Below are 1,094,399 nucleotides of genomic sequence, written 5' to 3' on the forward strand. Positions count from 1 at the left end.
TGCTCCCCACATCTTCAAACACTACCTGAGGTCCTGCACTCAGCAAACTAACCTGGTGACATGATGTTATTGTCTTACATACTGCCTTATTTTCTTCAAACCCTAAAATCATTTAAAAATAATTTTCTTAATCTTACATAAGAAGTGCAAACCAACCTATGTGAGTCTTAGTTATTGCCAGAAAGTATAAATTGCCACACACTGTCCTTTAGAATACCAGTGTGGTGGAGACTGCTTCTTGCTTATCTGCAAATCATTGTTTTTATTACTGTTTCCTGATATAATTAGCATTTTTTCCAGGTATATAACCCTCACAATTCAGCTGATGTGACTGCTTGAATGTTGGCAGCCTTTTTAGCTCCAGTATCAGTCATATTCAATAGGTTCTGATTGTTCTCAGTCAATTATGGTGATCCTATACCACATGCCAATCAGCTAGAATGGCCTGTGTCTTGTGATTTCTATTTGACCAGAGATGAGAGCTGCTTTAGCTGGTCCTATCAGTCTGAAGGGAAGGTTTTATCTTATGATTAAGTGTCTCTCTCTCTCTCTCTTGTGGGGAGCAACTCGGACTAGACTAAGTTACTGAAATTAAGACTTATTTTATGCATCTGCTCTCCCACAATATGGCGCTGGGAGAGAAGTAAACAACTTCTACGCAGCTGCCTCTCACCAACTTGAGTGATGACCTGCAGGAGCTGATCCTGCTCCTGATTGGAGGAGAGCAGCGTACTCGGCGTGTGGGTAGCAGAGTTGGGATTGGTGGAAGAGGACTATAAAGGAGGAGAGAGACAACATGCACCAGGGGCATCTAAAGGGAACACCTGAGGAACATCTGAGCAGCCCCCGAGAGAGCCGGCCGGCGGTGTGCCGCTCCCCCGCGGAAGTGGGGAAAGTGGCAGGGGGAACCGCCCTTCCACGGAGGTGGAGGGACGGCAGCCAACCCAGGAAGAACCAGCAGCAAACCCGGGGAGGGCCGAGCAGACAAAAGAACAGCGCAGGGTCCTGTGTCATTCCTCCGCGAAGAGGGGGAGCAACATAATGGTGCCGTGACTCGGATAGGAAACCTAGGCAGGGTTTAGTGTAGTTCCTCCACAAAGAGGGGGAGCGACACTCTCTCTCTTCCTTCCCCTGGTACACAACCCCAATTTCTACCACCAGCACTGGTGCTGTTAAGAAAAGCTGGGTAGTAGAAAAGTTTAAAGTTGAAAAACCCCTGTGACCAGAATTGGGAAGTCCAACTATAGACTTCCTAGCAGTTGAGATAATTTACTTGATGAATAAGTACATTTGAATCCATTTTCTTTCTTCTTTGTATCCAAAATCATCTCAACTAATTACTTGAATTTCTTTTTAAATCATCTGATCAGGTGGAAATGAAGTAGACAGGCATACAGGTAAAAATCGATTAGGTTTGTGAGCAGGAAGAACACACCTTCGCCACACCCCTGTGTGACCTCATGCCCTACCTGATACCTTCACCACACCTCTGTGTGACCTCATCCCCCTTCCTGGCCACACCTGGGTGCCTACCAGCCAATCAGGTTAATTAACCACTCCCCTTTGGAAGTGAGTTAAAAGCCTGGGACACCATGTGTCCTGGCCCTTCTCTTCTTCCCTGGCCTATTGCCAGGAGGGGGCTGGCTGTAGCCCTGCACCTCCATGGCACATGACATTCGGGCCACCCGCCCTAGGCTTCCTGGCCTAGATGCTCCTCCACGTGGCTGGTTCCTGGTGCTCAGTATGAACCATATTTATCCCTCTCTCTCCTAGATAAAGCTCTCACTCTCCTATGCACCTTTCTCACTAAATAAAAGCTTAAAATGTACCATGCTGCCTCGTTTATCTGTGCCAGTATTTATAATTCTCTAAATATTAGGCAAGATCCCTCTTGGGCTTGTTAATATTGGGGATTTATTAATAAGCATATGGTGAAATTGTATGGCGCCCCAAATTCCAGTAGCACATGTGGTACCACAGATAGCACTTCTGGGGAACCTTAAGGAGCCACATTTTTGTATAGATTTTGGGGGGTCATCTCCAATTTTAGAATCATTTGAACCACAGTCTCTGCTATGCTCTTGATAGCCATGCCTCCTTGGATAACTTCATTACTTCCCATGGCTTTAGTGACCTTTTGCGTGTTGACATATCCCTGTCAGGCTTCACCATGGAGTATGAAACTCGTATACAAATGCCATTAGATGTCTCCTCCTGAAAGTTAGCAGTCTAAATATTGAAAAATCTCTTCTGTGTTGTATTATTTCTTTTTCCACCTACTTATATTCTTGTTATATTGTCATTCATCCAACTTAAACTTGATAGCTCTATCTTTGACTTTTCTGTCTAGCTGTTACGCAATCATTGATTTATATTTTTTTACTTCCTAAAATTCCATGAATTAGCTTCCTTTTGTCCTGTACAATGTAATTCTATATGCCAAGATTTTTGCCATTTTTCACATGGAATGTTTCAGTCACCAAATGTTTGATTACACAACTGATTACCCCTTATATCTATCCTTGAGACACAATTGCTGATTCATCATTCTAAATAAAAAAGTTATTCACTCTTTCTCCCTACAAGAGAATCAAACTCTTCAGCATGTCTTCCACAGCACTCCACAACTGCATCCCAGTCAACCTTGCTGAACTTACTTGAGCTGTCACCTGATGCTTTCCGACGTCTAAATTAGCGGGAAGCTGGGGTCAGGATCCAGAGGCAGCAGTTGAGTCCAATACTCTGAAATGACACAAAGGCGTCTCCACGAACATCTTAAAAGCCAGGCCAAACACCTGCTCTGCCATGGGTCCTCTTTACTGCACAAAGTTATACACTTTTCTTTTTCTGGTTCAAACTTGGTGACCTCATTTCTCTGCCTGGAAAACTATTATTTATTCCTCAATAACCATCTCAGTAACTCCTCTGAGAATCTTTTTTTGACAGCAATTTCTGCTATCAAGTAGAATTATTCTCTCCTTGCCCTGTTTTCAAATAACACATTCTACATAAGCTTTTGTATTATATTCTTTATGTCATACCATTATTTATGCTTTGTGGGTCTAACTCTGTTCTTTCATTTTTTTAAAAAAGATTTATTTATTTACTTGAGAGACAGAGTTACAGACAGACAGACAGTGAGACAGAGAGAGAGGTCTTCCATCCGCTGGTTCACTCCTCATATAGCCACAGCAGCCGGAGGTGGGCTGAGCAGGAGCCGGGAGCTTCTTTCAGGTTTCCCACGCAAGTGCTGGGGCTCAAGCACTTCCGCCATCTTCTGCTGCTTTCCTAGGCGGAACTTGAACCAGCGCCCATTTGGGGGCCACAGGAGGAGGTTTAGCCTACTACACCATAATGCTGGACCCTCTAGGTCTGTTTTTAAGCTGTGAATATTTTGAGAAAGAGATGCATGGTTTACCCATGTTTCCTCAGAACAGTTAACAGGGTGTTTGACACCTAATAATATTTCAATAGTAGTTTGTGAAAGGAAAGAGCTACAGAATCTCTCAGGTCTACATTCAGTGAATATGTATTTACTGGAGTTTATGCTAATTACATTCATATTTGTACTTTGTAATCACTGTATCATCTGGCTGTCCCACTTCATGCTCCAAGTCATCTCCAAGGACAAATATCTTGGAAAATATTCCCATTCAGGAACATATACATTGTTAGCTCATAGACTGAAAGGGGAAAATAAAGATAATTATAAATTCAATTCTAATAAGCAACTTATTGTATCCTACGCCTGAAAGATGTGAAAATACACAATATATACATCTATGAAATGTAATGAGGGTTGATATAAAATCAATTGAGAGTCATAAATCAATAAAATGTCATTTATGTTCTTCTATTACAGCTGCATTGGGACTTTTTAGTCCTGAGTAAAATCCTTTTAGAGGTAAGAGCAGAGCACAGAACTGCAGAGCCAAACTTATCTTGACCCAAGCACAGATCACCTCTCCGGAGCCTTCATAAAGAATAGCTCATCGTATGTGCTGTAACACTTTCTGAGACACAGTGATATTCTGCTGCCAAGCTTCCTAACAGAGATGATGGTTGGCAGCCAAATAGTACTTGCTGTACCTCTAAGTGGCTTTGAATGGTGAGAAATTCTTTTAAAGTGTTGCTTTGCCCTTTCTTACTTGAGGGTCTTGGCACATGGATCTCTGAATGAGTTAGAAGAATGTAATTTTTGAGCTCCATGTACTCTGGGTACATTTATGAAAATTGTGAAGTTAAATCACTAGAAATGGAATACAAATAGTCATCATGAGACAATTCTGAATAAAATACATGTTCCCTCATGAATCTGTGCTGGTATAAAGTAGAAAACGCTACAGTCTCTATGTGGCATATTTATACATTATAGTCAAATTCTAAACTCTTTCAGTAAGAAAAACAATTGGGGAAAATCTTGATTGAATATGTCTGGGCTAATACTAATCATAATAACAATAACAATAATTTCCTGAGTGCCTCCAACATGTCAGGTACTATACTATTTTGATAACTTTGAATGCATATATTCATTTAAATGTCACAAGATCTTTATGAAGTCAGGCACTGCTATTATAGCCTATTTTAGAGAAAGTGAATTATGGGGTGTAAAAACAACTTGTTCAAGGGCACACCAATAAGATGTATCAAAATCAGTAATAGAATTCACTCTGGCTTCACAGCCTACAGATTTGACCAAAATGCAAATTGCCTCTATTTTATTATTATAGAAGAAAACTGTTGACTTTTTGAAAAGGTGAAAAAATTCATTGCATACTATGAGGTCCAGAACTGGTGTCTATTTATAAAACTTACTTTATCCTTTCATATTACCATTTGCACTTATGTATAACCAAGCTTTAAATATTCAGGAGTCATTTACATGTAAATTATCTTCACCTAATTTCTTTTAATTTAACAAAGCCTAATCATTGAATTATATGCTGGAGATTAATCCAGGAAACACACACGGGAAAACAAAGACCTGAATGGGGCAAAAAGCCAATTCAAGCACTTCCAAAAAATAAGCAAGTAAGATATTCAGGGTTATTTTAAAGTCCCATATAAATTCAACTTAATCAGTAAGTCACAGGTGGGTGGACAACACTGCAAGGTACAAAGGAGACTGCAAGAAGAAAATCATGTATAAGAGAGAAGTGGGCTATGCAGTCACCCCAAAAATGAGTTTATAGCTCATGTGCAATTGACTCATTTAATCAAAATTATGTTGACTGGATTTAAATGACTAGTTTGCCCTAATTTATAAAAAATATGTGGAGACTGGTGCTATGCCATAGCAGGTAAAGCCCCATATGGGGCTGGTTCACATACTGGCTGCTTCTCTTCTGATCCAGCTCTCTGCTTATAGCCAGGGAAAGCAGTAGAAGATGGCCCGAGTGTTTAGGCCCCTGTACCCAAATGGGAGACTCAGAAGAAGCTCCTGGGATCCTGGCTTCAGATTGGCCCAACTCTGGCCATTGTGGCCAATTGAGGAGTGAACCAGAGGATGGAAGACATTTCTCTCTGTCTTTCCCTCTCTCTGATTGTAACTCTATCTCTCAAATAAGTAAATAAATATTTTTAAAAATGTGGAAGATTTCAGCATAGTGGATATGAATTAAAAACTTTACTTTCACTGCTAGAATATTCCCAAGACAAGTCAAGGGAGCCAAGCCAACACATCAGGAGATAGAACACTACCTGCTATCCTCTTCTCAACTTCCTATAGGAGCTGAGAGGTAAAATATTTTCAGAAAGCAGAATGAAATCAACCTCATAGCAATAAACTTAAATTTTAATTAGCAAATAAAAACTGTGTATCCTCATTCAATCTCAAAACCCCAGGGGTTCACAATAGAACGCACGTCATGGAAGCTGGAAGTTTGAAAATCCCATTTATCAGTAAAAACAAGTTCATAAATTTAGCCCTTAATGGTATTCTTTCATAAATTTTGTGTTCATCAGTCAATTTAGTAGGTAGAGGGTTCTTTATATGAATCATGCTACAGAGAGAATGAAATGTTTATACAGTGGAAATCACGATTTATATAAAGGGGAGGAGAGGCTAGAAATGGAATTTCCATATAGGATGTGTAAGGAAAAGGAGAACCACTCTGTCAAAAAAAACCCCAAAAAACAAAAACAAAAACCAAAAAAACTGAATGGGTTAGAACTGCAGCTTAACAGGTAAAGCTTGGGCCTGCAGCGCTAGCATCCCGTATGGGTCCTGGTTCGAGTCCTGGCTGCTCCACTTCTGATCCAGCTCTTTGTTAGTGGCCTGGGAAAGCAGTGGAAGATGGCTCAAGTCCTTGGACTCCTGCACCTACATGGGAGACGTGGAGAAAGCTCTTGGGTCCTGGCCTCGTATCTGCCCAGCTCTGGCCATTGCAGCCATTTGGGGAGTGAGCCAGTGGTTGGAAGATATCTCTCTCTGCCTCTGCCTCTCTGTTACTTCACCTTTAGATAAAATAAATACATCTTAAAAAAAAAAAAAACTGAACAAGTTCCAAGTAAGATTAAGGGAAATAGAGACAAATTTCAGCCCTATTTAATGTACTGTAATCCTTTTCTTTTGATTTGGCTAAAGCACTAAAAGAAGTAGCCTGAGACTTTTAAAAGGAGATAAATGGGGAAATATATATATATATACACACACACACACACACACACATATGTATACAGATATAAGCAAATATATGAAATTACCTAACGTTAATTAACATATATACAATTGTTACACATATATAAGTGATCCATGTGGGGAGCAACTCGGACTAGACTAAGTTACTGGAATTAAGACTTATTCTATGCATCTGCTCTCCCACAATATGGCGCTGAGAAGGGAGAAACAGCTTCTACACAGCTGCCTCCAGTTCAACCAATAGACTGTGGGACCTGCTCCTGATTGGAGGAGAGCAGCATACTCGGCGTGTGGGTAGCCGAGTTGGGATTGGTGGAAGAGGACTATAAAGGAGGAGAGAGACGGCATGCACCAGGAACATCTAAGGGGAACATCTGAAGGAACACCTGTGCAGCCCCCGAGAGAGCCGGCCGGCGATGTGCCGCTCCCCCGCGGAAGTGGGGAAAGTGGCCAGGGGGAACCGCCCTTCCACGGAGGTGGAAGGGACGGTAGCCAACCCGGGAAGAACCAGCAGCAAACCCGGGGAGGGCCGAGCAGACGAAAGAACAGCGCAGGGTCCTGTGTCGTTCCTCCACAAAGAAGGGGAGCGACAATCCATGTACATTTTATACACACACACACACGCACGATGTCTAAAGTGACATATTGGAATCATAATATGATGTCAAATTGTTTAGTAGTGATTTTCAGATTTTATAGTGTCTATCTCCATAAATGCAAAATTGCAGGTTAAGTTGGTTTCTGCAGTAAGTTGGCAAAGGGATTCTATTCTATGAGGTAATGGGGGATAGGATCCACGTGTGATATGGCAAGAAAAATTCTATGCCCCAATGTTTCACAAGTTAGCATATTTGTTAATTGATTTTTCAGCAGTATTGCTTGTCCATAGCCTTATATGAACTCTGTAACACCTACCTGTTCTGTGGTTGAAAGTGTAACAAAATTGGAATCATTAAGTATGGATCAAATGTTGGCTTTTCCATGTGCTATCATTTAGCACTCAGTAATTTTACTTTTTTTTTTTTTCTTTTTTTGACAGGCAGAGTTAGACAGTGAGAGAGAGAGACAGAAAGAAAGGTCTTCTTTCCGTTGGTTCACCCCACAAATGGCCGCTACGGATGGTGCTCTGCGCTGATCCGAAGCCAGGAGCCAGGTGCTTCCTCCAGGTCTTGAGCCATCCACCGGCCAGTAATTTTACTTATAAATGAGAAACATGCAAAATAATATGAATCTGGTGAGTTTTAAGTGAGATCCCAACTGTGAAGCCAATTTGTAAAGTATAAAATGTGAGGCAAAATTTAATATAAAATTGTTTTTTAAAAAATTATTTGTCAGCTGGCGCCGCGGCTCACTATGCTAATCCTCCACTTGTGGCGCCGGCACCCTGGGTTTTAGTCCTGGTTGGGGCACCGGATTCTGTCCTGGTTGCTCCTCTTCCAGTCCAGCTCTCTGCTGTGGCCCGGGAGTGCAGTGGAGGATGGCCCAAGTGCTTGGGCCCTGCACCCGCATGGGAGACCAGGAACCTGGCTCCTGGCTTCGGATTGGTGCAGCACGCCGGCAATAGTGGCCATTTGGGGGTGAACCAACAGGAAATGAAGACCTTTCTCTCTGTCTCTCTCTTTCACTGTCTGTAACTCTCTCTCACTAACTCTGCCTGGCAAAAAAAAAAAAAAAATATTATTTGTCAGCATTAAGTCAGCATCACAAGACTTTCATAAAATACATTTATAATCAGAAGAGACAAATTAAGTTCCTATTTGTGATGAAATATTCTGCTTAAATATAGGACTCCCTAGTTAATATGGTGACAAGATTTTCTAGCTTTCATATTATCCTCTGCTCCTTCTGCCAAATACCTATGAATTACTTCAAATAAGTGGAAAAAAATAGTAGAACTGAACATAAGAGTCAAATTGAAATTGCAGGTAGAAGTATGTTCACCAATTTTATTGGTGATGATTGATTATGAGGCTTCAATTATTCATCCTGTGTTCTGACTTTTGGAAACAACAACAACAAACCCAAGAATAACAATAACAACAAACCTGTAGAAGTTCTCAGTTTATACTTTTCTAATTTCAGAGATAGATAACAAAAATCCACAGTCTTATATGCCGAAGATAGATGTTACTTAGTGTAATTAAGTAATATTTATGAGTTACTTTTTAAATACAAAGCTCAAGCAATGGGGGCTAATAATGTTAACATCAATTATATGTGCATTTGAAAAGTATTATTTTAAGTGAAATTGTAGAGTTTTGGTTACAAACAGAAATTTGATGGATAACTTGATAGAAGCAATAGGTAGGAAAATGGAATACACGAAAATCGTAAGTCTTCTGTGTGTGATTGTCATTGTACTGACCTGAGGCTTCTGATAATGAACTGAACATCAAAGAACCTTTATGCAGCAGAATCTGCTTCATCATTACTTGTCAAATACATGTTGCATCAAAGGGTTCATTTTTCTTGATTATTTTTATTGTACTCAATGGAATTAATCTTATGGGAGGAGTGACTTGAATATTCATTTTTGAGAAATAAGTAACAGAAATATTTTTAGAACTAATTTTTCTAGGGATATATGTGCTGACCTAATGAGAAAGAATGTTGCTACAGCATTTTTAAATTTTCTATTGTATCAACATATTTGTTATGGGAGAAAAAATATTAAAAAAAGAGAAAACATCTAACTAAAATCAAAATTTGTTTTAACCTTAATAATAAAAGCATTAGGTTAACTAATTTTACAGGTTTTCTTTTTAAATTTTGAATGTTAAATGTGGGAAAAGGAGGCTGTTTTTACTATACATGATAAAACATAGCAAACTCAGATTTGATTTTTGGTGAAAAATGTTGGATACTATGAATTATTAGTGACTCTTGGCTCATTTACATATGAAAAAGCAAGATAGAGAGAGACACAGAGGTAGACTGACAAATAGATCAGAAATTGTTTTATCTACCAAAATACCCAGGTGACTTCATATCTAATCAAGATTACATCAATCAATATTTCCACAGAACTGAAACGATGAATACTGTCAGCCTTAGGTAGCAATTGTTCATCTCCATAAACTACTGTAAAGAATGAAATGCTGACAGTATTATTGTCATTGGCACCCCATATATGTATTCCTTTAGTTCCTTGAAATATGATGCCAAGGAGACAAGTAGCAGGATGCTGCTACACGAATTGGTCTAATTTTCAAAAACTTATAGATATAGTACAACATCTTACTTATCACAAAATGAATTACAGGCAACTATTAGTATTTAATATTATACTATTAAAATGTATTATTAGAATATGTGTGAACATACTTCAAAAAATCCATGAATGGGACAATGCTGTGGTCCAGCAGCTTAAGCTACCACTTGTGATGCAGCATCCATTGGAGTGAGTAAGTCCTGGCTGCTATGTTTCCAACCCAGCTTGCTGCTAACACACCTGAGCAAGCAGCTGAAGACAGACCAAGTGTTTGGACCTCTGCTACCCATTTGAGAGACCAGGATGGAGTTCCTGGCTACTGATTTCATACTTTCTAGCTTTGGCTTTTACGGTCATTTGGCAAGTGAACCAGTGGATGAACAATATCTGTCTCTCTGCCTCTCAAGTAAATAAATCTTTTTTTAAAAGTTATGAAAAAATGGTATTAAAATATGCTTATTTGGATGCATATTTTGAAACCCATTCATAATTTTTTTATAATATAGAATCTCTATGTACTTTTTGAACCTCTCACATAAAGATTTCAATAATTTGACATCAAAATAAATTGATCCTTAATTCCATTTTCTATTAAAGTTTAAGTCCCCTCATATATTATAAATTTAGCTAAAAAATTATGTATGTGTGTACATAAAATTTATTATATACAATATATGTGTTTAAAATATCTCATTATAAGAGTCACTCAGGTATGACTGTCATTCTTTTATTTTCCTGTCCCTTAAGGATACACAAAATAAATAATTTACAAAATATTACCCTTAAACATAATCATTATAGCACATAAAGATATAGTTTTGTGAATGATTATGGAATTATTGCTTTTTTAAAAAAAGATTCATTTATTTATTTGAAAGGCAGAGTTACAGAGAGAGAGGAGGAGAGGCAGAGAGAGAGAGGTCTTCCATTCGCTGGTTCACTCCCCAGGTGGCTGCAATGTCCGGAGCTGCGCTAATTCGAAGCCAGAAGCCAGCAGCTTCCTCCAGGTCTTCCCATGTGGGTGCAGGGGCCCAAGAATTTGGGCCATCTTCTACTGCTTTCCCAGGCCATAGCAGAGAGCGAGATCAGAAGTGGAACAGCCGAGATTCAAACCAGAGCCCATATGGGATTCCAGCATTTCAGGTGGTGGCTTTACCCGCTACACCACAGCACGACCCCAGAATTGCTGCTTTTATAAAAATAAAAAGAAAATGAAATAGACAGAAAATAGTGTGTATATTTGAGTTTTCCCATTAATCTATATGTAGTCCATAAAAATTGGTGTAGTAGGTTTTGTTATAAAATGGACATACAGACCATTCATTAAGTTTATAATTAAATACAGGAAATTTTACAATGTTATTACCCAGGGATGGTCCTCATGTGCCCTATAATGAGAGTTGTTATCAATATTCAGTAGATGTTACCAGAAGATTCCAACTGGTGGTTCTTCTCCATTTGCAAACACGTTTCATAATCAGTAACATAATGTTAATAAAATGGATACAATTTCTGCTTCGTAGGACTCCTTATCTAATGGAAGAGGCAGATATTTATGAATTAATAAGATATTTCAATCTTTGATGATTGCTATCAGATTAAAAGATCATGTAAAATGAATAGAACATATCATACCATCTTGGTCTAACGTGGAGCCTTAAGTTAGTCTGATGTAGTTAAATGTTCCTGAAGTGGATATCAGGCATGAGAAGCTGATTAGTAGGATGGCAAAGAGTAATGTGATATAGACAAAGGGAAGAGAATATCAAAAGGCTGGGGAAATCAAGAAACATTTTATGCTCGTGGAACTGAAAGGCATTCAATATGGAACACTTAAACGCAAAAGGAGAATAAATGTAATATGGAAAAAGTGGAGAAAGAAGAGATGAACATGGGCTTTCTCTGACCAGTGACAGCTGCTCATTTCTTGCAAACAAACGTTTTAACCAAGAATTGGCATGGGTGTGTTGGATATTTTAGAGACTCTCTGAGTGCCATATGAGAAGAGGACAGAATAGGATAAGAGAAGATTTTGGGATATCCCTTAGGGGCATGACAAATATAATAATAAATTACAACATTATATTTTTGAAAAGTAGGGGCTATTTGATACCTTGAAAAATCAATTCAAACATGAGTTTATGAATATTAGAACGTTTGAAAGAGGACATTTCAAAAACTACTCTTTTCCTTTCTTGTGGGAGAACAGGAATGTTCGAACCCATCAGTGAGTTAGGGAACACTGGAAGAACAGCATGAATCAAACTGGAAAATGGCTATTACAAGGTTTAGATCAAATTATTCTTAAACCCAGATGGGCAAATCCATTAAACAACAACAACAAAAAAGCAGATGAGAGAATCCATTAAGTTAAATTTCTCATTTTGGGGGATGAGGAAGTGTATGAAGCCAATAGAATACGAGAGTACATACAGGTTCTTGAAAGTATTGTTTCAAATAAAATGTGTGTGTGTGTGTGTGTTTGGGTGTGTGTGTATTTGAAAAACAGTGAACTATGTTAACAAATTATCTACTTTGTAGTGAGTATGTAGTGTATTCCCTTGTTCTTCTGAAATATTTGAAAATTTATGTCCTAAACCAACACGAAATTTTGTATAATTCCATAGGAAGAAAAAGGAATAGTTGACAAATGTCACAACATGAAATTGGATAGTTAAGTATGGAAAAAATGATTGGATGAGAAACAAAAGATCTAAATCATAGAATTACAAAGCATTTTCTCACTAGACACATATTACCAGCACATAGGACAATCCTGCTGGGTACACATGCTACACACTAAGATTATTACTGTGAAAGATATTGCTAAACAACATGCATTAAACTCACACCTTCCCAAAACAGCAATTGTATGAGTGTGCTGTGAAGAATTTTAGTTAACTAAAATTAAAACCCCAATATAATAATTTTGTGTTTTTTAACATTTGGTATTTTTGAAGCCATATTTTATATTATGCTTGAAGAACAGAGAAAGTGACATTTCCAACGTATACATGTTTAGTAACACAAAAACTTTTTAACAATAAGGTTAATTCCTTGGCAATTACAGGTTTCTTTGCATCAAGTATGTCAGATAGATAATATAATTCATGAAATATTCTAAACTACCTCAATACATTTTGTTACTGACAGGAATTGTCCCAGCCGGTGGGGTAATCAACTAGGACAGGAGGAGGGCAGACCTGAATGGAGAGACAAACCAGACACGAGAAGGGAGACCAAGACAGTATTCTGATCAAGGTCTCACTTTATTGGAGAAGGAGGTAGCTTATATAGTACAAGGCAAGGATTGTAACAGTCGAAGGCAAGGATTGTAACAGTCGAGGGCAAGCAGGGGTCATTTTACAACATAGTTCAAAGGAATAGTTTTACAGGAGTTTTAAATCAACATCAATTTGACAAAGGGAGTTACCTCGGGGTTTTACAGCTACCAGATGTGCTTTTCAAGGTACAAGAGTTCGTGAGGTCAGGGGGGCACTGAAGCCAGATGGCCAAGCGCCAACCATATCAGTGATCTGTACAAACGGAACTTTCTAGTGATTTACAGTTGAAGGTTAATCTAAACAGAGGCCTTTACTCAAAACGGGGAAACCAGCATAGTGGCTCCCAACAGGAATCTACATAAAAACACCAGTAAATTATACAAACCCAATTTTAAGCTATTCATTTAATTAGCCCAAAATGGATAGCAAGCATTAATATTAATTAACCTCCATTTATTTCATGATTCTATTACATGCATTCTACATTGTGGACATAATACCATGGTTTTGATTCTTAAGAATTTTTTTGAGAGTCAGTGAGGGGGTGAAGGAGAGGGAGAAAGAGTGAAGGAGAGGGAGAGAGGTTTACTTTTCAGATGCCAGCTGCAGCTCTGAAGCCAGGAGATGGGAATTCAATTTCAATCAGGTGGTAGAGACTCAACTACCATGTGAGTGGTAGAGACTCAGCTAAATAAGATACCACCTGCTGCCTCCAGGGTCACATTAGCAGATAGCGAGAAGGAGGATGAGAGTCAGGACTGAAAGCCAGGGATGTGAATTGTCCCAACTGGCAGTTTAACTCCTGAGACAAATTTCTACCCCAGAGCACCAAAAATTTTAAGTTAAACCTCTTTTTCTCAAGATGTATCAATGTAGTCCACTTACAAATTATGGAAATCAAAAGCACACACCAAAAAATGTGGACTAAGACAGAACAACATGGAAAAGATTCCCTAAGGAAAAAAGCCCTTTAACTCTCTCCTTCAGGAAAATTAAATGTAAACACCTTAATATGCTCTGCAATTCTCTGAATGATTGTGTGTGTGTGTGCATGTGTATGTGTCCATGTACCATAGACACAGCTGGTGGAAGAAAAAGGCAATATGTATTTATAAGTAGAAGCTATAGAAATTAAGAAGAGGTCAGAGCGGAGGGTTAAACTTCACTTCCAATGTTCCTTATTTCTTGATCCCCGCCTGGGATTCACATTACAAATCACAGCTTTTCCATAATGCACTATGTTCATGATGCCCTGGGCCTGACAGATCCATTTCACAATAGAGTCAATTCAGCTTTCTTTGATGGGAGTTTTATTTCACAAATAGTAATTCAGAGAGAAAAAGGAAAATTATGAGTTAATATTTATTGGAAACCAAAGAAAATCAAGAGAGAGACAGTTACTATAGCATGCATTGAGAAATACACTTGAGAACAATTGTACCATATGTCAATCTGCAATGTGCTCTAGGGTAAAGAGGAGGAAAAAATGAAACAGTTTTCCCAAGCCAAGGTAAAAACCAACACAAGAGTAATAATACTAATAATATTTCTAAATGATGAACTCAATTACAGAATATATTTACATTCAGAAAGTCCTAGTGCTTAAAAATTTTTAAATATAAATTTGGTCAAATTTCTTTCTATTTCACAAATGATTCCCTCTGCTATAATCTACCTTAATATATAGTAATACAACAGCTCGAGAGCTTCCTCACAGAGGGTTGCCACAGTAACAACATTTCCATACACATGCATGAAATTGGAAGGAAAAAATGCAGGTAGAATGCAGTGGACAAGGCAGTGAAATACTGTGGTTTTTCAAGGGAAGAATAAGAAATCCAAGGGATGTGGAAAACATGGAAAAGACCACATCTGTTTTAGCATTGGTCATTTCTGGTCTCACACATCTCTGAATACACTTCCAGAAAAAAAAAAAAAAAAAAAAAACTGAAAGGAGTGGGATGTTAATTCCAAAATTTTCACAAGGAAAATGGATGCCGGATTATTCTTTAGATGGAAGAGGGGGTAGAAAGTATGTCTTAAGGACTGGCCCACAGCCAAACAGAGGTAAAGTCAGATTGACACCCGGCAAAGGAAGATCCGAATTCCTTGACTGCCAACCACATCTGATTCCAACTTTGTCTTGGCCAACCTTCTTACACACTGTACACACTAAAGAAAATATTGACTTGCAAAAGTCAGCTTTCCTAGATGGCAGTTTAATTTCACAAATAGTAATTCAGAGAGAAAAAGGAAAATTATGAGTTAATATTTATTGGAAACCAAAGAAAATCAGCATTGAAGTTCAGCATTGAGTTCACCTGCATCACACTCTTCTTTATCCCTGTGGTCCTAGCCAAAAAAGAATTTGTTGGCATAATGAAGCCAACCATGCAGGCAATGCTTGACTTAAATATTACTTCCCTCTTTTTATTAGCCTCTCCTACTCTTATGTCTCAGTTTTCAGGCACCAACTTCCAGCAGACACACAGGGCAGTATCCAAAACTCAATAGCTACTATTACATACTCCCTAGAATTTTCTTTCTGTATAATTCCTCCTTCATTTAAAAGGAAACTCAGGTTTTTTTAAAAGAATTATTTTCTTTATTTGAAAGACAGAGTTACAGAGAGAGGTAGAGCCAGAGAGAGAGAAGTCTTCCATTCCGCTGGTTCACTCCCCAAATGACAACGGCCAGAGCTGAGCTGATCTGAAGCCAGGAGCCAGGAGCTTCCTCCGGGTCTTCCACATAGGTACAGGGGCCCAAGGACTTAGGTCATCATCAGCTGCTTTCCCAGGCCATAGCATAGAGCTGGATCGGAAGAGGAGCAGCTGGGACTTGAACCAGCACCCATATGGGATGCCAGTGCTGCAGATTGGGGCTTTAACTCACTGCACCAAAGCACCAGTCCCAGAAACTCACTTTAGACTGCTGCTTTTCCTAAGGATCATGATAAATATTTTTATTTATTTGACTTCTTTTTATGCATTGCCTCACTTAATACACATATATTCATTAGTATATGATGAAGTAGTTATTATTCCTATTTTTAAGGAAAGAAAGCTGATGTTCAAAGAGTTGTAACACTTGTGTACAGTCAGACAACTATTATATGAGTTAGGAATTGACCCCACAGTGTGACTTCAGGATTCATATTCTAGCTTCACACTTCTCACTTTCTACTGAGTAGCCCATCTGAGTCTTCATCATGAGCTATAATACCCTAGAATTGCTTTCTGTTCTTCTGGAAAATATTTGCTTTTCTCATACAAATCTTTATGCATCAATAGAAACAATTGGTTATAGAAGAGATTACAGATTGAGAAATGTGTGACCCAATCACTCAAATTCCACTAGATATGAGACTGTGCATTCTGTTTTCACTAGCATTCTGTTTGAGTCTGCTCTCAACTTCTTTCAGAGATAACCCCATGCTGAAGTGTGAGAAGCTGCTCAACCAAGCCCAGTGCTCAGGAATGAAGGTGACTGAGGCTTTTCTTGGTGACACACTGCTCCCTCTGCTGGACTGTGGACAGCAGAGAGAAAAGCATCATCAGACTGAGTTTGACATGTTAATTTTCTTTACAAGTATTGAGAAATTAAGAGAGATTAACATGGATCATGAAGAATTCAAAAGCATGATGACCCCAGATAGGTAAGAATATAGGAATCCAATAAGGTCATTCCCCAGCACAGATGTGTCTTCAGTGACCGGACTTTATTTTTCATCTGAGAGATACAACAAAGAGATGTTTTTCTTCATCAATAGCAGAAACTTGCAACTATCACTTTGATCTGTTTTGAAGACACAGTTGACTTTACTATCTTATATTTCTTCTATTTATGTAGCATTCCTAGGGTGTAGAATATTCATGCTTTGTGCTTTTGGGAGCATTTTACAATCAAGAAAAATATCAGCCTGAGACAATATGAGCTGACAGTGGTAAATACAGAATTTCTTTGTAAAGATCATCTAAGTTTACTGCAATATAGACATGATCCTGAGTTATGAATAGTGCAAAAACACTCCAAGAAAAGCAGTGAGTCATTTCAAGCCTTAAAATACAAGCCATGCTCATATAAATTCAAGTGACATATGAAGATGTATGATTTAATCTTACCCGTTGATTCCTTAAACAAACACAATATTCTGACTATGTGAGAGACTTAGAGTTGAGTAGGGAATTTTTTTTTTGTCAAAGAAAATCAGTGAGACTTCTTTTGAAATTTATTTTATTTGTTTGAAAAGCAGAGTTATAGAGAGAGAAAGAGAGAGAGACACAGAGAGTCTTCCATACGCTGGTTCACTCCTCAACTGGCCACAACAGCAGGGGCTGGGCCAGGCCAAAGTCAGTAGCCAGGAGTTCCTCTGGATCTCCCACATGGGTGCGGGGCCCAAGAAATTGGGCCATCTTCTGCTACGTTCCCAGGCCCATTCCCAAGGAGCTGCATTGCAAGTGGAATAGCCGGGACCCAAAACCAGTGCCCATATGGGATACAGGCAGCAGCTTCACCCTCTAAGCCACAACGCTGGCTCCTAGGGAATTTTTCAAAACATTCCCCCAAAGCAAACCCCAAAAACAGATATCAGCTTGGAAGTTCTTTCCTCCATCGAATTGAGTCAGCAATGTGACGACACCAAAGAAGAATTATTAAGCCAGTTACTTCTGCTGATCATTAGAATTTAATTGGACTGCTGAATTCTGAGAGCTGATCTAGAGTATATGCCTTAATTCTCCCACCTGCGGAGCAAGAGAGCTGGAACATTTACATGCCATCTTTGTATCATCAACTGAGGCATGAACGTGGGTCAAGGGAAAGGCACAATTAATCCTGTAGGGCCTTTAGGCGTGATGCATGCTGGCCGAGCAGCACTGCCACTTGACGTTGCCCAGGGAAAGAGCTGCACTAAGTGGAAAGATCCAGGGGATAGAGGCAGGCTACCTGTGTGTCTTCCAGAGAAGACCAAAGTGGTTAGAACACCAACACTTGCTTTGAAGAGTTCACAGCTACTGACAGAAGACAGTCAGGAACATAGAAGCATCACTGGGGAAGGCCTGGTGACACCTGAGAAACGACAGGTATCCTGTATTGTTTGAAATTAGAGACAAAGCGGCTGGCGCTGCGGCTCAGTTGGCTAATCCTCTGCCTTGCGGCGCCGGCACACTGGGTTCTAGTCCCGGTCGGGGCGCCGGATTCTGTCCCGGTTGCCCCTCTTCCAGGCCAGCTCTCTGCTGTGGCCAGGGAGTGCAGTGGAGGATGGCCCAAGTGCTTAGGCCCTGCACCCCATGGGAGACCAGGAGAAGCACCTGGCTCCTGCCTTCGGATCAGTGTGGTGTGCTGGCTGAGGCGGCCATTGGAGGGTGAACCAATGGCAAAGGAAGATCTTTCTCTCTGCCTCTCTCACTGTCCTCCACTCTGCCTGTCAAAAAAAAAAAAAAAAAAAAAACCAAAAAACAAAAACCATATGTTGGACTGCATTATATGGAAAGGGAAAGTAGTTGTCATTAAAACAAAAAAATGTACTGAATTTTGTTTAGTTGGACGGGAAATGTATAGGGTTTCAAGAGGCAGAAATGACGAAGTTGCTCTATAGGCAGAGGAATACAACACAGAAATGTTCAAGGAGTGCAGGGATATTAATGCATATTCAATGCCTGGTGACTATAAAAGTATGAAAAGCCTCACTATGGCAGTTCTAGCACAGACCATTAATTGTGTCACATCATTTACTGTTCTTGTCACGTAATGTGACACTTAATTCTTATGTGCTATTAAAGGATAGTTTGCAAGTCTGTATGTGACTTTTTTTGCCTTGTCATAAGGAATCATTTAACTTGTACATGTCTGGCTTTTTATGGAAATAGTGATTATGTCAGCTTGGTGGATAACTCTAATAGCAAAGGTCAAGCACATGAGGAAAGTGACCGACTTTATGCTGGTAGAGCTAAAATCAGAAAGTGATGGAAGCAAAAAAGCACACAGCATCAATATAGTTTGGTCTCAGCAAAGTATTCATTTAAGAAATACAGTCAATTCACTTCTTCTATGTAGTCTGATTGAAAAAGGATGCTGGCAAATGGCCTCTTCTAATTTGTACATCTGCAAAATTAGGGTGTGTACAAATCAGTATATTGTCATCTGCTCTGAGGTAACAAGTGCAGCCATTGACAGATCATTTCGTCACAAGAAAGCACTGGTAGCTCAACCTGCGTCGTTACTCTATTCCTGATTCACCTGACTAGAATTCTCTATGCTTTCATTCACTGTAATAGCAGTTTCACAGGTCATGGGTAGCGCGAAGAAGCATCATTTGAAGCATTTGCTGCCTTTATGTGGACAAAGATGATGCAGGAGAATGTTATCTTCTATTACAGTCAAAATCCTGTTAACAAGATGGATTTTTGCCGAGAGTGAAGCTGAAGCAAAAGCAACCTCCCAGGTAATGGGTCGCCAACCCAATTACAATTACTAATGGAGTTAAAACTGAGAAAACTGTGTGGTGTCAGAACCCTCTACACTACAGCGCTGTTCTGCAGTGTGGTCCTTGAAATTCTGCACTAGAATTCTCTAAGGGTGGTTTTAATCATCAGCCAGATCACAGTTTCTGTAAGTGGAATCTGGAAATCTGCATCTTTAGCAGGAAAATCAAACATGTAAACATTGTGGTGAATCTATTCATTCTAGTTATGACATCATTATCAATATATTTCAGTTTGATGGAAAAATGACGAGTCTTTTGTTTTCTATCATCAAGTAAAGTCATCACAATAATAGAATTGTGCATAATGAATGCTTATTTCTCAAAGGGAAGCAGTTAAAAATTTGAAAAATTCTGAAGCCCAAATCTCACACCATAAACTGATACCATTTTATTCCTGTGCTATTTAAAATATGAGTTCTTTAAATTTACGTCAATATGATGATCATTTGCTGAATTACTTAATTACCATCAGCATTTTGAAAACATAGTGAGCAAATCTCTACATCTTTCAAGATAGAGCTATCATTTTAACAAAATACCCCTGCCTGCCTTCATACTAAAGATGAAGCTTGTAATTTTGTGGCAGGTTTATCAGAGAACTGACTAATAATTTTATCAATCTGATTAACATGGTAATTATTTTTAAAGATTTATTTCTTTGAAAGGCAGAATGGCCAGCACCATGGCTCAATAGGCTAATCCTCCGCCTAGCGGCGCCGGCACGCCAGGTTCTAGTCCCAGTCGGGGTGCCAGATTCTGTCCCGGTTGCCCCTCTTCCAGGCCAGCTCTCTGCTGTGGCCCAGGAGTGCAGTGGAGGATGGCCCAAGTGCTTGGGCCCTGTACCCCATGGGAGATCAGAAGCACCTGGCTCCTGGCTTTGGATCAGTGCGGTGCGCCAGCCGCAGCAGCCATTGGAGGGTGAACCAACGGCAAAGGAAGACCTTTCTCTCTGTCTCTCTCTCACTGTCCACTCTGCCTATCAAAAAAAAAAAAAAGAAAAAAAAAGAAAGAAAGGCAGAATGCACTAGAGAGGGTGAGAAGAAAGAGAAAGTGAGCTTCCATCCATTGGTTCTCTCCCAAATGCAAGGCCAAAGTCAGGAGCCAGGAGCTCCAACCACATGGATAACACAGGTCTTCCACATGGATAGCAGGAACCCAAGAACTTAGGTCATCATCAGTTGAATTCTCAAATGCATTAGCAGGAAGCTGGAATGAAAGCACAGCATCCAGGACTCTGATCCGAAATGCTGGTGTATCAAGCAGTGGCTTAACTTGCTGCACTGCAATGCTGGTTCCTAACATGGTTATGATTAAGCCACACCCTTTAATTGCATATCCCTAATGGTTAATTCTGCTACTTCCTATTTCTAAAGTTAACATAAAAAAAAAATGAGGCTGGCATTGTAGTGTAGTGGATAAGGCCGCCGAATTTGATGCCAACATCCCATACAGGTGCCAGTTTGATGAGCCTGAGAAAGCAGTGGCATATCACTGGACTACTGCCACCCTCACGAGTAACTCAGAAGATGCTTTTGGCTCCTGGCTTCAGAAAGAGCCATCTCTGGCTGTTGCTGGTTCACATTTGGGAAGTGAACTAGTAGATGCATAGAAGATTCATTTTCTCTCTCTCTCTCTCTCTCTCCCTCCCTCCCTCCCTTCCTCTCTGTTGCTCTGTAAATTTTGCCTTTCAAATAAATAAATACATGTTTTTACAAAATAAGTCAATCATTTATTCTATATAATGTAATTTTTTAATTGGATTTTGTGTATAAATACTCAAAAGTAAGAAGGTTATTGGCAGACTATGAGATAATTAGAGATTGGCTTAAAAAAACTAACAGGAGAAAGTATGTCATAGAAACCAGCTAAACAGTTCATGACGACTTTCCTTCTTACAACCATCCTGTGTGCAATAATTTTATCATGGTACTGCTTTAACATCCGTATTCCTCAAATTTGATTTGATTCAATATTGCTATGTGAAATTTCAGTATTGTTTCTCCACTGAGGGCTTTGGATTCATTTTTTGAAAGAACAAGGCAAAGTTAAATAAACAGATTCTGAGAGGATTTTGAATTTGTCATTAGTTAAGGACCAAATTAAGTTTTTCCTGTTCTTATCAGTCACTTAACTGAGTGTTATTACTAGATGATACATAGGGTCAGTAAAACATCAGCTTCAGATATCGTGTCATATTTACAACAAACTATTACTATTATAAGTAACCACAATGGAAATGCAGCACAATAAATAAAATTTAGTAATCCATTTTCATGTTCTTATATACCATTGACATTTCATCTATATTCATTATACAACTAGAAATGCAGAACTTTATACTACACAGTAAATTGAAGAAATAACCAATAAGCAGGTATATGACCTCTTATCTGAATTGATGAGTCTACATTTGGGAGAACAGGATTTAAGCCCATTTTAATTGCATAATTACATAATGCTTATAGACACTAATTGATGCAATCCTCATAATGATCCTTTGAGGTCCTCAGAATTATCATAACCTCTGTTTTTCACAGGAGAAAAATTAAGACACAGGAAAGGGAAGCCCTTGCCCAGGGACATGCAGAGCAAACCACATATAGGAGGATTCAGACTCAGTCTCTCGTCACTGTGCCTTCCTGTCATGTTGTGTTGACTCCAACACTGGACTGTTGTTAAGAGCTAAGAATAAAAATCAATATCTAAGTCATTTTCTTGTAAGCTTTTTTGGTGCATATTTATTTTTTCATCCAGGAAACTACTTATTTTTGGGGAAACCTTCCTACCTACTATAATGTCATTATGACACTGTGCATAAATCATTAAAAAGCCCTCTATTCTTTTTTGAAGTTTTTAGGAAGTGAAATATCAGTTTCATTCAATAAATCCCATTTTATTCTTTTCTATAAAATATCCTCACTGATGAGTATAGACAGTAACAACTACTTATAATTTTAAGTTGTAGTGGAATCTGTAGAACTCCAGAACCAACCATAGGATTCTGTGATCATCATCCTGAATGTATATTTTTGGATTTTAAAAATTTCATTTATTTGGACAGGGGAGAGTTCCAACTCACTGATTCACTTCCCCAATGTCCATAATATGAAAGAGGTGGGAAGGGCTGGGTGACAACCAGGAGCCAGGAACTCAATCTAAGTAGATGACAGAAACTTACCTGTTTGAAACTGTTTTTTTCTTTCTAGTCTGATCTGTTGTTGGTTTCATCCCATTCTTCTTAGTTTCCTAGCCTTATATGAACCCTTCCAATAAAACAAGTTTTATCTAATTAGGCAACGTTTGTTCTTTTACAGTTGTGAACATTTACATATATACTTTGTGAATTCCTTTGTTCCAGGTCATCCAGACAGTAATGACCAAAAATATTCTTATCCTCTCCACTAAACCATTCTACTTCTCCAAGGTATGCAGTATCTTCCTCCTCCTTATATTCAAACTCATGCTGTCTGAAGTCTCACTATCCAAACTGAACAGATTAAGTGATTGTGCTTTCTTTCTTAATTACTTATCTGTTTGTTTGTTATTCAAAGTAAGGACAAAAAATGGATAGAGAGAGAACATACCTCTTCTACACCATTACCCACATTAGGTAGCAAATGAATAGTCACCAAATAAGCTTTATGGTTTAAGGAGCAAAACTTGATATTAAGACTTGGATACCAATTGTATAATGGAAGAATTCTAAAAAATGGAGTCCGACAGAAGGGTGATCATTCTTCCAAATAGCTTTGATTGCTCAAAGTATATGTGAAATTCTCTAATAAAATAATCATAAGTAACTTCCTCTGCCCTAAGCTCTCCTAAAGAAATTTCTGAGTCATTACAGGAAACTGCCTGAAAGTCTGTAACCTATAAAAAGGCTTTCCCAGCCGTAATTGCAAATTGATGATTTGGAAGTTGTTTCCATGTAAGAACATTAAAAGATCCATTTGCTGTCGATTAAGATAAAGTAAAATAGTCTAAAAGAGAAAGCTATTATATTAATAATTAGGGACTCGTCTTTTACCTGGAGAGATCATTACAATCATCTTATTCAAGCTTCATACATGTATAAACGTCAAGCAGAGGGCCAGGCTGAGAAAATGACTTGGATACGTTCATGGAGCTTGTTAATGACTACAGGGGTGATGCTTATTCTATCATATTACAGACATTGTTGACCAAGAAATTAAACTTTTATTTTGGTGTTGGTAATTACAATGGTTGCATCTCAAAAATTGTGTTTACTAAATTTTGCAAAATGTACAAATTAAAATCATGTTTTATTAGGCTTTCTATGCCATCTGCTTGTTCACAGTAATGTTTTCAGACATTTAGTGCTGTTGAGATAACTGTTACAATGATCAACAATGCTAGGTTACTGTGGGCATGTGGAATCCTGGAACAAAGAAGTCTGGTATAAGAAGCAATGCAGAAACAAAGTAAATTAAAAAAAAAAAAAACATATTCCAAGCAAAAAGAAAATGCATTAGGGCTTAAGTCTAAAAGAAAAATAATGTGGATTTCTACTTCACAGGGAGAGGAAATGCTTGATGGGAAACACTTAAAAAGAAATGATTCATGGCGCTTCACTTTAGTCTTTATACATAAAAGATGACACTTGTGTTCAGACAAGAGGAGAAGGTCACACTGTGGGTAGGAGAACAGGAAGTCATTCTAAAATAATGAAGAACATAACAACATGGGTGAACTCTATACTGGCAGGAGCTACATTTTAATAATTTAAGTCATTTTTCAAGGTCTTATCAAGTTAACATAAATAATTTTGGCATTCAGAGAAGAAATACAGTCAGATGTAAAATCTAGAAAACCTAAAGAAAAAAAAAAGATGAAAGAAGTGGAAACTATTTAACTTCCCTTTACTGGCATCAAAACTTTAAAAAAAATGAAGTTTTCATGTTGTTTTAAAAGTCCAGCAAGCTGAAGACACACTTTCTCTTAAGTTTCTGAAAATATATAGATTAAAAAGCAGTAACATTATATTAGTGTGACATTCTATCAGAATTTTTTCCTGCCTTTCCTTCTGAGTGTACATAGTTAGTGATCCCCACTGTTGCATTTCTGTGTAAAGAGATATTAGCAATAAATACTATAATACTCATCTTCTGACTAGTATCACTGCATTACAACAGAGCACCAATTACAGAAAATTATCAGATCATTTTTAGGTACCTATACATCAAACATTAATAGTTCATAAAGTAGTCACACTATGGTTTCCCAGAGATATGTGGAAATTAATCATTCTGGCATCTAAATATTCTTATCCCATGTCTTACCTGAGCTTTCACATTTTGGTTCAGTTGATAACTGAAGCTCCTAGAACTTGGAGGAGTATTCATCACAGTCATGAGTTCTCAAAGTGCAATGTCTGCCCCATGTCACATGAAGAGTTTCTCAGCAGCAGCTCCTTAAAACAGCAGTGTCCTCTCATACATATTATTGCACCTGGTTCTTACAGGGAAGGTAGACGGAATTTAATTTCAAGATATAGCTAATGCATGGTCAAATGTTATGCAAGCAGCAAACTAGAAACATTTTGCTTCAGTTAGTGTCCTCTTTTGGCTAATCTTTAGAATCTTCAGACATTTGTCAAAATACACTGTGTTGCTTAAGAAATGTGCTTTTTCAAAATCCACTACTGGCAAGTGATTCAGAAATACAGTTTAAATGCTTATGCAAATCACAAATGATTTTGAGGATAGAAGACAGGTACATTTTGGTGGAATAAAATAAGCTGGAAGCACAAAGCTACTAACTGGAAGAAAAAGCTTAGATGAAGAAATGTTGGAGAATTTTTGAGTAGCCACAAAACATCATACATGCACCTAGATCCTAGCATTAGAACAGATGCTCAGCAAGAACCAATACTGAAATTTTCCAGTGACCAATTTTGATTCTATAGCCCGTGTCACAATAGATAGCCATCTTGAGGTCTAGTTCTCTCTATATTCTCCAACTGAATGCCAAACAATATCTGAAGCTCTAAGGTTGGGGCTTTTGAGGGAGGGTTATCTACCCAGGATGATGCTAAGTAATTATCAAATATCAAAATATTTCTAATGACAATTTCTTCAGAGGTCAATACTGCTGGTTGTGCACCCACAAGATCCTTCACTTTGCTCCTTCATTCTTGTCAACAGAAACTTGATTTTGTTCATATAGTTGAAGGTAGAACGTTTCAGAGAAAGAAAAGAGGAAAAGTCTAGGCCAATCTTGGAAGCTCATTACTCTTTGTCACTCTACTTGATTAGCTTAGACAGAACAAATGTTTGAATAATAGCCAATGAGATGTGAGGAGGAAGTCTAGTTGATACCATCTAGTTAAGTTTCTTAACTTTTATAAAGAGACACAATTAAAGAACAGACTGTTTTCCTGTGATATCTTGAATAGAGAATCACGAGGCATGAGGATTGTCAGTCTAAAACAACATCCCAGCATGGTGAAAATAGTAGCAGTAGAAGATGAAAAAATTGTGCCTTGATATGTGGGCTTAAAATTAATAAAGCTGTATATTTTGGATGCATGAGAAAAAATCTCTCATTTTAAAAACCAGCTGTGATGATTATTTTGTTATTTGCTACTGGTACATCTTTCTTATAGTAGACAATTTAAATAAATGATATGAAATATATTACAATTCCATAGTGTCTTTATTTAGATAGTTGATGTAAGTTGAAGGGAAATAAACATATGAGTGGAAAATGTGAATCAATTAAAAAGCAGGACCTAAAATACTATGTTGGTTTTTCATCTATTAGAAGCAATGGCTCAATCAAAATAAATTAATATATAAATTAATTGGCCACCACCTACTCTGCTAGCATCCCATATGGGTGACGATTTGAGTCCCGGCTGCTCCACTTCTGATCCAGCTCTCTGTTATAGCCTGGAAAGCAGTAGAAGATGGCCCAAGTCCTTGGGCCCTTGCACCTGTGTGGGAAATCTGGCAGAAGCTCCTGGCTCCTGGCTTCAGATTGGTACAGCTCCAGTCATTGCGGCCAAATGGGGAGTGAACCGTGGATGGAAGACCACTCTCTCTCTCTGCCTCTCCTTCTTTCTCTGTGTAACTTGACTTACAAGTAAATAAATAAATCTTAAAAAATTAACTAATTGTGAAAGAGACAACAAACATACTTATATTGAAAAAACGAATAAACAGGAGACATTTCTAACTCAAACCATGGCGCATCTTACTTTGATTTAAGAGTCCTGCATTCATTATTAAAATGGAAAATCTTATGAGAGAAAACAAAAACTGAAAGTTCAGAGGATTATAGAAAGATTTGGAGCTAACCAAAGATTCCAGCTAACCAAATGACTATAATCCTTGAAAGATATCTCTGGGTGGGTTACATCTTAAGTTATTCCTAAGTTATTCGGTTACTGACAACCCCAACCAGGAAAAAATCTGAATCAGAAGCTTTTTATTTTTTAAAATTTTTAAAGATTTATTTATTATTTATTTATTTATCCAAAAGGCACAGTTAGGGGGTGGGAAGTGAGGAGAGATCATCTTGGATCACTTCCCAAATGGCTGCAATGTCCGGGATTGGGTGAAGCTGATACCGAGAGCCTGGAACTCCATCTGGTCTTCAACATTGGTGGCAGGGGCCCAAGGACTTGTTATATCTTCTGCTACTTTCCCAGGCACATTAGCAGGGAGTTGGATTGGAAGTAGAGCAGCCGGGACTCACCTCAGTGCTCATAAGGCATGCCCACATTGTGGGCAGCAGCTTAACCACTGTGGCACAATGCTGGCCCCAACCAGAAGCTTTTTAAACCTTCTTAACCTACCTTACCCTCACAAATAAATCTGAGTCAATTACATTTTTAAAGACTTATTTATTTATATGAAAGGCAGAGTGATGAGGAAAGAGAGAAGAGAGAGAAAGAGAGAAAGAGAGAAAGAGAGAGAGAGAGAGAGAGAGATATTGAGAATCTTCCATCTGCTAGTTTACTCTCCAAATGCTTACAACAGCCAAAGTTGGGCCAGGCCAAACCCAGGAGCCAGGAGCCAGGAGCCAGGAGCCAGGAGCCAGGAACTCAATTCAGATCTCCCACAATGGTAGCAAGAACCCAAATCTTTGTGCCCTCTTTGGCTGCTTTGCAGGTACGTTAGCAGAAAGCTGGATCTGAACTACGTAGCAGCCAGAGATCAGACCTGCACTCTTACATGGGATGTGGGTATCCTAAGAGGTGGCTTGACCCCCTTGTTCCTTCCTGCCATTTTCTAGATAGCATGTCACAGCTAAATGGTAAAATAAACTATGCTATTTTAAAAGCTAAGATATGATTGTCTTTGTAATCATTTTTGTTTTGATTTGAGGAAATGAGATGCTGAGTTATAAACCTGAAAATCACAAAATAAACAAACAGAATTTTGAGAGAAAATGTTTCCAAAATTTTGTAGAAACTGAATTCGTCAAGAAAATTTTAAGATTTAACCCTTAACAATTTTTGTCAGTATTCTTTTAAGTATTAACAAATCTTTTTTGGGGTCAGCACTGGGGCACAGCAGATAAAGCCACTGCCTATAATGCCAGCCTCCCCTATAGGTACCTGTTTGAGTCTCAGCTGCTCCACTTCTGATCCAGCTCTCTGCTATGGCCTGCGGAAGCAGTGGAGGATGGCTAAGAGCAGGGACCCTGCGCGGACATGGAGACCTGGAAGAAGCTCCTGGCTTCTGGCTTCGGATCCTGGCCCAGCTGTGGCCACGGTGGCCATCTGGGGATTGAATCAGGGGATGGAAGACATTTCTCTGTCTTTCCCTATCTATGTCTGTAACTCTGTCTTTCAAATTAATAAATAAATCTTTTAAAAAATGATCAACTCAATCTGGCCACTGCTGCCACAGTGCCACCCTTGCCGTCTCTTGCCTTTCTCCAACCTCAGAGGGTTAGTTTTTGTAGTTCCTTTGCCTGAAGTCTTCTGGCATCAAACATTGATTCAGGGCACCCTAGGTGTGAAAGATAAACATGTTCAATTCTCTTACAATTCTGATAGAAATTAATGCTCTGTTTTAGGCTCTTCAAAATATTATTTATTTGTTCTGAACTTTTATTAAAAGATATCTGAGTATGATATCATTAAAATCCTCTGAAATGTAACCATTAGTTTCTTAACAGCAGCCGTTATCTCTAAAATAAATGATACGTGTGCTTTGTATTAAAAGACACCCTTTGGACTTTAAACTTGCAAAAAATGTATAGAACATAAAAATTAGAAAAAAATGAACTTTTCAATGGTTTCATAGAGGTCAGAAAATATATTTGACTTCAAATGAGCACTTTTGTTTTTATTTAAAAGCAAAACTGACATTTTATAATCATTAGCTTTGTTTATTTCTGAACTGCTGAATTTTCTCACAATTTTTATTCTTTCAGCTGTTGCCTTGAATCTCTTTCATCTAATGAGTTCCCAGGTAAACCTGATTTGAACAGTAGCCAGCTATTCAAATTGCATTTTTAATGGAGAAGAATTTCTGACAGGACATTATGTAAGTGAGGAGTCAAAGGTTTTGTATTCTAAGCCCTCCAATTCCTGTAACAGTTTCATGCAGCTCATTAAGACACATGGAATTATAACAGGTAAAGCAGTCCTAAGGTATCACTGAAAATAGGCTCACATCAAATCTGAAAGGTAATAATAATAATAAAATACCATAGTTTCCATACATTAAGATTCAGACTTCTATCCTTTCCCTTTTAAAATTCGTTAATGAAGGACCAGTGTTGTGGTGTAGGAAATGAAGCTGCTGCCTGTGATGCCAGCATCCCATATGGGTGCCAGTTCAAGTCCTGGCTGCCGCACTTCCAATCCAGCACCCTGGGAAGGACAGCAGACGATGGCACAAATGATTCAGCCCCTGCCACCCGCATGGGAGATCCAGATGAAGCTCCTGGCTCTTGGCTTCATCCTGGCCAACGGCTGGCTATAACAGCCATGTAGGGAGTGAACCAGTAGATTGAAGCTCCCTCGCTCTCTCTCTTTCTCTCTGTCTCTTCCTTTATCTCTGTAACTCAGACTTTCAAAATAAATAAATCTTTAGGGCTGGCACTGTGGCGCAGCGGGTTAAAGCCCTGGCCTGAAGTGTCCCATATGGACACCGGTTCTAGTCCGGCTGCTCCTCTTCCAATCCAGCTCTCTGCTATGGCCTGGGAAAGCAGTAGAAGATGGCTCAAGTCCTTGGGCCCCTGTACCCACGTGGGAGACCCGGAAGAAGCTCCTGGCTCCTGGCTTCAGATCAGCGCAGCTCCAGCCGTTGCAGCCGACTGGGGAGTGAACCATCAGATGGAAGACCTCTCTCTCTCTCTGCCTCTCTTCTCCCTGTGTAACTCTCTGACTTTCAAACAAATAAATAAAAAAAAATCTTAAAAAAAATAAATCTTTAAAAAACAGTGTTGACTCTGATGTCATAAGAACATAACCAGGGGCCAATGCCATAGCTCACTTGGTTAATCCTCCGCCTACGGCGCTGGCATCCCATATGGGCACCAGGTTCTAGTCCTGGTTGCTCCTCTTCCAGTCTAGCTCTCTGCTGTGGCCCAGGGAAGGCAGTGGAGGATGGCTCAAGTGCTCGGGCCCCTGCACCCACATGGGAGACCAGGAGGAAGCACCTGGCTCCTGGCTTCGGATCTTCACAGCGCCAGCTGAAGCGGCCATTTGGGGAGTGAACCAACAGAAGGAAGACCTTTCTCTCACTGTCTAACTCTGCCTGTCAAATAATCATAATAAAAAAAGAACATAACCAGATTGCTGGATTATTCAAATACTTAAAAGATATCATTACTAAATTCTGTTTAAAATATGACATATCTAAGCATTCAAAAATTATTTTTTTCCTAAAAAGTCATTATTTTAGGTAGCATCAATGACAACACAGTACGGAGCTGTAATTTATGAAGCAGTCAAGGGACGATTTGAAGTCACGGTGCCAAGACCTGGGCAATGCTGTAAACTCAAGAGGACAGAAATGAGATATTAATATTGACAAGTCACTGGAGCCAAGAAGTTAGCTGATTTAATTTTTCAATAACTCATTTGATTATGCCAAGTGTTTATTGTGACTTCATATTGCTTAAGGACATAAGAATGAATATTTATGGCAATACAAGCAGGAATCAACTTTCCATCAGTGATACTTGACCATTTCAGCTCCTTAAAGAAGCATAAATTACAGTTTGATTGGAAAAGATAGGGAAATGTTAATTTTTAAGTAATATATAACATTCCAGACATGGATAAATGATGGCATTGGTGGTGGGAGTAAAATTAAAGGAAAGATACAAGTTACTAAGCTTTGTTTCAATAAATCTAAAGAGCAAAATATAGAATTTTCAACTGGAATGTTGAAAAACTGTCAATGAAGGTAATTATTGAAGTTTTAAATGAAGTAAAATTCATTCACATATCAGGTTGACACAACCTAGATTTATGGCTTAGGAAATAAAAAAAGGAAACATATATTGTAAAAGTCTCATACTCCTTCCAACATTCACATTGGCACTGCTTTCTAACTTCCCTAGAGCTGTCAATCAAGACATTTTTGGGAGCAGAGTTGCTTCTTTTTTAATGACCCATATGAGCAAGCTATGTAACAGCGAAGCCATAATGAGAGCTTCTTATTTATGTATACCAGACTCACAGAATAATTTGTGCAGCGTGGACTCCTACCCATATGTCTGAATGTGGAGTGAGTTGGTCCTACTGGGAAATCTGACGAGGCCTCAGAGAGACTGTGAAGTAAAAACAAGTAATGCATTGACTTGAAAAATATTAAAATGCTCTAAAATTGTTAATAAGGTAAACATGACAGGGAATACCAGGAGATTTTGAAAGGATACATATCTGCCATTAAAAGTATGTTAGGATGCTCATGATACCATGAAAGAAAAAGAAAAAGTTCAACATGTGTTACTGCTGCTCATAAAACCATTGAAAGAAAAAGAAAAAAGCTTAATGAATGCTACTAGGCACAGTATTTTCATCAGTGGGTGAAGTCATCTGTAGCTTGAAGTGTTCTGAGTGTATTTCAAAAGCAGTCTGTGTCTAAATGAAATTTTAAAAAGTATATACAGGTGTGTATATATATATATATATACACAAACATAGTATATATGTGTGTGTGTGTATAGTAAATCCCTATTCATATTGCTATACATGAATACTTCTACAAATCTATATTTAACAAAAAGCTATTTATAGCACTGCTTTGTAAATCTAAAAAAAAATCACCTATTGTGTAATTATGATTCCCATCATTTAGGTAGTAGCAATCTGTTACAGTTTATTGCCAGTAATCTGATATTAATTTTTAAACCTCTTTCCAGGGATTAGTGCTTAATACATATTTGTAATGAATATATAAAGGAATAAATGAGTGTATACATGAATAACTGAGTAAATATCAAACTCCTCATTATTTTGTAATCAAAACCATATTATTTTAGCCTCAAGCATTCTAAGAATTGTCTAACAAAGCATAACAGTTTGTTTAGATATACTTTAAAATACTTTTTCATAAGTTAGAGTTCAGTTTTCAAATTGCTGTTGCTGTTATTTTGGGAACAAATATTACATGCCTATAGTTTGCAAGCCCGAGGTTATTTCTTTATTCATTTTCTCATTTTTAAGAGACAACTGGTTAAGGAATCAGTCTGCCCTGCCCTTTGGCATGGTAATATCTGATATACTGAAGCATGCTGAATTTAAAATTGAAATCTGATAGAGCTCAAAAGGAAACTCCCAACTGAAATGCATTTTAGTTTAATCTAGCTTAGTTTAGTAGCAGATTGTCAGCCAATCAGGAAACAGTGCAAAACCTGTGGATCACGAGCAATTGCTGATTTACGAAACATACCAGATCATCTTTCCACAATGCTAACAAGTGCTATTTTTCCCTCTACACAAGGAAATATATCTATAGATTTCTGTCAAGCTTTTTGCCATTTTTAAGGTTTTATTTCAATTTATCTTGGTAAAGCACTTCTACTTTGCTAAACTTCTGATGTATTCTGGCACCCTCTCTGTTCGCTAATAACTTTATGGCTTATTTTATCTTCTGAGATTAATTTGAAATCTCTGTGAGCAGATGGTGTATTGAAGGAGACAATTAGTCTGCTGAAGAAATGGAAATTCACTTTCAAGTAGACTGACACCAATTTTGCTAGAAATATCGTAGTAACAAAAAGGCAGAATGCAAGGCCAAGGGAAAGTTACAGCCCCATATTTGAGAGAAAAATTAATGGAGAAATGAGTGAATACATTGCCTCAATTTATTTGTTTGAAAACCTACATCTATCTAGATATAGCTGTAGTATGTATGGGTATAGATTATTGAGAAAATAACAGGGCATTTGCAAATTAACTCCTGTTCTCATCCGTAGTTTTGATATTACCACATCAAGAGTTTTCCTTTTAACTCTTTTTTAAAGGATTTATTCATTTATTTATTTGAAAGGTAAAATTACTGAGAGAGAGAGAGATCTCTCTGCTCATTTACTCCCCAAATGGCCACAATGGCTGGTGCTGGGCCAAGCTGAAGTCAGGAGGCAGGGGCTTCATTTTAGAAACCAGGAGCCTAGAGCTTCATTTGAGTCTCCAACATGGGTGGCAGGGGCCAAAGCATTTGGACCATCTTCCACTGCTTTCCGAGGTGCATTAGCAGGGATCTGGATTGGAAGTGGAGCAGCTGGACTTGAACCAGCACCCATATGTGATGCTTGGCACTTCAGGCATCAGTTTAACCCACTACACCACAATGCTGGCTCCTTCCCTTTAACTCTTTAGATAATTATTTATCCTCTTAATTAAATGTACTATGAGCTTCACCCATGTATTAATTTTGCTCTTTTACTGCTCATGTTACTCAGAAGGTGCACACTGAAGAAATATAAATCTACTTTTATGTTGATTCATAATTATGTGACTCTGAACACATTAATGTATTTTAGTTATTTTATTTGCTTTGACATTTTTCTATTGAAAATGCATGCAATGTTAAGCCAAGAGACAGTGAAACACATGGTATAAGCAGAAGTTTTTTCTTTCTTTTACATAGATTGTAATCAATATTGAAATTATGCTTATATAATTACTGCCCCAAGGCATACATAAACTTCTCCAGGATAGAGGAAATGTTTTCCTGTAGGCTAATTTTGAAGTAAGAATAAAACTAAAAACTAAAATGATATAAAATAAAACTAGGGACCAGCACTGTGGCACAGTGGGTTAAACTGCTGTTTGTGACTCTGGCTCGGGTTCTAGCTACTCCACGTCAATCCAGTCTCCTTCTAATGTACCTGGAAATACAGCAGAAGATGGTCCAAGTACATGGGTTCCTACCACCCATGTGAGATATCAGTATGGAGTTCCTCCTTCCTGGCTATGGCCTTGCCCAGATCCAGCTCTTTCAGGCATTTGGGGGGTAAACCAGCAGATGGAGTTTCTTTTTCCTCTCTCTCGCTCACTTGTTCTCCATTTCTCACTCTCTTTCTCTATCACTTTGCTTTTGACTAAATAAATAAGCAGGTGAATCATTAAGAAAAAATAATACCACTAAATATCATAACAATGCACAGTAAAGTCTCAAAGCTGACGTTCGTAGGCCTGCGGCTTCTGGAGTGACAGGCTTCTCCAGGTTCTAGCATGACATGGAGAGACATGTGAGCCACATAAAGCTAGACACCATGATTGATCTGAATGCTACTGCCTGTAAAGTTCGCAGAGTCGGGCTAATAAAAGGCCAAGTCAACCAAGTGGGAAATCCTGAGATTTACAGTCAAGATACCTGCTCTTCTGGAACACTAGTCAACAGCAGGTAGAAGAGCTGTGGCACCTCTGGCTTGGCTACTTGTAGTGAGACTGAGTGGACCATTCAGGAGTGGGGAAAGTCCAGGCTGCTGGCCATATTAGGCCATGAAATGATTTGGTCTGGCCCTGCCAAAGCAACTGAAGCTGCCTCTAGAAATTTGTTAAATCTATAGCAGGCTAATTTTAAGTTGATAATTTTGTATGGTCAGTGAATGATGTTTTAAATATGCAAATGACCTTTGGCAGAAAAAAGTTCCCCACCCCTCATAGCCCACAAGTAGATTTGGTTCGATGTGGTTATTTGATTGTGAGATTTCTGCAGGTGGTAAATGGTGCCACAGACAAAGGAGACTTGGTCTTTGTAAATGTTCTCAAAAGCACTTGCATCAAATGACTTTTCCTGCCCTCACTTCTTACACAAGGACGACAAATTCAGGCATGAGGATGCTTTGCCGCTGGCATGGTCCCAAGTGAAAATCCCCTAGTGGAACTCATATCCCTGCATCTATCTTACTGTTAACACTGGAAGACTGTTGTAAGCAGGTATAATGATGTTTAATTTACAGGCATATTATGAAGATTCAATAAAATACGGCACATAAAATGCTTAATCAAATGCTTGGAGAATATTATAGTGTAAGTTAATATGTGTATGTTTCTTCTTTACCCCTGAATATCCAAAGCTCTCACTGCTTAACTTTCTTCCTAAAATCAAAATTATGCCTAAATGAATCTATGGACTTAGGAGCGCAAAGGAATCTTAATGTATCTTTTACAAATTATGCCATTACTTAGGACCCAATATTAGGTTAGTGTGGGGAGCAACTCGGACTAGACTAACTTACTGGAATTAAGACTTACTCTATGCATCTGCTCTCCCACAATATGGCGCTGGGAGAGGAGAAAACAGCTTCTACACAGCTGCCTCCAGTTCAGCCAATAAACTGTAGGACTTGCTCCTGATTGGAGGAGAGCAGCGTACTCGGCGTGTGGGCAGCCGAGTTGGGATTGGCGGAGGAGGACTATAAAGGAGGAGAGAGACGGCATGCACCAGGAACATCTAAGGGGAACATCTAAGGGGAACACCTGAGCAGCCCCCGAGAAGAGCCGGCCGGCGGTGTGCCGCTCCCCCGCGGAAGTGGGGAATGTGGCAGGGGGAACCGCCCTTCCACGGAGGTGGAAGGGACGGCAGCCAACCCGGGAAGAACCAGCAGCAAAGCCGGGGAGGGCCGAGCAGACAGAAGAACAGCGCAGGGTCCTGTGTCGTTCCTCCACGAAGAGGGGGAGCGACATAATGGTGCCGTGACTCGGATATGAAGCCTAGGCAGGGCTTAGTGTCGTTCCTCCATGAAGAGGGGGAGCGACATAATGGTGCCGTGACTCGGATAGGAAACTTAGGAGGGAAGAAGCAGGAAAATACCGGAGAGAGAGACTAGAAGAGCCTAGGGGAAAGCCGGACGGAAAAGGTGCCGGAAGAAGCTATTGAAAGCCTAGGCATAGACTCGGATACGGACTGTGGGAAAGAAGTTAGGATTTAAAGTGAAAGCAAGAAGAAACTTAGACTCAGATACGGACTGCAGGTTGAAAGTGAAAGTGAAACCTATAAGAAACTTAGACTTGGATACGGACTGTGGGGAGAGGCCAGGAGAAATGAGGGAGGAATATTGTTGGAAGAAAACTTAGGGAAATATACCGGGTAGAGAAAAATGTTAGGGAGGATGAAGCCGCGAGTGCAGGCTGAGGCGGAAACGTAAGCCAGCTTGGAATTCTTCAAGTCACCCCGGGGAGCAAGAGGCGAAGATCTGGAACCAGAGGCAGAGACGTGGGCCGCCAGGCTGGAATTCACCAGGTTAGTCCGGGGAACTTGGATTGAATGCTAGTGGCGGAGACGTAAGCTACGCTGTGTGACTCGCGGAAGCCGCCGTGTGCAGAGAGAGCACGGGGCGTGAATAGATAGGGAACGCGGGGCTGGCGAGAGGCCATGGTACGGACGCGAAGGGCGTGGAGACCGTGGAGCGCGCGAAGCCAAGCCGCGCAGATGGGAGAAGCGGGGGCTGAAGCGGCTCAGAGCCGGGAAGCCGCCGAGAAGCAGCCTCGGGGCGGGCGCCGGGAAGCCGCAGGGATAAGAGAAACAGAAGTTTAGAAGTAAAATGAGAGAAATAGGAATGCTGGTAGATAGAAGCAAAATAGGAGAAATAGGAATGCCCGGAGATATAGAGAAAAATAAAGCCTCCCCTCAACATGGCAATGAGAGAGCTTGGATTCAGTCTGCCTGATTAGGGAGGTGGTGAGCACCTGCGGGCGGCTAGCAACTTACGCGCCGCAGGTCACCGAAGACAGGCATGAATTAACATCAATAGTCTCCCCACAATACCGCAATGAGAAGGCTTGGATTCGGTCTGCCTGATTAGTAAGGCGATAAGCACCAGCAGGCAGCTCGACCAGAGTATGAGCTGCAGGTCACCGAAGATAGGCACGAATCAACACCAATAAGCCTCCCCACAATATGGCAATGAGAAGGCTTGGATTCGGTTTGCCTAATAGGGCTTGTAAGCACCTGCAGGCAGAGCAGAGCATGCGCTGCAGGGCACCGAACACAGGCACGCATCAGCACCTAAAAACCTCCTCACAACATGGCGAAGAGAGGACCCGGATTCGGTTTGCCTGATTGATAGGACTTGTAAGAACCTGTGGCAACTCTAGCAAGCAGAGCAGAGTGTGTGCTGCGGGGCACCGAAGACAGGCGCGTATCAACGCCAAAAAATAAAAAGAAAGGGGGATCTGTGGGGAGCAACTCGGACTAGACTAAGTTACTGGAATTAAGACTTACTCTATGCATCTGCTCTCCCACAATATGGCGCTGGGAGAGGAGAAAACAGCTTCTACACAGCTGCCTCCAGTTCAGCCAATAAACTGTAGGACTTGCTCCTGATTGGAGGAGAGCAGCGTACTCGGCGTGTGGGCAGCCGAGTTGGGATTGGCGGAGGAGGACTATAAAGGAGGAGAGAGACGGCATGCACCAGGAACATCTAAGGGGAACATCTAAGGGGAACACCTGAGCAGCCCCTGAGAGAGCCGGCCGGCGGTGTGCCGCTCCCCCGCGGAAGTGGGGAATGTGGCAGGGGGAACCGCCCTTCCACGGAGGTGGAAGGGACGGCAGCCAACCCGGGAAGAACCAGCAGCAAAGCCGGGGAGGGCCGAGCAGACAGAAGAACAGCGCAGGGTCCTGTGTCGTTCCTCCACGAAGAGGGGGAGCGACAGGTTAGTATCTAAAAACTGCCATATCTTATGATCATCTTTAGAACACTTTGGGTTTAACCTTCAATAAGTATTTAAGAAATATCTCTGTACATTTTTGGAAAAATATTATTTTACTTAAGAGAGTAGACATAATTTGCACCTGAATTACAAAATAGTATTTATTTTTACTTCTCATTTTAGCAATTTACTAAGCAATACGTATGACATTGAGGATTTTAAACAGCTTAAACTAACAGAAGTATAGCCTGTGGCCCATTTCACCAATGGAACAAAAATAATTGCAGGTATGCTTTGGCTTTATTTTCAAAATATTTTATTTCAGAATAATTTTAAATTTACAAAACAAAAATTGTGAGGTAACAATACAGAGAGTTCCAATATACTCCTCACCCCAAATCTCCTTTAGCATCTCATCTTAGTATTCTTGTCACAATTAATAAACCACACCCAGCTTCTCCTAGTTTGTTTTTGATGCAATCTTACACAACAATGCTAGAAAAGGATAGGAATACTGGCGTTTTGCTGTTTCCATGTCTTTAGAAAACATGCACAGATTACTCTCATGTAATTCACTGGCGAGAGTAATAAAGCCAATAACAATTTTGCAAAGCCAAAAAACCTCTATAATTTAGATCTTCAGAACTATTCTATTGATGGAAGAATTATTATAATTCAAACCACCTTATTCATACATAAATATTAAAAGTAAAATTAAGCATTTTTAAAATTCTAGAATTTGCTTCTACCATATCTTGATCTAAATAGGTACACAATAAATATTTAATGTTGATATCATTTATTTCACCTTTCAAAATAAAGCATTACTCACAATAGCTAAGATATGGAATCAACCCAGATGTCCATCAACTTGTGACCGAATAAAGAACATGTGGGATATATACATGATGGAAAATTACTTAGCCATTAAAATGAATGAGTCTGTTACAACAAAATGGATACAACTGGTTACCATCATGCTTAGTGAAATAAGCCAGTTTGCAAAAGACACACATATCATTTGTTTCCTCTGATATGTGGTTTTTAATGCAGAATACAGGGGCCGGCATCATGGTGCAGTAGGTTAATCCTCCGCCTGTGGCGGCGGCATCTCATATGGGCACCAGTTCTAGTCCTGGATGCCCTTCTTCCAATCCAGCTTTCTGCTGTGGCCTGGGAAAGCAGTGGAAGATGGCCCAGGTCTTTGGGCCCCTGCACCTGTGTGGGAGACCAGGAAGAAGCTCCTGGTTCCTGGCTTTGGATCGGTGCAGCCCCGGCCACTGTGGCCATTTGGGGAGTGAATCAACGGAAGGAAGACCTTTCTCTCTGTCTCTCCTTCTCTCTCTGTGTATCTCTATCTCTCAAATAAATAAATAAAATCTTAAAAAATACAGAATACAAAAAAAAAATCAAATCAAATAAAAACGGAGCCGGAGCTGTGGTGTAGCAGGTAAATTTGCCGCCTGCAGTGCCAGCATCCCATATCAGTGCCAGATGAAGACCCAGCTGCCCCACTTCGATCCAGCTCTCTGCTGTGGCCTGGAAGAACAGGCTCGTGCACCCTCTTGGGAGACCTAGAAGAAGCTCCTGGCTCCCAGCTTTGGATTGGTGCAGCTCCGGCCTTTGCAGCCATGTGGGGAGTGAGCTGGTGAAAGACCTCTCTCCCTCTTGCTCTGTCTCGCTCTCTCTCACTCTCTCACTCTCTCTCTCTGCCTCCACCTCTGACTCTCAATAACTGTCTTTCAAATAAATAAATAAATCTTTAAAAACATACACAAAAAGCAATACAGAAGAATGAAACTGACATCTTATGATCTGATTATTGATTAAAGCCCTTACCTATATTCTTGTGGAACAGCAGTCTTTCTACACTTTACTTGTTGAAAGTTATGGTTAGGGTTCATTAAACCTATGATTATCAAGTATACTGAAAGTATGCCATTGCAAAAATTAAAGGAAAAAAGAAAAGAAGGAAGGAGGGGAGAGGGAGGGAAGGATGTATGGTTATTTTCTTAGAATTTTATCTATGAAATACATGAAATCTGTCCTCTTTATGTTAATAAAAAATGAAACAGATAAAATAAAACTAAAGCATTCTTTGAATTTCCTTAGCATCATATATAAGGTCTGGCTATAATTATAAATACATATATATTTCTAGGGCATAATGACCTGGAAAGGGAGACAGAACTATGTTTGTTATTCCTCAGATAATAATCTTTTTGATAGTGCAATGGCCTAAGTATTAGCAACACACCTTGTAGCACATTAAATATACTTTTACTGAAAGGAAGTCAGATTTTCATATGTGACTACAAGGAAGAAATGTCTTAGAAATATGTAGTGAGAAGACAAACCGTATTCTATATTACTTTTAAGTAAAGGTTGGCCTTGTCTGTAATTCAATTACGAAAGTTTGGTGCTGTCCCGTCTTCCACAATTATGGGATTTATCCTTTTCCACATTCGGATACAAGGAGCACATTTATTCCTAGAATAACAAGAAATGAAACCAAGCAAAGTCCTTCATTTTTATCTTCTCTTTTTTTCAAACCCTCTCTGAATTATGTTCCGTTCTTTGATGATAATTTATCTGTTAAACCAAGACATTGTGATCATGAACATTATTGATTTATGAGTTAACCTTTCCATTTTGATAGAGTATTTCCAAAGATTCCACCTTCTTGAAAATTATTTGAATTAGAGGAATGTCAAGGATATAAGGTGTGAGCTGACTTGCTTCATTTAGCATGCCAGGGAAAAGCCGGCGCAAGTGTCTGTGAGTTCACCAGTCAGATCTGCAGATGAAGGAACATGTATTTTCCTGATTCCCCCTGAGGAACTACATAAACTCAGGGCTGACGAGGAAATGTCCCAATCCTTTGGTAGTTCAGGTCGTTTGCTATTATAATCATCCTTACCAGAGAAGAAATAGATATGCTTAGTAAGCAAAACAAAAACTCATGGGAAATTTTGCAGCTACCTTAAAATTTTTTCCATTGAAAATCTTCTAAAATTACTCTTTATTTTCTTGATTTCACAATTACCTTCAGCATAAAGCAGAATATATAAAGATTTTAAATTCAAAATATCAGGCTTTTGCCTTTGAAAAAATTCTAAAATATAATTCCCGTAGAACAGAATAGGAAAATATTTTAACCTTAGTTTATACTTACACTTATATGACATCTATATGCATACACTAAAATATATTTAGCAATTTTTAGCATCTAAATGTTCCTGAAAGTGTGTGTGTGTATATTTTGATGTGTATATTACATAAGGCAACACTAGCAAATATTAAATTAACCCTGAAGTCTGCTCAACTTATTATTGAAGCTTATTTTTTGCTTAGTAAGTTAGAGGCAGGGGCGGGGGAGACACTTAATGATCTGAGAACTCAGAGTGAGAGGTTCTGCCACACAGAATGAATTCCCCCTCCCCTCATTTCCCTACCCCAAGGTCACCCTGGACATTGACATCCAACTAACACCCAGAGAAAGAATGAGCCTGAGGATCAAATGGGAGGTTTTTGTAGGCCAGATTTGGCAGTCACATACATCACTTCCACGCACATTCTATCCATCCATAACTCAGTCACATAACCCTCCCAAAAGAAATAGGCTGGGAAATACAGTTTATGAAGAAAAAGGAAAAGAGAACAAAGAGTATGGGTTAGTATAATTAGCCAGTGTATTTTGTAGACCCTTAAGTCCATTAATATCCCATTAATACACATCATAATTTTTTTTTTTGACAGGCAGAGTGGACAGTGAGAGAGAGAGACAGAGAGAAAGGTCTTCCTTTACCATTGGTTCACCCCCCAGCGGCCACTGTGGCTGGCGCACTGCGGCAGGCGCACCGCGCTGATCCAAAGCCAGGAGTCAGGTGCTTCTCCTGGTCTTCCATGTGGGTGCAGGGCCCAAGGACTTGGGCCATCCTCCACTGCACTCCTGGGCCACAGCAGAGAGCTGGACTGGAAGAGGGGCAACCAGGACAGAATCCGGTGCCCAACCGGGACCAGAACCTGGAGTGCCAGTGCTGCAGGTTGAGGATTAGCCAAGTGAGCCGGGGCGCCAGCCGCTAATATGTGTTCTTTAAATTTATTATCCTCAGATATATTTTAAGCGAATCGAAGAAGCCAGAGAACATCTTCTAAAAATATGTCTTGGAGCAGGGATTTTGGTCCAAAGGTTGAAGCCACTTTTGAGACTCCTGTATCAGATGTCAAAGTGTTGGCTTGAGTTCCAGTTATTCCATTTCATATCCAGATCCCTACTAATGCACCTGGGAAGCAGAGGATGATCGATTAAGTACTTGAGTTCCTGTGACCCATATGGGAGACCCAGATGGAGTTTCTGGATCCTAGCTTTGGCCTAGCCCAGTCTTGACTTTGCAGCCATTAAAAGAGTAAACCAGTGGAAGGAAGATTTTTTTTTCTTCTTTCTCAAATAAATAAATCTTATTTTTTTTAAATAAAAATATGTCTTCTTGTAGATTAATGATTTCTTATAAATCAACTCTAAGATAATAAAGGAACATTACTGCATACTGTTACATATCATTATTAATAATGAGATTAGTTTTATACTAAGAATAATTCCTGTAAAAGAGACCTCTTACATGAATAAAAGATGTAATGTATGATAGCATGATAGTGACAGCTGACTGCATTGACAGGGAACTTTTTCACCTGTTTATAGTATCCATACCTTGAAGTCACACATGTTGCTGAAGGCTCATACCTGTAACTTCTTTAGTAACCTTCCAGGAACTCAATGATGGATAAATGGAGCCACTTCTCTGGTTGTTGTTTTAGAATTATGCAATCAGGGAGTCAGCACTGTGGCCTAGTAGGTGGAGCTGATGCCTGAGATACTGGCATGTCATCTAGGTACCAGTTCAAGTCCCAGCTGCTCCACTTGTGATTCAGCTCCCTGCTAATGGCCTGGGAAAAGTAACAGAATGGCCCAGGTTCTTGGGCCCCTACCATTCTTGTGGGAGACCTGGATGGAGCTTCTGACTCCTGACTCATTGCAGTCATCTGGGGAGTGCACCAGAGGATGGAAGATCTCTTTGTGTATCTCTGTCTTTCCTTGTCTATATATAACTCTCAAAATAAAGAAATAAATATTTACAAAAATAAAAACAAAGATATCAAAGCTATATACATAAAAATGTTATACAATCAGCTACATAGTCAGTGGCAGATCAGTAGAGATTACAAAAGTCTAGCTTCCTTACGTTAAGTTGGGACAGAATTTGTAATGCAATGTAAGAATTAACATTCCTTAAAGAATCAGACTGAGGACTTCCCCTGACATTTTGTACTTGCTTTACATTTCTACTAACCTCTTCAGCTCCATGATTCTTTAGCCTCAAATCACCACTAAGGAAATCTCATTCATGCCACAAATCTTTCTTTGTGTGTCTGTGTCTAGGGAACCTGATTCAACACTTAAAATAAGTGATTTAAAACATGTTTTTAAGTCCCTGCCATTTCAAGACTTATTTAGTACAGGTTGTGAAGTTGCAAAGACTCTGCATTAATACTCAGGAAAATGTGTTTGCATCATTCCATTACAAATCTTTCTCTTCTTGTCTTCCAACTGTGCTGAGACTCTCTGGATCCCTTTATATGCCTCAGGAGCACACACACAAAAGCTGGAAATAAGTACAAATGAAAAGAACAAAGTTAGAGAATCAAGATCCAAAGACTGACCTCAGCAAGTTGGTGAATAGAAAAGATGATTATGCAAGTTTACCAGCAGGAACTATTTTAAGTTAACATTGAATCAGGAAGTTCATGTCTCATGCAGTCAGATATATTTAATGTCCTAAAACAAGTTGTGCACATACTGAATGATTCTGACCTACCCGAAGCTAGCCTACTTAACATTTGTTTAGAAAATAGATGGAATTATTTAGAAATTTCAGGGTACCTCCTAAACCTGGAAAATATTATTATACAAAAGTATAAGGGCATTATATTTTGCAAAATTAACAAACAGAAGTTATGTAGTTTGAAGAAAAAATCTCTGCAGGTACATGTACATAGGGAAATTGGAAAGCTGATGTTCAAAATTCTATTTAAATTAAAGCAAAAAAGGAATACAGTCTTGATGAAGAATAATTTGTACTCTTTCTATATTTGACACTGAGATCTGTTATAGAGTTATTGAATATAAGACAGTTAAAGAGCTATTGGATATATAACAAGCCAGTGAGACAAAATCAATAAATAATGTACTCCCTTCAATATGACCACATCCTAATCCCTGTGAATATAACATGTATGTTACCATATATCATATGAATGTACAGATGTGACTGAGGCACAAATCCAGGAAAGAGATAAATGATGTAATTATTTTCTTAAAATAAGAAAAGCTTTAAGAATCAAGAGAAACATAAATAAATATCCTTATTAAATGTACCATTTAGATATATTTAAAACGTTTTGTCTATCTTAAATAAGCAGAATGAACAAATTCCACTAATGCTCTAAATAATAGATCCAATCCCACTAAAATGGGAAGTAATCTTTTTAATTATAGACTGTAGAAGACCCTAAGATTATAGCACAATGAGAAAGAGATACAAATGATAAAAATAATGTTAAAAGACAAAAAAGGAAAAGTGAATATACTTCGAACTTGCATTATGGATTTTAGATCAAAAGAAGAAGAGTGTAGTAGAATATTTGAAAATGTAATGGCACAATTTGAGAGGGCTGAGAATATTAGTATTCAAACTGAAATTATACAACTAAAGCTGGTTAGAAACAAATTAGTATTTAGGATGATATTATGAAACTGAAGAAAACAATGTATATAAGGGAAACACAAAAATTATTGATCAGAAAAACCTTTCTTTAATAGGTTACATGTCAGAAAAAATTTTAAATGGTGGTGAAGGAAAATAATTCTAAGCTGAAATGGTATGGCAATCTAAATTAGCATTGAGAATAAGGATAAAAAGAAGCTATCTGGAGATAATTACTAGCTTCAGTCAACTGAGACAGGTGTTTGATTCAGCAGTTAAATTGTGGCTTTGGGTGCACAAGTCCCATATCTGAGCATCTGGGTTTGAGTCCTAGTTTTCTCCTGATTCCAGTTTCCTGCGTTTGTGCACCCTTGGAGGCACCAGTGATGACTCAAGTACTTGGGACCCTGACGCCCATGTGGGAACCCAGATTGAAGTCCAGGCTCCCGGCTTCTGCTTGACTCTGTCCTGACTGTTGGAAGCAATTGAGGAGTAAATTAGAAGAAGAAAAATCTGTTATTGAAAAATAAATAAGCAGATATAAAATTTTTAAAAAGAGCTTCAAGTACTTAGCACAGCACAGAAGTTTTTTGAAGAAGTATTAAGACATATACTTTAGGCCGGCGCCGCGGCTCACTAGGCTAATCCTCCGCCTAGCGGCGCCGGCACACCGGGTTCTAGTCCCGGTTGGGGCGCCGGATTCTGTCCCGGTTGCCCCTCTTCCAGGCCAGCTCTCTGCTGTGGCCCGGGAGTGCAGTGGAGGATGGCCCAGGTGCTTGGGCCCTGCACCCCATGGGAGACCAGGAAAAGCACCTGGCTCCTGGCTCCTGCCATCGGATCAGCGCGGTGCGCCGGCCGCAGCGTGCTGGCCGCGGCGGCCATTGGAGGGTGAACCAACGGCAAAGGAAGACCTTTCTCTCTGTCTCTCTCTCACACTGTCCACTCTGCCTGTCAAAAAAAAAAAAAAAAGACATATACTTTAGCAAATCAGTGTTTATAAAACATAGTGATGAAATGAAAGCTAGCACTAATAAGCTCAAGAGCCAAGGTGCCACCAAAGGCACATCTGAGAGGTCTAATTGAGGTCCCCAATCATAGATAAAGACTTCAAGAAGAATCTTAATATTATTTTGCAAAAACAACACATAAAAATATTAATTGGCAAAAGGGTACGGAAAGCCATGAACACGTGAACAAGCATCCAATCCCAATATCATTCAAATTGTTGGCAGAAACTCTTCCCTGCCATCGCACAAAACAAGGTCCTTGTCTCATTGTTTGGCATCAGGAACTGCTCTCAGCTTAAGACGTTGCTTTCATTCCTTGTTGTGTGGACTATCTCTGCCTTCAAGCCAGCAAACACATGTTAAATATTATTTGTGTTTTAAATTTCTCTGTCTTCCCCTTGTGCCACCAGCCAAAGGAGGTTTGCAGTGTCACAGTGTTTAACCGATGGAGTGAGGCCCATCCAGATTATGGCAGTGCCTGGAAGTCAATGTAATTGCAATTTGAATTATATCTTCAAAATCACCTATTTCAATAACCTGGTGGAATGAAATCTTTAAATTCTGGAAAAGATGTTAAAGTTTTTGAAGATACTTGTATCACATGAAAAAAGTAACAAGTGTTGATATTGCCAGACAGTGTTAAGCATACATGTTTTATTTTCTACAATAAAAATACAGTCAATAACTTCCAATGAGCAGAAGGAAAAGAAAAAAATTAAAATGCTTAATCAATAAAAAAAAAAGAATTAAATTAGGCAGCAAGCATAGAATTATGGGGACAAACAAGGAGTACAAATGAGATGGGTGACTAAAATTGACATCAGTCATGAAAAAAGCACAGTATGTAAATTCAATTTTAAAATACAACCATATGTTCTTTATGGGAAACAAGTCTAAAATGTGAATACAAGCCGGCGCCACGGCTCACTAGGCTAATCCTCTGCCTTGTGGCACTGGCACACTGGGTTCTAGTCCCGGTCAGGGTGCCGGATTCTGTCCCAGTTGCCCCTCTTCCAGGCCAGCTCTCTGCTGTGGCCCGGGAGTGCAGTGGAGGATGGCCCAAGTGCTTGGGCCCTGCACCCCATGGGAGACCAGGATAAGTACCTGGCTTCTGCCTTCGGATCAGCACGCCGGCTGCAGCAGCCATTGGAGGGTGAACCAATGGAAAAAGGAAGACCTTTCTCTCTGTCTCTCTCTCTCACTGTCCACTCAGCCTGTCAAAAAAAAATGTGAATACAGAGAAGCTTCATGGAAACTGGAGATCACTATGCTCAATGAACTAAGCCGCACCTAGGAAGACAAAGAATGTTTTATCTTATTTGTGGAAGTTTATATACACACATTAATGTGTGTGTGTGTGTGTGTGTGTGTGCAAAATAAATGTTGTGTGGTTATCTTACCATTTGCTATTATTTTAAATATTGCTTCACTGAATCATACTATGTACATAGCAATATACCTTCCTTTCTCCACATTATGATCACCATAGGAATCCTCCACTTTGTGATATTTATATCCCTATTTTCAACAAAAAATAGTGTGCATATATATATACACAGACATACATATACATACATATATGTACACAGTGTCTGCATATCAAGTGAATGGGGCAAAATGTTGAATTTGTAAATTAAAAACAAAAAATAAATGAATAAGAGCATGTAAATGCCACCAAAATCAAAGTTTTATGGTTAAAACAGTAAAAGAGGAAAAGCAAACGTTAAACCACAAAAGCATAGCTAGAGAATTAGAATGTCCCCAGTTGTAAAAAAATAAAATAAAGATTAGTTCATCAGGAAGACATAATCCTGAAAATGTTTATGTACCTAATGAAAGAACATCAAATAAATGAAGACAATGTTTAAGGAATACTACATAGGTCTCATATAAGTTCTTATGTATTCTATAAAATATTGCATAAATTAAAGTTTATAAGGCTGTAGTCATTTAATGCTGAAGACAACATCTTGAATCCACTGACGTATAAACATATTACACGTAACTTTGAGAACCAAAATATTCCCCATAGAAAGACCAAAAAGACTTGTATATCTACATGGTGGAATACTATTCATTAAAGATTCTTTGTACTTAATGAAATGGATAGAACATAGTAAGAAAGTATGATTAGAGGAGATTCCAAGGTGGCAGTTTAGGGAAAGACATACTGCAGAAGGCTAGAAATAAATAGTAAAGAAAAAGAAGTACGCTCTCAGGGGAGAACTGGAGAGAAAACCTCACAGGAAATCCTACAAGAGAAAGAGGAGCACTATGGACCTGTGCGGAGGGTGCAGACACACAGCAGGAACACAAACAAAACAAATGACTGCAGCAGAGCTGGAGCAGCCAGCCGCTTGGCGAGGGAGGTGAGATGGGACAGCAGCAACCCATGGCGATACAGCCGGAGAGAGAGCATGGCATGAGTCCAGAATGGAGCCTGGGGGCTAGAGGATGCTAGTGGTTGCTGGAGACTCAGTGGAAGTAAAGGGGGCACGTTTATCTCTCCCCAGTTTCCCTACAATAGCTCCCATTGCCGGCTGAGAAAGGGTGGGCACCATTTTAGGTAGGTTTGGGCAGGTGCTGCAGAAGACTGTGTGCTGGCACAGAAACTGGCTGAGACAAGACGCCAGCTTCTCGGCAGTACTGGTGGCAGTGGTGAGGAGAGAGCAGCATTCGGTCAGTGGAGTTTTGTACACGTGTGATTCAGAGGTTATAGCAGAGGGAACAATCCACAATCCCCACTGACTCTGGGCCTGGCTGGGAAATGGCTGGGCAACCACTTAGGACACTGAGGTGCCTGCAGCCTCCCAGGATCAAGATGCCTAGGTGGAGCTGTCTCAGGGAACATTTGCCTCTTTGTTGCCTGGACAGGCTGGCAGGGCAGAGAGAAACCTCCACACCTGGAGACTGTGGGAGCCTTGTGTGCTGAGACCATGAGGACTAGGTGGTTACATGAGAAGGTGCAGAGTGTGGCTCCACATGCTTGGAGTTCAATGTTTGCCTAGAGCAAGTCATTGCAGTGGGAACCGTGCTCACCATAAGGACTGTGCAAATCATTTTTGCAGTTCATACAGTGGTGCAGAACACAGTGGGGGCTAACATCTAGGCATTAAAATTTACCATGCCCAACTTGGGTATAACCCTAGATACTCACCCCACCCTGGGACCAGAGCTCCCTGCTCACAACCACCACACACATCTTGGTTCACTAAAAGTGCAGAAATTCCACTGAACCACAGAGGAATAGCACAAAGATAAAAGCCGTCAGAGGGGAAAAAATTAAACAACTTTAAAAATGCATAAAAAACAAATGCAGAAATTCAAGAAACAACAATAAGGAAGGCACCATGACCCCCTCAAAGGAACACAACATTTCAATATTAGAATGTAAAGAATGAAGAAATGCCAGAAACAGAATTGAAAAATAAATCATAAGATTATTCAAAAGCAATCAGAAACAAATTGACCAACTAAAGAAAACCATATATGACATGAATGAAAGTTTTTCCCATAAAACTGAAATTTTGAAGAGAAATCAAAATAAAATATTAAAAATGAAGAATTCAATACATCAAAAGTGCCCATGAGAGTATTTTAGGCATGGAAAGCCAATACACTCTGAAAAAAAAAAAAAAAAAAAAGAGGACCTAAATGAAAGATCTCTCTCTGCAAATGAGATCCCACTGGAAAGAACAGGCCATCAAAGAAGGAGGTAACTTCCTCTGAAGGGAAGAGAGAGCTTCCACATCGACTATGACCTTTTCTAAATAAGATCAGAGTCAGCGAACTCAAAAGGCTTCCATAGCCTTGGCAACTCATGACAAGAGCCTAGGGAGATTATTGACGCCATAAACAAGAGTGTCAATTTGTTAAGTCAACAACAGGAGTCACTGTGCACTTACTCCTCATGTAGGATCTCTGTCCTTAATGTGTTGTCCAATGTGAATTAATGATATAACTAGTACTCAAACAGTATTTTATACTTTGTGTTCCTGTGTGGGTGCAAACTGTTGAAATCTTGCTTACTTAATATATACTAAATTGATCTTCTGTATATAGAGAGAATTGAAAATGAATCTTGATGTGAATGGAATGGGAGAGAGAGTGGGAGATGGGAGGGTTGCAGGTGGGAGGGAAGTTGTGGGGGGCGGAAGAGCCATTGTAATCCATAAGCTGTACTTTGGAAATTTATATTTATTAAATAAAAGTTAAAAAATAAAAAAAGTGCAGTAGAAAGCCTTAACAGCAGACTTGGAGAAGCAAAACAAGGAATATCCACACTAGAAGACAAATCTTTGGTAATTTTACAATCAGAACAAAAAAAAAAAAAAAGAAAAAGAAGAAGAAAATAGAAAATATAAAACAGTGTTGCAGATTTATGGGATACTATCAAATGACACAACATACATGTCTTAGGAGTTCCTGAAGGTGTGGAAAGAGAGAATGGATTAAAAGGCCTATTAGTCAAATCATTACAGGAAACTTACACAATTTGGAGAAAGAAAGGGACATCCAAGTAGAGGAAGCACACACAACTTTTAACAAACATAACCAGAAAAGATATTCACCATGACGGATTATAGTCAAACTTTCTGTAGTAAAACATAAATAAACTTTCAAAAATGAGCATGAAGAAAACGTGAGATTACTTTCAAAGGATCTCCAATTAGAATCACAGCTAACTCTTCATCAGAAACCCTACAGGATAGAAGAAAATGACAAGATACAGTCCAAGTCTTAAAAGAAAAAAACTGTCAACTAAGAATACTGTACCCTGCAAACTCTCATTTATGAATGAAGGTGAAAAAAGACCTTCCAGAACAAATAGAAATTGAAAGAATTTATTGCCACTCATCTGACCTTTCAAAAGATGCTTAAGGATGTGGTACACACAGAAACACAGAAAGATACCCATTGTTAGGAAGAATGTGAAGGCAGAAAATCCCCCAGTGAAAGTACAAAAGAAAGCCAAATAAACAATAGTTATGGAAAATGGTAGGGCAAATTGCTACTTACCACTAGTCACCTTGAATGTAAATGGCCTCACTTCAGTTAAAAGATACAGACTGGCTGAATGTATTAAAAGTCAAAACCCATCTATTCACTGCTTATAAGAAACAAAAATCACCAACAAAGATATGCATAGACTAAAGCAAAAGGATAGAAAAAGATTTTCCATGCTAATGGAAAGCAAAAAAGGACAGGTGCTGCCATCCTAATATCAGACAAAATAAACCTTATCATAAACACTGTTAAAAAAGACAAAGAAGAGCACTATGTAATGATTTAAGGATCAATTCAACAGGAAGATATGACTATAATAAATGTATATGCACCCAATTACAGCATATCTGGATATTTAAAAGAAATGTTAATGGATGTAAAGGGAGACAGATTTGAATACCCAATTTTCATTAATGAAAAGCTGAACTAGACAGAAAAATCAACAAGGAAACCACAGAGCTAATCCATACTATGGACCAAATGGACCTAACTGATATCTATAGAACTCTTCACCCTACAGTTGAAAAATACACATTCGTCTCATCAGTGCATGGAACTTTCTCTAGGATAGACTATATGCTAAGCCATAAAGCAAGAAGCAGTATGATAATCCATCATATCAAAACTTATAGGAAACAGCAAAAGCCGTATTAAGAAAGAAGTTCATAGCAACAGGTGCTACATGAATACATTGGAAAGATATCAAATAAATGGGCTATCAATGCATCTCAAGGACCCAGAAAAATAATAACAAACCAAACGACATATTAATAGAAGGAAAGAAATAATTAAAACCAAAGAGGAATCAGAGAGGACATAAACAAAATTGACACAAAAAATAGAAAAAAATAGTGAAATGAAGAGCTTGTTTTCTGAAAAAAAAAAAACAAAATTGATACTTCATTGGCCCAACTAACGAAAAAATAGGGAGCAGACCCATATCAGAAAAATCAGAGATGAAAATGGAAATGTAACAGCAGATACATAAAAAGAATTATCAGGAATTAATACAAAGAGCTAGAATTGGGAAATCTAGAATAAATGGATAGATTTCTAGACACATACAATCTACCAAAATTGAATCATACAGATCTATAAAGCCCAAACATACCAAAAATGGAAATCAAATCTTAATAAAGACCCTCTGAACAAAGAAAACCCCAGAACCAGACAGCTTCACTGCTGAATTCTACCTGACATTTCTTTTTTTTTTTCGACAGGCAGAGTGGACAGTGTGAGAGAAAGAAAGAGACAAAGAGAAGGGTCTTCCTTTTTCCTTTGGTTTACCCCCTAAATGGCCGTTGCAGCCAGCACACCGCGCCGATCCAAAGCCAGGAGCCGGGTGCTTCTCCTGGTCTCCCATGCGGGTGCAGGGCCCAAGCACTTGGGCCATCCTCCACTGCACTCCCGGGCCACAGCAGAGAGCTGGACTGGAAGAGGAGCAACTGGGACAGAACCCGGCACTCCAACTGGGACTAGAATCCAGGGTGCCGGCGCCGCAGGTGGATGATTAGCCTATGGAGCCACGGCACCAGCCTCAGCCTGACATTTAAAGAATGAATTACAATTCTTATCAAGATATTCAAAGCAATTGAAAGGGAGGAAATCCTCTCAAACTCCTTCTATGAAGCCAGAATCACCTTAATTCCTAAACCAGAAAAAGATACAATAAGGACAGACAGCTATAGACCAATATGCCTAATGAGCTTAGCTGCAAAGATGCTTAACAAAATATTAGCCAATCAAATCCAGCAATACATCAGAAAGATCATCCACCCTGACTAAGTGGGATTTATTCCTGGTATGCAGGGATGGTTCAACATTCACAAATCGATCAAAAGTGATACATCACTTTAACAAACTAAAGAACAAAAACCATAGGGTTATCTAAATAGATGCAGAGAAAGCATTTGATAAAAATATATTCTTTCATTATGAAACCTTAGGCAAATTGGGTATAGAAGTAACATTCCTCAATACAATCAAGACAACTTATGACAAACTCATGGCTAGCATACCTATTGAATGGGGAAAGCTGGAAGCATTCCTTCTAAGATCTGCAGCCAGACAAGGATGTCCACTCTCACCATTGCTATTTAATATAATCCTGGAAGTTTTAGCCAGAGTCATTTGACAAGAAAAGAAAATCACATGGATACAAATTGGAAAGGAGGAAATCAAACTATCTCTATTTGCAGATAACATGATTCTGTACACAGGGGATACAAAAACTCCACTGAGAGGCTATGGGAACTCTTGAGAGTTTGGTAAAGTGGCAGGATACAAAATCAACATTGAAAAATCAATAGCCTTTGTATACACGCACAATCCCATGCTGAGAAAGAACTTTTAAGATCAGTTCCATTTACAATAGATCCAAAGATAATTAAATACCTTGGAATAAACTCAACCAAGGATGTCAAAGGTCTTTATGATGTGAATTACAAAACGCTAAAGAAAGAAATAGAATATTTAAAAAGGAAGAATCTTCTATGTTCACAGATTGGAAGAATCAACATCACTATATTGTCCATACCACCAAAAGCAATTTACGGATTCAATGTGACCACAATCAAAATACCAACTACATTCCTTGCAGATCTAGAAAAAATGCTAAAATTCATATGGAAACTCAAGAGAACCCGAGTAGCTAAAGCAATGTTATACAATAAAAACAAAGCCAGAGGCATCATAATACCTGATTTGAAGACATATGACATGGTTGTCATCATCAAAACAGCCTGATACTGGCATAAAAACAGATTTGTAGACCAATGGAACATAATAGATACTCCAGAAATCATTCCATGTATCTACAAACAACTTATCTTTGATAAATGAGCTAAAATCAATCCCTGGAGCAAGGACAGTCTCTTTAACAAACGGTGCTGGGGAAACTGGATCTCCACATAAAGAAGTATGAAGCTAGATTCCTACCTTACACCTCACAAAAAAAAAACGCACTCAAAACAGATAAAAGACTTAAATCCGTGACCAATACCATCACATTACTAGAGAACATTGAGGAAACTATGCAAGACATTGGTATAGGCAAAGGCATCTTGGATTAAACCCCAGAAACACAGGCAAGCAAAGCCACAATTGAGAAATGGGATTACATCAAGCTAAGAAGTTTCTGTACTGCGAAAGAAACACTCAGTCAAGTGAAGAGGCAACCAATAGAATGAGAGAAAATATTTGCAAACTATGCAACTGAAAACAGTTTGACATCCAGAATCTATAATGATCTCAAGAAATTCAGCAACAACATAACAAATAATCCAGTTAAGAAATGGGCAAAGGACTTAAACAGGCATTTTTCAAGAAGGGAAATTCAAATGGCCAGCAAACACTTGCAAAAATGTTCAAGATCACTAGGCATCAGGGAAATGCAAATCAAAACCACAATGAGGTTTCACTCCACTCCAGTTAGCATGGCTCCCATACAGAAATCAAAAAGATTCAAATATAAACAAAGAACAGATGATAATATAAATTTTAAAAGCATTTTATACAGAAAAATAATGAAAACACTGTATATCCAAATGCAAGGGATATAGCTAAGGGATTGCTTTGAAGGAAAGTTATCTGGTAACATGTATGTTTTGAAAGAATGAATATTTTAAATTAATGAAGTATTCATTCTGATGTCTAGGAAATAAAAAATTAGCAAACTCAAAAAAAAGTAGAGGGAAAAATAAAAATCAAGGAAAAGAATGAAGTGTCTATAAATGTAATGAGAGAACTTGAAGTTAAAAACATATTCTTTGACAACATAAATAAAATTTACATCTCTGTGCTGAAATTGTTTGAAAAAAAGAAAAAAAAATGAGACACTATCTTCATAAAACCACTTCAGGAAGAAAAAGGATACATCACTCCAAATCCTTAAACATTACAAATAAGTCAAAACATCATTTGAGCAGGCAATGTTAGATCAAGACGTTTGAAAACGTATGTGATATGGACAAATTACTTCAAATATTGGATTTACAAACGAAGAAATAAAAAACTTAATGGGATTCATAATGTACAAAGACATGTCTAGTCACTATTCTTTATTTTTAAGTTATCTTATTTATTTGCAGGCAAAGACATAGAAAGAGATGAGGGAGAGACACAGAGAAGGAATCTTCCCATCTACTGGTTCACTCCTCAGATGCCCACAATAGATGGCACCAGCTGAAGCCAGGAGCCAGGAACTCAATCTGGGTATCCTACATGGGTAGAAATGACTCTAGTATCTGAGCCATTAACAACCACCTCACATAATGTGCATTAGCAGAAAGCGGGAATGAGGAAAGAATGAAGACACTTACCAAGCATTCAATATGGGAAGAGGGTATTCCAGACAATATTTTACACTGCACACCAAATGCCCATTCCACTGTTCTAAGTTATTGACCATAAGTAAACTATATAGTACCAGCAAATACTTGTTTCCTTTGGATATATGCAATTCATATGAGTCTGCTTTGACAAGTCAATCCTTTATGTATACAGTTTTATTTCTTCTAAAATAACCTGCTAGATTTAAATTTCATCAATTACTAAAAATAGTGGTATTTAGGGGATTTTTATTTGTTGCATTGTTTGGGGACTTCTATTGAGTTATAATTTCTTAAATAAAATAATATATGAAATATAACACATTCAATACATTTCGAGTTCCAACAAATTGAAAACTAATTTAGTACAACTAATACTGCATAAAATTATTTAGCAACTTACTTAATGTTTAGCAACTTGAGATGGTGAAAACTCTCATTGCAACAAATTGTTATGAATAATTCTAAAAACCTGAAAGTAAAATTACATTATAGAAACATTTATTCATAGCTGATGGTTTTAAAATATAAAGTGGTTTTCAAGGGAAATCAGAGACATATTTAGAAAGCAACCATAGCATGCATTCACTATAAGCACTGCTACTGACTTTTAGTGTTATAATAGTCAAGAACCAAAGTAGAGAATCATCTCTTAGATAAATGTCTCAATTTCAGAACTATTCTGGGCCTAAAGACCACAAGCTATTCTGAGCTTAAAGAAATCACGTTAGTGTACTAATAAAGCCTACTTCTCCCATTTCTTTTTATTTAAATGTTGGGTAGACATTTAAATCCCGAAAATTTAAAAGAAAAACTTTATCAGACAATATGTGTACATATAAAACATAAATTAAATCAATTTTAAATTTGCTACTTTAATGAATTCCAATAATTTTGGTTCCTGTATCTGAATATTAAATGTGAGGATTATAATTTCCTCAGTTGATTTTTTTTTTTTTTTTGACAGGCAGAGTGGACAGTGAGAGAGAGAGAAAGGTCTTCCTTTTGCCGTCGGTTCACCCTCCAATGGCCGCCGCGGCCGGTGAACTGCAGCCAGCACATCGCGCTGATCCGAAGCCAGGAGCCAGGTGCTTCTCCTGGTCTCCCATGGGGTGCAGGGCCCAAGGACTTGGGCCATCCTCCACTGCACTCCCGGGCCACAGCAGAGAGCTGGCCTGGGAGAGGGGCAACCGGGACAGAATCTGGCGCCCCGACTGGGACTAGAACCCGGTGTGCCGGTGCCGCAAGGCGGAGGATTAGCCCATTGAGCCATGGCCTCAGTTGATCCTTATCTCTTTTTTTGAGGGGCAAGTTTTGAAGTGCAGTTTTACACAATGCTTATGATATAATCCTTCGCAGTCTTCATATGAAAACAACTACACAACTTAACAAATCACCTTCTATGTATTATAATAAAATTTGTCATAATTAATTTTTTCTGAAAACCAAAATGGCTTTTTCGTGGACTCCAATGCTAATCTCACCATATTTTAGTAATTGCTTATCTATAAAGAAATTTCTTTAGAGAGAAACTTATCTTGAAATGTACATAGAAACAATTCTTTGTTATAGAATCATACAATACTGAGTATAAAAATGTCAAGCAAAAGTAGAGACTTTGCACTTTAAAAAGAAATATGGCCATGATGGGCATAGCAGGTTTAGCTACCTGCATTCTATATTAGAGTGCCTGGGTTCAAGTCCCATTTAGGCTTCCAACACAGCTTCCTGATAAAGTACAATCCAGGAGGTAACAGATTATGACTCAACTACTTGGGTCTGTTACACCCATATTGGAGTCCTGGATGGAGTTCCTGCCTCCTGGCTTGGGCCTGCAGCCCTGCTTTCCTGGCCATTTGAAGAGAATGCAAAAAGCATCTCTCTCTCTCTCTCTCTCTCTCTCTCTCTCTCTCTCTTTCTCTCTCTGTCACTCTGCCTTTAAAGTAAATAAATGTTTCAAAAAAGAAATATGCCCATATTAAAAAAATTTTTTCTTAAGAGTGGTTGAACATATTGGTGGGAGATAGGGGAACACCACCTTTGTTTGGTTGTTTATATAAATTGGAGTACTTTTTTTTTGGAAGGAAAATCAATAATATCTGAAATTTTAGAAGTGCATTGTGGAATCTTAATGAAGAATGATTTGGGAAAGGGAATAGGAGATGGGATGTTTTGTGGGTGGGAAGGTGGTTATGGGGGGAAAAACCACTATAATCCAATTGTACTTTTGAAATTTATATTTATTAAATAAAAGCTTTCTAAAAAAAGAGATGTGTTCTTTCTGAAAACTTCTTTAGGACTGTATTCTGTAGTCACATGTACAGGATAATTAAGAGTGTTGTTTATTGTCATATATTTATATTAGCAAAACGAGGTGATTTTAATGTTTAGTAAATCATGTTACTGTGAAATCCTATGTGATAGTTCAATAAAAAAGATAAATAATTTTAAAGATTTATTTATTTAATTATTATTTATTTATTTTTTGACAGGCAGAGTTAGACAGTGAGAGAGAGAGACAGACAGAGAGAAAGGTCTTTCTTCCATTGGTTCACCTCCCAAATGGCCACTACGGCCAGCGCTGAGCCAATCCGAAGCCAGGAGCCAGGTGCTTCTGGTCTCCCATGAGGATGCAGGGCCCAAGCACTTGGGCCATCCTCCACTGCCTTCCCAGGCCACAGCAGAGAGCTGGACTGGAAGAGGAGCAACTGGGACAGAACCAGAGCCCCAACCAGGACTTTAAAAAGTCACCCAGGGTGCCAGTGCCGCAGGCAGAGGATTAGCCAAGTGAGTTGCGGTGCCGGCCCTATTTATTTATTTATTTAAAAGAGTTATACAGAGAGAAGCAGAGGCAGAAAGAACTGTCTTCACATTTTCTAATCATTTATATTAAGCAAGTAGACTATTGAGAAACTGGAAAGATGAAAATACAGAATTAAAAGAAGACAATGTAGAAAGAGAATATCAAGTTCTAGTTTTGATGTTGTATATTCCCTTTAAAAAAACTGATTACAATGAAATATCTTTTATTTTTAAATTATTTTCTCTTATAGGAGTCTTTTAGGAAAGTACTACATGCTGTTGAACTGACTGATTTACCATTACCTATAAAGTGTATTGCAGATTAATCTCACAGCATTCCACAAAATGTTACCACTTACATCCACAAATGTAAGTAAATGCTCTCATAGTAAGTGAGGGGTCTTATCAATCTTCTAATGGTTCCTCTGCAGCTAAACACTATTGTAACTGACTTGGTAATGATGAGTTGAGATGAAATCTATGTTATGCTAGTCAGTTTATCAAAATAAGTTTGTCATTTGTAAAAAAAAAAAAGAATAATACTGTATGTAGTATAGGCACTATACTATACTCACTTCTGTGGTTTCTGAACAAAAATAGACTTCTGTTACTTCAAGCTGAGGCCCGCTCCATCTATTTTATTCAAATGAAAATCTGAAGTCATTTCTCCTCGTGAGCTAGTTGTGACATTTGGACCACTGTACCTGCTCAGGGAATATCTGTACGGAAATTTCAATTAGTGGAAAGTTGACAAAACTGACACTGAAAATTTAAGCAGATACATATACATATCTTAGGATCCAAAATATTAATGAACAATACAATTTCTAATCTCTCCTAATTGCAGGTGCTTCTTTTGACAATATTCAATTCTCTTGGAAATTCAAATCTTTAATCATTTAAATTATTCAGTGTTCTATAAATCACTCACATATTCAAGGTTAGATGATGTGTGATTAGTCATTGTTGCAAAGAATGGAAAAATTCTAGCTAAATATTTATAAATTATACTCAGAATGTGATTACTCTGATGAAATTCATTTTTCTTTCACAAAATTCATGAAATTATAATCTCAACGTTGACAACTTCTTTTAGAAACAGTACAATAAAAATAAATATTAAACAATCTGAATTATAATTTATTCATTTTTGTGCTTAGATTGTTACCCATAGTACAAAAGTGCAACCATATAAAAACCAACATTTAAAGGTGTTTTGTGATTTGTTAATCCATGATTATTTAATCATCATAAAAATCTCTTAAGCATGTTATGTAATCTTCATATCAGAGATGAAGCACGTAAACTTCAGATACAATAGTGAACTTACACAGGATGCTATAGTACAGGTTAATAAGGTATGGATGTGGTGACTGCAATGCCATATCACAAACAACAGAATGGTTAAAACTGAAGGAGAAACTAACAAAAGGAAAACAAAAATTCAATTCAAACAAAATACTGCATTTTAACATTAAATAAACAAATAAAAAGACTGAAACTTCTGATTAGCATGCAAAAACATGACATATAATTAGAGCATCAACAAGAGAATTTTATATTTATTAAAACAGAAAAATGCAAACTTTACAAAAAAAAAACAATAAAATTGACTCCAAAAAAGAAATCTGAATCTACCTATAATTGTTTAATAAATTATATTAGTGTATGTATGATAATCTATTCCACAAAATGAACAGAAACAAAAATAAAAATACAAAGACCATGCAGGCTTTCAGGCAGATTCACTAACCATAACCATTAGACAATTACATTTAAGGTTTTTCAGAAAATGGAATATTGTCAACCCATTTTACAAAGCTATATAATTTTTATGACAAATTCAGGGATAAAAGTACAAGAAAGGTAAATCGAAAGTCAGTATTATGAATACAGTTCAAAAATCCTAGACAAAAAAAGTCAACTTTTGTTCAACATATAGAGTAGATTATGAAATATTGTGTTTTTGCCACTGATAGCAGAATGTTTTCATAATCCAAATTGGTTAATATTGTCACTAGTGCATTAGCAACTTTATCCACACATGGTAAGAGGTATGGAGGACAGACAGAAATGTTCATGTTCCCCTCCATGTCCCACTTCCTTGTGCAATAAGGTAGAGTCACATGACTACTGGCACCCAAAAAGCTATGAGTTGCATATGCAGAATTTGTATCGAAATTTGTAGCCAAACGTTAATGTTAACTACTGAGATCTTGGAGTTATTTATTGGTGTACCATAATCTGTCCTGCCACCAATAACACAGAATTCATTAGAACTTCTTTACAACTCAGTATGGAAAGCTAGAAACTTTTTCCAGTATAAAAATAGGCAAAACATGTCATCAGACATCACAGATGGTGAAACCAAAAAAACTGAATATGAAATAAACATAAAAATTGCTGAATCTCACCATTAAATGGGAAAAAGCAAAGTAAAGCCATTATGGTTTATACTTTCAGGCACATCAGATTGGCAATACTATTAGCTATGTTAGCTAAAATGCAGAGCAAAGGGATGTCCTTGATAGTGGGTATAGGTTCAGACAACAGCTGGAGAGAGCAATCTGACAATATTTGTGAATTTGGAAGTGTTCATTACTTAGGCTTAAGCTCAGATGTTACAATCTGTGTGTAAACCTTTTCCTAACTCTCCAGTCTGAGAAAAACTTACATTTGTGGTGAATTACATTGATTTTCACTAGAGTTTTGACAGACACTAATAACTTTAGGCTGCCCAGAAGCCAAACACAGTTTTCCCACTTTAGGGAAATATAAGGAGTTAACAAAAGAATGTTTTGTTGTTTGGGTGGGCATTTGATGCTGTGGTTAAGTTGCTGGATGGGATCCCCACATTACATATCAGAGTTCCTGATTGAGTCCTGGCAATTTTGCTTCCAATTCAGATTCCTGCTGATATACTTCCTGGTGATGGCTCAAGTACTTGGGTTTCTGCCACCCCCATGGGGGAATCAGACAGAACGGATGGGAGGGGAGGGAAAGAGAGGGGAGAACAGAGAAGGGAAGGGAAGAAAGGGGCCGGCGCTGTGGCATAGCTGGTTAAGCTGCCGCCTGCAGTGCCTGCATCCCTTATGGGTGCCGGCTCTAGTCTTGGCTGCTCCGCTTTTGATCCAGCTCTCTGCTATGGCCTGGGAAAGCAGTAGATCATGGCCCAAGTCCTTGGGACCCTGCACCCATGTGGGAGACCTGGAAGAAGCTCCTGGCTTCTGGCTTTGGATCAGCGCAGCTCTAGACTTTGCATCCAATTGGGGAGTGAACCAGCGGATGCAAGACCTCTCTCTCTCTCTGCTTCTCCTTCTCTTTGTGTAACTTTGACTTTCAAATAAATAAATAAATCTTAGAAAAGAAAAAGAAAAAATTATCAACCTTTCATGTGCTGGTTCATTCTCCCCAATAACCACAACAGCCAGGGCTCTGCTAGGTCAAAGCCAGATCAGAAGTCCATGCAGGCATCCTGATGTTCCACATGGGTGGCAAGGCCCCAACTATTTGGGCCATCACCTGCTGCCTTCTGAAGCACATTAGCAGGAAGCTGGACCTGATAGCAGAGTAGCTAGGACTTGAACTAGCATTCCAATATGGGATGCAGGCGCTGCAAGCAGCAGTTTAACCCACCATGCTTCAACAGCTGCCCCTGGTGTGGACATTTGTGGAATAAACCAGTTCTCTCTTTCTCTGCCTTTCAAATTAAATGAATATAACAAACATTTAGAAATAATTTTTAAAAAGAATATTTTGTTATTTGTAAGCAGTAGCCTTGCTTCCTCACGAACTTACTTGAGGATAAAGCAGTGTTATTTTCATGCCTGTGTGCTCAGTATCTAGCAGAGGACTTGGCTCATTGTAAGCACTCAAGTATGACTGTTCAATTTAAAATTATTGAGGAATTCCTAGGTGCAAATTAGATACTATGCAACGTAGTTCATCAAGGCATTACTTTTAATATTAGAATAAATGTTTAATAATCGTCACTTTAGTAGTCTATATAGGGAGTATTTTTTAGTGAGGAAGTTGTTCAAAATTAAATTGATTTAATGTTTTTAAGACTTGGTCTATTTTATGTATCAATCTATTCTTAATTTATATGCTATTTTCAAAACACTATTTTTATCTGTTGGGGACAAATAATTTAAATAGTCCAGGATAACAGTCAGAACATGACACTTCAGATGTGTTCGCAATTCTTTTTTTTTTTTTTTTTTTGGAAATGGAACGAGTAAAAAATTAAATCAGGTGTCAAAGGTTTTTCCCCATCTCACAGACATATATGTTTCTTTCCCTGACACAGCTGTCTGTGTTTAAATGTCCACGAAACGGCAAAACCCAGGAAGACTTAATGACATGCTGAATTGTAAATTATAATGATTTTGCAGAGCCAGGGAGGCTTAGCTTTAATTTTCTTTTGTAAACATGTAGTAAGTATTCTATGGCACATTCAGAGAGATCAGTATATCTCCGGTTTTGTTTTATACAGCTGGGCAGGCAGGATAGTGACTGAAAGTTCATCTGGGTTTCTAATCAAATATGCTACTAAAGATGAACCAACACAGATCAAAATGTCTTGCTTTTAATTTCCTTTGGGGACAAATTGCTGGCATGGCCAATGCTGAATTTGCCATCTTGCCTCTTTTTCTTCTTTGTGAGTTTCTCCCTTTGAGCTATGCTGCAGTAGCTGCTGGATGTGCAATTAGGCATTGCTGTCTGCTTCCCCTTCCATCTTTTCTCCTTATTAAGCTAGTAGGAAAATGTTAAGCCCCTAGGCATCTGCATCTATTAATAGGAAGAGAAGATTAACTGTCACTGTGCATAGATGCATGATTAGTAGACTGCTGACAGAGTTCTCTTTTATTTCCTCCTTTTAGTAACAAGAAAGCCATTGGCATCATTGCACATCATAAAGTAACTCTGCAGTTGGGCCCCTAATCTGGTTCTGATGGGAGATTGTTGGCCCTCCATCTTGAACTGTCCATCCACAGGATTAGGACCGAGGAAACGATTAGACTTAGTCTGAGATTCTCACCTAACAAAAAGAATAGACGTCATATGACCTTTCAGATGGCACAAAGGTAATTAATGAGACAAGAGAAGCAAAAAGAGAATCCAGGTTTTCTGCTGCTGCCAACCCATTATATGGAAATTCTTATATTCCTTAGTGTTTTAGGTCAGGACCAGAAATTAACATTTTTCATAAGTCAAATATTTAAAAATCTTTCTTTCTTGGGTAATGGGTGAAATTCTGAAAATAACTGCCTGAATAGAGCTATCATATAAACAGTTGTAAACACAGCAGGTGTTTATGGTACAAGGCATTCCAAGAGATGTTTTACTTAATTTAAAAATCCCACCTTCAAAGCCTCTGGGGGTACAGTGCAGTCATTTAGTTGGCCTAGCTTTTCTTCTGTACAAAAAGAAAATTTGAAACTTAATTGTATAAGCCAAAAATTAAAATTGGCAAGCACAGAGGTAATATGTAGCATAATAAAGTGTAGTACCTGGACTAGAAGCATCAGGATTACCCAAAGAATACAAATTCCCAGGTAGGACACTTTCCAGCTTCCAGCTCCACTGAATCAGAAAGACCTTAGAGAGCAGAAATATGCAAGCCTGCCTAGTGATCTTGGTGCATGCTAAAACTTGATAACTATTGGCAGAATCATTGATAACATTGTCTCTCAAGTCAGTCAATGAATTTTAATTTCAGCTTGCTACTTAGGTATGTGATCCTAAGCAAATAATTTAATTTCTGTGGTTCTTTTTCCAGTTCTGTAAAATGAAGGCTAGATTAAGGTTATTTATTTCATAGTGTTCTTATGAAGATTTTGTGACTTGATAGGTGTAAAGTGCTCAGAACATTGCATACAAGACTGCTATTGCTATTAACGCTTTGTCAGGTGATAACTAACCTACGTGGAATTTAGCTTCTTGAGTGGCTTTAAATAACAAGCCCATAAGAAATAATCAGCAAATGAAATGTTTGAAAAAGGTTCCAATAAAGTAGACAGGACTCAGCTGAGAGATACCTGGAGCCACTGATCATTAAGCTGCTGGGGATTCGGAGACCTCTTTCTGCACATAATACTTGAGAAGCATTTGCCTCAAAAATACAGTAAACAACAAGCTTTACTGCTTTATATTTCCTCAAGAGCTGTATGAAGATATGCATCCTTTCCATGGATATCAGGGTTTTATTTTACACAGAAAAGGATTTCAGTTGTTTCCACTGTTCTTTGAGAGACCCAATATGTTTCAGCTGTCCCTGGCCTACTGTCAATTCACAGGAATCTGTAAAGGAATCTACAAAAGAATAACATATTGAGAAATCCTTTGATTAAACAACAAAGAATTGAAGCCTGTCACCTTTCACTGTGTCGTCTTCTTGGCCCAGTGCTTCTCAAACTTGGATGTGCATACAAATCTCTTGGGGATCTTGTTCAAATGCAGGTTTTGATTCACTGGGTCTCCCTCCCTCCCACGGGACCTAAGATTCTGCATAAACTGCTTCCAAGAGATGACAATCCTCCTGGCCTAGCCTCCGTGCCACATGTGGCAGGGAATTATGGCACATCTTATTATTAACAAATCTTAATGATTCTTCATGGAATCTTGCAAGTAGTTTCTTTTGTAGCTATCCTGATTCACACACTTAATCCTCCAACTACACCTCTGAATCTGCCTTTGTCACTCTTAATTCACTTGTCCTGCCGCTGTCAAAGTCATCTTTTTCAATGTTTTAATCACATATGTCATGGGAACAAAAATTTTTAGAAGACCCTTGACCCAAGATTAATTTGTTGAGCACTGACTCTATGAGGGGGAGATCTATTATATTCTGACAGTACAAAAATGAATAAAAGGAAGAATATATTATTGAAAAACTCAAACTTAAGCAATTTTAAAGCAAAAAGTACAATGATATATATATAGATAGATAGATAGATGTGTATGAGATATAAAAACATCAAGAGGGACTTCATGAAGAATTAACTCATACAGAAGACACATTAGTTTAAAGGGATGGCTGAATAGCTTTAAAATGAAAGCAGAAAAAAATGGCTGGGGAGAACATGGGGTAGTCCTCATAAACAAAGCCTAAATGCAATGATGGGCAGCAAAATCTCTGAGCAATTGGTTCTGGGGAAGAGTTGCACAAGGTAGGCATCAACAAGCAGGTAACAGGCAACTCCAACACCTCACTGTACGCAAATATGGAACAATGTGGAAAGGTGAGTGGGGCATGTCCAGGCCTCGACTAAGATGAGAAATACACCACTAACTCTCTTGGTTCTCCACAACTGCTGCCTGTCGGAGTCTGCATTGGTAGAAAGCTGGAGCGAGGAGCACAAACTGGAAATTGAACCCAGGCACTCCTATGTGGGACACAGGCATTCCAACTGATAGGCCCGATCAGGCTAATCGGCTACTGCTCTACAGATTTTGAAAACATATTTATATATATAGTGATGAAGTAATTTCTGGTTCTTCATAATTCCTACAGGATTTCATAGCTAGACACTCAATGAGATTTATCATATGCCTCATCATTTTCATAAGGATTTTGAACCAAGAAAATAGAGGCATTCTTTGATATTTCTACTTAATAGGCAAGCTATTCTATAAATTATTCATGTTTGTAATTTAAAGAAAAACCTTTAACTTATTTATGAGGCATAGAGATAGAGATAGAGACAAGATAGAGAGAGAAAGAGAGAGAGAGAGAGAGAGAGAGAGGTAGATGGGGCAAACTAGCTGCCATCAGCTGGTTCATTACCCAGATGCCTGTGTAAGTGAACTGGGCTAGAGTGAAGTTACTTGAGCCACCACAGCTGCCTCCCAGGTCTACATTACAAGGAAGCTGGAGTTAGGAACTTGAGTTGGATATCAAATTCATGCACTCTGATGTGGGACGCAGGCATCCTAAGCTGTGTCTACATGCGGTAGGCATTAAGCTGTGTTTTACTAGTAAGCTAAATGCCTATCCCATGTTCATATTTTAATAAGCTTTTAATGGTAAAGATAAAAGATTATTTGGGTAAGTACTGGAATAAGCTCTTGCCTTTAGTAACCATATTTTCTGGAAGGAGAATTAAAATGGTGAATGCTCTAGAAATGTATCTAATTAATCTGGAAAAAAAAAAAAGACATTTCTGAACGACTTGCTAATTTTTTCAAATGTTCAATAACCCTGAAACTGGGTTTAGATTATTTTCTGTGACAGGATGTTCTACATTGTATTAATTCATTCCTTCTACTTCAAGCTAAGCCTGAAGATGTTATGATACTTTGCTGCCATGGGCAAGTTTGCAAAGAGAAAGAAGTTAGTGCATGTGAAAACCAAGTCTTTGTTCAGCCATACCCAGGGGTTCATCTTGGGAAGGTCAAAAGTCTAACAAATTAAGACTGACTCAGAAAAAAGGCAGGGCTTGATCTGGTACATAACATGCATCCCCAGTGCCTTGGGCTGGGCAAATCTTGGAAAGGCAAGGTCTACTTTAGAAGAAAGTGTAAGAAAGAAATATTTGATTTCAATATGTTTGAAAGTATATTTTATTACTATTATAAGTCAGTATTCAATTTTGCTTTTGGGGAGTAGGTTATTATATAATTTAATTTTGTCACTTAGAAAACAATACAAAGTTTTATCTGACTCTAGTGACCAAAGCATTCTCCAAATAGTTTAGTTCACTCTATTTGAAAATGACCATTAAAGTTGACACAGCATGATCAAGATAGGGAGAGTCTTTGAACATGAAAGGTTATCAGGAAAAAAAAGTGGTTGCTATCTGATCCCTTTGATGGATTTTTGAAAGTAAACTTTACTTTAGGAATAGTTTTAGATTTACAGAAAAATCACAGGAAAATACAGAGAATTCCCATACACCCACACCCAGGCTTCCTGTTATTAATATCTTTCCTTAGCATACATATTATCATTTTTAAGAAACTGATTGAAATATTGCAACCAACTAGAGTCCATACTTTCTTTAGATTTCTAATTCTTGCCTGGTATCAGTTTTCAGTTCAGGATCCTATCCAGGACACTACAAGACACATATTCACCTGTCCCCATAGGCTCCTTTTTTATTTATTTATTTATTTTTTTATTTTTATTTATTTATTTTTTTTTGACAGGCAGAGTGGATAGGTTGAGAGAGAGACAGAGAGAAAGTCTTCCTTTGCCGTTGGTTCACCCTCCAATGGACGCCACGGCCGGCGCGCTGCGGCCGGTGCACCGTGCTGATCCGATGGCAGGAGCCAGGTGCTTCTCCTGGTCTCCCATGGGGTGCAGGACCCAAGGGCTTGGGCCATCCTCCACTGCACTCCCTGGCCACAGCAGAGGGCTGGCCTGGAAGAGGGGCAACCAGGACAGAATCCGGCGCCCCGACTGGGAATAGAACCCAGTGTGCCGGCGCCGCAAGGTGGAGGATTAGCCCATAGGCTCCTTTAAATGGGGAGTTTCTCAATTTGCATGGCCTTGACAGTCCTGAGAAATACTAATTAGCTATTCTGATATATTTTGGATTCAATTTGCTAATATTTTGTTGAGGATTTTTACATCTATATCTATGTTCATGAGAGACACAGGTTTCTAATTTTCATTTCTCATTTTTTTTTTTTTTAATCTAGTGTCAGGGTAATGCTGGCCTCAACAGAACAAATTAGGATATGTTCATTCTGCTTCAGTTTCCCAGAAGAGATTGTAGAGAATTGGTATCATTTCTTCTTTTTTTTATTTATTTTTTTGACAGGCAGAGTTAGACAGTGAGAGAGACAGAGAGAAAGGTCTTTCTTCCGTTGGTTCACCCCCTAAATGGCCATTACGGCCAGCGAGCTGTGCCGATCCGAAGCCAGGAGCCAGGTGCTTCTCCTGGTCTCCCATGGTGCAGGGCCCAAGCACTTGGGCCATCCTCCACTGCACTCCCTGGCCACAGCAGAGAGCTGGACTGGAAGAGGAGCAACCAGGACTAGAACCTGGGGAGTACCAGTGCCACAGGAAGATGATTAGCCTAGTGAGCCGCGGCGCCGGCAGTATCATTTTTTCTTTAAACTTGCTATAGAGCTTACCACTAAAAATATCTGGGCCAATTGCTTTGTTTTTGGAGAATTACTGATTTATAAAGAATTATTTATGTTTTGAAAGAGTTACAGAGAGAGAGAGAGAGAGAGAATTTCCATTTGCTTATTCACTCCCCAGATTTTGGTAAGGTATGGGAAAGGGGAAGCACACTATAAGTTTATAGCTAAATCCAACTCTTTTAGGAGACCTGTACCCCTCAACTGTGACCTCCACATTGTTTCCTGGTTTCCTCCTCATCCTGCATCCTTGGTGAAAACAGGAAAGCTGGAGCCCTAGAGTTGGAGAAATACCCTATACCCTTTCCCAAGCCTGAGTAGCAGAAGTCTTTTTCTCTGGAGAACCGGACTTCATAACGGAAGAGAGCCTCGGCACTTTTCAGAGTTACCTCTCCCCTCCTCTACCCGAGCCATTAGGGGGCCTTCTAGGCTCTTCCCCCTTGAGAAACTGATATGGTTCCTGGATGTAAAACCTTTTAAGCATGGTTTTCCCATCGAGACTGATGGCCACTCGCAAACTATTCCACACTCTGCCTCCAACACCCCTTCAAAGATACCATTTACGTGTTCTTTATTACTTTACAATTTGTTTTACTCTATAAGCTATAGATAGAAAACTTGAGGCATGGTAAGGCCAACATATCTGCAGATGACTGCTATTGAATAAGTAGTTACTCATAGTTCCCAAGAGAAGTGGCATGCCATGTCCAAGGGCAGCAGTGGACACAAGGAAGCATCCGGGTGAGTCAGGAGGCAGAGGCATGGGGAAATTGTTGATATAAGCCTTTATTGCTGTTTCTTTAGGAAATAACAGGCAAGCGGATTAAGTGGTATTAGGATTGGCCAGCTTGAGTCATTTCAGTGAGCTCTGGGGCTCAGAGGCCTTCCCCATTGGGTAGCCGTACACAATATGAGTCCAACATAGGAGATGGTCGTGGTGCGGGCTCTGCATTGTTGGTTTGTATTTGAAATGTGTACTAAGAGATGAGTTGTTTATTATATTTTGGAATTGGCTAACTTTGTAAGAATCAGCCTCTCAAGGTCAGCAAGACCTCAGATGTGAAAGCATTTAGAATGTGGAAAATGAAAGGTGTGTTTAATCGCAGCTCTAGAGACTTCTGCTCCAGTAAACCAAATCCCAGCTTTGATTCTGGTCGCTTGTCTCTCCAGATTGCAGGGTGGTGGTTTCCTTCGTTGACCATAGATCTCTGATGGGTTAAATAAAAGTCATTATTTTTGTTTGTACATTATTTTGTTTGTTCAGATTTTTGTTTCTGGTTGTAATGAAGGGATTTATTTCTTCTAAGTGTGTTACATGTCAGAGCTAAAATTATAAATGTCTAATCCATTTTTAATCATTCTGCTAATTTTAGTTCTATCCCAGGCCTAAATATTTGCAGTAGCTTCTAGATTCTAAGAAATTACACTGAGAGTGTTTCTTTTCATGGAAAATTTTCTCAGCCTATGTGTGGGATGGCGGTCAGTTCATTCATATAGTACCATGTCCTTCCATTTTGTTTTAAAATTTAAGACAAAACAATGTAGATTGTCCATCTTTTGGTTAACTTTTTTGTTTGTTAGGAAACTTCAATAAATTTAGGACACTATTTAGGACAGCTAAATGGGACAAAATGATACTAATTTCTTTTTTTTTTTTTACAGAATCATTTATTTATTATTTGAAAAGCAGAGTTACAGAGAGGCAAAGGCAGAGAGAGAGAGAGAGAGGGGTCTTCCATTCGCTGGTTCATTCCCCCTGATGGTCCCAGTGGCCACAGCTGAGCCGATCCAAAGCCAGAGGACAGGAGTTTCTTTCAGGTCTCTCACACCGGTACAGGGCCCCAAGGACATGGGTCGTCTTCTGCTGCTTTCCCAGGCCATAGCAGAGAGCTGGATCGGAAGTGGAGCAGCCGGGACATGAACCGGCATCCATATGGGATGCCAGCCCTGCAAGTGGCGGCTTTACTTGCCCCACCACAGCGCCATCCCTAACACTAATTTCTTATGTTGCCACTCTGCTAGGAATGCATGTAAGCTCTAGACGAGGTCTGTGAAGACTTGAGTATAGTACTGGTTATTAATCACCAAGTGGATGTCTTCACAAGCAGTTCACGTTCACGTTTCTCAGTGAACTTGGATAATACTATTTGCCTATCCAATGACAGTATGAAAAGTCATTTGAAAATTCTAAATTTATATTGCAAAGCACTGCAGCAATACAGGAAAGTAATATTCTTATTAATTGCACCCACACACCTCTTACGGTGACTGATGTTTAAAAGAGGCAGATTGCTTCTGAAACTGACTGAAGGAAACCACCTCCTCAGACCACACACACGTTAAGAATAAATAAATTGGTGGATGGAAGAGGGACAAAGGTTCTGCATTCTTGGCTCCCTTACTCTTCAGCTGTAGAAGCCAGTGAAAGGTAACAAAAAGGGCTCATCAGATAAGCCACTAAATGCACAGGTTCTCAGAAAACTTAAATGACCGGGGAGTTTAAATTGCCTCAGTGACAGGGTATACTCTTGCTGATGTCTGATAAATTCAAGTGGGGAATCCCAGCACATATCCCCATGTCTGTTGACCAGACCAATAGAGCACTTAGGTTCCTGGACTTGAAAGGTGTCCTTTTCTCTAGCAGTGAATCTGATCTAAAGAACAGACTACGGACAGAAAATGATCATAGACTGTATCTCAAATAATGACACTGGGTGGAGAATGTTATTGCCTAATAAACGTATGTCTCAAGTGTGTCATAAAACGTAGGGGTGATGACTCTGCTTCCCCCTAAACTACCTATCTTCCACAACTGTGTCCCTATTATTTAACCTTGAAGTTTTCTATTATTCACTGATTGTACCTCAGTTTGGTAATGAGCACAGATAACTCTTGACAAAGCCCAGGTAGATTAATCTTTCCAGGATATTTAATACTAGCAAAGAATGAGTAAGGGCTTCAGTGTTTCTTGAGCATCTACAAAATACCTAGCTCTGTGTGAGTTACTCTGATGCACATCTAATGGAAGAACAGGGCAAGATAAGCCAGCTTGGATTTGGATCCTTAGTCACACAAACTCTGAGACCTTGAGGCATGTGTTAACTCTCTTAGCACTTCATTTTTCTTCCTCATTTGTCAATTGGGAAAAAAATATACAAACCTGCCTTAAAGGATTGTGGACACATGGTATACCTCAAACACTTATCATCATCCTGGTGCAGCGGGGTCAGTTATGTTTATTTATATATATTATACCATCCTTAAAAGAGCTCTGTCAATTAAGTTCTCTTCCTACTGAGTTTTATGGAAAACAAAGGTGGAATGGAAAAATATTAAGAAATATGCTCCTCGGCCGGCGCCGCGGCTCACTAGGCTAATCCTCTGCCTAGAGGCGCTGGCACACTGGGTTCTAGTCCCGGTCAGGGCGCCGGATTCTGTCCCGGTTGCCCCTCTTCCAGGCCAGCTCTCTGCTGTGGCCAGGGAGTGCAGTGGAGGATGGCCCAAGTGCTTGGGCCCTGCACCCCATGGGAGACCAGGAAAAGCACCTGGCTCCTGGCTCCTGCCACCGGATCAGCGCCGTGCGCCGGCCGCAGCACGCCGGCCGCGGCGGACATTGGAGGGTGAACCAACGGCAAAGGAAGACCTTTCTCTCTGTCTCTCTCTCTCACTGTCCACTCTGCCTGTCAAAAAAGAAAGAAAGAAAGAAAGAAAGAAAGAAAGAAAGAAAGAAAGAAAGAAAGAAAGAAAGAAAGAAAGAAAGAAAGAAAGAAAGAAAGATAGATGCTCCTCTGGCCTCAGAATCAGCCCTTAAGGCATTCGATCTGGCTGAAAAGCCCATGAGAGTATTTCAGGCATGGAAAGCCAAGACACTCTGGCAAAAAAAAAAAAAAAAACACAACAACAACAACAACAACAACAACTAAATGAAAGATCTCCGTGAGTGAGATCCCAGCAGAAAAAACAGGCCATCAAAGAAGGAGGTACCTTTCTCTGAAGGGAGGAGAGAACTTCCACTTTGATTATGGCCTTGTCTAAATAAGATCGGAGCCTCGGGTGATTACTGACATCATAAATAAGAGTGTCAATTGTTAAATCAACAACAGGAGTCACTGTGCACTTACTCCCCATGTAGGACCTCTGTCCTTAATGTGTTGTACTATGAGAATTAATGGTAAAACTAGTCTTCAAACAACAAACTGTTGAAATCTTTACTTAGTATACAGTCGATCTTCTGGATATAAAGATAATTAAAAATGAATCTCAATGAAGATTGGGATGGGAGACGGAGTAGGAGATGGGATGGTCTGGGGATGGGAGGTGGTTATGGGAGGAAGAACCGCTATATCCAAAAGTTGTGCTTTCAAAATTTATATTTATTAAATAAGTTTTCTATGAAAAAAGAAAAAGAAAGCATAGAGCTTATTAAAAATATGCTAAAGTGAGGAATATGGCAGGATTTGAGCCAGAGTTTTTCTAGCTTTTATTATTATTATTATTTATTTGACAGATAAACAGTGAGAGAGAGAGAGAGAGAGAAAGGTCTTCCTTCCGTTGGTTCACTCCCCAAATGGCCACTATGGCCAGAGCTACGCCAATCCGAAGCCAGGAGCCAGGTGCTTCCTCCTAGTCTCCCATGCAGGTGCAGGGCCCAAGCCTTGGGTCATCCTCCACTGCCTTCCCAGGCCACAGCAGAGAGCTGGACTGGAAGAGGAGCAACTGGAATTAGAACCCGGCGCCCATATGGGATATCAGCGCTGACCCCTCTAGCTTTCTTGTCTAGGTACTTTTCACTCTATTTTAATTTAATTAGTTATTTAATATTAACCTATATTATTAACATATTATATTATGTGCCATATAATAGATATAAACATTATATAAACATCCAATATATTTTTGCTCTTTCCATCTTTTCTTTACCTTGATAACTAACTTATAGCTTCTTAAAGACCAAAGTTTTGATCTTGGAATGAATTTGTAACTTATCTATTCATTATATTTCATTCCATGAGAGAAAAATTCAGACCGCTTCTCATAGTGCTGGAAATGGTAGAATTTCAGCAATTACTGATTTGAGTTAAGCATTCTGATGGAATCAAAAGGTGAATCTTTAAACAAATTACAAATAAATAGCAAATTAATAAGATAGTCATATATACTGCAAATATATTTGAATTGTTTTTCAGAAATTTATACAATTTTTATATCAATTAAAACTAATCACTTCTAATTTTTATGTTGATTCATTCATTGAGAGAGAGAATCTTTCATCCCCTGGTTCACACTTTCCAAATGCTTACAACAGCCATGGCTGGGTCAGAACAAAGCCAGGGGTCAAGAATTCCATCTGAGTCTTCCATGTGGGTGACAGGGTCAAATACGAGGCCATCATCTGCTGTCTCCAAGCAGGATGCCGGACTGGAAACAAAAGTGGGTCTCAGGCCTAGGCACTCTGATATGGATGTGGCCCTTCCCAGAGGCAGATTAACACATTGTACCCCAATGCCCATTCCAATATTAATTATTAATATTTAATTCATGACTTTTTTGTTTTGGTTCCTGTGTGAAAGAGTATAGCCAGTGCTGAATATCAGTTTTCAGCCACAAGAAAAATATGGGCAAGATTAATTAAATTCAGTAAAGAAACAACCTGTATATGATATTTTATAGAATAGAAAAAAAGATGGACTGTATCGAGAAATAGATGATTATATTAGGGCTGGTGGGAATCCTAAACTGATCAAAGGAACATTTTTTAAAACTTAATTTCAAAATGTTGAAAAAATTTTTCTTCCACTTTTGAAATTCAACTGCAAATTAAGTTAAATATAATCATATCAAATTTATTTAATTTCCATAATGTGTTTCAGAGGGAAAATGCAAATGAATAACACAGGGAATACTGCCATATTTTGATTATGTAAATTAAAATTTTGATGTAGAGTTATTAAGCAATTTTCTCAGATGCTAATGTTTAACAGAGTAATGGTAATTTTCTTTTTCTTGTTTTGACTAATCAATTCTACTTTTATAGAATTTTTAAAAGACTCTTGCATTAACTTTAATGAAACCAGTTAGTCCCCAGAAGACAGTAATAAGATGTCAGTTGTTGAAAGGTAAATAGAATGACTAATTATTTAAATAAACCAAGATGTTTCTCATACACATGCAATAGAGATAGTGGAAAACCAATCATTGAGGGAATAGGTTAAAGTGTATAAATAATTTTGAAGATGGTAAAGAAGATGAACAGATAGAATCATGCATTGCAGATTTAACTGCTTGTGTAAATACAATGAGTTCATTTATTTTTCTGTTTTTTTTCTAAAAAATAACTTCCAGTGAATTCCAGTATTTTAAAAGATAAAAAAGGAGTCGAATAGTTCATGTAGCAGTTTTATTTTCTAAAATAAATATATAACATGTAAATGTATTATTATATATATTATATAAATATATCACATAAATAATCAGAAACATTAAATAATCAATTATACAGATGATTAATATTAAAATAATATATGCAATTATTTCATAATATATATTTCATAATATATAATATATATTTATATGTATATATTAATCAAGAACTCTCAACACAAGGTTATTCTTTAACATATCAGTTAAGATGCCACTTGAGACACCTGCATCCCTTATCAATTCCTGTGTTCAAGTCTCAGCACTGCTTCCTATGTTACTTTCTGTTAACGCACATCCTGGAAGGTAGCAGGTGATTATTCAAGTAGTTGGGTATCTGTCACCCATACTGGAAAACAAAAGTTCTGGGCTCCTGACTTCAGCTTGGCCCACCTTTAACTGTAGCTGGCATTTGATGAGTGAACCAGTGGGTGGAAGGACTGTCTGTCTGTCTCTCTCTCTTTCTCTCTTAATCCCTTTCAAATAAATTAAAAACACCTTAATAAATATACATGTATACTTGCCTTGCTTGCCTATTTCCGCAAAATGTAACTCTGGGAGAATGAAGCAGAAACTAAAATAGATAACTATACGAGTAAATACTGAAACTGTAAATAGAAATATATGGATTATTAGTTTGGTAACATTAACACAGAGGAGTAAACATGATTTCCAAGGCATGTTTTTTTGAAAGGCAAAGAAAGAGAGAAAGGGAGAGAAAGAAAGAAGAGGGAGAGGGAGAAAGAGAAAGAAAGGAAGCGAGAGAGAGAGAGAGAGAGAGAGAGAGAATCTTCAGAGAGAGAGAGAGAGAGAGAATCTTCCACGTTCAGGTTCAATCCTCAAATGGCTGCAATGGCCCAGCCTGGGCAAGGTCAAAGCTAACAGCCTGGAACTCCACCGGTTTTCCACAAGCGTGGCAGGAGTACAATTACTTAGGTTGTTTTCTACTGCTTTCCTAGGCACATTAGCAGGGAGTTGGATCAGCAGTGGAGCAGCTGGGACTTAACATGGCACTCACAAGGGATGCCAGCATTGTATCTGGCAGCTTAACTTGCTACATCATGACTCTGGCCCCATCCTTTAATTTGAATACGCATTTTAGTTCACTATAGTGGATGATAATCAAACATGTTAAGTAATCCTCATCAGGTAATAATGCCAGCTAATGCATTAAGAAATGTCCAGATTAGAAAACGGCAATTTTCTAACCCCCAATGAAGCAACTGATTCATGTAAGGCTCAGCGAGAGAGAGAGAGAGAGAGAATCTCCCATCTGTTGATTCACTATCCAAATGCCTCCAACAGCCAAAGATTTGCCAAGCCAAAGTCAGGAGCCTGGAACTGCAGCAAGAAATACCATGTTGGTGGTGGGGACTCAGGTCCTTGGCCATCACCTGCTACTTTCTAGGGTATGCATTTGTAGGAAGCTGGATCAGAAGTGGAGCTCAAAAATAAATGCAGACACTGAATAAGGGATGCAGGTATCTCAAGTGACAGTTATAACTGTCACATCAAATGTCCACTCCATGCATAAAATATTAGATAACAAGTATATTTTCTAATGCACAGTGTTATATTCCAATGTACACATTATACATATTATGTATTAAAATAGCTGTTGTTTATCCAGGGGTTCTCAATCTTAGTTACAGAACTGAATGACCTGAGAACTTTCAAAAATATCAACATCCAGACTGCTCTTCTCATATAAGTTGATCAAAATCTTTACTTGTCTTGCACAGGACATTTTTGCTGTAGTTTTTGTACCTTTCCTTTAGCTTTGGACCTTGTCTCCTGTGATTTTTTCTCTCTGTTATCCCATGCAATTCCATAATTTATTTCTGCTTCGAGTAAATCTGAAACATCAGCCTAGGTTAATGATATGTTTTCTTTCATTTTTTTCCTCTACATTGGACTACCAATCTTTTCAAAACTATTGTTTATAGGCTTTATGCCCCAGTTTTGTTCCTCTGGTGTTATGGTGGATATGCTAAAATAACACCAAAATACCATATTGATGTGGCCCTCTTCATTTTTCAACCCCAGAACTACTTAGATCACCAAAATCTGCGGTGATTATCAGTCTTTATCTTACTCACTTTTCTTTCAATGAGGTGTAAATGCCCTTTATTTGCTTTTGGTTTACCACACACTCTTTCATGCACTAGCTGTAAAATGATGGAATCATCATCCTAGCTTCCTGGTTCCCACAAAAAAAAAGAGAAAGAAATCCAAAGAACAGTGTTATCTGTCACACAGTTTACAATCCAATAGGAGATTCAGCATCAAATCACTTCACGCAATGCAAAATTATATGCATGTAAAGTATTAAGAACCAGATACCAAGGAATGCACAAAAATATAAAATTAAGATAAATAAGTTGAGCACTAATGTTATAAAAACCTTTGACTATAATGTAATTTTAAAATGTTATCTAAAATAATAAAACATTTAAAAATAAATAAAAATAAACTATAAAAGAAAGAATTTTGCTTAACTTACAAAAATTTTTCTGAATTATTGGTAGTTGATTTAAGATCTAAAAAACACACAGAACATGAAACAGGTATTTTATTTTTTACCAACTTTGAAAGACGACGTACTACTGTACAGTGAAAAAGAAAGCATATGATAAACGTTATGGAAGAACAATACAGAATTAAATATTTGGTTTTATTTCATGTTATTAAATCACAGATTCTGGCGGTACATTGTTGTCTTTCATTTAATAACATTTGCAGAATCTAAACATCTCAGGACATAGTCTTTCTTGATCACAAATCACAAATCAAGCAGGCATGAATCCTATTTTTTGAGAGAATATTGGTTCTACTGCTCCAATAGGTGAGTCTTTCTATCTTTCAGTACTTGTGACCCATGCATTTGAATAAGTGTAATATTGTTGACACTTGTGAACTTAGCTCAGCTTTTGATGTGAGACTGTCTCATGCATTTTCTCCTACTAAGGATGATAGAAAATTTTTGATAATGCTTTTTATATGCACTTAGTATCAAATAAGCACTTAGTTAAGACTCAATAATTTAACACAAACACTCAATAGAAAACATTATTTGAATGTTTAGAATTTTGTAATATGGCTCCTTTATGAAAATTCAATAAGCACATTAGAATTTAAAAAATGTATTTGGAAAAATATTTCATAAAATGCATCAATGTATGACCAAGAATGATGATTCAACTGCTAGAAAACAACAGGCATAACATCACTATCTGCAATAAAATTTGGAATCTAAAACAACTGAGAATTACTTCATTTTAGTTCCAATCACCAAGTCCATCTATCATTCCAGGAAATGACACAGTCTTTGAAAGTTGCACAACACTGATACAATTTCAAGTTTATCCATTTTTGGCTTAATAGGAAAGTTCATTACCAAAAATTATGAATGAAAAATACAGAATATTCAATTTCACAAATATATTGGTTTTTTATAAAGACAAAACATCTTTAAGAAACATCAGGAAAGTCTAACATTCCCACTTATCCTACAGCTCCTGTACTTGTGCAAAGTCCACACATGACTAATTTAAGATTGGGGAAAGTATCCTTACTTGTCGAAGAAGCTGGAAGAAACTATGTTAGATAATTGTATGATGCAGTTAAAAAGAAATAATCAAAATAAATGGAAATTGATAGAGAATAAATTAGAAAAATGAGTATTCTAAAAATAATTTGGCATTGAGGTCATTGTTGGGACACAGCAGGTTAAACTATTTGGGTGCCGAATTAGAGTCCCTCTTGCTGTACTTCAAGTCCTGCTCCCTGCTAATGGTTCTGGGAAGGCAACAGAAGATGACCCAAGTGCTTGGGTCCCTTCCACCCTCATGGGAGTCCCAGTCTCATAGGAGACTCTTTGCTCCTAGCATCAGGCTGGAGTCGTCTGGCTGTTATGACCATTTGGGGAATGAACCACCAATGGAAAATCAATCTCTCTCTCTTTCTTTCTCTCTCCCCCCCCCCCAATCTGTCTCTCTCTGTAATTCTGCCTTTCAAATAAATAAATAAATAAATTTTTAAAATAATTTGGTATTAAAAATTCTAAATATCACCTGCACACATTCAAGTATTTTATTTATATGCAGTTAATCTTTGTTTAATAAATAAAAGCTCCTAGATGCACAGTCTACCGTGAGTATAACTTCAGGTGCATCCACACGTTTAGAAAAAAATCAAATTCTTTTCATTTATATGCATACTGAATTTGTAACTTAAATCTTGTATGTAGATGTCAACAAAAATACATGATTTGCTAACATCACAGTTGTCTTCCTTTCCTCATTATTGCTTAGATGAGAAATTTGTTTCTTTCCACATTCGAGGATATCCCAAAGCATTAGAACTATTGATATTAGGATAGGCAACATAAAAAACATCTATTCAATGAAAATTCCATCATTCACAGTCATGCAAACATATTCTAAAAACAGAAATAACCTAGTTTTCTTTTTTTTTTTTTTACAGTGGATTCATTTTTTTTTATTTTGCTCTTCTACAAGTTGGTAATAATGGCATCAGTCCTTCTCTAAAGTTATTTTTTTTAAATTGTGGTGAAGATTGAGATGTCCTTTATTTGCTTTCTATTTACCACACACTCTTTCATGCACTAGCTGTAAAATGATGAAGTCATTTTACCTAGTCACCAAAATGTTTGTTTTACAAATATTCTCTGATAAATGCACACATATATGCACACAAAAAGATAATTTTTCCTCACGTTGATAAGTCATTCATAATCATAGAAAATATAATAGTACAGAAAGATCTTGATGCCATGAATATATAACTTTATGTATTATTATATTAAACCAGGTTTTATTCTCTAACAACAGGTGCACAATTACTTTCCCTGAGCCACATGTGATTTTTTTTCGCCTCATCACCAAAAACAGCATAAGGAGCAACCAAGGTGGTTTTGGCCTGAGTGAAACAGTGCAAGACATCTTTGGAATGCAAATTCTTAATGCCCATGCCAAACTATTACCAACATATAAAAATTCCTAACACTCTTGCTATATAAAATTTTGAGAAGCGAAATTGACTTGTTTCTGCATTCTATATTAGATACCCTATTTAGAGGAACTGTCGTTATATGTATCTTTAGGCTTTAAAGTAAATATTTCTCAAAGAAGTTTTGTGATTCATCTCACTATTTCTAAACAGACATATGAACAGTTCATGTATTATTTCTTCTTCCAGGAAATATTTGCTCAGTAGGATAGCTCTAACACTTAGGGTGAAGGATGTGGTTCTTTGTGTAGTATGTGGTATTAAATTTCTGCACATCATACAAATACCATGGATTTGAAAAAGATTTGCATATATAAAGCACTCACTTTGGAAAAATGATGCACAATTTCAAATAATAACTAAGCTTTCCATTTGCAAAAACCTATGAATTTTATCACTTTCAAGTTATTCAATTCACATAAAGCTCCATGTTCTAGTTCCTCTACTAACCTCTTGTAAAGAAATCTTCCACATCTTACTCACATTCACTCCTAGCCCTTTTCCATAGCAATCATGGCATCTTTTGGCTTCCAATGTCATTTACACATAACAAAAACAAAATTTATTCACAAAAAGTTTATAGAAAGTTAAAACTCCTCAGAACTATGGACTTCATGAAAGTGAATAAGGTAATTTAAGAAGGTTTCCAAAGCATATATTGTATCCAAAGCATATATTGTAGTACAAGTTATATGAACTGCAAAATATTATTGATCAGATGGACACTGATCTTGAGCCATGTAGTTTTGTTAAATACACTCTTATAAAAATTTACCTTTTTAGAGCTAACTGTAGAATTGTGTTTTGAAAATCTCAATTTGCAAAAATTTTATATGTAAGAGTCAGCATTGTGGCATAGCAGATAAAGCCTCTGCCTTCGACACCAGCACAGCATATGGGTGCTGGTTCATGTCCTGGCTGCCCCAATCCAATTCATCTCCCTACTAATGGCCCATGAAAAACAGTGGAAGATGGCCCAAGTGTTTGGGGCCCTGCCACCCACATAAGATACCTGGCCGAAGCTCCTGGCTCCTGGCCCAATCCCAGCCATTGTTGCTATGAGGGGAGTGAACCAATAGATAGAAGATTCTCTCTCTCTCTCTCTCTCACTCTCCCTTTCTTTCCCCCCATGTAACTTTTCCAAAATAAATAAATCTTTTAAAAATTGTACATGAGAAACTTTCCTTGAAAAAGGTGCAGACAAGAAGAATGTGGTGAATTCAATTACTTAGATAATGAAAGAAACAGAACAGTCCATACAGAGAGAGTTAGGAATTCCAATTAATATATTAAAATTAACAAAAGACCATAGTTGATGCTGATTGGGAGTAATTCAAAATAGTTGCTATTTTCTAGAAAATAATGAAAATAAGTAATAGATGCTAGTAATTATGTAACATTTATATGGCCAAGATATTAACTATGATATGTATTTTCATAGTTTAGTCAAATTTCACATCTATCCTTCATAACACTTCTGAAATTTTCTGGTCCTCTTTATCTCTTATTGTATCACTCCAGCCTGGAAAAATGGAAACTACTGTTGATATTCAAAATAAAGGATAGTGAATAGAGGCACTGGCTAGAAAATGCTCCAAGGGTAAGGGAGTGAAAGAGAAAGCAGTGGTACTGGAGCCCACCCCGACTGCTTCTGTGCCAGTGGAGTGCTGTGACTCTCCCGCTGGAGCATGTAAGCAGGCAGTTGGAACCCATGTTTGATACTGCAGGAGACCAAAGTCTTTCTCTCACTGATGTTATGGGCCTTTCTCCAGTACTGCGGGAGTCTGCAGTTACCTCTGGTAACCTCTTATGCAGAAACCGTGTGGCTTCCTTTTTCTACAAATTCTAACACAAGTGCTTCACTTTAGCAGAATCTAATGAGAAAGCAGCTAACAAGGGAGTCTAGGAAATACGATATGGATTTCGAGTCCCCAGCCCCTTGTAGCACCAGAAAGAAGGCGAGGTTGAACTCAAGTATTTGACACATTTACTTTTTTTTTTTTTTTTTTTTTTTTTTTTTTTGACAGGCGGAGTGGATAGTGAGAGAGAGAGACAGAGAGAAAGGTCTTCCTATTGCCGTTGGTTCACCTTCCAATGGCCGCCGTGGCTGGCGTGCTGTGGCTGGCGCACCGCGCTGATCCGATGGCAGGAGCCAGGTACTTCTCCTGGTCTCCCATGGGGTGCAGGGCCCAAGTACTTGGGCCATCCTCCACTGCACTCCCTGGCCACAACAGAGAGCTGGCCTGGAAGAGGGGCAACTGGGACAGAATCCGGCGCCCCAACCGGGACTGGAACCCCGTGTGCCGGCGCCGCAAGGCGGAGGATTAGCCTAGTGAGCCGCGGCGCCAGCCTTGACACATTTACTTTTACAGTATTCCTAGAGAGAGACTGTACAATTTTTTTTTTGGTTTATTTTGGAGGGGCTATTATGGAATGGAAGTAAGTACTCAGAATCAGGGAAGCAGTCAATTTTTTAGTGTTGGAAATTCTAACACACATTTCAGAAGTATCCTTTTATTTATTTTAAATTTTTTTTGTGATTCACAAGTAATTATGAAAATGTTAGTATACTAGTTTACAAAAACCTTTATAAATTTATATGACCTGCTCATAGGCTTGAATTTTATGTATGTATTTATCATTTCACTTAAATTTTTTTTCAAAAAGGATTTATTTCTTTATTTGAAAAACAGAGAGAGAGAGAGAGAGAGATCTCCCATTCACTTAATTCACTCATCAAATGACTGCAACAGCTGGTGCTGGGCCAGGCAAAAACCAGAAGCCAGGACTCATCAGGGTATCCCATGTGGGTGGCAGGAATTCAAATACTTGAGTTGTCATCTCTGCCTCTCAGGTGCATTAGCAGGGAGCAATCAAGACTAAAATTGGCACTCCATCAGAAAATGTGGGTGTCACAAGCAACAAGTTAACCTGATATACCACAATGCTCCACCCATCCCATTTTCCCATTTCTCTACCTTCCTCTATTTGCAAGTCTTCTGAATTTCTGCATAGTTTTAATCAATAATAGTTCAGCTAATTATTTAATATATTAATTAATGAACATGCTGAATTATTTGACATCTTATATAATGAATATGTAAAAAATGGTAATCAAAACATATCATTCCTATACAAATTTCTAAACATTACACACACACACACACACAAATTATGCTGATTTGTTTATCTAAGATCTCAGAGTTCATAGGTGATCTAGCCAAGATTAAGACCTAAATTTATTTATTCCAAATCCTTGTTCCTCTCATCCATGACCCCCATCCCCCAAAAATAATTAAAATTCATAGCAAAAAGACTGAATGATACTGGATGAAATTATCAGTGTTCAGGAATGAGTCTGCAAACTCTGAAAATACTTTAACATGGAAAAAACACATTATATTATATTCAGATGGGGATTATGAAAGATATAATGAATAAATTCGGAAGGATAACTCTAACGAAACAGTGTAGCTGCCATTTACTGTCATCAGCATCCCCTCAGAACCACATTGCTACACTGTGACAGCTTATGGGAGAACATAAGCTCCAGAGTGTGTTGCTATGAGAACATTGATTGCATTTGTTTGTTTTCTATTTCAAGCTGCAGATTTCTCACTTCAGCACTTTAAATAGCCACAAAAGAATAATCAGTCCTGCTCATCACTCATATTTCCCCTTGCATACTTCAAAAAACAATAGTTGGTTAAGATATTTTGGAAGTTTAGTAAATCACTTAATTTTTAGCAATAAATTTTTCTATAAATGTGAATGTTGCCAATGCAACAAAGCAATTTCTCTTAAGCTAAGGTACCTGGGATTTTTTAAAGGGTCGAATAAAAATGATAAACATAAAATAATAATTAAAGAAGAAAATTAATTTCTTTATTGATACACATTTTTAAAATTCATTTGACCTAATAGGTACATTATTAAACATCATTGGAAAAGCTCAAATCTGGTTTCTAAAATGTACTAAGTGAATAACTAATATGAGGTTAGACAAGTACTTTGATAAAGGTGCTGTCTTATTTGTTATTTAAAACAACTTACTTGTTTTATTTATTGAAATGCAGAGTGAAAGAGAGAAAAAGAATGAGACCTCTCGTATGTGCTCAGTGACACCCCAAATGCCCACAAGAGCCTGAAGCCAGATTCTGTAACCCAATCTGGGTCTACCATGTGTTGGTGGTAACATAACTACTTGAGCCATCACTATTACCTTCTAAGGTCTGCATTAGCAGGAAGCTGGAGTCAGGAGATGAGCTGAGACCTGAAAGTAGGTCTCTTTGATTTTCAACTCGAAGTGAGGCACATAGGTGTGTTCTAGCATTTATCATTGTTGAGAATCATTAAACTTCTAAATGTTTTTCTTAAGGGGAAATTTTTTAGGCCATTTTTTGTTTTTAAATATTTTACTGTCTCCTCCATTTTCCTTTTGGGATTCAATTCTCATTTCTGTTGAATTGCTTCTTGTTGTCACTAATGCCATTTAAGCTATATTTCCCCATCTTGTTTCTCTTCATTCTTTTGGTAGAATAGATTATAATAATATGTTTAAAAATTTGCTAAGCTTGCTGTCCTGTGAATTCTGCTGTCTTCAAACACCAATCCAGTGAATTTTCTATTTTAGTTCACTTGTTTTGGAATGATAAGATTTCAATCTGAGTTATTTATAATTTTGGTTTCTATTTTTGACCTTTCCCAATCCTCCATGTTCACTTATAAAGACAATCATTTCCTTCATGTTCTTATTTGCTAATTACAATTCGGAATCACTGTGGATATTTTTCTGTTATTTTTCTTCTTGAAAATTGGTAACATGGTCTCATTTTCTTGTTCCTTGAATGTTTAGTAATTTTATGTTTTATAATAATGACAAATGGTACAATGTATAGTCTACATAGCTCTCTTCCTCATAAAATAGTCATTTTGTCCTGTTATGTACAGGACAAATTCCCTCAAAATTGTGAAATCTTGATTTAATACTTCCTTGGTGCTTGCTTATCTCAGTTTTGACCCTAGTCCAAGGCAAATCCTTCAGTTCTGTTACACAATGCTTACTGTTAAGTTGTGAACTTTCTGACGTTTCTGTTGAAAATCGAACGGTTAAACACAGCCTCTATCTTAGCTGACATCATATTACAAACTCTATATTCAGTTAATTATGCTTAAAGTGGGAAATACACACAGCCCTTTTATACTCAAGCTACCATTGTTTGCCGAGTTCTTCGGAGTCTTACCCCATGTATAGTTAGGTTAAAATCAATTTATTTTGGGCTCTTCCTCCTGAGTATTATTTTTTGTAAAATGTGGAGGACCACAGAGGGGAAAAAAATCATAGAAGATCTTTCTAGTTCCTTTACCCATTTTTTGAGATCAAAACATTTTAGTTTTTGTTATTTGTTCTTCAATGTCCTAAAACACTTTTGTACTCTTCCAGAGTTTATGCATTTTGGCATGGTTTAAGATAAATATATATGTATATAATGTATCTGTAGATAGATACGTAGAAGGAGGTTGTTTATCAAGTATAAGCTTCTCTGTGTTACTGTGACTGACATTTTAAAAATACCATTCTTCGAAATGTGATCAGCTTTCTCTTGAACAGTTCATATAACTCACAACTTAATGCCAAACAAGTACTTCTAACTATTTAAGGAAAATTCTTAGGAAAATAAAAGAAGCTCACTTGAGAAAATATATCATCTAGAAACTTACAGTAGCCTGTAGTCAAATGCTAAAATATAAGAAACATCCCCTTTAAAAAGGTCTTATAAAATATAACAACCACTAAGTTACTAAATTAGTAAATTATTTGGGCAGAAGATACCAAAAATCTAAAATGTTCTGCAAACAGATATAACAATTTATAATTTTTTAAAAGATTTATTTACTGGAAAGCAGAAAGACCAAGAGGAACAGAGAGAACAAGATCTTCCACTTGTTGGTTCACTCCCAGATGGCCACAACTTCTGGAGCTAAGCCAGTCCAAGATGGAACCAGAAACCCCATCCTGTGCCCTGTTCTTCCATGTGAGTGGCAGGGACACAGATATTTGAACTGTTATCTACTATCCTCCAAGGCATGCTAGTGGGCAGCTGGTTTGGAAGCAGAACAGCAGGGATTTGAACTGGCTCTCTGATACAGGACGCTGGTGTCACAAGTGGTGGCTTAATCCACTGTGCCACAATGCTGGCCCATAGAAAATGTTATTTTTGAAAAAAGTTCTATTTAAGGCTATTCCTTAAAATTTATAGCATATTGAAAAGTAAATGTGATGCAAACTACACTAGACTTATCTAAGATAACATGTAATATTTTTCTAGACATATGAGAAGTTCTGAAAAACAAGCACAAATAATATATTTCAGTATGGACTAACAGTATTGTAAAACTGTTCCAAACTAATCAATAAATCATCTGTGTAACCCCATTGTTACAGGAAATGAGTCAACCAACGAGAAAGAATATAGTTTTAACCGATTCCTACATACAGGGAAATTAGTAAATGATAAAGGATGTTTTCCATTCATTTGAAAAGGATGAATTCTTGCACAGATATTATTGAGGAGGTTAGCTATTTAGGGAGAAAAATTATACACGTATATCATACTGTGCATCAAAGAAAAAACTGTATGCACATTTATACCATATATGAAAAAATATTCTAGTTGTGTCAAAAATGTAAATTTCAATAATAAAATACTGGCGATAAAACATGTGATCACACATAATTCCTCAAGTAAAGGTCAGATTTCACAGAACGAAAATGTAAATCATGTGTGTGATGAAGGACAATGTATAAATTTACCAATAAAAGTGACACATAGGGAAAAGAGAAGTATATATAATATATAGAGAGAATATATATCAGTATCTCAGAGGTTTGTAAAACATTTTCACACACAGATTTATCCTTCTTATAAGTATAAAGACTCATCTAGATTAAAATTGTTCACCAGTGGGGCCAGCACTGTGGTATAGTGGGCAGTGCCTGCAGCATTCGCATCCAATGTGGAGCTGCTTGGAGTACCAGCTGCTCCATTTCTGATCCAGCTCTCTGCTATGGCCTGCAAAACAGTAGAAGATGGCCTGAGTGCTTGGGCCCCTACACTCACTTGGAAGACCCATAAGAAGCCCTTGGCTCCTGACTTCAGATTGACTCAACTCTGGCCGTTGCAGCCATTTGGGGAGTGAACCAGCAAATGGAAGACCTCTCTCTATCTTTTTCTGTCTCTCTCTGTAACTCTGCCTTTCAAATAAATAAAAATAAATCTTTAAAAAAATTGTTCACAGATTAACATACATATTTACAGATTTTTTTAAAAAAATTAAGTCCTTCATTCCCAAAAAGGAACATATATATATTTATATGTAATGTATATTTTGCATATATGTAAAATCAGCCTAAGTGGAGTTTTTATGAGGTATGTGAACAAAGGAACCAGAGAGAAGACAATTAGCTAGTAAATCTAAAAGTTGCTAAAAATAAGCCAAAAAACCCTAGGGAATTGTAAATAAACCTAACAATGTAACATGATTTTTGGACTACCAGTTAGGCAACATATTTGTGAGAGATAATAATTTTTCATTGATGCTTTTGGGAAGAAATTCAGACATTAACATGCCATTAATAGTATTTTAAATTGTGACATCCTTTCATATAGCAGATCAGTGACATTCATAAAACATGAGATGCTCCTATAGCAAGAAGGAGCAATTCCTCTTCTCTCAATATTTATTCTGGAGATGATAGCACTCATTACAGTACTAGTTAATCAGGCCAATAAGTTAGAAATCATCAAAATCCTCATTAATGGGCACTGCTTACATAAATAATGGCAAAAGAAACTATGTACTCTTTTATTTTTGTTAAGGCATATCTTTGAACATAAATATTTTTCATGGTATATTAAGTAAATAAAAAAATAAGTCCCTTGGGGCTGGCGCTGTGGCACAGCAGGTTAATGCCCTGGCCTACAGTGCCAGCATCCCTAAAGGGCACCAGTTCAAGACTTGGCTGCTCCACTTCTGATCCAGTTCTCTGCTGTGGCCTGAGAAAGCAGTAGAAGATGGCCCAAGTCCTTGGGGCCCTGCACCCACGTGGGAGACCTACAAGAAGTTCCTGGCTCCTGGCTTCAGATCAGCACAATTCCAGCCATTGTGGCCAATTAAGGAGTGAAGCAGCGGATGGAAGACCTCTCTCTCTCTCTCTCTCTCTCTCTCTCTGCCTCTCCTCTATCTGTGTAACTCTGATTTTCAAATAAATAAATAAATAAATCTTTAAAAAAATAAGTCCCATATTCCATGACCAAATAAAAAAATTTAAAATCTCATTTTTATGTAGACATTGATTTAAGCAGCATATGGTCATGCATATTGAGTCTTTTAAAAATATTTTATTTATTTATTAGAGGTAGATTTACAGAGGGAAAGAGGGGGAGAGACAAAGAACGGTCTTCTATTCACTGGTTCACTCCCTAAATGGCCATAACAGTAGGAGCTAAGCCAATCCAGAGCCAGGAGCCAGGAGCTTCTGGCTTTCCCTCGTGGGTGCGAGGGCCCAAGCACTTGGGTCATCTTCTACTACTTTCCCAGGCCATAGCAGAGAGCTGGATCGGAAGAGGATCAGCCAGGACACAAGCTGGTGCCCATATGGGATGCCAGCGCCACAGGCGGAAGCGTAGCCTACTGTACCACAGCAACAGCCCCAGTATATTGAGTCTTTTAGTTACATAAAGAAATAGAGTAAACAAAAATTTTTCAGAGAAACGGAAAAATACTTTTGAAGTAAATAACAAATAGAGCAAAGAAACCAAAGAGGGAAGTGCTCACTGAAAACCTGGTTGTGCTTTGCCAATTGCACCCTGTGAGCGGCCATCTCATACAAGATTGACTCTGTAGAATTTTCTCATTTTTCTTAGAAACTTGGCTCATTTTTGCCCGAAATCTTTGGAGCGGTGTTTGATATTTGACCGAATAAGCTAACAAAGAAGACTGATGTAGACGGAATCCATCCAGGTTAACTCAGGAAAAGTAGCTAGCACCTGTGTCTACCTCACCCTTTACTTAAAATAGAGACTTTAAAAAACAGCAGTTGCCCCTGAATCATCTCCTAATATATGAAATCTAGGAACTGTGTCTCCTGTTCAAACGTCAGCATTGTCACGTGCCTGCACTCCTTCCTCTGCCGAGAACTGGTTACTATAACAACCGCTGCAGCAGTATTGCTAACCCCACACACAAAAACAAACCCACAACCGCAAACTGATAAATGCGTCTGTGTTCACAGAACCACCACGGAGTTCAGAAGTGGATAAAAATATGGTAAACAAGGCAGAAAATGAAATAAATTGAAATTAGAATAGTGAGCCCAAAAGTGCATTTAACAAAACACAGGACAGAAGAACCTGACTGCACAGCTGGGGTGGCTCCCACCTCCTGCTCTGGCCACACAGTTAACCTGGCCGGGGACTGTAAGAGGCTGTGCACCAGTTATTGGGAGAAGCAAGATTTCCTCCCCACTCTCTGACTCACCTTAAGGCTGTGGGTGAAATAGGAAGAGATAAATATTGATGCCCAAAACAAAGTCGTGAAATGGGTATCCAGAAATCCAGTCAAGTTCAAAACAAAGACTCCTGTGGCAGGCAAGAACACAAAAGTACAAATTTTGAAGCTTTTATTTGCACTTGCTGTGAAATGGAGATAACATTTCCCCTGTCCTCCTGTTACTGGGAGGGCAAAGTTACAACATTGCCTTAGAAAGTGAATTAAAATGTATTAGGTTGTATAAAATGTAAATAATATTCATTATTAATATTATGACCAAAAAGCTACAATGTGTTAATAAACTGCTTTCTGGCAATGTTTTTATCTTACTACTTCTCCTTTGAATAACAAACAAGTTTATGCTATACCTAAGAACTAAACAATATTCTTTTAATACCTTTTGATTAATGAATTTAAGCTTCAGAGATTTAAAAAATGAAAATGAACTAAAAAGTCTAAGTATATAGGACAATACTGAATTTTGCAACAGTGTCTATGACTCTGAGATGGCCAAAAATACAGTTTTAAGAAATAACCCTTTCTTAAACTTTCCCAGTACGTGTATATTTGTAGTTTGCATGCAATCTGTTTCTCTTCAGGATTTAAATGCACTGAAAATGTCAAGTTCCTGTATGCTGCAAAATACATTCCCCTCCACATAACAGTACAGTGACCTAAACCCATTTTACTCAATTAACTAGAAACATTTTTATAACTGTGAGAGAGTAAGTATAAAAATGGCAGTTTCCCATTTTAGCTTGGCTTTTCTGAAACTACATAGTCAAAATAGCTTGTTTTAAGGAGAAATAAAATGCTTGTGTGACCATCTTGTCTCGATTGAGTTCAAGTACACCAGGTTCTAAATCACAGCAGTATTTTTAAAACTAAGTGATAAACCTCTGAAAATAGAGATTTAGAGAGACAAATATTGGTGACTTTTAACTACAGAAACGATTGTGTCTGTTAACATATACCAGACATATGAAAAATGCTAGAGTACTGTTCCACTTGATAAAATAAAGAATAGCTAGAAAAGAATGAGAGCAAGGTGGGTAGGGTGTGGGTATGTAGGTTTAATGACAGCACTGAGCACTGTCTGATCAAGTAATATCTATGATTATTTTCATGAATCACCTACCATTTTACCAAAGTCAGAGTTTAGAGAAAGCTAACAGAGGAAAGATACACAGTCCATAGCTCTACCCCAGAAGAGACCACCTTCAATTTCTACATCAATGAAACAGCTTCATCTGTGGCAATGGAAACAATTTCGTGTCTTTGGACTTTAGATTTGATGTGTTCTTATCTGCATAATATTAAATATAATAGTAGATATAACAATTTTCTAATATTCTAAAATAAATATTTGTTTTTTTCTACTGAACATTTTCTGTTTCAGCACATCTCTTGTTCATAATTTTCTTAATTTTCACTTATTTATTTATGGATGCATTTATCTACTTATTTACTTATATGAAAGCCACAAAGACAAAGGCAGATAGGGAGAGATCTCCCATCTGCTGGTTCATTTTCCAAATGCTTGCAATAGTCTGGGCTGGGCCAGTCAAATCCAAGAATCTGGAGTTCAATCTAGGTTTCTCATGTGGATGACAGGGATCCTAGTACTTGAGCTATCATCTGCTACCTTGCAAGTTGCACATTCATAAGTAACTAGAATCAAAGCAGAGCCACAATTCAAAGCCAGGCATTCTGATAGAGGATGTAGGCATCTCAAGTGGTAACTCAACTGCTATGCCAAAGGCTCACCACGGTTCATAAGTTTTTGTTTTAGTATTTTCTAAGGGAGCTTTATACTTGCATTTGATTTCTGATTTCAGTGCCAAAAAAAAAAAAAAAGAAAGAAAGAAAAAGAAAAGATGGAGAAAGTGCTTCTACCAAATAGGGGTAAATTGAGATTACTGGCTAATAAATTAGCTTAAGGATAATACTGGCTGAAAACCTGGCACAATTTCAGAGACCATTTTATGCAAATTTGATCAGAAGATAAAATACATATGCAAGGTTTTAAACCCTTTGTCAACTTACTACTGTGCATGGCAAAGTCTAAACTCTAGCTTCACAGTGAAAGCGCTCTACCACTCATCACCACCTGTCATGTTAAATGTATGTCTTTTTTCTACAAAAGTCACTCCAGCAGCCAAATCTGCTAATTGTGCTTCATCCATACCAGTTCTTGTGTCTTATTTAATTGTTGATAGGAGTATTCTTTCTTTTCCACTTTTCTTATGTACATGTTCCAACCCGTCCAGGTCTAGCTCAAGTTCCTTCTTGAAGTTTGTCTGTGCACATCAGCCTTAAGTTATCAGTCTCTCAATTCAACACAACCTAATGTTTACTGTTAGTACAACCAAATGCTTACTGTTAATTTAGCACATACTACCAGATACTGATGAATGCATCATTTATATACATATTCTGTCTTTTTAATCAGATTGCACTGGACAATACTGAGGAATATAAAGGGTCTGGTTGACTTTTGCAATTTCACAAAAACTAGTAGATTTTCCTGAATACAATAATAGTAAGCCTTGACAACTAATTACATTTATAGACCAGCCACTATATCTACTATGGAGGAAAGATATAGACCTAATTTTAAAAATCAAATTTCAGTATTTATTAGCCTTGAATCTTTGATTGAGCCACTTAGTAATTCTACAGGATATTAAAGACTTCACAAATGTTATTCATTTAATTTTGAATATAATCTTGCATGATATATTCTATTAAATCAATTTTAACACTAAAACAAGTCTACAAAATCACTTGATTTTTTCAAAAGACAAAATTGCAACAAATTTAAAGGTCTAACTGGGTTTTATTTGCAATTCTAGATGAGGAAGCATTCATTCTATAAAATAGAATGATGCCTCATTGGGTAATGGCAGAGCAATTCATTTTGTAAGTTACAAGAACAGTGGAAAAAAGTGAACTCGTTAACAATAGATGACTTTTCTTGTAAGGGTTAAAGCAGAATCTTCCTACTTACGCTGAGTTAGCTTGATCAGGCCCTTTTGTTTTTCAGCAAAACACTGTCTATTTGTGGATTTACCTGCTTCCTCAAAGTTTCAGCTTAATTATGTGCACTTAGGATAAATGACTCCATTTTGGTTTGTTCTATTCTGTCAAGGCCTAGCATAGCAGTTCAGTCCAAAACATTGCCCTCCTATAATATTTGTTTAACACTCAAGAAACTGGCTGGTAAATAAAGGGGCCAGCATTTCTCTTATTGAGAACAAGATCTCTGGTCTGGGCCAGAAAAAAAAAGTGCTGTCTGGCTCAAAATGACCTTTAGGTGTATACGTGCCCAGTCTTTTACCTGTAGGCAAAACAGAACTCAGGATTATTTGGGGGCTGACAGCATCAGTAGGCCTTCATGATAATAATAAGAATTAGGCACCTGAACTTACAAAAAAATTTAAAAATAATTTTTTAAATGATTTACTTACTGGGGCCAGCGCTATGGTACAGCAGGTAAAGCCCCAGTCTGCAACACCAGCATCCCATATGGGCACAAGTTCAAGTCCAAGCTGCTCCATTTCTGATCCCTTGGAAAGCAAAAAAGGATGTTTTCAAGTCCTTGCACCCCCGCACCCATGTGGGAGACCTGGAAGAAGTTCCTGGTTCCTAGCTTCTGCCTGGCTCAGTTCTGGCCATTGGTGGATGTCTGAGGAGTGACCCAGTAAATAGAAGATACCTCTCTCGCATGCTCTCTCTCTCTCGCTCCTCCCTTCCATAACCCTAACTTTCAAGTAAATAAATAAATCTTTACGAAAAGAAAAAAAGCAAACTGAGAGGAAGAACGAGTGTGATTTAGGTAAGATCATATAAGGGCTGAGCTAGGATTTTCTTGTAGCATAAATAAATCTTAAAATTTATTCATTTATTTGAAAGGCAGAGTTACAGAGGCAGATGCAGAGAGAAAAAGAGAGATCTTCCATCTGCTAGTTTGTTCTTCAAATGGACACAATGGACAGAGCTGGGCTGATCCGAAGCCAGGCGCCAGGAGCTTCTTCTAGATCTCCCACGTGGATAGCAAAGACCCAAATACTTGGGCCATCTTCCCTGCTTTTCCCAGGCCAGGGAATAGGATAGAAAGTGGAGCAATCAGGACATAAACCATAACCCATATGGGATACCAGCATTGCAGGGGCCAGCTTTACCTGTTATGCCACAATGCCGGCTCCATACAGAAATTTTTTGACACTAACAGGGGGAACTGTTAAAAGAGTCCTTTCTATTTGCTGTACTGACAGCAAAGCTGAAAAAGCTCTGCAGTCATCCCTTAACACCGGTACACTGGGTATTATATGTTGAATCATCTCACAGTGTCCCCCCAAAGGAGTAACTCCGGTTTGACAGTTAGCTAGCCATTGTTACAAGGGTAGTTTGTCTTCAGCTGCAACTGGGCATTTGAAGTTGAAGCTACTTTCCAATTAACCACTCAAATTGAAGGCAGAATATGTAAAAGAAGAACAAAGAAATATCTCAAGCAATTTTGCTTTTTAATAGGTTTGACCTTTTTTAGGGTTGAATTTTGTGACAGGCTATGCTGCAAGAAAATCTGGAAGAAATTAAACTGGAAAGTTCTAAAACTATGAGGACTACACATCATAATTTTTAAAAGGCTTACATTCCAATTCAACTCAGGTCTCCTAAATACCCATACCTCTCATTCCTCCCATTTTCACTATGGAATACCAACAGGTATTCCACCTGAGCATTTTCTCTCCTCACCAATTCCACTCCCCAAAGCAAGCATTAGCAAGGATGCTTTTCCTAACTTCATTGGAAACGCTGAGACCCTGATTACTTTCCTCCAGGAAAAACTAGCACTCTCTTCCAAGTGCTCATACAGTTGCGAGCTCTTCTTCATGAAGGGCCAATGGCCAGACAGTGTGTTATAGAGGCTAGCCAAGAACTATGAAGATCTACTTTAAATCCTAGCTCAGCCCTTATATGATCTTACCTAAATCACACTCATTCTTCCTCTCAGTTTATTTTTTCTTCTAAAATTTATTTATTTATTTGAAAGCCAGGGTTATGGAGGGGAGACAGAAAGAGAGAGAGAGAGAGAGAGAGAGAGAGAGAGAGAGAGAGAGATCTATCCACTGGTTCACTCCCCAGAGAGCCACAATGGCCAGAACTTAGCCAGGCAGAAGCTAGGAACCAGGAGCTTCTTCCAGGTTTCCCATGAAGGTGCAGGAGCCCAAGGAATTGAGCCATCCTCCACTGCTTTCCCAGGCTTATTAGCAGGGAGCTGGATCATAAGTGGAGCAGCTGGGACTCGAACTGGCTCCCAAGTGGGATCTCAATGCTGCAGGCAGCAGCTTTACCTGCTATACCACAGCACTGGCCTCGATCTCAGATTTCTATTTTGTGAAATTAAATTGTTTCTCTAGATTATAGAAAAGCACTTACCTCTTAAAATTATGCCTGTAAATCTGCCTACCAGGAACAGTTTCCATAATAGCAATCTGTTCCCTTCTCCCTTTCTGGTGTTGATTTATTTTTTATTATTTGCTATGAGCTATCATTCCCTGAAGTGATTTTTAAGCCTTCACTATTATTTTACTATGTTCACCTCTATTAATTTTCCTTCTACATTCTATCATTCATGGCATTTTCAACTATCATTGATTTGAGACTGAATATTAAATATTAAATTTCCTGTTTCATTAACTATCATGCCATGTCAGTTTTTTCTAGGCCATTTATATTAGCAAGAGAGCTCACAAATTTTTCCTATAGCATTTTGTTTTATCCCCTGTGTTCCAAAATTTCTCAATCTTGGAGTTAATTTAGATTCCTCCAAAAACTTTCTTCTTAATTCACAGCTGAACCGTATTATTCTTAGTGCTAGCTTTCCTGGTAGATTTGAAATCACCAAAGTCAACATAACTCAACTACTGGGACTGAAAACTGAGACCACCAATGTCAACATGACTTAACTGTTTGTTCAAAGAAATACTTGTCCTGGAACTAAAACCCAAGAGACAACTTCACAGTTTGTTTCAGGAAGAAACAAATTATTTTGTTCCAGATATGACATTTTAATATAGAGTACGGACATATTTGTGTGTATGACTATCAATTGTTTTGTCCCAGATATGACATTTTAATATAGAATAAAGACATACTAATGTGTATGACCATCTTTCTTACAATCTACTTTTCTGGAAAAAAAAAGTACAGATCCTTGAATGCTCTAGAATGTTCTAGAATCCACCAGGATTTTTTAAAATTATAACTCCAAATTCCTATACACACTATTGATGTACTTCTCATCAACAACCCACCTTAACTTTTTTTATTAATTTATTGATGTCAAGCTCCTTTTCTTATTGTTTTCTTACCTATATGAAAATCTTTTCCTGTATACACTTAATTTGTAGCACTTAATTATCAACCTCTCACTTCTTTAACTGGGAAATCTGACTATGACCACTCATCTATGCCTAATACATTCTTGCCTCGGTGTTCCTCGTTTTTCAGGAAAGCTTTCAGTTATAATAATTCAAGTCACTCCTATCATCTGACTCTTCCCAGAGCATATGTTGTTATTTATAAGTACCTTACTTTGAGATGCTTTAAGTGTCTCCCAGGTTTTCATGTTCATTCTTCTCTGTGGTATAGTGAGTCACCTTCATTAAAAATTCCATTATCTCTTTCACATTTCTCCAACTCTTTGCAATTAGGTAGGTCACATGATTAGTTCTGGCCAATGGGCTGGGAAATAAACAGCATGTATTACTTCTGGGAAAACACATACAAGAGTTGGAGCTCAACTTTTCTATGGTCTCTTGCACTAAAAGGTTGCATATGCCCGCAGTACAGGTACAAAATGGTGAACGCTCTGCTGGTGTCCTGACAGTGCTAACATGCAAATCTCCTAAGGGGCCTTGATGGATACATTTCTAAGAATAAAAACATTTTTTCTGTGTTAACCAACTGAGATCCCATAAACAATATGGTCTTCAAAATTAATCAGATACTAAGTGTTCTCTTCATCAACTGATTTCATAGTTTTTCCACAATATACTATGCAGTTTTTTATAGTTAACACTTGTGACTGTATGCTTTTTATTGTTTTTTCATTCATTTCACAAAATATAACTGGTCACAGAAGTTGCAACGCAATATTTATGGAGTCATTGTAATGGTAAAAACGTCTTCCTCATCTGTATTTGAGAGATTTGGAAAATCAGACTTAATGTTTTATAAGAGAGAGAATTACCTGTGTGTATCAGCCAGGGATTGATAATTAGCTATGTGAAGAGGGATTATAATAGAAATAAAGCTTTACAAGATTGGAGGAGGCATGAGTTAAATGAAGGGTTGACAAGGAGGGTAAAAGGATCAGAGGAATCATCTACCAGTCAATCAAAGAAACCAGCAAATATAGTCATTGAGGTGGATCTGTGACGGATGAGTTGGCAGACAAGTTTTTGCAAAACTGTTTCCCTTATGGATATCAAGATGATTGGTGATGGGCTTGGGGCCAGTCTAGGTCTCAATAGCTACTGGTCCTGCTGACCAAAGCTATAGAGAAGCTGGACAGAATGGTGAAAGGTGAGGAAAAATCTCTTATCATGGTAAATCTATTTTGTCACTGTCACTAGCAATAGAGACTTCGAGAGAATAAGGGTTGCTACTCACTTTCACTTTCCAAATCTTTTGCAAATTTCCCTTTCAGCTGACATAACCCAAAAACCATCCAAAGAAAGGTATTTGAGAAGCAAAAGGAAGCTGGGACCATCAGAGGGAAGGTTAAGTGAAAGTAGTCAGCTGAAGGGGAAAGAATAGCAGGTCAGAGATGGTCACAAAACCTTTGTACTGTTTCTTCATTTGTGGGTGAAAGTCTTTTGGCTTTGAGACATGCTGTGGCTTGTAGTAAAAGTCAACATACGCCAATCCCTGGCCTACCCCTTAAAAGTCCTTAAGGTAGTTAACTGACTGGAGCCTAGTTGCTGCCCTTCTGGGTTCAGAGCTGAGTCACATCAGAGCTGCATTCAGCTGCTCCTGGCTATTGAGAATCCTTTAATCTACAATTTTGGCTCAGGCAGTCCTTATTGGCTTAGCATAAACCTTCTACAACTTTGCTAAAATCTGAAATTTGTATCAACCAGCCCCTGCATTCCCCTCTTCTTCAGAGAGAGTAGAGTTGCCCGTAATAGGAAGGATCCTCCTGTCTTCCACAGCTTCCTCTTTATGCTTCATCTGCCTTTCTCCCAAAGATGCCTTGTGCATTTAATCCCATCTTGATAGCTTCTTCTTGAAAGAATTAATATTAGGAAGTCATTATGCAGCAACAACTAACCAAAACACAGTTGGCCATTTCTACATTTAACTAAGGCAGTTCCACATCATGTAATTAGAATTGATTCAATAAAGATATTTTTAAAACTTTCAACTATTAGGGGTTATTCCTTTATTAACTTCTTATACAAACATGAATTAGGAAGAAGATTCTATTTGTTCAAGCCAGATACTCACTTATTTGTTTTAGGAAATAGAATGATATGTGTTTTTAACACACATATATAATATAAAAATATACACAATATTCTCATGAAAATATAAAGTCTTCTAATTATCTATTACAATGAATACTTGAGAAGTCCTGAGTTCCTATTATTTGAGAGATAAAGCTCACAATCCCAAAAACTACAAATTGACAAGACAATGATTGTATCTCCAAGAAGCATTTATTGTACACACTATAAGAAAAATCAACATAGAAATAAATCAACAGTATCAAGAAGTTAATTCTTGGTTAATCCACTCCTTTCATCTATATTCACTATTGGAATTGGCCCATCAGGAGTTAACCTGGGGAGTGCCCACATTTGGGTAGCATTTCTAGAAACAATAGTGTGTAAAAGAAGATAAAGAACCACCAAAAAAAGCTAGTGCAGAGTGAGAGAATGATTCATAGAAAACAAATGGGATATTTTATGTGAGCTAAGCTTTTTCAGACTGGCAGCCTAATCGGATCCTCCAAAAATATCAGAAAACTAGAGTTCTGTTGTAATAATGGGAATTTGATGCTCAGAGGAATAGCTTGAGCACTGAGAATCTTCACAAGCAGAGCACAGATTGAATAACACTCTGTCTAAATTGTTTAAGCAACAAGCTGCTGCAGGAACACCATCCTCCCTCCTGTTTGGCAGCTAGTGAGGATCAATGGCCCATGGGTGATGCTGGCCCCCAGTTTCCTTGTGTGCGGACTGAAGGACTTTCAACTGTGGCTCAATAGCTGTCGAGGCATATCTTAAGTTGGGATAACAGCTAGGCTTTTTGAGACTTTTACCTACCCTAGTGCTACCATTCTTGTCACCACCTACTAGTCTTGTAACAATAGCAAGAATCTTCTCTTTTTTTTCTATCCAATCCTGGATTTTGGAGCTGAGTGCTCAATCTTAGACATGGCCTTCCTGGAATTCATGGAATGAGAATGGAAACATGATACAAAAGAGACTAGGAAGAATGATACAGGAAGCAATTACTCTTAAGGACGAGATCATATAACGCCTTTGAGGTTGTAGATTCATAGACTGAGAATTTCTACTTTAAGCATTATGTAACTAGATCTCACCAAAAAAAAAAAAAAAAAACTTTTTAAAAAATAGACCATTGAATTCAACCTCCATAGTTTTTAAAATTTATTTTCCAGTCTCCTGATAATCCCTGAGTGGTGGAAAAGTAGAAAATTCGTTCAATTTGCCAGTCAGCTTTGCAAGATAAAAATGGTGGGGTACTCCACAAGACTTGACTTCAGGGCCCCAATCCTTAACCATCCGAACCTGAATGGCATCGGTTCAACCCCTAAATGGGTTGGACACTCCCAGAGCCAACTGAGAGGCCTCTAGTTGCTTAATTTCTTTCTCCTGTGTTTGCAACATGGAGCGAGGAGGGTAAGGGAGTGGCATGCAGCTCTGGAATCCTGGGCCTGGCGTCCAGAAGACACCACCGACCTTATCTCGGTCACATTGAGGTGTAGACTCAAAAATTGCTGTCCAGTATCCTCATGTACAAGACCAGAAGTCAAGTTAAAAAGCTCCAGCTCCGAACACAGACACTAAGAAATCACAGCCAAGAAGGCTAACACCAAATACGAGGTTACAAAGAGCAACCTAAGATTAAAAAGCCCAGGAAGGGAAAACACCCTCCTCATGAGAGGAATTGGTAGACAGTCCCATCTGCTATGTATTCTAGGAAGGCCATGCCCAAGTGGGAGTGAGATCCTAAATCCAAGCTTAGAAAGAAAAAAAGAAAAAAAGTTCTTACTATTGTCACAAAACCAGTTGGTGCTGATAAGAATGGTGGCACCAGGCTAGATAAACTTACCAAAAAACCTAGCTATTATCCCAACATAAGATATGCCTCGACAGCTATTGAGCCACAGCAAACAGCTGTGCAGTCAACATGTGAGGAAATGGGGTGAGGAGGTAGTAGAGGATGTGTGGAGGGGTCAGCATCACCCGTGGGCCATTCTGATCATCCTCATTGGATGCCAGAAAGGCCAAAGGGTAGATTTCCTGCAGAAGCTGAGAGGTGGTTTGTTGCTTCCACTGGACATCTTTCCCTCAGTCAGGTTCCTATGCATAGAACACATAAGAAATTTGTTATCACCACCTCCACAAAAATATCAGCAGTGAGAAAATCCCAAAACATCCTATTGATGCTTATTCCAAAAAGACGCTGTAGATCCCCAAACACCAGGAAGGTGAGCTCTTTCTCTGGGAGAAAGACAATTAGGAGATTCCAGAGCAGACTTGAACAGAAAGCTGTGGAATCCCAGAGTTTACCAAAAACGAGTGCTGTTCCTCAGCTACAGGGCTACCTGTGATCTGCTTTTGGTCTAAAAAATGGAATTTATTTGCACAAATTGGTTTTATCCATATCTTAGGAAGAATCGAATTAATTTTTTTTTAATTTTTATACAGATTTAGGAACATGATGGGAATTTCCTCATTACCCTCCCTCCTGCCCATGCTCCAACCCTTCTTCTCCCTCCCTCTTAGTTTCCCATTCATAATTTTTACAATGATCTATTTTCAGTAAACTTAACAATCATATAGTAAACTCTAAGTAAGGAGTTCAACAAATAGTATCAAGAGAAAGAAAACAAAACAAAACACTGTTCCATAATGGAAGAGACAAGGGCTATAAACAATCAATTCTCACTATTTCACTACAATACACTACATTTTAGATTTTCTATTAGTTAAATCAGATCAGGGAAAACATGATATCTGTTTTTTTTTTGGGGGGGGGGGACTGGCTTATTTCACTAAGTATAATGGTATTCAGATGCGACCATCTTGTTGCAAAAGACAAGATTTCAATTTTTTTTCAGCTCAGTAGTACTCTATAGTTTTTATGTACCATAATTATTTTATCCAGTCAATAGTTAATGGACATCTGGGTTGGTTACATATTATTGGTATTGTGAATTGTGCTGCAATGAATATTGAGGTGCAGATAACTATTTCATATACTAATTTCTTTTGGTTTGGGTAAATTCCCAGGAGTGGGATATTAGATCAATGGCAGGTCTATATTCAGATTTCTGTGTTTCCATAGTGCCTTTACAGTGGCTGCACCAGATTACATTCCCGCCAATGGTGGATTAGGGTACCATTTTCTCCGCATCCTTGCCAGCATTTGTCATTTGTTGATTTATGTAGGATAGCCATTCTTACCGGAGTGAAGTGAAACATTCACTGTGGTTTTGATTTGCATTTCCTGATGGTTAGTGAACCTAAGAATTTTTGCAACAAGTGTCTGTTCACCATTTGAATTTCCTCTCTTGAAAAATGCCTTTTTAAGGGGCTAGCTCTATGGCACAATGGGTTAAACCCCTGAAGTGCCAGCATCCCATATGGGCACTGGTTCTAGTCTTGGCTGCTCCTCTTCTGATCCAGCTCTCTGCTATGGCCTGGGATAGCAGTAGAAGATGGCCCAATATGGAAAGCCAAGACATAGTGGCAAAATGGTTCTGCATGAAGGATCTCTGTGAGTGAGACCCTAGTGGAAGGAAGGGACCATCAAAGAAGATGGCCCAAGTCCTTGGACCTCTGCACCCACGTAGGAGACCTGGAAGAATCTTCTGGCTCCTGGCTTCAGATATACACAGCTCTGGCCATTGTGGCCATCTGGGGAGTGAACCAGCAGATGGAAGACCCCTCTCTCTGTCTCTACCTCTCTCTGTAACTCTGTCTTTCAAATAAATAAAATAAATCTTTAAAAAATGCCTTTTTGTGCCCATTTCTTCACTGGATTGCTTGTTGTTGAATTTCTTGAGCTTTTTATATAATGTGAATGTTGACCCTTCATCAGTTTCATAGTTTGCAAGTATTTTCTCCCATTCTGTCTGTTGTCTCTTCACTTGGTTGAGTGTTTCTTTTGCAGTGCAGAAGCTTCTCAGCTTGATGTAATACAATTTGTCACTTTGGGCTTTGATTGTCTGTGATTTCTGGGTCTTTTCCAAGAAGTCTTTGCCTATGCAATGTCTCGTAGAATTTCCCCCTTGTTTGCTAATGGTTTAGTTGTATCATGTCACAGATATAGGCCTTTGGTCCATTTTGAGTGGATTTTTGTATAATGTGTAAGATAGGATTTAGTTTCATAGTTCTGCACATGGAGATCCAGTTTCCCCAGCACCATTTGATAAGGAGACAGTTCTTACTCCACAGATTGATTTTAGTTTCTCGATCAAAGACAAATTAGCTGTAGATACATGAATTGACTTCTGGAGTTTCTATTATGTTCCATTCATCTATAAGCCTGTTTTTTATGCCACACCAGGCTGTCTTGATTGTAACTGTCTTGTAGCATGTCTGGAAATCAGGTATTATGATGCCTCCAACTTTGTTTTTGCTGTATAAGATAGCTTTAGCTACTCGGGGTCTCTTATGTTTCCATTTGAATGTCAGCATAGTTTTCTCTAGATCTGCAAAAGAATCTTGTTAGTATTTTGATTGAGATCACATTGAATCTGTAAGTAGCTTTTGGTAGTATAGCTATTTTCATGATGTTGATTTTTCCAATGCATGAACATGGTAGATTTTTCCATTTTTAATGTCTTTTTCTATTTCTTTTTTTTTAACTTTTATTTAATGAATATAAATTTCCAAAGTACAGCTTATGGATTACAATGGCTTCCCCCCCATACCGTCCCTCCCACTCACAACCCTCCCCTTTCCCACTCCCTCTCCCCTTCCATTCACATCAAGATTCATTTTCGATTATCTTAATATACAGAAGATCAGCTTAGTATACATTAAGTAAGGATTTCAACAGTTTGCTCCCACACAGAAACACAAAGTGAAAAATAATAGATGATTTTTTTTTAATGATGATGAAATCAGATCAGACCTATTGTCATGTTTAATCCCAGTGAGAGTCAAGTTGGGAATTGATAATTTCTTTTTTTTTTTTTTTTTACAGAGGATCAGTTTAGTATGCATTAAGTAAAGATTTCAACAGTTTGCACCCCCATAGAAACACAAAGTGAAATATATTGTTTGAGTACTCGTTATAGCATTAAATCTCAATGCACAGCACATTAAGGACAGAGATCCTACATGAGGAGTAAGTGCCCAGTGACTCCTGTTGTTGACTTTACCAATTGACACTCCTGTCTATGGCATCAGTAATCTCCCTATGCTCCAGTCATGAGTTTCCAAGGCTATGGAAGCCCTCTGAGTTCTCCGATTCTTATCTTGTTTAGACAAGGTCATAGTCAAAGTGGAGGTTCTCTCCTCCCTTCAGAGAAAGGTACCTCCTTCTTTGAAGACCTGTTCTTTCCACTGGGATCTCACTCACAGAGATCTTTTGCCAGAGTGTCTTGGCTTTCCATGCCTGAAATACTCTCATGGGCTTTTCAGCCAGATCCAAATGCCTTTAGGGCTGATTCTGAGGCCAGAGTGCTATTTAGGACATCTGCCATTCTATGAGTCTGCTGAGTATCTCACTTCCCATTTGGATCACTCTCCCCTTTATTTATTCTATTGGTTAGTGTTAGCAGGTACTGGACTTGTTTATGTGCTCCCTTTGACTCTTAGTCCTTTCATTATGATCAATTGTGATATTTTAAACAACCATCTCTTCATTTTACTCATTTTTGTACTTTCTTTTTTAGTTTCAAATTTGTTTTTTTCTTTTGCTATTTTAATTATTTCTTTCTCCCTTTTAATTTGTTGTTTGGTTTGTTGTCATCTGTCTAGGTCCTTTAGATACACTGATTGCTCATTTATTTGGTACCTTTCCATTTTCTTCATGTAGGCACCAATTGCTATAAACTTGCCTCTTTACACTGCTTTTGCTGTATTTCATAAGTTTTTATGATGTATTATCATCTTCATTTGTTTCCAGAAGTTTTTTAATTCTTTTTTGATTTCTTCTTTGACCCATTGTTCATTCATGAGCATGTTGTTCAGTCTTCATGTGTTTGCATGTGATCTAGAGATTCTTGAGTTGCTGATTTCCAGCTTTATTCCATTGTAAACAGAGAAGATGCATGGAATGATTTAGATTTTTTTTGAATTTGCTGAGACTTGCTTTGTGGCCTAGCATATGGTCTATCCTTGAGAAAGTTCCATTCGTTGATGAGAAGAATGTGTATTTCACTGTTGGGTGAAAAATTCTATAGAAACCTGTTAGGTCCATTTGGTCTATAGTGTCGATTAACTCTATTGTTTCTTTGCTGATTTTCTGTCTGGTTGATGTGTCCATTGCTGAGAGTAGGGTATTGAAGTTCCCCATTACTATTGTACTGGAGTCTATGTCTTCCTTTAGATCCATTAACAATCTTAAATTGCCAGGCACCCTCTAATTGGGTGCATATACATTTATTATAGTCACATCTTCCTGTTGAATTTATCCCTTAGTGATTACATAGTGCCCTTCTTTGTCTCTTTTAACAGTTTTTATGTTGCTATCTGTTTTGTCTGAAATTAGGATGAAAACACCATCTGTTTTTGTTTTCTGTTAGCATGGAATATCTTTTTCCATCCTTTCACTTTCAGTCTGCATGTACCTTTGTTGGTGAGATGTGTTTCCTGAAAGCAGTGAGCAGATTAGTTTTGTTTTTCAATCCATTTGTTCTATCTGTATCTTTTAATTGGAGAGTTGAGGCCATTTACATACAAGATGACTATTGATAAGTAAGGACTTGGCCCTACCATTTTTCATAAATATTCCTATTGTTTACTTTGGATTTCTTTTGTACTTCTACTAGGGGGGTTTCTGCCTTCTAATTATTACATAAAGATGACTATATTTCTGTGTGTAGTACATCCTTAAGCATCTTTTCTAAGGCTAAATGAGTGGCAATAAATTCTTTGAATTTCTGTTTGTTATGGAAGGTCCTTATTTCAACTTCATTCATAAATGCAAACTTTCTGTGGTATAGTATTCTGCATTTACAATTTTTTTTCTCTTAAGGCTTGGACTATATCTTGTCACTCCCTTCTAGCCTGTAGGATTTCTGATGAAAGTCAGTTGTGAGTCTAATTGGAGATCTTCTGAAAGTAATCTGATGTTTCTCTTGTGCACATTTTACAATCTTTTCTTAATGTTTTATTGCAGAAAATTTGACTACAATGTGTCATGATGAAGATCTTTTCTGGTCATGTCTGTTAGGAGTTCTATGTGCTTCCTCTAATTGGACATGCCTTTCTTAATCCAAATTGTGAACGTTTTTTGTAATTATTCTTTTTTTTATTAACCTGATATGTAACATATCATGGTTAATCTTTATTCTTTTAAGAGTAATCACATATTTCATATATATGCAATTGATCATTTGTACATATTCAATGTACATACCAAATAACTCATGAAAATCCTTCATTTTAAGCTGAATAAGTGAAATTTTTTTAACTTTTATTTAATGAATATAAATTTCCAAAGTACAGTTTATGGATTACAATGGCTTCCCTCCCATAACGTCCCTCCCTCCCACAACCCTCCCCTTTCCTACTCCCTCTCCCCTTCCATTCACATCAAGATTCATTTTTGATTCTCTTTATATACAGAAGATCAGTTTAGCATACATTAAGTAAGGATTTCAACAGTTTGCTCCCACACAGAAACACAAAGTGAAAAATAATAGATGAGTTTTTAAATGATGATGAAATCAGATCAGACCTATTGTCATGTTTAATCCCAGTGAGAGTCAAGTTGGGAATTGATAATTTCTTCTTCTTTTTTTTTTTTACAGAAGATCAGTTATCAGTTTAGTATACATTAAGTAAAGTTTTCAACAGTTTGCACCCCCATAGAAACACAAAGTGAAATATATTGTTTGAGTACTCGTTATAGCATTAAATCTCAATGCACAGCACATTAAGGACAGAGATCCTACATGAGGAGTAAGTGCCCAGTGACTCCTGTTGTTGACTTTACCAATTGACACTCCTGTCTATGGCATCAGTAATCTCCCTATGCACCAGTCATGAGTTTCCAAGGCTATGGAAGCCCCTTGAATTCTCCGACTCTTATCTTGTTTAGACAAGGTCATAGTCAAAGTGGAGGTTCTCTCCTCCCTTCAGAGAAAGGTACCTCCTTCTTTGAAGACCTGTTCTTTCCACTGGGATCTCACTCACAGAGATCTTTCATTTAGGCGTTTGTTGTTGTTGTTGTTGTTGTTTTTGTTTGTTTGTTTTTGCCAGAGTGTCTTGGTTTTCCATGCCTAAAATACTCTCATGGGCTTTTCACCCAGATTGGAATGCCTTTAGGGCTGACTCTGAGGCCAGAGTGCTGTTTAGGACATCTGTCATTGTATGAGTCTGCTGAGTATTTCGCTTCCCATGTTGGATCACTCTCCCCTTTATTTATTCTATCAGTTAGTATTAGCAGGTACTAGACTTGTTTATGTGCTCCCTTTGACTCTTAGTCCTTTCATTATGATCAATTGTGAACTGAAATTGATCACTTGGAATAGTGAGATGGCATTGGTACATGCCACCTTGATGGGATTAAATTGGAGTCCCTGGTATGTTTCTAACCCTACCATTTGGAGCAAGTCAGCTTGAGCATGTCCCAAATTGTACATCTCTTCCCTCTCTTATTCCCACTCTTATGTTTAACAGGGATCACATTTCAGTTAAATTTCAACACTTAAGAATAACTGTGTATTAATTACAGAATTAAACCAGTTATATTAAGTAGAACAGACAAAAAAAAAAAACTACTAAGAGGGATAATGTATTAAGTTGTTCATTAACAGTCAGGGCTATGCTGATCAAGTCACCATTTCTCATAGTGTCGATTTCACTTCAACAGGTTTCCTTTTTGGTGATCAGTCAGTTGTCACCGATCAGGGAGAACATATGGTATTTGTCCCTTTGGGACTGGCTTATTTCACTCAGCATGATGTGTTCCAGATTCCTCCATTTTGTTGCAAATGACTGGATTTTGTTGTTTCTTACTGCGGTATAGTATTCTGAAGAGTACATATCCCATAATTTCTTTATCCAGTCTACCGTTGATGGGCATGTAGGTTGGTTCCAGGTCTTGGCTATTGTGAATTGTGCTGCAATAAACATTAGGGTGCAGACCGCTTTTTTTGTTTGCCAATTTAAATTCCTTTGGGTAAATTCCAAGGAGTGGGATGGCTGGGTCGAACGGTAGGGTTATCTTCAGGTTTCTGAGGAATCTCCAGACTGACTTCCATAGTGGCTTCACCAGTTTGCATTCCCACCAACAGTGGGTTAGTGTCCCTTTTTCCCCACATCCTCGCCAGCATCTGTTGTTGGTAGATTTCTGCATGTGAGCCATTCTAACCGGGGTGAGGTGAAACCTCATTATGGTTTTGATTTGCATTTCCCTGATTGCTAGTGGCCTTGAACATTTTTTCATGTGTCAGTTGGCCATTTGGATTTCCTCTTTTGAAAAATGTCTATTGAGGTCCTTGGCCCACCTCTTAAGTGGGTTGTTTGTTTGTTGTTGTGGAGTTTCTTGATCTCTTTGTAGATTCTGGTTATTAACCCTTTATCTGTTGCATAGTTTGCAAATATTTTTTCCCATTCTGTCGGTTGTCTCTTCACTCTCCTGACTGTTTCTTTTGCAGTACAGAAACTTCTCAATTTGATGCAATCCCAATAGTTGATTTTGGCTTTGACTGCCTGTGCCTCCCAGGTCTTTTCCAGAAATTCTTTGCCTGTGCCAATATCTTGAAGGGTTTCTCCAATGTTCTCTAATAACTTGATGGTGTCAGGTCATAGATTTAGATCTTTAATCCATGTTGAGTGGATTTTTGTGTAAGGTGTAAGGTAGGGGTCTTGCTTCATGATTCTGCACGTGGAAGTCCAGTTTTCCCAGCACCATTTATTGAATAGACTGTCCTTGCTCCAGGAATTAGTTTTAGATCCTTGATCAAATATAAGTTGGCTGTAGATGTTTGGGTTGATTTCTGGTGTTTCAATTCTGTTCCATTGGTCTATCCATCTGTTTCTGTACCAGTACCATACTGTTTTGATTACAACTGCCCTGTAGTATGTAGCATGTACTTACCTTATCTTGTATTTCTCTTAAACCTCTGTCTTATTCCTGCACTATGATGTTTATATTTCTTAAGTTGAGAGACATAGAGTGAGAAACATGGGGGTGGGGGAGAGAGCTCCCCGACTGGGTTAGGATTTGGGAATGCAGCACACTTCTCCCAAGTGGGTGGCAGAAATCTGAGTACTCGAATCACCACCACTGCCTTCCAAATCTGTATTGTCAGGACACTGGTCAGGAGACAGAGCAGGGCTTCAAACTCAAGTACACCTATGGGAGATGCAGGCATCTGAACAACTAGACTAAATGCCTGTCCTTTGCACCATGGTATCACTCTAAGGGACCCAAGTCATTGCTCATGTGAATTTATATAGCCAACATAATTTAAAATTGTAAGAACATTTTTAAACACAGTAATCTTTCATAATGGTATTTTCCATTAGGCAAAGAGGTCTAAACTTGGATTACAACTCAGAATATTTGTTAAACTGATGGAATGAGTGGGGGCTGATGTTAGTAAAAGTCAAAAGATTTATACGATCTGAAGAGAAACCAGAGTATTGGGGGCTGATGTTAGAAAGAGTGAAGAAGGTGTAAGGATGATTAGGGGATACAATCAAGAACACCCATCATGGGGTCTCTTTTAAAAAAATAATCAATCTCCTTTTTTTATTTTAGGAAAAACTTTAGTACTACTTTTTAGAAACCAAATCTCCCAACCGACATTTGGTTGATACTTGGACACGATTTAAAGAGCTCAGCATTCTACTTGTTAGATTGTTTTTCATACACATTAACTACTTACTTGGACAGTCAGCTTTAAAAATGAGCAACTATATTCAGAAAATGTGTTTTATTTTCATTTTTTTGTTATATAAATGCCCACATTATACTATCCTTGTCAATAACAAGGCCCTTGGATTTTAATGCTTTCCTTTGTGGATATTTAGCAATCACATCTTCTATACTTTGAATATTTGTTTCTTTTTCCTGATTCCAATTCTAATTTAATAAAATTTTATGTCATTCTAATAAGAAAAACAAGCTTTGTTAAAATTCTTAAAGGGCAGGTCAGTTAAGTGAAGCGCTTATATATTAAAAATCAGAGGCTTAGAGCATATTAAACAAAATGACATATGCCCAAAAATAAGTAGGAATTAAGACAAAGTTGCTTTAGATTCATCTTCTGTTAACTACTGTTGATCTTGGGTTAAGAAACCTCTATTTTATTTTACTGAAATCATCAGTAAAAATTATATGTTCCATACATTCCACTATTATATATCTTGCTTTAGAAACTTTCATGACCTACAATTAATATAATGAAAGTATTTCTCAAGCAGATTAATTTGCATCTATCTTTGCCATAAGTTGAATGACTATGAAGACATTAATTGGCTGAAGATATAATCTGAGCAGTACAGGAGCAGAAGCCATTTCCAAGGTGAACACAGAAGATGTATTTTGTCTTCCCTGAGAAAGCTGACTCATTCAATAGTGACGTCTTGAGTCTCCATCCTAGGTCTACTTTGTTTCAGGCACTAGCATAGGTACTGATGATTAATAAAGGATGATTCTTATATTTTTCATTAGGAGATACATATATAATCAAGATAACATCATAGAATCAAATAGGTACTAAAATAATATTAAAACAACTGTCAACTGAAATGGCCAAGGTATTTAATTGCATCCAACAAATCTATAGCTTTGTGGTAGCTTTCAGGGCTTGATTTAGAATTTGAATGTAGGTCAATGATATGATGAGCTAGTACGCTTGCCATCGATCCGGAATGGACAGGACAAGTCTGCATGTTGTTTCTTTACCATCTCTGCTATATACAGGTACATAAAGGAGCATTTTCAAGAACAGTTGATATTTGTGAAGAGCCTTTAAAATTAGACTTAAATATGAAGAAGGCGGTAAAGAGCAAAGTAGAAGGAAGAATACAAAGCAAGTCAAGTCATAAAACAGTCTCAGTGTTAAAGCTCAGGGCTCACTGTGACGATAAAGTAGCTTCGGATGGAGGCAGGTGAGTGCCAAGCTAGAGAATTCCATAGGAGCCAACCACTGATCTCATTCATGTATGCTGAGTGGCTGGAGCCTAATCTTCTGGCCTAGCATTCTGGAAACTGAGATCCACTGACACTTCTATCAAAACTGCACAAGCAACCACATCAGCTTCTCTGGGTGTGAGGCAAAGAATGCTCATTTTGAACAGGCTCCCCAGGTGATTCTCAAGCACACCAAGCGTTCATGGCCTCCAGCAGGATACCATACGGAGCAGACTTCTTAGGAAGTTTTCACGCTGAGCAGTTAGTTTGTGTTGTGCACAAATATTTCCAGCTCTAGAAGTGGGTCAGGCTGCTGCTTGCTATTAGCACCTGCATCCACTGCTTCTTAGAATCCCTTTCACCGTCCAAACTGCAGCAGCATTTCCAGTTCATTAATTTTAGTTAGGAAGAACCATTAGCATAGTGTACAAATTCTAACAGAATTTAATTGGGAGTATATATGCAGATTAATCTAAACAATTTTTAGTAAATTGGAGCCAAGCAAACTATTTCATCTGAGAGTCAGAAACATCTTTTCAGCTATGGAGATAAAAATTTAGTAAGAAAATAATGGCACTGTCATTGTCAAAATGGTCTGGGTTACAATTAGGTTTATAAGAGTTACCTAATCTACTGCAAACTTTTTTGGTTGACTATAAAAAGCTTCTGCTGTTTGATAGAACCTCCTGGTTTATTAAACAAACCTTTTCTAGTAGTTAAGTAGCCCAAAATGAATTAGGATTAGGTACCTAATGCAGATATGGTATACACTCCAGTAGGTACCTTTTGCTTTTAATGCAGGCTTGCAAAATACAACCAGAAACTTGAGAAGTAGAAAGGAAATTTCTGAGAGCTGGGGTTTGAGTATTTAGAAGAATTCTTAATTTTATTTCACAAGTGTAGAAAATGTTTATTCACTCACAGCATTTATCAACACTGGTTGATTCATCCACTCATTATTTTTAAATATATATTTATATTTGTTTATTTCCTGAGAGAGAGAGATTGAGAGAAAGGAAAAGATATATAGAGAGAAAGAAAGCAAGAGCGAGGGCACTCCCTTCTGCTGATCAGCTGGGGGATGGGCTGGGCTGAAGCCAGGAGCTTGAAACTCTGTCCTGATCTCCTAAGCACTTAGGCCATTGCCTTCTGCCTCCCAGGATGCATTCGTAGGAAGCACAATCAGAAGCAAAACAGCCAGGACTCCAATCAATATTCTTGCATGGGATGCAGGGTTGCAGAACCACAAGCAGTGACTTAACCCAGTGTACTACATTGCCCACTCTTCCATTCAGTTCTTTAAGGAGTATTTATTCCTACATTGCTGAGCACTGAAGATAAAATGGTGGTGGGAAAGAAGCAAACATGTTTGAAGTTTCCAGCTTATTGGAAGGGATAGCTTTTAATCAACTAAACAATCAAATGACAGTCTAGCTTCAATTGTGATAAATGCTGTAAAGGGAAATCATGCGATCAATGGGAGCATTAAACGTAAGGAAATGAGCATGCTTTGGAGGTTAAAGCCTTTAAGGAATGATACTTGGTTTGAAGTTGTGAACTAAGGGGAATTTATCACAAATTTGGGAGGTGAGAGTGGAGTGTTAAAAAAGGGAACATTATATTTATAGACTAGAAGGATAACAAATTTAGGGAATATAAAACATGGGGAAAGAGACCTAATACAATTTGAAGATGAGACATTTTGTGAAATCTTGTCAATGAAAATTCTTTTTTTTTAACAATTTTTTTAACTTTTATTTAATGAATATAAATTTCCAAAGTACAGCTTATGGATTACAATGGCTTCCCCCCCATAATGTCCCTCCCACCCGCAACTCTCCCCTTTCTCACTCCCTCTCCCTTCCATTCACATCAAGATTCATTTTCAATTCTCTTTATATACAGAAGATCAGTTTAGCATACATTAAGTAAAGATTTCAACAGTTTGCTCCCACACAGAAACATAAAGTGAAAAATACTGTTTGAGTGCTAGTTATAGCATTAAATCTCAATGTACAGCACACTAAGGACAGAGATCCTACGTGAGGAGTAAGTGCACAGTGACTCCTCTTGTTGACTTAACAAATTGACACTCTTGTTTATGGCATCAGTAATCACCCTAGGCTCTTGTCATGAGCTGCCAAGGCTATGGAAGCCCCCTGAGTTCACCGACTCTGATCATATTTAGACAAGGCCATGGTCAAAGTGGAAGTTCTCTCCTCCCTTCAGAGAAAGGTACTGCCTTCTTTGATGACCCATTCTTTCCCCTGGGATCTCACTTGCGGAGATCTTTCATTTAGGGTCCCCCCCCCCCCCCAGAGTGTCTTGGCTTTCCATGCCTGAAATACTCTCATGGGCTTTTCAGCCAGATCCGCATGCCTTAAGGGCTGATTATGAGGCCAGAGTGCTGTTTAGGACATCTGCCATTCTATGGGTCTGCTGTGTATCTCACTTCCCATGTTGGATCGTTCTCTCCCTTTTTTATTCTATCAGCTAGTATTTGCAGACACTATTCTTGTTTATGTGATCACTTTGGTTTTTAGTCCTATCATTATGATCAATCGTGAACAGAAATTGATCACTGGGACTAGTGAGATGGCATTGGTACATGCCACCTTGATGGGATTGAATTGGAATCCCCAAAATTCTTGTAGTTATGTAAAGTGTTTAGATTTTTTATTCAAGAACTTTATAAGACTGGCATTGTGGCATAACAGGTTAAGCTGAAGCCTTCAATGCTCGCTTCCTCTATGGTACCAGTTCAAATCCCAGCTGCTCCACTTCTGATCCACAGTAAGTATATGCTTTATTCCATGATCTGTGTCTTTATTTTACTTGAGTGATGGTAAAGAATGCTGTGTTGTTGCACAGAGACTCAGATTCAGCACTGAGCACTTTCTCCTCTAGCTGCTAGAAGAGCTGCATGCTGACTTGAAGTCCAGTCCTTACCCATGAATTTCCATTCACCTCAGCAGGTGCCTCCCCTAAAATTATGCCACTCCTTGGAGCAACCCTCATCTGATTAATGCTTTATGTTATTGTGCTAAGTTCCTCAGCCCCCACACTTCACTATAATGAAGTCAAAATATGTCCTTGAAAAATAATGGCGTATTTATATAAAATCTATCATCAAAGAAATTCAAGAGCTATTGAAATATCAGAATTAACACCTGAGAGATATTACAAAATATGTAGCATCATATTAGCAAGTACACTGATTTGACTACTCATATAAAATGAAGCTATCATGATATCAATAAAACAATAAGATTGGTTTTAAGTAATCTGTGGGATCTGTTGAGAGAGGCAAGCAGATTTGTGGAGATAGTCTCATTGATCAATAAACAATTCTTAAATGTGAAATTAAAGTGAGCACTTTTCTGTTTATATCTACTCAACATCTTTATATCATTTGACACTGTTGAAGTTTCCCTGCTACTTTAAATTCTCTATCCCCTTGCCTTCTTAACTTTTCTTCTAAAATAATTTCTTCCTTTGTCTTCTCCATCTCAATCATGGCTAAATGGATTTATGTACTGTGGATTCTTCTTCCTAAACAAAGTGAACCATGGAGAATGCAAATATGCCGTGTCATTTCCCAGCTAAAAAGCTTGTAGTGCCTTCTTGTTTCAGCAGATTCCTAAATTCTTAACGTGGCACATATGCTTTGAAGATATGATCTCTGATTACCTTTTTATTACTGGATCTTATCTTCATTTAAGTAATTCATGGAGTCCTTAGTATGGTATCTAGTTGTGCAGAGAAAGTATTAACAATGAATGAATGAATGAATGAATGCTAGAAACGTAATAGATGATCATGAATGACTAGGCAAAGGGATCAAAGGGAGATTGTGAAGTACCAACATTCAAAAATACTGCAGTAATTAATGGTGTTTAATAAAAATGGGTGATACAGCTATCTGAACAGATTGCAGCACCAATGAGAAATTTAATGTGTGTATGGATTTTATTTATCTACTCTAGGACCATATGCAAAAGAGGGCCTCAGAACAATCTTTGAACACAATGTGTATCATATCATCAAATGCCTTTAGGTAGTCCTCGTTCAATTTGAATTATAGACCCCTCTTAGAGAGATTAAATGAATGTTAAAAGCATTTTTAGAAGAAAAGGGTTTTTGAATTGGTAATCACAAATGTTTATATAAAATTTCAGTACCTTTTCTGTGCTAAGTTTAAAAATTCCTGCTACAGGGGGCAAGGATTGTGGCTCAGTGTGTTAAAACACTACTTGCAACACCAGAATCCTTTATCAGAGTGTCCAGTCTAATCCCAACTATTCTGCTTCATATTCAGCTTCCTGTTAATGCATCCTGTGAGGTAAAAGAATATGGATCAAGTGCTTGGGTCCCTGATATCGATGTAGAAGACCCAGATTGAGTTCTGGCTCCTTGCTTAAGCCTGACCTAGCCCTGGCTGTTGCAGACACTTGAGAAGTGAACCAGCAGATGGAAGACCTCTCTTTCTGTTTCTTGCTCTCTGTCAGTCTGCCTTCCGAATGAATAAATACATAAATAAACATTAAAATAAGTCCTGAAATAAATAATGCTTAGTTTCCCTAGTGCTTGCTTAGGTGGATTTTAAGTTATATTAAAAAAATTTAGTACTATCATATATTTCATTAGGGTATATGATATAGCCAAAAGGTAAGTAAACTAAGAGCAATACGTTTTTAAAGATTCATTTATTTGAAAGGCAAAGTTACAGAGAGGCAGAGGCAGATATATATATATATATATATATAGAGAGAGAGAGAGAGAGAGAGAGAGGTCTTCCATCTGCTGGTGCACTCCCCCAGATGGCTACAAAGGCTGGAGCTACACAGATCTGAAGCCAGGAGCCAGGAGCTTCTTCCAGGTCTCCCACGTGAGTGCAGGGGCCCAAGGACTTGGGCCATCTTCCACTGCTTTCCCAGGCCATAGCAGAGAGCTGGATCGGAAGTGGAGCAGCCGGGACTCAATCCTGCATCCATATGGGATGCGGACACTGCAGGCAGTGGCTTTACCCGCTACGCCACAGTCGAGCCCCTGAGTATTAGTTAAAACAACTTGTTTTCTTGATGCAATATAACAAATATTTTCTTTATTAAATTTAGACATGTATCTGCATGTTTATAGTCAAAGAGAAGCATGTGTTGACAGATTCATGGGTAATGTTTGAACATAGGTATATATATATATATATATATATAGCTACAAAAACAAATATAAAAGTAAAAACAGAGTATTCATAGTTAATCTAAAATATTCAGAGTGCTGAGCCAATCATATTTTAATTTTTAAAATATATTTGTCTAAACTTTCAATTTTACTTATCCTTTGCATTTCAGAATTTAAAATGTACCCACGCACAGTCATGAATATAACAGTGCTTTGGCATTTCTCAAAGTACTTAATTAATTTAAAGATTAACATTATCATTCACTTTCTCAGGCCCACAGGCCAAGATTATGTTATTTAAGGAAAAGAGAATAAAGAATTGAATAATAAGTGGGTCATTCGGGGATGTATAAATACACTTTCTGGAGTATTCATTCAAAATTTCATCCTTCACCAAACACAGGATTTAGAGTCAGAATTATATGGATAATTTCCCCATCTTGCTAGGTTGCCATCTGTCCTAAAGTAATCATTATTTTTCTACAATTACATTGTGGAATCTTCATTAAGGGGCAAATCACTACTTGGAACAATTAGGCTGCCATTGAGGCTGTTGGCCCAGCAAAGCTCATTATTCCCAAATCCCACATGCTCCACATATGTTGTTCGTATTGTAGGCAACACTAAAAGTCTATAGTTTTACCCTGATTGAAAAGCTTCAGATCAGAGTCTAGTAAATCAGGCAAACCAAGCCAAATGCCAATTGTAGATAAGGAACAAAAGTTAAAATCTTTTAGAGGTTCTGTATGGGCAGCAACTGGAGAATTAGATACTTGAACGTTACTGATGTGTTGCACACCCACTGTTCTGTTTAAATCTTCTTATTTAATTCTTTTTCTTTTTCTTTGTATCCTGCTGTCAGCAATTATAGACATCTGTTGAAATGGCTCACAGCCACTGAAATTGATGAGAGATGTTTGTGTTTGCGAATCGAGCAACGTCATGCCCTACTAACCTTCCTTAAGAATTGCAGTAATTTGAAATGATATGTGAACCAGGTAAAGCTAACAATCAAATTGGTGTACTCTTGATTCTTTTATTCAATAATATGCAATCAATACCTGCACTAGTGTATATAATCATTAGGAAAAGCATTGAAAAGAAAGGGACCTTTAAGCAATTGAGGGATGATTGTGTTTATATGTTATGTAATCACAGACATAATCCAAATAGACGATGTCATTGTTATTTTAATCTCTGGTGTATCATTTACTTCTTCTGCTTACATTTGCTTCTGTTGGGCAGTGAGTATAAAGCATAACACAAAGGAAAGGTATTTCTAGGCTTAAAATTTCCATTGATTTCTTTTTCTTAAAAGATTTTATAAATCTTTATAATATATTTATAATATGTAATCACAACTTTAAATTAGTATGTAAATAATTTAACTATTTTAAAATAATTATGCAGTCTTTCAAGTTTGGTTTTTTTAAAGCATACTAAAATTGAGTAAGTTTTTACATAATTGTTTATTGGCCAAGTCAACCCACATACTCTGTAAGCGACTCACATATTTTTAGACTCTGCGGACTAAGAATGTCCAGTATTTGATTCAAATCTAGATCTATATATAAAATCTTTACCACAAAATTAGCATGCTTTATACATCCTTTTTTGACATTTGTTACATTTTAAAACTAACTAAAACTAATGTACTGTGGTGTAGTTATAGTGATTAAATGTTAATACCAAGTAAACTAAATTGTAAGAAGTACCAAACCAATATGTTGTGTGGGTGTCATTTTCTCAGCATATGTTTTGGTCTCCCAGCATTAGTTGTCTGACAACAGGTGGGCTCTTAAGAATAAAGAATGACAGTTTCTTAGTAACTAAACTGTAAATATTTCTTCCTGGACTAGCACTGGAAGAAAATAATTAAAACAGTTTCCACATGAAGAGATTTGAAGAATGCCAGTCAAAATTTAGTCAATTTATTTCATAAATATCATAGTTTAATGTGTAAAAGTAAGATAATTCACTATTAAATAGTTACAAATAAATATTTAATTGTGATCATTCTGGGTTTTTTAAAGTTTATTGAATGTTACATTTATATGCTAATTATTTTGAGTTATTAGGTATGAATTATCCCAACTGCATGTATGTTCTCCCATTGAACTAAATTTATATGGAAACTTTTTGATCGTGGCACATGAAAAATCTAGGAAATAACTGTTATTCTTATTCACAAAGATTATTGTTGTTGACATCAAACCGTATTAGTTCATGCTTTTTAAAGTACTTATGATTAGAGTAAGCAAAATTGTCATTATAATTTTTAATTTTCAAGATATGAGCTTCACTGCTCAGGATTAATATGAAAATTAGAACAACGGATTCATTCTTATTTAGAAAGAACATGCCAGCTCTATTAGCAATTACTAGAGCACATCTCTTCCCATAATCATTTCTCTCCTTCCATTTTATATTCTTGAAACAAAAATAATTGCATACCCAATAGTTTTACATAATGTTCTGCCTTACAAATTATTGGGATATGCAAAGAGATGATGTTTCTTTCAAAATCTGAGCTAATAAAAGGCGATTGTTTCATTGTTTCATTACCAGGATCTAAAAACTACTTCATCACAAATTTTCAGCAGATCATTTCTTGCATTTTACTGCTGTATTATTCTTAAGTTTTTTTAGCAGGAGTTTCTTTCTAGTATTTCTGGCTAAGGTAAACAAGGATATGTGTCAAAGAACTCTGGCCAGCGCTGTGGCTCACTTGGTTAATCCTCCACTTGGCAGCGCCTGCATACAATATGGGCGCCGGTTCTAGTCCCAGTTGCTCCTCTACCAGTCCAGTTCTCTGCTGTGGCCCAGGAAGGCAGTGGAGGATGGCCAAAGTGCTTGGGCCCCTGCACCCGCGTGGGAGACCAGAAGGAAGCACCTGGCTCCTGGCTTCAGATCGGCATAGCTCTGGCCATGGCAGCCATTTGGGGGGTGAATGAACGGAAGAAAGACCTTTCTCTCTGTCTCTCTCACTGTCTAACTCTATCTGCCAAAAAAAAAAAAAAACAAACAAACAAAAAAAAACCCTCTCACTATCTACGGCAGTGTAGAAGATCATCTCTCTCTTTCCCTCTAGGGTATAGAAAAGAGGGCTCGGATAACCAAAAAGGAGACTGCCTTGGGAAATTATTTTGTTGTTGCCAAGACATTGTGTTTTTTCCCTTGCCTTTTGTTCAGAGAAGAGAGAGAGTCCCCCTCAATCAAGTTGGGTGGTGTTCAAGAGAACTTCTTGTAGAACTTGGCATGTGTCCCTTGAAGTTCCCAGGCCACAACAACTGGCAAGCGATTCCTGTTTAAACCATTCCTAAAGGGAAAAAGGCTACAGCTGCCCCTGTGACAAACAGAAAATGGCAGTCTGCATCAGGAACAAGCCAGCTTTCTCTCAGCGCACAGGTGATTGTTTTCCAAGGGCCGGCTTTGATACCTTCAGACATGAATAGAATTGAATTGTTTGAAAAGAACCCCACATACAACCCGCATCACTGAATAATCAGGCCAATGCAGCAGAAGGAATGTTTGTCTAAGGAAGGCAGAAGCTGAGAGAGAAGCCACAAGCAGTCAGTTAGAAGATGTTACCTCATATGAGAAAGGCTGCTATGCAGTCATGGGTAGTAATGTGTGTGGACCTTCCATGAAGCTAGCAAATTTCCTTATGAGAAAGATAACATTTGGGAGTCTCACAGAGAGAGATACAATGACAAATTTAGGGTGCACTGTTCAAATTAGAACTAGCCAACACTTTATCAAGATGTTGAGCTAAGAAAGGGACTAGCTAGTAGTAAAAAAGATACAGCAAAGCCATCTGCCCACATTTCACGCAGACTTCCCAGGGCAGCATGCCTGGGTATTGGAGAGGGGTAAATATAGGATCAGATAAGGGAATATGTTTTTATTTAAACTGTGCTAATAAATTAATGCCTGGAAAAATAAGTTAATTAATTTCTGAGACTGTTCTGGAAATCTAGGACTTCTAAGAGGTAACATCCAGAAAATAAGATAAGAATCTGACAGAATTCTTCGAAAAGAGTGATGCAGACAAAAGCCTGTTTTCTGATGTGGCCTATGTTGTGTTCTAATTTAATGAACTCACTATTCATTTTTCTTTTTAAAATAATTTTGGATAAGCATGCACTATTTTATAGGGTACTGTGCAATATTTCAACACATACCCAGTATAAATCAATCATATCAGAAAATTGGTCTTTCTGTTTCCTTTCCTTTTCCTTAATATAGCACATTATTATGAACTATAGTCACTGTGCTGCAGGACACCACAGTGTCCTGTTACCTTCCCCCAACTGCATTGTGGTGTCATCCAACCTTCACCTCCCCTTCCCTGCCTCTAGTAATAACAATTTTATTTTATTTTAAACATTTACTTATTTGAAAGGCAGTGTTACATCAAGAGAGACAGAGAGAGAGAGGGAGAGGGAGAGAGAAAGAGATCTTCCATCCGCTGCTTCACTCCCCAAATGACCACAATGGCCAGAAGTCCTGAACTATCTGGGTCTGCTACGTGGGAACAAGGACTCAAGTACTAGAACCACCCTCTGCTGTTTTCCGAGGTGCATTAGCAGGGAGCCGGATCAGAAGAGGCCCAGCTTGCATTTGAACCAGCACTCATATGGGATGCAGGTATCGTAGACAGCTGGCTTAACCTGCTACAACCTGCCACAATGCTGGCCCCTAGTGACAACTGTTTTTAATTCAGACTCAATATATGTCTAATTTTCACTAATAAGAGAGAACATGCAATCATCAAATGAAAATAGGGCAACAGAATGGGATGAAATATTTTCAAACGATTTACCTGGAAAAGAATTAATATTAAGAGTATATAAGGAACTAAGGAACTCAACAACAAATACAAAAAAACAAGATATATGAACAAAGGATCTGAGTAGACATTTCTCAAAATAAGAAATTAAAATGACCAAAATACATTAAAAATGCTCCACATCACTAACCTTCGGAAAAATGCACATCAAAACCGCAGTGAGGTATCATCTTACCCCAGTTTGAACCCATGCTATAAAAAAAAAATAATAACAAAGGTATTGTGTGTATTTTTAATTATTTATTTCATTTGAAAGAGAGATCTCCCATTTACTGGTTCACTCCCCAAATGTCCCCAGCAACTGTGGCTGGGGGTCCAGGCTGAAGTCAGGAGCCAGGAATTCATGCCCAGGTCTCCCTGGTGGGTGGCAGGGACCCCACTACTTGAGCCATCGTTGGATGCCTCCCAGACATCACAGCCAGGAGTGCAGCTTGGACTTACGGCACTGAGAACCCCAGGTATTCCAATATAAGATACAGGAGACCCAGTAACATCTTAACTAGCACTCCATTTGTCCACCCCTAGTTATATAGTTTTACCTGCTCACATTCATATGTAGTTCAAAATAATGGAATGATTTAGTGAAATTATCAAACTTGATCACCAAAGACCTGTGTATGCCAACTAGGCATCACTGCTGTCATTCTGGAGATGAGACAACTACAGCTGGAGTAATGTGGATTGGTTTGCTCAAAGCTGGATAACTGGCTCCAACCAATGCGCTACACGTTAGTTCTCCCGTCTGCTCTTTGTTCTCAAATGGAATTTGCCAAGGATGAGTAGAATTGAGATTCATTCATGCATTTATGCCTGACTACCAATTACTCTGTTCTTCTTCCTAGGTTGTTGTTGTGCTCGTTTTCTTTATAGGCTACATGCATCACTGCTTAGTCAAATATTTGAATAGAACATTAAGGGGTAAACTTAATGTCTACATACAATTTACTAATCCCTTTTTAAAACCAATTTTATTTATGTATAATTTACACAGAATAAGCTTCATATACTTAAGTGAGAAATTTGATCTATCATCTGTCTATCCATCCGTCTACCTATATGCACAGAATAATTAACACAATGAAGATAATCAACATATTCATCACACCCATAAATTTCCTCCTATCCCTTTCTTCCTTCCCTCCCTTACTTAGCTACTCCCCAGACAAGCAATAATCCACGTTCAGTCATTGTAGATTGACTTGCATTTTCTACAGTTTTATAGAAATGTTAAAATACAGTATGTACTGTTTCTGTCAGCTTTCTAACACATGGCATTCCTTTGGAACAATTAGTTTGTGATTTCTTGTGTTTCTTGTGGTTGCTTAATCATATTTGCTTGTATGGATAAACCACAATTTGCATATCTGTTCTTCTTTTGATTGGTGTTTTGGTAGTTTACAGTTTGGGATTTATAAACAAAATTTCAGTGAATGTTTCTACCAACATCTTTGTATGGGTATATATATTCAGTTTTTGTGTTTTTTTGACAAATAGGTAGGATTGGAATGGCTGCATAATATGGGGAAATATCTACTTTTTCTAAGAAATTGCCAAACTGTTTTCCAAAGTTATTGTACTAGTTATATTGTACTAGTTATATTCCCATCAGCAGTTCATGAGGACTCTACTTTCCACATATCATCATCAACATGAGCTGTCTCTTAATCATTCAAATAGGTTTCTCCAGATATTACAAAGTGACTGGAAAATAATGCTAACTAGCTCTTAATACTGAGCATTGCCACCAATATATCTGCTTTGCTGAAGTGTCTAAGTATTTTTATTAACTTCTAGTTTTCATATTTGTGAGTTTGAATGTTCATTTTTTTTCTGGATGTAATTTCCTATTTATTATTTGTAAATATTTTCTTCCAATCTAGTGCTTATATTCTGATTCTTTTGATAATGTTTTTCAAAGAGCAGAATTATTTAATTTGGTGAAGTACAATTAATTTTTTATAGATTATATTTTCAGTATCATATCTAAAAAATATTCACTTAGCCAAGATCACAGATTTTCTCCCTTTTTTCTTCTGGAAGTTTTATAGTTTTAGACTTTATATTTATTATATTTTCAAATAAATTTGTATAAAATGTGTGAGTTACAGCTATGGATAAAAGTATTTTTTCTTATTGAGCTACAAGTGTAGGTGTGTCATTTGTTAAAAGAATATTCTCTCTCTTCCAAATTGCCTTTCACCTTTTGCCAAGTATCAATCCTGATGCCACACACTTTTTGTCACTTTAGAATAAGTCTTATAATAAGATAGGGTTAGTATTTCAACTTTACTGCTATGTCTTCAAAGACCTTTTGTCTATTCTGGGTCTTTTGAATCTGCACAAGAATTTTGGAAACCACTTGTAAATTTACATACATACACACACACACACACACACACAGTCTGCGTAGATTCTGAATGCAATTGCATTGAATCTATAGATTCACTTGGGGAGACATCTTACCAATATCAAACCTTTTGACTAATTTTTAAAAAGACCACTTTTTTAAATTTAAATGTATGGACCTTGCACATATTGTCAAATTCATTCCCACCTTGCTGGGAATCACAAAAAGGCAAAATAAGCTTTCTGAGACTTGAGAACTATATTCTTCATTCCACAGAAAGAAGAAAAAGCCTTGTTTAAACCCTCACACAAACAGCTGAATAAAATATGAGGCACTATAAGCCTCTGTGGCTTATACAATTTCTAAGAGGATGAATGATGATGAGTGGTGGTAGGCTCATGCTTGGGGTAAGCTTTCTTGAGAAGTGCATAAGGTAGGACTAATGTTCTCATGGAGAATAATGTCTAAGAATCTGCTACCTGCATAATTCTTAATTTTTAGTGAATGAATTTAGAACTTTCCTTTTATACTTGTCTAAAAAGGCTGCTTATCACAAAGCCTGATTGATACATGGTTCATGGTAGTATCTCAGAGTTGGCTCTAATGAATAGCTTCTTTACTCTAATATTGATTAACATAATGTTAGTAAAAGTCTCATGTCACTAACATTTAAAAATTGAATAGCCAATAATTTGTAATGGATGGTGCATGCACTGAGCTCTCCAGAGTCAAAAGGTTACACACTATGGATCTTCCTGTAACAGGCTCTTTAGAGCTCGGTATGCAATTAAATACTTATGCTAAATGAGAATTCACATGATTTTAACAAAGAATACCACTTGAGTTTGCACACATAGTGGATTTCCCTCCCTCTTGCATAATCCTGAATCATTTTAGACTGTGGAAAAAATATTTGAATTGAAATGCCTTGCAGCTATGTTAACTCCCTTGAGTGGCAGTTGACAGTTCTGAAATGCTGTGGCCTTGAAGGCTGATGAGGTTCCTACCCAATCTGAATTACAAACAGAAACAGTTATTTTTAACTCCACTATCAGTGCACATAACTGTCCTTGCAGGGCAAATGAGCCAAACTAATGTAATATTTCTATTGCTGAGGTGAGAGAGACTGAGTTGCAGCCAGTAGTTTCCCATGATCCTCTAGAGTAGTGGTCAGCTTTGAAAAAAGAATAGCAATTGAGAAAATAAAATGATAATCATAGCCATTGTCTTGAAATATTGTGGCAGTGTGGCATATCATATATTTAAAACTTAGGAAAATTAAGATGGCTTAGAAACCAGGATCCCATAACTGTGCCTGGTTCTAGTCTTAACTCCTCTACTTTCTTTCCAGCTTCTTGATAATGTGCATCCTGGAAACCAGCAGATAATGGCTCAAGTACTGGAGTCTCTCCCACTCTCATGAGAGACCTAGATTGAGTTCCAGGCTCCCTTACTTGGTCTGTTGCAGTCCTGAATGTTGGAGTTATCTGGGGAGTGAACCAGTAGATGTTTGAACACTGTTTGTCTCTGTGCCTCTCAAATAAAGTGAAAAGTAAATTTAAAATTTAAACCAAAATTTAGGAAATGGAAAGTTTAACGGATTGTTTCAAATAGCTCTACCTAATTCTAGATTTAGTATTCTACTGACACCTAATAATGCAGCTATTGATAATGTAGTCTATATGCCTTGACATCATTACATAGGGTTTTTTAAAGACATATTTAACCCTACGGACATTTTTATTTCCATGTAGAACTTCATTCAACCTACACATCATCCAAATCTTCATAAATCACTCAGCTATTGACCTCAAAACTTCAATTCATTCAATTCAACTCAAAACAAGTGTTGACTTGCTGGGCAAATGACATGTGAAAGCATTAAATTAGGGTTGGAAGGGACACCAAGATAAATAGCAAATAGCCTTCACTCTCCAGGGAGTCACTGTCTAATAGGGAAAACAGACACATACATTAATAATTTTAAAACAAGGGGATCTATGATGAGTATTTCTACTATTACATGGTGAAAGGAGAGTTGGATTCTAGCTATATGTAGGGTAATAGAGCAAGGCCTCTCATTTATTGATAACACCGGCAATCTCTTTGTAAGTCTTGGTGTTTGGCCATAATGTTATAACATATCTTCAAGTAGAATATTTTCAGTTTCAAGTACAATACTGATTAATTAACATTGGCTTAGTGAGAAAAAACAATCATACGTGTAATCTGGAAGCTGGTGATTCTAAATGACCATGATGTCATTGAAGACCCAGGCTTTTATAATTTTAATTAAATAATTATACATATTTTAAGGTGTACAGAGGAATATTTTTAAATATTTATTTATTTTTGGGGTGAGGTAGAGTTACAGACAGAGAAAGGGAGAGATACACACACACAGAGAGAGAGAGCAAGAGAGAGAAAGAGAGAGAGGAGAGAGAGAGAGATCTTCCACTCACTGGTTCAATCCCCAAATGGCTGCAACTGTCAAAGATGGCCTGATATGATGCCAGAAACCAGGAGATTCCTCCAGGCCTTCCACATGTGTATAGGGTTACAAGTACTTGGGCCATCTTCTACTGCTTTCCCAGGTCATAAGCAGAGAGCTGGATTGGAAATGGAGCAGATGGGACTCAAACTGGTGCCCATATGGGATGCCAGTATTATAGGCAGATGCTTAACCTACTATGCCCTAGTGCTGGCCCCAGAATGTGATGTTTTAAAAATATGTACATGTGTAATGAACAGAGCAGAGTCATTGACTTCTCCCTTATGTCAAATATTTGCCATTTTTTGTGTTGGGAATATTTAAAATTCTCTCTACTAGCTATTTTTGAAATATGTAATTAATGGTTGCCAACCACAGTTGTTATCCCACCCAGCTGCACCTTGTACTTGATAATCATCCTCTTTCCATCTCCTATTGGCCCTTCCCACCCTCTGTTAACTTCTATTTTACTCTCTAGTTATTTGAGATCAATGTTTTTGGTCTCCACATATACTGAACCACATGAGGTGTTTGTGCTTTACTTAATCCCCTTAACATAGTGCCTTCCAGTACTATCTATGCTGCTGCCAATGATAGAATTACATGCTTTTTTTTTCTTTTTTGACCAAATCCTAATGTGTAAATATACACAAACTTGCACGTACCAAGTCAAGGAAACATCCCTCGGTATAAATCTCTCCTCTCTTCTCCCTAACAAAAATGTTGAAAATTCAGTGTTTCCTTCTTTGGTTTCATAAAATGAGGTCTTATCAGGAAATGAGACCGCTATTTATTTTATTGCAATTTGAGGAAAAAGAGGTAGTAGATGTGAAAACAACTTCCTCTATGAGAATGTATCCATCACCATGATCATACTTTAGCATACACATGCTCTGGACCTTCTGTTATTAAGTAGAAAGCATATATTATCTCATTTAACCTTCAAAAGCAGTTTCATGAGTAGGTATCATTAATATACTTATTGTATAGAGGAAACCAGAGGCTTGTGAAGATTAAGTAACTTCTCAAATCAGTACATTTACAAAGTATTAGATGGAATTTTTACCTTGACTCTGAATCCTGAATTGCTTCCTACCTATGTGTAAATATGTGACTCTTTATCTATAGCTACATATTTAAAAGAATATTTATCCTTTCGAATTACAAGATAAATTCTCAACAAACTCCTTTGTTTTTTTTTTTTTTCTTAAACTCAAATATTTACAGCAGGAAACTTCCCAGATAGCATTCTTCAATGCCTTCACCTTTCCAAGTGTCATGGTACTCAGATAACAAGTCAAGATACATACTCAATAGGTTGTTCCTCCAGGTCCACCATTTAGCATAGAATCTCCATATTTCAGTGTGATCAATTGTGAACTGAAATTGATCACTTGGACTAGTGAGATACACTGATAGGTCTAAGAGTCAAAGGGATCACACAAACAAGACTAGTGTCTGCAAATACTAACCGATAGAATAAAAAAGGGAGAGAATGATCCAACATGGGAAGTGGAATACACAGCAGATTCATAGAATGGCAGATGTCCTAAACAGCACTCTGGCCTCAGAATCACCCCTTAAGGCATTCGGATCTGGCTGAAGAACCCATGAGAGTATTTTAGGCATGGAAAGCCAAGACACTCTGGCAAAAAAAAAAAAAAAAAAAAAAAAAAAAAAAAAAAAACCCTAGATGAAAGATCTCTGCGAGTGAGATCCCAGTAGAAAGAACGGGCCATCAAAGAAGGAGGTACCTTTCTCTGAAGGGAGGAGAGAACTTCCACTTTGACTATGACCTTGTCTAAATATGATCAGAGTCGGGGAACTCAGGGGGCTTCCATAGCCTTGGCAGCTCATGACAAGAGCCTAGGGTGATTACTGATGCCATAAACAAGAGTGTCAAATTGTTAAGTCAACAACAGGAGTCACTGTGTACTTACTCATCATGTGGGATTTCTGTCCTTAATGTATTGTCCAATGTGAATTAATGCTATAATTAGTACTCAAACAGTATTTTATACTATGTTCTGTGTGGGTACAAACTGATGAAATCTTTACTTAATATATATTAAATCAATCTTCTGTATATAAAGATAATTGAAAATGAATCTTGATGTGAATGGAATGGGAGAGGGAGCAGGAGATGGGAGGGGTGCAGGTGGGAGGGAAGATATGGGGGGGAAAAGCAATTGTAATCCATAAACTGTACTTTGGAAATTTATATTTGCTAAATAAAAGTTTAAAAAAAAACAAAAAAAGAATCTCCATATTTCATTCTCTCTAAGGAAACCATATCCAACAGCCCATGGATATAAATAGATAGATATATAGATGATAGATAGATAGATAGATAGATGATAGATAGATAGATAGATAGATAGATAGATAGATAGATAGATAGATAAAACGATGGTTTGGCTTCATGGTGCTACAGGTTAAGCTGTCACCTGCAATGCCAGCATTCCATAATGGATGCTAATTGGTGTCATGGTTTCCCCACTCCCAAGGCAATTCTGTCCCAATGTGCCTTTGAGGCAGCAGAAGAGATGGCTCAAGCACTTGCATCTTTGCTACCCCTGTGAGAGACATGGATGGAGTTCAAGGTTCCTGGCTATGGCCTGGTCTAACCCTGGCCATTGTAACCATTTTAGGAGTGAACCAGTAGATGGAAATTTTCTATTTCCCTTTCTCTGTAACTCTGCCTTTCAAATAAATAAATATTTTTAAAAAATATATATCAATAAGTAAACAAATGAGAAAGAAATTAATTAGCATCATCATCTGTTCTATCACTTCTTTGTGTGAAAATCATAGAAAATTCCCAAGGAGGAATAAAAATAGACCAAAGTACACAACCACATCTCTGTTTTGAACAAATTTCATGAGGGGCATTTGCTTGCATAGTTCCAGGGTATTGTGGCACAGTGGGTTAAGCCACCGCCTACAACATCAGCATCCCCTATGTGTGCCAGCTCATGTCCAGGTGTTCCACTGCAGATCTCACTTCCTGGCCTGGAAAAGCAGCAGAATATGGCCCAAGTATTTGGGTTCCTGACACCCATGTGGAAAACCCAGAAAAAAGCTCCTGACTCCTGGATTCAGTGGCTTCAGCGTAGATCAAGGTCATTTAGGTCATATGGAGAGTGAACCAGTGGATGGAAGGTCTCTCTCCCTTCTCTCCCTCTCGCTCTCTCCCCACCCCATCTCTGTGTAATTCTGACTTTCAAATAAGTAAATAAATCTTAAACAAACAAACAAAACAAACAAACAAACAAAAAAAAAAACCAAGAAACCATGGTTTCATGTTGCTATGGCGAATATTGATAAACCTCTGGGAACATTCTAAATATCTGGACATGTTCTCATTATTATCTTTCAAAGACTGTATTGCACTCTCCTTTGTAATTTTATAAAACTTGGTTTCTAAGAATAAAAATTGAAACCCAAAATTGTTTCAAAGACAAAACATGAGGAAATACTTTTTCTTTTCAATTTGACCTTAAACAATAAACTCCTCAGTGACTAATCCTGTAGATTCTATAAGGACAAAATTAGACCTGGAACATTGTCAAAAGAAAAAATATATATAACAATTTAACTTAAAGAGCTTATTTGAATTTGTTTTCGATTAGAATCGGACAACAAAAGTGGATGTTGTGAAACTGTTACATTGTCATTTGAGATATTTGCCTTTCATGTTGGAGTTCAGGGCTTTTGTCCCAGCTATTTCACACTTTGGATTCTGCTACCAGCGAATGTTCTAGAAGGTAGTGGGTGATGGCTCAAGTGTTTGAGTTTCCCCTGCCAAAATAGGTGAGTCAAATGGAGCTCCTAGTCTACCTCCCATCCGGTCCAGTCTCAGTTGCTGCAGGTATGTGGCGAATGAACCAGCAGATAGAAGATCTCCCCCTCTCTCTTTCTGCCTCTGCCTCTGCCATTTTGCCTTTCAAGTAATAAAGACAAATAAATCCTTTTTAAATGTAGACAACATTGCATTCAATAAAATAGAATGAATGTTCTGATGGGCTGTACAAAAGAGGTTTATTCTATAGACCGAGGAAGGCTAAAGAAAAGAGAAACAAGAGAAAAAGGCAGATCAGTCATTTTAAAGTGTTCGTCCTTCTAAGACAGGGACAGGGAGCCAGAACAACAGAAAAATAACTAGTTGGCTAACAGTTTAATTCAGGTCATCTTTCATTGTGTAAAGATTCAGGAAGAGGGAACTTTTATTATCACATCAATTGAAACTGGCATGCTTGGGAAACTTGACTGTTCTGTGTCTCTCCTTACTTCTCGAAAATGCAGATAATTACTCAATTTTGGTTTGGTGTATGGAAATTCAGCATGGGTAACTTCATTGTTTTTACAAAAGTTTGTTCTGCCAAGGCCTAATGTGTGAGTTTAGTCCAAAGCATGGGTCTCCTATAATACTTAACAACATTGAATCTTTAGAATACATATGAATATTTAGAATATATATATATATGAAACTAAAGAAATGCAACAATTAGCCTAATTTAGGTAAAACGGGGGACAAAGGTGGGATACGTTCTTATGGCGTTGGTTCAATAATACAACCCAGTAAAAATGTCTCAAAAATTAATGTGCTAAAAGTGTTCCTCAGTCACTTACAAATTCTTAGGTGAGAAGCCAGGCATGTTGCCAACTGTGCAGCTTCATGATTTCTTAGTTCTTGGATTTTTACATAAGCTGGTGCTTACAGGACATTGTCTGCTGCTGTGAGTTTTCAGGGTAGATTAATCAAAGGAAAGGGACTTCAGGTTTAATCTCCGCTAGAGTTTTTTCTATTTACATTGTCTTAAGCATGGGAGATATCCTCTCTGAGCTGCCCTTCTGTAATGTAAGGACATGACATATCCACTTTTATTTTATTATATTAAGCAGTAAGTACAGTAATGTGTGTCACACAAAGTGAGAGCTTTCGCCCTTCGCTATATTTCATTGTGTCCTCTGTAGTGCATTAAATACAAGGATTTTCTCATTGTTTTTTCTGCTAATTATTACCGAATGAAATTTCTAATAACTCACTGTTAGTGTTCTCCCCAGGACAGTAATATATAATTGGCACAGTTGTCATTTACATAATGTCAATAATGGCATCCTCACCCAATGGTTTCAATGTATAAAGTCGGCTCACATAATATTATGATTTATGGTTTTCTATCCAAGGTGTTAAGAAAAGCAGTTTAGAGTATTTCATTGTTGAGTTCTTATTCTCAGAATTTATTGGCCCAAAGATTACTTTGAGGAGTTGAACTCACCTTTCCTTGCCCAAGAAATGACCTAACTGTTCCTACTGACTAGTGCCTCGATTTTAACTAATTCTAATTGCATTTTTTAAAAGATTTTATTGTTTACTTGAACGTCAGAGTTTCAGAGAGGCAGAGGCATAGAGAGAGAGGGGTCCTCCATTCACTGGTTCACTCCCCAGATGGCCACAATGGCCAGAGCTGCGCTGATCCAAAGCCAGGAGCCAGGAGCTTCTTCCGAGTCTCTCATGCGGGTGCAGGGGCCTAAGGACTTGGGCCATCTTTCACTGCTTTCTCAGGCCATAGCAGAGAGCTGGATTGGAAGTGGAGAAGCCGGGACTCGAACTGGCACCCATATGGAATGCCAGCACTGCAGGCGGTGGCTTTACCTGCTACACCACAGCGCCAGCCCCTCTAATTGCATTTTTATAAGATACTTCCGAACTATTGAACTGAAAGGAATTCATCTAGCCTTGTGACAGTTTTATTTGTGAGGTACTTGTAATGTACAGAAGTTATTCTAATATGACTGCATTATGTATATACAGGCTGTATTAAATTTTTTTTCATAGTAAGGCCCTACACATCAGAGCAAATAAATCCACTGTTGTCTCCTTAAATGTACTTATTTTATAAAGATTGAATCACCATTGGTGAATCCCAAAGGATTCAAAGACAGAACTTTAAATTCATCATTCATTTTTACTGGAAAAAGAAAGTTGAGCAATAGGTAGAGATTGAAGGTGATAACTGCTCTTCTTAATGCTGTGCCCTGGGCGCGAGCAGGTTTTAATAGAGCCACTCTCCTCAGCAAGTTTTAGTTAAAAGAAAATTACATGTTTGCCCTGGAATAGGGTAAAGAGAATTAACTCATCATATTTATTTTTTATCTAAGGTTAATGTGTCGATGTGGATATGCACATAAATTTTGTAAGAAAGTAGCCCAGATACCTTGATCCAATTTATGTGTAAATCACATATACATGAAAATGCTTAGTTCCAATTTTGACTAACAGGATGTATACTGACTTAAAAGAAGGATATAAACAAAAACCAGCATCAAGATCACTGTTTTTTCCTTCCTTTAAAATTTTTTAAATGTTTTAAATAAACAAATGATGTGCAGAGAGAGAAAGAAAAAGAGACCAAGGGAGAAAGAGAGCTTCTCTGGTCTGTTGGCTGATTCTTGAATGCCTGAAATAGCAGGGAGTGGGCCAGTGCAAAACCAGGAGCCTAGGAACTCAGTCTAGGTCTCTCAGACATACACATGGGACCCAACCACTTAAGCCATCACCCTTGCCTCCCAACATGCACATTTGAGGATGGAATAATCAGAAGCAGACCTGGGACTTGAACCCTGGCACACTGATAAGGGCTATGAGAATCCTAAGTGGCACCTTGACCACTGAACCAAAACTCACTCATAATTGCTGTTTTAGGGTTAATAGGAAGTTTTTTCCCCTCTAATTTTCTGACTTACCTTGGGGGGAGAAAGACTTCTTAAATCACATTCCATGCAGTGTGGTCCAGAAGGTCATAAGTGTCCGTTAATCTTATTACCATTCATTCATAAATGTTGTGGAAACTTCTTTAGTAGGTGTATTGCAGAGCTTTAATAAAATTCCCTTGACCTTTTCATTATTGGTTCAGGAAAGAATAAGAAATAAAAATGGGAGAGATGTTCTTTTGAACTAGAGAGAGATGTTCTTTGTCGCCGCACTGTCACTGTCCCGGTGAAATCTCATGAAAATTAATGCCTTCAAAAGAGAGTTTGTATTCCTTCTATTCTAATCAACATCGAAGAAGGGAAGTCTTCCATGTTCAAGGTCAGCTTTTTCTAACTATGAGGAAATTCCCAAGGCAGGTTCATTCTGTAAGGAAATAGGTTTATATTGGCTGAAGATTTTATAGGCTCATAGTCCATGATTAGGTTGGCACAGTTGAGGCTGTTGCTACTGGCTGAGTCCCTAGATGGCAAGCACATCGTCATACAGCAGTGGAAAGGGGGTGCGTACTTTAGCCTTGGCCTTTGTGGTCTCTTATAAAACCACCAGTCTTCAACCCTGGCAGCTCCACTCCTGTGACCCAACCCAATCAATTGCCTCCCAAATGCTTCTACCTCCTAACACCATCATTCGGTTAATATTTTTTTCCTCTTAGTATCTTTAAAATAAGACTTTGGGGACTAAACCCATAAATTCAGCAGACAAATATGCAAATCATAGCAATAGTTTTTAGAAATTACTGTACATATTTCAGATTCTAGAACTACCTTGTTTTCTTTTTTAACTATTAAGTTACCAATTCTTCTATATCTACTTCATGAAAATTGCTTAAGATATAGAAAGCTGATATAATCTAGTATTTTTATTTTTCATTTTTTATTATATGACTTGTTTTCTGTACGTATGTCTTGCTGCCCTATCTCCACGCTTGATGCTAATGTGTAAAGTAGGCATTATTTGATGAGTACATTGATGAATTCCATTTCCATTTAATTATTTCCCACCCTCAAGACAAATAAACTAAAAATTTTATCAGTAATATTTACTTTTTATGAGTTGTTATAAAATATATTCTGCCTAAGGTTGACATGATGAATCAAAATGAAACTTTAGAAAATTAACTGTGAATATAAACTTTAATGATATAATTCACTTAATTTTCCTATCTGTCATAGAATAATTATCAAAAGCAATGTCTAGAGCATAGAATGTGGACTGAAGTTCTGGCTCAATCATTTATTACCTATGTGATTCCTTTAATCACTTAAAAATGTGTGTGCTTTTTCTTTCATCATCTGTGATAGTACCTCCCAGAATAGTTGTAGCAAATTAAATAAAACTATTCATATAAAGGGCTTCAGAACACTGTCTGCCTCTCAGGAAGATGTTTTATGTTATGTCTATTTTTCTTAGTTCCATCTTATGATATGGAGAGATATCCAGTTCCCAGAAGCCTCCCAGTTTTACAGCAGTACACAGGGGAGCTAGAATTTACTGCAGATCTGACCTAAATTAATTGGCTCAAATAAGCCTGTGTTTACCCTGGCCCCAAGTGTCTCTGCCCCAGTTCTTTTTCACCTCTTATGTTTCCAATGCACTTGCAAATGGAATAAAGAGTAAATATCAAGAGAAAGAAGAAATGCAAATTGAAGAGGAAAGGAATGGGTAGTGCTGTCCCCACCCTGGAAGGCCAGAGTTTTTGTGTTCTACAACAAGGTGGTAATCTCTGCCAACTCCATTATTTTTCTGCCTCCCCTGTTTGGTGATAAGTACGACTTGGGTTCTTGTTTCTGTAATGGCACTAATTGCTCTGGGCAAAGAAATTCTTCTTTCTGGGTCTTGTTTTTTCCTCCTGTGAAAACAATAAGAAGTTAGAGAAAATTATCTCATTGATATATCTCAGCTCTACAATTTCATGGTTTAATGCCTTCCATCTCATATTTACTTCAGATTTGATTACTTTCATATTATTATTATTATTAATGTCAAAATAGCTAACCAAAACTTTTTAAAATTATGTTTGTATGCAGTTAGTATTTTGTCTTAATTTATAAGCAGAAAATATCATCAACTCAGTTTTTCCTAAGTAAATGCAGTAACTCTGCTTCCCAAGTGGAAGTTACAGGGTGCCTGGCGTGTAACAAATCTTCCCAGTCAGATGAATCAATTAATTCACAAGCTTTTATTGGGATTCCGCTCTTGGGTGAGGTTCACTGGTCCCAACAGAGCAGGGGCGGGGAAGTCACAAGTCAGAAGTTGGGAGGGCTCCTTTCATAGGTACAGGGCATAGGGGTTAAAGTTTGAGGCAGGTCTGATCCTCATTGGTTGACCTTTAGGCACCTGCAGGGACCTTTGACAAGGAATTTTCCTTCCAAAAGTGTGGGTAGGGACTCTCCATGGCCGGAAGTGTAGGCCTTCTCTTGTTGCAGATCCCAAAGCTACCAGAAGTTTGTTACTTCTGACAATTATTCTTTTAATCACCAACATCATTGGCACTGATTTCATTAGAACTAAAAACACTGCTTGCAGTCTTTTTACATTAGATGATATTGCTCTTCATTAAGGGGAAATACAACTCAACTTCTGTTTAAGAGTCAATATTGGGTGATTTTTTAGGTGCAATCTGGTGAGAATTTTTCTCCTCCTCACTTTAGCACTCTTTTTTTTTTTTTTTAAAGATTTATTTATTTATTTGAAAGTCAGAGTTACACAGAGAGAAGGAGAAGAACGAGAGAGAGAGATCAGTCTTCCATCTGATGGTTCACTCCCTAATTGGCTGCAACGGCCAGAGCTGTGTGGATCCAAAGCCAAGAGCCAGGAGCTTCTTCAGGGTCTCTTACATGGGTGCAAGGGCCCAAGGACTTGAGCCATCTTCTACTGCTTTCCCAGGCCACACCAGAGAGCTGGATCAGAAGTAGAGCAGCCGGGACTCAAACCAGCACCCATATGAGATACCGGCACTGCAGGTGGTGGCTTTACCCACCACACCACAGGGCTAATCCCAACCCTCTTTTTTCAATTGCCAGAAATCCTGTGGCAAGAATGAAGTTATGTGTGGTGGAATGAGAAGGCCATGCCAAGATGTCCAATGGCAAGTGAGTGTCAGTTACTCAGGAATGGCTTCGGAATCTACCTGGCAATGGAGCCTGCCTGGCAACAGGCTGTGATTGGTTGGGGCATAAACTGCCCCTTGACTGGATTGGCTGCCTTGGCTATATATGATGATGTACCAACTGAAATAAACAAGTTTGCTGGCTGCTGGCTTCTGGCCCACTTTCACCTGACTCCTGGTGTCTGTGTGGTGACTGTGCCTCTTGCCCCCATGTCGCTCCTCCTTTCAGAACACATCAACCTCAACATCTGGCACCCAATGTGACTGAGAGACAGTGTGTCAGACTTGGTGACGTCCCCCCCTTGATTTCAGCAAGTAGGCCCCTCAGTGTTTTATGTGCTGTTCGGTTCTGTGAGGGTGAGCACAGAACCCCCTCCTATGCCCCGTTCCTTGTCCTTGTCCTTGGTCAAAGTGACCCCAGGTTAGGCACTCACTGCCCAGAAGCGTACGCCGCTTCTCAGCCCCTCCTTTTGCTTTTGGTTCACCCGGCAAATTCACATAAGGAACTGATCATCCCAGAACTCAGAACCAAGTCATCTTCCCTCACTCGAGAGAGGTGACGCTCCAGAGACAACATGTAGGCATATGGCTTTGACCTAACAAATCAAGGAAGTCCCCCACTAAGCACAGGACATACTTACCATCTGATATATCACTGTCTGTTTGTCTAACGTAGGGAAACCCCTGCAGAATGTCTTTAGCCATTTTGTTATGGAAGCAGTGCTGTGGGTGTTTTTCCTTTGGCTAGAATTGGCATGGCACAGCACTCTTAAGTGCTCAAACATGGAAAACATACCCCTCTTTCAGAAGCCCACACAGATTACCAAACATAATGAATCTGTGAGTGATAAGAGTCTGTTACTCCAGGCCTCTGCCTCATAGGCAACAGTTGATGACTTAGGGAGAGAGAGCTCTGACAGTGAAAATGACATGACAGCAGACAACGCAGCAATGCCTGGTCAGCCACCCCCCAAATACCAGTGGGATGAACTTAGATGACCTTGAGGCAATAACCCATGTGAAGTCATCCCATCTGCACCCAGTGAGGATCCCCACATTTGTGGCAGTCCCTGGGCACCCAGGCTCTCAGGGCAGCTGTTAGACCCATCCCACCCACATGTTTGCCCTTCATGTAGGAGCGGATGCAAAATTCAGGCCCTGGATTCCAATGCCCATAAATGACCTCACTATGTTAAAAAAAAGGCTTCTCAGGAGAGTCAGGCTCCGACTCTCCCTACTTTGAACAGGTGCTCACACAATGGGCAGCGAACCTTCAAACTTATTTTGACTGGGTTACACTTCTCAAAGAATGTTTGTCGAGACCACAGTTCTTACAATGGAAAGCCTCCTATGAGGAAGAGGCTGAAACTGTGGCGAAGAATAATGCTGCCTTTGGAATAGCAGTAACCTTTGATATGCTTACAGGCCACGGCACCTACATATATCCTCATGAACAGGCCCGCATTGGAATAATTGCCTATTATTTTTCAGGTCAGAGATTTGGCACTTAGAGCCTTAAAAATATATATATACCCCTAATTATAGTCAGCTCTTTAGAAACCTAGTTCAAGGCCCAGGCAAATGGTTCCCCAATTTCCTCGCCAGAGTCTTAGAGGCAGTAGAGAAAAGATTACTGCTTGGCCCTGATCAAGACAATCAGGTCAAACAATTACCTTGGGAAGGTGCTACTAAAGAGGCAAAAGCTGCAATCGCCCCAGTCCATAATGAAGACCTTTCTAAATGGATAGTAGCTAGAAAGGAGGTAAACCCTGCTGATACACCCATACAGGCCCTAACTGCGGCCATTAACAAACTGAAACAAGGAAGTCTAATGACTCTCCAGTTCGTTCACCTACAGTGAAACTGCCCAAACACTGACAGACGGAGCAAGCCCAAAACGCTGTGTCCCAGATGTAAAAAAGCCTTTATTGGGCAAAAGATTTCAAGAGCAAGTCTTTAAACTCTCAGCAGAGAGGCCCTCAGCCCAGCAAGTAAGAAGGAGTCCCACCATCGTTAACTGCTCGATGCCCACCTTCAATCTGAGGCCAAAATTGACCCTATACTTAGATGACATCGCCTTTGTGAGTTTAATGGATACAGGGGCGGATGTCACTGTCATAAAAGCTAGAGATGCAAGGAAAATGCAACATTGGGAGACAGCACCCAGGCCCAACATCCAAGGCATTGGAGCATTAAAATCAGCTGATCAGGTCATCACGCCTGTAACGTGGCAAGATGAAAGTGGAGTTATGGGAACCATCTTTCCACTAATTGCTGAGGTTTCCACGACCTTATGGGGGAGAGATGTGCTTTCACAAATGCAAACGGTCCTTACTACAGATCACAAATCTCCACGAGCCAACAGCTTTAATGGAGAGCCTACAAATAAGATTCAACCCTAATTCTAGGGGCCACTGCTCACCTCATACAAAAGCCAGGCCCAATCCCCATTGAATGGGAAAAAACAGGAAACATCTGGGTAGAGCAGTGGCCAATATTACAACCCAAACTTAGCATCCTTAGAGAATTGTAACAGGAACAATTGGAAAAGGGACACATAGAGCCCTCCACTAGCCCTCATAACATGCCCAGTTTTGTGATACCAAAGAAACAGGGAAAATATAGGCTACTACAGGCTTTGAGAGCCATCAACAAAATCATAAAAAAGATGGGAACATTCCAGGTTGGCATTCCCCATCCAGGGGCCATTCCTAATGAATAGCACATAGTTACCATTGATATCAAAGATTGTTTCTTTTCCAGTCCCATTGTGGAGGAGGTTAAGGCCTACTTCACCTTTACAGTATAAGAGCCCAATTTCCAGCTCCCCGCAAAAAGACTTCAGTGGACAGTACTCCCACAAGGCATGAAAAATAGCCCTGCCATTTGCCAAAGATACATTTCTCATGTGACCAGCACACTTAAAGATCAGTGCTTGGTCATACATTATGTGGATGATATCTTACTTGCTCAGGAGAATGCGGCAACTTTGAAGGCCTAAGTGAGACAGTAAGAAATTTACAATTCCTAGGTTTGTCTATTGCCACAGAAAAGGTACAATATTTTCCTCCCTTTCAATTCCTGGGTTACCAAATCTCTTCCCATATATCTCCAAAGGGCCCAAACCTAAAAGTCAAGCATAAATACTCACTTAATGAACTTCAGCAACTATGTGGTCAAATCAGTTGGCTGAAGCCCTTCCTTCCCCTAACACCTGCAGAGCTTATACCACTATTCGATTTACTTACTAAGGGGAACAGTCCTTCCTCAAAAATCACAGTGACCTCAGCAGCCAAATCCACTATAGAAAAGATCAACACCCGGTTGTCAAATTTAAAAACCTTTAGATATGACCCTTGGGTGCCTCTATTTTTCTTTTTTTTTTAACTTTTATTTAATGAATATAAATTTCCAAAGTACGACTTATGGATTACAATGGCTTCCCCCCATACCGTCGTTCCCACCCACAACCCTCCCCTTCCCCACTCCCTCTCCCCTTCCTTTCACATCAAGATTCATTTTCGATTATCTTAACATACAGAAGATCAGCTTAGTATACATCAAGTATGGATTTCAACAGTTTGCTCCCACACAGAAACATAAAGTGAAAAATAATAGATGATTTTTTTTAAATTATGATGAAATCAGAGCAGACCTATTGTCATGTTTAATCCCAGTGAGAGTCAAGTTGGGAATTGATAATTTCTTTTTTTTTTTTTACAGAGGATCAGTTTAGTATGCATTAAGTAAGGATTTCAACAGTTTGCACCCCCATAGAAACACAAAGTGAAATATATTGTTTGAGTACTCGTTATAGCATTAAATCTCAATGTACAGCACATTAAGGATAGAGATCCTACATGAGGAGTAAGTGCACAGTGACTCCTGTTGTTGACTTTACCAATTGACACTCCTGTCTATGGCATCAGTAATCTCCCTATGCTCCAGTCATGAGTTTCCAAGGCTATGGAAGCCCTCTGAGTTCTCCAACTCTTATCTTGTTTAGACAAGGTCATAGTCAAAGTGGAGGTTCTCTCCTCCCTTCAGAGAAAGGTACCTCCTTCTTTGATGACCTGTTCTTTCCACTGGGATCTCACTCACAGAGATCTTTTGCCAGAGTGTCTTGGCTTTCCATGCTTGAAATACTCTCATGAGCTTTTCAGCCAGCTCCGAATGCCTTTAGAGCTGATTCTGAGGCCAGAGTGCTATTTAGGACATCTGCCATTCTATGAGTCTGCTGAGTATCTCACTTCCCATGTTGGATCACTCTCCCCTTTATTTACTCCATCGGTTAGCGTTAGCAGGTACTAGACTTGTCTATGTGCTCCCTTTGACTCCCAGTCCCTCCACCATGACCAACTGTGAACTGAAACTGATCACCTGGAACAGTGAGATGGCATTGGTACATGCCACCTCGATGGGATTGAATTGGAATCCCCTGGTATGCTTCCAACTCCACCACTTGGGGCAAGTCAGCCTGAGCATGTCCCAAATTATACATCTCTTCCCTCTCCCATTCCCACCACCATGTTCAACAGGGATCACATTTCAGTTAATTTTCAACACTTAAGAATAACTGTGCATCAATTACAGAACTAAACCAGTCATATTAAGTAGAACAGATAAAAAAACTACTAAGAGGGATAATGTATTAAGTTGTTCATTAACAGTCAGGGCTATGCTGATCAAGCCACCGTTTCCCATAGTGTCCACCTCACTCCAACAGGTTTCCCTCTTGGTGTTCAGTCAGTCGTCACCGATCAGGGAGAACATATGGTATTTGTCCCTTTGGGACTGGCTTATTTCACTCAGCATGATGTGTTCCAGATTCCTCCATTTTGTTGCAAATGACTGGATTTCGTTGTTTCTTACTGCGGTATAGTATTCTAAAGAGTACATATCCCATAATTTCTTTATCCAGTCTATCGTTGATGGGCATTTAGGTTGGTTCCAGGTCTTAGCTATTGTGAATTGAGCTGCAATAAACATTAGGGTGCAGACCTCTTTTTTGTTTGCCAATTTAAATTCCTTTGGGTAAATTCTAAGGAGTGGGATGGCTGGTTTGAATGGTAGGGTTATCTTCAGGTTTCTGAGGAATCTCCAGACTGACTTCCACAGTGGCTTGACCAGTTTGCATTCCCACCAACAGTGGGTTAGTGTCCCTTTTTCCCCACATCCTCACCAGCATCTGTTGTTGGCAGATTTCTGCATGTGAGCCATTCTAACCGGGGTGAGGTGAAACCTCATTGTGGTTTTGATTTGCATTTCCCTGATTGCCAATGACCTTGAACATTTTTTCATGTGCCTGTTGGCCATTTGGATTTCCTCTTTTGGAAAATGTCTATTGAGGTCCTTGGCCCATCTCTTAAGTGGGTTGTTGGTTTTGTTTTTGTGGAGTTTCTTGATCTCTTTGTAGATTCTGGTTATTAACCCTTTATCTGTTGCATAGTTTGCAAATATATTTTCCCATTCTGTCGGTTGTCTCTTCACTCTCCTGACTGTTTCTTTTGCAGTACACAAACTTCTCAATTTGATGCAATCCCAATAGTTGATTTTGGCTTTGACTGCCTGTGCCTCCCGGGTCTTTTCCAGAAATTCTTTGCCTGTGCCAATATCTTGAAGGGTTTCTCCAATGTTCTCTAGTAACTTGATGGTGTCAGGTCATAGATTTAGGTCTTTAATCCATCTTGAGTGGATTTTTGTGTAAGGTGTAAGGTAAGGGTCTTGCTTCATGATTCTGCACGTGGAAATCCAATTTTCCCAGCACCATTTATTGAATAGACTGTCCTTGCTCCAGGAATTAGTTTTAGATCCTTGATCAAATATAAGTTGGCTGTAGATGTTTGGGTTGATTTCTGGTGTTTCAATTCTGTTCCATTGGTCTATCCATCTGTTTCTGTACCAGTACCATGCTGTTTTGATTACAACTGCCCTGTAGTATGTCCTGAAATCTGGTATTGTGATGCCTCCGGCTTTGTTTTTGTTGTACAAGATTGCTTTAGCTATTCGAGGTCTCTTGTGTCTCCATATAAATTTCAGCACCATTTTTTCCAGATCTGAGAAGAAGGTCTTCGGTATCTTGATTGGTATTGCATTGAATCTGTAAATTGCTTTTGGGAGAATGGACATTTTGATGATATTGATTCTTCCAATCCATGAGCATGGAAGATTTTTCCATTTCTTGGTATCCTCTTCTATTTCTTTCTTTAAGGTTTTGTAATTTTCATCGTAGAGATCTTTAACGTCTTTGGTTAAGTTTATTCCAAGGTATTTGATTGTTTTTGTAGCTATTGTGAATGGGATTGATCTTAGAAGTTCTTCCTCAGCCATGGCATTGTCTGTGTATACAAAGGCTGTTGATTTTTGTGCATTGATTTTATACCCTGCTACTTTGCCAAACTCTTCTATGAGTTCCAATAGTCTCTTAGTAGAGTTCTTTGGGTCCCCTAAATAAAGAATCATGTCATCTGCAAAGAGGGATAGTTTGAGTTCTTCCTTCCCAATTTGTATCCCTTTAATTTCTTTTTCTTGCCTAATGGCTCTGGCTAGAACCTCCAGAACTATATTGAATAGCAGTGGTGAGAATGGGCATCCCTGTCTGGTACCAGATCTCAGTGGAAATGCTTCCAACTTTTCCCCATTCAATAGGATGTTGGCTGTGGGTTTTTCATAGATTGCTTTGATTGTATTGAGGAATGTTCCTTCCAAACCCAGTTTGCTTAGAGTTTTCATCATGAACGGGTGTTGTATTTTATCAAATGCTTTCTCGGCATCTATTGAAATAATCATATGGTTTTTCTTCTGCAGTCTGTTAATGTGGTTTATCACATTGATTGTCTTGTGCACATTAAACCATCCCTGCATACCAGGGATAAATCCCACTTGGTCTGGGTGGATGATCTTTCTGATGTGTTGTTGCATTCTATTGGCGAGAATTTTATTGAGGATTTTTGCATCTATGTTCATCAGGGATATTGGTCTGTAATTCTCTTTCAGTGCTGCATCTTTCTCTGGCTTAGGAATTAAGGTGATGCTGGCTTCATAGAAAGAATTTGGGAGGACTCCCTCTTCTTCGATTGTTCTGAATAGTTTGAGAAGAATTGGAGTTAGTTCTTCTTTAAACGTCTGGTAGAATTCAGCAGTGAATCCATCTGGTCCTGGGCTTTTCTTTGTTGGGAGGGCCTTTATTACTGTTTCAATTTCTGTCTCAGTTATGGGTCTGTTTAGGTTTTTGATGTCTTCCTGGTTCAATTTAGGCAGGTTGCATGTGTCCAGGAATCTATCCATTTCTGATAGGTTTCCCTGTTTGCTGGCATACAAGTCCACCCATGGTATATCTCACACATAAGATCACATACTGGATTACCTGGCTTAATTTTCCAAGGCAACCAAAAGGTTGATCATCTTATCTCCTGTACCACAGCCTCCAATGGACACCTAGAACAAGCCCATAATCTACACCAAAAATTTCATATGTCAACAAGCAACATAAAATCACTTTCCTGGAGCTAACAATGAGCCAATGCAAACACCTAGTATGCTCTTGCAAGAATCGTGCCCCTCTAACCCCATTAGGCCCACTGCAACAAGCAGGAGTGAACCCGCGAGGCCTTGCTCCTAATAAGCTCTGGCAAGTGGATGTCACCTGCATTAACTCCTCTGGTAAACTTAAATTTGTCCATGTGGTGGTAGATACTTATTCAAAGGCTGTATTTGTAACAGCCCAATCCAGAGAAAAGGCTAGCAATGTGATAAAGGTGGTTAAGTCAGCCATGCTGGTACTTGGTGTCCCCTGGACCATAAAGACTGATAATGAGCCAGCATATACATCACAGGAATTTAATTCCTTCATGAGATCCTGGAACAGACAGTCTGCCACAGGAATCCCATACAACTCACAGGGACAGGCAATCATTGAAAGAACTCATAGGACAATTAAAGATCTCTTACAAAGACAGGAAAACCAATCATACGCCCCCAGACCCGTAGCTTGCTTTGACTGAGGTCCTTTTTCACTATCAATTTTCTTACTTTTGATTCCCAAAGGGTAAGCCCAGCTTATGAACACTGGGGATACTTTCCATCCCAGACCTCGGCCCCTATGGTTAGGTGGAAAGACCCCCCTGACAGGAGAATGGAAGGGACCACACCCTCTGCTAACCAAGGGCTGAGGATATGCTTGTGTCTTTCCAGAGAATGCGGGACAGCCCATTTGGGTACCAGCCAGAAACATCAAGCCTGCAACTGACAGTCAACCAGAACCAGCTGAACAAGACCTGCTACCAATTGTCAAGCTGTTGCCCTATCATCTTACCCTGAGGAACTGCCCATAGCCACATCCACTACTGCTTTATACCCCACTAGCTCTGGTCAGCCACTCAAACGGCCCACAGCCTGCATGCGGTCATGCCATTCCTGTTTAGCATTGTTCCTCATTCCTACCCCCATCTGAACAAGCACTCCTGTGATCTCCTGTTTTGAGCGCTGGTTAGTCAACGATGGGTAAGATCCCCTGGGGGACAACCTAAGATAGGCACAGCTGTGTATGGAGACCACATGGAAATGGGGTCAACAATGCCTCCCGTTGCTCAAAAATAAATGAAAAGGGGGAAATGTGGTGGAATGAGAAGGCCATGCCAAGATGGCCACTGGCAAGTGAGTGTCAGTTACTCAGGAATGGCTTCAGAACCCACCTGGCAATGGAGCCTGCCTGGCAACAGGCTGTGATTGGTTGGGGGCATAAACCGCTCCTTGACTGGATTGGCTGCCTCAGCTATATAAGCTGCTGTACCAACTGAAATAAGTTTGTGGGCTGCTGGCTTCTGGCCCACTTTCACCTGACTCCTGGTGTCTGTGTGGTGACTCTGTGCCTCTTGCCCCCACGTCACTCCTCCTCACAGAACAAATCCACAGCAACAGTTATATCCTTGGAAAAATGTAAAATGGTGTAGGAGAGGAATATAATATCTTCTGAATGAGTATATCCTAAGAACTCTAGTGCTGATGATACTGAATTCTGTTGATTTCAGGTGTGTTGCTTCCTGAGGAAGAGCTTGTGCAGAAAATGAAGGCGGTCTTGTTAGTGGCACATACATAAACTCCCATTGTGTTTTTAGTTATGGATTTGAGAGGATGTGTCTCAGGATTTCCAGGCATCTCATTATTTTATAGTTTCAAGAAGATTCCAAATGACCTTTAGAAGCATTTTGAAAAATAGTCCCTGATGCAAACTTTAGAGAAAAAAATAATGCTCTGAGCAATCAGACGCAGCATGCTACTGTTCGCCAGCCATTAATATACCCTACGGAACTGCAGCAGGAGGTAGAAGCTGAGAAGATGTATTTTCCAAACACTGGCAGGGTGAAAGCTGCAGTATTCCTGTGGGTATTTTTGCACAGCTGCCTTGGAAAACATCCCTTGATAGGGCTCTAGTTGAGCGGCTCCTCACTTTTTTAGCAGCTCTTTATTTTAACTGCTACTTGCTTAACTTTCTAGAGCTGGGCTAAGCATTCTGATCTCTAATTTTTCCCAGGCTGGTTCATTCATTCATTAATTGCCCACCCAGTAAGCACAATGTTTTAGTAGGTTGGTGAACAAAGACAGCAGGCACAAGGCACCCATAGCTTACTTAAAAGAAAATCAATAGGATACAGTTTCTTTTGAGAAAATGAGTTTGCAAATGGTATTTTAGGAAGCTTGACACAAGCCATCCATTATTTATTTCAACTAAGCTGGGAAACTTGGAATTTTAAAGAAGAGCATACCATACTCATTCAACCTTGAGATAGTTAAAGAATATTGATATGATTTTGAGCTTATGAGATAATATGCAGCACTGATTTATGAAGAAATGCACACTTATATTAATTGCTAGAGGAAACTACCAAGGAAGAAATAAAATCTGAATTTCTTGCCCAAACCAAATTTATAATAAAGATACATCTGAAAAAATTAGCTATTTTTATCAATAACTTTACAATGTTTTTTATTAAAAAAGAGTTTTTAAAAGTTTTTGTAGCTTTGTTACAAAATACAAATTTAAAGGCAACATTGTGGGGCCAGTGCCGCGGCACAGCGGGTTAAAGCCCTGGCCTGAAGTGCTGGCATCCCATATGGGTGCCGGTTCTAGTCTCGGTTGCTCCTCTTCCAATCCAGCTCTCTGCTATGGCTGGTCCAGCCCTTGTAGCCATCTGGGGAGTGAACCAGCAGATGGAAGACCTCTCTCTCTCTCTACCTCTCTTTGTAACTCTGTCTTTCAAATAAATAAAATAAGGCCAGCGCCCAGGCTCACTAGGCTTATCCTTCACCTGTGGCGCCGGCACCCTGGGTTCTAGTTCCGGTTGGGGCGCCGGATTCTGTCCCGGTTGCTTCTCTTCAGTCCAGCTCTCCGCTGTGGCCCAGGAATGCAGTGGAGGATGGCCCAGGTACTTGGGCCCTGCACCCGCATGGGAGACCAGGAGACAGTTCCTAGCTCCTGGCTTTGGATCAGTGCAGTGCGTTGGCCACAACGAGCCAGCCGTTGCGGCCACTTAAGGGGTGAATCAATGGAAAAAGGAAGACCTTTCTCTCTGTCTCTCTCTATCTCTCACACTGTCTAACTCTGCCTATCAAAAATAAATAAATAAATAAATCTTAAAAAAAAACAACATTTAAATTTTCAGTGGTTTGCTTTCTAAAAACATTGTAGATTGGACAAATATTAAAATATTTTTGTTATATTCCATTCCGTTCTTAAGCACAACATTCTTCTTATAATACTTTGCTTTCATTTAAAGTTTTACATGCACATACATACACACACACAGACACCATTGTTTATAATGTGAAAGAGAAGGAAGAAAATATGAAACTATATAATTTGCAGGGTTTCAAAGAATTTTTTGGTAGACTGTTCCTAAAAAATTTCTTCACTAAGAGTCATGTTTCAGTTATTTTAGAAATCAAAGCATAACATTTTTAAGGTATAACTTTTTTTAAGGTATAACTTTTCATTATGAAAATTTGAAAGTTTATGTAGAAGAACAATCAATAAACTTCTATGTGCTCGTAATGAAACTTCAACAAAAATCAACTTTCTGATCATGCTATTTCATCAATCCCCTAAATACATTTTATTTTTATGAAATATTTTAAAGTGAACCCTAGACATCACATAACTTCAACATATAAATACTTTAGAGTGTATCCAACGATAAGATATTTAAGAAAATAATAATAAAACATCACACCCAATGTCCCAATATAACTTTTAAAAGTCATAACAATATCAATATATTTTTTACATTATTTTCTTAAGACCAGGGTCCAAACATGCTCCATGAATTGCATGTGCCTGATATGTTTCTTCTATCTTTTTAAAATATGTAATTGTTTCTTCTCATTGTCTCTCTCTCTCTCCCCTCTCTATTTGCATGTTTATGAAAAAGAGGCATTTATCTTGCAGAATTTCACACATTCCAATTTTGACTGCTATATTCCCTTGATATTGTTTAACATGCTCTTACTGTATTTCTGAATAAGCTATTAATACATACCTATTAATACATTACCTATTAATACATAGTCTAGGAGCATTTTATTGAGCACTTAATTGCATGCTGTCAGGAGATACATTGTCTCAGGTTGTCTGAGTTCAACTTAAAGACTTATCTCTAGTAACAGAGATTAGCTTAAATGCCATTTATCTCATAAAATTTCCTATCAAATTTTCACCTAAGGATTTTAACAGCTTTTGATGCCACCCTGTAGATACATTATTGCATTAGATACTGTAAAATGATGACTTTCTAGTTTTATTTTTCCCCCTATGTTTATTTCTTCTATTCTTAATGTTCTTTTCTTAATGAAATCTCATTGACTTTGAATATTGAGTGAAGAAAGGCTAAATAATTACTTATATTGTTCTGATTTTCAATAGCCAAAATAACAAGATAGTGCCATTGTTAACTCTTCAGGAGACCAATGCTTTATGTCAGTTTTGTCATTTTATGGTATTTTTGGTATCCATTGATTTTAACATAGTTCATAGTTTCAATCCAAGAAATGCATTACTCTTTATGGTGCTCATGCTATCCCGCTTTTGACCAGATGATTTTGACTCCTTTGTCTTTGATGAATTTCTTGCATCCAGTTGCAACAGAGTGTTTCAAGTTCATCTTGAGCATTTCCTACTTCAGACTATAAATCCACCATTTGCACAAGGAGTTCTCTGGTTCCCATCCATCGAAAGCTGCACTTAGAGATGTCAATCTGAGCTTTAAAGCTGCTGCTTGCATTTTAGGGTACACAGATACCAAATAAACAAATTTTAGAAAAGTAGTAACTTACAAACTCATGCTGACATTTGTAAATGACAATAAGTATTACTTAATGTGGAAAACTTTAATTTATATATAAATATAACCATATATATATGAATTTTGGATTCTAAATAAAATTAGAACAATTGTATTTTCTCTACCTTATAATAATATGTGTATAAAATAGTTTCTATACACATATAATGCAAATTCATAATAAAATCATTAAAAGCCACTCTGAGTAGTACCTTTTAGATATTAGAATATGCACTTCTACACTTATAAGTCAAAGTCCTATGTCTTAAAAAGTCATTTGAAATAATTATTCTATATTCACTTTTTCAAACAATATTATATATTGTTTTATACTATATAAGTAAACTATAGGGACTATATCTTTTTATATACAAACATACATGTTCATATATGTGTATACTCCTTATAATTATTACATGCTGTACCATTTATGGGCTGTTCTGTTTTTTGTTATGGTTAACTTTGGTTTTTAATACATGTAACTACTTATGTTATTTCAAAGTCAAAGCTGTAAACCAGGGGTCGGCACCGTAGCTCACTTGGTTAATCCTCTGCCTGCGGCGCTGGCATCCCATATGGGCACCTGGTTCTAGTCCCAGTTGCTCCTCTTCCAGTCCAGCTTTCTTCTGTGGCCCGGGAGGGTAGTGGAGGATGGCCCAAGTGCTTGTGTCCCTGCACCCACATGGGAGACCAGGAAGAAGCATCTGGCTCCTGGCTTCGGATTGGCACAGCAACAGACGTAGCGGCCATCTGGGGAGTGAAACACCGGAAGGAAGACCTTTCTTCCTGTCTCTTTCTCACTGTCTAACTCTACATGTCAAAAAAAAAAAAAAAAAAAAAAAAAAGCTATAAACCAAAATACTTTCAGAGTTTCCAACTTTGTCCTATATCCTCCCTACTCCTTTCTTCCCATAGAGTAACCATTTTTAAACTATTTTTCAAACTATCATTCCACTTTTTTTTCTTTTAAAAAATATCATACAGGCCAGTGCTGTGGCTTGCTAGGCTAATCCTCCGCCTGCGGCACTGGCACTCCGGGTTCTGCTCCCGGTTGGGGTGCTGGATTCTGTCCCGGTTGCTCCTCTTCCAGTCCAGCTGTCTGCTGTGGCCCAGGAAGGCAGTGGAGGATGGCCTAGGTGCTTGGGTCCCTGCACCCACATGGGAGACTGGGAGGGGGCGCCTGGCTCCTGGCTTCGGATTGACACAGCTCTGGCCATTGCAGCCATTTGGGGAGTGAACCAATGGACGGAGGACCTTTCTCTCTGTCTCTCCCTCTCACTGTCTGTAACTCTACCTCTCAAATAAATAAATAAAATCTTAAAAAAAAGAATATATAGCAATAACCCTCCACTTAACCTTCCAAATCCTTCATGACCTTGGCAAGCCCTTTGAAAAATAATAGTTCCTTGCCGGATAGGGTGACCTAAATCTTTATGAAGGTGTAGTACATTAAAATTGCTGGCTCTGTTGAGTCATTCTAGTTCCTAGGGACTTTAATTTTAACAAAATGTTAGAGTTTTATGTAGTACGTGGGAAATATCCTGAATTCAGGCATAATCTTCCTTATTTCCAATGTATAGTAGCAACAACTGCAAATGTGTAGTAACAACACAATTTTCCATTGGTATTTGGGAATAATCAAGTGCAAAAAGTCCTCTATTTCCCTATTGATTGCTATTCAATGGGTCATTATGCAATCTCCTGGTAGAAACACTTCTCCTCTTTTTTTCTGAAGATTTATTTTATTTATTTGAAAGACAGAGTTACAGAGAAAGGTAGACACACACACACACACAGAGAGAGAGAGAGAGAGAGAGAGAGGTCTTCCATCTGCTGGTTCATCCCCTAAATGGCTGCAATGGCTGGAGCTGAGCTGATCCAGGGCCAGGAGCTTCTTCTGAGTCTCCATGTAGGTGCAAGGGCCCAAGGACTTAGGCTATCATCTGCTGCTTTCCCAGGCATGTTAGCAGGGAGTGGATCAGAAGAGGAGAAGCTGGGCCTTGAACCGGTGCCCATATTGGATGCTGGCACTGCAGGCTGGGGCTTTAACTTGCTGCACTACAGCACTGGCCCCCATTTCTCCTTCTTTAATCCAATACATCAAGACATATACATAGCAGAGCTCAGTGTTAAAGCAATAGGAAGCAACTATAGATTTCTGGAGTAATAATAACAATTAGTACCTCATTCCTACTCCTTGAGTTCCAAATCCATAATTCCTAACTATGGGAAAAACAGTATCATATAATAGTCACTCATCTAGAATATGCACAGCATTCTGAAGCATATACATCTCAATCAAATGAGATACTTCCACAAATGAGATCTATTCTTGAGTCTTCCAGTGGACACACCAATATTCTAACAGGCCAGCTACAGCAAAGCTATGCAAACATAGTAAGGCCAGTTAATTTCTTAAGCATGAACCTACTGCCACATTTGCCATCAAAAAAGGTTCTGTGTCAAGAGAGATGCTCTAAAGAATATAATGAATAGGAAGATCTACAATAGCTGAGTAGTGGAAAAACAAGCTGATTTTGACCATGGGAAGATACCAGAACAGGGGCTGATGCACATTCCCAGGGGACAGTTAGAGAAAAGGTTGCCATGGAAAGTCTACAGAAAGAGGAGAGACTCTGTGAAGCAGCAAACAGTATAATCACTCAGCAGCTGCAGGATGCCATCATCTAATTCTATGGCCTGTAATGATGCCATCTTCTCAGACTGAGGTGAGAGGAATCTGCCGACAGTAGCCTGTGTACCACTGGTCATTTTGGCTGAAGGAGAACCTCATGATCCCTACTGACTTTGAGTCTGGACTGAAAAACTGGCAGGGCACAGGATGAGCACCTAATTCCATGAAGGGAAGGCATATCAATAACCTTTTCTACCCCCAACAAGGCTTCTAGCAACCAGCAGGGATGAAGTGCCATGTTACAGAACAAGGAAAGTGAATGCTACTGCAGCCTATGTACCACTGGTGGATTTTGTCTGAGAAAGAAATCCATTGTCTGCACTGACTGTGCATCTAGCAAGGGGCACTGGTGAGGGTGAAGGCACCCACTTAGTTCTATAAATGGAGTGCACCTTGCTCCCCTCCCATGACCTCACCAACATCTTTTGGGAAGGCAGTTGGCTCCAGGAATAGGGCAGCTTTCTCTGTGGACAGCGAGGCTCTCAGGGCAGGACGCAGATCCCTTGCACCTGGTGACCATGTGGATTCTGTGATTGTACAAGAGGCCCGGAAACTAAGAAGGGCATAAGGGCATAGGACTTGGCTGGGTCTTTGGACAGTCACTGGGTCCAACTCCAGAAGCTTAGAACTATCTGAGTGCTGGAGACGGTCATTGTGGAAGGTTCCCTGCTTACACCATGGCATACATAGATCCTTTGTGTGGTTCATGCACCTGAGTGGGGTATACAGGCACTGTGGCTCACCCTGGGCAGTTGACTCACCTTAGCAGAGAGGGGCTGGAGTTATGAACACACCAGCCAGCTTGATCATATCCTCCCATCAGATGATGACAGAGGAGATCTACTATACCTAACTTGAGTATCACTCTAGATTCTTGTCCTACCCTCAATCTCTGGCCAGAGCTCCCTGGCTCCACCTTGTATAGGACTGTGGATATGTGCCAAAGGAGCAATCATTCCACTAAGTCATAGAGGGAGATTTCAAAGAACAAAGACTTCAGTTGAGATATCAACATGTGTTACCCAGATGCAAAAAAAAAAAAAAAAAAAAGTTTAAATACAAGTAACCTGAAGGAGGAAGACCATATTATTCCTCAAAGGAACCTAATAATACTTCAGTATTGGACTGTGAAGATGAGGAGATTGGTGAAATGCCTGAAAAGAAATTTAAAAAAATTATCTTAAGATGACTCAAGAATGCAGAGAAGCAAATACTTGAGTTAAAAAAATCTGTACATTACATGAAAAAGAAATTCTGTGGAAGATAGGGCTAGTAAAGAAGGATCAAAGTGAAATATTAGAAATAAGGAATTCAACATGTGTCAAATAAAAAACACTGTGAAAAGTCTGAAAAGTCTTAGCAACAGAATCAGTGAGTCAGAAGAAAGAATATTCAAGCTAGAAGATAAATCATTGGAAAATTTCAGAGAAAAGAAGAAAACAATGATGAAGACAAATAAAAAGAAGAAATGAAAAAAAAATTAGAAAAACAAAAAAACAGAGCTCAAAATCCATGGGATACCATCAAACAACCAAATATAAGTGTCTTAGTACTTTCTGAAGGTATAGAAGTACCTTCAGGTACAGAATAGCTTATAAGATTTATTCAACAAAATAAAAAAGCTTCCCTAATTCAAAGAAAGATATGGACATTTGGGGGCTGGCGCTGTGGTGCAGCGGGTTAACGCCCTGTCTTGAAGCTCGAGCATCCCATATGGGTGCCGGTTCCAGTCCCAGCTGCTCCTCTTCCAATCCAGCTCTCTGCTATTGCCTGGGAAAGCAGTAGAAGATGGCCCAGGTCCTTGGGCCACTGCACCCACGTGGGAAACCCAGAGGAGGCTCTTGGCTCTTGGCTTCAGATCAGCGCAGCTCTGGCCATTGCAGCCAGTTGGGGAATGAACTATAAGATGGAAGACCTCTCTCTCTCTTTTTGCCTCTTCTCTCTCTGTATAACTCTGACTTTCAAATAAATAAATAAATCTTTAAAGATTATTAGAAAAAAAGAAAGATATGGACATCCAAGTACAAATAGAAAAAGGCAGCACATACAAACCCTAATAGTTATGATCACAAAAGATCTTCACCACGACACATTAGTCAAATTTTCAAAAATAAAATTAAGTTTCTAAAATGCACAAGAAAAAAACACCAGATTACCTTTGAAGGAACTCCAATTATATTGACAGCAGATTTCTCATCAGAAACCCTAGTAACAGGGTAGGAGAGAACGGACAGATATAGTTCAAGTGCTAAATGAAAAAGCTGTCAATACAGAATACTTTACCCAGTGAAACTCTCATTTATAGATGAAGATGAAATAAAGACCTTTCAAGTGAAGCATAAAGTGAAAGAATTTCAATTGATACATAAGGATATGCTAGACCAGAAACAAACAAACAAAAAAAATCAGCTTTATGTACATTGTAAAGGAAGAAAACCACATAGTAAAAACATAAAGGGAATCCAAAACAAAAAATAGTAACATTTACAGAAAAAAAATGGGAGGAAGAATGCATTACCTGTCTTATCTTAAATGCAATTGCTCTAAGTTCTCCAATTAAAGATATAGACGGACCAGTGTTGCAACTCACTAGGCTAATCTGCCGTCTTGCGGCGCCAGCACACCGGGTTCTAGTCCTGGTCAGGGTGCCAGATTCTGTCCCGGTTGCCCCTCTTCCAGGCCAGCTCTCTGCTGTGGCCTGGAAGTGCAGTGGAGGATGGCCCAAGTACTTGGGCCCTGGCCCCCATGGGAGACCACGATAAGTATCTGGCTCCTGCCATCAGATCAGCGCGGTGCGCCAGCCGTGGAGGCCATTGGAGGGTGAACCAATGGCAAAAGGAAGACCTTTCTCTCTGTCTCTCTCTCTCACTGTCCACTCTGCCTGTCAAAAAAAATAAATAAATAAATAAAAGATATAGACGGGTTGAATGTGTCAAAAAAAAAAAGACCCTTATATGTTCTGCTTATAAGAAACACACCCCACTAGCAAATATACATACTTGCTTTCCATTTTCATGGAATATTTTTCCATCCTTTTACTTTCAGTATGTGTATATCTTTGTTAGCTATCTTTGTTACTTTAAATGACGGATAAAGGTATTCCATGAAAATAGAAAACAAAAATGAGCAGGAGTAGCCATCCTTAAATTGGACAAAATAGATTTTAAGATAAAATCTGTTAAAAGAGACATAGTTCATTGATTAAGTAATCAATTCAACAGAATAATGTGGCTACAGTAAATGTACATGCACCCAATATTAGGGCACTCAGCCAATTAAAAATATGTTGAGGCTGTTGCTGTGGCGTAGTGGGAAAAGCTACCACCTGCAGTGCCAGCCTCCTAATGGGCACTGGTTCAAGTACCAGTTGCTCCACTTCTGATCCAGCTTTCTTCTATGGCCTGGGAAAGCAGATCTCTTCCTTAATGAGAAAGCAAATTAATTCTTCTAGCTGCTCAGTAAAGCCGCAAAAAAATTTTAGAAATATCATTGCTTTGCTAGTGACAGAATGAAAATTTTTCGTTAACCACACTTCAGATCTATGTAAAAGCAGAAATGAATTTTGATCCAATTGAGACTCTGGGGATCTCCAATAACTCACATTACAATGATGCTTTTCTGATGATTCAAGTAAAAATCTGATTCAACTTCTCATTTTAAGTCCATCTGGGCCAATTACATTGACATTTCCATTTAACAATGCCATATTTACATAAGATCATTTAACTATAAAAACTGAATCTGATTTTTTTTAAAGTCTAACTCTAAGATGTTGACATTTAAGAAGTTTGCAATACCTGAAGAAGAGGGTTCTTAAACTTATCTGAAAAGAACCTGGATAGAAATTTGTTAAGCTGTTGGAAATTCAAAGTTTACACTGGAAAAAAAAAAAACAACAGAATGCTGAAAAAAGATGGAGATTTGTGGCATAGGTTACTGGAAGAGTCAAAATTGTAAGATTCATTGTACATGAAATAAAGACACATATTTAGGAGCATGGTAGCTAAGACACAGAATGTAGTCACTAAGTCAAATGTTGCTGCTACCTAAATGGGACTGTCCATCCCTTTGTGGTTGCATCAGAGATTTCTGCTGAAGGAAAATGCTATGAATTTGAAAAGACTGAAAGCATTCTGTGTGGACTTGTTGAATTCCCACTTTGGCAGTCACATTTACTACTTGGTTTCCTTCTGTCCTGAATTCTATTCCTCATACCCTATCCTGACATGATTTCTAGCTTTTTTTTTTTCTTCTGTTTTCTAATTATCTCACTCTGTATAGTGCTTCTTAAAATTCTTCTGAGCATAATTACTTCCCTCCTGAATTAAAAAAAAAAAAAGAGAGAGAGAGAGATTTACCACGCCAAACTTGGGTGTGTCTCCTTTGGCACACCCTTAACCCTAAAGAACTGAACAGAGCTCTCTGGCCACATCCACCGCAAGCCTCTAGAGATTCACCAAAAACAGACAGCCTACTTAATCTAGAGTCATAGTATAATGAGAAAAGCCACCACAGCAAGAAAAAAAAAAAGACAAAAAAGAAGAAGAAACCAAAGAATATCTCCACAATGCCAAATGACAAATGCAGAAATCGAGGAAATAAGAACAAGGAAGACATGCTCCCAAATGAATATGTTACTCCAATACAAGATTATGAAGATGATGAGATAGGAGAAATGCAAGAAATGGATTTCAAAAAAATTTATAATAAGAACATTTAGAAGTTATCAAAAATAAATGCATGAACTACAGAAATCCATACAGGACAGATAGAAAATCTCTCTCATGAAAATGAAATCTTAAGGAGGAATCAAAAAGAAATGAGGAATTTAGTAGAACATGAAACTGAGATATTGAAGAGATTAAAAATGAAATGAAGAATTCAATAGAACAAATAAAAAACACATTTCAGAGCCTTAAAAACAGAATCAGTGAGATAAAAGAGAGAATATCACATTTAGAAGACAGAGGACAGGAAAGTATACAGTCAAACTAAAGAAAAGAAGAGGGGCCCTGCAACCCATGGGAGACCAGGATAAGCACCTGGCCTGCCATTGGATCAGTGCGGTGCACTGGCCACGGCAGCCATTGGAGGGTGAACCAACGGCAAAAGGAAGACCTTTCTCTCTGTCTCTCTCTCTCTCACTGTCTACTCTGCCTGTTAAAAAAAAAAAAAGAAATCTAAACAATATTGTTGGGAATCTACAGGATATTATTAAAAAACCCAACATTTGGGCTCTAGGAGTTCCTGAAGGCATGGAGAGACAGAAAGGATTAGAAGGCCTTTTTAGTGAGATACTAGCAGAAAACTTCCTGGGTTTGGGGAAGGAAAGAGACATCAAAGTACAGGAAGCACATAGAACCCCCAATAAACATGAGCAAAAGAGGTCCTCACCATGACACATTGTAATCAAACTCACCACAGTGAAACATAAAGAAAAGATCCTAAAATGTGCAAGAGAGAAATGTCAGATTACTCTCAGAGGATCTCCAATTAGACTCCCAGCAGACTTCTCATCAGAAACCCTACAGTCTAGCAGGGAATGGTGAGATACAACCCAAGTACTAAGAGAAAAAAAAAACTGCCAGCCTAGAATATTATATCCTGCAAAGGTCTCATCTGTGAATGAAGGGGAATTAAAGACCTTTCATAGCAAACAGAAATTGAAAGAATTTGTTGCCACTCGTCCAGCCCTGCAAAAGATGCTTAAAGATGTGTTACACACAGAAACACAGAAACATGGCCATCAATACGAAAGAAGGTGAAGGAAGAAAATCTCCCAGTAAAAGATCACAGGAAGTTCCAAGCATATATTAGAAATATCTTTGGGAAAATGGCATGGCAAATTCACTACTTATCAATAGTCACTTTGAATGTAAATGGTCTCAACTCTCCAGTTAAAAGACACAGACTGGCTGAATGGATTAAAAACAAAACCCATCTATTTGCTGCTTACAAGAAACACTTCTTTCCAACAAAGATGCATGCAGACTGAAATGAAAGGTTGGAAAAAGATATACCATGATAACAGAAACCAAAAAAGAGCTGGCATAGCCATCTTAATATCAGACAAAATAAACGTTAACACAAAAACTGTTAAGAGAGACAAAGAGGGGGAACTATATAATGATTAAGAGATCAATTCAATAGGAAGCTGTAACTATTATAAACACTTATGCACCTAATTACAGGGCACTGGATATGTAAAAGATATGTTAAGGGACTTAAAGGGAGACTTAGACTCCAATACAATAGTATTGGGGGGCTTCAATACTCCACTTTCAGAAGTAGACAAAACAGCCAGACAGATCAACAAGGAAACAGCAGATTTAATTGACACTATAGTCCAAACGGATCTAACAGGTATCTACAGAACTTTTCATCCTACACTTAAGGAATACACATTCTTCTCAGCAGTACATGGAACCTACTCTAGGATTGACCACATACTAGGCCATAAAGCAAGTCTCAGCAAATTCAAAAGAATTGAAATCATACCATGCATCGTCTCAGACCACAGTGGAATGAAGCTGGAAATTAGCAACTCAGGAATCCCTAGAGCATATATAAACACATGGAGACTGAACAACATGTTCCTGAATGAACACTGGGTCATAGAAAAATCAAAAGAGAAATCAAAAACTTTCTGGAAGTAAATGAAGATAACAATAGAGCATATCAAAACTTATGGGATACAGCAAAAGCAGTGTTAAGAGGAAAGTTTATAGCAATAGGTGCCTACATCAAGAAATTGGAAAGGCACCAAATAAATGAGCTTTCAATGCATCTCAAGAATCTAGAAAACTGCAGCAAACCAGTAGGAGAAGAGAAATAATTAAAATCAGAGAAGAAATCAACCGAATTGAATCCAAAAAAAATTACAAAAGATCAGCCAAAGGAAGAGCTGGTTTTTTGAAAAAAATAAACAAAATTGAAACACCACTGGTCCAACTAACTAAAAAAGAAGAGAAAAGACCCAAGCTAATAAAATCAGAAATGAAAAAGGGAATGTAACAACAGACACCACAGAAATAAAAAGAGTCATCAGAAATTACTACAAAAAGTTGTATACCAGCAAACAGGGAAATCTATCAGAAATGGATAGATTCCTGGACGTATACAACCTACCTAAATTGAATCATGAAGATATAGAAAACCTAAAGAGATCCATAACTGAGACAGAAATTGAATCAGCAATAAAGTCACTCCCAACAAAGAAAAGCACAGAACTGGGTGGATTCATTGCTGAATTCTACCAGACATTTAAAGAAGAACTGACTCCAATTTTTTTCAAACTACTCAGAAAAATTGAAAACGAGGGAATTCTCCCAAATTCTTTCTATGAAGCCAGCATCACCTTAATTCCTAAACCTGAAAATATGCAGCATTGAAGAATTACAGACCAATTTCCCTGATGAACATAGACACAAAAATCCTCAATAAAATTCTGGCCAATAAAATGCAACAACACATCAGAAAGATCATCCACCCAGACCAAGTGGGATTTGTCCCTCATAAGCAGGGATGGTTCAATGCTCACAAATCAATCAACATGATACACCACTTTAAAAAACTGCAGAAGAAAAGCCATATGATTATCTCAATAGATGCAGAGAAAGCATTTGATAAAATACAACATTCTTTCATGATGAAAACTCTAAGCAAATTGGGTACAGAAGGAACATTCCTCAATATAATCAAGGCAATTTATGAAAAACCCACGGCCAGCATCCTCCTGATTGGGGAAAAGTTGGAAGCATTTCCACTGAGATCTGGTACCAGACAGGGATGCCCATTCTCACCACTGCTATTCAATATAGTACTTAAAGGTTTACCCAGAGCCATGAGGCAAGAAAAAGAAATTACAGGGATACAAATTGGGAAGGAAGAAGTCAAACTATCCCTCTTTGTAGATGATATGATTCTTTATTTAGGGATCTAAAGAACTCTAAGAGACTATTGGAACTCATAGAAGAGTTTGGCAAAGTAGCACGATATAAAATCAATGTACAAAAATCAACATCATTTATGTACACAGGCAATGCCATGGCTGAAAAGAACTTCTAAGATCAATCATTCACAATAGCTACAAAAACAATGAAATACCACGGAATAAACTTAATCAAGGATGTCAAAGATCTCTATGATGAGAATTACAAAATCTTAAAGAAAGAAATAGAAGAGGATACCAAAAAATGGAAAAATCTTCCATGCTCATGGATTGGAAGAATCAATATCATCAAAATGTCCATTCTCCCAAAAGCAATTTATAGATTCAATGTGATACCAATCAAAATACCAAAGACATTCTTCTCAGATCTGGAAAAAATGATGCTGAAATTCATATGGAGGCACAGGAGACCTCAAATAGCTAAAGCAATTTTGTACAACAAAAACAAAGCCAGAGGCATTACAATACCAGATTTCAGGACATACTACAGGGCAGTTGTAATCAAAACAGCATGGTACTGGTACAGAAACAGATGGATAGACCAATGGAACAGAATTGAAACACCAGAAATCAATCCAAACATCTACAGTCAACTTATATTTTATCAAGGATCCAAAACCAATCGCTGGAGCAAGGGTAGTCTATTCAAAATGGTGCTGGGAAAACTGGATTTCCACGTGCTGATGCATGAAACAAGACCCTACCTTGCACCTTACACAAAAATACACTCAACATGGATTAAAGATCTAAATCTACGACCTGACGCCATCAAATTATTAGAGAACATTGGAGAAACTCTGCAAGATATAGGCATAGGCAAAGACTTCTTGGAAAAGATCCTGGAGGCACATGCAGTTAAAGCCAAAATAAACAATTGGTATTACATCAAAAGGATAAGTTTCTGTACTTGAAAAGAAACAGTCAGGAAAGAGGCAACCGACAGAATGGGAAAAAATATTTGCAAACTATGCTACAGATAAAGGAATAATAACCAGAATCTACAAAGAGATCAAGAAACTCCACAACAACAAAACAAACAAGCCAATTAGGTGATGGGCCAAGGACCTCAATAGACATTTTTCAAAAGAGGAAATCCAAATGGCCAACAGACACATGAAAAAATGTTCAGGATCACTAGCAATCAGGGAAATGCAAATCAAAACCACAAGGATGTTTCACCTTACCCTAGTTAGATTGGCTCACATACAGAAATCTACCAACAACAGATGCTGGCGAGGATGTGGGGAAAAAGGGACACTAACCCACTGTTGGTGGGAATGCAAACTGGTAAAGCCACTATGGAAGTCAGTTTGGAGATTGCTCAGAAACCTGACATAACCCTACTATTCAACCCAGCCATCCCACTCCTTGGAATTTACCCAAAGAAAATTAAATTGGCAAATAAAAGAGCTATCTGAACCTCAATGTTTATTGCAGCTCAATTCACAATAGCTAAGTCATGGAATCAACCTAAATGCGTATCAACAGAAGACTGGATAAAGAAATTATGGGATATGAACTCTATAGAATACTATACAGCAGTAAAAAAAATGAAATTCGGTTCTTTGCAACAAAATGGAGGAATCTGGAAAACATCATGCTGAGTGAATTAAGCCAGTCCCAAAGGGACAAATATCATATATTCTCCCTGATTGGTGACAACTAACCAAGCACCAAAAAGGAAACCTGTTGAAGTGAAATGGACACTATGAGAAACAATGACTTGATCAGCCATTGTCCTGTCGAGAAACAACTTAATACTTTATCCCTTTTAGTATATTTTTGTTCTGCTTGACACTATTTTTTGAACTGTTTAATTAACACACAATTATTTTTAGGTATTTAAATTTAACTGAAAAGTTATCCTTGTTAAATATAAGAGTGGGAATAAGAGAGGGAGGAGATGTACTGTTCGACACATGCTCAATGAGACTTACCCCTAATGGTAGGGTTAGAAATGTGCCAAGGGATTCCAATTCAATCCCATCAAGGTGGCATGTACCAATGCCATCTGACTAGTCAAAGTGATCAGTTTCAGTTCATAATTGATCATAATGATAGGATTAAGAGTCAAAGCGATCACATAAATAAGACTAGTAATAATAGACTAACTGACAGAATTACAAAAGAGAGAAGACTCCAACATGGGAAGCGGCATACACAGCAGACTCATAGAATGGCAGATGTCCTAAACAGCACTCTGGCCTCAGAATCAGCCCTTAAGACATTCAGATCTGGCTGAAAAGCCCATGAGAGTATTTCAGGCATGGAAAGCCAAGGCACTCTGGTGGAAAAAAATGACCTACATGAAAGATCTCCGTGAGTGAGATCCCAGTGGAAAGAACAGGCCATCAAAGAAGGAGGTACCTTTCTCTGAAGGGAGGAGAGAACTTCCACTTTGACTATGACCTTTTCTAAATAAGATCAGAGTTGGCAAACTCAAGAGGCTTCCATAGCCTTGGCAGCTCATGACAAAAGCCTCAAGTGATTACTGATGTCATAAATAAGATGTCAATTGTTAAATCAGCAACAGGAGTCACTGTGCACTTACTCCCCATGTAGGATCTCTGTCCTTAATGTGTTCTTCAGTGAATTAATGGTATAACTAGTTCTCAAATAGTACTTTACACTTTGTGTTTCTGTGTGGGTGCAAACTGTTGAAATCTTTACTTAGCATATACTAAATTGATCTTATGTATATAAAGATAATTGAAAATGAATCTTGATGTGAATGGGATGGGAGAAAGAATGGGAGATGGGATGGTTGCGGGTGGGAGGGAAGTTATGGGGAGAAAAAGCTGCTATAATCCAACAGTTGTAATTTGGAAATTTATATTTATTTTTTTTAACTCTTATTTAATGAATATAAATTTCCTAAGTACAGCTTATGGATTACAATGGCTTCCCCCCCATAACGTCCCTCCCACCCGCAACCCTCCCCTTTCCCACTCCCTCTCCCCTTCCATTCACATCAAGATTCATTTTAGTTTCTCTTTATATACAGAAGATCAGTTTAGCATACATTAAGTAAAGATTTCAACAGTTTGCTCCCATACAGAAACATAAAATAAAAGGTACTGTTTGAGTACTAGTTATAGCATTAAATCTCAGTGTACAGCACAGTAAGGACAAAGATCCTAAATGAGGAGTAAGTGCACAGTGACTCCTGTTGTTGAATTAACAAATTGACTCTCTTGTTTATGGAAATTTATATTTATTAAATAAAAGTTAAAAAAAGAAAACTCTTCTGTTATAGTAACAAAGATTTTATATTATCATGCAGTACACACAGTTATACAACTTTAAAATATGTAACAAATAATATTCCCTCTGGTTATATTTGATATATATATTTTGATATATATATTTGATATATATATATATATTGATATATATATTTTATCTTCTGTCTAACTTCTTATACTGTGTTGTATTTCACTGAAAAAAATGTTTCCTACTCATTAAGTTAACACAGCACCCTATATCATTTTACACAGTGGCTGAAAGGAAACGCTAGGGGCTGGCATTGTGACACAATATTAGCGATGCTGGCACCCAACATCAGAGTGCTGGTTCAAGTCCCTAATACCCTATTTTCAATACAGATTCCTGCTTACACACCTGGGAAGGCAGTGGATGATGACTCAAGTTCCTGAACCCTGCTTCCCACCTGGGAGATCTGAAAGGCGTTCATGGCTCCTTTTTTTTTTCACTGGGGACATCTGGTCAGTCTCTCTCTCTCTCACTCTCCTCCTGTCTATATCCCCCACACTCTGCCTTTAAAATAAATAAATAATTCTTTAAAAACAAACCATACTGGCTAGGTCTCATTTTTGACATCTAGGTAGTTTTTTGCATGTATCTATCAGATATTTCTCTATGATATTTTACATGTGTCACAAATCCAGCACACATAAAATTAAAATTTTTCCTTTTTTGTTGCTGCCCTGGATGAGTAAAACTAGCATCTGAGTAGTTACTAAAAATAGAAACTTAGGAGTTGTGCTAGAGGAAGGAAAGTAAATTAATCATTAATTAGTGTGTTTTGATTGCATGCAATAGAAATCCCAGTTTAGACTGGTTTAAATAAGGATATTTATTAGCTTATTAACATTGGCTTAATTCTGGCTGACTCTTAAGAGCAAGCAAATTTTTTAAAAGATTTATTTATTTACTTGAAAGTCAGAGTTACACACAGAGAGAAGGAGAGGCAGAGAGAGACAGAGAGGTCTTCCATCTGGTGGTTCACTCCCCAGTTGGCCTAAGTGGCTGGAGCTGTGCCGATCTGAAGCCAGGAGCCAGGAGCTTCTTCTGGGTCTCCCATATGGGTCCAGGATCCCAGAAATTTGGCCCATTTTCCACTGCTTTCCCAGGCCATAGCAGAGAGCTCGATTGAAGAAGGGCAGCTGGGACTCTAAGTGGTGCACATATGGGATGCTGTCACTGCAGGCGGAGGCTTTACCTGCTACGCCACAGTGCCAGCCCTAAGCAAGTAACTTCTTTGTTCCTAGATGGCCGTAGAGAAACTATCCTGGCATTTCAATGGCCTGAATTACACCATATTCCCTTAAAAAAGATTTTCTTTATTTGATAGGCAAAGTGATAGAGAGAGGGAGAGTCAGAGAAAGAAAGAGATCTTTCATCTGCTGTTTCACTCCCCAAATGACTATAACATTCTGGACTGGGCCAGGCCAAAGCCAGGAACCCAGAACTCCAAATCAGGCTCTCATGTGAGTGGCTAGGTGGCAGGGAAACAAGTTCTTCAGCTAGCTACTTCCCTGCTTTCTCAGGGAGCTGGATTGGAAGCAAAGCAGATGGGATTCAAACCTACCTTCCAATATGAGATGCTTTTGTTGCAAGCAGCAGCTTAACCTACTCCACAAGGCCAGCCCTCCACATGCCCTTTTTAAAAACAATCCCAAAGATAAGGGGAGTGTCAAATGCAGACTAGCTTGGGCCCAGGCTCTTAAACCAATTCCTTTACAAAGGGAGGTGGAACAACATATGAAAATCAATTAAAGTTGCCCAATGTGATTCATTTTCCCCTGAATCACGTGAACCATATGTCAGAGGGGTCTGGAAGAAGGCTTCTGGGGCTTCATTTTGGATGGAAGCATTGTGAGACAATGACAACAGTCTCAGTTCTTGTCTCATTTCAAAGAAAAAATTTCATGTAGACAGGAACAGTAAGCAAAACCAATTTTATTGAAAGCAAGAAACTTCCTGTCACAGCAGTCAGGAGAGGGATGCTAAGGGAGGAGCTGCCAGAGAATCTTGCAAGTGCTGGCTGTTTTATATACAAAGTGGCTCTCTCTGATTGGTCCTTTTCTGGGAAGTGAGTACAGATTTTACCAATTAGGGGAGGGGCAGAATAATAGCCAACCAGGAGGCCAGAACAACAACTAATCAGAAGGCAGGGATATTAACCAATCAGGAGGCAGAAATAACAACCAATTAGGGAACTGAGAGTGTACGTTAATGAGATGTGCTACATGAATCAAACAGAAAACTGACACTGGGGTAGCCTTTTTGCACAGATGTGTGCAGAGTGCTCAATCAGGTCCATTTGGGACACTCAACAGCATTTGAAGATTATGTTTTATATGTTTTCCCCATCTACAATCACCCTCTCTTGTGGGATCCTAGAGAATTATTTCATGTGTTTTTCTTTCTTGTGTTTTTCTTTCCTTTCCAGGGTCTCCTGGATTCCCCACCAGAAGGGAGGGAGGGGTTGTGAAATTGTCCAATAATGTCATTTTGACATGGCAAGTGGGACGTGTTCCATTTAGCACCAATATAAATAAGGCTAACTTAAGCCTTCCTAATACCTGCTCCTACAACCCTCCAATTTGATCTGAGTACTCCAGGCAGGAACTTCAAATTCATCAGATTTGCCACTTACCACTCTGTGGGGAAATCTATTATTCTTGCCCTGTATTCTTCCTTCTTCTTCATTCCCAGTACCTATTATTAAATAACACAGTTCAACTATGACATGTCTATCAAATCATTCCTAAAGCTGTAGCTTTATTTCAAGGTCTAATCATTTCTAGCCTAAACTATCTCAAAAATCTCAAGCTTTGAAATCTATTTTTCCTTCCGAGTTTAAGAAACTGTTCAAAATGCAGAAATGATCCTATCATCAACAGGCTTATAATCCTTTAATGACGCTCCATTTCTCTAGAAAAGTGTAACCAGCTGCTTATCAGACACACAAGACTGTTCCAGACAGCTATTTCTTGCTTATTTCTTATTCCTTTGTTTACCCCTACTTGAGCCCATGTTCTTGTCATAACAAACCTCATACAGTTCCTTAAATACACCTTCATGATTCCTAATTTAGTGTATTGTGTATCTTGTTTCCATTGCTTTGAAAGTTCTCTCCTTGTTAACTTCTGAGATTTCCTAGTGTTCATCATGACATGTGTTCTCCTTTGTTGAAGCAGGCAAATAATTCTTTGTTTTTCTCTGAGTGTCTCCAGTTTTTGGGGTGTTGTGTTTTATCAGTGCAGAGAAATGCCTCACGGCAGGACTGGCATAGTTGCACAGTAGGTCATGCAGATGCTTTCTGTGTTGGCATCCCATATTAGAGTTTCAGTTCAAGTTCCTTGTATTACACTTCCTATTCAGCTTCCTGCTAATGAACCTGGAAGGGAGCAGAGGATGGACTGAATGGGTGGGCCTCTGCCACCCATGTAGGATGGCAGGATAGAGTTCCTGGCTCTTGGTTTTGACCTGGTCCATATCTAGCTATTGTCGCCAGTGGGGGTAGTGAACCATTGGAAGGAAGATCTTTCTTTCTCTCCATGATTCTCTCTCTATCACTCTGACCTTCAAATAAATAAATAAGTCTTTAAGAAATGTTTCATGGCATAGTACACATGCTAAATCAGAATACTGTTTCTAAGGCATGCTGAGCAAAGTAGGATGCTACCTGGACACCTCAGTAGCAAAAAGTCTTATTTATGTGTCTTTCAAAGATTAATAAATGTTAACATCTCAGCCTAACATTAATACAACATCAGTTTGGGAAGTTCAAATACGAGATTTAGGGAACACAATGACAAGGTGAAACAGGATGAATTGGGGGTAAAAATGTCGTATACAAATTCTTATCCCGTGAATCAAAGCCTTCCTCAGAAGCCTTTTCCCTGTGAAGAACAGCTATGATCATCACTATGAATGTATGCCCTGTAAGAGTAGATATTTCATCATGTTACACTCAAGAATCTCCAATTCTCCATTAATGTATTTCTTTCACAAATTTCTTCCAGAATGAGGAATAAAAGAGCAATATTCTTCATCCTACCATATTTCCAGGAAGTTTTCACAGATACTTCAGAAATGTTATATTTCTTATTTTGATGTGACTGGCCCATCTATTAGTGGATGGACTCCTGTCCATGTAGAAGATGGAACTACCTTGGTAAGAATCAGGTGAAGTGGAAATAAATACACTGGGCAAAATATCACCTCCCTCTTAAACTTTTCTATAGGACACTCTGGTTGTCCACCATCAGTATTGGTACATGAGGTCACTACACAGAAAAATGAAGCATGAGTATAAAGCAGAATATATCTTGTTAAAGGAAAAGGGAGTGTGGACTGAGAGGGCCAGGGATGCATATGATGTATAAACACACAAAAAAATGATAGTGCAGAAGATGAAAATTTCTCCATGACCTCCATTTCACTTTCGGTTTAGAAAAATACATTTTAAAGGAAGAGGTGAATCCTAAATGATAATGATGCTAGGGGTTCAGTCATGTCCTTCAAAAACATATGTTGAAGTCTTAACCCTGGGTATCTCAGAATATAACGTTATTGGTAAATAGGATATTTACAGGGTAGTCAATTTAACATGAAGTTATTGGAGTGGGCCCTAATCCAATATGACTCGTGTCCTTATAAAAGAGGACTTTGGATGCAGACACAGATAGACCCAGAAGGAAAGTGACATGATGCCACACAGGGAGAAGGTGGTCAAGTTCTGGGAACGAGGCTCCCTACAAGTCAGGGAAGACTGTTGGACAAAGATTGTTGAACATCTCCAGGGGGTAGAAGGGCAAAGGATTTTGTCCTAACAGATTCTGAGATGAAATGGTCCTGCTGACCTTGATTTTTGACTTCCAGCCTTGAGATTGTAAAAAAGATCATTTTTATTGTTGTAAGCCACCAGTATCTTGTACTTTGTTACTGTGGCCTTAGGAAAGAAATGCAGGAGACAGCAGAGTGAAGCCTGCTTGAGAGATATAGGGGAGGGCCAGACACAACAGCACATCTTCATAGCGCAACAAGTACCACCATTCTTCCTAGTCTCTACTCATAGCTAATGGCAACAGCTCCACGGAAGCCTTACTTTCTGAGTTCAAAGGAGTAGCTGAAAACAAAATTCAGATGACCCACATGTGATTTCCATGCCTTTTCCATGAAACTAAGAGGAAGTTTATCAGGAAACTTTTAGACTGGTCCCTAGCCTATGAGATGCCTATTTGTCATTTCTTAAAAAAAAAAAATATTGTGTTTACTTCAAAGGCAGAGTGACAGAGAGAGAATACACACAGGCACGCACACACACACCCTGAGGGACATAGGAAGAGAGGGAGAGGAAGAGGGGGAGGAGGAGGAGGAGGAGGGAGAGATTTCCAGCCACTGGTTCACTCTCCCAAATGGCTGCAATAGCCAGGGCTGGACCAGGCTGAAGCCGGTAGTGAGAAACTCCATTGAGATCTCCCACATGAGTGAGAGTGGACCAAGCTCTTAGACCATATTCTACTGCCTTCCAGGCACATTAGCAGGGAGTTGAATAAGAATTGGGACAGTTAAGACTTGATATGACATGCATATGTGATGCTGGCATTCCAAGTGGAAGTTTAACTTGCTGTGCTACTTGTCACACTTTTAAACAGGAATTACACACACACACGCACACACACACAGAGGAATGAGTGGCTTAGAAACATTTTTCTTCAAAAGTAGTCAAGAATATTTTCATAGCTTATGATTTTGTAAATTGACTACATGTCTGTCATTTAAAATGCTTAGGAATTTTGATTTTAAATCTTTACTAGAATTAGCAGTCAAGGAAACACTTGCTCTTACTTTTTCCATCAGAGGTATTGCCTTTTTTTTTTTTTGATTTCTAGATTGTAATTTATTTTAATGTTTTATCAATAATTTTATTTTATATAAATTATAGAATTCTAATTCTTTACATTATTGATTAGCACTAGAATATGGTCACAATTAATATTTTTTATACCTAAAATAATTTTGTGGACATTTGTTACCTGAATTCCTTTTTTTAAAAGAAGATTTACTTATTTATTTGAAAGACAGTGCTACAGAAAGGCCGAGGCATAAAGAGTCTTCCAGTGCTTGGGCCCCTACAACTACCCAGAGGTATTGCCTTTAAGATTTTCCATGCTTGACACAATAAATTACCTTGTTTCATCATTTAAACATTGATTCAGTACTATACCTTTCCAAAATATATTAAATGATAGTACATTACTATCACATTGCATATAATCCATGATATTAAATAATATTGTCAGGTTTAATTGATATGTTTTAAGCTGGCACATGCAGATAGAGACAGACAGCACTAATGTTGATGTGTTTTCATAGTATCATTATTTAAAATCTTAATTAATAAACCCTTAAAATGTAGTGATTGGATCCTTTCAAATCACTCACAAAATATGTAGCTTCAGTCTTCAGAATTAAATACTTAAAATTTTTTGATTCCAATGAAAATATTCAAGTTTAAACATATACAAAATAATGAACTTTTTCTTTTCAAATATAAGTCCCATCATTCATCTGACTCAAGTATTGCCCTTGTCAGTCCCTATTAAATGTACTGATAGCTGTGTCCTAATTTTAAAGACTTTACTTACATGCAATACATTTGAAGAAGCTATTTTATAGGAGACATAATAATAGCTTCCTTAGCCACATCCATCTTTTAACAATGGTGTTAGGTATGGAGTATTAAAAAATGGAATGAAGCCCACTTGTTTTGCTTAAATATTGAAAATTTAACCTAAAATAAATATGCCATAGTCATTTATTTTAAACTACTAAGAATATTAATGGTGCATAAGCATTTTACCTGAGAATATGAAAGATCTGTAACATAAGCTCTTTTTCTCTGGTGTGCTAAGCGAGGCAGCAAGAAACTCATTTCTACTAGGCACCCTCTTGATTCATGCATATTTACCTGTTCTGCTCAGATTCCAAGATTCCAATATTACAAGAAATGGTACATTTTACCATTTACATTTTGCATCATAAAATATAACTAGGTTAAGTATTAGTTTAGCCAGTATGTTTTTATTCATGTGTGCCTAAAACCCAAACTTGCAACAGTCTAAGCAAGAAAGGAATTTGATGATGCATCACTCAAACAAAAGAAAGGATGAGTGTGGATCTGCACTTCTTCAGCTCTTCTCTTTGCTCTTGCATGAGGTTGGAGCACAGGTTGACAGAAAATAGAAATATTTTCCACTACTTCCAATTAAAATACTTATAAAACAGAAACTAATTGTCCTGGCTTCTATCACAGATTCACCTCTAGCTTCTATCATAGATCTACCAATAAGGCTAAGGCAAGAAGTTCCACTATTGGCTCTTTTTGCATTGAATGTTCATTTTTGTGGTTTGGATTTCCAACTTCTTTTCAGAAGAAGGTAGGAAGTGGGAGGGAGTGGTTGTGCTTAGCCCAGAAAACATTAGCTTTTAAGTATGTTCCTAATGCTGAAAAGCTCAATTGGCTCCTCATTTGTCAAAAACAAAGCTGTCATTTCTTTAAAGGAAAAACTGATTTATTTACATATTTATTCGAGAGGCAAAGTTAGAGAGATGGAGATAAATCTTCCATCTGCTGGTTCATACCCTAGATGGCCCCAACAGGCAGGTCTACATCAGAAAGCCAGGAGCCAGGAACTCCATATAGTCTCCCACATCAGTGGCAGGGGCCTAGGTACTTAGGCCATCCTCTTCTGCCCTCCCAAGCTTTATTGGGAGCAGAGCAGTTGCACCTGGAACTTTCGCTCCAATAAAGGCTGGCAGCATCACAAATGGCGGCTTAACCTGCTATGCCACAACTTTAGCTCCAAAGACTGCCCTTTGTAATACACCATGAGACTGTATACGTATTTGCTATAATTGTGGAAGTTTTAGGTCAAAAACAGAATCAAACTACACTTTGAAGGATCATTACAATCATTGTCTTTTGACTATTCAGCTTGACCTTGAAAAGGAACTTCATTTTGGAGTAATTTAAAAGGGTAGATATAATAGGCATGAAGTCACAAGATAAGTCAATATTGTAATAAATGTCTGAGCTTTTCTATGTATCTACATATCTAATACACAATTTAATATTTTTAAAGATTTGTTTATATATTTGAAGGTCAGAGTTACACAGAGAGAGGAGAGGCAGAGAGAGAGGTCTTCATCCACTGGTTCATTCTCCAATTGGCCACAACGGCGGGAGCTGTGCCAGTCCAAAGGCAGGAGCCAGAAGCTGCATCCAGGTCTCCCACATAGGCTCAGGGGCCCAAAGACTTGATCCATCTTCCACTGCTTTCCCAGGCCATAGCAGAGAGCTGGATCAGAAGTGGCTTGAACTGGCACCCATTTGGGATGCCGGCACTGCAGGAGGCGGCTTCAACCGTTACGCCACAGCGCCAGCCCCCTAATTTAATATTAAAGAAAGAATCTTGTCATTGATCATTACTCATGATCTAAGTTCATAGAATTGCATGTTGTCTCAAGAGCTTTAATGTGGCACAGTTTTTTCAAACCATACTCTTTGTAATATGGCCTATATACCTAAGGATCCTAACCAATATACCCTACTTGTTTCCAATATATCAATATGCATTGCTTTAGATTTTGGCAATTTCCAGGCAATGTTAAAAGGCCATTGTCTTTACAACTCCATGCTCAGTTGGCATGTAAGTGGAGGGAGCAGGTTGGCACAGAGGATGGAAAGGGGGATTACAAAATCTACCTGAGTAGTGAATGAACACTCGGGCATGGCTCTTCTACTCTACTGAGTCCCTTATGTTTTTTGACAATTACAACCTGATTAGTCTACTTAAATTTAACTGTTAAAATATGCTGACAGATGGTTGTCTTCATTTTCCTTTAATTTTTAGGGGTTGACATTAGATAATTAATCATGAAATAACTGATGTTTGATGTTTAAACATAAAACACATCACAACAAATCTTCACACCCCACATTGTCATCACAAACTTGCCTAGAGAGTGTTATAAGACTGAGCCTTATGGCAAAATTCAGATATTCAACAGCTTTTACCCTGATAAGAGAAGACAGCCTTTGAACAAAACTCAATACACATTTCAGAAGTACAAACTGTACCAAAGATGTGTCATTCATCTGTTGACAAATGTTTCCAATTTAGGAGATTCTGTAAATGGGCTAAGAATTAAAAGAATTATTGGAAAATATGCTAATAAATCATTGTGAGGTAAACAAATGGCCCTACTTTTTCAGTTCTCTATAATAATTAGTGAGTGTTTTTTTATACATTAGTGTCATAGGCAACTTCAGGTCTTACAGTTAAACGTTATATAATGACTCATGTCCAGGCACATCTAGATTAATTTGAACTTTGCTGCTAAGTACATCTTTTGAAAAAAATAAAGCAGCAACAAATCAAATGGACTTGGGAGTTATTCCAAAATATTTATCTATAAAATCCAGCATTAAAGATCAGCATATGGGATGGTGAAAAAATGTTTCCATTCTCGGCTTATTTCTGCAAATTTAAGTTGCTACTTTTCAGAAAAGCTGATTTGAAGAGCTTCTTACATAAAGATCCTAAGCTCCAGAATACATCTGCCTCAGGGTGCTCCAGTTTATATCCCATTCCACTGACTGGTGAATCCACAGGGATAAAAGACAAGGGTATCAGTCTACTTACGGTGCAAAATAATCAAATTTCTACACATGTGGAATAACTGCATTCTCCTACATGGAAGAATCAACAATGAACCGGGCAGACTCAGGCAATCCTGCCCTTATATGTAGTTAACATTTTGGGTGAGAGGCTCTTTCAATCATTGATAACTAGCACAGGAACCCTTCAAGGTATGCCTGAGGAGGGCAATGTTGGCTAATGGGAACCAGGAGGGTCGCCATCTGGCAACTTAAGTCGATTGGCTCCACAATCTATATTCTTCCCATTACTCTCTAATTATAGGTTTAAAATGTCAGTATCTGTTTCTGGGTAAATAACATTGACCTGAGTGGTTATTTAAGCAAACATTGTTCTTCTGCTGCTTGAATGGTACTGAAAGAGAGATCTGTCAGGTGCAAGCAGCTGTTATTATGTCTTCAAGTCTGCCTCTTGCAGTGTGGTTGAGAACTTTCACTCCCATCTTTTGTTGTAAGTAGCACATTGGTTAGTTCCTCATGGATCTGTCCAAGCTAGACAGAAAACACAGAGTAGGGCATACTGCTGAGCTGACACCACCTCAGGTCCTCAGAAACATGAGAAGCTCATCTACCTCCCTGTCTCCTGAGATTTGTGCACACAATCATGACTATAATTATGTGAATGACAGGGAGAATTTAATTTTCAATATTTCTTGAAATTTTGAATTTATATACATACTGTGTACTTGACTTAGATGTATGCATCCTTAGGAATAAATAGTTTACAGAAATAAGCCTTACACAGAAATTACACTAAGTTTGTACAAAAGAACTCTTTCTGTAATAGCAAATGTTAAAGTTTGTCTGTAATAGCAAATGTTATTTTATTCCTCAGGGGTTGGTCACATCTCCAGCTGCTTGTCATCCTAACATCCCATTATCCTATCACAAAATACCATGCTTCTATTAGAGGAAAAATGCCCATCTGGGTCATATCAAATTTAATTACCCTGATACTCATATAATTATGGGATTCTCTCAAGTTTCAAATGCATTCATTGCCTTAAAAATTATAGTTTGCAATGAAAAGAGATAGTGTAGTCCTTTTAGTAGGAGGACATTTAAAATGTAAATAGGAGGTTAAAATGTGTCAACATGAAGAAGAAGAAAATTCTTAAAATCCTCTGATTTTATCCTCCACCCCCCTTCCTCTAAACACACTTCTCCAACATGGGATATCATGCACCAGTACAGGGGAGAAAAGATGGAAATTCAGTTGACATTCAATAAACATATATGGGTGTCAATATTTCAGGTGCTGTTCTATATGATTGTAATATATCACAGTAAAATTGAGATTCTTTTTCTGTGGTATCTTATACTCAAGTAGTAGGTACCTAGTAGGTGTAGACAGAAAAAGCATTAAAATAATAAGCAAGTAACCCATAAGTAAGCTAATGATAAATGCAATGGGACAAAAACTGCAACAGGAATATGGATTGGTATATCTGAAGGAGAAATGGAAGTTGGGCTACACTATTGTAAAGGGTAGATAGAGAATCTCAATGAGAGCTTAACTGGCAATCAAGGCAAGTATGTTAACATGTGGATAAATATAAATAAGTATTCCAGGCAGAGGCTATAAACCAAGAGTGTGCTTGGCTTCTTTAAAGAAGCAGCAAGGAGGACAGAGTGCCTGGAATGAAGTGAATAAGGACAAACAGTGCAGGGGATGTCAGAGACTTAGCAACAGCAGACCATGCAGGGCCTTTTAGACCCTCACAAAAAATACCCCTTTCCTTTTTGCAAAATAGGAAGCCATTAGAGGGTTTTGAGCAGAGCAGAGACATTCCTGGGCTGCATTTCATACATCATTTTCATTCCCTTTGGGGAATAGATTGGGGGGAGGCAAGGGTGCAAGCAACTGGAAACCAGTTAGGAGGCCACTGCAGTGATTCACATGGTGGTTCAGCTCAGGGTGGTAGCACTAGAAAAGGTCAGATTCAGGAAACATTGTAAAGATGTAGTCAATTTGATGTTCTCGTAAACAGATATCACAGATACCGAGAACTTTTTCCTGGCCAACTAGCAAAGTGGAGACACCCTCAACTAAGATGGAAAATCTCTTTGGGTAGGATGCATTAGTAGGAGAAGGTGCACATTTTAATTTTGGATATACTAAATTTGAGATATCCATGTTTTTCATCCGACTGGAGACCTCAACCAGGGAGTTAAAGATCAAGGAGTTCTGAAGGAGAGACGGACATTTGGTGGCAAACAGAATCCTCGGTTCTGGATGGTATCACCCAGGCAATGAGTACCAAGGAAGGCCAGGAGAACGGATTGACCCATCCCAGTATTTGGAGATAAGAGAAAGGGAAAAAAATCTCAGCAGCAGAAACGGAAAACATTGAACAATGAAGTAGGAGAAACTCAATAAATGAAAAATAAAAAGTATACAAGGAGGAGATGGTGATTGCTGAGTTAAATATTTCTAGCGTGGTTAAAGGAAACCAGGCTTTCAAAAATAAGAATGTGAGGAAAATAGATATGCCATCCACCTTGGTCCATATACAATCAGGAATAGCTTTGATGTGCTTTATACATTCAAGTCAACTCTGTCATTCTTCAAAGGCCAAAAAGTTGAGCATACACAAAAAAATAAAGCTGCAGGTTCAAGAAATGAAAACGTAGACTTAGTAAAGGCAACTTACAATTCTGATCTCAATTGTTTAGCTAGTGTGCTCTCATAATCTCTGCCTTATGTGAATTATCATATGGTGGACAGAAGGTATTTGCAACATCAAGTTCATGTGTCTCCTGGATTGTAAGGAAAGCTGTAAAATCTGTTTCAGGTGTGTGTACGTGTTTAGAAAATTTTTCATTTCAAAACACTGGTGAACAGATTTCTCTCAAAGGAAATTCAGTGACTTACTATCTGCCAATGCTTTCTGATAGTAGCAATGGAGATTGGTAATTAGTACCCTGAGCCATGTAGAAAAGAAAATCAGGTCAGAAAAGAGGGAATCATCAGAGAAACCATCTACTAGTCTCCTCAGCTGCGGATGAAGAAAAAAGCCATCTCTGGGCATGACAATTCACTTTTTTTCTACCAGGTACCAAAGAAAAGCAAAATGGTGTGTTATTAGTCCATCAAAACCTTAGGTGGTCAGAGCTGGTTGCTTAGGTAAAAAACTATGTACCTTGTTAGTACTGTAAAGGCAACACTGTGCTCTTAGGAGTTAAAAAGGAAGTAACAGAGACTTTGTGTTTAAGAGAACATCTAGGCAATGTTCTTTTTTTTTTTTTTTTTTGACAGGCAGAGTGGACAGTGGGAGAGAGAGACAGAGAGAGGCCGGCAATGTTCTTTATCTTTGCTGACAACTGTAGAAAAGGTTTTGGGATACAGCATAGCCCTGACTGTTAATGAACAACTTAATACATTATCCCTCTTAGTAGTTTTTTTTTTTTTTTGTCTGTTCTACTTAATATGACTGGTTTAATTCTGTAATTAATACACAGTTATTCTTAAGTGTTAAAAATTAACTGAAATGTGATCCCTGTTAAACATAAGAGTGGGAATAAGAGAGGGAAGAGATGTATAATTTGGACCATGCTCAAGCTGACTTGCCCCAAATGGTAGAGTTAAAAACATACCAGGGGATTCCAATTCAATCCCATCAAGGTGGCATGTACCAATGCCATCTCACTAGTCCAAGTGATCAATTTCTGTTCACAGTTGATCATAATGAAAGGACTAAGAGTCAAAGGGAGCACATAAACAAGTCTAGTACCTGCTAACACTAACCGATGGAATAAATAAAGGGGAGAGTGATCCAACATGGGAAGTGAGATACTCAGCAGACTCATAGAATGGCAGATGTCCTAAATAGCACTCTGGCCTCAGAATCAGCCCTAAAGGCATTCGGATCTGGCTGAAAAGCCCATGAGAGTATTTCAGGCATGGAAAGCCAAGACACTCTGGCAAAATATCTCTGCGAATGAGATCCCAGTGGAAAGAACAGGTCTTCAAAGAAGGAGGTACCTTTCTCTGAAGGGAGGAGAGAACCTCCACTTTGACTATGACCTTGTCTAAACAAGATAAGAGTCAGAGAACTCAGAGGGCTTCCATAGCCTTGGAAACTCATGGCCGGAGCATAGGGAGACTACTGATGCCATAGACAGGAGTGTCAATTGGTAAAGTCAACAACAGGAGTCACTGTGCACTTACTCCTCATGTAGGATCTCTGTCCTTAATGTGCTGTGCATTGAGATTTATTTAATGCTATAACGAGTACTCAAACAATATATTTCACTTTGTGTTTCTATGGGGGTGCAAACTGTTGAAATCTTTACTTAATGCATACTAAACTGATCCTTTGTAAAAAAAAAAAAAAGAAAGAAATTATCAATTCCCAATTTGACTCTCACTGGGATTAAACATGACAATAGGTCTGATCTGATTTCATCATCATTTTAAAAAAATCATCTATTATTTCTCACTTTATGTTTCTGTGTGAGAGCAAACTGTTGAAATCCTTACTTTTTTTTTTTTTAACTTTTATTTAATGCATATAAATTTCCAAAGTACGACTTATGGATTACAATGGCTTCCCCCCCATACCGTCCCTCCCACCCACAACCCTCCCCTTTCCCACTCCCTCTCCCCTTCCATTCACATCAAGATTCATTTTCGATTATCTTAATATAGAGAAGATCAGCTTAGTATACATTAAGTATGGATTTCAACAGTTTGCTCCCACACAGAAACATAAAGTGAAAAATAATAGATGATTTTTTTAAATGATGATGAAATCAGAGCAGACCTATTGTCATGTTTAATCCCAGTGAGAGTCAAGTTGGGGATTGATAATTTCTTTTCTTTTTCTTTTTTTTCTTTTTTTTTTTTTTACAGAGGATCAGTTTAGTATGCATTAAGTAAGGATTTCAACAGTTTGCACCCCCATAGAAACACAAAGTGAAATATATTGTTTGAGTACTCGTTATAGCATTAAATCTCAATGTACAGCACATTAAGGATAGAGATCCTACATGAGGAGTAAGTGCACAGTGACTCCTGTTGTTGACTTTACCAATTGACACTCCTGTCTATGGCATCAGTAATCTCCCTATGCTCCAGTCATGAGTTTCCAAGGCTATGGAAGCCCTCTGAGTTCTCCGACTCTTATCCTGGAGATTCCTCAGAAACCTGAAGATAACCCTACCGTTCGACCCAGCCATCCCACTCCTTGGAATTTACCCAAAGGAATTTAAATTGGCAAACAAAAAAGAGATCTGCACCCTAATGTTTATTGCAGCTCAATTCACAATAGCTAAGACCTGGAACCAACCTAAATGCCCATCAACGATAGACTGGATAAAGAAATTATGGGATATGTACTCTTTAGAATACTATACCGCAGTAAGAAACAACGAAATCCAGTCATTTGCAACAAAATGGAGGAATCTGGAACACATCATGCTGAGTGAAATAAGCCAGTCCCAAAGGGACAAATACCATATGTTCTCCCTGATCGGTGACGACTGACTGAACACCAAGAGGGAAACCTGTTGGAGTGAGGTGGACACTATGGGAAATGGTGGCTTGATCAGCATAGCCCTGACTGTTAATGAACAACTTAATACATTATCCCTCTTAGTAGTTTTTTTATCTGTTCTACTTAATATGACTGGTTTAGTTCTGTAATTGACGCACAGTTATTCTTAAGTGTTGAAAATTAACTGAAATGTGATCCCTGTTGAACATGGTGGTGGGAATGGGAGAGGGAAGAGATGTATAATTTGGGACATGCTCAGGCTGACTTGCCCCAAGTGGTGGAGTTGGAAGCACACCAGGGGATTCCAATTCAATCCCATCGAGGTGGCATGTACCAATGCCATCTCACTGTTCCAGGTGATCAGTTTCAGTTCACAGTTGGTCATGGTGAAGGGACTGGGAGTCAAAGGGAGCACATAGACAAGTCTAGTACCTGCTAACGCTAACCGATGGAGTAAATAAAGGGGAGAGTGATCCAACATGGGAAGTGAGATACTCAGCAGACTCACAGAATGGCAGATGTCCTAAATAGCACTCTGGCCTCAGAATCAGCCCTAAAGGCATTCGGAGCTGGCTGAAAAGCTCATGAGAGTATTTCAGGCATGGAAAGCCAAGACACTCTGGCAAAAGATCTCTGCGAGTGAGATCCCAGTGGAAAGAACAGGTCATCAAAGAAGGAGGTACCTTTCTCTGAAGGGAGGAGAGAACCTCCACTTTGACTATGACCTTGTCTAAACAAGATAAGAGTCGGAAATCCTTACTTAATGTATACTAAGCTGATCTTCTGTATATTAAGATAATCGAAAATGAATCTTGATATGAATGGAAGGAGAGAGGGAGTGGGAAAGGGGAGGGTTGTGGGTGGGAGGGACGGTATGTGGGGGAAGCCATTGTAATCCATAAATCGTACTTTGGAAATATATACATCAAATAAAAGTTAAAAAAAAAAAAAGAAAAGGTTTTGGGAAACCAATGAAATGTTCATAGTGTCTGCAAAGCAATGGACCTCTGAATGATGCATACATGACAGGACATTTTACAGGACTTCTTAGGATAAAATCAGGAAAACAGGTAATTGGAATTTTGTCTCCTTCCATTCCCTTTCATAACTTTTTCTTCCATCCCTTCCTTCCTCTTTTCCTCCCTCCATTCCCGCTCGCTTCTTCTGCCTTTCCTCTAACATAGCAGATTAGATGATCTTTTACATTTTGTACGTAGATGAGGACTGCAAAGCTGTACTGGGTAATCACTGCTGTGGGGTGGGCACTCTCTCCATCCTTCACTAACCCTGCAGGCTGTCTTTCAGGATGCTGGCACCAGAATCAAGGAACTGGGTGTGACTCAGAATACTATTCTGAAAAATAATTTTACTCATAAAATATGAGGTATTTTAACTTTCTATTCCAAATTTCTAAAAAACAGAAATAGAAGAGTGTCAAATCACCTTAGAATTAAAAAGAATGATAATCTAAAATCATGCACATTTTAATGTTTCTTTTATAAATTTTTGGTATCCAAATTATACTGGGATCACAAGATTTTCTTGCTGCTAAGAGATATCCATAGGCACTTAATCATTTATTTAAATAACCTCCAAAATGAAACACAGAATAAAACATTGGAGTTATCTATTTGAAATGCTAACGATTTTTAAAAGACAACATATACCAAAGGAAAACTAAATTGACATGTTTAAATTTTACAAAAATGTATAAATATTTCAGTTTACAAAAAAGAAAATTTATACCATTTAGTAATGCTTGCATTATTTAAAATGTGTAATTCTTTATGCACAATCTAATTTTATAAATGTGAAAGAACCACGTGTCAAGCATATATCTAGAACATTTTTGAATTACTTCTCTATAGCTGTGGCTACAGTGACTGCAGAAACCAAAGAACCAATAAAAAATCCTATGATCAAGTACCTTTTCCCCCTTTGTGCTATTTTTAGCTGGATATACAACTGGAAACAAACAGCTCCTTACATTCAATTTTACACCAATTGAAAGCATGATAAAAATCTCATTTTTTAAGCCAGCACCGCTGCTCACTAGGCTAATCCTCCGCCTTGCGGCGCAGGCACACCGGGTTCTAGTCCCAGTCAGGGTGCCGGATTCTGTCCCGGTTGCCCCTCTTCGAGGCCAGCTCTCTGCTGTGGCCAGGGAGTGCAGTGGAGGATGGCCCAAGTACTTGGGCCCTGCACCCCATGGGAGACCAGGATAAGCACCTGGCTCCTGCCATCGGATCAGCGCGGTGCGCTGGCCTCAGTGCGCCGGCCGCGGCGGCCATTGGAGGGTGAACCAATGGCAAAGGAAGACCTTTCTCTCTGTCTCTCTCTCTCACTGTCCACTCTGCCTGTCAAAAAAAATTTAAAAAAAAGAAAATCTCATGTTTTAAAACATTTTAAATATAGCCAGAATTATCTAATTCCAATTCTCATTCTAACTCATTAAAAACAGAATATTAAATGATTTCCTCTCCCTAGAAAAAAATAAAAACAAAACAACAACTTTATATAATTATGACACAGGTATTGTCAAACAGCTAAGTCTGTCTTGCATCACTAGTATTTCAGAGGGAATTTTAAAAATATATATATAATGAAAATTGCCTTTATAACTTACTGAACAACATGAGACAAAATTTGTGCATGGATTACACAAACTGTTTTAAAGCACATTCCTGGTGTTCATTCAACACCTGAAACTCATACATTAGCTTCTATTTAAAAGCAATTTGAATATGGTGCAGTCCAACCAGATGCCTCCATGTACTGTGCAGAATGACTAATTTCATCTCCTCTATAATATTCTGGGGAAAAATGATAAAAACGGTGGGCAGTGATTGTATCCTGATTCAAAAGCTGCCTGAAGACAACTGAATTTTTGATTCTCAAGTAAATAGTAGATTTAGCCAAGATTTTCAGGTGTCAGCTATGCAGAATGATAGTTTATGGATGATAATACATCCCTTAAGATCTTATATTTCTTAAATTCTTCATATTTGCAAAATCAATATACTGTATAATTTAAGAATGCTTTCAAGTTTTTGCCTCCTTGGAGACTAGATTTGACTTCCATGGATGAGATGCAAGTAAATTGGTTGTGATCACAGATGATCATCTCGGGTGATGAAAAGAATGAAGATGGGACCAATGTTTTGAGGTTTACCAAAGCAATTAGTTATATGCTTCTAACTTCGTACCTCAACAAGGAAACCTAAACAAAAAATAAAGGTAAAAACAGTTCTCTTTATTGTTGTAGTTATTTTTCTTTCTCTTCATTTGGTTGTTCTTCTTGTTTATTAGGCTGATTCTAACTACTATGCTAAATAAAATTTATGGCTTATGTTTACTGAGGTCTATAGAGGTACACTGGGAGGCTGGAATCTCTGCTGACTATCTTATGGTGTTTGAAGCTGAATCACATATAACTCACCCAATGTCATGGTAATCAATGGTTTAATTCCCTCTGTGAGCTGTAGGCCATCTTGCTTTCAACTTGAAGATAATTATAAAGAAAATGAAAGAGAGTAATGCTCCATTAGTTAATATTGAAGAGACTTTGTTTTGCTGAAACCCAATTTGCCCAGTAATGTTAGAATATTCTGTAATTATGCTGCTTCTGGGTAATTTCTTTATTTTTGCTGAAAGTCTTTACTTATTACCTGCAGTATTATTTTATAGAAGTAATTTTATTCACATATGAGTAATAATTTCAATATTTCAGAAAGATAAGTGTGCTAATCATGCAGTTTTTAATAAAGATGGTTTTATCATTATTATTTCTTTCCTACAATATTTTTGAATGATAATATTGGGCTATATTAACAATAAGATGTCCTGGGAACACTGCTTATAGGTATATGATCATTGGGAAAGCCATATTACAAATCTGGGTCTTAGTTTTATCATTCAGAAATAGAAAAACTAAGAATAGATCATCCATAAAGACTTTGAAGTTTCTATATTTGTGTTTTGCTCATAATGTTGCACTTAGGAAATAAATGTTGTAATAGCTCTTATGAAACCATGAAAATATATTGACTTTTAAAGATAATGATATACATTCCCTTCTTAAAGTCAACATCCTATACTTTCAAATGATCACTGAACACAATCAAAAAATTTTAGATTAATAAAGCAACTTATGTAATACAGTAGCATATTTATAAAATGCCACATTTCATTTCTATAATGCAGGGCTTTTTATCACAGAGAACAATGTATAGCACATATTTTTCATATAAACACTATCAGGAAGAAAATTATTGTTTGGAAATAAAGTAATGCCAATTCTGTCTAAATATATTATTAGACTTTATTTTAAAATTTGAAATACAAAAAAAGTATACAGTATCACTTAGCAACTTTAACACAAAACTTTCAGTTCATTAATTCAAGAAATATTCGGAGAACACTCAGAATGTGCTAAGAACTATGCTAGATTCTGGAGATACCACAGTGAACAAAACTGACCAGACAGACCCCTGCCTTTAGGAAACTTGCATTCTAAGGTGTGTGATGCAAGTTTGGAGGATGGGGAGGGGCAAAGGTAGAGAGAAAAAAGTTAACTTATCACTTGTTAAAAGCATAGCAGAGAGGGAGGGTGAGTGGGAGATGGTTTGCCTAATTGATGAGGTAAAATTGGAACAGAGACTAGAGAAAATCAGAGGTTGCTCTGTGGGGAAGAAGGAACAAAACAAGGCAGGAAGTGAGTTGGGAGCCAGAACAGGATGTGTGAAAAGGCAGAATGGTGAGGGATAAGAGATACAGTAAAGAAAACCACTCAGCCAAACAAAAGCATGTGATCATGTGTGTGGGGGGGGAGGGGTGGACGTGGATGCAGGTATGGAGAGGTGCAGCACACAAGGACCTTGGAGGCCACTGGGGGGAGATGAAAAGTCCTTTGAAGACTGTGAGCCGGGAAGTGACACCATCAAATGCATGTTTAAAAGAGTCAGTATGACTGCTGTACTGAGAAAAGACGGCTCAGGACAAGCATGGGAAAATTAGCCAACTTATAAGCATAAGATTTTAAAATGACATGCAGTGCATGTGTTGGCAAGCCATTGGTTTCTGGTTATATTTCAAAGAGAGCATCAAGAGAATTTACTAGTGGTCAAATGAGTGTCAAGAAAAAGAGGAATTAAAAGTTCCCTTAGGGCCGGTGCCATGGCTCACTTGGTTAATCCTCCGCCTGCTGCACCGGTATCCCATATATGTGCCGGGTTCTAGTCCTGGTTGCTCCACTTCCAGTCCAGCTCTCTACTGTGGCCCCGGAAGACAGTGGTGGATGGCCCAAGTTGCTTGGGCCCCTGCACCCGCATGGGAGACCAGGAAGAAACACCTGGCTCCTGGCTTCAGATTCGACGCAGCTCTAACCGTTGCGGCCATTTGAGGAGTGAACCAACGGAAGGAAGACCTTTATCTCTGTCTCTCTCTCTCACTGTCTAGATCTATCTGTCAAATAAAAAAAAAAAGTTCCCTTAAATTTTTGAATCAAATATTGGAACGTTGGAGTTGCATTAACCAAGATGGGGAAGAAGGTGATCTGAAATAATTTGAAACATTTCCTATTGAAGCTCCGTTTGGAAGAAATATATAAGATGAATGCACTGTGAATCCAACTGTGGTTTTACTTTTCTGTATTGAGAACAAAACATATTTTTAAAAAGGTGAACGTTAATCATTGATTTCTGGCTTGAGGTGTTTTATATTATTTTATGTTATCTTCGATTTATTAGTCACCATAGTGGCATATGTCCAAACAATTTGATTTTTCATTGAAAACTCTTTTCTTCATGAAACTCATGCAGTTTTAGTCTTTCCTATACTATTTTACTGTAACCAACATGAACTTTCATATATTTAATATATGACTGAAATGCTTCAAATTCAGTTTTGGCTGAATGAGCAGCTATTTTTTTTTTTTATGGTTTGTTACTGAGCATTGTATAGACAACGTGCATTTATTGACAAATCAACAGTAAGAAAAACATACTGTATGAAAGAATCTTTGAAAGTTTAATCATTTTAAGTTTAAAGAAGAACTGTGTGCAAGGACATTTTACCTAATTTTATTTATGACCACAGGAAAACAGGGGAGACACGGAGAGTGCAAATGGAAAATGGGGTTAAGTCAGGCAATGGTTGACTTAAGATGCCACTACCAATTCAAGGCAGTGGTTTGGGTACCTCCCTGAAATCAGAGCCTTCATTACAAATTTAATGCAAGTTACAAACTCCCTCCTCAAGAAACGTATTGTGACATTCACACTTTAGCTTGCAATTTTTGATTGGGAATTCCCAGAGACCTCAGGGTGGGGAAATGTCCACATTTCAAGGAGCAAACTTGTAATGCTCCAGTTTGTAGAATCCTCTACAGTTGTACCAACAGAGAGCAAAAAGAAGGAATACCAGCTGGGAAAATCATTCAAAATGTTACTGGTCTTTAGAAAGGGCCATGCTTTTCATTATGAAGCTGAGATAAATATAGGCTATTTGTATGTAGGCAAACATTAATATATTCCATAAGAGTTTCTTAATCAAAGATAAACACCAAAAAATGGAATCTTCTGTTCCAGTGGTTCCATTTCCCACCCACACTCCCTATATTTCTCTTAGCTGTTGAGTGCATTTACATGAATGAAACACATATATAAAGCAACTTCATGGGCATTTTAGCTATTGTGAAATAGAAAAATTTATTAATAAATTTCACTGATAGATTTTTCTTCCTTTTCACATCTTCTGCTCATGTATTTTGTGCATAAAGGTTTTAAGCTGGAAAAACATCATGGGTAGGTAGTCTAATTATGACTATTTTTCTTGGGCCACCATTTATGGAAAATGATATCTAGCACTTGAATTAAAATAAAAACAATGTGCATTGAGGTTCTTCTTCTGGTGTTGAGAACTTTGGATACTGTACAATAACAATGACATTTTGATGTCATATTTTCTTTTTTTAAATATAAAATTTAAATGATAACAATGACATAACTAAAATCTTTAAAAGCAAAAGAGTTAAAAATTAGTATAAAATTTTATCCTTCATCTACAATTCCACAAAATATAAGTGATAAACCACATTCTCTAGAGTGAAGATATAAAAGAAGGGATAATTTATGGAGACAAGGAGAGGAGTTAGAGATTGGGTTTCCTGTATCAATTCTGGGAGCAAAACTGTTCAGCTTCTGTCCGTTTTATGAATGCTTGCAACCCAACCACAGTATCTCTTACAGTGATATAATTGTTGTAGCTTAGCTTCATCTTACTTCCCCTCAATGCCTCATAATTTCTTATTTCATGTAATTTAAATTGACTGTTCTCTTTTTTTGGTTAAATGTGATGCTTTTGTGAAGACTCTAGGTATTCAACATCTAATTTAATTTTTCCTGGTACAAATATCTGGAAGTAACATTCTTTTTAAAATGAATTCACTTCTCAGAAATACTTTAATATTTGGCCCTATTGTTGACATATAAATTCAGTATTTGTCCATGAGCATTCAGTAGAGAGAATAAGTCTGTAAAATAATTGGTATTTCATAATGAAGATATTTTATAAGGCATTTACATTATCTTTCTTTCAATCACTATGACAAGAAAAAATGAAATAAATCCCCAACTAATTCTGTTGAGTGAGGGCAATAACGATTTTTAAAGCAAACACAATTCATTTTACAAGTTGTTCTGATGTTTAATAACAGTTTGCTATTATTTGTATTTTTATGTGCTTCTTCAATCAGATAGAAATTTTAGTAGGGAAATAAACATTCCTAAAAATGAATTATAAACAACTGTGTTTTATAATACTAAAAGGATTTTTAAAACTTTCAATTCAGCAAAGTTAATATTTCCTCCTAATTGAAAGAATGGAAAAACAAAAGTGTAGACACTTTCATGGCTTGGGAGAAAAGGTCTTCATGCCCCCAGGGTCATGTTCCTCAGTAGCCATTGCTGGGATCTGCTTCCACTACAGTCCTGCATGGTAGGCACCATTTTGTCTTCTTCAGAAGGTTCATCAAGACATTGGTTACTGTTAACGTGTCTTAAGGTGAGTTTCTGTAAAAGACAACCAGTAATCAGTATGATCTATTTCATCTTTAACCTCATTAGCATAAAAGATTAAATATTTTCTTTAAAAATCCGTTATGACTTTTTTAGTATAATGCACTATAATTTTTTTTTATGAGGAACTGTGCACAGGAGTCTCTGAATTAATTATTAAGCAACTTCAACCGCTACTGAGTCATCATTGTCCAGTACACCCATGTCTGCAAATAGTTAAAGAAATGAGCTCACATTTATCATGTGTTGCCAAGAATTCAGTCTCCTTTGCAATAGGCCCATTTGTGAGCTTGGAGTTCAGTTAAGGACTGAAAAAATTAACACACTTTCACAAAAGCTTAGTTTTCTTAGGCATGTGTTATTCAGTAACTATTTGGTAAATATGCAAATGGATGTCACAGCTGTGACCCAAATGAACAAAAATGCTAGAGATGTTCCCATTTCAAAATACTCAACAAGCCACAATATCTGTGAATGTAGGACATTCATTGTAGAAGAGAGGACACCACAGCAACAAATGATCTGCCTTACTTGATATCATGCTCACCATATAGCAAATCAAATATAAATAATTTGTGATGATTATACATGTTTAAATTCTTTGTATTATTTTCTTCATAATACTAATAATTGTACCATGTTATCCACTCAATACATGACCACTCACTGGAGTTCTCATTTATATTTGAAATCACGGCTTTTGGACTTTTCAAGTACACATTTTAAATTATTATACTTCATACATACAAATTAAATATATACAAAACATATATTACTGTTAACTTAATCATAGCATATAGACAACTCCCCAACCAAAAGAGAAGTTTTTGAATGTTTGAGAGATGGTTTTCAGGCATATCTTGAAAGAACTATTCCAGATACCACTTTTTGGACAATTAAGCAGATTTAAGGGTACATAAAATATTTTCTTTCTGTCTCTGTGTGTGTGTTTGTCTCTCAATAATACATTGAGTCTGGATGAAAATGAATGCAGGGATGTGAAATAAAAGTGGTAGAAACAACAGCTAGAGCATTGTAGTTTGTTTACATTAGGACTGCAACACCCTGGACGACACTGTTCTGAGAAATAGTGGAATGGAAATAGGCTTGTGGTGGAGGAAGCTTAATAGACAACAACCAGGAAATTAACAAAGCAACACTATTAAATGTGGGGATTTCAAGAGCGAAGGCTTTGTTATTGCTCTTTGAGTACATGGAATCCAGCTATTTACACTACAAAATGAAGAAAAAGAAACAGTCAAAGAAAGGCAATTATGATGCCAGAAATATAACCAGCAGTCAGCTTTGGGGGAAAAAGATATACAGCAAAATAAAAACAGTATGTTTTTCTAAGGAGTTCTAGTTAAAATGAACAAAAATTCTTCATTTTTGCTACGTACCTGAGGTCCTTCATGTATTACTCTCTTTCATAAAAACCACTTAAATTGTATGCTTCTGTTTCATCCTTTTTTAAAAGAAATGAATGATTTTACACAAATCAAATATATTTATTACACACTGAGTTATTCCAAAAAGCTTTTCTTGTTCAAATCTGATTATACAGCACAGTAGTTGAATGCTTTGATAATCATTAACCTTGTATGAAAAATAATATGGGTATTTGAGACTTTTCTTTAAAGATAATATTGAGTGTGCATTATCAACTGCACAAATAATTATAATTTAAAAATGCTAGTAAGTATTGCTTTTTTCTTAAAGATTTATTTATTTATTTATTTATTTGAAAGGCAGAGTCACAGAGAGGCAAATGAAGAGGGAGGGAGGGAGGGAGGTGGGAAGAGACAGAGAGAGAGAGAGAGAGAGACAGAAAGAGAGAATCTTCCATCCATCTGCTCATTGTCTCCCCAAATGCCTGCAATGGTTAAAGCTTGGAGGATCAGAAGCCAAGAGCCAGGAGCTTCCCTCAGGTCTCCCACGTGGGTGCATGGGCCCAACTACCCAGGCCATCTTCCACTACTTTCCCAGGCACATCAGCAGGTAGCTGGATCCGAAGTGGAGCAGCCCGGACTCCAACCAGCTGCCCATATGGAATGCTGTGCCGCAGGCAGTGGCTTTACCTGCTACACCACAGCACTGGCCCCAAGTATTGCTCTTTCTAAAAAAAAAAAATATTTATTTTGAAAGAACTCACTAACAGCCAAAATCTATCGCTGCAATGATAACAACCAGAGTTCTCGGCTTTGAAGTAGTGCAGTACAAAATCAGTTACTGTAGGCTCAGATAGACTGAAGTATGAACTCCTGTACCCCGCATTTATTAGCTGTGAGCTGTTGGGTAAGCCACCAAATCATTCTGAGGAATCAAATACTTTGTCAGAAAATAGTTTGTCACACAGGTGCTTACAAACATCCTTTTCCCTTCTACTTACATACCTTGACCTTTAGTCAATCCTCTAACTCTGATCCTTGGCAACATGATAAGGGGAGAAATGTTACTTGTGTTTCTAGGCAACATGGTTTATGATAACAATGACCTCTGATTGATAAACAGAACATGAATACCTGATTGAGAGTCAAATTTTTGCTTCTCTGAGTGCAAAAACAGTTGCCACTTTGATACATCAGTGGGTTCCCAAGACCTATGCCTATGTTACCAGTAGGTAACACCCATCTCCATGAGCATAGGATAGGAGATTTTGCACCTCTGCCTAATCTAGATCTTGTAATCTTCTACCAGGCTGTCACCTGGGGTGAAGTATAGCTCCCAGAAGCTTCTAAGATCTACCGAAACTGTTCTAAGTTCTTTTGCTTAGAGAAGTAAGCTGTGGTCTCTGCCCTAGAACCCTATAAACACTATAACTCTTTAAACACTTCTGAGATTAAATGTCTAGTTAAGCCTAAAAACATCTTGTCAGGTTTTGCACAACTGGGTATGCTTGCTTTGAAAAGAAACCCAGGGAATATATGCAAATTGCCTTGGATTCAAGTTCTCTTTGTGAAAAAGATCTGGACTTTTCCAACTGTTATGCTCAAAATATTCTTTTCTCAAATGTAGGTCTAATCTAAACAATACTCCTATTGTTCTTCCCTCCATATCTCTAGTCCCCACTTTGTCACAAGCCTTACAACCAGACTTAAGGCTATCAAATTCAATTGTGTCTCCATTAAAAAATCTTGAACTAGTTAATCTGAACTCAAAACATTCATAACTTCCATGTTTTCTCATTGTAAGGTATGGGGCTACATAAATTCCTTCATTTATTAGATAATAAATCCCTTAAAACCAAAACCTAGGACATGTTGTTATTTTTCTTATTCATAAGAATTGCATATCAATTGGTTGGTTTGCATAGAATAATGACTCATTTTATTACTTACTGAGAAGGTAGTTACAAGTCATACAAGTGAGAGATAAAAGGTAGAATTTTAAAAAAGGCTTACTGTTATCATTATATCACTTAACCAATACCACAAAAATTGCTGAAAAATATCTTCACAAAGTTATTGAAAATTACATCTTAGTTCTTAATAATGTACATTTTTTCTTTAAAATTAAAATAATTATAAATTTTAGAATTATATCTACATATAACCAAAGTATTTTAATAAAAATTAACAAACAAGTATTTTCAGTGATCCAAAATAATCCATTTTTTGATTATGTTAGCTTGTTTATTAATATTTTTCATTTCTGATACAAAATCTATTGTTATATAGACACAACTACAGTTCATTAAAAACAGCCAATGTTTAATAATAAATTCCATCAATTATATTTTTGAATATATGTATCTAAATTTGAAACTAAAAATTAGAAAATACTTATTCATTAAGTATGGACTAAACAGTACTTAATACATAGTCTCCAAATTAATGGAAAGATAAGTAAAAGACAAAAAGTAATTCTGTGGAGAAGCAGTATATAACATCTTTTTCTTAATGACATTATAAAGAAGTTTCTAGATTTCAATTACCATACATAACAAAAATGTCAAAATAAAACCAAATATAAACAAACCTCTATAAATCATTAAAGAATGTACTCAGTAGTATTCCCAAAAATATTTCTAAGAGCTTCCATTCTTGTATAGTTTCTTAGTAGCCATTTTTGCCAAGTGCTATCATTACATGTTTCCACAGTGGGCTGTTTTGAACCATCAGCAACTTTGCTTACTGAGAGACAGGACTGGGTGATTTTATGAAGAAGAGTGTGAGTCTGTTTGACAAAGAAAATAAGGAATAATGACAAAATAAAGTACAAAGGCAGTAATAAATCAATCAATCCTGGGCAACATACAATTTCTACTGGATAAGAATGGAAGCACATGTCACAATAATTGCATCCATGGGGCTGTGAGTTGCATCCTTTCGTGGCTTTCACAACAATGGTATTCAGTAGGAGTAAATGTGGGTAAGACTGAGAATATAGAGGGGCTTGAGAACAAAGGCTGAGACATCTTGGGTCAAAGTTACTTTGGATAGAAAATTTTATATTCTCAATATTCATCCTACTAATAAAATGCTCTTCAGTGTCAAATGTGTTAGTTTATGAGCAGATAGTCAAAACTGCAGATTATTCCAGAAGGTTTCCAATTATGGTCCATGGCCTTCCCATCCTTTTTCCCTAAACTTGAGTGGATACAGGGAGGAGCCTGGGAGGTAGTTTAGCTTTAAGGCACTGCTTTACCACCTGCAGTACAACAATCAAATTGGTTCCACTTACATTTTTTAGGCATAACCTGGTGGTGTTTATAAACATTTCACATATATATTGCTATAACTTTCAGATATCAATTACAAGGTTAATTAAGTGAAGGGCAAAAAAAGATCAATTAGCAATTCTATTTGGGTTCTTGATATAGTTCTCCTAACCCAAATTTGAGCAATTATTTTTTCTGTTTCTTAATTTCTTGTTTTCTCCACAGGAGCATAAGCTCCAGAAAGGTCACAGACAGGTTGGCTACTGCAAGCTCAGTGCCTGCCCATGGGAGACACTAGAGTTTGTTACTGGGATAGTTGGTGAAAGGCCAGTGCAAAAAAATTAGTTTTATCAAAATTAAACTACATCTTTTGGGCAGCATAGTGGACAATATTATTGTATTGACCTTCACAAAGATTTAACATCTACAGTAAAACAGTAGATTCATGATTCCTAAAGATCGAAAAGGTTACATTATAACACATTTTATTTGGAAGTAATGTTAACTATATTGTTTGTCAAGAAGATGTAGTTGGTTTTTAACCAAAACTGAATTTTCTCTGTATACTCTGAAATATCTAGGCTACATCATCCCATACCCCCAGTGATCTTTCTTCTTGTAAGGACTTCTTTTTGGTAAATGTCACGTTAACATCAAAGACATTAGCATTGGTGAGTAATGCATTTCATGTGTCATTAAAAACAAGTTTTATAAAACAGAAAAATGATTGCACTTATGCTCAGGAAATGTGACCCTAGAGCATGAATATATTACACCAGTTTCATAAGAAAATGTTTTCATAATATTTTCCAACAAACTGTTTATCAAATGAATAACTATGTAAAAGTTCAAGTAACTTTCATTCTCAGTACCTCCAAAAACCATAAACCAGGAAAAAAATGAGAAATTTCAAGTCCACAGAGATAAACATTATTTTTCATTTACAAAAATCCATAATATTATTTAATATCTTAATTTGCATGAAAGCAAAGAGTGACTTTTCTGAGTATTTTGTGTAGAAGAGACAATTAGGATTATCCATATTTTCTAATAATTTTATCACTGTGTCTATGTAACTGAGGCAATCTAATTAATTGCCCTTATTTTTCGATTTATATTATAGGCATCTACACACATTGTTAGGAAATCACCAATTTCTATAAAGTGGGTTTGCAAACAGTTGCTTATCTTTTCCATTTGAGAGGAATGTCTTCCCAATGTGGAGCTGTTTTTTAAGAATTCTGTGACAAGGGCGTAGGTTGCAGCACTGTAAGTTAAAATGCTGCCTGTTGGACATAATCCCACATGGGCACTGATTCAAGTCCTGGCTGCTTCTCTTCTGATCTAGCTCTCTGTTAATGCACCTGGGAAAGCAGGGAACGTGATCCAAGTGCTTGGAACACTGAACTCAGTCTGGGCTCCTGTCTTCAGCCTGTCCAGCCCTAGAGTCTGTGGTTATTTGAGGATTGAACTAGCAGAAGGAAGATTTATATCTTTCTCTCTGTCTCTCTCCCTTTTTCCCTTTGGCTTTCCCTATGGCTTTCAAATAAGTAAATAAATCTTTAAGAAACAGAATTCTGTGAGAACATCTCTGAACATCCCATCTACGACTATAATGATTTTTACATATAATTCTTATAAGCAAAATTACATTATGAACATGTTGACACATATTAGCAAAATTACTTTTAAACTAGCTAAAAGAATTTAGGAATAATGGCAATAACTGCAGCTACCATTTCTTGTGCTTGCTACATTTTATGATACTGCACTGGAGTTGGTTTTATTGCATCTTCAGCAGTATTATGTGCTGTCATTAAAATAACCTATTGTGATATTGATAAACACATGAATAAAAATATACATGATTTTTATTTATATATGAATTGTTTAAAATTATTTATATTAACATTTTCCATTCCCATTGACCTCTATACTTATTAAGTGCTGTTTATGTGCATTTTTATAGTTGATCCACAATTTTTTCTTTTAAATGTTCTTTATTAAGGAAATCAGTTCTTTGTCATATTTTTTTTTTGCAAATTCATCATAAGGAGGACATTAGGTTTACTCAATCCCAAAGGCACTGTAATATACAGGTTGCTCTGAAGCAGCTCATTGCTAGGTATACTTGATATACTTTTATTTAAGATACTGACTAGTGCAAAGGGTAAAGTGAACCCTAAGCTAGTTTTGGCTTTTGTTTATAATGCAGCATTACTTTTCTTCACTGAGACGTAAAGCACTGGTATTTCCTTGAATGTAAACAAAAAAAAAAAATCCAGGTGTATTTTATTTTCATCTGCTTGAAAGGTGGAGAGAGAGGGAGAGAGGAGGAGAGAAAGAGATGATTCTATTGGCTAATTCATTCCCCCAAATATCTGCAACAGCTAGAGCTGTACCAGCCTGAAGAAAGGAAACAGGAGCTCCTTCAGGGCCGCCAGAGGCCCAGGCACTTGAGCTGCCACCTGCTGCTATCACCTACTGCCTCCCAGGATGCATCAGCAGGAAGCTGGATAGGAAGGAGAAAAACTGGAGCTCCATCTTGCACTCCAAAATGGGAGGCAGGTGTCTGAAGCAGCAGCCTCAGCCCCTGTGCCACAAACCACTCCCAAGATGTACAGAATTTTAACCATATGATTTTAAGATGCAAAAGAAAAAATTATAATTATTGCCTTTAACATATTTATATGTTTTACTATCTAACACAAGCTGTGTCATGGAGTGTTTCTAAATCTACCCTTCCGAAGACATAATTGCTATAAAAAATCAACTGGAGTTAGACTAGGGAAACAATTTTAGTGATAAAATAAGAGCTGTAAAACTGCCAAATTAGATCAGATCTTTGCATTTAAAGTACTAAGTAAAAACTTGATTTTTAAATTAACAAATACAACTGAACACATAGTTGATTTAAGAATTACACAGATGGCACATTTAAAGCATAAATAAAACTGAGAAAACCAATTGATTATATAATTATATATAATGATAAAATGTGTTAAACTCATATTTTACTTAATAGCAAAAATAATAGCATTTGCTTGGTTGAGCAAGAACAGAAAAATAATAATTAATATTAAAGTTATTATTTAAAATATTATGAACTCCTGACAATGTAGTTTGTGAAGTCAGTAGAACAGGAATAGTCTAAAAATCAAGTGTAGATGTTTAATACATGGGAACTACATAAGCAATACTACTCTACTGAAATTCCTATCAATTAATTGATTCTAAAGAAGTCACAGCTACAGGTCAGTGGGAATATGGGAAGGAAACACTTGTCTGAAGCACACAGCCTTCTACACGTAAATTGAGCCACTGCTCTTACTAGGAAGGCTACACAAGGGAACTAACAAAGCTGCATTTATACATTACTTACCTTGAAATTATATTCCCATTTACCCGCTTTCTGATGAATGTAAATAAAAGAGGGTGGATTAAGTAAAGTCTAAATATAAGCTTCTATGAGTTTTGTAAATATCAATCTAGCATATTTTATCTACTGAAAAAAATTCCCTGTATTTTTGAATCTAGGAAACATTTGACACAGATGGATATGGAATTCAAAAAAAGTATTTTCTCAGTCAACTTGCTCAGTCACATGAAAAACAAGTCTTATTTTTAGCATAGTATTTTCCTCCTCTTTTTTTTTCTTTGTTGCATAGTGTTTGTTGAGCACAAATGTTCTGATCTAAAATTAGATTCTCACACTGTATGTAGCTGCCTGCATGTTCAAAATGAATGTGATCATGTGCACACATTGCAGTAAATGTAAATTTCAAAAGCACTGGAATACAATTGCAATGTTCAAACTAAATGTAAGAAAACTTGATTAAAATAGAATGTGTGGATTACAGACCTGTATAAAAATAATTTTTAAATGCTTCAGTGAGGTGAAATTTAGATTTTCCTCCTTTTTAACTCTATGGCAGTAAGCATTTCACAGACCTGAAATGCTTGGTTAGTTTATTCAAGGGATGCTAGACCAGATGGGTATCCTGCAGTTTTGCTAATGATGCTCAGGTTGTTCCCAAATCAAACAGATTTAGGCCAGCCATTAAGTGACAGTGAATTAAACTCGTGGTTATGCTATTTAAGAAATGTTTAGATAAGAGAGTGGGAAACACTGTATTTCAAATCATGGTTGACACAAGCTAAGCATTTAGTATCTGTGTGCACTTGTCCTATTCAATTAAAAGGGAAGCAATTTGATATTATGACTATGTATAAAGTTTATAAGCATTAGATCATAGTGACAAAGTAGTTTTATAACTGCCAATTTCTAAGTAGCCCATAGTTACTGTTGAAAATCTTTCCCATTATTAAGGAGAAATTCTATGTGAATATAAATTAATACTGCAAACCTACCACAGCAATAATGATTTCATTTATAATTCTGTATATTTAGCTCATTAGAACATTACCATTGAAATAATCTAATTATTTAACTTTCCAATTACCTTGTGGGGCAACATAGTGTGGTAGAAAAAATAGCTGGATTTAGTGCCACAAACATGTTTATACAAACTTAGGACATATACTTTATGCCTCAGTTTACTAATGTGAAAGACATAGAGAAGAATAACATCTCTTTTATAAGAATTAGGTCCATTTTTTCCTACATGTGTTACTAAATGTGTTCTCTAGGCTTAGCATAAGGAATAGTGATAACAGATAATTGTCGAAGAGGAAAAAAATGATGGTTAGACAAAGATGGTGAATAAAATACTGAGTAGGTAAAAGAGTCTGAACATTACACATAGGAAGGTTTGCTTGTTATGGCCCAGAAGATTTTATGACCCCAAACTTTTGGAACATACAGATTTAAATCATCAAATCAAAGCTATGTAACCAATTTGAAATCCTGTAAGAATTAAGTAAGTTTTCCTAATGTAAGAAACAATAAATTTATGCATATCAAGATGATATCAACAGTTTTAAAAAGAATTTGTTAAAATATCAATAGCACCAAAAATTCTTCAGCTTGGTTTTTCAAATGTTACTCTTGCACAGTAGTTGGGTTTTTACAGAACATTGCATCTGTGAGACTCATTTTCCTCAATCATGTTGTTTATCTTGTAAGAATCAACTTCAGTTCAACTTTAAAATAAATCATCGAGAACTTATTAACGTGGGAAACGTAACCCAAATGACCATTCATTTTCCTAACCAAAGAGAACAGAAAGAAATTCAGCTGTTTTTGAGGAAGCATGATTATTGAGGAAGTATTTCTTTTTCATTAGCTCCATCTGATGGTTGATCTGGTTTTTACATCTTGCCTGTTTATAATTCCCAGCAGTGATTTTTGTTTTCTCTCCGTCTCCTCTCACAGGAGTGCTACATTAAAATGAGGTTACTTAGCTGATTAAGGACAGTTTATCGAATTCTGAAAGGTGTTGCATTTGTAAAAAATAAAGAATCCTTTACAATATTTATTACAGTAGTGAGGAAATCGTGTTAATCTTGTCATATTTTTCTTTCAAGTAGAAAAACATAAATAAGAAAGATTATCATGGTGTAAAATTTAAGATTATAAAACATATTAACAATAGTATACTGTATGCATATCTTCATAATAAACTCTCAGAGAAGCACAACTTCCTCTTTGCCTAATATATGCTGGGCACATACCTAGATACAATAAGTTATATGCAAATAAAATTAACATTTTTTCTTCACTCATGCTATATATCCATGGACTACTTTAGCTCAAAAACCATTTGTGTAATATTCTATCCTAGTGTTATCAGATATGGTTGTTCATGCTAGGTAACACATCTCTGCCAATGCAGAAAAGTAATAGCACAGGATTCAAATGCTGTTGAAATACATAAATGAGTTTAAGGATCACATAATATGCAAAAGAAGCAACTGCTATACCTCAGCATCGTACTCCCATAACTGATTTCCTCTCATGTGGTGGCATTTCAGCATGATTACTGGTCCATTGAGTCTAGAAACATCCAAGCACAAGTCATCGGTCCGGATTTCTTTGTCAGCAGTATAAGAAAATACCTGAAAATACAAAACACAGCCAATAAAATATTTTTTTACAATTCACAGTAGAGTAGATCTATCTGTGGAAGCTCTCCTGAGTGCTTTCAAATGATCTTTGCTGTGTGATCTTGAGAAAGCTACTTCATCTCTGTGTCTTTTTCCTCAATTATAATACAAGGACAATGTCCCGTGTTTGTCAAGGTTATTTATTTATTTATTTATTTATTTATTTATTGACAGGCAGAGTTAGATAGTGAGAGAAAGAGACAGAGAGAAAGGTCTTCCTTCTGTTGGTTCACCCCGCAAATGGCCGCTATGGCTGGCGCACTGCGCCTATCCGAAGCCAGGAGCCAGGTGCTCCCTCCTGGTCTCCCATGCGGGTGCAGGGCCCAAGCACTTGGGCCATCCTCCACTGCCTTCCCGGGCCATAGCGTTTTGATTAAGATTTAGTTTAACAAATTCAGTTATCACAGGATTAGTATTTCCTGCATGGCATTTGTCTTTTAAACCTCACAAAGTGTTAAATAAAGTTTGTAAACTGCATGCAGCTCGATAAAGGGCAGTCTCTTCCCACCACCACATGAGCAATTCCCACATTATAGACAATGATTTTTTTTTTATAAAAAGTATGACTTTTTCCTTAAAAACATGTGAATTTTATTAAATGTTGTCAGTATTTCTGAAGTTTGTAAAACTATTTTCTCGGGCCGGCAACACGGTTCACTAGGCTAATCCTCTGCCTGCGGTGCTGGCACCCCGGGTTCTAGTCCCTGTCAGGGCGCCGGATTCTGTCCTGGTTGCTCCTCTTCCAGTCCAGCTCTCTGCTGTAGCCAGGGAGTGCAGTGGAGGATGGCCCAAGTACTTGTGCCCTGCACCCGCATGGGAGACCAGGAGAGGCACCTGGCTCCTGGCTTCAGATCAGTGCAGCGGCCACTGGGGGGTTAAACCAACAGAAAAAGGAAGACCTTTCTCTTTGTCTCTCACTGTCCACTCTGCCTGTCAAAAAAACAAAACAAAACAAAACAAAACAAAACAAAAAAACCTGTTTTCTCCAGAGTTCTCATTACCCTCTCTCTATACATCCTTCTAATGTTTTTGTCAATGTTTTACTGAATCAATTCTGACAATATCTTAGAAATGCTTAGGTGGGTCTTGGACACATTCTTAAATAATTAAAATTCAAACTATAACAATTTACGTTATTTTGTTCTGGGGTGGATAATTTATTTATGGCATTGATTATTAAAGTTTCATAAGGGTCATTAGGTACATAATTATAATATAAATTTTCTTAGTTGTGGTGAGCATTATTTGATATTTTGTGTTTTTTTTTTTTTCTCTTTTCTTTGCAATTTGAAGACTCTGGGCCTCTGTGAAAATGACAAGAAGTAGTGAGAAGAAGATGCAAAATCAATTATGGAACCAATGTTCTTTGAAGCCAATATCTTATAAAGGAATTCTTCACAAAGTTTATGCATTCTATCCAACAATATAAAAATTCAGAAGTATGTGATATTCACTTAGTCAAATTATATTTATATATAAAAATATATATAAATTTGATATTTGATATTGATTATATTTGATATAAACATATCAAATATTAGAGACTTCATGTATAGAATTCAGAAATACATTTCTTATATTTGTCATGTTCATTCTCTGAGACATGCATACACACATACATACATATAGAGACAGAGAGACAGAGAGAGAGAGAGAGAGAGAAACTGAGAAATAGAGTTGTCCCATCTGCTTGCTCTCACTCTAGATGTCCACAACAGCAGGGGCTGCGCCAGGCCAAAGCTCTGTGCTGGAACCCAATCCAGGTGTCGCACATGGCTGGCAGGTACCTAACTACTGGAACCCTCACCTGCTGCCCCCCAAAGTCTGCATTAATGGGAAGGTGAAGTAAGAAGTTGGAGACCGGACACAAACCCAGGCACTGTGACTGACATGTGACGCGCATTTAAGCTGCTATACCAAACACCCATCCTTCGTGTTCATAGTTTTAATGAAAAATATTGGGTAATCAAAAATAAAAATAAAAAGATGATCAAAGATAGTTACGTCCTCTTAAAAAAAAAAACTTCAAAATTATTTAGTTAAATAACTGAATCTGTTAGTGAATCTTATACTGAGAGAGGAAAATTTCCAGAGAAATTTCTCATTTGACCATTATACAGTTATTTCAATACTAAGGACAAGATTCTACATTGAAATTGCTTCCCTTCCATTTTAAATAAATGTCAGAACAACTACATCCAGCATAACTTTTCTTTCTTTCTTTCTTTCTTTCTTTCTTTCTTTCTTTCTTTTCTTTTCTTTTCTTTTCTTTTCTTTTCTTTTCTTTTCTTTTCTTTTCTTTTCTTTTCTTTTCTTTTCTTTTCTTTTCTTTTCTTTTTTAACAGGCTGAGTGGACAGTGAAAGAGAGAGAAACAGAGAGAAAGGTCTTCCTTTGCCGTTGGTTCACCCTCTAATGGCAGCCGCGGCCGGCGTGCTGCGGCATGCGCACCGCACTGATCCGAAGGCAGGAGCCAGGTGCTTATCCTGGTCTCCCATGGGGTGCAGGGCCCAAGAGGGGCAACCGGGACAGAATCCAGCGCCCCGACTGGGACTAGAATCCGGTGTGCCGGCGCCGCTAGGTGGAGGATTAGCCTAGTGAGCCGCGGCGCTGGCCACCAGCATAACTTTTCTATAGCAGATATGACAATGGCCACAGCGATCATTCTCCTCATGTTTCTCATAATAATTTGGAAACTTTGCCTTTTGAAAATTCTAGAGAGAAGTCTACTCCATTCTTTGTTTCTCAATTTCTAATTTTTGCTCATTTTTGGTCAATTAATAAATACCTTAGCTCATTTACATTCAATCAAGATATCAATAATTATAGAATTTTTTTTTGACAGGCAGAGTGGACAGTGAGAGAGAGAGACATTTTTAAAACCTGTATGTCTGAAGTTACCAGGCTTTGGCTTTTGTATTGGGAAAAAGTAATTTAATTAATGTTAAGATATTTGGTACACAGCTTCTCTCAAAAAACATGGACATAATGCCCCATGAGTTTGTGGTATTAATATAAGTCAGAATTAATTTGTTTGTGTATCTACAAAATAATATTGTATACATACTGAACTATCTCTAGGATTTAAAAATTTTGTTATAATAATAAAAACTCAGTGTGAGTCAGGATATACATACTCTTCTTGTTTTGACTTAGAAATTATTTGACCCGATTTTAGTTATTTATCCTTTATATATCTATCATTCTCTGATCAGTGGTTGCCAACTTTGTGTGTTTTCAAATATCCTGCTTCGGAGGGTTCTTGGAACCCACTTTGAGAGACAAAAACATGTGCAAAACACATGGCAGTGGTTCTGGGTGGGCTGCACTCCAACGTGGCTTGATTCCTCTCACTGCCTGGAGTCCGCTCACTGAAGCCAGAATCCTGGTCCCTCATTTTTTGAAAAAAGGAAAATCTTACAATCTTCTCCATAATGGACACCTCCCATTATGGGTTGAATTGAGTCCTCCAAAATGATATGTTGCGGTGCTAAACCCCAGTATCTCAGAATGGGAGCTTTTTGGGAAAAGGGTCATTGCCTATGTAATTAGTTGTTAAATTGTGGCCATATTGCAATAGAGTAGAGCCTTAATCCTAAATAACCAATGTCTTTTTTAAAAGAGAAAAACTCACAGAGCAAAGGGAGCCATTTGATTGATGAGGGAGTCTGAGACTTGAATGCTATATCTACAAGCCATGGAATGCTAGAAAGGGCCAGGAAAGATGCTCTCCTAGGTTTCTGATACCTTGCTTTCAGACTTCAAACCTCCTGAATTATTTGACAACCAATTTATGTTGCTTCAGTATACTAAGTTCTTGGTAATTTGTGAAGATAGCTTCAGGAAGCTGATGCAGCTCCTTAGCCCCTTACACTGATTGGAAATTCTATAAGTCATAACAGTTTTACAATTTTATTAAAAATTTGTACTAGTGAATAGTCTAATTTAGATTTTACAACGGTGTCTGGAATGAAATAATAGCAATTTGTACTTCCTAAAACCATTAAATCAACCATTTTTGTAATCATTTTACTATTTAGATATATCTAATCATTTTTCTATTTAAATTTTTTTTAAATTTTTTTATTTGACAGGTAGAGTTATAGACAGTGAGAGAGAGACAGAGAGAAAGGTCTTCCCTCCGTTGGTTCACACCCCAAATGGCTGCCACGGCCAGCGCTGTGCTGATCCGAAGCCAGGAGCCAGGTACTTCTCCTGGTCTCCCATGCGGGTGCAGGGCCCAAGCACTTGGGCCATCCTCCACTGCACTCCCAGGCCACAGCAGAGAGCTGGACTGGAAGAGGAACAACCAGGACTAGAACCTGGCACCCATATGGGATGCAGGCGCCACAGGCAGATGATTAACCAAATGAGCCCCTCATTTTTCTATTTAGATATAGCTTCATAAAGTAGTTCTTGGCTGTGGCTAGGTAATATACTTGATATTGTGTATGTCTTATTGAGGTCAGACTGATTTATATCTCTGAATTAATGTTGTATCCAAATGAGAAATAATAATAATAAAACTAATTTCAATTTCTTTCAATTTCATTTTTTTCCCCAGAAAATGTAAGTAAGAACTTTTCATTATTTCACATGTGTATATGGCTTCTTCAGAAATTTTCTTTTAAGGAACTAGAAGTAAGTCTGAAGGCATTTACGAGTCTTCAAATACATAAAATTAATATAAAAATAATATACAAGGTCTATTTTGGGGATGATCTAAATGTATCTGCATTAAATCAATGCTTTATTTCATACAGTGACTGTAGCTACACATTATTTTCAAAATTAAATTATGTTTAAAAATACTTCTTTTAAACACTTTTTGCTTTACCCCTTAAAAAAATTACATAAGCAGCTGTTAGCAAAACTTGGTTCCAGTAGTCTAAGTTGCAAGGCCAGGATATTGGGCTGTGCCTCCTTCAGCAGGGAACTCAGCTCCTACATGCCCTCTGCTGGCTCTGTCTAGCTACAAGCTCTCTTTAATCCTCAGATGAAGAAATTATCTTGATGTTTGTATGCACACATATGTATGCATCACATGAAAACATGCATATATGGCTTGTTTTTATTCAGCTATTGTTAATACATACACATGTTTACACTGTGTATATTTGCATAATAAAATTTCCACAGAATGTTGATTAGTTGGAGGCTAAGAGGGGTGGGAGAGATAAAAGGAGTTTGGATTAAAAAATAGGGGAATCTGGTGTAGTTCATTGTGACAGAGATACTAACATGAGGAAGTTAATGGGGATGTGGGGTGAAGGGTGTATAGGAATTTTTTGCACTATTACCTAACAATTTTGGGTATTGTATATTGAAAATTATTCTGAAATAAAATATTACAAATAAGCAAATAATTAAATAGAAATACATTTCAAATAACAAATTCCCACAAGTATATTTAATAACTTTTTAATATAGCTTATTTCCCTATATCTAATTTTTAAATTATAGGATTTTTTTCTATTAAGTTGCTAGGACAATATTACTATAAAGTTTCATAGTTTGAAGGGTCTCTGTATATCATATTATGACAACTGCTCCACATTCTAGATGGAGCGACTGAGGACAACAATGTTACAGGATTCACTCAATTGCCCAAATTGCTCAGTGCCACAGGTATCTCTAGACCCCAAGCTCAGGTCTTCATCACTTTGGATCTCAGTGCCTACAACACTGTTTAAATATTCATCTGTTTAGACCTGTGGATACTCTGAGATATATCTTCAGATGTTTGCAGTTCAATTTGAGAAATCAATAAAAAAAATTGTAAAACACATCAATAGTTTTCTCCATCATTCTGAAAGAGTATCCCAGGAGAATTTGTACTGAAATAGAAGGTACAATTTTTTAAATAACAAGTTGACCTTCAGCATTGTGACTATTTAAAAAAGAATTTCTCTGTCTCCATGTGTCATCCTATCCTGAAATCAGCATAGAGAATGCATAGACAGAACTGAACTCATTGACTGCCAAACAGAGACATTGGGTCCCTGCTCTCAGATTTCACCTCCAAACTTTTAGTTCAGTGGTTTGCTTAGAGGAGAGTAAAGATGCCCGGTTGGCATTTATGATCTTTCACAGTTTTAATGTTCTAAAATTGTTTCTTAAAAACAAGATTTCAATGGGTACCTTATGTTCAATATACTCACTCTGATCTCAACATTTGTGAATCCTCAACTCTTTCTTGTTTCTAACTAAGCATAGTAACATGATACTTACTTATCTTCCACAGAAATGACATGTGCTGACCATATCACCAGGAACACCCTCCCCTCCACTTTGCCAAGGAAAACACCATCTTCCTTAATGTCTATACATTTTTCAGGTTTTTTTCATTTAGCATGTTGTAACTATGTTTACCCAGATAATCTGTCTGCATTATATTACTGGGAGGTGTCGTCTCTGTTTATACTCAGTGGAGGATAACACTAAAGCAACGAGTTTTGGAAAATGATACAGACCTAAGCTGGAATCAGAATTACATGAAGCTTTGCCAAAATCTTGGTTTCCCCATTTGAAAAAGTGATACAGATACCATTTTTGTTGGCTACTTTAATGGTAAAATAAGATAACTCTTGTAACCTCTTAACACACTACTCCCATCAAGTAACATCTGAATATTAGTGTTTGTTAGTGCAATATTTGTGCACAAAAATCTATATTTGATTACTTTTTATGTCATCTTTTCCCACTGGCATTTTATGATTTTTTTTTAAACCTAGTTTCCCCAACAGCATTGCCAAGAATATATTCTGAATCCCTATAGGAATTGTTCTAGGAAGGGAGCACTGTGCAATGATTTCTTATTGAATTAAAATGAATATAGTTTATCTAAGAAATTCCCTAGTCCACATTTTGGGAAACAGAGCAAGAGGGAAAGATAATGTAATGAACAATCTCCACTACTATAATAACAAAATGTGCCTGACATTTCTAATTTCTTACTACTTCATTGTTAAATCCTTCAATTTTAAAAATTACTGAGGCTAACTTTTATGTGTTCTTAATACTTTCCTCTGCCCTGAAGGGTTTTAAAAGAAGTCTATAATTTATGAAACCTCATAAAGATTATGTTCTACTCATATTTTACTTTTGCAGTACTGAAGAAAACAAATTGAAAATTCAAGCCAAATTGGAAAATTCTTCCAAAGTATATCCCACTAGATACGTTTGAACGTACAGATGCTACTTTTTAGGTGGCTATGGTACAATAAGCAGATGTCCCCTGGAGTATACCCCTTCCATAAACTCCTTGGGAGACTATGGCTAATGATGAGGAAATCACTCTTGAATTATATTACACAAAATGCTACATAAGACCTTGGAATAGCCAAGTTCCTGTTGGTTTTGAGAATGAAAATTGTCTTGTTTTGGAGAGGATCATGTGGCAGGAGGATGAAGGCAGCCTTTAAGTGCTAGAGCAATCCCTGGTAGAGATCCAGAAAACAAAGAAAGATGGGCAATCAATCCTACAGTTGCAAGGAACTGAATTCTGCCAACAATCATGAAACTTGGAAGAGGACCCTCTGCATCAGATGAGATCATATCTCTGGCTGACACCTTCATTTCAGCTATGTGAGAGTCTGAACAGAGAACCCAAGGACATTGTGCTTGAATTTCTGACCAGTAGAACTGTGAGATGATAATGTGGTAAATTAAGCCACCAAATTTGTACTAATGTGCTGAAACAATAGAAAATAAATGCAGTGACCTTTAGGAGATAGGCAATCTATGCAAAAACTAGAATGGTTTTCACTGCATAGTTTCCATGCTCCATTTCTATCATTGTCTTATTTATGCAATCATACATTCATCTATTCACTCTACAGACACTCGTGAATGTGTTGACTATATTGGGCTTTATCCAACTGCATGTATTCTTCATGAAATGCTGACCTCTATATGCAAACATCTATTCAGGTACCAACATTACTGTGAGTTTCTCCTACTATTCCAATCTGTCCTGAACTCTGTTCTCTGTGTTCTTATTGCAATGATTTTCTGTAGCAATCTTTCTCCTGATATTGTCTTCCATGGTTTACCAATTACACTGTACCTAAAGTATTTATTCTCTGAAGAACTAGGCTTCACACACACAAATTGCCAGCTAAGAAAAGCGAACTCTTAGATGGGATGTTTTTCATTCAGGGACAATGTACACAGCGTTTCCCTTTATGAACATCTCATTGGTTGGTACCACTGTTTAGCAAGATACCCGATCTTTTTGTTTCTTACAGATCTATGCTGTGAGCCTAAATCAGACATAACCACAATAACATATAGCATTCATATGGCATCTATGTAAATACTTTATTTGTGAATTGTTTTATTATCTACAAATTTGTGCCGTGTTATCTGGATACCTTTTCTTGTGTTTTTATAACATTTTGTATCTTTTAAAAGATATTTATTTTCACTGTATCATTAGATAGTTCCTAAAACTCTGATATGTAGCAGAAAATGAGATAAAAATTATTAAATACTAAAAAATCTCAGATGATAAATTCTATTTATTGTCCTAGACTGCAGAAAGATATGCTTATTGTGTTTCAGTTAAAAATATTCCTTATCTGTAAAAGTCAACTACTCTTTAGGCTAAATTAGACCGATTTTTAAAAATTAACTTTCCAGTTACTATCACAATACTTTTATCACTGCAAATATTGCTAAATTTCTACAGGTAGTTCTAAAAAATTATATTTACTTATCTATGGCATCCAGTGTTGGTGCAGACTAAGAGTAGGTTCTATATAATTTGGGTTCTTACAGAATCAGAAGTTGAGACAAGATTCCAAGTGAAAGTGGTTTATTAAGGAGATGATCTGAGGGAAGAGGAAGGGCCATTGAAAGGCATATAATAAAATTAGTTACACTGTGGATAACTAGAACTTAATTTTGCTGGGAATCTTGGGCAACCAAGGTAGAACAAACAGTTCAGATTAGTCCTCTTAAGGAACAAAGGAGCTGGGATATTTATGCCTTATCTCCTTATTGGCCTGTGTTGCGCTTCTGGGGAGTAAATTTACTAATTCCTTGAGTGTGACTAGATAGGCAAAGCAGCTTCTGGCAATAAAAATCCTAAGGTAAATGGACAAAGGCATTGTACTTGGAAATTGGACTGAAAGAAAGTGGAAGGAGAAAAAAATAAACAACATTTTGGAAACACCTGTTGTGTGTTAGGCAAAGTGTCTGTCATTTAAAATATACTGAACAAGGAAAATACAAAAGTTCATGGAAAAATGGATATGCATTTTCAGTGAGTTTTTTGAAGTATCATCATTTATTAAATATGATATAGTAAGTATCCTATATTACACCTTTTTAAAATAAACTTCTAAGGTAAGCATTATTATTATTCTTTCATAGATTGGGAAAATGAGGCTCACAAAGTTGAATAAATTCCTGAATGTCACTGAGATTGCAGGTGGGAGACCCAGTCTTTGAACTATATTCTGTCAGTCTCCAAATCTATGCTCTTGCTGCACTTAGCATCATGCTTCTTGGTGATAAAAATTCTTGAGCTTCAGGATTTATTGAGATTTTGTGAGTTCCTCCTATTGTTCCCATATGATCCCACACTCATTTTTTCCAAGATCCCCTCAGGAATATATACATTAATCGTCACATCTCCAGACAAAGGTTCACCCTTTTCTCTTTATGAAGACCTTGACAGTTGGAGGAGCACTAATCAGGTATTTCATATACTGTTCTTCAGTTTGGGGTCTGTAAATGTTTATAGCATGCCTATAAAGGGAATATGGATTTTTGAGAGCAAGACCATAAAGATACCTTCCCATACAAAAGTGCATGGTATGCGCATGATTCACAATGCAGGAACTTGATCACCTAGTCAAGGTGGTACTTCCTTGTGTTTCTCTGCTGTACACTTATCATCAGTCACTTCCCTGTTCTACTGTTTGGAAGCAAATTAATAAGGACAGCCTGCATGCAAAGAGAGGAGGAAGAGATCCTGGAGAGTAGATCATTTAAAATATTTGAAATTCTTTTGCCCAGGAGATACTAGAAATAGATTTTCATCTGTCTCTAAAATCTTCAGTCTAAAATGGGTTACCATAGAGTTATATGTGACACTACAATGAGATTTTCCCATTTAAATACAGTAAATCCAACCCATGGATCACTTGGTTAGTTAACTGAATGAAGTATACAAAATTCAAGTCTCTTTTTCAGATGGACTGGAACATGAGGATTTTGGCCACTGCACTTGAACTCAGTGATGTAGAATCTAAGTACAGAACATTGCCCATAGGGACCAATTCTACCATTCCATGGTGTTACAGTGATGCTAAAATGCATCTCTAGATATATATATTTTTTTTTGTTAAAGAAAGTAAAACACATTTGCATATGAGAGCCCCTGAACACTTATTTTACTTCCTTGAAATAAAATGTACATAACAAATCTTTTCAGGAATTTAGAATTACAAAGCTAGAATAGAAATGCCTATTAAGTTTTCATTAGAAGATTAAGATTTTTCTTTTAGAAATTGGAATGGACACTAGGCTGTTTCCATGGAAACCCACTGAAGCCTTTCTCTTTTCCTGGAAAGGTATCATTTCTGTACATACCACATGTAGCTTCTTGCTCTGTTGGATTAAATCTTTGATAACAAAATAAAAGAAATGAATTGAAAAAATCTGTAGCCCATTCTTGCTTGCTGTGAAATTATACTTGGGTACTAAATAACAAGAACAAAAAGCCCTTTTAATTTTGGCTATATTCACTATATCAGTTTCAATAATAAAAGTGAATGTCCAAGTATTTTCTTGAGGTTTATTACAAATAAGTTACAAGCTGTCCTTTGACAACTTCTGTAGTCCAGACGATCTTTGTTTCTTTTTTCCCCTCAAGTAAAAAATTTCCTGGCCTGACAGTTACATTCTATGTACTCTTAGCTCCTGTCCTTACAGAACTTAATTTACCACCGTCCTAATCCAGGTCTTCAGCTCCATTTGTACCAAGATCTTCACTGCCCTTTCAATCAACCTGTTTTCTGTGCTCACTGACAGCTTTATGAAGCCTTTCAGACTCACTCCTGTCCTAGTCAGATCTTCTCTGAATACCTTCTATAGAGCAATACAAATATTTAGGGTTCTGTGGAAGACTCTTCTGTATTTCCTGTGAAACCGGTTACTTATTTACAAAGCAGATTTAAATAGAATCATATATAATGCTATTATATCGTACACAGTATATATCGTTATATAACATAACAGATGCAATAGGCAAACAGAAAAATTCATCTGTATGAACAATGGTAATGCAGTACAAAGGATACATGTATGAGGGAAATAGAAGTGTTTGTCTATGGAATGTTTTAAAATTGTTCTGGGTGGTCATTGTGTTTTTTAACAAAAGCAAAAGAAAAATCTGAAGTTACACAATTTAATATAAAAGATCCAGTTTTCAAATAACTCTAATACACCATCAAGAAACTCTTGTTGATGTGATGGGCTGTCACATAACTATTTCTTCAACTGCTTCCTTACACAAAAATAAAGGTCCTACTTTATTTTAAAACATATTTTATATTATTCTTTGTGCCACTGTACTAGAGATTATAGTTCCAGTGTTCAATGTGCTGTTAATTAACAGTTTTTTTTTTTTAATTTAAATGTTAGCTCTTGATGACTGGCAGGTTGTTCAAACTTTTCACATTGCTTTGAAACATTTTCCAAAAAAACATTTGTTGATTAAACTTTCTAAATTCAAGTCTCTTGTCACTGAACCAAAGATTTTATAAATCATCTGGCTTGCTGCTCTTGCTTATCTGACAATACACATAGAGGATATTAAAACTGATTGACATCTAGTTCAATCACATCAGTTTTCAGGATTAGAAATTGAGGGTCAGAAAGGACAAAGAATTTCCATAAAACTACACAGTGATTTTGACAAACAAATATTCCAAGGTTGTCATCACTTCTCAATAAAGCTAACCTACTTCAAGTATGGTGAAATGTAATTGGGAATAACAAAATACATAACTAAATTAATACAGACTAGAAGGCAGCCTCTTGAAATAAGACGTAGGTCAAGGATATGGAGCTAAAGATTAGCCAAGTTTCAGTGAAGACACTTTGTAAATCATGCGAAAGATCATCTCCTCTCTCTGTCATAAGGAAGTCTTTCAGCTCTCTTCCCATTTACTTAATATACTAAAAAATGTACACACACTAATGTACCTACACCACTCCCTACCCCTTTCAAAATACTAGTATTGGAATCCATATGTGGATGACATTCCTTCTCTGCAACTTCTGTGAACATTAATTTCCAGATAAAGGCTTTGAAGACCTCTTGCTAACGGATTTGTACATTACTTGGGGCAGGGGCATGTCTAACGCATTGTCCTTACAAAATATCAGCATATTTTCTTTCTTTTTTCTTTTTTTTCTTTTCTTTTTTTTTTTTTTTTTTTTTGACAGGCAGAGTGGACAGTGAGAGAGAGAGACAGAGAGAAAGGTCTTCCTTTGCTGTTGGTTCACCCTCCAATGGCCGCCGCGGCCGGCGCACCACGCTGATCTGATGGCAGGAGCCAGGTACTTCTCCTGGTCTCCCATGGGGTGCAGGGCCCAAGTACTCGGGCCATCCTCCACTGCATTCCCTGGCCACAGCAGAGAGCTGGCCTGGAAGAGGGGCAACTGGGACAGAATCTGGCGCCCCGACCGGGACAAGAACCCGGTGTGCCGGCGCCGCAAGGCGGAGGATTAGCCTAGGGAGCCGCGGCGCTGGCCTCATATTTTCTTTCAATAAAAGTTTATGTAATGTCCTTACTAGGGTGTGAGGAAAGATTCCAAACCATTCCAGATCAAAGAATCACTATTATTCATAATGATCTCCAATGAAGGCTATTATGTCTACTTCCTACTTCAGGAAATAGAAGAAATGTGTCTTACTAACAAGACTGGATGAGTATGTGCAAACATTTCTATTTCCTTTGAATAATATATTTATTTATATTCCATTCATAGGGATGGGGAACACTTGCCAGTACGATTTTCTGTGTGTCCTAATGGGGAGAACATTGGTATAAACTAGTTATTTCCAAAAGTGAGATATCCCTGAAGGGCTATCCTTTCCCAAAGAGAAGAAGCATTTTAGGATACATTCCCTTTTGTGCCCTTAACATTCTTAAATGAAGATAAAGTTTTTATTCATTGATGCTGAACTCACACATTTTATATAATACATTGATTTAGGTTATATTCAGAAAATGCATATTTTGCCAGTTCTTCCAATAATCTCCTTAGGTCAGTATGGTTCATTGGAAAAAAAGTTCAGGAGGCATAGCAAGTAAAATTGCATCCTGCAACACTGGCAATCCCAAATGGGCACTGTTTCAAGTCCCGGCTGCTCCACTTTTGATCCAGCTCCTTCTAATGCCCTTGGGAAAGCAGCAGAAGATGGCCTACATGCTTGAGCCTTTATACCCACATGGGAGACTCAAATGAAGCTCCTGGCTCCTGGCTCTTGGCTTCAGCCTGGCCCAGCTGTGGCCAATGCAGCCATTTGGGGAGTAAGCCAGCGGATGGACGATTCTCTCTCTCTCTCCTTCTTTTTCTGTAACTCTTTCAAAATAAAATAAATAAATATTTAAAAAATTATAAAAGTAGCAAGGTGCTAGATTATACACACTGTTCATTATTAAATAATGTTAAAACTTTTTGTTTCCTTGTTTGTATGTTTTCCAATTTGGGAATGATATTTTAGAAAGAATGACCACTTCATTATCCAATGAATATGGACGGAAGATGGAGTTGGATAAAGCTATGGGGAAACTACACTGGAAGATATTGTCATAATTAAAGTGTGAGGTGAGCCTACTACACCCCAGAGCTGGCCCCAGCTTCTATCTTTTATAAAAAAAAAGTCATTCAGTTTACCATATTTTGGTTACAGCACCCCAAATAGATTAAGATAACACTCCATCCCCAGTCCATTTTAATCTCCTGGTAGGAGGCCAAGAAAAGTCAGAGTTGCTTCCGCCTAGTTATTAATGATACTGAAAGTCTTTGGGAATCATTCCTGTAACTATAGATGTTGTGATACCCTGCTTTCCTCTAGCTCACATATTCCCTGCAACTTTCAATATTTCATGAATGGTGGATGTTCCTTCTTTCCTCATGCATCATTTCATTTCACTTGCAAATTTACTTTTTAAAATGCTTGGGAAGTTTTAATTCCACTGTGCATGCTCCTAAAAGGGTAGCAAATTAGTGTTAAAATGACTTCTAAGTAATTATAGTACTTATAAAAATGCAAACTTTAAAATGAATATATATCTGTTGAATAAATGTATTCATTACAATCTGTGAGTACATTAGAATACATTTCTAAAGTAATTAAGCTTTCTCTAGGAGAGGGTCTATAATGAGAAGAGAAAGTATTTGCTTATTATCAAAATTTTAGTACACCTGTTAGATTCCTCTGAAGTATAAATAATCGCATTTTAGAATAGGAGAGAGGATGAGACATTTGTTTGAAAGTATAGATAATACCTAATGATCTCTTCTTTATCTTGGCAGAAAGCAGGGTTTTTAATAAATGGCTAGCATAAGCTCCCCTAGAGGCTTGCTATCTTGAAGAATGGTTTTAAATCACTTTTTGCAATAAATTATATGGGATGATTCTACGTACTTTCTAGGCCTCTCCAAATGAGAGGCTTCAGGGAGAAAGAGAAACATTATAAATGTAATTTTCTAAAATGTGAGTATTTTTCCATCATTTTTTCTGTCTTTAGAAGGAAAAAGTATAGTGTATAGGGACAGCTTTTTCTCCATTTTTTTACTAAACATTTATTGCAATTCAAAGGGAAATATTCACCACTGGGGTTTTTTACATCTTATATTGATGCTTGATTCTAAAACAAAATGGTCATTTTATGAATATTATATTACTCTAACTTGCTTCTGATTATATTTTATGTGAAATTTAAGTAAATTATTACCAATATTTGATTGAATATAATTTCTCTGCATGTAATGTATGCCCAATAAGATTGAGAATCAAGTTCTAATTTTAATATTGACTCAAAATAATGTAAATATAATTCAAAAGAACCTCATTAAAACAATGTTATTCTTATACCCAAAAGAGAAAATATAAGGCAAACAGGAGTTGGAAAATATAAGCTGCTTAAAAGTGTGTACATGGAAATATATTATAAACAACATGACAAAATCAGGAAATATCTGCAACCTACATGACCCAGAGTAGTAATAATCTTATTTAATTAAGTATCCTTATAGATTACAAGATAAAACAAACCCAAACCCCCATAAAACATAAGCAAATATATAAGAAATTTAAGGTGCCAAATATTAAAGGTGTAAGTGCCAATTTCAAATTTTTAAATGAATTAATAATAGAAATATAGTTCAAACAGTGGGTTGTTTATTTTGATGTTGTGGAGTTTCTTGATTTCTTTGTAGATTCTGGTGATCAACCCTTTATCAGTTGCATAAACTGGTGAAATATTTGCCTGATTATAAATTGGCAAAATGTAAGCACAACAAACAGAGACTGGCATTGTGGTGCAGTGGGTTGTCCCACTTCCCATGCCAGCATCCCATATCAAAGTGCCAATTCAAGTCATTGCTCCTCTGATTCCAAATTAGCATCCTGAATGCACCTGAGAAGGCAGTGGATATGGCTCAAGTACTTGAGTCTCTGCCAAACACACAGGAAGCCTGGATGGAATTCCTGGCTCCTGGATTCCACCTGGCCCAGCACTGGATGCTGTAGGCATTTGGGGAGTGAACTAGCAGAATGATGTGAAGCCGTATGCCATATCTCCTCTCTCTCTCTCGCTCTGTGTGTGTGTGTGTGTGTGTGTATGTGTCTCTCTGTCACTCCGCCTTTTAAAAATGTAAGTATTTGAAAACAAAAACAATACATACGATAAACAGGGTTGGCTACTGTGATTTTAGTTTTTGAGGAGTGTGGTTGCGAGTCAATGCAAATACCGTGATTCTAAACTTGGATTTTGACACAAATGGTTTTAACCTACTTTTACCATCTCAATCATGCAACCTAATCTATCAAACTCAGTGCGAGTAAAACAAGGATAACAGTATGCCTTTAAAAGAGTGTTGTGAAAATCAAAGTTGATAATGCACCATAAACGTTTATAATGGCATCTCTTCCTATGCCAATGTTATGAGATTGCTTAAAACTTGAAAAGAGGACATTTCTTCACTACACATTGAAATGTTGCCAAGCCTTTGATTTAACTAATTTACTTCTAAACATTTTTTCTAAAGAAGCAAAAATGAATGCTCACAAGATTGTTAAGTACAGAGATACTCTACCTGGTATATAACAATAAAAATATACAAGTATGTGTGTGTTAAACATTTTGGGATTGACAAAACAAATTACACTTTATCCGTTAAAATGATTTCCTATTTAGGTTAAAATAGTGCTAACCAAAAGATAGCAGGAGACAAGCTAGATTATTTAGGTTTTGAATGGTGAGCATGCCCAAAGTTTGTTGAGTGGAACAGGATGTAGCCAACGACACAGCGAACAGTAAGTAAACTCTAGAGATATGAAAATGCTCATAGCCTGAATGGGAAACTCAGACTTGTATCTTGAACTCGAGACTGCTTGGATATTAAGGGATATAGGCTGGAAAATCAGCAAGGGATGAAATTACGAGGGGATTTTATATCATATTAAGGAATTTGGACTTCATTCTTTGGACAGTAGAGAACTGTTGGAGATTTTAATCAGATTTTAAATGTAATGTAGCATGAATGATGTAGTCAGGTAAATAGTGAGGATTTGTAATTTACAGGTGAAAGAATATATAAGTAAGATCATCTGGTTATGAAGAGAATGAGAAGCAAGAGTCAAAGGACATTTGTCACAATGAAATCTCAGGATTTGGTAAACACTTATATTTCAGAAGTGACGTGTCCATACTGGGTTTCAATATTGTATGACATGTGAAAGGGAAGAAAATGATTCCAATTGGATTAAGATAAGTTTGAGATGCCTGTAGAGCTCAGGGAAGATGGTGGGAATAAAGATACAGTGACGAATCATTAACACTGTAGGGGATATGGGACTGCTGCCAGGAATCTACAGTGTCTTTTCTGAAAAACAGAGAATATGACTCCAGGACATCTAGTGACACACTCTAAATCAGTACAGCTTAAAGTTTTTTCTACATACAAAAAGTTCTGTTTAAGTTAATAAAATTCTTCTTTATTTTCTTTTGAAATGTAACATCATGATGTTACTAGTTAATGAAAAGAAAGCATTTCAATATCGGAATGGAATGTAAGTATGCCATTATTTTAAAGTAGATAACCTGTACTTTTAAAGTCTTAAAAAGAGTTCCTCAAGATGAACAAGTGTCAAATTTAATAATTCTCCACTTACTATCTTGTTTTTACAGTATTTCTGCTACAAAACACTTCAAGTAAGTCAATTTTATATTTTTTTTCAAGATATTTGAGCGTTTAAGAAGGAGGTACCTTTCTCTAAAGGGAGGAGAGAACTTCCACTTTGACCATGGCCTTGTCTAAAAATTATCAGAGTCAGTGAACTCAGGGGGCTTCCATAGCCTTGGCAGCTCATGACAAGAGCCTAGGGTGATTACTGATGCCATAAACAAGAGTGCCAATTTGTTAAGTCAACAACAGGAGTCACTGTGCACTTACTCCTCATGTAGGATCTCTGTCCTTAGTGTGTTGTACATTGAGATTTAATGCTATAACTAGTACTCAAACAGTATTTTTCACTTTATGTTTCTGTGTGGGAGCAAACTGTTGAAATCTTTACTTAATGTATGCTAAACTGATCTTCTGTATATAAAGAGAATCGAAAATGAATCTTGATGTGAATGGAAGGGGAGAGGGAGTGGGAAAGGGGAAGGCTGCAGGTGGGAGGGACGTTATGGGGGGGAAGCCATTGTAATCCATAAGCTGTACTTTGGAAATTTATATTCATTAAATAAAAGTTAAAAATAAAAAAAAGATATTTGAGCGTTTAAGAAAAGGATTTGCAACAATTACTGAAAAGTAATTTATTTCTGATTCATCCAAAGATTTATAAGCAAACCAACAAAAGTCCTGTGCAAGAATATATGGTTAAGGTAAGTTGTTAACAAATATAGTTTCTTTTTAAAATACAACTGAGTTACATTATGTTGATGTTTGCTATGATGTTTGTGAAAAAGCAAGAGAGAGAATATGGATTTTTTAGGTGGGGCTACTAGCAAAAATTCAAAACTAAGTAACCATAAAAATAGATGCTGTTTCCATGGTAACAAAAGAGGAGCAATAAAAATCATAAAGGTTAGATGTGAGAATTTGTTCTTCTTTAATATGAGCAAGACAAATATTTAAACACGTCTCTTGTATTAGCTAACCTGGAAACACTGAATTATATCAAAGCAGAAATTATAACACTATCATGAGCTTTATGTGATTGTTTGATTTTAATAATATAATTAGATTTAAAATAACAGAAGTAGAAATTCATTCTTTTCAGCTCAGCAGTACCAAGGTAAAGTTTACATTTTTATCTTGCCCTTGGCATTAGACATTCAATGAACATTTTATTTTTTACCTTTAGAAATCAAAAAAGAAATAATTGAGAACAGAAATGGAAATAGTAAGCAAAGAGAATAAATAATGTTTAATGAATCAATATGTATTGGATATCTAGCACGTGCTATGCTTTCTGGTAATTTTATAAATTTTATTGCCTTTAGAGAAAAAATGAGGGAAATCTATTTTATAGATAGTCAATTATTAAATCCTCAAAATATTAGGTAACTTATCTATAAGTTCTCCAATTGATCTGGTCAGAGTGATGCTGCAAAATGATATTCTCAAGTTTAATTTTCTGCATTTTAATTTGCTTCACCATGAATTCTGTACTCACATATAGAAAAAAAGTGGGGTAAAAAGCATGAAATTTCTGTTGCAACCCAATCTTCCCACATTTTTCCTCTCCAGAGGCAATTCCAAATAGATTGCTATGTATTTTTAACAGATTATACACCACTTATATAAATAATCACACATTATAGGTGCTTGGTGTAGAAAATGGTTACATACACCACTGAAAGTAAGTTGAACCCTATATTTTTTTCAATTGTTTTAACTGAAATTTTAACAGTGTATTTCTGGGTATTGGAAAACTTGTAAGTGAATAATGTATTTTTTAATATTTATGAACTATAGTCATTTAGACAAATATTGCATATAAATATTTATCCTTTTTACCATTGACTATAGTACCTCTTTTTTCACCTGTATTAGCATCACAGTTATATCAATTATGTTTCTTTATTGAATTCTGTATGTTATCATGGTACAGATTAGTTGGTTTCCTCTCATAATCTTGAAAGAGGCTATGACGGACATCTCTAAACCTCTACCCCATATCTACTGCAGATGAACTGGGAAGAGCAACCGTGGAGAGTGGGAGGCTAAGTATTCAGGTTTTTTTTTTTTTTTTTTTTCCCCCTGGGCATTTTCTGGGCAGAGAGATGTAACAAGTCTCTCGAAAGCCTTTTGTTTTTCCCACTAAAATAACAAACATGGTTTTTCCAGTCCTTCCTATCCCACTTGAATGTGGACATGCCTTGAATGTGGACATGACGTATGAGTCTCAGTTGCCCACTTCTGACCGATTGATGATAAAAGTTAAGGCTTCCTTGTGATTCTGCCTGTGTTACTGCTTCTACCATGTTTTTCCACGTACATCTTTTCCATGCTGTAATTTATAAACTTGTTTAAATATTTTCTTGCTTGCCCTGAAACTTTAGAACACTAATTCAGATTTTAATTTTTAGGGGAGAAATTTAATCCTCTGTCTGAAATATGGTGAAAAAGTCAATAGTGTTCATTTTATTCTCACCGTAAATTCTAGAAATGATATATGTATTTCTGTTTGGACTCTTGAAACATTCCACCATATCACACACAACTGATCATGTACTGGACAGAATTACTTTTGCAATCTCAGTTCACTACAGCCCAGAAATTCTGTCACTAAACAACAAATTCACTGCTGTGGTTATTTCCAGTTTCTTAGACAACCTGTCTACAGATGATCATCTATCTTAAACTGTTGTATTGTTATGGTTTGCAACAGGTTCAAATCCTACCACTCAAAGTGTCCATGGCATCAGGATTATTCAAGTCCAAAGTCTCAAAACCACGGAGCTTTCACCTGGCTTATCTTGCACAACCACATTCCAATTCTTAAATACAGAACAAGATTTCTTGCGATGCACTGGTAAGTCTCTAATAATTAACTGCATTTATACACATAAAAAAGTTGTCCTAGATATTTAGTCAGTCATCAATGTACTTTAATTTTTTACTGAATTTCAAAAACTCATAGAAATCATGATATACATAATATAAAATATGATATAAAATACACTTAAACACCACTGGAAAAACATCACAATTCTTCATAGATTTTTTTTTATTTTTTTATTTTATTTTATTTTTTTTATTTTTGATAGGCAGAGTGGACAGTGAGAGAGAGAGACAGAGAGAGAAAGGTCTTCCTTTGCCGTTGGTTCACCCTCCAATGGCCGCCGCTGCAGCCGGCGCACCGCGCTGATCCGATGGCAGGAGCCAGGATCCAGGTGCTTTTCCTGGTCTCCCATGGGGTGCAGGGCCCAAGCACCTGGGCCATCCTCCACTGCACTCCCTGGCCATAGCAGAGAGCTGGCCTGGAAGAGGGGCAACCGGGACAGAATCCGGCGCCCCGACCGGGACTAGAACCCGGTGTGCCGGCGCCGCAAGGTGGAGGATTAGCCTATTGAGCCACGGCGCCGGCCTACAATTCTTCATAGATTTTTTAAATACTACTCATTTCATAGCAGAAGAAAATGTAGTCATCACTCTATATGTAAAATGAGTCTAAAATTTGTCTATCTTCATTAACTGTAAGGCCAGTGATGTTTTTATTAAATTTACAGTACATTTGAGATTTGATTATTGTTTACAACTCTTGCCTCTACTGTTGAGGAACATTTTTTTTTTCTTATTAAAAATGGTTGAATTTTTTTACTTAGGGGAGTGCTAATCTTTTGACTATAAAATAAACTGAAAGTTTGTCATCATAAAAATTAAAAGAATAAAAATGGAAGGAGGAAGGAGGGCAGGAAAGTGTGTGGGAGAGAGGGTAGGGTGGGAAGTATCACTAGGATCCTAAAGCTGATTATATGAAATACATGGACTTTTCTCACCTTATAAAACTTTTAAAAATTTGTGAAAAGCCAAGTTGATTTTTTATTTGAATTCCCATTTTTCTAAACTAATGTTTTATTGGTATTAGCTTGTGCTTATTGTGATAGTTTGAACAAAAATATTTTTCCCCAATATATGAAACTGATAAAAGAGTTTACCTGATTTCCTCCCATACCATGACAGTTGAATATGCCCACTTTTTCATTTTCTTTGCGGCCCATGTTGTCTAGACATTGATTGGTTTCAACATTTCTTATCTAAATATACATAAAAAAGGATAAAACACAAGTTATATAATTATTTAAGTCACAAAAATCTTTATGATACTATGGAATTATGCAGGTTTGTTAGAACATTTCTCAAAGAAAAACCTGTGGTTATATATTTTTTTCTTTTTCTATATCCATTCTTGGACTTACATAAGATTCTAACTCCTACTACAGCAAACTGAACAGTGCTGGCATTGCCATTAGCTACTCATCAACAGGCATTTCTTGTTTGTAGCATAGTGTCAGAGAAGCAGAAAGCATCTTCATATTATGAATTAGAAATTCTTTACAAAAATCATCTAAAAACTGGGACAGTTCTCAAATTCCACAGCCCATTCTTTAACTTCTATGGTAATATAAGCGACTTAATAAAAATAAATTCATTAAGCATTCAAATTTATGTTTTTTAAAATTGCTTCATTAATAGGTGTTTTCATTCTGTGTATTATTAGAGACTAATTACATTGTTTATTTCTTTGACTAAAACACATTCATACATCTTCTTTCATATACAAATGTCAACCTTAATGGAAAGTACTTGACTCTAAGAAAAGCTATTACAAGGCTAAATGGTGATTTCACATTATAAATTCCTCAAAAAAAGTTTAAATTGCCAACTACAGACATAAAGTTCTTGGTTTACACTCAAACATTGCATTAGTCCCATCATTAACATAAAATTAATACATATCTGAGCCAAGCATAATTATAAAAGTCATTCAATGAGTTTAAAAATGCCCAAATTACTAACTTGAACAAAAAAATGAGTAGAAAAAAAGTAAAAGAACTCATCTAATACATGGCATGACTCAGATTTTCCCCTTAGTCTGAACTCTATCTATTTATACTTGTCCATTTAGCTCCTAAAAAGTTCATGTCTCTGGTCCACATTAGGACATTCACAGTTTACTATTCACTCAGCAAAATTACTTGGATACATCAAGTTATCTATGCTTTAGGTATACGTATCTTGACCTAGGCAAATGACTAACATTAGTAACTTATTATATAAATATATATTTATAGAGGGTGCATTAGGATAATACCCTGATGTAGTGAATAGCTCTATGCATGGTACACAATCTCATCGACTTATATATGTTAACTAATTTTAAATGATTTACATCAGATTCACCTTGTTAACTTTTATAAAAGGAAGACTTTTTGAAAATAATGCTTTTATCAATGATTTAGAATCCTAAAAATGTATAAAGTAATGTGATATAATAATCAGAAGATTAAATATCTCAAAATATGATTAATTTACATTTTCCATCAACATGAAACTCTCTGAGCTTTTAGTTTATGTTGACACATAATTATATATATTTGTGGGGTACAGTGTGATATTTCAATACTTGTATGTGTTGTGTGATGATCAATATTCATTAGCCTACATATTACTTCAAACATTTATATTTCTTTGTGGCGAGAACATTAAAAATCCTCCCTTGGGGCAAACATTTAACTCAGCAATTAATACGCTGGTGAAGTTGTTCATGTCCTATACTGGAGTGTCTGGGTCTCAACTCTGGCTCAGCTGCTAGTGCAGATACTGGGAGAAAGCACTGATAGCCCAGTGACTGGGTTCCTGTCACTCATGTGGCAGATCTAGACCTAGACTGAAATCCTGACTCCTGATTTCAGCCAATTCTGTCGTTGGCTGCTGGAGGCATTTGGAGAATGAAACAGTGGATAGCAGTTCTGTCTCTGTATATTTCTCTGCTTATCGACTTAATTAATTACTTTAAAATATTCTAGTTGTTTTGAAATATATAATACTTTTTTTTTTATCATACTGTGCAACAGTTAACCTACTGTGCATTAGAACACCAAAATTTGCTGGTCCTATCTAACTGTAACTTTGTATCCATTGACTCACCTCTCTCCATGTCCTTCACTCTGTTCCCCACCAAGTGGTAACTGTTATTTTTTTTTTAAAAGATATATTTATATATTTGAAAGGCAGAGTTAGATACACACACACACACACACACACACACACAGAATTTTTCATCTTCTGGTGCATTTCCCAAATAGTTTCAATGGCTCGGGTTGGGTAAAGCCAAATCCAGGAGCCTGGGACTCCATCTGGGATGCCTACATGGGTGGCAGGGACCCAAGTACTTGGAGCATTGTCCACTGATTTCCTAGGCACATTAGCAGGAAGCTGGATCAGAAGTGGAGCAGCTAGGACTCAAACTGGTGCTCATATCGGACGCTTGCATTATGGTTTATGCTATAATGCCAACCCTGGGAACCTCTGTTCTACTCTTATCTTCTATGATGTTGACTTTTTAGATTCCACATATCAGTTACATTATGTATTTATTTTTCTGTGTTTAGCTCATTTCACCTAACATAATGTCCCTAGTTTCTTCCATGTTACTGAAAATGATAGGATTTCAACATTATGAGTGAATAGTACATATATTTTTATTCTTTTATCTGATGATGGACACTACATATGGCTTAAACATCAGAGTACAGATGTCTCTTTGAAAGACTACTTTCATTTTCTGTGGATATATACCAATATGTACCCAGTAGTATGATTGCTAGATCATGTGGTAGCTCTACTTTTAATTTTTAAAGGTTATTAAACAATTATAAGGACTTTGAAATTTATACTTATGCACATATTTCTTAAAAGCAAAAAAAATGAGAAAATGGAGATGGAAAAAAAATTTGAATAGGCCCACCTGTACTGAAGAAATTAAATTATTTTTTTCTTTTTTTTCCTATTTCTGCTTTGCTATTGAAAGTGATACTTTGATGGCCGGCGGTGCGGCTCACTAGGCTAATCCTCCGGCTTATGGCACCGGCACACCAGGTTCTAGTCCCGGTCGGGACGCCAGATTCTGTCCCGGTTGCCCCTCTTCCAGGCCAGCTCTCTGCTGTGGCCAGGGAGTGCAGTGGAGGATGGCCCAAGTCCTTGGGCCCTGTACCCCATGGGAGACCAGGAGAAGTACCTGGCTCCTGCCATTGGATCAGCACAGTGCACCGGCCGCAGCGCACCAGCCGCGGCGGCCATTGGAGGGTGAACCAACGGCAAAGGAAGACCTTTCTCTCTCACTGTCCACTATGCCTGTCAAAAAAAAAAAGTGATACTTTGACTTGTTTCATGATGATGTTCATCATCCTTCTCCTATTAATGTAGGACTTGCTTAAGTATTTCCTTTAGGGTCAGTCTAGTGATGATGAATTCCTTCAGTTTTTGTTTACAATAGAAAGTCTTTAGATATCCTTCATTTCTAATATTTAGCTTACCTGGGTATAGTATTCTTGGCTGGCAAGTTTTTTCTTTCAGGATTTTGAATATTTCATCCCATTCTTTTCTTGACTCTAAAGTTTCAGCCAAGAATTCTGCTGTTAATCTTTTGGGCATCCATTTATATTTGATTTGACATTTCTGATGATTTAAGAATTATCTCTTTGTCTTGTAATTTCCATTTCATTTTAATATTTCTTCAAGAGATTTTTTTGGTTGAGTCTATTAGGGGTCTTTTGGGCTGTCTGGATATGAATGCCTTTATATTTCATAATATTTGGAAAATTTTCAGAAATAATTTCATGAACATGTTTTTCAATGACTTTTTCACTTCTCATATTATTATTGAATACATGTAATGTTAATTTTTTCTCCTTTAATGGTGTCCCACAAATCTCAAAGTCTTCCTTCATTGTTTCACATTTTTTCCTTTTCCTTTTTTTTGGCTGAGTTATTTCAAAAGAACCATTTTCAATCTCAGAAATTCATTCTGCTGTTCGCTAAATTCTATTTTTCAGGCCTCCAACTGTATTTTTATTTTCATATATGGAGCTATTGTCAACATTTCTGATTGGTTCATTTTTATGATCTCTGTCTCTTTGTTGAATTTCTCATTTATACAATGAATTGTCTTCCTAATTATATTGAATTATCTTTCTGTATTCTCTTGTATCCCAATGTTTCTATAAAATCACTATTTAGAGTTCTTTGTCAGCAATTCCTCAATTTCCATTTCTTGGTAGTCTGTAGCTCAAAAGTTATTCTGCTTCTTTGATGATGTCTTAATATCTTCTCCTCATTCTTGTCAGTTCTTTTGTTATGTATCTGGTGGGTCAACTGTTATATAAAGTTTATGGGATGATTATAGTAAAAAGGCTTCTGGTGATGTTTTGGTTAGATATACTGAAGCACTTTTGGTTCCTGGTGGGCACTTCAGTGTAGTATGCATGTAGAGTTTCATCAGTTGTAATTAACATTGATGATGTCTGCAGGTGTCTCAGAGCTGCACACATTGTGGGGCCACACTGACTGCCAGTTGGGATACAATTCCCTTGGTAGTACTTTGGGTGTGGTGCACAAGGCTGTAGGTATGAGGCTCCTGTCAGTGTCTGTGCATTGGATGAGTATGAAGCTATTTTTCTCGGTCTTGATAGATGTGGCACAGCATGCCCGGTTGCAGGTTGGTACGATCCAATTTATAAAGGAAGCATTGGTGCAAGGCAACACTGCTGTTCTCAGAAGAGGGAGCTGTCAGCATCCATGTGCTATACAGGCACTTCATGAGGCTATGGAGGCCAATTTGCTCAGGGAGGTCTTCCCAGGTCCTTACAGGGACAGGAATGGCTGTGTGGAAGTGTGCTGAGGGTCTGAGAACAGGTTACTCAATTGAGAGAGTTGCAGAAGTATGGGTGAGGCTACTCAGTTTCTTCTTGGGAGCCTGATGGGCCAAAGCTCTCAGGAATGCTGTTCAGCTACTTTTGTGGGTTGAAAGCAGGTGTGGAGCTGTTTGCCAGCTTTCCTGGATCTCTGGGGGCTAAGCTGCTAAGGTATGTTTGGTTATTTTCTGGGGCCAAGGGTGCTTGGGTGGGGACATCTGACTACTTCAAGGGTAGCAGGAGGTTGTATAATGCTGCCTAACTGTTTTCCTAAGTCCTTTACAGGACTAGCCATCTATGGTGGGCTGCTCAGGTTCTTTCTAGGACTGAGGGAGGGAGGGTATGACCTCCTGCCTGGGTCACAGGATTGAGTCTATGAAGCTGCTCTGAACTGCTGGGATCAGCCTCTTCACAGAACTCCAGATGGGTGGTGTCACAAAAGGCTCCATTGCAGCAAGAGTCTAAGTTGAGGAGGTACAATATGGGTTGACTTTTTCTTCAGAGCAAGGCAATAGTGTGGTAAGCTGGCAACTTCCCAATCTGAGCTTAACTGTGAAAGCCACAGTTCTCCAGTGATAAGTGCCTCAGGTGTCTATGATACACCTGGGGACATTTGGGGACATACTACGAGCACTTTCTCTACCAAGCGAAGTCCCTCCTGGTTCAGAGTTGATCTCAGAGATGGAACTGCAGATGCTTTATGCTTAGTTCCCTTCTGTATAAAGCCATTTATTTATGTTGTGCTTTTCTCTGCTTTGCAATATCTCATCCTGTGCTTATTTTATGCCCCATCCTCCACACTCTGTTGCCAGAGGTTGTGCAAAGGGTGGAGGGGGCAATCACTTGGATGCCTAATTAACATGGTTCACAGGCTCAGTCCATGGGTACTTGCCTGGAGGAAAGTGCTGCGATGCTCCTCCCTGCACTGGGTTTCACTGTGGCGAGCCTGGTATGGGAAATGGTACTAAGACTTGGACTTAATTCCCTCTGTCTCTGTCAAGTGGGAAACAAATGTCTCCATGCTATCTTGCTTGGAGTTTAAGGATAAGTGACAAGGGCAACTCTTCTCTTCTAGCCATCTTCAATGTGCCTTCTATTATTACTATACTGAAACCTGACACTGTGGTTTCTCACCTAGCTTCCAAAGCTCTTGTACAGGTAGACTGATACATACATAGGTGCTAAAATTTCGTGTCTGTTGAGCCAGTGGGTGGATGATCTCAGTACCATCTTTATTTCACATTTAGATGTAAGCCATGCAATCTGATTTTAAAAATCTCTACTAGGTGCATGGTACATGTAGTTAGTTAATAATTACAGGGGTTTCAGGCTGAGCCATTTGTCAAGTTTTTCCTCTGAGCAACAGAAAATTGAAGGCACACTCATCCCAGAATATACCTTGACAGTGACATTTTAAGGGGACAAATTACAGATGCAGGTCATTCTGCTTTATGACAAATTAAGAATAGAATTAAAGAATGCCTTCAAAGTATTTTGCCCTCAGTAATAACACATTATGAATCTATTGTATATAATAGATATACTTTATTTTTTGGTATGTGACATTTTTATAAATTCATTCTTTCATTCCAAAAACATTATTGAGAGAAACTATTTCTTATGTCAAGAACTATTTGAGGTGCAGAGGATATTGAAATGAAAAAATAGACATAGTCACTTCCATAATGGAGTTTACATTTTGGAAGGGAAAAGTACAATAAACAGATAAGTTTGTAAGACTTCAGAAAATCAAGAAGCTTTGTGAAGAAATATGAAGCACAATAAGGTTAGAGGAAGTGATAGAGAGACATTATTTTAGCAAAGCCATCAGGAAAGGCTACGCTGAAAAGCTATGTGAAAAGACACCTTAATTCATGGAGAGGACAGTAATAGTTCCATCTATAGGAGAGCATCTAGGGAGGGAAAGAGCAAATAGAAGCCATCTACTTCTGGGGAATTATGAGAAATAATAGGCTACCAGGTGGCCAGGGTGCTCAAACAAAGAATATATTAAAGTATCCAAGACTACATAATATAAGGAATGACAAGCTTTGAATGTAAGTATAGAGTATAATAAGAGGATATTCTGTCTGTTGTGTAGAAAACCAATTAAGAGGATGCCAAGTCTGGCAGCTGGAAAACAGGTAAGAGAGGATGTTGCTTGTAATGCAAGGATAAAAATGTGGCTGGAGTGGTCAGATTTGGGATAAGTTTTTAATGTGTAATCATGGAACTTACAATTGGATTAGATCTAAGCCTTGAAAAAAGGACATCAATCAAATAGCATGGCAAAGTTTAGACCTGAGGAAATGGGCAAATGATGTTTCCATTTACTGGGAACAATATTCTGAGTTCGTATGTGTTGATAACTACTTCTGAGGCCTTTATACTTGAAAATCATTTGGGTAGATCTGAAGTCCTTGGCTCACAATATGTTTCCCTGAGTGTCTTTAAAATGTTATTCTATTTTTTTTCTAGCATAAGAGGTTGCACTTGAAAATTCTGGTGGTAACTTCTTTTTTTCCCTATGTTAGTAAAAAATATCTACTTACCTGGGTGCCAAGTTGATTTTCTTTGCTTTAAAATCAAACAGATTTGCCACAAGAAATCCTGATTTTGTTCACTAAGGATCATGCTTCCAAAAGTACATGCTCATTGTCTACACAGACTTTCAATTTTACTTTCAGAAAACTTTCCTTGAATCAGTTATAGGATGTTCATTTTGTCTCATTGCTTTGAGCATTCTTTTTAAGAAATCCCATTAGTTTGGACCTCTTTGACATATATCACTTTTGATTGAATAATTTCTTTTTGTTTATAAAATTTCCTGTTTTTCATTTTCTCCTCTAAAACACTTGGGCATTTTCTTTTGGCATTATGTATTATGTGTTCTTCCAAGTTTAGCTTTCATTCTAAATGATTTGTTATTGATTTTCTAATTCTTTATTCTAGGACCTCATTTATGAGTTTTTCTAAATCTGATATTTGTTGCTATTTTTTGTATCCTGTCATTTAAAGCATTCATTATAGCCTCTTTTGAAATGTTGGTGTCAACTTTCCTCTGTCATATGAGTAGGAAGTATTGATGTTTTTGCACTGTTTACAGACATTGTCTACTCTGTATAATGTATGGTCTTATAGCATCCATCTTTTTTTGTATTATTTTTTTCTTCTTTTCCTTTTTTGCCATGAAAGTGATTTTCTTAAACTTTGAAGAAGAAGGATTTGATCAGGAAACCATTTCTAACTTCACAAGTCTAGAATTCAGTTTCCTGTACCTTTTTGAAGTACTATAAAAATACCCTTTTATCTTTTGAGATCTTCTGGCTCTATGTACCTTTCTCCTTTTTATCTGTACTTCTCATTTCATTTGCCATTGTCCCTTCCCCCGCAATTTGGGCTTTATTCTGTGAAGTTCTGCTAAGAAGAAGCTTCTGCTGCTATGTTTAAAGAATTCATAAGTTGCAAGTGTTCAGGTTCTACAGATATCAGAGTGGAGGATTTTTAGTTACCTACAAAAAAATCTCTCAGTTTAAGCTACTCTTATCAAATTAGCCACAAAATATTTCTCATATGTATCTATTGAAAATTTTGGTAATACCTTGGACTTATTTCTATCAAAAACCTCATTGCATCTCTGTTTCCTCCTGCAAAATTCAGTATCATGGGCATTATGAAATTGTCAAGTCATATTTTATAGTTTGTGAGAATACCTTGAAACTAATTTTATTGTCAAAATTATCTGGCAGTTCTTGGCTTTACTATTGTACTTGTTCTTTCTGCTTTGATGGGGGAATTAAAAGATATTCAAATATAAAAATAATATTGCTTTAAGATTTTTTTCAGAATTATAGAATAGATTTCCTTCAGAGACTGCATGAAAATAAGCCTTTCCTATATTTGAATATTATAACTATCCCACATTTAATATGGTTTCATAGTTTCTGTATATGTAATATTACTTGTCTCACAGGATTTAGCAGATATTAAGAGGATATGATATAGGAAATCAAATAAAGTCAGATACAACTGGCTGGACATAGATTCTGGGAAAACAGCAACAGATAGGAGTCTGTGATTTGGAAACTTGTCAAAATGAAAAACGACTACGAGTTATTATTTTTTTATCATATGTGTCTACCTATCACTTTCATTTTATAAATGAAAGCATTAACATATAGTGAGGTAAGTAGTTTGGCCAAATACTGAATGCAAATTTATCTCAGTGATTCCAGGAATTGCCAATCCTGACTTCCAGATATGGAGGCAGATTTTATTATAAAGGAGGGATGGATGGAATAAGTGGGGATTGAATTTTAGTTGAACAGACATAGTGTGAGGAAACATTGACAATGGGGACGACACATGGCACATTTATAAAAGCATTCTAGCATCCAATATTGGGAACCAGGTCAAGAAGACTCAAAGCAAAACGCTTTTCATGCTGAGGGACAGCCTATTGAATTGAGGTCATGCAAATAATTTCATAATATGTGGGGAGCAACTGGGAGCAACTCGGACTAGACTAAGTTACTGGAATTAAGACTTATTCTATGCATCTGCTTTCCCACAATACGGCGCTGGGAGAGGAGGAAACAGCTTCTACACAGCTGCCTCCAGTTCAACCAATAAACTGTAGGACCTGCTCCTGATTGGAGGAAAGCAGCGTACTCGGCGTGTGGGTAGCAGAGTTGGGATTGGTGGAAGAGGACTATAAAGGAGGAGAGAGACAACATGCACCGGGAACATCTATCTGAAGGAACACCTGTGCAGGCCCCAAGAGAGCCGGCCGGCGGTGTGCCGCTCCCCCGCAGAAGTGGGGAAAGTGGCAGGGGGAACCGCCCTTCCACGGAGGTGGAAGGGTCGGTAGCCAACCCGGGAAGAACCAGCAGCAAACCCGGGGAGGGCCGAGCAGACAAAAGAACAGCGCAGGGTCCTGTGTCGTTCCTCCACGAAGAGGGGGAGCGACATAATGGTGCCATGACTCGGATAGCAAACCTAGGCAGGGTTTAGTGTCGTTCCTCCACGAAGAGGGGGAGTGACAATAATATAATCAGATATCCTGATATACAAGTATGGTAGAGCAAAGAGTGTAAGGAATACAGAATTAGCCAAGGTGTCCATCAACAGAATAATGGACAGAGAAAAGGTGGGATATACACACATACATATAGTATTCTATCTTAAACACTATTCAGCCATTAATGGGAAGAAATTCTGTATTTGCAGCAAAATCAATGAAGCTGGAGGCCATTTTGTTAAGTGAAATAAGCCAGACATGAAAACAGAAATAATTCATGTTCTTTCTCATGAGGAAGTTAAAAGAAACTGCTGGAAGTGGTAGAGGAAGGATAGAGGGGTTTGGACAACAAGTACAAAATCAGAGTTAAAAAGTATATATATATATATATATATATATATATATATATTTTGAAAACAGGAAACATAAAAACATAAAAGAAAACAGAAACACCAAGGTTCCTGTAAGGAGGGGAAGGTGTCTATTGTCTTAATTTAATAAGTACACTTTGCATACATGAATTTAAATGTCAAGCTGCATTCCAAAAATATATACAATAGTTGTTGTTCTTCAAAATTATGCTTTTTAAAAGTAAATGGAAAGTAACTAGCATGCAAAATTTATTCTAAAAATAAGACTGTCTAAACTGAAACTAGAATTATTTTTGCTTTAATTATACTAACATGTTTATCTTCTAACAGCACATTGTTACTTATCATCATTACTGAATATATGTCAGCCTCATTCAGTGTATCTTTATTTTATAAAGAAGGAAACATGTATATTTTCAGAAAATTATAGAATTTAATGTTTCTATTGTCTTAATATAATTCCACTGGAGGATATTTGTTTAAGTGCATTACCTGTTTCCCAAATTATGAATTAACCAGAAGGATGAGGGCAAAATTCTATGTAGTTAAGAAATCCAAGCTGGCATGATTTATACAAACAGTCTAGAATACTCTTAATTAATGATTGTGAGGGTTTAAAATTCTTGTTATGTGATACCTTAACTCTGCCTTATATTAAGAAATAAAGAACATCAAAATAAACTATTCATTTGTTTTGGAGGATAATAACAGCAACAACAAAATTCAGAACTAATTCAGGAAATTCCAGACTGGTGCATGATTTGCTGCAATTGTTTGTTCCAAATATTTGTATATATTTGAGTAATGAAATTAGAATGAGTCCTAGTCTAATTATCAGCAATATGCAATAAAATGCATACTTACAGATAATAAAATGGCTAATTCTGTTTATAGGTAAGTTACCCAGCTCAACATTCTTTTTTAAAAGATTTATTTATTTAGTTGAAAGACAAAGATATGGGGGGAGGAGAGGAAGAGTGAGAGAGAGAGAGAGAGAGAGAGGGAAATATTTCATCTGCTGGTTCATGTCCCAAATGACCACAATGGTTGGTGCTGTGCTGATGTGAAGCCAGGAACCAGGAGCTTTCTACCAGGTCTCCCATGTGGGCACAGGGCCCAAGCACTTGGATCACCTTCCATTACTTTCCCAAGTGCATTAGCTGAGAGCTGGATTGGAAGTAGAGCACCTGGGACTCGAACCTGCACCCATATGAAATGCTGGCACCACAGGCAAAGGTTTAGCCTTCAACGCCACAATGCAAGTCCCCCTCTCCCCTGATCCTTTAAGGTTAACATTTGAAGAAGAGTGACATATTCTGCTTACAGGTGTGCATGTTCAGTTATCCTGAGATGAGAATTAGATACTTGGTCCCCAAGAGTTTTAGAAATAAAATCAGGGGCAATGGGCATGTTCTCCTTTGTGTAAGCCACCTAAAATGAGGCTTTCTGACTGGTTATCCTATTAAAGGGTCGAGAATACTGTGCATCTATAAATAAATCTCCCGATTACCAATAGGGAGGGTAAACCTTTAAGCGTTTTAGCATCTGCGTCTGGCAGTAACTGATTTTACCCTTAATCCCTGCAGGATAATAGCTTCGCAGATGTCTATATTTAGTTATCTAAAATTTCCCTTCAGCAATATTTAAGGAATACAATACCAATATGTGCAAGGGCCTTGACTAGTTGCTATGGTTAAAAGATCCAAGAGGAAAAAGAAGTGCTGAGGTCAAGCACAGAGTTCAAATGCTCAGAATAATGTCAAAACATCTTCAAAGCAACTTGCAAATGCAAATTTTAAGCCCCAAGAGTTAAGTCCAGAAATCTCTTTGCTTTTGCCCTCTGATATTCTTGTATTCTACATAGCTCACTATATATCTTTGCCTTTCAACTGAATAAATAAATTTTTATAAGAAAGATTTTTATATGTATCTATTTTACCTCATAGATTGCCAGCCTCTCACAGCCCAAAAATTTGGGCTAAAATACTTTATTTTAAAATGGCTTTATTTTTCAGTGTTATACTTGAATTACTGTTTATCTTTACAAGATCAGAATCTGGCATGTTAAATCTACATAAGCTAAAGGGCTAGTTAAGAGGGAATTTAATGCTGTAAAGAGCTCAACTTCCTTATTCCATTATGATTTGCTTATTGAGTCTAAAAGGCACATGCTTCATTAAGTTACTTACAGGTTTTAGTTCAAAGCAATTGCACAGCTTTTAACTTCCCATTGGAAATTGCATTAATTCATGTGCTGGATAAAGTAATATTTCAATGTTGTGAGCAACACGAAACATAAGAAATTAATATACAACTATTTGATATCACTAACTTTACTGAAAACTATTTTTGTGACAATATACTATTATAAATAAACAGATTACATATTTGCCAACATAGCAAGGAAAGTCACAATGAGAAACTAACAGAAATATGTTTATATTCACCAATACACAATGATATTAATTTACAGATTTTGAAAACCAGTTAAGTGTAAAAATATATAAATTGTTAAATCTTAATAATTTCATTTGAAACTAAGTGAGAAGTACACATAAATATACAACAAAGAAATAATTTCGTTATTTTGATGATAAGTAGCTTGAATGCTTAATAGTACTCATACTTTAACTATTTATGGAAAGCATTTCTATGTACTGTTTAAGAAAAGATGGCTTTTCACATTCTGCCACTAATTTAATGATAGGCAGCAAGAAGGAAAAAAAGCTTTAAATAATTATTGTCAATTAACCGTTCAGCCCTAATTTATTATCAAAATATTCATCTTAAATTATGTATACATGGCTATGCAAAATTGAATTGAGAACTAGTGCTTGGTGAATTTGTCCTTCTGTTTCCATGGAAACCGATGCTGGGTCGCATTTCTTTAAGACTGATTTTAAAGTGGAAAACTACAGTATATTAATATTCCACGAAACTCCAAACTTAATATATTTCACAGATTTTAAACTTTACTTGGTTTTCAAAACAGCAGTTTCTAGCATGCCACAAAGCTCATAAAACTTACTTTTACTGAATTGCTGTATCTGTTTTATTGTCTCTAGCTATCCCTCCCCCTCATTTTAGTAGAATGACTTAAGAATAAAGGTTTCATTTTTTTTAACTTGGCTTTGTATCCTTAGCATATGGCAAATGTTCTAGCCTAAACTCTTATTTAATAAAAGTATTCTGAATGAATAAAAAATAACAAAATAGGCTATTTCTCTCTTTCCTGTTACAATGAGTATCAGAACACAATTAGATAGAAGCAGTAAGTTTTAATGTTCTGCAGCACAGTGGTGTAACTACAATCCATAATAACCTATTATATGATTTATGAATACAGAGAGGGAGGAATTGTAAGGCTCCAAATACAAAGCAAGACCAATAGAGGGAAATGTTAATGACCCTTATTTGATTGGTACACATTACATATATTCATTGAAATATGCTGTATCTCCATAAATATGTGCAATTATTGTTAACTCTAAGGTTTTCCAAATAAGGTTTAAGGAGTTGGAAATGCTAAATAATATCACACAGTACCCCATAAAATGTACAATTAAAATAATAATTTAAAAATAAATTTAAAGATGTAAACTTCAGTAGTTAACTGTGTGACCCATAGGCCAATCACAAACCTCATATATTAACGGTTTCTTTACTAGCTTGGGGATAATGACAAACCCCATGTCATGCAGTTGTTGTGATTTTTAAATAATATAATTCATATAAAGCACCTAGAACAATATTTGGTGTAGTAAACCATCAGGAAAATAGCTATAATAATTGCAGCAACAATAACTACTGGTTTTGCTACTACTTCTTGCCAGGCATTGACGCTGGATATTGTATGATTCAAACACCCTGTACCTCTGATTATTATTTTCATTCTACTGGCAGAGACTCCAGAGAGGACACCTAGTGTGACTCAAGTTGGAAGCTGGGAAGCCAGAAATTGAACCCACTAACGCCCAATTCCAGACCCTGGAGCTTTTCTAATACACTGTGCTTTCCTCATAGATATATGTAAAACGCATGCTTCCATTACCACCAACCCCACTCCACCACCATTCTCCTCCCCACTAAAACAGAACAAAACAAAACAATAAACAAACAAAACAAACCACAGTGTAACTTCTTTCTTTAAAAGCTTTTCATAATGTATTCCATAATTTAAAATGTGGCCACCTGAAGCATTATAGAGGATAGCTAATTTGAATTCAGTAGATTGCAGAAAGAAATTTTCCCACACTAAATTTTATTTTTACTGTTTCGGAAGTCAATTAGGTCCCTGATGTAGTGCAGGAAAGCATAAAATTGGATTTTAAACTTGGAAGCAAACATATAGCTCTGTTAGAGGTTCCTGAGACTTATTTCTCAGGAATTATCCTGCTGACCTTTGAGGATTTTCAAAAAGTCCTATTTGCTTGTCTCTGTCTTGTTATAGCCCCTGGACATCCCTCCTTTAAAAAACAGATCAATATTTACTCATCATTTGGGTCCATTGACAACAGTGAAAAAACATTTGTAGCAAGAATCATTGCTCCTTCCTTTTAAGTATATGGTCAAGTTCATGAATGTTCAAAAAAACTTTTTAATAAATAGACCACAGTATTAGACATTTTATTAGAACTTTTCAGTGGATCAGAATAACTAATGTACACAAAGAATATTCGTTAAGAAAGTACTCTCATATATTTTCTCGTATATTGAATGCAATTACCTGTGATTCAGTTCTAACATGGGGGTATTATATATTTGAAAACAGCAACAACAATGTTCTCTTCCTGCCTCCAAACTCCAAAAAATTAAAAGACCAAAACCAAGTGCTGAGCATGGAACTGTTGAGTGAGTGAAGTCACACGCCTGGAAGGTGGTCAATTTGGCCTTATTAAACATAAATCTCTTAAACATATTCATACTAGGGTTCAGTATATGTAAATAAAGAATTTGTACAGAGATATTGATATAACTAAAGAACGTGGAGTTTTCTAGAATATAACATTGATATGGTCCATAAGTCAGTTGTAAAGAACAATGAATCAAGGACTTGATTCAGTTCCACTATTTTTTCATTTTTCAGTTAATTATAACTAAGATATGTTTATAGAATTACAGAGCAGTATAGCAGAACATATAAAAACGATTAAATGACATGAATTTTCTGACATTCAACTATTACAACATACAAAAATAACTATTTAAACCTAAGAACATGCTTTTAATAATTATTACTCAAATGGAATATATAATTAGTATTCAAATGCTTTTAATGCAACCAATAATGTTAGTTTTGATTCAGAAATTTAATCTTTAAGTGGGAAATTGCCATATATATATATTTATATATACATACACATACATATCTATGGTGGAGAGAGTTCTGTATTTCTAAATAGAGCCACTATTTTGGAACAGAATGATAGATTTAAATGTTTTAAGAGAGTCTACAGGCCGGCACCACGGCTCAATAGGCTAATCCTCTGCCTGCGGCGCCTGCACACCGGGTTCTAGTCCCGGTTGCCCCTCTTCCAGGCCAGCTCTCTGCTATGGCCCGGGAGTGCAGTGGAGGATGGCCCAAGCCCTTGGGCCCTGCACCTGCATGGCAGACCAGGATAAGCACCTGGCTCCTGGCTTCGGATCAGCGCGGTGTGCTGGCCGCAGCACGCTGGCCGCGGCGGCCATTGGAGGGTGAACCAATGGCAAAGGAAGACCTTTCTCTCTGTCTCTCTCTCTCACTGTCCACTCTGCCTGTCAAAAAAATAAATGAAAAAAAAAAAAAGAGTCTACAAAGTCAATACCACTTTCATAATAATATTGCAATATAATTTTCAATTTTCACTCATATTTTCTTATTAGTGTACAAGACTTTTTGAGAGGCTACTGCAATATCTTGTGTCATACTGCAACAAATGGAATACTGGAGCAGGTAGCTACTTTCTATTAATCCAGACATTGGTGCAATTTATAAAAATTAATTTCATGCTAGTCTCATCACTATTTGGTTTTGGAAAATATTTAATTTTCAAAATATGTCATTTAAAAAATTATTTAAGATCTACAAATTTCATATACCCAAATATAGGAACATAGTAATACTCCCCACCCTATCCTCCCTCTCGCACACACTCCCACTCTTCCTCCCCCTTCCTCTCCTAATCCCTCTCAATTTTTACAATGGTCTACTTTCAGGTTATTTTAGACTCATAAGATTAGCCTTACACTAAGTGAAGGGTTTAAAAAAACAAGAAGAAAAAAAAAAAAACACTGTTCAGGGTTGTAAACAATCAATAAAGCCCAAAATATGAATTTTACACCTATACATTACTACATTTTTGGTACTCTATTAATTACCACAGATCAGAGAAAATATATGGCATTTGTGTTTTTTGGATTGGATTATTTCACTAAGAATAATGTTGCATCCATTTTTCTGCAAAGGACAGGATTTTAAAATATGTTATTTATGTTAATGTATAATTGCTTATTATGTTATTTTTAATAAGTGACTAAATACAGATATTTTAAGTTCTTTTAGTTTCCATACAGTAGATATTAATATTTATAAAACAATTTTTTTTAGAATTCACAATGAATTTTGAGAGTGGAAGCTTCATATAAAAAAGAAACAGAAGATATATATTGTCAGTTCAGTCTTAGAATTTCCTCTCACTTTTATAATCCCATAAGATTAAATCTTTATGGTCCTTGTAAAATATGAGAAATCATTTAAAATAGATCTATATAAAACCCCTTATAGCATTTTATTCATAACATGAAAAATATTGAGCTCTTAAGAAATTGCTCCATCTGCAAAATATATTTATAACTTCACCAAAATAAATAATTCATACCTCACCAAGTGAGTAATAACGTCTTGGAATCTGGGAGTCCGGGTAGATGTTTTCTAGGTACCAGGAAAAGGGCTTACACTTCAGATTTTCTCTTAGTGTTTTTCTGACTGACACATCTCCATAATCCACTTTGACAACACCTGGAATTTTTCAGAGAAACACAAATAAGTTTTTGCTATTTTTGCTGAGTACTATTTCACTTGGTTTATTATTTTTTTCTCTATAATTATAATTCCATCAAATCTGATTGCATATACAGCTGTTACTACACTTGTTTTCTTGCTATCATCCAATTAGTACATTGAGTAGATATTTAAAAAAAAATGGTTCTTACATTTGTTATGACTTTTCAAATGCAAATATTTATCATCAAGTACTTGTACTTCTTAGACTGAGTATTAATTAACTAAATGTAAATTGGTATTAACAATATCTCATAATCAAAGTGTAACTGAACTGTGTAATAATGTCTGTTTCTTTTTGTAAAAATTGCAATAGTTCCAATATTTTTGCTAATGTTCGTATTTTCCCAGTAGAGTCTTTATTCATCACTTGTAGAATTTATGGGAAATTTATATAAATACAATTTTCACAATGTGAGGCAGTGATCTATGTGATCTAACTTTCACTACTTGAATTTTTATTCTGCCTAAGTTTACTATAGATATGATTTTGTTCTTGTCTATTTTATTTTATGTGTTATTGCAAGCCACCTCAAGTTTTTGAAAGGGTTATTAAAGAAATAAGCATAAAGAAACTAAGAAAAACAAACTGGCAGTAAAATATTCACATGTGTATATTAAAAGTGCTCAATTTTCCCTCATATAACAACAGAATATTTGAAGCTAAAATGAATACTTTCACCAAAGATCATAAAAATGCCTTCCCGTTGATAAATAAAAATAATAAGCTAATTCTTATAAAATGTATATGATATATTCTGATTTGTTCACTATCAATATTAAAAATCACATTTGATTGAAATGACTAAATGAGACAAAAATAGCACTTATTACTTTGAGCAGTTTTCAACATTATAGTCATTCTTAAGGTCAGTAAGCAACAAGGTGTTGGCCCTGTAAAACAATATATTTAGTGTGTTTTACCTCAATCAAGCATAAAAACCAACTATTCATTCTGTAAAATAAGGAAAAACAATTCAGACAACCTGCATGAGTGTACTCAATGCCATTACCGGGTCACTATTTTCAAAAGCAGCAATGCTCTGGAAGTTCATCTTCAACTAGCTGCACCCCCTTGTTTCTTCAGAAGTTTTGTTTGTTTAAAATCCAATGCTACGATATGTTGTAAGAAAGCATTCTGATGATGCTTAAACAGCCAAACTATTCCCTTCCAAAACTGATTTTTCCTAACTAATGCTTGCACAAAAAACAATAAAATTTTGGTTTGAACATATAAACAGTAAAAATAATGTTATCCAGAACTTCCAATTTGGAGTGCAACTTTCAAATTAAGAAACAGTTTTGTATTTACAAAGCAAAATAAAAGAATTTCTCATTGGTTTAACTATTATGGCAACTGAAATGATTTAGTACACAGTCCTCAAAATCAAATGAAGGGATGTCACTGCAGCCAGAAAAAAAAAAAAAAAGTCTATGTACTTAGAAGTCTTACTTTACAACCAGTTTTACTATTGTTTCAATAAAAAGAAAAAAAACATTCATTTTAGTTTAAACTGACACATATAATTGTACATATTTATGAGGTACAATGTGACATTTTTGATACATGTACATATTGCATAATACTCAAATCAGAGTGAATGTACCATCTCCTCAAACATTTTTTTTGTGTAAATACACTGAAATTTCCTTCTTACAGTTTTCTAAGAAAATACATTTTTTCTTTTTTAAAAAAAGACTTTTTTTTACTTATTTGAAAGTCAGAGTTACAGAGCAAGAGGAAGAGAGAGAGAGAAAGAGAGAGCGAAAGAGAGAATCTTCCATCTGCTGGTTCACTCCCCAAATGGCTGCAACAGCTGGGGGCTGTGCCAAGCCAAAACCAGGAGCCAGGAGATTCTTCCGGGTCTCCCACATGGGCGCAGGGGCCCAAGCACTTGAGACATCTTCTGCTGCTTTCCCAGGTGCATTAGCAGAGGAGCTTGATTGGAAGTGGAGCAGCTGGGTCTCAAATCAGTGCCCATATGGGATGCTGACATTGCACATTGGGGCTTAACCTACTAAGCCCAACATTGTCCCCAACCAATACATTTTATGTTGGTGAATTTAATTGCCTTGTTTAATGTCAGCATCCTCCCTATTTCATTACTTTAGGATTAGCATACTGCTTCCACTTTCTTTCCTAGAAGGGTTTTTTTTTTTTTTTTTTTTTGACAGGCAGAGTGGACAATGATAGAGAGACAGAGAGAAAGGTCTTTCTTTGCCGTTGGTTCACCCTCCAATGGCCGTCGTGGCTGGCGCGCTGCGGCCGGCGCACCATGCTGATCCGAAGGCAGGAGCCAGGTACTTATCCTGGTCTCCCATGGGGTGCAGGGCCCAAGTACTCGGGCCATCCTCCACTGCACTCCCTGGCCACAGCAGAGAGCTGGCCTGGAAGAGGGGCAACTGGGACAGAATCCGGCGCCCCGACCGGTACTAGAACCAGGTGTGTCGGCACCACAAGGCAGAGGATTAGCCTATTGAGCCACGGCGCTGGCCTCTAGAAGGGTTTTCTAAACAGTTTCTTGATTGGAAGGAAGGTCTTCATGATTCATTCACACATCATTTCATATCATACAATGGAACACAGTTACTGCCCACATCAAACTTCTTAAAGGGTGGCTGGTGCAGGATGCCAGAGATGATCAAAGTGAGCTCAGGCCTTCTTAGCCTTCCACTTTTAAGTCATCCCTTGGCACTGCCAGTGTAACTTGGGTTTTATCCCAGTCCTAGATAACTATGTTAGATAAACTCTTGAAATGCATGAATGTACTACGAGCTTATATAATGTTTTGGTAAAAATGACTTTCACCACTTATACCAGTGTTTTCTTACTTAGAAGTGAGATATTGTATTAGAGACAGCAGTGCTCAAGCAGCACTCCAAATACAACTCCACCTTTCTCAGGTGCCTGTACTTAAGAAACGATATCTGACCAGTTTTGATCAATGCAACTTGGGAGGAAGAGGCACATCTCACCTCTGGTCTTTTTTGTTGTTGTTGTTGTTGTTTTTAACTTTTATTTAATGAATATAAATTTCCAAAGTACAGAATATGGATTACAATGGCTTCCCCCCCATAACGTCCCTCCAACCCACAACCCTCCCCTTATCCACTCCCTCTCCCCTTCCATTCACATCAAGATTCACTTTAGATTCTCTTTATATACAGAAGATCAGTTTAGCATACATTAAGTAAAGATTTCAACAGTTTGCTCCCACACAGAAACATAAAGTGAAAAATACTGTTTGAATACTAGTTATAGCATTAAATCTCAATGTACAGCACACTAAGGACAAAGATCCTACATGAGGAGTAAGTGCACAGTGACTCCTGTTGCTGACTTAACAAACTGACACTCTTGTTTATGGCATCAGTAATCACCCTAGGCTCTTGTCATGAGCTGCCAAGGCTATGGAAGCCCCCTGAGTTCACTGACTCTGATCATTTTTAGACAAGGCCATGGTCAAAGTGGAAGTTCTCTCCTCCTTTCAGAGAAAGGTACCTCCTTCTTTGATGACCCATTGTTTCCAGTGGGATCTCACTCGTGGAGATCTTTCATTTAGTTTTTTTTTTTTTTTTTTTTTTTTTTTTTTTTTTTTTTTTTTCCCAGAGTGTCTTGGCTTTCCATGCCTGAAATACTCTCATGGGCTTTTCAGCCAGATCCACATGCCTTAAGGGCTAATTATGAGGCAAGAGTGCTGTTAGGACATTTGCCATTCTATGGGTCTGCTGTGTATCTCACTTCCCATGTTGGATCATTCTCTCCCTTTTTTATTCTATCAGCTAGTATTTGCAGACACTAGTCTTGTTTCTGTGATCCCTTTGGTTCTTAGTCCTATCATTATGATCAATTGTGAACAGAAATTGATCACTGGGACTAGTGAGATGGCATTGGTACATGCCACCTTGATGGGATTGAATTGGAATCCCCTGGTATGTTTCTAACTCCACCATTTGAGGCAAGTCAGCTTGAGCATGTCCCGAATTGCACGTCTCTTCCCTCTCTTATTCCCACTCTTATATTAAAAGTGATCACTTTTCAGTTAAGTTTCAGCACTTAAGAAGAATTGTGTATTGATTACAGTATTCAACCAAAAGTATTAAGTAGAACAAACAAAAATACTAAGAGGGATAACATATTAAGCTGTTCATCAACAGTCAGGGTGAGGGCTGATCAAGTCACCGTTTCTCATAGTGTTCATTTCACTTTAACAGGTTTCCTTTTTGGTGCTCAGTTAGTTGTCACCTATCAAGGAGAACAAGTGGTATTTGTCCCTTTGGGATTGGCTTATTTCACTCAACATAATGTTTTCCAAATTCCTAACAGGGATCACTTTTCAATTAAAATTTAAACACCAAAAATAATTGTGTGTTAATTACAGAGTTCAACCAATGATACTAGAACAAAAAAAATACTAAAATGGATAAAGTATTACATTGTACATCAACCGTCAGGACAAGAGCTGATCAAGTCACTGTTTCTCATAGTGTCCATTTCACTTCAACAAGTTTTCCCTTTGGTGCTCAGTTAGTTGTCGCCAATCAGGGAGAACATATGATATTTGTCCCTTTGGGACTGGCTTAATTCACTCAGCATGATGTTTTCAAAATTCCTCCATCTTGTTGCAAATGACTGGGTTTTGTTGTTTTTGACTGCTGTATAGTATTCTATAGAGTACATGTCCCATAATTTCTTTATCCAGTCTACTGTTGATGGGCATTTGGGTTGGTTCCAGGTCTTAGCTATTGTGAATTGAGCTGCAATAAACTTTAGGGTGCAGACCGTTTTTTTGTTTGCCAATTTAATTTCCTTTGGGTAAATTCCAAGGAGTGGGATGGCTGGGTTGAATGGTAGGGTTATATTCAGGTTTCTGAGGAATCTCCAGACTGACTTCCATAGTGGCTTGACCAGTTTGCATTCCCACCAACAGTGGGTTAGTGTCCCTTTTTCCCCACATCCTCTCCAGCATCTGTTGTTGGTGGATTTCTGAATGTGAGCCATTCTAACCGGGGTGAGGTGGAACCTCATTGTGGTTTTGATTTGCATTTCCCTAATTGCTAGTGATCTTGAACATTTTTTCATGTGTCTGTTGGCCATTTGGATTTCCTCTTTTGAAAAATGTCTATTGAGGTCCTTGGCCCATCTCTTAAGTGGGTTGTTTGTTTTGATGTTGTGGAGTTTCTTGATTTCTTTGTAGATTCTGGTTATCAACCCTTTATCAGTTGCATAGTTTGCAAATATATTTTCCCATTCTGTCGGTTGTCTCTTCACTTTCCTGACTGTTTCTTTTGCAGTACAGAAACTTCTCAATTTGATGCAATCCCAAATGTTAATTTTGGCTTGACTGCCTGTGCTTCTGGGGTGTTTTCCAAGAAGTCATTGCCGGTACCTATATCTTGCAGGGTTTTTCCAATGCTCTCTAATAATTTGATGGTCTTAAAAATAGAAGAGCAGGTTTGAGCCCATCTAGCTCTGTTTTCTTCTACTACTGGGAATGAGGAAGATATCTTAGTGGGTGTGGATACAAGATGGTGAGGACTTTCCTGTGCCCATGTGATTTACTGATTATCAAACAGAGCCTGAATTAGATGTCTTGGCCGGTGCCGTGGCTCACTAGGCTAATCCTCCGCCTTGCGGCGCAGGCACACCGGGTTCTAGTCCCGGTCGGGGTACCGGATTCTGTCCCGGTTGCCCCTCTTCCAGGCCAGCTCTCTGTTGTGGCCAGGGAGTGCAGTGGAGGATGGCCCAAGTGCTTGGGCCCTGCACCCCATGGGAGACCAGGATAAGTACCTGGCTCCTGCCTTCGGATCAGCATGGTGCGCCGGCCGCAGCGCGCCAGCCACGACGGCCATTGGAGGGTGAACCAACGGCAAAGAAAGACCTTTCTCTCTGTCTCTCTATCACTGTCCACTCTGCCTGTCAAAAAAAACAAAAACAAAAACAAAAACAAAAACAAATACAATGAATTAGATGTCTTGATCAGATCTATCTCACTTGTTTCTTGGACTGCCATCTGCAACTCAGACCTCTTCAAAGTAGTTTATCTGATTTTTCACCCATAAGTTTTGCTGGGATCTATGATAGTCTCAAATTTGAGAATCAAATCCAAAATTAATGTTTTTTCAGCTTGCTCCATTTCCACGGTTCTCCATTTCAGTAATTATCACAAATATCCACTGATTTTTCAGGGCAAACACACTAGAGTAATTCTCTTTATATCACACAAACATCTTTGGTTCATTAGCAATTCCCATTGTATCTAAAGTAACAGTTCATCCTCAGCCTCTCTACTGCTATCATCCTGGTTCCAACTGTCATTTCTTTTCTGCAGCAGCACTGCAATATCCCCCAGCACTGAAATACTCCCCCCAGTACCTGGCACTCTTCCATTTATCCCTTATTCACTCTTAACTGTTTCTTAGAAAAATCTTTAAATAAAACTGCAATGATGCCCCTTTGCTCAAAAGCTTCCAGTGATGCTTCTTCATATGCAAAGACTTGCACATCTAACCAAGAGAGTCTGTACTTCTACCATTTCTAAGCTCCCAGGTGATGATTTTGTTACAGGCCAGATTCTGCATAGCACACAGAACAATCAGAGCATTCCATTTCTTCACCTTACATAAAACCAAGATCATAAGCATGGCTCAGGAATGGGCATGTAAAACATTCAGCCAGATTAAATAATTATCTAGGACTATAGGAAGACTGAGCTCCATTTCTTCTGAAATTGGTGGCTATAAAGTTGAATTAAACCCAAAGCTTCTGGACTACCCATATGTAGAAAGTCTAGGATGGAGACACCAATTCGGAAGATAAAGCAATAGAAATATAGGTGGATAGACAGATAGGGAAAAGTAGAGAGCAGAGGCCAAGTTGAGATTAATTAAACACATTTATAATTGTCCAAGTGAACACAAGGTAACTTTTCTTGGGATTATATGTGAACAAAATGAAAATATCTTCCTCTATGGAGTCCACCTTCTACTGGAGAAAGACATAAATAATTAGCAATAAATTAGAAGTCAATAAATGCTATGGCAAAAATGGACTAGATGAAGAAGTCTGCAGTTGAAGGAATCTTTTTGTATTACAACTTTTCAAAGCCAACTTATTAGAAATCAATTTTTGACACAGGTCTTTTGATGGAATGCAAAGAAACCTTGGAAATGCTTTCATAATGAGACTAAAATGTATAATGAGTAAAAAATAAGGTAATTGCAACTAACTTTGAGTTTACAGATTTGATTAATAAGTAAAAAGCAATTATGGACTGTTATATTTTATTTAATGATATGTCTTATTTGTAACTTTTAAATCTCTTGCATAGAAACATTTAAGTCATAAATTTAAGGTTAATCATATTTTAAATGTTTAAGTGAATATTAGATGGACAATCATAATTATGTCATTTAAGTTCTTCCCTAGTAGACATCCAGTAAGTCAAAAGAGTCTGGTTCCCTAAAATCAAGGGTCTTGATGACTGTTTTGAATAAAATGATGTCATACTAAGTATATTTGCATATTTAAGGAGAATAATAATGTAAACAGCTTAAGCTAATCATGTATTATTTGTAGGATTTTCTAGACTCTATGTATAGCAAATCACCTTTTACTTAGTAATTTACTTTGGATACTTGTCATCAGGAGTTTTATGAATAAAGATCTGCATTATTTTCCTCAAAAATAATAAGCCACTTTTGAGGCATTTTATACTCATATTCTATAGTTCCTAAATATTATTTTGTAGAGATTTAGAAGATGATTTGTAATCCTTGTTGTTTTTCTTTAAATTTAAAATACTCTTTCAAGGCACTATTTTAATTTCTATCCATTCTTTATGTGCACTTAAGTTACCCAGACAATTAAGCTCTCATTAGTATGTCACTGTACAGAGCCACTTTAACAAGTGAATGGCCTATCCAAGCTAAAAATACAAATGATTATCTGTTGAATCCATAACATGCTATTATTACTGCAATTTTATTGTAATGGGATAAAATAAGATAATACATTTCACAAAGATCATAGCTTCTACAGAGAGCCATGCCATAGAAAACAATGAAATATTATATAACTTCTCAATTTATTTCACTCTGTCTAATATCCATTTCAAAAGGTGGAGTAGGTCTTGAGGTTGAATTTTCTAGGTAATTGCCTCAAACTTCAATTCAGTTTGACAATAAAGATTTCAACTTTTTGGTTCCAGATCACTGAGAAAATGGGAAATGAGAAAAGTGAATGTTTGAAGTAGCCTTTAAAAAAAAGGTTAAGTTGATATCAGCAAATGGACTATAAAACCTAAATCTCTAGGAAATGTTTGCAGCTCAGAATCTTCAAGGAAGTGTCTCCTATTCAGAAGCTGGAGCAGTCTGAGTATGTAGTCACCTGCTCCCTAACTCACCTATTTTATGAAAAGTGATAAAGATCTTTTGATCTTCTGAAAATGCTGCACATCTACCTTTGTTCATTTGCCTTTTGGTTTGTTATTATTGTTTTTCTGATAGTAACGGAAGAGTTGCATACCGTTAACTTGTTAATTTTTTAAAGTTTCTTCAAATTATTTGAAAAGTACATATTCACTGCAGATAATGTTACAACATAAACAAGCATGAAAACTAAAATTTAAAAATCACCTGTAATATGTATATGTTTATGTAATAACTAATATTTTATCTATATTTCTTTCTATTTACATATAAGCTTATAGGTATGATTGCTTGCAAAAATTGTTTCATACCATAACACACATTTTCAACTTGCTTTTTTCCTAAAATTGTCACATACACTTCCCTAAATACATTTTTTTAAACTTTTATTTAATGAATATAAATTTCCAAAGTACAGCTTATAGATTACAATGGCTTCCCCCCATAATCTTATGTTATTTTGCTTTTATGCTTCCATGACATTCTCTTTTATGAATTAATCACAATTTAGTTAGTCCCTTATCATTGAACATCCAAATTATTTCTGATTTTAGGCTGTATAATCACCAAATATTTGCATAATTTTTTCACTCATTTATTTCATTACGGTACTTTTCTGAAGATTTATTTTTTTATTTGAAATTCAGAATTACCGAGAAAGAGATGGAGAGATAGATTGAGAGAGATCTTCCATCTGCTCGTTCACTACCTAGATGGCCGTCATGCCCAGGGCTGGACCAGGGCATATCTAGGAGGCAGGAGATTCATACAGGACTCCCATGTGGGTGACAATGGCCCAAACACTTGAGTCATCTTCTTCTGCATTTCCCAGGCCATTAGCAGACAGCTGGATCAGAAGTGAAGTAGTTGGGACAGGAACCAGTGCCCATATGAGATGCTGGAACTGCAGATGGCCTCCCAATAGGATCATTTTTGGAAACAGAATATGAGGAAACTTTAAAAAGTGTATGGAAAAATGAAATTTAAAGATGTTTGGAGCAAATGTTTTTTAAATTTACACAATATTTTTTCATAATATGTATTTTCCATGAAAATTCTGATGAATCAACATGCTTATTTCAAGAGTTTATAGATACGGAGGGATGACTGTATACGTGTGTGCTTGTACATGCATAAACTTAGCCTGCTCCCCAGAATGGTTGTAAAAACTTATACATGTTCTAATAGTATAAAAAGCCAAGTATATTACACTTTGTTATGTGGGGATAATTGGTATTTAATAATTACAATTTATTACTAGTGAAAATAATTTTTCTCATATTTCTCTCTATTTGTTCTTTATGAATTGTCCATTTGTTTCCTTTTCTTAGAAAGGTCAACTTTCTCTTTTTATTCATAATCACTCGATATATTTGGACTATATGAGTATGATGCAAATATTTAAATCTCAAGGCACTTTTTTGCAATATGGATTTTTTTAGCTTTTATGATGTAAATGCTAGCAATCATTTATTTTGTGTCTTCTTCCTTTCTTATTATGCTTAGAAATCCCTTTCCTGTCCTGAAATATTAAAAAAAATCTGTCTATAATTCTCTCATTTTTAAAATGTTTTATTACATACTCTTTTTCCAATTGACTCATTATTATCTGAAATTGATTTTAGTGTCCTGTCATCAATTATATTCCTCTTTCCTTTTGTTGTGTTATTTCCTTATATGCATAAAACAAATTTTAAAAGATGTTTCTGTTTGCTTTGGTAGGAACACGAACAGATCATTAATATATCTAAATTTTATCCAGATTGTCTAAATTTTATCCAGAATCAGTACAACTTATAACTGTATATTTAGATGGTAGTTTTTATTTCTGTGATATCTAAATGATAATTTGGCTTTAAAATGTTGGTTCACCACATGGTGATTTGTGTTTTGTTTTGTTTAATGAGATATCTTAGGAGTTATTTCCTCTATGGGCTCAGAATCAGGAAATGCTATGCTTCCCCTTAGCAACTGATTTGTTTTCATCTTGCAAACACTTTATAAGTGATGAAGTATTCCTCTGTATTCTGTTGTGGGTATTACATGAATTTATAATTTGGAAAAGCCACCTCCAGCCTTTTTTGAGAGAGGGTAAGCGTTCATCCATTAATCCATGGCAGAGAATGGCATAGTGAGGCCTGGTAAACATTAGAACAACAGGAAAGGTATCATTTAAGGGACTCTGTGTTCCAGACTCCATACAAACTAAACATTTTTGTATAGAGTTTCCAACTGAGTCTCTGTTACATCCCTATCTGTTATTATTATTTTCTGTTTGTTTAAAAGAGAAAGATTTGAGACTATGATTAAATTATTTGCTCATTTTTAACATAACCACAGGAAATACTGGAATCCTTCTAATAGCAGTGTTAGAAGTCACTCACTTCTTTCTACTATCAAAATACTTGTTCTCAGAGGTTCCAAGATGGCAGAATGGTGACAGCACAGCCTGCTTTAGGCTAGGTGAAAATAGTAGGAAAAAAAAAGTGAAGAACGTGCACTCTCAGGGTAAAATTACAGGGAAAACTGCAATGGGAGGTCCTATGGAAGTAGTGGAAACCCTATGGACCTGTCTGGAAGGTGCAGATGTGCAGTAACGAGTACTGACACAACAAAGGACCAAGCAGCCCTAATGCAGAGAAAGCAGCTGCTCTGGGGAGTGTTGTGAGGTCAGACCACCACTGTTGATACAGCTGGAGGGAAAGCCTAGCAAAGCCTGTCTTTGTGTCAGCCTCAGAACTCTGAGCGGAACACGGTGACTGTTCACTGAGTGGAAAAAGGAGAAAGCGACATGTCTCTCTCTCCTCATCTCCCCCTCCACAACAGTGCCCTGCAAACAGCTGTGGAAGGGCTGACAGCATGTTGGACATAAGCAGATAGCAGCTGCTCCAGTTCTTGTGTGTGCACCCAGCTACCAGTGGGGAAAGTCTCCATCCTGTTGGCAGGGGCAACCTTGGCAGTTCGAGTGCAATTGGTAGGGTTGGTCTTCACCTTGTCAGCAGGGCAACAGCATCAGCTCTACTGCATCCACTGGGCAACGTGTTGGGAGGGGGAGCCATCCTGATGGAAAGGAAGTATTGCCTGTGGGGACTCTATGTATGTGCCCAACACAACTCTGAAGAGAGTGGGGCTGTGACTGGCAGGTGTCCTGTATACATGTGATCCAGGGATTTTACCAGAGGGAAAAGTAGATGTTCCCCACTGACTCTGAGTCTGCATGAGAGGATTGTCAGGGGGATGGACACCCAGAGACAACTGTGGGGTGCCCCCAACATCTCAAGAAGTCGTAGACTCCAGGGATCCAGGGATTGAACTGTAACACAAGGCAGTGGCTCTGGGAACCCCTCAGTCTCTCCATGGATGAAACAGGCTAGTGGGGTGGAGTATATCCTCTTGCACTCATAGACCATTAAAGTCTTGGATGCAGAGACTGTGAAAACACTGTGACTGAATGAGAGGGTGCAGGGTGTAGCTGGTTCTCTGGGCAATCACTGTGGGCAGCTCCACATAATCAGAGCTCCCTGATTGCATGGGGTGGATCACTACAATGGAATCTGGACTCACACTGAGGACTGCAAGGATCCTTGGTGCAGTTCATGTGAAAGCAGAGATGAGTACTATACCCACTAAAGGGTAATATCCAGGCACTAATTACCTTGGAAAAGAGGAGATGAGGGTGTGGTCAAACAAAAAGAGGTGACAATACCTCCATATTCCACATTCTCCCCATCCTGGAGCACTGACCAGAGTTCCCTGCTCACACCCAGCACATACTTATGGATCTTCACTAAAAGAGCAGACATTCCACTAAGCCAAAGAGGCATTGCTCAGAGATAAAAGCCATCAGAGGATAAAATCAAGAAGTACCTCTACAAATGCCCCAAAATAAATGCAGAAACTCAAGAAACAGCATCAAGGAAGACAACATGAAACCCCAAAGGAACACAACAAGACTTCAATATTAGAATGTGAAGATGAAAAGACTGATGAAATACCTGAAACAGAATTCAAAAAGTTAATCGTAGGTTTACTCAGAAGCAATCAGAAGCAAATCCACAAACAAAAACATATATGTCATAAATGAAAATTTTTCCCATGAAACAGATTTTTAAGAGAAATAAAACTGAAATATTAGAAATGAAGAACTCAATACATCAAATAAAAATGTGGTGGAAAGCCTTAACAACAGGCTCAGTGAGGCAAAAGAAATAATATCAGATAGAAGACTGATATTTGGAAATTTTTCAGTTAGTACAAAAAAAAAGAGAAAAAAATTAAAAACAGTGTTGGCAATTTATAGGGTACTATCAAATGATCCAACATAAGGTCTTAGGAGATCCCACAGATGTGGAAAGAATGGATTAGAAGGCCTATTCACTAAAATAAATACAGAAAACTTCCACAATTTGGAGAAAGAGACATTCAAGTACAGCAAACACATAGAACTTCTAACAGAAATGACCAGAAAAGATCTTCTCCATGACATTGTAGTCAATCTTTCTTTTTTTTTAACTTTTATTTAATGAATATAAATTTCCAAAGTACGACTTACGGATTACAATGGCTTCCCCCCATACCGTCCCTCCCACCCACAACCCTCCCCTTTCCCACTCCCTCTCCCCTTCCATTCACATCAAGATTCATTTTCGATTATCTTAATATACAGAAGATTAGCTTAGTATACATTAAGTAAGGATTTCAACAGTTTGCTCCCACACAGAAACATAAAGTGAAAAATAATAGATGATTTTTTTAAATGATGATGAAATCAGATCAGACCTATTGTCATGTTTAATCCCAGTGAGAGTCAAGTTGGGAATTGATAATTTCTTTTTTTTTTTTTTTTACAGAAGATCAGTTTAGTATGCATTAAGTAAAGATTTCAACAGTTTGCACCCCCATAGAAACACAAAGTGAAATATACTGTTTGAGTACTCGTTATAGCATTAAATCTCAATGCACAGCACATTAAGGACAGAGATCCTACATGAGGAGTAAGTGCACAGTGACTCCTGTTGTTGACTTTACCAATTGACACTCCTGTCTATGGCATCAGTAATCTCCCTATGCTCCAGTCATGAGTTTCCAAGGCTATGGAAGCCCTCTGAGTTCTCCGACTCTTATCTTGTTTAGACAAGGTCATAGTCAAAGTGGAGGTTCTCTCCTCCCTTCAGAGAAAGGTACCTCCTTCTTTGAAGACCTGTTCTTTCCACTGGGATCTCACTCACAGAGATCTTTTGCCAGAGTGTCTTGGCTTTCCATGCCTGAAATACTCTCATGGGCTTTTCAGCCAGATCCAAATGCCTTTAGGGCTGATTCTGAGGCCAGAGTGCTATTTAGGACATCCACCATTCTATGAGTCTGCTGAGTATCTCACTTCCCATGTTGGATCACTCTCCCCTTTATTTATTCTATCGGTTAGTGTTAGCAGGTACTAGACTTGTTTATGTGCTCCCTTTGACTCTTAGTCCTTTCATTATGATCAATTGTGAACTGAAATTGATCACTTGGACTAGTGAGATGGCATTGGTACATGCCACCTTGATGGGATTGAATTGGAATCCCCTGGTATGTTTCTAACTCTACCATTTGGGGCAAGTCAGCTTGAGCATGTCCCAAATTATACATCTCTTCCCTCTCTTATTCCCACTCTTATGTTTAACAGGGATCACATTTCAGTTAATTTTTAACACTTAAGAATAACTGTGTATTAATTACAGAATTAAACCAGTCATATTAAGTAGAACAGACAAAAAAACTACTAAGAGGGATAATGTATTAAGTTGTTCATTAACAGTCAGGGCTATGCTGATCAAGTCACCGTTTCCCTTAGTGTCCATTTCACTTCAACAGGTTTCCTTTTTGGTGTTCAGTCAGTTGTCACCGATCAGGGAGAACATATGGTATTTGTCCCTTTGGGACTGGCTTATTTCACTCAACATGATGTGTTCCAGATTCCTCCATTTTGTTGCAAATGACTGGATTTCGTTGTTTCTTACTGCGGTATAGTATTCTAAAGAGTACATATCCCATAATTTCTTTATCCAGTCTACCGTTGATGGGCATTTAGGTCGGTTCCAGGTCTTAGCTATTGTGAATTGAGCTGCAATAAACATTAGGGTGCAGACCTCTTTTTTGTTTGCCAATTTAAATTCCTTTGGGTAAATTCCAAGGAGTGAGATGGCTGGGTCGAACGGTAGGGTTATCTTCAGGTTTCTGAGGAATCTCCAGACTGACTTCCACAGTGGCTTGACCAGTTTGCATTCCCACCAACAGTGGGTTAGTGTCCCTTTTTCCCCACATCCTTGCCAGCATCTGTTGTTGGTGGATTTCTGCATGTGAGCCATTCTAACCGGGGTGAGGTGAAACCTCATTGTGGTTTTGATTTGCATTTCCCTGATTGCTAGCGACCTGGAACATTTTTTCATGTGCCTGTTGGCCATTTGGATTTCCTCTTTTGAAAAATGTCTATTGAGGTCCTTGGCCCATCTCTTAATTGGGTTGTTGGTTTTGTTTTTGTGGAGTTTCTTGATCTCTTTGTAGATTCTGGTTATTAACCCTTTATCTGTTGCATAGTTTGCAAATATTTTTTCCCATTCTGTCGGTTGTCTCTTCACTCTCCGGACTGTTTCTTTTGCAGTACAGAAACTTCTCAATTTGATGCAATCCCAATAGTTGATTTTGGCTTTGACTGCCTGTGCCTCCCGGGTCTTTTCCAGAAATTCTTTGCCTGTGCCAATATCTTGAAGGGTTTCTCCAATGTGCTCTAGTAACTTGATGGTGTCAGGTTGTAGATTTAGGTCTTTAATCCATGTTGAGTGGATTTTTGTGTAAGGTGTAAGGTAGGGGTCTTGCTGCATGATTCTGCACGTGGAAATCCAATTTTCCCAGCACCATTTATTGAATAGACTGTCCTTGCTCCAGGAATTAGTTTTAGATCCTTGATCAGATATAAGTTGGCTGTAGATGTTTGGGTTGATTTCTGGTGTTTCAATTCTGTTCCATTGGTCTATCCATCTGTTTCTGTACCAGTACCATGCTGTTTTGATTACAACTGCCCTGTAGTATGTCCTGAAATCTGGTATTGTGATACCTCCGGCTTTGTTTTTGTTGTACAAGATTGCTTTAGCTCTTTGAGTTCTCTTGTGCCTCCATATAAATTTCAGCACCATTTTTTCCAGATCTGAGAAGAAGGTCTTCGGTATCTTGATGGGTATTGCATTGAATTTATAAATTGCTTTTGGGAGAATGGACATTTTGATGATATTGATTCTTCCAATCCATGATCATGGAAGATTTTTCCATTTCTTGGTATCCTCTTCTATTTCTTTCTTTAAGGTTTTGTAATTTTCATCGTAGACATCTTGAACGTCCTTGGTTAAGTTTATTCCAAGGTATTTGATTGTTTTTGTAGCTATTGTGAATGGGATTGATCTTTGAAGTTCTTCCTCAGCCATGGCATTGTCTGTGTATACAAAGGCTGTTGATTTTTGTGCATTGATTTTATACCCTGCTACTTTGCCAAACTCTTCTATGAGTTCCAATAGTCTCTTAGTAGAGTTCTTTGGGTCCCCTAAATAAAGAATCATGTCATCTGCAAAGAGGGATAGTTTGAGTTCTTCCTTCCCAATTTGTATCCTTTAATTTCTTTTTATTGCCTAATAGCTCTGGTTAGAACCTCCAGAACTATATTGAATAGCAGTGGTGAGAGTGGACATCCCTGTCTGGTACCAGATCTCAGTGGAAATGCTTCCAACTTTTCCCCATTCAATAGGATGTTGGCTGTGGCTGTGGGTTTTTCATAGATTGCTTTGATTGTATTGAGGAATGTTCCTTCCAAACCCAGTTTGCTTAGAGTTTTCATCATGAACGGGTGTTGTATTTTATCAAATGCTTTCTCGGTGTCTATTGAGATAATCATATGGTTTTTCTTCTGCAGTCTGTTAATGTGGTGTATCACATTGATTGTCTTGCGCACATTAAACCATCCCTGCATACCAGGGATAAATCCCACTTGATCTGGGTGGATGATCTTTCTGATGTGTTGTTGCATTCTATTGCTATGGCTGAAAAAGAACTTTTAAAATCAATCACATTCACAATAGCTACAAAATTATATACTTTAGAATAAATTCAACTGAGGATGTTAAAGATCTCTATGGTGAAAATTACAGAATGTTAAAGAGAAAGAAGAAGATATAAAAAAGTAGAAATACTTTTGATGTTCATGGAATGGAAGAAAAAATATCATCAAAATGTCCATACTACCAAAACGAATTTATGGATTCAGTGTGATCCCAATCAAAATACCAACAGCATTTTTCTCAGATCTAGAAGAAATGATGCCAAAATGCCTATGGAAACACAAGAGACCATGAAACTGAAAATAAGTCTTTGTAAAAAACAAATATGGGAGTAGGAGAGGGAGTAGGAAGAAGGGTGGGAGTACAGGTGGGAGGGATATGGGGTGGGAAGAATCACTGTTCCTAAATTTGTAAATATGAAATGCTTGAAGTATGTATTCATTAATTTTTTTTTAAATGAATGTAATACACGTTCTCACCCACTCTACTTGAGTGGGGTCATAAAAGGGAGACTATTTGAAAAAGATATTCAGAAAAATCTTTTCATCAGTGGGGGCTATTATCATCCTTCTCGGGATAGGATCCACTTGGCAAATTCTCCCATTCCTGACAGATCAATGTGCTCCAAGGTCCTGGACAAACTTAAATAACAGAGATAATCATTAATCATACATGACAGAATTGAGAACTACTTTTACTGATTTCAGAATTAAATACAAGCCAGAAGACTTCAATGTGCAGTTCACGTATTAACCAAAATGTATCCATAAAGTGATTCACAGATTATGTCCTACACCTTGCTGGTACTGGGGAATGCTAGGTATAACTGCTTCTTCAGTTCTGTGATGCATGTTATCTTACTTTAACATTCATCAAATAGTGATATATTTTATAAGCTACAGCATCTTACAGTTGCTCATACAAGACAACTGGCCATATACTTGTCACTGCTCCATGATAGGCAACTTACTTTTTCTCCTTTGTGAGCTCACTGGAAAATTGCTGTTTCAGAATAAATTTATTGCTATATTAATGAGACTTTAAATGCATCCTTGTTCTTGATTGAAAAACCTTCCTTTGAAATGATCTACAGCAAAATAAAGTGTCAAGATGAAAATTTTGTGAACAGTTTCAGGGATTCGGAAGACAATTCCAGGAATAATAATGGGTCATCTTTTTAGGTAAGCTCCTATTGTCAACATTCTTGAGGGTACTGAGCATGACATTAATGGAAAATATATTTTTATCAGTAAATTTACATTGAAGAGTGATGCAAAAAGAGTCATCCTGCAAGTGTGAATAAGTTGCATAGCAATTCATTTTGCTTAGTTAAAAAAAAAAAACTGTGCATATAAAAGAGTGACCTATAATTAAAATGCTTGCTTGAATTAGTTTATGTCTAGAAGAGTTCATCTAATAGGGATAGTACTATAATTCTGGGCAAAAAGGAAGTGTGCCATTGTAGTTAATTTTTTTTTTAATTTTTATAGAAGTATTTATTTATTTGAAATCAGAGTTGTAGAGTGCAAGGGAGAGACAGAGAGATCTTAGATCCTCTGGTTCACTTCCTGGATGGCTGCCAATGGCCAGCACTGAGTCAGGCCAAATCCCGGAGCCAGCAGCTTTATGCTGGTCTCCCACTTGTGCCATCTACCATTAACTTTTTCAGGCTATTAGCAGGGAGCTAATAGATTGGAAATGTTGATTTCAACAGGGGTCCACATGGGATGTGGGTTTTAGGTGGTGTCTTTTCTGTTATGCCACAACACCAGCCCTTAAAATATTTTCTTAGTAGTATATTATGTAATAATAATCTTTTAAACAATAATAGCTTAAATTGGATTAAATACAGTACCTAACCATTAGTTATATGTTGATATTTTTGAGGGAAACAATTAGCAGTATAACATTGAAAAAATATCTGTACTGCAGGATTTCTCGAGACTTTTACCATGATGAAGTACATTCTGAATATCTAAAGTAGGTAGCATTTTCCAAACGTATTTACCCTCTTTCAGAATCTGAGGCAATAATGTTTCACTGAAAACAATCTGAGAAACAAAGCTTTATTCTATTTTCAATATCTAAGTAAAAATACATATCACATACGAGATATAAACTGGTCCCATTAGGGATAAAGTTTTGAAGACAAAAAAAAAATCTTTCTACATGTCTTCCAAGTTTCTCCACTTGCAAGTTTCCATCATTTGATTTTAATTTAATTTTAATTTAACCAAGAAAATGATAGTGGTCATATGTTTGTCTGTATGTGTATTTATACTTGGTTCCTAGACCATTATCTTGTACTGTTAGTCATTCTCTAAACATTAGTTTAACCTCTATCTGGCACATGCTGTATTTCTGTCTCATTCATTCTCTCTTTTTCTTTCTCATATATGTGTGTATAAAAATACTATTTCATATTCAATGTGTTTTGGACTTGTTTAGATATAAATTTCTGTTACTCATTTAGATAGAAATAAATGTATGGGAAGTAGCTCAAAAGTGTTTGTTGATCTCATTAATGAAAATTATAACAATGAATTTTAATGTTTATTAAGGTACATTGGTCTAGTCTGTATTTAGTCAGCATTATTTCCTTCAGTACTAGTAAGGGCATCTGATTATGCTTCTGAATTGTGTGTTATTAGGAAATTATAATCTATATTTGGCCAGGAAAACTACTGTGAATTGGTTGTTACTTCTTATTAATTCAAATATTTTCTGAGATTATATTATGGGATACCTTAATTCAAACCAAAAAAATAGTAACTGCACAATGTTATGTCTTAAGTAGACTAACAAACTGTAAATGTTGAATATGCACGTTTGTCAACAATAATGATCTTTATAACATTTAAGTATTTCTTTTTATGGATTAATGGGAAAGAATTCTGAATATACGCATAAATAGTTGAGGGAAGTTAAGAATCTATCATTTCAACCTGCCTGGGTTTGCAACTGCTGTGCCATGTACAGTTAGGAATCACTTAGTGAAGGAGAAGTGGTCTAACAAATGAATCATTAGATGCTTTTCTCATTATGTAAACATAACATATATTTCTAAAAACTAACGGAGCTATGATGTCACTAGGTGATACAAATCCATGGGGCCACTGTTGTATATGTTGTCTGTCACTGCTGAAAATGTTGTTATGAAGCTCATGACTATACTAGAGGTGTGATAATGAGAAATTTATGAAAACCCATAAGTCCTCAGTGTCTTCCTCTGTTAAACGGACATGACTATAACACCTTCCATGAGGGTTGTTGTGATTAATATATAAAGCACTTAAATAGTGCATGATGCTTAGTGAGTATGCACCAGATATTACCAATCACTGTATTTTGTTGTTTTAATGTGTATGTGGACTTCAAGAGGCATATCATCTCCTAACAGAAGAGTAAGTGAATTATTTTCCTAGTCCGTGTACTTCTGTTGCATATCAGATGAATGGTGTGCAGAATAAAACACTTTCTTTGGCCCAGATGCCCTTTCCATTGGAAGCAAAGCATTTATCACTTTCAAGCCTTCTCAGAATTGCACTCCTACAGGTACCATTTAACATCTCAACCCAGGGACTTTTCTAAACCCAAAGAAATAATAAAAAATGAACCTGAAGTTTCATGTCTCTCTGCACTTGCCATTTCCCCTGTCCCCATTTGAGCAATGGAATAGTTCTGACACACATACAACACATTAACAAAGAAAAGCTAATTCTATAAGACATTCTACTAAGAGTAGTAAGAATTGAGATTTTAAAAAAAATAACTGTTCTAAAAGATTTTTGATTCTGGTTTGTTTGAGTAATTCTAATAGTAATCCTTATTCTCCTTTGTCAACCATTTTCCCCTCTGTCCTAAACAATTATAAATAAGTCAGCTGGAAAAAGTTATAGGAGAGTCATCAGTTACCCTGGAGACTCTGTGCACTGTTACTATGGGATAACAAAGGGCAAAAATTGCCATAAACATGAGTTTGACTTATGATTCTTGGGAATGGTGGAGTAGTATATTGCTCCTGGGTTTCCCATAAAGTAATTTATCTTCCTTTGGCACTGGTCATGCCTAAGAATTGATACTGAAAATAAAAGCAAAGTTGACTTACTATATACATAAGAGTTCACTGACCAGACTCAATACTTTTTTGCTATGAGAACTTTTAAGCAGTAACTTATAAGGGCAACATTCAGTCATGATGAAAACAGGCCAAGTGTGCCAACTGTTCTATTATGATGATAAACTATTTTTCTGCATAATATCTGCATAATAGACTAGTGCTCTATTACATAGAGAATTTTAACATGGCTCTTTTTTTTCATGGCGCTTTGTATTTTTCTCAAGATGTCACTGGTCTAATACTCTGTGAGTATTTAATTTAACAAACCCTCTGAGTCCATAGAAGGGATGGGACAGCTGTAAGGAAGGCAAGATGCCAATATTTTGAAAGAAAATAGCACATGTGTCATGTAGTTTTTGTCTTCTGGTAAAGGTTTGATTTGTCTGAGGACAAGGCAGACATTTTGAGTTCTATCATAATGATGGTACAGTAGAAGAGCATCGGGAGTGTTTCCTTAAACATATGCAAATTGCTAATGTTGATTTAAGTTTCTCATACTATCTCTCCAGTCTTCTGGCTCAGCCTTTTGCAAATAGCTTATTACCTCAAAATCACTGGAACAAAGATGAAGGATGTAGTTGCTGAAAAATTCTAAGGAAAAATATTTCTGTGCAAAATAACACTACTCATTAGCAACAGTGTAAGATCACAAAACTGCATTACAATTCTAACTACTAGAAAAGACCTTTCACAGATGAAAAACCTGTCTAAGAAAGTTGATTGGGCCTCTATGTATGAGCACAGCTAATAATAGAAACCGCTGTCATTTGAACCTAGGACTCCTGATCTTCAAGGTAATGCTCTTGATAAGTGCTCCCTCATTAAACATCTTTTAAAAGTTTCTCATCCTGTGCTGTACAGAATGCTGGGTGATGGGGATACAATATTGAATACAAACAGAAAAGGGAACTGGTGAGCAGTAGAGGAAGTACTACATGGTTTTGTTGTTTATGAACATATTGACAAAACTTATTTTTCTCGGGCTGTTACCCATCTTGAAGAATGCTGAGAATGACTGTAAAGTGTTCTCACCACAAAGAAAAAGATATGTGAGGAAGTGTATATGTTAATTAGCTAAATTTAGTCATCCTACAATGCATATTTACTTTAAAATATCACATTGCATACTATAAATATACACATTTTATGTCACTTAAATAGAAAAAAGAACACAGTCAAGTACTGTAAAGACAAAATAGATATGTATGCTTTTACATTTTAAACAGTTCATAGATAATCAAATTTTAAATTTTCTTTAGAGAAAAAACATGAGGATCAAACCGACTTCTATGTAATTGGATATGTGGGAGAATATTAGACAATGTTAATACACCAAAAATGAACTATTTTAAAATTATTTGCACTAAGGCAATATATTAATATTCACCCACAGTTTCATAATGAAGATCTCCTATTAATGATGGCCTCTAGTAAGATTAATGAAATGTTAACATTTGATCAAACCTTATTAACAAAAAACCAATTTAAAACTTTTAAAAAAGGAGAGACAGTTACATGGCTTTTTTTTTTTTGCAAGATGAATTTACTTTATTAGAATATATTGTTCATCCTTAGTATAGCATATTTTACTGTTATGTGCAAATATAAAATTTTTAACTACTATCAATATGGATTGATCACATGTAATATAAGTGGCAATTAAAAAATTGTTGTTGATTTACTTTCATCTTCTGCTTTATGAGTTAAGTACTATTTGTTAAGTGCACATTTTGTATTTCCAGCTATACACTATTAAGATTTCATTTTTTATAACATAACAAGAAGCTCTCCTGAGACTAGGCTTGAAATATTATTTTTATATAGGTTATCAATTTTTTTCAAAGTCACTGCATCTTGAAGTTAATTTCACTTCTTTCATTTTTCTTAGAAACTTAATTAACTTTAAAGAAGCACTCAAGAATGACACACCTTATGCAAGCACTTAGACATAGTTATAATACAACTCTTCGAAGACAGAAGTCCTTCATAGGAAGTTAGTGCATAGTGATTCCTGTTGTTAACAACTAACACTCTTTTTTGGAAGATGCAATTGAAAGATAAGTTTACTTTGGTCCAAAATTTTTTTGAAATTCATGCATAGATTTTTTTTCCACCAACTTTTTCCCCCTAAACGGAAATCCTTTTTTGTTTTTGATTTAATTAAAGTAAATAAATTTCCAGTATTTCATACATACAGATTTAGGAACATAGTGATATTTCCTACCATACCTTACCTCCTGCTCATGATTCAACCTTTCCTTCTCCTTCCTCTCTTATTCCCTCTAAATTTTTACAATGACCTAGTTTCAGTTCACTTTATACTCATAAAGTTAACCCTACACTAAGTAAAAATTTCAGCAAGTAGTAAGAAGAAAAAAAAACATTTTTCCTCAACAGTAGAGATAAGGGCTATAAACAATCATCAAATCTCAAAATGTGACTTTCACTCCTATTCATTACATTTTTGGTACTTCACTAGTTACTACAGATCAGGGAAAACATATGGTACTTGTCTTTGTGGGACTATTTCACTAAGTATGATGATTTCCATTTATATCCATTTTGTTGCAAAAGACAGGATTTTGTTCCTTTTTATGGCTGAGTAGTATTCCATACCATATATATATATATATATATGTATATATATATATATATATATATCACAATTTCTTTATCTAGTCATCAACTGTTGGATATCTGGGTTGACTCCATATCTTAACTATTATAAATTGAGCTACAATGAACATAGAGGTACAGATAACTCTTTTATATGCTGATTTCATTTCCCTTGAGTAAATTCCCAGGAGTGGAATTGCTAGGTCATGTGGTATAGTATTTTCAGCTTTCTGAGATATCTCCATACTGTCTTCCACAATGGCTGCATTACATTCCCATTAACAGTGGGTTAGGATACTTTTTCCCCCTCAATCCTCACCAACATTTATTGTTTGTTGATTTCTATATGAAAGCCATTCTAACTGGAGTTAGGTGAAACCTCATTGTGGTTTGATTTGCATTTCCTTGACAGCTAGTGATCCTGTTCATTTTTTGAAAACTATGAAGCTGATAAAGGATTAAAATCCAGAATCTATAAAGATTTCAAGAAACTCAACAACAACAAAACAAACAATCCAGTAAAGAAACAGTCAAAGGACTTGAACAACTAACACTCTTATGTATGACGTCAGTGATCACCCGAAGCTCTTGACATGAGCTGCCTAGGCTATTGAAGCCTTTTGAATCCAGAAACCCTGTCAGTATTTAGACAGGGCCATAAGCAAAGCAGAAGTTTTCTCCTCCCTTCAGAGAGAAGTACTTCTTTCTTTGATGCCCACGTCCTTCCACTGGGGTCTCACCCACCTAGGTCTTTCATGTAGGACAGTTTTTGCCACAGCGTATTGGCTTTCCAAGCCTGAAGGCTTTTTAGCCAGATGCTTTTCAGCTAGATGTGAATGCCTTAAGGGCTGATTCTTAGGTCAAAGTGCTAATTAAAGTGCTGTGTGGATTGCTTCCCATGTTGGAGCATTCACACTTTTTTTAATTCTATCTATTATTATTACCAGATACTTAATCTTATCCATATCATCACTTTAGCACTTAAGATGGTATTTTTACCACCCAGCTTAAGGGGATTTTAAGTCCCATGGCAAGATTTTAAACTGTACCATTAGAAGTATTTCTGCAGGGATGTATCCAGAACTATACAGTTTTATAGTTACAAACTTCATACACTTCATAATTATAACTTTAGGAACATGATGATTCTTCCACCATGCGTGTTTTCCACCCAAAATATTTTGAAAAAAGATTTTTAACTTTCAAGTCAGTCAAGGAACATCATAACAAAATACTGCAGATCAATTGTTAATCCAAATAATACTACAGTTGACTTCATAACACAGGAGATGTATTAAATACTTTGATAATACAACAAGTTGTTGCAACCAATCTGTCTCCTGCATTGTTTAACTTAGGCAGAATAAAAGGCAATTTTTATGCATGTGTAAACTATACTATATTAGGCACCCACAATAAAGATAATGAAGACTTCAAAGAAACTTTCCTGAAGTCCAGGCTTTTTCAGTTAGTAGGAGGCATGAAGAAACAGGGTCTTCCTTTCACAAAATATTGGTAATACAAAGTTAGGTATCTACTTTAAGTCATGCGAGAAGATAGAAGACTGGATATTTCCAAGTATTTCTTGGTCAACCAAGGGGTTTTGGTGATACTTGTGATAATTTTTCAATTCTTAATCTCAACACTGAGCAAGTATATACTAAAGCAACCTCCTGCACTAGACCATTGAATTTCTTGAATGGGGGTTCCACTTCAGTGTGATATGGAGGGGTAGGCTTCTTTGACATGGAATTGTCATTTCCTACCTCTGTTCCCAAGTAAGGAAACTGAAGGTGCAATGGTCAGCAGGTCTGAAATCTATGTTGTCTTATTGGAGATAAGGCTACTCCCAAAGTACAGCAGTCATATGAATATAGTTTCAGAGGAAGGTAAGATAACCTAACCCAATGGAAATGCACCCCAAACGGTAGTGAGGCATTCCTGACAACTCTATTTAAATGGGGCAGCCACATTGCCAGCTTTTTATTTAGCAACTTTCTGGAGATACCATGGAGATAACAATTTTGATCTGTTTAACTTACTTCAAGATTCCCAGGACCTGGCTTAGGTCATACTAAAAATGCTAGATAACCAGTAAATGATGGTTAAATGAATGAATGAATTATTGTGTTTTATTGTTTTAAAATCAGATTCAATAAACACAAGTAACTTTTATTTTTATTTCCTTTGTGTTCTCCCCTAGGCTTTCCTGAAATCTGTAAATAATTTGAGTTTAATGCATAGACATGAGCTTCAGACTGGTTTCTCCCCTACTACTAAAAACAGGAGGTATGGGGTTGCTCTTTCTAGTAGAGCAAGTACAAAGACTAATTCTTCTCTCTTTGCTTCCCTCTCCCCTCTCTCCTTCCTTCCCTCCTTCCCTTCCTTCTTTTACTCTCTCCTATCTTTTTCTCTCTCTCTTCCTCCCTCCCTCCCCCAAGATGTTTTCTTGGAAAAAAAAAAGTACAATATTAAATTGCTACTGTCAATCAGCATAGGTTATAGATAAAGGAAAAAAATGTAGTTCATAACAAAGCAAAATAAAGAGATCTCAGATAACTCAAAAAGAGGAGAAACCATCGAGCTAAAATATTTAGATACTTACCAAAGAGACATTACTATCATATCATCTTTTGAAATTTAGTATTTGTTGCCCATCTTCATCAAGCAAATATATAGTTAAACTATTAAATTACCTATTATCAGCAAATTATTTAAGTGTTTTAAAAATTCCTATTTTAGGAAATCCTTTCAGTAACATTATAAGGACAAATCTAGACTAGGAGGATTCTGATATTCAGTTACATGGTGTTCCAGAGTTAGTAGCGTTCAACATGTCTGAATCAGCTCTAATAGAACTCTTGTTAACAAGATTTCCCCTTTTGTAGGTGTGAAATTATATATTCCACTAATTTATAAATGAAGAAATTAGTTAATGCCATAGAGATATCATGCGGGAATTCTAAGATATTGGCTATGGTTTAGGGGATAAGTCAATATTTTTTTTCTTATTTCTGCAGCTTTAACCTTATTGGACTATGGAAAACCCACAGATAATATCATTCTACATATCCATGAAGTGAAAAAATAAAATTATTATTTTAAATGCTTGTAGTTATAAATGTACAAGATACACTTGTAATTTATTTTTGTTTATATTTGGTATAAAAGTATTAATATGATTTTGATATTAAGGCTCCAAATTCAAGAGAACTGAGTGAGATACTGACACGCCAAAGTCCTGCCTCACTGTCATTATATTAACTGAGTTTGTTTTAAGTAAAAGGCTTAATTTCTCATGTTCTTTTTAAAAATTCAACACTGCTGAAAAAATAGATCTTATCCTCTTTATAGTGACAAAATGAAACATTACAGGGAGGAAGTGTATGACATGCTTTATCTCAAATTTAATATGATACCCTCTACCACAGTTCAAAGCCTTGAAAACACCATTTTTTTATCTAACTACATAATGCCAACACATATGACTGAAGATATCTCACTAATCAGGATTAGTTAATGAGCTGAGTTAAAAAAAAGAGGATTGCAATAAAAATTGGATTTGTTCATGAAAACACAATTTTTAGATAAGAAAGTGAAGTTACCATCTTCAAAAGGAAAAATAATCATGCCATTATCTTTTATTATAAATTATTTTATTATGAGTTTTGTTAATAAACAGAACTTTATTTTATATTTAACTGTAAGATATTATTTCTTTCCAAGAGGAATAAAAGCAAATTGTACATTCCTTTTGACTTACTTGCTTAACATAAGGTGTTCAGTAATGATTCGATTCTTCCAATAAAATATGATTTAAAATAATCATGAAACTTCTTAATGGACATGCCAGATTAAACAGGCTAGCACAAAAAGAAAATCTAATGTGGACTTGCTTTTTTATTACTCAAACAATCCAGTAGATGGAAGCCTTTCCCTTTTTAAAACTCAAACTGCTTCAAAAGCATGTGATTGGATTTGCTACTCCTAAAGAAAGAATAGCTGGAAATAGCTGGGAGGAAAAATGTGCTTTCCTAAGAGCATATTTGAAAGACCACAATTTACCTTCTTTGTAAGTGGTTTGAAAATTGCATTATCAAAGTCAAGTTGTTTTGACCCCCAAGAGGTGAATGAGAAAGGTAAGAATAAATTGATTTGAGAAGCCAAGCTCTTGGTGGCCGAACAGTTTTGTTTGTCTTCCTGCATTAGTGTCCACATTTCTATTGCCCTTTTACAGTGATAAATTCCGTAGCCTAGTGGTTACATCTGTTTCCGTCCATTATAGTCCCTTGGAAGGAAGCCCTAGATGAATAAAGAAGGACATTCTAAATTAGACTGTTATGGAAAAGTAGCTCCTGAGAGGTAAGACTCCTGTGTGCAGCCTGGCAGTATTACTCCACTGTCCCTGTGCATAGCTTCCAGGTACTTAGCAGGCTGGTCACCTCTACCTTGTAACTGATCCTTGAGTACTTTCTTTGAGAGCACTACAAATTGTCCTTATACTTGACTATCCACGAAATGAATAATTGAATTGTAGAAAACTTCTCTGATATTAAGTTGAATTAAGTCATTATTTGTCAGTTAGATTGGTTGTTTATCCATTCAAAAATATTTAAAACCCTATTTTTTGGAAGTTTTGGCTTTTTTGTTTGTTTGTTTTTAAAGATTTATTTATTTATTTGAAAGGCAGAGTTATAGAGAGGCAGGGGAAGAGAGAGAGAGAGAGGCCCTGCATCTGCTGGTTTACTCTCCATTGGCCACAATGGCCAGAGCTGAACATATCTGAATCCAGGAGCCAGGAGCCTCCTTCAGGTCTCCCACATGGGTGCAGGGGCCCAGAGACTTGGGCCATCTTCTACTGCTTTCCCAGGCCATAGCAGAGAGCTGGATCAGGAGTGGAGCAGCCAGTTTCAAACTGGTGCCCATATGGGATGCCGGCACTGTAGGCGACGGCTTTACCCACTATGCCACAGTGCTGGTCCCATTGTAAGCTGGCATTTTTTTTTTCAGTGCAAACCTCAATATAAAATCAACATTCTCAGGGAAGCCAAATTCACTCTGAAAGGGGCGGCTGAATGATGTTTACATGAGTTTCAAAATTTGAACTAACAAAACAGGTGGAATAGAACCTCTACTAGTATAACTAGGGTTCTGGAAATCAACATTACATACTTTTTTGTTGAATTGCATCACAATTACGTAACAGTTAGCCTATCCACTTTTTCTTAGTTGTGAAGTTTAATGTTAAACTTTCATTTAGAACCTCATCTTTGATAATGGCTCCTGGCCGCTCTAACTGCCCATCAGCTTTCCTTGTAGGAAGCAATAGTCATCAGCTCTAGCCATCAGCTCACGTTTCATTGAAAACTCACTTAACCATTTCTCCATATGCTTTTAGGACAAAAAGGCAATTGTGCTTAATTAGGATTTGAAAAACAACAGCTAATGCAACTTCTCTGGGTTAATAGTATGTCACAATTTCTTTGATAGACAAATATGGGTAAAATATTTTGATGATGCTTTTTGAATGTTGGAAACTCACTGCATATCTAGATGGCTTTCAGAAATACAGACAATTGAATCAAGTCACTTTGCAAGATGGAGGATTCAGGCTTCCTCTCACAGCCCAATTTCCATATTGCACAAGAGTCAAGAAAGCAGTGAAAGGGAGAGGTAGCTGGAAGATGTAGTGTTCAGTTATTACAACCAGTGAACCACCTCAGTTGACAAGTCTGATAAAGGATCTCAAGAAAGTCTTTGAGGAGCTGCAGCATATTTTGAACACATTACATTCACAAACTGAGAGACAAAAAATGGCACTCAGATGTACAAAAACTGCTGCATGCAAAAAAATAAAGCAAAAGACAAACTCAAAGTACTCTTAGTAGTGTTGTTGTTATTCAGATTCCATTTGAAATTCCTAAAAGTCCTCAAAACAGTATTTCAGCCAGACTTGTAAACTACTAGTACAATAAAGCCAAGGTAAGACATTTTTCTATGATGAGAAACCATTTGTTGTTATTATTGTGTGATCAAAATCTATTTGTGGGGCAGGAGTTGTGGCATAGTGGGTAAAAACACCACCAGTGATGCCAGCATCATACATGGCTGCCAGGTCATGTCCTTGCTACTCCACTTACAATCCAGCTGATTTCTATCTGCCTGGGAATAGCAGTAGAGGACAGCCAAAGTATTTGGATTCCTGCATCATGAAGTTCCTGACCCCTGGCTTTGGCCTGACTTGGCTTTGGCCATTGTGGCCAGCTTGGGGAGTGACTATGTGGATGGAAGATTGATCTTTCTGTCTCTCCCATTCTCTCTGTAGCTCTTTTAAATAAACAAACAAATATTCATTTAGAAAAGCCTGTTTGTATTTGACTGGGCTATTTTGTAAGCCAAAAAAGTAAAAAAAAATTGGGAAAATGACCATGACATACTCAGTTGCTTTAAAATTAGGTATAATTTATATATATATATATATATATATATATATATATATATATATATATTTTGGGGAAAAGGTCAATGAAAGGGTGCTGTTCTTTACTGTCTATGTAATCTTCAACAAGGAATGTACTTTTATGGACTTTTTTTGAGGATCCCAACTAGATGTTCAACTTTAAGATTTTGAACTTGAATTTGATACTACCTTCAAGATTCTGAATGATAGAAACATGGATAGACAGAATCTAAGACAAAAGGGACAGAAAAATCCTAGTGCCATTCATATTCAAATATCAATTTAAATGATGAGACATACATATAATACAATAACATTTCTTATATTTAGCTTCAGTACTAAAACAGTGAAATATGTCCTGAGCCAGAGAACACCAACTGTTAATCTGCTGCCAGAGGCTGCTGGGGTCAGGGCAGGCAGGCAGCCTTGCAGCGTGGAGGGCAGAACTCCTGCTCCCTGTGACTGGGGGAATTCTGGGCATGGGCTACAGAGCTCAGAGGGTCCCGGCTGCAGCAGGGTTCCTTTGAACTTGTATGGTCTGCTCATGGAGACTCAGAACTATGCATGTTGGGGTTGGATCTTATGGAGGGGTTGAGAGACCCACTGCACAGTAGGTTTGTGCCCTCCAAGGTGTACTCGCCTGGGTGGGTAGTGTGCACAGGCACGATGAGCTCACTCTAGGCTGTGAATCAGCATTAGAAAAGGGCTGGAACTGTGAACAGCATAGCCAGTTCCAACATCCTTTCCAAAAGTGTAGCCGGAGTATTCCATCACACCCAACTTGGGTGTCACTCTGGTCTCTTGTCCCACTTCAAAGCAGTGGATAGCACTCCCTGAACCCATCTTGCACATGCCTCTAAACTAAAGCACAAGTCTCAGTACTCCAATAAGCCCCAGAAGCACATCTCCATGGAATAACTTTTAAAAATCTTCCAGAGGGAGGTATTGGAAACAAGAGGTTCACTCCAATGTGCAAAAATCAATACAATTAAGCAAAAAACAATGAAGAAGGAAGGAAACATGTCTCTCAAAAGGAACACAATGATTCATTAATATTGGATTATGGATGCTAGTGCTGTGGCATAGCAGGTAAAGCTGCCGCCTGCAGTGCCGACATCCCATATGTGCACTGGTTTGAGTCCTGGCTGCTCCACTTCCAGTCCAGCTCTCTGAAATGGCCTGGGAAAATAGTAGAAGATGGCCCAATTCCTTGGGCTCCTGTACCTACATGGAAGACTCGCAAGAAGCTTCTAGCTCCTTGCTTCGGATCAGCTCAGCTATGGCCTAGGTAGCCATCTGGGGAGTGAACCAGCAGATGGAAGACCTCTCTCTCTCTCTCTGCCTCTGCCTCTCTGTAGCTCGGCCTTTCAAAAAAATGAATAAATAAATAAGTCTTAAAATAAATAAATAAGTCTTAAAATATTGGATTTTGAAGAAGGGAATATTGATGAAATTCCTGAAAAATAATTCAAAATAATGATTGTAAACCACTTAAAAACACAGAGAAACAGTTAAAAGAAATTAGGAAGTCAGCATGACATGGAAGTAAAAAATCAGCAATGAGATAGAAATATTAAAGAAAAACTCCAGAGAAATATTAGAAATGGACTAAATGAAATTAAAAAACACAGTGGAAAACCTTTACAATGTCTTGGTGAGACAGAAGGAAGAACATCCAATCTAGAATACAGGTCTTTCGAATATATCAGTCAGGAAGAAGAGGTAGAGGAAGAGGAGGAGATGGAGAAAGAAAATGAGGCATAAGAGAAGAAGGAGGAAGAAGAGGAAGAGGAAGGCGAAGGGGAGGATGAGGAGCAGCAGGGAGGATGAAGATGACGAAAAAGAAGACAAGAAAAAGGAGGAAGAGCCGGTGCCGCAGCTCACTAGGCTAATCCTCTGCTTGCAGTGCCGGCACACCAGGTTCTAGTCCCGGTCGGGGCGCTGGATTCTGTCCCAGTTGCTCCTCTTCCAGTCCAGCTCTCTGCTGTGGCCCGGGAAGACAGTGGAGGATGGCCCAAGTGCTTGGGCCCTGCACCCGCATGGGAGACCAGGAGGAAGCACCTGGCTACTGGCTTAGGACCGGCGCAGCCGTAGCAGCCATTTTGGGGGTGAACAACGCAAGAAAGACCTCTCTCTCTCTCTCTCTCTCTCTCTCTCTCACTGTCTAACTGCCTCTCCTCTCCTCTCCTCTCCTTTTTTGACAGGCAGAGTTAGACAGTGTGAGAGAGAGAGACAGAGAGCAAGGTTTTCCTTTTCTGCTGGTTCAACCCCCAAATGGCCACCCCAGCCGGCACGCTGCCGCCCGTGCACTGCACTGATCCAAAGCCAGGAGCCAGGTGCTTCTCCTGGTCTCCCATGCGGGTGCAGGGCCCAAGCACCTTGGGCCATCCTCCACTGCCTTCCAGGGCCACAGCAGAGAGCTGGACTGGAAAAGGAGCAACCAGGACAGAACCGGCGCCCCAACCGGGACAAGAACCTGGGGTGCTGGCACTGCAGGTGGAGGACTAGCCAAGTGAGTCACGGCGCTGGCCCCCACACAACATATTAAAAGGTGGGCCAAAATCCCACCATCCTTCCTTTTCTTAAGATTTATTTTTTAGAAAGGCAGAGTGACAGAAAGGGAGATAAGGAAAGGCAGATATAGATCTTCTGTCTGCTTTTCATTCCCATATGTCAGCCACAGCCACCTCTGGGCTAGGTTTAAGCCAGGAGCCAGGAACTCTATCTGTGATTCACGCACAGGTGGCAGAAACCCATGTACTTGGGCCATCATCTGTTGTTTCCAATTTGCATTATCAGGAAGTTGGGTGGGTGCATGGAGTCGCTGGGACCGGTACCTGCACTCTGCTATGGGATCCAGTCACCTCAAGCAGCCATTTAGTTACCTGTGCCACAGAGCACTGCCCCATTTCTTTTACAATCAGCCATTTTTCTTCTACTTGATTGTCATAGTCTTAATCTCAGGCATTAGCATGTGGTAATAAAGAATAAAATATGGGGCTGGCACTGTTGATTATCCAATAAAATCACCACTTGCAATGCCAGCATCCCATATGGATGCCAATTTGTGTCCTGGCTGCTCCACTTCTGATCCAGCTACCTGTCAATAGCCTGGAAAAATCAGCAGAAGATGACCCAAGTACTTGAGTTCTGCCACCCTCATGGGAGAACTGGATGTAGATCCTGGCTTCTGGCTTTGTCCTGGTCCAGCCCTGGAGAATGAATCAGCAGTTGAAAGGTCTGTTTCTCTCTGTATCACTGTCTCTCTTCTCTCTTTCTCTCTCTGTAACTCTCACTTTCAAATAAAGAAATCTTTAAAATAATAAATAATAAAAGCTAATGATTTCCTATAAAATATATAAATATATAAAATCCAAATACACACTTCATGCATTATTTTTTTTTGTTACATTTTCATGAGTCTAATTACTTTGAATTAACAGACTTGATAGGGTGGGCACAGCTACGCAAGTGTTAAGCCACTATTTAGGAAGCTCATAGCTCCTATCAGAGTATTAGTTGGAGTCCCAGCCACTCTGCTTGCTATTAGTTTCCGGCTAATGTTCCTGGGAAGGCAGTGGATGATGACCCACATACCTGCATCCCTGCCATCCCTGTGAGAGACCTGAATGAAGATCCTGGGCGCTGGCTTTCACTTAGCTCAGCCTTGGCTGTTGTGACCACTTGGGAGGCAGATGAGAGGATGAGGAGCTCTAGTTTCTCTCTCTCTCTCCTTTCCCCACTTTCAAATAAATAAATAAATCTTTGAGAGAATACTTAGTAAAATGTTTTGAATTTTTAAAACTAAAATTGAAGTTTAGCTTATCTTAGCTCCTTGAAATGAAATTTTTAAGAATATATGGCCTGAAACACCAATTTTCAGACTTAATGTTAAATAATGGACTGAGACCATCTTTTAACTTATTTTAATGTGATCATATTGAAAAGGGAAAATGTAAATGGAGTTTATAACACTATCCATGATTTGAGTTCACTTATAGACAATTTTTAAAACAGAGCAGTATCTGCTTACTGTGAAGTTTTATATATGCAGCAAAAGAACAAAATAATCACATATACTTTCACTATCCAGAAATAAATATGTAACATCTTATGATATTGCTTTTCAACATTTGTTTTCTATGTTTTAGCTAGCTAAAAACAGAATATTTTGCATCTAAGTTTTTATATTTTCTCATATATCTTAAGCAATTCCCCAATGAAATACACTTCGTAAATATTTTAATTTATGTGTGATAATCAACAGATGTATTAGGATTTAGTTGCTCTTCCCCATCCCCACTGCTGATTGTCAGATGTTATCCTGTGCAATAATTACAAATGACATCAGGATTAATGCATTTGTGAATAAATATCTGTACAAATTTTGTAATAACATGCAAACCTCTGTCTTAATAGGGCTCCAGGGACCAAAATCTTTATTCTATTACCTCTCATTGCTAGACAAACAATTGCAACCACATGAATAAATCAGCACAGTGGAGGGAACAGTAGATGCTTCCACTCTCTCAGATCCAATTCCTTTGGAGTTCTATCCTGAGCAAGTTCCATTCTCCTCTCTAGACAAACCTAAAATTAGTGTGACAAGTTAGTGTAGTATTGTATTAAACAATTCATTTTTATATAAATCCAGGTAGCATAAAAATGACTTACTTTTTATAAAGCCATTGAGCTTTAGAATCTTCTCAAAACTTGTCTAAACTATTCACCAAAATGTACCCTTTCAGGAGCCAATGCTGTGGTGTAGCAGGTAAAGCCTCTGCCTGCAGTGCCAGCAACCCTTATGGGTGCTAGTTCAAGTCCCGGCTGCTCCACTTCTGATCCAGCTTCTGCTATGGCCTGGGATAGCAGTGGAAGATGGCCCAAGTCCTTGGGCCCCTGTACCCACGTGGGAGACCTGGAAGAAGCTCCTAGCTCCTGTCTTTGGATCGGCGCAGCTCCGGCCATTGGGGCATCTGGGGAGTGAACCAGCAGATGGAAGACCTTCCTCTCTCTCTCTTTCTCTCTCTTTTTCTCTTTCTATCTCTCTTTGTCTCTCTGTAACTCTGCCTTTCAAATAAATACATAAAATCTTTAAAAATGTAACCTTTTATATTTATTTTTGATAAAAGCATCATTTTAATCCATTATTATAGCTTTGAACATGATTTTATGCAATAAATTTCAACTGTGATTATGTATTTGTCTATATCAACTGAAACTTCTTGAATTTGTGTTTTCAAACTTTGGAGCACTCTGCACTGAAAATAATATTCACTCCTATTTAACTAAATATAGGATAAATAAGTATTTTTACATATACCTTCTTAAGGCTTTGGATATTTATTTATTTATTTTGACAGGCAGAGTGGACAGTGAGAGAGAGAGACAGAGAGAAAGGTCTTCCTTTGCCGTTGGTTCACCCTCCAATGGCCACCGCGGCTGGCGCACTGAAGCCAGCACATCGCGCTGATCCGAAGCCAGGAGCCAGGTGCTTCTCCTGGTCTCCCATGGGGTGCAGGGCCCAAGGACTTGGGCCATCCTCCACTGCACTCCCGGGCCACAGCAGAGAGCTGGCCTGGAAGAGGGGCAACCGGACAGAATCCGGCACCCCGACAGGGACTAGAACCCGGTGTGCTGGCGCCGCAAGGTGGAGAATTAGCCTATTGAGCTGTGGCGCCGGCCAAGGCTTTGGATATTAATAGTTACAAAAATGTCCTTGTTTCTATGGAAAATCAAGACCAATTAAATCACTAATGTATATGAGACTGCTTTTTAAATTATTAATTATATAGGGGCAGGTGTTGTGTCACAACAGGTTAGTCTGCCTTTTACAATGCCTGCATTCTATATCAGGGTATCTGAGATCAGCTTTTGATTCAGCTACCTGCTAATGCACATGGTAGGCAGCACATGATGACTCAAGTACTTCAGTCCCTGTCGTCCACACGAGACACATAGAGTTCTAGCCCCTGGCTTCAGCCTCAACCAGCTTTGAATGTTGCTGGCATCTGGGAACCAGCAGCTGAAAGACTCTTCTCTCCCTCTCTGTCTTTCACTCTCTCTGTGTCACTCTCCCTTTCTAATAATCAAATAAAAATTTGACATATTAACAAAAATTATTATACAAAGTTAGGGACCATTTTAAAACTGTTTTTGAAAACACATTTTTTTAAATCAGTGGTTGTTTCATGTTTTTTCCCCATTCTTGATGAGACTACAACTGCAAATCAGGCAAGATGAATTCTTCCAGTGGCAAAATGTAAAAAAAATTGCCTGATATCCCTGTTAACAGACATATGACACCTACAATTATGTAGTTTCCCTCTGCCTTCCTGAAGTACTTTCCTCTTCCTATAATTTCCACTTTATCCTAAATCATCAGTTTCTCTTGCTTTCTGCTGGATTCTTCTCATAAGCAAATAACTTCCAGTGTTTCCTATTAAAAATACAATTAAATCTACAAAAATAAACAATTTTCTTGCACATGGTAACTCTTCTGCTGTCTTTCACACAAATAGCTTTGGATAACACTTTTGTGTAGGAGTCTCAATTCTGGCAGCCTATTCCAATCAATGGGGAACTCATTAAAACACGTCCAAGATTCAAAAACATTTACAAAATCCTCTATTTATTGCTATCCGGATGTTCTGATTTAATTGATTTGTGATTCTTCTGGTATGGTATCAGGCACTGGTAATTTTCCAAGGTTTTCCACAAGTGATTCCAATTTGGATGCAGGGTTGAGAAACACTGGTCTATATTTTTTGTTCCAATTCCCACATTCCCTATTCTATCTTCACTCTGTCCTAAGAAAGTCCAAGCAAGGTTACCAATCACTTCCATGAATGGCCCAATTGTTATTTCTTCATCCTTATCTTCTCAGCAACATTCACATAGGTGACTATTCTTTTTTCACCAAACTATCGTAGCTTCCACAGCCACTTTTCTGGTTTTCTTTATATTCCTATGGCCACAGCTGATTCACTCTGCAGGTGTCAATGAGAACCTTTTTGTTTCAATCTAAGTTTTTTCCCTATGAAGTTCCATCTAGCCCAATAGATTTAAATATCAACTATGTTCTCAGATTGTTAACTAACTCTTGACTTCTTTATAAATTTACATATCTGCTCATTTAATATCTACACCTGATTATCCAAGTGGGCATTTCAACTAAACCTAAACAAAACTGGAGTAAGCTAAAACCTACCCCTAAATGCTCTTCATCAAATCTTCTCCATTTTATCAAATGATACTTCCAAAAACAAGTAGGTTATACTTAAAATGTAGAAGATTTTATAGCTTTCTTTCTTGTACAATTTTCTTCGATTCACTCAATTATCAGCTCCTGTTAGCTCTGCCTTTATGATATGTCCTAACCCAGTTCACTATGCCACCCCTCTTACTACTGCCCTCAACTAAGTTTTCTTCTTGACTGTAAAATAGTCTTTTAATTGGTTTTCTTGCTTATACACTTTGAATATTCCAGAAAGCCACCATAATTTAATCACGTTTTTTAACATTCTTTTCGAATGCTCCAAAGGCTTTTCTTCAGTGAGGATAAAATCAATCTCCTTAAAATAGTCTAGAAGACTTGGAACAAAATATTCCCTTTCTATCTCTCCAGTTGTATCAATCCCTCCGTCATCAATTATGCCTAATGAGTTACCATGGGGTTGATTTGTGTTTCTGCAGATTTCACATGTTGAAACCCTAGCCCTTAATATGAAACTATTTGGAGATAGGCTTTTAAGAGTGAATCAAAGTTAAAAGAAGTCATAAAGCTGGGATTCTATTCTAACAAGATTGGTGTCCTGGGACTGGCATTGTGGTAAAGCTATACCCTGAGATGCCAGCATCCCATGTGGGTATCAGCTCAAGTCCCAACTGCTCCACTTCCAATCCAGCCCCGTGCCAATGACCTGGGTAAAGCAGCAGAAAATAGTCCAGTGTCTGGGGGCCTGGACCCATGTGAGAGACTAAGATGTTGCTCCTGGCTCCTGGCTTTGGCTTGGCTCAGCCCTGGCCATTGCAGCCAACTGGGAGTGAACAAGTAGGTGAAGATCTCTCTCTTCCTAGGTTTCTCCCTCTCTTTGTAACTCTGACATTCAAACAAGAGAATAAATCTTAAAAAATGTTGATGCCTTCAGAAGAGGGCACCCTCCCTCCACCCATACTCCAAACTCCAGCCACATGCTAAGAATTCATGTGAGCACACAGTGAGGTGTCTAAGAGAAGAGGTCCCAGAATGAAACCCACCTTTACTGGCACCTGATCCTGGACTTGCTGGTCTCCCAAACTGTAAGAAATACATTTCTCTTGTTTAAGACAGAAATTCTATGGTTTTCTGTTACGATACCCTGAGCAGACTAATATAGATTTTTGGTTTTCCTTAGAAAGATCAAGCTCACCCACATATTATGATTTTGGACAAATGGTGTCATTTGCCTTGAACACACTCTCCCAGATTATTACAAGGATGTACCTATTATTTCCAACATCACCTTCTAGAGAGAGCTTTCTGAAACATTCAGTCTGGAGCTGCCATTCTCCTCCAGTTAATCTTACTCTATTTTACTTCCTTCAGAGCACTTTGTCTTAGAAATTATCCAATTTGGTTTTTTTTTTTTTTACTTATAAATTATTCATCTACTCCACTAAATTTAAACTCCATAAGAGCTGGAATTACATCTGTCTTGTTCACTGTGGGATTTCTAGAACTTAGAAACTTATCTGGTACATGGGGGTAGCATGATAAAAATTCAATAAAGTGCGGTGAGTTCTGCAAAGGGGACAAATCCCAGGACCTAAGAAATGTTCAAGTGGTTTGAATGAGGCATGTGAAGTATTGAAACAGTATTGGCAAACATTCAATGATTAAACAGAAGTCTGTTTTTCATGCTCTCCTGACAGCTGACACTGTTTGGTTAGAAATCTTACCTGGATATTGTACATGTATTTCTTAAATAATTTTCAAAAACTAGGAGTGGGTGTTTAGCTTATTAATTAAGGTGTCTAGCAAACTGGGTATAGAAGGAGCATTCCTCAACATGATCAAGACAATACATGACGAATAGCCATACTGCATGGGGAACAGTTGAAAGCATTTCCACTAAGATCTGGAACTAAACAAGGATGCATGCTTTCACCATTGCTATTCAATATAGTTCTGCAAGTTTCAGCCAGAGCTATTAGACAAGAAAAACAAATCAAAGGTATACAAATGGGAAAGTGGTAAGTCAATTTATCCCTGTTTGCAGATGACATGATCCTATATGCAGAGAACCAAAAGTCTTCACTAAGAGACTATCGGAACTCATAAGAGAGTTTGGTAAAATTCACACACAAAAATCAATAGCCTTTGTATATACAAACAATATCATGGCTCAGAAAGAACTTGGAAAATCAGCATAGCATTCACAATAGCTACAAAACATCTAAACACCTTGAGACACATTTAATCAAGGATGTCAAAGAACTCTAAAATGAATATTATAAAACATTAAAGAAATAAAAGAAGACACAAAAAATGGAAAATCTTCCATGTTCGTGGATTAGAAGAGTTAATATAATCAAAATGTTCATGCTATCAAAAGAAATTTACAGATTCAATGGGAACCCAAATCAACATACCAAGGACATTCTTCTCAGATCTAGAAAAAAAGATGCTAAAATTCATATAGAAACACAAGAGACACTGTATAGCTAAAGCAATCTTAAACAAAATAAACAACAACAACAACAAAAGCAAATGCAGAGGAATCACAATACCAGATTTCAAGACATACTATCATGCAGGTTTAATCCAAACAGCATGATACTAGGACAAAAATAGACATGTAGACCCATAGCAACAGAATAGAAACCCCAGAATTTGTTCCACTCATCTAGACCACATTGTAGCAGGCATTTGGGGAGTAAACCAGCAGATAGACCATCTCTCTCTCTCCCTCCAACAGAATGGGAGCATTGCAAGATACTGATCTGACAAAAGATTAATATACAGACTATATCTTCAATTCAAAACCTCAACAAATACAACAAAAACAAAATAATATAATAAACCAACTCATCCAGTTAAGGAATGGGCAAAGAACCTGAATAGAGGGTTCTCAAAGAAGAAATACAAATGACCCACAACACATGAAAAAAGCTCAATATCACTAGTCATCAAGGAAATACATATCAAAACCACAATATCACCTCACTCCCATCAGAATGTCTATTTATCCAAAAGATAGGGAGTAACAAATGTTTACAAGTAGGTGGAGAAAGGGGAACACTTATACACCACTGTTGGGAATGTCAATCAGTACAGCCACTATGGAAAAGAGAATGGAGATTTCTTTAAAAAAAATAAACCTAGTAATAGAATTGCCATATGATCCAGCCATCCATCTACTGGGTATATACTCAAAAGACATGAACACATTGTAGCGAAGCAATATCTGCTCCACCATGTTTATAGTGGTGCTATATGCAATAGTCAACATATGGAATCATCCAAGGTGTCCATCATTAGATAAATGGATAAAGAAAATGGATTATTCAGCAATGCAAGGAATTAAATCCTATCATTTGCAGCCAAATGGTTGGAACTTAAAGGTGTCATGTTGCATGAAATATGCTAGACATCGAAAGACACACAGCACATGTTCTCCCTTATAAATGGGAGCTATAATAAATAAATAAATAAATAAATAAATAACCAAAGAGCTCAATCTGAATGCAGAATGCTAATTACTAGAGTTTGGGAGGGATGGAAGGGATTGAAAGTGTTTGGGTTGGAAAATATAGGAGAGGAGCAGTGTGGTTCATTTATTGTGAGATACACTGAGATTTTAATAGGAAAATGGGTTAGGGATATATGGAAATTCATTGTAGCACTACCTCAAAATTTTTGTTTTGTAAATTTAAAATTAATTTAAAAAGGAAAAATAAATTAAAAGAGGGAGTTAGGCTATTTGATTTCTTTAGTATTAATATCAGATTCATGTTATCCCCATCACAATTGTCTCAAGTAGATGAACTTGACATAATGAATGTCTGAGGCTGTGCCATGACAGGCATGAAACTCACCGTTAAATTAAATAAAAACTAAATACATGTATGTGTGTATACACATAAAGAAAGACTCATTTGTGTGCTATCCTGCATAGTTATATACATATAGATATATTTTTAAACTATATATTTTATTAAAAACTTTCAAAAACTTGTCTAACGAAGGTAGGGAATTTTTGTTTCAAATGTAAATCTCAGATTAGTTCATTTCCCATGTTTGGGAGTTGCCCGAGGAATAAGGAAGAAAAAAAATTGAGAGAGACATAACCTGGGCTGTTATATACCACTCAATCGTTCCTACAAGCTTTGGCATAAATCAATGTGAAATGCTGCATGTGTACACAATGAAAAATACTTAATCTATTGTTAATTAAGATTAATTACAGGAACACATCATCAGGTTTTAGTTCTCATCAATGATATTTACTTCTTAAGTACTCTAGTGGAAAGGATAAAAGCATTTGAAGACTGTCAATAACATTGACTTCACACTAATGGACATAGTTCTAGGTCTCCTCACCAGGCTGATATTAGGTCAGGTTTCTCCAGAGGGAAATATCATTATTCTTCACATTGAAAATATCCTTTAGAAGACTTGGCTGCAAAGGGAGATTTCCTTTTATAGAGACAGCTCCTTCTAAGCAGTAAGTATGACTGTTTAGCCTGTCAATCAATCTACTTATATTTATTGAATATTTAACAGGAAAGAATGCTGACAATGGTATCCTCAGCTTACAGCTGCTTCTGCCTGATCTGAATAAAACTGGAGGAGAAACATTTCCTTGCCTAAGGGAAAACTGCAAGTACTTGTACAACTGTAGCATGATCTTGTCATAGCATTCTGCATTACTTTCTGAAATAAACAAGCTTTTTGTAAACTGAACCTTAATTTCATTAAGCAAAGTTACCCTTTAAAACAATATTGGTATAAATCATTGCAGTAGTGTACAAATGGGATTAAAGAAACTTCTTGTGTATAAACGGCACATTCTAATGTAAGTTCAAAGTTTTCTTCACTCTCTTTCTTTTTAATGTTGCTAATATATACAGAGAGCACAAGTGCATTTTCCCTTTAGTCTTTGATGGCCAGATAGCTGTGTTTTCTGCTTTGTTCAAAGTTAAGGCAATGGCTGAAAAAGATATCCAAAAAAAGCTATTTATATCCAACAATTGATTGTGACCTGCTTGGGAGAAAAGCATGCCTATTCTTGCATCCACAGAGCCTAATGTGGTAATATACTTTGTGGGATGTTTAGTGAATAGAATACATGGATTAAATAGGGCCCCTGCAAAGTCAATGATTTTACTGCTTCAAAGAAGGTAGAAGAGCAGGATTGCAAAATCGTCCCAACTAAATTGAGTTCTGGATCTCATATTTAAATTTAGAAGTGTTGAACTATCAGGTAGTTGCTTAACCAGCAGTTAGTGGTATTTTTGCAGAAAATATGAGAATGTAAATGTAAAGTAACAGTATTGCATAACAGTATTCAGCAGTCATAGAAGAAAATGGATCAAAAATTCATTTCTAAAGTCTATGATTATAAAGCAGCAATTTAAGTGAGATCAGATTTTATTGGACTTGGCCAAAGCAGCCCATGAAAAGACATTAATTTGCTGTACTTTCTGTCACCACACTGCTTTTTTTTGCCTTTTTTTTTTTTTTTAAGATTTACTTACTTAATAGAAAGGCAGAGTCACAGCAGAGAGGGACAGACAGAGGGAGAAATAGATCTTCTCACCAGTTCATTTGCCTAATGGCCCCAATGGCCAGGCCAGGGCCAGGCCAAAGCCAGGAGCCTGGAACAACTTCTGGGTCTCCCACATGGGTGCCAGGGGCCTGATTACTTGGCCCCCTTTCCTTTGCTTTCCCAGATGCACTAGTAGGAAGCTGGATAGGAAGTGCAGCAGCCAGGACTCTCAATCTTGATGGAATTTCCTTGAAAGGGGATGATCTCCATTGAACTTCTATATCTAGTCCTCCATAATCATTGCATTTCTTATTGTGCTGATTTCTCAAAGGACAAATGAAATTAACAGCCTGAAAATGCTTTATAAAGTTAGGCTAAATTTCTTCTTGCTGATAGAGAAGTTGTACTATTACAGTCCCGGTAGAGAGGCTTATTGAAAATTAAGTTTCTATTATAACTCCATGATGCGAAATTTGAAATTATCTTTCCATAATGATAAAGAATTGTAAATTGTTTCACTGTCTCTCAATGAAATATAGCTTGTCTACAAATAGGTATTTTGATTTAATTTGAATTCTGTTAGGGTAATATAACAGTATCTCATTTCTATTTGTTCAATATAAGGTACCTTTCATTGTATTTTATTCAATACATAATTTGTGTGATTTTAAAATTTTATAATTTGCAGCTCAGAGACGATGGATTTTAAATGCTCTTTACAATTATTGCAAGGAAAGTGATTAAGATTGTTTCACTTTTACAGCCTCCCTAGTTAAGTACATCTGACAGCTGTACAGGGATTGAAACGTTTATACCTACCCACTGAACAGTGCTTGAAGGTGTTCCTTTGTAGAAAGGATAAAGCACTTGGGTGATATTTTCAGATGAATACAGACATTGACTTAAAAACACAATTGCATAAACATGATGTGGAAGGCACAGGTCTGGAGAGTCAATTCAACACTTCTATTTAACTCTCTCTTCTTTATCTTTTATATTTATTCTGAAAGAGCTACATATGAAAACTCCCCACAGAGAATGAACTTGCTCATATTTAAAATTTAGGCTGTAGACATAACCATTTCATTTCGTCATGTTCTTCCTTTCTTTTTTTCATAATTTGGAATGTGGTTTAATTTTTCATTTATCACTTAATGGGTCAAAATACACAGCACAGTGATTGCAACAAAACTGCATTTTTTAAGAAAAGGTCATGCAATTAGCTGATGGATTGACAAAGACAACTGTGGCTGGCAGAATCCTCAGGAGATCTATGACAGAAATCCATAGGACAAATGATCATGGCATTTACCACTCAAAAGAGAAAACCAATGCTATAGACATAATTGGGAGTACATACCCAAAAAGTGAAGGCAAGGCAAGGTTTGGAAATAATCTAAGCTGTAAGTGAAGACAAGGATGTTGAAAACAATGATTCAAACCGAGGTGAGCTGCTGGGACAGGCACACATCTGGCTTACTAAGCCTATTGGGCTTCTGCTTTTTTTTTTTTTTTTTTTTTTTTTAACAAGACTTTCTTCTTCATTATTTTTGATGGGAGGTGTGTGGGCAGGAAGATGAATGAAAATGATCTCTCATGTACTTCTTTATTGCCCAAATGCCCACAATGGCTGGGGTTTGGCTGGAGCTGAAGCTGGGAGCCTGGAACTTAATCTAGGACTGTCATATGGATGTCAGAAGCCCAGTTACTTGAGCCATCACTGCTGTTTCCTGGACTTTGTGTTATCAGGAAGTTGGAGTCAGGAGCCAGGGCTGGGAGAGAGAGAGAATCTCCTATCTGGTGGTTTACTCCCCAGTGGCCACAACAGCCAGGGCTGGGCAAGGCAGAAACCAGGAGCTCTTCCCAGTCTTCCACATAGGTGGAGGGGCCCAAGAACTTGGGACATCTTCACTGCTTTCCTAGGTGCATTAGCAGGGAGCTGGATTGGAAGTGGAGCAGCAGGGACATGAATCAGTGCCCATATGGGTTGCCCACACTGCAGACAATGGCTTAACTCGCTATGCCATGGCACTGGTCCTTAAAACTGAGTTTTAATACAATCGAGGCAATATAGGAAGAAAAGTAAAAACTAGATTCTTAAAACTTTAGCAAATCCCAGGGATTATTAACATTGGGTGAGAAATAAAGCTTTGCTTGCACTAAACCTAAGAAACATTACTTAAAGTAAACCAGAGATTAAGAGGACAATGAAAATTGAAAAGTTGTTTGGAACCTCAAAACAGGATGAAAAAAAATTGACTTCTGATTTCTGTTATTGTGAAAACTCAATGAATTTAATATTATAAAAGTTTTATAGGATGGCCCATAGAAATTATTAATCTATATAATCTTAATCATAAAAAAGAGCATGAAGGGGCTGGTGCTGTGGTGCAGCAGGTTAACACCCTGACCTGAAGTGCCGGCATCCCTTATGGGCACCGGTTCTAGTCCCAGCTGCTCCTCTTCCAATCCAGCTCTCTGCTATGGCCTGGGATAGCAGTAGAGGATGGCCCAAGTGCTTTGGTCCCTGCACCCACGTGAGAGACCTGGAAGAAGCTCCTAGCTCCTGGCTTTGGATCGGCGCAGCTCAGGGCCCTGTGGCCATCTGGAGAGTGAACCAGTGAATAGAAGAGCTCTCTTTCTGTCTCTACCTCTCTCTGTAACTCTGTCTTTCAAATAAATAAAATAAATATTTTTAAAAAATTGAGCATGAAGAGAAAGAAAGATATGATTTATTATTTAATACCATGGCTAGCTGGTCATTTCTGGGTGCTATTTTAGAAGAGATTCATATATTGATATAGTAGTTAGCTTTTGCTGCAGAACAAATCACCCCAAACTTGGTACCTAAAACAATCACTAGTTTTTAGCTCACCATTGTTTTCAGGTCAGCAATTTGGCTGGGCTTTTTTATTTCCTTTTCTTCTCCTGATTTCTCTTACATTTGGGAAGAAATTTTGAGATGCTGGGGGTTGGCTAGTTTAAGATGCTTTTGATGAGAAAAGATGAATGAAATTTTTGTTTATGGTTTATCACCCATCAATAGGCTAAATTGGCTTGTTCACATATTATGCTTTCTCTCTCTAGAGAGAGAGAGAAAGAGAATGAGAGAGAGATGAATGATATGTACAAAATTCTTCAGTTGCTGGGTAAGAATTTACTCTTTTTCATGTCACTTTTACCACAAAAGAAAGTGCTAAGAACAGACCTGATTCAAGAAGTAGAAAATCAAATTAATGTCTCAATGGGAGGATCAGAATTTGTGGTGATTTTTTGTGCTCTCTTACCATATGCTTTAGAACTTCTAAGGATCATTCCAATTCTTGCTGCCTGTGTTTTTGTGAAAATAATAGGGTGCCGTATTTTCCAGGGTTTATTTTTTATGTATCTTCTTGCCTACTTGGCTTCTAGCTTTCAATTTTAGAGGTGATAACTTAATCAGTGTTGATTCTATGTTGCTGGGCTTGGTCGTAGCATTTCACACCCAGTACAATATAAATGGCAGTCAAGAGTCAGTTATTTGAGCAAATACGTTATTTGTCCAAGATAAATGAGTTCTGAAAGGGTATAAATTAAAATTAATCAGAATTAAAATTCAAGCATTAAGAATCATAACCCAAGGCTAAGGTGAATAATGTTGATTATAAGTCATACTTAGCAGTCTAAAAAAGAAGCTGATTTTCTATATTCAGAGGTTAGAAACTGAGTGGATAGTATTCTTTTCCTAATCAGTAATCTTTTACTAATCAGAATAAAATAATGTGATATAAGTAGGCAGCATCTGTTAGGCATTCACTGTGTGGTGAAAAGTGGGTTAAATGCTTTGTACATGTGCTCAATCCTGAGATATGGCAACTATTTTTTAATTCTATTTTATTTAAGAGGAATTTGAGGACTTCACAGTATCCTGTAATAGAGCACATTTATAAAAGTTTCCAGAATGGTAAGCAGAAGAGCTCGAACTGACCAATCTAGTCCCAAATATTTTGCAGTGAATTACAAAAATTCTGGGTAATTCAAAAGATGGTTATAGTTGAAACAGATATTAAAGACCATTTAGTTATATTCCAAAAAGGTTAACAAAGTCAAATATTTGGCCAGTGTCAGAATTGGAACATAGCAGTCTTGAAGGAAAGGTTTATAGTGCATATGCATATAAACTATATAAAGATGCATCATTATACATTTCATTTACAAATACGCCCATAGTCAATGTAGTGCCTAGAAGTATTACAATGCTGCTCAATAAAATCTTTCTCAATATAACTTAATCAGATAAAAATACACAAAATATTCTTTAGGTTGTGGAAAACTAAATTAAAAGGTAAGATTGTTTGGAGAAAAAGAATGGAAAATCCATGCTTAGCTTTTTCACTCAATGATCCAGTTGTTTTAGGTAAACTGACCCTTCCAAATTATGTTTTATTTCATTTTTATTCATGAACCCCATCTTCACTATGCTTTTTCCTGTTCATTCAAAGTGAGATTCATACTTAAAGACCAACTCAAATATTATAACCCTCCTTGGCTGAACTGTTCTCACCCTTTCTTCTTTTGAGTTCTTTCAAAGGACTTTATTACTGAGAACTATCATGGTGCCACATAAAACTACGTATAATCTGGTTGCAGGGCATCTTCTTCATATTTCCTTAAATATCTATTGCGCAACACAATACTTGGTTCAAAATATATGCTGAAAATAAGTTTTTGGATAGTTGCATCTATGACAGTAAACTTTTATGGGGACATCCATCCACACACTGGTACACTGTTCTAGGTCTATTAATCTAGAATCGGACATGGCTCAAAAGTACAAGTTGTCTATTAAATATTTCTGGTAGAAAAACAAAGTTCATCATCATTTTAGAATATTTGTCACATTTCTACCACAGCAATACCCTAAATTGGAAAGAAATACTGTGTGGTGGTATTTTTTTTTTTTTTTTTTTTTTTTTTTTTTTTTTTTTTTTTGCTATTTTCCTTTCCTGCCTGGTCTTTCCAGATCTCCAAGATCTAGCAAGGAATGGAATTTGACAAATAATTTCATATTCTGTTGACTTTCATGAATATGAGTAGTTTGACTATTTTATGTGAAACCAAAGAAAAAGCTTAGAAACAGATTTGATAAACTGTAAATGAGTTATAATTCTCTTTACATCATAAGCAAAAGCAATAATCAAGGACATAACACATTAATGATCTTTCTCTAACTGAAGCTATACAGTCAGTACTGTTGCATTCAAAGCTGGAAAATGATGAAACTACTGTAACATTTATTTGTGGGAGGATTTACAAACATTTAATCAAGCAATAAAAGCAGTCAATGTATACTATATAATTCAAAAGACTATGATAATCTTCTTTCTTACAAGATTTTTGTCAAGTTTTTTCCTTAGAGATATCACAAAATTCATTGGCCACATTCCTAGAGACAAAATATACTCCTTTCAAATAATTTCTGTATTTATGCTCATAAAATCATGTTTCTTTTACAATGATTGTAGCTGAGATCATGGGATAAATTTTCAGCCAGTCTATCTTAAGAGATTGCCTTAGACAGCAATCTATCATATTAGGTTAAAGAAAACAGCCATTCTAATTTATAATTCATTTTACTTGGGAGCAGCAACCTAATTCACATTGATTTTGAGTAAACTTTTACATAGCCATCTGCTCCACCGTTAGCTAGGCTTGTGCAAATCGATGCATCTCAAGCATCAACATGCAGTAAGGAATCAATGGGTAAGGAAAATCATTATTTACTGCTCAATAATTGTGTTTACATTCAAATAAAATATAATAAAATGTGCAAGGCCATTCTGGAGGATGAACAAGTGACCCATGAATCACATGGAGATTGTCTTACTTCATATTCTTTCAAAGAAGTAGAAGATCTGTGGAATTAAAAAAAAAAAAAAAAAAAGTCCAGGATGACTCTAAGTCCGGTCTTTGCCTTGTTTAGCCCTCAAATTCCAAGGTGGTTGTCAACATTTTCATGATCTTGCAATTCTTTTTATTTATTTATTTTTTAATTTATTTTTAACTTTTATTTAGCAAATATAAATTTCCAAAGTACAGCTTATGGATCACAATGGCTTTTTCACCCCCGTAACTTCCCTCCCACCCGCAACCCTCCCAACTCCTGCTACCTCTCCCATTCCATTCACATCAAGATTCATTTTCAATTATCTTTATATACAGAAGATCAATTTAGTATATATTATGTAAAGATTTCAACAGTTTGCATCCACACAGAACATAAAGTGTAAAATACTGTTTGAGCACTAGTTATAGCATTAATTCACATTGAACAACACATTAAGGACAGAGATCCTGCATGAGGAGTAAGTGCACAATGATTCTTGTTGTTGACTTAACAAATTGATACTCTTGTTTATGGATGATCTTGCAATTCTAGGAATCCTGCAATTGGTGAACAGTGGTTCCAGATATGGGGGGGTCATAGACAGGAATCTTTACTGTCTTATGATAAACTCCTGTGCTGATCTGGCCTCTGCCTCTTTCTTATTGCTAGCTTATACACTTTATTTTTCTCTCTGATCATTTGAACGTACTTGAATTTTCTACTATTTTAATTTCAGTTCTCAACCCTGGATTATCCTTGTACTTGTCCCGTCAGCACTTTGTATTCAAGACCACATTGAGGGGCTAGCGTAGTGGCATAGCAGGTATAGCTGCTGCCTGCAGTGCCTGCATCCCATATGGGCACCGATTCAAGTCCTGGCTGCTCCATTTCTAATCTAGCTCCCTGCTACTGTGCCTGGAAAAGCAGCAGAAGATGGCCCAAGTTCTTGGGCCCTTGCACCTGCGTGGGAAACCTGGAAGAAGCTCCAGGTTCCTGGCATTGGATTGGATCAGCTCTGGCCATTGTGGCCTTCTGGGGAGTGAACAAGCAGATGGAAGACCTCTCTCTCTCTCTCTCTCTCTCTCTCTCTCTCTCTGCCTAGGTCTCTCTGTAACTCTGCCTTTCAAATAAATAAATAAATCTTAAAAAAATACCACATTGAGTAGAACACCTGGTGTACTTCCAGCCCCATATGAATTCCTATGTCTGCCCCACACTAGCTTCTTCATTCCTGCCTTAGCTCCTCTATGGAGGGTGGGGAAGGAGAGTCAAACAACAGCAATAGAAATAGAAGTAAATGCAATGCCTTGTCTGATTCATCATGCTTTATATTAGAGCAGCCTTATGAGCAGAAGGATAAATAAACATAGGTATCCTGCTTCCCAGCATAACTGAACAGATGGGCTGAGATGAAATTGCCCATCAAAATTTGTTTTGTCCTATTTTTATTATAGTTATTGAGACAAGGAATGCAGATTGAAATAAGGGAAGCCTGAAAACAGGTTCTGTTTTAATGAATTTCAGTGAGTGAACAAATTTCAGAACCATGAAATAAAGTCACACATTTCTCTCATTATAGCTTCTCTCTTTAGAAGCCAAAAGAACTACAGATGAATTTGGAAAGTATCTATAGTAAAGCAGGATGTATAAAAATTAGAATAAAGCAAAGAAAATGGGTAAGTATCCCATTCCAAGATTATGTAAATGTGTGAATCAAATTATCAAATAAGAATATATTTTGAAAAAACACTAAGAATTATGTTTTCAATCCCAAAATGAAAAAAAAATCAAACAAGCAAACAAAACTAAATTAGGGTCAATTATAATTTTTCTTTGCAATATTGTGTAGAATACTCTGTGTTTGCAATAAGTTATTACATTGCATAGAAATTTCAAATTAACTTATTATTAAACTAAATATTATTTTATATTCAAGATGTTGTAAAGGCATATAGAAAAGATAGCACAATTATATAAATGCACATAGCATACCAATAAACACGTATAGAGCTGGTTTAGGATGATAAGTGGTCTCAGTTTGTTGATCTTTAGTTAAAGTAAAAGGCAACTAATTCTGACTTTATATAGTGAAGGGTATAGCAAAAAATTCTTAAAATAGCTAAATTTATCTAAAAGAAATAACCTTAATTTAAAAGGAAAGTTTCTTTTTCTAAGATACATGACTCATCAAAAGAAATAAGGGGGAAGAAAAAAATAACAAAGATAAATGGATTAAACTTCTATGGTAACAGAATTTCCAGTTTGGAAGGGCAGCTTTCCTGGTGTCAATGTATATATGTGGAGCACCAGTAATCTGTGTAAGGGCAAAGCAAATCATACAAGAACTTCAGGAAAGAAGTCAATAATTTCACAGCCATGTGCAAAGTATTCATATTCTATATACTTATAGTTTGGAAGAACACAGTCTACTCAAAGCTCAAATATACTTGAATTTTACTGGGATGAGTACTTTAGAAACTCAGTATAGATTTTCAAGACACAACTTGCTAAATAATGCAGAAAAGTTAAAACATTTATAGATTTATTCGGTAATTTAATCAGTAGTCTTCAAAGTTCTTTTGAACAGAACTTAGAACTGTCTGTGTGTCTGAGGCACTCCCTGAAAGGCCACAGATATCTATCTACTTCTGCCATCAATGTAGCTCAATGTCAAGAGCCACTGATAATATGATTTTATGAAAACAGGATTTTCTCCTTTATCAAGTTTTGTTTTCCAGTTTGTTACATATAGTCAACCACTATCTGAAAACACTAAATGCAAAAATCGAGAAAAAATAAATAAAAAAGTTTTAATGTGTCTACATTCTGAGGAGTTGACTAAATCTTTGTAGCATCTTACTCTGTCTTGGAAATGCATGGTGGCTTTGTCTAGCATACCCACAACCTATATACCACCTGTCCTTTAGTCACTTAGCATCTATTTTTGATTACCATATTGCCTGTGGAAGTGTAGTGTTGCAGTACTAACATTGAAGTATCCCTTACACATTAATCAATTACTATGTCAAAATTCCCGTGTCATTCACTCCATTTCATTTAATCACATAGGCATTGTATTGTCTTTTATCATTATCACCAGATGAAAAATGAGAATAGCACAATAAGATATTTTGAGAGAGGGAGAGATCATATTCATATAACTTTTAGTATAGTGTATTGTCATAATTCTATTTTATTCCTAGTTGTGAATTTCTTACTAAGTCTGATTTATAAATAAATGTCATCATAGATATTATACGGGGACCTCAAATGTGCATGGAAAAAGGAATGTAAAAATACATTTATTTGCTGCAAAATTTTTAAAATCCATGAATACAGCTGGTCTTCAAAATGTTCTTGAAACATGCATATTGTAAAAGAACTATACATGAATTTCAGTTTTTCACACAAAAATGAACCTGTATTAATTCTAACCTTGTATGAGCTTTTGAAGTTCCTGTGTATGCATAGGGCACAGATATAGTATATATAGGGGCTCCAGTTTCAGATTACCACTGAGAATTCCCTCCCTAGAATAAGGGAGGGAATGCTGTATCTTGATTATCCTATCAAGAATCAGTTATCCCTTGATCTGTACCTTTAATAACTGAACTTTGTTACAGGTGAGAACAAGGATGTCCAGAGTATTTGAGGAGCTATGTCTAAAGTCACAAGAAAGAGACAAGTCAGTTCTTTCTCCAAATGTTTCATAAAGCACAATGTCTCACCGTTATCTGCTAGTGACTAAGCTCAGCTAGTTAAAGTATTTTCAGTCCTAGAATGCCAGCAGGACTCTGCTTCCCAAACTAAGTGGGCAGTGAATAAAAAATCAGAAGTAGACCTGGGACCTTAAGCCAGATGTTGAACTCTAATAAAGGTAAAGAATTCACATGGAATGTGAAGCTCAAAGGATAGCTCTTTATAAAACAAGGAAAACAAAATTATTAATTTTAATATAGCTAGCAAGATATATTACCAAAAATAAAGTGTCATGAAAGACTGCAATAAAGCATTTTTACCCTTACAAATCCAAGAGCTGAAAAAGATCTTAAAGATTATTTTAATGAATCTATGCCTTGTACATGGAGCAAATGATTTGACCTTAGAAACTGATGTACCCAAAAACTATATATACACATATATATATATACATATATTATATATACGATGCCAGACATACAACTTTATCTAATACTCAGTATAATTTTATTTTAATATACTGCCTGGGTTCCCACACTTCTGTTTCTTTTCAATCAATCTCTAGGTTAATAAAAACAAGTATTAGCAAATATCCATATTTATAGACCATATAAAGCGACCAAAAGCTTTTCTTAAACAGAGATATCTGTAATATTTAATCTACTGGAGGGACCAATGACTGTTAATTGTATATGGCTATCATTTACACATTCACTGCTAAGCATTCACTTAATGTGTGTTTGAAAAATATGATATGCATCAATCTGCAACTTCATAGTTTAAGGCTTAGTTAAAATGTGAGATTTAAACTCAACTTAAATAAAAATAAGTAAATATATATTAGGATATGGCAGAAGTAATGGAAAAGGTAAGTGAATTAATGGCAGTAGTTTGGGAAATTCTGTCCTACAGTAGAATATATTGGACGTATAAAATTGAGTAAAGTGGTTATTTACCAGAAGATGCATCTGTGAGGAGGCTTCCTAAGAGGAATAATTTAGTGTAAATGACAAAATGCCTCAGTGAAGACACGAAATGAGTGAGAATATTCCATGATAGCCACCCTGTAAAATATCTTCAAAATAATTTTTCATATATTGCTTTATTGCTGTATTGATTTCATGAACTGATTAAAAAGCACTTCTTCCGTGGCTCTAGATTTCTCATAACTGAAATCCAATCGTTGCCGACTGATCACTGGCAATTCTCAGGCTCTTATGTGAAAACATGTAATTTTAGAGTCTAAGTTAAAAAATCAGGATAAACCACCAGAGACACATTTCTTCAACAGTTTATTTTCCAAAGAAAGTTAAGAAAAATCTACTTAATAGCTGTTAGATTTAAATTTACTCAATTAACAGCATAAGATTAATGGGCAAATCTGTATGTAACTTTTTTTTTTGAAAAATAAAGCAACCAGATTTTAAACCACTTCTGGGACACTTATCTCACAGAAAATAAGACCATGATGGTTAGATAAATCATTAGAAATTTTGTGTAGTAGAGGCTTAGTGAGCAATATCCAACCTAAATGAGGTCAAATTAGGTGTCTGGAGTCATTTTAACATGAAGGGAGAACTTTATGGCAGTTGCTGCAAACATAGTGCTTTGTCAAACTTTGTTTTAAAGTTTTGCTAAACAGATTGATAGAAATTATATACTACTCTAGTTTTAATGCTTTTGAGACTATTTCACATTTATCTTATGTGAGGGAAGTTGAACATCTTTTCATTTGATAATTGTTTGCAGCCCTTTCCTATTTTCCTGCTGACTAGTGTCTCTTCACTTTTTTTGTTGCTGTTGTTGAACTCTATGTTTATCAGAATACTAAGCCCTAGGGGCAGGGGCTGGGGTGTAGTGGGTAAAGCCACCACCTGCGGTGCAGGCATCCCATATGGATGCTGGTTCAAGAGCCGGCTGCTTCACTTTTTGTTTGTTTGTTTTGTTTTTGTTTTTTGTTTGTTTGTTTGTTTTTTGACAGGCAGAGTGGACAGTGAGACAGAGAGACAGAGAGAAAGGTCTTTCTTTTCCATTGGTTCACCCCCTCAATGACACTGTATTATATTTTGAATATGGTCCTAGTTTATACAGTTGCATACATGTGCCAAAACTCAGCAAATGTGCATCTAACATGTTTATTTTTCATCGTACATATATTTCACCTCAAGAAACCTCTATATAAATATCGAATCAAGTTGGATATTAAGTATTTATGGGAAGTCTACCGATGTCTGTAGTTTGCCTTGAAATTCATCAAAACAAAATGTAATAATAAATGGATGAAGGCTAGATAATACGTAGGTAGGTGACACTGCAATTAAAGAGTATCATGTCCATGGCAGAGTACAGGTGGCTGGGTACACAGATGTTCACTGCAAAGCTCTGTCAACAGCTTTGTGTGTTTGAAAACTTTCGCAAAAGAATTGTCAGAAAAAGCGTAATACAGCAGTAAAAAGGTAATACAACTGCTGGGACATCAAAAAATATGACAAATAGCCCCACAAATCTTATGAGGTTTTACCTATAAATGGAGAGCATATGAATAATTTATAGTATTCATTGAAGTTGGTTTGAATATGACATGGATTATGAACATCTGTTTTCCTTACAAAACACTTACAAACTCAGATCTATATATCATTTCAATTCTACAATAATATCCTCTAAAACTCAAAGGCATCCAATAGTTTCTGTAATCTGAGGCGCCGGCAGCATTATTATGGTAGTTTTCCATACATCTTTAATCATAACTTTAGTAAAAGGCTCTTGACACAAAAATTATCACTGTTTTTCATGTTAAAAGTACGTTTTGAACTTATTTAAATACAATCAGAATTCTTTACATTTAGGGATAAGAACATTTGAGATGAGAATATTTTTGAGTAGTGCTAGGAACTGCTTACCAAATAATCATTAAAATGCTTAAAAACTTACAAATAAACACCAAAGGCACAGTGCTTATTGATGTATTTTGTACTTTATCAGTTTTGAGAAAATTAACATACTAGTTTAAATGATTTACGATTTTCAAAGAAGAGGATATCACAGAGGGAATACAGTTTAGGAATCTTCTCAGTTTCTATTTTTAATAATAGAGTATATATAAAACTATTTTCCATAATATATAGACTAGGTATGAAACTATTTTCTATAAAACACCTTTATAAATATCATATATATGAAACATTTTCCAAATCAATACACAAAGGACAAGATAGGAGTTAGCTAAATTATTATTCAATTCTGACTCTAAGTATATAAATATACTAAGTAGTGTCTGATTATTTCATTTAACTTATTTATAAATTAAGTTAACGAAGATTTATTAAATAACTCCCATGTGTGAGGTTCTACGTTTGCACAGAATTTCACCTGTCTTTATGTCCACCATTAAATTGAAGAAGCACCAATAGAAGTAAGACTACATAACAACATTGAGACTTTTTTTTCAAAGCATGATCAAGGAATTTAGCTTTTAGAGGTAAAGAAGGTAAAGACAACTTTTAGGTACACTGAGTAGGAAGTATACTGTAAGAATCTACCCTAGGAAGTACAGAGAAGGAATTCTAGCTAGTAGTGTTAGGTATCTTCTCTTGTAATGTTGGCTACAGAAGAAGGGGAATGTAGCACTGGGAAGGTTAAGAGCCATGGAGAAAGTGATATGGATTTAACCCAAGATTTGCACTATTGCTTCTTCCGTGAAAGACTTTTGGAAGTTCTTTCACCTCTCTGAGTTTCACATTTCTTATCTGTAATAAAAATAAGCAATAAAAGGTGTCATGAGCCTTAAGTGAGATAATGAACAAGCAGCACGGAACACTGTGTCTATGATACTAGCAAGCAATCCATAAATCATTGCATTATTTATTAGAAGACTATGACCTGTACTTTTCTAAGTATGTGTAAAAGTAAGCATCTGCTTCACTTCCCCCAGACTCTGTAAAAACTTTTATGGAAATCAACCTAAACATAAAGAGACACAGAACCAGATCAGAAGAAAGTCGTACAAAGCTGTGGGCCAGCATGCTGCAATGGCAGAACACTGGTCTTGTCTATTGGTTATTGGTGCAGAGGCAAAGCAGGCTGATGTAAGAAAAAAGGGCTGAAGCAGGTGCAGTGATACTGGGGAAGTGTTTGTACCACTGTAAGTCTCAATGTATTCATTTATTAAAATGGATACTGATTTTTCATATCATTTTGTAAGGATTGCAACTAAATAAAATTGTCTAAATCCATTCTCTAAATTGAAAAAAATATAAGTTACTATCAAATAACAAATGTAGAAAAACTTCACAAGGAATAATTGGACTTCCAGAAAGATGGTGAATTTAGTAGTAAAGAATTTGTTTCAAAGTAAAATGAACTCTGTGGTGAAGTTTTTATAATCTAGGGCTGATTAATATGTCTATTTTATTTCTCCCTTTTTATATGCTTACATAAAATTATTTTATTGGTCAAAGTGCTCTAAGCCTACATTTTTCCTAGCCATCTAAATGCATGAATCAATATGATCTTATAAGAGGTTTATTTGTGTACAAGTGACGAACTGATCTCATAAAATAGAGCTCTGGTCTTTATTGCATTTTGTTTTTCAATTCAGCTCTAGCACAACTTAAAACTTCTTTAAAAAAAGATTTATTTATGTATTTGAGAGGCAGAGATATAGACAAAGAGAGGGAGAGACAGTGAAAGAGGTCTTCCATCTACTGGTTCATTCCCCAGTTGGCTACAGCAGATGGAGAAGATCTCATCTGAACCCAGGAGCCAGGAGATTCTTCTGGGCCTCTCACATGAGTACAGGGGCCTAAGAACTTGGGCCATCTTCCACTGCTTTCCTAACCCATAGCAGAGAGCTGGATCGGAAGAGGAGCAGCTGGGACAAAACCGGTGCCCATATGAGATGCAGGCACCACAGGTGGATGCTTAACCCACTATGCAAGCAAATGTTAGCAATTCATGTTTCCAAATGAAATTCTTTCAGCTTCATTAAACCAGAGGTGTTCCAAAATAATACCAACCTGAATGCCAACTTTTCCAAAAAATATTTCACAGCCTTCTCATTAATACTTAGACTGAATCAGAGCTAAATTATACCGTCATTCCTGTGGTTAAAAGGTCTCCTCTGCTCTGCCCCTTACTACACCCATGTTCTTTAGGATACACGCTGGATTTCCTTACGTGAATCTTTATGAAATTGTGAACATCCTGTCTCTTTATTTTCAAATCTTTCACCTGTACCTCCAGAGCCTCCAGCTCCCATACATCTCTAATATGTGTATCTTAACCTTCAGCAATATAAAATGAACGGCTGTTTTCCAATAAGAGGTTTTTAAAAATATACAATACCTGTCCTTTAAATATGACTCTTCTCAAAGTGGAACTGTTAGTTTCTATGTTTAAGACATGGTACAGACATGGTAGTTCTTTGGAAAGCATTTGCTTGGTCCCTACTACCTTATACTCCCTGACATACAAAGCTACTTGCCTTCTGGTTTACCCACTGGTCCCCTAACTAAAATATGGACATTTGGGGGCTCTTTGCCTTTTATTTCCACATTTCTGAAACCAGCTGTTTATTTGCACATGGTAGGAAGTCAAAGAGTATTTCTTTGAATCTACAAATGAATATAATTAACATGTTTTCTTTACTGCTATTCTCTTATTAACACTCTATTTTTGATACAGTTTATTCTATTGCTCTTTAATCTAAATTGACTCTAGGTTACTGAGACCACCTTGCTTTTAGCAACATCTATGAGAACTGACATCTATTTCTGAACCACACATGGGATAACAAACTTAAGCCCTGAATTTCTAGCACACTCCACTGGTGAGGTATCAGCTTTACTTCTCAACCAGCATCACTATACTTTGCAAATATGGGCAAGATTCAGAATTACTTGACATTTGGCTCATTCTACATTGCCTGAAGGCCTGGATGACCATCAATTACCAGTACTCAGAGATTTTGGATATTAAATCTGTTTACTGGATTGGACAGCTTCCCAGCATCTGCTTTTGAATATGCCCCATCTCTCCACTTTTGGCTTCAGTCTCTGCACCTGTGTCACCCTAGGGTTTGAATTTGCATACATTCCCAATGCCTCTTCCCATTTGAGTGATTTCATAGTAAATTGAGCCATGCTTCTCAACATCCTAAGAAATTACTCGGGGCAGCTTTACTGTTGGATCCATCACCAATGTTGTTTGTGAATAATTTGATTTTATGCAATAGAACATTCTTACATCTTTCATCCTCTAAGGGGGATATTTACGATGAAATCTTTAAGCTTGTTCCTATATAGTTTGGCAAAGGAAGAGAAAAGGCTCTTTTATTAAAAGTGCTTTAAAATATTTTAGATTGCATGTAAATGATATTTTTCTGTAAATAAGAGTTCTACTTTGTTCACACTTCACAGATAGGAAATGCGACACAGTAAATGCAATGACACGTTTTATCATTTATGTATCTAATTATTGATGATAATGATAATTAAATGTAGAATCCATAGACTCTCACTCTATAGCTTTCTCTCTTTGGATAATACAGTTCTTTTTACTGATGATTGCCTGTGATGGCATTTGTTGGGATCTTCTTAGTACTCTTTAGGAGTACACTTGATTAATAGAGCATGTAGATGTTGTTAGCTATTTCCTAATGCTAGTTATTTCAAATAATTCGTAATTTAACACAGTTTAATGAACCTGTCAGGTATGTTCTTAAAATGTCAGTATTCATTTCTGAAAGTTTACTTAAAAATGTTGAAAGGCAGGATTGTCTGAGGGAATGCACTAGTATTTTCATTTCTGTGACCCTTTAAAAAGTTCTGGGAAGGCTCTGTTTGATTCTGACTATGCTCTTTCATCCTGAATACTCACCCTTGAATAACACACAGACTCCACAGAGCCAGGTATTCAAGTGCATTTTCAGGACCTTGCAGAATAAAAGTGTCAGGGACTGCTTTGTGAAGGCTTTTCTACTGTCTACTATAAAATGATATTGGGACTTCCTCAAATAGATTCCCCTGCTGGGACACACAGTTGGTAAGCAACTCCTAGCACATCAGAGACTGGCCAGGCCCAAACATGAAATAGACACCATGGCTTTGTTATGAATATGATAGACTTCAGGGTCAATGCTACTGTCAAGAGGGAATACGTACTGTTTTTAACGGAGCTGTAGGACATGCAAGGAAACCTAACACTGTGTGGGTGTGTCTTTCCTCTTGACTTTAAATTCTGAGTCAAACAAAATACACTTAAACAAACAAAGCAAATTTTAATTCTCTGAAAACATTAGGCACAAGTAATGCTATAAAACTGGACCCGAAGATATGAAAAGTGCTTAGAAAACAAATAAGCTAGAAAAACTATTTGGCAGTCATTCATACAAGTAGGTCCTTTCCACTCAAATTACTGGGAAGTCATTTAAAGTATTAGTACAGAGTAGTTTGAGGTAGGAGTGTAGAGTGGTTAAGGGCCAGAGGTTAAAAACAAGCTATACTCCCCTGTCCAGTCTTACACAATTCTGTGATCCTGATCTTCTGTTTCCTCACTTTTAAAACAAAGATACACTACAGCTCTACAATATCATGGTCAACATCACCTAAGACACAAAGAATCTTACGCAGGATGACTGTTTCCTCGTGAGGGTTGATATTACCAGCTATTTGGATTCATCATTATTAGAGCATTGGTCATTTGCTAATTATTTTAACATTTAAGTTTATGATAATTTTTGCTGGTGATGATACTCAATGGGATTCTAACCCTCTAACATTGCACTTACCCTAACTTTCAAATATCGTGAATAAGATTATTCTATTTTTATGTTTTCATCTGCAATTTTTACTTAAAATCATTAGATATCAAATTGGTGGGTTTGGAATATTGGACAAAACTTTTCATGCCAGAAGGAGACACATAAAACTCACTAGTGCTTGCTGTATAAAACTATGAATCATATCTCTTTTTTTTCTGGAGAATATTTCCAGGAGCTCTAGCTTGCATAGATATTTGACCAGAATTTAGGAGAGCGTGTAGGCATTAGGGCTTAGGCAATAAAGGCATGCAGCATTATATTTAAAATAAAGTCATAAATACAATGTCCTCTGTGAATATATGATGATATTAGGGATGTAACTTAGAAATAGAAAGTCAAGTCTGTGAGGGTAAGGATAAATGGCTGAAAGAGAAATTATGACTTTTCACTTTTCCCTAGTGCTTTATTTACTTTGTTTTTGTAAAGTATGCATACAAATTTTGTCTTATTTAATACCTTAAATGGTTCTATAAAATATATGTCCTTTTACTTTTACCAGTGAGGATACTGAGTTGAAAGAGATTAAATAGTTTTCCCAAGTTCAGAGGGCCAGTAAAGGCACGAGGTAGGCTTGGACCTGAGTCTCCAGGATACAGGTGGTATACATTCAATATTCTGGACTAGATGTACTCATAAAGGATTTACAGATGAGCATCAGTGATAAGGAATACAATGTTGGGGCCAACACTGTGGTGCAGTGGGTAAAGCTGCTGCCTTAGATACCAGCAACCATATGGTACTGGTTCATGTGCTGGCTCTTACACTTCTGATACAGGTCCCTGCTAAAGGCCTGTGAGAAGCAGTGGGAAGATGGCCTAGGTACTTGAGGCCCTGTCATTCAGATGGGAAACCTGGAAGAAGCTCCTGCCTACTGGCTTCATCATGGCCCAGCCTGGCTGATGCTGTCATCTGAGGAGAGAAGTGCAGATGTAAGATTCTCTCTCTCTCTCTCTCTCTGTCTCTCTGCCTCTCTCTAACTCTGACTTTTAAATAAATAAATAAAATCTTTTTTAAGAGAATAATGTTATTTTAGATGATAGAAGTTTTGGATAGAGGCTAAGGATGATTTGGGTGGAATGCATCAAGAGAAGAAATGGTAAACATGTACACGCGAGGTTTTCCTTTAGCAAAGCTTTTATTGTTTAGGCCGGCTCCGTGGCTCACCTGGGTAATCTTCTGCCTGTGGCGCTGGCACCCCGGGTTCTAGTCCCGGGTGGGGCGCTGGATTCTGTCCTGGTTGCTCCTCTTCCAGTCCACCCCTCTGCTGTGGCCCAGGAGTGCAGTGGAGGATGGCCCAAGTCCTTGGGCCCTGCACCTGCATGGGAGACCAGGAGGAAGCTCCTGGCTCCTGGCTTCAGATTGGCACAGCACACTGGCCATGGTGGCCATTTGGGGGGTGAACCAACGGAAAAGGAAGACTTTTCTCTCTGTCTCTCCCTCTCACTGTCTAACTCTGCCTGTCAAAACAAAAAACAAAAAAAAAAACAAAACATTTTACTGTTTAAAGACACTGAAATAAAAGTCTTCACTGCTTGCTAAAGAAGTGAATGAGAAAATGCTCAGGAAATGCAGATATGACAATATTTGCAATAGAAATGGGCATTAGGGGCCGGCGCTGTGGCTCAGCGGTTAAAGCCCTGGCCTGAAGCGCCGGCGTCCCATAAGGGCGCTAGTTATAGTCCTGGCTGCTCCTCCTCCGATCCAGCTCTCTGCTATGTCTGAGAAAGCAGAGGAAGATGGCCCAAGTCTTTGGGCCCCTGCACCCATGTGAAGACCCCAAAGCTCCTGGCTTCTGGCTTCGGATCTGCACAGCTCCAGCCATTGCGGCCATCTAGGGAGTGAACCAATGGATGGAAGACCTCTTTCTCTCTGTCTCTACCTCTCTCTGTAACTCTGTCTTTCAAATAAACAAAATAAATCTTTTTTAAAAAAAGTAATTGGCATTAGTACCTTAGATTATGTTAACAGCTATGAATTATCTTTGAGGAGCTCTATCCCATGGTAAACTGGAAATTTCAAGAAAGACTGAAATTAGTAAGTATTGGTAGATTGTGTTACTCAGGTAATCCTCAGTGGGTCTCAAATGGAATTCAATTTTAGGATATGCTACTGTTCAAGTATGATATCTTTTATTTATTCTAGGGCTATGTTGTCCAAATAATTAAATTTAAAATAATTTAAGTTAAATTAAAAAATCAGTTCCATGATCATTCTAGGCACATTTTAAATGCTCAGTAGACATGTATACTGAGCACATATGGAACAGTGTAGACTTTTAAATAATTTCAATAATTTCAAAATTTCTTCCTAGAGTATAGCTACCTCTTACCTCAGGGAATGTAGGAAGCTGTTGAACCATTTGGTGAGCTTGATTCTCCCTGTGGGGTTATTCTCGATCTCAGAGGACTACCTGTCCATGTGTTTCAGGATTATGATGCATCTTCCTGCCACTAAAGGGTCAGGAAACAACAGTAATGACTAGGGAAAAGATCCCCATCAACTGACACACTGTTAGAAGTGAGGTACAAAGGGGCCAGTGCTCTATGGTCTAGTGGGTAAAGTCACCACCTGCAGTGCCGGCATCCCAAATGGGCTGTGATTTGAGTCCCAGCTGCCCTATTTCTAATCCAGCTCTGTGCTATGGCCTGGGAAAGCAGTGGAAGATGGCCCAAGTCCTTGGGCCTCTCCACCTGCGTGAGAGACGCAGAGGAAGCTCCTAGCTCCTGGCTTCAGATTGGCCCAGCTCTGGCCTTTGCAGCCACTTGGGGAGTAAACCAGAGGATGGAAGACTTTCTCTCTCTCTCTCTCTCTCTCTCTCTCTCTCTGCCTCTGCCTCTCTGCCTCTCTGTAACTCCATCTTTCAAATAAATAATTAGATCTTTTTTTAAAAAAAGAGTTATATGCTTATCTAACTCTTTTTACAGCCCTATCTCAGGATATATATAAAATCATCAATGGAAATCCTCCTATGGTTGATTCAATTCCCCAAAGAGTGGATCCTAAGGAATTTCTAATTTGTCCCCAAGTTGTAATGTGTGTGTACTTCATATTTTGCAATATCTCCCTATACGCTTGAGTCTCTGTATTTTCCTCCTCTTTTTAACCACTGTGTTCTTTGGAGCTCTTAAGGTATTCAGTAGCCCTGGATCTCACTGTCATATCCTAGTTAACTTCTCCAAAAGTTCAAAATTTATCCTGCCCCATCTATACCTCCATCCTAATTCTAAATACCAACTTTGAATTCTATTCTCTCTAGTTAGTTGCATTAACTAATTCTTGTTTGCACATTTTATTACTAATGGTTATGGCATAATGAGAAAGTTCTAAAAGTAAAGAATTAGGATATTCTCCTGTGAAGGTGAAATTCCTATAAAACTGCATCACTGAAAGAAAACAAACATAGAATAAGAAGACCTAGGTTTAGTTGTGCTTCCACTATGTCTTAATTATATAGCCCCAGGCATGATTCAGCTATCCTGAGCTTGATGCACTGTATGAAAAATGGAATAACACTTAGATCATATGGTTTAGACAATTATTAAATGGGATAATGTATTTGGATATCATTCCAACAATTTCCCCCCTTGAGTCAAGCTCATACCTTCACCAACTTTTATGTTACTCCTCTGTGAAAGCATTGATGAAAGTTCAGGGTTGCTTTTGCAGAAAAATTCAGATGTCCTTTGCCACTGTCAGAATGTTTTTTTACTGGTTCAAAGATAAAGGATGACAGCAGTAGCAACATAATGGTTTGTTATAAGTCTGTCAGGCCAGTCATCTATTTATGAGTTAATTTTCATTAAGTTTTTAAAATTTACTTCTTGTGATTATTCACTTTGCAGTCTTATAAAAACAGAACATCTTAGCTATGAGGTTGGCGACACTGCCTGATGAGGAACTTAGAAGTTCTAAAAGGCAGAATACATAAAATCCTCATTAGAAACATGCTCTATCAAGTAATGGGCCATAAGTCTCACAAGGAGAGATTAAAAGGTGTGTAATTTTGAGCTATATTCATATTTCTAAGCCACTAAGGTGGCCACTCACTGAAATATTCCATCTATAAATAGACACAAGTGACAGAATCACCTATCTTCTCGAAATGCAAAATGCTCCTCTCAGGAGTTCAATTAGTCAGTGTAAAGCAGAGAAGCTATCTTTCTAAGCTTGAATAGCCTATACAATTTTTTTCAAAATATTTTCACAATCTATTGCCTCATTTCATGCAACAACAATCGCTCTGAGGACCCCCATCCCTTTCTAATTGCATTATTCACTAATTATGAGTGAACTTGATACAATGTACACATCAATATTGTAGCCATGATTTGAGATCATATATTCAAAAGGCCTGGGACTTTAAAGACCTTACCATGTGTAATATTCATTGAAGTAAAAATGCTGTTTTACAAAAGATATGCTGGGTCAGGATATGGCTGTAGTTTATTTACTGAGGATGTAAAGATTAGGCATGAATAGTCTATATTTTTAAAAAATGAAAGCTGTATTATTCTAATGTATCAAGTCTATGACACCACATCTTAATTATATCTCTTGCATAATAAAGCTGCCTGCTTGCTGGTTTAAAATTTTCTTGAAGTAATGAGTCATTTATAGGTTTACGTCCAGTGCTGAACAAAGTGTATATTACCATATATTAAAACCACTTTCTTAAATTGAATGCATTCATGAATGAGTAAATGTATTTATTTGCTGATATCGCTGAATTTTTTCATACCCTCAAAAAAAAGGTTTAATTTTTTGGGATAGGTTATGGCTCTTTAATATAGTCCTTTCCAAAAACAAACAATAATCACTCACTTTTCTCTACATCTCTTGGAATATTCTCTGTATCAGTGATACCTTTTCTGAAGAGACCTGGCTAGAGCTGCAACAATATTTCATGTGTTGATACCCAGTGTATTTAACCTCACAATGGCATAGTTTGTAGAAAAGCAAAAGAGATCTCAGGCTTAAAACTTGGATAACCTTGAATTTGTATTCTGATAACTTATTTGATCTCTTTGATCAAATTCTTTTTCTATAAAGTGGAGAGGAAGGAAAATTCACACTAAATGTGATAATGCTTGCAAAGCAATTCATACTGAGTAGATGTTCAAGACCTGATACTAAATACTTGGGCCATCTTCTGCTGCTTTTCTTAGGTTATTAGCAGAGAACTGGATTAGACATGGAGAAGCCGGGACTTGAACTGACACCCACATGGGCCTATTTTACCTGCTGTGGCACAATGCTGGACTCTCTCAATTCTATCTTTACCATAAATCTGTAATACGATCATTTTACAGCATCTCTTCTTACATTTATCCTCATTCTTTACCTGGATTATTGTGATAAATTCCATACTGGCCCCATTTTCCCCACTGATGATCTACATTCTACCTTCTATATAAGATTATGAATAACCTATTATAATTTAAGTTAGAACATGTCACTCCTGTGTTCAAAGCCCTCTGAGAGCTCTCAGTTTCTTTTGAAGGAAATGAAAATGCCAGAGTCCCCTCTGGGTCCCCACAAGGACCTCTATCAGCCATCTATATCCCTGGTTTTCTCTACTTTCTCTCCCCAACATGCTTGACCTCATCTTCCACAACTCTTCCTACGGCCCACTTTGCTGAAGACAATGTGTTCTGTTTGCTGTTCTTCCAGTCTGACATCCTCACTTCTGTCTGCAGTACTTGTCCTTTTGCTTGTAACACAGGCTTTTGCTCAAACTTTACTTTCTCAACAAGGTGTATCCTGATTATCAATTTATTTACAGTATATCCCACATCTACACTCCCAGAACTTTTTTGCTTTATTATTCCTAACACATTGTCACCACTGGACATACATTGCACATTTTTAATATTTAATATGCACATCTGAATGTCATCTTCAAAAATAGATTTTTATCTATTTTCTCAGTGTTGAGCTCTCTAATAATAAAGAATTTTACCTGTACAGTAGGAATTTAAAGTATATCTATCAAATAATTTAACCTCTCTTGTTATTGGAATTGTGAGTGGTATTTATTTAGATTCTCTTTGTATCTTCTGTTATAAAGAAGAAAAGAGACACGCGGCTCACTAGGCTAATCCTACGCCTGCGGCGCTGGTACTCTGGGTTCTAGTTCTGATTGGGGTGCTGGTTCTGTCCCGGTTGCTTCTCTTCCAGTCCAGCTCTCTGCTCTGGCCCGGGAAGGCAGTGGAGGATGGCTCAAGTGCTTGGGCCCTGCACCCCATGGGAGACCAGGAGGAAGCACCTGGCTCCTGACTTTGGATAGGTGCAGCGCGCCGGCCATAGTGGCCATTTTGGGGGTGAACCAGTGGAAGGAAGACCTTTCTCTCTGTCTCCCTCTCACTGTCTAACTCTGCCTGTCCAAAAAAAAAAAAAAAAAAAAAAGAAGAAAAGAGACACAAATGTACAAATGTTGAGTTCTAGCCCTGAATGTCACTTTATGCCTGTGTAATCATGGTTAAATTCTAAAGTTTATGAATTGCATTTTTATGTATATGAGTAAAATAAGATAAACCATTTTATGTACTTGAATATATTCACATTATATATATGCATATATCAAACACATTCTCTCATACACATATGTATGACAACATAAAGATATCTATGACTAACTTCATACCATTGTGAACATAGATATGCTAAATTTTTAGGCTATTCTGTGAGCTTTTACTTACGTTTAATATGAAATTTTTTTTTTAATTTTTTTTTTTGACAGGCAGAGTGGACAGTGAGAGAGAGAGACAGAGAGAAAGGTCTTCCTTTGCCGTTGGTTCACCCTCCAATGGCCGCCGCGGCTGGCGCGCTGTGGCCGGCGCACCGCGCTGATCCGATGGCAGGAGCCAGGAGCCAGGTGCTTTTCCTGGTCTCCCATGGGGTACAGGGCCCAAGCACCTGGGCCATCCTCCACTGCACTCCCTGGCCACAGCAGAGAGCTGGCCTGGAAGAGGGGCAACCGGGACAGAATCCGGCGCCCCGACTGGGACTAGAACCCGGTGTGCCGGTGCCGCTAGGTGGAGGATTAGCCTAGTGAGCCGCGGCGCCGGCCCGTTTAATATGAAATTTTCACAAATACTTATAACTATATATATTTCTGAACACTTTATCTTCTTATTTATTATTTGAGAGGCAAAGAAATGTAGAGGGAAGGAGAGACAGAGAGAGAGGGAGAGATGGACAGACATATATATATAACATGATCTCCCATCTACAGCTACATTCCCCAAATGACATCAGAGGTCAAGGCTGAGTCTAGGCAGAAGTCTGGAGCTGAGAAATCAGTGTGTGTCTCCCATGGGGCTGGCAGGAATCCACTACTAGAGCCATCACCTGATGCCTCTCAGGGTGCATGTTAACAGACAGCTGGAATTGGGTACAGAGCTGGAAATTACACCCAGATACGCTAATATGGGATATAAATGTCTTAACTGGTATCTTATCCACTACACCAAATGCCCACTACTATCAATAATTTTAGAATAAGCAATAAACTTAATTATAACTCACATAATTATTTTTGTTCTATGGACTCTGTAATATGAATTTAATGAAGGATTCACTTTGAATCTAAATTTGAGTTGATGTTGTGATTTTTTTTTCTCCAGTTATAGAAGAGGAAAGGGAAGTCTTGAAAACAACATTCCTTTTTACCCTGAACATGAATATATTTCATTAGATGACAACAGTAGTAATCTGAAAAAATGAATAAAAAGAACATTTTATTAAATTTTGCTGGTCAAGAAAACTCAGTGTGCTGTTATTAAAAGCCAAACAAATTTTGTGCAGTGCATTTGCAGGATATATGTAAATGATGTAAATGAGTAGGGTGGAGAAGGGATGAAGATTTGGGGAAATGCATGTAGAAGATGGTGGACGAAGGAAGAGTAGTATTTTACCTAACTTGGAAAGTCTGAGCAATGGAGATCTTCTAAGACCTGGGTAATAGGAATGAGACAACACTGTTCTTGCTTTCGTAGAAAATCTCAGCAGACCGTATTATTTCAAAGTAATATACAATGTTCCAGTTTTTTCAATGTCTATCATTCAGAATATTGAAATAAGAGAGAGGTTTTTAATCTATAAGAAGGGAGAGATAATGATGGTTATCAGAAGCTAGGGCATGTAGGTTGGGGAATGTGGAAAAGAACAATTAGTGGGTACTAAGTTATAGTTAAATAGAAATAAATTTTGGTATTCCAATACATGATAGGATGACAATAGATTATGACAGTGCACCAGATATTTTTCTTTCAAATCTTAGAAAAATGGATTCTGAATGTTTTTCACTATGAAGAAATGATAAATGTTTCAGGAGATATATTTACTCTTATTTGGACTTATATAATAGACACATGTATCAAAACATCACAAAGTACCCTTCAAATATATACAATGCTTATGTGTCAAAATTTTTAATAAAAATTAAACTTTTGAATTCTGAACTAAATAAAATCAGTTTGTATATAATCTAATAAACTTGAATAATACCCCTGTTAAGAAAGCAAACATGAAATATATACTGACAGTGCATCTATTGCAAATGAGAGTGTATTTCATCTTCCAGTAAACCTCTGGTAGTTTGAACATAAAGAAAAATCCCTTCTAGGCGCTGGAAAATATCAATCCAAGAAATTCTGGTGCACATAGTAAGAGAAGCTTCTGGAAACTGATTATCAAAATCAAGGTTTTGCTACAAAAGGGGCTGAAATGATTCCTTTGAAATCAGAATTTGTATCAGTAATTGACAAAGTATATTCAATATCCATTGTCAGTAAAATAAATATTCATTTCTTTATGTAAACTGAAAATAATTTAGTCATAAAACTCTCTGAAATCTAACAAATATGAATCATATTTATTTAACTATTTCTAAACATATTTCTGTAAGAATGCCTGTAAGGAATAAAATCTCCAGCAATTTCATTTCAAATAATGATTGTACAATGACTCAAGTATAAACTTTGTCCCACACAAGTATTGACTTATTAACAGATCATCATGAATCCTGAAGTACTCTAGTCGAAACAAACACCTCCTATTTTATGGAGTCACTGCGTAGCATTCATCACTTTTACAAAATTACTGCCGATTACGATCAATCAATTATACAAAAAGATTATTTCTGATCAATTCTCTCAAGCAAGGCTATGAAAGCTTGGGGAAGCCATCCTGTACAGAAGACAGATATTGAAAGAGGTACCAACTACATGTTAGTTTTGCTTAATTTTGTAACATTTTCTTTTGGATGAATAAAATACACGAGAAGTCTATAGTTCAATGTATATGAAAATAGGGTTCAGAGAGTAACTTAAATGAAAGCAGATTCTGTGTCGGGTTTTTTTCCTTGACTGAACACATAAAACGTGGCAGACAATCAGTAAAGGTTTGATTCATACATACATAGTTACATAGGGAGCCAGCATTGTGGCACAGTAGGTTTAAGCTGCTATCTATGCTGCCTGTACCCTCTATCAGAACACTGGTTCAACTCCCAGCTGCTCTTCTGACCCACCTCCCTGCAAATGTACCCTGGAAAGCAGCAGAAGATGCCCCAAGTACTTGGGCTGCTGCCACGCATGTGGGAGACCAGCATGGAATTTCTAGCTCCTTGCTTCAGCCTGGCCTAGGCTAGACTGTTGCAGCTGTTTGGGGAGTGAACCAGCAGACAGAAGATGTCTCTTCCTATCTTGCCATACTCTCCTTTTAAAATAAATAAATATAAATAAATAGACAGATAGGTAGATCCATCAACGGATTTTATCTTTGGTCCAGTTCTTTTCTTTCGCAAGTGTATGATGCAGCTCTGCTCATTTTTAAAAATATCACATTTAATGTTACTTTGCACTAATGTTTAAAATTTTTTGTGTTCTGCTATTTTGAGAGACGGAGGCCTTGCTCACCCTGTGCTAGCTGACTCCTAGGAGTAGCAAAAAACTTACACAGAAGCATGCATTTCAAGTGTAAGTCAATCAGAGTCCATATTTCCACCTATCTTCTCCTAGGGTCACCCTAAATCTAGGACCCAATGCACTTGTTCTAATTTACCCAGGGCCCAGACCCAGACAAATAGGGCTGGCCCGTATGCCCCTAAGTCTTCTGGTATGGCTTAAATTAGCCAATCTAAAACCTGTTCAACCTGCCTTACCATTCCTTTCTGCAAAATTGATAACAGAGAGGCTCTAGCCTGCATTGTCCCTCTCTTTCCTCTGACTGACTCTGTGCTGCTTCCCCGTATGGTGCTGTGTGGTGCCCCACACCTCTGATTTCTAAGAATCTGTGACTACAGCAATTGTTTTCCTTAATTACAAACATTTCTTTGCCTACATTACCACACATGATTAAAACAAATCCTAAGTAGTCTTAAACTCAACTCATTTGAAAATGCTTCTAATTCAGTTTGTTGGCAAATTGATTTGAATCCACATCTAGAAGAAAGTAATGATCTTATATGAAACAAAAAGAAACTTTCCAACAGTGAAGTAGGTAAAGATTTTTAACAGAGTATAAGTTGGTACACACTTTCCACAGAACATTTTAGTCATACTCAAACATATACAGCAAAATTTTACTCAACTTCTAGCAAAAAGTAGCTAACATGGTGTTGAAAATAACATATTTTAGGGCTGATATTGGTGCACATGGTAGAAGCTACTACTTGCAATGCTGGCATCTCAAATTTGGAGTGCCAGTTCGAGTCCTTGTTACTTTGCTTCCAATCCAATTTCCTGATAATATTTATTGGAAGGCAGTGGAAGATGACCAAGTACTTGGGCCCTTGCCACCTATATTGGAGGGCAGGATGGAGTTCCTGGCTCCTGGCTTCAGTCTTGCCCAGACTTGACTCCTGTATCCATGTGTGGGTGAACCAGGTTTGTGTGTCTGTGTGTGTGTGTGTGTGTGTTTCTTCCTCTCTCTCAGCTGCTTTGCCTTTGAAATAAATACTTTAAAAATGATATATTTCAATATGTATTAGATGTAAAGTGTGCAACATTGTTCACAGAAAAATACTTAAAACTTGTAGTTCCATATTCACAAAAATGCACGTTTGGATATTCACGCAACATTGGATGGAAGGGTAAGCACTAAAATGCTTCACAAGATCCTTCTATGGTGAGTTTCCAGGTCTTTTATTTTTATGATTGATTCATTTGTTTGAAAGATTTAAAAGACAGAAGGTGAGACAGACAGAAAGAGAGAGATCTTCCATGCACTGGTTTATTCCACAAATGGCCGCAATACCCAGTGTTTATCCAGGCTGAGGCCAGGAGCCAGGATTTTATTCAGGTCTCCCCAGTGGGTACAGGGCCTTTGCAGTGGGCCATCTACTGCTGACTTCCTAGGCACATTAGTATTCTCAGGTATATTGGAAGTAGAGCAGCCAGGACACAAACTTGCACCCATATAGGACCTCAGTGTCACAGGTGGTGGTTTAACCCATTGTACAACAGTGACAGCTCCTCTTTTCAATCTTAAAACATTTCAAAAATAGAAATATAAAAAATCCACAATCTAAAAGTGAAATGGTCAACTGTATTTATCATACTAGCTGCAGATATTTCTTTCTTTCTTTTTTTTATTTGACAGATAGAGTTAGACAGTGAGAGAGAGAGAGAGACAGAGAGAAAGGTCTTCCTTCTGTTGGTTCACCCCCCAAATGGCCACTACAGCCGGTGCTGCGCCAATCCGAAGCCAGGAGCCAGGTGCTTCCTCCTGTCTCCCAAGTGGTTGCAGGCGCCCAAGCACTTGGGCATCCTCCACTGCCTTCCCGGGCCACAGCAGAGAGCTGGACTGGAAGAGGAGCGACCGGGTCTAGAACCCGGCACCCATATGGGATGCCAGCACCACAGGCAGAGGAGTAACCAAGTGAGCCACAGCGCCGGCCCCAGATATTTCTTTCTTAAAATTAATGTATCAGAGGGCTGGTGCTGTGGCACAGCGGGTTAAAGCACTGGCCTGAAGCTCCTGGCTCCTGGTTTCAGATTGGCACAGCTCCGGCCTTTGTGGCCATCTGGGGAGTGAACCAGCAGATGGAAGACCTCTCTCTCTCTCTCTCTTTCTCTCTACCTCTCTCTGAATGTTAAAAAAAAAAAAAAAAAAGTAAAGTATCAGAAAAACAAGTAAAAGCCCCACTTAATTCCTCTTTCTGCCTCTTTATAATTTACTCACAAAGCAATTATCTATTACAGGAACTTTAAAAAAATGTTTCTACAGATAACATATATTACTTTGTATTCAGTAAAATTATATTCAAATTTTTCTGGCATGTTATTGCAATGTCTATTAATATTGCACAAATATTAACATGTTTTATTTTTTCCTTTTAATATAGTAGCATTTAACTTAAACTTTGGCTATAACTTGGAAAACTTACTGACATTCCACCAGAGACAACCAGGCTTATCACAGATCTCTTAATAGGGGCACAATTTTTAAATAAAAATATAATTTAAATACCTAAAATTTATATATTAATTCCCTAATAATTATAGATGGCATATTTGAAAACTTACTCTAGTTACAATGATTGCTGCTTAGATATTGTTCAGAACATTGGACCAGAAAAGAACTTTAAATTTCTGAGCAATTTTGAGGACTCTTTTTCCAGGGCATTAAACAGATTCATACACAAAGGGTCCTAGTGGCAAATAAGTCCCACTCCAGGAGTGAGCTAAGTTAGCGAGAAATGATTTCACTATAGATTTCCCTAGTAATAAGCATTGGGATATTAAACATTTAAATAACTGAGTACCAAATTGCAATTACTATTATGAGATTTTAATCAGAAAATAAATTTCATCATTCTTAAACTCATTTATAATTATGCTCAAAAAGACTTTCGGTTTTATTGTTTGCATAAAAAGAATTGTCTAGGAGCTCTTAATTTGAAACTCAATTCTAAACTTTTTCTTTAAATTCAAGTGCACATTAAAATATGCTTCACCTCCACAGTAACTTTTCATTCCTTTTTATACTTCATATGAAAACTTCAGTAAGTAAAATCAACCCAGTTGATGATTTGAAATTTCAGTTGATTCCAACGGTCTCATAAATGAGTTCAAAGACAAGAATATACTTGATTTAAGTCCCTCAGCCATCACTGATGTACAGCCTCTAATAGCATGGATCGGAAAGGTTCTCTGATTTTTCTCATGGTCTTGGAGTTGGTTAAGCTAGGACCACCTTAAAAAGAATACTGTTAAGTCTCTGGCTCTTTGTCTTTACAAACATCTCTTATTTAAAATACCTCTACCAACTGGCGCCTCTGGCTCAATAGGCTAGTCCTCTGCCTTGTGGCGCCGGCACACGGGGTTCTAGTCCCGGTCAGGGCGCCGGATTCTGTCCAGGTTGCCCCTCTTCCAGGCCAGCTCTCTGCTGTGGCCAGGGAGTGCGTGCAGTGGAGGATGGCCCAAGTGCTTGGGCCCTGCACCCCATGGGAGACCAGGAGAAGCACCTGGCTTCTGCCATTGGATCAGCGTGGTGCGCCGGCCGCAGCGCGCCAGCTGTGGCGGCCATTGGAGGGTGAACCAATGGCAAAGGAAGACCTTTCTCTCTGTCTCTCTCTCACTGTCCACTCTGCCTGTCAAAAAAATATATATATAAAAAAGAAAATACTTCTACCATAAATCACTTCAACTGCATCTCAGTATGTTCTTTGAAGCCCAATCATAGCAGTAGCTCACTTAATCGATTAAGACTTCTAGGTGTGCTAGGTTATTCTATATGCAAGTGTCACTCACTTCCTTCTCCAACACATGCTATTCAGAAATTTGGTATTCTTATTATATATTTTCATTCATTCTCATAGATACATGTTCTCTTATAGCCTATATATCATTCATCTTTGAATCTGTAAAGGTATTTAACTAATTAAAGTGCAAAGTAGTTAATGAATTTATGCCAAACTATATAAATTTAGAAGTGAAGAAGGAATATGTCAAATCAAGATGAAACTTGCTTCTTTTTAATATCATTACAACTTATTTCAGCAGTTTAAAATCTGGTGACTTATAATAAGAATGGACAAAAAATTAATTCCAAAATCATTCATTGTTATGTTGTAAATCATATATTAAGGTTTATAAATAATTTTAATTAATCCATACAATAGAATTTCACGAAGTTATAATTAATGAAATATAAATATAATTTGGGAAGATATTCAATATGTATTAAGTTAAATATTTTTCTTTCTTTTTTTTCCCTTTCTCTCTGAGATTAGGAGAATATATAAACAATCTTGCCAGAATGATTATCACTAGCATTAGAGATATAATTGGTTCTCACTGACTTAGAAAATCATTTCTGGGGCCAGAATTTTGGCACAGTAGTGTACGCTGTCACCTGTGACACATGCATCCCATATGGGAGCAGTGGTTGGATTCCGGGCTGCTATGCTTCTGATCCAGCTGCCTTCTAGTGCATGATGGAAGGCAGTGGAATATGGCCCATGTTCTTTGGCCACTGCCACCCACGTGAGAGACCCCACTGGTGTTCGTGGCCATTTAAGCAGTGAACCAGCAGATGGATGATCTGTCTTATTCTCTCCCTGTTACTCAGCCTTTCAAATAAATAAGTCTTTAAAAATAATTTCTATTTTTATTATAGACATGTAATCTTTTATGACAAAGAGCTTATAAATTATTATTAATAATAATTCAGTTGTTAAGTACACAACATAATTCCTTTACCAGTTGTTCCAATCCTATATTAATGACAATGTATGTCTTCTTTATCTAAAAACTTCATTCTTTGAAAGTAAAAAATTCAATTATATTAATAGGTTTGAAATAGTGACGCTTAACATTTGTTATTTGTTGAACAAATCATTAATTATAACAAAGAAATTTGCAAATCTTCAATTGTGCAGCAGTATCTCCTATTACACTGTCATACTTTCACTGACTATTTCATATTATATTAATTTTAAATTCACTTGAGACAGCAATGAATTTCTTATACTTCTATTACACTAGTTCTTTATGCTTCTATTAAACTACAAAGGAAATACTGAAAAATATTTCAGGCTGGCGCCGCGGCTCACTAGGCTAATCCTCCGCCTGTGGCGTAGGCACCCCGGGTTTTAGTCCCGGTTAGGGCGCTGGATTCTGTCCCGGTTGCCCCTCTTCCAGTCCAGCTCTCTGCTGTGGCCCGGGAGTGCAGTGGAGGATGGCCCAGGTTCTTGGGCCCTGCACCTGCATGGGAGACCAGGAGAAGCACCTGGCTCCTGGCTTTGGATCAGCGCAGCGCGCCGGCCGGCCGTAGTGGCCATTTGGTGGGAGAACCAACGGAAGGAAAACCTTTCTGTCTGTTTCTGTCTCTGTCTCTCTCTCTCTCTGTGTGTCTAACTCTGCCTGTCAAAAAAAATTTTCAAATATCAGTATTGAGCAATGAGTAATAATAGTTATAAATGAGTGGCTTATGATATTATAAATGCAATTAACAGCTTATCCTTCCTGTTAGATGAATTAAAATAATGAATGTTGTTCCCAATTATAGGAAAAGTGATTGTGTTCTCCTATCAAATCTGCAACTTACAGCTGATGCTGTGTCTGACACTAGTCTTTTGTTTTGACAAATGCAAACCACCTAGTATCTTTGCTGGGATACTAATCATGAAAGATAACACCAGAGAGGCCTGTTTCTACAATTGCAGTAACTTGCAAAGCTTCACAGACAGCTGAGTTCATTATGTGGGAGCTGTCAATCACATGGCCAGGCATTTATATTGTTTTTGATCTCTCATTGTTATGTTTCCTCATGGACATTTCTTTTCTCTTGCTTAGGCTATTTAAAGATTACATTCTATCTCCTTATAAATAAAATTCTGGAAGATCCTCACAAGTTTTCCCTGGCCATAATACAGAATGAGATGCCTTTTTCAATCCACTAATATTAGACATACAATTCTTCAATCTAATCTCAAAAAATGCTTGAAACTATATTTCTCTATTTGCTTGAAAAAATTTCTCTGTCTGCCTTTTGAAAAATTATAGGGTACAACAGCATTCTACACATCATAAGTTCATTACAGATTCACATAACGTCTACCAAGATAATTCACTGATGTCCAAGAAATCAATAAACAACCTTTACACTGGATTGGAACTGGAAGCATTCTCAGTACCAGAGAAATTTAAGTTGTAAATATGACACAGCAAGCAGTGCCAAATAATTGATGTGTGTTCCCAGTCCTTATTGTGTGGTTCTAAGGTCACTGTACTAAAACTTTTTTGTGTGGTTCTCATTTCGGAGAAAAGCAGTAATCATACAGCCATTCATTTGCCTCAGAAACTTTGCCATCATATATAATTTCTTCTTTCTCTTAACAGCAAACTTCCAGCAATCACTACATTTTGTTGTTTCTACTGCAAAATATTATTGAACTTTGTTTCTATTTCTCCATTCTCACTACTATACAGATTTAGGCCATCAACATTCTGTACTTGGTTTAGAAAAACACATCTTGCAACTTCTAGTCTGCTCCCCACTGCAAATCTACTATAACATCTATAGTGATTCACTTTCCACATATGTCAGGGTACCCCACTACCCTTTGAGATAAGTTCCACATTTCTGCTTAACTCTTCCAGTGCTTTTAATTGATCACTTTTGGCTGCTGGCCAACTTCATGCACTTTCATCAGCTCAGATTCTTCCTCCAGATAAAACAAGATTTTCCTTATAGTCTTCCTCTTCCATAGCCAACTTCTGCTGAGTAGTCATTTCACTGGGGCCAGTGCTGTGGCACAGTGGGTTAAAGCCCTGGCTCGAGGTGCCAGCATCCCATATGGGCACCGGTTCTAGTCCTGGCTGCTCCTCTTCTGATCCAGCTCTCTTCTATGGCCTGGGATAGCAGTAGAAGATGGTCCAAGTCCTTGGGCCCCTGGACCCACATGGCAGACACCGGCAGGAGCTCCTGGCTTCTAGCTTTGGATTGGTGCAGCTCTGGCCATTGCGGCCATCTGGGGAGTAAACCAGTGGATGGAAGACCTCTCTCTCTGTCTCTCCCTCTCCCTGTAACTCTACCTCTTTGTCTTTCAAATAAATAAAATAAATCTTAAAAAAAAAAGAAGTCACTTTTCTCCAGAAGACTTCTTTGACCACCTAAAGCTATTGTCAGAAGGCTTCCCGTGTGTTCTACTGTACATTTTCCATTCCATGTCTCACTCTCCAACTGTAAAACACTTGCCTATTGCTTTGCCTTTTTTCAAGCTCATGTGGTAATATTAAGGAGGATTGGGGTATGAGTTTTTTGCTCCACATTTGCTGAAGGAAGATAAAAAATGAATGGATTCAAGTTTTTACAGCAAAAAAAATCATTGATGGAGACTTCATCACAACTTAAATTTATTTCCAAATGAACAAAACTACCTAGTTTTCTTCCAGTTCAGGACATTCAGCTCCCTAGCCCTACATGAATATCTAAAATAATGTCATCATTTCAAAAGCATTGCATTCCTTTTCTATTGGACCAAATTTGTTCCTTCTTGTTTTCAGAGACTGGGGGTTTTCTGTTTTCTGTACAAATAAAATCCATTCTTCTCCCACATGCAAGTATTCTGTTTTATAGCTGAGTCCATGCACAGCCAAAACACCAAGGATAGAAAACTTAACAACATATTCCTAGGACCAGTCTCCATAATGGTGTTTTGTTAAAGTACTTAACTTTTTCCTATGTCCCTTATCTAAATGTACTCATGTCAATGGAAAGCAGCACTCCAATAAGTGAAAAATCCTAATTTGATCAGTACTGAAATGAGGCAGCTTAATAGTCTTCCAATACTACCATAGTTTCTGAGAAATAAGGTCATGTGCTTTTCTTTTTCCAAACATGTTAATTTTCTGCCATGAATTCATGCCTCCCTCATTCCTTCTCTTGTTCAAAGCTTGATACATTCTACAGGGTCTAGAGAAAAAGTTAAAACCCTCCTTTTAAAAAATCAATGTTTCCCAAGGTCCAACTGAGTTGCAGGTACAGAGCTAGGGAGGCCCTGACAGCACAAAAAGGAAACTACAGGCTGTTACAACATCCTTGTGTTGGGAAAGGCAGACTCATAATAGGTCCTTCCAAAGCAAGGTCACATTTTAAAACCAAGGTTTGAGTAATTTCACAGAATACTGAGAGAAGAGAGTTTAATTTTTTTTGGAACAAATTACGAGAATGATATGTGATGGATGCATAGGGAAGCTACCAAGACATACAGCACATAAATATGTGCTTTTTGTATTGAAACAAGAAAACATTCAAATACCTCTCTCTCTCTCTCTCTCTGTATGTCAATTTCTATTTTGTACATTTTATTTTAGTAGTTTTAAATGTATAAAATCTAACTGTGAGGTAGCACTATGAGTTCTCATGTACCCCTCACTCTACTAGCATCTCCTATCAGTAACTTTGTCACAACTAATGAACTACATCTAGCTTCCACTATTTTCAAAAATAATTTTTTACTTTCTACTCATCTACTTCTGGTGTCATAAGAAAATCAGTGACTTTCTAAAATTTGTCTTTTGTCTTGAGCTCATCTAATTCATAAATTTGCCTAATTTCAACGGATGTCTTGTCATTTCCATGGCTCTGAGAAAGGGAAACGCAGGCCACAATTGTTGGTAAGGTTGCATATAGGATAATCATTTCATTTAGCCAGAAGACATATTTGTGTTCTGGTCATATCTCCGTTTCAGGGACAACAAGTAGAAGAGACGTAGGAGGTAGGTGTGTTGTAAAGAAGCTCCTTCACCTGTTGGTGTGATCATTTGTGATCATTCTAGACAATTTGGGTTCCAACAAGAATACTATCAGGGTCCACCATATAGCCTAGCAGGTAAGATGCCAGGTTAGACATCTGTGTCCCCATCAGAGTGCCTGGATTCCAATTCTGGCTCCACTTTCTGACTCTAGTTTCCTGACCATGCAGACCCTTGGAAGCAGCAGTGATGGTTCAAGTAATTGGCTTCCTACCACCAACATGAGAGATCTGGATTGAGTTCCTGGCTCCTGGATGTGGCCTTGGTCTAGCCCTGACCATTGTGGGCATTCAGGTATGAACCAGCAGATGGGTGTTCTCTGTCTCAAGTAAATAAAAATAATTATGAAAAATATTATTTTAAAAATAGAAATTCATTTTCAAACTATGAAACAGTTCTTTATAGATGATTTATCAGGTACCTTTAATATTTATTTTCTGTGGTGTATTTATCTCCCACTGGGAATTCATGGCTTTGATGTGAATAGGGTGGTAGTTTCATAAGTGAGAACTTCACTATGACCTGTGTTTCAAAAAGTTGGGGAGCACTAAATGTCCAGAGAAACGAAATTAGCAAAACACACTAAAACATCATTTAAAACGTTGATGAATTATACTGTATTCAAAATAACAGCTTCAGTTAATTAAGAAAGTCGTAAAGAAAACAGACGCACAAGCCACAATCTGGGTAGAAATGCTTTAAACAGCTATAGCCCGAAAAGAAGCAGTATACAAAATATATGATGAATAGTTGAAAATTAATAAAAATAAAAACAAATAAAACTATGAATAAGCTTTTAAGAGAGAAAGAATTATTGATGGCCAAAAATTAGTTGATTTCAACTTCATTAACAACATGGCTACTTAGAAGACTGATATGTAACCATCAACTGCACTTAGGTGCAGCACTGGTAGGAAAATATAAGAATCAGATCAATTTTACATTCTCATGTTACACTACTTGAGAGCCTGACACAGGCATGATTGAGTTACATTCTTGAGCAAGGAGAGTTTTATAGGTAGTAATAAAAAAAAGGCACAATAACGATAGAGAAATTCTATAATTTTTTTAAGATTTATTTATTTTACTTGAACATCAGAGTTAGGGAGGGAGAGAGAGAGGAAGGGAGTAAAGGAGGGAGGGAGGGAGAGAGAGAGAGAGAGAGAGAGATTGAGATGGATCTTCTATCTGCTGGCTCACTCACCAGATGACTGCAACAGCCAGCACTAGGTCGGGTTGAAGGTTGGAGCCTTCAACCTAGTCAGGTCTGATTGAAGCCAGGAGCCACAAGTTTCTTCCAGGTCTCCCATGTGGGTAGCAGAGGCCCAAGTACTTTAGCCATCTTCTGCTGCTTTTCTCAGACCATTAACAGGGAGTTGGATCAGAAGTCGAGTAGCCATGACTTGAACCAGAGCCAAATATGGGATGCCAGCTTCACAGGCAGCTACTTCAAAAAAGTATGCCTATGTTATACCACAAAAAAATATGCCACAAAAACTGTCCCTGAAATTCTGTAATTTAGGTTGTGAAGTCAAACTTGTTCACCAATATACCCAATGAGTATATACCATAGACCAGTGCTTTTCAAAATTCAATAGCCGTGCAGGTGTATGTTGAAACGCAGATTTTGACATGGTAGATTAGGGCAGAACTTTTTTTTTTTAAGATTTATTTATTTATTTGAAAGGCAGAGCTGCAGAGGGAGGGACACACACAGAAAGAGAGAGAGAGAGAGAGAGAGAGAGAGAGAGATATCAACTATCCAATGGCTCACTCCACAAATGGCTGCAAGAGCTGGAGTTTTTCATGAGTGCAGTGGCCAAAGCACTTGGGTCATCTTGAGCTGCTTTCCAAGGTGCATTAGCGAGAGGCTGGATGGAAAGGGGAGCAGCTGGGACTTGACCAGCACCCATATGGGAGTCTGGCACTGCAGGTGCGGTTTAACCCACCACGCCATAGCTCTGGCCCCAGGCTGGAGCATTTTTAACAAGGTCTAGGTGGTGCTCATGCCATTGCTCTGTGCACCACACTCTGGCAGCACCAAACCCTAGACAATTTCTTGTAACTTGTGCACTGGGAGACATGTAAAGGAATCTTCACAGCAATATTCCTTGCAATAACAGATATCTGGAGACAACAGAAATATCCATACTTGGTGGCAGAGATAAATAGATTATGATACAGTTATATAGTTATAGCATGGGGCTACACAGTATTGAAAATGAATCAGTGTAACAAAAACATAATGGTGAGCAAGAGATATTTCAGAGGAATGTATGCAAAATCATGACAGTTAATGCAAGATCAAAAGCAGGCAAATAAATGTATGCGTGATAAATCCAGTAAAGAAAGAAAGTAATTGAATGTCTGTCAAAATATTCAAGACAGTACATAATTCTGGCAGCAGGATGGTCAAGATGATGCAATGAAGATAACCCTCACATATTGCTTTCAAGGTATAGTAAGTATGTGGCTTTATTTCTTTTAAATTTTATTTATTTTACTTATTTCAAAGGCAGAGAGAGAGAGAGAGAGAGAGAGAAACACAGACAGATAAGAGAGAAGGAAAGTGATAGAAGGAGATAGAGAAGAGACCAAATTTTCTATCCTCTGGTTTACTCCTCAAATGTCTGCAGTTGATGGGACTAGACGAAGCCAAAGCCAGTAGCCATTACCCACTGCCAGACATTCTGATATGAGATGCAGGCACCAGAGGTGGAATCTTAACCACTGTGCCAAATGCTTATCCCAATTCCTAGTTTTGAACCACATGTCAAGTACAATGATATTTATTTTCATGTTATTCTTTAAACTTTGTTTTATCTCCCAAATGCTTTTTTATCATAAAAATCCTCCGTGCTGTGCCTTTATGTAAGTCTGATAAGACAATAAGAATATAAATGTATAAAGTAGGAAAATGAGGTTAACAAAGTGAAAATCAAAGTGCACAGGATTATATCTTGTGTGACAGCTGATCATATTTGAAGCCAAAACCAAAAAGGAGAAATTAGAAAGGGCAATTCTGTCAGAATGAGTTGACCAAATTTACAGACCTTTGGCATTTATTTTAATGGGATGGTGGACCCTAAAAATATAGAGGAATGGATTGTTAGCAGCATATCTCTTACATTGTCTTCCATGTGACCTTTGTTTGAAAATACAAATCACATACCAATTGTACTGCTGTAGTAAGAGTTTAAGTGGTATTAATGTGTTATTGGTGGTTAAGGTCATTTATCAAAGTTCTGGAAACCAGAAGAGCAGCACAGGCTCTCATCATACATCACTGAATTTGAAAAGTGCTCTGATTCAATATCCTCATGAAAATTAAAGGGTACTTTATGTCTATAGTCTACATGGAGTTGGGCCCAAGGACTGAGCATAAGAGATTTATTGAGGAAAGTGTCTTAGTTCCTTCCAGTGCAAACCTGTATTGGACTGCAAATCCCCAGCAGAGACCATAGCTGATACAATTTTGACCTATTAAAAAAAATCAACACCAGTGTTTCCAAGTTATCCTCCGAGAGCAGAGACCTTTAGCAATGACTCAATACAAACTATCACAATTTAAGGCATTAGGGACTCCCAATGGACAAGCCAAGGAGTACTTGGCTGTAAAATATGCTTTCTTCATCTTAAAAATTTAACCAAGTACAAAGAATTAGTTGATACTGATTTTTATATGTTAGAGAATATTTTCCAAAAATTGCTTTTCACTTTTTAAGTCCTTCCTTCTTGCAAGCTTTGTTAGACACTAGGGTGAGTTTAAGATAATGAGACTAAACTGCAATTTAACTTTCTTAGTTATAAAAGGCAGAAAATGGCTTATCAGAAAGCAGAGACCAAAATTTCAGCTTATGTCTCTTCCAAAAGAAGCTGTTTGAGCAAATTTTCATACCAATGCTAGCAGAAATTATTGGTACTCCTAGGGGAGAACTTTGACCTAGATGTAGAATTTCCACATGTAGCAAATCTAGATTATAATTTTCTATTAAATTTGAATTTCAGATTAATGATTAATAATTTATTAACATAAATATCTCCAAATATCAATAGAACTTATGTTAAAATATTATTTCTTGTTCTAGCATTCAAATTTTTTTTAGCCTTGTTTTATATCTGTTGTTGAAATTCCTCCCTATATGGAGTAATCACATTATGAAACTTGGTGGTTTTTGGAATTCAGGGATTCAATATTGGACTATTCTGTGTATCTGTCACAGAACCCAGAGGATAAACAAGACGGCCAACCAGAGGAGATAAAAATGAGACCAAGTGTGGCAGGTGTTATTGACCAATGAGTTAAGCCACTGCTCGAGAGGTCTGCATCAAATATGAATGCTGGTTAGAATTCTGGCTACCCCACTTTCTATCTAGCTCCATGCTAATGCCACTAGGAAGCAGCAGATAATGCCTCAACTATTTGAGCACTTGCCATTCACATTGGAGACCCAATGGAGTTTCTGGCTCCTGGCTGTGGCCTGGCTTTGAACAAGCAGGTGCAAGATCAACCCCCCTACCCACCACTGGCCCTGTCTTTCCCTCTATCTCTGTAACTCTCAGATTCAAAATAAATAAATAAATCTTCTTAAAAAAAGGACTCAATTATGGCAAATTTCAAAGTAGAGAATATCTGGTAACAAATCAAATTTAAGCTCTTATTTAATTCTCACTAGGGCAACTCCAGAAGACAAATATCTAGCCTGTCTTTTAAGATTTCTAGACATGAAGTTCATGGCATTACAAATCAATCCATTATCTTTCTGGAAAGCTTACTGACCTAGAATTTAACACTGTCCCTTTATTAGCCTCTAAATCTGTGCAAATGTCCAAGTCCTTCCAAGCAATAACCTTCTTTTAGAAAAATATTTGGGTTTTCCAAAAGTCCAAGAAAATGTGTATTATGGGGAAAAAAAACTATGCATCTATTTAAAAAAAATTGGCACCAAAGAATACTTGTCTTTTAATTCTAGTTCCGATTAGCTTTTAAAGTATCCTTGAACATCTTCTTTTACTTTATTTCTATGTGCAAGCCTACTTTTTTCATTGCTTTGAAAATAATATGTCAAAGGCTAGTTATATATAGTGACATTTAATTTGGTTTTCATTTTGATCAATTAAAATGTATTCATATGCTTTGGATATCCCTCAAAAAATCCTCTTAGGTTACAAAGATATTATAAGAGCATTACTATAATTTGTTTCTAGTAGTGAACAACTGCAACCTACCTAACTGCTTATCAATAATGATATAATTTTGGTTCAAAGTATAATAATAAAATTCTATATTAATTATACGCAAAACACTGAAGGACATATTAAGTTACAAGAAAGAAGTCAAAGCAGTACTTTAGTATTTTCTTGTATATGTACATATATATGTACATGCATGCAAATACACAGGAAAAGGATTTGAAATATATATAACAGTGGTAATTGGCATACATATATATATATATATACACATATATATATGTCATTTCAGTCTGACATGAGTTATAAAAATAGAAACAATGGATTTTTAGCTCAATGGACTTTAAAAAGTAGATTTAAGAAACTTTAAAAACCATTTTTTATTCACATAGTTTTTGGTGGTTGGAAATTCCTTGAAAATATATAAATTCAACAATAGTAAAAATACAGGGAGTCATTGGAGTTCCTGGAAAACTATTTTAAATCTGATACCTAAATAATGAATAGGGGTGAATAAGGATGCTCCTTTATGCATGGGTGGTAGCATTCATTAAACACTCACACACTATTTCAGATATAGGTGAAAACCTAGAAGCAGGAGCGAGCATGCTGAGAGTGTGAGGCCCTGCAGCTGTTCCCCCTGGCCAGTATGTGGATCAGGAGGGATGAAACCATAGGAAGAAAGATTGGAAAGCTAGTCAAGGGCTGTGCTGGCCACATTTGGGACTTTGATTTTGTCTAAGTCATGAAAGTAACATTAGGAGTCAAAGAGATCAAAGGAGACTTAGCTTCAGCAAAGTCCTCTGGTATCACTGTGAGAATGGGTGAGAAGTAGGCAAGCTTTGAGGCAGGGAGCCCCATTAGGATGATTAGGAGCTTATCTGACTGGGGATGAGTACTGTAATGAGGTTAACAGAATGGATTTGAGAGAAAATAGCAGGTAGAATAGGAAGAACTTAGAGATTCCTTTGATTTTGAAGGCTGTTGAGTGAGAAGCAGAAATGTCAAAGAATGTAGGAAATTTCCATAACAATTCCTTTTAATTCTTGATAAAGCATTCCTTCTGCACTAAGTACTTAACATTACTTTTCATTTAATTAAATGTGATGATGTAGGCAGTCATTCTTTAAAGACCAAAGGCAATGCTTTAAACATGCTTGTAACCCTTTCTACCTGGAATAGCATCAAAAAGGAACATCATAAAACCACAAGGAAAAAGAAGCAAGATATTATCTTCATTACAAAAATAAATATATAAAAACACCAATAAAATATAAATAATAAAACTTGGCCTACTGCTTTAAAGAATGAAAATCCAAGTGTTAAAGCAAGCAGCTATTCATCCACTACAACAACCACAGGGAATATGGCTATCATCCTTATTTCAACATTCAGCTTTCAAGGCATCACAGATGAATTAATTATGTGTTATTATAATGTAGCACATTAAAATTATTTAGAATTCCTTCCTTATCACACTGTATTCAATCAATGACATCATAATCAATGCTGCTGAAGAGAATTTATTAAATAATAAAAATTCAAAATTCAGAGGTACAAATGCATTGTACTTTCAGAAGTGCTATACTCTCCTGAGAAGAATTCAGGTCATGCCAACCAAATACTAATATTGTTAGATTACTGAAAATTACTGATGTTGCACATTTTGCTAGAAACAGCAAAACCTGTAGTTATGAAATCAGCCTGAAAAATATTTCATGACTTGTAGGACAAATTAGGTCCTATACTCAAAGGGTGATTACTATTAAATATTGCATCTTTTAAAAAATTATCGCGTTGACAAACATATTTTGTAGATGCTCATCTTAGGAGACCAACATGAATATATGTTTTAAACTTTAATATTCATCCAACAATGCACCTACAAAGGCTGCCTTTGATTAGCTGATTTTTTCAAAGCAATTTAAATAAAAGATTTACAAATAGAGAGTTAACCTTCAAAATAAGCTCAAAGATTCTTTTCTGAATGTGTTGTTTGTGTTTATTTGGATTACAGGTCAAACTGCTCCAACAATGTCAAAAGAATATAAGCTATTTTCCCAGTTATAAATAAATGTCTTTAAAGGTATGCTTCTGGAATCTTCAAATTTTGTTTTCAATTTGTTTGTGCCCAAAACAAGAGCACACTCTTGTCCGTTAAGAAAAAGGAAGAAAATGAAGCTGGTATTCTATAAGGACAGCTGCTTCTAATCACCATGTCTATTGACACACACTTAGAAATCTACCTCTCTAAAGGAGAAAAATCAATATGTATAGGGCATCCAGCATTTCAAATATATGGTTAATGTTATGACTACACTCTATTCTAAGGTTCTTAAGCTTTTTACCTGTGACAAATAGAAAGAACAGTTACCATTTATAATGGAGTGTTCTGAGAAGAGCAGTTTCTGCTTACATCATTTCATTTCAAAGGATTTGCTAGGACAGTCAGATCAGCTCAAGCTGAAGCAGCCCAATTACTAGTAAAAACTGCCTCAGGCTTTAAGAGCCTAGAGGGCTTTAAAAATCGAAGATGCTATACCATTTGCATCCTTAAAAAGAGCCTGAAACTGAACTAAATAAATTTCACAGATCTATTCTTCAACACTAGTCTATTTCTCTTTTATGTACCCATTTTGGAGACATGCTTAGACATCACCAACTCCAACACTGGCAAGTGGCTAACAGGCATAGGGTAAGATAATCAGAACATGAAATAAACTTTGTGGAAAAAGTCAGATGACAGTAATTCACACATGTAGCTACTTATCAATTCTATTTTAAAATTATTTATTTATTTGTAAGTCATAGTTATATAGAGATAGGGAGAGACACAGAGAAGGATCTTTCATATGCTAGTTCACTACTCAAATGGTTGAACTGACTAGTGCTGGGCCAGGCCAAAGCCAGGAGCCAGGAGCCAGGAGCTTCTTCTAGGTCTCCCATATGGTAGGCAGGGGCCCAAACACTTGGGCCATCTTCTACTGCTTTTCCCAGGCCATTAGTAGGGAACTGGATTGGAAGTGGAGCCACCAGAACACAAACCAGTGGCCATATGGGATACCTGTATCTCAGGAAGAGGTTTTACCTGCTATGACACCATACCAGCCTGATTAATTCCATTTTTAAGATTGAAGTAACTGGGTGTCATGGGAAAAGTAACAATTAACAAGTATGGAAGTAATTTTCAGGGCTTTGGAATTTTACTGCTCTGTTAGACAATTGCATTGTGTAACATAGTTGGCCTGTCTTTTGAGGTCATTTAAAAAGTTCATGGAAAATGGAATTCAAAGGTAAGTTTACTTTGTTACAAAAACTTTTGAAAGTCATGCGAAGATCTTTTTGACAATCAAAGAAAATACATAAAAATTAACAATATAACTATGCATGGTTTCAAATTTTTTGTATCAAAACAAACTTATTTTTTAACTCTACTTTCCTAAAACATTTAAAAAAAACTTTTCTTTCATTGTATTTTTTAAAAGAACCTATTAACACTTGATACTCTTATTATGGGAGTCACTGTGCACTTATTCCCCATGTAGGATCTTTGTCCTTAATGTGTTGTGCTATGCGAATTAATGGTAAAACTAGTCTTCAAACAGTACTTTATACTTTGTGTGTCTGTGTGGGTACAAACTGTTGAAATCTTTACTTAGTATATACTAAGTTGATCTGTATATAAAGATAATTAAAAATGAATCTTAATGAAGAATGGGATGGGAGAGGGAGTAGGAAATGGGATGGTTTGTGGGTGAGAGGGTGGTTATGGGGGGAAAACCGCTATAATCCAAAAGTTGTACTTTTAAAATTTATATTTATTAAAATTAAAAAAGAATGTATTAATACATTAGATCCTCAAGGTCACAGCAAATACATGATAAGCACTACAACACAATTCTCATCAATTCTCATGTTAATGTGATGTTAACATTAAGAGATTCTATGTAGTTCATAAATATAATTCTAAGAATATGATGCTTCCTACCCTCCTTCCCTCCTGTCCTCCTCCTTCTATCTCCCGTTCTTCCTTTCTTTATGAAGTCTGTACAACTGGCTCCCTCTTAAAAATTCATTCATTGCCTTATTAATTGACTCATTCTTCTAATTTCTCAGTAATTTTTTTTCAAGGACTAAAAAGTGATGTGAAAGTTGATGGGCACTGAAAACATAATTGCCTGAACTACTCTGGATATAGAGACAAGGTATAAAAGTTAAAACAATAGAATAAGGGGCAATGATGAGACGACCAAGGTGTAAGACTTCAGAGAATACACATTCCAGAGAGAAAGAAAAGCCAGATAGTTGAAGACTGAAGTAGAAGCATCCATGAAGCCAATCAATAAAGGAGGCAGGTAATATATTACAGAGTATATTATAAGGCAGCAAAGTTGTCAAAAATTTACTCACAAAGGCTCAGAAATTAAGACTGAATTTTGACCAACTGTATGAGTGAAGAATAAATTCAGTGATTTAAACCCATTTGTAAAATGTGGTGATCTCCTCACAAAACTTGATATACAAAGTAATAGAAACACAGGAGTTCATCAAAACAGTACCAGAGCAATTAGTCATATTGTTAAGGAACTTATAGAGAATTCAGTATAAATTTCTTAGGGTTTTTCATAATTGTACATGTGTATATATTTCATAGTAAAGGATATAATTTCAAGTGTGGATATAAATGTATGTAACACACACACACAATTCCTCTCTACAAATTCAACCATATCCCAAGATTATGAAAAATGAGAAAATAAAAAATTCTAGGGAATAGCAAAGAAATCCATGGTTTTGATTTTGCTACACAAACCACTAGAATCTAGAGCATAAATAAATAATGACTTTTTTTATTATAAAAATGACAGATTCCTGACTTCTATAACACAGCCGACTGTATCTGTTTTGGGATGATTTGAAAGTTGCCTATGGCGACACTTGCTTTTAGGCATCCAGCTCTAGTTTCTAGCCCACTTCCATTCTTCCATTTCTACTGAGAGGCAATTTATTGTTTCATATTTTTGGTTTCATCGCGTTGCTCTCACTATAGCAGGCAGATTTCACCCTGTACAGCAATGCTGACTGTCTCAAAGACATAAATGCCCCTTAGGAAATTTCTAGGTATTTTTAGCATAGTGCCAAAATGTCTTTTTTCTGTTTCCTAAAGTACCTTTCTGGACTTCAATGAGCCCATTTTATAAGAACAATAACATTTCAAATGATATTTATTATAATATTAAAACTACAATTTTCAAGAAATACAAACAGTCCCTGCAGAGCAACATGAAATCATGAGTTCCAGATAGCAGGTATTTTTTTTCACCCTTTAATCTTTAAAGCATGTGATTTCACTATAGTTTGAGAATTGGTTCTCTCACTTAGTTCCCTTTTTCATTCAGGGGAAAATTATACAGAAGACTAATGGTGGGGGGAAGCTCAGAAAACACACCTGCTACATATGTGGTACGATACAGCATCCTGAGCAATTTAATCTAAAGGCAATTAAAGACCTTAAAAACTACTGATCTCTTCCTTGATGTTTTGATAACTAAGCTCAAATCAAAGGAAGAAAGACTGAAGTCAACAGACCTGGACGAACTTTGCCACACACCACTGTTTTCTATTTCAGTCCCATGGAAAATGGAAGAGAATCCATTGTTTCTTTTGTGGATCCAAAAGACTTTGTCCTCGTCCATTTTGTGTTATCAAAGTTCACTGAATCCCCCTAAAAATCATGTACAAATACCCTGACATCCCCCATTCTCCTCCTCCTCTGTAGAAAAAGGAATATATTCATTACTAAATTTGCTGGCTACTGGGTAGTCAAACTCCTGTGATTTTTTTTTCCTTTTGCACACTAATAAATATGATTGCCTTTTCTCATATTTAATCCATTCATTTCCAGTTCATTCCATTGAACTTACAGAGGACAAAGAGGACATTTCCCTTCAATTCCATACTAACATCACTTTTCACAAATAATATTCAAAATGCATCAAGAACTATAACATATGGATATAGTTATTGTCAATGACTCATATTCCTGAATGTAAGTTGGATGTAATCACACGTAACATACTTCTTTCCTCCATTACTCGCTTATTCATATTTGAGCTTATATATTTCTGTAAGTAATGATTTGAATTCAAAAGACATTATCAAACGAAAATGAAAAGGTTTTATAAATGTCACTGCTTTGCTGCGAATTTTACATGCTCTAGCTGAACTCAACTCTGTGAACATCTGGACTGGATTTCTACTCTGCTGAGAAATGTATCTACTTGTGAAATAGTATTCCCAGCAATAGCTCTTTGACAGAGAAGAAGCTTGAAAATGTGTGAAAAAGCCCTTCTAATGACAGATTCCATAAATAATGCCCTCATTTTTCTTCCCTGTACAATAATGCTGTGACTTGAAAAAAGTTCACTGTGATCTTTCTCTTTGTATTTGTCCATAAAAGAGCAATTTTAATTATCTAAAATTAGTACCTTCACAAATCAGAGCATGCCAACCAGAATCTGGTTTTTTGGAAGGTAATAGGAAAAAAGGATGTAGGCATGAATTTTTGTTGTTATTCTTTGGGTAATGCAATATTGGCACTAATGACTATAAGGCCTAAATGAAAACTATCCAAATTATAACACTTAAAATTATGTTATCAATAAAGTACAATAATTGCTAAATTAATTTTTACTTTTGTCTCCTATTCTGGAATTTAAAATCTTGAAGGTAACATTTTTTTCATCCTGTATTCTTATTTTTCCCCTTGTTTTAGTTTTTGGAAACATGTAATATGACACTTGGGGAAAATCTAAAGAATTATAAAGAAAATGGAACATTTAGGCATTTTAGAAATAGTATTTCTAATTTTAGATAAAAATTTACTATGTGGTACAACATCCTCATACTGGATTTTCTATTATACTCTGGTATATATACAATATTCAATTCAAAAATAGTAATAACCAAACACATATTTAAAATACTGAATTTTGAATTTTTTCCTACACAAAGGAAGAACAGCATCAGGCTTGTGTACCTGGAGATATGATATAGAAGAAATCTTTAAATTCATCCATCCAGACTTCTGCCAGTCTCCTATTGTTCTTGTTGATGACATGGCCTGTGCCACCAGGAAAAGTATATGGAGTTGCCTTCCGAAAAACATGTCCAACATGGGAGCAAGTTACAATCTCCAGTGAGCCTCCACATTGCCAAATCTAGGGAAAAGAATAATCATTGTAGAACAACCATTGGGAAGAATACAGTAATACTGTATGAGAAGCGACTAAAACTTAGGCCAAATCCTGGCAACTCAATCTTAATAAAAACATTTGTTTACTAACTCCCTCACATTTTCAGCATGAAATCTATAAACCTTATTGTAATTGTATACATCTTGACATTTTTTCCTTCCTATTAAAGTGTAGCTAGTGGATCTTCTTCCTGCTAAAGACTACCTGATACTTATATGTCAGCATTGGTCACATCTTTTACATCTTTCTTAAGGATGTCAGTAATGTGGTCACCCTGAAACATCAATCATTTCCCTTATTATTAGATTATGTCTATCTTTACAGAATGTATTCTGAAATCTTTGATCTTTCAAATAGCTAAGAAATAAATAAATGCAAATTATATTACACACATAAAAATTCATTACATGATCCATGTCTCATATGTGTTTCTCTTCACCATAAAATTAACATAAACATATTTTCTGAAACATATTGTTTCCTTTTCTCAGTTTTCATTCATTTTGAAACCTAGTTTGAAATTCTTTTTATTTCTGCAGCTCCTTCAATATTAATAAGGTGAGGGGCTGGCGCCGTGGCTCACTTAATCCTCCGCCTGCCGCACTGGCATCCCTTATGGGTGCCAGGTTCTAGTCCCAGTGGCTCCTCTTCCAGTCCAGCTCTCTGCTGTGGCCCGGGAGTGCGGTGGAGGATGGCCCAAGTGCTTGGGCCCCTGCACCCGCATGGGAGACCAGGATGAAGCAGCTGGCTCCTGGCTTTGGATTGGCGCAGCGCCGGCTATAGCCGCCATTTGGGGAGTGAACCAACAGAAGGAAGACCTTTCTCTCTGTCTCTCTCACTGTCTATAACTCTACCTGTCAAATTAAAAAAAAAAAAAAAACAATTAAAAATACTAATAAGGTGAAAAATCACAGTTTCGCCTTGGTACATTCTTTAGTAGTAGACTCCTTTGGTGGATTCTTCTTCTTTTCCTCTTACTATACTGTTATCCATTTTCTCTCCAAATTTCTATCTAAATTTTACTTTTCATCTCTGTTTATACAATAGCTATATGGTCTCATATTCCTATTACTTCACAGATGATCTCCATGATGACAACTTCAACATTTTCCTTCCTAGCCAAGACCTCTCCTCTGGGATCCAGAACTGTGTATCCAAACACCTCCTTGACATCTAATCTTGCATATCTCAGAGACATCCAAATAGACATGTTCAGAACAGAAGTGTCAATTCATTCCTTCCTGTCAAAAAGATTTATTTTCTTCCAGTATTTTTATTACCAATAAAATACTACAAATACTGCCATCACTATCCCAGGTGGTGAAGACAAAAATAAATCAATAAATAATGAAAGGAAGAAAGGAAAGAAGAAAGAAGAAGGTAAGAAGGAAACAAAACAAAATTGGATGTCATCTTGATTTTATTATTTCATCATCCATACACATCTGCTATAAATCCTAAGAATGCTATCTGTAAAATAATCCGCAATCCATTTTAGTCTACTCAAACTACTATAACAAAATACCACAGACGAGGTGTCTTAAATGACAGAAATCTATTTCTCACAATTCTGGAGCCCAGGAAGTCCAACATCAAGGTGCCAGTGGCCTGTAGACCTCCCCTGTCTTAGTATGTCCTTACAGGGCAGTCAGAAGAAAGGAACTCTTACGTCTTTCTCTTACAAGGACCTCAGTGCTATGAAATGAGGACCTAAGTCTTTTGACATTATGGGCTATTAAAGCCTCAAAATATGAAAACAGACGGGGGCATATGATTCAATCCACAGCATCATCTCTCTGTTTGTTTTGCTACCATCCTTGTCCTGGTTATCAACATCTCTTGTCCATCATTACAATAGACAGTTCTCCTGTTGTTTTCATTGTTGTTCTAGTATAATTTTTATGTATAAAGAAATCAAAATCATATTTTTAATTGTATCATTTTACTTTTCTGCTTGTCATTGTACTGTGAATATAAGTAAAATCCTTTACAGGGCTTCTAAGATCCTATGGGAGTTACTACATTTCTCAGTAAAGCCTGGTGATGCTGACCCTATGCCATTCCCTAGAATCACACAATCACATACTTCTCCACACACCAAAGGCTCAACACTATCCTTCCCTGCACCTTAATTACAGTTCTCTCCACCTTCACCTTGTCTGCCTCTTTGTCCTTCTACTCATCTCAGTTAAACATCAGCTCATCCAAGAGGTCTACCCTAATTACCATGTTTAAAGTAGCCCCAGTTGTGTTTTTTCCTAATAGCATTTCTTTAGTTACTCCATTGCTTATCTTTATTTTTATTTATTTGAATATCTATGTTTTTCTTATCCCATTTTGACATAGGGCACTGGGGATGCCTGGTCATGTTCCAATCTCCAGAGCATTGCTCAATACTATGAACATAATGGATGTCACCATCAGTTGGTTGAATGGACAAAATAACAATTAAAAATTAAATACCAAGGTTAACATTATAAAAGGCATCTGTGGCAGAATGATGAGATTAAACAGATATATTTTGGAGTGACTTAAATTACATTTAAGTTGGAAATATTTTTAATATCAGTCTAGGCAAAGTAATATAACTAAATGATATGCCACTGCTGTTCCACATGCCTTGGGAATTGAGGAAGTTCTTTGGAGGTCTCAGAACAAAAAAAAAAAAAAAAGAAGAAGAAAATAATATTAGATATGGTGATGATTCATGGAAAACAAGGTCGTTAGCAATAGAATCTGTTATAACAGGTTACTATTTATTCAATTGTACACTAACTTCACTATTTCTTAAGAACATGATTAAATAAAAGTATGCAGTAATTCATACTATGAACAAGCTTCTCCAAAAGATGTCCCAAATTCAGAATAAGAAACATGTTTTGTATGTGAGAGGCAATTTAAGGTCTTTATTGTAAGAAATGTAGTGTTAGGGCTAGAGGCTCCCCCTTCCTGTCCATGGTTTATTCATAAATAAATAGTTTCATTCCTCTTTCATTCATGCAAAATAAGGGAGCTCAGTGAATGAGGAGAGACTGGCATTCCAATCTCAAATGATACTGGCTAATAGCAAATCAGCAGTCTACCTTGATGTTGCACTGGAAGAGAGAAGACTGATCAGTGTTCTTGGGAAACCTCAAATAGTGAGGTAGAGGTGGGGAACAGTGCATTAGTGGTTGAAAAAACAATTCTAATAAAATGGGGATCACTTCCACTGTAGAGATTTCCAAAGGTGGCATTGTGGTTTACTATATAACTTGTTCCACAAAAGTTGAAATTTCTAGCGATACAGTGACCCTGGGAGGTGGTCTTTAGAGGCAAATGGATAAGACATCATTGGTTTTTGGGTTTTCCATGTATATGGAAAACAGAAAATACAGAATGAACTGTGAGAATAGCAAAACAGCAAATCAAAAAGGAAATTCATCATTGAGAGTGACAGTGAGGATCTTAGAAGCAGATAGACTAAATTCTCCCTAGACAAAAGACCCCTGGATAATAAAATTGACAGGAGGTAAAGCTCATCATTGTTTTAAAAAACAATGAAAGTGTGCATGTTAGGTAATTGTGTGGATTGAGCTGACCAGTAGCAGGGAGAATCATACTAATACAATAACATGCAGCCTTCATAAAACATATAAAATAAGACCTGCCATTCCTACATGCTTCTTATTTGATTTTAAAAACTAGCAGAAGCTATCCCCAAATCCCTGTCTCTCCCCACTCTTAGCTCCTCAATCAGCAGAGGTCTGTGTAGAGAAGAAAAAGCAAAAGCAATTAATGTATATGAAATGAAATTCTAAAATTGGGCATTAGCACTTTCAATAATTGGAAGAGACCAGAAAGCTGCACAATCTCTTCTATGACGTTACGATTGGAAAAGAATGTTATTCAGAGCATGAAAGAAATGATTGCTTGATCAGTCATATGGGTCAATAGGAAGTTAGGTTGGTCCCTGTGGAAAATGAAGGGGCGTCCCTCTAAGAGAGTACAAAATGGTTGCCTTCCCCAAATGTGATCCACAGCAAGGTCAAAATGCCTATTCCACTCCTTGGGAGCTTCCAGTTTCATCTTGAATTAGCAAGGGAGTGGTGATTTTACCCTTCTAATGGATTTTAGCCTTATAAGAAACAAGCTACACAAGAAAGATAAGATTCCAAACCTGGACTCCTGATGGGTTTTGTCCCCATCTTGTAAGTGATTGTTAGCTGATTCTCAGGTTTTTCCTCCAAAACTGTGCTTAAAAGCTCCATTACTACCAACCCCTTGGGTCTCTGTCTCTTGTAGCCCCACTCCTGGCCACTTGGGAAAGAGGTTTCTGACTTAAATAAATCCAGCTTTTCTCTCTGCCTTTTTTTGTATGGAAATTATTCTTTTGCATGAGACAAAGAACCTAGGTCATCTCTTCTAGGCCACTGCTTCACCAGTAACAATTGGAGGGTGGGAAAAACCAATTTTAAGTCCATATTCTTCACAATTCACACTATATAATATGCCCTTTTGAATACAAATCAGCCAATGAAAACTGTTTTTAAGGGCTCCCCACTTGCTGTTTACAAATATGGATGAGCACCATGATTGTACGAAACTCTCAGGGCTCTTTATTTCTACTCTGTCATTTCCATTGCTGGTGGGATTATGTGTTCTTTGCCAATGTCAAGACTCAAAACATGATAACTTAAAATATGGTACCTTAGCAACTGAGAAAACTACAGAAGCCCAATCACTTTTTCTCTGATCTACTTTTCCTGAAGGAATGTCATAGACTGTCATGCCCATATTTTGCTTGACTCTTGAAATAACATGAGTACTTCTTCCACAAGCCATCTGTGCCACAGAATGTTTGCATAAGCACATTTCATTTTCGAGGTAAAACCTCTCCCCAACCTTTACATGAAAGATTGCAATGCATAAAATTAGGTATTTTAGGCTTATATATAATTATAATAACACTGGGAAACTAAATATAACAATGAAACATTTAACTTACCAAATATTGATGAAATAGTTTTCATGTAGCTGATGTTATGGGTATTGTGAAGGGATTAAAACAAACATTTTCCAGAAAACTATATGTTTAAATGTTAAAGGAAAAAGAACTCAAATTGGATGGGACCCCCAATGACTATCTTGATATTTTCAATATTTTCCTTTAGTTTATATTTACTAAATATTTGGTAGAAAAACAAAAGGAAAAAAGGAGATATTACATCAAATAGCACAGAAATATAAAGAATAATTAGGAATTACTACAAATATCCATGAGCCAACAATTGGAAAATCCAGAAGAAACGGATAGCTTTCTAGACACATATAATCTTCCAAAACTGAGTCATGAAGACACAGAAAAAACTAAAAACTAAATAGGCCAATAACCAATATAGAGATCATATCAGTAATAAGGACCCTCCCAAGAAAGAAAAGCCCAGGACCAAATGCTATTACTGCTGAATTCTACCAAGCTTTTAAAGAAGAACTAATTCCAATTCCTCTTAAACTATTCAAAGAATTGAAAGGGAGGGAATCCTCCCAAACCCCTAGGAGGGTAGCATGTATTAATTCTAAAACCAGAAAAAGATACAACAGAGAAAGAAAACTATAGGCCAATACCCCTGATAAACAAACATGCAAAAATCCTCAACAAAATACTAGAGAATTGAATCCAGCAACATGTCAGAAAGATCATTCACCCAGACAAAGTGGGATTTATCCTGGGTATGCAGGGATGGTTCAACATCCACAAATCAATAAATGTGATATATCACATTAACAAACTGAAGAACAAAAACCTGGGCTTATCTAAATAGTACAGAGAAAGCATTTGATAAAATACAACATTCTTTCATGATAAGAGCTTTAAGCAAATTGGGAATAGAAGGAATATTCCACCACACAATCAAGACAATTTATGACAAACCTACTTTCAACATGTTATTGAATGGAGAAAAGTTGGAAGCATTTCCACTAAGATCCAGAACCAGACAAGGATGTCCACTCTCACCATTGCTGTTACATGTAGTCCTAGAATATTTAGCCAGAGTCATTAGACAAGGAAAAGGAATCAAAGCGATACAAATAGGAAAGGAGAAGTCAGATGATCCTATATTTAGGGAAACCAAAATACTCCAAGAGACTACTGGAACTCATAAGAGAGTTTGGTGAAGTTGCAGGACATAAAATCCACACACATAATCAATAGCTTTTGTATACACAAACAATGCCATGGCTGAGAAAGAGCTTGTCTTTTTTGACAGGCAGAGATACAGAGAGAGAAGGAGATAGAGACAAAGTGATCTTCCATCCTTTGGTTCACTCCCAAAATGGTTGCAATGACTGGTTCAAGCACAGGCCAAAGTCAGGAGCCAGAAGTTTCTTTTAGGTCTCCCATGGGAGTTTAGGAGCCCCAGTACTTATACTATCTTCCGCTGCTTTCCCAGGTGCATTAGGAGGGAGCTTGATTGTTAGGGAACCGCTGAGACTCAAACTAGTACCCATAAATGATGCCAACATTGCAGGAGGACACTTAATCATCTATGCCACAGCACCGGCCCTGAGAAATAACTTGTAAGCTCAGTTCCATTCAAAATAGCTACAAGAATAAATTTAACCAAGGATGTGAAATATTTCTACAATGAAAATTATAAAATATTAAAGAAAGAAATAGAAGATGGCACAAAAAATAGAAAAAATCTTCCATGTACTTGGATTGGAAAAATTAAAATCAAAATGTTCATAATATCCAGAGCAATTTACAGATTCAATGTGATCCCAATCAAAATACCAATGACATTCTTCTCAAATCTGAAAAAAAAAACAATGCTAAAATTCATATGGAAATGCAAAAGACCCCTAAAAACTATAGCAATATTAAACAATGAAAACCAAGCCAGATGGAATCACGACACCAGATTTTAAGATGTACTATAGGGCAGTTACAATATAAACAGCCTGACACTGGTACAAAAATAGACATGTAGAACATGGAACAGCATAGAAAGCCCAGAAGTAAATCCATGCATCTACAACCAATTAATCTTTGACAAAGGAACTAAAATTAACCCCTGGAGAAAGGGCAGTCTCTTCAATGATTGGTGCTGGGAAAATTGGATATACAAATGCAGAAGTATGAAACAAGATCCTTACCTCAGACTTTATATATAAATCAACTGAAAATGGATCAAGGATCCAAATGTATGACCTGCTATCATCAAATTACTAGAACACAACTGGGAAACTCTGGAAGACATTAACATAGAAAAAGACTTCTTGGGAAATACCTCAGAAGCACAGTTCATAAAAGCAAAAATAGACAATTGGGATTATATCAACTTAAGAAGTTTCTGCATTGCAAAGGAAATAGTCAACAAGGAGAAAAGCAAATGACAGAATGGAAGAAAATATTTGCGAACTATGCAACTGATTGTTAATCCATGATCTATAAAGGACCCAAGAAACTCAACAACAACAAAACAATCAATTTAATTATGGAAAAATAATATGAACAGGCATTTTTCAAAAGAGGAAATTTAAATGGATAACAGACACATGAGGAAATGCTCAGGATCACTAGCCATCAGGGTTATGGAAATAAAAGCCACAATTAAGTATCACCTCACCCCCGTTAGAATGGCTATCACCCAAAAATCAAAAAAAAAAATGTTAGTGAGGATATGGGTAAAAAAGTACCCTAATTCATTGTTTGTGGTATTATAAACTAGTATAACCATTATGGAAGGTAGTATGGAGATTTGTCAGAAATCTGAAAAGAGATATACCAAACGACATAGTCATCCCCAATCCTGGGAATTTACCCAAATGAAATGAAATCAACACATGAAAGAGTTGTGTGTGCTACCATGTTTATCACAACTCATTTCACAACAGTTAAGATATGGAATCAACTCAGATATCCATCAACTGATGACTGCTTAGAGAAAACATGGTTTAAATCTACTACAGAATATTATTGAGCCATAAGCAAGAATGAAATCCTATGTTTGCTACAAAATCAATGCAATTATGCTTAGTGAAATAAGCAAGTACCAAAAAAGACAAATATCATGTTTTTAGTCTTTGTTTATACTTCTGCAGTCTTCCTACTATTTATTTGTTTTATATCATGGTTATTGGTGAATTAAGCCAGTGATTATAGAGTGGATTGAAAGTATGTCTTTAAAAATTCAAGAAAAAGGAGAAGGGGAGGAAGAAGGGGGGGTTGAGGGAGGGAAAGGAGTATGGATTTCTTCTTAGAATTGTACTTGTGAAATATATCCAATCTGCTCTCTGTATATTAAAAAATGTTAAAAATTGGAAAAAAGAAAATAGAAAATGAAGAAGGAACTGATAACAGTTATTGGGGCTGATATTGTGGCAAAGTGAGGTAAGCCACTGCCTGCAATGTGAACATCTTATATCAGAGTACAGCTCAAGACCCAGCTGTTCTGCTTCCAATCCAGCTGCCCCCTAATATATCTGGGAAAGCAGTGGAAGATGGCCTAAGTCCTTGGGCCCTTGCACTCACACGGGAGACCCAGATGATGTTTCAGGCTCTTTGTTTCGGCCTGGTCCAGCCTTGGCTGTTGCAGCCATTTAGGGAATGAAACAATGGGTGGAAGATCTTATTTCTGTCTCTTCCTCTTTCTCTCTCTCTCTCTCTCTCTAACTCTACCTTTTAAATAATTAAATATTTATTTTAAAAAAGACATAGTTACTAATAATTTGACTTATGAAATAAGTATGTAGAACTTTTCCACTGGCTGAGTCAAAATCAATGTACATTTGTGCAAATTATTTAAGTCTTCAAGGTCAAAATTTTCAAAATGGAAATGGGAGATAATAATAACTATTTCCAAGACCCTAATGAGACTTCACATTTTAAGTACCATGCCTTGCACATGATATGGAATGAAGCGAAATGAAAATGCATACTGTTGCTTTTATTGCCATTTTTTACCATCTGTACTTTATTAGCTTTTTGTTATCCTTTAAATATGTTATTTAAACCATGAATTTTGACTTTCTTTAAAACTATGAATCAAATTTTCATTTTCATAATTTTTAAAAAAATTATATCTGACATAAATGCCATACATATTTATACAGTACTATGTGATGTTTTGATAACTGTATAGACCATTTAATATCCAAACTATATATGTAATATCCAAACATATTAGATTATGTAATATTCAAACTATTATTTCTTCATAGCCAAAAACATTCAAAATGTGTAGGTGTTTCTATACATTGTGAAAAGTTCAAAAGAATAACCAATTATCTTCCACTTAAAATACTGCATTATGTTCTCTGAAATTATTTTTAGACTAGATGAAATTCAGCATAAACTTTATTCAGCATGAATTGAATAAAACATGATGGTTCATCCATGAATAGGTGATATCCAAATTTTATCATGGGGCAAAGCTGATTGCTATTTTCTAAGTTTCCAACAAATTAATAATTTTACATTATATCCCTGCCAAGTCAATTTGACCATGGATAAAATAGAAACTGTCTTTTTATCCACAGAAAATTTAACTAGTTACTTGTTTTCATTCCCAGATATTTTTATGAGTCTTTTGATGATGAAGAAGGCTGTTAATCAAATTGTAAAAATGCCCAATGCTTGTTTGATTCATCTACTTGATTTTCTTTTCCCAGCTAGGGGACAATTAACTTACACACACCACCCTTTTCATGTTTTTTTTGGCACCTACATCAGTGACATTTTAATTAAGGTTCATAAACTTCATAAGCTCCAACTTTGCAGTCTCAGTTTTCGTGTTACTATTGTTTCTAATTTTATAGTTGTTGCACCAAATTCATGCAGCTGTTTGGTTTTAATACTAATTCTTTATCTCCCCTTACAACCCAGGCAATTACTATCTTGGGCAAAAAGTCATTGTTTAATATAACCTTAATAATAAAAAATGAGCAACAATAGCATACAATGGTGGTGAGATGGCATCCTGGTTATGAGTGTAAGTTCTAGATGCTGAGATTATAGTTCGCAGTGCCCTTTACCAGCTGGCTGCCCTCAGGTAATCATCCTTCTATGTCTCAGTTTTCAGGTAACAAAATGAGACTAGTAGGTCCTACTGGAGAGAGTCATGAGAAAAAAGTCAATCAGTATATGTTAAGGTGCTTAGCTTCTATTGGGAGAATGGATTGGAATGGAGTAAACAGAAGAGATTTATTAAGGCGTTATGGTAATAACCCAGGACAGAGCTTACAATGACCTGGCCCAGGGTGATGGCAAAGAAATAGCACAAAATATAATAACTTCACACCATTTGATGAATGAAAAATTCATGTATGTGCTTCTCCTACCTATTATGTCTTTGCTGTTAGGTCTAGTTCACATGTTATCTCCAGTAAACAGTTCTTGAGTATGCTATCATTCATTAATCTCAAGTTTAACTAATTTATAGTCCTTTCTATCTACCTTTATACTTCCCCAATTAGCTCTTGGTTCTATAGTTTGTCATGTTGCTAAATATTAATTAGAGGTGTATGGATGTGGTGATATGAAGACATTATAAAACTTGTGATGAGGCAGTAAATGTTTTTCCCTTCAAATATAAATTTCTCTTTGATAGAAAGGTCACAAACATGATAAAAATAAGGAAACCAAAAGAGCTATGTTTTCCAAGAGAATTTTCAATACATCATAGCATCTAAAGGGTAATATGAATATTTTTATTGTCAAATTGGCATTAAATATAGGTAATTCTGAGTTAAATCCATGGCATGTGAAAACCCTACTAATTTACTTCTATGATGCTGTTATCAAGTATTTCTCTTAGGACGTACATACCATCTGAACTTAGAAATGAACTTGTGAGTTGTCTTTTTATATAACTACTCACTTTCTAAATAATTCACACTGATCTTGAAATAGGCTTCCTTAAATGAAATATCCCAGTTTATCTATGGGCACTGCCAGAAGCATAAAAAGTGACTACTGGGTACAAAGGAAAGAATAGGATAGGGTGTAGGAAAGAGGAAGGGAGAAAAGAAAATAGAGCAAAACAGTGGAAAGGTGTTTGTATTGAATGCAGAGTTGAAGTAGAGTAACTGTTTTGAAATGGAAATGAGACACCATATGAATGGTTCAATGGGTGTCAGAGGTATGGTGAAGTACTCATGGTCACAGATAGTGTTTAATCTTGTCTCCAATTCATGTCAAACATCAGCAACTATTGCCAGCAGTTCAACTCCACGGTAGACACACCCTCAGTAAACACCTGCCAGCATTTTACAACGTGCCTTCCACTATGACTTTATGTTTCTCAACATTTTCTGCCGTGAAGCATTCTGATCATTAGGATAAACACACACTATGGCCACTGTGTTTACTGGTTTCAGGAGAACTGTCAAATCTCATTGTTCTACATCCTATTCGAGGTGCTGATATTTCAGAAAGCCCCAATTCTCCATCAGATCAACAGGGCAACAACATACTCCTGACTGTGTTAAGGAAGATCTTCCATCTTCTGCTTAACCAAAATAAAGGAATGCAGCAGGCAAGCATCAAGCAGTCCACTGGCTATTGAAAATCCTATGTAATATAAAGTGGTTCTGCCTAAGAAAACTGGTATTTAGCTTTTCATATTTACAAAAAAATGCTTTTTTATGAATATTTTCTTCCAAGGAGATAATTTATGAAAAAAGGGATATGTGCTATAATGACACTTTTTCATCTTTCAATAATCAATTATGTTAAAGTTAACACATACTTGTGGTTTCAAATTTTTTTTTCCCATTATATTTAAGGAGAATGCTAAGAAAGACAAAAACAGAATTATTGGAAGTTGTATTTCCACTGTTCAAATAACTCTGAATAAATCTCAACTGTGAAAAGATTTTATGCAGATGTGACTTTAAAAACCAAATGCAGTGCCTATGATTTGTTAAATGATATTTGGGTCAGATATTCTACATTTTACATTGGTGTCCTCCCATCTCTGATTATCTGACCGCCTGTCAGATATCGGTAACATCTGCTGCTTCTAGCTACTGTGCAGTTTGTGACAGCTGCATGATTCTGCCCTAGAATTCATGCCAGAATAGTCCCCTTTGAATATCAGTAGACCACCTGGGTACCCAGCTGCAGTGTGTAACATCTTCCACCATTCTACAGATGCCAAAAATATAGATAATGAATTTGGAAGGAAAAGAAGCTAATATCTCAGAGAAAGATATCCTTAAGTCACTCAGTTTTTCCATCTTTAAAAGTTCACTTCTCCTGATTGTAGTTTTAGTATTCTAGGTTAAATGGAATTTCCTGTATAACTTCTAAAATGGTCAGGTACTTCCAAGTGTAAAGCTTCATGATCTAATTGAGGACAAGGAGTGAACCCTCCCTTCTCCAGCATTTTCTCTCAGGAATTGGCTGGCTTTCATTTAGCAAATATATACTAGACATTGACTTTGTGTCAAGCACCACCTTGCTGGGCCTGGGTGCTCAGAGAAAGAATAACACCACAAGGCTTTTTGTCTTCCAGGAACTCATGGATTAGACTAACTGTGAATGTTAAAAGTTGCCAGTAAATATCCCTGGTGGGCATATATAAAATTGTAGTGCCTTCAATGGAGAACTAAGGTTCCCTTTTAGAATCTCATCGTATAGGTACCACTTCTGCAGTAAAGTACATACTAACATTAATATGAAACACATTAAAATATCCATATTGATGTCACCCCAAGTGATTATTAAAATATACATAAACTCACTGTGAAGGAAAGTAATAGTCTACTTCTGTCAATTTTTGAATTTTGAAGAACTAATTTGGCAGTAGTCAACATAGGTTAATTACACTTTAAAAAATGATGTAGGGAAATAATCATGAAATAGCAACATATATCATACTACCTTGCTCAGTTATCATTTACAAGCATAGACAGTAGAATGCAAAGTTTATTTCTACAGATATAATGCTTAAGTCACAGTAAAGATAATTTCCTGTCTCTCTTTCATTTGAATTGCAACATGATATTCTTGTCACATTTAAAAATTGTTCCATGAAGAACATAAAGACTAGTTCAAAAGTTTGCTAAGCTGTGATAATCCAAAATTTCTCCTCTTATCAATATCATTTCTGTCTTATTCTCTGTAGATAATTTTTTTTTTTTTTTTTTTTTTGACAGGCAGAGTGGACAGTGAGAGAGAGAGAGAGATAGAGAGAAAGGTCTTCCTTTTTGCCGTTGGTTCACCCTCCAATGGCCGCCACGGCCAGTGCATTGCGCTGATCCGAAGCCAGGAGCCAGGTTCTTCTCCTGGTCTCCCATGAGGAGGCCGGGTCCAAGGACTTGGGCCATCCTCCCATGCACTCCTGGGCCATAGCAGAGAGCTGGACTGGAAGAGGAGCAACTGGGACAGAATCCGCCGCCCCGACCGGGACTAGAACCTGGTGTGCTGGCACCGCAGGCGGAGGATTAGCCTAGTGAGCCACAGCGCTGGCCTGTAGATAATCTTTTGCCTTTAACTTTTCTGAAGCTCCAGAAGAACTGACCTGGCTTTTGACTCATTTTACCTTGGAAAGTCTCAAGTAGCCTTAGTTACTTTATTTTATTTTAGCAAAGAGAGTCATCTTTTCCAAAGTTATCCCTACCTTTGGCCTCCTGAATGCAGAACAGATGAGTACACAAAATACTTGGGAGCCAGAATATGTGGGTTTGATGTTCAAACCAGCAAGTTCCAGCCACATGGCAACTTCTTGAAGATTCAAAACTTTTGGCTATATAATACATGATAAAAACACCAAATATTCCTAGTATCCTGTTAAATACATGATGGGTATTTTAAGTTAAAAAGTATTAACATATGTACTTAATTACCTATCTACTCCTCTAACCCCTGCAGATATTTATTTGATCAATAAACCTTTCTCATATAACTCCATTTTTTAAGATTTACTATCAGTTGTAATTTTATTTTGAGCCCTGTGATAAAATAAAAGCAAATACAAAATAATTACTCTGATCATATTTGTTCCTTAAGGTAATAGGTTTTCTTCCCTACTTTCTGGCAAATTTCTTTAATTACCCTTCTCCATCCCCAACATATCTTCACACTCCAATTATCATAACATCTTAGACTCCGGTATATTGAATCTATCATCTGAAACCACCCTTGAAGCTTTTTATGCGGGTTCATTATTCTTATTTCTTCACTTCTCCACAGCATTTGACACTGTTGACAATAGTTATAACTTTCTAAGTTTGTGTGACATTGTATTTGTTCTTCCATGACAGCTTTGACTTAGTATTCACTTTCTCTTCCTTCTCCCACTCTTAAATGTAAGTGCTACCTAAGGACATACCTTGCTCTTCTGCTCTCAGTATTTTCTTTCCTGGCAAACACATCCATTCTCATGCACTCACTTAGTTATGAATTCCAGAAAGCTAACTCTCAAATCTGTCATCTTCCTTATACTTTACCTCAACTCTGCAACATATTTCCAATTTCTTCAAGTACATTTTTAACTTTTCATGGCCACTGAGAGCCAAGAGTTTCCATTCCATTCCCAAAGATGAACAGAACACTTGCAATTTTTGGGGTGTTCCTTTGCAAGGCCAGAAAGGTAATCAAGGGACACTAGTCTTTCTACAGCTGTACCTAGTACTCAAGTATATCATTACAGGTATAATGTGAGACATTTTACTCTTTGACATGTTATTATAGAATCATGATTTAGGAATTCCATAAGTTAATGATGGTTTCTCAAACTAAAATAGCTTTGGTTGGCCAATTAAAAATATAGAATATAAAGTTAGTTGATCAACTAAATTACGGAATTTAAAATATAAACAAAGAATTTGGTTAACCAATTAAGATAGTGAAAAAAAAGGAAGGTCAAATATTGCATATTTCTGGGCTGTGAAGTAATTAAATAAGCAGAGAATATAGTAAACCTTGGTAACTGCAGAGTATGCAGAAAGATATTTCAAAAATGTGATGGTACATCATGGTGTCCATAAAGAAGTGCTAATATTTCTACACAAATTATTTCACTTTAATTTCAGTATTGCAGTATTAACTAATGGTTATTCTGATCATTAATAAAATGTTTTCAGAATTTTTAATCCATAAAGTTTTGGATTCTGTTGATGTAATGCAAACCATTAAGTTGGAAATAATTTTTAAGGGTAACTTAAAAAAATCTATTGAAAATCTAAAACTAGATTTTCAAAGATAATTACTCTGTTTTATTGTTACCTAGCATTCAATTTCAAGTAATTTGATAAAAGTCTTCCTTCAACATTATCTCATGCCTTAATAGAGTCACTCCTTGTATCCAGAATCTGATATCACTGAAATAATTCAACCTTACTTAAATAAATCTCATAATTGGTTTCTTTTTTTAACTACATTTCTGGTTGACTAGAATAACAGCAAAGCTATTGGTAGTCATGTACTGAAGACAGATATCACTGATATGACAGTATAATCACAGCTTAAGATGTTGCACATTTATTGCAGTAGTTACCATAGATATTTATATTTGGCTCTTTAATAAAATGTATATGGATTTGATTTTCAATGCATTAATTTTGGCTAGGAAGGTACAGTAGTTTTCCTAAATGAATGTACTTATATAGAACCAATACTTTAGAATTTTGTCTTAGAAATTCTTAAGGGATAAAATATAGGACTACAGTAAATAATTGAATGTCTTGAATTTTAACGAAATATCCCATTACTTCTGGTACTTAAATTCTATTTCTATAAAACACATATGCTTTAGTGATGTTTTAGTGATACTTCAGGTAATTTTTAGACAGAAAACGAAAGGTGGGGAATCAGATAAACTTTTTCTAATTTTATCACTTGAAAGGCATATGGACAGAGCAAGAGAGAGGGGGAGGGAGAGGGAGAGGGAGGGAGGGAGGGAAAGAGAAACTTCCATCCATTGGTTCATTCCCCACATGAGGACAGCAGCCACTGCTGGGTGAAGCTGATCCAGAAACTGCATGACGGTCTCCCAGGTGGATAGTGGAAGCCCAAGAATGTGGGTCACCATCTGTTGCCTGCCATCATCTGCTTCACATTAACAGAGGGGGAGCTTAATTCCAGGCACTCTGATACCAAATGCAGGCATCCCACAGGGGGACTTAATCCATTCTAATACAACACCCACCCAAAGTGTACAGCGCCCCTCCAGTTACCAGGTATTCTAATCCAAAGTTAGACTAGTTTAATGTATAAGTAGTAATGCAGATTGTAAATTGAGAGTTTTTCAGATTTATGCTCCCTACTTTTATACCACTAACTACAAGACTAGATCCTAGAATCCTTAATTTATATATTCTTTCCTGACTATCCTGGACAATAGCAACATTTTCCTCCTTGGAACATAACATACTACACATCTGCACCCTAAAGTGATACACAGAACTTACTACACTGTCATGTGCTATTTGTTACATTACATACCCTCATAATGATTGAAATCAAGAGTCACACTTTGTATATATGCCATCCACAGTGCCCAGTGCAGGTTTAGGAACGTAACTATATCAATGGGTAGGTTAAATGAAGGTAATTTGTATCTGGCTACTACTTCAGGAGTGACTAGAAGTAAATATTACAAAATGCATTCAAGATAAAAAAAAACAAATTTATATGAGAATCTCCTTACATCTTTATTTAATCCATGTTGGAATCTGTTATGATAATATGTATAAGAGGAGTTCATAAAATACTATTCCAATATAAGGCCTTAGCAAAACATAAGCCCATAGAGAAAATTGCCTGGCCATGTTGTGTTCATGTTTATATCTTTTGTACCTAGGACAGGTCTTGGCAAATAGTAGATATTCATTAAGCACTGAATAATTCAATAAACTAAAATATTGAGAGAGAATGAATTATTTGACCTCATGCCCACAAATTTTTAGGATATTTGTACTCCTATAGACTCAGAATGGAAAATTCATTTAATAGCTTCCTGAGATCTTTTTCTTTTACTGTATGCTTTATTCAGAACACTCTACCTGCAAGTCCTTGCATAGCTGGATTCTTTCTGTTATTTTGATCTGTGCTCAAACATCTCTTGAGAGGTTTATCTGACTACTGTAGATAATGGAGTTCTCTACCTCTTACCCTCCACCTCTGCCACTCACAACACTTTAGTTTTATTTTATTGTCTAGTCAGGAATTAACAAACTAATTTTCCTGATAACTCATTCATTACCTATTATCTCTAGTATAAGTTCCATGAGATTGTGTCTATCTTCTACATGTATATGTTCAAACACTGGCAAATATTTTTAAATTAATGAGTAAATTCATTGAATTAAATTTATTTGCAAATTTCATTTGAATTTAATGGCAGGTTTACCTCATTAATTAACTCATTACCTCATTCATTACCTCATTAATTAACTATATCTATTATATATATTTTTAAAATATTAAAGCTATAAATATTTTTGAAACTTATTTTTCCTTTTCATATAAAATAGTTAATTTTAAAAATAAATAGTTCAAAGTCAATTCACATCAGCACAGATTTTAATACAAAGAAACTTAATTATTTCACTATCATAATATGTCAGGGGCACTTCAAAAGTAAACCACAAGGATAACTGCCTTAATTCTCAACACTACTTATTACTTTTTAAAGTTTAATTATTTTTATTTATTAAAAAGGAATACAGACAGACAGAGAGAGGCAGAGACAGAGACAGATTTTCCATCCACTGATTCATTCCATCAATGTTGGCAACAGTTGTGGTCAGGCCAGGCCAGGTGACTGGAGGCAGGAATTCCATCTGGGTCTTTCATGGGGGTGGCGAGACCCAAGGGCTTGAAATACCAAGCCCTTGTGTGTGTATCAGCAAGAAGAGCAGGTGGAATTGATCAAGGCATCCTGATATGGCATATGGGTGTCCTAAGTAACAGATTAAGAAGTTGTGTCAAGCCAGCCCCTATTTATTACTTATTATAACTATTTACTTATATTTAATATTAAATAAACTTAATGGTATGTCATAGTAAAATTCTGTCATAATAGAATTTGTAAGGAACTGGCAGTGTAGTACAGTGTTTAAACTTCTGCATACAATGCTGGCAGCCCATATCCGAGTGTTGGTTCAAGTGCCAGCAGCTCTGCTTCTGCTCTAGCTCACTGTGAATGTACCTGGGAAGGCAGTGGATGACTGTAACCCATGTGGAAGATCAGGAGGTAGTTCAGGACTCCTGGCTTCAGCATGACCCAGTCACAGTCCTTGTCTCATTTTGGGAATGAACCAGTAGATGGATCTGTCTTTCTATCCCTTGTCCCTGTCACTCTGTCTTTTATTTAAAGAGAGAGTATGTAGAAATTTTCTGTGAGATATTTCTGAGCACAAATAACATTTTTCATAAGGCTCTTTATATTGTCAAATTCTAACAAATAAACTGAAGTTCTTCACATCTGGCAAGAAGATTATGAAGACTTTTAAGGGTAATTGATTAGGTATGTGCTATCTGTATAGAAGCAGAAAAAGAGAGCCACAGAATTCGATTTTGTTTCCAAAAAGTGACATTTTATATATTTGTTTCTAATAAGATTTTTGGTTTTGTAATGTATTGAAGCACATTGACTAGCAGGGTAGAGAGTCCAGCGCTGTGGCATAATGGGTAAAGCCACTGTCTGTAATGCTTGCATCCCAAATGGGCACCATTTCATATCCAGGCTGCTCCACTTCCAATACATCTCCCTGCAGCCTGGCTGGGGAAGGCAGCAGCAGATGGTCCAAATGCTTGGGTCCTACCACCCATGTGGGAGACACAGATGATGATGCTGGTTTCAGCCTGGCCCAGCCCCAGTCTTTGTGGCCATCTGGGGAGTGAATCAGCAGATGGAAGATCTTTCCATCTCTCCCTCATTCTCTGTAACTCTTTCAACAAATAAACAAATCATTTTTTTTTTAAATGCAAGGTATAAGTGGCATATTGCTATACATTGGGATATTCTATATAGCATGTTGTTTAAACATATTCACATGTGTTGGTGAATGTTATTTTCAACAATGTTGAAAAGAGTTCAGAATTTAATAGTTTATTTCCCTTTCATATACTTTTATTCCCTTTTAATGGTGTCATCCAAGAAGACAAAACAAAACTTTCCCTGACTCATCTTCCAACAAATCTAGATCCAATTTATATTTCTGAATAGGCTCTGTAGAATATCATTCACCACTGCTTAACAGGTTAATGGAATTAAAAATGTGATTTTTATACATTACTATTTTTGTACTTTTTATATCATTTTTCTCTTTTTATGAATTTCATCATAGCCCTGCTTCATGTTTCCATAATTCCATAATTCCCTTTACTGTCTCAGTCCCAATTTCTTCTGTCTGATCAACAGCTCTTAGTACTCATTTGCAATAGAGAACCCTACAAAACAATCATTTTTAGCCACGTATTACTGAATTGTATCCTCTACAATAACTGTCAAAACAGACTTAACATCTAAGGTCTTTTGGACAGGCCGAATGATAAAATAATTAGATATGGTAGATGGAATAAGCTATTAGATGAGTTTTTGTTTTTCATGTTGATAAATACAGTATGTATTTGCAATTCTCCAGAGAAAGTCATATTATGAGATTATAAGATTTTACAACATCAGGAAAAAGGAGCAATAAATGTTATCAGTGCAAGAGACCTAGTTTTACTATACATATTTCACTTATTAAGGTCTTATTATTCCCTCAGTGGACAACTAATACCAATTAGAAAACACAGTTCAAACATTGCCTAATACGCACATAACCCTAAGTAGCATCTTTTTTTTACCATCTTGTATGTCTTCATACTATTGCCCAACAAATCTCATATTTTACTCCTCCAAAATGGTCACTTTATTTAGCTCCAACAGAGCTGTTATAAGTTGGCACAGTGATTGTATTGTAGCTAGTAACTGTCAACTACTTTCGGGAGGAATGGGTAAAAAATACCACAATCAAAAGTGTCTACACAATTTGTGTGCTAATTACATTTTAAATTCTTAATAGAGTTGCATCCAAGAATTTTTTTTCTGCCGGTGCCGCGGCTCAACAGGCTAATCCTCCACCTTGCGGCGCCGGCACCCTGGGTTCTAGTCCCGGTCGGGGTGCCGGATTCTGTCCCGGTTGCCCCTCTTCCAGGCCAGCTCTCTGCTGTGGCCAGGGAGTGCAGTGGAGGATGGCCCAAGTGCTTGGGCCCTGCACCCCATGGGAGACCAGGGAAAACACCTGGCTCCTGGCTCCTGCCATCGGATCAGCGCGGTGTGCCAGCTGCAGCGCACCAGCCACGGTGGCCATTGGAGGGTGAACCAACGGTAAAGGAAGACCTTTCTCTCTCTCTCTCTCTCTCACTGTCCACTCTGCCTGTCAAAAAATAAAAATAAAAAATAAAAAAGGCTTATTTAAAAATTTTTTTTTTTCCCTAATGATACTACTCACACACAAATCCATGAACTAAAATTGTGAAGAAATGTGGCAGGTGTAAGCAGGGGAGAACATTATCCAATGTTAAAATTTATATGTAAAAAAAACCCCGTATGTACACATCTTTAGTATATGAGTTCTATTTTATTTAGAAGAAGAAATATCAAGGTAATTCAAATGTGAATCGATCAACAGTTAAAGTGGACTGCAGTTATATAATTCATATTTAATAGAAAAAGTTTAAATGCCATTTTATATTATTTATGATATAATCCTTTATCAGATCAAATGACTTGAAAGCAATGAAATTGAATCATCTTCTCTTAGAATAACCTAGAATACCTCCATCCATTTGGAAAGCATTACTGGATGTTTGCCAAAACATGGCCCAAGACACTGACTATTTCATTATCTAGTAGACAATGTCTTTTAGAATCTGATTCTTTTCTTCTGAGTAAAATGGTTTCATGCAATTTTATTTTTTACTGTAGCTGGTAGAAATATTTGAATGAATTTAGCACTTAGATAAAATTACTAACTCATCTTATTTTCCTGTCATACTATTTCCATTGCCTTTGTAAGTGATTTTGTGTTTATCCTAAGTTTCTTTACTTTGAATTATTTTAATATTAGTTTTCATGCTATTAACATCTTAGTGAATTTTAGAAGTAGAAAATAATGGTGTAAGTGGTTATGCTCTAAAAAATAAATTGTAGTGGTGCTGAACACCCACCCATTGTTTTACAAGCAATTAATTTTAAAAACATTCAAATAAATTTAAAGGAAAGCCAGAGATTCATATCCAGTCCTACTCTATTAAATTTCCTAACATGTGTCATATTTCTAGAAACATAAGCATGTCTCCATAAAGTATGTCTACGAGATGAGGTTTCATAGCAAAGCCTATATGATAAGTTAGGTGTACTAAAATAATTTTGTGAACTAAAGATTTTTAATGAAAGATAAAGTTACCAAAATTAACAAGCCTTTGGTTATTATAATTTTAAGAATAATACCTGTTCTGCTTATGTTTGCTAAGGCTTTTCTACATTTGATTACTTTATAATTTGCCTGTTGTTCACTTTTTTTCTAGAAATACATATGAAATTGAGCATTTATAGTAGCTAACATCCAAAATAAAATTCTAACATTTCTTTTGGGTAGAGTTGTATTAGAAATATTAATTGCCTTTATTTATGGCACCTGCTCATTCAAAGTTTTAAAATATATAGGCGGCCGGCGCCGCGGCTCACTAGGCTAATCCTCCGCCTAGCGGCGCCGGCACACCGGGTTCTAGTCCCGGTCGGGGCGCCGGATTCTGTCCCGGTTGCCCCTCTTCCAGGCCAGCCCTCTGCTGTGGCCAGGGAGTGCAGTGGAGGATGGCCCAGGTGCTTGGGCCCTGCACCCTGTGGAAGACCAGGAGAAGCACCTGGCTCCTGCCATCGGATCAGCGCGGTGCGCTGGCCGCAGCGCGCCAGCCGCGGCGGCCATTGGAGGGTGAACCAACGGCAAAGGAAGACCTTTCTCTCTGTCTCTCTCTCTCACTGTCCACTCTGCCTGTCAAAAAAAAAAAAATATATATATATATAGGCGACAACCATTTGGTGCAGGGGCTAAGACACTGCTTGGGATGCCTTTGTCTCATACTAGAGTGCCAGTTTTGAGTACTGACTCTACTTCTGATTTCAGCTTCCTACTTCTGTGTATGCTGGGAGGCAGCAGATGAGAATTCATGTAGTTGGGTCCCTGCCACCTACATATGTGATCCTGACAATGCTCCTGGCTCCTGGCTTTGATCTGGCCCAGTTCCAGCTGTTGCAGACATTTGGCGGTTATATCAGTAAGTGGAAGACACATGTCTCTCTGTCTCTGCTGCTCTTCCTTTCAAATATATAAAATAAAATTAAAATTAAATGCATATATGTATCTATATATAATGGATGCATAACAATCTTTAGTACCATCCTCTCAGTTACTCCTTACAGAGAGACATTTTATTTCTGACAAATTAAGCACAGTCTTCTTTGAGTAAAGGTAAAAGTCTACACAATGGCTAAAGTCAGATGTCTCTTAGATAACTAAAACATCTAAATGTAAGCACAGAATCTAGAAAGTGAAACTAACTGCAATGTGCTTAGGGTTTAGCGTTTAGCCTGTGCCAAATATGTAAAGAGAGAGTTCTGGTGGATAAAATCATTAATATTGGTTTATACTTTTTAAGATGGTTGTATAAACACATGATCCCAATGTATGACTTCTTAGCTTTTTTAACAGACTAATAGATCTCTCCATTTTAAGGTTATAGAAGTGCATTACAACCTTTAAAGAAAAGTGTCCCATAAAACCTTCTTCAGCAAAATTGTGGATAACACATGAAGTTACAATATATTAAGTTCAATTAACTTAAATATTTCCATTAGAGTATGATTTCCATGATTGGTCAAATAAAGAAAAGTCCATTTAAAAAAAAAAAAGAGAGAGAGAGATTTATTCATTCATTTGAAAAGTAGAGTTACCGAGAAGGAGAGGGTGAGATGGCACAGAGATCTTCCATCCTCTGGTTCATTTCCCAAATGGTGGCAACAGCCAGGGCTGGGCCAGACCACACCCAAAAGCCTGAAACTCCATCCTGGTCTCCCACATGGGTCCAGGAGCCAAAGGACTTGGGTCATATTTGCTGCCTTCCAGTGTCACAGCAGAGAGCAGGTTTGGGAGTAGAGCAGAGAAAACTCACTTGGGATGCAGTGTCACAGGCAATGACCTAACTGGCTGTGCCACATGCTGGCCTTGAAATGTCAGGTTTTATACATGCGCAATTATCTACTTTCCTCAGATTTGTATGAATTAAGTTTATCAAAAGGCAAAGAGTTCTAAAAGAAACACAGCTAGAAATTTGTCTAAATTGATTTCTGTCTAACAAGTTATTATGATTGATATTTTCACTTGTCAAAATTTGAATTGCCTGGGCATTTTTTAAAAAATTCTGTACTTACTTTTATTACTTAAAAACCTGGATACCACAATCCATGGAAGATCAATACATTTCTTCACCTCATTTACCATACTATTCTGTTCAATGAGAACCTGTGCCTTTCATGTTTCCATTATTTACTATGTCACTTTTCATTTCATTTCCACTTCATTGCTTGTACAATTTGGAAATAAATGGATTTCACATAAGAAGCCTTTTTTTCTTGGTTATATGCTTCAAATAAATATACTGATGCTTTCATTGTTGATTTGAAAAGAAAAGAAAATTGGAGCAATTAAATTCCAAATTGTTAATTTATATATGTTATTGACAAATCTTAATTTTAAGGATAATAACAAAATTAAAATTAATACAGTTTGTATACAGTTTATAAAAAGTCCTGAGGAGTATTATCTCATTTAATCCACATAGCTTTCCTGAGAGACAGATTGTAATAATCAGAACAGGGGTATGCTAAAGTAAATGGGCTAAGATACACTGAGAATTTGGTCTACAGTTCTCTATAATCTGAGAGCTATGTGATAACAGTAAAAGTGTTCATGGCCAGAAAATCAAGTTTATCAGGTAGAAAGAGAAGAAGAAGAAAGAATTTTAGGAAAGAAAGAAACAAGATAGACAACAAAGTTGTACTTATATCAATATTGATATGTTGATTTTTTCCCTATGTAATCCCAGCATAGTACTCAAATGGTTTTGGTAAATGAATGAGTAAACTCTTTTATCTCTACATCTAAAGGTAAAAGCAAATTTCTTTGAAGTATTTTATTATATTAATTTTATTTCTCCCTCCTTCTCTCCTTCCTTCCTTCCTCTCTCTTGTTTCTTTCACTTTGAGAATTACAAGTAATAGGCTCCAGTCCTCAGGTATCCTAAAAGGTTCTGCAAAGATGTACCAGTGCCACAGCGTGAAAAAAAAAAAAAAAAACAAACAAACAAACAGAGAGTATGAAGCTGAATTTTGATTGGTATGATCAGCGGATATATCAGTCAGGCAGCCATAAGGGAAATTTATAGGCATAAGAATAGTACTATGTGACTGCTCTAGTGCTTCTAAATGGATTCAGCTCATCTACTATTCACCAAATTTTGCACTATAAACAACAAAGGTGGTTTGTATTCTATTATTTATATAATTTCTTATACAATACTGCACATATTTATATTAGTGAAAAACAAACTTTACTTTCTAAATGAGAAATTAAAAGGTATAATCCTTTAACTTCATGGACAAATATATTTAAATAATAATAATTTCATTGTACAATAGAGTTCTGCAACACTGAATTCTAGATGGCAATATTAAATTTTAGAAAGAAAAAACCAACATTGTTAATTCATTTAAAAGTGTAATATATATGGTTTGAATAAACAAAAACAGTGTGTTAGTGGGGATCTCTTTCTTAGCCTAAAGCTACACTTGTGTCTGCATATTTTAAATTTTTCAACATAGCAAAATATTAAAATTAATGTATTCTTCCTAATATATTTACAAGGACTTAATTTTCAATTTTCATTTAATTGGAAGATCATTTTCTAAGAATCTGCATATTTCAAACTGACTAGTCCAACAATGTGCATGGTTATAAAAATATTCCTTTTACTTGCATAATTACCAGAATGCCTTTGACTACAAATCATTCTAAAGTTAATTCACAGTAACCTTAGGCAGTACTTGCAAATTCAGATTCCATAAACACTTCCAAGTTACAGTTCCAAAACACAAAGTAACTTTATTTCAAGAACAAAATTCTTTATTTCAACAATTGAAAACATTAATGTCTTTTTGCTGTGAATCAAAGAATTATTCTTGAAAACTTAAAAATACCTATAATTTCTCATTTAACAGTAAACATTTCATGCAATGGATTCCAGCAAAGCTCCTAAATAATTATTAAAATGACCAACTGATCAGTAATTTGCATCACTCAGTGAAAAATATTTGACAGTAAATCACTGTTTTTATGTGCATGCTATAGCATAGTATGTTTGAATTTTTTAAAAAAATGTAAAATGCAATTACCCTAAAAGACATTTCAAGATTCTCTCCACCCCAGATATCCATTCCTGCATCGTAAGTTCCTATCTCTTCAAAGTAGTTTCTGTCAATAGAAAATAGGCCACCAGCCATAGTAGGGGTCCTAGTTGAAAAACAAAACAAAACAAAACAAAACAAAAAAGAAAATCTTTTGAAAACAATGTATGGAGTTTAATGAAACCGTAGCAAATATTTTTGAGACATTTTAAACATAAAAATACCACTCAAAATCTCAAACTATAAACAAAAACTCAGGTGTAAAATATTTTAAAAGTAAAAGCATTTTATTTCACATATTTTCTTTTAAAATATTTTTATAAAATTCAATTTAGTCTGTATTTTTCTGTTTTATTTATTTTTTTATTTTAAAAGCATAGAAAGAAGATACACACATGGGAGATGGAGTGGGGGATGGGTGGAAGGGACAGAGGGAGAGAGAGCTATCTCCCATCCACTGGTTGATTCCTCAGATGCCTACAACATCTGGGGCTGTGTTAAGCTGAAGCTGTGAATGTGGAACTCCACCTTGGCCTCCTCTGTGAGCAGCAGAGACCCAGGCACCTAAGCAAAACCTGCTGCCTCCCAGGTCCACGTTAGTAGGAAGTTAGAAATGGAAGCAGAGCCAGGACTCAAACCTAGGCAGTCTGATAGATGCGGGGTCCCAAGCTACGCCAAACACTCACTCCTATATTTTATTTATAAATGATCAAATAAATCATGTATGAAACACTATCTCTTAAGCCTGGAACTTCATTTCCCTTTGGAAAGGCAAGTATAGATGTATTACTGCCCTTCCTACTATTCTAAAAGAAATTACTTAGTCATAAAACTACCAAATGTGATCTCTGCCCACATAATTATTAATCATTGTAATATGAACTCTAGGAACCTGTGGATATGTTTTCTCCATACAAAGCTTAGCAGCCTTTTTAAAAATATATCAGCATTAAATGCTATACAATTTTCAGAAAATAAATATGTGATAAGTTACCAAGAGCTTTTCATCTAATTGTATACCTTGTCTATCTAATTAAAATGATAGCACTAATCATCTAATGCTATGGATAATCAAAGGTTTAGTAGGACATTTTCTATGAATTATTTTTTTCCTAGGCATAAACATCTAGTGGTTCTCAAATTCACAGTTTCTCTATAGAGACATGTCAAATATTCATTTTGAAAGGATTAAATTCATTAACTGAGGAAAGTGGTTAATGTGTGGCTTAGTCCTTCTAAGCGAACAACGTGAATCACAGATAAAAATAAACTTTTAGTTGTTCATGAATAGATCTATACTGGTAATGGCAGTTTCCGAATGTTGTAACACACTGGTTTCCAGCTCTCCTAGCACATTAGCAGTACATAAGGCACCTTTATAAAAGATATTCATGTTTGGATACCATTCTCCATGGATTCAGACTTAATTGGCTTGAGTGTGGCCAGACTTTGGCACTCTGCAGTTTCTGGAAGATTCAAATGCATTCCTGAAGATGAGAAACATGGATCCACTTAGATTTGAAATGCTCATCCATGTAGTCTGTGAGATTGTTTAAAACCAATTTTTTTGCTTTCCTCAAAATTGTGCTCTCCTTTGCCAAACGTTAGCCTCATGTCCTCTAATTAGACAGTACAGTCCACTGAAAAACCACCAATATTATACTTGGACATCTACCATATTGCAAAGTTCTGTATTTTTCCCAGTGCTCTCACTATTTTATGCTCACGTAATTAACTGTCCATCAGTTAGAGCAGGAGTGCTTTGTTAGTCTCAGAGCAGTTTTATTAATTCTATTTGTACTGAGCTCCTATCATGAACAGTATCATTGACCTTCTGAGTTATAATGAGAAGCACTAACCAAGCTAAACAGATGGTAATTATGGAGTAACCATGACCCTCACCTGATGCGGGTTTGGAAATCTATGGCAGTAACTATAGAAGGTGTTTTAGTGCTAGAGAGTCTACTTAATAAAATTGGGAACAAAAATTGCTGCAATTACCCTATTATAATGCAACCAATGGCTTAAGATTAATTGATGAATTTTTAATGCTCAGTGCAGAGTGTCAATGCATTTATCTGCTTAACTGATACAGTTCCAACATATTTTAATTTAAATACATGTATTGAACGTCATCCTACAGTTGGTCCTAATTCCTATTAAGATAAGCAAATGAGAAATATATACTAGTTAAAATAAATTATGTTTAACCATAGGAATGATTGAAGTAACTTTCACTTACACTCCTAAAACAACAAAAATTTTAAAAAAATTAAATTATAATGTCTTCAAAAAATTCTCTATTTCCCAAGAAAGAAGCTCCTAAAGAGGTGTTTTGTGTTTCTACTATGGTAGTCCTCTCCCACCAGCTAGTGATTATGCTTTTTAAGATTTAAGACTGTGGACAATGTTTTGCAACATACTCTTCTCTGCTCTGTGATATCCCTAAGGAACTACTTACATGTGCCTGTATGCACGGTAAATGTTCAGAGTACCTAGAAAATGAAGAGCCTTGGTTAGAGTTGAATTAGATGAGGTTATTTACTTTTCAGGTTTGTGCTCTTACAATGTTAATTCAATCCACTGATTCATTCAATTTTAGGGAGTTAAATAGTTAATCTGATGGCAGTGAACATCATCAATCATGTAGTAGGGAGGTGAAAATGAACTGAGTTCATAGAACTACAGGTCTTAGCATAGTGCCTGACAAATTGCAAACAGTAAATAAGGCTACAAAATTTATTTTTGTTGTTACTGCTGCTTTTGTTATGATGTTAATCATCCAAACAAAAGCCTTGAGCATCCTTCACTTAGTTAAGGTTTCAGAATAGTTTGGAATGACTTTTCATCTGATTTTGACTCTAGGAACTTCTCTGAACATAATTTCTAATACATTAACCCTTTTCTTTCTACAGGAGGTTACTTTTCATCTTTAGCACATCCTTAGTGGCCTAATAGACCCAAGTTCTCACATTTTTAACACACTTAAGAATTTTTTTCTTCTCTCTCTCCTCCCTTCCTCTGCACAACTTCTGCCCCACTGCTAAGCTATCCTCATTTTGTCTGACCTGATTCTCTTTTTGTAAATCATGATGCCTCTGTAAACTTAGCCTTCACTCTACCTACTTCCACTACTAAGATGCACAGCCTTTTTGGGAAAATAATAAGATGCAGCCAAATGTTTATACCACAAATTCACATTATTGATGCTGTACTTAGTTCAAAAACTGTTAATCTTTTGTATCTATTTCTCCTTTCTCCTTTTTAGGGGACTCTTTCCCAGAAATTCTGGACTCATCCTAAGAACCTCGAGATTAAGGAAATTCATGAAATATGATTTCCCCCAACCATGAAAGAGGAACTTCTTCTAGCTCCAGCTCAGTATGTTCATGGATGTTGCTCATGGCCTCCCGCTTGCTCTTATCTCACAGGAAACAAATTTCCCTTCTTTTCACTGTGGGCTAGCATTCACACTCGTGCCATCATCTGTCCTGACTAGACTTTCAGTTGCTTGCTAATTGACTATTTAAAAAATTAAAATTCATTTAAGAAAGAAGTAGAAAGACTGACAGGCAGAGGGGAATGGGGGGGGTGTGTGTATTCCCATCTGCTGGTTCATTCACAAATACCTATAATAGCCAGGGACAGAAGAAGGGGAAAAGGAGGAGAAAGAATTACAGAGGGAGAGGGGAAGAAGGTAGGAGGAGGGAGAGGGAGGCAGTATGCTCCCATCTGCCAGTTTACTCCCCAGATACTTGCAATAGCAGGGGCAGGAGAAGAGGAGAGGGAGGAGAAACAAATTGGAAGCCAAGGAGAGAGGGAGAGGGGGAGGGGGAGGGGGAGGGGGAGGGGGAGAGAGTACTTAGGTACTTTAATGTGGGACAAAGGCATCTCAACCACTAGACCTAATGCCTGTCTCTGAAGATTACATTCATGTTTCATGTCTTTGATTTCTGTTTGAGTTTACAAACCAGCTCAATTAAGTTACATCTTTAGGCAAAATGTATCTTCACTTCATCTTACTATGTATGCAAATGGTGATATATATTTTTCATTTCCTTCACTAGCAACCTTACTGAAATGATAGTTTCTCTGGACTCTCTCTACTCCTTTTGACCTTCTAAGTGCAATGCGATCCATTTCTTAATCTCTATAATTAGCTATTTCTCAAAGGTCCCCATTGACTATGACCTCCCATATCATTTCCCTAACTTCCGTCTCTGAAATCATTTCACACAATTCACCAGTCTTCTCAATAGAAATGTTCTCACCTCTACTCCCCATTACATTGTTCAATAGATGTTTCCTTCTACCAACCTGACAGTTCATTTTATGATTCTTATTAGTAATCTATCCCTTTCCTTTGCTTGCTTGCTGTCAGACCTTGTATAAAATCTTAGTTTCATACCAAGCATACAGGTACAATAACAATTAAAGCTTTATTTTATGGATGTATATCCCTCAGAATTATCTTCTGTTATCTGAGATAGAGCCCTCCCAAGAGTCCCTCTTGGCACTTTTCTCTTTCTGTGTACTTTACCTGTGATAGATCATTCATCACTTCTCTTTAATTGTCATTTTATGAGGCTGACACTTAATCTGTGTTTTCTCAATTCCCTCCTTCACGTTAGTTGTGATTTTATTTATTTATTTATTTATTTATTTTTATTTGAAAGTCAGAACTACAGAGAAGGAAAGGCAGAGAGAGAGAGAGAGAGAGGGGGAATCTTCCATGTGCTGGTTCACTACCCAAATGGCTACAACCAGGGTCCAGGACTGTGCCAAATGGAAGCCAGAAGCCAAGAGCTTTGTCTGGTCTCCCATAAGGGTTCAGGGGTCCAAAGGATTGGGCCATCCTTCGCTGCTTTGCCAGGCAAATTAGCAGGGAGCTGTATCTGAACCTAGGCAGCCAGGACTCAAACTGGTGCCCATATGGGATGGGCAGCTTTACTCACTATGCCACAGCACCAGCCACTATTTGTGCTTTTCTAATCAGTCACTACCAGGTAATTCCTTCAAATAAAATCCTCTCTGTGTGATCGGTATTTATGATATAGAAATTATAACTTTCAAACCCTGTCACTTCGGCTTTTCTTTCAATGTCTTAGATTTTCTTCCAGACACTTTAATGACAAAACCATAAGAGCCCCTGCCGTCACCTTTATCCAATCTCCTGTATTTAAAGCACTTAATTATTACTGGCAAATATTTTGCACTTTTGCACCTTGTTGTATTGGCTCAAGAACATTAATTACCCTTTTATGTTCAATTCCTCACATGATTAAACTTGGTTATTGTAGGGCAATAAAATATGATATATTCCATGCAGCCTTCCTCCCACACAAACCCTCTCCATCCTACCTGAACATATTCTTCTACTCTACCATCTTGTATAGCATTCTATCTCTGGCTTTCTGAAGGTATTTGTCACATTGTATTGAGTATTATAGTTATTTCTGTGCACATTTTCCCACGTTCGTAAGTATATTTAATAATTGGCTTAATATTATTAGACCATTAATAAATAGGTAAATAACTAATGACTAAATAATATAAACAAATGATCGTAGTTACTTGCAATGTTATTTCAGAAATTGTATACAAAATGTTCTTTATTCACATCTGCTAAACTGTTGATTATCAAAGCTGCCTTCACTAATCTCAGGATTTTTAAACCTTACCATCTAATAGTGGCTCAAGGGTTTAAAATTATAATACTTTAAAATTTAAGTTATTAAATATTTTACAAAATCCAAAGGTAAGAATTCAACATGGAAAAATACTGAAGGTTTTCATCAGAAGATGGTAAATAACAAAAATCTTGATAGAATACCTTTGGTGATTTAGTAATGTTATATAGAATGCCTTCATTTATCAAGAATATAATGGATGTGGTCCATAAATAGCTGAGATATTCACATACTTCAGATTTTTTAAATTTATTCATTTTAATGGGAGAGGGAGAGTGGGAAAGAGAGGGAAAAGGGGAGAGAGTGAGAGAAGGGAGAAGGAAAGAGAGGAGAGAGAGGGATACAGAGAGGGAAATGGAAAGAGGGAGAGAGAAGTAGAGGGAAGGGAGTGAGGGAGAGAAAGAAGACAAAGGCAGACAGAAACAGACCTCCCCCTTCACTGGTTCACTTTCCAAAATTCTATAACACCTGAGCAGGGCTGCGGTAGGAGCTAGGATCTGGGAAGTCAATCCATATCCTCCAAAGGGAGACAGCGACCCAACCAATTGAACTACGACCTGCTGTCTCCCAGGTCCTGCATTGGCAGGGGCCTGGAATTTGGAGTTGGAGCCAGGACTCAAACCTAGGCACTACAAATATCTTGAACAACATCTTAACTGCTAGAACAAGGCCTGGCTATTTTTTTTAAATCAAAAATTATAATGGATTCATTTGGTTAGTTATTTTGCGGTTTTGGAAGCCAAAATATTAAATATTAAGAGCTTTCTCCTTCTTTCCTTATACAGCCCACTATACTAATAATATAGAAAGCAGAAGAAAGAAGCAAAGGCAAAAATATTTTTTCTATTAGAGTTACTAGTAATCAAATGTTGAATACAATTAAAGATTTTCACAGATGAAAAAATAAGCAGTTTGGTGAAATACTATACACTATGGTGATCATTTGAGTATGTATTTAGGTATGAAGATGCAACTTTCTATACAGCAGAAACTGTTACTTTAAGAGTTAATGCTGCCTTAGCCTCCGAGCAAGGAAGCATACTCAAACTCTGCAGAGTCCATGGAGCCCACACAATTTCAACATTATTTTTAAAGTATAAGAAAACCATAAAATTCCACTAGGGATGGTCAAATGACATATTTTGCTGCCAAAGAACCCATTTACCAACAAGTACAGTAATCAAATATCTTAACCTGTGCTTAAGGACATTATTACCAATAAAGGAGTAGTCATTTTGTTTTTCTTTTCACTAAATTATTTTTTATAATCCCCATAACCTGGTAAAACTCTCAGCTTCTATGAGGATGTGCTCATGTAGTTGGTGTACATGGTAACACGCTCCTTCACTTTCAGTTCATGTATAAGAAGGTGCTACATAAACAATGTGGATAACTGGAACCAGTTGTTTTAAGGTGTTTTGGTTATTGTGATGAGATTTTTCAGTATATAAATATGTTACTAAATTATCACCCTGCAAACTGTTCGAGCTACCCCTTTTGTCTTCTCAGCTCCACAAACTGCAAGGAGAGTGCTAAAACTATCTTCTATATAACTAGGAATTAATAAAATCTATAAGTGCTATTTTCCCTAAAGAATTGATATAAAAATTTCATTTAAAATCTGAATTTTTTACTTCTCTCAAAACTAACATACATTTGATTTTAACAAGACTGAGCAAGAATGCTGAACAGTTGAATAGTTCAAAGTTCAATTCTTTGTTTCAGACTCTTTGTTCTTCACATAATACTGACCTTTCCTCATGTGGCTGCTTTAATATCTCTTATTTTATAGAAGTATCTTTCTGGCTTTCATGCTGATACTTTTTTTCCCTCTAATCTAAAAGTATATGTTAGTGGGACTGAGAAAAAGTTAATGAAGAGAATCTGACAGGATTTAAATTTAAAATGAAAAATTTAAATTGAAAAATCAATCATTAATTTTGTTAAATATAAGAAAGTCTGTCTTAATTTGTATAAGGTTTTACAAAATAAGATGTTTTAGAGAATTATAAATGAGAGCCAGTAAGGGAAAATAAAATATATATCCAGGATATAAAAACAAATTTCATATTATTTGATTGCCTAATTCTAAATAGGCCACATTATTTATAAAAATTACAAATAAAGAAGAAATCACTTGAAAAAACATAGTGCAGGCAATTATTGGTATTCTATTTAGAAAAAAAAACTAGAGGAAGTGCTAAGTAAGAAATTGAGACATTAGCAGCAATTAAAATTTATATTTGTCAAAAAATTTTATTGCATCACAAAATACTGATGACATATCAACTTTAAATTGTGGAGATGGAAAGGAATGCTGTAGAAGGAAAAGAAAATAGCAAAAGAGATGGCTCTTTGGTGTCCTGCTTTATGCTTTTAGGTGCATGCCACATTTGTTTTGTGATTCACATGTTATCATAAATCAATGGAAATTTTAACTCTTCACAAATACATTTCTCATTTAATATCTTACAGTGCTTCAAGAGTTAAGCAGGGAAGGGAGAATAATTTCCTATTTTATAGTTGTAAAGACTGGGCGATACTCAAATTGGAGGAGCCTTAAATAACATCACTGCCTTAAATAATATCATAATGATTAATTATCAATCATTTTATTTGTTTGGTCTTCATACATTCCTAATTCCAAATAAGCGAAAAATGTACCAATTCAGACAAGTGTGAATTAAAGTTATATAAATCTTTAAGATATATCAAGAATAAAAAGTAATTATATCTCTTTCATTTATTATGATAGCAAGGACTGAAACAAGCAAACAAGGATAGCAAGGATCACATTAGGGAAATATTTCTCATGGTATCTTGGAATGACAGAAGTCATATTAATAATGTTAATAATGACTATGTGTAAAAGAGTCTATATCGTATAATGGGAAAGGTAAAGCAGCTAAAGAGGCTTGAAAAATAACCTGTAGTTCTCTAATAAATCTATTTCAGCCAGTGAGAAATTAAAGTGGAAACAAATATCTTTATAGCTACTTATGGAGGGTCACTTACAGGGTCTAATTAAGAGACTAATGCAATCAATAAGATTGGAACCGCACTCTTCAGCAGCAGCATACACTCTCGTGGTAGACAGCTGACTCCTGGGCATCACACTTGGTCCCTTCTTCTGGCCTCTTTCCCTCATTCAGGTTATCTAAGACTAGTGCCAGACAGGGAGCAATTTTAGAGCAGAGATGACCCTAATTCATTTTTGCATGTGCTGAATATAATTTACTGCCCAGCAATATTTATGCATGTATACTTGCATATGGAATAAATAGATTTCAATAGTCTAGACCAAACCAGCTCAAATTTACACAAGTTAGAGAAAATGCAAGATATATCCTGAAATCAATTAAATAATTGGGAGGAGTGTCTGAATTACAAGGTAATGTTACCAGTTGCCTACTCCATTAGGTAACATAAATGTATATTCATAGGTGGATAACGTATTTGATTAGTTTGAATACTCAACAGTTTTCCAGGTAGTAGTCTCTAAGAGAAGGTTCACAAATTTAAAATATTAGACCTGGACAAATCTAATCATATAAAGTTGGTTGACTGTAATAATACATTTTTACCAACTTTGCTTGGGACACAGGTTCTGCCAGTATCTCTAAGTGCAAGAATCCTAACGTAGGGCACTGACCCTCAGGCTCAGAGTAAAGGACAAAATTTTAAGAAGTGGAGACTGGCCTAAAGCATGATGTTGCTTCTGTATGGGTAATTTCTGCTAGACTACCTCTCATAGAGTCAAGTAAGAATGGTGGGCAAAATCTGCCAAGTAGAATGTAGCAAGATCTGTTGACCTCTCAATAGTTGGTAATCCAAATGTTTATTTAGAACATGTCATTTTTTAAGTGTTGGTAATTTTTTTAGTGTTGGTCATTTTTGAAATGTAAAACACTATGTAGGAGAAATAAATGACATATACAGAACGTATTTGTTATACAAACTCTTGGCTTATAACCTCTGTTTTAACAATTTTATTCCTGTATGGTTGCACATATAATTTCACTAAAATGTTGAGGAAACTTTACTGATTAAAGAAAGGGAAATATCTACAATTACATATGATATTATTCCATGCTCATATTTCAGACTTCACAAATTCTATGTATAATGAAAATGAAAATATCAGTGCCCAGATGTGGACAACAGAAGGGTGAGTATAACCATTATAAGATTTACTTTAAGTGTAGAACTGAGTTTAAGTCACAAGTTCTGGTTGGTTCTGAATGGACACAGAAGCATGATTTTCTAAGTGATGACTAGCCAATTATAGTAACTGCAAAGTTCTGTCATCAGTGACATCTTAAATGAAGCATTTCACTAAGAAAACTAAAATTTCCCCCTCATTTTAATCACTTCAGCTATTCAGAATTCTGTTAATCAAGTAGGAAAAAAAATGCCTTTAACATCTCAAATGATTTATCTGTTTGTACCAATGTGAGAAAAATGATCACATCTCAGGTAATAGATTACACGTACAAAGAAAGTTCACATTACAGCGATGCTGATGAAAATTACCTGCAGGCTGTTACAACAGAGCTGGTGAATTAATTAACCTTTCACCATAAAATTCAAGAAACTTCAGCAAAGATTGAAGTTTCTCTTGCTCCAGCTCTTTCGGCATTTCAGAAAAAAATGAAATGATGTGCAGTTACTAAGGGAAATAAAATATACTGAGATTTTATCCAATTTAATGTTACTACAGTAAAGCCATATAAATTGTGGTTAAAAGGTAGCAGGCAAGATGATTCACCTTTTGTTTTAGTTAACAAAGATGGGTAATGACATCTGATTTTTATGTGTACATCTTTGCCTTTATGAATTAGCTTGGTAATTTCATCCAAACAATATTGGGTTCCTCTTGATTATCTACCTGATGAGAAGATTATGTTAAGTTTTAAGTACTATTATATTATACTTTTAAATGAACATAATTTATGTGTCTTTAAACATATGTTAGGATATGTGTATTATATTTTCCACTTGACATATCTGTTTAAGAGGTGAATAATGTTAAATAATTTTTCCACAACAAATAAACAGAGATGATCTCTTGATTTGCCAGTTTTTACAGTCTAGTTATAATTAATCCATTATATAATTTCATACTTGATAATAGATAATTAATTCATACAGCTGGTTACTTGACCTTTTATTTAGAATATGGGATATGTGCATAGTGTTTTAGAATGCTGGGATTTTTATTCACCATTCTAACAAATTGATGTCTTATCAAATTCATCTTTAAAGGGCAAAATTGGTGTAAACTTACCAAAGTATTTTTTCAGTAAATGAATTTTGTTGAAGCTAGGAGGTCGACAACAAAGTGTTAAAGTCAGGTGACCCTTTTATGTTAACAAGATGGGTGATGCTCATTTAGACAACTAAAGATGTACATGGCATTTATTTCTGGGTACAGGGTAGGAACATAGTTTGACTAATAAATATTACAAATAAGATATGTACTGTAAGTTATTTGGAACAAAGTGGAAATTCTTCATAACTGATAATGTGGTATACATTTCTTTTTTTTTTTTTTTTTTTTTTTTTTTTTTTTTTTTGACAGGCGGAGTGGACAGTGAGAGAGCCAGAGAGAAAGGTCTTCCTTTGCCGTTGGTTCACCCTCCAATGGCCGCCGTGGCCGGCGCACTGCGGCCGGCGCACCGCACTGATCCGATGGCAGGAGCCAGGAGCCAGGTGCTTCTCCTGGTCTCCCATGGGGTGCAGGGCCCAAGCACCTGGGCCATCCTCCACTGCACTCCCTGGCCACAGCAGAGGGCTGGCCTGGAAGAGGGGCAACCGGGACAGAATCCGGCACCCCAACCGGGACTAGAACCCGGTGTGCCGGCGCCGCTAGGCGGAGGATTAGCCTAGTGAGCCGCGGCGCCGGCCACTATACATTTCTAAATGAATCATTCTATTATACCTATAAGGGAAATAACTTTTAGTTGTTTTAAGCTTAGAATATTTGTCAAATGTTTTTCATTATTTCATTTTGACAACACTTCTATAATTGAGCATATAATTTTAGGTGGATGTAAGTTTACTTTGAAGCACCAGGTTTACCACATTTCTGTCAACTGGAAAATGTATAATAAATATATTTTGAAAATATGAATACATAAAACTTAAAAAACATTTGGCATTTCTGCCAATACTGTTCCTTGCTTACATTAAACTAGATTTAGCATTGCTATTGATTTTTATATGATCACATAAATGGTAACAATGTATATTAAGATTACTTTAAAATAATTTGTATATAGAATACAAATACAATCCTTTAAGAAATATGAGCACACACCTGACAGGTAATGTTCTGTCTCCTTTTCTCCTATCCATTTCTCTCTGGGGAACAGGATACCAGCGGAAATTCAGTTTCCAGTTAAAACCCCCATAAGTCATATCTGACCCAGCCATATATTCAAAGGTATCATCACTAATGACATCGATGATGGGGCATACAACAGTTTTCCTGCAACAAATTCAAAATCAGTTAATGTATAAATGTTAACGTGTTATATTAGCTTCTCCAATGTGATTATAGATGATATGTTGAAATGTAATTATTTTGTAATCTTGCTACAGCTTTAGTTTCATTTTATCCCATTTCGTTATGAAATTACTTTCTTTCACTATATTTTCTTTGCAGTATAGTTTATATTGTCATGTGAAATCTAATCAAATACACTAATCAACCTTCAAGTTGGTTTCCAAATGCATTCTAAGTACTGACTCAGCAGGATGATCATGGTCTATTTCTCCATCCACATCATGATTAGTAGAAATATTCTGAGATTCTGCATCATTTTAGTTTATAACTCAGAGAAAAGCAAGAGTGGGCAGGGAGGAAGAATGGATGATAACAAATCAGATTGGCTGGTTTACATTTGATATAGGGTAGGATATTTTAAAGAGAAAGTTCTGAGAAAACTTTTATGGAGATGTTCAAGTAAACAAAAATCCACACACATCTGCAAAAATCATGACTTACCGGTATAATAAGTAAATATTCCCTAAGAAGAAGAATAGACCACGGTGACTTCTGAGTAAATTATTCTAGCATTAAGAGTTTAGAGACACAATTGGGATGATATCTGTATTTGTTAAGATAGGGAAATATAAGTCATTTCAGTCTCTAGTGTTTTATATAACTTTTTTTTTTCCTTTTTAAGTAAAATGAGAGCCAGGAGGCTTGGTGTTCTTGATTGAAGGTTTTACAGTAAGAAGATTCTTCTTGAGGAGACCATAAGGTTTAATTTATAATCCATTTTGTGCTTTCTCCCATTCTTCCCCATCCTTAATTAGAGGACCAACTACATATTCAGGTCTATCTAGGTTTGCTCCAAAGAGCAAAGCCTTTTTTTTATGCTGATTAGAATGTGAATATACAAACTGTCTTGTGAAATACCCACAGATAAGGAAAGAAATGTTGTGCATTCTTTATTCTTATTTTCTAACATCAGTATTACCAACATTCATTTTCAACTGAGTCTTCTATCTCCCACAATTGGCCGAAGTCTTATGTTTTCTGATATCAACAGGATTCATCAAAACCTGGAAAGCTTCTTAGTTACTGCACCTCACAAAATCAATATCTTTCTTCCTTTCTTCTTTGTATTTAATGCTTTAACTTGTGTGAGAAGATATTAGAGCTAATAACACTAAACAGGCTTAATTATCTAGTTATAGCACTTTTAGAATTTATAGTCACAACATGAGATTAATTATATGAAAATACAATATAAATATATGGCTAACTAAAAAAAAAAGATCTTTACATGACCATACAAAAACATTATAGCAAAATATCACTAAGTTAAATATAAAATGATGTTGGAAAAAGAAGCATAATGTAGAAAAAGTTGTCAGGAAGTATATTTAAGATGTTCTAAGTTCATTTTGTTTTGCCACACTCTCTCTCCTGTGGGTACCGTACAATATAAAAAATGTCATTAGCCATGTACTACACTCTGTTGACTAAAAGGTTCCTACTGCTTTCTTCAACTGCTGTGGTTCATTTTACTGACAGCTTCCATCCATCTTCCTGGCAAGGACCAAATCCTGCCTTTATGTGATGTGGTTGGACTAGTTCGGGCTAAACAGCTCCTGTCTTGGAAGGCTAATTAAAACTTCAATTCTAGAAAGACTTTAGAGGCAGATGGAATGACTGCTCTAGCAAGGTGTTATGTCACTCTTTGATATTATACCAGATACCACTGCTTGTTCATCCCCTTCCTTCAGTGCTTAGAAATTATACTCATTTATCACCAATGTTTATGAATATCTGAAAAAAAGCTTCCAAGCAGCAGCACCAGAAAATTTTACAGGCATGTATGAGATTTGTAACTTCTAGACAGTATTACTCAGTTATTCCAATTTCTTAATTTGTATTTATAGAGTGGCAACATCCTTTAAATAATAAAATTTATTCTTATAGATGTGCTCTCTGTTTTCATCATGAGTTTTCTTCAGAGGTGTATACGTATGAACCTGACTGCATGTATCTCTAAGATCCAGCAGGTGATTTAAGAACTAGAATCTGACCAAGGACACAGATGCAGTATTGAGAACACTGCCTGGGGAGTTGGACAACTGAACTGTTGTTGACAGCATTCTCAATAACTGGGACAAGCTATGTAACTTTTTGTTTCTCTCTATTATAAGGCATAGATAAGAACATCCATATTACCTACTCCACAGGTTGTGAGGAAATTCAAATGGTGTTTGAAAAATGTGCCTTATATTCTATTCAGATTGTTTTGATTTCCTTTACCTAAAAAAGCAAATATTCAACACATTTTTATTGTGATGTTTGGAATATTTTATTAATCGAATATTAACATTCAGCATGAATATGTCAGTCTATCTTATTATATAAAAGGGAAAACTGGTTTTCTATAAAGCTATGAAATAAGTATTCTGAAAACAGCAACTTGGAAGGGAAATTCTGAAGGACAGCTGGAATTGCCCTAACAGGTTCACCCACGACCCATGCAGACAAAGCACATGGATTTTTACCTGTCTTCTTTTATTCTTGCCAGTAAGGGCTCCAACCATCCCAATGTGCACTCACAGTGTGCATCAAGAAAAGTTATGACCTGCCCTTTTGAAGCCGCAGCTCCTCGAAGACGGGCACGTATTAACCCAGAGCGCTCTTCCATCCTTATAATTTTTACTGGCACTTCTAAGTTTTTCACATAATTCTCTAATGTCAACTTGAGAAAATCTGTAACATGCAAGAAGAATTTATAAGAAAAATTTGTATTTTGTTTAAAACATAGCAAATATAACTACAGAAATAAACATGCTATAAAAATGGTGGTCAAGTGCTATCATTTTTTCCCATTGATTGAAATAAAATGATATTTCATCAGGTAATTAATGTCACATACCCATGAAGTCATACACATATTTGATAATCTTATCAACCAATTTTGGAAGAGACAAACATTTTTAAAAGTTATTTTGGCTGATTTCTTAGGTTAGTAAATGCCAAACAGAATTGTGGGAAAAACTAAAAGAATTTGTTATTTATTTCTGGAGTTGTCATTGGTAAGATATATGGATAAAAATCTGACAAGTAGTTGCAAGGATAGTAAAAAGTTAAGGCAAACAAGGCTCCACCATTTTTCCAGTACAAATTTTTTTTTTTAAAATTATACCTCTTTCACTGGCATCATCTACCAAGATGACCTCAGAGAGTAGGTAGTGTGGGGACCGGTTTATAACACTGTAAACAGTCCTGAGGAGAGTGCTCCAAGCTTCATTATGAAACACAATGACTACACTTGTGTTTGGAAGTTCATCAGGGTAGACTTTTGTCTTGCATCTGGAAAAGAGGAAAGAAGAGGGATGCTAATGCATTCATTTTTCATCCTGATTATCATAATAAGAAATGTCCATAATAACACAAGTTCCTACTTGGAAGTCCCTAAGCAAGGAAACATTTTATGAATATCTAAAATCATGTTCCTTTTTATAAGTGCTGTGAGTAATCACTTGGCATTTTGAAAATTAAATATGCATAATTACTAATATTTTAACTCCTGCAGAGCACAAAGCAGCATGATTTCTACAAGTCTAAGAGAAACCTAGGAAAGCTAAAATAACATTCTGAGACTGTCAATAAAAAGGCCAGGTATGGCAGGGACAGATGAATTCATTTCGTAGATATAATTTTATACTTCAAGGGGAAAAGAATTATTGTGTAACAGAAAAAGTCACAAGAACCTAAATAGACACAACTACAGGGTGTTGAAGTATATAAATCTGAGGTTGTTTTTCAGTTTAAAATCTAATCAGGTGTTTTTTCTGTATTATTTGAGATTGCTATAAACAATGTCTACTTTCAAGAAAGGAAGGGCTTAGAAATCAGGATTCACTGAATATATTTTCAGTAAGAATCTAAAATTCCTGAATTACTGGAAGCCAGGAAGGGAAATGGGTTGCCAGTACTTCCCCAATTCAGCGGGCACAGCCATCACATGAACAGGAAGCAAAATACAGATTCTGATTCATTTGCTCTGGGCTGGAGCCCGAGACTCTGTATTTGTACAAAGCTTACAGGTGATTCAGATGCTGCTGGTCTCTGAAATACATTGCGTGGTAAAAGGCGGCCACATAGTTGTCATTACTTCCAGAACATAATGTTAGGAGAAAAGCTTTTAACTGTGCTTATAAATCCAAGTAAGTCTGAATCTTACCATTCAAATCATTCAAAAGCTACATTTGGATAAATAATATGTGTACTGCTGTAGGTGGACATCCTGGATTGAGCATGCAGGTGGTTATTGTTCTGTCTACTTGTTAGCATTCAGACATTTCTGTCATGTAATTTCAAATCAGCGTGGTTATGGATTATAAACAAATGTCACAGGCTATGTCACAGGGTACATGAATAAAAGTTGATTTGTTTTAGGTATTTTTTTCTTGAAAATATTCTGAGGAGTTAGACAATTAAAATAAGTCTATAAAATAAAATGAACCAAATATTTCCTGTTACTTACAAACAGCCTAATATATAACACAATGCAGACTTAAATGAGCTCTCCCGAAGGGCAGAAGTTATTGTTTAACAGGTTAAGCCACTGCTTCTGGAGAAGTGTCCCATATTCCAGTGCCTGGAATGGAACCCCGCCTCTGCTCTGAGGACAGCAAGCAATGGAGCAGGTGGCCAATGGTGGCTCAACTTCTTGTGTCCCTGTCACCCATGTGAGAGACAGGCTGGAGTTCTTGGAACCTTGCTTCATCTGGCCCAGCCCTGATGGTTGCAGGCCTTTTAGGAGTAAACCAGTGGATGGAAGATTCTCTCTCTCTCTAATAGATAAAAATCCGTTTTATAAACTATAAAAGTTATTTTCCCTTACAAGTGAGTACAAAATGTCCAATAAACTGAGGGATTAAAAGGCACATAATAAATACTGGATGTGTGTCGAAATCTTAATCTTAACTTTTAAAGAAGTCAAATATATCACTTAGTGGCATTTTATGCATGTTAACAAGGTAAGAATATATACGTGCATCAATTGGAACATTATTCAGCATACTTTTATTTAAAAAATACTCATTAGGTATCTACAATACAAAATATACCATTCATGTAATAAAATGAAAATGTAGGGAGAAAAGTAGTCTCCACAGCCATCTCTTTCCACTCTGGTAGCAAGAGGAAAAGGATTCCTGTGAGCTGCGGCATCACTGGATTTGTACTTCCAGACAATTCCCTAATTGAACACAGCCTCCTTGGTCACTGAGAAAGGTTCTCTGCACCATTTTCCTCAAATCTCTGCTCTTCTCTCATCAAAAAAGTCCCATCAGTTTCTGTATGGAGGGCAAAAATTATGGGAAAGATAACCACCATTACTGATAAAGAAGTACAACTGAAAGGACAGACTGAAAGCAGTCCAACAGCCAATACCCGTGGTTTACATCAATGATTGTATGGCTGCAGTCATATAGATGTGCAGTACCATTTAGCTAAAAAAAATTCAAAATTGTTTGAGAGGCATTGCAGAGCATGACAAGGGAGTGGTAGAGAGAGAGAGATATACTTATATTGATCAGTTTACACTCCAAACACCTTCAACAGCCATGGCTGGGTTCGGACAAATTTAGGACCTGGGAGCTCAATGCAGCTCTCCACATGAATGGCGGGCATCCAGTTACTTGAGATCTCACTGCTGCCTCCCAGGGTCTGCATCAGCAGGAGGCTAGAGTAAGGAGCCAGAATGTACTCTGACGTGGGGCACAGACTTCTTAACTGCTGTCTTAACTGGTGGGCCAAATACCTGCCTACATAATTTATTTTAAATCAGAGATATTTGTATGTTACAATAAATGCTAACAAATATGAATGAGATAGAAGCTTAGATAAATTATCTAAAACATCAAGTTTAAAGCAGATATTTAGATACAAACAAATCATTTCTATCATGCTTCATTTTTGTGGTTATAAAATACACTCACAAATATTAATTTTACATTCATTATATGTGTCATAGTTATAATGAACAAATTTACCACTAATGTAGCTATTATGTTTACTTAGAGAAAATTTCCACTATGTTATTATTTAATGTAGCATAAAAATAAAATGTGACCAATATTTGTATTAATTCGTTCTCTTCTTCCCATATAAGCATACATTTATCAAATGGTATAGAGTTTCAGATAGGCGGATAAAGAAATTCTTCAAATCCAATGAGCAATATGGTGACAACAGCTAATACTGCAGTGTATACTTGAAAGAATTAATCTTTTTTAACAATTTTTAAAAATTTATAAAATAAGGTGAACACATTTCATGTATTTCATATACACAGATATAGGACCATAATATACTTCCCACACTACCCTCCCTCTTCCTTTCTTTTTTTCTTTCTATTAATTTTCTTTTCTTTTTTTTTTTTAAATTTTTTATTTTTATTTCTATTTTTTTGACAGGCAGAGTGGACAGTGAGAGAGAGAGACAGAGAGAAAGGTCTTCCTTTGCCGTTGGTTCACCCTCCAATGGCCACCACGGCCGGTGCGCTGTGGCTGGCGCACGGCGCTGATCCGATGGCAGGAGCCAGGTACTTCTCCTGGTCTCCCATGGGGTGCAGGGCCCAAGCACCTGGGCCATCCTCCACTGCACTCCCTGGCCACAGCAGAGAGCTGGCCTGGAAGAGGGGCAACCGGGACAGAATCCGGCGCCCCGACCGGGACTAGAACCCGGTGTGCTGGCGCCGCAAGGCAGAGGATTAGCCTAGTGAGCCGCGGTGCCGGCCTTCTTTCTATTAATTTTCACAACGGCATACTTTCAGTTTATTTTATAATCGTAAGATCAACCCTCCACTAAGTAAAGAGTTCAACAAAACCTAAGGAAACAAAAAAGTTAAATTTTCTTTTCTCACAGTACTTAGCTTTTTAAATAATCACAATGAAGTGAAGCTATGGACACATTAATTAGCTTGATTGTGGTCATCATTTATAAAGTTTATGTGTTTCAAATCATCAAGTACATCTTACACTCATGTAATTTTTGTGTCAGCTATTACCTCAATAATGCTGAACAAAATGCCATTCAAAACAAGGATAGTTTATTAATAAGAATATAGATTTTAGGAAACTCCTTAAGTAATACAAAGTAATCATTTTCTATGTTAGTTTATTCAGTTATAAAAATGCATTATTTACATAAAGATTTGTGATTTTTATGGTTTATGATGGGTTTGCATTCATTTGAACTGGTTGTATATAGTATTGTTTATAGTTTATATTTTTATTTTGTATTTTGTTTATATTTTGTATTTTGTTTTATATTTTGTTTGTATATTATACTGTTGTATAATACTTCTGTATTTCATCACTGCTATTACTTCACCTATGATAAGATGTACGATGATTTTAAATGCCTTGGATAAAGAGAATAAAAGGAGTTAAATAAAAAACATAATGATCTCTTATCATCACAATCTATTTAACACTTTATAACACTTAATACTTAATATTAATACTTAAATAGAGATCATAGGAAAAAGTTTTAAATTTACTTCAACATAAATTTCTGTCAATATTTTCACACTTGATTTATGAATCATTCACATCAGTATCTTATTACTTTGAAGTTTTACCTGTTCCACAGAGCTTTCTCCAGTTTTAAGTTGTACTTTTTAATATACGAGAGGCAAGGGGCCTGCATTGTGGCATAGCAAGTAAAATCACCTCCTGTGACCTCCTAAGATCCTATATGAGTGCTGGTTCATGTCCAGGCTGTTACACTTCAGATGCAGCTCCCTAATAATGTCCTGGGAAAAGCAGGGGAAGATGGCCCAAATGTTTGGGCTCTTGTTACTCATGTGGGAGATTCTGATGAAGCACCAGGCTCCTGGCTTCAGTCAGTCCTGGCATTGCGGTCATTTGGGGAGTAAACCAGTGGATGGAAAATCAATCTTTCTCCCTCTGTCTCTCTCCTCTCCCTGTAATTGTGACTTTCAAAATAAATCTTAAAAAAATATGAAAGGCAAATATGTAGCACATATCTCAGTAATCAAGTCCAAACAACTTCATCTTTTGTATTTTCCTTTGTACTATAAAGTTGTGCTTTTCAAATTTTAAGATACAAATGAATTAATTACATGGGGACACTCTTAACAATAGTATTTTGATTCAGTAAATCTAGAAGAAGCCCAAAATTCTAAATTTCTAGTAAGATTCCTGGTGATACCAACAAGGCTAGTCCCTGCTTGACCTGATGAGAAGCAAGGCTAAATAGTTGATTAATGAGAAAATATAGAATTGCAGTCCTTTTTCCAACAATATACATACACTTCATAATAGGAAATTTAATTCTTGGTCCTGCATCTTTGCTTTATTTTAGACAATAATGTATTGTTCTAATACTGATTCATAATGTTACCTTATTAGGAAATACTGAATGACAACTAAATGCAGAACATGTACTATAAATAGTACATATAACTTAGTTGAAGTAATGACTACATGAATCACTGTGATCATATTTACATAAGCTTAAGAAATGTAGGTATTTCTTATATAACTACTGCCAGCTGGTAGACAATGATTGTAACTAGCCATTAACGTAAAACTCATCCTGATTTCAAACACATAAAACAAAAAAAATGCACATCTTAGAACAGGTGAATACAATAATTTCTTTGTTTAGGCAAGAAAAACTACTTGAAGTATTGTTTATTTAAAACAAATGCCTTTAGTGTCTAAGCTACAGAATTTTAACTAACTGATTTTTCCAGATACAATTCAAAAGAACAAGAAACAAGAATCCTATATGTTTTATGCAGGGTAAACACTTAAAATAAATAGATGTGACATTGTTAATAATCTCTTCTTCCTAATATAGGACAGACAACTCATTCTAATGAATTTAAAAGAAAAATTTCACCACTTTTTCACCTTAGATTTTACATCTTTTATATAACAATATTAACCTGGGTAACTCCAATGTCTGTATTGTATGTAAACATTGCATAGTCTATATTTCTGTGTAAAGATCAGAATGTGCAAATGATTGATTTAGAAAATACTTTCAAAGATGGTGATTTCAAACATTCATTTCATGGAATATAAGTCTCAAGTTATATATCTAATTGAATGTCCCTCATAGTACAGTAATAATAGATAATACTAAAATAATAAATTATTATTTAATAATCACTATAATATTAATTATATCTGTCCCATATTATTTTTCATGTTGTATCTGAAATTTTAAATGATACAGACCAGGAAAAAATTTAAAAATATATTACATTATGTTCTACTTCTAATCAGAAAGAAAAAATGAAATTACTTTGAAATATTTTTTATCTTTCATTGAAATATTTATCTTTACATCAAATAGAGAAGTAGCCATTTCCCTAAGATTATTTCATTACAACTAGGCAGAGAAGACCAACTTTCATTCAAATTGTGTGCATGTGGAACAAATACTATTTTAGCAATGTGCATGATGAAGACAATATTTGTTTCCTTTTATGTAAATATATACATGAGACTGTCAAAACTAACATTATTCTGGAAGAATGATATGTTTGCAATTAAGTTTGATAATGAAAATGGAAAACTGCAGTAGCAATTATATATTTGAAAGACAGATTTTTTTTTTATATCTACTAGACAAATAAAGTACCTGACATCTAGTATGTCAGTGAAATAATAAGCTTTCTCCTGGTGGAATTTTATACAAACACTATTTGTAACATGTAGATTTTTGTAATAATTGTAAGGATGTGAAAGCATATTTCCCTTTAATTATAGAATAATAGATCACTGGGTCTTAATATTGGCTAAATGTTGGAATCACCTGTGAGTTTGAAAAAATATTGTCATATGAGTTTCACTCATAGAAATTCCGATTCAAGTGTCTGTGGTATGGTAATTTTTTTCTAACTACCTTGGTTAAACAGATGCTTATCCAAAACTGAGACCCTTTACCAAAAGTTACTTACCATACATACATTTCTTTAAAAATATGCAAACAATTCTTTTTGCTCACTATAACACTTTAAATAAAACAACATGAAGAATCTTCTTGTATTGGCTTATATAAAGACAGAATTTCCTGTAATGTAAGTATGGCAGTCAGAAAATCTTCACTTCACTTACAATCTGTTATTAGGATATACACTACTGTTGTTAAAATTTTCTGTCAATTAGCTGTTGATTTACAAATGTAGGAGAAATACAACCAGCTCTCTACTTTGGAGAGGATATGGAAGTAGAATCCTGTTTTCAGTGTCTGTAACATGGAAGCTCTGTGATATTTTTCATCTTTTGCCTTGGTTATGCACACATTCTGGGAACATAAACTGTTACAATTTGATTTTATCCTTCTGAAAACCATATCAATGTTTTAAGATAAGCTACTGAACAAACATGCCACATCAAAGAAAGAAAAATTGACTCTAAGATGAGAATGCAAAGTTACAAAGAATCCATAATTACATGGTGGTTTCGTTAGACATACTCCATTTAGGACTCAAACAATGGTTGTCAGCATTGTAGTTTGCATAACTTGTTGGAATATGCATCAGTGAGTCAGTACATACTTTCACTGCCTCAATCAAGGAAGATTAATAACAGTAATTAAAATAAAGACTTGAAAAATAAGTCCTCTATATATTTATTATTTTAAGAGCTATGAGAATTGTAGAATTACGTTTCTGTTTCCCAATCATACACATTCATATTCATGGAGCAATTTAATCATCCTCTGATGCATCCTTGCAAAGAAAACATCAGCAGTAGGAAAGCAGTTCTTCCATAACCTGGAACAGCTTGGAGGTCTCAGGTAAAAGAACGTACTTCACGGGGCTGGAATGGTGAAGCACATTAAGCCACCATTTGTGATGCTGGCTTCTCATGGGAGTGCCAGGTCCAGTTATGGCTCCTTCATTTCTGATCCATATCTCTGCTAATATGCCTGGGAAATCATGAAAAGATAGTCTGGGTTCTTGAGTCCCTGCCACCCACATGGAGACCCATTCAGAGTTCTTGGCTCCTGCCTTTGGCATGGCCCAGCCCTGGATTTGGTGGCCTTGTGGGGTGTCAACCACCAGATGGAAGACTGATGTCTCTGTATGTTTCTCTATAGCTTTGTCTCTCAAATAAATATATAAATCTTTAAAATAATGAAGTAGTTTGTCTTAACTGGTTTTAATATGCTGACTTTTAAAAATTTATAAAATCCTTGTGAATATTTATGGGTTATTGTGTAATTTTTTGATAAATGTATACATTACATAATGCTCATTTCTGTATAAATATATCCATCTCCTAAAACATTTATAATTTATCTGTGGTGAGAACATTCAAACCCCTTTGTCTTAGCTTTTTTCAGATAGACAATACACTACAATTATCTATGGTACAATAGAGGACCAGAATTTATTTCTCCTACATACCTGTAAATTAGTACCCAATTAGTAATCTTTTCCCATTTTTCTCTCTTCAAAATTCCCCCAGCCTTAGATAAACACTATTCTGATCTCAACTTCAAAGAGATTAACTTTTTAGATAACAGTTATGAGTGAGAGCCTGAATCACTTCAAATAACCATGACATCCACACATTCCATGTAGTTGAAAATGACAGGGTTTCCTCCTTCTAAAGACCAAATATTCCATTGTGTATCGATATTATATTTTCTTTATCCATCAGCTGATGGACTCTTAGATTGATTGCATTTCTTAGTTATTTTGAATAATGCATATGCCTTTTCAACATATTGAATTTGTTTCTTCTTGAACGTCAGTAGTGGGATTTCGGGGAGATTTGGTACTTCTAATTCTAAATTTTGAGGAAACTCCATACCATTCTCTTTAATGCCTGTACTGATTTACATTCCTACTAGAATAAATTTTCTGTCTTTTTGGTAACAGCCATTTTAAATAGAATGAAATGGTATCTCACTATGGTTTTGATTTGCATTCATGTGATGCTTAGTGATATGTGTGATGTTTTTATCAAATATCTGTTACATATATATGTAGAATATAAACACAAATGCATACTCTTTTAGGAAATATCTAGTGTACATTTTTAAATGAGTTATTTGGATTGTTAGGCTAGTGAGTCGTCTCAGTTATAAATTCTATGTATTAACCTTTTATCTGTTAGATAATTTGTAAATATTTTGTCACCTTATCAATTGTCTCTGTACTCTGTTGCTTGTTTCCTTTGATGTGCAGAAGTTTGGGGCTTGATGGGATCCTAATAATCTATTTTTGCTTTTGTTTCCTCAGATTTGGAGGTCTAATTTAAAAATCTGTGCTCATTCCAATCTCATGAAGCATTTTCCCTATGTTTTCTACAAGTTTCTAACATTTAAGCTTTTAATAATTCATCAGGTTTATTTTATGTATTTTGAGAGATGATGGTAGGAGAAGTGTCTTCACTGCTTAGTGAAGAGGTTTTATCCCTTGTGTGTTCTCAGCATGTTTCCAAAAATTACATGGGTTTATTCCAAGGATCTCCATTCAGTTCTCTTGGTCTATGAATATGTTTGTATTGATTCATATGTAGAATGTGCTAGGCCTCCCCTAAGATAACTCCTATATCATAAATATTGAGTAGTTTAAATTTGTAAAATTGAAACTTGTATTCTTCTGCCATGAACAATTTTAATTTTTTTAACTTTTATAAAATAAATATAAATTTCAAATACAACTTTTGGATTATAGTGGCTTTTTCCCCCATAACCTCCCTCCCACCCGCAACCATCCCATCTCCCGCTCCCTCTCCTATCCCATTCACATCAAGATTCATTTTCAATTATCTTTATATACACAAGACAATTTAGTATATGCTAAGTAAAGATTTCAACAGTTTGCACCCACACAGAAACATAAAGTGAAAAATACTGTTTAATTACTAGTTATAGCATTAATTAACATAGTACAACGTATTAAGGACAGAGATCCTACATGGAGAGTAAGTGCACAGTGACTCCTGTTGTTGATTTAACAATTGACACTCTTGTTTATGGCGTCAGTAATCACCTGAGGCTCTTGTCATGAGTTGCCAAAGTTATGGAAGCCTTTTGAGTTCACCAACTCTGATCTTACTTACACAAGGTCATAGTCAAAGTGGAAGTTCTCACCTCCCTTCAGAGAAAGGTACCTCCTTCTTTGATGACCTGTTCTTTCCACTGGCATCTCACTCACAGAGATCTTTCATTTAGGTTTTGTTTGTTTGTTTGTTTTTGCCAGAGTATCTTGGCTTTCCATGCCTAAAACACTCTCATGGGCTCTTTAGCCAGATCCGAATGCATTAAGGCTGATTCTGAGGCCAGAGTGCTTTTTAGGACATCTGCCATTCTATGAGTCTGCTGTGTATCCCACTTCCCATGTTGGATCCTTCTCTCTTTTTTAATTCTGTCAGTTAGATTAGCAGACACTAGTCTTGTTTATGTGATCCCTTTGACTCTTAATCCTATCATTATGATGAATTATGAACTGAAACTGATCACTTGGACTAGTGAGATGGCAATGGTACATGCCACCTTAATGGGATTGAATTGGAATCCCGTGGCAAGTTTCTAACTCTACCATTTCGGGCAAGTCTGATTGAGCATGTGCCAAACTGCATATCTCCTCCCTCTCTTATTCCCACTCTTTTATTTAACAGGGATCACTTTTCAGTTAAATTTAAACACCTAAGAATAACTGTGTGTTAATTAAAGAGTTCAACAAGTGGTAGTAAGTAGAACAACAACAAAAAAAATACTAAAAGGGATAAAGTATTAAGTTGTTCCTCGACAATCAGGACAAGGGCTGATCAAGTCATTGTTTCTCATAGTGTCCATTTCATTTCAACAGGTTTTCTTTTAGGTGCCCAGTTAGTTGTCACCAATCAGGGAGAACATATGATATTTGTCCCTTTGGGACTGGCTTATTTCACTCAGCATGATGTGTTCAGATTCCTCCATTTTGTTGCAAATGACGGGCTTTCTCACTTTTTTTTTTTTTTTTTTTTTTACTGCTGAATAGTATTTTACAGGGTACATATCCCATAATTTCTTTATCCAACCTTCTGTTGATGGGCATTTAGGTTGATTCCAAGTCTCATCTATTGTGAATTGAGCTGAAATAAACATTGAGGTGCAGATAGCTCTTTTATTTGCAAATTTAATTTCCTCTGGGTAAATTCCAAGGAGTGGGATGGCTGGGTTGTATGGTAGGGTTATATTCAGGTTTCTGAGCAATCTCCAAACTGACTTCCATAGTGGCTTTACCAGTTTGCATTCCCACCACCAATGGGTTAGTGTCCCTTTTTCCCCACATCCTCGCCAGCATCTGTTGTTGGTAGATTTCTGTATGTGAGCCAATCTAACTGGGGTGAGGTGAAACCTCATTGTGGTTTTGATTTGCATTTCCCTGATGGCTAGTGATCCTGAACTTCTTTTCATGTGTCTGTTGGCTATTTGGATTTCCTCTTTAGAAAAATATCTGTTGTGGTCCTTGGCCCATCTCTTAAGTGGATTGTTTGTTTTGTTGTTGTGGAGTTTCTTGATCTCTTTGTAGATTCTGGTTTTTAATCCTTTATCGGTTGCATAGTTTGTGAATATTTTTTTCCCATTCTGTTGCTTGCTTCTTCACTTTTCTGACTGTTTCTTTTGTAGTACAGAAACTTCTCAATTTGATGTAATCCCAATTGTTAATTTTGGCTTTGACTGCCTGTGCTTCTGGGGTCTTTTCCAAGAAGTCTTTGCCTGTGCCTATATCTTGCAGTGTTTCTCCAAGGTTCTCTAATAATTTGATGGTGTCGGGTCGCAGATTTAAGTCTTTAATCCATGTTGAGCGGATTTTTGTGTAAGGTGTAAGGTGTAGGTCTTGCTTCATGCTTCTGCATGTGGAAATCCAGTTTTCCCAGCACCATTTGTTGAATAGACTGTCCTTGCTCCAGGAATTGGTTTTAGACGCTTGATCAAATATAAGTTGGCCGTAGATGTTTGGATTGATTTCTGGTGTTTCTATTCTGTTCCATTGGTCTATTCATCTCTTTCTGTACCAGTACCATGCTGTTTTGATTATAACTGCTCTGTAGTATGTCTTGAAGTCTGGTATTGTGATGCCTCCAGCTTTGTTTTTGTTGTACAAGATTGCTTTAGCTATTCGAGGTCTCCTGTGTCTCCATATGAATTTCAGCATCATTTTTTCCAGATCTGAGAAGAAGGTCTTTGGTATCTTGATTGGTATTGCATTGAATCTATAAATTGCTTTTGGGAGAATGGACATTTTGATGATGTTGATTCTTCCAATCCATGAGCATGGAAGATTTTTCCATTTCTTGGTATCCTCTTCTATTTCTTTCTTTAAGGTTTTGTAATTTTCATCGTAGAGATCCTTAACATCCTTGGTTAAATTTATTCCAAGGTATTAGTTTTTGTAGCTATTGTGAATGGGATTGATCTTAGAAGTTCTTCCTCAGCCATGGCATTGTCTGTGTATACAAAGGCTGTTGATTTTTGTGCATTGATTTCATACCCTGCTACTTTGCCAAAATCTTCTATGAGTTCCAATAATCTCTTAGTAGAGTTCTTTGGGTCCCCTAAGTAAAGAATCATATCATCTGCAAAGAGGGATAGTTTGACTATTTCCTTCCCAATTTGTATCCCTTTAATTTCTTTTTCTTGCCTCATGGCTCTAGTTAAAACTTCCAGAACTATATTGAATAGCAGTGGTGAGAGTGGGCATCCCTGACTGGTACCAGAACTCAGTGGAAATGCTTCCAACTTTTCCCCATTCAATAGGATGCTGGCCGTGGGTTTTTCATAAATTGCTTTGATTGTATTGAGGAATGTTCCTCCTATACCCAATTTTCTTAGAGTTTTTATCATGAGAGGGTGTTTTATCAAATGCTTTCTTTGCATCTATTGAGATAATCATATGGTTTTTCTTCAGAGGTTGTTAATGTGGTGAATCACATTGATTGTTTTGTGAATGTTGAACCATCCCTGCATACCAGTGATAAATCCCACTTGGTCTGCAAGGATGATCTTTCTGATGTGTTGTTGCATTCTATTGGCCAGAATTTTATTGAGGATTTTTGTGTCTATGTTCATCAGGGAAACTGGTCTGTAATTCTCTTTCAATGCCGCATCTTTTTCAGGTTTAGGAATTAAGGTGATGCTGGCTTCATAGAAAGAAGTTGGGAGGATTCCCTTTTTTTCAATTGTTCTGAATAGTTTGAGAAGAGTTGGAGTTAGTTCTTCTTTAAATGTCTAGTAGAATTCAGCAAAGAATCCATCTGATCCTGGGCTTTTCTTTGTTGGGAGGGACTTTATAACTGATTCAATTTTAATTTAAAATCCAGGTAAATACTATGGTTAATCTTGACCTATTTGCTATCATATTTATTACTTTTTCCTTTTTTTCTAAGTATTGTAGAGGATGGATATGAAATCAATACTAGAAAAGATGCATTTCCAAAATTCCCTTATTTCTTGGCTTCTGTTTGAAGTCTGCCATAGGGATCTCACATGGGAGATTGCTGTGCTGAAAGAAAAAGCAACAATAAGGCAGAGAATTTCTTTCTCTACCTTTTGCTAAGCTCATAGGTGTTTATCTGGCCTCATTATTTGCTTTGTGTCTTGTATATTTTTAGTTTTATGCTGTTTTTCACATTAATATATCTAATCCAATAGACTCAGTTATTATTAAATTGTACATAAGAGGGAAGTTGCACCTTATTTTTTCTTGCACTCTGCATTTAGCATTCTGGCTATCACAAAGATGTATTTATTAAGTGGTAGAATGAACACTTCACAATGAAGCTGGCTATTGTATGGATTACTAGATTAACTTCCCAATCACACCCATGATTACCATAACCTGAAATTGAGACAGAACTACCAAACATCCTACATTTGTTTGCATCCTCAATTAATTTGTTTCTTAAACTTCTAAAGCGAGGGGAGGGAGGGCCTTTGCTGCACTAGCTAAGACGTGGTTTTGGATGCCCACATTCTATTCTGAAGTGCCTTGTTTCGTCCCAGTTCTGCCTCTGAAATCAGCATCCTGCTATTGTGCACTCTGGGAATACTTGGGTCCCTGCCACTCACAGAAGGAAATGGGATCGAATTCTGGACTACCACCTTCAGTTTGTCAAATTCCATGGAAAATAAATGAGCAAAGAATGGGGAAGAGAAAGAATATAAGATAATTGGTCTGCAAATGATTCTGCTATAACATACTTTCCACCTCAAAGCTATGTAATATAATTCCTATTTGTACATATGGAGCAAGATTTGAATCTACAAAAATTATGACTGGCTCCCCTTTCTGCCAATTATGCTCTGTGAGCAAGTTCTCTGAGTTCCAGTTTTGTCATCTCCGAAACTGGAGTATAAATTGCTGTGTTTTATATATAATTTTATATATTATATATTAATATTGAAAAATTGAGAGAAATAAAATTATTAAGGGTTTAAATAAATGTGATTTTTATTCTACTATTCTTTTGGTGAACATTATAGAATTATAGATAAGGTATCTAAATTGTTAGGGTCACATTTTCAGTGGGTCAAATTCTAACAACTGTCACATTTATAATAACGTATCTATTATTCTAAGGTCAGTGTCCAAGCTGCTGTTACACTCTATACTTCCAATGGAGTTGTGGTAAGAACTGTGGTTTCTAGATCATCTAAGTTTGAAAATTTCTTTGTCCAGTGTAACACTGTGGAATGAAAGCTCTACCTCTTTCCTTTTCAGTCTTTCAAAACCCCGTACTCCCCCAATGACAACTTTTCCCGGCTTGTTCTGGCTGCCCACTGTTAGGTCTTCCTGCCTGTTTACCTACCTTAATTTCTGCTTCATATTTTCTGCTCTAAGAGTCCAAAAGGTCAGTTCTACCTACCTGCTGGGATCTCTGCTTCTTACTTGCTCGTGAACATTCACAAGGTGCTACCTCCTAGCAAACTCATACTAACACCCACTAACCAAACCTGGGACTGTACATTGCTACTTGTTCTCCTGTGAGTATGATTACCAAATACTGTTATCTTCTACCAGGGTTATGCCTTTTCTTCTACCAATTAATCTTTATATAAGAAGTCCATAATAAAATTATAATAGTTAAGTGGCTAACATTTAACAATATCCTAATTAGGTGGCAGGCATAGCACTATGCATTTTATTTGGGTTCATCTCATTTGATCCTGAGAACTGAGACCTCTTGCAATCATGTAAGTTATCTATTAAAACTATGCTAAGGCTATAACTCATAAGTTATTTCATTTAGCACCTGGAGATCCTCCAGACAATAAATCTGTTATTATAATAAAATGTTCAAGAAATCCCCTTCTTAGAAGGACATGTTGCTATTGTGGGCAAACAGCTAGCTCTCTTCAAAGGGCAAATTATAGCATAACTGGACATGTTTGCATACTTGAACTCAGGACTTTCACTCTTCACTATGTCTACCAATCCTGTACTATTTTATCACATACTTTACCCAATTCTAGTGCAACATGTGCATTGGAAGACATGTCCAAAATTCCACTCTAGTCTCCCTTTTCAAGACTACTAGGGCTTTCAAGGCACTGTTCTTTACTTCAGCAAGAAATCAACTCAGCTTTCCTGCATCAACATGTTACCCTGGTGGTCTTTTGTGGACTCACCAGAAAAGATAACCTAGAAAATATTCTTGATGAATTAGCTATATCATTATTCCCATTTGATATGGAATGAGCCTGATATTCACATCAGTAAACAAGTCACTTCTAAATAGTGGATCTGGGTATCAAACCCAGGCAGACAGATCACAAAAGCTGCTCCTCTACCTCCTTCCTGATGGGAGAAGGTCCTTTATTAACACAAAAAGTGTTTCTGGTATTGATTTTAGTTATTTTATATCATAATACTAATCAAACCATGTGATGAATAAATATAGTAAATTATTTTTGTTTCAGTATCCCCTGATTGAAATAAACAATAGAGTAATAGAGAGAAACTCTTATAATGTTTATTAGATATGATGACTTTAAAGTTTAAAGCAGTAAGTGTCCACCAAGGCTTAGTGCCTAAAAACAGATGAGTCCACAAATAGAATAGCACAACTTCTGGATACTGGGAATAAAAGGTAGAAAACACGTGAAAAGAAAAAGTGAATAAAACCCTAAGAAAGCTTATTAGGATTAATAATCACGGATTTTGGAGACTATAAAATATACTACTACATATCTATAAGCTATAATTGAAAGTCACAAAACTAGATCTATTTTTAACAATTTAAAAATTTTTATTTTAGCTTAAGAGCATTTTGTGCTTTGAATTTTTTAAAGCAATATATTAATACCTCGGATTTTCAGAGTCACAGCAAATGGATGGTAATTACTACAACACAATCTACATGCTGATGTGATATTAATACAAAGCGAAGAGATTAAACGTAATTCTATGATTATGATACTGTATTTCTGCCCTCCCTCCCTTCATCTCTCCCTCCCTTTTTCCTTTCTTTCCCTTCCTCTTCCTTCCTTCACTTTTTTATTTAATTAATTAATTTAAAAATTTATTTGAGAGGCAGAATTATAGACGGGGAGAGGAGCAGACAGAGAGGGAGGTCTTTCATCTGCTGGTTCACTCCCCCAAATGGCCACAACAGCAGGAACTGGGTCAATCAGAAGCCAGGAGCCAGCAGCTTCTTCCAGGTCTCACATGTTGATGCAGATGCCCAAGCACTTAGGCCATCCTTCACTGCTTTCCCAGGCCATAGAAGAAAGCTGGATTGGAAAAGGAGCAGCATGGACACAAGTTGGCACCCATATGGAATGCTGGTGCCAGGCAGAGGCTTAACCTATAACACCACAATGCTGGCCCCATCCTTCCTTCTTTTCCTTTCTTTGTCCTCGCCCTTCCCCTCTCCCTCCCTCTTTCATCTCTTCCTTTCTAAATTTTTGAGATAACAGTTTTCATTGACATTGCAGTAAAATGCTTAATGTTCCACTAAATAAATAAGTACAATAAGTAAAGAATAAAAAAGGTCACTGTTCAGCAGGAATATACACAAGGGCTATAGAAATAATCAAATGAGAATAAATCAATTTCACTTAAATATAGTAAATTTTCAAATAATCAAATATCATTAAAACTGTAGTACTATTTCTTTATCTCTATCTATCTATATTAGCTATTACAAGTAAGAGACAACATGCAATTTTATTGAGTTTGACTTATTTCATTTGGCATACCGATCTCCAGTTACATTCATTTTGTTGCAAATGTCAGGCTTTCATTCGATTTTATGGCTAAGTAGTATTTCACTTCATATCTATACCACATTTTGTGTAGTCATCAGTTGCTGGACATCTAGGTTGGATTCATATCTTAGCTATTGTGAACTAGAGTGCCACAAACACATAAAAGTGCAGGTAATTCTTTCATATGCTGCTTCAACTTCCTTTGTATATATTCCCAGGAGGGAATAGCTAATCATATGACAGATCTATTTTTAGTTTTCTGAGCAATCTCCATATTGTCTTCCATAATATTTGTGCCAGTTTGCATTCCCACCAATAGAGTATTTAGGTACCTTTTTCTCTACATCTTCACCACCATTTGTTATGTTTTTGAATGATAGCCATTTTCATTTGGGTGAAATGATACTTAATTGTGGTTTTTATTTGCATTTCCCTGATGGCTAGTGATCCTGAGCATTTCTTCACATGTTTGTTGGCCATCTATATTCCCTCCTTTGAAAAACACTTGTTTATATCCCTTGATATTTTCTTAACTGGGCTGTTTGTACTGTTGTTGATTCTTGTGCTCCTTATATATTCTGGATTGGAGTGCTTTGTGGGATGCATAGTTTGCAAATATTTTCTTTTGTTGTTAATTTCCAGCTTCGTTCCATCATGGCCAGAAAATGTACATGGTATGATTTCCATATATTTAAATTTGTTGAAACTTGCTTTATGGCTTAGTATACAGTATATTCTAAAGAATGTTCCGTGCACTGTTGAAAACAATGTGTATGCAGCTGTGGGTTGAAATGCTTATATATACACATAAAATTTACATATATATAAATAATATGTCCATTTGGTCTTAAGTGCAAGTTAGTGCTATTATTTCTTTACTGGGTTTTTTTTTTGGTCTGGTTGATCTGCCCATTGATGAAAGCAGGGTGCTGAGGTCCTTCTTATTAGTGTATTGAAGTTTATGTCTCCCTTTACATTAACATTTGTTTTATAAAACTGGGTTCCCTGGCATTGAGTGCATATACATTTACTAAAGTCACATCTTCTCACGAATTTATCACTTAATCATTACATACTGACCTTCTTTGTCTAACAGTTTTGGTCTTAAAGTCTAATTTGTTTGGTATGAGAATAGCCATTCCTGCTCATATCCCTTTTTACAGAGTATCGTTTTCCATCCTTTCACTATCAGTCTGCAGGTATCTTTATTGGTAAAGTATGTTTCATGTAAGCAGCCTAGAGATGGGCCTTTTTTAAAAAATCCATTCGGCCAATCTTTATCTTTTTTTAAAAAATATTCATTTATTGGGGTCTGGCACTGTGGCGTAGTAGGCTAAGCCAGTTCATGTCCCAGCTGTTTTTCTTGCAATCCAGCTGTCTGCTTATGGCCTGAGAAATCAATGCAAGATAGCCCAAATGCTTGGGACCTTGCAGCTGTTTGGGAGACTTGGAGGAAGCTTCTACCTCCTGCCTTCAGATAGGCCCAGCTTCAGCCTCTGCAATCATTTGGGGAGTGAACCAGCGGATGGAAGACCTTTCTTTCTCTCTGTCCAACTCTGCTTCTCAAATAAATAAATAAAATTTTTATAAAAGAGATTCATTTATTTATCTGAAAGGCAAAGCTAGAGAGAGAGAGAGAGAGAGAGAGAGAATCAATCTTCATCTGCTGGTTCAAACCATAAAAGAGCTCAAAAACCAGGGTGGACCAGAGTGGGTCAGGCTGAAGCCAAAACTTCATCTGGATTTCCCATGTGGGCAGCAGGGGCCCAAACACTTGGGCCATCCTTTGCTGGTTTCCCAAACCATTAGCAGGAGTTGAATCAGAAGTAGAGAAGCCAGGACCGAAACCAGTGCCTATATGGGATGCTGACACTACAAGTAGCAACTTAACCCACCATGCCACAATGCAAGCACCTACACTACACTTCTGCTTTTTTTTTTTTTTTTTTTTTTTGGACAGGCAGAGTGGACAGTGAGAGAGAGACAGGGAGAAAGGTCTCCCTTTACCGTTGGTTCACCTTCCAATGGACACTACGGCTGGCGTGCTGCGGCTGGCGCACCGTGCTGATCTGAAGCCAGGAGCCAGGTGCTTCTCCTGGTCTCCCATGGGGTGCAGGGTCCAAGCACTTGGGCCATCCTCCACTGCACTCCCGGGCCATAGCAGAGAGCTGGACTGGAAAAAGGGCAACCGGGACAGAATCCGGCGTCCCAATTGGGACAAGAACCTGGTGTGCCGGCGCCGCAGGTGGAGGATTAGCCTATTGAGCTATGGTGCCGGCCAACACTACACTTCTTAACAAGCAATTTTTGCCTCTTGAAGCAACTACTTATATGGGCTGGTGCTGGGGCGTAGTGGATAAAGTTGCCACCTGCAGTGCTGGCATCCCATATGGGCACCAGTTCGAGTCCTGGCTGCCCTACTTTTGATCCAGCTCTCTGCTATGGTGCTATGGCCTGGGAAAGCAGTGGAAGATGGCCCAAGTGATTGGGCCCCTGCACCCACATGGGAGACCCCAAGGAAGCTCCTGGCTCCTGGCTTTGGATAGGCACAGTTCCAGCTATTGTGACCAATTGGGGAGTGAACAAATGGTTAGAACCCACCCCCCGCCCCCGCCTCTCCTTCTTTCTCTGTGTAACTATGAATTTAAAATAAATAAATAATTTTTTTAAAAAGTACTCATAAGTTCTTTTTAATATGTTACTATCTTTTCACACCATATACTATTTGCTCTTCTGTATAGGTCTTCTTTTATATTGTCTTGCTCTCTCTCCTTCTCTCTCTCAACACACACACACATGCACACAGATGCAAACTTCTCTTTTGACATAAAATTCTGAAGAATGACCTTATCACTTAGCATTTTCTGGATTGTAATGAACAACCAAAGTCAAAGCAATCTTCATATATCAACTCCTCCCTTCCCATCATTAAGGCCTCATAAATGTTCTGAGCCTCAATTGTTATTGCTAAATCTTACATAAAATATCATGCCTCAATGACTGCAAGCAATATCAAAATGTCAAGTATATCTATTGTTAATTTCAAAGAATGCCAGTTAAGAGTAGCTATTACTATTGAATAATGTGAATCCTGGGTGATACTTTTACCTGCCATAAAATAATTTTCAAATGACTTATTAAAAATGAAACAATAAATTTCAGCAAAGGAGGCTAGATTTTCATATGTGATTATAATATGAAGAATAATGAATATAATTATACCTAAATAGATTTGATATCTGTATACCTGTCCAACAGCAGCCTATTGCTACTATATATTATCTTGTTATACAAAATATGTATTTTCTTTAATTTCATTCTTAAAGTCATATTTTTTATTATATTAAAAAGAAGAGGAGGGGCCAGTGCTGTGGTGCAGTGGGTTAAAGCCCTGGCCTAAAACGCCAGCATCCCAAAAGGGCGCCAGTTCTAGACCCAGCTGCTCCTCTTCCTATCCAGCTCTCTGCCCTGGGAAAGCAATGGAAAATGGCCCAAGTTCTTGGGCCCCTGTACCCACGCAGGAGACCCAGAAGAAGTTCCTGGCTCCTGGCTTCGGATCTGCACAGCTCCGGCCATTGCGGCCATCTGGGGAGTGAACCAGTGGATGGAAGACCTCTCTCTCTGTCTCTACCTCTCTCTGTAACTGTCTTTCAATAAATAACTAAAATAAATCTTTAAAAAAAAGAAGAGGAACAAAAGTAAATTAAATATCATAACAATGGGTTTGACTTTAAACTCTGTTTAACATCATCCCATTAAATACATACAGGTGGACTTTTTATAGCTTTACATGTTAAGGAATTCTATATTCCATCTTGAAATAATTTAAGCAAAATTTATACCTTTTAGTTAATAAATAGAAACTACATATAACAACCAAGTATCTCTCTTGCTATGACATAGAAGCTCTGAATTTAATCTTGAGAAACTTCTTAACTTAGTCTTGTTTATTATGACTTTTTTCATCAATGTACTCTTATTTGGTACTTAAATCCATTCTGACTAAAGTGAAATGGGAAAAACAAAAAACCTGTCCCTATATTCTGCTGGGATACATTACCCCCTACTCTTGTTCATCCAACCTACTTCATGGACTTTATAAGTTCTGAACAAGTCTCTGCTTGAAGAGACAACTTACATACATTGAATAGCCTTTTTCTACTTTTTCTTCCTGAATTATACCCAATTTGGGTACTTTCAGCTTCTGTTTCCTCATCTCAGTACCTGTTTGTTTCCCAGTGGGTTAGGCTCTTAGTAGCAGAATGGGATTTACTTCCTGGATCACTAACCCAATTTCCTTCCAGGAAATTATGCTCATAGAGATATTCTGCTCCATGAGTTGAGGAGGACAGTTGGAAGCTGGCAATAGAGGAGAACTTAATGCTTGGGTCTAGGACATATTAGGAACAAAAATGAGTTGAAATTATTCTTGTTACCATAATAAGATTCTGTATGAGTGTACAGTCCATTATTCCTTCTATTATACCATACTTATAATAGTATATACAAACTCACAAATCTGGAAAATAACGTACAAATTACCTAATGATTCCTTTAATTATATGGATAGGCAAGGTACATCATAAATAGGGAAAATGAAGTGGCCAAAGTCTTCCAAGAAGCTGGTGCCTTTGCTGTAACCAGAACCCAGGCCTTGAGCTCCCTAAACAGTATCTTTAACTCTTTAGAGTGTCCAGGAGCTACTGGGGAAAAGAATTTACCATAAAACACAAAGCTCCATATGGTTCAAAGATATGGATGAAATAGTAACAAACTAAAAACAAAAGGAATGAGCCAAAGTAAAAACCCATTCCATGGCCTATCAAAAATAATTTTAGGGCCCAGCGCTGTGGCATAGTGGGTAAAGCCGCCGCCTGCAGTTCCACCATCCCTTATGTATGCTGGTTCAAGTACCAGCTGCTCCATTTCTGATCCAGCTCCCTACTAACATGCCTGGGAAGTCAGTGGAAGATGGCCCAAGTGTTTGGGTCCCTGTATCCATGTGGGAGTCCCGGAACAGGCACCTGGCTCCTGGCTTCGGATCGGCCCAGCTCCGGCCTTGCGGCCATTTGGGGAATCAGCCAGCAGATGGAAGACCTCTCTCTGCCTCTGCCTTTTTAGTAACTTTGTATTTCAAATAAATAAATGAGATTAAAATAATATAATCCACTTTGCCATACAATTTTTATAAAGTCTATGTCTATCTGTATAAAGTTCTCTTATATTTAAACTCTATTTCACAATGCTGGCTGCTTGGAAAATAGTTTCATTGAAACAACAAAATATTGATGAAGGAATACAATGAAATATCTCAAAGTCCTCTCTCATTGTCCAATAATTTATAAGGTTCATTGTAGAATATATTACCACATTCTTTTAGGAGTTTAAATTTTATCTAGATTACATTATTGATTTTACTACTAATTCTTAAATCTGATTTATGGACAAAAATAGAAATGCTTTCATATCTAGGGAGTAGAATAACATCTACATTGTGCTACAGGATCTTGTAAGCATGAAGAAAAAATCTGTAGAGAATAAATGGAAAGGAAGGAATATGAAGGTGCTGGATTTTCTGAAATATTGGGAAAATACAGCCACTCATAACATTTTAGGTTTCTCTTACCTTAAAGAACAAAGCTTGAATTGAAGAAACTACAAATAGTGTAAAACACAAAGGGGAAATGTTGGGTATGGCCTCTTGGGAACTAGAAAAGGCTATTTTATGGTCCACTTTAAACATTCATAAAAAGAAAATTAAGGATTTCCATAATTTCATAAAAATATGAGAAACAAGTGATGTGTTAATCAAGGAAAAGAACAGACTTCATTTCAATGTCAATCTTCAGTCTCTAAAAGAGAATGTTTGAATGTCATAGGAAAGTTTCAGGAGTTGTGACTAGTTAGTATTTGAAATGTTTTCCTTTTACCATGTGCTAGAGGAAAGAATGAATTGTCACTGGAATCAGCTACTGGGAATCTCACATAGAACTGTCTTACATTCTCCAAGGAGAAACTATTGCAATTGTGACTGTCAAATCATTACAAACTCACATTCACTCCTCTCTCAAATTTAAAATGGTACGTTATTCTTTGATTATAGGTTACAGCTGCCAGGACACAATCAACCTCAGGCCAGCAGTCAAAAGACACACATACCTGCAAAAGAAAAGTGTAGTGAGGTGTACTACTAACTCAAGGAGTTACCATAATGGAAATCTTAAGTAAATAATTGCTGGCTTTAAATGCAATGGTGAAGATAATTCACTTTTGACCACCCATATTACAACATGCTTTTTTAGTGGCATAGCACCAAAATAATAACATTCATCAAGTGTAGAAGTTTGTATGAGATAAACACTCTAAGTATTTCTATCACAAGTTCATGAGGCAAACATTGAAAGTAAAATAACTGATTCTTCAGAAAGATACATTTGTGTATATTTGCATTTGTATGCATATATGCACATGTACCTTTAAAATTCATTTTTGAGAAATAAACAAAAGTCGGGGAATTAACATAGGACCTTAATATCTAGAATAAAATGATTTTAGAATTGCTTAGATAATATATTTTCTGGAAAATGGGTGACATCTTTCTTTGGCTTGTCATCAAAGTTAACTAGTTTGACTTCAGTTTTTTGAGAACTAAAATTCTTAATAATCTTTATATCTATATTCAGGTCTTTATATTTTATAATCTCTAAAAATCACTGTTTCCCTTTTTACTATGCTTGCACATTTTACACATTCATTTCATGGATAAGATTTGTGCTTTGAACATATGGGAATATTCACACATGAGGGGAACTGTTGAGTCAACATGACTTTGTACTCACTGAGGTGGGTAGAGACAGATGCACCACAGCCAAAGAAGCTTGAGCAACAAGGCCCATTGCTTTGACAGTCAATTCAGTACTCTGTATCTTTGTGTGTGTGTGTGTGTATGTGTGTGAGTTGTTTAGGATTCTGCAGAGAGGAACTGGGTGGGGTCATTTTCCCCCAGGCACCTTTTATTTAGGTGTACAAGCTTCATGCATTTCATAAGTACAACTTCAGGAACACTCTACTTAATTTTCTTTAAAGAAGATACAAAGTTTTCATTTATATTTGAAGCCCCCCAAATATGGTAGTGACCTGCAAATTGCGTGTAATATACAAGAGATATGCCCTTATCGTATACTTAGCAGAAGTTACTTGCTTCAGCATGGCAGGCATCTATGTGTCTACACAGAACCTTTAGCTAAGATTTCAGCAAACCACATACTATATTAAAAGCATTACTTTCTAAACAGAGTGTGGCACCCTTCTGTAATTCCAGGGAAAGAGGCCTAATTATAATGCATTAAGGACCAGAGTTCATGAAGCTGTTTTGATAGTTTGATAGTTCCAGTTCACAAAGAGCAGTCAAGGACAAGGTCAAATGAAGACATTTCAACTAGCAGTGGGACTGAGGCAGTAAATTGTGGCTTTCTGGTAAGCAGAAGCTGAAATGGCTTATTGCAAGACACTTTCAAAGTAAGGAGACAAAACTTGAGATATACTAGTGGTACATAACACACAATGTGACCTCCAAATGGTTAACTAAAACATATGGATAGAATTACTAGATACAGATTCGGAAAATATTAAGACTTCCAAGATATAAACAGATAAGCCAAACACATGGATAGAATAGATACAGACTTAGAAAATGATAAGATTGGAAAGACGTAAACAGGTAAGCTATTGAGGGGAAGTCATTGGCACTACATCGCTGGGACTCACATCTTTGCTATATCATTTACTTGAGGTGGAACTTCAGTAAAATGATGCAATTATACATGAGTTTATACATATTTACCTACCTCACAAGAATGTTATGAAGAACAAATGGGGATTTATAAAGCACATGAAACATTACCTGCATCACAGTGAGGATTCAATAAATGTTATCTAGCATTATTAATGTCATAACGTAGGGAGGAGATAAAAATTGAATAAATATTTAAGAGATACTTGTCTGTTGGTGACTGATTTTTGACTTGATGTGAAATACGTAGAAGATCTGAGATTGTTCCATCTTTCAAACTATCATTAATAAAGGTAAGAGATATTCACAGAGGGACTGATACAGGGAAGGCAAGAAAGAGCTTATAGAGAATTTTAAGACCAATGCAAGACAATATGTCAAACAAAAGATAAAATATTTGACTTTAAAGCACAGATACATAATGGGAAATCATTAGCCAATAACTAATAAAATCAGGAAGAATGCATGAAAATATATTCAAAAATTAATATTAATGCTGAAGATGTGAGAGGCAAAATGGGACCTTTTGGTAGATCTGGGGAAAATGCTGAAAATTTAGATAATGTTTAAGATAAAATGATTTTATGGAATTCTTAGTATGAAGCATAGAGCAACAAAGTCATTGAGAAGTCTCTGCTAGATTTCCAACAGAGAGGCCCTCTGTGACCTTAGTGAGAGAAACTACAATAACTGTCTCAGGAGCAGGTGTCAGCTTAGGGTCTCAGAGCAATAAATTGGAGGTAAGTGGAGACAATCATGGATTCTACCTTTTGCAGAATTTTGGCTGTTAAGGAAAAATGATAAATAATTCAATTATCCAAGAAGATTCCATGTGAAGAGAGGGCATATTTCTTGTGTACAATTTTGATTACCTTCTTGTTTAAATGATAAGAGTTTTGAGGGAATTTTTATATAAACTGAAGAAAGAGCTAGGAGGAAAGGAAAATTCAAGATTGAAGAAAGAAATATAGTTAGTGTCATGTATTTGTCTATAGTTCTTTTTGGAATATATAGGGACTTTCTTGTTGATAGTCTTGGACAAAACTGGGTAAAAATAATCCTAGTCAAATGTCATCATCCTAGATGACCTAGTGAGATTCCAACAATGAAAGTCAAAGCATTCTCTGGGATTGCTGATCTAAATATTTGTCCTTTCATTGTTCAGCCCTTTTGCCAAATCTTTATTGCTCCTATTTCGCAGAATCTGATATCTGGTTCATATCAGATGTGATATTCTTATGTCCTAGAACTAAAGCACCTCATAAATGTGTGTTGGATTGTCTTTCTTTCAGTAGATTCTCCTGGGTTCTCATTTTGGACAATTCTGTATATTGTCAACTAAGTTCAGAGGTGATTAAATATGTGCAGATGCTGTTCACACAGATTCTTTTGAAGATATTTCTTAAAATACTTCTGTGAGGAGGGAAAGGTATTTCATATACTTTCTACTTTAAATACTCCAATGAACTTTTGCTTTTTGTTTTTTTATGAGTATATATTGTTCTTGAAGCCAGGAAAAATAAAATACTTCTTTTATTACTGTGTAATTTTCATACTCTACAATGCTAATTCCTTAATAATGATTTTGTTTTCCTTTTTGGATAGATATTTCCAAGTTTTTTATTCACAGGACCATAATCAGAATCAGCATGGCCCAAAAGACTCATGCTGCTAACATTGCAAGCACATATAAAATATCATTTGATACCATTGAAATTGAGGTTTATAAAATTGAAATACAAACAAAATGTTGTTTGCATTCTTTCTTTCTACTAATTTACAATTATATTTTTCCCTTCAAAGTAGGCTGGTATCCAAATGTATGGCCAGATGTAATATCCTCCAGAAATAGTATCTTGCTCATATTTATGTTTCCAAATAAGAAGTTAAATGTGATTATGTACCAAATAGTGAGAATTTAATTGCTGGAACCTGAATTTCAAATCTTCTTTGTTATTTGTATATGCTCAAGAGATAGCGCTTATAAGTGGCAAGACAGATGATAAACCTGTAATAATATAAAAACATAAAAACGTATTTTGTAGAAACGAAGAAATGAGGCTCAATAAAAAATGGAAACATATGGAAAATATTTTATACAGCTATCATGATAAAGAATTTTAAAGAAGGAAATCAAATTATCTTTGTGTTTTCTTCTTAATAAGTATATGTAGGAACCAGTATTGTGCTATAGCAAGTAACCCACTGCCTACAATGCCAATATCACATTTTAGCGTATAAGTTCAATTTCAGTCCTGGATAATCCTCTTCCAAGAGCACCCAGATAATGTTCTTGGGAAATCGGCAGATAAAAGACTGAGTACTTGAGCCCTGCCTCCCATGTAGGAGACCTGGATCCTGGCTTTGTCCTGGCCCAGTAGCCATTGAGAAGTGAACCATCCAATGGAAGATATCTCAGTTTCTCTTTCAAGTAATTAAGTAAATTTTTTCACTGAAAAGTATATGTAAATACATAGGTATAATTTTTAGAATGTGGCTAACCTAAAATTTCTACATATGTTAACTTGCCCTGAATGAAGAAAAGAGACTAACAGAGTTCTATTTAAATTTCTCAGATCTTTCTGATTTAATAAACTTTGGGATAACTAGTAACGTACTGTTTGGAGTATTTTTCAAATGGAAGTCCTTCATGTTTTAAATTAATAATTTGTCATAATCAATAATCAGAAGTAATCAACAAGAAATTCACTTTGGGGATGCAGGACCTATAAACTACTATATCTTCATTAACTTCCTCAGCTGAATTAAAATGCTCAAAAGTTAATGGATTTTTATAGCTAAAAAATAATGAACATGGATATATAAATGGAGCACAGTTCCCTAGTGTTTCATTATACAATATGAATAGGTTTTTAGTTTGTAGAGAGAAAGACCCTTCTTTCAATCACACCTTCAACTGTCACAGTTTGTAATGGTAACATACTCTTAATCTAATCTTGGATATGAAATCTGACAGTGAATTTTAAACTTATATAGAGTATTAATATTTTAGTTATTACTACATGTAAGAAGGTGTTATATAAAAAGTTCAAACAGATTTGGAATTGTTTGTTTTAAAATATGAAAGGTAAGCATTTGTGAAATAAAACATGATTACTTATATTTAATATTAATTTTACACAAATAAAATTTAATGTTTGTTAATATTAACTTACAAAGTAAAAATGTTTAAATTTATCTTACAAATGTATAAGAATTTGTTATTCCCATAATTTTAAGCTATGATGCCTAAGGTTAAAAGAGCAAGGTTTCTGAAGGAGAGCAAAAAATTCTGCTTAAAGCTCTCCACTTAAAATGTAATGCAGATTTATGATTTCAACCTTTTAAAGATTGTCATCCATTTTTCATCCAAGCATTCATTAGATAAACATGCTTTTATGGGCCAAATGATCTAGTAAGAGCTGGGGAATTCATAAAAAAGTAATTCTTCCATTTATGTAGATTTAAATGGAAGAAACTGAAATAAATCTATAAGCTCTGAAAAAGAAGTGCCTAGAGAACAAAAGGATATAAAGAAGGTTATCACACATACAACATGATGGAAGAAAAGAGAAGACAATGAATATATATTGACTCAAAAAGACATTTCAGAGAAAAACAAAAATACAAGTACTAAAAAGCAGGAAAGAACAAGTTTGTTGGGGGGATGTGCCAATAGACCCATATAAAAAGTTAGATCGGAAAGGAACTGTTTTATCACACTGAGGTGCAGGGTGTACCCCGAGGCTCCATTGTGCCAATACAGCAATGTAGGTTAGATGATCAGGCTTTTATTTTTGAAAGATTAATTTGGTGGCAGTCAAGATTAGAGTGGGAGGTGGACATAATGGAGGTGGCACATTCAGGAATTTTGCATACATGTGACAAAAATAAATTAGGTCAGTATAGAAATTACTGGTTCATATCCCTTGCAAAGTTAAGGGACAGTGTGAACTTTCCACATTTCTGGATCTATCTGTGCCAAGAAATTGTGTCACGTCCCAGTCTCTTCTAGGTTTTCCTCTATACTGACTTACTTCTCCACATGTGGTTGCAGAGTTACTCAACAGAAACTTTAGCTTATACATACTATCCAGATCAGCAACATTCTCCCCAAAATTTTCATTTACTCCAAAAGCCCAAAATAAAGTCTGCTTTGAAAGTTCTTGGAGCCGGCGCCGTGGCAAACTTGATTAACTCTCTGCCTTGCAGCACCGGCATCCCATATGGGTGCCAGATTCTAGTCCTGGTTCCTCCTCTTCCAGTCCAGCTCTCTGCTGTGGCCCGGGAAGGCAGTGGAGGATGCCTCAAGTGCAAGGGCACCTGCACCTGCGTGGGAGACCAGGAGGAAGCACTGGCTCCAGGCTTCAGATTGGCGCAGCGCCAACCATAGCGGCCATTTGGGGAGTGAACCAATGGAAGGAAGACCTTTCTCTCTGTATCTCTCTCTCTCTCACTGTCTATAACTCCACCTGTCAGATAAACAAATAAAAAATAAAAAATTTTAAAAAAATGAAAAGAAAGTTTTTATGTTAAAGTCTGTTTTATCTGATATTAGGTTGGCTACACATGCTCATTTTTCCTTTCCGTTAGCATGGAATATCTTTTTCCATCCTTTCACTTTCAATCTGTTTGTATCTTTGTTGGTGAGGTGTGTTTCTTATAGGCATCAAATAGATCGGCCTTCTTATTTAATCCATTTAGCCAGTTAGTATCTTTAATTCCAGAATTTAGGCAATTTACATTCAAGGTTATTATTGGTAAGCAATGGCCTGGCCTTGCCATTTTTTCATAAATATTCTTATTGTTTTCTTTGGATATCCTTCGTACTTTTACTGGGAGATTTTCTGCCTTTATATTCTTTCATAATGATGACTATCTTTCTGTGTTTCTGCATGTAGCACATCCTTAATTATCATTTGTAAGGCTGGACAAGTGGTGACAAATTCAATTTCTGTTTGTTATGGAAGTTCTTTATTTCACCTTCTATCATAAATGACAGCTTTGCAGGGTATGATATTCTGTGTTGCCAGGTGTTTGTTTGTTTGTTTGTTTGTTTGTTTGTTTTTTTAGGACATGGACCGTGTCTCTCCATTTTCTGCTAGCCTGTATGGTTTCTGATGAAAATTCCCCTGTGATTCTAATTGGAGATCCTGTAAAAGTAATATGGCATTTCTTTCATGCACATTTTAGAATCTTTTCTTTATGTTTTAATGTTGAAAGTTTGACTGAAATATGTCATGGTGAAGATATTTTCTGGTCATAACTGTTATTAGTTCTGTGTGACTTGGACATCATGTTCTTGTCCAAATTAGGGAAGTTTTCTGTAAATATTTCACTGATTAGGTCTTCTAATTCATATTCATTCTGTCTTTACACAACTACAAATTCTATGTTGGGTCATTTGATAGTAACACTTAAATCTCAAACATTGTTTTTGTTTTCTCATTTCCTCTTTTGCCTTCCCCTTCCCTGTCTCCTTTTCTTTTCTTTTTTTTTTTTTTTTTTTGACAGGCAGAGTGTACAGTGAGAGAGAGAGAGAGACAGAGAGAAAGGTCTTCCTTTTCCATTAGTTCACCCTCCAATGGCCGCTGTGGTGGCGTGCTGCGGCTAGCACACCACGCTGATCTGAAGCCAGGAGCCAGGTGCTTCTCCTGGGCTCCCACGCAGGTGCAGGGGCCCAAGAACTTGGGTCATGCTCCAATGCACTCCCAGGCCACAGCAGAGAGCTGGACTGGAAGAGGAGCAACCAGGACAGAATCTGGTGCTCGACCTGTACTAGAACTCGGGGTGCCAGAGCCATAGGCGGAGGATTAGCCTATTGAGCCGCGGTGCCGGCCTCCTTCTTTTTGCTCTGAGATATTTCCAAATATTTTTCTTCTAGCTTGAATATTATTTGCTGTGCCCCAGCAAATCTGTTGTTTTATTTGACATTTTGAACTCTTCATTTCTGATTTTTCAATTTGATATCACTTCAAGATCTCATCTCAATCTCATGTGAGAATTTTTCCATGTTATGTATAGATGTATTTTCATGATCTATTTTCATGAGAACTCACTTCTCATTGCTTCTGAGTAATCCTGTGACTGATCAAAAAACTGAAATCATACCATGCATCTTCTCTGACTATAATGGAATGAAGTTGGAAATCAACAACTCAAGAATCTCTAGAACATATTCAAACACATGGAGACTGAAAAACAAGCCCCTGAATGAAGAGTGGGTCATAGAAGAAACCTAAAGAGAAATAAATAATTTTCTGGAAATGAATGAAAATGACAATACAATCTATCAAAACTTATGGGATACAGCATAAGCAGTGTTAAGAGGAAAGTTTATAGTACTTGGTGCCAAATCAAAAAATTGGTAAGGCATCAAATGAACTATGAATTCAACTTAAGGACCTGGAAAAAGAACAACAAACCAAACCCAAAATGATTATGAGGGAATAAATAATTAACATAGAGAAGTAATAAACAAAATTGAAACCAAAAAACCCACAAAAGATGAGGAAATGATGAGCTGGTTTAAAAAATAAAAAAACAAAATTTATACACGATTGGCTCAAATAGCAAAAAAAAGAAAAAGAAGACCCAAATTAAATCAGGGATCAAAAATGAAATGTAAAAATACCACAGAACTAAAAGGAATCATCAGGAATTACTACAAAGAGCTGTATGCCAACAAACTGGTACACATGGTATAGCATGACTGGACGGCATCACTGATGAATTCTACCAGACTTTTAAAGAACTAATTCCAATTCTTCTTAAGCTAGGCAAAATAATTAAAATGGAGGGTATCTTTCCAAACTCCTTCAGGAAGCCAGCATCATTGTAATTCCCAAATCAGAAAAGATACAACAGGAAGGAAAATTATAGACCAAAATCTCTGATGAACATTAATGTAGAAATCCTCAACAAAATACTAGCTAATTGAAGCCAAAAACACATTAGAAAAATCAATCACCCAGACCAAGTGGGATTTGTTCCTGGTATGCAGGGATGATTCAACATTTGTAAATTAATAAATGTGATATTTCACATTAACAAACTAAGAAACAAAAATCATATGATTATTTCAATAGTTGCAGATTTTTCCTGATGAAAAACTTAAGCAAACTGCATACAGAAAGAACATTCCTCAATGCAATAAAAGCAGTTTTTGACAAACTCATGGCCAGAATCTTATCAAAGGGGAAACTCTGGGAACACTCTCTCTAAGACCCAGAACAGGACAAGAGTGTCCACTATCAACATTGCTATTTAATATAGTAATAGAAGTTTTAACAAGAGCCATCAGGCAAGAAAAAGAAATCAAAGAGATACAAATTGGAAATAAATAAATCAAACTATCCCTATTTGAAGATAATATGATAATGTATACAGGAGAACAAAAAGACTGCAATATGAGACTACTGGAACTCATAGAAGAGTTTGGGAAAGTGGCAGGATATAAAGTTAATATACAAAAATCAATATACTGCTGGCGCCATGGCTCAATAGGCTAATCCTCTGCCTGTGGCGCCCGCACACCAGGTTCTAGTCCCGGTTGGGGCGCCAGATTCTGTCCCGGTTGTCCCTCTTCCAGGCCAGCTCTCTGCTGTGGCCTGGGAGTGCAGTGGAGGATGGCCCAATTCCTTGGGCCCTGCACCCACATGGGAGCCCAGGAGAAGCACCTGGCTCCCGGCTTCGGATCAGCATGGTACACCGGATGCAGCGCGCTGGATGCGGCGGCCATTGGAGGGTGAACCAACGACAAAGGGAGACCTTTCTCTTTGTCTCTCTCTCTCACTGTCCACTCTGCCTGTCAAAAAAAAAAATCAATATACTTTCTATACACAATGTCATGGCTGAAAAAGAATTTCTATGATAATTCCAATCACAGCAACTACAGAAAACAATTAAATACCTTGGAATACATTTAAACAAAGAGGTGAAAATCTCTACTATGAAAATTACAAAATATTATAGCAAGACATAGAAGAAGACACAAAAACAGGAAAAATTTTCCATAGTCCTGCATTGGGAGAATTAATTTAATCAAAATATCCATGCTGCTAAAAGCAAGCTACAGATTCAATGTGAACCCATCTAAAATAACAAGGACATTCTTCTCAGTTATAGAAATAATGATGCTAAAATTCATATGGAAACACCTGAATAGCTAAAGCAAATCAGATGCACAAAGATGTTTTGCCTCACCCCTGTTAGAATGGCTCTCCTTCAGAAATCAACAAAGGATGTGGGGAATAAGGTACCCTAATCCACTATTGGTTGGAATGTAAACTAGTACAGCTATTTAGGAAAACAGTATGGAGATAAATCAGAAAGCTGAAAATTGATACACCATATAACCCAGCAATCACATTCCTGGGAATTTACCCAAGGGAAATTATATCAGCATATGAAAAACTTATCTGTAACCTCATGTTTATTGCAGCTCAAGTCAAAATTGATAACATATGGAATCACCCTAGGTGTCTCTCTACTGATAACTGGATAAAGAAATCATGGTATATATACACTATGGAATACTATTCAGCCATAAAAAAGCATGAAATCCTGTTTTGTTTAAAAAAAAAAAAAATGGATACAACCGGGACCCATACACTTACTGAATTAAGCCAGTTCCCAAAAGACAAATACCCTATGGTTTCTCTAATCTGTGGTAAATAATAGAATACCAAAAATGTAATATATAGGAGTGAAATTGACACCTTAGATGCAATCATTTTGAAGAGACCTTGTCTCAACTGTTATGGAATAGGATTCATTTTTCTTCATACTATTTGTTGAACTCTTTACTTAGTGTAGGGTTAATTGAATGAGTATAAAGTAAACTGAAAATATATCACTTTCAAAATTAAGAGAGGGAATCAGGAAGAAATGAAGATACTATATAGACAATCACTAAAATTACTCACATGTCTTTATTATCTATATTTGTCTATTTTATGTTACACTAACAGAATATCTGAAAATGGGTAATTTATAAAGAAAATATGTTAATTTTTACTTGTGGTTCTGGAGTCTGGGGCATCCAAGAAATTGGCGCACCATCTGCAAAGGGCTTAGTGCTGCTTCATCTCCATGGTGAAAAAGCAGAGGGATGGTGAGTGCATGCCAAAAAACAGACCTTTGGGGCTGGCTCTTTTTGATAACCTGCCCTCCTGGTGCCAACCAAGTGTTGTGGGAAAAGCATCAATCTCGCTTAAGGGCTAGTGACTTATTAAGTCCTTTCCTCCCAGCACAGCACACTAACAATTGAATTTCAACATGAATTTTGGAGGTGGGAAATCATGGTCAAACAATAGTACTACCTAAAGCAATCTACAGATTCTTTGCAATTCCTATTAAAACTACAATGACATTTTTCATAGACATGGAAAAAATAATACAATAATAAAAATAGCTTGTACCAGCGAGATATTAGGCACAAAGACCAACAGAACAGGACAGTCCAGAAATGATGTCACATATTTACTTTTTATTTATTTTTTTTTTTTGGACAGGCAGAGTGGACAGTGAGAGAGAGAGACAGAAAGGTCTTCCTTTTTGCCGTTGGTTCACCCTCCAATGGCCGCCACGGCTGGCGCGCTGCGGCCGGCACACCGCGCTGATCCGATGGCAGGAGCCAGGAGCCAGGTGCTTTTCCTGGTCTCCCATGGGGTGCAGAGCCCAAGCACTTGGGCCATCCTCCACTGCACTCCCTGGCCACAGCAGAGAGCTGGCCTGGAAGAGGGGCAGCCGGGACAGAATCCGGTGCCCTGACCAGGACTAGAACCCGGTGTGCCGGCGCCGCTAGGTGGAGGATTAGCCTAGTGAGCCGCGGCGCCGGCCAGATGTCACATATTTACAATCCATTGAATTTTAACAAAGATGTCAAGAACACACGATAGATAAAGGACAGTTTCTTTAATAAATGGTTTTGTGAAAACTGAATAAGGACTCGGAGAAAAATGAAACTGGACTCTTAACACCATACAGATAACTACTAGGAGAGTTAATGCAATAAACTGAACAGCAATGGTCTGGGCAATGATTTTCTTTCTGTTTTGCTTTTTTTTTTTTTTTTTTTTTTTGATTTGACCTCTAAAGCAGGCAATCAAAGCAAAGATGAAAAGATGACACATGGGATTATTTCAAAATTAAAAAAGAAAGCTTTTTCACAATAACGAAACAATGTAGTGAAGAACAAACTACAAATCAGGAGAAAATGCTTCCAAGACATAAATACTGTGTTTAATACCCAAAATATAAAAAATGTAAACAATTAAAAAATAATTATCTGATTTAAAAATGGGTAAAAAAAATTGAACAGGAAATTCTCAAAAGAAGACAAATGAAGGACTAGTGTTGTGCATGTAACACCAGCACCCCATCTGAACCTCAGTTCCAGTTCTGGCTACTCCATTTCTGATCCAGTTCCCTGCTGATGTAATTGGTAGAAGAGGAAGACAGTCCAAGAGGTTTGGCCTGGATCAAACTGGGCCACGGTGGCCATGTGGGGAGTGAACTAAAACATCTCTCTTTCTGTTTGAGTGTGTTTGTATTTCCACCTCTCTATATAACTCTTTTTTTTTTTCATTTGACAGAAAGAGTTATAGACAGTGAGAGAGAAAGAGAGAAAGGTCTTCCTTCCATTGGTTCACTCCCCAAATGGCCGCTACGGCCGGCGCTGTGCCAATCTGAAGCCAGGAGTCAGGTGCTTCCTCCTGGTCTCCCACAGGGGTGCAGGCGCCCAAGCACTTGGGCCATCCTCCACTGCCTTCCTGGGCCACAGCAGAGAGCTGGACTGGAAGAGGAGCAGCCAGGACTAGAACCCGGCGCCCATATGGGATGCCTGCGCTGAAGGAGGAGGATTAGCCAAGTAAGCCACAGTGCCAGCCCCAGAGATATTTGTACTATTAAGTTTATTACTGTACCACTGTTCACAGTACACAAGATAGGGAATCAACTGAGTTGTCCGTCAATGGATGAATGGCTAAAGAAAATGTGGTATAGAAACACTATGGAAAAATAGCCAGCCTTTTAAAAAAGAAGAAAATTGTCATCTGAGACAACATTCATAAATCAGAAGGACAATTAGTATAAATGAAATAAGCCTAACACAGAAAGACTTGCAAAATTAAGAGAGAGATTCAGATAGGAAGGAGGAAGAAGGGTGAGAGCATAGGTGAGGGGGAGGGGCCATCACATGGCATAATGGGTTAAGCTACAGCTTGTGACACAGGCATCCCATATCAAAATGCTTGTTAAATTCCTGGCAGTTCTACTAATGTTCTGGGGAAGCAGCAGAACATGGCAGAAGTACTTGGGTCACTGAAACCTATCTGGCTCCTGATTTGGCCTGGCCTAGTCCCTTTCATTGCAGCCATATGAAGTGAACTAGCAAAAGGAAGATATTTCTCTCTATATATCTCTGTCTCTCTCTTTCTGTCCTCTGCCTTTCTAATAAATAAAATATTTTTTTTAAAAGGCAAAAGTAGCCTGATCTCACTTAAATGTGGGATATAAAAGAATTGAGAGTTGGTGGTTATATGGTTATAATCAGCTGTCAATCAAAGGGTACAAATATTCAGATAAACATGAGGATGAAAGGTTTTGAGATAAATTGCACAGCATGTTGACTACAGTTAACAATAATATATATTCTGAAATTGATAAGAGAGTAAATTTCACACCACAAAAAATTAATGTTTGATGGAATGGACATGCTCATAAACTTGGTTTAATTGTTTCACGCTGGTATATATCAAAATATCACATTTTATCTTACAATTTAAATACATATATATATATATATACAGACATATATAGTATATAATTTTAGTTTGTAGAATAATGATTTAAAAAAATGAACAAAGATAATAACCCAGAAACAATGTCCAAATGAAAATAGACTAAGCAGGTAGGATATTTTTTGAAAGCTGGAGAGTATTTTCAAAACACTGGAAAAACTTTGTCTAACAGAGTTAGATAAAACAGCATCAGCATTATGTAAATAATGGGGGGAGACTTCAAGTGGTAAAGCAGTAAAAGCAATGTTGCAGCTTAGGATGAAAAGTCCTTTAGCAACAGATAATGGAAATTGAGTGCAAACCAGGAAAGCGAATCCTAATTCATAGATTCAGGCAGAAGTTATTAACCTAAGGTCCATCCTTTGGGTCCTATTCCTTGAAATTATATGAAAAAAGTTTATATTTATTTGCATGCATGCATTTTTCTTGGGAGAAAAGACTTTTAGCTTTCATTAAATTTCCACTGAGGTTTGTAACCTAAAAATAGGTCAACAACTTCCACCACAGCAAAACCTCACTGTATCCTGAGATTTAATTAAATTGGCTTTTATGAAGGATTTGGGTATTCTCATTTCACCCAGTCAGAAATTGCATTTACTTTCATTTATTGACACTCTTTCTCTTCACATTCACTGACCTTATTTTTTCCTTAGAAAACTATAAACCTTCCCTTTTTGTTAGTATAGTCAAACAGCCTGAAGATTCTGACTCTTTCATCTGGAATTAGAGCAGGTTAGAGGAGTCTGATCAATGTTTATAGAGTCATATAAAAAATAAAAAGGTGTAATGAAGGCCTATTCATAAAATTATGATTATTATGGGTACTTCTTGCAGAAGAACAGAGACAAACAATTTAAATTTTAAAAATTCTACTTCTTTGTATTTCAACATGGATAATACAGACCTAGGATTTGTTATAAAAAGTATTCACATAGGAGTAGAATATTCTGAAATTAGGTTGTTAAATTATGATAAGTGATAATGGAAAACTATAATGCTAGAGGGCATTTCATGTAATAAAAGTATATGATCCTTATCTAATGTATGACTAGCACTTTTCTAGGCATAAATATTCAATTAGTTAACACACATATGCATACACATTCGTGACTAAAATAGGATAATACAGTGCATCACATATCAGATCCAAAGGATCAAGCACAACGTGCATGAATCTTACGATTCTGCCACTACAAGACTTCAGAAAACATAATTAACATTAGCCCCATTATGAAGATTAAGTATGAAAATATACATTATCAATAAATATTAAGCAATATAATGTTCACATATTCCTTCATACATTATACTTGCAGCAATATAATTAAACCTTTTACTGTTATGGAAATTAAAACTATGCTATCTCAAAAATAAATTACATATATATTTACTTATGCATAAACTAAATACACAGATTAATTTAATGACATTTGATTTTTTCATATTAATAACTCAAAAATCTCAGGGATTATGTCCATCCCATTACAATATGCTATGCTTACTAAATAATATCATGAGGGCCAGATGTGAATAGAACATTCATTGAGAGGGAAATTGTTTCTAATCTGTTTACAGCTCCTCCAAGAATATCTTTGTCATTGCTAACTCTCTTTTCCAGATTATCTGATGTATTTATTTTATCTATTTGGAAATTTATTGAAAATTTCTGTAACACAATTGTTACCAAAAAATTTGCCTATGTATTTAATATTTAAGTAAACAAGAGCCAGATTAGTAGTGCAAAACTGCAGGAAGTAAAAGAGGGTACACTGAAATGTACACAGTAGGTACACAGCTATGTGCTCTCTCACTCCTTTCTGATAGCATCTAATATTGAATATGGTCTCTGAGGGAACACAGAGACTACGTACAGACTATGTGAAACATTCCTCAACACAGTCAAGGCAGTTTATGACAAATCCAAAGGCTGCACCCTCTTGAATGTGGAAAAGCTGGATGTGAAGCATTCCCCCTAAGATCCGGAACCAAGTAAGGGTACCCACTCTCAATATTTAACTCTATTTTACTCTATTTAACTCCAGTCCTGGAATTTTTAGCCATAGACATTATGCAAGAAAAAAAAAATCAAAAGGATACAAATTGGGAAGGAGGAAGTCAAACTATCCCTATTTGCAAATGACATGATTCTACATTTAGGGGATCCAAACAACTTCACTGAGAGACCATCGTAACTCTTTTATGAGCTTGGTAAAGTGGCAGGATATAAAATCAACATGGAAAAATCAATAGCCTTCGTATACACAGATAATGCCATGGCTGAGAAAGAACTTTTAAGATCAGTCCTAGTCACAATAGCTCCAAAAGGAATTAAATATCTTGGAATAAATTTAACCACAGATGTCAAAGACCTCTACAATGAAAATTACAAAACACTAAAAAAAAGAAATAGAAGAAGACATTAAAAAATTGAAAAATATTCCATATCCATGGGCTGGAAGAATCAACATCATAAAAGTGCCCACTCTATCAAAAGGAATTTACAGATTTAAAGAGATACAAATCAAAATACCAAAGAAATTCTTCTCAGATATAGGAAAAAATGATTCTGAAATTTCTATGGAAACATAGGAGACCGCAAATAGCTACAGCAATCTTATACAACAAAAACACAAAAGGAGACATCACAATACTGAATTTCAAGACATACTTCAAGGCAGTAGTTATCAAAACAGCCTGGTACTGGCACAAAAATAGATGGATAAACCAATGGAACAGAATAGAAAGTACAGAAATCAATCCATACATCTACAACCAACTTATCTTTGACAGAAGAGCTAAAATCAATCCCTAGACCAAGGACATTCTCTTCAACAAGTGGATTTGGGAAAACTGGATTTCTGTGTTCAGAAGTATGAAATTAGACCCATGCTTTACACCTTACAAAAAAAAAAGTACTCAAAATGGATCAAAGACCTAAATATATGATGTGATACCATAAAGTTATTAGAGAATATTGGGGAAACTCTGCAAGATATTGGCATAGGCAAAGACATCTTGGAAAAGATCTGAGAAGCACAGGCAGTCAAAGCTAAAGCTGACAAATGGGATTGCATACAAGCTGAGATGCTTCTGCGCTGCAAAAGAAACACTCAGCAAAGTGAAGAGGCAACTGACAGAATGCAATAAATACTTACAAACTACTCAGCTGACAAAGGGTTAAGATCCAGAATCTATAAACAGCTCAAGAAATTCAACAACAACAACAAAAACAAATCCAGTTGAGAAACAGGCAAAGGACTTGAATAGCATTTTCAAGAGAGGAAATTCAAATGGCCAACAGACACTTGAGAAAAAAATCTCCAGGATCATTAGCTATCAAGGAAATGCATATCAGAACCACAATGAGGTTTCACCTCACCCCAGTTAGAATGGCTCTTTTATAGAAAACAACAAACAACAAATGCTGGCAAGGATCTGGGGAAAAGGTAACCTAATCCAATGTTGCTGGGAATGTAAATTGGTGCAGCCACTGTGGAAGAGAATATGGAGATAACTAAGAAGTTGAAATATAGACCTACCATATGATCTAGCCATCCCACTTTGGGGAATTTACCCAAACCAAAAGAACACAGCGTTGGGAAGAGTTATCTGCACTCCCATGTTCATAGAAGTTCAAGATATGGAATCAACACAGAAGTCCACCAACTAACAGTTAACTGGATAAAGAAATTATGGTATATATACACTATAGAGTACTACTCAGCTATAAAAAAATGAAATACTGTATTGTGCAACAAAATGGAAGCAATAGGAAACCATTATACTTAGTGAAACAAGCCAGTCCCCACAAAAACATATATCATTTGTTTTCCCTGATCCAAGGTAACTAATAGAGTACCTAAAATGTAATGCTTAGGAGTAAAATGGATATTTTGTGATTCAATGATTGTTTATAGCCCTTGTCTCTTCTGTTGAGGAACAGTGTTTTGTTTTTTCTTCTTACTCTTAATTTAGCTATTTTACTTAGTTTAGGGTTAACTGTATGATCATTAGGTAAACTGAAAATAGATCTTTGTGAAAATTAAAGAGTGGCCATGTGAGAGGGAGAAAGAAGTTTGGAACTTGGGTGGGAGGGAAGATAGGACTGGAAGTATCACTGTGTTCCTAAATCTGTATATATGAAATACATTAAAGTTGTATAACTTAAATAAAATTTAAAACAACTAAAAAATTTTTAAAAGATGACTTCTCAGGGACAATTTGTACATAAGCTAACAGTGATCAAGGTCTAGGCCAAGGTAGAGACATCACTATTTCTAGGTAGACAATTCTAGTCTCAAGATTTATTTTTCAGTTTTACCTAATTTATTCAAGTTCTCTCCCACTCCCTTTTCCCAGGTTCCTAAATGTAGCTGACTACTGATATTTATTCACTTTACACACAATTACTGAATACCTACCATGTGACAATAGTGTGTTAATATTAAATTATTAATACTATTGAAAATCCTAAAACAACTATGATATAACTAACACTTAAGGACTACTGACTATTTGCCTGGCACCTGAATTAACTTACACAATCCACCTACAAAATAAGTAATGGGGCATTCTCATTTTTATTTTATTTTATTTATTTATTTATTTATTTATTTTGACAGGCAGAGTTAGAGAGAGAGAGAGAGAGAAAGGTCTTCCTTCACCATTGGTTCACCCATGCGCAGCGCCGATTCGAAGCCAGAAGCCAGGTTCTTCCTCCTGGTCTCCCATGCGGTGCAGGACCCAAGCACTTTGGCCATCCTCCACTGCCTTCCCGGGCCACATCAGAGAGCTGGACTGGAAGAGGAGCAACCGGGACAGAATCTGGCGCCCCAATGGGGATTAGAACCCAGGGTGCTGGCGCCACAGGCGGAGGATTAGCCAAGTAAGCCGCAGCGCTGGCCTCTCATTTTTAGATGTAGAAAAGAAGTCACAGTTATTAAGAAAAGATTTCCATCTCATAGGACAATGATATGAGGAGATTTAAAATATTCTTAATAAAATCGGATATGGTACTAATAGATACAAGATTGCTAAATGAAGGCAATAGAAATATTCAGTAAAGGCAAATATAGAAGACCAGGGTATGAAGATGAGAAACAACAGGATGTGGTTAGTGCTGCCAGAATTTATGACATCAAGCAGGGAGTAGCAGGCAAACACAAGTTCAATCACACCGCAGCTTTTGTGCCCTTTGCGCTCAGTTACTGATTAACAGAGGGTCATCCTCAGGAAAGTTGTATTTCTAGTTATATTTTATTATCTCTTTGGTAGCACTGTGAGAACGGGTTTGATAGAGATAATACTGGAGGAACAAATAACAGGAGATTTTTAAATTCAATTAGGTAAAAGGTAATAAAGCCTAGAATAGGAAATGGTATCAGAGACCATGAATTAAACAAATATGATCAATTCTGATGGCTGAGAATCTTTCCATGGCTTCTACATCACCTTCCTCTGACAGCTTTGGATAACTCTGTTCCCACACGCAGGATATTTAGTCAGTAAATATTTGTGCTTGAGTAAGCAGACTTATTAAGAACTGACGTTTCCATTCAACTGAAGAAATGTGTGTGTATGTGTATGTGTGTGTATAATTTTAAAAGCCAAAGTTGTCTGAAATAGCAATAAATATAAAAGTCATAATAGTTTCAAATGTTTAACTCAGAGCTTGTAAACAAAATATGTAGAAAAACAAGACATGGAATGAAAGTTGACTAAAAAGTAATCAAAGAAAACTAAATATATTATTTTCTGATATAAAAATAAGGCATTCCAAATTTTTAGAAATAAATTACCTCAAGAATTTTTGGGAAATGGAGGTATTAAGGAAAATGAGACAAATGATTATTATGACTTGGAAGGGTTATTGATAAATTAAAAATGTAAATAAAAAGTTGGCAGGCACCGTGGCTCACTTGACTAATCCTCTGCCTGCAGCACCGGCACCCCGGGTTCTAGTCCCGGTTGGGGTGCTGGATTCTGTCCTGGTTGCTCCTTTTCTAGTCCAGCCCTCTGTTGTGGCCCAGGAGTGCAGTGGAGGATGGCCCAAGTGCTTGGGCCCTGCACCTGCATGGGAGACCAGGAGGAAGTACCCTGTTCCTGGCTTTGGATCGGCACAGTGCGCCAGCCGTAGCAGCCATTTGAGGAGTGAACCAATGGAAAAGGAAGACCTTTCTCTCTGTCTCTCTCTCTCTCACTGTCTAACTCTACCTGTCAAAAAAATGTAAATAAAAAGTCACATATATCTTATCTAACCTAACTCTTTAATCCTGAAAAACACAAATTGTTATGTGAAAATCACCACCCAGGACAAATAGAAACATCATTGGCAGCTATACTGGGTGTGCTACAAATGACTGCTGTTAATAAATAATAGAAATGTAGAAAATAACAACTATCACTGTAACAAGAGACATAAAATTCAGAGTATATATATGATTCTAAGCTTTCCAATTGCCACATCAAAGATGTAAAATCAAACAAATAAACTAATTTAAATTCAGTTTATTATTAATGAAATACTGTTTATCCAAATTATTTCGTTATGTAATCCATTTATGTTATTCAATAGATAATTCATGTTCCTTTTCTCTACTAAATCTAGGTGTGTATTTTTTATTTATGCTCACCTTAATTTGGACTAACTATATTGCAACTGTTCAGTAGCCTCAAATAGTCACTGAGTACCTTATTAAGGACATTGGTCTACAATATAGAGAATTATACTTTCTTTAAAAGAATATAATTATTTTATGTGCAACTTGAATTTTAATTTTAGTCACCCACTTAATAAGTACTTAATTGTTTTATCTACACAATATAATCTTAAATTTATAACATGTTTAAAGCCTTGTGGAAAAGGAACACTCAGATCTAACAGAATGGATTGTGACCAGATAGTGATCATGGATTAGTAGGAAGATCCCTTTCATAGATTAATCTTACACATTAGCCCACCAATCCAATACTCATTCAGTCTGCACCAAACAAACATTTGCAGATCACCAAGTTAAGGCTCCAGAGCTAGATTAGCATGTATAGAAACAATTATCTCTTTCTCTCTGTCTCTCTCTCTCACTGTCTAACTCTATTTGTCAAATAAAAAAAAAAATCATAATGGGGGCCGCCTGCAGCACCAACATCCCATATGGACGCCGGGTTCTAGTCTGCTCTCCTTCCAGTCTAGCTCTCTGCTGTGGCCCAGGAGTGCAGTGGAGAATGGCCCCTTCCAGTTGCTCCCCTTCCAGTCCAGCTCTCTGCTGTGGCCCAGGAGTGCAGTGGAGGATGCCCAAGTGCTTGGGCCCTGCACCCGCATGGGAGACCAGGAGAAGCACCTGGCTCCTGGCTTTGGATTGGTGCAGCACCGGTCGTAGCGGCCATTTGAGGGATGAACCAATGGAAAAGGAAGACCTTTAAGACCTTTCTCTCTGTCTGTCTGTCTCTCTCTCACTGTCTAACTCTGCCTGTCAAATAAATAAAAAATAAGAAAAAAACAGAAACAATTATCATGTGGATTATTGCTAAAGTAGGCTTGTGAGAGTCAATAACTTTCCATTAAGAGTGAAAAACTGACCCTTGAGGAGAACCTCAAATTACTAATATACTAGTGTGGATGAAGGCATAGGACACACTATGTGAAAAGGAACGGAGTAGTTCCAATATAGTCGGGCTTATTAGAGAAAGTCTGTTTAAGGTGGGTGAAGTTTGAAGCAAGACTTTATTAATGAGGAGTCAGTCAGTAATATACCTAGAGGAGAGGAGGGTGATGGCTTAGGGACTGAACGTAGATTTCCAAAGAAAAGGATTATGGCCTGTTCATCTGCATCAAAAATGGGCTTGTGGCATGTGATACTGTAGGTATACTCAAAGAGGTGGAAAGAAGTCATATTATCTATGGTACAGAGGGCAAGGTAAGGAATTTTTCATTTTATTTAATGCAATAAGGATCTACTGAAAAACAACCATTGAAGTAGTGACAGTATTGCTGTTAGTTTCCATAAACTTCCATATCTTCTACTTTAGATAATGAATTGTAGGTAGACAACAGTGGAAACATGGGAATCAGTGACCCACTCAAGGAGAAGGAGAAAAGTGCATTGATTCAAGATACATCAGGGAGCTGCATAAAATCAAGTGTGAGTTATCAAGAATCAAGAAAGATTCCTGGGGGCAGGCATTTGACATAGTGGTTTAGATGTAGTTAAGACATCCACATCACATTCCAGCACGTCTAGCTGGAATTCCAGCTCTGCCTCCAACTGCAGCATTCAGATATGCTACAAAACCAGATATATGCACCACCAGGAGGCTGTGGTGATGGGGCACGTATCTCCATCCTTGTCACACATGTGGAAAATCTGTATTAAGTTCCTGGCTCCTGGCTTAATCATGGCCCATTTCATGATCTTGCCAACAGATAAGCGCTCTCTCTCACACACACACACACACCATATCTCTCTCTTAAATAAAAAATTAATAATTAAAAAGTCTGCAGTTACTATTTTTTTTTTAAAATAAAATCTTCCAGAGTTTCTTCCAATGCACCAACTTGATGGAAGTATTGCCACTTGTTGATGCAGGGAAAACTGAAAGAGGAACCAATGAGGTACAATGGGTGGATCAAGCCTCTAGTGTTCATGGATTTGAAAGGTATCACAAACTATAAGAAGGTTTTGTAGCAAAAGAAAAAATACTACTATAATATCTATCTCTCATTTACATATAAATAAATTTTGACATGAGACAATTCAAAGAAAAGGCAATTCTGTTACAACTGGTGACATCAATGCTGATAGACTGACAGCAAGGCTTACAAACTTGATAAATTGAGAGCTTCCTATTATAGAATATTAATAAGTTATTAACCATCCAGATGTTTGACATGAAAACAGAACTGGAGGTGAACAAGGAGGAATACAAAACAGTTACCTTTATTTCCCCATCATTTTCTGCCAGGCCTGCCCAAGGCAAATAATGACTACCTTGTTATGAACATTCATAATGCATTTCATTATTTTGTATCTTCCCCTCCTGGTACCCCAATGTAGTTGTAATAAGTTTTAACTCCTGGGATACTTCGCTTGGGGGCCAGTAACAATACTTGACAACAAAAGTACAAACTGGAAATAATGAGAAATTTTTTTTACTACCTTGTGACAAAATTGAGTTCAACAGCTTCCATGCCCTATTTTACAGAACAATTGAACTGAATTCAATGACATTGCATATCAAAAATAAAAGGTCAAGCCTCAGACTTAGGAAAATGTATATAAGGAACTCTTATACCTCAACAATAGGAAATAACCCCATGCCCCCACAACAAAAATTTGGAAAAGATTTGAATTTACACGTCAAAAAAGATACACATATACAAATATGTATATTAAAATATCTTAACACTAGTAATTAAAATTAAAACCACAATGAACTATCACTGCACACTTATTACAGTGGCAACACCAAATAACAGCAACAAAAATGGAACCTGATAATACTGAATGTTGATGAGAATACACAGCAATTGGTAATCTTACACATAACCAAAATTGAAAAATAATACAGCCACTTGGGAAAACAATTGGTCCATGCCTTATGAATTTAAACATTTACTTACTCTATGATTCATGTGTATACTAAAGAAAAAAGAATACATGTTAGCCTATATATAAAATTTTATAAAATTTTTATTCATTATTGCCACATATGGAAAAATCTCAAATGTCCATCATTTAATGAATGGATGTGCATATTCCTGTATATCCATGTGATGGAACACTAGTCAACAAGACTAATATTCACCCATATACTCATACACATACAAGGACGATGCACATATACAACATAAATGAATCTCAAAAGCAGTATGCCAACTGGAAAGAAATTAGAAGCCAGACCCAAATGCTTGTATTTCATGATTTAACAACAGAAAAGGCAAAATATAAAAAGTCAGAGGCTGAGAGTAGAGGCAAAAGCTGACTAAAAGTAAGCATTGGGAGACATGGAAAATTATTTTCTGTTTGTAGTCATCTTCTCATGACTATATGTGTTTGCTGAAGTTCATCATAGTATACACATAAAAAGATAAATTTTACTATACACATATTACATTTCATAAAAAACATAAATTTAGGAAGTGAGGGAAAGTTCTTAATTTATTTTTCTTCCCCAGACCTGCTGTAGGAAAACATCCAACATTAGGTTCAGGAGTCTGTATTTCTGTTGAACTTTGGGTGAACCTTCTAAACAGTTAACCTGGAACCACTGGTGGTCAGTTTTGATCATTGCTATATTCCTTGAAGTGATGGTCTAAGCATATGTGGGATACCAAAAGTGAGTAGACTCCAATATAGGCAAAAATTTAAATATTTTAATGGTTTGTTATAGTAGTGAAAGATGGGAAGATCTATAAGGAGATGGGTAAATAGGTCAGTTTATGAAGACTTTTATAGTGATGAAAGCTTGGCCTTATGCTTGGTTGTCAAGCAGCCAGTAAAATCTCCTAAATTTTCTCCAGGAGAGTAACAAATTACTTTCGTCCATGGTTTGAAGTTACCTTGGATTCCCTGGACCAGGGTGGAAGGGAGAAGATACTGATTGGCATCAAGAGTCCACCTGAAGAATCTATGTTAAAAATAATGCTATCTCCATCCATGTGCATACTAATCCAAAACTAAACTTTGTTCTCAAGGATATTAAAAGATCTTTCATCAGGGAACATGCACTACTAACTATATGCAGTGAAAATAAACATATCTTTCAAAGTCTGGCTCAAATATAAACATACAAAGATTTCCCTATGATTCCATGAAGGAAAAACTTTCACTTTCCATACAGTAGAATTTCTATTAACACTTTACACATGTCTTCATTATTCTTCTGTCATATTTGTCTCTTGTCTTCCTCAAGAGACAGGATGCAACCTCTACTACAGTATGTACACAGTAGGTTTTTCATTACAATACTTTGGGTCTGATTAAATCTAAGGGAAAGTATCACAAATGTCAGACATTTACTTTCCTCAATGCAGCTTGGTTGTGAAAGTGTGATTGTCCAAAGATAAACTGTAAACAGCACGGATAAAATTAGGAGAACTTTTCAGACTCGAGATGTGAAGGAAGAATCATTGATGGTACCAGTATCCTTCAATAAGAGTCACTCTAGCTAAATAAGAACCCGAGTGAATGGAGAGCACTGAAGACACACATCAATCTTTTCAGACATACCTGCTCAACTAGCATGTTAAATCTGTAAGTGAAAAACAATACAGTCTCAAATACACCTGCTCATGGCAAAAATGCTGAGAACTGATTTTTACCACTATCATAGCACAAATAAATATAAAAGAAATCTTTGAGAGGAATAAGTAACCAAGAATATTTTAAAATTGTGACCTAAAGAACTACATTATTAAATCTATGGTTTGATTGCTTCTGCATGTTCAAACTTAAAAATTGCCCAATCCTATTTGGAGCAGTTATCTAAGAAGCATGATCCCATGCCACTCTAAATAAAGTTAGAGGGTGATGACATACATGCTGTGCCATCATTACTAACATTCCCTCATCATGATTGCTAATGGGTATGGAACAGTCTTCAATGCCATGCTTCACAAAGCAGGTAACAGATGTGTTGGTCTCAAAGCTTCCTCCCTAAATTGAATTTCTGTCAAGAAAGCAACAACAACAAATCAAGCAAAGCTTCTATGACATGGCAGGGTTTCAACATGAACCTATAGAGAATTATTTTCCCACACTGTCATCAATGTATTCATGTAGGACTTTTTATTATCTTCATTAACTACCAACAGTATAATTTTATCACTGCACCACTACTCAGATTATATTATTAATACCAATAGTGACTCTTTGTCAGCTAACAATGATTTTTCCCATTAGCTGATTCAACTTGATAATGGTCTTGCAATAAAAAACATTTTATTCATACACATGCCCATATGATGTTATTACTCACACACACACACACACACACACACACACATATATATAAAGAGATCTCAAATATGGGAACGAATAATATTATAAAAAGACTCTTTTAAAACTTAATTTGCTTGTAAACTGGAATTACATTCTTTTAGTAAAACAAAATCATGTATGATGTTAGTTTTTCTAATATGTCCCTAAAGCCTATTTAGCTCACAATAAATTTAAAAGGTGAATACATCATCATATACATTTGCACATTTTATAGCATAGTGTTTGCATAATTTGAATATATCCTCTCGAATATGCAGTTGTTAAAAGTTAATGGCCAAAGCGAAAGTAATAATGGTTGGGGCCCTTCAAGAGGTGTTTAGGTGTTGATAGCTCTTCTCATGTGACTGGCATGAAGGTCCATACAGAAGAGGATTCACATAGATACTGGCCCTTTTGCCCTTCCAGCTCTGTCATGTGATGACATTGCCTTCCTGCCCCATAGAGAGGCAACATCAAGGTGCCTTTTATAAGCAGAGATTATGCCGCTTATCAGATACAGAACCTCTTAGTTAGCTTGATCTTGGATTCAAATTGCCTGAACTGTGAAAAGTGATTGTTTTTACTTTCTATATAAAGGGAACACATTTCAAATATCTCACATGTTAAGATAAACAGAAAGCATGTCATTGTAAAAATTTAAAGAAAAATAAGAAAGAAAGAAGAATGGAGGGCAAGAGTGTAGGAGGAAGGGAGGGTATTATAGGAAGTATTATTATGCTCCAAAAATCTGTATGTATGAAATTTGTTCATATTATATAAAAATAATTTAAGAAGAAAAACAAAAGAATACAATGATACTTCCAGCCCTGCCCACTCTCTCTCTCACACTCTCTACCTCCCTCCCTTCCACACTCTCACCCTCCCTCTTCCTTTTATTTTCTTATTTTTTTTTTAAGTTTTAAGGTGACACACTTTCAACTTACTTTAAAAAAAGATTTATTTATTTGAAAGGCAGAGCTACAGAGAGGCTGAAGTGAGAAAGAGAAAGAGAGGTCTTCCACCCATGGGTTTACCCCCCAGATGGCTGCAATGGCTGTAGCTGTGCCAATCCGAAGCCAGGAGCCAGGAGCTTCTTCTGGGTTTCCACATGGGTGCAGGGGCCCAAGGACTTGGGCCATCCTCTATTGGATGTAGAGGCCATAGCAGAGAGCTGGATCAGAAATTGAGCATCTGGGACTTGAACCAGCGTCCATATAGGATGCTGGCATTGTAGGTGGCAGCTTTACCCACTACACCACAGTGCCAGCCCCCAATTGACTTTTTTAATCACAACCTTAACCCCTTATTAAATAAACAATTCAACAAAGAGTACATAGAAAAACCACGGTTCCTCAAGAGTACAGAAAATTGTTCTACATAATAATCAAATCTCAAAATGTCAATTTTTCTCATGTATATTACATTTTTAAAAAAGATTTATTTATTTATTTGAAAGAGTTACACAGAGAAAGGAGAGGCAGAGAGAGAGAGAGAGAGAGAGAGAAAGAGAGGTCTTCCATCCGCTGGTTCACTCCCAATTGGCCGCAAGGGCCGGTGCTGTGCTGATCCGAAGCCAAGAGCCAGGAGCTTCCTCCTGGTCTCCCACGTGGGTGCAGGGGCCCAATGACTTGGGCCATCTTCCACTGATTTTCCAGGCCATAGCAGAGAGCTGGACAGGAAGAGGAGCAGCCAGGACTAGAACCGGCACTCATATGGCACTGCAGGCAGCGGCCTTACCCACTATACCACAGTGCCAGCCCCAATATATTACATTTTTTGTACTCTGTATATCAGTTACCAAAAATTATGGAAAGCATGTTGTTTATCTTTGGAGCTCCTGCTTGTATTATTAAACATAATGCTCTCCAGTGATGTTCATTTTCCTGTGAAAGACAGGAGTTTTATTTTTTATGGCTGAATAGCATTCCATCAGCAGCAGTTTTACCTCTGGGAAAATTTATTTAAAAGTAGTATAGGGGCTGACACTATGGCATACCTGCTAAAGCCAACGCCTGCCTTTCCTTATAGGTAAGTTTCTTTCTCCTGCCAAAATATAAATGTCTTGCTAATGAAATCATTTTAATATGTTGAAGATGTGATTTCTGAGTTTATGTACAATATAGTAACTGTGTATAATCTCCGGATTCTTGCTCTAGAATTACAAGATCAAGCACATAACACATTTCAGAATAACTTACTGTGCTTCCATATATGCCTTAATTATTTAAAGGCTTAGAAAATTCAAGATAGACTGCAGTTAAATGGTATTTATCCTATGTTAAAATTCTCTACTTTATATCCAAAAACACCCAGAAATTGATTTAGAATTAAACACATTTTCAGAATTGCACTCAAATCATAAAAGAATCTCCAATTTATGGCCTTAATCAAATCTTATGAGACATTATTTTTTTCACTAATAAAACATTCTAACTTATAAGTAGTCAAAATGATTCCACTCATATATATCTTATTTAAAATCCAAATATAAAAAACCATAGATCTTTAATTACTTTGTCTTAGAAGTAAATTGCATGAAAAATAGGAAATCAATTAATCAAATCATTGTGGTATTTAAAAAGATATTGAGCAATAAAAAGTAAATCTCAAGCTCCTTGAAGTCTGTGCTCTGTTTGATTATAAAGGAGTATCATAGAGTGAAAATCCTCCTGAAAATCAAGAGTGAAGTTATTTTAAATAACGTTAAATCTGAAGCAGTTATTTGCAGTGCAGTTCCTTCCACCTCCTTGACTTAATTTGCTTCCCTTCTTCTTGAATTCAATTCCATTTTTATAGTAATCCTATAAGTACACTATTCAGTCAAAAATAAAACATTAGGGGCCAGCGCCTTGGCTCACTTGGTTAATTCTCCACCTGCGGCACCCATCCCATATGGGCGCCAGGTTCAGTTTCCGGTTACTCCTCTTCCAGTCCAGCTCTCTGCTGTGGCCCAGGAGTGCAGCGGAGGAAGGCCCAAGTGCTTGGGCCCTGCACCTACATGGGAGACCAGGAGGAATCACCTGGCTCCTGGCTTCAGATCAGCGCAGTGCGCCGGCCGCAGCGGCTATTTAGGGGGAGAACCAACAGAAGGAAGACCTTTCTCTCTGTCTCTCTCTCACACGGTCTGTAACTCTACCTGTCAAATAAATTTTAAAAAAATTAAAATTTAGATGTTACACACATCTAAAAGAGACATGAACAGCAGGACAGAATCAGTTTTCAGAACCTACAGGGATAATTATTTTTTAATCAAAGGAAAATGACATATGCAAATGATTAAAAATATATGGAAGTTACAGTAAATAACTACCATATCCTTATAAACTTTCTAAACCTCATTCCAGCTTGTGATATGCAAGCATTTGAACCTATTTCTGATTATTTCTCCAAAATTATAAATAAGTATCATCTTTTAACTTTAACATGCAAGTAAGTGCATATTTTATTGGGATAATTATCATAAGCAACTGAAATTCTGTTATGCTAGATTATGATTTAATTAATTTATATCACACTGCTCCTTTTTCTGAGATCAGATGAGATCCGGTGTGCTCAGGGTGGTATGGCCCTTACACTTGTCTTTTCTTAAAGTGTTAATGTCAGTCTGTTAACTGCATTTGTCCATTTTTATTATTTAAATTCTTGTTTGTTTCAAGAGGCAGAGAGACAGAGAAAGAGCGTCCATCCAAATGGACATAACAGCCACCAGAGTTGGAGCCTGTGTTAGTCCAAAACTGGAAACTAGGAACTTGATCAAGGTCTCTTATGTGGATGTTGAAGATCTAACCACTTAAGTCATCATTACTGGCTTTGCCCAGTGTGTACAACAACAGGAAGCTGGAATTGGCAGCAAAGCTAGGACTCAAACCCAGGTACTCCACTATTGGATGCAAGTATCCCACATGACCAAATTTACCATTAGGTCTAAGGCCCATCCCCATATATTTTTAAATATCACATACAAATCTAAATTGCTTATTATATCAACCACATACAGCACTCATATATCTTGACTCTCTGTCTTGTAAGATGACCTTATTTACACCCTGACCATTCAACTCTTCCATATTCTGTCCTATAATTTATTACTAGGATATTTTACTTTTTATTTCTTTAAAGATTAACAACATTTATAGTCTCGTCCACAATCTCACCCGGAAAGGCTCTTATGCTCACAGTACCACTTAGGACTCAAATCTCCTTCTCTAAAAGTAGAAGTTAAAATGCCCTATAGTACCATGTCCACTCCAATTTTCTTGCCCAAGATGGTAGTTACATCCTTAAGAGAATTAGCCATGTTATATTTGGAACATGTTGAAAAAGTAATCAAATAACTTGAGATTGTAAAAAAAAATTCTAAAAGGCATTCATGTGTAAATAATATTTTTATATGGTACTAAGGAAATAGATGGCAATGGAATGATTCATGTTTTGACACCAGAAAGTATGTAGTTGCAACAAGAACCAAGCAAAACTGGAATCCATGGAGTGTACACATGGGTTGGGTTACCCTATAGTGTACCTATAATGACCTTAACTGACAAAAGGAATTCATCATGTTGACCGAATCAATGCCTGTAGACACATACTGTATTTTATTATATCTTGTTTCTTATTTATTTATTAAAACATTTAATTCAGAAAGTTTTACATTTACTAATCAAAATTGTGAAGCAGTCAAGAATTTCGACATACCCTACACCAAACTTTCGCTATTGTCAACATCTTATATTAGTAAGACATATTTGTCAAAATTTAAGAATCACCCTCAGATACCCCGTTTTTTTTATTGAAAGTCCTTGTATCCCTTTAAGCTCTCCCAGTCTCTAGTAATCAACCTTCAGATTGATATTTTTTTTTAAATATCCCACATATGAGAGAGAACATGCTTTATTTTTCTTTCTGTGTCTGATTTGTTTAAGATGATGTCTTTTAGTTCCATCTACTTTGTTACAAATGATGGGATTTCAAATTTTTAATTGCTGAATAGTACTCTTTGAGTGTGCATAACACATTTTCTTTATGCATTCATCTGATACCGGACATCCTGGCTATTCCATATCTTCAATATTGTGAGTGGTGCTCCAAAGAACATGGTGGAGGTATTTCTTTGAAACAATCATTTCAAGTCTTTTGGATACATAGCCAGTAGTGAGATTGCTGGGTTAAATAGCAGTTCTATTTTTAGTTTTTTAAGAAATTCCCATGCTGTTTTCCATGGTGGCTATACTAATTTATATTCCAACCAACAGTGAATAAATGTCTCCCTTTCTCCACATCCTTCCCAGCATTTATGACTTTCTCCTTTGGATAAAAGCCATTCCAACAGGGATGAGGTGATATCTCATGGTGGTTTTCATTTGCATTTTCCTAATGGTTAGTGATATTGAGCATGTTTTCATATATTTTATGCTTCTTATTTCTGCCCTTTTAAAAAAAGATTTATTTGAAAGGCAAAGTTACAAAGAGAGAGAGAAAGAGAAAGAGAAAGAGAGAGACTCTTCCATTATCTGCTGGTTCTTTCCTCAAATGGCCACAATGGATGAGGTTGAGTCAGGCTGCATCCAGGAATCAGGAGCTTCTTCCTCCAGGTCTCCCAAATGTCTGCATGGGCCCATGCACTTGGAACCCCCACTGCTGCTAAACCAAAGGGCATCAGCAAGGGGCTCAATAAGAGCATTGCAGCAGAGAGCTCGATCCGAAGGGTGGCAGCCAGGACTCACGCCAGCACCCATATGGGATGCTGACATTGCAGGCAGCAGTTTAACTTGTGTTTATGTTGCCTCTGGAGCTGTGATTGGCTAAGGATTTCAATTCTCTGTATCACTAATGTTACTAATACCTGTAGGTTAAAAAAGCCTTTTAAGCAAAACATCTGCTGAAAAGATGTATAATTCAACCACAGAATTTTCTTTTTCTCTCTTTAAGTATCATTTAGGACTCTAAGCTGTATGTAAATCCCAGACAACACAGTCCCTAGAATATGAAACTATCTTGAGCACTTATTTCACATATAGTGTAATATCTGAATTCTTACAATCTAAAGTGGGAGGTGTTTTTGTTGTTATTGTTTTAGTATCAAACACTTATAAGAGGGGCCACCCTTGTGGTGCAGTGAGTTAAGCTGCCAGCTGTGACACTTGGGATCCCATGTTGAAGTGCTGGTTTGAGTCCCAGCTGCTCTGCTTCCAATCCAGTTTCACACTAATTCACCATGGAAGGCAGCAGAAGATGACAAAAGTACTTGGGTCTCAGACACTTGCATGGGAGACCAATATTATTTCCTGGCTACTGGCTGTGACCTGTCACAACTCTGACCATTGTAGGCATTTGGGTAGCAAAGCAACAGATGGAAGATTCTCTCTCTCTCTCTCTCTCTCTCTCCCTCCCTCTCTCTCCCTCTACCTCTCTCTCTCTCTACCTCTCTCTCTCTCTCTCTCTTTCATTTCCCGTTATGCTTTTCAAATAAATAAATCTTGTAATAAAAAAAGACAAAATTCAAGGAATATTCATAACAAAGGAAACGCTAAAAAAATCCTTCTAAGACATACCTACAATAATTCTAGGCTTTAATCTTGTATCTCAGGGCTCAGAAGGAAAAAACGACTACATTTCTTTCGCCCTGTCAGAGCAAAGAGGACATTTCCTACTCGTAAGACACCAGCAAACATTCACAATGTCCTATTTCTTCAAACTGACTCACAGGGCCAGGCCTGATAAAATTAATGTGGACAGGAGATTGGACTTTATAGATTCAGCTCTTAGCCTGGCTGGGTCAATATCATTCTAATCATAGATCTGGGAAGAAAAGTCCGTTAGAGTGGAGTTGGGATTCCATTATCATGAAGGGGAGACACGACAACAAAATAGACTCCATGCAATAATAGCAAATTAATTTCTCTCAAACTGCTGATCTGTGCGGTGTTGGTTTGTACACAGAGCTAACCACTTGCTTGAAAGTTGAGACATAGTAAATTCATCTCAACCTCATACTTGAGACTTTTTCAAAAGATGAAGAGGCTCATATTTATCATCACAAAGAAGTTCTGAGATATATCCCTTGTTTTCATGGAAGATCTTCAGCATGAAACAAAGGGGGAAAAGGACAAAAACATTTTTTGCAAGATCAAAGTATTGAAAATCTGAAGTACATGTGACAGAGAAGACCAGAATAATATGAAAAAGGTTGAGTTTAAGGTGAAGTATTGCATCTGATCAATTTGAAGTCAGCAGAATTTGAAATTTATAACAATTATAGTTCCTTAGCAATTTTTGGTTTTACCTGGTTGAGGAAATTTTTGATATGAATGATTTAATCATATCTAAGGGAAAGTGCCAAGAGCAGAAATACTTGGATTTCTTTTATCTATTTTTGAGGAAAACAGAAAACCATTCTTAATTTCACTGAAATTTGAAATGAGAAGAGCATAAATTTCAAACAAGAAGGCAGGTATTAGACAAAACTAGTGGCTAAGGACAAAAGTTAGGGCAGAGAAAGAGACGCAGGGAAGAGATTCTGTTTCTTGGACACAGTAGTCTACCACAGGATGCAATTTATAAGAGGACCTGCCTGAAAAAGCTGCAGTAGCGGGAGGTAGCAGTGCAGAGTCATGGTTAAGGGTGTGACTCTGGAGTCCAACTCTTGGGGCTGAAGTGCTTAAAATTCTGCCTGTATCACTTATAGACGTGTGGCTTGAAGCAAGTTCCCGAATCTCTCAGACCACAGGGTCTTTACAGGTGAAATGGTGTTATTAATAGTTACTAGTTCATTACATTATTTTTTTTTTTTTTTTTATTTTTTGACAGGCAGAGTGGACAGTGAGAGAGACAGAGAGAAAGGTCTTCCTTTGCCGTTGGTTCACCCTCCAATGGCCGCCGCTGCAGCCGGCGCACCGCGCTGATCCGATGGCAGGAGCCAGGATCCAGGTGCTTTTCCTGGTCTCCCATGGGGTGCAGGGCCCAAGCACCTGGGCCATTGTATGAATCATGTAAGGCCCCTAGAACGGTATCAATTCCCAAAGGACTTTTTTAAAAAGTCTTAATAACAACATTAGAGCAAACCTGAAAAGTTTAGCCAGATTGTGGTACGACTGTGTTCTGAAGTGGAAATCAAGAATACTTTCAGAAGCACTGTGTGGTTCAAATAGACTAAACCAGTCATCACCAGTCACTCCAAGGCTTAAAAGAAATCCAGATTTCTATATTTGCCACTATTATATGTTTGTTGTCAAAGTTTAAACTGATGTGCTGTTCTTTCTCATGCTGCATTTTTCAGCATGTTAATAGCATGGAAAAAAATTTCCTGAGCCTCTCTTTTGAGATCTCTCGGTAAATACTGACCATGAAAAGGTGTCTAGAGTCCCCACAGCACAGAATGCCACTGTTGGTACATGGCTACACTATTATATGCAATGAAAACTGGACAGCAAACAAACTGCTAACATATTCTAACTGAGATCAGGCTCAAATTTGGCTGCACGTCAGAATCATTTTTGAAAATATTTTTAAATAATACATGAAGGGATTTATCTGTTAACAGTCTTTCTAGTAAGTTTAAGCGCAGAATCAAGTATGTTAATTTTTAAAATTTTCACTGGATGGCTGATGTGCAGTCTAAAACCACTGCTATTAAAAAGACACTATGCCATAATAATTATTATAACTGATGATGAGAAGTTTTGTTATTTTTACAGAAGATACCAAAAGCATTGAAAACAAAAACAGAAATAGATAAATGAGATCATATGAAACTAAAAAGATTTTTTTTCAAGAAAGGAAACAATCACCAGAGTGAGGAAAAAATCTGAAAACTAAAAGAAAATACTTGCAAAATATTCATCTGATAAGGGATTGATATCCACCATATATAAGGAACTAAACAGCAAAAATAATTTGATTTTAAAATGGGAACATTTTATGAGTAGGCATTTCTCAAAAGAAGACATACTAATGGCCAATGAATATGCAAATAAATACTCAGCATCAATAATGATCAGGGAAATGCAAATTAAAGCCACAATGAAATATCACGTCACCCCACTTAGATTAGCTATTAGCAAAAACAAAAGAATACAACAAATGCCAGCAAGGATGCAGAGGGAGGGACACTTACAAACTGCTGGTGGGAATGTAAAGTAGTACAAAGCATTATGGAAAAACAGCACGGAGGTTCCTCAAAAAACTAAAATTACAACTACCATAGGACCCAACCATTCCACTATTGGACATGCATCCAAAGGAAAAGAAATCAATACACTGAAAGATACCTGTACTCCCATGCTTACTGCAACACTAATCACAATAGGTAAGATAATGAATAACCTGAGGTGTCCATCAATAAATAAGTGGATATGGGAAATGTGGTATATATCCACAATGAAATATTCAGTCATAAAAGTAATGAGGTCTTATCACTTGCAGCACATGGGTAAATATAGAGAATATTAAGTGAAATAAGCCAGGAATGGAAAGTCAAGACCACATACTGTCATTCATAAGTTGTGGCTAAATAGTTGATCTCATAAAAGTATAGGAAGAGAGTATAATAATGGTTTCCAGAAGCTGGAAAGGGTAAGCGAGAGAGGGAGACAGAGAGCTTGGTTAATGGGTACCAAGTACAGTTAGAGAGGAAGAATATGTTCTCGGGTTCTGAAGCACAACAGGATGACTGTGGTTAAAAATAATTCATCGAATATTTCAGAAAAGCTCTGAGGAAAAAAAGCATTTTGAATGTTCTCAGTGGAAAGAAATGATACATGTGGTAGGTGATGGATATCCTAATCATCCTGATTTGATCATTATACATGTTTCAAAATAGCTCACTGTATACCACAAATATGTACAATTATTATGTATCAATTAAAAAATGATACTCACTGGTTAGTTACCAAGTCCAGGCACTGTTCAGTGTGGCTTATATGAATTAATACACCCAACCCTTAAGTCATCTCAGCATCACAATGATCCTAAAGGTACACTGCTATTAACACTCCCATTTCACAGATGGAGAAATTGAGGCACATGGAGGTATATGGAGGAATATGGTAATTTGCCAAAAGCAGCTCAGCCAGTCAGAGGTGAAGTATGATTGAAGTAAAGGCAGTCTTGCTCCTGAGGGCACTTATTATTTGATATCCAAGAAAATAAAGCAAACTTTTGACATAAACTCAAGCACTAAGTAGCAGCAAATTAGATGAGGGAAACTATCATCAGTCATTATGCGTAAGCCACAAGGGCATTCTGTGCAGGACTATGGCCAGAGCTCCTTGGGGAAGTGCAGTGTATTTTTGTCAGTCTCCATCAAGTGCAGGACTGTGACTGATCAAAGTCCAGGAATCTGGAGGATACAAGGCTCCTGGCGGAAAACCGTAGTGGAAGAAACTTGTGAACCCTCTGACGTGCTTATTCATGGCCACGGGTCTTCAGGAACAAAGCACTGCCTACAGGACGTTAGTCAGCTCTGAAGATCCAACTACTTTCTTCCAACAGAGCTGAGCTAATTCCGGAGAGGCAACTGAAGAACAAGAACTCGGAGCCCTTGGAGCCTGAGCCCATGGAATCTATTAAATAAGAATGGAAAGCAGAGCAGCTGGAGCTAGCATGACCATCGGAGCCTACACCACAGCAGTCCAGAATCACGTGGTAAACACACAGCACACTTGTATCCATCTGCTTCTTCGTACAATTATGGATTCTTTTCTGGATATTTTCAAGCAAGATTTGCTGTCATTGTTCAGAAATATCCAGAGAAGATTATATTCTCATCCTGATCTGAAGCAAACACATGCATGCTTATATTTCTTTGCTAAGCAACAAATGCACAGACACCCCATACAGACAAATAGTATTTTAATCAAAATATTTTAATGCACAGGGCACACATCATATTTAATTCTTAACTATTTTATTGTTTGTCAACAGGTCTTTTATTCACTGCCATAAATGTGAATTAATGAGAATTATTCATTTAAATGTTAATTTATTTATTTGAAAGGGAGAAAGAAAGAAAGGAAGGAGGGACGAGTGGAATCATCTACTGGTTCACTCCCCAGATAACCACAACAGCTGAAGTTGGAGCTGCACCAAGCTGTAAACAGGAGCCTTGAACTCAAAATAGGCATCCAACATGTTTGGGCTCTGCTACTTGGCCCCCCAGGGTGTGTATTAGCAGGAAGCTGGAATGAGGAGTGCAGCTAAAACTTAAACCCATGTACCCTTAGCTGGGAGTGAGCATCCCTACTGCCCACCCCAAGGGCAATTGTTCATGTGAAATTTTCAGTTATGTATTTCTAGAATATGGCAAAAAGCTCTTTACAAGGAAACTTTAACACTTTATTCAAGTTTTACATAAATATTAACTGAGAAAACAATATCAACTTTTATGTTTTTGTCCATAAAAAACTTTAGACATTCAAGTTCTACCCTGAAATAACTCAAAACATATTTCTGGACATTTTGTGTATTTGGAATAGTTGGATTGAAATTACTTATTAGAAACTTTGATAAAAATGGCCATAATTGTTAAATAAGAAGGACAACACAAATATATTTAATACAGAGAAATTAAAAAATTGTCCTATTCACTCACAGTTTTGTTCACAATACTATCAAATATAAACATATGTGTATCTGTATAGCTACTGTCAAAAATTATTTTTTTGAAGTAAAGCTATATTACTGGTAATTTAAGCCCCATGAATATAAATGTAAACCAAAAAAACGCAGCTGACTTTGTGGCAAATCTAGATACAATGCCACATTCTAAATACTATCAAGTAAATCTCCAAAAATTGAAAAGTAATTTAAACTTTGAAAGGCACTGGATTGGATAACCCAGGGTCACTGCATTCATATCACAAAATGAAATGTTTCTGAATTTGTCTTCTATTATTTGAATGCTTTCAATCCGTCTCCTATCACTCCCTGCTCTGATCCAAAAATGACACTTTTTCTTGCTTCCAAATGAAGCATCCGGGATTTACATTTTCTTCTCAAACAATAGTTGTCTAGCCTTTAACACGTAAACACATCTAAACTTCTTAATCCGTTACTTTAATTAGGACAAGAAAAGTCGATGCTAAATAGGAAAGTGGTGTGTGTTAGTGTGTGTGTGCCTGCGTGCATGCGCATCTGTATGGGCAAGAGAATACTTGTTATCTGCAGTGTATGAGAAAATTTGAGTAGCTGAAACCGTTTCCCTACATCATGTATCCTTGTACATTCTGCTTAACTTTTCTCTTCTCTAGTGTTTGTCACTCAAAGTTCCAAAATTCCTGGTCAAGAAAGAATGGCTTTGGACGTTACAGAGAGTACACCTGTACTGTTCAATAGGATAGGAGCATATGACTATTGAACACTGGAAATATGGCCTAACTTCACATGTGGATGCACAGTAAGCACAGAATACATACCATATTTTAATGCAGTAGGCAAAGTAATATAAAATACTTCACCAAATTTTACTGATTTAATATTGAAAGGATTATTGTGAGTTATTAGATAAACTGAACTATGAGATTACTAAAATTTGTTTCATTTGTTACTTTCTGCCTTTTAAAATGACCACTAGCAGAAACACAAGTATACAGTTTTGAATTTGTAGCTTGCAATAAATCAATGCTGAACTCGTCTATAATATTCATACTTTCAGACTTCAGAGGATACAATGAGAAACAATAGTACTTTGGCATTTGATTAACATACCAAGGAACCAGCAAATTGTTGCAGATTGTTATCTGCCCAGCACAGGATAACATGCTGAATTGGGTTTTGCCTTGCCTGCTGTTCCTAAGCCTTACAGAATCTTTATTAAAAAGTAACTTTTTTAATATCTAATGAGAGCAAATAATAGTCAATAAAAATATAACACTTTTCATCTGCACTATTATCATATTTAGCTTTTGTAAACCAGCATATTAATCACATAGTGCAAAGATTCTAAGATGAGGCACATACCTATTTTCCCCTTTTAACTATTTGAGGAGACATATTTTCATCAATGGGGCATACAGAAAAGCTTAACTCTGATTTTAGCAACAATTGGTTGGGTCAACAGCTGTAATCAGAGTAGACATCAAGTTTTTGAGCTTTGACTTACCAGGCAAAGGGGATTGCTCTACATGAAGGAGGTAATTTCATGCCTGAATAACTCTGAGCTATTAAATCAGAAAATTGAGTTACAGTCCTTTCACATCACAGACCCTGCTGCAAGCCAGCCTGCCTCTAAGGAGAACTGAGGGAATTTCATTGAGAGCAAGATACTTAAAAGAAATACACACAAGGAGGATATCAAATAAGGTCTTTTTTATGATCTGACAATGTAGTTTTAAAAATGCTTAACTTTAATGCTTTTTAATGGTTTTGACAACCACTTGTATTTTATATATTTAAAGTAATGATAGAAAAAATTAAGCAACAGTGTTACAGGTAACAAAGGTGAATTTCTATTTTGCTTTAGACTATGTTGTGATGCAATCTGTGTGTAAGTGAATATGACATAAAATATTTTTATTTTGCTGTTTCTTATAAGGTGATGTAATTTGTGTGTTAGTGAATATAGTATAAAGTTTTATATTTACTTGTATAAATATGTTTTTATCATACTTATCTAGCTTTTAGGCCTATTTTCATAAAAGTTTCTAATAAGTCATTTCTGTTTGCCTACTTCAAATACATAAAATGTTCAGGAATATATTTTGAAGCTATTTAAAGGCAGAACTTGAAGGACTACAACTTCTTTAATGAAAAAAATCTAAAAATTGATTAAACAGCAATGCTCATCACCAAACTATTCTCCCTCCATCTCAATCTGAGTGTAGGACAGGTTGATACAATATTTATTGAAAAGTTGATGGCACTCATATTGACCATTTCAACTCAATCTAGATTTTTTTCCAAATTTAAATTTTAGTCTATCTTAGTAAGCCTAAGCTTCTATAATAAAATATTATAGACTGGCATTAGGGTGAAGATTTATCAACAAGATAAATCCATTTTATCACAGTTCTGGAAACTGGAAATCCAAGATCAGAGTGCAGGATGAGACTCAGGGGAGGACTAACTTCCTATGTGCTCACATGAGCTTTCCTCACTGCATATGACAGAGCTTTCAGATGTCTCTTCTTACAAGGATATTAATCCTACCAGTCCAGGGCCCTGCCTTTAAGAATTATCTCCCAAAGATCTCACCTTCAAATACCAGGATATCAGAGATTCTGAATTTGCAGAGGGTACATTCAGCCTATAACTTTATTCAACTTTGTAGTATAATATGTTCTATTTAATATCAATAGCATCACCATTCTCTACACGTACTAGTAAAAAGTTCAGAAAATATATATGTAAGGGTAATTCTTGGGCTGTCTTTGTGGCATCCCATAGCAAGTGCCAGATCAAGTCCTAGCTGCTCTTTTAATCCAGTTCCCTGAGAATGCACCTGGGGAAGACCGTGGAAGATGACCCAAGTAATTCAGCTCCTTCCACACATGTAGGAGAATAGAATGGAGCTTCTGGTTCCTGACTTCAGCCTGGCCAAGACAGGCTGCTGCTGCCATTTGTGGAGTGAACCAGTGGGTAGGAGATATTCTCTCTCTCTCTCTCTCTCTCTGCTTTTCAAAGTAAAATGAAAAGAAATAAAAATGTTTTACATTACCAATTTAGAACAATATGAAGAAACATAAGAGTTACTTTGACTATGAAATAGTACTTTGTATTTTAAGAATTAAATAGCATAGGGGCCAGTGCTGTGGCACAGTGGATAAAAGCCCTGGCCTGCAGCACGGGGATCCTATATGGGTGCCAGTTTGAGTCCTGGCTGCTAAACTGCTGACCCAGCTCCCAGTTAATGTGTGCTTGGGAAAGCAGTGGAGGATGGCCCAAGGGATTGGACCCTTGCACCCATGCGTGAGACCCGGAAGAAGTTCCTGGTTCTGGGCTTAGCATCAGCTCAGCTCCAGCCCTTGCAGCCATTTAGGGAATGAACCAGTGGATGGAAGTCCCTCCCACCCTGTAACTGTCTGTCAAATAAATAAAATAAATATTTAAAAAAAGAATTAAATAGCATAAACTTTTCCCTAAAAGATAATTTTACAACCAGTAAATATTAAACAGAATTAAAAAAATACATACTACTCTATTTGCCATATACCAGTACAAATAAAATATTCACCAATCAAATGTAGAAATAGTCTGCTGTTTATATTTTCTTTGCTTTTAGGAAATTAATATGGTTATCCTTTCAGCTTTAATATTAATAAACATGAATTAATTTCCATGCAAAATCTTCAGATGGGCTAACATTCACAACACCTTTTTGCATTTTGTTTTCCCCACCTGGCAGTCAGCCTAGTAATGAATTTTATTTTTATTCAATGTGGACATATTTCATAATTTTAATTTATAACATTTAGTAGACTAAATTAAACCATCTTATAACAATGATTCGCAGCAGGACAAATCTTTATTTTGCAGTACAGTAGCCATGGCCTTTTCAGTAACAGCAAGGACTCTGTATTAGAGATTGTCAGCATCCCTTGTTCCACCCATACAGTTTAATTGGGGATCGCGTGACTCGGAACTCTTGGTCACTACATTGTGTGGTACAGAACATTCATCTGACCAAAGGTATAGAAGTGAGTTCCCCCTCTGTGATTTTAGGACATCTGTCTGGGGGGAGTCAAGTTACTGCTAACGAGAATTTATGAAGCCATGTTTCCCACCATTTCCAGAAATTTGCACTACATGAGAAAGAATGAAGCTAATGCAGACAGAAAAAATAGAAGACAGAGAAAAAGCCCAGTTCCCAGCTACATTGCTCCTCTTTGCTTATATTACTTTTTCAGTGAAAACAGTAAGGAAAGTCTTATCAACACTAAAAGAATAGAACACTCTGCAATACATATCCCACAGCATGAGCTATGTTTCTGTTACATATAGTCAAGATAACCCTAAGAAAAATGACATATAAACATAATTTTAATTTATTGTAAACTGAAAGAATGTGATTTTTATTAGCTTAAATATATACTGGGAATTTGTCTTACTCCCCATATTCTCAGTTTTATTTTCAAAGTGTGATTCAGGTGGTTATTCACACCTCCCCTTTTTTTGAACTCATATGCCCCTCTTCCTACTAATCCTAGAGTGCTGACTGCTGCCTATACTGTAGTAATGATGGTGATAAACAGCTTAATTGAAATGCTTATAAATTAACCACTAGAATAACTAACTGATCATGTTTAAAAGAGAGATTTCCATGGATGGCAGGGATATAGATGGCATTCTTCAGAATTGATTCCAACTGGGATTTCCAAGCGTGTGTGTGTTTGTATAAATATGTTTCTATTTCTCCCTCATTCATTCATCTGTTATAAGAAATTATTGGAGAATGATTAAAACTTATTTAAAGTATTTTTGAAATAATAAAAATTACATTTATGTGTTTAAAATCTCTTAAAATAATTTGAAATCAAATATTCTTGCAGCAAAGCATCAGGCTCAAGAGTTTTCAAAGCATACTACAAAGCTATTTTAATTCAGAGAGCACAGTACTGGCACAGAAAAAGACTCATTGAGCAATGGAAAGGAATAAAGCAGTACATACGACTACTGAACAAAGTATCCCAACCACACATTGGAAAAAGGATAAGCTCTTCAATAAACAGTGTAGGCAAAACAATAGAAGAATGAAATTAGATTCCCTACCTCTCACCATATATACAAATCAATTCTAGGTGGATCACAGACTTAAATTTAAGACCTGAGGCTATGATGTTGGTGGAAGAAACTTTAAGGGAAACACTTCAAAGTACTGGTAAAGGTCATGATTTTTTGGGTAATACCCCAAGCATAGGCAACAAAGGAAAAACTAGACAACTGAGATTATATCAAACTAGGAAGTTTTAACCCAGCAAAGCAAACCATCAGCAAAGCTAGGGTCAACAGCATGGGAAAAGACTACTTGCAAGCTAATTTACAACAAAGGACTATTAACCAGAATATATCAGCAACTCAAGAAACCCAGCAACAGCAACAAAAGCACCAACACAACTAAGATATGGGCAAAAGAAAACAACCTCAAAGGAAAATTCTCAAAACAAGAAATACAAATGGCCAACAAAAAATATGAAAAATGCTAAACATCACTAGTCTTCAGGGAAATTTAAATGAGATATCAGGTTACCTCTGTCAGAATGGCTATTATCCAAATGACAGAGATTAACAAATGCTACAGAGGATGTGGAGAAAGGGGAATTCTTACATTCTGCTGGTGGGAATGTAAATTAGTGCAGCCACTGTAGAAAACAACATGGTGATTTTTTTTTAAAACTAGAAATAGACGTGACACATGATCCATCAATACCACTACTGGGTAAAATACCCAAAAGAAATAAACACATATATCAAAGAGATATTTGTACCACCATGTTTTTTGCAAAACTGTTCATGTTAGCCAAAATATGAAATAAAATACAGTGTCTGCCAGGTGAATGGATAAAGACAACACACACACATACACACATACACATACATACACATACACACATATTTACATCTGTTTCATCATCAGATAAATGGATAAAGAAAATGTGGTATACACACACTGGAATATTAGTCAGCTGTAAAAAGAATTAAATTCCATCACTTAATTCAAAATGGTACCTAGAAGACATCATATTGCACAAAATAAGTCAGACACAGAAAGACAAATACTCATGTTCTCTCATATTTGGGAGCTAAATTTTTTTGAAAAGAAAAGGAAATCAAAAACAAAAGTGTATATGTGTAACAATACTGCTGCAAAAAATAGTTTTGTCAAATGATGTTATATATCTTGGTCAAACAAATTATTAAGAATGATATATTACTATACTTTGGCTGATCTGTGATTATCTTAAAATTTATTGCTATGAGTAAAACTGACTTTTTTTTCTAATGATTGTTGTTTATAGTTCCTGCCTATATGCTTGAACTGTATAGTTTTTTTACCTTTGACTTCTAAAACTATTTAGTGGAGCATTGATCCTTTGATTAAATGTGAATTAAAATGTTATCTCACAAATAAATTAATAAAAGTATTTAATACCTTAATAACTTAAGGCATGATGATTTAAAAGGAGCTGTTTAAAGAAAAGCTTTTATTTTTTATTTTTAAAGAAAACTTTTATTTAATAAATATAAATTTAGAAAGTATAACTTTTGGATTATAGTGGTTTTTCCCCCAAAACCACCATCCAACCCACAAACCATCCCATCTCCTACTGCCTCTCCCATCCCATTCTTCATTAGGATTCATTTCTAATTATCTTTATATACAGAAGATCAACTTAGTTTATACCAAGTAAAGATTTCAACATATTGCACCCACACAGACAAATAAAGTATAGAGTACTGTTTGAATACTAGTTTTACCATTAATTCACATTGTACAACACATTAAGGACAGAGATCCTACATGGGGAGAAAGTGCACAGTGACTACTGTTGTTGATTTAACAATTGACACTCTTATTTATGACGTCAGTAATCACCCTAGGCTCTTGTCATGATCTGCCAAAGCCTCTTGAGTTCACAAAGCTTTTAAAGAAAAAAAGAATCAGTCTTCTTGTATCCTGATCAAACAACATGGACTGGAAATACTGAATTCACTGTATTTCCTATGACACTCTGATTTTCTGTAGTGCAATAAACTAAAATAAAATTCTCTAAGTGTTATATTATGAAGTATTATAAGACCCCCTTAGTAAAATATTACTTTCATAATAGGTGAAGTTATGGTCCTTTCCTCTGATCAGCCTTCTTATTTCTATTAAGTTTTTGATTTGCTGGTGTTTGACGAGAAAGTCACTTTCCAAACATCTAAGGGTTTTTTTTGAACATGTGTAAATATTGAAGAGATGCTGGACTATCCCCTTGACATCTGACTTCTTACCTGCTTAATTTAAGTTTGAATACAAAGAGTGTCACTGCAAGTAGGACACCCCATTCTTTTAAATTGTAACTTTGTGCATTCAGGGGTAAACATTATGAATTCAACCCGTAAACCAGCACAAATTATGAGAAAGAAAATTGACAATGTTAGGTCAACAGTATAAGAATTTTCATAAAAATGAATATTGTGAAAAATATGTATGAATTTGAAAAAACTGTGCCAAACATATTTTTTGACAGGCAGAGTTAGACAGTGAGAGAGAGAGAGAAAGGTCTCTCTTTCCATTGGTTCACTCCCCAAATGGCCACTACAGCTGGCGCATCTGAAGCCAGGAGCCAGGTGCTTATTCCTGGTCTCCCATGCGGGTGCAAGGCCCAAGCACTTGGGCCATCCATCACTGCCTTCCTGGGCAGCAGAGAGCTGGACAGAAAAAGGAGCAATCGGGACAGAATCCGGCGCCCCAACCGGGACAAGAACCCGGGGTGCCTGTGCCGCAGGCAGAGGATTAGCCAAGTGAGCCGCGGTGCCGGCCAACCAAACATTTTTTAATTATATTTTTCTCCAAATTTTTGAATAACCCTCAGAGAGGTAGACATTTTTAAGAACAAAGTAAAGAAACATAGATAAACTACTGAAGTATTTTTCTACTAAGATTTAAAAACCTAGACTATTATTTGCCTTTCTCTCTGAGTTAACATTTGCACTGATGTTGTAAAATCAATGGTGGGTAAAATCCTGGTCATTTATAATGAAACAAAGCACCAGAATTAAATTGTTCTAGTGGTCATTAAATTCTTTACGAAAACACCTCCCATTAAAAGCAATACAAATAAAAACAACAAATAGCTTTTCAGTATTCTGTGAGAGGAAATTGAAATATGCCTAAAAAATTCTACTACATGTCTAAAGAAGATGATTGCCTAGAAAAATATGCCTAAAGTTGTAATTACAAATATGGCTGCTTTTTAATGTATTGTCATCAGAATGATGCCATAAGAATGATTAGCAAACTATCATTTATCATTGAAATGTTCTGAACATTTCCTTTAAAATTAATAAAATTATTGCTTTATTCAAGGGTAATAATAGAGTAGTAGGGTTTATAAATGATAAAAAATCCAAAATTGCAAGCAAATACTGCTATTTTGGAAAGCTTGCATCATTCAGATTGTACTTGACAGTTTTGTAAAATGTAAAGATTTCTCTTAAAAAAGTGGTGTTGGGGATGCTGCTGTGCTATGATAGGTTAAGCCTCCATCTGTGCCACCAGCATCCCATATAGGTGCAAGTTCAAGTCCTGGTTGCTCCACTTCTGATCCAGCTCCCTTGTAATGGAAGGGGAAACAGTAGAATATGAACCCAAGTACTTGGGCTCCTGCACCCACATGGGTGACCTGGAAGAAACTCCTGGCTCCTGGCTTTATCGGCCCAGCTCTGGCCATTGCAGCCATTTGAGGACTGAACCACTGGATAGAAGACCACTCAACATGGATTAAAGACCTAAATCTACGACCTGACACCATCAAGTTACTAGAGAACATTGGAGAAACCCTTCAAGATATTGGCACAGGCAAAGAGTTTCTGGAAAAGACCCGGGAGGCACAGGCAGTCAAAGCCAAAATCAACTATTGGGATTGCATCAAATTGAGAAGTTTCTGTACTGCAAAAGAAACAGTCAGGAGAGTGAAGAGACAACCGACAGAATGGGAAAAAATATTTGCAAACTATGCAACAGATAAAGGGTTAATAACCAGAATCTACAAAGAGATCAAGAAACTCCACAACAACAAAACCAACAACCCACTTAAGAGATGGGCCAAGGACCTCAATAGACATTTTTCAAAAGAGGAAATCCAAATGGCCAACAGGCACATGAAAAAATGTTCAAGGTCATTAGCAATCAGGGAAATGCAAATCAAAACCACAATGAGGTTTCACCTCACCCCGGTTAGAATGGCTCACATACAGAAATCTACCAACAACAGATGCTGGCGAGGATGTGGGGAAAAAGGGACACTAACCCACTGTTGGTGGGAATGCAAACTGGTCAAGCCACTATGGAAGTCAGTCTGGAGATTCCTCAGAAACCTGAAGATAACCCTACCGTTCGACCCAGCCATCCCACTCCTTGGAATTTACCCAAAGGAATTTAAATTGGCAAATAAAAAAGAGGTCTGCACCCTAATGTTTATTGCAGCTCAATTCACAATAGCTAAGACCTGGAACCAACCTAAATGCCCATCAATGATAGACTGGATAAAGAACTTGACTCTCACTGGGATTAAACATGACAATAGGTCTGCTCTGATTTCATCATCATTTAAAAAAATCATCTATTATTTTTCACTTTATGTTTCTGTGTGGGAGCAAACTGTTGAAATCCATACTTAATGTATACTAAGCTGATCTTCTGTATATTAAGATAATCGAAAATGAATCTTGATGTGAATGGAAGGGGAGAGGGAGTGGGAAAGGGGAGGGTTGTGGGTGGGAGGGACGGTATGGGGGGAAAGCCATTGTAATCCATAAGTCGTACTTTGGAAATTTATATGCATTAAATAAAAGTTTAAAAAAAAAAAAAAAAAGAAAGAAATTATGGGATATGTACTCTTTAGAATACTATACCGCAGTAAGAAACAACGAAATCCAGTCATTTGCAACAAAATAGAGGAATCTGGAACACATCATGCTGAGTGAAATAAGCCAGTCCCAAAGGGACAAATACCATATGTTCTCCCTGATCGGTGACGACTGACTGAACACCAAGAGGGAAACCTGTTGGAGTGAGGTGGACACTATGGGAAATGGTGGCTTGATCAGCATAGCCCTGATTGTTAATGAACAACTTAATACATTATCCCTCTTAGTAGTTTTTTTATCTGTTCTACTTAATATGACTGGTTTAGATCTGTAATTGATGCACAGTTATTCTTAAGTGTTGAAAATTAACTGAAATGTGATGCCTGTTGAACATGGTGGTGGGAATGGGAGAGGGAAGAGATGTATAATTTGGGACATGCTCAGGCTGACTTGCCCCAAGTGGTGGAGTTGGAAGCATACCAGGGGATTCCAATTCAATCCCATCGAGGTGGCATGTACCAATGCCATCTCACTGTTCCAGGTGATCAGTTTCAGTTCACAGTTGGTCATGGTGAAGGGACTGGGAGTCAAAGGGAGCACATAGACAAGTCTAGTACCTGCTAACGCTAACCGATGGAGTAAATAAAGGGGAGAGTGATCCAACATGGGAAGTGAGATACTCAGCAGACTCATAGAATGGCAGATGTCCTAAATAGCACTCTGGCCTCAGAATCAACCCTAAAGGCATTCGGAGCTGGCTGAAGAGCTCATGAGAGTATTTCAGGCATGGAAAGCCAAGACACTCTGGCAAAAGATCTCCACGAGTGAGATCCCAGTGGAAAGAACAGGTCATCAAAGAAGGAGGTACCTTTCTCTGAAGGGAAGAGAGAACCTCCACTTTGACTATGACCTTGTCTAAACAAGATAAGAGTCGGAGAACTCAGAGGGCTTCCATAGCCTTGGAAACTCATGACTGGAGCATAGGGAGATTACTGATGCCATAGACAGGAGTGTCAATTGGTAAAGTCAACAATAGGAGTCACTGTGCACTTACTCCTCATGTAGGATCTCTATCCTTAATGTGCTGTGCATTGAGATTTAATGCTATAACGAGTACTCAAACAATATATTTCACTTTGTGTTTCTATGGGGGTGCAAACTGTTGAAATCCTTACTTAATGCATACTAAACTGATCCTCTGTAAAAAAAAAAAAAAAGAAATTATCAATTCCCAACTTGACTCTCACTGGGATTAAACATGAAATAGGTCTGCTCTGATTTCATCATCATTTAAAATAATCATCTATTATTTTTCACTTTATGTTTCTGTGTGGGAGCAAACTGTTGAAATCCATACTTAATGTATACTAAGCTGATCTTCTGTATATTAAGATAATCGAAAATGAATCTTGATGTGAATGGAAGGGGAGAGGGAGTGGGAAAGGGGAGGGTTGTGGGTGGGAGGGACGGTATGAGGGGGAAGCCATTGTAATCCATAAGTCGTACTTTGGAAAATTATATTCATTAAATAAAAGTTAAAAAAAAAAAAAAGAAGTAAAGAACATAATGTCTGAACTGAAAAATTCCATAGAGTGCTGTAACAGTAGACTCAATCAAGCAGAAGAAAAAATAATAGGCAAATTCAAAGAAACATTTAAAATTATCCAATCAGAGTAATACAAAGCAAAATTGTCAAGGAAGTCTACACAACTAGGGAGAACATCAAGTAAATCAACACATACTTTTTTTTTTTTCTTTTTTTGACAGGCAGAGTTAGACAGTGAGAGAGTAAGAGAGACAGAGAAAAAGGTCTTCCTTTCCGTGGGTTCATCCTGCAAATGACTGCCACGGCCAGCACACTGCGGCCAGTGTGCTGCACCGATCCAAAGCCAGGAGCCAGGTGCTTCCTCCTGGTCTCCCATGCGGATGCAGGGCCCAAGCACTTGGGCCATCCTCCACTGTACTCCTGGGCCACAGCAGAGAGCTGGACTGGAAGAGGAGCAACCGGGACAGAATCTGGCGCCCCAACCAGGACTAGAACCCAAGGTACCAGCGCCACAATTAGAGTATTAGCCAAGTGAGCCACGGCGCCAGCTACACACATATTTTAAAAGTGCCTCAGAATAGGATAAAGATAAATGAGCAGAAAGCAGGTTTTAAAAAAATAACAGAAAACTTTCCAAATATCAAAAAGGAAATGAATGTTCAGGTTCATGAAGTCCAAATACTTTGCTATTTGTGCATTAGGAAGACTTCACAGAGACACATTATAATCAAAGTCTCAAAAGCCAATGCCAAAGACAGAATTTTGAAAAAAGTAAGAGAAAAGCAAATTGTTACAAATGTATTAATGGTATAATACTATCAGCAAATTTCTCAGAAATGTTGTTATCTAGGATAGTGTGAGATGATATGTTCAAAGTGCGGAAAGACAAGAACTTCAAATAGAGAATATTATACCCAGCAAACCCATCCTACAGAAATGGAGAAAGAAGAGCCTTCTCAGACAAGTTAAACATGATGAAAGCCATCACCATGAGATTTGTATTACTCTAATCAGTAAAATTTGTTCTTCAATTTGAAAGAAAAATAATTGGCAACATCAAAACATTCAAAGATATGAAAGTCAGGGGTAAAATAAGTATACAGTTATATTCAAAAAAATCTAACACTGTAAATGTGGTTTATTATCCACTTTTTGCTTTAGTATAAAAGTTAATTTTTTATAAAAAGCTATTGCTATAATCATTTGTTAATTCATATGCAGTATAGATATGTGTAAATTGTGACATCAATAATATAAAATTGGGTCATTTTATGGTGACAAAATTGTTATATTAAGTAGACTGCTATAGTTAAAAGATTTTATGCAAGCTTCATACTTATCACAAAGAAAATCATGCAATAGATCCCGATTAAAATAAAAGAAGAAGAAAGGAATCCAACCATACTATTACAAGCCAGTTAACAAATCACAGTAGAAATTATCAAGAGAAGAAAAGTTCAAACAAATTCTTTAAATTATAATTTATTTTTTGAGAGGCAGAGAAATTGTGTGGGTGTTTTTTCACTTGGTGATTCACTCCACAAATATCTGGAATGGCCAGAGACTGAATCCAGGAGCTCAGCAATCCATCCAGGTCTCCTATGTGGTTGCCAGGAACCCACTCACTTGAGAAATCACCATTTCCCTTCAAGGTCTGCAGCAAGCTGGAGTCAGGAGTTAAGCCGGGTATTGGCACACAGTCCTCCATATAAGCGTGTGACATGGCATATTAACTGAAAAGCCAAACGCCCAACCCATCAATACATTTTTAAGGGTAGAAAGCAACAATGTGACAATGAATCTTTATCATACCTTACTTTAAATAAAAATGGATTAAATTAGTTAATAAAATATGTAGAATAACAGAATTAATCAAAATAATATAAGATCTCATCATATGCTGCCTACAGAAAAATAAATTTAGATTTCAGGACAACATAATTTGAATGCACAAGAATGACAAGAGTTATTTCATGAGAATGATCACCAAAAGAAAGCAGCCCTGTATATGCTTATTTGACAAATCAACTTTACTTAAAACTGTCTTAACTGAAGTAAATTGGGGCATTATAGTAATAAAGGAATCACTTCAGCAAAAATATATAACAAGTATAGCATATGCTCAAAATTCAAGGACTTAAATATATCAACAAAATATGTATAGAAGCAAAGGGAGAAATAGCAAAACAACAATAATAGAAGACTTCAAAATACTGCTTTCAATAATGACTAAACCTTTCTGTCAGAAAACCAATAAAGAAATAGGGAACTTAAACAATACTATGAACCAAGCAGAGATAAGAAAAATACATGGAACATTATACCAGACAGCACAATAAGAAGTATTATTTCTAAGCCCTCTTCTCACATTCTCCATGGAAGATCATATGTTAGGCCATAAAATAAGCCTTAACAGATTTAGGAAAGTTTAAACCATATGAAGGACATTTTTTTGGTATGAAACTAGAAGTGAATAAAGAAAAAAATGGAAAATCCCAAATTATGTGGAAATTCAGCAATTTCTTTCTTTCTTTCTGAAAAATAAAAAGCATAATAAAAAATAGCTTAAGACAAACGAAAATCGAAATACAATCTAACAAAAATTTAGTTTTATAACAAAACTAGTTTAAAAGGAATGTTCATTATAATCAATTATAATCAATATTAAGAAAATAATATGATTTCAAATAAAAAAACTTTGCATTTCAAGGAAGCAGAAAACGAAGAACAAATACCCCAAATTTAGCAGAATTAAAGAAACAGCAAAGATAACTGGAGAAAGAAATAAAACAGAGTTTAGAAAATAATAGAGAAGATGAATGAAACAAGAAATGGAAATAAATTACAATGAATTAATAAAAAAAAAAAATGAAACAGAAAGTAAAAGAAGTATATACAACAATCAAGTTAGATGTATTGCTAGGATATAGGTATGCTTTAACATATGCAAATAAATGTACCAGACACGCTACAAAGTTAACAGAATGTAAGGTAATGTGATATAATCATCATAGTTATTTAGTAAAATCATATAATAGAACTCAGCATTCTTTCATGATAAAAACTCCCAGCAAGTTAGGCATAGAGGAAATATATCTCAGTATAATAAAAACAATATTTTACAAACCTGTGAATTATCATAATCAATGGTCCAAAAGTGGAAACTTTCTTCCTAAGATCAGGAGCAAGACAAGGATGCCAACTATTACCATTTCTATTAAACATGGTGTTAGAAATCTTAACCAGAGCAATCAGGCAATAGAAAGGAGTAAAATGAATGAGAATCATAAAAAAGTAAAATTATCTCTCAGGTGGCATGATCTTATATACAGAAAATCCTAAATACTACACTAAAAACCTCATAAAATTAATAAATGAAATCAATAAACAAAATCCAGCTGTGTTTCTATTCTCTAACAACACACTGAGAAAAAAGATTGAACAATAATCTCAATTACAGTAACATCAAACAGTATCAAGTACTTAGGTACAAATTTAACAAAAGAGGTGAAGGACTCATATATTAAAAACTATAAAATAATGATGAAAACAATTAACATATACACAAATAAGTGGAAAGATGCCCATCATTAATGGATTGAAAAACTAATATTGTTAATGCCCACCCAAAGTGATCTACAATCCAATACAACCTGTGTCAAAATTCTGGTGGTATTTACACAAAATTAAACAAAAAATCCAAAATGTATATGAGATCAGAAAAATCCTGAAGAGACAAATCAATTTTGAATGATATCTCCACATTACATTTCTTGATTTTAAATTATACTACAAAACTATAAAAATCAAAGCAGGATGGCATAAAATGGACAAATAACCCAAATGGAAAGAATACAGAACACACAAGTTAACTCATGGATATTCAGACAACTAATTTTCAACCAAGGTCACAAGAATAGAATATCAACAATACAGTATCTTCAATAAATGGTATTGAAAAAATCGATTACCCACATCCAAATGCAACTGGGGTCTTATCTTACAACATAAACAAAAATCTACTAGAAATGGATTAAGAATCCAAAAGTACATAGCAGAAAACCTAGGAAAAAATGTTCTTGACATTGGTCATGGCATCAACTTTCTGAATATGACAACAATGCCCTGGCAACAAAAGTAAAAAATAACAAAAAGAAATTACATAAAATTAAAATAAATCTGCACAACAAAAGGAATAATCAACAAAATGAAACAGCAACCTGTGGAATAATAGAAGCTATCCCAACACATATATCTGAGAAGCAGCTAATAGAATGTACAAGTTAAACTAGTTAAACTGTATAAAATATACAAGGAAGTAATAAAAACTGGAGAGCCAAAAACCAAAAGTCCAAACAAAAAATGAGGAAAGGATTTCAGTAGACATTTCTCAAAAGACTTTGAAATGGTCAGATTATAAAAAGGTGTTCAACATCAAATGGTTAAGAATTATATACCACTACAGTTCTAAGGATCTGTGACTATTTAAAAATTTACTGTGTAACATCTTTTTCATTTGATTGTTTTTGTAGAGCTTTGCCTATATTTCTGCTAAACTACAGTATTTTCACTTTTTATTTGTTGAACTCTATTTAGTGGCACATAAAGAATGTGACTATAATGTAACTTAAAATATTTTATTTCAAAAATAAATATTTAGTTGAAAAATATCATCAAATGCAAATCAAAACCAGATGAAATTATTATATCAGACTTGCTAGAACAGCTACTATTAGAAAGCAAAACATAAGTGCTGCAGATAGTGTAGAGAAAAGAGAATCCTTGTGCACAGTTGGTGTAATATAAATTGGTACAGCCATGAGTGCAAAACACCATGGAGGTTGTTTAAAACATTAAAGGTGAGTCACCCTGGCATTGGATGCATATACATTTATTATAGTCACAACTTCTTGTTGAAATTGATGCCTTAATCATTACACAATGCCCTTTTTTGTCTCTTTGGAATATGCCTCAACAAAATAAAGGCAATTTATGATAAACACACAGCCAGCATCTTATTGAACAGGGAAAAGCTAGAAGCATTCCAACATGATCCAGAACTAGACCGCACACTCTCACTATTACTATTCAATACAGTCTTGGAAGTTTTAGCCAGAGACATTAGGCAAGAAAAAGAAATCAAAGGGATACAAAGTAGAAAGGAGAAAGTCAAACTATCCCTATTTGCAGGTGACATGATTCCATATATTAAAGAACCCAATGACTAAGAACTATCCAAAAGAACTAAGAGACTATTGGTACTCTGTGGGGAGCAACTGAGACTAGACTAAATTACTGGAACTAGGACTAATTCTATGCATCTGCTCTCCCACAATATGGAGCTGAGAAAGAGAGACCAAACAACCTCTACACAGCTGCCTCATCAGTTTGATAAGCTGCAGGAGCTGATCCTGCTCCTGATTGGAGGAGAGCAGCATGCTCGGCATGTGGGTAGCAGAGTTGGGATTGGTGGAAGAGGACTATAAAGGAGGAGAGAGACAACATGCACTGGGAACACCTGAGGAACATCTGAGCAGCCCCCAAGAGAGCTGGCCAGCGGTGTGCCGCTCCTCCGCGGAAGCGGGGAAAGTGGCAGGGGGTGCCGCCCCTTCACGGAGGTGGAGGGGTCGGCAGCTAACCCGGGAAGGACCAGCAGCTAACCCAGGAAAGGCCAAGCAGACAAAAGAACAGCGCAGGGTCCAGTGTCGTTCCTCCGCGAATGGGGGAGCGACAGTACTCATAAAAGTGTTTGGTAAAATGGCAGGATATAAAATTAACACAATGAAACCAATAACCTTTTTATACACAGACAATGCCATGGCTAAGAAAAAACTTCCAATATCAATCCTATTTGTGATAACTACAAAAAATGAAATACCTTGAAATAAATTTAACCAAAGAAGTCAAAGATCTCTATGATAAGAATTACAAAATATTAAAGACAGAAATAAATAAGACAAAAAATGGAAATTATCTTCTATGTTCATTGATTGGAAGAATTAATTTCTCCAAAATGTCCATACTATCAAAAGCAGTTTACATATTCAATGGGATCCCAATAAAAATAACAACAACAGATCTAGAAAAGATAATGCTTAAATTCAAATGGAAACACAAGAGAACACGAATAGCTAAAGCAATCTTATACAACACAAAAAAGCCAGGGGCATCACAATACCAGATTTCAAGACATTCTATAAGGAAATTTTAATCAAAACACCCTGATACTAGCCAAAAAAATAGATATGTAGTCCAACAGAACACAATAGAAACTCCAGAAATCAGTCCACACATCTACCAACTTATCTTTCATAAATGATCTAAAATCAATTCCTGGAGCAGGACAGTCTCTTCAACAAATGGTGCTGGGAAAACTGTATCTCCACATGCAGAAATATGAAGCAAGACTCCTACCTTACACCATGCACGAAAACCCACTCAAAATGGATCAAAAACCTAAATCTGTCATCCAATACCATCAAATTACTAGAGAACATTGAGGAAATTCTGCAAGACATTGGAACAGGCAAACACTTCTTGGAAAAGACCCCAGAAGCACAGGCTACAAAAGCCAAAGTTGACACATGGGATTACATCAAGCTGAGAAGCTTCAGCACTGCAAAAGAAACACCCAGCAAGCTGAAAAGGCAACTGACAGGATAGAAGAAAATATTTGCAAACTATGTAACCGATAAAGGATTAACATCCAGAATCTATAAAGAGTTCAATAAACTCAGCAACAACAACAACAACAAAAAATCCAGTGAAGAAATGGGCAAAGGACTTGAACAGTATTTTTCAAGAGGAAATTCAAATGGCCAACAAACACATGAAAAATGCTCAGGAACACAAGCCATCATGGAAATGCAAACAAAAACCCCTTTTAGAATGTCTCTCAAATAGAAACCAACAAACAATAAATGTTGGCAAGGATGTAGGGGCAAAAGGTACTTTAATTCACTATTTCTAGGAATGTAAGTTGGTGCAGCCATTTTGAAATACAGTATGACTATATCTCAGAAATCCATAAATAGATCTACCATATGACCCAGCAATCTCACTCCTGGAAAATTAAATCAGCATATGAAAGAGCTATCTGTATCCCTACATTCCTCGCAGCTCAATTAAGGATAGCTAAGATATGGAATCAACACAGATGTTCATCAATTGATGACTGGATAAAGAAATTATGGCATATATACACCTTGGAATACTACTCAAAAGTGGAAAAAAACAAAATCCTATCGTTTGCAACAAAATGGATGCAACTGGAAACCATTATACTTAGTGAAATAAGCTAAAGACAAAAAGATAAATACCATATGTTTTCCCTGATATCTGGTAACTAACAGAGTACCTAAAATATAGTGTATATGAGTGAAATTGACATTCTGAGATTCAAGATTGCTTATAGCCTTTGTCTCAACTGTTAAGGCACAGTCCCCACACACACACATTATTTGTTGAACTCTTCACTCAGTGTAGGGTTACTCTTAGGAGTATATAGCAAACTGAAAATAGATCTTTGTAAAAATTAAGAGTGAGAATAGGAGAGAGACAAGGAAGAATGGTAAAAACTTGGACTGAAGGAGTGTAGGTTGGGAAGAACCATTATATTCCTAAATCTGTATATATGGAATTTGTGTACCTTAAATAAAATTAAGGAAATAAAGATTAAACAGGTAATAAATAATTAGCATGATATTTCTTAAGAATTATCTAAATACTAATCAGTATTTCAATTATGTTATCACCAACAGTATTTATTTCAATTAGGCACCTAGATTTGAAAAGTTTCTGAGAGAGGAGAGATAAATAATTACCAATAATACATAGAGGAAAAAAGGAGAAAAAGTACTTATAGGATAAATTAATAATGCTATTAGTGGAATCTGTTTGATGTTCATATTACTTTAAAGAACTGACTAAAATGATAATAACAGTAAAAAAAACTTAATACTGAGTATTTATCTGTAATTCATTTCCTAAGTTAAGAAACATTATTTTTGACGACCTGCGAAACACGCAAATGTAACTTATAGTTATTCTGGATCAAATAATAAAATTAAATATTTCCATTTTTACTTATAAAATCATATAACTAATTAGAGTCAACTGAAAAAATATTATTCAAAGCACATGTTGTGAAAATTCAATAAGCTCACCATTGCTTCATTTTCAAGTACATTATCCCTTTTGGAAAAGCATGTATTCACTTTATTTTTATTTTTTTTTTATTTTTATTTTTATTATTTTTTTTGACAAGCAGAGTGGATAGTGAAAGAGAGAGACAGAGAGAAAGGTCTTCCTTTTGCCGTTGGTTCACCCTCCAATGGCCGCCACGGCTGGCGCGCTGCGGCCAGCGTACCACGCTGATCCGAAGGCAGGAGCCAGGTGCTTCTCCTGGTCTCCCATGGGGTGCAGGGCCCAAGCACTTGGGCCATCCTCCACTGCACTCCTGGGCCACAGCAGAGAGCTGGCCTGGGAGAGGAGCAACCGGGACAGAATCCGGCGCCCTGACCAGGACTGGTGTGCCGGCGCCACTAGGTGGAGGATTAGCCTACTGAGCTGTGGCGCCGGCCTTTTTATATATATATATATATATATATATATATATTTTTTTTTTTGACAGGCAGAGTGGATAGTGAGAGAGAGAGACAGAGAGAAAAGATGTATTCACTTTAAATCAAGTAATAAAATCTAGTTATTACCTTACTAATATACTTGCCAAAGAGTAAAATGTTTATGTAAATAAGAGAAATTCTATGAAGAGCATTAAATAAGTGCTTCATTGTCAGCGAAGTTCAGGAGGTTTTTTCCTCCAATGAAAAATCTTCCAAATGATGCAGTCTTCTTCCAGGTTCTGATCCTAGTCCTAAAATATATTCTCTAAGATATTATTGATAATAAACATTTTATTGTCAATATGGCCTACAAAATCATAAAATGAGTATATATATATAACAACAAAAGATTAAATGCAAAAAGTATATCCACTTAATACTCATTTTCTTACTAATGTGCTTATGAAGAGCTACAGTTAATGACTTCATTAAGATAACCATGAAATTAAGTATACAAAACAGAATGCAGGAAAAACACAAATCACAAAATCTGCATATGTAATATATACATAGGGCATCTCAGAGCTAGGAAAATAGATGTATCTATAAAAGAATAATAGTTTAGAATGTAGAATTGTAAAGTTTTAAATGTAGAAGTATAAAGAATGTAGAATTATAGATCGGAAGATGGCGGAATAGAGAGGGAGGGAGCACAGTGAAGGTCCACTAAGGGAAGGTTCAAAGAGGGATGAGAATTTGTAGTTTTTAAGCCCTTCCTGAAACTGGGGAGATAGGGTGGACACGCGAGGAGGACGCGGACACTCGAGACTCAGGACACCAGCAGGAGTGTGTACGCACCAGCGCTGGAAGCCGAGATGAGACGGGGTGCTCTCCCAGCACCGCGGCACAGCTGCCGCCGCCCCTCCCCCAACACACCCTGGGACGGACACTGAGACACCCAGGACTGAGTGGGGGAGGAAATAGAATACGGAACAGAGTGAGTGGCGCCTGCGGAGAGAGTGCACGATTCAGGGATACTAATTGAGAGACTGAGTAAGCCAGTATCTCTTGGCGCCTCCTCGGAGCTGTAGCAGGTGGGAAGCAGCCATTTTTGTCTGTTTACATTCGGGCATAAAGGAGAACTGTCTTGGCCTCCACACTAACCTTCAGAGGCGGAGCCCAAAGGTGGAGCGGAGCAACACTTCTTGGTCCAGGGAGGGCAGCTCAAAGCCCTGAGACGTGTCTACTCAAGTTACAAGAAAAAAAAAAAAAAAAAAAAAAAAAAAAAAAACTGAATAGCGCCTGCTGGTGGGGAAAAAGTGCAGGATCCAGAGCTGCAGTGGGCAGAGAGCAGCCATCCTGTCTGTTTACGTGCGGGCTGTGTAGAGCAGCCTGCTTACACTGGATACTGGTAGAGACTCACAGCAGCCTACAGTACAGGGAAATCAACCTGAAAAATCACCCAGACGGTATGCCAAAAAACAAAGCAAAAACCCACAAAAATATAGAACATATAAACTTGCCAATGGAGCAGGCTAAACCAACCATAACAGAGGCAGAAGAATAAGTTGAAAACATGCCAGAAAAAGAATTCAGAAAATTAATAATCAGAATACTTAGAAATAATGAGAAACAGTGTCAAGAGCTGAATGAAAAACAAGCCCAAGGATTACAAATCTTAAAGAGAAGCCAGAATGAGATACTAGAACTGAAAAACTCAATTGACCATATAAAAAACACCGTGGAATCCCTCGGAAATCGAACAGATGAAATAGAAGACCGAATATCAGAATTCGAAGACAAACTTCCAGAAATAATACAGTCAGTTCAATCGCAGGAAGAAGAAATTAAAAAATTAAAAAACACGGTTGGAGACCTACAAGATTCAATCAAACGGTATAATGTTCGGATAATAGGAGTCCTTGAGGGGGTGGAAAGAGAGAATGGATTAGAAGGTGTCTTCAACAAAATAATATCAGAAAACTTTAAACAAAGGCAGCTGGATAACAACACACAAATACAACAGATAGCCAGGACTCCGAACAGAGTAGACCAGAGAGAAATTCACCACGACACATTGTGGCAACACTCAGTTCAGTGACACACAAAGAACAAATTCTAAAATGTGCCAGAGAAAAGCGACAAATCACATTCAGGGGTAAGTCAATCAGACTCACCCCAGACTTCTCATCGCAAACACTACAGGCAAGGAGACAATGGCATGATATATTTCAAGTTTTAAAAGACAAACAATGCCAACCTAGAATACTATATCCTGCAAAGCTATCATTTATGAATGAAGGGGAAATAAAGATCTTCCACGACAAACAGAAACTGAAAGACTTTGTATCCATGCATCCAACCCTACAACACTTGCTCAAAGACGTGCTGCACACAGAAATACAAAAACAAGAACGTCACTGCAAAAAAAAAAAAGGCGAATGTAGAGTAACCCACAAACAAAGTTCAAAATACATAAGCAGCTCGTTTCAGGAAACGTGAAGGGGAAAAGACAGTACTTAACAGTAATCACATTGAATGTGAATGGTCTTAATTCCACGACAAAGAGACATAGACTAGCTGATTGGGTAAAGAAAGAGAATCCAACTATATGCTGCCTTTAGGAGACACACCTCATCAGCAAAGATGCACGCAGACTGAAAGTGAAAGGATGGAAAAAGATACTCCAAGCTAATGGAAATCAAAAAAGAGCTGGTGTGGCCATCCTAATACCAGACAAAATAGACTTTAACATAAAAACTATTAAAAGAGACAGAGAAGGGCACTATATAATGATTAAAGCATCTATCCAACAGGAAGACATTACTATTATAAATGTATATGCACCTAATTACAGGGCGCCTGGCTACCTGAAAGAATTACTAAAGGATTTAAAGGGAGATATAGACTCAAATACAATAGTAACAGGGGACTTCAACACCCCACTCTCACCAATGGACAGATCAACCAGACAGAAATTCAACAAGGAAACAACTGAGCTAATTGACGCCATAGACCAAATAGACCTAATAGATATCTTCAGAACCCTCCACCCCACAGACACAGAGTTCACGTATTTCTCCCCAGTACATGGAACATTCTCTAGGATTGACCATATACTAGGCCATTAAGGGAGCCTCAACAAGTTCAAAAAAATTGAAACTATACCATGCAGCTTCTCAGATCATAGAGCAGTGAAACTTGAAATCAACAACCCAAGAATCTCTACACCATATGCAAATATATGGAGAATGGCCAACATGATCCTAAATGAACAGTGGGTCATCAAAGAAATTAAAAGAGAAATCAAAAGATTTCTAGAAACAAATGAAAATGATAACACAACCTATCAAAACCTGTGGGACACAGCAAAAGCAGTGCTAAGAGAAAAGTTTATAGCAAGTAGTGCCTACATCAAGAAGCTGGAAAGGAACCAAACAAATGAACTCTCCATGCACCTCAAGGATCTAGAAAAACAGCAGCAAAACAAGCCCAAATCCAAAAGGAGGAAAGAAATACTAAAGATCAGAGAAGAAATAAACATAATTGAAACCAAAAAAAACAATACAAAAGATCAACAAAACCAGGAGCTGGTTCTTTGAAAAAATAAACAAAATCGACACACCATTGGCCCAACTAACCAAAAAAAGGAGAGAGACGACCCAAATCTGTAAAATCAAAGATAGTAATGGAAATGTAACAACAGACACAACAGAAATAAAAAGAATCATCAGAAACTACTACAAAGAGATGTATGCTAACAAATTGGGGAACCTGGAAGAAATGGATAGATTCCTGGACAAATGCAACCTTCCTAAACTGAGCCATGAAGATATAGAAAATCTAAACAGACCCATAACCATGGAAGAAATTGAATCAGTAATAAATGCACTACCGAATAAGAAGAGCCCAGGACCGGATGGCTTCACTGCCGAATTTTACCAGACATTTAGAGAACAACTAACCCCAGTTCTTCTCAAATTATTCCAAACGATTGAAAAAGAGGGAATCCTTCCAAATTCCTTCTACGAAGCCAATATCACCTTAATTCCTAAGCCCGGAAAAGACACAGCAGAGAAAGAAAACTACAGACCTATCTCCCTGATGAACATAGATGCAAAAATACTCAACAAAATTCTGGCAAACCGAATCCAACTACACATCAGAAAGATCATTCACCCGGACCAAGCGGGATTTATCCCTGGTATGCAGGGATGGTTCAATATTTGAAAGTCAATCAATGTAATACATCACATTAATAAATTGAGAAACAAAAAATCATATGGTTATCTCAATAGATGCAGAGAAAGCATTTGACAAAATACAACACCCTTTCATGATGAAAACCCTAAGCAAATTGGGGTTAGAAGGAACATTCCTCAACACAATTAAGGCAGTCTATGATAAACTAAAGCCAGCATCATATTGAATGGGGAAAAATTGGAGGCATTTCCATTGAAAATTGGCACCAGACAGGGATGCCCACTCTCACCATTGCTATTCAATATAGTCCTAGAAGTGTTAGCCAGAGCCATCAGGCAAGAAAAAGAAATTAAAGGGATACAAATAGGAAAGGAGGAAGTTAAACTATCCCTGTTTGCAGATGACATGATACTATATATAGGGGACCCAATAAACTCCTATAAGAGACTACTGGAACTCATAGAAGAGTTTGGTAAAGTAGCAGGATACAAAGTCAACGCTCAGAAATCAACAGCCTTTGTATACACAGACAATGCCAGGGCCGAGGAAGAACTACTAAGATCAATCCCATTCACGATAGCCACAAAAACAATAAAGTAACTTGGAATAAATTTAACCAAAGAGGTCAAAGACCTCTATGATGAAAATTACAAAACACTAAAGAAAGAAATAGAAGACGACACAAAAAAATGGAAAAACCTGCCATGCTCATGGATTGGAAGAATCAATATCATCAAAATGTCCATTCTACCAAAAGCAATTTACAAGTTCAATGCAATACCAATCAAAATACCAAAGTCATTCTTCAAAGACCTAGAAAAAACGATGCTGAAATTCATATGGAGAAACAGGAGACCCAGAATAGCTAAAGCAATCCTTTACAATAAAAACAAGGCTGGAGGCATCACAATTCCAGACTTCAAGGCATACTACAGGGCAGTTATAATCAAAACAGCCTGGTACTGGTACAAAAACAGATGGATAGACCAATGGAACAGAATAGAAACACCAGAGATCAATCCAAACATCTATAACCAACTCATATTTGACAAAGGACCTAAAACCAACCCCTGGAACAAGGACAGCCTCTTCAACAAATGGTGCTGGGAAAACTGGATGTCCACATGCCGCAGTATGAAGCAAGACCCCTACCTTACACCTTATACAAAAATCCACTCAACATGGATCAAAGAACTAGAGATGCGCCACGACACCATGAAACTAATTGAGAGCATAGGGGAAACCCTTCAAGATATCAGAATAGGCGAACAATTCCTGGAGAAGACCCCACAGGCACGGGTAATCAAAGAAAAAATAAACAAATGGGATTACCTCAAATTGAAGAGTTTCTTAACAGCAAAGGAAACAGTCAGGAAAGCAAAGAGGCAACCAACAGAATGGGAGACATTATTCGCAAACCACACAGCAGATAAAGGATTAACAACTAGAATCTACACAATGATCAAAAAACACCACAGAATCAAAACAAACAAGCCAATAAAAAAATGGGCCAAGGACCTTAACAGACATTTTTCAAAAGAGGAAATCCAAATGGCCAACAAGCACATGAAAAAATGCTCAGGATCCCTAGCCATCAGGGAAATGCATATCAAAACCACAATGAGATACCACCTCACTCCGGTTAGATTGGCTTACATACAGAAATCAACCAACAACAGATGCTGGCGAGGATGTGGAGAAAAGGGGACACTAATCCAGTGTTGGTGGGAATGCAAACTGGTAAAGCCACTATGGAAGACAGTCTGGAGAGTCCTCAGAAACCTGAATATAGCACTACCACAGGACCCAGCCATCCCACTCCTTGGAATATAACCAAATGGAATTAAAGGGGTGAAAAAAGCCATTTGCACCTCAATATTTGTTGCAGCTCAATTCACAATAGCTAAGACATGGAATCAACCTAAATGTCCATCAACGGATGACTGGATAAAGAAACTATGGGATATGTACTCTATGGAACACTATACAGCAGTAAAAGACAATGAAATCCGGGGATTTACAACAAAATGGAGGAAGCTGGAAAACATCATGCTGAGTGAAATAAGCCAATCCAAAAGGGATAAATATCACATGTTCTCCCTGATCGATGGCAACTAAACGAGCACCTAAAATGATACCCATTGAAGTGAAATGGACACTATGAGAGACAATGACATGAGCAGCCCTTGTCTAGACTGTTGAGGAACAACTTACTATTTTGTTCCTTTAGTATTTTTGTTGTTGTTGTTGTTGCTCGGTATGTTCTACACAAGACCACTGGTTGAACTCTGCAATCAATGCACAACCATTCTTAAGCGTTTAAAAATTAATAGGAAATTGATCTCTGTGGAACATGGGAGTGGGAACAAGAGAGGTAGGAGATATATAGGATGGCACATACTCACTCAGACCTACCTCCAATGGTGGAACTGGAAATGTGCCAGGGGATTTCAACTCAATCTTACCAAGGAGGCAGGTACCAATGCCAGCACACTTGGTAAAGTGACAAATATAAATACACAACTGATCAAAAAGGGTAAGTGTCGAAGAGATTACACAAGTAAGACCAGTGTAAGCAAATAATGAAAGATAGAATCAAAAGGGAGAGAATGGTCGTGCGGGCGAAACAGGACACACAGCAGACTCATAGAATGGCAAATGCCCAAAACAGCACTCCTGCCTCAGAATCAACCGTTGGGACATTCGGATCTGACTAAAAGTTCCATGAGAGTCTCGCAGGCATGGAAAGCCATGACACGGTGGCAAAAAACAATCTAAATGAAGGATCCTGGTGAACAAGACCCCAGCAGAAGGAACAGGCCATCAAGGAGAGAGGCGCCTTTCTCTGAAGGGAGGAAGGAACCTCCACTGTGATATGGCCTTGACTAAACAAATTCAGAGTTGGTGAACTCAAGGGGCTTCCATAGCCTAGACAGCTCATAGCAAGAGTCTCGGGTGATTGCTGACGTCATAAATAAGAGTGCCAATTGTTAAATCAACAACGGGAGTCACTGGGTTCATGCTCCCCACGCAGGATCTCTGTCCTTAATATGTTTATCTATGAAACTCAAAAACAACACTACTAGTTGAACAATACCCTATACCTGGTTCGGTGGTGTGAGTGCAACCTGTTGAAATCCCTGCTTAGTATATACTAAGTTGATCTTCAGTATATGAAGGTAATTGAAAATGAAACGTGATGAAGGGCGGGATGGGAGAGGAAGTGGGTGAGGGGAGGGCCACGGGAGGGAGGGAGGTCGGGGGTAAGCCACAACAATACAAAAGATGCATTTTATATTCTACTTAAAACTATTGGTTGAACTCTGTAATTAATACACAATTACTCTTAGGTGTTTAATCAATGCTATAACTAGTACTCAAATAGTATTTTACACTTTGTGTTTCTGTGTGGGAGCAAAATGTGGAAATCTTTACTTAACATACACTAAATTGATCTTCTGTATATAAAGATAATTGAAAATTAATCGTGATGTGAAGGGGAAGGGGAGAGGGAGTGGGAGAGGGGAGCATTATGGATGGGAGGGAAGATACGAGGTTGGGGGGAGGCTATTGTGGTCCATAAGCTGTACTTTGGAAATTTATGCTCATTAAATAAAAAAAAAAAGAATGTAGAATTATAAATAGCAAAATATTTATTGTGCTTGTTTTGGGTACTAATATTTAGAATGCTTACCCATGATTATGAGTTTCTTTTTTCCTCTAAAATGAGTTATTTATAATGAAATAAACTATGTATTTCAACAAATATAAAAATCGGTACCCTTCAGTAAGAAATTATAAATGATAATTTTTGAAATAAGTGATTTGTTAAACTATCTGGAGAAAAGAACCATAAAAGCTAAAGAAACCAAAAAAACATATTTAACATTCTAGTTATGATAAAATAACAGGAAATTAAATAACATTATATGCAATCAGCTTTTTATTTTTAATACTCAAAAAATGATTACCATGCTGTTTCCTGTATTTTGAAATAGCTTAAGAAAAAAAGCACAAAAACTGAAATGATTATGAGAAGTCTACAGATGTCACACATTATTTTTCAGGCACTGATGCCTTCAATGCCATCTGTATTATGCGTGTTTGGGTTGTTTTAAACAACATCATGACACCTTCATAAATTGGTATTCATGCTGAGTAGGTGAACTACATTACAAACTAAACAGCATATTTCGGTAAATTTTGCTGTGAAATTTGTTTTCAACTCAAGCACATAATAAAATACACTCTAAATCATCTATTGAGAAATGTGTGCCCAAATATATCTGCCTGCCATAGTATTTGATTAGACACGCTGTCAAATAGCAAATAGAAATATGTTAGAGTTAGCTTACGACATCCTTTTCAGGATTTTCATCATGGAAGAGGGTCCCAAGTAAAAAACACTGGCACAGAGATGTTCTTTCCTGAAACAGTGCTTTACCTAGATAGGAAAGTGTAGCTGAAATCTCATTTAGTCATAAATGGCAAATGTAAGGTAAAATCACTTTAAAAACCAGCATTTAGTATGTTTTTATATCCTGTTTCATAATAAAAAAATTAAGTATTCTATTTTAGAATGTATGTCAGTAAAGTCTTCCTATCTGCAACCCTGTTTTCTGAAAAAGATCATTCTGTTTTAAGGGATCATCTTCCTCATTGTACAGTTTCCTCCCACACTGTCTCACATGGAAAGCACTTCATGCATGCTTTCAATGTTAAAGTGAATATGAAAGAATCACTAAGAAGGTAAATCATGCGTGTAATTTATTACAATTTATTACCAAATTTCATTTGAATATTTAATTGTAGTGAAATCAATCATAATAATAAAATAGAGCTGCTTATTCAGATACAGATTCACCCATTCATTTACTTGTATATCTACTTGCTTACTGAATACTTATTGAATATTTTCTACTTGGTGCTTGTTAGAAACAGAAAGAAAAAGAAAATGGAGGCTCTGATTTACACTATAGTGGAGGGAAAGATATATGTAAATCAATCAAAATGAACTGGGTAATATGTATTATAAAGGATAAACAGAGGGTCTGGTTAAGGTACCATTTTCTGTTTTCTCTATTTTTTAAAGATTTATTTTATTTGAAAGGAAGAGTTATGGAGAGAAGGAGAGACACACTCAGAGAGAGAGAGAGAGATCTTCAATATGCTGGTTTAGTCTCCAAATTGCTACAATATGCCAGTCCAGAGCAAGGAGCCAGGATCTCCTTCAGGGTCTCTCATCTGGTCGCAGTGGCCCATACATGTGGGCCATCTTCCACTGCTTTTCCAGGTGCATTAGCAGGGAGCTGGATCAGAAGTGAAGCTGCTAGAACTTGAACCTGCAACTAGAAGGGATGCTGGTGCCACAGGCAGTGTTTAACCCATTATCCCACAATGCTGGCCTCTAGGTACTATTTTACCTAGATCTAGAATAGTACTAAGCAAATGGAAGGAGTTTGGGAAGATTTCAAAGTATGGGTTGATATTGCTGATACATGAAGGATAAGGGGGGATATACCAGGTGGACTTGGAAAGCAAACGGAATAGCATGTTAAGAGTTTTATCAGTAGAATAGTGAGTTCTCTACCATCGCAAGTTGCTTCAGGGGGGCTGGATCATAAGGGACCTTTGTCCTGGAACTTAGAAAGGCTGCCTCAAAGAGTTCTAAATGATATTAAGGCATTTAGACTAAAATGTCCATGAAAGATGCTAGGAAGGGAGTGATATGACCGTATTTGCATTTAGAAGACAAAGCTGGCAGACTTGTGAAAGAAATTGGAGCTGGCTGTACAGGGAAGGAAGTTAACTACAAAACTAGTGACAGGCGGATAAATTAAGAGGCTATTACAATCCCTCAGGCAGCAAATGATGTGGATCCTGGGATTGGAAGAATGGGGACAGTCCTGGGGAACATAAACTTGATAGAATTAAGGACTTAGTATACTAACCAAATATGTAGAGTGGGAGGCAGACAGATAAAATTTTCAGTATTTTTTTCACTGAGAAGTTCCCATATTTTAGACGTAATTTCTTCATTATATATTCTAATTCCCATTTGCAAAATCCCTTCCAAATCTGTGAAATGTAAAAATGTGAAGAGACATTTTGGTATAGGCTGATTATTCTGAGTACTGGCTGGAAGGTTTGTAGGTCAGCAGATAAGTGCTCCCTCTTCCAAGACCCCCAACTGGTTGCTGCCATATACTAGCAGCCATGCTATAGAGGAGAGCAAAGGAGTTCAAAACAAAACAAAACAAAAGACTTGAGTATACAAAGCAGTTGGTATGGTGACTGGCCCACCTGCAGGAATGCCCACTGGCAGGTGTGGAAGTAGCAGAAAAGTTCTGTTTCCAGTGACCCAGTTCTTGGCTGGCAGAGCGCCAAAGCTCTTCAAAAGCTGTCTTTTGTGTCCACCTGAAGCCCATGCATTCCACATCAAAGACCAATGCCATTTGTGGCGGACGGGCCTGTTGAGTCTCCTGGATGGCAGACCACTGTGTAAAGCAGCCATTAACTGGCTTTCCACTTACACCTTACATTGCTCACACTGCCTAGCTTGCTCCTTTTCCTTCTGGTTTCTGGTAAAGAAGACCATGCAGGTAGCCTTTAATGTCAGCCAAGGGGGTGCTCAATCCCAACCTGTGGGGCCCCATGGGCTGGCCAGCCATGGGGCCCCCATGTCAAGGTCGGTCTGATAGCTGTTGCTGTGTTTTTATCACAAGGCGGATGTTGCTAGTTTCGGTTAGGGCAATGCTTTCCTACGGTCAGGACTTTCCAGAGGAACTGAGCCTGTCTTGTAAACAACAAGATGGCGCTGAGGACTATGCAGTGAGCCTGCCTGCTGCGTGACACCTCATCTGATTGGCCGGAGGACACGTGCACAAAGCGTGAACAAACAGTGGATTGGAGTGTTCCGTGCATGGACTTGAGCCCGCTTGCAATTGGCCGGATTTTGTATATAAGCTGTGTGCCCAGGAAGGAGGGGGCCTTTTTTTCATCTCCTCTCTTCCTCCCTCCATTCTTTCTCTGTCGTTGTTATTTTCTTAATAGAAGTCTACAGAAGACCAATTAGCTGCGAGCAGCGTTGTTCCTTTGCAGACAAGGGAGCGACACCAACCCTAATCTTTGGTGGCCTGAGCTAGAAATCCAAGGTCATAGGCATGTTCTGATACTGGTTTTTCTGTGAGATAGACAATGCCCATGAGGAAAGCTATGTTCTCTCTTTAATATCAAACATGCAGACCACCTTATGAAGCCTATTTATAAACTTTGAGGTCATTAATAAAACTTTCACTCCTTTTGTTTGTTTTGAAAAGGGTCATTTTGCCTGTTTACTGTGCCCATGCAATTTAGCTGTGAAATCATAATTTGTTCTATATGTAAACAGGCTATTATTACAGAAAATTGCTAGCCATCCCTTTTATAAGGGCTAACGATCAAACTACATCCTGGAGAGCCCTTCAGAATAGAATTAGTTTCAGGCCAGCGCCACAGCTCATTAGGCTAATCCTCCGCCTGCAGCGCCGGCACCTGGGGGTTCTAGTCGCGGTTGGGACAACAGACTCTGTCCTGGTTGCCCTTTTTCCAGTCCAGCTCTCTGCTGTGGCCCAGGAAGGCAGTGGAGGATGGCCCAAGTGCTTGGGCCCTGAACCCGCATGGGAGACCAGGAGGAAGCACCCGGTTCCTGGCTTTGGATCAGCGCAGTGCACAGGCTGTAGTGGCCATTTGGGAGTTGAACCAACGGAAGAAAGACCTTTGTCTCTGTCTCTCTCTCTCTCTCTCACTGTCTAACTCTGCCTGTAAAAAAAAAAAAAAAAAAGAATAGAATTAGTTTCCCATCTTGAAGAGAATAGAGAAATGAGGGAATAAGTCAGGCTTCCCAGATTGCTTACTCTTAGTAATTTAATAGCAAGTGAAACTTAGCAAACAATGTTTTTTTTTTTTTTTTTAAAGATTTATTTATTTATTTGAAAGTCAGAGTTACACAGAGAGAGAACAAGATGCAGAGAGAGAGAGGTCTTCCATCTGCTGGTTCACTCCCCAGTTGGCCACAATGGCTGAAGCGTGCCGATCTGAAGTCAGGAGCCAGGAACTTCTCTCTTGTCTCCCTCGTGGATACAGGGGACTTGGGCCATCTTCTGCTTTCCCAGGCCATAGCTGAGAGCTGGATGGGAAGTGGAGCAGCCAAGACTCGAAACGCCGACCATATGGAATACTGGCACTGCAGGCGGCAGCTTTACCCACTATGCCACAGCACCGGCCCCACAATTTTAACTGTTAAACTCAACCTACAGGGGCCAGTGCTGTGGCACAGCAGCTAAAGCCCCAGCCTGAAGCGCCAGCATCCCCCATAGGTGTCAGTTCTAGTCCCAGCTGCTCCACTTCCAATCCAGCTCACTGCTATGGCCTGGGAAGGCAATGAAAGCTGGCCCTAGTTTTTGGGCCCCTGCACCCACATGGGAGACCCTGAGGAAGCTCCTGGCTCCTGGCTTCTAATCTCATAGCTCCAGCCATTGCTGCCATCTGGGGAGTGAATCAGCAGATGGAAGACATCTGTCTTTCTTTCTCTCTCTGCCTCTACCGCTCTGTAACTTTGCCTTTCAAATAAATATAATAAATCTTTAAAAAAAAAAACCTATAAAAGCCATTTATCAAAAAGTCCAATGCCAGCAGTGACTTAGACTGCTCCAGCTCACAAAGAAATTCATTAGATGAGATAGAGATTTCTAGACCCAGGACATGCAGGGCCTGCGCTACCCCACTCATAAGCAGGAAGCAGCTATAGAAGATGTGATGATTCTACACCCTTCAACATTTCTTAGGATTAAGAGAATGGAGTCTCGGGGGTAGGGGGGATTTTGTAGGCAGACACACAGGATAAAAATGGTTAGGTTTGTGAGCTGGAAGACCACACCTTCACAACACCCCTGGGTGAACTCATGCCCTTACCTGACCACACCACACCTGTGTGCCCACCTGCCAATCAGATTAATTAACTACTCCCCTTTGGAAGTGGATTAAAGGCCTGAAACACGGTGGGCCTGGCCCTTTTGCCCTTTTTCGCCATTGTGGACCCTTGCTGCCCCTGCACATTCGGGGAGCATGGCCTTTGGGCCACCAACCCCATGCTTTCTGGCCTGCATGCTCCTCTACGTGGCTGGCTCCTGATGCTTCATATGAATCCAGATTTCTCTTTCTTTCTTAGTTAGGGCCCTCACCCTCCTATGCATTTCTCTCACTGAATAAAAAGCCTAAAAACTTAAAAAAAAATCCAGTGCCTACTACAAATTTCAAGATAAGAGTACATGTATTTGGAAACATCTCTTAAATATCTAACACACTGCAACTTGTTTGACCAGTAAACCCAAGCACAAACATGCCAATGACTTAAACATTTTTAGTTCCTTTCTACTAACAAATTTAAAACATCTGATACAGAGATTTAGTTAAGTCACTTGAACCAAAAAAGGTACTTCAATTATTTTAGCAGTTTAAATTTATGAGCAATATTTTATCTATAAGCCAATTAAAACAAAGCTCTTAATAAATCTTACCATGTAGACATACAATATGTACACATGCATAACATAACATACAAGATAGAACAATAAAGCAGTTTCAGAATAGCTTTATAAAATCTTTAACAGATTTTTTTTTAATTGCCATCAACCAATTAGAATTCTACTGCTGTTTAACACTGACTGTGTCTGCTAAGGACTGATTCCTTAGCCATACTCCCCCACATTATGACTCAATAGATTGGAACAGGGAGAGCTGGCTCATGAATTTGCATATCAAGTAAGCTTCCAGACAGTTGTAGATAACACTGGTCCCTGGTCCTCAATCCAGAGAGTACTAATCTAAGTAATCAAAATTATAAATTTGGCCCGAGGCCTTTTTCATAAAATTAAGTTAGTTGTAGAATTGTCACGAAGGATTTTCCCTCTGCTTTAGTTGGTATATTTAATGAGGCATAGTGGACAGTCTTTGTCTAACAGCATCTTTAAGAGAATATGAATAGCGCAGTAGTCAGAACAGAAGCACCACAAACACAGGCAACATCTCAACCACATATTTTCTCTTTTCTGTTTCATAGAACACTTTTCATAGACTTGTATGTTAAATCAAAGTAAATTCTTTTTATTCTGTAATAACAGGCTATCTTAAAATGAGTATTTATTAATTAAACTATGTCAAACAAAAATGCTCTCGATAATGAGTTCCAAGAGGCACAGATTCTATCGACAAAGTCCCAGAAATTCCAGTACAAAAAGGGCCCTGATCTATTTGTTACTGTGTGCTTCTAGGCAGCATTCCTTTGGTGTTTATAAAGCAAATAGCAGAGTCTGAGGTTATCATTATTGTTTCTGATTTTCAGAAGGTGTCTTATTCTGTTTTCTACTACCCCGAAGTAGGTCTATGTATAGAATTCATGGATCCATGAATTGGATAGGGAAAAAATACATATGACATTAGTTTATAACCAAGAGATAACATTTACTTTAAGGAGGAGGGAAGGTGGGAAAATAGCCTACAGGGAAGGTAGGGTGGGAAGTAAAACTCTGCTTCTATATCTGTATATATGAAATATATTGAATTTGTTCACCATATATATAACACTTTAAAAAATTATTAATGTAGGCAGAAAAACATTCACATATGGCAATACCTTTTATTTTTTCACTAAATAAATTATAGGACATTTCATAAGAACATTATAGTTTTAAGTATTATCATGTATCTGTTTCACTATTTAAAAATAATGATAGTTATTAGAAGTACCTCATAATAGAAAAAATGATATAGGACATATAGCTGTATTCTAAATTTATTATAAAATATCTTGGTTAATCTATTTCAATATAATTGTCTTTTTATTTTGAACATATAAAAACTTCATTCTGAGAAGGTGTGTATAAATTGTCATATATTTTTCAAGGATTCTACAGCATTTAAGGACCACAGAACAGCTTAGTAGAAATATCCTTCTTATTCCAATTTAGCACTAAGGATCCTATTGAATTCAATTATTCCCTCCTGAAGAGTTTTCAATTCTGCCACCTGAATAGCATTTTTCATATTTGGTGTCTGGATTGGAAATATGCCCATTCAGACAATAGAAAACCCTATGCTTTTTGTATGGAATGAAGGAAAGTCAGTATGTTGAAAATGTCATGTTATGCAATCTATGTGGATCTCCATAAATAGATTTGACCACAGTATTGATCAAGTGAATAGCTGAAAATGAACTAATTAGCTAAGTCATGCACTGATGGATTTACTGAATAAGTTAAACTGATGGAGAAAGTGAAAAGAGGAAGCTAATATGAGAGTAACCTAATTATGTACTAATTTCTAAAGAGTCTTGTGTTTTTGTTGGGTAAGAATGTACAGATATTTTGTATTGTTCTTTTAAAGGCTGGTAAACCTCAATTTTAGCATTTTTCATCAAATTTAGAAAATAGTATAGAATATTAGTCATTATCTGCTCTGGAAAAAAGATATTGGTTTTATAATTATATTGAAATGAAATAATATCAGCTCAAATTCATAAGAACTTATGATAAATATTTTTAATATGCCGACACATTCTAATCAAGCACAGCAAAACAATGTGGTTACTTTGACAAGTAGATTTTCCTCATTTCCTGAAGTCTGAAAATATTTCCTAATGATAAGAGAGAAGCAGTTAGAAAAATGCCATGTACTTTTTAGTAATATGCAATGAAAAATGAGAGAGAAAAAAAAAAACAAAAAGTCCCACTTTCACAATTGCTTAGAATGGTCGAAAATCTTCACCACTGTTTCCCAAAGACAAATCTAAAAAATCATGTGAACTGAATGTCAAGTTTCTTATATGTCCTTATGTAGAAAATAGAAATAAAGGTTACATCTTTGAATAAATCTAATAAGGTCAAACATTCCTAAACTCATCTTACTAAACAAAACAAAAAAAACTTCCTTTGAATTGAAAGGATTCTTTTAGATAACTTTTAGATAAATGTTCACTTTTCACTTTTCATCTGTGTCTGCTCCATAAATGCTTCCCAACATGCTTATGCAAGTGAATGCAAGCTTAACAAATCCTCAAATTTCTCTCCCTAAATTTCTCATTTAATACTACCACTGGCATCCTAGATTTCACTTGTTGCTCAGACTCCATAGACTGCTATATGCTTTCTGTGCGGTCCCACAGAAAGATGTGGTACCTTAGGATATGGCTGTGTACTACTTCAGGTTATGACTGTACCTACCCCAACCACATCCCATTAACAGGAACCCTGGTATTTGATGAGTTTGCAAAAACCTAGTGGTACTGTGTAGCTGAATCCACTTAGACAATCCAGAAAATTGAGGCCAGTGCTGTGGCACAGCAGGTTAAAGCCCAGCCTGCAGTGCCAGCCTCCCATATGGGAGCAAGTTTGAGTCCTGGCTGCTCCACTTCTGATATACCTCCCTGTTAATGTGTTGGGGAAAGCAGCACAAGATGGCCCACTGCACCCATTTGGGAGACCCACAAGAAGCTCTTGGCTCCTGGCTTCGGATGGGCCCCCCTCCAGCCATTGGGGCCATTGAGGAATGAACCAGTGAGTGAAAGATTTACATTCTGTGTGAGTGTGTGTGTGTGTATGTATTTCCCTGTCTCTACCTCTCTCTGTAACTCTTTCAAGGAAAATAAAATAAATCTTTTGAAAAAATGACAAGCCCTAAAATCAGTGAACAGGCTGGTACTGCACAATTTCGTTGTATGTTAAATTCTATTTCCAAATATAGCACTACAAGAAAACCATTGATTGCAAGCCCATTGAAATTATGACCATCTAAATTGAAAAGATATTCCATTGTAAACATTCAGTTGAAGTCTACACTCAACTGTCTTTATTTGGCAAAGTTAAAAACTGTTTTGCAGCAAGGTGAATTTATATTTGATGTTCAAACTCATGTTAAATGAAAACTTGCTTAACTTACCATTGTGTGTATATTTAATTATTATATTGAGTACAGATGCTTTTCTTATTATTAAGTAAAAATGTATTAGGATGGCAAGCTATAGCAAATAATTAAAAATAAGAAACTCCTAACAGATTTATTACAACCCCTCAGTTTACTACTACTTCCAAAATGGATAACATCATTAGTGACTCACAGCAAGCCAGAAGTAAAAAATCCTCAAGTGGAATCATCTTGAAATAACCAGTAACACAAGCTGTGAAGCTGAGAAACAGTTTAGCACTTTGTGTTCATACTTCACTGGTGTCTGCCTTAACAAGACAGCCAAGAGCTTCTAATTCAGAGTCAGGGACCTCAGAGTACCCAGAGCAGACAAAGCATTCACTTTTGAGCAAACAAAACTAGAACTTCATACTGTCTATGTCTTCCAATTTCTTTATTATCAAGGCAAGTTTCATACTTCCCACCTGTAAAATAGGATTAATACCTGACTTGCCTAAGCATGTGCTGTTTTGATGTTCAGCTGAGATGTAGCCCATGAAACCATTTTATAAGCTGATAACACAAGTTTATGTTATGGTTTTATACATGTTATATGCCAAGCCACAGGGGCATGCTGTTTGTGGAATAGAAGGCAGGCAATTGGAAAGGTGGGCAGATAACCTCTCTCACCCTACCCTGTGAGTGAGATTTTTATTACTAGATAAGAGCATCTGAGAATAAGAGATTCTCCTTTAATATGTTTACTTAGAAGGTGTTCTGAGATCTACAAGCCATTCTTCAGTCTCAAACAAATTTTTAACCGCTTTTCTCAGTCAGGAGAATGAAAACAACATTGCCGAGTATCTAATAAGAATAGGCAGATACACATGATTTAAAGATAGCCCCTTTGATTATTAACAGCCCAACACTTTATAAACTCCAGCTGAGAAACGTTAAACAAATCACCCAAGGCACAAACACTGCTTGTAAGATTTCGGTTTTGACTTAAGATTTCTGAATCCAAAGCTAACCATGTAAGTTGCTCCAAAGGAATCATTCGTTAGATCAACCCTTTCTTTCTTTTGTAATCAATTCTTGCTATTTTAAAGTTTGAGTTTTATTGTAAAGTCGATTAAATATTGATTTCTTTGGGAAGAATATAAAATCATATTCCAAGGAAAACATAACAACATTTAGATGCTGTTCCAGTAATTTCACACACACACACACACACACACACACACACACACACAAAGAGAGAGAGAGAAGAGAGAGAGAGAGGAGAGAGAAAGAGCGCCTATTTAGCTCATTTAATTGTCACTACAACCTTAAAAGTTAGGCAATATTATTCCTGTGACAATCTATTAGGTCTGTGACATTAGCCCCTATACTATGCTAATCCTCTGCTAGGGGCAATTGAGTTAGAATGGCAATGTCATTCTCCAAACTGGGCTCTGTGGGGGAGTCAGTGGAGGAGGGATATCAATAATTGTTGCAGGCAAAATTCACAGATCTGAGTAAGTCAGCCGCACTGCATTCAAAGTAGCAGCACAGCACCAAATTCACACCTTTCCCCACCGGATATTGTCTTGATGTGTATGATGAATAATTTTAGCCAACTTGGCTGCATTAAAAATACCCAAATAGCTAGTACAGAACTATTTCTGGGTATGCCTATGAGAGTGTTTCTGGAAGATTGGCATTTGGATCTTAAATAGGCACAGTAAGGAAGATCAAGGTGATCAGGTACCAATCAACTGGATGAAGGCCTAGACAGAAGCAAAATGCAGAGAAAAAATGAATTTTCTCTCACCCTTGATCTGTCATGGACATCACAATTACAGGTTCCCTGGGTTTTGGACTCTGGGATCTGTGGCCACCCCCATCCCTAACCAGCTTCTCAGGCTTTGATCCTCAGAGAACTACATCATCAGCTTCTAGACTTGAATGGAGCGTGGAACTGATGTCCCTCACTCTCCATCATGCAGATGTTTGCCAAATGGTAGCCCCCTCCATGTCACCCAGGCTCTAACACCCTGCTTGGGGCAGCTTTGCATGGACAGCCTACTTACTCCACATGGTCTCCATGTCCTTATAACAAATGGCCTCTGCCCTTGCATTGATGCTCTCCTCATCTTACCTGACTTTAACCCTAAAATGTCTGCCCACCATGTGAAAGCACCCTTCAACCAAGCTCCACCACCTCATCTCACCTGACTTTAACCCTAAAATGTCTGCCCACCATGTGAAAACACCCTTCAACCAAGCTCCACTCACCTCACCCTCCTAGAATGAATGCCTTCCCTGCCTGTGAAGGCCCTGGCATGCCAGAGCAGGCCACTCTCCATAAGGTTGCTGTCCTCAGTCTACACAGGGTCTCACACCCCATGTGAGGTTCTACCAAGACTCTTACTTGTGCTTTGATGCCCTTTAGATTGCCCCACTTAACTATGGAGACTGTGACATCTTTTGCCATACACGGAAGCCTTCTTCATTCTGCCTGGGTCCAACCCTCTGCTCTGGCTCACCATGGCTCTCCACCCATGGCTTCAAAATGAAGAGTTTAGGAAAAGAAGAACAGGAAGGAAATGGAAAAAGGGAAAGCCTTCAGCTTATTTTGAATGCAAGAAGTTTTCTATAGCTGTGGTCATTCCAAAAGGCTTGCTCTAAGAGCTTGCTCTTTTTTATAATCTTTCAGATATTTAAAATAATTCTGGAAAGCTGATAAATCAGTAAAAGTTCAATTACTACCAGAATTCCTCTATCAATTCCAAAATATTATAATTTGTTTAGGGCTATAGGTGTCTATTGGAAAAACAAATCAATTGATATGCTATATTTTCTACTGCAAATGTTATTTCTTGTGTCCTATTCATTTTCTTAACTGGAATGTAAATTCTACAATGGCAGGGAATATGTCTTACACACATTTGCAATCACAAATCCGGCCAAGTCCCTGGAACCTTGTAGGATCTAATTTTACTGATTTACTGAGTGAGCTGAGTTCCTTTAGACTGGTCTTCTGGAACTAACAGAGTACTTTTTGCTTCAGACTTGGAAACTTTAGGAGAAATTTGTGTGCAAGACCTGGGTCATGACATTTAACTTCTCATACAGCGACTTAAATAATAGCCACCTTAGCCCAAAAACCCCAGGCAAAAAGTGTCTCTACCTAGTACTCTCTTGAGATCATAATCAATCGAATATCTTCTACCACCTGTGGAGTCAGACCCAGTGATATCCTTCCCGGTGAGTTCTACTAATAGCCTTTATCTTTGTGTAATTTTCTTCTCAGCTTGGAGCCAAATTCCTGCTTTAATTTCACTTTCTCTAGCCAAAGACAACAGTCAGTACACTTTGGTAACCTTCTCATTGAGCCTTTCTTCATCTAACAGGAATATCCAGAATACTCTTAAATTCTGGTACTGTCAAGAGTCAGAATCCTATGTTGTAATGTATCCTTGTAAGCTGCATTTCAGATCTGAATAACATGCAAACTAAAGAATTTTTTTTAAAGCAAGTAATAAAGTGCAAGTGAGCACTTGACCAACATTAAAATGTTCACATATTCACCTCCAATGGTTTATCATTTCCAAAGCTGATTATTTTATTTGAGCTTTGCCAACATAAGGTTGTAAGTACATAAGTATGTCTATTAAGAATTTTTGAAAATCTTTATAATTACATAATATGTGAATATAAAGAGAAAAAGAAAAAGGAAAAAGAAAAGCTGAAACTAAAAGAAACTACTAGATAGAAAACAAACAGAATTCCTTCAAACTTCTGATACTTTTGTTTTGGAAGACAAGGAAGTAAATATCTTCAAACAGGGGCTGCGGCTGTAGCTTATTGGGTAAAGTGGCCGCCTGCAGTGCTGACATCCCATATGGGCACCGGTTTGAGATCCGGCTGCTCCACTTCCGATCCAGCTCTCTGCTGTGGCCTGGGAAAGCAGTGGAGGATGGCCCAAGGCCTTTGGTTCCTCCACCTGCGTGGGAGACCTGGAGGAAGCTCCTGGCTCCTGGCTTCCAATCAGTGCAACTACGGCCATTGCAGCCATTTGGGGAGTTAACCGCTAGATGGAAGACCGATTCTCTCTCTCTCTCTGCCTCTCCTTCTCTCTGTGTAACTCTTTCAAGTAAATAAAATAAATCTTTAAAAAAATTCAAACAAAAATATCAATTTATAATTGGCACCTCTTATTTTCTTCTATTTTTAAACAGTAATATTTTATTGACCTTTCTTTCACATTAACATTGACTTAAAAGAGAAGAAAATTAGCATCCTATTGTTCCTATATGATTTTCTCCTTTGAATTTTCTAACTACCTTAAGAAAGTAGGCATGTTTTATCTTGATGTGGGATGTTCACTTAAATTTCAGGTTTTCAAATAGTGTACTTATTGATTTACCGATATAATTATAAAGCATAGACTATTTGTCCAGTACTTCACTAAATATGAGAATTACATCAATGAAAAAAGTCACTTACCCGCTTTTCCTTAAGATTTTCCATAAACCAAAAAGTGTTTCTCAGTGTTTGAATAAATAACACGGTTGAAATTTTCTGATTTTTGAAATTCTAAATTTGGAAATATCCTGCATGTGTGTGATCAAATTGAAATACCTATTCCATATTCATATTATGTATTTAAGTTTCTGGTATTTGAATCTAGTACATCATGTACATTCTTAAGTTTCTTATAAATAACTTCAATATTAAAATTAAACACTTGTAAAATAGGTAGATTGAACACAGGAAATTTAGTCAATAAAATTTCTCTTTCCATACCTCAGACCCTATTTATTATATTGCTTTCTGGTACACCAAGTTTAGGTCTTTGCTGTATTTTAATGAACTTATCTTTCCTTGTGTGGCTGGTATTTCATAGTTCTATGGCCTCTTGTTCAAAAATATATTTCTAGGGGCTGGTGCTGTGGCATAGCAGCTAAAGCTGCTGCCTGTGGTACCGGCATGCCATATGGGCGCTGGTTCAAGCCCTGACTACTCCACTTCCAATCCAGCTCTCTGCTGTGGCCTGGGAAAGCAGCAGAGGATGGCTCAAGTCCCTGGGCCCCTGCACCCACATGAAAGACCAGAAGAAGTTACTGGCTCCTGGCTTCAGATTGGCACAGCCCCAACCATTGCAGCCATCTGGAGAGTGAACCAGCAGATGGAAGATCTCGCTCTCTCTCTCTCTCTCTACTTCTGCCTCTTTGTAACTCTGCCTTTCAAATAAATACAATCTTCAAATAAGTAAATAAATTGTAATTATTAAAAGTACATTTCAAGTTGTTGAAAATATAAATTGTTTTAACAATTTAAACTATACATGTAAATTTCATTTGTGATTAATCTAATACAGAAATGGAATGCTAAATTTAAATCATTAATCACCCAAACATCAACCTTTGGGCCATTTTAATGGTAATTATCTCCATTACCATATTTTTCTTAAAATACTCTGAATTTCTGGATTCACTGATTCTTTTGCATTAATGGTTCTAATTTATTTATACTTTATATGTTATGACATATTAGAATAATTCTATATAATGTCTGAAGCAGGTTTCCATTGATGCATACCAGATAGTTTTCTCAACACCCCAGCGTCTGTGACTTTGTATGATATAAAGAGCTTTCATCAACTTGCTTGTAAAGTGGCCCAGTGATCCATATCAGATATGCATCTTAAAAACATTAACTTTGAGAAAGAATCTTAGGGTCCAGCATTGTGGCATAGTAGGCTAAGTGTCCGCCTGCAGCACCTGCATTCAGGTTCCAAACCTGGCTGCCCCTCTTCTGGTCCAGCTCTCTGCTATGGCTTGGGAAAGTAGTAGAAGATGGCACAAGTGCTTGGGCCACTGCACCCATGTGGGAGACCAAGAAGAAACTCCCAGCTCCTGGCTTTGGATCTGAGAAGGTCTGGCCATTGCGGCCATTTGGGGATGGAAGACCCAGTCTTCAAGTGGATGGAAGCCCTCTCTCTCTGCCTCTCCTTCTCTCTGTCTGTAACTCTCTCTCTCAAATTAAAAAAATAAAAAATTCTTAAAAAAATGATTTTAAAAAAGAATCTTACAGCTAGAAGGCATCTTATATTCCATCAAGATCAATACATTTACAAATAAAAAGAAGATGTATGGAATATAAGTGGTGTCATCAGCTAGTTAGAGTTAGTTATGAAAATTGTAAAATAAGTATTTCTGTGTCTATTTAATCTCAACATTTCTAAATTTCCATTATTATCATCTTATTCCTCAGGATATTAGTCTATATTTCTACCCTTATTTCTATAATACTTTCAGGTTTGCTACTGCACAGACACATTTCTGAACAAGCTAAAGAATGTGACAGAACTTGTAGCCTGCCCACTGCCTTCCCCTCCAACAAGCTACTGCATGTCAAATGGAAACTGCCGTGGTTATCATACAACCGCCAGAATCTGGGTGTACAAAGGACAACAGCAGTGAGGTACACAGTGGAGCACTCACAGATCCAAAGAGTGTGGGATGAGACAGAGATTGTCCATTATCATCAATAACCTCAGACAGTTCAGCTGAGTACTGTAGGCCTCCATGACCTCAGCTGTAAATGATGATTACAACACTAACCCATCTGACTTTGTATTGAATGCAATAAAATATTTGAGTGGGAAATGTAATTAATGATGTTCATAATAATTGTACGTAAGGGTTATTATAACCGCGTAAGAACTACAAGAAGCCTATTTATATACATAAAGGTGGTGCCAAAATAACACTTTCATCATTACAATTTTACATTAATGAAACCAACTGCCATTTGTCAACAAATATTTTTTCACTGCATTTTTAAGCACAGTGAGAATGGAATCTTTGTGTCATGTTAGCCTGTCTCTTTATCTAACAATATTCTTTGTAAGACACAAATATGCAATATATTTATAAAAACACATTAATATTGCTTATTCTGGCTAGCCCCCATATCACCAAAAATGAATATGAAAACACAGAAGTTAGATAGAGCCAGCCATCTTCCACCAAACTGCATTTATCATGCTCAAGTTAGGGCTGAAAGACATGCATCTCATGAACAAGGGTGGTTTCACATGGAAAAATGGAATTAAAAGGTAAGTTTAATTTGGTGACAATAATTTTTAAATCCACACTTGTTTTTTCCATATATGCATCATGGATGAGCTTCTTAAGAAATTATATAAGATACAAAGAGAGAGAAAGGCTAGGGTGGAAGGGCAGGCCTCAAATGCTCACAATGACCAGAACTGACTGGGTCTGTCTGAAGCCAGGAAACAAGAATTCAATCCCAATTACTTAAGGCATCACTACCGCCTCCAAGAATATGCATCAGCAGAAAATTGGAACCAGGAATCAAACCCAAGAACTCTGGTACGGAAAGAGGACACCTTAACTGATGTCAACCACCAAGTACACCAAGTGACGATTTACGAGCTTTCTGAAGACCTGTATACATGGATTTCAAAAGTTTTTGCGCCAAAATGAACCTATTTTTTAACTTCAATTTTTTCCCACAAATTTCATGAAATACTCTCAACATACCTCAAGTCTTTCAGCCTCCTGTTTTCTCAGCTGCAGTTTTGTGATACACTCTATTAAGCACACAGTTGAATCAATTTACTCCTGTTAAAATCACTCATAGCTGAATTGGCCCCTTATGACCAAAGCTGTTTATGAAAGGTACTAGATATCTTTTAAAAGTGATTTTGTTATATTTTGGAATTGTACAGGATCCAAAAATTTACCAGGTAGACATTTCCCCACACACACACATTAATGGTTCAACCCCCCAAAACAATTCATTATTAAATTCCAGTTGTATGATATTTTGCCCATTCCAGTTGGTTTTTGTTGTTGTTTGCTTGTTTCTGATTCAGAGTATTTTTTTGGGGGATGGCAAAAATACAACTTAATTTTTTTAAAAGTCACACTTATTCTGTTATGTTAGTAAGCATTATCTTTTTCCTTTATTTGATTCTTTTGTTCAAATGAGAGTTTTTAACATAAACACTGAAAAATGTTTTTCCATCTGTAAATTTTACTGCAACATTTTCTTAACAAAGGTTGTAAACATTTAAGGGTATCATCTCCTTCTGTATTCCCCAAATTCTTGGTGTGGGATTATTCAATTATTCCCTACACTTTGATACCACTGTAATCATTGTTCATTGTTTATCTACCACCCTCTGGATTTCTTTATTTGAAGCCTATACCATCTGGCTCAGCCATCCATTTAATCCACTTATTTATTCTTGTTGTTCTCTCCTATCCCCACTCCCAATATAATGCCTATCAATTTTGGACTCCATAAAATGACACCAGTACAGGACTCACATATATTTTACTTTTTACTCTGTAGTCTATTTTAGTCATTTAGATGTGTTTGGTATCTTTTAGATTTCAAGTACAGAAAAATCTATTCTAGTTGAGCATTCATTAGTAATATACGCATTTATTGGACTTTGGGTTTATAGGACTTTGGATTTATAACACCAAGGCATTTCATAGCTCTTTATGCTTGCATTCTATGATCTCAGCATCTTTACCATTTCTTCCTCGCATTCATATTTCAGTGTCCTGGATCTTCTTAAGGAACTCAAATAAAGGACATCAGAATTTCCTCAACTTCTGCCTTTGTAACTTGTATATTGTGTGATAAATGTGGATAAATATAATGGAATAAGAAAAATAAGTTTTCCCTTAATTTTTATCAAGTCTGGAAATTGTAACTACCTAGTAATAGGTAACCCACGTTCTAAAAGAGGGTGCTAGAAAGACAGCAGAACTGACACTGTGACTGAATCTCCATCATTGACCTCTAGCTTGTATGGGAAATATTAGGAATTTGAAGAGGATTTCAATAAAATTAGGAAATTCAATGACATTGGGTATGCGCTGGTATTTCCTTCTTCTCTGGCAAAGCAAAAAACTATCTTACCCTTTAAATGACTGCTAAGAAAGGACTCACAAATTGTTAAAATTAAAGATGAGGATTCTTTTTAGTTCTCATTTATTGAGCTGTTACTGGATAGCAATCACTATGCTACGTGTTTATAAATCCTAAATCTTAGTCCTATTCCTTCAAATTATATTTTAACATAAATGGTCAAGTGACAGGGATGCCAAAATACTGTCCTCAGAGGTTGCAGCTGCTTTTAAGAGATCAGCAAATCTTTCATTTAGTTTTTTCCCCCAGAGTGTCTTGGCTTTCCATGCCTGAAATACTCTCATGGGCATTTCAGCCGGATCTGCATGCCTTAAGGGCTGATTCTGAGGCCAGAGTGCTGTTTAGGACATTTGCCATTCTATGGGTCTGCTGTGTATCTCACTTCCCATGTTGGATCCTTCTCTCCCCTTTTTGATTCTATCAGCTAGTATTTGCAGACACTATTCTTATTTATGTGATCCCTTTGGTTCTTAGTCCTATCATTACGATCAATTGTGAACAGAAATTGATCACTGGGACCAGTGAGATGGCATTGGTACATGCCACCTCGATGGGATTGAATTCGAATCCCCTGGTATGTTTCTAACTCTACCGTTTGAGGTAAGTCAGCTTAAGCATGTCCCGAATTGCACATCTCTTCCCTCTCTTATTCCCACAAATGATCTAATTTTTAAAATCAATTAAATTTGCCTAAATGAAAGATCTCCGCGAGTGAGATCCCAGTGGAAAGAATGGGTCATCAAAGAAGGAGGTACCTTTCTCTGAAAGGAGGAGAGAACTTCCACTTTGACCATGGCCTGGTCTAAATATGATCAGAGTCAGTGAACTCAGGGGGCTTCCATAGCCTTTGCAGCTCTTGACAAGAGCCTAGGGTGATTACTGATGCCATAAACAAGAGTGTCAATTTGTTAAGTCAACAACAGGAGCCACTGTGCACTTACTCCTCATGTAGGATCTTTGTCCTTAGTGTGCTGTACATTGAGATTTAATGCTATAACTAGTACTCAAACAGTATATTTCACTTTGTGTTTCTATGGGGGTGCAAACTGTTGAAATCTTTACTTAATGTATACTAAACTGATCTTCTGTAAAAAAAAAATTATCAATTCCCAACTTGACTCTTACTGGGATTAAACATGACAATAGGTCTGATCTGATTTCATCATCATTTAAAAAATCATCTATTATTTTTCACTTTATGTTTCTGTGTGGGAGCAAACTGTTGAAATCTTTACTTAATGTATACTAAACTGATCTTCCGTATATTAAGAGAATCGAAAATGAATCTTGATGTGAATGGAAGGGGAGAGGGAAAGGGGAGGGTTGCGGGTGGGAGGGAAGTTATGGGTGGGGGGAGCCATTGTAATCCATAAGTTGTACTTTGGAAATTTATATTCATTAAATAAAAGATAAAAAAATTAAAAAAAAAGAGATCAGCAAATCACTCTTCCACAGATTTTTAAGGGCTATAAAAATATAACCTGAAATAAACTTTTGCAACAATAACAGAGTGCTTTAGTATGGTGATTTGGTTTCTTTAATATTTGGAGATGTGTAAGACAGGAAGCATCCTAGAAGAAACTGTAAGGAATGGGTAGAGAAAAGATGCCAGTAGTTACAGAAGTGCTGCTCTGTCTTTTGGAGTAGCAAGAAGTACCGTACTCCAAAGGGCAAGTGGACAAGGCAGATGGCACTTTGATTCAAAGTCTTTCAACATGTCCTTCTCCAGAGGGATGCCTGAGGAGACAAGGGAGTCCCAAGCAAGTCTTTATGTATTTCCTGAAGTAGTAACTTAGGAAGGTGAATGAAAAGGAGTCAACTGGAAATCATTGGATCAAAGTATACAATAAAGAAATTTAAAAATTTCTCATTAAAAATGAAAATACAGACACATGGCACATTACAGAGCATGAAGACCAACTAGTATAAGCACAGTAAGCTGTACATGTATTGTTTGAAAATGAGACTTTTCTAATAGTTTTAAAATCTAATAGTTTTTATCTGAAAAGTTCAGATAAATCATCCAAAGCCTGAGAAAAGAAATACTGAAATAAGTTATACAAAAATATGTGAAAAAATATTTCTAACATCTTGGCCCAAAGAAGGGAAACTTTCTATTCTTTTCAGTTTCCTTAGTTGTAAAATGAGAATAATACCATTTATGTTAAAGTATAATTTGAGGATTGGGAAGTAGGACTAATGATTTAGGATTTATAAACACCTAGCACAGTGACTGATATCCAGTAAAGCTCAATAAATGAGAACTAAAAAGAATCTCCATCTTTAATTTTAACAATTTGTGAGTCCTTTCTTAGCATTTATTCATTTCAAAAACTTTAATTTTGCTTTGATATTTTATAGAGCACATTGTAGTAATGCTCAATACTGGACTAGTTCCAATTTCTATTTTTCTTCTTATTCTGCTCCAGGCTAAACTCTTCTGCTAGAAAAAAAAAAAAGGTGGTAAAAGTATTAACTTTTCCCAGTACAGATCTATACCTCTTTTATCACGTCAGTATGCCTCTGAAAAACTATAAAGTCTCGCATTTGATTATAAAATCAAAGTCACGCTTTTCTGTCTGTCATATGCTCTATATACTATCAGAATATATAATCATTTATTGATTAATAAAGCCATTGAAAATATTTATTGGGTTCATGCTATACAGCATAAACTATTCTAGGAACAGGCGATACAGCAGTAAATAAAACATGACAAAACCTCTGCATTCCATGAACTTATGTTCTAGTGGGGAAAGCAAGATAATGAAAAAGACGAGTAAATAAAATATGCACTGTATGAAGTTTTCAGTAGTATAAAGAAGAAAAATATAGCAGAGAGCAGAGGTAGAAAGTCTCATGTCATAATTCCATATGACAGTCATGGAAATTTGAGTACAAAACTTACAGGTGAGGAGCAAACTATGTGGATATTCAGGAACAAACATCCTTGGTAGAGGGAACAGCAGTTGGAAAAGCCCCAAAATGGAAGTGTTATTAGTGTTTTACAGAGTTCTCCTGCAAGTAAGCAAAATGAACACTAACAGGTTTATAATTGAACAGGGTTTTACATTTTAATATGATCACATGGATTAGAGATTTATCCAACCAAATGGAAAAGACTAAAAAAGAAAATAAAAAAAGCAAAAAACTATTCATAGATTATAATGATCCACAAGAAAAACAGCAATAACTAGCACTAAAATGATGGCAGTAAATGAGAACAGCTAATATTTTGAATTAGCTGATGTGATATATTCTGGTTATATTCTAGAGAAAGACAGGGGTTCTAAGTTTGTCCTAAAATTATGAACTTCCTAAAATGATTAACTTAATGAAATGGAGAGGTTATGTTAGGAGTGTCTGGTATTAAGTTTTAGACATGCTAAATTTTAGATGAATGTCAGACACCAAATGAAAATATCAAGAGTATTTTTAAATGTTCAGTTCTGGACACCCGCGTGAGATTACGCAGAAAACTGAGGAGCTCTGTGAAATCAACAAGGGAGTGAACACTGAAAGAACATACCTCAGCTCCAAGGTCTTACCCTTGGGCGGACCTATTGTGTAAGGGTTAGAGTGGAAAAAAAAGGCACCAACAAATAACAAAAGGAAGTAACAGCCAGAAAACTAGGAAAAATTTGGATGATTCAGCAACTTGGAAACCAGATGAAAAATCTTTTTGACAACAGAGATAGTAATCAACCGTGTCTAATAATGCTGACACCTCAAGAAATACACGGACAAAACCATAAAACACAGAAACACAGCTATCGTTTGGTTCATGTTGTGGAGTTAAAAGTTACTTAGATTGATTTAAAATAAAGTGATGGGATTGGAAATGGTTTAATTCAGTGGATGTAGCCAGCTCTTTCAAAAACATTTTTCAAGAATAAAACATAGATGTGCAAATCTATGAGAAACATTGCCTAGAGTATTTTGTTTATATGCTTGTTTTCAGGGAGAATAAACATAAATACATGCCACTAGGAACAAACCAAGAGAATTATTGCACAAGGTGGGTAGAGTTATTGAAACATATGGGTTCTAGTCCCAGCTGCTCCTCTTCCAGTCCAGTTCTCTGCAGTGGCCTGGGAAAGCAGTAGAAGATGGCCCAAGTGCTTGGGCCCTGTACCCCCATGGGAGACCAGGAAGAAGTATTGGCTATTGTCTTCAGATCGGAACAGCTCCGGCCATTGAGGCCATTTGGGGAGTGAATCCATGGAGGGAAGATCTTTCTCTCTGTCTCTCTCTCTCACTGTCTGTAACTCTACCTCTCAAATAAATAAAGAAAATCTTTAAAAAAAAGAAAAATAATTTAATATGTCAAATAGAAAACAGTAGAAAGCCTTAACAACAGACTTGGTGAAGCAGAAGAAAGGATATCTGAGTTGAAAAACAAATCTTTATACATTTCTCAGTCAGATCGCCCCTTCCTAAAAATAAGAAACTACAAATTTAAAAATAATATTTGAAATTTATGAGATAGTATAAAATGACCCAACATATGGTTTTAGGAGTTCCTGAAAGTGTGTAGAGAGAGAATTAATTAAAAGCCCTATTCACTGAAGTAATTTGGAGAAATAAAACTTCCTGAGTTTGGAGAGATAAAAGGACATCTACGTCACACAGAACTAATAGACATGACCAGAAGATTTTCGCCACAACACATTGCAGCCAAACTTCAACAGTATAACATAAAGAAAAGATTCTAAAATGCATATGAGAGAAATGACAGATTTATTTCAGAGGATTGCAAATTAGCCTCACAGCTGATTTCTCATCAGAAATCCTACAGGCTAGGAGAGAATGCAGAAACATAGTTCAACTCTTAAGAGAAAAAAAAAAAAAAAACCTCTCAACCCAGAATAACTGTACGCTACATTTATTTATGAATGAAAGTGAAATAAAGACCTTCCATAACAAACAGAAACTGAAAGAATCTGTCACCACTCGTCCAGCCTTACAAAGTTGAGTAAGGATGTGCTATACACCGAAACACAAGAAAGAAGATAGTCATCATTATGAAAGAATGTGAAGGCAGAAAATCTCCCAGTAAGAGTACAAAGGAAATCCAAAGCAAACAAAAAAATATTTATGAAAAACAGCAGGGCCAAGTCATTACTTACTAATAGCAACCTTGAATACAAATGGCCAAAATTCTCTAATTAAAAGATACTCCAATTAAAAGGTAAATTGCTTTTAAAAAGGTGTTAATAATATAGATAGCTAGATGTAATACATATAGGAACTCCGTAAAACTCTGCAATTTGTTCTGTAAATATAAAACTACTATGAAATAAAAAGTTAAAAAAAATCCCAACAAGTTTTCTCATTTTCATAGTAATAACCATTGAGAAAGTTTAAAAGCTCTTATGGGAAAACTTTGCAAACTTATTAATTTGGATACAACAATGAGAATTCTAGATTCATACCAACATCTTCCATTTCAATAAACTTATGTGTTGCTATCACAGATTCAACTATATAAGCGTGAAATCAAATTTTTCCTCAGCAAAATAACATCGTAAGTTGGCATTAGAACAATTAGAACAATTTAGCCTTACTTTATGACATTGATATTTACAGATAAAAGATATTCTGTGGCAAAAAAAATACTTTTTCCAAAAGCCAAATATTCCTTTCACAGATTTTTCTTGCAATGCTAGTTATCACCATTTTATGTTGAACCAATCTAAAAGTGTTTATTAAGAAATGAACTTTACTTTTCAAACAAGGTTATTTTTAATGTAATAAGTAAAAAAAAAAACATATTTTAAATAGTATTCTCAAAGGGATGATCTTAGGAATATTAGAATCTAAATATTGTTTAAATAATCTTTTTTCACTATTATGATACAACTATACAGATAAATGTATCATTGATTTCACAAAAAAGGAAAAGAAAATTAGAATATTAATTGGATTTTTGATCTCTGCTACTCTTCTTTTTTAAGTTTAGAATTAGTACAATCTTCAAATGCTCACAAAAACTTTGCTTGTGAAGATAAAATGCTTACTATAATACTTTGATTTATTTAACTCTCTCGTGTGTGGAATAAATTTCACTATCTACATTAAAATAAGTATTACTGGGCTCTTAAATCTGTATGTATGAAATTTGTTCACCTTTTATAAATAAAAATTTTTAAACAGAAGTAGTATTCAATTTTGTCTTTGTGCATACACACAGGTGCATAAATATCAGTTAGCAACACCACAAACCTAATCACAACAACTGGAAATATTAAAGCTATATTTTTACTCCTTATTTTGTCCTCCCTGTATCTAGTCAGTCCCCAACTCTGGAATATCATTTCAAACACTGCTCAGTGTTAGTTTCTTTCTTAGTTTCTTTCTTCTACCTAGTTTCTTTCTTCCTGTCCTATGTAATTCAGGACTCTCTGTCTCCCTATCCCTCTCCCCCTCCATCTCCCTATCTCTGTCTCTCTCACACATATACATGCAATCACAGTAAATTTGAAATTACACTGAATTATTTATTTTTCCTTAAGCTATCTTGAATTTGGTATTTATTCTTTCTCTTCATTTTAATTTGCTGCATATCACTTTATGTTTGTAAGGCCACTATGCTAAGCAAATATATCTAAATGATTATAATTGCTCATAGGGAATAATATTCAATTCAGGCTGCTCCCCTCTATAACTTTTTTAATATACTTCAGGAAGCTCTCCTAAATACAGTTTCCAACATGTCATGTCCCTGATCCAAAACTTCCTAATTGTTTCCCATAAAATGTCTGGATTAAGCCAGGGACATTATTTTTGAGATTCTTCTGCCTTCTCCTGACGCCAAAGAGATAAGTGGGTAACTGAAACTCTCTTCTGGAGAAGACATAAAAATGGCGGATTAGAGAGCATCAGGCTTCAAAGGGCCAGGGAGAGACAGCAAAGAAAAGTGTAGGAGATTTATACACAATACAGATTAGGAGAGAAAAAGTGCCCAGGGAAGCCCCACAGGATGGGGGGAACCAGCTTGAAACGGTGTGGTGAATGAGGGTGCACACCCAGAGAGCCTGGAAAACCTGAGAAGCAGACAGCCAATTGCATTTTGGTACGCTTGGTGGTGGTGGAGGGGGGAGGGTTTGGCAGGACTGAAGTCAGCAATCTGGTTACAGAACCAACAAGAGCATAGGGTGGGTCCAATTGAGAACACAGGGAGGGTGGGCGGTCACTGGCAGTCACCTAGGGTCCAAGCGGAAGTGGAGAGAGGCCGCCGATTCAAAGCAATCTCTCCAAAACAAAGCCAGTAACCCAGCTGAGAGAGAATGGATGCCATTTTAAATCAGGAATATAACCAGGGAAGCCTGCATCCATGCACATAACAACCCACTGAGACAGGGCGCATGAAGGCAGGGCTGGCAGCAGCAGTGGTCAGAGACTGTAGCATGTGATCGAGCTAGGAACAGAGGATAAAGCCCACAGCCCCCACTGTCTCTGAGAACAACCGGGAGTGGCTGGGCAACTAACAGAAACAGAGAGACACCCATGCCAGCAGTGTCTGGGGGAACCTTAGGTGCTGAGACCTTGGGCCTAGGTGGCTACTTGAAAAGCTTCAGGGCGTGGCCCGGAAGTATTACCCTGGAAAACCTGCCCCGCCCCTGCTAGAGCATTGGCCAGAGCCCACAGGACACACCAACCTTACACCTCCTGGTATTCACAGAAAGGGCAGATATTCCAGGAAGCCACAGAAGCATAGCTCCAAAAATAAAAGTTAACAGAAGAAAAAATTACAAATCAACTTCAAAAATTCCTGGAAATAAAGGACTGAAATTCAAATAACAATAGGGAAGTCACCATGAACACCCCAGGGGAACACAGTGTTTCAATATGAGAATGCTGTGGTGCAGCTGGTTAACACCCTGGCCTTAAGCACCAGCATCCCATATGGGTGCCGGGTTCTAGTCCTGGTTGCTCCTCTTCCAGTCCAGCTCTCTGCTGTGGCCTGGGATAGCAGTGGAGGATGGCCCAAGTCCTTGGGCCCCTGCACCCATGTGGGAGACCTGGAAGAAGCTCCTGGCTCTTGGCTTTGGATCAGCACAGTTCCAGCCATTGTGGCCAATTGGAGAGTGAACCAATGGATGGAAGACCTTTCTCTCTCTCTCTCTCTCTCTCTCTCTGCCTCTCCTCCCTCTGCATAAGTCTCTCAAGTAAAAAACAAATTAATTTAAAAAAAAAAAAACGAGATTGAGGAAATGTCAGATGGAATTTAGAAAATTAATCATAGGATTGTTTAAAAGAACAGAAGCAAATCCACAAATTAATGAAAACTCTATAAGTCATGAACTAAAATTTTTCCCAAGAAATTAAGAATATAAGAGAAAACAAAATGAAATTTTAGAAGTGAAGAATTCAATGGATCAAATAAAAAATGTGGTAGAAAGTCTTAACAGTACATTTGATGAGGCAGAAGAAAGAATACCTGAAACAGAAGAGAAATCTTTGGAAATTTTACAGTCAGTTAAAAAAGGAACTAGGAGGAGGAGGAAGAGAGGGAAGAGGGGAGGGGGAAGGAAGAGGAGGAGGAAGAAAAAGAGAAGAAAATAGAAAAATTAAAAAACAGTGTTGAGACCTATGAGGAAACTATCAAACAAGCAAACATATGGGTTATAGGAATACCTAAAGGAATGGAAAAGAGAGAAAGGAACAGAAAGCCTATTTAGTAAATAATTACAGAAAACCTCCTCAAAGGAAGAAAGGGATGTTCAAATAGAAGAAGCACATAGAACTCCTAACAAACATGACCACAAAAGATCTTCACCATGACATATTGTAGTCAAAGTTGGCACAATAAAACATAAAGAAAAGATTCTAAAGTGGGCATGAGAAAAACAGCCACATTACATCCAGAGGCTTGCCAACTAGCTTCACAGCTGACTTTTCATCAGAAACCCTACAGGCTAGAAGGGAATAGAGAGATACAGTCCAACTCTTAAAGGAAAAAAAAAGAATAAAACAGTTAACCCAAATACTGTGCTCCACAAAGCTTGCATTTACAAATGAAGGTGAAATAAAGACCTTTCATAACAAACAGAAAGTGAAAGAATTGGTCAACACACGTCCCAGCTCTTCAGAAGATGCTTAAAGCTGTGCTGCACACAGAAACACAGAGAGATAGCAACCATTATGAAAGAAGGGGAAGGCAGAAAAAAACCATGAGTAGAAGTAAAAAAAGAAATCCAAAGTAAACAAGAGGAATAATTACAGAAAAATGGCAGGGTCAAGTCGTTACTTATGAAAATCACCTTGAATGTAAATGGCTTCAACTCTTCAGTTAAAAGATACAGGTTGGTGGAATGCATTGAAAAACAAGACCCAGCTATTTGCTGCTTACAAGAAACATAGCTCACCAACAAAGAAACACAAAGACTGAACATGAAAGACTGGAACAAGATAGTCCATGCTAACAGAAACCAAAAAAGAGCTGGTGTTGCCATCCGAATATCAGACAAAATAGACTTTAACATAACAACTGTTAAAAGAGACAAAGAAGGACACTACATAATGATTAAGGGATCAATCCAACAGGAGATGTGACTATAATAAATGTATACGCACTCAATTTCAGGGCACTTGGCTACTTAAAAAATGTTAATAGACTTAAAAAGAGAAATGGACTCTAACACAATAGTAATGGGGGACCTCAACACCACACTTTCAGCAGTGGACAGATCAACCAGACAGAAAATCAGTAAGGAAACAATGGAGTTAATTGACACTATAGACCAAATGGAACTAATGGATATAAATAGAACCTTTTACCCCACAGTGGCGGAATACACATTCTTCTCATCAGTGCATGGAACTTTTTCTAAGACAGATCATGTGCTAGGCCACAAAGCAATTCTCAGCAAATCAAAAACAACTGATATCATTCCAAGCACTTTCTCTGACCACAGTGGTATAAAGCTAGAAATCAACAACTCAAAAATCTCTAGAACATACATGGAGACTGAACAATATGGTCCTGAGTGAAAAATGAGTCAAAGAAGAAATAAAAAAAGAAATCAAAAAAATTTCTGGAAATAAATGAAGATGACAAATATCATACCAAAACGTATGGGATAAGGCAACAGCAGTGTATAGAGGGAAATTCATAGCAATCAGTTCCTACATGAAGCAACTGGAAAGGTGCCAAATAAATGAGCTAGCAATGCATTTCAAGGATCTAGAATATTAACAAGAAACCAAACCAAAACTAATAAGGGGAAATGAATCATTAAAATTAGAGAAGAAATAAATAAAATTGAAACCAAAAAGAAATACAAAAAAATCAGTGAAATAAAAAGCTATTTTTTGGCTGGTGCCGTGGCACACTAGGCTAATCCTCCGCCTTCGGCGCCTGCACACCGGGTTCTAGTCCCAGTTGGAGCGCTGGATTCTGTCCCGGTTGCTCCTCTTCCAGTCCAGCTCTCTGCTGTGGCCCAGGAGTGCAGTGGAGGATGGCCCAAGTGCTTGGGCCCTGCACCCGCATGGGAGACCAGGAGAAGCACCTGGCTCCTGGCTTTGGATCAGCGCGGTGTGCTGGCCGTAGAGCGCCAGCCGCAGCACACCAGCCGCAGCAGCCATTGTGGGGTGAACCAATAGAAAAGGAAGACCTTTCTCTCTGTCTCTCTCTCTCACTATCCACTCTGCCTGTCAAAAAAAAATGCTATTTTTTGAAAAAAAATCAACAAAATAGATACGATATTGGTGAAACTAACCAAAAAAAGAGAGAGAAGGTCCAAATCAATAAAATCAGAGAATGTGTAGAGGTAATTCAAGTTTAAATTAAGTTATGCAGCATATTTTCTGTCTACAGAATTTAAAGAGGTCCAGGAGCACATGCCTAGAAATGGTTTATATTTATAAACATGATTTATAATAATATACAATATTATTATATATAAATATACAAATATAACAAATATATATTATATAATATACAAATTTATATTTATTTTATAGCTTGAAAGTAATACTATCATCTTTTTTAAGTGTATATCAATATATGTGTATATACACATATATGGATGTATACCAAATGTAAACATGTACACACATTCTTACACATCTCTTTTTATTTGTGAGGTGAAATTATGTACCCAAATGAGCACACAAATTGAAGTATAATAGTAACTATTATTATTTTCACAGGCAAATTTTTTACCAGCAAATGGAATTACAGTAATTCTCAAATTAAAAATAAAAGCTGCAAAAGAGAGATCAGAAATCCAACTAATATTCTGATTTTGTAGGTTTTTTTTATGAAATCAGAACTACATTTATCCTATTTTAATTTATGTGGAAGGAAATATAAACAAATGAACCAACAGTCTTATGAGATTCTATACAAATACACTATGGTTTATTTTATTTTCTATAGTAAATAAACTCTTTGTCCTTTGAGAGCAACTTATTCAAAATTTGTATGGTACAGCTTTTCTTCCCCTAATAACAGAAGACTGCTGGACTCTTTCCTCTTTATTGGCTTGCAATATGTAAGGAGGAATTATTTGGTCTAGGATATTAATAGCTAAAATTTCCTATTTCCTCATTTTTTGCTGAAATATATTCAAATGCCAGCTGTGTTATAACCTTCAAATAACTCCATACCAGCACTTGAAGTGCTATTAAATGTCTGAGTACAAGTAAATGCTAAGGAACTTTAGCATTTTCTTTTATTGCCCACACTTTTTTTAAAAATAAATATTGACCCAATAATTACTGAGAAAGAATTGCAAAGAGTGAAAGGAGAAGCAAATTGCTGAAAAATTTTTCCCTAATCCTAAGAAATGGAGCTAGAGGCCATAAGAACATTCCATAGAATAATAATATAATGTTTATAGGGAGTTGAAAATATATTATATATACCTATGTTTCCAAGAACACAGGGAATTCTATTCTTATAATTGTTGCAACTGTAAATGTTTTCACTCAATAACATAATGAGTTTTTATGTAAAATTTTCTTTCTGCTCTTACAGTCAGGGTTGCTTGCATCTATTCTTTGTTTTCAAGGTTAAGTCTATGTTAGCTAAATAATGGAGGTTTGCTGGTTGGTTGAGTGATTTATTAGTTGGTTTAATCAGATGAAAGCTAAGAGGGGCTTAGAAAATTAACGAGCTGCCCAAGATGCAACCACAAGCCATAGTGACAAGTCTTCAACCTATATGCTTTGGCTCCATGACTAGAGGTTTGTCCCCTGCCCTACTCCTGGCTGTGTACACTTTACTTGCAAAATCTCTGTTCACCGTGGTCTTTTTGATGCTCCTTTTGATTTTACATCAATGGAATACAGTCACATGCCCACCTAACTGATTACGGCCATGGTCATATTTTTTTCCTACTTTCAGAAAAGACTAGAGGCATGGGCTAGCACTGGCTTTCAAGAAATATCAGCAAAGCCAAACATGATTTTTGCTGACTCTCATTTAATTACTGCTTTAAAGATTACACATATACACACACATACACAAGAGGTCTTCAAAAACTTACTGGAGAATGGAATTAAATGTTTATTTTAGAGACAAAAAATGAAAGTTATGCAGATGAAGGTACTTCATGAACTTTTAAAAGTGTCCTAGTACATTTGTATGTATATATATATATATATATATGCATGATGATTGTCCAATAGCCTTAGTATTTCTATGAAATTTTAAATATCCATAGGTCAATTTAATTTCTAGCATGGTCTATGACAGGAATGCAGTGAATATTTAATGATTGTATGTATTAAGAAAAATAAATTGTAACATTTAAGTACTTAAGGTACACTGAACTTACTCAATGTAAGCTTCTCACAGAGACTCATTGTTCTTTTCAATTTTCCATTCTTAGCTGCTTTATTTGTTCTAAGTCCCATGAAACAGAGCATTAGTTTTTTTGTTTTTATTTTATTTTTTAATATTTATTTATTTACCTGAAAGGCAGAGTTACAAACAAAGAGAGGGAGAGACAGAGGAGAGGTCTTCATCCACTGGTTCACTCTCCAAATGGGCACAATGACTGGAGCTGGGCTCATCTGAACCCAGGATCCAGGAACTTCCTCAGGGTCTCTCATGCTTGGTGCAGGGGCATAAGCACATGGGCCATTTTCTACTGCTTTTCCAGGCCATCAGAAGATAGCTGGATCATAAGCGGAGCAGTAGGGACTTGAACCGTCACCCATATGGGATGCTGGCACTGCAGGCAGATGCTTAACCCACTACACCACAACATTGGCCCCTAGAGTTTTAGTTTTCTTCATTACTATATGCCCAGCACATGCAACAATATTTAGCATATATTAGCATATTAGGAACTCAAAATCATGTATTTAATATCTCTTACTAGATGTCTTTAGTTTGACATCTCTCCTCCCTCCAAATATTAACATAAAATTATTAACTAAAAACCAGACAAAAAGACATGTATACATTTATAGTCAGATATTGGTAATTTCAAAGCTCTTTTATTTTGTAACCCAAAATATACAAATTGCTAAAACCACAGACCCATAATTTTGATGAGAAACATGGTGACAATCACCTATGGCTGAACCAATGGTACATGTTAATATTTATTTTTCTCGCCATTTTGAATCACAAAGAATTTTATATTTCTTTTTTAATTTGTGGATGATGGTCAAGGGAGGAAAAGTGTCTGTTACAGATATCTGGAATTTTATTCATACATATATACAGACTACAAAAAGGACCCTAAAAATGGAAGACCTCCATGAAAGTAAGCAATTTAAGAGACAATTCCAGTCTTAATTGCACTTCAAAACTGTCAGTGCTGTGACTTGTTTGTGGAAACTATCATTTTATATCCCCCAAATAATTTATGATTACACATACATTTATTACATGTTAATAAAATGAATATATCAAGTAAATCAATAAAAATATTTAAGTATCCTCAAACATTGCTTTTTACATAATTCCCATTTGCCCTCCTGTTTCATCACAATTGCCTTCATGAGAAAGTATTTTTACTTGGTGACATCTCAATACATGGATGTTTATAGAGTCAGTATTCTAAATATACCTTCAAATATCTGTAGATGAACACAACATTTAACCGCTGGGAAATTTTTCTGATTCTAGCCAAAACAGTTCAAGTTTGTATAATGTGCTTAAATAAATGAATAAATTCGTTGTTTGGGTGATTCAGACATTTTCTAAGTATCATTTCAAGTTTTCTGGAAAATAAAGTAAGCTTTTCTTTTTAACTAGTTATTTGAGGATCCCAGCTTTCACATCTTTATATAATCCATATTAGTCATCATTGTGGCTAATGAATATGTCCATATTTTAGATAAAAATATCTTACAATGCAACTTATGAGCATTAACATATTTGGAATCAAATCAATATCAACATATTTTTACATCTTCAAAATTACAGTTTGGATTGTGATTCATTGGGAATTTTGCAACATTAGTTGTTCACAGGCAGTAACACAATTGAGTCATTTAGGATGATTAGCAAACACACACTGATTTGTCTACAATTTCTGGATGGTATTATTGTTCTTTTATTGATAACATATACTGTGGTATCATATAAAATAAAATTAAAATGATTTCATTAATATTATTTCAAAGGCTATTTACAAATCTCTGAATTCAAGCAATAAGTACCATAAATATGGGTTTTATACAATTTTATGCTAAGCAATATGAATCCCCTGTTTAAAAAATGTTGAATTGTTCTATAGTTTAAGGCTTCATTACTCAGGTATTTAATGTGTTGGATGGTTCTTAAGAAATAATATTGGCTATGAATATATTTACATATCTGCTCAATGAAGACCTTTTTTTTCAATTCATGGCTCAGTTGTATGTCAATTATTACCCTTATAACCTCAGATTTAATATTTAATGAACCTATATTCTTATAATTGAAAGTCAAGAACTTATAAAAATTTGAAATAATATTTGCACCATTTTCTGGAACATGTAAGTATCATATTTACTGATTTTATTACATCATGGCATATAAAACAAATAAATGCAACATACTAACAGCATATAAAACACTCAAAAATATGCTTAATGTAAATCTTTAAAAATATAAATGTGTCTACATTCACTCAAACATACACACATACACAGAACTCTACATAAAATTATTCAAGTTTCTTCAAAGCACACGTTTAAATATTCTCTGCTTAATCATTTTCTGGGGACCAAAAAGGTCCATAATATGTAGTTATTTATGATCTTGTTGAGACAGACATTTCAAAAACCTACAGTGGTATGAGGAGTCAGTTACTTAGCTACTCATTGAATCTTTTGACAATTATCAGTCAAAAGATCTTAATATAGTTTTGATCTCACTTGAAATAATACCGTAATATAGCAAAATCCAAACTTATTAAATATGAAGATAAAATAAATCTTTAGAAATAGAAAACCTTATTTTTATTAATTATACTTTTTATAAATACAGAAAATTGTTAATGTTAAAACAACTTCTATTCATGTAGAAGATATCCTAGAGAATATTTGTAAAAAGGGAATTTCTGAAATCTCAGGACATACCTTTTGAGAATGCCAAAAGTTTACAAGAATTATATACTGTACTACAAAGACAATACTGCCACTATATATTCTGACTGTTATTAAATCCATCTACCATAGGTTCAAACATCTAGAGTACAGCTTACATTTAATCACATAAAATTTGACTGATTCAATATCATTTTTCATGCAGTATTATTTCCAAGTAAATATCTCTTCCATCACTGATATCTAAGCATTCTAATTATACATTGCAGCAAAATTTCAGGAACTCACAATGAGTAATTTTTAAAGGGTCAAAGAACCATACAGCCAATGGCTAGTTTTATGCAAGAATAGCAAAGCGTAAACTTTTCCCAGATGAACTATATGGAGGGTTCATGCAGGCAAGCAAATCATCCATTAAACCATGCTTGCTCTATCTTTGGCAAGATAAAGCAAAACAAAACAAAAATATCCCATGAATAAAATCCTGTTAGAACTCTGTATTTCACAGTGTCTTTGCAAGTAACACACTGTGCACTGCCAAAGAAAACAGTTTGCATTTCTCAGCATAGACACGCATAGCAACTTCCTGCTTTACCACAGGTACCGAGAAACATGCAATCCGAGAATTAACATAATCTGAGTCAGCAGAAGTTCTAAGGTTCTGAAACATGGGAATCACTTATATTAAATTATGTAACACACGTAAACTCACCCTTCTAATCTTACATCCGGCAGACTTCTGTTAAGGGCGATCAAATCACTGGCCATAAGGTTAAACTGATTGATTTTAAACAGTTCTTTCATTTTCTCCTGGTCATCTTTAGGAATCAGTACAGCTTTTCCCATTTCTCCTGGGCCTTCTTGGTTTCTTGAAATAACAGCTGTAAGACATACACAAGTACACAGACATACACACACAGATAATAAACTGCATAAATAAACTCACAAATCAGATTAGATTCTGCAGTGTATTATTTATATGTTGGTTTAATAATATAATCATTAAGACATTGTTTATGAACCATATACTATATAGAAAAGAAATTTATTAGCCCAATGCTTTACATTGGCTTTTAAGTTTAAGCCTAATATATATTATTTGATGATAATCAAGACGTAACAGCTAAGCAATACAAGACACTAAATCTTAATACTCTTTGGTCATTTTTTATAGCATACTAATTAGAGAGATAATGTTGAATACTGGGAAAGTGTACAAAATAAAAGAGAATTTCTGAAAATATACAAAAAGTTTCTTTTCACATTCAATTAAATGCTTTGATCTTTCACATATCTACTGCCATCAGATCTTTGCAACAACAAATAAGGTTGATAATTTTTTCCTCGTAGCGATTTTATTTTTTGTCAAATCATTTTTAAATGCATACAAAGAAGTTTCACAGTTGTGACATATAATTTAAAACGCCAAGTTGGAGAGGTGCTTCAAACTAGAACATGACAACTGCATTCTTTGTTTGGCGGTTCATTAAGAGAATGCAGAATTTGACATACAGGCTAATGTTCTTGCCATTTCTCTCAACTTATCTCTTTACTAAAGTGCCTAATAGCTATAAAATCCATGTTTCAATGTGTCCTCAGATGTTTGACTGTGTGCTAACATATAACAAGACAAAGTTCCAATTCATCTTTTACCTTTACCCTAGTCTACATAATACTAAATTAGGTTAAATGTGACTTGGTTCCTGACTTTTCCAATGTTTTTCCGTATTATACTTCCTAATACATTACCTTTACTAAATTTATTTTCCAAATAACTGGCAAATGTTTCAAAATAACCAACCCTGAAGAGTGTCAAAAAAAGATACAATGAATGCCAAGATAATTTGAAAAATATAACATTACCTAAAATACAAATTTTAAAATCATATTAAAATTTGGTAAAACCCTAGGACAGAACACATTTTCTTAAGATATATTTATTAATTTGAGAGGCAGAGTTATAGACAGAGAGAAGGAGAGACAGAGAGAGAGGTCTTCCATCTGCTGGGTCACTCCCTAAATGGTTGCCAGGGCCAGAGCCGGGCAGATCTGAAGCCAGGAGCTTTTTCTGGGTCTCCCACGTGGGTGCAGGGACCCAAGAACTTGGGTCATCTTCCACTGCTTTCCTAGGCCATAAATTGAGAGCTAGATCAGAAGGAGCAGCCGGACACAAACAGACGCCCATATGGCATGCTGGCGGAGGTTTAGCCAACTAAATCACAGCATGGGCCCCAGGATAGAACACAATTAGCAAACATCTGCTGAGTTGACTTTCACAGTTGTAAGACATCAAAAATGGTATTACTGGTAAAAATACACAATCGGCCACCCAGTTGACTATTCTCTATGAAAAGTTAGCTTGCCTTTGATAGGTATGAATCAAACTAAAATATAATATGTACCTCTAAGGGCCTTTAGATATGGGTACCAGGAATTGATTAACTTTGAAACTCTCTCATGTATAGAAAAACATTAAGAACTGAGAAAATTTTAAATAGGAAACATATACTCATCCAAATTCAAAATAATTAAGAATTTTGCCATAGAAAGCAAGTTTACAAAAGTTATAAATCACTTTAATAAACAAAAATAGAAATGATGATAACTATATGAGAAATCAGTTGTCTATTAAAGAAATAAGATTATTAAAGTAATTTATCTTAGGAGTTAGTAATCAAATCAGTAAACAGAATTGATGGAATTGACTTTGGATGAATTTATGCTTTTGATGAAATAGTAGTATTAAGGTACCTTTCATTTCTAGGATTTTATTTTCCTTTTTAAAATTCTTATTTATTTGATAGATAAAGTAGAAGAGAGGCAGAGATACACAGGGGGTTCTATCTGCTAGTTTACTCCTCAAATGCCAGCATGCGGCCAAACTAGAACTAAATCTAGGTATTCTATTGTAGTTTTAATTTCACTCAGTGTGGTTTTCAACAGGTTTTCTGCTTGGTTTTGTTTAATTATTTCTATCTCTCTTTCAAATCTAATCTTTTCAAATTAAAATACTGAGTCATTTCTATGTATCTATTGAATTTATTTTGATTTCTTGAAATAGCGCTTTGAAAATCTTCATCCAAACATGTGGAAATTTCAATCCCTAGACAGTTGGTTTCTGGCACATTACTTTGCTTTTTAGGTAATGTCATGGTTCCCCGGAAGTTCTTGGTGCTTGATGGTTGTGATATCATCTGTGCACTGAAATATTAATGATAGTAATCTGGTTCCATGTGTGGCTGCCACCCCCCCCAAATCCTAACTGCTCTGTTCTGCTGCTGAAATGGGTTATGGTGTGTGTGCTAAGATGAATTCATTGCTCAATACTAAACCTCTTAGACACTGGTAATGCTGATTAGAATATAAGATCACACAACAAGGATAACGGAACCTCACTGGGCACTGAAGCAGGTCCAACGCTCTACAGGCACTGGCCTGAGGTTAGTGTTCATTAGAACCTTCTCATTTCCTGTTTTTATCATTCTGTTAATGAATTCAAACACAATCCTATGAGGCTTTATCAGGTTCTGGACCTTAACCAAGTACACACAGCTTTGAGCTCCAAAGCATAGCTTTAAGCTGCCTCTCCCACTTCTTGCCAGTATAAGGAGAAGGGAGAATTAGGCCACCAAGCTGTGGAAGCTCTAAATATTCATACCACAGTTAAGAGGACAAGGGTAGGGGCTAGTGAGCTGTAAATTTCCACAATGGGCCCAGCACTAAGATTGAGTTTGCACTCCCTATCCCCAGTGGGAGGGTGTCCCCAAATTGTACTCCTTGGACCTGGGGAGAGGGTGAGGTAGACCATTTTTTCCTTCTTGCTTTCTTCAGTGGTACTTTTCTTATAACAAGATGAGGTACTTGGGTCTTTCATCTGGCTTCTGTAGCTCTGATGAAGGTGACTTGGTGTTTTTACAATCTGTTCACACTGGTATCTCTGGATACCAGGTAGGCCCTGGACCTCTTTACTCAGCTGCCACCCTGGCTCTGCATTCAGTACTACATTTTACTTATCCACTTATCCATAGATGGAACCTTGGCTGATCCTACATCTTGACAATTGTTACTAGTACCACAGTAAACATGGAAGTGCAAGGATTTACATGATTTTGCTGATTTCATTTCCTTTAATCATAAAGAGTTATATCGTATGGCAGTTTTATTTTCAGTTTTTTGAGAAACCTCCCTATTCTGCTCCATAATGGCTGTAGTAGTTTACATTTGCAACAACAGTATATAACTGTTTCCTTTTCTCCACATCTGTGCCAGCATTTGTTGTCTTTGTCATTTTTTTGCATTATAGCCACTCTAACTAGGTTGAGGTAATTTTACAGTGTCTTTGTTTTGCATTTCCTTGAAAATTAGTAATACATTTTTTCAAATCCTCGTTTGCCATTTGTATAAAGGAATTTCAAAAGTTTATGGAAATAGAATTAAAAAGTTTATTTTGGTGCAAAAAAATCCTTGAAATTCATGCACAATAATATGTCTTATTTTGACATTCAGATCATTCACCTAATTTAATCGAATTATTTGTTTTTCTTTAAAAAATGTATTTATTTATTTGAAAATCAGAGTTAGAAAGAGAGAATATCTCCATCCACTAGTTCACTCCCCAGATGGCCTCAATAGCTAGAGTTGGACCAGACCAAAGCCAGAGGCAAGAAGCGTCTTTCAGGTCTCCTACATGGGTTGCAGGGCCCAAAGCACTTATGCTATCCTTCACTGTCCTTCCCGCACTGTCAGCAGGGAGCTGGATTGGAAGTGGAACAACCAGGACACAAAACCATGCCTATCTAGGATACCGGTTCTGCAGGCAGAGGCTTTACACTCATGCCACAAAGGCAGCCGGCCGCATATGGGTGGTTTTTTAGTTTGTTTTGCTGTTGACTTGTCTAAGCTTTTATACTCTAGATGTTAACTTTGTTATGGATAGTTTGCAAATTTCATTTGTACAATTTAAGAAAAAAATTGATTCCAGAAAAATGAATTTCCATGTTCATTTTGGTAGTCCTTAGAAATATGATATAAAAATATTAGGTTATATAATATTTCTGTTGGCCATAAATACACAATTTAGATGTTTAATGATGTATTTTTAATTGTAACCTTACTGCTATCAAAATGATTATTTTTCTAAGTTAAACATTAAAGACTAGTAAAATTTTGAACTGATATATTTAAATGACTTTCACAAGTGAAAAAAACAATTCCCAATTCATTGTTTTTTACAATGCCCTTGGAAAGGTAAGAAAACCTCTTTTTATCTGCTTTGGTTCTCTAGATAATGTACAAATTAAACTGACATAAGTCACATAAACAACTTTTACTTATTAGGTGTACATGAGAGTTTTTAAAAGAGAAATGAAGACCTAGAGAAGCTGTTAGGTCAAAAAGCTTACATATGGTTTTACAGCAACAAGGATAATTGTGTAAATATGACAAAAGGTCTTAGGTTAGGGGCAAAAAATGCTAGCACAGTGACTAGGAAATAGCAGCACGGTGATTAGGAAACATTTAGGAAATGTACTGGGAGACAAGTGTTATTTTTCTAAGTTTCATATATCCATTCCAGTGTTGAATCCAAGATTCTAGCAGAGGGTGACTCAACTATATGGGCCCCTGCAACCCATATGGGAGACCTGGATGGATTTCCAGGCTCCAGGGTACAGAGTGGAACAGCAACAGCCACACAGCCATTTGGGGAGTGAACTAGAGGATGGATGATTGAGTCTACCTCTCTTCCCCCTCCCTCTTGCTCTCCTCTCTTCCCTCTCCCATGTCCACTGTTTCTCTCCCATTTTCCTTTAGTTTACAAAAGTGTTTAAAAAAGAGGACTACCAAAATATAAACAAAACAATTAATCTACCAAAAAGAACATTACACATGAATTACATTATTTGTTAATGTACATGACATTATGAACATTTTATTATTGGCAGAATTACCCCATTAACAAGGAACACTGCCTATTTGAAAAAAAAAAGAAAACAGGCCAGTCAATATATAGAAAAAAAGCTTGAAGTGATAAAAATAAGCTAACTTTTAAATAATGATTTATTCTGTTAAGGAACATGATAATATATAATGCATATTGGTAAGAGCATAACATTGAAACAATATCTAAATTTAATTCTGTGTGATGCTTTCCAAAAATTTCTTTCAAACTGTATTCTCATCCTCAGACTTAATAAATTGTTGACTTCTGAATTTTTGCCTTTAAAATATTTCTTCTCATTGACACTGCAGCTCTTCTTTCAATTTGATTCATTCCAATTTGACAATCATAATAAATTAGATACCTTGACTTTTAGTCAGTCTCATCTTTAAATATTCATGTTATTACCAGTAAACAGTTTACTTAAAATTAGGCTCTTTGTGTTGTCAATTGAGAATGTATTTTTTGGTGGAGTCAGGAAATGACACTAATGGCTGACACCAACCCTCTACTATCAAAACCTCTTTATCCTCCACTCAGAACTTGCTGGGCCATGCTCATGGGCTTGAGTTTATCCAGGGTAATTCCTTAAAAAAAAAAAAAAAAAAAAAAAAAAAAAAAAAAAAAAGGAAATCCAAGCAGACATATGATTGTTTGACATGCCTTTCTGACTTTATGCTGGTGCAAAAGTGATACATATTCCGTTGAAACCATACTTTACATTTTGCATTTTGAACTATCTGGAACTAGCAATCATATGTGACTCAATACCCCTCATGATGCTGAGCAGTAGCTGCAATGTGCATCTCCCAGGCAGCCACACAATCAAAAGGAAAAACAGCCATACCACAGTGTGCTGTGTTACTAAGCTACAGCTTTCAGCATGATAGACGTTATCAAATGTATTTTCAACATACTTTCACCTTATGATGGATTATAAAGATAGAACTCCTTTGCATGTCAAAGAGTATCTCAATTCACTTGCTTTGGCCCATTCCTCTTATAAATGGTAATGACCTTTAAATATCAACTTTAGGCATCACCTACAAATTTCTTGGGGCTCATAAAATAATACTCCAAAAGTAATACTTTGGTGTGAATTATTTCAACTAAAAAAGAAAAAAAAGTATTTTGACCTCTCCCCTATATATCTTGCCCCTCTTTCCCTACCAAAGCACAGGGTCCCCTTATCTACCTTTAATTCTCCAGAGATTAATTTACATGAATAAAAAATGAGGTTAACCACATAACCACAGTACAGGTGACTTGTACCAGGCTAGTGTTTGTACTTTAGGCCCATTTGTCTTCCCTCAAAATCATTTATTTATCCTCTAAAAGTGCCTACAGGTCTCACTTTTTTCTCCCTTATGAAGAGGGTATATAAGCATCATTTCCTATGAGTTTTCCAACCTTTCTTGAGTTTCATTCTTTGCTGCCCATGTACTAGAACAATAATGAATGTGAGTGCCTTCTCCCCTGCTAATCCATTGTTGCTTTTTTCAATTCAGATCAACAAAGTTTTAAACAGTAGAAAATTCATTTTGCACTGAAAAATTCAACAACCACATTTATTCTGTTTAATGTATAAATGAGTAGCAATTCAGTAACCATTCCATGAAAAAGGAACTGTATACAAAATTCATAAATTTGACACATCTGAGAATAAGCTTTTTATTCATGTTTTTAAGATGTCCATATGCAGTATCTTCATTTAAGGCTATTACATTTCAGTAACTGGATTTTTATTCAACATGATAATTGTAACTAGCAAGCGGTGACTGAACCAAGTCCAGCAGACATTAGCGACTGTTTCCCCCAAAGTTGTCACCTATTAGATAATCAATAAGGCAGCCTTTCCATCAGCTGGCTAAGTAAGTGAGAGATCACCCACAAAACCAAGAGAACAATGATCCACAATCTTATTCTTCATTTACCGTTAAATTAAAAAAAAATAATCTTTTGATGATAAATACTAACACTGAATGCTTCTTTGAAAGAACAAAAGAAGGAATTTAGAGGGACATCAGCGGCAGACTCAACACACCAGCGCTGGAACGCGAGGTGAGCCGAACCTCAATAGCCCGAGACACCGGCAGGCAAGCGGAGAGAGGAGACTAGAGGGAACGACCCCCGGGGGGGGAAGTTCACAAGGCTAACTGGAAGAGAGAGAGAGAGAGAAAAAAGGGTGACTAGTACGGACACGGGTTTCTCTCTCTCCGCTCACCTCTCAAGGGCGAGCAAGACAAAGAGCAGGCGCCATCTTGGACATACGTCATAAGCAGAGCGACCTCAGGTCTGCACCGGCCCTGAGCCTAGCAAAAAACCTGACTCTGGGTGGGGCGAATTAACAGGAGATTAGGACCTAGTAAATTTGTGGTGCTACTGAACTGAGACTGTGAAAAAAGAGACGGTGGGGGAGAGAACTCACGGAATTCACGTGAGCACTCTCCAGAGACGCTACAATTCCGTAACTTTGGCAACCCAGTGGGAGGCTGAAGGAGAATTTGAGCCCACTCTGAGGGCCGAACAGATTCCCTGTGTGGCCCTTGGGAAAGAGCTTCTGATCTCTGGCTCCTGTGGGTATATCATTTGCCTGCTAACTACCTCCAACTTCGTTCAGCTGTGCGGAATTACTTCCCTTTTGAATCAAAAAAAAAAAAAAGAGAGAGAGAGAGATTTACCACGCCTAACCTGGGAGTGTCACCTTTGGCACACCAAACAGAGCTCTCAGGCCACACCCATCTCAAGCCCTAAGGCTCCATCAAAAACAGATAGTCCACTTAATCTAGAGTCATAGTATAACAAGAAAAAGCACCACAGTGAAGAAACCAAATATCTCCAATATGCCAAATAACAAACGCAAAAACCGAGGTAATAAAAACAAGGAAGTCACCATGACGCCCTCAAATGAAAAAGACACCCCAATTCAAGATTATGAAGATGATGACATAGAAGAAATGCAAGAAGCAGATCTCAAAAAATTGATAAGAACATTAAGAAGTTCTCAAAAACAAATTCTGGAACTACAGAAATCCTTAATGGACAAGATAGAAAATCTCTCTCGTGAAAATGAAATATTAAGGAGGAATCAAAATGTAACGAAACAACTAGTACAACAGGAAACTGTGATAGTGACTGAAGTGAAGAATTCAATAGATCAAATGAAAAACACAATAGAGAGCCTTACAAACAGAATGGGTGAAGCAGAAGAGAGAATATCGGACTTAGAAGACAGAGAACAGGAAAGGATACAGTCAGACCAAAGAAAAGAAGAGGAAATTAGAAATCTGAAACATATTGTCGGGAATCTTCAGGATACTATTAAAAAACCCAACATTCGAAGCCGGCGCCGCGGCTCACTAGGCGAATCCTCCGCCTAGCGGCGCCGGCACACCGGGTTCTAGTCCCGGTCGGGGCACCGGATTCTGTCCCGGTTGCCCCTCTTCCAGGCCAGCTCTCTGCTGTGGCCCGGGAGTGCAGTGGAGGATGGCCCAGGTGCTTGGGCCCTGCACCCCATGGGAGACCAGGAAAAGCACCTGGCTCCTGGCTCCTGCCATCGGATCAGTGCGGTGCGCCGGCTGCAGCGCGCCAGCCGCGGCGGCCATTGGAGAGTGAACCAACGGCAAAGGAAGACCTTTCTATCTGTCTGTCTCTCTCACTGTCCACTCTGCCTGTCAAAAAAAAAAAAAAATTAAAAAAAAAAAAAAAAAAAACATTCGGGTTCTAGGAGTTCCAGAAGGCATGGAGAGGGAGAAAGGATTAGAAGGCCTTTTTAGTGAGATATTAGCAGAAAATTTCCCAGGTTTGGAGAAGGACAGAGAAATCCTAGTACAGGAAGCCCACAGAACCCCTAATAAACACGACCAAAAGAGATCCTCACCACGACACGTTGTAATTAAACTCTCCACAGTGAAACATAAAGAAAAGATCCTAAAATGTGCAAGAGAGAAACGTCAGATTACTCTCAGAGGATCTCCAATCAGACTCACAGCTGACTTCTCATCAGAAACTCTAAAAGCTAGGAGGGAATGGCGAGATATAGCCCAGGTACTAAGAGAGAACAACTGCCAGCCCAGAATATTATATCCTGCAAAGCTATCATTTGTGAATGAAGGTGAAATAAAGACTTTTCATTGCAAACAGAAATTGAAAGAATTTGTTGCTACTCGTCCAGCCCTGCAAAAGATGCTTAAAGATGTGTTACACACAGAAACACAGAAACACGGTCATCAATATGAAAGAAGGTAAAGGAAGGAAACCAAGGAAGGAAACCTCACAGCAAAAGATCACAGGGAATTCAAAGCATATATTAGAACTTATCTTTGGAAATGGCAGGGCAAAGTTACCACTTATCATTAGTCACTTTGAACGTGAATGGCCTGAACTGTCCAGTTAAAAGACACCAATTGGCTGATTGGGTTAAGGAACAAAACCCATCTATTTGCTGCTTACAAGAAACACATCTTTCCAACAAAGATCCATACAGACTGAAAGTGAAAGGCTGGAAAAAGATATACCATGCCAACAGAAATGAAAAAAGAGCGGGCGTAGCCATCTTAATATTGGACAACATAAACTTTACCACAAAAACCATTAAGAGAGACAAAGAGGGACACTATATCATGATTAAGGGATCAATTCAACAGGAAGATATAACAATTATCAATGTATATGCACCTAACTACAGGGCACCAGTTTATCTAAAAGATTTATTAACGGACTTAAAGGGAGACTTAGACCCCAATACAGTAGTACTGGGGGACTTCAATACTCCACTCTCAGAAATAGACAGATCATCCGGTCAGAAGATCAACAAGGATACAGTAGATTTAAACGACACTATAGCCCAAATGGATCTAACAGATATATACAGAACTTTCAATCCTACAGCTAAAGATTTTACATTCTTCTCAGCAGTACATGGAAGCTTCTCTAGGATTGACCACATACTAGGCCATAAAGCAAGTCTCAGCAAATTCAAAAGAATTAGAATCATACCATGCAGCTTCTCAGACCATAAAGGAATGAAGTTGAAAATTAGCAACTCAGGAATCCCTAGAGTATACGCAAACACATGGAGATTGAACAACATGCTCCTGAATGAACAATGGGTCATAGAAGAAATCAAAAGAGAAATCAAAAACTTTCTGGAAGTAAATGAGGATAACAGCACAATATACCAAAACTTATGGGACACAGCAAAAGCAGTGTTAAGAGGAAAGTTTATATCAATAGGTGCCTACATCAAGAAATTGGAAAGACACCAAATAGATGAGCTTTCAATTCACCTCAAGGATCTAGAAAACCTACAGCAAATCAGACCCAAATCTAGTAGGAGAAGAGAAATAATTAAAATCAGAGAAGAAATCAACAGGATTGAATCAAGAAAAACATTACAAAAAATCAGCCAAACGAAGAGCTGGTTTTTTGAAAAAATAAACAAAATTGACACCCCATTGGCCCAACTAACTACAAAAAGAAGAGAAAAGACCCAAATCAATAAAATCAGAGATGAAAAAGGAAATGTAACAACAGACACCACAGAAATAAAAAGAATCATCAGAAATTACTACAAGGACTTGTATGCCAGCAAACAGGGAAACCTATCAGAAATGGATAGATTCCTGGACACATGCAACCTGCCTAAATTGAACCAGGAAGACATCGAAAACCTAAACAGACCCATAACTGAGACAGAAATTGAAACAGTAATAAAGGCCCTCCCAACAAAGAAAAGCCCAGGACCAGATGGATTCACTGCTGAATTCTACCAGACGTTTAAAGAAGAACTAACTCCAATTCTTCTCAAACTATTCAGAACAATCGAAGAAGAGGGAGTCCTCCCAAATTCTTTCTATGAAGCCAGCATCACCTTAATTCCTAAGCCGGAAAAAGATGCAGCACTGAAAGAGAATTACAGACCAATATCCCTGATGAACATAGATGCAAAAATCCTCAGTAAAATTCTCGCCAATAGAATGCAACAACACATCAGAAAGATCATCCACCCAGACCAAGTGGGATTTATCCCTGGTATGCAGGGATGGTTTAATGTGCGCAAGACAGTCAATGTGATACACCACATTAACAGACTGCAGAAGAAAAACCATATGATTATCTCAATAGATGCCGAGAAAGCATTTGATAAAATACAACACCCGTTCATGATGAAAACTCTAAGCAAACTGGGTTTGGAAGGAACATTCCTCAATACAATCAAAGCAATTTATGAAAAACCCACAGCCAACATCCTATTGAATGGGGAAAAGTTGGAAGCATTTCCACTGAGATCTGGAACCAGACAGGGATGCCCACTCTCACCACTGCTATTCAATATAGTTCTGGAGGTTCTAGCCAGAGCTCTTAGGCAAGAAAAAGAAATTAAAGGGATACAAATTGGGAAGGAAGAACTCAAACTATCCCTCTTTGCAGATGACATGATTCTTTATTTAGAGGACCCAAAGAACTCTACTAAGAGACTATTGGAACTCATAGAAGAGTTTGGCAAAGTAGCAGGGTATAAAATCAATGCACAAAAATCAACAGCCTTTGTATACACAGACAATGCCATGGCTGAGGAAGAACTTCTAAGATCAATCCCATTCACAATAGCTACAAAAACAATCAAATACCTTGGAATAAACTTAACCAAAGACGTTAAAGATCTCTACGATGAAAATTACAAAACCTTAAAGAAAGAAATAGAAGAGGATACCAAGAAATGGAAAAATCTTCCATGCTCATGGATTGGAAGAATCAATATCATCAAAATGTCCATTCTCCCAAAAGCAATTTACAGATTCAATGCAATACCAATCAAGATACCGAAGACCTTCTTCTCAGATCTGGAAAAAATGGTGCTGAAATTTATATGGAGGCACAAGAGACCTCGAATAGCTAAAGCAATCTTGTACAACAAAAACAAAGCCGGAGGCATCACAATACCAGATTTCAGGACATACTACAGGGCAGTTGTAATTAAAACAGCATGGTACTGGTACAGAAACAGATGGATAGACCAATGGAACAGAATTGAAACACCAGAAATCAACCCAAACATCTACAGCCAACTTATATTTGATCAAGGATCTAAAACCAATTCCTGGAGCAAGGTAAGACTATTCAATAAATGGTGCTGGGAAAACTGGATTTCCACTTGCAGAAGCATGAAGCAAGACCCCTACCTTACACCTTACACAAAAATCCACTCAACATGGATTAAAGACCTAAATCTACGATCTGACACCATCAAGTTACTAGAGAACATTGGAGAAACCCTTCAAGATATTGGCACAGGCAAAGAATTTCTGGAAAAGACCCGGGAGGCACAGGCAGTCAAAGCCAAAATCAAGTATTGGGATTGCATCAAATTGAGAAGTTTCTGTACTGCAAAAGAAACAGTCAGGAGAGTGAAAAGACAACCGACAGAATGGGAAAAAATATTTGCAAACTATGCAACTGATAAAGGGTTAATAACCAGAATCTACAAAGAGATCAAGAAACTCCACAACAACAAAACAAACAACCCACTTAAGAGATGGGCCAAGGACCTCAATAGACATTTTTCAAAAGAGGAAATCCAAATGGCCAACAGGCACATGAAAAAATGTTCAAGGTCATTAGCAATCAGGGAAATGCAAATCAAAACCACAATGAGGTTTCACCTCACCCCGGTTAGAATGGCTCACATGCAGAAATCTACCAACAACAGATGCTGGCGATGATGTGGGGAAAAAGGGACACTAACCCACTGTTGGTGGGAATGCAAACTGGTCAAGCCAATATGGAAGTCAGTCTGGAGATTCCTCAGAAACCTGAAGATAACCCTACCGTTCGACCCAGCCATCCCACTCCTTGGAATTTACCCAAAGGAATTTAAATTGGCAAACAAAAAAGAGGTCTGCACCCTAATGATTATTGCAGCTCAATTCACAATAGCTAAGACCTGGAACCAACCTAAATGCCCATCAACGATAGACTGGATAAAGAAATTATGGGATATGTACTCTTTAGAATACTATACCGCAGTAAGAAACAACGAAATCCAGTCATTTGCAACAAAATGGAGGAATCTGGAACACATCATGCTGAGTGAAATAAGCCAGTCCCAAAGGGACAAATACCATATGTTCTCCCTGATCGGTGATGACTGACTAAACACCAAGAGGGAAACCTGTTGGAGTGAGGTGGACACTATGGGAAATGGTGGCTTGATCAGCATAGCCCTGACTGTTAATGAACAACTAAATACATTATCCCTCTTAGTAGTTTTTTTATCTGTTCTACTTAATATGACTGGTTTAGATCTGTAATTGATGCACAGTTATTCTTAAGTGTTGAAAATTAACTGAAATGTGATCCCTGTTGAACATGGTGGTGGGAATGGGAGAGGGAAGAGATGTATAATTTGGGACATGCTCAGGCTGACTTGCCCCAAGTGGTGGAGTTGGAAGCATACCAGGGGATTCCAATTCAATCCCATCGAGGTGGCATGTACCAATGCCATCTCACTGTTCCAGGTGATCAGTTTCAGTTCACAGTTGGTCATGGTGGAGGGACTGGGAGTCAAAGGGAGCACATAGACAAGTCTAGTACCTGCTAACGCTAACTGATGGAGTAAATAAAGGGGAGAGTGATCCAACATGGGAAGTGAGATACTCAGCAGACTCATAGAATGGCAGATGTCCTAAATAGCACTCTGGCCTCAGAATCAGCCCTAAAGGCATTCGGAGCTGGCTGAAAAGCTCATGAGAGTATTTCAGGCATGGAAAGCCAAGACACTCTGGCAAAAGATCTCTGCGAGTGAGATCCCAGTGGAAAGAACAGGTCATCAAAGAAAGCGGTACCTTTCTCTGAAGGGAGGAGAGAACCTCCACTTTGACTATGACCTTGTCTAAACAAGATAAGAGTCGGAGAACTCAGAGGGCTTCCATAGCCTTGGAAACTCATGACTGGAGCATAGGGAGATTACTGATGCCATAGACAGGAGTGTCAATTGGTAAAGTCAACAACAGGAGTCACTGTGCACTTACTCCTCATGTAGGATCTCTATCCTTAATGTGCTGTACATTGAGATTTAATGCTATAACGAGTACTCAAACAATATATTTCATTTTGTGTTTCTATGGGGGTGCAAACTGTTGAAATCCTTACTTAATGCATACTAAACTGATCCTCTGTAAAAAAAAAAAAAAAAAGAAATTATCAATTCCCAACTTGACTCTCACTGGGATTAAACATGACAATAGGTCTGCTCTGATTTCATCATCATTTAAAAAAATCATCTATTATTTTTCACTTTATGTTTCTGTGTGGGAGCAAACTGTTGAAATCCATACTTAATGTATACTAAGCTGATCTTCTGTATGTTAAGATAATCGAAAATGAATCTTGATGTGAATGGAAGGGGAGAGGGAGTGGGAAAGGGGAGGGTTGTGGGTGGGAGGGACGGTATGGGGGGGAAGCCATTGTAATCCATAAGTCGTACTTTGGAAATTTATATGCATTAAATAAAAGTTTAAAAAAAAAGAAGGAATTTAGAGAGCATAGCACTAAAAAAAAATCAATGAAACTACTGTTTGAATGAATAGTCAACAATAAGCTACCCATAAAGATACTTACGTGTTTAAAATGGTATCATTAACACATGCTAAACTTTATCATTTTACTGAACATCCTGGTGTATACTCAGCTCTTAATCATTTAAAAAGTAGATTTGGAAATCTTTCCCATAAGTACGTGAATTCTCAACTCCTATACAATGGCTGAACAATATGCCAAAACTTAGATGTACTATGACATATTTAACAAATAATTTTCTGTTGAACATTGATTTTGTTTTCATTCTCCACTATGAATATGTTATTAATATTCTTCCATATGTATACATCTTTCCAAATGTGAATAATAATGTACTCTGAAAAGGTGGTTGAAATTTAATGGAGAAATCACAGAATACTATGTTGTATTTTGATTACTTTTCCCTAACCTCTTTGACTTTCAGTATTCTATTCCATTTGATAGGAAATTCCTTCCATCTATGATCACCCAAGAAAGCCCTGTTTACCTCTAAAGACTTCATATTAAGGCAATAATTCTCCATCTCTATGATTTTATAGCTCTTTTACTTTATCCCAGTATATCCTTTATAGCACTGCAATACAACCACATATTTATGTGTCATGGCAGGCAGTCTAACTATTAAACCAACCTATTTTCTCTTCCTCCTGGATACATAGCTATATAACATTTCCTAGCCCTCCAAGTCATTTAGTATGGTCTTGAACTGTGGATAAAAATGATATGTGTCAATCTCAGGTCTGGCTCATGAAACCTTTGTTGTAAATCTCCATGTATTCTCCCAAGCCACAGCAACATCCGCAGCCATGCTGACAGTACCCTGGGTATCTTAATTCTCTGTTACAGGAGAGCCACTTCTTCATCAGGGTTGCTTTTACATAACTTAAATGAAAAAGTAAAACAAAACAGCCACTGTATTTTGCTACACCATTGGCATTTTAGATGTTATACCTGTCAGTGTTATTTCTGTTAATGCTGTTTGTGCATTCCCCTTATTGTCTTTGACCCTTGCCAACACAGTCTGTCTCAACTTTGATTCAGCACAGTTCCTGGCACTGATGATTCAATAGTGGATAAAATTTTTTTTAAAAAGTAGGAGAGGCCAGTGCTGAGGTATAGGAGGCAAAGCCTCTACCTGAGTGCCAACATCCCATATTGGGCATTGGTTTCAGTCCCGGCTGCTCTACTTCTGATCCAGCTCTCTGCAATGGCCTGGGAAAGCAGGAGAAGATGGCCCATTTCTTTGGGCCCCTGCACCCATGAGGGAGACCCAGAAGTGGCTCATGGCTCCTGGCTCCTGGCTCCTGGCTCCTGGCTTCAGATCGGCACAGCTCCAGCCATTGCAGCCATCTGGGCAGTGAACCAGCGGATGGCAGACCTCTCTCTCTCTCTGCCTCTGCCTCTCTGTAACTCTGTAAAAAGGTGGAAGGAAATATTGAGATATTCTGGCTGTACTATCAAATATGGTAGCAATTAAAATTTAGTAGGGGTCCTGGGGGTGGTCTTTCTGGAGCAGCATGTTAAACTGACACTCAGGAGTCCCATATCTCATTTTGGAGTGCCTGACTCAGTGCTGGCTACTCTGTGCTTCTGATGCAGCTTCCTGCTAATGCACCTGGTAATAAGCAGATGATGGCCCAAGTACTTGGGTTCATGCCATTCACGTGGAATACCCAGATGGAGTTCCTGGCTCATAGCTTTGGCCTGGCTCAGCACAAGCTGATTGGTGCTTTTGGGGAATAAATGAGTGGATGAAAAAAAAAAATCTCTGTTTCTCTTCTTCTCTCTCTGTCACTCTGCCTTTCAAATAATTATATAAATAATTGTACAAATAAAAAGAAATTGAACAAACTGAAGTTCTCAAAGTGAGTTTTCCCATCTAAGCGATACAGAACACCATCTGTTATGGTGGTTAAAAAATAAAGACAATATTTTAAATATTTTGCTTTCACTAGTATTTAATATTTGGGTTGAGATTAATATAAGTATATAGATCATAAATGAATTTATATACACTAACAACATCTCAAAAACATTTTTACACATAGTTTCACACAATATCTGGATTCCATGGCCTTAATGGGGTTTAGTCAGACCAAAAGTAAGATCTTAGCATAAATGTTTCTCTATAGCATAATTTTAGTGATTACAGTTTTTTGTAGATATGACACAATTATGGAGCATTTACTGAATACACAGATAGTTATAGAAATAACCATTTAAATAAAGGGTGTTAAAGAAATCACCATGTAAAAAAAGGGAATAGTTGATTAATTTGTTTCAATAGTAACTTTTAATGAAAACAATGGTTTTTATAACTACAACAAATGATTCTTTATATCACCTCAACACATGTTATGATTGTTGCAATATTGTCACCTCTTAACCACACAATCATCAACCACTTAGTCTACCTTTATTGTTCATGATTTCTCCTTAAAGCTTTTTTAAACAATCTCACAGTATTGATTAGATGGAATGTTATATACCAACACCCATATGTACTAAAATAGATGCCCATTCATGCTAAAACAGATGCCCATATCAGTTTCCTGTAATATTCTATACATGAAAAGGAAAAATAGCTTATGAGTAATAACTCGGGAATTCCTTAACAAAATATATTCTAAAGTAAGAAATAGAGATCTACCCCAAAATGTACATATATATATAAAGTATTTTAGTTATACATGTTTGTACATGCATACAATGTGAATGTAGATACTGTCCCCTCCACATATATATTTATATACAGTAAATGCTACATTCATTGTAAAATATCCATATAAGAAAATTATTCAATAAAAATTTTGCCATATAGGATTGTTTAATGATGTAGAAGGTGTCATGGTATTTTAAGTTAAAAAAAGATCATAAAGTACTGTTATTGAATAAGACCATCTTTGTAAAAAAGATATATATATAGATGAAATATACATATACAAATATATGTATATATAGATGAAATAAATATGTAGAGATAAATACATGTATGTATATATATGTGCATATGCCATAAATTAAGGCTAGCAGGAGTATATTTTACATTATTTCTTTTGAGCCATCTGTATTTTCTAAATCATGTCAACATTACCCAGTAGGGTAATATTAGCTACATATTAACCAAAAATCTTACTTCATGAATATGCATATAAGACAGCTTTTACAATGACAGGTACAAAGTGAAGTCAGTAGATTCCAGGGTATTAAAAAGAAGGTATTGGAGTCTGGTGCAGTTCCTGAAGGAACAAAACCTTCTTAATGCACTCAAGTTTCCACACAGGTAGAGAAGAGTATCCACAACAAATTACAGTTTGCTATCAAAGAAAACTTCCTCACAGGAAAAACATTTCAATTTAGAGATAAGAGAAAACATTTACTAAGTCAATAAGGAAAAGTTTAAAGCCACTATGTCCTTTTTAGGAAAAGTAAGGTCATATATTAGCATAAAACTATTTTATCTTTCTTTCACAATCATCCTTATAAAACAATGTTTCTACATATCCATTAAGGCTGCACTGTGCTTATGTACAATAAAGAGACTAATTGGCAGATTTGGCAGATTTGGCAGATTTTACAGTTAGAAATTTTCCCTGGGGGGAAAAAAAACTGGGCCACATTTGAAAGTGTTCAATACTGCTAAAATATGAAATTAATCCTTTAAGAATATGTATTTTAAAAGACTTCATTGTTGCAATTATACTAGTGGGACCATTAGTTTTAGTTTTAAATAGAAAATCTCCTCATCTTCTCCACTTCTATCCACACTGCCAAAAAAGAAAAAAAAAAAAAAACTTAAAAAATACAAGAATTCTCTGGAAACAAAAGCACTAATTTTGGCTGCAGTAAGGTCTGAGAAGCCCTTTGGAAAAGGACATCTCAAGGGGAACAGTGGGCATCCTAAACAAGCCCTTTACATAATCCAACATTCACAATGAATTATTCCTAAGGTAGACATGATAAGCTCTCAGTATTCAATGTATCATAGACAGGATTCACCAAGTTTGCAAAAATACACCCACTTTGCCAAGAGGAAAATAGCACATTCACTGATTAAAATTCTAGTTATAGAAGTGGCTCCATAACCTGAATTTAATTTTGAACGCATCATTTTATTTGTTATGAAGTTATATGAAATATCTAATAATTCTCTAAATTTATTAATAGTTGTCACACAAAAGATGAGACAAGTAGAATTATTAGTCAGTAGGAGTTCATGCCTGAATTTAAAAAATAAAAGGCTTCATAAAGTCTTGCAGTTAAATGGAGTGCGAGCACAGAGCAGATCGTAACAACCATCCCAAAGAATCTGATGTTATAAAACCAAATCTGCTGCAGGACTGTGAGACTGTCAATGGCACTTGTATTGAAGGTCTTTGGTTTAGCTATCCAATGTGACTTGGCACTGTGTCAGCCTGTTCTGTGTGCTAGGTTCTGGCACCTGATCTCTACATCTACATGAACCAGGATCCTTTGCCCTTTGACTCCTGGTTGTTAAAGCACTGCAATGAATTAATGGACAGGAGGTAAATAAGGGTGAGGTATTTATTTGTATCTCGAACCTCTTGGCAAGGTTGCGGATATCTTTTATCCACACTATTTTTTTTTTTTTTTTTTTTTTTTTTTTTTTTGGACAGGCAGAGTGGATAGTGAGAGAGAGAGACATAGAGAAAGGTCTTCCTTTTGCCGTTGGTTCACCATCCAATGGCCGCCACGGCCGGCGCACCACGCTGATTCGATGGCAGGAGCCAGGTGCTTCTCCTGGTCTCCCATGGGGTGCAGGGCAAGCACTTGGGCCATCCTCCACTGCCTTCCCGGGCCATAGCAGAGAGCTGGCCTGGAAGAGGGGCAACCAGGACAGAATCCGGCGCCCCGACTGGGACTAGAACCCGGTGTGCCAGTTCCGCTAGGTGGAGGATTAGCCTATCGAGCTGCGGCACCGGCCCTTATCCACACTATTATTTCATAGGAAGAGCCTATCACTGGCTAATGAAGGAGCAAAAATTGCAAACCTAAAGTAAATCAGAAAGACAGCATCTGCTAGAAGTTGCTTATTTACAACTCTCTTCAGTGACAGTCCTGAAAGGCAGTGCCTGAAAAGAAATCCTCTTGCCAGGCAGAAATTCAGAAGAGAAATTTCAGTGAACACTGAAAATTAGAGATGGCTTGCAGTAAGAATCTGACCTGATCAATGAGCAGTCACTACCAGGATGGACAGCTGGTGAAGGTGTTCCACAGAACAATACTGAATAAGAGGAACGTTTGAGAGTTCTTTTTGAAACAGGCACATAGGATGGATATCCACGCCTCATTTAATCTTCCAAAGAGGTCTACCACTACAAGTGTGCCTCTCAATAATCAGACAAAATTATACTTCCTATAGCTTTTAATCTTTTCTCTCTCAGTTAACTCAGCCCTTGTTCAGTGGGAGAGGGATGGAGAGGCCAGGACAACTCAGATAAAGGTGATGCATGAGGCAGTCAACATGAACTTTTCACCGTGGTTGTTATGGTTATGGCCTATCAACTTGCCAAAATTCGAAACAACACATAGCAATTCACAGGGAACCATTCCTGACCATCTGGCGGGCTGATTCAATTGGACCCCTTTGATCACTGTAGGGGAAAACGTCTTCTCACAGGGAGATCCAGATTCTGGAATTTGCTTTCTCTGGTTACAATTCTGTCAGAAACAGAATTTTCAGACTTGCAAAATCCTCACTGGGCTTGTGTAATAACAAACTTGCCTCACTCCAGGGGAAATAACTTGCAGAAAAACAAACATGATAGGGCTCACGCAAAAATCTACTAATCTCATGCCCCCACTTATGGAAGAAGCTGACATGATAGATGGAAATAATCTGAAAATATTTGTTATAGCTCCAGTTTTGAAACAAAAACTTGTGTAGTGGGCTTCACAGGATTTTATATATCTTAAACTAATACCTGATGTATGGTGTTAACTCTTCTATATATAGAATATGTAGGTCCAGGAGCAAAACAAGGGAGTGAGAAATGTCTCTTTCACCAAGTAGTTCACTAAGGACTATTTGCTTTCAGTCTCTGTCATTCTGGACTTTATGATGAGAAGCACACTTGTTTCAAGGGGGAAAAATGTTTCCACAAGATAATACAATAGTGACAGTTAAATTGGAAATTGAATCTTCCCTCTGGCCACTGTGAGATCCTCAAACTATCAAACTCATTCACAATATTGGGTGAGTTGATTGATGTTATTTTCCAATAGGAAATTATATTATTGCCTTATATAGGGCTAAACAAAACTATTTCTGGGGCTGGCATTGTGCCGGTATCCCATATGGGTGCAGGTTCGTGTCCTGGCTGCTCCACTTTTGATCCAATTCCATGCTGATGGCATGGGAAAAGCAGCAGAAGATGGTCTAAGTCCTGGGCCCCTATTACCCATGTGGGAGACCTGGAAGATGCACATGGCTCCTGGCTTTGGCCAGGCCCAGCCCTAGGCAGTTGCAACCATCTCAGGAATGAGCCAATAGATGGAAGAGCTCTGTCTCTCCCTCTCTCTTTGTAACTCTTTCAGATAAATAAATAAAACTTTAAAAGAAAAAAATTATTTCTGGAATCCAGAGGTTTCTCTGGAGTACTCTGCTTATCCAACAGGCTGAGTAACAGAATTATAGAGCACACTGGTAAAGGTAGGGCCAATCAAAGGCTTAAATAATGGGATCATACCACCAAGAAGAACATAAAATATACACCGGCTACTGGCAGAGATTAGAGGACAATTTGAAAGTGTGTGACAAAAAGAATTTATAATTATCATCCAAGAGCTCAGATTAGCTACGTAAATGGGGACTATAGGACCTGTATTTTATGTTAATTAAGAATTCCTGTTTACATAACTATTGCAATGTTCTCAACAGACTTCTGTGTACAGTGACAACCATTTGGAAAATTCTTTGTGCTGACTGCAGCAGAATAGGCAATCAAAAAAGTTACTGTAGTAGGTGTTGGACAAGTTGGTATGGTATCTGCTATCAGAATTTTCTGGGAAAATCTGCCTGATGAGCTTGCCCTTGTAGATGTCGTCTTGCTCAAAGGAGAAATGATGGATATGCAGCATTGGAGCTCATCTCTTAAGAGAATTAAAACTGTGGCATATTAATATTACTCTATGACCAACATTTTTAAAATTGTGGTGGTAAGTATAGGAGTCATTCAGAACAGTGGGGGAAGGAGAAAGGGATGCTTCAATCTGGTGCAGGAAAATGTTAATTTTCTTAAATGTTAATGTCTTAAACCCAAATAGCCTCAGATAATCAAATGCAGTTTTGATTGTATCATAATTGTGGATTCAAGCCCAGTATACATTATTACAAATGTTATCTTGAAACTAGGTTGATTACCCACATGTCATATGATTGGAAGTGGGTGTATTCTGGATTCTTCTGGATGTTTCTATCTTACGGATCAAGAACCTGACATCCATCCCAGAAGCTGCCAAGGCTAGATGCTGGAAGAACATGGTAACTTCTGTGGCTGTCTAAAATCAAGTGAGCATGGCAGATGCTTCTCTCCACAAATTGAATCCAGAAAATGATAATGATTATTGGAAGGAAGTACATAACATGGTGGTTGAAATGCTTAGGAAGCCATCATTCTAAAAGGACTTATCAACCAATATACTGGATTAACTGTAGCTAATCTCAATAAATTCATGTTGAAAATCTGTACAGGGTTTATCCAGTGTCTACAGCAGTGAATTGGATGTACAGTATTAATAATGAAGTTTTTCTGACTCTTCCGTGTATTCTCATTGGTTGGAGACTAATTGGCTAAAAGCAGAAGCATGACGTAGTTGAGCTCAAGAAAAGTTAACATTCCCTGAGTGATATCCAGAAAAAAAAAATCAGAAAGACCCTGGACCAGGAAATTCTAGGTTGCAAAAAAAAATTAAATTACAATGCAATTAACAATGGGTCTGTAGCCTTCATCCATGCACATAAATTAGTTTGTTTTTATCTTCCATAGTGTGGGAATGTAGACTAATAGAATCAAAGCCCATGCTTAATTTATACTCACAATATGAGCCATTTTTGAACTATAACCAGCTATTAGAATAGGTTAGTTTTAAAAAGGCAGCCTCCCCTAATTTTTTCTAGTTACCTTATAGGAAGAACACTCACGTTTGCTAACATCCTAGATTCTGTTTGAAAATATGACTAAACTGATATCAATTCACAGAATATGATAGCTGATGGGATTCATGACTCCCTTTTATACTGGACACTTATTTTTCATCTAGAAAAGAACAGATGCTAAGAAGCTTAAAGGAGTAGAACATTGTAAATTTTCCATCTGCTCCCCTAAACACACTTGCACACACTTTTCTTTCCCAAAGTATACCCCAGGAGACTAACTCGTATGGCCTACATCCAAGTTTCTTCTCTAGCTTTACACTGGGTTTGGCCAATAGGAGGAACCAATAGGAATATGGTCAGATCATTTATTCCCTTCGTCCCTTCTTGTAGAGAAGTCACAGGGTAGCTCTGTCCCCAAATCAAAGGCTAGTCTCAATCAGGTAGCCCTATACATAGAACTATGTTATTTATATAAAGAATATATAATTCAGAAAATTACCCGCTCAGTCCTACCCACTGAAGGTCTTAGAATATAAATGATTTATCCTCTGATTACCAAGCCCAATGTACAGCCACCCATTTATGTCTGAATTCTACTGACTGCCTTGCAGAAAGTCATAGCATTGTACTTGCCTCAGCTACTTTCTTGAAGTGTGCAGTTTCCTGCTATTAAAAGGGTTTTGCAAGGGTTGAGGGAGATGTAATGGATTCCTCATTTAAAAGACACAATCTATAGTTAAATCACTATAATTACAATGTAAACCGACATTTTCCACGAATTGCGTACTACTTTACTATGTAATATATTTTCCTAAAAGTCTCCAACATTTTTTAGTAATATTCTTCAATCAATTATAAAATATACATATAAATCTGTAACAAATTATGTTTACTTATTAATAATTAACACATATATTACTCTAAACCAAAGATAGAAATTTTAAGTAGGGCAAAAAAATGAGGATTCAAAAAAATATTTTCCACTTCAGTGAAGCATCTTACGCATTCTTAGGGCATACACAGCACAGTTTGAAAATCACTGAAAGTATAAAGATGATGACATGCATTTCCTTCCTCAAGACATTGCACTGTCAACTGGTATTGTTGGTTTACAGGTGCCACTTCTATATGGTAATCACCTTCCGAACCTTCTCATTCATGAGTCTCAATGGCAAAGTATTAGAAAGAAGACAATATTAGATGGCCAAAATATGGATAAAGTTCAAATGGTAGACATGCTTTGCTCTTTTTCCTGATATTCATATTGCCATGCTTCATGGAACATACTATTGTAAGCTGTAGTATAAATGTGTGTACTTCGGTGAGGTTGGTGAACAAAACTTGGGGATATACATAAACTAAATAGGATAATTTAGGACAGTATAGAACATGGAATAGAGTTATGAAGGTAAATTTGATTATTTTATTTTTATGTTAATTAGAATATATGACTTGAAAAAGTGTTAAATATTATTGGTTTATAATGCTTAAAATATCATGATGCAAGTAAAGTAAGTTTTGCATTTCAGAATGATCAGAGGTATCTATAAGAAGCTTATATATTTTATCAGTAAATTTAGAAAACTGAAATTATATAAACCTTCAATTTTAATGTCAAGTAATAAGCCTAGATTTCCTATGACCTATTACTTTATTTCTTAATCAGATATTTTTTCAGAAGCCATAGCTAAAACTTCAGGACATCAATACTGATATAAATATGTTGTAGCAGGCAGGAGAATGTGAAACAAAGCATTTTAACAATTATATTTCCATGTAGAAGATTTTCACTAGAAGAAAAAAATGTACAATGTTCTATCCAAACTAACAGCTAACCTCAGCAATCAAATATCTAATCACTACCTGCCTCCTACTGTCACCCCTTATGTTTATGTTTCAGGCATTCCAACATTTTATTGGCCATCTGTAGAAACCAGCTACTGATCTTTGTATTTACTCACAGTTACTATAAATCTTACCGTTCATCATTAATTTATATTGAATTTTGAGATTCTCATTGCTTCTGGACATTTTCTGTTAGTTAATACTAATAAAAAGAACCAGGATACTAAAAATATTTTATAATAAAAGATATCTTCATTGAATAGATAAAAGAATAAAATTGAATGTGCTACTAAATAATATAAACATGCCATCAAAATTTCAGATATCAGTTATACACAGTCTTCCCTTTAAGTATCCAAATATTTTAGGAACTCAACCATCAAAATATGAAAGCTCTAAGTCAATATTCATTTAATAAGCAATTATTGAGTGTGCCAAAGGCATATACTAATTCTAAAATGTAAACGCTGTCAGAAAAATCAACACAATGCTCAACCATCAGTAAGGTATATCTTAAAGTGAATGCACTTTCTTATAACTCATCAGAGCTATATAGATTATTGTCAAACAAATCCTAGCTTTTCTTGACTAAACCTTGCTTTTATCAAGGAAATTTTTTGTTACATCATAAGATCAAGGGCATACGGCGAGTGTTACATCACCTAGAGACGTCACCAATATAAAATAACACAATGCTCCTAGTCTGAACATAAACAATAGCCTCTCCCACCTAATTCTTTACAGTTTTATCTTAAGATCTGTTTTTTTCTTTTTTTAAATTCTACTTAAGGTATGCAAATTTCATACATTTCATGTATACAGATTCAGGAACACAGTGATACTTCTCACCTTCTTCTCCCTCCCATCCACGCTCCCACTCATCCTCCTCCTTCCTATACCATCTCCTCTCATAGTTTTATAATGATTTATTTGCAGTTTACTTTAAATTCAAAAGATTGACCCTACATTAAGTAAAGAATGGTAAAAAAAATGGTAAAAAAAAAAAAAAAAAAAAAACCACCACAAAAACCTTTCCTCAGTAGTAGAGACAAGGGCTATAAACAATCACCAAATACCAAATCTCAAAATGTCAATTTCACTCCTATAGATTACCTTTTGAGTACTCTATTAGTTACCACAGATCAGGGAAAACACAAGGTATTTTTCTTCATGGAACTGGTTTATTTGATTAAGTATAATGGTTTCCAGTTGCATCCATTTTTGTTGCAAAAGACAAGATTTCATTCTATTTACAGCTGAGTTGTATTCCATAGTGTATATGCAATTTCTTTATCCAGTTACCATTTGATGGACATCTAGGTTGATTCCATATCTGAGCTACTGGGAGCTGAGCTGGGGAAACACAGGCACACAGATAACACTTCCGCATGCTGAATTCATTTCCTCTGGATAAATTTCCAGAAGTGGGATGGCTGGGTCATAGGGTAGAACTATTTTCAGCATTCTGAAGTATCCTTATCTCCATCCTGTCTTCAACAATGGCTGTACTAGTTTACCTTCCCACCAATAGTGGTTTAGGGTACCTTTTTCCTTGTATCCTTACCAGCATTTATTGTTTCCTGATTTCTACATGAGAGCCATTCTAATTGAGATGAAGTGAAACTTCATTGTGGTTTTGATTTGCATTTCCCTGATGGTTTGTGATCCTGAGCATTTTTTTCATGTCTCTGTTTGCCATTTGAATTTCCTCTTTTGAAAAAATGCCTGTTCAAGTCCTTTGCTTTTTCTTTACTGGATTGTATGTTTCATTATTGTTGAGTTTCTTGAGCTCTTTATAGATTCTTTTATTTTTTTTAAAGATGTATTTATTTATTTGAAAGTCAGAGTTACACAGAGAGAGAAGGAGAGACAGAGAGAGAGAGAAAGAGGTCTTCCACCTGCTTGTTCACTCTCTAATTGGCCACAATGGCTGGAGCTGCGCTGATCCAACGCCAGGAGTCAGGAGCTTCCTCTGGGTCTTCCCATGTGGGTGCAGGGGCCCAACGATCTCAGCCATCTTCTACTATTTCCCCAGGCCACAGCAGAGAGCCGGATTGGAAGTGGAGCAGCTAGGTCTTGAACTGGCGCCCATACAGGATGCCGCTATGCTGCGGCACCTGCCCTGCTATATAGATTCTTGATATTAATCCTTTATCAGTTGTATAGTTTGTGAAAATTCTCTTCCATTCTGTGAGTTCCCTCTTTACTTGGCTGAATGTTTCTTTTGCAGTGCAGAAGCTTGCAGCTTGATGTAATCCCATTTGTCAGTTTTTTATTTAATTGCCTTTGCTTCCAGGGTCTTTTCCAAGAAGTTTTGCAGAGTTTCCCCAATGTTCTCCTCTAGTAATCTGATGGTATCAGGTCGTAGATTTAGATCCTTTATCCATTTTAAGTTGATTTTTGTATAAGGTGTAAGGTAGGGGTCTTGTTTCATACTTCAGCACATGGAGATCCAGTTTTCCCAGCACCATTTGTTGAAGAGACTGTCCTTGCCCCAGGGATTGATTTTAGCTCCTTTGTCAAAGGTAAGTTGGCTGTAGATTCATGGATTCATTTGGTGTTTGATTGGGATTATATTGATTCTGTAAACTGTTTTTTGGCACTATGGATATTTTGATGATATTAATTCTTCCAATCCATGAACATGGAGCATTTTTTTTCATTTCTTTTTCTATTTTTTCATAAATGTTTCGTAATTATTATCATAGAGCTTTCACCTTGTTGGTTAAATATATTCCAAGGTAATTAATTTTTTTCTGTAGCTACTATTAATGGGATTGATCTTAAAAGTACTTTCTCAGCCATAACATTCTCTATGTATACAAAGGTTATGGATTTTTTTTGTGTTAATTTTATATCCTGCCACATTACTAAACTCTTTTATAAGTTCCAATAGTCTCTTAGTGGAGTGTTTTAGATCCCCTAAATATAGAATCATGTCATCTGCAAGTATGGTTAATTTGAATTCCTCCTTTCCAATTTGAATCCCTTTGATATCTTTTACCTGCCTAACCTCTCTGGCTAAAATTTCTAGGAGTATATTGAATAACAATGGTGAGATGGACATCCTTGTCTGGCTCTGGATCTTATTGGAATGCTTCCAACTGTTTCCCATTCTGTAAGATGCTGGCTGTGGGTCTGTCATAAATTGCCTTGACTATGTTGAGGAATTTCTTCTTTCCCCTATTTGCTTAAGGTTTTCATCAAGAAAGAATGTTGTATTTTGCCAAATGCTTCCTCTGCAACTAATGAAAAAATCATATGGTTTTTCCTCTTTAGTATGTTAACATGATGTATCACATTTATTGATTTGCATATGTTGAATCATCACTGCATACCGTGGATAAATTCTATTTGGTTCAGGTGAATGATTTTTCCTATATGTTGTTGAATTCAATTATCTACAGTTTGGTTGAGGATTTTTGCATCTATGTTCATCAAGAATATTGAGCTATAGTTCTCTTTCTCTGTTGTAGTTTTTTTCTGGTTTAGAAATTAAGGTGTTGCTGGTTTCATAGAAAGAGTTTGAGAGGATTCCTTCCCTTTCAATTGTTTTGAGTAGCTTTAGAAGAATTGTAGTTCATTTTTAAGTGTCTTGTAGAATTCAGCAGAGAAGTCATCCAGTCCTGGGTTCTTCGTTGTTGTGAGGGTCTTTATTACTGATTCAATCTCCATCTTGATATTGGTTTGTGCAGGTTTTTTATGTCTTCATGACTTAATTTTGATAGATTGTGTGTGTCTAGGAATCTATCAATTTCTTCTAGATTTTTCAATTTATTGGTATATAGCTCCTTGCAGTATTTCCTGATGATTATTTGTATCTTTGTGGTATATGTTGTTATATTTCCCATTCAATTTCTGATGTTATTAATTTAATTCTTCTCCTCCTTTTATAGATTAGTGGGGCCAATGGTGTATCAATTTTGTTTATTTTTCAAGAAAAATAAGTTCTTCATTTTACTGATCTTTTGTATTATTATTTTTTGTTTCAATTTTGTTTCTTTTCTAATTTCAATTATTTTTTTTTCTCTTACTAATTTTGGGTTTGGTTTTCAGGTGGTTTTTCTGCGTCCTGGAGATGCACTAGAAACTAATTTCTTGATGTAGGACAAATTGATATAAGCTTCTCTCTTTATTAAAAAAAAGAGATTTATTTATTTGAAAGTCAGAGTTACACAGAGAGAGAAGGAGAGGCAGAGACACAGACAGAGAGAGAGAGAGGTCTTCCATCTGATGGGTCACTCCCCAATTGGCAGCAACTGCTTGAGCTGTGCTTATCCGAAGCCAGGAGCTTCTTCTGGGTCTCTCACATGGGTGCAGGGACCCTAGAACTTGGGCCATCTTCCACTGCTTTCCCAGGCCTTAGCTAAGAACTGGATTAAAAGTGGAGTAGTCGGGACTCATACTGGTGCCCATAGGGGATGCCAACATCGCAGGAGGTGGCTTTACTGGCCATACCACAGCACTGGCCTCTAAGCTTTCCTCTTAACACTGCTTTTGCTGTACCCCGTAAGTTTTGATATGTTTTGCTGTCATCTTTGTTTCCAGAAGTTTTTTAATTTCCATTTTGATTTCTTCTATGACTCACTGTTAATTCATGAGTGTGTTGTTCAGTCTCCATATGTTTTTTTGTTTTCTAGATATTCTTACATCCTACAGTTGCAGAATGTACATTTTTTTCATCAATGCATGGAATTTCTCTAAGATAGACCATATGGTAGGCCATAAAGCAAGTCTCAGCAAATTCAAAAAAACTGAAATCATACCATGCATTTTTTCTGACCACAATGGAATGAAGCTTTTAATTAACAACTCAAGAATATCTAGAACATATACAAATAAATGGAGACTGAAAAACATACTTCTGAATTAATAGTGGGTCATAGAAGTTTTCTCTTAAAATTTTGAATTTTATTATCTTAATCTATACAGTAAATGTCATATAAATGTATATATACACAAATGTTAGTGTATTTTTTTCATTATTCAGTTATATGAGGTACAGATTTCTCATGTTGCATATATAGTTTTAAGAACATAATTATACTTCCTACCCTTCCTCCATCCGCCTTTGCTCCCATCATGTGTCCATCCTCCCTTTCTTATTTTTCTTTTAATTTTTGCAGTGACATACTTTCAATTTGCTTTAAAGAGCATTTTTATTCCAAATCTTCCCAGATCTTTTTGGTGGTACTTTTTAAATTTTTTCTTTTATTTGACTGGTAGAGTTATAGACGGTGAGAGAGAGAGACAGAGAGAAAGGTCTTCCTTCTGTTGGTTCACCCCTCAAATGCCCGCCATGGCTGGTGCTGTGCAGAACCAAAGCCAGGAGCCAGGTGCTTCTTCCTGGTCTCACACACGGTGCAGGAGCCCAGACACTTGGGCCATCCTCCACTGCCTTCCCAGGCCACAGCAGAGAGCTGGACTGGAAGAGGAGCAACCGGGACTAGAATCTGGCACTCATATGGGATCCCAGTGCCACAGGCAGAGGATTAACCAAGTGAGCCAAAGCACAGGCCCGGTGGTATTGTTTAAATAACTATTAGTATTGCTTTTTTTCCTGTTAAAATTTTTGATGATTTAAACTTCACATTTTTCACTACATACATTTAATTCTTGTGACATAAATTTTAGTAATTTAAATACTGCGCTTTTTTTTTTTTTTTTTTTTTTTTTTTTTTTTTGGACAGGCAGAGTGGACAGTGAGAGAGAGAAACAGAGAGAAAGGTCTTCCTTTGCCGTTGGTTCACCCTCCAATAGCCAGCACACCACGCTGATCCGAGCCAAGAGCCAGGTGCTTACTCCTGGTCTCCCATGCAGGTGCAGGGCCCAAGCACTTGGGCCATCCTCCACTGCATTCCCAGGCCACAGCAGAGAGCTGGACTGGAAGATGGGCAACCAGGACAGAATCCAGCACCCTGACCGGGACTAGAACCAAGTGTGCCGGCACCACAGGCAGAGGATTAGCCTATTGAGCCGTGGCGCCGGCTAATTTCTTTTAAAGAAAAACTGATTGTGGTTCAAAATTATTTTTGTAATTCCTGCAACCAAACTTTATTTGCAAGGCAAATATGAATCTCCTGAGTAATGTTCCCATAAATTAATTTAAACAAATAAAAAGGAGGGGGCCCGTGCTGTGGTGCAACAGGTTAAAGACCTGGCCTGAAGTGCCAGCATCCCATATGGGCACCAGGTTCTAGTCCAGGCTGCTCCTCTTTCCATCCAGCTCTCTACTATGGCCTGGGAAGTGAACCATCGGATGGAAGACTTCTCTCTCTCTGTCTCTCTCTGTCTCTCTCTCTCTGTATGTAACTCTGTCTTTCAAATAAAAATATCTTAAAAAAAAGGAAGCTGTATTTGCCATAACTGCCTTCCAATATTTAGTAACAAATTCAGATTTTTTAGTTACAAACAGTAGCAGTCACATTACAATACAGCTTTGGAATCTTTTATAATATAAAGTGATGACCCCCTATTGTAATTCCATTATAATCAATGATTAATGTCTATTCATACTACTGAAAGGGGGAAACAATTATGTATATTATTTTATTCTAATATTTTCAGTTATTTTATGTTTCCTCCCTGTATCATAAAATTAATTTGAATTATTTTCTTTTTTCTACAAAGATAAAAATACTACAGTGATTTAAAAAAAAGAGTGTATGTATGAGTACTATTTTGGAAGTAGCCTTTAAAATTACTTAATATCACATTTTATTTCTACTGCAGCATAACAAAACAGTTTACTATTCTTTAGATTGTTTTCCTATTTGCTAGCTGTATTTCTTCACCCTACTCCCTTTTTCTACATGCTGTGTTATTTGATGCACTCTCAGATGGACAGTCAACCAAACAGGCATATGTATTATATGTTAAGCACATATTGCCTTACAGTCTTCAAAACCCAGATATTTACATCTCCTATAGAAATATAGTATCACAGTATGTCAAGATTGGAAATGTAGGCATTACTAATTTTCTTTATTTTAAAACTTTTATTTAGTAAATATAATTTTCCAAAGTACAGTTTATGGATTACAATGGCTTTTCCCCCCCATAACTTCCCTCCCACCCGCACCTCTCCCATCCCCCGCTCCCTCTCCCATTCCATTCACATCAAGATTCATTTTCAATTAACTTTACATACAGAAGATCGATTTAGTATATATTAAGTAAAGATTTCATCAGTTTGCACCCACACAGAACATAAAATGTAAATACTGTTTCAGTACTAGTTATAGCATTAATTCACATTGGACAACACATTAAGGACAGAGATCCCACATAAGGAGTAAGTACACAGTGACTCCTGTTGTTGGCTTAACAATTTAACACTCTTGTTTATGATGGCAGAAATCTCCCTAGGCTCTAGTCATGAGTTTCCAAGGCTGTGGAAGCCTCTTGAGTTCGCTGACTTTGATCTTATTTAGACAAGGTCATAATCAAAGTGGAAGTTCTCTCCTCCCTTCAGAGAAAGGTACCTCCTTCTTTGATGGCCCGTTCTTTCTACTGGGATCTCACTGGCAGAGACCTTTCATTTAGGTCCAAGGCATCACTAATTTTCACTAATGCACAAAATATTTTTAAATAGAGAATTGTCTGAAGTCAACATTTCATATTACCTTAGCAATCCTGAGTTACAAAATAAAGTTGAATTTAGCTTGCAAATCAGTGTTGCAAATAAATTTCATGATGTTAATTACTCATTGGGATCATCTAAAATTTAAAATATGTGGTGTAAGAAAAAAAGAAATTGATGGGAGCACAGGAAAGGAAGAGTGATTAGGTAAAGTTTATTTGTGTCTTGATTATCACACACAAGCATCTTGATACTGCCTTGCTTTCATTGACCTTTGAGTGCTCCCTTACAAATGGTGTTCTCTTACTGAAAAACAGTCACGGATCCTCAGTTTGAGATACTACACAAGCCGGATTATCTCTATTGTTAGAAATAAATGGGGGTACTTGTGTGAAAAGGTTCTTCTCTTATCAAAGATGTTCGTGTGACTTTAAAGCAAGCTATCAGCGTAGTTCCAAAGCAGAGTTACACAGCTTAGCTTTTATAATAATTGCTTAGAAATTTCCATTCCCACTAGTCATCTTTTAATAATGTGGAGTAGAATAAAGGAAAGGAAGATGGAATCACACTTTGTCAAGTTTAACTGTGCAAAGGTCAGTGTGACAGGTTTTCCCCATGGAGTACAAATAAGGAGTTCATTATGATTAATAAAACTTTATCCTTTGAGTTTTTCCATCTCATCCCATTTTTTTTTTCCTGTTTGATGTGGATTATTGATTGTCACCACTTCTTTGTCCTGGCATATTCCAAAGACTTATCAAGACATTTTCTAGCACTATTGTGACTACAAATTATCTTATTCATGAATATTTCCCTTTTCAACTTTGTAGTAGTCTTTCATAAAATACTTTGAAGTTCTATTTTCATATATATTTCACATTTTTACTGTTCAGGTATAAATAAATGTTTAAGACTTGAAAATGTTGGATGTCATGTACTATTTTTTCCAATTCAACTCAATTCAATTCAATAAGCATTTACTGACTATCTTTGTGAACCTGGCTCTGTTGGGGTTACTGGGGTATGTCAATAAATAAAACATATCCATTTCCTATTCTTATCCTTCACTTATTTTAGCATAACATAATTCAATAATTTTGCTTCACCACCAAAAACTTTTATTGTCTTTTATGACATCCTTTCTCATGGGTACCATGGAATATTTTAATGAACATTGATATATATGTCCATCAAAAACAATAATAACAGGTTTTGTTTATTCTGTGCTCAGGTGTTAGACAATGTTCTAAGCATGTTGCATATATTAATTCATTTAAGTTGTTTAAAAAGTGTGTGGAATACCACCGGTGCTGTGGTATAGCAGGTAAAGCAGCTGCCTGCAGTGCCTGCATCCCATATGGGTGCCGATTCCAGTCCCAACTGCTCCACTTCCAGCTCTCTGCTGCGACCTGGGAAAGCAGTAGAAGATGGCCCAGGTCCTTGGGCCCCTGCACCCACATGGGAGACCCAGAAGAAGCTCCTAGTTCCTGGCTTCAGATCAGCACAGCTCTGGCCATTGCAGCCTATTGGGCAGTGAACCAACAGATGGAAAACCTCTTTGTTTCTCTCTGCTTCTCCTTCTTTCTCTGTGTAACTCTTTCAAACAAATAAAAAAACTTTAAAAAAATGTGTGGTATGGGCACTATTTGTACTCACATACATAACTATTTTGGTAGAAGCACACAAATACAAATAATTTAAATAACACTGAAGCTTGTCCAGTTAACAAATGAAGTCTTAATCGAACCCAGGGACCTTAACCTCAGAGTTGATGTTATTTCCCACTAAATGCAATGCATCTGCTAAAATCACTCCAGAAAGAATTATGTAGTACTCATTTTAATGAAGTTGCCTTAATTATATGTTTAGATAATTAACCTCAATTCAGAATCTCTTATCTAGTTCAAATTATCGTATATATTTAAAATCAATTTAAAGGTATCAAACTTCATTGAAAAATTCTCACAGCACAATATTTTCCCTTAATTAATCAATTAACTTGATCTCAAATTAATTTATTTAAAATATATTTTGTTAATATTTAACTGATCAAATTTAATGCTAAATCAGAGAATTCACATGTTAAGAACGTCCCTTCAGGTAAAAGTTGCATAGTATTAAGAGATTAGTGTGTATATCTTGCTACTCACTATACCACAACATTTCTGAGCTAGAGTAATTCAGATGCAGCCAATGTATACCAACATTTTATATAAAAAGTGACTTTAATAATTGCATAATTTTTTCATTAGGAAACAAAATCCCATTAAATATGGCCATGATTTGCACGTTTTATGTTGTAGATAAATCTATAACAAAGCATAAAAGAGCAAATTTACTTCATCAAAGTAAATTAATATAAAATCTACTGAAAACTGTAGCTGATTTTTCTTATGATCTAACACTCTAAACTTGTGAACATATTCCTCCTGGTTAGAAACCAGTATATTGTGTATCTTTTTTTTCTCCCTTATACACATATTTACATAATAAATACAAAACTTATGTATCTTTCATATCAACAATATTAGCCCCATATGCATGATTAACCATCTTCTAAGACGATAAAGTAGATTGTAGTTAGGCCTGTGTTTGCACAACATAGGCGAAAAAATGAAACTCAGATTTGTTGCAAATCTTAACGCTAAGTCTTGGCTACCAGGTTAGGAGGTAGTTTGAAACTATCTTTAGTTGAGGTATTAATTATTAAAAGGGTCTATTTTTCTATGGAGTTCAGTGAGTTTTGACAAATATATGAACTCATGTAGCTACCACTCAATTAAAACTTAAAGATATCCATAATTTTATCAAAGCTATCTTCTGTTTCTTCATTAAGTACACACAAATGCTCCACCTGTGGATATACCTTCAATTACTATAGTTTAGACTTGTTACTTATAAATAAATGAAATCAGGTATTCATTTGCATCCATATCTTTCCCTTCAGTTTATTATTTTTAAGACACAGTGTTGAGTATATCTCATGGAAATTTTCTGGTTTCTCATGGAAAATTTCTGGGTTATGGTAACTATACTTTTAATTTTGTAAGAAAACACAAAGCATTCTCTAAATCACATTTCCACAAGCAATGAATGAGTTCTAGTTCCTCATCATCCTTGCCAGAACTAGATATGGTCATGTTTTTTGGTAGAATATATTTTACATATAATTTATATTGACTTTATAAAAATTGTAAATATTTAAACAAAGACCATGGGTATCTATATTTGTCATCTTGACCTTTATCTTGTTAATATATAACAGTGAGCCTAGAATGAGGATAAGGTCATTAACTGTAAAATAAACACTTTCAATTCCCTAAAAATAATTGATGATAGTTCCATAAACATCCGAAACTTAGGTATGAGTCTTAAATATATGTATGCATATATATATATATGGAAAAGTATGAAACAAAATAAATCAAGCATCTAAGTAAATGCAGAAATATTCTATTTTCATTGATTAGAAGACAAAATATTCCCAAGAAACTGATCTTCATATCTAATGCAATTTCAGTAAAAAACATTGGTAAATTATTGCATATACCTCAACAATGCTGATTCCAAAAATGACACGATGAATGATGTCAGCAAGATGGAAGAATAGTTAAGTTATGAGGCTCCACTTCCCCAACAAAACATCTAATTGGCAACTATCCACAGAGCAAAACATTTTTTTAGGAAATTGTAATACTTGGAACAAGCATGAGACACTAATGTGACTCACAGAACAGAATGAAATTCAAATTAAAAGGGTAGGAAGAAGGGACTTCGTGTGACCACACCATACTTTTCTCTCCTCCCAATATCAGCACAAAATTAAGCAAAGAGGATTTCCCTGACATTATTTCTACAGTGAAAGAAAAGGACAGGAGGTGCTCCGAGACACTACCCAGGAAATCCACTTTAGTCTTAACTCATGGAGAACACTAGGAGAAATGGCACAACTAGATCACCCTGGAGCAGGTAGAAACAAAGACATAAGGCAGAGATCTTTGTGTACAGTGTGTGGATTGTGGTGGTTTTGTGTTTCTGCCAGATGAGGTGCCAGATCAAAATTAGTAACTAACCTCATAGCCTAATCACAAAAAATATGGTGGGAAGTTCAACCAAGCTTGAGTCCCTTGTCCAGTCTCCATGCCCAACCCCAGAGTTCAAGTCAACCACCCTACCAAGTCAGAGAGACTTCCACCTTTACACATTTCAGAGAAGCAAAAGAGCTAGACAGCAAACTTACCTTAACCTAAAGCCAGCACATAGCTCTACCCTGAGAGGATGATGACCCTCAACCACACAACTCTAATGAACAGAGCTTCTTGCCATGCCTGTCTGGAGCAGAGGTTCCACCTAATCTTGGAGCCTACACTGGTTCTCCAAATGCAGATAACAAAAAGGAGAATTGCCCAGCGAGGGAATACATTCTGTGATAGGCCTGGCCAGAAGCCATAACATTAACAATCCAATGATTTGTCTATAAAAAATGCAGGCAATTGTGGCACCACAGAGTAGATACAGGCAGCAGCCCATCCAACATCAGAATAAAAATAACTGCACAGCCAACCTGAAAACTCAAAACAAACTCTGACAGTCTAGGGCTGTTACCAGTTGTACCTTCTAGAATCACAGACTAAATAGTAAAGTCATAACCCTATCAAAGGATATCAGAGGCTAGAAGATGATAGAAGAGGGAGCTGTCTTCTCAAGTGCAGGGACAGAAAGTTTATCAAAAAGTAGGCAATCATGATATATCCAAAAAAGTAAAAGAATAAAGCTCTACTAGTGGATGTTAAAAAACAAAAAGAGGTAACAGTCATATGTCATGTAAAAACATGGATATGTTCCAAGATGTGTGTTTTAGGTAATTTTGTCATTTTGCTAACATCATAGAGTATACTTACACAAACCTAGGTGGGATGGTGTACTACACATCTGGGCTATCTGGGAGATATATATTACTTGTTGCTCCAAAGACCATGGTGAACAAAACAATATGAGATTGCATCAAGAAGTGTTGCAACAAAGAGACAGCAAATATGAAATATATGAGGCATCTGGTGCTGTAGCACGTTATACTACTTTACAACAAACTTATAAGTAGAAGAGTACTCCAAATTAATGATAAATGATGTCATACAGCAAATATATGTCAGTAAAATAGTAGTTAACTACCATCTTCAATTACTTCATGTACATAATTGTTAGTGCTATAATTTCTTATAACTGGCAGCAGAAACGGTGAGAGAGAGAGACAGAGAGAAAGGTCTTCCTTTGCCATTGCTTCACCCCGCAATGGACCGCACTAATCCAAAGCCAGAAGCCAGGTGCTTCTCCTGGTCTCCCGTGGGGATGCAGGGCCCAAGCACTTGGGCCATCCTCCACTGCACTCCCGGGCCACAGCAGAGAGCTGGACTGGAAAAGGAACAACCGGGACAGAATCCAGCGCCCTGACTGGGACTAGAACCCGGGGTGCTGGCGCCGCAGTCAGAGGGTTAGCCTATTGAACCACAGCGCCAGCAAGAATTATTGTATCACCTCAAAGACATGAGTAATGCAGTATACTATGACACTGTGATGTTTACAAAGTCACAAGTTGATAAGGACTTTTCAGCTCAAGTATAATTTTATTGAATTAACATCAATTCAATAGAAATATTCAAGAGCAGACTCAATTATACAGAAGAAAGAATTAAACAGCTGGAAGACAGAACATTTTAATTATATAGCCAGAGAAGCAAAAAAGAAAGAAGAATAAAGAAAATGTATGAGAAGTATAGGGCAATATCAATAGAGCAAACCTTCGCATAATAGGTGTCACAGAAAGGGAAAACATAATAAAATGATCCAGAAAACATATTTAATGAAATAATAGCTGAAAATTTATCTATCTGGACATAGATGTTGACAACCAGGTTCAGAAATTACATAGGCTACCATTCAAATTCAATCCAAAGAAGAGTACATCACCAAAAGTATTATCTATAAAAGAAAATAGGATTGGAGTTTATTAAAATTAAAATTTTTCTGCACTGAAATAATGTTAAGATAATGAAATGACAAGTTCTAACAGTGAGTACATATTCGCAAGATTTATATTTGACAAAGGACATTGATCTCAAAATATACAAAGAATTAACAAAATATCAGTTAAAGGAGAAAGTCAGGGCTTCGTGCATTGCAAACATGACTAAAGGCTCCTGCAATTTCTCTTGTTTTGTTATTTTGACTTTCTTTTCTTATCAGTCATATAAGATTGCCATTACTAATTTTCAGACATACACTATTATAAAATTATGTTGTCCAACATGGCAGGTAGTAACTAAATATGACTATTTAAATTTAAATTAATCGAGAGGTGGGCAGTTGGTAAAGCAGCTAAGATTCTGCTTTGTATGCTTGCAACCCAAATAAGATAGTCTGGGTTCATGTCTAGCTCCAGTTTCTATTCTGGCTTCCTATAATGGGCAAACTAGAAGACAATAAGTGATGACTTAAGTGGTTGGGCCCTGCCACCTATGTGCAAAACATGGATTAAGTTTCAGGCTCTTAAGCTCAGCCTAGAATTCCCCTGGCTTTTGGGAGTAGACCTATGGATGTGCAATATCCATATATCCATTATTTTAAAGAAGTAAATTTTAAACATTGAGAAAAAAGCACCCTTCTTTAAAAATAATCAAATAATAAAAAGAAATTAAAAATTTACTCCCTCAGTTGCATGAGTCATATTTCAAGAATTCAACATTCACATGAAGCTAGTGGATATTTTATTAGACAATGCAATACTTAGAATACATCTATCATTTCAGAATGTTCTAAGGGAGAGTACTGTCTATATTCTCTAAAGTATTTCAATGTATTGTTATTCAATCAAAGCCCAATGTAAGTATTTAAAATTAAGGTTTTGTTCAACTACTTTTGTCAAGCAAAGCTTTAGTGTCAAAAGAACCTTCACTGCCTAATAGTCATTGTATTAGATATGTTTAATGAAAATTATGGAAACTGCATTATCTGACAAAGGCTCATAATGGAATTATTACTGAAGATTTAAATTTCAGCATATTTCTAAATAGATACTTCAATCATATTTTAATTTGCAATTTATATTAAATTTTATATTAGGCTTATCCAAATAAATACATAACCAGATACTGTCTTAATTCTGATTTTAACATATTTTTTACGATCAAATGCTACATAGAAAATAAACTTTTCATCCTTCCCATTGTGACAGCACATTATTCATCTACAACAATACTTCCCATGTTCAGCATTGTCCCAGTGGCTTTTTGTTGAACATCTGTTTTCATTTATTGCCCACTACATTATGAATTAAGAGAGAACAGAGATGTCACTATCTCTGTTTCTCCAGAAAACACAGTATAATGCTTTGAGCAAAAACACCAAAACAGTAATCTAGCATTAATTTGGAGAAAAATATTGTGTAATTCTATTGCAAATCTCTGTAAAAATAAAGATTTCTCATAATTGCAGTAAATTCAGGATATGAGATGTTGTGGTTGAATTCATTCTGAGAGGAGGAGCATGGTGGGGACAAGAGATCCAGAGTTACCACACAGACCCAGGGAGTCTGGTGAAAGCAGGCCTGAGGCAAGCAGCCTGCAGACTCATTTATTTCAGTTGCTACAGCAGCTTATATAGCCAAGGCAGCCAATCTGGTCAAGGGCAGTCTATGCCCTAACCAATCACGCCCTGTTGCCAGGCAGTTTCTGAAACCATCCAATCACAGCCTGTTGCCAGGCAGGCTCCATTGTCATATGGTTTCCGAAGCCATCCAATCACAGCCTGTTGCCAGGCAGTTTCTGTTGCCAGCCATATAGATTTATTCATTGTAGTGATTTATTAACTTACTTATATTATTTTTTAAATATTTATTTATTTTTTTTTTATTTTTTTTTTTTTGACAGGCAGAGTGGACAGTGAGAGAGAGAGACAGAGAGAAAGGTCTTCCTTTGCCGTTGGTTCACCCTCCAATGGCCGCCGTGGCCGGCGCGCTGCGGCCGGCGCACCGCGCTGATCCAATGGCAAGAGCCAGGAGCCAGGTGCTTTTCCTGGTCTCCCATGGGGTGCAGGGCCCAAGCACCTGGGCCATCCTCCACTGCACTCCCTGGCCACAGCAGAGAGCTGGCCTGGAAGAGGGGCAACCGGGACAGAATCCGGCGCCCCAACCGGGACTAGAACCCGGTGTGCTGGCGCCGCTAGGCGGAGGATTAGCCTAGTGAGCCGCGGCGCCGGCCTAAATATTTATTTATCTTATTGAAAGAGAGTTACAGTGAGGGAGAGACAGGGCAAAGAGAGTGACAGAGATCTTCCATCCACTGGTTCACTACCCAGATGGCCACAGCGGCCAGGGCTGGGCCAAGCTGAAGCCAAGTGCCAGGAAATTCATCCGGGTCTTCAATATGTATGGCAGGGACCAAAACATTTTGAGCCATTTTCCACTGCTTTTCCCAGACCATCAGCATCTAGGATGTTGGTGTCACAGGCCATGATCTAACCCACTACACCACAACACTGGTCCCAATTTCCTCGTTTTCTTATTCAATTGCTACTGAATTTTGATTATATGAGAATCACCTTATAAAAGTACCCTGTGTCACATTGGATAAATCTGATTCTTTAATTCAGCTAACAGACCATTTAGCTTTGTTACTGAGCTATGTCTTCCAACTTCATATTTATCATTAATTACAGGGACATTTCAGCCAGCCACTGCCAGCACGCTTTTATATTTTCTCAAATTTATAGAGCTCAAGCAAGAAAGTCTGGTGCCATTCTTTGATATTCCTTGGTGATTGCCTGTAAAGACTTAATAACTGTCTTGAGCCAATAAAAAGTCATTACTGGTCAGATAGGAGACCCAAGCTGGCTGAATAGTGAGAAACTGTACTAGCCTCAGAAGCAGAAAGATACTTTAAAAACAAAGGAAGGACTACAGAGGTAGAGTACCAGAACAAAGAGTCTAAGCTCAGCTAGGGGGCAGGACAGACAGGCTGCTGGCTATACCTTGCATCTACACAACTGGTTCCTGGCTGGGAGTAGCCATTATCCGAGGACAATGTAGAAAGAAGTTCTAGGTACCAGATTCTTATCAATGGCATTCTTTACAGAATTTGAAAAAACACTAAAATTCATATGGAATCATAAAGACACAGAATGGCCAAAGCAATCCTAAGATAAATCAATCAATCAATAAATGAAACTGGAGGCATCACAACACCTGACATCAAATAATATGAAGCTGTAGTATTTAAAAGAGCATGAAACTGGCATAAAAAACAATATATCAATGGACCACAGTAGTGAGCCCAGAAAGTAATCTACATATATATACCCAATGGGCTTTTGACACAAGTGTCCAGACCATACATTAGAGAGAGAATATGTTCATTAAACAGTGCGGACAAACCTGGATTTGTATATGTAGAATAAAATTTGCCCCACCTCTCATCTTATTCAAGAATCAACTCAAGTTTGAGCTAAGACCTAAAGTTAAGACCTAAGGTTATTGGTCGGTGCCACGGCTCACTTGGCTAATCCTCTGCCTATGGCGCCGGCCACCCTGGTTTCTAGTCCCAGTTGGGGCACCGGATTCTGTCCCGGTTGCTCCTCTTCCAGTCCAGCTCTCTGCTGTGGCCCGGGAAGGAAGTGGAGGATGGCCCAAGTGCTTGGGCCCTGCATCCGCATGGGAGACCAGCAGTAAGCATCCAGCTCCTGGCTTCAGATCAGTGCAGCACGGCAGCCGTAGTGGCCATTTGGCGGGTGAACCAACAGAAGGAAGACCTTCATCTCTCTCTCTCTCTCTCTCTCTCTCTCTCACTAATCTGCCTGTCAAAAATAAATAAATAAATAAATAAATAAATAATAAAAGGAATAAAAAGCAATACTGATTCCTTAAAAAAAAACCTATGGTTATGAAGTTGATGGAAGAAAATGTAGGGAAAACACTTTAAGTAAGACATTGCTGTAAGCAATGACTTCTTTTTTTAAGATTTATTTATTTGAAATTCCAAGTTACAGAGACAGAGGGAGAGGGATCTTTCAGCTGGTTTACGCCCCAATTGCCAGAGCTAGGAAAGGCCAAAGACAGGAGCCAGGAGCTTCTTCCATGTCTTCCACACAGGTAGCAGGGGCCCAGCACTTGGGCCATCTTCTGCTACTTTTTCTCAGGCATTAGTAGGAAGCTGGATTGGAAGTAGAGCAGCAGGGACATGAATCTGTGCCCAATATGGTGGCTTTACTTGCTATGCCACAATGCTGGACCCCAAGTGATGATTTCTTGGATGATAACTCCAAAGCACAGGCAACAAAAGAAAACCTACAGAAATTGGATTATACCTAGATCAGAAGATTCTACACAGCAAAGGAAACAATCAATAGAGGGAAGTGACATCTATTAGAATGGGAAAAAAATATCTGTAAGCCACCTGACAAAGAATTAGTATCCCAAATATATCAGCAATTAAAACAAATTCAACAACAACAAAACAACCAATCCAGTTACAAAATGGGCAAAGGATCTCAATAGACAGTTTTCAAAAAAGAAAAAAGGAAAGATAAGAACACTAATGGTCAAAAACATATAAATACCTGAAGAAGTGTTCAATTATCAGTAGCCATCAAGGAAATGCAAATCAAAACCACAATGAGATATGACCTCACCCCGGTCAGAATGGGTATTAGCTAAAAGACAGAATAACAAATGCTGGTGAGGATGTGGAGAAAGGGGAACTATTATACACTGTTAGCAGCCACTGTGGAAAATATTATGATGATTTCTTTTAAAACTAGATATACACTCACCTAATGATCTAGCAATCTCACTACTGGTTATACACCAGGAAGACATGAACACATTGGGAATATCTGAGTTTTGGGGCTGGCATTGTGCTGGTTCAAGTCTGGCTGCTCCACTCCTGATTTAGCTTCCTGCTAATACTCCTGGGAAAGCAGCAGAAGGTGGCCCAAAAAGTTGAGGCCCTGTAGCCATGTGGAAGACCCATAAGAACTCTTGGCTCCTAGCTTCAGTCTGGCATGGCCCTGGTCATTGTGGCCATTTGTTGATTTTACAAGTGGATAGAAGATCTCTCTCTCTCTCTCTACCTCTCTACCTCTCTCTCTCTGAAATTCTGTCAAATAAACAAATTAAATCATATAAAAAATAAATACAAACACATTCATGTTTTTAGCAGCACTGTTCACAATAGTACAAGTAAGAATCAAACAAGGTGTCCATCATCAGATGAATGGATAAAGAAAACGTGATAAAATGTGATACATACATACACACACACACACACACACACCCTTTTTGAATTCTATCATTTTCAACAAATTGGTTGCAACTAGAGGACATCATATTAAATGAAATAAGCCAAACACAATAGAAAAATTCCACGTGTTGTCCCTCATGTGTGTTAAAAAATTTAAACAGAAGAAAGAAATGCTGTGTAAATCAGATCTGCTGCAAATATAATGCTTTTTCAAAAAATTAAAATAAGTCATTATTGTAATATAAGCATGTTTTATACCTAATCACTTATATAGTGAACTGAATTGTTGTTTATGATAGAAAATAGAACCAAGAATATTAGCTAAAAAGATAATGTAAAAGATGATAAACTTCTCTGTGTACATAAATATCTGAATCTGGGTGTGTACAAGAAATTAAAAGTGTGGGTATTTTTTTGGTCATTTTTTAAATGAGATTACTCTAAGTCAACTCAATGTCACTGTCCACTGTCAGTTGGAAAGATGTTTGAACCTCTCCTGGTTCATATTAACAGTATTTGTCTCTTTTCTGTATACTTTCAACTATGCAAGCTGGGTTGGTCCAGAGTCAGAAACCAGAGTGGAGTGAATATATATCTCATACCCAATACTAAAAATGAGACTGGGTTTGAGGATGAAACACAGTTTCTAGCACTTTATTTTAATATGCTATATAAATTCCCCTGGAATACTTCAAATCATATTCCTATTTGTCTAAAATGTACTTATTGGGCCAGGTGGATAGCCTAACAGTTAAGACACTAATTAGTGGAGCCAGTGTTGTGGCATAGTGGGTAAGGTCATTTCCCGCAACCTCGACATCCCATATAGGTGCAGGTTCCTATTCTGCCTGCCCTACCTCTGATCAAGAACCCTACTAATGGCCTGGGGATGGAGCAGAAGATGCCCAAGTGTTTGGACTCCTGCCACTCATGTGAGACACCTGGATAAAGCTCCTGGTTTCAGCCTGTCTCAGTCCTGGCCATTATGATCATCTGGGAAGTGGACCAGCAGATGGGCATTCTATCTCACCCTCTCTCTCCTTCTGTTAACCCTTTCAATTAAATAAATAAATCTTAAAAAAAAATTCACTAATAAGGAAGCCCACATCCTCTATCAGGGTACCTGGGCTCCAGTTCTACCTGCATTTCCAATTCCAGCGTCCTACAGATGGATACCCTTGTGGGCAGCACTGATGCTTCAAGTTGATTGATCCCTGCCACTCACGTGGGAGACATGGATTGAGTTCCTGGCTCCTTGTTTCAGCCCCAGGCTTGTCTCAGCTGTTTTCAGAATGTGGCGAATGAACCAGCGGGTGTGTGTTCTTGTGTTTCTGTTTGCTGCTTTCTGTCCCTCTCTCCTTCATATAAAAATAAAAATTTTAAATGAAAACATAAATTTTAAATATATTAAAAATAATCATATCTCCCTTATCCTAGGTGCTATAACTTTATAGGATTAAAAAAACTATTTTCCGAAATTAAAGAATTCTCAAATTATTATCTGGCCTAGTTCTTTGCTAATAAAAAGGTTAGACATTCGAAACTATGTTTTATAGATGTGACATCCAAGAAGAATAAGAACAATTATGTTAACAGACATAATTAGTGCTTTGTAGGAGTTGATGAGTGCATTTTGAAAATGAAAATATTGAACTTAGAGGGGCTCATTATTAAACCTGAAATCTTTCACATATTACAAAATCAAAACCACTACATTCAAGATATAAATGTTAATGTCAATGTATTTTAAATTATATTAATTATTTAAGGGCCTAAATTCACTAGAGTAAAATAATGAAAATTCTCACTTATCCTTGATTTAATCCATGTTCATTTGCTTTTTAAATTTGAATATTACATTTTGGTCACAATATATGATTAATCTACACTATTCAGATAGATATAAAGAAAAATCTATTTGTTATCTTTTTTCTTATGCTGAGAGTCCATAGGTATTAAAAATAATGGAAGATATGGGGCCAGAACTGTGGTTCAGCGGGTTAACGCCCTGGCCTGAAGCACCGGCGTCCCATATGGGCGCTGGTTCTAGTCCCTGCTGCTCCTCTTCCAATCCGGCTCTCTGCTGTGGCCTGGGAAGGCAGTGGAGGATGGTCGGGATCCATGGGCCCCTGCACCCACGTGGGAGACCCGGAGGAGGCACCTGGCTCCTGGCCTCAGATCGGCACAGCTCCAGCCGTTGCAGCCATCTGGGGAGTGAACCATCAGATGGAAAACCTCTCTCTCTCTCTCTCTCTCTCTCTCTCTCTCTGCATAACTCTGACTTTTGAATAAATAAATAAATCTTAAAAAAAAGAATAATGGAAGATATAAGGAAAAAATGGATTGGAAATGGAATGCAAAAGCTAACTTGTTATTCTTAGTGATTTAAAGTAAACATTAAAATTAAATCTTTTCAAACAGGGATTATCGACCCTTTTATATTCAATAGATAAATTGTGCGTCCCAAGGAAGCTATTGTATCCCTTATCAGTTTATTGCTTTTAAATATATACACTAAGGGCAGGTGCTTGTCATAACAACTAGTAAAAGATACCACTCGAGATACCACATCCTTTACTGAGTGTTCAGTTCAAGTTCTGGCTCTTCTCCCAATTCCAGCTTCTTGCTAACACAACCTGGGACACCTCAGACTATACCTGAAATAGATCCCTGCCACCCATATGGGAGATTCAAATGGAGCTTTCACTTCACCTCCCCTCCCACCTTGCCTTTCCTTACCTATCTTCTCCCTCTTTCTTTCTCTGTGTGTGATTGCTTCTCAAGTGAAATTAAATAAATAAAAGTTTAAAAATAAATTTCTATGCTAACATGTATGATTACTGAAAGTAACAATTTTGTTGGAATACAGTTATCAAAATTTTTAAAATAAATTCAGTATAGAGATATAAATACTTATTTTTAAAGATTTATTTATTTTGAAAAAACAGAGGGAAGGAGAGAAAGTATAAGGAAGACAAGGAGAGGGAGTAGGGGTGAGAGAGAGGGAGGGAGGGAGAGGAGGAGAAGGGGAGAGGGAGAGATTGATTTTCCACCCATTTTTTACTCCACAATGCCTGCAACAGCCAGGGATGGGCCAGGATGAACCCAGGAGCAAGGGATTCCATAAAGGTCTCCCACATGGGTGACAGGAAACCATACATTTGAGCCATCATCTATTTCCTTCCCAGAAACTAGAGCAAGAAAATTGATTGGAGAAGAGGATCCAGGATTCAAGTGGACACTCCAATATGGCAAGCAGGTATCCCAAATGGCAGCTTAACCTGCTGGGTTACAATACCTACCCCTATAAACGTGTCTATGCATATACATCATATACCATGAACTACTAGCAAATCTAATAATTGGTTGTTTTGAACTAGTGATGGCATTAAATGACATATAAAGATATTAGAAAATCTGGATAATGATAGAAAAACTGAAAGAGCCATAAGAAAAGAAAAATAGCGACAATCAGTCTCAGATCAAAATTAAATTGGATATATGTGAGTACCAGATGCCAGCTTTATTAATCATGGACATTTTCAATGGAAATTCTTCGTCTGAAGCATTCCTAACATCAAGTAGAGCTCATGAAGTTATTTGCTTTCCACATGTAAGCATTTTTTCTATTGAAATTTTAGAAACTTAATTTAAAAAGTGGACTTGGATTCAATGAACCTGATACATATATTGAGAAACTGACCAATAGAATAAGCATTCTAGAGTGACATTGACAAAATCCATCTATATTATTTTAATATAAAATTAGTGTATTCATCATTTAATCAACAAATAAATTAGTAATTTATGGATGCAAGCTGTATAAATTGAGAGTCTGAAAATGAAAATACTTAAGATGAAGACAACAGAGATAGTTAACATTTTTTAGAAGATTTATTTATTTATTTGAAAGTCAGAGTTACACAGAGAGAGAAAGAGAGGCAGAGAGAAACCATCCATTGGTTCATTCCTCAACTGGCTGCAACAGCCAGAGCTGTGCCGATCCAAAGCCAGGAGCCAGGAGCTTCCTCTGGGTCTTCCCATGCAGGTGCAGGGGCCCGAGGACTTGGACCAACCTCCACTGCTTTCCCAGGCAATAGCAGAGAGCTGGATTGGAAGTGGCGCAGCCAGGTCTCAAACTGGTGCCCATATGGGATGCCAGCTCTGCAGGTGGCAACTTTACCAGCTATGCCACAGCACTGGCCCCAACAGTTAACATTTTAATCATGTAAATGAGTTAATTGAGTAATTAAATTATACTGCCAATTAAATATTGTACATCATTACTTGATTCCATGTTAAACACTGGAATGTTTGGAAAAAGAAGGAAGAACATTATGATAATATTAGCTATATAACATATTCAAAAATATTAATTTTTATTTGGACAGATGATTTTTCTCTACCAAAATTCTTTCAGATTTTATTTGAGGTGACAATTTTCAGACAAGGACTACTGCTGACAATCAATTTTTACTTACTTGCTATCCTATTGTGTTATAAAATCAGTGACTTATTAACCATAAGAATCTAAGGTGGTCAACGATAAATAGAAATATATATTGAAGCTGTGCAACACTATAACTGGGCCTTGAGCACCGTGAACAACCTCAGAAGTAAACAGAACACTGCCCAAATATTTCCTTTTGTGACCTAAAACTTTTGCTCTTTTCATTGGGAAGAGACTATACTTTGCTACCCTGGAAACTGCCTCATGGCCTCCTTTTATAGGACTTCATCCAGCTGGCTTTAATAGGCTGCTCAATAGCACTGACTTCTAAACAGAACAGGCTTGGAAAAAAACAGTATCTTTGCAGAGAACATGTTGCCAGTTTTAAAGGTACTTCATATTTATGGACTCTGAGGTAATTCTTTATGCAACATCTTGTGAAAATTAAACACCAAACTCTAAGCACAGGCAACGCATGTAAGAAACAGAAAACCACCGCATCAAAAGATCACACTTATATAAGCCAATAGGCAGTTCATTTACTACTTAAAATGATCATATTGATATACAGCTTCCATTCACTTTTTTTTAAAAACTTTTATTTAATGAATATAAATTTCCAAAGTACAGCTGATGGATTACAATGGCTTCCCCCCCATAACTTCCCTCCCACCCGCAACCCTCTCCTTTCCCACTCCCTCTCCCCTTCCATTCACATCAAGATTCATTTTCCTTTCTCTTTATATACAGAAGATCAGTTTAGCATACATTCACTTTAAAAACAGCTTGAAAGAAAGAGAAATAAGGCCAGCACTGCAGCTCAATAGGCTAATCCTCCGCCTGTGGCCCCGGCACACTTGGTTCTAGTCCCAGTCAGGGTGCTGGATTCTGTCCTGGTTGCTCCTCTTCCAGTCCAGCTCTCTGCTGTGGCCTGGGAGTGCAGTGGAGGATGGCCCAAGTGCTTGGGCCCTGCACCTGCATGGGAGACCAGGAGAAGCACCTGGCTCCTGCCTTCGGATCAGCGTGGTGTGCCGGCCACAGCGGCCATTAGGGGGTGAACCAACAGAAAAGGAAGACCTTTCTCTCTCTCTCTCTCTCTCTCTCTCTCTCTCACTGTGCACTCTGTCAAAAAATTTAAAAAAAAAGAAGAAGAAATAAATGCAGAAGAAAATTATGTGGGTGTTCTGTGATACGCTTACTGTCTACTGAAGTGTAAGAGGTCTTCAAAAAGAGCATATAAAATGCACATTATGAAATACATGCAGATTTCAAATTTTTTTCAGCTGAATAAACTTTTCATTTTTTCCATGTATTTTTTGAAGTCTCATCAATATGCATACTGGAAAAGGACATTCAACATATTACCATCAATTTGCAAAATGAGAATTATTATCCTATGAAGTACCTGAATGTCCATCATGGTTTAATGAAATAGCATCTAACAAAATGCTTGAAACATTTTAGGACATTTTTGTAATGGTTTCATTTATATATTTTTGAATTAACTTTTTAAATCTTAGTGTGGCAAATATTCTAAGAAATATCTCGTAAACATTTAGTTTGAATTTTTTTCCTTGTTTGTGGCCTCACATTATCCTGGGTTTGTCACCAAACACACAACTGTGCATTCCTCATTTTTGTAACAATAGAACAGGGTTTACTAAAGAAGCTAAATAACTACTGTGAAATGTATTAAGCTAAAATGGAAAACCACAAAATGTTTTTTGGTATTAGTCCTCAAGACAAACATCAGTCACATTTTAGAATTTCTTTTAATCTCTCTAATCATAGATGTTTTGGTTAGATAACGCTAAAAACAAGGATGAACGAAAAAGGTAATAGACAGTCATCTGTACTCAAATATACTATAAAAAGAATTGATTTAAAAGAAGTAGTCACCACTTACTACCTATTTCACATCTCATTTTCTTTATTCATATTATTTTATATCTTCTACAATTGAGATTCTATTGAGACATAAGGACTATATTATTTTCATTTAATGATACATGAAATCTGTTGAGTTTTTAACTTTACATACAGAATTTTCTATTTTAAATTTCTTTACATAATTTTATGAAAGTAGATATTTTGCACAATCTTCATGTATTTCTTGCGCAAGCACTCTATACCAGTCAGCTATTTCGTTGGGCATGTCACAGAGACCATTTTTCTCTACATAAAGGGTTTTACAATAAAGTACCCTCAGTACCCTATACTCACAATATTGCCTGCTTCATAAGCACACTCAATATACTTTCCTCATCGTAAATAAGGTACTCAGCCACCCATAAATTACGATTGTTCATGTTGATTGGTGAATAAGCAGTGTTTCTCTGAAAGCATAAATTTCTTAACTCTTCATTCTGTTAATTTGTCCCCAAGTATATTCCTATGTATTCCTCAAGTCTTTTCTGACTCTAGCAAAAAAAAAAAAAAAAAAAAAAAGAACGAACGAAACAAAAAAAAACTTCACATTTAAAGTATCTGGTTATGCAGTGCAATTCCAGCAGTAACTGTTTCCAGTTAATTAAGTTAATTGGAGAGGATATTTTCAGCATTAAAGGAGATATAGGCTACGTGGTGCATGCATTGCAAATTGGATAGTTGCTTTTAGGCTCCAGAAGATCCGTATTATAACAAGCATTTTGCATATCTTATTTAGTCTAGCAAAACACCTTCAAAAAGTGACAGAGACTTTTAAATGTGTATAAAATATCAATTATTTGCCTGAGATTTACCTCTTAATAATTTTGACTAATCCTTATTTTAAAATCAAATTGGTTTTAAAGAGAGCAATGCACAGTAATTCCTACCAAAATGGATGAAATCTATCAAAAATGACAGCAGTTAACTTTGCTAGGACTTTATAATTTTTCACAGGGGGACTCAAAAGCCTGAGCAGCTGTAACTTGGACTGTCAAAGCACCAACTTGGAACCATCTGAACAACCGTACACAACTAAATTATAGCATTTTTTGCAGACATGAAGCATGAAATGCTTCCACTGGCAGGAAAATCCTCTATATTTAGCTTGTAGTAACAGGATTGCCAGATGAGACTTCTTCCTATCTAAATTTTCATAATAAACTCTCAGGGCACAATTAAGAATCCAATTAGTTCAGAGAAGTTCTGTAATGTGAATGATCCATTTTGTTATTGACTAGAGTCTTACCCCGATTGCTTGGTTCATCTCATCTAAGTCAGTAAGGGATATCTCATAACTCGGTGTATATTTAAAACTACCTCAGGAAAGTGCAAAGTGAAAACTGATTAACTACACATCATTTTCTAACAGAAATATTAATTCTGAACACAGATTAAATATCATTTTATAGACAAATTATATAAATTTAAATGATTTAACAGAATAATCCCTTATTGCAAAAGACACTAAAAACATGGAGTTTTTGATTATTTGCCTTCAGTTCTACTATTTAAAACTGTCAAGGGCATAGTTTGATGGTCTGATATATTCTATATATTTTATAGAATATATCAGCCTATAAAATTATAAAGGATATTTATATTCTATAAAAATGATAAAAAGATAGTAACTCAAACTTCCATTTGGCATCTTTTTTAAAGATTTATTTTGCTTATTTGAAAGGCAGCATTAGCGAGAGAGAGAGAGAAAGAGAGAGAGAGAGAGAGAGGTCTTCTGTCCTCTGGCTTACTGAAGAAATGATCAGAACAGCCTAGGCTGGAATAAGCCAAAGCCAGGAGCCAGGAGATTCCAGTCTCCGTGTGGGTGCAGAGGAGCAAGCATTGGGCCATCTTCACTGTTTTCCCAGGCTCTTTACCAGGGAGCTGGATCTGAAGTAGAGCAGGAGGGTCTTCAACTGGCTTCCATACGGGACGCCAGTGTTGCAGGCAGCAGCTTTATAGTCTACACCACAATGCCAGCCCCTCTATTTGCATGCTTTAAAGATTTTTAATACAAGTTTTTCATATTATATTGGGATGATCATTTACTTCAGCTTGTGAAAATGATTTTGAGACACTTGAGTTTTGAGTCATTACACTCAATCTCCTGTCCAAACTGACCAGCATGACTTTCACCTTTGTTCAGATCAGTGACAAGATAAATGAAATTTGCTCATCTATAACATTCTGTAAAGAATATCATTTATATTTTGATAAGGATTGCATAGAACTTATTGATTGCTTTTTAAATTTTATTACTATAAAGAGAAAAGATCTCACGTATTCATAGGTAGTTTCAATAAGATAACCATACTTTTATACCTCCTCCTCTCCCTCCTTAAATCCCCCTCCTTCCTTCCTTTCTTTTCCCTTAATTTTTGCAGACATAATTTAATCCACTCTATAGTCACAGGCTTAATTCACCACTAACCATAATATTCAACATAATAATCACAGTCCCTCAGGGGTAGAAAAAAGGGCTAAAAACAATAATCATATCAGAAGATGTCCATTCATTCCTATACATTTTTTGTATTCTATTCCAACTGCCACATACCAGAGAAAACATATATTTATCTTTTTGAGACTGGCTTATTTCACTAAGTATAAAGGTTTCTGATTGTATCCATGTTGTTGCAAAAGATGGGATATCATTCTTTATGGCTGAATACTATTCTATAGTGCATATATACCACATTTTTTATCCATTCATCAGTTGATGGACATCTGGGTTGATTCCATATCTTAGCTACTGTGAACTGAGCTGCAATAAACATGGGGTACATATCACTTTCATATGCTGATTTCATTTTTTGGGGTACAGTGTGGTAATTTTAATGATACTAATTTTTCCAATCCATGGTTGAGGAATACCGTTTCCATTTTTTGTGACCTTTCATTAACATTCTAAAATTTTTAGTGTGGAGATCTTTCACTCCTTTCATTAAATTTATCCCTAAATATTGGAACTTTTTGTAACTATAGTAAATGAGATTTCCTTCTTGATTTCTCTTCCTGTGAACTCATTAATGACATATTAAAATTTCACTGCTTTTTGTAAGTTGATTTTCTAACCTGCAACTTTACTGAGTTGGTTTGCTAGTTCTAACAGCTTTTTGATGTTTAGGTACTAAACATTTTTGCCATAGCCAAAAATGCATATTTTGACTTCCTCCTTTCCAATTTCTATGGCATTTATTTCCCCTCCCTAATTGTTCTTGTGAATACTTCGAGTAGCATACTGAATAGAAGTGGTGAAAGTGGACATCCTTATCTTCTTCCAGATCTGAGAGGAAATGCTTTCAGCTTTTTCAATTCCATATGATATTGTCTATTGGTTTGTTATTTATAGCCTTTATAATATGTCCCTTCTTTACCTAATTTGATGATGGTTTTTATCATGAAAGATGTTGATCAAATGTTCCTCTACATCTATTGAGCTGATCATATGGTTTTTGTTCATTATGTTGATGCAGCTTAGATATCAATAAAAACAGACAAGTCTATATTACTATAAAAAGATCTATCTATAAATATTATCATTCATCTCATAATGCATTGTCTCTATCCCAGAATGGAGATCTCCTTAACAAAAATATTGAGGCTTCATTGAGTATTTAAGCATATATTTCATATATAGATTTAGCAGTAAAATAGGCAGTTACTTTATATCCTTACTGTATTATACTTCTTTATGAAGTCTAAGATATTTTAAGCAACATTTGTATTTGCAACAGATAACTGAGTTCTATTTTCATTCCTGCAAATAGTATTAAAAACTACATTTGGGGCCAGCATCATGGCATAGAGGTTAAAGCTGCCACTTGAAACATTGTCATCACCTATCAGCACCAGATTGTGCCTGGCTGCTCCACTTCCATTCCAGATCCCTGCTGACGGCCTGAGAAAAGTAACAGCAAATGAACCCTGTGTATTTGGGCACCAGCACATATGTAGGAGGCCCAGATTAAACTCCTGGCCCATGGCTTCAGCTTGGCTCAGCTTTGGCCATTGTGGCTATCCAGAGAGTGAATCAGCAGATGGAAGAAATCCCTCTGTGTCTCCCGGCCTCTCTCTTTAACTCTTTCAAATAAATAATCCTTTTTTTAAAAAAAGAACTTGGTATTTATATGTGTCCAGTTCATCAAGTTGAGAATCCTAAAGTATCATTTGAATGATTCTAATTAGGAAATGTGTTGTTTTCTTCTAATATGTATTTTAAAAATTACCCAACACTATGGACTAGGTTTTATAAATGTTGCAATTTGGATGATTTTTAAAGTGTTAAATATGTACAAATATTTCTGCTGAATAACTGACGCATAAATATTTGTGTGAAAGAAAAATTAGGGGAGTCTAATGGTAAAAATATAAAGTATCCTACAGAGAAAAGATACTTTTATTATGGAATAAGAAATTTCAGCTAACTACCCAGAGCAATTCCCTGCTACGAACAATAAATGAATTATGGAACAGTTTCCTGACATTGTGGAATAAGCTCAATCAAGCCAACAGAAGTTAGTTTAAAATAGACTGGGAAAATTGCTGAAGGTATATTTTATAGGCTAGAAAATCTAGGTTTTCAAAAGATAGAAGGAATAAATCAAGGTTGGTATTTTTTATGGGTTCATATTTTGAAACTGCATTGACAAAATATATTTTAAATGGTTGGAAATAAAATAATTTATATTAAAATAATTAAAGTTCACATATACTTCTTAACATTATAAAGTTAAAAGCTGAGTAATTCCTATCTTCATATCTCCAAGTATAAACTGAGAATTTACACATTCGAGTAGAGGACAGTGATCTGAATTTTCACCTATTCCCCCCCTCAAAAAAATCAACAAATTCGATTTATCTTATTTTAATGTAACTTAATATTCCTAAATTTAGAATACTTCAAAAGAACATTCCACATTAGGGGCTGGCGCCATGGCTCACTTGGTTAATCCTCTGCCTGCAGCGCCAGCATACCATATGGGCGCCAGGTTTTAGTCCTGGTTGCTCCTCTTCCAGTCCAGCTCTCTGCTGTGGCCCGGGAAGGCAGCGGAGGATGGCCAAAGTGCCATTTTGGAGGTGAAATTCAGAGCAGGTTCATAGCTCCCTGATGGCACACCAGCAGTAAGTTTGCTGCACCCCATGGGAGACCAGGAGAAGTACCTGGCTCCTGGCTTCAGATCGGCGTAGCTCTGCCGGTAGCAGCCATTTGGGGGGTAACCAAAAGAAGGAAGACCTTTTTCTCTGTCTTTCTCTCTCACTGTCTAACTCTGTCAAATAAATAAATAAATAAATAAAAAGAACATTCCACATTAAAAGTATTACTGCATTTCTTCCCATGCAATGACGTCTTCTACCCAGAACATTTTGCATTACACCCTGAAGACTTTTTTTCATATTTCTTCCACATTGATTTGTGTTTCTTAGGAGGAAAATGCATACAAATTCATCTTTCTCATCTTAGTATCTAATGTAATTATGCATATATAAATGTTTTAATGATAAGTAGATTAAAGGATGTTAATTATAAAGATAGAAAGTAAACGGTGGCCGGCGCCACGGCTCACTAGGCTAATCCTCTGCCTTGCGGCACCAGCACACTGGGTTCTAGTCCCGGCCGGGGTGCCGGATTCTGTCCCGGTTGCCCCTCTTCCAGGACAGCTCTCTGCTGTGGTGCAGGAGTGCAGTGGAGGATGGCCCAAGTGCTTGGGCCCTGCACCCCATGGGACACCAGGATAAGTACCTGGCTCCTGCCATCGGATCAGCGGGGTGCACCGGCCACAGCGCACCAGCCGCAGCCATTGGAGGGTGAACCAACGGCAAAGGAAGACCTTTCTCTCTGTCTCTCTCTCTCACTGTCCACTCTGCCTGTCAAAAAATTTAAAAAAATAAAAAAATAAAAAAAAGAAAGTAAATGGCTTTCAGAATGGTGGTGGGATCCAGAATCTATGTATCCTCTCTCTAGCAAATCTGCTATAACTAGAGAAAATCATATCAAAGAAAAATAAATAAGGTCTAGAAATTGCCCTAAGGACATACAGCAAATGAAGAAATAGTTACTTCAGAAAACCTACTAAACGTTGGTATGAAAGGGCAAATTCTGTGGCACTTGAGCCATGAACAGATCCCTCTCACCCACCCACAGCTGAGTTACAGAGATGCACAATTTGGGGCAGGTGCAAGCCCTGAATGCAGGGATTCTTTTCTCTCCATTCCCAGACAAGGGAAATGTATCTCTGGAGGTGCAGACCACAGTGGTTTCTCAACCCCTATGGCAGGGCAATATTGCTAAATCTCTATGCCAGGAAACATTGGATGACAGTTTTGGGCTTCATTACTTTTCTAGCACTAGCTGGGTGGATACTCTTCAGGTATAGCAGAATAGGAAATAACTTGGATGCCAAGAATAGAAGGACTCTGGTCACCCTTACACAAATTCACTCATAGAGTAAAATTTTTATGCTGGGAGAGGCAAGCCAAGAAACCAGAGGCTTATAAATCAGAAGTGTCACTCTACAGGGTTCCACCCCCATCTCAAAGAGGAAAGATGGACACAGAAACAGAGTTCCAAAACTCTTCCCTAAGGGAATTGTCTTTGGTTAGAACAAACAATGAAGATCACACCTAAAAGTACTCTCATTAGTTAAGGGGGTTTTGGAGGTGAAATTCAGAGCAGGTTCATAGCTCCCTGATGGCACACCAGCAGTAAGTTTGCTGTAGAGAACCAGGTAAAGAGTCAACCAAGAAGTCCCTCTTGGATTCAGAACTAATTTAAAAGACTGGCCCCTAAAACTGCTTAACAAAGGAGGCTGAGTTTAATTGGATCCAAATCTGGAGCAATGCATACCCTTGGGCAGTTTTAAAGGCAACAGAGCAATCAGTTGGCAATTGGTGTTGAAAAATAAAGACAGCCCTGATTCTCCATGTAAAAAAAAAATATGGAAATTTAATATTAAAAAAACACCATCACCTCTACTTTTAACTTTTAAAGTGTATACAGAAATGTTTATCTAATATAGTGCTTTTATATATTACACACATTTATGTATACATGTATGTCTATATATGTATGTATATGTGTATATAATGTATATATATAGACAGAAAGAAAAATTAAACATAAATATGGGAAAAAAGGGAAACAGTGTCTGCAACTAGTTAAAGTAAATTATCGAGATAGTTTTTTATTTAAGATAAAAAAGGGAAAAGAATATTAAACTGAAAGGATGTTGTTCTGTTATTTTTGCAAAATCAATTAGAGATGTAATGCTATTTTAAAAAATTATAGCATACAAGAAACAGCCTATGGCCACTTAACATTTCACATATTTTTACCAAAATAATAAACTTTTCACAATGTAATATAATTATCTGTTTAGAATTATTGAATTATCTATTTATATATTTTAAAGGTATATCAAGTAATTTACAGAAATACATAAAATCTTACCTGATTAAAAAATGCTTTAATGGAAAGTGAAACACAGTTCATAACATGAGGCCAGGATTCCTATAAAAATACTCTAAAATCCAACACCATTATAACAGATTAGATACAAATGTAGTTCTAATTTATTTTTTGATAAAGGTAAAAACATGAATAGTTTTATGCTTCCAAATTTTATTCCAAGAAAATTATATGGATGCTATGTGTCATCATTTCTAACATAGCGGTTATTAAAATATAGTCTACATGTATAGTAGCATTCTTGCTCAAATTTATTGAATACAAAAATCATAAAATTTATATTTTATTAATTTTTTTAGAGACCACACAGCTAAATACATCTGAAGGATACCACAATCATGCTTTTGTGTCATGGTCTTTCAACTATTTAGTGACAAAAAGTAAAGCTGACGAATAAATTCAAAATATTGATCTAATTAAGCAAATGTACAAAGGACTATGCCATCAAATCATGGTCTCCTTAGAAATAGAAGGAATTTGGGAAAATTCCAAAATGGGTTTGGGAATGATACAGTTAAAAGATCCCTGTATGAGATAAATAGGTCCTTGTTGAAGTTACAATAAATGCTGAGAATTCTCTAATTATATGTCTCCAGTTATATGCAACAATTTTGAGACTCAATAAATCAGACTTTCAAACAAAAATAATATAGCATAGCATTGATTTTCAGTTCTCTTGAATGCAAACCTGCTCTGCTAATTTATAGGAGATTCTAAAAAATTAGTCTATGGGTTTATGTATTCTTCAAACGATGTGGAAAACAAAAAAAAATCTCTACCTCCTTTCATAAGATAATCTGTTTTTGTTTTTTTCACTAAATGGAATCTGAACTTATATATGCAGAAGTTTGATATAAATTATTAAATCCTTTCATAAAAATAAAGGAAATTAAAATGTCTCCTACTCAAATATTAAGGAATGTTGAACTAAAAACAGGAAAAAATGCAGGAGGGGGCTCTATGCTTTCTGCTGTTTGCTTAAAGACAGGACATGAATATTCCCTTTTTGGAGACAGCTGCCAGTCAGCACACAGATGGCACAGCAGGTGCTTGTGGCTTCTGCAAGCAGATCTTACTTCATTAGATTCTTCAGACAAATTCCACACCTTGGAGACAGTGAAACTGCTCTCTTCTTTTTCTTTTTTCTGCTCTAATATTTACTGCTCCTTGTTAAAATACTATTTAAGCAAGGCTCCCAAGCCACTGGGAAAGATACTTTGTTCCCTGTGATGGGCACAACATGTGTCAACACACTTGCTTGTTTTTGTCTTGTTAATCTGGGTTCTTTTTTTTTTTTATTGTTTTTGTTTCAGGACAGTGTCTCAATTCATATCCTTAGGAATGTTAAGAAGAGATTATATATCTTTCTCCCCTTCAGAAACAAATGATGATGACACAGCACATTTAGGGAGCTCAATTTCATGTACTTCATCACCAAATGTGTTTTTCCAAATAGAAACTTTTGTATAATTGCATATTTGTAAATCATTTCATCTTCTTTAAGGAACTTTTGAGGGTATCAATCTTTCAGAAACCTCTATGTTGTGTTCACAGAGTTTAAAATATAAAATGGTATATTCTCCTAAATATTGTTAAGCTCTCAATTGTGATTTTAAATTTTAAAATTGTTTATTTATTTAAGAGACTGAGAGCTCCCTTCTCTCCCTCCAAATGCTGGCACTGTCTCAGCCAGGTTGAAGTGAGGAGCCAGGAACTCAATTCAAGTCTCCAACATCGGTGGCAGGAACCCAATTATCTGAGCCATCAGCATTCCCAGTGCGAGCTTCTTCCCAGGGTGTGGACCAGAGGAGCCAGAGACAGGCAGCAAAACTAGGCAATCCGTTATGCAACATGGGACAAAGGCCCACTCCTCTTCCTTCTAACTAAATATTGATTTTCTAAACGTTAACCTATGTTTTAAAGTATCACCAATATTTCAAAAATAAACCCTCTTGTGGAGAGAAAATTACATTTATTGGATAAAAAAAGTCAGTGTTCTCAATAAAAAAAGCATAGAATCAAAGGTTTATGCAGATGACTATGTAGAACACTGATGACATTTATAAATCCATCATTACTCATATTTGTAGCCAAGAAAAACATGGAATAGGACAGAGAAATGGATGAAGGTTTAAAAAAGATCATAAAACATTCTCATTATCTTTTAATTTCTCATTCCTAAGAAGGTTTTAAAGCCACCTCGTGTGTGTCTCTGTGTTTGTGTGTGTGTGCAGGTACATGTGTGTAGTGTATACAAAAATAGAACTATTACAGAGAAAGAGGATTGCCAGGTTCATATCACAGCTATTTGTAATGGTGTCTACTACCAGTGTGCAACAAACACAGCATAAAAGCTTTCCCATGCATGCTACTAATGACACTCTGAAATTAAACAGGTCGAACTACAAAATACTTAAGAAGACATAATTTCCAAGAATGAATTTTTCATTAAGAAAAAATTCAGAAGCAGATGAACCCCATTTAAATCTAAAGCTGAAAAAGTGCTATCACATTTCATCCTCACTGAAGTTTGGTTACAAGAACAAAATTTAGTTGTAAGAGTACTTATCACACTTTACAAAATTCAGGTACAGTTGGTATAGTAGAATCTACATAAATCAAGAAACTTGTTAACCAATCAGTAACAAATTTCCCATAATAAACTCATGATTAGCATATTGTAGAGAAAAAGACCATGAGAACAAGTGGAAGAAACTTAATACACCTTTTGTAAAGTCTTCAACCTATTCCCCAAAAAATTAAAATTTATAGTTAAAACATCACTTTCAGACCATTACTGCTTTGGACACCAAATGATACAAACAATAGGAAGCATTTAAGCTAAATCTCTCCTTTAGCAAAACTGGAGCTTTACTGATTTTTTTTTCTCTATTTTTAGTATATTGGAGGCAGCCTATTTACATACACGGTTACTCTTTCAATCTCCTTCAGTCTTCGCTCCACACTCAACAGATGATAGTGCCTAAACACCTGCCTTTCAGTCATTAAGTTTAGGATACAATCTTTTTCCCTTCCACTATCTTATAGGAAAATGCCAAGTCTGAGAATTTGAATAATATTCACCACTAATTTTATAGGATTCCCTAATACTGGAAATATCCTTGTAATAAGAAAGCCTGTCATTGTCACTGGTACTCTCACACTGTTAGTTCTGTCACCTTCCTCTTTTTACCTGAGACAAAAATAGAACTGCTGCTACTTTCAAATAAATGGAAATGGCAAGCAGGAACATGACTTTGTGGTGAGTGCAAATAAAGCCCTGTTTAATAATCAGTGGTGCAAGTCATTAAAAAAGGTGAATCTCAAGTCAAGATAGTTATGGAATATGGAAAGATGAGTTTTTCATCTCTTACATTCTCATTAAAACCACTTCCACAAAGAAGCCTTATTTTTTGCACCAAATATTTGGTATTTATAATTTGTTTCTTTGAGCCAAGGCACTGATACATTTCATAATAACGAGGATACCAAAGCAGCACATGGGATGCACTGAAAATACAAACATCCCTGCTAAGAAAGCAAGGGAGGAGCTGATGCTATGGTGCAGCGAGTCAACACCCTAGCCTGAAGTGCCGGCATCCCATTTGGACACTGGTTCGAGACCCAGTTGCTCCACTTCCAATCCAGCTCTCTGCTATGGCCTGGGAAAGCAGAAGTCCTTGGGCCCCTGCACCCACGTGGGAGACCCAGAAGAAGCTCCTGGCTCCTAGCTTTGGATCTGCGCAGCTCTGGCCCTTGTGGCCAACTGGAGAGTGAACCAGCAGATAGAACCCTCTTTCTCTCTCCCTCCTTCTCTCTTTCTTTCTCTCTCCCTCTCTTTCTTTCTCTCTCTCTGCCTCTTCGCTCTCTGTGTAACTCTGACTTTCAAATAAATAAATACATCTTTAAAAACAAAAAGAAAGCAAAGGACAAAAACATTTTAGACATCTCTCTGTTCTAAATGCAAATAAACAGTTGAGGAAATAACAGTACAAAGAAATTAAAAGAACAATCAAATTAATTTTCAATATTCAATTTAATATTCAATATTTCAATATTCAAAATAAAAATTAAGAACGTTTAATGTCCTATAAAAATCTCAACTTCTGTGTTGCATGCGGTACTAGAAAGTTCTTTGAAAATATAAAGCACCGAGCCAAATCTCAGCTCAATGACATCTTTTTTATGACCTTATATAAAGTATTTTATACGATTTATTTTGCATAAGATGAAAATTTAAAACATTTAAGTTATATGAGTGATATTGATATCTTGGGATTTCATTATTATGTACAGTTCCTGTCCATCCCTATTGGACAGTGTTCTTTCTAGTTTTTACTTTTTAAACTTTTTAGTGAAACATTAAGCTTATGATTGTACAGTAAATTAAAAATGTTATTGCAATAATTTAAAAAGTAAAAAAGAGGAGATAGAGAGGGAAAGTGTTGAGTTATGAACTATATGGAATTTGTTCCTTAATAAAAACATCTTTAAAAAGAACCAAAAGCAAAGGAAGTGAATCATTTACAAGTATATACCATAAACCATGCATAATAAAATCCCTTCATTTTTACTCTTTGGCCCTGGATTTAGTGAACTCCTGAGAGGTACATACCTTTGAAATCTCTTTAGACAGAGAATAGTAAACTGATTTCTAGATTCTAAACTAAAGTTATTTATTAACAAACAATGCCACAGAAGAAATCTGTCATACTCATAAGATCTTTGAAGAATCTTTTGGCTATATGGATAGGAAATTGCCTGTATTGGAGCCTAGAGAGTAAGAAAACCCAAGGTCCATGAGCTATTTTATTGTGGTTCAACCACAGGCGTCCATTAAAGGCTGAGGCTACATCGTACTGTTAAACACCAGACATATTACCAAAACATAAATAAGATAAATCAATGGTCATTTGAAAATAGTCTATCTTCAACGCAAACTACATTTGGATGTCTGTTCATATTCACATGTATAGGATATTATTCAGTAGGATGAGGGGGGGATGTCATTCAGGGTTAAAAAGGTCTAATTTGGGTGGGGAATACCACTAGAAAGTATTTAAGTGTGTATTCAGCATCTAAAACCTGAGATTTATGTAATAACATATTTTGAATTTAAAATTCTTGTTCCATCAAAATCCTTTTTCTAAAAAATAAATTGCTATCATTCACTTATTGCAAGGACTAAAACTGAACTCTTTTTGCCATATTGAAGGAAATGATGGACAACAGATGTTTGTCTAGTAAGAGAATACAAGGGCAGTGATGGAAGTCACCATAATAAACAACATGGAACAGAGAACAGAATATAGAAAGATGAAAAAAATTGCTACTTTTATCTGAAGAAGACAGTCCCACATGCCACACTCTAGTTTCAAATATGGAAATGGTGTAGAAGAAAAACACAAGTGAAAACTCAAGTGAAGAGTACTAGAGAAGGGATTAGTGTTCTTCTCTGAGGCAGAAATTTATCTGGAGTTTGGTCTGTTGGCCTTAAGAATTCTCTTTGGAGCTTAAGCTAATATTAATTTACTTGTTGTAGTTCCCCAGGAACTTCTAGATAATGAGGACATAAACTTCAGACTGTATGTTAGAAGTTGAGGTGAATCTTGTATGTATAGCAACATAAAACATAATACGAAGGGTTTCAATAAAACTACGTAGCTTGAAATTACACTACAGGCCATGGAAAACATGAAAAAGTAAATATAGTTTAAAGTTTCTCATTTCCTGCCCTCTCTCAAACACTAAGTATTACAAACTGCTAGGGATCCTAAACACTAGTCTTTGAGCTTACCCAAGGAAATGCAAAATTTCCCAATACTGATATGCTGAGTGATACGGTTTAGCTAATATAAGGTTAAAATTAATGGGAAAATTAGTTTATGTCATAGGGCTTTGATAACATGATGTGAATAGTCGAAGGACCAAGATGAAAGTGAATATGCTCAACAGAATTGAAACACCAGAAATCAACCCAAACATCTACAGCCAACTTATATTTGATCAAGGATCTAAAACCAATTCCTGGAGCAAGGACAGTCTATTCAATAAATGGTGTTGGGAAAACTGGATTCCCACGTGCAGAAGCATGAAGCAAGACCCCTACCTTACACCTTACACAAAAATCCACTCAACATGGATTAAAGACCTAAATCTAGGACCTGACACCATCAAGTTATTAGAGAACATTGGAGAAACCCTTCAAGATATTGGCACAGGCAGAGTTTCTGGAAAAGACCCGGGAGGCACAGGCAGTCAAAGCCAAAATCAACTATTGGGATTGCATCAAATTGAGAAGTTTCTGTACTGCAAAAGAAACAGTCAGGAGAGTGAAGAGACAACCGACAGAATGGGAAAAAATATTTGCAAACTATGCAACAGATAAAGGGTTGGTAACCAGAATCTACAAAGAAATCAAGAAACTCCACAAAAACACAACAAACAACCCACTTAAGAGATGGGCCAAGGACCTCAATAGACATTTTTCAAAAGAGGAAATCCAAATGGCCAACAGGCACATGAAAAAATGTTCAAGATCACTAGCAATCAGGGAAATGCAAATCAAAACCACAATGAGGTTTCACCTCACCCCAGTTAGAATGGCTCACATGCAGAAATCTACCAACAACAGATGCTGGCGAGGATGTGGGGAAAAAGGGACACTAACCCACTGTTGGTGGGAATGCAATCTGGTCAAGCCACTATGGAAGTCATTCTGGAGATTCCTCAGAAACCTGAAGATAACCCTACCATTCAACGCAGCCATCCCACTCCTTGGAATTTACCCAAAGTAGTTTAAATTGGCAAACAAAAAAGCAGTCTGCACCCTAATGTTTATTGCAGCACAATTCACAATAGCCAAGACCTGGAACCAACCTAAATGCCCATCAATGGTAGACTGGATAAAGAAATTATGGGATATGTACTCTTTAGAATACTATACAGCAGTCAAAAAAAACGAAATCCAGTCATTTGCAACAAAATGGAGGAATCTGGAACACATCATGCTGAGTGAAATAAGCCAGTCCCAAAGGGACAAATACCATATGTTCTCCCTGATCGGTGACAACTGACTGAACATCAAAAAGGAAACCTGCTGAAGTGAAATGGACACTATGGGAAATGGTGACTTGATCAACATAGCTCTGACTGTTAATGAACAACTTAATACATTATCCCTCTTAGTAGTTTTTTTGTCTGTTCTACTTAATATGACTGGTTTAATGCTGTAATTAATACACAGTTATTCTTAAGTGTTGAAAATTAACTGAAATGTGATCCCTGTTAAACATAAGAGTGGGAATAAGTGAGGGAAGAGATGTAAAATTTGGGACATGCTCAAGCCGACTTGCCCCAAATGGTAGAGTTAGAAACATACCAGGGGATTCCAATTCAATCCCATCAAGGTGGCATGTACCAATGCCATCTCAGAATTCCAAGTGATCAATTTCAGTTCACAACTGATCATAATGAAAGGACTAAGAGTCAAAGGAAGCACATAAACAAGTCTAGTACCTGCTAATACTAACCGATAGAATAAATAAAGGGGAGAGTGATCCAACATGGAAAGTGAGATACTCAGCAGACTCATAGAATGGCAGATGTCCTAAACAGCACTCTGGCCTCAGAATCAGCCCTAAAGCCATTTGGATCTGGCTGAAAAGCCCATGAGAGTATTTCAGGCATGGAAAGCCAAGACACTCTGGCAAAAAAAAAAAAAAAAAAAAACCACCCTAAATGAAAGATCTCTGTGAGTGAGATCCAGGTGGAAAGAACAGGTCTTCAAAGAAGGAGGTAGCTTTCTCTGAAGGGAGGAGAGAACCTCCACTTTGACTATGACCTTGTCTAAACAAGATAAGAGTCGGAGAACTCAAGGGGCTTCCATAGCCTTGGAAACTCATGACTGGAGCAGAGGGAGATTACTGATGCCATAAACAGGAGTGTCAATTTGTAAAGTCAACAACAGGAGTCACTGTGCACTTACTCCTCATGTAGGATCTCTGTCCTTAATGTGCTGTACATTGAGATTTAATGCTATAACAAGTACTCAAACAGTATATTTCACTTTGTGTTTCTATGGGGGTGCAAACTGTTGAAATCTTTACTTAATGTATACTAAACTGATCTTCTGTAAAAAAAAAAAAAAGAAAAGAAAAAAGAAAAAGAAATTATCAATTCCCAACTTGACTCTCACTGGGATTAAACATGACAATAGGTCTGATCTGATTTCATCATCATTTAAAAAATCATCTATTATTTTTCACTTTATGTTTCTGTGTGGGAGCAAACTGTTGAAATATTTACTTAATGTATGCTAAACTGATCTTCTGTATATAAAGAGAATTGAAAATGAATCTTGATGTGAATGGAAGGGGATAGAGAGTGGGAAAGGGGAGGGTTGCAGGTGGGAGGGACGTTATGGGGGGGAAGCCATTGTAATCCATATTCTGTACTTTGGAAATTTATATTCATTAAATAAAAGTTAAAAAAAAAGAAAGTGAATATGCTCACGCCCCCATAAGATGGAAAGGCACTTTGTATTCTGTATATAGCCCAGAATTTGGTAATTTCCAATATATATCCTGAAAATCTGAAAAAAGAAATAAAACATATTATCCATATTTTATAAAGAATTCTAAAGGAAAAATTCTAAAATTCCTTCCAGTACTTGTTAGGACTATCATTTAATCATACTTAAAGATTGATGTTTTAATCCAAGTGCATTTTAGATTTTCCTTATCAGTACTTTCAGCCTCTGTACCCTATATTTTATTTATTAAATGTTAAAGAACCACCGGAATATTTTGTTCATGACAGTAATATTAAATCTCCTTATTCTGCTCCATAGATTTACTCAACAATAAATGGAAAAGAATGGAAGAAAACAGCTGTATTGTACTTCATGTCCACTAAAATTTTTTCATGTAATTAAATGATTCAACTAAAACAACCAATTTGCCAAAATAAAGATTCCCATAGTATGTTCCTTTCCCAGAAGATATTGTTTAAGTAACAGGCATACAAATCATCAACTCTGTCAAGTAAAGATCCTTCAGAAAACAAATGGATGGAAGGTGTCCACAACATTTGAATACATTATACGCAAACATACTCAACTCAATACCAATTACCAAAAACAAACTATACAAAAATAAGCAAAAGAGTAAAATGTTAGCTTCATTTTGTTCAATATTCTTTTAAAATGAGAGTTCAAAGTAACTTAATTTCATTTTACCTTAATATTCATGTTTGATATTAATAGAAAAGAAGTACAATTATTCATCATACTCCCTTTTTTTTAATTTTTTTTTTTTTTGGACAGGCAGAGTGGACAGTGAGAGAGAGAGAGACAGAGAGAAAGGTCTTCCTTTGCCATTGGTTCACCCTCCAATGGCTGCCGCGGCTGGCGCGCAGCGCTGATCCGATGGCAGGAGCCAGGTACTTCTCCTGGTCTCCCATGGGGTGCAGGGCCCAAGGACTTGGGCCATCCTCCACTGCACTCCCAGGCCACAGCAGAGAGCTGGCCTGGAAGAGGGGCAACCGGGACAGAATCCGGCGCCCCGACCGGGACTAGAACCCGGTGTGCCGGCGCCGCAAGGCGGAGATTTAGCCTAGTGAGCCGTGGTGCCGGCCACATACTCCCTTACATTTGTAAATTGGTTAAAAGGTTATCTAGTGCATTTTTAAAGTATTCTTTTTCCCAATTATCTATATTAGAAAAAAAAAAAGCAGTTCAATTAAGGAAAACAACTTGTATAATGCCTTCTCTCAAGATATCTGCTTTCACTCTGATCCACAAATATTTATCATTACACTGTTTTGTGAACCCCAAAGGAGTGTCCTCTTCTAAAAGCTCTTTAATGATATCCCATAACATTCATAAATTTTACCCTAATTATAAATTCACAAATCAACATTCTGTTCATCATGCATTTCTCTATATCCAGAAATCTCTTGATGCTTAGCTTTACATACGTTATCTTCTACCCTCCATATAATGGTAGGGCTGCCAACAAATTATTCCCATGTTTTAATATATTTATGTACTCCTCAAAGCTATAGCTATACAATGTAATCATTACAGTCACTTAGCAAGGAAATTATCTTTAAACAATAACCAAATGTGTCATGTGACAGAATTCGGAATGTTTTGTAAGTATTGACAGTTGTAATTTTCACAACTCCAAATATGTGCAGAATTACTTTCACCACTTTATTATACTAGAGATAATTGAGGAACAAAGATGTTAAGTAACTTTCCTGAAGTCACATAACAAATCTGGGATTTGAACACAAGCAATCTGCCTAGAGTCAGCTCTCTACCTTTACGGTTAGTGCCTTTGTGCATGAATAAAAACATGGGCTTCTCAATTTATTCTGTATATTTATCTGGTGCTCACACAGCCAATGTATTTGGTAGAAAAGAAAAGGAAGTTACGGCCCCTGTCCCTCAGAAAAGCACATGACATACATTATGTACAACAAATAGGGAAAAATAAAATATATTTGAATGACTAAGAGGAAAAATTTTCATTTTATTCAAAATGAAGATGTCAACAACTGTGGTCATAGACACCTCTGTCATTTTTGACATTACTCCAGAATAAAAAAGAAAGGAAGAAGAAGCTTCTTCCCAACTACGTTAATTATACTTCAATTCTAGTAACATCCAGCTAACTGTCTGCCTATCTGTCACCTCTTTAATTACAATTACAATCTGCTTGAGAAACGATATTTTATCTCAAGAAGGAAATGTGTGAATCTGCAATGAGGAAATCATTTTAATTAACTCTACTTAGAGCATAAATTCAATTTATTAAACCTAACTTCTATTAATACAAATGGTTAGGTAATTCCTGCATTAAATTAACTACAAATATAAATAATATGCTGTGGATTTAAAGATGTTCAACAAACCTTATGGTAATCAAAAAATGAAAATACACTCTTATAAAGAAACAACGTTCTGCTGATAAATTTAAAATGTAATTTGATTCATTTTGTTTAATTTTTTATCATAACATTTATTATTTTGTTAAAAATTCTAGAGTATTTGGAAAATAATTCTGAAAGCAAAAAAGCACTCACTTTCTCACAACATCGTTTACCAATGCAGTTAAGGATTTTTACATATTTATGTTTCCTTCTATTTTTCAAAATGTGATTATATGCTTAACAATTTTACAATCACTTATTTCCACTCAACATTCAATACTTAAAATTTCCTAGGATATATTATTTCAAAGCATGCTTTTAATTGCTGTGTAATTTGCTTTCATATGGACATTTTTATTAATTTTATTATTTCTTCTAGTTTTTTCAATACTGGAAATAATATTGGTGAATGAATCGTTCCATAAGATTTATCATTATTTCCAAAAACTAAATTCCTTGAAGTTAATACCCAGGAACATTTATAAATTTTTTTTATTTTAAATTATTTTCCACAAGATTTTTATTAATTTAAACATTGAGCAGTATATTTGAGAAATGCCATAAAAGTGAAAAAAAACTTTGTTAATACAAAATGATTTTTAAACCCATGTTTTTTTCATATTGCACATTTCCATGATTTTTGAAGATACCTCAAGTTTTTAAATTTATTATTGCACCAAAATAAACTCATCTTTAAATTCTACTTTCCACTAATTATCTGAAGAAGCACTGTGTATGATAATGCCCATTTGCCCATATCTTTTTTTTTTTTTCAATTTATTTGACAGATAGTGAGAGAGAGACAGAGAGAAAGGTCTTCCTTCCATTAGTTCACTCCCCAAATGGTCCCTACGGACGGCGCTGGGCGGATCCGAAACCAGGAGCCAGGTGCTTCTTCCTGGTCTCCCATGCAGGCGCAGGGGCCCAAGCACTTGGGCCATCCTCCACTGCACTTCAGGGCCACAGCAGAGAGCTGGACTGGAAGAAGAGCAACTGGGACTAGAACTCACACCCATATGGGATGCCAGCGACACAGGTGGGAGGATTAACCAAGTGAGCCTTAACCAAGTGAGCCATAGCGCTGGCCCCATTGACCATATCTTTAAGAACACTTTACATCACATTTTGAATCTATGCTTATTTAATATCACCCATTTGATAAACAGAAATGTAATACTATTTCATTTCTAATCCTTTACTCACAAATAATCTCAAAATAATGTGTGATATAATTTCTTTTATTTCTTTAATTTTTTTGTGAAACTGTTTATATTTAGATCACATAATTACATCTGTGTGGGAAATTCACATTTCACTCTTCAGTTTTCCACTTTTGAAGTTTATTTATAAACCAATGAAAATTTTGGGGGAAAAAAAGTTGTGCCAAAGCATGTCTGGTAAACCTATAAAAGCTTGAAAGAAAAACCTGACTAAATATTTCTAACATATAAATAAGCAATATTAAAATTAATGGGTTTTTGTAGTTGGTATACTCAGCTTTATTTATAAATTTCTCCATTAAGCACACAAAACAATAGGAATGCATGGTAACCTCAAATCCAGAAAATCTTACTCCTTTTCATTTTTACACTAATCAATCTCTAGTGTCAGTTTTATTATTCATTATATTCTAGCCATTAAGCCTTCAGAAATACTATTCAATCTCCCTTCAGAATATTTATTACTTCAAAGGGTAGTTAAAATGTACTTAAACAGAACAGATTTTAGAGGCCAACTTGGGAAACACTACAAACATTAATACCTTTCACTTAAAGTATATAGCAAGAAGCAAAACTCACTGAGAAATTTACTATGCCTTAGAGGGCAAATTATGTCACAGATTTTACAGTGAAATCTCTGTATTTACTTGATTAGTATTCCTTACTCAAACTTGGCCAAAATTCTTAATTACTGCCAAACAGTAAAATATTTTATAAAATTTGCCTCTGGTTTATTAACACTTCTTGGTTTACATGAGAGAGTCCTCAGTTAAAACTGGATCCTGCATCACTTCCACTTTAGTATTTATTAAATAAACAATCCCCATGCTTGCACAATAAATTACTGTATGTCATTAAAAGCCCTATGGAGTTCCAGGTAATTTTTTCTTGACATAATTTATCTCCTATCACGGGGTGACAGCAGACGCTGACACCACAGCGATTGTTGGGCTTTCATCCAGCCACAGCACTTGATAAAATCTATGCATTTGTTAAGTTGCTTAAACTCCCTCTATCTCAGGTTTCTCACGTATAATGTGTAGAAAATAATAATTTGGAGTGTGATATACTTTTGTTTCCAAATAATTACTACTCCTCTTTGTGGGAGTGTAATATTCCCCCACTGAAAGTCTGATTGATCCTGGGAATTGTGGTACTGCTCCATATGGAAGATCCATATCTCATCATCCATTAAGACAGGTTCAGTTATTTGAATTTCTTGGCAAAAGCAATGTGCACAAAAGTGAAAGGTATCACACTACACAGTGTTAAGACTCATCAACAGGGCCATATCCTTCAGCCTTGCTTCTATTATGAAGAGGCAAAGCAGAGTTGGGACATGACAACTCTCAAACTTTCTGGACTTAGCACTCTCACTCTTAAACATGATTAAAGCCCCAAAGTGTATGTGTTTAGGCTATACCTATCAACATTTATTATATAATAATTAAAAGCAAACACTTATATTTATTTGTAAATATGAAAATAAACTTAACACATGTTAACATATGCAAAATAACTATTCCAAAACCTGATGAAGAGAATGACATTTTCATATATTAAAAAAAAAATTTTTTGTGCCAGTGTTGTGGCACAGCAGGTAAGCTGCTATCTGGGACACTGGCATCCCTTGTGAGAGCTAGTTAAAATCCCCGCTTCTCCAATTTCAATCCACCTCCTTGCTAATGCAAATGGGAAAAACAACAGGAGATTGCACAAATACTTGGGCCCCTGCCACCCACATGGAAGACCTGGATGGAGTTCCAGGTTCCTAGCTTCAGCCTTTTCCAGCCCCAGCTGTTCTGGCCATCTGGGCAGTGAACCAGTAGATGGAAGATATCCTCTCTCCTTCTCTCTCTCTCTCTCTCTCTCACTCTGCCTTTCAGATAAATAAGCATTTTTAAAAATCTCTTTACTGTCTTATGTAATACATGTCAGTTTGTTTTATAATATTATAGTTTTCATTTGAAAATGAAAATTTGAAAATTCACTTGAAAGTTCAAGTATTATCATTTGGTAGCAAATATTATGCATTTCCCTTGAGAGGAATGACTCACTTCATGTTTCTTTATGGAAAATATCTGCCAAATATCCAAGGTTGAATACTCCTGGTGCTGAAAAACATAGCAAGTTCAACCTGCAAATCTATCAACTGAACAACTCCACAATGTCATCACGCCTCATTACAGAACCCAGTGCTACATGTTTACTTCCCATTTCAGCATGAATGAAGAATACCACTGTATTCTTACAAAGCAGCAACAATATACCATTACTTTTGCTCCATTGCTACAAATATCAACAAAATGAATATCTTAGTATCATTACCCTTTTTTAAAAGTTAACATCTTGGACTCTCCGCAAAGGTCCAGGTGGTTACCAAGAGATCCAAGAACTATATTTTAGATTCACTAACATGGAACACATTTACATCCTGATGTCATGAAAAAAATTGCATATGACATTGTTATACTTTATTGTATTCTTTTAGAAGAAAATTCTCTTGTCTTCATTCAATCCTCTGTTCCTGATAAAATCATGGAACTATTTTTCAGTGAAAAATTTGATGGCAGAATGCAGTCTCATCATTCATTTCTATCTAAATTTTGAAGTCACAACTATATCTCCAGTTGATGTTCCCCAGAAACAGACAGAAGAGAACCATCACTATCCTGCTACCTAAGGCCAGGAAACAGATCCTATGGGTTTTACAAAATAATTTGTAATGTCTTGGGTAATATACTATACATGAAGGAACATTCATGGACTCTGGAAAACTAGTGACAGTTAAAATCTACAGGGCTAGATTGATAGCTATCAAGCCAAGTCTTACTACATGGAAATGAAAAGAGAAAATGTTGCAATCAGCTCCAATCTCTTGATGGTAAACAACAGACTGTAAGCTAAACATCACTGTTTTCCAGCAAAAACAATAATGGAATTCTCCTGCAGAATTCCCATTGGCAAATAAGATAACTATGCACATACATTGCTGAGTGCAATTGATTTTCACTTTTTCTGTCAGTTAAGTTCTATAGAATATCTTTAAACACTGGATCTGTGAATACTAAATTATTTCTTCTAGGGAAACTACAGAATTTGATTCTTACAAGATTCTGGTCACAACACTGCACCCCAAATGTTATTTCTGTTATATAGGTTTTTTGATCAAAACTCTTATAAAATAAGCCACTCGTATCAGCATTGAGAGCCTGCTCATCTACCCAATGCTTTTCCTGGATAATTCTTAAAGGTATTTTTAAAAATCTCCCACAGACTGTAGAATCTGCCTTACTTACAAGTTTAACATTATCATGCTGTTCATCTTTGAAAGTGCTAGCCATACAACACTAGCCTAGAAGGGTATCCCATTTTCCCGACACTGGATGGCATGATCATAAGTTTCTTTGGTTTTAAGCATCATAACAATGCATTACACCCTGTTTTTATTATTGATAATGTAATAAATCTACAAATCTAGTTATTTTCTCATCTTTTCTATGACTTCATCAAATACTACAGACACTAATTTAGCATTTCAGGAAACAACTTTTATATACAGAATGTCTCTTTCTTTTTCTGAATATATTATATTGTTGACTAACTGATACTGAACTCACAGCCTAAGGTTGTCTAACACACATTTGATCCTTGTAAGGCACAATATCACCTGCTTGTGCTCCTTTTCCATCACAGCAGAAACAGCACTTCAAGACAATGGTTGGGCCATTTTAAAGAAAGAAATTACCAACAAAGATGCAAAGAACATGATACTAAACAGACTGAAGAAAGCATAAATGTTTATATTAGGAAAGTTGAACCAAGAAAGCAGAGTGTAACCTCACCTTGTTCTCTCTCAGCTGGAACACATATTCTGGATAAGTGAAATTTTTGAATGCTCTGTGCAGCTATGTGAATCACAGTAGAAGTACCTTCAGTGCTGATTTGGATGTTACTAATAAATGTTACAGCAAATGTATGAAATAAAAAATATGGAACATATAAATAATGAGGAATGACTATACTAACATAACTCAAAATTCAAAGCTACTTAGAATCAGAAAATAATGTAATCCAGAACTACAAGTATATATTTTTCTACCTAGATTAAAAGAGTTCATCTATAAATTCTGTCTTTAAGGAAATGACAGTATACAAGTACTAGGATGACAGCTATTACAGTTTTGTGTCACATATTGTGTAACAGAATGATCCAGAAATTCTCAACAATTTTGTGTTTTTCACCTAAACGCAATCAAACCTCAACATGGGTCTGATGGAAAAAAAAAAAGTGTCACTTATTATGCCAGATTTTAGTATTAAATGAAGTGTTGTCAAAAAAAATGTTTGAATTAATAAAGAAAGAGTGTCAACTTGTAGCAAAAAAAGACCTGAATCAGAAAATATTTTTGTAGCTTTTGATTTTATTTTGAAAAGTTCACTTCTGGAAAATTTATATTGCCTTGATTCTGATTCCAAAAGTTTTAGAAAAGGCCAAACAAACACGGAAATACAATTTAAAGAAACCCTCACTGTTACACATTTTAAATCACGCTTGAATATTTTAAGATATTCTCTATTAACAGCCAAGTGTCCCAACTTTTCTTATCACAAACTTGAACCTCTGTTTATCACAATATGAATGTAAATATTTTTATTTCTTTTTAGCTTTGGTGACTGTGAATATTTTGTTTCTTTTTCGAAGTCCGCTGGTAGCATTCATTAAAATACATCAGTCTTATGTAATTTCATTCATAGCATTTTCTCCTATGACTGCTTTTGATGCTAATTTAGATTTCAGATTTGTTCAGTCAACTATGTTGAACAGTATTATAAATGTGGAACTATATTAAAGTATTCTATATTAATATTGGTAACAGGCAGAACCAAAGAAAGACATATTAGAAATAATGTGGCTGGCGCCACGGCTCACTAGGCTAATCCTCCACCTTGTGGCGCCGGCACACCGGGTTCTAGTCCCGGTCGGGGCGCCGGATTCTGTCCCGGTTGCCCCTCTTCCAGGCCAGCTCTCTGCTGTGGCCAGGGAGTGCAGTGGAGGATGGCCCAAGTCCTTGGGCCCTGCACCCCATGGGAGACCAGGAGAAGCACCTGGCTCCTGCCATCGGATCAGTGTGGTGCGCCAGCCGTAGCACGCCGGCCACGGAGGCCATTGGAGGGTGAACCAATGGCAAAGGAAGACCTTTCTCTCTGTCTCTCTCTCTCTCTCACTATCCACTCTGCCTGTCAAAAAATAAAAAAAAAAAGAAATAATTTAATGTAATAAGATTTTCCTTTGTTTAGAATACAGAAGACAAATGAAGGATAATCATTATATTTATTTTTTATCCTATCCACTGAAACACCAATAAAAGAATTCTGTATCTTGAAAGCCTCAATAAAAACAGAACTATAAAGCTCTGAACTACAGCTTAGTTGCAAATCCCCCTAAATTCAGATCTAGAGGGCTACAAGCACCTGCAGGTACAGCCCTCATTTATGTTCCTCTAATTTTCTATAGAAAAAACTCTAGGATCCTAAACTCTTGATCTATCTTGTTGCCAGCCCATTAGTGCATTCTAGAAAGATTTTTCTCAAAAATAGGATTTATGCTAATCATCACTGATTCAGCAATGAGTTATCTAATATCCAATATGTATTTTAAACTCTACCAGTCACCTGGGAAAGAAAATGAAGAATAACAGATACATGCCTATGGCAATTTCAAGTTGGTTTTTATATATGTAAAGAACAAGTCTCCATTTTATGAAAAGATAACCCTTTCTCCTAGGTATATATGTTGGTCTATTGTCCATGCACTGTTATCTATTTCACTGCTTGACTTGTTGCCCCTTGTGCTAGTCCCATAATGTTTTAACATGCGCCCTGAAATCTAGTACTATGTGTTCCTAAAAATTATTTTATCCATTGTTTTTCTTTTAAATTTCCATATAAATAATACAATTACTGTCTAACAAAATGAACAAAATGTACTTGTATACAGATCATAATATTTAATCTAAAGATCCAGGATCTTTCCCATTTTTCAGTTCATCAATTTCTCTAGGCAGTGTTTTAAAGCCTTCAGGACAGATGTCTCACACATCTATTCAGTTCACTTCTGTTTATTTCATGGTTTTATGCTGTTGTAAATAGAATTGTTAAAGTTTCATTTTGTAACTATTTATTCTAAATATTGATTTTGCTTATTGATTTTATATCTATTGTTGACAGTTTTGAGGTGATCTGTTTTCCTGCATTATTTGCCTCAACCTGAAAAATTTTTCCTTCAAACTGAAGAAATTCCTTTAGTATTTTTTTTTTTTTTGGACAGGTAGAGTGGACAGTATGAGAGAGAGAGAGAGACAGAGAGGAAGGTCTTCCTTTTTCCATTGGTTCACCCCCCAATGGCCACTGCGGCCGGCTCGCTGAGGCCGGTGCACCATGCTGATCCAAAGCCAGGAGCCAGGTGCTTCCTCCTGATCTCCCATGCAGGTGCAGGGCCCAAGGCCTGGGCCATCCTCCAATGCACTCCCAGGCCACAGCAGAGAGCTGGACTGGAAGATGAGCAACCGGGACAGAACCCAGGGTGCTGGCACCGCAGGCGGAAGATTAGCCTATTGAGCCATGGTGCCAGCCCCTTTAGTATTTCTGGTAATTAAGTTTGCTAACAATCCAGTTAGTTTGTCCAGATAATATTTATCTAATAAATACTAATAAATATTTTATCCAATAATAATTTTGCTGAGTATAGTATTTTACGTTCACTTCTTTTCTTTAGGCCTTCCAAAGACATAATTTCACTGTTTTTCCTCTGCTAAGAAAACATCAACTATCAATCCTGATGCAGGTTTTCAAAAATTGACATCTTTTTTTACGCTGGTGATCTTTATGATTTTCCTGTTTACTTTCAAATATTTGACTCCTTTGTTTCTTGGTGATATTTTCTTTCTACTTACATTATTTAGGAAACCATACATTTCTTAAATATGTAAACAAATATTCCATCAAATTTGGAAATGTTTCAGATGTTATTTTTCTAATCATTTTTCTGTCCTGTCTCACTCTTCTCTTAATGGTACTTGAATTATTTGTGTTTTTCTTCTTTCACTATACATTTCTCCTACCAGCTATTCTCTTTTTCCTAATTTTTTAAAAAGATTTATTTTATTTATTTGAAAGTCAGAGTTACAAGGAGAGAGAAGGAGAAGCAGAGAGAGAGGTCTTTCATCCGCTGGTTCACTCCCCAGATGACTGCAACGTCCAGAGCTGCACTGATCCAAAGCCAGGAGCCAGGAGCTTCCTCCGGGTCTCCCACATGGGTGCAGGGCCACAAGGACTTGGGCCATCTTCTACAGCTTTCCCAGGCCATAACAGAGAGCTGGATTGGAAGTGGAGCTGCCAGGTCTCAAACTGGCACCCATATGGGATGTCAGCCCCTCACATTTTAATCTTGTGATTCAGTTTGCATATTTTTATTGGCTTCACTTGAGTTCACCAATTCCAGCATTCTGCTTCTTTTTCTGTTCTTCCTATTTTCTATTCTTTCATATATTTATAATCGTTTCTTTAGAGTCCTTCTTTGCACCATTAGTGGTTCTGCCTCTAGTGTCTACCTTCTTTTTTTTTACTGGGCACATATTCTCGCCTCTTAGAATGTCTAGAATTTTGTGTTTTACTCCTAATTTATAATGGACGCTAAACATAACTTTAGAGATAAGATTCCTATAATAGTTATCCAAATGGGTTGCCTGTATTATAACAAATTATCTTGAAGATCTGAGGCCAGGCTCTATTTCTAATTGTTTAAGGCATTATCCATTTTGATTATTTAGGCTCTTCTCAGACGTGGGGCTTTGTCTCACAAGCAGCATAATAATGAGAAGTTCCATACTGACTATTCTAATTCTTAACTGAATCTCTGCATGATCCCTATCTCCAAATTCAAACATCACTTTGTGTCTGTCCATATCTTGATAAATTCTTCCATGAGGGGTGGCAGAAGGTGGGACAGAGGAAGGTAAAGGAAAAGAAAGAATGTTCTAAAGGAAGCAGGGAGGCCAGTGCTGTGGCTCAGTGGGTTAACGCCCTGGCCTGAAGCAGAGGTTTCCCAGATGGGCATAGGTTCTAGTCCTGACTGCTCCTCTTCCCATCCAACTCTGCTATGGCCTAGGAAAGCAGCAGAAGATGGCCCAAGTCCTTGGACCCCTGCACCCCAGTGGGAGACTTGGAAGAAGCTCCTGGCTTCTGGCTTCAGATCAGCACAGCTCCAGCCATTGCAGCCAATTGGAGAGTTAACCATCGGATAGAAGAGCGCTCGCTCTCTCTCTCTCTTTGCCTCTACTCTCTATGTGTAACTCTGACTTTCAAATAAATAAATAAATCTTTAAAAAAATAAAAAAAAGAAAGGAAGGAAGCAGGGAAAATAAAAACCAAAGCCAGTGATTAGAGTACATCCAGAATGAGGTCTTTCATATTTGAAACTTCACTTGGCTTTTTCAACTCTGATGTCATAAAAATAGATTATATATTTTATACGTCATTAATTTTCCTATTTCTTTCTAGTAGAGCATTGCTACCCTGCCTTCCACTTCATTCTACTCATTAGAGAAAGAATATTTAATTTTTTCTCAAGATAGAAATATGCTATCTAAAGTTGTATTTAATTTTTGACTAAGGTTTTAATGACCCCCAAACATTTTAAATTATAATAATGCTATTCAAAGAAGTGGTTAATTATAATAAAGTGTCTATAAATTGAATGACAGAAGGAATGACCTGCCCATATAACTTAATCAAAATAGTGAGCATGTCAATACATTTTGGGAAAAAAAAATAGAATATGTACCATTTTCCAAGAAATCAACATATATATGCTGGTGTTTAACCATTTTTCTTAATGTTATTTATGGTTAATTATATCACTACCAACAGGAAATTAACTTCGTGTCACATGTATCTCAGTGACATCTGAATATCAACATAGTCCATAAAAAGTAGAAACTTTATATGAAAATGTTATCATAATATACTCTAATGCAGAAAATGTCCTGCTTTTGAAATCAGATTTCTCATTTCAAAATCAACATTTCAAGGATAAAATAGTATTTTATATGATTATTTTTAAAAATAAATAAGTTTTTCATTCATTGTTTTTGTTGCTCTTGAGCAAAACAGAGACAAAAGCAGATTGCTGGGGTCAGAGAACAATGGTGAGGACTGCTTCTGAATCCCCCCTATATCCTTTAAAATAAATCATAAAATCAGCAATAGTGGTAATAAATACAAAATATAATCCAGGACTTCAAAATCCCTAGGAAACAGAGAAAAGTACAAACTTTACAGTAAGGAAAAGAAAATTACACCAGAGTTGGGCCAATAAAACAGAATATCATAGAATGAGTTACTTAAACAACAGTTCTCCAAGCTCTGTCTGTGGGCTGGGCAATGGATGGTAAGATTCAGGTGTTAGTTGATGGTCTTCTTCCAGGCTTGGAGATACATACTTGCATAGGTAAGAAGCAAAGAAAGATTTTAGATCTTTCCTTCTCTTCTTATAAAGATACCAATCTCATTATGGGGACCCATTATAGGGTCTCAAACTAATTATCTCCCTCAAGTCCCATATCAAATTACCATTGCAATGGGGATTAAGGCTTAAACAAATGATTTTGTGGGGACTCAAACATTCACTATTTCTTGTTGATTTCCTTTAACTATGTCCACATCTGTATAAATACCCATGTAGAAGACCTAGAAGAGGCTCTTGGCTCCTGGCTTTGGCCTGGTTCAATCCTTGGCTGTTGCAGTCCTCTGGGGAGGGAACCAGTGGATGGAGGACCTCTCTCTGTCTTTTCCTCCCTCCATCTGTAACTCTGACTTTCATATAAATATATAATAATCTTCTAAAAAATCACATTACCCATTTTTTAAAAGATTTCTATAGGGTAGTTTTATCTCATGTTCCATAAATAACTTGGTAGAAATGAAATGTTTATATATGAAAACCAGTACCTATTTCTTAAATTCATAAAACAAAATAAATTCCATTTTTATCAATTCTTTACAATGTATCTTTTTAGCACTTTCTTTGGAACAATAACCAAAATTCTAAAGGAGATTCAAATGATAGAAGGTTAAAAATAACTAAAACAACATAAGTATTAAAATATGGTCATTCTAGGCCGGCGCCGTGGCTCACTAGGCTAATCCTCCACCTTGCGGCACCGGCACACCGGGTTCTAGTTCTGGTCGGGGCGCCGGATTCTGTCCCGGTTGCCCCTCTTCCAGGCCAGCCCTCTGCTGTGGCCAGGGAGTGCAGTGGAGGATGGCCCAGGTGCTTGGGCCCTGCACCCCATGGGAGACCAGGAAAAGCACCTGGCTCCTGGCTCCCGCCATCGGATCAGCGCGGTGCGCCGGCCGCAGCGCGCCGGCCGCGGCGGCCATTGGAGGGTGAACCAACGGCAAAGGAAGACCTTTCTCTCTGTCTCTCTCTCTCACTGTCCACTCTGCCTGTCAAAAAAAAAAAATATATGGTCATTCTCCATAATTTTCTTTTATCTTCACTCCACTGTTTTCAAAATGTTCTGTTCATGCTCTGTAACCAAAATCCCATGAGTCCTACCACTTGTTTTCAATATCAGCTGGTCAGATGTTAGAAACATTTTATTTCATTCAATTTATGGTAACTAATTTTTATTATCATTTACTCAGACTCAAACCTTAGTTCCCATCTTTATCTCACAATTCAAATTGTATCCATCAGCAAAAACTGTTGGATTTGACTTAAAAAATTTAGTTTGATCACTGTTCATCTTCTCTATTGCTATGCTTTAGTCTGAAACTCTCTTCTCTCACATGGATTACTGTAACAGCCTTCTGACTGGTATTACTGCTTCTACCTGGCCTGTTCTGAAGTCAATTCTTTACACAGTGGCCAGAGTAATACCTTTTTTTTTAATTTATTTGACAGGTAAGAGTTATAGACAGTAAGAGAGAGATATAGAGAGAAAGGTCTTTCATCTGTTGGTTCACTTCCCAAATGGTCGCCATGGTTGGTGCTTCACCGATCCGAAGCCAGGAGCCAGGTGCTTCTTCCTAGTCTCCCATGCGGGTGCAGGGGCCCAAGCACTTGGGCCATCCTCTACTGCCCTCCATGGCCACAGCAGAGAGCTGGACTGGAAGAGGAGCAACCAGGACTAGAACCCGGTTCCCATATGAGATGCTGGTGCCACAGGTGGAGGATTAACCAAGTGAGCCACACAGGGGCCAGAATAATATCTTTACAAGTAAAACATATTTTGTCATCTTCTTTTCAAAACCTTCCAATGCTTACTTTTTCTATCCAACGGTAAAACCCAAAGTCTACAACAACTTAAAACTCCCTAAGGGATCTCGTTTCCATTACTTCTCCTAATGTGTTGCCTGCTAATTTCCAATACTCCTTCCCTCAAGCGAAACTGGTCCCTTGTTGCTCCTCAAACACAGCAGGATGACGTAAGTTTAGGGCCTTTACACTGGCTATGGTCACTGCCTGAGATACTTCAATTTACAAATGTCCTCATGAAAAATCTTAGGCATCATCTCAAATGTCACTTTTCCACTGACATCTACTCAGACTTCCTATTTAACGTTACAAGATTCCATCATCCTACCTCTTGCTGTCTTTCATTCTTTTCTATTATTTCTTTGTTCTGTAAGAGTCATCACCTTACCACATTTTGCATGTAATACATTTATATGAATTTAACAATAAAAAAATTACCTTCTTTAAGTACCATGTGTACTGTTCACAGCTATGTTAGTCTGTTTGAGTTACTTAAACAAAATACCATAGACTGGGTGGTATAAACAACAGATTTGTTTTCCCACACTTCTAGAGGAGGTAAGTGCAGGCTTAGGGTGGCAGCACCACTGCATTCTAATACAGGCTCTCTTCTTGAATTTTAGAAGGTCAAATTCTTATTTTAACGCCATATGGCTGAAAGAGGTGACTGTGAGTTCTCTCTGCTCTTCCTGCAACAGCACTAAACCTACTAGATCAGCTTCCCACCACTGTGATTTCACTTCATCCTGAAAACTCCAAAAAGGCCCTATTTACAGATACCATCAGCATGGGGTTGTGATTTCGGCAGAGGAACTTGGACATAAACAACCAATCCATTATGTTCATAATGTGCACCAGTGAGTCAAGTTCAGTGAGTGAAACCTAGCAAGTGATCAATAAATATATGTTAAAGGAACAGATTAATTAATGTTTTCAACACATATATCTTGAGTTTCTCCAGAACTGTTGGATAATCTGAAAGCACAATTTCTCTAATAAGCATCCAGCATAAAGAGTAGCAATAAAGTCTAAGAAGTAGTGAAACCATATTAATACACAATGATTTAACCACAAACAAAAGAATTTCTAACTTCTGAGTAAATGCCACTAAATATTTATGCACAAATATTTCTGTGGAAACATTTCAGACATCCAAAAAACACAATGACTTCCTTGCCATTGTACTGCTTTGTCTCTGCTCTCTAATCTTACCTCAGTTTCAGAGCTATATTATGTAATCTTACTTCTCTGCTCTACTATGTTTCAGTGTGGTTTTCTGTCAATGCAGCTCTATTACACAGTGGTTGATTATGAAAATTACCAGGGCAATGCCCACTGTATTTACCTTCATTTTCCCAACACTCAAAATCAGTACCATACACACATTTAATGAATAACAAGAAGAAAATGGTAAATACAAAAGTTCTTGGGACTTCCCGGTATGTTTTGTTCAAATCCTTCAAATCTGTAATTGTTTAAAAATAAAAAAAAACTTAAAAACTGAGTTATGTTTCCTTAGTGTCTCCTCCTAATGATTTCTTTAGTTATAGACAGTCAAATAAAAGAAACATGGTGGGAGACATTCATGAGTCATGGAAACTTAACCCAAGTCTAACAGGAAATAATTTATCATTGACCATGTTTTTCCCAATTAAATGTTTTAACACAAATAGTTTTTTTTTTTTTTTTTTTTTTTTTTGGACAGGCAGAGTGGACAGTGAGAGAGAGAGAGAGACAGAGAGAAAGGTCTTCCTTTGCCATTGGTTCACCCTCCAATGGCCACCGCGACCGGCGCGCTGCAGCTGGCGCACCACGCTGATCCAATGCCAGGAGCCAGGTACTTATCCTGGTCTCCCATGGGGTGCAGGGCCCAAGGACTTGGGCCATCCTCCACTGCACTCCCCTGGCCACAGCAGAGAGCTGGCCTGGAAGAGGAGCAACCGGGACAGAATCTGACACCCCAACCGGGACTAGAACCCAGTGTGCCGGCGCCAGCCTAACACAAATAGGTTATTAACTATTTTCAAAACAGCACATCAATATACTAACACTTTCACTGTTTTGGCATACTTTATTACTCTCGGGATGACATGAAAAACATATCTGAGTTAATAAAATATTTTGCAACTAGCTCATGCCTTTTTAACACATATTTAGGAGCCTAACTAAAATGTAAGCAGTTGTTACTATCAGTATCAGTTACAGGTTTGATTTCTAACTCCCATTAATTTAATGATAACTCTGCCATCAATAAGTTTAAGTACATTAAGAAAAAAGACTGAAAATTAATTCAAGTGCAAGAATAAAAAACTCAAGGGCTTGTTACGCCTTGTAAAAAGCACTCAATCTATGAATCTGAAGCTACCAGGTCAGTTGAATTGATCAGCTAATATATTAACTACATCCTAGGATAAGCTGATCAATATTGTGCCTTAGATTAAAAATGGAAGGATGCTACTAAGCTATTTCTATGATAAATGAGATAAACCTAGCTATCTAATAATTCTGAAATTAGTAAGTCAAATAAAATGCATTAATTTAGGAATCTTTTTTTAGCAAAACAATGAATATTCAGAGAACATTAAACTCAATAGTTATATTAACTTTTATCTGTTATGCTTTTCAATTATCTTTTATAAAGAAAAATAACTCAACTTCCCATTTTGAATTGGACAATATATCGAAACATACATCTCTATGTAATAGGACAAAATAAGGTTGGTACATTTTTTTTTTTTTTGCCTAAGATTTTATCTTTATGGGAGATCAAAAATTCTCATATGAAAAGTCTATCACAAAATGTTAACCACAAAGATAAAATTTCTTCTTGGTTTATTTAATAATACAATTTAGATTTCAGTTAACCTCTTTTGACTCAGAGAAGAAATAAGTCATGACCCTATGGAGAAATACACTGTGTACTACAGTTGTAGAATGACAATTAGAACAAACCCTACTGAGTACTTCAAAATGGGATGTTCCTAAGGAAAAATGAATCTGAAACTGGTGAGAAAATATATAATTTAATAAGACTTTTTTTTTTTTTTTTTTTTTTTTTTTTTTGATAGGCAGAGTGGACAGTGAGAGAGAGAGACAGGTCTTCCCTTGCCGTTGGTTCACCCTCCAATGGCCGCCGCTGCAGCCGGCGCAGCGCGCTGATCCGATGGCAGGAGCCAGGATCCAGGTGCTTTTCCCTGGTCTCCCATGGGGTGCAGGGCCCAAGCACCTGGGCCATCCTCCACTGCACTCCCTGGCCATAGCAGAGAGCTGGCCTGGAAGAGGGGCAACCGGGACAGAATCCGGCGCCCCGACCGGGACTAGAACCCGGTGTGCCGGCGCCGCAAGGCGGAGGATTAGCCTATTGAGCCACGGCGCCGGCTCTAAGACTTTTGTATTAGAACACAAGTTTGCCTTTGAACTGTCTCTGTAGCTAGATTCTTATTTTTTTTTTTAATTTATTTATTTATTTGAAAGGCAGAGTTACACAGAGAGAGGCAGAGATTAGAGAGACAGAGAGAGACAGAGAAGAGAGAGAGACAGAGAGAGAGAGAGTCTTCCATCCGATGGTTCACTCCCCAGATGGCCACAATGGCCGGAGCTGTGCCAATCCGAAGTCAGGAGCCAGGAGCCTCCTCTGGGTCTCCCACGTGGGCACAGGAGCCCAAAGGCCCGGGCCATCTTCCGCTGTTCTCCCAAGCCGTAGCACAGAGCTGGACCAAAAGTGAAGCAGCCGGGTCTTGAACCGGCACCCATATGGGATGCTGGCACTTCAGGCCAGGGAGTAAACCCACTGTGCCGCAGCGCCAGCCCCTAGATTCTTATTTTTACAAGTAGATGATTGCTTGCAGCCCTAGTCTTTTATCTTAAGGAACAGCATTTTTTTTATTCATACTATTTGTTGAACTCTTTTATTCAGTGTAGGGTTAACTATAAGATTCTTAAGTAAACTGATAATAGATCTTTGTAAAAATTGAAAGTGGGAATGTGAGAAGAAAGAGGAAAAAGGGTTGGGAGTTCAGGTGGAGGAAGGGTTGGGGGGGAGTGTAACTAAAAAGGCATTTATTCACTTCCCTCTGCATATAATTGTAATTCAGTGAGCAATACTAGTTCAATTAGGAAAAAAAAAAAAGGAAGATTTACATGTTGAAATCATGGTTCAAGAGGAAGAAACTCCTGTTGTGGATAAATCTGTCAAAGACATATCCTTTATTAGAGCGAGAACTGTTGTGTCAAAGTGATGCCTAGATGTACACATATACAAAGTAGCAAAATAAACAATGATTTGGCAAAAGTTCCTTCTCATGAAGAAAATCATATGAGCAGATAATTATGCAGCATTCAGTGAACCAGAGAATCTAAATTCTTGATTAAACCTCCACTTAACTTTGCCTAAAGAGAATAATTTGTCATACAAATGCAAAGAGTTAGGGCAAAAATTCTTTGAGCAAAATTATGTGCTACATCATATTTTAGCAATGGAAATAAGACACTGAACAAGTGCTGTAGCCCACTGGAATCATGCAGAACACTTAAAGACCATTTGTAAGGTGAGTTTCATAATTTCTAACTTGTTAGATACATTATTATGGATATGGTTTTCATGTTATATATCTTCTACGAAAAATTTCTGCCAATAATTTTGCTGTGAACTTGATTTCCCCCCCTCCTACACAGATGTTAGTCTGTTGGCTAATTGAATTCTTCAGGGGATGTTATGAACCAAAAGATAAGGCACCCATACTTTTGTCTGCCTACAAGGAATCAGTAAATAAATGTGATAAACAATTTTATGAATGTTTGCATTGGAATAGATACCTTCTGAGGGATTATGCCACTACATGCATTCATGATTTTATGTTCATCTTAAAAATGAGAAACTTATTTTCCCATATGACATAAATTCCCTCAATAAAATGCAAAATATTTCATGGATAAGTCTCTTAAATTCTAGAGTAAGTATTCAATTGGCAGAAACTTCTGTGGGGGAGGGTTATGCTTCTTTTATCACTCTTTTATCTTGGTTCCCCAGATGGGTAACAGCAGAGGCAAAGAATATCACTTCAGCATATGAAAAAAAAGATGGATTATTTGAAATTCACAACACACTTATATTCAGAAAGCGCTCCGGAAAAAAAGTAGCATAGAAAAGCATTCCAAGGGAAACAAGACAAACAAGGAACCAAGAAGAAGAACCAACCCTGTGTAAAAAATGAAACAATCATACATGGAAAACCTCCCATGGGTATAAAATAGATTCAAATGATAAATTATTAAAAGTGAATGCATTTGCACAAGACACAGCCCCATGTGAATGAATGTTTATATTTATATGCGGAAAATAAAAGCAAAAGAGAAAAATATTGGGAGCATAAAATAAAGGAAAAATAAATAAATCAGAGTTCCTGAGGCAACAAAGTGATAAAAGGAGAAACAGAAGTGTCAAGAGCCTATTATTTATTTGTAGGTACTATAATAGGAAAACCTAAGTCTGTTAAATGTGTTCATCAACACCCAAAACACAGCTGAAGAGATGCACTGTCAGTTTTTAAGTGGAAAAGTAAAATAAATAAATAATACATTTAAAAAAAAAGAAAAAATAAGAAAGAATGAATGAATTCAGCAATCATGCAGATCTATTCACTCTGCAAATGACTCAATATTGACATCTGAAACCAGTGTAAATTCATTTGAATCTCACTTCTTTAAAATCTAGGTCAAAACTTCATTCAAAAGTAGATTTGGAAGGTAAATATTTGCCACATATCTAGATAATGTTAAACAATAATGTTTCCAGAAATCATTTATTTGCTTCATCGTGGGAGTTTAAGGTCTGGTTTAATCAGTCTTCTATTTTTCTTAAAATATAAATAGATTTTTTCCATATTTCTGTATATAGAAAATCTATATTGATTTATTCTAAAATGCAGGTCATAAAATTTTTATGTCAAAAAGACTTAAAATTCTTTTATTAAAATTACTCTTTTGAACGGTGAGAGCAAGAACTGTAAGAAAAGGGTGGTGATAACAGAGAAGGGAAGCAATAACAGGAAAAGGGAAAACAAGATTTTTTTTTTTTTGAGCACCTACAAGTATTAATTGCTGCCATGCACCATAATAAGTCTTTTTTCATATGATGTTCATTACCTTAAATCATTGATGCTGATGTTAAATGTTAAGTAACTAGTTCGTAGAGGAGCTAGTTTTGAAACTCAAGATTATTTCTTCAAATTTAACGTTCTTTCTCTTTATGTATCTCAAATCTAAAGTTATTTCTTAGATAGCTTTAAGAGCGAAGTTCTGTAAAATTCCTAATCAATCTCAACAGATGTGGAAAGTTTTTGAGATACTTGTGGGGGGAGGGTGCAGGTTTGCAAATTAAACAATAATCAATGCCATAGTTAACTGTGCTCCAAGAAGTTTCTACTCATTCAACACTTTTTAAACCCCAGCACATTGGAGAGCCTGTGCTGAGCACTGCTGAAGAAACAGGAGTTAAGACCCTGACCTCCCTCTTATAGTTAATTATAGATAAAGAAGAGCATGGAAATATGAGGGCAAGCCATCTTAAAAAGAAGAAATTCAAAAAATACTCGGAGTAATTGCAAATATGTGTAGTAGCACAGGAAAAATAATCTCATTATGTTAAAATAAAGTGTGTAGAAGCAAGTTAAGAGAGAGCAGCTTCAGAGAGTAGACTAAGGTCAGATAATGAAGTTCTTTGGTAATGGCATTATTTTCCTAGCAAAAAAAAAATTTTCCTAATTACCTAGCAAAAGACAGGCATTAAATAAAGTGACTTCAAAAATTCATATAAAATAGATTTAAGAATTTATTTTAGTAAAAAAAAAAGCCTGAAGCCCAAGTATAGTTTTTGCACAATATGCATTTCCACTTACTATAAAAAGTACATCAAAATTTTTGTTCATGAACTTCTTGAAGTCCCCTCAATTCTACCACTGATGATACTAGCCACAAAGGTAATAAAGAAAATATCTGCCCCCATGGAGGTTAAAATCAAGAGTCACAAGAATTTGGATTCTATTCAAGTGATAATGAATATTTTTAAGCAGGAAGGCTGCATTTGGGAAATGAGGCGATTATAGGAACAGAAGAGTATCAATATAACTACAGAATCAAGCGACAATATTCAGACTGTTGTCCCTTGCATCTAACATTTGACTGTGAAATATAGAACAGTTTTTTACAACGGAAAATTATTTCTGAATAGTCAGGATAGAGCAGTACAATGAATGAAACATTTTGAAAAATGGGAGAAAGAAGCAGTTTACTTACAAACAACATATAGCAGATAAGCTAACATGAAATTTATATTTTTATCAAGAAAGTATTTGTAAACCTTAATGAATGCTTCTATCATATAGTAATTGTACCAAAGGCCATATGCATTCTATATAGAAGGGAAAAAACACCCTATATGAAATAGATTATTTAACTTCATTCAAACCCTGATTAATAATGAATGAAGGGTTAAACTTCAAGAAGGCATGAGCTACATTTTCACCACATTCTTCTTCCAGTAATGGAGATTTGAACAGGAGTGAAATTTAACAAGTTATACTCTACAGGACAGGACATTCTGCACATTTGATGTCTTCTTGGCATGATCTTTTGATTTCCACTAAGACAACCATTGATCTACCAGATGATAGGGTAGGTACTGTTACTGAGAGTTAGAACTGCTGCTGGCTCTGCTTTGAGGACATCCTGCAGCCTGAAAAAAATGCTCTTGAAGTTTCTGAGATGTTCTTTTTTTGAGTGTGTAATGTTCTGTGTCCTGGGAGGAGGAGGTCAGGAATTGTGTGTGAGCTACAAAGTTGACAGAAGATTCTCAGCCTTGGTTTTTTGAAACAGTATGGGATTTCTTTTAAACTCCTGAACAATGTATCCATATGCTTTCTAGCTTCGGAAAGTTCATGGAAAATGGAATTAAAAAATAAGTTTATTTTGGTGATTTTTTTTTAAAGATTTATTTTATTTATTTGAAAGACAGAGTTACAGAGAGGTAGAGACAGAGAGAGAGGTCTTCCATCCACTGGTTCATTCCCCAGCTGGCCTCATCAGTCGAAGCTGTGTGGATCAGAAGCCAGGAGCCTCCCCCAGGTCTCCCACGGGGGTACAGGGGCCCAAGGACTTGGACCTTCTGCTGCTTTCCCAGGCCATAGCAGAGAGCTGGCCTGGAAGAGGATCAGCTGGGACTAGAACCAGCACACATATGGGATGCCTGCACTTCAGGCCAGGGCTTTAACTCGTTGCGCCACAGCGCTGGCCCCCGGTGATTTATTTTATTTTATTTTTTTAAATTCAGCATATAAAAAGTCCTAGAGTTCATAGCAAAAGTATTTTATGAAAAAACCATGTGGTACATAAGGACACAGCTTGCTTTAAAGAAGATAACTAATTTAGAAGATAAATGTGTAGGAATAGGTAATAACTATTCTTGTTTTCATAAAGAAAAAAAAAACAGGTATGATGTGTGTGTGTCTGTGTACATACAAATAAGCACACACTGAGTTAAAACATAAGAGGGTTGAAAATCTCCAAGTACTCCACTGTTCTGAATACTTCACTCTTAAAATTTGGGTTTATATTCAATAGTATTTCCTCCTTAAATTGATATCTGTTTTTCAGCTCCTGATGTGGGGACCCTCAAGGCTTTATTTTAAAGAGTAATGGTGAATTGTAGTTAACCACCCTTCAAAGACCAAGGAAAACAACACATTTGGTAAGGAATCCCAAGTTCATTTTCTCAGCTACAAAAGTGAGAAAGGTTATCCAGCAGTCATTGCGATGTAGCATAGAGTATTGGGTTTGCTCACAGCATCATCTACCAAGCCTGAACCCATTCACCGGCTTGCTTTTGCCCTCTACCAAAATGGTATTGTTAGTAACATTCTACTATGAAATTTGAAAAGTTGTATGTGAGGAAATAAACAATTATTAATTATTATTACCCTTTAAAATTCCTTCTTTCTCTATTAATTTCTATTCACTTTTGATGACAATATTGATGCTAAACCAATTGGATAAAGGAGAAAAAAAAGGTGCCAAATATTGAGTCTAATATTAAATGGAATATTTTAAATAACAAGTTAACACAAAATTAACCAAGTCAATAATACAATAAAAATTTATTATAATTGCATATGTAGATATGTTTAGATAGAATTGTACTCTCATTTTAGTGACTTTTCAGTATTGATGAAATAGAAGACATCCAGCAAATAAGAGTGATATAATATTCTTACACTGACAAAACCTGTAGGAAATGGTATTCAATGCAGCAAAAGAAAACTTAGTTATAAACTGCACAATCAATAAAAAGCAACCTGCCCTGTTCCATCTTGTCACCTTGCCATTAAAGATTCTGTGAAGACTATTCTTAGCATCAAAACAAAATGCAGTAACTATCAAATTTATGAAAAATTCTATTACTCTGTCATGTTATTATTATTGCACTGTTTTTTAATAGAGAAAACCAGCAAGATATTGTATGCAGTGCACTCCCAAAATTCTGGAATTTTTCACTATAGTATGATACCCATATATGTTACACTACAATGACGTACATATATATATACATATATATATATAGTTCTTTTAAATTTATATACATGCAAATATGCACATATATGATTATAATGAACTATCAAATAAAACTTCTGTAGATCCACATGATGTAATTTTCAGTCCATACCACACAGGCTGGTGTCAGTGACGAAGCACTATAACATCTGAGCAGCAAGAGTAGTGGATAGTGACAGGTATTAATCATTATGATTGACTACAAAGAGACACCAGAGACAAGATGTGATAAATCATTATACCATAAGATTTATGCAAATGTACTGATTTTTTAAACTTAGTACTTTCTTGAGCCATAATCAACTCCACTTAAATATCCTAGTTTAGATGGATGGTGTACATCCACACGTATTTGACTGCCATTTTATTTCTCTAGCAAAATGATATCTCTTCGGTACTTTAAAAAATTCTCAACATACTTCATCTTTGCACATCTTTAACTATTAAATGTGGCAGCACACTTTGATGTTATTTAAATTTTTCTCTCCTACCCTCACTTCCACCTCAGACAAAGCTCAACAGCACCTGAGAATTATCACTAAGTAATTATTTCAAATGCTAACAGCATTTGAGGTATCTCTGATAAGCTGTCGTGTAACTTGTTTTATCCAAGACATTTTCTTTAAAAAAAAAAAAAACCTAAATGTTTTTATTTAGGCGTTCTTTTTTTTTTTCTTTCAGGCTTTCTGCAAAATTAATTAATTTTAAAATGAAAAAAAAAAAAGATTCTTGTTGTTTTTTTCTACCAGATTGAAAATGTGGGCCAGACTGCTTATGCATGTGGTACATGCTGAATATAGCTTATTCCTATGGACACTCTAAAAGATAAGGATCACCCAAAATAAGGTCTTCAATGGACTGGATCAGTGTTTCAGTAAAACTCCACCCCAAAAAACAACATGGTTTGGATTTCACAGTATGCATTCCGTGGGATCTGGGAAAAGGTAACTGGTCCCTGAGCATTGTGAGAAATTAGGAAGGACCGCACCACTTCTTCAGGGGACTGGGGGCTGCTGTTGATGCCGATAGACATTTTCATGAAGATGTATTGTTATCTATGTTTGTTAACTCAATTATACTTTCCATGGTTTTTCATTACTGCTTTGGAGAATCAGACATATCAAAACATTTGGCCTATGTCACAAAAAATTATGAGATGTACATCTCAGCTGGCCTCTTTATTACATTTTAAAACTGCAGTGCTATTGCTCAAAATAACTCAAGGATGTATATGTGTTTATGTGCTATAATTCATCTTATTTTTAGAAAGTTTTTATTTAATGAACACAAATTTCATATGTACAGCTTTTAGGAATATAGTGGTTGTTCCCCCATCCCCACCCTCCCAGCCCTACTCCATCCCACCTCCTACACCCTCCCTCATTCCTTTTTCATTAAGATTCATTTTAATTGACTTTATATGCAGAAGACCAATGTATACTAAGTAGAGATTTCAACTGTTTGCACCCACACAGATACATAAAGTACAGTTTGAAGACAAGTTTTACCATTAATTCTCATAGTACACCTCATTAAGGACAGAGGTCCAACACGTGGAGTAAGTGCACAGTGACTCATGTTGTTGATTTAAGAATTAACAGTCTTATATTTGACCTCAGTGAACACCCGAGGGTCTTGCCATGAGCTGCCAAGGCTACATGGAAGCCTTTTGAGTACACAAACTCCATCGTTATTTAGACAAGGCCATATGCGAAGTGGAAGTTCTCTCCTCCCTTCAGAGAAAAGTATATCTTTCTTTGATGGCCCCTTCTTTACACTGGGGTCTCACCCACAGAGATCTTTCATGCAAAACAGTTTTTGTGTATATCACTTATAAGGCAAATATTAGATATAATATTTTCTCAACTAATTTTTATCATGAAAATATTTCCCAGTAATTCTCAACCAGGGGTTCTTTCCCCTAGAATGTGTATGGCAATGTCTGGAGACACTTTTGGTTGTCACAATTGGGTGTGTTTGCTATTGGCCTCTGGTCAGCAGACTCTATGGGTATTGGTAAATTGTGAGAATGCTGCTAAACACAGCACATGCACAAGACATCCCTAACAACAAAGAAGTATTCAGCCCAAAATGTCAGTAGTGCCTAAGATGCTTTAAACTACTAGTACAAGAAAGTTTTAAGTGTAATTATTTTAACTCAAGGTGATTTCTTCATACCAGCAAGCAATAGGTTTCAAAAAGATAATAATCCAGACATAGGGTAAATTTACCACAAATCAGGTGTTGTTTTGTTAATTTTCTTACTCAGTCTTCATAATATCAATGAGTTGAACAAAACTTTCATCTTCCTGTTGTAAGATAAGAAAAATTAATTGAATTATCTTACTCATTATCATTTAGCTTCCAAGAAGCTGAGGCAAGATTTAAACTATGGGGCCAGGACCTGTGTTTTGGCACAACAGTTAGCAACAATAGTTAAAGACCCACTGTTCAACATCCAATCCAGCTCTCTACTGCTGTGCCTGGGAAAGCAGTGGAAGATGGGCCAAGTGCTTGGGCCCTGGCTACACACATGGGAGACACAGAGTTCCAGGCTCATGGCTTCAGCCTGGCCCAGCCCAGGATGTCGGACCTTTTTGCAGAGGGAAATAGTGGATGAAAGATCAGTCTCTGTTTTTCTCTCTTTCTCTAACTCTGCTGTTCAAATGGATAAATAAATATTGTTAAAAATTGCTTTTAAGAAGAGTTAAACTGTACACCACTAACTCAAGTAACTACATTAATATATAAGGGTACTACAAATAGTTCATGGGGTAGGGCCTTGGCATAATTGTTAAGATGCCCACCTCCTACATCCAAGTCCCTGGTTTGGATACTTGGCTCAGGCTCCTGAAGTCAGCATCCTGCTAATTCATACCCTGGAGGCAGCTGTGATGGCCGAAGCAATATGGGTTCTTTCACCCACATGGGAGATTTGCATTAGGCTTTGGGTCACATTTCCATCCAAACTATGGAAGATGTTGTGGATATCTGAGGAGTGAATCTCTCCCACTCCTTTTCTCAAATTTTTTAAAATAACAACATCTTTTCTAAAAATTCCATGGAAAAATGCAATATAAAAATAAATTCATTTTTTGAAAAAATTTTTGATAACCAAAGTGTTTTCACAATACATATTTTAAGAACTTTTGGAAGACCGCTATATTGTCCTCATGCTAATCAGAAAAAAAAGTTTTAATAGATTTGAAAAAAGCTTCATATTTAATAAGATCTATAAAACCTACAGAGACTCCTTATTATTGCTCTCTACTCGAAATTTTCATTTTTGATGATCAATAAAAGTTCAAGTACACAGTAGATGTCACTAAATCATCATTTATTCATTTATTGAGCTTCTCATTCCAGTTTTAGAAATGTTCTCAAAATGTGTAGAAAAATGAAAAATGCAACTAAGTGAAACATACCATACTAACAAGAAAATAAGAACAGGGAGCACTTAGCTGAGGTATAATACTGCAAGTGGAAAAGCAAGGGAGGGTTCAAGAAAAGTTCACTGGCCGGCGCCGTGGCTCAATAGGCTAATCCTCCACCTAGTGGCGCCGGCACACCGGGTTCTAGTCCCGGTCGGAGCCCCGGATTCTGTCCCGGTTGCCCCTCTTCCAGGCCAGCTCTCTGCTGTGGCCAGGGAGTGCAGTGGAGGATGGCCCAAGTGCTTGGGCCCTGCACCCCATGGGAGACCAGGAGAAGCACCTGTCTCCTGCCTTCGGATAGGCGCAGTGCGCTGGCCGCAGCGCTGCTGGCCGCAGCGGCCACTGGAGGTTGAACCAATGGCAAAGGAAGACTTTTCTCTCTGTCTCTCTCTCTCTCACTGTCCACTCTGCCTGTAAAAAAAAAAAAAAAAAAAAAAAAAAAAAAAAAAAAAAAAAAAAAAGGCATAAAATTTTTTAAAAAAAGAAAGGTTCACTGAATCTTCACCTGTCTCATATTTTCAGTACAGCAAAAGTGGGTTACAAACTATCAAAAATTCACTCAGAGAGATACAAACTTAACTAGAAAGCATCATCTACTGATACCACAAAATATGGCACACAGAGTACTTAAACAGTAGAAATTTATCTCTCAGTGTTCTGGATGGTAGAAGTCCAAGTTCAGCATGCCTTTGGGAATGGTTCCTTTCGAGGCCTCTTGATTTGAAGAAGGCTGCACTTTCCCTGAGGCCTCATCTGATCTCTCTTCTTCCTTCCTCCGTTTCCTTTTCTCCACCATGTCTCATCATTTTTTATAAGGACATCAGCAACACTGGATTAGGGCTTTATCCTGAGTGCCTCATTTTGAACTTAGTCACTCGTTTAAAGAATGCATCTCTAAATACGGTACCGTGTAAGGTACTGGGCATCAGAACTTCAACATAAGAATTCCGAGGTAACAGAATCATCATAACCTGTGGTGAGTTCAGTTCCTAAAACCATGTGGAGCATAACTTCTTCCAGAAGGTCTAAAAAAGCAGCTGCCAGATACTAGAACAAAAACCTATAAAGCAGTTATAGAATTTTATAGGAGAGATTACATTCAACACCTCAAAGTGAGACCTTGGGTATTACCATAGGTGGTAAACCTAAAGGGAGATGGCCTACTGAATCCAACTTCAAATTTGCTTCGGTCTACAAATGACAACCAGAATCTCACTGATAATCCTATGGCGTTTTCTCCACCAGACATGAAAGAGAAAAAAGTAGAAGACAGGAAAAATAGAGACATCCTATACAGGAAAAAGAATGCAATACCAACAGTGCAATGAGAATAAAGGATATTCAATCCTAATCTTCATTTGTGAGAAGAAGGAAGTACAGTCTTAAATTCTTTTGCCCCTCAGCTTTAAGTTAGGTTTCATTTTTGTCAGTTTGTTGTTTTCTTCTTAAACTCACAAGTACATCAGAACTGCTATGCTGACTCCAAGGTAGTTATTTTCTAGAATCTAAGGGCTGCTCCTCTGTGCTGCCTAAGAAAGCAGCACCATAACTGCAGGACATGCTTTTTTGCACCTGCTCCTGAGGCAGCAGCACTCGCCTCCAGAGCTGTCAGCCTGCTCAGCAGGTCAGCAGAAACAAAGAGACTAAGAAGAGAGTCAGGCAGCTCAGGAGGAAAAGCACCGCATGAAAAGATGACTGAAGCAAGGGTCACAAGGGTGTGTTCCCTTAGAAAACACAGCCAACTGGAAATAAGACCTAGGAAAGGAGTGAAAAAGAGAATTTCTTAAGCAAAAGTAAATCACTGATAAATTACTGATGTGTGCTTTTGTAAATAAATTCTCATTCACTCTCATTCTTCGTCTCTTATATTACAGTTTTATGTTCCTCTCCATCCTCTAAAAACTCAAAACTTCTACAACTCAGTCTGCCTGAAAAAAGGTCTTCCCTTCGATCTCTGAGTGACTAGTCATCCTACCCAGCTTTTGCGTCATGTGATTTCATTCCCCTTTTATAAATGCTGCTTTCTCCTCATGCCTTATTCTACTACTTTTATCCATTGTTTGGTCTCACTCTGCTGATCCATGATCTATCTTACCTGATAGTGCACACTGAGTTTGATAAAAACCTGTCTCTTCATTACTTAGGGATTTGCTACCAGTCAGCTCAAAATGTCTTCTGTCTCACATATTTCCCATAATAACATTCAATATTTTCAAGGCCCAGATGAAATCTAACCAGTTCCCAAGTTACTTCTTCAAAATAGATAACATAGAGCTGAACATGACTGTCTATCCTTAGGTAACTCACCTGGCAAGCTCTGGTTAAACATTACTAACATTGAATTGATCATCTTCTCCTTAAAACATGCTCCTGTTCCAAACTTTCCTTTATGATCTCAGTCAGTCAATTAAAAATCATCCTTCATTGTCCTTCCCTTTCACCTTACCCATCAAATCACTCAGTAAATTCTACTGAACTGTCTTCTTAAGTACCTCGGAAACCTGGTCCTCTCCTCCCTTCCATTGACTTTCTTATTCAGCATTCACTGCATTCCAGGTCCTAACACACATCTTGGTCACTCCATCCTATTCCAGTGCACCAAACTATGGTTCTACGGTAGCGCGATCTAGGCCATCCTAATGTAACACCATTACAGTAAGTTTCTACCACAGTCACATCCCTAAGCCAACAACATTATCAGCCACATGACTGACATCAAATACTCCCATCTTATGCACAAGGAAGACTTCCACCTGAAATGCCATTTCTTTCCTTCTCTTTCATAGAGATGCTGCTGTACATGCTCTAACGTAGTCCAGATGCCACCTGATTGTAGACGTTTTCCTTCACTTCACCAGCAGACTTGCTTATGACTTCCTGCAGTTGTTAAAATATGTTCTACAAACTATGCTCCTGTGATAATGCAGTCATTACATAACATTCCTACCAATAAGCTGTGAGCTCTTCTACCATTGGAGCCTCGGGCCTTTGTCTCTGCCATTCTGCCCATACGTTTAAACACATCTTCTTATTTTTTCAAAAACTGATTCAAATATGATTCTGTGTAAAAGCTTCTATATTTAATTAATCCCCAATATCCTACTTATCCATACATGCCCAGCAAATGCCAAAATAATGATTCCACAGAAATGTTAATAGATGCATGATATGCACATGCATGGTATCCTAACAGCTGTAAGCATTAAAGAACAGAAAATTCAATATTATGTTATAGATGTAAAAGTAATTCAGATGTTTTACTTACAAACTTGATCACTACTCAATTTCTTGGGATTCCATGAATAAATATGTTAGGACTCTGACAAAGTAATACCATTAAATCAGGGATTATTTGAAACTAACTTAATTAATTAATTAACTAACTGAATTAAATTTTTGTTTAGTCATACATTATTATATATATTCAATATTGTTTTAAATGAAAATTTAAAATGTGACAAAATGGGAAAGAGGTTTACTTTAAAAAGAGGAAGAAAACATTTAACGACATAATTCTAAAATGTCAATTTATACCTGTAGCTTATTCAAACTTTGAACTGCACATAACATTGTTTTTAAAAAGTTAGACTTGTCAGTTTCTTTAGAATATAAACAAGTTATTCAATCATTTCTCTTCTTTAAATTCATAGTCCAAAGACAAGTTCACTAAAATATCTTGACAAGGTAACTTTCAATCAACACCTCAATTTTCATATTCTTATACATGGCCTTTGCATAAAACTAATCCATTTATTAATTTCACACATTTTACTAATTCTACCAATGGGGCCTCATGACCTTGATAGTAACAGTTCTACCTTTCTACCCACAGGTCATAACACATCCTCTTATTTTTTCAAAATCCAATTCAAATATGATTCTGTATAAAACCTTCTATATTGAACCAGGCCTAGCTCTTACTCATTTATTTACTTTTATATATATAAAAGTTATTGTTCAAGTATTAAACATGTTTTAATTTCAGTTGACTTTTTGAAATTAAAGCTAATTTTAATCCCTTTCTATGAAAGACAGATACTCATTAAAATTTTTCATTTAATTTACAGTTATTATTTAACCTGAACCATGCTGTATCATATATATTAGACTTGGTTTACATTTAATTTAACATTTTTAAAAATTTTCATACACATTTGTAAGTCTAAAAAGTAGTGATCAGCAAGTGATTGCTGATATAACTGCTCTACATAAATCATTTCTATTTGCAATGTTTTCATATATATAATATCTTTACAGTAAAGATGAGGAGAGATTTTGGAAATACTGATATATCAAGATAACAGCTATAGCAAAGGAAAAGAATGTTATGTGTTACTGCTCTTTTATGATTCTCTTTCTTTGCTTACACTATTTCTTTTCTATGTACTTTTTCTAGTATCAACTATTAAAACAGTACAATGACTGACAAATTGTACATCCATCATCTCAGTCACATATCTCATATTCTATCATGTGCCCACTAGAGTTCACCCATAATAGTCCTCTCTTACTTCCTTTTAAGATCCCTCAGGGCATGGTATAGTGGATAAAGCTGCCACCTGTGATGCTAGCATCCCATCTGGGCACCAGTTTGAGTCCTAACTGCTCTAATTCTGATCTAGCTACCCACTAATGTGCCTGGGAAAACAAAGGAATTCGGCCCCATTTCTGGTCTCCTGCAACCCACATAGGAGACACAGAAGGAGTTCCTGGCTCCTGGCTTCAGCCTGGCCCACTTCTGGCTGTTCCCGACATCTGAGAGTGAACCAGCAGATTGAAGACCTCTCTCTGGCTCTCCATCCCTTTCTGTAACCCTGACTTTCAAAATAAATAAATACATCTTTAAGATACAATTTAAAAAAAAAATCCTGCTGTTACTACCAAAAGGCCTTTGCAAATAATATTCTGTTGTAGCACAATTAAATCATGGGATTTTAGATCTAATGGAACTTCCTCAAAAGTTTACTCATTTCCTACATTAGAAAGATTGTATCACATCACGCAATATTTATTAAGAGCACACTCAATCATTTCTAAATATATAGTTGGTTAATATTATCTCACCAGACTAAATTAACATATTATTTTCAAGCACAAGTTTTTACCACATTTCTAGAACAGGGTAGACACAAATAAATATCAGTTAAATGAATGAAGCCTCCTAATCTGTGCTGCAATAACAAAAGTACTCTGAAACATATATTTTCATTAATTAAATATATTAACAGCTATTTAGTGAAATCCTAATATATATCAGGCATAATTCTTTTTTTAACTTTTATTTAATGAATATAAATTTCCAAAGTACAGCTTTTGGATTACAGTGGCTTTTTACCCCTATACCCTCCCTCCCACCCGCAACCATCTCATCTCCCACTCCCTCTCCCATCCCATTCACATCAAGATTCATTTTCAATTATCTTTATATACAGAAGATCAATTTAGTATATACTAAGTAAAGATTTCAACAGTTTGTATAAAGATGTAGTTATTATATAAACAATATAACACTTGTCATTTTGCTAAATAAAGATTCCAGTTTTAAATAGTATTTCAGTCAGTAAATCCACCAAACCCTAGTTAATATAATGTAAAAAGAAACAATGGGAAAATATTAAATTATACTCACAGTGCTTATTGTCATGAGATTTACAAACTCGTCAGAAATACAAACATAAAAGCCAACTAAAACCCATACAGAAGGCATAAGTTAGATGGAAACATAGAAAAGGCAGCATTCAGATGTTTAAGGCATTGTTCAAAGCACAGAACAAAAGAAAACAGACCTGTTCCCTTGAGAGTTACAGAGGCTAACAATCCAAGAGAAAAACGCATCAATATACTGTTAAACTGAACAAATAAGGTATTTCTTTTAAACTGACAAAGTGTTTCACCTACTTTGAATTGTTCTCTCCATACTTGCTTTCAAAGGGTTGTGGGTACAAACAAATAAGGAGTAGTTTTGTGGCTGGACACAGATTGTGGCAACATAATACCAGCCTTGTAATGGGGAAAAATATCAAACCTTGGTTCAATCCCATTTTTAATTGGTGTAGCAGATCACAAAGAAACATGGAAGAAAAAACAGTAATATGCAGTAATATTAATATTTGAATTGGATATCCATCATAAATCTCACCTTAAATAAAATGATGGTTTATCATAAATCTCACCTTAAATAAAATGATTGTAAAAGGCATTGTTTGCAAAAACATATACCACTTATATCATAAGAATTTCTAGTATATAAATTCTTCTATCTGTTAAAACATACACACACACACACACACACACACACACACACTATCAACAGAAGAAGCCCAGCATGAAGAATTTGAGACTTTTCATTTGTCAACAGGCTTTATGGATCTATGGAAAATGTATACAAATTAATTCATGATATTCATGATATACATCTTTTCTTAGATATAAAAAATGTACTTAATGTGAAAAATAAGCAAACTGACATTCTGAAATGTCAGGAGCATCCCCACTTAAGATAGGATGGGTAATATTTATAATAAAACACATGAATCCATGAAAGAAGCAACCACATATTATTTTTCACAGGTCCTGAAATCTATAAAATAAAGATTTTAACCAATGGATGCATGCATTCATAATATCAATCCATCTGAATTGTATGGCAAAACTTGTAATTGGTTCCTCTTCATAATGGAGAGTCAAACTGAACCAATATAATGTCATGCCTTAGCTGCAATTCTAAACTCTATGCATGAGTTTGCATTTTTTTTTCTACTGATGAACTTTCATATCAGAACTCTGCAAAACAGATGTTCTCTTTATAATTACCATGGTATTATATAGGGGTTTGAGCATCTTGTGTATAATGATAAAAAGGTTTGAGCCAGAAATAAGAAAAAAATTTTGACAAGCTGATTTAAAAGTATTTAACTTTGTGAATTTTTCCTATATCTTACAGATGAGACCATATTTCTCTTCAGTTCAATAATTACTTTGAGTGAAATATTTCCAATTAACCTTTCTGATATAAAAAAGGCAGAAAGGATATTCCCCATGAGTAAGCAAAGTCTTTAAAGTGATTTTAAAATAATAGTCAATATTGATTAATCTCTGTGTGTCAATATCACTCAACAAATATACTGCCCAATCAAGGCAGTATATTTGGATAGTGGCAGAATCACCACTCGAGCCCACATTTTTTGACTGTGAAATTGGGTTATTTTCCACTGAATATACTCCACAAAAAGAACAGGATTCACCTTAATTCAAGCCCATTATCCTGAAGACTGGAGTAAAAAATAAACATATGGCAGAACAAATCATCTGAAGTTCCTTATAAAAATAACTTGGCATTTGTAACCATACAAGGTTAATAAAATGGTTGTTCTTGCTTCAAAACACACAAGACTTTTTTTTATTAAAAACCTGTACAAAATATGTATTCCAGACCAGTGATTATGAAATTTTGCTACCTATTAGTGTTATCTAGGTAGATTTTTGAAATTACTCATGTCTAATCTATACACATAATGGGTGTTATTTTTAATTTTAAAAACCTAATTTAAAAAATTTAAAAATATTTTTAAAATGTAAGAGATATAAAACTTACGGGGTACTATGTGATGTTTTGGTATATGTAGACATTGTGAAGTTTCCAAAGTAAATATATTTATCCTTCCAAGCATTTAACATTTAGAGAATTCATGGGTGGAACAAAGGTACCAATATTTCTTTAGAACTCCACAAGTAATACCAATGAGCAGCCAAGTTTGTGGACTATTCTTCTGTATTTTCCTAGACTCAATGGATTTTGTTTCCCACTTATTGGATTGGAGGCCAGACGAGTGTTAGGTCTTAGAGATCAATGAAACAACATGTGATGATATAAAAGAATACTTTTAAAAAATAATTAGGAATCTACATCGTGGCTCAGCAGGTTAAGCCATGGTTTAAACACCAGCATCCCATATTGAAATTCTGATTTGCGTATACACTACTCCACTCCTGATCCAGCCTCCTGCGAATGTTTCCAGTGAAGGCAGCAGAAGGTGGCTTAAATACTGGGTCCCTGCTACCTATATGGGAGACCAGAATGTATTCCTGGCTCATTTCAGACCAGAATGTATTCCTGGTCCCATTCCAACTGTTGTGACCATTAGGGGAATGAATCAGCATATCCACATCTCTTACTATCTCTATCTCACTTCTCTCTGTATCACTCTGCCTTTCAATCTTTAAAAACAATTAAAAAGAGGAACATGTGAGAAATACCTAGACACATAAATTCACACCCAAATAGCTATTAAATAACTAACTATAAATCTAAAAACTAGGTTGATTTATACTTTTGGAATGGAGACTGAGCTGTATAAACTGCTTGCAGTCAAACAATTTTTCTCTCAAGCTTTTGTTTTATCATCAACATATATTTTGCATAAATTAAACAACATTTACTTTGACGATATCTGCAATGCAGAATTTGTGGTTCACATTCTAGGCAATCAGAATATATCAGGTATATCAAGGGATGAATTTTGCTATTTTCAGAACAAAATTTAAAGAGGGTATAACATGAAATATCCTCACTCTATGATCTAAGCAGGACTTCAGGGTAATCACTGTTGCTATAACACTATTTCTTAACCTGAACACTACTAGTTAGCAAACTGCATAAATAAATGGAAAAAAATTTAATTTGTCTTAATAAATAATTCTTCATTATATATACTTCGGAATAAATACCAATCAGCTTTAATTAGGGACAAGTGAAAAGTAGTGGGACAACAAAATTAACAGAAAATCAGTACATAATAGGATTCCAGGCATACTGATAGCAACAAAACAAAACTTATTCTGTATCTACCATATTAAGCAAGGAAAGAGTTCTTCATCTTGAGTACCTGAGTATTCAATCCTATTTTTACCACATTTGTAACATAACACTAAAACCCCAAAGTATCTATATGTTATTAGAGATCTGTTTTTTGTTTTTGTTTTTGTTTTTTTTGACAGGCGGAGTGGACAGTGAGTGAGGGAGAGAGACAGAGAGAAAGGTCTTCCTTTTTCTGTTGGTTCACCCCCCAATGGCCGCTGCGGCCAATGCACCACGCTGATCAAAGCCAGGAGCCAGGTGCCTCTCCTGGTCTCCCATGTGGGTGGCAGGGGCCCAAGTACCTGGGCCATCTTCCATTGCCCTCCCGGGCCACAGCAGAGAGCTGGACAGGAAGAGGAGCGACCGGGACAGAATCCGGCGCCCACTACTCGAACCCGGTGTGCCAGCGCCGCAGGCGGAGGATAGGCCTAGTGAGCCGGGGCACCGGCCGAGATCTGCTACTTTTCTTACTACTACTACTTGTAGTTGACAGACAGAGAAATAACTTGCAATGTCATTAACAAATGTTGACAAAAATGCAACTTTTTTCCTGGGTCAATTTAAAACTTTAGTAGCCATGTGTTTGAGTCAATGGTTAAGTTTCCACTTGGATGTCCATGTCCCATATCAGAGAGATTGGTTAGAGTCCTGGCTGCTTCACTTCTTACCCAGCTTCCTTCTAATATACAACTATGCAACTTGGGAGGCAGCAAATGATTACTAAAGTACCTGTTTTCTTGCCACTCATGTGGGAGACTTAGACTGAGTTCCAGGCTCCTGGCTGCAGCCTAGCCCACATCAGGGCACTTGGTGAGTGAATCAATGGGTGAAAGTTTCTTTTTCTCTTTCTCTTTTACTTTCTCTTTCTCTATTCTCTTTTTCTCTCTCTCTTTCTCCTTCAAATAAAATAACTATTTTTAAAAATTACAGATTATATTAAATTCCCATATACATTTAACTTACTTCAGTAACACAGAAATAATTAAAACGCATGTTATTTTTGCACATCTATGGCAAATAATAATTTAATGCAAAGATCTAACAAAAAGCAAAAACCATCTCTTTCACATATACAATCGCACATATTATTGAAAAACAGGAACAGAGGTAAACAATGAGAAATCTAAATGAAACCAGTGCTATAGCTACTGATTTTAATTTTACTGCCAAAACATATTTTTGTTTTTATCAAAGTAATATATATTTTTCAAAGTGATATATATTATGGAATCAGACAATTTGCAGTGATTTTTTGCAAATATTAATAGTTCATTCCATATTAGGGCAAGGTGTCCACTATTAGGTTACACCATACATTACCCATTCACTAGTTGACTAGCATTTTAATTTTTGATGATTATGAATAAAGCTGATAAAATATTTAGGGATGAAATTTTGTGAGAACATAATTTTCCAAATTTGCTTGCTATACAACTAGTAGTGTGGTTGTTTATATATTAACTTCATAAAGCAATCATCCCATTCCTGGAAATTTACCCAAATGAAATGAAATCAGAATATGAGTTATTTGTACCCCCATTTTTATAGCATCTCAATTCACAATACCTAAGATACAGAATTAACCCAGATGTCCATCAACTGATGACTGGATAAAGAAAATGTGGTATATATTCAATATGGAACACTTATAAGCCATAATAAAGAACAAAGTCTTATCTTCTGTAACAAAATGGGTGTTATGCAAGTGTGTGTCCAGTCCTTAATGGAATCTCTCAAAGATCAAATATTGATTTTGATAAAGTTAAACATATTGATGTTTTTAATTTGGTTTGTATCTAAAAATTCTTTACGTTATACAGGTCATGAATTTTTTTTCCTTTGCTAAAGAAGGTTTATTGTTTGCTTTACATTTATGCCTAATAATCCATTTTGACTCAGTTTTTATAAAATATGTCAAATGTAGGATAATTTTCCATGTTTTAAGATAGATAATCAATGATTTCCAATATATCATTTATTAAAATGATTATCTATCTCTACTGAACTTCCTGTATGCACTTGAGAAAATTAATTGACAATATTGAGATCTCACTCTGCACTCTATTTTTGTCAGTTGAATGTGTTCATATACAACATTGATTTCTGTGTAGAAATCCAAATTAATAAAAAAAAACTCTTAGAACTAACTACAGGGGCCAGTGCTGTGGTGCAGCAGGCTAACATTCGGGCTGTTGAGGCCATTTGGGGAGTGAACCAGCAGATGGAAGACCTCTCTCTCTCTCTGCTTCTCCTTTTCTCTCTCTGTAACTCTGGCTTTCAAATAAATAAATAAAGCTTTAAAAAAAAAAAAGAACTACAAGTTCAGTGTGAAAAATAAAATGTGCACTTTAATACACTTTATTCCTAACATGAGGTGAAAATTTCAAGTCAATAATGAATACAATGCTAGTTATATTCATATATGCAACTTACATGAGGTTAAAGAATTACTCTCATATTTCTGGTATCTTGAGAAGTTTATCATGAATGAATGTTGAATTTTTGTCAAGTGTTTTCTCTGCGCCAAGAATATCATACAGTGACTTAAATTGTTTGATTAATTAGTTGATGATTTTCCACTTGACCCCACTTCATCATTATAAAATACAATTTTAATGGATTATTGGATTTGGTTTCCGAATGTTTGTTTATTTTTTGCATCTATATTCATGAGTTATTGGCCTGTTATTTGGTATTTTCTCTTCTTGGCTATGTTGTGTATGGTCTTGGTTTTGGATGAGTTGAAAGTACTTGTATTTTCTGGAAGGAACTGTGTAAACTCTATGCTATTTCATCCTCAAACGTTTAACAGGTTTCACTTGTTAATCAATCTGAGCCCTGAGATTTTCTTGTTAAATTATTTTTAATAACAAATAAAATTATTTATGGCATCTATTTTATAGTGTTTATGTCTTTCAGAAATTATTGTATGGTATAGAATAATTTGTGATATTCCTTTAATATCACAACGTTGTAGAGTGTATAGTAATATTTCCTCTTTCATTTCCTATTTTAACATTTCTGCAACTCTTGTTTTTCTTGGTCAGTCTGACAAGGGATTTTTAGTGTTTTTTTTTTTTCCAACACCAGTGTTTTACTTCATTGGTTATCTTTATCGACCCATTTTCAATTTAACTGATTGCTACTCTTACATTTATTACTTTCTGCCCTCAGCAAATTTTGGCTTAACCTCTTATTTTTAATAATATTTTGAGATGGAACATTAGACTACTGATTTAAATGTTTTTTTTTCTTTTAGAATAATAAGCATCTAATCTATAACTTTTCCTCTGTGGACTGCTGTGGTTGTATCTCACAAACCTGAACATCTGACATTTCAAATATTAAAACTATTTCAATTCTCTTGAAACTTTTGGGTTATGTATAATTTCCAAATACTTGATACTATTCAGGATATGTTTCTGTTTTATTTCAAGTTTAATTATTTATGTTCAGAGAATATACTTTCCTTGGTTTTAATTTTTTGCATTGTTAAGGTTTATTTTATTTACCAGAATAGAATTTATTCAGTGAGTATTCCACACACAATTCCAAAGAAAGTGTATTCTGCTTTTGTCAATGTATTATCTAAATATCCAAATGGTAATTAAGTCAAATTAGCTGTGTTCCTTGGGTATTCTTTATAATTACTGATTTCCTATCTAGTTGTTTTATTAATTAATGTGATAGGATGATTGCAGTCTTCAGTTATAATTGTTGATTTTTCTATTTTTTTCTTTCATTTTTATTAGTCAAATCTATGTAGTTATACACATGTAAATTTAAATTTCTTCTTTGAATTTAGGACTTATTTTTTAGAAAATTGATTGCTTTGGGGTTATTTAATGTCTCTCTTTAGTGTTGTTAGTGTACCTTATTTGAAGCCTACTCATATTAATAGTTACTTGACTTTCCTTTCTGTTGTTCCATGAGCTCTTTCTACATTCTTTTACTGTAAGTTTCTCAAATATCCATTTTTTTATAAATTTTTTAATGGCTTCACTGAAGGATGGGGGAGTGGAGGGAGAGCAGGGAGGGTGGGAAGACAAGGAGAGCAGGGAGTGAGGAGAGACAGAGAAAAGAGAGGAGAGTCAAGCAGAGAAGGGAGAGGAGAGTGAGGACTGAGGAAGAGAGGAGAGAGGCAAGTGGAGAGAGGAGAGGGGACAGAGGAGAAGTGAAGAGAGATCTCCCATCCATTGGTTCACAATAAATGCCCTCAGCAGCTCACAACAAATGTCCAACATATACCCTCAGCATTCAAAGCCAAGCCACACAGAAACCAGGAGGCAGGAAGTAGGAGCTGCAGCCAAGGCTCCCTCATGGGTAGCAGGAACTCAATTATTTGGGCCATCACCGGCTGCCTCATAGGCTCTGCATCAGCAGGAAGCTGGATTGGAAGTAGAGCAGAGATTCAAACCCAGGAACCATGATATGGGATACAAGCATCTCAACCACTGATCTAAACATCTGCCCTCAAATATTATTAAAAGATAAAAAAAAAGGTGTGCTTGCTTCATAAGCACATATGCTAAAATTGGATTTTAATTATATTTGAAAATACTTAATTCTGCATTTATTACCTAACCCATCATGTCTTTGAATTATGTGTTTATGTAATGTAAAATTAACATTGTCAAATAAAAAAATCTAACTTCTTAATGTTTGTCCTCTATTTGTTCAGTTATTTCTCTTTTAATTTTTCTTCCCTCTTTTTATTCAGGTTGAAATGAATTTTTTCATAATTCCTATTATCTCTATTATTTACTTATATTTATAACCCTTCAAAGAATATCTAATGCCCAATTCTGGGTTTGAATTATACATCTTTACTTTACAGTCTACCTCTTAACAATATTATATTGCATAACATGTTACGTTGAAACACCATAACTTAATGCTTGTTCCACTCATCATTGAGCTTTTTTGACATATATTTTACATGAAAAATAAACAAACATTTCATTGTTATTAGTTGTTGCTGTAAACAGTCATCTGCTGGAGAAATTTAAAATAAAAGGGCAGTATCCTTAATTTATTTCTGTCTATGCAGTTTTACCTCTAGTATTCTATTCTAAATCCCTAACTAGACTCCTTTAACAAACCTTACAAAACAATTCTACTACACTACAATCTCTCCATTATTTGTCAAATAACATCTTTAGTTCTTCATTGGGGTAAATTTCTGTAGATATGGAATTCTAGGTTGAAAGCTTTCATCTTTTAGCACCTGAAAGATAGCACCCTTTTTTCTTCTGACTTGTATCACTTCTGATGAGCAGCCTGCTGCATGCATTACATCTTTTTCTCTGCATACTTCAAAACTGCCTTTTTGTCTTTGGTTAATGGCAGTTTGAATATAATTTAACTTCATATGCATGTTTGTGCATAGCAATTCATTCTTTCAGCTTCTTCAAACTATTCTTTGGTATTTCTCATTAAATGTTTTTCCTCATTAAATTCCTATTAATTTTGGAAAATTTTATGTCTTCAAATATTTCTTTGGTCCTGTTCCTTTTCTTCTGTAATATAATTGCACAGATGATAAAATGTTATATCAGGGGTTGAAAGTACACTACAAAATGTTGGGCCACAGCTTTTGGTTTGCTGTAATTTTTCATGTTCTTTGGATTTTTTTTTCTTCTTTGTTTTTCAGCTTGGGTAATTTCTGCTGACCTACATGGAAGTATAATTCTTTCCTCAGCTGTATCAATCATTCAGATGAGCTCCTCAAAGGCATTCATCCATTGTATTATTATATTAGTTCCAACTTTTCCATTTAATTCTTCCTGTTGTTTTCCAGCTCCTTGATAAAATTATCCATGAAATATGTACATTGGCCACTTTTTCATTAGGTCTTTGAGTGTTAATAGATACTTTAAATTTTTTGTCTGATAATTCATTATATTGGTCCTATCCTTTGTTCTGTTGAATTCAGAGAAAGAGAGCTTCCCTCCAATGGTTCACTCCCCAAATGGCAACAACAGTTGGAGCTGGGCCAATCTGAAGCCCGGAGCTAGGAGCTTCTTCTGGGTCTCCCATGTGGGCCATCCTCCACTGCTTTCCCAGGCCATTAGCAGAGAGCTGGATCAGAAGTCTAGCAGCCTGGACTCAAAATAGTGCCCATACGGGATGTCGGCTTTGCAGGCGGCGCCTTTACCCACTATGCCACAGCACAGACCGTACTTCCTTTTTAAATTTCATTTTTTTATTTGAGAGGCAGAAAAACAAAGAGATCTTTCATTTTCTGGTTCATTCCCTAAATGCTCAAAACAGCTACAATGCATCAAGCTGAAACCAGGAACCCAGAACTCCATCCAGGTCTCCAACATGAGTGGCAGGGACACAGCAGTTCAGCCATCATCAGCTGCCTTCTCATGATGTACATTAGCAGGAAGCTGGATCAGAAGCAGAGAAGCTGGGGTTCTTACCAGGCACTCAGTGATGCAGTGACTTATCCACTGTGCCTAGTAACCACTCCTGTTGAATGCTTTTTATCTTGGCACTGTGTCCTTTTTCATCTTGCCATTTTGTATGCTTCATAAATCTTGCTTAAAACTGAACATCTTGTGTAGGACATTAAAGACTGCGCAAATGGCTTTTATGTTTTCAAATGAGACGGTCCTTCTGCTAGTGCTAGGGTTTCAATCAATCTACTCAGCTACTGAGCAAAATTTGGGATTCACTGTTACCAAGGTTACTCTATGTCACAAGATTCAAATTCCTCTAGTATGATATTGTCTTTAAGGTGAGCATAGATGGGTAAAGGTTTTCTGTTTTGTTTTGCTTTTTTCCCCCTCAACATCTGCTGCACTTTTCAACTTAAGAATTCCCTTTGTGCTGTGCCTCAGAGGTCTCTCGTCATGCTCTTTTACTTTCCTCATAGTATCCTACTGTTGCTTGTTATTTTAGGTTTGTGCAGGTATTTGATGGAGGAGTCCTCTGCTGGGTGTTGTCTGCTGTACTAAGTAACCTTCAGATGCAGTGGTTCTAGCCTCTTCAGGATTTTAGTCTCTTCTCCAATAGTAAGTCAGGGACCAAGAGATACTCCTGTCTTTTCTTTAGGACAGGAAATGATAATTTTCTGCCTTCTCTCCCACCTTCATTAGGTTTTCACAAGTATAGATTATTGTTCTCCATCTATCAGTTCAAAACTTTTCTTCCGAAGGAAATAATAAAAAGAAAAATAACTGAGTTGTTTTCTACCTTCCCTGACAATACACCTTAAAAATGTAAAAAAACAAATACCTGTAAAAAACAAATGTTTTATGAGAATTCTAACTAATTTTTATTTTTTTTTCTTCTAATGAGAATCCATCGAGGACCATGAATGAAAGCCTGGAAGTGAATACATATCCCCCACACCTTCAGCTAACATATTTAACCATATTCTCTTTCTATCTTTTTGGTGCTATCAAGTAAATAAAAAGTTCAATTTGTTCCTTTTTTGAAATATTTATTTTATTGATTTGAAAGGCAGATTTACAGAGAGACAGAGGGAAATGGAGAGAGAGAGAGAGAGAGAGAGAGAGAGAGAGAGATATCTTCTATGTGCTGGTTCACTTACCTAAACAGCTGCAATGGCTGGGGCTGGGCCAAGCCAAAGACCAGGATCCAGGAACTTCATCCAGGTCTTCCACATGGGTTCAGGGACCCAAGGATTTGGGCTATCTTCTGCTACTTTTCCAGGTGCATTAGCAGGGAGCTGGATCAGAAGTGGAACAGCTAAGACCTTAATCAGCACCCAAATGGGATACCGGCATTGCAGGTAGCAGCTTAAGCCATTATGCTACAATGCCGACCCCCTAAACTAACTCTTACTGTTCTCTGATGGCATCTGCCCTAGAAAAGTAACTAATTATGTCCTATGTTAAATTTTGGTTTAGTTGGTTACCCAACGATCCCAGCTTGCTAAAGAATGCCCTATATCAGTTTGTGTGAAATTTGTGCTTCTGGAGATTGTCCAGTTTTGGTTCTTGTTCTTGTGTGTGTTTGCCAAATTCAGGAGTGTTGTTCCTTTCAGCTTCTGTTTTCCAGCACAATCTGTCTCTGTTTTGGTATTATCCCACATGTTATATAATACATTTCTTTATGAAAACATTCAACCTCCCATAAATGCAACAGAATAGCCACGACGCAGTCATAAACAAATTCTAATAAAGATATAGGTTAGATTAAATAAATTGTATGTGCTCGTGCAAGTCATCATATACCCTAAAGAATTGGATAAAATGATCAAAAACCATCACCCATTATTTACTAAAAAAGGAATATTTTGAGATATTAAAATATCTGAAGGACAAATATATTGCATTTTCAAAAAGTCTAACTTTTATAGGTAGAAAGAAGTAGAAGCAGGAGTAATTCCCCCAATTAACAGAGATACTTATGTAAAATTTTATGTTTGGAAAAGTAGTAAAGCAAGTCATAAAACAAAAATATCTATTTGTATGCTTTAACATAATTTGGAGCTACTGTGTTAAAAATAATAATCACATACTCATAAAGAATAAAATTTTCAGACTAACCAAATTTATTTCTTAGCAAAAAGCAAAGGCAAAATAATAAGCAATAAAGTATTATGATTTTATATAGCTTCTGATTTCTCCCTCAATGAAATAACTAAAACTCCAAAAAATATTAAGATATCATCAACATTTCCTATGGTTAACATCATTGTTAGTCCCTCAAATGTCCACTATTACCTATGTTTTTTCATCTCTCTTGGCCTCAATGCCAATACAACCATGTATAGGTCAAAGGTTTTTAATGGCAAAAATATTTTAAAAAGGCCAAGTGTTATCTTTTTCTTAGGGAATGTTTACCAAAAAAAAAAGTATTCACAATTTAACACACCTGGAATATTTTTGATATATAAAATATCTGTGATATATTCTGAAACATATATTTTGTTTAATTTCTTGACATTTTAATTGTTAAATTTGTCATAAGAAATCTCTTTATATTTCAGCTGTTCAATAGAAACACATGGAGATACATTCTCAGTTTCCAATTATCTACCCCCCACCATGATTCTATATGTTACACGGAGCTTACTTTTAACTTTATCCTATCACTCTTTTCTTAAGAAATATATCTAATATCTTTGTTCCTGAAAAAAAATTTCCATCAGGAAAGGTCATGCTTGAACACTTCTATGCTTACGTCTTCAGTGTAATATATCTCACATGTCATTCAAACAACTGAAATGGAGACCCCACATGGTTAGTTCTGAACTGTGACTCAGCGGCATATTTTCTCCAATTAGATATATTCTATCTATTCAATAATCAGTAATTCCATGCAACTTTGAGTGGCAGAACATTTTATTTTAAAATTCAAACATTAAAAATACTAATCTAATGATGAAAGAGTAGAACCAAGCCATATTTCTATATGGTCTAATATGGTGCTGTTGGCATTGTCCATTACAAGTAATGTAACACCAAACAATGTTAAACAGGACAAATAGATAAACTGAAGAAAAACTAGGAACAAGGAAGAGGTAGGAAACAGTGTGAATGCCACCAATGTTATATGTTGCCAAGAACTATATATTCGGCTCTGGCTGGTTTAGATAGTAGGTTCTCTTTCATTTTCTGTGATTTTTACCATCAATTGATGCTGTTGAATCTTCCACTAAATATAAAACAATCTGCTTCCTTTCATTTAGAGGCATCCTGCTGTTTTCCAAATCTCTAATTACTCTTTTTCAGTCATTTTGTTCTCTCCTCTTCTTCTAAGACTAACATTGCTGTCTTGACCCATTTCCATTCTTTCTCTGAATGCCCAATTAGGCAGACTCATTCAGTCTCAACTAAGGCATACTGAACTCTATTTCCAGTTTCTAGATGGCACTAAGTTCCATATTTACATCTAGCTACTACGGATTCAAAAGTATTCCCCATAAACCCATATTTCGAAGCCCTGATTGCAAATATGTTTCTTGGTATTGAATCTCTAGAAGATTCAAATCTTTAAGATTTCCAAGAGCAGGGCCATAATCCAATAGAAACTTACAAGAGACTGGAGGAGGGAGGGAGGCTGGGTGAGAGACAGTGAGCGAGCAAGCTTTTTCCTACATATGAGGGAAGTCAGAAGGGATCATCAGCAAACCAAAGAAGAACCCTTATTAGATCCTGTCCACATTGGTACCCTGAAGTCAGAATCAAAGCACTCAGTCTACAGTACTTTGTTTTGGCAGCCTGAGAAGCCTAAAATACTGGCTGACTACATTCATTTTCAGCTCAATATCCACCAGCCAATCACACCAAAGTTAACTCATTATCTTCCCATTAAATCTGGCCCTCTTCTTGTATTTTGCATCTCATGTAATAGTAGCACCCAGAAGACTGGGAGTGATCTGCATTCTCCTTGCAATTCACCTTCTCACAGCCAGTTAGTTAGTAAATACCATAAATTATCTTCTCAATATAGCCATCACATAATCTTTCTCCACTAGTAATGCAGTATTGGACCTCATTTACTACATGGACTGTTTCAATAGAATTCTCGCTTCAAATAGCTTCCTCCCTTCAAGTTTTACACCTGATTAATACATCTTTTGCTGTCACATAATCAGCTTAGAATGCAAATCTACCAAGATGTGCCCTGGCATATTTGGAACTTTCAGTGATATCCATTATTCGTATGTCAAACACGACCCCTTCCCCACCTACCCCAGGATCTGAGTCCTTCTCACCTTTCTAATTTACCTCTCGCTTGTCCATACATATCCTCCTCTTCAGTGATTCATTCATGATGTCGAGACTCAGGTCAACACTCAGCTTCCCCCAAGAAACAATTGCTTACCCACTTCCCTCAAAGAACTGATGAACTCTGGAATTTAAGGAAGTTATTGTTCACCTGTCACTTTCATGTTAAGGTTCTAGTCCTATCAAAATAAAATAGCATGTCTTACTGTCCACTTAGCAAAGTGTTTGGTGCAGAATGGGCACTTAAAGAGTTATGGAATAAATGAAGAAACAGAAAAAACAGCTCCAAAATGGCTATCATTACTATTCTATATAAAAAAGATCATAAATAGAAATATGCTTAATTAAATGGCATCATCACAAATAAAAATCACTTCCCCAATAAATCATTAAGTTATAAAAAAATAACAGCATGTAAAATTATATCCTGTTGTTAAGAATTCAGTAATAATTAATGTACTGAGTGTTTGCATATGCATTTCTGTGTTAATATAAAAAGGATTATAAGAAAATATAGAAAAACATTACAAAAGTTCCTTCTAAGGGTAATATTACATATAGATTTTATGTTTCCTAAACATGTGCAGTTTAGAGATAATATAATTTTTATTCCTACAGGAAAGAAATATTGAATAGCATTAAAATGTTAAAAATGAATAATATATTAGGATTGGTAAATCTCTGATTTAATTTACACCTGGGTCAAAATTCTTAGGGTTAAAAGAGACGCAAAATAAATAATGCAGGTGGAACTGAAGAAATTCAAAAAAGCATACAGCAAAAATTCTGGGAACTAGAATCAAGGAATAAAAAGATAACTGTGACCACATTCCCTATTTCTCTAAGGACACCCAGTCTCCCAATTATGCTCTTTTCCATACATCTGATTCTTCCTCCGCAATCTTTATCTCTGTGATAATCCTGTCAGGGAGAACAGATTCTTTTCTGCTGGTATGAGTACTGTACCTTCATACTCCTGCTTATACTTTCCCACTCATTCCTTCCAGAACTTCTGATTGCATATTCTTCTATCTCAAGCCCCATCACCCCAAGAAATAAAACATTCCCCTTGACTGATCCTTTCAATAATGATCATTCACATCATAGCTTTTAGAATTTCGTTACTGATTTGTTCTTTCACATAAAAATAAAACAAAATTAGTATTGTTCTTCAGTATTCTAGTTGTTTCCTATAAGCCTTTTTTTTTTTTTTTTTGGACCATTTAAATCATCTTAACAGCTTGATCTGTTGACTCAAGATTCTAACATGATGGAAACCTGCACAGTCTCTCCTAAGAAAGTGACCAACAAACTTAAGCTTCAAAAATTCAATCTATAAAAATCATCTCCATTTTTAAATGAACAGTCTACTATTTTAATCTTATTCTCAACAAAGCCACTGAACTCCAGTTTGTTCTCTCTGTCTCGGCAGCCAGTTTTGAAAACTGAGATCAATTTCTCCTGGAAAACAGGGAGGGAGTCATCTAAAATTATTTAGAACCTATTACACTTAATTTATAGTTACAATATTAAATATTCCCACTCCACTATCATGTTTCTAAAATGATCCATGACAGTCTGTCAGGTATTTGTTCAAAGTGGGGCACATACAATTTTGCATCATTAATATAAGGCACTGAGCCAAAGAATATCGTATTTTGCTACCACGTGTGCCAGTACCTACCTAGTACATGTAGAAAAGGAGTAAGTGCCATTGTGGCTGGCACTTCTGAGACTGTACCTAAAACCTTCACATTTTCACATCAACGTTGAAATCGTTTTCAGTGACTCTTCTTTCATTATGTAAAATACTAGGGAAAATAAAAAGACTTCAAAATTTTTAAAAATTTCTTTTTCATGGAAGGACAGTATACAATCACTTAAGGTACTAACAAATACTGAAGGAAAAGACTGATTGCAACTGGGAACATTCAAAATATTTGAAATTAAAATCTTTCCTTACATAGTATTATCTATTTTAAATAAGCTTTTGTTCATTTCTTTCAAACTTTTATAATGACTTGTGCAGGAATAGGCAAAACAGTGAGGGACATGTATTTTTAAGTGACATTAAGAAAAATTATTTTAAAAATCCAGAATACAGTAAGAAAAGTTGCACAATGGCAACTGAATTTTCTCTTAGAGAAATGCTGGGGAACCTGAGATTGCTGAGCAGAGAACCTGGTAATGACACCAGTCATCCCAGTGACAGCGGCATACACAGACCTACTGATTGCAAGCAATTATGTTACCAAAGCATTCTCTGAAATGCCTCAATTATAGCTTGCCTTGGGATTTACTCAATGCCAAGAAGAAACTACTTTTGTATTCATATTTTAAAATATTTTCCTGATATTCTCCACTTATACGTTTAACTTATATATGCAGTCTAAAAGGGTGATTTCACAGAGGTTAAGAGTGTAGTGGTTGTCATCAGAGGGTGCAGAGGGGGTATAGGGAGAGAGGAATGAGAAATTCTGTGGTCCTTTACATACTAGGGTGACTACAGATAATATTAATGTACTGTGTATTTCTCTATTTAAAAAAAGAAAACTAGAGAGGGGCCGGCACCATGGCTCACTTGATTAATCCTCTGCCTGCAGCAATGGCATCCCATATGGGCACCAGGTTCTAGTCCCAGTTGCTCCTCTTCCAGTCCAGCTCTCTGCTGTGGCACAAGAGGGCAGTGGAGGATGGCCCAGGTGCTTGGGCTCCTGCACCCGCATGGGAGAGCAGGAAGAAGCACCTGGCTCCTGGCTTCGGATCGGCACAGCACCAGCCATAACGGCCATTTAAGGGGTGAACCAACGGAAGGAAGACCTTTCTTTCTGTATCTGTCTCTGTCTCTGTCTCTCTTTATCTCTACCTGTCAAATAAATATATAAAAAAAAAAAACTAGAAAATAAGATTTTGGATATTTTTATCATAAAGAAAGGTTAAATGGTTGAGGAAATACAGTTACCCAGACTGGACACTACACAAATGAATACATGCATCAGAACATCACATGATACCCCATGAAATGCATATTTTATATGCATGTTATAAACTCTTTTAAATGTGCAGGAGATTGGCCCATTGGTTAAGTCTGTACTTGAGATGTCCACATCCCATACTGGAGTGTCTGGGTCCACTTCTGGTTGCAGCTTCTTACTAATAATGTATACCCTGGGAGCCACCAGGTAATGTCTCAAATACTTGGGTTGCTGCCACCAATGTAGGAGATCCAGATTGAGTTCCAAGCTCCTGCCTTCACCTTGCGCCAGTACCAGTGGTTGTAGATATTTATATGGGAGATCTCTCTATTAGTTTGCTTTTCAAATAAAAATATAAATTAATATTACAAAAAAATTTTCAAAAAACAAATTAGAAATGTATTCACTAAGCTAGATTTCTTTTGATGGCAATCATTTCTGTTTAAGTCATTATGAATAATGTAAAGTAACATATAAATTGGAAAACATTAAACTTGGTATTAGAAAAAGTAATTTTCATTTTCCTTTAAAAATTTTTGTGCCTACAAATATGAAACTATTCTATTTGATATATTTATCTACAGAAATTGGATATATATTTTTCTGTAGATAACACATGTTTCATCTTGTTCTATTCAATATATATGTAAATAAAGGAAAATCATCTATCTATGTATTAATAAATTTGGGGTCTGATGGTTAACAAAAACTGTCAGAAAGTTAAAGTGCAGAAAAAAATTAAACCTAGAAAACTGAGCCCACATATAGTAAGGTCAGATAGGAACAGCATATTGCAAGATCATAGATAACCCAAGTAATCCTAAAGAATGGAGTGAGTAGATTTACTCTATCTTGAGAAAGAAAAATTTGAAGGCACCCTACCAACCATAAGATTCTAATTAAAACATAATGAATAGAGTAATAAACTGCAGCTGGACATCCTGAGACCAGAAATGATGAACACAGGGATAAGAAGAAGTGGGACACTTGAGAGACTCTACCTTTGTCCTGTTTATAAAATAGAATCCCTTCTGTGTCATCAATTCAAAACTAGGCTATAGTTGGTAATACTCTCATGGAAATAACTCATGGCTCTGGTGTGTTGTACTGCTGGCTCAGAGTTGATATTCTGGGGTCAAGGGAGTTTAGAGTTATGATAATCCTACAAAAAAAAGTTAAAATACAGTAGTACCTAAAGAAAACAAAGTCTCTTCTCTGTCTCCCAAACTCCCAATTCCACACCTAATATAACTATAACATCAAATATTAAGTGTCTGGTAAATACTTCTGGGCCTTTTTCTAAGTAAATAAAATTCTTTTCAATGAAACAAAGAATATATATATTCACACAAAGTCAATTCTAAGAAACTCAACTCAGACTATATAGTAATACAACTTCAGAGTATCATATTTAGAAATAAACTACACAATTGATTTAATCAAATACCTCATATTGTGCTGAGTATTCTCTCAGAAGCCCATGCACAGTTAGCTAGGTCATCTGCTCCACATCTCACAAGTCCAAGATCAATACGGTGTCCAGGCCATGGTTCTTCATAGGCTGGAAGATTCCCTCAAAAGCCTATGAGATTGTTAACAAAATGTTCCTCCTGGCCAGCGCCGTGGCTCACTAAGCTAACCCTCTGCCTGTGGCGCCAGCACTCTGGGTTCTAGTCCCAATTGCGGTGCCAGGTTCTGTCCCGGTTGCTCCTCTTCCAGTCCAGCTCTCTGCTGTGGCCCGAGAGGGCAGTGGAGGATGGCCCAAGTGCTTGGGTCCCTGCACATGGGAGACCGGGAGGAAGTACCCGGCTCCTGGCTTCGGACTGGTGCAGCGCCAGCTGTAGGGGCTATTAGGGGAGTGAACCGACGGAAGGAAGACCTTTCTCTCCGTCTCTCACTCTCTGTCTCTCTCTCTCACTGTCTAACTTACTTCTCCATGGCCAATAGGAGAATCCGTTTCATTATGAAGTTTCCAGTCACTCTTAATAGCTTATCTGATTAAGTAAGGCTCCCTCAGGATCAGATCCTTTGTTATTAACTAAAAATCAGTTGATTTGTGACCTTAATACATCTGCACAACCCTTTTACCTTGGACAGGTAACATTAACAACACGTGGGCACTTAAGTGAAAATTCCGAAACTCCTCACTCCTAGACCTATATAATCAGAACCTCTGAGGGGTATTAGGAGTCTACACTTACACCACCTCATGCACACTGAAGTCTGAGAAACATTTATCTACCTTCTCTTGATAACAACTCGAGTTTTGATTTTAATCCTAAAAATAAACCAAATATATCAAAGCACATACATGTGTGAAATTTCTCCTTTCTTTTCTTTCTTCCCAAATGTGAAATAATTGAGAAGGTATCCCACTGAGAAGAAAATGGATAATAAACTTGCTCCATGCCTGGATAGGCCTCTGGAACATAGGGTAAAGGGCCCATGCCTGAATGTATATTCAAATATTAGTTCTCATTTCCACACTATGATTTGAGGCCATAATTCTACCATAGTACTAACAACTGAAGGATAAATCAGGCACAGCATTTCAGTCTTGCTGATTATGTATTTAAGAATCTAAAGGGATTTTTTAAAATCGAACAATGGGTATGAAATGAAAGCACAAATCTAAAAATAAAGTTCACAAAAATAAAAAATATGACATAAACCAAATCTCAAAAAATACAAGTCAAGGAGTTTCTTACTTATAACACCTCTAAAATATCATATAATTATTGCTTATATACCAAAATGAATATGCATTTCATAAACTAAAAGTTAAGGGGTTGGAGCTGTGGCATAGTGAGCTAAGCCTCCAACTGTCATGCCATCATCTCCTATAGGTGCCTGTTCAAGTCCCTGCTGATCCTCTTCTGATCCAGCTTCTTACTTATGACCTGAGAAAGAAGTGGAAAATGGTCCAAGTTTTTGGGTCCCTGCACAAGCATGGAAGAAAACTTGGAGTATGCGCCTGGCTCTTGGCTTAGGAATGGCTGTACTCCAGCCATACAGTCCTTTTCCTTTTGGAAATGAACCGGCAGATGGAAGACTCCTCTGTCTCTCCCTTTCTCTATAACTCTGCCTCTCATATAAATAAAATAAATGCTAAAAAGTTAAAAAAAAGTTTTAAATAAAACGATAATATAAATTTAAAGTTTTCATGACTGAAATAAGCCAAAATTCCAAAGATATGTCATGCTTATAAATGTCAATATCTGAGAAACCTAATTTGAAAAGCAAAATACACACACAACACAGTAAGTTTTTCTCAGGATGGAGTTCCAGAATAATACATTATAGGAAATTTGTATTAAAAATTACTAAGTGTATCACTCCATTCTTTTTTAATTTTTAATATTTATTTTAACTACTTAAAAGGCAGAGGTGACAGAGAGATCAAGAGAGAGAGCACTCATTTGCTTGTTCACTCCTTAAACGGCCATAATAGCTAGGATGGGCCAGTTGAAAACCAGGAGCCTAGAGACACATCAGGTCTCCCATGTGGTTGGCAAGGCCCCAAGAATATGAAGCATCATCCACTGTCTTCCAGGATGCATTAACAGGAATTTGGACTGGAACCAGAGTAGCTGGGACTTGAACTGGCACTCACATATGGGATACAGGCCTCACAAGAGGCAGCTTAACCCACTGTGCCACAGTGACTGCCCCCATTCTAACTTAACTGCTTATTTAAATACTCATTATTTTTCTGAAACTATAAGCAAGAAACTAATATTTAAAACAATGATATTATCGAGCCACTATCCACTAGTATGTTTACTGTTTGCTTAGCAATGTATAAAGATTTACACATTTGCAGCAAAGCATACATAGTTTGAAGCTCACTGTACTAAATGTATTTTCCTCACAAATGAAAAAGTTTTAATATCCTCCTCACTTCATTTGGCAGAGGTAATTGACAGATGGTAGATCAGTTTTTGTGACATCGATGCCATAAATTAAATACTAATCTAAGGTACCACTGAGACAGTACCTGCAAATTAAAACACTGAGAAATCAATCTAGGACATGTAGTAAAAAAGGCTGACCCATATTTGAACTCCATATTCTGTCCAAAGCTTATCTTCCTTTCAATACATTGGATTCAGTGCCATATTATGAAGCCATGTCCATAACGAATAGCTTGGTATTTCAAGGGAATGGAATAATTTATTTGGATACTTTATAATAAAGTAATAACAATTAGGAATAATCCTATGGAGAAAAAAAATCGAAGGTAGATAACAATACTGTGTATTCAAGCAACAATTAAAAGGAAATTAAAATGTCAATTATAAAATCACTGAAAATATTTCCAAGCCACCTCTAAGCTCCTGAGAGCAACATCAAGGATTTCTTGTTATTAATTTAAAAATAATCCATCATTTGTTCCAAAATGAATATGCAGTGGTACTTATTTGTACATAAGATGCACAGCACTGACTTCAGAAGAGGAAACATAAAATATATTTTAACTAGAATGAGAGTTTAAATTTTTTACAAGAAAATAAAAAAATGTTGATTTATGCTTGTTACTGAATTATCAATAGTAAATTATAAAATTACTAAATAATAAGTTGAAAAGGAAAATATTCAGTATTTCATGTAGATAGACAAATGTTTATAGCCAATTTATTTCAAATTTATCCACAATTTCTGTATATATTAATAATTCAAAAGTGCTTATTCTAACATAAGGGATATCAATGATAACAGTTTTATCTGTTTTGGAAATATATAAGTTCCATTAAAGATTTCAACATTTTTGGTGATATGATATTTTATAGTACTACTAAGAACATAAAAAGGGCTTTGTTGAAAACACACATGAATTAAGTAATAAGAAAAACTCCCTTTATTCTAAGTAAAGAATGATCATGGTTGTACAGAGGGATTACACTTTTTTTAAAAGTTAAGGAAATAAAGATCATTACCACCCAATTTTTGTGTGCTTGTGGCATATCAAATATTTCAGGAGAATAAAAACATATTAATACTGGTTTCTGCAATAAAAGAAATATTTTTCCCTGGGTACCCTTTACCAGCTTTCCCAACAGTAACATGTTATAAAACTGTAGTGCCATATTATAGCCATGGTATTAGCACTGACATAGTCAAAAAGTACACCAATACCACGTGTACGGAGATCCCATGTGTAGCCTTTATATAGACACCACACTTCCTGCCTTCCTCCATTCCCACCTTAAACCCTGGCAATATCAAATCTGTTTTCCAATTCTGTAATTTTGTCATTTCAAGATTAAAATAATTTATCATATAAAGAACCATGCAGTATGTAACCTATTTGGAAAATTTCATTTTTTAACTCAGCATCTTTCTCTGAAGATTCATCCGGGTTGTTATGTGTCTCAATAGTTCATTCCCATTTACTTTGAAGCAATGCTCTGTGGTATGGATATAATCAGTTTGTTTAGCCAGTGAAGGACATCTGGACTGCTTTCAGTTTTATTACAAATATATCTACCACAAACATTTGTGTTTAGGTTTTATAACTTTTTATTTGAGTAGAAGATTTTATTTCTCTGCAATAGATGACTAGGCATACAACAGTCAGACCATATAGCATTTGGGTATTAAATTTAAAAAAAAGAACTGACAAACCAATTTCTAGACTGGCTGTCAATATACAGCTCTACCAGCAATGTGGATTAATCCAGGTTCTCTGGATCCTTATTAGTACTTGGTGGTATTGTTATTTTTCAATTTTATTTAAATTAAATAAAATCATGGTTTTTCTGCTGTATTTAGAAGTATGCGACTTTATTTTATGTATTTATTCAGAGTGAGTTGGATATTTAACTTACAGAAAACAGCAACTTAACATCCATTAGTCCAGATACTTTGGTTTGAATTATATAGATAATTTTTCTATGCTTTATAAGTTGGCACATACTTAATAAGAATATAAAATATATGAGTCATAGATATATCACCTTGTAAAGAAAAGCACTGGAGCTGGCATTGTGGTGTAGCGAGTAATGCTACGCCCCGCAGCACTGGCATCCCATATGGGCACTGATTTGAGATCTAGCTTCTCCACTTCCAATCCAGTTTCCTGCTAATGCACCTAGCAAAGCTGTGGAAGATGGCCCAGGGGTTTGGGCCCTGGCACCCACCTGGGAGACCTAGAAGTAGCTTCTGGTTCCTGGTTTCAGTTCTGCCCAGCTCTGGCCACTGGGGCCATTTGGGGAGTGAACCAGTGGATGAAGATTCATTCTCCCTTTCTTTCAAATAAACTCTTTCAAATAAATAAATATTTAAAAAGAAAGAAATGTACCAACCTTTCCTAGTTAAATAAATGCTTCCTCAAACTGTATCATACCTGATTTCTAAGATTTTAAAGTTTTTTTTTTTTTAAAAAGAGTATTAAGATACAAGATGTGCTTGAAAAATAATCATGAAAAATTACTTTAATTCTACATACCTTGAGGGAAATAATTAATTTGTCTAATAGTTACCGGTGCTACAGCATATAGAGCACCATTTCACTGTTAGTCCTGCCATGAGTTTCTGGGTTTTCTTTTTCCACTTTCTTTTCTAAAATTATACACATACACAAACACACACACACATGTAATTGCTATACTGTTTTCACAGACTAAAATGATAACCCAGTGCAAAATAAACAATGTATTTTATTAGTAGAAGGGTTACTAGGAAGAGATGCACTTGTTCTAGAACCATCAACCTGCCGTACTTGATAAACACTCTTGTGTTACCTAAAATGTGTATGTTATGCCTGTAGATCAGTTTTCAAACTAAACTCAACTTTCTCCAAATATGATTTTTTTCAATTAATTACATGTAAAAAAAACAACTTGATATTAAATAATATGGTCTTAATTCATTTTCATTCCAGATACAATTTGACAGGCTAACGCTCCAACAAGTATTTCAATTAGCATTAAACACCTCTTTTTAAAATTCTGGTAAATTTGTATTAATATAGAGAATAACACTTTCTGACATTCACTGTTACTTGAGTTTCATCAAAGCAATTTGTACCAGAACTTTTCCCTTAGAAATTAGTAAAATGAGCAAGTAAATATCATTAACTTAGGATACTAATTATTAACATGCCTATGAGATACAAAATATACCGACCTGTTCATTACCATTTCGAGTTATTCTAATTCAAAACAAACAACATCAAAAAGAACACAACGTTTGCTATTTCTCTATATTTTTCAAAAAACTTATTTACCAAAACAGCACAAAAATAGAACACTGATGATTCATTTATCAACTTGATGATAAAATAGTAAGATATTATTATTTATCTGAAAGGTTAAGTACTTTCCAAATTTGATCATTGGTACCAATGATCAAGTTAATATTTCATTTGTGTGATTTCACTCTCCCCTAAGTCCAAACACATTACTGATATTATTGGCCATCTGCACTGTTTATTTCTATCTTTGGCATTAGGTACAAGCTTGTCTCTAGTAAAGTCAGAGAGTTTGATGATCTTCAAATCACTGATCTAAAACAATGGCACAATAACACTGCTACATTAACCTGTCCTTCTAGGAAAGGGAAAGTGAATGTGTGAAAATTAAATAATTTCAGGGCTGGTGCTATGGCGTAGTGTAAAGCTGCCACCTGCAGTGCTGGAATCCCACCCATATGGGTGCCAGTTTGAGGCCCAGCTGCTCCGCTCCAATTCAGATCTCTGCTATGACTTGGGAAAGTAGTAGAATATGGCCCAAGTCCTTGGGCCCTGGCACCCCAGTGGGAGACTTAGAAGAAGCTTCTTGCTCCTGGTTTTGGATTGGCCCAGCTCCAGGCATTGCAGCCATTTGGGGAGTGAATCAGTGGATGGAAGACATCTCTCTCTCCCTCTCTCTGCTTCTGTCTCTCTATCACTCTGCCTTTCAAATAAGTAAATCTGTTAAAAAAATAAACAATTTATTGAGGAAGGTATTGTGGTACAGCAGATTAAGCCAACACTTGCAACACTGGTGTTGCAAATCAGAATGCCAGTTCCAGCCCTGTCTGCTCTGCTTCCAATGCAGCATCTTTTCAGACAATGGTCCAAGTGCTTGAGTTCCTGCCACTCAAATGGGAGACCAGAACTGGATTCCTAGCTCCTGGCTTCAAAATGGCCCAGACCTGTACCAGCAGATGGAAGATCTCAATCTCAATTGCTCTCTTTCCCCTTTCAAATAAGTAAATAAATAAATAGTCAAAAAGAAAAAAAAAATCTTAAGAGAAATAAAATCAGTAATTGTAGAAATGACAATCAAATGAAGGCCAAATCCTTGCCCTCAAACCACTGCATAATATTGCCCCTAATTAATAGTCTAGTTATTTATTTATAGGTCTTTAAGCATCACTAGTTTAGAGCAACTTAACACACACTAAATCAAATAAATTATTTTCTCATAAAGTAGGCAAATGTTGCTATAATTATAACTCACTCTTTTAAGAATGAAGTCAATCTCTGAGGAACCAATGCTCTGTACAGCCCCGAGTCCATACACTCCTTCCAGACTTGGACATGCGAACAGGACTTACTCTTTCCACTCCAAACCATGCTTATGTCCTCCAGTGCAACCTCACTTTTCATAACCGTCTGACTCACCTGACACTCCACCCCTCATGCCACCTGTCTACTCAGGCTAAACTACAGGCTCCTATACACAGTGTCAGTTCCTTCTCATGCTCTTTGTCCCATCCCAATCAAGCACCAACTAGCCAATGCTTTACGGTACAGGCTTCCCAACATTATCAAAGAATTAGTCTGTCTTAATTAGGCTTCCATGTCTATGAAATTTGTGTGATGATTTGCTCGGGTTGAATATCTTGGATAAGGTTTCTCTGAACAGCCCTCTGCAGGGGTTTTGTATGAAGCTGCCCTGCTTCTTTTGGCTCTGTTTTCAAAAGGTCAGTTGACCATATGTCACCAGAGATCTGGAAGCTATCACAAGCAAGTTTTCTCAGAATATTGGGCACCTATCCCAAACGGAAGTCCATTTGCTAGCTTCATTTGTTTTCTCCTTCCAACGAGTACTTAAGCTTCAGGCTAATAGCCAATTTTGTGTTTCAATCTGCTCATCAAATGTTGAAACAATAGTTGTCACCGCTGAACACCAGTTTTCTGAAATACTGCTCTGAACTAGCTCAAGCATTCAGAAGGAAGTTTTTAGTTCTGCTTTGTAAGCTGTATAGTTAAGAAAGTGCATGTTAGATTATACTTTCAGACTTTTTTCTAGCACTGCTTTGGGAAACCTATCATTCTATATTCTCAAACCTACTCTTTTGCTTTATTTTCTAAAGTAACAGTGCACCACTGTATGTAATGAAAGTCATTCCAGACTCTGAAGTTTTCCAAACATGATTAAGTGAGCCTAATTCCCTTGTAACAAGGATTTCTAAAATGTATAATGCCACTGTGATTCATTTTCATTCCTTTATTAAATGTAGAAAGACATTGTTCTAAGAAACTGAAGGTGTATATGTTACTCACATATATTACAAGTATAACTTCCACAGAAATTTAGGATTCTAACATTAGCAACTTATATAATTATGGAAAAGCCTTATTTTACGATTTTTATTTATTTTCATTCTATTTGAAATGCAGACAGAGACAGAGGAAGAGATGGAAACAGAACGCGATCTCCCATCTGCTGGTTTACTCCCCAAATGCCTATGCAGACAAGGCTAGTCTAGGCCAAAGCCAGCAACTCAATTTGGGTCTCTGATGTGTGTGCCAGGGATACAAGTATTTGCACCACCAGCTGCTTCCCAGAGTGTGCATTAGCAAGGAGCTGGAATCACTTGCGGAACCAGTACTCAAACCCAGGCACTCCAATATGACATGTGGACATTACAAGAAGCATTTTAACTGCTACACCACTCACTCACCCCAGAGGAACAGTGTTCTAAATATAAATCATAATACAAAGAGTATACTCTTAATGAACATATCTTCTCTCTTGCTCTTCAGTGACAACAAGCCCCTTTGGTTACTTTGGTTATGTGATTATTTTTCTCTTCATGTTTTCTTAAATCACAGTAGGGTGACATAGAGTACCAGCACTGCACAGCTCCCTGTGTGATCTTGGACAAGTTATTTCACTTCTCTGTGCCACTTTGTTTTTGCTGTTGTATGCTTTTTTGGTTTTTGTGGGGCTTTTTTTGACTTGTAACAAACAAATAAAGCACCAATCTACAGATAGATTAAACAATATGTGTGCTATAAAAAACTGTTCATAGGAAGACTTGGATAAGTAGCAGATACTAGGTTAACATTATCTTTTGGATAAAGAAAGATCAATCCCTCATATCAGTCTATTTCAATTAGCACAATTTCAATTAGTACATTTCCATAGACTGTTCATTATCTTTTTTATCTCTGCAGGTAAACATCATTTTTCTCATACTGGAGCTAAACCATTATCTTCTGACATATGTATATATCTTTAGATTTTTCTTCACCCAAAGAAATGTATTCTGAGATCATACCAACATGACTTAAATCAACACTTCAATGAGTATCTTCTACTTCCAAGTAGTTGAAACTAAATTCCTAAGACCCATTAAGACAGGAAAAGTGGCATGCACCGTTCACTGCCATAGTATTTTTTAAAGTGCACAGAAATAGCAAAATATCCGCCTGTTTCTGTGATAGTCATTCTCCCCCTGAGAACTTTTCCTCATCTAACCACCTTGCCAAGAATACTTTCCCACATCTTTACTCATATTTAAATTCTACCCATCAGTTAGCTTCAAAGAGAAAAAGTTCCTCTTCATGTTATCTCATACTTCCTTACACACTACCCCAAAGGAGGAAAATTAAATTGGTTGTTTTTTTATCACCATAATTAGACCACATATATTTAATGATCAGTGCCTTAGAGGAAGGAATATAAATTAACAGGCAAATTATAAGCATTCTCTACTCACTCTTTCTTTCCAGCCTAAAGGATATGGCCTTTTCAAGCAACACAGGTATATTTTTTAAGATTTAGCTTGAGTTAGATGATGCAGATCTATCACTTTGCTTTCTATTTTGCTTCTAAACTAGTAAGTACTATGCAATATACTTTGATTCTAGACTATTAACGCCAAAGCTTCAGTTAATAATTTTCTTAACAGGACCTAATCTAGCACTGTAATATATTATTTTATTTTGCTTTATATCATTATAAGTTAATTCCTTAGAAATTTCCCAGGAAAGTTTTTTAAGGTTTTTTTTTTTTTATTTATTTGATAGGCTGATAGAGAGGAGGAGACACACACACACACACACACAGAGAGAGAGAGAGAGAGAGAGAGAGAGAGAGAGAATCTTATATCCACTGGTTCAATCCCCAAATGGCCACATGGCCAGTGATGGAACAAGGACACAAGCCTCAGCCATTCTTGCTCATTGCCCAAAAGAGATAAACATTGGAATGTATTCCTTGCCCTAGAAACTCAGTTGGGTCTCACATCCTATTGCCTTCATACCTCACGCCCCACAGCAACCTGAAAGACCAGTTGCTCGGAACACAGAAAGACCAGTTTCAGCAATGTCCCTCTGCCTGCTGCCGCCTACCCCTACTCCTATCCCTAGCCTTCCAAAAGTATAAAAAGGCCTGGCCTTGGGGACCTGGGCCTTCTGCCTCATGTTCTATCACGTGCATGTGGGCAGTTGGTCACTCACCTCTTCGATTTTATTTTCTCTGAATAAATTCGGTCTGGCTGTAAATTCATACACTGACTCCTTTCTATTCTATGCCTCATTTCCTAACAGCCAGGGCTAGGCCAATCCAAAGCCAGGAGCCAGGAGCTTCATCCAGGTTTCCCATGTGGGTGCAGCTGCCCAAGGACTTGGGTAATTTTCTGCTGCTTTCCCAGGTGCATGATCAGGGAGCAGGATCCAAAGAGAAGCAGCCGGGTCTCAAGCCAGCACCCATATGTGATGTCGGCATTGCAGGTGGAGGCTTAACCTAATGTGTCACAGTGCTGCCTCCCAAGGAAAGTTTTAATAAGAGAGGATTCAGGCATTCTGGATGTACTGGCTGAACTAACTAATTTGAATTTCATAATTAAACCTCCATCTATTATTGCAAGCATGTAACATGGCCAGAATTAACCAAATTCAACATAAATTCCCCTGCTTTCAAGGTTCAATACAAAATCATGTACCTTTCAAAAGAAGAAACTATATCTTTCTACCATCTCTCAATTTTCCTGCTTATTTGACTCTATATAATTCTTGATTTACTCATAAATCAAACATTTCAGCTAGTCACCTGAACTGAATAAAAATACAATAAATAATGCAAAGAATAGAAAATATGTAAGCTTTACACTAGGTCCCAAGAATCCTCTTAAACTCTCATAAACTGTTTGAGTGGACACATATTACTCAGTTCAGCCATCAGTACTTTTGCTTCCCCAAAACACACAATGTCACCGACAGACATCAGTGACATGCTTGACACGCTTCATTCCAGTATTGCCCACATATGGGTCCCAAGGGTCCTAAGAGCCATCAGTGTTTGAAGGGAATGTGGTGTGTATATACACAGACATACACATACACAATTGAGTACTATTATGTCTTTAAAAAAGAAGGAAATCTCATTTCTGTCAACACGAATGAACTTGGAATGTTAAGTTCAGTAAAATAAGTCAAGCACAGAAAGACATATACCATTATTTTCTTACATGTGAAATCTAAAACAACTGAATTCAATGAAGCAGAGAGTAGGAGAGAAATGGGGAGTTGTTGGACAAGAGGTGCGAAGTTTCAAGTGGATAGGAGAAGTAAGTTTGATATCCAATGTAGAGGATGGTGTAAATTTTCAAATGTCAGGCTATAAAAAAATATATACACAAAGTGAAAAATGTTTATTATAATGAATAGGGTGTTCATTATCCTGGTTTAAACATTCTTTTTTTTTTTTTTTTGAAATATCCAACATTTTATTGTAAACGTGCTTTGTGTTAAATGATTTTTTTTGGTTTAAACATTCTTAATTGTATACATATATGAAAACATCACAATGTGCCCCATATACATATCAAGTTACGATTTTTCAAGTAAAATGAAGTGTGGGTGCAAACTGATGAAATCTTTACTTAATATATACAAAATCTATCTTCTGTATATAAAGATAATTGAAAATGAATCTTGACGTGAATGGGATGGGAGACGGAGTGGGAGATGGGAGGGGTGTGGGTGGGAGGAAAGTTATGGGGGGGGAGCCATTGTAATCCATAAACTGTACTTTGGAAATTTATATTTACTAAATAAATGTTTTAAAAAAAGAAAATTAAAAAAAAATGAACTTAAATATTTATGAAAGCCCTCACACATGGAATTCTTCTCTCCTGGACCTTAAGAAGCTAATTCTGACTACGGGGATTGTCTTAGATTATTATAATTATTTACTTGGTCAATCTTTTTCATTTAATATTATTTCAAAACGTGATAGATTTGATCAAAAATTAATATGAATGATCATATAGCATCCTTCTCTGCAATATTTCTACTATCTTGAAGTCAACAGTCTCCAAATTCTGGATGAGTTCCTATCCTATCTGGTACCATGCACAGGAAGTTAAGGGGAGAATTTTATTCATATTATTTTCTGTGAGGCCACATCAATAATATCTGTCAACACCTATTTTTTGTATAGAACTCTTCCAAAGACATGTAACACCTATGTAATCCCTAAATTTGCTCTGGTGTGTGTTACCATGCCAATATTCCCTACAACATACATAAGATGAAGCTCTAATATGAGATCATTTAAGCATATGTCTATATATTTAATCTCTCAATTAAAGCCTGGGATCTTTCAATCCAAAAATCATATCTAATAGTATTTATCACCTTTCATGGCTAGAAAGGTAACTTCTTGCAAAGCATTTTCTTGTTTTGAACATAGAGGCATAAAGGATCTCACTAGTCCCAGTGATCAATTTCTGTTCACAATTGATCATAATGATAGGATTAAGAGCCAAAGGGATCACATAAACAAGGATAGTGTCTGCAAATACTAACTGATACAATAAAAAAGGGAGAGAACGATCCAACATGGGAAGCGAGATACACAACAGACTCATAGAATGGCAGATGTCCTAAACAGCACTCTGGCCTCAGAATCAGCCCTTAAGGGCAGGCGGATCCGGCTGAAAAGCCCATGAGAATATTTCAGGCATGGAAAGCCAAGACACTCTGGGGGGGGGAAAAAAAAAAAAAAAAAAAAAAAAAAAACCTAAATGAAAGATCTCCGCGGGTGAGATCCCAGTGGAAAGAACAGGTCATCAAAGAAGGAGGTACCTTTCTCTGAAGGGAGGAGAGAACTTCCACTTTGACCATGGCCTTGTCTAAAAATTATCAGAGTCAGTGAACTCAGGGGGCTTCCATAGCCTTGGCAGCTCATGACAAGAGCCTAGGGTGATTACTGATGCCATAAACAAGAGTGTCAATTTGTTAAGTCAACAGCAGGAGTCACTGTGCACTTACTCCTCATGTAGGATCTCTGTCCTTAGTGTGCTGTACATTGAGATTTAATGCTATAACTAGTACTCAAACAGTATTTTTCACTTTGTGTTTCTATGTGGGTGCAAACTGTTGAAATCTTTACTTAATATATGCTAAACTGATCTTCTGTTATAAAGAGAATTGAAAATGAATCTTGATGTGAATGGAAGGGGAGAGGGAGCGGGAAAGGGGAGGGTTGAGGGTGGGAGGGAAGTTATGGGGGCGGGGAAGCCATTGTAATCCATAAGCTGTACTTTGGAAATTTATATTCATTAAATAAAAGTTAAAAATAAAGAACATAGAGGCATAAAGGTTCTCTTCTTTAGATACAAACCTATTTTTTGATGACCTACCTAATTAACTTCACCTAGATAAATGATCAGCCTCTGAAATATGAGCCAACATTCTACTCTAGTTTCACCCATAAGATCCCACTTTGCTTTTTCTCCCAGTCAATTCAGCTCTCTACAAGTTTTCCAAATTTATCAATAGATCATCAGCATTTATTTATTTTCTCAGCCCTGAGATTTCCTTTCTTAAGTCTACCCACTTTTTCATCTTCCATATCCAATCTGTTACCAAGATTCATTAAATTTATGTATAAACAGATCTTAACTCTATGCATTTGTCTCCATCTCCGCTAAAATTCAAACTAACTTCTCTCTTCCCTTGAAATATTTTTTTTTTTAGACTTCCTACAGTAATACAGAGAGGAGGAGAGACTTATTCTTTATCCCCGCTTTTGCATTCTCAATTCCACCTTTAACCCTCACCAAAGTCTCAGTACCTCTCTACGTTGTTCTACAAGAATCACTGGAGCATCAGGTATTTTGACGCACAATGGAAGCTCTCTGTGTCTTTTTTTTTTTAAACTTTTATTTAATGAATATAAATTTCCAAAGTACGACTTATGGATTACAATGGCTTCCCCCCCATACTGTCCTTCCCACCCACAACCCTCCCCTTTCCCACTCCCTCTCCCCTTCCATTCACATCAAGATTCATTTTCGATTATCTTAATATACAGAAGATCAGCTTAGCATACATTAAGTATGGATTTCAACAGTTTGCTCCCACACAGAAACATAAAGTGAAAAATAATAGATGATTTTTTTTAAATGATGATGAAATCAGAGCAGACCTATTGTCATGTTTAATCCCAGTGAGAGTCAAGTTGGGAATTAATATTCTAATAACCTATGTATTGTTCATCAGGCTTTTTCGCTTACTTTCTTTCTACATATTTGCCAGATATTAATTCTAAATGTTTATTTAATTATGTTATTTCCTCTCATTTCCCTTCTCTGTTGTTAATGTACTTCAGTGATTGCTTACTGAAATTCACATTAAATCTAGGGTTTATCAGGACCTAGACGACCCTGCATGAGTCGCCACTTGCTAAGTCCTATCTTTTTCCACTTTCCTACTTCTTGGTCACTCTGAGCTCTTTCTGAGGCTTTCCACAAACAGAAAGCATTTTGCTTGTTAAAGCACTAGAAGAGAACAGAGTTTTCTATCATGACATGAAAACATAGCCACAATGGTTGGGATAATTTTAGTCTAAAGGATTTAAGAACTCGGGATTAAAAAACAAATGCCCAAAGCAGCTTCATAACTGTAAATATCTATAAATTCAGACTTGCTAAATGCTGCCAAAAGTATGTCTCCAGGTTATTTATTTTCAAATATGTGATGACCAAATCCTATATTTATATGTTTATGTCTATTATATGACCAAACATCCTGTTGCAGTACTAGGATTTATTGATTACTGTCTATGCTATCTAATTTACACTGGAACTGGTCATTTGGAATAGTACCAGACTTTCCCTGTTTCCAAAAAGTAAATGATACATATTTTTGAGGTATGACAGGTTTTTCCTCTGAGCCCAAAAGAAGATATTGGAATTTCCCAATGACATCCCTGTAGAGCAAAATGTATTTTGATATTTGGAAAGAAAGGAAAGTCAGAGATATCACTGTCTTACTACTGTCAAAATAAAATAGGATCCAGTCAAGAAATTCCATGCTGCTTGCAGATGGTATTTGTAAATCTGAACAGGGACCAGCTTCAGAATTAATGCAAAAATTTAAAGAGTGCTCAGACCTGGACAGCCCCACTGCTATTACAACTTACACTAAAATTTAAAAACAGCCAAAGATTTCCAATAAAAACGCAGCATTGAAAACCAACACCAAATTCAACCTCCTTTTGAATAAAATTTCAATCAATAAGGAAACAGGAAGATGCATCATCAGTCAAATAGGACTGAAACCTTCAGGGAGACAGTTGAGAAGTGTTTCTAACAGTGGTTGAGGTAAACGCTTCAGATTTCATAGTCTGCTGAGATAGGTAAGAAGAAAGTCTATTAATACATTAATCTGATGTAGTCCTCTAAAACTTCTAGGTTAAAAACTGCAATTGCGAAAGTTAAAAATATTTTCTAGAATTCATTTAATGTTTTGTATATTGTCCCTCAATATCAAGTAATTGTTTTCCAGGTATTATGCCTGCTACTACAAATGCAACAAATGAGATGAAGGCCTACTCACTCCTAGCACTGGAAAGGAATAAATAAATTATAAAATTTTAATGTAAAAATTGGTATAAAAGGGAAATTCTGTCTGAACAGAAAGAAAACTTTTGCACAACTAAACTAACCATCAACAAAGTGTGAGAGGAGGCATCTGAGCAGGATGCTGCCAAAAGGGCTCTAGAGGAAAGGAAAGTGAGCAGGAAATAAGAGGGCTTAGGAAAATGATGACCTTAGTTGAGAATTAGAAATAATGAGCATGTGTAGTTGTCCGAGAACGGACATTTAACATGTCATGAATGATAAGACAGATTAAAAAATACTAGTGAATATTCATTGAGAATGTTCTCCTCACTTTAAACTGTCACATCCAGAAACTGCATTTCATCTTATGAAGTAGATGTTAATATTTTCCCCTTTTTACAGATAAAAGCCCCAGCAGCATGAATAGTTAATTAACCTCATCAAATTAGAACATCAGAAACAAGACTAGATCCTGAGGAACTATTTGAAAAATTATACATATTGTATTATGAAATTCCTTATAGAGATGAGAAACATAACATTTGAGAAATGATCTAGATGGACTTAACAGCAGATTTGATACTGCAGATTATTAGATCAGCAACCTGAAAGTGATGAAGTCTAACTAAAATGAAACAAAGAAAAAAATCAAAATAGTAAACAGGACAATCAGTGACCAGTAGGGCAACAAACTAGGCACAAAGAACAGAGTAGTGAATTCCAGGGGATTGGGGGAGAGCAGTGAATCACGTTGTTTACATGGCTTATTGTATTTTTTAAAGTACATGATGGCAGATACAGAATGAGTGAATATTATTTTTCATAAATTAAACTTCAATAAGCCTAATTAAAGTAAAAAAATCAATTGAATGATAGAATAATTTATTTGGTTTTTTAAAAAAGATGGTGCTATGACATAAAAATAATAAGGTTGGAATTTGTATAATTCAGGTAAGATTTAAACAATGTTAAAGATATACTTCATATTAACTTCTCTGGATGACTTTGGAACACTGAAGTCTTCTAAAGCTAGGATATTATCCTTTATTATATAGCCCCCAAATATACGTCCAAATATATAGGATAAGTCAGTATACATGCAGATTGACTTATATATGTTAAATTTTGTCGACTATCTGAATAATCAGTTAAACAATGTTAAGGTTTCAACAAATACAGCCTCTAATTTTTTTTCTGTTAAAATTCCACATAAAACCCAAGACATGAAAACTGACAGAATGCATTATTCTATTGGAAGCATCCTGACTACAACAGAGTGTCAGAATTGTGTATATTATTAAACTTTTACAATTGTAGCTCCTATTGAATAATAAAAATAAACATCTAATGATTTCATTTAAAAAGCATTTTATTATGAAAAATAAAAATCTTAAGTTGGAGATAACAGGTATAATCAAATATGATAGATATTTCCTAAACTAACCAATAAAATTTAATACTGTGATAGCATTAAAAATTTGTCTTTTTCTCACATTCTTTCTTTTCCTTAGGAAATAGCATAATATTTTCTCTAAAAGGAACAAGGTAAGTGATACCTTTCTTGAAAATGCCAGTATGGCATAATACAAAGGGCATACAATGAAATATGTTCATTTCACTTAGATCAATACGCACTGCCACATGTTAAGTGGGTGTTAAAAATTAAAATCGAATGCCAAGGACATGAAAGGTCACAATGAAATAAATTGCACCGACATTCTTCTCTTACTACTTTATTATGTAAATGAAATCTCATTTCAGTTTGTCATATTTGAAAATCAGGGCTTGAGAGAATGTTTGAGGCTTAAATCTTTCTTACTGTGAATATAACCATCCATTTAACAGTTGGGTTCAGGTCAAAGCCTAACTATATCAGATAACACCAGCAAAAAGGGAAAGGAATTAAATAAATGGTAAACTAAGGTTAAAAAAATTATTTTAAATGCTGAATCTAAGTTTCCATTTGCAAATACACAGAAAGTCTACAGATAAATATAAATATTAACTTGATTAACATCTATCTTAACTTTTAGGTGGAAATTACTGAGATACTTTAAAAAATTATTTTTTGAAAGGCCAGGAGTTAGGCCAAGCAGAAGCTAGGAGTAAAGAACCCCATCCAGGTATCACACGCTGGTGGGTAGAGGCCAAAGCACTCAGGCCATCTTCCACTGCTTTCAAAGGTACATTAGCAGGAAGCTGGATCAGAAGTGGAGTAGCTGGGACTCCAATCAGCAGTGATATGGGATGCCAGCATTGGAGGCAGCAGCTTAACCTATTGGGACATAATGCCAGCCTCTGAGATATTTTTATTAAAGTTAAAGACAAAAAAAAACGTATATGATAATATTTCAATGCTCTAAACTGCTAAATTACTGTAATAGGCAGCATCAGGTTTTCTTGGGAAATTAAATTTCAGCCAGAATTGTAAAAGATTATAGTAACATTTGGATTCACAAGGGGGAAAAAAATCTTTCATAAAAATAAGAAGTTTCAGCCGGCACCACGGCTCACTAGGCTAATCCTCCACCTGCGGCGCCGGCACACCGGGTTCTAGTCCTGGTTGGGGCACCAGATTCTGTCCCAGTTGCTCCTCTTCCAGTCCAGCTCTCTGCTGTGGCCCAGGTGCTTGGGCCCTGCACCCGCATGGGAGACCAGGAGGAAGCTCCTGGCTCCTGGCTTCAGATAGGCACGGCGCGCAGGCAGCAGCAGCCATTTGGGTGTGAACCAACAGAAGGAAGACCTTTCTCTCTCTCTCTCACTATCTAATTCTGCCTTTTAAAAAAAAATAAACGAAACGAAGTTTCATTATTTGCTGTTGATACCGAATTTCACTATGTAGGAAAAAAATCAGTCTATAAGCAGAATAAATATACCTAAGGCTTTTTATATTCATAACATTAATAGTAAAAATATGCATTTGCCTTCTATTATTTCCAGATGAAAATAATCTTTTCATTAAATTAAGAAAATTGTTTTCTTGTTTTATTTTTCTCTTCCATTGCTAACAAAATTCTCAGAAACTGAAATAAACCCAATATCTTAAACAGTCTCAGTACCCTACTACAGAAAATACCAAAACATAATTAATGCTTTCTTTTGTTCAGAAATACTAAAAACCACTGTTATCTTGTAGTCTTTTATATACATTTACATTTATGTGATCATCTAGAAGTCATCTTGGAAAATGAAATTCAAATAATACGCTTGGTTAAGTTGATTCAACATGTCTCTGAAAGTCAAGTTAGAAGTTACAGGTTCATCAAGCTACTTGTTAAAGGAAATAGAAGATAGATTGTAGAACAAACTCTATATACTACCTGCCAAAGCAATTAAGCTTCTGACCTATAACATCAGACAGTTATCTACACTGACAGAGGCTATGCAGAACTAATATGTTCCTGTCACTACTTTTTCTTGTGTACACTGACTTAAACATACAAACCTGGTGACAGAAGACTGCTAAAACTTACAAAAGAATTTGCAGTTATCAGCAGCCTAGTTGTAAACCCGTATAATGATACTGCACAGTATTTGTGTGACAGTAGAGAATGCTGTGCAGAGATTTAAAACCTCTGCATTTGGAAATTCATTTCATCCTTCCACTGAAAACGGATCAATATTTAAATAAATTGAGCTGTATTTACTTACTAAGATGAGCCAAGTATGCTTCCATCCTTGCAAATGGATCGTAAAGTTTCATTCCACAATATAACTTCTCCCTGGGACCATCACTTTGATTCCTAATATTTTACTTGCCTAAAATGATAAATATTGAAACTGTGTTTGTTCCTGTGGGCTGCAGTGAAATATGAGAAAGAAATTGTTAATTTCTCCCTGCATGCATTTGTTAGGGTTCAGTGTCATTTTGAAGGAGCATCAGAAAGCTGAAAACACCTTTTACCGTGCTGTATGTTCAAGGGCATTTCATGTGCAGTAACTCTGTCCTTCACAGCAAAAAAAGAGGCGGGACACCTCACTAATCCCACAAGTGACATTATAGTAATAGACACGACAAAATACGCAGTAAATTAATAGTAAGACTGTGGGAATAGTAATGAGCTAGGAAAAAAGTATGTCTCAAACTCTTGCACCTCAGTCCTCTCCAGACTATGGGAAATGGACCCCTAGTATTCCAGGTGCCTAGAAAAAACGCTTAGGAAAAGCTGGGGGCCAATGCTGTGGCGCAGGTTAATCCTCTTGCCTGTAGCGCAGCCATCCCATGTGGATGCCAGTTCTAGGCCTGGCTGTTCCTCTTCCAATCCAGCTCTCTGCTATGGCCTGAGAAAGCAGTAGAAGATGGCTCACTTCCAAGTTACTGAAATAACTAGTTAACTAGTATTCATTCACACATACTTTCCATATTTTCAAATCTATTATTTTTCTACACAGTAGTTACTCTTTGCAATTTCATTATCTGACTTTACAGTGTTCCTGCTTAAAACACCCCTGTGGTATCCAATTGGTTTTAGAATTAAAAGCAAAACTCTTCATTTGGCCTAGAATGATTTGACCATGCCACTAACCTCTTTGGTCTTGATGTTCTCATAATATTCTCTGTCACTCAAATACTATCAATTCCTCATTAACCCAGGAATTGGGCTCAGATCAGATTAAATCACCTGTTTACATGATATTATATTATATGTAACAACTGCAATTCATCATATCATGATGTTTCTAAAATCTATGTTTCATATTGGCTGGGCTCTCTGGCTAGCTCTCACATAACAAGCACACAGCATAATATCACAGACAAAATACAGCTTCACGAGCCTCCATCAATTGAATATGTAAATGATAATCTTGGTTCTGACAGGAAATATGACCTACCTTTCATTTGCGTTTTATAGACCTTTGACCATATGTTTACATTTTAATCCCTTAGTCTCTTTGTAAGGCACATATCAGCTTCACACTGATGCTGAAATTGCCCTTCCTTACCTTCTTCCAAATTTAATAAAGTTGAACAAAATCTCAAATCATACAAATGTGTAATCTGTCTATATTATGTACAAATATTCTACTACAGAATGATAATAATTTGCATTTATATTTTCAAAGCGATTACTGAACAAAGAGCTCAACTTTTCAGTGTCCTTTTCTGCATCCAGGCATATCAACACCTATTGAAATTGACGAGCATTACAGAAGGCAGGATGACAGGAGAGGACTATGTATTCAGGTGACTAATTCTGTCAGAGAACACAATCTCAGTCTCCCAACTCCAACACAGTGAATCTATTTTTAAATCTATCCTGGATATTTAGTTGCAAGTACCTCTGGTTCACTTACAGATATTGATCTGCTCAAAAGCAAGGAAGAATTTAGTGCCACATTAATTTTTGATCCTCTGCCCCTCAGCAACCTGGTATATTATTTTCTCTCACATAAGTGGCAAGGATCCAAGTACTAGGGCTATCAACTGCTGCCTTCCAGAAGTACTCTGTTTGGAAGGTCGAATCAGAAGAGCCATGCCTCAAAAACAGGTACTCCAATACAGAATTCAGGTGTCCCAAGTGGCATCTTAACCACTGCACCAAGTGTCTACTCATAAACCATTATTTCATCCTAACAATAACATTATAAGCAGACAGCATATTACTGCATTAGTATCATCTCTATTTAATAGTTGAGGAAACTAAAACATGGAAATCTAAGACTCTTGCCAAAGGCCACATAAAGCAAAAAGGCAAAGCAAGAGTCCATACTCAGGCTGAACCAAGTAGAAATAACGATTTAAACACACTTCTGGAGGGTCTCAGCCATGATGAAAGTATAGGGAGCCTCCTCAGCTTTCTGTACCTCTGCTACTGTGTCAGTCATGGAAGGAGATATGGAAAGTTTCTGATTTGGAAAACCAGCAATCTCAGCAACTAAGCAATGACTTAGGGAGTCAAAAAACAATAATCTATCCTCTTACTTCTAAGAAATTTAGTTTGATTTAAATTCTGGGAAACATGAATATAATCATTGAAATAACATTTTTAAGAAGTGTATGAAACCATGTTTGTTAGCAAACAATTGAGTCATGAAAATATTCTCAAAGAGCAACTTTCCCAGAAACAACAGTAATGAAAGGCACAGTTTTTAAAAATCCAATGATTCCCATAACTGAGAGATCATATCTATAGAGAAGATCCATGCACAACTTTAAGGTAGTTGGTGTAAGTATGGTCTTGAAAAAGGTAGGGGACCCTGGCCTGAAGTGCCGGCATCCCATATGGGTGCTGGTTCTAGTCCCGGCTGCTCCTCTTCTGATGCAGCTCTCTGCTATGGCCTGGGAAAGCAGTAGAAGATGGTCCAAGTCCTCGGGCCCCTGCACCCACATGGGAGACCAGGACAAAGCTCCTGGCTCCTGACTTCAGTTCAGTGCAGCTCCAGCCATTACGGCCATCTGGGGAGTGAAACAGTGGAGGGAAGACCTCTCTGTCTCTACCTCTCTCTGTAACTCTGTCTTTCAAATAAATAAAATCTTTAAAAAAAAAAAAAAGAAAAAGAATTTCATAAATTGAAAGTAAATTAGAGGGTATTTTAGAACTTCCCTAGAAATACACTGGGGATCCTAATGATACACATACTGTAATTCAGTTGGTTTCATTGGGACATGAAATTTGCATTGTTCTAAAATGCTACCAGGTCAGGCTGATGTAAGGTAACTGCAGACATGCAAAACCACATGAGAAAATTTACGAGCAGAAAAAAACCACACATGCTCTTAATAAAGTCAGTAGTTCGTCTTCCTTGAAAAAGCAGTAGATGAAAAGGAATAAGTCAAATTACAGAAACCTTGAATGACAACTCCTAGATTTTATGGCAAGCACAATATTTGCTTTAAATCCTTTGTCACAGAGCAGTATTCCTTCATATTGACAAGTGTAATGGTTAAAAAAATTTAGATATATGATTTGTCAGTTTAGTTAAGGCTAACATGTCCTCTATTATGAAAGGAGACAAGGTTCAAGCTCATAAATAACTTAGATGAAATTATTTTGATAATTTGCCCTTACTACAGCACAAATTTATTTTAAATGCACATTCACATCAATAAGTTTTTAAAATTTTACTTTCACACAATTGTTAATCAAGCACTGAAAACAGTCGATCCATATACAAATATTTCCATGTTATTGCTTGCCAAACATGCTTTATAAATATGCAACTGTACTAAAATATCAAATGTTTTCCAAGAATTAGTCACTTAATAGCATGTAATTAAATATATTTACTATGTTACTTATTGTAAACATCCAACACAGCAGATTGACAAGGAAACCTGTTTCTGCAGAAATACTAATGAACTCCTCCTTTTCCAGAATGAGCTATCACCTCAAATGTCTATTTTGTTTTATTCACTGAATGCATATGATTCCAACACAGTCTTCCTCTAGAGAATTACTTTACTACTTTCATTAAAGTTATACATATGTTATTCTGATACATTAATACCTGATTGGCTTGGAAGAAAGCTCAGTTTGGACAACATTTATGTTTATGAAGCTTGAAATTTATGAATTTTGAAGGACCTCTGAACAAATAATACAAAATTGAAAATGATTCATGACTTAAAGAGGTGCAACCTCAGTTTTCAATAGCTTCATGGTAAATAAGACTCAGTTTAAGAATTACAGAATCCACGTTAGTTAATTAGATAACTGACTAATATTGCTTCATTACTACTCTGTTCCAGCCAATACTAATCTTGGAAATGAGAATGAAACGCTAACGAAATTCTTTTACCATGACGAAGGTACACTAAAAATAACAAATTCAATAACAAATACATAAGATCAGAATACATAATAAGATGAGGGTTGTGAAGAAATGAAAACAAAATTAGTTCAAAGAAAACAGCTTCCAAGTGGCTATCTTAGCTGTAATGATCAGGGAAACAGTGTAGATATGAGACATTAATTTCTTTATTTTTCATTTATCCCAGGTTTATTGATATACAATTGACAATTAAAATTATATGTATTTAAGGTATAAAAAATGATGTTTTGATATTTGTGAATTGATAATCTTAAGATAATTAGTATACCTTTATCTCAAAGTTATTTTCTTTTGGAATGTCAGAAACATTTAAGATACATTTTCTTAGCAAATTTCAAGTATATGATGCAATATTACTAATAATAGCTACCACCCTATATATTAGATCTCTACAACTTATTCATCTCTGCATGACTGAAACTTTGGTCCTTTTTCAACATCTCTCCACTGAAACTTTGCATGATGAGGGTGCAGCCATGCTAAGAAAAATTATTCGATGCTATTACCAATTATTTACAGTATGTATAGCAGGTGATCAATAAATATTTGTTGAAGTGATCAATGAATAAATTTGGAGGCAAGCATTTTAAATAGTTATAAAATCCAAGGGTCTTGACATAGGCAAAACTTGAAGGTGAGATGAATGGAAAGAAGGCCTAAGTCCAAAGAAACATAAGTGATGGAAAGTTTGTGGGAGCTAAGGTTAGAGAGAGACAACAGAACCAGATGAGGCCGGCACCGCGGCTCACTAGGCTAATCCTCTGCCTGCGGCGTTGGCACCCTGGGTTCTAGTCCCAATCAGGGCACCGGACTCTGTCCCCATTACTCCTCTTCCAGCCCAGCTCTCTGCTGTGGCCCGGGAGTGCAGTGGAGGATGGCCCAAGTGCTTGGGCCCTGCACCTGCATGGGAGACCAGGAGGAAGCACCTAGCTCCCGGCTTTGGATGGGCACAGCATGACAGCTGCAACACGCTGGCCGTAGTGGCCACTTGGGGGTGAACCAACGGAAAAAGGAAGACTTTCTCTCTCTCTCTCTCTCTAACTCTGCCTGTCAAAAAAAAAAAAAAAAAAAAAAAAGAACCAGATGACACAGTTCATGGTCCATGCTAGGCTGCACATAGAATCAAGTAAAGAATTTCACAAAGCAGCAATCTTGGACTCCAGCAGACAATAGTTATATCAGAAAATGAAAGCGAGAAATGTGACATCCAAAGATGCATTTGTTTTCAAATCCCACAGATAAACCTGCTGTGCATCAATTGTTATGAATAGATGATCACAAACTTGAAGGCAAATGAAAATGTAGGTTTTAGCCAGCTGCCCAGAGATACCATGAAAAATGTTACAATCAGGGTAAAAATATATCATTAAGATGTACCTGGTTTTGAATTATGATTCAGAATAAAAACTTTCACTAAAATGGATGTGATTTTTTCTTTGTTTATTCATATGCAAACACAAAGAAAATATATGCAAATTAGGGGGTTGGTATAAAAATCATATTCATTTTTTCTAATGGTGATATTCCTTTAATATACTAATCACGAGTTTCAAAAGTTTCTCATTATCACTTAAAAAAATCATTCAAAGACTATTCTACATTACAAAGACCTAGGAAACCCAAACTGCCAAAAGCAATTTATTTTCATTATATATTGTTTAAATCCTTAGGATCTATTGACAGAACAAGTAATAGAAAGCTATAGAATGCCTGAATAACTCTTTATCACTAAAATCTGAGGTCTTCTAGTGATTTCTGGAAAGCAAGGTAAGACGAATATCTCATTTGTGTCAAGATGGATTTCTATTCTCCTCTCCACTACAACCCTTCTCCAATTCCTAATATACTCTTTTTTTTTCTTTTTTTCTTTTTTTTTTTTTTGACAGGCAGAGTGGACAGTGAGAGAGAGAGACAGAGAGAAAGGTCTTCCTTTGCCCTTGGTTCACACTCCAATGGCCGCCGTGGCCAGCGCGCTGCGGCCGGCGCACCGCACTGATCCGAAGGCAAGAGCCAGGTGCTTCTCCTGGTCTCCCATGGGGTGCAGGGCCCAAGGACTTGGGCCATCCTCCACTGCACTCCCTGGCCACAGCAGAGAGCTGTCCTGGAAGAGGGGCAACCGGGACAGAATCCAGCGCCCCGACTGGGACTAGAACCCGGTGTACCGGTGCCGCAAGGCGGAGGATTAGCCTAGTGAGCCGCGGCGCCGGCCCCCCAATGTACTCTTATCCATTTTATTTTTTTTCATAGTATTTATTGCTTTCTAACAGACTATATAAGCCTTTTGCTTACTTCTTCTATTTATTGTCCATTCCTTCCACTAGCGTACAAGCTCCACAATAATTCTATTATGCTTACTGTTTTAAGCCAGCAACTAGAGAGGCACCTAGTACATAGTAGGGGCTCAACAGGTATTTTTGTTGAAGGAAGAATAAAGTATATGTGGTTATAATTCTAATTTTGAAGATGAAGAAACTGAAGCTCACAATGACAAATTAATTAAGTGGTAAATAAATCATTTAACAAATGATAGACAGGCTTTAAATGCACTTATGGCTCATACAAAATGTCATATGTGAAACATTATACACTAAATATTTAGAAAAGTCTTTGATGCTAATGCTAGGATTTTGTGGCCAGGCTGTAGACAATTTATGGTAAAGAGTTATGACTCTGAGTTGCCATAGTCGGAACTTACTGAAGGACACCGAGCAGGCAAGCAACATCCTCCAAGAAATGCGTCAGGAAGATTTATGTGCCATCAGTGTAGAGAAAATATTGGAATGAGAAGAATATCTAGGCAGCAAGACAGTGCAAAGATAAAAGCACAATGTCAAGATAATTTCAGAAACTAGTCAAAGAAAAATTCTATAAATCAATGGTAACAAAAATTGTTCTCAACTTGAGATGTAGACCTATCACAAATGTTCATTCAACAATAATTACTGAGCACATGCAACGTCCACAGTAGTCTTCAACAGACTCTACCAGACATTGTATGTCAAGTGGTAAGACAAAATCATCTATATATGGCATTCTTACTGAATTCTACTAGGCAGACATCTGACTAACATAAACAAAGAACTTGAAAAAACCACTATAAAGGAAAAGAAAGGATAACCAAACTAAATAAAGGTTTATTCACTTGCCAAATATTGGTTCTGCAACTACTCTAAATATGATATTATAGTAGATGATTTTCTTAAGTCACAGATGAATCACACTTCCTAAAGTCATAATGCTTTTATTAAGTCAAAACCCACATACATTAAACACACAGAGTCTGGAAATAATGAGATTACAATGGAAGCAGAGTAGATGGGTGCCATGTGAGCTGAGAGGAAAAATGAGTTACTAGACCTCACTGGCATGGTTGAAACACAGATCAGATCCATGATAGAACACTGTGTTGGAATATAAAAGTCTTTCTTAAAGGAAAATGGACACAGGCAGAGCCTTGTAAAGTTTTCTGAAACTGTGCAAGAAGATAGGGAAATAAATGAATAAATAACAAAAAAAAAAGAAAAAGAAAAATGAGTTACTGTATATTTTGGGTTTTAGAACTCTTCAATTAGTTGTTGGTAACTAAACTATGAAATATACTAAACTGAGGGACATAAAAATAGTGTAGCCATAGATGTCAGTTAATTCTTCATAACAGTAGTACTTTTAATAATATTGAGGACAAAGCAGGGGTGTGAATTGCAGAGGCCCTTTCAGTCACTATAATTTCTAAACAGAACACTATGTCAGATTCCTGAGCGCTCTCTGTAGTTCTCACCTTGATTCTATTACTTGTTTCATTTTGATCATTTATGCCTCCCCTTGCACCTCTGCTTCCTTGATTAAGAAAGGCTGAAAAAGTAGATTATGAACCAATAATAACCCCTTTTTAGATAAAATACTTTTCACTATATTGTTATGAATGAAAATATTATTTTCATTGTATCAATTGATACATTATATGTACATAAGATTTTATTTGAAAATGTATTTTCATTGCAAATTTTTATGAGTTTGAAAATAGGTGAGGGGCTGGCACTGTGGAGTGGAGGATGAGGCTGCCTGCAGTGCCAGCATCCCATATGGGTGCCGGTTCTAGTCTGTCCCGGCTGCTCCATTTCTGATCCAGTTCTGCCATGGCCTGGGAAAGCAGTATAAGATGCCCTAAGTCCTCGGGTACCTGCACCCATGTGGGAGACCCGGAAGAAGCTCCTAGTTCCTGGTTTCAGATTAGTCCATCTCTGGTCATGGCAGCCATTAGGGGAGTGAACCAATAGATAGATGACCTCTCTCTCTCTCTTTCTTTCTACCTCTGCCTATCTGTAACTCTGCCTTTCAAATAAATGAATAAATCTTAAAAACAAAACAAAAAAAAAAAAACAAAAGAAGCAAGATGATTTTAACATCATTACCAGCTTTACAACTCTATTATTCTTTTTACAACTATATTATTCTCTTACAACTATATTATCCTTTTCACTAGCTTTTTTTAATATGCTATTCATTCTAATTTATTTATTTGAAAGTCAGAGTTACACAGAGAGAGAGAGAGAGAGAGAGAGAGAGAGAGGTCTTCCATCCGATGGTTCACTCCCTAATTGGCAGAAATGGCTGGAGCTGTGCAGATCTGAAGCCAGGACCAAGAGCTTCTTTTGGGTTTCCCACGCAGGTGCAGGGACCCAAAGACTTGAGCTTCTTCTATTGCTTTCCCAAGCCATAGCAGAGAGCTGGATCAAAAGTGGAGCAGCCAGGTCTTGAACCTGTGCCCATGTGGGATGCCAGCGCTTCAGGCCAGGGCGTTAACCTGCTGTGCCACAGTACCAGCCCCTGGAGGGAATTATTTAATATGATGTATTAAATGGAATAATGTACAGCTAGTAAAACTGTTTTAAGCAATAATTAATAAATGCAGGAAACTGTCCAAAATATAAATTTAGATAATTAAAGTAGGATGTAAAAATGGAATAATATAGCAACTCTTAGAAATATAAAAAAAAAAAAAAAAACTTTAATTATATCTGTGGTTGACTTAGGGGTGTTTTTAATCCTTTCCTATATTTTCCTCAATGGTAAAAGTTTTAAATATGGACTATATATTATAACCCAGAAGCAGAATAAATCTTTCAAGGAAGAAATCATGTGTTATATGAGTATTTAAGTGATTTTTAATAAAAACAATATTTTAGAGTGGTTCTAATTAAAGGGATATGGTTTTTTAGAATTAATGTCAGATAAATCAGTAAATTTTTGCATTAATGTCTTTGTAGAGCCCTTTTATTGGTAATGATTTTTTATATAATCCTCAAACTATGGAGATGGAAGTAGATTGTATCTGGATCATATTTTGAATCAGGGCCAGAGAAATGATAGCATCCAGTTTTTTCCACCTCCAACACCAGTTTCCTGTCACTATACTATTTCTTTTCCAATATCCTCACCTATTGTACCAATGGAATATAACAGTTCAGTGAAAGAATACATATGCACATATTCATACTTCCACCTACAAAGTGTGAAATAAAATATATATATGAAGGTTGTTGATTATAGTAGTTGCAGATATATTTTAGATGAATATTCTGGCATATCTCCAAAACCTAATCTGATTTAAAATCACTGTATATGTTCTTCAGTGGCAACATAATACTTTTTATATTCATTTCTCATAGAAAAAAATGTCATAATGCTTGCATATAGAAGGACAGGTCTCCACCAGATATCTCACTTTATATATGACACATTAACAAGGGACACATTTAAAGATAGTAAAGATACACATTCTTCAGAAGAGAGCTATCTACAACTTGTCAAGAGTTTTATCAGGCACTATGTATAAAATAAAATAAAATAGTTTAGCACTAGATTATCATTCAGAAGTCAAATCAAGAGAATCCAATAAATGGCCAGTGTATGGACCCTGTTGTGTAGAAAGATTTTCGACATATTAATTATAACATTACAAATCAGTCATGAATAGAAAGATGGTTCATTATATGCCACATGTTAATAATTATCAAAAATATAAAATACATAATAGTCATATGCCAAGATAAAATATATATAGATCAAATCATTCAATACAAAAGAAAAGCTAAAAACAGGAAAATTCAGAAAGAAATTACATTCTAAACCTTATAATGTAGTAAGTAGTTTTATATTATGATGAGTTCTGAAGATTCATAGGTTTCCATGAAAATATCTATCAAGAGGCTTTAGAAATATTTAGATCTTTAAAATTTAATCTCATAAACCAGAGAAACAAGGCTAAGAATAGAATCAGCAATTTTTTAAAAAATTCAAAAAACTTCCAATAGCATTATTTAGTGGTAAAGAAACTGAAAGTATTCTGCATTAAGATTAATGACAAGGCCAGCGCTGCAGCTCAATAGGCTAATCCTCCGCCTAGCGGTGCCAGCACACTGGGTTCTAGTCCCGGTCAGGGCGCCGGATTCTGTCCCGGTTGCCCCTCTTCCAGGACAGCTCTCTGCTGTGTCCAGGGAGTGCAGTGGAGGATGGCCCAAGTACTTGGGCCCTGCACCCCATGGGAGACCAGGAGAAGAACCTGGCTCTTGCCTTCGGATCAGTGTGGTTCGCCGGCCATGGCGGCATTGGAGTGTGAACCAAGGGCAAAGGAAGACCTTTCTCTCTGTCTCTCTCTCTCACTGTCCACTCTGCCTGTCCAAAAAAAAAAAAAAAAAACGATTAATGACAAATATCTTATGTAGGACATAATGAATATGATATAATGATTGAAAATGAAAATATTAAATATAAATCTTAAATTTCACATTTTTTCTTGTTATATTTTAATTTTTATACAATGGATATGTATTAATTTTATCATAAAAGAAAATAGTATTATTTTAAAATAAATTCAATTAATCAGATTTTCCATTGCCTTGCAATTTCAGTGTCTAAGAAGTTTTGGTAATTTGCTCCACGGAGGATCTCTGTGAGACCTCGGTGAAAAGAAAGAGTCATCAAAGAAGGATATACTCTTTCCTGAAGGGAGTTGAAAACATCCACTTTGCTAATGGCTGTGTCCAAATACCAATGGAGTCTAGGGTCACAAAAGGCTTCCATAGCCTTTACAGCCCATGGCAAGAGCCTTGGGTGATCACTGACGTCATAAATAAGACTGTTAATTGCCAAAGGAACAACAGAAGTCACTGTGCACTTACTCCCCTTGTGGAACCTCATCCCTAATGAATTGTACTACAAGAATTGACTGCAAATGTTGTTCCCAAATGGTACTCTATATGTTGTTTGTGTGTGTGGGTACAAACTGTTGAAATCTATGCTTAACAGGAAGTTAGCCCTCTGTACATAAAATCAATATAAAAATGAATCACAATGAAGAAGGAGATGGGAGAGAGAGAGGGAGGTGGGATGGGAGTTGGATATGGGGGAAAGAACCACTATATTCCTAAAGTTGTATCTATGAAAAAATGCATTCATTGTTGGTAGATTTCTGAATGTGAGCCATTCTAACCGGGGTGAGGTGAAACCTCATTGTGGTTTTGATTTGCATTTCCCTGATTGCTAGTGATCCTGAACATTTTTTCATGTGTCTGTTGGCCATTTGGATTTCCTCTTTTGAAAAATGTCTATTGAGGTCCTTGGCCCATCTCTTAAGCGGGTTGTTTGTTTTGGTCTTGAGGAGTTTCTTGATTTCTTTGTAGATTCTGGTTATCAACCCTTTATCAGTTGCATAGTTTGCAAATATATTTTCCCATTCTGTCGGTTGTCTCTTCACTTTCCTGTTTCTTTTGCAGTACAGAAACTTCTCAATTTGATGCAATCCCAAATGTTAATTTTGGCTTTGACTGCCTGTGCTTCTGGGGTGTTTTCCAAGAAGTCATTGCCGGTACCTATATCTTGCAGGGTTTTTCCAATGCTCTCTAATAATTTGATGGTGTCAGGTCGTAGATTTAAGTCGTAATCCATGTTGAATGAATTTTTGTGTAAGGTGAAAGGTAGGGGTCTTGCTTCATGATTCTGCACGTGGAAATCCAATTATCCCAGCACCATTTATTGAATAGACTGTCCTTACTCCAGGGATTGGTTTTGGATCCTTGATCAAATATAAGTTGGCTGTAGATGTCTGGATTGATTTCTGGTGTTTCAATTATGTTCCATTGGTCTGTCCATCTGTTTCTGTACCAGTACCATCCTGTTTTGATTACAACTGTTTTGATTACAACTGCCCTGTAGTATGTCCTGAAATCTGGTATTGTGATGCCTCCGGCTTTGTTTTTGTTGTACAAGATTGCCTTAGCTATTCGAGGTCTCCTGTGTCTCCATATGAATTTCAGCATCATTTTTTCCAGATCTGAGAAGAAAGTCTTCGGTATTTTGATTGGTATTGCATTGAATCTATAAATTGCTTTTGGGAGAATGGACATTTTGATGATGTTGATTCTTCCAATCCATGAGCATGGAAGATTTTTCCATTTCTTGGTATCCTCTTCTATTTCTTTCTTTAGGGTTTTGAAATTTTCATCATAGAGTTCTTTAACGTCCTTGGTTAAGTTTATTCCAAGGTATTTGATTGTTTTTGTAGTTATTGTGTATTTTTCACTTTATGTTTCTGTGTGGGAGCAAACTGTTGAAATCTTTACTTAATGTATGCTAAACTGATCTTCTGTATATAAAGAGAAACGAAAATGAATCTTGATGTCAATGGAAGCGGAGAGGGAGTGGATAAGGGGAGGGTTGCGGGTTGGAGGAACGTTATGGGGGGAAGCCATTGTAATCCATATTCTGTACTTTGGAAATTTATATTCATTAAATAAAAGTTAAAAAAAAAGGGATGTAATCCTACTTAAAAAAAAAAGAAAGAAAAAATGCATTCATTAAATAAAAACTTTAAAAACTTAAAAATAAGAAGTAAAGTAATTTTGGATATTTTTCAAGTTGTCTATAAAATTTTAAATCTGTTGCAAAAATATTTAGTTAATTCTAAAAAGTGAACTCCAATACTTATAATCAAATAACTTATAGAAGAAATAGAAGAAACTTATATGTGTATACTTAACTTATTATTCTTCTTTCTGTAAACCCCACCTTCCTTATTTGCAAAGAACAATTTTTTTCTTGGCCAACTAGGTTTTTATTTTAAAAAATGAAATCTTAACTCTCCTCACACAGTATCCTAAAATCAACTCAGTCTTAAGATTGAAAATCATATATTTCACACAAAAAACAGGGAAAAATTTTCATTTTTCATGACCACATAAGAAATGATTTCTTGGATAAAACACCAAAGGAAAATTAAAAAAAAAAATGTATTGGATTTCATCAAAATTAAAAATCTCTGCTGTTTGTTAAGTTCTTCATTTAGTGAAGAATTAAGCTTCTTACTATAAACTAAATTGAAAGTGTGTTATCGTAAAGATTATAAGGAACAGGAAAGAAGGAGAAAGAATGGTAGGATGTATTGAATATATGAAATACATGAACTCTGTTCAAATAAAGAAATATTCTCTGCTTTTTCAAAGATACCTTTTTTTAAAAAATCAAGAAGAAGATTCAGATAAGCAAACTAAAAAATTTGGCAAAATATTGAACAGATGCTAACTCATAAAGGTGACTGGCCAAAAAACACATGAAATGTGCTTAGTATCAATAGTTATCAAGACATGACAATTGAAATCAAAATGAGGTACCATTAAAAACGTACTGAAATGGCTAAAATAAGAGCTGCTTGCTATAAAGTTTTGGCAAGAATATAGACTAGTAACTACATTGTACCTACATTGCTTATGGGAATAGCCTAACAACTTGCAAAAACAGATTTGGCAGTATGTCACCAAACTAAACATACACATAGCATATGACTCAGTACTTCCACCCCTTGATATTTTCCCAAAACTTATAAAAACATATGTCCCCACAAAGTCTTATGAATGAATATAGCAGCCTTATTCACCATAATAGAGATGGAAACAATCTAAATGTCTACCAACAAGTAAAAGGATAAATAAATTGTAGCCTACCCATATGCTGTGGTCTGAATGTGTCTCCCAAATTCATGTTCTGGATTTTGATCTTCAGTGTGAAGGCATTGGTGAGTAGAATCTTTCCGCGGTGTTTAGGTCATGAGGACTCTGCCTTCATGAGTAGATTAATGTCATTAGTGCCAATGATAAAAAAAAGGGGGATTGTGGGAGTGGTTTCTTTTTCTTCTACTCTTCTGTCATGTAAAGACCCATTTCTCTTTTATGTGGGTCAAAGAAATAAGGTATTATCTTGGAACCAGAGACCAAATCTGCCAGCATCTTGGAATTCCAAGTCTCCACAACTGTGACCAATAAAATTCTGTTCTTTATATATTACTCAGCCTTGGGCATTCTGATACAGCTGCAATAAACTAAGACACTGTCAATAGGACGCTCAGCAATAGAACCACTAATGCTCAACAGTAGAGTCGCAAGATTAAATTCAAAAGCCTCATGCTGAGCAAAAGCAGGGAAACACAGAAAAGCTGACAGAGAACAAATTTCATTAACAAGAGTTTCTAGATTAGTCAAAACTGACCAATAGTTCCCCAGACTAGCAATTCATGATCTGTAGCCAGAATGAAAGACTTCACTAAAGTCTATTTGATGGGAGGAGGATCATGATTGTGAAGCTGAACTGGGATATTTTTTTCCAAAACTCAACAATTCCACATTTAAAATGGAGCACCTTAATAAATAATTAATAAAGCTGATTTCAAATAATATTGCTTAATTGCCCCAAAACTATATTTACCTGGAGCTTTACTTATTGAGTTATCCTAAGACCTATTCTGCAACTGCATCTCCTTAATCTCAGTAATTTTCAGTTTAGTTTTTTTTTTCTTTTAAAGCTTTCCAATATTACTTTCTTAAAGCAATTTTCCATTGTATGCATTTGTTCTTTTTGTACAGTTTAATCAAATAAACACCTTTTTCAAGATTCCTCTTTCATAGATACTCCTGCTATATCCTCTACATATTCATCCATTCCTCATATCCCACATGACATATGTGCTACTTTTTTGTTACTAAAATAAAATATGTAAGACAAGCCAATTATAAAGAGAACAGTTTTATTTGAACTCACTGGCCTTGGAGGTTCAAAGTCCAAGTTTGGGCAAGGTCCATTGTTTTGGCCATCCAGTAAGGCCAGGGGATAGCAATGGTAGAGTACATACAAAGAGACAAAGGCTCACATGGTATACCACGAAGTGCAAAGTGAAGATGGGCCTGCCTCAAACTTTTATAAGCAGAACTCAAGGAAATTACCTTCTGAGGCATGCCTCCAGTGACTTAAGGACCTCTCACTAGGCCCACCTCTTGAACATCATAATCGAATTGAGTTTCCACCTTCTTAGTACCATTAACTTATCACTTTGTATACAAAATGTTTGCGTCAGTTTAGAAGCCAAATCCCATTCAAACTATTGCAATATGCCTATTCTAACTAAATATCTCTCACTGATAACACTACAACAATATCAATATATGGAAATGTATATAAGTCTCTGCATTGCAAAGACAATCTATACATGTAACACAAGCAGATTGCAAACGGGAAAAAAAGAAAAAAGACAGTCTCCAGGTTATAACTTTGCCAAACTGGGCAGCAAATCAAATTATATGGGCTAATAAAAGACTTTACAAATTCTAAGTTTAGGGTATGTAATTTAAACAACTTTTTTAAAAGCATACTTTAGCCATGATATTTCAGTTATTTCATGTAAGAGCTGCCTCTTCTATGATCGTAAGAGTTCGGCACTCTGGCACAGAGGGTAAAGCCTCCACATCCAACATAGGCATTGCATATCAGAGCTCCTGTTTGAGTCCCAGCTCCTCCACTTCGAGTCTAGCTCCCAGCTAATACGTCTAGGACAGCAGCAGATGAACCAAGTGCTTCAGCCCCTGCCACCAACATAGGAGACCTCAGTGAAGTCCCAGGTTCCTGAGTTCGGCCTGGACCAGCCCTAGCCATTGCAAACATTTGGGGAATGAAACTGAGACAGACATCTCTCTCTAGGTGATAGAAAGGTAGACATATTAGGTAGGTAGGTAGGTAGGTAGGTAGATAGATAATTTCCCTCTCTGTGTCACTCTGCCTTTCAAATATATAGAATAAATCTTTTTTTTAGAAAATAAGAACATTGAGAAGATACCAGATTTATCATGCATTCATTCTTCACCAAATGAACAATTAATTGAGTATCTATTCTGAGTCAGGTACTGTTTCAGGTGACAAAGATAGAAGTGCACAAAACTGAAAGAACATTCCATCTTAGCTCATTATCTTTAGCATAGTCCTTTAGTGATAATGAATTGCAGTAGCCAGAAAAATGCTCATTATTTTATTGGTGAGCTATTTGATAGTTTGATCTATTCCCTATTGAATCAACCAAAGTCTTTATGGAATTGAAAATCAGACCTTGCCTTCAAAGGACAGATAATATCTATTTTTTTTTTACTTTATTTCACATAGTCTTTCTACTTTTGATGGTGTAGGATTGATATACTGACATTCCATTAATATAATACTGAATTGTTTCCTCACCCATGGAACATGAAAACAAGAATAAGTTTTCTTAATCTTTCTATTCCCCTGCTTTAACACAAATCAGTGCTCAAATAATTTTTTTGAATGAGTAGTCTCAACTTACTTAATACTAAATGTTTGAGTCATTCATTTTTTCTATTTTATCAAGGTATAACTAACATACAAAAACGTGCATATTTAATGTTTGATAAACTTAGACTCAACCAGTTACTATATCATTTAAACTGATTCTAAAAACAGGAAATCTTTCTTACCTTTATCAGTTGAAAACTGAACAAGTCAAATGACTTAATACTCCACTTAGTTATTATCTAAATCAAATGGTTTTAATTAATGAATTTTATTATGTCTTTAAGATAAAAATGTCTTTCAATTGCTATGTTACATATGAAATTCACAGCAAGATATCCCTTTTTTATTATTTTCATTTTTTTATTCAGACAGCACCCAGACTTAAGTTGATGTTCAGTACACACTTCCTTTTCCAGAAACCTTCAGCACATTCCATGTTCCTAGAGAACAAGTTAAAATTCCTTTCCCTAGCACCCCAGTCCTTTATAACCTGTCTTTATCCTACTTTTTGACCAAAAATATAGGAAGCCTTTTTGCATCTGATTTTGCACCAATCAACTGATCTTCTTACATCCTTATTTGAGCAAAGACAATAGCATTCTCCTGGCACTTCATTTCTCCTGATAAGCACTCCCTCCAATTTTCACACGTACACATAATCACTATTACAAGCCCTCTCACGGTTTATTTGATCACTCTTACAGAAGACATCAATTTATATTTTGATTGTAATTATTTTTGTAAACATGGCTTTATTAGAATGTGAGATCTTGAATACAGATATTGTATTCTATTAAACTCTATACATGACATAGTATCTAGCCTAGTATTTTTATTGAATGAAGGTTGGTATCAATTATCCTTCTTAATTTGAAAAAAAAAATTTAACTAAATTTTTTCCATTTTTAACTATCCTGAGACTTCAGAAGCTTGGTCTTACAGGTCATTGCTGAGGAAAATTGCAGCCTAAGGTAATCTGTGTAGAGACTCAATGAAGGCAAAATATAGTATCTGAACCTGGCAGAGGACCTTTCCCTAAAGTTATATTATGTAAGACAGGATTTTTTCTTTACCCTAAGTCAGTGGCTAGTTCTATGTCCTCCATAAATTATTCATATAAATATTTTAAAAACAATACATAAGACATTAGATTATTTTGCCCTTTAAAGGAAGTTGGTAGTGGTTCAAGGAATGGATTAAAAATCTGGCAAGTCAAGCTTTGAGTCCTTTATTCCATCTTACTATATTTGGGCACCTTGAAGAATTTAATGAATTCTTTTAACTTTTATTTAATGAATATAAATTTCCAAAGTACAGCTTATGGATTACAATGGCTTCCCCCCAATAACTCCCTCCCACCCACAACCCTCCCCTTTCCCATTCCCTCCCCCCTTCCATTCACATCAAGATTCATTTTCATTTCTCTTTATATATAGAAGATCAGTTTAGCATACGTTAAGTAAAGATTTCAACAGTTTGCTCCCACACAGAAACATAAAGTGAAAAATACTGGTTGAGTATTAGTTATAGCATTAAATCTCAATGTACAGCACACTAAGGCCAAAGATCCTACATGAGGAGTAAGTGCACAGTGACTCCTGTGGTTGACTTAACAAATTGACACTCGTTTATGGCATCAGTAATCAACCTAGGCTCTTGTCATGAGCTGCCAAGGCTATGGAAGCCCCCTGAGTTCACTGACTCTGATCATTTTTAGACAAGGCCATGGTCAAAGTGGAAGTTCTCTCCTCCCTTCAGAGAAAGGTACCTCCTTCTTTGATGACCTGTTCTTTCCACTGGGATCTCACTCGCAGAGTTCTTTCATTTAGGTGTTGTTTTTTTTTTTTTTCTTTCCCAGAGTGTCTTGGCTTTCCATGCCTGAAATACTCTCATGGGCTTTTCAGCCGGATCCGCATGCCCTTAAGGGCTGATTCTAAGGCCAGAGTGCTGTTTAGCACATCTGCCATTCTATGAGTCTGCTATGTACCTCGCTTCCCATGTTGGATCGTTCTCTCCCTTTTTTATTCTATCTGTTAGTATTTGCAGACACTATTCTTGTTTATGTGATCCCTTTGGTTCTTAGTCCTATCATTATGATCAGTTGTGAACAGAAATTGATCACCGGGACTAGTGAGATGGCATTGCTACATGCCACCTTGATGGGATTGAATTTGAATCCCCTGGTATGTTTCTAACTCTACCGTTTGAGGTAAGTCAGCTTGAGCATGTCCCGAATTGCACATCTCTTCCCTCTCTTATTCCCACTCTTATATCTAACAGCAATCACTTTTCAGTTAAGTTTCAGCACTTAAGAAGAATTGTGTATTGATTACAGTATTCAACCAAAAGTATTAAGTAGAACAAATAAACAAAAAAAAAATACTAAGAGGGATAACATATCAAGTTGCTCATCAACAGTCAGGGCAAGGGCTGATCAAGTCACCGTTTCTCCTAGTGTTCATTGCACTTTAACAGGTTTCCTTTTTGGTGCTCAGTTAGTTGTCACCTATCAAGGAGAACAAGTGGTATTTGTCCCTTTGGGAATGGCTTATTTCACTCAGCATAATGTTTTCCAAATTCCTAACAGGGATCACTTTTCAGTTAAAATTTAAACACCTAAGAATAATTGTGTGTTAATTACAGAGTTCAACCAATGGTACTAGAACAAAAAAAAATACTAAAATGGATAAAGAATTTAATGAATCTTTTTATATCTCCATGTCTCATTTGTAAGTGGGTACATATCTTCAATGCTGCTTAGAAAATTAATGAAAAATAATGTACATAAAATTAGCATATTAAAGCTAACGATTGTCGATTTTATTTTAAACATAATAGCTATTATTTTAAAATTTTTATTTAATTTTATCTAAAAGGCATGATAGAGAAATAATGACAGAAGGTTAAAGGGAGAGAATCTTCTATCTGCTGGATCACTCTCCAAATGCCCTCAATATCCAGGGGTTGACCAAGCCAAAACTAGGAGGCAAGAATACTTCCAGGTCTCCCACATGGGTATCAGGGACCCAGTAACCTGAGCCAGCATCTGCAGCCTCCCAGGGTGTGCTTTAGCAGGGAGCTGAAATGAAAAGCAGAGCTGGGACACAAACCCAGGCAGTCTAATATGGGATGTGGGAGCCCCAGGTGTTTTCTTAACTGCTATGACAAATTTCTGCCCCTTTAATTAATTTTCTTTCCTGACATTGATATGTGTATTTTGCCTGGCAGAATAATCTAAGCTTATTATAGGCAAAAGTATAAAAGGTGAAAATAGAACCAGAGGTCAAAATTTTATAAGGCCTATTCATTTGTGAACACTATTTATAGAACTGATTGGGAAATATATGCCCTACTCGAAAAAATCTATATGCCCCAATTCTTGTAAGACTATTAATATTAGTGCCTGAAAACTCCAGGGATCATCATAATTTATACAGTGCAATTTCAATACTGGCAATGCATTTTAATCAATCATACCCATCTATTTATCCCTCAAAAAGCCATATATTTATAAAACACAGAAAATTTGCTGTTAGTTTCAATACATTCATCTACCTATCTTCAGTTTTCCCTCACACATAGGTATTTTTCCCTGAAGCACCTCAGATTAATCAAACAAAAATCAACAAACATTGGCTGTTAAACAGAGCAGGGCCATGAGGAGGAGATTGTTTAGAAAGCAAATGGCCAAGACAACTGTCCACTGTCAAAATTCCAAGAAAGCAAGGCCAACTATCTCCTGGATTTATGAGAGAAAAACAGTCAACCTCGTATAACCAAGGAAAACATGGAGGTATTGATGATTGGTCAGCAATTCCACTCATTTTCTTGATTTCCCTTACTTCCGAACAGCAGTGGGGTGTGCTAAGGGACACCAGAAAAAAGAGTGATTTTGTAGAATCTAAGAATTCCAGAAAAGGTGATAACTGCTTCATAAACGAATGCAGGCAGACAACTCCTGATGGATAGTAACCAGGGTGAGATTTACACTCTCTCCTGGCCAAGGAGATCTGCAGGGTCCTGGGTTTCCCTGAGAATAAAGGCAAAACAGTTCAAGTCCTCAGCAAATGCACCTTGGCTTTGCCATCCAAATAAAAGCAGTGCAAACAGGCATTCATTGATGACAGAATCTCTATTATTGAATTTTTAATAAAATAACCACATTTTGTTCTATTGGTTGTTAAAATGTAGGTGGGTCTCCTTAGCCTCATTCTGAGACAGGATAGAAACAAAAGTCACTAATTCAAGCCCTTCCCAACCTGACAGATATCCATCTCCTGACCTGACTCTGGAACCATCCACAGGTTCGCACCAATCAGGAGCAAAAGCACACAACACTAACTGCAAAAGACACCCTATTGCCCAATTCTGGACTTCTCCAGCTGGGCCCATGCCCATAACAGCCCAGTAGGACTGATGTATGACTTTCCAAGCAAGGCGGCACTGAGCAACACTGCCCTTTTGAACATGTGGTCTGCAAAGCAAACAACGATGCATGCACAGAGCACAATGATTGGTGCAAACTGGAATGCCATGTGTTAAGGTAGTGGAGCTGCACACCAAGGGGAGCAGCAACACCTCTCCCACCCAGTAAAAATGCCTGTTCAGCTCCCTTCTGAAAGCCAGTTCTGGAAACCTCTTTCTGTTGTGTTGTTTTCCTACTGCCCAAGCATAAGCCCCCAAAGTCCTTGTCTGAGTTGGCCTCTTGTCAATTTCCTTCTTTTTTAAAGATTTATTTATTTATTTGAAAGGGAGACACATCTTCCATCAACTGATTCACTCCCCAAATACCTTCAACAGCTAGAGCTGAGCCAAGTTGAAGCCAAGAGTCAGGAGCTCCATTCAGATTTCCCATTTATTGCAGGAGCCTAAATATTTGGGTCATCCTCTGCTGCCACACAGGCATATCAGCAGGAAGCTGTATTAGAAGTACATAACAGCTAAGCCTCAAACTAAATACTCCAATATTGGATATAGGTGCCCTAAGCAGTGGCTTACCCTGCTGAATCATAACATCTGCCTATCTCGTCAATTTCTATTGCAAGGGATTAAAAGAAACTTACGTGAGTATCAGCTTCTGCCTCAGTTTCCTAATGTGTATAATAATAATAATAATGCATACTTCACACTCTTTGGGTAAGAATTAACTAAGTAAACATTTGTAAATAATTTATTGTAAGAGTTGGCATTCAAAATTATTGTTGTAGTGCTATAAAATTATTAGCTCTTTTTTCTAAGTGAGGGGAATCTTTTGTATTTTGAAAGTAAATTTTATTTTATTCCTAAGAATGTGAAATATGTTTAAAATTCAGGATTAAGTTAAGAGTTGGTTTCCTTCCCTGCTAAGAAGAACAGAACATGTATGGAGTGACCAAAAGTAAGATACTAAAATTGTTCATTTTCCATAGTTTTATTGAACAAAAAGCCATAAATATATAACTCATGTGGGGACTAGCATGATTTTTTAAAACATGATTTATATTCATTTCATGTTACAGATGACAATTGAGACCCAAGGAGATTTATGCACTTGCCTGAGGACACAGCCATTAGTGAGGAGCCAGGACCAAGATCTACCTTGGCACAGCACTCCTGCAAACCTGCCACACAACCTCAAATTTCCCCAGAGTGACTGCAGGTGCACTAGCAGCATCATTGGCCTTTTAAAATATCTATTCTCTTCAAATATCTACTCCAGCACTTCCACTTTGTGAGTAGCATCACTTCGTATTGGAATCAGAAATATTTTTAGGGCATTTTAGTTCTAGGTGACACAAAAATATTTTCATGCTTTCCTAACAAGTACTTATGCTACCAAAAAGCATTTATTTATAAAGCACAGAAAGAAATAAGATTCAGTATCTATATATGTTATTTGAACGAGTCTACATGCTCCAATAAAGACCCTATAACCATCTACTTTTACAATTTCATTTAATAATTAATAAGTAAAATTAGTATACTGACTGAAGAACAAGGATTTTATTATATTCCATATACTCTATTTTTAAAAGAAATCAAGAATGCAACAATTTTTTTTAAATGTATATAAAAATAATTTTTAGCTTTGTTATTGACGGTTGAAAAATGTAGTCAATTGGTACAGAATAATTTCATTCAGTTGCTGAACAGGTGTTTCAAATTCAGCATGTCCAAAATAAACTCAATGTCCAGCTTCAAATGCTCTCCTCCTACATTCTACACTCTCTCAGGGAATTAAATGAAACAGCATCCTGCAAGAAATCTGAGATTTGTCCTTGAAACTTACATCTCCCACACCTGCCACAGCCAGTCACTCATCTAGTCTTTTACTCTCTGACACCTCACTGCCACCATTTGTCTAAGCAGGCATTGCTTCCTATACATAATACAAGGTTCTGCAACAGCCTCCTACCCAATACCCTGAAAAGCGTGGCTATTCTCCTATTTACTTATTTATGTATTTATTGACAGGCAGAGTTAGACAGTGAGAGAGAGAGACAGAGTGAAAGGTCTTCCCTCCATTAGTTCAACCCCTAAATGGCCGCTACGGCCAGCGCACTGTGCCGATCTGAAGCCAGGAGCCAGGTGCTTCCTCCTGGTCTCCCAGGCAGGTGCAGGGCCCAGGCACTTGGGCCATCCTCCACTGCACTCCCAGGCCACAGCAGAGAGCTGGACTGGAAGAGGAGGAACCAGGACAGAATCCAGCGCCCCAACCAGGACCAGAACCTGGGGTGCCGACGGCGCAGGGGGAGGATTAGCCTAGTGAGCCGCGGTGCCGGCCTATTCATTCTCTTCATTGTATCTGGTGATTTTTCTATAACACAAATGCGATGTCAGCTCTGCTCATCTAATCCATCCAGTGATTTCCTACTTTTTAATCTATTTGGTATGTTTTACACATACATTTAGTATTTGTTAATGTAATAGACACATCAAACCCAAATCCAAAAAAATCAAGGACTATGGTAATACCCTGTAGTCAGACAAAATGTTCATTCCTACCACATGCCCATCTGCCCCCGACTATGAATGCCAACATCCTGAATCCCATATTCATAATTAACCTCATTTTTATAAAGTGTTGCCTCTTACTTTGTATTCTTAAAATGTATAGATTTGAGGCCCAGCGTTGAGGCTCAATAGGTTAATCCTCTGCCTGCGGCGCCAGCACACTGGGTTCTAGTCCCGGTCAGGGCGCCGGATTCTGTCCCAGTTGCTCCTCTTCCAGTCCAGCTCTCTGCTGTGGCCCGGGAGTGCAGTGGAGGATGGCCCAAGTGCTTGGGCCCTGCACACAAATGGGAGACCAGGAGAAGCACCTGGCTTCTGGCTTCAGATCGGTGCAGCGTGCTGGCCGTAGTGACCATTTGGAGGGTGAACCAACGGAAAAGGAAGACCTTTCTCTCTCTCTCTCTCTCACTGTCCACTCTGCCTGTCAAAATAAATAAATAAATAAATAAAATGTATAGATTTGAAAATCATGTGTTTTTTAGCTTCTCAACTGGTATTACATTGCACATAATCTTAGGAACATAACTTTTATACTTACTATTGTAGTTTTCAATATTCATTCATGTTGATGAAAGTCTCTGTAGTTAATATATTTTAACTATTATACAATATTTCCTTATATTGACATATTAATGTTCATTCATCAACTTTTCCATTGATGAGCCTACACCTTATTTTAAGGCTTTGTTATTATGAATAGTTATGTAATAAACATACTTGTATATGTAGAAATAAACTTTGTATATATAGGAATAAATTATGTAGTGATGAATTCTCAGCGATATGAGAATGTTCAGAAAAACAATGCCAAAATGTTCTTTGAGGTTATTTCCAAAAAAAGTAGAGATACACTATTTCTAACAGAAAGCATCATCCTTTTTTAATTTCTACCAGTTGAACGGTTATAAATGAAATGTCATTGTCCTTGATATGCATTTCCTGGAATACAACTGATGATAATCATCTCTTCAGAAGTTTATTTTCCATGTCTGTTTCCTTTTTCATGAAATACCAACCCAACTCAAACCTTATGTTCATTTTCTGCTATTGGGTGATTTGACTTTTCTTATTAATACTAGGAAAATGACAAAACAAAACATACAATTAAATTATAAAAGATACTTGATAACTTGCCATTGTATACTTGAATATCTTCCAAAATTTGTAACTTACTGTTCACTTTCTTTAATGTGTATTTGAATAAGCCAATGTTGAAAAAAAGTCAAATTTAACCATATTTTCAATTTAACAATATTTTTAGTATTTTTAAGAATATTTCTTTATTCTAATGTATTATAGATATCTGATTTTTGTGTCAATTCTGTAGTCTTAATTGTTTGAAATACTAAGATCTGTTATCTGATTTGTGATATCCCCTCTGTAATCCTAGGTGTACTAGAATCATAATTCCAGGAAATTTCTAATATTTTCTTGTTTAACTAGTTACTTCCTAATACTTATTTTTTTAGGTGGACACATATTTAGAGAAAGGAACATAACACACACACATACACGCACTCACACACAGAGAAAGAGAGAGAGAGAAAGAGAGAGAGATTTAGAAAGAGAGAGATGTGTAGTTTGGACCAAAAGCTCCACTACAGGTGGTAACTCAGTTCTCTTATAACCCAAATTTCAGGGACCTCACTTATGTCCCCAGAACTTAGCACATAATAAGCATTATATAGGTAACTGATAAATAAATGAATGAATATATTTCAATAATTAATCCATAGTATATACTAATATCAAATATTTGGAAATTGTTTGAAATTTATAAATAAAAGGAATCTTAGAAACTACTCAATCCAAAACCTTTTTTTTTTTTTATTTAATAAATGTGAATTTACAAAGTGCAACTTTTGTATTGTTGTGCCCCCCCAACCTCCCTCCCTCCCGCGGCTCTCCCCTCCCCCACTCCTCTCCCATCCCACCCTTCTTCACGTTTCATCTTCAGTCACCTTCATATACTGAAGATCAACTTAGTATACACTGAGCAAGGATTTCAACAGGCTGCACTCACAAAACCACACAAGGTATAGGGTATTGTTTGACTAGTAGTGTTGTCTTTAAGTTTCATAGTAAAACACATTAAGGACAGAGATCCTACGTGGGGAGCCTGTACCCAGTGATTCCCATTGTTGATTTAACAATTGGCGTCTACGGCCATACCACCCTGAACGCGCCCGATCTCGTCTGATTTAACAATTGGCACTCTTATTTATGACGTCAGCAATCACCCAAGGCTCTTGCCATGAGCTGTCTAGGCTATGGAAGCCCCTTGAGTTCACCAACTCTGAACTTGTTTAGTCAAGGCCATATCACAGTGGAGGCTCCTTCCTCCCTTCAGAGAAAGGCACCTCCCTCCTTGATGGCCTGTTCCTTCTGCTGGGGTCTTGTTCACCAGGATCTTTCATCTAGGTTGTTTTTGCCACCGTGTCATGGCTTTCCATACCTGTGAGACTCTCATGGGCCTTTTAGCCAGATCCGAATGCCGCAAGGGTTGATTCTGAGGCCAGAGTGCTGTTTGGGGTATCTGCCATTCTATGAGTCTGCTGTGTGTCCTGCTTCCCCCACAGGATCATTCTCTCCCTTTTAATTCTGTCCTTCATCATTTGCTTACACTGGTCTTATTTGTGAAATCTCTTTGACACTTACCCTATCTTTTTGATCGGACAAAACCTTTGTTTTAATAATGGAGACACATAGGTCCAGAAGAACTTTTTTTTTTTTTAATCAGAAAACCTGTTTTAAGCAGATTCATAACAAAACAATTCAGTAAAGTGGACTCTACATAATGCCAGCTGCTTGTAGACAAAATATTTTAAATGTACAGTACCCATTCCTGAATCAATTAATATTCTGAAATTATGAATAACAGAACATGGAAGTAAAATCCCCAAGTAGAGTTTCTATTTCTTTCAAGACTAATAATATTTCTATACATCATTAATCAAGTACAATGGACTGAATTTTTGTGTCTCCCCTGAATTCATATGTTGAAATTCTAATCTCCAAGGTTTTAGGTTGGTTTTATTAGGTGAGGCCACTGAAGGAGATCAGGTCAAGGGGGTGGAGCTCTCATGAGTAGGATTAGCGTCCTGCCAAATAACGCCCCAGAGAGATCCCTCAGTTCTCTCCATGTGAGGTTAGTGTGAAGACAGCCTTTCATTAGGTACAGGTCCTCTCCAGATACCGCATTCCTAACACCTTAATCTCAGATGGACCAGCTTCTCAAACTTCAAAAAATGTTGTTTGTTGTTGTATATGAGGAACTAGTCGATAGTATTTTGTTATACATACTCAAAAACCAAGGGAAACCAGTCAAAATTAAGAGAAACAGAGCTTCCTTTTACAAGTATAAGGAAAAGTTGTTAATGATACCTTGCATCATGAAATTTTATACTTGAAGATTTAAGAGTGAGCATTCAGAACTTAAATCAGGAAAAATGGTACTTTTTGGTTGTTGCAGAAATGAATGTCAGAGTTTTGCTGAATCAGGTTATATTTTTTTTGACCAAGCTAGATGTCTCTATTCAACGAACGAAAAGTAATCATTCTAACTGATATGATCCATCAAAACACATTTTCACTTTTAGCCAAGCAGCAGCTCAACTGATTGTAGCAAAGAAGCAGAGAAGGCTGATTTATGCTGCAGTTTTAACTAAAGATCAGCAATCAGTCCTATTTCACTTACCAAAAACTAATGGACTCAAAAGTTCTCCTCTCTGAACACCTACAGTATAAAGGCATACAAAATGTCTCAGTCACTTCCAAAGTACAATTTTATCAACATTTGGTATTAGTCAAAAACTACAGCAAGAAATTTAGACCCATTTTGAAGGAAGAAGATACTCAGAATTTATCCAGCTGAGCAAAAGCATTTTTGCAGTCTGAAACAAATCAAAGTTAACCAAAATATTCTTTGAACAACAATTAATGTTTATAAATGTTCTTTAGTTTCCCTAAATGCCATACAGATAATTTCAACTAAATTCTATTTATTAGAACAATTGATCAATAAATAAACTCAAAAACACATGACATTAAATTTATTGTACATATAGAAATCCCAATTCGGCCGGCGCCGCGGCGCAATAAGCTAATCCTCCACCTAGCGGCGCCGGCACACTGGGTTCTAGTCCTGGTCGGGGTGCCGGATTCTGTCCCGGTTGCCCCTCTTCCAGGCCAGCTCTCTGCTGTGGCCCGGGAAGGCAGTGGAGGATGGCCCAAGTCCTTGGGCCCTGCACCCCATGGGAGACCAGGAGAAGCACCTGGCTCCTGGCTTCGGATCAGCGCGGTGCGCCGGACGCAGCGCACCAGCCGTGGCGGCCATTGGAGGGTGAACCAACGGCAAAAGGAAGACCTTTCTCTCTGTCTCTCTCTCTCACTATCCACTCTGCCTGTCCAAAAAAAAAAAAAAAAAAAAAAAAAAAAAAAAAAAATCCCAATTCAATAGTTTATATAAATTTCTCTGAAAAAAAAGTACAAAAATTTCAACTGGGATTCAAAGTTTAACTTTTGTCACATTTACACAGAAAACTTCCATTAGGCAGAGAATTCATGTTCATTCTCTGAGAACAAAATTATTTGCAAATATCTTTTAGTACTTTAGAAGCATCAGCTTACTCTGGATAATTCAAATATATAAATATAATTATATATTATGAAGTCAACCAGAAGAACATAGACAAAACTGTTTGACATCACTTTGCAAGAAATGAATTTCTATCCCTGTACTGAATAAAAAAACAATTATAGAAAGTGTTTTTTTTTAGAATTCACTATCTAATCACTGAAATTTTCCCAAGAATAAAACACTGAGTTAAAATAATTTTATAATATATGTTACAGTAACTTTTGCACTTAGCATAGAACAAACAATCTAGTGGCCCAGAAACTGACTCTGGCTATTAACATGTGTTTTGTTTTAAAAATTATCTTTACTGTACATTGTTTTACTGTTTTGGAAGTCTTTAGGGGTACCATGGGCAGTTGCAGTTTGGAAATCCCTAGCTGTTTTGAATATTTTTTTCCGTTTTATGTCACACGCTTGGTCTTTAAAGACTTTTTAGCTTTTGAGAGTCTATATTTAAATTCTTGTCAAATTTGATCACTAAATTGATCTTTTCTTACAGTCAAAGAGCAGTATAATTATTAGGTTGGATGATATCTTAGAGGTTATCTCAGTCTCTTCATTTCTTGCAATGGCCAAGAGAGGTGCATTAGCCTCCCCATGGACAAATGAGCATTAACAGTTCTGCAGCGAAGCTCTAAGTCAATGAAAACAGCTATTCCTATTCTGGAGTTGCAAATTTCACCAAAAGTCAGTGCCTTCTCTTCTCCATAAAAGCAATATCTGCTCCAAAATCACTTACCCCTCAGTGCAGGCAGCAGGGATCTCTCCTTCTTGTCATCACATTTGTTACATTCACTGAAGTACAGCAGTAAGAAGACATCAACAAGAACCCACATCAGTGAAGTGGCTAGAACCACCTTGCAGTAAACAAATCTCCTCATGTCGTTTCTTGATTTCTAGTCAACGCACAGGTTGAAGACAAACACCACTGTGCTAACACTAAGCCACACAGGTGAATTCCAGGTTAAAAGCAGGATGCATTCCACTGTATTAAGAGAGAGAGAGAGAAAGTTCATTATTGTATAGAGGACATATAAATGAAATATGTGACATATATAATGTTCTTAAATATATCAGCATTCAGGCATTTAAATATAAAAATAAATCCAAAAAAATGAAAGTTTTGCAGCCTATCAGTTGGCTAAAATTCTAACATGTAATACTAGATCTGCCCACTCTGCATAGCCCTGGATTTCCTCTAGTTTTATTATATTTACTATAAATTCCTTTTATAATATTTTAAGTACCACTAGGTTGACAAATAGTACAGTTCTGAATTTACCCTGATTTAGTTCTTCTGATGAACCAGTATTACAGAAATAAAAATTACTCTGGAATTACATCTGGGATATAGTACCATATCTGAGAGCTAGCCCTTACAGACAGGTCTGTGTCACATTCACTTCCTAGGTAAAGAAACAATACAAGTCTCCGTTTTCTCATCTATGAAATGAAGATAACAATGTTAGACCTAAAGATTTGCTATTTTCTGAATGATCAGGCTTGTAAAACATTTTGCAAAACAGTCATTAATATTAAGATATAAAACAGAAAAAAGATTCTCCAATTCTCAGATTACAGAAAATTAATTATAGAAAATTAATCAACATATATTTAGCATTAAAATTCCATCTGGCCTGGATAGGAAGTACCCACCACAGATGTATATTGTGGAACAGATAGCATGATCCAAATCATTTATCATAGAAAAACAACCTATTAATATAAAATGACTTTAAAAACCAGATTAAGAATTCTAAGGGGTTTAATAATAGAGAGATGTAATTATTGAGATAAAGTATTGTATCAAATTAATACCACACATATATTTGCTTTATTTATACTACATTGAGCAATAACTACTTAACAAGATTCAATATATAAAGTAAATAAATCAGACCAGAAATAATCTTATCTTATTTGCTACATTTGATAGAATAGCAACAGATGCATAAATTGTGAATAACATAAATGAAAAAAATTTACAACTATATTTGGAATAAACAGTATTAAATACAAAGATACTTGAAATATTTCATTAAGATTTGTCTCAAAATAAAAACATCAAAGTGCAATTTGCTGAGACAGAGTTCTTTAAATTAATGGCAGCTGACATATCACAAAGGAACAGAAATTCTTCTGCTTGTTACAATCAGTACAAACCATAAACAAATTTCAATATCACATAAAGTGGTATTTATTAAGCATTATAACAAAGAGTATATGTATGTATATATACATATGATTTCATGTGTGTGAATATATATGCAGATATATATCCATATATATGTTTTTATATATATATATATATATTTACTTACAAAAGGAGAATTACATCATGTGCAAATCCAAAGATTACATCACCTTAGGGTTTGTTATTTTCTTTCAAAAAAAAGTGACATGCTAATGATCTAGTATGTTTCACTTGAAATCTACTTTTCAATAAAACTAATAGTTAAATATTAAAACTCAGTCTGTAACTCCGGTAACAAGGATTCTCCCATGGGCATTTTTGGTTAACATGTACATGCTTTTCTAAATCTGAGGTATGAAAAAATACAAGCTATAAAATTTTATTCCTTTCTTTGGTCTCAGATGGAACAGGTCTCTTTAGTATTGGAGAAAAAAATATTTGATCAAAAAATTCATACAACACCAACAGTTACCAAATCCCATCTCCAGATTCAGGAGGAACGCTTTATCATAAATTATCCAGGAAGACATAACAGCACCAACTTACTCTACCATCAAAAGACAAGAAGCTTTAGGTAGACAGCTTGTCCATGCTTCATTTTCCTTATTTACAACATATTCACCTCATGAAATAATGGGAGATATATGCACAGTAAAGAGCATGAACAATTTTAAATGAAATTCATGAAGACTGTGAGGAGCAACTCGGACTAGACTAGTTACTGGAATTAAGACTTATTCTATGCATCTGCTCTCCCACAATATGGCACTGGGAGAGGAGGAAACAGCTTCTACGCAGCTGCCTCCAGTTCAACCAATAAGCAGCAGGACCTGCTCCTGATTGGAGGAGAGCAGCGTACTCGGCGTGTGGGTAGCAGAGTTGGGATTGGTGGAAGAGGACTATAAAGGAGGAGAGAGACAACATGCACCAGGAACATCTAAGAGGAACATCTATCTGAAGGAACACCTGTGCAGCCCCCGAGAGAGCCAGCCGGTGGTGTGCCACTCCCCCGCGGAAGTGGGGAAAGTGGCAGGGGGAACCGCCCTTCCACGGAGGTGGAAGGGTCGGTAGCCAACCCGGGAAGAACCAGCAGCTAACCCAGGAAGGGCCGAGCAGACATAAGAACAGTGCAGGGTCCTGTGTCGTTCCTCCGCGAAGAGGGGGAGCGACATAATGGTGCCATGACTCAGATAGGAAGCCTAGGAGGGAAGAAGCGGGAAGAAGTGGGAAAATACCGGAGAGAGAGATTAGGGAAGAGCCTAGGGAAAAGCCAGACGGAAGAAGTGCCGGAAGAAGTTAGGATTGAAAGCGAAATTGAAAGCTGGAGGAAACATAGACTCGGATGCGGACTATGGCGGGGAAGTTAGGAGAAATCTATGGTTGAAAGCAAAAGTGAAACCTAGGAGAAACTTAGACTCGGATACGGACTGTGGGGAGAAGCCAGGAGAAATGAGAGGGGAATATTGTTGGAAGAAAAGTTAGGAAACATACCGGGTAGAGAAAAATGTTAGGGAGGATGAAGCCGCGGGGGCAGACCGAGGCGGAGACGTAAGCTAAGGTTGGAATTCGTCAAGTCAGCCCAGGGAGCAAAAGGCGAAAAGCTAAAACCAGAGGCGGAGACGCGTAAGCTAGGTTGGAATCCATCAGATTAGCCCGGGGAGCAAAAGACGGGAAGCCAAACCGAAGCGGAGACGTGAGCTAGGTTGAATTCACCAGGTTAGCCCGTGGAACTTAGACTGAATACCAGTGGCGGAAACGTGAGCTAGGCTGTGTGACTCACGGAAGCCGCCGCGCGCAGAGAGCGCGCGGGGCACGAACGGGGATAGCGCACGAGGCGCGAGTAGAGAGAGAACGCGGAGCTGGTGCGAAGGCCGTGGTGTGGGCGCGAAGGGCGCACGAAGCCGGGAAGCCGCGCAGAGCCGGGCGGGCGCCGGGAAGCCGCGCAGATGAGAGAAGCACAGGCTGAAGCAGCGCAGAGCTGGGAAGTCGCCGCAGGGCGAGGCGCTGAGAAGCAGCCTCGGGGCAGGTGCCAGGAAGCCACCAGGATAAGAGAAACAGAAGTTTAGAAGTAAAATGAGAGAAATAGGAATGCTGGCAGATAGAAGTAAAATAGGAGAGATAGGAATGCCCGGAGATAGAGAAATAGAGAAAAATAAGGCCTCCCCACAACATGGCAATGAGAGCTTGGATTCGGTCTGCCTGATTAGGGAGGTGGTGAGCACCTGCGGGCGGCTAGCAGCTTATGCGCCGCAGGTCACCGAAGACAGGCACGAATTAACATCAATAAGTCTCCCCACAATATGGCAATGAGAAGGCTCAGATTTGGTTTGCCTGATTGGTAGGGCTTGTAAGCACCTGCAGGCAGTTCTAGCAGAGCATGCACTGCAGGGCACCGAACACAGGCACGCATCAGCGCCTAAAAACCTCCTCACAACATGGTGAAGAGAGGACCCAGATTCGGTTTGCCTGATTGGTAGGGCTTGTAAGCACCTGTGGGCAACTCTAGCAAGCAGAGCAGAGTGTGTGCTGTGGGGCACCAAAGACAGGCGCATATCAATGCCAAAAATAAAAAGAAAGGGGGAACTGTGGGGAGCAACTCGGACTAGACTAGTTACTGGAATTAAGACTTATTCTATGCATCTGCTCTCCCACAATATGGCGCTGGGAGAGGAGGAAACAGCTTCTACGCAGCTGTCTCCAGTTCAACCAATAAGCAGCAGGACCTGCTCCTGATTGGAGGAGAGCAGCGTACTCGGCGTGTGGGTAGCAGAGTTGGGATTGGTGGAAGAGGACTATAAAGGAGGAGAGAGACAACATGCACCAGGAACATCTAAGAGGAACATCTATCTGAAGGAACACCTGTGCAGCCCCCGAGAGAGCCGGCCGGTGGTGTGCCGCTCCCCCGCGGAAGTGGGGAAAGTAGCAGGGGGAACCTCCATTCCATGGAGGTGGAAGGGTCAGTAGCCAACCCGGGAAGAACCAGCAGCTAACCAGGGAAGGGCCGAGCAGACAAAAGAACAGCGCAGGGACCTGTGTCGTTCCTCCACGAAGAGGGGGAGCGACAGAAGACTATTATAATAAATAATCAACACTTAATTTTGAATATTAAAATGTGTAAGATAATCATTTCCTAATAGGAGTCTAACAATTGAGGTTATTAAACTTTTTGTTTTTATTTATTTATATAAGGTGAACAAATTTCATTTACACAAATTTAAAAACATAATGACACTTCCCTCCCTACCCTCCCTCCTGCCCATGTTCCCACCTTCCTTCCTCCTTCTTTATTTTTCTTTTACTTTTTACACTGACGTACTTTCAATTTATTTTATAATCACAAAATTAACCCTCCAAACTTTAATTACAATAGAAACTCAAAATCACATCTCATTGTCATTTTAATGATTATTTAAATTATTTCTTCATAGTCTTCTAGATCTATGTACCAAGACATTAAACACTGAAAGAAACCTCTTTACTTTTTTTAGAAGATAGATTTATTTATTTATTTATTTGAAAGGCAGAACTATGGAGGGAGATTGAAAGATCTTCCATCTACTGATTCACTCCCCAAATGGTTGGAAGAGTCAATGCTGGGCCAGGACGAAGCCAGGAACCAGGAACTTTATCCAGGTCATATACATAGGGGGCAGGGGCCTTTGTATTTGGGCCATCATCCATTTGCAAGAAGCTGGAAAGGAAACAGAATAGCCAGGTTTCCAAACCTGCATCCTGATACCCCATGTGGTAGCTTAACTGGCCATGTCACAACAATGGCCCCTCTATCTTTCATGTGACTCAACTAAGTTTCTGTTTAAATTTCTATTTTGTTAACTTCTGAGTCTTCTATGGTTTGGATATGGTTTCCATGTGTCCCTCATGCCTTCCCGTGCTAGAAGTATGCTCCTTAGGTGGTGATGTTAGGAGGTGGTGTGGACTTTGGGTGGGGCCTAGTGGGAGGTTCCTATGTCAACTGGAGAATTTGACAGCAACTGTGGAACCTCAATCTTTGGCTTCTTATTTCTTTCTTTTTTTTATTTAACTTTATTTTTTTAAACTTTTATTTAATGAATATAAATTTCCAAAGTACAGCTTATGGATTACAATGGCTTCCCCCCCATAACGTCCCTCCCACCTGCAACCCTCCCCTTTCCCACTGCCTCTCCCCTTCCATTCACATCAAGATTCATTTTCATTTCTCTTTATATACAGAAGATCAGTTTAGCATACAATAAGTAAAGATTTCAGCAGTTTGCTCCCACACAGAAATATAAAGTGAAAAATACTGTTTGAGTACTAGTTATAGCATTAAATCTCAATGTACAGCACACTAAGAACAAAGATCCTACATGAGGAGTAAGTGCACAGTGACTCCTGTTGTTGACTTAACAAATTGACACTCTTGTTTATGGCATCAGTAATCAACCTAAGCTCTTGTCATGAGCTGCCAAGGCTATGGAAGCCCCCTGAGTTCACTGACTCTGATAATTTTTTTTTTTTTTTTGGCTTCTTATTTCAAGATGCACCTTGTTCAAACATGGGCTCCTTCTATCTGCCATGAGGTCCTCACTAGAGCTGAACCAACACCAGTGCCATGCCTTTGAACTACAGATTTGTGAGATAAATAAACCTGTCATGGATATTACAGTAAAAAAAAATAGACTAATTCACAGTGTTCAATTAAATATTTAAAATGTTTAATGATTACTGTACCATGAAGACAGTCTAAGTTTTATCATTTACCAAAATCAATCCCATGCACTTAAAATAATAATCTTTTATATTGTGTTCCAATACATGTCTCACGAGCACAAAACTGAAGAGAAAGATAGTACAGTATACCAACAGTATATGCAACATAAGCACAGTTGGTCGCCCAGGTTTATTTAAGAGAATTGGCATCTGTATTATGTTTTTATTTCAATAAGCTCCTACTTGTTTTGCAAATACTGTTTTGTTTCTTAAGCAGCCAGGAAATCCAAGTTCTGCAATATCCTTGGCTTGCCAAGCAAGTGTGGAGCATGATCAACTTGCATAAACTACAGGCTCTTGAATTGGCTAATGCAATTCCTTTTCTAATTGTTTCAAAAATCTTTTCCGCACAGATAGTTCCTTCTTTAAAACTGTTTCTCTAGGTAAGAAAATATCAAGAGATAGAAAACTATCAAGTGCTGCCTGGCTAATAAGATTGCCCTTCACTCTCTCTTGTTCAGCACATAATGGTGCCACGCAACTACTTTATGATATAGGATATTTTTTCTTGAAAATCTGTACCATTTTCCAATTTTTATTAATACTAGGGTACATAGATACAAATAAAATCTAGAAAAAGTATTGGGTTTTGTTAATTATATTAAAGTAGATAATTCTTTTTTTTTTTTTTTTTTTTTTTGACAGGCAGAGTGGACAGTGAGAGAGAGAGACAGAGAGAGAAAGGTCTTCCTTTGCCGCTGGTTCACCCTCCAATGGCCGCCGCTGCAGCCGGCGCACCGCGCTGATCCTGGCAGGAGCCAGGAGCCAGGTGCTTTTCCTGGTCTCCCATGGGGTGCAGGGCCCAAGCACCTGGGCCATCCTCCACTGCACTCCCTGGCCATAGCAGAGAGCTGGCCTGGAAGAGGGGCAACCGGGACAGAATCCGGTGCCCTGACCGGGACTAGAACCCGGTGTGCCGGCGCCGCAAGGTGGAGGATTAGCCTATTGAGCCACGGCGCCGGCTCTAAAGTAGATAATTCTTTGGGGGTTTTATTTTGCTTGGTTATTCCTGTTGTTTTAATTAGGAGATTATTATTTACCAGGGAGTCTAGTTTAGCTGCTATTAGACATTTTTATCTATAATTGTATATTTTCTTTAGTAGAAAATCATATATTGCTTAGTAGAAAATTGCAGAATGGATGCAAATTCATTCAGTTTTATAAGGCTGTCCTTGAGGTTGCCAAAGGATCCTGGAACATAGTGTAAGTCTGCTAGTAGCACATCCAGAAGTTCCTCGCACCAAACACACTTTGAATATTTTAAGCAATAAAATGAGCTGATAATCAGACACATTAGAAAAGTTTCATTTATACACTCATAAATAGTGAATAGGCACTGTAAAAAAAAAAAAAAAATCCTGAATCAGTGCCAATCTCATTGATAGGAAGAGTGATGTTTACATGGATGAAAACCAAAAATTAAGGGGCCCGCGCTATGGCTCACTAGGTTAATCCTACGCCTGTGGTGCCAGCATCCCATATGGGCGTCGGGTTCTAGTCCTGGTTGATCCTCTTCCAGTCCAGCTCTCTGCTGTGGCCTGGGAAGGCAGTGGAAGATGGCCTAAGTGCTTGGGCCCTGCACCCGCATGGGAGACCAGGAGGAAGCTCCTGGCTCCTGGCTTCGGATTGGCCTAGCTCCAGCCTTAGCGGCCATTTTGGGGGTGAACCAATGGAAGGAAGACCTTTCTCTCTCTCACTGTCTAACTCTATCTGTCAAATAAAAAAAAATTAAGGTAGACCTAGGAATTCACTTGTAGCCTAAACCAAAGAATTTACCATAGAAACCACAGTGTACCAAATACATACCAAGAAATAAGTTGAAGAAGATATGGTAAATAAATGCCATTTGTGGAAAGGGTGAAACATAAATATATAGAGATAGTCATATTTGCATTTTATTGAATTTAAATTTGGGAAAGGTTGAATATTCATAACATAAAATTCAACTGTTAGGAAGCAACTTAGTATAGGCTCTAAAAGTATATCTTGCAGAGTGACAATGTCATGATCTGGATTTGGGTTCCAACACTCACTCACAGTATGACTTAATTCAACTTACTTAAAACTTCAATGACTTTATCTTTGTATCCACAAAATATGAGGTAGTTACTTTATTAGGGTATGATGAATATGAATGAGTTAATATATGTAAAACTCTTAAAACAGCTCCTGGTACACATGTAAAATTTAATATACAGTAGTCAGTAATAATAGTAGTATTGATATCATCAGGAATACCATAAAAAGAACAAGAACAAAGAATGGGAATTCTGATTGTCTATTCTTCCATCTACAGTGGACATTAAGTGTGTGAGTATTCAAGAGGTTGAAGAAGAAGAGTATAACAAGAGAAAAATATTTATAGATGTAGTTTTTGATGAGGTAGGAGTTATATCAGGTGTTTCAATAATCAAAACTCGTTGAATAATACATTGAAGATTTGTGCATTTGATGCTATCTTAAATCATACCTTTCTAAAAGCAAAAACAAGGCAATAATACTACATAAGTCACATAATTTCCTGATACCAACTTTTAATTAATTAAAGGAATGACAGTCATAATTGAACCAAATTAGTGATCTACTTAATACCTTTCTGACCTAATTTCATACCATTATTCTCTATGCCAGTTATTTGGGTCTTCTGGCTCTTTAATATGTCTACTGCTGAATTACATATTAATAAATGCGAGTCACACATTTGTACATCCATCACACTTAACCCTTTCATTTGCAAGGGATGTGTCACAGAAATAGATGAGTGTGAAAACCGGTGCAATTATACTCACTGAGACAAGACAGACTAAAGTTCACAGCCATAGACTGTGATAACCTTAATAAATATGGGCGGGAAGAGGAGAAACAATTGTATACAAAAAGTATGGCAAGGAGAAGGAAGAGTAAATTAAACTCTCTTTGTCATTTAGATACCACAGCATCAGATCCTGGCTAAACAACCATATTGCCTGCCTTAGGGAAGCTACAACTGTGACTGGAAATCTGATTTGCTGTTCTGTTTGCCACATAACCCAAATGCCATGAGACAGATAAACTAATGGAGGCATGGCTGGTACTAAAATATTCTGTTGTAACCTATGCCGTAAATGTTCACTCCTGAAGACCAACCCTTCTCCTCTCTACACAAACATCATAACAGTTATAATTTTCTTTCTGTCTGCTTCTTCTGATGTTGGAGCAACTTTGGTTTTTGCCATGTAGTCAACCCTGGCTGTAAATCTTCAGACATGGCACACATTTGACCAAATAAATGTAATGGAAATCCAAACCAAGTTTAGCAATAAATCCTGAGCTAGAAATACTGGCATCCCTATGCTTATGTTTGTACACAGGGCAGAATGGGCGATGGACTATCTCTCCACTGGGAACTGAGATTTTAGATCACCTTCTGCAGTCACAAGCAAAGGTAAACAAATCAGTTTAAATTCCCTCACATAAATTTTTCTAGGTATTAGACTGTCCTTAGACTACATCTTGGCTATATAAAGTTAGACCTAAAGAAATCCTCCAGGACTTATTTGTAGTCTCCGAGTCCAAGATCCTGATATCAATACTGCAGATTGGTCTAATCTTGCGGTTTGAAATTATGTGTATAATAGCTTCAAGTAAATACTTTGAGACATACTGAATGGATTTTCTCCCAGTATGTCAGGTTAGTCAAACTGTTCTATAGAATGACATACTCATTCAAAACTTCACCAGAATCCAAGATAATGGAGAATCAGCTTCTACAATGCTTGTTGGGTATCACAAGAATCAAACCCACAAACTCTTTACCCAGGCTATTTAACAGGGTTGTGTTTTCAGTGATTAACCTTGGTGAATAGGATGAGATAATGCCTCCAAGATAAAGAACAACCTTTTACTTCTTTCTATAACATGGTAGGTTTCCTAAACAACGCAATAAGGTTGTAGGCAACCGTGGCACATGGACATGAGTAGAGCTGATGCAAATGTTTATGCTCATACTACTTTCTGAACTATGAGTAAAAATGTCCTTGGCTCTGAGGTAGGAACATACTCTGACAACATCCATGAAACTATAATAAGATAACTTGGCAGCTTTAATATATATCAAAATAAAATTTCAAAACCTTCACAGACCTGAAATCATCAGACATACAAAAATCAGGCAGTGTGTATGTACACTTGTGCAAATTTTTTATGTGTAAGAAATTTCTTGAAAGAAATCTTAAATAAACTTGGAAATATCTGAGGAATAAAATCGATGTATAGTCTAGTTTTGAATTTTCAAAACAAACAATATAAGCACTTTTAGAATAAAACTACTTAATTATAAAAAGTAAAATAGTCTTTTAATTTTTCCTACAGATAAAATTTTGAATGTCCCTATAGCTGCCAACACCCTTCTAGGCATTAAAAAAATAATAATAAAAAAAAAATCCTTCTTTCTGGAATAGGATCAAGTAGAGAGAAGAGATGAAAGCACTGAATTAGGGATAAGAAATGGAATTAATGAAACAGTTGGAGTTTTCCAAGATGTGGAACTCTTAACAACAAAAAACATTCATAAATGATTATTAATGTGGAAGGAATGCAATAACAACAAAGAAAAACAAGATAAGTGGCCATAAAGTGAGTAAAAGAAGGGTAGAACTTCACAGATGGTTTATAAGACAGGAGCATGTTTAGAAAGCAGATTTCAGGAGACAAGGCCATTTTTTACTCATTGGTTTGTTGCAGCCATTCTTACACAGAGTGATATTCATTCTATAAAGGTGTTTTGACTGTGAAAACCTAAAATATATGATAGGGACTTTGCAAGTATTAGTGGATCATCAAAAAATAATGAAAGTATGTCTTCACAAAGAAAGCTTGTAAAAAACTATAGATGACCCTGAAAATATAATGAAGTTAAGTTGTCTTAAAAATCATATTTGTCAGCCTAAAAATCTGTTCATAATTGTTTTAGGTGCTTAAAGACTGTTCTGTATTTTTTTTTTTTTTTTACAGGCAGAGTGGACAGTGAGAGAGAGAGACAGAGAGAAAGGTCTTCCTTTGCCGTTGGTTCACCCTCCAATGGCCACTGCGGCCAGCACGCTGCGGCCGATGCACCGCACTGATCCGATGGCAGGAGCCAGGTACTTATCCTGGTCTCCCATGGGGTGCAGGGCCCAAGCACTTGGGCCATCCTCCACTGCACTCCCTGGCCACAGCAGAGAGCTGGCCTGGAAGAGGGGCAACCGGGACAGAACCCGGCGCCCCGACCAGGACTAGAACCCCATGTGCTGGCACTGCAAGGCGGAGGATTAGCCTATTGAGCCACAGCGCTGGCTACTGTTCTGTATTTATAAGGCGACATACCAGTGGTTTCAGCTTATTAATTAACAGTCACCAAGAGGGGAAAACAGATACCCAAAACGACCAAACATATATAAAACCTAGAGATTTAAGACAACTCTACAACATTTCGTCAGTTCCCAGTAGACATATACCAGCTAGCTGGCACTCTTATGCCACAAATCTCATGATTAAAAGCGTTAATGGGTTAAAAATTCAATTTGTCCCACTCAAAATAAAACCTCAACAAAACAAATAACTTATTAATGATTATATATATTTACTTAATAATTTGATTTGCAGCTTTAATTTTTCACTTGCAAACTTCCTATTGAAGATAATAATCATAGTAAGCAAAGTGCCTTAAAAGACTGGCAATTAGATAGACATATTTAGCAATGAATTAAAAAATAAGGAAATGGAAATTAGTCTCCAATTAATTAATACTAAATTAAAAGTATTATATCCCCAGGGAATGAAAAATTATATTCTCATTAGCAAAGTAACTTGTCAAATGAAATTGCTAAGGATTGTAACCTGTTAATCAATATAAAGCAATCTAATATAATGGAATGTTTAATCCAATATTAGGAAACACAGGAATACTATAAAATAAGGAAATCTGCCAAAATACAAGAGAAGGGAAACAATACAATGTACAAGAGTTAACAGCTGAGCAGAGATTAACATTTTGTGTATAGGCACATAAACAGTAAATCCATAAACAAAGTAACATATTCCCTGTCATCTTAATAAAGGACTAATCAATTTAATTAGTGATACTACTGATTTAAAAACTGCATGTTAAAATTAAATAATGTTTTAAAGAAAATGACATTCACACAAATGTGGTGAAAGGATTCATTTTGTGATTTTAAGGCAGAAATGTAAATTGTTTAAAAAAAACACTTTTGAAAAGAAAGGGGATTTATCAAAATGCTCCTAAATCTATATTTATGAAATACATGAAATTTGCCCACATTAAAATACTTCTTTTAAGATTTATTTTATTTATTTGAAAGACAGAGTTACAGAGAGAGGTAGAGACAGAGATCTTCCATCTGCTGGTTCACTCTCCAGATGGCCGCAATGGCCGGAGCTGCGCTGATCTGAAGCCAGGAACCAGGAGCTTCTTCTGGGTCTCCCACGTGGGGTGCAGGGGCCCAAGGACTTGGGCCATCTTCTTACTGCTTTCCCAGGCCATAGCAGAGAGCTGGATGGCAAGAGGAGCAGCCAGGACTCGAACCGGCTCCAATATGGGATGCCAGAGCTTCAGGCCAGGGTTTTAACCAACTACACCACAGCGCTGGACCCAAAAAAAATTTTTTTAAATGAAAGGGGATTTATTAAAAATAAATTTTGGCATACTTTCTTACATATTATATATTTTGAATTAGCAATGTCATTATTGGAAACTCTGATTTAAACCCTCCATAAAGAGGGGACTTAAAGTTCAGAGGTGTTATAACAGCATTATTCATTAAAAGTAGCTCCAAATAGATACATAGCTTATTGACAGTACTAGAAAACATATGAAAATTACACAGTTAATTGACAATGATTAGAAAACAATGGAAATATGCTTATATATTTATGACAAATGCTTATATGATAATGTAAAGTTGCACAAGTCAAGATATCCACTTGTTTATGCACTATGATTATCACTACTGTTTTAAACTTATTTATGGAAAAGCACTGGAAAAAAAAAAGTGAAACTAAAGGGATTTTCTTTGCAGTATTCTTACTATTTTTGTTAAGTTATGAGTTATCCAGAACCTAAATGATGGAAGAAACCACCAATACTCATGCTGAAGTATAAGATTCCAGGGCAGGTGTGCCAACGGTAGGTTAAGTTGCCATCTATGGCACAGGCATCCCACATCAGAGCACCAGTCTGAGCACTGCTTCAGCGCCGTGTTAATATGCCTGGGAAGGCAGTGGAAGACAGCCCAAGTACTTGACCCTTGCCATGCACGCGGGAGATCTGGAGGGAGTTCCTGGCTCCTGGCTTCAGTCTGGCCCAGTCTGGGTGTTTGTGGTCCAGTAGAGGGAAGATGTCTTTCTCTTCACCTCACCTCCTGTCACTCTGCCATGCAAATAAATGAATCTTTATTAAAAAAAAAAAGTAAATTTCTGAGTTATCTGATATTTTCGCTTTATGATACATGAGCACACATAGAGTTATGGAAAAGAGTGCTATTAAAATGTCTATTAAAATAAAGCCTGACTTAATTAAAGTTTCCCAATGTTCTATCCTTGTAAAATTATTTATTTATTTATTTATTTACATAAAGGGAACAGATTTCATGTTTTTCATATATATAGTTTTAGGAACATAATGAGAATTCCCACCCGCCCTCAATTTGAATCCCTGTGACTCTGCCTCACCTGATGAATATAATTATAACTTCTCATACCTTGAAGAAAATGTTAGCTTTCCAAACCTTGAATTTTACCCAGAATTCAGGAACTAACTTGTGCGAGTACTATGTGTGACCCTCAAAGCATCAGGACCAGTATTTTAAAGTGATTATTGAAGGAGGAAGGATGGCTCGCTTCTAATTAGTCTTACTGTTGCTGCCTATATCCCATTTGAAACCAACCAAGCTTTGAGAAAAGTAAAGACAGAGTGAGTTTTATATTCCACTAATGAAAGAAAATCTTAATACAGTGAATGATAAATCCTTGGACCTCAAAATGTTCTTCTCTTTTATGTGACTTAGATTAAAATCACATGCTAATTGAGGTGCAAAAGAATTACAGTGATTGTCGTTATGGAAAAGCATGGTCTCCTATAAATAATAGTACACTGTAATTTGAAAAAAAAAAAAAAAAAACTGAGGTAATCGGAGTTACCAGACTCCAAAATCAAGTTACCTTGAGAAAAAACACTCCCTGTTAAAAGCAAACAGCTAGAGTTCATGTTTTATTCAGATACCAAAATAAATGTAGTATATAGCTAATATAATCTGTTGTCTAATCTACAAATGGTACTTTAAATGTCCATATTATAATGTAATAATTAAATAATGTATCTCTGAGTTTCTAAAAGATGCATTCCTATTGTGACTTTGTGTCAGTTATTATCAGTTAAATCTACTTCAAAAAACAATTTTCCATTCAGTATTTTCTCTAGAAGTTAGCTATGGGGAACATGGTGGTGAGCCGAGTGGAGCACAGTAGAAAGTAGGTAGGGAGTGATCAGAACTCTGCTGAAGTTGACCTCAATTTTAGGTCTCATTCTGAGAAATGAGATCACTACGGCTGATAGTATAGCCAGTGAGAAGCAATGAGGTACTAATACAGCTTTTCTTATGATAGTTTATTTTTGAGTCAAGACCCAAATTCTAAAATCAAACAATTCGTAAATTTTCTGCAAAGGTTTTATATTTTTATAGCTCACACAGCAAAGCTAGAAAAGCTTCAAGATCAACAGTATCTGTGTATTCCAAAGTAAAGCTCCACTATTTATGAGGATGAATGGTTATAATATTTTCTTTTGATTTTGATAAGCACAGTAAATACATACTAACTGCTGATTGACATCAGAACAAATCAGTAGGTGTGCTACGTTCCAAAACTCTTATCTATTAATTTCTATGGAACGAAACAGTGTTCAAACTGAGACAGAAAATACTGCTATGATTTCCCTCCTGCAAAAAAAGCATAATCAGTATAAAATTCTCTGATTTTCTACTTCTACTCAGCTCCACCCCAACAGAAATAGCAATCAACATTGTATTTTCCTTTTTGTTTCACGTTTTTGGCAAAGGTTTGTATAAAGGCAGCAACTGGAATCGATGAAGCCTATTAACAGATGCAAAGCAGTTTTTTCTTCATGCCATTTTAATTCCTGGTGTTCTACTCCTCTTATATATTAAAAATGTGTTTCCCTCTATTATATTCCTTTTTAATTCATTTTATTGTTCCTCCATAGTCTTTGCTTTTTTTAATTAACAAAACCATGTGAACTGAATTTTTCACTTCGCTTTGCAATTGGCACTTCAGGATATATTTGTTAACTGTGTCACCATGTATCAATTTTTTTCTCCCATTATTTTCCTGACTTCTCTGTATTTTCTCTTGGCAAGTCCAATATTTCTCCATAATCTGTACTTGCCTTTCCACAGAAACTCTTTCTCACAAATAAAGCCTTAAGGCACATTCTAAATGTTCTTCAGGCCAGCCCAAACTAAAATGATAATTGATAACCTCTAAGAATTACTGTGCTTAAAGTCATGTGCAAGTACAAAGGTCCTGAGGAAGCTAAATGACAGCAAAAACAGTGAGCAATGAATGCTTGTATCAAAAAATCACAAATATAGATAGTACTTTTTTTTCCTAAAAATTCAACAATGTATATACACATATATCTCACAAGATTAAGAAGGTTAGACAGATACTTTCATTCAAGAGACCCCCCAAAACTCATTCATTTTAAGATGCTTGGAGGGGCCAGTGCTGTAGCACAGTGGGTTAAAGCCCTGGCCTGAAGCATGGGGCATCCCATGTGGGTGCTGGTTAGATGTGGTGGAATGAGAAGGCCATGACAAGATGGCCACTGGCAACAGAAACTGCCTGGCAACAGGCTGTGATTGGATGGCTTCGGAAACTGCCTGGCAACAGAGTGTGATTGGCTAGGGCATAGACCACCCCTTGACCAGATTGGCTGCCTTGGCTATATAAACTGCTGTAGCAACTGAATTAAAGGAGTCTGCAGACTGCTCGCCTCAGGCCTGCTTTCATCAGACTCCCGGGGTCTGTGTGGTGACTCTGTGCCTCTTGCCCCCACCACACTCCTCCTCTCAGAAACGAATCCACAGCAAAAGTTAGAGTCCCGGCTGCTCCTCTTCTGATCCAGCTCTCTGCTATGGCCTGGGGTAACAGTAGAAGATGGCCCAAGTCCTTGGGCCCCTTACACCCACGTGGGAGACCGGGAAGAAGCTCCTGGCTCCTGGCTCTTGGCTTTGGATCAGCTCAGCTCTGGCCGTTGTGGCCATCTGGGGAGTGAACCAGCAGATGGAAGACCTCTCTCTCTGTCTCCACCTCTCTCTGTAACTCTGTCTTTCAAATAAATAAATAAATCTTTAAAAAAAATGATGCTTGGATAAGTTAAATTGTCCAGCTAACTCCAGTTGTTCCTGTGTTTATCAAATAGCAGTTAGAGCTAAACCTACTTAAAAGGTCATGGTAAAGACTATGTATATGAAATAAAATCAGAGACACTGACACTCAGAAACCAGGCAGTATATGTTTTTATTGCTTTATTGTGATCAATGTTATGATGAGCAAAAGAAATTGTTAATATAACTCAGAGCAAAATATTGAAGATTCAGAGAGTGAGTTTTTATTTCACCTATTTGGCAAACAATTTCTGAGTGCATAATATGATCCTAGTCCTAGCCCAAGATAGATAATTACACACCTTACCTCATAGAATTTGTCATCTGGCAATTCTAGATAAAACCAAATTAAACTTTCTGGAGCAAGTATCATGGTTAAGAATACTAATTTGGGGCAGCATTTGGCATAGCTATTAAGACACTACTTGGGACCCACATACCATACCAGAGTTTCTGGCTTCAAGGCCTACCTCCACTACTGATTCCAGCTTCTTTGTAATGTACACCCTTGAAGACAGTAGGTGATGGCTCAGATACCTGAGTTCCTGCTACCCATGTGGGAGAACAGATTAAGTTCCAGGCTCCTGACTTCAGCCCAGCCCATCTCCAGCTGTTGTAGACACTTGGGAAGTAAACAAGCAGAAGGAAGATCTCTATCTATTTTTGAGCCTCTCTTTCCTCCACCTTTCTAATGAAATAATTTTTTAAGAAAATTTTACTAATTTCATTATTTTTTATTTGTATATTACAGTTCTGATGCATATTTTTAAAACTGAGTTCATAATAGGCAACTAGGGGTATTCAAAAATTTCCTGGAATGTGGGGAGCAACTCGGACTAGACTAAGTTACTGGAATTAATACTTATTCTATGCATCTGCTCTCCCACAATATGGCGCTGAAAGGGAGTAAACAACTTCTACGCAGCTGCCTCTCGCCAGCTTGACTGATGAGCTGCAGGAGCTGATCCTGCTCCTGATTGGAGGAGAGCAGCATGCTCGGCATGTGGGTAGCAGAGTTGGGATTGGTGGAAGAGGACTATAAAGGAGAAGAGAGACAACATGCACCGGGAACATCCGATAACATCTGAGCAGCCCCCGAGAGAGCCGGCCGGCGGTGGGCCACTCCTCCACGGAAGTGGGGAAAATGGCAGGGGGAGCCGCCCCTCCACGGAGGTGGAGGGATCGGCAGCCAACCCGGGAAGAACCAGCAGCAAACCCGGGAAGGGCCGAGCAGACAAAAGTACAGCGCAGGGTCCTGTGTCGTTCCTCCGCGAAGAGGGGGAGTGACACTGGAAGATTGGGTTCAACTTGGGATCCTATAGGATAAATGAGTTGAGTTGCCTCGAAGGCAGGTAAATGTAGGGATTGAATTCCAGGAGCGGTAAAGATGAGAGACTTAGCAAACCATCATTAACAGAAACCATGGAAATTGATGGAATTTGCTCAGTGACAGTAAGAATGAGAAAAAAAGAGGGGTCACAGAGAATCTTTCAAAGTACCAGTTTGTAAAAACAATGAACCCACCAATGAGACTGAGTAAGGGCTATCAAAGGAAAATAAAACCAGAAGTACACTCTTATAGAGTCCACCAGAAAGAACACTTCTATATAAAGGGAACATTCAAGGATACAAAATTGCCCTAAGAGAGAAAAGATATATGTTCCATATATGGAATTACAAGACTAAGTTTGGTGAGCTCAAAAAGTATACTTTCAGTAATGCGAACAAAGGAAGCCTCGGTATGTTGAGATTTAAGTGGATGTGAGAGAGAACACAGACAAGTCCTGAAAACATTTAGTTATGAGTAGAGATAAGAATTGTGATGTAGCTAAAATGGATTTACATGTAAATATGTGTATTTTTAAGGGGAGAGGTATTTTAATGTTTAATAGCATTAGGAAGAAATCAGAAGAAAGGGAAAAGGACTGACACAGAAATAAAATACTCATTTGCATTAGGGCTACTGGAACACATACAGGTATAAGATCCAGAGCCTGCACAAAAATATTGGTTTATAAAGAAGGAAGAACTGGATGGGAAAAATGAAATGATTTATAGATTCTGGTGAGTTTGGAGAAAACTCGTAAGCTCCTTTCTCCCAGATGCTGTTGGTCTCTGCACTCATCTGTTAAGAAAAGAGGGAAGAGTGATGGAGGGGTTAGAACAAAATAGAGTCCAAAAGGCTGAGACAAAACTAGAGGTAATAGCTGTCTATTAGAGCACAGATGAGTTGCTCTGCAGATTGGAAGTTTATTCCAAATCTAATCCTGTACAGTATCTTCTCTGAGACTTTCCCAGAGGAACTTCAGCACATTTACCTTCCTGTTCTGTTTTACTGTCCAAGAAGGGAGTTAACTCCATAAACATTTTACTATGCATTTGCAAATTTTTGAACGAAGTATATCAATTTCAAAATTAGGTCATTTTAAACATGATTTAATTAAACATAATACTTAACGATTAAGATCTTAGTGAATTCATAGTTAACATGTTTTGAATGTGCTAAAAATGATTTGTAACATCCTTCCCTTCCAAAAATTAATGGCGATGCATTTTGTCAGTCCTTTCCACTCAGACACACAGAAACAGCAAAGAAGGAAAACACAGTGCAGGGAGTAGATACCCAGATAATTTTACTCTAAGATAGCTGCTTGTGACTAGGAAAAAAAAATGTGGTTATGATTAACACAGGGAACTGTTCAATTGACTCTGTCCTTTTTGTTTTTCCTCTTTCTGTCCCTCCTCCCTCCTGTTCATTCAATTGGACTCTTCTGTTTCCAAGATACCTTCTAGTTTGACTCCATGGCTGCTCAATTGGGTGTCTCTGATACAGGTTGCCTGGCAACATGACTGATAGAACACTTGTCAGCTTGTGTGGTGACTCTAGTTTTTGGCTCACAGGTGGGAGATTTGGATAAAATCTTATTCAGTTTTCACATTGCAATATTGTTTCAGTTCAGTAGGTATAATTGTTTATTACTTGTAATATTATTGCTATAGTTTATAGCATTTTCAAGTAGGTAGTAGTATTTGTTATTGTCATAATTATTAATACTCCTAGATATAACTCCTGGTGGCAGTTACACGGTTAAATTCTGCCAATCAATCTACTTAAAATCAGTGTCTTTCATTTATTGACATACATATGATATGCTTGAATTAAAGTGTTGTTAAAAGTGATGGCAATATAAACAAATATATATACACACACACATATGTAAACAGAGGTCAAGCTTGGCATACGTTGCGGAACAAAATATCTTTTTATTACAGAATAAATCTTAAAGACAGGGCATTTCTGTTGCATTTAATCAGTTTAACAATAGAAACTATTTTGCCATCTGCAACCATATTTTTATGAATAACTGGCTATTCATAGAAAGGAAGGCTTCACTGTCAACTCAGATGGGCAAATTGAAGAGAACAGACAGCAGTAACAGCCTCGGACTGCAAATGATTTGGCATTTTTCAGCTTCACTGGATCACAAGAGGAATGCCACAGATGTAGAGCAACATTACATCTGGAAACTTACCTCACTGAGACATCGCATACACAAAATCATACACATGCCTGCCTTGCTGATCTGGCCAGGTGGGATCCACTAGACCTTGCTTGTCACAACTTCCTAAGGCAACTAAATAGCCTGGTAAAATCTAACACAAACTTCAGAGGTTTTGATACGTTCATTTTACGGTACTTTACTTTTAAAAATTTACCACAGAGTTGCCATACCAGAATATTGAGTGCGTTTTCTATATTTTTTCTTTGAAAGATTTACTTATTTGAAAGGCAGAAGTTACAAGGAGAGACAGAGGAGAGAGAGGAGAGAGAGAGAGAGGAAAGAGAGAGAGGAGAGAGAGAGAGAGCAAGTGCAGTCTTCCATCCACTGATCCACTCCCCAAATGGTCACAATGGCCGGAGGTATGCCAATCCAAAGCCAGGAGCCAGGAGCTTCTTCAGGATCTCCCATATGAGTGTAAGGGCCCAGAGACTCAGGCCATCTTCCACTGCTTTCCCAGGCCACAGCAGAGAGCCATAACGGAAGTAGAGCAGTGGGACTCAAACTGGCGCCTAGGGGATGCTGGCCCTGCAGGCGGAGTCTTTACCTGCTACACCACAGCACCAGCCCCTGTAGTTTTTCCATTGGACTTTCTGTAGAACCTAGCATTCAACTTGGATAGGTTTTTCTCTAAGAATTTTTATGTTGTTTTATTGCAGATTATTTTCATCATGGCTTTAATAATACACTGTCCATTTTAAAAATGATTACTCTAACCTCAGAAAATTTAAATGACTTGCCCCAAATTACACATTTGTGTCTATGTCAGAAATCTTCACATTCAGGATTTTAAGCCACTCTTTTAACACAGACCACCATGTTCAATTATCATCTATTGTTTCATTTCAGTACTTGTGAAACACCTCAACAAAGCCAATTCCTGTAAAAACTAAATCTTTATTTGAGTAAACAAGATTTTATGAATTCGTCCATCTTTAGTGTATTTCTTTGACAAGAGAATCTGCAGAGAACAAAAGAAAATATACTGCCTTTTAGGAACTCTATTAGTTATCACAAATCAGGGAAAACATATGGTATTTGTCTTTCTGGGACTAACTGATTTTACCAAGTATAATGGTTTCCAGTTGCATACATTTTGTTACAAAAGACAGTATTTTTTTTACAGCTGAGTTGTATTTCTACTGTATACACACCTTAATTTCTTGTACATGTATGGATTAATTTTTGGAGTTTCTATTCTGTTCATTGGCCTATACCTCTTTTTTTATTTATTTATTTATTTATTTTTGCCAGTACCAGGCATTTTTGATTGTAACTGCCCCATAGTATGTCATGAGATTTGGTACTGTGATGCCTCCAGCTTTGTTTTTGTTGGTTAAGATTGCTTTTGCTATGTGGCATCTCTTGTGCTTATATATGAATTTTAGCATCATTTTTTCTAGATCTGAGAAGAATATTGGTATTTTGATTGGGATCACACTGAATCTATAAATTGTTTTCATAATATGGACATTTTGATGATAGTGATTCTTCCAGTCTATAAATATGGAAGATTTTTCCACTCTTTCATGTCTTCTTCTGTTTCTTTCTTTAATGTTCATACCAAAATTCCTTGATCCAATCATCAGATGATGGACATCTGGACTGATTCCATATCTTAACTATTGTGAATTGAGATGCAATAGATTCAGTAATTGTTTACAGCCCTTGTCTCCAATGTTGAGGAACAGTGTTTTTTCCCATACTATTTGTTGAACTCTATTGCATGTAGGTTTAATCTTAAGATGAAAAAGTAAATGGAGGGGTTGGTGCTGTGGCACAGGTTAATCTTCCACCTGTGGTGCCAGCATCCCATATCGGCACTGGTTCTAGTCCTGGCTGCTTCTTTCCAATCCAGCTCTCTGCTATGGCCTGGGAAAACAGTGGAAGATGGCCCAAGCACTTGGGCCCCTGAATTCACATGGGAGAACCAGAAGAAGCTCCTGGCTCCTGGCTTCGGATTGTCCCAGCTCCAGCTGGCCATTGTGGCCATTTCGGAAGCAAACAAGCTGATCGAAGACCTTTCTCTCTGTGTCTCCCTCTCACTATCTGTAACTCTACCACTCAAATAAATAAAGCATAATTTAAAAAAAAGTAAATAGAAAATAGATCTTTGTAAAAATTAAGAATAGGAATAGGAGAGGGAGAAGGAAGAAGGGTGGGAGCGTGGGTGGGAGGGATGGTATAATGAGAAGTATCACTATGTTTCTGAACCTGAATATATGCAATAGAACAAATCTGTATACCTTAAATAAAACTTTAAAAAAGAAAATACACCAAACTGAGCTGTAAAATGGGAAGAAAAGTTCAAATCACTTCCTAACTGATTTGTTAGCCAAAGAAACTGAGGCCTGGAGGACTATAATTACTTTCAAAAGTTTCATAACTTATGAACGGAAACATTCAAATTGGAATCCATCTTCTCTTTTTCCTAATTTGATATTACATAAAGTGCTATTGTCATAATCCTAAACTTGGAGCAATATTTCAATATTGTCCAAGATATAAAAAATATATTAAAGAGCAGAAGTAGAGAAGCTCAATCTCATCTAAAGCATAAAGCTCGATCCTAGAGAAGTAAGGTTGTCTTCATAATCTGTCAGTATTATGCAGGAGTAGATTATGCCCTCCCTTATACAACTGTATTTCTGTGTTTAACAGATGAGTAAAATAAAACAAGCCATGTACCATCATTTCCTATATGACTGGCCTTTTGTACATATTATCATATTTATCCCACACAAAAATATTTCAGGACAGTTATTATTATGTCCTTTACAGTAAAATAGAACCAAATAAGAATCTTAATATCACATAGCTCATGCTATATGTACTGAGATCAGAACACAGTTCTATAAAATGCCAGCCCTGTGTGCTTTAATCTACACCATCTTGACTAAGAAATCAGATTACTTAAGACACCCACAATTCTTTCCTATATGACTGAGATTGCTGAAAGCTTGCCTATTACCTATCCTACTCTAGGAACACAACACAGCATTTGTATGTACCACTAAAATAGTACATGTAACAGCTTTCTTTCCAATTAATAGTAATGACGTTTGGGTAGACATGTTGGTTGGTGTTTCCAGGGAATTTCTTTAAAAGGAACTAAATCATGGGGTAGACATTATGGCACAGCTGGTTAATCTGCAGCTTGGGATGCCCATGTCCTCTATCAGTGCCTGACTCAAGTCCCTACTACTCTGTGCTTCTGATCCAGTTTCTGGTTAATGAACTTGGGAGGCAGTAGACAATAGTAAAAGAAGAATATATTTTCAGATATTTTAGTGAAATGAGGCTGCTAATTCAAATATAACTAACTTCTGAATATTAATGATTTAAAAATTAACACAATTAGAAAAATATGCAAGACACTGGCAGATAATATACTGGCAATAATAATATTAACTTGGCAATTAAGCCACATGATATAACTACATAATTCAATAGGGGAATGAAACCAAATGCCTACCAATGTGGCCAAACTTAAAAAAGAGCTGATAACTATATTAGCCTATTAAGGATTAAACAATGGAGACACAAAATACATTATTGAAACTTGCATGCATTCAGGAAAGGGAAACATGCATAAAAGAATGTATATAATATACCATTATGAATATCCATTAAAAATCAGCCACTCTAAAATTTTGCAGCTAAGGATACCTGATGAAATACTAAAAGTGTAATAAAGAACAGGAAGTAATTACCATGAAAATTAGGATAACATCATCCATTAAGGAACTGATGGAAAGGAGGCAATGTTTGAGAGGCAAGGTCTCAGAAGCAAATGATGGTCTACTTCTTGATTTGTGTAATGTTATCATGTGTCTTTGCTTTCAAAAATCATTGTGCCCTTAATATATAAAACCTCACAACAAAAAGTCAAAATGGCAATAATTCTGTAAAGAAAACTGTTACATAGGAAAAATAGTGAACACTACTTTTATTTGGAATTTATGCTTCAAGAACTATTGTAAATGCTTTAACCTATTTAACTTTTACAATATTTGAAAGACATCGTTCCATTACTATCGCATTTCAATGGTACAGAGACTGAGGCACGAAGAGCTTAAATAACCTACAAGAAGTCACAGATCCAAAGAGGCCTCAGCTTAGAACCTAGGCCAATACACAGAATGATTCTGAAGCCCGAACTCCTTAGCAGCACATTATGCTACTTCTCCAATATGAAAAAGAATGATAATCCTTATACTGGGTGTTATTTTCTCCCTTGTCAAAATTATTGTTTAGTATGATAGGTAAACTAAGTCTAAAATATTGGCCTTTCATGAACCTAAGATATTACATCTTTAATTTAGCATGCTATCCTTGTTTCATTTTAAGCTCTGCTAAGGAAGGAAGACAAATCACATTAAGATGACATATTTACTATTCTAATTTATAATTGAGTAATATCATAAATTACACTGTTCCTGTTGCCCAGCATACAAGTGAATATATACAAGAGATTAATCTCTAAACATAAGGGAAATTTCTCCCTAAAGGTCAGAAAATTCTTCCCTCTATCTAAATACCTATCTAAAGCAGACATAAACACTGAAAAAAATATGACTATTGGCAACATCACTTCCCAGTTTAATCAAATGGGAACCTCAGTTTTTCCCTAGTGGAATGATGGCATCATGGTCAATTGCAGAGACTCTAGTTTTAGGGTAGGCTCAAAAACTGACCTGGCTCATGTGTTACTCATGAGACTTGGGACAATTTGCATAACTGATGTCTGCCTCAGTTTCCTCTTTTGAGAATGGGGATGGCATTGATCAACACTATTTAAGACAAGCACAAGCCCCATACTTAGTAAACCCCACACAAGAATAAATTGTTATCCTTACTCCCTTAACCTACATCCTTCCAAGTCCCACATGATTTACTCCTACCTCTCCATTCCCATTGCTATGACCCCCAGTCTTGCCTTCACACTTTCATTCCTATGCTTCTCCAGTTGCCAAACAGCTGATATTCCTGTCTACAAGCTTTCATGTACAATTTATACTAAAGACATCAACAGAAAAGTATTCAAAAAAGAAACTGACCTCAGAATACCACTACTCTCAATTGCCTACCAATTAAATTCATATTCCTTGAATAGTGATTAGTGTTTTATACAATCCTGCGTTAGCCTTTCTTTCTGCTGTTATCTGATTTTAACTCAACTTGAGAAATTTATTCTGTTCCCAAACTCATAATTTGCCATTCATTGATGGTGAAGTATGCCACTTCAATTCTAAATTTTGATATGCTATCCCCTTAACTATTTTATTAATGTTTTCCACCAATTGTAGCCCAAGTACAATCTCCACGATGAAGCCTTACATCAATGCAGTTCATAATTATATCTCCTTTCTCATATCTCCTATAAAGCTTTATTTTTCACACCTTTAAACTTCTACAATTTCTCAAATTACTGGAAACGGCTTTTAAATTTTGATTCACTTATACTATTCTCATAATACCATGTCCTCTATTTATTTACATTTAGGCATATCTTTTTTCCTCAAATTGACAGAATTTTTTGACAGTAATCATTTTTCCCTCTCACTTGCTCTTGTTATTTTACCAACACAGTGCTTTTCTTATTTAGAAGCATGCAATAAACACTAATTAAATACAATCGCTAACTTTGTCTTCTAGAGGCTAAACATGGAATCTGAAAGCACAGACATTCTATAAACCCTTCACTCTCAAAACCAAAAATGGAGAGGGAACACAGAAGACTCAACTTGTTTGTATTTAGGGCAACAATCTTTTAAATAGAAGTAAGTTTGAAAAGATCCCCCAGATAAAATATTGCTGATAATTAGTTTCAAGAAGTGAAGTTAAAGGAATTTGGATTAATAGATAGCTGAATGGGAAGAAGATGATCACCAAAGAGTGGACAAAAGAAATGCATCCCTGTGGCCACTGATAGTTTCAGGACGATGCTGTAAATGCTAGACACCTGAAAGTGGTAACAGGCAAGAAATGATAAGTAAGGCCAAACTCTTCATTCTAAACTTCTCTATGCTGGATAAAGCGGTTGAAGGTCTGTAGGAAAACAGTACAGTCACTCAAATTCTGAAAAGTATAACATAAGCCTAAAACATGAAGACAGGGATGAAGGGAAGCAGAGAGGGAGGAAGGGGGAGAAAGGGGGAGGGAGAGAGGGAGGGAGAGAGGGAGGGAGGGAGGGAGGGAGAGAGGGAGGAAGAGAGAGAGAGAGAGAGAGAGAGAGAGAGAAGAGAAACCTTCCAACTGTTTGTTAATTCCCCAAATGGCCACAACAGCCAGGGTTGGGTCAGGCAGAAGCCAGGAATGCCATCTGGGTCACCAACATTGGTGGCAAGGACTCAAGCACTTGGACCATCATCTACTGCTTTCCAAAGCACATTAGCTGAATCAAAGCAGAGTAGCCATGACTGGAACCAGCACTGGTAGGATGGGATGCCAGTGTTGCAGGTGGCAACATAATCCACTGCTCCAAGATACCATCCCCAGATGGATTTTCTTTGTTTTCTTTAATCAAACAGCATTTTAAAACATGTATTTATTTATTGTATTTGAAAGGCACATTGAGACAGATTGAGACAGCTCTAGCCATCAAAATACCCAAAACAGACATGGCTGGGCCTGGCCACAGCTGGGAGCCAGGAACAAAATCCGGGTCTCCCATGTGGAAGACAGGGATCCAGTTATTTGAGCCATCACCTGCTCCCTCTCATGATGTGCATTAGCAGGAAGGTGGAGCAGGGAGTGGAGCCAGCATCCAAACTCAGGCACTCAGATATGGAATGCAAGCATCCCAAGCAACATCTTAATCCCTACACCCAAAGGCCATCCCAAGCAGTATTTTTTAATATAATTTGGTTTGGATTGCAGAAGTTTCCTATTGACACTTAACATATGGCGAATATTATTTTATTTTAAATTTAATCATAAAATCCAATTTTATCATTACTAGTAAGATCTGATGTTTATCTATCAACTCCCAACTTGACTCTCACTGGGATTAAACAGGACAATAGGTCTGATCTGATTTCATCATCATTTAAAAAAAATCATCTATTATTTTTCACTTTATGTTTCTGTGTGGGAGCAAACTGTTGAAATCCTTACTTAATGTATACTAAGCTGATCTTCTGTATATTAAGATAATCGAAAATGAATCTTGATGTAAATGGAAGGGGAGAGGGAGTGGGAAAGGGGAGGGTTGTGGGTGGGAGGGACGGTATGGGGGGGAAGCCATTGTAATCCATAATTCGTATTTTGGAAATTTATATTCATTAAATAAAAAATAAATAAAAAATAAAAAATAATCTGATGTTTATGAAGATTTTTTATGCTCCTAAAAGCAATGGGGATCAGCCACAGAATCTGGGTGCTTACCACTCAAGTTAAGAGGAAAAATTTTAGAGTTAGGCCTAAAACTTCATTTCCATAACTGACATATTCAAATTTCCCATGACATATTTTCCTATTCTGAAAAATAATGATAACAAGATATCTGCCTCACAATATTATTGTTTATATATAGTGAAATGTTCAATGTAAAATGCCTATGATGGGGCAGGTATTGTGGAACATCAGGTTAAACAAACTTGGGACATCCACGTCCCCTATCAGAGTGCTAGTTTGAGTCCTGGCTACTCTGCTTCCAAACAGCTTCCTGCTAATGCATCCTAGCAGGCAGCAGATGATTACTCTAGTGCTTGAGTCCCTGCTGCCCAGACAGGAGATCCAGATGGAGTTCCTGGATCCTGGCAACAGCCTGGGTCTACCCCAGCTCTTGTAGGTGTCTGGCAATCAAACTAGCAGCTGACAGATCTATTTATCTCTCCACTACACTTTGCCTTTTAAATAAATAGTTTAAAAAGTAGAGGCACATAAACATTTTATTTTAAAAAGTGCATGTGATAGAATCAATACTTATGTTTCCTTGCTCACAGCCTTTCAATTTCAGCTTGACAGAACATTGTATGAGACTGTTTCCCCAAATTATTTGACAGCCATTTCAACTATTCATTTAGCTTTTTTAATTTTTCCATCTCCTTGAAGTTAAGTATGCAAATCACATAAGCACCTCACAACTGACATCTTCTTTCCAAATGGCTCACACACCATACCAGCAGTCAATTCTGCATCAACATACAGTAAAATATAAATTATGTTGTTTTTATTACTATACATACATACCAGTTTCACATATATATTTATATCTATGTGTGTGTATATCCTAGTGACTAATTTTTTTTTTTACTAAAAGCTCACAGAAGTAAAAGCCCCTAAAGCATTTTGCTAGCTGTATTTAGAGAAGGCTGAAGGTTAGTCCTTTTGTAAGCATGTCAATTGGTAGTATTCACTGAGTAGCTTGATTGTTCACTTTATATCACATGCTTGTAAAATCATGACAGTTGATTAACAAACATATTTGAATGGAAACATCCATATAATTCCAAATTATTAACCACTAATATTTACTATGTGCCTGAAATTGTACTATGCCTTACATATATTAATTCACTTACCACAAATAAGGTTGTTCTTAATCAGTGTTTTGAAAAAAGATTTATTTGAAAGGCAGAGCAACAGAGAGAGAACAAGAAAGAGAATCAGATTTTCTATTGCTAATTCACTTCCCAAATGGATGCAGAAAACAAGACAAACCCAAGATCCAGCAATTCCACCCTGGTCTCCCACATGGATGGTGACAAGGGGCCAAGCACTTGAGCCTTTTTAGCCACATAACAGGGAGATGGGTTTGAAGTGGAGCAGCCTCCAATAGGGGAGGCCAGCATCTTATGCAGCAGCTTGACCTACTGCACCACAATGCAGGGGCCCCATTCTTAATGTTTTATCCATTTTAAAGAGACATAAATAGTTTATTCGAAGTAACACAGTTAATAAATGATAAATTCAAGATATAAAGCTAGGAATTTTGAATCCAGATTTTGGCTTTGACAGTTACTGCAGGACACCTACTTTCTACTGAAGTAGTTACACTGGGAGACAATACATAATCATCAATGCAGGTCATCTTTGCTTCACATTTTGGAGGGAAAGCCTATTTTAGAGTTTTCCTCCAAATCATACTACTGTAGCAGACAAGTTGAGGATGCTACATCTTGGACTCTATGAGCCCACTGTACTTTTCAACTCCAATATAACATACTAACATTTAAGTGTATGTGTGTTTACTGAATGAAGTTCCTGGAGAACTCAAAACCCAAACTCCAAACACTAGAGTGATTTACGAACCACATAAAGGGGTTCAACAATCCACATTTTCATTTATTAAAAACAGTCCAGGGGCCGACACTGTGGCACAGCGGGTTAAATGGCCTGGGGCTCTGGCATCCCACATGGGCACGGGTTCTAGTCCTGGCTGCTCCTCTTCCAATCCCACTCTCTTCTGTGGCCTGGGAAAGCAGTAGAGGATGGCTCAAGTCCTTGGGCCCCTGCCCTCAAGGCTCCTGGCTCCTGGCTTCAGATCAGCACAACTCTGGCCATTGTGGCCATCTGGGGAGTGAACCAGCGGATGGAAGATGTCTCTCTCTTTCTGCCTCTCTCTGTAACTCTGTCTTTCAAATAAATAAAATAAACCTTTAAAAAAAAAAACAGTCCAACACTGGTATAGGCAAAGAGTTCCTGGAAAAGACCCCAGAGGCACAGGCAAAAAAAAAAAAAAAAAAAACCTAGATTAACAAATGGGATCACATCAAACTGAGAAGCTTCTGTACAGCAAAAGAAACAGGAAAGTAAAGAGGCAACCAACAGAATGGGAGAAATTATTTGTAAACCATGCACAAATAAAGGATTAAGAACCCGAATATATAAAGTGATCAAAAAACTCAACAATAGCAAAGCAAACAACCCAGTCAAAAAATGGGCAAAGAACTTAGACAGACATTTCTCAAAAAATGAAGCCCAAATAGCCTACAGACATATGGAAAAATGCTCAAGAATCACTAGCCATCAACAATGAGGTTTCATCTCAAGCCAGTTAGAATGGCTTTCATACAGAAATCAACAAACAACAGATGCTGGCAAGGATGTGGGGGGAATGGTATCCTAATCCACTGTTGGTGGAAATGTAAACTGGTAAAACCACCATGGAAGAGAGTCTGGAGATAACTCAGAAATCTGAATTGAGTCCTACCATACAACCCAGCCATCCCACTCCTTGGAATTTACCCAAAGGAAATGAAATCAGCAAATAAAAGAGTTATCTGCACCTCCATTGTTTTTTGCAGCTCAATTCACAATAGCTGAGAAATGGAATCAACCTAAATGTCCATCAATGGAAGGTTGGATAAAGAAACTATGGGATATATACTCTATGGAATACTACACAGCCATTAAAAAAAAACGAAATCTGGTCATTTGCAACTAAATGGATGAATCTGAAAAACATCATACTTAGTGAAATATGCCAGTTCCAAAGGGGCAAATATCATATGCTCTCCCTAATCTGTGATAACTAACAGAGCACCTAAATGGTAACCTGTTTGAACTCTTTACTTAACATAGAATTAATCACAGGTGTATTAAGTCAATTGGAAATAGATCCCAGTTAAAAATAAGAGTGGAAATGAGAGAGGGAGGAGCTGTACAGATGGGCACACATTCCCACAGACTTACCCCTAAGGATGAAGCTAAAAACTTGCCATGGGATTCCAAATCCCATTAAGCTGGGTGGCACTAATCCCATCTTATGTGATAAAGTGATCATATTAAGTGTGGAATTGATCATATAGTTAAGATTAAAAGTCAAAGAGATCACATAAATCAGACCAAGTGTCTGGTAATAATAACAATAGATAGAAGTGCAAAGGAGAGAAAGTTCCAACATGGGAAGCAGTCCACACAGCAGACTCATAGAATGACAAATGCCCTAAACAGCACTCTGACCTCAGAATCAGCCCCTAAGGCATTTAGATATGGCTGATAATCCCATGAGAGCATTTCAGCCATGGAAAACCAAGACATAGTGGCAAAAAGTGTTCTGCATGAAAGATCTCTGTTAGTGAGTACCCAGTGTAAAGAAGGCGCTATCAAAGAAAGATGTACTTTTCTCTGAAGGGAGGAGAGAACTTCCACTTTGCATATGGCCCTGTTTAAATACTGATGGAGTTTGTGGACTCAGAAGGTTTCTATAGCCTTGGCAGCTCATGGCAAGGGCCCCAGGTGGTCACTGAGGTAAAATATAAGAGTGTTAATTCTTAAATCAACAATAGGAGTCACTGTGCACTTACTCCCCATGCTGGGCCTCTGTCCTTAATGAGATGTACTATGAGAATTAATGGTAAAACCTGTTTTAAAACTGTACTTTATACTTTGTGTGTCTGTGTGGGTGCAAACAGTTGAAATCTACTTAGTATAGAGTTGGTCTTCTGTATATAAATTTAATTAAAAATGAATCTTAATGAAAAAAGGAATGGGAGGCCGGCGCCGCGGCTCACTAGGCTAATCCTCCGCCTAGCGGCGCCAGCACACCAGGTTCTAGTTCCGGTTGGGGCGCCGGATTCTGTCCAGGTTGCCCCTCTTCCAGGCCAGCTCTCTGCTGTGGCCAGGGAGTACAGTGGAGGATGGCCCAGGTGCTTGGGCCCTGCACCCCATGGGAGACCAGGAAAAGCACCTGGCTCCTGGCTCCTGCCATCGGATCAGCGCGGTGCGCCGGCCGCAGCACGCTGGCCGCGGTGGCCATTGGAGGGTGAACCAACGGCAAAGGAAGACCTTTCTCTCTGTCTCTCTCTCTCACTGTCCACTCTGCCTGTCAAAAAAAAAAAAAAAAAAAAAAAGAAAAAAGGAATGGGAAGGTGGGAATTGGGGGAAGTACCACTATATTCTTAAAAGCTGTACATATGAAATTTGTATTCATTAAGTAAAAACCTTTTAAAAAAAAGTCCAAGAATAAGAAAGCATCATTTGAAATTAAAGGATAGACAAAACAGAAAATACCAAAATCAGAAATCTGCAACTTTGTCAGGATAATGCATAAGCAGAAACAAAATCAAAAAGAAACCTTCAGTACATCCTTAAATTCTTAAACATTAAACTCCTTAATAGAAATTAACTTATTCTAATTTATTGGTGAAGGCAATACTTTGTGGAAAGTCTTGTGTACAAAGCCTAGATTCATCACTTTGAAGAAGTATTGAACAAGTTATTCAGCCTTGGGGCTCTCAGTTTTCGTATATAAATTTGAATAAATTAATTATATTAAAATATTTGAGGGAAGATTAAAGGTAATGCTGTAATAAATTGCCTGACACAAAAAAGTCTTAATATATAATAATTCAGTATTTTTAAAACTTTGCATATCAACTGTAGATAATATTATTTATCTTTCCTTCACTCATTTCAATTTATTAGAGATTATCACTTAAAAGAATAAGTGAAAAAATTATATATGGGGAGCAGAGCAATGTTTACATCAGTCATTAAAAATCTAGAAATTACACAACTTAATTCACATTAGTAAATAGCTCATTAATTTGTTCTCCAGTACACATTTTCCCTCAATATGCTCAAATATCAAGAACAGTCAGTCGAAATGTGTTCTTTTATGTCTGTCTGCCAAATTCATTCAGCATGACTGCGACTGAGTGGAAAAATAAAAACACATATTACTTACTGTATATGGTGCTTGGCAATTTCAAAATGATTTGAGCACATTCATCCTCAAATTACTCCTACAAAATGCATCTGTGGAGAAAGAAGAAAATGAAAAAAGGAGTAAGCTATTTGCCAAGGTCACAGAGAAACTAATCCATACCAGCATACATTTAAACCCTTAACACTTTAACATACTGAAATAATTTTGTGAAACATAGATTACACATACTGCAGAGTATAATAGGCTAATACACAGAAATAATCCCAGCTACGTGCAAACATTCCAAATATCAGTCAAAGAGGACACTTTTCAAGAAGAGGTAAGAAAAGCCAGCTCAGCGTCTTCAGAGTAATAGTTAAGAAAAACAGTGGGCAAGAAACACAGCACCCCAGAATACTGGCAGAACAACATAAAAGCAATTCAAAAAATAGATGTTGATAAGTAAATTTAGTTGTAGAACTGAGATGGTTATTCAAATAATATAAGTTTTTGAAACATACTTTTGACCCTAGGAAAATCACTAAGTTAGGAGAGAATTCTACTTGATGTATTCACAGAACTGCACCAGTTCACATTGTAATTGCATTTCAACTCTAATTGAAAATCACACACTAAGAAAAAATGCAAGCATGCTGCTTGCACACCTCACGAAAAAACATAAACAGATCCATTCTCTGCTTTCCAGAAAGTCAATGTGATTATACGGAGAAAGTGATTTAATCAGCCTTTATTAATTAATTTGTTTGTTTTTGGAGAAGAAATGTTGGAAAAGCACATTAATTCTGAAGTTCAATATATTTCAACTTCAATAGATTTTATTCAACTGAATATACTATTTCATAAAATGCTCAATAAAACAGCAGAAAACAATCTGAAGAAATTTATCTTTAACTCTTTAAAGTGCAGTGTGCTGTTTCACACAGATTATGTAAGTATAGGCAGAACAAGGTAAAGATATTGCTGAATAGAAAACATCTTTAGAGGTACATTAGTTCTCAATAGCCAACAGAATTTCTTTCTGAAGAGATCTGGACAGTACTAATCAGAAAAAAACTGTCTACTGATACATGATACAGGAGTTTTACTTCTGTAATCACCAAAATGAGCCATTACAAAACCAACAGCTCAACATTCAGAACAAGCGTGCTAAATATAAAGTTTAATTTATCTTCCTCTAAAAAGCAAAATACACCAGGATGTCATTGGCCTCTCTACCTGCCTTGAATAGATGATTTAATAATGTTAAGCCCAGAAGTGTTCAAACAAGAGGAAAATAGATATATAGCTAACAGCTTATAATTAAACGGCAAAAATTAACCAAGAAATTCCCAAGCAACTATGTAAATTTCATTTTCTCAGTTTAAAACTTAGTACTTAATAGAAAATAGAAATTCACCCGCAAATATAATTTCAATAGAATAGTAAAGTATAATAATTTACAAATCCATGAATTTCTTCATTCTTTAAAAAAAAAAGATAAGCTTTATATATTTGAAAGGCAGCATGACAGAGAAGGGGAGAGACAGAGGAATATCTTCCACCCACTGGTTAACTCCCAAATGGCTGCAAGCCATAGGTAGGCCACATCAAAGTGAGGAACCCAGATCTCCAACTTGGGCTCCCACATGTGTGGCAGAGGCCAAAGTGCTTGGGTCAGTTTCCACTGCTTTGCCAGACACATTAGCAGGGAGCTAGACCAGAAGTGAAGCAGCCAGAACTCAAATCCGTGATGTCAAAATGGATGCCACCATCACAAGCAGCAACTTAACCCACTGTGTCACAGCAGCCCCACATTCTGTAGCATAATCATCCCATTACAGCAGGCAACGAGGTTAACACCATGCAACATAACTTGTCCAGCTTAACATGGTAAACAGGAGGTGACTGCAGGCTTACAGCCAGCTTTTCTTACCCAAAATCTCACTAACACCTGTTACTGTTGACAAGACATATAGAGTAGAGGTTGTATTCTGGGACATAAAAAACAAATCTTGGCTGTTACCGCAGCTCAATAGGCTAATCCTCCGCCTTGCAGCGATGGCACACCGGGTTCCAGTCCCGGTCGGGGTGCCGGATTCTGTCCCGGTTGCTCCTCTTCCAGTCCAGCTCTCTGCTGTGGCCCGGGAGTGCAGTGGAGGATGACTCAAGTGCTTGGGCCCTGCACCCCATGGGAGACCAGGAGAAGAAGCTCCTGGCTTCGGATCAGTGCAGTGTGCCGGCCGCAGTGCACTGGCCGCGGCGGCCGTTGGAGGGTGAACCAACGGCAAATGAAGACCTTTCTCTCACTGTCCACTCTGCCTGTCAAAAAAAAAAAAAAAATAACACTTTTTGATTGCTCACACTGTAATTTTTTGTGTTTTTTTTGTTTGTTTGTTTGTTGTTGTTGTTTTGGACAGGCAGAGTGGACAGTGAGAGAGAGAGAGACAGAGAGAAAGGTCTTCCTTTGCCATTGGTTCACCCCACAACAGCAGGCGCACCACGCTGATCCGAAGCCAGGAGCCAGGTTCTTCTCCTGATCTCCCACGCAGATGCAGGGCCCAAGCACTTGGGCCATCCTCCACTGCACTCCAGGGCCACAGCAGAGAGCTGGACAGGAAGAGGAGCGACTGGGATAGAATCCAGCACCCCAACTGAGACTAGAACCTGGTGTGCCAGCACAGCAGGCAGAGTATTAGCCTATGGAGCCACGGCACCAGCCTCACACTGTGGCTTTTAAAATATAAAATCATATACAAAAGCAGAAGATTTCTCATAAGAATCCTCAATTTTAGTATTTCCAAAAGAGCAAATTTTATTAGGCCAGGATCAGAGCTCACACACAGAACAGAAAAATGGCTGTCCTTCTTATATTGGTACATACTTTCTTGTACTCTCCTGCCTACTTGTGCAAACTGTCCCCGACTCAGCCAGTTCCACGCACTGTTTTCCTAATAATCACCCTCAGATTTCTTTTCTGGGAAATTGAATGAAGAATTTTCCTTTTCTATGTCAAAACGTATATCTTATCAGTTGCAGCAACTGTTCTTAATACTATTCAAGAGGTCAAAAAGCTCAATGAAAATCAAAAATTCATATTATGAAAAACCTTGCACGGATTTCAAAATATTTTATGCATCAAAATAAACTTCTTTTCACTATGTTTTCCCACAAGCTTTCTGAAGTTGTTTCGTATTTCATTGGAAGCCCATAGTCAGATGCCATTGATAACTTATTTTAATCTACATCAATGTTTTAAAATGTTATAGGATTTAATTTCCATGTATGGAACCATATTTGATAATTTCTAAAGCTAGTGGAGAATGGTATAAACAGAAATGCTTGGAAAATCATCAAGAGAATTACTGATGTCACGAAATGATTTTATGTTGACCATGGGCATGTCATTCAGAGAGATATTTTCTGGATTGACAAATGGAACATGTAACACATGTAATAAAATAATTATAATGAGAAAGAAAATAATTTAATTACTAACCTAGATTTAGAGAATACAGATTGCTAGAGGTGAAGTTATGCAACCCATGTATTCTGGATAAAAAATTTAAAAATACCTGCAAATGTCTTGAAACACTATGTTTTTTAAAAACATGGCCCTGGGATTCTGGTTAACTCAGATAACTGACGCCACCTAAAGCTGAAACTCTTCATATCATATATCCTCTGAGAATACAGTCAGCCAGAACAAGTGGAAACACACAAATGTTGGGCCTTCAGCATAACTGGAAGTTGGAGGATAATAAAAATGTCACTTTAATTGTAAACAGAAAATTAAACACCAATTTCCAACAGAGCTGTCCTGGAAGTTCTCTACATACATTATAGGGACCTGGGGGTTCAGAGAAACTGTGAGAAAGGTATGAGGAGTGATGCAAAAATCACTGGCAGAAAGTTCACTCAAACCATAAAATTACTGAAAAACTGTCCCGGCATAATAGAAATAGGACACAGAAGAGAGACTTAACAACATACGGAATTCAGGGTGACACCAATTTTTTCCAGGAGAAGAGCAAATAAAGTATTTAAAAACACCAGGATGTATCAAAAAGAACGCAGGTTCAGCTTGAGTTTATCAATGGTCAAATCCAGGGCAACTGGGAAATCAAAATAAATCATTATTCTAAGTGATTGAAATTCATAACGGAAAAATTGAATTAATCAATTAAGTGAAGAAAGTATGAAATAAAGGAAGATCTTTGAGTAGAATGGCATCTAAAAATATAGATGGAATGATGCAGTTAGAAAATCACAACTCAGCAAGCAAAACTGTTAAATGATTCAAACAAGACTTCAGTGGCAGTCGTGAGCCAAGGTATGATGATAAATAAGATATTTCCATAGTCTGGAAATTAATTACCATGGGGAAAATAGTAACTTGCAGTGGGGAAACTTGGCAGAGAAAACCTTAACTAATTGATAAAAGACAACATCATCAGTAATGAGACAAACACAACACAAACACACCACCACCTCTATGGAGGCGCATTCAGGACCCATAACTGATTTCATCATTAGAAAACAGCAGGAAAACCCACAGTCAGGATTTTTAGACAATATTTGGTCTGGCCTGAGCTGTCAAATGTCAAAGTAATTAACCACTGAGGAAATATTCCACCCTAAAGAAAACTTTGGAGCCGGCGCTGTGGCACAGCAGGTTAAAGCCCTAACCTAAAGCACCGGCATCCCATATAGGCGCCAGTTCTAGTCCTGGCTGCTCCTCTTCAGATCAAGCTCTCTGTTATGGCCTGGGAAAGCATTAGATGATGGCCCCTGCACCCGCATGGGAAACCTGGAAGAAGCTCCTGGCTCTTGGTTTCAGATCGGCACAATTCCGACTATTGTGGCCAACTGGGGAATGAACCATCGGATGGAAGACCTCTCTCTCTCTCTCTCTCTCTCTCTTACTCTTACTCTGCCTCTCCTCTCTCTGTGTAACTCTTAACTTGCAAATGAATAGCTAAATCTTAAAAAAGAAAAAAAAAAAAAAGAAAACTTTGTAAAAGGCAGGACAACCAAATATACCTGTGATCCTAAGTATGTGCTATGAGATACATAACAGTACTGTGTCAACACTGACTGCCTTCATATTCATTATTGCACTCTGATTATTATAGGACAATGTCCTTATTCTTAGGAAAAATACATTAAAATATTACAGTTAACTTACTTAAGGAAGCACAGTGACTGCAACTAATTCTCAAATGACTCAGGAGTTAAAAAGTTTGTGTCTGTATGTACATAGAGGAGAGAGGGAGAGCATGAGAGAGCAAGAGACAGAGAGGAATAATAAACCAAGCCTGGTAAAATGTAAAAAAAGAATCTAGACAAAAGAGTATTCAAAGTTCTTAAAAATATAATTTTGCAAATTTTCTGTATGTTTAAAACTATACTAAAGGTTGTGAGTACAGAAGAAAATAAAACAAAATTGATGTTATGGTCTCTTTTTTTATTGTGAGATCACAGAAACACAACCAAACATAAATAATGGAAGCTTTTTTAAATAAAAAAAAAACTTAATAAATCAGAATCATAGCCCAATGTTTTGGATAAGTAGGATATATCAAAATAAAGAGAGACATATGTATTTCTTTCTAATTTTACATATTGAATATTTATATTTGTTATATATCTAAATATTTAATATTTATATTAAGTAACACTATAGAAAATAGTAAATATCTATATATGGTACCTAATTAAAATATATAATATGTAAGATTTCAAAATTAATACATGCAAGGGGTCTTCAAAAAGTTCATGAAAATCCATATCATGAAAAAATTATATATGGATTTCAGACAAATTTTGTATCAAAGTGACCTTATCCATCTTGAATAAATTTTCACAGAACCCTCATATAACTGGTTTTCTAAATCAAAGTTCTAAATGTTTTATTCAAAAATTTTAATTCAAGAAAAAAGCAACATACAAAAATAAAATCACTTAATTTCTGAACTTTCACTTATAATATCCTGTCCTCACTTACATACTACTTTTTAAAATTGCTCCACATAAACTAAATTTTTCAAGATTTCTTTATTTGAGGGGCCAGCATTGTGGCATAGCTGCTAAATGGGCGCCAGTTTGAGTCCCGGCTGTTCCACTTCCAATCCAGCTCTCTGCTGTGGCCTTAGAAGATGGCCCACCTCCTTGGGCCCCTGCACCCACGTGACAGCCCTGGAGGAAGTTCCTGTTCCCTGGCTTCATATCAGCACAGCTCCAGCCGTTGTGGCCAACTGGGGAGAGAACCAGCGATGGATGGAAGATTTCTCTCTCTCTCTCTTTCTCTCTCTCTCTGCCTCTCCTTCTCTATGTGGGTAACTCTGCCTGTAACTTTTTTAAAAAAGAGATTTATTTATTTGAAAGGCAGAATTACAGTGAGACAGAGAGAGAGAGACAGAGACAGAGAGAGACACAGAGAGAGAGAGAGGTCTTCCATCTACTGGTTTACCCCCCAGATGGCCATAAGGGCTGAGGCTGTGCTGACCTGAAGCCAGCAGCTTCCTCTGGGCCTCCCACACACATATGTACAGGGGCCCAAGGACTTGGGCCATCTTCCACTCTTTTCCTAGGCCATAGTAGAGAGCTAGATTTGAAGTGGAACAGCTGAGACTAGAACCAGCCACTCACATGGGATTCCAGTTACATTCTCTTTGACTTCATTGTGAATTTCTGTGTGGTAACATCACCATTTTTCTAATCATTATACTGAAAACAATCAATTATCTGACAAATATACCATTGCTATTACATGTGATCATTTATTTTGTTAAAAATGTTACCATCAAATATTTGTTACAAAAATAGAATACAAAAATCTGTGTACATATATATTTAGCCATAGAATGATTATTTCATTATGACAGAATACCCAGAAGTGAAACTAGGTTAAATAATATGAGGTAGTTAAGACTTGCTAATCTATATTTTACTAATTCTGATGCCCACAACTTTCCTATTTAAATGTCCCCCAAAAAAAGGTTGTATTTTAATCACTGCAATCATTGATTTTTCCTACTTAGAATCTGTTGCCAATTTTTGTTTCTAATTTGACCCTAGCTATTCAAACTTCCATGTCTTCAATTCATTTATCCACTTCTTTGGTATTATGTTCAGTTTAATTACTTTTTAAAATGTCTTCAAAAAGATTACCCTACAAGTTAATGTAGAAATGAAATCTTGTTTATATAGAAAAGAATGGAAACAGAGTAGCTTTAGTAAAATAATCATTCAGTTTTGAAGTTGAGCCAATTCTTTATTTTCTTACAAAGCAACAATCAAGTACTTTACATGCCTAAAGAGGAATATACTGAAGAAGTGTTAACAGTCTTGTACTTAGAACATACAAAATGTTGCTTATTACACAGCCAGGAATGCAGAACCAGGAAAAGAAATCTAACTGCTCTCTCTGAATCACAGACACACACAGCTATGTAAAATTCCATTTTTCATGTATAGCAACAATGTGTCAGAAAGCCCCACAAACACCAGATATTGTCATTTTTGTAAAGTGCCACTTCAGCCAATTTTCTCTTCAGTCATCAGCTGATTTTGGTTTTCCTTTCTTCCTTCCATATTCATTTTGGATTCTTGAAAATCCCCATGCTGCAGCAATTTCTCTAGTCTTTATATCCACATGTTGCATCCCTAAGTTCTAGAGAGTAACATAAACATCATAACAGGATTTTTGGAGTCTTGGTCTGCCCCTACAGATGACTGAATCAATGAAAAATATCAAGCTATGCCTCCCTTTACACATGATTACATTTTCTTTACTAGCTGATGAGAATAGTGGGACGAAAACTACACCCTACTGGAGTAAAAAATATATGAACTCTTTTGCTTTCCATAATATTTAAATCTATTCATTGTGTCAGGGAATAAAATTAGAGTAACCTGGACTGATTTGCTTTTCTAAGTCACGTTGGTTGCTACCCCATGTCTTCTGTTCACTGAAGTGTATAGAAATCAATTGTCTGCTTTATTTATCCCTCTGTTTCCCTACACATCAAAGCAACCTGATTAATCTGTAACTTCTAAAATCATCACTAGTATTTTTTTAAATATTTATTTATTTTATTTGAGAGGCAGAGCTACCAACAGAGAGAGAGAACGAGACAGAGAGGTCTTCCATCTGCTGGTTTACTCCCCATACAGCAGCAATGACTGGAGCTGGGCCGATCCGAAGCCAGGAGCCAGGAGCTTCCTCCAGATCTCCCATGCAGGTGCAGGGGCCCAAGCACCTGGGCCATCTTCCGATGCTTTCTCAAGCCATTGGCAGGAAGCTGGATTAGAGGTGGAGCAGCTGGGATTGGAACCGGTGCCCACAAGGGATGCCGCAGGCAGAGACTTTACTATGCCACAGCACCAGCCCCATCACAAGGGACTTTTCCTCCATCCCTCTTCCCTCCAACTCCTTAAGCTAACTTCCTTGCACCCTTTTTATTGTAAATATGACTTGATAATGATTCTGTGGCAATTTCAATCACATTCATGAAAAAATCAGGATTTCCCTACAGTTCATTAGCAAACTTATAATTCCATAACCAGCCTCTACACTATGCTAAATTGCCATATTGCGGCTTATCTTACCTAAAGACTGTATCATCACCCTTAGGTATTATTCATCCAGTTTGGGAAAAGTCAAAGACCAGCTTCTTGATACAAGAAATTTGAATTAGTCCTTGGTCAATTTAGTCCTTGGTCAATTTCTGATTCCCTTTTTTATTTCACTGAGTGTTAAAAGAACTGGCAAAATAAATGTTCTAAACATTCACCCGCCTAGTAAAGAGCATCGAAAATCTTCCACCGGGGGCCAGCAATTTGGTGTAACGGGTTACACTGCCACCTAGATGCTGCCATCCAATATTGGCACTGATTCATGTCCTGGCCTGTCCTCTTCCAATCCAATTCCCCACTAGTGTACTGGGAAAAGCAGCTGAAGATGGCCCGATGTCCGAGCCCCTGCCATCCATGTGGGAGACCCGGGTTAGGCTCGTGGCTTTAGCCTGTCCCAACATTGACCACTGCATCCATGTTGGGAGTGAACCATTAGATGGGAGATATCTCTATCTCTCTCTGTAAATCTGACTTTCAAAATAAATCAGTAAACCTTAACAAAAGAAGACGAAGAAAGTCTTCCTACTTCACCAATTGCTCCTGTCTTCCTGAAGAGATACAGCAAAATATCGGTTCCCTCATCTTCAAGACGCAACCTGGAATGATTCTGCCTTACTCATTCCACCACATCCTGGCAATAATAATAAATAATAAATACACTAAAGTATATTTTATAATTTTTACCCTTTACTGCATTATTTCCTTATCTCTGAAAATTCTGCCCCCTCCTTTCCTTGTCTCTATATTTTGAGTGGTTTAACATCCACAAAATTGTTCTACAATTGGAGATAACAGCAAAGACTAATGTTCATAGAACTTCATCTGTTATTCACAAAGTATGTTATTTTAAATCCAAAAAAGTAGAATGTCTAACAATTAGAGTTCAAATAAGTAGGCTGTGGTTTGTCCACAAAGTACAGTGCCACACAGTCATGAAAAATCATGTCTCAAATATTTATTGACAGACAGAAATAATATATATATATATATAACAGCAAAGATCATTAGTAAAAATAATGCAGAGGATAAACTAGCAATTGCATGAATCATAAATATAAGTATTTGTGCCAGCCGCAGCACGCCAGCTGCGGCAGCCATTGGAGGGTGAACCAACGGCAAAAGGAAGACCTTTCTCTCTGTCTCTCTCTCTCACTGTCCACTCTGCCTGTCAAAAAAAAATATATAAGTATTTGTGATTTTAAATATTGGAGGACTATACAGCAAATGATAATAACTCTTATCTATAAATGATATAATAGTAATTCTACTATTTTACTGTGTTTGTACTAGTTTTACTATTTAATTTGCATTTAACTATTTTTACTATGTTTTTACTACTTTACTGTAAAAATAGTAATTTTAATAGTAATTTGATATATTAGTAATGTATAATGATGTATAAATAATTTTAATTTTTATACTTTTCCTAATTTTCCAAATCCACAAAAAATTGGAAATTATCTGAACAAAAAAACCAAATCTTATATAAAAACTGAGGAAACCAAAGCATCAAATGCAAATTAGATATCATCTCCCCAAAACCTAATTTCTCCTTCCATAGCTGTTATGTGCATGTCTATGCTCCTTGGCCTTTGCCTGTCTGAAATATGACTATAATGGCTGGGACTTTGGCAGGAATTTTCAGTGCATGAATCTTAGCATGACAAGGATCCAACATCCCTAATGTTATTATAGCTACCTTAGCAGTCTTGCGCTATCAATGTCAAGATTGGATATTTTCTGAAGGGAAAAAAAACAATGAGTTCTTTAGGCCACTCTGGGTATACACTGAACACTATTCTTAAGTGATAAATATTATCTAAGGATTTGCAAGGAAGAACAAAGAAAATTTTTTCTGGCATGGGTTCAATGATCATTTGGCTAGCATATATTAAAAATATTAGGATGGGGCCGGCACTGTGGCACAGTGGGTTGATGCCCTGGCCTGAGGCACCAGCATCCCATGTGGGTGCTGGTTCGAGGCCTGGCTGTTCCACTTCCGATCCAGCTCTCTGCTATGGCCTGGGATAGCAGTAGAAGATGGCACAAGTCCTTGGGCCCCTGCACCTGCGTGGGAGGCCCAGAGGAGGTTCCTGGCTCATGTATTTGGATCGGCAGAGCTCCGGCCATTGCGGCCATCTGGGGAGTGAACCATCGGATGGAAGACCTTTCTCTGTCTCCCTCTCTCTGCCTCTCCTCTCTCTCTGTAACTCTTTCAAATAAGTAAAAATCTTAAAAAAATATTAGGTTCACATGTCAGATCATGTTTAAAATAAAGGCAGGAGAAAGAAATGGAAATAATTAACATTTTGGAAATGAGGATACACTAAAATGATTCAAATACAGAAATTCATATTCCATAAAAGGAAGTTCTTAGTAGTTTAATTATATTTAGTTATATAGAGAAATATTTTTTAAGGTTTATTTTTATTTATTTGAAAGACAGAGTGACAGATAGAGGTAGAGACACAGAGAGAGGACCTCCATCCGCTGGTTACTCCCCAGATGGCAGCAATGGCCAAAGCTGCGCCAATCCAAAACCAAAAGCCAGGAGCCTCTTCCGGGCCTCCCACACAGGTGCAGAGGCCCAAGGACCTGGGCCATCTTCTACTGCTTTCCCAGTCCAATGCAGAGAGCTGGATCAGAAGAGGAGCAGCCAGGACTAGAACGGCACCCATATGGGATGCTGGTGCTTCAGGCCAGGGCTATAACTCACTGCGCCACAGCACTGGCCACAGAAATATTTTTTTTAAATTAGATTCAAAGTAATGAAACATCTTTAACAGTAGCAGGAGAGATTACACTACAAATTGAAAATGAATACCCAGAAACTAAAGATTACTTAGGTGCTTTTTTCTAAGTTAATACTCTTGAAGATTTTTAAACTGAAATTTAGAAGTGGGAACTTTACAAGCCAGAGGTTCAGTTAGGAGTGTGATACACATGGTTACATGGGATAGAATTTAAAAATACTTTAGCATCTTCTTAGATATATGATTTTGATAAATCTTTGTGTTTTTGCAAGATAATATTAAATTTTTTTTATTCTATCACAATCCAAATAATGGACACAAGAGGTGCCACAGATATGTATACAAAACAGCAACATTAAATTCATAGCCTTTTATCCTACTGAATTTTTATCAATCCTGCAAGACATTTACTGAAAGACTAGCTATATTATGAACTTTGTTGGGCATAAAAGGAACAATAAGGAACGTGGAAAAGCTTATAATCCACAATGGGCAACATGCAGGGACACAACTATGTTCACTATTGCTAATCCCTGTAATAAGGACACAGATATTTCAAAGCTGAACAATGGTTTGAGCAAAGAGAGAGTCATGGACATGTATGGCATACTCAACTTTCAGAGAAATAATTCAGCAATCTCTGAAAATAGAGTGAGCTGGGGGGGGGTGTGTGAAGGTCATTTGGCTAGATCTCCATTCAGGGCCTTGAAGGATATACTATAGATTGTGAAATGTAACCTATAGAGATTTCTAAGGCTTTTCCAGCTAGTAGCTTTGCCATTAGAATTATATTTGGAGAGATCCTCCAGTTGACAAACTACAGGGTACTGGGCAGCTTTATTTGAGAGAAACGTATCGGTCTTGGGTTTAGATAAAGCACAGGCTTGACTGAGGGCAGGAAGGGTGACAGGATCACCCCTCAAGATCCTTTTTAATCTTAAACTCTGTGACTTATGTCTACTGCAAAAGAAACAAGTTTCAGACAAATTCTTATAAATGACAGAAGTGGCAGAATTCTTGGGCCACTCTGGAGAAAACCATAAAGGTATTGCTATTTCAAACACCCAGTGAATTTGACAAGAATTATAGAAAGTGCACAATCTCTGACTAGCTGACAATAGAATTTGAGAGGAGGGGGAAACCAGTTGGAAGACACTTTTGCTGCACAGGGGAAAGACAGTTTCTACTATTCTCCCGGAAAAGCCAGATTAAAATTGGACTGACCTAAATCCTTTCTGGCCTGCATCATTTTCCAAAGTAGCCTCTTCTGCTTTGGAACCCCGAAGGGACCTATCTGTGCATGTGCAATCTAATTAAATGCATGTAGTAAGAACCTAATTGTGTAGGGCAATTTGCTAAGTGCAGCACAAAAAGCACCCTGTTAGACTGCCTTCTTGAATTCCATGAGCTATTAAAGGGTACTAAGTGTAGATACACATCTATAATTTAGGGGTTTTTTTTTTAATGATTTTTAACCTATAGGGACAGGAAAACATACACATACTGATATTAAGTGATTCAAAATCACCAATAAGTGGGGAAACTTCTTGATTTGTTACACCAAGGGAAACACAGGTAAGGATCAGAGAATAAATTTCATTCCAGGGAGCACCGTGCATGAAGGGAGGAGAAACAGACCAACCACAGCCCAATGTCAAGCCAGGAACACAAACTCCTTGCCTTTCCTCCTTGTTGTGCCATTCTAAACAATCACATTTGACCCTGTAGAGGGAATTACAAGCATGAATGTCTACAAAACAGCATCAATCATGAAATCTCTAATAAACACAAGGTATTAATCTAGATTAAGAAAGTAACATATGGAAAAGTTTTAAATCAGGGTGCAGTGTGAACTTTATCCCTGAGACCCGATACATGGCGTGTGAGATCAGCTTAAGTCCTATGAATGACTTCCTTCATGGCAATCAGCCAAGCATATCATCAAATCAGAATTCTAGTTACTAAAGAACCTTCCTGTCCTTGAAGCCCTCATGCAGTGGTAAATGAACCCATGTGGTGCCCATTTTCCTATAAAACACAGTTATGAACATGGTGAGAACACATTTATTAAAAATCACAGAAAGGAAAAACTAAAAATTTGACAAAACCACAAAATATAATAGCACACGCATGATTCATAAATTTGTGACATTGTTTATGAAGACTAGCTTTATACTTGTTAATGGTAAAAGGCATTCTTCCTTGAAATAATGCCCCGGCCTTGCAAAACCTATGTTTGCAAATGCTTTCCATCCCTGAATGAGGAAGTGATACACAAAAGCAGGAGTGAGAATAGCATCTTCTTAATAGAATGAGACTATGGTCAGGCACAGACTTGATAGAAAGCAAGCAAAAGCGCAAACACAGGGGAAACTGGATTTTGTCTAGTGAACCCCCAGGGTTTTTGAAATGCAAATGCACTCAGTGGTTGCATGCTATGAGCATGAACCCACTGCTGAAAAACACATTTGTAAGTATATGTCTCTTAATGAAATCTGGTAGCACCTGATCTTGCATTTATACAGTGTCTTAAACTAAGTGGATCCCAAAAACCAATGGCCAGATTTAGTAATTGATTACATACACTGACTCTTTAGTGGGAATCATTTCATGCACAAATGAAGTGCAGTCACATCTTTATTAAAATGTGGCAATATTTTATTGTCTCACAGTTTTACATATCCAGTCATTGTGAAACATAGTCCTTTGACCAAATGAGCGTGCATTGGTACTTATAATATTAAAATATGATTACAATAAAATCCCAGATGCATATAACATGTAATGGAAATCAAATAATAAAAATATTTCATCACAAATAACAAATACATGTGAGAGTTTTAAAAACAGATAGAAAAAAATTACCATCAGTTAAAACATTACTTCATGTGAGGTCAGTTAAGAACTCTATAGAGTAAAACCTTGAAATAAAGATTTGGACAGAAAAGTTACAGAAAGTCTAGTTAGCAAAACTTAACTTGATCTGTAATTGCAAAACAATTTTCATAGTTATTAAAATAACTGAAAGTCAAGAATCAATCTGAATTATCCAGTAAGATCACTGCTTTCTATAAGTTGAGGGGTATCCAAGGACAAGATCATGGAGGTCTACACCTAAAAACCACCAGAAAATCCATAAAAATGAAAACTCAACTTAAATTACAAAGCCTTTGCAGAAACACACACACAGGCACACATGCAAATGGTGTGCATCAGCCCTCCCTAAGCCAGGACACATTATAACTTTGATTCAGTCCTAGTCACAATTACATTGCAAAATCAATCAGATTGCTAAATATTTCTGTATCTTTTGTTTATTATGATGGAGAATATTTTTATAAGTACCTAATTCACACTAAATAAAATGAAAACTGTTCCAAAAATAAGATTATAAGTTTAATTATTAGTGGACAATCACACTAGAAAATAATTACAGATGATGAAATACTTTGGCAGATAGAGGAAATAATACAAGGAAATTAATAACTGTCTGTTACTTAAGATAACCTTGGTTGAAAGTGGATAACATCATGCACAGTCCCCAAACACACCAGGAGCTCTTACTTCATTTTAAATATACATAATACTGAAGCTTATAAGGAAGTTTTGCTTTTTATCACTTTTAAAATGTATTCAAGTGGCACACCAAACTTCAGGATGGGAGCCCGCAACAGCAGCACTATAGATGCAAGCTGAGGATGCAATATTATTTTAGCACTAGAAAACTGTTCAAATAACAACAGGAAATTAGTAATAGGCTATTTAAGTAATTTCGTTACATGTAACACGAAAAGTTTCTTTTCAAACACATACAAACTACTTAATAACTTCTAAATAACTTGTTATGTAGTAAATTATGTATAAATAACTTCTTACATAATAAAATATGTATAATTACAAATTATAATGTTATTTAGTCCTTTACCAGTTTTTGTGTTTTTTAGTTTTTTTTAAGTTAGTTTGCTTTTATTAACTATTTTACTGAACATGTTTTTGAAGTTGAGAAAGTTGTAGGCTACAAGAAAAAATAATCTTAGTGCATTTCATCATTCTGAAAATGATTTAGACATAAATCAAAAACAGCAAGAAGCATCATTAGATTCCCACCAGCAATTTATTAACTTATGTACAATTATCATTTGCAAAAATTATTGTAAAGGAAATGATGAACGATCAGTACTCAACATACTCTCTTCATATACGAGAAGAGGACTGGAATTCAAGTATTTCTAAATGGGAAATAAATTACAATTTTTACTTCAAATTATGTTTTCAAAACAAAAAAGAAAATCTCTAAGCATTTATGAAAAATGATTATAAACAACTAGAAATCACATACTGAAAATGAAATCTGAATCTCCAATTTTTTTTCATTCAGGGATAGATAAAGGCTGGGGCAGTCAATGTTTTAAATTTCACTATTCTTTATATACATACACACAAAAACATTTATCTTTCATGTCTTTTAAGGATCTTCTATAAGAGAAAACAACAAGCCAAGAGGAAAGTGAAGATGGCTGCTCAACCTAACCAACAACATCTAACACAAATTAGGAGTAGCATGTAGATTTTTCAAGTAAAGTTAAAGGGAATGGAAGATGCTTAACCACTTTTTCTCACATATACTTTTTTACAAAGTGGGATATCAGTATCAAGCACCATGTACCGTAGTAACATATTTATTATTTATTATGATATCAACACACCTTTGTCTCCACATATTTATGTTCCCTTCTCTCTTAAATAAGGTTCCTAAATATTGCACTAATACATTTTTACTGTTTCTGTTTGGTTTGGCTCAATCTTATCTTTAATGCCTATTTATTTAGTATTATTTGGTCCAATTCTGTAGGAACTCCACAGAGTAACTCTTCCAGATAGGAAAATTTTATTTCAGAAATTAGGCAAGCCAGATTTTCTAGGAACCTGTCACACTAAATGCCATTAGAGGATCATGGAAGAGGAGAATCTCTAGCAATAATTGAGCACTTGCTGTGTGCCAAGCACAATAATCAGCACACTAAAGAAACAGTCACTGCAATCCCCATACAGTTATTAGGTAATGAAAATACGTATCTAACTCATGGTATTGTGAGAATGATATGAACTAATGTTACATAAAACAAAAGAGATCTTCATGTCCAATTAGAGACAGAGTTGATTCAGTGTTACCCAATTTGATTATCTCCATTTTAAAAATAAGGTAACTACATTCCACAGATTATATCACTGTCTTCTGTCATATGCTAGTAATTTGATGTTATAATTTTTCTTTTAAAAATATATTTATTTATTTGAAAGTCAGAGTTACACAGAGAGAGAAGGAGAGGCAGAAAGAGGGAATCTTCCAACCGCTGGTTCACTCCACAGTTGGCTGCAACGGCCGGAGCTGCACAGATCTGAAGCCAGGAGCCAGGAGCTTTCTCGGGGTCTCTCACATGGGTTCGGGGGCCCAAGGACTTGGGCCATCTGCTACTGCTTTTCCAGGCCATAGAAGAGAGCTGGATCAAAAGTGGAGCAGCAGGAACTCGAACCGGTGCCCATATGGGATGCCAGGACTGAAGGCAGTGGCTTTACCCGCTACGCCACAGCACTGACCCCACAGAATTTTAAAACTAAATGTGTGTGATTCCTCAGTCTTAAATTTATGTCTTTTTAAAATTTTAGTAATGTAAATAGAACAGATTTTATGTATTTCATAGGTACAATTCTAAGATAATCAATTTCCATCTCTCTGTCTCCCTCAATCTCCCTACATCCTTCTTATATTTTTGCAAAATCATAATTTTATTCTACTCTGTTAACGCAGGCTTATTGTACCACTAATCATATATTCAACAAGTAAAAAAGTAAACCATGATGCTTACTGAAATGAGCTACTCCCAAATAAACTTGTATTTAACACTTAACTGTGTTTTACTGGCTCTCAGTAACTTGATTTTCTGATTTTTTTTTTTTTGTCTTAGTACCAAAAGTAATTAATATGCTGAAAGGTTCAAATGAGTTGAACAGAATTTCACCCTTAATAGAAAAATTGATTAACCCCTAATGCATCAAATCAGTTTCCAAAGTCACTGTCCACAAAGCCAGATCACCCAGAAAACATAAAGGAGATGACCCAAGGGAGACTGTAATAACTATGTATCAACAGAAACCAGATAGTTACAGCCATTTTTCAGAATCTCTTGCTCCTGTATACCAAGTAACTACTTGATTTTCAACCACAAATTAAAAGTAATATTTGTTTTAATACGCCACAATATCTTTCTGTGAGATACATACTTAAACTATGGGGGACAACTTGGAAATTTCCTTCTCCCTCTCCTTCTCTCTCCATTTCTGAATGGGGATGTTCATAGTTAAAAGGTGGTAAAGCAGGCAAATACAGAGAATTCTTCCAACAACTAACAACTAACATGCTAGCGATTTCTTGTGGGACTCATCAGTATTTCCACACTCGTCAAGAATACCTAACATCTTCCAAACCACCATTCTAATAAGTTACACAATCAAAGCATCAGCCAAAACAGTAAGAAGCAGTGAAAGCTTCAACAGCAACAACCCTTACAAGGTGACAGCATCTTCACATCTGTGTCACGTGTTGGCCATCTTTCATCTATCGATTCTGTGAATCTGCAGGTATATCAGGTCATCACACTAGCAGATGTCATTTAATAAAACAGGACTATAGAATTTACCATCTTTGTCTGGAAACCACTACAAAATCGTTAAAATTATGGCTTAATGTTTGGCAAATGTTCAAGAAAACACAGGTGAAACTGTGATAGGTTCTTTCCAAGACTCATTTGGTGAACATGAACAAAAAAGTAGCAAGATAATTTTTAATTAAAAGAAAATAAGGCTTTGAATGAAAAAAAAAAAAAAAACTGTCAAACATCCCTACCTGGGTAGAGATTATTTCAGATTGATAAAACAAGAGGCACGATTCTGTTTTAAGTGGTAAATTTAGCTAGACATGAGGTAAAGAACCAAATTTAAAGGAGACCAAGGTCCATTGTTAAGAAGGCAATGAACATTTTTATTTCAATAAGAAGCCAAAAAAGTAAGAAGGCTGAGACAGTCTTGGGGAGCAACTTATCTAGAAAGATTAAATCCAGTGAGTGTTATGAAACTAGATTTGTAAAACAAATTTTAGAATATAAAAGGATATTGAGTATTTTAATATTAAAAAATGCTGAGTTGCTTCATTTAAAAGACAAGGAAACTGAGGTTCAGAAACCTTAAATGACGTGCTATAGAATTTATAAATAGCTTTATCTGGCCTAGAATCTAAATTTCTCCCTTTACCCTTATCATACAGCACTATAGAAGATGATCAACTATTATAGTCATTGACAAAATTCCAAGTATTTATATTTCTATACAGAGTACACTAACTCAACCCCAAACAGTTTTTCTCCCCAGAGATAATTAAATTGTTTATTAGTTCTACAAGAGAACCCTTAAAATCAAATATCTTTCATGGAATATGTTGAAACAATAGAAACTGATTGGAATCTGTGGATATCTGAAGAGTGCATACCCAATGTCATGTAACACATTTAAAAATAAAAATTAAAGCATGTTTTGACCAAATGAACCCACAGTGGTTTTTCTGACATTATCTAAATTACCTCACTTCACATATCCAACTTATCTGCACCTTCTTCTAATATAGTCAGTGTATCTCCTGCTGACTTTTTCTGTAACTTTAATGACTATGATATCATTTCTACTTATTACATAGACATTATTTCTTAAGTCTTATTTTGTAGTATATTAATATTCCAAACCTTATCTTTCAGTTGGCACTCTCCAGTCCCGACAGACAATTCTCAATATCTACCACCTACATGTTTAGGGTGACAGTGTTGACAATATCAGCATTCTTCTCTATAGTCATGATTATTTTCTACAGTTTATTGGTTGCTTGAAATTCAATCAAAAGTTGAAAAGCAGTAAATATCACTTACTCTTATTTAATACAAATTTTATTCATTTCGGAGCCAACTAAAGTCCTATATATTTCTACATATGTTCTTATATACTCTTTTTTCATGGAATAGATACTTCCCCCCTTGCACTATTTTGCTATAACTGAAAAGCGATCACTGTTAAATATAAGAGTGGGAATAAGAGAGGGAAGAGATGTGCAATTTGGGACATGCTCAGGCTGACTTACCTCAAACGGTAGAGTTAGAAACACACCAGGGGATCCAATTCAATCCCATCAAGGTGGCACGTACCAATGCCATCTCACTAGTCCCAGTGATCAATTTCTGTTCACAATTGATCATAATGATAGGACTAAGAACCAAAGGGATCACCTAAACAAGAATAGTGTCTGCAAATACCAGCTGATAGAATCAAAAAGGGAGAGAATGATCTTTCTAAATACTTCTTAAGCATTGCATGCTCTATAATGTCACTCAGTTGCCCCAGATGCTTCCACCAATCAAAGACCTCAATTTTCTGACACTCGACCTATAGAAATCACATAAAAATTGTTTGCCTTCTAGAACGACTTTATAGCTATCATGTCACCTTTCTCTTAATTATACTTTATTAGAGTTCAACCTCAAGTACCTCTGTAACAAAGATTATATTAGTGGAAAATATCTTTTGACTATATATATATTATTTCAATACCTTCATATTCTCCTCTTGCACTTGAATTATATTTAAAATGGATATGAAATTATGAGCTGCAAATCATCTTTCAGAAATTTGAGAACTATTCTTTTAATTCTTTAATAATTACTCTAATTCTTTTTCTTTTGTTCTCTCAGTATATCTCCAACAACTGTTCCAATTGTTGAGAATATTTCTCCATTCAAAATTACAAATTCCTCTTAAACTATTGTTTTGAAAGCCTATATGTTGGGGGTGACTATTTTGCATAGTAGCTTAGATGTCACTTGTAATGCGTGCATCCTATGTCAAAGAGCCTGGGTTCATGTCCCAGCTCCACTACTTGTTCTTTTAATTTAAGGTATACAAGTTTAATATATTTCATTTATACAGATTTAGGAACACAGTGATACTTCCCACCTTATTCTCTCTCCTGCATATGCTTCAACACTTCTTCCTTCCTCTCCCATTCCCACTCTTAACTTTTACAAAGATCTGTTTTCAGTTTACTTAATACTCATAAGGTTAACCCTACACTAAGAGTTCAAAAATAGTATGAAGAAAAAACACTGTTCCTCAACAGGAAACAAGGCATATAAACAATCATCAAATCTCAAAATCTCCATTCCAGTCCAGTACATTACATTTCAGGTACTCTATCAGTTACCACAGATCAGGGAAAACATGATATTTGTCTCCTTGGAATTGGCTTATTTAACTAACTATAATGGTTTCCAGTTGCATCCACTTTGTTACACATGACAGGATTTCATTTTTTTCCACAGTTGAGAGTACTCTAGTGTATATATACCATAATTTCTTTATCTAGTCATCCACTGATGGACATCTAGGTTGATTCCATATCTTAGATATTGTGAACTGACATGCAATGAACACAGGGATATGGATAAGCTCTTTCATATGCTGATTTCCTTTGGTTTGGGTAAATTTGCAGGAGTGGCATGGCTGGATCATATGGTAATTCTATATTCAGATTTCTGGGATATCACCATACTGTCTTCCACAGTGGCTGCATCAGGTTACATTCCCACCAGCAGTGGATTAGGGTATCTTTTTGCCCCACATCCTTGACAGGATTTGTTATTTGTTGATTTCTATATGAGAGTCATTTTTATTGGGGTAAGATAAAATCTCATTGTGGTTTTGATTTGCATATTCCTGATGGTTAGACATTCTGAGCATTTTTTTTTTCAAGTGTCTCTTAGTCATTTGAATTTCCTCTCTTGAAAATACCTATTAGTACTTTGTCCATTTCTTAACTGGATTTCTTGGTTGCTGATGAATTTCTCGAGCTCTTTATGGATTCTGTATATTAACCCTTTATCAGTTGCATAGTTTGCAAACATTCTCTCCCATTCTGTCCACTAACTATTCACTTTGCTGAGTGTTTCTTTTGCAGTACAGAAGCTTCTCAGCCTGATGTGATTCCATTTGTCAAATTTAGCTTTGATTGGCTGTGCTTCTGGGATCTTTTTCAGGAAGTCTTTGCCTAAACCAAGGTCTTGCAGAATTTCTCCAAGGTTCTCTAGTAATTTGACAGTACTGGGTCATAGATTTAGGTCTTTGATCCATTTTGAGTAGATTTTGGTGTAAGGTCTAAGGTATGAGTCTTGTTTCCTATGTCTTCACATGGAGATCCAGTTTTCCCAGAACCATTTGTTGAAGAGACAGTCCTTGATCCATGGATTGATTTTAGATCCTTTGTCAAAATTCAGTTGGGAATAGATATGTGTATTGATTTCTGCAGTTTATACTCTGTTATATTGGTCTACATGTCTGTTTTTGTGCCAGTACCAGGCTGTTTTGATTATATCTGGTATAGTGACACCTCCGGCAATGTTTTTGGTGTATAAGATTTCTTTAGGGCCAGCTCCGCAGCTCACTAGGCTAATCCTCCGCCTTGCGGCGCCGGTACACCGGGTTCTAGTCCCGGTCGGGGTGCCGGATTCTGTCCCGGTTGCCCCTCTTCCAGGACAGCTCTCTGCTATGGCCAGGGAGTGCAGTGGAGGATGGCCCAAGTGATTGGGCCCTGCACCCCATGGGAGACCAGGAGAAGTATCTGGCTCCTGCCATCGGATCAGCGCGGTGCGCCGGCCGCAGCGCGCAGGCCGCGGCGGCCATTGGAGGGTGAACCAAGGGCAAAAGGAAGACCTTTCTCTCTGTCTCTCTCACTGTCCACTTTGCCTGTCAAAAAAAAATAAGTAAATGAAAAATAAAATAAAAAAGATTTCTTTAGCTATTTAGGGTATCTTGTGTTCCCATATAAATTTCAGTATTTTTTCTAGATCTGAGAAAAATGTTGTTGATATTTTGACTGGGATCATATTGAATCTGTAAACTGCTTTTGGAAGTACAGAGACATTGATCATATTGATTCTTCCAATCCATGAACATGGAAGATTTTTCCTTTTTTTTATGTCTTCTTCTGTCTTTTCTTTAATGTTTTGTAATTTTCATGATAAAGGTATTTGAAATTCTTGATTAAATTTATTCCAAAATATTTTTGTCGCTATTGTGAATGGGATTGATTTGAGAAGTTCTGAGCCATGACACTGCATATACAAAAGCTAATGATTTTTGAGTGTTAATTTTATATCCTGCCACTTTACCAAACTCTTTTATGAGTTCCAATATTCTTTCAGTGGAGTCCTTTGGATTCTCTATGTATAGAATCATGTAATTTGCAATTAGGGATAGTTTGACTTCTTCCTTTCAAATTTGTATCTCTTTGATTTCTTTTTCTTGCCTAATGGCTCTGGCTAAAACTTCCAGGACTACATTGAATAGTAATGGTAACAGTGGGCATCCTTCTCTGGTTCTGGATCTTAGTGGGAATGCTTCAAACTTTTCCCCCTTCAATAGAATGCTGGTCATGGGTTTGTCATAAATTGCCTTAATTGTGTTGAGGAATGTTCCTTCTACACTCAATTTGCATAAGGTTTTCATCATGAAAGGGTATTATACTTTATCAAATGCTTTCTCTGCATCTACTGAGATAACCATATGGTTTCTGTTCTTCAGTTTGTTAATGTGATGTATCACATTTCTTGATTTGTGAATGCTGAACCATCCTTGCATACTATGGCTGAATCCCACTTGGTCCAACTCAATGTTCTTTCTGATGTGTTTTGGTTTTGATTAGCTTGTATTTTATTGAGGATTTTTTTCCTCTATGTTCATCAGGAATTGATCTATAGTTTTCTCTGTTCTATTTCTTTCTGGTTTAGGAATTAAGGTGATGTTGGTTTAATATAAGGAGTTTGGAAGGATTCCTTCTCTTTCAGTTGTTTTGAATAGCCTGAGAAGAACTGGAATTAGTTCTTTAAATGTCCAGTAGAATTCATTAGTGAAGCCATCTGGTCCTTGGCTTTGCTTTGTTAAGAGGGTCTTTATTTCTGATTCAATCTCCATCTTGGTTATTTGTCTGTTTAGGTTTCGTATGTCTTCATGACTCAATTTTGGTAAATTGTATGTGTCCAGGAATGTATCCATTTCTTCTAGCTTTCCCAATTTGTTGACATACAGCTCTTTGCAGTGATCCCTGATGGTTCTTTTTCTTTCTGTGGTACCTATTGTTACATTTCCTTTTGCATCTCTGATTCTATTGATGTGGGTCTTCTCTCTCTTTTTGGGGGGATGGTTTAGCCAATGGTGTACCAGTTTTATTTTTTAATAAAACAGCTCTTAGTTTCACTAACATTTTGCATTTTTTATTTCAATTTTGTTTATTTCTTACCTAATTTCAATTATTTCTTTCATCCTACTAACTTGGGGTTTGGTTTGTTGTTGTTTTTCTACGTCCTTGAGATGAACTGACAGCTCATTTATTTTGATCCTTTCCAATTTCTTCATGTAGGCACCAACTTTTTCTTTTCCCTCTTAAAATTGCTTTTGCTGTATCCTATAAGTTTTGATAGGATGTACTGGCATCTTCATTCATTTCTAGAAATATTTTGATTTCTGTTTTGATATCTTCTATGATCCACTGTTCATTTAGGAGCATATTATTCAGTCTCCATGTGTCTGCATATGATCTAGAGATTCTTGAGTTGTTGATTTCCAGCTTCATTCCATATGGTCAGGGAAGATGCATGGTTTGATTTTTTACTCTTTTGAATTTTCTGAGACTTGTTTTATGGCCTTGCATATGGTCTATCCTAGAGAAAGTTCCATACACTGATGAGAAGAATATGTACTTTGCAACTGTGGGGTGAAAAGTTCTATATAGATATCAGTTAGGTCCATCTGGTCCATAGTGTCAATTAGCTTTGTTGTCTTTTTGTTGATTTTCTGGCTAGCTAATCTGTCCATTAATGAAAGTGAGTTGTTGAAGTCCCCTGTTACTATTGTAATGGAGCCTATGTCTCCTTTTAGATTCATTAATATTTCTTCCACTTCTAAATCTGGTTTTTTTGTTAATGCACATTCTTAGAGGATGGCTCAAGTACCTAGGTCCCTGCCAGCCACATAGGAGACCCAGACTGAATTCCAGAACCCTGGCTACAGCATGGCCCAGCCCAAGTTGTTGCACTTATTTCAAGAGTGAAACAGAGGCCAGCGCCATGGCTCAATAGGCTAATCCTCCGCCTGCGGCGCCTGGCACACCGGGTTCTAGTCCCAGTCAGGGTGCCGTATTCTGTCCCGGTTGCCCCTCTTCCAGGACAGCTCTCTGCTGTGGCCCGAGAGTGCAGTGGAGGATGGCCCAAGTACTTGGGCCCTGCACCCGCATGGGAGACCAGGAGAAGCATCTGGCTCTTGCCATCGGATCAGCGTGGTGCGCCGGCCGCAGCGCACAGGCCGTGGCGGCCATTGGAGGGTGAACCAACGGCAAAAGGAAGACCTTTCTCTCTGTCTCTCTCTCTCACTGTCCACTCTGCCTGTAAAAAAAAAAAAAAAAAAAAACCACACACACACAAAGAGTGAAACAGAGAACAGAAAAGCAGTCTCTCTCTCTCTCTCACTTTCTCTCTCTCTCTCTCTCTGAGTCTTCTCTCTGCCCTTTCTTTCCTTCTCTCTGGATTTCAAACATAAATAATGTATAACAAAAAATCTTTAATTTCCATGATTTTCCTTTTGCCAGTGTTCTATTCATATTTGATTGTAATATTTTTTTGAATCTCTTCAAGCATTCTTATTTTTCCCTTTTAGAATATTTTCATGACCTGTTTCTTACAAGGTCATTTTGTTGTTATCTGTTTTCATTTACCTTGATCTCATTTTATTTCATATTACAGAGTTTTCTCAATGTTTTTTCTTAATTTATTCCTCAAATGTCTTGTGATCTTTGGTTGCTATTTTATATTTAAGCAGAAAATGCTGGGCCTTCTGTGTTTGAGCCATCTTGTTATCAATAAGACAGTGTGCTCTAAGGTAAGCAAGCAGCTTATTAAATGTAAAAATTCTAAGTGCCAAAATAAAAGGGGCTTTATTGCATAGTTGTAAGACACATCTCTTTCTGCCTTTCATAGCTTGGCAGAACAGGCAATTTCATTATAATAAGTGCTAAAGGGGGATGGTTAGTTATAACAGCAAGAAAAGCTTCCTATATGGATGGCTACACTGGAAACAGTTTGTTAGTAGAAGGCTAGCTATTCCATCTGCACATATTTGTTAAATTTTTTCAACCCAGTATCTCAAGTTTGCCCCCTTTTTTTTTTTTTTTTTGCATTACTCAGTCTCAAGATTTGTAGGTTTATTAAAGGAACAGTGGTTCTCCTCTCAATTTCAGGCTACTTCTCCACATCTTAGCCTGATTCCTCTGCCATTTTTTATGGAATCCAGTTTGTAGTAGCTTATATTTTTAACCTCTTCATTCTATTCTTAAATGAGTTTTGCGGAGTAATTTGTCCTTTTACCATGGATACTCCTCAAAAAGCACCTATAGTAACCTATAAAACTACACTTTAAAAACACCTAAAATGAAGAAAACCCAAGAACAAACAAAATTACACTACTGCATACCCTCATAGTCATGAGGGCAAAACAACCTTTAGAATGATTCAAAAAAGGCTTTCTGTTTCAATAAATATTAATTGCCCATCTGCACAAATCTAAGGTACATGAGGTAAAAGAAGTACCACGGACTTCCTGTTTACGCCATGTCTTATAATCTGTCCCTTTTTGTCAAAAATGAGTTGATTAATATCCTCTAAAAATCCACAAAAATTCAAAATTATCTAATGATAGCTGCATATATCTTATATTTGTGGATGTTATTTTTCCTTACAAAAGAAATGGAAATGATGCGTACGTTATTCATCTTGAATTAAAATTTTATATAGGTAATAAGAATTTGTGCATTGTAGAAGCAAAATGGGCCTATTGTTGTCTGCTACAGTAAATGAAGTGTCTCATAAGTAACAATTCAATGTGTTAACTCAGCTGCACCATCCAATTACCTAGGATTCATCTCAACTTAGTGCACAACAATAAATGTCTTTGAAAAATCTGTGACAAAATGTCTGCTCTAGGCTACCAAACAGGAGAAATACTATCCCTAAGACTAGGGCTGTGGGGGTCACAGAACATAAATTGTTAAAATTGTTTATCACAAGCTATCAATATCACAATGAATTTCTGACATAAAGTCAATAATCTAGAGCCAGTAATGAAACATATATTGGTGTTTTTATAGGGAAAAATGCGACCAGGGAATGTGAAATCTGTGTGACAACTGAAACTGGCATCCATTCAAACACGGCATTCTTTTAGAGCCACGGGCCTGCCAACTGCCAACTGACCACAGGGCCCAAGCACACAATTCTAAAAGTAGACAAAGGTAATGAGATGTGAATTTAGAATCCCCAGTCTCCTGCTAAATGACCCAGATGCAAGAGCTGTAGCATCTGTCTCTTACCTACTCTGAAGAAGAAGTGAATAGAAGCTCTTTTTTATTATCATTTTTTGGCAGAAACAAGAGAACCAATATGTAGTTCAATCCTGCTATGTGAGGATTTATAAAGCCACAGAAGAAAGAAAAGTTAAGGTATATTGCATTATGAAGGAAGGAAGGAAGGAAGGGAGGGAGGGAGGGAGGGACATGGAAAGAAGAAAAGGAATATTAACAAATGACAAACACAGTATTTACTTAAGAAGAAAATACACACCTATACTTAAAATTTATCAAACTCATGGATAAAATCTGAGCCACACTTACTGACAGGCTTCTTTCTAATATTTTTTCTAGCTAAGTGAGGTGCAGTGCTCTTTGGGACTGAGCTATCAAGAGAACCAAAGAAATATGAGCCAAGGATGCTGAAGAAGAGGTAGAAATTTGCTATGAGAAAAGGAAAAGATTATACTGCATCTTCAAACTAGAATAAGTGAGTAATCCTATAAATCTTCAATTCATTTACAGAACCTGAAAATGACAGTCTCTAAGTGCAGATTTTTTAAAAACCTGACAAGTAGAATGACTCATTATTGGGAACATAGGGATGCAAATGACTTACACGATCTAATCAAATATCAGCCAATCTAAATTAAAATTTACCTTAAAAATCACGAAAGAAAATCCATATTAAAATACTGTGTTAGTGCGGTAAACAAAAATACTAACTACCAGAAATTTGCTGACAACCAAAGGTCAGAAGGGGAAATGTATCTCATCAGAAATTATTACATCCATTCCATGTAGACTGTGATTACAAATTATTAGATATTCCATCATAAAACAAAGTTAACAAGGAACATACTTGAGAGAAGAAGAAAATCAAGACACTACAGTAGGTAATTGTAAGTATTTATCAGAAACATTACAAGAAATCAAGCTATTAGTTTAATTTATTCAGTCTGGCTGCAGATGTAGCTATGGATTAATCTGTGGGGGTTTAATTTAGTTATGGATTGAAATAGTTAATTTTTTCAATTTTTTAAAAAGATTTATTTGATCATTCAGCCATTCAAAAGGCAGAGAGAGAGAGATAATCTTCCATTCCCTGGTTCATTCCTCCAATGTCCACAATACCCAGGTCTGAGCCAGGTTGAAGCCAGGAGCCAGGAACCCAGGCCTGGTTTACCAAAGGGATGGCAGGTGCACAAGTATTTGGCCTACATTCTGCTGCCTTTCCAGTTGCATTAGCAGGGAGTTGGACGAGAAACAGAACAGACAAGACTGGAACCTGTATTCTAACATGGGTGGCATCACAAGCAGTGACTTAACCAACCACGCACAATGCTGGCACCTCAAATTTTTAAAGCCATTCTTCCTGTGTGTATCACTACATTTAACTTGCTCTTATTATTATTTGGTGTGCAACTAAATAGAGATCAAGTCAATGATAAGTCTACTTGAGGAAAACCATTTGATTTTTCCATGTTTGTTGTCCTCTTCATAATTATCTTTCTTTCCTTTCTTAATTTGGTGCCATGTCTTATAAAAGATAAACATTCTTTTTGTTTGTAACTCTAAGAATTCTGAATTTTTTCATCAAATACTTTTCCTTCTCTTTCAAAGGCAATTTTACTCAAATATGAAACAATACTTAAGAGTCTGGATTTCATTTTCAATCTGCTACTTGAAGCTTTGTGATTAAAAGTGGGCACTCTTAATCATTTCATCAAAATAGAATAGTCTTTGCCATTTCACTAACTATTTTATCCCAGATTATTTAATTAGCATTTCTACACCTCAATTTTCTCACCTGTACAGTGGAGATATTATAAAACCTACTTTGTGCACTGTTGTCTTTAAGAGTATCCTTGTGTATACAGTATTCAACAGTGTCTAGAAGGTAGTATATCTTGTTCATTAAAAATTTATAAATATATCTGTAAATTTATAGTCTAGAAGCAGACTAGTTGTCTGACATATCACTTCATATACAAAACATCAAGGAAGACATTTATCTATAAAGGTAGTATTTTTGGATCCACTGCAGGCAAATGAGACTTTGTGCCTGTGGAGGCTAACAACTTGAACTAAAGAAATGATAGGCCAGCACCACGGCTCACTAGGCTAATCCTCTGCCTTGCGGCGCCGGCTACCGGGTTCTAGTCCCGGTCAGGGCGCCGGATTCTGTCCGGTTGCCCCTCTTCCAGGACAGCTCTCTGCTGTGGCCAGGGAGTGCAGTGGAGGATGGCCCAAGTACTTGGGCCCTGCACCCCATGGGAGCCCAGGAGAAGCACCTGGCTCCTGCCATCGGATCAGCGCGGTGCGCCTGCGGCCGCGGCAGCCACTGGAGGGTGAACCAACGGCAAAGGAAGACTTTTCTCTGTCTTTCTCTCTCACTGTCCACTCTGCCTGTCAAAAAAAAAAAAAATGATAACAAGAAAACTTTTAAAGTAATTTGGATTTACAAACTGGTTTGGTAGAATTGAGACTAAATAATGCCTTGGGTCAATTTAGCACATTTCACACACACACCATAAGCACTCCTTTCCTCTTCATTGGCCACATTAGCTGGACTTAAAAGCATCAGTCAGCTTTTAAAAGGCACTTAAAAGTTTAGCTTTAGAATTTTAAAAGTTTAGCACTGGGAATAAGGCAAACAGCAAACACAAACAGGGCAAATTCCTCCCTAAAGGTTGAGATGCACCAGTTACAGGAAAGGACAGAACAATACATTCTTATGAATACTCCTTTTGTTTCATCCAGCACTCATTCCTTGATTGATACTACGTTAGTGACAGTGATTTATAGTTAATTACCTGTTAAGAACAAGTCATCTGCAATCCTTCAATCATTTTAGCAAACACTGATGTGGTAAACTAAAGCTAAAGCAATTGCTAGCATCTTTCCTAGGTCCAAATTTTATTACACAGACTGGCAACTAGGAAGAGAATGGAGTAAGCAATAAGTACCATATCTCATTAAGTCACGGATATGACGAGCATGCCAGTGTGTGCTGCGTGGGTGCACAAAGTAATATATCATAGTAGCTCAGACTAGGGAGGGTTTCCAAGCAGCCTGCAGAATGAAATTTTATGATAAAATTTTCATCAGTTTTTGGTTAAAGTAGAAAAATAAGTAGAATGTAGAAAATATACAGGAAGCTAAATGTATTCCATTTAAAGAACTCTTTTTTTTAGAACAGTTCCTCCATGTTACTTTGTGTTTATATGTCCACTCATAAAATTATGGTGATACATGCAAATTTTAAAAATCATTCTTACTGTGCAAAAGAAAATGTTATTCACATGGAGACTGGTACTCCATAATTTTAATACATTTTTTAGGGAATATATCTTTTTCATTTTACTGCCTTGACTTCAGAGACAGAATGAAATGGTGACATCCTACGCCCTAACACATAGCTGTGTAGTGGCAAAAGGTGTATTCTCACTTATGCAACAGGGATAACAATATTACTTATTAATCATATGGTTTGTGTGATAATGAAATATAGTAATACCTATCGGCAATTTACTTACCACAGTATAAGTACAAAAAAGCATACAGCAAATTTTAATTATTGAATCAATTTATATCTCAGCTCATTGTTTTTAACTCCCTCAAAAATAAGTTGGAATGGATATACCTTCACACATATTTTGTTCCAATATTCTTTCTTTAAATGAATAGCACTATGGCATCAAGGTCTTGATACTCATATAAATCTTACTCTCTGTATCTGTAACTAATTACAAAATAAAAACTTCAAGAGGAAATTAAGTCAGTTATTATGCTTCTGATCTACAAGAACTACATAATTCTCATCGTACGTCAAAATCCATTTTATTAGCAAAAAAGAGGTGCTCTGCTTCTAATACCAAGGCAATTAATTTATAAGACAAGAAACCAAGTTGGCATTTAGTTCTATCTCTGAGGCATAAATTGGGTGATTTTCGATTGTGCAGCCTGTGCTTTAAGTTCTTTCTGTTTACAGTGGCTGCTCATCACATGTTTTACGCCCAAGTGCCATCCAACAGTTTAATCACACTCCTCCTATAATGTTCTACAAGAGCTTAACTAAGATTTAAGTGACAATTCAGTGTAGCATAATTTTTGAAACAGGATCCCAATTAACTCCCTATCATGTTAAAATCATGATATGATATATTTTGGACAGCTCCTGTCTATACTAACAGTAAGCAGTTCTTTAAAAAATAAATACAAGGAACAATACTGTGGTGCTGTGGATTAAGCTGCCTCCTGTGACATCAACATCACAAATCAGAGCCCCAGCTAGAATCCAGGTTGCTCCTCTTCCAAACAGGCTCCCTGCTAATGTACCTGGGAAAGCACAGCAAAATGGCCCATGTGGGTCTTACCCATGTAGGAGAAAAGGTGGCATTCTGACCACCAAGTGTGTAGCTATTTGGGGAGTGAACCCACAGATGAAAGATCTCTGTCTCTACCACGACCCTGCTCTGTCACTCTCTCTCTAAATCTTTTAAAAATACAAAAGAAATATGTAGTATGGGTAGTATATTAATTTTCTCACGTGACATATAATATAATCAGATGTTTTATCTCTGATTATAACCATTACTAATTTCTTCCTGCAACCCTATGAAGCTACCTCAGGAGGATTCATTACTACCACAGAACAACTTTTAACAACTGATATTTTGCAGATGTGTTAGGTGTACTATAAAGTGCAGGTAACTGTAGTAAAACAGAGATTGAGAGAGAGCCTTATGGTTCATTGAGAGTAAAATTATGTGGACATTAAAGAGAAGTTGGCCCCTCAGAGAAATAGCATTTCTTCCTTTAACTTATAATTTAAATTTTAAGCCCCATCAACCTCTCAGTAATCTATAGTAATAACTTTTAAAAGTTAAAAATTTCAGCTTAAATAAATACTCCCCAAGACATTGTAGGGAACACAGACTTGGAAAAGTCAAAGCAAAAAAAAAAATGCATTCAGGAATATTAGATCATTACCTAGAATCAGGTCACTGGTAGTCATGTACTGGTAATCAAGTATAATCAAGTCCTTATATTACCATAAACATACTGCACCAAAACTGAAACAATGGTCAAACTATGAATCAAGGAGAAATAAATGTAAAATGAATAACATCGGTTTGGCTTATACTTCTCCCAAAGATAACTGTTTATAATCCCCCAATGGATAGCCAGCTATTACTGAATTAATATATGTATTCATTGACACATATGCCCTTGAAGTCCCAGTTCCACAATGGAAAGCTAACCCCTGCAAAAAAATTTAGTGCGGCAACTGAGTGGCAGAAGTTCTTAATTAAACAATATGCCTTCTATTGTAAATAGAAATGCAATCTATTAAAATGATAAGTGGTTTATCAAAGCAGACAGTATCAGATCTCTAAATATGATGTGTGGTTTCAATTATATACTGTGTGTGTGTGTGTGTGTGTGGTGAGGAGAAGGGAAGTTGCTTTAAGCAATATTATCAAGTAGATAATCAAAGTAAATAAGTCTATCTAGATTTAGTTATTGATGTGATGTTTCACAGATGATTATTTTGCTGACAAGAGCAGAAGAATGGAAAACCAAAGTCCAGTCAAAATCCTTTGATTAATTAGGCATATGGTCACTCAGACTTCAAGTAGTGATCCCCTTAGATCCCATTAGATTTAAGATGTCCACACGTTCTTACTGACAGGGACACAAATCCAAGCAGGTGCTGTATTAAAAGTCACAGTCAAGGATGTGTTCACTGTAAGAGATGTCACTGACAATATGATGTCTAAAAGGAAAATTAGGTAAAGGACACAACTGTAGTCACTGTCTTCATAAAGCACAATGAACACCTATCAGAGACATGTAGAACTGACATTTATTTTAAATAATACTTAATTGTATTGACGCTTTATATTCAGTCTTTCCCTTCCCTGTTATTGTTATTCAGAAACATGAGTATCCTCTTCATTTGTCCAAGTACAAAGAATAAAATTATTATCTCATACTATTTCTAAAATCCAACATTTTCACAATCTCACAATCCATTACATAAAAATGTTCCTGTTAGAACTGCCACTTCTAAAAACCAAGTTTCTGGGGGCAGCAGAGTGGGTTAAGTTGAGGCACAGTGACTTAAGCCACCAACTGCAACTCAGGCATCCCATATGGGCACTGGTTTGAGTTCTGGCTTTCCACTTTCAATCAAGCTTCCTGCTAATGTGCCAGGGAAAGCAGCAGAAGATGGCCCAAGTACATGGGCCCCTGCACCCACATGGGAGACCTGGATGAAGCTCCTGGTTTCCGCCTGGCCCAGCTCTCGCCCTTGTGGCCACGATATCTCTCCCTCAATCTCTCTCCACCACCACCCCGCCCATGTGCGTGTGTGCATGCGTGTGTGTGTGTGTGTGTGTGTGTCTTACCCTCTCTCTCTGCATCTCTTTCAAAGAAATAAATATTTCTAAAATACAAGTTTTCATGATGGAAACATACTTCATTCTGACATAAGTGCTTCTCCTGAGATGAATAATATTAAGCTAAAAAGTTAAACTTTTAAGCTAAATTAGGAAGCAATTTGAAGGCATCAACTAGTAACAGAATTTCCACCTTCACCATGATTACTTCTAAATTCTTAAGTAGAAAAGAATGGGTAAAGGGGGTATCAAGTGACTTACAAGTAACATTTTTAAATCAAAATAGTCCTAAATATGCTCCTGCACAATATTCATGGTAAATCAACAACAACTTTATAAGGTAACTTGCAAGTCAACACAAAAGCAATATAACATCCATGGATTACCACTAGGGCTCTGAATCAGAAGGCATTAAATTTCAAGGTACTTTGGCAAATTCTCATATGCATGTAGTATCACACCTCTCATATATATTTGAAGCAGCAAGGGAAACTATAAATTATTTAGAGTAAGTGATTCAGTTTACAGATCAATTTATAGCCTCCAAAATATTTTAAGCTGATACATCTGTTCTTTATATTAAAAGAGACAGCATTTCACTTGTTTAAAAACCACTCAAAAATGTGCACCCCAAAATTATGTCATGTCCCAGTTTACATTCAAGGAGGAAGGCTGACAGATACCACCCATCAGAGCCTGCAAACTCATTTCTTCAAAGAACATCAGCCAAGTTAAGGACTTGCAGGGAAGGAGAAAGTCAAGCAGTGAGAGAAACTAGACAAATGCAGAAGATTCCTGTTTCAACAACCCTTCTACTAGTCTTTAATTCCCATTCATAAAAGACTGAAAGAAACAGAAAAAGAGAAAGTAGGATTCAACTTCGAGTATGTGGCTCATTAGCATAGCTGGGCAACTTGCAAACCTACAATCAGCTGCATGTTAATCAGTCAACCAACAAGTTTTTATTAAGCACTTACTAGCTTCCCACATTGCCCTTGGTTCTGTATATCTGGGACAGCATCCCGTCCCACTGGAAGCTTTTCAATCCAGAATCAATCTACACCAGCAGCACCCATGAATTCTTTGTAATAGCTCTCACTTCTTCCTCTCCAAACCTGACCTGAGACACAGTGTCCCACTTAACACAAGTAGCTTAAACTCAGGAATAGGGTAAGCCTCACAGAAATGTGAATTAAAAACATTTATTTTAACAAGCTGGAGCAGCCAAGGAAATTCTCAGTAGAGTTAAAGGTGGGTAGAGGCATAAGCAAGACATATGAAATCCTGGTTTATGGAAACAGTACAGAAACATGCATTATTTAAATGTTAAAAAAAAAAAAGCCTGCCTTAGGCTATGAAAATTCTCCAGATCTTCCCAACTCTGAAGAAAAGGAACAAGCTTTCAACCATAAGGCTGTAATTCTGCAGGAGAGGAGGAGTTTGCTGAGATCAGGGGAAAAGAAAGATTAGCAAAGCAAGGTAAAAGTCATTGAGGAAAAGGAACGGATGGGGGTAACACAGAAGTGATACCTGGAAAGTGAGAGGTCCAATGTCTGTCATCCATAGGTTGACCTTACTTTTCAATATGCTCAAACCAGCATGTTTCTTTAACACTAGAGGGCATGAACGCAAACGACAAGAGGGAGAGGACAGGGGACCTTGAGCAAAGGCAGCTTTCACATAAAGCCGAAAATCTGGGGACCCCAAGCAAAGCAGAATTTTCAAAGGGACATGGCGACCAAGTGCCTAGCCCTGCAAATACACTCTCTGTTGTTTTTAGGAAGAGTGACGGCGACCTCGCTCTCCTCTGGGCTGAGTGTAGGGCAGACTAAGGCAAGCGTGCCTCCAAAGCTCCTCTGCACCTTCGCCTCATTAAAGCCCCCATCCATTCGAGGACAGTTTTCCCTGAATGCCGAAGCCTCTGTTTGCCTGCCCCCTGTGTGTGCTCTCCTGCGTCTGCCCGTTCAGCTGGAGATACACACGCTCTCCACCTGGCAATGCAACTAACCACAGTCAAAGAACCGGGTAGGGGAGGAGCCCTCGCAGCTTTCGCTGGCCAGACCAGAAGCCTCAGAGTTCCCGGCAGCGCAGCGCCCTCGGACCCGGGAAGCGGAGGCTGGCGCGGCGCCCTTCGCTCTGCCCCTCCAGCACCTCACTCAGTTCCACTACAGCCTCGACAACGGCAGACTGCCTCCACCCCCAAGTCCCCGCCGGCCCCGTGCAGAGAAGTCTGCACCTAGGGGTGCTCACAGGGTGGGCCAGGCGTATTCGCTTGACCAAGGGGGCTGGCGCTGGGGAAGACGGGGCAGAGACAGGAGGGATCAGCCACAAGCAGAAACGATGCTGTACCGTGGAGAGACGAGCGGAGAAGATCAAATCACGGAGATATAGACATCCCGAGAAAAACACGGGGAAAAGAGAATGAAAGAGAAACGGATCCACGGCTTGGGGCGGAGGGGATGGAGGGGGGAGGGCAGGATGGGGAAAAGGAGCGCCGGAGAGTCAGAAACAGATAAACTGAATCAGAGACAGAGACACACACGGAGAGAACGAGAGGCGGATGGGGCACAGCAAGAGAGGCAGAAAGAGGAGAGCGACCGTCGAGGACGCCCAACCCCAGCGCATACCCAGTCTCGCGCCGAGCAGAAACGCCCGCGGCGCAGCCCGCGGCTGCCCGCAGCTGGTGGGAGAAAGTTGCCAGGGCGCAGAGGCCGAGCCATCCCCACCACCAAGCACCACCAAGGCGCAGAGTGTGGCCGGAGCCCCGCAGCTCAGTCGAGTAGCAGAAAAAGCAGAGCAGAAGGCGAGTGGCGGCAGAAAGTTCCGCGACCCGCGAGCCTCCCGCCGCACCTGCAGCTGGCGGCGAGCGCGTACCGAGCTCCCAGGAGATCTCCACGCAGGGTCCGCCCGCGCCCCTGCCCCGGGCTCGGCTCCGCGCCCTGGCACTCGCTGCGGGACTTTGCGGCGCCCAGTCCCGGAACTCTAGCACCCCAGAGGGGACTCGTCCCAGACACACACAGGAAAAGAGAGAGGGAGAGACGGAGACCTGCTGTCGTGGTCAAAGATCCCGCGAAGAGGGAGCGGCGGTCCACTCTCGGGATTCAGCCTCGGAGCAAGCCACGCAGGTGCTGGTCGGCAGCGCCGAGGGCCGGGCTCGCCGAGCCCGCGCTCACCTGGAACCCGCGCCAGCCCGCGAGCGCCGCGCGCAGCCCTGGCTCCCGCCCGCGCCTCTCTCTTCACACTTCTCGGAGAGCGCAGCGAGCCGGCTCCGGCCTCTGCCAGCCCCAGAGAGGCGCCCTCATAGCGCAGCGGCGGGCTGGAGGGCTCAGCGAGCGCGGTGAGAGCGGGCGCCGAGGCCGAGGAGGCACAGGGACCGAGCGAGGGCTCCTAGCACATTGTCACCTCAGCACAGGCGCCGCCGCTGCCGCCGCCGCCGCCGCCTGGTCACTTCGCCCCCGGCCCCCGCCCCCCTCCCACCCCAGCCCGCTGCCCGCGGCCCGCCGGCCCCTCCTCCTTGCGCGGCCCCTCCCCCTCCCGGAGCCCCAGCCTGGAGGCCTCTCACTGGGCTAGTATCATTTACGTAACCAGCACCCCCAGCCCTCCTTCCTCCCTGCTCCCGCTCCTCCCCGGGCTGGGGCGGTGCGCACTGAGCGCGCTCCAGCTGCTCCTGGAGCTGCCGCTCCTGCGATGCGCACAAGTCCCGCGATACTTGGCAGGCACGGCCCCCAAGAGCAAGTGTGGGGTCAGCTCCTCTCCCCGGAGAGCGCCACGCGACCCCTGGGCGCCCCAGGGCTCCAGATTGCAAAGGCCGGCTTGCGTCAGCCTTGTTCGCCCAGTGCAGCGAGGAGCCTCTTAGAACGGAGCAGAGGGTCAGGGATTGCCCTCGGGGAAAGCTCCAGCAACCCCACCCTTGCCGTGTCTCTCCAGCAGAGAGCTGCTGCGGGGAACTTGGGGTGTCTGGCTTCGAAGCACAAAAGACAGAGTTTAGCCTCTTGTCCGTCACAGTTCATGTGTTCCGGTTGGCAGCGGCTGCCTCCGAACGCACCACAAGACAAGGAATGCAGAGTGCTTCCTCATACTCTTAAATTTTTTAGGCAGAGGTACAGAAAAAAATGGAGCTTTAAATTCCTTAGGAAGCTATGGTATTGCACACACAGCCACACACACACACACCGTCCAAGTACCTGAACGTTTGCCTAAGTTAACATGTAGTATTAACTGAAAATCCGTGACACTGAATGAGTTAAAATATACGTAGGATTTTTAGAACAGTACCTGGCGCAAGACACACACTTAAGACTCAGCACGATTAGCATCTGGAAAAGTTACGACCCATCCCCCACTGCCATGTGGGAGAAACTCTTCTAGGAAATAGGCTCTGCTGAGTTCAAGTCACTATGGGGCCATTCATTCTTTGCTGGCTCTTCCTTAGTTTCCCCCCCTTGGCTTTTTTCACTCTTAATTTTCTTATCTGCAAGAAGGGAATGATAGGAATCCTTTCCTTCTTTCTGTGTCATTTCATATTTCTTATAGTTCATTTGACAGAATTGGGTAAGACTATAACAGCTACTTCCAAAATATTAACAGCCATATTGTACAAACATGATACTATTATAATCTAGAATATCATTTCTCATTATAGCCCAAAGAGGCAATGTATAGAGATGTCTTTGTATCTTTTCATGAATAAAGTATCAACTACGTTGGAATGGCAATAACTACATTTCATGCCACCTTTCACATTGTCCATCCTAGCCCATCAGTTATGGAATACTTACCTGAGGTGCTTCTGGGCATGTGTGAGGGTACAGGACCCCATTCATATCATCAAAGAATCTGGAAATGTCATTAGTCACTCTTGTGAGTTCCACTGCTGCCATTAGGTGGCTTACCTCTATTTGGCATGTCGAGAAAAATTATATACAAACAGTTAAAGATAGACATTTTAATTAGTTGTACAATCATTGACTAGCAAAGGTACTTCAAGATGTTAATGGAAATGGAAGAAATGGAATTAAAAGATGTTTATTTTGGTGCACTTTTTTAATCCATGCATACAGGATTCTTTGAAAAGTTCATAGAATTTGCATGTAAGGAAAGCAGATACATGAACTTCATTTATTTGGATCAAAACAAACTTATCATTTAATTCCATTTATCCAAGAACTTGTTCAAGTCCCCTCACATGTTCTTGGACGACATATAAGGTTCTCATCCTTATATTCATCAGTTATGGGAAAAGGAGCAATAACACTTTTGCAATGTTTATTTTTTATTTTATTGCTGCCTAATATTTAATCTAGGAGGATATTTATCTAACTGGAGAAAATTACATATTTATGTGTAACTGTTATATGTGTAGATGTTTATATAGTCCCAAAGTGTCACCCTAGAAATCATTGGCTTTTGCTGCCTAATACACCATCATAAAACAGTAAGCACCTAGAATTTCTCAAGATACTGTGGATTTTCTGGGAGATTTTCTGTGTTAAAGGTATAGGATAACCTCATTCACTTACTCAGTAGTTGGCAAGCTTGACAATCTTAGGAGGACAGCAACTTCAACAACTCATCTTTCTTCAACCTGGTTCAGCAGGCTAGCACAGTCTCCAGCAATAGTTGCATTGTTCCAAAAAGCAACAATGCAGCACTAATAAAAAGCACAATTCAAAGTTCAGCTGATACACATTTGCAAATGACCCATTAATCCAAGCAAGTCAAATGGCCCATTTGTGGGTAATATAGTCTGTGCTTGGTGGGGAAAACTGCAAAGTTGTGTGATGAAAGAGAATACAAAAAAAAAAAAAAAAAATAGGATGCCTTGAGGGCATTCATGCAGGCTACCATAGATTTTTAATTGTAAGAAAATAAAAAATTATTTGTAGTGTTTAAACCTGGTAGATATCTTACCCAAGTAATCAAAGTTAAAATCACAAATAATGGGATCAAATGATATCATGAAACTCATTATGTGATGTACTAAGAGTATATAGTATTATTTATTTAGTATTTCAGACAATAATGCACAATTGAAGATAATCATGAGGAAGTAAAGACAAATCCAAATTAAGAGAAATTCTAAAACCTATCCTGTCTGCACTGTTAAAAAAAAATGTCACTGTGATGAAAATCAAAGGAAAGGTGAGAAACTGTTCCAGACAAGAGTAGTTAAAAAGACTTGACTACTAAATGCAATGTATAATCCAGAATTGGGTACTATGTTGACAGAAAAAATGTTCAGAGGACATTATTGGGACAACAGGCAAGATACAAAAGAAAAATTCTGTATCTGACATAAAGCAATTTTATTTAAAATAAATTATATGTAGTTATATATCAATATTAAATGTGATAATTTTGATGATTTTACTATGATTTCTTATCAGAAAGCCCTTTATTTTTTTAAGAAACATGTAATGAAATATTTTGCGGTAAAAAGAGCAAAAGGCTGTGGCCGGCACCGCGGCTCACTAGGCTAATTCTCCACCTGCGGCGCTGGCACCCCAGGTTCTAGTCCCGGTTGGAGCTCCAGTTCTGTCCCGGTTGCTCCTCTTCCAGTCCAGCTCTCTCCTATGGCCCAGGAAGGCAGTGGAGGATGGCCCAAGTGCTTGGGCCCCTGCACCCACATGGGAGACCAGGAGGAAGCACCTGGCTCCTGGCTTCAGATCAGTGCAACGCACTGGCTGCAGCAGCCATTTGAGGGGTGAACCAACGGAAGACCTTTCTCTCTGTCTCTCTCTCTCACTGTCCACTCTGCCTGTCAAAAAAAAAAAAAAAAAAAGTAAAAAGAGCAAAAGGTTGTAATTTGCCCACAGAAGGTACAGAAATGCCTATAGAGAGAATAATGAAGAAAACACAATAACTTTTTTTTTTCATTTTTTGACAGGCAGAGTGGACAGTGAGAGAGAGAGAGAAACAGAGAGAAAGGTCTTCCTTTGCCGTTGGTTTACCCTCCAATGGCCGCCACGGCTGGTGCGCTGCGGCCAGTGCACCACGCTGATCCGATGGCAGGAGCCAGGTGCTTCTCCTCGTCTCCCATGGGGTGCAGGGCCCAAGCACTTGGGCCATCCTCCACTGCACTCCCTGGCCACAGCAGAGAGCTGGCCAGGAAGAGGGGCAACTGGGACAGAATCCGGCTCCCCGACCTGGACTAGAACCTGGTGTGCTGGCGCCACAAGGCGGAGGATTAGCCTAGTGAGCCGCAGCGCTGGCCACACACAATAACATTTTGTAAAAAGATTCATTTATCTATTTGCCACACAGAGTTACAGAGTGAGAGAGATGGAGAGACAGAAAAAGAGGTCTTCCAACTGCTGATTCATTCCCCAAATGGTCACAATGGCCAGGGCTGGGTCAGGCCAAAGCCAGCAGTCAGGATCATCTTCCAGGTCTCTCATGTACATGCAGGAGCCCAAGAACTTGGCCTATCCTCTGGTGCTTTCCCAGGTACATTAGCAGGGAGTTGGATTGGAAATGGAGCAGTCAGAACTCAAACCTGCACCCATGGGATTGTGGCATCTCAGGCAGTGACTTTATCTATGGCACCACAACACTAGCCCCATAACCTTTACTACTGGTAAATTTGGATGAAGAATGTGAACTCTTTATAGAATCCTTTGCAACATTTCTTTAAGTTTAAAGTTTTTTTCTTAAATGGGGTGGGGGGGGGGAGCAATCCTCGCTTATCTCACAAGAAGATTAAATGAGTACTGAAAGAAATAAAAATTTATATCCTTCTTAAAAAATAGAAGCCTAGGAAATTGTCTTTAATCAAAGAGTACCTATTACATGTACTTTGTTAAATAAACAAGATGATCAACATCACACAATTAATAGACTATATGACATTCAGTGACTTAGATGGACACTATATTGAAATATAAGGTTAACAGCCTAAATACGCATTTTTAAATAACTAAGGCTGTAATTCAAATGGTAAATAAAGAGTGGCATATATATATATATATATATTTAAGGTATATATATATAAATTATTGGATTTTATAAAAGTACTTATTAAGGGGAAGAGAAATTGTGGTATCACATTATGAATATAGGATTGAATGAATAAGAGATTGGAATTGTCGTTATGAAGAGAAATAGAAAACAAAATCTATGAAATTCTAAAACTATTTCTTCCTAAATATATTTTAATGACATCTCATTCTGTTTAAGAAATAGTCTGTAATCTCTAATACAACCTACAAACACCATTAAAATCTGGCTCTCTGCTTATATCCTTAGGTATCCTTAATACCTACAATAAGCCAAGAACTGGTATAGGTATTGAAAGAAAAAAGGAATATATTGACAGCCTTCATGGAACTTGGAACCAAGTTATTCATCTGGTGAACACACATTTGAGTGTTCACAGAATAGTAATTATTTTCTAGGCAGTGAGCAAAGTGGCAAAGACCCTGTTTTCATGAATGCTACATTTTACTTAGATATGTCTTAAATAAATAAACAAGTGCTAGTGTCATGTGGCAATAAATTTTAAAAGAAAATTGAAGCAGACTAAGAGCTGAGCTTTCCAACTAGTATCCCACAAGTGGTTTATAAATATGCCATCATATATTGATGACCTCATTCATCAGAAGTGGCCAAGCAGTGTGGCCTTAATCTGACAGAGCACAGTCAGATAGACTTTGATCATTAAAACTCAAAAGGCTCCTTGGAGAAAGGCCTGTGTGTCCAATTAAAAGTGTAGCACATTGGTGGGGGGGGTGGGCAAGGAAGTTGTACAGGGACTTGTTATAATTATAACTCTGGATAACTGCTCAAAGCTCTAGCAACATAAATTTCAGATAATTCTATGCCTCTGCCATTGACTTGTTTTAGTGGTAACCTTGTTAAGTTACACAACATTGACTGCTCTAAAAATTCACAAGTATTCTTCAAATGAAGCTTTATTTTTTTAATTTTATGATAAAATTTTAATACATCATCTGTATCTACAACAAAATACAAATAAATTAATGAAAGAAAAGTACAATTGACATTTTAAGTATCATTTAACTGATTTAAAAAAATCTCTCTCTCTCTATCTCTGTCTCTCTAACTTTGTCTTTCAAATAAGTAAATAAATCTTTTTTTAAAAAAAAGATCTCTCTCTTTCTACCTCTCTTTGTAACTCTTTCAAATAAATAGAACAAATCTTTAAAAATATATAAAAAGCCTATATAACTCAATGTATTTTGTCTTCAATATATTTTTGTAAATTTAATGTAGAGAACATGGAATTTTTTTTTAAACAAAGCTCCATATTGATACACTCAAATTTGCCCTTGTTTATATCAGGATCCATAATGCCCTGTATTTCTTTGCAGATTTCACAGTGGTAAATTTATACTTTACTTAAGTTTTGATTGGTGTCTCTTTTCTCTATGATGCAGTAAAATAGAAGAAAGAAAAGAATAGATTGATTTGTTAATCTGAGAAAATGACTGCTGTGCTCTGTTCAAAGAGCAGTGTCTTTTGTACAGTAAACCTCTGTTGAACAGATGAATTAATCCAAACATCTATTAGTCAAAACTAAACTTTTCCTGCAGGCATTCATGTTTTTGACCTTCTCTGTCCCCACTAAACCTTTTCTTTTAGTGTTGTATAATTATTTGGGAAGTAATCAATACAGTGTCAAAGAATTGTAGGGAAACAACTAATTTTCAACCCACAATGATTTTCAGTACCATGGAGAGAGACAAACAACAGTCTGCCAAACAAAGTTGTGGTCATATCAGCTTGAGCATACTATTATTTAACATGCATTGAAAGAGAAAAGTAAATAGAAAGTAAGGCAGTGAGGAAAAGACAGACAGCATTACTACTCAGTGTTCATAGACCGAGAGATAAATAGATGGAATGCAGGACAATGTGGAAAAGCATTGATATTCACTTAAGGGAATGTGGGTTTGCTGTCACTTAACCTCCCTGTATCTCCATTATGTTAAAAGGCAATGTGAAGTGAAATGCTAAGTGCCATCAGAGTTTAAATCCAGAAGAAATTACATATGCACTATCTAAACAGTTTTTTACTTACATAAACCAAATGGAGGTAACCCTTCTTAGATTGTATCGTACCTTTTAGGTTTGAATATAATAACTTGCACATAGTAGGTAATCACTTATTCATTAAGCATAAAGACTGAACTGCCTCATCCTGTCAAAAACACTTCACTGGCTTATTAAGACTTATGAATAATCCATTAGATTGGCAAAATTGTTTTCACATTTAAGAATCTAGTACTTTGCTATTTAAATTTTGAATGTGAACACTCATAAAAATAACTACATAGAAGGTAATTTTATTAGTTTTTGTCTGGACTTTATTTTAAAACTATATTTAAAATCTCATCATCTGTGAGAAGAATGTTCCAGTGCGTTTTAATTAGTTGTTAGAAGCTTTACTCATAATTCCAGCATACTCATTGTGGCAACCATAGAATCTGTTATCCAACAGACAGCTTACATCTGACTCACTCCAACTCTATAAGACAACGACTTTTGCATTTGTGCATTAATGTCTTACAGAGTTAGAGTGAGTCAGATATAAGGGAAAAGATAAGTATCAAAGCCACTATTTTTAAATTTAAATATTTAAAAGAATTCCCAGAATCACATTAGATTTTCTTCCTAAGCCTCATTTTTCTTCACCTATCCTAGTCAAAGCAATTATTTATACTGCAACACAACATATTAAGCAAAACTTAGGTGTGTTGGACAAGAAAATTTTAAATGGGCAAATTCATAAATTATTCAGTATGTAACAGGGAACAGCAAGTAGAAAACACAATGTGGAGCATTGAAAATCTTGGTCCTGGATTCTGTATAAATATCCACTTCGGGTTTGGAATGGTCTGTATCATTTTAAATCTACTTATGATGGCAGATTAATGCAAAGAGGCAATTTTCTCCATAGAAAATGACGGAAGAATGACTCACTCAATAGGAGCCATTGACTATCATTAACTGTCAAGAATCATGTGAAACTTAGATCAATACATGGAGGAATTTTTTTTACTTTATTTTCAAAGATTAAAAGTTTTTATTGGGGCAGGCATTTGGTCTAGTGGTTAAGGCACAGTTTGGTACATCAATATCCTATATTGGAGCGCCCAGGTTTTCGTCCTAGCTCTGCTCCCAAATCCAGACTCCTGATCTGTGCAACCTGGAAAGAAGAAGGTGGTGGCTTCAAGAAATTTGGTCTTTGCTGCTCTTGTGAGAGACCCAATTGAGTTCCCAGGTCCTGGCTCCAGACTGAGTCAGCCCTGGCTATTTCAGGCATTTGGGGAATGAACCAGTAAAAGGGAGATCTGTTTGTCCTCCTCCCTACCTTCCTGCCTTATTTATTTAATTCATAAGTACATAGTAATTTTCTTAATATATTTATAAGGAACTACAAATTACTTCAAGAACTTATAATTTATAAAGGTACTTCAAGAACTTTGATTGAACATATGATTGAAAAATTCGTCATCTTAGTACAAAACATTGAAATCCAGTTTTCTCAGAATAAATATTTTGCATGAAATTTTGAAGACCCCTTCGTGTATATCCTGTATATTTTTCTTAGAAGTGTAAGTTATAGTAAAAATAAGAATAGTAGTAAAAATTAATCAATTAAAAACAAGGAAACTGGTGGAATATTTAAATAATAGATTCCATGATTCTAATCTGAATAGCATTAGGGAAGAAATGTCAGGGCAAAATGCAAGGCAGTATTCTCAAGTACATTTGCCTTTAAATAGTTATCAGTATAATGTAAAAGCAATACAATCTATTAGCCAAAAATAACACAGTGGTGTATATTTCATCAAGAATTCCATAAAGATGGGAATTGACCTTTAACAATTTATATCGTAAAATATTAACAACTGCTCAAATTTGTAAATAAAATAGAATTGAAAGTATTTAAGTATATCTTTGCCCCAGGGTATAAAAAAAGCTCTAAGAAATTCTTCCCAGACTTTCAGTCACATTAATTTGATGGCATCTCTGTGTTGCTTATCTGAACCAAAGGCCAATATGTATGCATGAGTGTATGCCTTTATATCTATGAACTGTAGTACAATCTATTTTTTCTAAAGTTAATACCCAGTTGTGTTTCTAAGGATGTAATTGCTACAAGACTCTTGAATGTAAAAAGTTAGCTTTTATAGCTACCTCTCCGGAAATGTACAATGGGACTAAGTATGTCATGTGACATTTAGAGGGGTTATATTGTCTTTTGAGGACTCTTCAACCCTGAGCAATGAAAATGTTCAGAGTGGTTAAAAATTCAAAACTGAAAATAACATTTCATTCCCACAAATTTGCAAACTATGTGTGATGCCAGTATCAAGATTCTTAAAATTGATATAAAACCTAGTGTCATGGTCTGTAAGCACCCATTAAAGGGAAGTACAGAAAAGCTAACTACATGGAAATAGAAATAGTTTTTTTCGAAGTGATTCTTCCGCTTTCATTTTCATCACAAACAGAACATAGAAACTAGTAAATGGAAAATCATACTCCTATTCACCAACCTACACAAAATTTCTATTTTTCTTCATTGACATATAATTTTCTTTCTCAGGCTCAGGGGTCCACAAACAATTTATGCACTTTAAAGTAAAACCAACCTGGTTTAAATATACAAAAGTTATGTGACCTTGGGAATGTAGCCCTCGGAATAACAGTAACTTTGTTGATAAAATATATGTAACGATATGCTATGTACCATGATATGTATTTGAGAATTGAAAGATGCAATATATGGAGGTTGTTAGTATTCTACCTGGATCATAGTAGCTACTCAATAGATAACGCCTAATTTTAAGTATTCTGAGTTGTTAAGAGGTGTTGTTGTCAATTATAAAACATGATGGAGGCTTAAGGCAGATGCAGGGATTTCTCATACTCTGTGTTGAAAACAACTTAGAAATCATTATCAAGATGACCAACCCTGTTTGCATACATATCACTGTTCTCACTGCTTTCTCTTTCTTCAAATGTCTGACATCCATAATGGTCTTAACCTAGAACAGATATTTATACATATTAATATCTTACCAAGAGACATAATAACTACTTCTATCAGTTGCATGTGTGCACATGGAGAATAAGACACACATAGCCATGCATGAGCAGACATATGCACATAGCTTCCCACTTTACAATTTTGAGTCCCATCAACTTTCTCTGACTGATTATAGAAATATCCTCAATAGCTAAATCTCAGTGCTTGCCACTTAATGAGGTCCCCAGTAAATAGCATGGTCATTATATTGTCATGATCATTTCTACTCCCCTTTCCCTAATAATCACAGCATATCAGGAAAACCAAGCTTTTATCACTCTTTATGATCAGCCCTTTCAATGGCCTCCTTATTAGGTAATAGATGCACCTCTCAGTAAAGATCATCTTGCCACCAACCACCTGTAGAACAACCATCTTCTGGAAATTTTTCATAGGAGAAGGAAATAGAACTCAACAAATTTAGTACCAAATAAATAGGTGACTCTATCTCCTATCTCTTCTTTCTCACGAATGCTTGCTTAGCTAACTTTAAAGTGCAAATATCTCCTAATCTGCTCAAGATGTGAAAAATGAAAGAAGCTCTAAAGAAAGGACAGAAATAGAAATGGAATCTACTTGTATAAGGATGCAAACATTTTGATAATGACTCCAACCTTAAGCAAATTCAGAACTTCTCAGAGCATTATGGAAGACAATTTTCATTTTACATTTATTTGTTTTCTGGAGAAAAATTACATAAGCCAGAACCTCAGTTAATCTTCTATTGGTTTCTCCCTCCCTCTCTCACTTCCTCTTTCTCTTCCTTTTTAGTTTTTAAAAAAAGATTTATGTATTTATTTGAAAGGCAGATTTAGAGAGGGAGAGAGCCTCCATCTGCTAGTTCACTCCCCCATAAGACCACACTGGCTGGGGCTAGGCCGTGCCAAAGATAGGAGACTAGAACTCCATCCAGGTCTTCCATGTGAATGGCAAGGACTGACAAACTTGGGCCATCTTCTGCCAGCTTCACATGTGGTAGCTTAACCCACTGTGCCACACTGCTGGTCCCTTGGTTTTGTTTTTGTTTTATGTTTTTCTTTTTAATTATTTTTTTAAAAATGTGAGTCCTTCATGTTAGGTATCTGCAGTATTTGTATCTGACTTATTTCATTCAACATGAGATCATCCAGTTGCAGCCATTTTGATGAAAATGACAGAATTTCAGTCTTTTGCATAGCTGAATAAAACTGTAGTGTGTGCGCACATGTGTGTGTGTGTGTACACATCTCATGTTTTCTTTATCCATTCTCCAGTGGTGGGCACCGTGGTTGATCCCATATTTTGTCTATTGTGAACAGTACTACTATAAACACAGGGTGCAGGTTTCAGTTTGGTACAATGTGTCCATGTCTTTTGGGTATATACCCAGTAGTGGGCTTGCTGGATCATTGGCAAGCCTATTTCTAGCTTTTAAGGAAATCTCCATACTAGTTTCCACAGTGGCTGCACTGCTGTACATTTTTACCAACAATATATATGTGTTCCTCTTTCTTCACATCCTCCCCAGCGTTTCTTGCTCTCTGTCTTTTGGATAATACCCATTCCGATAGGGTGAGGTGATGTCTCTTTGTGTTTTTTTTTCCCCTTATGTTAGTGATGTTGAGCATTTTTCAAATATTTGTTAGCCATTTGTATCTTCTTTTGAGAACTATTTGTTTAAATCATGTGGCTATATATTAACTGGTTTGTTTTTTGTTGTTCCTGAGTTTTTTTCAGTTGGCAATGTGTTCTGGGTATTAATCCTTGGCTTGCAAATATTTTTTCCCGTTCTGTTGGAAGTCTCTTCACTCCGTAGATTATTTCTTTTGAAGTGAAGAAGCTTCTGAGTTTGATATAGTCCCATTTATTTAGTTTTGCTTTTGTTGCCTGTGCTTTAGGAGTCTTATCCACAAGTCAACTCCCATGCCAATATCTTAAAATGTTTCTTCTACATTTTCCTCTAATAGTTTCATAGTCACAGGTCTTACATCTAGATCTTTGATCCATCTTAAGCTGATTTTTTGTATTCAGTGAGAGGTAGGGATCTAAATTTATTCTTCTACCTATGGTTATCTAGTTTTGTCAACCTCATTTATTAAAGAGGTCATCCTTTCTCCAAAATATGGTCTAGGCATTTCTGTCAAAAATCAGTTGACAATATATATGTTAATAGATTAATTTCTGGGTTCTCTATTCTGTTTCATTGATCTATGTGTCAATTGCTAAGCCAGTACCATGCTATTTTAATTATTATAGCTTTGTGGTATGCTTTGAAATCAGGTATTGTGAGGCTTCCAGCTTAATTTTACCACACTCAGGATTGTGTTGGCTACTCTAATTCATAAAATTTTAGGATTTGTCTTTCTAATTCTGTAAAGAGTGTCATTTTGATAGGGATTGCTTTGAATCTGTGAATGTCTGTTTGCTCAATAGTATGTTTCGACCAGGATATCTTTGGGTCCTCTGATTATCCCATAGCTGAATGTCCATATTTCTTTCAAAATGTGGGAAATCTTCAACTTTTATTTCTTTTAGTAGGTTTTCAACTCCTTTTTCCTTCTTCAGGAGTTCATGTAATAGGAATATTTGGACACTAAATTATGTCCCATATTTCACCCAAGCTTTATTCATTCTTTTAAATCTCTTTATTTTTTCTTATTAGATTATATATAAAAAGTCTTATCCTTCATCAGAAATTCTTTCAACTTGATCTATTCTGTTGAATGTTTCAATCATATTTTTATTCTACAGATTTGATTATTCTTCTCCAAAACTTGTTTCTTTTTAAAGATTTCTATTGGGGCTGGCACCGTGGCTCACTTGGTTAATCCTCCACCTGTGGTACCGGCATCCCATATGGGTGCCAGTTCTAGTCCGGGCTGCTCCTCTTCCAGTCCGGCTCTCTGCTGTGGCCCAGGAGGGCAGTGGAGGATGGCCCAAGTGCTTGGGCCCCTGCACCCATGTGGGAGACCAGGAGGAGGCACCTGGCTCCTGGCTTCAGGATGGCACAGCTTCATCTGTTGTGGCCATTTGGCGAGTGAACCAACGGAAGGAAGACCTTTCTCTCTGTCTCTCTCTCTCACTGTCCATAATTCTACCTGTCAAATAAATAAATAAAAATCTTTAAAAAAAAACCACAAAGATTTCTATCTCCTTAGTGAATGCTTCATTCATGTTACCTCTTGTTTTCCTCATTTCTTTAATTTACCTATACTGTCTGGCATTGTACAGAGTTCCTTACAATCAATATTTTGAATTCTATTTTTGGCATTTCATAGATTTCCTTCAGATCAGGATCTGTTTCTGGAGAACTATGTGTTCATTTGGAGGTGACATGCTTACTTCTTCAAATTTCCTGTGTCTCTACAATGATGTCTGTGCATTTGATGGAGTACTTTATGGAGTAGGCTTTATTGGAAAATAATTTATTGTTTCAGCAGAATGCAAGGTCTCATTTGGCTTGCTGCTTTAGCCTTGATTCTCAGTAATCCTGGAAGTGTAACCTTTGAATGATTTCTTTTGCTTTAGTCTATGTCAACTCTGTCCATATGCAACAGAGTGGTCTGTTCTGCAGTGGTTCATGGGGTAGAAGTTGACTTTGAGATGAATGTGGGCTTCCTTGTTTGTGTATCTTCAGTCCCCAAATAATTGTCAGTTACACTAGAGATTGTGATAGCCATAGCCTTGTTCTTGGTGCTGAGCAATACAAAAAGGGACTATTCTCTTGTCTCACAGGCAAATCTGAGTGATTCTGGGGTGTGTAGCACCAATAGTTGTGGCTCCAGGACTGTGTGATGTGGATGAGACCTTCCTGAGGTCCTGATAGAAGGACACAACTGATTCTCAAGGCTATAACACCAAAATCCTTTTTTCTAGGACTGGAGTATGTGACCCTGTTCCAGTCCTATAGGGTGACTAAAATGTATACAAAAGATTTTGCATTGGCAGATATGGGTCTGTAGAAGCAGAATACATCTTCCCTATGCCTCACTGAACAGACTCCAGTGGCTTTGAGGAAATTAGTACTGATTTTTGCAGTCCTGGTGTGCAGGATATGGAGGGGTCATTAGCCACATCTCCCAGATTGGAATCCAGAAGCTGGGTACTATAGCAGTCATCTGCCTGAAGCAGAATGATGTAGTAGAACACTCCAGATACCACAAGTGAGTGAGAGTTACTCCAAACACTGTAACACCAATATCAACAGCCCCGGCTCTAAAGGCACAGATGGAAATGCCACCAGTTCTCACATGGTAAACAAGCATGATACTATGGTTTGTGCCCAAGGCTCCCAGCACTGTGAGCTATGAGGTGCAGTTGGAATTTTTTAAGGCTGGGTCTGGGATTTTTTATTCAGCCATCATGATTCTCCTCTTTTATCATTCTAATACACCAAGGCTGCAATACAATCAAGCATGCCTTAAAGAATGTCAAATGATAAATAAGAGCAAAAGAAAACCTGGCAAAATCAGTAGGTTAATAGGTAATCTAGACACTGGAAAATCATACAAAAATTTTGAATAACTGAGACTAATGAGTACAGAAAATATATGTTGAGATGGAAGATGCCTCCATGAAATTTAAACTTCTAGAACTGGGAAAAAGTCAGCACAGCTTCAGTTAAGCATTAGATACATATGTTTAGCAGGAAATTCAACCTGGCAAAAGAGATTCGTGAGCTGAAAAAATAAACCAAGAGGAAATATCCATACTGCAGCACAAGAGAGTAAAAGCGATAGAAAATACATATAACAGACTAAGAGATATGAATCTGAAAAGAAGAATCACTGGCATTGTGGGGGGTCCCAGCGCAAAGGAAAGAGAATGTGTAGAAGCAGTGTTTGAAGGCATTGTGGTGAATATTTTCCAAAACTGGTGATAACTATCAAGCCACGAATTCAAGAATTTCTTTGAGACTCAAGCAAGATAAAAATAAAATACTATATTTTTGTGTATCATTGTCAGACTGCTAGGAAACCAAACACAAATCTTAAAAGTAACTAGGGGACAAGTCTATTATTCTTGGAGAAGAAACAACAAGGCCTAGAGTTGCTTTCTCTACAGAACAGAAGGATAGAGAAGACACTGACACGGTACCTTTAAAGAGTGGGGAGAAACTGTAAACCTAGAGTTCTATATCCAGCAATAATGTCCTTCAAAAATAAAAACAATGTGAAGCCTTTCTTTCTAGATTAGCAATTTGGAGACCTCATTATTAGTAGATAGGCATTAAAAAGAGATGCTAAAGAAAATTCTTGGAGAAACAAGGTGATTCCTTGTAAATACAGTAATAGGGAACAAATGCAAATACCTGAAAGGCTTGAAATAAGGAAACCAAAGAGGATATATCACAAAACATTAAAGCTGCTGGATTCTAGGATATAAATATATGTAGAATCCAGAGTTTTATAATATATACAAAGTGGGAGGGAAGTAAAGGGAGATAAAGTTGTTAAAAATTCTACCATTTTCAGGGAAGAGATGAAAATAGATTTCATGTTACAATGTACACTGGTATTCCCTGGGAAAAAAAGAATGAATTTTTAAAAATGTATCTATGTATTTGAAAGAGTAACAGAGAGCAAGAAAGAGAAGCAGATCTTCTGTCTGTGAGTTTACTCCCCATATGGCTGCAAGAGCCAGGGCTGGGCCATGCTGAAACCAGCAGCTAATATCTCCATCCACATTGCCCATGTAGGTTGGCAGGAGCCTAAGTACTTGAACTGTCACCCATCTGCCTTCCCTGGCATGACAGCAGGAAGCTATCTGGGAAGCAGAGTGTCATGTCTCAAAACTGGGCCCTCAGAGATATGGAATACAGGTATTCCAAATGGCTTCTTAACCCACTGTGCCACAGTGACTGCCTCTAAATTCAGTATGAATAAACCAATGAGGGTTAAAAATAATCATGAAAATTGGTGACTAATCCAAAAGCAAGGCAAAAAAGTGGAAGATGTGGAAAACATACTTAAAATGAAAGATTTAAATATAAGCAGAATTTACATTTAGTATTCACTGTCTAAATAATTTAAAGATAACACTAAAATACAATTTCGGAATAAGTTATTTTATAGATCTCATACATATATAATAATAAACACTTTTTAAAGAGTTTAACTCTTGGGGCTGGTACTGCAGTGTAGTGGATAAAGCCACAGCCTGCAGTGCCGACATCCCATATGGGTGTCAGTTCAAGTTCCGGCTGCTCCACTCCTGATTCAGCTCTCTGCTGTGGCCTGGGAGAGCAGTAGAAGATGACCCAAGTCCTTGGACCCCAGTACCTGCATGGGAGGCCCAGAAGAAGCTCCTGCCTCCTGGCTTTGGATCGGCATAGCTCTGGCCATTGTGGCCAATTAGAGAGTGAACCAGTAGATGGATGACCTCTCTCTCACTCTCTCTGCCACTCCTCTCTGTGTGTAACTCTGACTTTAAATAAATAAATCAATCTTTAAAAAAAAAGTTTAGCTCATGGGCTAACTCATTTTTTTCACTTATATATAAAATAATTTTTCTCATTTATACATAAAATAATGAAATTAACATAGAGATAAAAATGTTTCATGAATATGAAGACAATTTCATCTCTACCAAATATGGTATAATTTACATGTCTAAAAATGTATAAAATTACAATACAGCTGAGATAATTAAAGGCTAATATCACATAATCTGAAGAAATATCCACATTAAAACACATTTTCTCTTGACTAAAGATTCCTAGAATGAATATGCAAAAACAAGATAATTTATGCTATATACAAGGGGGATATTTTGAGTGTAAAGGTCATGAAAGCTGAAAGTAAAATGATGGAAAATATATTTTATGTAAAAACTAATAAATAAAGCCAGTATAGTTAAAAACCAGATAAAGTAGATATTGAGATAAAAAATTACTTAAAATAGAGAACACATTTCAAAATTATAATGATCTATTAGCATAGATTATTTATATAGCAATAATAAATTTTAGTGTATGTTATGCTACTCTTCCCACAAATTATATGAAAGGAACTGAGAGATTTGAGCAAATTAGCAAATCTGCAGGCATCACAAAGTGTTTGAACAAATCTCTCTTGGTAACTCATATAACAGAGAAAAAATGTCAGGTAAGAATATAGAAAATTTGGGGCCAGCGATGTGGCATAGTAAGTAAAACTGCTGCCTTCATGCTGACATACCAAATGGGTGTATATTTGAGTCCCAGCTGTTCCACTTGTTATCCAGCTCTCTGCTAATGTGCCTGGGAAAGCAGTGGAAGATGGTCCAAGTACTTGGGCCTCTGTATCCCCATGGGAGACCCAGATGAAGCTCCTGGCTCCTGGCTTCAGCCTGGCTTAGCCCCGGCAGTTGCAGCCATGTGGGGAGTGAACCAGTGGATAAACGCTCTCTCTTTCTCAGCCTCTACCTCTGCCTCTCTGTAACTCTGCATCTCAAATAAATACATAAATCTTTTTAAATATAGAATATTTGAATGAAATTATTTACAAATGTATGTACTCAAGTGTATGTACACTTACAACAGATATAATACTTCACCCAAAACTAAAAATGGGGGTCAGCGCTATGGTGTAGTGAGTAAAGCCGCCACCTGCAGTGCCAGCATCCCATATGGGCACCAGTTCGAGTCTCTGCTATGGCCTGGGAAAGTAGTAAAAGATGGCCCAAGTCCTTGGGCCCCTGCACCTGTGTGGGAGACCTGGAGGAATCTTCTGGCTCCTGGCTTCGGATCAGTGCAGCTCTGGCTGTTGCACTCTGGGGAGTGAACCAGTGGATGGAAGACCTCTCTCTGCCTCTCCTTCTCTCTGTGTGAAACTCTGACTTTCAAATAAAATATATAAATCTTTATAAAAAAAATTTAAAATGAGCAGGAGTGGAACATAGAAAAAAAATTCAATTCCAAGTTCTAAAACTCATACAGAGTATACTCTCTGACCACAGCTATGAATAAGCTATGAATCTATAGCAAAAGGATAATATGAACATTTCTAGATACTTTGAAGTTAAGTAAGACACTTCTAAATACCCAGGGGATAAAGATATAATTATAATGGAAATAAGAAAATATTTTGGGATAAGTGGTAACAAAAAACAATGTCACTCAATTAAAGCTATGCTAAAAGGAAAATGTGTATTTTGTCTTAAGGTTTTTTTCTCTCAGAAGAAATTCTTGATTCAAAGAGTTATCCTGAAGTTCTCCAGAGAGAAGTGGGTGAAGTACTGGAGAAAGCAGTTTGGTGAAGTATAAGAAGCCAAGAAATATGTGCTTCACCTAAGGACTCGGCTACACTCAGTTCCCCAGGAACAGTCCAGAGCCAGCATTGCATATCAGTATGAGTCCCATGTGGAGGTAAGAGAGCTTGGTTTTGGACCTCTGAATCAGCCAATGATTGACCCATGTCCATTCTAGGAAGATGTAAACTTCCAGGCACCTCCTGTTCTATAAAGAGTGGAGGCTATTTAAGTATTTCAACGGTAATTCGAAGTTTTCACTAGCAAGGCAGAAACTAGAGAATGGCCTTAGGGTACTGGTACAAGGGACTTGTGGGAAGTATGCCATCCCAAGGAAACTGAAGCTCCCGAGCACTTAGGGAGGACTCTCCATATGCATGAACCAGTTTCAATACTCTGAGCTAATCCTCTGAAGAAAGTTGCAGTTTCAGCTGTTAGAAGCAAAGAACACAGATCCAGGAGGTAAGCACACAGCACTGGTATAAGGGACACAAGAGAATTTGTGTTAGTCTTCAAGGTGTCCACTAAGTAATATTAGTTTGAAAATCAGTCTCAAAGATTCTATCTCAAGTCAGAAAATAAAGGTAAATTAAATACAAAAGGCAGGGATAGAAGAATAGAAGCTAATGACTTAAAGGTAAATATATGAGAGAAAATCAAATTTCTTCTGTGAAGATGCCAATTAAATTATTCTAGTAATATGTCTATCAAGAAATTAAAAGAAATATAAAATACCAATTTCAGGAATTTTAGGAATATTGAATATCGCTATTGATCTTGCAGGATATAAAAAGTTAATATGAGAAAATAATTTTAAAAATTATGCCATGATTATGAAAATTTAGAGAAATACTCAAAATCTTAGGTTATAAAAAATCTAATTTGGAGACTTGATGAAATAGAAAATTTGAAACATGCATAGCTAATGATGATTGAGTCTACATGTGAAAACCTTTCCACAAAGAAATTATAAACCCTAATGGATTTATTGGTGATTTCTACAATAAATGTAAGGAAGAAATTGTACTAAAATTTAGAAATAATAACTCTGGTATTCCTATAGGATAGTCCTGGAAAATTTTGATCCCCTAAACTAAAAAGACTGTTACAAAAAAGGACATTAAAGAAGTTGTATTACAGATGAATCATTCACATTATTTAGCAACAAACATATTTCATACAACCTTAACAATCAAAACTAATGAAAAATATTACATCAAAACCAAGTTGTATTTATTCTAGGACTAGAAGGTTGTTATAACCTTAAATAATCAGACAATGAAAATCATCATCATTCTGACAGAATGAGAGAGTAAAACTACATTGCCATTTAACACATGTACGAAAAGAACTTGAGAAAAACTAAAACACATTCATGATAAACCAGGAATAGAATAAATTAAATGGAAAAAAGATGTCATAAAAACCCTACAACAAAAATCATGCTCAATAGTGAAATATCTAATGTTTTTCCTCTGAGAAGAAGTACCAGATTAAAATATATGCTCTTAAACTTCTTGTACTCCATAATGAACTGAATTTAAAATTCTGTTCTTACTTAACAGTGAAATGAAAAAGGAAGACAGAATTTTATAAAAGGATTAGAATTCTGCTTCTATAACAGTCTATGAAACAACAGATTTCAGACAGTGCTTATTAGACAGTGGAAGACAGTGATTCTGGCAAAGGGGAAGCCGAAATATCATGGGTCCTACTGTAGCCTCAGTTTACAGCCTTCATAATGGGAAGAGGAGAACACAGGTGCAATCCAGCAATCTCCCTGAACTGAGAGCACGGAACTCAGGCCAGGGAGGAAAAAGGTGTCGAGTTTGAAAGTGGAGCTGTGGCTAATGGAGTGCTGGATAGAGAACTCCAGTAATGTGTGGTACAAATTTACCAAGGAAGAATCAGAAAAATATGATTCTTGATGTTGTGAAAAAACCAATCATTAGAAACACAGAAAAGAAATAAATGGCAATTAGTATATATATAGACATGAAAACCTTTTGGATAACTATATTACATGTATTTAAGGTGTAGAAGAAAGGCTGTAGATGTTTAGTATACCAGAGAATTTATAGAAATTGTCCAAATCAACCTTCTACAGATAGAAATTAAACTTTCTTCTATGAATCTACAAAATGAGATTAATTATAGACACAGAGAAAGTAAAGATTAATTAACTTGGATGGCAACAGAAAGTAAAGATAATGGTACAGAGAATGAGGACACTAATAAAACAATAAATGAACAGCAGAATCTATGAGAAATCTCTCAAAAAAGTCGATAATTGGATGGACAATTTTACAGTTGCTAAGACTCTGGTTGGCTGGTCTCATTCCTTATTAGTGAGTCTGGGTTTGAATCCCAGCGCTGTTTCCAATCATAGCATCCTGCTAATGTGTACCCTAGAAGGCAATGGTGATGTCTGAAGTAGTTGGGTCCCTGGGCCCATGTGTGAGAACTGTTCCATAATCTTGGCTTCACCCTCGCCCAGCTGCAGTTACTATATATGGGAATTGAACCGGAAGATCTCGCTCTCTAAAATAAAATAAGTGACTGCAATTAACTATTGGGATTGCATCAAATTGAGAAGTTTCTGTACTGCAAAAGAAACAGTCAGGAAAGTGAAGAGACAACCGACAGAATGGGAAAATATATTTGCAAACTATGCAACAGATAAAGGGTTGATAACCAGAATCTACAAAGAAATCAAGAAACTCCACAAGATCAAAACAAACAACCCACTTAAGAGATAAGGACCTCAATAGACATTTTTCAAAAGAGGAAATCCAAATGGCCAACAGACACATGAAAAAATGTTCAAGATCACTAGCCATCAGGGAAATGCAAATCAAAACCACAATGAGGTTTCACCTCACCCCAGTTAGAATGGCTCACATTCAGAAATCTACCAACAACAGATGCTGGCGAGGATGTGGGGAAAAAGGGACACTAACCCACTGTTGGTGGGAATGCAAACTGGTTAAGCCACTATGGAAGTCAGTCTGGAGATTCCTCAGAAACCTGAATATAACCCTACCATTCAACCCAGCCATCACACTCCTTGGAATTTACCCAAAGGAAATTAAATTGGCAAACAAACAAGCTGTCTGCACCTTAATGTTTATTGCAGCTCAATTCACAATAGTTAAGACCTGGAACCAACCCAAATGCCCATCAACAGTAGACTGGATAAAGAAATTATGGGACATGTACTCTATAGAATACTATACAGCAGTCAAAAACAACAAAACCCAGTCATTTGCAACAAGGTGGAGGAATTTGGAAAACATCATGCTGAGTGAATTAAGCCAGTCCCAAAGGGACAAATATCATATGTTCTCCCTGATCGGCGACAACTAACTGAGCACCAAAGGGGAAACTTGTTGAAGTGAAATGGACACTATGAGAAACAGTGACTTGATCAGCTCTTGTCCTGATGGTTGATGTACAATGTAATACTTTATCCATTTTAGTATTTTTTGTTGTCGTTCTAGTACCGTTGGTTGAACTCTGTAATTAACACACAATTATTCTTAGGTGTTTAAATTTTAACTGAAAAGTGATCCCTGTTAGGAATTTGGAAAACATTATGTTGAGTGAAATAAGCCAATCCCAAAGGGACAAATACCACTTGTTCTCCTTGATAGGTGACAACTAACTGAGCACCAAAAAGGAAACCTGTTAAAGTGAAATGAACACTAGGAGAAACGGTGACTTGATCAGCCCTCACCCTGACTGTTGATGAGCAGTTTAATATGTTATCCCTCTTAGTATCTTTTTTGTTTGTTCTACTTAATACTTTTGGTTGAATACTGTAATCAATACACAATTCTTCTTAAGTGATGAAACTTAACTGAAAAGTGATCACTGTTAGATATAAGAGTGGGAATAAGAGAGGGAAGAGATGTGCAATTCGGGACATGCTCAAGCTGACTTACCTCAAATGGTAGAGTTAGAAACATACCAGGGGATTCAAATTCAATCCCATCCAGGTGCCATGTACCAATGCCATCTCACTAGTCCCAGTGATCAATTTCTGTTCACAATTGATCATAATGATAGGTAAGAACCAAAGGGATCACATAAACAAGAATAGTGTCTGCAAATACTAGCTGATAGAATCAAAAAGGGAGAGAATGATCCAACATGGGAAGTGAGATACACAGCAGACCCATAGAATGGCAAATGTCCTAAACAGCACTCTGGCCTCAGAATCAGCCCTTAAGGCATGAGGATCCGGCTGAAATGCCCATGAGAGTATTTCAGGCATGGAAAGCCAAGACACTCTGGGGGGAAAAAAAACCTAAATGAAAGATCTCCACGAGTGGGATCCCAGTGAAAGAATGGGTCATCAAAGAAGGAGGTACCTTTCTCTGAAGGGAGGAGAGAACTTCCACTTTGACCATGGCCTTGTCTAAAATTATCAGAGTCGGTGAACTCAGGGGGCTTCCATAGCCTTGGCAGCTCATGACAAGAGCCTTGGTTGATTACTGATGCCATAAACAGGAGTGTCAATTTGTTAAGTCAACCACAGGAGTCACTGTGCACTTACACCTCATGTAGGATCTTTGTCCTTAGTGTGCTGTACATTGAGATTTAATGCTATAACTAGTACTCAAACAGTGTTTTTCACTTTATGTTTCTGTGTGGGAGCAAACTGTAGAAATCTTTACTTAATGTATGCTAAACTGATCTTCTGTATATAAAGAGAAACGAAAATGAATCTTGATGTGAATGGAAGGGGAGAGGGAGTGGGAAAGGGGAGGGTTGCAGGTGGGAGGGACGTTATGGGGGGGAAGCCATTGTAATCCATAAGCTGTACTTTGGAAATTTATATTCATTAAATAAAAGTTAAAAAAATAAAAAAAAGAAAACTGCTTAAAAAATAAAACATCACATATTTATTCTTTAAAAATTATGTGACTGCAATTTAAAAATAAGAAATATAAGGACTTTAGAGACATAGAAGATGAAAGAATTGGTTACCAGCAGACCTCCACTATAGCAAATAGCAATGCAATTCTTCCAAGCAGAAGGAAAATACAGATAGAAATATTCATCCATACAAATTAATGAAGAACACCAGAACACGGAAACATGTAGATGATTATTGAAAGCCATTTTTCTTAGTTTAACAATCTCGAAAGATAATAGAATCTTTATTTTTATTTGAGAGATAGAAGGAGGGAGGGAGGGGTGAGGGTGGGAGAGAGCGAGAAAAGAGAGAGAGAAAAAAAAGAAAGAGAGAGAGCAAGGAAAGAAAGAGAGAGAGAGAAACACATTCTCATCTACTGGTTCACTCCCCTAATGCTTGCAACAAATAAGGTTATGCCAGGGTGAAAGCCAGGACCCAGGAATGTAATTCAGGTCACTCCTGTGGGTGACAGTAACCTAGACTTGAGCCATCACCACTTTCTTCCAGGCTCTGCATTGGCAGGAAGCTGGAATCAGGAGCTGAAGCTGAGAATCAAATCTAGGTACTCCAATGTAAGATGAAAAACTTTCATTGCTTGAGTTAATGCCCACTCTGATAATGAACTTCACAATAATTTATTGTGAAGTTTATAACATACAAAGCAATATAGATAGTAATGGAAATAGCTCAAAGGCTAGGAGGGAGCGTGTAATGCAGATCTATACACGTAGTCCCTGACTTACCACAGTTCAACTTATATTTTCTTTTTACTTTATGATGGCATGAAATTGAAGTGTATCAGTATTATATGTGAGGTGCTATGATATTACTTGAAGGTGAACTATGATAAGATGCCAAAACAAAGAGTTGTAGTTTATAATCCAAAAAGAAATAAAATTATTTCATAAATCATTCAAAATAAAACTACTCAGGAATAGAAAAGAAAGATGAAATAGAAAATAAAAGACAATGCATTGCCCTTAAACCCATATGATTATCACATTAAATATAATGTAAATGGTCTGGGTGCTGGTATTGAAGCATAGCAGGAAAAGCTACCACCTGAGACTCTGGCATCCCATTTGGGCACTGTGGAAGTCCCAGTTGCTCCACTTCTGACCTGGCTCTCTGTTAATGGCCTGGGAAGTCTAGCAGATGATGGCCCAATGGGTCCCTGCACCCTAGTAGGATACCCAACTGAAGCTCCTGATTCCTGCCTTCAGCTTGCCTCATCCCTGGCTGTTGCAGCCATTAGAGAGTGAATCACTGGATGGAATATCTCTCTTTGTGTTTCTCCCTCCCTCTCTCTGTAACTCTGACTTTCCAATAAATAAATAAACCTTAAATAAAAAAAGAAAGAAAACTAGGCCCTAGAGAATATACTATGTAAAATTTTTTAAAAGTATATGGTCTAAATAATAATTAAAGGCAAATATCACTAATTACATAAAATAAAAACCTCAATTATGACTGCCTACAAGAAATATACTTTAAATATGTACTATGCTAACATTAATCAAAATAAGTCTGCACTGGTTTTATCAATATCAGATCAGGTACAATATTTTGAAGGACGGTAGGTAATATATCTTATTATTAAGATTCAACTTATAAAGGGGACACAACATTCTTAAACATTTATACTTATTACAGAGGTTCAGAATATATAAATCGAAAATACATAGAGTTAAGGAGTAGAAAAACTCACAAATAGTTTGAGATTACAGTGCCCCCTCAGTATCTGATAGATCAATGTCTGATGAAAAATAAGCAAATATATGAAAAATTTGAAGGACTCTACCAACCAATTTTACTTAATGTGTATGTAATATTCTATGTAATATACTATAATACACATATAAAATATTATAAATGCTTAGAAAAACATTGTAGCAGTTTATTAAAACTTTAAATATATAAAAGCCATATAACATAACCATTTAATTCTGAGATCTTTAGTCTGAGAAATGTAATAAATTTTTAGAACATATTTTTATTTAATAGCTAAAAATGAAATAACCTATGAATCTAACAGCAGGTGAATGGATTAACAAATTGAAGTATAAATATATTTAGACAGATAGAGATATGATAGACTACCCCTAAACATTGATAAACGTCAATGCACCATGGATGAATCTTAAAATAGCTATGTTGAATGAGACAAGTCACAGAAAAATAATATATATTGTATTATTTATATACAGTTCTAGAAACACAAGTTAATCTTTAGTGATAGAAAGTAGAATTACAGTTGCATAGGAATGGAGTTAGTAGGAAGGTCATGAGGAAATTTTGTAGTGTAAGGGATGTGTTCATTATTCGCTGGGGTGATAGTTTCAAGAGTGTTCTATGTTATACATATGAGAAAATTAATCAAGTTATGTGTTTTAAATATGTAAATCTCATAGCATGTTAATATATTGCAAGAAATCTATAAAAATGCAATCACTCCCAAGACAAATACAATTGTGCTTGTTGCTAATAACATCATTAAGAACCTTGAAAATACAAAACTAACCATAGATAAACTACTAAGAATACTATACTACTTGATTAAATGTTGCTGGATACAGAAATCAATGTATGTATCAGTAAGCTTCTTATTACTACAACAAAATACTCAAGAAAAGTTTTATTTCATCTCATAGTTCTGGACAGTCAGTCTAAGACTGGGTGCCACACTGACCTGGCATCTTGTGATGGCGATTTTACTGGTATAGTCCTGAGGCAGTACAGAGCATCACATAGCAAAAGATAAGCATATGTCTTCTGCTGTCCCTCTTGATCTTGTGGTTTCTACCCTAAAATTAATGCAATTTAATCATGTCCCAAAGGACTTACTTCCAGAAGCTATGATTGGATTAAGTTTCTGCTGTGTTAGTGCCAGTAACTTAAAACTTTTGAGACCAAACCATTAATATGTGGGCCTTTGGGAGACATCCAAAACATAGTAATGTACTAAAAATGGTTTGTATATATCATTAATCATTAAGAAATTAAATATAAAATACAATTTATATCCTCAAATAAAACCTAATTTCTCGAAATGTAATGAAAGGTGTACCAGATCTTTTTAGTGACAATTTCAATTAGAATTGAAAGAAATATAAAGGTACAGTATAATTGGCATATGGGTAAAACCTGTTAACAAATAGAAAGAATCAATATTTTTAAGATATTAAAGATATGTTTTACAATATTAAATGTCTTAAGATATTAAATATATGAGACAAAATGAACTTATGGTTTTAATGTTACACAAACAAAACCAAGCAAATTTTTTGATGGAAATGTTTCTGATACAAAAAGGTATACAAAAATGTGTACGGTGAAGAATAATCAGACCAATGGACAACTCCCATTTCAGATATCTAATTATCATTCTGCATTAAGTTTGACAATACGATGCTGCTGCAAACACAGCAAAATGGTCTTAGAATGGTATGAATTCCAGAAAAAGGCCTACATGTATATAAATAAATTTGTGACACAATTGGAAATGAAGAAGAGTGGGAAATAGAATGTTGTTTTAATATAGATGCAGAAGCAAATATCCACATGGAAAGAATTAATCTTGACCTTCAACATATATGAAAATTAATTCCAACATATTATGATTTAAATGTCAAAGGTAAGTATGTAAGCAATGCTTCAAGAAATTAACACAGGAGAGTATTCCATAAACTAGGACTGCAGAAAATATCCACTGAATGCATTAAATATTTAGAAAGATTGAGAATTTTAAAACTCAATAATAAAAAGAAGTCTCATTAAAAATAAGCAAGGAAAAATACTGAACAATGGCCCTGAAAGTATTCACCAAAGAATACAAATAGAATTTTCATGAGTATTATTTCTAATTACTAATGACTAGAAATTATCCAAATGTTTGTGAACTCTAAAGTGGATCTATGCATTATAGCATTGCATAGAATAATATACCATGCTGAAAATGGATGAACTACTGCTACTTCTAACACATAAATGTTTCACAAACACAAAATTGAGCAAATGACATTATACATGAGAGCATGTATGTGATTCCTTTATTTTAAATTGAAAAGTGGGAGTTAAAAGAACACTGGCTGCTTTCAGTATACTGGGCAGTAGTGATTTAAGAGGGAAGAATAAGCTTTTGGGGTTTTAGTGATACACTCCAGTCAGTTGTATCATGTGCAAAAATCACCAATTTTCTAAAAAAAATTTATTTATTTTGAAAGAGTTATAGAGAGAGACAGGTAGAGGCAGAGAGAGAGAGAAAGAGAGAGAGTTCCCATCCACTGGTTCACTCCCCAAATGGCCACAATGATCAGGGCTGGGCCAGGCCAGGCCAGGAGCCAGGAACTTCATCTGGGTCTCCCACATGGGTGCAGGGACCCAAGGATTTGGGTAAACTTCGGCTACTTTCCCAGGTGCATTAGTAGGGAACTGGATCTGAAGTGGAGTGGACTCGAGTGGGACTCGAGTCAGCAGCCACATGAGATGCCAGCACTGTAGTTGGTGGCTTTACCTGCAACACTACAGTGCTGGCTTCCAGAATCGTTAATTTTTGAATTTTGCAAGTTGGTTGACAGGAAGTTAGTAGCTTAAAATTGGTCACGTTGAGGACATTCAAATCAAGAAAAATTAGATTTTTCAATTTTTTTGTTTCTGCCCTTTTTTGAGGTATGTGGGTGGGTGGTTGATATATATTTACTAACACAACACTGGTACAAGGATATATTCACTTTTTAAAATTTGCAGAGCTATGTAAATATGATTTGCGAACCCTTTGCGGCTCAAGTTATACTTTAAAACATGATAGTTTGTATTTTAATGAGGAATATAGTGGAGGTCACTGTAATTTCAATAACATAACCCTACAGTGTTGACTAATCCAAATCCAGGAAAGGTGGGACAGAAGACATAGAAGACAGCTGTGAGAGGTACAATGGGTACTTTGACACTAATGGAAAAAAGAACGTTGAGTTTTGTCTCAGTTTTCACCTTTTAGATCAAGGGCTAATATATTCAGTTTATATAGAAGTTATATTATATAAAAGAGTGAAATCAGAATTTGTATATTTATTCACATGAGACTAATATGTATCTCTACACAGAAATGATTTTTCTATTTCTTTGGAAGATCACATATTTCTTGATGTATTTTAAAATTGGTGATTAAGAGATTAAGCTACCAGAATTTATTTTTAGCTATGTGACGTTGGACAAATGTTATAATGCTAGCTTCCAGATTCCTCATTAGCAAATCTGGGAAGACTTTTTCATTCAAAACAGTTTATGAAGCAAAGACTATGTGGAGGTATATTTTTTCTTTTAGTTTTGAGGTATTTTTAATGGTTAAAAATATTGACATAAGAATATTTAAAAACAGGTAAATTTTAAATTTTTTTAAAAATTTTATTTAAGGTATACAAATTTCATGTATTTCCTATATGCAGAATCAGGAGTGCAGTGATACTTCCCATTCTATCCTCCCTCCCTCCCATGTTCCCACCTTTTTCCCCCTCCCTCTCCTATTTCCGCTCTTAATTTTTACAAAGATCTATTTTCAGTTTACTTTATACTCATAAGATTAACCCTACACTAAGTAAAATATTCAATAAATATTTAGAAGAAAAAAAAAAACTGTTCCCCAACAGTCAAGACAAGAGCTGTAAATCTCAAAATGTCAATGTCATTCTTATAGATTACCTTTTAGGTATTTAATTAGTTACCACCCATTAGGGAAAACATAGAGTATTTGTCTTTCGGGGACTAGCTTATTTTACTAGGAATAATGGTTTCCAGTTGCATCCATTTTCTTGCAAAAGACAGATTTTAATTTTTTATTACTGCTGCATAGTATTCTATAGTGTTTATATATCATAATTTCTTTATCCTGTCTAAACATGTGAAAATTACATGAAATGCAGTTTCTTAGGAAGTATCAATAAGGTTTCACCAAGACCCACTTGTACCCCTGTATTTCTACAGTCTAAAGCTGCTAAATGAAAGAGAACTTCTGGCCCCTGAGACCTAAATGATTTATCATCTTGTCCTTTCCAGCAACCGTGTACTGAACTCAGTCTTGGGCCATGACAGGCTGGTTTTACAGGGCAGAACTCATTCTCCAGTATGGGAGCAGCCAGTCAATTCTTGCCTCCATTACAAAACCACCAGTGTTCCCCAGAGCGTGGCCATTAGCTCTCAGTTACAATTCTTATAAACAAGATTGTAACACAAAATATGCAAAGAACCATGATCTAAAGTTGATGACAAGAATAAATAAGTTAAATCTGTATGTGGTGATAACCATGGAAGGAAATCAACTAGGGAAAGGAAATAGGAGTATCAGGGATATGGTATCAATTTAGGTGGTTAAAAAAAAAAATTAGGTGGTTAGTTTCCACTGAGAAGATGACATATGAGACAAGACTTCAATCAAGTGAGAGTAAGAGGAAACTTTCTTGGAAAAGTGCTTTGTAGGCAGAAGGGATAAAAAATGCAAAGACCCTAAGGAGCCATGATGGCTGAAGTATTAGAGAAATAGCCACAACGTCAGTATGATTGAAGCAAAGTAAGTAAGGTCTAGAGACATAGGACATGGAAGGACTCTGGGTTGTACTCTAATGAGACATAGAGCTGTGAAGAATTTTGAGCAGAGTAAGGATATATTCTCATCTGAGTTTAATTGATTCTGTCCAGCTGCTTCACTGAGAACAGATTCAAAGAAGGCAAGGATGTAATAGAAGATTTCTATAATCCACAAAAGAAATTTGGCTCCTTGGTTCTTTGAGGTAGATTCATTTTACATCAGATAGGTTTTTTAGATCTTTTGTTGACTTTTTAAAAATTTTTTTAAAGATTTATTGATTTATTTATTTGAAAGGCCGAGTTACAGGGAGGCAGAGGTGGAGAGAGGGAGAGAAAGAGATCTTCCATCCACTAGTTCACTCCCCAAATGGCTGCAACAGCCAGAGCTGGGCCAATCTGAAGCCAGGAGCCAGGAGTTTCTTCCAGGTCTCCCATGCAGGTGCAGGAGTTCAAGGAGTTGGATCAGAAGTGGAGCAGCTGGGACTCAAACCCGTGCCCATATGCGATGCCGGCACCATAGGCTGTGGCTCACTACCAGCTACGCCACAGCGCCAGCACCAGACATCAACATTTTTTAATGAAAAACATCCTGATTTTCTAACATTGGATCAATTTTTTTAATATCACATAGAGACATACATTCAAAACATATATTTTTTTTAACTGAAATCCTTGTGCCGCTGGAATATTCTTTCTAATCCTCTTGACTGTCTTGGTTGGCTGGTTGGTTGCTTGAATTTCTGTCTTTTCTCCATGAACAGATTAGTCTCCAATGAGGTTCTGGTTGGATTCCTTTCTTAATCCACACCGTTGGTGTCATCTTCATGTCCTGAGTCTTGAATGACAAATTCTTTGAGAAATAGATACCTTAGTAGAATACACAAATATGAAACTGGCTATTTTCTCTTGGCTCCAATGAGTTATTTTGGAAATTTTTTCTTTGACACTTATCTCAAAATACTAGGGACTAATGACTGACAAAATGAATAAATAAATAAAATATTGCTTAAATTCTATTTAACCTTAAGAGAGAGGAGAAACAACATAATACATCTTTCCTTTCCATAGAGAGCGGCTACAAAATAAATCGGGATCCACTTTCCAAATGTTGCTGAATGATCTTTCCAAATTTTGATTTAAAGTGTACACACTTATTTTAAAGTGTGTAAGTCATCATTTCTATACTTTTTAATGAAGATTTTCCAAAAGCCTTGTAGTAAATGCTGCAATACTATTGAATATTGTAAAAACAATTGGTTTAGAATTTGATTCAAATAGTTCAATAGAATGGTGTATCACAGGAGAGGTTCTCAATTTGAATGTAGAAGACTTGTCTTTCCATTGGCACTGCAAGCAAAAAACTCAGTAGTTAACAGGTATATTTAAATGTGGAAAAAGTAATCACGGATAAATCACTTCTCAGTATTTGGTAAGTGAGCTGTGTTTAAATACATGAATTTATTCAGAGATTTTATACTTTGTTCTGAAATTCCAGGAATTAGGCTGACAAAAGGCAAAATGCTTTATGGCAAGCAATATGATTAGGAAAAAAGGATTCTTTTGGCTTGGAATTGAGCTGGTATAAAGCTGTTTTTCAGCCTTTCGTGACAGCTAGTGCATTTCCAGTTCACTTTACCTCTCAGGTCATTGCCACCTTCAAGTTCCTAAATGTATTTCCTGAGTATTAGCAAGGACCTCTGCCCTTGGATACTCCATGATCTCCAACACAGTCTTTTCAGCAGTCAAAAATTCTCCTTACTTTTTTATCCATAAAGAGTGTCTGTTTGTTCTACTTGTGTTCTCTCAGCTCTGCATGACATGATTTGGAAAACAATTTTAATGGAGATGGGATAAAGGATGTCAGGATTATTTTAGCTGATTACCTTCTTCCACATTGCAAATCCCTTCCTAGTTCTCTGATGCTGTGAGGCAGTTTTTGAGGTTTTCCTCCAGCTTTTCTAGTTTTGGTGGTAGAATTGCTCCACAACAAGTTATTTTTGTATTATGGAAAGTGTACAACCTCCTCTCCCACTGAACACCTTTTGTATAGGAACATGCATAGCCTAAGATTTCAGTGCTTGTCTCAATTGTCTTAACTGGGATAAAACAAAAACAAAAACAAAACTCAAACTCTAGTCCTGAGATACATGCATTAGTCCATTTTTTTCGTTGTGATAATGAAATGCCTAAAGTGGGCAACTTTGTAAGGAAAAGAAGCTAAAGTTGGGTTTTGGATCTGGAGGCGCAAGGTCAGGGGCAGCAGCTGGTGGCAAACTTCTTTCCAAAAGGCATGAGCCTCAGGTAGCAACAGACAGGAGTGCATGTGCTTGGTCTGTCTTGCTCTGCTTACAAAGCCTCCAGGATTCAACCACAGGGACTCCACCCTACTCACTTCATTTATTCCAGTCACCTCCCCAAGGACTAACTCTAAATTCCCTCACTCTCAATATCTCACAGTTGACATTGGGTTTCAACACAAGAAGCTTTGGCAGATACTTTGAAACCCAACCCAAACCATAGCAAAGGCCAACAATGAAATCAGAAATGCAAATACCATCTTCTGTATACTTTGTTATCAATGTTGACTTGCACTTCCAGATCTCAATATACACAGACCACCTAGTGAGCAGCAATCTCATTGTAATTCTGTATTCCCAGATGTTATTCATTATGCTTGAGGTCTCAACAAAATACAAATGCTGAAGTGATATTTCCAAAACAAAGGCACATGTTGTATGATATAAATTATTAGAGATAGTGTGGGAGAGCCCAAACATTATGTTGTGTATTTCAGGAAATATTTCAGCCTTGGGATATAATAGATCCATATTCAATTTCTGGTTTGATCACTTACTGTATGACCTAGGGCTTAACATCTTGAATCCCCAGTTTTTTGTTAAATCAGACTCCAATAATTATGTTTTATGAAAACTGTGTAACATTAAATGAAATCATGTGTATAAAATTGCCAACCTAATATCAGCTTGATTCAAAGCGTTTAATCAGTATTAATCACCCATTCATGTGATTTATGAATTTCACATGCTAAGTAAGATATCTAGAAATAAATTATAATTATTTTGTAATTTTATTTTAAAATTATAAAAGAATATTATTATTGATTACTATTATATTTCTAAGGGTGTTGAACATATTTACATGTAAGACAACATGTATTATAATGGATAAATGGCATGAATTTTAGAATTTCTCTGTATGAAGGACAATATTTAAAATCTAAAGTTCTCATTGGAGAGCTTTTGCAATTAAAGATTGACTCAATTTCCAAGAGTAAGTAATAGTCATAAAACCATCAGCAACCAGGAGTAATTGAAGTAAACCTCTACATTGTTATGAGAAATTAAAATATATTTCACTAAATAATACAATATCTTGCAGATTTATACACAACCGATTCTGAAGTTGTTTTCACACAGTTATGACACTCTGAGATTGCAGAAGATTTTATTTAAAAGATAAGAATTCTAGGACCTGGGGTTGGCATTGTGGCAGTGGATTAAGACATGTGTGATAACACAATCATTATGAGTGCCAGTTCAAGTAATGGCTGCTCCATTTCAGATCCATTTCTGTGCTTATGTTCCTGGGAAGGCAGTGGAAGATGGCCCAAGCACTTGGGCCTCTGCCACCCATGTGGGAGACCTGGTTGGAACTGCAGGCTCCTGGCTTTGGCCTGCCCCAGCCCTGGCTTTGTGGTCATTTAAGAAGTGAACCAGCAGATGGAAGATCTCTGTCTGTCTGTTGGTCTCTCTCTCTCTCTCTCTGTAATTCTGCCTTTCAAATAAATAAAAATCCTTTTTAAAACACCATCAGCCAACATCATGTTGAATGGGGGGAAAACTAGAAGCATTCCCATTAAGGTGCAGAGCCAGTCAAAGTTGCCAACCCTCACCACGAGTATTTAACATAGTTCTAGAAGTATTAGCCAGAGCCATTAGGAAAGAAACAGAAATCAAAGAGATACAAATTGCTAGGAGGAAGTCAAATTATCCCTGTTTGCAGATGACATGATCCTTTATATATTGGAACCAAAAGACTCTACAAAGAGACTATTGGAATTCATAAGAAACTATTGGAATTCATATTGCAGGACATAAAATAAATACACAAAAATCAATAGAATTTGTATACATATACAATGCATGAATGAGAAAGAACTTCTAAGATCAGTCCCATTCACAATAGCTACAAAAATTTAAATACTCTGGGATAAATTTAACCAAGGATGTGAAAGATCTCTATGATGAATATTACAAAACATTGGAGAAAGAAAGAGAAGACACACAAAAAAGGAAAAAGTTTCATTTTTCATGTATTGGAAGAATTAATATCATCAAAATATCCATACTATTAAAAGAAATTTACAGATTCAATGTGATCCCATTTCACTACATTTTAGGTAATCTATCAAAATACCAAAGACATTCTTCTCAGATATAGACAAAAATGATCCAAAAATTCAAATGGAAGCACAAGAGTCTCTGAGGAGCTAAAGCAACTTTACACAATAAAAAAAAGCTAGAGGTTTCACAATGCCAGAATTTAAGCATACTACAAGGCAGTTATAACCAAAACAGCTTGGTACTGGCACAAAAATAGACTTGTGGACCAATGACACAGAACAGAAACCCCAGAAATTCATCCACTCATTTACAACCAACTAATCATTGACAAATGAGCTAAAATCAATCCCTGGAGAAAGGACAGTCTCTTCAATAAATGTTCTTTGGTAAATTGGATCCCCAAATGCAGAAGTATGAAACAAGACCACTACCTTATGCCCTATACAAAAATCAGCCCACAGTGGTTTAAAAGATTTAAACCAAAGACCTGAGACTATGAAATTATTAGAGGAAAACACAGGGGAAACAATGCAAGACATTGGTTAAGCAAAGACTTTGGATAAGAACTTAGAAACACAGGCAGCAATAGCAAAACTAGAAAAATTTAATTACATGAATCTAAGAAGCTTCTGCACAGAAAGGAAGCACTCAGCAGAGGAAAGAGGCAACTGACAGAATGGGAGAAAAATCTGCAAACTATGCATTAAATAAAGGGTTAATATCCAGACTATATAAGGAGCTCAAGAAACTCAACAACAACAAAGCAAACAATCCAGTTAAGAAACGGGTAAAGGACACAAACAAGTATTTTTCAAAAGAATGAAACATGAACAAATTTTCAGGATCACTAATGATCAGGGAAATGCAAATCAAAACCATAATGAAGTTTATTACTTCACCCCAATTTGAGTGGTTATCATCCAAAAATCAAAAACTAACAAATGCTGTAAAGGATTTGGAGAAAATGGTACCATAATACACTTTTGGTGGAGATGTAAACTAGTACAATCATTATGAAAGACAGTATGGGGATTACTGAAAAAAATAAAAAGATATCTACTATATGACCCAGTTAACCCACTGCTGGGAATATACCCAAATGAAATCAGCATATGAAAGAGTGATCTGTACCTTCATGCTCACTGAAGCTCAATTCACAATAGCAAAGATATGGAATCAACCCAGATGTCCATCAACTGAGGACTGGATAAAGAAAACATGGCATATATATGCATATATCATATGTTTTCTCTGATTTGTGACAGCTAATATATGGAGTCCCAAAAATATCTTAATTTATGAGTTGAATTGACATCTTGTGGTTTGATTATTGTTTATAACCCTTGTCTATATTCTGTGGAACAGTGGTCTTTCTATTTTTTTATTTGTAGAACTCTTTTTTTTTAATTTGGAGGAGCACTAAATCTGTCATTTTAAAGTAAATTTAAGGCCGGCGCCGTGGCTCACTAGGCTAATCCTCCGCCTTGCGGCGCCGGCACACCCGTTCTAGTCCCAGACGGGACGCTGGATTCTGTCCCGGTTGCCCCTCTTCCAGGACAGCTCTCTGCTGTGGCCAGGAAGTGCAGTGGAGGATGGCCCAAGTGCTTAGGCCCTGCACCCCACGGGAAATCAGGATAAGTACCTGGCTCCTGCCCTCGGATCAGCGCGGTGCGCCGGCCGCAGCGCGCTGGCCACGGCGGCCATTGGAGGGTAAACCAATGGCCAAGGAAGACCTTTCTCTCTGTCTCTCTCTCTCACTGTCCACTCTGCCTGTCAAATAAAATAAAATAAAATAAAATAAAATAAAATAAAATAAATAAAGTAAATTTAAAGCATGTTATTGAAAAAAATTATTGATAAAAAGGAGGGAGGTAGGAGGGAAGTAATAAATAATCATTAAGGTATCATTATATTCTTGAAATCATCTCTATGAAATTCATGCACTCCTTTTTCTATATATTAATAAGTTAAAAATGAAAAAAGAACTCTAGTATCTAGAAAGGTCAAGTGAATTTCCAAGGTTACACGAAACAGTAATAATACCAGATTAGATTATAAGTTGAATACTTCTGATTGACCTTGACATTGACTCTCTCTACCCTTCTGAATCACGTTCTGTAATCTAAAAGGCTTCTGGTTGAGAACCTCAAAGGGGTGACATTAGCAAGAGATTGGTTGGAAGCAAGTGAAAGAATTCAGGGCATCCAATCTTCATATTTCCTACCTCTATGGTCATTCTAAGCTAACTCTATTTTTCTGTTAGTTTACATTTTCTGCTAGGCAATCTTTACCACATAACTATAAAAGCCTGCTATTATAGGCCTCAGGGTATTTTAATATCCCTAAGCACTGCCCTGTATTATACATCCCTCTAATTACCTGATTGCATGTTACATCCTTTTTTTTATTCCTGCTAGGACCCCTGATGCACATAGAAACCATACTTTTAAATTGCAGTTCAGAATTTTGCTGTTTGTTAGTTAACATTTTATTTTTTTTCAATATGGTGACTTGACTACTTCTATGATATGATTAATCTATTACATAGATTATATTATTACATATAATATATAACATAGATAACATAATATATAATATATAACTATAATATATAATTATATTATATAATATATTGCATAGGTTATATGAATCCCACATATGTTCATAAGGTCAATCATTCTTGCCATTACTACTTGTGTTTTTTAATATGTAATGGTGAGTATAAATTTGTGTAAATGAACATGTAAGAACATAACACCAAAAATTTCAAAACTCAGGGAAAACAATGTATCTAAAACTATTTTCAATGAAATGCTACTGCCAATGGATTTTATTTCAAACTGCTTCTTAGCCTCCTTATTTTTCTATTTGCAATCATAGTCCTTCAATACAATGTAATAACTTTGTATAGAACAGGCATTTGGCATGGCAGTTAACTCACCAGTTGGGACACCAGCACCCCATAATGGAATACCTCTTCTTCTAACCCAGTTTCATGCTAATGCATATGTTGGGAAGGCAGCAGATGGTGGCCACTGTACTTGGGTCCCTGCCACCTAGGCAGGATACCTGCATTGAATTCCTAGTTCATGGCTTATGCCTGGCTCAACCCTGGATGTTGCAGTCATTAGAAAGTGAACCAACAGAGGGAAGGTGATATCTCTCTGTGTGTCTGTCCAACCTTTCTCTCTTCCTCACCATCCCTCCCCCTTTCCTTAGGGGTGTATTTCTGCCTTTCAAATAAATTAAATGATAAGTAAAAATTTTAACAAAACTGGAGGCATTCTATAAACTGAGTTCAAAGCATATTACAAACCTGTATCAAACAAAACAGGATGGTACTGGCCCAAAACAATCAATCCATAGAGTAAAACAAAACAGAGAGCCCAGAAATGAAACCACACTTACACAATCTATTAGTTTTTGACCATAGTGCCAGGAACACACATTAGGAAAAAGAATAGTATTTTCAATAAATGCTATAGGGAAAGCTATACATATACATGGAAAAAATGAAGATGCAACTTTATCTTATACACAAACATATACAAACATCAACTCAAAATGGATTAAAGACTTACACATAAAATCTGAAATTACAAAAGTTTGAAGAATATATGGGATAAAATGTCTTTAATTTTACTGTAGGAAACATTTTTTAGCAAGACCTCAAATATACAGGCAACAAAACCAAAAATAAAAAAGTAGGACTAAGTCAAACTGAAAATAAGGTCTGCACAGTAAGGGAAACTGTACAATAATAAGGCAAAGAGGGGCCAGCTCCATGGCTCGCTTGGTTAATCCTCTGTCTGCGGCGCTGACATCCCATATGGGCACTGGTTTCTAGTCCTGGTTGATCCTCTTCCAGTCCAGCTCTCTGCTGTGGCCCGGGGAAGGCAGTGGAGGATGGCCCAAGTGCTTGGGCCCCTGCACCCGCGTTGGAGACCAGGAGGAAGCACCTGGCTCCTGGCTTCAGATCGGCATAGCTCTGGCCATACCAGCCATTTGGGGGGTGAATGAACGGAAGGAAGACTTTTCTCTCTGTCTCTCTCTCTCACTGTCTAACTCCGTCTGTCAAATAAATAAAAATAATAATAAGGCAAACAATGGAATAGAAGCTAATGTTTAGAAACATTTGATAAAGGATTAAAATCTATAATATACTTGAAAGAACCCACACAACTCAACAACAAAAAACTCAGCTAACGCAATTTGAAAATGCGAAAGGTACTTGAATAGACATTTTTCCAAAGAAGACATAAAAATGTCCAACAAACACATCAAAGAGTGCATACCACTAATTACCAGGAAACTGAAAATAAAAACCAGAATGAAATATTATCTCTCTCCTATTACAATGGTTACTATGAAAAATCAAATGATAAGTGTTGGTGACTATCTGGAGAAAAGGAAAGCTTACACACTGTTGAGGTTGTAAATTGGTGCAATCATTATACACAACAGTTTGAAGTACCCACAAAAAATACCTAAAACTGTTATGAAAATATGATCCAGGTATTCCAGTTCTGAGTATATATACAAACTAACTGAAATTCCCATTTGAAAAAGATAGTAACACTCCTACATTTGTTGCAGCTTTGTTCACAATGGCCAAGATACAAAATCAAACTCAGTGTCCATTGAAGGCTGAATGGATATAGAAAATGTGAGATTATCTGTGCATATATATATATATATATGTATACACACATATATATGTGTATATATAATGGAATGTTATTCAGATTTTTTAGAAAAGAAAATTTTGTAATGACAACATGGATGAACCCAGAGGAAATCATGGTAAGCAAAATAAGCAATATACATAAAATTGTATGCTATAATGTGGAATCTTAAAAAAGTATATTCTGTCCATTGACACCATCCTTTATAAGTGAAGGATAAATAAAGTATTTTCTAGAAAAGCAAAAACTAATAATTCAGACCAGCCCTACAAGAAATTCTGAAAGTTATCCTGTATTAGAAGTAAACATAGGCCGGCGCCGTGGCTCACTAGGCTAATCCTCCACCTTGCGGCACCGGCACACCCGTTCTAGTCCCGGTCGGGACGCTGGATTCTGTCCCGGTTACCCTCTTCCAGGACAGCTCTCTGCTGTGGCCAGGGAGTGCAGTGGAGGATGGCCCAAGTACTTGGGCCCTGCACCCTATGGGAGACCAGGAGAAGCACCTGGCTCCTGCCATCGGATCAGCGCGGTGCTCTGGCTGCAGCGCGCCGGCCGCGGTGGCCATTGGAGGGTGAACCAATGGCAAAGGAAGACCTTTCTCTCTGTCTCTTTCTCTCTCTCTGTCCACTCTGCCTGTCAAAAGAAAAAAAAAAAAAAGGAAGTAAACATCATGAAAACAATCACACTACCAAATATACTAACAGAACAGGTAGAATCAGTATACAATCTTCAAAATCACAGGGCTTAGTTCTTACTTATCTATACTAACCTTTAATGTAAATAGATTAAATTCTCCAACCAAATGGTTTAGGGTGGCTGAATGAATAATAAAAGCAAGACTCCAATATATTCTGCCAGAAGAAATTCATTTCACAAACAAAGACACACACAGAGTGAAAGTGATAGGCTGGAAAGATATACGATGAAAATGGAAATCAAGAAGGAACCGGTGAAGCTATCCTAATACCAGATAAAAGAGATTTTTATATCAAAAATTGTAAAAAGAGATAAAGGAGGACATCAAATTTTGATAAAAAAATTTCAAAAGAAGGAAGACAATCATAAATATATATGTATCCAATACAATTACACCCAGATAAACAAAGCAAATAATATTAGAGTGACTTCAACATCCCACTCTCATCAATGCACAGACCATCCTCACAGAAAATCAATAAAGATACACTGGATTTGAAACATACTATCAGGCAAGTAGACCTAGCCCAGTCCGGTTAAAGTGGAGCTATTTTAATTAGAACAGACTAATCTGATATTCAATTTTAAACATTTAATTTAAAAAATTATTTGAGAGTGTTTGTGTGTTTTTGTGTGTGTGTATGAGAGAGGGAGAGAGAAAGAGAGGGAGAGAGAGAGGATTAGACAGAATACATATCTACTAGTTCAATCTTCAAATGCTCCCAACATTCAGGTTTGGGCCAGGCTGAAGTTGAAGTTGGGAACTCAACCCAAGACTTTGACACAGATGAGAAGAACCTATATGCTTGAACCTCCTGCCTCACAGGGTCTGTATTATCAGGAAGCTAAAAACAGGAGGTAGAGCCGAGAGCTGAATTCAAGCTACAGTGTGCAACAAAGACATTCTATTTCACATTTTAGTCACTAGGACAAATATCTGCCACATGTAATTTTTTTAAAACTTTTATTTAATGAATATAAATTTCCAAAGTACAGCTTATGGATTACAATGGTTTCCCCCCCATAACGTCCCTCCTACACGCAAACCTCCCCTTTCCCACTCCCTCTCCCCTTCCATTCACATCAAGATTCATTTTCGTTTCTCTTTATATACAGAAGATCAGTTTAGCATACATTAAGTAAAGATTTCAACAGTTTGCTCCCACACAGAAACATAAAGTGAAAAATACTGTTTGAGTACTAGTTATAGCATTAAATCTCAATGTACAGCACACTAAGGCCAAAGATCCTACATGAGGAGTAAGTGCACAGTGACTCCTGTTGTTGACTTAACAAATTGACACTCTTGTTTATGGCATCAGTAATCAACCTAGGCTCTTGTCATGAGCTGTCAAGGCTATGGAAGCCCCCTGAGTTCACTGACTCTGATAATTTTAGACAAGGCCATTGTCAAAGTGGAAGTTCTTTCCTCCCTTCAGAGAAAGGTACCTCCTTCTTTGATAACCCTTTCTTTCCACTGGGATCCCACCCGTGGAGATCTTTCATTTAGGTTTTTTTTTTTTTTTTTTTCCAGAGTGTCTTGGCTTTCCATGCCTGAAATACTCTCATGGGCTTTTCAGCCAGATCTGCATGCCTTAAGGGCTGATTCTGAGGTCAGAGTGCTGTTTAGGACATCTGCCATTCTATGGGTCTGCTGTGTATCTCACTTCCCATGATGGATCGTTCTCTCCCTTTTTTATTCTATCAGCTAGTATTTGCAGACATTATTCTTGTTTATGTGATCCCTTTGGTTCTTACCTATCATTATGATCAATGGTGAACAGAAATTGATCACTGGGACTAGTGAGATGGCATTGGTACATGCCACCTCGATGGGATTGAATTGGAATCCCCTGCTATGTTTCTAACTCTACCATTTGAGGTAAGTCAGCTTGAGGATGTCCCGAGTTGCACATCTCTTCCCTCTCTTATTCCCACTCTTATATCTAACAGTGATCACTTTTCAGTTAAATTTCATCACTTTAGAAGAATTGTGTATTGATTACAGTATTCAACCAAAAGTATTAAGTAGAACAAACAAACAAAAAAGATACTAAGAGGGATAACATATTAAACTACTCATCAACAGTCAGGGTGAGGGCTGATCAAGTCACTGTTTCTCATAGTGTTCATTTCACTTTAACAGGTTTCCTTTTTGGTGCTCAGTTAGTTGTCACCTATCAAGGAGAACAAGTGGTATTTGTCCCTTTGGGATTGGCTTATTTCACTCAGCATAATTTTTCCATATTCCTAACAGGGATCACTTTTCAGTTAAAATTTAAACACCTAAGAATAATTGTGTGTTAATTACAGAGTTCAACCAATGGTACTAGAACCAAAAAATAATACTAAAATGGATAAAGTATTACATTGTACATCAACCGTCAGGACAAGAACTGATCAAGTCACTGTTTCTCATAGTGTCCATTTCATTTCAACAAGTTTCCCCTTTGGTGCTCAGTTAGTTGTCGCCAATCAGGGAGAACATATGATATTTGTCCCTTTGGGACTGGCTTAATTCACTCAGCATGATGTTTTCCAAATTCCTCCACCTTGTTGCAAATGACAGGGTTTCGTGTTTTTGACTGCTGTATAGTATTCTATAGAGTACATGTCCCATAATTTCTTTATCCAGTCTACTGTTGATGGGCATTTGGGTTGGTTCCAGGTCTTAGCTATTGTGAATTGAGCTGCAATAAACATTAAGGTGCAGACAGCTTGTTTGTTTGCCAATTTCATTTCCTTTGGGTAAATTCCAAGGAGTGGGATGGCTGGGTTGAATGGTAGGGTTATATTCAGGTTTCTGAGGAATCTCCAGACTGACTTCCATAGTGGCTTAACCAGTTTGCATTCCCACCAACAGTGGGTTAGTGTCCCTTTTTCCCCAAATCCTCTCCAGCATCTAATGTTGGTAGATTTCTGAATGTGAGCCATTCTACCCGGGGTGAGGTGAAACCTCATTGTGGTTTTGATTTGCATTTCCCTGATTGCTAGTGATCTTGAACATTTTTTCATGTGTCTGTGGCCATTTGGGTTTCCTCTTTTGTAAAATGTCTATTAAGGATGGTTTAATGTGCGCAAAACAATCAATGTGATACACCACATTAACAGACTGCAGAAGAAAAACCATATGATTATCTCAATATACGCCGAGAAAGCATTTGATAAAATACAACACCCTTTCATGATGAAAACTCTAAGCAAACTGGGTTTGGAAGGAACATTTCTCAATACAATCAAAGCAATCTATGAAAAACCCACAGCCAACATCCTATTGAATGGGGAAAAGTTGGAAGCATTTCCACTGAGATCTGGTACCAGACAGGGATGCCCACTCTCACCACTGCTATTCAATATAGTTCTGGAAGTTCTAGCCAGAGCTATTAGGCAAGAAAAATAAATTAAAGGGATACGAATTGGGAAGGAAGAACTCAACTATCCCTCTTTGCAGATGATATGATTCTTTACTTAGGGGACCCAAAGAACTCTACTAAGAGACTATTGGAACTCATAGAAGAGTTTGGCAAAGTAGCAGGGTATAAAATCAATGCACAAAAATCAACAGCCTTTGTATACACAGGCAATGCCATGGCTGAGGAAGAACTTCTAAGATCAATCCCATTCACAATAGCTACAAAAACAATCAAATACCTTGGAATAAACTTAACCAAAGACGTTAAAGATCTCTACGATGAAAATTATAAAACCCTAAAGAAAGAAATAGAAGAGAATACCAAGAAATGGAAAAATCTTCCATGCTCATGGATTGGAAGAATCAATATCATCAAAATGTCCATTCTCCCAAAAGCAATTTATAGATTCAATGTGATACCGATCAAGATACTGAAGACCTTCTTCTCAGATCTGGAAAAAATGATGCTGAAATTCATATGGAGACACAGGAGACCTCGAATAGCTAAAGCAATCTTGTACAACAATAACAAAGCTGGAGGCATCACAATACCAGATTTCAGGACATACTACAGGGCAGTTGTAATCAAAACAGCATGGTACTGGTACAGAAACAGATGGATAGACCAATGGAACAGAATTGAAACACCAGAAATCAACCCAAACATCTACAGCCAACTCATATTTGATCAAGGATCCAAAACCAATCCCTGGAGTAAGGACAGTCTATTCAATAAATGGTGCTGGAAAATTGGATTTCCACATGCAGAATCATGAAGCAAGACCCCTACCTTTCACCTTAGACAAAAATTCACTCAACATGGATTAAAGACTTAAATCTATGACCTGACACCATCAAATTATTAGAGAGCATTAGAAAAACCCTGCAAGATATAGGTACCAGCAATGACTTCTTGGAAAACACCCCAGAAGCACAGGCAGTCAAAGCCAAAATTAACATTTGGGATTGCATCAAATTGAGAAGTTTCTGTACTGCAAAAGAAACAGGAAAGTGAAGAGACAACCGACAGAATGGGAAAAAATATTTGCAAACTATGCAACTGATAAAGGGTTGATCACCAGAATCTACAAAGAAATCAAGAAACTCCACAACATCAAAACAAACAACCCCCTTAAGAAACGGGCCACATGTAATTTTTTTAAAGATTTATTTTATTTATGTGAAATACAGAGTTACAGAGAGAGGTAAAGACAGAGAGGTCTTCCATCAGCTGGTTCACTCCCCAATTGGCTGCAACAGCTGGAACTGCAGGGAGCCAGGAGCTTCTTCCACGTCTCCCATGCGGGTGCAGGGGCCCACTGACTTGAGCCTTCTTCTACTGCTACCCCTGGCCATAGCAGAGAGCTGGATTGGAAGAGGAGCAGCCGGGATTAGAACCGGTGCCCATATGGGATGCCGGTGCTTCAGGCCAGGGCGTTAACCTGCTGCGTCACAGCACTGGCCCCCATAATTGGGTTTTAATGAAGCACTTATTTGTGTTGGAAGTAGGGGTGGGAGTGGGGGGTCACACATATTTCAGTTTAAGGGAATTATAGCATTTTAAATTAGTAAAACATTTTTAGATTCCTGTTTATCAGAACTTGTGATATTTACAATACTTTGTGTAGCATCAATGAAAATCCACCCCTTTTTAAATTTTTCTTCTTCAGAAATCCATTCTTTTAGCTATTTTCTAATTATCCAAAGTATCAGTTTTACCAAAGATTTCATTAGCACCTTCAAAGAATAAGTAGCATCCTTTATAGTCTTGAATTAATTGAGAACAATGGACATCATTGGATAATGAATAATTCTTTTGTTTTGCAATTATATCCTTTGTGCCTATGCATTTTCTTTGGACTCTATCAATATGATTAATCTCTATGGTGCTGAATTCATGGATTCTACAACCAGATATGCTCAATGATGTTACATGCTTCATTTAGACTGCTTTAATTACAAAGAAAAGAAATGCATTCAAGGTAGCAGATAAAACTATTTTATTTGTAGTAACTCCTAAGGTGACTTCTGGAAAAGATCTAGAAATAGAACTATAAGGCACCATTGAAGAACCAGATTCTCTTCCCTTCTTTCTCATGTACCAAATGATCTCTTTTACAGTTTCTATTTTGTTGAATTGACTCACTGCCAATTGACTTACTCTGCTTACTCATACTTCAGAGTAGTTCAAATATTTAACATGGAGGTTTATTTATTCAAATTTAAAGGCAAATATTTACTAGGAAATGGACTATATCCTACATGCTGTTGGCTTCACCTTTCCATGGCTCCAACTCTGCCTCATTTTCTGTCTCTTTCCTCCTATTACTTCCGTTGCACAAGCCTAGCATACGTCTCTTCATGTTTTCAAATTAAAGTTCATCAAAGACGAAATTCATCTCCGTTACTGAAGTTGTGAACAATTATTTTAATCCTTCAGACATGTTTTGTTTTGTTTTAAGCACACACTGTTGTTTCTCCAAAAGATTTCAAAAAACGAATTATCTACCAACATTCAAAAACTGCAAAACTTTTACGAAAACAAAAGAAAGCACCTTGATTCCTGCCACCCCTTGGAAAAAAACCGGGAATTTTTCTCACAACTTTCTCAATCTGGTAATATTCACTTGGCGCTGATTAGCAGGTATGATTCAGATAAACTGCCGGATGGTGTGATGGGGTCCTACAGCAAAGGCTCAGGTTCCTTTGTCTTTGTCTTTGTTTTACACTCAGGCTTTTTATAGAGAAATAGCAGCAGAAACTTATGTACAGATATTCCTGTGCTTATGATAATTATTTTAAAAACAAATAAGTCAAAAAAGTTTTATTGGAATGCAACGATGCTCATTTGTTTACTGTTGTCTGTAGTTGCTTCGGTGCTTCAGACAGAACTAAATAGCTGTGACAGAGACTGGCCCACAGAATCTAAAATCTTTACAAAACAATTTACTTTATAAACAAAGTTAGCCTGTCTCTGTTATGAAGGAAAGCATGGGTAGGTACCTACAATACACTATAAAATGTTCCTTTTATGACAAAAATTCCTTCTACCTAATCTAAATTCTCCAGTATTAGCTTAATTTAATTCTCTTATTTTGACCTTGGTTGGAATGAAGAACTACAAGTATCGGAAATAATACTTATTTACACTGGTTTAGCAAACAATCAACACAGTGATTTCGTAACTAAAAACCTGTACTATTATTTTATGTTAATAACACTCCTTGAATAAGCATTTGGATCAAAATAAAGATCTTTCACAACTGAATACTTAATTAATTCTCTGAACAACTTAAATCTCATAATAACTTCATTTACTTTTACATTTGTCTCGATCATGACCAAATTGACCTGCCATGATTCTAATACTGAAAAACGACATTTTCTTTTATGCCTCCATGGATTGCATCACTAATAACATTTATAATTCACTATGAATAGTATTTCTTTTAGAACTAATAGCCATTTTTACTGTTGCCTGCTGTGATCTTGCCTGTCTTTACTGGTCTGTATTATATCTTCCTCATTTTTCTTCCCAATGTGTGTGGATTCTGATACAGACCTTTACCTAGTCAGGCAGATTACTCAAGATTTGATGACTCTGTTAGAAATACCTCCAATTAATATCTCCCAAGTACATAGCAATCCTCTAACATTAACAGGAAAAGTAATTACTTAAACTCTCAATGGAGATTAAAAGTATTCCTTTATTCCAGCAAGAAGCAAATAGAATGTATATTAACTTCTCTCTCTGCCTCTCCTCTCTCCGTGTAACTCTGACTTTCAAATAAATAAATCAATCTTTAAAAAAGAATGTTTATTAAAAACCAATCCCATGCATATGAACAACAAAGCATAAAGTTGCTCATAATTAACTATAAATATAACATATGAATATATAAATATAACCATGAAATTCTGTTAAAAATTTAAAAGACATCAATAAACAGGAAGAAATACTATGTGTCCAGTTATTAGTCAGAGTCCAATTAGGAGAAAAAATGAACTCATTCAGAACAAAGAAGTATAAATCTGTTAGCTATGTGACCACAAAGGCAAAAAGAGAACTCTTCAGAGCAAAAAGGATAGCATAGCACAGGGGAAGCAGTTTCTAAACTAGGGCTGATAAAATAAAGAGAAGTTGGATTTATTAATAATTGGAAGTCTGAAAAGGCAGTCTGTTATTGCTTGAATGGGTTCTCTCCAAAATTCAGTTGTTATCACTTTGATACTTTTAAGAGTTGGAACTTTTAAGAAGTGATTAGGGATGAGGGTTCCTCCCTTGGGAACGAGTTCAGATGTCTTAATAAAAGTGAGCTTTTCCCGTTCTACCATATGAGGATACATCAAGGTACCATCTTGGAAGAGGAGAGCAGCCTTCCAGCCAAACCTGTCAGTGCTTTGATCTTAGACTTCCCAGTCATTAAAACCATCAGAAGTAAATTTGTGTCTTTTTAAATTACCCAATCTCTGGTATCATGTTGTAACAGCAAAAGCAGACTAAGATTTGGTCCCACAGGCCTGAAATTAATATAGTTGAATGGAGACACTGATTGGTGCTGGGTCTCTCAGGCCTCTGGACCTCTGAGACTCTTGGAGTATCACTAAATAAACAAATCTTTGAATTGTGGGAATTCAGAAGGTGAAGAGAGCAGTAGAGGCTTAGTAAACCTATTCAATAGCACAATAGCTGAAAATATCCCCAATTTTGAGAAACATCTGGACAACCAAGTGCAAGATGCCTTCAGACACTGAACAGACAAGATTAGGAAATATCCTCACCATGACACATAATAGTAAAACTCTCAAAGATACAACACAATGAGAGAATTATAAAATTCCAAAAGAAAATCTCCAGGTCACTTTTAAGGGAACTCCCATTAGATTAATAGGCAATTTTTAACTGCAAACTTGTGTGTCAGTAAAAAATGGAATGATATATTCTAAGCTCTGAAAAAAAATGTTGCGACTAAGAATACTTTATACAGTGAAGTTACCTTTTATAAATGGAGTAGAAATAAAGACTTTTTAAGAAAAACTAAGGGAATTCATCATTACCAGACCCGTCTTACAAATATGTTTAAGGAAGTCCTACATACAGAAGAAAGAACAGGATAACAATCATCATTAAAACTTGAAAAGTATAAAACTCACTGTAAAAGAACAAATGGGGGTTGATGCTGTGGCCTAATGGGCAAAGCCATTACCTGCAGTGCCAGCGTCGCATATGGGTGCAGGTTCAGATCCTGATTGCTCCTCTTCTAATCCAGCTCTCTGCTATGCTCTAGGAAAACAGTAGAAGATGGCCCAAGTGCTTGGGCCTCTGTACCCACGTGGGAGACCGGGAAGGAGCTCCCGGCTCCTGGCTTCGGAATAGGCGCATCTCCAGCTGTTGCTTCCATTTGGGGAGTGAACCAGTAGATGGAAGACCTTTCTCTCTGTCTCTCCCTCTCACTGTCTGTAACTCCACCTCTCAAATAAATAAATAAAATCTTTTAAAAAAGAACAAATTATATTCAAAATAAACAAGATTATTTTTTCAAATGACAAGATTAAATCATTACTGGTCAATAATAACCTTGAATGTAAATGGACAACAGTTACCAATCAAAAGATATGGAGTGGTTTAAAAAAGTCGAGAATCAATGATATGCCACTTATAAGAAATTCACTATACCAGTAAAGACACATACAAACTAAAAATGAAAAGATGAAAGAAAGTATTCCATGCAAATGGAATACAAAAGTGATCAAGGGTACCTCTGTAAATCATATATAATAGACATTAAGGGAAAAAAATTTCAATAAATTGGAGATAAAGAAGATACCATATAATTATTAAGGAATTAGTTCAACAAAAGACATGGCCAATGTAACTGTATTTGCACTTAATGTTGAGCACATCCAATTTTTTAAGATTTATTTTATTTTATCTGAAAGGCAGAGAAAGAGAGAGAATATCTTCTATCTGCTGATTCGCCTCCCAAGTGGCTGCAATGGCCAGGGTTGGGCCAGGATGAATCCAAGAGCCAGGAGCTTCTTCTAGGTCTCCCACATAAGTGGCAGGGGTCCAAATGCTTGAGCATTTTCTGCTGCCTTCCCAGGCACATTAGCAGGGAGTTGGATAGGAAGCGAAGCAGCAGCCAGGACTCAAACCAGTGCCCATGTGGGGTTTGGCATTGCAGGCAGCAGTTCAATCCACTGCATCCAATGCCAGCCCTGAGTGTACCCAATTTTTTGAAACAATCTTGTTAGGTCTAAAAGGAGAAGTACGCTCCAATACAATACTGGGAGATTTCAATGCTTCGTTTCATCAATCAAGAAATTACCCAAGCCAATAAATCAACAAAGAGACATCAGAATTAAACTACACCAAATAGCAAATGGACCTAGCAGATGTTCATAGAACAACTCAGAATATATACGCCACTTCACAGTATATTCTCTAGGACAGAACACACAAGAAATCACAAAACAAGTCCCAGCATTTAAAAAAAAAATTAAAATCACATGACATAGTTCTCTGAGCACAATGGAACAAAATAAGAAATTAAAATCAAAACTACAGAAATTATACAAATTCATGGAGATTAAACAGTATGATACTGAATGAACAATGAGTTATTGAAGAAATAAAAAAGAAATTGACATATTCCTTGAAAACGGTAAGAATGGAAATACCACACACCAAAACAAATAGCATTAGGCAAAAAGCATTATTAAGAGGGAAGTTTACAGCAGTAAGTATGTACATCATAAAAGATAAGAAGTAAATAACTTAATAATGCATCTCATGGACCTAGAAAACAAGAGCAAATCAAACCCAAAGTTAATGGAAGGCAAGAAACATAATCAAGTTCAGAAGGGAACCAAACGAAATAGAAAATTAAAAAATCAATAAAATGAAAAGTTTGGTTTTTGAGAAGATGAACAAAATTAATAAACTATTACTTAGACTAGGAGAAAAGGAAAAGAGATTCAAATCAATAAAATCAGAAATGGAAAAGGAGATATAACAACTGATACTACAGAAATACAAAGGATCATTAGGGACTACTATGATTAACTGCATACCAATGAATTGAAAAGCCTAAAAGAAATACCTACATTTCTAGGTACATATAACTTTCCAAAAATGGACAATGGAGACATAGAAAATCTGACCAGAACAACAATGAGTAAAGAGATTGAATCAGTAATCAAAAATCTCCCAGCAAAGAAAACGCCAGCCACGGTTGGCTTCACTGCTGAATTTTAGCAAACTTTTAAGGTAGCACTAACACAAATTCTTATCTGATTACTTCAAGAAATTAAAAGGGAAGGAAACCTTATGAATGCATTTTACAAGGTCAGAATTACCTTGAATCCATAACCAGACAAGGGCATGACAATAACAGCAAAAGAAAACCAGATTAATATCCCGGATGAACATACTTGCAAATATTCTCAGAAAAATGCTAGCAAATATGACCTAGACACATTAAAATGATCATTATTCATGTTCAAATGGGCTTTATCCCAGGGATGCAGTGATGGTACAGTATACACATGCAAATAAATAAGTATAATACGTCATATCAACAGAATGAAGGGTAAAATCATATGATTGTTTCTGTAGAATCGGAAACATTTGATAAAATGCAATATTCATTCATGGCACAAACCCTAGATAAATTAGACACAGAAGTAATATCCTAAGCTCACTAAAAAGCTATTTATGACAAACTCATGGCCAACATCATATTGAATGGAGAAAAGCTGGAAGCATTTCCTCTAAGATCTGGAACTAGACAATTATGTCCACTCTCACTTTTATTATTCAATATGGTACTGGAAGTTCTATCTAGAGTCATTAGGCAAGAGAACAAAAACACACAAATAGGAAAGGAGGAAGTCAAATTATGCTTGTTTGCAGATGATATGATTCTATGTGTAGACACCTAAAGACTTTACCAAGGGACTACTAGAATTCATAAATGAATTCAGTAAAGTTGTAGTACAACTGTGGTGTAGCAGGTGGGACCACCGCCTGCAGTGTTGGCATCTCATATGGGTGCCAGTTTGAGTCCCGGCTGCTCTCCTTCAGATCCAGCTCTCTGCTGTGGCTTAGGAAAGCAGTGAAAGATGGCCCAAGTCCTTGAGCCCCTGCCAGCCATGTGGGAGGCCCGGAAGAAGTCCCTGGCTCCTGGTTTCTGGCTTCAGATTGGCTCAGCTCTGGCTGTTGAGGCCAACTGGGGAGTGAACCAGCGGATGGAAGACCTTTCTCTCTCTGCCTCTGTTTCTCTGTGTGTAACTTTGACTTTCAAATAAATGAATAAGTAAATCTTTTAAAAAATCCACACATAAAAATCAGTAGAATTTCATATATACTAATAATGAACAGCCTTAAAAAGAAATCATAAGAGCAATCCCAATCACAACTGCTCTCAAAAATACCTTGATATTAATTTAGCCAAAGACGTGAAGCACATCTATGATAAAAATTACAAAACTCTTAGGGGAAAAAACAGAAGGCACCACAGAAAGAAATGGAAAGACCTCAAATGTTCATGGATTGAAAGCATTAATAATGTTGTAATTGTCCAAATTACTTAAAGCAGTTTACAAATTCAAAACAACCACCATCAAAATATCAAGGGCATTCATAGAACTAGAAAAAAATTTGAAACTTAATATGAAAGCAGAAAATACCTCAAAGAGCCAAAGCAATATTAAACAAAAGAAAAAAGCTGGAGGAGTCACAACCCAAAATTTAAGACATACTATGGAACTATTGTAGCAAAAACAGCATGGTACTAGCATGAAAACAGATACTTACACTAATGAAACACAACAGAGATCCCAGAAAGAGACCCCATAAATTAATCAATTTATCAACATCCAACTGATTTTGATAAGTTACCAAAAACATGCTGAGGAAAAGATGGTTTCTTTAATAAACTTGGTAGGATAACAGGGGTTTCCATAAGCAGAAAACTTGAAAGTTGCTTCCCTCCACCTCTTCCTCTATATGAAAATCACATCAAGGTGGATCAAGCATCTGAATGTAAGACCTGAAGCTATGAAAGTCTTAGGAAAAAACATAAGGGAACCACTTCAAGACATTGGAATGGCAATGATTTTTTTTTAGAAGATCCCAAAAGCAAACACAACAAAAACAAAACAAGACAAATGAGATTATGCAAACCATGTAACTTTCACACAGCAAAAGAAACAACCTGCAAAGTGAAAAATACTTGATCCTTATGGACAAGACAAAGAATTAATAAGGAGAACATATTGGGAACTCCAATCAACAACGAAAAATGCACTTAAATAATGGGCAATGATCTGACCAGACCTTTCTTAGAAAAATACAAATGGGCAACAAGGGCATGAACAATGTGCAAATTCAGTAGCCATCAGAGAAATGCGAATCAAAGCTACAATGAGGAATCTTCTCACTCTTGCTAGGATGACTCTCCGCAGAAAGGACATATAGATAGGTATGTATGTATGTATGTGTGTATGTATGTATATATGCATTACATAGAGCTGCAGTAACCATGAGAGCATAGATGTCTGTTCAATGGTCTGGTTTCATTTCCCTTGGATTTACACCCAGGATTTATGCCTGGTATTTAAACTCAGTGGGATTGCTGGGTCATGTGGAAGTTATATTTTTCATTTTTGAAGAGATTTCATGCTCTTTTTCCATTGCCATCAATAGTGTTACAAGGACTCTATCTCACACCCTCACCAACACTTGTTATGTTTTGTCTTTCTTTTGGTAATAGCCAATCTAATTAGAATAGGACGATATTTCCAATAGTCAGGAAATAGAAACATCCTTAAGTGTCCATCTACTGATAAAAGTGAATAAAGAAAATGTGGTACCCATCCACAACAGAAGACTACTTAACCACAGAAAGCCATAAAATCTTGCCATTTGCAACCACATAGATGAAACCAAAGGTCATTATGTTAAGGGAAATAAGGCCAGCACAGAAAGACAAATATCACATGACTTTGCTCAGAATCTAAAAGAAAAAGTGATCTCGATGAAGTTAAAAATATAATGGTTGTTATGAAAACTGGGGAGGGAAGCAGCAAGGAGATGAAGAGAGGTTGATTAATGGATACTAACTTTTAACTAGATAGGAGTAAGTAAGCCGGCGCCGTGGCTCAATAGGCTAATCCTCCACCTTGCGGCGCCGGCACACCGGGTTCTAGACCCGGTTGGGGCGCCGGATTCTGTCCCGGTTGCCCCTCTTCCAGGCCAGCTCTCTGCTATGGCCAGGGAGTGCAGTGGAGGATGGCCCAGGTGCTTGGGCCCTGCACCCCATGGGAGACCAGGAAAAAGCACCTGGATCCTGGCTCCTGCCATCGGATCAGCGCGGTGCGCCGGCTGCAGCGGCGGCCATTGGAGGGTGAACCAACGGCAAAGGAAGACCTTTCTCTCTCTGTCTCTCTCTCTCACTGTCCACTCTGCCTGTCAAAAATTAAAAAAAAAAAAAAAAAAAAAAAAAAAGAAGTTCAGGAGTTCTGATACACAGTAGGGGGACTATGGATAATATACAACATATTTTTTTTTAAAATTGGAAAATAAGTTTTTTGGGTATTTTCAGCATAAAGAAATGCTAAACTTTTGAGATGATATATTTACCCCGATTGGACACAGCATGATGTATGCATGTATCAAAACACCACATAATGGGCTGGCATTGTGGTGGAGCAGGTAAAACCACTATCTGAAATTCTGGTATCCCGTATGGATGTGGTTCACGTTCCAGCTGCTCCACTTCCAATCTAGCTCCCTGTTAATGGGCTAGGAAAGCAGCAGAAGGTGGACCAAGTGTGTGGACCCCTGCCACACATGTGAGAGATCCAGAGGAAGCTGCTGACTCCTGGCTTTAGCCTGGCCCAGGCCTGGTCAAGCCCTGGTAGTTGTGGCCATCTTGGGGGTGAACCCATGGATGGAAGATCTCTTTCTTTCTCTCTCTGTCTCTTCTTCTCTCTGTAACTGACTTTCAAATAAATAAATAAATCTTTAAAAAAAATCGTGCTACTTGATAAAGATGTACATTTTTCAAATCTATTTTTTTAAGATTAAAAAAGTTGAAAGAAAGACCAAAAATAGCAAATGATGTTTAGGATGTGGAGAAAAGGAAATTCTCCTACTCTGTTGGTAAGAATGCATATCGGTACAGCCATCATGAAGAATACTATAGAGATTCTTCAAAAAATGAAAAAATAGATCTACCATATGACCCAGTTATCCCACTTCTGGGTATATACCTGAAGAAAATGGAACAGCATATCAAAGAGATACCTGCAGTTCCATGTTCATTGCACCCCTATTCATAATAGGCAAGATATGAAATAACCTAAATGTGCATGAATGGATGAATGAATAAAAAATGTAATACATACTCCATGAACTATTATTCAGCCTTAAAATAATGAAATCCTGACATTTGCGCACTAGAACTGGAAATTATTATGATAAGTGAAATAAGTCAGACACAGAAAGGCAAATACTATGTTCTCTAAAATATGTGAAAGTTAAAAATAGTTGAACTAAACTGATAACAATGATTAGTAGAAGTTGGGAAAAATAGAGGGATGGGTAACAGAGGGAGGTTACATAATAATACTGTAGAAGTAGCAAATTCCAGTGTTTCATAGCACAGTATAGCGACTATAACTCACAATCATGTACTTAGTACATGGTTGGCAATATGATTGAAAACATGACTGTAAGAGAAGAGATAGTAGGCTACAAACACAAAAGAAAGCAAAGCAAATGGAAAGGCTAGTTGCCTGGTTGATTGACCTATAGTGTGTGTGTATGTGTGTGTGTGTTTAAGCGCTATATGTAAATCAAAACATTTTAAAAACAAATTTAAAGAAGGAAAAAGGAAAAAGGGGGCAGGTCACTTAAACTTCTCTTTGCTTTCTATTTATTTATTTTTGTTGTATTTTTTTTTTTTTTTTGACAGGCAGAGTGGACCGTGAGAGAGAGAGAGACAGAGAAAGGTCTTCCTTTTGCCTTTGGTTCACCCTCCAATGGCCACCGCGGCCGGCGCGCTGCAGCCAGAGCACCGCGCTGATCCGATGGCAGGAGCCAGGTACTTATCCTGGTCTCCCATGGGATGCAGGGCCCAAGCACTTGGGCCATCCTCCACTGCACTCCTGGGCCACAGCAGAGAGCTGGCCTGGAAGAGGGGCAACCGGGACAGAATCTGGCGCCCTAACCGGGACTAGAACCCGGTTGTAATTTTTCATTCTTCTTTTTTCTCTTAATTTATTTTTAAAATTTTAATGAATTTTTAACAGATTCAATATGGTTTCTAGATACAATTCTAAGAAGATAATATATTCCCTTCTCCCTCCCCTCCCCCTTCTCTCTCCCATCTTCCTTACTTCTCCCATTCTATCTTTTTGATGCTGTTTTTGAGATGACACTTAAAAAGCCTGAATATTTTACCAAATTAGAAGTTTGATAAGTAAGAAGCAAAAAGACACTAGGTTAGTGGAATATATGCAATGGCAATAAACAACAATTTAAAGGAAAAATGACTATTTCACCTGCATACAGTACATTTTAAAGTAATTACAGATCATTAAAACTATAGTAGTATAACATTCATAATCATTGGTATGAAAAGTTATAAAGCACATTTTCACAAAACTGTATTTGCAGCAATATTGATACACACCAGCATTTCTTTTTGTGTTTGTTTTAAATTTTCATTCCCACATATAAGGGAGAACATGTGGACATTTTTTTAATATACTCTGTTTTAATTTTTGGGTGGTAAGGCATTGCCATTAGTAGTTTTAAGAGCTCTATAGTGGTTTTTTTAAACATTTTTTTATTTTATTAAGATGAGCAAATGTCATGTATTTCATATATCCAGATTTAGGAGCATGGAGATACTTCCCACCCTACTCTTCCTCCCACTCACACTCCTACCCTCTCTCTTCCTTCCTTTCTTATTGTTTCTTTTAATTTTTTACAATGGTGTGATTTTAGTTTACTTTATAACGATTAACCTCCTTCTAGCACCCCCTATTGGCAGAGCCTCCAAAGAGCAAGCTGCAAACATTTTCTAGCCACACTAAAAATTTGCTGCTCTGGGATAGGAAAAGAACAACGCAAGAAGTAATTTTCTGTGTGTCCTACTGATAGAAATTTTTGGTGAAGAAGTGAAACAAACAACGAAGACTCTGTGGGACAAAAAGAGAGAAGACAGTGACACTGCTGCAGCCGCCATGCTGCACAACCAGCTGCTGGCTGTGAGTCTCCATCTTAGTGTGTCACGGTGAGAAAACATTGCCATGCGCCCTGGTGCTCACAGTTCCAGCGGAGAGGGAATTCTACAGTAACCCACTGACTTTTCCTCCAGCTGGAGAGCTGACTGGGTTCTGAGCCACTGCCAGGCTTGGAGTAGAGAAGCTGATTTGCTTCCTTCCCCTCCTCCACTCTGACGGAGCACCTTACTTGGCAGTGGAAGGTTGAGCAGCATGCCTCCACTCTCCTACCAGCATCATAGTCAGAGTCAGGGCAACATGTGGAGCATAGCACAGATCCCCTGCATCCTGCAACTGTGGGAGTGTTGGGGCATTAGCACCTATAGCATCCCACCTCCCTGGACTCATATCCTCTACTATAAAATCTTCTGTATACCTAATAGTCATCCTCTAGGACTGGAGCCAGCAGCTTCCTCTGGATCTCTGACATGTGTGGCAGGGGTCCACACACTTGGTCCATCTTCTGCTGCTTTCCTAGTCCATTAATAGGGAGCTAGATTGGAAGTGGTGCGGCTGGAACGTGAACCAGCATCCATACGGGATACCAGAATTTCAGATAGTGGTTTTACCTGCTACACCACAACACCAGCCCATTATGTGGTGTTTTGATACATGCATACATCATGCTGTGACCAATCGGGGTAAATATATCATCTCAGAAGTTTAGCATTTCTTTATGCTGAAAATATCCAAAAACTTATTTTTCAAGGTTTTTTTTTTTTTTTAAAAAAAGACAAATATGTTGTATATTGTCCATAGTCCCCCTACTGTGTATCAGGATTCCTGAACTTCTTACTCCTATCTAGTTATAAGTTAGTATCCATTAATCAGCCTCTCTGGAACAGGGTTCAGGCCACATCCTCTAGTCCTATGACTATGGCTGTTGACATATTATAAGCCTCCACACAGGTTTGACTCTCCTAGTATGACCTGAGGAAGGATCCATCCATACCACAGTCCCAGAGCCATAGCAATTGGTGCCACAACCCTAGCATCACTCAAACTTATGAGTAGGACAAGGGAACAGCCACCCTGGTCTCCCTCAGCACCAAGAACAAGGCCCCGGCTATCACATTCACCAATAAGATTGACAATGAACTCTCTGTGGACGAAAGAGATATGCCCTATGAGACTTTTATTCAACTCAAAGCCTCAGTTCTACCCCTATATACTGCAGTAGATTAAGCCACTGTGTTACTTACAATCACAGTCAACACTGATTAAGATTTAAAAATGACTCAGAAAGTAAACTCCTGGGCTCACCAAGAACCAAAGCCAAAGCAACAAGCCAAGTGATTTTCTGAATTCTAGTTAAGTCATAAACTCTTTTACAATAAAATATATCCCAAAAAGAAGGTACAAAATACCAGAAGGGCAGACATTAATGTAGGGACACAGGAGACATGAAGAAACAAGGTAGCATGACATCCCAAAAAGAACACAGTATTCCTCAAAAATTGGATCCTGAACTGAAAGAAATCTATGACATGGCAGATATAGAATTCAAAATAATGATTTTAAGGAAACTCAATGAATGCAAGAGAATACAGATAGACAGATTAAGGAAATGAAGAAATCAATGTGTGACATGAATGAAAATATTACTAATGAGATAGAACTCATTAAGAAGAACAAAAAAAATTTGGAGATGAAATCTTCAATCAGTGAAATAAAAAATATGATAAAGAATTTAACAGCAGAATAGACCAAGTGGAAGAAAGAATTTCTGACCTTGGGGACAAGAATTTTGAAATAACCCAATCAGAGAAAAATAAAGAGAAAAGAATCAAAAAGGAAAGTCTACATGAAATATGGGATACCTAAGTGACCAAATAGTTTATTACATGTATTCATGAAGAAGAAGAAAGGAAAAATGCAATTAGAACCTCTTAAATGAAATAATAGTTGAAATTTTTCCATGGCTTAAAAGAAACATGGACATCTAGATACACGACGCTCATAGAACCTCAAGCAGAGTCAACCAAAAAATGTCTTCTCCAAGGCATCCTGTCCAATTGTTGAGGCTAAAGGCAAGGAGAGAATTCTAAAGACAGGAAGAAAAAAGCATCAAGCTACATATAAAGGGAAACCAATTAAATTAACATCACACTTATCAGCAGAAACTCTATAGACCAGAAGAGAGTGGGATGATATATTCAAGGTCTTCAAAGAAAAGAAAACTTGCAACCAAGAATATTACATACAATGAAGCTATCCTTTAAAAGTGAAGGAGAAATAAAGTATTTTCCAGAGAAGCAAAAACTGAAGAATTGACCACCACCAGACCAGATTGGCAAGAAATTCTGAAGGGCATCCTGCATTAGAAGTAAACATCACTAAAATACAGGACATCACCAAATTCCCTATCATAGCTGGTAGAACCATTTATACAATCAACAAAATGACAGGGCTTAGTTCTTATCTATAAATACTAACCTTGATTACAAATGGATTAAATTCACCAAAGACATAGGGTGACTAAATGGATAAAACAAACAAACAAACAAAAAAAAACAAACAAAAAAAACAAAAAACGAGATCCCACGCTATGCTACCTACAAGAAACTCATTTCACAAAGACATACACAGACAGAAAGTGAAAGGCTGGAAAAAGATATACCAGGTAAATAGAAACCGAAAGTGAGCAGGCATAGCTATCCTGATAACAGATAAAACAGACTTTCAATCAAGAATTATAAAAAGAGATAAAGGACATTATATTTTGATAAAAGGTTCAACTCAGCAAGAAGATATAACAGTCATAAGTATATGTGCACCTAACACAAGACCACCCAGATAAATGCAATAAATAGTATTAGCCCTAAATAAAGAGACTCCAATACAATAAACACCCCCCTTTCATCAATGGACAGATCAACCAGACAAAAAAAAAAAAGGTACGTCAGAGTTGAAACATATTATCAAACAAATGGACCTAATAGACACTTACAAGACATTTCACCCAACATTTACAGAATCCACATTCTTCTCCTTCAGCACATGAAACAGTTCCTAGGATAGATCAGATTTGTACCCGCCTCCCCATCACCATTACGAAGTAGCCTATAGCTATTACCTAAAAGAGTTTAAGATTCGTACATTTGAGGAGTCAGGAGACAAAAGGAGTAAAACTTAGAGGTATTAAATATTGTGACCTGGCCAAAGACCCATGACAATTTCTTAGTTTTAATAAATTGAGAAAGTAGAAGGATAATCATGGATAGCTGTCTTATACAAAGAATAGAATGGCATGTTAACTGAATAAATAAACACTCTAGGATTTAGGAATAAAAAATGTAGGCAGAATGTAATGTGTGCAAGCTTCTCTTGATACAAAGAATAAAACTTCAACACATTTTATTAAAGCACAATAAAAGGAGTTTTCATGACAAGTGGCTATTTAAGGAAATTTTTCTAAATGCTTGACATTAAAAAAAATTGGGAATGGAGACACTTGTGGTGAGACATGCAGAGTTAATAACCAGATCTGCACTCCCATCACCATTATGAAGTAGCCTATAGCTACTACCTAAACTGGTTTAAGATTTATATATTTAAGAGTAAGTAGACTGAAGGCAAATATCTTAGAGGTATTAAATATTGTGACCTTGTCACTTAGGAGTTTTTGCTTTAAGAAGTATGATTATTTTAATTTTGTAGTTGGACTCTACCTGAATAAAGTGAGGGAAATTCACATGACCAGTTGTTCCCCACATGTCTCCAGACCCCTACCTCACCTATGGTTATATGCACTATATTTTTTCTAAGATTTATTTATTTATTTGAAAGTCAGAGTTACACACAGAGAGAAGAAGCAGAAAGAGAGAGAGGTCTTCCATCCACTGTTTCAATCCCCAGTTTAGAGCTGTACCCTGATCCAAAGACAGGAGCCAGGAGCCAGAAGCCAGGAGCTTTTTCCAGGTCTCCCATGCAGGTATGGGGCCATCTTCTACTGCTTTCCCAGGCCATAGCAGAGAGCTGGATTGGAAGTGGAGCAGCTAGGACTTGAACTGGTGCCCACATAGGATGCTGGCACTGCAGGCGGTGGTTTACCCGCTAGGCCACAGTGCAGACTCCTATATGCACCATATTTATACACAATCATTTGGGCACATAAATCACAGAGTGAGTGAGAAGATTCAACAGAAAGTATGAGCAAAAAGATTTCCTTTGATCACAAGCTAGTTTCAGACAACAGTTTAAGAGATTTATAGTGTCCAGGCCAGGGTGTTGATGACATCATGTATTTTGCACTGTTCCAACTCTCCAAGTGAGCTGTGTTTGCTTTGATTAATGTGTCAGCCAAGTAGAGCCCATTTGTAAGAGAATGGGTAGGCTAGTGAAGTGTTTGGAAATAATGACAGAAGCTGTTTAGTAAAGCTCAGGTGGGAGCATCGGAGCTGTCTTTATTATTCAAAGAGCTCTTACTCATAGGACTAGTGAAATTAATATTTACAAGTAGCTGAATTGTAGTTCACTCTGTGGAGAATCTTTTTGACAGGTAATGATATCAGAACAGGATATGAAGAGCTCTGTTCAATGCCCTTCCACTTTCTTCTAGGATGTGGTGTTTTCTAACTCAGACATTCATAGAATAAGCAAAAATCTTTCAGAATACAAGTGTGTACCAAATGAACTTGGGCTATAATTCGATTAGGAATAGAATTAGAGTTCAAAAAATCTGTGTCAGAACATCAGTGAAACTTGGTGGAGAGAACATTAGAATGAAAACACCCAGGCAATGTTCCTGGGTGATTGGCAGATGGTAAAACAGAAGTGGTCTTAGGTGTTACATTGTGAATGGGGGGGAGTGTCTCTAAAGGTGGCAGTACTGATGTCTGTAACGTTTGGCAATGAGACTTCGTGACTAACAAAGTAGAATTTGTTTCTGTCCCCTCCTCCCAACCCCAGCCTGAAGCCACTCTGCTCGTGGCTTATTTTAACGGACTGAATAAGAAAGAAGTGATGATGTGCTTACTCTGCATGTAGACTTTACCATGCCTGAAACTTCCGTCTCACCTAGGACAGCTACCATTCCATAAGAAGTCACAGACTAGCCTGCTGGAGAGAGAGCATCTAGAGCCTGAAGGTGAGATAGCGCAAAGGGAGAGAGAGGGGACTTCATGGGATGTACCAAAATACTAGATAGAAAGCCCCGTTAAATGTTCAGACCCAGTCTAATAGCCAGATGAATGCAGCTTGAGTGAGTGACCCCACAGACAATGTGCAGATTATAACAACCTTACTCACTGTTGTCCAAATTTCTAACCTACAGAAACTCCAAAAATACTAAATTATGATTGTTAAAATCCCTGATGATGTGGGGTTCTTCTACAGCAATAGACTCCCAAAAGCCTAGGTGCTTATGAGCAGCACATGTGTTATATCAAGTCAAGATTTCCAGCAACTGGTAGTATATAAGAAGGGCCTCTATTATGATTTGTGGGAAGTTATAGAAAGTAAAGGAATACAGGAAAGGTGAGGTTGCACCAGATACCCTCTGAGGTCCTTCAGAATATCTGTATACTCTAGGAATACCTTTCCGGAACCACTATTTTCTGAAAAAAAAAAAAAAAAGAGATAAAGCATGTTTCCTTCACACTTAACCCCTATTGGGTTATACTTTGTGGTTTCAGAATATACTCAAAGCTGCATGGCTATAAGCTTTGTGTAAGGGCCAGCATTGCATTGCAGTAGGTTGAGACGCTGCCTGTGACACTGGCATGACACTGCCTGTGACTACTGCTTGTGTTCTGACTGCTCCCTTCTGATCCAGCTCCCTGCCAATGTGCCTGGGAAGGCAACAGAAAATGGTCCAAGTGCTTGGGCTCCTGCCATTTACATGATGGACCCAGATGTACTTTATGGCTCCTAGCTTCAACCTGGTCAGGGCCAAGCTGAGGCCAGGAGCCAAAAACTCACTCCTGATCGCCTATGTGGGTGGCAAGAACTCAAGTTCTCAAGCCATCATTTGCTGTTTCCTGGGTGCATTAGCAGGAAACTGGACCAGAAGCCAAGTAGCCAGGACTTGAATAGGCTGTATGACATGGGGGTATTCCAAGCAGCAGCTTAACCCACTGTGCCACAATACCTACCCTACCATCAGTAGTTTTCTTGGTAGCCCATATTATATATTTAAATAAGTTAATAATGTAATTATATTATGTTTTTTATCAATATGCAAATTATTAAGTGCCAAAGAATCCTGAATAACCATGTCTTATCACTGTTCACTCCTCCCTACACACCTATCTTCACTTCAGGAATATTATTTCACTCATTTGTGATATGCTTGTCCTTGCTTTTTGAATCACTGAAAAGGCAAGAATTCAGACCACATATACAGCCTCTAGACTAAGTGATGAATAATAATGAAACGATGAATCCTACAAGAAATCAGATCTCTGTAAAAGATGATAAGAAATGAAGCATACAGATAAAAAGAAAAAGATAAGATGAAAGAGGAAGCCATTCTGAGCCTTTGATACATTTTAAACTATCAGCATATCAGGGAGTAAGATAGCATGAAACCTGTTGGTAGAATGGTTCTGATAATTTTGTAAAGAGAAAAAAAAACCTAGAGGATCTTTTAAAGTCAACATTCCTATGAGATATCACCATTTACATGAGATAAGAAAAGGAACACTTTGAGTGCATAGGGAAAATAGTATGTACATATAGACAGAAATTGCCAGTGTGCTCCAGATAAAATTAGCCATGGAAAAACACTGGCTATCCTTTTTCTCTACCTCACATAAGCAAAAGAAAGGGCAGCCAATACTCAAAGGGAAGGAATACAAATTAAGACTTGAGAGGAAAATAATCCATAGCAGATGACCACAGCTAGAAAAATCTTCCTTTCTCTCTATTATGTTGGAGTGCAAAGTAAGGAAGATCAGAAAAAGATGTAAAGAAAACTAAAATTTCTGTTATGAAGAGATATATAAATATTTTAATAATAAATGAAATTATCCTATTCTAGTTTTCCAACTCTGGTATTTTACTTTCCTTTATCCTTCCTTTGCAACATACCCATCTTTATTATTTTTTATATAAAATATTCACAAGATTAACAAGAGAAAACCAGAATGAAGGAAACTCAAATAAATTGTTTCTATAATTTTGCATCTTCTCGCATCACATAAATACCTAGATGGGTTTATACCAAATACAGAATGTTCAATGTGGCTTTTCACGTAATAGTCCCAAACTGCATACAACCCAAAATGCCCATCAGAAAGACAATGGATGTATGCTAAGAAATATTCATATAATGGAATGTGACATACATGAAAAATAAAGACATAATTACTACATTTGCAAAATGTAATCTTTCACAGGTTCAGGGGAAAAAATCCAGCAGAATTCAGGTACAGGAGAAAAACTGGATGAATCTCAAAGATATGTTGAGTGAAACAAAAGCCAAACACACTCAAAAGTTTTTATTCTATGTGGGTTCCATTTATAGAAAGCTGCAAAACAGAGGTGGACTTTGGGGCACAGTGTGTTAAACAGTACTTTGAGACAACCATAATACCTATCAGAATGCCTGGGATTGAATTCTACCTCTGATTTTGACCCAGCTTCCTGTTAATGTGCACCCTGGGAAGCAGCAGATGATGGTTCTAGCACTCAGGTCCTTGCCACACACATGGGAGACCTTGGATGGAGCTCCTGGTTCCTTGCGTTGGCCTGACCCAGCCATGGCTATTGAAAGCATTTGAGGAGTAAATCACAAGGTGGAAGATTGATCTCTTTCTCACTTGGCTAGCTCTTCTTCAGGGAGGTCATGTATAAAGGTGGGATGTAAAGGAAACTTAAAGAGTGCTAGACAAGTTAGGTATCTTGATCTGGGTCCGGGTTGTGGCTAAAAGGATGTACACAAATGCAAATAATTCTTGAGCTGTATGATTAGGAGTGACGTACTTTACATACTTTGCTATATGTGTATAATCTCAATTTTAAAAGAGATACAGATTAAAAAAATGTATAGGCTCTGAGGAAAATGTGTTAATTTTTAAGAACCCTGGTGTGAATACTTCAAAAGAAAGACTGTTGTCCCCCAGAGCAGCTGAGTCTTAGAAATAAAAAGAGGCTTGCATAACTGACAATTGGAAGAACCATTCTGCATATATTAAGACATCACAGACAGGAAAACAAATAGTGGCTTCAATTATGAGTTCTAAATAAAGAGCCACAAGGGTAGAAGCTCCAAATTGTAGGCTCTGGCTGGCAATTTATCTACTTCTCACATGGGCAACTCCATGTTGCAAGTTCCATCAACAGTAGAAGTAGAGATTTATTTGTTCAACAATGGTAAATAATTCTTCTACGAAATTCAGGACAGCTAATAAGAAAATATATGCAAAAAGTAATTACCAGGGTAAGGTGGAATACAAATAAGACATAGATAAAAGCAATGAAGATAAAGGAAACAAAGACAGATAATTGCTAGCAATGTACTTTAAATTTGATTAAACTCCTCAGCAAGCAAGCAGTGAACAGAGGTAAAGCTGATCAGTTTTTTTTTTTTTTTTTTAATTCTCATTTTCAGGACCAAAGATAAATATCAATCTCCCAAGATAAATAAAAATTTGCCTGGAATAGAATTTATTTTAAAAATCATGGTAACTGATACTCACTTCACCAAACAATATTGTAAAGTAGAAATATCATTATGTTGAAATAAAAAGACATGAAATTTGATTAAGAAATCAACATTCTTCAGTTAAGTAGTTCAAATCACCCTGAATTTCAGGTTCCCTGACTTTAAAATAGTAATGTCAACAACAATAATAATAGCTAATTAAATATTCTTGCCATGTGTGCTTGGTATTAATTTAGTTCAATACTCAATACAGGCTTACAGGAACCTTTATGTTAATTTTTTGATGGTGAAATCCGGGGTTCAAAAGATTTAATGACTGGCACAAAACCACACATGTAATATAACAATGATAATCATTCTGTTTTAGGCTACCTCACCAAATATTAGTGCAAATCACAAGTGATATTCAAGTAGTCTTCCTGAAAAAATCCTATAATTTGGAAAATTAACAGATAACTACTCCATTCCTATTCATAAGCAAAGCATTTCACTAGATAAAATAGGGTCACAAAATTATAAACAGCATTCTATCTTGACTTAATACAACATTATCATTCTCTTTACATTTTTTAAAGATTTATTTATTTATTTGAAAGGCAGGGTTACAGAGAGGCAGAGGCAGATAGAGAGAAGTCTTCAATCTGCTGGTTCACTCCCCAAATGGGTGCAATGGCCAGAGCTGGGCCTATCCAAAGCCAGGGGTGCCTGGAGCTTCTTCCAGGTCTCCAATGTGGGTGTTGGGGCCCAAAGACTTGGGCCATGTTCTGCTGTATTCCCAGGCACATTACCAGGGAGCTAGATCAGAAGTAGAGCAGCTGGGACAGGAATTGGCAACCATATGTGATGCCAGCACTGCAGGTGGCAGATTTACCCATGACTCCTCAACACTGGCCCTAGAATTATCATTCTCTAAAGTCAATGTTCATAACAAGTTCTCACTTAAAGATATCTGCTCTTGACTCCATCTTTCCCTATACATGTCTAAAAATGATGCTAATGTTTTCCAGGGCCTCATTATCTCCCCCTTATTCTTCAGTTCTGTCCCCCAACCTTATTTGTTCTGTTTCATATTAATTGAATAATTGATACAATTTTAAAATAACAAAGTTATAGGAAAGAAAAGAGTTGATGGAACTTATCAAAACACATTCAAAGCACTTCGGATGAAAGTAAACAATGATAATTATAATAACTTCAATTAGACAATTTTTTTTCTTTTATTTAGATCATCATCTTTATTTTATTTCAATACTGTTTTTTAATTTTTTTTTGACAGAGTGGACAGTGAGAAAGAGAGAGAGACAGAGAGAAAGGTCTTCCTTTTACCGTTGGTTCATCCCCCAATGGCCACTGCAGCCAGTGCGCTGTGGCCGGCACACCACACTGATCCGAAGCCAGGAGCCAAGTGCTTCTCTTGGTCTCCCATGCGGGTACAGGGCCCAAGGACCTGGGCCATCCTCCACTGCACTTCTGGGCCACAGCAGAGAGCTGGACAGGAAGAGGAGCTACAGGGACAGAATCCGGCGCCCCGACCGGGACTAGAACCCGGTGTGCTGGCGCCGCAGGCGGAGGATTAGCCTATTGAGCCGCGGCGCCGGCCTAAATTTTTTAATCTGTTTATCCCCCAGAGAAAACAGACTTTTATTTAAGGAAAACAGTCTCCATGCATTCCATAAGTAAAACTTTAAGAATATAGTGTTTCTTCCCACCATACCTGCCTTCCCACCCACTTTCCCACCCTTTCTCTTCCCTCTCCCATTCCCAGGCCCATTCTCCACTGAGATGCATTTTCAGTTAACTTAGACACAGAAGACCAACCCTATACTAAGCAGAGTTCAACAATTTGTATGGTAAGAAAACAAACAAAAAACCAAAACCAAACCAAACAAAAAAACTGTTCTTCAACAGTCAAGAGTCAGGACAAGGGTTGCTCAAAGTTATTGCATCTTGAAGTTAACTTCAATTTTTTTTTAATAATCTTAATTAATTTTAACGAGGCAACCAAGAATGTTACATCTTTTGGAAGCGCTAAGACATAATTATAATACGAATATTGGAGGGCAGAAGAAGCTTCTGGATCCTGACTTTGGATAGGCTCAGCTCTAGCCATGTCAGCCATCTGGGGAACGAACCATTTGATGGAAGACCTCTCTCTCTCTCTGTCTCTGTGTCTCTGTAATTCTGACTTTCAAATAAATAAATAAATAAATCTTTAAAAAATGTAAGGTAGATAGCCAATAATTTAATATTAATGGGTATATAAAGAGATAAATTGAGAACAGTGATTATAAATGACAATTTTGGGGGTATAATTGGAAAAGATCTTCAGATCAAAAGGAAAAAAAATCTATTAGCAAAGAAATTGGCATGTTGATGGTAATGATTGTTTAGAAAGAGAAAATTAATGATACAGAAGAAATAGAAGTGTTTGTAGAGACAAAATTGTTGATCAAACAAGAGGATATAGGATCCAGTCCATCAGTGAAAGGATTGATCTTGAATAAGTATAGAGATAAGCCATCCATTGGAACAGTGGAGAAGGCAAAATGTGAAGGAATAATACACATTATTAGTTGGGTCCACAACTTCTCTTTCCTCCTTCATTGTGTCTGTTATAACCCAAATTATGTTAAAATACACCAATTTTTAATGGATCTACTACAATAGACTGAGATTACCTAATCATATTTATTTTATGATAAAGATTAGCTTAGTGGTTGGTATGTGATACAAACATGCCCAAGAAGATACAGAGAAAATTTTGTTTAAAAGTTTTGAGAGGCCGGTGCTGTGGCTCAATAGGCTAATCCTCCGCCTGCGGCACCAGCACCCCGGGTTCTAGTCCCGGTCGGGGTGCTGGATTCTGTCCTGCTTGCTCCTCTTCCAGTCCAGCTCTCTGGATGGCCCGGGAGTGCAGTGGAGGATGGCCCAAGTGCTTCGGCCCTGTACCTGCAAGGGAGACCAGGAGAAACACCTGGCTCCTGGCTTCGGATCAGTGCGGTGCGCTGGTTGCAGCACGCCAGCTGCAGTGGCCATTGTGGGGTGAACCAACGGTAAAGGAAGACCTTTCTCTCTGTCTCTCTCTCTCTCACTGTCCACTATGCCTGTCAAAAAAAATAGAAAAAAAAATTTAAAAAGTTTTGAGAATATTTTTCACCCTTAATTAAAACAAAATGCATGCAAGGAGAAATTCTGATGCTGGATCTTTGGCCACAATCTTATGACCAAGAGGATTATAAAGAAACCTTTCAGAAACCTAATATTTTTTGAATCATGAAATTAACCAGTGCCAAAGTCTAATATCTCTAGTTTTCTTTAATCCGATTTTGAAAACCCTATTTTTAAACCAGTTTTAATAGTATATTTTGTTGTTTGCTGTCAAAAATATTCTAAGTGGTTCAATAAACAATGTGTGTATGTATATGAAGTTAAACACATTTGATGATAGAACAGACAAGTGCTCCTAATGGCTTCTATGTTATCAGTGAAGCAAGAATAGATTTTATTGTCAGCAAAGAGAGCAAGATGGTTAAAATGCTTGCAAGGAAATATTAGCATCATCATGATGAGTAGGCAAATAAGTCTACCTGGGAAATATAATAGGAATGCTTAGCATTCCTGAGTGCCCACGGAAGATTAGTGACTATAAATTTAAAGTGCAAAACAGCATACATGAATTTTTCTCTAGGCATGCTCAGATATTCAGGTGCATGCACAGAGTAAGCAGAATGATGAGCTTAATCAGGTTTGGCATTTTTCCAGGCAAGTTTTGAAAGCACTAGAGAAAGGCAAAGGAGTTGTGGGCCTCTGTAAGGGAGTGATTAAAGTGATTAATCATGGAGGCTACCACCAGGAAAGATAAAATTGAGAGAAAAAGATAAGTCAGATGACAGTGAAGAATAGGTTGGGTCAAAGGATTGGATGTTTCAGTAGGGACAAACGAATTGTTGGAGAGAAGAAGCTAACGTGGATTTGAAAGAGAGCATGTACCGGTCAGAGAGGGTGCTAATATAAGGGATTTTTGAGAGACTAAGTATTGGATACATCAATAAAATGGATTCTGAGTCACTTGGAATAAGGATAGGAATAAAGTTAGAATGGGTACTAGGTTGAAAACTAAGAGAAGAATCTTGGAGATGTATATGACAGCAAAAAGAACTAGCAAAAGGCATAGCATGCAAACAGGTACAGCAAAGGATCAGGTTTAATGAGGAGAAAGGACAATTAGTGATGAGAAGTGAAGATGGCAGTTCCAGGTCCTATGGCATTGTAGGTGATGCAAAAACTGGGCACCAGTTGACAAGCTGCAGCAACAAAAGTTGGCTAAATTTTATGAACTTCAGTTTCCTTATCTATAGATTATAGATAATCTTGACTTTCTAGAGTAATTCAAGAATAAAATGAGATAATATATAAAACCTAATAAAGTCAGTATTTTAGACCAGAAAAACACAGTTTCATCTCTGTAACTGTGCCTACCATACTATTAAACATAAACTACAATACTATTAAACATAGACTGTAGGGGCTGGCGCTGTGGCACAGTGGGTTAAAGCCCTGGCCTGCAGTGCCAGCATCCCATATGGGCGCAGGTTCTAGTCCCAGCTGCTCCTCTTCCAGTCCAGCTCTCTGCTGTGGCCCGGGAGGGCAGCGGAAGATGGCCCTAGTCCTTGGGCCCCTGCACCCACATGGGAGGCCCAGAAGAAGCTCCTGGCTCCTGGCTCCAGCTGTTGTGGCCATCTGGAGAGTGAACCAGTGGATGGAAGACCTCTGTCTCTGTCTCTACCTCTCTCTGTAACTGTATTTCAAATAAATAAAAATAAATATTAAAAAAATAACTTTTTGCTTGGCTCCATTCACTGTTAAGAGGACATTGAAAAATCAGGTATGTTAAAATTCAAGTCTCAACTTCAGTTGGAGAATTCAGTTTAAAGTGGACCCAGGTTAGCAGTTTCACCAACTATCTATCAAAAGCATATGAGGCTCCTGGCTCCTGCCATCAGATCAGCGCGGTGCGCCGGCCACAGCGCACTGGCCGCGGCGGCCATTGGAGAGTGAACCAACGGCAAAGGAAGACCTTTCTCTCTGTCTCTCTCTCTCACTGTCCACTCTGCCTGTAAAACAAAACAAAACAAAACAAAACAAAACAAAAAAACAGCATATGAAGGCTGGCACCTTGATAATAGGTGCTAGAAATTCTCATTGTTTCTGAGTTGATCATTTATTTCTAGATTATTTGTTGGTCAAGCAAGGAGTACATACAAATGTACACATCTGATACATACACCTGCTTATGTATGCAGTATTTCAAATATACATAATGTTTATGTATATAAATTTATATACATTCAAATCAGAGTATTCTTCATTTTGTACATTGGCAGATAAAATTGTATTTATCATGTGCAACATGAGTCTTTGAATTATATATTGTGGTACTTAAAAATTCATGCAAAACACATATTATGAAAAAATAATGCATGGGATTTCAATTTTTGTGCCAAAATAAATTTACCTTTTAATACCATTTTCCATGAGCTTTTTGAAATACCCTTGAGTATAGTGTGAAATAATTTGATATAACTAATTGACAAGTACATTACCTAACACAGTTATTTTTGTGGTGAAAACTCAATTATCTGCTATCTTTGCATTTTTTAAAACAATTTTGTCATTTGTGACAAAACAGACACCATGTAACATGAAATAAACAGAGCATAGAAAGGCAAATACCATATGACCTCACACACATGTGGAATCTAAAAACAAAATGATCTCAGAGAAGTAGAGTGAAATAGTGGTTATCAGAGGCTAAGGCATTTTTGAGTGGAAGAGGGAAAAGGACACAGAATTAGGTTAGAGGAGTAAGCTCAAGAGCATGGTGATTATAGTTAATTATGATCTATTACATTATTGAAAATGCAAAGTATAAACACTCTTGATTTCACACTTCTGTTTCAGATTTAGTGCTATGGAATTTTAAAATTAACCACTTGTATTGCATTTGAATATGCTTTCTTCCTCTCAAAGTATCAAAATTCTGGTTTAAAGGATACAGGAATTATATAATTAGAAAAAGCCCACTAACACTCACTTATTTTGATATGTTATACATGCTGCAGTGTTAGAATAACAATATTAATACTACTACATCCACTGAGATCTCTCAAAAATATTTTTACATCTATTATTCCCACCCACATTTTTTGTATACTCATATTATATTTACATGGTTTGAGCATACTATGTTCTGTCCCTTCTCACTCTCATTGAGAATTCATTCTATAGTAACTATAGTTAGCATCTATCACTATTTTTCATGTCAATATCTCTCTTGTCATTATGCTTGTCTGAATTTTCCCTTTGGTAAATTCCTCTGAAAAGGCAATAATATTCTCTTGGGTATTTACCTATCAAGAGCAGTTTGTGAAATTTATGTGAAAAAAATCAGTTTTACTAAATGCAAAATATGTGGTTCATATCTTCATTTCCTCAATATTGTAATGTATTGCTCAATTTTCTTTTGCCATAAATCAGTGGTGTCATAAAGGTTGATGATAATGTGTATTTGCAATATTTATGAATTTATTCTATACCTTTGGTTTGATTGTTTTTTCTTCAGAGATTCCTACATCAATGTGGATGTAGTTCCTTGCTCCTGGCTCCTTACCTTAAACAATTAAGTAAATCATAAATGCAGTCGTCTTTTCCCCCTTTCAACTTGTCACCAGATTTTTCGAAAACCAAAGCGAGCAAGAAAGACATCAGAGAGTGTTTTCATTTGTAATTCTTATCACCTTCCACCTATCCCCTCTGTTGGAAGAAACTTGCATCTGATATTTGAGTTTCTTCATAGAGATCCTAATTCCTGCTTGACAAGCATGTCCCAAGGTAGGTATTCCATTTCTATTAACACTATTCCATTGCTTTAAGGATATCTAACAAGATTCTGAACACATGCAGATGTGGTCCCAACAGCAGGTGAGTGATCGAAGGTTGGAAGTGTATTGTTTTCTTGTGCTAGGCTGCTTGGCTGCTGGAACAGAATACCATGGCGTGAAGGGCTTCAACAACAGAAACTTTGTTCTTCCAGTTCTTGAGACTGAAGTCCAAGAGTAAGGTGCTGGCAAAGTTTCATTCTGAGAATTATGCTCTTGGCTTGTGGGCAAGCACCAGTATGAAATATGATGGGTATTTGCATGACCTCTTGTTTGTTCCTCTAAAAGAAAGAGAGAGAGAGAGAGAGAGAGAGAGAGAGAAGAAGAAGAAGAAGAAGAAGAAGAAGAAGAAGAAGAAGGAGGAGGACGAGGAGGAGGAGGAGGAGGAGGAGGAGGAGGAGAGAATCCTTTTTCCTCTTCTTACAAAGCCACTTAGGACCTCATTTAACTTTATCTCCTAAAAGACCTTCTCCAATTGCAGTCATATTCAGGTTTAAGCCTTCAGCACATGAATGGAGGTGGAGACAGAATTCAGTCTGCAGCATTAATATAATGAAGTAAAGTAAATATTTGAAGTAAGATAACAAAAATATCTACCTGAATCTGGGACATGGGGAAAGATCATGCCTGGGAAAGGTGAAAGGTCTGAGCTAGTGCTTAGCCTGTGAATGTGATCCTGAGAAAGACTCTGAGGAACAGTCAGAAATTACAGTCATTGAGACAGGAAAACCCAGGATTTCATCAAAATGCGAGTCTCCAGTTGTTATAATGACTACTGAATCTATCTTTTATTATTGTTGAAGGCACTGATGAGTGAGGACCACATACCCAGAAAATGTCAAGATCAAGATTTCCTCTAGAAATTCATGAAGCTAAAACTAGTGCTGTTTCTAAGGCAGCCTTTCTCTTACTGCTGCCATTACAATTCTCACATATTTCCTGAGGGTAGATGCTAAGACATGGGCTTGAGCTTCTATTTTGACTTAGATTCTATTCCGTAGTTTTAGAGATATTTTGAGCTTTTGGATTCTGTAATGCTGTGACTAAACGAAAGAGCCTTCCATAGGAATACAAATTTGTGGAAATTGATTGAACAAAAATGAAAGAACGTTGAAGCTATTTCTCCTCAGCAGCATGAATACTGTAAGTTATAAAAATAACTCAGAATGTATTATTCTCAGGGATATTTTGTGAAATTGGCACTCATATCCACTGATGTTTTAAGAACTGTCAACCTAAAATGGGGCTGTAAGGATTAGATGGACTCATAAACACAGCAGAGTGTGCAATGCCTAGAGATTATACAGAATTCTTTTTCTCTACTGTAAAGTTTGCAACAAAATAACAGAGAAAACTGAATAAAATGACATCATTCATCTCCTATGACTAATGCTAGATGACTAATAGTAGGACGAAGCAAATAAAACATCCTGAAATAAGACATCAATGTGGTTTCCATTAAATATGAAGTTTGGTAAATAAAGAGAAAGCTCAGTAAAAACATCCAGTTTTCTTTTCAATTACATCATAGCTTCTGATTACATCTGAATTTCTTGAATAAAATCCATGGCAATTGCATAATTATTCCATTTATAGAGGATCACATTTTGAGGAAGCCCTGAAATGAAGATTTTAATAACTATTCATTATTTCTAACAAACTTAACACATATGGCATTTTTCCAGTCACTGAAATTGTTGACGAAGATATTCTCCACATGGTAAAAGACATGCCACAACATTGTCCACACATATCAATGGAAAGGTTGACTAGTGGCCAATTAACTGGCCAGGCATGAGTATTTTGCTCAACAAGGATGATAAAATGGTGAGCGCCCTTTAGAATATTAGTAAGAAACTTATAGATTTGGCAAAAAAAGCAAAAATTCCTATTCTCCCCCTCTATCCGTATTATATACAGCATGGCTTAATTGTAGCTTTCTTCTACCTTTCCACTCCAGAGCTCAGGCTGAGCCAGGGTGTGGGTTGTCTGCCCCACGAGCTATATAAGGCCCATGAAATTAATTACTCTGGCCTTGCCAAGACAACGGCAAATCTATAGCAGGCTAATCCTTAAGTGGTAATTTTTTTATGATTTGCAAATGATGTCATAACTATTCAAATGGCCCTTTTGCAGAAAACAGGTTCCCTATCCCTGTTAGCACCCTCTATGGTATGTGTCACTCACTTGGCTGAGTGATAGGAGAGGTTGCATATGGAGCTTCTGTTTGGATATATAATTTGGCACTCTGCTCACATTTAACTGTCCAAACTAAGTCATACAATGAAGCCTGATAGAGTGTTAAAGGTTAGAGAAATAGACTTGTTTTGTAGGTTTGGTCAGAAAACTACTTGGAACAATAATGTAACTGAGTATATTTACCATAAAGGCAGAGCATTAAAATAGGCACCAATGGATATCTATTTGAACATGCTTGTGTTTTGAAGGATTTTCCAATATCTAAGACTTGGCTTGGTTTTTGCTGAGACATCTGGGTATCTGTCCAATTTCTTTACTTCAACCCTAGTTTCATTAGCATATGCAAATACATTCAGGATAGAGGAATTAATCAAATTTCAAGCAACTAGGGAACATTTTATAGTTGAAGAGGCTGGAGGAGACAGTCATGTCTGGAGACACCAGAAGTGGTAGAATGAAGCTCCAAGAAATTCTCTATGTAGTTACCCTTTTCATCTTTTTCAAGTAAAAGAAACAAGATTAAGGATTTAAATTTATCAAAAACATATTCAATTTAACAATATATAGAATTTTAGTATAATGTATTTGGTAAGTACTTGACTTTATTGATAACTGTGTTTTTATGAGATTCATATTCCTGTTTTAATTTTCTCCCTATTAAGTTACATAGTGGGGTGGGCCTGTGCATTAACATTATACATTGTGTAAAACTGCAATCTTTAAAATCTGCTAGAACTAGTCAACAAATATGAAGTTTGTGCCTAAGATATCTGACAATAATCTAACCTTATTTCTAAGAAGCAGAACCACCTGCTTGACAGTATCATTGCATTCTTGGAACTATGCCTATGAAATTCATAACATCTGTCCTCTATATATTAATAAATAAAATAAAAATTCCATACAAAATATCAGCAATGTGTAACAATGAAAAATGCTATGCAGATAGGAATATGAAAAAATCAGCTTATCCACTTTTGAGTAAATGGTTGTAAGATGTAAATTACTGTCTGGAAAGATGCCAAATAGGGAATGGTAACTTTTCAAGTCCAACTTGAAAAATAATGAATCTGTACAATATCTTAGATAGAAAGATCTTTCCACATATTACACTATAATGGACTTCTCCCCTTAAAATTGGTTCTACAAAGGAGACTTTAATTATTCACTTTTTCATTAGGAAACAGCAGTTAACTGACTGCAAACAAATCTTTATGAAAACTACAAGGACATTTTTATGCTATATTAGCTAAAATTCCTAGTTTTCATTTAAAGATTGTGTAACCCAGTTCTATTACTGCATCAACATCAGTGAACACTCAACTATCTTAGCAGATATGTGGGGAGCAACTGGGAGCAACTCGGACTAGACTAAGTTACTGGAATTAAGACTTATTCTATGCATCTGCTTTCCCACAATGTGGCGCTGAGAAGGGAACCAGCTTCTACACAGCTGCCTCCAGTTCAACCAATAAACTGTGGGACCTGCTCCTGATTGGAGGAGAGCAGCGTACTCGGTGTGTGGGTAGCAGAGTTGGGATTGGTGGAAGAGGACTATAAAGGAGGAGAGAGACGGCATGCACCAGGAACATCTAAGGGGAACACCTGAGGAACATCTGAGCAGCCCCCGAGAGAGCCGGCCGGTGGTGTGCCGCTCCCCCGCGGAAGTGGGGAATGTGGCAGGGGGAACCGCCCTTCCACGGAGGTGGAAGGGATGGTAGCCAACCCGGGAAGGACCAGCAGCCAACCCGGGAAGGGACGGCAGCCAACCCGGGAAGAACCAGCAGCAAACCCGGGGAGGGCCGAGCAGACAAAAGAACAGCGCAGGGTTTAGTGTCGTTCCTCCACGAAGAGGGGGAGCGACAAGATAAATTCACAAACAGCATTTGAGAGTAAACAGGGGCACACACATAGTAATAAACTCAGAAAATATAGAATTCACGTTTGTACTCCCTTTTACTTTGAATTGTTTTACTCCAAGGATATTATACTTATTACCATGAAAGAGTGAATTTTGTTCACCTGTTTAGCTAACTGAATAATTTGTTCAAATGAATACTAACCTGTATTCTGATCAAATATTTTCTTTTCTTGCATTCAAGAGTGAAGTGTGAATGGGAAGAAAAAAACACAGCAAATCGGCACTTGTAAGATCAAGAGAAGCCACTGGCTGGCAGAGAACAAGTAATTTGTTAACTTAAATAGAGACAACATAGGGCAGGGCAGCTAAAATCTCAATGTGCACATAAATACTCTGAGGATCTTTTTCAAATGCAGATTCTGATTCAGTGCATCTAGAAAGGGCTTGAAATTCTTATTTTTTTTTATTTTTATTTTATATTTGAAAGGCAGTGTTAGAGAGAGAGGGAGGGAGGAGTGGTGGTGGTGGGGATAGAGAGGTCTCCCATTTGCTGATTCACTGCAGGATGGCTGCAATCCCTGGGGCTTGTGCAGTCCAAAACCAGGAGCTTCTTCTGCATCTCTCAGGTAGGTGTAGCAGCCCAGGCACTTGTGCCATCCTCTGCTGCTTTCCCAGGAACATTAGCAGGGATCTGGATTGTAAGTTGCGCAGCTGGGACTTGAACTGGTGCCCATATGGGATGCTGGTGTTGCAAGTGGCAGCTTAACAAACTACACTACCACCCCAGCCCCAAAATTCTAAATGGCCAAGTAATGTCAGGCCTGTAATCCACAAATAGCTGGTCGCCAAGCGACAACAGGACCTTTGTCAAAATTACTCCAGAAAGACGTAGGGAAATATAGAAGGCATTCTACATCTCCTTTGGCCCAAATATCATTGTATTTTCAGTCTGCTTATGGGAATATTTCAGTGGACACAGGGCAAAAAAAAAAAAAAAAAAAAAAAAAAAAAAAAAAACACCCATAAGGCATGAGTCATAGAAAGGTCAGATTCCAGGCCTTTGCACTGCCTGTCTTTATCGTGATTTTGTCTTTACTTCATGTCAGAGCTTCTTGTCTGGAGGTGTAACTGAATCCCAGGAGAGTATAAGCCTCTGATTGCGAGGGGATGTTTCCAATTCTTTTATAATGCACTTCCAGTGACCAAAGGAAATGTAGTCTGTGGGTTCTTCAGGGAAACATTTTAAGCCTCTGATCTCTACCCATGCTGACTGGAGGTGAAATAGGGAGCAGAGTCAGAGGGAAAGTCCTAGAAGGATCCCTGAAGATGATACATGTTGAGCCAATGTCATTCATCTTTAGGATGGTTCATCTGTGACCCACATAAAGTGAATGTTATTTTGGCAGTTCAGAGAGTGATTCGAAAAAGGCCTTTGGCCAGATGATAACCTCACACTTTAGAAAAGACCAAGAGCATCATCAAGCCATTCTTTCTAACCACTTATGGAAATACAGCGTATTTCTTCCCAATAGTGATTTATGGCTTAATGGCAATGCTTCTGGACAATTTTTCTCTTTCAGATTAAGGCTGGGTATTAGATGATTTTATGGTTAAAAAAAAAAGGCTTCTGTCCATGGCACATCTAACAGACCTACCATTAGGCTCTCTGTTATTCACTTCTCTTCCACATCTGCTGACAAGGTAAGCATTAATTGTGGCCCAAGTGTTAGCTTTCATATTAATGCTCATCAAATGCATTACAAAGTCTACCTTTGATAATAAAGATTGCAAAAAATTAAAGATTAAAACATTTCTTTCCATTTGTCAAGAAATGTGACTAAAATAAAATTGATGACAGAATTAAACTCTTTAATTCATTGCATCAAACACGTAGAAGATAAATTTTCTCCCTTTAATGATTTACATTTATTTGCTGAAACCATAAAATGTAGTTTTTATCCATAGTAGAAGAACTGAGTAACTGTAAATAGGAAGGAGAGGAAGGGCTGACATTAATTTCTTTTTAATTTATAGCATCAAGACAAGTCCATTTTGCCTTCATGAGATGCTGTACAAATGTCTATGAATATGCACATCAGTACATTAGAAACAGAATATGTTGACCAAGATGTATTTTATACCAGTATCTTTTGTGTTTATTTGGAAGTGTGCATTGAATCTGAAACATTTTGTACTACCAAAGGTTTTTTTTTTTTTTTTTTTAAATGCAAAGTAGGCATTGTGACATAGTGGGTGAAGCCATCACTTGGGATGTTCACATCCATGTCAGAGTGCAGGTTGGTGGCCTGACTGCTCTGTCCAATCCAGCTTACTGTTAATGAGCCTGGGAGGCAATACATGATGGCCTGAGTGCTTGGATTCCTGCCACACATATAGGAGACTCAGATGGAGTTTATGGCTCCTGGCCTCAGCCTGGCTCAGCCTTGGCTGCTGCAGGCATTCGGGAAGAGAATTATTGGATGGAAGATCTTGCCCCTCTCTGTGTGTCTTTCTCTCTGTGTTACTCTGCTTTTCAAAAAAATTTAACTTTTTAAAGACTTAAATCTCAATGTTCTAAATCTGTGATATCATTTGTTCTAGTTAATTATAATCTTTATTTTCATGAAAGATCATTTGTCATGTCACTTGATAACTAGTTTCAAATTATTTACTCCAATATGAGCATCATCTTCATGAACTCTCCTAACCACTTGTAGAATATAACATTGGAATTTGTTGAGTTATGACAGGGATGATGCATCTCATTAAATGATGGACATGTAGTAGTCTGCCAGAGGTACCCTTTATATTTTGTATGCATTAAGCCCTGTGTTAGGAAGAAAACTATCTCTACTCCACCCATTCTCCTCTTCTCTGTTCCCACAAAAAGTGGCCACATATTCTCCCAATCTGTAGCATCTCAGAAGCCTGTGAGCAATGAACCAATACACAACATTTGTGCTATGAATTAAAATGGGTTCCTTCCTGCTTTAGATACTCCTATATAATGCCCTTCATCTTCATAGACATTCCTTCATTGTTAGCTTACCAAGTATGAGGGAAGAGTGGAAATGTGAACTCTCTGATGTAGAGTAAGAACACCCTTCAGGGTATGGCTGAAGGTTTTCTTCCCTTGCATTCTGGCACAGTTTGACCTGCTAGTGCAGACAATCAAGAGCAAGGGAAAGAGCAGGTGCTAAATGTAAGGGATCAGGTCAACCTACATTCCCCATTTTAGGCATAAGCTATGTTACAGATGATTTGTTATAAGTAAATTGTGAGTTGGCTGCCCGTGGTCATAGTATTTGCTCCCTGGATATAGGAGAACTTAAGCAGCTTATGAGATTCAGAGTAATCATTCCCAACTGGAAATTCAACAGACATACCAGATTATAAAATTGCAAACAATCTTTTCCAATAGTGACTCCCACAAATGGCTGCCTTTGAGGAATCAATTGCAACTTGAAATTGAGTCAACTCCAAGAGAAAATTAAGCATATTTTACGTGGAGTTCATGAAGCAAACTTCCAAGAGTTGTTTTTTACAGGACATTTTGCTAAGCAAAAGAAAAGTGAAACAGAACAAAAGCATGCCTGGAAACACTTGTTTTTTTCCGAGTAAGTCACTTGATTTTGGCCTAGGAGTCCATCAGGTAGTTTACAATGATCACTGGCAGGTGCATATCAGTTCCAAGGTCAGGTAATGCTGCTTACTGGGAATAATCCCTTCATCTTTGATGTCAGTAAGCAGCACATTTCCCACTACCTTGGTTAAGGAACCGATCTACAAAACTAGCAAACATGTAGGGAAATTTGTAAACATTGATTCAATTTACAGCAAATTTTCAACAACACTAAATAGTTTTAATATTGTCTATAAATTGAAATATTATGAGTTATCTGAACAGCAAGATACTATTAGTACAATTATTTTAGGAGAACTGAATACAAAATAGCAGGGTAAGGAAAGGTTCAAACTTTTGGTACTCATGGCCACCCTCCCTGTCCCGGCTGAAAGTCATACCTGCTAGGCCTGTTTAGTCTTCACATTCTTTACTTTTAACTTAAGTGGAACCTGTGTTTTGAAATGAGCAAGGAACATGGAACATTATTCTATCTATTAGTGAAAAATTTGTTTTAGAGATATGAATATCAAATCTTTTAATTATGTTCATCAATGATCAATTTTGTCTTACTTTTGCTTTAAGATTTCAAAAAATATAAACTTAGTAAAAAGTCCTCCTGGGGCCATGTTGTGGCATAGCTGGTAAAGCCTCCCCCTGTGATACTGGCATATGGGTACCAGTTTGTCTCCAGGCTGCTCCATTTTCAATCGAACTCTCTGCTAATGCACCTGGGAAACCAGTAGTAGATGACCCAACTTCTTGAGCCCCTGCCACCCAGGTGGGAGACCTGGAAGAAGCTTTCGTCTCCTGACTTAGGCTTGGCCCAGCCCAGGCTGTTGTGGCCTTTTTGGGAGTGAACCAATGGATGAAAGACCTCTGTCTCTGTCTCTTTGATACTGATAGCTAAAATAGACACTACATAGAAAAAAAAGGAAAATTTTTCTCCTATCTTCTATAAATTTGAGTCAGTGATTGAAGGGTTTTGTGTGTGTGTATGTATATATATATATATATACACATATATATACATATAAATATGATTGCATGTGTGTGTGTATATGTAATTAACAGGATAAGCCTTATAAGAGAATTCTCACACACACCCATAAGATTACAGCTTTGTGATTCTCAAATTCTACAGAATGCATTCATTTGCTTAATATGTCTGTTTATGCTGCTTGAACCACCGTTGGTATTATAGATAATCATGAACTATTGTTTTAAAATATAATATTCTCAGCCGGCGCCGCAGCTCACTAGGCTAATCCTCCGCCTTGCGGTGCCGGCATACCGGGTTCTAGTCCTGGTCGGGGCGCTGGATTCTGTCCCAGTTGCCCCTCTTCCAGACCAGCTCTCTGCTGTGGCCAGGGAGTGCAGTGGAGGATGGCCCAAGTACTTGGGCCCTGCACCCCATGGGAGACCAGGGTAAGTACCTGGCTCCTGCCATCGGATCAGCGTGGTGTGCTGGTCGCAGCACGCCAGCCGCGGCGGCCATTGGAGGGTGAACCAATGGCAAAGGAAGACCTTTCTTTCTGTCTCTCTCTCTCACTGTCCACTCTGCCTGTCAAAAAAATATAATATTCTCTTTCATTTTACCCTGCTTAGTTATATTACTAATCTTAACTATAAAGATTTTGATCTTCTTTTGATTAATAACATGTAACACAGGAAAGTTATTGTCTTGTGCAGAAAAGAACAAGGAAAAATAACAACACTATTGTCCAAATTTGGGAGAGTATTTCCTAAATCAAACTGGGTTTCCATTCTATAACTGATATCAGAAGTGAGAGAGTAAAGAGAAGGAGATAGAAGAAGTAAAATCATTTCCCCATGTTGTTTCCAGTGCATAATTAAAGGGTTAAGAAGATAAATTTTAGATTGCCCAATGTTGTGCTAGTTCTAAAAGATGCCCTGGGTTAGAATTCAAAGAGAAAGCACAAGGACATTTTTATCTCAAAAAGCAGTATTAAAAATTCATAGCTTAGGAAAAAGTGTATAGAACCTGCTTTTCTTTGATATGCATAAAAGGCAAAAGATTTATGTGATCTGAAGAGAAGAAAGAAATACATCACTAGATGCTGAACTGATGGGGCCACCCATACTTGGACTGTGAACCTCCAAAACTGTGAGCCTAAATAAACCTTTCTTCATAAAATGAAATACATAAAACCTAAAAAACATTACCTCAGAACACCAAAGCTGAATGAAACAAATGGAGAGATCTACTACTTTGTGTCTGTTAAGAAACATGTGTATTTTAAATATTCCAATTCATCCCAAGTTGCCTGTACAACTTTTGTAAAGGAAGATTTGATAATATAAATGAAACACCTTAAGAATACACCTATCCTCTTCTAAAAAGTTTTCTTGTGGCCAGTGCTGTGGCATAGCAGGTAAAGCCACTGCCTGCAGTGCCAGCATCCCATATGGGCACCGGTTTGAATCTCAGCTGCCCTACTTCTGATCCAGCTCTCTGCTATGGCCTGGAAAAGCAGTAGATGATAGCCCAAGTCCTTGGACCCCTGCACCCACATGGGAGACACAGAAGAAGCTCCTAGCTTCAGATTGGCCGCTGTGGCTATCTGGGGAGTAAACCAGCAGATGGAAGACCTCTCTCTCTCTCTCTCTCGTCCTCCTTTTAACTCTGCTTTTCAAATAAATAAATCTTTTAAAAAAGAAAATTTTCTTAAAGCAACAGAGTAAGATACACATCAGGATTTCTGTCACATAGGAAAAATTCTTCCATTGCCAACAGAAACTGATTATTACATAGACTGGGTAAACCTGTGGACATATAAAGCTTTATGGTGTCATCATTAAAATCATGCTTGGAGAAATATGCAAAGCTTTTATAAAACTCTTCAGCATGCATTTTAAGTGATAAGAGCAAGCTATAGTATGTTATAAAATATAATTCCGATTTACATAATTTAAATACTCAAATAATTACATATATGAAGAGAAAGACTGAAAAGAGCAAGACCAAAATTTGATAGTGTTTACCAATAAAAACATTATGAACTTTATTTAAAAAATTTCCATGCATTCCTAAAACTCTTTCATTGCCTTGGTACATAAATTATAAAAAAATTTCAAATGCAAGCCGGCGCCATGGCTCACTAGGCTAATCCTCCGCCTAGTGGCGCCGGCACACCGGGTTCTAGTCCCGGTCGGGGCTCCGGATTCTGTCCCGGTTACCCCTCTTCCAGGCCAGCTCTCTGCTGTGGCCAGGGAGTGCAGTGGAGGATGGCCCAGGTGCTTGGGCCCTGCACCCCATGGGAGACCAGGATAAAGCACCTGGCTCCTGGCTCCTGCCATCGGATCAGCGCGGTGCGCCGGCTGCAGCGCGCCGGCCGCGGCGGCCACTGGAGGGTGAACCAACGACAAAGGAAGACCTTTCTCTCTGTCTCTCTCTCTCTCACTGTCCACTCTGCCTGTGAAAAAATAAATTAAATAAATAAATAAATAAATAAATAAATAAATTTCAAATGCAGAAAACAGCATCAATGGTACAGCAGTCAAATTCAGCACATAGTAAGTTAGGAGGAGGAATGAACAATCAGAGACTGTGTATAGAAGGGAGTGCTAAGGAGATGAGAGGATGCAGACTAGAAGACGTTACCACAAGACAACATACACTTGGTAGATGGAAATCTTGACCTTGATCAACTCAGGTAATCCAAGTTGAGACTGAAATGGAACAAGAAAACAATATGGAGCCATTGGAAGTGATGAAAGAAGTCAATGAGATAGGTAAAAGATGTTTCCAGTATACATCCTCATCTAGGGGGAAAAAAGAAAAGAAAATCTCAGAAATGTGTTCTCAGAAGATCCTCTTGTTAATCTGAAGATCAGGTCAACCCCACGCAGTTTCTAGACGTGCTTGTATGGAGCCTCCAGGCTTTTCCCTTCCACGACCTTTCCTGCTGGACCCCCTGTCGCACACTAATGTGAAAACCGTATGTATTATAAAATTTAATTCCAGCCATATCAGTGTCCTTGCTATGTATTTTCTATCCAAGAACTGAAATCTATTTTAAAGGCGTAGCTGTTTACAGTAATGTGAAGTGGACTCACTCTGAAACTCCAGACCCAAATAGCCACTGGTCCTTTGGGTGAATTCACTTCCACCTTCATGCTCAGCCCCAAACTCCTTCATTTTTCACTTCGCGCTAGATTCCTTTTCCTGACTTCTCCAATTTTTAGCATTCAGGGCTCAGCTTGTGGGAGGAGTCCCTGTCAAGCCCACTAATCTGGCTGTTGACAGGCCTCAGAAGATTCAGTAAGAAGCTCACTCGTGTGGTTGTTGGTACATGTGCTAGTCTGCTGATGCTGCCATGACAAGGTACTACAGACTGGGGAGCCTACACTACGAAAGTTTATTTTTTAATGATTCTGCAGGCTGTATCTGAGATCAAGTGTTGGCAGGGAGATCATTTCGTTCTGAGGGTTGAGGGGGGAGGAACCTGTTCCAGGCCTTTCTCCTTGGCTTGTACATGACTATCTTCACCTAATTTCCCCTCTCTACAAGTCTGTGCTCTTTTAAGAATGCTAGTCATACTGGGTTAAAACCCACTCTCAACAATCTAATTTTAACTTAATAATCTCTGTACTGACTCAGTTTCTGAGTACAGTTATCCTCTGAGGCACTGAGGGTTAAGTGTTAAATGAAAGCATTTTGAGAAGGGCACAGTTCAGCCTATAACTGAAGTTCTCAGGTTCTCACTAGATGCTGACCACAGCCAGGAGTCCTTTGACATATGGGTTTGTCAAAAGGGCAATTCAAAACATGGCAGCTGGCTTCCCTCAGCGTAGGCAAGAGAAAACACAAGACAGCAAAAGAAGCCAGTGTCTTTTTGTAACCTTGGAAGTGATATATATCCCCTTTTCCATATTCTACTCATTGGAATTGATGCCTAACCCCAACTTTTTGCAATTCTTTGTTGAATTTGGAGTAATTCTCACCTTTTTATCTCAATTTTAATTTCTTTTTTAAAAGATTTCTGGGGCCGGCACTGTGGTTCACTTGGTTAATCCTCCACCTGCGGCGCCAGCATCCCATATGGGTGCCAGGTTCTAGTCCCGTTTGCTCCTCTTCCAGTCCAGCTCTCTGCTGTGGCCCAGGAGGGCAGTGGAGGATGGCCCAAGTGCTTGGGCGCCTACACCTGTGTGAGAGACCCAAAAGAAGCTCCTGGCTCTTGGCTTCAGATTGGCACAGCTCCAGCCGTTGTGGCCATCTGGGGGTGTGGGGGAGTAAACCAGCAGATGGAAGACCTCTCTCTCTCTCTCTCTCTCTCTCTGCCTTTCTTTCTCTCTGTGTAACTCTGACTTTCAAGTAAATAAATAAATCTTTAAAAAAAAGTTACAGAGAAAGAGGGAGAGACAGAGAGAGAGAGAGAGAAATCTTCTGTCCTCTGGTTCACTCCTCAAATGGCTGAAATGGCCAGAGCTGGGTCAATCCAATGCCAGGAGCTTCTTCCATATGTGGGTGCAGGGACCCAAGCACTGGGCCATCTTCCACAGGTTTCCCAGGCATATTAGCGGGGAGCTGGATTGGAAGTGGAGCAGCTGGAACTCAAAGCGGTTCCCATTCTGAATCCTGGAGCTGCAGGCGGCAGCTTTAGCCCACTATGCCACAGCACCAGCCCCCTCAATTATGATTTCTATTGGCTAATTCTGGAGCAGAAGAAAATGCCACATCTGATATTATTTTAATGGGCTTTAAAAAAAATTGACGGTAGTTGTTAATTTCAAAAAGTGCCTCATATGTAGTAGTTTTTGTGAGATTTGCAAAAATCAAGAAATGTAGCTTCACATGCTGGATAAGCAAAAGGCAACTTTTTAAATGGCAGAGAGTGTTCATAGCCACAGAGAGGGAATCCAGGCTTCAAGGGGTGACTTCCTGCTCACTGCTGTCTGGCATGAGTACCAAAGCTTCATCAGCCAGTGCATGTTTCGAGTCATAAAGAAAACTAATCAATTCTCTTCAGATGTGTTCATTCTAATTCTGTGAAACCAAGAAGTCTGTTAGTGCATTTTCTTGTAACAATAGGAGATGGCAGGGTGAGGATGAGCTAAATGAGGCAATAGAAAGTCATGCCACACTCTTGAACCTGCTCAGTGACAAAACTAATGTAACAACTTTATAGTTTCTGACACTACAATTGTTTCAATCTAATATTCTGCACCCTAAAGTGGCAAAATGTAATATTAAGGCTATGTGATTATTCTAGTATATTATGCAACAAGACTTCAATTTCTAAAAGCAAATAAACAAAAAGCCTTAGTGCATTTGCATGTGAGTCCCTTTCCTTCTGCCAGGATCACCCACACTACTGCCAACCTCTAACTCAACCCTGTCACTCCACTTAGCTAACTTCTAATCAAATCTGTGGTCCAAGTTTACGTGCTTGTCCTTTAGAAATATGCATATGGGGGTGGGCATTGAAGTGCAGTGGGTTAAGTCGCCACTTGCAATACCTACATCTCATATCAGAGCACCAGTTTTCAGACCTGGCCTCTCTGCTTCCAAACCATCTTCCTGTTAACATGCCTGGGAAGGCAATGGAATGTGTCTCAAGTGCTTGGGTCTCTACCATCCACATGGAAGACCCGGATGCAGATTCTGGCCTCTGGCTTCCACCAGCAGATGCAAGATTTCAGTCTCTCTCCCTTTCTCTCAGTTATCTTTCAAATAAATAAATAAATAAATCTTTAAAAATATACAACTGATGATTCTGTGTTCAATAACACATTTTCAGTTTATCATACTGTAATGGAATCCCATGCTTAACTGTCCATCTTCTCTGTTATATTCTAGCCTCTAGGGTAGAAGGAACCATGCCTCTCAGCCATCATGCTATTTCTGACATCTCATTCAGTGCTTGCTACATGTGTGGAAAGTAGGCTATCATTTTGAGCATATTTTCTTTTTTTAAAAAAGCTTTCAGCATTATATTTTGAAAGGGAGAGACAGAAAAAGAGAGATATCCCATCCACTGGTTTACTCCCCAAATGGCTACAACAGCCAGCACTGGTCCAGGCCGAAGCCAGGAGCCAGAAGCTTCAATGAGGTCTCCCACAGAGGCCCAAACACTTGAACCATCTTCTACTTGTTTTCCTAGGCCATCATCAGGCAGCTGGATCAGAAGCAGAGCAGTGGGAACACTAACCGGCCTCAATATGGGATGCCAGCATTGCAGGCAGTGGCTTTACCCACTACACCACCACACCAGCCCCAAACATATCTTCTTTTTAAGCCCTGCAAAGGAACATGCGATGTGTTACACAGTCTACTCACATGGGGGTGTGATCTAGTGATTGGGTTAGGATGTGACTCTGTAAGAATCAGGAAAATATTGAAACACTAGGACAAGTTCTTTTACATAAGAACCTACTGGTCCAAGCAATGCCTTCTACTACAACCTGAGGATGAAAAATATGATTAAAAGTGGAATACAAACCAAAGGATTGAAGATGAGGAAGAATTGTAGCAATCAGGGGTCAGATACAGCAAGGACTGCCCAATGTGATTAGAGAGAATAGCACTGAGAGATCAGTAGCACACCTTGATAGTTTAAATGACTTCAGTGGTTCCATAAATAGGTTAAAGTAATGTTTAAGAAGAATGAGATTAAGCTCACATAGATAACTTCTAATGTATAAATCTTCAAAGTCTGTCCAAAAGAAGATTATGTTACCTAGGATGGCATGATTTAAGGCAGAAGCTGTATGAAACCATTATTTGATGGATCATTGGTGTGGAAGAGGAAAAATGCCTGGTTACTGTGTGAGAGTATATTCTGGTAGTCTCACTGAGGTAGGAGGGCAGCTCACCAGAGCTGTCACTGACTCCGATGGTGTCTTGCTGAATCATGCATGGTGTCAGAAGAATAGAGCATTTTCTTGAAAAATGAATACATTACATTCACCACACATGTTAAACTAGATGGAAATGAAGCTGAGCAGTGAGGAAAATGTAAACAGTTCCTGATTTATTCAGAGACTACAAGGGCTGACAAAAAGAAACTAGAAAATCTTCTTGTTGTGCTACATATGGATATTACATTCACATCTAAGAAAAAAATGGAACTAGTTTAGCTATTGTAATCCAGATGTTTTATGAAAACTGTGCTCTCCAGTAAAATCATAATTCATGAAAAATTATACAGTTTCTTTTTCACTGTGTGAATCTGGAAATATACAGATCAGCTTTGTCTTACAGATCATTTTTATGATATAAATATGAAACATAGCAAATCATTTGAGATTAACACTGAAATCTTTGCTCATAAGAATATGCTGACATAATAAAGATATTATTTTAAAAACCTTTCTTGTAGATTATAGTACTTGAAATAAAGACACTTTATTTGAACTGCATTGTACAATTTACTGAAGTTTTAAAATCTAAGTATTAATAATACAGTATGCAGCCAGCACCGTGGCTCAATAGGCTAATCCTCCGCCTGCAGTGCTGGCACACCGGGTTCTAGTCCCAGTGGGGTGCCAGATTCTGTCCAGGTTATTCCTCTTTCAGTCCAGCTCTCTGCTGTGGCCCGGGAGTGCAGTGGAGGATGATCCAAGTGCTTGGGCCCTGCACCTGCATGGGAGACCAGGAGGAAGCACCTGGCTCCTAGCTTCGGATCAGCGTGATGTGCCGGCCGCAGCAGCCATTGGAGGGTGAACCAAAGGAAAAAAGGATGACCTTTCTCTCTGTCTCTCTCTCACTGTCCACTCTGCTTTTCAAAAAAAAAAAAAAATACAGTATGCATACTTTAAGAATTAAGTTACAACACAACAAGCATTGGCCAAGCAGATTAAGGCTCTGCTTGGGGTAGCCACATCCCATACCAGAGCACATGGTTCAAGTCCTATTTCTACCTTTGATTCAGCTACATTGGAAGCAGGTGATGGTTCAAGTACTTGGGTCTCTCCCACCCACGTGAGAGACTGGGATCGGTTCATTACACCTGGCTGCAACCTGAACCAACCCTAGCTGTTAGGAATAAACTAGGGGAGTAAACAACCCCCTACTCGGGAGTAAACTAGTAAACTGTTTCTTTCCTTTGAAATAAAGTGAAAATAAGCAATTTTTAAAAAATTAAACATCATTGCATTTTAAAAATGAGACAACTGAACATACAAATCAGTCTTTGTAGTAATTGCATTAAACTTATAACTTGAAAACCGTTAGTGCCATTGCCTCAGTTTTTAATAGGAAGACAACATCCTTCTAACACTTTAGCTACTAGTTAGCTTCTCTACACAGGCTCAGAACAGAAGTCAAGTTTTCAAAACACATCATAAATGAACTTAACATTCTTTACCGCTAGCGTAGAATTCTGCATAGAAAAAAAAAGGGCGGGAGAGGGTGATTAATTGTCATATTTTTGTGCCCTGAAGTCACCATGTACTAAGTATTGGGTTAACAACTCATAATCACTATTTGTCATCTCAGGGAAAATAGGAATTTCCTCAAATACATACATTATATTTTAATCACTATATAATATTTGAAATCCTATCAGAATACCTTATTTTGCTTTGTAAATGCAAATATGTCTAGAAGGATGATATATAAGGATTTTAAAAATCAATTAACTACACTTTAGTGCACATCCTATAGTTACATTAATAATAATTTCATGTGAAAATTCGGCAAAAATGTAGCATAAGTACCTAGGAAATTTTAGGTCAAAATGAGGATAGAGAGACTCTACAAGTTGCCCATATTAAAATAATCTAGAAAAGTGATGATGAGAGTATTGAAGATCATGAAATGTTAATTTAGTGAAATCTGAGTGAAGACAGTGCCCCAAATGAGATTGTCCACTGCTTAAAAACTCATACTTTAAATTGCACTCACAAAATATGGTAGAAATTGGCTATCCAATTATATTTCTAAAATAAAATTTTACTTGATTTTATTGAATATAAAAAAGCATAAGTTGAAAATGAATGTCCAGGCCGGCGCCGCGGCTCACTAGGCTAATCCTCCGCCTTGCAACGCCGGCACACCAGGTTCTAGTCCCAGTCGGGGCACCGAATTCTGTCCCGGTTGCCCCTCTTCCAGGCCAGCTCTCTGCTGTGGCCCGGGAGTGCAGTGGAGGATGGCCCAGGTGCTTGGGCCCTGCACCCCATGGGAGACCAGGAAAAGCACCTGGCTCCTGGCTCCTGCCATCGGATCAGCGCGGTGTGCCGGCCGCAGCGTGCTGGCCACGGCGGCCATTGGAGGGTGAACCAACGGCAAAGGAAGACCTTTCTCTCTGTCTCTCTCTCTCACTGTCCACTCTGCCTGTCAAAAAAAAAAAAAAAAAAAAGAGAAAATGAATGTCCAATAATGTTCCTGTCCAGACAGACCTTTCTGGTGGGAAAAAGTAATATGTACACATACTAAGAATGTTTAAATATTTTATTTTTTAAAAAACTAAGTTAAATTTAAACTCTCCACACTCCAGTCTTTATCTTTTCACTACTGCTCCCAATTTTTATGTATCCTTTCAATGAATTATTAAGTCATATAACAGCATCTAAACTATCAGTGTGTCTTTTGTCATCCTAATATTCACTTAGATTTTATATTTTCAATCCTAGAAACATACATATATTCTTTGTATTTATACAAACAGTATAATTGCACAAATACAGTACCTTGTTTTTCTGTTAGTAATACTGCATTCAAAAGATTCCACATCAGTATATATCACATATAGTGTATATATCACATATGTTGTAATAATTAACCAAAGTTTTGCCAACCAATCCACTACTAGAAAGCAGTGGAGTTTTTTTTTTTTTTCCTAGTTCATATGTTACAAACAATATTACAATACATATCTTTTTTCCTAGACCTTTCTATTAATTTTCCAGTACATCTTTGAGGTAAATTCCTAGACCTGGAGTTGCTGAATCAATTATTGTATATACTTTTCAGAATCTGGATAAATGCTGCATCACTGAACACTTTCAGTAATGTTAAATGTGCATATGCTTCCCTCTCTTTAGTTACCCTGAACTGCATCTCACCAACTTTAAAATACAGCATGTAAAACCATATATTTTTGGTTTGAATTTATTATGAATATATTTGAGCATATTTTCATACTTTTGGATATTGTAATTATTTTTAAAACATTTGTTTGTGTCTTGAAAATTATTTAAAGTATATATTATTTACCTTGTCAAAAATATAAGTGGATTTATATTTAGATCAGCTTTGTTCTGCTATATGTATCCTGTGGATTTATGAAGACAGGAGGGATAAGGAGAAATGAGGAAAATCAATGAGCAGGAGATAGGATAAAAATAATGCATAACAATGCAAGAGAGAAAGAAGAACAAAGAATGGAGAAAATAAAACAATGATAAAGCAAGAAGTAGCTTTTTAAAAAACAAAGACAAATGCAGAAAGGAGGTGAAAAGATAGAAATAGCAATCACAGAAGCCTGTGAACAATAACCACCTTAAAATCTAGTTTCCTCTAAAACCATGACAATAACACTTTATTGTTGCATTTTCCCACTGTCTCCTGTAGCTGGAAACAAAAAGATTTAGTGCAAAAAGGGAATGGTTCTGACTTCTTTATCTATTGTGAATCCTAATTTTTTACCAAATTTAAAACATACCTGTCATCTTTTTTTTTTGCCTGGAGTGGGAATAATGGTAAACTAACATATTGTCTTGATGTTTGTGAAAATTATTGTAAAGCTTTTATTGTATTCTTTTGATATTATGAATATTGTTAGAGCAGTCTCTCTGTTCTGATTTTAGATGTAACTAGAAATAATGGTTCTATATCAGGCATACCCCAAGGAATTTAGCTGTCCATAAATCAGTGACAGAACATGTTACAGTCTTGGTTCACTAATTCAAAGAAGAAATATATGCTTACTTTCCTATAACATGAGCTCTGTTTCATCTGATTGAAGATTCTTAAGCCATTTTAGAATTACTTTCCTTGATCATCTACTCAGGGCATATCCAAATTCCTGGAATTTCAGGAAAAGACATTGGCTTTGCAGTACAAAACTTGTGGTCAATCTTGGTATCTATGCTCATTGACATGCAATAAAATTCAGTCCACAAATTATACACTAACCTCTGTTTTCTTTTAGCCCAGAGCTTTTTATTTAAGGTATACAAACTTAATGCATTTCATAAATACAACTTCAGGAACATAGTGATTCTTCCCACTCTACCTGTCCTCCCACCCTTCTTCCTTCTCCCTCTCCTATTCCCATTCTTATTTTTAACTAAGATTTATTTTCAGTTAACCTATTCTGCATAAATTTAACTCTATACTAAGCAAGGAGTTAAACAAATAGTATGAAAAAAAAAAAAAACCAAAAAAACTGTTCCTCCACAGTTGAGACAAGGGCTGTTCAAAATCATCGCATCTCAAAATATCATTTTCACTTCCATAGATTACCTTTTAGGTGTTCTTTATTTACCACAGATCAGGGAGAACACATGGTATTTGTCCTTTTGGGACTGGCTTATTTCACTAAGTATTATGGTTTCCAGTTGCATCCATTTTGTTGCAAATGACTGGATTTCCTCTTTTTTTTTTTTTTTTTTTAACCGCTGTGTAGTATTTCATGGTATACATATCCCATAATTTCTTTATCCACTCTTTAGTTAACAGACATTTGGGTTGATTCCACATCTTAGCTATTGTGAATTGAGTTGCAATAAACATGGGGGTACAGATCACTCTTTCATATGCTGATATCATCTCCCTCAGGTAAATTCCCAAGGGTGGGATGGCTGGGTTATGTGGTAGATCCATAATCAGATTTCTGAAGTATCTCCATACTGTTTTCCACAGTAGCTGTACTAGTTTATATTCCCACCAACAGTGAATTAGGGTACCTTTTTCTTCAAATCCTCACTAGCATTTGTTCATTGATTTCTTTTTGAAAGCCATTCTAATGGGGGTGTGGTGAAACCTCATTGTAGTTTTGATTTGCTTTCCCCTTTTGACTAGTGACCTGAGCATTTTTTCATGTGTCTGTTGGCCATTTAGATTTCCTCTTTTGAAAGATGTCTGTTTAAGTACTTTTCCCATTTCTTAGCTGGGATGTTTGTATTATTGTTGTTGAGTTTCTTGAGCTCTTTATATTTTCTGGATATTAATCCTTTATTAGTTGCATAGTTTGCAAATAATTTCTCCCATTCTGTTGACTGCCTCATCATTTTGCTGAGTGTTTCTTTTGCAGTACAGAAGCATCTCAATTTGATGTAATCCCATTTGTCAATTTGGGATTTGATTGTCTTTGCCTCTAGGGTCTTTTCCAAGAATTTTGGCCTATGCCAATGTCTTGCAGAGTATCCCCAATATTTAATAATTCAATGGTATTGGGTTGTAGATTTAGGTCTTTGATCCATTTTGAGTGGATTTTTGTGTAAGGTGTAAGGTAGGAGTCCTGCTTCATACTTCCGCAGATGGGGATCCAGTTTTCCCAGCACCATTTGTTGAAGAGATTATCTTTGCTCAGGTATTGAGTTTAGCTCTTTTGTCAAAGATAAGTTGATTATAGATAGGTGGGTTGATTTCTGGAATTTCTGTTCTGTTCCATTGGTCTATTCATTTGTTTTTGTGCCCATACCAGGCTGTTTTGATTATAACCACCCTGTAATATGTCTTGAAATCTGGTATTGTGTTGCCTCTGGCTTTGTTGTAAGCCATATTGGAATGTATTGATTTTCTGCCCTGCTATTTCGCATCTTTTAAGTGTGAGGAAACAAGATAGGACTGCCTAAAACTTTGTGTTAATTCTACCTTACCCTGAAGTATACAGGAGGGCACACCTCCTGATTCAGGGCCATGTCATGGTACAGATTAATTCTGAGAAGCTGTTATAACCTCTGTTGCCAGAAACAAACTGTGATAATATATAATCACATGCCTTAATAGACTTGGCATAGGAATTTAGTCACTAAGCCTAGTATTTAAGCTCTTTCCTGCATCCCCAAACCCCCATTCAATTCAAACTTACAGTCAAAAAACTACCTCAAATGTAGTAGAAGTAGAATCTGAGTATAGGAGGGCAGAAAAATGCCAAGAATCATTATGGTGCCCCAAATCATAGCCTAAAAGCTTCTTGTTTTTTCCCTTGTAACCTAGGTTACAAAACTCAACAACTAATAATGGATTTCTTCTTGTGTTCCTTTATGGGGTTTCCCCTTCCTTGAAGTATGGCATGTAATGTTTAGCTGATTCTATGTGAAAATGGCTATGGATAAAAAGAATTGTGAGGAAAAATGTGTAAGATACCTATCACAATGTTGTCCAAACCATAGATAACAATCTGGGGTATTTACCACCCAAGAGATAATAAAAAATTTTCAAGTGACTTCAAAGTTTTGAAATTTCCAAACCACTATTGTCATTGGAGGTTTTGAAATCTCATCATTTATAGACACTTAGCCAGGCATGTTTTTAAATAATATTTACTTATTTTGATTGACAGGCAGTAAGACAGGCAACGAGAGAGAGAGAGAGAGAGAGAGAGAGAGAGAGAGAAAGAGAGAGAATCTCCCATCCTATGATTAAGTCCCCAAATGCCTGTGGCTAGGCTAGGGTTAGGTATCCTGGGTTAGGCTTGGCTGAAATCAGATGTCAAGGACTCAATCCACGTCTCCCATGAATGTGTCAGGGACCCAACTACTTAAACCATATCCATCACTTCTCACTTCGCAGGGTGTGTATTAGCAGGAAGCTGGATTCAATGGCAGAATAATTGGGAGCCAAACCCAGGATTTAGATATGAGATGTGAGCATCCCAAATGAGCCAAATGCCCATCCCTAACTAATATCTTGACCTCATCTTTTATTGCCACAAAATTTTAGAGAATTGCATTAGATGATTCCAGCATTTGGCCTCTTTTCAGTCTCTTTGAGCTGCTATAACAAAATACTGTAACTGATTAGCTTATAAGCAACAGACATTAATTTTTACAGTTCTGTAGGATAAGAAGTTCAAATCAAGTCACCATCACATTCAATATCTGGAGAGAATCTACCTTATATTTCCTAGAGGCCACTTTCTCGCTGCATGAAGGCAAAGCAGTTCTCTCAGGCTCTCTCTCTATATATATGGACATCAATTCCATTCATGAGGGTAGAGCTCTTACGACATAATCAGTCAATGACTGCCCACATCCTAACCCTATCATGCTGCTGATTCGGTTTCCATATATGAATCTTTGGAGTACAAAAGCATTTAGAGCATAGCAGCCTCTAGAATGCATAGCATCTAAATCTTCTCTATCTCCATCACAAGTGCCTCTCACACAAAGAGGCAATGCTGGCCGGCGCCGCGGCTCACTAGGCTAATCCTCTGCCTTGCAACGCCGGCACACCGGGTTCTAGTCCCGGTCGGGGTGCAGGATTCTTTCCCGGTTGCCCCTCTTCCAGGCCAGCTCTCTGCTGTGGCCAGGGAGTGCAGTGGAGGATGGCCCAAGTGCCTGGACCCTGCACCCCATGGGAGACCAGGGTAAGTACCTGGTTCCTGCCATCTGATTAGCGCGGTGTGCTGGCCGCAGCGCGCCGGCTGCGGCGGCCATTGGAGGGTGAACCAACGGCAAAGGAAGACCTTTCTCTCTGTCTCTCTCTCTCTCTCACTGTCCACTCTGCCTGTCAAAAAAAAAAAAAAAAAAAAAAAAAAAAAAAAAAAAAAGAGGCAATGCTCAGAATCACTGAAAAATGTCCTCTGCAAAAGTAAACATACTCAGAGTGACTTAGACAGTACTTTAACGATGGACTATTTGTTCCTCAATCATCCATAATTCTTTGGGGGGGTTTCCTCGCATTTTGAAGTTATGTTGATTGTCAACAATCCATGTAAACAATCCACTAACATCAGGTGTACATATAATTATCTCTTTTCAGTAGCTTTGTAGTTGTTAAGAGATGTCAATCCGTTTCATTAATAAACAAAATGAAGCACGGAAATAAATAAAAGCAATAAAAAAAGATTCTGCAAATAAATTTAGTTCTCACAAAATGAGCCTTGAAAGACAGGAAATGATGAAACCACTTTTCACTGTGAGTACTCCATTTTCACAGGGGAAAAACTTGATTCAGACATGTTGACAGGCTAAAAGCAGTCTTGGCCAGGGCAGGGGAGAAACTTAGTGTCTTAGTAATCAAAGTGGAGAACTTCTAAAATAAGGAGTCTAGGAAATGTTTCATGGAAGAAAGGCACAAAGCCTGGCTGCACTAAGGTTGAAGCAATTACTGAAATGTCAGGTCTGCACAGTCGAAAGAAGCTACAAAGATTCTTATAGAGAGTGACAGACTTTTTTTTTAAACATTCACTTTACAAATGTTTGCAGTAAATGCGTGCTTTAGAGGTAGTTAGTTCAGAAATCTCTGGGATAGATAGCATCAGGAATGAAAGACATGAGCAATTGAGAAATTGAAAGGTGCTTTACTTGGATGTTAATGCTTTACTGAAACTGACATTTTGCAGCTACAAAAAGTGACTTAATAGGTGCAGTGAAGCACTGAGGATATTTTGCCCTTGGAGGGAGGTAAAAGGGTGCTGTGGGAAAGATAAACAGGGAAACCTAGAGCATTGTGGCTCCTTGGCCTTTTGAAATATGTTTCAAGGGAAATGTTATAGCTTCCCACAACTGACTTAGAGGAGGAAAATCAAATTTTCATAGATGTTTTCAGAAAATGTACACCCCCGTTGTAAAGAGCACACTCACTCCTTTTCTACATTGTTTCTTCTAAATTTCTGGGGATAAGCTGCAAAAATAATTTATTCTTGTGTGGCATGGAAGGTTAAGCTCCCACCTGCTACCCCAACATCCCATGTTGGAGCGCAGGTTTGAGTCTTGGTTGTTTTGCTTCCAATTTGGCTTTCTGATACTGTGACTGGGAAAGCAGTGAAAGATGGCTCAAGTATTTCAGCCCCTGTCACCCATGTCGGAGACGTGGACTGATTTTCAGGCTCCTGGATTCAGCTAGGCCCAGCCCCAGCCATTGCAGCCATATGGAGAATGAAACAGCAGATGGAAGAATTCTCTCTCCCTCCCTCATACCCTACTTTGCTCCCTCTATCACTTTGCCTTTCAAATAAATTTTTAAAAGATTTTAAAAATATTTTATTTTCAACTACTTCTTCAAATAAAGATGCACCTCACAGGAAATAGCAGATATTATTATTTTTTATTAATTTCCACAGCTATGTAAAAATTCTGAGTTAAAGAAGCAAATAGTATCTGAGCATGTAGACCAGGTTATCCTATTGTTAATATTCATATCTGTTCTAAAAAGTTTCTTCTGGTAAGTTGCCCACTTATTCATTTGTATTTGCAACGAAGAGGTTATCACCTCATTTGAAAGCAATTTTATAATTTCTTATGAACACATTTTCTATGAATAATCATAGGGTTTAGATCCAGATACAAGAAGAAAGTGGATTTAAAAAAAAAAAAAAGAAACCCAAACAAATCTTGGAGCAATTTGTTTATTATGAACAATTGCTGATAATTGTTCAAATTTTAGTCATCAAAATGATTTGGGGAATAGCATTGTTTTGAAAGAAGACTGTAGAAAGATGATATGATTCTTGCTGTAATATAAAGCCCTTGCTTATATTCCTGGTGAACTATGGTCTTCATACTTTGTACTTGTTGTACTCTTTATTTAATGGAGAGTACAGCAATTGACTATATTTTACATCAAAAATGTTATCTCAAAAATTAAAAACTGAAGAGATAGAGAAGGGAGTGGTGGGAAAAGAGGGCAGGGAAGGAAAGAAAAAGAAGGAAGAGGAGAAGAAGGAAGGAAAGGAGGAGGGAAATATATTCTTATTGTGTCTATGAAAAAATATTACTACTTTTAAATACTTAAGGCAGTATGAAGCCAAATATGATTAACATGATACAAGATGAAACAGATATTAGACAGTGTTTCCAATAATACCATGGAATAATACATTTTGATACAGGGCCAGTTCAAGTTTGGGAAAAGAATGAAGAAGTTTACAGGAAATGGTAGGTTACTTTTAGGAGGATAATATGAATGAATTTCATTTAATAACTTGGGATTTTGTCCTAGAAAGAAATCTGAAAAGTGAGCAAACATATCAACATAAGAATGAGGCGATGTGAGGTTACTAAGCAACCTCTTTATTAATTCAGACCATATAATGAAATTATAAATTTCAAAATTGCCATAGCAAAAAAAATCAATATTTCTTTAGGACCATTCTGCTCTGTGTCAGCATTTGACCTGCCTTTGCTTCTATCAATGCATTATATTGAAGTGAATACACTAAATAAGTTTTTTTAAATGAATGCATTTGTGTTATGTTCTCATAATTCTACTTGACATTATTTTGGCAATATAGTAGGTGTTCTAAAGAGCACAGATACTTCTTTCTTCTCTCTAAACTCTCCCTCATTCTCCTCTATAAATTTAGGAAAAAAGAAAAAAAAAGAATTTTCTGTACTTCTTATTTGGTAATAAGCCTATATTTCTCTTCTGAAGAAAGCATCGCATTAATTAATTTTCACTTCTGCTACAATGACACATAGTTTGGGTATCGTATTTTCAGGAAATCTGCTTAACCATTTGTACAGTTTTATAAGAAGTAAAAAACCAGGGATTATTTTTGTTCTTGGCTAAAATTTTTTTAAGTTGGCCAAACTCTTTTTTTCTAAGATTTATTTATATATTTATTTGACAGGATGAAAAGATCACGAGTAGACAGAGGGAGAGCCATAGATACAGAACCTTCCATCTGCGGGTTCACTTCCCAAATGTCCTCAACAGCCAGGGCTGGAACAGGCTAAAGCCGGGAGCCTGGAACTCCATCTGGGTCTCCCATGTGGGTGGCCTGGGTCCAAGTGCTTGGGCTGTCTTGTTCTGTCTTTCCAGGCACGTTAGCAAGGATCTGGATCAGAAGCTAAGTAGCTAGCACTCCAACTGGCCACCCCAATATGAGATGCCAGATCACAAGCAGAAGCTTAACTTATTGTACCACATTGCCAGCCCATCTTGAATAAATTTTAAGCAAGGATCAGTTTACTCACCTCCTTACAAAATGAATTATCTTCTCAAAAGGTATCATGAAGAACTGTGCCTTTGGACATAATGTATGGTAGTATTTAATCTTGATCTCTTTAAGATACTATATTATGATTCACTAATATATATTCATGTTATATTTATTATTAAATTCCTCATCATTAAAAATTCTTTATATACCTAGCTTAAAGGCTCTAAAATAGCAGAGTCTCTTTAACAGAAACAGTGTGCATTTAAAGTTCCTTTTCAGAAAAAGTTTGTGTGTAATCAAATTGTACTACAAATATAATTAACTGTACACACAAGGATCTTGATTATATATAAATATAGAAATGCATATAAAGTAGGTATGTGTTAATATAATGTTGACAATTGTAAGTAGAAATGGGTTTATCTGTAGCACTAAGATTAGGATCAGGCTTAAAACTAAGATTATACAGCTAGGCATCACTTAACAGTAGAAACAGTTTCTGCAAAATGCTTCCTTAGGCTATTGCATTGTTGTTTAAACATCACAGATTATACTAACACAAACCAAAATGACTCTTATATCATCAAGTCCCATAATCTTAAGGGCCCACCATTGTACATACCATCTGTCATTGACCCAAATGTCCTTATGCACTTCATGTCTCTATGTGGCTTTCTCTCAATAGGTAATGGATTAAGATTAAGGGGAAGAGACAAAACATAAAAATAAATGACAAACTATGACTGGGATGTTCCTTGAGATCTTCAGAAATCTCTCCAAATACCCAGATTTTTCTTCAACAGTCTACTTCATGACATCATTCTCCTTGCAATTTGATTGGGCACTGTATCTGAAACTTCAAAAATATCCAAGTGGCTACCTGCCTGGCATGACTGCAGGGATGCAATAAGGAGCATGCATTTTGGGAAAGTAAATAGTATGGAAAAATAGGATGAGTTATAACACTTCAAATAACTTCAATAAGGGAATGCTATATATACAACATAGAGGTTATATGAAAACACACTTACTATAAGAAAAAAACCATTGAGGGCCGACACTGCAGCATAGCAGGTTAAAGCTGCCACCTACAGTGCCAGCATAACATACGGGTGCCGGCTCAATTTCCAGCTGTACCACTTCTGATCCAGTTCTCTGCGATAGCATGGAAAAGCAGTAGAAGATGATCCACGTGTTTGGGCTCCTTCACCTGCATGGGAGGCCCAGAAGAAGCCCCTGGCGCCTGGCTTCAAATCTGTTCAGCTGCGGCCATTGCAGCCATTTGGGAAGTGAACCAGTGTTTGGAAGACCTCCCCATCCCCCCAAATCTACCTTTCAAAAAAATAAATAAATATTTAAAAAAAAAAAAACTCTCATTGATCAAAACTACTCAAATTAAAATGGTAAATGACTGATCTCATATCCAGTGCTTTAATAAGAATAGGTTTGATACAGAAAGAGGATCCTACTTTTGACATGAGTATTTTAATGGGTGAAAGTATGAAGCTGAGTGAGAAAAATATGTCTGAAAAATATAAATAATCTATGAGAAAGGAGCACATATTTTACACTGTTGTTGAGGAAGGCATAGCAGTAGACCCCAAAGAGATGAAATATAGGACTGAATAATTTCACCGAACATTTTCAAATACTATTCTGGAATGGAATCTCTATTCAACGGTGAGTTCAAGAAAAGCAAGAAAGGACTGTGAAATGCAAAGAAAATGTTCTTTATAGTTAGAACATAAAGGCTCACAAGTTCAGCATTTATATAAATCAAAAAAGGCATTTAAACAAGATTTGTCTATGTTGTATTCTTATAGGGGCAATGCTAAGATGCGGCTTAACAACAAAAATCAAGTTAAATTGCACTGATAAAATATTAGTTATTGGTCTTATTAAGATCTACTACAAGGAGAACAAAAGGTTAACTGAAATCTATGTGTGATTTTATGAAATAGGTGTTACAACCAGTTTTGTCACTTTAAATGATTGGTTTAACAAAGTAAAGCACAATTTATAAGCATTTTTAACACACATATTTATGGCTTATAAATTGGATTTGTCAAACAAGGCATTTTCTCTTTCTGATATAAATAAGCAAAATGTTTATTGTGATAACTGCATTTTCCACAAAAGAAAGGAAATTGATGCTAGTGAAGTATTTATGCATGTGATCATAGTCACGATACCTCCTGAAGACAATGTGCTTCGTTTGAGGCCTAAATGCTATTTATTTCCCAGTGAAATAGATTAACTGAAGGACTGTACTCATCAGACTTCTTCAATTTTGCTACATAATCTTATAAACATTTTTTTCTTCCTAGGTTGAAGATATTTATAACAACATATCTCTCCAAAAACTCGATTAAGGAGCATTCTCTGTTGGAAATGTTGTAGCGAATGACAGGAAGTAACTTCTTGCAAAATCAATATGATATAAACATTAATCAGGTAGCATCACTTAAGGCTACAGGAAGTGTCCATTACTTTATGCTCTAGTGAAGAGCACAAGGGGAAGATGAGGATTTGGGCATTTACTGCAATTAAATTTTGAAGAATGCTAATCAGTAACTTTCAGGAGATATTTCTAAAATAACCAGCCATGATAATGAGTCTAGTTGAATAAAGAAATTAAATAAAATTTGAATAGTCATCATAACTAAATTGTTAGTCATTTAGGTTAGCATGTTCTGAGGGAAAATTGACAATCTCATTTCTGGAGAAATTGTCCTATACGTGCAAATTCACGGTTTACCTTTATAAAACAGTTTTAAATAGAGAGAAAGAATGAAAATAAAAATGAAATTTAACAGCAACATTGAAACCAAGCAATGGTTCTTTTTTTTTTTTTTTTTTTTTTTTTTTTGACAGGCACTGCGCCGATCCTAAGCCAGGAGCCAGGTGCTTCCTCCTGGTTTCCCATGCAGGTGCAGGGCCCAAGCACTTGGGCCATCCTCCACTGCCTTCCCAGGCCACAGCAGAGAGCTGGACTGGAAGAGGAGCAACCGGGACAGAATCCGGCGCCCCAACCGGGACTAGAACCTGGGTGCCGGTGCTGCAGGTGGAGGATTAGCCAAGTGAGCCATGGTGCCAGCCAATGGTTCTTGCATTATATTATAAAACATATGAAAAACATCAGTTAAATATACAATGGTTTGGATACTTTACCCAATAACAATGATGTATTGACACTTACCATATTCCTTAGTGAAAAACATCAAGAAAAACTAAGTAATGGAGTAAATGAATATAGAAAACACACAAAACCATTATGCAAAGTATGGAATTCTTTGTATTACACCTGTAATACAAGATAATTTTCCTGTGTGAATAAAGATTAAGATGGCTCATCATAACCAGAAAAATAATAAAATAAAATGCTGTGACATATGGAGGAATTTAACCAATTTCAAATACAAAGAAAGAATCTTAAGAATTCTAGACAGAAGTGGTTAAATACATTGGGAAACATAATACTTGCATATATTATGTTAATAAACATTAAATACCAAATAGAATGTAATAAGGTTTCTGTGTTTAGAGTGGCTAAGGTCTCCACTTTTAGAAATTAATTATAGGCAGTTAACAACAAGACTAAAACTGCAAGAAAACACAGTCTCTCTGATCTTAATAAGACGAGAGCCACAATTAAGTAAAAGGAAAATCTTGTAAAGGAGGCTAGAATGGGGCTGCCTAAATTCTTTACATAAACTCTGCTCAGATCTCTGGCTGGGGGTAGGAATTTTGGTGCAGCATGTAAAGCTACCTTTTGGAATGCCCACATTCATATCAGAGTGCCTGGATGGAATCCTGCACCCAACTCTGATCTAGCTTCCTGCTAATATGAACTCTAGGTGACAGGAGGTGATGACTCAAGTACATAGAACCTCCACCAACCATATGGGAAACTCAAATGGAGTATCTATTTCCTGGCTTCAGGTTGGCCCAGTCCTAGCTTCTGTGGACATTTAGGGAATGAGTCAACAAATGGAAGAGTTCTCTCTCTCCCTCCTTCCCTTCATTCCTTTCTCCCTCCCTTTCACCCTCTCCCCTTCCTCCCTCCCTCCCTCCCTCCTTCCCTCTTTCCCTCCCTCCCTCCCTCCCTCCCTCCCACTGTCACTCTGAATTTCAAATAAATAAAAATAATCATAAAAAGCACTCTGGTTGAACCTAAACTAAAATATTCTATGTGTTCACAAAGCAGACCAATTGAGATTTGAACCACTAGCCAAGACACATGTTTACAATCTGAGATGAAGTTAATTTGCCACTAATTTTTTTTAACTTTTATTTCATGAATATAAATTTCCAAAGTACATAATATGGATTACAATGGCTCCCCCCCCATAACTTCCCTCCCACCTGCAACCCTCCCCTTTCCCTCTCCCTCCCGGATTCCATTCACATCAAGATTCATTTTTAATTCTCTTTATATACAGAAGATCAGTTTAGCATATATTAAGTAAAGATTTCAACAGTTTGCATCCACACAGAAAGACAAAGTGAAAAATACTGTTTGAGTACTAGTTATAGCATTAAATCACAATGTACAGCACATTAAGGACAGAGATCTTACATGAGGAGTAAGTGCACAGTGACTCCTGTTGTTGACTTAACAAATTGACACTCTAGTTTATGGCATCAGTAATCACCCTAGGCTCTTGTCATGAGCAATTTGGGACATGCTCCAAGGCTATGAAAGCCTTTTGAGTTCACCAACTCTGATCATATTTAGACAAGGTCGTAGTCAAAGGGGAAGTTCTCTCCTCCCTTCAGAGAAAGGTACCTCCTTCCTTGATGACCTGTTCTTTTCACTGGGATCTCACTCACAGAGATCTTTCATTTAGGTTTTTTTTTTTTTTTTTTTTTTTTTTTTTGCCAGAGTGTTTTGGCTTTACATGACTGAAATACTCTCATAGGCTTTTCTGCCGGATCCGCATGCCTTAAGGGCTGATTCTGAGGCCAGAGTGCTGTTTAGGACATCTGCCATTCTATGGGTCTACTGTGTATCTCGCTTCCCATGTTGGATCATTCTCTACCTTTTTTATTCTATCAGCTAGTATTTGCAGACACTCGTCTTGTTTATGTGCTCCTTTTGGCTCTTAGTCATATCATTATGATCAATTGTGAACAGAATTTGATCACTGGGACTAGTGAGATGGCACTGGTACATGCCACCTTGATGTAATTGAATTGGAATCCCCTGGTATGTTTCTAACTCCACCATTTGAGGCAAGTCAGCTTGAGCATGTCCCAAATTGCACATCTCTTCCTTCTCTTATTCCCACTCTTATATTTAACAGTGATCACTTTTCAGTTAAGTTTCAACACTTGAGAATAACTATGTATTGATTACAGTATTTAACCAAAAATGTTAAGTAGAACAAACAAAAAACATACTAAGAGGGATAACATATTAACTTGTTCATCAACAGTCGGTGCAAGGGCTGATCATGTCACCATTTCTCATAGTGTTCATTTCACTTTAACAGGTTTCCTTTTTGGTGCTCAGTTAGTTGTCACCAATCAGGGAGAACATATGGTATTTGTCCCTTTGGGACTGGCTTATTTCACTCAGCATAATGCTTTCCATATTCCTAACAGGGATCACTTTTCAGCTAAAATTTAAACACCTAAGAATAATTGTGTGTTAATTACAGAGTTCAACCAATAGTACTAGAACAAAAAAAATACTAAAAGGGATAAAGTATTACATTGTACATCAACAGTCAGGACAAGAGCTGATCAAGTCAATGTTTCTCATAGTATCCATTTCACATCAACAAGGTTCCCCTTTGGTGCTCAGTTAGTTGTCGCTGATCAGGGAGAACATATGATATTTGTCACTTTGGGACTGGCTTAATTCACTCAGCACGATGTTTTCCAAATTCCTCCATCTTATTGCAAATGACCTGGTTTCATTGTTTTTGACTGCTGTGTAGTATTCTATAGAGTATATATCCCATAATTTCTTTATCCAGTCCACTGTTGATGGGCATTTGGGTTGGTTCCAGGTCTTAGCAATTGTGAATTGAGCTGCAATAAACATTAAGGTGCAGACAACTTGTTTGTTTGCCAATTTCATTTCCTTTGGGTAGATTCCAAGGAGTGGGATGGCTGGGTTGAATGGTGGGGTTATCTTCAGGTTTCTGAGGAATCTCCAGACTGACTTCCATAGTGGCTTAACCAGTTTGCATTCCCACCAATAGTGGGTTAGTATCCCTTTTTCCCCAAATCCTTTCTAGCATCTAATGTTGGTAGATTTCTGAATTGAGCCATGGCATTGCCTGTGTATACAAAGGCTGTTGATTTTTGTGCATTGATTTTATACCCTGCTACTTTGCCACACTCTTCTATGAGTTCCAATAGTCTCTTAGTAGAGTTCTTTGGGTCCCCTAATAAAGAATCATATCATCTGCAAAGAGGGATAGTTTGAGTTCTTGCTTCCCAATTTGTATCCCTTTAATTTCTTTTTCTTGCCTAATAGCTCTGGCTAGAACTTCCAGAACTATATTGAATAGCAGTTGTGAGAGTGGGCATCCCTGTCTGGTACCAGATCTCAGTGGAAATGCTTCCAACTTTTCCCCATTCAATAGGATGTTTGCTGTGGGTTTTTCATAAATTGCTTTGATTGTATTGAGGAATGTTCCCTCCATACCCAGTTTGCTTAGAGTTTTCATCATGAAAAGTGTTGTATTTTATCAAACTCTTTCTTTGTGTCTAATGAGATAATCAATGGTTTTTCTTCTGCAGTCTGTTAATATGGTGTATCACATTGATTGATTTGCGAATGGTGAACCATCCCTGCATACCAGGGATAAATCCCACTTGGTCTGGATGGATGATTTTTCTGATGTGTCATTGCATTCTGTTAGCCAGAATTTTATTGAGGATTTTTGCATCTTTGCTCATCAGGGATATTGGTCTGTAATTCTCTTTCAATGATGCATCTTTTTCTGGCTTAGGAATTAAGGTGATGCTGGCTTCATAGAAAGAATTTGGGAGGATTCCCTCTTTTTCGATTGTTCTGAATAGTTTGAGAAGAATTGGAGTTAGTTCTTCTTTAAATGTCTGGTAGAATTCAGCAGTGAATCCATCTGGTCCTACGCTTTTCTTTGTTGGGAGGGCCTTTATTACTGTATCAATTTCTATCTCAGTCCATTAAGGATTTCTGTAGTTCGAGAATTCGTTTTTGAGAACTTCTTAATGTTCTTATCAATTTTTTGAGATCTGCTGCTTGCATTTCTTCTATCTCATCATCTTCATAATCTTGAATTGGGGTGTCTATTTCATTTGGGGGTTTCATAGTGTCTTCCTTGTTTGTTACCACGGCTTTAAGTCTGTTTAGGTTTTCGATGTCTTCCTGGTTCAATTTAGGTAGGTTGCATGTGTCCAGGAATCTATCCATTTCTGATAGGTTTCCCTGTTTGCTGGCATACAAGTCCTTGTAGTAATTTCTGATGATTCTTTTTATTTCTGTGGTGTCTGTTGTTATGTTTCCTTTTTCATCTCTGATTTTATTGATTTGGGTCTTTTCTTTTTTTAGTTAGTTTGGCTAATGGGGTGTCAATTTTGTTTATTTTTTCAAAAAACCAGCTCCTTGTTTGGCTGATTTTTTGTAATTTTTTTTGGATTCAATCCTGTTGATTTCTTCTCTGATTTTAATTATTTCTCTTCTCCTACTAGATTTGGGTCTGGTTTGCTGCACTTTTTCTAGATCCTTGAGATGCAGTGAAAGCTCGTTTATTTGGTGCCTTTCCAATTTCTTGATGTAGGCACCTATTGATACAATCTTTAATCTTAACACTGCTTTTGCTGTATCCCATAAGTTTTGGTATGTTGTGCTGTTATCCTCATTTACTTCCAGAAAATTTTTGATTTCTCTTTTAATTTCTTCTATGACCCATTGTTCATTCAGGAGCATGTTGTTCAATCTCCATGCATTTGCATATGCTCTAGGGACTCCTGAGTTGCTAATTTCCAACTTCATTCCTTTATGATCTGACAAGCTGCATGGTATGATTCCAATTCTTTTGAATTTGCTGAGACTTGCTTTATGGCCTAGTATGTGGTCAATCCTAGAGAAGGTTACATGTACTGCTGAGAAGAACGTAAATACTTTATGTGTAGGATGAAAAGTTCTGTGGATATCTGTTAGATCCATTTGGGCTATAGTGTCGTTTAAATCTACTGTATCCTTGTTGATCTTCTGTCCTGTTGATCTGTCTATTTCTGAGAGTGGAGTATTGAAGTCCCCCAGTACTATTGTATTGGGGTCTAAGTCTCCCTTTAAGTCCCTTAACAAATCTTTTAAATAAACCGGTGCCCTGTAATTAGGTGCATATACATTGATAATTGTATATCTTCCTGTTGAATTGATCCCTTAATCATTATGTAGTGCCCCTCTTTGTCTCTCCTAACAGTTTTTGTGGTAAAGTTTATGTTGTCTGATATTAAGATGGCTACGCCCGCTCTTTTTTCATTTCTGTTGGCGTGGTATATCTTTTTCCAGCCTTTCACTTTCAGTCTGTATGGATCTTTATTGGAAAGATGTGTTTCTTGTAAGCAGCAAATAGAAGGGTTTTGTTCCTTAACCCAATCAGCCGATCTGTGTCTTTTAACTGGACTAACATGCCACTAACGTTCAATGTGACTATTGATAAGTGGTAACTTTGCCCTGACATTTGCCAAAGATATTTTCTGATATATGTTTTGAACTTCCTGTGATCTTTTGGTGTGAGATTTCCTTCATTTACCTTCTTTCATATTGATGACCGTGTTTCTGTGTTTCTGTGTGTAACACATCTTTCAGCATCTTTTGCAGGGCTGGACGAGTGGCAATAAATTCTTTCAATTTCTGTTTGCTATGAAAAGTCTTTATTTCACCTTCATTCACAAATGATAGCTTTGCAGGATATAATATTCTGGGCTGGCAGTTTTTCTCTCTTAGTACCTGTGCTATATCTCGCCATTCCCTCCTGGCTTGTAGGGTTTCTGATGAGAAGTCAGCTGTGAGTCTGATTGGAGATCCTCTGAGAGTAATCTGACGTTTCTCTCTTGCACATTTTAGGATCTTTTCTTTATGTTTCACCGTGGAGAGTTTAATTACAGCGTGTCGTGGTGAGGATCTCTTTTGGTCATGTTTATTAGGGGTTCTGTGAGCTTCCTGTACTAGGATGTCTCTGTCCTTCTCCAAACCTGGGAAATTTTCTGCTAATATCTCACTAAAAAGGCCTTCTAATCCTTTCTCCCTCTCCATGCCTTCAGGAACTCCTAGAACCCGAATGTTGGGTTTTTTAATAGTATCTTGAAGATTCCCGACAATATGTTTTAGATTTCTAATTTCCTCTTCTTTTCTTTGGTTTGATTGTATATTTTCCTGTGCTCTATCTTCTAAGTCTGATATTCTCTCTTCTGCTTCACCCATTCTGTTTTTAAGGCTCTCTAATGTTTTTGTCATTTGATCTTTTGAATTCTTCATTTCATTATGATTTCTTGTCACTATCACAGTTTCGTTTTCTACTAGTTGTTTCATTTCATTTTGATTCCTCCTTAATATTTCATTTTCACAAGAGAGATTTTCTATCTTGTTCATTAAGGATTTCTGTAGTTCGAGAATTTGTTTTTGAGAACTTCTTAATGTTCTTACCAATTTTTTGAGATCTGCTTCTTGCATTTCTTCTATCTCATCATCTTCATAATCTTGAATTGGGGTGTCTATTTCATTTGGGGGCATCATAGTGTCTTCCTTGTTCTTGTTACCTCGGCTTTTGCGTTTGTTTGGCATACTGGAGATAGTCTTTGGTTTTTTCTCATTATACTATGACTCTAGATTAAGAGGACTGTCTGCTTTTGATGGATCCTTAGAGGCTGTGATGGGTGTGGCCAGAGAGCTCTGGTTCTACAGGGTTAAGGGTGTGCCAAAGGTGATTCACCCTGATTGTTCTCTTGCTCGCTCTCACTATCTCTCTCTCTCTCTCTCTCTCTTCTTTTTTTTTTTTTTGACTCAGTTGGGAAGTAATTCCACACTCCTGAGTGGAATTGAGAGTAGTTGATGTATGAAATCTGGCCCCTGTGGGTATTCGTTTGCTTACCAGAGTCAGGTTTTTCTGCTTGGCTAATGAGGGGCACCCGCTTTACATATGCAAAGTGGCGCCCACCGCTTTACTTACATAAAATGGCGCCTGCCCTTTGTCTTGCTTTGTAAGGTGAGTGGAGAGAGAGGCTAAATATCTGTGCTGTTTCCCCTTATTTATTCGATTTTTTTCTCTCCTCCATCCAGCCTGGTGAACTTTCCCCAATGGGGTTTCAGGCCTCGTCTCTGCAGGCTCTTTCTGCCTTTCCCCACCAATGTCTCGGGTTACTGAGAGGTTTTTGTCTCACCTCCCCTTCCAGTGCTGGCATGCAGACTCTGTAGCTCCGTCGGGTCCAGTGGGTCCGGCGGGTCCAGCAGCCCCGGTGGCTCCCGCAGCTCGGTTTCCACGTGGTGGGTGACCTTGCTCTCCCCGTAGGTCCTCCGAGTCACAGCCACTAGATCCAGAAGAGTTTCCTCTGCAATTTTTCCCTGATCCTTTTCCTGAGGCTACCGTAACTCCAGTTTTATTAAACTATCTTTTTCCAGACTATCGGTGCGCGCCCTCACTATTCTGCCATCTTGGCTCCACCCCTCAATTTGCCACTAAATTAACACCAAGCAATAATTCTCTCTGAAGAAATATTATCTAATACAAAGGATTCACAAAAAACACTCAAAATTTCCAGTATACAACCTGAATATATTTGTCATATATGGTCCAAGAAAACGTGAATAAGTCAAGAGACAAAAGTCTAATGCTTACTCATACAGATTCACAGATTTAAAGATAGTCATTACATAAAGAATATGTTCACAATGAATGAAAGGATAATAATCTTCAGTATGGAATAGAAATATGTGTAACAAAAAACTACAGATGAAAAATTGTCTGAAATAAAAAGTGCACTGGATAGGTTTATCAGCAGATAAGATCAGAAAATAATCCATAATTTGGAGATAAATGAAAGGCAGTGGACAGTAGGAATAAAAGAGAAACAAAGTGAAAAGTGTTTCAGAAAACTTTAGGGACAATATGTGAATACATAGTATATATGTAATTGGAAACTCCATGGGTGAGAAGAGGAATGATCAGGGAGGAAATACATTTGAAAATAGCTTCGCAACATAGTGAAGACAAATGTTATTTATTTATTTTGAATTGTAATACTTTTATATGTTTCTAGGGTAAAAGAAAAACGCACTGATGTAAGAAGTTCACAGAATGAAAATGTAGATAAAACAGACAATTCTTTGTAAACTATAAGATAACAGAACTGACAGAAGATGAAAAAGAAAAGTTGAATACTCTGGAATCCAAGAAATAAAATTAGTTAGAAAAAATATTTCCAAAATATATCCCCAGTAACAATTTCACTGGTGAAGTCTATTAAACATTTAGCAGGTGAGAAACACCAATATTATGCAAATTCTGCCACAAAATAAAGGCTAACATAAATCTCATATCACTTCCTATAAGAAGTTATAAAAAATGGAAAAAAATACTCTAATGTATTGCAAGACTTTAAATGTAAAATATGAAGCAAAATGTTAACATATCATCTCCAGTAGCTCAAATATGATCCTTAATTATGAAAAACTAGAGTTTATCCCAAGCAAGTTTCTATAACATTGATCAAACAATGTGATATCATTTTAAAAGAATAATGATTGTAAAGTAATAATTTCTTTTTTTAACTTTTATTTAATAATTATAAATTTCCAAATTACAGCTTATGGATTACAATGGCTTTCCACCCCCTCATAACTTCCCTCCCACCAGCAACCCTCCTATCTCCCACTCCCTCTCCCATTCCATTCACATCAAAATTTCTTTTCAATTATCTTTATATACAGAAGATCAATTTAGTATATATTAAGTAAAGATTTTTTTTTTCCAAAGTAAAACTTTTGTATTATAGCAGCGTTTTCCCCCCATAACCACCCTCTCACCCGCAACCATCACATCTTCTGCTCCCTCTCCCATCCCATTCTTCAACAAGATTCATTTTCAATTTCTTTATATACAGAAGATCAATTTAGTATATACCAAGTAAAGATTCCAACAGTTTGCACCCACACAGACAAAGTATAAAGTACTGTTTCAGTACTAGTTATACCATTTATATTAAGTAAAGATTTCAACAGTTTCACCCACACAGAAACATAAAGTGTAAAATACTGTTTGAGTACTACTTATGGCATTAATTCACATTGAACAAAACATTAAGAACAAATATCCTACATGAGGAGTAAGTGCACAGTGACTCCTGTTGTTGACTTAACAAATTGACACTCTTATTTATGGTGTCAGTAATCTCCCTAGGCTCTTGTCATGAGTTGCCAAGGCTATGGAAGCCTTTTGAGTTCACTGACTCTGATCTTATTTAGACAAGGTCATAGTCAAAGTGGAAGTTCTCTCCTCCATTCAGAGAAAGGTACCTCCTTCTTTGATGGCCCGTTCTTTCCGCTGGGATCTCACTCACAGAGATCTTTCATTTAGGACTTTTTTTTTTTTAAACCAAATGGCCAACAGACATATGAAAAAATGTTTAGGATCACTATCAATCAGGGAAATGCAAATCAAAACCACAATGAAGTTTCACCTCACCCTGGTTAGAATGGCTCACATTCAGAAATCTGCCAACAACAGAGAGATGTGGGGAACAGGGACACTAACCCACTATTGGTGGGAATGCAAACTGGTTAAGCTACTATGGAAGTCAGTCTGGAGATTCCTCAGAAACCTGAATATAACCCTACCATTCAACCCAGCCATCCCACTACTTGGAATTTACCCAAAGGAAATGAAATTGGGAAATAAAAAAGCTGTCTGCCCCTTAATGTTTATTGCAGCTCAATTCGCAATTGCTAAGACATGGAATAAACCTAAATGCTCCTCAACTGTAGACTGGATAAAGAAATTATGGGACATGTACTCTATAGAATACTATACAGCAGTCAAAAACAATGAAATCTGGTCACTGGCAACAAAATGGAGGAATCTGGAAAACATCATGCTGTGTGAATTAAAAGCCAGTCCCAAAGGGACAAATATCATATGTTCTCCCTGATCAGTGACAACTAACCGAGCACCAAAAAGGAAACCTGTTGAAGTGAAATAACACTATGAGAAATAGTGACTTGATCAGCCCTTGTCCTGACTGTTGATGGACAACCTAATACTTTATCCCTTTTAGTATTTTTTTTTGTTCTACTTAATACTATTGGTTGAACTCTGTAATTAACACACAATTATTCTTAGGTGTTTAAATTTAACTGCAAAGTGATCCCTGTTAAATATAAGAGTGGGAATAAGAGAGGGAGGAGAAGTACAATTTGGCACATGTTCAATTGGACTTGCCCCAAATGGTAGAGTTAGAAACGTGCCAGGGGATTCCAATTCAATCCCATCAAGGTGGCATGTACCAATGCCATCTCACTAGTCCAAGCGATCAATTTCTGTTCACAATTGATCATAATGATAGGTCTAAAAGTCAAAGGGATCACATAAACAAGACTAGTGTCTGCTAATACTAACTAATAGAATCAAAAAGGGAGAGAATGATCCAACATGGGAAGTGGGATACACAGCAGACTCATAGAATGGCAGATGTCCTAAACAGCATTCTGGCCTCAGAATCAGCCCTTAAGGCATTCAGATCTGGCAATGAGCCCATGAAAGTATTTTAGGCATGGAAAGCCAAGATACTGTGGCAAAAAAAATAAAGACCTAAATGTAAAATAATAATTTCTATAGATGCTGAATAAACTAGTCAAGAGCTACTTTAAGCATGGTAAACGCTATTAAAGCAAATTTGAGAAGTCAGCAATGTGGTACAGTGAGTTAAGTCACCACGTGGGATACTGGCATCCCATATCACAGTGCTTGTTCAAATCCTGGTTGTTCCACTTCCAGTCAAGCTCCATGCTTATGTTTCTGGAAAGGCAGTACAAGGTAGCCCAAGTGCTTAGGGCTCTGTCATCTACATGGAGACCTGGATAGAGTTTTCTGCTCATGGCTTCAGCTTGGCCTAGTCACAGGCATTACAGTCATTTGAAGAGTGATCTAGATGATGGAAGAAATCTCATTCATTTATTCATGTTCTCTTTCATTCTCTCTCTAACTGCCTTACAAATAAATGAATCTTAAGAAAAAAAAAAGCCTGGGGTTCAAACTGCTGGCAAGTGTGAGTCACGGGGAATGAGAGTTGGTTCACTTTCTGGAAGAAAATAGAGGTGAATTTTGGCAGGCGTCCCTGCCTATATGGTTAAAGGGGGAGAATGGGTATCCCTGTTTTACCTCCCAACTCAAGAAGCAACAATCCACTTAAGTTTTTCTCTGGGTGTTCAGACATTCACTGTGTTGTGGTCCATAGGTTTCTGGCCTAATTAGTATGTAACCAGTTTTTACCTTGAAACCCATGAATTTATATTAGAGCTTACCTCATTATCCAAATGTCTGGGTTCTTAGACTTATCTACTGGGTTCTTCACTGGACTTCCTGCTTTTATCATGTATCTTTGCATTTTGACTTATAGTAAAGCTTAGCACATAACCCAAATCTCTGGATATTTGAACTTTTCCAGTATTTTTAAGGGAAAAGGTTTATTGCCAAAACCCAGCAGACTGGAGGGAAGGGGTAAGGAAGGAAAAAGAGGGAGAAGGAGAGTGTTAGAGAGAGAGAGAGAGACAGAGAGGAGAGGAGCTAGCGAGGAGAGAAGACGAGAGGAGCCGAGAGAGAGAGGGAGAGGAGAGAGGGGAGTGAGAGAGAAGCCCTTTTGCAGTATTCCTAGGAATTTTTGTTTACAGCCTAAACCAACTCTGACTATCTTTCTCTGTTTGGAACCTTCCCTACCTTCTGACTGGACTCCCCTGTTTGTCATATTTTCACCTGGCAATGCCTGGCTACTGAATGTTCAGGTCACCTGAGCCTTTGTCAGTGTCCTTTGAAAGAATCTAGGCTACTAAGCTTGCTGGTTAAGCAATGAAGAAGGTGCAGTTTACTCCTTTCTTCCGCTTTCTCCTCTGCATGGCTGGCACTGGTGTCCTGACTGAGGGTAGAGCCTCCCTGTAGGTGCATGGATGGTGGTATTCCCTGTCTCTGGGTCTAAGCCCTAGTGCCAGGACGTGTTAGGTACCTGGAGCGGGTGGAGGACGATTGGAAGCAAGGATGGAAGGGCAGCAGAGTAGGGCAGCTAGCTCCTTCCCTCAGCACCAACGTGGTCAGACGCTGGAGATGAGGGAGAGAGCATGCACCCCTGCTGTGGGGAGCAACTCGGACTAGACTAAGTTACTGGAATTAAGACTTATTCTATGCATCTGCTCTCCCACAATATGGCGCCAAGAAGGGAGAAACAGCTTCTACACAGCTGCCTCCAGTTCAACCAATAAACTGTGGGACCTGCTCCTGATTGGAGGAGAGCAGCGTACTCGGTTGTGGGTAGCAGAGTTGGGATTGGCGGAAGAGGACTATAAAGGAGGAGAGAGACAACATGCACCAGGAACATCTGAGGGAACATCTATCTGAAGGAACACCTGTGCAGCCCCCGAGAGAGCCGGCCGGCGGTGTGCCGCTCCCCTGCGGAAGTGGGGAATGTGGCAGAGGGAACCGCCCTTCCACGGAGGTGGAAGGGACGGTAGCCAACCTGGGAAGGACCAGCAGCCAACCCGGGAAGGGACAGTAGCCAACCAGGGAAGAACCAGCAGCAAACCCGGGGAGGGCCGAGCAGACGAAAGAACAGCGCAGGGTCCTGTGTCGTTCCTCCACGAAGATGGGGAGCGACATAATGGTGCCGTGACTCGGATAGGAAACTTAGGAGGGAAGAAACGGGAAGAAGTGGAAAATACCGGAGAGAGAGACTAGCAAAGAGCCTAGGGAAAAGCCGGACGGAAGAAGTGCTGGAAGAAGCTATCGAAAGCCTAGGCATAGACTCGGATATGGACTGTGGGAAAGAAGTTAGGATTTAAAGTGAAAGCAAGAAGAAACTTAGACTCAGATACAGACTGCAGGTTGAAAGTGAAAGTGAAACCTATAAGAAACTTAGACTTGGATACGGACTGTGGGGAGAGGCCAGGAGAAATGAGGGAGGAATATTGTTGGAAGAAAACTTAGGGAAACATACCGGGTAGAGAAAAATGTTAGGGAGGATGAAGCCGCGAGTGCAGGCCGAGGCGGAGACGTAAGCCAGCTTGGAATTCTTCAAGTCAGCCCGGGGAGCAAGAGGCGAAGATCTGGAACCAGAGGCAGAGACGTGGGCCGCCAGGTTGGAATTCGCCAGGTTAGTCCGGGGAACTTGGACTGAATACTGGTGGTGGCGGAAACGTGAGCTGTGCTGTGTGACTCGTGGAAGCCGCCGCGTGCAAAGAGAGCGCGTGGGGCACAAGTAGATAGGGAACCCGGGACTAGCGCGAGGCCGTGGTGCGGACGCGAAGGGGCGCGGAGACCTCGGAGTGCGCGCGAAGCCGGGAAGCCGCCCAGCTGAGAGAAGCGTGGGCTGAAGCGTCTCAGAGCCAGGAAGCCCCCGAGAAGCAGCCTCGAGGCGGGCGCCGGGAAGCCGCAGGGATAAGAGAAACAGAAGTTTAGAAGTAAAATGAGAGAAATAGGAATGCTGGCAGATAGAAGTAAAATAGGAGAGATAGGAATGCCCGGAGGTAGAGAAATAGAGAAAAATAAGGCCTCCCCTCAACATGGCAATGAGAGAGCTTGGATTCGGTCTGCCTGATTAGGGAGGTGGTGAGCACCTGCGGGCGGCTAGCAGCTTATGCGCCGCAGGTCACCGAAGACAGGCACGAATTAACATCAATAAGTCTCCCCACAATACTGCAATGAGAAGGCTTGGATTCGGTCTGCCTGATTAAGGCGATAAGCACCAGTAGGCAGCTCGACCAGAGTATGAGCTGCAGGTCACCGAAGATAGGCACGAATCAACACCAATAAGTCTCCCCACAAGACGGCAATGAGAGGGCTTGGATTCGGTTTGCCTGATTGGTAGGGCTTGTAAGCACCTGCAGGCAGTTCTAGCAGAGCAGAGCATGCGCTGCAGGGCACCAAACTCAGGCACGCATCAGCGCCTAAAAACCTCCTCACAACGTGGCGAAGAGAGGGCCCGGATTCGGTTTGCCTGATTGATAGGACTTGTAAGCACCTGTGGGCAACTCTAGCAAGCAGAGCAGAGTGTGTGCCGTGGGGTACCGAAGACAGGCGCGTATCAACGCCAAAAATAAAAAGAAAGGGGGATCTGTGGGGAGCAACTCGGACTAGACTAAGTTACTGGAATTAAGACTTATTCTATGCATCTGCTCTCCCACAATATGGTGCCGAGAAGGGAGAAACAGCTTCTACACAGCTGCCTCCAGTTCAACCAATAAACTGTGGGACCTGCTCCTGATTGGAGGAGAGCAGCATACTCGGCGTGTGGGTAGCAGAGTTGGAATTGGCGGAAGAGGACTATAAAGGAGGAGAGAGACAACATGCACCAGGAACATCTGAGGGAACATCTATCTGAAGGAACACCTGTGCAGCCCCCGAGAGAGCCGGCCGGCGGTGTGCCGCTCCCCTGCGGAAGTGGGGAATGTGGCAGAGGGAACCGCCCTTCCACGGAGGTGGAAGGGACGGTAGCCAACCTGGGAAGGACCAGCAGCCAACCCGGGAAGGGACAGTAGCCAACCAGGGAAGAACCAGCAGCAAACCCGGGGAGGGCCGAGCAGACGAAAGAACAGCGCAGGGTCCTGTGTCGTTCCTCCACGAAGACGGGGAGCGACACCCTGCCACCCCCGTAATCAGACAACCACCATAACCTGCAGGACAAGCTGTCTGGTGCAAAGACAAGCGGGAGGGGTCTGCACTGGAATTGTACCCTGCCAGCAGTGACTGACCTCAGTGCATAACATATTAGAACTTTTTTTATAGACACAACATAAGTTGGCCATCATTTATAACCCAACAATGTATTTTATACAATCTAAATTAACTCATATAGCGATTAGCAAACCTGAACATTGAAACCAAAGCTGTGGGCCAGATCCCAGACCAAATCAAAGTTATTCTAAGCAATGAAGACTCAATAAAGAAAACAGAATTCACAAGAAACCTTCTCCCCAAATGCATACAATTTGCATTACCTAGGCCAGTTACAAAAACATAGAAAAACCATGATAAAAATATTAACATGTGACATCAGCATTTGAATGTTAAGCATCAAGGTAGACATTAGCTTATGTGTCTAAGAGGAGCCCAAAAAATGGCATTTTTTGTGTGTGTGGATAAATTAGGGGGAAAATTTAGAAGAAGATGAAGAGGACGATGATAAGGGTGGCCTGACAAATCCACCAATAGCAACATAAAACTTAACATAATGCCTGTTTACAAAATGCAGAATGACTAGATGTCACATTGGGAACAAGGCAAGGCCAAACTTCTATTCAGTATTGTACTGAGTATCCTAATCCTTGAAATAGAGTTTTAAAATATCTGAAGATTCAAAAGAAAAAGGGTAGCTATCTCTATTTTCAGATGGCACCATTTTCATGAAAATCCCTTAGGAATCTATGAAACAACCATGAGAATAAATAAATGTAAAATTTCAAGTTTAATAAGTTAACTGAATTTTATTGCTAAATACTGAAAAGTAAACATTAAATATTAAAATATTTCATTTGAAAAACATCAAAAGTATAAAGTACATAAAAGGATTTAACAAAAATTGTTCATGACATTGGAATTAAAAATAACAACAATACTAAATTAGAGAGAATTTAATAACTTGAAAAATGGGAAACGTTCATACTTTGGAAGACTTACTGTAGTATCAAAATAAACCTATAGGTTAAATAATTCCTTATTAAAATCTTAGCAGATATTTTGGAGAAATTAACAAACTGACTCTGTAATATATATGAAAGTTCAAAGGACCTAGAAAACACCAATTATTCTAGAAGTAGACTTCAAAATTGAACAATTTACTGTGACTTCAAGAATTTTGAAAAAAACTACATTAATCAAGAGAGCACGAATTGACCAAAATATTAACTTATAAACAGAGTCCAGAGTCCAGGAACAAAATAGAGTCAAGAAATAGATGTACATCATCTGATTTTTCAAAAAGCTCTCAAGCAATCCACTGAAAGATTATTTCAACAAGTGGTGCTAAAAAGAGATAACCATAGAAATAAAAATAATTGTGACTCCTCCCCCACACCATCTTCAGAAGCAGTTGAGTCGGTTTTGAAAGTAAAACCTAAAATCATAAAGCTTTTAGAAGAGAAGACATATCTTCATTTCTATAAAATCCCACAGAAAATAACAAATATGATTTATACCCCTTGTCTATACTCCTGTGGAAGAGTGGTCCTTCTACTTTGCACTCATTGAACATTATGGTTAGTGATTATAAAGCAAGTTAAAAGTATGTTATTGCAAAAATTATAGGAATAAAAAAGAAGGGAAAGAGGGTGTGTTGGAGGGAGGGAAGGAGGAAAGTATGGTTATATTCTTAGAAATGTATCAATGAAATACATGAAATCTGTTCTCTTTATATTAATAAAAATCTTAAAAATGAACCTTACAAGTTTCAATTGCAAAGTTAAGGAATGAAGAAAATAGTGTCACTTTTAAGAAAATCTGGTAAATACAGTAAAAGGCTGAAATATAAATGAAAGGGCTAATAAAAAGAGAAGCAGAAAATATAAATTGTGATGAAATAGAAAATTCAAATAATTGTTATAAAAACATGCACAGATATATTCAGTTCATACATAAAATCGAGGTCTCTTAAGTGATTAATAAATAAACCCACCCAAATGCTCTCTATAAAAGAAATTGAAAAAAACTATAATATTAGCAAATATGCACTGGGGAAAAAAAGTGAAACAAAAAGCAAAATAAAAGAGATGTATTAACATCAGGTAAAGTTAAACTCAACATCGAAGGTATTAAGTAATCCTCATAACCATGTTACTTATAATTATTTCTTTAATGGATATTTTTGTAGCATGTATTAAAACTTGAACATGAAGCATAAGAACTTTACAGCAACTGAAAGAAAATAAAAATATCCTGAGATAACTTTAATTACTACCCCTATTTTACAGATGAGGAAACTATAGAGTTTAAGTAGCACAGTAGATAAGTCTGATTTCTGTGATGTACTCTTAGTACACAACACTCTCATGGATCTTTATTGCTAAATAGCATTCCCTCACAATATATGAGACAAAACAACTTGAATAAAAAGACGTTGAAATACAAATGAATTATGTGTCTGATATATTTTTGTAAGAATGAAAAGAGAGTAGACGAAAAATAAGGAAAGTATAGCTGAATATCGTAATGAGTATGTGCAGTCTAGGAGACAATTAGCAGTGTTATACAATGAAAACAATTTATTTTCAAAATCACGTGAGGAATGTTCCAAAAAGTGATAATATGCTAGATGTTTGATGTTAAAAACAGAAATTGATTTCCTAAATGAATACAGCCATGTTTTAAAGATACAGAATATATGAACAAGGGTAATAGAGTAAATTAAAATAGAAATCTCCAAATTGGACTGTTAAAAATGTAAAATAGTTCTTTAAAGATCTCTAGTTGTAAATTTCTTGATTGTCTAAAATTTTCCTCCTTTCCGTCAACCTGTCTCCCTTCTGACCTGTCTACTTCCCTACCTGTCTTCCCTGGATAACAGTATGTAAGCAAAGAGGCATGAGTGTCCCAGGAATCAGATAAGAGCCAGTATGGGCTTCTAGAACCTGAACGAGATGAATAAACATTTGAGGAGCAGTGAAGATGGACCACCATGAAATGTGGCATCAATGTTAGGAAAGGCTACAGCAGCCCAAGATAGGATGTGGGAGGCAGTGATGAGAGTGTGTGGCAATACCAGCAGCCCCAGAGTGAGGCTGAATGCATTTGAGGAGGGCATCCGTGTCAGGGAGTAGCAGCAATGATGGAAGACATTGCCTTCAGAGAGACTAAAGCTAATGCAAATGGGATTCTCATGGTCAAAAAGGAAGAAGCAAATCTCAGTAAATGGAAAGAGAAAATGTAAAATAATAAATCCTTTGGTATTGGATATATCATTATGATCATAAAGTTTTAAATATGGATGGATATATAGATAGATTTTGAGAAATATAATATGAAAATAAAGGTTGAGGTATAAATATATATGGAACTCATACTTATGTTCCAAAGTTCTGTTCATTGACAGGGCATAGAGGCGTTAATACCTGAGTAACAATAAACACAACTCATGCACAGATCTTGGTTTCTAAATAAAATTTGTCATTAAAAGGAACCAAACTTCCTGAGAAGAAGAGGTACCCAACTCCAGAGCTGGAGAACAGAAAGATCAGGGGAACTTGTAACATCTTCAGATTGATAGGACATATAAAATAATATGCAGGAGTTATCTTAAAGTAGCTCTCGCCTAACATGAGATAAGTTGTATATAGAAAGAACAATAGCAACATATTAAGACCCACTGAGTAGTGTATGACTTCGTGATTGCATGCTGATTTTCAAAACCAAATAAATAAGTAAACAGGGGGAATAAAACTGTTATTTATTATAGAATGTCAACTAAAAATACCATGGAAGAAATAAGGGAACTAGGGAGCCATCAATTGGTAACCATCAAAAGTGACAGTTGATTTGGCCAAAAATCATGAACATATGCTAGAACTAGTGGGTGAGAGTTTGATGAGGAATGGAATGTTTTCATAGTCTCCAAGTACCTCCTACAGCCAAAAAATATGTACCAATTCCAAAGGTAAACAACAACCAGCTTAAATCAAATGATCAGAATTAACATCACACCTAGTGAAACAAATAAAAACCACATAATATTTAGAATAAAACAATGGACTGATCACCTCACCACTCTTGATTAACACTGCTCAAAACACATTACCTGAATCTAATCATAGACAAACCAGGTTGAGGAATTCTGCAAAATTATCATCTCATGATCTGAATAGAAGTTGGGATCACGATGAGCTGGGAAATTTTCCTTGACAGAAGGAGGCTGAAGAAACACAACAACAGAATGGAGTGTATAATCCTGGAATGGATTTCTCAGCCACAAAGAACATTGTTAGGGCAACTGGTGAAGCTTGAGTAGGGTATGTGGAATATTTGTTAGTAATAGTTATCCCACCATAGCTATAGCAAAAGGAATTTCAGCATGCTTGTCCTTATCAAGATGGCCTAATGGCATCATCATAATATGCCAAAAATAGAATATTTAGAAAAATTTTCTAGTAATGTAAGCTTTACAGTTTTCATTGAAACCCCTTTAAAAGAAAGTCTATTTTGTATGTCGTTCACCACAAGCTATGTATGTGACCTCTTAATGCTTTTGATGCAAGAAAGCTTGAGGGAATTGTCTACACTTTCTGCTGAATGAGCTAAAACCAGTTTGTTTGTTTGTTTGTTTAAAAGTAAGTTCTAGGGACCAAATTTAATTTTATTTACTTTAAAAATTCTGTTAAGCAATACTTTCTCTCAGAAATAAAATCAGCTCTTTTCCTATTCCAGAACAAAAGTTAAAAGGAAAAATAAGAAAGGAATGACTAAAGAGTTGGGAGCATGGACAGGGAAGGAGAGTGGAGTGGGAAGTATCACTATGCTCTTAAATCTGTATTTATGAAATACACATGAAATTTGTTCATCTCATGTAAATAAATACAAAGATCAAAAAGAAATAAAAGCAGGTAAGGCAGACCTATGGGTATCAATTAAACTCTCTGAAAATAAAAATTCAGAAATGCAGTTCCAAACATGATGCAGAACACTAAAGTGGAAGCCCTGCAGTTGTGACTCATGGTTTGTCCTTCAGATAGTATCAAACAATGGTTCTGTCAGTTTGTCACATAGCTGGGGAGATACTGATGGAAGTGTGACAATTCAAGGTGTCATTGCCAGATACTCAGGGAGGTGCAAAAGAATAGATTGTGACGCTCAAGTACTGACCATCCAGAATTCAAAAGCAGGTGTTTCAGTTAAAATCCGAAGGCAAAAAATTATGAAAAAATAATAAAACTAATGCCCCGCAAAATTTAACTATGACGTATGCCAAAACATATTGGCTTGATCCAAATGTAATTTCCAACTTCAAAAGTAGCAGAAAATATATTTGCAACTGCAGTCACAGCCTAGGGAGATATATGAATGCTAAGCAGGTTTAAGCCATATTGCTGCTCCTATAAAAGAATATATATTGGGGTTACAGGGCATAATCAATCTCTTTTGTAACCAATCAAATCACCAGTGCAAATGTGCAACACTGCTTATTTCTAAGACTTGCAGTTTAAGCTGGCTGATTGTGTGTTCAATCCCTGAGCCTTTGTTTATGACTGTTCGGATTCCACGTAATCCTTTCTTGCCTACTGTAAATTCAGGAGATGGTACTAGGCAGAGATGAGTTCTGATATGTCACTAAGTCAAAACAATTACAATTCAGGTGACTGCTTTTCTGTTGTGCTATTGGCAGCTAAGACTTTACTAGCAGACACTGTCATAAGGAATTGACACATGAGAGAAAAGGGGAAACAATAGTGTGAGGTGAGTTAATTATAACTCATTAAGAAACTGAAAAGCAAAATATCTGGTAAATGCTTGCCAAGGTAAAGGAGAAGAACTCAGAGTACAACATGAAAACTAACACATTTGGGATGCAAATGAGGACCCCCAGAAACTAGAAAATTAAATTGAGGTACTTGACACATGACACCTAACATATATGGTTTACGTAGTCACCATACTGACTAATGACTTAAACAGGGTTTCGCTAGGCAATGAACTAGGCACTCAATATTGTCCTGAGCCGTTTTAATGTGTCTAAGACAATCAAGCAACCTCATAGCTTTCCAGAGAAAATAGAAAGTGTATACTTTTAAGAAGTATGGAAGAATGGCTGTAAGATGAATTCAGCAATGTTGACTAGAGAAGGGATTTTAGAAGTCTTAAAGGGATCATCTGCTGGAAAATCCACTGGAGGTCCTGAGTATATCCTAAATGATTCAACTTATATTAAATCTTTCCCACGAGTTCACCTGCTATGAAATGAACATTCTACCTCCACATGCCTGCAGTAGCTTCCACTTTAGGCTCCCATGTTATTGCCAGTAACCATTTACTCAATAGCAGATTTAAATGCCTTATATAAAGCAGAAGCCACTTTAAGACTTAACATTCCTTCTGGAAATATTCACTAAAAAAGCTGAATTGCAAGGTTGCTGGAATTAGCACTTTGATAGAGAGCAAGAAACAGTTTCCTGTCATAATGTTCAGGCCATTGTGAGACAAGGAAGCATGAACATGCAAAAATTGTGCATGTCAGTACTGGGATGTGAAAAGGGATAACTAGGAAGCCAAGGAGCTGCATTCAACTGATGATGTTACTACACCACTAAAAATAAAATCATTCCACAAATATTTATTGAAATACGTATTGAATTTTGTACTTTAAGGAACTAATTAGAAAATCATATGAATAGAGTCCTGCATTGTGGTGCAGAGTGTTAAGCCCATTACCTGTGATGTTGGCATTCTTTGTTAGATCATTGGTTCAAGTTCTGATGCTTTGCTCCTGATCCAGCTCCTTGCTAATGTTTGTGGGAAAGCATTGAATGACAGCCCAAGTACTTGGGGCCTGGCAACCCACATGGGAGACCCAGATGGAGTTCTTGACTCCCAGATTCAGCCTGGCTCAGCCCCTAGCCATTGCAGCCATTTGAGGACTGGACTAGCAGATGGAAGATGTCTTTCTCTCTCCCTCCCAATCTCTTTCTGTGACTCTACATTTCAACTAAATTTAATAGTAAATAAATAAGCAAATCTTAAACAAACAAAAAAAGAGATAATAGGAATTAACATAGACCCTAACATCTGATCTGCAGAACTGGAAGGGCAGGTTAATTTTTTTTTTTTTTTAATAGGCAGAGTTAGACAGTGAGAGAGAGAGAGACAGAGAGAAAGGTCTTCCTTTTTCCGTTGGTTCACCCCCCAAGTGGCCGCCACGGCTGGCACCTTGTGGCCAGTGTGCTGCGCTGATCCGGAGCCAGGAGCCAGGTGTTTCCTCCTGGTCTACCATGCGGGTGCAGGGCCCAAGGACCTGGGACATCCTCCACTGCACTCCGGAGCCACAGCAGAGAGCTGGATTGGAAGAGGAGCAACCAGGACAGAATCTGGCGCCCCAACCGGGACTAGAACCTGGGGTGTTGGCGCCACAGGCGGAGGATTAGCCAAGTGAACTGCGGTGCCGGCCGCAGGCTAACTTTAATAGCTAATTTGTTGCATGTTGTAACCTAGGCCAATGTGCTGAGTTCAGAAGGCAGACTATCTGCAATCCAGTGCTTATGCTTTGTTTGGTAGAAGTGCTTTACTCATAACAACATGTGGCTTAATCAAATAAAGATTTTTTAAAGGTTTATTTATTTTACTTGAAAGTCAGAGTTACACAGAGAGAAGGAGAGGCAGAGAGAGAGAGAGACAGAGTGGGGGGGTCTGCCAACCACTGGTTCATTCTCCAGTTGGCCACAACGGCCAGAGCTTTACCAATCCAAAGCCAGGAGCCAGGAGCTTCTTCCAATTCCCCCACATGGGTGCAGAGGCCCAAGGACTTGGGCCATCTTCTGCTTTCCCAGGCCATAGTATAGAGTTGGATTGGAAGTGGAGCAGCCGGAACTCAAGCTGGCACCCAAATGAGATGCTGGCACCGCAGGTGGTGGCTTTACCTGCTACACCACAGCGCCGACCCCTTGAACAAGGATTTATTTGTCCATGCATTTCAACAAATATGGCAGTCTGTAGCAGTATGGCATTAGTGTAATAGTGGGCATTAATTCATCTCAAAGATTCATCAGGACCTCAACATCTTTCTACTTTTCTTCTTGAAAATTCTATATATTAAATTTTTATCTTCAAGTATTTTGCTTCATGGTTGCAATATGGCTATCACAACTCTAAGAAACAGAATTATATTCAAAGGCAGAAGGGCAAAGTAGCAAAGTGACCACTTCTCTGTCTCTTAACTTCTATTATAAAATAAAACATTCCATTAGTTCCTGACAAATACCCTCATATAATTTATTGGCTAGTACTGTATCACATGCCTATCCCTAGCATTGAGATCAAATGCACCTTTCTTGAGGTTCAGTCTTTTAACGTGCTATTTAAATAATCATTATGGGGCTGGCATTACGGCACAGTGGGATCACCAGTTTGTGTTATAGCTGCTCTGCTTTGGATCTAGCAATAATTGGGCTGCTTCCAACCATATGGGAGACCAGGATGGGGTTCCTGGCTCCTAGCTTTAGCCTGGCCTACCCCCTGCCATTGCAAACATTTGGGGAGTAAACCAGAGGAGTGAAGAATACTTTCTCTCAGTCTTTTCCTTTCTCTCTGTTATTCTGCCTATTCAAATAAATAAATAAATCATTAAACATATTCAATTTAGTTTTTTAAGAAGGAAGCAATACTTCGATAAGCAGTCATAATTACTTTTCTTATTTTAATGCCACTTAAATATTATTCAGTGGTATGAGTTTTCCTTATGATGATATCTTTCTGCTTACTCACCATTTGAAAAATATACACTTGGAGTGTTCTCTGGACAGAGGATAGATGTGCACCATTTTCCATAGGCCTTGGCTCTGATTCAGCCATTGCACTCACTTTTAAGTTTGGAAGCTGTTAAGGTAGAATTCATGATTATATTATAACTCAAAAAGCTATGTGATCTGATTTACCTGAAAATTAAACCCATGCCTTTCACCTCACATGCCTTTCACCTCATTTGACCCTTTGTGATATTCAGCTGTGATGACGAACTGTTCCCAAACAAGACTGTAATATATAATGTACCATTAGTTTTCTTTCAATGTAATTAATGTACACACTCATATGCTCATGATTTAGGCAAATGTTAACTCAAATGGTAAAAACTACTAAATGGGAATCTACAAGACACTGGAATAAGAAGGTATTATTAATCATCAATGACACACATCTGTCTTATATGGAGTATCATTTAAAGGACATCTTTCTCATGTTTTGTGGTGGAATGAGAAGGCCATGCCAAGATGGCTGCTGGCAAACAAGCAACAGTTATTCAGGAATGGCTTCTGAAATCACATGGAAATGGAGCCTGCCTGACAATAGGCTGTGACTGGTTAGGGCATAAACCACCCCTCAACCGGATTGGCTGCCTCAGCTATATAAGCTGCTGTACCAACTGAAATAAATGAGTCTGTGGGCTGTTCACCTCTGGCCCACTTTCATCTGACTCCTGGGGTCTGTGTGGTGACTCTGAAACTCTTGCCCCCACTGCACTCCTCCTCTCAGAACAAATCCACAGCAACAGTGTTTTATATCAGGCTCACATTATAGACAAAATGTCAAATATACAATTGATAATAAAAAATATTAATCCTCCGCCTGTGGCGCCGGTATCCCATATGGGCGCTTGGTTCTAATCCCGGTTGCTCCTCTTCAAGTCCAGCTCTCTGCTGTGGCCCAGGAGGCCAGTGAAGGATGGCCCAAGAGCTTGGGCTCCTGCTCCCACATGGGAGACCAGGAAGAAACACCTGGCTCCTGGCTTCAGATCAGCACAGCACCAGCCATAGTGGCCATTTGGGGAGTGAACCAATGGAAGGAAGACCTTTCTCTCTGTCTCTCTCTCTGTCTGTAACTCTACCTGTCAAATAAATAAATACATAAATTTTTTTCTAAACTCTAAACTTAGCTTGAAACCTTAGTTTGACAGAAACCATTAATCCTCACTTTAAAAATAGATGTAACCATTTATTGACTCCTCCAAAGTATAATTTAAACCCTATAATTATAGCTCTTTGCCATATATAGCATACATCAGTAATGCCGTGCTCCACTTAGGTGTGGATATGGTGAGTGAGTAGGTTAATAGTGTCATGGAAAGTACACATTATTTTAATACTCAGACCTTTGTCTTCTTCTGCCTTGAGAAGATATGACTAAGACAACCTGAATGACCTAGAATGATGTGTATTATATAGTCATATAATTTAATATGGTATTTCCTTTTAACAGAAAACAATATCTACATACATTACAAGTTTCATCTGAATTTTCCCTATCATTGATTAAATTAAAACTCAAAGCAGCTGAAAAGGTGCTTTTAGAGTGGAATACATCTTCATATGACTTGCTTACAACTTGGGAACAAAGTTGAAACCAGAATTCAGTTCTTGTATGTAATCATTTTAAATTGTTAACTATAACACAAAATTAAAATCATGAAAGACTAATTACCTGGGAGTAAAATTTAAAAGCATTGAAAATATGTTAAATATTTGTAAAATCCTCATACTAAAAATTACACAACTTAAGACAGTCAAAGATAAATTGAATAATTGAAGTACTATAAGTTCATAAATTGGAAACTTTAATATTAAACATTAGCTAATCTTTGAACTCAACACCTAATAAGCAATATTAATATAAGATTTTTTGTAGAAATTAAAAGTTTGATTTAATATTTTTATCAAAAGGCAGAGGTCAAAATGACATAAATTTGAAGATGAACAAAAGTGGACAATTTGAGAGTAAAGCTCTTATAAAACTATTGTAGTTAAGAGAGTGGATTATTGGCACAAATAGACAGCTAACTAATATAAAACTAACTAATAGAAAGGAATGGAAGGAACAGTCCTACAAACTTGCACACATACACCCCCCCTACACACACACACAAAGTCACACATATTATGGGGTTAGGGAGAGTTCAAAAGGTGCATGGAAAAATGTGATTCAAGATAAAGTAAATTTTACACAATTTTTTGAATCCTGTGTGTATATGTGTATGAACATGAATATATAATGTTATTTACGTGTTTATTTGGTTTGTAGAAAGAGTATACTACAGCACATTGGGAAAGAATGAACTTCTCAGTAAATAGTACTTGTCAACTGGAATCCACTGGAAAATGAAAATCTTGATTTCCAGACTTATATCAAATTTACTCTAGGATGATAACACTTATAAATGTAACACAACAAATATAAAAAAATCAATAAAGTTTTATTGAAAAACTGCACAATAATTTTATGCTGGAAAAAATATTTCTTAAAATGACAGTTATCAGTACTTATAAAATTATAAACTGTAAGCTATACTGTATTCAAACTAAGAATCTCTTTATTAATATAGAATTAAAGGAGTGAAAATTCAATTCACTAAAAGAAATGATATCCATAATATATATATTGGACAAAATATTCATTTCCAAAATATCTAAGTGACTTTTTCAAATCAATAAGAAAAATTCAGAAAACTCTACAAAAGGAACAGGCATTTGGCCCAGCAGTTGAGACTCTGGTACATCCCATATCAGAGTATCTGGGTTTGATACTCACCTACAGCTCCTGAGTCAAGCTTCCTGCTAATGCAGACCCTAGGTAGCAGCAGTGATAGCTCAAGTGATTGGGTTCCTGCTACTTGTGTGGGAGACCTTGTTGAGTTCTCAGGTCCTGGGCTTCAGCCTGGCCCTATCTGAGCCATTGCATGTGTCTGGGCATTTGGAGAGTGAACCAACAGCTGCATTCTCTCTTTCTCTCCCTCCCTACCTCCCTCAATCCCTTTCTCCTTTGTCTCTTCCCTGTTTTCCTCTCCATCTCAAATATATTTTTAAATGAAAAATAAAATAAATGGGGAAAGATCTTTGGATTTCATACTGCAATATGTCCAAATGACCTCGTTGCATGCTTATTACATATAACAGTGATTAACTTATTTGATCATTAGGAAGTATAAGGAAAAACAGCAGGTGATAATTCACATATATAAGTGTAGCAGCTAAAGCCGCTGCCTGCAGTGCTGGCATCCCATATGGGTGCCAGTTCAAGACCTGGCTGTTCCACTTCCAATCCAGCTCTCTTCTATGGCCAGGGAAAGCAGTGGAAGATGGCCCAAGGTCTTGGGCCCCTGCACCTGCGTGGGAGACCTGGAAGAAGCTCCTGGCTCCTGTCTTCAGATCAGCACAGCTCTGCCCATTGCAGCCAATTGGGGAGTGAACCAGTGAATGGAAGACCCCCCCCTCACTTCTCTCTGTGTAACTCTGACTTTCAAATAAAATAAACAAATCTTAAAAAAAAGATTAGCTAAAATTAAAAATACAGAAAATACCTATTTGAGTCTAAGGAGTAATAAGAATGCTCATAGATGGGTGATGAGAGTAGAAATTGGAAAAGTCACTTTACAACACTTTTTTGAGACTACTTCATTCCAACCCTAAGAGAAATATATCTATGCAAATATTCACAGTAGCAATATTTGTATTATCAAAAAGATAGATATTACCAAATGCAAAATTAGTAGAATTGATAAATTGTGACCTACTCACAAAGTGGAATTATACACAATGAGAAAGAATGATGTACAATTATATAAAAAAGATGAACTTCATAAACATTTTTAAGCAAGAGAAGTCAGAAGCAAACTTTAAAATTTTATTATTCAAGGCACTAGACCAATGTAATATACTTTGCTTGAAAATAGAATGTTTACCATTGACCAGATTAGTGATGGGAAAGTAAAAGGATTTAAGAAAGCTTAAGAGAAATAAATAAGTTCAGAAAAATCCTTGTTATGCTCTTGTCCACTAGTTTTCTAAAAAGGTAAGCATATATGAAAATCATACGATCATTAGCTAATGTTACATAGGTCTCAATATTACTATTTAGAATTATTGGTTTTGTGAGTTTAAGTCAACAGCTGGGACTGAAAGATTTGTTAATATTAATTTTGATCAATAAACAAGCTAGTCATTTTTTTTTTGACAGGCAGAGTTAGAGAGTGAGAAAGAGACAGAGAGAAAGGTCTTCCTTTTTCCATTGGCTCACCCCCCAAGTGTCCGCCACAGCTGGCACCTTGTGACCAGCGCGCTGCACCAATCCGAAGCCAGGAGCCAGGTGCTTCCTCCTGGTCTCCCATGCGGGTGCAGGGCCCAAGCACTTGGGCCATCCTCCACTGCTTTCCTGGGCCACAACAGAGAGCTGGACAGGAAGAGGAACAACCGGGACAGAATTGGCGCCCCAACCAGGACTAGAACCCCTGGGGTGCTGGCGCCACAGGCGGATGATTAGTTAAGTGAGCCATGGTGCTGCTAACAAGCTAGTAATTTTACATGTATTTTTAACAAGGAAAAATATGTGTGCTAAATGCTATGCTTTGTTTGCACATATTTGTAAAATAAAGAAATTCCTAATGTGGGCACTAAAATAGATAGGAGTGTAGGCTTTCATGTCAAAATGGGTTTTATTTGGTCTATAAACACTTAGTCTGGAGTATACTTTACAAAATTTACTCTTAAAAATTTCACTAAAGTATGCCTCACAAAGCCATTACCTCATTACATTCAAATTATGGCAGCATCAGGGAATGATTTAAGAAAAATCGACCTAAATCTTGATTTCACATGAAAAATAAATTTACAGGGCCGGTGCTGTGGCGCCAACATCCCATGTGGGTGCCAGTTCGAGTCCCAGCTGCTGTTCTTCTGATCTAGCTCTCTGCTATAGCTTGGGAAAGCAGAAGATGACCCAAGTCCTTGGGTACTTGCACCAACCTAGGGGACCTGGAAGAAGCACCTGGCTCCTGACTTTGAATTGGCTCAGTTCCTGCCATTGTGGCCATTTGGGGAGTAAACCAGCAGATGGAAGACCTCTCTTTCTGTGTATCTCTACCTCTCTCTGTAACTCTGTCTTTCAAATAAATAAAAATAAATATTTCAAAAAATAACTTTACATTTTTAAAAATACACAAGTTATGTCTGTGACAGTTACTAGACACAGCAATGACTTACTATTTGAGTCAGTCATTTCAACTGAACTTTTCCAAATGGCCTGTCATAATTTAGAATAGCTAATATGTGGACTCCATAGACATGGATATCTGTACCACATTCAAATAATTTTTACATATATCTATGAAAAAGTGTAGTTGTATATATAGTTATAATAAAAGACTATAAAATAATTCCAAACACACATGGAAAACTTGAACATTCTTCTCAGAGATCTAAAAGTTCTCGGATTCTAATGCATAGTAGGATGACTATAGATAATGATAATATATTTCTTATTTCTCCATAAAAATAAAAACTAAAAAAACTATAAAGCAGTATTTGGAATGTGTTTACTATAAAGAAATATTAAATGTTTCAGGAGACATGTTCACTCATTGCATATTATATAAAATATACAAGAATCCAAACATCATGTTATATCATAGTACTCCATGAATATGTACTAGTCATGTGACTCTAAAAGTTTTTAAAAGATTAATTTTGTTGGAATTAAAATCCTCATCAACAGAATAACTTCATTGAAATAAAATTATTTAAAAAGTGAAGGTATATGTATTTCTTAGTAACACTTCACACTTAAAAAATTACTAGTAAGATGACCATATACACACACAAAGGAGAGTACAAAGTATGTTTTATAATTTCATAATTTATAAATTTTCCCAGGAGAGTAGGAGTATGAGAGTAGGAGCATTCAATGTGAATACTCTATAAAATAGAATTCATAAAACACCCCTTAGCATACGATTAAACTGTTTACCACGTTAGGAAAGCCAATTAAAAGTCCAAATTACACTTTTGGAATCAACTGCCAGTGGCATCCATCTTCCTCAGAAGTAACATCTGTGAAGCTGACAGCATGGGACCAGATTTTTGGACACTATGGTATAGATTATAATAGACTTTATGTGTCAAAAATGTCTTCTTTAACTTTTCACAAACTGTTCCTATCCATTGCTTTTTGAAAAATTTCCATGATTTTATATTACATGTTTGAGAATTTAAAGATGGAGCCACTACATCTTCATCATCTTAGCTTTATCAAAAACATGTTGGAAAAATACAGAATCAAATATCTCCTTCTCATCAATTACATATCAAAGAAGTACATTTTAGTCTATGTGAATTAAACCCCAGAGAAGTGTTCTTTGCAAGTTAGCAATCAGTCCTGTGGGTTAGACCTCTACATAAATTCAGTCTCTTCATGTGACAGGAATTCAAACATCTGATAACTTGCAAATCATAATTTCTATTGCAATTTTTCATCTTGGTCTCTCCATTTTCCAAGCTAGAAATTTTCAGTTTCTTCAACCCACTACCAATCAGATAGTTGTTACAATGAATCCAACAATATCAACATTGCATGAAAGACAGAAAACCAAAGCTTTAATTTCTACATTATTATCATCAGAGACTCATGGAATAAAATAAAAGAAGAGGTGCCAGTGGGAGTTAGCCTGATATCGTTAATCATTACCAATAGATAATCTGTCCCTGGAGCCCCATTGCATTCCCTCCTATACACAGATAGAACTGCAGAGCTTGATGCAACAGTGGTAGATAAACATCAGATGTGTGTAGAAGCCCTACATGCTGCTCCATTCAGTAGCGGTGTATTATGTCTACATAATGCCTTCTGGTTTTCATAGTGTGTTCTAATACTGACCCTTGCAACACTTTAAGATCAACAGAATAGGAAAACCTGTATAATATGGATGAGAAAGCTAGGGTTCATACAAGTTAAGAAGACTATAACTTCTTACAACAGATGAGGGTTGAAATAAGTCCTTAATCCATGAATTTTTATGGTCCATTCTTAATAAATCATTCAATCTCTTCATGTCATGTCATAGACTGAGAAGGATATGAAGAAGGCTATGGAATATGATTTGAAGGCCACCTACAATGTCTATCAGATGCAAATATCAACTACACTACTTTTAAGGGCATCAAAATCTGAAAGGCTTCTCAACTTTTAAACAATAACTTGTAAAAGAAAATATTTAGCATTACATCATACCTTTTAGTATGGCCAGTAGGAAGGTGTTTAAAAGGAAACATTGAAGGACACCTAAGAAAAATTTCATTACCATACTTTGTGACTTAGCTTAACAAAATTATTTATATGTTCATTTGAAAGACAGAGGGAGGCCAGCGCCACGGCTCAATAGGCTAATCCTCCGCCTGCGGCACTGGCACAGTCTAGTCCCGGTTGCCCCTCTTCCAGGCCAGCTCTCTGCTGTGGCTGGGAGTGCAGTGGAGGATGACCCAAGTGCTTGGGCCCTGCACCCTCATGGGAGACCAGGAGAAGAAGCACCTGGCTCCTGGCTTTGGATAAGCGTGGTGCGCCGGCTGCAGCGTGCCGGCTGCAGCGGCCATTGGAGGGTGAACCAACAGTAAAGGAAGACCTTTCTCCCTGTCTCTCTCTCTCTCACTGTCCACTCTGCCTGTCAAAAAAAAAAAAAAAAAAAAAAAAGACAGAGGGGCAGAAAAAAACAGAGAGAGAGAGATCTTCCTTCCATTTGTGTATCCAGTCCCCTATGCCCTCAAGAGCAAGGTCTTGGCCAGGTGAAAGCCAGGAGCCAGGATCTCCATCCTCATTTCCCATATGTGTGGCAGGGACCAAAGTACTTGGAACATCTTCCACTGTCTTCTCAGCACAATAGCAGGGAACTAGATCAGAGGGAGAATAACAAGGACTCAAACCAGCACTCCCATATGGGCTACCATCATTGGAAGCAGTGCCTTAACTCACTGTACCACTATGCTGGCTTTTGATCAACCTTAACCTGTTCCTTGCGTTTGATGGTAAACAACCTGCTTCACTTCTCTTCTGGCCTCCTAGATTCTTTCTTTTTAGTTTATTTTCATTTATTTAAGAGGCAGATAGACGAGATAGAGATAGAGAAGATAGAGAGTAGATAGAGGAGGAGAGAGAGAGAGAGAGAGAGAGAGATCTTCAATTGTTGGTTCACTCCCCAAATGTTTGCAGTAGCCAGGCCAGCCCTTAAACCAAGGGTCCAGAATTCAACATAGATCTCCCACAGTGGTGACAGGTACCCAAATACTTGAACCGTCAATGTCACAGGAGTGCTGGTGTTGGTGTTGCAGGAGTAGCAGCAGGAGGATTCTGCTGCTCCTGTCACTGGGGTCTATGTCTCATCCCCAAGAGATGTGGTAGATTACTGCTCACTGGACTGTTCAGAAGCTGCGCAACTCCCGTGTTACAGCTCTTCCTGATGCGGCTCTCAGGGTGACAGCTATGTGCCAGGTTCATTGAGCATTGCCATCTTCTGAGCTGTAGCTTCGTTTCTCTCTTGGACCCACGGAGGAGTGCTGTAGTCTTCTGGGTTACAGCTCTTCAATATCAAGCTATATTACTGACAGGAGTAATGGGAAAGGAGAAGTGAGCAGTACTCTCAGAATGCTGTGATTATCCCAGAGCAATGCTAAAAGAAATAGTTTACAGATTTTCTGCGGCTTTGAGTAAAACACTAAGTTTTAAGTATTTTAATTTCTTATCTCTATTAGATTTAAGAACTCAGGAAATAAATCTAAATACAAATAACTGATGGCCAAAAACTATATGCTGAGAAAGTTTTGATTGCATACCTAAATAGAGTTCTTGCTAGTCATTATACATTCTTTTCAATTCTTACTCAAATAAGTCTGTTGCCAAGCAGTTATTAGATTAGTTACAAAAGCCATGGTCTTTAAAAATTCAGTATGTTATTGAAATATTAAACATTTGTGCTTCTTCCTTTCTTTCCTGTGAAAGTTACCAGCAGTACAGAAGGATTGAAATCTGTATGGAAGTTTTAAAATCAACTGTAAATATTAAATAGAAGAACTCAATTTGCATTCTTTTATAGAAACAATAATACTGAAATAACACAAATTGTGTTCACCCTCTGTATAACATGATGCTCAAGGGTTTTTTTTCCCCAATAAAGAAAAAAAAAAGGCTCAAACAAATTAGGAGTGATACCTGAAAATGTATCTTACCTGAAAATGCACAAATTAGTATCTTGGAAGAGCTTAGAAATTATTTCTTCAATAGACGTTTAACTCTCTACTAAAAAAAAAAATAGCAGGAAGTCTGTTTCATTTATTCTCTAAAAGAATACTGAAGTGGAATGGAATCCCTGCAGAACGGAAGTGGAACTTGTTAATATGTGCTTTTATTTTCCACAAGTGGCAACACTGCTAGCAATTAGAAACAAATACACAGACAACAGAAGGGCAGAAGGCAAAGTAGAACGTTTATTATTTTGAGAGGTTCATCAGGGAGTGCTCTTATGTCAGGGGAGTAAACACTGCAACCCAGAGAGGGAAGCTACAATGCTTCCAAGTGCCACCAGCACTGTCGCCTTTTCTTATTTCTTTATTTCTTCAAGCACCTTTATTTCTTAACCCTCACTGCTGTAGGTGAAATGACAAGGGTGTGGTTCAGCACACATTATTTGGAGTCAGTAGTTTTATCAGGACTCGGGATTTATGTTGAAAGGAACAGAGTCTCTAAATGAAGAACATGAAAATATTTCCCTTCTGTTACATGTTTTGAGTAGGAGGTTTTCCCATTTGGTTGGCTTAGGAATAGAAAAGCTTGAAGCTGTATATTCTTTAGCTCACTTTCTGTGGGGCTAACAGTAACATTACTACTCAGTCTTTTTGTTAGACATAAAAAATTACCTTCCAATGCTAAGTGGGAAGGTATTCAAACCTCAGTAAATAATTAGTGAACCATTGAAAGGTCTCTGGCAGTCATGGGAATGAGTCATGAACTCAGAGCCATTATAACAAAAGTGTTTCAAAAAGTTTGTGAAAATGGCATTAAAATATATTTATTTTGCTGCAAATGTTTATTTTCAAACCATGCATATATGTTTCATACTACATATTTTCTATCGATATTTTTAAGATCCCCTCATACAACTTCAGTCTTTAGTAGAGAGGCAAAGCCCTGTAATGCCGCAACATGCCCATGAATTTTAATCTGAGCTGTGTACTGTTCAGAATATGTCCTACTCATAAATGTTTAACAAAAAGCATTACTTATTCCTGTTTTCAAATTTTCATGTGTTTTGACAAGGGAGAGAAAGGGAGAGTGAAGGAGAGGAGAGGTTAGGAGAGGAGAACTCTCACAGAAGCCAAGGTATAAAGCCTGGAGCTGACCATGAGTTCCATCCAGGTCTCCGACACAGGCAGTAGGAACCCAACTACTGCTGCTTCCCAGGGTCTGCATAAACAGCAAGGTGGAAGCAGGAGCCAGAGAGGGGATTCAATCCAGATACATGGAATGCAGTCGTCTTAATTGCTATGGTGAGTGCTTTATGCCAGGACGTTATTTCTGAAGTTTTCAATAAAGGTCATCGTTGATTGCTTTGGCCACCTGGGAGCTATAAGCTTTAGGGGATCAGAGATGTTCAATGAGACCACAGTTCCTCCACACAATAACTTTCATGTCATTTACTCTCAGGTTGTCATTCACTCCTTTTCATGATGGTTATAGGCCTTGCTGCTGGTGAAAAAGTGACCAAGTCAACCAATACTCAATCAGCAAGCATTTTCTTGTATCTCCTCCAAGTCTTTTCAATTCTCAAAGATTTGTTACCAATGAAACACTTATCACTACCCTTTTAATATTACAAAAATAGTGAAAATATATATAAAAACAAAAGGAAGACTCAAGATCCCAAAAGTACTTTGCCTAGAAAATAATTCTTTCTTGCCTGTATGTACTGAAAATGAAAAAGATCAACTTGAAATTGTGACTACTTTTGTTGTACTTGCCATGCCGAGAGAGAGAGAGAGAGAGAGAGAGAGAGAGAGAGAGAGAAACTACCAAGTAAACAAAAAATGAAAGTAAATTTAAGAATCAGGATGTTAATGTAAGGTAAGGTTAGAGCAAGGGATGGATTAAAAAAGGAAAGTCCAGGGAAGCAGAGGGAGGAATACTGGCTCAAGTCTGTGCAAATACTTTACGTCAGCCATTTGCTCTGTGAAAAGTTGATAAGTAACTCATGCCAAAGACTAGAGATGGAATTATAGTCTTAATTTATGTATGTTTTCAAAGTGCATGTGTTTAAAGTAATACAAGGACCAAAACCTGCCGGGAGAACTGTGAGGCTGCAAAGCCATTAGCATCTACCATTTAAAGCTGTTAAAAGGCAGTACACCAGTCACAGTTGAGAGCGCTGCTGACACACTCTGGAAGGGTGAAAGCCAGCCAGAACCCCCGGGAGATATGAGACTGCAGCGCTGTGAAGCAATCAGCCACTGGCTCCGAGACCATGCGTATTTCTAAAGATAGGTTTTTTTCCTACACTTCATTCCCAGATCCAATTACTGCCAAAGCCATAGGTAGCAATTAACACTTAGTAGGCACACAAAAATACCCTTGATTATAGTTAGCCCTTATAGGTCAGTGTGAATAAAAAACTGTGTACATCCCGTGTTAACCAAGCTGTGTGAGCTGAGCAAGTGGAGTTTGAACTGAAATGAATGTGAAATCCAAGATCTCCTGTTCCCTGAAAGCTTACAGTTCACTAAGAGTGATGCCCTCAGAGCACCGTACAGGAGAAGCACACAGACTGAGAAGCAAACTACTTCAGTCGTATATTTTATAATCACAGACAAGCTGAAGAAAAAGTAATGTGGGATGTCCAAGTAGCATTTTAATTAGCTCTCAATTAAGAGCTTATGGCAATATTCCCTAACACTGGCAAATGAGATTCCTTGAGAGTCATTCTAAGTGAATGAAAAACAAGCAAAGACTGAGTATAAAGGGATATTGCTATTTTTCTAAGACCTACATTCAGAGTAAATAATAGGACAAAATAACACAGGCCTTCAGACTCAAAGAATGGGGACCCATGAATTTAGATTTTGCCATTTTCATTTTGCCTAGTTTCCTTTAGACTTGCAGGACTTGTGGAAGATTGAATAAGGTGCATTAAATACTTTTTAGTTAGCACTTGATCGTTGCTCATTTTTGTCCTCCCTTAATTATAATGTTGCAAATTGTTTCAGATTAATGGTTGTAGCGATTCACAAAAAATAGGTCTATGGCTGTTTTATATTCATTTAATTTAGAATAATGGGAAGCAGGGCTTGCAGAACTTATAGGTGCATATTAGAAGGTTGTTTCTCAAATATGAACAAATGTGGGGAAATTTTTGAACATGTGTGGTAAAAAATAGTTGGAAGATGACAATACTTCATTAAAATAAAATAGTCATTACATCCATATACATGCATATGATGTATTTTATTGAGTCACATAATCAAACAACCTACTTTGAGAGGAGAGTGTTTTGTGTGGTGGTTAAAATCTATCAGAGTGCCTGGATTTGAGTTCCATTCCCAACTGCAGATTCATACTATTGCCGACCCTGGGAAGCAGCAAATGATGACTTGAGAGATGGGTCCTTCCACTCACATGTGAGACCCTGACTGACTTTTCAGCTCTTCACTTCAGCCTGGCCCTGCCCTCCTTGACTGCTGCAGGCATTTCAGAAATGAAACACGGATGGAAGAGCTCTTTCTGCATCAGTGGATAGAATAAGGATAGAATTCATCTCACACCAAGTTTAGCATCGGAATGTATTTTATCTATTACCTAAGTGATGAAAGTATTTGGTGGTGTTACTTGTGCCAATTTCAGGAACATTATTTTACCAATTAGTCTTTAATATACACACAAATATGTGATCCGCAAATTTAAATTTCATATCTGCCATATGCCTCAGTCATCATGCCATTGGATGCCTGGAGTGACTCATCTATAAATTGAAATAAGTAGTAGCTTTTATATTGTTAGACAGTAGGTTCCCATAGCATATTTGCTTATTTTGTTGGACTTCTCCATTCCTTTAGAAGAAGACTAAAATGAATGCATTTATGTAACACTCCCTGTGGGACAGGGTGAGACAATCTTTACAAAATGTTAAACCAACTGGGGAGTAGATGGCTCTGCCTGGGAAGAGTCTCAAGGGTCCACTCCAGTAATTAGATATTGAAAATCCAATCCTGGGTCCTGCGCTGTGGTATAGTAGGTTAAGCCTCTGCCTAAGGCACCAGTATCCCATATGGGCTCTGGTTTGTATTCCAGATGCTCCTCTTCCAATCCAGCTCTCTGCTGTGACCTGTGGCCCAATGCGTGGGCCACTGCAACTGTGTGGGAGACCTGGAAGAAGCTCCTGGATCCTAGATTTGGATCAGCCTGGCTCCAGCCCTTGCTGCCATTTGGGAATGAACCAGCGGATGGAAGATCTTTCTCTCTGTCTCTCCTGCTCTGTCTATAACTCTACAGACAGCTATCATATTTTGGTGCTGAATATGATGTGTTAGGAACTATGTTCTTTCCTTTGTTTGTTGCTATTGATATCCATGCAGCCCCCTTATGAAGTAGCTATCATAATTCTCATATCATATATACATGAATGGGAGTTCAAGGAAGCTGAGAGTCTTTCAAACATCAACTTTATAAAAAGTGATAGAGGCAGGATTTGAACCCAGATGTTTGCTTTGATAATGGTGGTAGATGAGGTAGTTATGACATGAAAGTATTTTTGTGACACTTTAAAAAAACTATTTGATTATAATGCACATCAACCTTATATGTGAAATCATTCATAAATAACCATCTGTTGGGACAGCCATCTTCTGCTCCCTCACCTCAACAAGAGAAATATGTTTTAATAGCCATCAAACAAAATGTCCAAGTTTCCTATGCAAACACCATGTTCTATCTGTTCACTTCAGCTGATAACTTTCTTTCCAAGTACAACAAAACAAATAAACATAGTTACAAATCCAACGATATAATAAGATTCTTTATTCCTTTTAGATGAAATGCTTATCCCATCATAGTGACTCTTGAGTTTTAATAAGAGCCTAGATGCAGGATCAGAAACCTGTTTGAGTGAGGTTAGTTAAGAGCTGAGGAGGGATACATTAAAAATAATTTATTAAATCTTAGTGAAATTACTCTTCTTTGAAGGACTGGTAAATCAGACACATCTTTCAAAAGGCAAGCCATCATTTCTAAGAATGTCAGATTTATATAACTGCCATGATAAAATAATGTAAACATTATACTTCTAATTGAAGTACAGTTTTAACCTTGTTGAAAATGGTTAGAGATGTGCAAACAACTTTCCATGATTTTGTGAGATATTTTATGACTAGTTGCCTTTGAAGATTACAATTTCAGGTGTAATTGTCTATCTTCACAAAGTAACCACAAGCTCCAAAACAATTTTATTCTTTATTTCTAGTGGTTTAAAATGAACTAATAAATGAGAAGGCATGTTTTTATATTCAAAATTTCAAAAAGACCACTGTGATGATAATTTCAATTATTTTTAGTCTAAAGTAGAATGGCAAAGCCCCATATTCTTGAAGCTACACATTACCATTTGACTGCAAATGGAAAGTGCATACATCCACCCTCCATCAGGATGGTCAGTAATGCCGCTTGTGACTGGCAGAAGTGAGCACGTGACGTACAGCCCCACCTCCACCCTGGAGCAATGAGTGCCAGTTCTGGCAAAACCCTTCTATCTGCTTTTTGATCCCCCCCTTGTTCTGTAGCTGCATGTTACCTCTCACACTTTGTCCAATTTTACTTCTTGCTGAGCAAGCCTGAGCTACAGGCTCTGTTAGAAATGCCTTTGACACCCAAGGCTACTAGAGAACACACAAAGCACACACTGCAGTAGCCTTGGGTGTCAAAGGTGGTCATCTGGGACTGGAGTGACTAGGGTTGGGGACAGACACTGTCTCCCAGCCATGCCATCCACCAGGGCCACCACTGCATATCTGACTTGTGATCTAGGCCCAGGAGAACTGCTCTTCATGGTTTCTCCACCCCAGTTCAGTGGCTCCAAGATGGTAACTGCATCCCCAGGGCCCTGAGTTGAGCATGTGACAAAGCCTGAGAGTCGGAATTCCTATTAAGTCTCTGTGAATGAGTCTCTATGTCCATTTTGTAAAGAGGACACTGTGCTCTAAGCTTCAACCTCATGCCTTCTCTTGTAGAAGGGATTTGGGGGCTGGTTTTGTTTTGGAGAAGGTTGTGTTTTGTTTCCTTTTGTTTTTGCTTTGGCCTTTTCTCTCATTGTCTGTTCATGTAGATCAGCTATATGAAAGGGCAGACCATGGCTAAAGGTGTTTATAAGCGGTTTGGGAGAAACTTTTACCTTGAATGGGAAATGGAATTGGGGCCCACACTAGTGCTGGCACACTCACCCTGCCCTTTCCGTCTAGTTCAGTATCTAGTGTTTCTCCTTTCAAATATGTGATTGTACTAGCTCTTTCTTATGAAAGATTTCTCTTTAGATCAATAAAAAAAGGTTAAAAAGACAAAGCTCAATCTGCTTTCTAAAAAAAAATATATAATATATATATAATATATATATATATATAGGTGGCCTTCAACTGCTTGTGCACAATTCTCCACGTCTCCTTTTCTAATGCAATAACTAGTGATATTCAGGGAGAGACTCTTGTTAGTTTGCATTGTGGTTAAGGAAAACATGGAGCAGAACGCACAGCTGACTCCTGATAGACACATAGCATGAGTGAGAAACAAAGTTTTTTTGCATCATATGACTAGGAATTTGGGCTTCTTTGCTACCACCACGTGGACTTCTGATCACTGTAATTCCTTAACTTCTTTGTATCAGGGCATTTGCCAGACAATACAGCTTTAACTTCCAAAAATCTGGGTTCAAATCCTGCCTCTATCACTTTTTATAAAGTTGATGTTTGAAAGACTCTCAGCTTCCTTGAACTCCTATTCATGTATATATGATATGAGAATTATGATAGCTACTTCATAAGGGGGCTGCATGGATATCAATAGCAACAAACAAAGGAAAGAACATAGTTCCTAACACATCATATTCAGCGACAAAATATGATAGCTTTTATTGCAATTGTCTCCTAGTGAAGGCTGTAGCTTCAGCTATGTAGAGTTGCTTATGAGGACATCAAGTTTTAACTTAAGGCCAGTAATACAATTCCATGCATACATCTTCAGTTATAAAACTGAAGATTTAGGCCAAATTATAACAGCAATTTTTATGAATCTATTTCAGGACCCCGAGCTTACTAATTTTGACAAATGACTCCTTCAAAAACTTGGCTTTAGTAGTAACTGGAAATGGTTTAGAAAGCCTGAGTTTAGAGCTGAGTAATTGAACAACACAGTTCCTGTGGCAAAGCTCAGGAAAAAAAAAAAAAAAACAACGTGGCACAAAATATTGTTTTAAAAGCACATCTTTTTATTCAGAGTACAAATGGTTTTTGTGTTTTTTTCAACAATATCAAATTCAATACCCAAGATTTCCAAGATTTTTATTTTTAAAGGAAATGAATTCAAAGTAAAAACAGACTAGCATGGTAATCCTTAGCAGCATATGATACCATTGCTTTTGGAAATTTGTACTGAGACCACTTGATTCTTAAAATAATCAAATCCACAATAGCCAGAAGATACGAAATGCGTGAACTGATTAATGTGTCATTTTCATTTACTAAATAATTTGCAATATCTGTGATGATTGCTTTATTGACAAATGAGTATTATTATTAAAAAAATTACACAACAGAGAAAACAAAGATTTCCGGATGGTTGGAAGTCCACACCCACTGCTGTCCAGTAGAGAAGGGTCATTTTAAGAAAGACAGATTCTCTGGGCATTATAATCTAATTGAGAAATCAAAATACACTTCCGTCTTCTTTATTGATTAAGGAATACAGTTTGGATGATGATTTTATTAAGGATCAGAAAACATAAAATGATTTAGAACAGTTGTTCTCAAAGTGTGCTTTGGGAGCCTCCAGAGCTAAATGAGTCTTTCAGGGGGTCCACAAGGTAAAAGATGTGTTTACAATTATGACAATATGCTATTTTCTATTAAAATTTCCATTCTCTTTGAGTGTGGATGACATTCTCTAGAGGCTGTATTAGGTGTGATGATACCATCTCTGTGATAGCTGATGGAATATGTATTTTGCACTTCCATGTTTTAGAACTTCTCAGTTTAATGTTCAACTTATAAATACAAATAGATAAACCTGTGTAAACAAAGGTTCTTTGGATTCTCAACACTTTGGAGGAGAATAAAGGAATCCTGAAAAGCTCAGATTTTCACTGAAGCTACAGTCTTCAATTTTTAAACATGATGAGCAAATAAATATTTCACCCAATGAAGACTGAATGACATAATAGACATTGAGATACATATTCATAAAATAAAGCTTATACAGAAATACATAACTGAGACTGTGCAATTATAGAATATGCTGCAGGTTAATTTTATATCCAACACATGCAGGTAAGACTGGAAGAAGCCATGTTGCTTTGAAGTCTTCATGAAAAATATGAGATCCATAGTCTGGTAACTGTTCATGTTTTTTTCTTTTTTAAAAATGTATTTATTTGAAAGCAGAGTTACAGAGAGGCAGAGAGGGAGAGGGAGAGAGATCTTCCATTCACTTGTTCATTCCCCAAATGGCCACAATGGCCAGAGCTGGGCCCATCCGAAGCCAGTAGCTTCAGTGTCTCCCAAGGGGATGCAGAAGTCCAAAGACAGGCGCTTTTCTACTGCTTTCCCAGGCCATAGTAGAGAGCAGGATTGGAAGTAGAGCAGCAAGGACTTGAACTGCTACCCATATGGAACTGCAGGTAGAAGTTTTATCTGCTATGCCATAGTGCCAGCCCATGTTTTTTCTATATAAAGAGCATGCATTGGTTATTAAAGAGGTTCTCTGTACTGTCCTTGGAACTTCTTTTCTAACAGAAATTGCTACTTTTTCATTTCAAAATGAAGATGGCCAAAGGATGACTTTATACAGGATATAGAAGTCAGCAGTTTGGTCATGAAAGTGAACTGGAGCTCCTTCTATGAGAGAAGTTAGGGAGGGGAGTTGGTTGGAGGAAACCAATCATTCTGTGGGTCTGTGTCTGTGGATTCCTTTTTCTCTGATGTTCTGGCATCTTAATATCTTCCAAGGTAGCCCATGCAAAGTTCAATTTTCAGTCTAATCAAAAGTAGTGATAACAACCCCTGCCTGCTTGTGCCCATACATTCAATCTATGAGTCCTCCAGTCTAAATTTAGATCAATAACCTTGGCTACATCTAAATTGTGTTTCTGCCTGGTCTCACACCTTCAGATCTCATCTTTGCACATACAGGTTTTTACTGTTATATACATTCTTCTGTCAAGCTTGTAATTAAACCCCTAGAACATGATGGAATATGACTTTAGGAGTAGGTTTGGGCACAATGAAAGATGGCAGAAGAGAAGCATGAGGAGGGTAGGCTTCCCTGAGATTGATGCTCTTCAGTGAGCTTGTCCTCAAGCAAAGCAGTACAGCAGGAGAGAGACTCAGATGCACTAGCACATGTTGAGGTGCTGTGCTATTGTATCTGGTTGGTAGAACAGAGGTCACACGCTTGCATCCTTGTTCAAAGGAAGATTGGTATTGGAATTCTGGACTTTATATGAGCAAGTATGAACCATATATATCTTTCCAGAGAGAGGTTTTGAGTGACAACTCCAAATATGATGAAGATTCTTTGCAGGTTAGATTGATTTTTTTCAGTACCACGATGATGACCAACCATATAGCTTTTTACCTTAGATGAAAGAAAAAATTCTAGAAATCAAGACATTAATTCTTAAAATTATGTAATCAGAACTGGTCTTGTAGCACAGTTGGTTAAGCCATTTGAGACACCCATATCCCAATTCAAGTCCCAGACACTATGCTTCTGATCCAGCCTCTAAGAAGCAACAAATGATGGTTCAGGTTTTTGGTTCCCTACTATCCATGTGGGAGACATGGGTTGAATTTCTGGCTACTGACTTGGGCCTGGCCTAGCCCTGGCTGCTGAAGTCATTTGTGGAGTGGAGTGAACCACAGAGAAGTTTCTCTCTCTCACTCTCTCTCTGCTTTTCAAATAAATAAATAAATATTTAAGAAACTGCAATTTAGGTTGTTACTTTAAGGACAAGGAAAAATTTCGTAAATTCTAGGTGTTCATTCAATGTTAAGTAATGACAGTTAGAAGCCTTGGTTCTAGCATCCATTCTCTTTTATATGTTATATTGGGAAGGAACAATTTTATTCTTAAAGGAAAGCAAAACAGAACAAATGTAAAAATGATGAGGAAGAAAGTAAAGAAAGGGGTTCAGTTGAAAGTATATGATCAGGGGCTGGTGCTGTGGCATAGTGGGTAAAGCCACCACCTTTGGTGCCGGCATCCCATAAGGGTGCCAGTTCGAGTCCTAGCTGCTCCACTTCTGACTTTGCTATGGCCTGGGAAAGCAGTGGAAGATGGTCCAAGTCCTTGGGTCCCTGCACACTCGTGGGAAGACCCAGAAGAAGCTCCTGACTCCTGGCTTTGTATAGGCACAGCCAACTGGGGAGTGAACCAGCAGATGGAAGATCTCTCTCTCTCTCTCTCTCTCTCTCCTCTCTCTCTCTCTCTCTCTGACTCTGCCTTTCAAATAAATAAATAAATATTTTTAAAAAGTATATGATCAGGGATGTGAAGGTCAATTTTGTTACATAACCAAATATGTCTGTTTCCACACTGGCATATTCACATGCACAAATACACATGGTTTATTAAAAATAATAAATGAATCCATTTGATAACCTAAATTATTAAAAGCATTTATCTCTGGTTAAAATATTATTCCTATAATTTTAATTTCAAGGCAACATTATCCTAAGTTTTCATTTTTAAAGATCTATCTTCATAGTGATCCTAGAGGTAGGAAAGAAACCTTTTGAAATATATTTAAATATTTGATCACAGTAAAAGATACAGTGATCAATAAGGAACATAAATGTAGGCATTTTGCAAGATAAAATAGAAAATATTATGACACTTGCTACTTTAAATATATTCTAAGGTTAAAAAGCAGAAAAGAAATGGCACTAAGAGAAAATCTAGCTGTGACTGTAACAACATTGTTCTTAGTTATTCCCTCCTCTCTATATACATGCCCTTTGGTGTATGACTCTGGTATCTCCTCCCACAAGGAGAAAGGCTTTCCCTGGCACCACTGATGTTTGCCTGACCTATTTTAACAATGGAATGGTAGCAGTTATTCCAGGATCAACAGCCTAAACTATGTGTGTGCAAATGAGATTGTCTTCTTGTATGCCAACCTTTTCCCTTAGAAAAAGTGTTTTGGATTGGTATTTATCTAAGTAGAAGGAGAGACAAGTGGAAAGACCTGAGTATAACCTGTATCTGGAGCTAAACCCACAATCCCAAACTAAACTCCAGACAACTGCAGATGGTTGAATGAGAAATAATTGATATTATTGTGTCAGTCACTAAGTTTTGGAGTAGTTTGTTATCAGTGGCAATAGTTTCATCCTTGTGTTCTACAGTAGCACCTTTTTATGAATGAAAAGAAATTTCCTTCATGAAGTTTCCAGGAAGTGATTCCTGGCTCTAATCAAACTGGATGACCTATATAGGTCAGAGAGTATTATCCTATTTATTTTATAGGGAGAAAGGGGAGATGGAGGAAAGCCAAGTGATTCACCCAAGACTAGTCATTGGAACTATATAATTCAATATCATCTATTCCAAATTCTGTTTGTCAACATTTACACAAGACATACGGCACAAGAACAAACTTCTGCAGCAAATCACCAGCTGCTGCTAAATCTCCACATACAGCAAAATAGTCAGTACAAATATACTTGGCTGCATTAAAGAATGCTGAGGTATGCAATGTTCAGTGGTTGACACAATCCAGTTCCAAAATTAACTGGATCAGTATAAATGAGGTTATTGAATTTTCCCCACAATTCTAGTTTTACTGTTAATGTTTATCATAGGACTTATGAGTATACCCAATACTTTTTTGGTAGCAGTCCTCTGGGAACTATTTAATGCATTTAAAAAACATATTGGAATTATATTACTCTGTTCTCATGCTGCAATAAATTTCTTGTCTTGTTAATCTGTGTGAAAATATTTGGTTTTCTATTAACCTAGCTGCAAGATTTCAGCCTACATTTGCTATCTGACTGGACATAAGTCACCAGTTCCGATGGCATTTATACCCCAGAAAGGAAGTGGTTGCTGTTAAGAAGCAGAAAAATGAAAAGACCATTCATTACAGCTCTACAAAGAAACATGCATGCTGAAACAAAAGCCACTTTGCCCATTTCATTATAATTGCAGTAGCCTCCAAAGCTTCGAGAAGAGAGATTTTTACTCTTCTGTTGGAAACTGAGGTGCATTTGCACATCAAGAGGAAGATGCTTTGTAATTTCAATGAGAAAATTACACTTATGCCACTCACTATGCACTGAAAATTAGGGGAAAAAATTAGAGTCAGCTTAAAGGTATCTAAGAGAAAGTTAATATAGTGCTTAAATAATATACTTGCACTTAGTGTCAATCAAGTGAGTGGCTTATTTTCCTTAACTATAATTTTTAAAAGCAAAAAGCTCATTTAATATGTCTACAGATATTTTAACATTTCATCATAAAATTTTGTAATTGGACTAAAATTTTCATCTTTTATGACACAAAATATTGTATCTTTTTTAACATTCTGTTGATAACAAATTTTTCAGATATTGTTATGCTTTATAAGTAAAGATCTGTAATTTCCTTTGACACTATATTTACATCTTTATAGACAGCATTTTAATAAGAATTAAATGTACTAAAATAATAGGAAAATATAATAGAACACTATGGAATTGGAAAGATTTGTAGATTGATGAATACATTAAAGTAATTAAAAGTAGAAATTTCCATCGAGGAGGGTCTTCACATATAATCATATTTGATACCCTTGTTTTACTCTGAAGAAGTTTTACCAAAGTTAATGAGACTTCTTGACTGCTACTTCTGTCACTATTTTCTGATCATTTGCAAACAACAACAACAACAAACAAACAAAAAAACCAAAACAAACAAACAAAAAAATAAAAAGGAATACAGTATGAAGATATTTAGCTTCTGTTATCATTCTGGATTGATAAGGATAAACAAAATGGAGTCTAGACAAGACAGGCCAAGAAGGGTATAATTCAAGCACCATCTAATCTCCTCATATTTAGATAAATAGCAAGTCTTAACTAGTGATGTTCACAAATAAACTAAATAAATAAAATTAAGAGCAACTTTTAAACTGTTTATCTATTTTCATCTACTTGAAAGGCAGAGAAAGATAAATACTGATAAATCTTTCATCCATTGGTTCAGTCTCCAAATGGCAAACAGCCAAGGCTGGGCCAATGACAGAAGCATGGAACTGCATCCCTGATAATGGAGGTGGGGGCCCAAATATTTGTGTCATAATCCACTGCCTCCTAGGCACATTAGCAGAAAGCTGGATTGAAAGTAGAGGAGGGAGCTTCCAAGATGGTGGATTAGGGAGGGAACTTACTGTTCTAGTCAAGGAGAAGATACCTTAAAAAAAGTGGAGATAGTGGTCTCAGGGAAGAGTTAGGGGAAAAAAGGCAGAGGAAACTACACAAATTAGAGGGACACAGTGGATCTCCATGGAGGGCTTGGACTCCTACAACACAGGACCACAGCAGATGAGAACCTACATACCTACAGCGAAGGAAAGTGAGGTGAGACCAGACGGCAGAAGTCCAAGCCACTGGCAATAAAGCTGGAAGAAGTGCCTAGAAGGAATCCAGCTTGGATCCCAGCATGGGGATAATATACCTGCCAAACTAGAGAAGAAAAAAAAAAAGGAAGATCACTTTACAACAGCATCTTATAAAAGCCAATAGAGCAGGTACCATTTTGGACATGTGTAACAGCTAGCCAGCAGATGCCTGTGTCCAGCAACCAGCCAACTGGAGATTCCAGACTCTGTTGGAGAGGACTAACAAGGGGCTGGAAGCTCATGGCTATGGAAGGCATCAGTGCCAGGACTGTGAAAAAACCTGAGGCTGTGTGGGAGGACTTGCGGTGTGGCTGAGACTTTGCGAAGTCACTGTGGGAGACTCCACACACTCAGGGCTTCCTAGTTACCTGGTGAGAGACATTGCTGGGGAATCTGAACTTATACTGAAGATTGCACAGAACCTTTGTGTGGTCCTTGGGGCAGAGCAGACAAATATCACACCCACTGGGGCTAGTGTTCAGGCACTGGTCTCCTTTGAGGAGAGGAGCTCAGCTGAGCAAAATAAACTTCCCTTCTGATTTAAATAAAAAAAAAGAGGATATTTACCACACCAAACTTGGGTGTGCCACTGTAGACACAAACAGAGCTCCCTGGCCACACACACTACACACCTCTAGATATTCATTGAAAACAGATATTCCACTAATCTACAGAGGCATGGTACAAAGAAAAAAACCAACACAGTGAAAAAAACAAACCAATGAGTATCTCTGCAAATGCTGAAAAATAAATGCACCAGTTTAAGAAACAAGAATAAGGAAGACAATATGATGCCCTCCAAAAAAAAAACCCACAACACTTCAATAATAGATTGTGAAGATGATAGAAATGCAAGAAATGAAATTCAAAAAATTGACCATATGATTACATAGAAGAAATCAGAAGCAAATGCATGAATAGCTGAAATCTATACAAGAAAGAAAGTTCCTCCCATGAAATTTAGATATTAATGAAATCAAAATGAAGTGAAGAATTCAATACAACAAATAAAAAGGCAGTGGAAAGCCTTAACAATAAAATCAGTGGAGCAGAAGAAAGAATATCTGACTTAGAAGATAAAGCACATGAAATTATACAATCAAATCAAAAAGAAGAAGAGGAACTAAGAAAACTAAAAACCACTGTTGGGAATCTACAGGATACTATCAAATGACCCAACACATGGGTTCTAGGAGTTTCTGAAGGCATGGAAAGAGAGAAAGGATTAGAAGGCCTTTATAGTGAAATAATAACAGAAAACTTACCTAGTTTGGAGAAAGAAAAGGACATTCAAGTACAGGAATAACATAGAATTCCTAATAGAAATGACCAGAAAAGATCTTCACCATGGCACATTATAGTCAAACTCACCACAGTGAAACTTAAAGAAAAGATTCTAATATGTGCACAAGAGAAATGCCAGATTACTTTCAGAGGATCTCTAATTAGAAACATGGTAGACTTCTCATCAGAAACTGTACAGGCTAGGAGAAGATGGTGAGATATATTTTAAGTCTCAAGAGAAAAACAATCTGTCAATCTAGAATATTATACCCTGCAAAGCTCTCACTTATGAATGAAGGTGAAATAAAGACCTTCCATAACAAATAGAAATTGAAAGAATTTGTCACCACACATCCAGCCCTACCAAAGATGTTTAAAGATGTGCTACATACAGAAACACATAAACATGGTCATCACCATGAAGGAAAGTAAAGGAAGAAAATCTGCCAGTAAAAGTTCAAAGGAAATTCAAAGTAAAAAATAGGAATATTTTTGGAAAAATGGCAGGGCAAAGTTGGTACTTATCAATAGTCACCTTGAATGTAAATAGCCTCGCCTCTCCAGTTAAAAGACACAGACTGGCTGAATGGATTAAAAAATCAAAATTCATCTATGTGCTGTCTACAAGAAACACATCTCACGAACAAAGATGCACACAGATTGAAAGTGAAAGGATAGAAAAAGATATTCCATACTAACAGAAATCAAAAAAGAGCTGCTGTAACGATTCTAAAATAGACTTTAACATAAAAATAGACTTTAACAAAAACTGTTAAAAGAGACAAAGAAGGACACTGTGTAATGATTAAGGGATCAATTCAACAGGAAGGTATAACTATTTTAAACATATATGCACCTAATTAATAGCACATGGTTGTTTAAAAGAAATGTTAAGGGATCTAAAGGGAGACATAGTCTCCAATACAATAGTAATGGGGGACTTCAATACTCCAATTTCAGCAATGGACAGATCAACCAGACAGAAAATCAGCAAGGAAACAGCAGAGTTAATCTACACCATAGAACAAATGGACCTAACAAATATCTACAGAACTATTCATCCTAGAGTCACAGAGTACACATTCTTAAAACCTTCTCACCTGTGCCTGAAACTTTCTCTAGGATTTACCAAATACTAGGCCATAAAGCATCTTCTCAGACCACAATACAATGAAGCTGGAAATCAGCAACTCAAGAATCTTGAGAAAATACACAAATACATGAAGACTGTACAACGTGCTTTGGAATAAACAGTGGGTCATAGAAGAAATCAAAAGAAAAATAAAAAAAAATCTGTAAACAAACGAAGATGACAACAAAACATATCAAAACTTATGGGATACAGCAAAAGCAAGGTAAAGAAGAAAGTTTATAGCAATTTGTGCCTCTATCATAAAATTGGAAAGTTACCAAATAAATGAGCTATGAATGCATCTCAGGGACCTAGAAAAATGGCAGCAAACCAAAACCAAACCCGGTTGGGGTGCCGGATTCTGTCCTGGTTGCCCCTCTTCCAGTCCAGCTCTCTTTTCTGGCCCAGGAGCACAGTGGAGGATGGCCCAAGTCCTTGGGCCCTGTACCCGCATGGGAGACCAGGAGAAGCACCTGGCTCTTGGCTTCGGATCAGCGCGGTGCGCCGGCTACAGCGCACCAGCCACAGCAGCCATTGGGGGGTGAACCAACGGCAAAAGGAAGACCTTTGTCTCTGCCTCTCTCTCTCTGTCTACTCTGCCTGTCAAAAAAAAAAAAACCAAAAAAACAAAAACAAAAACAAAAAAAACACACAAACTTATGGGATACTGCAAAAGCAAAGTAAAGAGGAAAGTTTATAGCAATTGGTGCCTTTATCAAAAAATTGTAAATGTACCAAATAAATGAGCTATGAATGCATCTCAAGGACCTAGGAAAACAGCAGCAAACCAAAACCAAAATTAGTAAGAGAAAAGAAATAATTAAAATTAGAGAAAAAAATCAACAGAAATGAATGAACAAAATGGAAAACATCAGCAAAGAGCTGGTTTTATGAAAAAATAAACAAAAGTGACACACCATTGGACCAAATAACCAAGAAAAAGAAAGAGAAGATCCAAATCACTAAAATTAGAAATGAAAAAGGAAATGTAACAACAGATACCAAAAAATTGTAAAGAATCATCAGAAATTACTACAAAGAGCCAACAAACTGGGAAACCGAGAAGAAATGGATAGATTTCTGGACACATACAACCTACATAAATTGAGCCATGAAGACATAGAAAACCCAAATAGACCCATAAACAAGATGGAAATTGGATCAGTAATAAAGGCCTTTCCAACAAAGAAAAGCCCTGGACCAGAGGGCTTCACTGCTGAATTCTACCCGATATTTAAAGAATATTTTCAATTCTTCTCAAATTATTCAAAACAATTGAAAGGGAGGGAATCCTCCCAAATGCTTTCTATGAAGCCAGCATAACTTTAATTCCTAAACCTAAAAAAAGACACAACAGATAAAAAGAATTATAGACCAATTTCACTAATGAAAATAGATGCAAAAATCCTAAACAAAATTATGGTCAATCAAATCCAATAACATATTGCAAGGTGTCTGGCACATAACAAATCTTTCCAGGCAGGCGAATCAATTAATTCACAGGATTTTATTGGGGTTCTGCTCCCGGGCGAGGTTCCCCAGTCCCAACAGAGCAACAGAGCAGGGGCCGGGGAAGTCGCGCGTCAGAGATTGGGAGGGCTCCTTTTATAGACACAGAGCATGGGGGTTGAGGCGGGTCTGATCCTCATTGGTTGACCTTTAGGCACTCATGGGAAACTTGACAAGGACTTTTCTTCCCTGGAAGTACAGGTAGGAACTCTCCATTCCCGGAAGTGTAGGCCTTCCCTCCTTGGGGATCCCAAAGCTACCAGTATGAGATATCTCAAAAATCTAAATGTAGACATACCACATGACCTAGCCATCCCACTCCTGGGAATTTACCCAAAGGAAATGAAATAAAAAAACATAAGGTTATCTGCACCTCTGTGTTTATTGCAGCTCAATTCATAATAGCTAAGACATGAAATCAACCTAAATGCCTATGAACTGATTACTAGATAAATAAATTATGGGATATGTACTCTAAGTAATACAACACAGCAGTAAACAACAAAAAAAGGAAATCCAATCATCTGTAACAAAATGGATGAATCTGAAAAATATCATACTTAGTGAAATAAGCTAGTCCTAATGGGACAAATACCATATGTTCTTCCTGATCTGTGGTAGCTAATAGAGCATCTAAAACGAAATCTGTAGAAGTGAAATTGATACTCCAAGAAGAAATGACTTGCCATTGACTGTCAAGGAACAGTTTTGTTCTTTTTGTTTTTGTTTTCCTTCATACTATATGTTGAACTATTAACATAGAGATAATCAAATGTGTATAAAGTCAATTAAAATTTTTAGTAAAAAATAATAGTGGAAATAAGAGGGGGAGGAGGAATTTTGTAACTGTAAAACTGTATAGTTCCACATATATTCCTACGGACTTATCTAATGTACAGTTTAAAAACTTGTCATGGGACTCCAAATCCCATTAAGCTTCGTGATAAAAATGCCATCTTAATTGTTAAAGTGATCATTTTAAGTGTTAAAGTAAACATATAAATAGGATTAAGTGTTAAAGTGATCATATAAATAGTGTCAAGTGTCTGGTAATAATAATAACAATAGATAGAATTAAAAAAGAGAGAATGATCCAACATGGGAAGCAGGCCACACAGCATACTCATAGAATGACAATCACTTTAAGTAATACTTTGACTTCAGAATCAGCCCTAAAGTGTTCCTGTTCTGGCTGAAAAGCCTGTGAGAGCATTTCAGGCAAGAAAAGCCAAGACACTGGGAAAAAATGTTCTCTATGAAGGATCTCTGTGTGAGATCCCAGCAGAAAGAAGTGGCCATCAAAGAAGGATGTACTTTTCTCTAAAAGGAGGAGAGAACTTCCACTTTTCTTATGGCCTTGTCCAAATACTGACAGAGTTTGTGGATTCAAAAGGTCTCCACAGCTTTGGCAGCTCATGTTAAAAGCCTTGGGTGGTCACTGATGTCATACATAATAGTGTTAATTGTTAAATTAACAACAGGAGTCAATGTGCACTATCTCTCCATACAGGACCTCTGTCCTCAATGAGTTGTACTATGAGAGTTAACTGTAAAACTAGATCTCAAACAGTTTTGTGTGTGTGTGTGTGTGTGCATGCAAATTGTTGAAATCTTTACTTAGTATAGAGTTGGTTTTTGGTGCATAAAGATAATTGAGATGAGAGAAATCTCATCACAAGCACCAAGACACATATTAAAGATAAAAGCAACTGGAAATGCCAAAAAACAAAGGGAAAAACCTTAATAAGAATAAGGAAAATAGTCTAAGCCCCACAAAGGAACACTACATCTCCTCTTCAATAAAAGAAGCTAAAGAAAGGCCAGTGCCGCAGCTCAATAGGCTAATCCTCTGCTTGCGGCGCCGGCACCATGGATTCAAGTCACAGTCGGGGCACCGGATTCTGTCCCGGTTGCCCCTCTTCCAGGCCAGCTTTCTGCTATGCCCAGGAGTACAGTGGAGGATGGTCCAAGTCCTTGGGTCCTGCACCCCATGGGAGACCAGGAGAAGCACCTGGCTCCTGCCTTCGGATCAGCGCGATGCGCTGGCCGTGGCGGCCATTGGAGGGTGAACCAATGGCAAAAGGAAGACCTTTCTCTCTGTCTCTCTGTCTCTCTCTCACTGTCTACTCTGCCTGTCAAAAAAAAAAAAAAAAGAAGCTAAAGAAAGAGATCAAGGATATGCCAGAAACAAAATTCAGAAAATTAACCATCAGATTACTTAGAACCAATCAGAAACAAATTCACGATATAAATAAAAAGTGTTCCCTAAGAAGAGAGAAGTCAGAATGAAATACTAGATATGAAGAATTCAACAGATCAAATAAAAAATACAGGGAAAGCCTCAATAATAGAATAAATAAAACAGCAGAAAGAATATCAGAACTACAAAATAAATTTCTGGAAATAACCAGTCAAACCAAACTGAAGAAGAAAAAAATTAGGAAATTGAAAAACAGGGTTGGAGATCTGCAAGAGTCTATCAAACGACCCAATATACGGATCCTAGGAATTCCAGAATATGTCAAAATGGAGAAATGATTAGGCCTTTTTAATGAAGTAATAACAGAGAAGTTCCACAATGTGGACAAAGAAAGAAACATCCAAGTACAGGAAGTACACAGCACTCCCAATAGACAGATTCGAAAAGATCCTCAACTCGACACATAGTGGCAAAGCTCTCCTTGGTAACACACTAAAAAAAAAAACCCTAAAATGTATACAAGAGAAATGACAAATCACATTCAGAGAAAACCAGTTAAACTCACCCTGGATTTCTCATCATAAACCCTATCGGCAAGGAGAGAATGGCGAGACATACTCCAAGTCCTAAGAGAAAAAAACCTGTCAACTCAGAACACTGTAGCCTGCAAAACTCTAATTTATGAATGAAGGAGAAATAAAGATCTTCTACAACAAACATTAATTGAAAAAATTTGTAATTACTCAACCAGTCCTACAAAAGATGCTCAAAGATTGCTAGGAACAGAAACAAAAACGGGAATATTACTACAAAAGTAGATGAATGAAGAAAATTACCCAGCAAAAGAACAAATGAAATACAAAGTACAGAAACAAAACTATTTACAGAAACATGGCAGAGCAAAGTTGGTACTTAACAATAGTAACACTGAATGTAAATGGTCTCAACTTCCCAGTTAAAAGACACAGACTGGCCGGTGCTGCGGCTCACTAGGCTAATCCTCCGCCTGCGATGCTGGCACCCTGGGTTCTAGTTCTGGTCGGGGTGCCAGATTCTGTTCTGGTTGATCCTCTTCCAGTCCAGCTCTCTGTTGTGGCCTGGGAGTGCAGTGGAGGATGGCCCAAGTGCTTGGGCCATTGATTGCATGGGAGACCAGGAGGAAGCACCTGGCTCCTGGCTTCGGATTGGCGCAGTGCGCCGGCCATAGCAGCCATTTGGAGGGTGAACCAACAGAAGGCAGACCTTTCTCTCTCTCTCTCACTGTCTAACTCTGCCTGTCCAAAAAAAAAAAAAAAGAAAAAAAAAAAAAAGAAAAGACACAGACAGGCTGAATGGATTAAAAAAGAAAACCCATCTATTTACTGCCTACAACACATTTTACCAACAAAGATACTCACAGACTGAAACTGAAAGGATGGAAAAAGATAATCCATGCTAACAGAAACCAAAAACAAGCTGGTGTGGCCATCCTAATATCAGACAAAATAGACTTTAACACTAAAACCATTAAGAGAGATAAAGAAAGATACTATATAATGATCAATGGATCAATTAAACAGGAAATGTGACTATTATAAACATATATGCACCTAATTACAGGGCACCTGGCTATTTAAAAGAAACGTTAAAAGATTTATAGGGTGACATAGAATCAAATACAATAGTAATGGGGGACTTTAATACTCCACTTCCAGCAATGGGCAGATCAATGAGACAGAAAATCAACAAGGAAACAACAAGGTTAATTAACACCATAGACAAAATAGACCTAGCAGATATCTACAGAACCTTCCACCTTACAGCCAAAGAGTACACATATATCTTCCCAGTACATGAAACTTTCTCTAGGATTAGCCACATGCTAGGCCATAAAGCAATTCTCAGCAAATTAAAAAAGAAAATCGAAGTCACACCATGCATCTTCTCAGACCACAATGCAATGAAGCTGGAAATCAACAACTCAAGAATCTCTACATCATATTCAAACATATGTAAAATGAACAACATGTTACTGAATGAACGGTGAGTAATAGAAGAAGTCAAAAGAGAAATCAAAAAATTTCTGGAAACAAATTAAGTTGACAAGTCAACAAAGAGCTGTTAGCCGACAAACTGGGAAGCCTAGAAGAAATGGATAGATTCCTAAACACATACAACCTACCTAAATTGATCCATGAAGACATGGAAAACCTGAACAGACCCATAACCAAGACAGAAATTGAATCAGTAATAAACACACTCCCAACAAAGAAAAGCCCAGGACTTGTTGGCACTTCACTGCTAAATTCTACCAGACATTTAAAGAAGAACTAACTCCAATTCTTCTCAAGCTATTCAAAACAACTGAAAGGGAGAGAATCCTCCCAAATTCCTTCTATGAAGCCAGCATCACCTTAATCCCTAAATCTGGAAAAGATGCAACCAGGAAAGAAAACTTCATACCAATTTCCCTAATGAACATAAGCACAAAACTCTGGCCAATAGAATTCAACAACGCATCAGGAAGATCATCTACCCAGACCAAGTGGAATTTATCCCTGATATGCAGAGATGGTTCAACATTGATTCACAAATCAATTAATATGACCATCACCTTAACAAACTCTGAACAAAAATCATATGATTATCTCAATAGATGCAGAGAAAGCATTTGATAAAATATAACACCCTTTCATGATGAAAACTCTAAGAAAATTGGGTATAGAAGGAAAATTCCTCAACAAAATCAAGGCAACTTATGACAAACCCATGAACAATGTCCTGTTGAATGGGGGAAAAGTTGGAAGCATTTCCACTGAGATCTGGAATCAGACAGGGATGCCCACTCTCACCACTGCTATTCAATATAGTCCTGGAAGTTTTAGCCAGAGCCATTAGGCAAGAAAAATGAATTAAAGGGATTCAAATCAGTAAAGACTAAGTCAAACTATCTTTATTTGCAGATTATATGATTATATATATATTATATATTTATATGTAATATATAATATAATAATATAATAATAATATAATATATAATATATGATTATATATTATATGATTATTTATAGGAGACCAAAAAGACTCCACTAGAAGAGTTTGGAAGAATAGCAGGATTTAAAATCAACACACAAAAACAAAAGCCTTTGTATATACAGACAATTCCATAGCTGAGAAAGAACTTCTAAAATCAATCCCATTTACAATAACTACAGAAAAAATTAAATATCTTGGAATAAATTTAATTAAGGATGTCAAAGATCTCTATGATGAAAATTACAAAACTTAATGAAAGAAAATGAAAACACAAAAAAATGGAAAAAAAATTCCATGCTCATGGATCGGAAGAATCAATATCATTAAAATGTCCATTCTTTCAAAAAAATTTACAAAATCAATGCAATACCAATCAAAGTACCAAAAACATTCATCTCAGATCTAGAAAAAATGATGCTGAAATTCATTTGGAATCACGAGAGACCTCGGATAGCTAAATCAATCTTATACAACAAAAACAAAGCTAGAGGTATCACAATACCAAGTTTCAAGACATACTTCAGGGCAGTTATAATAAAAATAGCCTAGTACTGGTACAAACACAGATGGATAGACCAATGCAACAGAATAGAAACATCAGAAATCAATCCAAGCATCTGCAACCAATTTATATTAGAGCAAGGAGTTAAAACCATTCCCTGGAGCAAGTACAGTCTCTTCAACAAATGGTGTTGGGAAAACTGGATTTCCACATGCAGAAACATGAAGCAGGATCCCGACCTTACACCTTACACAAAAATCCATTCAAAATGGATTAAAGACCTAAATCTATGACCCAAGACCATTAAATTACTAGAGAGAATTGGGAAAACTCCACAAGACATTGGCACAGAGAAATTGTTCCTGGAAAAGACCCCAGGGGCCCAGGCAATAAAAACAAAATTAACAAATGAGATTACAACAAACTGAGATGCTTCTACACAGGAAAAGAAACACTCAGTAAAATAAAGAGGCAACTGACAGATTGGGAGAAATTATTTGCAAGCCTTGCAACTGATAAAGGATTAATAATCAGAATATACAAAGAGATCAAGAAACTCCACAACAACAAAACAAACAACCCAGTCAAGAAATGGGCAAAGGATTTAAAAAGACATTTTTAAAAGAGGAAATCCAAGTGTCCTACAGACACATGAAAAAAATGCTCAGGATCACTAGCCATCAGGGAGATGCAAATCAAAACCCCAATGAGGTTTCATCTCACCCCAGTTAGAATGGCCCTCATATAGAAATCAGCAAATATTAAACGCTGGTGAGGATGTGGAGAAAAAAGATACACTAATCTACTGTTGGTGGGAATGCAAACTGGTAAAACCACTATGGAAGACACCCTTGGGTGTTCATTGAGGTAAAAAATAAGAGTGTTAATTGTTAAATCAACAACAGGAGTCACCGTGCACTTACTCCCCATGTAGGACCTCTGTCCTTAATAAGTTGTACTATGTGAAATAACTATAAAACTTGTTCTAATCTGTATTTTATACCTGGTATGTGTGTATATGTGCGTGCAAACTGTTGAAATCTTTTTAGTATAAAGTTGGTCATCTGTATATAGAGTTAATTAAAAATGAAACAATGAAGAATGGGATCCGAGAGGGAGTAGGAGGTGGGACGGGAGTGGGAGTGGGAGGGTGGGAATGGGGGGAAGAACCATTATATTCCAAAAAGCAGTAAGTATGAAATTTGTATTCATTAAATAAAAGCTTTCTTAAAACAACTCATTTGAAACTTATTAAGTAAGTATGTAATTCACAATGACCTAGTACAGACTGTATGAACAAATCAAAGAAAGAAGCTCCAAGCTTCCACTCAAAAGTAAAGTCAAAGAAGTGGAAATATTGATTACCCTGTTCTGATAATACACATTGTATGCCTATATTGAAACATCACACAGAAGCCCATAAGCATGTAACATTGTTGTAAATACAATTTTTAACAAGCTTAAAAAAGAGTATACAATAGAATATATTTGGTTATAAAAATAGAATGAAATTTTACAATTTGCAGCAGAATGGAAGCAACTGGAGGACATCATGTTGAGTGAAATAAGCTGGGCATGAAAAAGACAAATACCACATGTCCTCCAGTAAGTGTGGGAGCTAAAATTAAAAAAAACTCAAAAACAAAAACAAAAAAAGAAAATGCCTGTATGTATCAGTACTGCTGTAAATATAGTTCTGTCAAATTGTTTTATAACTTTGTCAAACTAATGTTTTAGAATGATATATGACTATAGTTTTAATGAGCTGAGATTATCTTAAAACTTACTGTATATAAGTGAAATGATCATATTTTCACTTGATTCTTGTTTATAGACCTTGTCTATATTCCTGATGAGCTAGAACATTTTACTGGTTGAAATCTTTATTTAGTAGAGCATTAAGCCTTTGAGTATAATATAAACTAAAAATATGTTATTTCAAAAATTCAAAAAATGAAGGAAGTAAGGGAGGGAGGAATCTGCTCTCCTTGTATTAATATCACATTAACATGAGAATTGTGTTGTAGTAATTATCATGCATTGTTGTGACTCTGAGAAACTAATATATTAATAGATGCCTTAAATTAAAAAAGACCCAGACTGAAAAAAAAAATCACATTACAGCTTCCCTATCCCAAAATATTTTTTCCTGTTTCAATTTGAAAAATATCAAAATAACTGTAAATAAAACTATTATAAAATTAAAAACTAAAAAAATAGTACTCAGAAAGGAAGGCAGATAGAAAGCAAGGAAGGAGAGAAAAGAAGGATAGGACAAATGACCTATTCTAGAGAAAACATACACCTTTAAGTAAATAGAAGAAAAAGACAAAGTAAATTCATGTCCTCTGAATATGCAAATGAACTTGAAGAATATGAAACACTACAAGATGAAAGCAAATTAAAGTTTAGACTCTTAAGAAATAATAAATGAGATCTAGTAAAGAACAAAATTAGTAACCTCATAAAATTAAATTTTATTTTTGAAAGACAAGAATAAAATAAAAAGACAGTAAAGAATTTGGAAAGCATAAAAAGGTATGCGCAACAGATATCTACCAAGATTAATCTCACATCATTTTGTAGAAACTGCTATTTTCAAGATCGTTCATACTGTAAAAGCTAAAAGTGAGCTGCAAAGCCATATGTTACCCAACCATCACCACTGCTTGACACACCTGATCACACATCTCCTCGAATGATCTACCTTCCTTGGCATCCAGGAGAGCTCACTAGCCTTGCTTTCGTTTTGTTTCACTGGCCTCTGTTTCTCAGTTTGGATGTGAATTTCTCCTCACCCTCCCAACTTCATAATGCTGAAGTACTTCGGGCTTAGTTCTTGGTCTCACCTGACTTCATGGACTTCATGCCTTTATATGATTTTTGAGGACAACAGAACATATCTCCTTATTAGAGATCTGAGCTCTGAACATGAGACTCATATTGTGATCTTTCGACTTGGAATTTCCTTCTTAAAGCTACCGTGTGTAAAAATCAAGCTCTTGTATCTCCATCTCAATTGTTTCCTCTGAAAATTATGCCACATGATCTGACAGCAGCAGTATTACTCATAGACGTCAAACTTATACTCAAAGTCATTCTTGATTCATCTCTTCCATAAATTATATTTAGTCCACTAGTTAATCCTGCTCACTAATTCAAAATATGTATAGAATTTCACTACTTCTCACTATACCCACGGCTACCACTCTGGCCTAAGATGTTACCGTTTTTCACCTGGACTATTGCAATGAATTCTAAACTGCTTGTCTCTTTGCCAGTCAATGTCATTCCCAGGTTCTGACCTCTCCAGTACATTTACAGATCAGTCTGATTATAAACCAAAATCCTATTAGAACCTTCAAGTTACTTTGTGATAGAGCCCCCCACCACCACCCCGCATCATCACCTCTGACTCTATCGCCTATCCTTTCTCTTAATTACCCAGCTCTAGTCACACTGGCACCCTCAGTGATTCTTGAATATTCCAGATAGTCTCCTGCCTTAAGCTCTTAGCCATTTATATGTTTCATTGTCTGGAATATCTTTCCCTCACAAGTCATAGTCACAAACATCTGGTTCCTTGTTGAGCTATGGAGGTGACATGTCTCAGGGCCCCAAGAGATTGTGAGACTGACTGACTAGATACAGGCAATGAAATGTGAATATAAATTATGGCCTTTCTTCACCAAGACAGGATGTTCTTGTTTCTTGATTCTCTTGCTGTGGTAAATAGGGAAATGATTGATTCGATGGAGTCATGAGATTGTAGAATTTATAACCAAAGCAAACATGGAAGGAAAGTTTAGTCAAGCACTTTCACAGAATTTATAAGCGGGGACAATTTACTGTAGGGAAATGGTGGATCATCATGCACACTGCTGGCTTTGAAGCTCACCACCAGCCAGTGGTTCTGAGAAGAAACAAATTGCTGCAACTGCTTTTCGTCAGGACTGCAGGGAACGTCCTCTGAAATCACAGATGCTTTGAGCAATGGGGCAGGTTGGCTACAGGGAAACACAGATGGGCTTCTCCAAAACGTCATGGTTGCAGGAGCCCACTCATCTCTGCTATTACCTGTAGAAAATGATTTTGCATCTCACGTCCCTCTCTGAGTTTCTGACAGTGTTTCTCCTTGACAAAATGTGGCAGCATTAAGATCCACAGTGAACAAGATGGTCTGGGAAATGCAGTGCTCCCATTTTCAGCCCACAGAAGGGAATGCCCATAAATGCACTAAGAAATGGTTGCTAAGAAAAAAGGAAAACAAAGCATCACAGTTCTCTACTTTGGTCACTCAGCATCCATATTCTAACCATGTTAATCACACACAAAATATCTACAATGGATTTTTGCCAAACATAATGCCATAAGCCATGCAACATACAAATGTTCTCACTTCTTCAGATAGGGGAATCCAAGTTCTATATTCTGTTCGAGGCTGATTCATTCCAATTTAGTTACAGCCAACACATAAAAAGAGAAATTTTAGATTGAATTAACAATAGCTTTGTTAAGCTGGCAAGAAAAAATCCACTAACTTCCTCCTTTCTTAAATGAAACCTAGTCATAAGGCCATCATTGGCATTTAAGACCGTCCTCTACCGTGCATTTAGGGTATTAAGCCGTCATTCTTCAATTGTGATGGTCGTGATTCTTACCTAATAGGCTGAATCAAATCTCCATTTTTGAGATATTGGAGCTTATAGTGGACCTGCCCATGAGCGGTTGCTATGCAGCAGGGAGTTAATCGATCTGACCCGAGACTGCTATCTTCAGAAAGGTCTGCTTGCAAAGTAAGCTCTTGCCTGGTGTTCGGGAATTTGGCTATGCGGGGAAGATTTCTGCACATTCCCTGGTAAGAGTGGATCACTGTGCTGGAATCATGTGTTCAAACAATGTGATTTATGCTATCTAACTTCCTCCTGAGAATCTGATATGTGCCTACGTGGTATCTAAGTGATAAGCCTTCATTGAAGACTCTGAGCACTGAAACTGTTGAGTTTCTCTGGTAGACAGTATTTTACATGGGTTGTTATGACTTGTTTCCTGAGGAATTAAATGCATCCTCTGTGACCCCACCAAGGGAGGGCTCTCAGAAGTTTGTGCCTCATTTGCTCTGGACTTCATTCCACGCCTTTTTCCTTTGCTGATTTTTCTTTGTCTACTTTTGGTGTTACTAATCCACCTGGGAGCACAGCAATACACTGAGTCCTATGTGTTCTAACAAATCACCGAATGTGGGATTGTCTTGAAGATACACTCATGAATTCATTTCATATTTCACTATTTTAAAACACATACCTTAAGTTCTATTGTCTGGGTTTTGGGCATCTTTGATGTTCCCTTCACATAGAAATCAAGAGAAGATTCATAAAAATGTATACATCTCTTATTTTTAAAAATTTTCACTTAAGCAAATCAAATTTTAAGTCATGGCTTTTAAACATATATATCACATAAATCAAAATGTAAAATATTGGTAACACCCTATTGTATATTTTGTGTGCCATTTCCCAGAGGAAAATACTATTCTATTTTTTTAAGAAAAATACCGATTTGAGAGGCAGAGTTAAGAGAGAGGGAAAAGGAGGGGGAGAGATCCTCCCTCTGTTGGCTCACTCCCTAAATGGCTGCAATGGCCAGTGCTGAGCCAGGTCCACGCATGGAGTCTGGAACTCCATCTAGGTCTTCCATGTGGATGAAGGAGCCTAAGTGCTTGGGCTATCCTCCACTGCCTTCCCAGGTGCACTAGCAGGGAGCTGGGCTAGAAGTAGAGCAGCTAGGACTTGAACAAACACCCATATTGGATGCCAGCAAATTTACCTGCTATGCCACAGCGCCAGCTCCCCGATCTGATTTCTAATGCAATTTATTAGCTATGCCTGTTCTTAGTAGTTTGCAAATAAAATCATTTAGTATATATCTCTTTGTGTGTCTTCCTTCATTATTATCTGCAAGAGTCATCTCTGTTATTGTTTGAAGCACTAGTTTTTAAAACCTGCTAAATACTATTTCACTATACACAGTGAACAAGTCTTGAATCTTTTACTACTTCTATCAACTTAATCATAATAAATTCTTCATGACATCATACATATAGTTTGAGAGAATAAAAAAAGCAATGGATATAGATCCATGGGGTCTTAAAGGCACCTGCATGTGAAACTGCCTTGCAATTTAGGATCTGTTCAGTCCAATTTAAGATGCATTTGATGGTGGAATACTACTATATGTACCCATTTAAAGTTTATTAAAATTTATTTTCCTTTGTTTGAAAGACAGAGAGACAGAGACAGATGGACTTATAGGAAGAGAGGTCTTCCAGCCATTGGTTCACCCCCTCAAATGACTGCAATAGCCCAAACAAGCCAGCTCAGAGTCAGAAGCTGGAGACTCAGTCTGGTTCTCATTCATGGATGACAGGTATGCAAATACTATGGTCTACATCAGCAGGAAGCTGAAATTGAGAGGCCAATACTTGAGTCCAGAAACTACAATGGGGGATGCAGGCATTCCAATGGCACCTTAAAACCCACACCAAATGTCAGCCCCACGCCTATGTTATAGCGTTGTAAGAAGGACAAAACCCATTTAAAATAGCTTCTTATACCTGCTGGAATAAACCCAAATCTGTTTCACAGAAACAAAGTTCTCAAAGAAGCTGTGACTTTTCTTTCATATCCACAGAGTCTTATGCTGTGATTCTGCTACTGGGACTTCCAAGAAATTATAGACAGAAGGCACAATTAGCACAAAAATTTCAAGTAAAACTGAATCCACTGAGTCAGAATATTCCAGCGCAGAGCAGTTTACCCTGTATGCAGGACCCACCTATGAGTCTCTTCTTGCTCTTTGGTTCTTTCAAAGCTGAATGAAATATTAAATGGATTCTGCACATACTTGATTCTGCTATATACTACCTATAAGATAATATATATCATATACTTTTATATGATATATATATATGATATATGATATATATCAATCAAACATTTTCTTAGTGTTGGGAAAACAATATACAACATGTATGAAAGTAAGCCTTCTCATTTGATCTTGAGAAACGCCCCCAAGGCAGCAGCCCCAAGAGTCTGGAGCCTCATAAGTTTTCATGAGGCTTAATCTTCTCCAGCCTTTGGAACACATGCTTCTTACAAAGGTACCCACAAAACCTGCTCATCTTTTTTCAAACAGTAAGATAACATCAATGTAGTGGGCCACATTTATGTCCCCCAAAAATGCAGTATGACAGTAGATCAAGGTAGCCCTGTACTAGATTAAGACAAAGAACCAAAGGTCAGAAAATAAAGGTGTGCTCCTGTACTGTGAAATGAAAGGAAATTGCTTCTGGTGGTCTTTGCTAATCAATGTAGAGAAAATAGCTTTTGCCAAATCAATAGCTGCATATCAGGAACCAGGGCTTGAGTTGATTTATTCCAACTAAAACGACAACAACAGAAGAGTATCTGGAATAGCAGAAACAGCTGAAGTCAAGACCTGATTAAGTTTATAGTACAGGGTCATTCCCCATGATACATTTGTCTTTCCTTTTCAATACTGACCAGAAAGAATAATCATATAGGTATCTGTATATTTATGATATTTCCATAGATGCACTATTATTTTTTAATGATAAGGTACATAGTTAGAATGCTCGTAAGTCTGCAGTTTAATAAACTAAGAACAAGCTCACAATTAAATCAGCTACAAGATAAACAAATTGTACTACCTCCTCAGAAACCTACTTTATACTCCCTTCTAGTAACTAACAACTGCAAGTTAACTACTGTCCTTAGTTCTAACAAAATGGATTATTTCCACATGCTTATATGGTTTATATAAAAGGAATAATACAGCATGTACTCTTCTGTATCTTGTTTCATTTTGTCAGTATTGTATTTTTAAAATTGACCCATATTGTTGAGTGTGATTATAGATCTTTAATTTCCATTGTTGTATAGTATTCCATTATGTAAACATATTATATGATGTTTAGCCAGTCTTCGCTAAATGGGCATTTGGCCTGTCTACAATTTTACCTAATTCAATTAGCTCTATGAACATTATAACATATGTATTTTGGAGAATATCAGAATTCTATAACTGTATTCCTAGAAAGGGAATTTTTGGCTCATAAAGCATGCAAATGTTCAGATTTACTAAATGTTGTCAAACATATTTTCACAATGTGGCTGTGATGATTTTCACAATCACCAGCAGTGTATGAGAGTTCTAGTTGCTCCGTATCCTTGCCAACATTTATTTTCCATCTTTTTCACTTAAAGTCCTTCCGTATGTGGTGGTATCACATCATGGTGGTAATATAACATAAAATCAAAGGTCATTTTTATATTTATTGGCCATTTAGCTATCCTTTCCTGTGGAGTGTCTCTTCAAGACTTTTGCTTACTCTTCCCCTCATGCTGTCTATATTTCTAAAGCTGATGTGTGAGAATTTTTGTATATTCTGGATAAAAGTCATTGGAAAAGATATATTGAGAATATAGTCCTGCATTTTTTCAGGGTACTTTTTACTAGAATATAAATATGCATATGGAAAGAGTGCCCAATTAAGTGAACATAATGCCTCATGTATTTTTGCATACTTAATACAAAGGTGCAATCAACTCCTAGATCAAGAAAGAGAACATCAGGCATATCCCTCACATTGCTTTTCAATCTGTATCCCTAAAAAATGTAAGTTTATTTTAATATTTAGAAAAATATTGCTGTTTTTGCACTTTATATAATAAAAACAATATATAATCTTTTGTGTCTCACTTGGCTCAATATTATTTTATAGAGATTCACTCTTAAGTTTGGGTATAGTTACACATCGCTCAATCCCATTGCTTGTGGTATTACATAAGCAATACCCCAAGGTATGGAATAAAATTAAAGCAAAGAAGTGCAGAGCTGGTCAGTTCAAAGCAATCATGACTAAAGTGGATCAGTGATGGGTTATAACTGAAGCAAAACTTTCTGCTTCTGGGTCAACCTTTTCCTCAGCCATGACTCTTCTAGGCATTGGTTCAGAGTTTGAAGAATATATTTCTATCCTTAACCCCAAAAAAGCTAAGGGAAATATTATCTGCCCTCTAGATGTTTTCATATTCTCTCTTTAGACCCCTGCAGTATGTAGCTTTAAATTTTGGCAAAGTTTAAAGAGAGAGGGAAGGGGAGGGGGAGGAGGAGGGAAAAAGGGACAGGGAGAGATATCCCCCCATTGAATGGTTCACTCCCCAAATGGCTGCAATGTCTGGAGCTAGGCCGATATGAAGCCAGAAGCCAGATGCTTCTTCTGTGTCTCCCATGCCAATGTAGGGGCCCTAAAACCTGAACCATCTTCCAACACCTTACCAGGCAACAGCAGAGAGCTGGATTGGAAGTGGAGCAGCCAGGACTTGACCCAGCACACATACGGGATGCTGGCACTGCAGGCGGCAGCTTTACCCGCTATGCCACAGTGCTGGCCCCCTTGTCTTTACAATTTAAAAGCTTTTATTCCATGGATTTTAACCAAGTAGTCCAATGAATACTCAGGAATGGCGGGAAGAGTCACACATAGTTTTATGAATACACTAAGTCTACTGTGAAAGGACATTAATCTACGCTACAAGTCTATCATTTGACTTCCTTAAGTCCCCACTGTTCTGAGTGCTAGACCATGGTGGCGTTTCATATACCTGATGGTTACCATAATCTTTAAAACAATACTCACCAACTTATTTCACATTTTAAATTGACATTCTTGAAACCAGAAACAGATTATCACTTATGAAGACATGACAGTTAAATTTTGAAGCAAGAGAGCATCATCAAATCCCACCAAATCCTTACCAAGTTTTCTAACACAATATCATAATTAACAGGTATTGAAAGAAATAGTGCGGCTGGCGCCGCGGCTCACTAGGCTAAGCCTCCACCTAGCAGTGCCGGCACATCGGATTCTAGTCCCAGTCGGGGTGCCGGATTCTTTCCCGGTTACCCCTCTTCCAGGCCAGCTCTCTGCTGTGGCCCGGGAAGGCAGTGAAGGATGGCCCAAGTGCTTGGGCCCTGCACCCCATGGGAGACCAGGAGAAGCACCTGGCTCCTGCCTTCGTATTAGCATGGTGCGCCGGCTGCAGCACGCCAGCTGTGGCGGCCATTGGAGGGTGAATCAATGGCAAAAGGAAGACCTTTTTCTCTGTCTCTCTCTCTCACTATCCACTCTGCTTGTCAAAAAAAAAAAAAAAAAAAAAAGAAAGAAAGAAATAGTGAAAATGGCAAGTAATTAATCCAAATAGACAAGAGAAAAAGGCAAAGAGTGATTCATTAGACTATTCAGGGATGATATGAACACTTGACGCATTTCACCAGACAATAAAATTCACAGAGAAAGCATCAAATAGACACAGGAGAGCTGAACAATACAACTATTGGAATTCAAGCAGTCACCACATGACTTTAATGGTAGCTGAGGTACAAGTATCAGAAAACATATTTGGAAAACTGGAACAACAGGTTAACTTTAAAAATAAACTGGCGGTGGGCATTGTGACACAGCAGGTTAAGCTGTTAATTGGGATGCCCACATCCCATATCAGAGTGCCTGGTTGCATCGCAGATACTCTACTTCTGATCCAGCTTCCTGCTATTGCACCTGGGCAGTGAATCAGTGGATAGAGGATGTCTCTGTTTCTCTCTTTTTCTTATCACTCAGGCTTCCAAATGAATGTCTTTTTAAAATAAAAATTAACATAAAACTAAAGCATAAAGAATAAACAGTATAACAAATTATTGGAAAGGTCGAATACACCTAATTGGAAGCCCAGTGAGAGAGAGAGATGGATAAGATAAAATAAGTATCCAAAAAGATATGTGTCTCTCTTGAAAAAAACTCAAGTCACAGTTTCAAGAAACAGTAGTTGCTTCCAGGCAATATCTAAAGGCATTTACATTTGGGAGTTGACAAAGCGATATTTCAATGTATGCTAAGTCATCCTTTGCTTCTGATAGGGTTGGTATTTTCCACTTGGATTTAAATTATTGCACTAGAGAGTTGTTGAATCTCAACCATGATCAAATATTTCATAAATTCCTATTAATTGTGATGTCAGTGATAATAGGATACTGATATGGGTAAGTGCCAGGCTAAATAAAACAAATTTAAATGTGGAAAAGAATTTCAATGAATTCTAAAGAGGAGATAAATATTTCTTCTTCTGGATCCATCAACAATAAAATGATCAGCAATGAACAAATAAATTCAGAGAATCATTCAGGCCAGAATAACTATGTGTTCTAATGATGTTCCACACAATTTGTCACCATTCCCCATGGCTGAATGTCTAATGGAGCTCCTTGATACCCAAGATAAATATTTTAATATGTAATGTGATGTGATTTTCAAGCAGAAAAAATCAGGTTAATTACCTCTTTTGTGGCATTTAGCTGAAATAAAATATTATTTTTCCCTATGAAGCAATGAAGAGTTCATGCATAATGATAGTCAAAAGAGGCATAATCCAGATGCAATAACCCAGGAAATAATTATGGAACTAGGGTGGTAAGAATGTGGAAAGAAGCAGAAAACTTCTGTATTAATTCACACCAACAATTGTCTTGACAAATTCCATGCTATTGCTTTCAGTGATTCATTTGTTCATATATATATTATCCCTGTCCAATTTTAATTTCTCACAGGTGATCTTTAAAATGATGCAATACCATTTAAATAGACACAATGACTATTTTCCTGGCCTGGATTGTATATGCATCCTCATAATGAAGAAATATTGACAGAGGGCTTTAGAGTGAGATGCTGACTTCACTGTGACTCCCATCAGAGGATTTTTTTCCTAATGCTGACTCCCTGTTTCTAAAGGACAATGCTAGCTGAAGGTGAGGGGTAATTGTTTCTTATCACAGAGTTTTATCCATTTATTTGCTTCTTTCTACCATTCCTGGTTTGAAATGAAAACACAGGCTCCCAGGAGATATCAAAGCATTTACCATGAGGATATACATTTCCTAGAAAAAAGTAGTTACTCTCAAAAGATTAGAAATGATGAAAACTGAAAAAAAACATATTTTTACCATTCAGTTCATAGCCTACCTAAGCAGAAGGTCCCTGAAGACAGGCTCCAGCCTCCTTGGAGCACTGGTACAATTTGAGAGGCATCAAAAGGCCAAGGGAATTTCTCTTGAGGGCCTAATTGTTCATCTCATCTGTTCATTCCCTCCGATAAAATATATATCTTAGAAAACCAACATCTGTGAATCAGAACATTTTCGAATTGTATCAAACATTAGACACACTGTAGTATAATTTACTAATCTTTTCAAAACATTTCAATGTTGATTTTGAAATTTAGCAAGAGAAATTATTTCAATTTTCCATGTATGTGCATACAAACTATATTTTCCTTAAAATCTTTTTGTTAAGTTGAAATATATTTTTCTAATTTCTACTCATTGATAATAACTCAATCAATTATTTAAGAAGAAGAGACTCAGAAAATTTGTGGAAACATGGAATTAAAAGGCAAGCTTATTTTGGTGCAAAAAAATGAGTTCATGCATATTTTTATAACACACATTTTCCATATTTTTGAAGACCCTTCATATGTACCAGGCACTTCACCTAATAGTTTTCCTGTGATGTTTATTTTAATTATTTCAACCATTTAATGAAGTTGCAGAAACTGACAATTGGAAAGTTAAATGGCTTGCTCAAATTTCATGCCACTATGAAATGTTACGGCCAAGCGTAAACCCAGGTTTATTTAATATCAAAGCTTTTTTATTTATTTGAAAGGAAGAGTTAGAGAGAGAGAGAGAGAGAGACATCCTCCATCCACTAGTTCATTCCCCAAATGGCCAGAGCTGGTCCAATCTGAAACCAGGAGCTTCCTCTAAGTTCCAACCTGGGTGCAGGGTCCCAAGTACTTGGGCCATCCTTCATTGGTTTCCCAAGCCACTAGCAGGGAGATCGATCAGAAGCGGACCAGCCAGGACTCGAACCAGACCCCCATTGGGATGCCAGCACTACAGGCAGCAGTTTAACCCACTAAACTACAGTGCAGGCCCCAATATCAAAGTTTTAATATTACTTATATGGTCATCACACAACTAAGTATAAAAATTCACATGTATTCTAATCAATTTTTCACACACAAAAAAATGCATGCCAAGGTGGGCATTTGGAGTAGTAATGAAGATAGCCCTTGGGATGTCGGCATGATATTTTGGAGTTCTCAGATTCAAGTCCCAGCATTCCATCCCCAATTCCAGATTCCTGCTAACTCAGACCTTGGGAGACAGAAGGTCAAGCTCAAGTAGTTGGATCCCTGTGATCCATGTTGGACACCTGGATTGGGTTTCCTTTGCCTGACTTTGGCCCAAGCCAGGCTCTTTACCCTCTTTTTCTTCCTCTGCTCCCTTCTCGCCTTTGCCTTTCTAATGAATGCATACATGAATACAACACACACGGAATTTTTTTTTTGAAGAAAAGACCTCCTCCACCTACTGGGTAATACATTTCTGATTAAGTTAGCAAAGAGGCTCATTATTTAAGAACATTTAAGCCATGTATTTAATCATGACATTTTCTGAAGTTGTTTCTTTTTTTATATCAAGAGTAAGAATTAACAATATGCTCAATTGCATTAAATATTATTACATGAATCAAATATTATCAACTTATTAAATATTTAAGGACGACAGCTTAGTATATTTGCTACCACTCTCTATTTATCTGCACATTTCATTAAAAAGTCATTTATGGACTTATGCAATCACTGATGAAAATGCTGGATATAAATTTCCAAGGAACTATGCTCTCTGCTTTATATTTGACTTATGGAAGAGTAAGATTAAAGAAAAGAAATTGGGAGACTCGAAGAAAGGAATATTAACCCTTTCAACTGTTAGATAATGCCACAGAAATGATAAAAAAACAAAATAGATAGGGATAAAGAATTTATGGGCTGGTGCTGTGGCACAATGGGTAAAGCCACTGCCTACAGTGCCAGCATCCCATATGAACACCAGTTCAAGTCCTGGCAGATCCACTTCCTATCCAGCTCTCTGCTATACCCTGGAAAAGCAGTAGAGGAGGGTACAGGTCCTTCAGCCCCTGCACCTGCATGTGAAGGCTGGAAAAAGCTCATGTCTCCTGGCTTTGGATCAGCACAGCTCTGGCTGTTGTGGCCATTTGGGGAGTAAACCAGCAGATGGAAGACTTTCTCTCTCTCTCTCTCTCTCTCCCTCTCTCTTTCTCTCTCCCCCTCCCTCTCTCTCTGCCTCTGCTTCTCTGTAACTCAGCCTTTCAAATAAATAAATCTTTTTTTTTTTAAAGAATTTATGGGCCATCTATGGGCAGACCACAAAACATGCATTCTGATGAACTAAAAAAGCAAATAGCGTAAAGTGCATGCTAATATATAAGCCAAGATATTCTGGTGATAATTACTGGCTGAGGAAAAATATATATTAATTTTACTCAATAGAAAGTATGATAACCCTGTTGTGGATGCTTGTGGAGTGAAACAGAGCATGAGAGATCTCTGTCTCTGCCTTTCAAATTAAATACATACAAGTTTTAAAGATGAAGTGTAACAATCTTAATCAATACAAAGGGATCCACTCCATCTAAGACTGGTACAGAAGAGAAACCTTTGGATATCATACCAAGGATGAGTCCTGAAACTGAGGATAGAGCTGCAGTAATTTACATGTGCAGCACTCTATACCCGAAACGTGTGTGCATATAAGTGTGGGTGAGAAAAACCCCACACTGCATTCTGATACGTATTTTCTAAATCCGAACTTTTGGAAAGAGGCTAAGATGCCACTGTGGCACATGGCCACAGAGTTGAACATAATGCTGAATGATTTCACAGACACATTTTAGTAGGGTATTGAGAACAAAGGACTCAGAAGGGGCACTGTAGTAGAGCATTGAGAAGAAAGGACATCCTGTAAAATGTCAAAGGGTGGGTGATGAAGCAGAATGAAAAAATGGTCAAAGACTTCTCTGGGGAAAGATGATGAAAGAAAAGAGAAAATGAAGTGATAGCATGAAGACAGAAGTTTGGTATTTTTATTTGATTTGATTTTAAATGATGAGGGCTAAAGAGATAAACATACTTATAGGTTCAAGGGATGCAGGAAAGAGGAGAAGATTAAAGACAGGAAATAATAACATCCTAGGCAAGATTACTGTTCACAAGGAAACTTCAGAAAGTGGCTGTGGAGTAGTCCAGTTACATAGATAGTTCTGAGTCCACCATTATCATGACACAACATAAGGACACAATTGGGTCTTTTCAGCACAGAATCTAGAATCCATGAGGTTCGTTCTAATCAATGAATCACTGGAAGTTACCAGAAGTCGAGGAAATTTCACCAGTTTGCAGCATGTGCGATCCCTGCAGGATTGGAGATTTGTACTCATTTCCCCCTTCACAAAGTCCCTGTGTCACACAAGTTGGGTCACACCTTCAGCTTAACAGAGGATTTGCTGCAGGTGCATATGCCCTTAGGGAACAAGTAGACTTTGCATCATTTTCTTGAATGACTTGTCTCTATAAACCATGTCTTCCCAGAGTCAGGGATAGGGTCTTGGCCTAAGGCCTTGAAAAGAGAAAAGAAATTATCCATCGTCACTGTTAAAATGTTAAAGGCAACAGATAGATTGGTCTAAGCTTAAAATGGATGATATAAATAACATCAAGTACCTGGTTAAAAAAAATAGAATTAAAAAGGAAGGAAGGACCAACATGGGAAGCAGTCCACACAGTAGACTCCTAGAATGACATTCACAGTAAATAACACTCTGATCTCAGAATCAACCCTTAAGGCTTCCTGGTCAGACTGAATGGCCTGCAAGAACATTTCAGGCATAGAAAGACAAGACTCTGACAAAAAAATATCATACATGGAGGATCTCTGTGAGACCTCAGAGGAAAGAAATGGTCATCAAAGAAGGAGACACTCTTCTCTGAAGAGAGGAGAGAACATCCACTTTGCTTATGGCTGTGTCCAAATACTGATGAAGTCTATGGTCACAAAAGGCTTCCATAGCCTTGGCAGCTCATGGCAAGAACCTCGTATGATCACTGATGTCATAAAAAAGTGTTAATTGTTAAAGGAACAACAGTAGCCACTGTGCACTTGCTCCCCAGGTAGGATCTCTGTCCCTATGGAATTATAATATGAGAATTGACTGCAAATTCTCTCCCCAGATTATACTCTGTATGTTGTATGTGTGCATGGGTGCAAATTGTTGAAGTCTATGATTAGCATGGAGTTGATCCTCTGTATATAAAATCATACTAAAAATGAACCATAATGAAGAAGGAGATGGGAGAGAAAGGGAGATGGGATGGGAGCTGGGGGGGAGGGGAGTATGGGAGATAGAACCACTATATTCATAAAGTTGTATCTATGTAAAAATGCATTAATTAAATAAAATTTAAAAAAGAAATTAACCTCATTTAGGCAATATCTGGAAAGCTAATGTTAATGGATATTTTGGTTTGATGTACAGTGTGCCTCTAATCTTTGTTTTAACAGTTTTGTAGTGAAAACAACAGAATAAATTACTCATAGAGGAACACAGTGAATATTGGTTTTATGTGCACACAGGTACAAAAAAGACATCCATAAACTTGACTGAGAATTTCTAGTTCCTCTTAGTGACTCAATAAGAAGCAGTCTGGAAATGCACTTACATTTAAATCAGAGCTTATCAAGTTTAGAACAGTCTGTATGCATTCTGTAATTATTTGAAAGTGTGTATATGATTACGTGGAGCTCATGGGTACAGGGGTCCAAAATTTCTATATCTTTACCACCTATAAATTGAGATCATTTTCACTCATTTTACACTAAGTAATTTGACAAGTTTCTAGCACGTATATTTGTATACAGATACTTTCTATGTATATGATATTCTGGTTTTGTAAATTCTAATAATTTCTTGTCCAGGTCGGGGGAAGGAGACTTTTTTAAAATCTCTTCTGGGGAAGCAGAAATAAGCACAATCATTTTTTTACCTTGTGATACAAAAGGTAAAAATAGCTAATATTTTTCCATAATTCCTTTCCACATTTATCACATTGCCACAAAGCTTACCCAATTCATTCTATTTTAAACTTCTCTTTTTTCCCTATTTTATTCGCTTATCCATTTGTTTGACATGTATTTATTTAATGTCTTCTTAATGGAGATAAAACATGATCTTCACTCTAGTCTCCTGCAATGGAAGTAGCAAGACTGGTTGCAAGAATACAATGCATTAAAATGTAGAGGAGATTATGATAAATTCTATGTGAAAGACAAAACTATGTTACAGAGTTCAGAAAAATGAGGGATTGTATTGGAGTGGCATTATTTTGCAGTTGGCAGTCTATCAAGAAAAATTTAAACAAGATTCATAGAAGACACTGGATTTGAACTGAGAATTAAAGATGTCATCTGAGGAGAAAGTTTAAAGGAGAAATAATGCACACTAGAGACTGCTAAATCATGTCTCTGATTTAAAGGATACACATAATGATTTGCAAAAATATATAGTGATGCTTTTAACAGTTTTTAAAATACAGAAGATTTGTGGAAAGAACGATTTTGAATTTGGTTTTGACATGATGTATTTATGTGTGGAAATAATTACAATGTAAAGACAACCTCATAAAAGGAATAGAACGGACCATATTTATCATGACTGAAGAAATAAAAAAAATGATATGTACTATGTATAATGTATGCACAATTCTCGAATAGACTGAGTTTATGTTGCAATTTCCAAATGAGGTAACTGAGGTAAAGATATTTACTACAAAACATTTAGTTGAGATTATGATAAATATACATTTATATATCATCGATTTATCAATGATATCAAATATCAATGATACAGACAGAGTGAAATCACAATTGTAGAATTCTCTACATCAAACTACTCAGGTTTCTTCAGTGCTATCAATCTGGGTTTGATTGGAGAAACATAATGGCTATAAGTCTTATATGAGGAATTTTTTTTTTGACAGGCAGAGTGGACAGTGAGAGAGAGAGACAGAGAGAGAAAGGTCTTCCTTTGCCGTTGGTTCACCCTCCAATGGAATTAGACTTTATGCAATTGTGGGAGCTGCTTAAGCATTCTAGTGTCACAGAGTGTCTTCTGCATCTGGTATTTGCCTAAAGTCAACAAGTCGGGCTGTGTATTAGAAGACGTAAATCCGGAATCCATGAGCACAAACATGAACCACTGAAGTCAAAGTGGTACCTATTCCTGCCTCACAATCTCGAATCATGGTACTTCAGGAAATAGGCATGACAAACTTGGTCTCTTGCCTCCAATACTGCCCATGTCCCCCAACATAGAATTTAGAGAATTTGGGGAAGGATATCCAATAGGTTAAAGACATTATTGATTCTCATTTCCATTTTCCAAACCACAGATAATGTCTTTGTGCCTAATAGGAAGCATATAAGAAGAGAATTCTGGAAAATGTGGTTCCAAACTAGCTAACTTAGCAAAGTACAGTGCCACAAGTGTCTCAGCAACTTATCACCATACTGAAATCATATTATTTTTTTTAAGATTTTTATTTATTTTATTTGAGAAGCATAGTTACAGACAGTGAGAGAGAGAGAGACAGAGATAGGTCTTCCTTCCATTGGTTCACTCCCCAAATGGCTACAATGGCCAGAGCTGCACTGATCCGAAGTCAGGAGCCAGGTGCTTCCTCCCAATCTCCCATGTAGGTGCAGGGGCCCGAGCACTTGGGACATCTTCTACTGCTTTCCCAGGCCATAACAGAGAGCTGGAATGTAAGTGGAGAAGCAGGGATTAGAACTGGCGCCCATATAGGATGCAGGCATCACAGGTGGAGATCAAACTTTGTGCCATGAAACTGGCCCATGAAACTATATTCTTTAAAAAATTCTTAAAAATTTCCAAATGCATTCAAGAGCCTAAACATGCTTCATGTAACATGATGTAATTGTGTCACTCACAACTAAAAACATGTTGACCTCCCCTCAAAAGCATATCAAATCTGTTTATCCATTTTTGGATAAAGGATCTTTATTTGCTTCTTTTTTTTCTTTCTTTTTCTTTTCTTTTCTTTTTTTTTTTTTTGACAGGCAGAGTGGACAGTGAGAGAGAGAGACAGAGAGAAAGGTCTTCCTTTGCTGTTGGTTCACCCTCCAATGGCCGCTGCAGCCAGCACGCTGCAGCCGGTGCACGGCGCTAATCCGAAGGCAGGAACCAGGTGCTTCTCCTGGTCTCCCATGGGGTGCAGGGCCCAAGCACTTGGGCCATCCTCCACTGCACTCCCTGGCCACAGCAGAGAGGTGGCCTGGAAGAGGGGCAACCGGGACAGAATCCGGCGCCCCGACCGGGACTAGAACCCTGTGTGCCGGCGCCGCAAGGCAGAGGATTAGCCTAGTGAGCCGCAGCGCCAACCTATTTTCTTCTTTGATAACTCACTCTCCAGTTTCAATATCTTGTAATTTAATGAAATATCAGGCTACCTAGTACTAATGAAGATGCAATGCAGAGAGAGAATCGATCTGTCTTTACATACATATTCATAGAAAATAAGGAAAAACTAATCACAACTATTGCCAATCTTGATTTCTGCACTTGATCATGTAGTTGAACTGGCATTAATGATACGCTTTTTCTGTTACATCCTATAGTCTCTTTGCAACTAGCAAGCAATTTGAATGGCCATGGTACCTTTGATGGTGAGCGACCCAAACATTCATTTTTAAAAGGTGTGGCCTTTAGCAGTGCTGCTTCTAATGGGTGATTGTTGTTCTTATTCAATTTTTTTTTTTTTTTTTACTCTAGAACAGAAAAAGAGACCCCAGTTTCAAATTTCTCCTCTTTGCTTCTGTTGTCCAGGTGACTTCAAAGAACATGTATATTTTTCATGAATTTTTGAAGCTCTTCATAAGAAGCATCCCAGGTTTCCCTTGAAAATTGGAATCAATCACCAAGCTAATACAAAAAATGACTTTCTTACTTGTTGATTCACTGGCATGAGAAGCTCAAACTGTCTAGGTATTCAATATTTATTGGACGTTGAGCTCCATTTTGAACTAAATTTCTGTACTAGTTAAAATTTCTGCTTATAAAACTACACCCTATCTTGATAGTGTAAAATAACAACTAGTTTCTTTTGGTCACTATATTATAGGTTAGGTCATTGAAAGGGGCCCACACAGGCAATTTTCACTTGGTTGCGGTCAGATGTTGGCAAGGGTGGCAGTGAGCTGCGTGAGTTGGTCGTAAAAGGTGGTACTCTTCCCAGCTGGCAGTTGATGGTTGAGTTCAACTGGGCTATCAATTCCCAGGCCTATCAACAGCCTTGCCGACACAGCAGTCTCAAGGCATTCACATGCTTCACATGTGAGCTGGTGTCTACAGAATGAGTGAACATGTTAACAAACATGGGCAAAAGCTTCCTGGTTTCTACGAAGATTTGGAAGTTGCCTATCCCATTTTCCATTGTATATTTGAGATAAAAAGAGTCACAAGCCTTCCCTGTTTCAAGGAGAGGGTACAAAGACACAAATGTTCCATAGAACAATGTTGAACAACCTGTGGGCATCCTTTTAACAACTATCTTATTGGTTTTTATTTCCCTCCTATTCTCGATACTCCTGTTCATTTAGATCACACACAATTTTCCAATTTCTCATGGTCTCTAAAGTACCATCAGTACTGCTTCTGTTGTTTTCTCTCTGTAGACGACTTTAAGCCTCCATTTCTTCCTAAGAAGATTGCTCTTTCAGGAATCAGCTTCAAGTCTAACACGTGCATGTCTTTACTCAATCATCCTACAGAACTTTATATAACCGATACATATATATTCCGTGAAGCATATCAAAATACTTTATCCTAGATGTGGTTACCCCTTTTTCCTCAAAATTCTGTCTTTACTTACTATCCTCAATTTTAAATATCCTAGCTTCTCTAATTACACACATATTAAACTGCATGATTTAAGAAAATACAATTGATAAATTTTGTATTTCTACCACTAATATGATATTTTATTAAATACTTGTTATTAGACAGATATATGGCTGGCTAGATTAATGAGCATAAGCAGACTGATGGATGAGTGAACTAATACAGAACTATGTAAACTTAATTCTCAATTTTAATTTTAAAACATTCTTTGAATATTTTAACTGTGCACAAATTGATAAAATTAAAAAGTGAATTTTTTTTGCTTTTGTAATATAATTTAAAATGTGAGAATGTATTTACCAATAATGTAGAGGTTACACACTTCAGTTTTCCCTTTTCTAATTCTTGTATTTTTTCAAGGGCATACTCAGGTAGGACAGAGAAATCAAGCATTATGTTGAAATGAGAATTCTGAGAATGTCGAAAGTCCACTATAGAAAATAAATACAGAAAAATGTCTAAAAACAGAGCTAATTGACTCTAACAACTAAATATTTTTTCTATACAATTTGCTTTATTGCCAAGCCAACAAATACTAATCGGGTGCATATTTTGTGCCTGGTACTGTGATAAGTGTTCTCAAAGTTAATATGCACCAATATTGGACAGGTATATATATTTATGTACTCATATGCATAGATTTAAAAATTTATTTATAAGGATTGGCTTTGTGGTGCAATTGGTTAAGCTGCCATTTGAATGTTAGCATCCTATATCAGAGTGCTGGTTTGAGTTCTGGCTGCTTTGCTTTTGATCCAGCTCCCTGCAGTGTGCTTCAGCCAGGGCAGACCTGGCTGCTACAGCCATTTGACAAGTAAGGCAGCAGTTACAGTATCTCTCCCTCACCCTACCTCTCTCTCTCTCTGTCTCTCACTCTCACTCTCACTCTTACTCTCTTTCTCCTTTACCTACTCCCAACCATCTGTCACTCTTTCATGTAAATAAACCTTTTAAATAAAAATATCATTTTTTCTGAAGTCCATCACTTGAAATAAATTTGGAATATCATATAGAACAAATCTGCCCAGGTTAAAATAAAGATCACTTTTTTCAAACAAAAATAAACTTTAAGCATAAAAATAAGTTTAAAAAACATTTAATGGTTTTTACTAATAGTAAATATTTACCAATTCTAATTAAATGACCAATTTCTTAAAAGTAATTATGTCACCTACTTTGGTTTATATCCTCTTAGACTCTAGAGCACCCCTATATGTACAAAAAGCATTCAATGAACACTTTGAGTCAAAGCTGAATCAATTTATATATATACCAATGCATAAATACACACACATATGTTTAGAACACATATTTCTTTACTGAGGCAAGTTTGCTCCGTGAAATATTATTTGGTTTTGTTACTTTCTTAAAAAAAAAAAAAAAAAAAAAAAAAAAAAAAACACTTATTTCTTGAAAGTCAGAGTACAAACAGAGAGGGAAAGATAGAGATCTTCCATCCACTGGTTTACTTCCCAACTTGCCATAAGGGCCATGGCTGGGCTAGCCAGAAACCCAGGAGCCTGGAACTTCTTCCAGGACCTGACGTGGATGTCAAGAGCCCAAGCAATTGGGTCATTCTCCACTGTTTTCTCAGGCGTGATAGCATGGAGCTCGGTCAGAAGTGGAGCAGCCAGGACTCAAAATGCGACTTATATAAGATGCCAGCATTTCAAGTGGTGGTTTAACCAGCTACAACACAGCTCCAGCCCTGTATTATTAATTTCCCTAGCAATTATTTCTTCAAAGAGGAGAAAAAATCTGTGGTGTGATTATTAGGGATTTTAAATCAGTCAACTTCAAATTAATAAAGATTTTACATTTATCCCTACACCTGTGCATGTGATCAACCATATTGTCAGATTCAGAATTCTTGTAAAGAGCCCTGTCAAGCATTTATTTTTCTGGTCTGTTCATAGAAGAGTTCCACACATGGTGACATTTAATTCCTTTTGACAATGATTATGACATGTGGTTATAAAATGAAGTTAGGTAACCTTGGACACATCTGACACTTAATTCCCGATGGCAGCATTTCTCAGAGGCAACCCAAAACCCCAGCCTGGGGTTCAAGAAACAAGAATTTGAGTGAATTAGTTGAGCTTTAAAAAGACTATGTGCTGTTTTAAACCATCACACCTAATTTAATGCAATTAAGCATGACTGACACTTTTTTTTTTCCCCAAGAAGGAATTAGATGCAAGCTAGCAATGAGAAAGAATAACTTCTCCTACCTCCAAAAGACAGCTCTCCCCAGGGTGAAGTTGAGCTAATTAGCAAGGCATGGTGTAGACAATAAAAAAGGAGAACTCTAATGTCAGCTGCAGCCATGGACTTTATTATCATGAGTGCAATGACGTCCTCTAGTACAGAGCTAAAGAACACTGTTTTTACAGGGAGGGGTGATTGTTTAATTGGATTAGATTTGTCACGGACATATTTCAAACTGACACTCAAAATGTCAATCAGTTACTTCCAGGTAATGAAATCGATCTATTGTATTTCCGTGAAGCACACCAAATGGCTTAAAGCTCAGTAAACATTTTCTTTCCGCTTTTTTTCTGACATGGCCAAAATTAAATAGTGATTTATTGTCAGCACGTTACAAGGAAGCTTATCAACTTAAAGCGTATTCTCCCCATAGTGGCCTCCTCTTACTCACCAAAAGGAAATCTTGAGAAGCCTATTTTCATAGCATCCTATTTATTATTCCACATTCCTTTGCTAATTTCACTGAGTATATATATGTTTCTGGATAAATTTATTGGATATTATTTTTATATTTTTAAGGATAAAAATTGATGGTTTTAGAAGCTTCTGAAATCAAGGGTATCTATTAAAAACATCAAATATTCAGAATTTCTCTACAGACAAACCCCTCTACCTGCAAAAGTTGAGTGGCCTTCCTCCCAGTCCTGGTTGGGATCAGCTTTAACCAGGTCCATCAAACAGTCTTCAGAAGGGTCAGAGACCCCGCTCATTTCCTCTCCTCTATGAAATTCTCTCATTATCTGGTTAATGCCCCTCTTAGGATCAGTGGTTACTATATTCTCACCCTGTCTTTTATACTAAAGTGTCTGTTTAAATGTTTACAACAGGTTATAATGGAACAAACGAAGGCCTTCAGCAACCAGGGGGTCAACCAAATGCTGCTACAGGGATATACTCGGCTCCCCACCCAGGAGACAGCGGCTTGAGACATCGCCCCCTGCCAGTGAAGAGTACCTCATCATCCCATGTCAGCAGAAAGTAGCTCTAAAGACAGATCATCGTCCCTCTACCCTTCCTGGACTTTTGAGACTAATGTAATCCCATACAACTCCTGCTTTATAAAAAATAAAAGGGGGAATGTTGGGAAAATGGTACAGTCTTATCTATGGCACGATCTACACCCAGACAGGATCCTAGGCTCTAGCACCTGCCGCCATTGCTGGAAGCCAGGTGGCCACATGACCCAACCACCCCCATCCTAATGGGATTCGCTGCTCCTGCTTCCCTGCCTGCCCTCCAGCAAAGTTTTCAAAGGGCCTGTTCCTGAACACGTGGCTCTCCTCTCCTGCTCTCTTCTCTTCTGCTCGCTCCCTCTTCTTTCATCTCTCTCTTCTCTCCTTACTAGCTCCTCTCTCTGTCTCTCTCTTATACTCTCTTTCTCTCTCTTTTGCGCTCTTCGCCCCTTCCTTCCAGTCTATTGGGTTTTCCCCCAATAAACCCTTTCCCTTAAAAAAAAAGAAAACATTAAATATTTATGTTTTGGCAAAATTAACTCTGGATGTTCAAATACAAGAAAAATACGTTTATTTTTGTTATTGATGAAAAAGGAGGTCCTTCCTGCCACAGTTGCATTCTTCCTTTCATCTTCCTTCCTCTCACAAGACTTCCTGTGTGGGCTCTGTGTGTTGCACTGACAGAGAGCTGGAGAAGACTTTGAGAAGATTGTGACAGGAATGGACTCTTTGGAGACTTCCTACTTACATGTCTCACTCTAGGGAACAGAACTGAGGTTGCCAAAAAGATGACAGAAATTTAGCAATGAGCAGCAAATAAAGGCTACTGTAAAAAGAACTCTGTCATTTCTTCTTGTACATCTAGTAAACAGAAATTTTTTTGTTTTGTAAATACTCTGCATGTGCCTCATTCATGGTAAATAAAAAGCCCATAGCTCTCTGAAAAAATAAAGCACATATCAAGCAATTGAGTTATATAAATATCCTATTCAAAAGTGCTCTCATAAGAGAAGATAATTATTTGAACAAAATGAACAAGTCATTCATTGCAGTGGATTTCCATTACAACAATCTCACTTAAGTCAGACAAACTTTGTTGGGAGGGCCTTTATTACTGTTTCAATTTCTGTCTCAGTTATGGGTCTGTTTAGGTTTTCTATGTCTTCCTGGTTCAATTTAGGTAGGTTGCATGTGTCCAGGAATCTATACATTTCTGATAGGTTTCCCTGTTTGCTGGCATACAAGTCCTTGTAGTAATTTCTGATGATTCTTTTTATTTCTGTGGTGTCTGTTGTTACGTTTCCTTTTTCATCTCTGATTTTATTGATCTGGGTATTTTCTCTTCTTTTTTTAGTTAGTTGGGCCAATGGGGTGTCAATTTTTTTTTTTATTTTTTCAAAAAACCAGCTCCTCATTTGGCTGATTTTTTGTAATTTTTTTATTCAATCCTGTTAATTTCTTCTCTGATTTTAATTATTTCTCTTCTCCTACTAGATTTGGGTCTGGTTTGCTGCAGATTATCTAGATCCTTGAGATGAATTGAAAGCTCATCTATTTGGTGCCTTTCCAATTTCTTGATGTAGGCACCTATTGATATAAACTTTCCTCTTAACACTGGTTTTGCTGCATCCCATAAGTTTTGGTATGTTGTGCTGTTATCCTCATTTACTTCCAGAAAATTTTTGATTTCTCTTTTAATTTCTTCTATGACCCATTGTTCATTCAGGAGCATGTTGTTCAATCTCCATGTGTTTGCATATGCTCTAGGGATTCCTGAGTTGCTAATTTCCACTTCATTCCTTTATGGTCTAAGAAGCTGCATGGTATGATTCTAATTCTTTTGAATTTGCTGAGACTTGCTTTATGGTCTAGTATGTGGTCAATCCTAGAGAAGGTTCCATGTACTGCTGAGAAGAATGTAAATGCTTTCTGTGTAGGATGAAAAGTTCTGTAGATATAAGTTAGATCCATTTGGGCTATAGTGTCATTTAAATCTACTGTCTCTCTGTTGGTCTTCTGTCCTGTTGATCTGTCTATTTCTGAGAGTGGAGTATTGAGTCCCCCAGTACTATTGTATTGGGGTCTAAGTCTCCCTTTAAGTTCCTTAACAAATCTTTTAAATAAACCAGTGCCCTGTAATTAGGTGCATATACATTTATATTCATTATATCTTCCTGTTGAATTGATCCCTTAATCATTATATAGTGCCCCTCTTTGTCTCTCCTAACAGTTTTTGTGGTAAAGTTTATGTTGTCTGATATTAAGATGGCTACGCCCGCTCTTTTTTCATTTCTGTTGGCATGGTATATCTTTTTCCAGCCTTTCACTTTCAGTCTGTATGCATCTTTGTTGGAAAGATGTGTTTCTTGTAAGCAGCAAATAGAAGGGTTTTGTTCCTTAACCCAATCAGCCGATCCGTGTCTTTTAACTGGACAGTTCAGGCCATTAACGTTCAATGTGACTATTGATAAGTAATAACTTTGCCCTGCCATTTGCCAAAGATATTTTCTAATATATGTTTTGAACTTCCTGTGATCTTTTGCTGTGAGGTTTCCTTTGTTTACCTTCTTTCATATTGATGACCATGTTTCTGTGTTTCTGTGTGTAACACATCTTTAAGCATCTTTTGCAGGGCTGGACGAGTGGTGACAAATTCTTTCAATTTCTGTTTGCTGTGAAAGGTCTTTATTTCACCTTCATTCACAAATGAGAGCTTTGCAGGATATAATATTCTGGACTGGCAGTTTTTCTCTCTTAGTACCTGGGCTGTATCTCACCATTCCCTCCTAGCTTGTAGGGTTTCTGATGAGAAGTCAGCTGTGAGTCTGATTGGAGGTCCTCTGAGAGTAATCTGACGTTTCTCTCTTGCACATTTTAGAATCAATATTTTTTAGATTTCTAATTTCCTCTTCTTTTCTTTGGTTTGACTGTATATTTTCCTGTGCTCTGTCTTCTAAGTCTGATATTCTCTCTTCTGCTTCACCCATTCTGTTTTTAAGGCTCTCTAATGTGTTTGCCATTTGATCTTTTGAATTCTTCATTTCATTATGATTTCTCGTCACTATCACAGTTTCATGTTCTACTAGTTGTTTCATTTCATTTTGATTCCTCCTTAATATTTCATTTTCATGAGAGAGATTTTCTATCTTGTTCATTAAGGATTTCTGTAGCTCAAGAATTTATTTTTGAGAACTTCTTAATGTTCTTATCAATTTTTTGAGATCTGTTTACTGCATTTCTTCTATCTCATCATCTTCATAAACTTGAATTGGGGTGTCTTTTTCATTTGGGGCGTCATAGTGTCTTCCTTGTTCTTGTTACCTCAGTTTCTGTGTTTGTTGTTTGGCATATTGGGATATGCCATATTGGAGAAAAGCCAGGAACAGATGAATTCACTGCTGAATTCTACCAGACATTTAAAGAAGAACTGACTCCAATTCTTCTCAAACTATTCAGAACAATCAGAAAGAGGGAATCCTCCCAAATTCTTTCTATGAAGCCAGCATCACCTTAATTCCTAAGCCAGAAAAAGATGCAGCATTGAAAGAGAATTACAGACCAATATCCCTGATGAACATAGATGCAAAAATCCTCAATAAAATTCTGGCTAATAGAATGCAACAACACATTAGAAAGATCATCCAACCAAACCAAGTGGGATTTATCCTGGTTATGCAGGGATGGTTCAATGTTTGCAAACAATCAATGTGATACACCACATTAACAGACTGCAGAAGAAAAACCATATGATTATCTCAATAGACACAGAGAAAGAATTTGATAAAATATAACACCCTTTCATGATGAAAACTCTAAGCAAACTGCGTATGGAAGGAACATTCCTCAATACAATCAAAACAATTTATGAAAAACCCACAGCCAACATCCTATTGAATGGGGAAAAGTTGGAAGCATTTCCACTGAGATCTGGTACCAGACAGGGATGCCCACTCTCACCACTGCTATTCAATATAGTTCTGGAAGTTCAAGCCAGAGCTTTTAGGCAAGAAAAAGAAATTAAAGGGATACAAATTGGGAAGGAAGAACTCAAACTATCCCTCTTTGCAGATGACATGATTCTTTATTTAGGGGATCCAAAGAACTCCACTAAGAGACTATTGGAACTCCTAGAAGATTTTGGCAAAGTAGCAGGGTATAAAATCAATGCACAAAAATCAACAGCCTTTGTATACACAGGCAATGCCACAGCTGAGGAAGAACTTCTAAGAACAATCCCATTCACAATAGCTACAAAAACAATCAAATACCATGGATTAAACTTAACCAAGGACGTTAAAGATCTCTATGATGAAAATTACAAATCCTTAAAGAAAGAAATAGAAGAGGATACCAAAAAATGGAAAAATCTTCCATGCTCAAGATTGGAAGAATCATTATCATCAAAATGTCCATTCTCCCAAAAGCAATTTATACATTCAATGCAATACCAATCAAGATACCGAAGACTTTCTTCTCAGATCTGGAAAAAATGATGCTGAAATTCATTTGGTGACACAGGAGACCTCGAATAGCTAAAGCAATCTTGTACAACAAAAACAAGCCGGAGGCATCACAATACCAGATTTCAGGACATACTACAGGGCAGTTGAAATCAAAACAGCATGGTACTGGTACAGAAACAGATGGATAGACCAATGGAACAGAATAGAAACACCAGAAATCAATCCACATATCTACAGCCAGCTTATATTTGATCACGGATCCAAAACCAATCCCTGGAGTAAGGACAGTCTGTTCAATAAATGGTGCTGGGAAAACTGGATTTCCACATGCAGAATATTGAAGCAAGACCCCTACCTTTAACCTTAGACAAAAATTCACTCAACATGGATTAAAGACTTAAATCTATGACCTGACACCATCAAATTATTAGAGAGCATTGGAAAAACCCTGCAAGATATAGGTACTTGCAAAGACTTCTTGGAAAATACCCCAGAAGCACAGGCAGTCAAAGCCAAAATTAACATTTGGGATTGCATCAAATTGAGAAGTTTCTGTACTGCAAAAGAAACAGTCAGGAAAGTGAAGAGGCAACCAACAGAATGGGAAAAAATATTTGCAAACTATGCAACGGATAAAGGGTTGATAACCAGAATCTACAAAGAAATCAAGAAACTCCACACCATCAAAACAAACAACCCACTTAAGAGATGGGCCAACGACCTCAATAGACATTTTTCAAAAGAGGAAATGCAAATGGCCAACAGACACATGAAAAAATGTTCAGGACCACTAGCAATCAGGGAAATGCAAATCAAAACCACAATGAGGTTTCACCTCACCCCGGCTAGATTGGCTCACATTCAGAAATCTACCAACAACAGATGGTGGCGAGGATGTAGGGGAAAAGGGACACTAACCCACTGTTGGTGGGAATGCTAACTGGTTAAGCCACTATGGAAGTCAGTCTGGAGATTCCTCAGAAACCTGAATATAACCCTACCATTCAACCCAGCCATCCCACTCTTTGGAATTTACCCAAAGGAAATTAAATTGGCATATAAAAGAGCTGTCTGCACCTCAATGTTTATTGCAGCTCAATTCACAATAGCTAAGACCTGGGACCAACCCAAATGCCCATCAACAGTAGACTGGATAAAGAAATTATGGGACATGTACTCTATAGAATACTATACAGCAGTCAAAAACAATGAAATCCGGTCATTTGCAACATGATAGAGGAATTTGGAAAACATCATGCTGAGTGAATTAAGCCAGTCCCAAAGGGACAAATATCATATGTTCTCCCTGATCGGCGACAACTAACTGAGCACCAAAGGGGAAACCTGTTGAAGTGAAATGGACATTATGAGAAACAGTGACCTGATCAGCTCTTGTCCTGACTGTTGATGTACAATGTAATACTTTATCCATTTTAGTATTTTTTTTGTTCTAGTACTATAGGTTGAAGTCTGTAATTAACACACAATTATTCTTAGGTGTTTAAATTTTAGCTGAAAAGTGATCCCTGTTAGGAATTTGGAAAATATTATGCCGAGTGAAATAAGCCAGTCCTAAAGGGACAAATATCATACGTTCTCCCTGATTGGTGACAATTAACCGAGTACCAAAAGGAAACCTGTTAAAGTGAAATGAACACTATGAGAAATGGTGACTTGATCAGCCCTTGCCTTAACTGTTGATGAACAACTTAATACGTTTACCCTCTTAGTATTTTTTTTCTTTGTTCTACATAATACTTTTGGTTGAATACTCTAATCAATACAAAGTTATTCTTAAGTGTTGAAACTTAACTGAAAAGTGATCACTGTTAAATATAAGAGTAGGAATAAGAGAGGGAAGAGATGTGCAATTTGGGACATGCTCAAGCTCAAGGCCCCAAATAGTAGAGTTAGAAACATACCAGGGGATTCAAATTCAATCCCATCAAGGTGGCATGTACCAATGCCATCTCACTAGTCCTGGTGATCAATTTCAGTTCACAATTGAACATAATGATAGGATTAAGAACCAAAGGGATCACATAAACAAGACTAGTGTCTGCAAATACTAACCAATATAATAAAAAAGGGAGAGATTGATCCAACATGGGAAGTGAGATACACAGCAGACTCACAGAATGGCAGATGTCCTAAACAGCACTCTCGCCTCAGAATCAGCCCTGAAGGCATGCAGATCTGCTGAAAAGCCCATGAGAGTATTTCAGGCATGGAAAGCCAAGACACTCTGGCAAAAAACAAACAAACACACACTAAACGAAAGATCTCCGCGCGTGAGATCCCAGTGTAAAGAACAGGTCATCAGAGAAGGAGGTACCTTTCTCTGAAGGAAGGACAGAACTTCCCCTTTGACTACGACCTTGTCTAAATATGATCAGAGTCAGTGAACTCAAAAGGCTTCCATAGCCTTGGCAACTCATGACAAGAGCCTAGGGTGATTACTGAGGCCATAAACAAGAGTGTCAATTTGTTAAGTCAACAACAGGAGTCACTGTGCACTTACTCCTCATGTAGGATCTCTGTCCTTAATGCGCTGTACATTGTGATTTAATGCTATAACTAGTACTCAACAGTATTTTTCACTTTGTGTTTCTATGTGGGTGCAAACTGTTGAAATCTTTACTTAATATATGCTGAACTGATCTGTATTTAAAGAGAATTGGAAATGAATCATGATGTGAATGGAAGGGGAGAGGGAGTGGGAAAGGGGAGGGTTGCGGGTGGGAGGGACGTTATGGGGGGAGCATTGTAATCCATATTCTGTACTTTGGAAATTTATATTCATTAAATAAACGTTAAAAAAAATAAATCAGACAAACTGTTGCTGAAGAAATCTATGTGATGGGATTCTTCACCCTACAGAAACCATACTGTGTTGATAAAAGTTGAGATCAATGTGGTTATGTTTTACTTCCTGATAACCAGAGATCCAGGTATTCATCACAGAAATAGACATGCCAATGTCATAGAGTAGATTCTCTGAGGAGAGATGGAAGATAACGAGATTCATATGGAAAAAGCCTACCAGAAAATACTCTCTGGTTAAATATTTAGGGAGGAATAAAGGAAGCAGAATGAGTAAAGTGATTAACTAAACTTTACTGTATTTGCTGCGGAAGTATAAGAAATCATAGTAGCACATCTGGGCTTTAACAGTTGTCCCAATTTGGAGAATGACTAAGATAGCACCAACCACTCTTAGATGTGATACCCCCTAGAGAAGGTAATGACCTTTATAAATTCACATCTCTTTAGCTGAGAAAAAAATGTCACAGAGGGATTCAGGTGAGAGAAACTGACCATCAACATTCCTAGTAGTTGGGTAATGAGTACCATAGTTTTGGAGAAGAGATCTCTGCCATGCACTATAACATCTACTATTCAAATAAAACTACCAAGAGTCCACATATTCTTGGCACAGCAATTTCATTTGGGAGAATCTATCACAAGAAATAAAGGCAGGCAGGCATTCAAGTGATGACATGAAAATATATTTATATCAAATTCAATTGTAATAGAAGTTTTGTAAGGATATTCTGTGTTCTTCAAGGTGAGCAGTTGCATTAAGCATAGCCACATTGTGAACAATCATATAGCTATTGCAGATAAATTATCATTCTTTCTGTATAATATAATGTATATAATATATGTATTAGTCTGTAAACATCTTCACAATTTATTATGCCAATTTGACAGTGGCAAAAATGGTCAAAACTCACTTGAATCATTCTTTTTGTGAAGTAATCAAGATTTAAATTATGCATTATGGAAGTACATATTTATGTCTGTATATTTATAGAAAATATAGAAGGATTCATATCAGGGAGTTAATAACAGTTATTTGAAGGGTTGTTTATTTCATTTATTTATTTATTGCTACAAGTAGCACAATATCATCATTAAAAGATAGACATGGAAAAAAGCTTATTTAAATTTAAGATTGCCAAGGCTTAAGGCCTTGGCAAGTATATACACAGAATTTTAGAGTTCATTAATATATATTGGAAACCATTTATTTTTCTAGTTGTATGAAAATTCATTCAGGTCACATTGATTTTAAGGAACTGAGCATCCTGTCTCTAGAAAATATACACATTCAGTTATCAGCTAAGCTTTTACATAATAATATTTGGAGAACATGGCTGCTAGAAAGCCAGGACAGTCTCCCCTGATTCTTGTGGAAATTTATTATTTTACTGGCTGCCCTTATATATCATTACAAGTCTGTTAGTGACAAAGCAAATTTTGATATCAACTCTTGTAACAAGAACCCAGTATTGGAATGTGCACTCTTCTCAAGACATTCCCATCAACCCTTTTCCCCTACGCATTTTTTTTAAGTGTTTCATATAATATCCATTAACTCCCTTTACTTCTTAAGGTGGATTATAGCACTGCTTCCAGCTATTCAATTCTACATCTGTTGAAAGATAACATACAGGAAAATGTTGCTGTTTGACCTGCAGTGCCTCCAAGGCCATTCCCATTCCACTGTTATTCTTGGTCACGTGACTTGACTGGGAACCATGGAAGTGTGACAAACCATATTTAGGCAGAAGCTATAAGAGCAATTTAAAGATTAGCCTCAATGTCTTAATCCTTTCTGTTGTGAGAATAGTATGTTCCTAATAGGTATTGCTCCTTCAACATGGCCACATTGAGCAAACCTACAACAATTGAATTGTGGTAGCTGTCAGATAACATGAATGGAAATGATTTTTTAAACCATAGGCAGTTTAGGGTTACTACACAAAAGCTACCATCCTTTAAAGCTGTTGCTCCTTACCAAATTTTTCTGTCTCAATAAGTAAATACCTATGTCAATGTCATTTTTCAGATACAACCCAAATAGCACAGGTAATAGAAGCAAAAGTCAACAAATGGGATTTTTATCACACTAAGAAGCTTCTGTGCGGCAAAGAAAACAATCAACAGAGTGTAGAAACAAACAACAGAAGAGGAGAATATATTTGCTAACTATGCATCTGATAAAGGATTAATTATTAAGAACATAGAAGAAACTAAAAAATTTTCAACAAAAATCCAACTAAGAAATGAGCAAAGAATGTTAATAGTTATTTTTTGAAAGAATAAATGCAAATGGCGAGCACACACCTGCAAATATGCTCAGCATTTCTAGCTATCAGGAAAATGCACACAAAAACTGCAATGAGGTACATCTCACTCCAGTTAGAATGCTTATTAAGAAAAAGACAAAAATCAGCAAATGCTGGTGAGGTTGTGAAAAAAAAGCAGCCTGCATACACTGTTGAAGAGAATGCAAACTAGTGCAGTCATTTTGTAAATTAATGCAGCGATTCCTCAAAAAATGAACATATCATATGACCCAGCTATCCCACTTCTGGGAATATATGCCAGCATATGACAAACATGCCTGCACACCTATGTTTACTGAAGCATTATTCACAAATAGCAAAGATATGCAATCAATGTAGATGCCCAGAAATGGATGACTGGATAAAGTCATGGTATAAAGATATGGTATACAGAAATCCTGACATTTGCAAGAGAACTGATGGAATTGGAGATCATCACACTAAGTGAAACGAGGCATACACAGAAAGACAAATACTAGGTTTTCTTTCCTATGTGAAGTTAAACTATATAGAAACATAGTTTAAAAATGTGACCATATTCTTTGACCTATAGATATTTATAAATGTTATCTTCACTGAATTATGTGTGCATGTATGTATATATATAAACTATATATTTAAATATAAATATTTATATAAAATATATAACATTCATATAAAATATATATGTTTATATATAAATATTTATATAAAATATTTATATAAATATATATATAATATGCCCTTCTTTCCATATTTAAATAATGATAAATACCACCAACTCAGTCCACTTAGCCAAAGTAAACTTTCAAATATGTTAGCCATATAATATCACTTCCTTGCCTAAGGGAACTTTTCAACAACTTTCCATTGCATTCCATGTAACTTTCAAATCAGGACTCAGGGGAGCAGGACCAAATGTGCTTTGCCTTCATTTACTACCACTCCTGTCCTTGCTCACTCTGGTCTTTATCTCACTTCACTCCTTTCCACTCATAGAGTATGTCAAGTTTGGCCTTCTGCTTAGCTCTAAGAGTCACATTTCCGGTTCCCCTCATTATCAGATCTCTGCTCACACACAATTTCCTGAAAGAGAGATTTAATGACCAAGTTAACTAATGTTGCTTTCTTTTCCTACAAGATACTTTGTATTACATTAGGCCATTTTATTTCTACCAAAACATTTCTTTGCATCTGAAACTATTCTTTTTTCGTATTATCTGTATTTATGGCAATAATAGAAATGAAAGGAAGGGTTGGGGGGGCTTGCCAGTCGTGTATTCAACTACATGTTCTGAATCTGGAACAGTGTAAAGCACATAGCAGACAATTACTAAGCATTTTTGAACTGATGAATAAAGACATTTACTCTCTAGGTACTTCAAAAAGTTTCCAAAGGGGCCAGCTTTGTGGCATAGCTGGCAAAGCTGCCCCCTGTGATGTCACCATCACATGTGGGCACTGGTTCGTGTCCTAGCTACTGTGCTTCCAACACAGCTCCCTATTAATGGCCTGGGAAAAGCAACAGAACATGGCTTAAATGTTTGGGCCTCTGCCACCCATGTGGGAAACCCAGATAAGCTTCTGGCTTCTAGCTTCAGCCTGGTCTAGTGCTGGCCATTGTGACCATCTGGGGAGTGAACCAGAGGTGGAACATCTCTCTCTTTCTTAAGCTCTTTCAAATAAAAATAAATGTTTTTAAAAGTTTGCAAAAAATATGTATTATGAAAAAGTATACACAAATTTCAAATTTTCTGACATTAAAATAAACTTGTTATTTAATTCCATCATCCATAAATTTTTGAAATGCTTACATGTTGAAATATCAAATACAACACTTTAGAATATCCCCTTGACTACTTATTGGGTTAGTGATTCATATAACATCACAAGGCACTTCATCATGTTAATAGAAAGCTACATTTCATTGGCTTTTCAGGGATACAGATCTTCTGCATGTGACTGCAACGGGTAATTTGAATTAATAGATTTTGAATTGTAGTAATACTAGTAGAGATTTATTTTGCAAATGTCATGTACTCAATTTTTGACATCCTCTTTGAAGAACTTATCATAGCATTTTTATACTTATCTGATTATTCATGTAATCATATTTCCCTGAAGAAAAGTTGGATGATATTTGGATTTTGAAGGAATAAGTAGAATTTAGAGAGGCAAAAAAGATATGAACAGAGGTGTAGAGAGGGTAAAAAGTATTTCACTCATTTTTATATCTACAGCATTTATCCAGAAGGTCTTACTTAAAGCAGACATGTTGGTTGATTGAACTGAAATCTAAACCCAGGGGAGAAATATATGCATTGATTATACTTCCTTGGGTTTTCTCAGAGATGTCTGATTCTTATGAATGTAGAATCAGGAAATTGGTATTCAATCCTAACAAATGTCCACATGAATGTTTCCATAAATGGTACAGGAGTTTATGCTAGACTTGATGGTTGCATTCCTATTGGCAGTGCATTTCTCTACAGTAGAAAATTGTTCATAAAATCATTGAAAACATGTATAGAGTGAGATTTGTAATAGTACTAGATCTTATTAATTTTATGTTATGTTCTGGTCCATAGAAACACATAGTGTGGCTAATCCATTAGATTATGATGTTAATGTTTGTGAATACAGTTTTATAAATATTTTATTTAAATGACACAGAAACATACATTAGAAGGCAAAGGCATGTGGGCTGATAGATCGCTAACAGATTTGTTTATTTTCCTTTGCATGATGTTTAAAACTTGTTTAAAGAAATATCACTGAAGAAATTTTATAAGAAAATATAATTTTCAGGATTGTTTTGAAGGAAAATAAAAGCAGGGTTTGGTACCACTGAACCAGAATTTTTGCATTTGTACTTTTTTTCCCATTCTAAACACAGAGTATACTCTCTAAACAACTTGCAAAATTCTTATATCTTGTCCCTGAATTTGACCATACTACAATAAATATACAATATATTGTATTTAACAAAACCAATGAATTGGATAGTTTTTAAAGATGTCATTCAATAAGAGTACTTTTTACATGTTTACTATGCGCAAAGTATTATGGTGTATGCTTATCCAAAATATAAATAAATGTTAAAGCTAACACCCTGCTCCAGTAGCGGGAAGATTGTGCATAATCTACTGAACTAAAACAGATTTGGTCATATAAAAAATATGCTTAGGTCCCAGTGCTGTGGTGTAAAAGGTTAAGCCTCTGCCTGCAGTGCCAGTATCCCATATGGGCACTTGTTCAAGTCCTGGCTGCTGTACTTCTGTTCCAGCTCACTTCTAATGTGCCTGGGAAAGCAGCAGAAGATGGCCCAAGTGTTTGGACCCCTCCATACATGTGGGAGACCTGGATGAAGCTCCTGGCTTGTGGCTTTGATCTGTCCCTGCCCCAGCAGCTGTGGCCATTTGAGGAGTAAACCAATGTACGGAAGATATCTGTGTCTCTCTCCTTCTCTCTATTTCTACCTTTCAAATAATTAAATCTTCCCAAAAAATATGTTTAACTACATAAGAATTCAAAAATGAAACTACTAACAAATGCTACTTCTAATCAGGGCTACAGAGATGCATGCAGGAAACACCAGGGCCTAGGTGATTCCACAGCAGAGGTGGGATGTGGTCATGATTTTGAAGGAATGGGTGGAATTTAGATAAGCACTGAATGTAAAGAAAAGAATAGAAATTATGCTTTTTAAAAGATGGAGGGTTGCTAGGATAAATGGTAGAAAGCGAGATTTTCTATTAAATTTTAGAAGAGTTTTTATAACAAAATTCGGCAGAGGTCTTGAATGAGACAAGTGTCTATTTTTTTCCCTTTGGACCTGATTGTTGGTGATCCCATGTGAAAAATGTCTAGAAATACTACTGACTGCAAACATGTTCTTTAAAATTCACTTCAAGCCTATGCTACAGAAGGCAGGCTTGGGTATATTAATAGCCCAGGCTGGATTTTCTACATCAATTGAAGGATGTTGGCAGTCAAGTGGAATCAATACCCAAAGTCAGCCAGACGCTATATCTAAGGCTCTAAAGGACACCTAATGGAAGGGACGAGCCCAGGCTTGTTATATTATAGTAAAATCTGCCAAATTGGTCTCAAACATGTGACTAATTGGTTTACACTAGAAAAGACTAATTGGAGACTTAAAAAGAAGTTAACAAACTTGAAAAAAATTGGTTCCAAGAGCTGTTTTTCCAAAATACATGAGGACTATAATTGAAATACATAATACTATCTATGGAGATCATTTGACTAGGTACTTGACAGCCCAATTTTTAATTGTGTTTATTTGAGAAGGTGTGTGTGTGGTGTGAGAGAGCGAGGGAGCGAGCGAGAGCTCAAGTGAGAGCCCTTACAGTCACTGCTTCACTCTCCAAATGCCTGTAATGACAGAGGCTGAAGCTGGGAGCCAGGAATTCAATCCAGGTCCCCTACAAAGCGGAAAGAACTCTGCTTACTTGAGCCTTTACAATTGTCTCTCGGGATCTACATTGGCTGGAAACTGGAGTCAGGAGCCAGAGGCAGGAATTAAACTGCAATTTTCTTATGTGAGACGTGGGCACCTTAAGTGCTAGGGAAATGCCAGCTCGGAGAGCCCTGTTTGGATAGTTGGACCTTGATTCCTGATGGTACCTCCTTCCTTCTACCATTTTGATATCAGCAAGTCATGTAGTTCTTCTGTGCTTCAGATCCTTCAACTATGAAATGAGAATAAAGCCAGTAACCATGTCAGAAGATTATTGTGAGAATAAATGTGGATAAAGCCCATAATGCCAATATTTTTGTCACACAGAAAAGGTTATTATTTCTACTCCCCATTGCAATAGTTCCCTGTGGTTTTTATCTTATATTTTCTCATATGTTCATTCTGGACACTGCCATAGTGCATACTTCTCATCTTCTAGCTCATTTACAAAAATTTAATGACTGCATCATTCTTTCCTTACCCTGACTTCCTACCTAAAACTTGTCTTTGCTGTATATTTTCCTAGAATATCCTATTTGCTTGTGACAGACTGAAAATTTTGTGCAAATAACCTCTGAATTAACTATGGCTTAGCCAACAACTTCATGAAGATCCATTAGAAGGCTTGCTACCACTCTTGACCCCTATAAGATTCATTCACTGACACTTTTTCAATTTTATCCCATTTCCTTTATCATCATATGGATACTTATCCACCAGGTGATCTGAGTTCCCACCTCTGTCTTCTTATTTGACTCTGCTACTGTAAAACTACCAAGCCTCATCTTCCTAAAGCTTCAGTTATACTTCTGGTTCTTCTTGCACCTTGGGGTTCTAACTTTACCTATTATAACTCATCCGAATGTCTGACTGCTGTGCAATTCCTCAAGACACATCCAACCCAAATTTCATGCCTCTGTTCCCCTGCTCAGTGCTAGCTGACGGGACATCTAGAAAGTTGGAGTAGTGCATTCCAGTAACACACTCCACTATGATGAAAGTTTTTCTTGACATTTGTCTTCCCTAGAGAGTAGCCTTAACATTACCTAGATGGCAATTCAGCTAAAAATAATACAACCTTATTGCTTATGGAATCATTTGTCTTGAGGTTCAGTGGCATCAGGAAGTTTTTCAGTACTCAAATAACAATGTTTTCTTGTCAGTTTTGCTCGAGACTCAACACACATTGAGTACCTATAACATTCCACTTGTAGTGTGAATTGCAAGAGAAATAGATAAAACAGTTGAAATAACCTCTGCTCTCAGCCTGCAGTTCTCTGTTCTCAGACAAATCAGTTAAGTAAAGTATTTATCAAACATGTTTGATCGTGTAGACCAAAGAACTTTCACATTATAATCCAGCATGCACATGTATGTGCACACACACACATAACTGAACCAAAAATAGTCAAACATGCAAAGAAAAAAAAAGCAATCGCAACACATGGTGAGAATCATTATAATGGAAGTGTGTGGAGATTGTCTAGTTGTCATGTTCCCCTTATTCCTCAGCATCTGCAAGAGCATCTTCTATGGAGTAGCTGCTAACTAAATGCATGCAGAATTTAAAAACCTGTTGACAACAGGATTTAAAATTATATTTTTATTACTGAGACCCCTTAAGTTTTATTCATAAGTCAACTAAGTGTTTAGTTACTGAGAGATAAATATTCACATTCTGAACATAAGGGATAAGGCCTTCAAAGAATAAAGAGCTCAAACTGAAAGGAATTTTCTTACATGTGAAGATGCTACAGCTATTTTTTTTTTTTTGACAGGCAGAGGTAGACAGTGAGAGAGAGAGAGAGAGAGAGAAAGGTCTTCCTTTTTCCGAGTGTTCACCCCCTAAGTGGCCGCTACAGCCAGCGTGTTGTGGCCAGCACACTGCGCTGATCCGAAGCCAGGAGCCAGGTGCTTCCTCCTGGTCTCCCATGCAGATGCAGGGCCCAAGCACTTGGGCCATCCTCCATTGCACTCCCAGGCCACAGCAGAGAGCTGGACTGGAAGAGGAGCAACCAGGACTAGAACCCGGGGTGCTGGCCGATGCAACAGTTATTAAATGACACATTTCAGATGTGATTTGGATTCTATCATATGCTCCATGACTACAAATCTACATGCTTTGTGACAGTTACCTCAGTTCTACCTCTTAGATTCCAGCCACTCTTCCCCCCAAGCAATTATAAGCAACACCACAAGGAAAAGAGCATTCGTCAGATATTTTAGTTACAATAGAGGGAATTTTTCTTACAGAAATAATAAAGGTTCAGAGTCAGTCTCAGCTTCTGTGTGTTCCAGCTTCTGTAAAATGTCAAACTTCAGCTTCCTTCTGGACATAAGCAGCCAAATATCTTGATCAGACATCTTCAGGGGACCCATAATTCCGAATGGCTTTGCATGCCTGGCTCTGCTTCCATGTGGGCCATTCTTCCTGGTACAGAGGGAATCAGTTTTCAAATCTATAGCTGTCTGCAATGCTCAGGTTCATAATTTCGAACTATTTATTGGCAGTCACAAATATATGTAAAGCAAATTCTCCACTCAGCTCAGCATCTGCTGGGGTTGTCAAGTTTACTATAGTAAGTACATTTGATGACTAATAGTGATGCAACATTAAGACAATGCATACATTATGATGAGCATATTGTTTAAAGATTACAAGAAAGCAAACATCATAAACTTCAACGTTGTTAATTATAAAACTAAAATTTCAGGAATAAGGAACCTGAGGTAGCCTATCATGGTGACAACAAAACAGAAACCATTACTTTGTATTTACTATTTAAGATGCTGCTTGGGATACTCACATACCATATCAAGAATGCCTGGGTTCAAGTCTCAGCTCTGCTTCTGATTAAGATTTCTGCTAAAGTGCATCCAGGGAGGCAGCCGGTGAAGAATGAATACTTAGAGTCCCTGCCACCCGTATGGGAGATCCAGATTGAGCTCCTAGCTCCTGGTTTCAGCCTAGGCCAGCTGGGGAGTGACTAATAGATGGCACATGTCCCCGCCCCTGTTTTCCTCCCTTTCCCTTCTCCTCTGCCTTTCAAAAAAATAAAAATAAATAAAATCTTGGGCAGGCATATCAGGTTAATCTACCACTTGTAATGGCCACATCCCATATCAGAATGCTAGTTTGCATTCCAGATGCTCTGATTCCAATCTAGCTTTCTGCTAAGCAGCAAATGAAGGCCCAAGTGCTTGGTCCCCCGACACCTTTGCGGGAGGCCTGGACGTAGTTCCTGGCTCCTGCCTCTGAGGTGGTACAGGTCAGGCAATTGAAGCTATTTGAGGAGTGAACACTCAGATGAGCTGTCACACTTGCTCTCTTTGTATGTGTGTTTGTGTGTGTGTCTACCCCCAACTCTCTATTACTCTTTCAAATAGTCAAATAAAGCTTTAAAAAAAATCTTAGATCATATGTCAGTGTGATCCATTTTTTAAACAACTTGGGCTTTCTTATAACTTGCAGATAAGTAAGTTTTACTTTTATATTTTTGTATTAAATTTCATCTTCTGAGATTTAACATATAGCAGTGATTGAAAAAGTGATTTAAATTCCAGGTTTTTCAGGGCCGGCACAGTGGCATACTGAAGTAAGTCTCCCCCTGCATTACAGGCATCCCATTTGGGCACTGGTTCAAGTCCCACTGCTCTACTTCTGATCCAGCTCTCTGCTATGACCTGAGAAAGCAGTAGAAGATGGCCCAAGTTTTTGGGTCCCTGAACCCATGTGGGAGACCCAGAAGAAGCTCCTGGTTCTTGGCTTCTGATTGGCCCAGCTCTGGCCACTGCTGCTATTTAGGAAGTGAGCCAGTAGATGTCTGACCTTTCTCGCTGTCTCTCCCTCTCTCTGTCTGCAATTCTGCTTCTCAAATAAATAAATAAAATCTTTTTAAAAATTACAATAAGATTACAAATGAATGATATTAGAAAAATGCAAGCTTTGTCATTCAATATACTACATGCCTTTCACAGCATTTTTATATACTAGTTTGATTAAATTGTCTTTCTGTATCAAAAGTTTAATGTTTTAACTTTTAATTATGAAAATTATGGAAATGTATAAGCATATACAAAATAGAAGAGTGTATAGTAAGTTCCCATGTAGTTATTGCTTGTAACTCACGTGTTTTTTTTTGTTTTGTTTTGTTTTGTTTTGTTTTTGAGAAGCAGAGTTAGACAGTGAGAGCGAAAGACAGAGACAGAGAGAAAGGTCTTCCTTTTTCCATTGGTTCACCCCCCAAAGTGGCTGCTACAGCCAGTGTGTTGCAGCCGGCGCGCTGCGCCGATCCAAAGCCAGGAGCCAGGTGCTTCCTCTTGGTCTCCCATGTGGGTGCAGGGCCCAAAGACCTGGGCCATCCTCCACTGCATTCATGGGCCACAGCAGAGAGCTGGACTGGAAGAGGAGCAACCGGGACAGAATCTGGTGCCCCAACCAGGACTAGAACCCAGGATGCCTGCACCGTAGGTGCCGAGCCACAGTGCCGGCCTGTAACTCACTTTTAACAATTTTCAACCCCTGTCCATTTTATTTATTCCACTACATCACCTAAAAACAACCAACTCAATGCAAATTTCTAACAAATAAGAACTTACTAAAATATTCATGAGATTATCATACCTACAAAATCAACAATATTTTCTTAATGTCATCTAAAATGTGTTCCATGATAAAATACCTATATATAGTTAATTTCTTCAAATCAGATCCAAATCAAAATCCACACAATTACATTTGTTTATTACATCTTAAAGTCTTATGGAATTCATAATTGTTCTTCATCCTTTCAATTTTTCTTTAAATTATTTGTTAAAGATATTGTGTATTAAAATAATAGGGTACTTCAAAATGTTTACGGGAGTAGAATTACAAGATAAGCTCATTTTGGTATTTTAAAAAAAGCTAGACACTTGATTAGATACAGTTTGGATTATTCTGAGGATACTCCTTTGGAGCTGCAAAAATTTTGTGTAAGGTGGAATGAAAAGATAGTGCATATTTTCCATGACAGCTTGGAGCCTCTTATATATGATTATTCCAACTGAGCAAGAATAATCAGTTGGTTCAATAGCTTCAAGCTTGTCCATCAATTAGTTTTTCCAATTGTTTCCCTAATATCTAAGTATTTATTGATGATCATTACCTAAGTCTATTATTTTATTAAGAATTGCTAAATGATCTGTTTTCTATTCAACTATTCCTTCAGCATTTATTAACTGAAATTCTTGTTAAAAGAAGAAGGTTTTTTCAAATACTTGTTTTACTCTGAAATATATTTGTTAAAAAGGCAAAAAAAAAAAAAAAAAACCTGCTGGCTGTTTGCCTTATTTATTTCCCAAATAATGATAGGTGTTGATGCTATTTATATATTTTAAAGATTTAGCCGGTGCCGCAGCTCACTAGGCTAATCCTCCGCCTTGCAGCGCCGGCACACCGGGTTCTAGTCCCGGTCGGGGCGCCGGATTCTGTCCCAGTTGCCCCTCTTCCAGGCCAGCTCTCTGCTGTGGCCAGGGAGTGCAGTGGAGGATGGCCCAAGTCCTTGGGCCCTGAACCCCATGGGAGACCAGGAGAAGCACCTGGCTCCTGCCATCGGATCAGCGCGGTGTGCCAGCTGCAGCGCACCAGCTGTGGCGGCCATTGGAGGGTGAACCAACGGCAAAGGAAGACCTTTCTCTCTGTCTCTCTCTCTCTCACTGTCCACTCTGCCTGTCAAAAAATAAAAATAAAAAAAAAAAGATTTATTTATTTGAAAGGCAGCATGACAGAGAGATGGATCTTCCATCAACTGTTCAACTCCTCCAAATGACTGTAACACTTAGGTCCTGGCCAGGCCAAAACCAGGAGCCAAAAACTCCATTGTGATCTCCCACATTGCTGGCAATGTGGCAAGTACTTAAGTCGTCTTCTGCTAACTTCCTAGGCAGAAGGTGATGGCTTAAGAAATTGTGGACCTACCATAAAGTGGAAGACTCGATTGACTTCCTGTCTCCCAGCATTGCAGGCATTTGGAGGGAGTGAACTCTTTCTCTGTATCTTTGACTCCCAAATAAAACCCACAATTTTTAAAAGAATATTGCAATCCACACAGCAGACTCATAGGATAATGATTGCTTTAAACAGCACTCTGACCTCAGAATCAGCCCTTAAGACATTCTAGTCTGGCTGAAAAGCCCACAAGAGCATTTCAGGCATGGAAAGCCAAGACACTGTGGCAAAAAATGTCCTACATGAAACATCTTGGTTGGTGAGACCCCATTGGAAAGAAGTGGTCATCAAAGAAGGATGAAAGAACTTCCACTTTGCTTATGGTCTTGTCTAAATACTGACAGAATTTGTGGTTTCAAAAGGCTTCCATAGCCTAGGCAGCTCATGTCAAGAGCCTCGGATGATCACTAACATCATATATGAAAGTGTTAATTGTTAAATTACAAGAATCACTGTGCTCTAACTTCCCATGCAGGACTGCTGTGCTGAAAGAGTTGCATTATAATTATGTCTAAGTGCTCACAAAAGATGTGTCATTTTGGGGTGCTTCTTTAAAATTAATTACGTTTCTAAAAAAAAGTGAAATTAACTTCAAGATGCAATGACTTTGAACAGCCCTTGTCTCGACTACTGAGGAACAGATTTTTTGTTTGTTTTGTTTTTTGTGCAAATTGTTAAACTCTTTACTTGGTACAAGGTTGGTCTTCTGTGTATGAAGTTAATTGAAAATGGATCTTGGTGAAGAATGGTACTGGGAATGAGAGAGAGAGGAAGTAGAGCAGTAGGAGAGCACATGGGAGGGCAGGTATAATGGGAAGAATTACTATACTCCTAAAGTCATACTTATGAAATGCAAAAAAAAAAAAAAATTAAAAAAAGAGCGATGAACTTTTCAGTGTGTAGAAAAAAAGTACTGCCTATTAAAGAATGATAAACAAAATTTTGTGAGAGCTGTATATAGATGATACAGGATATCCTCCTACCCCAGGAAGGAGGGATATTGGGTGAATAGTAGTCAAAATAATATGTATTTTGCCTTTAGCCTTGAAGCTACTTTTTATTCACTCACCATGACCTATTAACATACAAACAGGTGTTCTGTGGAATCAGGTTTGAACAATGGCTTTGTTTACCCAACATGTTCTTACTCATATTTATCAACTGTTTTTGTTTGTTTGTTTCTTACTCTGGAATCAGATCCCACCCTGTACCTTTGGTTTTCATCTCTGGTGCCATCAGTTCTCCAGATGCTCTTTTATCTTTTACACCTCAATAATTCTGCCCCTCCCATTTAAATATTATTGTATTGAGTTAAGAACACTGTATACATATACTCCCTTACAAAAATTTTGTTTATAATGTTGTACTGATACCTATGATACTACTTCAAAAGCTCATGGGAAATGGCATAAAAAGATGAGTTTATTTGGATATAAAAAATTTAGAAACCCATGAATAAAATTTCATAATGTACATTTTCCATGAAATTTTCAAGTCCTCTTCTATGCATAAATTTTAAACATTTTTGCATAAAGTTATCATAATCACTTTCTATTAACTATTTGAAGTATCTTCACATAGAAAAATGTCATACAGCAGATCTCTAAACTATATATAATTTACATAACTCAGACTTTGTGTCCATTGTTCTGATACATTTTAAAATTCATTTAAAACTTTGATTGATATGACATCAGTAAGATAAATACTCCATTCCAAGTCAGTCCTCAAATACAGGCTTAAGTGCAGAAGGCGTGAATGTGAAATACACTTAAGTTTTAATCCTACAATTCTTAAACCTGGATGGAATGCATACTTTGTTTAAAATAGCTTAAACAGATATTCATTAAGTTATTTGTTTCAAATATCTATCAATTATGAACCTTTGTCAACTTTATACTTCCCCTGAGTTCCAAATCACTTCACTCTCTAGATTTTTTCTTTTAGTGCTGAAAATTTTCCTTCATAATTGGAATAGTAATTTTATTGGAAATGCAGGTATCTCCAAATTTTAAAAAGTATAATCTTGGTGAATAATATTCTTCAGAGCCCACTAATATTTTCTTACAGTTATTTAAAGACGCTTTTGAATTGCAGGAAAATATTATTTTTATCAATTTAGTGAGTCAAAAACAATTTGAAAGTTCCCTGTGAGCAGTGAGGTAGAGGAAGAATGATAGATATGAAATCAGAATACTTGAGTTGAACTTCATCTTCACTGTTTATTACAATATTCAAAATATCTTCAATTTACTCAATCTTTGGCATTATTTTCTCAAAATAGAAATAATATTTAAACTGCATATCTCACAGGGCAGGGTTCAAGTGAGATTATGTAAACATGAGACCATTCTTTTAAACACTCTCCACAAATGTAAGCTTTAGTAGCATGTTGTGTAAAACACTGGAATGGTGCTGGTTGCCTAGCTACCTAATGTAACAAAAGGTCTCCCTGCTGCTCTATAACCCCCTTTTTACTACATTATTTGTTGGGTAGAAAATAAAAAAGTACACATGATAAAGGAATGTAAAATTAAGAACCTGTGAAAACTTGCCAGGCACATTGGAAAATAATTGCATTGTGAAACAAGCATTTCTCACAAACATAAAAATGCCTTCCTTATTCCAGGTATCCCTGAGAAACTCTGGAGACATATTTCAAAATATGCTTTTTCTAACCCAACATCATCTTAATTTACAAAAACCCATACATCATAATGAGTGAAAAACAGTTCTGTATGCACACATGATGATAGATTTAGTAGGTCAATGAAAAGTAATATTCTTGTGTAATTTTTTTCTCTAAGCCAAAAAAGCATACTACTATATTTTAAACCATGTTATCTTAGAATTTTGTCAGAAGTGAAAAAAAAAATGAATGTTCTATTAAGGGAAAAAGCTTCTAAAAATCAATGAAAAAATAAACATGCACAGGGAAAAATAAAACAAAACCATATCAACAAGGCTCCCAACTATTATTTCTATAATACTATGAAAATGTGCTATAGGAAAATTTTTAAATGCTGCTTGATAAAGGCATATTACATTTAAAAGCTCATTAAATTTTAATGTGTAAAATTAAGTATATAACTCAAGCCTTGAGCAAAGTCACATAGAGTCTCTTGCTCAGCAGAGAGCATTATACCATGAAGCACACATTTTTCTTCATATTCTTATAGGATGTAATCTGAAGTAACCTTGCCTCTAACTCTTTACAGTTAATTTTTATGAATGTTTTTAATTAGGGAAAATGTTTCACAACACCAAGTATTTGGCAACTTGCCATGTGCAGATAGTTTTCTCCTATATGAGTTTTAAAGGAGGAATGCAGTGTTTCATAGTAGGAATAGGACTGCAAGCACAGTGAAGGGATATGTAGCATTGCACACTGACAGATTTTGCCCTATGGATACATTCACTGGTAAAGCAAAATGGACAGAATCAACCACATAAAAAGCCAAAGTGAATTTTAACACTGGAAAATTTGTATTATCAATGGGCTCACACCATCCCTGAACTAAATTTTTTATATAATTTGCCTCATCTTAAAAATGCACTTATGTGTCACATAGGAATTTAATATAGTAGGAATTCACAGGACCAATGAGACTAAGGACCATAGTCAATCAAGAAGAAAGTCTGGTGCAAGGAAGCCAGTAGGGGTTGGGTGGGAGATGGCAGACAGCCCAACAATTTACAGATGGAGAAGAGGCCAAATAAAACAAAATTGAATGTAATACCCCTGCAGCAAAGGCATCAATAATAACAGGAAAAAATAAAAATAAAAATTGGGAGATCCCGCTGCCAGTACTCCTAGCAGCTCTTTCTTATGGACCTGAGTCTGTGAGACAACTGAACTAGTTGAATGGATTTATGGGATCCAGCCCTCATGCTTCAGAGATGAGGGGAGAATTTCAGTAAAATTATATTGAATAGGGAAAGGGTCAAAACATGCATTCTCACCATTCTGTAGGATAAAACATTCTCCTTTAGAATTCTATTTTCTACCTTTTGCATAAATTATTTGGGATGACTTCAGGCTTACTTTAAAAATATTGGTGTTAATTGTGCATAAAAATAATGTGTTACTTATGCATATTTCTGTCTAATATATTTATAATTTATTTGTACATATATTACTTTTCTATTTAAATAATCATAATCACCTATGAATATTAACAGTGTTTTTCCTTCCCGTTCCTCGTAGTTTTTATTTCTTTGTGTATCTTACCTATAAATAGGATCTCCTAGCAGATGCTGGAAAGAAATGCTGACAGCAGACATTCTTGATTTCTTCCTAGTATTAAAATACTAGGAAGGTAAGGTAAAGAACTATTGTTATAAGCTTGTGCTAGATGTTACTGTTAAGTTAAGAAAATTTCCTTCTATTGCTAAGTTACCAAAATATTTTACAGATGAATTTTATCACAATTTTTTCAGAATTAATATAGTAATACAATAAATTATTGATGGTCATCCTTGTGAAAGGGGTAAAGGAAGAAAATCTCTCAGAAAAAGATCAAAGGAAGTTAAAAGTTTAAATGAGGAATATCTTTGGAAAAATGGCAGGGAAAATCCTTACTTATCAATAGTCACATTGAATGTAAATGGCCTCAACACCCCAGTTAAAAGGCTCAGACTAGCTGAATGGATTAAAAAACAAAACCCATCTATTTGCTGCCTACAAGAAACATATCTCACCAATAAAGACTCATGCAGACTGAAAGTGAAAGAATAGAAAAAGATATTCCACACCAACAGAAACAAAAAAAGAACTGACATAGCCATCTTAATATCAGACAAAATAGACTTTAAAACAAAATTGTTAAAAGAGACAAAGAAGGGCACTATATAATGAATAAGGGATCAATTCAACAGAAAGATGTAACTATTATAAATATATATGCACTTAATTACAGGGACCTGGATATTTAAAAGAAATGTTAAGGAATTTACAATGAGACTTAGACTCCAGTACAATAGCATTGTGGGACTTAAATATTCCACTTTCACAATGGACAGATAAACCAGACAGAAAATCAACAAGGAAAAAGCAGATTTAATTGATGCTATAGACCAAATGGACCTAACAGATATCTACAGATCTTTCATCCTACAGTTGCAGAATACATATTCTTTTCAGCAGTGCATGGAACTTTCTCTAGGATTTACCACATACTAGGCCATAAAGCAACTCTCGGCAAATTAAAATAAAATCAAAATCATACCACCAATCTTCTCTGATCACAATGCAATGAAGCTGGAAATCAGCAACTCAGGAATCCCTGGAGCATATGCAAACACATGGAGACTGAACAACAGTCTTCTGAATGAACAGTGGGTCACAGAAGAAATCAAAAGAGAAATCAAAAACTTTATGGAAACAAATGAAGATGACAATACAACATATCAAAACAGATGGGATACAGCAAAAGAAAATTTAAGAAGAAAGTTTATAGCAATAGATGCCTACATCAAGAAATTGGAAAGGCACCAAAAAAATGAGCTATAAATGCATCTTAAGGATCTAGAAAAACAACAGCAAACCAAACCCAAAACTAGTAGGAAAAAATAAATAATTAAAATTAGAGAAGAAATCAACAACTCTGAATCAAGAAGAACAATACAAAAGATCAGCAAAACGAATAACTGGTTTTTTGAAAAAACAAATAAAATTGACACACCATTGGCCCAACTAAACAAAAAAAAAAAAAAAAAAAAGAAAGAGAAGACACAAATCAATAAAATTAGGGATGAAAAAAGGAATGTAATAGCGTACACCACAGATATAAAAAGAGTCATCAGCAATTACTATAAAAAGTTGTATGCCAACAAACTGGGAAATCTAGCAGAAATGGATAGATTCCTGGACACATACAACCTACCTAAATTGAGCCATGAAGACATAGAAAACCTAAACAGACCCATAACCAAGACAGAAGTTGAATCAGTAATAAAGGCCCTCCCAACAAAGAAAAGCCCAGGACCAGATGGATTCACTGCTGAATTCTATCAGACATTTAAATAACTAACTCCAATTCTTCTCAAGCTATTCAAAACAAGTAAAAGAGAGGGAATCCTCCCCAATTTTTTCTGCAAAACCAGCATTACCTTAATTCCTAAACCTGAAAATGATACAACAAAGAAAGAGAATTACAGAGCAATTTCCCTGATGAACATAGACGCAAATATCCTCAATAAAATTCTGGTCAATAGAATGCAACAACACATCAGGAAAATCATCCACCCAGACCGAGTGGGATTTATCACTGGTATGCAGGAATGGTTCAACATTTGCAAGTCAATCAAGGTGATACACCACATTAACAAACTACAGAAGAAAAACCATATGATTATCTCAATAGATGCAGAGAAAGCATTTGATAAAATACAACACCCTTTCATGATGAAAACTCTAAGCAAATTGGTTCAGAAGGAACATTCCTCAACACAATCAAGGCAATTTATGACAAATCCACAGCCAGCATCCTATTGAATGGGGAAAAGTTGGAAGCATTTCCACTGAGATCTGGAATCAGACAGGGATGCCCACTCTCAACACTGCTCTTCAACATAGTTCTGGAAGTTTTAGCCAGAGCCATCAGGCAAAAAAAAAAAAAAAGAAATTATAGGGCTACAAATTGGGAAGGAAGAAGTCAAATTATCCCTATTTGCAGACACATGATTCTTTATTTAGGGGATCCAAAGAACTCCACGTAGAGACTATTGGAAGTCATAGAAAAGTTTCGTAAAGCAGCAGCATATAAAATCAATACACAAAAATTAACAAACTTCATATACACAGATAATGTCACAGCCGAAAAAGAACTTCTAAAATCAATCCCATTCACAATAGCTACAAAAAAAATCAAATACCTTGGAATAAACTTAACCAAGATGTTAAAGATCTCTACAGTTATAATTACAAAACTTTAAAGAAAGAAATAGAATAAGATACAAAAAAAATGGAAAAATAGTCCATATTCTTGTATTGGAAGAATCAACATCATCGAAATGTCCATTCTTCCAAAAGTAATTTACAGGTTCAATGTGATACGAATCAAAATACCAAAGATATTCTTCTCAGATCAAGAAAAAATGATGGTGCAATTCATATGTTAGCCCACGAAATCTCGAATATCTAAAACAATCTTTTTTGTTGTTGTTGTTTGACAGGCAGAGTGGACAGTGAGAGAGAGAGAGACAGAGAGAAAGGTCTTCCTTTGCCGTTGTTTCACCCTCCAATGGCCACCGCGGCCGACGTGCTGCGGCCGGCCCACCATGCTGATCCGATGGCAGGAGCCAGGTGCTTATCCTGGTCTCCCATGGGGTGCAGGGCCCAAGCACTTGGGCCATCCTCCACTGCACTCCCTGGCCACAGCAGAGAGCTGGCCTGGAAGAGGGGCAACTGGGACAGAATCCGGCACCCCGACTGGGACTAGAACGTGGTGTGGCGGTGCCGCAAGGCGGAGGATTAGCCTAGTGAGCCGCGGCGCTGGCACTAAAACAATCTTATACAACAAAGACAAAGCCGTAGGTATCACAATACCAGATTTCAAAACATACTACACGGCAGTTATAGTCAAAACAACTTGGTACTGATACAAAAATGGATAGACCAATGAAACAGAATGGAAACACCAGAAATCAATCCAAACATCTACAACCAACTTATATTTGATCCAGGAGCTAAAAATTATTCCTGGAGCAAGGACAATATATTCAACAAGCAGTGCTAGGAAAATTGGATTTCCACATGCAGAAGTATGAAGCAAGACCCCTACCTTAAACCTTACACAAAAATCCACTCAACATGGAATAAGATCTAAATTTATGACCTGTCACCATAAAATCATTAGAGAACATTGGAGAAACCCTGCAAAATATTGGCACAGGCAAAGACTTCTTGGAAAAGACCCCAGGGGCACAGGCAGCTAAAGCCAAAATTAACAACTAGGATTACATCAAGCTGAGAAGTTTCTGTGCTGCAAAAGAAACAGGAAAGTGGAGAAGCAACTGACAGAATGGGACAAATTATTCACAAATTATGGAACTGTTAAAGGATTAAAAACCTAAATCTACAAATAGATCAAGAAACTCCACAACAACAAAACAAACAACCCATTTAAGAGATGGGCCAAGGACTTATACAGACATTTTTCAAAAGAGAAAATCCAAATGCCCAACAGACACATGAAAAAATGTTCAGGATCACTAGCTGTCAGAGAAATGCAAAATCAAATCAAAACCACAATGAGGTTTCACCTCACCCGAGTTATAATGGCTTTCACCCAGAAATCAACAAACAACAAATGCTGATAAGTATGTGGGGGGATGGCCAGTGCTGTGGCTCACTTGGCTAATCCTCTGCTGGGTTCTAGTCCCAGTTGGGGTACTGGATTCTGTCCCAGTTGCGCCTCTTCCAGTCCAGCTCTCTGCTGTGGCCCAGGAGTGCAATGGAGGATGGCCCAAGTGCTTGGGCCCTGTACTCGCATGGGATACCAGGAGGAAGCACCTGGCTCCTGGCTTCGGATCGGTGCGGTGCTCTGGCCGCAGCATGCCAGCTGTAGCAGCCATTTTGGGGGTGAACCAAAGGAAGGAAGACCTTTCTTTTTGTCTCTCTCTCTCACTGTCTGACTCTGCCTGTAGAAAAAAAAAAAAGTATGTGGGGGGAAAGGCACACTAATACACTGTTGGTTGGAATGCAAACTGGTAAAGTCACTATATAAGACAGTTTGGAGATACCTCAGAAATCTGAATATAGCCCTACCATATGACCCAGTCATCCCTCTCCTTGGAATACCCAAGGAAATTAAATTGGCAAATAAAAGAGCTATCTGAACCTCCATGTTTATTGCAGCTCAATGCATAATAGCTAAGACATAGAATCAACCTAAATGCCCATTAACGGAAGACTAGATGTAGAAATTATGGTATATGTACTCTATGGAATATTATACAGTGATAAAAAATGAAATATGGTCATTTGCAACAAAATGGAGGTATCTGGAAAACATCGTGCTGAGTGAAATAAGCCAGTCTCAAAGGGACAAATATCATATGTTCTCCCTGATCCGTGACAACTAACTGAGCACCTAAAAGGAAACCTATAGAAATGAAACTGACACTGTGAGAAGCAATGACTTGATCAGCCCTTGTCCTGACTGTTGAGGAACAGTGTACTATTTTATTCTTTTTAGTATTTTCTTTTTCTACTACATATGGAGATTCCTCAGAAATCTGAAAATAGATCTACCATATGAGCCAGGCATCCCACTCCTGGGAATTTACCCAAACAAAATAAATTCAGCATATGTAAGAGTGATCTGGACCCCCATGTTTATTGCAGCTCAACTCACAATAGCTAAGAAATGGAATCAACCCACATGTCCATGAACCAATGACTGGATAAAGAAATATGGTACATATACACTATGGAACATTACTCAACCATAGAAAAAATGAAATCCTGTCAATTGCAATAAAAATGGATGCAACTGGAAACCACTATTTAGTGAAATAAGCCAGTCCCAAAAAGATAAATACCATGCATTTTCCCTGATCTGTGGTAACTAAAAGAGTACAAAAATATGTAAAGTATAATTATTTGCTTTATAATCTGCATTAAACTATTCCTAAGAATAAATTGTTGACAGGAAATAACTTAAAGTGTAAACAAACTTAATTATTATCTTACAACCACACAGGAAATATTTAAATGTTACGTTGTCATTCTACTTCATTAAGTGAAATTATGAATGACTAATTACAAAAACTGTTTATTCGTGAAATGGTCATTTGTACATTCAATTATTGTGTTTTTTAAGATTTTATTTATTTATTTATTTATTTGAGAGGTAGAGTTACAGACAGTGAGAGGGAGAGACAGAGAGATAGGTCTTCCTTCCGTTAGTTCACTCCCCAGTGGCCACAACTGCCAAAGCCATGCCGATCAGAAGCCAGGAGCTAGATGCTTCTTCCTGGTCTCCCACGTGGGTGCAGGGGCCCAAGGACTTGGGCCATCCTCCACTGCTTTCCCAGGCCACAGCAGAGAGCTGGACTGGAAGAGGAGCAACCGGGACAGAGTCCGGTGCCCATATGGGATGGTGGCACCGCAGGCAGAGGATTAACCTACTGTGCCACAGCACCAGCCCCATTAAATCATTGTTTATAGCTGTTATCTATATTCCCACTAAGGTGAGATTTAAAGAAGATAACCTTTGAAATGCTTATTATCATTAAGTAGATATATAAGGAATTGTACACAGTTAGATACAAGAAAAGATTACTTGAGCAAATGCCCAAAGGAAGCAATGCTGCTTAATGTATTCCAGTTTCCTACACCAGGAGTGCACAAAGAGATGTAATTCAGATTCCACAAAGAAGGGATCCTTAAGTCTTTGGTGTCCTGCCAATATGATGAAAAGCTCAAAAGAAATTATTCTATTTTATTCTCTTTGTAACCGACAATTTTTCAGAATTAGAAAGTTGCACTTTTTAAGTTAGTGTTAATCTCCACTATATCTCAATGTGAAGCAAAGACCACTACCCATCTGATAAGCTTTTTATAACCCCTACATTGTCTCCGATTGTGGTCTCCTCATTTGAATTATCCTACTTTCTATTAATCAAATACAGCCAACATGTGAACTCAGTTGTGATTAATTAATTCCACAATGAAATCTTTCTCAACAAAGAAGGTAACACCATTTTCCCTTGTGTGTTTCCTGTACCAACTCTGATCCCTTCACTTTGGAGTGGCCTATTAACTCTGGGTGAGGTATCCCTATGAAGACCACCAGGATTCCACTTGAAGGAGACAAGAAGAAATTCTGGAGTTCTCTAAGCATCAATAACCCTGACTTTCTCCCCTTTCTTCATCTTCAAGAGCTAAGGACAAAAAGGAGCTACCAAGATCTTGGTGCTCAATTTAAGATGAATTTTCTTTTCCAAACCTCCATGGCACCAATAAAAGGTGTGATCAGGCATTCAGAACTGAGTGAAATGAGCAACCACTCACCCTATCCTTCTATCATCCCTCACAGACTCTCCATGGGCATCTGCCCTGAGACCATGAAGCCAAACCCCTTTAACCCTGAGTATATCATTACGACAGAAAGCTGAGAATTCCCTGACCATCCCTATCCTCAAGACTCTGGCCCCCAGATTGTCTTGTGCATCAACTCTTCCGACTCCATCTTCCAATCCTTTCCAATCCTTAAACATTTTCACAACTGCACGTTCTGAACCAGTTGTCAGGCATCAACAGAAACTCCCGTATTCTGAAGTTGCTCTATGAACTTACCATTTATTCTATTAACTAAAGCAAGTTTAAAAATATAGCCTTCTCAACTGACAATATTTGCAACCATATACCTCTGCCACCATAACTCTGGGATAGGATAAATTGTTCTTCATTGCCACTTTCAGAGATTATTTTCTGCTTCCTTACATTGTCCCAGCTTTCAATCTCCTGCCAGGGCTGTCACAACCACTTTCCCTCACTCATTCCAACAACACCTTTGTTTTATTCTTATTGATTGAAATGTTCAAGTACATGGACTTACAAATTCTTTGCCACCCAGTTCTTTTAATTCATCCAAAAATTGTATTTTTCACCTTGCCTCATATTCACAATCATATTATGAGAAACTTTGGCATTATCAATTATTATATACCCTCCAGAAATTTAGTTTTTTACATCTTAATTCTTCCAACTATCACTTTCTTCTCATCTAGCTCAACCATTTTGTTAAATTTCAATGACACAAGCCATTAATCCTAACTGTTTTCCAGGAGACCAACTATTCCTCATATCTTCCTTGCTTCCTTCCCTCCTCACTCAGTAAAACCAGGTAACATCATTGCAATCATCCTTGTGTATTTTCAGGGCCTCTACCAATTATCTTTTCACAGGAATACCTGACAAAAACACAATTCTAATTAAATCTAAGTTTTCAACTTCTCCTTAACTGAACATATATAACTGAGTATGATTAAAGCAAAAATATTTTCTATTTTACATTAATTTTATGACCTCAATTTCACTCAATGCTGCTCAGAAACCCTGAGTCACTGCACTATTTATTCTCTTTGAGGAAGTATTTAATTAGTCAATTTACTATCTTAGTCTCTTTCAGGGAAAAATATCACACTTTTTCACTTTCTTCAAATCACCAGAATATTTTACCTAATTTCACTGCTAGCTAATGACACTTTTCTCTATTCTACTGAGTAAATAGAAACATTGAGAAGAGAACTCCCCTAAGTTCCTATCACCATACCAACCCACCTGCCTGTTATTAGGCCATATAGATTAGAGTTAAGGTTAGAAGTTGAGTTAGGCCATGTACTCCGCCCCTGCTCTTGCTATGTAGAGGAATTTCTCATTTCCCTGCACAAAACCATTCCCTGTAACTGTGTAATGGATCCATCAACTCTCACTACTCAAAGATATATTCCCAAAACTGTCCCTTTCCCCAATTTCTTCGGGTATTTATTCTCACCAATGCATTTTTAAAAATCAAGATCTCAACCTCTCTTTGGCTACCATCTTATTTCACCATTCTTTTTGTCATCAACTCTCCCCAAACACTATCTGTACTTAATGACTGTAATTTCTCTTCCATTATCACCTCTCAAACCCACTATAAGAAAAGGTTTGCTCTTACCAAATTATTGAGGTATCTATTTTTAAGGTAACCAATCAACTTAATAGTACTAAGTCCAATGGTCAGCCTTCATCTTCTTTACTAATCAGTATCACTGGACACAAATAATGACTCTATCTTCCCCAAATACTCTGCTACTTGGCTTCCAGTATGCCACACTCTCTTGGGTTTAATACTATGCAGCTGAGCTTTCCTTTTCAGTCTGTTACTGGTGGATTGCCCAGTCTATCAGTTTGTGGATCTCTTTCCTCTCTACACTCAAGCACTTGGTAATCTCATATAATCTCATGTATTACAAATTATTTTTAAACTGATAGCTTCCAAAATTTTGTTTCAAAAGTCTGTCTCTCCCTCTCTCTCCCTCTTTCCCTCCCTCTCTCATTCCTTATATATACAAATGCTTACCAATATTCTTCCTTGTATGGTCTGTAGGTATCTTAAACATACCTTAAATTGAAATTTATGATCTTTCCATCCATCACAAATATTCGCCTACCACTAGCTCAATTGCATTACATGGAACTTCATCTTTCTATTTAAAAATGTGAAAATGTTTCAAGCTAGTCCTTCTTTCCCTCCTATTTCAATGACAAGCCATTATCATCACTGCATATTCCAACTTTAAAAAATGTCCATAATCTAACCACTTTTCACTACAGCTGCTGCTGTCCCTCTTGTCCAGGCCACTAGTTTATCCAATCAGGATTATTGCAGTAGTTCTGTTTCCTTTCTTGAATTCCTACTTCCCATTCTCAGTGGGGCATACAGAGCATTTTTTAAAATAAGTCATATCACATCAGTTCTCTACTCAAGTGTTCCCAGTGATTTTCTGGGAGATCAGTCCAATGTCTTTACAGTGATTGACAGGATAACACATGATCTTTACACATAATCTTCACTTGGACTTCACTGACCCAGACTTGCTCCCTTCCAGCTACCACACACATCTTCACTTTCTTGCCTTTACCCTAGTTCACTCTCTTCCTACAATGCCCCTCCCAGGATCTCTAGGAGATTTATTCCTTCAACATCTTCAAGGAATCGGTAAGGCCTTCCTGGCTACCTAAATGAAATAACACCTTTCCCCAAGTCTCCCTTAGTGTGCAGTAGTTTCCTTTACAACAGTCACTAGCATATGACTACTTACTTGTTTACCTATTTTTCTGTCCCTTACTAAAACTATCACTCCATGATGGGAAGAACTCATAGTTCTATTCTCTATGCCTACTATCAGGCAGGCACTGTACAAATTGTTAGTGAATACACAGATAAACAAATTAACACAGTATGTTATCAATTATCATCAAATGACTAAATCAGTCATTTCTTCTGAGTTTCTATAGCACTTGCTAATTAGCACTTATTATAAACATTTATATTTATCAATAGATACCATAAATTCTTCACATGTAAGAATCATATTTTATATTTCCTTTTCATTCCACGCAGTGTTTTAATTGTGCTCAGTTTCTGGAAGGTGTTCATAAAACATTGTATGTAGGCTAAAATATTCATTGCTAACATGAATCTAAAACTCCAAAAAATGCAAGAAATTTGCTGTGATATTTATTTATCTCTCCTCCATCTGCTATTTAAAAATCAAGACTGTCAAGAAGTACCACACTAGAAAATCTTAAACACTCAGTTCTTCTTTTTTCCATCCTACCATGCAGAGAAACGCTTATCAGTAATGCAATGTGGAAGAGTGAAGCAAAGAGCAAAAGGAGGGGAGGGCAGAAAAGAGAAGCCATAATTGGAATCCTCACTGCATAAGCAGAGTGTTTTGATTTACCCTGAGGTATTGTTGGTTAATTAAAGATCATGTGATAGACTGCAAAATCCTGAGCTTCCTTCTAGTTAGAATATTCAATTCAATTGGAATGGAGCAATGTGGACTTCAAAGGGAATTAACACATCGTATAGATATCTTCATACATAAGTTTGAAGCATGTTAGAAATTCAGCAACTTGGTATAAGTGAAAGAGATATGATATTACAAGCCTGAATAAACAGTATTAGAACAACATAAAAGGGATCCTAAGAGTTGATTTTATTTCCCCACGCAATAAGGTTTCACTTCTTTTTTGTTCTAGTCTTGAACTGAATGCACCCTCTGTCGATAAGAGTTAGCTTATATTTGAAATCACAGTCCAGCACTATAATTTACACCACCTCCTGGACAGAGATACAGAACACCTCTTCACAGGAACATTTTACTTAAAGACACATATTAAGTCACCTTTTAACCTTTCCATCTCTAGGTTAAATTCCACAAACCATTTTATTGCTCTTACACGGATTCTGCTTTATTATTTGTGATTATTTCTTTAAATCCTCGCCATTTGCTTTCCTTTAAGTTCCTAGAAATTTAGAAGCAAATAATTGGACATGTGATTTGAAAGGTTAAATGGTGCGCAGTATGAGAGAAGTACTGCTGGATCTGAACGGAGGCCTGGATGCAAGTACTACTTCTGTTTTTCATTAGAGCTGCCCTGGGCAAAGCACTTACAACTCTGAGCCTTGGTTTTTCCAAATAAAATATTGTACTTTATCTAACAGACTTTTTGACTGGGGTGATATAATGCTTCATGAAACAAAGTTCTTTTATAGCATTATAATTACTAACTATAGTCAAAAAGGAAATTCTGCCTGTTAAAGAAAATACACAAGGTTTTTCTTTTACACAATATCAACTCAGAATAATTTTCTGCTTCTAAAAGAGTTGAAAGCTATTAAATAAAATACGATTCTTTGAACCTGTTTACTGAGACATTTTTTTTTTTTTTAATGTGTATTGTACTGTCCCAGTCTTTGTTAGAGACAGTAATAGGGAGCAGAGGGGAATATTAAAAAAGTAACCAGGTAACCACTTATTTTGGTTTAAATTATTTTCCCATTCAAAATGTGACTGCTTTTAAATATGTGGAATTAAACGCAAATGGGTATGTATTCAGCAGGGTGCAGGGGGAATTAGACAGGACAATTTTTCTTATGTAGTGGGTGTTTAGTGCCTGTCTTCCTTCCCAGCATGCTGAAAATGTAATCACAAATACGCTATGGAAATGGATGGAGCTTGGAATTTCCCCTCCCAGAGTCCTCCCATCACTATCCATACACACACACACACACACACACACACACACACTTCATATTTAGTCCATGTATGCATTATTCAAATGAAGCCTTTTCTCTCGTATTACCCTCTCCATCTCAAGACATCTCAAATTTTAAAATCCTATTTTCTGTAAAACATACAAAAGCCTGATTCTAGAAATTAAGGCTTCAACCTAATCAGAGAAGCCATTGACATTTATTTACTTGCACTCCACAGAAACTACAGAAGCACAACATTCACAAAATGTCAGGCCGTAGCATTAGTAGAATTTGACACAGCAGGCAGGGACACACGACCCTCTGACCTTTCCATGGGGAAATGATGAATGTGTCCTAAGAGAGTGCAGAGTGCATCTTCAACTTTGTAAACCTTGTTCTTAGGCTAAATGCCCTGGTATAAATTTTACATCTATATTTTCTGTGTATGTGTGTGTTTCATGTCATGAAATTTCATATGGTCATCCTCACAATAACTCTCTTAAATCTTAAAGGCTGGAAACAAAATTTTTCTGCTATCCTGTGGGTAAGACAGCAACAGAAAAAGAATTCTCTTTTTAAGGTTATTTGGTTGCAAATGCCAGCACTCACTTCAAACCACCTGAAGCAAGAGAGTACATTGTGGAAAGACAGAGTGCTGTCTCTTAGGACCACCAACTGAGGAGTGATAAAATTTCTCAGAAAAATGCTTCATCTGAGCAGACACCCCAGACTGAGTGTGCTAAAAGGACCAGACAAAGGAACATAATAAAGCACTTATTTTGTCCATTTCCCTTTCTTGGAAAATCCTTTCTCCTCTCTTTAGAGATCCAATTTTGTCCAAATAGTTGTCAATCTCACACTTCCTGGTAAATATGCTTTTCAAAATCATTCTGCTTTCGCACATAATGTCTCTCAAGTTCAATTGTCACATTCGCCTGTTGGACTGAAAGGTGCCTGACTCCCACAGGTAAGACAGCATACTAAAATGAGATAATGCATGCAAAAAATCTAACCCAGTGCTTAATATGGAAATCATGTTCAATAAAGATCTTATTTTTCCAGTCAGTAAATCTAACTCCTAATATGGTAACATAATGTGTCACTTTTCCCAAAGATATATGAATGGATAAAAAGTTTATAGGGCAGGTTTTTGTGTACTTACTTCTTGGAGCTGTTAACATAAGGAATAACTATAAAAAGGTCCCAACAGTATATTATCAGGGAGAAGTATGTGTTAAACGGACAGTTACCATCTTCTATTACCTTTGACATTCCTAGGACTTCCAATAGAAATGTTCTTCTGGATATATAATGAAAGGTTACATTTAAGTAAGAATTCTTGTTTGGTTAATAATTAATACTTACTTACTTATTTATGTTCAACATGCGTTTATTAGGAATAAAATCATAAGACTCAAAATTATGTATGAATATTTTGTTGAAGAATTTTCCCAGTGGTTCTGGACCACCAAATCCCCGTGTAACTTCTGTTTATTTTCCTGACAATTCGTCAATATGCCACACAAGGTTATGGAAATTTTTTTGCATTGCATCTGACATCTTTCAATGAGATGATGGAAAATGATGATCTTTAAGTCAACAGCACTCAAAAGGTAGCTAATTAGATTTTTAAATCTTTAGAGTCTGCAGGATTTAAAAGTCAGGCATCGGGAATTATTAAAAGAAAAGAGATTGACAGCTCTGTCCACAGACCTTATTGATTATAATAAGATATTTATAAATTCATCACACAAGAGGAAAAAATACTACAAATGTATTACTATGAAAAATTCAGGAGTTTTTTATAGGATGCCAAGGATATATTAAATGGTTTTTTTAGATTTCCAGAATCACAATTCTGAAGATTAGGGTATTCTTAAGATAATTCTGAACACTATCCTTACAAATAGCTTACCCACTGGATCCATTAGTTAGCCACTGCTTAAAATCACAAGTAAAAGGACTACAAGCACAAGTAAGAAACAGCAGCAGATAATTCACCACCATGTGATGAATGTTCCTAGGGAAAAATATTATAGTAGATAAACAAAGAGAAGGCATTTCTTGGAAGAGGCTATGGTTTTAGAGTGTCTAAAAATAACGGAAAGTCTCCAAATATATTTGTAGTCTCTCTATATAAGGAACTTCTTAGAGCCTTGAAAGGAAAACACTCTCATAGTTACTCAGGTTTATTATCATCCACATTGAAGAGAGGAAGTAAATTAAATGGAAACAACAAAAAAAGACCACTTGGTGAGACAATATCTCTTTTTACCTCTACCTTGAGCACATTTAATTCTCCTCAGAAGAATATTTAATACCCACAGCTATGAAATTTACAAAATGAAACTGTACACAAATATGACCTGGGGAAGAGTGGAAATATAGAATATAGTTCCCACTTATATATGTTGGACATTAAAAGAATATTTAGCAATTTCTTTGAAATTCAGTTGGATGGCTTTTTGAGAAGTAAAAGGCATGGCTGCTCTTAAATCTGCACAGTAATTCTATATCCTGCTGATTTTCTTGCAATTTTGTAATAGATGTGGAGAATGCTGTTAATGATAGAATTTAAAGCTTCTTAAGAGAATTCATAAAGCAAGAAACTAACACCTGGGAAAAACTTTAGTTAGCTCACATCCTATTTCCATGGAAATAATGAAGACGGGATAGTTTAGATTTATTACTGTGATGATTTAATGCTGAAAAGCACCCTTCCTCCCTTACTACAAATTCTAATACTGCCATAATTTTAATTTTGTGTTGTGTTGAGACATCTGCCTTCTTTAGTAACCCTCTCCTCTTGTTAAACTAAACAATACAGGTTGCTGTCGTGACACAGCAGGTAAACAGCCACTCGTGATGACATTTTAGAATACCAGTTTGAACCCTAGCTGTCCACTTCTGGTCCAGCTCGCTACTAAAGTGCCTGACAAAGCAGAAGGTACATGTACTTGAACCCCTGACACCCACATGCAAGATCCAGGAGTCCTGGGCTCCTCTCCTGGCTTCTGCCTGGCCTGTACCTGGAGGTTGCAGTCATCTGGTGAGTAAGCCAGTGGATGAAAGATCTCTGTCACTCTGCCTTTCAACTAAAGAAATAAATCATTTTTTCAAATGGTCAGCAACAAAATGTTATCAGGTGCAATATATATATATATGATAAAGAATTTTTATGCAGAACTACAATGAATTCATAAAACTCAACAACAAAAAGAATTACAAATAATCCAGTTAAATAGTAGGCAAAGTATCTGAACATATACCTTATCAAAAAGAATTTACAAATGAAAAATAATATGAAAAGATGCTGATTTTCATGTTTTTAGAGAATTATTAATCAAAACAAAAATGAGAGGTCACAATTGTCCTGTTTGGTGGCTAAAATCCAAAACCCTAAGATCAAGTGCTGGCAAGGATGAAGGGCAACAGGAACTCTTCATTGTTGGTGGGAATGCAAATAAAATTAGGGAAGCCCCCATAAGACACTTTAGCAGTTTCTTAAAAATATAATCTTACCAATATGTTTAGCAGTCATGCTCCTAGATATTTACCCAAATGAGTTGGAAATACAGTCAAACCTCACCAAAAATACTACACATGACTATTGATAGCAGCTTTATTCATGAGTTCCAAAACTTGGGAGCAATCAAGATGCCTTCTATATACAAAAGAATAAAGAAAAAATGGGTTATATCCACACAATGGAATTTTTTTTCAAGAATAAAGAAAAATGAGCTATCAATCTCTGAAGAGAGTGAGGGAAGCCAGTCTTACCAATTGTAAGATATTAATTGTATCCTGTGTTTTATTTTCTGGAAAAGGTAGAATGATAGATAATAGAACTATACAGACAGTAAAATGATCAGTAGTTTTGGGGCATTGGGAGTTGGGAGGGAAGAAGCAGTGAGCCCAGGGGATTTTCAGGGCAGTGAAACTATTCTGTGTGATACTCTAATGTTAGATACATGACATTTTTGAATCTTGCAAAGCCAATAGAAATGTAAAATACAAAAATCCTAATGCAAACTATAGTCTTTGGTTCATGATAAATACCAGTAGTGGTTCTTCAAATGTATCACACCAATTCAAGAGGCTGTAATGGGGAAATTGGCCTGGGTAGAGCACATATGGGGACTACAGTCTATACTTTCTGCTCAATTATTCTATTAAACCTAAAGCAACTCTAGAGCGTGAAGTCTATTGGAGAGAAAAAATTTAAAGATGACCAAGAAAATACTTATAGTAAAAAAATGTTAAGTTTCTTTAGGTTTTTATAGAAAAGGAAACATAACCCAGAGGAATCCCAGGAGTATGCCAGTAATCGGGACTTGATGTTTCCACACATAAGGCATATAAAATTTGAATCAACCAACTTAAAAAATAGGGAAATATTTTAATATTAGCACTCACTCATCATTATCATAATTTTGGGTTTCACATATTCTGAGATTTCACAGAATCAGAAAGAAACTCGATTTTTCCCACCTTTTCACTCTGCAATCCTCGGTGTGTTGACTTTTATCAGGTTTATTCCCTCATAACCTCATGATGATGACAAAAACTTTCAGACCTATGATTCCCAAAAAACACAGCCCAAAGACTATTAAGGAGGAAAAAGACTAGACTTCTTTATCTCTTTTTTTCAGACTGAAAATAACATCCCCAGAAGTTCCTAGCCAATTCCTCTTATTATACAATTTTCTGTATTTGTAATATTGTTTCTTAATCTGAAATATTATTACATATGGTATTGCACCAGTTCCACATGTCTGGGACTAAGTCCAGAAAATAGTCTTTGAATTTAGAACTGGGCTCAGCAAACATTTGCTGTAAAGTGCCAGATAGTAAATATTTTAGGTTTTGTAAGCATTATAGGGTCTCTATTGCATATTCTGTGTTTTGGTTTGATTTAGTTTAGTTTGAACTGTTTCTAGCTTGAGGGATATATAAAAACTGGCAGTAGGTTGCAATTGCCTTGCAGGCAGTAGCTTGCGAATCTCTGATTTAGTCAATCACTTTTCAACACCAATGATGATGATAAACTACATACTATGTAAAGTGTTTAACATAAGTCCAGTTGAGTCCACTGAATATTTATTAAGCACTTTCTGGTGCTCGGAATGGAAGATACAATTATGAATAAGTAATGTATGTTCCTATTATGACAGAGAAAAATGTCCAACTGAGAAGAGATTGTACAATTAGAAGGAGTCACCACATTGTGGGCAGCGTGATCACCAGTCGGGCTCACTTGAGTTCTTTTCTCCATACATGAAAGAATTCAAGGTGGAGGCATAAAAGTATACATAAAGTCAGGGTTCATTTAGAGACAAAAAGTGCGGACTCAAGAAATAAGTCAAGCCAGCGGGAAAGAGAGTGAGTAAGTGAATGAACAACAGCCAAAATATAAAAAGCCTTCCAAAAAAAAAAAAAAAAATGCACCATGGAAAAACATCAGAGAATGAAAAGAACCCCTCAATGAAAAAAAAAAAAAAACCCTCAATGAGATTAGGCCTTCCCTAGTGAGGCCTGGGGTGAAGCCCTGTTGAATATTTCAAAGAAAGTGGAGTTTTGGGCAGGAGCAGGGCTCAAGCACCGCCAATCTCATGCCTTTTCTTGGGGAAATACTGGAAGTCCTGTGGTATCAGGTGCATGCTGGGAGTGGGAGTGCCCGTCATGGTAAGTTTATTATAATGACCTAAAGATGGGGAGGGGGTATCAGGAATGATCCTGCAGACATATTGGGTATTCCCAGCTAGTGCTGGTTCAACAAACTAGAAGTTTCTGTTACACGGAGAGGGTAGGGTGGGGTGGAGGCAGAGGGTTTGGACAGTGAGTAGAAAAGGGGGCTTGGGTTGTACACAGGGAGGGAAGGGAGTTTGGACAGTGCACAGAAAAGCTGTCAAGCCTGCCGATTGCAATGTCTCATGATTATCTGCCATGGCTGTCAAACTGCAGCTCACCTGGAGCTATTAATCTGTATCCCACACAGATCAGCTGGGGTTGCCAATCAGCATCTGCACTTTCAGGGGTAGGCAGGAGCTGTCCACCTGCAGTCTGGCAGGTGCTGTTCTGATGGCTCCCTCCCCTGTCTACCCACATTCCCACAGCCACCAAACACAGGGAATCCTTAGATTACAGAGAAAACGCCTTTATGAAAGACAAGGGCAATCTTGCTTTTCTTAAAAACCCATAATGAGAATACATTTTTAATCACTCTATTCCTTGATTAACATCATATAAAAGATTGTGTGAAGAATGTGTTGCTCGTATTTAATATTTATGCCGAGTTCTTCCTGCTTCTACCTTTCAGTTTCTATGTGCCCTGTATCTATATTTGTATTTTTTTCATTGAGGCTGTTGCAAAAATCTCTTCATCTGTAGTTGTCAACCATTTTTTAATGTGAAGTCAGGAGTTATATTGGGACATAGGAGGTGGTATTTCTTATGGTATAGGGAATGCATCTTTACCTTTGAAATAATAAAGATTGCTTCAAAACCTTTAAAGAAGTTTCACAATATGTATATTGGAAGAAGTGATCAAAATTAGTAGCAAGTTTGTGAATAAATAGAAAAGATAAATGATGCCTTGGTAAATTTTGGACGAACTCCTCTAAAATATCAGCAGATGGCTTACATCAACAGTCATTTAATCCTCACTCCTGTTACATATAAGTTGTAGGTTGGCTATGGCTGCTGCGGTTCTGATTTGACCTCTAATCCTCTCACTCTGGAACCCAGACTGAAGAATAAACTCCTAAGACATTTTGCTCCTATGGCCGAGAAAAGAAATAAAAGCAGAGATGAATCAAGGATTCATAGTTAAAGATAAGTCATTGACCTCTTCAGATGTATCCAAGTAGAATAAGAGGACAGGAAGAACTTTGCAGAGCATGGAGCCAAAATCCAGGGAGGCCAAGGAACAGGGGCTCAGTGAAGGATCACGCCTAGTCTGAGATTTGTACTGGGCTTCTTAGCTGTCACAGTGTTTTGCCTTGTAGTTGGGTTGCTTTTCTGGGCTTCACATTCTTCCTTCTCTGTCAGTAATCTTGTGTAACCAAGGACTCATTGATATCTTGAACATTCACAGTGTTTTGTGTAGGTGATCCTGTGTCTGGCTGGGAGACTGCCTACCTAGCTCATGTAGGAGGTTAAGAGAGCATGGCACACCATGCCTCCCAGGAAAGGCCCTTGTTGGGGTGGGGGGTGTCCAGGCACACTGAAAGCCACACATGACCTGACCGCTGGCTCACAGCAGGAGCCCCAGGCACATTTCCCCCACCCCCGCTTCCTGTTGAAGGGCCTTGTAATTGTCAACCAGGTAAACAGCTCCTGGGTGTGTCCCAGACCCATAAGACCACCTGGAAGTCTGCTTAGGCTACATGGCCTTCAAGCTGATTGGAGAAGCATAGAGGCGCCAGTATCGGCTTTATCCTGTAGAATTAGCGCTGCTACCCTGAGCTAGCTTTTCCCCTTTGCCTGCCCTATAAAAGCTTGTGGCTGACTGTTAATAAACAGACATGTTCACCGAAAGTGTCTCCAGTGCTTCTTGTCGAAGAGCGCCGTTGCCCCAGCATCCCAACAGTGTGGGCCTCGCACGATGAGCCCACGGTTTTGCTCCAGGCTTCTGTAGTAACTTTTGTGAACACAAGTTTCTCATGAAAGAGTTATGTTTTTTAATGCATTATTACAGTTAGGCCCTTATGCAATCACTATCTCCATTATTCCTTCTGAACATAGCTCTTTCTCATGGCTTAATTTCAGATGCTTTAAGGCTAGCAGGTGTTTGTGGAGCTAGACCCTTCTCTTTTTTTTTTTTCACAAACCATTTTGTCCACCTAAAAAAATCCTCTCAGGGGCTAATACTGGGTTGCAGCAGGTTAAGCTACCACCTGTAACACTGGCATCCTATCTGAAAGCATGGCCAGAGTCCTGGCTGCTCTGGTTCCAAGCGAGCTCCCTGCTAGTGTGCCTGGGAAGGCAGCAGAAGATGGCCCAAGTACTTGGACACCTGCCACTCATGTGGGAGACCTGGGTACTATTCCAGATTCCTGGCTTTGGCATGGCTTTGGCATGGCCCTGGGCCCAACCACTACAACCATTTGGTAAGTGAACCGGAGACAGAAGGTCTTTCTGTCCCTTACTCTCTCCCTGTGTCTTCCTTTCAATTAAATAAATAAATCTTTAAAAAAAAAAAAGAAATCCACTCAGAAGTCTTTCTCAGAACCAAATATGGCAATAGTTGGTATTTATCCTGAGACTGCAGTTCAAAAACTTCCTAACTTTACGTTTTACTGATTAGAACAGAGAAACACATTCATTTCCCATTTCCTAGGATCTTCGTTTCCATCCCTCCTTTAAAATGCACCAATTCTTTTCTGACCTCAGCTTTCTTATAGCACCTTCTCAAAATACAGCCATTGACCAACTCATGCCAGTAACATGCTTTTTTGAAACCTTTTTGCCCAAAGCCACAACTCTTTATAATAACAGTACATCAATTGCTTTCCAAACTATCTCAAACAAAAATGTTACAAAGTACTTTGCCTCTGTATATCACTTTTCCCATTTCCAGAAACATTCGCCCTTTCTCCTCGTGCCCAGCAAAATGATTGTCACATATATTAGATGCTTTTATTACAGCAGGCCACAAGCTTTAGCAGCTATTTTCTGAAGGGGACATTTTTGCTACTACAACAAATAACCCCCATAGTCCACTGGATCACCTCAGAAATCTCCCTCATCCACATGCAAACTGTGGTCTGGTGATGCCCACTGTGATACTGTTGGACGCTGCTTGGCCCTGCTGTGTGTCTTCCCATTCCTGGATTTAGTGGGAAGGCACAGGCCCTGTCTGGGACACACAGCTGTTTTTATGAAAGGGGGTGAAGGCAAGAGGCTGAGAAGAATCACATGGTCTCTAGCAAAGCTTATGCTTCCATGGGACACATGGCACATTTGCTCCTAACCCATTAGTGAAAAAGCAGGAAACTACCCTCTAAGAGGCACTTCAGGCCAAAGGACGATGACTGCAGAGATAAATTCATGTGACAGGAGAGGAGCAGACTATATTCCTAGTAAGATCATTTAAGACAAATGCCACACCGGAGGAGGGTCCATGCTAAGTAACTCATTTCCTAAATGAGATACTCTGTAGATCACAGAAGGCTTCAAACAGATATAAGGAATCACAGTAAGTCCTTCCACTTTCCACTGAACTTTGGATTCTGTAGGGATATAAAATGTGTTCAAAGAATCAACAGAGTTCCAAATAGATGAGATATCTCATTTTCCTCTCTCATTTTCCTAACAAACTCCCTTACCAACATTCCCACAACATCTTCATTACGAAAGATACTAGGTTTTTCATGATTTGTACCCAAGTGTTGAGACCAATAATTAAATACTTTTTTTTTTTGACAGGCAGAGTGGACAGTGAGAGAGAGAGACAGAGAGAAAGCTCTTCCTTTTCCATTGGTTCACCCCCCAAATGGCCGCTACGGCTGGCGCTGCGCCGATCCGAAGCCAAGAGCCAGGGGCTTCCTCCTGGTCTCCCATGCAGGTGCAGGGCCCAATCACTTGGGCCATCCTCCACTGCCTTCCCGGGCCACAGCAGAGAGCTGGCCTGGAAGAGGGGCAACCGGGACAGAATCCGGTGCCCCAACCAGGACTAGAACCTGGGGGTGCCGGCGCCGCAGGTGGAGGATTAGCCTAGTGAGCCACGGCGCTGGCCTAAATACTTTTCTAAACCACTTCTGCACAAGATGGGCAGATTTTTAAGATGAGGCCATCCTGTTTACAGGCTGGAAGAACTGTGGTCTCCCTAAAGAATATTCTTTACTTCCTATATTGTAAAAATAAATATCTGCTTCTCTAATTCTTAAATGATAATTCTATTGGTGATAAAATGGAGGGGCATCTGTTGTGGTGAAGCAGTTTAAGCATCTGCTTATGATGCCAGGATCTTATATCAGACCCCAGTTCAAGTACCGGAAGCACCGATTCTGATGCAGCTTCCTGCAAATGCACCTGGAAAGGCAGCAATAGATGGCCCAACTCCTTGGGCCCTGCCATCCATACGAGAGACCAGATTGTAGTTCCTGGTTACTGACTTTGGACTGGCTGTTGCACCATTTGGGGAGTGAACCAACCGATGGAAGGCCTCTGTTTCTCTCTCTGTCTTTCCCTTTCTCTCTGTTACTTGGCCTTTCAAATAAATCTTTTAAAAAGTAAGAAATTTTAAGTTACATAATAACAATATTATAAAATGTTATCTTTGGTTTTTTTAAAAAATATTTATTTGACAGGCACAGTCACAGAGAGAGAAGAAGGTAAGAAGGGAGAGGAAGAGAGAGAGAGAGAGTAAGCGAGCACTGGTTCACTCCACAAATGATAACAACAGCCTGGCCCAGAACCAGATGGAGTCCTAGGCTCCTGGATTCATCCTGGCCCAGCCCTGGTGGAAGCCAGGATGCTGAAATTTCATCCCTGTCTCCCATGTGGACAGCAGGGACCCAAGACCTTGGGCCATCTTTTGCTGTTTTTCCAGACACATTGGCAGGGATCTGGATCAGACTCAGAGCAATCAAGACTCAAACTGGTGCTCAAATGGGATGCCAGTACTGCTGCTGGCAGACAGGAGTTTAACCACTGTGCCACAGCCCTGGCACACTGATCTTTAAACCATCTCTTTTGTGTGCCTCTCCCTAGAAATCCAAATGCTTTTTGTTTATGTTAATTCTCCAAGTAATCACTGTAAATAAAGTGAAGCATGTTATTTATCACACAGGTTATATATTTACATTTGTCCCATGTCTATATGTAATCTTCCATCTTATTTATTTTAAAGCCTTAAAAATCCTTGCCATCATTTGAATGGAACCTGAATAGGTTCAGTTCTTTCTAAGATAAAGGCAGTTTCTTCTTTTGTAGCAGAGTGAACTATTCTTCATTTGTCCTTGCAAAGTACATTTATAGAGAAGATGCATTTATAACAATTTCAAAAAAAGATTTGATGTCAAGTGCCATAGTAAAGCAAACACCACCAAAACTACAATGTTATACTTTGAGAAGTTAACAGGTAATAAAACACATTCCCATTGAGATAAGTAGAACCAAGAATTCTCATTGTACAAATGAAGGCAGGCAAGGTTGAGGAAGAGCATAAAGTAATTTGCCCAATGTCAGAGGAGTAGGAAGTATATCTCAGAACAGAGAGCCCAGATGGGTTACATTGAAAAGGAAAATTATAGAAATTACATCCACTTACTCATATGGCAGTGTTTCTATTGCCATGGATTCTATTTCAATGGGGAACACGAATGTAAATAACAGGGTCAGAATTAACAAAGCGCCATCAAAATACCCACATCTCTTCAGTGTACACGTGAAATGTAGAAACTAGGAAATTTGTGTTATCACAGACCTCACAGATTTTCTCTTAGCTATGCTATTTTCAATAGCAGTTGCTACAGTCATGTATTTATTCACCAAGAATTAATTTTGAGCTCTGAGTACATATGTTTTATATTATGCATATTAATACATATTGTTATTTCTCTGTCATTTAATATAATTTTAACGTTGGACATAAAGATTCAGGCAGATCAGAGTTTATGGGTGAGCTCATTATGAAATCTTGTGAAGAACGGAGACATCTTTTCATTACCTATTAAAGGGAAACTTTTATTAATACAAACTGAATTTTTAATTTTGTGAACAATTTTGGGCACACAATAGATTATAAATCCCACCAGTAGAGCGATAAATAAAATTGTATTTGGGTTTTTCTGAAGCATTTGGACTCCTGTTTCTTAGAAAATCTATGGAATGGCCATTTCTATATCTATTAGGTGTCTGCGATACCAATGATCATTGTGCTGTGGTCTCTGGCCAGAACACAAAATAACTACAGAATCACCTTTGCCTCACCTCAACCTTGAGAGGGCGTGCTTACTCAGTTTCTATAGGAATGCCATAAAATGTGCTTTCATGACTTTTTTAATGTTTCATCATTCAAGCAAGTACTTTAGCAGATCTCAGGAATATCTCAAAATATGACCTTATTCTTGCCTCTTAGTTAAAATGAATATGACTCACTTCCTGAGACAATCACTAAAATAGTATGTAAATAAGATCTTTTGAACTCAGAAACTTTAACCGTATATTTTATACCTAATATCAGTATAAAACCAAGTGTGTGTCCAAGAGAGAAAGGGTGGGGGGAGAGAGAAAGGGAGAAAGGCAGAAAGGGAGAAAGACTTTTATAGTAGTAATGTTTATTTAAAATAGACAAAAACTTATACATTCATAAAATGCTGTCCTTCAACGTTATTATTCTGGAACACTTTAAGAGAACTCTATTTGTGTCATCTTTTCCAAAACAGGACAGCTTCCTTTATAATCATACTTTATTTCTAATAAAAAAGTATAAATCCAATCTGATCACCTAGCTTTCATCAAGCTAAACTTATAATTTAAGCTAAACTGTTTCCAAATATTAAGATTACCCTAAAAGTTCATTTCTGTGTAAGTCTCCAAAATCAATGTGTCTTGGAGATTGATTGGCATTCCAAATAAATTCAAAAAATTTTGAGAAAATAAACATCCACTACATAATAGTATAGCATAAATAAAGTTTTAAATGAACCTTGGCACTCTATTTACCAATCACGCCTTAACAGCCATGCTGTAGCAAAACAGGACGGGAGGGAACTGATCCACTTCCTCTGATTCAGGAGCCGACTTTACTCTTACAGGATGCTAAGCCGCTTTGCCCAATGCTTTGGAGACACCTAAAGTCAACACTTCTCTTATAGTCCTCTTCATGAAATGATAATTCTAGCAGTATCAATAATATTAATAATTACACTATATACTTACAATGTGCCAGGAAGGTTCTAAATGAACTATTTGTTTCAATTATCACAAAAATCCAAGTTAACGTTCACAACAACCCTATCAGGTAAAATATTATATGAATGCCATTTATACCTTATGTCTTTTGAGATGAGATGTGACTTCACTTAACTGAGTTATTGATTTGGCATTGGTCATTCCTAGAGTGGTCCTAGACAGCAGATACTTAGAGCTCACTATCAAAGATGAACTTCCCCTCACCCATCCCTCACGCCTGCCTATAAGCCACTCAGCTTATACTTTCAGGAATTCTTCCAGGGGTAGCCATTTTTCACTTTGGAAAATACTCAGCTAGGGGCCAGCGATGTAGCATAGCGGGTAAAGCCGCCGCCTGCAGTGCCAGCATCCTATATGGGAGCCGGTTCATGTCCCCGCTGCTCCACTTCCGATCCAGCTTTTCGCTATGGCCTGGGAAAGCAGTGAAGGGTGGTCCAAGTCCTTGGGCCCCTGTACCCACATGAGTGACATGGAGGAAGCTCCTGGCTCCTGGCTTCAGATCAATGCAGCTGTTGCCATTGCGGCCAATTGGGGAGTGAACCAGCGGTTGGAAGACCTCTCTCTCTCTCTCTTTCTCTCTTTCCCTCTCTCTCTCTCTTTGCCTCTCCTCTCTTTCTAAGTAACTCTTTCAAGTAAAAATAAATAAATCTTTTTTAAAAGAAACTCAGCTAAATATTTTTCTGATGTCATATCAAGACTTCTTATTTTTTTCTACAATACAGGCATTTTACCATTCAAACTAGTTAATATAATCTGATCCTGGACTCTGTCTCTGTAGATAGTATATGGGACTTAATATTCAAAGGAAAACTCTGAAAGAAGGTACCACTCTTTGTAAGGTGTTGCATCCAGCAGGAAGACAAACACAAACTTAATGTTCAAAAAGAAATGTACCTGTTTATGGAACTGTCTAAAATGTACAACCAAGGGGTAATTACATTGAATTAAAATGCAATGGGCAGAGCAAAAGGATGACTAGGGAAGGCACTCGGGTGATCATCTCCCCCAGAGAATCCAATTAGCACAGCTACTCATGTACCGAGTCCTATTCACAAGACCTTCAGAAGCCAGGTAAGAGACCACAGTGTTTGGCAAAACATAGAGTTTAGTATAATAGGAAGGAAAGCTGCATTGAGGAGAGTAGGAAAAAGCCTGTATCCAAGCTTCTCCCCAAACTCAAAGCAGTGCAACTTGGAGAGAGAGAACACTGGGAGAGTGACAGGAAATGAAGTTCTTTAGACTTAAAATCCAGCACCAGTCTTACCACAATAAAACTCAATGCCGGGGCTGGGGCTGTGGCATAGTGAGTTAAGCTGCCACCTGCAGTGCTGGCATCCCATATGGGCGCCAGTTCAAGGCCCGGCTGCTCTACTTCCAACCCAGCTCTCTGCTATGGCCTGGGCAAACAGTAGAAGATGGCCCAAGTCCTTGGGCCCTTGCACCTGTGTGGAAGACCTGGAAGAAGCTCCTGGCTCTTGGCACAGGAGCTCCAGCGGTTGCAGTCATCTGGGGAATAAGCCAGCAGGTGGAAGACCCCTCTCTCTCTGTCTCTACCTCTCTGTAACTGACTTTCAAATAAATAAATAAATCTTAAAAAAAAAAAAAAAAACCTCAATGTGTGAAAGGGCCCCAATATCTCTGATTCAAAATTCTATGCCTGCAGACTGAATTTTTAGACCCTTCATAACCAAACAAAATCTCTCAATCTCCAGCAGACAGTGATGGAAGACTCCAGCCACTGGGGAATAGGGTAGACAAGGGAACTTAGGACCTTGCCTTGGAGCTCAGAGCAGAGGCACCTGATAAAGCTCAAAGGTCTCCACTCCCAGGTCAGATGATACTCCAGACTTGCCCTAACCCTGCACTTGCCTTAACTATAAATGGAAGATGCCCCCTGCAACAGATTTGCTTTAGTGTGTAGCCTCACATGGGTGTGGTGTCCACCCCCATGATTGTGCACGGCCTGCTGACTACATGACCAAGATGTACTCCAGCTTAGTGTCAGCCTCAGTGACAAGGGCTGCTTGTATCATTGTTGCCCCATTCTTGAACAGATATAAAGGAACCACAGGACTGTGTCTTGGAACACAGGAAAGGACCAGAAAAACCCACAATGACCAGATCATAACAGTCTGGGACTCCAGATTAGTATCCACAGGTTGAACCTCTGCACCTGCCCCAGGGCCAAGCGGAATCCCATGGATACAGTTGATTGACTTACATTCCCATCAGCATTATTGGTGGCTAGTTGCAGTGGCTTTGCGATTTTGAGTCCATAGCAGTGTGGGCTTTGGTCCTATTGTTGCATTGCACTGCCCAGAGTAGACCATGGCCTCTGCCTCTGGGAGTGATCCAGTTTTGTGGCATTGGTGACCACAGGTCTGGGCCTCTGGCCTGTCCTGGCCCCAGAGTGAGGCTTGTAGGGACAGACTGTCACCTTTTCAACACCTTCCTGGTTCATTCTGATCAGCAGGATAACAGTGGATTTAGGATAAATCTGAACTCAGGGCATCAGTGAGGCCATTACAGCCCACTGGTACTAGACTTGCAGCAAACCTCAACTTATGGTGCCACCTAGTGCTAATAGGGTGGAAGAATCTGCAAATGAAGCTAGGTTATGTAGATTATGAAGTCTGGTAGGAAAGTACCAATTCTTCAAAGCAGGAGAAACACCATACGACAAGCATCAAGAACCCAAGTAATCATGACTTCACCTAATAAACAAAGTAAGTTTCCAGACACCAACTGCCTTGGACCTGATATTGTCAAATTCTTGGATGAAGAATTTAAAATATCTGCTGCAAGGAAACTCAATGACCATCAAGAAAACACAAAGAAACAATTTAATATTCTAATGAGAGATGTAAATAATTTTTAAAAAATCTAACAGAAATCCTTCAGTTGAAAAGTACACTAGGTGACATTAAAAAATTCGATAGAAGTTATCAGTAACAGGGCAAGTGTTGTAGTACAGTGGGTGAAACCACCATTTGGGATGCCTGCATCTCCCATTAGAGAGCTGACTTAGTCCTGGATCCTCCACTTCCAATCCAACTTCCTATCAATGCTCCTTGGAGGCACATGATGGTTCAATACTTGTGTTCCTGCCACCCTTGTGGATTCCTGAATGGCATTCCTGGCTCTTGGATTCAGCCTGGTATAGCCCCAGCAGTTGAGGGAATTTGGGAGTGAAACAGATCTTCTTCTTCTCTATCTCCACATTTCTGTCACTGTGGCTTTGAAACAAATAAGTCTTTAAAAAAAAAGCATCAATACCAGAATAAATAATCAGTGAGTTCAAAGAAAAGCTATTTGAAAATCTGTAGTTGGAGGAGCAAAAAGAATCAATAGGAATGTCACAGCAGTTTAAACCATGGCCTGTGACTCTAGCATCCCATCTGAGTGCTGCTGCTCCACTTCCAATCCAGCTTCCTGCGAATGTACCTGGGAAAGCAATGGAAGATGGTCACCTACCTGACACCCGCATGTGAGACTGGAATGGAATTTGAGGCTCCAGGCTTAAGCCTGGCTCAGTCCCAGCCATTGCAGCAATGTGGAGAATGAACCAGTGACGGGAGCTTCCTTTCCCTCCCTCCCTCCCTCCCTCTCACCTCCACCCTACTCCCCCCACCCCTGTTCCCTCCCCCTCTTCTTCTCATCACTTCCTCTCTGTAACTCTGTCTTTCAAATAAATAATTTTTTTAAAAAAAGAATTTAAAAAGTCATGTATAGTATGTATACATACTATAGTATGAAAAGAATATGGGAGGCCGGTGCCATGGCTCACTTGGCTAATCCTCTGCCTGCGGTGCTGGCACCCCGGGTTCTGGTGCCGGTTGGGGTGCCGGATTCTGTCCCAGTTGTTCCTCTTCCAGTCCAGCTCTCTGCTGTGGCCCTGGAAGGCAGTGGAGGATGGCCCAGGTCCTTGGGCCCTGCACCCGCATGGGAGACCAGGAGGAAGCACCTGGCTCCTGGCTTTGGATCGGTGCAGCGCACTGGCCGCAGCAGCCATTGTGAGGGTGAACCAACTGAAAAGGAAGACCTTTCTCACTGTCTCTCTCTCTCTCTCTCTCTCTCACTATCTAACTCTGCCTGTCAAAAAAAAAAAAAAAAAAAAAAAAGAAAAAAGAAAAAAAAAGAGGAGTTATGCAGATTAATTCAGAATTTTCTAATAAAGTAAGCCTGGTACATAAACCATTTATTCATCTTTAGTATAAAGACTAAAAAGTAAAATAATTAAAAATATGGACTACATTAATATGTTAAGAGACAGACATTATAGAAAGTTTAAATGGGATAGCAAAAATTCAAATTGTAAGGAGGAATTTAGTGCAAGTGTAAAGTTTTTTATATTTCTTATTGTTTTTTATTTTTATTTCTCTTCTCATCTTTATAATCAATATGAAGTTGTGATGTTTCAAAACAGCATGCTATAACCAAAGTAACATTTAATCTGTAATATGCTTACCAAAAATAATAGGCAAGGAATAAAAGCATACCACTAGAAAAAAATCACTTAACCACAAAAGAATATTGTAAGAGGAGAAAGAAAAATAAGAACTTCATGAAACTAGGCAAGTATACAAACAGCAACAGCAAGATCTTACCTATCAATAATTACCTTTTATATAAATCCTTTAAATTTTCCAATTAAGAAACATAATGTGAACAGATTTTTAAAATAAAAAAGGTTCAATTACATACACACTGCTTACAAGAATCTCCCTTCATCTCTAAGGGCATATACAAACTGAACGTAAAAGGATAAGATAAAATATTCCATGCAGAGACCAGTGTTACAGTGCCATGGGTTAAGCCCAAACCTATGATGCTGACCTCCTGCATCATATGGAGTACTGGTTAGAGTCCTAGCTGCTCCACTCTGACCCAGCTCCACGCTAATGTGCCTAGGAAAGCAGAAGATAGCCGGTGCTTGGACCCCTGACACACACAAGGGCTACCTGGATGGAGTTTCTGGCTCCTGGTTTCCTCCTGAGCCAACCATCTGGGGAGTGAACCATCAAATGTAAGACCTCTTTCTCTCTGTCTACTCCCCATTACATCACTCTACCTTTCAAATAAATAAAATGTGTATTTTAAGAAAGACATTCCATGCAAATGGAACCCAAAAGAAACAGGAGTATCCATGCTTCTATTAAGTGAAAGAGAATTTAAATCAAAAACCTTAAAAAGTGACAAGGAAGGTAATTATATAATGATTAAGCAAGAGGAATTAACACATGTAAATATATATGTACCAATATTGGAAAACTCAAATATATAAATATAAATATTAATAGACATAGAAATAGACTCAGATACTGTAATAGTAGGGGAATTTAACACTTCACTTTCACAAATGGATTGATTATCCAGACAGAAAATCAACAATGAAACAACAAAATTAGATTGTACCCAAATCAATTGGACCTAACAGACTTCTCAATAGTACATGGAATGTTTTCCAGGATCCATCATGGGTAAGTCACAAAACCATTCTCAACCAAGTAAGAAAAATGTGTTGTGGCTGCTTGGGAGGACCCTATCCTGTAATGGAACACCTGGGTTCAAGCTTCATATCTAGCTTCCAGCTAATGCACACCCTGGGGGCAGCAGGCAGCAATTAAAGTTCCTGGTCTCCTGCCACCCACACAAACACCCAGATGAAGTGTCAGCCTCTCAGCTTTAGCCTGGCCCAGCCCTGGCTGTTGAACACATTTGGGAGGCAAACTTGAGATGGAAGCTCGCTCTCTCTCTCACTCCCCACAGTGATGCCTTTCAAATAACTAAATAAAGAGAAAGATCATATTGAGTATCTTTTCCCACCACAATTCATAAAACTGGAAATCAATAGCAACCTTTGGAAACAACAAAAGTATATGAAAATGAAACAACTTACCCCTGAACAACTGATGAATTGAGGGACGAATTAAGATGGAAATTTCAAAATTCCTTAACTGAATGAAAATGGAAACAAGATATGAAAATCAATGGCAAGTGCAGAGAAGGGCAGGAAGCCTGGCATTGTGTTACCCTGAGTTAAGTTGCAGTTGCAACGCTAGTATCCCATATCAGAGTGTTGGTTTGAGTCCTAGCTGCTCTACTTCTGATCCAGCTCCCTACTAATGCACCTGGGAAAGAAGAACAAGGTACAGTACTTGTGCCCCTGTCACCCATGTGGAAGACTCAGATTTCTGGGCTCCTGGCTTTGTCTGGATCATCTCTGGCATTAGTAACCATCTGTAGAGTGAACTAGCAGATGGCGGATCTCTCTCTCTCCCTCTCTTTTTTAAAGGCAGAATGCCAGAAACAAACAAATCTTTTTTTAAATAAGAAAAAGAAGCAAAACCTACAGGAAATTAAATGCAGTACTAAAAGTTTATAGACATCAATGCTTATATCAAAAAAGCAGAAATATCTGAAATAAATGACTTATTGCTATACCCAAGAACTAGAAAAACAAGAATGAATCAAAACCTTAGATGGAAAGAAATAAATATTTTTAATGGTTCATTTATATGAAAGGCAGAGTTACAGAGAGAGCGGGAGAGACAGAGAGCTGTCTTCCATCTACTGGTTCACTCCTCAAATGGCCACAACTGCTAGGATTGGGCCAGGCCAAAGCCAGGAACTTCATTCAGGTCTCCCATGTTGTTACAGGGGTCCAAGCACTTGGGCCGTCTTCGACTGCTTTCTCAGGAACATTAGCAGGGAACTGGATTGGAGGTGGAGCAACCAGGACTTGAACTGGCACCTATATAGGATGCCTGTGTTGCAGGTAGCAGCTTTACTTGCTACATCAGAATGTCAGCCGCTTTTCTCTCACTTCTCACTCTTGGAATATTCCCACTAACCATCATGTTCATTCAGTACTGCAAAAGACCCTACAAGCAAAGATAATTGTCTAGAAAATGAAAAGCAGTGATGTTACAATTATGCATGGATTTTTCTAGCCATATATGTGCATGTCGGTACATTTAAAAGTCTATAGAAAATTAAAATACAAAGTTTTAGTGCAAAAAATCGAAAATCATATAGATGAATGGTCTCCAAAAATTTCATGGAAAATGCCTATTTAAAAAAATTATACATGGAACCAAAATGTTTGTACCACAATAAACATATCTGTTAATTCCATGTTTCCATCATCTTTTTGAAGTACCTTATGTGCTATGAAAAAATGGAAAAATATTATACCATATTTTTCCATAGTCTTCTGCTGAAATTAATAGAGTCCCAAAATATTATGTTTACTGATTGAATGACAATTCTGTGACTCTCAAAATTATTATCCATGTTATATTTTTGTGTTTTTATTTTTCTTTAATTTTCTATTGTAGCAAGACCTCTTATATACTAAAAATATCAACAATTTTCATGTTACATACTAGGAATACTTATTGTTATCTTCTTTGCTATGGTTGCATTTTTTTCACACAGGAAGAATTATGATTTTCAGTAATCAAATCCTTCAGGGTTTTCTTTTAAAGCCCATTTTTCAGGCTACTATTAAAACCTATTTCCCCCTACACCCTGGATGGTGTATGGTATCCTTGTCTCTATTCTATCCATAGCATATTTTAAAAGCATTGGCCCAAACTAATATGCCTAGATTCAAATCCCTGTGTGCCTTGTATTAGATGTGTTACTCTAGTAATCTAATTCTTTGTGATAATACTTGCTAGTCCTTCAGAACCCAAACACTCAACTATTCATCTAGCACTTTATATTTTTACATTTGAAGTTTCATGCCCTTTAGATTTAATTTGACACATTAGAAGTTGTTAACTTTATCTTCTCAAATGGTTAGTCAGTTGTCCCCAGGTAACTTAAGTCAAATAATTCTTTTTCTGCAGACTTGAAATGTGACCTTTATCATAACTACATTCCTAAAGAGATTTGTGTGTTCCCAGGGTTTCTATTTGGCCATATTTCCTACAGTTTCACCTTCATTTTAATAATATTCTTCTTGGTTCAAAAAATTCCTCACTTTCTATGTGGACTTTGATGCTTTTAAAAGTTCCTTCTCCATTTCATTGAAATGATTTTCCATCAATATTCTCTAATATTAATATATAATTCATATTACTTACTATTGATGCTTTCTTAGTATGTCTTTGTTTTCACTTTATTTTTTAACTTTTTCTGTGACTGAATTATTTTAGCTACATATTTTATGGTTTATTGTTGAGTTTTAGATTTTTAACCAACCTGTTTAATAAATATATCTATATACCCCATTTTCAAATACTAACGTTTTTGTGAAGTTTTTGTTTTATTTTCTGTGTCTATATGTATGCTTATTATACTTTGGATCGTCTTCTCTCTTGCTTCAGTTCTACTTACTGTGGTGCTAACTTTATACAATATTATAAAATCATACTTCTTTATCCACCAACTTTGGTGATAACTACTGCCATATCTTCTCTATGAATGATGGAATACGAGCACATTCTAAGACCTCCATGCCACTACTAGCAGTCAGAAACATTCTGCAAAGCAGACAGTTGGTCCAACCTCTAGGCTCTAACAGAGCAGCTTTAGAAGTCTCTGTCTCTCTGCCTTTCAAGCAAAATGAAAATAAATTAAAAAAGTAAAGCCTGAGGTGCAGCAGGTAAAACTGTGCAGCAGGATGAAGGTGGAGCATAACTTTACTTCTCTAACTGGCACCTCCAATTTGCCTGGCGGTCTACCACACCAGAATGGTGATGGTGAGGCTTGGGCAGCGGGTCGCTGTCATTGCTTTCCCAGGTGAGTATTTCTCTTACATGAGCTCATTACTAGCTGGCTAGTAGACCTCTCCATCTGATCTCATTTACACTTAAATCTTGCTCAAATTCTTTCAGTCTTCTGAAGAGTGAATCTAACCATTCTTTCTTTCCCAGAAATTATATAGCCTCCATATTTTCAAAACCTGGGAAAATTTCTTTTTTTTTTCCTCAATAGTCAAAGAGAATTTAATTAAATTTATCAAATTCACAATTTTTCAAAATTTGCTCCAAATTTCATATATTTAATATATACACATTTAGGACCATGGGGAGGATTTTCAATGAAAATAGAATTAAGCAACACCCATGTAATAATCTACCATCTAGTCCCCATACACCTTTCTATAAAGATTAAAATAACAAAATCCCTTTGATATCACTGTTTCAATTCAAGTGTCATCCACTGATACACTGCCTTTCAAGCCATTAGATAGCTGCATCCTCTGGATTGTTTATCAGAAGTGTCCACTCTTCCCCACTTAACAGACTCTCCAAAAAATCAGTCTGTAAGCATGATGCTTAGGGGACATAGAGTTCTTTAAAAAGACAGGAGTGTGGGGGGCGGGGTTTGGGGGGAGGCTGCTTCCTAAGGACAGAGGCAGAGCTTGGTAACTAGATGCTGGGCTGAGTTTCAGCTTTGTCTGCTTCTCGCTAGGAAATGCACAAATAATGATAATTAGAAGACCACCAAGTTACTTTTACTACAGTGTTTCAGCTCAGGACTTAAGTATGCTAAGTCATGACTTGGGTTATACCTAAAGGCTCAAATTTATACATACACATTATATTGGTATGAAACTCCCATTGAGTTTGGATCTACTTATTCATTTATTCCAACTATTATAGGTGTTTGCCTTAGGGCTGCATGAATCAGAAAGGCAGAAGAGTTAAAACAATCGCATTAGAGGGTAAATAAGGTTTCCTTCTTGAGATAATACTTGCATCTTTATTGAAGGAAATAACTTACTTTGACAAGTGAATTCTCTAGACCATTCTCTAATTGGCAGAGCAGTTTAATTTTCTTATTTAAAATTGGCAGGCTTGTTTAAATGAGAAACACAGGGTTATCTTTATGAGGAAAGGGTTTAGGGACAGAAGGAGACATTTATTGAATGAGAAGAGCTGTGAATAGATGACAAGGTCTAACAGAACAAATGCACCTTGAACGTAACCTTGAAACGGAGATGGAAAAAATGCATCAAGGGAGCAGGGGAGCAAGTGGGGTGTCATGATTCTTTCAAATAATTAAAACAGATAGCTATAGTCAGGTATTGTCAGAAGTTAATATGAACTAATTCGAGTTTAACATACTTAGACGCAAAGCATCCTTGGTCAGAAAAAAAAAAAAGGTAGAATTTGACTTAGGAAATTGTATTTCAAAATACAAGATTGGAAGTAAAAAAAAAAGTTCCAAATTTTTGCTGCCACTATATCTCGTTCATATATGTATAATGAATTGTTGACAAAGTTGTCAATTCTTAAACCCTTCAATCTTATCAGGCAAAGGCTGCTGCTATGGCAAAACACAGTTTATGTGAGCAATACTCATAAAACCAATACTCATAAAACTATTGTAGAATTTTATTAGCTGGTGGGCCAGACATGACTGGGTGAATATGTTCTGAAAAGAAAATCAGCAAAATATTTCCCTTTTAATCTTCTGTTTTGAAATTAGCCTACCACCTTTCTTCCTTCTCAACACATTCTGCCACCACAGGTGAGTTACAGGAGAGACAGGCTGCGGGGCTTCAAAACTGTAATGCCTGTCCTTCATGACTCTATTAAGTCCTCAGAGAAATGAAACACCCTTAAATATGCTACAGAACAGCACATGCTCAAAACCGTTTGTTAGAGGATATTTAAAATGTGATGCATCTTCTGTTAATCCCTGTACCTCCTCTGCGGCAAGTGGTCACCACGGGAAGCCATCTGCAGGGCTGAGTCTGCCACTCTGCCACCTCTGCAGTAAACACTGCAGATTAAAGTCTCTGCCGCCTGTCCAGAAAAGCCCTTGATCCTCCCAGTGCCCCGCTTCGCTACTTCAAGAACAGAAAGAAAGGTGGTGGTGGGACTCTGAAGGAGAACTCTTGAAAAGAGGAAAGTTACATATATATCGGACACAAACAAGAGCAAGCTTTAGGGAATCCAGCTAAGGACGCGTGGTACTCCCTTCACAGCCTTCAGCTGAATTACATCTGGCCATTTGCTCTACAGCAGGATCCAGCAGCTTAAATTTAAACAAGAGTTCATACATAATAAAAGTGAAAAGATCCGGGTGTCCCTTTGAAAATTAAATAATGACATTAAGTTATTATTCTTCCTGCTAAGTGTCCATGGCAGTCTTTCACTGGAAGACCTCCTAAGGGTGGGTGGAACAAACACCATTACCTCTTCCTACTAAAAATACCTCATTAACTGAGTTTGTTTTATTAAAAAAATAAACATTCCTATTTCAAGTAAACACCTACATACAGCATAGTCTCTATCTTCAATTTTGGTTCTTTATATAAGAATTATATTTTTAAAATTCAGATAAAAGTTGCCATATATTTTTCAATTATATTTATATACTATTTATATATATGTATATATATATACTATTTCAATAGTAATTTTGTTAGTCTTCTTTTGTTGGTGCTGAGCGTAATGAATAGGTAAGATTCTTAACTGGATATTTTCTTTTTTAAAAAAGATTTATTTTATTTATATGAAATACAGAGTTACAGAGAGAGGTAGAGACATAGAGAGAGGTCTTCCATCTGCTGGTTCACTACCCAGATGGCTACAACAGCCAGAGCTGTGCCGATCCAAAGCCAGGAGCCAGGAGCTTCCTCCAGGTCTCCCATGTGGGTGCAGGGGCCCACTGCTTTCCTAGGCCATAGTAGAGAGTAAGATCAGAAGCGGAGCAGCAGGGACTAGAACCGGCGCCCATATGGGATGCCGGCGCTTCAGGCCAGGGCTCTAACCTGCTGCGTCACAGCGCTGGTCCCTTAACTGGATATTTTCTACTTGGGCTCTGTGTCTTTCTTAATATTGCCTTAAACCACAGAATAATTCATTGAACATGGATTTTCCCTGGCAACATGTGTAGCAAATAAGAGTAAACACAGTCCATTTCACTGTCTCTGTATGTACAGGTTTCAATTTTTTTATCAAAATAAATTTACCTTGTAACCCCATTCTCCACAAATTTTTCCAGGTACCCTGGTATATAATGAGCTCTGAAGCATGCATAGTATTTAGTCTGATGAAGAGAGAAAAGGAGAAATAGAGAACATCAAGATAATGGCATACAGCATGGGAACAGACGTGGTACAGAATTTGTAGGGAACTGACACCGAGCTCAGTCTTCTGAAGAACAAAATTTCAGGAGAAGAGTAAGGTGCAGAGCGTGGAAGCAGGCAGAGGCAAACCTGAGTGCTTGCCATGTGGCTTATCACACCACTTTGTAGGTTCCTAATCCAGATTCCAAAATCAGAAACTCATTAAGGGAAAATGGCTTGGCTTGAGAGTTCAAGGTCATATTGCCTTGGTCTATAAAATATCATCATAGATTAGGGTTTATTGGCAGATATACAGAGATCTTTTAAAGTCTGTTTTTCTAGTGGTCAGAAATAGCCTATGGAAACAACCTCTTCAGGAAACCTCCAAGGCTTCCATAGCATGAAGAGATGTGTGTTTGTGTGTGTGTGTGTGTGTGTGTGTGGAGTTGTTGTTGTTGTTGATAATGATGATGTATTTGTTAACCCTGTCCCAGTTTAGCTCTAATTGGTGTTCACTGTTCTTACACAAAACTCATTCAAGATCATTACCCCCCTACAGATGGATATAAGAGTAAAATATGGGGACCTTCCATCACCTGGAGTGGAGCCTAACATTCTCATCTCCTCCTTGCTGTTGTTTTGATCACAAGGATCTTCATAGTATCCCACAGACCCTCACCAGTGAAACTGATGATGGCCATGCCATTTAAAGACACTACATAATATCTCAGTATAAAAGGCAAATTTGGCCTCATGTTTTCTGAGCTGCTCCTTTCTAAGTGGTTTAATTAAGACATTTCCTAAATTCTTCAGCATAGCAGTGGCATTTACTTACCTTATCTTAAAAACTCTGACAAAACTTTCTTGGAGAGAGTTTTGTTTAAATATTTGGAAGTAAGCCAGTTTGATTTTATATAGCAGTAGAAGCAAGGCCAAGAACTGATAACTCATTTTTTTTTAACCTCTGGGTAAAAGTCTGACATGAGTTCATTCACACTGCTAAAATGAAGACAAGAAATGACAAGTGGCTCCAGAGGAATTGATTTTAGACTGTTTAAATTTGGACTAAAAAAGGGGGGAAAAATCCACTAAAAATTGTTCATCAAAATGCCATGATCTCTCAAAGAACATCCATAGATTTAAGAAGCTAAAAAAGTGGGTTTTTTTGGAATGATAATAGTTCACTTCAGTATGCTGAAGCAGTTCGTAATAACAGAGAAAACAGGGCAATTTTAGAAGCAGGTATGATGGTCTTGATAATTGAAAAGCCTCTGTCCCTAAAGCCGATGAGCTTGCTTTGCAAGAGAGAGTTTAATTTTGGTCAGGAGTCAATCAAGAAGTGATTACCAGCTCTGTGTAAAGCGTCTATCTATTACTTGCTACCTGATAGCAGAAAGAATGAGATTTAGACTTAGCAGAATAGAAGGCTGCCAAAAAGTTATTCGGAATTTCAAGAAGGGAAGATAATAGCCTGAGCACATAGATTTTTCTTTTCCTGTGCTTTAATGCTGCCAAGAAGTCTGGACAAGAGAAGTCTGAGTGTTGTAGAAGTAGAAATCACATGAGACAGTCAGTCAATCAAGAGACATGCCTTCTGTCCTGGCTTGGATTCTAACTGAATGATCTTAAGAAAGTCATTTAACTTTCTGGGGCTTTATACTCCTCACTCATAAAACAAGTAATTGAATAAGATGTCTGTAATTACTAGTCTATGAGCTTCAGGAAAGTAAGGTTTGTGTGATTCTTACAGCCTTAGTAACTAGCAGAGGGTCTCACATACATTTGTGTGAGTAGAACTATTTCTTAGATTTTTCTTAATATACTAACATCATACTTAACTCATGTATATGCTTCGAGATTACAATAATTCATAGAAAGTTACCAATAACATATGCAATGACTAGATCATCAGGTTACATAACTGAAGGAACCACACACAATTTAAAATATTCAGCTTAATTAACATAGCGCTTTAATATATAGCACTTTAATGGAACCCAACTAATAAGCATGAGCAATATTCTCCAGCAGATTTGTCTGGAGCAGTTTAAATAGGCATCTTGCTCAGAAAGTAAGTTTTGTTTCAGCTGAAACTTAAAATAATAAATTGGTCAAAAGCCAAATAACAGAGATGAGACCAAATTATTAGTTGTAGTGAAATCGTCTTGCAATTTTCCCTGAAATCCACATCTAGATATGGGCAGAGGTGAGGGGCAGGGTGAAAGGTGGAAGAGGATAGAGATTAGTAACAGCAATTCTTACATAAAAGTGCGTATGATGACCACATCATTTACTTTCTATGAGTTTTCAGATTATATCCATGTCTCTTTCAAACAAACCGGCTAGGGTATGGGCTGGAGCATTTATGACACTTTATATCAACCAAAGGCCTATGGGAAGAGGACGATGGCCTAAGAAGCAGTCAGAAAACAACTTGGCAGGAAAGAAGACCATGGCAGAAGGAAAGGGAGGATCTTTGGAAATGCTACAACTTGTCTAAATGCTTTCCCTAGTTAATAATATCCAGACTCTGACCATGTTTGCATTGTAAATAACTCACTCGATGGCAATGACAACACAGCTTACCAGTGAAATAAAATATTGAGCACAAACAGAAAAGTTACTTGTGGGGAAGAGGAAATTCTAACGGAACTAGAGATGACAATGCAAACACAGAAGAATTAAGGATTTCCTTTGTATTTTCTTACATCCAGAGTTTTAAATAAGGGCCTAGAAGTTGAAACCTTCTTTAAACCACATGGCATCTTTCTTGATATCTAAGCCTGAGGCTCTTTCTTCTCCATGGGGATATACTGTTTCTAGCTTATCAAATGTAATCTCACCTCCAGATTTTGTCTTTAAAATATTTAAATAATTTAAAGGAAAACATGTGATATAAAACTTCATTAAAGCATAAGAAAGGACATAGTATTCTCTTTGCCAATAGGAATAGTTGGGGATTTTTTTCACAGCAAAGCCTATAGTAGCTATTACCAGCAAAGAGCAAAAATGAAAGCTTAAAGATTATTAGTCTGTAAATAATATTATGATCCCATGTATGTGCACATGAAAAGAATAGGGCCATTGAATCAAATCACTGTCTATTTTCTAAGCATATTGCTATACTTGGAAATATCTTCCAAAAGTTCATGTGTTGGAAATGTAATCCTCAACCAAACAGTGTTAGAAAGTGGACCTAATAAGACCTAACTGCATCGGTAGAGTGGCGTCTTCATGAATAAATGAATGTGACTATCACAGCAGTGGGCTTGTTCCCACAGAATGAGTTGTTATACAGCATGCTGCCCTCCAGGCTGTGTCTCTTCTGTGTACCTCTTTATCTTTCCACTTCCCTACCATAAGATGAGGCAGCATAGGCTCTAGCCAGATGCCAGTGCCATGCTCTTGGGCTTCCAAGTCTCTAGAACTGACAAGCTGTTTCCTTATAATTGTGCCATCTCAGGTATTCTGATTCAACAGCAAGAAATGGGATAAAACAAAAGCGATAGAGACGAATGTACTACAACACGTGGATATCAATTTCAGAATGGATAAATTGGAGTAAGAATTAGTCCTGGTATAGGATGTCTAAGTAAGGCAGGCCCGATTCAGAGATGCCTCAGGGTTCCACCTCTTTTCTTCTTGTCTTTGTCATCAATAGCTCCTATTCCCCAGACTACAGGATAGTACCAATTGTTTTTTTTCTGCTCCATTCACTGTGTTTGGAAGGGAAAAAAAAGTTTCTTCCTCCACAGAAGCTATTTCCCAGAAGATGCACAGAGTACTTCCTATGTTCCATTGGCCAGAATTTAGTGGTAACAAATGACAGAAAGCATAGCTTGAAAATGCAGCCTTTATTGTAAATAGCCACATGTTCTTGTAAGTATGTGGAGTAAGTGGGAAAATTTATTCTTAGATGAATAACCAATGTATCCTATCATTAAAGCTGCCCAAGAAACATTAGCCCCATAATATTGCTATGAAGTTATGTTGAGTACATGTCTGTCTTTAGTCACCAGCGCTTGAACTCATGCATAAATTTCTTGATTATAGACTGCAGTTCACAATTAGACATTGTGTGCCTTTTAGGGTCTGTTTCTTTGGTTTTATATTCAAAAGAAAACAGTACCCAAAATCCATCTCATAAATTATATTCCCATTAATCATAAAGGAAACCAGATCGTAATTTCAAATTTAGCCCAACCACAAAAGCAAGCATTTCAAAGTTAATATTCTTCTAACAGAGGATCAGTATGTTCATTATATTCAAAGTGGTAAATGTGTCAAAATCAATCACAGCATGGTATTTCAGCCATATCTGATAAAGGTAATCATTTATTGTTCTCCAAAAGATTTTTTTTTCACTTATTTTCCAGGACTCTATACTCTCTCTTAAAAAAAAAAAAAAGTAATTTATTTATTTGAAAGGGGGAGAGAGAGAGAGAAAGAGAGAGAGAATGAATATGAATCTTCTGTCTGTTGGTTTACTCCCCAATGGCTGCAATGACCAGTGCTGAGCCAGGCCAAAGCCAAAGCCAGGAATGTCATCTGGTCTCCTACATGGATGACAGGGGCCCAAACACCTGGGCTATCTTCCTCTGCTTTTCCCAGGCACATTAGCAGGGAGCTGGATTAGAAGTGGCACAACCAGGTTGTGAACCAGCACTCTTAAGGGAATGTGGCATCTGGGATGCTGGCATCATAGGCAGTAAGCTTAATCCACTATGCCACAATGCCAGCCCTCTCCTGGTCATTTTCCCCTGGGTCTCTCATTCTTCTTTTTCTTTGCTGGTTTTATATTTTATGTACCTGATGAAACACTGAAGTGGCCCAGAGTTGTTCTTGACCTATGTTTATCTTTATTTGTAGTCATTCCCTTGCTGATATTATCCATTTTCTTGACTTTAAAATAAATCTGAGAAGCAAGTGCTTAGTCTGGTGATTAGGATGCCTGCATAACATATCACAATGCTTCAGCTCAGCTCCTACCTCAGGCTCCTGATTCTAGCTTCTCTCTAATACAGACTCTGAAGGGCAGCACTGATAACTCAGGTAACTGGGTTCCTGTCTACAAGGTAGGAGATCTGAATTATGTTCCCTGCTCCCAGTGTCAACCTTAGCCTTGACTGGAATTTGCAGGAGTGAACCAGTAGATGAGAGTGCTCTCTCTCGCTCTCTCTCTCTCTCTCGTGTGTGTGTGCATGTATACATTTACCTCTCAAATACATAACTAATTTTTAAAACTTTGAGAAGTAAACAATCAGCTAGTGATGCCAGTATTTAGATCTGTAGCCTTGATCTCCCTATACTTTTCAGGCATATATATTCAATTTCTTTCTCAAGATTATATATAAAAATAGGCATTTCAAATGTATCATGTCTAACTGAAGACCTCTGAGTCTCCTCATCCCAAATTACTTCTCAATAGTCTTTTGAGTTTAAATTAGTGGCAGCTCCCATCCTTCATTGTCTCAGGTCAAGAAACCATGTAGTGCTTTTCCTTTTCTTTGTTTCCCTGTCACCACCCTCCTTCAAGTCACTGCCATTTCTACCCTCAATGTATTGCAAAGCCAGGAGAACTGTTGATCTTTATGACCCTATGGCTTCCTCTATGCCTTTCTGTTTCTCTACTATTGCCCCTGAAGCCTTTGTCCACATGAAAGCAAGAGTAATCTATTACTAAAACATAATCAGATCATGTCACTCCTATGATGGAAACTTCCCAATGCTTCCTTCTCTAGAGAGAATTAATCATTACTATGATCTCCAATGCTCTGTGTATTCTAGCTGCCCATTAGCACTTTAATTCATCTCCTGATTCTCCTCCCTTGCTCACTGCATGACTTTCACAAAGGTTGACCTGCTTATTCCTTTTACACACTTTTCTTGAGAATATTGTCCTTGCTGTTGCCCCTTTCTCAAAACTTCTTGCCCCATTGGTCCGCATGGGTGATCCCCTCATCTTCATGTCTTTCTCAAATGTTGTCTTCTCAACAGGGTATCATTGGACCTTCAATATAAAATTACTACCCAGCCAACCACCATGTAAACTCTTCTTCCCTCCTTTGTTTTTCTCCATTGCCCATTTCAACTAACAACTATGGTTAGGTTATTTGCTTTGTTTTCTGTATCTCCCAAAAACCACAAAATCAGGAGCTTGGAAAACTTGCTCACTATAACTTTTGTGCCTAAGTATAGTTAATATATCATAGATGAATAGGTATTTGTTAAAGCAATAAAATATATCTTAGTCTGAAAAACATAAAACATGACCCTGTGAACTGCTTATATCCACTATTCTGTTTGCTAAGCCAGAAATATAATTAATTCAGTTTTGCTGATCTTGAAATCCCAATAGTTTGCTCTTTGCCATTCCCTATTTTTGTTTTATTTATGAAGTTTAATAGATCAGGATCAGGATCTGCATTCAGAATAAATATTAGCTCTTTTGAGAATTTGGCAATTTAAGCATTTTAATTGGCCTATTACACACGGTTGAATGAATCAAGTGATTCAAATATATAAATCCCATTTGACTGCATAGGAATAATGAAATATTCTAACTCTCTACCTTAGCCACATATGTAAGATTATTTGGTATATATTGTCTTCCAATTTACATTCTGTCCTATAATGGAATCTTTTTGAAAAGATGTAAAGACATAAAGAACAACTTATATATGCCCATGTGATTAAAAAGTCACATAGAGTCAGTTTGGAGATTGCTCAGAAACATGAATATAGCCCTCCCATACAACCCAGCCATCCCACTCCTTGGAATTTACCCAAAGGAAATTAAATTGGCAAATAAAAGAGCTGTCTGCACCTCAATGTTTATTGCAGCTCAATTCACAATAGCTAAGACCTGGAATCAACCCAAATGTCCATCAACAGAAGACTGGATGAAGAAATTATGGGATATGTACTCTATAGAATACTATACAGCAGTAAAAAAAAAAAAAGAAATCCAGTCATTTGCAACAAGATGGAGGAATCTGGAAAACATCATGCAAGTGAAATAAGCCAGTCCCAAAGGGACAAATATCATATGTTCTCCCTGATCAGTGACAACTAACCGAGCACCAAAAAGGAAACCTGTTGAAGTGAAATGGACACTATGAGAAACAATGACTTGATCAGTCCTTGTCCTGACTGTTGAGGAACAACTTACTATTTTACTCCTTTTAGTATTTTTTTGTTCTACTTAATACCATTGATTTAACTCTTTAATTAACACACAATTATTTTAGGTGTTTTAATTTAACTGAAAAGTTATCCCTGTTAAGTATAAGAGTGGGAAAAAGAGAGGGAAGAGATGTAGAGTTTGGCACATGCTCAATCGGACTTACCCCTAATGGTAGAGTTAGAAACATACCAGGGGATTCCAATTCAATCCCATCAAGGTGGAATGTACAAATGCCATCTAACTTGTTAAAGTGATCGGTTTAAGTTCATGATTGATCAAAAAGATAGGATTAAGTGTCAAAGGAATTGCATAAATAAGACAGGTGTCTTCAAATAGTAATTGATAGAATTAAAAAGGAGAGAATGACCCTGCATGGGAAGCAGGATACATAGCAGACTCATAGAATGGCAAATGCCCTAAACAGCACTCTGGCCTCAGAATCAGTCCTTAAGGCATTCATATCTGGCTAAAAAGCCCATGAGAGTTTCACAGGGATGGAATGCCAAGACACTGTGGCAAAAATAAAAAATGACCTAAATGAAAGATATCTGTGAGTGAGATCCCAGTGGAAAGAACGGTCCATCAAAGAAGGAGGTATCTTTCTCTGAAGGGAGGAGAGAACTTCCACTTTGACTATGTCCTTGTCTAAATAAGATCGGAGTTGGTGAACTCAAGAGACTTCCATAGCCTTGGCAGCTCCTGACAAGAGCCTCGGGTGATTACTGACAACATCAATAAGAGTGTCAATTGTTAAATCAACGGGTGTCACTGTGCACCTGCTCCCCATGTAGGATCTCTGTCCTTAATGTGTTGTACTATGTGAATTAACAGTAAAACTACTACTCAAACAGTACTCTATATTTTGTGTGTCTTTGTGGGTGCAGTCTGTTGAAATCTTTACTAAGTATATGCTAAGTTGATCTTCTGTATATAAAGATAATTGAAAATGAATCATGATGAAGAATGGGATGGGAAAGAGAGTGGAAGATGGGATGGTTGCAGGTGGGAGGGAAGGTTATGGGGAAAAATCCACTATAATTCAAAAGTTGTACTTTGGAAATTTATCTTTATTAAATAAAAGTAGAAAAAAGTCACATAAGTCTTAAGTACATGTAACATTTGTTTCTGTATTTTTAAGTCATTTTATGGCACTTCAGTACATGTGGAGTCCTATTGTACAGTACTCTTTCATTTCATTTATAACAATTCTGAACAGAAGTGACAATGTGGAAATGAATAGAGTTTACCACAGTTCAGCTTGAGAAATTGCATCTGACACAAAATGAAAGGAAATATGCAGGAGTGTTAAAAAAAAGTAAAAAAGAAAAAGATTGAAATTGTCAAGGAGAATAAATGCCATTCTTCGCTCGTCTCAAGGAAAAAAAATGTGTTCCTTATACATTAAAAGCATTGGCATCATTCATAAGTTCTTTCTTATTATAATTTACTTTGTATAGTTTATGTTCATTATGTTAGTCTCAGATCACTAAAGACAATATTTTGATGTTATATTTATACTAATATAAACTCTGTTACAAGAATGTGTAATATCAAGTCATAGAAGAAATTCATCAATATTCAAAGCACTTTAAATAGTTATTGATTTAAAACCAAATTTCTAACCAATACTGTGCGGTAAGTTGACAGAATAAAAAAGCTTACTTGATAAGTATATTCAAGAAAATATGTATTCCTAAATATGGTATAGTAACATTGATTGTTCTCTGTAGCCACAAACATCCCTTTCCCATCTGTAATTAACAATGCCCTGAATTTCTTTTCTAGTACCTGTATCCCTCTACTTCCAATCTGTATGCAATTGCTAGGTTAGATTCTTTACCTGGCTTTTATATGCATTTATGAGTTAGACCTAGCCAACCTGTATATTTCATCCTTCTGGCAATGTGATTGAAATAGGGATGATGACTTGACATCATCTGAACTATTGAGAGTTAGACCTAGATTTTTTAGAACTCCTTCAGCCTTTTTCAACTGGGGGTCCTCATCTGAATCACAACACAGAAAATGATTTCAGCAACTGCTTTCTCAAGTCCCCCAAAGGCAGTATCCAACTGTCTCACCCAAGACACTGAGATAAAAAGTTCATTTTTCATCTAAGCTACAACCATTGATGTTGCATGCCACCAAGATTTAAATCTTTCTAATAAATCCCAGTCAAGAAAGATGGAAAGGAAACTCCCTATTGGTAATATGAAATTGAGAATTGAGCAATTAGGATCTCATAACAAAAAAATACATGCAAAATAGTACCTTGCTAGGAGCTGAACAAAGAACAGTGACTGGATGTGGTCTCACACTGGCACTGTATCTATAAAATGAGTTTTATGAACAATATACTACATTTTAGCTTATGTCCACTTCAGTTGGATTTTCTGACACTTACAATAAAGTCCTAATTTAGGTATTTAAATATTTCCAAAATGAAAAATGAATTATTTTGTTGACTAATTTAGGTGCAAAAAAGGTACAATTATATGTTGAAAAAAATCCAATTGCATGTATATTTGAGAAGTTTTTAATGATAGCATGAAATAAGAAAATGTTTTATGCAACAGCTTATCAGAGAGACAAAAAGAAATGGGAACAATGACTCATAGAGGTTCCAACCTCCCTTTCCATTGCAAGCCACATGAGTAAGTCATCTTGAATGATAGCCCAGCACACAACTGATCTCACCTCTGTGAGAAATCTCCAACAGGAACCACTTAGCTCAGCCTAGATAGAATCACAAAAGATAATAACAAATGTGTTGTTTTAGACCATTAAGTTTGGAGTGCTTCATTATGGGCAATGGGTAACTAGAACTCTAAGGGTTTTTTTTTTTTAACTGTTAGTGTAAATAAATATTTTTCTCCTTCCATTTTATATGCTCACTTGTCTGAATATGTTAAGCCTATTTTTAATGTTATATATTAATATATTAATTTCTTTAATTCATTAAATTTTTAAGCAATCACTGTGTTAAGCTGCCTTATTTTAAATTGACAAATTATTAGATTTATCAACTATATTATTTGAAAAAATATTTTATTTTTATTCATCTGTACAATTAGAATAAGATTAAAATGTCCTGGCAACATTAGGCTCATTTTTCATTGCTGACTATATTGAGAATGATTCTAGTGTCTGATCTGCCTTTAAATAAAATCACTGTAGGAAAATTTATATCCATTCTTATTTTGAGTTTTTAAATTTATTTTTTAAAAATAGGGAATATATATTAAGGCCATCAGATTTTAAGGCATCTTTTTCATTTTGGAATATTTTTATTTTTGATTAATCTTTTTTATGATATATCATTGGGTTTGCTTTATTATATAATCAGCCTTTTTCTTTTAATAGATGACATCACTTACATACATTTATTATTATTAAAATAGAGCTTGATTTTAAGGGAAGACATTGTGATACAGCAGATTAAGCAGCCAACTGGGACGCCCACATCTGGTATCACAGTGCTAGTTCAAGTCTCTACTATTCAACTTCCCACCCAGCTTACTGCTTGGGAAAGCAGTAGAAGACAGCCCAAGTATGAGGATTTCTGCCACCCAAATGGGAGACCAGATGATATTCCCAGCTCCTGCATTCATTTTGCCAATCCAGTTGGGTGGAAGAAATCCAAGACCTTGAGCTATCATCAATGCCTACCAGAATCTGCTTCAGCAGGAAGCTTGAATTGGGAGCCAGAGATGGGTATCAAATCCAGGCACTCCTATACACCTGGTAGGACTTAAACACCAGGCCAAATGCCTGCCCCAAAGACCTTGATTTTTGTTTGCCTCTTGAATTTTTTAGTCACTGCTGTTATTTTCCAAGTACTCCTGAGTGCTATAAATCTGAAATCCTTACATGTTTGAGAAAAACGTATGTTCTTGGTTGGATAAGGGCAGGAACAATTAGAAAAATTAATAAAGAAGGATTTCTTATTGCTCCAGATTAAAAGAAATTGCAATTATAATGTATACTTAGAAAATCAGAAACAAGACAGATGAGGGAAAAGATAGAAAGTTTTGAGGAAATATTTTTACCTACAGTACAGAGTTGATACATCCCAGAGGAAATAATAGGTCAGCAGTTTAGAAGAAAGATAAGAGCTGGCAGGAAAAGAAAGGTATTAAACTTATTTATAAAAAGGGAGTAATTGGATTTATTAGAAAAGATAACAGCAACAAGAACTTAAGGTTAATTGAAATATTTCTGTATAATATGATTATTAAAGGCATATGAAAGAGATCATTTAAGAGAAAGAGAGCTTAGAAAACAGAGGTAGCAAGAAATTCGGGACAGATAAGTGTTAGACAAGTAGAGGAAAATGTTCGCAAAATAAAGGTATGATCATCAGAGAAAATACTATCATATGTGGAATAAGTAAATGCTATAGTAAGCTCTAGAATTTTTAGTCCAAAATTAAACTTTCATGGGTACTTTTGGCCTTTGATAGCCTTTTGTAGGATAATTTTAGTAGAGTGCTAGGGCAAAAATTTTGAACTGTAATGGAAATTATGATAGGAATTAATACCAGCAACTGTGTATAAGAGAAAATTGAAATATATCAATAGCCAAGGAAAATGTTTTCATATTTTTCCACACTTATTTATTTTTCCAGAGAATTAGCAAAGAAACGGAGCTATAGTCAATATCAGTTACCTCACTAATGTAAATTGCCTATTATTAATGGATAATTACCAAATATAGACAGTCTATGAAGCATGTTGTCAAAATTAGCTGGATTACTTTGTGTCAAGTTCCTGACTTAAAAAAATAAGCCCTTTTCATGAAGTTTCCGTTTCCACTGACTTCTAGAACATTCTCCCCCATACAAGATTTTAAAGGAATGGAAAGGTCACCAACTCTTTAGAAAGCTTTTACTGCACAAAAAGAATTAGTTCAGTACCTTATCAAATCCAGTGATCATATTTTATGGTACATTTTAGTGTCAAGGTTTGGTACAGAGCACTGGATGTTATGTCATTGGATAATTTTCCTAGGAAATTTTAGAGTGAAGAATAAAGGATATGAACCCTCTAGTTTCTTCCTCACTCCCCTGTCACAGTCTCCCCTACCCAACCTCCCCAAACGCAACTTCACCATGTAGAGACCACTGAAAAGGATGACAAGTAACATGTATTCAGACTGGAAGCCCTTGGCAAAGAATCCAAACAAAAGTAACAGGAGGCCGGTGCCACGGCTCACTAGGCTAATCCTCCACCTGCGGCGCCGGCACACAGGATTCTAGTCCCGGTCGGGGTGTCAGATTCTGTCCCAGTTGCTCCTCTTCCTGTCCAGCTCTCTGCTGTGGCCCAGGAGTGCAGTGGAGGATGGTCCAGGTCCTTAGGCCCTGCACCCGCATGGGAGACCAAGAGAAGCACCTGGCTCCTAGCTTCGGATCAGCGCGGTGCGCTGGCCGCAGCAGCCATTGAGGGATAAACCAATGGAAAAGGAAGACCTTTCTCTCTGTCTCTCACTGTCCACTCTGCCTGTCAAAAAAAAAAAAAAAAAAAAAAAAGGTAACAGGAAAATGAACATTTTTGAGAAAGGAAATGATTCTGTGACAATAGAAAGAAGGAACAGGGATTGGTGCTGTGGCGTGGCAGGTAAAGCCACTGCCTGCAGTGCCGGCATTCCACATGGGCACCGGTTCGAGTCCCGGCTCCTCCACTTCCAATGCAGTTCTCTGCTATGGCCTGGAAAAGCAGTAGAAGATGGCCCAAGTCCTTGGGCCCTTTCACCCACTAGGGAGATCTGGAAGAAGCTCCTGGCTCCTGGCTTCAGATTGGCACAACTTTGTCCGTTGCAGCCATCTGGGGAGTGCACCAGCAGATGGAAGACCTCTCTGTCTCTCTGCCTCTCCTTCTCTCTGTGTGTAACTTCAGCCTGAGCCACATTACTTAATTAGATTGAAATACTTATATTTCATTTTCAGTCACAAGCTTCTTTGAATTTTGTGATCAAAACTTTGTAGGGTCCTCGACTGCAGTTTGCTTATATATAAATCAGTGCCCACTTTGTGTTTTTAAGGCAGTCTTTGTTCAGTTGGTTGATTTTGTCATTTATTAAAAATTTTTAAAACCTTTAACAGGATTTTACTTTTTAAAACAAAGAAATAAATTTATTTGGCCAAAAACTCTATTTTTACTATCTGAAGTCACTGAGTTGCTATATAACCAGTCTTTTACTCATTACTAAGTTATAATCAATTCCAATAGGACTTGACTTTTAAGCCCTTGGTTCATGTATTTGAATGATTTAGAATTCAATAGCATATATAATAACGGGGGAAAAAGTCCCCTTAGAAATAAAAAGACAACTCTGCTTACTCCTGAGATGGTCATCAATGTAGCACATTTTCAAGTCAAGTGAAAATTCAATGCAATTAATGGCTTAGTAATCACAAATATTATCTTGACTAACATTTACAAAGGGTTATTTTACATTTCATGGTAAGGATACTAAAAAGGAAATAAAATCACAAAATATTCTGGTAAATATCCAAGAAAGTTTGGGCACTTTCCCAGATACTACAGAAGTTCCCACCAACTAGATAACAAAAGCTATGTAAAGTGTAGTTCTCTCTCCTCACAGGCTCTTGGGTCCCTGTTTCCTTACCAGTAATAGCTGAAAAGAATACACAAAATTCTTACCAGAAGTCAGTTTTGGCAACTACAAATTCTAAGTATTTTTCACCCGTGAAGAGATGTGTGAATCCCAAAGGACCCTGATCATTTGTATATATTCAACTTCAATGAGAAAAATCAATAAATGTAATTCAAATTATTGAATTTGCCATTATGGCAAAGAAAGAGAGGGTCAGGAAACCAAAATGCTATCTGAAGTCAAAACTCCAGATCTTTTGCATGCTTAGAGTCTCCTCAGAATATTACAGCATCAATAAATCTTTGTTGAATGAATTAATTCACATAGGAATTAATAGCAACTATTTTTTCCTTATAGATCAACCTTAACTCTTACCAAAAGAATACCCAGTAACTATAACAGATTTAGTCTTTATGAATATGACAGGACAAAATAGGCAACCATGCATGTATATCAACACACAGAAGATAACAGAAAGGAAATTTTAGATAACAAAATCAATTTTTGAAAAGAAAGATTAGGTAGCTTTTTCTTTCCTTTTGAAATTATTTGTTAGCTGGGACTGGTGTTGCGCAGCAGGTTTAGCTGTCACCTGCAACACTGGCATCCCATAGGAGCACCATTTTGAGTGCCAGATGCTCCACTTTTGATCCAACTCCTTAATGAGGTGCCTGGGAAAGCAGTGGAAGATGGCTCAAGTACTTGTCACCCATGTGGGAGACCTTGATGGAGTTCCAAACTCCTAGCTTTGAACTGGTCCTGCCCAAGCTGTTGTGGGCCATATGAGGAGTGAACCGGGAGATAGAAGATGTCTCTCTACCTCTGTCTCTCCCTCTCTCTCTGTAACTTTGCCTTTCAAATAAAGAAGTTTTTTTTTTTTTAAATAAAATACTTGCTTTCTAAAAATGGGTAGAGAAATATGAAGACAAATTAAAATTAGCACCCTCATAGTGCCAATAAAAAAAAGACATGGTAGAGAAAAAGACAAACGGAAGGGGTGAGAAAAAGTGAAAGATACTTATGGCAAACATAATAGAAGCAGCTGTGTGCCTGAGAATTCTAGGTACTTAACTGATGTTCATTGACTAAACAAATGACTACGGGTCATGAAGAGAATTATTGTAAAACCAAGGTAGGTGCCAGTATAGCAAAAGTCCTTTTGCAGTATATTCAGTCATCCAAAATGCACTTATAGAGGAACCCAAAGTCTCCATATTGGCTAATACTGTGGGAGAAACAAGACCCAAATATTACATGACACTAGGTGTGTAGAATACAGAGAGCTACAAACAATTACATATAATACAATATACTGAACGTTGTAATAGAGGAGGCACTATTGTAATAGAGGAGGCACATTGTAATAGAGGGATCTTTAAGTGGGAAGGAGCTAGTTTAGAACAGTGAGGCAAGATAGCAGGTATGACTCAGAATTAGGCTTTAAGGGATGAATAGGAATTTTACAGATGAACACCAACAACTAATTGTTCAGGACAAAAAGATGGCTAAACTAATTCCTTTATAGGCAACTAAGAATGTACCTCAACAATGATGCCTGGAATATGTCCTTCTGCCTCCACTGCTATCACTGCTACCATGGACAATTTCATGTGAAGCTTAGTATTTTTTTAAAGATTTATCTATTTATTTATTTGAAAGGCAGAGTTACAGAGAGGCAGAGGCAGAGGCAGAGAGAGACAGACAGACAGATGTCTTCTATCTGCTGCAACAGTAGAGATGGGCCAATCCGAAGCCAGGAACCAGGAGCTTCTTCTACCTCCCAGGTAGGTGCAGGGGCCCAAGGACTTCAGCCATCTTCTGCTGTTATCCCAGGCACATTAACAGGGAGTGGGCCAGAAGAAGAGCATCCAGGACCTGAACCAGTGCCCATATGGGATGCTGGCACTGCAAGTGGTGGCTTCACCCGCTACACCACAGTGCTGGCCCTGAAGCCTATTATTAACAGTAAATTTTATGCCAATATTTGTTTCTTTTTAATTAATTGTCATAGGAAGTCTAGAAAATGGATTTAGTTTTGAAAGTATTTTTACTAAAAGGTTCTAATTCCATTTTTGTTTCCCTTGTAAGAACGAGCTAAATGAGTTTCCTCCCTTTTCATTCCTATTTCTCTATATTTCCTTTTTTAACATTATGTTCTCATCTGTTTCCTCTCAATCATGCCTTATTAATTGCCCATTGGTGTGGATCTTTCTAGAAAAACTTCTAATACTTGGCTGTCTTGGTTTTCTTGCCTACTGTGTGACATCCTGGAGTTCCTCAGTTAAAATTAAGCTTCCAGGTGAAATTGCCATTAAGTGTTCCCTCAGTTCTCCAAAAAAGGGCTGGAAACAAGATGATGTGGCTTCTCTCTCACATCACTGTCTTTTGTCAGATGGATTTTTGTGTTGCTAGAAAGCATTTGTTCAAGTTGGCTATTCTAGAAATCGCTCTATACAGAAGTAATTTACACAAGACTTGAGAGTTTGAAAGATTGCTTACTTGGCAGAAGACCCTTGGGATTCACATAAATGGTGCATTTTATGTCCCGAGTTGTGTTTCTTGTAACCATGACACTCTGCTTCCCTGAGGAGAAGAAAAATAGAAAAATGAAATTTCAATGTCTGTACTAAACTAAAACTCATGGGAGTTTTTCTTGAATGCTCTAGATTGGATGCCTTCTCCAGCTAGTTAAAATCACAAAGGCAGAAGTAGGTTTCTATTTACCATATTCAAGTTAATGAATTACCTAAAATCCTAGTAAGATAGTAAGAATAAAAATGTAACTGTTCATATCATTCTACTCCTTCTCTCAAATCATAGCCATCTTTTATATTTCACACATCACTTTAAAAATGTGATTATTTTGTGAATCAAAAATTTTAAGATTCAAAATATCATTACAATCAGAACAGCATATTCTTTCCTCAAAATATTTCTTGAAGAAACATATGGCTTTCTCAATCTGATTGGCCTCACTTGTATTCATGGCCTGACAATAGGTTTAATAACCATCTTGATTACATGTAAGAGCTATCAAAGCTAGACATCTATTTTAGCAAATGAAAACTTGGGATACCATGTTAGAGGAATATTCCATGTTTCTTTTTACTTGTAAGCCAGAATACTCCTAGAAAAAGTCCCTTTCAGATCCTAGTTAGATCTTCCAGTAACTCTAGGGTCCCAAACTGCCCAGGATAGATCTTAAGTCCTAGATTTGAGAGAGTGGTACAAAGGTTCAAAAAAATCCATCACTTAATACAGCAATTTTAGGTTCTTCCCTGCTAGGAGCTAAAACCTCCAGGAAAGCTACAGATCTCCTGCCCTCCCCAACTACCCGTCTCCCCAACAAAACAAACCAATCTGCCTTGGAGGCACTGCAATCTCTGTAAGGTTATAGTGGTTACTTGGGGTTGACTAGAATTTGACTAGCCTAATTTGTCATTTTGCAATGAAAACTATACTATATAAGTGCTAGTAGTTTTATGTCTTTTTTATGGTCCCCTGTTTGCTGCTTTCTAAATCGAAGGAGACTGCTAACAGTCCCAGGAGTGATGTCAATATATTTTACACACCTGATCAATCTTATCATCCATGAGATTAATTCCATAAAGTAACACTAACTAACCTTTGCCATGCAGCATTCGTACTGCTCTTCTGACCTACAGTTTTTAGGCTTCTAAGGTTGTAAAAGTGAAATGTTTCTTACCTTCTGAGATAAAATCAAGTTTTGTTCTCATTTTGTGTCTTCTTCCTAGAATTAAACAGATAAAGCTATGGGCTTTATGTCTTCAGAATTCTCAGCTCTTTATTTCTACATTTAACACGTCTACAGTCAAGGTTGCTGCCACTCAAGTCTTCCTAACACACTTCATTTTCCCTTTATGAATTTTCAACATGACACAGGAGTGTGACTGAACAAGTGATACATCTTACACTCTGGGTAACTTGACTTCCCCACAGTCTAATATCAACTGTTCCAGGCTAGGATTACAATGGCTCTGTGCCAAATGTGTCATCTCAGTGTTCATGTTACAATTTATGAATTTAAATTTTAGGCTATATACTGGAAGAGACTTAGGTTAAAATTGGTTCTGCAAATGATACTTTCTCTGGGATAAAATTAAAACATAACAATCTGTTACAAATGCAACCATATTTTTTGATTAGTTACAGACCTAACCTTAAACATCAACGTCAAAAATCACTCAAAGGGGCCAGCATTGTGGCATAGCAGGTTAAGCCGCCACCTGTGACACCAGCATCCCATATGGATATTCGTTCAAGTGCCAGCTGCTCCATTTCTGATGCAGCTCCCTATTAATGTACCTGGGAAAGCAGTGGAAAATGGCCCAAGAACGTGGGCCCCTGCCACCCACATAGGAGACCCAGATGAAGTTCCTGGCCCAGTCCCAGCCACTGCGGCCATTTTGGGAGTTAAGCGGCAGATGGAAGATTGATTTCTCCCTTCCCCTTATGTAATTCTGCCTTTGAAATAAATAAATCTTTTTCAAAAATCATTTATAACATATGTTATGTGATGGTAAATGGGTAAAGGGGGCTATTTTAAAGTTAAGTTTCTTTAGGAGCATAGGCTTTAAGACAGTAAAACAGATTATGAGGACATATAAATACTTAGAAAATAATATTCATGTGTAGTAATTTTGAAAATATATTAATAAACATGGTTTGATTACACACTCCTGGAATAAAAGGGTCTTTTATGTGCTTATGTAAGACTGTATGTATATACATTTATAAATATACATGTATATGAAAGTAACAATTTTCAGTGTTTGGAATATAACTGTGTCAATATTTATCTGAATATAATTCATTCAGGCAAAACAGAATTCATTTACCTTTAAAATATCTTTATTTTTCACAAAATATTTGTTTAATTAAAAAGATGCACTCTTTTACTAAAGAGAGGTGTTTGAAATAGTTTGTAGTCTAAAGCCCCAACTCCATTTTTTTCTCAAGATTCCTTAAAACCTAAAGGGGCCATTTTTGTAAAAGACTGGAATAATAAAGAAAAATTTAGGGTAGGAATACTGAAAAAACAAGTCTTTTTCTCTGTGGGGAAAACAGGTATCATGATATTTATTTTCCTGAGAGCCTAATATTGATACTTACAAATTATTTTTTTTCTGTTTCATATACAGGAAAAAGCTATTTTGTGAGCTAGAAAGCCAAAGGAGGAGTGGAGGGGTATCTCATTAATTGGTTTGAAGAATAGGATAAGGGTCTAGACTGCCTGTGTTTTAGAAAATTTGTTTCTACAAGATAATTGCTTTTACAACAATGCTCTTACATCCCTTGTCCTGATATGTTAAGATATATTGATAGCAAAGAGTTTTCACTGCAATCTAAAATTCATGGCAAGTTAAAGAAAAGTTTTAGTATCAATGAAGAAAGACATTTGCTTGGGCCTTAAAACATTTTTGAAAATTTCTCTAAAAATGTCCTATTAAAATCTATTCATTGCATTGCATTCTGGAAAAGATGGCCACTCTAAGAAATGGTTCTGGTATAGTGAATTTCCATATGGGGAGAATGGAAGTGTCTTCATGCCTCCCCACACTCACACACTCCAATTTCAATTCCATATACCTTTCAAATTCAAATGTGAAAGGTGAAAGCAACAAAACATTTAGTAAAAAACCAGGAATATTTTTCCAGTTTTAAAGTAGACAAAGATTCTTAAATAGGTTATCAAAAGTACCAACCGTAACAGATTTTAAATGAACCATGTTAAAATTACTTACTTGCTACGAACAAAGAGACAGTTCAGAGCATGGGAGAAGACATCCATTCCTCGCATGTTCAACACAGGGCCCATATCAAATTACAGAAAGAACTAAAATCTGTTTAAAAAATAATGGGCAAACAAAAAAATGCACAAAATCTTGAATAGATAATTTTAAGAAAGAATATATACAAATATTCAATAAACATATAAAGGTTGTTCAGCTTCATCAGTCAACGGAGACGTGAAAGTTAAAACCCAAAATAACACCAGAACACAGGTTCTATAATGGCAAAATTATAGCAATGGTAAATAAAAGAGTTGACAAGGATACAGAATAATTCAAACTCTCAAACATGGCTTATTTGGCATCTTCCACTAAAATTAAGAAAATATATATAAACTATGGCCCAGCAAGTCCACATCACCCAACAGAAATATATGTATATGTTTTCATGAGACATCCACTAAAATGTTTGTATCTGGCCTATTTACAACAGCTCCGAGCAGAAACTACTCAGATATTCATCAGAATAAATTAATTATGAAAAATTCCTCAAATGAAATACTACACAAAAGAGAATAAATCAACTACAAATTTCTCTTAACGGTAAAGACAAACTTCAAAACAGTGTTGGGAAAAAACTTTAGACTTAAAAAGAGTATTACTATAAGTTTCTATGACATTATATAAATTTGTTATAATACATAACAAACTTGTACATACTCCAATTAATCCATGGTACTACAAGTTAGGATGCTGGCAACTTTGGGAGGTATGCACTAACTAGGGGCTGTCATTTGGTTGTGTGTGTGTGTGTGTGTGTGTGTGTCTTTTTTCCTTAATTTGAGCTTTAATTGTACAAATGTCTTCAGCTTTTGAGAACCTATTGAGCTGTATATTTATGATATATTCACTCTAATGTGTGTAGACCACAATTCAATTAGTAGAAAAGATTTCTTAAGACAAGTATGAAGGTTTAGTTTTATTCAATAAAGAATAAAAATCCACCTGTGTTAGGGAGGTAAGCAAATTTTAGAGAACATTCTATTACCATCTAAGAAGCAAAAAACACATGAAGGCCACATAACTAAAAAATCATTTCAAGTTTGTTGCTGTTAATAAAACCCAGAAAAACTATTTAAATGTAAATACATAGACATCAAATTCAATTAAAAATGATACTTTGGTCTCTAGACATAAATTAATCTATATTTAGCATTATAAGTTTAAAGTTAAACAAATTTCCCCTTTTCATGAGTAACTCCAAAATTCGAGTTTTAGGAGCAATCTGCCATTTGAGAATTTCCTTTGCTGAAGTTAGAAATGGAAATAGAAAAATTAATAAAAATCACCTGACCAGAAAAGAGGCAACAGTTCAAGGGAAGCATCAGAGGGTTGTTTGCCCTGCATTCCTCAACTGCCCAGACCAAAGGCAGTGCAGCTCAGCCTGAGTGCTGAGCCCTGCCAGACTCTAGACTCAGATAGCTAGGGAGATTTTAAAGACCTCTGGCCAGGAATTCAGTTGGTGATATTGGTCCTGAACTCCATGCTAGAGTTCACTAAGGTAGAATTTTTTTTTTTTTTTGTAACAGATTTTTCTTAACAAATTGCTTTTATAACCACTTCTTATTTTGTCCTTGCCATGCATTTTTCTCTAGTGACCCAGGTCCCATTACTTGGTTTCTGGCTTTGAGGGACTTGTACTGGAGTATCTTCCTTGGTGAATTGCCTCACACCTGAGCACTTTCTGGATGGCGGTCTCACTGCTTCCTTCCTATTTTTCCCACAGATTGCAGTTTTTGTGATTCTCCCTGAATTTGTTTGGTGCCGATAACCTAAAGGCTGATTTTTCTTCCAACATCTGTGCAACCATACTTTCTGCAAACTGGGATACTCACCTTTTACTCATGATTCATCAAGCTTCCATGCCTTCCACCAAGGCTAGTTATGCCAGGTTTCTCTGCCAACCAGCTTACCTCACCCAAGAGGATATTCTAAGCACGACATGCTTTATACATATGCCTATCTAGGATGCTGCACACTGCTGATTTCTGAGGTGCAATCCAATTCCAGGGCATCTTCTTCACCTCAGGCCCAACCACCTCAAACCTGGTGCTTATGACGACTCTAGTGAGAAGGTAGTAGAAATGATAGATAGATAGATAGATAGGAAGGAGGGAGGGAGGGAGGAGGGAGGGAGGGAGGGAGGAGGGAGGGAGGGAGGAAGGAAGGAAGTTAGTTAGTTCTTAGTCTTGCTCAGAATGCCACAGACAAGAAAAATTCAGGAAGGCCTATCTTTAACAATGTTGGCCAAATCCTGCCACCAGCCCCACTTGCAGCTAAAAGATAAGAAAAGCTGAGAAAAGAACAAGAAAATACATGAAGACATTAGCATTTGTTCTAGCAGTTAAGATGCTACTTTGGATGCCAGCATCCATATCAGAGTGCTTAGATTCGAGTCCCAGTTTTTCTCCTGATTCCATCTTTCTATTAATACACATCCTGGGAAGCTGCAGGAAATGGCTAAAGAACTTGGATCCTTGCCACCCATGTAGGAGACCTAAACTGAGTTTCTGGCGCCCAGCTTCAGCTTGACTTAGTTTTGGCTATTGAAGCTCTGTGAGGAGTGAACCAGTGGATGAGAGTAGTGCTATCCCCCTCTCTTCCCTGAAATGAGGGAGAGGGGATGAGAGGCGAGAGAAGAGAGAGACTGTATGAAGATATGGAAGGTAGAATACAACAGAACACTGTATGTACTACTGTTTCCCATTCAGCTGTTATTTAAAGTCTCCTCTGTGTAACATAACTGTTATAGCCACTTTCTCCACTATTTGCTCATCTGGCCTTGCCCAATTCAATACATCAATTTGTATCCATTTATCTTTACATTAAATCTTCCTGTTTGTTTTTAACTATGACAAGCAACTTCGGTAGTCATAGTCTTTAACTTATCCCTGCCCTTACCAAAAAGCTAGTCATGAGTTCTCACTACTTAAGGGAAGTAGAATTCCTTTGTACTTGTTAAGTCATATTTTTTTTTAACTTTTAATTAATGAATATAAATTTCCAAAGTACAGAATATGGATTACAATGGCTTCCCCCCCATAACGTCCCTCCAACCCGCAACCCTCCCCTTTCCCACTCCCTCTCCCCTTCCATTCACATCATGATTCATTTTCGATTCTCTTTATATACAGAAGATCAGTTTAGCATACATTAAGTAAAGATTTCAACAGTTTGCTCCCACACAGAAACATAAAGTGAAAAATACTGTTTGAGTACTAGTTATAGCATTAAATCTCAATGTACAGCACACTAAGGACAAAGATCCTACATGAGGAGTAAGTGCACAGTGACTCCTGTTGTTGACTGAACAAATTGACACTCTTGTTTATGGCATCAGTAATCACCCTAGGCTCTTGTCATGAGCTGCCAAGGCTATGGAAGCCCCCTGAGTTCACCGACTCTGATCATATTTAGACAAGGCCATGGTCAAAGTGCAAGTTCTCTCCTCCCTTCAGAGAAAGGTACCTCCTTCTTTGATGACCCAATCTTTCCACTGGGATCTCACTCATGGAGATCGTTCATTTAGTTGTTGTTGTTGTTGTTGTTTTTTCACCCAGAGTGTCTTGGCTTTCCATGCCTGAAATACTCTCATGGGCATTTCAGCCGGATCCGCATGCCTTAATGGCTGCTTATGAGGCCAGAGTGCTGTTTAGGACATTTGCCATTCTATGGGTCTGCTGTGTATCTCACTCAAGCTGACTTACCTCAAACGGTAGAGTTAGAAACATACCAGGGGATTCAAATTCAATCCCATCAGGGTAGCATGTACCAATGCCATCTCACTAGTCCCAGTGATCAATTTCTGTTCACAATTGATCGTAATGATAGGACTAAGAACCAAAGGGATCACATAAACAAGATTAGTGTCTGCAAATACTAGCTGATAGAATCAAAAAGGGAGAGAATGAGCCTACATATTTCTAAGGACACATGATGTGATTGAGAAAACTATTAGAGAATAGTCATATAAAGACAATGTTTAGAAAACTATTGGGCTTAAATTTAAAGAATTTTTGAGATTTAACATCAAAGGACTAAATCAGTTATAACAATATAACAGAATGGGAGCAATCATCAACAATAATGCATGATAACACAAGACAAGGGAGACACAAATACTCGAAGAAAAACTGAGTTCTTAGGATTTTAAATTGAGCCAAATGGATTTTCAGACCCTGTTACTGCTTTGCAGGAGCACAGAGAATATTGTAAAGTGAAGATTCATTCCAGAGAATTTATTAGAAAAGGAGCCCACCAAGAACTCAAGGGAAGTTTGGACATTTTTTCCTGTAACTCTATGGCTAAAATAAATTGGATCCAAGTATCTCTATGGATAACACCAATCAATGGGAATACCATACTCAAATAGACTGTAAATATAATGCATTCTGACAAAAGAAATCTATTACAGTTAAAAATGAAGAGAAAAAAGGCAGAATATGTGTATGATACAAGTTCACAGCACCATAGGATATGATTGGTATAAGAGATGATCAATACCTAATTAAATTCTGAGGGAAGGGAGAGAAGAATAGAGTTACTACCTAATTATTGTTATATCATGAAATAGCAGATTACATTGATAAAGTATACACTTAGTCCATTCTGTTAAGATAAGAAAATCATAACACTTCAGTATGCACTGGATTATTTTGCTGTTGTTAGATATAATTTCTCCAAATTAATTAGAAATAGTTCAGAAAAAAACATTCATACACATGACCCCCACACATATACATGCCTACACCACACACAAAAACCTATCATATATACATACACACAAACACAGAGGGAGGGAAGAAGGGGAAATCATAAGTCTAAAATTATTGAAAACTACTAAGGCTAATGAGTTTTCTTGAACAATTGCTGTAATATTTTATTCAATAAGTTTGATTCAAAATTTAAAAAACAATATATCACAAATTTAAGAAAAATGTTAAAATTTCATTCATATAATGAATTAGTCCAGTTCAAAAGTCAACAATTAATGAGCATACTTTAGCCCTACCAGCTTTAAATTCTGGAACAAAGCAACTGTACCCACCAACCTCACTTCTTTTTCACATTAAAACAGAGTTATTACCTAACCCACAGGGTAGTTTATAAGCATTTATGTATCACTATAAAAAACCAATGTCAGAAAGATTATTTTCATATGTTAAGACATTATGACTAGAAAACCCAGAAGAATTAATAAGAATCTATTGAAAACAATAATAGTTTAGGAAAGCATTAGTACATAGGATGAACATAGTCAAATTCAAAATCTTAATATTATAAGCAATTACAAACACTACTTAGAACTATTATTTTATTGCTTGTAATAAAGTAAAAATAATAAAGTATGTTGTAATAGATTTTTATAATTTTTTAAGAAGCAAAGAGAGACATAACAGAGAACCATCAGCTGTTTCACTCCCCATCTGTTGGCTCACTCCCCAAATGTCCTCAAGGACTGGAATTGAGTCAAGCCCCAGGAGCCGCAACACAACCCAGTGTGACAAGGACCCAACTACTTGGATCATTACCAGCTGCTCCCCAGATGTATAATAACAGGAAGCAGGAATTGAAAGTAGAGCAGGGACTCGAACCCAGGCACTCTAACATAGGATGTGGGCATCTCAAGCAGCATCTTCACCACTAGATCAAATTTCCAGCCCCAGGCATAGACTTTTAAAAGTGCAATAAGAGAGTTATAAGAAAAAATATAGATATTTATGAAAGAAGCATAAATACATGACTAAATGTATTCTTGTTATTAAATATGAGTATTCAATTTCATAAAGGTATTAGTTCTGAATTGCTTTTGTAAATTAAATCAATCCAAATAAACATTCAAAATTTTTTTACCCATACATTTATTGTGAAGTTCATAAAAATAATAAAGAAAAACAAGGGAAATGTTAAACAAGTATGTAGGTCCTGGGGGGAAATTATAATACCTAACATTAAAACACTTTCAAGTCCTCCATAATTAAAACAGTACAGTATTATTTCACTAATAAACTCAAAGTCCATTGAAAATAAACAATATCTAAAATAGGTTCAAATGTGTAATGAATTTATGTGATAAAAGTATCACCTCAATTCAGTGGAAGAAAGATAAATTTTTTTTTTGACAGGCAGAGTGGACAGTGAGAGAGAGAGACAGAGAGAAAGGTCTTCCTTTGCCGTTGGTTCACCCTCCAATGGCCGCCGCAGCCGGCGCGCTGCGGCCGGCGCACCACGCTGATCTGATGGCAGGAGCCAGGTACTTATCCTGGTCTCCCATGGGGTGCAGGGCCCAAGCACCTGGGCCATCCTCCACTGCACTCCCTGGCCACAGCAGAGAGCTGGCCTGGAAGAGGGGCAACTGGGACAGAATCCAGTGCCCCAACCGGGACTAGAACCCGGTGTGCCAGCACCACAAGGCGGAGGATTAGCCTAGTGAGCCGTGGCACCGGCCCGATAAATTTTTAATAAATGTATCAGCAACTGGATAAGTACATGGAACTATTTATAATTTTATTTATTTTTCACAACATGTACAAGGATAAATTCTGAATGAATCTGAGATCTTAAAGTGATAAAAGATTGAGCATAAAAGAGCATAGATAATGCAATGCATTGAAACACCTGAATAGCAATGTCTAAAAGAAATATTCTAAAAACTTCTTAGATAATTATTAACATTTGCTGCAATATACTTTATTAGCTTGAAAATTGGTATTTTAAAAAGAGGAAAAAATGTTTGAATCCTATTTTTCTTATTGAATACATTAGACAAACTTCCTTAAAGAAGAGTTATAGGTAATAAATGTAGATAAATGAGAAATTTACTGTTTCCCCAAATAATAGGCATGATGATCAATATGTATTCTCTGATTGGTTGTAGCTAATATGTAGAGTACAAAAAAAATGTTTATCACGCTAAACTGACATCTTACAATTTGATTGTTGTCTGTAGCGCTTGTCTTTACTCCTGCAGAATAGGGGTCCATCTACCTTTTACTTGTAGGTTTAGAGGAGCATTGAGCTTGTGATTGTAAAGTAAATTTAAGTTAGGATCTTGCCAGAAAATTTAAAGAAAAAAGGAAACAAAAAAGGAGGATGGAAGGAGGGAATGAGAAAGGCATCATTCTATTTATCTATGAAATTCATGAACTCCTTTTTCTATATAATAAAAAGTATAATAAAAAAATCAGTCCTCTAAAAAATAACTAGGTAAAAAGTTGATGGGGATCTTTGTTGGAGGGATAGGGCTGTTTATGACTTAAAAGCACAGATCAATTTAAGTATTACAACAAAATCAAAACTGCCAAATAATTTGTGCTTCCCATTATGTACCAGAAAGTACAGAGCACAGTTTATCAGGATATGCTGTCAAATAACTGAGAATCTAATTCTGTGTGTGTGTATGTGTGTGTGTATCTCCATGGAAATCAGGGGGCAGAGGAACAAGCAAATGACACCATGATATAACAATCAGCCAAAACCCAGAGTATGAAACATTCTACAAACAAGATTCTATTTCTGCAGCTGATCTGAGAAATGTAGAAAAATAGAGGAGGTTGTCAGAACATAAAAAACAGTTATGAGACAATAAAATCAAGTGCAATGTGATTTCTTATATTCTTATTCAAACCAAATATAAAGTTGTCTTTAAGACAATTAGAAAAATGTCAATATAAATGGGATATTAAATAGAATTAGAATGATGATAATTTGATATGTGTGGTTGTATTACATAGAGGTACATATCCATGCATTTATGGGTGAAATGTCATAGATTTAGAATTTTGTTTAAGATACTCCTGAAAAAATAATTCTGGTTGGATTTTCAGCATTGTTAATATTTTTATTATCTTGAAAACAATATTCCTAGAAGTCAAAATACTCAGCTTTTTAAGCAGGCTCCCATTTCTTATTAGTTTAACTGGCCATTGTTCCTAACTATTCAGATACCGACATTCAGGAACTTTCCACTGTGCGCACAATCCTGCATTTATCTGTTGGGAAAAAGCAAAAGCAAAAGGCACAATGTATGACCTACAAGAGTTCATGATTTTTCTGTGAACCTATAACAGAAAACTTGAACATTTCCAGTGAAATATGAAACTAATATATCTTAGCAGAAGGTTTCCAGGTCCAGGGTTCCTGCAGAACCCTGCCTTTTCCCAGGGTCATTAACTGAAAGCAGGCAGTTGATCACACCTGCACGTGTCTCAGGACTGTTGTTCAAAACGATAGCACTAAATGTGGACTTATAAATGTCATCCTGCAAAGCACTCTGGAGTGGGGAAGAAGCAGAGCTCGATTCACTGTTTAAAGTACAGGCCACTGTTAGAAACCACACTAAGGAGGTCAGCAGTGGGTGTTTATGACGCCATCTCTAAGATATGTGGAATGCAACTGGAGGAGCTATTGCAAAGGACGGAACAACTCTTCATAAGCTGCTGCTGGCTTTGTTTTCAAGGAGCCCCAGTTAGGTCAGCCTGCCGAGGATGAATGGGGTGGCCCAAGGCTCAAGCAGGGCAATGAAAGATAACAACATCCCTGAAAAGGAGCCGCCTGAGGAGCTCAGGGGTTTGCGAGGCATCTTCACAGTCACTTTCAGCTGAAAAGCACTGTTGGCACTGGGGGTTGGGTTATTCTTTTATTTATTTATTTATTATATTTGCTCAAAAAATATTTGCAATGCATGTCATGTCTGAGCAAAAGGAGAAAACTCTGCTCCGAAGGCACTTCCAGTGAAGCAAAAGACAGCAACTGTTATTAAATAATTATAATGATGAACACATAATCCCAACCTGTGCCAGGAGAGAAACGAGTTTCTTCAGGAGTCATTATTCAGGGAATCCTATTCCAGTCCGAGAGGCTCAGGAAATGCTTACCTGGGGAATAACACTTACCTGAGGCTTGAAGGGACTAGAGGTAAACATGGGCAGAGTTGGCAGAGCAGAAACACCTCAGGGAAAATGGATTGTGTGTATAAAGGTAATGCTACAGCTTGCCAATGCATACAACTAAAGGGAGAATGAAGCTAGCTGAAGCTTGAGAATGAGCAGGTCTAACCTTGAACTCTGTAGCCATGTTAAAGGGGGTTGTATTTTAAGGACAGCTGGCAACCACTGGAGGATGTTCCATAGAGAAGCGACATGATCGTTTTTCAAAGATCATTTCAAATGTTTTAAAAAGATCATTCTAATCTCAGTATGGACAATAGGTTGTAGTAAGGCTGAATAGATTAGGAAGATTGTAAATGGGTGTTGCAAATTCCCAAACAAGCAATGGCTGTAAATAAACGAAGGTTGGTAAACGTGGAGACCAAGAGAAGGTTGAAGAGTCCTGTTAAGATGAAACTGAAGCTGTGCTAAAGGCGAGGTGGCAGAGGGAGCTACCTAGAAAATTTATTGATATCTTGTTTGTGCAATTGAATGGGGTGGGGCCACATGTGTGGAGATGAGAGATGTGATAAAACTAGAATAGAAGATGTTTGGACTGAGGTATGTGGAACTCAGCCTATCCTATTGGAAATGTCAGATGACTAGGAAAATACACAGCACAAAGAAAGGTCTGGAAATACAGGAGTCATTAGCCAGATGGTGAATGAGGTCAGAGGCATAAATGGGATTTCCTGAAGGAAGAAAGAGAGGAGCAACTCAGCCTGAATCAAGCCAGCAGGAAGGACTGATTGATTTCTACCAGCCAAATTTTTTATTTTTTTTCTGGGTTTAAGAATATTTAATGTATTTTCTAGTTTAACAGTTTTCCCTCTTTTCCACTGGGCCTTTTAACACATTTGTAGTACCTGCTGGCTTTGAAGACATTTGAATTTTCACAACATGACTTGAAAAAGAAGGGAAGATAGGATAGTCTTGAACCATTTCATTACATATCGCATATTTGAATAGAGACAGATGAAGCCTGCAAAGGAGATTTTGAAAATAGCTGCAGCATTAAGGGCAAGCAAGCAAATCTCTCAAAAGCATATCTCCAATGGAAAAACGTATAATACTATACTGCAAAAATGATATTTGCTAAAGATATATTTTACAGCATCCAAATCATAATCTTTTATGCACTGTGGAATATTAGTTTTAAATTTTATAAGATTTTTTTGATGTGTTAAGGATATAAACTTTATAGTCTAATGTGGAAACAGACATTAAAATGACACACAAAATTTCTTTTAATTTAAACTGACTCTTACTGCCATGTTTTCTCTAATTAGGATAGTCCAACCTTTAAATATGATAGAAATTATTTCATTGAGCTATCATAGGTAATTTTTATTCCTACAGGGTTTAATTTTGAAAAATTGGGAAGTCTTTCAATTATTTCAGGCAACACCATCTATGAAAAGAGAATGAAGAATGAAAAATTTTAGAAATATGTTGAAGCAGTTGACTGACAAAGTGATTTTACTACAGTTGCAAAATAGATACTAGGATGGTAAGGAATCATAACTTGCAGCAGGAATTGTGGTGCAGAGGGTTAAGCTATCACCTAGGACACCCGCATTCCATATTAGACTGCCTGTTCAAGTCCTGGCTCCTCTTCTTCCAATGCAGCTTCCTGCCTTCCTGGGAAGGGAGCAGATGATGGCCCAAGTGCTTGGGTGCCTGCCACCCAGGTGGGAAACCTGGATGGAGCTCCTGGCTTCAGCCTGGACCTGCCCAGCTGTTGTGGGCATTTGTGAAGTGAATCAGCAAATGGAAGATCTCTCTCCATGTCTCAGTCTCTGTCTTTCTCTCCCCCTGTGTGTTTCACTCTTTCAGATAAATACATATTTTAAAAATGATCATAAATCATTTGTGACCTTTTTATAATTTGTAACTCACAGATTAAATTGTATGCATTTTGGGGTGCCATGTGGTGTTTTGATACACATATACATTATATAATATTCAGGGGCCAGCATTGTAGTATAGCAGGTAAAGCCATCGCCTGCAATGCTGGCATCCCATGTGGGCACCAGTTTGTGTCCTATCTGCTCCATTTCCAATCCAGCTCCTTAGTAATGGCCTAGGAAAAGCAGTGGAAGATGGCCCACGTTTTGGAGCCACTGCCACCCATGTGGGAGATCTGGATGAAACTTCTGACTCCTGGCTTCAGCCTGGCCCAGTGCTGGTCATTGCAGCCATCTGGGGAGTGAACAATGGATGGAAGATGTCTTTTCCTATGTTTCCGTAACACTTTCAAAATAAATACACAAACCTTGCAAAAATTACATAATATTCAAGTTAGGGTAAACACACCTATCTCCTCAAATACTTACCATTCTTTATAGGATATTAAATGTTTTACCATATTCTAATATTTTTTAGGAAAATATACTGGACACTCTTGCTATCTATAGTCAATTTACAGTGCAATAGAACCACAGAAAATCATCCTCTTATCTAACAATAACTTACAACCTGTTAACCAACCTGTACCCATGTTTCTACCACCTTTGCTTTGCCCAGACTTGGGAATATTTACAACTTTCATAACAGAAGCTTTCAGTGGCTTTTGTCTTTTCACAACAAATTTCTCTTCCCCAGCTTTAGGCAAAGGCATTATGCTAGGTTTAACATGTCAGATTAATGAACACTAAAATAAGTTATATGCTAGTAGTAATCTCCTTATAATCTTACATAATTGTCATCTTTCTCCTTTATTTTTAATACTATAATTGTTGAATTATATATAAAAGGAGAATTAAGTCTGTCCTTAAGACCAATCATTCAGAAACAGTATAACAGCAATTGAGAACATGGACTGTGGGTCCAGATAGCCAAGGTTTAAATGTTCAGCTCTGCCACTTTCCAACCACAGGAGTCTTAATATTTTATGTCTCAGCTTCCTCTGGGATAAATGGGATAATAGGCACAGCTTCCTCGTAGTGCTGCCAGGAGAATGAAAGTAACACTACAAGTTGTTAGAATAATGCCTTGTACATAATAAATGTTTAAACAATGTCTGTGATAATTATATTTATTATTGTTATATAAGATCAAAGCTTCTCTTTCACATTAATAAAATTATAATCAAAATGATACTAAACAGACTTGGGGGGACAGTATAGGCTTCTCTCATCTCCACTCATATAAACTGTAGAAATGCATTGTAAATCAATTATTTTTTGAAAGTCAAAATAGAGAGTTGATTTTTTTTTCATTTATTTAACCAAGTATTATTATCTACTCGTGTCAGGTGGCATGTTAGGCCTAGGGATATGGACTAACCTCTACCTGAACTGACAGCCTAAATTCTAATGAAGAGACAAATATTATATTAGTCAAATCTATACACCCACACACACCAATATAAAAACAGTAAGGTTGCATTTTTTAGAAGGATCAAAGATATAAAAGGGTATCATCATGGGAGTTTAGCAGGGAACCTGTTTTGAATTATGGATTAACAGAGAGTGAAAAATATCACTTTAATTCTCCAGCATGGCACACATATGGCAGTGCAAACAAAAAGTGTACGTGGTTTCTGTACGCACACACATGCACATATACACATGCACACAGAATCCCAGGTTTCTGGCTTTGGTAAAAAGCCCTTTTCTTAGACATTGATGTCATTTTGTTCAGAGTCCTGGTCCCTGATGGAAGGATGAATTTTTTAAAGTATGCATCTGAAAAATGCAGCATGAGAATGCCCAGTTAATGAGAGAAGAAACCACATGACAGAAATCAATAGCTTGTGTCATCAGCAGCTCTCTCATTTGTGTAGCATCAAATGCCAACACTGTGGCAACTGACCAAGTTTAGTTTCCTTTTAACTTCAGTCTATCCCAAAACCGATTTTTCCAACTTGTTCTTACAATGCACAGCACCCAGATCTCATGATTTTCCATGTCTCGGTTTATACCAAGGGCATGCCTCACCCTCAGGACTCAGAACCACATACAACCCCTTAGCTTGGTAAACATGGGGAGAGCCAGAGCTGCCTGAGGAATTTGCAGTCCATCCTCAGAATAGGCTCTTCTTGTTTCCACCACAGTTTCCTCCACACCTTGAAAATTCCTTCACCTCTTGTGCTGGGTGAAGCCTGGTTCTCCCCCCAAGGACACCGATTCCCCCAGACCCTGTCAAGTGCTTTATCTCACATTCTCCATGCCCTGATTCCTGCAAGTAGCCAGTTGTCATCCTGGCCCCTCATTGCCCATTCCAGACCTTTTCACTTTCTCCTTCTAAATCGCACAGTTTTAATTTTATATTTTCAAACTCTGTCACTAGGGAGTCATGTCCTCACATCTTGACAAGATCCACAGTGTTTATCATACCTTCTAGGAATATTCTTATCACAGTTCCTGATTATTTTAATATTCTTCCAGTTGATGACGTACTTTCCTCCAGTGTTCTTTATATCTGATTCTACACACATGGTTACAATCTAGCTTTTGTGACTACCAAGAAATATAACCACCCCATATCTTAGTTTCTGGCAGCCTACTCACTCATCAATTCCTTGATGTGAATGAGAGGACCAAAGGTATGGGAGAAGTGACATCTCCCATCTGCTGGATATACAGAAGGTTCACTACACTTAGTAGGCACTCAAGATGTGCCTGTTGTTGGTGATGGCAACAGTGATAGATACTGATACCTAAAGAATGCCTCAATGTCCTGTGAACACTGTTCTAAAGATTGTAAGGATACATCAAAAATTGTAAGCATACATCAACTAGTTATGATAGCTACTATACATTGTCATCCACAAAAAGGTATGAAGATATCCTAGATAATAGACTGGGGGATCACTTTGCTGCTTAGATAGCTGACATTTGTAGAACTAGGCTCTTGAATGGTATTGTAGGAATCAGGGAACAGAAAAAGAATGACCTTTAGGACTTTCAGTCACCATCTTTATGACTGGTACAAGACCAGGTACCCATTTGGATTTATCTCATGAAATCTCAGATTATTATGGTCTCCTAGAGGTCTGGTTTTTAATAAATCAGAAAAATGAACTAGGAAGTTCTTAAAAAAATCAAGGATGGAAAAGAAAAGAGGAACAGAAAGAAGATATAAAAAAATTGGCCAAATGTTAGCAGACATTTTACTCTTTCTTGCTTTCGTTGTGGTCCATCAACAAAATAAATCCTCTTAGGGCCAGTGCTGGGCGTATAGGGTAAGGCTGCCATCTGCAGTGATGGCATTCCATATGGTCACTGGTTCAAGTCCCAGCCGCTACATTTCTGATCCAGCTCTCTGCTGTGGCCTGGGAAAGCAGTGGAAGATGGCCCAATTCCTTGGGCCCCTGCACCCATGTGGGAGACTCAGAAGCAGCTCCAGCCTCCTGCTTGCGGATAGGCCCAGCTCCGGCTGTTGCAGTCATTTGAGGAGTGAACCAGCAGATGGAAGACTTTCTCTCTCTTTCCTTCTGCCTTTATAACTCTACCTTTCCAAATAAATAAATCTTTTTAAAAAAATCCTCTTAAGAAATTGTGTCTATTCAGGGAATAGGACTTTACTATGTTACTAACAACCCCAGAAATCAACTGTTTAAAAGAACAACTTATTTGCTCAAGATTCCATGGGTAGGCAATTTAAGCAGCTTGTCTCCGCTGAGGCCATCTTGGGTTCTTGGATTTTAGTTCCTGCTGAGACATCGTTGTCTGGGAACCCAGTGACTAATATCCCCATGGTTTCTCTTCCTCATGTTTCGTGGCTGTGCTTCTCTAAGTGGAAGCCTCAATTTACCTTGAGGCCCAGTCTTAGAGCACTCACACAACACTTCTACCACATGCTCCTGGTCAAAGCAAGTGACTCCATCTCTTGAGGTAAGGAGTCACAAAGCTCTTATTCCTATTTGCAATCTATCATTGACCTGTATAATAAAACAAGGACCTTCTAAAGCACAGTGAAGTTACAGATAGACTCTACAATTGATGCACTTTTGTGAGAAGTCTCTAGCTACTGAAGTATCTGGCACTTAATACCTACTTTCTGCATTTATATTGATACAATTCATAGAGCAAAATATTCATTTTAAGGTGTTGAATTCAGTGAGTTTTAGTGTATTCACAGAGTTATGCAATCATCACCACTTTCTAATCCCATAACATTTTTAATCATCCTCCAAAAAACTCCCAACCCCTGCAACTGTCTACTACTAATGGATTGGCCTTTTAGTGATAGTTTATATAAATTATATAATATGTGGCCTTTGATGTCTGACTTCTTATCACCACCTTTTCAAGCATTATCCATATTGTAGCATTTATCAGTACTTTATTCCTTTATACGACTGAATATTTTATGAATATACCATATTTTTAATCCATTCATCAATCAGTGGGTATTTAGGGTGTTTCCATTTTGAGGCTATTATGAATAAATGCATATTCATATAAACATTTTCAGAAGAATATTCATTTTCAATTTTCTTGGGTATGCACCTGGAAGTAGAATTGCTGGGACTTGATGTACTTTAAACTCGGTATTTTTCATTATGTGGATACTTTTATTAAGCCATATCAGTGTACTTTATGTATCACTATCAATACTGAGATGAGAATAAAAGTCACTTTGGCTTATGTTTGTTAGGGCATACAAAGTGGAGTGTTTTGGGGGCCTTTGTCCAAGAAAGTTCAGTTCATCACTGTTCTAAGGTGGTAAGGTCAGAACGTTTGTTCAGGTGTAGCAATCCCTATTCACACGACTCTCAACCCTCTACACACCTCACTACCCACAATAAGCAAGGTATTTCCCCTACTGTCATTTGTGTAATTACTTGATGAGGTCATTGGCATCCCCTATTCTTCAAATATACATTCTATGTTTAATGTTGGTTCTATAGAATCACACCTTCCTATTTCTCTTATTGCTGTCAAATTAATTTTATATGAAGATGCACCACTCAGTAGCCACAATGCTGGCATCAATTGTGAGATTCTTAGAAGTGTAGAATACCAGGCCCTATTCAGATCTTCTGAATAAGAACCTGCACGTCAACAAAATCCTCATGGATATGTATGTGCATTAAAGTTTGAAAGGCAATGCCATAAAACAATTTGAATACATCAGACTTCTATGGAAATTAAATCTACACTCTCTGTGTTGAACTAATTTTTCCTGTAAGAATATACACAATATTTACCAATAAAAAAATAATTATTGGGAGTCAGCAATGCTTCAAGAACTATGCCCACATGACTTTCCAGCATTGCCGCCTTTATCCTTATGGTAGCCTCATTTTCAAGTATTAACAACAAGGCTCAGGCCATGTGTTAAGACACTGCTTGTTCATGTCGCATATTGGAGTGCTTGGTTTAAGGTACCAGCTCCACTTCTGATTCCAGCTTCTTGCTAGTGCACACTGGGGAAGTCAGTAGGTGATAGCTCAAGTAGTTGGGTCCCTGTCAGCCATGTAAGAGACCCAGACTGAGTTCTAGGTTCCTGATTTTGGCCTGGCCTACTTTCAGCTTTTGTGGGCATTTGGGGATCAGCCAAAAGATCCAAGATATCGGCCTGTTTCCCTTCCAAATGAACATAATTTTTAAAAAGGCTCAAAGAGGTCAAGCTGCTTGCCAAAAAGATAAGAGTAAATGTTTCAGAGAATTAACAGCAAGGCATTAAAGACTAATTTATTTAATTCTAGATCCCACACTCCTCACCACTACTATATCTTGCCTGATATTTGTACAAAAAGCATTTTCACAATCTAACACAATGGGAAAATAAAGATATTCTGTATAATTTCTAAAGTTCCTAAATTAATCTCATGCATTCATACCTATTCATGAAGACATAAGCTCTGTTAGGGTAGGGTTTTTTGTCAGTTACTTCTATATCTACAGTATCCAGAACAGTACATAATAAGCCACCACTAAATGTTTAATGAGAAAATTAATTTATATATGAAAACTCCTCTGTGGCTCATTAAAATAGTGCAAATTATATCTTTCCTGATTTCTCAGTATGGATTTCATCTATAATATGAATGCTAACATCTGGATTGTTATGACATCGATAGATTTATCTTCAACCAAAACAGAAGTAATAGGGTATAATATATCAGCAGTAACTCCTCAAAATGCCATCTCATCATAGAGTATTTTGACATAGCACAACCTTGAAGGAGCTGTACTTGGGGCTAAAAATGTACCCTGTCGGTTGTTGTTTTATTAGGAAACATCAGTGTGGAAGTGTCAGTGTAGGCTGGCACACTGGTACATTTTTGCAAGAGCTGAACATGTGCAGCATAATGGTGGCACAACATGCATTGAGAAAAGTTAAGACATATTACCCAAGGGTCTAGTACTACAGGAAATTCTAAGAACCTAGCATTCAACTTCATCCATCTTGTACATGATTATTTTACAGTGGGTCCACTTGTTATTCACCTCTCTTCCATTAGGCAACCAAATTACATGCCAAGTTAGCTTTATAAATAGAACCCTGAGTAGGTGGGCCATCGCTGAAGGAAAACAAGAGAATAAATTCATTTATATAATCTCATCTTTTTGTCTTTTCCATTTATACACTCAGGAAATGTCAGAATTAGACAGAGATAGGAAAGGGTGCAATTATTCAAAAATACTTACAAAAACACAGAAGACTCTCAGTATTTCTTTAATATAAAAACAGGATATAAATCTATATCAGACATGCTGAAAATTGCATTACAGTTATTGAGGCAATATGCACACTGATTTATTGACAAGGCTATTTTGTACCTAATAATAATACCAAATTGGTCTGCACACAAGGCTTATTGGCATTAATAAGAGTATCTTATTAGGCTGTGCATGGTGACTGATTAAATAGATAATGAGATGAAGGGGAGGAGATAATCTGATCTGACATCTGACAAAAGGCCTACCTAGACAGCAAAAAGGTGTATTAAAGCTCTTTTCATGAAATTTTACAACCTTCCGTTCAACATCTCAGGGTAAGATATTCCTCCATTTCTGTTTCAGTAGGGCAGTTCACCCAAGGTACCAGTCACATGACTTGCAGGGTCCAGTGCAAAATAAAAATGTGGGACCTCTTCTTCAAAAAGGGTGTGAAAATGCCGTTAAAGATTCTGAAACACAACATTTTTTTCCTTCTCATTACAATTCCTCTCCCAATTTGTGACAGTGTTTATTTTTTGCTGTTTAATTTCATTCTCAGTAAAGAATTACTGCATTTTATTTATTTATTTATTTATTTTTTTATTTATGTTGACAGGCAGAGTTAAACAGAGAGAGAGACAGAGAAAGGTCTTCCTTTTTCCGTTGGTTCACCCCCCAAATGGCCGCCATGGCCGGCGCTGCACTGATCCGAAGCCAGGAGCCAGGTGCTTCCTCCTGGTCTCCCATGCAGGTGCAGGGCCCAAGCACTTGGGCCATCCTCCACTGCCTTCTCAGGCCATAGCAGAGAGCTGGACTGGAAGAGGAGCAGCAGGGACAGAATCCGGCGCCCCAACCGAGACTAGAACCCAGGGTGCCAGCGCCGCAGGGAGAGGATTAGCCCAATGAGCCGAGGTGCCGGCCCAACATTTTAAATTGTTATGAGTTTTTTCATTCACCTTTATGTGGAAAAATGCCAGTTTAAAGGCAATGATCAGATCCTACAAGCAATCACTGAAAGTAAGATTATATATTTCATGGCACCTGAGGGTATTGGGAGCTGGCCAGAAGAAACAGATTTGGAGTGGTTGGAGGAGGAAGACAGTGTCCTCTAAGATCAAATGGGTATAATCGTAAGGCAAATGCAAAACACAGCTAATAGGGACCCCAACCACAACCCAGGGCTGACATGTGCTGGGTTCCACTTCCTCCCAGTCACAAGATAGGTGTGCTTTGCCCTGGTCAAGTCAGGAAAGTTCAGCCAGGTATACCCTCCTCTTCCCAAGGACTACTGCTCCAGGCCATCAGGGTCAAGTGCATTGCACCTCAAGGGCTGGGCACCTAGCCTGAGGGTGGGCAAGGATCTGCTCTAATGCTGCCATCTCAGAACTGAGAATCTACCACGTCCTATTGTCTCCAGACATTGGATCAAGACCTTACCCTTTGCCATACCCACACCTGCTCTGTGAGCAGGGTGGCAGCAGTGGCTGGGCAGGAATGAGGAGGGGAAGTCAGGAGGTGTGGGTAGCCTAATCCCTGGGGCCACAGAGGCCTCATGCATTACATTTTTCCTACCCTTGTTTACTACCCCATCCTTTCCTTTGAGGCAGCCTGGCCAGAGACGGATGTTTGCCCTTTATATCCCTTCTCCCCCTGCAACAAAGCAGGCATTTTCTAGTCAGCACTGCACCTCCGCACTAAGCCATGGCTAATGATCTATACAGGAAAGTAATATGTATACAAGCGCCACTCAGTCTTTGCCCCTTTCTTCTTTGCCATTTCTAGTACTATGTAGCACACAAATGGCACTGTCTGGAGCTTTGGAAAGCATCTTGAAAAAAGGTCCTCACCGTAGGGATGACTGAACAGGAAGCTCAAAGGAGCTGAATTACTCAGGATCTCATAGCAAAGAACCACTTCACCTGCTGTGGATTGCTGACCACCAGAATGTGGACACGAGTAATCAGCTATGCCTTTCTTTCCCTGGGTCTCTTTACTCATGGCTGAATCATAATCCTAAAGGTAACCCAAAGAGCATAATCTATTTTTGTACTACTGCACTCACCACTGGCCCTTGCTCAGGGCATCACTTACCAACCACAACACCTTTGTCATTTCTATCACTGCATTACACTTGTCCGTGTATTTGAAAAAAAATTTCTCAATGTTTGCTTCTGTCCTAATTGTTTTATTAATTTAGGATTCCATTCCTTTTTCTGCAACAAGTTAGCAATGGTCCCCCATTTAAGAGGAACACACTCTTCAGCCTTGTTCAATCTCCTCCATGATGAACAAATTGAATTCTCAACTACAGAATACCTCACTCTGGCACCCTAGCAGAAATTATGCAGGAAAGTTTGCCAAGTCAATCCTAAATAATGAGAAACCTCACCTGAATCCTAAGTTCCTATCTAAATTGGACAATTTTTGTTAATTTCCCTCATTTAAGATTATTTCTTAAGTGAGCTTTTAGGAAACAAATTAAAGTGATTCTCGACTCGCAGATATTGCAAGGAAACAATATGCCACATTTACATGTACTCAAATATACAAGTGATTAAAATGTTGACTTCATGACTTAAGTGAAAACAATGAAGATCTCATACAATGTTTATGTTAAGAGCAACTTGTTAAGCATGATGATAAATGTGATAAATTCCCACAGACATGAAAGTCATTTCCAAGGGGAAGCGACCAAAAAGCAATGGAAGACAGATATGTTCATTAGATAAAATTATTTTCCCTGAATATTGGGGATTTAGGGAAATCCTTAATAATGATCAACAGGGTTATATTACTCATGCACCATCCTACATTCAGTATTTATTTCTTAAACCTTATTTAAACCTCACTATGCTAAAACTTCTTTAGATTTATGACCCCAAAATGGTACATTTCTGTATTTATTTTTCCTCTCTTCCTCTGTACATTGTGCTTATGATCGATCACCAGGCAAAAGATTAAAACTCTGAATATTTATGTGAAGCACACTAAAGGACCCTGCTGCGAGCCATTAGCTCAGCAGATGACGTGTGTTCCCAGCGGGGAGCTGAAGGGATGCTAAGAGCACTGTTGCAGCCCTTTATAAAAGCCGCATAAAAAGCACCTGTTTGCCTGCTTCATTAAACTTCCCCTAATGAACGCCTCTGGGGAACAGAACTGGGGAACTTCTTTCCTTTCCTGCTATAAATAGAGAAAGGTATTTAAAAGTTCTCATTTAAATGTGAGCACTGTTATCTGTAACAATTTGCAAGAATGTAATACCCCTCAGGAATATAAATGAGCCAGTACTTGCATGCATTCATGATAATGACCTATAACAAGAAGATGGTTCCTTCTTCATGCTGTTTCAATAATTTTATTTTCCTATAGGATCAGAGACACATGAACCCTGTAAGCTGTCTATAACGTTCTACTTCGAGGGGGAAGAAAACCAAAAATCCTTAGCTCTGTCACTATCTCTTTTGAAAAACCTTCTAAAGCATCTCACCTCTCTAACATACATAAACATACACTCCATCAAGAATTCAAAATGTGTATTTTTTAATTAAAGCACTTATCACCCTGAACATAATCTCAATTTACTTTTTACCTCCCTTAAGCAAGGACAATGCCTTTTTCTTTTTTTTTTTTTTTACATTATCTGCAGCTCTCTAAATGTGCCTGTCACAGAGCATGCACTCAACAATAAATTGCGAGTAGGTTTAATAAACATACAAATCATTATCTTCTGGTTCTATGAGATGATTCTTAACTTCTCTGGCCATTCTGTCTAGGCCTCCTTTTCTATGGTTCGATTCTTAACTGTGTTCTGAAATGTGGGCACTGCCAAATGTTCACCTGTACCCCTCTACTCTTTTCATTCAGTAATTATTCCTGCATGACCTTAGCTACAGACTGTTTTAAAGCAGCAGCTTCCAAGATGCAGTTTGAAAAGCAATCAATGGGTTGTGGGAAAAAAATCAGAGTTTTCATTTATATATGTTTTTAAATGCCAGCATTTTTTTATTTGAAAGACAGAGTTACAGAGAGAGAGAGAGGGAGAGACAGTGAGAGACAGGTCTTCCATCCACTGGCTCACCCCCATATGGCTGCAATTGTCAGGGCTGGGCCAAGCAGAAGCCAGAACAGGACTTCCTCCAGGTCTCCCACATGGGTGCAGGGGCCCAAGCACTTGGGGCATCCTCTGCTGCTTTCCCAGGTTCTTTAGCAGGGAGCTAGATCAGAAGTGGAGCCAGGTCTTGAACCAATGCCCATATGGAGGGCTGGCATTGCAGGAGGCAGCTTTACCTGCTATGCCACGATGCTAGGTCAAATGCCAGCATTTTAAAATTTCTTTTTTTTGACTGGCAGAGTTAGACAGTGAGAGAGAGAGAGAGAGAGAGAGACAGGGAGAAAGGTCTTCCTTCTGTTGGTTCACCCTCCAAATGGTCACTATGGCCAGCGCCGATCCGAAGGCAGGAGCCAGGTGCTTCCTCCTGGTCTCCCATGCGGGTGCAGGGCCCAATCACTTGGGTCATCCTCCACTGCCTTCCCTGGCCACAGCAGAGAGCTGGATTGGATGAGGAGCAACCGGGACAGAATCCAGCGCCCCAACCAGCACTAGAACCCGGTGTGCTGGCGCTACAGGCGGAAGATTAGTCAAGTGAGCCGCAGCGCTGGCCAAGCATTTTAAAATTTCTAATCATGTACATTGCACATAAAATATACACAAGTTGTTATAAAGTTGGTTGGAAGCTCAAAGTAATATATTTTATTAAGATATAAAATAGTGCATTTGAAATAGGTATCTGACCATCTCATCCAGTCTTTCTTCTGATGGATGCTTTGCTTCACCACACTTCAGTCAGGCTGAGCCTTCCCCTAGGCCCATCAGTGCACTTCCTTGCAAAACTTGGTTTTAGCAAGAGGTCTGCTGTTTGTTGAGCCAGAATCCTCCCACTTCCTCCACATTTTGTCATCCTCCACATCTAATCAGCTTCCTCAGCATCCATCATCCTCGATGTGACACCTGACCCCCTTGGTGCCTCTTCAGCAGACTCCTGGTAGGTCCATGTGGCCAAAATCACCCCCCTACCCGTGATGTTCCCACTCAATCATTTCTACCCAGCAGCCCCAACTCTGCTCTTTAGATATAAACTCCTACTTAGCCACGCAATGCTCGGAGTTAAGCTCAGGTCTATACTGAGATACCTTTCTCCCTATTGCAATGGTCCTGATTAAAGTTTGTGTGTACCACTTCAACTACTATCCAGCTCTGGCTTTTTCCTTGACGCTCCTGGTGTCTTCCTGCACTTAGGAAATGGTGGCATTCACCAGCCACTCAGGACAGCCTCCTTTCCTGCCTATTTCTGATAGCCACAATCTTAGCTCAGGCTCTCACCTGGTGGCTGAAACTTACGCAGGACTCACCACTCAGAGAGTTCTTCGGAAGACTCAAGTGTGATCTGTTTACAGATTCTTCAGTGACTCTGCAGAACCTCCAAGGCCAAGTTCAGCATCAATACTCTTGTCTGCTTAGACCTGCAGCCTCACATCTCCCTCTCATGCTCCCCGAGAGAATTGCCCATGAATCATTGAATACAGCAGGCAATGCACACCCATGAGCTTCACAGACTCTGCCTCCTCTTGTTAGATTGCCATTTCTCCTATTTTGCCTGACACATACTACTCATCCTTTGGAAAGCCACTCAATACTCACCTCTAATATACTTCCCAATCACAGGTAGTTTTTAACTAAAAGCACATAACACTGAGGGCAAAATGTTTTCAAAACATTTTTATACTATTTGATAAGCATGAAATTGATATAGTATTATATATCTCATTTAATATATTTCGACTTGCAATTATAATTGTCTTAAGAAAAATTTATTTTTAGAAAGCAGAGTTACAGAGAGAGGGAGAGACAAAGAGAAAGAGATCTCCCATAATCTGGTTCATTCTCCAAATGGCTGCAACAGCCAGAGGTGGGCCAGGCTGAAGCAAGGAGCTTCATCCCAGTCTCCCACTGTTTTCGCAGGTGCATTAGCAGGGGATTGAATCAGAAATGGAGCAGCCAGCGTTAAACCAGCACTCATATGGGATACCAGTGTGGCAAGCAGAAGGTTAATGCACTGCGCCACAATTCTAAACCCTATAATTGTGTCTTCCTTAAAAAATCTTATAATTGTATATAACATCTTTGAACTGAAATCTTTATTACAACATTTTAAAATTTTTGATTCTTATGTCTGTATTCCCACTAAGCTGTAAACATTCTGAGAGCAAAAATCTTTCCTCATTTCATAAAGGAGAGTTCTACACTATTACATGCTCATTGGATATTGAATGAATCAATGAAATGCAAACTGAAGTGCTAAGAATTATAAAAGTCAGAAAACAAAAAAGAGCAGCAAATATCTGCTTGATGTAGTTCTTCTGGTGTCTAAACCATATTCAAGGAGCTTAGAAGTTGCTGTTCTGTCCTAAAAAGCAAAAGACCTAAGCTATAAAAACTTAAACTACCAAAGACTTAAACTATAAAATACAATGCTTCTTAGATAAGTAAGAGAACTGAGAGAACAGAGAAAACCTCCACCCCCAAAACTAGGGTGACTGGTAGATGTACAGAATCACAAGCTGCCATAGAAACCAGTGCTGGGTATGCATATCTGAACTATTTGCTAAATTGCTGGAGGCTGGGAGTGGACAAATCTCCAAGTTAAAATTCCAAGGAAACCCAGTCAAATGGGGCTCCCAGGCATTTCTGAGTTATCTTCAGGAGCTGGAACACATTCTCACCCTAAATAGAAGAGCTTCCCCCTGTCTGCAGTATATTTCACCATCTCCCATGGATGCCTGAAACCACAGACAGCACCGAGCCTCTGTGTACCATACATACCTACAATAATTTATAAGTTTAATTTAATTTATAAGTTAGGTACAGACATGAATAGCATTTAATTTGTAAGTTAGGTACAGACATGAATGATAATAAATTGGGGCAATTATATAATATACCCTAATAAAAATTACTTCCACGTAGTCTCTCTCTCTACCCCTCAAAATGTCTTATGGTGCCATCTTTTCACTTTTCTCTTGTGGTATAAGATGATGACACTTTGTTAAGGGAAGTACTTTATGGCCTCTCTTTGGAATGTTCAAATTGTCAGCATCACTATTCTTGTGCTTTGGGGCCTTTATGAAGTAAAACATTGGTTACTTGGACACAAGCATCATGGTACCATGAGAGTCATCTGACAGCCTTGACAGCTCCTAGGTGACTAATGGGCACATACAATGTGGATAGGCCTGACAAAGGGCTGATTCACATTCCAGGCAGAATGGAGCAGGATGGTGTGTAAGATTTCATCATACTGCTCAGAATACTGTGCGATTTAAATATTATGAATCATTTCTGAAATTTTCCATTTAACATTTTGGACTGTTGTTGACAACTTATAATTGAAACCATGGAAAGCAAAATCATGGATAAAGGGTAGGTAGAGACTCCGGGTTGGGGGGAGGGTGAAGAAAAAGGCCTCATGCTTCCAATAGGATGAAGGGGAGAAGAAACCATGCTTTAAGCACGCCAGAGCACTCTATTGCTAGCTAGCTTCTCCTGAGGTCAGCTCTTGTTAATCAGAGCCTCACCTCCTGGGGCTTTGGATGCTCACTGACCCTGGGGAAGAGAAATACTCAACTTCAACTCACTCTAACCATCCTTCCCCCATATAAGAGGCAGAACAAACTAGGAAACATCTGTGATATTCACCATTAAAAGTCTCAGGTTCATAAAAAGATGGAGAGCTGATCACAGGATTATAGCATTTATAGAACATTTCCTTCCCACACCCTACTCCATGTATCTAATGCCCTATGTATCACATTTCCTTTTACCCAGTACATCATGTCCAAGGACAAGTCACAGGATATACTAAAGGCAAAAGCCAGAGCAAGCATCAGAAACAGGCAGGTATGGCAGGCAGGGATGCTGTAATTATCAGGGAATTTCAAACTATGATTAACATGCTAAGGGCTCTAATGAATGAAACAGACATCATGTAGAAACAGATGGGCAGCATAAACAGAGATGAAAATTCTGAGAAAGAACTGGAAAGAAATTCTGGAGAGCAAAACACTTCCATAAGCATATTAGTAGATTGCACACAGCACACAGGAAAAAAAAAATCTCAGCAGTTCAGGAAATATCAATAGAAATCTCAAAAGCAAAGCAAAACACAACACAAATACACAAATACAAATCATCCCATAATATCCAAAACTGTGGGAAAACTATAAAAGACCTAATATAATAGATAAATATAGATAGATAGATAGATAGATAGATAGATATCAGGAGAATAGAAAAATGGACATTACTGAAATATAATGACTGACAACTTCTCCAAATTAATTCTAGATACCAAAACATAGATGCAGACAGCTCAGAGAACTCCAAGATAATATTGAAGTGCAAACATTTCGCCTAATGATTAAGGCATTAGTTAAGATGCGCTTGGACTATATCTGCTAAGATGCCAGTGGACCACACTGGAGTGACGGGGTTTGATTCCCAGCTTCTCTTCCAGTTCCAGCTTCCTTCCACTGCAAACCTAGAAGGCAGCAGAAAATAACTCACGTAGTTGACTTAGGCTCTGCCCCAGTCTTGGTCATCGAGTATTTGGGGAGCAAACCAACAGACGAGAGCTCCATCTCCATCTATCTCTCTGACTTACCACATCTCAAATAAAAAGGAAAAAAAAAAGAAAAAGATACTAAAAAAGAGCCAGAAGGCATAAAGACAGGGAAAAATACAGACAGATATATCAAGATATTTTATCTACAGATTCACTCCACAAATGCCTCCCACAGCCAGCGCTGGGCCAGTGTGAAGCCAAGAGTTCAGAACTCAATTTGGGCAATCTTGGTCATCCACATACTTGAGTCATCACCTGCTGCTTCCATGGGCACACTTCAGCAGGAAGCAGGATCAGAAGTTGGAGCAGGGACTTAAACCCTGCACTCCAATATGGGATCTGAGACTCCCAAGTAGCATCTTAACTACTGCACCACTCACCCCGGAATATCATTTTTAAATGACTAGAAGTCAAAGATTTAAAGAAATATTAAAAATGCAGAGGGCTAAAACTGACCTATGGAAGAGCAAAGGTAATAACTATGTCTACCACCTGCTCTCTCATCAGAAACCACACAAGCAAGAAAAGAGTGGAACAAAATATTCAGAGTTTTGAAAGAAATAAAATACTGACCTAGAATTCTGTACCTGGAAAAATTATTTTTCAAAAATAGAGGAAAAATAATGATTCTAAACAAAACAAAAGTGGAGGGAATTTGTTGTCAGTAGACCTGTCCTGGAAGAAATGTTAAAAGAGATTTTCTGTAGCCGGTGCCGTGGCTCACTAGGCTAATCCTCCACCTGCGGCGCCGGCACACCGGGTTCTAGTCCTGGTCGGGGTGCCGGATTCTGTCCCGGTTGCCCCTCTACCAGGCCAGCTCTCTGCTGTGGCCCGGGAGTGCAGTGGAGGATGGCCCAAGTGCTTGGGCCCTGCACCCCATGGGAGACAAGGAGAAGCACCTGGCTCCTGGTTCGGATCAGCATGGTGCACCAGCCGCAGTGCGCCGGCCGCAGCGGCATTTGGAGGGTGAACCAACGGCAAAGGAAGACCTTTCTCTCTTTCTGTACACTCTGCCTGTCAAAAAAAAAAAAAAAAAGAGAGAGGTTTTTCTCAGAAATAAGGAGACTGATACAGGTCAGAAACTTGCAATTATACTGAGAAAGGAGAAGAATCAAAGAAGGAATAAGTAACAATGAAATAAAAACATATTTTTATTTTTAATTGATCTAAATTTTTATTATTATTTTTTAATTTATTTGACAGGCAGAGTTAGACAGTGAGAGAGAGAGACAGAGAGAAAGGTCTTCCTTCCGTTGGTTCACCCTCCAAATGGTCACTACAGCCAGCACGCTGCGCCGATCCGAAGCCAGGAGCCAGGTGCTTCCTCCTGGTCTCCCATGCGGGTGCAGGGCCCAAGCACTTGGGCCATCCTCCACTGCCCTCCCGGGCCACAGCAGAGAGCTGGACTGGAAGAGGAGCAACCGGTGCTAGAACCCGGTGCCCATACGGATGCCTGTGCCAAAGTGGAGGATTAACCTAGTGTGCCACGGCACTGGCCCCTAAACTTTTTTCAACATATTGGCAACATGTATTCAATAATGTATGCTTATGATTATACCTTAAATGTGCATTTATAGGATTATGACACATATAATTGAAATGAATGACAGCAGTGATACAAAGGAAAGAAATTAGTAATATTTTGTTTTAAGGTACTTATTCCACCTGTGAGCAATACAATGTTACTTGAAAGTGAGCTTGGATCAGTTGTAAATATATATTGCAAACGGAATAGCAATGACGAACAACAGTGAAAATAAAAACTAGTATAATCATTTGAGACAGTAAAGCTAGAAAATCAGCCTATGGCAGATCCGAAAGGTGTCCAAATGCCACAGAGAAATGAGCTCCTACTTGTTAAATAAACTTTATTAATTTTATATTCATAGTTAGAAAGACTTGACCAACTTCTCGCCCCTCATTGAGAGCTTAAATAAGTTCAGGCTTAATTCAGAGGGAATTACATCTTTCTTTCTTTCTTTTTTTTTTTTTTTTTTTGACAGGCAGAGTGGACAGTGAGAGAGAGAGACAGAGAGAAAGGTCTTCCTTTGCCGTTGGTTCACCCTCCAATGGCCACCGCGGCCGGCGCGCTGCGGCCAGCGCACCGCGCTGATCCGATGGCAGGAACCAGGAGCCAGGTGCTTTTCCTGGTCTCCCATGGGGTGCAGGGCCCAAGCACCTGGGCCATCCTCCACTGCACTCCCTGGCCACAGGGGAGAGCTGGCCTGGAAGAGGGGCAACCGGGACAGAATCCAGCGCCCCGACCGGGACTAGAACCCGGTGTGCCGGCGCCGCTAGGCGGAGGATTAGCCTAGTGAGCCTCGGCGCCGGCCTACATCTTTCTTTAAAGTGAACTTATTTTCATAGTTAAAACAGACTATCACAATAAAAACTTAATTTTACTCCAAAAAAATAGCATAATTGGTATACTAAGAAAGGGAGACTATAAAACTCTAAAATTTGCAATTATAACCATAAGAGAGAGGAATTGTAGAAGATAAAATAAATTTATACTGTGTATATATTGAAATATTGCTCTATATCACATATAAATGTACAAGTATTACATTAAACCAAAAGTTATACAAATATAATTGACAAAAAATTTCACAAGAGGGAGAAAGAATATGGGCAACAAATAGGAAACAGAAACAAATATGAACATGCTAGACATTAATCCAACTCCACCAACACCACTTTGAAAGTCATGGTCTAAATGTACCAACTAAAAACAGATTATCACAGTAGACCAAAAAAAAAAAAAAAAAAAAAAAAAAAAGCAAGGCCCAATTAAACATCACCTATAAGAAATGCACTTTAATATAACAGTACTCACATATTAAAGGTGAAGAGATAGCGAGAAATATGGAACTGCAACACCAGTCAAAAGAAAGCAAGAATAGCTGTATTAATTTCATGAAGAGCAAATGTAAGGAAAGAATTATCATCAGATATCAAGAGGGGGCATTACACAGTGATAAATCAATTATCTGAGAAAACATAATCCCTACTATATACCTACTTAAAATAGAACATTAAAATATTTCAGGTAGAATGTGATAGAACTTCAAGCAGAAACATGTGAATCCACTATTATTAGAGATTTCAACACTCCTCTGCAGAAATCCCACACACCCCTCTGCAGATCCCACAGACAGAGTAAAACAGAAACGAACTCCCTAACGCTATCAATCAACTGCAACAGTACACACCGATGGACTATCCAATCCAACAGCAGAATATACAACACTTTCAAGCTCACATGGAACATTCACAAGATGGATGACATTCTAGGTTACAAAAAACCTTCATGGGGCCAGTGTTGTGGCATGGTGGGCTAAATCATTGCTGGCGAAGTCAGCATCCAACAAGGGTGCCCATTCATGTCCTGGCTGCTCCACTTCCAATCCAGGTCCCTGCTAATGGCCAAGGAAAAGCAGCAAAAGCTGGCCTAAGTATTTGGGCCCCGCCCACCCACATAGGACACCAGGAAGAAGCTCCTGGTTCCTGGCTTCTGCTGGGCCCAGCACTAGCCATAGTGGCTTTCTGGGGAGTGAACCAGCCAATGGAAGATCTCTCTCTCTCTCTCTCTCTCTCTCTCTCATTCTCTGTTTCAAAAATAAATATTTTTTTTAAAAAACTTCAAATTTATAGAACAGAAATCATATAATGTCTGCTAACATCACATTAGAATCAAAATTAAAATCTAAAAATTACTAGAAAATGGGAAACATAATTCCAAATAACATTAGTAAATGAAAAAAAAGAAATTTTTAAAATACATGAAAGTAAATATATAGTTTATAAAATTTGTAAGGTACATTGAAAGCAATGCTTACAGGAAATATATAGAATTGAAGGCATATGTTACCAAAGAAGAAAGTTCCAAGATTAATAATCTCAGCTTTCACATTAGGAAACTAAAAAATAAGAGCAAATAAGCTTTAAGGTACACAGAAGAAGCAAAAATTAAAGCAAAAAGTTAACAAAATTAAAAATAAGAAATCAATGAGAAAAGTCCCTCCCACTAAAATCTGGTTCTTACACACACACACACACACACACACAAATTTATTAACTGAAACTCTCTGGACACTGCTGTAGTACATTGTGTTAAGCCACCACCTTAAATGCCAGCGTCCCATATCTGAGCGCTAGGTTGACTTCCATATCCTCCACTTCCAAAGTTAGTTCCCTATTAATATAGCCTTACCATATGACCCAGCCATCCCACTCCTCGGAATTTACCCCAAAGAAATTCAATTGGCAAATAAAAGAGCTGTCTGCACCTCAATGTTTATTGCAGCACAATTCACAACAGCTAAGACATGGAATCAATCTATATGCCCATCAACAGAAGACTGGATAAAGAAATTATGGGCTATGTACTCTATGGAAGACTACACAGCGGTAAAAAAAAAAAAAAAATGAAATCTGGTCATTTGCAACAAAATGGAGGAATCTGGAAAACATCATGCAAGTGAAATAAGCCAGTCCCAAAGGGACAAATATCATATGTTCTCTCTGATCTGTGACAACTAACTGAGCACCTAAAAGGAAACCTGTAGAAGTGAAACTAACACTATGAGAAACAATGAATTGATTAGTCCTTGTCCTGACTATTGAGGAACAGCTTACTATTTTTTTATTATTTTCTTTTTCTACTTAATACCATTGGTTGAACTCTTTATTTAACACAGAATAATTCCTAGGTGTTTAAATCCAATTGAAAATTGTTCACTGTTAAAAATAAGAGTGGGAATAAGAGAGGGAGGAGATGTACAGTTGGGTAAACATTTCCTTGGACTTACTGCTAAGGGTAAAGCTAAAAACATGCCATGGAACTCCAAATCCCATTAAGTTGGCAGGTACCACCACCATCTTACCAGTTAAAGTGATCAGTTTAAGTTCATAACTGATCATAAAGATAGGAATAAGTGTCAAAGGGATCACATAAACAAGACCAAGTGTCTGCTAATAATAATTGATAGAATTAAAAAGGATAGAACAATCCTGCATGGGAAGCAGGATACACAGCAGACTCATAGAATGTCAAATGCCCTAAACAGCACTCTGGCCTCAGAATCAGCCTTTAAGGCATTCAGATCTGGCTAAAAAGCCCATGAGAGCATTTCAGCCATGGAAAGCCAAGACACTGTGCAAAAAAAAATGACCTACATGAAAGATATCTGTGAGTGAGATCCCTGTGGAAAGAATGGGCCATCAAAGAAGGAGGAACTTCTTTGATGGAGAAAGGAAGGAGAGAACTTTCACTTTGACTATGGCTTGTCTAAATAATGTCAGAGTTTGTGCACTCAATAGGCTTCCATAGCCTTGGTAGCTCATGACAAGAGCCTTGGGTGATCACTGATGCCATAAATAAGAGTGCCAATTCCTAAATCAACAACAGGAGTCACTGTGCAGTTGCTCCCCATGTAGGTCCTCTGTCCTTAATGTGTTGTACTATGTGAATTAACGGTATAACCAGTAGTCAAACAGTATTTTATACTTTGTGTATCTGTGTGGGTACAAACTATTGAAATCTTTACTTATTATAGAGTTGATCTTCTGTATATAAAGATAATTAAAAATGAATCTTAGTGAAGAATGGGATGAGAGAGGGTGTAGGATGGTTGGCGGGTATGGCAAAGAACCGCTAAAATCCAAAAGTTGTACTTATGAAATTTATATTTATTAAATAAAAGCTTTCTATTAAAAATATGCTTGGGGGCTGGTGCTGCGGCTCACTTGGCTAATCCTCTGCCTGTGGCGCCGGCACACGGGGTTCTAATCCTGGTTGGGGCCCCGGATTCTGTTCCGGTTGCTCCTCTTCCAGTGCAGCTCTCTGCTGTGGCCCGGGAGGGCAGTGGAGGATGGCCCAAGTCCTTGGGCCCTGCACTCGCATGGGAGACCAGGAGGAAGCACCTGGCTCCTGGCTTCAGATCGGCATAGCGTGCTGGCCGTAGTGGCCATTTGGGGGGGTGAACCAACAAAAGGATGACCTTTCTCTCTGTCTTTCTCTCTCACTGTCTAACTCTGCCTTAAAAAAAAAAAAAAAAAAAAAAAAAAAAAAAAAAAAAAAACCTTGGGAAAGCAGTAGAAAATGGTTAAAGTGCTTGGCTCCCTGCCACCCACCTGGGAGACCAGGATGGAGTTCCTGGCTCCTGCCTTTGAAATCTTCAGCACAATCTCACAACAGTCGTAGAGATTCACAAATGGAGTCATAATTACTAAAACTTAGAATAAACAAAGATACACTTCAGTAGGTGAGTAGATCAACTGTGGCGCATCTAGACAACAGAGTATCATTCAGCACTAAAGAGAAATAGGCTGTTAGGCCATGAAAGACGTCCTGGGAACTTAAATGCACATTGTTAAGTGAAAAAGGCCAATTTGAAAAGGTGACACACACTGCATTATTCCGACTACAACCTTCTGTATTTGTGGACTTTGCATCCCTGGATTCAACCAACTAAAAACTGAAAACACTAGAAGAAATATTGTGCCTGTATCAAACACTTACAAACATTTTACCTTGACATTTCCCCCAAAATACATTATAAGTATTTTTTTAAAGCTTTATTTATTCTGCTTGAAAGTCAGAGTTACACAGAGAGAGGAGAGGCAGAGAGAGAGAGAGGGAGAGAGGGAGAGAGGGAGAGAGGGAGAGAGGGAGAGAGGGAGAGAGGGAGAGATGGAGAGGGAGAGCGAGATCTTCCATCTGCTGGTTCACTCCCCAGATGGCCACAATGGCCAGAGCTGCACCAATCCAAAGCCAGGAGCCAGGAGCTTCTTCCAGGTCTCCCACACGGGTGCAGGGGCCCAAGGACTTGGGCCATCTTCTACTGATTTCTCAGCAGAGAGCTGGACCAGAAGTGGAGCAGCAGGGTCTCGAACCGGTGCCTGTATGGGATGCTGGAACTGCAGGCAGTGGCTTTACCTACTGTGCCATGGCACCAGCCCCATTATTATAAGTATTTATATAACAGCTGCATTACATTAAGCACTATGGGTATTTTAGAGATTTAAAGTATACATGAAGATGCTTATCACTGTATACAAATATGACATCATTTTATGTAAGGTACTTGACTTGAGCACCCGTGGAGTTACACACCCATAGGAGTGGATTTCCTGGAACCAATCCCCCACAGATACCAAGGGATGACTGTATACAGTATTACAGGGAAAACAAAACTCTGCAGATAAGATGATCAGCAGTTGCCAGTGGTTAGAGGAGAGGAAGGGATGGCAGGCACCAGGGAGGATTTTTTAGGGCACTAAAATACCCTGTCAGATTTTATAATAGTAGATACATATTATCATATATTTGTCCAAACACATAGAATTTATAACACAAAAAGTGAAATCTTATATAAACCATGGGCTTTGTGAGACAATGATGTGTTAGTTTTTGCTCAAGAATCATAGCAAACACACCACTCTGATGGAGGATGTTGATAATGGGGGAGTATGTGTATGTGTGGGGTATACATGGGAAATATCCATGCCTTATTCTCAATTTTCCTGTGACTCTAAAACTGCTCATAAACATAGTCCTGGGGCAGGCACTGTGAAGCAACAGGTTAATCCTCCGCCTGTCTCCGGCATCCCATATGGGTGCCAGTTCTAGTCCTGGCTGCTCCTCTTCCTGTCCAGCTCTCTGTCAGGACCTGGGAAAGCAGTAGAAGATGGTGCAAGCACTTAGGCCCCTATACCCGCATCGAAGACCAGGCAGAAGCTCCTGCCTCCTGATGGTCTCAGCTCTGGCCATTGAGGCCACTGGGGAGTGAACCAATGGCTGGAGAACCTTTCCCTGTCTCTCCCTCTCACTGTCTTTAACTCTACCTCTCAAATAAATAAATAAAATCTTGAACTATTTTAACTTTTGAAAGGACTATTTTTCATGTCCTTGAACTACAAAAACTTGAACAAATAATTTTAATGTTATGATGAAAGTTTTCTATTAGAAAATATTCTAATAATATTTATCATCCACTTTTCATAGCATTTCTGTGTAAATAGTCTGCTTTAAAAAGTACTTGGAGCTCCTTCAGAAAGACTGTGCTCCAGATACCTGCAATATATACAAATAACTTCACAAGTATTACACAGTGGTTTCAGCTATGTCTCCCAAGTATCAAGGTCTCCCTTTAAAAGAAAATTAACAGGGGCTGGCATAGTGGTCTGGAGTATAACACCAGCACCTCCAACACCACTGGCATCCCAGATAGGTACCAGTTTGTGTCCCAGCTGCTCCATTTCCAATCAGGTCCCTGCTAATGTTCCTGGGAAACCAGTGGAAGATGGCCCAAGTGCTAGGGCCTCTGCATCCTGTGGGATCCTCGGAAGAAGCTCCTGGCTCCTGGTTTCTGATGAACAAAGCTCCACCCAATGCAGCCATTTGGGAAGTGAAATAGTGGGAGGATCTTTCTTTCTGTCTCTCTGTATCTCTGTAACTGCCTTTCAAATAAATAAATAAATCTTTAAAACAAAAATAAAAAGGAAAATTACATTTATTAAAGAGAATAAAGCAAAATTATAAATAAACCTGATGTGTACCAAAAGGAAATTTTTGGACCTATAATGGATGTCATAAAAATCTACTATCTCAATTCAGTGTTCATTGTGCATTTATATTTGTCAGCAAAATAACCTATTTGTGGTATGTATATTTCAAAACCTTTTCTGTCTATATTTCTATATATGTGCAGAATCATTCAGATTTGATTATATTCTAATAATATCCATCAAGATAATAACATGTCATTAAAAGGATTCTTAAACTATTACTGGAAATTACCAAACTAAACTAAAATGTCTTCAAAATGAGTTATAAGAGAAATGACAAGATGTAGTAAAGCAAATACCAGGAAACTAGCAGGTACAAGTATGCAAACCCCTCACCACTTTTAATTCTCAAGCATTAAGACGAAACCCACACCTGGGGACTACTAATGCATTATCTTTTTCTGACTAGAAAAAGAAAAAAAAAATCAAACATTCCTGAAGTCAAACTGAATATAGATGTTTTCAAGTTACACTTCTGGATAAATCCTTTGATTCTCAAAGAAACTAACCAGCCATGAAATTTTGAGAGCACAGTCCAAGATTGAAGAGAGATGTGTGTTCTCTGGTCAGTCCAAAACTTTAGAGAGAATCTTTCCTGGTCACTAAATTTAGCAGTAATCTTCCCACCACGCCAGCTTGAACTGCTTAGTGTCTCATATTTTTATGATCTGGAGAGAGATGCAATAATTATCCATTGCTTTAGGTGCCTTACAGCACGAAATAAAAATCATTATACCTATCAAGATAATTAAAATAAATAATAGCTCAAATATGTTGCTATATAACATTTTTAAATGAGTGGATTTTTTTTATTAGGACAGGTAGGCATCCAGCTTACATTAACATCATCATACATTTAATAGTTTCATTTAGCATCTGGTGCCCTTGCTGACAGCCCTACAGGGAAAGAGATTAAAGATGGGCCACATCTGCAGTTAGTGGTAGCCAATCAAAGCAGTCATGCTCTAAAAACCAAAGATCTTCAGGCCACATTTCGTGATGCTGGGATGCTAGCCATTTGTTATAGATCCAGATCCCTCCACACTTCCAAATTCATTGAAGAAATAATACTAAACTAAAAGTGCTAAAACAAACCCAGAGCAATGAAGTGCAATCTATTCTGACAGTGCCTGTCACTCTATTTTCCAACTCCCATAACTTTAGATCCTGACAGTAGCAGTCTATGTATAAAACAAGAAAGGAAAAAAAAAAGGTTCAGAAATTTTAATCATGGGGCTGGTGTTGTGGCATAATGAGCAAAGGTGCTTCCTGCAACTCTGGCATCCCATATGGGAACTGGTTCAAGTCTTGGCTGCTCCAGTTCTGATCCAGCTCCCTGGAAAAGACAGCAGAAGATGGCCCAAGTGCTTGGGGCCCCTGCCACTCACATGGCGGACCCAGATGAAGCTCCTGGCTCCAGCCTGGCCCAGCCCTGGCCATTGTAGCTATCTGGGAAGTGAACCAGCAGATGGAAAGCAATCTCTCTCTCTCTCTCTCTCTCTCTCTCTCTCTCTTCCCCTCTCTCACTCACTCATTCTTTGTAACTCTGATTTTTGGGTGATGAATAAATCTTAAAGAAATTATCACCTGAAACATTTCCCATTCAAGCCTACTGCTGTTATCTTTTAGAACAAGAGTGATCTGGAAAATGAATGACTTTATTTGTTATCCGACTTAAAAAGAAATTATATCTGAATAATTCCTACGTATATAGATCACATAAAATTTTGTGCAAAAAACCCAGGCTGGGGCAACAAATTCATAAAACGGGTAAAAAAAACAAAAAAACAAAAAAAACAAAAAAACAAAAAAATGTTTCTTGCCAGCAGGTGGCGCTGCAATCCACCATTGTTAGCCAATTAGAGATTTAAGAACTAATTGGAAATTTAAGAAGTACCTGTATTATTTTTAATTTTTATAACTTCCTATTTGAACTTTTCCCTATCCTTTTAAGAGTACATAATGTCATGCAGTGCCCAATTTTTTTAATCAGAAAAGAACTGAAAGGAATTGTTAAACCTGTAGGACTGATCGATTAGATCTGCTAGCAACTGTCAAAATTTTATAAGAAACATGTTATCAACCCTGTGGGCTACTAAATAAAGCCATTTAAACTGTGTAAAAATATATTTTACAGCTTATCAACAGAATTGTATTTGGATATGTGAAGTAGCAATTTGGAATAAAGATAGGTTGAATTAGACTCTAACACAGGAGCTTTGAACACAAGAGACCCATTGACTCCTAAGTATTTTTCTTAGGAATTTTTATAAATTGAAGTAATTTTACATGCATAGCATGACACAACTAGCACAAATTTAAGCAATCTGAGAAGTCATTTATTCCAAGGACAGCAATGTTCTGGCTGGCATATGAGGCTTTGTACAGTTTACGTGCCCAAGGCAGAAGTCACTAATTGCAGTAGTTTACTGTACTGAACCAATTCAAGCCTCTTATCCTTCATGGTCCAACTCTCACTTCAGGTGAAACTCACTTCCATCTCTGGGGCCAAGAAGAAAAAGCCCAGAGAAGTTACATGTTGTACCCACCATCCATTAGATACTTAGAAAATTGAAACTACAACAACAGTAACAATTTAAATTTAAATTAATAATCTTTACCAATACTAGGAACCCCTACAAATCTTTCATTTTACAGATTTAGCAACTAGAGTACTAAGAGAAAAACAAAAACATGCCTAACAGTACGAGATCAGTCAGTAGCAGACATGATTTAAAGCCTTACCTTCTGTTTCCATAGTATGTTTTAGATTTCCATTCAGAATGAGGAATTTTTCTATTTGTTCATCCACTCATTCATCCGCATTTTCCTAAAACCTTTATGATTTTCATATGCATTTCAGGAATCATGTCAGCCATCAAGTATCGTTGATGGACAAGACGCACGTGGCCGTTTCCATCAAGTTGCAAATCATGCAGATAGTGTGTGATGGTTAAGAAGGTCAGTGCTGCAAGGAAAGAACTAACAGCAAAACTAATAAGAGAGTGTATTCAGCTTGGTTAGTCAAGGAACACATCTAAGTCACAGAAGAAGAGAACCAGAAAATGAGAAAGAACCATCCGCAGCAAGAGGGTAAGGTGTGTGCATTGAGCAGTGACCTGGAAATGGAATAGCACATCCCAGGAAGAGAAAACCTATGTGAGGTACTATGTGTTCACCATAGAGAAAGAATTCATTCCTGCCAAGAATTGTAACAATTTGTGCCATTCTCAGTGCATCATGCCAAGGGTATCATGAAGTTTACATGCCTTATTATTATGTTGACCTTGATCACTGCACGACATCATTATGAGTTGGGTCACACCATTGTAAGTTCACTATGTTCCCCACTATAGTTGATAAGCATCAGGAGAGATACTTTTTTCAAAAAGATTTATTTTATTTCTTTGAAAGACAGGGTTACAGAGAAAGGTAGAGACAGAGAGAGAGAAAGAAAGAGAGAGAGGTCTCCCATCCGCTGGTTCCCTCCCCAGATGACCGCAATGGCTGGAACTGCGCCAATCCAAAGCTAGGAGCTTCTTCTGGGTCTCCCATGCAGATGCAGGGGCCCAAGGACTTGGGCCATCTTCTACTGCTATCCCAGGCCATAGCAGAGAGCTGGATCGGAAGAGGAGCAGCCAGGACATGAACCGTCGTCCATGTGGGATGCTGGTGCTTCAGGCCAGGGCTTTAACCCACTACGCCATGGCGCCAGTCCAAAGGAGAGATACTTTGAAACTACACAAATCTTATTTCTCTTGAAACTTTTATCTACCAATTTTAGCACACACTGGATCTTACCTGCAATGTATATTACTATGGTATTATCTCAGTGATTATTTCCCTTTTTCTTCTACATTTGTTAAGATTCTCTTATGAAGGAGAGCTGTCTCATTTACCTAGTGAAACATTAACTTATATTAGTCAGGGATCATGGAACATCATTTTATTCTATGGGGTTAAATTCATTTTTACCACTAATTTTTGTTTTTATTTGTTTGCTCACCTCCAGGTTTGTCTCTCATTTTCTTGACAAGTTCCTATCTTTTTATGGATTTCCGGCACCATAAAGGATTCCGGGCTCATGTGAAATCTTCCTGTCCCACCCCGAAGTCAATTCCTTCTCCTACAAGTTCTGGTTCCTTTTACTGGAGAAGCAAAGTGATTCTCAACTTCAAAGTGCATGTTAGATTCACCTGTGGGCTTTTGAAGACACTTATGGTCTATTGAACCTATTTTCTGAAGAAGCACCCCAGATGCCTAGATTTTTTAAAAGCTGTGCAGGTGAGCATAGGCATTTTTGTGGTAGCGACCCCATTATAGAAGAAGTTCTTTCACTACTTTTATGACTTGATAAAAACAAAGGTGGGACTACGGACAGACTCACTTTTCTATTACCAGCAGTGGCTTGCAACAGCAAAGCCAATGTGTCTTCTCTCTCAGGTCCTCACTCTCTTGCCCTGATCAACAAAGAGCTTCCTCTTACTACAGACAAAGCACGGGTAGAGAAGGCCCTTCATAGTGGCAGACAAAAGCCAAGAACCTGGGAGAGAAGAATAGTTACTACTTTACGAAAAAAAGAATTGAGAAAAGGATTGAGGTTAATTTGTGGGAGAGAGAGAGAGACAGAGAGGGAGAACCTAAGTACCATATGAAAGAAACCAAGAAAAAGGAAAAGGTGCTCTATAAATGTGAGTAAAGAGTGGGGGTCAGGTTTGATCATTTAGATTACTTCACAATTTCTCAAGCATAAATGCGACTCAGTGCAATTTCCCGGGGAGAATGTTCCCTTTTCCCATCTCTAAAATGGCTGTGCCCCATCTTCTCTCTCCTAAAATAGCCTACCTCCTCCCATCCCCTATCAGATTTTTGTAGTGTTTCATTAAGAAATTAACTCAACAGGAGATCTCTGCTCTTCCCAGCACCTTCCTTGCAGTCTACCCAACACTATATTCATACTTTCCTCTCACTCTATTACTATAAAGTTTCTCTGTTCCTATTAAATCCAATTGCCACTCTCTCCCATCCCTAACTGTTATCAAGACTCTTAACTCATAACTCTCTGATTCTGTTTCAACATTCTCCACCTTCCTTATCTGTTCAGCCAAATTAATCATCCAGTAAGATCATACCATCATTCTTTCTGCAAGGATGTGCTGAGGATATATCATGTATTAAATACTGAGAGTTCATATTTTTAAAAACAAGATACTAGCTCAAATATAATGAGACATATCTGTAAATAAACAATTAACATGTCATGCAATATGTGATAAATATATATCTATATATAGTAAAAATATATATATCTATATATATATAGTATATAGAGTAACAAGAATTGTGTCCTCAACTAATTCAAAATATATCATTTTCTTGGACTGAGACAAAATAATTTCCTAACTGATCTTTCTCTAAGAGTCACCCCAACTCTACAGTTCTTATGGTATGCAGGAACCAGTGATACCCAAAAATAAATGTAACCAGGCAGTTACTATCACTGCTCTTGAGTACAGTATATGACAAAACTCTTAACATGTCCAACAGGATCCCTAGTGGGTTGGCACCTGCCCATGTATCCAGCCTCTTACCACTCTCCTGACATATACTATGCCCAAAGGAAACCCTTTTAATTCTTCAGATACATTTTTCTCTTATCTTAGAGAGTCTTAGAACATTAAACTATTATTCTCTTGACAGGATACATCTCCCGGATTCCTTTTGTCCAGCTAACTCCTAGCCCATGAGAAGCTATCCCCACTAATCACACCGAGTTCCTCTGGATTCCTATACTCTATCTTATACTTATCACATTTTATTACAACTTCATATTAATTACCAAACTGTATTTCTAAGTAGATGAAGTTTTAGGAAGGCATAGACTGTCTTGTTCACCATTGTTTACATATGGTTGTTAGCAAATATTTGCTGATTAAATGTATGGGCAGAGTTGTTCAATGCTTGCTGATAAGAGAGTGGGTAAGAATTTTCTAGGAATGTTGTTGATAAAGGAGGAAGGTTTTCGTAGCAAATGGACTGGCAAGTGCCAACACTGCAACCTGAAACAGCAGCAGGTGTTTCTGGAACTTCACAGAGCTCCTTACTGATCGAGAAGAGGGTATTGGGGCAGAGAAGTGAGGCCTCAGGCTGGGAAGAAGGGGGCAAGAATTGGAGTGGTCTCTGTGATGTGTTGTGATTCTCAAGTAACAGTGGATCTTAAAGGAAGTTGTTGACCAGTTTAAACTCCTTTTAATATCACTCATGGACTAAAGGTAGCAAACACACCTGGGTTACAATATGCCTCCCCTTATCCAAATTTGGGGTGGAACAGAAAAACAAGAAAACATGTGGATCCTAGGGCCAGAAAATAGGATGGGAGTCAGAGTGGGCTGACTGTGGAAGGCATGCTGTCTATACACTTGTCCCTTCCACACTGTCCTGGTCTGATTATTGGGCACTGAAGCAGCATTTGAGCACAGCACCTGGGAGAGGTAGCAGGCTCAGACATCCAATAACAAGGAGGAGGAACCCACAGCATAAAGTGCAGGCATCTGAGTATGCATTATCCTCACTGCTTTACAAATCCACAGGCAATTACACCATGAATGGCAGTCCCTAGATAGCAGCAAGAAAAAGTCCTGATAGTTTCCCGTTGAATAAGGAGTGATGGGGGTAGGGGTGGGGGGCAGGGAAAAGCGATCATTTAAACTCAAATTATAACCAGAGAAAGGCTTATTCATAAATAGCCTTCATTCCCAACCTCGCAAGTATCCTTATGGATCAGAAACCAGGGTCCAGGCTTTTGCTGTTCCTTTGTGTCATTATATAAGTCTGTAAATAGCTCATCTGAAGTTACCATCATTAGCAAAGAATAGATGATAGGCTTAGCCAGCTTAACTTTAATGATTAGAGCAAAAGTAGTAGGACCATGGTCCAGAGAGAGAAAAAGACATAAAAGTAAGCATTTGCTTTCAGTAAGATGACAAAGATATGGGCACAATAAAGCAGAAACATAAAATAAGAAAACAACCATTTGGTGAGAGTAGACTTGAAAAATATACTCATTGAAATAAAAACTCAATGAATGTGTTCTTTTAAATATTTGATAGACCTAAATAATGATTTCATAAGCTAGAATATTAGGGCAAGAAATCCTTCAAATAGGAGTAAGCAAGAAGTAAGGGGAAGAATAAAAATATATCAGGATTAAAATAAAAGTATCAAGAGAGAGAACAATGAGATTATTTGAAGAAATAATGAGAATGAGTTTCCCTAGCATTAAAGACAAATAAAAGACCCCAAAATGGAAATAAGGTACAGTTATAAATATCTCCTAGAAAACACAGCTTGAGGCAAAGCTCACAAGCCACAGAATTTTTGGAAACTGCAATTGTGGGGTGGGAGGAGTGGGTGAAAAAGGTAAGTGAGGGAAGGCAAAAGGGAGAGCAGGTACTAGTGGTATGTTTTCAAATTCACTGCAGTTACATGCATGAATGCACAGATAGAAAATCAAAGCCAGGATTTCCATTATGTTAGAATACAGATAGGCAGGTATATTGGTCAGATTTTCATTACTTTAATTAAAATAACCAGATTTCTAGGAAAATGGTTTATTTTGGCTTACAATTTGGGTGACTTACATTTCAAGATGGGTCCCCAATTGGTTTAGGCAACTGCTAAGGCCAGAGTTTGGTGAAGGGAGAATCACAAGGGAAATTAGGAAGCAGAGAGGGTAAGCTCGGCTGAACTCAGCTTAAATAAGCAGCCCTCCAGCAAGAACCACCTTCCAAAACAAGCCCCCAGTGACCTAAAGACTGTACACCGGGCCCACCTCCTAGATGCCATACTTAGATAAATCTTCCACCCTTAATCCATTAACCATGAACATTAATCCAATAGTATAAGATTTTAGGACCAACATTCCAATACATGGACATTTGGGGCACATCCAAAGCATAATATTCTGCCTCTAGGCCCTAAAGGTTTATGACTATTTCACAATCCAAAATGCATCGAATATCTCTCTCAAAGTCCCCAAATCTTAGCTCAGTCCAACATTAATTTGAAAGTCCGAAGTCCAAACTCTTCCAGCTGTAAACCCCTATACACTCAGACCAGTTAGGGATTTCTGAGATACAATGGTGAGACAGATATTGGCCAAAATGAAACTAAACTGCAGCAGGGTAAACACGAAATCTTAAAGCTTCATGCTAGAACTACTGGGCACACCGTGGTGAGGGCCGAGTTCTCCACAGCTTGAGCAGCACCCTTACGAATCTGTGGCCAGCAGGTTGGAATCTCACTTCTGTAGCTCTACTAGGTATTGCCTGTCGCTCCCCCTCTTCGTGGAGGAACGACACAGGACCCTGCGCTGTTCTTTCGTCTGCTCGGCCCTCCCCGGGTTTGCTGCTGGTTCTTCCCGGGTTGGCTACTATCCCTTCCACCTCCGTGGAAGGGCAGTTCCCCCTGGCCACATTCCCCACTTCCGCAGGGGAGCGGCACACCGCCGGCCGGCTCTCTCGGGGGCTGCACAGGTGTTCCCCTTAGATGTTCCCCTTAGATGTTCCTGGTGCATGCCGTCTCTCTCCTCCTTTATAGTCCTCCTCCGCCAATCCCAACTCGGCTGCCCACACGCCGAGCACGCTGCTCTCCTCCAATCAGGAGCAAGTCCTACAGTTCACTGGCTGAACTGGAGGCAGCTGCGCAGAAGCTGTTTTCTTCTCTCCCAGCGCCATATTGTGGGAGAGCAGATGCACAGAATAAGTCTTAATTCCAGTAACTTAGTCTAGTCCGGGTTGCTCCCCACAATTGCCCTGGCAGGGACTCTGCAGCAGCTCTGACCATCCCCGCCCCTCCCCACACACAGATTTCTGCTTCATGTTCTCTTAGTGGGGGTTCTCTGTAGTGACACTGCAGGACTAAAGTTTGTCCAAAACATCCTTTAAAATCTAGGTGGAGGCCTCCATGGCCCTGTTGGTCTCTGCCACATGACTACCCTCTGAGGCTGAACACTGATGTCTGCAGCTTTCCCAGGCTTGCTGGCCAAATCGCTTGCAGCTTTTCTCAGGGGGTGAGTCCTCTTGCCGCAGTTCTGATTTTCTGAGCTCGCTCTGCAGCTCCACTCTCAAAATTTCACTATGCCTGACTCCACATAGAGGCTCCAATCCTGCAGCTCTACTCTGCCTCATTCTCTGTTTCCCTTTGAAACCTTGGTAGAAGCTTCCAAAACCCTGGATCTTGCATTCAGCAGACCTGTAAACCCGGCACCCAGCATTCCATGAATGATGCCGAGGTCCACCCCAGCAGGAGTCATGCCTGGACCTGTTTGAGACTCAGAGCTCTTCACAGGCAAGTCAGAACACAGAGCAGGTCCTTAGCTAGCAGGATGCCCAGGGCTCTTATCTGAAAGAAGTCTGCCCTGGAGGATGTTCGAAAAAACTTGCACCTCTGGGCCTCGGTTGGGTCCCTAATGGGAGGTTCTGCCTTCAAGATCTCTAAATGCCTGCAGGGTCTTTTTCTCAGTGTCTTGTCCAATAACATGTGGATTTACATGTGGATTTACATTTACATGTGGGTTTACTTAGGCTAATCTCATTAGCAAGGGATTTCTCCACCTCACTTTCCTACCACAAACAGCTCTTTCTTCTCCCTTTTCTGGGCAGGCTGCAAATTTTCCAAATCTTTCTGGTCTTTTTTGCTCCTGATTCTTGATGGAAATCTTACTAACAGCAGCCAATGCTATAGCCATGCTATAGCCTCAATGCTTTTCTATCCTGAAATCCTGTCTGGAAATCTCCTCCAAACAAACTAGTCCACTACAAAGTCTCAGGACACGGACACAATAAAGCCAGGTTCTCTGCACCACTACGAGGATGGCCTTAGTCCAGTTCCCAAACGAACACTCATTTCCATCATTGGCGTGGTCTTTACTGTCCACATTTCCACAAACTTCTTGTCCTCTGTGATACCATAATTGCTCACGTACCTTGCATACAATATTTCAAGCTCTCTCTGTCCTGCTTGCTCCAAACTCTTCCCATAAACCAATCTGAAAGATTTCTCTACATCATCAGGTTTGATTCATTGTAAGGACCCCAGAAAGTGTTTCAGGGTATAGGAAAAAAGAATTTATCTGCCAACTGCTTCTTCCCTGTCGTTGTTCAAAGTTTGCTTCACCTTGTCTTTAAATATCTGAATTTCTGGTTATCTCTCATTCAGCTACATCACATTTCCTACAATTCTGAACTTGGAAGTGGCGAAGAAAAGCCTAGGTAAGAGTATGAAAATAGTACAAGAAGTATTGGAAAGTACAGTAGTATTGGAGTGATGACCAATGGAAAATTAAATGTATCCACAACTTAGGCATCAAACTAACTAAAGGGGAGCATAGGAGGTAGTGACCTGAGCTAAGTAAAAACTTGTTCAGGCTATTTTTTAAAAGATTTATTTAGAGATCTCCAAGATGGCAGAATAAGGAGGGAGCACACTGATAGTCTGGGAAAAGATAGTTTAATAAAAGTGGAGATATTGTAGTCTCAGGGAAGAGTTAGGGAGAAAACTGCAGAGGAAACTATTCCGGAACTAGTGGGACACAGTGGACCTACATGGAGGGCACGGGCGCCCACGGCTCAAGACCCCAGCCACTGAGTCTACACACCAGCACTGGAAAGGGAGGTGAGGTGAAACAGCAGTAGTCGAAACACTGCCGGGAAAGCAGCAGGAAGAGCCTAGAGGAAAGGAGGCTTGAAGCCCTGGGGGGAAAAGTTCACCAGCCTAACTAGAGGAGAGAAAAATAATAATAAAAGGGACAGGTATGGACATGATTCTCTCTCTCCACTCACCTTACAAAGGCAGGGGGAAAAAAAATACAGCAGGTGCCATTTTGGGCATACGTAATAGCTGTGCCAGCTCAGGACTGTGCCCGCCCTCAGCCAAGCAGAAAAACATGACTCTGGTGGGGAGAAATAACAGGAGATTAAGACCTAGTGAATGTGTGGAGCTCATGAACTGGGACTGTAGGAAAAAAAAAAATTGAGGATGTGTGGGAGAACTCACGTTGTGCCTGGGATGTGAGTACTCTGGGTGGAAGATGCCACAAACTTGGTAACCTTGGCAACCTGGTGGGAGACATTGCAGGGGAATCTAAGCTTACACTGAGGACTGCACAGATCCTTTGTGTGGTCCTTGGGACAGAGCAGACGAATATTATACACATTGGGGCTAGTGCTCAGGCACTGATTGCCATCAAGAAGAGCTCAGCTGAGCAGTTACTTCCCTTCTGAATAAAGAGAGAGAGAGAGAGAGATTTACCACACCAAACCTGGGTGTGTCACATTTGGCACACCCTTAACCTTAAAGACCTAAACAGAGCTCTGCAGCCATACCCACTACAAGCCTCTAGAGATTCACCAAAAGCAGACAGTCCACTTAATCTAGAGTCATAGTATAATGAGAGAAGCCACCACAGCAAGGGAAAAAAAAAAGAAAAAAGAAGAAACCAAAGAATATCTCCACAATGCCAAACAACAAATGCAGAAACCAAGGAAACAAGAACAAGGAAGACATTATGTACCCCCAAATGAACATGACACTCCAATACAAGATTATGAAGAAGATGAGTTAGAAGAAATGCAAGATACATATTTCAAAAAATGTATGCTAAGAACATTTAGAAGTTATCAAAAACAAATTCATGAATTATAGAAAACCATACTGGACAAGACAGAAAATCTCTCTTGTGAAAATGAAATCTTAAGGAGGAATCCAAATGAAATGAGGAATTTAGTAGAACATGAAACTGTGATATTTAAGAGAAATCAAAATGAAATGAAGAATTCAATAGATCAAATGACAAATACATTAGAGAGCCTTAAAAACAGAATCAGTGAGATAGAAGAGAGAATATCAGACTTAGAAAGCAGAACACAGGAAAGTATACTGTCAAAAAAGAAGAGGAAATTAGAAATCTAAAAAATATTGTTGGGAATCTACAGGATACTATTAAAAAACCCAACATTTGGGTTCTAGGAGTTCCTGAAGGCATGGAGAGAGAGAAAGGATTAGAAGGCCTTTTTTGTGAGATACTTGCAGAAAACTTCTCAGGTTTGGAGAAGGACAGAGACATCCAAGTACAGGAAGCACATAGAACCCCTAATAAACATGACCAAAAGAGATCCTCACCACAACACATTGTAATCAAACTCTCCACAGTGAAACATAAAGAAAAGATTCTAAAATGTGCAAGAGAGAAACATCAGATTACTCTAAGAGGATCTCCAATTAGACTCATAGCAGACTTCTCATCAGAAACCCTTCAGTCTAGGAGGGAAAGGAGAGATATAGCCCAGGTACTAAGAGAAAAAAGCTGGCAGCCCAGACTATTATATCCTGCAAAGCTCTCATTTGTGAATGAAGGTGAAATAAAGACCTTTCATAGCAAACAAAAATTGAAAGAATTTGTCGCCACTCATCCAGCCCTGCAAAAGATGCTTAAAGATGTGTTACACACAGAAACACAGAAACACAGCCATCAATATGAAAGAAGGTAAAGGAAGAAAACCTCCCACTAAAAGATCACAGGAAGTTCCAAGCATATATTAGAAACATCTTTGGGAAAATGGAAGGGCAAAGTTACTACTTACCAATAGTCACATTGAGTGTTAATGGTCTCAACTTTCCAGTTAAAAGACACAGACTGGCTGAATGGATTAAAAACAAAAACCAATCTATTTGGTGCTTATAAGAAACACATCTTTCCAACAAAGACGCATCAGACTGAAAGTGAAAGGTTGGAAAAAGATATTCCATGCCAACAGAAACCAAAAAAGAGCTGGCATACCCATATTAATATCAGACAAAATAAACTTTACCACAAAAACTGTCAAGAGAGACAAAGAGGGGCACTATATAATGATTAAGGGATCAATTCAACAGGAAGATATAACTATAATAAATGTATATGCACCTACTTAAGGGGACCAGGTTATTTAAAAGATATGTTAAGGGACTTAAAGGGAGACTTAGACTCCAATACAATAGTATTGGGGGTTGGCTGGTGCCGCGGGTTCTAGTCCCAGTCAGGGCGCCGGATTCTGTCCAGGTTGCCCCCCCCCTTCCAGGCCAGCTCTCTGCTATGGCCCGGGAGTGCAGTGGAGGATGGCCCAAGTGCTTGGACCCTGCACCCCATGGGAGACCAGGAGAAGCACCTGGCTCCTGGCTTTGGATCAGCACACTGCACTGGCCATAGCGCACCGGCCACAGCGGCCATTGGAGGGTGAACCAACGGCAAAGGAAGACCTTCCTCTCTGTCTCTCTCTCTCACTGTACACTCTGCCTGTCCAAAAAAAAAATAGTATTGGGGGACTTCAATACTCCACTCTCAGAAATAGACAGATCAACAGGACAGAAGATCAACAAGGAAACAGCAGATTTAATCGACACTATTGCCCAAATGGATCTAACATATCTATAGAACTTTTCATCCTACACTTAAAGAATTTACATTTCTCCCAGCAGTACATGGAACCTACTCTAGGATTGATCATATACTAGGCCATGAAGAAAGTCTCAGCAAATTCAAAAGAATTGGAATCATACTATGCAGCTTCTCAGACCACAGTGGAATGAAGCTGGAAATTAGCAACTCAGGAATCACTGGAGCATATGAAAACACATGGAGACTGAACAACATGCTGCTGAATGAACAATGGGTCATGGACAAAATCAAAAGAGAAACCAAAAACTTTTAGAAGTAAATGAAGATAACAACACAACATATCAAAACTTATGGGATACAGCAAAAGCAGTGTTAACAGGAAAGTTTATAGCAATAGGTGCCTACATCAAGAAATTGCAAAGGCACCAAATAAATGAGTTTTCAGTGCATCTCAAGGATCTAGAAAAACTGCAGCAAATCAGACCCGAAACTAGTAGTGTTGCTCCCCCACTCACGGAGGAATCACACCGGACCGGACGCTGTTTTCTTTCCCCGGTCCTTCCCGGATTTGCTGCCGCTTCCCCACCTCCGCAGAGGAGCGGCACCAACGAGCTCTCCGACTGACTCTCTCAGGGGGCCGTGCATGTTGTCTCTCTCTCCCTTTTATATTCCTCTGCCACCAATCCGTGCTCTGCTGCCCGCGTGCTGAGCACGCTGCTTTCTTCCAATCAGAGGTTGGATGAGGAATCAGCTAATTAACGAAGCAGCTGTGTAAGATTTGTTTACTCCCTCTCAGTGCCATATGGTGGGAGATCAGACACATAGAGTTAGTTTCAGTCCACAGTCTCAGTACTTATTTGTCTCCTGGGCACCCCGTCATGTTGCGGGAGATGGATCCTGCTCCCCACAAGTAGGAGGAGAGAAATAATTAAAATTAGAAAGAAATCAACAGATCAGCCATACAAAGAGCTGGTTTTTTGAAAAATAAACAAAATTGACATACCATTGGCCCAACTAACTAAAAAAAGAAAAGACCCAAATCAATAAAATCAGAGATGAAAAGGGGAATGAGCAACAGACAACAGATATAAATGGAATCATCAGAAATTACTACAAAGAGCTGTATGCCAGCAAACAGGGAAATCTATCAGAAATGGATAGATTCCTGGACACACGCAACCCACCTAAATTGAACCATGAAGACATAGAAAACTTAAATAGACCCATAACTGAGACAGAAATTGAATCAGTAATAAAGGCCCTCCCAACAAAGAAAAGCCCAGGACCAGATGGATTCACTGCTGAATTCTACCAGACATTTAAAGAAGAACTAACTCCAATTCTTCTCAAACTATTCAGAATAATCGAAAAAGAGGGAATCCTCCCAAATTCTATGAAGCCAGCATCACCTTAATACCTAAGCCGGAAAAAGATGCAGCATTGAAAGAGAATTACAGACCAATATCCCCGATGAACATAGACACAAAAATCTTCAATAAAATTCTGGCCAATAGAATGCAACAACACATCAGAAAGATCATCCACCCAGACCAAGTGGGATTTATCCCTGTTATGCAGGGATGGTTCAGTGTTCACAAAACAATCAATGTGATACACCACATTAACAGACTGCAGAAGAAAAACCATATGATTATCTCAATAGATGCAGAGAAAGCATTCGATTAAATACAACACCCTTTCATGATGAAAACTTTGAGCAAATTGCGTATAGCAGGAACATTCCTCAATACAATCAAAGCAATTTATGAAAAACCCACGGCCAGCATCCTATTGAATGGGGAAAAGTTGGAAGCATTTCCACTGAGATCTGGTACCAGACAGGGATGCCCACTCTCACCACTGCTATTCAATATAGTTCTGGAAGTTCTAGCCAGAGCTATTAGGCAAGAAAAAGAAATTAAAGGGATACAAATTGGGAAGGAAGAAGTCAAACTATCCCTCTTTGCAGATGATATGATTCTTTATTAGGGGACCCAAAGAACTCTACCAAGAGACTATTGGAACTCATAGAAGAAAAAAAATGACCTAAATGAAAGATCTCTGGGAGTGAGATCCCAGCGGAAAGAACAGGCCATCAAAGAAAGAGGTACCTTTCTCTGAAGGGAGGAGAGAACTTCCACTTTGACTATGATCTTGTGTAAATAAGATCAGAGTTGGCGAACTCAAAAGGCTTCCATAGCCTTGGCAACCCATGACAAGAGCCTAGGGTGATTACTGACACCATAAACAAGAGTGTCAATTATTAAATCAACAACAGGACAAGATGGCGGAATAGTGAGGGCGCGCACCGATAGTCCGGGAAAATTTAGTTTAATAAAAGGGGAGTTACGGTAGCCGCAGAAAAAAGAACCAGGAAAAAATTGCACGGGAATCGTGAATCGGAGGACCTACTGGGAGAACAAGGTCGCCCACCGCGCGGAAGCCAAGTCGCGGGACCGAGCCGCAGAAGCCCCAGTGCTCCAAGGGGAGTGCATGCCACACAGACAACAGCGGGGAGACTTGGGACGCTCAGGGCTCCGAGTCCACACATCGGCGCTGGAAGGGGAGGTGAGCTCAATAACCCGAGACATTGGTGGGGAAACGGGGGTCAGAATCTAGAGGGGGGCCAGAAAGTGCAGCAAACTCACTACCGGAAAGAAGGAAAAAAAAGCTTCGGGGTTTCTCTTCCCCCTAACCTTGCAAAGGTTACAAGGCTGTGAGGCTAGAAGAATTCCCAAGAGACAAAGAGCAGGCCTGCTCTCTGGATTTACATATCAATGGGGGAGAGCTAAGGAACTGAGTCACTACAATTCAGTAGCCTAGGCAACCCAGTGGGAGTCCAGAGGAGCCAAAGACTGGAAGCTAAATACCATCAATTCTGCACAGCCCTGCCCTGCGGTGTTACTTACCCCCTGAATAAATAAAATAAATAAATAAATAAAAAGAGAGAGATTTACCACGCATAACCTGAGGGTGTCACCTTTGCACACCCTTAACCTGGAAGAACCAGGCAGAGCTCTCAGGCCGCACCCATCTCAAGCTTCCAAGGCTCCTCCAACAGCAGGCAGTCCACTTAACACGGACACAGTATAAAAAAAAAAAAAAAAAAAAAAAAAAAAAGAAAAAAAAAACGCACAGTGACGCAAGAAGAATTAACTATGCCGAGTAACAAACACAGAAATAGAGGGAGCAAGATCAACGATGACACTATGATGCCTCCAAATAAGCAAAACACCCCAAGCCAAGAGTATGAAGATGATGAGATAGAAGAAATGCAAGATACGGATTTCAAAAAATTTATGATAAGAACATTTAGAAGTTTTCAAAAGCAAATCCTTGAACTACAGAAATCCTTAATGGACAAGATTGAAAATCTCTCTTGTGAAAACGAAATTTTAAGGAAGAGTCAAAATGAAACTCAGAAACTAGTAGAACAGGAAAGTGTTATAGTGAAGAGAAATCAAAATGAAATGAAGAGCTCAATAGATCAAATGACAAACACATTAGAAAGCCTTAAAAACAGAATGGGTGAAGCAGAAGAGAGAATATCGGACTTAGAAGATAGAGCACAGGAAAACATACAGTCAAACCAAAGAAAAGAAGAGGAAATTAGAAACCTAAAAAATATTGTTGGGAATCTACAGGATACTATTAAAAAAACCAACATTCGAGTTCTAGGAGTTCCTGAAGGCATGGAGAGAGAGAAAGGATTGGAAGGCCTTTTTAGTGAGATACTAGCAGAGAACTTTCCAGGTTTGGAGAAGGACAGAGATATCCTAGTACAGGAAGCTCATAGAACCCCCAATAAACATGACCAAAAGAGATCCTCACCACGACACGTGGTAATTAAACTTACCACAGTGAAACATAAAGAAAAGATCCTAAAATGTGCAAGAGAGAAGCGTCAGATTACTCTCAGAGGATCTCCAATCAGACTCACAGCTGACTTCTCATCAGAAACCCTACAAGCTAGGAGGGAATGGCGAGACATAGCACAGGTGCTAAGAGAGAAAAATTGCCAGCCCAGAATATTATATCCTGCCAAGCTCTCATTTGTGAAAGAAGGTGAAATAAAGACCTTTCATAGCAAACAGAAATTGAAAGACTTTGTGACCACTCGTCCGGCCCTGCAAAAGATACTTAAAGATGTGCTACACTCAGAAACACAGAAACACGGCCATCAATATGAAAGAAGGGAAAGGAAGAACACCTACCAGTAAAAGAGCATGGGAAGCTCAAAGCATATACTAGAAAATATTTCCGGGAAAATGGCAGGGCAAAGTCACTACGTATCAATAGTCACATTAAACGTGAATGGCCTGAATTCTTCAGTTAAAAGACACCGTTTAGCTGACTGGCTCACAGAACACAACCCAACTATTTGTTGCCTACAAGAAACACATCTCTCTAACAAAGAGGCATGCAGACTGAAAGTGAAAGGTTGGAAAAAGATATTCCATGCCAACAGAAACCAAAAAAAAGCAGGTGTAGCCATATTAATATCAGACAAAATAAACTTTAAGACAAAAACTGTTAAGAGAGACAAAGAGGGACACTATATAATGATTAAGGGTTCAATTCAACAGGAAGATGTAACTATTATAAATGTATATGCACCTAATTACAGGGCACCGGTCTATTTAAAAGATATGTTAAGGGACTTAAAGGGAGATTTAGATTCCAATACAATACTACTGGGGGACTTCAATACTCCACTCTCAGAAATAGACAGATCATCCGGACAGAAGATCAACAAGGAAACAGCAGATTTAATTGACACTATTGCCCAAATGGATCTAACAGATATGTACAGAACTTTCAACCCTACATCTACAGACTTCACATTCTTCTCAGCAGCGCATGGAACCTTCTCTAGGATTGATCACATACTAGGCCATAAAGCAAGTCTCAGCAAATTCAAAAGAATTAGAATCATACCATGCAGCTTCTCAGACCACAGCGGGATGAAGCTGGAAATTAGCAACTCAGGAAACCCCAGAAAGTATGCAAACACATGGAGACTGAACAACATGCTCCTGAATGAACACTGGGTCATTCAAGAAATCAAAAGAGAAATCAAAAACTTTCTGGAAGTAAATGAAGACAACAACACAACATATCAAAACTTATGGGATACAGCAAAAGCAGTATTGAGAGGCAAATTTATAGCAATAGGTGCCTATACCAAGAAATTGGAAAGGTACCAAATAAATGAGCTTTCAGTGCACCTCAAGGACCTAGAAAAACTGCAGCAAACCAAACCCAAATCTAGTAGGAGAAGAGAAATAATTAAAACCAGAGAAGAAATTAACAGGATTGAATCCAAAAAAAAATTACAAAAAATCAGCCAAGCGAGAAGCTGGTTTTTTGAAAAAATTAACAAAATTGACACCCCATTGGCCCAACTAACTAAAAAAAGAAGAGAAAAGACCCAAATCAATAAAATCAGAGATGAAAAAGGAAACGTAACAACAGACACCACAGAAATAAAAAGAATCATCAGAAATTACTACAAGGACCTGTATGCCAGCAAACAGGAAAACCTATCAGAAATGGATAGATTCCTGGACACATGCAATCTACCAAAATTGAACCATGAAGACATCGAAAACCTAAATAGACCCATAACTGAAACAGAAATTGAAACAGTAATAAAGGCCCTCCCAACAAAGAAAAGCCCAGGACCAGATGGATTCACTGCTGAATTCTACCAGACATTTAAAGAAGAACTAATCCCATTTCTTCTCAAACTATTCAGAACAATCAAAAAAGAGGGAATCCTCCCAAATTCTTTCTATGAAGCCAGCATCACCTTAATCCCTAAGCCAGAGAAAGATGCAGCACTGAAAGAAAATTACAGACCAATCTCCCTGATGAACATAGACGCAAAAATCCTCAATAAAATTCTGGCCAATAGAATACAACAACACATCAGGAAAATCATCCACCCAGACCAAGTGGGATTCATCCCTGGTATGCAGGGATGGTTCAACATTCGCAAATCAATCAATGTGATTCACCACATTAACAGACTGCAGAAGAAAAACCATATGATTATCTCAATTGATGCAGAGAAAGCATTTGATAAAATTCAACACCCTTTCATGATGAAAACTCTAAGCAAATTGGGTATAGAAGGAACATTCCTCAATATAATCAAAGCAATTTGTAAACAACCCACAGCCAGCATCCTATTGAATGGGGAAAAGTTGGAAGCATTTCCACTGAAATCTGGCACCAGGCAGGGATGCCCACTCTCACCACTGCTATTTAACATAGTTCTGGAAGTTTTAGCCAGAGCCATCAGACAAGAAAAAGAAATCAAAGGAATACAAATCAAGAAGGAAGAAGTCAAACTATCCCTCTTTGCAGACGATATGATTCTGTACTTAGAGGATCCAAAGAACTCTACTAAGAGACTATTGGAACTCATAGAGGAGTTTGGCAAAGTGGCAGGATATAAAATCAATGCACAAAAATCAACAGCCTTTGTATACACAAGCAATGCCATGACTGAGAAAGAGCTGCTAAGATCAATCCCATTCACAATAGCTACAAAAACAATCAAATACCTTGGAATAAACTTAACCAAGGACGTTAAAGATCTCTACGATGAAAATTACAAAACCTTAAAGAAAGAAATAGAAGAGGATACCAAAAAATGGAAAAATCTTCCATGCTCATGGATTGGAAGAATCAACATCATCAAAATGTCCATTCTCCCAAAAGCAATTTATAGATTCAATGCAATCCCAATCAAGATACCAAAGACATTCTTCACAGATCTAGAAAAAATGATGCTGAAATTCATATGGAGGCACAAGAGACCTCGAATAGCTAAAGCAATCTTGTACAACAAAAACAAAGCCGGAGGCATCACAATACCAGACTTCAGGACATACTACAGGGCAGTTGTAATCAAAACAGCATGGTACTGGTACAGAAACAGATGGATAGACCAATGGAACAGAATTGAAACACCAGAAATCAACCCAAACATCTACAGCCAACTTATATTTGATCAAGGATCTAAAACTAATTCCTGGAGCAAGGACAGTCTATTCAATAAATGGTGCTGGGAAAACTGGATTTCCACGTGCAGAAGCATGAAGCAAGACCCCTACCTTACACCTTACACAAAAATCCACTCAACGTGGATTAAAGACCTAAATCTACGTCCTGACACCATTAAGTTATTAGAGAACATTGGAGAAACCCTTCAAGATATTGGCACAGGCAAAGAATTTCTGGAAAAGACCCGGGAGGCACAGACAGTCAAAGCCAAAATCAACTATTGGGATTGCATCAAATTGAGAAGTTTCTGTACTGCAAAAGAAACAGTCAGGAGAGTGAAGAGACAACCGACAGAATGGGAAAAAATATTTGCAAACTATGCAACTGATAAAGGGTTAATAACCAGAATCTACAAAGAGATCAAGAAACTCCACAAAAACAAAACCAACAACCCACTTAAGAGATGGGCCAAGGACTTCAATAGACATTTTTCAAAAGAGGAAATCCAAATGGCCAACAGGCACATGAAAAAATGTTCAAGGTCACTAGCAATCAGGGAAATGCAAATCAAAACCACAATGAGGTTTCACCTCACCCCGGTTAGAATGGCTCACATACAGAAATCTACCAACAACAGATGCTGGCGAGGATGTGGGGAAAAAGGGACACTGACCCACTGTTGGTGGGAATGCAAACTGGTCAAGCCACTATGGAAATCAGTCTGGAGATTCCTCAGAAACCTGAATATAACCCTACCGTTCAACCCAGCCATCCCACTCCTTGGAATTTACCCAAAGGAGTTTAAATTGATAAACAAAAAAGCGGTCTGCACCCTAATGTTTATTGCAGCACAATTCACAATAGCCAAGACCTGGAACCAACCTAAATGCCCATCAACGGTAGACTGGATAAAGAAATTATGGGATATGTATTCTTTAGAGTACTATACCACAGTAAGAAACAACGAAATCCATTCATTTGCAACAAAATGGAGGAATCTGGAACACATCATGCTGAGTGAAGTAAGCCAGTCCCAAAGGGACAAATACCATATGTTCTCCCTGATCGGTGACAACTGACTGAACACCAAAAAGGAAACCTCCTGAAGTGAAATGGACACTATGAGAAATGGTGACTTGATCAGCATAGCCCTGACTGCTAATGGACAACTTAATACATTATCCCTCATAGTATTTTTTTTTGTCTATTCTACTTAATATGACTGGTTTAATTCTGTAATTATCACACAGTTATTCTTAAGTGTTGAAAATTAACTGAAATGTGATCCCTGTTAAACATAAGAGTGGGAATAAGAGAGGGAAGAGATGTATAATTTGGGGCATGCTCGGGCTGACTTGCCCCAATTGGTAGAGTTGGAAACATACCAGGGGATTCCAATTCAATCCCATCAAGGTGGCATGTGCCAATGCCATCTCACTACACCAAGTGATCAATTTCAGTTCACAATTGATCATAATGAAAGGACTAAGAGTCAAAGGGAGCACATAAACAAGTCTAGTATCTGCTAACACCAACCGATAGAATAAATAAAGGGGAGAGTGATCCAACATGGGAAGTAAGATACTCAGCAGACTCATAGAATGGCGGATGTCCTAAATAGCACTCTGGCCTCAGAATCAGCCCTAAAGGCACTCGGATCTGGCTGAAAAGCCCATGAGAGTATTTCAGGCATGGAAAGCCAAGACACTCTGGCAAAAAGATCTCTGTGAGTGAGATCCCAGTGGAAAGAGCAGGTCTTCAAAGAGGGAGGTGCCTTTCTCTGAAGGGAGGAGAGAACCTCCACTTTGACTATGACCTTGTCTAAACAAGATAAGAGTCGGAGAACTCAAGGGGCTTCCATAGCCTTGGAAACTCATAACTGGTGCATAGGGAGATTACTGATGCCATAAACAGGAGTGTCAATTGGTAAAGTCAACAACAGGAGTCACTGTGCACTTACTCCTCATGTAGGATCTCTGTCCTTAACGTGCTGTACACTGAGGCTTAATGCTATAACGAGTACTCAAACAGTATATTTCACTTTGTGTTTCTATGGGGGTGCAAACGACTGAAATCTTTACTTAATGTACACTAAACTGATCTTCTGTAAAAAAAAAAAAAAGAAAGAAAGAAATTATCAATTCCCAACTTGACTCTCACTGGGATTAAACATGACAATAGGTCTGATCTGATTTCATCATCATTTAAAAAAAATCATCTATTATTTTTCACTTTATGTTTCTGTGTGGGAGCAAACTGTTGAAATCCTTACTTAATGTATACTAAGCTGATCTTCTGTATATTAAGATAATCGAAAATGAATCTTGATGTGAATGGAAGGGGAGAGGGAGTGGGAAAGGGGAGGGTTGTGGGTGGGAGGGACGGTATGGGGGGGGAAGCCATTGTAACACATGAGTCGTACTTTGGAAATTTATATTCATTAAATAAAAGATTAAAAAAAAAAAAAACAACAGGTGTCACTGTGCACTTACTCCCCAAGTAGGATCTCTGTCCTTAATGTGTTGTATTATGTGAATTAACGGTATAACTAGTACTCAAACAGTACTTTACCCTTTGTGTGTTTGTGCGGGTGCAAACTGTTGAAATCTTTACTAGGTATGTACTAAATTGATCTTCTGTATATAAAGATAATTGAAAATGAATCTTAATGTGAATGGGATGGGAGAGGGAGCGGGAGACGGGATGGTTGCGGGTGGGAGGGATGTTATGGGGGAAAAAGCCACTGTAATCCAAAAGCTGTATTTTGGAAATTTATATTTATTAAATAAAAGTTTAAAAAAATTATTTATTTCCTTGAAAGTCAGAGTTACAAAGAAAAATGGGAAAGATACAAAGAGAGAGGTCTTCCATCCACTAGCTCACTTCTATCCACTGCAAATGGCTGGGGCTGGGCCAGTCTGAAGCCAGAAGCCAGGAGCTTCTTCCAGGTATCCTATGTGGGTAGCAGGGGCCCAAGTACTTGAGCAATCCTCCTCTGCTTTTTCCAGGCCATTAGCAGGGAGCTGGATCAGAAGCAGAGCAGCCAGGACATGAACCAGTGCCCATATGGGATGCCAGGATCACAGGCTGCATGTTTACTCTCTCTACCACAATGCCAGCCCCTCAGATTATTTTCTTATTCAGGAGATAAACAGATATCAGTAGGCTTTATATATTAATAACAAAAACTCAGCACAAGTTTGAGTGTAATTTAGGAATAACTACCAGATGGGGAAAATTTGAAAGCATAGTGCTCAAAGCATCAGAAAAATCTAATTTTATAAGAGGATGAGAAAAGCAAGAAAAACAAAGGAATTAAGGAAAATTAAATTCCTTAAATAGGATGGTAAAATTAAGTTCCAGGAGAACAGCAATTTCAATACATAAAAATTCATAAAAAGGCTAAGATTCAGACTCTCAAACTGGAAAGGAAGGGGACCAGAACTAAGATGCCTAAGAGAAACATATTTACCAAAAAATGCAGAGTCACCAAAAAATAAGGCAGAAATAAATTTATCCAATTATTTATTTTTAATCAATGTGTATTCAATGGACACTTATTTTATCCTATGGGTAAAATTCAAATTACATTTGTTGAGGGCTCAGGCATTCAACAGATGGTCCCCTTTTTTGAGATTTCTTTTCTGAGAAGATTTTAGAAATTTATTATATTAGCAAATAGCATGTTAAGAGTTATTAATTAACATTACAGAGGCCTGATGCTACAGAAGCACAATACATATCATATGGAGACCAAATGTTCAAACAAAATTGGAGTAAATACAGCAGGGCAGGAAGCGATTTTACTCATTCTCTGCCAGGCATCTGCTTTTCTCTCCCCAGAGGCAAATTTCAAACGAGTAATAACAATAATATCAATAATCTTTTTCAGTCCTCAAAGGCAAATCAAATGTTAGTCATCACCATCATGACGAACACTTGTTGATTGCAGGTGCCAGGTGTTTCCTAGGTGTTTGAACAGGTTATTAACTAATTTACTCTGCACAGGAACCCTCAGAGACAAATCCTGTGATTCTCCCCAGTTTTATAGATGAAGACAAGGTACGAAGGCATTAATGTCACAAACTTCATAAGTAAAGGAGCTGTGACTAGAATGTAAATGATTAAGCTCCAGAGCCCATTCTCTTACTGCCATTACAGACTATGGCTGCCAATGAGTTTACAAATATTGCTTTCACTCTCAGTGTCAACAGTCTGTAGTGCTCTCAAACGGTAGTTGTTTCTTCCACAGACATTGTCTGTTGTACCCGGAAGGGCTCTTCATGTCCTCATTATTACTTCCAAACAACTGACTCCCCTCTTCCTTAAATACTCCATTCTGAAGCTGAACCCACCTGCTATACTACTTTGTGGCAGTCAAACTACCGACGCTAGGGCCATCTTCCTTTACCTCAAAGGTCTGAACAGGATTGATCATTCTCTTCAATCTTCTCTCCACCATGGATTCTGGTGGTTTTGGTATCTTCATAGGAAGCCATCCAATCGCCTGGTCTCTCTGTTCGGTTCCCCCTGACTCCTTCACCATTCCAATCTCTCTCACCCACGGTCATACACATATAGATGACCAAAACTCTGTACCTTCTCAATAAACTCACTTTTAAGCAATCTCCTTCCTGGCCATCAGCTTTTATCTTTCCAACATACTGGTCTCCAGACTCCAGTTATTCTTCAACCCCATTTAGACCAGAATTATACTTACCGAACACCTGCTCTCATCTGCTTCCTGTCCTAAGTGTTCTCTCATCAATGTGAGATTACATGGTTCATCACTGTTAGTGCTTCCTTCTATTCACCCAGAAATCTCACTCCTGTCTTGTTTGTTGTATTCATTTGCTAGACCTGAACCCCAGTAAAAATAAATTCTCTTGATGACTCATTTCACATATACTGAACCAGTACCCACACTGCTGATGGTCGAAAGAGAACGTTACAGAAGAGTGTTAACCAACCAGCACACATTAAATTCAAGGCCACTAATATTGTGGGGTCCTGGTTCATTCACTTCCCCTTCCTCCTAGACTCCAGGTATTTCCTTCCCTCAGAAGTCTAACACAAACCCTTCCCTGGCTGCCTATTCTACCCAACCCAAAAGAAAGGCAAAGTTCATCTGAGAAACACTTCCACCATCACTTGTCACCTTCCGGAGGCTGCACCTCACACTGCCTTCTCTCCCATTACCTGGGAAAGCCCTGCTTAGGCTCCAGTCCACAGCTACCCACCTCACTTCTGCACTGGCATCAAGTACCTCGGCCGCCATTAAAGACAATCTGTTGGAACATTCTTTTCTCTTGCCCGATCAATCCCTTCCTAATTACTGGATAAGTCTCATGATGATGCAAATATACTTTAAGAACTCCTATAAAAAGAGATAAAAATTCCTCCTCTTTCAACTACACATCCTGTTCCACTTCCTACCCATTCCTCTGCTCCCAAGTAGCACAAGGGCTCTGGATAGAGGTGATCTTGCTCTCTCTACTTCTCTCCTCTCTTGTAGCTCCTCAATCAGTCTTTCATCCTCACCTCTCCATCGCATCTGCTCTGGGTGAACAGTGCCCTCCAGATAGACGGACATACACCGTCATTCCTTCCACTCAGCAGTATTAGACTAGACACCTCCTCCCTCTTCAGACATTTCCGTCAGTTAAAATCTGCAGCACAGCTCTCCTGTCTGATTGTTTCCTCACTGACCACACTTCTCCCTCTCCTTTGTCCTGACCACTCCCATTTGTCAATCTGGCCTTGATTCTGGCTATAAATAAGGACTTGTTAGTCAGTTTTTAAAAATATACTGATAGAGGTACTGGCATTTTGCTTAGTAGGTTAAGCCTCCACCTGCAGCATTGGCATTCCATATGGGTGTCAGTTCATGTCCCAGGTGCTCTTCTTCTGATCCAGCTCTCTATTTATGGCCCGGGACAGCAGTAGAAGATGGCTCAAGTGCTTAGTCCCCTGAACCTACATGAGACACCCCGAAGAAGATCATGGCTCCTGGCTTCAAATTGGCCCAGTTTTGGCCATGGCGGCCTTTTGGGGAGTAAACTAGTGGATGGATGACCTCACTCTGTCTCTCCCTCTGTCTTTAAATCTTCCTCTCAAATAAACAAATCTTAAATCTAGGACAGCAGCCACAGTGGTCCTTTTATGAAACAGTTAAGATCACACCACCTCACAGCTCAGCATCCTATGAATACATCATTTACCTGTGACTCCCTGCTCCCTTTCTGAACTCATTTTCTTCCACTCTCTCTTGTTATCTCCACTCAAGGGCATCAGGCATTAGCCACATACTGTTCCCGAAGCATGCCAGCTACACTCTTGCATTTGGACTTGATGTTCCACTGCTTGGGACATTATTCTCTTAAATACCTTCCCTGACTCACTCAAATGTCATCTCTTCTTCGAGATCCTCTCTAGTCATTCCATGTAAAATAGCACACCCACAGCATATACTCCCTATTATCCAGCTTTGTATAGTGTTTGTTTGCAGTCTGCCCAGATAACAAACAGGCTTCTCAAGGGCTGAATCTTAGTCCAAGCTTAGAATGGCTCCTGGCACGTTCTAGATACTCAGCAGTCACTTGCTGAAAATTTGAGTATGGCTTGAGAAGCTAAGGAATCTGGCCATGACCTATGTGATAGTACTATAAGTAATAAGATGACCGATTCCAAACTGATCCTCATTCTTTCCCAAAAACTCACTTTGAAGCCTACACCACAACATGACTTTGCGGCAGCCAAATACGTACTCTGTCACAGACTCTGTCAGAACTGAACAAAGTCTTTGCACATCCCTAATCCAAATCTGAAATGCTCCAAAATCTGCGACTTTGTGAGCAATGACATGACATCACAAGAGGAAAATTCCACATCTGTCTTCATGTGATGTGTCACCATCAAAACTCAGGTACACTAGAAATGCTGTCTGAAATTTCCTTCAGCCTACATGTATGTGTAGGGTGTATATGAAACACAAATGAATTTTATGTTTATATTTAGGTCTCATCCCAAGATATCTCACTACATATAGGAACATATTCAAAAAAATTAAGAAATTCAAACACTTCTGGTCCCAAGCATTTCAAACCAGGAAATTTAACCTGTACTTTGTTCCTATTTTGCTAAGATGATTCTTAGTGAAACTAAAAAAGATATTTCAATACCATGGTTTAAAATAAATCATTTTGAGATCCGCATTCTTGAGTTATTCATAGGGTGGAACATTTTCTGCCTACATTTAAATATTTTCTGTCTCTTCAAAATTCTCTGAGACCCTAAAGGGTCACAACTCCTAGAAGACAAGTCCTGGTATCAGTACCAAAATATTCACAAAATAAGTAAAAGTCAACACAGTGCAGGGTGAACATGAGATTTAAAATATATTTAAAGTAAAAATTAAGCATCACTAGCAATCAAAATAGGTCCTGTACCTGAATTAAAAAATTTAATTTACAAGCAAATTCCCCATCTTCAATTAATGAGATGAAACCAGGTTCCTCCTGTAAAACTTTATCATCTCTGAGCCGAACAAGAAAGGCCTGGTGCTGGTGTTATGGTGTAGTGGGTTAATCTATGGGCACCGCTTTGCATCCTGACTGCTCCACTTCTGATCCAGCTCTCTGCTGATGGCCTGGGAAAGCAGCAGAGGATGACCCCTGCACCTACTCTGCCTTTCAAAAAAATAAACGGATCAAAAAAAAAAAAAAAAAAGGAAGAAGAAGAAAGGTCTTGGTCTTGTGTCAGAGTCAGCTCTGAGTGTTTCAGGGTCCAAAACCTTCTTATTATAAACCTGAGTTAGAAAACTACTTATAACCAATGACTGCCAGAGTTAGCCACTTTGTCTAAACTAAAATCTCTGTCTCTTTCTCTCCCAATTAGTGAATACTTGAATTTGATACCTTCTACATAAGGGCAACTGATAATATTTTAACAAGAAGTTCAGTTAATTAACAAAATGCTTTTAAATATTTCACCGACATTATTTCTTTATGTGCACTGATATATTCTAATGATTTATGGTAGATAGTTGCAAGCTCTTAAATATAAGCAAAGGGATCACTACTCTTGCTTTACAATTTTAGGAAAAGAACTTTAAGAAGTTCTGTCTTTTCAGAGTTGGACTAGCTGTCCAACTGACATACTATCCCCTACACACACTAGATGTCACTGATGACCTGGAGTACTGACCATATTTGATCTATGTCTTTACTCTTACAGGTCACGATACAAATGATCTCCAGGTTTTGCAGCGTCTTTGCTTGTATTTGATCAATAAAAACAGATTATTTTCTAATTTCTCCCAGAAATTCATATATTAAACTACAAAGCTATCATAGCTATTCTTTTCATCAACTACTTTCTTCTCAGATTCTGATATCAATTAGAAAACTTTGTATTTAGTACGCAAAAAATGGTCCTTTTTATAAAAGATACTGGTGGAGTGGGTGTTCAGGATAGCATTTACGATGCTACCTGGGAGGCCTGCATCCCAATACCAGATTGGCTGAGTTTGAGTCCTGGCTCCTCAATCCCAGCTTTCTACTCATGCACACCCTGGGAGGCAGCAGACAATGGCTCAAGTACTTGGGGACCTGCCACCCCTGTGGGAGATCCAGGCTGAATCCCAGCTTCCCAGCTTTGACCTGACCTAGCCCTGGCTGTTGTAAGCATTTGTGAAGTGAACCAGCAGATGCAAGATTCTCTTTCTCTCTCCCTCCCTCCTTCTCTCTCTCTCAAATAAAAATTAAAAAATGCTGTGGGAGACGAATAAAAACTAATGAAATTCATATGTTTCAAATTCAGCACAGAACACCTTCTGTGTGTCAAGTACCAGTAGACACCAGGGAACTTATGAAGGCGGCACATGCAAAGAATGGTGGGAACAGGGAAGAGGCTCACAGGAGAATTGGGCAGCAGCACCAGGCCCCCAAGAAACACAGCTATTGCTCATTTGAAAGACTTTTATATGCCTGAAGTGATTTGTTACTCTTGCTTCTTCAGGTTAGAGCAACTGTTATCAACCACATTTACATCTCTATGAATGTAAATAAGTGTTCAGCAGAAAAGTATTACACAAATAGATTTGAGAAACAGTTGGCTATTACAAAACCAATAAGCACACTTTTAATTGCAACATTTCTTAGTGTTTCTCCTATCTCAATGTGAACTGGAAGTCTCTAAAAAAGAAAGATAGTACTTATTTAACAAGAGATACCACCACAAGAAATCGATCACTGAACAGAATTCTTCTGAAGAGCAGAAGAAATGATAGTGGATACTCACATGAAAATCTAGTATTTATGGTTTTTTTTTTTTTAAAAAAACAGATTTTTATTTATTTGAAAGAAATACAGAGAGAGATGTATAATTTGGGACATGCTCAAGCTGACTTGCCCCAAATGGTAGAGTTAAAAACATACCAGGGGATTCCAATTCAATCCCATCAAGGTGGCATGTACCAATGCCATCTCACTATTCCAAGTGATCAATTTCAGTTCACAATTGATCATAATGAAAGCACTAAGAGTCAAAGGGAGCACATAAACAAGTCTAGTACCTGCTAACACTAACCGATGGAATAAATAAAGGGGAGAGTGATCCAACATGGGAAGTGAGATACTCAGCAGACTCATAGAATGGCAGATGTCCTAAATAGCACTCTGGCCTCAGAATCAGCCCTAAAGGCATTCGGAGCTGGCTGAAAAGCCCATGAGAGTATTTCAGGCATGGAAAGCCAAGACACTCTGGCAAAAGATCTCTGCGAGTGAGATCCCAGTGGAAAGAACAGGTCTTCAAAGAAGGAGGTACCTTTCTCTGAAGGGAGGAGAGAACCTCCACTTTGACTATGAGCTTGTCTAAACAAGAAAAGAATCAGAGAACTCAGAGGGCTTCCATAGCCTTGGAAACTCATGACCGGAGCATAGGGAGACTACTGATGCCATAGACAGGAGTGTCAATTGGTAAAGTCAACAACAGGAGTCACTGTGCACTTACTCCTCATGTAGGATCTCTGTCCTTAATGTGCTGTGTATTGAGATTTAATGCTATAACGAGTACTCAATATATTTCACTTTGTGTTTTTATGGGGGTGCAAACTGTTGAAATCTTTACTTAATGTATACTAAACTGATCCTCTGTAAAAAAAAAAAAAAAAAGAAATTATCAACTTCCAACTTGACTCTCACTGGGATTAAACATGACAATAGGTCTGATCTGATTTCATCATCATTTAAAAAAATCATCTATTATTTTTCACTTTATGTTTCTGTGTGAGAGCAAACTGTTGAAATCCTTACTTAATGTATACTAAGCTGATCTTCTGTATATTAAGATAATCGAAAATGAATCTTGATGTGAATGGAAGGGGAGAGGGAGTGGGAAAGGGGAGGGTTGTGGGTGGGAGGGACGGTATGTGGGGGAAGCCATTGTAATCCATAAATCGTACTTTGGAAATTTATATTCATTAAATAAAAGTTAAAAAAAAAAGAAATACAGAGAGAGAGAAGGAGGGAGAGAGGGAAGGGGAGGTAGAGAGAGGGAGAGAGAGGGAGAAAGAGGGAGAGAGAGGGAGAGAGAGGGAGAGAGAGGGAAAGAGAGGGAGAGAGAAAGAGAATGAATATCTTCCATTTCCTGGTTCATTCCCCAAATGGCCACATGGCCAGGGCTGGGCCAGGCTGAAGCCAGGAGCTTCCTCCAGGTCTCTCACATGGGTGCAGGGGCCCAAGCATTTGGACCATTCTGCAATGTTTTCCTAGGCACATTAGCAGGGAGCTGGATCAGCAGCTGGGACTCGAACCGGTGCCCACAGGGGATGCCAACATTGCAGGTAGCAGCTTTACCTACTATGCCACAGCATGATCCCTTATGGTTCTTAATATTTAATACATTCAGAAAAAAGTTCCACAACTTTATTTTTACCCAATTACTGGAAACTGGTCTGAAAAGACAGTTTTTAAAAGCCAGGTTTTATTCCCCTCTGTTGTTAGGGGTTCTTTGGAAAGAAAAAAACTCAAAAAGCAATATTGTAGGAGAAATCAGGATACATCCCAAGGCAAAGAAAAGGAGACAATGTCACAAAGAATAGATTACAAGAGCATTTGGTAATATGCTTGAGGAAAGTAAAACCCTGAATTCTAACCCTAGCATTGGCAAAGCATCATTGCTGCATATCTTCCATTTGTCCCTTCACTTCTGCTCTGGGCCCTTGTCCACCCTCCTTTTTGCTGCCACACGCTGTTCTGTAAGGACATTAGCAGGGTTGCCCACCTTTGGTTTCCTATCAGTTCAGACAACAAGAACCTTGTCTGGCAAGACATCAACATAAAAAAATAAGTAGAAACCACGAAATAATAAAATTAAAATCAGAAACTAAGGAAATAGAAAGCAAAGGATAGTAAAAAAACATAAAACCTGGTTTGTTGAAAATGTCAACAAAATTGGTAAGCACCAAGAAAAATAATCATTTTTAGTGAAGGAGGAAGAGAAAAAAAATTAGGATTAGAAATGAAGGATTCTGCAAATATTAACAGGAAAACAATACAACATTGCTGATAACTTCTATTTCCAAAATTATATAAATGAGATACACAAATTTTCTAAGAAATATAACATCAAAAATGGACAAAATACAAAAGAAATAATATTTTAAAATTTTTTTAAATCTTAAAATCTTCAACCAGAAAATTTCAGATGATTTCCTTGGTGAATTCTATCACTATTCTAAAAAGAAATAACAAACTTATTTAAAATCTATCAGCATAATCTTGATACCAAAGCCTGGTATATACATTATAAAAATTAAAATTTAATAGATCAATATTCCTTGTGAATAAAGATTCAAAACCCCTAGTGAAATGCTAGCAAATCAAACCAAAAATACATGAAAAAGGAAAATATATTGAATCAAGGAGGATTATGCTAGGAATACAGGTGTGGTTTTATCTTTTAAGAAAAAGTCAATGTAGTTTATCCTAACAGAATAAAGAACAGACCATTTTGAGAGATGGATATAAAACACTGAAAAAATCTGTGATGAATCACCAATTTCAAATAAAAACTGAGAAGCTAGGAACAAAAGGGTACCTTCACAATTGGATACAAGACATGCACAAAGAACTTACAGTCAAGATCCTTGTGAACATTTTTTTAAAGATTCATTTTATTTATTTGAAAGACAGAGTTACAGAGAGAGGTAGAGACAGAGAGAGAGAGAGATCTTCCAACCACTGGTTCACTCCCCAGATGGCCGTAACAGCTGGAGCTGCGCCAATCCAAAGCCAGGAGCCAGGAGCTTCTTCTCGGTCTCCCACACAGGTGCAGGGGCCCAAGGACTTGGGCCATCTTCTACTGCTTTCCCAGGCCATAGCAGAGAGCTGGATCGGAAGTGGAGCATCAGGGATCTAGATGCGCTTCAGGCCAGGGCATTAACCTGCTGCACCATAGTACTGACCCTCTTGAAAACATTTTATCCTATGAACAAGAATAACATAAGCATGTCTGCTCTCACTGCTTCTACTAAGAATTGTACTGGCAATTTTTGCTATTGCAATGAAGCAAGAAAAATAATAAAAGTTACAAAGCTTAGAATGAAATAGTTATTTATATTTCAGATGTGTTTAATATTATATAAGACACCTTAGAGAATCATAAAATAGAACTACCAGAACAAGTGAATAAATTTCATTAGGTTAGGAGACACAGGATTAATTTCTAAAATGAAACTGAATTTCCTTATATTGCCAACAAAGAATACTTACAGGGAATTTTAACAAAAGACTTCTTCAATTAATGAGCATAACAAGAGGAATTTAAAGGTTCTAGGTAAACAAACAGATATACAATATATCTTAGTGTCGTTAAAATAATTTTCTCCAGGTATATGCACACATGTATGTTTGTATGAATGCTTTCCCAACACAATCCCAATCAAAATTTCCCGCAAATTTAAAGAACATAATTTAGGTGACTCTAAAATTTATGTAGCAATGAGAATGAGAAATCATTTCCTTTCTGAAATAGTAAGATCTGTTACTGCTGGGTTAAAACAAAAATGTTGACTATTGACAGCTTTTTTCATGTTACTTCTTAATTAGATCAATTATATTTGTATACTAAACTAATACGATTTATATTAATATGTTCTAAGTCAGACTTACTCCTAGAATATAGGGAATTGTACAGTATTGAACTAAAGTAATATTGGATTGAATTCATGTATAATTCCTTCACAATTTTGTATTTACTCATAAGTAAATTTCATCTGTGCTTCAGTTTGGTATTTTCTCTGTATCGCTAGGAATTCACGGTGAGGACACATTTGCAAAATGTAGGAGGAAGTGCTGTACTGCTATTTATGACCTAACAGTTTATAGAACATGAGAATTATTTTTTTGTAACTCTGAAGAAAGATGTTTTGAGGCCAGTATCTTCCTTGCATATAAACTTTTAGTTACCTTTCCAATTTAGCATCTAATTTTTATGGTTATGTTTTCTTATTCTTGGGTCAATTTTGCCAATTTATATTTGTCTGACAAATCGACTACACTTTAAAATGAACTGGTGTGTCTTTATGAACAATACTCTTTTAATTTTGGAAAACCACCTCCCGATGCATCAGTTTTCTATTGCAGCTATGATAATGTGTAACAAACTTGGCGGCTGAAAACAAACCTTCATTATTTTGAAGATCTGCGTGTCAGAAGTCCAAAATGGATCTCACTGGACTAAAGTCAAGGTTGCTTTCTTTTGCAGAAACTCTAGGGAAGAGCCAGCCTCCTTTCTGACTTCTAGAAGCCACTCACTTTCCCTGGTTTCTGGCCATCTCCCTCCATCTGCAAAGCTAAGCAACAGCAGTTCAGTTCTCCTCACACCACTTCTACCGCTTCCTCTACATTGAAGGACCACGAAATTTACACTAAATTTGTTCAGCAGACCCAAGATAATCTCCCTTTTCAAAGATCAACTGGGTAGCACACTGCTACCTCCTCATTTGCCAGGGAAGGTAAAATATTCACAAGTTCTGGGGGTTAGGATATGGACATATTTTGGAGCAACAATATTCTGCCAACCACCCTGTGATTGTAAAATTATTTTTGACATTACCTTTTACAGTGTTGGCAATATGGTACAAAAATGTGAAGTTTGATTTTTTGTTTTTAAGTTTAATATAGTCAAATTATCTTTATAATATATGGAAAATCTGTATTTTAGTCTAGATAGAATGACTTATTTATGGAATGGGTTTTATTTCAATTTATGACGTAAGATGGGACTCCAATTAAATTGAATCCAATATTTCTGGGTCCATTTATTCTAAAACTCATCCTTTCTCCTATTAATTTGTAAGAGTTCTTCTAGCGTATCTAACTTCTGAAGCACACCAGAGTATTTTCATAGGCATGTGTTCTGTACTGTGATCTTTCTTCCCATTCTTGATCAAACATTTGGAAGACGAGCAGAGCAAATCCATCCTCATGACCCTTCCTTTTCAGATATACAGCAATCGCTCCCACAGACACAAATGTAATCCCATTTAGATTTTGATAGCTGCATTAATTTAACTTGTAAAGAAAATGCCAGTTTTGTGACATTTTTCTTCCCATTCATGAATGGTAGGTATCTCTCCATCTCTAGCATCCTTTCATGTAACTCTGTAATGTGTCATATCTCTCCCTCATGATGATTTTACACATTCCTTGGTAATGTTAATATTGTGTGTTTTACAGGTTCATGTGTTAAAATAAGTTTTTTCTCTTTTCTCATTGTTGAATTACATATCTTTTATCCAAGCACATGAGTGAAAATTTGTTAAACATGCAAAATATCAACAGCTGTTTTTAGACTTTTATATCTACCTATAATAATGTTCTCTATGAATAATTCAAAAGTTAAGCTATTTTTTTCTTTCCAATCATTTCATAGAAAATATAGTTGACTGTTAATGCATTAGAATATTCTACAGATGCAGCCACCTCAACAGAAATATTGTTGTCACGAGTTCTGGTCAAATTAAATCCATGTGCCAGGACACTTGTTCCTCTTGACTGCGGTAGGGAATATCCAGCCTGGGACCACATAAGGCCGGTGAAATCATTTGGTCTGGCCCTGCCAACACAACCGCAGGCAGGGTTGAAATTCAATGAATCCACAGCAGGCTGATTTTTAAGTTAATAATTTCGTATGGCCCCTGAATGATGTCCTAAATATTCAATGGCCCTTGCAGAAAAAAAGGGCTGCCCAGCCCTGTGACTGAGAAGGTAATACATTGGCAAATTTGTCTGCTTTGCCTTAGCTTTTTCCATGCTGCCTTCTTGAAGCTTCCTCTTTTTAATGACACGTTCTAACTATGCATGCTAGGAAATTCTGCCTCACAATACTTTGAATACAATAATACTTCTTTTTTTTTTTAATTATTAACACCATTTACTATACAGTACAGGAACCATTGGTACACACCTGATCTCACCAATTATGTGCTTAAAGTCTCTCTCCAAAATGGTGGGTTGCCTTAATTACACCCTAGCCTATATTAATCAATGAAAAGTTAGGAGAGCAGTCGTTCCATTGTATGTAGTAGTGACCAGTGCAACTGGCCCCTGCAATAATAAAATATAAGCTTGGATTAAGAAAAAAAATATGTCCCAACAACTGTCTCTTACCCTAAATGTTGAAGTGCTATGCAAACAATTTTGGTACTACAAGGACATAAAAGAAGTTTAACACTTCAGAAGCAATCATTAAAATCGTGGCAAGGGGGCTCAGTCCATTTGTGCTGCTGTAATAGAATACCACAGCCTGAGTAATTTATAAAGAATGGAAATTTATTCTCAGCGTTCTGGAGGTGACAAAGTACAAGATCATGTTACCAGCATATGGTGAGCGCTTTCTTGCTGTGTCCTCTCAAAAAGAAGGTAGAAGAACAAAGACAAACTCCCTCCATCAAGTGCCTTTACAAATGCACCTATTCCAGTTCACCAGGGAGAAACCTCACAGCCTAATCATTTCTTCCAGGTTCCCCACCACACACACTATTACATTGTTAACACATGCATTTGAGAGCGAAGACACCAACCACTACATTAAGACCGTCCCCACAAAATGTATGTTTTTCTCATAAGCAGAACACCTGCATCACCTTCCAACAGTCTCCAGAAGTGTTAACTCATTGCATTATCCACTTTATCAGCTCAAAGTCTGGCCTAAATCAGACACAAGTGAGAATCAATGTCTGATTCACCGTGATGCAAATTTCTCACCATTTGTGAGCTATGAAATCAAACATGTATTGAAAAAAATATAATGGTAGGACAGGCATAAGATACACATTTCCGTTCTCCCAAAAGGAAGCAATAGGAAATAAGTAAGTCACAACAGGTCCAAACTAAGTCAAAACCCAACAGAATAAAAGGAGGAGAATAATCTTTGTTGACTCCATGTCCTGCCTTCTGGACACACTAAAGCAAGAGATGGGCCCCCAAAGCTTTGAGAAGCTCCACTCCTACGACATTCCTGGACACACCCCATGCTTAAACTTTTATACACTAAAATCCCATGCTCGTGGCTTTCCCAACCTGGCCCTACATGTTAGTAACTCCACAGTTCTGGAGTCTGAAGATGGCCTTGTCTCCGTGTCTCCACTAAGCATTGCCCTACTGGAGGCTCTCTGTGATAGCTCAGCCTAGAATCAGCTGTCTGAGAATCCTTTGACATCTAGTGGTAGAGAGCCATAACTCCACAGCTCTTACACTTTACACACCTGCAGAATACGCAGCCAAAGCTCGCCACCTGTACCCTCTGAAGCTGAGTCTGAGCTCCACCTGGTCCCACATGAGCCACAGCTGGGATGCTTCACAAAAATGCAGGCAGCAAAGATCCAAAGTAGTCCTAGCCAGCAAGACCTGAGGTCTCATGGGTGCCTCTGGGTCCCTCCCCTGACACCATTCTACCCCGGGGGCCCTAGTACTCTGACACCGTGGTGGGAAGCTTCAAAGATCTCCCAAATGCCCAAAGTGTCATGCACTCATTCTCCTGATGAATTGCGCCTAGCTTCCTTAGAGCCCTACTGAACTCCTCCTCAATTGGTAGTTGGGCCACTTCTTAGGTTTTTCTCTCCTAAACATGCTTTATTCTTTACATTAGCAGGATGAGAATTCTGTAAATATATTATGCTTCTCTTTTAATTTAAAATTCTATCTTTAAATCATTTCTCTCTACTTGCATTTTTACTATATAATGAATTAAAGTAAGTTATGCAACACTTTCAGTTTATTTCTGCTTTTAGTCTTCTTCCACCTAGTGACTTTTCACAACTCTTAAATTCTGCTTCCACAGTGTTCTAGGATACAGACAAAACTCACCTAATTTCTTTGTCCCTTTATCATAATGACGGTCCTTTCCCCACTTTCCAAGACCTTATCACTCATTTCTGTCTGAGTCATCATCATAGCAGTCTCTACCGTCCATGTTTCTACTAATATTCTGCTTATAAACACTGAAGACATCCCTTAGAAGATTCAGCCTTGCCTGATAGCTCTGCTCTTCTTCTGAGACCTCCCCGGTGGCATGCCTACTGCTCCATCCATGGAAATCTAGGTTTTACCCATCAATCACTTCAAAACTGTTCCAGCTTCATCTGGAACTTCATCAAAACTGCTTCCATATTTTTATGTATGGGCTACATCAACACACTATTTCTTTGGTATCAATTTCTGAATTAGTCCTTGATACTGCTACAATGACATACCACAGACACAGCAAATTATAAAGAACAAAAATCTATTACTCACAATTCTGGAGACTTGGATGTCCAGGATCAAGGTAGCAGCATCTGTGAAGCCTTTCTGCCATATCTTCAGAGAGCACGATAGGTTAGAAGCCTCCACAGAGTCGTTTATAATGGTGCTGAATCCCATTCATGAGGGAGCAACCCTTATGGCCTAATCAAATCTTAAAGGCCTCACTCCATAATACCAACACATTGGCAACATCTGTATTTTGGAGAAGCCACATTCAAACCATAGCAGATTTTCTTTTTCTTAGAGTTCCCAACTGTCTAAATCTTCCATATTCAAGAGAGCTTTGGAAGCATCACAGATACATTGTCCAGAATTCAGATGAGTTTCAACAATGCCACTACATGAGCTTCATACAGATTGGATTCAAGGCAGGCTCTCCAGCAATGGTGTTGTGGAATGCAGTCAGAACACCAGCTGGATTGAAAAACCACCAAAGGACCATTAACCGGCTAGGTCATGGACCCGCTCAGTGACTACCACAGTGAAAGTGGGTCACCCAGCAGTCAAAAAAAAATTCATTTGCAAAGCACAACAAAAACTCTGCATAGAGCAATGTGTTATGTCTCTAGGTTGCTGAGAAATAAAAATTGCCTAAAAGAGCAGCCTAGCAAGAGAGACTGAGTCAGGGTTCAGTGTGTGAATGTGCCATGCTGAGTGTAGAGGCCGACTTCACCAGGAGCAGTGGTCATCACAGGGAAAGAACAGAGGTTCAACAGGTGGCAACGCCTGCCCTGCTCAGTTCAGTCAGGTTTGCACTGGGGAAAGCATCCACTTCCACAAAGGGATGTAGTGCAACTGAAAAAACTGAAACCAAAAAATACATGTCCATGTTCTGGTGTTGTCTTCAGTGAACTAGAAAATAAAGTTCCAGAAATGAGGAGCCGTCTCCTTCCCTGGGCTACCAGGCTTCTCTGGCATGACTTATTTAACATCTAAGGTCTAAAACTTTATATTCTTTCCAGAAGTCTCCTTAATACTCTGCACTACCTGCAGAGATTCTTTTTTATGCAAATCTGATTTCTTTTTTTAGTTTGCTGCTTAAAACCCTTCAATGTCTCCCCAATGGCTTTTAAGTGGAATTCCAGGTTCCACAGATGACATAGAGCCTTTATGCGTTGGCCTCTCCAAACTCTAATCATCCCCCAGTTTGCAGTAGTCAGTACTGCAAAAATGCAGAACTACCTGCAGATGTATAAAGGTAATATATACATTCTCTCATGCTTTGGTGCGTTCAGCACACTCCCCTGGCTAGCTCATTCCAAGTTCATCCTTCAAGACTCAGCTCCTGTACCTTGTCTTCATTACCACCTCCCAATGCCCCAGTCTGGGTCAGATGCTATTTATCTACTTCCCACTGAATTTATCACAGGTTACAATAATTACCTGCTTGCAGGTTTCTTTTCCAAGTTTCTGGAAGGCAGAGACTGTGTCTTAGTTCTATACTCAGAAACAGTGTTATAAGATTCTCCAAAAGCATTTTCTGAATAAATATTCTAATTGCCATAGAATCATGGAAAGGAGAGAGAAATGGTTGAAAGATAAGGAAACTATAAAAAGTGGTGCTGGCCTCTGACCTCAGAATCAGCCCTTAAAGCATTCTGGTCTGGCTGAAAGGCCCATGAGAGCATTTCAGGCATGGAAAGCCAAGACACTATGGCAAGAAAAAAAAATCCTACATAAATAGTATTCATGAATGCGACCCCAGTGGAAAGAAGGGGCCATCAAAGAAAGATGTACATTTCTCTGAAGGGAGGAGAGAACTTGCACTTTGCCGTTGGCCCTGCCTAAATTCTGATAAAGACCATGGTCTCAAAAGGATTCCATAGCCCAGGCAACTAATGGCAAGAGCCGTGGGTGATCACTGAGGTCATACATAGTAGTGCTAATTGTTAAATTAACAGCAGGAGTCACTATGAACTTATTCCCCATGCAGGACCTCTGTCCTAAATGAGTCTTACTATGAGATTTAACTGTAAAACTTTCTCGAACAGTTTTTTATATTTAGTGTGTGTGTGTGTGTGTGTGTGCAAATAGTTGAATCTTAATTTAACTGAACATGAATCTTAATGGAGAATGGGACTGAGAATGGAAGAGTGAGGAGGAAGTGCGGATGGAGTGGGGATGGGAGGGCAGGTTTGGTGGGAAGAATCACTGTATTCCTAAAGATGGACTCATGAAATTTATACTAATTAAATAAAAGATTGCAAAAAAAATGGTGCTGGCACACAACTTGCCCAATGACATCTATCACATTGACTTTTAACAGTTGTCACCTGCAAAATCACAGGTGTGCATACAGTAAATGTTGGACTATTGTTGCCACAAAGATCCATGTATAAATATGAAATACTGCCACCCTGTTATCTGAAACTAAGTGACCTTTATTTCTTCTCTCTATTGTGTCTACAAATTTGCAGACGCAAATCTTCATGAGTTCAAATACACAAGTCTAAGTGAATCACGCTAACTGGAGAGATATAGTTTGTATCTTTTGCTGCCAGAGTGATTTCTCCTTCACATTGTGTCTATAAATATTAGAGCAAAATGAAAGAAACTTGTACTATGAAAATAGAATCCTGCCTCAGACTAATCAAGCTGAAGCCAAGAAATCACAGAAATTGCATGCCTCGTGCCCCCTGAAAGCCACCTGCTTCCCCTGTGTTGAGGCTGGTAGGACTCCTGTGTCTTTAACATGGGAAGGGATGCATCAGGGATGTGAAAGGCTTTATGCAGCTCAGTGGCTTTTTCACATTAAAGTCTGAATCATGCAGACTTTAAAAGTGGGCAGATAATCAGAGTGAAATAATGACAAAAATTCCATGGAGGTGAAATTTTCTATGTTGCACATTTAAAAATAGCATGCCATGGGTATATGATGTATCATCCTGAAACTTCTCTGCATGCTTAGTGGTCAGGATTTTTAAAGCAAGCTGGGGGTAAGTTATTACGTGACTTCCATGGCTCTTTATTTCCACAGCAGTAAAAAGGTATTAACAGATGAGAGTACTGTGGTTACTACTCACCACGTTGTACCATATGTTTCTGCATGTAAAGACCTTCCCACTCAGTGGAGTCAGCTGTGTAACACTTGGAGCGTCTTCATCTCACTCTCAAAAAGAAGGCATCTGTCACAGGTGTTACACATAAGAAATCCACAGTAGGTATTCAAATTAAAGAAGAGACAGGCACTTGGTTCCACTTTTAATATTTCCCCACCTGGACTATTGTTCCTCTGAACTACCTTTATCAAATAATAACTTTGATATATTGGAGGACACTGAACTCAAAAAGATAAATTAGTCTCCATATTTTAGAAGCATAAAACTCAAGTTGTCATTAAAACAAAATTTTCATATTTCCCATTGTAAAGAAAAATATACCTGAAATCTCCTTAGTTCCAAAATTTAAAGTTTTGTCAATATTATTGTTCATGTATTCATGGGCTGTTTCTGGTGAAGGCAAACTTATCTTACATCAAAATGTATTCCAGATAGTCCATGGTGTTAAATGTCAAATAATGCAAATATCAAAAATATTTTTAAAACAACAATATGTCAATAACTAAATTCTGGACAAGGTGAATTTTCTATTTAAAAGTAATGAAAAAACCCAAAACCCACCAATTAAAATGTTGATGAATTTACATATATGAAAATTCCATATGCTTAAAAATGATATAGCCCAAATGAAAACACAAATGAACTGGAATATATTACAAGTATCATTCAAATAGTTAAAATATGTGATAAAGGAAGAGATAATATATCAATATAAATAATAAAATGTCAAATGAGAAATAGACAAAGGACCCAAAGTTTACAAAGCAGGAAATACAGTTCTATAACAAATATATGGGAAAATTGTCTACTACATAGGAAACTTCAAACAAGGTACCATTTTTCTCCATCAGACTCACAACTAAGATTTTTTTAAAAGGTTGATTTATTTATTTGAAAGGCAGAGTTACAGAGAGAGGGGGAAAGAGACAGAGAGATCTTCCATCTGCTGGGTCACTCCCTACATGGCCACAGTGGCCAGGTCTTGGCCAGGCCAAAACTAGGAGCCTGGAACTCCCTCTAATCTTACAAGTGGGTGGCAGGGACCCAGATACCTTTCTCAGTCGTATTAGCAGGGAGCTGGACTGGTAGTGGAGCAGTAGGGACTTCGACTGGCACTCAGATATGGGATGCTGGTGTCACAAGTGGCAGCTTAACCTGCTGGACCACCAGGCTGACCAAGCAACTGTGATATTTTAAATCTTAATACTCAGTGCTCGAAAACAGCATTTCCTCAGTATTTAGTAAAAACACAAATTTATAGGACTCAGCCACACCAGCAAAGCAGAATCCTTATGGGAGGCCCAGCTAGCAAGTTTGGGCAACTGATTGAATTGGTTTGCAGTACCATCTGAAGTCAGACACCACCCATCTCAACCGCAGGTGACTGATCTTAAGATAACTTGGGAAAACACTGCTCTAAGCACTGGTTTTCAACCTGGCCAGTTTATCAAATCACCCAACACAATTTAAGAAATACTGACATTTGGTTCTACTCCCAGAAATAGTGATTGAATTTTTGTGGGTTCGGTTCAGGTAGCAAAATCTTTAAAAAGCTCTTTAAGTTATTCTAATATGCAACCAAAGTTGAGAACTACTGCTCTAGAAGCTATGATAAAAATCAGTGTTTATGGCGCCCCGGTCTCCCACGGTCGGAGCCAGCGGTGGCCTTGTCGCTTGTCTTGGGTGCTCGGGGATTTTGCGGAGGCTGATGTTTGCATGGGCGTTTCGGGTCGCTGGCTCTTCCAGCAGAGCTGGGGAGAGGACGCCCCGGGGATGAGTGGAAGAAAAGACTGCAGAAGGACACGGTTGGGGGTGGGGGGTGGCGCTGTGGCTTCCAGTGTGCCGCGAGGGGCTTCGCTTTCCCGCCTGAAGGTGCCAAGTGTAGAGACCTTGAACGCCAGGAAAGGGGACCCCTTCCGCTCAGGCACCGGGGAAGGGACTCTGGTGGCTGGTAGTCTCATCGTCAGCATTTACCCCTAACGCAGGTATAGGAAACGTGTGGCGTCCAGTGCAAAATGAGGTTCAGGAAGCGACTGTACTACATGCAGTCCTGAAACCAGGTCTGGACGTGCCTCCAACTCCTAACCTGAGGAAATGCTGGTGTGTGTTGGCAAAGGTGGAAGGAGTCAGCACAATGCTGCCTTTAGCATAAGGCTTTCACTATGCTGGGAAGAGAAAGAGAAGTGGACACATGCTCAGAAGACTTGGAGCCCTGAAACTCCTGGGTTGGAACCGCTGACTCAACTATTTCCAAATAGAAAGAACTTGGAAGAGTGATGGCGCCTTTCACTTTGAACTTCACGTTGCTTATGTTGCTTATCTGTAAAGTAGGGATAATAGCAATTGGGTACTGCTAAAAGTAAGTGATGACGTGTACAGTGCCTGCTACACATAGATTTACATTGTGGATATCAGTCTGTCTACAGACTGTGGACCAGACCATAACTGTAATGGTTAAAAGGACCTTTTGAGGATCATGGTCTCCTATAACTTCTTGGCTACTCAAATGAAGTTGCCTAAGTACCTTAAGGGAGAATTCTGAAAGCTACAGTGGGATGGCCCATCATATTTTTGTGTCTTTAAAAAAAAATATTTATTTATTATTTGAAAAGCAGAGGCAAGAGAAAGAGAGGTCTTCCATCCACTGGTCCACTCCCCAGATGGCTGCAACAGCTGGAGCTACTCCAATCCCAAGCCAGGAGCCAGGAGCTTCTTCCAGGTCTCCCACGTGGGTGCAGGGGTCCCAAGGACTTGGGCCATCTTACTGCTTTCCCAGGCCATAGCAGAGAGCTGGATCGGAAGTGGAGTAGCCAGGACTGGAACCAGCACCCATATGGGATGCCTGCACTGCAGTCAGTGGCTCCATCTGCCACACCACAGCGCTGGCCCCTCTGTGTCTTTTCATAAGGAAAACAGGTCCTTGCCACTCTCCCAAAAAGGATTACACATTCTCAACACTATACAACATTCAACAAACTTAAAACTAAATAATTGTCTAAATAAAGTGTTAGTCTCCCTCTCCAGATGCTCTGAGGAGTGAAAACTTTCCACAGCTCCAATTCCAGCGTATAACAGTGGCCAGCATATACTTAATAAGCAGTTAGTGAATAGTTGTTGATGTAAGAGGAAATGCTACACTGCTTGGACAGACTGAGGATAGTTCCCCAGAGGAAGGAACCTGGATGCTGAGGCTTAGGAATGAGGGTTCAAAAAAAAAAAAAAAAAAAAAAGAATACGGGTTAAGTGTTAAAGAGTGCTATGCTAGCCGGCACCGCAGCTCACTAGGCTAATCCTCCGCCTTGCAGCGCCAGCACACTGGGTTCTAGTCCCGGTCGGGGCGCCGGATTCTGTCCAGGTTGCCCCTCTTCCAGGCCAGCTCTCTGCTGTGGCCAGGGAGTGCAGTGGAGGATGGCCCAAGTGCTTGGGCCCTGCACCCCATGGGAGACCAGGAGAAGCACCTGGCTCCTGCCTTCGGATCAGCACAGTGCGCCGGCCGCAGCGCACCGGCCGCGGCTGCCATTGGAGGGTGAACCAACGGCAAAGGAAGACCTTTCTCTCTGTCTCTCTCTCACTGTCCACTCTGCCTGTCAAAAAAAAAAAAAAGTGCTATGCTGAGAGTGTTGCACCTTAGGCAGGCTGTAGGGAATCAGGGAGGAATTTTAGGCAGAGAAGTAAATGATGAGACTCAACTTTTAGGAAGATCTCTTTGGCTACAGAATGGAGAATGAATCTTGATGAAGAGTGGGATGGGAGAGGGAGTGGAAGATGGGATGGCTGCGGGTGGGAGGGAGGTTATAGGGGGGAAAGCCACAAAAATGCAAAAGTTACACTTTGTAAATTTACATTTATTAAATAAAAAATAATAAAAAATCAGTGTTTTCAGGACTTACACATGGGAATAAACACTAGTAGAATCTTTTTTACAAACAATTTGAATGTTTTTGCTTTTTCGCTTATGTGCTTTTTTATACATATAGCTTTTTTAAAAAGTAATATTATTTTCACTAAAAATTATAATTTTATAACTTTATTCTATCAATGTAACTAAATATAGAAAATATTTATGAGCAAAGATGTTCTTTGTGCATAACTGATTCAATAACAATGTTTGAGATCAACATAACTGTCATTAATAAGGAAATGGTTTAAAAATGATGGTATGTTCATAGAATGAAGTGCAATACCCATATAAAATGTGCATATAAGTTTTTAATGCCACAGGAAAATACTTGAAGTGATAAGAAGGAAAAGCAAGCTGTGAAACTGTATTGTACGGTGATGACAATGTTAGAATAAGCATAGTAAAAGTCAAGAAGGAAATAGTCTACATACATAGGGTGTTTATCTCTGAGCTATGGGTGATGAATGACTTTTGGGGGGCTCCTTAATAACTCCTATTTTTTTCAAAAATTTTAATATTCAGGTCAAATTAAAAAATGTTTAGTTCTGTTTATTGTACACAGAACATAAAACTTTTAATAATTTTCATGTGTGCAATTCAGTGATACTAAGTACATTCATAATTTTGTACAACTATCGCCACCATCCATCCCAGAACTTTTTTAATTTCCCAAACATATAGGTTAAAAATAATTTCCTATTTCTCCCTTTTCCCAGACCCTGGTAACCACTATTCAACACTGTCTTTATGAATTCGACTATTCTAGGGACCTTATATAAGTGGAATCAAACAATATTTGTCCTGGCCTATTTCATTTAGCAAAATGCCTTCAAAATTCAGCCATGTTGTATTACGTGTCAGAATTTCATTCCATCTTAAAATTTTTGAGTTATTTTTACTTGAAAGTCAACGGTGGGGGGCAGGGGGGTTACCTGCCAACCACTGGTCCATTCCCCAAATGTCCACATCAAATGGTCCAGGCCAAATCCAGGAGCCCAGAAGCCAATCTGGATCTCCCACAGGGGTGCCAGAGAAATGAGCCTTTACTTTCTGCCTCCCAAGATGTACACCAGCTGCAAACTAGGATCTGACACGGAGCTGGGATTCAAACCAGGCACTTCGCTGCGGGATGCAGATGCATCAAGTGGCAGTCACATGAGAAGGTGTCTTATCAATCTGTGAAATGCCTGCCCCTCATTTCTCTCTTTTTTAAAAAAAGATTTATTTATTATTTATTTGAAAGGCAGCATTACAGAGAGGTAGAGGGAGAGAGAGAGAGGGAGGGAGAGAGAGAGGTCTTCCATCCACTGGTTCACTCCCCAAATGGCCACAATGGCCAGAGCTCAGCTGATTCAAAGTCAGGAACTTCTTCCTGGTCTCTCATGTGGGTACAGGGGCCAAAGGATTTGGGCCATTTTCTACTGCTTTCCCAGCCATAGCAGAGAGCTGGATTAGAAGTGGAGCAGCCAGGACTGAAACCTGGGCCCATATGGGATGTCAGCACTGTAGGTGGCAGCTTTACCTACTATGCCACAGTGCCAGCCCCCCACCTTGTTTCTTTTTATTGCTGAATAATATTTCATTTATGTGTATGCAACATTTTGTTCATCTAATTTTTTAATGGACTCTTAGTTTGTTTAAATATTTTGGGTATTTTGAAAAATATTGCTAACATGGATAAACAAATATCTGTTCAAATTCATGTTTTCAATTTTGGGGTGTGTATATACCTAGAAGTAGAATTGCTGAATCATACAGCAACTCTATGTTTAATTTTGGCAGAAACCACCATAATTCTTCCCTCAGTGGCTGCACTATTTTATATTTCCAATAGCAGTGCACAAGGGTTCCAATTTATCTACAATGCAAAGCATTTTCTTTTTACTTAACAAGGTCAGTGACTTTACATAGAAATATTTTTAAAGTATATCACTCACTTTCCAGTCTTCGTCAGAGGAAACTATTGAGCAACTTTTAACACGAGTTTTTTGTGTTTTTTTTTTTTTTTTTCTTTTCTTTTAATGAATTAGGCACACTGATGCCCCCTCAGGAACTACTGCAAACATATCTATTTGAGATCCAGCAATGTGCTAGATACCTTTCCCAGTAATTCCCATAGAATAGAACCCTTTCAAAAACCATTGTAATGTTATCCCCATTTCACAGGTAAGTAAATGAGGTACATGGAGGTAAAAAATCTGCAGTGAAAAATACAATTAACATCTGCCCCATATCACACCACTAGGAGGAGAGGAGAGGCAGCAGGACCAACGCCATACCTTCACACATTCTTGCCACCAAACTATGTTTCTCTCTAGTAAACATTTCCAAAGTTAACACTCTATGGTCTTAGGAATAGCTGTATGTGCTGCTTAACGTATTAGTTTTTTTTTTTTTTTTCCATCCAGTGTTACAATGCTCATGATTGTACAAACACCTACCTCTGGTCATTTCTTCCCCCAATGCATGCTTTGATTCCAATATCCTGTCGTCGAGAAAAACAGAAAAGAGTAGAGGTAAAACTGTGTGAAACACAGAAGTGCACAGGTTCTGAGAGAGAATGTGAAGGATCAATCTGAGAGTAAAACATATAAGCTTAGGCATCTGGCCCCCAGGATCTCTGGTGGTTCAATGACCTTTTTTGCTTATTTCCAGTTTCTTCCTCTGTTTCAGGTACTGAATCTTTTATAAGTGTCTTCTGAATATATGAGATTTTGCTCTTATTCTTATTTACACTGTATAATATACTATATTTTAAAAAGCTTTCGCCAAAGCAAAAAAAAAATCTTTTCAATGTACAGTATTCTTTTTCTAAAATGCTTACTTCATATTTTCATACTCACATACACAAAGAATCCCTGAAGAGGCCTTTAGTATTGAAAATACCTTGATTCACATCAAGGCTATTCAAACCACATCAATATCAGCTTAGAATATCCTTGCAGAAGTTATTATATGAAATAGATACAGATTCTTTGAGTAAGCAATTGTTTGCTTCTCTCTTTGTGTAACATGTACATTGTGGAAGGCTCAGTATCTAACTCTCAAAAATCAAATCTATTTCCAAGGATGTAGAAGAGGTCATTAGTTAAATACAGCAAGAAGTTCTTCTGAGTATCAAAAAGCATTTCTTTAAAGTGAATTATCAGCACCTCCCCTCCCCCATCACCACTATCACATCCCCATGCATTTTTCAGGAAATTAATGTTCTATGTTGACATTTCTTAGAGGTTTCATGTCCCACACTTGTTAAGGTTTTCCTAGGAAGCAGTCAAGTAACAGAGTAAAGGTGAGAGGCTGTTTACTCAAAATATAAAAGGAAAAGATAAAATGTTTCAGTAGGGAATCTCCCGCATCCCAGGCCCCTTTGAATCCATTAGTGAGTGAGTGAACAGAATTTTGTACCACTAGGTAGACAGCTGCTGTCCATTGGAATACTCAAACGATTTCATTCAACAAAATCCGAGTGTGAGGTTGGGTGAAGGCAACAGACTCAGAGATGTAAACTGACAGATGGGGAGTAACAGCATCTTCTTATTCAGTGATTCCGTGGCTGATTAATAAAGTTGGAAGAAGCAAAGCCAGTGTTCCCAGATCTAAGAATCTGACTATCACATTAACTCAGATACAATGGGTAGTGAGATTCCAAAAAATTCCTTCCAGTCAATAATCAGTGTGTCCAGAGAAGAAGTTGTTGGGAGTGGGCATTCTCCAGGGCTGACAGAACAATGGGAAACTACAAGGATGAGCCCAGTGAATTTTGAGTGAGCCCCGAAACTTGGGTTCTCAGTTTCATGGGCCCACTTCTCATCCCAAATAACAACAGCAATTTTGATGAATCAAACGCATTGAAGTTGGCAGGCAATAAATATCCTCAAATTGGAAACTCTTAGTTAAAAGCAGTTCATTCTATCTTATGGTGCTCAGAAAGTGGTGCAAAAACATTTAAGGAAACCTCTGAACGTGGGAAAACCACTTTGGGAGGATAAACATAAGAGGATTTAATAAGCAGAGTGGAATTAAGAGTTGAGTTGAAAATAGCTAAACAGCTACCAGACACTTAGTAAATGCATTCTATCAAAAGATTGCAACAGGCTTCAACTTACTGGTTTCCAGTTCCTAAAGCTGAAAGAACGGAGGAGGAGAAAGAAAAGGAGGGAGAGGGAGGGAGTTTGAAGCATTGTTTTGGAACTTAACATTACTCAATCTGACAGGTTTATAAAATTTCACCCAAACCAACAGCAAAACCTGAATGGGCTGAAGGTTCAATTCCCCCCCACCAAGAAAAAACCCCATCTGGTTTAAAATGACAAAGGGTGAAATACATCCGCTTATGGAAAGCGGGGAGGGCTTTCTGCCGTTGGCCAGCATGCTAGGTGATGGTTGTTGATGAGCAATTCCCTTAAACAACTGATTTACTGCCAACAGACACAAGCGCTGGAAGCACATCCAGAAACTCATCTGCAATTAAAATTGCAAGCAAGTGGTCACTCTGTCCACTCCCTTCCCAGAGAGGTGACCCTGCTCCCGGTAACCACCCCCACAAGGGTCACAGAGGGACACCTCCCTCCTCCAAGCCTCTTTCTTCGGCTTCAAACACCGCTATAAAACCTGCCGCCGCCTCGCCTTTGTAAAGGGTTGTGGGGCTACAGTTCCTTCTTTCCTTCCTCCCTGTCTCTCCCAACTCCCTCCTTCTCTTCCATCTTCCCTCTTCCTTTTCTTTCTAAATGCGCTCCTTTTTCAACGGTGGTCCTCCCAGACCACCCCCAGGGCACCCGGGTCGGTCGCGGAGGGGCGGAGCAAGGCTCAGGCGGCAGGGAGGCTGGTGCCCTGGCCAGCGCCATCTGGCACCTGCACTTCCTTGCCACTTTGCACACGCCCAGAGGTGAGAGGGGCGCCAGGCAACCGGCACACACAGCTCCAGCGTTCCAGCGCCTCTGAAACTTTCAACTGCTCGCACCTTTAACCCGCAAACTCCTCAGTGGTCCAGCAAATCAGAAGAGTCCTGGGACCTCTGCCTGGCCTCTGGAGTTGCCAAAGAGACCAAGCCAGAAAAGCTTTCCCCCACCGCCCAGCGGCGGCGGGCGCAGAGCGACGGCGCGGCCGCAGGGGGCCGCTGTTCGCTCAGAGCAGCTCCCTGTAGCCGCCGCCGCCGCCGCCGCCGCGTCCCGCACCTCCCACGGCGCCACTGGCCCAGCCCCGCCAAGTTCTAACAGCCCCCAGTCGAGCGAGCGCCGCGAGCGAGCACCGCCCGGACCGGAGCGAACAGCGCAGACGATCCGGGCTGCGGTGCGCGTCGGAGAGGCTCCCGGGAGACTCGCACGGCCCGACCGACGACTTTGGCAAGGAGAGCGCCACAAGCCCCGCGCGCCCAAGTCAGCTAGCGAGCGCTCAGCCCGGCACCTGTTCCTCCCGCATATCGGACCCCGCGTCTCCCGGGGCGCCCGCCTTCTCCCGCCATGAATCCGGCGCTGGGCAACCAGACCGACTTGGCGGGCCTGTTCCTGGCCAACAGCAGCGAGGCACTGGAGCGCGCGGTGCGCTGCTGCACCCAGGCGTCCGTGGTGACCGACGACGGCTTCGCCGAGGGCGGCCCGGACGAACGCAGCCTGTACATCATGCGCGTGGTGCAGATCGCGGTCATGTGCGTGCTCTCGCTCACCGTGGTCTTCGGCATCTTCTTCCTCGGCTGCAACCTGCTCATCAAGTCCGAGGGCATGATCAACTTCCTGGTGAAGGACCGGAGACCGTCGAAAGAAGTGGAGGCGGTGGTCGTGGGGCCCTACTGACCGGCCCTGCGGCCCCGCGGCCGCCGCCCCCTCGCCGCCGCCGCGACCCCCGGCCTCAGCGCCTGGGCGATGCAAACCTGTCGGAGTCAAGTATTTGACTTCTGCCTTTGAGGATGAAGCGACCCTTTTCTCTCGCTCACCCTCTGCGAGGCCTCGCAGCTGGCTATAGGCGAGCGCCCTGACTTTTGCACTCTGCAGCAGGTGGCAAGAACAGGGCGATGGGGGCACAGAACTTTGGAAGCTGACTCTCGCGTGGAAAGCGGGGAGACCGGCGGGGCGAAGGCCGCTTTCCACCCGCAGGTGGGCCAAGCGCTTGGAGGTGGCGGGCGGAGGGGGCGGGCTGAGGGGGGGGGGGGCGTCCCAGGGCGAAGATCGCCTGTTGACAGGGAAAGTGGCCACACTACAGACCCGATGGGGACTCACACATCCTGGCCGGGACTGGCGTCCACTGCGTCCCGCTGCCCCTTAGCCCCCCGCGCGTGGGGAGAGGCGCGCCACGAACACCTTTGACTGTAACGTGCCGTCTTCAAGGGATTTTGTGTTTGTGTGCTTGCATACGACTATTCGATGCGTTCTCTTCTGCCCTAGTGGCCCGTTTGCCTGCCGGGGGTGGGGGTGGGGGTAGAGTTTTGTCCTCGCGGGAGAAGGGGGGCGGGGAGGGAGCCTGCGACTGTGGACCGGGTGAGTTGTTCCTTTCCACGCTTTCCCAGCTGGGTCTTTCTGGAGGGCTGGCGCCGCCGCCGCCGCCGGCCCCGGGACAAAGACTCGGAATAGAACTCCTCGTAGCTCGTGACTGCACGGTTTACGCCACAAAAGTGCTCTTGACATCCGTGACACCGTTTCGACTTTCTTTCTTAAACATTTCCTTAATAAATGCGACCTGTAAGTGTTTTGTTCCTGGCCTCCTTCGTGGTCATTCTGCGCTCCCTGGCAGAGGGGGGCGGGCAGCTGTAGAGTCTGCTCCGCGGCCAGGGGAATTTCGCCTTGGAGAGATGCGGTTCGCCTCTCGGGGGTCCGGAGGAGGCGAGGGTGGGGCGACATGGAGAGAGCCCTGAGCCCCGGGCGCAGCGGTCCCCCAGGTAGGCGTGACGATGAGAGGGCCCCCCGCGGGTTCCTGGCCGGCTCCATCGGGAACACGGGGTTACGCCGCTAATGAAAGGCAGGGGTGGCGGGGCCGGCCCGTGGGGGAGGGCGCCTCGCCCCGGCCAGCGCCCGCGGCCCGCGGCACGGCGTCGGTCGGGTGCTGCTCCAGGAGCGTGTGAAAGGCGAGGCGGGGTTGACGCTCTCCGTTACCGACACACGCGGTGTATTGTTGTCTTCCCCTACAATACCTTTGCTAGCCGAAATGAGACTGGAAGAAAGGATCAACGTTTGAGGCTGTGAGCCCGAGTTGATCATCCACAGCTGTATACATGCAGAGAAACGCCACGTTTCACTCCATAAGGATGAGCAATGACTACTGGTCAATTAGAGAGAAAGAGAGCAAACCGCAGGTCCTCTGCAGAGGTTTCGATCAGCCCCAGGCCAAGCAGAGGTATCAGAGGATTTAGCCGAGGTCCTGAATGTCAGACATGACTGTTGCAACCAACGCTGCGAAGGCTGGCCCCGGCTAGACTTACAGATGGTCATGGTCATGGCACATTTAGGACACAGAAATTGAACAGTGTTCGAAAGAAGAGCTTGGAAAACCATGCCTGTGAAAATAACCCAAGGGACACATTAATTTCAAGCTTACCCGCGACAAAGGATTTTAAGTTCATTTGTATGTCTGGGCTTGGATTCTAAATATTTTCAAGAATATAAAGGATCCCCTAAAATGTTGTAGCAATTAATCAGAGACTTCACCGTAGCAGCTGTAATACTGGATAAAATTAACTACTTATATAAAGTGGCTCATTTACTTCAGGCAGAAACACCACTGGTGTAACAATGCCAGTGAGTCAAAGAGTTTGTGCCATTTGGCATCCTGTGTACCTTTACCTGCCCTGGCACTCTCTAAATCCTGTCAGAAAGTGTAACCTAATACGGTTTTTTGAACGCTAATGAATGTCAGGCTGGGGTAGGGGTGGGGGTGGGGGTTGAAGTTTTGCCTGTTCTCTTGTCAATAGGTAAGGGTTTTCTTACCAGTTTGGATTGTTTGTTTGCTTTTTTTGTTTAGTATGGGGGGGTGGGCAGGGTTACTAATCTACAGATGGGGCCAGTATGTAAGGCAGTTTACTTTTGCTAATGGGTGGAATGGAGAATGGAGACATCTTAGTTTGTAGACAGTTCTGTGGCACCAAGTTAACCTGTCACCTCCATGTTTCAGAGGGAGAAATAAAGCAAAGCAAGGGGTTCACCATGGGGCAAGTCAGAGGTCGTCAGATTTAACTCAGGCTTCTGTAGTTCTACTCCATCAAGGGTCCCTTCTTCCCACCGGTTTATTAGTCCTCCAGTGAATTTAGCTCTCTAGCAAGTCTATTTGGGATCAAAAGCTAGAGTTTGTAAGAATTTCATTTGTGCTTTCATATGTGCCATGTGCATGCTTACAGCCATTTTAGACATGAAGGTGGGGGTGGGCCCAGATCTTATATAGGTCGATTCTAGTTCCTATACAACAGAGGATTTTCTTTAAAATACATGTCTTTCAGGTAAGAGGAGTCTTTCCAGGGTTAAAGACCTCTACTATCTTTCTGTCTTGTTCCCCTTAATATTATTTCATGCTTCTTCTCTCTTTCCTGCACCTCCAAAGCAAAATTAAGCTTCTCTTGTCCTCAACTATCCACATTCATTCTCTCACTCCCAGAAATCATGATCATGAGACACAGCAGAACCTAGAAAATGTGGTCCTTAGGTAGAAAGACACATGATCATAGTTCTGTAATCTGTGATCTATGCATTCGGGGGAAATACACCCAGTCTGAAATGCACAAAACTCTAGGGACTGTTCCCTGCCAAAAACTCATCTCTCCCGCACTGAGATCCATTTGTTACTTAGAGATGCCAAGTGGGTCTGGTTTTTATAGATGAGGCAAGGAGCTTTTTACACTCCCTATTCCCTGATGGGCACACAGCAACCACTTTGTTGGGCCCCACACCACTCCCTCTCTCAGTCTGCCTTGCCTGTCTTCATCCCTCCTACTAACAAATGCATTAAGTGAAACTTTCTAAACCTGCCCTGAGTTTATGGAGTGTCAGTCTTTTCCCACAGACACAATGTAAAGAAAATAGGTTTTGAAAGGCATTTTCTGTTTTTCACCTAAGAGAGCCATGCCAGCCTTAACAGACTGTGAGTTGGGAGTGGGGGTGAATGCAGACAGGCAGGTCCTGCCATCCCACACCTAAGTCCACCACTTGCTCAGTAATTAGGGGGAGGCCCTGGGGGAGAAAGACCGCGTCCTGTAAAAGCTTGCTTGATCTGCCACTGCCCGTGGGGACTCCTTTGAGGCTTCCCAGAGCCCTTCTGCAGACACAGGGAGAGGTTTTCAGGAGGCACAGCTGGTGGATTAGCGGGCTCTCTGGCTGGGCAGAAAACCACTGATGCCTCTTAAGCCTAATTGGGTGGCCTCCATGTACACTGCTTAACCAATTGTTGGCAGACGTTATTTTCCTTAAGACTGTTGACATGAATCTCCCCACTCTCTCTCTGAAAATTGAGTAGGCACTCGAGTGCTGGACACCTTGAAGGAAGTCAACGCAAAGGTCCTACTACCCTGTCAAGTCTGAAACCATACCTGGGCGATGAGCTGTGATTTCTGATTTTCAACCACCCCTGGCTTCTCACCGGATCCGGAGTCTTTCCTGTTCCAGTGTCTTCCTGTGCTGATTCTGAGTGAGGAAGGGAAAGACACACTGAACTGAGAGGTTAGAACTGTTGGTTTTGGTCTCTCAGCAGTTGGATGGCCTCAGGGAAGACGGATTCCAGAAGCACATTACAATTCTACGATTCCATTGTGTTAATTTGTTTCACATTCCCTATCTCATGTCTCATGCCTTAATCCTTTATGTGTCTTAAAAACCTTTTTTATCTTTCCAATCTTGATATTTTAGGTAGATTTTTTTTCTCACAAGTCAAGTGCTACTTGACTCAGGAAATAATATTTACAATAATCAAAGCAAAATTTGAGACACCTAGATAGGCCTGGGTAGATGGCAGTGTCAAGCCTGTTGGATTTCACACTATCTAACCAGTGCCTTAAATGTCCCAGATCTCTATGTTCTCACTGGATAAAGCCATGAAAGCAAAACCCAGTGGGCCAGGGAGTAAGTCATTCTTCTAGGTACACATTCAGGCTACTAGGCTCTGTTCCTAGGAACTGCTTGGGTGTTTTAAGACTAATAACGGCAAATCCACCCCCCCCCCACAAAGCCTGTGGCCCTTTGAACTTCTGCAACAGCACACAGCAGCTGTTCTGCATGCAGTTTAGAGCCTTCCTTAGCCCTGGCTTATTATACTTGTCATTTTAGGGATTGCAATGCCAGGAAAAGATTCCAGGGTTCAGTTTGTTCCGTGAGACTCAAAGCTAGTTTGAAGCCTGTTGAAGCAGCAAGTCCACAGCAATCCTCAAAACAGGAATCAATAAATCTTTTATTCACCTGCCAAATCCCATTTAGACATGTGCGCAATGGCTCAAATGGGATGTGTTTTAAAGTCAGCTCCAGCGGTAGTAATTGTTTCCTAATGTCTGAGTTGAAATGCTCAATGGCTAATTGTTTCCATGGCCCATCTCACTTAGTCTTCGTTTCAGATATTTCTGCTTAAAAGCCCAGGATTAATTTTATAGCATTAGCTGTGATTTAAAAATTCTTGGAAAGTATAGTTTAGAAATAAGAAAATATATGTCACTCGTGTATCATTTACAAGGATAAAATAGTCTGAATTTATATTAATACTTATCATATTTGTGGAGCTCAAAATATTTCGGAGGGAGCTTCTACAAGGACTGTTACAAGGATCATTAGATACACTTTAAAATACCTCTGAGCACTTTGCAAACAGTGGATTGCTTCTATATTAAATAACAATATATGATATTTGAGAATAAACAAGACTTCTTTTGATTTATTTGGCTACTTATGCATATTTTGAAAGGATGAGTAAATTGCCTCCCTCTCTAAATATTTTAGGAGTTTGCTTGCTGAAATATTTTTGAGTGAGTAAATGCAGGCACAGAGTGATCAATACAGAAAACATCTAGTCATCTGTGATAATGCCACAACAGAGCATGGCCCTACCTTCTCCCATTTTAAAATGGGTTTCCTTTAGTTAGTAATATTTTATAAGCTCTTAATTCAAACAGTCAGATAATATTTTTCAAGCACTCGTGTACATGCTGCATTGCAACTTATTGCTGAAAAAAAAATGAGATGGTTCCTATCTATTTGAGCCCCAGAACACAGGCACAGACACATATGATTCATCTGCAAGCATCAGATCATAAAGTTTTTGTACGATTTCTGGAACTTATAGCAGTAGAAAGACACATGTGTAATTATGCAAGAGCCTACACATTGACATGGTCTATTCGGGGGGGAAGGGTTACAGGTTTCCTCATTGATTTTTCTTTCCTGTATTTGTCTTCTACCCTCAGCAATTTCTCTCTGATTATGCACTCCTTCCCTCACCCATGACGGAAGATATACTGCCATTAAAGAGTCATTGATTTTTAACAGACCAAGACTCCAGATGTCTGATTGCTTTGGGAAAAAAAATCCTCTGGGATCTGGAGTGTCTCTTTTGCTTTATTTGTCTCCCTGTAAGTTGTGCGGGATCCTGTAGTTCATATTCTTAGTACTATTGATTAACGCAGGTGTGCATGCACATGTTTGCATGCTCAGGGTCTCCCAAGCTCTATACTCTTGAAACATGTTTATTCTACTATTGAAGGTAAGCATCTCACAGCCACCAATTCTTTCTTGTACATTATGTATTTGTTTACAATCAATGTATAGAAAAAGTTACAAGTAAATAGTCCCAAAATGTTCAGTAAATAAGATTCATATGAAGTGCCTTGAACTTTCAAATACATCTATATCTTGAGATATATGTTTCAATCTTCATCTAAGAATTAGAAAGAAAAAGGGGCTAAAAGTCAAAGATTATATATTGTACAAGCTTGAAAATCTTTAAAAGCTAAGTTAAGAGAAATGAAAGGAGGCCCTGAATTTGAAGATCAATGAAAATAAAGGGCACTTATCAAGTAAAATATTAAGAAGAATACAGGCATATTCTGATTTCCAATAATAGAGGGAAGAAAGATGTACATTTAGAGTACTTAATAAAAGAACCAAAGACTACTGAGTGGTAAGGGATAAGCATTGTGGGAAGAACGTGGAAGACTGTTCATTCCTTCTTCATTTCTCTCTTCTCTCTGGAGTCTTGGACTAGTTACAAACATTCTGTCAGCTGGATCCATTTTCTCCTATCCAAAGGACAAAAGAAGCCTTGCCAGACCTTCTTATCTTTATCATCAATAAATATTTATTATTTAGTATCCATTATAGGCATGACTGTGCACAAGCTACTAACTTAGACCTTGGAAGCTGAATGCAAAGGATCATGGAATTTAAAGGGGCCTTTTCTGATTCCATTCTGACTTCTGCCTGACTGTGCGGCTATGTCCTTGGACATCCAGCTCTGTGTACAGTACATACCTGTGGCTCTTCTCATAAATTAAGAACCCTCTGTTCTCTCCATAAATAATAATCTGACTTTACCGCCACATCTTCAGGTAGCATACAGAACACTTGCTCTACTTCATACATTCAAATTCACAATGAACATGAATGGGAAAGGCCTGAAGAAACTGTTATAAGTGAATTTCTTGAGGCAAGATATATTTTTCTGCAAATTCAGCTCCAAACAATGTTTTATTCGTTTCTACCACTGTGATTTTTCAATGACTGCATAATTCACAAAAGAGATCAACTGCGAAATTCCCTTTACTACATTCAGGAGATGAGCTTTCTAAGATGGTATACCCTTGTTTTAAACAACATAAACATTTCCTGAAGTCATCAAAGGTTCGAACTACAATGAGCTGTGTTAATTAACAATCTTTGGGTTGCAATCAACATAGATCTAGTTCAAACCAATGTTTAAAAGAAAACCGAACTGACTCCCTCATGTGACTTGTAAGTACAAGCATACAGGTACATCAGAAATAGAAATTGCTATCTGATGTTATCCAGACTCTCTCCAGCTCTTGGAAAAGCATTTTCCACATGATGAGAATATAAAAGACTTAGATATAGACCTACAGTTGCCCATGGTGACATTTTACCAGTTCAACAATTCCAGCAGAAAGAGATTGTATTTTCCTGGGAGAACTTTGACCCAGTTTGGTCATTTGTCAATTGCTGAACAAACCCGTGAGTGAGGTGGGTGCAGGAAGAAGGGTGTATCTGGTCAGTTGTCAATGTCAGCCTCATGATTAAGAGAGTAGAGGACACGGGGAAATAGAGCCAATTCTGCTCAAACCATCAGGCCATGAATCCTCACGGGAGAGGAGATTTTATTATCCAAAAAATACAAGAGGCCTGCTGGAGGACCTAAAACAATTGTCACTGACTGCAATGCAACCCAAGTCTAGAAAGGTTGTTTCATTTCCCAAGGCTCCACACTTCCAGCAGTGGAAATGATGTTTCTGAACTCTTAATTTAGAATTCCTTCTAAAGCTATTTATTCTGTCAACTGTCTTTCCACAAGATTGCAAAACATGCTTCTGCAGTTTCCTTAAAGAGTCTGCGTGTCTGAGCTGATGCAACTCCAAGTGCCCTGACAGCAGTCTGGATTTCTGGGGCAAACCTTACATCCACCATGTACCCGTGATATGAACTTGGATCAGTCATTTGAAATCTCTGTTCATGATAAAAAAAAAAAATCTTCTCACTAAACCTCACTAGGCATAAAAATTTCTTTAATCTGAGATAGTAAATGTTACTTCAAATCATCACTAATGTGATAAACTATTAGGCAAAATCAAGCAAATTCTTTTGTTGCAGACCTCCCCCAAGCTTTGTCAAGGACCATAAGGGGACTAAAGTACTCAGCATTACTCAGTTGATTTGACAAACTCGTGTTGATGGAGCCTCCCTTGTGACCCGTCTAGCTTGTAAATGCTACTGTGGAAGCATATTGAAGCACTTTTATAACCTTTCTTTGAACCCTCCTTAATTCTGTCTCTAAGCTCATCCTGACCCAAAGAGTAGGCTTAGCTTTTTATTCACACTGAACGGCTCATTTCCTTGGTTTCCAGCCTCTTTCCCTGTTCTGTCTTTCTGGCTGGAGAAATGGCCTTGCTAACTGCAACTAGCTGCCTGGCAGTGGCTTCTCCCTCTCCAAGACACCCAGCGAGCGTGGACTTTCTGATTCTTTCTCACCAGTGAGGATGGGGCTGGGGAGCGGGTGGTATTCTTCAGGGAGGAAACTTGTCAACCATGAAGACTGGTGTTTAGGAGCTTGTTTCACAGACAGCTCATCACCACAGGTAAGCTCATCTCCTCCTCAGGCTTCCTGCTGTGGGAGCCTGAATCTGAGGATTGAAAGCGCAGTGTTCTCAGTGGAGGGTCTCTGCACTTGCTACATACGTAATGGCCTCCAAGGCACACTTGTACAAATGTAAGAGAGCGCTCTCTTTTTTAAACAATATATTCTCATTACCGTGGGATCACGGCCCCTCTGACATTATCTTTTCCAGGAAATGGTGACTTAAAACAACAACAACAACAACAACAACAAAAAAAAAACCAAGCATTTTTCAGTGGAGTTAATAACTTAAACCACTCTCCTCTCAATATATTATTCACCTTGTGGTTAATCCTCCACTGACTGCTTAATATCCAGCAGCTTGAGCTCCCAGTTTTCTCCCAGCGATAGTTTTTCTACACCTCTTTGTGTTGCTTTCTGATTTCCTGAGCCAGTGCTTAGTGTCCATCCAGTTTTTCTGGGCCTAACATTTGAACATTGTGGCAGAAATCATTACACAGTGGTTCATGAAATCTTATTCCCACGGTGACATAGTAAATCCAGTGCTACCTTGGTCTACTTGAAAAGAAGTTTCCAAGCCTAATTAAATATCTAGGAATTTTTTAATATTCTCTCAGTGGATAATAAAGGTTATGTAAAACTTTTTAAATTAGAGTTATCCAATATTTAGAAGGTTCATAAATAGAAACTTTAAGAGATGCCAAAGTAATTAACTTTTAAATATCAGACATATCTCTATAAAAGAACAAATTATAATACTGAAAACTTGAAAATTCATAAACAAAAAGTATTCTCCATTTTAAACAATAATTTGCTGAAGAATTATTTTAGATTTTCTATAAATATCTACTTCCAGATTAAAGTAAATCCATATTTATATTTTAAATAACATTGCACATTTCAAATATTATACTATAGAGATTAGATTTTACTGAATTCTTTGCATATGGTAAATGTATTTTAATTCTTCAACATCATACTTCCATTCTTCAAAGCAAATAAAGACTTTCCTGTCTACTGAGAGAAACAAAAGCTATTCAAGGGAAGGACCTTGGCTATTTGATGTTGGGTTTCATTTCATGCTTAGTGTGCTGTATAGAAAAAGAAAGAAAATATTAACAGTGTTCCATGATTCAATGATTTTGAGATAAGAATATTTTCAATTTATGATTTCATAGATTCAGAAAGAGTACTTAGACACTGAAAGAGCACAATTAAATACATTTAAGATCATTAACAGCGCTGTCTTCTTAAAGTTTGGGATACCTAGCATGTAGCAGTCACTTAATAAAGGTTAAGTGATATTACATTTTTTTTTTTGACAGGCAGAGTGGACAGTGAGAGAGGTAGAGACAGAGAGAAAGGTCTTCCTTTTCCGTTGGTTCACCCCACAATGGCCGCTGCAGCCAGTACGCTGCGGCTGGTGCAATGTGCTGATCTGAAGTCAGGAGCCAGGTGCTTCTCCTGGTCTCCCATGGGGTGCAGGGCCGAAGCACTTGGGCCATCCTCCACTGCACTCCCTGGCCACAGCAGAGAGCTGGCCTGGACGAGGGGCAACCGGGACAGAATCCGGTGTGCGGGCACAGCAGGCGGAGGATTAGCCTATTGAATATTCCTATGTTCTGATGAAATTATATCTCAAAATAATAGGCCTTTTATGAGCTTATCTGACTACTTTCTATCCCATGCTTTCAATTAAGAAATGAAAAGTTGTTTTTTTTTTTCCAAAAAAATCAGAATTTTACTTCCACACTGATCCCAAAGTACCTAATCACAATATGATATGGTCCTATTTTCTATATTCTCCTCTTACTGTTGTCTTCCACTTGGTTTAGATTCTTGATATGGCTGATTTTCAAGTGCCATTCATGAAAAGCCAGTAGGCATTAAATAAATTCTTGCTGATTATTGTCATCACCATCCATTCTTATGAATGATTATTGCTCATATTAGTAATATTTTATACATGTTACTTCAAAGCACTAACAATTCTAGAAGTTACCTTCACTTTACAAAAGTGAAAATAAGAAAGAAAAAATAGAGGCACTGGTGAGACCAGTAACCCTTCCAAGACCACATAAGTAAAATATTCTTGTGCTAACTTCTGCACCACATCCAAGAGCATCAGACACCACAAGCATTTTCCACTCAGCCATCCTGCTGATTCTTCCAGTGAAAGATTGACAGTAACGGCAGTATTAGCTTCCTCACACACATGGTGCTTAGTTATTAACAACTTAGATCCACCCTACAGCTTTAATAATGATTTCACATAAAGGAGATGCAAAGCAATTTATCATCCTGGTGGATTTTGAGTTTGTTAGAAGCAGATGGCTTTAGGAGGTGGGAATATGGATTTTAGGAGGAATTCAAAATGATGAGTTCAACTTGTCCAACTAAGCTCCCTTATTTGGAAAGGTAAAGAGATTTTCTAAAATATATTTTTCTTTGGAGTCTTTAATTTTAAAGGCCTCTACTGTACAGATATCCTGTTCCTTAAAAAATTTTTCATCAAACTACCAACAACATAATTTTGACTAAAATATCTTTTATCCTAAAATGATGGGACTTATTTACATGACATCAAAAAATGTATTTTAAAGTGAAAAAATGATTTTGAAGAACAAACTTGCTGATAGAATTATAATAATTGACTTTATTGAGTACTTATATTTTGCCCCATTCTAAGCAATTTATGTATTGGTTTTTATAGTTTATAACTATCTTATAATTTTTTCCCATTGATGAGGAATTAAGGATGCAGAAAATATGTTAATTGATTAAACTTGGATACAAAGAGATCCTGAGAGAACCATGTAATGGTTTTTATTATTATTATTATTAAAACCAGAACAGGGTCCTTAGTTAAAATATATTTTATTCATAAATTGATCAAAGCATTTTCTAAAGCACCAAGTCAGCTTCTGGTGTTGTGGTGCAGTGGGTTAATAGCACCTGTGATGCTAGTATCCTATGGGTGCTGGTTCAAGTCCCAGCTAATCTACTTCAGAAACAACTCCCTGGTAATGTGCCTGGGAAAGCAGTGCAAGATGTTTCTGGCCACCCATGTAGGAGACCTGGATGGAGCTCCAGGCTACTGAATTTGGCCTGACTCAGCCCCAACCATTTCAGCCATTTGGAGAGTGAATGAGCAGATGGATAATATCTCTCACTCTCCCCCCTCTGTCCCTTTCCCCTTCTCACTTCCCTCTACCTTCCCCCTTCACCTCCCTCTCTCTAATTCTGTCTTTTAATAAATACATCATTTTTTTAAAAAGTAAAAATATGGAAGTGTGTGGTAGAATGAGAAGGCCATGCCAAGATGGCCACTGGCAATGGAGCCTGCCTGGCACCAGGCTGTGATTGGAGGGCTTCAGAAACTGTCTGACAACAGGCTGACAACCACCCCTTGACCGGATTGGCTGCCTCAGCTACATAAGCTGCTATACCAACTGAAATAAACGAGTCTGCAGGCTGCTCACCTCTGGCCTGCTTTCACCCGGCTCCTGGGGTCTGTGTGGTGACTCCATGCCTCTTGCCCCCACAGTGCTCTTCCTCTCAGAATGAATCCATAGCAACAGAAGTGTGATTATCCATAGGAACTTTTTAAGGGTTCATGTCAAGAAGAAATAAACATTTTCCTACATGAAATAAAAGTAAAATGAAATGAAAAGCTGTATGTAAGTATCAAACAATGGTGCACATTGAAATAAAAAGAAATAGAGAATCATTGGCAGCATCAAATTTAAAACATTTATATATCATAATTCCACATAGTTAAATCTGATAAAAATATTGTATGCAATTTTGGATAATTTAACTGATGTTAAAAGAACAATTTTCAGGGAAAAAAAGTCATATTACTAACTTAATAACAATTAATGGAACTTCTATTGCATAATTTTTAAAATATTGACTATCTTATCAAAAGTAATAAGCACCAAAGGGCTGACAGTGGCATAATCAATAAGTTCAAACTCCTGGACTTTGAATAAGATGGAGTCATATGTCTGCAACAGGACTGAGAAAGATGTGATACTGAGGTTCAACCAGTAGGTGACCACAGAGAAACTCACTAGCAGCTGGATGGTTTGGGCGGTCCTTTTCTCTGGGGTGATTCTTGGGAAGAGGCTGGTGCTGTGAAAGTGCTGGGACCTCCTCTGGTGTCTGGACAAGAGAATCACCATGTATGCACATGACTCCTACAAGGAGGACATCCTTAGATGTTGTCAGAGTGATAAATAGTCTCCCAATGATGGAGTTCATGGGCAAAAGTGAGCAGTATTTCCTGATATGCAGAGTGCTTTGCATCACATTGGAAAAAGTCAGTTTAGAAGATCATGTTACTACTGAAAGAAATTGAGTGCTAGAAAATAAATCAAAGGTAATGATCTACTTTTAACAGGATTAAATTTAACACAGAAAATTACAAGGTCCTGTACTAAAACAACTGCCTGGTACAGAATAGGGAAAATGTGACATCAACACACCATAAAAATAAAAGATGTCAAGATATTATTCAAGAAGAAACCCTAGGAAAGTCAGTGGAACATTGAAGTTGCTAATAGTAGTAAACAGTCTGCACTGATGCAATAACAGAATTTCGTAAGCCAGAGGCAACAGTCCAGCCCTCCTCTCTGTCTTTATTATTCCCATCCTAGAATGGGTGCTGGCCATAATACCAGTTGCAAACAAGCCCAGATGTGTTAAAAAGAATGTAACTGTCAGGTTTCCACCAGCATGTTAGATGAAAAGTGGTCAAAAGAAGAGGTAGTATTTACCACGGAGGAAAAGAATAAATGAAGCCTTGGGAAAAACAGGATAGTTATCTTCCAATATCTGAGGAACTCCCTAAATAGGGTGGAATGCATTTGTTTACCATAAATTCAAATAGTTAAACTGGCAATATGGAGAACAGGAAGTGACACACAGAGCAAACCCAAGTGTTAACAATCAAGCTCTTTCTAATAACTGGAGGTCTACAAACCTAGAGTGAACTGTCTTGGAAGAGAATAAATTCTCCATCTGCATGATCACACAGCACAGCACAGACATCACAAGAAGATTCACAGATTAGGTAGACGGATAGACTAGATCTTTGAGGTGCCTCTCAATCATATGGCTTTGGTATTTCAGATTCTTTCCTTTAGGACTGGAAAGCACAGGCTCCTGGCAAGTGACTCTGCTGTCTGTCCCAAATAAAAGCATTCTGCTCAAGGACTTTGGGAGAAACCTGCCCTGAGTCCCAGGATTTGAGAAGGGACTGAAGTAGCAAGACCTGCAGACAAATAATAATGCTGAATTCTCCTTTCTCACTCATAGGCCTATCTCTTCTCACAACACCCCCGTAGTGCTAAAATCATCTTCTATTACATCTTTGCCACAAATTTCATAAGTTTCTGATCTCACTTCTAAACGGATCGCTCCTAATTGGTTTGTCAAGAAGTTACTCTCAAAATGGCTTTGAGACTATTTTACTGAGACAGGTACAGACATAGTCTCTTAGCTTTCTGCAAGTTCAAGGACTAGTCCTTACATTCAACTCTGCCTCCAAAGGAAAATGAAACTGGCTCAGGGGAGCCTACTTATCTGAAACAAAAGGATCCCTTAGGTGGAAATTCTCACAGCTTTAACAGGATTTTGTTTCCTTGTTATAAGGGTAAAAAGTGTTAATGGATAAATCATTCTTTTTAATGTAGCATACAGTGTTGCATTCGCCACACTAAAAAAGCCAACAGAAGGAGCATTTCAATATTTCTAGAGAAGAAAACCTGACACCTGTGTGTCTCAAGGCTTAAGAACAAACACAGAATCCAAATCTGTAATTATATTGTTGTGTTTTAGAATCTGCAGAAAACTGGGAAGACACGGATCCTGCTCTGGGGGATGTAAGATTGCTGACAGTGTGCTGTTGAAGCTCCAAAATCTTTCCACAGTACTGTTGTTGTTTACTATATCATGCTCCTAAGAAACAACACAGAGAATATTTTCCAATGAACGGGTTGTTTCAGGGTAGATTTTCTTTCCAGATAGTAGAGGCCTTCCTAGCAGACAGACCTCAGAGACATGAAGACCACCTTGCTGAATGCTGATTGATTCTGATCTTCAGATCTGAGAGGAGGGAATCAGGAGACTCTCATCTTGAACCAAAATCAACTCTGTTAGAATCAGACCATCATGCTAGTGATGCCTGGTCTCTGGCTAAAGAGCCTTGGAGACAGGTTTTCCAGGATGTAAATATTTTATTTTGGCAAATTCTATAATATTCTCTACACATCATCTGCTATCATGTATTTCAGAAAAAGAGATAGAAAATTGCATTAGGTAAATGTCTTCTTAATGAAATAGTCTATGTTTTATAATAAAAGGAAAAAATGGAATCATAAAGGCTGATTGGTCTGTTTCTGGGTGACAGCATCCTCAGCTTTTCTTATCATTGAATATGCCTTGACCTAATTTTACAACAGTATGTGACCTTGTAGTCCTGCATTCCAAAGTCACTGTAATTGGCATTGTCATTTGGTATCTTCCTTAACTACTCCTTGCTATAATTTCAAGTCCTGTCCTCAGAATGGCCTTTAGTTTGAAATTCTGCCAAGAATACTATCATTCTGAGTGCTAGAGTTTCATTAAACATAGCCCCAAGAATGTCTTTCAAAGGATGCATCTCACCCAGTTTCCATTTATAAAATGCAAATTAGCATATGCTTTGAATGACAATAAATCATCTTCAAACTTAGAATTAAAAATAACAGATGATATGGCCTTAAATCTGATCAGGGAGAAATGCTTCCTAGAAGGAATCTTATGGCTTATGTATGTCATATAACCCTTGGACACCTAGAGTTACAATGTTTGGAGGGGAGAAAATCCCAAACAACTGGTATCTGTCCACAACTTTCACAGTTTGGCTGAATCTTTAGCCCTGAGGCCTCAACCTAAAGGCTCATTCCAGCCTTGTTTCTGAGTGAATTTTTACCAAAATAGAAGGCAATAATAGCTTTTGGGGGACCAGCTCATGGGATCCAGTTGATCTTCCAATATCTGGTATGCTCAGAGTGATGCCTGGACGATCTTCAGCCTAAGTAGCCACAGCTTTCCCGTTGAAGTCCACTCATTCGTTCATTTTTATTTATTTTATTTATTTATTTTTTATTTGTTTTTTTGACAGGCAGAGTGAACAGTGAGAGAGAGAGACAGAGAGAAAGGTCTTCCTTTTCCGTTGGTTCACCCTCCAATGGCCGCCGCAGCCGGCGCACCGCGCTGATCCAAAACCAGGAGCCAGGTGTTTCTCCTGGTCTCCCATGGGGTGCAGGGCCCAAGCACTTGGGCCATTCTCCACTGCACTCCCTGGCCACAGCAGAGAGCTGGCCTGCACTCGTTTGTTTAATGTACTCAAATGTCTTTGCTTCTGCTGCAGACTTGGGCTGACCCAGATACCCTGTAAAATAATCCTCTTTCAGGGGACTGGAACTCTGGGTATATTCCTAAATGTTGCCAGGGACAATTTAGAATTGTGATGCTACCACCTCTCCTCATAGAGTATAATACTGTTTTGAAACTGCTACTGTTTTGTCTCAATGGTTACAGCACATGGCTTAAGTCCTTATGATAGCCAGGAACAAGCATTTAACCATAACCCTGTGACCCAAGGAGATGGATGGCCACTGCCTCTTCTCATTTGGAGGCAAAATTATGACTGCATTAGCTTTTCAGTTCTGGCTACACATAGTTCTCTATTGCTTTATTACTTCTCTGATTTGATAGAAAGCCCCAGAATGATTTTGGCCTAAGTTTTATATGCTATGGAGTGCTGACCAACACAAATTGAAATAAAGTAGGCAGATACAGTTGGAGGAAAGATTTAGAGGTTCTACAGTCTCAATAAGCTGACTCTGGGTTTGCTATACATCTAAATCTATTAGCTCCAACTATTCAATCAACAATACCTGTCTGCTGCTTCCAGAACATTCAGATCCAAGGATATACAAGACAACTTACAAAACATTCAGAGAGAGGCTCTATATTCAATTTAGGAGGCAAAGAATATGATTTAAGTTGCTCTTTTGGTTGAAGAATTGGGTAAACACTAACTATAGCCTCTTCTTTAATACACACTTGAATTTTAGGTAAGTCAGCTAATAAACCTCTTAAGAAGATGACTAAGACATAATTACAATTTTCTTTACTATGTAATGCTCCCACAACACCACAGGCTACTTTTAAACTGATTTATCATTCAGTACTCAATGGGTCCGCTCATCTTTCCCATTATCTTGGTTAGTCAAGAGTAGATGTTATATGGGAGAGGTTCCTAGAAGTAAAGAGGGCGGGTTTATAAATTATATTTTTGGAGAGGCTTTCTTCCTCAGGATATTTAAGAGCAAAAGAGAATTTTCTTTGTAGAAATTTTTCATTAAACCTTGCATGAAACAAGGCCATGAATCATAAGATTTCTGCAAAACCTTTTTAGGATCCTGTGAAAATATATAGCACAATTTCTATGCCAGTGATTAGAAATAATGGTTTTATGTGACAATATTCTGACTAAAGCCTATTTATGAGCTAGGGTCATTGGGTTGCTCTACCACTTTCATATTTATAGACAAATATGCCAACCTGCATCTTTTCATCACAAGACAAGTCTTTTGAACAATGACAAATGTTAAATATCTTTGGGAGTAGAGGCTGTGTATTATGGCCCAGAGAGCCTAATTTGGATTCCATTTCTTTTGATTCCAGAAGGTGAGCGTGCAAGGACTTTGGTTCCTGACACCAGTTGCGTAGATTTATTTCAGTGATTGATTAAAAGATCACATGGTTTCACTAGGCATTGCAATGCTGCATCAATCTTCAAGAATGCTGAAACTGCCATTGATTTTGCCCTGGTGTCTTAGGAAGGAAATACTAAAATACGGCATCCAGTCAATAATGGGCATGAGCAGAGTTAATGTTGCTCCACTTGTTGAGAACTGGGGATATGAAGAGGAGCAGGTTGAAAAAAGCATTCCACAATATTCTTTTTAAAGAAAAAACTAATTATTTTAAAGGCAGAGTTGTAGGGGATGGGAGGAGGGAGAGAGAATCATCCATCTGCTGGTTCACTCCCCAGATGGCCACAATGGCTGCAGCGCTGAAGCCAGGAGCCAGGAACTTCTTCCGGGTCTCCCCCATGGGTGCAGGACCCAAATACTTGGTTGATCTTCCACTGCTTTTCTTGGTGCAATAGCAGGGAGTTGGATTGGAAGTGGAGCAGCTGGGAATGAAATCTGTGCCCATATGGAATGCTGGCACCACAGGCACCATACCACAGCATTGGCCCCATAATATTATTTTGTAAAGACTTCATCTATTTTGTCAATTAATTTTAAATTTGAATGCAAAAAAATTTGAGGATTGCTATAGTCAATAACAAGAGAGATGGAAAATAAGTAACCTGAAAAAAAAATTTAAATTATTAATTAATTTATTTGAAAGGCAGAATGACAAGAGAAAGGGAAAAACAGAATTGAGAGCTGAAGGTAGGAGGCTGGAAATCTATCCAGGACTCCTACATGGTTGCAAAATGACCCAAGAACTTGTGCCATCATCTGCTGCCTTCCCAGATGTGTCAGCAGGGGCTGGATGTTGCATAGCAGGGATACACACCTGCACTCTAGTTTGGGATATGGGAATCCCAAGGGATGGCTTAATCTGCTGTGCTACAACACTTGCCATCATCGACAAATAACTTGAAATTTTTTTATCAAGTAATTCATGTGTTGCGGAAAATATCCCATTTTTTTTCTTTTTTATTATTATAGAAAAAGTGCATGCTGTTGTAAAACAATTCAACATAAAATAGAAGCACATAAGAAAAAAATGAAAAATCTCTCTCTACTCCCTAAAAAATCTCCATGGGAATGTGTAATGGTAAGAGGGTTTTTTTTTTTTTTTTTTTTTTTTTTTTTTTTTTTTTTTTTGACAGGCAGAGTGGACAGTGAGAGAGAGAGACAGAGAGAAAAAAAGTTTAAGATTTACAGAACATCACAGGAGAAACAGATCCAGATAATGGAAGATTCAAATTTCACTCTATGAACTCAAATATACAAAAACTATAATAAGTTTTTCTACACAACTTAACTGATGGTACTCACACACTATCAAATTAGTTCTTGTCTTCAGTCACACCCATTGCTTCCTCTGACTTGGTTCCATGGTTGGAAGCCCAAAGTTTCAAGGCTTAAAGTGGAATGGAGGTGGTACCTTGTTTACGTCCTTATCTTTCCACTGTGGTATCTACCAGGATGACTCTTGCTTACTATGGTCCAGGATCATGGATTTTTATAGGTTCTCTCCCTGAAGAGCCTCAAATGACTCCAAGGATTAAGTTCATGACATTTTTGGATTGACAAGAAGTATTATGATCTGCACTGGGTATTGTAGGAATCCTCCTACCATTCCCGCATCATCTTGGATGTCTTGATGTTGTGAAGTTGACCCAGGGCATACCATACAGCCACTGATTCTACACCACTCCTTAGAGATTCAGAACATCCTGCAATCTATCATTACTCTCCCCTGAACTTCATCGAGTTTTGCACAAGAATGGCTGATGGGTGGGGTTCTGAGTGTCTTTTTTGCTTACTGAATCCTATCAGAATCATGCTGCTCACCTCTTACCTTCTGCTTCTGTCCTGCTTCATGGCGAGAGCAGTGAGAGTGACAAGGAACTTGATATCTCCTCCAAAATCTCTTCTCCATTTTCTGATTTCTTCCCCTTTCCTTTCATATTTATCTCCTGAAGTCCAAAACTCTAAGAAGATGACTCTTTTTTTCTGTCTTCTCTCTGCAGTGTTATCTCCTTTTGTGAGGCAGGAAGGAAAAAGGACCAGATAATTAAAAGAAAGGTTAAGGTGGGTAAGTAAATACAGCAAAGGATATACACTTGATAAATCAAAAACATACATGTGGATCATGAATTAACCACAGAATTTCAACAGAATTCTGAAAAAGTATATATACCACAACCCCAACATATAAGCAGTGGATTTTTAATTTTAATTTTTACTTTCCACAAAAATAAAATCACATTAAACTATAGATAGAATTCTACAACGTACTTTATTTCCCTTAAATAGTATATTATGAGGGTAGGTGTATGGCACGGCAGTAAGGTGGTCACTGGGGATGCCAGCATATATTATCCTAGTGGTTGGTTCAATTCCTGACTACTCTGATCCAGTTTCCTGATAATTGAACCCTGAGAGGCAGCAGTGATGGTTGAAGTACTTGGGTTCCTGTCCCCCATATGGGAGATCTGGATTGAATTCTCAGCTTCTAGATTTGGCCTGGCCCAGCTTGGGCTATTGTGGGTATATGGGCAGTGAACCAGCAATGGAAGATCTTCACCCCCCCCCAATAAAACGAAAATGAATAAATTTTTAAAACTCAATAAATGATGGACATCATTCTAACATAATGCAATCAATAACTCCTAAATGTAAAAGCAGCTGCCTAAAAAGATGCATCCATGACTGAAATGAAGCCAGCATACAGCAGTAACATGCCAGTTGTGTATGATCCATATCTATTCTGATTAACCCATTCTAGTTAGCACCAGTGTTGTACTGTTGTGTGTTTACTATTTTTACTGTCAACCTTGAAGATACCTTACTTATTAACCATAGGGATACCCAGTTTGTTTCTCCTCTTTTACTATTTAGGCAGTGTTGCACTGAATATCTTTGCACATCTTTCCATGTACATCTCCACATGCATTTCTACAATTTAGATATTTAAAAGTGGAATAGTCAAATCCTCCAAAATTTTCTTTTCAACATTTTACCCACTTACCAACTCATAAGCATATCATATACACCCTTGCTAGCAGTGAAGATTGCAATTTTTAAAAATTATATTTCTGGGCCGGTGCCATGGCTCACTAGGCTAATCTTCTGCCTTGCGGCGCCGGCACACCGGGTTCTAGACCTGTCGGAGTGCCGGATTCTGTCCCGGTTGCCCCTCTTCCAGGCAAGTTCTCTGCTGTGGCCAGGGAGTGCAGTGGAGGATGGCCCAAGTGCTTGGGCCCTGCACCCCATGGGAGACCAGGAGAAGCACCTGGCTCCTGCCATCGGATCAGTGCGGTGCGCCGGCTGCAATGCTACGGCCGCGGCGGCCATTGGAGGGTGAACCAACGGCAAAGGAAGACCTTTCTCTGTCTCTCTCTCTCTCACTGTCCACTCTGCCTGTCAAAAAAAATTATACTTCCAATGGTTAGGTAAGGAGTATAAGCTTATTGTTTTAATTTTTATTACTCATCTTTCAAGTATTATGGGGCTTACTTTTTTGACAGTTTTACGCTTTCCCTCAAGCTTATCTAACTTTTTGGCTTAATTTTTTGCCCTATATAAAAAGTTTATTCTTCTATAAGGTCATGTATGTTGTACCTATTAATCTTTTTCTTTCTAAGTGTTGCATTTCCTGTGTTATTTTGGAAGCTTTCCATTTGAAAATGTTTTTATGTTTGATTTTTGAATCTAGATCTTTAACCTTCACAAAATTATTTTGGACATGCTGTGAAGTAGGATGCTAACACTTTTCTACAAGTTATCCCAATAGCTTTCAAATGTAGTACTATCTTCAATAATGAATTGATATATCAATTAATATGCTTCCAAGTGGATCCATTTGTCTATTTTAGAATAACACCAAACTGCTTAAATTACTGTTCTTATTCCCTGATATGTGTAAAGACAGCTCTGAATTCATTAGTGCTTTCCAAATATTCCTGAGAACTCTGAAGTATTTTCTCTTCCATTTAATCTTCTAAATTAATTTTTCAGGATTCTGCTAAAGTCACGGAATGAATATTTTAGAGTGTCTATATTTTCTTCAATGCACTAATGCAGCGAAAATAACAGCTACTTGCTCTTTGAAGATTGGGATAAACACAACATAAAACCTCTGGGCCAGCTGCCTTTGGAGATTGGATGCAACTGTGCTTGTTTGCTTTCTTCTATTTGCTATAGATATTTTTTTACATTAATTTTATAACTAATGAGTTGTTTATTCTTTTTTTAAACTTTATTTAGTAAATATAAATTTCCAAAGTACAGTTTATGGATTACAGTGGCTTTTCCCCCCCATAACTTCCCTCCCATCCACACCCCTCCCATCTCCCACTTCCTCTCCCATTCCTTTCACATCAAGATTCATTTTCAATTATCTTTATATACAGAAGATCGATTTAGTATATATTAAGTAAAGATTTCATCAGTTTGCACCCACACAGAACATAAAGTGTAAAATACTGTTTCAGTACTAGTTATAGCATTAATTCACATTGGACAACACATTAAGTTTATTCTTTGTATTTTGCAAAGAATAGTGTCCATTTAGTTCCTAGACTTAAATACATTAGTAAAAGATTACAAATAATTTTATTTTATTATCTGTTTATTTTATTTCTTGGATTATCTTATCAATTATGTTTCTAACAACATTTATTAGTTCAGGCTTGCAAGAAATGTTTCAATTTATCAGTGTTTTCAAAAATGAGTTCTTTGCTTTTTTTTTTAAAGATGTATTTATTCATTTGAAAGTCAGAGCTACAGAGAGGCAGAGGCAGAGAGGGAGAGAGAGGGAGAGGGAGAGGGAGAGAGAGAGAGAGAGAGAGAGAGAATCATCCATCCACTGGTTCACTTCGCAAATGGCCACAACTACCAGAGCTGCACCGATCCGAAGCCAGGAACCAAGACCTTCTTCCAGGTCTCCCATGTAGGTGCAGGGCCCCAAGGACTTGTGCCATCTTCTTACTGCTTTCCTAGACCATAGCAGAGAGCTGGATCAGAAGTGGAGCAGCCAGACTCATGGCACATATATGGGATGCCGGCATTGCAGGCAATGGCTTTACCTGCTATGCCACAGTACCAGACCCTGTCCTTACTTTTAATGTATAATTCTTATAATTTCTAATTCACTTTTATGTTTTTGTTTTTATTGAAATTTTTATAGTCTGTCTCTGTGTGTCTCCCTCTCTCTCTCTGTAGCTCTTTTAAATATGTAAATAAATCTTAAAAAAATGAAATGTTTAGAGTATATAAACAGAGAATTCACAGAAGAGAAAAAACAAAGAAACAGTAAGTGGAAGGAAAACTATTCAACATAACTAATAACCTAATAATAAAAAGGGAAGTTCAAATTCAAGCAACATTAAATAATGTATATTCATCAAATTGGAAAAAACGAAAGTATCTGACAATAGAGTTAACAATTTGAAGAAATGGGAACTGCTTACAACAGTGTGCGTTGTTGCCACTATTTTAGAGAGCAATTTCATAATATCTAGGAAGGTATGAGAAGGTGTACTTTGTGCTTCTTCAATTCTGTTCTTTGATATAGTTACACTCTTTAGGTATAACTAATTCCATGATAATATCACTTATCAGGTATAGATGCACTTTCAGGTATAGAGAAATTCTTTCACATATATCCAACAAGATAATTATAATGATGGTCTTTCAGTACTGCTTATAATTGAAAACAAGAGAAAACTAGCTAAAGAATAATAACACAAAATGAATCAAATAAATGAAATGGAATTTTATCCAACAGTTAAAATGAATGTATTCTCTACATGTGTTAATGAGTACCAATTCATCCTGAAAATGTAAAGTTAAATGAGAAAGCAAATTGAGTTTTGTTATACACCACATACGTAAAAAATAAAATGACCTTATATGTCTTTTCATGCTAAAAGTGTCTATTAAGAGTATAGAAAGAAGTACCTGAAATACATCAGATTTGTGATAGAAAGTGATGGGTCTGTGGGGGAAATTCTACTTTATCTGAAATAATTGATTACAAAAAGATCCAAATTAAATATCATAAAATATCTATATTAATACAACTATATTTTATATTTGTCTTCACTAAATGAATTTATGTTTAAAAATCCTCATATGATACCATAAATTTTCTCGCATTCTATTTTTTAATATCAAGTATAATTTGCTTATATATTTCAT

At 37.4% G+C, this 1,094,399-nt stretch overlaps 2 protein-coding genes, 1 long non-coding RNA gene and 2 pseudogenes across 8 annotated transcripts; 2 read left to right on the forward strand and 3 right to left on the reverse strand.

The window, feature by feature from the left end:
• Window positions 1-183,060: 183,060 nt before the first annotated feature.
• GALNT13 (polypeptide N-acetylgalactosaminyltransferase 13) lies at window positions 183,061-723,310 on the reverse strand. Of its 6 annotated transcripts, XM_070070866.1 has the most exons (16): window positions 722,883-723,308; window positions 688,579-688,874; window positions 686,595-686,665; window positions 653,746-653,991; window positions 487,366-487,534; window positions 364,808-364,974; window positions 364,164-364,371; window positions 361,447-361,617; window positions 349,426-349,543; window positions 323,776-323,956; window positions 232,746-232,885; window positions 215,740-215,838; window positions 194,137-194,271; window positions 191,636-191,665; window positions 184,994-187,769; window positions 183,451-183,587 (listed from the first exon to the last, which is right to left on the reverse strand). In XM_070070866.1, the coding sequence occupies exons 4-15, from the start codon at window positions 653,885-653,887 to the stop codon at window positions 187,584-187,586; spliced, it is 1,746 nt and encodes a 581-aa protein (XP_069926967.1). In that variant the 5' UTR covers window positions 653,888-653,991; window positions 686,595-686,665; window positions 688,579-688,874; window positions 722,883-723,308; the 3' UTR covers window positions 183,451-183,587; window positions 184,994-187,583. The 6 variants fall into 6 exon arrangements, with proteins under 6 accessions (XP_008256811.1, XP_069926967.1, XP_069926966.1 ...); XM_070070865.1 differs by lacking the exon at window positions 688,579-688,874; XM_070070867.1 differs by lacking the exons at window positions 688,579-688,874; window positions 722,883-723,308 and adding an exon at window positions 722,464-722,613.
• LOC127491789 (L-lactate dehydrogenase B chain-like) lies at window positions 490,506-509,987 on the forward strand (annotated as a pseudogene).
• Window positions 723,311-981,297: 257,987 nt separating the features above from the next.
• Window positions 981,298-986,341, reverse strand: LOC103348759 (uncharacterized). Its single transcript, XR_007920400.2, has 3 exons — window positions 985,075-986,341; window positions 983,016-983,060; window positions 981,298-981,892 (listed from the first exon to the last, which is right to left on the reverse strand). It is a non-coding gene; the product is annotated as an uncharacterized lncRNA (long non-coding RNA).
• Window positions 986,342-1,070,453: 84,112 nt separating this feature from the next.
• Window positions 1,070,454-1,071,820, forward strand: RPRM (reprimo, TP53 dependent G2 arrest mediator homolog). The gene has a single exon (XM_002712181.5). The coding sequence runs from the start codon at window positions 1,070,595-1,070,597 to the stop codon at window positions 1,070,922-1,070,924; it is 330 nt and encodes a 109-aa protein (XP_002712227.2). The 5' UTR covers window positions 1,070,454-1,070,594; the 3' UTR covers window positions 1,070,925-1,071,820.
• On the reverse strand, window positions 1,083,270-1,084,141 carry ORYCUNV1R-PS1539 (vomeronasal 1 receptor oryCunV1R-ps1539 pseudogene; annotated as a pseudogene).

The sequence above is a fragment of the Oryctolagus cuniculus genome, chromosome 3 (genome assembly GCF_964237555.1).
Source record: "Oryctolagus cuniculus chromosome 3, mOryCun1.1, whole genome shotgun sequence".
NCBI classification, from domain to species: Eukaryota; Metazoa; Chordata; class Mammalia; order Lagomorpha; family Leporidae; genus Oryctolagus; species Oryctolagus cuniculus.

Coding starts and splice junctions, on each gene's coding strand:
- GALNT13 (XM_070070865.1), bottom strand. CDS start 653,887: ATGAGGAGATTTGTTTACTGCAAGGTGGTTCTAGCCACTTCACTGATG. Junction 232,886..323,775: donor CTTCTATATCATATCTCCAG/GTACACAAGCCT, acceptor GAAAAATTCCAG/GTGTTGTCAAAGTGGATTAT. Junction 191,666..194,136: donor TATGGGAGTACGATGCTGAG/GTATAGCAGTTG, acceptor TACATTCATCAG/AAAGCGGGTAAATGGGAATA.
- RPRM (XM_002712181.5), top strand. CDS start 1,070,595: ATGAATCCGGCGCTGGGCAACCAGACCGACTTGGCGGGCCTGTTCCTG.